The sequence below is a fragment of the Elgaria multicarinata genome, chromosome 6, assembly GCF_023053635.1.
Source record: "Elgaria multicarinata webbii isolate HBS135686 ecotype San Diego chromosome 6, rElgMul1.1.pri, whole genome shotgun sequence".
NCBI lineage: Eukaryota > Metazoa > Chordata > Lepidosauria > Squamata > Anguidae > Elgaria > Elgaria multicarinata.
The window spans coordinates 3,333,040-4,447,554 of NC_086176.1; the positions used below are offsets into that span (position 1 = coordinate 3,333,040).

Below are 1,114,515 nucleotides of genomic sequence, written 5' to 3' on the forward strand. Positions count from 1 at the left end.
ATATGCTAGCTGCGCCCCTTCCTAGAGTTAGAAATTCTAAAGACGGTAGTGCACATGCTGGTAACTTCAAGGTTAGACTTTTGCAATGCGCTCTACATAGGGCTACCTTTGTGCCTAGTCCGGAAACTTCAACCAGTTCAAAATTTTATTTATTTATTTATTACATTTCTATACCGCCCAATAGCCAGAGCTCTCTGGGCGGTTCACCCGCAGCCAGGCTGGTCACCAGTGCACCTAGAGGTGACTACATTACACCAGTTTTAAAATCTTTTCACTGGCTGCCAATTAGTTTCTGGGCGAAGTATAAAGTGTTGGTTATCACCTTTAAAGCCCTACATGGTTTGGATCCAGGCTACCTGCGGGATCGCCTTCTCCCTGCACACTCAGGCCCTCTGGGAAGAATCTACTTCAGTCAGCAAAAACTAGATTGACAACTGTTACCCAGAGGACCTTCTCTTCTGCTGCTCCCAGACTGTGGAATGGCCTGCCAGAGGAGACCCGTCAACTTAACAGTCTATCAGCATTTAAGAAAGCTATTAAGACTAATCTCTTCCAGCAGTTTAATTTTAAGATTTTTTAAAAACGATTTTAGGATGTTTTAAGAACGTATATTATGTTTTAATTCAGTATTTTATATTTATTGTTGTTCTCCGCCTTGATCAGAATAGAGAGGGGGTAAGAAATATTAATAATAATAATAATAATAATAATAATAATAATAATAATAATAATAATAATTACCTTGAATTGGGCTCAGACATACAGGTAGCCAGTGCAAGTGGGCCAGAATTGCTCAGACCTTCTGGTCTCAGTTATCAACGTGTCTGCCACATTTTGCTTAGATGCAGCTTCTGAACAGTCTTCAATGGCAGCTCCATATAGAGTGTATTGTATTAATCTAACTTGGAAGATACTAGAGCATAGATTACTGAAACCAGGTGGTCCAGCTATGCTAGGGGCATAGCTGGACCACCAGCCAAAGCTGCTAGAAGGCGCTCTGTGCCGCTGAGAACATCTGCACCTCAAGTGCTAGAGATGGCACCAAACAATGGATAGGCAAGGTCTGAACCTTCCACAGAAAATTGAAGCCGTGGTGCTGGCTTCTTCCTTATTCGGTTCATAGCACCTTAGGTTCTAGTTCCCAATTGCCTATCTCCCTTCCTGCTAACACTCCAAGTCTGACACTTAAGAAAAAGCCTATTTCCTGCAGGCAGGTAGTTGCCCCAGAGGATTATCCCTTATGAGGAGGGGGGAGTAGATCTTCCCTTGCAAGTTAGTTAGTTCTTTTTATCACGCCAAGAATTGACTCTAAGGAACAAAGACTCCGACTGCAGGTTCAAAGCTTTATTAATATAGAGAAATAGAACTATACTGCAGACATGAATAAAATGTTTTCTAACTACTAAAATCCTGTGCAGGCATTGGGGGCTAAAATGTGTAGGGGGACGTGGATGTCTACATGCTCAGTACCTAGTTAGACCTTTATGCAATGCAAACCTTGTCTTATCAGGATTTCTGATTGCAGGATCACTGTGTATTCAGCTGTGTATTACAAAGCCCTCTGCAGACATTCATACTCAATGAAGGTCTAACTGGCTTACATGTGTGCCCATCCCCCTTACACACTTTAGCCCTACACATAAGCAGGTGAACATGTGTCTAGGGAATAAAACAGACAGATAAATATAATGTAATTCTCACCCAATGTACTAGGGTGTCAAGCCTAGGGTAGGGAGGCTGGAGATGGTCTTTGGCAGGGATCGAGATATGATTGTCTTGTGTAAGACTAACCAGTGTGATGTAGTGGCTAAGGTGTTAAACTAGGAGTTGGGAGATCCGGGTTTCACTTGGCCATGACTTTGGGCCACTCATATACTCTCAGCCCAACCTACCTTGTTGTGAGGATAACATGGAGAGGAGGATTATGTATGCCACCTGGGGTTCCTTGGAGGAAAAAAGGCGGGATGTAAATGTATAAATGTATACATTTATTTATTTATATATAAAATTATTTATGTATAAATAAATAAATAAATTTAGCCTAAGCTAATACTGGGGTATTTAGAGTTGCTGTTCCCAACACTCACCACTGTCTCTTCTGGCATGATCTTATGATTCCTGTCCAAACTACATTAAGTTGGTTCAGACCAGTATCCAGAAACACTCTGGCTAAATGGGATGGTTATTGAATGATGTCACCCGTTCAAAGGTGGGTGTCCAACCTAGCCAGCAATGTGCTTACCTGTTCCCAACAGCTGAAAGACTGGGATTTGATGTTTGATATTCCTCTAAGAAATGCAAGGTTAGAAAAAGTTCCCTGTTGTAATGCAAACAAATAGTTCCCTATACCATGTATTATAAAGCAGGATTCCCCAAGGAAAGTCCCCTGAATGTGATTTGTGGCATTCCTCTCACGCTTCCACTTCTTATAGTCTATGAAGCATCAAGCGATTTTGAGGGAACATGGCATAGACACCCTCTTGTTTCGAGCAGAGCACAGAAGGCCCCCTTGTTCCAGGGGATGCTCTGCAATATTACAACAGGGGTGTTAGGGTCATCTGAAGGTGGAATCTGGGTTCCAAGAAGGGTGGACAGAGGATGGCAGGGAAGAAGTCATTGGAAGAGCCGGGCAGGTGCTGGCATCCTTAGGAAGAGCCTGATTTAGCCCAGAGGCAGGATGGGATAATGAATTCTGAAAATTCTCAAGTCAAAGAGAAAATAGTCTGCTCCCTTCTTTCTGGCTCTTTACTCTGAGATTTATCTCCTTCCTCTGGAGACACTGCAAAGGACGCTCAAATTCTGAAATTCATGGTCAAAGCAACTAGGTTTGCCACTTCCCTCCACCATCCAGATTGCATGGGGCAGAGGGGGACAAATGAATCCTCTCACTTGGTGCATGTCCCTGATAGGAAGCTGTTCCTCTTCCTCTCTTCCTCGCAGTCCTGTGCAAAGCAAAATATCTTCCTCACTGGTCTAGTAACACAAACCTGAATCTATCACTTTATGCAGGATTCCCTGGCAGGGAGAAAATGCCTTGTCCTCTCAGGCACTGTGCAAAAATGGAAGGTTTGCTTCTGTGGGGTGCTGTCTGCAGCATCTCTCACCAGAGGTGAAAGTAGACAAAGGTATCTTTTTGTCTCAGGTAGCAAAAAACCTCGTGCTGGCCCTGAATGCATTTATGTTTTCCTGTCCTGCTTTAAGTTAAATTCTACATATAGACCCAATTCACCCACTCAGCAATTCCTAGGTTGTTTAATCCACGAACTGCAGGAGCATGTGAGCCCCAGGACTGCTGTTTCTGTATTCAACCTTCCTGGGGTTTTTTGTGACTTCCAGTCCAGGAAACTCTGAGTTGTTCATGGGTTAAACAACCCAAAGTTTCCCAACAACAATTCCTGATGGGCTGTACTCCTCTTGCATTTCCAGGATTAAAAAATCCAGGAATTGCCCAGCAATATGTGTGAACCAGGTGTTGCTAATAAAATTAATTGTAGCTTCTCTTCATACTTGTTTAAATTGTGAAGCTAACTCGATTGTTCTTTAAGGATATTTTGCTGCAGATATATTTTGTCTGACCTGAGTCTAGCAACTGCCTTTCAATCACTGCTTTCCTTATGTCAGTTGGGATAATATAGCGACGACTGTAATTGCTCATAATCTACAGGGTGAGAGAAGGGAAAACCAATCAGTTCTTGTACCAAGATGACTAATAAATGGGCATTGTGGACAGAACAGTTGAGACATTTATTATGGAGGGTGAAGTTTGAAGGTGCTGGGTTACTTACCATTACAGTTCATTTGTTATACCTTTAAGACATTTTAACAAGCATGTATTTATTCCTAATATTCCAACTATTTTTCAGACATCTTTTGAGACACAAAGCCTACTGAAGACTGCAGGAGAAGGCTTCATGCATTCTTGTGTAGTAAGTGTGATCCAACTGCATTTCCTCCAAGAATTTTCAGAACAGTCTGACCAAGAAAACAGAGTAGATCTCTTAGAGCATTTTCTGATTGCTTGAGACATTAAAAATCCATACATTTATTCATGTAAATCCATACATTTATTGGCAAGTATTTTGTAAAACTTGGGGTCAGACAGTATTTCCAAGCCATCTTGGAAAGACAGACTCCTGATTACACAGTGAGTGAAAGGACCCTATTCCCTCGGGTGTATTCTGATCATCTTCCTCAGAAGCACTCTGACTCTGACTGCCTTGCATTTTCCACTGAGCTGAGTCACAGCATTGAAAAGGGGGACCCTTTGGAAGGGGGACCCCGGTGCCAGCCCCCAAGCCACTGGTGGCCGATGGACAGAAACATGGGTTTTTACACTCCTTTTTATTTGTGGAAAATAATTCATTTTTCCTTTACAGTGACCCACAAAATAAATATAAAATAGCAAAGATTTTGCTATTTTTTTTGCTATCAGTCCTGGGCCCAGTGCTCTTCAACATTTTTATTAATGATTTGGACGAGGAGGTGCAGGGAACGCTGATCAAATTTGCAGATGACACCAAATTGGGTGGGATAGCTAATACCCTGGAAGACAGAAACAAACTTCAAAGTGATCTTGATAGGCTGGAGTGCTGGGCTGAAAACAACAGAATGAAATTTAATAGGGATAAATGCCAAGTTCTACATCTAGGAAATAGAAACCAAAGGCACAGTTACAAGATGGGGGATACTTGGCTCAGCAATACTACAAACGAGAAGGATCTTGGAATTGTTGTAGATCACAAGCTGAATAGGAGCCAACAGTGCGATATGGCTGCAAGAAAGGCCAGTGCTATTTTGGGCTGCATTAATAGAAGTATAGCTTCCAAATCACGTGAGGTACTGGTTCCTCACTATTCGGCCCTGGTTAGGCCTCATCTAGAGTATTGCGTCCAGTTCTGGGCTCCACAATTCAAGAAGGACGCAGACAAGCTGGAGCGTGTTCAGAAGAGGGCAACCAGGATGATCAGAGGTCTAGAAACAAAGCCCTATGAAGAGAGACTGAAAGAACTGGGCATGTTTAGCCTGGAGAAGAGAAGATTGAGGGGAGACATGATAGCAGTCTTCAAATACTTAAAAGGTTGTCACACAGAGGAGGGCCAGGATCTCTTCTCGATCCTCCCAGAGTGCAGGACATGGAATAACGGGCTCAAGTTAAAGGAAGCCAGATTCCGGCTGGACATCAGGAAAAACTTCCTGACTGTTAGAGCAGTGCGACAATGGAATCAGCTACCTAGGGAGGTTGTGGGCTCTCCCACACTAGAGGCCTTCAAGAGGCAGCTGGACAAGCATCTGTCAGGGATGCTTTAGGGTGGATTCCTGCATTGAGCAGGGGGTTGGACTCGATGGCCTTGTAGGCCCCTTCCAACTCTGCTATTCTATGATTCTATGATTCTATGAAAGATCCCCTTTGCATTTTTGCCTGGCAGAACTTTCAAATAATACCTTCGTTTCAATCATGTTCCAAGTTTTTAAAATTTGTTCTCTGAAGGGACAAGTGCCTAATAATCAATCAGTACTCAAACTTGCTTTTCTAATTGGGTATCAGATGTAAGAAAGTCATATAGAACTAGGAATGTTTGCTATATCTTGATGAACGGAGTTGTGCAATCAAATCCTATGGATGTTTATTTGAAGTAAGCCCGTCTTTTTTTTACTGAAATCTATTTGCAATATTGTGTTCTAGGACCACAGCCTTAGAGAAGAGGACATTCTTAATGTGAATTTCAGTTTTCTGAATCCCACTGAGAGCACTTCCTCCTGGAACTTGTAGGCAGGGTCCACATCTAAACTTTAGCTCTACGGGGGTGGGGGAAACATCCTATTTCCTAGACTAGACTAGGAAAAGTAACACTCCTCACCCCTCAATAACCTAGTAGAAAACTGACAAACAGACTATGCCAATGGCGCATGTCAGATTACAACAGATAAGTATCTGTAGTCAAAGAAATAGAGGTGAAGCAGAACTCCCAGAAGCTCCCATGTATGCTGATTGCAGAAGCCTGTAAACTAGAATTTCAATATTTTACATTTAACTTTCTGTTCCTTATATGCCATGTTCTCTAGCAACTGGTGCATATAGGCTTACTGCCTCATATATTAAAGGTAGCACATAGCCATCAGGGCTTGTAGCCTTGTCTGAATGAAAAACATACAGTTATGGATCTGATGAAAGAGCCCCCAACACCTGCCAGAAAATAGCCACCAGAAAAAAATCACTTTTAATATGAGAAGTTTCAAAGGACAGGTGGCCCCCATCAACGCCATCAATACCCAATTCAAATTCCAAGTAGGAAATCTGTGTACTGTGGATGCATTTATCAATGCCACTCCTCTTAGGAAGCGTTATACTGAGAGTGAGAAGATAATGACAAACAATAGCCATTGTAACATCGGATTTACCATTTAAGCAGTGGCATAGAGAGAGATCTAAGTTTATATGGCAAGCAAAAAAAAAACCCAAGAGTTAAAATTAAAATATTGCAGGATGCAAAAGAAAGAGGAGGGCTGGGTCTACCAGACATCAAAGTGTATTTCTCTGCCTGCTGTTTAGCGTGGATGAAAGTTTGGGTGTTGTTGAAAAATAGAAGACTGCTGGAAATGGAAGGACATGAATTGAGATTTGGATGGCATGGTTACTTGTGGTACGATAAAGCTAAGGTGAACGTAGAATTTAATAATCATTATGTGAGACGTGCTGTTTTAAGAATATCGAATAAATATAAATCAAGGTTCTGTCAGAAAATACCGCTTTGGGTATTTTCCCACAGGAGACTATTCCTAGAAGGGAATTCACAAATATGCATTAATGGTTGACATATAATGATGTATTAGAAATGTCACAAGATGAATATAAGTTAAAATCAAGGGAGGAACTGTTGAAAGAAGGTAGCATGTCAATGTACAAATTATGGAAAGGTTTAAAATAGACAAAAAGAATTGTAGGTTTGAGCAATCAAAATCTGAATTTGCACTATGTACAAATGATGAACATGTTATCTCAAAGATATATAAACTTTTATTACATTACGAGACAGAGGATGAGCAGGTAAAAGATAGTATGATAAAATGGGCTCAAAACGTTGGATACAACATCTCAATGGAACAGTGGGAGAATATGTAGGGGAATTTAAAAATTACATTATGTTCAAGAGAATTTCTATAAGATGAGGTACAGATGGTATATGTCTCCTGTAAAGTTAGCTAAAATGTATAAGGGTGTCTTGGGAAACTGCTGGAAATGTAAAACATAAGGAACGTTTTATCATCTTTGGTCAACTTGTAAAAAAGCCAAAGCATTTTGGATACAAATACATTCTTTAATTCAAAAAATACTAAAGACTAAAATACAATGAAAACGGAAGCTTTCCTACTGGGACTAATGGATAAACAGCTAAAAGAGAAGGGGGGGGTTATTTCTATACTAGCTGTACCCTGCCACGCATTGCTGTGGCTCAGTCTGGTTAAATTGAAAAGAAAGAAAAGACAAAGCAGATGTTTCTAATATGTTTAATTTCACAATGCTTGTGGATATACAATATTTTTAGTTGTTCCATTGTCTGTGTAGATATAGAGATTGTCTGGTTTGCCGATTCTAGAACACGCAACATATAATTGTTCAAGTGAGAAGCAATCTGTGTCTAGATCTAAACCGCACAATTCTAAAGATTGGCCCTGAGCTTTGTTGATGGTGATTGCAAACGCCAATCAAATGGGGAATTGCAATCTCTTAAACTGAAATGGCCTATCTGTTGGAATCATAGGAATGCGAGGAATGAGGACATCTTCACCTTTGAAAGGTCCTGTCAAGATTGATCTCCGACTATAACAATTGCCACTTCGTCTATAGTTGGAGCATTGAATCTTCGCACATGTTCTCCAGCAGGCGTTTTGTCAGCATGGATAACAATCTTGTGTGTATCAGATGGCATCATGTCAATTGCTGTTTTGAACAAATGTACTATATTGTTTTTTTCGTGAAGTAGCTGTTGCAGTTTTGAAACGACGGACCTTTTTATGCCAGTATAAATTCCGCAGCGTGCATTCAATTCATCATTGCCATCACCAATGAAATACATTTGTAGGAATTTATGTTGACTATCTTGAAACGGAAGGAAGGAGCCGGCTTTATGATAAATTTGTCCTTTGACTTTGAAAGTTGGCATAAATGGAGCTGTGATGATTTCTGCGCCGAACGACGTCATTTGGAAGCATGAGTTGTATTTCCTGATGTTAGATAGGAAATGCTTTGATTCTGCGGTATATCCGGCAAGCAAAGTTTGTAATGGCTCTGGTGGTTCTCCAAGTTGAGGCAGTTTAATTTTTCCAGCAGTGCAACACATTCCTTTTGTTTCTCCATTAAATTTAAGAGCCTTGCAATAAGGACACACTTCAGTCATAGTGCCGATGAGAACATGCCACCTCAAACTATAATCATCAGCTGGGTTGTACAGGAATGCAAGGCGATTGTAATCGTGTGATTGTTTACCACGGAGTCGTGTTTGACGCTGATGTGCTGTTTCTCATTGACGTCTTTCAGCCACTCTCAGCCTGTCACGTTCATTCTGTTGAGAACAAAGCAGATCTGAAGCTGTAGAACGCGATTGCCGTGCTCGCAACCGTGCATCCTCAAGTCTGGCTGAACGTTGCTTGGCTGGTTCCTTGGCACGTATTTGAGGCATTCTTTTTCTTTTTTTCTCGTTTGCTGATGCCCGTTCTTCCTCAGTCTGATTTGCAATTTCTCATCGCAGTGCTTCCACTCTGCGAGTACGACGACCTAAGTGTGATCTTCTGTGAGGCATTATTTGGATGAAGTAAAGCAGATTGTTTGGTTTTTAAAAAAGGATGTTTTTACGGTGAGGAGGTTAGCAGAAACTCCTGGCAGTTACCTTTCTTCAGAACGTGTAACTGTCACAGGTGTGACATCTATATTCACTCAGCCAATTGCAAATAAGAGAGAAGGCAGAGGCAGTGGATTGGCCTACTGGTTGGCGATGTCACAATGATCAGCAGGACTGGTTTTGAGGAGGCCTATTTCTTCGATTTTAAGACAAACTTTTGTCCCCATATAGAACATAGTTACATAACAACGCTCGCATATTCGAATGCAACGTTGTGTCAAAATTTCAAAGCAATCGGTGAAGAACTTTCGGAGATATAACGTCTGTTTCGAATAGACATTTACATTTTTATTTATATAGATATGACAATGGCAGCGAGACTGTTGTATGCACAAAAATGGAAGAACGAAACAACACCAACAACGAATGAATGGATGGATGGATGTTGAAGATGCTGAAATTGGCAGAGATGGCAAAACTCACATCGATGAGAGAAAGGTCAACATCCACATCTATATCTGAATGGAAACCTCTAATAGAATTTTTGCAAGAAACAGAGAAATTATGTATTTCTTTCTTAACTATGAGATATAGTTAAGATAGAAAAAAGAAATGAATTTGATTATTGTGTTAAATGTAATTAAGAAATGAGAGAAGATAGTTTGCATTTCTGATATGAAGGCCGTAGCTAGACCTAAGGTTTATCCCTGGATCGTCCAGGGGTCAAACCTGTTCATCTAGGTGACACACAGGGGATCCAGTGCTCAGGCAGGGGTGAACCCTGGATGATCCCAGGATAAACCTTAGGTCCAGCTGTGGCTGAAGAAAGCTGAAAGTGCACCTTAACTTAGTTTCTAGCTTGCTTTCTCTGGGTTCTTATTTACATGCATGTTTTATAGTTTTTAGTATGCAACCTACCACTTATCCTGAAATAAAATTTGGTCTTAAACCTCTAAATTGAGAGCCATGTGTATATGTTCTGGGGATCTGTGCAAAATCCAGTGGAAGGGCCAGCTTTGCTGGGGCGTGCTTCCTTTACATGGTGGGCAGCGCTGGGATTTGACACAGATCTGGAGGAACGAAACGCTGGTAGGAAAGGGAGAGTGGTGAAGCATAGGTTTGAACCCAGACTAAGCAAGGTCGCGCAAGCCAGCCAAGGATGGCTCAGAATCAAGGAGCAGTAGCTTCAGGAGCAGAGTTTTTGGGGGCAGCCTCTCAGGAGGGAGCGGAAAGGGAGTCCAGTCCAGCCACTCTCAAGTGGGGGCTGCAAGAGACACCCAGCTCCAAGGGGGGGCCCGGAGGTGACATGCTGCACAGTTCTGGATTCCAGATGAGGAGTGGGAGAAGGTGTGGTTCGAGGCCATGCCGAAGATGTTCCCAGCAGTGATGCTGGAAGGAGACACTTCAAAGATGCAGGTCCCGCAACTGCAGGGAACTCCACTGCCTCAACTCCCTCGTCCGCAGGGAACAGCGGACGGAAATGGCCCGGGTGTGAAGGCTGAAGGGGAAAGTGAGGAAAGGAAGGTGCAGTGTATGTATACGGAATGCTTGGAGCTGATGTCTCGCCATCTGGAGATCGTGGAGAGCGAGAGGGGGGGAGCACCAGGACAGCGATTCGACCGGCGGGCTTTCCCAGTGTGCCACGAGGGGGATGATGTGGGAGCCTTTCTGGCGCTCTTTGAAGATACCTGTGATGAGCTGGGGGTTCCGGTGTCCCAGAGGATGAGTTTGTTGCGGCCGCAAGTTACTGGGACTTTGAGAGAAATGATAGCTACAATCCCCCGGGAATTGCGCCACGACTACAGGCATTTCAAAACTGTAGCCAAAGAGCAGTTTGCCCTTACGGCCGAGCATTGCCGGCAAAAGTTTCGACAGCTGATCAGAAATCCCAAAGAGACGTTTGCCGCTTTTGCTACACGCATGATGACGGCTATGGAGGCTTGGATGGACGCAGAGGGGGTGCGAGACCTGAAAGGAGCCAAGGACTTGGTGGCTAGAGAACAGTTGTACCGTCAGTTTCCTGAGAAGTATGATGCTTGGGTGGGGGAAAAGAATCCCCCAACTCTAATGGAGGCAGCGAAGATGGCGGACCGGCTGCAGGCGTTCGAGCGGAAGGGAGCCGGAGGGACCCTGAGGCAGTTGGAGACAGTCCAGGAGAGGCGTCCCGGAGGAGTGTTGGCGGAGAAGAAGGCAGCGTGGCCTGGGAAAGAGCCCTGAGAGAAGGGAGGCGGCGCAGCGGCGTCCGGTCCCAAAGCGAGTGGGGGGTGCTTCTATTATAAGGAACTGGGGCACCTGAAGAGAGAATGTCCCAAGTTGACGGCCAAGCAAGCAAGCGGAGGCGGGAGCGCAGCCCCACGACCGGTGGTCCGGGCGGCGACAGCACCAACAGCGCCGGCCTCTCCGGCCTCCAACTAGAGCAATGACAGTGAAGGAGAAGTGGCTGACCTGGAGTGGGAGTATATGCGCACCGAGGCCGCAGGGGTGGCGCAGGCCCCAGCGGGCCCCGGCCCCACGACGGCTGTTTCGATGCGGCTGGTGACCCTGGCACAGCTTCAGTGGAGTCGGCGAAAATTCTGTGAGTGCGTGGTGGTCGATGGGAGGACGGTTCGGGCTCAGAAAGATACCGGAGGGGACCTTAGCAGCGCCCACGTAGGTCTACTCAAACCAGGACAGAAACTCGTGGGTCAAACCATAACGGTGACCCCGTATGGCGCACCTCCGTTTGAGGCCCCGCTGGCCCGAGTGAACATTGAGTACCGAGGTTGGAAAGGGAGCTAGTTATCCTCACACACACGGAAGGGCCAGCCTTCCTCCTGGGCAACGACTTATGTTTTAAGGTTACTCAGTTAGCAGTGATGACCAGGGGAAAGGCGGCCCAGCAGAGGGAAGCCCAAGGGGAGGAGGAGCCGGCGAACCCGTTAGGAGAAGCTTCCCGTGAGGGAAGAAGGGAGGAAGAGCCGAATTTAGAGGGCTGGGATACACCCGAGTTTCACAAGGAGTTACAACAGGATCCCTCCTTACAGGAGTGTCGGGAAGTGGCGGGCGGCCCGGCGGAGGGGAGAGGAAAAGTGGGGACGGCAGTGTTTATTTGGGAACGGGGAAGGCTATACCGGCAGTTTTCTCCCAAAGGAGGGGGAGGAGTAGAAAGAAAGCAGTTGGTGGTGCCCAAATCCTTCAGGGGGAAGGTGCTGGAAGCCGCCCATGAATGGCTGTGGGGAGGACATTTGGGGATACGCCGAACGTTAGAACGGGTGAGCCGAGATATTTATTGGCCCGGAGTCGCCCGAGAAGTGCAGGATTTCTGTGCCGCATGTGATGTTTGCCAACGAGTCGGGTTTCCCCAGGACCACCTCAAAGCCCCGCTACGTCCCTCACCCATCACGGAGGTGCCGTTCGAAAAAATGGGGGTGGATATCCTGGGCCCCTTCAGTTCAGCCACCCGGTCGGGGGGAAAATACATCTTAACCCTTGTGGATTACGCCACCCGATACGCGGAAGCGGTACCGCTTTCGGTAATCTCCGCGCCGCAGTTGGCAAAAGCCATGATGACGGTTTTCACCCGGGTAGGGGTTCCCAACGTGTTGGTTCATGATCAAGGGGGGGGGATTTATGTCATTGCTGCTTAAGGAATTATGGAAGTTGGCAGGGATGCAACAGTGTACCGCTGCCGCGTATCATCATGAGGGGAATGGGTTGGTGGAATGGTTCAACCAGACGCTTGGTAAAATGCTAAAGGCGTATGCTGCTAAACATACGGCGGATTGGGACCAAGCCCTGCCCTACCTTCTCTTTGCGGCCCGGGATGCTAAAAGTGATAGCCTGGGGTTTTCGGCTAATGAACTGGTTTTTGGGCAGGAATTGAGAGGGCCGCTGAAGTTGTTGCGGGAAGGTTGGGAGGGGCGAACTGCCCCGACCCCAGTTTCGGTTGTGGAGTACATGCAGAATTTACAGAATCTTTTGCGAGAGGTAGGGGAAGCAGCCCAAGAGAACCTGGCCCAGGCTCAGCAGACCCAAAAGAGGTGGTATGACCGGCAGGCTAGACAGTGGGTGTTTCAGGAAGGGGATAAGGTGTTGGTGTTGAAACCGCTGAGGCCGGAGAAGTTGGCAGTCAAGTGGGAAGGGCCCCTTGTGGTGGAGAAAAAGTTGATTGAGGTTAACTATTTGCTGAGAGACCCTGAGAGCCAGCGGTGGGCGAAGGTGTATCATGTAAATATGATGAAGCCGTTCCGGGAGCGGGGAGTGCAGGTCTGCCAAGTAGGGAGGGGGGAGATGTTGAGCGAGGAAACCGGGCTGGATGTCTTAGCTAGCTATAGGGGGAAGGAGGGGCTAACGGACGTTCAGGTCTCGGAGGAATTGAGCCCCCTGCAGAAGGAGCAGCTAACGCAGTGTCTGGGGAAGTTTAAGGAATTGTTTTCGGGCTTGCCGGGGCATACGTTGTTAACTACACATTCTATTGACACCGGGAAGCACCCTCCCATTCAGTCTCCGCCTCATCGGTTAAACGGGAGGCAGTTGGAGATTGTAAATAAAGAAATTGAGGAGATGTTGGCAATGGGCATGATTAAGAAGAGCCTGAGCCCCTGGTCCTCCCCCCTGGTGCTCGTGGCTAAGAAAGATTGGTCGGTCCGTTTTTGCGTGGACTTTCGAAAATTGAACAGCGTCTCTACGGTGGCAGCCTACCCTATGCCCCGTACCGATGATTTGATAGAAATCCTTGGGAAAGCTAAATTCATCTCCACCCTTGATTTGACCAAGGGATATTGGCAGGTGCCTCTGGATGAGGATGCAGCGGTAAAGTCGGCTTTTTCTACCCCCTGGGGGCACTACCAGTTTATGGTTCTCCCGTTCGGGCTCTCGAATGCACCGGGAGGCTTCCAGAAACTTATGGACCGGGCTCTGGAGGGCCTGGGGGCTTTTTCGTGTGTTTACTTAGATGACGTAGCGGTGTTTAGTGACACGTGGGAACAGCACTTATCGCATTTGACCCAGGTTCTAAGCTGGCTGCGGGAGGCCGGACTAACTGTGATGGCCTCCAAGTGCCAGTTTGGGAGGGGGGAGGTCACCTATCTGGGCCATAGAGTGGGACAGGGAGCGTTAAAGCCTATGGAGGCCAAAGTAGAGACAATCCAACAGTGGCCTGTCCCACGGACCAAGAAGCAGGTCCAGTCCTTCCTGGGGCTGGCGGGATACTATCGGAGGTTTGTCCCGAATTTCAGTCAGCTAATAGCCCCCTTGACCGAGTTGTGCCGAAAGAGGCAGCCGATAAAAGTGCAGTGGTCGGATGCGTGTCAGCGGGCATTTGATGGATTGAAAGGAAAGCTCAAGCGGCCCTGGTGCTTAAGGTGCCAGATTTTGACAGCCCATTCGTGGTTCAGACAGATGCTTCGGAGGCTGGATTAGGAGCGGTGTTGTTGCAGGAAGGTGAGGGGAGGCAGTTGCAGCCCGTGGTGTTTATTAGCAAAAAACTTTTGCCGTGAGAAAAGCCCCTAGCTACCATTGAGAAGGAGTGTTTGGCTATTGTTTGGGCAGTGGGGAAGTTGCGCCCATATTTGTGGGGGCGGCCGTTTAAAATTCAAACTGATCATTCCCCGTTGTACTGGCTGGCTCGGGTGAAGAATACCAACCAAAAGTTGCTAAGGTGGAGTCTGGCTTTACAGGACTTCGATTTCACCATTTCCCACATCAAGGGCAAAGAGAATGTTGTGGCAGATGGGCTATCCAGGAGTTTCAGCCGAGAGGGGGAGGGAGAGAGGCGAGAGGAAAAACCCCTGCCCCTGTGTGGGCATAACAAAGTGAACAAAGGAAAGGGGTCAATGTGTAAATAATAAAAACTGTGTTGAGTGGATGGAATTTTCTAGAAATTCCATCTTAAGGGGGAAGGTGTAAGGAAGGGTTAATGTTACTGGGAATGGTTCATCTTTTAATATGTTAAATTTTATCCTTATAGCTTATAGGAACTGGGAAGATAACGATCCCAGCTGCATGGGGGAGTTTGGTGAAGCCAGGAACTGCCTGGGGCGTCTCCGCCTGGCCTTGAGAGAAAATTAACATCCCAAGCGGAGGTGTAAAAGATCTTCATATGAAAGCCAAGGGCAGGGGGGAAGGAGTAAGAAAAAGAAACTATAAAGGCTATTCTTGGGAAAGGGGGTTGGTCTGAGCTGGCTGACTCCAAGGCTGGGTGATGTATGAATTGTAACTTAGTTTCTAGCTTGCTTTTTCTAGGCTCTTATTTACATGCATGTTTTATAGTTTTTAGTATGCTAATCCCATGTAACCTACCACTTATCCTGAAATAAAATTTGGTCTTAAACCTCTAAATTGAGAGCCGTGTGCGTATGTTCTGGGGATCTGTGCAAAATCCAGTAGAAGGGCCAGCTTTGCTGGGGCGTGCTTCCTTTACAGATATGACTTATGATTGTTGGTGGGGATTTTAATGAGATCTTAGATCCCTTATTGGACAGAAATACGCTCACCCCTAAGAGAAATGTGGTGAGAAATACACATTAAGCCTATATGGCTGAACGTGGTTTGAACGATGTTTGCACCCTCATCAGATAGAGAGTACACCTTTATTTCTCAAGTACATCGTAATTGTTTCGATTAGATTATTTTCTGGTCTCTATTTCTTTGCTGCAGCAAATAAAGGCTTGCAGGTAATTGGTAATTTCATTGGTAATTTCAGACCATGCCCCAGTATGTTTGGAGCTGCAGTTTTTGGACTCGCCTTAATGTTTCTTTTTTCAGATCATCTCAGATGTTTTCTGAATTGACTGAATATTTTAAGGGTATGAGGGCACTGTGGTTTCCTGCACTATGGAATGGGAGGCCAGCAAAGCCTTTATTAGGGGCTGATAATCCACCTTAAAGCATCCCTGACAGATGGTTGTCCAGCTGCCTCTTGAAGGCCTCTAGTGTGGGAGAGCCCACAACCTCCCTAGGTAACTGATTCCATTGTCGTACTGCTCTAACAGTCAGGAAGTTTTTCCTGATGTCCAGCTGGAATCTGGCTTCCTTTAACTTGAGCCCGTTATTCCGTGTCCTGCACTCTGGGAGGATCGAGAAGAGATCCTGGCCCTCCTCTGTGTGACAACCTTTTAAGTATTTGAAGAGAAAAATAATGAGGTTCTACTCCGGAAAATGGAGGAAAATAAGGATAAAGTCATTAAAACTGTGCTGGAAAGAGGAAATAAATCAATGTTGGAGCTTAAGAAGGATGTGGAACAAGCAAAGTCAGAAGTCCAACAATTATCGAAGCAGGTGGATATGAATCAACAGCAGCTGAACCAACTTAATATAAGTTTTGATCAACATGAATTGAGACTGATTCGCTTGGAAGACCAGACGCCCAAATCTGCATTTAAGAAATTTCCCTGAAATGCAGGGTGAGAATTTGAGAACCAGCATTTTGGGATGGTTTAAGGAGATGGCTGCAGATTTAGATCTGGCACCGCAAGACGTTGAGAGAATACATCGAGTGGCTGGAGGGAGAGCCAGACTGATGCCTCGAGATATCCTGGTTAGATTTGCCAACTACTATAAAAAGAAGCAGCTTATGAAGAAAATCAGGCAAATAACAACACTGAAGTACCAAGAAACACCAGTTCAAATCTACAATGATCTGTGCCCACAAACCATTGAATGGAGGAGAAGTGTCAGACCAATAATAGCAAAGCTTAAGAGGGTGGGGATTGCTTATTAATGGGGATATCCGGTGTTCCTGAGATTTATGTGTGAAGGAAGACAACATAGAACAACATCGCTGGAACAGGGAATGATCAAATTGAGACAATTAGGGATAGAAGATGAGATGCCAACCCAGCCGGAAGGAGAAGAGGAAGAACATCCTGGTCCAAGTAGGGAGTAAAAGATTTAATAAAAACCGGAGGTAGGGAAAGGGAAGGAAATAAGAAGAATGGATAATGAACTTACTGCATCGGGACTTTGGGTTTTATCTCCCCCCCTTAAAGGTTGAAAAGCCATGACCGGGGTGGTCCACCCACAGAGAAGCAAAGGGGGGAGAAGAAGAGGGGAGAGGGGAGGGAGGGGAACTGGGGGGGAGAAGGGGAGGGGAGGCATTAAAAATTGTGATTGTTAGTTGGTTTAAGTTTAAGTTAGCAGTGTTGTTAATGTGGGTGTGCACAAGGGATCTACAAAGAGCAAAACAATTATATTATGGATAAGAAAGTATGTTTCTCAACACTCAATGTGAAAGGTCTCGGGGCAGTTGTAAAGAGGAAGAGAATAGAGCAATTGTTAAACAAAGATGGGGCTGATTTTATCTTTCTACAAGAAACTCATCAGGCTAAAGAGGGATCAAATGAGTTACGGTTAAAGTGGTCAGTGCTGTATGAGAAGTCATTGGGGACTTCAAAAAAAATGGTGTATCTATAATTATCTTGAAGAAATGTGGATTTAATGTACTAAAGAGTAAAAGGGGTGGGAAAGGGAGATACGTTATGATACAGGGGCAAATGGCAGGGGAGTACTATACTTTAGTTAATATTTATGCCCCTAACGAGAGGCAAAGAGAATTCTATAGGGAAGTATTCAGAGAAATGGAGGAAATAAAAAAAGGGCATGTAATATTAGCTGGAGATTTCAATATGGTGATGGATAATATTTTAGATAAGTCAAACCCCACCGCCCAAGAAAGAAGAAATAATATTACAAGTTTAAATAAAATGACAAAGGAAAAGGATCTTACAGATGTTTGGCGAATGATGGGGGGGGAGGTTGGATACACTTTTTACTCACCAGTTTACAGCACATTCTCAAGGATAGACTATATCTTTGTTTCAAAAGAGTTAGCAATAAAGGTTTGTAACACACAACTAGAGGTAATTAAAGTAACTGACCACGCATTGGTAAATATGGATTTTAAAGTGAAAAGGGACTACAGAGAAGCTAATAGATGGAAGTTAAACACTAGAATATTAAAATATGAAAAGGTAGTGGAGAAGATGGAGAAAGAGTTACAAGAGATATGGGAAATTAATGAGAATGGGGAATGTCCCCTATCAGTACTGTGGGATACAATGAAGGCGGTAGCTAGGGGGATTTGTATTAGAGAAACATGTAAATTAAGGAGACAACAAGAGGAGATACAGAAAAAATTGGAAGATGAAGTTAAGAAGGTCGAAAGAGAGTATCTGCAAAGTAGAAATAAACAAATCTTAACAAAATTACAAGCAAAAAAGAAGGAATTAGAAAATAGAAATTTAGAAGAAATACAGAAGAATTAGATTTTTAATTGTTGTAAACCACCCAGAGAGCTTCGGCTGTGGGGCGGTATATAAATGTAATAAAATAAATAAATAATTTATTTAAAAAGAGATTATTTTGAGAATTGTAATAGGAATTCTAAGGTGTTGGCTAGAGCCACACAAATGAAAAAGACAAAGAACTCAATCGGGATAGTTAAAGATAAATTGGGGAAGCCATGTAATACAATGAAAGGAAAAATAAAGATTTTCCAAGAATTTTATCAGGAACTTTATAAGGAAAGAGGCACACTGAAGACATGAATGGGAAACTATATAGAAAAACATATAAAGATAGGTCTGAAGAGGGAGGATAAAGATTTAATGGAAAGATATATTACTCAAAGAGAAATAGAAGAAGTTATAGATAAATTAAAAGGGGGAAAATCCCCCGGTACAGATGGATTGGGATCGGAGTATTATAAAACATTTTAAAAAATATTAGTGCTGAAATTAATGAAATTGTATAATGGAATAATAGAAGGAGATAAGATACCACCATCATGGGAACAATCAGTAATTATATTAATTCCAAAGCCGGATAAGGACTTGACAGTCCCAGATTCATACAGACCTATCTCATTAATAAATCAAGATGCCAAAATTTTATCAGCTATAATGGCAAAGTGAATGAATACATTTATAGGTAATTATATAGGGAAGGATCAGTGTGGCTTTGTAGTGGGAAGACAAATGCATAATTTGGTAGGAAGAGTTCTAAACATAATACAGGAGGTAAAAAAGAGAAAGCTGAGAGCAGGAATAATAGCTTTAGATATATTCAAAGCTTTTGGTTGTGTGAGTTGGCCAGCATTAAAGATGTTAATAGAAAAGATGGGATTTGGGGAAAGATTTAAAGGTTTAATAGAACAATTATATTCACAAAATTTAGCTTCAATAGTTGTAAATGATGGAGTTACAGAAAAAATACAACTTGCCCGAGGAACAAGACAAGGTTGCCCACTTGTACCGGTTTTATTTGTATTGGTCATAGAACTACTGGCGAATGTGATAAGAGAGGACGATGTTATTGAGGGAGTAGGATGGAAAGAGGAAATAAAAATAAATATGTTTGCAGATGATACGGTATTAACGTTACTTATTAATCAGTTACCTAGGGAGGTTGTGCCACACTAGAGGCACTCAAAAGGCAGCTGGACAAGCATCTGTCAGGGATGCTTTAGGGTGGATTCCTGCATTGAGCAGGGGGTTGGACTCGATGGCCTTGTAGGCCCCTTCCAACTCTGCTATTCTATGGTTCTATGATTCTAACAATTAAGAATCCATTAAAAAATTGATAGAATAAAACATCATCTGAGGGAGTTTGAGGAAGTGACGGGATTAAAAATAAATTGGACAAAGTCAGAGATAATGTTGTTTAACTATAGTAAAAAAGAGGAGAGAGATTGGGAGAGTAAAGAGAAGAATATGAATGTTAAAGAAATAATAAAATATCTAGGAATTAAGCTTACTAGGAATTTAGAAGATCTAGAAAAGGAAATCCTAAATAGTTTGAAAAAAGAAGTTATGAGCAAATTAGAAAAATATAAAAGGATAAACTTATCTTGGTTTGGAAGAATAGCCCTTATAAAAATGAGGATTTTACCAAAAGTAAACTTTTTATTTAGAATGATGCCAATAAAAATATCAGAAAAAGAATTAAAAAGTTGGCAAAGTATAGTAAATAACTTTTGCAATGGTGATAGAAAGGCAAGATTAAACAAAAAAAGTTGGTGTGTAATGCAAAAAAAAAAGGAGGGCTGGGGCTCCCAAACCTAAAGTTATATCGTGTAGCTAACAGGTTGAGACATGTATGATAGGATTAGGAGATTTAAGTTGGTTGGAGGATAGAAAGGGAGAGGATATAGAATGGAAATTAGAAAATATATTTTTCAGAGATTATGCAAAGAAATGGGGGGAAGAAATAGAGAACCCCCTTTTAAAAAATCACTGGGAAATATGGTGATTATATAAAAAGGACTTACTTCTGAGTATTTCCCCAATATCACCAGTGATAATGATGAAGAACTTTCCAGGAAATTTAAAAAATGAGTTGGGAAAAAGCTTAAAAGAGAGAAAGGTAATGAAGTTAAAAGATTGGCTAGAAAGGATGAGAACTAGGGAAGAAATAAAGGAGAGATTAAAAGAGGGAAATATAACGTGGTTAAATTATCTTCAATTAGAACAGTGGACGAAGAACACTCGGTTCATCAGACCCCTGATCATCCTGGTTGCCCTCCTCTGAACACGCTCCAGCTTGTCTGCGTCCTTCTTGAATTGTGGAGCCCAGAACTGGACGCAATACTCTGCACATATATTGCACAATCTTCTTATAAAGGTCTACATTGCTCTCTTGCACATATGTAAACATTCACTTTCCTCTCCAGCAAAAGTACATTGCACTACTATAGCTAGCCAATTGCATTGCTGTTTGCCTCTTGGGTTCCTCCCCCTCCTACAGCTAATTGGCTGATTGCTTCTGAAGTTTCCTCTCCTGCCCCCACCAGCCACCTTACTGCAGATGAGCTGCAGATCTCCTGACTCCCCCCCACACACAAAAAAAGCATTCTCAAGTAGGCCAAATCACAACAACCAGCCCATTATTAAAGCAAACAACAAGGCAAACCTAGACAGTCCCTGAAGAAAGTGAGCAGCAGGAAAGAGAGGAAGAATGAAAGAGAGGTGTAGAGCCACACTTGAGGTGATTGGGAGCTGCCAGTGGCCCTCAGGCTTTGCCTTAGTGCCAAACTCCAGATGAACCCAAAACTGAGGATCACTCACCATAAATTTTCATCATGTTTGCTTAGGTGGGATATACGGCCTAGTGAAGATCATAGTTCTAAGCATACCTTATTTCTGTGGGTGCCCAGAAGATTCAGCGCAATGACTTCCTTCAAGTGTCATTTCAGGCTGGTTTTCACTATCCAGAAGCTCTATCCCAACTGGCTCAAGAGCTTCTTGTTTTGCAGCTGTTGCAGGAAAACTCTGAAATCCTATTTGAGGAAACCCTACAGCCATTGCCTGCTGGAACTCTGCAGAAAAGAGCTGTCCTACTGTCATCTCTGTATTCCCATGGATGATCTGATGAGCTGCATAAATGTGCTTTCTCTGGAACTGCCTCACTGTGTAGAAGAGAAAAAAAGAAAGACAAAGATCCGAGGGAGGCCAACAAGGAGAATGGAGAACTGGGCTCCCTCTTCTCCACCCCACCCCACCCCCTGCTTTCCCTTAACTCAGAGAACTGCAGTTCCCTCACTCAGTAGAAAGAGATGCTCAAAAGAAACTTCCAGACCCAGGGACCAAACCTTCCACAGCCATAGGAAACAATGGAAACCAGGAACATTCAAAGGTGCAATTAACATAGTTAAAAGAGACTCAAATGTGAATCCAGTGAATTGCATAGAAAATAAAAATTCTGCCAGATGTGGTTTGAAAACCTATTGAAGGTACAGATGCCCTCATGGTCTAGACCTAAAAATCTGAAGGGGGCAGAGAACCTGAAAAGCAGATCTATTTTTTTTTAGAATAAGGTAGTTAACATGGATAGAAGCAGGATACTGTCCTAGAGGGAAGGTAACAGAAAGCCTTGTACCACTTGGTCAGTGTGTGGCTGGGGCAGTAAAGAGCATTGCAAAAGTATCTGCCTTGCCACATCAGATATAGTGAAGATCACAAATCATTCATGCTGTGGTAAAAGGGAGCTTCACCACCTGTTTGAATCAAAGTGGTGAACTGGTCCTCAGACTTGATTTAAAAGTGGTGGCAAAGGCTAAGTACAAATCATCTGAGGCAATACTGGCTCCTGCTCTTGGATAGTGAAAAGATCTGCAGTCTTGAGGGGAGAGAAACAAACCAAGAAACTGGGGTAGGGGGAGAGGTGGCAACCCATAGTAACTGAAGAGGCTCCTCTAGAGAGAGTTGGAGTCAAGGAGTCGGATTATGTACTATCATTTTCTACATATACTCATAGCCTATTTGCTCCCATTCTACATTTGGAAAACCAAACACATTTTCATTTTAGGATGATTTAATCCGAACTGGATGCTTCCCAGTTCCTGTCAACTTTACCCCAAGGTTTAGTTTAAAAGTTGTTCTGCTACCTTTTTTATGTTAAGTGCCAGCAGTCTGGTTTGATTTGGTTTAAGTGGAGCCTGTGGCTCTTGTACAGCCAGGGCTAGTCTCAAAATGTTATCCAATGCCTAACAAATCTGAAATATCCCCCTCCCTGAATCACCGTGTTATCCTCTCATTGAGACTCCTCAGCTTCACCTGTCTAGCTGGCCCTGCGTGTGCAACTGGTAACATTTCAGAGGAAGTCACCTTGGTGGTCCTGGTTTTCAACCTCCTAGAGGGCTTAGAAGAAACTATGAAATAGAATGGGAGTGAAAAATTAGTTCATAAGCAGGCCTTTCTTGCCTTGAGGGCAGAGAGGTTTGCTGCCTGAAGTCTGAGAAACAGGTTCTTGCTTCCCTTTTGGAAGAAGAAGAGTCCTCTTCTCTTTTTGAACATGTTTCCCTTGGCTTTGAGACTGTGGTGTAATGTTCTTTTAAGATAAAGTGTGTCTCAGCACAGCTGAACTGTAAGTAATCAAGGTTTGGGGGTTAATCAGTTCCTTGTATTCAGAGTGTGCTGCTGTTTGTCTGGACGCTGGTCTGCAATGGAGAAATAAACATTGTTGGTTTGCCGTATGGGAGCCTTGATTGCAACAACAACAACAACAACAACAACAACAACAACAACAACAATAATAATAATAATATAATTTATTTCTTACCCACCTCTCCACTTGGATTGAGGCGGGGAACAACAGTGAATATAAAACACAGTGAACTCTGCTCCACAAATCTCTTGTAAGAACCCGCCATTACAGAAACTAACTTTCCCGAAACCACTTTCTCTGAGCCAAGCACCCGGCTCCTGAGCAACTTGGTGTAGTTTTCACCCCCTGTTTGATTTTGGTCACTAGTAAGATTTGGACTCCATAGCACTTTGAAAGACCCAGGAAAAGTATGGGTGCATGGAGGGTAAGTTGTAAGTAAGCACAATTTGTGACATTGCACAACATGACTGATCACAGGGCACCTCAGCTAGCTTCCAATTTCCTGGCTTTGTGGAATTGGTCTTTTAAACTGACAGGTTTTTTGATGATTGAATAAATACATATTCCAGTCACGAGAAAGCGGTTACATTCCTTGATACCCTAAATGACTGTGATCCATGACTGTGATCCATGATCATGGAACTGACCAGAAAGGAGGCAACCCTGGATTTAATCCTAAATGGCATCTAGTGCAAGATGTAAATGTTCTTGAACTAACTGGTAAGTGCTTTCAGATTCTCTATATACAGATTCTCGGTATATATTCTGTATATACAGAATATACAGGAAGTCCAACACAGTCACATTTGACTTCAAAAGAGGAAACTTCTCTAAAATGAGGGAACTCGTGAGGTTACTCAAAACCACAATAATAGAACCTCAGCTAAAATGTATACCATAGGTTAGGAAAGGTAGCACCAATTTCAAGAGGTTACTGGAATGACCTCACTATTAGAGAAAAGAGGGCTTCCTTCAGAAAATGCAAGTCTTGCCCAAGTAAGGAAAATAAAAGGGAGCACAAGTTTTTCACAAAGGCAATGCAAGCAGATGATAATCTGAAGTTGGGGGACTTTGAATCGGTCCCTTTGTCATGGTCAGTTCTCCTCCAGTTGAGATTTAGACTTACAGCAGCTTTTCCCCTTTGCAAGGTTGGGGGAGCTATTAAAATGGTCTGCCCAGGAGGCTAATGGATCCAGATGGCTTCCAGAGAGGTGAAGTGGGATTCTGGGTGGTATGGCTGGTGCTCCTGTTGAAGCCCTGCTCAATCTGTGGATTGCAGAAATGGCCCAGGCAGTTGACATGATTGCTCCTGAGCACCCACTCTGTAGTAGAGCTTGTATGGGTCTGGGGTGTATCCCAGAGCTGAGAGCGATGAAGCAAAACAGGAGACAGCTTGAGTGCAGGTGGAGAAAAACGCCTAGTGGATGCAATTGAACTTTGGTTTGTGCCTACGGCTTTGGTGTGTGTCTATTACAGGCTGGTCCTAAGGACACTGTAGACCCATCTGAGGACCACTGTAATGCACTGGCTAGGCATTTCCAAGACATTTCTTGAATCCACCAGGACTTAAGACTTCAGTTTCACTGAAGGTGAATTACCCAGAGCACAGAGCACAGCCTCTTCCAACTCTTTTGATGAGTTTCAGTTGGTACAGCTTGAAGACTTGACAAGGTGCTTGGACAGGTTTATGTGACCGCTTCCATAATGGACCCTTGCCCCTCTTTGGTTATAAAAACTAGCAGGGAGGGAACAACCAGCTGGGCCAGGGAGGCATTTAATGTCTCCTTGCCAGAGGGAGAGGTCCCAGCCCCCCTGAAAGAGGTGGTGGTGAAACCACTCCTGAAGAAATCTTCTCTGGACCAGGAAGATTTTAACAACTTTAGGCTGGTGGAAAATGTTCCTTTCCTGGGCAAGGTCCTTGAACAGGTGGTATTCTTGGATGAGAACGATGATCTGGATCCATTTCAGTCAAGGTTCAGGCCAGGTTTGGGCACAGAAACACCCTTGGTCACCTATGTCAGGGAAAGACAGGGTGAGTGTGACCCTGTTGATAGTCCTGGATCTCTCAGCAGCTTTCAATACCATCGACCATTGTATCCTTCTGGGACAACTGGCTGAGTTGCAGTGGTTCCACTCCTACTTGGCAGGTTGGCTCCAGAAGATGGTGCTTGGGGAACATTGCTTGGCCCTGTGGATTCTCCAGTATGGGGTCCCACAGGGATCAGTCTTGTCCCCCATGTTGTTCAACATCTACATGAAATCGTTGGGTGCGGTCATCTGGAGTTTTGGAATGCATTGCCATCAGTACGCTAATGACACACAGCTCTACTTCTCCTTTCCATCTTCATCAGGTGAAGCTGTGTGTGTTAGGGCTGTGCACGGATCCCCGATCTGCTTCTCTTCCAGATTCGCAACTTCTGGATCGGGTCTGCTCCTCTCCGCAGCAATCCGCCTATGGTCCGCTTTGCTTCGCTGCAGAGCTCCGGATCCGAATCGGAGCTCCGTTTCTCCCCCCATAGACTTGCATTGAAATCCAAATGCCTATAACTTTTTTTCTGTTAACGTTAGAAACCTCAAAATCAGCACCATGAGAGTTTATCCATATATACACATTCATGCCAAGCCTCAAGCAAATCCAAGCATCCCCTGAATTTCGAGGAATTTTTGAATATCCGACACCCCATTTTCAGAAATGGGATTTACTCCGACATTTTTACAGATACAAACTTGAAAGTGGGCACCCCCACAGATGCCATCTAGATCCACATTCATGACAAGCTTCAAGCAAATCCCATCATCCCCTTATTTTTGGCAAATTTTTAACCTTTAAAGCATCACCCCCTAACCCCAATTCACACCCCTTTCGATATCTCAGTCACTGTAAAAGTTAGAAACTTCAAAATTGGCACCATGAGAACTTATCCATGTATCCACATTCCTGCTCAGGTGGAACCAAATCCAAGCATTCTCTGATTTTGGGGGGATTTTTGAAAATCCAACACCCCATTTTCAGAAATGGGATTTACTCTGACATTTTTACAGATACAAACTTGGAAGTGGGCACCCTCACAGATGCCATCTAGATCCACATTCATGGCAAGCTTCAAGCAAATCCCATCATCCCCTGATTTTTAGCATTTTTTTAACCTTTTAATTCACCCCAATTCAAATCCCATGCTAGAACTCAGTCAGTTTTCACATTAGAAACCTCAAAATCACCACCATGTATACACATTCATGCCAAGCCTCAAGCAAATCCAAGCATCCCCTGATTTGGGGGGGATTTTTTAAATTCCGACACCCCATTTTCAGAAATGGGATTTACTCTGACATTTTTACAGATACAAACTTGGAAGTGGGCACCCTCACAGATGCCATCTAGATCCACAGTTGTGGCAAGCTTCAAGCATATCCCATCATCCCCTGATTTTTGGTGATTTTTTTTCTTTTAGGCATCACCCTCCAACCCCCATTCACACCCCTGTCAGTTTTCACATTAGAAACCTCAAAATTGGCACCATGAGAGCTTATCCATGTATCCACCTTCATGCCCAGTTGGAAGTCAATCCAAGCCTCCACTGATTTTTGGGGAATTTTTGGAAAAAAACCCACCCCATTTTCAGAAATCCAAATATCTCAGGGATTTTTAAAGCTGCAGACAGCTTAATGGGCTTTCCTTATTGATGGCCATTTCAAAGGAAATCCCAACATGCCATGAATTGGGGAGTAAATAAACCTTATGAATCTTCTTTCAAACTTCAAAAATTTACTTGGAATTTCACGAAGTCTAAACAGGGTGAGCGCAGGAAGGACTAATGCCCTGAGTCAAAACAAAACACACACAAACCTGTGAGGCAGGAACAGAAGAGGACAGGCAGCAGCAGGCGGTGGCTATGCCCTGGCCTGAAGCACTGGCAGCAAGCATGCAAGCAGCTTGTGGGGTTGACCCACACAGCCCATCTACAGCTACCAGTTGAGGTGCTACACACACACTGTGATCTATGGGGAAGTAAGTCCCAGGCAGCAGATCCCAATACCTCACAACGACAGCACCCAGGTGGAGGCGGGAAGGTGGGCATACAACAGACATTCAAGGGGCACAAGTAAGTGAGCCAAGGATTGTTTCCACTTTCCAGGCCATCAAACCAGTATGCAAACCAGCCCTGTGAGGTGGGAACAGCACAGCCTTTTGCATCCCATAACTAATAGGGGGCTAGGAGGATAGAGTAAAGCTTTGACTTCCTTGCTTCAGAGTTGATTGACTGCACTGTGATCACACAGCTATTAGTAAACAACAACAACAACAATAATAATGTTAATAAAAGCAGTACTAGTAATATTAATAATAATAATCAACAACAATAAGGAGTTGAACCACAATGAAAGCCTGCCTGATTTCACTGAAGAGGGAAAGCCAGGAGAACTGGGGCTATGGGGTGGTATATAATTTAAATAAATAAATAAATAAAGCAGGGGTGGAATTAAAAAATTTTTTTTAAAAAAAAAGGCTATGTCTGTCTTTTACCAATAAGAGGAAAAGTGGACATGCCCAGGGGGAGGGGGAACTGTGCCAATTTGACTGCTCCTGTCTAGGTACCAGTCTTTCAGAAGCTACCTTACACTTCAACTCATGACAGGCATAGGTAGGTAGCTTCACTGGCTAACCTTTGGAGGGTTCTGATGACCCCCCAAGGACAGGAGTGCACTGGGCATGTCCACATGCCCTATGGACATCATCCCCTTGCACCACATCTATTCAGTTGTTCACCAAGGTTAGGGTGGGTAGCAGTGCTGTGTTTCCGATCTCCTTATTGTTGTTAATCATATACTTAGTATATGATTTAAGGCTGTGTTTGTGCATTTGGTGGGACTACTGCTTCAAAAACACTGGAAAAAGTCCGTTCAGACAAAGAAAGAAAAGTTACCCAGTATCCCAAGTTACTAAGTATCCCGTTTTGCTTATTCCCTCCCTCCAACATTGGGATTGGAGGATGCTTCATCAGATGATCACGTCTGGGAGTTGAATTTGCCTGTCATCGCTTAAAAAAACCCTTACCCCCGCCCGCTTTAAGCGATTCTAAACAAATTAATAGCAAGCAAACCACAGGACGAAAGAGGCTGAACATCTCCACAAATGACCCCCAACCACCACTCTCTAAGCACAGTGAGTTTCAGAAATGTGGGTTTCAAAACAAAAAAGTTATCCGCTAATCTTTTCTGCAATGCAATCCTATGAGAAAAATATCCAAAATGGCGGGTGGAGCGCTTTGTGAAAAGAGGATCGATTCGTTTGTGGCCGCTTCTCTTTGTAATGCTTCACTAGCCCCCTGACTTGCTTCTCCTCTGCCTGTAGCGGAGGCGAAGCCCCCCCGCTTCGGTACTGCTTCTCCGAACCGAAGAGAAGCGGATCACAGCCCTAGTATGTATGCTGAATCAGTGACTGGTTATGACAGTGGACTAATAGTGGGTGGTTCTTCTGACTGGATGGAGGGTGCTCAACCTGTTCTGGATGGGGCTGCACTCCCCCTGAAGGAGCAAATTATTAGCATGGGAGTTCTTCTGGATCCATCTCTGTCACTTGAGGCTCAGGTAGCTTGGAATGACTTCTACCAGATATGCACCTAGATAGGGTGCATATGGACAGGGATAACCTGTTTTCAGTGTCCATTAGATTATTGCAATGCACCCTTGCTGTAGCTTGTGCAAAATGCAGCAGCCAAATTAATAACAGGGTCCAGAAGGTCTGAGCCCACAAGATCAATCCTGGCCACCTTGCATTGGCTGTCTGTATGCTTCTGAGCCTGATTCAAGGTGCTGGTTTTAAGCTTACATGCCTTAGGATAGCAATACCTGCTCGAATGCCTCTCCTGACCTGAACATACCTAGACACTACAATCAACATCTGGGGGTGCTCTGAGTGCCTCCTCTGAGGGAGGCTCTGAGAGAGGCTAAGACCCATTTGTCTTAAGATGTCCAGTTCTGGGCTCCACAATTCAAGAAGGACGCAGACAAGCTGGAGCGTGTTCAGAAGAGGGCAACCAGGATGATCAGAGGTCTAGAAACAAAGCCCTATGAAGAGAGACTGAAAGAACTGGGCATGTTTAGCCTGGAGAAGAGAAGATTGAGGGGAGACATGATAGCACCCTTCAAATACTTAAAAGGTTGTCACACAGAGGAGGGCCAGGATCTCTTCTCGATCCTTCCAGAGTGCAGGACACGGAATAATGGGCTCAAGTTAAAGGAAGCCAGATTCCGGCTGGACATCAGGAAAAACTTCCTAACTGTTAGACGGTGGAACCAGTTACCTAGGGAGGTTGTGGGCTCTCCCACACTAGAGGCATTCAAGAGGCAGCTGGACAACGATCTGTCAGGGATGCTTTAGGGTGGATTCCTGCATTGAGCAGGGGGTTGGACTCGATGGCCTTGTAGGCCCCTTCCAACTCTGCTATTCTATGATTCTATGATTCTATGAAGAATGGAATTCAGTCAGACTATCCCGAACATCCAAAGGAGATGAAAAGTTAGTTGGAAGTCAAAGGTGACATTTCTGTCCACCTTCAGGCTTGTTATGACTCTGTCGGTACCTGGATGATGGGAATTGGTGCTGTTGTTGTTGCTGTTGCATAGGAGACTGAAAACGGGATGCCCTGTCCTGTAGTTGTCAGTGCTAGTATAAGGGTTGTGGATGGTACCAACACTGAGTGTGAAAGGAAGACTGTTGTGTTGAGCTGAAACCCAATTTCCTGGCAGCAGACTTCGCTTTTCAAATGGTGTCCATTGCACAGTCAGTATTTGCATTAAAAAGTCCCTCATCATCAAATGGTCCCTTGCCATCAAACCCAAACGGGTTTCTGGAGGAAGCCCCACAGATCACAGCCAAGCATGGCAACGAAGAGCCACAGCCCCAACCATTGCCTTTGGTGGCAATCAGTCTGGTGTCAAGAGGTGTTAATTTGCTGCCTCAACAGCTTCAAAGTCTCAGATTGATATACATATGCAAGATCTCTCTGTTCAGTGACGACATTTTGTCCTATAAGAATAGCTGATACCTAGTCATCACGGCCTGGTAATTTGCAACTTATATATTCAGAACCACTGAAGAGTAGATTTGTTGGCCCATCACATCCAGCCTTCTGCCCTACAGGTGTAGTATGGGATCTATTTGACTTGCCCTGTGTAGAATCCACAGTGATCAAATTCAGCTTAAGATATACAAATAAAAAAATTGCATCTTTCTTTTGAACTTTATGAAGATTCTCTAAGTGCTTTGAGGTAGGTGTCATAGAAGATGGTGCCTTCCACAATTGTTGCACTGTCTGTAGCAGGGTTAGCAAGAATGGTATAGCCACTGGTATAGATGCCTCACTATATGCAGCGTGAAAGACCAGATCATCTGATTTTTCTATTGGCTGATGTGTATCTATGGCCAAAGATTGAGCCATGCAGAACACTTGTTCTGCGAAGTGACCCATATCTTCAGATGGAGATGCTCGCTCTGACATGCCTGATGGGCCAATGGGATAAAGTGTGCCATTGCCCCGTCAGGCATGTCAGAGCGAGATGTAGTGTTGGATATATAATCTTCAATTGACTGTGGAGATGAACGTATCTAGTGACATCGGAGGAAATAGATGTTCCAGTATCGAAACTTCCACAGCCTGTCGAGGTGGTATATCTGACCCATGTTGTGAGTGAGGTGGTACCAGAAATGGTGCGGCAAAGTCATCTCTTGGAGGGTGAGATATAGTTGCTGATGAGGTACTGATGAGCCAAGACATCTCTCCTATAATGCCAGTCATCTAATGATGTAGCATCTAGATATCCCTGTGATATCTAGAACCATAGTCTTCATCCACAAGTGGAGGTCTAAATTCTAGAGGAGATGCTTTTCTTGAACACACTCTGCACAGCGGTGGCACTTCCTCTCTTGCTGGCAATGAATCCCTGAAGTGATCTGCAGGACCAAGGGAATCGGAGTCGGAGAAGCAAATGCAGGTTGCTTACCTTTAACTGTAGTTCTTTGAGTGGTCATCTGTGAATTCACACATATGGGCTCTGTGCCTGCGTGGAGCTCATATCGGGAAACTTCCAAAGCCGAAGGAAACATTTTGGCGGGAACCCCTCCCCCACCGTCCAATGCGCATGTCCATGGGTTCCCGCCTCTCTCCTCAGTTCTCTGTGACCCAAGTCGGCCCCATGACAAAGAGAGATATACCACTCGGTACCAACAATACTAGCTATCATCGACACCGAAGGGAGAGAGTTGTGTGAATGCACAGATGACCACTCGAAGAACTACGGTTACAGGTAAGCAACCTGCATTTCTTCATCGTGGTCTCTGTGCATCACACATATGGGCGATTAACAAGCTCACTTACCAGAGGAGGGTAAGGTGCCAATGAATTAATTCAAGACTGACAACAAAACAGCCCTTCCAAAACTGCAGTCAGCCCTTGCCCTGACATCCAGATGGTAGTGTTTAATAAACGTTGAAGGTTGCGACCAAGTAGCCGACCTGCATAGGTCTGGGATAGAAACCCCTCTCATAAGGGCTGTCGAAGTCGAAGTAGCCCTTGTAGAGTGAGCCTTTATAGAGCCTCCTAAGGTAAGACCCGCTAGTTCGTAGGCCAGTTTAATGGTTGTCACTATCCATGTCTCTAGACGCTGGGAGGAAACAACTTCTCCCCGTTTGGTGCCACCATAACAAATGAAAAGTCTGTTCGTTTTACGGAAAGATTCTGTTCTTGTCTTATAAAAGGCTAGTGCCCTTCGAACATCGAGAGAATGAAGTTTGGTTTCCATCGATGTTGATGGAGATGGGAAAAACGTTGGCAACACTATATCCTGGTTTACATGAAAAGGTGAAATCACTTTTGGTAGGAAGGTAGTGCGTAGTACTACCTTGTCCCTATGAAAAACAAGGAAGGGGGTGTCCACTCGCAATTCTGTTAGCTCTCCAGCCAGCAAAATTTATTGTAGCATCTTTAAAATGTCTGGTATATGGAGATTGCCCTATTGTGTGATCAATTCCTTTAAGATGTCGAGATTCTGCTAATATATTAAAGATTGCAGCTGTTGACCTGGCCAGTGAGGGCTAGCTGAATGTCTTGATACCAATACTGTCGATACTGTGACTGAAGGAGCAACCGATTTAAGGTGCTGAGACTGTTTAGAAAGATCTTTTGATTTCTTCTTCTTCTTGAGTCGCTGAAGATTTGTGCTCCCTAACCCTTTTGAACAATTTTTTAGCCATAATGATGGCCAAAGAATGTCCTGGGCTGGTGGATCTGAACAGCCCATGATTAGAGCCTATTGATCTGGAGGAGAGGTTGCAGGTGGGGGCATGGTTGTTGGCTGAGAAGTTGCTGGAAATTTAGGCATATTGACCGCCTCTAACACCTTTCTCCAAAGAATCACCCTCAATCAGTTAGATCGGTTGCAACAAGCTTGCTTAGACAAGCAGGTCTCTACTACATAAGACTCTCCCAAACAAAAGAGACATAGGGAATGTCCATCAACCAGTGGAACTTTGCTCCCACAGTGAGAGCACTTTTTAAACAAAGCTTTGTGCCATAAGCAAGGAAAAAATAGATGAGGGGCTTGCAGTCAAAGACCGTCAGAACCTCATGACAAAAAGTATCTATATAACTTACTTTCTTTTTTTTACAACAAACAAGTAAAGGGTATGATTAGAGGGGAAAATGAAGAAATGTAAGCAGAATCTCAGCTAACAACCCCCCAAAATGCAGTTCTGAATGAACGAAGTTCCCGATGAAGCACTAAGTGCGGTGGTCAAAAAGGAGCTGAGGGGAGAGTAGGCAGTAGGACAGTGGGGCGGGGAGGGTTCCCACCAAAACAATCTCAGCTATGGAAGTTTCCCTATCTGAGGCTCAGTGCAGGCGCAGAGCCTCTATTGTGATGCACAGAGACCATGAAGAAGAATGACTTTTTTCCAAACTGTCATGTAGTTTTTGCTCCTTATTTAATGAAATCATATTGTCAGTGGTTTCATTAAATAACCATTTGCCATGAAATAGCATTCCTCGGTACTTCTTTGCATCCTGGATCAGTGCTGTAGCTTCTGATTGTGTAGTGGCTTCATCCTAGCCAGATGTGGCACCATGGCACAATCAATGCAACCATTGATTTGGAACCTAAAGGGGATTTGGGACTACCGAAGAGTTAAAATATACAACATAAAATCTTGAACAGGAGAGTCATATTATTTTACCTCCAAATCTAAGGTTGTAGCCATTTGGAGGATCTCCTTGGTGTATAGCTGAGCGTCCTTCTTAGAAATCATTGATCCTCTTTAGATGACATGCTAAACATTTGAGCTAAACAGTATGGTTTAGAATGTTGTGTGAACCATTCCTAACATAGTGGCTATATAACCACGGTTTAAACATGCTCACTAACCATTTGTCTGAACAGGCCCATTGTTTTCTGATGCCCAACACTGATATCAGGAGATGAGATGGACAGGGCAACATATTAAAACAACTCAGAAGGTCATCTATTCCTGAAGAAGGAAGAGCCAATTGAATAGATTGAACTTAGCAATAGACAACACCACAACAGCCATTGAGTAACTGGAGCAGTTACTGGAGCAGTCAAAGTTTATTTATTTATATCCCACCCTATCTATATAAATAAAAATGAAAAAGACCGTTCGTTACTGTCGTTATATCTCCGAAAGTTCTTCACCGATTGCTTTGAAATTTTGACACAGCGTTGCGTTCGAATACGCGAGCGTTGTTATGTAACTATGTTCTCTATGGGGTCAAAGGTTTGTCTTAAAATCGAAGAAATAGGCCTCCTCAAAACCAGTCCTGCTGATCATTGTGACATCACCAACCAGTAGGCCAATCCACTGCCTCTGCCTCCTCTCCTATTTGCATGTTCTCTCCTATTTGCTCTTATAGGTCATTGTGACATCGCCAACCAGTAGGCCAATCCACTGCCTCTGCCTTCTCTCCTATTTGCATGTTCTCTCCTATTTGTTCTTATAGGTCATTGTGACATCGCCAACCAGTAGGCCAATCCACTGCCTCTGCCTCCTCTCCTATTTGCATGTTCTCTCACAATTGGCTGAGTGAATATAGATGTCACACCTGTGACAGTTACACGTTCTGAAGAAAGGTAACTGCCAGGAGTTTCCACTAACCTCCTCACCTAAAAACATCCTTTTTTTTAAACCAAACAGTAGGCCAATCCACTGCCTCTGCCTCCTCTCCTATTTGCATGTTCTCTCACAATTGGCTGAGTGAATATAGATGTTACACCTGTGACAGTTACATGTTCTGAAGAAAGGTAACTGCCAGGAGTTTCCACTAACCTCCTCACCGTAAAAACATCCTTTTTAAAAAACCAAACAGCAGGCCAATCCACTGCCTCTGCCTCCTCTCCTATTTGCATGTTCTCTCACAAAACTTTGCAATGGCATGCAGCTTGCAGTAAAAAAATTACTGAGCAATGTCATAGAAGGAACAATCTTGACAGGACCTTTCAAAGGTGAAGATGTCCTCATTCCTTGCATTCCTATGATTCCAACAGATATGCCATTTCAATTTAAGAGATTGCAATTCCCAATTTGATTGGCATTTGCAATCAGCATCAACAAAGCTCAGGGCCAATCTTTAGAATTGTGCGGTTTACATCTAGACACAGATTGCTTCTCACATGGACAATTATATGTTGCGTGTTCTAGAGTCGGCAAACCAGACAATCTCTATATCTACACAGACAATGGAACAACTAAAAATATTGTATATCCACAAGCATTGTGAAATTAAACATATTAGAAACATCCACTTTGTCTTTTCTTTCTTTTCAATTCAACCAGACTGAGCCACAGCAACGCGTGGCAGGGTACAGCTAGTATCATTAATATATATGTACCCTATATCACCTCTCCCACACTAGAGGCCTTCAAGATGCAGCTGGACAACCATCTGTCAGGGATGCTTTAGGGTGGATTCCTGCATTGAGCAGGGGGTTGGACTCGATGGCCTTGTAGGCCCCTTCCAACTCTGCTATTCTATGAGTCCATGATTCTATGATTCTAAGATCTCAGGGCGGCGTACAGATACCACAGAGTAATTACCGGAGCAGTTACTGAGCTACTGGAGCAGTCAAACGAAGGCGAGAAAGGGAAACTTAAAAAAGTGAATGTAATAGCCTGGAGGACATCCAAAGCCATATGTCTAGTTGTTGGTACTCCAGAGACTGAACCAGAGATTGTGAAAGCATTAAGAGAAGGAATCAGTGCCAAAACGTCCAATGTTGAAGTTGTAGTCCCAAAGGCTCCAATGCAGTTGTCAGTTCCAAAGGCTTCAATGTAGTTAGTGGAGAATTTGCAAGTTTCAACAGTCATTTACCCCTAGGAGGGAAATGTTGAAACCGGGTTGTGACAGCCCTGATTGTTCCAACAAGCAGATGGCAAGCGAGAGCTTAACATATATGTTCATGATCAATCATATTTGTGATAGTAATGATACAATGGTGATCAACATGGAGAGTGATGATTGGGGTGTGCGGGCCAGCCAGAGCGTTCGGTGTCGGCTCTGTTCGGTGCTGCTGCCGCTGAGTCACTCTTCTGCCCCGTCCGCGCCTGCAATGTTGTTCATCTTCTTCCCGGCCTGTTTCTTTTGTTTTGACGCGTCTTTTGTCCTATTGTAGGTATCTGATTGACAGCCGGTGGTTCAAGCAGTGGAAGAAATACGTGGGCTTTGACAGCTGGGACCTCTACAACATTGGAGAGCCCAATCTCTTCCCGGGACCGATTGTTAATTTGGGGCTTTTCACAGATTCAGAAGCTCAGACTTTGAAAGAACACCTCATCGATGAGTTGGATTATGTGTTGGTTCCTACTGAAGCCTGGAATAAATCAATAAATTGGTATGGCTGTATAGAGGGGAAACAGCCAATTGTGAGAAAAGTTGTGGAGTATGGGCTTTTTGTGAAGCACTGTAAAGTCGAGGTTTATCTTTTGGAGCTGAAGCTATGACAGACTCTGCCAATTCCTCCCCATCAAGGAAGCATGATTTGGAGAGGAGAAGTCTTGATATGGATACCTAGGGAGGTTATGGGCTCTCCTACATTGGAGGCCTTCAAGAGGCAGCTGGACAACCATCTGTCAGGGATGCTTTAAGGTAGATTCCTGCATTGAGCAGGGAGTTGGACTCGATGGCCTTATGGGCCCCTTCCAACTCTACGATTCTATGATATCAGTGGAAGTCCTTTGGTCCCCAAGCTCCATCTTGCCTCTCTTTTGAAATTCCACAGTTTAAGTAGCTACTGACAACTTGGCTATGAAGTTCTAGCTGAACAAACAGGGATTGTGCTCCATCTGAAATTGGCCCTCCAGGCATGAAATTATGATCTGAGAATGTGGAATTTCCTCTTGTCGTGGTCAAATCACCTCAAAGTGGGGTTTATGCTAATCCCTTCAATGAGAAAGTTGGATCTATTAAAATATTCTGACCAAGGAGACCAATGGATTCTTGAGATCCCTTTGGAGGTTACCAAGTATCATTAATGGTGCACATCCCAAAACCTTGGTTGTGATATACATATATTATCTGGGTGGCTGACATCACTACTGCCAGGTGCTCTCTCTCTGAATCTGTTTAAATAGGTTTTAACCTATGAAGCCCTACATGGCTTGGGACCGCAATACCTGATGAAACGCCTCTCCTGACATGAACCTACCCATACACTGCGCTCAACATCTAAGGTCCTCCTCCGAGTGCCTACTCCGAGGGAAGCTTGGAGGGTGGCAACAAGGGAGAGGGCCACCTTTTCGGTGGTAGCCCCCCGACTGTGGAATGATCTCCCCGATGAGGCTCACCTGGCGCCAACACTGTTATCTTTCAGGCACCAGACTTTTCTCTTCTCTCAGGCATTTAATAGCATTTAACAATGCTAAGTTTGTTTTTAACGGATCCCAGAACTGTTGTTTTTAAATGGATAATATTGTTTTTATATTGTTGTCTAAATGTTTCTGATGTTTTTTTAAATTTTGTAAATTTAAAAAATATAAAATGTTTACTGTTTTTAACTGTTGTAAACCACCCAGAGAGCTTCGGCTATTGGGCGGTATATAAATGTAATAAATAAATAAATAAATAAATAAATAAATAAATAAAATAGAGGTAAAAGCCCATTATTAAGCCCACTCCGTTATGGTAATGGTGACAAATAAACCATATTATATCTCCACCACAGCATCTAAACCATCAGAAAGATCTCTGAGTTGGTTTAGGGACTATTATAGTTTGACCCACAAGGTGATATAATTGCTTACAATCAACATGGATACTGCTACTGGATTAATTCAAGTTGTTATGGCCTGAGGACACAGATGCTTGGAGGAGTGATGTTTTCTCAATCCTTGCCCTAGTTAGCTACAAGGTAATAAATGCCTCTTTACATGAGGGATCTGTCTCAGCTGCAGTGAAGGAGGTGGTCATGGGATCCTCCTGAAGAAAGCCCTCTCTGGACCCCCAAGGGTTATATAACGCCAGGCTGGTTGCAAGTATCTTTCTCCTGGGTGTAAGAGGTGCTTGAGCCAGTAGGAGCCCCCAATGCAACTCCAAGCCATTTTAAAATGAGATTATCCAATTATCTGGATAATTGGATAATTGGATAACTGATAATTGGATAACTGAAACAGCCTTGATTACTTATATTGGTAATTTATGCTTGGAGCAAGATGGGGGAGTATGACCATGTTAAATTTCCTTGACCTTGGCTTTTATACACTAAGGTATCCATATCAACAGGCTCTGGGGATTGGGGCACTTGTTTAGTAGTTTAATTCCTACTTGAATAGCCAATTCCAGAAACTGGTACTGAAAAATTACTCCTCAGGACCATGGTCCTGCAGAATTCCATTTGGTCCTTCATGCCTTGGAACCAGAGTACCTGAATCAAGGGCTATCTGTTTACTAAGAGATGCTTTTCTGGGTTCTCTGCCATGCAAGATATGGTGGGCAACTACCAGAAAAAGGGGGTTCTCAGTGATGGCACCCCAATGATGACATATTTTTCCAGGGTAGCCTGCGTAGCATCTATCTATCAAGTGGAGAATTTCCCAGGCCTTTTCATTCAGCTTAATCTGTTTTAGCTTGGCTTCTTGTTTTCATGCTGCTCATAGTGATTTTATGTTTTAAATAATATTTTTAATTCATATGTTTTAATTTTGTTTTAGTGTGTTCTAAAATAGGAATGTTCTTGAAGGGCAGACTATAAATTCCTCACATAAATAAATATATTTCCCAGCAAGGTAGAAATCAAAGCATATGTACACTATATACACTAAATAAGAGACTTCAAAATGGGGGCATCTTCACCTAGCTTGTCCTAGGAATAGCCATCAGTAGCATCAGCCCCTCTGGGGAGCTCACAGAATAATAAATCATAATAATCATGTATGTAAAAAGTCCAAATGGTATATCGTACTCCCCATATACCAAATCCACATTGGTGAGAGTTTGTTTGTCCAATTTAAGAGATAAACAGGATGAGAAGTAGTGTCATTAGTGCTATTAGTGGTACGCCTGTGACAGATGGTTACTAGCTTTTGGGTTATAGCCAATGTCACATCCAATGTTCAATTGTGAAATGGGACTTCTTCCCCATCTTCTCTTCCCCACTGTATGCCCCCAAGCCCAAATCTGCTCCACAGGGCCCCCAATCCTCCAGAGTAGATCTCTAGGTTGGGAGAATGGGAAATGTTTCACCAGAGTATCCATTCCACCAGTAGGCATTGGATACAGCCATTTGTCTTTTGTATGGGTTTACTTTGGAGAAGATCTTATATAAAACACAAAAACTAGTGACTATTTACTATTATAGCATGCTAAAATTGGGCTAAACTTGTTCAATAGGAGAAATTGGCTAGGAATTCAGAATGCAAAGTTGTCTCAGTAGGCAAATAATGTGTCCACATTTCTCACCTTTCTCCTTAATGGCTATTTTCCATACTTCAGGGATCAGGAAGCTATAAACCAGCTCTGCCACTATCTCTTCAGACTGCAGGTGACTTTGGCTATGGAGCAGATCAAATGTGTTAAGACATTTTTCTTCACTTCCTCTCATGTCGATTTTTTTCTCTTTTTGTTATACATCGAGAGTTATTTATGAAGAACTGCATATGGTGATCAGTGAGAGACACTCACCAAACCTCCCAGATAATGGCTGGGGTGCAGGGAGAGAAGTATTTTCCTCAGCCCCAATCCAGTTGTGTGATGAGATCTCATCTCTACATAATCAACAGGATGGGAAGTAACATTGCTGCAGGGGAATGGCAGGATTTGTATTGCTAACTTTCTTAAACCAGGGGAGATGTGTGTTCTGAATGTTCCTAACACTTTGATGATGTTAAAAAGTGTACATGAACCATATTCCTCTGCTTGAATGACACAGATGGGAAGCAGTAATGCAACAAATTTCTGAAAAGTTTGCAAAATGGTGAAGGAAGTTTGTGTCCTGCACTCATCCCAGAGTGCAGGACACGGAATAACGGGCTCAAGTTACAGGAAGCCAGATTCTGGCTGGACACCAGGAAAAACTTCCTGACTGTTAGAGCAGTACAACAATGGAACCAGTTACCTAGGGAGGTTGTGGGCTCTCCCACACTAGAGGCCTTCAAGAAGCAGCTGGACAGCCATCTGTCAGGGATGCTTTAGGGTGGATTCCTACACTGAGCAGGGGGTTGGACTTGATGGCCTTGTAGGCCCCTTCCAACTCTACTATTATATGATTCTATGGGGTGAGAGAGGTGGAGGTGTCCAATCCATCTTTGACATTCAGCTGCTTTCTTGGTTAGCTGGACCCTTCAAATCCATGTTTAAACTTCAATACATCTGTGTCATGATGTTTCTTTATTTCAAAGGAATAGCTGTATCAGTCTGTTGTAACAAAACTTCTGTGAACTAGAAGAGCCCAATTGAGAAAGTAGGCTCTATGAAAGCTTATCCCACAATAAATAGATTAGGCTTTAAGGTGCCACAAGTCTTGAGAACCCATACCGCATTTCCATTTCATAAGCAACATTATTGACTTGCACGGCCACTCTCTGAATTTCCTCTCTTGTTTGTTCTTCAGCTGCAGTCTCCATGCTGCTCAAGATGACATCTTCTAGATAAGAATCAACTGTACTCTGGTGCACCTTAACGACCTGGGGGGAAAACAAGCACAGAATATTTTTCTTCATAACAATTCACGTGAGCTTTTTCTCCTGCAGTAAAGGTAGTTCTATAAGCAATTTATACCATGAGTGCTTTTATACTAGCCTTCTGCTTATAGTAGTAGAGGAAGCTGCCCCAGCTGGACTAGAAGGTACAAAAGGAAGGAAGCTCTCAGAGAGAGAGAGAGAGAGAGAGAGAGAGAGAGAGAGAGAGAGAGAGAGAGAGAGAGAACAGGGAGAGCAAACAGGAGTTTGTATAGGGAAGTGTACTGGAAGAGGAGACCAAGGCAAAGAGGAGAGGGGCTTCGAGTAAATACAGGAAGTTGCCTATTTAAAGCCACTGTGTTCTCATCATGTATTCCTGAGAGCTGTGATTAAAGGGACATGTCCTGAGAGCTGCTGCTGGGCCTGACGGGGCCTGGCCCGATTGCTCTCAGCAGTTGAGTGGGCAGGCAGTTTCATTCTGTTTCCTGACTCCTAGCTGATCAGAGAAGAGAAGAGGAAGCTGCACCAGGAGGACTAGAAGGTACATAAGGAAGCCAGATCCCAGAGAGAGAGAGCGATCAGAATGAGTGAACAGGGAGAGAATACAGGAGTTTGGCAGGGGGAGTTTGGCAGGGGAGGTAAAGGGGGAAGACCCTAACAAAAATTGTTCTTGTAAGACACATCCATATAGTACGGGACTCTGTTGTTAACCTTCAGGGAGGACAGTACAGTCAGAAAGGCCTACAGACTGAAAGGATTATCCAGTGGTGCTGACACGCAAGGTGTATGCAATGTTTATTTTCCTGCCTGAGATCAACATGGTGTACACATGCAACAACAAGTGCAAGCTGGGTGAACTATTAGAAGAAAAAGTTAGTGTACTTAAGTGATGAGTGTCCACCCTCCAAGGAATAAGAGAAGGCAGGGTTCTTAGACAGAATGGTGGAACTTCAACAGCAGAGAGAAGCACAAGAGACAGAAGAGCAACAGCAAGTTGAAGCAGTAGTAGGGAATGATGAGGTGAGGAAAGCCAATGAAGAGGAAATTTCCTGGAACGGGGTGACAGAAGCCGAAGAACTAGAAGACATTCTGCACCAGTAGAACCACTAGAGTTATTTAACTGCTTTCAGGTACTGGAAAGCAGGAGGACAGTCTGCAGAGGAAGAATTACAGGGGAGCCCATGTAGCAGTGAACAAGAGGCTGAACGTCAGTTGACCAGAGGCAACAATACCAAGGCTTACAACAACAACAAGAGAAGAGTAGTCATGGGAGACTCCCTGCTGCGTCGAATTGAAACTCAAGTATGTTGCGAAGACCCATAGACTCGCCAGGTATGCTGTCTTCCTGGAGACGTGACTGAAGGGTTGCCAAAGCTCATAAAGCCAACTGACACATATTTTTCTTCACATCCATGCGAGAACAAATGATACTGCCAAGCAGAGCTATGATGAAATCATGTCAGACTTTGAAGCTTTGGGAAGGAAACTCAAGAACTTTGGCAGCCAGATAGTTTTCTCATCCATCCTCCCAGTTCTTGGAAAAGGAATAGAAAGGGAAAGAAAAATACTCTGGATGAACAACTGGTGACAAAGGTGTTGCTGACGTGAGAGATTCAGATTCTGGAACCATGGGCTACTCAACTTGGAAGATGGACTGCTGACAAGGGATGGGTAGCACCTCACAAGGGCTGGGAAGAATGTTTTTGGCCACAGCACGAAGAACTTCATTAGGAGGGCTTTAAACTGAATCCTATGGGGGAGGGAGATGTAAACTTGAAGGAAACAATGGATGAAGGCTTATGCACCTTAACAGAGAGAACAGCTCTAATAATGCCCCCAAATAGTCCTCACAATAATGTGGGAAAGAAGCCAGACCATAAAGCACATGCACTTCAATGTCTATATATTAATGCCCAGAGTATGGGAAACAAACAGAATGAACTTGAACTCTTAATAAATGAAGGCAAATACAACTTGATAGGCATAACTGAAACTTAGTGGGATGACTCCCTTGAGTGAAATACAGCAATTGAAAGGTATAATTTATTCAAAAAGAACAGAAGAAATAGAAAGGGAGGTGGAGTCACACTATATGTTAAAAATACTTATCCCTGCACAAATGGTAATTCCATTGAGAACATGTGGATTAAAATAAATGGGACAAGGAATAAAAGGAGCATGATAGTCGGAGTCTATTACCGACCACCCAATCAAAGAGAAGACGAGGATGAAACTTTTGAAAAGCAAATTGCCAGTGTTTCAAAGAAATGAAATGTAGTAGTGATGGGGGACTTTAATTACCCTGATATCTGTTGGGAGACAAATTCTGCCAAAAGTGGCCCTTCCAAGAAATTCCTGACATGTGTGGCTGATAACTTTCTACAGAAAGTGGAGGAAGAAATTAGAGGATCGGCTATCCTTGACTTAATACTGACTAATAGGGATGGAAACAAAAGCTGAGTGTAGCCATACGCATACTCTGGATTTCAGGAAAGGCGATTTTAATAAACTGAAAACTATGATAAGTAATGTCCCATGGCAAGTGGTCTTAATGAGAAAAGGAGTCCATTATGGGTGGGAGTTTTTGAAAAGGGAAATTTTAAAGGCACAATTACAAACAATTCCAACTAGGAAAAAAGAAGACAACAGAAGAAACCAATGTTGCTTCACAAAAAGCTTAGAGATGACCTGAAAACCAAAAAGGACACATATAGGAAGTAGAAGGAAGGCCAGGCTACAAAAGAAGAGTACAGACAAGTGGCGCAGAAGTGCCGAAATGGTGTCAGGAAGGCTAAAGCTCAGAATGAGCTGAGATTAGCGAGGGATGCTAAAAGCAATAAAAAGGCTTTCTTCAGATATGTTAGTAAAAGACAGAGGAAAGAAATGGTGGTTCAACTGCTTAATGAGTATGGCAAATTGATAACAGATGACAAAGAAAAGGCTGAAGTGCTCAATTCCTACTTTGGCTCAGACTTCTTCCAAAAGTGGGTTTTTGCTCCCTGGCAAAAGTGAAGTGATCTTGATAGGATGGAGCAATACTACAAGCGAGAAGGATTTTGGAATTGTTATAGATCACAAGCTGAATATGAGCCAATGGTGTGATGTGGCTGCAAAAAATACATGCTATTTTGGGATGCCGTTATGTCCAGTTGTGGGCACCACACTTCAAGAACAATGCAGACAAGCTGGAGGGGGTTCAGCTCCAGGATGGACGCAAAGTCTTGTGAGAAGAGACTGAAAGAACTGGGCATGTTTAGCCTTGAGAATAAAAGACAGAGAGGAGACATGATAGCACTCTTCAAATACTTGAAAGATTGTCACACAGAGGAGGGCCAGGATCTCTTCTCAATCATCCCAGAACACAGAATAATGAGCTCGAGTTACAGGAAGCCAGATTCCGGCTGGACATCAGGAAAAACTTTCTGACTGTTAGAGCAGTACAACAATGGAACCAATTACCTATGGAGTTCATGGGCTCTCCCACCCTAGAGGCCTTCAAGAGGCAGCTGGACAGCCATCTGTCAGGTATGCTTTAAGGTAGATTCCTGCTTTGAGCAGGGAGTTGGACTCGATGGCCTTATAGGGCCCTTCCAACTCTACTATGCTATGAGTCTGTGATTTATTCACTCACTTTTTATGCCACATATGGATGCTATTGTTTCCATATTGTAGGCCCACACTATTTTCTGTGTTCCCCTCATTATTTTTTCCCCAGACCTGATTTGGAGTGATATTAAAAAAATGCAATACAATCCATGGTGGATTAACATTTTTTAAAAATATGAAAAAAGAAAAAAAAAACCAGTAGTTAAGGAGCCCTATGAAAAAGAAAACTAACACTGGGCATTTCAAAGAGAGGCTATTCAAGAGCAAATTATTCACTAACCCTCCAGCTAGAATCAAGAGGTTGCAACAAAATAAGCTGAATCTGAAAACAGTACACTTTTATTTGAAAGACCCATGGATCTTGCTGAATAGAACTTACTTGTGAAGATTGGCCTGATCACATGCTAATCACATGCTGGTTGTGAGCTGGCTGGAGTTGCATAGTTACCTTTGTTTCTTGTGCTCTCTGAATCTAGCAAGGATAACACAAGAAGGGCAACAATGGCTGATCTGATTATCAAGCCACCCAGAAACCATAGGCTGTTGTAGGGTTGTGACTTTTTATCCACCCAAGCAAGCCACCTTCACCAGGTTCAGATAACACAAGAAGCTGCACCAGCGAGGATAACTAGCAAATCTGGTTGGCACGCAATTGGCATGCACAGGGTGGTTAACATGAAATGATGTCAACTGGACCATTATAGAAAGATCTTGGCCATGATGAAGGGCATTAAATATAGCATTAAATATAGCATATTTAATGCTATATTTAATATAGCATTAAATATAATGCTATATTAAATGTTGATTGCAACCAAGATTTCAAGACCACTTCAGCAGCACTCCTGTGTGAAAGGGCTCTTGTGTGGAGGGAATTCACGCAATTCCACCTATCATTGTGCCAAGCTAAGAGCTCATTTTTTAAATTTGTGTAGCTCACTGTAGGTTTAGTTTAGCAAAAGCATTTTGTGTGTGAAGCAAATGACCAATTATCAGTTGCATGTGGTAATTTCTAGCTAACTGACAGGGTTTGAGTTTACTCAAAAGTATGGAAAGGGTACGCTGTGCCTAAGAAAACCCCTAAGAAAATCTGGATGTAAAGTAAAAAAACAACCACCAGTTTTTTTACTGTGAGGCGTACCCAGCCCCATAGGATTTTGGCTCCCTCCCTTCACCCTCCCTCATAGAAACATGTCCTTTACAAATCGCACAGATAGCTCATTTTACTGTGAAAATATCAGGGCAAAATTGTTCCACGACCAGGACTGGGTCCATTGGAGCTCCATGACTCCCTCCCCCCCACGTGCCTGCTTAAAGATCTCATCTTCTTCGCGCCTGCGCCTCTCTTCCACCTGGCGGTGTCCACTCTCCTCGGCTTCCCGCATCCAGCGTTGCCTTTCAGCTAACATAGCAAAAGCATGGATCCGCCGCTCTTCCTGTAGCCTGATTAGCTCTTTGGACAGGAAATCCAACATGTTTGCCAGGGCTCTCCCTTCTACCCGAGCCAAATGCTTTTCCATGAGAGACAGCTAATAGTAATGCAAGAATACGCTATTATTATTTTGTTTATAATTAAAAAAACCCCACACATTTCAAACTGTCTATGCCAGTCTTTAAATGAGGCATGGGGGAATTCCCTCAACGTTTAGAGGCAAACCTTGTGTTCATGCAAATCCCGCTGCCGCTGCAATGCCAAAGTCACTTGCTTCTCAGCCTTCTTCAAAAGTTGCCCATCCTCTTGGAGCGCATGAGTGGTGCGCAACTCCTGGATCAGTTCCAATCGCTTTTCCTTTCCTTCAAACATCTGTTTTAAAAGGTTAAAAAAGCATAGGTAAATAAATGGAGATAAAACACAATTTGTCACCTTCTACAAACATCATTGTTACCCCCTTTTTAAAAAAAGAAAGAAAAGAAAAGTGTTTTAAATATATATAGGGGTCTAGATGCCAAGCTCTTAAATAAGGGTGGGGGGAAACAACTTCAAGTTTAACCTAATGAGCTGGCAGTGACTGAACAAGAAAGAGATCTTGGGATTGAATGAAAATGGGGGGGGGATCTACACTACTGCTTTAAAGAGCTTTATAATAATTTTGAGAACTGTTTGGGCCCAGGACACACTGCATATACAGTTTTCAAAACGTTTTCAAAGTGCTTTAAGCCTTTTAAAAGCAGTAGTGTAGATCCCCCACTAGTGTGCGGCCACTTTAAAGGCAAACTTCATGTTAGGCATTCCATACTATATGGGTGTGTGTTACAAGAACACAATTTTTTGTTAGGAGCCTCCCCCTTGACCTCCTCTTACAAACTCCCCCTGACAAACTCCTGTTTGCTCTCCGTGTTCACTCACTCTGATTGCTCTCTCTCTGGGAGCTCACTTCCTTATATACCTTCTAGACCAGCTGGGGCAGCTTCCTCTTCTCTGCTCTGCTAGGAGTCAGGAAACAGAATGAAACTCCCCGCCCATTCAGCTGCTGAGAGCAATCAGGCCACACCCCTTCAGGCCCAGCAGCAGCTTCAATCACAGCTCTCAGGAGCACATGGCGAGTACATGGCAAGCATATGGTGACTTCGAATAGGCAGGAAATAAACAAAGAACCATCATATGAATGGCTTAGGAAGGGTGAGCTATTACCTGGAACAGAAAGATACCTAATAGCCATACAGGATCAAGTCATAGCAAAAAAGAACTACCAAAAATATACAATAAAAGATAATAGTGTAACAAAAGATTCATGTAGGAGATGTCATCAATTCCAAGAGACAACAGACTATGTAACAGGGGGATGTAAAATTCTGGCAGGAATGGACTATATGGAGAGACAGAATACAGCTGCAAAAATAATTCACCAATACCTGGCCATCAAATTCAACCTCATCAAACAACCTATACCACGCTATACGTACTCACCCAAAATAATATTGGAAAATGCAGATGATAAAATATACTGGGACAGAACAATTCATATGTACAGGAATTGCAATTGACCAGACATAACAGTAATAGACAGTCCAGTTCTACGATTTGGTTTATTTCCCCACCTTTATCCACAAACACAGACCTGCCTCTTGCCAAAGGGTTATTATTATTTATTATTATTATTATTATCATTTATTTATATAGCACCATCAATGTACATGGTGCTGTACAGATTACACAGTAAATAGCAAGACCCTGCCGCATAGGCTTACAAGCTAATAAAGTTGTAGTAAACAATAAGGAGGGAAAGAGAATGCAGACAGGCACAGGGAAGTGTAAACAGGCACTGGGTAGGGTGAAGCTAAACAGTATAGAGTCAGAACAAACTCAATATTTTAAAGCTATAGGGAACAGAAAGGTTTTTAGCTGAGTTTTGAAAGCTGTGATTGAGTTTGTAGTTCTCAAGTGTTCTGGAAGAGCGTTCCAGACGTAAGGGGCAGCAGAAGAAAAAGGACGAAGCTGAGTAAGGGAAGTAGAGGTCCTTGGGCAGGCGAGAAGCATGGCATCAGAGGAGCGGAGCGCACGAGCGGGGCAATAGTGTGAGATGAGAGAGGAGAGATAGGCAGGAGCTAGGCCGTGAAAAGCTTTGAAGGTCAACAGGAGAAGTTTGTATTGGATTCTGGAGTGAATTGGAAGCCAATGAAGAGATTTCAAAAGTGGAGTGACATGGTCAGAGCGGCGGGCCAAGAAGATGATCTTAGCGGCAGAGTGGTGGACAGAGACCAGCGGACTGATGTGAGACGAAGGAAGGCCAGAGAGAAGAAGGTTGCAGTAGTCTAACCGAGAGGTAACCAGTGCGTGAACGAGAGTCTTGGCAGAAGAGACAGACAAAAATGGTCAGAACCTGGCAATATTATACAGGAAGAAACGACAGGATTTAGCTACTGCCTCGATATGAGGAATAAAGGAGAGCGAGGAATCAAATATAAACCCAAGACTACGAGCTTCCTTGACCGGAGTAAGCGTGACATCGTTGACAGTAAGAGAGAATGAGAGGAGAGGGGAAGGTTTAGGAGGAAAAACAAGCAGTTCGGTTTTTGCCATATTAAGTTTCAAACAACGATGAAGCAGCCAGGCTGAGATATCAGAAAGGCATGCCGAGATACGATCATGAACATCAGGAGAAAGTTCCGGAGATGAGAGATATAGTTGTGTATCATTGGCATACAGGTGATATTGGAGGCCATGAGATTGAATAAGCTTACCCAAGGGCAGCATGTATAAAGAAAACAACAACGGGCCAAGCACCGAGCCTTGCGGTACCCCTACTGAAAGGGGAAAAGAGGAGGACGAGGAGCCGTTAGCCGACACGCTGAAAGAGCGACCCTCTAGATAGGAGGTGAACCAGTTGTAGACAGAGCCACAGAGTCCAAGGTCATGGAGGGAATCTAAGAGAAGATCGTGATCAACCGTGTCAAAGGCTGCAGTTAGATCAAGGAGAATAAGAACAGAATAATGGCCTTTAGACTTGGCAGTAAGAAGATCATTGGTGATCTTGGTAAGGGCTGTTTCAGTGGAATGCAAAGGACGGAATCCAGATTGAAAGGGATCCAGAGCAGAGTTACTAGAGAGAAAGTCAAGACAACGAGAGTAGACCACACGTTCCAGGATCTTTGAGACAAGAGGCAACAGAGAGACAGGTCGGTAGTTAGACAGAGATAGTCAAGAGTGGGTTTTTTGAGAATGGGAGAGACTGTAGCATGTTTAAAAGCAGAAGGAAATGAACCAGAGGACAGAGAAGAATTAATGATGTGGCGCAAGGACGGGAGGATAGCGGGGATAAGATTAATAAAGACTCGAGAGGGAATCGGATCACGGAACAAGTGGAAGGCTTTGACGAGCGCAGTATTTTAGACAGTTCATCAGCTGAGACCGAAGGGAACGCCGAGAGAGTTGCAGGAGGAACTGACAGGTGAGGAACAGGAGCTGGAAGCGGAGCAGAGCTGGCCAGATCGGAGCGAATAGTTTGGATTTTAGCATTGAAGAAAGAGGCAAAGTCATTGGCAGACAGAGAGGCGGGGAGAGATGGTGGATTAGGCTTCAGAAGAGAATTGAAGGACGTGAAGAGCCGCTGAGGGTGCCTAGCATTTGACTGGATCAACGTTGAGTAGTGCTGCTGTTTGGCCAGTGAAATGGCAGAAGAGAAAGAGGAGAGAACAAATTTGTAATGGACGAAGTCCACCCAGTCCCTGGTCTTACGCCACAGGCGTTCTGCTGCCCGGGAACAGGAGCGAAGGTAGCGGAGGAAAGAGGTGAGCCACGGTTGGGGTTGAGAGGGGCGAACTATCCGAGTTTTTTGTAGTTGCAATTTGGTTTGTTGATTTCAGGTCAGAGTGGCCTAATTCTTCTGGATTAAGAAACTTTATTTGCAGCCATTCAACAGTGGTTATGGGAACGTTTGAAGGGACAGTGCAGTTATATTCTCTGATAGAAGAGTATTCCTCGCCAATTTGATTGTCTTTATTTATGAGGGGATTTTTCTCCACATGTTCCCAATGTTTAGCTCTATGTTGGTTAGGCATTTCCCCCCTAATTCAATCCAGGTATGTGTTGGCTTTCTCTGGGGGCCAAAGATGAATAAAAGTATCTCGCAGGGATGTCATTCTGCTAATGATTTCATCCGTTGACTGATAAGGAAGGACTAAAAAAGAGTTTAAAAGTCTCATTTCATCTGAGGCAAGGGAGTCGTCGAATTCATTTGTTGAGTAGTGTATTTCTTGCTTTGCACTGGGCTCTTTTACTCTGTTGCACTGATCATAAGTATGCAGATCAAACCAGTCCATACTCCAGGAAATAAAGCCAGACTGCTCACTTGAGGGAATGGTATTAAAGGCAAAACTGAAGTACTTTGGCCACATAATGAGAAGACAGGATACCCTGGAGAAGAGGCTGATGCTAGGGAAAGTGGAAGGCAAAAGGAAGAGGGGCCGACCAAGGGCAAGATAGATGGATGATATTCTGGAGGTGACAGACTTGACCTTGGGGGAGCTAGGGGTGGCAACGGCCGACAGAAAGCTCTGGCGTGGGCTGGTCCATGAAGTCACGAAGAGTCGGAAACGACTGAACGAATAAACAACAAACTATCTTCTTGCTGATGTTTCAAATCTCTACTGGCTAGGGTCATAAATGTTTTGTTTTCAAAATATCTGCATACCTCTATGCCAATTTCCCAAAATTTGTTTGTCCCTATTCATAAAAAAGGTTCCAAGGCTGACCCAAAGAATTTTAGACCCATCAGGCTTTTGAGTATTGTATCAAAACTATATTCAAAGTATTTATTGGGAAAGTTGGAGTCTTGGGCAACTGAAAATGCTGTTATTGCTGAAGAACAATCAGGGGTTATGAAGGGTAAATCCACAATAGATCAATGTTTTGTCCTCCATCATGTGATCCAAAATTATTAACAAAATGGTAGAAAAGAGCTATTTACTGCTTTTGTGGATCTCATTTCTGCTTTTGACCTAATATACAGGGGACACCTTTGGCAAAAGTTAGCCACCACTAATATTGACAGAAGGCTGTTCTTCTTAATTCAATTGCTTTATAACAATACTTCCCTTAGGGTTAGACTTGGGGCAAATGGGCTATTATCTGATAATATCCCTACTGGTAGGGGAGTCCGACAGGGATGCCTTTTGGCTAGGGTGACCATATTTGGGAAACCAAAAAAGAGGACACCTAGTATGTGTGTGGGGAAGCAGCTTTCTGAGTCCTGCAGAAAGTATGTTATTCCCCCGCCACCTTAAAGAACCCGATTGGAGTGGAGGAAGGGAAAGGATTTCATTCTGCACCACCACCATCCACTCCAATTGGGGCCTTGTCTATAATGTCCACGAATGACCCACTTTCCCCTTTAAGACCTCAATTGGAACTCGAGGTGGGGGAATGATGTGCCTCAAGAAAGCATGTCATTCCCTCCTGCCATGCTAATGGCAGCCTTAAAGGGGAAGGTGTGTCATTCCAGGACATTATTGAAAATTATAGAAAATCCCCCCTGACACCATGGAAAGAACAAAAACCAGGACAAATCAGGGGAAATCCTGACAGTTGGTCACCCTACTTTTGGCACCATTTCTATTCAATTTTTATATAAATGATATTGTTCAAGAACTGAGAGGCTTAGAATATTTTCCCGTCTCCATTCAAGATGTCAAACTCTCAGTTCTTTTGTTTTTTTCAATACAGAATACATAACATCACATATAATACATCTAATAAAAAACACACACATACATAAGGATATACTCTATTTGAAGCGATCTTCATGTCAGACTGCGTCCATCAATTATTACTATTTAGTCAGCTCAGAATTACATAAAGATAAAAAAAGCCACAGGGAAAGAAAAAAAATCACAAATTATATATAGAATCCAGATACAAAAAAAAAAATCTTTTGCAATTCTTGTATATACTCTATCAAAAGTTTCCACTCCATTGCAAATGCAGTTATTGATTTTTCTCTTACTAACGCCATTATTTTCGCCATCTCCACCAACTCCAACACCTTGAGAAGTCATCCTTCTGTTGTTGGTACTTGGTTTTTTTTCCAGTATTGTGCATACAGTAGTCTCGCCACTGTTGTCGTATATTGAAATAACAGTCCTTTTTCTTTTAATTGTTCATCCATAAGTCCAAGCAAAAATACTTCTGGTTTCATTTTTATGTTTATCTTTAAAATGTTTTGCATTAATGAATGAATTTTAACCCAATAAGTTTTTGCTTTTTTACAAGACCACCACATGTGGTAAAAGATTCCTTCTTGTTCTTCACATTTCTAAGTCTCCCAGACAAGCCTTGTACATTTTCACTAACTTTGAAGGAGACATATACCATCTATACATCATCTTGTAAAAATTTGCCTTAAGTCTAGTACTTAATGTATATTTTAAACTTTTTGTCCACATGTTTTTCCATAATTCCACTGGGATCGTATACCCAAAATTATTTTCCCATTTTACCAAACAATCCTTCCTTCCTTCCTTCTCTGTCTCAAGGTTTAACAATAGTTTATACACCTTAGAGATAACATGTTCTTCATTAGTACATAGTGCTTCTTCAAACAATGAATTTGTTCCCTCAAATCCCCCTTCTTTTAAATCACTCTTAAACTCTCAGTTCTTTTGTATGCTGACGATATTGTTTTGATTTCTGCTACCTTAATTGGGATGCGGAGACTTTTAAGGAAGTTGAACGTCTTTTGCACAAAAGAGCAGCTAACAGTTAATCATTCTAAAACTAAAGTGGTGGTCTTTGGGAAGAAGGGAAAACCTCACAGATGGAGATTGGATAACAAACCCATTGAACAACAACGTTATTTTAAATATTTGGGTTTGGGTTTTAATTCAAAATTGTCTTGGAAGCTGCACTTACTCACAGCTAAGTTGAAATCCTCCCATTCTATTCATTCTGTATTACGGTTCTCCAGATTTCATGGGGGGAGCTTGGTTGCTCCCACAGTTGAGGTATTCCAAAAGAAGATTGTGCCACAATTATTGTATGGTGCAGAGATCTGGGGATACAGTAATGCTTTCCCCTTAGAAGTGATGCAGAACTCTTTTCTAAAATTGTTGCTGGTTTTTCCCCAAAGGAACGCCTGCCCCCCTTTTAAGGGCTGAAACAGGGCTAATATCCATTCAAACTGGGGTGCATGTTGCACTAGCCCTATAATGGCTGAAGCTGGCTAGCATGTGTGATTCCCGGCTCCCCCAAAAAATGCTACTTAGAGCAATTACAATCCTTGTCTCGAAGTTCTTGGGCAAACTCAGTCAGTATGATACTATATCGATACGGGACAAATGTGGAAGCTCTACCAAATTATTCCTCTAACAGAGTCAAACAACTTATCAAAGAAAATTTTATCTTGATTCCAAATGGCAGGACCTTAATTTACTTTCCCAAATGGCTTACTCCCCCTGGTATCCAATATACAAAACATCTTTTGGGTTGGAGCAGTACTTTATCAATCTTACGCTGGCACCACTTAGAAAAGCATTTACAGCTTTGTGCTTTCAATGTATGCCCTCCGCCTATTTAAAGGGAAGATTCAATGACACCCCTGTGGACCAAAGACTCTGCATCTGTGAGTCAGGGGAAGTGGAGGACATTTAACATTATCTGTTGCGATGCCCTTTATATAAATCCCCTAGACTAAAATTTCTTGACTATATTCTTCGCTACCTTTCTAACCATCCTTCCCTTGAGCAAATTTGTATCCTGCTGGCTGGCAATAATGCATTTATTGCTGCTCAGGTTGCAAAATTTGCCCTGGCTGCAAGTAACCTGAGAGCTAGGCATCAAGACCATTTGCAAGTATTGTAATGGGGAGTTGGAGAGTTTGCCCTTTTTAAATGTGTTGTTCTAGTTCCCCACTGTGGAGCTCTTAATTTATGTAAATGTGATTGCGTATTTTTATATTCTTGTATTTTTGTTTATCTTTTTATTTTATTTTAAATTATCTACATTTATTCCACTTTTAACTTGTATTTTATTTTTCTAACTATGTTAAATAGTGATGGCTTATCACTTTTAGCAATAAATATTTCATTAATTCAACAATAATAGACAAAAAAACACATACACCTCATTGACCTAACAATACCTAATGACAAAAATGTTGTAGAAGGAAGAGGAAAAGAAAGAAAAATATACACCACTGGCTATGGAAGTTAAAGAACTATGGCAACAGTAAAAGGTCACTATTATTCTGTTAGTCACATCAGTAAATGGTGAGAAAGCAAGGCCACAAGCCTTGATAGACATACTCTGTATGTAGGCCTCTCTGTGTAGTTTGGTTCTTACAAGTGAACTGCATGATGGGATTGGAATGATGTATGTGCGTGAATGTGCTGTAATGTTGAAACTGCTTAATTGGAAGGAAATGCTTAATTGGAATTTTTAACTATCAAGACTGTTTGATATAGAATAAGACAAATAAACTAGCTTAATAAAGAGTGCTGGCTATCCAGGTCAATCTGACATTGCTAGAAGAATTATGGACCATCTGTTGATAAGGCATAATGAAGAAGTTTTCTTTGATCTGTCTTTGTTTTGCTTTACAATTTTGCCAACTATTTTTTTAAATCACTGTACCTAGAGGCTGGAGTGCAGAACAGAACCAAAAACAAAGCAGACAATGCGCCTTGCTAGACCCGGTTGAAAATCCGGGGGAGAGGAGGGGAGACCTCGCGTTATGACTAACGCGAGATCTCGCCCTTATGTACACGTGAGCCACAACGAGCTCTGGAGGAGAGCTGTTGCGCCCGCCATTTTTTTATTTTTAAAGCAGCAGGATGCAGAAAAGGTAAGTAGGGTCCTTCCCCCGCCTGCCCCCCCGGCCCCGTTCTCCTTCCCCTGCCCACCCCCCGGCCTCATTCTCCTTCCCCCGCCCGCCCCCTGACCCCGTTCTCCTTCCCCCCGCCTGCCCCATCCATGATCTCTGATCTCCTGCCTGATGTCCCCCCGCCTGCAAATCCTCCCGATGTCCCCTGGGCCACGATTCCCCCCGATCTCCCTGGCCTCTGTTTCCCACCCCCCCATGTCCCCAGCCTCCGTTTCCCACCACCCCCATGTCCCCAGCTTCCGTTTCCTGCTCCCCATGTCCCCAGCCTGAGTTGGCCTCTGCCGCCAAGTCCCCGGCCTGTGATGCCCGGCCGGGGGACATGGCGCTGGGCATCACAGGCCAGGGACTCGGCAGAGGCCAACACAGGCCAGGGACATGGGGGGGCAGGAAACGGAGTCTGGGGACATGGGGGGTGGGATCGCTGTGGCCCATCCGCCGCTTTTCCTGGCTACTCCCACGTAAGTGTGGTAGCTGGGAAAAGCGGTGGACCAGTCCACACGCCCGTGATCCCGACCTCAGCCCAACCTGAGGCTGGGACCATGAAAAGAACCGCGCTACAAGCGGTTCTGGTTAGCGCGGTGCCAGGGCGGCTCGAGCCCTGGCTGACGCCAGGATCCCCTGTGCATCATCTGGACGCACAGGGACGAGCACGAGCCGCACACCGCGCTAACCCGTGGTCTAGCAACGGCCAAACAGCTCTCAAACATGGTTTGCCTGTTGTGTATTTGGAAACTCAAATCCAAGTATGGGTTGTGAACTCCAGTAAGCATATAATATGGTTTACTGTGATGTCTGAACTGAACCTAAAAATTCTAATATTGGTCTCCTCTGTTAAGCCTTAATAAGAGTTTAAAAGGACATGCCACATATAGGTTTGAGCCTAGAATTAATTCTTTCACTGCTAAGACAAACTATGTGTAATGTGTGTAATTGTGAGAGGGAAGCTGACCACCAACTAGGCACAGATAGAACCTGCCACTAGATTACAGGATGCTATTATATAGACAAAAAGACAGAGTATACCATGTTCTGGATAGCTCTGCCTCGAATTAACTTCTGCAATGTAATCACAGCTAGTTCTCTCTCTTCGTCTATCTGTAAAAGACAACAAAAGAATATATCATAGTTAATTGACTTTTTGGAGGAAGGAACTCAAGAAAAGTCACAATTCAAACATTTAGATATTGCCTAGTTACCTAAGAGTTGAGCTCACATTTAACATATTGATGTCAATCCCTGTATATCAGCCTAGCTGTGTCAGGAACCTATGAGTAAATACATTGGAGACAACTTAAGGAATGAACGTTCTTTTCTAGTTTCTTAATGGTGAGATTTTTAAAATAAAATTAGAATTAAAATGATCCAAGAAATACTTTAAAGTTTATTTAGAAAAAATGTAACTGCCTTTCAATCAAATATTCCTAAATATTAAGTTAAATATCTCTGCAATAATATAATCAAGAAAATAACAATTAAACCAATAAAATCAATTATAAAAGAAATAAAGTAACACTTTCAGACAACTGTGGCAATGAGAAAGCAAAAGCTCATCAACTTTAATTCAAAGCAAAAACGTTAATACTGGAAAACTGGGTAGATAAAGCATATGAGGCAAGTCTCTCTGCAGATATTTACAGATATCGGGGACATTCTCACATTCCAAAGCCCCCTGATGTTTCCAATAGGTTTGAAGTCAGTAGTGTGCTTTGATGATCAGGATACAACACTGATTGTCTAATTTGGGTCTACAGCCCAGAGAGACAAGTCACCTAGAAATAAGCCAAGGGAAAGTAGGCACACAGAAAGAAGGGATATGAAAATAGAAAAGTTATGGGAACTCTGGGGGAAGTGACCACATCATACTTAACTTTTTAATTTTAAAGGAAACAAAAGCTGAGAGTAGCCATACGCGTACTCTGGATTTTAGGAAAGCCGATTTTAATAAACTCAGAACTATGATAAGTAATGTCCCATGGCAAGTGGCCCTAATGAGAAAAGGAGCCTAAGGTGAGTGGGAGTTTTTAAAAAAGGAAATTTTAAAGGCATAACTACAAACAATTCCAACTAGGAAAAAAGACAGAAGACAACATGAGAAACCAATACTTCAAAGGTTGTCATACAGAGGAGGACCAGATCTCTTCTCGATCATCCCAGAGTGCAGGACATGGAGTAACGGACTCAAATTACAGGAAGTCAGATTCCGGCTGGACATCAGGAAAATCTTTCTGCCTGTTAGAGCGCTACGACAGTGGAACCAATTACCTAGGGAAGTTGTGGGCTCTCCCACCCTAGAGGCCTTCAAGAGGCAGCTGGACAGCCACCTGTCAGGTATGCTTTAAGGTGGCTTCCTGCATTGAGCAGAGGGTTGGTCTCTGCCTTATAGGCCCCTTCCAACTCTACTTTCTATGATTCTGTGAAATGGTTGTTTGGGAACCAGAAAGCAGTTTGTGAGCAATGGAAAGATTAGACATTTAGTTTTTAAAAACAAATTTATTTGATAGTCTGTATAAAACTCTGGATGGATAATATTTTCAGCTCATACTATAGCCAGAGTAGTAATAGATACTACTACATTAGATATAAACCTATTAAATTTCTATGAAAAAAAGCAAACGAATTGCAGTCAATAATAATTTTATTTATTTATAGGGTTTGTATCTTGCTCCAGAGTGAAAAAAGTCTCCTGAAGTGGCTTAAAATCAACGTCCCTACCCGCAACTTACAATATAAAAAGGCATGCCACACGAGGGAAATGGGATGGAGAGGGAAGAGGGGGGAAAAATAAGTAGACTTTTAGCAGGGCTGGTGGAATGGCCTGCTTATTCTTCCCCCAAGATGGGGCATCCAATTGAATTTTTCTTTGCCTTCTCCTCCCTCCCTTGCTCCATCTTCTTTCCCTCAGGGCTGCTGATGCCTGAGAGGGTCAGGGACAGTCCAATCAGCAGGCCCTGATTTTCCCTATGACTGTTCTCCTTCTTCTTGTCCATAAGGCAGATGATGTCAGTTACCCCTGTGGTGGTGGTGGGCAGTCGAAATGGAGCACACCATGATGCCTGCTACCCCTATGCCTGCCCTATGCCTCATTCCACCTTCTTTAAAGTATACATTAACTTTAACTCCCAATTAAATTGATAGACAAGTTTCTTTTTATTAAGAACCGCCCAGAGAGCTCTGGCTATTGGGCGGTATAGAAATATAATAAATAAATAAAATAAATAAATACAGTAAACTTTTTTCCAACCAAAAATTTTAACAAAAGTACTTTCTTTTCAAGCTTTACCTTTTATCCCTCTACCCTGTTCCCTCCCCCACCCCTGCCCGTCTCACATAGATTTCCCCTATTTTTCTTTATCTCTTCCAGTATATATACCCACTTCTTTTTCAGGAGTCCCAGAGAGTCCTATAAGCTTCTGCCAAAGTTGTTCTATTCTTTCTTTCTTCATATATTCTATATATTTTTGCCATTATATGTATAATATATATGTATTTTCTATTATACAGAATGCAGAATATTCTGTATTTCTTCCTCCTTTAGTTCCATCAGTTCCCTTTCTATTTCCACCCATTGTACATTAGTTCCTTCCTTTATTATTGTTAATAGGTGTCTTAATTGGTATGTGTCATAATATGTTTTTAGATGTGGTATACCCCAGCCTCCTTCCTGCCCTGGTCTATACCTAAATGTTTTTGCTGTTCATGGACTTCTGCTCTTAAATATAATTTTTTCTATCCTATTTTGCCATATTTTAAGTCTTTTTATTGGAATTTCCTGCAGTAATGTCTTAAATAAATTTTGGTAGTACCATCATTTTTATAGCCATGAAGCAGTCTGAGAGTGATAGCTGTAACTTCTCCCATCTAACTATATCCTCCTTTATATCTTTCCACAATTTTCCATAATTTAATTTCCACAGGTTCTTCTGTTGTTAAGGTATCTGAATCCCCAAATATCTAAATGCTTTTGAAATTTCTATTTGTTTTTTGGGTCCTATATTTATTCACATCAGATCTGATTTCTTCATGTTTACTTTTAACCCTGCCACCTGTTGGAATTGTAATAATTCTTCTATCAATTCTTTTATTCCCTTTTCTGAGTCCTGCAGTGATAATATAATATCATCTGCATAAAAGTTTAATTTAAACTCCCTCCTCCCTACCTGTATTCCTTTAATATCCTTATTTGACCTTATTCTATCTGCAAGAAACTCTTTTACCCTTGTAAATAAAAGAGTCGATAAAGGACATCCCTGTCTTATTCCCGAGTTGTTTTATTTCCTCCGTTTCTGTTCCATTATATTGTATTTTTGCTGCTGTTTGTATATATATTGCCTCTATTATATGTTTATCTCCCAAATTGTATATTGCTGGCAAATTAATTATAAATTTTGGGTTAACCATATTGAAAGCTTTATTCAAATCAGTGTCACAATTATTGTTGGGATTGTTCTTTTTTTGCAGATGTTTATTAAAGCAAATATTTTCCGAATTGGGTCTGCAATGAATCTATTTTTTAAAAAAACATATTGATCTGAGTCTATGGATTCATTAATGACCTCTTTCAATTGTTTTGCCCATATTTTTGTAAAGATCTTATAATCTACATTCAGTAGGGATATTGGTCTATATGACTCCGGATTGTATTTACCTTGTTGGGTTTAGGTATCAGCATTCTTATAGTATGTGTCCATGTTTCTGGTAAAGAGCCCCCTTCTTGCATTTCATGAAATAATACTTTAAGTTGCGGTACCAATATGCCATTTTATCTTATAAAATTCAGAAGTATATCCATCTTGACCTGGTGATTTATTGTTTTTTAAGTCTTTGCCTCTTTTATCTTGTTTTCTTCAATCCTTGCTTCTAAATACTGTTTTTGTTCTTACTTAAATGGTGGCATTTTTGCTTTCCCTTGGTATCCCTGAATATTTTTGTTTCTATCTCTTCTCATTCATACAACTTTTTAAAATATTTTGTAAAATTTCTCCCATCTCTTTTTGATCTTATGTCTTAGTTCCATCCTTTCTATTTTGACAAAGTACCACATGACATTCTGATTAACAAACTAGCCAAAAGTGGGCTAGATGGAACAACTATTAGGTGGATTCACAATTGGCTACAGAATCGGACTCAAAGAGTACTTATCAATGGAACCTTCTCAAACTGGGGAGAGGCAACGAGTGGGGTACTGCAGAGCTCAGTCCTGGGCCCAGTGCTCTTCAACATTTTTATTAATGATTTGGACGAGGAGGTGCAGGGAACGCTGATCAAATCTGCAGATGACACAAAATTGGGTGGGATAGCTAATACCCTGGAAGACAGAAACAAACTTCAAAGTGATCTTGATAGGCTGGAGTGCTAGGCTGAAAACAACAGAATGAAATTTAATAGGGAAAAATGCCAAGTTCTACATTTAGGAAATAGAAACCAAAGGCACAGTTACAAGATGGGGGATACTTGACTCAGCAATACTACAAACGAGAAGGATCTTGGAATTGTGGTAGATTGCAAGCTGAATATGAGCCAACAGTGTGATATGGCTGCAAGAAAGGCAAATGCTATTTTGGGCTGCATTAATAGAAGTATAGCTTCCAAATCATATGAGGTACTGGTTCCTCTCTATTCGGCCCTGGTTAGGCCTCATCTAGAGTATTGCATCCAGTTCTGGGCTCCACAATTCAAGAAGGACGCAGACAAGCTGGAGCGTGTTCAGAGGAGGGCAACCAGGATGATCAGGGGTCTGGAAACAAAGCCCTATGAAGAGAGACTGAAAGAACTGGGCATGTTTAGCCTGGAGAAGAGAAGATTGAGGGGAGACATGATAGCACTCTTCAAATACTTCAAAGGTTGTCACACAGAGGACAGTTAGGATCTCTTCTCGATCCTCCCAGAGTGCAGGACATGGAATAACAGGCTCAAGTTAAAGGAAGCCAGATTCCAGCTGGACATCAGGAAAAACTTTCTGACTGTTAGAGCAGTACAATGGAATCAGTTACCTAGGGAGGTTGTGGGCTCTCCCACACTAGAGGCATTCAAGAGGCAACTGGACAAGCATCTGTCAGGGATGCTTTAGGGAGGATTCCTGCATTGAGCAGGGGGTTGGACTCGATGGCCTTGTAGGCCCCTTCCAACTCTGCTATTCTATGATTCTATGATTTAAAGCTAAGATCTTAATCCTATTTCTCTTTGATTTAACTCTATTTGCCTGCAGCTTTGAACTTTTCCCATAAATTCATAATACCCTTGCTTCACATATTTATCATCGTTTCGTTTATTTCTACTATTTCTCTTTCCTTCCTTTTTCTTTCCATTTTTCTTATTGCAATGTTTCCTGTATTTTTATACTGTTCTGTATGACTATTGATTTCTTGATCTAATTTTTCTTTCTTTTCCCTATCTTTCCTCTTTATAATACTCATTTGTTTCACACATTCTCCACTAATTGTCGCTTTCCCCACTTCCCAGTGTATATTTTGCATTGTTTGTCCTCTCTTATTTTCCTCAAAATATCTTTCTATACTTTTTTAAAAAATGTTCCTTTACCATTTCATTATTTAATAAAATGGGGTTCAGTCTCCATATGTAACCACTTTTAGTTTTCTGATCTAGTTCTCTGCTCAAATTGCCACATGATCTTAATTTGACCTATTGCCATTTTTTTGTTCTTCGTAATAAATTTTCTGTCATTAAAATTGTATCTAGTCTACTGAAACCTTTATGTATCTCCAAATAATAGGCTTTGAACACCAGGCCTGGCTGCAGCCACTCCCTGCTCAAGCCAAGCACCACCGCTTGATACGCTGGAGACAAGGGACAAAAACCACCTTCCTCCAAACTATGTGGAGAAAGGGGTTTAAATGGAGAAGGATTTCAATATATAAGATAAAACACTGTGAGTTACATGTGCTGAGGTGAATTATTGACAGAGTGGGTGTTAAATGAGCAAACTTCAGATGATAAATGCCAAACAGACACATGGGATTTTTGACGTGGTAAGTATAGTAATGTACTTTTTAGAGCTAGTGCAGAATGCAACTCACACTAGCAGAGTTTTTCAGGAAGTCCAGCGTCAAGACAAAGAAGCTGATCTCAAGATGAAAGACCACACAAGCAAAGATCAGTGGTGCTCACCTAAGTCCTTTACTGTGCAGTATCATACAGCGTGGCAGTGCAGCAGTAGCTATTTACATCAATATACACAATGACTTTTCACTCTAAACCTTCTTCTCCACACTATCCATAGTCCAGATTCTTCTTTATAGTCATTTGAGCCAACCAGTTAGTGGCATTCTTACCATGTGGTATTATTACATCAGCTTTACCACACTCTTTGTGAGTCAGCAAACCATTCCAGCTGCTCCTAATTAGTCACCTGACTTGTAGGTGCAATAATCACTTTGGCCTTGAAAATACCACCAGCTAATCTGGATTTCTCCTTGTGTGTCATAATGGCAGAAAAACCTCTAGTCACTTTTTTGGTTCACTCACCCAGAAACCTGACAACTTTTGTGGTAGTTAAAAACAAAATAATTAAAATTTACTTTAAAAGTTCACAAGCTTTGTTTCAAATAAAACCTTTAAAACCTTTTTGAAACCTTTCATCCAATCCTTTCACTCATTCACATATGCGCTTTTCTTTCTCTCACACAATCACTCTTGAGCTTTCTTTATTATCAGTATTGATTAATATACATCAACTATGTGCACACCACACTCCAAAGTCACCACTCTCTACACTGAACCTCAAATTTCCCAGAACTTAAGTACTCTAAACACAGAGAGCACTAAAGACTCTAAGAGTGCCTAAAAGTCTCCTCTCAATCCCCTCAGTCATTCCCTTATATATCACTCCTCCCCATCCCAAGACATTCTAACTCTGCCCACTCAGGCCAACATTCTAAACTCACCACAGACTTGCAAACTGCAGACATACATTTGGGAACTGACTTGTGGGGTGTAACGCCACATATTCCCCCCCCCTTTTTAAAAAAAAACCCCGAGTATGGGGCTGGTTTAATACCTGGACCTGTACATAGGTTTTGGGAAGTAAAATGGTTAAACATTTATACATAACAATTAATAGCAATAACAATATATATACATACAAACCTCTTGGAAAATCAAACAAGTTAAAAGAACCACATTTTTATTAGTCCACTTTTTGGCTCCAATTTTAAAGTCCAGGAGCATGATAATGTCCACAACAAAGTCTCACGTTATTGGTGAATTGGACGATACCTGTCGAGACAGTCCATCTGCGTTGTTCTCTTGACCTGCTACATGCTGGATCTCCATGTTGAAGTCCTGGATCCGCCACGACCACTGCTGCAAAAGTTGATTGTGGCTTTTCATGGATTGCAGCCACAACAGCGCTTGATGATCTGCTTGCCGGATGATCCACTATCTCCACACGCACGGCTTGACTTCGTCCATAGCTCAAACGATAGCTAGACACTTCTTTTGGACAGTAGAACAGTTTTTTTTCTCTCTGTCAATTTTCTGCTGGAATAGGCCATGGGATGGATCACATTGTCCACTGTCCGCATCAGCATCGCTCTAATTCTGACCTGAGGCCAGAATAAACTTTTTTTTGCTGCTTCTGGTATTCTCTCATTCACCCTATCAGTAAATGACCTAATAGGGGAATGGGTCTCAGTCTTGACTTTGTGTTTTATAATGTCTGTTCGCTCTGGTCTGGAGCTGAACAGGTGGGAATATTGGTATAAAACTCCCCAAATGGCCTCCCTCACCATTGGACAGGTGTTGCTGTCCCATTTAATGCGTTCAGTGCTACCCTCCTCTTTATTCTCCATCAGTAAATCTGGCTCATTTAGATTTTTATCAAGGGAGGTGCATGAAATTTGATACTTTGGGACAGTGTGCACATAGTAAGGTTTCAACATGCTAAAATGCACAACCTTCAATTTTTGCACACTTGGCACTGCTAGTTGATAGGTAGTGGGATCAGTCTTATCTTGAATAATGTAAGGTCCCTCCCAAACAGCCTCGAACTGATTATTCTTTTTGGGAAAGAAGACCATGACTTTAATTTTTATTCCAAAGTTCTGGGCTCTAGCCTTTTTATCATACCAAGTTTTCTGCTTGGTTTGGGCTTTAGCCAAATTTGTGTGTGCCAGTTCTATAACTTCTTTCTTGTCATTCTGAAGGCGCAGAACATAATTCACCCCAGATTCTTTCTCTTCTTCTAATTCTCCCTCCCAGCTTTCCTTCATAATACTTAGGGGACTACATACATTCCTCCCCAGCATTAGTTCAAAGGGGGAGAATTCAGTGGAGTCCTGGGGAACTTCGTGAAAATAAAAGAGAAAGTAGGGCAATTCTTGGTCCCAATCAAAGGGATAGTTTGCCACATAGGTCTTAACCATTGGCCCAATGGTATCCTTAAACTTTTCAAGTAGCCCATTTGTTTGGGGGTGGAAAGCAGTAGATCTTATATGTTTGACACTGCAACACCTCCACAAACATCTCATTTCATCAGAGAGAAAAGCTGAGCCTTGATCACTCAGAATTTTATGGAGGAAACCCCAGCAACAAAAGATTTTTAATAGGGCTTCTGCTACTGACAAGGCATCAATATTTTGAAGGGCTTCAGCATTCTGGAACCTTGCGACAAAGTCTATAATGGTCAATTGAAACATTTTTCCTATCTGTGTAGGTCTAGGGAAGGGTCCTACCAGGTCCAGTCCTATCTTTAAAAAGGGTTGGTTGGTAAGTGGTAGGGGATTTAGGGGAGCCTTGACCTTGTCCCCACTTTTCCCCACCCTCTGGCAACTCTCACAGGAGTTGCAAAACTCGGTGACTTCCCTAGAAATATTCAGCCAGTAATAATTAGCCATCAACCTTTTCCGGGTTTTACCTATCCCCATGTGGCCTGCCAAAAAGGAGTCATGAGCTAATTTCAGCAGCTGGTCCCTATATGGTTTTAGTACCACAAACTACTTTTCAGCCCCCCAACTTCCTTGTTTCTTCCTAGGCAACCACTTTCGGTATAGGAGTCCCCGATCCCAGAAAACCTGCTCTTTCTGAGTGTCACTAAAAGAGGTTTCTTGTGCTTCAGCTTTGGATCTTAAAACTTCCAAGCTGGGATCATTTCCTGTGTGTAAAGCAAATGTGGTATCAGTTTTTGCAACGATGTTTCCTGGCTCAGCAGTTCCTTCAGCTGGGTTGCTAGGCAACTGCAGAGGCATGCCTTCAGCATCTCCAGATTTGCTACAATTGTCTGACAGGCCCTCCACTGCTGCTTGTGAGCGTGTAATAATAAAAACTTTTCTACCTTCTAACCCCATGATATCAGTACCTAGGATTAGAGGTTCTTCTTGACAGGAATTAACACCCAAAATACATTTCCCTGTGACTCCCCTCCATGTAACTTCCATCTCGGCTACAGGAATTTCAATTATGGACCCTGTCACAGGTTTGATGTTAATTTTTCTGTGAGGAATAATCTCCTCACTCAGTACAAGATCTGCTCTAATTAGAGATAAACGAGCTCCAGTATCTAGAATAGCTTTATGCCTCCTTCCATTTATGAGAACATCTTCCCACAAAGATTGATCTGATTCTTTTATTTCTCCCCACACCAATGTGTAACACTGAGAACTTTGGGGATGTTCAGCATCTTTATTTATATCTACTCTCCTTACTGAGGTACTTTTCTTTTTCTCTTCTCTCAGCCTGGGACATTGTGGTCTAATATGCCCCACCAACCCACAATGATGACATGTGAGGTCTGTTTTTCCAAACAGAGGTTTGGTGGTGTTTCCCACCTTTTCCGTTGGCAACTGATTTTTATTTACTTCAGCTTCTTTTTTACCCCCATTAGGCTTATACCCTGGTTTAATATTATTTTCTTTAGTAGACTTGCTGGTCATATGATAGCCCCTATTTAAGGAAAATTGATTAGCTAAGGAAGCTGCATCTTGATAAGTCTTTGGGACTCTATCTCTCACCAGCAATCTTATATCCTGAGGGATTTGAAAAATTAATTGATCTTTAATCATCAGATCAACTAAATCTTGTTTGGTTTTCACCTCAGCGCAGGTGATCCAGTTCTCAAAATGATCCGCTAACTTGTGTCCCAACTCCACAAAAGATTTGGATGACACAGCATTAAGGCTTCTAAATTTCTTCCGGAAATACTCAGGCCTATAGTGAAATCTTTTATAAACTGCTGTTTTAAATGAGGCAAAATCTAACGCTTCCCCCACAGGAAAACTGTTATAAATTTCAGCCAGGTCTCCCTTGATCAAGTTAGGGATAAACTTCATGTAATCTTGTAGCTTTACTTCCCACATCATGACTGCCTTTTCAAAGGTATTGAAGAAAATTTGGGGATCTTGCCCCTCAACATAAGGGGTAAAGTCTTTAGGAGATAATTTGGGAGGTCTAGCCCCTTCCTCAATTCTCCTCTGATCTTCTCGCTCAAATTTTCTCTTTTCTAAAGCAATTCATTCTAGCTCTAGCTCTGAATCTTTTTCTCTCAGCCTTTCTTGTTGTTGCAACTCAGCTCTCTTCAACTCTCTATCAGCCTCTTGCTGTTTTAATTCTGCTCTCCTCAGTTCTCTATCAGCTTCTCATTTTAATTTCTCCCTTTCTAGCTCCATGTATTGAGGAGACATTTCTACAGGCACTTGCCTCAGAGGATTTACCTCAGTTTCACCTGCAGCATGAACTCTGTTATTATATTATATAATATTATATTATATAATATTATCTCTTATATAATATTCTATAAGAGCCCACTTCATTTCATCAACAGTCTTTCCTTCAGTTGGGAAATTTAAATGTTTACATCTGTCTTTCAGGGCATCTTTCTCTTGATGGTGCTATATAAATAAATAATAATAATAACCCTAAAATCTCCATCGTTATCAGACAGAGACTTAAGCTTAATAAATAAAATGGTACTAGGAGTTTTCAATTGAGGTCAGGAGTGGTAAACTTGATATTTTATAATATGTTTCTCACCACAGACAAAAATATCCTGTCAGAGAATTGTATCAGCGCAACCTCTGACTTAGGTAATATGTAACTTTCACAGCTAAGGACCTCCGAGGTGCTTCACAGTAACCACCCAGAGTCCTGTTCACAAATAAAATCCTTCTTGACTTCTGTCACTATAAATGAACAGAGTCTACTTCGGATCCCGATGCTGCCACCACTTACTATGCCACGACAGAGGCTCTGAACACCAGGCCTGGCCGCTGCTACTCCCTGCTCAAGCCAAGCACCACCGCTTGATACGCCAGAGACAAGGGACAAAAACCACCTTCCTCCAAACTATGTGGAGAAAGGGGTTTAAATGGAGAAGGATTTCAATATATAAAATAAAACACTGTGAGTTATATGTGCTGAGGTGAATTATTGACAGAGTGGGTGTTAAATGAGTAAACTTCAGATGATAAATGCCAAACAGAAACGTGGGATTTTTGTGGTAGTTAAAAACAAAATAATTAAAATTTACTTTAAAAGTTCACAAGCTTTGTTTCAAATAAAACCTTTAAAACCTTTTTGAAACCTTTCATCCAATCCTATCACTCATTCACATATGCGCTTTTCTTTCTCTCACACAATCACTCTTGAGCTTTCTTTATTATCAGTATTGATTAATATACATCAACTATGTGCACACCACACTCCAAAGTCACCACTCTCTACACTGAACCTCAAATTTCCCAGAACTTAAGTACTCTAAACACAGAGAGCACTAAAGACTCTAAGAGTGCCTAAAAGTCTCCTCTCAATCCCCTCAGTCATTCCCTTATATATCACTCCTCCCCATCCCAAGACATTCTAACTCCACCCACTCAGGCCAACATTCTAAACTCACCACAGACTTGCAAACTGCAGACATACATTTGGGAACTGACTTGTGGGGTGTAACGCCACATATTCCCCCCCCTTTTTTAAAAAAACACCTGAGTATGGGGCTGGTTTAATACCTGGACCTGTACATAGGGTTTGGGAAGTAAAATGGTTAAACATTTATACATAACAATTAATAGCAATAATATATATATACATACAAACCTCTTGGAAAATCACTCCTCCCCATCCCAAGACATTCTAACTCCACCCACTCAGGCCAACATTCTAAACTCACCACAGACTTACAAACTGCAGACATACATTTGGGAACTGACTTGTGGGGTGTAACGCCACAGCTACATCATTGGGATTCATTTCTATCCATGTGTCATATAAATCATGTTTTTTTTAATGTTTTCCATATATCTGCATACTTTTTTGTCCTGTTTTGAAGTTATTTGTTTCTTCCCCTTACCCATCTTTGGACTTACCCCTGTAGATTCCAATTTAGGTCCCCTGCAATAATTTTCTCAGAATCTGTTTATATTCACCAAGATCTTCTGTAGAAAATTTAATTGATTTGTATTGGGGCTATATACTGATGCCAATGTAATTGTTTCTTGGTTATTATATAAACCCTCTACAAATATATACCTTCGTTTTTTGTCTTTCAAGATTTTTTTTACTTGAAAATTTATTTCTCTTTTAATTAATAAACCCACTCCATGAGATTTTTAATTTCCCAGAGCTATTAACTTATAAGACTACATTTTACTTCTTAAAAAAACACTACCTATCTTTGGCTTATGAAGTTCCTGTAAAAATAATATTTCCAGTTTCATTTCCATAATTAATTTAGAGAGTCTGTTCCTTTATTTATTATTTATTTATTTACTTAGAATGTTTATATACCACTCCCCATTGAAAATTTTTGGAGTGGTGTACAAGGTAAAATGAAAGTAAAAACAGTTAAAACAAAATTTAAAAGAAGCAATAACAGTAATCCAAGGCTGCATGTTAAAGGAAGGCTTCTTGGAATAAAGATGTTTTCAGGAGGCTCCGAAAGGAGTACAAGGTCTGCCTGACCTCCAGAGGCAGGGAATTCCACAGGAGGGGCGCCACCACGCTGAAGGCTCTTCCCCTGGTGGATTCCAATTGGAGGATGGATCTATGTGGAACCACCAGGAGCAGGCCCTTGGATGACCTCAGTGGTAAGGGGTTGGTAAGGGACGTTGGTAAGGGAGAAGGCGCTCTCTCAGGTATCCTGGTCTCAAGTTGTTTAGGGCTTTGTACACAAGTACAAGAACCTTAAACATGGCCTGATAGCGAATAGGCAGCCAGTGCAGTTCCCTCAGCAGACGAGTTACAACAGTTACAGCAGAGGAGTTACAGCAGAGGAGTTAGAAAGGGGCAGCTCCAGACAACTGCCGAGCCGCAGCATTCTGCACTAGCTCCAGCTTCCGGAGCAGCTTCAAGGGCAGCCCCACATAGAGCGCGTTACAGTAATCCAATCTTGAGGTTACCAATGCCTGTACCACCGTGGTCAAGCTATCCCTGTCCAGGAGAGGCCGTAGTTGGCGAACCAACTGAAGATGGTAAAAGGCACTCCGAGCCGTGGCGGCTACTTGAGCCTCCAACGACAGAAATGGGTCTAAGAGTACCCCCAAACTACGAACCTGTTCTTTCAGAGGCAGTGCAACCCCATCCAGAACAGGCAATGAGCCTGTCTCCCGGACTCGGATCCACTCACCCACAGGGCTTCCATCTTGCCAGGATTCAGTCTCAGTTTATTGGCCCTCATCCAGCCCATTACTGAGTCTAGGCACTGGTCTAGGCACTAGGCACCTGATTCAGTTGTCACAGGGAGATAGAGCTGCGTGTCATCAGCGTATTGATGGCATTTAGCTCCAAATCCCCTAATGACCGCTCCCAACGGCTTCATATAGATGTTAAATAACATTGGGGACAAGATAGTGCCCTGCGGCACTCCATAGCTCAATTGCCAAGAGGCCGAGGACTGATCACCCAATGCTACTCTCTGAAAACGACCCCGTAGGTAGGACTGGAACCACTGTAAAACAGTGCCTCCGATGCCCATCCAACAGAGTCGATCCTTTTGATATGCCCACCCATCCCTCTAGTATTTAGAGAAATGCAGTTTGTCATTTCGACACTAGAATCCCTCTTTTCCTTTGATAATCCTTTTAAACTTTCCCCAATTTTCCAAGTCTTTTTGCTTTGTTTCCCCCATCCCAAGACCTACAGTTCCCTCCCTCCCCAACTCCCCCAGAAACCCTCCCTCTTCGTTTCCAGAGGCATTTGCACCTGCTCTAATTTCTTAGTGCTGGATAACTCCCCCGTTTCATCCCCTTTTTTCTAAGATTTTGTAACCTCTGTTCTCAAAACTATTTTATATACAATTTTTATTTACATCTCTATTACCCCCTTTTCCCTAAATATATTATATAATAAACAATACTGGATGCTGGTCGGTGATAACTGAGATAAGAGTAATTCAACAATAAGTTTTCAAACTAGAAAAAAAATAACTCAAATGTTGAACAGAGTTTAAGTTTCCTTATGAGAGGATTAAATCTTTCCCAATCCTCTCTGGGGTGGTCAACCAAACTTATTCCTTTCATAAGTTGGCCCCGTGTATTAGGTCTCCCCGCTGTAATGTTTAATTTTCTTTTCCCCCTTCATTTACCTATAGATAATATTCCTTTTCCCTCACCCTCCTGATTTGTGTCTGTCCATTCTTGTTGTTATATTTGTTTTTGAGAGAAAGATCTTAGTTCTCTCGGTTCTTTTGTCGGCACGTATTCTTTTCTCTTCCCTGTTCTTTTCCCGTTTCCTGCTTAAGTTGAATTCAAATTTGGAGCTGCAGTTGCCATTGAAGCTATTGTCAGGGCTGGAAGATTTACCCACAGAGGGTTAAGCCCTGGAAGAAGAAAAACAGACTTTGGCACAGTCTGTGGATCCTCGATTTTCACATCAGTACTGGCCTCTTGACTCTTCTGTTAATTGAATAATAAGCTGATGAAACTGTGTGCAATACTATGTATGAATTGTATATAAAGTTGTACAGATGTAATAGTGGTGTGGATGGATGCTGGTTGGTGATATTGTGTATGCTGGATGTATTTTGTACAGAAAACGTTACATGCCCCAGTAAAATCTTTGCTGAAGAAAGCTATACGTGTTGTGAGTATATGTCCTTCCTGAGGGACAGTACTCAGAAACCAAGCAGAAGAATCAAACACTGAAGCTGCTTAATCTCTGCTAAGTCAATTCCTGACAGCTATAAATGGAGTTTCTCCTTCATCTGCCTCTCCCGTCCCTTCATCTTCCAGCATTAGAATCTCCAGTTCTTGAAATAGTTCTTTAATCACCTCTTTAGATGTGATAACGTATGTTCTTCCCTTATGTATAATCGGCAGTTTAAAGGTAATCCCCCAAAATATTTAATTTTCTCTTCTCTTAATTTTCTTATATAGCTATTCAGATCTCTCCTCCTTTGCAGAGTCTCTGGTGCAAGGTCTTGTAAAAACATCATGTCTTTATATCTAATTTCACCTAATTTTTGCAATTCTTTCATTATTTTCTCTTACACTGAATATCTTGTGAAACACAATATTACATCTCTTGAGTAATTTGAGATTTGTCTTCTGGGTCCTCGTGCCTGGTAAGCTCTATCCAAATCTTCCATCTCTGCTCCACAAGCTGGGAGTAACTCTGTAAGCCATTTTGGCATGAAAACTTTTACTGAGTCTCCCCCCCCACTCAACTTTTTCTCTCAAACCACGTACGCGGATATGAGAACGTTTTGATTCATTTAATAAAAATTCATACCTTGAATTGTCCATTTCAGCCTGTCTTCTGACAGATTCAATTTGAGTTTCATGTAACAAGATTCTCTCATTGTTTTCAATAACTGTTGTTTCAAGCTCATCAAGCCTTTCGTTAATCACTTCAAGTTTATCTTGGAGTATCTTCTGCCAAGAAGCTATTAAGTCCTTTTTAAATGTAGATAATTCTTCTTTAAACTTCTTAAAGTGATCTGAGAGATCTTCTTTTATTACTGCTGACATTGTGGGGTTTTCTTCTTCTCCTGTCTGTGCTTCTCTGCCATCACGATTTATCACTTTGAAGAAGTTTTTAATCTTTAATGTTTAAAAACTTTGAAGAAGTTTTTAATCTCCGCTCTTCCAGAAATGTTCATTTGTAAAGAGACCAGAAGTTGTTTACAGGAGGAGGTTTTTTTCTTTGGGAGGGCTAGTTTAATTCATGTCTTTTTTTAATCAGCGAGGAGCCCTGAATTCACACTGCCATCTTCGCTGGCACCCAAGCTTCGCCCCTGATAGACAGGTTTCTAATTCTGCAACAGGAGGCACAGCAAAATCCCCTTTGAGTGAAGATTCATCAATGGCATAAAATAATGCAACTTGTCGACTTTTAAATGTTGGATTGTAAAAGGCAAAATGCTCTAGACCAAGTAATGATAAAACTCTTCCATTTTTCTAACCACAATTGATAATTTATAAGCCACCATAAACTTATAGCAAGAGAAGTGTAAGGCACTGAGGGTGGTCTCAAACCAGAGCCTCCATCAGCCAGGTTTCAGTGTCTTACATCCTGCACCACCAGTACTCTGGTTCCTCAGGAGGCTAAGCAGACTAGCCTTTCCAAAAAACAAAAAAAAGGATGCCCTTTAGGCTGCTGTTCCAGTCTGAAGAGAGTAAGCTGACTGCCCTTCTTGAATACTGTGTTGTGTTTATAGTTAGAGTTTTATCAGGTCTGTCTGGGAAGCTGACAGGGAAGTTTTCATGCCAAAATGGCTTACAGAGCTCCTAGTTGCCAGAAGTAATCAGGCAGAGATAAGCAAATCCTAGCAGCAGAGATGCAGCGTCAAAGTCCAAAATCAATGTCCAAAGTCAAAGTCTGAAGTACAGTCCAGAGGTCCAGTCATGATATAATCCAAGGTCTTGAATACAGGAAGCACAGCATGGATAGCAAAACCAGAAACTTCATGATGGTTGTTGCCAGTGCCAAGCAGCTTCTTCCATTTCCTTTTATCCTGTGCTCCTGCCTGGCCCCACCCATCTCCATCTGTGGGTCATTACTGAGCCTTCTGTCTCAGCCAGCTATTTAAGCACAGCATTCACAGCATTACGTTTCTGCAGCCTCAGACTTCTTCTTTCTGGCAGGACCTGCGCTGCATGCCTCAATCTCCTTTCCTGAGGGCTGGGTGGATGACTCACTTCAGACTCAGAATCTGCTTCGTTGGAGACAGGAGGTGGAGGAGCATGGCCTTCATGGAGCTCTTCTGAGGTGTCTGTATCCTCCTCGGCTGCACAGCCCCTTTCTCCTTGCAACGCTGCCTCTGGTATGCCCTTGGAGGAAGGAGAGTCTACAGCCTCTGATAAGTCAGTTTCCTCCTCAGATGAAGATTCCTCAGGAGGGACCATGACATACTGTCAGCTGACTCGCCAATTAGGACACACAAAGCTCTTGGAGCCAGGCCAGCTTATCATTCTGAATAACTTGCCTTGAATATGAGGACTGTGCTGCTTCATTTTCCCATCTGCTGCCACCACCACCTCAGATAGTGATCCCTGACTACTTTTGGCCTTGCATTTGCTTCTGACACCCCTAACCCTCTGTTGTTGACTTGAAGCGTCACCACCCTTGCCACTGGCCATTTGGTCCTTGTCTGCTTGATCTGATACCTGATTTCCAGCTTGTCTGTGACCATGTTTATTGCCCTTTTAATTCTTCTCCACCTATACTCAAATGGACTCTAGCTGCAGCCTGTCTGGGACCTAGGGCAAACAAGGTCTGATAAACAAACAGAAATATTGCACCTACTAGTGAAGGCACTTCCAATACTGGAGTGGGAGGACGACCAAAGTACTTGGATATCTTCTGAAGGAAACGAAGTGGCGTTGGTGGCTCTTTAATTTGATTCTTCTTGTTTTGCAGTATCTGGAAAAGAAGTTAGTAATTTCTGAGGAACTAGCCCTGGGTCTAAACAGAATTTCATCACCATTTCCCTTTTCTTATTTACTGTGTACATTGTCTGCAACAAATTTTCCTGCACATAGAAAAACATTTAAAATTATGATCCTTACTACACACTGGAATTAGGCACTTCCCATATTATCTACAATCTACTACAAAGGAATATTGGTGTTAGGGTGGGGAGGAGGTGGGAGAGAGTAAGAGTACAGGTGCTTCCAGATGGAGGGCTTCTAGTGCTGCCAATTAGAAGGCATTGTGGAATTATTCTGTCTTTTTCTCCTTAACGAATTTTCTGCAATAAGAGAAATGCTGATGGTGATAAAACATTGGAGGGCTATTATTGGAAGATGTCATCTAGACCCCCGTCCCCATAAAATTCTGTGAATGAGGCAATGTGATGGAACGACAAAAGTCTCATATGGAATCACCCTGTATTCCTTTCTAAACTGCTAAATGCAAAGGAAAGGAAAGATGGGATGAAGGCAAAAAGGCAGTGCAACTGAGCAGTAGCAATCTAGGGCCTTGCTAGACCCAGCCAGATAAGCCGGCAGTGAGGCGGGGCGACGGCGCGCTAACTTTAGCGCACGCTGCCCCGCCTCCTAGACGGCCGACGCGCAGGGACTACGGAAGCCCTGCAGCATCGGCCATTTTGTTTGTTTGTTAAAGGGGCCACGTGCGCCCTGAAGCCGAAGGCAAGGTAAGTGCCTTTTTTTAAGAATTAAGCCCCCTCCACTCCTGATCTCCCCCCCGCCATCCCAGATGCCTCCCTGGCCACTCTTTCCCTGCTCGCCCTCCCTTTCCTTGATGCCCGCGTTGCTCATCCTCCCTTTCCTTGATGCCCGCGTCGCCCGTCCTCCCTTTCCCCGATGCCCGCGTCACCCGTCCTCCCTTTCCTTGATGCCCGTGTCGCCCGTCCTCCCTTTCCTTGATGCCCGCCTCGCCCGTCCTCCCTCTCCTAGATGCCCGCGTTGCCCGTCCTCCCTTTCCTTGATGCCCGTGTCGCCCGTCCTCCCTTTCCTTGATGCCATCCCAGTGCCCGGCCTTCTCCCCCCCTCTCCTGCTGGGTCCGGCCTTCCCCCCCCCGGCCCGATGGGCACAGTGCTATGAGCGCTGTGCCCAGTCCATGGCTTTTCCCAGCTACTCATGAGTAGCTGCAAAAAGCCACAGACCTTGCTAGATGTTCTGCAGCCCCGGCCTAAGGCCGGGGCTGTGGAAAAGGCGCGCCATAAGCGACTTCGCTTATGGCGCGTTAGGGGAGGCTTCAGCGCGGCCTGGGCCCGGATTCCCCTGCGCGTCATGTGGACGCACAGCAGGGAAACCGGGCCTCAAAGCAAGGCCCTAGGTCTCAACTTGTAGCCTCTTAAAAAGATGGCATGGTTTTTCCTTAGCCCACATTTTCCCCCTCTAGTATGGCATAAAGTTGGTATTCAGGAGGTTAAGTAGGAGCCTGTTTTCAGACTGGAAGAGCTGAAATGGATTGACATGAAGTCAAATACCTGGTAAACTTGTGCCAGTTCCATCTCTAGTCTAGCAGAACGTTTAGTAAAACCATCCTTGGTGGTGGTGCTTCTGGGTTTGGGGGCTTCAGTTCGTGGCTGGGTAGCAGAGTCAGGAAAAGATGCCTCCAGTTCAAGCAATCCTAAAAGAGGTAGAATGGGAGCATTGAATTTATTGTCTTTTTCCAATTTTGCCTTGCCAAGGATAAAGATTCCAAAGGAGCTCCCTCACCCATAAAGCATCTCCACTGATTTCAATGAAGATGACATTTCTGTGACATAAAATGGATACACACGAAGCTGACTTTTGACATGTGCAGAAGCTCTGCACACCCATTATAGCACACAAGGATCCTTGAAATGCGCTAACATGTTGCTAGAAGATTTCCTTAGCATGGCTTACCTTCATAGGTGTTGAGAAAGGGGTTCTTCACTATGTACCGATCTGCATGATTGTCTGGAAAGTAACCAATTCTTGATAGAGGAGCATAAGACTGTGATTCATATTCCATGTAGTCCTTAATAACATGTCTTCTCTCCAGTTTCCCTTCCACATTTTTTCCCTTAACTATTAGTCTTCTGATTGCTGAAAGGGAATTTTGGACAAAATGTATTTCTGAATGAAAATCTAACAGCCCAATCCTATGCATGTCTATTCAGAAGTATGTCCCACTGAGTTCAAAAGGACTTGCTCCCATGTAAGTGTTCATAGGATTGCAGCCTAAGTCATTATGCCTTTTAAACAAAACGTGAGCTTCAGGTAACCAATTCTTTTCAGGACAAAATATGCTTTTGTTCTAAATAGAAGAGTTGTGCATTGGTAAAAAAAAAAGTTTCCGTAGCTTTGGAAAGTACATACTTCTCCTCCATGTTACCTTTTATATGTTCATGTTTAATCTTTTTCACTTTCTCTTCTTTTTCTCGCATGAGGTTGAACCAGTGAGTATCTAAGCGACTGACATTTAGTTCATTGCGATTCTCTTCCCGATTCCTCAGCAGGGTCTTTAAAAGTTCTAGTCTAACTTCTTGTAATCTTCAAGAAAAGAAGAATAAATGCATAAGTAAGAGTGTTCTTTTACATCACTGTGATGTGGGGATTAATAGATGGACAGCAAAGTGGATACTGAGCGCCTTTTCAGTAGATATGAAAATTAGCACCATGGTAGGTCTTCAATAGGGCTTCAGCCATTCCAAGTTTGAAACATATTGGTTCAACCCTTGTTTTTTGATGGAATTTTATGTGTGCTTTATTGTGTACTGCTTATCCACAACACACAGCACACACACACACATAGTGAGAGACTCAACAAGACAGAACTCAGGATATTATTATTATTATTATTATTATTATTATTATTATTATTATTATTTATTATTGGCTGTGCTTACCATGGAGTAACTCTGAACGACCCTGAAACTATCTTCCTCCTACCTTCCTATTAAAGAGATGCCAAAGCATCTCTCACTGACTATGTTTCCAACCACTGTGCCTGCCTCGCAGGGCTAATTTGTTTGCTTTCTGCCAGCCTCTCTGTGCCCACCCACATAGCTGCCTTTCTGCCTAGTTTGTGTTTCTGGCTTTGAATCAAGACAATCCTTGGCTCACTTACTCATGCCTGCATAGCTACTTGCTGCTTCTCTGCCTTCCTTCCTGAGCACCTACACACTTCTCCAATATTACTTGCCTGGTCCCACCTTGCAGGGCTGGTTTGACTCAATTTCTGAGGCATATTTATTTATTACATTTATATTCTGCCCCATAGCCAAAGCTCTCTGGGTGGTTTACAAAAGTTTAAAACAGTGAACATTAAAAACAAATATACAAAAATTTTAAAGCATAGAAACAGCAATATCCATTTAAAACAACCAGCCAGTTAATGTGTGTATTGCAGACAGCCTACTTTCCCTTTTTCTTATCTGAATGGGAAGGGACAGATATATTAGCTTCAGAACACGCAATAGACTCAAGTAGGGGAGATTTGCACTTTAAAAGCTCAGAGATTAGAGAAGGGACAGTGTGTGCTGATTGCTGATTTAGATAGACACCTCAAATTGCTCTTTGCTGGCTGCTTTGTTTCCTTGAAAAATTGCATTTTTAGGAGTGGGTTACAGGAAAACCGCTGCACAAATGTGCCTTGAAATTTTTCATAGATGGCTAATACCAATCCATCTGTACGTTGCCCAAGTTTCATGTTTCTATCTTGAAAAATAAAAAAGTTATATCCCTTTGCATTGACTGGATTGGCTGAAAAATCACATTTTTAAAAAATTCATTGTGAGAAAACCACTGTACAGGTGTGTCTGAAATTCTCAACACATGACTAACTTGAGACCATCTGTACGGTCACCAAGTTTCATGTTTCTATCTCGAAAAATAAAAAAGTTATAGGCGTTTATTTTTTCCAATGCAAGTTAATGGGAACGATTTGGACATCCGAATCTCGCTTTGGATTCAGATACGAACTGAATTGTAGGAGGTCTGAATTGACCTGAACTGAATTGGGCACAGTTCAGAAAGTCCGAATCAGGGTCCAAACCGAATGAGAGGGGTCTGTGTACAGTCTTACTTTTCAGTTCCAAAGAGACATTGACAAAGTTCGGATGACATGATAACCAATGATGGGTTAAATAATCAACAGTGAGTTAAATAGTCAACAGTGGATTATTGTGTCATCTGCCGGGAGTTTTTCACACCATGGTTGGTTATTTGGCCAAAATAACCAGTGCAAATAAGCAATGCAGAGCAGAATTGACTATTTGAACAACCGTTGATTATCATGTTGTGTGGTGGGCACCATTGACTATTTTGTCGCATACCATTGATTATTTTCAGCAACTACAGAGTCCCCTGGCAAGAGTGGTCCAGTTACTCACAGGAGACGTGTGGGTAGTGGGCCCAGATCCATTGTGCTATCTTCACATGCACTGCCGTCACTTCTGAGAGGGATGGCCATTCTGAAGCTGGATTTTAGAAGTGTGGAAATGGGGGGCACCCACTCCCATCAACAGGGATGGTGTTGCTCTCTCCATCGGGTCCTGGGAGATCAGGGTGGTCCTCAAGCAACACATTGCTCTGCGATTTGCAGATGTTGTGCAGATTTCAGCACATCACGATGTCAGGAATTCTGTCAGACACGACCTCAACAAGCATCTGTGTAGTTGAAGTTTTTCTGAAGGGGAATCCAGGGGAGTGGTAAGGTGCCATCAGCCATGGCTGAAGGATGAATTGTCAGCTCAGCTAGAACCAGTGGTCCCATGACATGGCCACACACGGACGCAGGCCAAGAGGTGAAGAAACTGCCTGTCGTGAGCTTCTCAGCAAGTGGGAAATTCCAGAAGATGGCTGTATCATAGCTCCTCCTGGAGACACTGGCCAACACATCCAGAAACCTTCCCCTTGCATCTACCAGTTTCTACAGAACCATGCTGTAGTAGTGCTTCCAATTGTAGTGTTCATCACTCTGTGTGGGTGGAGCAGAGGTAAGGGTGCGCACATGGATAGAGTCCAGTGCCCCCACTGCCTGCAGGGAGTTGAGTGCATGTAATCCACACATACTTTTCTTTCATTGCTGACCCTGATCATGTCTTCAAGGTACAGCTTGTTCAGAACACTCTCATGGAAAATTTCACAGGCGCTGAACCCCAAAGATAAAAGGGCAGGCAGCTCATGTTGAAAGCAACCTTGTACAGGGTCAAGCCAAGGCAATGGTCCACCAAAGTACAGTGGTGCATTTCCATGTTTTGTCTGTGCAAAATTGGAGTGATCTCTGCCACTATCAGATCAAAGGTGATGCCTGACATGCAGAAGCTGACCCTGATGGTCCGCCCTCGAAGGCTGATGGATCCTCTTGGAGGCTGGTGTCATCGACGATCCTGTTGAAGCCCTGGTTAACAGATGGAATTGTTACCTCACTAGGGCTATTGACATGATCGCCCCCAAACGTCCTCTCTGGCCCGCTTCTAGAAGTGCACCCTGGCATACAGAATAATTCAGGGAGCTGAAGCAGCAAGGACGACTGATATAAATTCGAATTATATCCAACAAGACACGACATAGAGAACATCTTCGTTCCTATGGGGTGGCAATACGTGCAGTGAAGAAATCTTTCTTCTCTGCATGCATTGCATCTGCTAATTTGCGTCCAGCACTGTTCAGGGTGGTGAGGGGTCTAACGCAGACACCTTCCCCCCTGAACCCGACTTTAGAGCCTACGGTAGTTCACTGTGTTGTTTTTAATGATCATTTCACAGATAAAATCTTTTGAATAAGAGCCAACTTAGACGCACTCATTATAGCAGAAGCTGACAATGGAGTGTCCAGCAACTCCATGAGTAGGATTACACTGGATCAGTTTCAGTTGGAAGTGGACAAGCTGCTTGGATGAGTGACGAAGACGACTTGCCCTCTTGATCCCTGTCCTTCTTGGTTGGTCGCCCAGGGAGGAGATGCAGTTAGATTACAACTGCAATGTATTATTAATGCATCTCTTAGGGAGGAGAGTTTTCCATCATGTTTAAAAGAAGCAGTGGTACATCCGCTTCTAAAAAAGCCCTCCCTGGACCCTCTGGCTCTTAATAACTATCGACCAGTATCAAATCTTCCATTTCTGGGCAAGGTGATTGAGAGGGTGATTGCTCACCGACTCCAAGCAGTTTTGGATGACACAGATTTTCTAGACTCATTTCAAACCAGCTTTAGAGCAGGATATGGAGTTGAGACCGCTACGGTTGCCTTAGCAGATGATCTACACCTATTGACAGGGGGAGTGTATTCCTGCTGGTACTCTTGGACCTCTCAGCGGCTTTCGATACCATTGACCATGGTATCCTTCTGGAACGCCTGAGGGGATTGGGAATCGGGGGCACTGTCCTTCAGTGGTTCCAGTCTTACTTCTCGGGCAGGTTCCAGATGTTGATGCTTGGGGATAGCTGCTCCTCAAAGAAGGAGCTGTTGTGTGGTGTACCACCAGCTGCCATCCTATCCTCAATGCTGTTTAACATCTACATGAAACCGCTGGGAGAGATCATCCGGAGGCATGGGGCGGGGTGCTATCAGTATGCCGATGACACCCAAATATATTTCTCTATGCCTTCGACAACAGCATCAGCTAAGGATAGTGTGTCTCCTCTGAATGAATGTTTAGAGGCGGTAATGGGCTGGATTATTATTATTATTATTATTATTATTATTATTATTATTTATTTATTTATATAGCACCATCAATGTACATGGTGCTGTACAGAGTAAAACAGTAAATAGCAAGACTCTGCCGCATAGGCTTACAATCTAATGAGGAAAAACAAACTGAATCCAGACAAGATGGAGGTGCTTGCTGTCAAAGGCCACAACCTGGGTTTGGAGGTGTGTCATCCAGTTCTGGATAGGGTTACACTCCCACTGAAAGACTGTGTTCGCAGCTTGGGGATGCTTCTGGATCCGTCGCTCCAAATGACAGCCCAGATAGATGCGACAACCAGGAGTTCCTACTATCAGCTTCGGTTGATATGCCAGCTGCGCCCCTTCCTAGAGTTGGAAGACCTAAAGACAGTAGTGCACACGCTGGTAACTTTGAGGCTCGACTTCTGCACTCTACATAGGGATATGTGCCTAGTCCGGAAACTTCAATTAGTCCAAAATATGGCAGCCAGGCTGGTCACTGGTACACCTAGGCATGACCACATCACACCAGTTTTAAAATCTCTTCACTGGCTGCCGATTAGTTTCCTGGCAAAGTATAAAGTGTTGGTTATTACCTTTAAAGCCCTACATGGTTTGGGTCTAGGCTACCTGCGGGATCACCTTCTCCCGTACAATCCACCCTGCACACTCAGGTCCTTTGGGATGAATCTACATCAGTCAACCAAAACTAGGCTGACGGGTTTTCAGAGGACCTTCTCTTCTGCTGCTCCCAGACTGTGGAAAGGCCTGCCGGAGGACAATCATCAACTTGACAGTCTTTTAGAATTTAAAAAAAGCAATAAAGCCTGTTCTATTCTGGCATGCCTATCCAGTGAAATTTTAGAATGTTTTTAGGATGTTTTTAGGATGTTTTAATCATGTATGGTATGTTTTAAATCAGTTTTTAATGTGTTTTATATTCACTGTTGTTCCCTGCCTCGATCCAAGTGGAGAGGCAGTTAAGAAATTAATGATGATGATGATGATGATGATGATGAAGCACTCATCCCAGTTGGCTAAATCTTGCATCGCTGTCCAAACAGCCTGGGTGCACAGAAGGACCCAATAGTAGACCATGGTGCGCTGCTCCATGACATCTGCCACCATCAGCATTGCAGAAATCCTGTTGACAGAGCCCACTGCTATGATGGCCACCACAATCCATGCCATCACACTCAGCCTTGCACAGGGGTGCAGCAATGCTGTGAATAAATCCAGGAGTGCTACTGCAGAAAACCCAGCCAGGTTTACAGTAGAATTGCCAAAAAGTTGAGGGATGTGGTGAAGTGCACCCTTCCCACTGCCTCCACTTCCAAAGCATATCCTTCTCGCCCTCATCTACAGCTTCACCCATGACGTCAGGAAGGAAAAGCTGGAAGGAAGCAACAGTTGCTTCCATAGCATACATTTCCAAAAGTGTCAGATGGAGGATGGGGTGGGAGTGGAAGTGGTGTGGGAAATGGGATGGGCCATCACACCAGTGGAAAAGGAGAGGAGGTGCCTGGCAAGGGGGATTGGGCAAACAGAGAAGCATAACATGGGAAATGGACTCCAGCCAGAGACAGTTATGTCTGGGCACTAGTGGAGTTAGAACTGAGGATGAGCCAATAGGAGAGAAGGAGGGAGACTCAAAGAGACATGGGCATTTTAGGAAAGCTGATTTTAATAAACTCAGAACTATGATAAGTAACATCTCATGGCAAGTGGCCCTAATGAGAAAAGGAGTCCATTATGGGTGAGAGTTTTTAAAAAGTAAATTTTAAAGGCATAATTACAAACAATTCCAACTAGAAAAAAAGATAGAAGTCTACAGAAGAAACCAATGTCGCTCCACAAAAAGCTTAGAGATTACCTGGAAAAAAAGGACATAGGAGGCGGAAGGAAGGCCAGGCTACAAAAGAAGAGTACAGACAGGTAGCACAGAAGTGCAGGAATGGCGCCAGGAAGGCTAAAGCTGAAAATGAGCTGAGATTAGTGAGGGATGCTATAAGCAATAAAAAAGCTTTTCCCCCCCAGATACGTGAATACCAAAAGACAGAGGAAAGAAATGGTGGTTCAGCTGTATAATGGGGATGGCAAATTGATAACAGATAACAAAGAAAAGGCTGAAGTGCTCAATTCCTACTTTTGCTCAGTCTTCTCCCAAAAGCAAGTCTATGCCCCCCCTGGCAAAAGTGAAGGGGAAGGACTGCAATTTGAGATTGATAAACAAATGGTCAAGGAACACCTAATTTCTTTGAATGAGTTCAAATGACCGGGGCGCGATGAACTGCATCCTAGAGTAATAAAGGAGCTGGCAGAAGAACGCTTAGAACCACTGTCCATTATCTTTGCAAAATCATGGAAGATGCGTGAAGTGCTGGATGACTGGAAGAGGGCTAATATTGTCCCTATCTTCATAAAGGGCAAAAAGGAGAAACCTGGGAACTATAGACGAGTTATCTGACATCAATCCCTGGAAATGTTTTGGAGCAGATTATAAAGAAGACAATCTGTAAGCCCCTTGAGGAAAAAAAGGAGTGATCACTAGAAGCTAGCATGGATTTGTCAAGAACAAATCCTGCCAGATTACTCTGATCTCATTCTTTGATCGGGTAACTTCCTTTGTGGACTGTGGGATGAGAAGGTGCAGGGAACGCTTATCAAATTTGCAAATGACACAAAATTGGGTGGCATAGCTAATACCCTGGGGGACAGAAACAAACTTCAAAGTGATCTTGATAGGCTGGAGTGTTGGGCTGAAAACAACAAAAATAAATTTAATAGGGATACATGCCAAGTTCTACATCTAGGAAAAAGAAACCAAACACAGTTACAAAATGGGGGATACTTTGCTCAGAAATACTACAAATGAGAAGGATCTTGGAATTGTTATAGATCACAAGCCCTATGAGGAGAGACTGAAAGAAGTGGGCATATTTAGCCTAAGAAGAAAAGACTGAGGGGAGAGATGGTAGCACTCATCAAATACCTGAAAGGTTGTCCCACCAAGGAGGGCCAGGATCTCTTCTCGATCATCCCAGAGTGCAGGACACGGAATAATAGGCTCAAGTTAAAGGAAGCCAGATTCCAGCTGGACATCAGGAAAAACTTCCTGACTATTAGAGCGGTACGACAATGGAACCAGTTACCTAGGGAGGTTGTGGGCTCTCCCACACTAGAGGCCTTCAAGAGGCAGCTGGACAACCACCTGTCAGGGATACTTTAAGGTGAATTCCTGCATTGAGCAGGGGTTTAGACTCGATGGCCTTATAGGCCCCTTCCAACTCTACTATTCTATGATTCTATGATCATCAGCACAAACGAGCTAGTAGCAAAGCATGGGGTAGACAGGAGGTGTGCTCAGTCACTCCTTGTGTGTTCTTTGGGGGTGCAGAGGCACCGAGAAGTGGCACCCCATTACAGTTGCACTAAAGCTGTCTCAGACAGCACTCCAGAGCATCTATGAAGTTGTGCAGAGACCAGACACAATGCTCATTTTGCAGATGGAGGCTGCTGAGCCTGGACAAGCGGTGCTCAAGTACTTTGACTGTCATAAGAGAGTAAGGGTGGAGATAAAAGGGAGAAATACAGACATCAGTAACAAGGGACACCCTAAAACCTACTCTCTGCTGCCCTGACAAACCTCATTGGAGATGGACCTGGAGGAGCATGCGAAGCCCTGAGCAGGCCCCTTGGGCCCGCCCTGCAGAATTTGTTGCTTCAACTTCCTGGGGTTGGGGAAGAAGTGAGAGAAAGGAATGCTGCTCTACAGACATATCACGCAAACCCTCAACATTGTTGCTGCTGTGGTCTGCCAACTTGGCCTTGAGCATCCAGCTGCGCTGCTTAAATGCAGTTGCTAAAGCAATGGCGCGAGATAGCGGCGCAACTTGGAGTGGTGGGGTGGGGTGTCTTTGACAAGGGACAGAGCAGAGGAGATAGCGGGGAGCTAGTTCACCTCCTCTGAGATGTCCAGTCCTGGTCCTCTGCTGCTGGGCGCACCTTCCTCACCTTCAGCAGCCATCTCCTCTGACATGGAGCGAAGACACTTAGGAAAGCTGTCACAGCGGCAAGCCCAAGTAGCTTCCATGTCCCCTCCATCCTGATGTCTGCTAGCCCTGGCATCTCAAAGGTTGAATCCAGGGGCTAGAGCAGCAAGCAGGAACTGCTGTGGTGGCATGTAACTGTAGGCAGGCATGTAGGGATGTTGTGCTTGGTGGGCATGAATGGACCCATGGAATGCTGCAGCTAAGCATTTCCATTTGGTGGTCCATGGCAGTGGCACGTTTCCAAAGGGCCTATTCAATGACCTTGATGGAGGCAGCCATCACCGCAACCGCAGCCTGCCCATACCCACACAAGCTGACATGCAGAGACTCTCCTGAGTCCTGTATTGCCTGGCCACAGCCACCCATGCTTTGAGTAGCCATGTGCAGCACCCAGACTGTCAGTATGCCCTCCTTGGCCTGTCTGCTCTCCTCCGCCACCACCATGCAAATGCATAGCTCATGTAATGTTTCACCCCTCCCCCCAGCCTCAGTGGCTGTGAACAAGTCCTTCACCACCTGCAGGCTGTCTGCTTTGCACTTGTTATGCACTCAGGCACACCTCTGTCAATGGATGGTCATCCCGAGGAGGGGCTGCTTGCTGGTGGTGGCAGCAGATCCTCTTCGAAGGGCTCTGGCTCACCCATTTTGGTGTCCTGCTTTTCTGCACTTTCCTCCATCTCCTCTGCCATGGGCAAAGCCTCCTAGCTTGTGTCTCCTTCATCTAACAAAGGTGTCATCACTGGGCTGAGTGAAGAAGTGGTGTAGCTCAGCATGGGATGGTGAAAGCTCAGGCAGAGTCACCTGAGACACCTCGCTGAGAACAATGCACTCCATTTGATCACCCAGATCAGGCGCTAGTATGATGGCGTGTGCAATGGACTCCAGGACATCCCAGACTAGGTCCAGAAGAGTGTGTCTTGAACTTTGCTGCTCTTCTTCCTCCCTGAGTTGGTGCCTTGCCACAGGGTGCTCCAATACAGGGGTGAGAGGGGACATCTCAGGGCTACCTTCCAGCTGCATGAGCATCTCGGGAAAGCTGTCCATATTGCTTTCTGGATGGCTGTTCCAAGGCCATTGATCTGGTGCACTGCTGGGCAAGGCTCCTTCTGGGCCAGCTGTGGATGGTCTGGGAAGTGATTGGGCTGCTGGTGCTGGGTGAGCTGCTGGTGGAGGTGAGAAGTCCCCTGAAAGTTGTGGTTGGTCTCTGGGGCAGCAGAGATGGGCTTGTGGAGTGACTGCCAGTGAGGATAGAGTGTGGCCAAGGCTGGGCATGGGGCAGCAGCCTTTTGCTTAGACATACTGGTCATGGGATGCCATGTATGGCTGTAGGCCTTGGGTCATCACTCTTGGTCCAGGCTACTGGAGGTGTCATCATGAGCTGAGGACTGCTTCTTCGGTGCCTGTTGGTGGGGGAAGTGACAGCATGACCCGGCTCACCACGGCATATCTGGGCATGACATTATGATGCTCTTCCAGGAGCCATGTTGCTTATCATAGAAGGGCATGGTATGGTATGGGGTTCAGCCCTGCTTATCTTGTGCGTCACAAGCTCCTTGAGCTTTTTCTTGAGGCCATGGAGAGTGTCCTTGCATCTCATTGGAGAGCCAGGGGCAGAGGTTGTCATGCCTGATAGTGGCCATGATAGCTTGGGCTGCTCCACAGATCAATGAATATGCCAACCTCTATTTCTGACCAGTGCTGAGCTCTAAGTCTGACCTTGGCCTCCAGGAGAGGATCCACTGGACAGCCAAATGGCTCTTGACTGGGAACATGTCCCCCCGAGAGTAGGTCTTCTGAAAAAGGGGACTGTGATCCCAGACCCTTGGTCTGGCTTTACAAGGGATTCTGGCTGCTGGGACCCTTGCTGCAGAAGCTGAAAGGCTGCAGGGGTACTGAGAAGCTTCCAGGGTCATCTGTCAGGGAGGATCCTCAGCAACAGCTGAGGGATTAGGGACCTGGCGATAGCTGGGGGAACTAGTCAGGAACACTGGGGGGTGGAAGGGAGTGTGTGCAGAAAGTGATCCCTGGACCATAACACCCATGCTCTTGTCCCTCCGCAGTGTTATGAATACTTTCATAAGTATTCTGTTGAAAACAGTGCTGGTATCACTGAAAAAACAGCACCAGCTGGAGCTTTTTTGAGACAGGTGGCAGCAGAAGTAACCTGTCTGACACTGTTCTAGGCATAGACATGTTTTTGCTTCTAGCATATCTCATGTGGCACTTGGCAGATAGGAGGGCTGCCCGGGTGGGGAAGAGGTGGGGACAGAGAGATTGCCATTCCCAATGCTGACCGGGTAAAGGGTTGACTGTTATACCTCCATGAGTGGGGGAAGGATTGGGGCTGCTCTGACAATGGAATGAGAAGACCTGCGCCCCAACAAGCGGGGAGGGAGAGCTCACGAGTCTCAGTGGTGTGCTTGTTTGGACTACACCTGGATTTGCACGGCAGGTGCACCTGGTGGTGTGTAGGCAGAAGTAGAGTGAAAGCCCTGCAAAAAGAAGGTAGATGGGGAGGGAAGGATCGTGGTAGTGTTGGGAATGGAATGGGAACCCCTCCCCATTGCAAATGCTAGTTCCTGGCAGAGAAGGGGGACAGGAATGCTCACAGGGGGTTAGGAAGGGCCACAGCCGAAAACGAGCCAATCACAGATCACGATGGCCACCGGGATAGGGACAGATTTTGGGCAGCAATGGCTAACAGGGTACAAACAGGAGGACAGAGGCGGATGCATCAATCAAACACATTGTAGATAGTCCACAATGTCAACTCAATACTGGCCTTAATCCACACCATGATTGTTTATAATCATATTGTGTGGAGAGTACCCCTAGATAACCAACCATGGAGCTGACTATTAACCCACCATTGACTATTGTGTTACCCGAATGCACCCTTATACTCTAAGCTTGGAAGAAAAACCTCCAGCACCTATCACTTGGTGGACTGAAGACTGTATCTCTTACAACCGTCAAAGTCAAATGGATGCTTATTTAGATATATGGACTGCTTATATTAATGTATATATTTGAAATAGAAATGTCAATCATTTTTTCTCTCCTACTTGTGTTTTTTCTCTCTTTTCCCTATATCAAGAGAGACATATTTCATGATAAAAATCCTTTTTTTCTGTTTAACTGCTGTTACCATTGAGTTGCAAATATAATAATAACAGTGTTTAACAGATTGCAAACACTACTGCCATCCTTAATGCCATCAGAATTTCTGGAAATTACAAGCCAAAAAATAACACCCGTGAAGCTCAAACTGACCCTATGTTTACTCACAAAGTTTAATATTTGTTTATTATCAATGTTTTTATATTGCTTGTCAGTAAAAACATCCAGAGAGATTTATATATAATAAACAAGGCTTTCTCCCAGTGATTATATCCGGGATTACATCCTGAGCCCAAAGAAGATGAACTGCATTCTAAAGCTTAGTAAAATAAAAACAGTATCAGAAATGCTTTGTAAAAAGTAAGTGTAAAAGAAGACAATTCCTTCTAACACAATTAGTAGCTTGGAATACAATTGTGTTTGTTTGTTTTTTAAATTCCAATAGAGTTGCAAATGCAATAGCAAATGGCAATCTTACAGGCAAGATTACTCTAACAGGGTAATCAGATACTTGTGTACTCAGAAGCACGTCCCACTGAATTCAACTGGGCTTATGCCCAGGTAAATTGATATAGGATTGCAGCCTAAACCATTATTATTATTATTATTGTTGTTGTTGTTGTTGTTGTTGTTGTTGTTGTTGTTGTTGTTGTTGTCCAGTTTTTTGACTGCTTGTGCCCTCTGGATTGACCCTAATCTTACACCTTGTTAGTTGCACTCCCTATTGCAGAGAAATTGGGAAGAAGAGGGAAAGTTACAGGAAACCAGATTCTGGCTGGACATCAGGAAAAACTTCCTGACTGTTAGAGCAGTGCGACAATGGTACCAGTTACCTAGGGAGGTTGTGGGCTCTCCCACACTAGAGGCCTTCAAGAGGCAGCTGGACAACCATCTGTCGGGGATGCTTTAAGGTGGATTGCTGCATTGAGCAGGGGGTTGGACTCGATGACCTTATCCCTTCCAACTCTATGATTCTAATTGTTCTTCACATCCTACCCCTGTCTTCCACTAGATAACAGTTTAAAGGCTTTCTGGAACACTGTAAGCAGAGGTTGATCTCCACACTTGAAGGTGCTGGGGAAGGCAGACATTCCACATGCCTCAATCAATGAGATTTCTTTCTCATCAACACTTTTTTCATTAAAATGGGATCTACCACTGCACTACCATGGCAGTGGTAGTTCCAACTAAGGTCTTGCCAAATCTATGTAAAGTGGTGGGATGGCAGGACAGGGGGGGATATTAAAAGTGTAGCATAGGCAACAAGAGTGAGGAGCTGATCCCTGCTCATGATTTTTTTCCTGAAATCTAGGGATTTTTCTCAAGGTGGGGATTATTTCTTGTTTTGAAGCATAACTGGGAGAAAAGCAGGTTGGCCAATAGTTCCAGGGCAAAATGTATGGGGAGGGGCAGGGGGAGAGCTCCACCTTCACACCCATCCATACCACACGTTAAATTCCACCTTAACTTCAGATTTGGTGGCAGAAAGGATTTTGGCAGAGGGGCTATGTTGCCATCATGCTCAGCTTGTTTGCTAGTTTATTGAATTTATTGAAAAATAATTCCTTTTACCAATTTTTTAAAAAATCATACGAACAGACATCTTAGCCTAACCTTACACTGTATTTGTAATTACAGGTTTATAATATGTAGTATAACTTACAGGACTGCAAAACTACAAATTATAAACCCGCAGTTACAAATGCTGATCACCTTTTAGGTATGTAGGGTACAAATAAGATTTCAAGAGGTGACAACATGAAGAGATTCCATATCCTATTCTCAATGAACTGTGGATGTTTGCATCACACTCTTCTTAGAATGGACTGTAGAACATAAGAAACCAATGCGGCTCCACAAAAAGCTTAGAGATGACCTGAAAAGAAAAAAGGATCCATATAGGAAGTGAAAGGAAGGCCAGGCTACAAAAGAAGAGTACAGACAGGTAGCACAGAAGTGCCAAAATGGCGTCAGGAAGGCTAAAGTTAAGAATGAGCTGAGATTGTTGCTAAAAGCAACAAAAAGGCTTTCTTCAGATACGTGAGTAGTAAAAGACAAAGGAAAGAAATGGTGGTTCAACTGCTTAATGAGGATGGCAAATTGATAACAGATGACCAAGGCCAAAACGCTCAATTCCTACTTTGGCTCAGTCTTCTCCAAAAAGTGGGTCTATGCCCCCCCTGGAAAAAGTGAAGCACAAGTTGATGGGGCAGGATTGCAGTTTGAGATTGATAAACAAATGGTCAAGGAACATCTAGGCCACAGCTAGACCTAAGGTTTATCCTGGGATCATCCAGGGTTCGCCCCTGCCTGAGCACTGGATCCCCTGTGTGTCACCTAGATGAACAGGTTTGACCCCTGGACGATCCAGGGATAAACCTTAGGTCTAGCTATAGCCCTAATTTCTTTGAATGAGTTCAAATCTCCAGGGCCCGATGAACTACATCCTAGAGTAATGAAGGAGCTAGCAGAAGAACCCTCAGAACCACTGTCAATTATCTTTGCGAAATCATGGAAGACTGGTGAGGTGCCGGACGAATGGAGGAGGGCTAACGTTGTCCCTGTCTTCAAAAAGGGCAAAAAGGAGGAACCTGGGAACTACAGACCAATCAGTCTGACATCCATCCCTGGGAAAATTTTGGAGCAGACTATAAAGAAGTCAATCTTTAAGCACCTTGAAAACAATGCAGTGATTACTAGAAGCCAACATGGATTTGTCAAGAACAAATCCTGTCAGATTAATCTGATCTCATGTTTTGATTGGGTAACCCCCCTTGTGGACTGTGGGAATGCTGTGGACATCATATATCTTGACTTCAGCAAAGCTTTTGACAAAGAGCCCCGTGATATTCTGATAAACTAGCTAAAAGTGGGCTAGATGGAACAACTATTAGGTGGATTCACAGTTGGCTACAGAATCGGACTCATAGAGTGCTTATCAATGGAACCTTCTCAAACTGGGGAGAGGCAACGAGTGGGGTACCGCAGGGATCAGTCCTGGGCCCAGTGCTCTTCAACATTTTTATTAATCATTTGGATGAACAGGTGCAGGCAACGCTTATCAAGTTTGCAGATGACACAAAATCAGGTGGGATAGCTAATACTGTGGAAGACAGAAACAAACTTCAAAGTGATCTTGATAGGCTGGAGTGCTGGGCTGAAAACAACAGAATGAAATTTAATAGGGATAAATGCCAAGTTCCACACCTAGGAAAAAGAAACCAAATGAATAGTTACAAGATGGGGGATACTTGGCTCAGCAATACCATAAATGAGAAGGATCTTAGAATTGTTGTAGATCACAAGCTGAATATGAGCCAACAGTATGATGTGGCTGTAAAAAAAAGCAAATGCTATTTTGGGCTGCATTAATAGAAGTATAGCTTCCAAATAGTGTGAGTTACTGGTTCCCCTCTATTTGGCTCTGCTAGGCCTCATCTTGAGTGTTGCGTCCAGTTCTGGGCACCACAATTCAAGAAGGATGCAGACAAGCTGGAGCATGTTCAGAGGAGGGCAACGAGGATGATCAGGGGTCTGGAAACAAAGCCCTACGAAGAGAGACTGAAAGAACTGGGCATGTTTAGCCTGGAGAAGAGAAGATTGAGGGGAGACATGATAGCACTCTTCAAATACTTGAAAGGTTGTTCCACCAAGGAGAGCCAGGATCTCTTCTCGATCCTCCCAAAGTGCAGGACACGGAATAATAGGCTCAAGTTACTGGAAGTCAGATTCCGGCTGGACATCAGGAAAACCTTCCTGATTGTTAGAGCAGTTCGACAATGGAACCAGTTACCTAGGGAGGTTGTGGGCTCTCCCACACTACAGGCCTTCAAGAGGCGGCTGGACAACCACCTGTCAGGTATGTATTTTATATATATATATATATATATATATATATATATATATATATATATATATATATATATATATCTTTATTGCATATTAGCCACCTGTGCCATTCGCAAACAGGTAAAACAATAACATACCCACCGCGAGCTTGCCACAAGCCAGCGGAAGTGCTACAAATAAGAGTAACTAGGATAACAATCGTCCAGGTTATATTTACAATGTTAACCAACATATAATATTGGATATTAAAATTAATCGTTTGAGACAATCAGTGGTTCCCGGGCCTCCATCGCCCGGTGTACAAATTTCGCAGTCCTAAAAGATATATAATAGTCTGTACCAGCCAAAAGAGTAAGGACTACACCTTTAGAAGTCATGAAATTAAACCTGGGAATTAAAGGCTCAAGGTATTGTTTCCTCAGCTCCGCATACCTTGGGCACTCAGCTAGGAAATGAATTATATCCTCGGCTTTAGGGCAACCTGCTGGGCAATCTACATTGGTGCTAGGGTGCTTTTTAAAGCGTGCCTTCACCTCCATCAGCAGGAGGGAATTTAGCCTGCACCGAGTAAATAGCCATCTCAGCTCTTGTGGCATTCCAGAAGTTAAATATAGGGGAGCCTTTCCCGGAGCAGTAATGATACTCTTATAGAGCCCATTTGAGCGGTTCACTTCGACCGCTGCCACAGATGACTGAATATCACAGTCATACAGCCTTCTGGCAATCTCATCCTTGGCCCCGTCAAACCCCCTCGTAAGGAGGAATGCTTGCGAGAAACCCAATTTGGAGATGGAGTGTCTCATCCTGTCTGCCCATGAATCCTTCCCCATATCGTCATATGTGGACAGCACCAACGGAGGGGCCAGGTGAAACACTATCTTTAACCAGAAGGATATAGCTGCTTTTAGAATCAATGTATGGATTGAGAGACATGCAGTTTCCAGTCGGACAATATCCTTAGATGTAGATCTAGGAACTCCAAGGGTCCTGGATAGAAATTTGTGCTGTACTACTGCTAATGGTGTGATATCTCCATGGGCCCAAATGGGAGCTCCATACAGAATCTGAGGGAGTAGTTTGCTTTTAAGCAGTTGTAACAGTGGTGCTATCCACTGTCCTCCTGCTCCAGCTGCGAAGCGGAAAATGGCATTAGCTGTTACATTGGCCGCTGAGGCTGCTGCACCCAAATGCTCAGACCAGGATCCGGAGCTTTGAAAAGTTACACCTAAGTATTTATATTTATTCACCTGATCAAGAGGGTGACTGTCTAACTGCCAGTGATATACTTTCCTCCTTTTCCCAAAAACTAAAATTTTGGTTTTATCATGATTAACCTGAAGGGCTTCCTTCTTGCAATATACGCTTAGTGCTCTCAACATCCTGCGCATCCCCACTTGCGTATGTGATAGGAGAACAGCGTCGTCTGCATACAATAGCACCGAAATGTTCCTATCCTTTAGGCGGGGTGGGAAGAAGTTATGACTAGTTAGGGTAGGGACAATATTATTTATTTATTTATTAATTAATTAATTACATTTTTATACCGCCCAATAGCCGAAGCTCTCTGGGCGGTTCACAAAAATTAAAACCACAGTAAAACACCCAACAGTTTAAAACACAATTACGACAGCATTTAAATATAGATTGAATAAAAGGGGAGCTAGCAGGCATCCCTGGCGAACTCCTTTATTGGTAGAGATGGGGTCTGATAGATCACCGTCCGCGGAGGATCTCACGCATAAGCTAGAGTTTTGGTGCAGCCCCTGTATTCTCCTGAGTAGCCTCTGGTCAATGTTTAAGAGTGATAGCCTCTGCCAAAGGCGGGGACGGTGTATAGAGTCAAAAGCTGCTTTGAAATCTACAAATGCTGCGAAAAGTGAGTGATAAGGAGGGGCTGTATATTTCCCAACTAGATGTTTTAGTAAGAAGCAGTGGTCTATTGTAGATCTGCCACTTTGAAAACCTGCTTGTTCTTCGGCCAGGAGGTTTTCTCCGGCCACCCACAATTCCAACTTATCAAGAAGATGTCTTGCGTATAGTTTGCTGGAAATATCCAGCAGGCTAATGGGGCGATAATTTTTAGGCTCTGACCTGCTCCCTTTTTTATAAATGGGCACCACTATTGCCACTGACCAATCTTTGGGAAATTTGCCAGATCTGTTGATTGTAGTAAATAGGGCTGCCAACACTGGTATCCACCAGCGAGGGTAGTCCAACAGGAAGTCTGGTGGGATACTGTTCCTCCCCGGGGCCTTACCCCTCTTTAGCTTTCTTATCAGGGCGGCTACTTCTTCACAGGTGAAGATATGCTTAGGGTGACCATATGAAAAGGAGGACAGGGCTCCTGTATCTTTAACAGTTGTATTGAAAAAGAAATTTCAGCAGGTGTCATTTGTATATATGGGGAACCTGGTGAAATTTCTTCTTCATCACACCAGTTAAAGCTGCAGGAGCCCTGTCCTCTTTTAAATCTGGTCACTCTAGTATAGCTCCTGCAGCTTTAACTGCTGTGATAAAGAGGAAATTTCACCATGTTCTCCATATATACAAATGACCCCTGCTGAAATTTCCTTTTCAATACAACTGTTAAAGATATAGGAGCCCTGTCCTACTTTTCATAGGGTCACCCTAGGTATGCTTTAGGGTGGATTCCTGCACTGAGCGGGGGGTTGGACTCAATGGCCTAATAGGCCCCTTCCAACTCTTCGATTCTATAATTCTATGAACATGTGACCCATCAAACCTGATGTAGGTCACTAGCTATGTTCAGTGGCACTTCCAGGAACTTATCCTCTCATAGCTTATGTAGGAAAAGCAACTGGATGTCAAGTACTTTTAAGGCCAAAATACTGACTGCAGGCCTGATTTGTTGAGTGGAAAGGATGAACTGATTGCATTTAAGTCTACAGCAAATGTCCAGAGCCAGTGCAGCATGTCCACCGGTCCATCAGTGACTCAAAATCCTTGCCTGAGGCTACAAAAATGAGTAGGGCCATCAAGCACATGACAGGCCAGCAGCTGTGATGGAGTGAGCCTTTCTTACAATAATGGCCAATTTACCGAAGCCCACAGGACACCATCCCTGCAGTACTGTGTTCATTGCAAATTCACCAAAAAGACTCTTCATTCTCTGATAATGGCAAGATCATACAGATCAAGGACTTTTTGAGCTGCAATTCTACAGGGGTCATGTATGCCATCGTTTGTCCTTGTAACAAAATATACATAGGGAAAACAACAAGAGCACTAAAAATAAGAATAGGGGAACATCTCTACAATTTGAGACATCAAAAATCAGGGGCCCCACTGGTGAAACATTTTCAGAATAAAAAACATCCACCAACTTTTGGGCCATTGAAAATGTTAGAGGCAATGAGCTAGTACTTAGTAAAAGGTAACTCTTTTGGATTTTGACTTTTAAAACTCTTGTGCCAAAAGGGTTAAACAACTCTTTAGAATTTAACACTTACAACCAATTCAAGTAAAAAGATTGCCACAGTACCTTGCTGATCTGACATTCCATTCCTAGCTAAGTATGAGCAGAATCTCTTAAAAACACTCTACTAGAGCTAATGAATCTTATATAATTAACCTTATCAGATAGCACGTGACCTAGACTTGCCATTATGAGCCAGAACTCTTTGACTGGATGCAGTTCCGCAGCAGAACCCTCAGAGGAGAAAAGGGATCCAGGAAATATCTAACATACAGGAACAGGTTTTTTAGTAGCCTGTCTCCAGCGTCAGGTCAGTTCCTATGAACTAAATAATGTGTTTGATACGTAGTTTGCTGTACTATTTCCAGCATAGGCCAATAGAAATTGCTGTGTATATATACTTAAACACAATAATCCTCTGGGAGGCAAAATAATTTATACCTTGTAAGAATTTTCATGCGATAATTTCTGTAGATAATGTTTAATACCCAAACAAAAACTATTTACTGCAAATTCCCAAAAATTCAAATCTTGATTATATAAGGAACAAACCTCTGTTTAAAAGTTTGGATTAATAAAAGTGTTGTGTTCCATGTCTGGTTTTTTTTTCAAATATATTTTAAACTGTAGTAATTTTATTAAACGTAGCTCCTGAGGAAGGATTACAACTAATCGAAACGTTGAGCATTTTGCATACGGACAAGAATTATTAAAGATTTTAACTATTTTCAACAGCACCAGAGCTATTCATTACCTGTTCAGTGGTGCCTCTTTTCCCTGCCAACTACACAATCCTATGAGCATTTGTGCTCCCGCAGTAACTTTTATAGCCTAAGAATCTCAATCGGTCCCTTAGGAGCCAATGAAACTACTGCAGATCTGTGCTGGCAATAAACACAAGTAAGGAAACGAGATGTTTCTTGGCAAATGGAGACAGAGCCATTTGCTCCGCCACTGTTCTTCATGAACAGGGTGCTGCTCTTGTTCCTTGAAACACTGCCAGTTTTGCAGCTTTCATGGGAACAGGATGTAAGAGCCTAGGAAGGTAAAAATAAAGGACTTACTCTTCTATTTCTTCCTCCCGGAAGGCCCACTCTTTCCTCTCCATTTCCTCCATCATTCTCTTCCTTTTTGCAATGTGTGCAGCGTCATTTAGTAGCGGAAGGGTTGCCTCCCAGGCACGTTTCCCTCGGGCTCTTTCAATCACCTCCACTTCTGCCTGGGTTGCCGGAAGGCCCCGACCTTCAAAGAGCAGGAAAAAATAAAACTGCATGAGGTATTTAATTTTATGAACATTATTTTCAATTACAAAGTGCATTGAGATTATTCATGGTAAGCAGAGTGTCATGAACAGACAGCAATGTTTTACATTATTTATTGTATTGTATTTTTACTCCCAGGGAGAGACATTTGTAAAATCTTCTACCTCAGGTTTTAAAATGAGTTGATAGCCCTTAAATACTAGGCACTTTGACTTTAGGAGAGGAGGGGCTGGTGCTTCTCCTCAGGTCTTAGGTCTACCCTGATTCAATCGATTATATTGTAATATTTTGACATCAAAGTGTATTTCTGCTTCTGATATTTTATTAATTTCTCTTAGTGAAAGCTTATTTTTAATAAAATATGGGTATTTTTGTGATAGTTTTTATTTATGAAAAGAATGGTTTTGTGTATGTTTAAAGAGGTTTTAATCAGTTATTATTATTATTATTATTTATTTATATAGCACCATCAATGTACATCTGTGTATTGTTGCTTTGCTTTCCAAAGCAGCATATAAATAACCACCACCAGAGAAACTTCTCCAACATACCACAGTACGATCCAACTAAAGTCAATAGCACTTAAACCCTATTGAAATAAGTGGGACAAAGGACCATCTTCCACTAGCTATTATCTCAGGTATAGGCAGGTATGTTAACAAGTTAATTGAATGTACTTTTGTAAAAGGGTCAGCTTCTCCTGCATTATTGGAAATGCTAAAAGTCCGCTGTTTTCAGAATGTAAAAACAGTAGAAACGCTAGTAATAGATCTGGGAACTGACTAATTTTTTCCCTAAATAACTCAAAGACATAGCAATGCACAGTCACAACAGGAGAACTAAGCTCTGATATACAGAATATTGTGCTTCCTATCCCTTATATACTCATGAATACTTAGTTCAACTCACCCCACGTCAGTGTTGCAAGGGTCAGTAACTCAGGTATTGAACCTGAAGGCACCACATATTCTGGGCTATAGGGATCTGTCTGAGCTTCACTATCCCGGTAATCTGTCTGTGTACACACAGTTCGTGAAATGAGATAGGCTGGTTTATCCCTGGGTAGTCCTTGATGGGTATATGGCTCTGGCCTAAAAGGAAAACAAGAACGAAACACTATCTTTCAAAATGTCTTCACATATTTAAAAATAGATTACAGTTATTTCAGATTATAACTTTTACTGTTTTATTTATTGCATTTTTATCTCGCCATACTGCCATAAACTTCAAATGCTCATTGCTCCTCCTTATCCTCACAACAATCCTGTGAGTTAGAGTTAGTCTGAATTGGAGATAGTTAGCCTGAATGGCTGAGCAGAGATTTAAACTCAGGTCTCTATGGTCATAGTCCCAAATTCATGAGCAGCCAACCTTGCATGAGAAGTACCCACTGCTCACTAGAGCTGTGCACAGACCCCTCGATTCAGTTCGGATCCTGAGTCAGACCTTCCAAACTGGGCCTGATTCAGTTCAGATTGATTCGGACCTCCCCCGATCCACCTTGGATTTGAATCTGAAGTGAGATTCGGACCTCCAGATTGATATTTGGATGACTAATTTTCCCCATAGACTTGGATTGGGATAAACTTTATTTTTCAAGATAGAAACATGAAACTTGTCTTACGTGGAAATTTTCAGACACATTTGTGCAGCAGTTTGGTCGCAATGAATTTTTTAATATGTGATTTTTCAGGCAATCCAAAGTGCTATATCTCATTTTTAAAGATACACACATGAAAGTTGGGGAACGTACAGATGTCCTGGTGTGAGCCATCCATGAAAAAATTCAGACACGTATGTGCAGTGGTTCTCCTGCAATCAACTCTTAAAAATATGATTTTCAAAGGAACAGTTGAAGCAGCCAGCCTCTCTTAGCAAAGACAAAAGCTGTGTATTTAGAAGATTGCACTATCCATTCAAGTGCAAATCTCCCCTTCAGTGTTCTTTTGTGTTCTAAAGGTAGCCTAGCACAGCCTCATGAGCTTACCATCCAGACACCAAGTAGCAGTCGAGGACTGTAAATTAGGGAGTAGGTAGGCCAGTCAGTAATACACACATAATGTGGCTGCAAGCAGAAACATAATATTGGACAACTGTAGAAGTGTTACATACAGACAGCCACACAGATGCAGTCAGCAGCAATAAGTGATGATGATCGCACAAGTCAGTGAGCCCACGATTTTCAATCGTGCAGCCAAAAATGCAATCCAACCCAGCAAGGCAGGCACAGTGGTTCCAAAACCATAGACAGTGAGAAATGCTGTGGCATTCCCTTAACAGCACGATGGGAAGACTATCCCTTCGGGTTACTTCCTTCAGAGTTGAGTTACTGAACAGTAAGCACAGCCAATATTAAATAATACGATGATGATGGAAAATGATAAGCAAAGTGCTGATACTGTCTCATTTTTCATGAAAAAAACTGGACAGTTGGGCAGGCAGGGAGGCAGAGGAGGCAGGCAGCAAGGTGCTATTGTGTTGCACGAGTAAGCAATAGATCTGTGGGTTAAACCCACCATATCCGGCTACCCCACAATACTGGCATACAGGTGGCACAAAGGGCGGGCAGGCCGAGAGGAAGAGGAGGCAGGCAGTGAGGTGAGATCACATTGCACGAGTAAGCAATAGATCCGAGGAGCAGACCCACCAGATCCAGCTACCCCACAACACTGGCACAGAGGGCAGGCAGGCAGAGGAGGCAGGCAGGCAGAGGAGGCAGGCAGCAAGGTGTGATCGTGTTGCATGAGTAAGCAATAGGTCTGTGGGTAAGACCCAACAGATCCGGCTACCCCACAATGTTGGCACACAGGTGGGCACGCAGGCAGGCAGAGGAGGCAGGCAGCAAGGTGCTATCCTGTTTCACAAATATGCAATAGATCCATGGGTAAGACCTGCCAGATCTGGCTACCCCACGATGCTGGCACGCAGGTGGCACAGAGGGCAGGCAGGCAGAGAAGCAGAGGAAGCAGGCAGCAACGTGCTATTGCGTTGCACAAGTAAGCAATAGATCTGTGGATAAGACCCACCAGATCCGGCTTCCCCACAATGCTGGCACACAGGTGGACACAGAGTGCAGGCAGGCAGGTGAGCAGAGAGGAATAGGAGGCAGGCAGCGAGGTGTGATCGCGTTGCACAAGTAAGCAACAGATCCATGGGTAAGACCCACCAGATCCGACTACCCCACAATGCTGGCACACAGGTGGGCACAGAGGGCAGGCAGGCAGGCAGGCAGGCAGGCAGGCAGGCAGGCAGGCAGGCAGGCAGGCAGGCAGGCAGGCAGGCAGGCAGGCAGGCAGGCAGGCAGGCAGGCAGAGAGGGCGATGATTATATAAGTTTGGATGATTATATAAGTTTTAATATTTTATAGAATGAAATGTGTGTAGTGCTTTGCCCTCACACAGTGCATGATTATGTAAATACTGTAAACAACCAACAGGCAACCCACCAACACACACAGAGGATAGAAATATATATATTGTTTTGTTAAAGATCAGGAGAAAGACTGATTGAACACACACTCACAGAGAGAGAGAGAGAGTATAGAATGATTTTTTTTAATTTTGTTTTGGTTTTAAAAGAATAAAGATGAACAGAAAGAATGAACACACTCACAGACACAGGGGTTTACGAAGGAAAGGATGCCTGGCTGGAGCAAGGGGGGTGGGGAGAAAACAAACACACACTCAACAGGAACAAACAAAAGTTAATATAATGTAAAAAGCAAAAGAAAAGAAAGGCAACAGAGAGAGAGGACAGGGAAAGCTAAAGAAAAAGAAGGATACCAAAACAGAACTCCACCACACTCAAAAATCCTAGTAAGTAACTCCCAGCTCCACAAAACACTCCTTCTCGGAGCAACGCTCTAACCCTCAAAGAGCCAGAAGAACAGATCTCCTGAGTCTCTCCTTCCTTAAGCCCTCCTCCACCATTGCGATTGGAGGCTGCTGGTAACTTGAGCAGGACTGGGGGATACAGTGCTGGAGTGTTCAGCAGGATTGGGAGATGAAGCTGTCAATCACCCCCAACTCCTTCTCCCTCTCCTTTTTTAACTTTTAAAAAAACTCTTTGCAACCAAACTGCTGCACAGATGTGTCTGAAAATTTCAACACATGACAAGCTTGACACCATCTCTAAGGTCACCAAGTTTCATGTTTCTATCTTTAAAAATAAAAAAAAGTTATAGGTGTTTATAAATCACAATGAAAGTCTATGGGAAAAATAAACATAGCTGAACTTAAAATTGATGTGTGTTCCCCTGAACAAGAACAGAAACTTTGCTAATTCTGAGGTTATCCCTACGGGCCACTGTGACCATAAGCCCCTGATGTTTGAGTTCTTTAGAGAGGATGGTAGCTCCCAGATCTTTTTGCCTGCGAAGAGTTCAAGGCCAGAGTTGATCTACTTGGTCAAAGGAGAGTTAAATGGAACAATAGTACAATGGATACAATAAAAGCACCCTTCTGTTGGAGCAGATGTTATCTCTTCATGATAATACACTCCAACCAGATGTCAGCTCAGTAAAGTCCATTTGTATCAGCACATAATAAGAAATTTAAAGCCTAATTTGACCAGAGGCAAATACAGAGCATGTCCTAGCCAATCTCAAGTAAGTTGGTTTGAATTTGACTGCAGAAAGGCTCAATCAGTAGTAAGAAGTTATGCTAGGAAAATGAAGTCTCTGACAATTCTGTTTCTTGACTCTTAGCTGAGCAAAGCAGAGAAGAGAAGCTGCCCTAGCTGAACTAGAAGCTATAAAAAGAAGCCAGCTCCCAGAGAGCAAGTGATTAGGTGAGCAAACAAGAGTTTGTTAGCAGGAGTGTAGTAGAAGAGGAGACCAAGGCAAGGAGGAGAGAGGCCTTGAGTGAATCCAAGAAGCTGCCTATTCAAAGTGGCCGTGTACTTGCCATGGTCTCCTCTTCTACTATTTGGCACTGTTTAGGCCTAATCGTGGATTCTTCGCAAAATAACCGACAGTGCATGACTAGTCATGCAGACACATCTAGGGTAGCCTTGTGGCCCAGTGCACTTTATTTTTAATCAATAACGTTGAGTTAAACCTTTTCCCTTTTGCTGTCTGTATTTCTGTTCCTAATTAGACAATCTATTAAACCCCCAATAAACTTATACACTGGCCCATGTCAGTGCTTACACTAGATACAGACTGAACACCTTGCATAGTTAGTGCACTTCAAGATCCATTGCTAGCAGTAATTTAATCTTATGGCCTCAGGCTCAAACTCAATATACACCACCACCACCACACACACAGATACACACATGTATCTTTCTCCTGAAAGGTTAAAGGGGGGGGGGAATGCTGCCCCAGGAGGTGGTAAGTTTAAGCAGAGGAACAACATGGCTGGGCAGCGAAGGGGTTGCTTAACTGACCCTCCCATCATTTTTTTTTACTAAAGGCCATGTCTCCAGCTGCTTTTCCTCTTGCAGGGAGGTGTGGGGATAAGTGGAAGACAGATAATGGGAAAAGATTGTGCAGCTTCTGGACCCATCATTCTTCCACTTAAACATGCAGGCTCCCAAACTTGCTTTTGGTTTAAATAAAGAATGTTGGGGAAAAGATACACCCAACACATGTGAAATACCAAACATATGACGCTGTGCTATATGTTTGGAATAATTATATTTATTAACAAGGTAATAAATGTACAGTACATAAATGCCTTGAGCAACAATTTGTCCATTTGACATTCCATGGTAATGTAATCATCACTGTCCATGGGATGCTGAGCTTTCATAAGGGGGAGTAATAGAAACAGCCCCAAGTGACCCCCAAAACTAAGAGAACACAAAGAGTATTTTCATTTATCAAGCTTGGTAACTTTTATGTTGAAGGGAAAAGTAGGTAATAAATGAAGTTTTTGAGGGGACATAGCTAAGCTTTCTCTGCTTGTGTCCATATGTTACATTTAAAAAGGATGGATTTGTGCAAAAAAACAACAACTAAGAACTTAAAGCTAGAAGAATAGTTTCAGCTCACAGGCCGAACAAATATCAAGGGTTTCCATATTAATGGTGATGAAACTGTTAGCACTCCAAGTATTTTTTAAAAGCCATTGCTTCCACGTCCTGCACTTTGAACTGTTTCCTGAAGCTTTTCAATACTGAACTAACAATGGGGCAAAGGATTTATTATTTATTTATTATTCTGTGTTTTGTGGTTTTAATATTTGTGAACTGCCCGTAGAGGTTCGGCATTGGTCGGTATAGAAATGTAATAAATAAATAAATGATTGGTACAGACCAGCCTTTGCTTACCCTGAATGGCAGCATCTCTCCATTTGCTTAGGCAATGGGGAAGCTGCCAGCTCTACTCCTTGAGGTCCTTTGAAATTGAAGGTGCTGCAGATTGAACCTGGGACCTTCTGGGCTCCACTGAGCTTTAGTCCATCCCTTACATCTAGTTTGGGCCTGAAATTCCTTGTCCTACCACCAGATTGTCTTATTCCAGCATAGTGACCACAGAAGCCAATGAAGACTGAAATCAGGGCAAGCAATCTAAGAGAATTGCCAGCATCATCCCCACATGACTTTGGGGGCAATGGTAACACATACCCATGGCAGCATGCACAACATAATTTCCTCAAACACTAAATATTCCATTAACATGAAGGTATCTTGGTCCTTTCTGAAAGTCTCTCCAAGAAATAGCACATTAAAATGATACATATAGTTCTTATGGAGAATAAATCATTTGGAGTTCTAACAAAATCCTCTCTGGGGTGGGGGTGGGGTGTCTTTGATATAAAGCTGAAAATATATTTAGCCCTGAGATGTGGCCCCTATAAACCCAGAGAAAGGTTTTACTAAAACATTTACAAGTGCCGAAGTACCCACACTAGAGGCATTCAAGAGGCAGCTAGACAGCCATCTGTCAGGTAGATTCCTGCAATGAGCAGGGGGTTGGACTCGATAGCCTTATAGGCCCCTTCCAATTCTACTATTCTATGATTCTAAGTAGTGTGGTTATTGACAAAGATCCTGACTACCACAAAGATTAATTGAAAAAATAAATAGCTGGCATAGATGCCAGGAGTAAAGAGGTTAAAAACCTTCCCTTCTGCTGTTGTGACTCTGGCTCAAAGACATAAGCATTACAGAACATACTACTCCCATCATAGCCAATACATCATATAACTAACTTTATATCACTGCAGATTCTGAGGGTGAACTTTGGTGTACATTAAACCATGTTTAGTCACAATAGAGTACTCTAAACTATAGTTTTCTTTAACTTCTTTGTTCAAATTTAGCCTATGTGCACTTCACATTTATGGTCTGCAGTTTGGAAAAAATATTAGGTATGATCCATCCTACTCTATACATAGCACCCCATGCCCAAGGAATGCAACAGGGCTCAACAGATTCCTGTTTCTCTTTCTTTCCTTCCCTCCTAGTGCATGTGCTCAGGTGGATGTATGTGCATTTCAGAAGGCCATTATGCAGACAGGGGGACCTGTGTGTGCTTCCCTATCCTCAACAGTCCTGTCCTCAACAGCCCTCCATCTCATCTGTGGGAAAGTTACTGTTTCTGGACTTTTCAATATTGCTTCATTATTGGAAAAAATGTTTCTTGAGTAACAATGGAATAGCCTTTTATCTATGAGTATAAACCACTGTACAAGCATAGTGCTACTTACTTTGATATTGCATAAACGATATTCAGTGGAATCGGTTTATGAAATGGGATGAAAGGTCTGAAAAGACAGAGGAGTGTGTTTAGGATAACCAGTAAGCAAAGACACAGAATATTCCCTCAGGATGCATGTTTGTTAATAAGCATACCACTTAACTGCTTTTCAGCAGTTAGTTGGTCTTGAGTGGTTTCACAAACAATAGCCACTGTTCTCATATTTTCTTTAAAACATATATTCAGATGCCTAAAACACTGGTCTCATTCCACAAACTTCAGCAAAGTTTATACTATTTCTTGATAACACAGCATGGTAGGTGTTACCTACCATCAGTACTGAAGCATCAGGTGCTCCCAGAACAACAAAATAACAAGAGTCCTAAGACCTCCAGGTTTGTGTGCAGAAAATGTCAGGAAGTGTCAGAGATAATGTAAACAGTAAATTCTACAAAGTTTGGAGCTATTGTCCAAGTGCTTTATACATGACATTTTCCACAAGCGCCAGTGGGAAGCCTTAATCAGTTGACCATCTAATGACATGGTCCCAAGGTTTTTTTTAAAATATATATTTTTCATGTACACAGTGCATAATTACTGTGTGAAATGTATTGCCATGGGATGTACTGTTGTATACCGCCCAGAGAGCTTCGGCTGTGGGGCGGTATATAAATGTAATAAATAAATAAATGTAATAAATAAATAAATAAATACTATACTGCATAGGATAAAAAAAAGTAGAAGAGTCAGGTGTAATCCATAAAAAGCAGTCTACCAAAGTTGCTCACAAAGGAACATTTAGATCCAATTCTCACAATAGTTTTTTTTTACATTTACTTTTAATAATCTTGTCCTCAATGTAGTTTAACATCTATATGAAGATTTTGGGTTGGTCATTAGGGGATTTGGAGCAAAATGCCATAAGCATGCTGATGACAAGCAGCTCTGTCTCCCTGAGACATCTGAATCAGGAAAGGTTGTGCAAGGCCTAGATCAGTGCCTAAACTCAGTAATGGGCTGGATAAGGGCCAATAAACTGAAACTGAATCCTGGCAAGACGGAAGCCCTGTGGGTGAGTGGTTCCCAAGTCTGGGAAAAAGGCTCATTGCCTGTTCTGGATGGGGTTGCACTTCCTTTGAAATAGGGTGACCATATTTTGGAAACCAAAAAGGAGGACAACATGGTTGGCCCCCAAGGGGGCGTGTCCAGCACCAAGGGGGCGTGCCCACCCGAACATAGCCTTGGTCACATGTCTGATTTTACAGCACACATTTAAGACAAATCTGTTCTACATAACATCTTAATGTTAAAATCACTGAAATAAAGAACAAGTGAGAGCTTCAATGTATCTGAAATTAACTTCACTCATGCCTACTTTTGTAGGTTTTGCTGTACTTTGAAGCTTTTGCTATACTCTGTGTGTTACATTCTCCCCTTCCCTCAAATATCTTTTCTGACTGTATCTTCACTCATTGCAAGCTGCTGTTGTTGTTAACAGGGTTTGCTACTGTCCCCAGATCTGTTTCAAATTTGGTACGGCTAAAGCTCTACCTAAAAGCTATCATGGTGCCAACTTTCAGCTCTTTATCTTTAAAAATGACAGTTTTAAAAATAATAATTTTAAAACCTCATTTTTAACAAAAATCCTAAAAAATCAATGGATGAAAAGATCTGTTTCAAATTTGGTGTGGCTAAAGCTCTACCTAAGTCCTATCATGGTACAAAGTTTCATCCCTTTAACTTTAAAAATGATGATTTTAAAAATAATAATTTTAAAACCTCAATTTTTAAAAAATTCCTAAAAAATCAATGGATGAACGGATCTGTTTCAAATTTGGTATGACTAAAGCCCTTCCTAAAAGCTACCATTGTGCCAAGTTTCATGCCTTTATCTTAAAAAATGATGGAGTTATAAGCATTTTTGTTAATTCCCATTAGAGCTGCTCTTTGCAAAAAAAATCCGGATTTCCCCTACCCCTCCCGGATTTGCCATCAAAACCCCAGACAAGTCCGGGCAAATCCGGTCATATGGTCACCCTATTTGAAAGATCAGGTTTGTAATTTGGGGGTACTCCTAGGCCATAGCTAGACCTAAGGTTTATCCCTGGATCGTCCAGGGGTCAAACCTGTTCATCTAGGTGACACACAGGGGATCCAGTGCTCAGGCAGGGGCGAACCCTGGGTGATCCCAGGATAAACCTTAGGTCTAGCTGTGGCCCTAGATGCATCATTGTCACTGAAGGCCCAAGAGGCTCGGTGTGGCTTTTACCCAGAGGACCTTCTCTTCTGCTGCTCCCAGACTGTGGAATGGCCTGCCGGAGGAGACTCATCAACTTAACAGTCTACTAGCATTCAAGAAAGCTATAATGACTGATCTCTTCCAGCAGGCCTATCCACTGGAATTTTAAGATGTTTGTAGAATGGTTTTTAGGATGTTTTTAACAATGTATATATTATGTTTTAATTCAGTTTGTATGTATTTTATTGTTGTTCCATGCCTCAATCAAAATGGAGAGGCGGCTAAGAAATAAATTTATTAATATTATTATTAATATTATTATTATTACCTTTTCTGGACAGGGATACTTGGCCATAGGCATTAGTAACCTTAAAACTGGATTACTGCAATGCTCTCTATGTGGGGCTGTCCTTAAGATTGCTCTGGAAGCTGGAGCTAATGCAGAACACAGCAACTTGGCAGTTGTCAGGAGCTGTCTCACTTCAACATAAAACTCCTTGTCTGAGGGAATTGCAGTGGCTACCAGGCCAGGTTTTGGTATCTATCTATATATAAAACGCTTAGGTATGTTTCTGTAAAGGCTTCAGCTGATACAGGTTGCTAAGCAACAGTAGCAATGTGTAACATCAGCTGATACAGGTTGCTAAGCCCCGCGCCCGACTCCTCCGGGCTTTCCAAGGTAATCCTACCCCCCTTTCTGCCTCTTCGCTCCCCCCCCATGAAGGGGGCAGCACCACAGTCCGGAGCATGAGCGAGGCACAGCCAGGGCCCTTGGTGGCCGGGTGGGAGGGCGCTCGCCTGCTGCGAGCCCAGGCCCCAGCCTAATTTCATGTGAGCTGGGTGGGCGGCCCAAGTTTGATATGCTACAATGGCGTATGTTATGCCGGGTACAGCTAGTTAGTGTATAAAGCCCTAAACAACATGGGGTCAGGTTACCTGAGAGAGCACCTTCACCCTTACCAACTTGCCCGATCACTGAGGTTGTTGTTTGGCATGCTCCCGATGGTTCCACATGGACATATGGCCCAACTGGAGAAGAGCCTTTAGTTCCTTCTCTGTGGAACTCTTTGGCCCTAGAGGTCAGGCAGGAGCCAATACTAGGCTGCTTCTGGTGCCTCCTGAAAACAACTGTTTCGAGAAGCCTTCCTCAACTGTCAAGCCACTGTTTTTTCTGTTTTTAAACTGAACAATTTTAATTTGCTTTTTAAATCTTCTTTGTTTTACCTATGTTCACCCCTCTGGAATCTCTTAGATAGTTGAGCATTATATAAATATTGTAAATAAATAAATATAGGGTCTGATATATGTTTTTGAGGAATAAATCCAGTCTGGTCTACATGAATTAGGTTACCTACCAACTTATTTAATCGTTGAACTAAAATAGATGTGTGTTGTTGTTTTTGTTATCCTAATTAAGTAATGTGGTTGGGCAATAGGATCCCACATTTGTGTTTTGATATTACTGTTCCAGGTTTTGATATTACTATTATCCTGGATATTTTCCAGGTGTTGGGAGGATCCTTGCCCTGCCAGATCTTAGAAAAGCCTAGGAGTCAATGCATCCTTAATTTTTTTATAAAAAGAGCTTCTGAATTTGTCTGGACTGCAAGCTCTATTACATTTCAAATGTTTAATGGCTTGCTCAACCTCCTACACCAATATATCTCCATTTAACATTTTTGTTGGTTTTTGTTGGCTGGAGTAATACCACTTTTTCCAAATAGTTTTCTAGAAGATCTACGGAGAGGTTGTGTGATAAAGCTGCGCATAAAAGTCTGTAAAAGAGAGTTAAATTGAATATGATCAAGTTTTAAGGTGCCATCATTCCTACTTATTAAGTGTATTTTGGATTTTGTTTGTTTCTTTATAAGTGCTCTGGCCAATATTTTGGAATGCTTGTTGCCAGAGGAGTAATATTTTTGTTTTAGATATAAGAAGGATTTAACAATACGTGTGGTGTCTATTTCCAGTTCTTTTCTTTTAGCTCCTAAATCCCTAAGTACTTTTGCAGAGCCAGTATGTTTATGCTTTGATTCCAGGGCTGCTATGTCATTTAATAAATCTCACTTATTATAAGTTTCTTTAATTCTGCACTTTCGGCAATGCAGGCCCCTTAGACTGTAGCCTTCATGACATCTCAGATAGTCTTAGGAGCCATACCTGCTATGTCATTTAATTCAAAATAGTCTTCAATGGCCCCTTTAATAGTTAAAGTGGGAAGCTATTTGGTTAGAAATCTTGAATCCAAATGCCATACTAGGTGATATGGCCTTTGAGAATTTAATGACAGGCCTGTTTCAATTGCAACATGGTCTGACAATATTTTTGGGAGAATATTGGATGAAATGAGGTTGCTGATTGTTGTCGGTTGCCCAGTGACCTCATTTGGTTTCCTGACTCCAAGCTGAGCAGAAGCAGAGAAGAGCAGCTGGCCCAGCTGAACTAGAAGCTAGAAAAAGAATCCAGCTCCTAGAGAGTGAGTGATCAGAACAAGCAAACAGGGAGAGCTAACAGGAGTTTCACAGGGGGAGGTCAGCAGGAGAGGTCAAGGGGGAGGTCTCAAACAAAAAATAAATTGTTTTTCTTCTTCTCTTAAGACATACTCAAATAGTTGTGAACCTTCAGAGAGGACAGGACAAAGCACAGGCAATTCCACTATAATCAGAAAGGAAAAGAACAAAACAGAAATAGACAATATGGACAGAAAGGAGTCTCTAGCAGTGGTGCAGAAAGAGAAGGGAAACCCTGTGAGGGAGTGAAAAAACAAGCTGAAGGCAGGGGCAGAACCAAGGATAATCTTTGCAAAATGTTATTTGTATGAAAAAGGTTTAATGAAGGTGCCTACGCATTTTGGACAAAAAACGTCCTTCCTCAGGGCTTATCTGAAAATAAAAAAAATCTTTTGTAATAAAATATTTACAATAGAAAACACTTTCCAAGCAACTATGCCTTGAAATACATAATATCATGATAGAAAAACAGTTTCTAGCGATAAATATAAAGAGACATACATATTAAAAACAAAAAGTTTAAATGCATCATTATTCAGCCTGTAAATGTGACTATACAAAGTAAAACAAACTGCGAAGAATCATCTATGCTACACAAATAAAATTCAAGTACTTACTCAACAAGGTTTTTACAGTCGTTTGCTCAATGAAATCATAGGCTTGACTGGTACAGAGAGATATAAGATATGTAGAAGAGAGACCTTAACGATTAGGTAAGAACAGCTATTTAGCATAACATTGCTGATAGGTCCAAGGATTCATTGAGACCAGAGGGTCTGATTGTATTCAGCCTGATCATCCATCTGGCCTCCCTCTCTAAAAGGATCATATCAGATTTATTCTTTATTGTTTCTATAACCCAGAAGGATAGGTCTTTTAAATTTGTGTGATTTTTCTTTCCAGCGGTGAACAAGTGGTGCTCCTTCTGTTCTACAGTTGATCTTGCTAATATGCTCACCTATCCTGGTTCTGTCACATCTTGTAGTTTTGCCAATATATAGCTTTTCACAGGGACAGATTATGACGTATACCACAAATGCGGTGTTGCACATGGTGAAATCTTTCAAAGAATACTCTCTATTGTCTATCGGATTCACAAAGTGTTTTAATTTGAGGGAGTGACTGCAGCATTTGCAATATCCACACGGAAAATGGCTACTAGGAGGAGGGCTTTCTCCGCTGTGGCACCCCGGTTGTGGAATGAGCTCCCCAGAGAGGTCCGCCTGGCGCCTACACTGTACTCCTTTCGTTGCCAGCTGAAGACCTTTTTATTCACTCAGTATTTTAACACTTAATTTTAACTTAAATTTAAATTATACTGTTTTAACTCTGTATTTTAACCTTATATCAATTTTGTTGCGTGGTTTTATCCTGGTTGTGCTTTTTATATTGTATTTTGTATTTGTATTTTTATTTTTAACTTGTTGGTTGTTTTATGATGATTTTAATTTTTGTGAACCGCCCAGAGAGCTTCGGCTATTGGGCGGTATAAAAATGTAATAAATAAAAAAAATAAAAAAATAAATAAAAATAAAATGTCCTGCAGGTGGACCTGATCCTGGTAGAAGGGACTGTGTACTCAAGGTGGTAATTGTTTTAGCTGTGTTACTCCTAATTATACGATCCCCTATACTGTGTGTATCTCATGGCACCCCATTACATCCTTTACTAAAAACCAGTATTTATTTATTGAGTGTCTTAAAGAGGTGCTAATGTTGTTGAATGGTAGCTGCATCTCAATCTGTTATTAATCTTCTTTGGTTTCGACCTCAAATGGGTGCTTCTATCAGTATTATCTACTCTTCCCTTGGCTCTTAATATGGACTTTTCTGAGTATCCTCTCTGTAGACACTGTTGTTGTAGGGTCCGAGATTCCCTTTCATAATCAGATTCCCTACTACAGTTTCTTTTAATCCTAATAAATTGGCCATATGGGATGTTATCTCTTAAATGTTTTGGGTTTGAGCTGTCGTACCTTAGGAGCTTCTTTTTGTCTGTGGGCTTTCTATATAGTTTGGCACATAGTTTATCACCTTCTTTTTCTACAGATATGTCTAGAAAATTAATTTGTTGTCCATCACTGTTCATTTCAGGAATGTCAGACTTCAATTACCCAGATATCTGTTGGGAGACAAATACCTTCCAAGAAATTCCTGGCATGTGTGGGTGATAACTTTCTCCTACAGAAAGTGAAGGAAGGAACTAGAGGTTCGGCAATCCTTGACTTGATATTGACCAATAGGGTTGACTTAGAGGATAAAGTGGCAGTTACAGGAACTCTGGGGGAAAGTGACCACATCATACTTGAATTCTTGATTATGAAGGAGACAAAAGTTGAGTGTAGCCATACACGTACTCTGGAAAGCTGATTTTAATAAACTCAGAACTAAGTAAGGTCCCATGGCAAGTGAACCTAATGAGAAAAGGAGTGCAAGATGGGTGGGAGTATCATAGAATCATAGAATAGCAGAGTTGGAAGGGGCCTACAAGACCATTGAGTCCAACCCCCTGCTCAATGCAGGAATCCACCCTAAAGCATTCCTGACAGATGGTTGTCCAGCTGCCTCTTGAAGGCCTCTAGTGTGGGAGAGCCCACCACCTCCCTAGGTAACTGATTCCATTGTCGTACTGCTTTAAAAAGGAATTTTTAAAAATGATTTTTTTAAGGTACAGTTACAAACAATTCCAACAAGGAAAAAAGATAGAAGACAACAGAACAAATCAATGTGGCTCCAGAAAAAGCTTAGAGATGACCTGATCACAAAAAAGGATCCATATAGGAAGTGGAAGGAAGGCCAGGCTACAAAAGAAGAGTACAGACAAGTAGCACAGAAGTGCCAAAATGGCATCAGGAAGGCTAAAGCTGAGAATGAGCTGAGATTAGTGAGGGATGCTAAAAGCAATAACAGTATTTTAACAGTCTATAAATTAATTTGAACTTGCTGTTTTAAATTTGTATTTTAAATTTGTATTTTTGCATTGCTGCTGTTTTTATCTTGGTTGTGCTTTTATATTGTATTTTATATTATGGTTTTATACTGTTGTTTTATACTTGAATTGTCTTAATTTTGTGAACCGCCCAGAGAGCTTCGGCTATAGGGCAGTATAGAAAAGCAATAAATAAATAAGGCTTTCTTCAGATATGTGAGTAGTAAAAGACAGAGGAAAGAAATGGTGGTTCAACTGCTTAATGAGGATGGCAAATTGATAACAGGTGACAAAGAAAAGGCTGAAGTGCTCAATTCCTACTTTGGCTCAGTCTTCTCCCAAAAGTGGGTCTATGATCCCCCAGGAAAAAGTGAAGCAGAAGTTGAGGGAACAGGATTGCAGTTTGAAATAGATAAGTAAACAAATGGTCAAGGAACAAAACTTTCTTTGAATGAGTTCAAATCTCCAGGGCCCAATGAACTGCATCCAAGAGTAATGAAGGAGCTGGCAGAAGAACTCTCAGAACAACTGTCTATTATCTTTGCAAAATCATGGAAGACGGGTGAGGTGCCAGACGACTGGAGGAGGGCTAACGTTGTCCCTATCTTCAAAAAGGGCAAAAAGGAGGAACCTGGGAATTACAGCCTAATCAGTCTGACATCCATCCCTGGGAAAATTTTGGAGCAGATTATAAAGAAGTCAATCTGTAAACACTGTAAGTCAATCTGGAAACAAAGCCCTATGAAGAGAGACTGAAAGAACTGGGCATGTTTAGCCTGGAGAATAGAAGATTGAGGGGAGACATGATAGCACTCTTTAAATACTTAAAAGGTTGTCACACAGAGGAGTGCCAGGATCTCTTCTCGATCCTCCCAGAGTGCAGGACATGGAATAACGGGCTCAAATTAAAGGAAGCCAGATTCCAGCTGGACATCAGGAAAAACTTCCTGACTGTTAGAGTAGTATGACAATGGAATCAGTTACCTTGTTTTATACTTTGTATGTTTTATACCCACTACGTTTTATACTTTGAATGTTTTTAATTTTTGTGAACCGCCCAGAGAGCTCCGGCTATTGGGCGGTATAGAAATGTAATAAATAAATAAATAAATAAATACCTAGGGAAGTTGTGGGCTCTCCCACACTAGAGGCCTTCAAGAGGCAGCTGGACAACCATCTGTCAGGGATGCTTTAGGGTGGATTCCTGCATTGAGCAGGGGGTTGGACAATGGCCTTGTAGGCCCCTTCCAACTCTGCTATTCTGTGATCTATGATTCTACTTTTGTCCTTTGGGAGAGATATAATCTCCCAAAGCAAACCTTTAACCAAGGCACCTGGAATCCAACTATGTAATTAAGACATTTCCAAGATTAGGAGTAGTATCTTTTTTGGAGCCTTGGGAATTTGAAAGGCAAAAATTGTCCTATGTATTCTTTGGCAACAATTGTTTATTTGGGTATGCTAACAGGTCATTTTTGAAACAAACATGATTCAATCCCCACCGTTCAAAATACTTCCAGCGATTCCTTCCACTAACTTCAGGATCTTCATACTGAATTCTGGGAATATGAAGTGAGGGCTGAGATCTGTAATAAAAAGTTAAGAGGTAAAATTCATTATTGGATCTAACATTTTGGAGAGAAAGCATGTTCAGAATTTACACTAAGCTTCCTCTTAAAAGAAATCCCCAATGTTCCAATGGATCACCCTGAAGTGAGAGGGCTGCAACTTTTGCCAAGTAGGGAGCAAGTGTGTGCCTAAGCTTGCCCTGCCAAGGTGCTCTCTGACTGGTTCTTCTGAAGGACTCCTGCCTTTCATGCTTCATCAGACTAGATTTCTCTATGAATTTCCACATGTCCTTTTAGCTCTTTATTTATTTTATTTACAATATTTATATAATGCTCCCATCCAAGAATTTTGGAGTAGTGAACAAATAGAATAAAAGAATAAAAACACATTAAAATACATTTTTAAAAAACAACAGGAAAAATACAGTTTTAAAAGAAACAAAGTGCAACTAATGCTGTCCCTGGTCATTCAGGGAAAGCTTCCTAGAACAAGACCATTTTCAGGAGGTACTGGCAGAAATACAAGGTTGGTACCTGCCTGACCTCGAAAGGCAGGGAATTCCATAGGAAGGGGGCTACCACACTGAAGGGCCTTCTCTTGGTGGACTCTAATCGGACCATAGATCCATGTTGAACCACCAGGAACATGCCTTCAGATGACCTCAGTGACTGGGCAGGTTGATAGGTACTCTGTCAGGTAACCTGGTTTCAAGTTGTTTAGGGCTTTGCACACTAGTACCCAAATCTGGCCAATAGGCAGCCTGTGCAGTTCCCCCAGCAAAGGAATTACATGCTGACAAGGGTCAGCTCCTGATAACGACTGAGCTGCTGCATTCTGCACTAGCTCCAGCTTCTGGAGTAGCTTTAAGGGCAGCCCCACATAGAGTGCATTGCAGTAATCCAGTCTTGAGGTTGCTAATGCGTGTACCACTGTGGCCAAGCTATCCCTGTCCAGAAGAGGCCATAGCTGGCAAGCCAGCCAAAGCTGGTAAAAGCCACACTGAGCTTCCGTGGCCACTTGGGATGATACTTATTATCTAGTTCCCCAGAATGTTACTGATTCCTGCCAGTCAAATTTCTGACCCAGTTTTTGGACAGAAACCAACTTGGTAACCCTAGTGGATGACTTCCACTGAGAGATGGATAGCAGAAATGTGTGCCTGTTAATTCTCCTGGACTTCTAAGCAGCGCTTGATACCATTGATCCTTCAGCGTTGCCTTATGGGGATGGGTGTGGGAGACACCTTTTAAGTGGCTCTGCTTGTTCCTAGAGGGCTGATCCCAGAAGGCGGTGCTGAGAGATACAGCCCAGGACTCACAAAGTTCAATCTTGTCCCCAATACTTTTCAACATCTACATGATATTCTTTAGTGGGGGCTGCTCGCATAAAAAACCATTAAGATCCAGCAATTTGTGGTAAGAAGATGCTACTTTGCTCACGTTTACTTTAGGCCTATATAAGTAATTTAAGATAGGGACCCCCCACCAAAAAAATCAATTAGAAATCAATAGGGTGGCCATCTTAAAAATGGCATAGATAAGCAGTTGAGGTGTCTTTTATAATGTTTTTTTGGTCAAAAAATGCAATGGTACTATTTTAAAGTAGGTATTTTAATAAATTTGCTTTAAAAAACGAGAAAAAGGGAGAAAACAAACTTGTTATCCTTTTGGGGCAATTTCACATTGAGCAGGCCTTCCTCAAACTTATTGGACATTGCTTGGAAGGATCGGGATGGTCCTTTATCACTGCCAACTCAGGGATAATGTCTGAAACATCTGCACTTGCATGCATGAAAGTAACACACGTAAAAAAGGCTAGAACAGTTCACCAGTTCGCCTGCAGTCTTTATAAAGACAGGTTGCTTACCTGTAACTGGAGTTCTTCGAGTGGTCATCTGTGCAGTCACACATATGGGCTCTGTGCCTGCGCGGGGCCAGCTTCGGAAACTTCACTAGCTGAAATCTTTTTAGTCGGGAACCGCTCCCCCACTGTCCACTGAGCATGCTCAGAGGTTCCCGCCCTATCTCCTCAGTTCCTGAAACTGCCTAAACAGCCTCACTGAGGTGAACCACCAGGTAATCAAGAATGACACCATAGTGGGGACGGTGGGAGGGTTGTGTGACTGCACAGATGACCACTCGAAGAACTACAGTTACAGGTAAGCAACCTGTCTTTCTTCTTCGTGGTCTCTGTGCATCACACATTATGGGCGAATAACAAGCTGACTTACCGGAGGTGGGTGGTGTCAGATGATGGATGAAACTCAAAATATCGCCGATAAAACGGCACGCCCAAAAGCACAGTCTCTACGTGCTCTGGTGTCCAGACGGTAGTGACTGGCGAAAGTCAAAGGTGTTGACCAGGTGGCCGCTTTACAGAGATCTGGTAAAGCAATTCCTTTTTCAAATGTTGTTGAGGTGGCCACTCCTCTCGTAGAGTGGGACCGTACTCTACCCTCCACGGGAGGCCAGCGAGTTCATAGGCTAATTTAATTGTCTGAACGACCCAAGCAGATATTCTCTGTGGAGATGCTTGAAAGCCCTTTTGTTTGCCCCCGTAACAAACTGGTTACGGACTGGTAAAAAGCGAGAGCACGCCTAACGTCCAGTGTATGCAGCGCGGACTCAAGGGGAGATGTCGGCGAGGGGAAAAAACTAGGCAATGTGATATCTTGTCCAAGGTGAAAAGAAGAAACAATCTTTGGCAGAAAAGCTGGGTCCGGTCTGAGGACCACCTTGTCCGCATGGAAAATAGTGTAAGGTGAGTCTACGCGAAGTGCCTCTAGCTCTGATTGTTGGGCTGTACGTAACAGCACAGGTAAGTATGGAATGGCCGCTGGAGTTGATGACTCACAGTATACATCGTCATAGACTGGGTCATTTAGCTTTTCTACTGGTTGGGACATTTCAATTCCCAACGACCTTGCCATCCTCTGTACCTGGTCGGCAAAGTGCGCCAAGTCTTCTGAAGGGGACACCACATCCAAAGTAACAACCAGATCATCCGGTGAAGGGATTGACCGTACTGGTGATGCCTCTTGTGAGGAATCCGATTGGTAGTCCTTCTGTGATGGGGCATCCAGTGTGTTTCCCCTCACCCCTGATGCCGGCAAAGGTTGCAATGCTTGGGACGGTACTGAGGTGGTCGGTACTGTAGTTTGTGTCAGTTGCGATGCGCGCCTCGGTACCGATGGTTGAGGCGGTGGTGGCATAGCCATGACATCCTCCGGGGGCAGTGGATGGGAGATCGTTTCGGAGGGAGCTTGACAGAAACGCGGGTACGGTTCGTATGGGTGTTCCTGAGGGTAATGGTAATAATAATCTTGGTGCCTTCTGTGTCTCCAATCCTCGTAGTAATACGGAGGATACTGGGGAGGTTGCCAATCAGCATAATAATCATGCATTCTCGGTGGAGACCTAGGTCGTTCGCCATACGTAGCGTACTGACGACTTGAGTGAGTTGAAGTCGGTGAACGGTCACGGACGTTCCCATAGGGAGACATATGTCGGTATTGATAGTTTTCGGTATCGACTGACGGTTGTTGTGGCACTTGTCGGTACCGACGTCCATCGGTGTCAATGGGCAGTTGTGGCTCCTCTCAGTATCGAGGGGGAAAAGGACCCCGATCCGCCAAGGTATTGTCCAGCGACGAACCTCTAATTTGCGGGCTAATAAGCTACTGTGAGTAGCTTATTAAGATACTGTGTGTAATTCGACTCATCCGCCTCCCATCCTGATGCAGTCTTCCCACCGGAGCAGTGGCACTGATTCACCTCTGAAGTGGTATAGCTTTGCAGGATACAGACAAAACTTCCCACACAGTCAGTAGGCATCCGACTCCAGTGCAATACCTCACCAAGGAAGGAAAGTCCCAATTGCCTCCAAAAGGGGGAAGTGGCTAGAAAATCTTGGGTGTTTGTAGGATCAGGACCAAACTCCACACACAGTCTCTCCTTGTTCAGAGGCACCCAACCCACCATCAAGCCCCTGTGCAAAATTCCCAGGTGCACCAAAAAGAGACACCTTGGGGGGTTTGCAGGATCAGGACCAACCCTCATAGCCAGCTTCCTCTACTGATAGGGTGACCATATGAAAAGGAGTCCAGGGCTCCTATATCTTTAACAGTTGTATTGAAAAGGGAATTTCACCAGGTGTCATTTGTATATGGGGAACCTGGTGAAGTTTCTTCTTCATCACAACAGTTAAAGTTGCAGGTGCCCTGTCCTCTTTTAAATCTGGTCACTCTATTACAACTCCTGCAGCTTTAACTGTTGTGTTGAAGAGGGAATTTCACCAGGTTCTCCATATATACAAATGACACCTCCTGAAATTCCCTTTTCTATGCAACTGTAACCAACCAATCAATCATCAGTTTATTGTGCTAGCTGAAGGCCATGACAAATACATCCATAGAAAAGCATACAACTATAAAAGTACACAACAGTTTAAAATAACCAAGAGAACCATACAGTGAACCTTAAATTTACTGTGACTAAAGCTCTCATTTCGCTCAGCACTTTGAGTCTCCGTGGCAGTTTATAGCAATTTTATCTAGTTCTCTCTTCCTAATCTTTTTCGCTGCCAGTGCAAACAGGGCCACTTTATGAGTGACATAACTGTTGGTATCACTAAGGAGGAAGAGAACTGTTTCTGCTTGGGCATTCATGCCTCCATATATCAGCAGCGGTTTCAGGAGTCTCTCTCTTGGGTCCCTATACAGAGGGCAAGTTAACGTATAGTATGCCATGTCTTCCACTTGTTGTTGACCACAGATACATAATCTCAATTCAAATGGTACCTTGTGGTAGCGTCCATCCAGCACTGCAGTTGGCATCACTTGAAACCTCAATTCAATGAAAGCATTTCTCAGGGGCAGTGGCCTCAATTGGGACAGATAACATGCTCTATAGTGTTCTGTTTAACCACCGAGAGAATTTAGAATTTTTAATAAGTTGTAGGTCCCTCCTGGAATCTACCCAAAAACACCAATCCCTTAGTTGCTTCTTATCCATGCTTAGAGCAAACTTCAATTCAGGGAGATGATAACTATACAGGAGCTTTTGAGATATTGCTGTCCAATGACAATTGTTATCTATTTCTAGAAAACACTTAGTAGGAAGACCTTCATTTTGCAAGATGGCGATTCGTTTAAAATATTTTAGCTGCGCACTCTCAATTCTTGCCCTAACTGAAGGACTACCAGCTTCTGTGCGCAAGAAAGCTGCAGGGGTACCAGGTGGAAGAAAGAAAAGTTTTCGAAGGAAGTTGTTCTGCACAATCTCCAAGGCTTCGGTCATGGTGTTGTCAGACCCCCAGATTTCAGACCCATAAAGCAGCTGCGTTATTACTTTGGTGTTAAATTTTTTTAGGACAGTTTCGATCAAGTGTCCCCCTTTATTATAATAAAACTTCATTAGAGCCCCTATAGTTTTTTGGGCTTTCAATTTTGCTGCCTCCCTATGCCCTTTCCACAAGAGGGACTCACTAAAGAGAATGCCCAGATATCTAAATGAGTGAACCTGGTCAATGACCTGTTGGTCCAAAGTCCATTTGAGTGTAGGTCTGCGGCTGCCAAAGACCATTATCTTTGTCTTAGTATAGTTTATTGCCAGGTTTTCAGATTTGCAATAAGAGCTGAGAGTACCTAAAAGCTTTTTCAGGCCCAAACGCGTGCGAGAGATAAGTGCTATGTCATCTGCGTACATTAGAGTAAAGACCTTTCTGTTCATGATTACTGGGGAAGTGGAGTTTACTTGGGCTAACTGTGACACTAGGTCATTAACATAGATGCTAAAGAGGGAAGGGGCCAGAAGACATCCTTGTTTAACTCCCCGGGTTGTTTTAAAGGGTTCTGTTAGAAAGCCATTTAGGCCAACTCTAACCCTCATTTCAGTGTTACTATATAGCTCTTTTATCAGCATCAATAGTCTACGGTCAATATTGGTGTTTTGTAGTTTTTCCCATAATCTATTTCTGTTTATTGAATCAAAGGCGGCTGAAAGATCAATAAAGGCTACATATAGATGACTCTTGATATTCTTGGTATATTTCCTGATGATGTAATTCAGAGTAAAACATTGATCGATGGTGCTATATCCGCTTCTGAAACCAGCTTGTTCTTCATGGATAAATTGGTTCGTTTCTAGCCAATCAAGTAATTTTTGAAGTAAGTGTCTTGCATATAACTTTGAGGAGACGTCCAGTAAACTGATCGGCCGATAGTTTTTGGGATCATTCCTGTCTCCTTTCTTATAAATTGGGTAGATGATACTCACTTTCCATCCGGAGGGCATTTGTCCGGTGTTATTAATCCTGGTAAAGAGAGCAGCAAGGATTGGTATCCACCATTCTGAGTGTTCTTTATAAAGCTCTGGAGGTGAAAGATCTTCCCCAGGAGCCTTTTTAAGTTGCAAACGTGAGACAAGAGACTTTATCTCCCTGCTAGTGACCGGTTGCCATTCAGGTGGATTAGACAGTTCTTGATGTGCCCCTGGCTCACCCAGTTGCCAGGGTTGGGCATCAAATATATTAGAAAAATACTTGACCCAAGTTGGTGCGGAGATAGATGTGTCCAGTGTTGATCTTATCTCATTTGAGCCCCGAGAAACTAGATCCCAAAATTTGCCTTCATTCCGCTCTGAAATTGCCTGTTCTAGTTTCTGCCATTGAGTTTTAGTGTATTTTTCTTTCTTGTTTTTAAGCAGTTTTTTGTAATCCGACCTACATTTAATAAGGCTTCCTAAGTCTTCTTCAGGTGGTTTGTTGCGGAATTCCCTTATTTCCCTAGACAGGTTTTTCTTAGCCGCTTTACATTGGGTGTCAAACCAGCCAGTGTAGGCTGTCGGTTGGCTTTTATTTGCCGGTGCTACCAGAAAAGCCCTCAGTTCTGTAGTAATTTGTTGGAAGGCATCTAAATGATTTGCAGATTTATCCCAGAATACTTGGCATAGGTTTATCATTTGCTGACTGTGTAATTTTTCTTGGATATCACTACTCAGTTTTATGGACCATTTTAGTCTTCTCTCTCCCAGCAATTCTCCAGTTAGAGTTACGGTTTCGGTCAATGCTGCTCGTTCAACTAGTGGGGATAATGATACTAGTATTGGGAGGTGGTCACTTTCAGGACGGTCCAGCACTTCGAAAGAGCTTACTGAAGGGAACAATGCTGGAGAGACCATTACTGTTAAAGTTACAGAAGCCCTGTCCTCCTTTTAATATAGTCACCCTATCTACTAAGGAGTTATCTGATGCACTATGAAAACCCTGCGCCCTAACTCTGAAAGCAGCAAAAATCCCAGATGCACCAAAAAGCAGGCGATGCCTAGAACACCTTGGGGTATGCAGAATCAGGATTAAAGCTCATGTCCTGCCTCTTCTACACTAGTATCTTGGTCATTTTAAGTGATAAGCCAGGGGAGAGCAGAGTGGCAGCTGTTTTGACTGCTCTTGTCATACAGCTCTATAGCCAGCCAAAATAACCCACTGTGACCACCACACAACATGATAACCCATGATGGGTTAAATAACCCACTCTGCAGACTGGCTATCAGAGTGGGTTATTTTGGCCAAATAAGTCATCATGGGTTAAAAAAAAAACCCACCAGACTAACCTATGATGAATTAATTAAATCATGATAGCTTAATGAACCCATCATGGGGTATCTGAACCCAGTCATTGTGTGATGGATAACATTACATTATTTCCAAAATGACCTATTTTGAGTAGGTGATTAGTCCATCATGGCTTAAAGTGACATCCAGACACAGCCGTAGTCTGGCTATGCTGATCCAAACTCTGGTAACTTCCTAATTGCATTATTATATGTTGGACTTCCCTTGAAACTTCAAACAGTGGAGAACACAGTTGCCAGAATTTTAATTGGTGCAGCCAGATGAAAGCATGGCTCTCCAATCAGTAGGCTATCTATTCACTTCTGACTCCAATTCAGAGTGCTGGTGCTTACCTTTAAAACACAAAATGGCTTGGGATTCAAATACCTGAAAGAGGGTCTTCCTCATTCTAAACCTCTAATGTCTTAAGATCTTAAAAGGAGGCTCTTCTCCAGAGGAAGTTCATTGTGTAGGAATTAGGCAAAGGGCCTTCTCTGTGATGATGCCCTATATGTAGAATGCCCTTATCACTGAAGCTGATCAGCACTGGTGTTGCTATCATTTGCTCAGTTATTTTAAACTGTGATGTTGTTTTGAGCTTCGGCTGCTTTATTTTTAATAGCTCTGATGTTTTTGTTGTAGTGTTTTATATTTTACTGTATTATATTTGTGTCATATTTTGATTCTTATGGTTGTTGTTTTTTAAATTACCAGCCTGGTATCTTCAGATGAAATGCAGGTTTGAAATACTTTTAATTAATATCAAATTACAAATAACATTGGTTTCAGACACTGTGGTTTTACACACTAGGTTAAAGTCTGGCTGTTTAGAAAGATCTTTAAGCTAAATTGATGCTGGTTCTATTGCTGGTTTCTGGTTCTGTCTTTGGCAGACCATCTGGACTCCTGCTTATTGCTTTAAAGTTTTGTAGTTTTCATTATTTCTGTTGCATTTTATCTTTGCAAAATCCTGGAAGACAGGTGATGTGCCAGACGACTGGAGGAGGGTTAACGTCTCTATATTCAAAAAGGGCAAAAAGGAGGAACCTGGGAACTACAGACAAGTCACTCTGACATCCATCCCTGGGAAATTTTTGGAGCAGATTATAAAGAAGTCAATCTGCAAGCACCTTGAAAACAATGCAGTGATTACTAGAAACCAGCATGGATTTGTCAGGAACAAATCCTGTCAGACTAATTTGATCTCATTTTTGATCGGGTAACCTCCCTTGTGGACTGTGGGAATGCTGTGGACGTCATATATCTTGACTTCAGCAAAGCTTTTGACAAAGTACCACATGACATTCTGATTAACAAACTAGCTAAAAGTGGGCTAGATGGAACAACTATTAGGTGGATTCACAGTTGGCTACAGAATCGGACTCAAAGAGTACTTATCAATGGAACCTTCTCAAAATGGGGAGAGGCAACGAGTGGGGTACCACAGGGCTCAGTCCTGGGCCCAGTGCTCTTCAACGTTTTTATTAATGATTTGGACGAGGAGGTGCAGGGAACACTGATCAAATTTGCAGATGACACAAAATTGGGTGGGATAGCTAATACCCTGGAAGACAGAAACAAACTTCAAAGTGATCTTGATAGGCTGGAGTGCTGGGCTGAAAACAACAGGATGAAATTTAATAGGGATAAATGCCAAGTTCTACATTTAGGAAATAGAAACCAAAGGCACAATTACAAGATGAGGATACTTGGCTCAGCAATACTACAAACGAGAAGGATCTTGGAATTGTTGTAGACTGCAAGCTGAATATGAGCCAACAGTGAGATATGGCTTCAAGAAAGGCAAATGCTATTTTGGGCTGCATTAATAGAAGTATAGCTTCCAAATCACGTGAGGTACTGGTTCCTCTCTGTTCGGCCCTGGTCAGGTGACTAAGGCACTTGCCAGCCTCAAAACAGGACACATTAATCTTGAATAGTTTTGAATAGTTTTCTATAGCAACTGACATCAGAGTATCAGAGTATAATCAATGTATTGTGGGTTTTTTAAAAAGATAACCCAAAAATAAATAAAAGGACACTTACATGGCAAGCTTTTGAAAAGCCTCAAGACGCCGCTGTGCTTTTCCTCTCCATCTTCGGTCAATGAATGGAGGAACTGGATTATTTTCTTCTAGTTGTACAGAGTACGGTGGATAATGAATCAGGTTACTAAACATAGCTTTAAATTCTGGCATTTTCCTCTTTTTTGTATGGAAAAAAGATAGGAAAGACAAATATTGTACATGAATATATGGAGAATAACATGATAGCTAGACTTAGTACTTGTGTGAATATTTAACATCAAGACACATCTAGCATAAGCCATACCCTTGGATAATTCAGAATTTTCAGTTCACACATATGGAGAAAATTGTAAGACATAGAAGTTTTTTGTTTTGTTTTTTAGTATTTGATTGAAACATGATGGTTCTTAACCAAGGATGGAGAATTGTTCCAGCCTCATGTGGCAGACTGTCTTCTGGAACACCTCCCAGGGGCCAGATGATGTCTCAAAGACCAGTCCTATTCACTTAAATTCCTACTCCTTGGCATCATCAGAGCCCCTTTCTCTGTGCATGGAGAGGTATAGACCTAGACCGTTCAAATAGCTATAAGGCTGAGCTGATAAGACAGCACTTATCACACATTCCAGGATTCAAGCAATTCTTTCTGAAAACAGGATTCTTTCTTTCATAATGTATAGTAGACATACTATAAGTAAACACTTTCCCTGCCAAGACTTTATATCAGGGATGCATAATCTCAGGCGCCAAATCCACCCTGCCTGGGATCCCAATCCAGCCTCTCGGGTAACCCAAATGATCATTCTGCCTTCCGCTGGCCCAGCCCACTTTTCAGTAACCATCAATCATGTGGTGATTTCCTGGCTTTTGTTTTTCCCAATTCTAAAAGGTTGAATTATACAATAATAGATTTGGAAGGGACCTCACAGTTCATGTAGTCCAACTCAATGCAGGCTTTGTACACTCATTTCCATAAGCACAATTGACCATAGTTTGTCCCTCCATTGTGGAACAGACAAAGCATTTTGATTTCTCTAGTTTGTGTGATAATTAATCTTGCTGCTAAACAACCATATGCAATAGCAATTTATTAGTATCTCTAAATGAAGACAAAAGACCCAGAGAGGGAGATAATGTTAGTGATTGGTTGGTAATTATCTCTATTTAAGTGAACACTTTGCACCAAAAGTTGAAGGCAGTGCCATCACATATGAATATAAGAACCTCATTTTTCACTGCAGTACTTTATCGGGGGCATTCCTATCAATATAGTTTAGTTTGACAGGGGTTAAATACCAACAATTCACAAGTTTGAGATTGTGCTCCCTTAATTTAGCAGACAAATAATACATTGGAGGTCTTTTCCAGTCTCTTAAAAACATTGGCTTCTAGAATGACACCCAAATATTTCCCCCAGACCTCAAGGAGAATCAACAGAGTCACACTCCCCCTGTCTTCCTCCCAACATAGGTCATCATACAGGCTGTTTCCATACCAAAGCCAGGCCTGAAACCTGACTGAAATGGATCCAGATAATTGGTTTCATCCAAGTGTCTGGAGCTGGCCCGCAACCACCCACTCAAGGACCCAGCATCAGTGGGCTGGCAGAATATCAGGCATCAATTCTAGCATTATGTATAAATGATGTCCAATTTTTGAAATCTATTTCTTTTGTTCCCGGTCATAGCAAGTGTATTTTTTGCACGAACGTGAAAGAAAGATTCTATAAAAACCATATCAGACTATAACCACCTACCATTTCATCATGCATTAGATGAGCCTGGATAGTTGCCTGTGCATGGTCTCTCTCACTTGATAGCACATATAATGGATCTAAAATACATATAAACAAATGGAAAAATATACATTTTGGAAGGGACCAATAGCTAATGTAAACCTGTTTGGTGTTAGCTCATAGTCTAATCAGTAGATAGAAATTAAACCAAGCAAAAAAATTGCAAATCAGCAGGATGTTGTTTAGTGCTTAAAGAGGTCTTTAAGATCACAAAAGGGAAGAAGACAAAATGCCTGTAGACAGTTCCATACACTGCTATCAAGCTACTAGAGGGCAAGTTGTTCCTTGGTACTGGACCAGCTTCCATCTCAGCAAGGGCAGATCTACACCAAGCAGGATAAAACACTTCAAAAATGGTTTGAAAACTGTATCCGGAGCATGTCCTGGGCCCCAATAGTTGTCACTACTGTTGTAAACCATTTTAATGCAGTAGTGTAGTTCTTGCCCATGTGAATTACAAAGTTCGTTATTCTGTTGGAAATAATTTTGCATACATTTTCATAAAACAGGTAAAAATTACCAATTCGAATTATGCTTGCAAAGGAAACTTTGCCAAACTATTCTTAGGGATTTAGAGATGATATCAATTCAAATTGATCTCAGACGAATATTTTCCTACATGACATGTGCAACAGGAAGTGCAATGGGGTTTGCCTTCCTGTTTTCACAATTCTTGTGCAATATTTGAAAAGTGAGCTATTGTGAAAGGGCTAAAACTGTTAGATAAATCTTAATTCATTAATTGTAAGAATGTTAACCTGCAATTCTAAACACACTTCCTAGAGAGTATGCTTCATTGGGCACGGAGAGAGCTTCGGCTATTGGGTGGTATAGAAATGCAATAAATAAATATACATAGGATTGGACTGTTAGTCAATTCATTGATTAGTTTAGTATGCTTTTGTATATCAGAAAAACAATAGTTGTAAAGAAAAAAAGCACAATTTCTGGGGGGGGCGGAGCCAGCAAAGAAATGGAGCAGTAGGGCAAATCGTTGCTGTGGGATGGTAGGTCCTAAAAATCTTACCATCTAAAGCAATCGGGCTGAGAGTGGCGAAGAAAATGATGAGAAGTTTTGTGCTGTAGGCGGGAGGAAAAGAATAAATCATTTTGTTACGTGAAATGGACAATTAGGCGGCAAGAAAGTGGGGGCTTGGAGAAGAGGTTTTTCTTAAGCACTGTCCCTGATGGAGCGCTTATCTTGAAAGGGAAACTTTGTTGGAAAAAAGCCAGGGTCAGGAGAGAGTGATTGATGGTGTCAGCCCCATTTCGGTGATTACTGTTTAATTATGGTAACAATCCCCCGCCGGTGTCTTCGATGCGTCACGGCAATTGTTGTTGTTAAAAGTTAAATTAACGGAACAGCTCGTAAATAAAGGGATTTATGCCACCTAAGAAAGATCCATCTGCAAAGCCGAAGTGGCAAAGGAAACACGCGTCTAATAACACAGCCGCTCGTCTTCAAAAATTAGCTGATTTGAACAGAGATAAAGAAAGGAACAGAGCCAAAAAGAACCGAAAATGGCCGCCAAAGTTGGCACGGAGCAAGATATACAGCCAGCCACGATGCCAGAGATGTCTGTTCTATTAAAAGGACTGAAGGATGCAATCTTTGTGAAAATTGAGGATGAAGTTGGAAAAATAAATAAGCGTGTGGATAACTTAGTTGCAGAGATGGCTAAGAATGACAAGCAATTAAAGTCTCTTAAATCAGAAGTAGACCAGATGGGAAAGCAAGTCAAGCAAGTGAAACAGATGCAGGAGCAGCAGGAGGTGAAATTTGATGACCACAAGAAGAGATTGATATCTCTGGAAGACCAATCCAGGAGATCAACACTTCGTCTTCGTAATTTTGTTGAGAAGAAAGGGGAGGACCTCAGAAAGACCCTGCCACGCTGGTTTAAAGAATTGGTCCCAACTCTGGAATTTGGTGAAGAAGAAGTGGAGCGGGTTCACAGGGTTGGAGGCTACAGAGGCAGCTCAACTCCAAGAGATGTCCTGCTGAAATCCTCAAACTACTTCAAAAAAGAGCAGCTGATGAGGGAGCTGAGATTATTGAGAGAGCTGAAGTTCCAAGGAGTTCCAGTGCAAGTTTATAATGATTTATGTCAACAAACTTTGGAATGGAGGCGCAGCGTCAAGCCTATAACAGCGGAGCTGAAGAAAAGAGAGATATCCTATGCCTGGGGGTATCCAGTTTTTCTGCGCTTTTCATATAAGGAGAAATACTATAAAGTTTTTTCCTTACAGCAAGGCCTGGAGCTTCTTGAGAGTTTAGGTTTGGGTCCCCAAGACGATGTCAGCAATGGTGCAAAGGACGATGATGATGAAGAAAGAGGTGCAGTAGGGGGCGGGATGTAAATTGGATAACATGGTAATGATAAGCAGTATAAATATAATAGAAGCCTTGCTTGTTCTGTATTCCTGGCTCACTATCCCCCCCAAGGGTTAATAATTATGGCCGGAGTGTTAGACTCCCGGGGAATTAATGGGGGGGAAAGAAATGGGGGTGAGGGGGGAGTTGGTTGGTGGGGTGGGAAGGAGGGGTATGAAAGGGGGTATATGGTTTTTTGTATGTAAATTTGAAACTCAGCGTACAAGGGATCGGAAAGATTACCAAAGAATTAAGTATGGATAAGAAGATAAGAATCTCAACGCTCAATGTCAAGGGTCTGGGGGCAGTCGTGAAAAGGAGGAGAATTGAACAATTGTTAAATAGAGATGGTTCTGACATTATATTTATGCAAGAAATGCATCAATGCAATGACGAGACAAATATAATTCGTTTGAAATGGTCAGTTTATTATGAAAAATCGTTGGGGACTTAAAAAAAAACGGGGTGGCCATTTTGATTTAAAAAAGAAGTGGATTCATGTTGGAGAACATTAAAAAGGATGGGAATTGGAGATATCTCTTGATTAAAGGTCAAATTGAAGGGAAAATGTATACTTTGATTAATGTTTATGACAAAATGTTAAACAAAGAGAATTTTACGAAGAGGTATTTAGGGAGATAGAAGAATTTAAGGAGGGTTATGTTATTTTGGTGGGAGGTTTTAATATGGTTATGGATAATAGAGTAGACAGGTCAAACCCCACTAATGTAGAAAGGAGAAATAACATTACTATTTTAAATAAATTAATTAAAGAAAAGGATTTTGTTGACGGTTGGAGAGTTCTTAGAGGGGCGGAGCCTGGGTTTACTTTCTATTCTCCAGTCCATCATACATATTCTAGGATAGATCATATTTTTGTCTCCAGAGAGTTTGTAACTAAGCTATGCAGAATGGAATTAGGGGTAATTAGAGTAACAGATCATGCATTGGTAAGTTTAGACTTTACAGTCAGTAAGGATTACAAAGAAGCATTAAGGTGGAGATTGAATACTAAGATATTAAAGCATACCAACGTGGTTGAAAAAATGCAAGAGGAATTGTCAGAAACCTGGGAAATAAATGAAAAGGGAGGAACAAGGACGGCAGTGGTTTGGGACACCATGAAGGCTGTGACTAGGGGGATCTGTATTAGGGAAATGTGCAACCTAAAAAGACAACAGGATGTATTGCAGGCTAGCTTAGAGAAAGAGATAAAAAAGTTGGAAAGAGAATATTGGCAAACCAAAAATAAACATAATTTAATAGAACTACAAGCAAAGAAAAAGGAATTAGAGAATATAAATTTAGAAGAAGTTCAGAAGAATTTAATTTATATGAAAAGAGAATATTTTCAAAATAGTAATAAGAATTCCAAAATGCTTGCTAAACTCACACAAAAGGAAAAAGCTAAAAACGGGATAGGATCAGTAAAAAATAAGCAAGCAATTATTGTCAAATGATGAAGGATAAAATAAAAAAATTTCAGGAATTTTTCAAAGATTTATATAAGGAAAAATACATCCAAAAGAAGAGGATGGAAGTGTATGTGGATAAATACTTGAAGAAGGGACTAGAAAAAGAGCATAAGGAAGTAATGGACAAAACTATATCACAAAGTGAAATAGAGGAGGTTATAGAGCAGCTGAAAGTGGGGAAATCACCTGGGGCAGATGGTCTAGGACCAGAGTATTACAAAATTTTCAAATCATTAATAGTACCAAAATTATTGAAATTATATAATGCTATATTGGAAGGGGAGAGGATTCCAGAATCATGGGAGCATTAGATAATTTTAATTCCGAAGCCGGATAAGGATTTGACTCTCCCTGACTCATATAGACCAATATCATTAATAAATCAAGATGCTAAAATTTTCTCAACTATTTTGGCTAAAAGATTAAATAAATTTATAGCTAAGTATGTAGGGGAAGACCAATGTGGTTTTATAGCAGGAAGACAGATGCATACTTTAGTGGGTAGAGTTTTAAATGTAATACAGGGGATAAAAAAGTCAAAGATTAAAGCGGGTATTTTAGCGTTGGATAGTTTTAAGGCTTTTGATTGTGTGAGTTGGCAAGCATTAAAGATGGTTCTAAATAAAATGGGATTTGGGAATAAATTTAAAGCTATAATAGAGCAGTTATACTCCCAAAATACAGCCGTAGTGGTAGTAAATGATGGAGTTACAGATAAGATACGACTAGCCAGAGGGACAAGACAAGGCTGCCCACTCTCGCCTGTCCTGTTTGTATTGGTTATGGAATTATTGGCAAATGCAATAAGAGATGATGGGGAGATAGAAGGGATAGGTTTGAAAAAAGAGATATTAGAAAAATTGAAAAAATATAAAAGACTGAACCTTTCATGGTTTGGAAGAATAGCATTAATAAAGATGAAGATTTTACCTAAGATTAATTTTGTTTTTAGGATGCTACCAATAAGAATTTCAGATGCAGAGTTAAAAAGTTGGCAGAATATTATAAATAATTATTGTAATGCGGAGAAGAAACCTAGGATTGATAAAAGCAAATGGTATTTAAGCCAAAGAAAGGGAGGACTGGGACTCCCAAACATTAGTTCTTATTATCTAGCAAATAGGTTAAGACATATTGCTGAAGCAATTTTAGGGGTAGGTGATTTAGATTGGATGGAGGACAAAACTACAAGTAATATAGAATTAAATTTGCATAATATATTTTTTAAGGAAAGAGGGGGGAAATGGGTTGATGATGTAGGTAATCAGCTCTTGAAGTTCCATTGGGAACTTTGGAACAAATATAAAAAGGAGTTGCTTCCAAGCAGCTCCCCTTTAACACCGGTGATAATGTTAAAGAATTTTCCTGAAGATTTAAAGAATAGATTAAGTAACTCTTAATCTATTAAGAGGATTAATAGATTAATCTATTAAGAAGATTTTAAATGGAGTAAAGAAATTAAGGAATTGATAATGAATTTACTGACAGCTGCAAGGTTAATCGTAGCTAGGAACTGGAAGACTCAAGTTGATTATTGTATTGAAGAATGGTATAAAGAAATGTGGGATATTGCTATTAATGACAAATTGACATGTAATATTAAAGTGAAAAGAGGTATAGTAAAAACGAATGATTTTGAGGGAATTTGGAAAAAGTTCCTAGTATTTGTGTTTTCTAAAGGAAGCGGGAAACCACCAGCAGAAGAAACTATGAGTTTTGGGAAACAGGATTGAGATCCCGAGGTGGGGGGGCACTTTTAAGTTGAGTATGATTATGTCTAATAGATTAAGCGTGAATATATGATATAAATGTTATTTTGTGGTTATGTATTATGTGTTTTTTTGTCAATTGTATTGTTGTAGGTAAAAATCAATAAAAATTTAAATAAAAAAATAAAAAAGCACAATTTCTTTCATTTTCTTTTTAATTATGTACAAATCACAGCAGCAGGCATAATTTTGGAAGAGATATTCCCTATTCATATTCACAAAGGACAGAATGCCTGTTTTAGGGCACAATCTACACTCATGTTATGCTGGCTGAGGGGCCGCAGGATATGGAGGGAGCCCTGCTAATGCCAGTGAAATAATGGGTACGCCATGGGTACACTGAACATAGGTGCAAGAGCTTGAATATGATGGTGCAATCCTGGTGCAACTTATACATAAACTGCTTTGTGGTATCATAGAATCATAGAATAGCAGAGTTGGAAGGGGCCTACAAGGCCATCGAGTCCAACCCCCTGCTCAATGCAGGAATCCACCTGCATTGGATCCACCTGCATCCCTGACAGGGATCCACTGCAGGGATCCACCTGCATCCCTGACAGATGCTTGTCCAGCTGCCTCTTGAATGCCTCTAGTGTGGGAGAGCCCGCAACCTCCTTAGGTAACTGATTCCATTGTCGTACTGCTCTAACAGTCAGGAAGTTTTTCCTGATGTCCAGCAGGAATCTGGCTTCCTTTAACTTGAGCCCGTTATTCCGTGTCCTGCAGTCTGGGAGGATCGAGAAGAGATCCTGGCCCTCCTCTGTGTGACAACCTTTTAAGTATTTGAAGAGTGCTGTCATGTCTCCCATCAATCTTCTCTTCTCCAGGCTAAACATGCCCAGTTCTTTCAGTCTCTCTTCAGAGAAAGGTTGTATATCCCTGCTGCTATAAATGGGTCATTTAAAGAATGCAAGGGGAAGGGAGAAAAATAGGAGGGCTAAAGTGATTGCACAAATAATCACAACTTCTTTTTCAAGTATTTCGTTGTCATACAATGGGTAGTTTTACATCAATAAACAAATCAATAGCAAAAATAAGAGTCTAAGATGATAGAAGGTGGCTAACAATGTCGAAAATGTAGCAGAAAAGTGATGAGATGTGGGCAGAGAGTAGAGTTGCAATATTTTGTCAGTCAATTAGATTAATTGATTGAAGAGATATCCTGAAAATTATTGCAGAAGATTTAATTATCTGTAATTATTTTTAGTTTGATTACTTATAAATCTGCAGATAGTAAGTACCATCTGGGTAGAGTAATCATAGAATCATAGAAAAGTAGATTTGGAAGGGGCCTCTAAGGCCATCGAGTCCAACCCCCTGCTCAATGCAGGAATCCACCTTAAAGCATGCCTGACAGATGGTTGTCCAGCTGCCTCTTGAAGGTATCTAGGTTGGGAGAGCCCATAACCTCCCTAGGTAACTGGCTCCATTGTCATACTGCTCTAACAGTCAGGAAGTTTTTCCTGATGTCCAGCCGGAATCTGGCTTCCTGTAACTTGAGCCCGTTATTCCGTGTCTTGTACCATGGGAGGATCGAGAAGAGATCCTGGCCCTGCTCTGTGTGACATCCTTTTAAATATTTGAAGAGTGCTATCATGTCCCCCCTCAATCTTCTCTTCTCCAGGCTAAACATGCCCAGTTCTTTCAGTCTCTCTTCATAGGGCTTTGTTTCCAGAACCCTGATCATTCCAGTTGCCCTCCTCTGAACACACTTTATACTTTATAATAGAGTTCACCAAGCACACTCGTTGAGACTCTTAATGCAAAACCCTTCCACTCTAATGGTGGCTGCCATTAGAGTAGGAGAGAGCCAGTGTGGTGCAATGGATAGAGTGTTGGACTGGAAATCAGGAGATCCGGGTTCTAGTGCCCACTCAGCCATGGAAGCTCACTCGGTGACTTTGGACCAGTCTGAGACTCTCAGCCCAATCAACCTCATAGGGTTGTTGTGAGGATAAAATGGAGAAGAGGACTATATATGATGCCTTGGGTTCCTTGGAGGAAAGAAAGCGGGATATAAATGTAATAAATAAATAAAAATCCTTCTCCTACATCCCCCCCATCCATCAGGCCCATCTCTTCAGTTCCTTTTCGACTGCCATTAAGGTCGCCTCGCTAGGAACTTTGTCCGCATTAAACGTGTTTTTGTACTGAGGACAATCACCTTGTTCTCTTAGTCTACTCTTTCTGTTTTCTTTTGGTTCTAAAAGGAAAAAAAGTTATTTTGTTTGCTGTTTTTCATCTTCAAAAACATTTTTTATCGGAGGAAGTCAATGCGCCTTGACTCTGTTTACAAAGTGTGTTCAGTGCGGCAGTAAGTTGCTCCCTTCTGACGGCCACACTTTTGGAGAGGCTCATGTGATTGTGACTTGCAAACATTGCATGTCTTTTTCTAAAAAAGCTCGTAATAGAGCTGACAGACTCAAAGCTCTTTTGTGGCAGCGAGCCCTGAAGGCTGTCGACTCTTAGCCTACAATCTGACATTCCTGGCCCCTCCATGGAGGATGTCAGCCAACAAGATCTCCCAACTCCAGGAAGATCATTGGCATTGTCAGCAGCTAAGAAACTGTCAAAGAAGGCTAAAAAATCTAAGCCTTCAACAGAGCCCCTTCATAAAAAGAAAAGACATAAGGACACTAAAAAGACAACACAAAAATTACCAGAGAAAGATATTCTGCAGATGTCACCATTGCTGAATTCTCCTATCCAAATGGCAGTAGAAGCACCGATCTTGAATGTAGTGATAGACCCAATCTCCACTGCATCCAAGGGGGAGATTACAGATGCATCTTCCCTTCGTTTCACAGTATCTGATCATCAGGAAAGGCAACAGACTTCTTCGGTCCTGAGTCATAGGCATGGAAGTTCTTGATGCCGACATCCAGACTTGTCCGACATCCAGACCTACGAACCTTGAGTCTCACAGCATGGAGGATTCACTACTCCTCAGCTCTCCTCAATACTGATGGTTATACAGACTGTTTTGAATGTGGCAAGAAAGCCTGCTACCAAAAGGTCCTAAGCTAGCAAATGGACATGTTTTACTAAATTTGCGTCAATGAACGGTTTTGACCCATTGACTAATATTCTTACTAATATTCTTAGGTTTTTTTAGTCATATATTCAAAAACAGGCTAAAGTATTCTTCTATTCAAGTATAACTTGCTGCCATCTCCAGCATCAAGGTATCAATTTCAGGTTTTACTGTGAAGTTCCATCAGTAAGACCAATAATTCCTGCCTGGAACTTACCTTTAGTTCTGAAAGTGTTATCGTCAAAGCCATTCAAGCCAATGGCCATGTGCAACTTGCATCTCCTTTATTGGAAGGTAGCTTTCCTTGTAGCTGTCATGTCCTCTAGAAGAGCCAATGAACTTTGTGCCTTAAGAATTGATTATCCTTTCCTTATTTTTCATAGAGATAAAGTTGTCCTTTGTCCTGATGTCTCATTTCTGCCAAAGGTGGTATTTGACAGTTGATAACACTACTTGCATTTTTTTCCTTCACCTGGAACAGACCTTGAAAAAGCTTTATACATGCTGGATGTTCAGAGAGCACTAGCCTTTTATAAGTCTAGAACAGAATCTTTCTGTAGAACACAGCAGCTGTTTGGGGGCCCTAAGAAGAGTATGCCATTGTCATTGTAACGCTTGGTGTCCTGATTAGTACAGTTTATTCAATTAGCGTATAAGATGTTGAATTTGAATTTGACACCTAGAATCTGGGCACATTCTACTCATGGTGTGGCAGCCTCTATTGCCTTCTTGAAAGGAGTTTCTTTGGAGGAACTATGCAAGGTTGCAACATGGGCCAATCCATCGACTTTTGTGAGACGTTACAAACATGATGTCTAAGCGAGGTCAGATTGCACCTTTGGATGTGCTGTCCTATCATCTATTTGGGATTGAGAAACCATACCCACCTCTGATAAGTGAACTTGTTAGTCGCCCATATGTGTGATGCACAGAGACCATGACAAAGAAAGACAGGTTGCTTACCTGTAATTGGAGTTCTTCGAGTGGGCATCTGTGCATTCACACACTGTTCTCTCTTGGTGTCAGTGTTGACGATGTCAGTACCAATAGAGTGACTATCCTCGGATCCAAGATTGATCTGTTAGTCTCAAGGAACTGAGGAGATGAATGGGAACTTGTGGAGCATTTGCGGTGAGGGGGTGGGACAAGGTTCCCGCCAAAAAGAGCTTTCCTCAGCTTTGGAAGTTTCCTGAAACAAGGCTCCATACAGCCGCAGATTCCATGTGTGAATGTACAGATGACCACTTGAAGAACTCCAGTTACAGGTAAGCAACCTGTCTATACTATGATACCACAGTAGCTGCTACTGGGGTACAGGCAAGAAGATACCAGTTACCAAGAGCCCAGAATATATGGAAATCACAGCCACACACTTATAGCAGCCACCTCTAGTAGCTTACTGACCAAAGCATGAGGTTGAGAAACGGGAGATGTGAGTTCAAGCTCATCATGGAGAATAGGGAAAACATGAGCCCTTAGTCTTTTGCATGCTTACTTAGCAACAATGTTAGAATCAAAAGAGACGGAGTTCCCAGGACTACAAAATTTAATAGAGTAGCTCCTACCCATTTAGTTACAGTAGCAGGCAGAAAACCAAGACATCATGGGACATACATTTACCAGTCCAAAGACACAGTCACACTAAGATCACATAGGTTGCAGAATGAGCCTTAAGTTGGTGGAACAGCGTACGTGTCACATGAAGGAGGATTTGAATTCAGGATATGACCACTCTGTAGAAATGGTGGGGAGGGGCTCCCCTGCTCAGGTGTGCCATCTGAGTATCAGAGAGTGCTGGTGTTTCTATTATTATTACTATTACGGATACTTATATCCGAACAAGCTGGAACGTGTTCAGAGGAGGGCAACCAGGATGATCAGGGGTCTGGAAACAAAGCCCTATGAAGACAGACCTTTGACCCCGGAAGGAAGTTTAAGATCAATTTTGCATGTTACATTAATAGTCCACCCTATGCATGCTCAGAATTCCAATAGGATAAGGCAAACCCCATGCTAAATAGGAAAGGAATTGAGAATAAAACTGCCAATATCATTCAGCCCTTATACAAATCTATGGTGCAACCACCCTTAGAATACTGTGTACAGGCCTAGTCACCACACTTAAAAAAAAAGACATCACAGAGTTGGAAAAAGTGCAGAAAAGGGCAACCAAAATGATCAAGGGGATGGAGCTTTCTAGATCCATCAGTGTAACAAGCGAATTAGAAAACCTGTTCTATTAAAGGTACAGTTAAGATGTATCTACGTAATGAGGTCCAATATGTGAGGGAGACATTGACTTGGCTGAAAACTCAATTTGGCACGTAACACAGTTTTATACACAATACGATTTTACAAAAGGTAAATTTGTCAACATATATATATATATATATATATATATATTCAATGATCAAAAATATGATTTACATAAAGACAATTTGCAGGAAAACAATTCACAAGAAAGGTGATTTATCTAATTTATCATTGAGGCCCCCTGGGGCCAATGAATTTAATCTGTGCATCCAGAAAGCCTCAGCATGACATGTTTGAATGGCATCTGTTGTACCTGTTCCTGGGCAAAAAAAATTTTAAAGAGTCAGGTGAATGATTGAATTGCTGGAAGTGGGCAGTCAATGGGGCTTCCATATGTTGAGTACACATTTTACTCTTATGCTCAGTGATCCTAATCCTAAATGGTCTGGAGGTTGGGCCTATGTACAATTTAGGACAAGAACATCTGATAGTATAGATCACATTTTTCAGACCACAATACGAAAATGTTCATAGCAGATATTTCTTGTTGTTCACTGGGTTGCGACATTCCTTAATCTGAAGGGATTAAACGATGAGTAAGAGAATTGCTATGAAGAACATCAATACGGACCAATTTATTGCCCAGATTTGGAGTCCTACGAAACCCCACAATGGGGGCAGGGGAACTGCTGGAACTTGGTATATCTTGAACCAAATGCCAATGTTTGTAAATAATAGATTTAATGCATTGTGACAAATAGCTGAATTCCAGAGAGCAGAATAATCTGTTAGTCCTTGTTTTCGTATATGACTGAAACAAGGACTGTCTCTTGATCAAATTTGCTCTGGATCTGCATTACGCAATTATATGTTTGGGATAACCTCTGTCCAAACACTCAGATGTATTGTTTCTTTTTAGGCACAAAAATTGGCCATAAGGAAGAATTATTTTGAAGTGTCTGGAGTGATGTCTTGAACAATGTAAAATGGAATTTTTGTGCGTAGGTTTCACATACCCTCTGACACAAATGCTGCCCTCGACTACAAGTCATAATGTCAAAAAAGCAATTTCAGAAGAATCCCTGTGGCAATGGAGTTGATCCAACAGAAAAAAATGTCCATCTCAGTAATTTGTGTGAACACTACAAAGATGTTGTCAATAAAACATCCATAGTATTGAAAATATTGTCTGTATGGATTGACTGCTGCATTGAGAATGGTGAGATTTTCCAGTGCTGATATGTAGAGATTGGCAATGCTGGGGGCAGCTGGACTTCCCATAGCTACTCCCTTAATTTGAAGAAAATATTGTTCACCAAATTGACAATAATTCTTTTCTAAAACTGTATCCATAAGAAAACGTGTAGGAGAATACAAGAACTCTTGTGCCCTAAGTCTGGCACCCTCATGTGGAATGAGTTGACATCCATAGTGACCAGGCATGTATTGGAGTCTATATTCAGACCATTTATTTGGGTCAGCATTGATTTCACCAGAAAAGCACTAGTTCTTACAGGCAAATACCCTACAATTTTTACTTTTTACTATTATTTTGGCTAATTGTCTGAATATTTTAGGATGTGAGAGAAATATCAGCAGAGGAATAATAGAGCCACTGTGAGCTAACCCAAGGAGCTCCAGTAAGAATTCAAACTTTGATTCAAACTTTAACATCCTCAGTTAAATTATTTATTTATTATTTATTTAGAGCTTCAGCTATGGGGTGGCATATAAATGCAATAAAATAAATAAACAGTTAAATTAATTGGCCCCTGGAAGCCTTGATGAAAAATTAGATCTGTCACTTTTCTTGTAAATTATTTTCCTGCAAATTGTCTTCATGTAAATCATATTTTTCATTATTGCATTTTTTAGTCTCTACAATGCCTGACTCAGAGGAAAGATGCCAGCGAGTGGAAGGGGTTGGTGGCAGCAGTATGGGTAAATGTAGGTGGGTTTTGGTGAGTGGAGATGACAAAGGAGTGGGGAGAGGACGGGTAGTAAAAGCAGGAGGGGCATGCGGGCCCCTTCAGTGGCACCATGCCCAAGGGCACTCAGAGGTATGGAGCCTGCCCTGTATTTCAAATTCCCTTCCAACTGTATGACTCTATGATACTTTGGTTTTTGGCAGCGGTGGGGGAGACCCAATCACAATTACGCTAAAATCCTGGATTTGCCCATTGTTTTCTATGGATAGCTCTCATATCCCCCATGAGCGGCGCTCAAAAAAAAAAAAAAAAAAAAAAAAAAAAGGCATCAGAAGTTAACTAGCAAGTACCCGTGTTGTTTTAAGTCTAAGGGGGGAAACTGTTCAAAATTAGACAAGGAAGTAGGTAGTGCCAATGGAGGCTCCTATTTTATTGGGGCTGTGAATGCATTCCAGGTTTCAGTCAGAACCAGCCAGAACCCTAAACGAGGTATTCCAGGTGCTGAGCTGTTTTGGGAGTGGGTTCAGCACCTCGGATAGCTTGTTTAGCGTTCTGGCTGAAACCCGAAATGGATTCACAGCCCCACCGAAATCGGAGCCTCCAGCCTCCACTGGTTAGTACCCAGAAGGGTCATATAATGTATAGATTCATCCACGAAGATTCATTGCCTGACTTCCGAGTTAACTTTGATCTACATTTCTTGGTTTCTTTCAATCTCCCAATCGAAAAGTAACAAACCCTGGAGAAATCCGTAGCTGTGACTGGGCGGCGGCAGCGCCCCCCCCTCCGCGCCTCCCCCTCCCCGCAAAACAAGAGGTAACGAAAGAGCCCGGCGCCCGCACGCTCCCTCCCTGCCTCCCTGCCTCCCGCGTAGGTCTTCTCCGCGGGAGCGGAGGCAGGGGCTGCCCTTGGGGATCAGGTCTACTCTACACCTCCCACTAGATCAGTCAGCCAGAAACATCTCCGCCCTCGCCAGGCGGCCCGGCCCCGCTCCGGGCTCTCCAAGTTACCGTAGAGGAAATCGAAGGCCCGGTTGGGGGCCATGACCCGGCGGTACCGGGCCCCGGAGGGCGTCCGCGCCCGCGCCAAAGTCACGGATCGGCTCATCGTCCCGGCGCCGCCGCCTCCGCCGCCGCCTCCCGAGCTGCCCGGACTGACGCTGTTCCCATGGCAACCTCGGAGCCCAGGACGAAGTGGGCGGGGCCTCGTGGGCACAACCGAACGCCGTCGACTAGAGCTCGTGAGAGCGACACTGGCTCAGCTTGTGGGACGCGTGGGAGGGGTCGTGGGAGGCTTTGCTCCTGGTTTCCGTGACGAAACTCCCCTGTGCTGCAGCGTGGGTGCGTGGGGGGGGGGTGCAGTTTCATGAGATGGGCGTTTGTTACAAGCGTAGGATGGATTTTATATGATGGATTTTATATGGGAGATTTGTTTGTACGGAACATCTAAAGTGCTCGGTAGAGAAAGCGAGAGGGCGGAGCGATGTGTCCTTGTGCAGCGTTTTAAAGAGCCACTACAGAGGAAGCTGCCTTATTATTATTATTATTATTATTATTATTATTATTATTATGTATTTATTTATATAGCACCATCAATGTACATGGTGCTCCTTATAAGGAGTCAGGAGCCATGCTTTTAGTATGTTTTAAGTAAGTTTTAATAATGTATATTGCCCAGAAGAGCTCAAAGCAAGGATGGTGTAAAAGCCGGAATGGAATGGAACAGGCCAGAACAACTGCATTATATAAAAAAACCATACCAAAAACAGTGGCATGTGTTAGCAACACTTGGGAACAATATTTTAGGAATAAAAGCATTGCAATATTATATCACTATTAACCCCAGAACTCCCAAAACAACATCTGGAACAGAAAGGGATGGCCGGAACGGCCACTTCTGAATGCGCGATATCAACCAAACTCACCAGTCACACATGGCAGGGATGCAATAAGCCACAAAATGTCCAAAGAAACTGCGTTCCGATACCCGTTCTGCGCATAGCGCGTATCACACAAAAAAACACTGGAACAGCAGCTTCCAAGTGAGGTAAGTCAACCAAACTCACCAGATGCACATTACTAGGTGGGACAAATATAAAAAGCTCCAAAAGTTGCCCCGAAACCATGTTCCGATACCCGTTCTGGGCAAAAGTCTGTATTGCGCAAAATGGGCCGTAACAGCAACTTCCCAATGAGGTAAGTTAACCAAACTCACCAGACGCACATTACTAGGTGGGACAAATATAAAAAGCTTCAAAAGTTGCCCCGAAACCATGTTCCGATACCCATTCCGGGCAAAAGTCCATATTGTGCAAAACGGGCCGTAACGGCAGCTTCCCAATGAGGTAAGTCAACCAAACTCACCAGACGCACATTACTAGATGGGACAAATATAAAAGGCTCCAAAAGTTGCCCCGAAACCACGTTCCGATACCCGTTCCGGGAAAAAGCCCGTATTGCGCAAAACGGGCTGTAACGGCAGCTTCCCAATGAGGTAAGTCAACCTAGAAAGGCAACTTCTCTGTGCATGTATGCAATCAAATAAACCACTTCCATTGTACTAACTGGAATATTTAATAAACTTTCTCAGAATCGAGAGTGAAGTTCTGCAAAGACAGTTTCCTACAGAAGCCCATAGTCGTCGTGTGGTTTGGTAGTGTGCTTAAAATGTCAGACTATGATGGTGGGGTTGGGGTTGGGCTGTCCCATTCTATCATGAAGCTTACAATGTCCTGTGGCCATTCACATCTTTCAACCTAACCTATCCCATAGGGTTGTTACAAAATTGGGAAAGACCATTATAGTTCACCATGACTTTCTGGGAGGTAGGCGCGATATAAATGTTCTGCCAAAAAAGCCCAGGTCAAACACCCAGGAAAAGGATGTTTACTGTAGTGAATATGGCTGTGTTTTCGGGTTGTAGAAGCTGGAGCGGAGCGACCTGATCCGCCTCTGCCAAAGGCAGTTCCGAATCAGGTCGGGGGGGATGGGTGGTCAGCAGATCGACCCGGAGCAGTTCGCTGAGTTGCGGAGCGCTTCTGTAGTTGTGGAGCTCCGATCGCCATTTTGGGCGTTTTCCCCCCATAGGATTGCATTGGTCAAAGAAATGCCTATAACTTCTTTGTTTTTAAAGCTAGATCCCTGAAAATTGCTATGCTTAGAGATTGATGATTGGGGGTAATTTCTTTTGATTTTCAAAAATCTACGTTCTGCAGTTTGCTTGCAATTAATTTTTATTGAATGGGGGAGGGGGAAAGCTTTTTTCAGTGTTGATACTGATAGATAGGTTCATCTCCCAATCGTGATGATAAGTGATCAGCCCATGAAGCATCCTCCAATCCCAATGTTGGGGTGGGTGGGGAATAAGCAAAAGACCTACAGAGGAAACTTTTCTTTCTTTGTCTTTGGGTCGGAATTCAGTCACTGAGGAGTGCATTGGCGAAGCAGTAGCCCAAGCAAACTCACACACAACCTTAAATATTATACAAAGTAAAATAAAAGATAGGCAACACAGCACTGTAAGGTACCCACAATAACCTTGGTGGACAACTGGATAGCAGTGGTGGAAGTGGTTGATGTCCTGTATGGTATGTGGACGTGCAGTGCCCACTGCCCTTGAGGAAAATCAGAACAAACAGTGGAAACCAATGAGTTGCATGAGTTGATATGTGACGTGGCTTCTCAAAGGCAGGAACCTAGACAGGACCAGCCAAAGGACTGAGAGGTAGTGGCACAGTCCACTGTTTCCTCCATGGCACTGGGCACATCCACTTTCCCATATTGGTAATAAAGTCAGTCAGCCTTTTTGTTCTAATTCTTGTTGTTGCTGTGATTACTACTACTATTATATTATTATTATTATTATTATTATTATTATTATTATTATTATTATTATTATTATTATTTAATAATGACTCTGTAGTCAATCAACTCTGAAGCAAGGAACACAAGCTTTACTGTTGTCCTGCTAGCCTCCTATTATTTATGGGATGCAAAGGCATCTCTCTGTGCTGTTCCTGCCTCACAGGGCTGGTTTGTGTTTCTGCCTTTGAATGGCCTGGAAACAATCCTTGGCTCACTTACTTGTGCCTGCATAGCTGTCTGCTACTGGCTCTCCTCCTCTGTGCCCGCCTCAGAGGGCCGGTTTGTGCATGTCTCGCTTTGACTCAGGGCATTAGTCCTTCCTTGTCATGAAAAGGCAGCTGCATTTTGTATGTGCTGCTGCCATGATCACTGAATCCTCTGTGACAATTTATTTATTTATTTATCATATTTATACCCCGCTCCTCATCCAAAAAAGGCTCTCGGAGCAGCTTACACTTAGCAAAAAAGACAGTCCCTGCCCTCAGGCTTACAGTCTAATAAAGACATGACACACAAGGAACAGGAGTTCAGGAGGGGGGGTGAAGAGAGAGAGAGAGAGAGAGAGAGTCCAACAGGAGCAGGCCATGATGTTTCCTCAGCCTGCTCCTGTCCCCTTGCTCTTTCTTCTTCCCCACAGGGCCAAGATGACAGTTTGCCCTGTGGGGGTGAGGAAAGAGTCCAACAGGAGCAGGCCATGATGTTTCTTCTGCCTGCTCCTGTCCCCTTGCACTTTCTTGCCTACAATGTAGGCTCATTATTAGTATTATTGTTGTTATTACAATTATTGGCTGGGCATACCCTGGAGTGTGTGAACTGTGACGGACCCTGAAAGGATAATCTATTCAACAGCATCTCTGTTTGATATGTGTGCATCTTGAAAAACCAACACGATATAGCAATTTGAAATGAGTGGATGGCATGAAAGAAATCATTTATTTATTTATTTATTTATTTATTTAGAATATTTATATACCGCTCCTCATTGAAAAATTTCAGAGCGATGTACAAGGTAAAAGGAAAATAAAAACAGAATAAAACAGTTAAAACAAAATTTAAAAGAAGCAAAAACAGAAATCCAAGGCTGCATGTTAAAGAAAGGCTTGTTGGAATAAAGATGTTTTCAGGAGGTGCCAAAAGGAGTACAAGGTTGGCGCCTGCCTGACCTCCAGAGGCAGGGAATTCCACAGGAGGGGGGCCACCACACTGAAGGCTCTTCCCCTGGTGGATTCCAAACGGAGGATGGATCTAGGTGGAACCACCAGGAGCAGGCCCTCGGATGACCTCAGTGACCGGGCAGGTTGGTAAGGGAGAAGGCGCTCTCTCAGGTATCCTGGTCCCAAGTTGTTTAGGGCTTTGTACACAAGTACAAAAACCTTAAACCTGGGCCGGTAGGGAATAGGCAGCTACTGCAGTTCCCTCAGCAGAGGAGTTACATGCTGGAAAGGGGCAGCTCCAGACAACAGCTGAGCTGCAGCATTCTGCACTAGCTCCAGCTTCCGGAGCAGCTTCAAGGGCAGCCCCACATAGAGCACATTGCAGTAATCCAATCTTGAGGTTACCAATGCCTGCACCACTGTGGCCAAGCTATCCCTGTCCAGGAGAGGCCGTAGTTGGCGAACCAACTGAAGATGGTAAAAGGCACTCCGAGCCGTGGCGGCTACTTGAGCCTCCAACGACAGAAATGGGTCTAAGAGTACCCCCAAACTACGAACCTGTTCTTTCAGAGGCAGTGCAACCCCATCCAGAACAGGCAATGAGCCTGTCTCCCGGACTCGGGAACCACTCCCCCACAGGGCTTCCATCTTGCCAGGATTCAGTCTCAGTTTATTGGCCCTCATCCAGCCCATTACTGAGTCTAGGCACTGGTCCAGGACCTGCACAGCCTCACCTGATTCAGTTGTCACAGGGAGATAGAGCTGCGTGTCATCAGCGTATTGATGGCATTTAGCTCCAAATCCCCTAATGACCGCTCCCAACGGCATCATATAGATCAGTGGTTCCCAAACTTTTTCAGGTAACCGCCCCCTTGGTTCCACAAACTCATGCCCAGTGCCCCCTGTGCACAGCCCCTTTAAATGGGAAGCACCCACTGCAGACTTGCCAAGGGAGGGAGGGAAAAGAGAGCGAACACCTCTGTTTTGCAGCCGGCGTGGCAGGGCACACCAAGCAAGGTATGTCTCTTCATTAGCTTTTTGGTGCTTTTGAAACATTTCAATTCACCGTTAAAAGGACTCTTCTTAAATTGTATTAATAAATGTGTGGATTCTTCCCCTATATGGCTTGGGACCAAACTACCTTTTCCCATAAAAATGTCCCTGGGTCTTAAGACCTACTGGAGAGGCGCTTCTCGGAAAAGACCACCTCAAGAGCCCCCCTGCCACCCCGTTGCCTCTTAATGCCCCCCTATGCAATCCCACCGCCCCCAAGGGGGCAGTACCACCCACTTTGGGAACCACTGATATAGATGTTAAATAACATTGGGGACAAGATGGTGCCCTGTGGCACTCCATAGCTCAATTGCCAAGAGGCCGAGGACTGGTCACCCAATGCTACTCTCTGAAAATGACCCCGTAGGTAGGACCGGAACCACTGTAACACAGTGCCTCCGGTGCCCATCCCACGGAGTCGATCCAGGAGGATACCATGGTCGATGGTATCAAAAGCCGTCGAAAGATCGAGCAGGATTAACAGGGTTGCATTCCCCCTGTCCCTCTCTCGATAAAGGTCATCCATCAGGGCGACCAAGGTTGATTCAGTCCCGTAACCAGATCGGAACCCAGACTGGAATAGATCTAGTTAATCAGTATCCTCCAAGAGTGCCTGCAGTTGCTCCACCACAACCCTCTCAAGTACCTTCCCTAAAAAAGGAGTGTTAGCAACTGGGCGGTAGTTGCCTAATACCATCAGGTCCAGGGTGGGCTTCTTCAGGAGTGATCGCACTACTGCCTCCTTAAGGACAGCAGGGACCACCCCTTCCTGGAGAGAAGCATTTATCACCCCCTGGACCCACCCAGTCAGACCCCCTCGGCTTGCTTTTATAAGCCAGGAAGGACAGGGATTGAGAAGGCAAGTGGTCGGTCGCACTGCTGCAAGCACCTTGTCCACATCATCAGGCCGCAATAACTGGAATTGATCCCACAAAATTGGGCAGATGGTGGCATCGAACACCTCAACTGGAACTGCACTAACAACAACATCAAGCTCGCTGCGGAGAGAAGCGATCTTGTCGTCAAAGTGTGATGCAAAAAGGTCACAGTGGGTCCTTGAGGGAGCCAGGAACACATTTGTTGGGGATGATGTTAGCAGCCCTCGGACCACCCAGAAGAGCTCCGCTGGACAGCTACTCGAGGACGCAATGGAGGCAGCAAAATAAGCCTTCTTTGCTGTCCGCACTGCCATGCAATAGGCACGATTATGCGTTCTACAGTGTGCTCGGTCATCTTCGCTTCAAGTCTTGTGCCATTTGCGCTCTAGCTGACGTTCAGCCTGTTTCATTGACTGCAACTCCTTAGTATACCAAGGAGCAGAGCGGGCTCTACAGGACTGGAGAGGGCACTCAGGTACGATCAAGTCGATGGCCCTCCGCATCTCACCGTTCCACAGTGAGGCTAGGGCCTCGGCTGGATCACCAGCTCTCTCCACTGGAAAATCCCCAAGAGCATTCAGAAATCCATTGGATTCCATCAGTCTCCTGGGGCGAACCATCCGAATGGGTCCCTCACCCTTGCAGGAGGGTAGTAACACCATGAGTTCAAATCTCACCAGGAAATCGTCCGACCATGACAATGGGGTTACCCACCTCACAGCTTGGAGCAAAAACCAAATCAAGGGTATGCCCTGCTTCATGTGTTGGGCCAATGACAAACTGAGACAACCCCATGGTTGTCATGGAGGCCATAAAGTCCCAAGCCGGAGCCTGTTAGGCCCTCTGAAGAGTTTCTGGGGATGGACTCAGAGGAGAAGGAAGCGGAACCTTTGCAGACAGAGGCTGGTGTCTCGGCTGCTGAAGTGGTGCCAGCTGGGAGTGGGGCCAAGTACCAGCGTGCCTGTGATTAAACGAGCAGGGAGTTTGGCCAATTCAGAGGACACAGAGGGAGAAGCAACAAACTAACCTGCACAGTTATTTAGGCAGCATAGGGCGGAAAAGGAAGCCAGGCGCAGGTCTCTGCGTATTTATGCTAGACGCCAGCTCAATAGGGAACACCTGTAGCTGTCAGGGAGGGGTATTTAGAGAGCTGGGAAGCAACAGGAACTTTGCCAGAGATTAACTGAGCATCCTGGCGAAAGCTCTTGATTCCTGTTTCGGATCTTGGTGACCTTGTATCCTAGTTGAACTTCGGACTGGCTTGGAATTCGTGACCTGCTCCTATCCCTGGACTTCTGGACTGTTTCTTGGACTCTCTCTATCTCTCGTAAGCCTTTGACTTTTGGAACGGAACTGGACTCTGCCTCATGTTTAAACGTCTTGTACTCTGACATTAAAGAGTTAACTGTGTTATTTCATAGCACAGATAAAGACAAACTCCATTGTTTGTTTGCTGAGTTTGTGGCCGAATTCTTGGGGTTTGTCTGGGCACATCTGTATCTCCATCTAATTAGCTGGTCTATTGGCAGCTTTCCTGGACAGAGCCCCAGAGACAGCCTCAGCATGAAAGTTGCCCAGAACCACCGTCCTGGGTTCCTCCAACACCACACTCGAGACTGCCTCCGCCAGCTCAGTCAGGGAGGATGCTGGGCAGCAGGTTGGGCGGCATACCAGCAGCATCCCCAATCTGTCTCAGGTGCAAACCTTCAAGGCCTGCTCCAAGATGGAGTGGTTTCCTGGTGATAGAGATGGAAAATCTATGAATCACGGCGACTCCCCCACCCCGTCCCTCCAATCTCTGTTGGTGCTGCACTGAGTACCCAGATGGGCAGAGCTGAGTCATATCAACCCCACCCAGCTCACCCACCCAAGTCTCAGTAATGCATGCCAGGTCAGCCCTCTCATCTAGGATTAAATTTTTAGAAAGTATTGAGACCCAAGCATGGCAACGCATGGTCTGAGTTGTTTCTCACATGACCAGCTATGTGCTGTACGCTCATCCAGTTTAATATTTCTATCTTGAAGTTCCCTGTGTTCATTTTTGAAGTGGTTAACCTGAGAGGAAGATTCTGATTTAGGTTTAACTTTAAAAATCCCCCCAAAATCAGGGCATGATCCGATTTCTTTCAAAGTGGCCATGCCTAAGGATCTATTTATAAGCTATCCTGGTGCCCAGTTACATGTGTGTAGCTTACAAACTAACGGAGAGAACTGCATTTCTGTAAATGGGGGTTAAATCTTTTAAAAATCCCCCCAAAATCAGGGGATGATCTGATTTCTTTCAAAGTGGCCATGCCTAAGGATCTATTTAAAAGCTATCACAGTGCCCAGTTACATGTTTCTAACTTGAAAACTAAAAAAGTTATCGGCGTTTTACATTTTCAATGGGGGGAAAGCAGAGTTCCGGATTTGGATCCACTGCAGAGCGGACCCGATCTGAAAGTTCCGGATCTGGGGTCCATGTGTCAGGGATTGCAATCAAACTGAGCATAGGAAAAACTGCAAGTAGATACTGGCTCCTCCTCAGGGAAAATAACTCCGTTGAAAGCAAAGTATTTTTTAATTCTTTCCGAGCAGAGATTTAGCAGAGTTTCATGCTAGGCAGCAGGTAGGAGAATATGCCACAGGAACAAAAGAATAAAACAGCAGCAAATACAGCATACACAAAAATAGCTTGAGGTAGATAGGTTCACGACAATCACAGATATACAGTTGAATATACTCACAAAATGTAACGTGCTCACAAGTGCGTCACACAAAAGAGAGGGAATACATTATTTACAGACCCTCTTTAAATACAGTTTCAACAGATCAACTTTGTCAATCAAAGCACACCTGCCAATTAACCTTTGGCACTGGCTGATGCAATGTTCAGCCTGATGCAATGATCTCAAGCATTGCCTCAGCTCTGGCTATCTTAAAAATATGGACAATAAAAATCCACTCTCGGACACCATGCACAGTCCTAGTAGTGAAAGAACTCCAAAACATTTCAGGCCTGAGGTCCTTCTTCAGGGTTCTTTGTTGGAATGCAGTGGATATAATTTACTCCTGTGCTATTACAATTGCTGGTGGTGGTCCATATTGTGACTCTATCATGAGGCCTGTTGGGCTTTAATCCCCAGTACTGCTATTTGCATAATGAGAAATGATCTCTTTGGAGTGAAAAGCTCCTTTTTTCAATGTGAATTGCAGAAAGAAAACAATCATTAATATCCAATGAGATCTGTGTATGTTGGTGGGAATGAGCCAGATGTCCTTCACCATAACGTCTGAGTTTATTCCAAAGTTATATATACTACTTGTATACCATGTAATTCCAGAGACTGCATAATAAATGGTTATCTGAACGTGGTTTCGGGGCAACATTTGGATCTTTTTATATTTGTCCCACTTAGTAATGTGCATCTGGTGAGTTTGGTTAACTTACCTCATTGGGAAGCTGCCGTTACGGCACATTTTGCGCAATACAGACTTTTGCCCGGAGCGGGTATCGGAACGTGGTTTTGGGGCAAGTTTTGGAGCTTTCTATATCTGTCCCACCTAGTAATATGAGTCCGGTGAGTTTGGTTGACTTACCTCATTAGGAAGCTACTGTTACGGCCCGTTTTGCGCAATACAGACTTTTGCCCAGAACAGACTTTTGCCCAGAACGGGTATCGGAACGTGGTTTAGGTGCAATATTTGAATCTTTTTATATCTGTCCACCTAGTAATGCGCGTCTGGTGAGTTTGGTTGATTTATCTCACTGGGAAGCTGCCATTACGGTCCGTTTTGCACAATATGGACTTTTGCCCAGAACGGGCATCGGAATGTGGTTTCGGGGCAACTTTTGGAGCTTGTTATATCAGGCTCTCCTAGTAATGTGTGACTGGTGAGTTTGGTTAACATACCTCACTTGGAAGCTGCTGTTCCGGTGCGTTTTTTGCAATATGCGCTATGCGTGGAACGGGTATTGGAACGCAGTTTCTTCGGACATTTTGTGGCTTATTGCATCTCTGTCATGGAGTTATGTGTGACTGGTGAGTTTGGTTGATATCGCTCGTTCAGAAGTGGCCGTTCTGGCCGTCCCATTCTGTTCCGGATGTTTTATTGGGAATTCTGGGGTTAATAGTGATATAATATTGCAATGGTTTTAGTCCTAAAATATTGTTCCCAAGTGTTGCTAACATTGTTTTTGGTATGGTTTTTTTTAATATAATGTGGTTGTTCCAGCCTATTCCGTTCCATTCCGGCTTTTACACCGTCCCCAAGTCTTGTAATACCTGAGAAATGAGACAAAAACGTCCAGGCGCAATTCTTTCCCTGCCATAAACGAGCTTCCTAAGGGCTGCCGTATTTCAGTTGCATTTGCCCAAGGGCAGAAGCCGCCGTGCTCCTCCCCTTCCCAATGACGCTCCTATTCCCATTGTCTGTCAAGGTCATGGGACACCAAATTCTATTGCAATCATTAATCAAATTTGAAGTCAACGTTGTGTCTCTCATAAGAAACAATGGCTGAGTTCGGACGACACGCTAATCAACTGGGGGGGGGGTGCGTGGGGGTGTATATATAATAGGAACCGAATGGGGGAAACAAGCGTTGATTGGCGCGTCGTCCGAACTCAGCCGGAGTCTTTTCCTCTCTATGGTTGGAAATATCCAGTCGCGCTCCCACTCTAGGGTATAGGCTGTCGCGGGCCTGTGACATCGCAAGCACGTCATCTACCTCGCGCGGATTTCCCTTTCCGGGCTGGAAACGCGAGCAGTTATGGTTTGCGCATGCGCCAGTGTAAGCCATGTCGAACCTAGCCTCCCACCACGCTCAGGAGCTCCGAGTCCCGGCTCAGGCCGAGCGGAAGCCGCCGCCTTCCCTGAAGCCCTGCTGTGCCTGTCCCGAGACCAAGCGGGCGCGCGATGCCTGGTGAGCGGAGGGCGGAGGCTCCGTGGCGCTGTCGCGGACGGGGAGAAGCGCCGCGTGTCTTCCGCGAGGGGAAGCCACGGCCCCGGGCCTGCTCGCCCCCTTCCGTCGCTCGCTTTAAGTCGATCTCGCCGCGCGGGTCGAAATATGGGCGCGTGCCGGGTGGGGAGAGGGGCCTCGGGGAGCGCCGGTCCTTTCGCCGCCTCCTGGGTGGTGGAGCGGTAGACGCGCACCGTCCCCGGGCGAAGCGGTTTCTGGCTGTCACGGCAGCCCAGCCCCCCCCCCCCGGCGGGGCGGGCAGGCGGCGAGGTCTGTTCTTCGGGATCTTGGTCGTGTTTCAACATTGAAAAGAAACTGGCGGCCCTGCGAATACAACCTGTTGCAGGTTGGAGCAGGCTGTGGCTGGCGGAGAGCGGCTTATCCCTGCCTTGCAATACAGTTCCGTGTTAAAATTGCAAATTGGGTGGTGGGCTGACGGTGAGAGTAGTTTGCAATAGCACTGCAATATTGCCTATTAGAATTACATTTCTACTGCAGGTTGGGGTCATGGTGTCAGAAACTTAGTACCACTGTGCAATACATTGCAGGTCAGAGGTAGAACTGACAGTAGTATGGATTTCCTGCCAAAATCACCCATATGAAAATCTAATCCAATTGTAATTTTTTAAAGCGCAATTAATGTGATTTAACTGTTACATTAAGTAGTATTTTTTAATTGGAATGCTTGTAAAATTTAAAGACAGCAGCATTTACTTTCCTTAAATTTAAGAAAAAAGAAAAAGGTACTGAAAACTTTTGACACACATAGGGCACAATCCTATGCATGTTTAGACAGGGGAGAAATCTACAACTGCCAGCATCTCTCCAGCTAGCCATGCTGACTGGGACATGCTGGGAATTAAATGACCTTTTTCCTTTCTAAACATACATAGAAGTGTGCCTTTAAATAACTTCAGCAGCCCAGAGCTCTGTTTGTCATATCCTGAAGGTGTTCAGGCACCTTCAGTTTCACTGTTACTACTTCTTTGTATCATTTAGTACTGAGACATATCTGTATTTTAATAACATATATGTATTATCTCATATATGTATATATTGCTAGGGGTTAATAATCTGAAAAAATAATAATTGCAACTACCAAGTTCACATGACAAAACAGCCAACCATGGTTTCTTTAACTTCTGATGAGGCTGCAGTACATACCAGCCGCCATTTTACATATTCAACCCCTGATGGGGTATATCATATTGTGTGAACTCAATGGCCATCTACACAGATACGAATAGATCCAGGAGCATCTCCAAGCTGTGAACCTGATCCTTCAGTGGGGAGTGTAAAATCATCCAGAAGCAGTTTTACAATGCCACCTAGATCAGCTGGCATTCCAATTCACAGTTCCTCCATTTTATCTGGATTACATTTCAGCATATTCACTTACATCTATCCATCCTTAAATTTACGAAACTCCACCCCCCTGAAATTAATTTCTTTCTGCAGAAAAATAGACCATGCCTGTTTTCACTGAGTATGGGTAAAAGCAGCTTTGAATATGTGTGGGACATTTGCCTTATGGGAAAAGATTAAGAAGTTTCTCTTGCCTCTACGTCTTGCCCTTCAAACAAAGCTTCAGTAAAACAAAAAAGATCTGCAAACTTAATTGTGGAATTATACATAATGGATCAGTTTGCATGACATGACAGCCCATCTGGCATTAATTTACCTCCCGGGAGCTGGCATTATGAATATGTAAGCCCCAGCTGGGGGTTGCCATGGCTTGTTGCATAACCCACATAACTCAGGTTATGTGGGTTATGCAAGGGTTCTTTAACTCTCAAGTAACTGCTGCCACCTGGATTTGGACGATATGACAAGCCATGGCAACCCCTGGCCTGAGCTTGCATATTCATAATATGGACGGCATGCGCCTGATGTTCTGAGGGTTAATTAGCGGCAGAGTCTTGCTATTTACTGTTTTACTCTGTACAGCACCATGTACATTGATGGTGCTATATAAATAAATAATAATAATAATAATAATAGTGGGTTGTCATGTCATTCAATCCAGGTCAGTGTGTACTGCTTTTAGTCTTGCCAGAAGGGCAGTCTGACTAGGAACCAAATGGTAATCATATTTGTCCTTTCTGAGGAAAAAAGGGAAAAGGACTTCAAAACGAAGGTGGAGTATAGTATGAAACTGTTATTCTGTAGAATGCAATGAATCCAAGTCAAATCTTCTAGCATTGATTAAGCCTAGCTAATTTGTGAAATCGTTTAATTGGAAACTTTTGTCTTGCAGCATCATTGAAAAAGGAGAAGAATTCTGTGGTCCTCTTATTGATGCTCACAAGGAGTGCATGAGAGCCTTGGGTTTTAAGATATGAACAAGATGAACTACAAATCTGAATGTTTGGTAGGTAGATAGACCTCTTGCAGCAATATTTTTTTCAGGGGCAGATGTGTGCTAGTTCCTGTTCAGGGGATATTGTTCCAGCAGATGTGGAGAGAACTGCAGTTTCCCACAATACCACCTGCTCAGTTCAAATGGGGATGAATGTGCAATTTTTCACCACCACATTTGTGAGTGTTGTGTAGAAGATGGTTGTCAGATTCTAAGGACACAAATTGGTTAGTACTCATTGGTTAGTAGTGTGTAATACCGTTGTGGCGCTTCACCTTTGTAGGAAGTCTACCTTCCAAATTTCTACTGCTTGGATTTGGCACACTCGCTACTGAACTGGGGTGAGCACATTGTTCCAACCAAGGAAAATGCATGTTTTCTGGAAAAGGCCATTTCTGATAATGGCAGATGCTAATGGGAAGATCAGAAGCAGGGCATGAAGCAATATATTGTCTTTGCCCCCCCCCCCCAGCATCTGGTGTTTGCAGATGTATCTGGACTTGGAGATAGTTGATAACTGTTGATGGACCTGTGCACTATGAATGTGTCTAATTCCATTTTCAATCTATCAAACCCAGTGGTCATCACCTCATCTTGTGGTAGGGTGTACTAATTGTGTATTGTGTGCAATAGTACTTCGTTTTGTCTCTTGTGAACCTACAACTACTCAGTTTTATAGATTTATTTATTTTATTACATTTATATACCGCCCCACAGCTGAAACTCTCTGGGCAGTTCACAAAAGCTAAAAACCGTAAACATTAAAAGTATACAAAATTTAAAAACCATCAGAGACATAAAAACAACAGTATAATAACAGCAGCATCCATTTAGAAATGGTTGACTCAGAGTTCTAGAGGTACAAGAGAGGGCACGAATGTTCTCTATTGATGTTCTCCTTGTCATCCATAACTTCCAAAATCACAGTCTCCTAAAGTTGGAGGGGCCTTTTTAGGCCTTCTGTTTTATTTATTTATTTACTATGTTTCTATACTGTCCAATAGTCAAAGCCCTCCAGGTAGTTCACAAAAGTTAAAACCCAAAAATACAACTTACACCAACCCCCTGTTTGATGCAGGAAATCCAGAGCTAGTCCCTATCATGGCATTGCGCAATTGTTTTCCTATATTAAAATGCCCCAGACGCGATATTGAAGATATTACAACCTCTTGATTACTTTCGTTGCTTTTTTCTGGACCTTGTCTCATTCTATGATATCTTTCTGAGATGGGGCAACTAGAACTATATATGGGGCAACTAGAACTAGAATATACCCAGTGTTACTCAGGTACCTGAGTAACATATAGTAGGGAAGCGGATGCGGGGAACTGTTGTATGCATGTGCTCTGAACTCCCTAGTACTTTTTCTCATTGTTATTATTATTATTTAAAAGGGAGTTAAAGAGGAGGGCAGGTGGTGCAGTGTCCTCGCTTTCCTTCTTTCCCCTGCATGTGATGCAGCAGACCAGGTATACACAGCACTAAAGCCTTGTGGGGCCGGGGCCGGGGGGGGGGCACAGTGTCTTGTCCAAGTCACAGATAAAAGCCAGAACCATTGGTTTTGAACTGCTTATTGCACTATACGTCCATCTTACTTCGAGGTGTCCCTTCCCTTTTTTTTCCCTCCTAAGAGCTGTTTCTACCCATCTCCCTCGCCCCTATCTGCCTCAACCAAGCAAGAGTATTTTTTGTGCAACAAGCCCCACAAAAAGCTGATTTCTGAGTGGATCTTGTGAACCGCCCAGAGAGCTCCGGCTATTGGGCGGTATAGAAATGCAATAAATAAATAGCAACCATGCAAATCATGTGGGGGGAGGCCTTGGCAACTGGACTGCATGATTTCAAACCCCCTCCCTTATTATTCCAAAAGAAGAATTGGAGGGGGATCCCCCCAACCCTCCCACAAAAGCAAAATATTGGCGCCTCCACCCTTGCAATGATCCCACCTCACACCTTTGCCCCCACCTCCAGACCATCTTCCCCTTCCTCCCACAGCTCCCACACCACAAAACCTCACCAGACCTGTTTCCATTCCTTGAATACAAAGGTGGTGGAAGCAAGTCTCTTCCTCCCACTCAATGATGGAACTTCCTGCCCCCCTAGAAACCAGAGCTCACTTCATTTAACTCTTGTAGCAGATGAATAAAACCAGATGGAAACTCAGTATTTCTAAGTAAACCAGCTCAGGTGAAGGCATGGTTGGAACTGCAGCCATTACAGCGATCCTGCGAGATCTATCAAACACCTTCACCTCCCAGCATGCCTTCAGTTCCTTGGAGTTGTAGGTATGTGGGGAGTTGTAGGCATCAGTGAAAGTTTAGTTTTTAATTAATTAAAAATAGTTAAAACAGAAATACTGGATGTTAGATTTTTCATGACCACTGTACAGGAAGACCTTTCTGCGTGCCCAGTTTTAAAGTTGTATCTCAACTTCATTTCTAGACATACAAACCTACACACATATTTTCAGCTTTATAAGTAGAGATTAAAATTTTGGTTGCACCATAGATTTGTACTGTTCATCTTAATATTTTTTCTAATTCCTTCTATGGAATTTGCCTTTTTCCTTGCTATTTCCTAAGTTGTTAATGTTTTTAATTAGTCATCCTCAAGTTCTCCACAATGACACTGTTCAGATGACACTTTGGGCAACATGGTTGTGCTAACCACAGTTAATGTGGTTATCACTAACTACACCTAGTGCTGCTGCCACATGACCATGGAACCCCACCCCACTGCATGGTTTATCTAACCACACCCTAACCACGTACCTCTCCACTGATCCTGGTAGTCCTCCCAACTGGTCCGATCAGCATCCCTTGCCACATGCATGGTCCTGGGCAGCCATTTCCTGGCTGTTGCTGGTGGCCACGTTGAGGCTATGGTGCCCATAGGCACCCACTACAAGACCCATCACAACTCCTGTTGGCCATTACAAGAGCTGTGTGTTCTGTCCCCACCTCATGATACGTCCATCCTGGTGGCCCCATTACAGGCATGCCTTGTGAGTGGATTTCAGACAAGAACATGAAATGGGTGCTGGTGTGTTCAGAGCTGCTACACAGATCACGGCAGTGGACATCCGACTGGCTGAACAGAGCAGCCTGGCTGCTGTTCCTGCTGCGGATCTCTGTGGCAGCATTGATCTAATCCACGGGGGCCTTACAGACAACATGCTAAGCATGGAGTAAAAGGATCAGTAACTAGTTAAAGAACAGAAAGCAGAGAGTAGGAATAAATAGTCCATTCTCCAGATGGAGGGAAGTAGATAGTGGGGTCCCACAGGGATTGGTACTAGGACCAATTCTTTTCAACTTGTTCATAAATGATTGGAATTAGTAGTGAACAGTGAAGTGGCTAAGTATGCTGATGACACAAAATTATTGAAGGTTGTTAGAACACAAAGGGATTGTGAAGAGCTCCAAAGGGATCTCTCCAAGCTGGGAGAGCGGGTGTCCAAATGGCAGATGCGGTTCAATGTAAGCAAGTATAAAGTGATGCATGTTGGGGCAAAAAACCCCAACTTCCAGTATAACCTAATGGGATCATGATGATATTTATGGTGATCATATCATGTAAAAGTGTAACTAGTCCTTACACATTCAAGCTTGAGGAAAAAATATAGCAAATTAGGAAGGCTAGCATATACTTTTTGTTTTATATTTTGAAATGAAACAAATTGAACATCAAAACATAATGTGATAGAAACCTTCAAAAGTATTACAAAACACTCTTTCTAGAACACCTTTTACAAATGCCAGCGGTGCCAACTTTGCATCCCTGCCAGCTCCTGTGAGAACAAGCCTTAGGATGGTTGTAAGTTATGACTTGTAAACTGCCAAGGGGTAACACTTGCTAAATATAAAAGTCTAGGGATGATGGAAGGCTGAAGAACCTCCACCCTTGTATCGCCTTTCTGGTGAAAACGCGTTGGGCGTAAGATAACTTACTTTCTTTAGTCAAAGGTTTTAGGTTTTGTTAACATTCAAAGTCCATATTTTGGGAAAAGTCTTCAAAGTCACCAAAGCTAAGTGGGAGTCTCCAAATCTGTGACTCTGAGCATGTCTTCAAAGTTTCAAGGCCATGGTACTGATACACGTAAATTAATTGTGTAGAAAAGGCATATTTAATCCTTGCTATGTTTTCGACCTATTGCTTATATAGTTAATGCCCATCACTGTTTAAAAAAATTATATTTAGGCTGCTTTTAAGGGTAAAACCCTCTCAGATGAGATGTATAGCCAAACTACTTCTTACTGACTTTTCCCCTTTTCTTCTAGGTGATTTGCTGGTGGATTATTAGTTTGGGGACTTTACTTCAATAGCTGCTTGAATAGTTTTTTATGTTTTATATCAGAAGATGAATTTATTGAAAATAATATTTATAATGGGTTCTGAAACCACAACAGAATATCACTTTACTGTATTTTTCTTGTAACTGGATGGCTATGTGATAATGAGAGATTTTGCTTAATTTTTTTTTTTAAAAAAAAATCTCATTGAGTATGACAAGTCTGGCTCCTGTGGGATGTTAGTGATCCAAAAGTTTCTAGAAAGATTTTTTTTCTCTATGTACTAGAATGTGACTTAAGTATAAACAATAAAACAAAATGGTGCAATTGGGCTACATTAGTAAAATCTTTTATTTCAATGGCATGTTTGCAAGTGAAATCTATGATTTAATATTTCTGTTTGGCATTCTGTTCATATATTTCTAATGAGTTATGTACCTTGGTGGCTGAGATGTTGGGGTGAAACACATTCAAGACACCATTCTATGTTTCATGTTCAAAACTCCAGTTTGACCCCACACCTATTTTCAAGTGGGCTAGGGAAGATCAAAACACACTACAGTGTGATATGTCTCTTGAAGATTGAAAATCTTACACAACAACACCTTGTTTGGTTGTAATGGCAGCATGCAATGGCAATTCATGGGATAATTAATTGTGTGTGTGTGTTGTGCATGAGCCACTTACAGTTTCCAGGAACAATCTGTGAATGTGGCATTCGTAGGTTGTTTCTATGGCATCTAAAATTGGGGCACTTGGGGTTGTTTATGTGTTAAACAACAACAAGTTAGCCATGATTTGTTCTTGGATTAACTGGGAGTTGTTTAATCCACAATCAACCCCATGCTCCCATTTGGATAGCATGGTAGCAATCTACGAATGCTGCATTTGTAAGTTGCTCTGGGAAACTGAAAGCTGTGTGTGCAGAGCATGTGACTCCAAAATTTGTTGATGGAGCATTACATCTGAATTATGTCTATCACTATCTTTGAGGGACATAATTATACTGCAGTGTATCTTTAGTAGGGGTGTGCGGAGGGACTCTGCTCTGCTCCAAAATTCGTAGTGGAGCTCTGCTGACTGTTCTCCACTCCGATTTTGGAGCAGCTCCACTCCATCAGTTTATCTGACAGAGCTCTGTCCCAATTTCAGATAATCGCTTCATTATAGCCTAACCAAAATGCTTACAGTTCTGTTGGTTTTAAAGATAAAGAAATGAAACTTGGCACCATGATAGTTCTTAAAGAGAGATACAGACATGCCAAGTTTTTAAAAAATATTTTTAGTGAATTTTACATTTATAATAAAAAGATGTAACATCCAATCATATCAAACATAGCACAAACATGGGATATCCTTAATACACACAATCGGCATCGAACAAATTAATCAGATGACACAGTGGACTGATTGTAACTGTATAAATTCAGAGCTAAAGGAAAATTATTTATTTATTTATTTATTACATTTATATTCTGCCCCATAGCGGAAGCGGTTTACAAAGGTTAAAAACAGTGAGCATTAAAAACAAATATACAAAAATTTAAAACCAACAAAAGCATAAAATCAACAATATCCATTTAAAACAACTATTCTGGGGTCAGCTAAAAACTCAGCATATCTTGTTAACTGCCTGGGAGAAGAGAAAAGTTTTCTCTTCTCCCAGAATTGTTGTTTTAAATGGATACTGTTGTTTTTATGTTTTTGATGGTTTTTAAATTTTGTATACTTTTTAATGTTTACCATTTTTAACTGTTGTAAGCCGCCCAGAGAGCTTCAGCTGTGGGGCGTTATATAAATGTAATAAATAAATAAATATAAATAAATGTTTTGACCTGGTGCCGAAAAGATTATGAGGCAGAGGTTCATCTCCTATTATGAGATAATATTTCATACAAACCCATTGCCACGACACAGGCTCTGAAACTCCAGCAACAAAAGATTTTTAATAAGGCTTCTGCTACTGACAAGGCATCAACATTTTGAAGGGTTTCAGCATTTGGGAACCTTGTGGCAAAGTCTATAATGATCCATTGAAACCTTTTTCCTGTCTGTGTAGGTCTAGGAAAGATCCTACTATGTCGAGTCCTATCCTACAAAAGGATTGGCTGATAAGTGGTGGGGGATTTAGGGGAGCCTTGACCTTGTCCCCACTTTTCCCCACCCTCTGGCAACTCTCACAGGACTTGCAAAACTCTGTGACTTCCCTAGAAATATTTGGCCAGTAATAATTAGCCATCAACCTTTTCCGGGTTTTACCTATCCCCATGTGGCCTGCCAAAAAGGAGTTGTGAGCCAATTTCAGCAGCTGGTCCCTATATGGTTTTGGTACCACAACCTGCTTTTCAGCCCCCCAACTTCCTTGTTTCTTCCTAGGCAACCACTTTCGGTATAGGAGTCCCCGATCCTAGAAAACCTGCTCTTTCTGAGTGTCACTAAAAGAGGTTTCTTGTGCTTCAGCTTTGGATCTTAAAACTTCCAAGCTGGGATCATTTCCTGTGTGTAAAGCAAATGTGGTATCAGTTTTTGCAACGATATTTCCTGGCTCAGCAGTTCCTTCAGCTGGGTTGTTAGGCAACTGCAGAGGCATGCCTTCAGCATCTCCAGGGTTTGCTACAATTGCCTGACAGGCCCTCCACTGCTGCTTGTGAGTGTGTAATAATAAAAACTTTTCTACCTTCTAACCCCATGATATCAGTACCCTTTTCTTTAGATAATTTTTTTTTGGAAGATCAAGGGGTAGCAATGGGTGCCCTATGGCCCCAGAAATTGCCAACCTATATATGCAGGACTTCGAACAGCAGTTCATTTTTTCTAATAATATTTACGACCACTGTAAAGGTGTATGGTTAAGGTATACTAATGACATTTAGTTAAGGTATATCGATGACATTTTTTTCATTTTGAGAGATACAAAAGAAGAAATTAAATGATTTTATCAAATGAGTCAACACCACAGATCCCAACCTTGGTTTTGAAAGTATGTGTAGCTTGCAACAGGTGAACTTCTTCATCGTGGTCTCTGCATCATACACATGGGCTGTGCGCCTGCGCGAAGCCCCACTTTGGGAATTTTCCATAGCTAAGAGCCATTTTGGCGGAAACCCTCCGCATTGCGCATGTGCAGGAGGGTTCCTGCCCACATCCCCCAGTTCTTCAACCGTCATTGCAACTGCCTCATTGGAAACATCGCTTTTCACAAAAGATAGCTAAGAATATAAAAAATTACCTCTTCTTCTCTTCAAACCTCTTCTCCATCTCTCTTGTCTGAAAAAGTAAAAAAAAAAAGTTTTTTCTTCTCTTCCTTGACATTACTGTTAAAAAACAGAATTAAACACTAGCCACCACCATTTTTTAAAAAATCCATGCATAGAAATGCCTTCCTCAAATATGATAGTCATCACCCTATAACCGTCAAGAACGACTTAGCATGCGGTCAATTTTTACTGTGGTTTGATCTTTTTATTATTTCCAAACACCAATAAATAAAAGATACTACAGAGCAAAAAACAAAACAAAAAAACCTTCTTCCAATATTCTCCCCAGCAAAAGTATGTAACAATGTTGTTATTTTTCTTCTTACTCTATCACTGTCAAATCCAAATCTCTAATTTCTCTCTTAACATTTTCTACATTATTGGTTGAATCCACAGATATACAAGTCATCTTTTTCTCATCCCTTCATAAAATTTACAAAAGGTGCCCATTCAGTTATAAGTCTTAAAGTTGATTTTTCTCTCATTATTGCCGTGAGTTTTGCCACCTCCGCTAGCTCAAACATCTTCAGTAGCCGTTACTCTATTGTGGGCACTATTTTGCCCTTCCATATTTGTGCATATAGTAATCTTACAGCTGTCGTCATATATAAGAATATAGTCCCATGATTATTTTTCATCTGCTCATCCATAAATCCCAAAAGAAAGTATTCTGGTTTCAGTTGGATATTAATTTTTTGGATTACAGAATGGATTTGTATCCAGAAAGTGTTTGCTTTTTTGCAGGTCCACCATGCATGGTATTTATTTATTTATTTCTTATATTTTTATACCGCCCAATAGCTGAAGCTCTCCAGGCGGTTCACAAAAATTAAAACCATAATAAAACAACCAACAGTCTAAAATCACAGATACAAAATACAGTATAAAAAGCACAACCAGGATAAAACCATGCAGCAGAAATTGATACAAGATTAAAATACAGAATTAGAATAGTAAAATTTAAATGTAAGTTAAAATTAAGTGTTAAAATACTGCGAGAATAAAAAGGTCTTTAGCTGGTGAGGAAAGGAGTTCAGTGTAGGCGCCAGACGGACCTCTCTGGGGAGTTCATTCCACAGCCGGGGTGCCACAGCGGAGAAAGCCCTCCTCCTAGTAGCCACCTGCCTCAGGTAGAATGTTCTTTCCTGCTCTTCACATTTCCAGCACAATCCTGAAGCCTCTTTATACATTTTAGCCAATTTTGCTGGTGGCATATGCCACCTATACATCATTTTGTAAAATTTTCTTTAAGATTAGTACTTAACATAAATTTTAGCCCTCTTGTCCACATATTTTCCCATTGTGTCATTGGTATACTATATCCCATATTCTGGCCCCATTTTATCAAACATTCTTTCACTTGTTCTTCCTCCATCTCAAACCTCAACAAAAGTTTATAAATTTTAGCAATAACATGTTCATCATTCGTACATAATGCTCTTTCAAATTCTGACTTCGTTGTTTCAAAGCCACAGGTGTTTTTGTCCATTTTAAACCTTTCTGACATTTGCATATATTCAAACAGTTGACATGGGCACCCTTCTTTTGTCAACCCTTCTCTTAACTTTAATTTATAATCCCCTTGCCATGGTTCTAAAATATCGCGATATGTCAACCAACTGCAACTACTTGTCCTTTGGCTTTCAATACCATCGACCATGGTATCCTTCTGGAACATCTGGCTGAGTTGGGAGTGGGAGGTACCACATTGCAGTGGTTCCACTCCTACCTGGCGGGTCGGCTCCAGAAGGTGGTGCTTGGGGAGCATTGATCGGCCCCATGGACTCTCCAGCATTTTAATTAATGCTATTCTTGTCCCCCATGCTGTTTAACATGTACATGTGCTGTCATCTGGAGTTTTGGAGTGTGTTGTCATCAGTGTGTTTGTATTTTTAACTTGTTGGTTGTTTTATGATGATTTTAATTTTTGTGAACCGCCCAGAGAGCTTCAGCTATTGGGCGGTATAAAAATGTAATAAATAAATAAATAAATACACTCATGACACACAGCTCATCTTCATCAGGTGAGGCTGTGGATGTGCTGAACCGGTCCTGGCTGCGACAATGGACTGGATGAGGGCTAATAAACTGAAACTCAATCCAGACAAGGCTGAAATGCTGCTGGTGGGTGGTTCTTCTGACATGATGGGGGGTGTTCAACCTGTTCTGGATGGGGTTGCACTCCCCCTGAAGGAGCAGGTGCATATCTTGAGGGTTCTCTTAGAACCATCTCTGTTACTGAGGTTCAGGTGGCCTCGGTGGCATGTAGTGCTTTTTACCAACTCCAGTCGGCGGCCCAGCTACGCCCCTACCTGGACAGGGATAACCTAGTTTCAGTCATCCATACTCTGGTAACCTCCAAATTAGATTACTGCAATGCCCTCTATGTGGGGCAGCCTTTGAAGACGGTTCGGAAGCTGCAGCTTGTGCAAAAGGCAGCGGCCAGTTTGATAACTGGAAGCAGAAGGTTTGAACATATAACACCAATTCTTTTTTTTTTTTAATAATATTTTTATTTTCAATACTTATACATCAATACAATTAAAAGAAAAACAACATAATACATTAATGTTGAATCACATTAATATCATATATTCTCGCTTAATCTTTTTAACATAATCATACTTAACTTAAAAGTGCACCCCCCACCTCGGGACCTTATTTCTGTTTCCAAAATCTCATAGTTTCTTCTGCTGGTGGTTTCCCACTTCCCTTAGACAACACAAATATTAGGAACTGTTTCCAAATTCCCTCAAAATCATTCGTTTTTACTATACCTCTTCTCACTTTAATATTACATGTTAATTTATCATTAATAGCAATATCCCATACTTCTTTATACCATTCTTCAAAACAATAATCACCTTGAATCCTCCAGTTCCTAGCTACAATTAACCTAGCTGCAGTCAGCAAATTTGTTATCAATTCCTTAATTTCTTTTTTACATTTTAAATCTTCATATAGTGAGAGTAATGCAACTCTTGGTGTTTCTTCTACATTCCAACAATTTCTTCAATCTCTGAAAACACCATCTTCCACAACTTTTGCACAAATTTACATTCCCACCACATATGTAAATACGTTCCCTTTTCCCCACAACCTCTCCAACAATTTGCTGAGAGCTGCTTATTTATCTTATTTAATCTAACCAGGGTTAGGTACCACCTCCATATAATTTTATAATAATTCTCTTTTATTCTCACTGATATATTTCTCAACACTCTTTGTCTCCATAGTCCTTCCCAACTCTGCTGTCCTATCTGTACCTTCAAATCTGTCTCCCAAACCAATTTTCCTGAGCTATCCATCAACCCTTTCTTAAGCAATATTCTATATATTTCACTCATTAACCCTTTTGTCACCTTACATTCTCCCTTGTCAATTTCTTTTTTAACTATTAATTCCTCAGACTTCAACAACTCTCTACAATCTCCATTTTCTCTTACCCAATTTTTAGTCCATTGTTCCAATTGCCAATAATTTAACCAAGTTAGTTTTTTATCTTTTAAAACCTCTTCCAACTCCTCTCTTGTGTTCATTCCTCTTAGCCATTCCCTTAATTTCATTTTATTTTTCTCTATTAGAACTTTACTTAATCTATTCTTTGTTCCCAGGGAAATTCTTTAACATTATTACCGGTGACAAAGGGGAGCTGCTCGAGAGCAACTCCCCTTTATATTTACTCCAGATTTCCCAGTGGAACTTAAAAAGTGGGTTACCTATACTTTCAGCCCATTTTTTTACCTCCTTCCCTAAAAAATACATTTTCCAGATTTAAATCTATATTACTTGTAGTTTTATCCTCCATCCAATTTAAATCTCCTACACCTAAAATTGCCTCTACAATATGTCTTAACCTATTAGCTACATAATATAAATTAATATTTGGGAGACCCAGTCCTCCCTTTTTTTTGGCTTAAATACCATTTATTCTTATTTATCCTCGCTTTCTTATCCCCATTACAATTATTTATAATATTCTGCCAACTTTTTAACTCTGATTCTGAAATTTGTATTGGTAACATCCTAAAAATAAAATTGATATTTGCTAAAATCTTCATTTTAATTAATGCTATTCTTCCAAACCATGATAAATTCAATCTTTTATATTTTTCCAATTTTACTAAAATCTTTTTTCAAACTATTTAAATTTTCCTTCTCTAAACTCTCCAATTTTTTTGTAATTCTAATTCCCAAATATCTAATCTGCTCTTTAACTCTCATTTCTATTTCTTTTCCTTCCCAATCCTTCTCTTCCTTTTTAGTATAATTAAATAACATCAACTCTGATTTTGACCAGTTTATTCTTAATCCAGTAATTTCTTCAAATTCTTTCAACTGCTGTTTAATTCTTTCCATCTTTCCTACTGGGTTTTTAATAGTTAACAAAGTATCATCCACAAACATATTCAATTTTATTTTCTTAATAATACCTATCCCTTCTATCTCCCCATTATCTCTTATTGCATTTGTCAATAATTCCATTACCATTACAAACAGGACAGGCGAGAGTGGACATCCTTGTCTTGTCCCTCTGACTAGTCGTATCTTATCAGTAACTCCATCATTTACTACCACTACGCCGGTATTTTGAGAATATAATTGTTCTATTATAGCTTTAAATTTGTTTCCAAATCCCATTTTATTTAAAACTATCTTTAATGCCTGCCAGCTCACACAATCGAAAGCCTTAAAAATATCCAACGCTAAAATTCCCGCTTTAGTCTTTGACTTTTTTATCACCTGTATTAAATTTAAAACTCTTCCCACTAAATTATGCATTTGTCTACCTGCTACAAATCCACATTGGTCTTCCCCTATATATTTAGCTATAAATTTATTTAATCGTTTTGCTAAAATAGTTGAAATTTTTTTAGCATCTTGATTTATTAACGAAATAGGTCTATATGAATCAGGGACAGTCAAATCCTTATCTGGCTTTGGAATTAAAATTATTAATGAATGTTCCCATGATTCTGGGATCCTTTCTCCTTCCAAGATAGCATTATATAATTTCAATAATTTTGGTACTAAAAACGTTTTAAAAACTTTATAATATTCCGGTCCTAAACCGTCTACCCCAGGTGATTTACCCATTTTCAAATTCTCTATAACCTCTTCAATTTCTCTTTGAGATATAGTCCTTTCCATTAACTCTTTATGTTCTATTTCCAATTCTTTCTTTATATACTTTTCCATATAAACTTCCATCTTCTTTTGAGTGTCCTTTTCCTTATATAATTCTTGATAAAATTCTTGAAATTTTTTTATTTTACCCTTCATTATGTGACAATAATTCCCTTGTTTATCTTTCACTATTCCTATCCCATTCTTAGATTTTTCCTTTTGTGTGAGTCTAGCTAGCATTCTAGAGTTTTTATTACTATTTTCAAAATACTCTCTTTTCATATAAATTAATTTTTGCTGAACTTCCTCTAAATTTTTATTCTCTAATTCTTTTTTCTTTGCTTGTAGTTCTATTAATTTATGTTTATTTTTAGATTGCCAATCATCTTTTTCGAAGTTCTTAATCTCTTCCTCTAACTTTTCCTGCATTGCAACCTGTTGCCTCTTTAAGTTACACATTTCCCTAATACAAATCTCTCTTGTTACAGCTTTCATGGTGTCCTAAACTACTGCCCTTGCCGTACCTCCCCTTTCATTACTTTCCCAAGTTTCTGACAATTCCCTTTGCATTTTTTCCACCACTTTATTATATTTAAATATCTTTGTATTCAATTTCCACCTAAACGCTTCTCTATAATCCTTTCTAACTGTAAAATCTAAACTTACCAGTGCATGATCTGTTTACCTTGATTACCCCCAATTCCATTTTACAAACCTTAGTTGCAAACTCCTTAGAGACAAAGATATGATCTATCCTAGAATATGTATAATGAACTGGAGAATAATATGTAAAACCAGGGTCCGCCCCTTTAAGTAATCGCCACCCGTCAACAAAATCTTTTTCTTTTATCAATTTATTTAATATGGTTATATTATTCCTCTTTTCAGCACTAGTGGGGTTTGACCTGTCCAATCTATTATCCATAACCATATTAAAATCTCCAGCTAAAATAACATATCCCTCCTTAAATTCTTCTATTTCTCTAAATAATTCTTTATAAAATTCTCTATGTCTCTCATTTGGGTCATAAACATTAACCAACGTATATGCTTTACCTTCAATTTGACCCTTTATCAAAATATATCTACCTTTCCCATCCTTTTTTATATTCTCCAAAGTAAATCCACTTCTTTTTGAAATCAAAATGGCCACTCCATTTTTTTTTGAAGTCCCCAATGACTTTTCATAATAGACTGACCATTTCAAACGAATTTCATTTACCCCATCCTTAACTTGGTGGGTTTCCTGCAAAAAAATAATGTCAGATCCTTCTCTATTTAGCAATTGCTCAATTCTCCTCCTTTTCACGACTGCCCCCAGACCTTTGACATTGAGCGTTGATATCCTTATGTTCTTATCCATATTCAGTTTTTTTATATTCTTTCCGGTCCCTTGTGCTCTGAAACTCAAATTCACATACATAAAAACATAAAACCCCTTTCAAACCCCTCCCTCCCACCCAACTATAACCCTCCATCCCCCACCGTCCCTCCCACCTCGTTCCCCCCCACTAAATCCCCGTGAGTCTACCATTTGATGGTAACTCTGGCCATTATTTTACCCTTGCAGGGGCAGAGATGAAGCCCACAGCCCCTGAACCAGTAAGCCTTCTACTTAAAATTACTTCTATATTATTTATTTATTTAAGGATTTTTATGCCGCCATTCAGCCAAAAAAGGCTCTCACGGCAGCTTACAAAAGTATTTCTTGACAAGTATTATCATCTCATTATCAAAAGTGTCACATCTTGGATGCTCCAGCTCCTTCTTCCCTTCCAGGTGCTTTCTTTGGACTTGCGCCAGCATTTAAACCCAGACTTTTCAACAACTCCTTGCCCTGATCCAGAGAGGTTACTCTGTGTTGCTTCCCACCATGCATAAACCTCAAAAAAACAGGGTAACCCCAGGAATAATTTATTGCATTCCTCTTAAGTATTTCAGTAATTGGTTTGACGCTGCGTCTCCACTTAATTGTTTGCTGACAGAGATCGTTGTAAATTTGAACTGGAACGCCTTGAAATTGTATCAGAGCCAAAGACCTTAATTTCTTCATAATTTGCTCTTTTTTGAAATAATTACCAAATTTCATCAGGATATCTCTTGTTACACTTCTGGATCTTATTCCTCCCACCTGTGAACCCTATCCATTTCATAATCATTTATTTCCAAATCAGGCATCATTTCTTTAAACCAACGAAGAATTACTTTTCTCAAATCTTCTCCTGACATTTCCCCAAAGTTCTTAATCCGAATCGTAGATCGTCGGTTCTGGTCTTCTAATTGAATCAATCTTTTCTCATGGGCGTCGAACTCCAGGTTACATTTAAGTTCAAACAGTTCCTGTCGCTTCTCCAATAAATTTACTTCTGCTTTCAGTGATTTTATGCTCTTGTCATTTTGAACAATCCTGTCAGCTAACTCATCCATTCTTTTCCCCACCTTCTCTGCGTGGTCATCCATTTTTTAAAAAAGGACGTCGTTGTTGCTACGTATGAACTCCTTAATTTCATCCATGGTGGCTGGCTGCCTGCCAGATTTTGCCGCCATGTTCGTGTCACTGTCAGGATCCTCCTCCGAAGACAAAGACAGTTTCACGAGCCTAGCCGCCCTGTGATTGGAGGGACGATTGTGCCTTTGCCAGGTGAACTTATCTGATTTCTTTTTTTATTTCCCAATATTTGGCATAAGGCATAAATCAACGTTTATTTAATGTTCTTCTTCGTGGTGTCTGTGCATCACACATATGGGCTCTGCGCCTGCGCAGGGCCAGGTCGGAAACTTCTCAAGCTGAAAACTTTTTAGGCGGGAACCCCTCCCCCACCGTCCACTGAGCATGCTCAGGGGTTCCCGCCTAATCCCCTCAGTTCTCTTCAACCGCCTGTGGGCTAACAGCATTTGGAGACTTCTCTGTGGTATAGTGTGTTCTTATTATACCAGAGCTGAAAAAATCTGTCTATTTTTCCTTCTTTTTCTTGCTTCTACAGTTTTCTATTCTTTCCTATCCAAAAAAAAAAAAAAAAGGATTCTTGTTGTTTTGTCTTGTCTTGGTGCCTATGGCACACCAAGGCCTGTTCAAGAAGTGTTCCAACTGTGGACAGAAGATTTCGCAAACAGATGGACAGTCTTTATGCCTGCTCTGCTTGGGGAGACTCATGCTGTGCTTTTTGCACAGCATCCCTGTGCTTTTTGCCTGAAGTTCTCAAGGCAAGCACGTAAAAACCGTGAAGATCGCCTTCGGGCTATTCTCTGGGAAAAGGCTTTGGAGGCAGTAGATAAACCGAGAACGGCTCGCGTTTCTACATCTCCACACAAGATGGAGTCTATGCCCCAAAATCCTCCGGCAAGGAGTGAAGCCTTAGCGGTTCCCCCCTCCTCCTCTCAGTCCGCAGGAAAGGCAGCAAAGAAGATCTCTAAGAGAGTGAGAGAGCACTCTGAGGCTGAAAATTCTCAGAGAAAAAAGAGCAAATTGAAGGGCAAAGATGGAAAGAAAAAAACATCGAAACCGATCTTGTTGGTACCGAGGAGCCCGGTACCGAGTACTTTGATACCGAGGCGCGAGACGGGGCATAAGAGCCCGATATCGAGTCTCTCATTACAGAGACCTTCCTTGCATGCCGTAAGCCCGATACCGAGGCTTTCGCTACCGATGCCTTTCTTGATACCGAGACGGACGACCCCATCCTCACCGTCGGTACCGAACCCTCCACCGCCAGTTGCTGATTCACCAGTCCTGTCACCGCTCCATATTGTTACAGTCCCGACAGAAGAACCCAGCGTGAGGGCATCAATTTCTGAAGGAGAAATCTGAAGTTCCTCGTTGGATAACACCGTGGCGGATCAGAGACCTGTTTCCCCTCGGTACCGAGAAGAACCCATTGATACCGATGGATGTCGGTACCGACACATGCCTCCATATGGTTACAGCCGTGATGGCTCACCGGCTTCAGTTCATTCAAGTCGACAATACATCACACATAATGAAAGATCAAGGTCCCCACCGAGGGGTCGGGACCATTACGCCGATTGGTACCCTCCACAATTTCCTCCACGTTACTATGAGGATTGGAGACATAGAGGGCACCAAGAATACTACTATCCGGAACGCCACTACGACCTGTACCCGCGTTTCCGCCAGCCTCCTTCCGAGATGGTCTCCCGTTCACCGCCTCCGGAGAATGTCAGACATGCCTCCACCGCCTCAACCAGCGGTACCGAGGCACACGCCACGACCGACGCAAGCGACGGTACCATCACTTCGGTACCGACCCAAACGTCACAACCGCGTCCGAGCTTGGAGCTGATGCCCCGCGTTTTGGATGTCTTATCGGAGGAGGACTACTAGTCTGATTCCTCCCAAGAGGCTTCACCAGTACCATCCATTCCCTCCCCTGATGACATTGTAGGGACTTCGGATGTGGTTTCCCCTGCGGAAGACGTATCGCACTTTGCTGATCAAGTGCAAAGGATGGCAAGATCATTGGGGATTGATATGTCTCAACCCGTTGAAAAATTGAACGACCCAGTTTATGATGATGCATACTGTGAGTCAGCTACTCCAGCAGCTATTCCCTATTTGCCCGTGCTATTACGCACAGCACAACAGTCGTGGAAGCTGCTCGCCTCTATGCCACCAACATCCAGGAGGCTAGATAATACTTACAAAATACAAGAAAAGTCTGCTCCTTTTCTTTTTACCCATCCCAAGCCTAACTCCATAATTGTAGAGACGTCTCAGGGACACACTCATAAGAGGCACAATGCGCCGGTAGATAAGGAAGGTCATCGGCTCGATGGCATAGGTCGAAGAATTTATTCTTCAACTGCACTGTCATTACGAGTGCATAATTACCAAGCCTCCATGGCAAAATATCAACTCTTCTTATGGGAGAAGATGGCATCCCTGTCTGGTTATCTGCCAGATGACCGAAGGGAACTGGCGACCATCTTTTACACTGAGGCCATGGCACTATCGAGGCAACAGCTTAATACAGCTCGCCACGCGACAGACTGCGCTTCAAAAGCCATGGTAAGGTCCATCACCCTACGAAGACATGCATGGCTAAGGTCAGCAGGTTTGTCTCAGGAGGCATGCTCCCGTATCAATGATCTGCCATTTGATGGTAACGGTCTATTCCATTCTTCCACCGACGAATCGATGGAGAACATCCAAAAGGCCAAGAATACAGCTAAAAAGATGGGAATTGGGCAGCAGCAACAACAGTTCCAAAGGGCATTCTGCCCAAGACGCTGGCCTAGGGCTCAACAGCAGTTCCAGCCCAGACAGCAACAGCAATTTCAAGACAGACCTCCTCTGTACCAACCCCAAGGTCAGTACAAGAGGCAACAATTCCCGGGACGCTTCAAGCAAAATAGAGGCAAACCCGACCAGAGTCAAAGACAGCGTCTATGACTGCCCTATAACATTAAGTTCTACACCTAAATTTGGTGACATCTTTGCCCCCTTTTATAATAGTTGGACCACCATTACCACCGACAGGTGGGTCCTTAACATCATCTCCCGGGGCTATAAAATTGAGTTTACCACCCTCCCTCCCTTAGGAACCGTAAGGTTCTCTCCACCTACAGACACTCTATTGCAAGAGACCATGTCTCTTTTGGAGAAGGGAGCCATAGAGCGATTACCGACTCATATCCTAAGGTGCGGGTTCTACTCCCGCTACTTCACGGTTCCTAAACGGGATGGGGGGCTAAGACCTATTTTGGACCTTAGAAACCTGAACAAGTTCATCAATCCTAAAAAATTCCGGATGAACTCCTTAGCAAGCATCCTACCTTTCCTCTCCCAAGGGGACTGGTTTACTTCCATTGACCTTAAAGATGCTTACTTTCATGTCTCAATTTACCCTGACCATCGCCAATTCCTCCGCTTTATAATAGGGGAAGACATCTTCCAATTTAAGATGCTTCCTTTTGGTCTTTCTACTGCCCCCCGAGTCTTCACTAAGTGTATGGCACCAGTTTGCGCCTTTCTGAGGACTCGAGGGGTAGAGATTTACCCTTACCTAGATGACTGGCTGATAGTGGCTAGTACGGAGCAGGAAGCTACCCGTAACACCCACTTCACCATCAACCTTCTTAACAAATTAGGCCTGTGCATCAACAAAGAATCAAATTTTCAGCCAACTCAAAAAATTAAATTCCTTGGAGCAATTCTGGACTCAACCCGCTCCAGGGCTTTCCTTTCGGAGGACAGAGCTACAGCATTAATTAGGCTTGCGATCAAACTCTTTCACTCCAAGACAACATCTGCTTTCCAGGTGCAAAGACTCCTAGGTCTCATGGCAGCTACTGTCAGCGTCGTCCCTTGGGCGTGCTTGCACATGAGACCTCTTCAGTTGTGCCTTCTGCGGGAATACGACAATACAATGGACGCTCATCGAGTGAAATTGTCGCTCCCTACCAACATGAAGGACACCCTCCTTTGGTGGATGGATCTGCCCAATATTATGCAGGGCCTGGACCTCAGACCTCCATTACCATCGCATCATCTGATGACAGACGCCTCCCTCTTGGGCTGGGGAGCCCATTGTGGGAACCTTACTATCCAGGAACGTTGGAGCCCCTCCGACAGGAAGAGGCATATAAACGTCCTAGATGATGGCCATTCAAAAAGCACTGTATGCCTTTCAGCAGACCTTGTCAGGACATGTCATCCAGATCCACTCAGACAACATGGCTGCTGTTTGGCGTATAAACAAGCAAGGTGGAACACGGTCTATGGACCTGATTTCCCGAACATTAGACATTTGGCACTGGGCTATCGCCCATGGCATGACTTTATCGGCCATTCATATCGCAGGCCAGGACAACATCCTGGCAGACGACCTCAGCCGCTCATTCGTGGACACGCACGAGTGGCAGATGAAAGAATCAGTTCTCGACACGATCTTTCAGACATGGGGACAGCCGGTGATAGACTTATTCGCGTCACCAGAAAACGCCATCTGCGATCAGTTCTGCACGTGGGCGGGTCACAGCACAGCATCCCTAGTGGACGCCTTCGAGAGGAAGTGGTCAGAACAGCTCCTATACCTGTTTCCCCCTATACCACTACTATCCAAGGTGATCCTGAAGTTGTGCACAGCCAACGCCAACACCATATTAGTAGCACCTTGGTGGCCAAGGCAGCCGTGGTTCACTCTGCTACTCAAACTGTCCTCAGCGGAGTTTATCAGACTGCCCCAATGCAACGACTTGATCTCCAAGGAGAAAGGACTCATTCTCCATCCAAATGTCCGGTCCCTGCTTGGAGAATCAGACAGCGATAAATAATCTATCCCTGCCTGCTGACGTATGGGACATTATTCTAGCGGCCAGGAAACCAGCCACTAGAAAATCATATGCTAAAAAGTGGGGAGTTTTTTCTGCTTTTGCCTTTAGCAGGAATGAAAACCCAATTACGGCACCTTTACCCATTGTACTTTCATTTCTTTTTTCTTTATTTAAAAAAGGACTCAAGTTCTCGTCACTTAGAGTTTATTTGGCAGCTATTTCTGCCTCCCACCGTTGGGTTCAGGGCTGTTCAGTCTTCACCCACCCTTTAACAAAACATTTCATGAAGGGTATGAAGAATACCATCCCACCTATTCGTTCCTTTGTTCCTCAATGGAGCCTTTCCGTGGTGCTCAAAGCACTAGCTGCAAAACCCTTTGAGCCATTAGCAAAGTCGGACTTACGTCTATTGACTTAAAGTGGCATTCCTCGTTGCCATCACGTCTGCTAGATGTGCATCAGAGTTACCAGCACTACGTATGGACTCACCTTATACGGTGTTTCATGCTGACAAGGTGGTCCTTAGACCAGACCCAGCCTTTTTTCCAAAGGTGGTGTCCTCTTTTCACCTTAGCCAGGATATTACTTTGCCAAGTTTTTTTCCGTCACTGTCTTCTCCCCTTGAGTCGACTCTGCACACCCTGGATGTGAGACGCGCTCTCGCCTTCTACCAGTCCAGAACAGCAACTCTCCGGAGATCCCAAAGACTCTTTGTTTGTTATGGGGGCAAACAAAAGGGACTCCAAGCATCTCCGCAGAGAATATCTGCTTGGGTTGTTCAAACTATTAAATTAGCTTATGAACTCGCTGGCCTCCTGTTGGAGGGAAAAGTGCGCTCTCACTCCACAAGAGAAGTGGCCACTTCTACAGCCTTTGAAAAGGGGATCGCGTTACCAGACCTATGCAAAGCGGCTACCTGGTCGACACCTTTGACGTTCGCCAGTCACTACCGCCTGGACATCAGGGCGCGCAGAGACTGTGCTTTTGGGCGCGCCGTCTTATCGGCGATTTTATGACTACTCTTTCATCAACTGACACCACCCACCTCCGGTAAGTCAGCTTGTTAATCGCCCATATGTGTGATGCACAGAGACCATGAAGAAGAAAGACAGGTTGCTTACCTGTAACTGTAGTTCTTTGAGTGGTCATCTGTGCAGTCACACAACCCTCCCACCGTCCCCACTATGGTGTCATTAAGTTTTGATCACCTGGTGGTTCTCCTCAGTGAGACTGTCTAGGCGGTTTCAGGAACTGAGGGGATTAGGCGGGAACCCCTGAGCATGCTCAGTGGACGGTGGGGGAGGGGTTCCCGCCTAAAAAGATTTCAGCTTGAGAAGTTTCCGACCTGGCCCCGCGCAGGCGCAGCCCATATGTGTGACTGCACAGATGACCACTCGAAGAACTACAGTTACAGGTAAGCAACCTGTCTTTCCAGGCAAGGATCAAAACAACTTTCAAATCCTTCAGCATAAAAACAAACTTCTCTCTCACTGCTTCCCGGTGGTTAGATTTATTGCCAATTACTTGAGCAGCACTGATAAGGTGAAATAACTCAGTTGTCGATGGAAGAGTTCCAAAAATAATACAGCTCAAACTCTTTCTCTTCTCTCCACTCTGACAAGCTGCTGTACTGCCCTGCCTGGCCGCGTTATTTACACCGCTCCGTGTACAAGCTATACTATCACAAACACCTCCAGTTCTTTCCCACCATTAGCCGAGAGAGTCATAAACAAGTACGTTACAAATTCTTGCCCATTTAATTGAGATAATTATGATTTCAGCTTCCCAATCCGGGAGCCTAAGAAGAGTTCCTACCGGTACATTTGGCTGTCAGGCTCCGCCCCCCATAACACCAATTCTGGCCCACTTGCATTGTCTGCCTATATGCTTCCGAGCCCAATTCAGGGTGCTGGTTTTAACCTATAAAGCCCTACACGGCTTGGGACCACAATATCTGATGGAACGCCTCTCCCAACATGAACCTACCCATACACTACGCTCAACATATAAGATCCTCCTCTGAGTGACTACTCCGAGGGAAGCTCAGAGGATGGCAACAAGGGAAAGGGGCTTTTCAATGGTGCTCCCACAATTATGGAATGAGCTCCCCAATGAGGCTCGCCTGGCACCAACATTGTTATCTTTTCTGTGCCATGTCAAGACTTTTCTCTTCTCCCAGGCATTTAACGGCATTTAACAACGCTGTTTGTTTTTTAACAGACCCCAGAACTGTTGTTTTTAAATGGATACTGTTGTTTTTATGTTTTTTGATGGTTTTAAATTTGGTATGTTTTTTAATGTTCACTGTTTTTAACTTTTGTAAACTGCCCAGAGAGCTTCGGCTATGGGGCGGTATATAAACGTAATAAATAAATGAATATAAAGTGGCTGTTACGGGAATCCTGGGGGAACGTGACCATGTCACACTTAAATTCTTGATTATAAAGGAAGTAAAAGCTGAATGTAGCCAGCTGATTTTTATAACTCAGAACTATGATAAGTAAGGTCCCATTGCAAGTGAGCCTAATGAGAAAAGGAGTGCAAGATGGGTGGGAGTATTTAAAAAAGGAATTTTTTAAGGCACAATTACAAACAATTCAACAAGGAAAAAAGATAGAAGACAACAGAAGAAACCAATGTGAATCCACAAAAAGCTTAGAGATGACTTGAAAACAAAAAAGGATACATATACGAGGTGGAAGGAAGGCCAGGCTACAAAAGAATAGCACAGACAGGTGGCACACAAGTACCGAAATGGTGTCAGGAAGGCTAAAGCTGAGAATGAGCTGAGATTAGTGAGGGATGCTAAAAGCAATAAAAAGGCTTTCTTCAAATACATGAGTAGTAAAAGACAGAGGAAAGAAATGGTGGTTCAGCTACTTAATAAGGATGCCAAATTTATAATAGATGACAAAGAAAAGGCTGAAGTGCTCAATTCCTACTTTGCCTCAGTCTTCTCCCAAAAGTGGGTCTATGACCCCCCCCTAAAAAAAGTGAAGCACAAGTTGAGGGGGCAGGATTGCAGTTTAAGATTGATAAACAAATGGTCAAGGAACACCTAATTTCCTTGAATGAGTTCAAATCTCCAGGGCCTGATGAACTGCATTCTAGAGTAATGAAGTAGCTAACAAGAACTCTCAGAACCACTATCTATTATCTTTGCGAAATCATGAAAGATGGGTGAGGTGCCGGATGACTGGAGGAGGGCTAACATTGTCCCTATCTTCAAAAACGTCAAAAAGGAGGAACCTGGGAACAACAGACCATGGGAAAATTTTGGAGCAGATTATAAAGAGGTCAATCTGTAAGTACCTTGAAAACAATGCAGTGATGACTAGAAGCCAACATGAATTTGTAAGGAACAAATCCTGCCAGACTAATTTGATGACATTTTTTGATCAGGTGACCTCCCTTGTGGACTGTGGGAATGCTGTGGACTTATCTTGACTTCAGCAAAGCTTTTGACAAATTCTGATTAAGAAACTAGCTAAAAGTGGGCTAGATGTAACAACTATTAGGTGGATTCTCAGTTGGCTACAGAATCGGACTCAAAGAGTGCTTATCAATGGTACTTTCTCAAACTAGGGGGAGGTAGCAAGTGGGGTACTGCAGGGCTCAGTCCTGGGCCCGGTGCTCTTCAACATTTTTATTAATGATTTGGATGAGGAGGTGCAGGGAACGCTTATCAAATTTGCAGATGACACAAAATTGGGTGGGATAGCTAATACTCTGGAAGACAGAAGCAAACTTCAAAGTGATCTTGATAGGCTGGAGTGCTGGGCTCAAAACAACAGGATGAAAACAAGCAGCCTAGGGCGCACAGATCTCAGAAGGGCGCAGCATGGCCTTCCTGGTCCTCAGCCCCTGGGACTTGCAACCCGTTGCCTGCTTCCAGTGCCGCTGCGGGCTCTTCCCAGCTGGCACAAATACTTAGTGGAGTGCAGCAGTAGGAGTTGACGGCAGCGGCCACCACCTTCAGCCAAGGGACACCTGGAATTGGCGCAGCCCTGCCGAGCAGAGAAATGCTTGCGACCCCAGCAAAACTCTTCCTCTCTCTCCCTGGACTTCCTGTTGTTTGAGCCAGCGAGGTGAAAGGCGAGAGCAAATCCACGCCCCCCTTTGAAAGAGTGGGGTAAGTCGGCTTTAATCAATAGCTGCAGCCTATAGTCGCTTTGTCTTCGAAGCCCAAGCAGCAGCATAGCAGGACATTGAACTCTTACCATGCGGGACATGGGGTGGGGGGAGAAAGAGAGAGCAGATATCGCAGCCTTCCTGAAACTGCCCACTTCAGATGTGTTGCACTACAAATCCCACACTCCTGAGCCAATTGCCCATGCTGGCTGAGGAGTATGTGAGTTGTAGTCTAACGCATCTGGAGAGCACCAGACTGGGCAAGAGCTGCTGCACAGGCTGCTCTGGTACTGAGCAGCATTAAGACATGAGATTGCTATCATGAAAGAGAATTGAATTCTTACAGCTTCCTGACTTGAATCTAGCACATTTCCCAGAGAGCTGTATATATTTTTTTTCATGTTAATAATTCTGAAACAAAAGGGAACAGGGTAACTGGATTCTCAGAAAAATACTTGGGGATGTGTCGGGTGGAGGTGGGGGGGAGGAAAGTCTGGTGATTGCTTTGAGGCATTACTTATGAGTGAGTGGGTGTTTGTCATAGATATTTCCTTCATTTAAAAATAAATAATCCTGGTCTAGTAAGACTAATGGCGATCATACACACATCTACTCAGAAGTAAGCCTCACTGAGTTCAGTGGCGCTTACTCCAAGGTAACTGAGTATAGGGTTGTCACCTAGGTGTGCTTCCAGGAAGAGGGCTTTGAGAGCTATGAATCAAAAGGCTTGGCACACCAAGTCCATCTTTTCCCCTTAATGTTTTTTTTTTCTGGAGAGAGAAAAATGACAGGAGAGGTGGGAAAACAGAGGAGTAGTACAAGTGGAAGACCCTGTCCTCTGGACCCCCTGTAAAATCTTGTACTGTGTGTGATTGTGGGGCATGCATGGATGTCCTCATGCAGGCATGGAAGGGGCCAAGGGGTGCTTCTGCACCCCATTTGCACCCCTCCAGGAGTCTTCAGTCTCCGCACAAGATGGTGGGTGCCCCCCCATTGGATTTGCGAAAGATAATCAAAAATTGATTATTATTTATTACTTATTCTTGCAATTTAAAATAAATTTAGCAGTTTCAAGTTTTGAGCATTTTATTTTTTCTACAACACATCTGTTCTTAAAAATCGAAGTTGACAATTTTGGGGGGGAGGGGGTGCAAGTAGCTCGCCTTGCCTAGGGCACACAATAGTCTGGCACCGGCCCTGCCTGGATGGGCTTGTTGTCCAAGATGTCATTGAATAATTTCAGCAAAAATGATGTTAGTAAGGGCTCAAAGTTCTTATAAAAACCACCAGTGAAGCCATCTCCCAGAAGCCTTATTTTTCTTTAGTTTTTTAATGGCTAAATGAATTTCCTCTTGTGTGATTTATTTATTTAAACAATCTTTATGCTCAAATGATATTTGAGAAACTTGTTAATCCAGACAAAAATGGAATCAAATAATTTTTAAATAAATTTTCAGTTTCATTAGAGTATTAGAGTTCATTAAAATATTTTCTAAATACTTCATTGATTTAGGATGGTATAAAAACTCTTGCCATTAGCGTCTCTAATTGAATATATTCTATTTTTGTTTTTTCTGATATAACTTGCTAAAAGTTTAGGTGATTTCTTGCCAAATTCCTAATATTTTTGATCCACATAATTCAACTTCATTGTAATTTTATATAAATCTTGAGTTTCCAATTCTGCTTTTTTACTTGACAATTGTTTTAGAGTTCAAGGACTATCTGTTTTCTTATGCTGATCTTCCAGAGCTTTAATCTCTGCCTCTCTTTTCTTCCCTTGAGCCTCTTTTATTGTTTTGAGATTGCTCATTTCTTTTTATTTATTTATTACATTTTTATACCGCCCAATAGCCAAAGCTCTCTGGGTGGTTCACAAAAATTGAAACCATAATAAAATAACCACTAGTTTAAAAACACATATACAAAATACAGTATAAAAAGCACAACCAGGATAAAACCACGCAGCAAAAATTGATATAAGATTAAAATACAGAGTTAGAACAGTAAAATTTAAATTTAAATTAAAATTAAGTGTTAAAATACTGAGAGAATAAAAAGGTCTTCAGCTGGCGACAAAAGGAGTACAGTGTAGGCACCAGGCGGACCTCTCTGGGGAGCTCATTCCACAACCGGGGTGCCACAGCGGAGAAGGTCCTCCTCCTAGTAGCCACCTGCCTCACTTCCTTTGGCAGGGGCTCACGGAGAAGGGCCCCTGTGGATGATCTTAAGGTCCGGGCAGGTACATATGGGAGGAGGCGTTCCTTCAAATGACCTGGCCCCAAACTGTTTAGGGCTTTGAATGTCAATACCAGCACTTTGAATCGGCCCAGACCTGGACTGGCAGCCAATGAAGTTGTCCAGATAAGTGCTCCACCCTTCTCTACAGGTACATCTGCAGCCTGCCAGAAGCAGAGCCTCGGCGCGCGCCTCGGCGACGCGCAGAGTGCAGTGCCGAGTGCGCACTTGGCGCCGCACTTTGCGTCGTACAGAGGAGCTACCATACTGCTGTACCTGCTGAAGATCTCCAACCAGCCAACCAGCAGCAATTTGCAAAAAAAAAAAAAAAAAACCATTTTAATTACTTTTTAATATGTGCCTGGGGAGCTCTGGGGCTTATGGGGATGCCCACATAACTGTGGTCATGGGTAGGGGGAGGTATGGTGCTAGGGGAGGAACAGGCCAGATGAGGAGAAGAGGGGATAGATTCCTTACAGCTATTCCCTCTTCTGGTTCCTACCCCAACCGGATAGTTCCTGGCGGCCTTATCAGCTTGCTCTTGGGTCTGGTGGTACTGCTGCTGAACGCCAGGTCAGTCCAGAATAAAATCTCCCTCATCCATGATCTGATTGTGGATGAGGGGGCTGACCTGGTATGCATCACTGAGACCTGGGGGGGTGAACTGGGGGGGTGTGTGCTCTCACCCAGCTCTGCCCTCCTGGGTACTCGGTGCAGCACCAGCATAGACTCAAGGGCCGGGGAGGGGGGGTTGCCCTGGTCTATAGGAATACAATCTCCCTCTCTAGGCTTCCTGTTCAGTCGAGTGCTGGTCTGGAGTGTTTGTACTGTGTGTTGGGTACTCGAAACAGATTAGGGATTCTGTTGATGTACCGTCCACCCCGCTGCCCAACAGTCTCCCTGCCTGAGCTGACGGAGGTTGTCTCGGACCTGGTGTTGAGAATCCGCAGGATGGTGGTTCTGGGGGATCTCAACTTCCATGCCGAGGCTGCTGTATCCGGAGCGGCTCAGGACTTCATGGCTGCCATGACAACCATGGGGCTGTCTCAACATGTCATCGGCCCAACACATGCAAAGGGACACACGCTTGATCTGGTTTTCTCAACTGGGCAGGAGGATGGTGATCTGGAAGTGGGGGAACTAACATCTACCCCCTTGTCATGGTCAGATCACTTCCTACTGAGGTTTAGACTCTCGGCGGCCTTTCCCCTCTGCAAGGGTGGGGGGCCTATTAAAATGGTCCGCCCCCGGAGGCTAATGGACTCCGATGGATTCCAGAGGGCTCTGGGGGATTTTCCTGCTGATATGGCCGGTGCTCCTGTCGAAGCCCAGGTCGCTCTGTGGAATGCAGGGATGACTCGGGCGGTTGACACGATCGCGCCCAAGCGTCCTCTCCCTCTGAGCAGAGCCCAATCAGCTCCTTGGTATACACCTGAGCTGAGGGCAATGAAGCAAGAGGGGAGACGGCTAGAACGCAGGTGGAGGAAAACTCGTGCTGGGTCTGATCGAACACGGGCTAGAGCTTACTATCGAGCCTACTCTGTGGCGGTGAGGGTGGCAAAGAGGCAGTTCTTTTCCACCAGCATTGCGTCTTCTCAGTGTGACCCTTCAGTCACATCTCTAATCTGTGCTCCAGGGAGACAGCACACCTGGCGAGTCCATGGGTCTTCATGACATACTTGGGTTTCAATCCCACGCAGCAGGGAGTCTCCCACAACGACTCCTCTTCTCTTCTTCTTGGTTGACCTACCTTCTGCCTCTTGGTCCCTGTTGCATGGCATCTCCTGTACTTCCTCCTCTGCAAACTGTCCTTCAGTCTCATTCTCCAGAAGCTGAAAGTGGTTGCTTAACTCCAATGGCTCCACTGGTGCAGAATGCCTTCTAATTCTTCTGCTCCTAACTGTCACTCTTTTCCAGGGAGTTTCCTCTTCATTGGCTTCCCTCCCCTCAGCATACTCCACTTCTGCTTCAGCTGGCTGTTGTTCTTCAATCTCATGTGCTTCTTGTTGCTGTTGCAGTTCCACCGTTCGGTCTAAGACCATTAGCCCTCATCCAGTCCATTACCGTGCCCAGGCACTGGTTCAGAACAGCCACTGCTTCACCTGGGTTTGATGAAAAGGAAAGGTAGAGCCCTCTAATCACTGGCTTTAATGTGTCCCAAATTGTGTTGTTTGGCATATCTGGAGTCAAATTCACTCTTTAAAAAATCTGAGATGGGGTTTTTTGGTTCATAAGTTTCCTGTTTTTGTAATAGCATGGGGTGAAGTTTCCAGCTATAGGACTGATATGTAGCTTCCCAAGCAAAACACTGCTGAGACTGGAGCATGATCCAATATTGTTATGGATCCTATTTTAGTTTCCTTTAGCTTCAGCTCACCCATATTTGAAGATTAAAATATAATCTATACGCAAGTATGAGAAGAAGGTATAATCCCTTTCTAATGGCTGTAGAGATCTCCAAACATCACAAAGCCCAAACTCACAAATAACACTCCATTTCTGATTTACCATCCTGCTTTTAATGCCCCCTAATAAATCTGGATTTTTTCAATCATCTGGTCACGCTATATAGCTCCTGGAGCTTTAACTGTTGTGATGAAGAGGGGATTTCACTAGGTGCTGCATGCATACAAATGACACCTGCTGAAATTCCCTTTTCTGCACAACTGTTAAATTATTATTATTAATAATAATAATAATAATAATAATAATTTATTTATGACCCGCTTCTCCCTCTGGTTCGAGGCAGGGAACAACACCAAATAAAATATAATACATAAAATTAGTTAAAAGAGCATATAAAACCAATACAATATTAAAACAGCAATCACAACATCTTAAATGTCTTAGGTTTAAAATTCATCTGGGTAGGCCTGCCGGAAGAGACTAGTCTTCACAGCTGCCTTAAACTCATAGAGAGTGTTAAGCTGACAAAAGATGCATGAGCCCTGTCCGCCTTTTCATATGGTCACCCTAGCTATTGTCCTTTTTTTTTCTTTTCTAGTTGTACGATTTGTGTGTTGCACTACACAAGTATGGACTCTAGATATGAACTTTGAAGGAGCTGTTTCTTCTGTTGAGTGAAGAACACTTCTATGACTATTGGAAGCTATATCAGTTTTACTTCACTTTTGAATTAATTTTTTTGACATTAAGCATTTAGTTCCTTCTTCTAAAATGTGAACATAGCACTATAAGTGTTCCTGCTGGCAACATGACTCTGGCATTTTCATTCTAGAACAGAAGAATATTTCTTTCACTCTCCCTATTGAGCATAGCCCTTCGGGGATGTAAGTCTTCTGTCTGCTTCAGGTGTACACACAATCTTGAGATAGATTAACAGTGGTTCTCAACCTTTTTTGCTTCATTCCCCCCTTTCACCATTGTTCAGAATATAATTTCCCCCCTTCCCAAGATAGTCTAACTAAAAAGGTGTATTTCAAATAATATGCATATAATATTGAAAATCTGTTATTTTTTTCTATATTAGTCCCATTTAAAGGGGCAACGCAAAGCATGGCCCCTTTTACATTCTCAGCTCCCATGCTTTGCGTTGCCCCTTTAAATAGGAAGCTTGAAACTTCTAGGGATTGCGAGGGAAGGAGGGAAAAGAGAGCAAAGGCCTGGCTTTTGCAGATGACATGACACTTTTCTGGGACGTTTTTAATAATGTGTAGGAAGACATAATCTACAGGACATCATACTTTGCTGAATAGTGGTCCCAATTCCCCCCCTTGAACCCTAAAATCCCCCCCTGGGGGGGGGGAATTCCCCCTCTTGTTGAGGACCCATACACTAGTAGTTTCTTTTGCACGCAGCAGTAGAGGGAAACAATCATGAATTTCCAGATGGGAAACTAAAAATACTGCCTGTCCTCAAGCTGAAGCAGGGTGTTGACATGTCTCTGTTCCATCAGCAATGTAGTACACCTGATAAAAAACAGGTTTCATGTCCCAAAATAGAACTGAAGCCTGATTCTTTATAGTTTTGTGGAATAAGACTTGAATGATAGTGCAAGAATGGTCCCAAGTCCATTTCCACAACGGGGAAGATACGTCTTCCCCCCTTCATTTATGCATACAGTAATTATGCCTTGAGAGAACACTGCTGGTTTCAGAAAAGGGCCTGCTTCCTCCTTACATGCTTATTCTTTCCAATTTAAAATTTGCAGAAAAAGAGCTGGGTAGCAAAAGACTTATGTTTTTTATTTGGAATAGAAGTCTTCCCAGGAAATTGAGTTTATAAAATGGCCATTGGGTCTTCTCATCTTCATGCCCCCAAACAAGTTAAAAGTAACAGGCCTGTTCAAACACACCTAAAATGATGACTAACCAGGGAAGATTGTTTATGGTGGGCAGGCAATAATTCCAGAAAGCTTGTCAGCCATTACTAATTTTCGCAATATATATTTTTATACCTTTTTTATTGCGAATATCAACAAACATAACAGAAAATACATCATGAAAATGGAAAAAAACCATACATTGTGTATATAAAATTATCATTTTCCATCATATGTACTGAACAGCAACGACGACAGGGAGTTATAGAAAGGTTTCAAGAAAAGCAGACCAGAGATCCATATGTTTATCCACTTGCAAGTTGCACCTATAGAACACCCATTCAAAAGTTGATAATTTTATTAGGTCCTTGATCCATTGCATTATGGGAGGTGTGAATTTGTCCTTCTAATGTGATAGTATAAGTCTTTTGGCTGTCAAAAGGGCCCTGAAGATCATCTGCGCTGACCATGTGTTAAGTTCCAAGAAGCTGGTAGGTAATTTAGGAGGAGATGCACATTATTCCATATTATAGATTGTTTCAATACAAAGTTTATCCTTATTATAACCTCCTCCCCAAAAGGGGCAACTATGGGGCATTGCCAAAAACATATGAGTTAAAGAAGTATTAGATGCATTACATCTCCAACAATTATGCAAGTTAAACAAACCCTTATTGAACAGGCATTGTGGAGTTCAATAGACTCGAAACAAAATTATTTGCTGAATAAGACATAACCTGAGATCCATAGAAGCTTCAGATACAGATGCTTCAGTCCATTGGTTAGGCAAGATAGGTGTCATGCCCTGCACAGAGATGGAGTCAGGAGATGAGGAGGAGGTGGCAGAGGCTGGACCTAGTACCGAGAAGCCCAGCTCAGGTAGTGAGGAGGCTGGACTGGCAGAGACTGTGGCAGAGCCTCAGGGAGAAGAGCCAAGGCCAGCTGGGACCTCTGCCAGCTCTGAGGGCTTGATGCCAGCAAAGACTACGGAGGAGCCGCAGAGGTCTGAGGAGGAGGCGGAGAAGCCTGGTTTCAGCCAGTTGCGGGTGGAGAAGGCAACCAGACGCCGGTCTCGCCACCTCCACCAGAAACGCCAGGCAATTAGGGATCAGCTGAGAGACCATGACTCAGCACTCTGACTGAGCATAAAAGCACAGCCGTGAGCCATGCAAAGTTGTCAGAGATTATCTGAGCATTCTGGCGGAAGCCTTGGCTCTTAGATCTCGTGACCTCGTGCCTTGCTCCAGATTCCGAGTTCCTGAATCCAGCCTTGACTCCCGGACCCCGTGACCACGTCTGCCTACTCTGGAATCCTGTTTCGACCTTGGACTGCTTTGTGACTACGTTTTGCCTGTGATTGCTCCCGTGACTCCTGGACTGTGTTATTAGACTTTGCTGACCGTCGGCTGTGTTGACCTTGGACTGAACCACCGTTCCTCCGCGTTGCCACGTTCTCTAGACCCCGGACTGGACATTGACTTCTCTGTAAGCTTGAATCCTGATCTGCGATGTCCTTTTGCCTTTACGTTCAAAGCTCCGTTTGCACTGCCTTCCCTGAACTGTTTGTATACTGCAATAAACTCATCTGTTGCTTAGTTATCAGCTGGTCTAATCTGTCTTTGTCAAGCCATTTGGCGGCTTTCCCGGACAATAGGGCACTACAATTCTCTATTCCAATCTAGTCTTAAACTATAGGTATCATATATACTTGCTGCTATTAAATACTTATATACATAGTCATGGATCGACATGTCAGTTCAGCTGCTATAAGTGTTTCTAACAGTGCCGGAGGCTTTGAAGTTGTAAAAGCAGCTCAGCCAAACCTAGATTCCAGCAAGTGTTGCAATTGTAATTATTACAAACAGAAGGCTGTGGTTCCATTGAGCTGTAGCAGGTAAAATATATTTTACACACATCTGAAAAGGACAAAAACTCATCAACTGAGCCTATTAATTGATCCAAAGTAAAAATCACCATATCCGTCCATGTCCTCCACAGAAATGCTTTCTTCCCCATTTTTAAGTCTGGGTTTCCCCATATAGACAATTTTGCATGAGAGAATGGATCAAACTGTAATTGATATGATATTATACACCATGGGCATAGAATCATAGAATAGCACAGTTGGAAGGGGCCTACAAGGCCATCGAGTCCAACCCCCCGCTCAATGCAGGAATCCACCCTAAAGCATCCCTGACAGATGCTTGTCCAGCTGCCTCTTGAAGGCGTCTAGTGTGGGAGAGCCCACAACTTCACCAGGCAACTGATTCCACTGTCATACTGCTCTAACAGTCAGGAAGTTTTTCCTGATGTCCAGCCGGAATCTGGCTTCCTTTAACTTGAGCCCGTTATACCGTGTCCTGCACTCTGGGAGGATTGAGAAGAGATCCTGGCCCTCCTCTGTGTGACAACCTTTTAAGTATTTGAAGAGTGCTATCATGTCTCCCCTCAATCTTCTCTTCTCCAGGCTAAACATGCCCAGTTCTTTCAGTCTCTCTTCATAAGGCTTTGTTTCCAGACCCCTGATCATCCTGGTTGCCCTCCTCTGAACACGCTCCAGCTTGTCTGCATCCTTCTTGAATTGTGGAGCCCAGAACTGGATGCAATACTCTAGATGAGGCCTCACCAGGGCCGAATAGAGAGGAACCAGTACCTCACATGATTTGTAAGCTATACTTCTATTAATGCAGCCCAAAATAGCATTTGCCTTTCTTGCAGCCATATCGCACTGTTGGCTCATATTCAGCTTGCGATCTACAACAATTCCAAGACCCTTCTCATTTGTAGTATTGCTGAGCCAAGTACCCCCATCTTGTAACTGCCTTTGGTTTCTATTTCCTAAATAGACCCGCTTTTGGGAGAAGACTGAGGCAAAGTAGGAATTGAGCACTTCTGCCTTTTCTTTGTCATCTGTTATCTATTTGCCATCCTCATTAAGCAGTTGAACCACCATTTCTTTCCTCTGTCTTTTACTACTCATGTATCTGACGAAAGCCTTTTTATTGCTTTTAGCATCCCTCGCTAATCTCAGCTCATTCTGAGCTTTAGCCTTCCTGACGCCATTTCGGCACTTCTGCGCCACCTGTCTGTAGTCTTCTTTTGTATTATTATTTATTTATTTATTTATTTAGCAACATCTATGTACATTTTGTAGCCTGGCCTTCCTTCACACACTGCCTATATGTATCCCTTTTTGTTTTCAGGTCATCTCTAAGCTTTTTGTGGAGCCACATTGGTTTCCTCTGTTGTCTTCTATCTTTTCTCTTTGTTGGAATTGGTTGTAACAGTGCCTTTAAAATTTCCTTTTTTAAATACTCCCACCCATCCTGCACTCCTTTTCTCATTAGGCTCACTTTCTACGGGACCTTACTTATCATAGTTCTGAGTTTATTAAAATCACCTTTCCTAAAATTCAGAGTACATGTATGGCTACACTCAACTTTTGTCTCCTTCATAATCAAGAATTCAAGTATGACGTGGTCACTTTCCTCCAGAGTTCCCGTAACTGCCACTTTATCCACTAAGTCATCCCTATTGGTCAATATCAAGTCAAGGATTGCCGATCCTCTAGTTCCTTCCTCCACTTTCTGTAGGAGAAAGTTATCACCCACACATGTCAGGAATTTCTTGGAAGGGACACTTTTAGCAGTATCTGTCTCCCAACAGATATCAGGGTAATTGAAGTCCCCTATCACTACTACATCACACTTCCTTGAAACACTGGCAATTTGTTTCTCAAAAGTTTCATCCTCGTCTTCTCCTTGATTGGGTTGTTGGTAGTAGACTCCGATTATCATGTTCTTTTTATTCCTTGCCCCATTTATTTTAATCCAGATGCTCTCGACGGGGCTCCCAGTCTGATCCGCCTGTATTTCTGTGCAGGGATAGGTATTTTTAACATATAGTGCAACTCCACCCCCCTTTCTATTTCTTCTGTTCTTTTTGAACCAGTTATATCCTTCAATTGCTATATTCCAGTCATGGGAGTCATCCCACCAAGTTTCAGTTATACCTATATCAAGTCGTATTTGCCTTCATGTAATAAGAGTTCAAGTTCATTCTGTTTGTTTCCCATGCTCTGGGCATTAGTATATAGACATCGAAGACCATGTGTTTTGTTCCTGGCTTTGTTCCTACATTGTTGCGGATACTGTTTTGGGGCACTATTGGAGCTGTTCTCTGTACTGTGGTGCATTGGCCTTCATCCATTGTTGCCTCAAAGTTTACGTCTCCCGCCCCCGTAAGATTCAGTTTAAACCCTCCTGATCAAGTTCTTCATGCTGTGGCTGAACACATTCTTTCCAGCCCTTGTGAGGTGCAACCCATCTCTTGCCAGCAGTCCATGTTCCAAGTAGCGTAGCCCATGGTCCCAGAATCCAAAATTCTCACGTCGGCACCACCTTCATAGCCAGTTGTTATATAGAGATTGTCTGGTTTGCTGACTCTAGAACACGCAACATATAATTGTCCATGTGAGAAGCAATCTGTGTCTAGATCTAAACCGCACAATTCTAAAGATTGGCCCTGAGCTTTGTTGATGGTGATTGCAAACGCCAATCGAATTGGGAATTGCAATCTCTTAAATTGAAATGGCATATCTGTTGGAATCATAGGAATGCGAGGAATGAGGACATCTTCACCTTTGAAAGGTCCTGTCAAGATTGTTTCTTCTATGACGTTGCTCAGTAATTTTTTTACTGCAAGCTGCGTGCCGTTGCAGAGTTTTGGCTGGATGATATTTCGCAACATGATAATTGGCATGCGAATTTTCAATTGCAGTATGTGTGGTGGCATCCCTGGCAGATCGAGTGAATTCAAATATTCTGTTGGATAGTATGAATAATAGTTCATTGAGCTGCATTTCATATCTGTTTCTTCGCCACTGACTGGATTTATCATCTTAACGTTGAAGTGATACCCATCGGCACCATCCCAAAAAATGATTGGATATTGCAGGGCATCGTAGCATCAATGAGTTTCTGCAATTTTTTTCAATTGATTGTTTTTCCGATGAATAACAATATCTCTAGGTTGAAATTGATCTCCGACTATAACAATTGCCACTTCGTCTATAGTTGGAGCATTGAATCTTCGCACATGTTCTCCAGCAGGCGTTTTGTCAGCATGAATAACAATCTTGTGTGTATCAGATGGCATCATGTCAATTGCTGTTTTGAACAAATGTACTAAATTGTTTTTTCGTGAAGTAGCTGTTGCAGTTTTGAAACGACGGACCTTTTTATGCCGGTATAAATTCCACAGCGTGCATTCAATTCATCATTGCCATCACCAATGAAATACATTTGTAGGAATTTATGTTGACTATCTTGAAACGGAAGGAAGGAGCCAGCTTTATGATAAATTTGTCCTTTGACTTTGAAAGTTGGCATAAATGGAGCTGTGATGATTTCTGCGCCGAACGACGTCATTTGGAAGCATGAGTTGTATTTCCTGATGTTAGATAGGAAATGTTTTGATTCTGCGGTATATCCGGCAAGCAAAGTTTGTAATGGCTCTGGTGGTTCTCCAAGTTGAGGCAGTTTAATTTTTCCAGCAGCACAACACATTCCTTTTGTTTCTCCATTAAATTTAAGAGCCTTGCAATAAGGATACACTTCAGTCATAGTGCTGATGAGAACATGCCGCCTCAAACTATAATCATCAGCTGGGTTGTACCGGAATGCAAGGCGATTGTAATCGTGTGATTGTTTACCACGGAGTCGTGTTTGACGCTGATGTGCTATTTCTCGTTGACGTCTTTCAGCCACTCTCAGCCTGTCGTGTTCATTCTGTTGAGAACAAAGCAGATCTGAAGCTGTAGAACGCGATTGCCGTGCTCGCAACCGTGCATCCTCAAGTCTGGCTGAACGTTGCTTGGCTGGTTCCTTGGCACGTATTTGAGGCATTCTTTTCCTTTTTTTCTCGTTTGCTGATGCCCGTTCTTCCTCAGTCTGATTTACAATTTCTCGTCGCGGTGCTTCCGCTCTGCGGGTACGACGACCTAAGTGTGATCTTCTGTGAGGCATTATTTGGATGAAGTAAAGCAAATTGTTTGGTTTTTTAAAAAGGATGTTTTTACGGTAAGGAGGTTAGCGGAAACTCCTGGCAGTTACCTTTCTTCAGAATGTGTAACTGTCACAGGTGTGACATCTATATTCACTCAGCCAATTGTGAGAGAACATGCAAATAAGAGAGAAGGCAGAGGCAGTGGATTGGCCTACTGGTTGGCGATGTCACAATGATCAGCAGGACTGGTTTTGAGGAGGCCTATTTCTTCGATTTTAAGACAAACTTTTGTCCCCATATAGAACATAGTTACATAACAACGCTCGCATATTCGAATGCAACGTTGTGTCAAAATTTCAAAGCAATCGGTGAAGAACTTTCGGAGATATAACGTCTGTTTCGAACGAACATTAAATTTTTATTTATATAGATTTTTATTTTATGTGTAAAGACTTGTACTAATTTTGGAATTTGTATTTAATGTAATTTTTTAGAATGCATCTTGTGTAATTTTGGTCAAGCACAATCTTGCTTTTATTCTTCTGTACCTCTCATTTCAAATGCTAAGGCCTGTGGCTGATGCAAATAAAGGAATTCATTCATTCTCTTGGAATCTGTATTCCCAGATAGGTGATAAAATCGGGGCACCACCGGAATTGACCATTAGCCAACACACTAGAAAATATACTATCTCCAATCAGCATCAACTCTGACTTTGATGCCTGGAGTTTAGAAATAAACAATAAAAGATCAACAGCATAAAGAATAATTTTAAATTCTAGGTCAGCATGTACAAATCCATGAATACTACTATTCTATCTAACTGCACAAGCCAGGGGTTCGAAACATAGATCAAATATCAATGGGTAAAGTGGACATCCTTGCCTAGTACCTTGCCCAAGCATGAAGGAAGCCGACAATCAGCCATTGGTCATAACTCTTTTGCTCTTTGGGTCGAATATAAAATTCTAACCCACTTCAAAAATTCTATTGGAAAGCCAAAATGACTCAATGTAGCAAGCATAAACTTCCAAAGTATTTTGTCAAAGGCCTTCTCAGCAACTAAAGAGAATGGTCACCTGATCCATTCTTTCTTTATTTATAGCTATCAAATCCACAACTAATCTCAAATTATCACCCCCTGTCTGTTTTTGATAAATCCCACTTGATCTGGACCAACCAATGTTGTAATAACCTGTTGCAATCTATCAGCTAAAATTGCTGTTAATATTTTAATATCAACGGGCTCATCTACACCAAGCAGGATATTCCAATATGAAAGCAGTATGAAAGTGGTATATAAAAGGCAGGAGCCACACTACTGCTTTATAGAGGTATCGAAGTGCACTGCAGGGTCTACACTACTGCTTTATAGCGGTACTTAAGTTCACTGACAATTGTTGGGGCCCATGACACATCTACACTAAACAAGATATAACACTATGAAAGTGGTTTGAAAGCGGTATATGGTACGTGTCAATGGGCCCCAACATTTGTCAGTGCACTTCAATACCGCTATAAAGCAGTAGTGTGGTTCCTGCATTTTATATGCCGCTTTCATAGTGGAATATCCTGCTTGGTGTAGATGAGCCCAACGTTTATTAGTGAAATTGGTCAATAATTACCACAGTTAGTGTGGTCCTTGCTGGGCTTAGAGATGACTGTAATATAAGCATCATTTAATGATGAGGAAAGCAAACTCATCAAAATATATATTTGTAAAGTTGATAAAGTTTTGGAGCTAGAAAAGTAGAAAAGGTTTTATACCACTCAATTGGGAACCCATCTAGACCTGGGGAGATTTTCCATTTTTCATACTCATAATTTTTAATATAACTTCTCTAAATAATATCAGAATTCCCCTGAATACAATCAAAATCACTTGTTTAGAAAAAAAGAGCTGTATATCCTTGACAGGAAGTGGAAAGGGGAAGAACAAAGCCACGGGGCGTTGGGAAGGGTGCTGGTTGGGAACCCCAGGGGCTGAAAGATGCAGAATCAACTAGGCAGTAGGAAGGAAATTAGAAATTTGAGGACGCACTAGTAAAGGCATGAGGAGGGACTATGGGCCAACTTGACACAAGGCTAGGGTTTCTTCCAAATACTTTTCCTGATCTTCCTATATTGTTGTATCCCTATGCTGAGAAAATCTGTAGAAGTTAAATTGCTGCATATTATACAGCTTTTAAATGCATGTAATAGGAGCTCCGCCAGAGGGGGAAAATGACATTTCTATACAAAGCCTAGCAACAAGAGTGAGCTGAGGTACATGTGGGAACTTTGGAAATCAAGGGAATTAGGCTTGCCAGGTCCACACCTGACGGTGCTCCTGTGCCTTTAAGATATGCCTGCAAGACAGAATTCTGACAGGTGCGGTTTCTCCCACCATTGTAATACTGGTGAGAAAGGCTACACCTGGAGTGCAACTCTTAAATTAGCCCTCTCAAAATCTGTACCAACCCTAAGTAGTCAGCCTGTTCACACATAATGACAATCCACCTGCGTTAATTTATTTGTGGGACTTGTCACAGACAGTCTGACATTTTTAAAAATACAAGCCTTTCCTCTGCCCATCCTGATCAGCTTCATATGATATGATGAATCATAGAATCATAGAATTGCACAGTTGGAAGGGGCCTACAAGGCCATCGAGTCCAACCCCCTGCTCAATGCAGGAACCCACCCTGCTGTGGCTTGCATTTTAAAAATGGCAGCCAGCACATGGACAAACCCATAGTAAATTAACCCACAGTGGCTCGTCATTACATGCGAACCAGGTTGCTGACGGCACTGCCCAAACGTCAGTAAAGACAAGAGAGCAAAATCTACTGCAGATGAAGGAAAGCAAGGCTAATCTTCAATCAAGCCAAGGAGTGGTTTGCTCCAGCCAGGGGCCCCCTTTGCAGGGCTTGAGAGACCACCGTGGTGGACATTGGCACCAGGTTTGGCTTTGCCTCCATTTGTTTGACAGCACCTCAATCCTCAAAGGTTAACAAGTGTTACTACTGCTAAGGAAGAGAGGCAAAGATGAAGAGAAGCCCTATCCTTCTCCCAGACCACCCATACTCCCTTTCTGTTTCCAGGTAAAACCTGCCACAAGAATGGCTTGCAAGATCTCTAACAGAATTTTAAAAGTGAAAATTCCTACTTCTTTCTCTTTGCTGGGTGGTGGTAGTGGCTGGAAAAAGGAATCAAAGTGCTCCACAAATGGTTGCATGCATAAAAAGGGAGTGGGGATATTTCTGGAGAACACCAAACGAAGAACAGGAACATAGGATATATTGTAAGATACGTAAAATAAAATTTCTTGTTGCCCACTCCAGTCTTCTGTCTGCATCATTTATAGTTTAGAGCAACAAATATTACAACTTGTATGAGCAGACTCTAATCCAGAGCTTCTGTCTGACTTTAAATATAATATCCCAGCTGTCAGCATTTTCTTTAGAATACTCTTGCTAAAAAAAAAATCTGCCTTGGAACTTTATCTTCATTCTTCTGGTTGCATTTCATCATGGAGGCAGTATCTGTTTCTGCCTTGTGATATGAGAGATACACTTGTTTTGCCAAACAATCTTTTGAACCAGATTGTAAATCCAGGGTACATATGCACAAACAATACTGTGTGTGATCTAGTTCTCCGAGTTACATTAAGTGGCAAATGCCTGCCTGGCCTTGCTTCCCCTCACAGCCTTTGCTTCTTGGATTTCAATTCCAAACATGGTTATCTATTTGGGGTCTCTCTTCTTTCCATGTCCCAGTGCTATACATTCCAAATTAATCACAAGTACCCTCTGCTTCTCTCTTCCCCGCCCCCTTTAACTTGGCTGCTGCTATTTCACTGTATCTATTTTCACTTCTCTCTTGACTGGGAAGGGAGCACACTATTTGTAGCTCTTGTTTTTTGAAGGAGTTCTCAAACTGAAAGGCATTTTCCTGTTCAGGACTTCCTGATGCTTCTATAAGTGGATGCAGCTCAACAAAAAATAGTATTATACCTCGTTGGTAGAGATTGCTGGGGGTGCTTAGTGCAAACATATTAATAATTTCAAAAATGTTCCTCTAAAATTCAAGTCCAGGAATTTGTTCCATGTGTATTCCGATACAGTTTTCAAGGCAAAGGGTGTAGAGGTTGGAGATAGGGAATATGAGTGCAAACAGCACCCTTTTGGACCGGATTGTTTTCCATCCTATTTTGTGTGAGCTTTGGAAGCACTATATTGAAGGAGCAGCCTATCACCTTGCTAGTTTCTTCCTCCTCCTGGGCTATATGGGAGGAAGTGGAACCTTTGGATCTATCTACATCTTTGGCTTCTTGGCCATTGGTTTCCTGTGCTCTGCCCTCTGGGGCTGGCTGGATGCTTGTGGACTAGACATCTTCATTTGGAACGTACTTTTAGTTTTAATCTGTTTGCTCCAGTTAACTCACTTAGTTTACCATCTCCATAAAGATACCTTTTCTGAAGAATTTGACCTGCTCTACAAGCAAGTTTGCCAGCCTCTGCAAGTGCCGCTCCAGATCTACAAAGAAATTGTCAAGTGCTGTGAGGAACAGGTCCTGCCATTGGCCAGAGACCAGACCTATGCTGTGGAGGGCAAGACATCAATTGATCATCTATCGTATTTGCTGTCTGGCAGGTAAGTCTCACCTCCTCTTGACAATAAATTTCTTGACATTGGAATGCTGATCTCAGTGCATTCGAAGAATAGACAGGCATGAAAACAGCACTCTGCTTCCCTTTCAATGTTACTCTGGGGAAGAGGAATTATGTCCATTCTGGCCTAGTTCTTACTGAATTGGTAAAACCAATGCCTCAATTGGATCACTTTATTATGCAGCTGGGGACTTGCAAGGTGGAGTTCTCCCTTCATGGAAAAACAACAACATACCTTTTCCACACAAAAAGCCCTAGCATGTTAGGGGGAAGACTAGGCTAGAACCCTCTGACATCTAGTTCTTTATATGGAAAGCCCTTTGCAGGGTTGGGGTGAAGAAGCATTCAGTCATGTTAGTCCACACTTGTGGTGTGAAGTGTTACAGCCCAGACACAGGGTTACAATCTCAATGAAATTTAGGCTATCTGTCTTACTTTAAAAATGTGGGTATAGAACCTCATGGAGAAGAAAGCAATGTGTAACATTTTGCTAATGTTACACATGACTACAGTGAAATGTGTACTTTGACCTTCAGAGTTCAGAGACGTTAGTGTCCTGAGAGGCTGCAATGGCTCTACATTAGCCTTCAAAAGCAAATGCTTATTTTCAGGTAAAAGTGAAACTGGTGAAACTGTTGGCAAAGAGCAGATAAGCTTATCTTTCTAAAGAGAATTGGAATAATGGCAGAGGAAGATTTAAAAACAACAATGTAGTAATGGAAGTCAAAGAACTAGAATATCATATGAAGTTTTATATCTTCTTATAAGATATATCTTTTATATCTTATAAGATGAATGGTGGTATGATGATACCTAGTAAAAAGATATATGATATGGTTGGACGCTCAGCATGGTTTTGGACTCCCTCTCAAGGGTTAATAAATTTTACATGAACAGCATGGACTGGAGAGTTTGTTAAAGGCACTCTTATGGTGCAACAAGAAAGTTTGGGAAATTGTTCAAGTCAAGAAAGTTTGGGAAATTGCTCCAGTGGCATCTTCCAGTATAATTATTATACTGTCAAATTCGAAAGGTTGGAAGTGTAAATCTAAATGTGCCAATGTGAGAAAATGTGGATGCTTATAAAATATAAATCGTAATATTTGGGTATATGGATATGTGAATATGCTTGGTTTGAATATTTTCAATTAAGGTACTTATTAAATTATTTGCTAAAGAATTGTGTCAATTACACTTTCTTTGGTTTGAAAAATTGTTAGTATAACCCTAGGATACCAAATATTTTATCTTAAAATAAAAAACACAGGTTTTCAAAGCCATCTGCAATCCTATACATTGCCTTCTCTGAATCATATACATGTCAATCGTAGCTAAGAGCTATTTTTGTACCAACCTATTGAGTGTGTGTTTGTATAGTGTGTGTTTTTTTTATATGTTTTTATTCTTTTGTAAACCACTTTGGGATTTGTTTCAAATGAGAAGTGATATATAAATATTGCTAATAAATAATTATTAATTAAGCCACATTGAGTTCAACATGACTTACTCCCAAATAACTACATATAGGATTGCTGCTTAAATGGTCTTACTATTGTGCAATGTGGAAAATATGTGGAGTGTTATTTCTACTAACAAGCTTAAAATAGCTGTAGCATTTCTACAGCTGTAAGGAAAAGCCATTTTAAAGTTTTATGCAATTAATATTTGTCACATTTAAAATGGAATGAAACAAAGAATTTAGGGATCCATCTATGTTAGCAATGTGTTGTATGAAGAGCAAATAGTGGACATGTGTTACAAATTCAGTTGTATTGGAAGGAAGTAAATAAAACTATATAAAAAGTAAGACTTGCACACTACCAGTGATACCATAGATATCACTCCTTTCATACATTCAAGATATATACCAAGTGAAAAACTGTAATTAGTATCGAATTTGATTATCATAGGAAGAATAAAACTGACCTGTAAATGGGGGGAAAAAACCACAAGAACCAAAGATAAATGATTGGGTGAGCAAAATTGGGTTTAGAGTAAAACATACACATCTAGTCCAATTTCAAGAAAGCAGAGAAAGGATGGTTAATATAAGGAAGTTTCTGTTAGACTGGATTTTATTCGTTACGTTTTGGAACAAGCATTTTAAAAATATATATTTAACATCTTAAATTTGTGAAAAAATGAATCCTAACTTAAAGATTTTGCCAAGCCATGTTTTGGTTTGTACTTCATCTTGAAGACTTCATTCAATTTCCCTTCGTATTGTTTCTAGTCACATAGACCAAGGAAACATGCATATCGTAGTTACGAAAGTCCATTCCCATCTTGGATTCTAACCCAGGATTCTAATTAAACCACTAAGAAAGTGGGGAACAGGGGAGATGTGAAATTCAACTCTCTGTTTTTTAACTAAAAAGACAAAGGATGTGCATATACACCATTTTCTAGGGCTGGCTCCCTTATGCAGTGCTTATTGACTTGCATGTGTGAATAAGAAACCAGTACTGACAACTACACTATTTCAGAATGAGTTCGCGTGGGCTTGCTCTCCACTACCGAATGTTGAGGATAATGTTATTGTTAGGTTTCCCGGTCCCTCAGGCAATTCCAGAACAGCCAAAATTTAATGACTACAATTGTGACTGAGATCCTCATCAATGTGGTTTTCCCCATTTCCATCCTCACGGTTCCCAACACAAGGGTAGGGTCAATCCATACATGGGTTCTAAACCAGGTCAAGGAGTGGGAATGATTCCTAGCAGTTACCACCTATAAGCTGCCAAAATATGGTAGAATATTTGGTAAAATGGTGCCCTGTATGAACTATAATTTATCCCAAATCTAACACTACAGACAGAACTTTAAAATCACTCAGTGTCATATGAGACAGAATGTTTTTTTATAATAGTTTAAGTAAATACATATACAAAATTACATGCCTAATTAATGCTAGTATATTCTTTCTATGAAATAAAATATTGTCAGTGCAATGTAAAGAGTTGATTGTATAATTCGTCTCCCAATATAGAAAAAAATCAATTCTTTCCAATATTTCCATATATCTAATGGAGGTGGAAGACTTCCATCATCAGAGGAAGTAAACCTAAATGCACCAGTTGCTAGGGAACAAGGGCAGTTGCACCCACGCCTTGCTCATGGGTTGCTGGTCAAAGCTGGTTGGCTTGACTAGAGTGCTAGACTACATGGAGCCTTGGTCTGATCCAGCATGGCTCTTCTTATGTTCTCATTCTTAAAAAGAAAAAGAAAGTGTCATAAATTAATTGCAGAGAGCCAATAAATGACCACCTTTATTTAATCATCATGCAAAAAAGGTGGTACCTCTTTTTTTCTTCTTCCAACATTGGACAATTAAAATTCTTATAGCTATTAATAGGCTAAAGATAAACTCAACCTCTAATTTTGTTCCAAGATCTTTAGTAGTGCAATACTTTAGTAGTAGACAGTTCAATGAGATTTACTTCCAGGTAAGTGCATATAGGATTTACAAAACTACTAATGGACCCACTGGTAAATTAACTTCTCTTATTTCCACTATTTTTCTCAACATCTAGCCACCCTAGATTGCTAGCAATATTTCATTGTACATGCCCCCTGCTTATGTTTATGTTTAGATAAACCTTTTAAGTGGTATATTTGTCAGTTGACTTCCAGTTGGGCACAGCAGTCAGTTCACATGTAGAGAGTGATGCCTTGTTTCCAGGCTGCTAATCTGTCTGCCTGTTTACTTATTGCCCACTTTTGTCTGTCTACATGCCATATATATTGTGCAGAACCGTATGGCATGGCTCCTCATGTTGAAATTAAAAATTGGCAGCCGTTTGCCATAGATGTCACTGTCTAACAGCACTGTGTCTCAATTCCCCTCCCCCCACCACAAATGTATTAGGATTAGCAATTGTAGCTGCTCTCACATGGACCTGCTGGTTTTGGAAAGATCATCAGAGTCTCTTCTCTGGGTTGCTTGAATGGTGACTGGGGAAAAGGTCAATAACAACTTAAAAAAATATATTAATGATAAAGAAGGGCATGCATTTTAAAGAAATCGTTTTTTCTCCCTCTCTGTAGGGTTAGAGTAAGCCAGGATGGACAATTTCTACATTATGTCTTCCCATATCAATTTCTGGATTCCCCAGAATGGGAATCACTGCGGCCTTCTGAAGAGGGAACATTTCAGGTAATCTTGAAAAACATAATTTCCTGGCAGTTTTATGTATCTGATTCCCTCCCTGCCCCCCCCCCCCAAATGCCTCGGGACCGAAGAACTGCTCAAGTAGTTCTGTGTGCACAAAATGTCATTGTGCTGCTGTTTCTGGAACAGTAACAATTCCTCACCCACACCAAGCTTCTTTAGACTTTCAAAACCACTTTGTGATAATAGCAGAGAAGTTTTCTGTTCTAAGAAAAAAACAGTGAAAATTCCACTGGACATGCCTAAAGTAGTTCATTGGATCCAAACCAAAAGAATGAGAAACAGCCAAAACCAAGGTTAGGATTCAAAGCTGAGGTGCCCTGGGTTTAAATCCTGGCTTGCTTTTGCTTCCATTGAGCCTCATATTCTCATCTGTGCAGGTTTGAAATGATAGAGGCATTTCAGAGGAAAGCTAGAGATAATAACGTCTTCATTACTGTATGACTTACATGAAATTAATGTAACCGTAATTTTCTTCTTCATGGTCTCTGTGCATCACACATATGGGCTCCACTCCTGCGTGGAGCTCACTTTGGGAAACTTCTAAAGCTGAGGAATTTTAGGCAAGAATCCCTCCCCCACCATCCCACTGCGCATGCTCCTGTGGGTTCCCGCTTATTCTCTCGGTTGTTCATCAACTGCCATTGTGGTACCTCGCAAAGGCTCTTCTCTTGTGCTGCGATTAGGATTACTGAAGAGTTTTATTATCTCCCCCCACTTTTTTTTCTGACTTTCTATCTTCTCATTCGCTCTTTCTTTATTATTGTATTTATTTAGTTTTGTTTCACTTCTCCCCACAATCTCATGGGTTGCAGAGCTTTGCCTTTGGGCATACTCCGCCTCCCTTTCTATTTCTTCTGTTCTTTTTGAACAAGTTGTACCCTTCAATTGCTATATTCCAGTCATGGGAGTCATCCCACCAAGTTTCAGTTATACCTATCAAGTTTTATTTTTCTTCATGTATTAAGAGTTCAAGTTCATTCTGTTGGCCAGCACTTGCATTAGCAGAGGAAATGGAAGAAACATGTAAAAAAGGAAGGCAGCCTTCCAGCAATGGAGGCAGGGAAGTTTGTCTGTTCTGATGATCTTTGTGAGGTTGGTACTGCTGGTATTGGGTTGACGGTACCATCGCCTCTGCTTGTAGCTTTATCCTACATACCTGTTTCCCTCGAATTATCCCTACAGTGCTAAGCTGTCGGCGTTGTTGTTGTTGTTGCTACTGGGTGGCAAGATCCTTTGCATACCAGGAAGTGGGTTTAAAGGGGGGAATTTAAAAAAAATCATTAAAAATCAATGGATGACCCAATCTGATTCAAATTTGGTGTGCTTAAAGCTCTCCTTAATATCTATTACTGTGCGAATTTTGAAGTCTTTATCTTTAAAGCTTACACAGATGTAAGCATTTGTTTAATTCATATCAAATCCTGCTCCTGTGCCCCAGTGGCTGCTCGGATGATATGCTTGAAATCTAGTATCAAAATACGGCGAGTCTTTTGCTTTTATAGCACAATTAAAGCAGGATGCATGGGAGTACTTCGCAATAAAAGCAGATTATAAGATGGAAAACTTCGGAGTCCTTTGCATGCAAGTCGCAGTGATTGCACAGTATAATGCTGGTGTAATAAAGCTCTTGGAGTACTGTTGCAGTTGAGTAAGCCCCATTTTATGAGCCATCATCCTCACCTTCTGTATGAAGTCCATGACTTCGTCAGTCTTGGAATTAAACAATCCCTTCAAATGGGAGTTTGTCAATATGTGAGTGAGCCTCCTGTGAGAGCCCTGCTGACCTCAGCCAAGAGAGCAACAACTCCCACCATAGCCTTGGTGTCTGCATTTTTTAATTTCTTCTTCATTAATAAATAAAACAATTTAGAATTATATAAATACAAAGTTCCAGTCTAGTTATTATAATTTTGATTTCAGTGTGCAATAAAAGGATACTTCATGACAAAATAAGTCTAAACTTTCTGTTTCTTCGAATAAACTGTCTGACAGTGTATGCATATTTGCAGTTTCAGAGTTGTTTTTTTGAAACCACATCTTCGCTGTACAAAGAGAGGTACAATGTGATTTACAAATCTTTAGAGAAACCCTTTCCAAATAGTTTAAGTAATTGTTAAATCATCAAATATTAAATATTTCCCTAATTTTTTAAAAAGACCTTTCTCCCCTGTCATCTAGTACAAAACCAGTATCATATAACTTTGAATTTTCAGACAAGATCACCAAACATGATATAGGCCTGTGTTATTACTATTATATTTTCAATTGTATATGATTTTTCAAAGATTAAAGAAATTGTGTCACGTAAGTACGTTTTGGAACAGAATTGTATACTAAGCCTCTCTAAACGATAAGCAAATTAAGAAATGTCTGCTTATCCTCTCTAAACTGGTTCCCTCCACATGTGCTGGACTACAAATCCCAACGTCCTCCTGCCAGCCATGAAGTGACAGTCCAACACATTTGGAGGGCACCAGGTTGGGGAAGCCTTGCTTATATGATGTATTTCCCCCCAAACCTTTTCAGCACATGTATTACAAAATTTACTTTTCAAAGACATTACAATCTTGCACAAACAGTATATGAAAATTTAAAAAGAGCATGAATTGTCTTATAAATCTAGAATTGCATATAATTTTCTACCAAGGACATTACCACAATGGAACCTCAAGCAGCATGATGGCTTTGTTATACTAAGGTGTGAATGCGTAAGCTGGTCACCTCTCTCTTGTTCCCTTGGCAGGTCACACTGACAGCAGAGACTGACTGCAACTTCATTACTTGGCAAAGGAAGAAGCTCTTCTTGCTTCTGGCAAAGGACCGCTACATTGCCCGCCTCTTCTCCATCCTCCTTGGCTATGATATCTCAGAGAAGCTGTACGCCCTGAATGAAAAGCTCTTTGCTAAGTTTGGCTTGCGATTTGACATCCGTCTGCCCAGCCTTTACCATGTCCTAGGGCCTGCGCCTTCAGGCACAGAGGTGGAGAAAGAGCCAGGGGAATGTGGCGACGCTCCAATGCCTTTATCCCAGTCACCTACATTTGCTCAGTCAGCTCTTGTGGCATCTTGCACTCTTGCTCCTCCTGCCCATCCCAGGATACCTCGTCCTGACAGTGACCTGTCTGGTGAGGACTCTACCAGTCTTGTATTGGAAGATTTTGCTGAGTTGTCAGGGTCTTTTATGGACTATGTGAGCGAAGGGGAGTATATGAAGTGAGGGCACTTCTAACATGGGCGCACATCACCCTATGTAAGTACTCTTTCCGCCTTTAGAAGGAAACACTGTGTGCTGGGAGGTGGTGGCTTGATGCATTTAGCATGATGGTTTTCCTTACAGGATGTGAGGCTGCAGCATCTCAACCATAGTTCATTTGCTTCAAAAGGCTGGCTTGAGTCCTTACACCATGAAGTAGTGCTAATACAGGTAGTTTTAAATGTGAGATGTTGGGAAGGACGTTTAAATGTGAAATCTTGCAAAGACGTTATGCCTCCTAATATGAGAGCTGGTTGTGGAAATATAGTAAGAGAAAAATAGTGAACTGTACATAAATCAGTTTGAAAGTGCAGGAGAGAAAATAATCCCATTGAAACCCCAATCCAAGGAATGGAAACCCAACCCAAGGAATCAGAATCTGCTTTTGAAAACAATTCAGGAAACTGCAGGGGGTTGGACTCGATGGCCTTGTAGGCCCCTTCCAACTCTGCTATTCTATGAGTCTATGATTGGTTGCTCTTGTTGTGAATTGAGGTCACCTTAAACAGGTGGTGTATAAAACCAACAATTGAAAATGCCTGGGTAGTTTTGCAGTTTTAGCACCAGTCACATCTCAATGGGAGTGTATTCCATAGCTGAGGCACCACTAGCTAGAATAATCTTTTATACCTGAGGTAAAGAAAGAAGAATCTTAAGTGATGGGCAGGCTGGTATAGAGAGATGGGCTCCTACAGATATTTGGATTCCAAACTGTATAGGACTTTAAAGGTAAACACCAGTACCTTAAATCAGGCTTGTAAGCAAATAAGTAGCAGCTATTCAGAAGTGCTTTAAAATAATTCCACTTGGCTGCACCAGTTACACTGGTTTGTACACCTAATTTCTGGAAATGAGAACCACCTGTAAACAGGTTCCTCCATCTTGTTGAGATTCAGCTTCAGTTACACTCATTCAGCTTGTTACTTACTTCAGACACTTGTTCAGTACCTGCACCAGATCAAAAAGAGAGATCAAACTGGATGTCATAGAATCATAAAATAGTAGAGTTGAAATGGGCCTATAAGGCCATCGAGTCCAACCCCCTGCTCAAGCAGGAATCCCTGCTTAAAGCATCCCTAAGAGATGGTTGACCAGCTGCCTCTTGAATGCCTCTACTGTGGAAGAGCCCACAACCTCCCTAGGTAACTGGTTCCATTGTCATACTGCTCTAACAGTCAGGAAGTTTTTCCTGACATCCAGCTGGAATCTGTCTTCCTGTAACTTGAGCCCATTATTCCGTGTCCTGCACTCTGGGAGGATCAAGAAGAGATCCTGGCCCTCCTCTGTGTGACAACCTTTTAAGTATTTGAAGAGTGCTATCATGTCTCCCCTCAATCTTCTCTTCTTCAGGCTAAACATGCCCAGTTCTTTCAGTCCCTCTTCATAGGGCTTTGTTTCATCCTGGTCATCCTGGTTGCCCTCCTCTGAACATGCTCCAGCTTGTCTACATCCTTCTTGAAGCGTGGTGTCCAGAACTGGAAGCAATACTCAAGATGAGGCCTAACCAGGGCCGAATAGAGAGGAACCAGTACCTCACACGATTTGGAAGCTATACTACCGTATTTCTTTGATTCTAAGACGCCATCGATTCTAAGGTGCACCCTATTTTTAGAGCTGTTATTTAGGGGAAAAAGTGTGTCTTAGAATCAAAGAAATGCTTCCCTCACCACCCAGCCAACATCCTCCCCCCCCCCCGCGCTTTCTTCTAATGGTTGTGTCCTTTTCTTTTTTCCCTCTGTGAGAGAAGAAACTGCCATTTGCACGGGAAGAAGGGGGGGGCGTTGAAACAAAGAGTAAACTTAACTCTCCAGTCCTGCTCTTTACTTGTCTGTGCACCAGGGGACGACGACACACGAGTAAGTCCCATGGAAATCGATGGGACTTACAAATAAATTTGCCTAACAAAAAACCAACCAGCTCCTCCTCGCTCGCATGGCTCGAGGCTGCCGCAGGAGCTTCCTCTTTTCCTCTTACCGTATTGCTTCGATTCTAAGACGCCATCGATTCTAAGACGCAGTCCATTTTTAGAGCTGTTATTTAGGGAAAAAAGTGTGTCTTAGAATCGAAGAAATACGGTACTTTTAAAGCAGCCCAAAATAGCATTTTTTTGCAGCCACATCACACTGTTGGCTCATATTTAGCTTGTGATTCCAAGATCCTTCTCGTTTGTAGTATTGCTGAGCCAAGTATCCCCCATCTTGTAACTGTTCATGCGGTTTCTTTTTCCTAGATGTAGAAAACACAGAGGAAACCAATGTGGCTCCACAAAAAGCTTAGACATGACCTGAAAACAAAAAGGGATACATATAGGAAGTGGAAGGAAGGCCAGGCTACAAAAGAAGAGTACAGACAAGTGGCACAGAAGTGCCGAAATGGCATCAGGAAGGCTAAAGCTCAGAATGAGCTGAGATTAGCGAGGGATGCTAAAAGCAATAAAAAGGCTTTCTTCAGATATGTGAGTAGTAAAAGACAGAGGAAAGAAATGGTGGTTCAACTGCTTAATGAGGATGGCAAATTGATGACAGATGACAAAGAAAAGGCTGAAGTGCTCAATTCATACTTTGCCTCAGTCTTCTCTCAAAAGCGGGTTTATGACCACCCTCGAAAAAGTGAAGCAGAAGTTGAGGGGGCAGGATTGCAGTTTGAGATTGATAAACAAATGGTCAAAGAACACCTAATTTCCTTGAATGAGTTCAAATCTCCAGGGCCCGATGAACTGCATCCTAGAGTAATGAAGGAGCTAGCGGAAGAACTCTCAGAACCTTTGTCTATTATCTTTGCAAAATCATGGAAGACGGGTGAGGTGCCGGACGACTGGAGGAGGGCTAATGTTGTCCCTATCTTCAAAAAGGGCAAAAAGGAGGAACCTGGGAACTACAGACCAGTCAGTCTGACATCCATCCCTGGGAAAATTCTGGAGCAGATTATAAAGAAATCAATCTGTAAACACCTTGAAATCAATGCGGTGTTCACTAGAAGCCAACATGGATTTGTCAAGAACAAGTCCTGTCAGACAAATTTGATCTCATTTTTTGATAAGGTAACCTCCCTTGTGGACCGTGGGAATGCTGTGGACGTCATATATCTTGACTTCAGCAAAGCTTTTGACAAAGTGCCCCATGATATTCTGATTAACAAACTAGCTAAAAGTGGGCTAGATGGAACAACTATTAGGTGGATTCACAGTTGGCTACAGAATCGGACTTAAAGAGTACTTATCAATGGAACCTTCTCAAACTGGGGAGAGGCAACGAGTGGGGTACCGCAGGGCTCAGTCCTGGGCCCAGTGCTCTTCAACATTTTTATTAATGATTTGGACAAGGAGGTGCAGGGAACGCTGATCAAATTTGCAGATGACACAAAATTGGGTGGGATACCTAATACCCTGGAAGACAGAAACAAACTTCAAAGTGATCTTGATAGGCTGGAGTGCTGGGTTGAAAACAACAGGATGAAATTTAATAGGGATAAATGCCAAGTTCTACATTTAGGAAATAGAAACCAAAGGCACAGTTACAAGATGGGGGATACTTGGCTCAGCAATACTACAAACGAGAAGGATCTTGGAATTGTTGTAGACTGCAAGCTAAATATGAGCCAACAGTGTGATATGGCTGCAAGAAAGGCAAATGCTATTTTGGGCTGCATTAATAGAAGTATAGCTTCCAAATCACGTGAGGTACTGATTCCTCTCTATTCGGCCCTGGTTAGGCTTCATCTAGAGCAGCGGTTCTCAACCTGTGGGTCGGGACCCCTTTGGGGGTCGAATGACCCTTTCACAGGGGTCGCCTAAGACCATCGGAAAACACATATTTCCGATGGTCTTAGGAAACTGTATTGACTGAACTATGTCATGTATCATCTTTTGTAGTATTAAAGCTATTGTTATGTATTATTTTCATTAGCAAACCATCCCACGACAATGGATCGTGTAGAGAAGAACGAAAATAATTTTATGGTTGGGGGTCACCACAACATGAGGAACTGTATTAAAGGGTTGCGGCATTAGGAAGGTTGAGAACCACTGATCTAGAGTATTGCGTCCAGTTCTGGGCTCTTCAACATTTTTATTAATAATTCAAGAAGGACACAGACAAGCTGGAGCGTGTTCAGAGGAGGGCAACCAGGATGATCAGGGGTCTGGAAACAAAGCCCTACGAAGAGAGACTGAAAGAACTGGGCATGTTTAGCCTGGAGAAGAGAAGATGGAGGGGAGACATGATAGCACTCTTCAAATACTTAAAAGGTTGTCACGCAGAGGAGGGCCAGGATCTCTTCTCGATCCTCCCAGAGTGCAGGACAAGGAATAATAGGCTCTAGTTAATGGAAGCCAGATTCCGGCTGGACATCAGGAAAAACTTCCTGACTGTTAGAGCAGTACAACAATGGAATCAGTTACCTAGGGAGGTTGTGGGCTCTCCCACACTAGAGGCATTCAAGAGGCAGCTGGACAAGCATCTGTCAGGGATGCTTTAGGGTGGATTCCTGCATTGAGCAGGGGGTTGGACTCGATGGCCTTGTAGGCCCCTTCCAACTCTGCTATTCTATGATTCTATGATTCTATGAACTTGGCATTTATCCCTATTAAATTTCATTCTGTTGTTTTCAGCCCAGCACTCCAGCCTATCAAGTTCACTTTGAAGTTTGCTTCTGTCTTCCAGGGTATTAGCTATCCCACCCAATTTAGTGTCTGCAAATTTTTCCCTGTACATCCTCATCCAACTCATTAATAAAAATGTTGAAGAGTACTGGGCCCAGGACTGAGCCCTGCGGTACCCCACTCATTACCTCCCCCCAGTTTGAAAAGGTACCATTAATAAGCACTCCTGTGCCACCTGTCTGTACTCTTCTTTTGTAGCCTGGCCTTCTTTCCACTTCCTATATGTATCCTTTTTTTGTTTTCAGCTCATCTCTAAGCTTTTTGTGGAGCCACATTGGTTTCTTCTGTTGTCTTCTATCTTTTCTCCTTGTTGGAATTTTTTTAATTATGCCTTTAAAATTTCCTATTTTAAATCCTCCCACCCATCCTGCACGCCTTTTCTCATTAGACTCACTTCCCATGGGACATTACTTATCACGGTTCTGAGTTTATTAAAATTAGATTTTAATAAAATCTACACTCAGCTTTTGTCTCCTTTATAATCAAGAATTCAAATGTGACTTGATCACTTTCCCCCAGAGTTCCTGTAACTGCCACTTTATTCACTAAGTCATCCCTATTGGTTAATTTCAAGACAAAGATTGCCAATCCTCTAGTTCCTTCCTCCACTTTCTGTAAGAGAAAGTTATCAGCCACACATGTTAGGAATTTCTTGGAAGGGCCACTTTTGGCAGTATTTGTCTCCCAACAGATATCAGGGTAATTGAAGTCCCCCATCACTACTACATCACACTTCCTTGAAACACTGGCGATTTGTTTCTCAAAAGTTTCATCCTCTTCTTCTCCTTGATAGGATGGCTGGTAGTAGACTCCGATTATCACATTCTTTTTATTCCTTGCTCCATTTATTTTAATCCAGATGCTCTCGATGGGGCTCCCAGTCTGATCCGCCTGTATTTCTGTGTAGGGAAAGGTATTTTTAACATATAGTGCAACTCTGCCTCCCTTTCTATTTCTTCCGTTCCTTTTGAACAAGTTATATCCTTCAATTGCTATATTCCAGTCATGGGAGTCATCCCACCAAGTTTCAGTTATACCTATCAAGTCGTATTTGCCTTCACGTAATAAAAGTTCAAGTTCTGTGCTGATTGTTGATTTATTTATGGTGGGTTTTTTAAAAATATGCTTTTCATAGAATCATAGAATAGTGGAGTTGGAAGGGGCCTACAAGACCATCGAGTCCAACCCCCTGCTCAGTGCAGGAATCCACCCTAAAGCATCCCTGACAGATGGTTGTCCAGATGCCTCTTGAATGCCTCTAGTGTGGGAGAGCCCACAACCTCCCTAAGTAACTGATTCCATTGTTGTACTGCTCTAACAGTCAGGAAGTTTTTCCTGATGTCCAGCTGGAATCTGGCTTCCTTTAACTTGAGCAAAATTGTGTTTTAGGCCACCTTGTGGACTGGTTGGTCAAAAGGCAAGGTATACATATTTTCAATGTATATATTATAAGGGATCCATGCAGAACAATATTTTGTGGTTTTGCCCTTATGGTCCATTGCATTGCCCCCTTTGGCAATGTCCCAAAGCACTTAGGGAAGAGGAGGGGAAGGAACAAGAACAGATACCTAGAGCATGTCTCTTCAAGGAACTCAGATTTCTCTATTTACAGCCAATTCTTCTTCATATCTTCACAAATAGGGCTATAGTTGAGGAAATAAAGTTTAAAATATAATTCTCTATTATGAGCCATTTTACAGAGTTTTTAAGGACACTAGCTAGCATTCTAAACTCTTTTACCCCAGCTCCAGTGATCTGCAAGGTATTAAGAAAACTGAGAATATTTCATTATATAGCTATTTGGGAAGGAAAGGATTGGTCTGAGCATTTTCTGTCAATGCAAAAAAATTATACAGACTTTGCAAATTAGAAACGTGAAAACAGTAGTTTGGACTATGCGTTCTACCAGCACTGCTGGTTTCTTCTAGGTATCATAGGTATCAGTTAACTGCTACAATAAGAATAACCATGTTTTTCTTCCCACAGCTTCTGGAAGCCTCTTGAGAACTAAACAACAGGCCCTTGTAAAAGGACGAGCCCCTCTGGCTCCTACTCAAACCCCAGAACTCTAGAGAACAATTCAGAATCACCCAGACCCACTCATGTCTGATCAGAATAATTCTCATTAGTTATGTAGCCACACGGGCACAGTACACCTGAAATACATGTATGAGACTGAAGTATGACGGTGAGACGCTTCCTGCAGTTTATTGATTTGCAGTAGCATCAGTTATTCCAGAATGTCTCTATTCTTGCACACTTGCCGTGCGGTCCTATTAGTGCATTAAACATCTTGGAAAGACAGTGGAACTTGCTCTTTATTAGTTCTCTCCTGTTATGAAAAACTGCAGGAGGAAATTGGTCATCTCTTTATGCCTTCTGCTTTGACTGTCAAATGCATGTTTGTCAAACCTTGCCTAGTTTCAAGTGAAGGTTCAGAGGGAATGGTGGGAAGGGGAAAGGTATGCACTAAACTAGGGGGTGGAGAATCTTTGCCAGCTCCCCTCCTAGCATCTTCCAGGGCTGCATATGCCAGTGGGGGTGGGCAGGTTTATTTTCTTCCTTCCACCTACACACATTTAGACCCTCTCACCCATGGACAACTCACACGGAGCAATCGGGCTTGAAAAAAGCCTCTCATCGAAACCAAGACTTTTTGAAGTCTAATTGCTAGGTGGGCAGGTAGTGATCTTTGTGAAAATTGCAGGATGCTGAGAGGGGAGGGGTAGCTCTTAGCTTCTCAGCTGCAAAGTCACCCTCCCTCATCTCCCACCCCACCCCACCCCTTACATAGCAGACTTCAAAAAAAGCCTCCCACTGGAGCGAAGGGAGTTTTAATCATTCCCCCTCAGCTACTGATCCACACCCACACAACCATTAGGCTAATGGCTGGTGATGGGGATAGTAAAGAGGAAAGGCCCCACAGGACACATTTAGCCTGCAGTCTACAGGTTCCCTCCCCTCCCTGCTGTACCTTTCCCATCTGAGGATACAAATTGGTGGTTCGGGAGATGACGGCTCTGGAAAGATGGTGCAGGAGAACAAAATATTGATGTGAATTAAAGGGTGGCACTAGGGCAGTTCACGCATGCTAGGAAAACCAATATGATATAGCTTATCTCCAAAGTAGCTGATACCCAGATGTAGCATTTTGAATCAGGATCTTGGGGTGAAAGTGCCAGGGGTAGAAACATATGACAGTCCCTGCTTTGGGTGAAGGCCAATTTTTACACTGTGTATTTTACCCACAAAGGTCCATTTTCGTGCATGAAGGCAAATATTTTACAAAATAAGTATAGCCAGGCCAATGATTATTCTATCATTTTATGTACTCTGCTAGTAATTTTTGTGAACCACACAATAGCTTTGGCTATTGGGTGGTATAGAAATGCAATAAATAAATAAATAGCTCCCTATCCTAGTGTGACCATATTTTGGAAACCAAAAAGTAGGACAAAATGGCTCAAGGAGGCGTGCCCAACCCAACATGCTCAGCCCTCAAGGCGGGCCCATCCTGATATGACCAGCCCTAAAGGGGTATGGCCTTCATCACATGTCTGATTCTATAGCTCACAATTAAGACAAACGTGTTCTACAAAATATGTTAATGTTAAAATCACTGAAATAAAGTGAGCCATTCAATGTAGCTGAAATTAACATCTTTTTAGTTGCTGTACAAATTTCTTTGTGGTAGTTCTTTTTGCTGTCCTCATACCAGTTCAATGCAAAAGAAAATCTATTATTTTCCATTTTTCTAAAGAAAACAGGTCCTGGTTTAGACAAAAAAGGCTAAAGAATGCTGTGGTTAGGACCTGGTACACAACTGCTAGACTAAACAGAAAATGGGAAACATGCAGTAAAGGAAGTTTAGAAAGGGAGGCAAAATGTGCAATCCTCTAGCCAGAAAGAAATGTCCTACAACTCCCAGTACTGCACAGAAAGCAAGCATAGGATTGTGCCCTAACCAAAAGCAAGCCTCATTGAGATTAATAGGACTTATTCCCAGACAAGGGTGGAGAAAGAAGAGAGGAAGGCCTTAGCTAGACCTAAGGTTTATCCCGGGGTCATCCCTGTTCATGTAAATGACACACAGGATATCCTGGGAACAGGCAGGGACAATCCCAGGATAAACCTTTGGTCTAGCTAAGGCCACAGAATGATTGGGTCACCGTAGCAATCTTTTTTCAGGCCCATTCAATGTGATTTAATATTGAGCAAAAAAGAGCATCTCTTTAAAATATTGTAAAACTTGAGATGTAATATAAACTAGATTTTCACAAGTCAGTTTTGCAGATTTTTATCTGTACAATATTGGGAGAACTGGTGATAAGCACCCACCATAAGGCCTCAGTGTTGAGTTTCTACCAAACTCTGTTACTACCACTATCAAAACATCTGACTACCAGTTGCAAGAGTTAGGTTTTATTTATTCATTTATTCCATTTATATCCCACCATTTTTCCTCTAAGGAACCCAAAGCAGTGTACATAATCCTCTCCATTTTATCCTCACAACAACAAGCCTGCGAGGTAGGATGGGCTGAGAGTCTGTGACTGGCCCAAAAACACCCAGTGAGCTTCCATGGCTGAGTGAGCAGTAGAACCCAGATCTCCCAACTCTCAGTCCAACACTCTAGCCACTACACCACAATCCAAAAGTCAGACATTTAATATACTAACAATATTAAATGGATAGTCAGTATTAAGTTCAGGTTAATTCTGGTTAACTTTGTATGAATGACTAGACAGTGTAGCATAATCCTACTCAGAAGAAAGTTCAATGGAGTTTAGTGAACACAAAAGAAGACGAAGAGCTCCCTATGTTTTTCTTCAAACCTGTTCACCTTTGTCTAGCAAGTGCAACCCCCTCCTATCAAGGAGGACTACAGCCACCGCAACCTGGCTTTGTGGATCATGTAACCAGCAGGTACAGCCTAGAAAGGTGCTTTCAGAGCCACGGAGATCCAGACACAAGCAATTAAGCCAAACCACACTACACAACCACAGATGCCCTTGCCCAGAGTCCAAACATTGCTGCTCACATCCCTTTTTGCTGCAGTACCACATCTGTTTCCTTGCCTGGACAGCTTGGAAGAAGCAACAGGTAAACAAGGTCTCTGGCACTCCATTGAATATGTCAGCAGTCAGTCTACCCGCTAATTGGCTGGGCACCTCTCTCTGCATAATCAGGTACTAGCTTACAGTGGTGGTGTTAAGCAATTTTAGATGCTGGATGTAATAGTCTTATAGGCCCCTTTATATCTTAAAATGCATTGCTTCACTTCAAATGGCAGGTACACCTTCCACACTAAGAGCTGCTACATTCCTGATACTATATATATGAAGATTCCACGCATGTGAGGCGTTTCACATTTTAAACTCACTTACTCTCTGTAAACCGCCCAGAGAGCCCTGGCTATGGGAGCGGTATATAAGTTTAATAAATAAAATAAATAAATTAAGGTGCCACCTGTGTCGTTACACCCCACAAGTCAGTTCCCTAATGTATGTCTGTATTGGTAAGTCTGTGGTGTGTTTAGAATGTTGACCTGAGTGGGCGGAGTCAGAATGTCTTGGGAGGGGGAGGAGTGATATATAAGGGAATGACTGAGGGGATTGAGAGGAGACTTTTAGGCACTCTTAGAGTCTTTAGTCTTTAGTGCTTTAGCTCTCTGTGTGTAGAGTACTATTGTTCTGGAGAGTTTGAAGTTCAGTATAGAGAGTGGTATCTTTTGAGTGGGGGGTACAGATAGACAGTTTGTGTAAAATAATACTGATAATAAAATTCAAGAGTGATTGTGTGAGAGAAAGGAAAGTGTATGTGAATGGGTGACAGGATTGGATGAAAGGTTTCAAAAAGGTTTTTAAATGTTTTATTTTGAAACAAAGCTTGTGAACTTTTAAAACAAATTTTAATTATTTTGTTTTAACTACCACAAAAATCCCATGTGTCTGTTTGGCATTTATTAGCTGAAGTTTATTCATTTAAAACCCACTCTGACAATAATTCACCTCAGCACATATAATTCACAGTACATTATTTTATATTGAAATCCTTCTCCATTTAACTCCTTTCTCCACATAGTTTGGAGAAAGGCGGTGTTTGTCCCTCGCCTCAGGCGTATCAAGCAGTGGTGCTTGGCTTGAGCAGGGAGTAGCCGTGGCCGGGCCTGGTGTTCAGAGCCTGTGTCATGGCACCACCCTATGCATGTTGAGTTGGAAAAAAGTCCTACAGTTCTCAGCATACCCCAGCCAGCCATGCTGGCTAGGGGATTCTAGTAGTTGTGGGATTTTTTTCCTGTCTAAGCATGGATAGGATTGTGCCTTTTTTTGTTTACTTTTTATTTATTTATTGAAAGGATCTTGCATCCCATTTGTGTTCTGTTGTTGGGTCGCAGCGTTAGGGCACTATTCTCCATGTCAAGGCTGTGGAACAGAGCAGAACTCGGGGGGGGGGGAGTAATAAAATATGCACTCCCTGGACGAGTCACGCGCTTTCAGCCTAAGCTACCTCATAGGGTTGTTGTCAAGGTAATGGGACAGGGCTGCAGCCCAGCAGCAGGGCTCTTGCTATAAATGCAAAATGTCCCAGGTTCGATACCCAGCATTTCTATGGAGGGGTGACCAACTGTCTAGATTCCCCCATACAGGTGAGGAAAATGGGGTGGGGGCCAAACCAGAATCCAGGGGGGAAGCCCATTCATTCATAAAATGTCTGGAAAATTTGCACGGCCCCCAAGCCCCTCCTGCATGGCCATCCAGGCCTTCTCTTGGCCTGTGCAATGTTGCCGGCCAAGAAAAGGATCCATCCTCCAATCTGGCTGGCTCTTTTGAAATGTATTAAAATTAGGATGACCATATTTAGGAAACCAAAAAGGAGAACAACATGGCCGGCCCCAAGGGGCTGTGCCCACCAACATAGCTGGCCCCCAAGGGGGCGTGCCACCAACATGGCTGGCCCCAGAGGGCATGTCCAGCCCCAAGGTGGCATGCCCAGTAGAACATAACTTTGGTCACATGTCTGATTTTACAGACACAATTCTACACAACATCTTAATGTTAAAATTTCTGAAATAAAGAACAAGTGAGACATTCAATGTATCTGCAATTAATTTCATTCAATCCTACTTTTTTAGCTTTTGTTATACTATGTGTGATACAGTCTCCCCTTCCCTCAAATATCTTTTGTGACTGCAAATTCTTCACTGGATGACCACAGTCTCACTTTTCCTAACATTTAACACTCTTTCCCTATCACCTTTCCCATATCCATACTCACAGATTCAGCATACTGCTACCACTGAATGATGGGAGTTGTAGTCCAACACCTTTGAGGGGCACCAGGTTGGGGAAGGGCTGCTCTAAACAAAAAAAGAGAAGTAGGTGGCCTTAAATTGTTCGTCATCAGTTTTCCACAACCCCACAGCCACCTCTGCATATCCTATTCTTCATCCTGTCCTCCTGGTTTATCTGCTTTGGGAGAATGAGAATTTCACTGGCACTTTCTGCCTCCGTAGGGAGGATGTGGCATTAAGGTTTGTGAGCCTTAACTCCAAATTTCCCTGCTTTCTGGAGCTTGGTTGAAAACTGTAGAGCCTTAACATTGTTTTGTAAACCGTAGGTTTTTTGTTTATTGAATTTCATGGCTTTGTGTAATGGCTTTAGGAAAGAAGCCATATAAATGTATGGGATGTGGGGAAAGCTTCAGCTGTAGTGGGACCTTAAGTAGACACCAAAGAACCCACACAGGGGAGAAACCATACAAATGTCTGGAATGTGGGAAAAGCAACAATCCCTTACACACTTACCAGGGAGTAAGACCATTACATTCTATGGAACGTACTTCTGAGAAGACACTGACAGTAAGTCTTTGCTAGAGGAGGCAGCCATTTTCTCTCAATGTTCCAATATAGCTGAGGCAGGAGGGAGGGGGAGGAGGCACTACTGAACACGCTTACAAATCAAGATGGCCACTCTATATATTATATTCAATAAACAAAAAACCTACAGTTTACAAAACAACGTTGAGGCTCTAGGGCAATTTTTTTTAAAAAAAATCAACCGAAGGGATTTTTTTTTTAAAAAAAGAAAAGTCATTCCACCAACTACAATAAAGGAGGAAGAAGACACCACCACTGGATTAACGAGTAAGAGGCTCATTCCGTCAATTTTCATGGTTCACATGACACACTAAGCCATAATGTTTAGCTCAAAATGCTTAACCACTGTGGCTTAGTGTGTCATTTGAACAGGATCAATATGTAACAAAGGATGCAGAGGAATAAAAAACAACACAAAACTACTCCTATGGACCCACATTCTCCCATTCCACAGAGAATAAAGTGACTTTAAGATGATGAGTGAGAGCAAGGAATCCACACAGCCATAATAACGATAATGATAATTAAAATAAGATGTGATATTCTGAAAGCCACACCAAAAAGCAGGCTTTGGAATACAGGAACAAGTTCCCACACCTGCCACAAAAATCCAAGCTGTAGAATTATTTGGCAACCCTGAATATCAAATAATAGTTCTCAGAGATGTGATGTATTTTTTTTAAACAGAGTTGTTCTTTTAAAACATGCAATGGCTAATATTTAAATCCTTCATGCAGTTGCTTGTTTTCAAACCTTGGTATCACTTGCAAGAGTTGAAAACAAGCAAATGAATACTGTTGTTTTTATGTTTTTGATGGTTTTAAATTTGTATATATTTTTTAATGTTTACTGTTTTTAACTTTTGTGAACCGCCCAGAGAGCTTCAGCTATGGGGTGGTATATAAAAGTAATAAATAAATAATTAAGCAACTGCAGGAAGGATTTAAGCATTAGCCATTGCATGTTACCCCCCCCCCCCCAAACACACACCTACCCAACCCAGGAAAAATCCTTTCCCCCCCCAGCCCTCACACATAGCCCAACCACATCCTGCCCCCACGTTCCCCTCCCCACTTTCCTCACATTCCCCTCCCCGCTTTCCCTCAGCCTACACTACCTCACAGGGTTGTTGTGAGGATAAAATGAAGAGGAGGATGAAGAGGACTACATGCCCTGGACTACTGCAACTACTGAGGGGCATTGAATTCTATGATTCTGTGAATCTAAGTCTACAGCAACTGGAGGGTGCCAGGTTGTAGCAAAAACTAGGTATTTTAACCATTTCTCTGGTGTGAAGTAATGCTTTAGGTATAAGATTCATGGATGTACATTTTAGAAAATGTTTTCCTTTCATACAAACATAAAGCAGCAGAATTACGTAGGTTATAAGAAGCAGGTACACAGAGAAAGGAAAATATTTTCTAAAATGTACAGCCATGTATCTTATAACACCAAAACCATTGGGACGTACTAAAACAAAGGACAATGCTTGCCCATAGGGAAACCATACTTGCCCATAGAGAAACCATACTTGCCCATAGGGATGCATTGAAAAGGGCTTGTCCATAGGAAAACATAGGACAGAATTCTCCATAGAGAAACCATACTTGCCCATAGGGATCCAATGCAAACCGCTTGCCCATAGGGATCCATGGGACAGAATTCTCCATAGAAAAACCATACTTGCCCATAGGGATTCATTGCAAATCGCTTGTCCATAGAGAAACATAGGAAAGAATTCTCCATAGAAAAACCATACTTGCCCATAGGGATCCAATGCAAACCGCTTGCCCATAGAAAACAATGGGACAGAATTCTCCATAGAAAAACCATACTTGCCCATAGGGATTCATTGCAAATCCCTTGCCCATAGGGATCCATGGGACAGAATTCTCCATAGAAAAACCATACTTGCCCATAGGGATTCATTGCCCATAGGGATCCATGGGACAGAATTCTCCATAGAAAAACCATACTTGCCCATAGGGATTAATTGCAAATCCCTTGCCCATAGGGATCCATGGGACAGAATTCTCCATAGAATTCTCCAGAGACTGGGCTCTGCAGTCTCTTTCCCCCAGCTGCTGAACATCTGCTGACAAGTGCCCCGCCTTGCTTACAGGTAAAGCTGCAGCCGGCCAGGGGAAGGTGGGGTGTGCTTGCTGCTTGCAGTGGGGAGAGAAGACCTTGGGGCTGCAGGAGCCTGGGCTCTGCAGTCTCTTTCCCCCAGCTGCTGAACATCTGCTGACAAGTGCCCCGCCTTGCTTACAGGTAAAGCTGCAGCCGGCCAGGGGAAGGTGGGGTGTGCTTGCTGCTTGCAGTGGGGAGAGAAGACCTTGGGGCTGCAGGAGCCTGGGCTCTGCAGTCTCTTTCCCCCAGCTGCTGAACATCTGCTGACAAGTGCCCCGCCTTGCTTACAGGTAAAGCTGCAGCCGGCCAGAGGCAGCGCCTCGCACTTGGCGCCGCACTTTGCGTCGCACAGAGGAGCCACCCTGTTTTGAAGAACACCAGCCGACCAGCAACCAACAGCAATTTTTCAAAAAACTTTTAATCAATTTTTAAATAATTTTTAATATGTGCCTGGGGAGCTCTGGGGAATATGGGGGTGCCTGCATAACTGTGGTCACGGGTAGGGGGAGGTATGGTGCTGGGGGAGGAACAGGCCAGATGAGGAGAAGAGGGGACAGATTCCTTACAGCTGTCCCCTCTTCTAGTCCTTCCCCCAACCAGATGGTTCCTGGCGGCCTTATCAGCTTGCTCTCGGGTCTGGTGGTGCTGCTGCTGAATGCCAGGTCAGTCCAAAACAAAATCTCTCTCATCCATGATCTGATTGTGGATGAGGGGGCTGACCTGGTATGCATCACTGAGACCTGGGTGGGGGAACTGGGAGGGGTTGCTCTCACCCAGCTCTGCCCTCCTGGGTACTCGGTGCAGCACCAGCACAGACTCGAGGGCCGGGGAGGGGGGGTTGCCGTGATCTATAGGAATACAATCTCGCTCTCTAGGCTTCCTGTTCAGTCGAGTGCTGATCTTGAGTGTCTGTACTGTGTGTTGGGTACTCGAGACAGATTAGGGATTCTGCTGGTGTACCGTCCACCCCGCTGCCCCACAGTCTCCCTGCCTGAGCTGACGGAGGTTGTCTCGGACCTGGTGTTGAGAACCCCCAGGATGGTGGTTCTGGGGGATCTCAACTTCCATGCCGAGGCTGCTGTCTCTGGAGCGGCTCAGGACTTCATGGCTGCCATGACAACCATGGGGCTGTCTCAACATGTCATCGGCCCAACACACGCAAAGGGACACACGCTTGATCTGGTTTTCTCGACTGGGCAGGAGGATGGTGATCTGGAAGTGGGGGAACTAACATCTACCCCCTTGTCATGGTCAGATCACTTCCTACTGAGGTTTAGACTCTCGGCGGCCTTTCCCCTCTGCAAGGGTGGGGGGCCTATTAAAATGGTCCGCCCCCGGAGGCTAATGGACTCCGATGGATTCCAGAGGGCTCTGGGGGATTTTCCTGCTGATATGGCCGGTGCTCCTGTCGAAGCCCAGGTCGCTCTGTGGAATGCAGAGATGACTCGGGCGGTTGACACGATCGCGCCCAAGCGTCCTCTCCCTCTGAGCAGAGCCCGGTCAGCTCCTTGGTATACACCTGAGCTGAGGGCGATGAAGCAAGAGGGGAGACGGCTAGAACGCAGGTGGAGGAAGACTCGTGCTGGGTCTGATCGAACACGGGTTAGAGCTCACTATCGAGCCTACTCTGTGGCGGTGAGGGTGGCAAAGAGGCAGTTCTTTTCCACCAGCATTGCGTCTTCTCAGTGTCGTCCGGCGGAGCTTTTCCGGGTGGTTCGCGGCCTGTTACACTCTGGGCCAGGGCGAGAGATGGTGGAACCCTCGGTAGCACGCTGTGACAAATTTGCACGGCACTTTGAAGATAAAGTCGCTCAGATTCGTCATGAATTGGACACCACACTTAATGCAGCACCACTAGTAGAGGTGTTCAGAGCGCCGTCCGGTTCAGTTTTATTGGATGAGTTTCAGTTAGTGAGGCCCGAGGATGTGGACAAGGTGCTTGGCCAAGTCCGGTCGACCACCTGTGTGCTTGACCCTTGCCCCTCATGGCTCATTACATCAAATAAGGAGGGGATCGCCGGCTGGGTCCAGGAGGTTGTAAATGCCTCCTTGAGAGAGGGAGTGGTGCCGGCCTCTTTAAAAGAGGCGGTAATTAGACCACTCCTGAAGAAGCCTAATCTGGACCCGGAGGATGTTAACAACTATAGGCCGGTGGCTAATATCCCTTTCCTGGGCAAGGTGCTTGAGCGGGTGGTTGCAGGACAACTCCAGGCACTCTTGAATGAAACGGATTATCTAGACCCATTTCAATCGGGCTTCAGGCCTGGTTTTGGAACGGAAACTGCCTTGGTCGCCCTGTGGGATGACCTCTGTCGGGAGAGAGACAGGGGGAGTGCGACCCTGTTGGTTCTCCTGGACCTCTCAGCGGCCTTCGATACCATCGACCATGGTATCCTTCTGGATAGGTTGTCTGAGCTGGGAGTTGGAGGTACTGCGTTGCAGTGGTTCCGCTCCTACTTGGATGGCCGATTCCAGAAGGTGGTGCTGGGGGATTATTGCTCTGTGCCGTGGCACCTAAGCCATGGGGTTCCACAGGGCTCTATCTTATCCCCTATGCTGTTCAACATATACATGAAGCCGCTGGGGGAGGTTATCCGGAGATGTGGACTGAGGTGTCATCAATATGCGGATGATACCCAGCTCTACCTTTCCTTTTCATCAAACCCAGGTGAGGCAGTGGCTGTTCTGAACCAGTGTCTGGGCACGGTAATGGACTGGATGAGGGCTAATAAACTGAGACTCAATCCAGACAAGACGGAGGTACTGTTAGCGGGTGGTTCTTCTGTCCGGCGAGGTGATGTTTGCCCTGTCCTGGACGGGGTTGCACTCCCCCTAAAGGATCGGGTCCGTAGTTTGGGGGTGCTCTTGGATCCAGAACTGTCACTTGAGGCACAGGTGAACTCAGTGGCAAAGAGCACCTTTTATCAGCTCAGGCTGATATACCAGCTGCGCCCTTATCTGGACAGAGATAGCTTAGCTACAGTTATCCATGCTCTGATAACCTCTCGTTTGGATTACTGCAATGCGTTATACGTGGGGCTGCCTTTGAAAACGGTCCGGAAACTTCAACTGGTGCAAAACAGGGCAGCAAGGTTATTAACAGGGACTGGCCGGCGAGATCACATTACGCCAGTCCTTTTACAACTTCACTGGCTGCCAGTCCAGGTCCGGGCCCAATTCAAAGTGCTGGTATTAACATTTAAAGCCCTAAACGGTTTGGGGCCAGGTTATCTGAAGGAACGCCTCCTCCCATATGTACCTACCCGGACCTTAAGATCATCTACAGGGGGCCTTCTCCATGAGCCCCTGCCAAAGGAAGTGAGGCAGGTGGCTACTAGGAGGAGGGCTTTCTCCGCTGTGGCACCCCGGTTGTGGAACGAGCTCCCCAGAGAGGTCCGCTTGGCGCCTACACTGTACTGCTTTCGTCGCCAGCTGAAGACCTTTTTATTCACTCAGTATTTTAACACTTAATTTTAACTTAAATTTAAATTTTACTGTTTTAACTCTGTATTTTAATCCTATATCAACTTTGCTGTGTGGTTTTATCCTGGTTGCGCTTTTTATACTGTATTTCGTAATTGTGTTTTAAACTGTTGGGTGTTTTACTGTGGTTTTAATTTTTGTGAACCGCCCAGAGAGCTTCGGCTATTGGGCGGTATAAAAATGTAATAAATAAATAAATAAAAATAAAAATAGAAAAACCATACTTGCCCATAGGGATTCATTGCAAATCCCTTGCCCATAGGGATGCATGGGACAGAATTCTCCATAGAAAAACCATACTTGCCCATAGGGATTCATTGCAAATCGCTTGTCCATAGGGATCCATGGGACAGAATTCTCCATAGAAAAACCATACTTGCCCATAGGGATTCATTGCAAATCCCTTGCCCATAGGGATCCATGGGACAGAATTCTCCATAGAAAAACCATACTTGCCCATAGGGATTCATTGCAAATCGCTTGTCCATAGAGAAACATAGGAAAGAATTCTCCATAGAAAAACCATACTTGCCCATAGGAATTCATTGCAAATCGCTTGTCCATAGAAAACAATGGGACAGAATTCTCCATAGAGAAACCATACTTGCCCATATGGATTCATTGCAAATCGCTTGTCCATAGAGAAACATAGGAAAGAATTCTCCATAGAAAAACCATACTTGCCCATAGGGATTCATTGCAAATCCCTTGCCCATAGGGATCCATGGGACAGAATTCTCCATAGAAAAACCATACTTGCCCATAGGGATTCATTGCAAATCGCTTGTCCATAGAGAAACATAGGAAAGAATTCTCCATAGAAAAACCATACTTGCCCATAGGGATTCATTGCAAATCGCTTGCCCATAGGGAAACATAGGAAAGAATTCTCCATAGAAAAACCATACTTGCCCATAGGAATTCATTGCAAATCGCTTGTCCATAGAAAACAATGGGACAGAATTCTCCATAGAGAAACCATACTTGCCCATATGGATTCATTGCAAATCGCTTGTCCATAGAGAAACATAGGAAAGAATTCTCCATAGAAAAACCATACTTGCCCATAGGGATTCATTGCAAATCGCTTGCCCATAGGGAAACATAGGAAAGAATTCTCCATAGAAAAACCATACTTGCCCATAGGGATTCATTGCAAATCACTTGCCCATAGAGAAACATAGGAAAGAATTCTCCATAGAAAAACCATACTTGCCCATAGGGATCAATTGCAAACTTTTTGCCCCATACCCCTGGGAAGAGGTGGAGACTGACTCTCAAATCTTTGGGAGAAATTTAGAGAAAAGCATTGACATCACAGCTCATTAGAAGTCGAAGTGATGCTGCCTCTCTTGCGGGAAACACATAACACAAGAAGGTATTTGGGGATGATGGCTGTACTTGCCAGAAACATTCTTTTAACAAAAGATGACCTTACATACTAATTACTGTTTTTAAAAACAGGGGTGCACGGTGGAGTTCAACAATAGGACCGCATTGCATGTCCATTATCAAGTGCATTACCAGGTATCATTCTTGCCATGTAACATTTGTATTGTCCTCAACCCCAATTCCTTTGTCTTTATCTAGGGTGACCATATGAAAAGGAGGACAGGGCTCCTGTATCTTTAACAGGAATGTAGAAAAGGGAATCGCAGCAGGTGTCAATTGAAGAAGGTGAAATTCTCTAGTCATCACAACAGTTAAAGCTGCAGAAGCCCTGCCCTCTCTTGTATCTGGCCACTCTACTATAGCTAGTGTAGCTTTAACTGTTGTGATGAAGAGGGAAGTTCACCCTCTTCAATTGACACCTGCTGAAATTCCCTTTTCTACATTCCTGTTAAAGATACAGGAGCCCTGTCCTCCTTTTCATATGGTCACCATACTTTATCCCATCTTTGCTTGAGATGGGGGGATGAAGACACCTTTATTTTTTTTGCTGCCTAAAAATGGAGTCAGTATAATATGGAGTCGCAAGAGAGCTACTTTGTAACAAGGAAGTGAAGGCATCCTGGGAAACTGCAGAGCAATGAAGAGTTGTTTATTGGGTTGTTCCATAGATTGTGCTACATTCCGTATTGTTTTACTATGTTTTACTATGATTTTATTTTATTAGATTGTAAGCCTATGAGGCAGGGTCTTGCTATTTACTGTTTACTCTGTACAGCACCATGTACATTGATGGTGCTATATAAATAAATAAATAAATAAATAAATAAATAAATAAATAATAATCCAGGGTTATACAAACAAATCAAATGTTTATTACACTAAAGCCCCTCCAACAGCTTAACAGAGATCTAAACAGGCAACCACACCTTGTTTCCCCAGAGTTCAAGTTGGTTTCTCTTAAAGAGGCAGTAACACATTTTTGTGAACCGCCCAGAGAGCTTCGGCTATTGGGCGGTATAAAAATGTTAAAACAACAACAACAACAAAAAACAGGGACGATGTAAAAGCCGGAACGGAACAGGCCGGAACAGCCCCATTATATTAAAAAACCATTCCAAAAACAGTGGCATGTGTTAGCAACACTTGAGAACAATATTTTAGGACTAAAACCATACCAATATTATATCACTATTAACCCCAGAACTCCCAAAACAACGTCCGGAACAGAATGGGATGGCCGGAACGGCCACTAGGGAACGAGCGATATCAACCAAACTCACCAGACATGCATAACTAAATGGCAGGGATGCAATAAGCCCCAAAAGTTGCCCTGAAACCACGTTCAGATACCCGTTCCGGGCAAAAACGCGTATTGCGCAAAACCGGCCGTAACGGCAGCTTCCCAATGAGGTAAGTGAACCAAACTCACCAGATGCACATGACTAGGTGGGACAAATATAGAAAGCTCCAAAAGTTGCCCCGAAACCACGTTCAGATACCCGTTCCGGGCAAAAACGCGTATTGCGCAAAACGGGCCGTAACGGCAGCTTCCCAATGAGATAAGTGAACCAAACTCACCAGATGCACATGACAAGGTGGGACAAATATAGAAAGCTCCAAAAGTTGCACCGAAACCACGTTCAGATACCCGTTCCGGGGGGAAATGCGTATTGCGCAAAATGGGCCGTGAGTTTGGTTCACTTACCTCATTGGGAAGCTGCCGTTACGGCCCATTTTGCGCAATACACTTTTTTGCCCGGAACGGGTAACTGAACGTGGTTTCGGGGCAACTTTTGGAGCTTTCTATATTTGTCCCACTTTGTCATGTGTATCTGGTGAGTTTGGTTGACTTTCCTCATTGAGAAGCTGCTGTTATGGCCCGTTTTGCGCAATACGCGTTTTTGCCCGGAACGGGTATCTGAACGTGGTTTGGGGGCAACTTTTGGAGCTTTCTGTATTTGTCCCACCTAGTTATGTGCATCTGGTGAGTTTGGTTCACTTATCTCATTGGGAAGCTGCCGTTACGGCCTATTTTGCGCAATACGCGTTTTTGCCCGCAACAGGTGTCTGAACGTGGTTTCGGGGCAACTTTTGGGGCTTATTGCATCCCTGCCATTTAGTTATGCATGTCTGGTGAGTTTGGTTGATATCGCTCGTTCCCTAGTGGCCGTTCCGGCCATCCCATTCTGTTCCGGACGTCGTTTTGGGGTTAATAGTGATATAATATTGGTATGGTTTTAGTCCTAAATCCCTAAGGGCAAGTATGGTTTTTCTATGGAGAATTCTGTCCCATGGATCCCTATGGACAAGCGGTTTGCATTGGATCCCTATGGGCAAGTATGGTTTCTCTATGGAGAATTCTGTCCTATGTTTTCCTATGGACAAGCCCTTTTCAATGCATCCCTATGGGCAAGTATGGTTTCTCTATGGGCAAGTATGGTTTCCCTATGGGCAAGCATTGTCCTTTGTTTTAGTACGTCCCAAAACCATTCACCTTCCTTCACACCAAAACCATTCACCTTCCTTCATACCAGAGATTTTTTTTAAGAGACCTATATCTGTGTTCAAATTCAAAATACACACACACACACACAAATCTATAAAAGAAAGCTTAAAATGTAGTTTGGCACTTTTTAAAGAAACACACACTAAACTGAAGAAGTTTAAACTTTATGGAAAGAAACATTGAAAGAGACTAGAAATTATTTTAATCAGGACCATGCATGGCGGATAGGCCAGGGTTAACCTCTTCCTCCTCCATGTGGTCTTGATGAGAATTATTCCTAGTTTCTCTCAATATTTCTTTCCATAAAGTTTAAACTTTAAGAGGCTTGGGTGAGGAGCTGCCACCCCAAAGGAAAGTTTGCCATGTATTCTTTACTTTGAATTAAGAAGGATGCACCAGCACTTCAACACACACACACACACACACACACACACACACCCCTCCCTCTTCACACTCACAGACACACAACAAAGTCAATACCTCTATCAAACCCCTACCTGAACCAGCCAGGTTTTCTTTTTCCTTGGAGGCCAGGGAAGGGCTTCCTTCCAAGCAAGGCAGATTGTTTCTCTCTCCCTCCCTGGCCTCCACAGCATTGTGGGGAAGGAGAGGGCCCAGACAGGGCCTTGGCTCAACTGCATAAGCAAATGGCTGATAGATGAGCCAGGCAGCGATCTTATTTCCAACACTCCAATCTATCTCAGACAGGAGGGAGGGGGAACGTGACATTACTGAGCATGCTCTGCTCTATCAGGCCTCCATTGACTTTAATGGGGCAAAATCGGGCAAAGAAATATTTATTAAATATCAACGGAAGAGAAATTTGAAAAAAGAAAAGCCATTCCACTAACTAGAAGGACAGGGGGACAAGATCCCACCACTGGATTAAAGGGTAAGGGTCCCAATTTGGAGCTTTTCGTGTGCAAAAAATGGTTGCCAACAGTAGTTTTGAGTGCCATTTTCGTTCAGAGAGGTCCCCCCCTTTTGTTCTTTAAACTGGCATCCTTCCCTTAATATTTCATCAATCTTCTTGAAAATCCCAGGGTATGTAAAACCAGCATTTCTTTCTGGCAGGTCTCATTTTCAGAATGATTGGTGAAACATTTTCCATTTTATGGATGCTAGAATGACCCACCCCCCAATTACAGCCTTAACATGGTGGAATGCTATATCTACTGAACGCCTATAACTAACAACATGGACACTTCTGTGTCCATGTGTGTATGTATATATATATATATATATACACATACACATGGCATGTGTTAGAAACACTTGAACATGATATATTAGGACTAAAACCCTTGCAATATTATATTACCATTAACCCCATAACTCCCAGAACAACATCCGGAACAGAGTGGATGGCCGGAATGGCAATCACTTCCGAATGACTGAAATCAACCAAACTCACCATTCACTCATTACTAGGTGGGGCAGATGTAATAAGCCACAAAACATCCACAAAAACTACATTCCGATACCCATTCCAGGCCATAATCCATATTGTGCAAAACAGGCCAGAATGGCAGCTTCCAACTGAGCCAATACAGGATGTTTTTAGGATGTTTTAATAATGTATACTATGTTTTGATTTAGTTATGTATTTTATACTTGTAGTTCCCCGCTTCAATCCAGACGGAGAGGTGGGATGCTAATCATCATCATCATCATCATCATCATCATCATCATCATCATCATCATCCCTGTACCTAGAATTGTAATAGCTTTGTCCTTAGTTGGGCATTCAGGCTACAGCAGGGCTCCCCAACCCCCAGGCCACGGACCAGTACCAGTTCGTGGCCTTTAGGAACTGGCCCGTGTTCTCACCAGCAGGCCTGATGCTATAGTGCAAACGTAAGAGGGGTGCCGTGCTGGTAGGCAGCAGCCGGCAAGCAGCATGGGGCTGACCCGCCGGCTCTAGGATTCAGCTGGGTGGGCGAGATGGCGCCTGCCCAGCCTACAGGGATGCAGGGGGGGCCTCCATGGCCTACTCATCACCCCGAGGCCTGTGCGTCACACAAGCCTCAGCGCAACCACGATGAATAGTAGTAGGCGGCAGGTCAGGCGCCCTTAGGGGGGCACGTGCATGCAGGCAGTGTTCCGGCTGGCTGACTTGACTGCACAGCACAGCCACAGTCCAGCCAGCTTGAAGAGCAGCAGCAGCAGACCGTGTGTGCCGGGAACGCCGTGCGAGGAGGAAGAAGACAACGACATGAAGCAAGCACCAGGTATGGGGGCCCCGGTGAAGCGAACCTTGGCCTCCGACTATGGATACTTGAACCTGGGTGAGGAGCAAAACTTTTCTTTCTTTTCTTTGACCCTCTCAGAAGCCCAGGTTGGGGGGGCAGTGGCGGCAGTATATCCCTCTCCTTGTGGGTTGAGGGCACTGGGGCATTTTTCTTTTTCTTTCCCTTGAATTGAACAACCCAGTAAAGGGGAATGAGCAGGGCGAGGCTGATCCAGTTTAAGGCTTTCTGTTGGGTCAAACAGGGGGCAAAGGGGTTAGGTCACTCCTGGGGGAATTGGGCAGCCCCAGTGCCCCCGGTGAAGCCCTCGGGAGCCCACCTATGGCCATCCCATGCTATGCATTCAACTCATAAGCTAGCCATTGGAGGCTGGTGACTCTGATTTCGGCGGGGCTGTGAACCCACCATGGGTTTCGTCAGAACTCTAGGAGCCATCTTCCAAGGCGCTGAAATTGGGAGATCCAGGTTCTAGTCCCCACTTGGCCATTGAAACCACTGGGTGACTTTGGGCCAGTCACAGACTCCCAGCCTTACCCACCTCTCAGGGTGGTTGTTGTGAGGATAAAGTGGAGAGGAGGAGGATTATGTATGCCACCTTGGGTTACTTGCAGGAAAAAGGTGGGATATAAATGCAATAATAATGCCTTCAGCATTCTGGCTGGTTCTAACTGAAACCCAGGATGGGTTCACAGCACCACCGAAATTGGAGCCACCAGCCTCCATGGGTTGTGGTGGGCTGTTGTTGTTCTTGTGTGGATGCTCTGCCTCTCGATTCCTCCACACAACAAACACACAAGTTCATTTGAAACTGACCCATCAAGAGCTGTATGTCCAAAGCTGCATTGCCTTCACAATTCATTGGTAGAGGTAGGAGCTACATTCCCAAGTAAGGCGCAATCAAAAGTCGTATCTACTTGGCTTTGTCCACGTTGCACTTTCCCCTGCTATTATCGAGGTCTCTCTCTCCCCCGCCTCCCCACCCCGCGCCTTTTTGTCTGCTAGGAACCGGTATGAACACAGAGGGGCTGGTATTGATGTGTGTAAAAGGGAATTTCATTCTGTGAAATTAGTCTATGCTCCAGGTGAAAGGTTAAGAACTGCCCCCCAACATTCCTTCATGGCGGATTCTAAGTTCATCTTAGACAAAGGAAAAACTTTCAACCAATCAGTGTCGAATGTAAGCTGTGATGTATGAATTGTATTCACCTTACCTTGTATTGGCAATGTAACCTAGTTTGTTAACAGAGCACGGACCAGTAAAGTCCATTAGAGATAAGAGCACTGGCCAATTATGTTACTAACGAGTGATGTAACCAGAGCCTATATATTCCAGAGGATCCTTTTGTTCGAGGAGCTCTTAATTTGCATTTCCCGCTGGAGCTCCAATGTTGCAACATTTACGAATAAACTTTAACTTGCATTCTCCAACCCGGTGTGTTTATTGGCAAAGTATACACTGAGGGAGCGGCCTGTCCATCCCTCAGGTTTGAGGGCTAACAAATTGGCGAGCCAGCCAGGAGAAGCTGCTCAGAAGGCCTAACCTCGGTTTTCCTCCCAACGGCTCCTGTTGTCTTGGAGATGAGGAAAAATGACGAGCGCGCACCAGAACACTTTCCTGGGGTCACATTCCTCCTGTCCAGCATTCTGGGAGCCGGAGGGAGGGGTTCAAAGGTGTATGCTTGGAGACACAAGCTAAAATCTGATGGGGGAGAGAGAGAGAGAGAGAGAGAGACCTTCTGAAATGGGTAAGTTCCTTTTATTTCTGGATTAAAAAGGGCCCAAGGGAAAAGTGAAGGGGCAGTGGTAAACAGATCTCACTGTAGAACATACGCTTAGGTAGAATGGAAAAGTAGAGGAAAGGCCTCCCTGTTCTCCTTTTGTTGATTAAGGAAGAATCAAAGCGTTTAAACAGGAGATCTAGCGTAGACGCTAAGGTAGAGTACCTGAATTCAGAGAAGGAAATCTGAAAGCTGAGCAACACTGCCCTCCTGTAGGAAAAAAATAATAGGAACTGCCCAGTCGAAGGTCCCTCTGTCCACTCTGTTAAAATTGTATTTGAAGAAAAATTGGAAAAGATTTTTTAACCAACTGATGACAAAGAAACAGTTGAAGTTCTTGTATATGAAGCAATGGGCCCAGTATAAGCTAGAACATGAAAAGAAATGGAATGAAATGGTGTAGATAAGTGTTTTCATGTCTTTGTTTCATGATGAATCAGCTCAAATGCCTTGTGGCTTGTGTGGGAAAGGGAGAGTGATAGCTTTGCATAGCGTGTGTGATGGTATTTTGGTGTCGAGGTTTGCCTCAACTTAGGAGGAGGAAAATGTGGTATTTTGGGTGCCCCCTTTGGCTCCTGTGAGGCAGAGACATACACACACACACACCCCTCAATGTGCAGCTCAGGCGCTTGATGTGAACCATGCAGCACCACAGAGGCAGGGAGAAGAGGGGGTCAAATCACTTACTGGATTCCTCTTCAGGTGCCTCTAACCAAGAGGATGGGTTAGAAGAGCAATTAGACAATAGGCAGGGAATCACCCAGAGCAGAGGGAAAGTTAACCCCCGGCGCCCAGAGTGCGAAGTGAAGACAAAAGGCACACAAGTGATGAACTTTAGCCAGTCAATTGAAGTTGCATACAAAGTGTTTTCAAATCGTGAGTAAGCAAAAGAGAGAAAAGAAGATAAACGTGTGCAGAGACAGGAGTCATTGCCAGCAGCAGCAATTGTAGAAAGAGAAAGAGGATATGAGAAAGGCAGAACATGTAGAAGAAGGAAAGGGGGGGAAGACATCCCCCCGCCCTGTGAGAAGAGAAGTTAGAGAAACCCCACACTGTGGCCAGAGAGAAGAAGAAAAGACAAAGAAAAGGATGCTGTGCTAAGCCCGTGAAGCAAGCCTTAACTATGAGCCCCAGGCCAGATGTTCAAGCCTTGATGAGCGCTTTGGTAGAAGATGAGAGAGTGAAGAAGTAGCCAAGCAGCAGAAAGAGAGAAGAATGGAGTGAATGTAAGAAAAAAAACAGAGAGAAAGAAGAGAACGAGAGTGCGCCATCTGCAGGCAGAAAAAGCCATTATGTTGATGCTAAGAAAAAGTTTCAGCAAAAGAAGTTTGGAAAGCCCAGATGCATTTACAGTTAAAGCCAGCAGAAGAGCTGTGCCAAATCACCAGCTTGGAAGAAGCCTTTGAAGAGCCCCAGCAGGAGCTCAAAGAGAAGCTGCAAGACAGCGAGTGAGAACACAACAAAGCCCCTGGCCCTTCTAAAACCCAACTGGCTGGGACAAAGACCTACATCGAGAGATTGCTGGGCCACCCCAGTCAAAGTGGAACTGAAAGCTATTGTAAAGCAGTTTCTGTTGTATAGACTGCTTCATGAATGCCAATCTCCACTTAACACCCTGAATCTAGCTACTCGTGGAGCAAGAAGAAAGATTGCAACATGTTTACATCCAGACCATTGAAAGTGTTTATGCCAGCAGACCTGATCCCAAAGATGCCCCTCTGCCCAGTGCAGATGTGGAATTATATACTAATAAGAGCAGCTTCATGGAAAATGGAATCCAAAAATCAAGATATGCAGTGGTCACTTTGTAGGATACGGTAGAAGCAAAATCTCTACCTCCCAACACCTCTACACATAAAGCAGAACCTATAGCTCTTACCAGAGCTCTTCAGTTAGCAGATGCCAGCAAAAGCCCTGTGAAGCATGGGACAGAAATCTTGAACTTGCTTGAAGCTGTCACCAAACCAACTCAAGTAGCAGTGGTGCATTGTAAAGCCCACCAGAAGGATGACAGTGAAGTCATCAAAAGGACCCAGAGAGCTGACGTAGCAGCAAAGAAAGCAGCCCAAAGAAGAACCAAAGAAGTCCTAGTGTTGGCCCTTGTGCCCCAAGTGAAGTTACCAGAAGAACCACCAGAGTATACAACCAGAGAAAATCAGCTTGCAGAGAAGCTGAGAGCTGTGGAAAAGAAAGATAGATAGTAGATCTAACCAAGAAGAACATCTGTTGGTGCCAAAGCTAATTCTCAGACCTGTGAATCCAAGAATACCATCAGAGCACCCACCTGAGAGCAGATGCCATGGCCCAAAGTCTCCTGAGAGTCATAGTGAGACCCAAGATGTAGAAGATTGCCGATCAGATAGTGCAGAAGATGGCCTGTCTGTTGTACTAACAATCCCAAAGTTTCTCCAAAGCCCCCTCCCAGGGCAGGGAGACATAGATTCTTAGCTGGTGAAATTGTGGCAAGTGGACTTTCTCCTGAGTCCCCAAGAAAAGAAACTTGAAATACCTGTTGGTATTTGTAGATACCTTAACCAGATGGACAGAAGTCTTGAAAAGACAGTTAGCAAAAAATCTGTCAAGAGACTTCAAGAGGCAGCTGGACAACCATCTGTCAGGGATGCTTTAGGGTGGATTCCTGCATTGAGCAGGGGGTTGGACTCGATGGCCTTGTAGGCCCCTTCCAACTCTGCTATTCTATGATTCTATGACTCTATGACTTACTTAAAATAGCCAGAAGCTTTACCCCTTGCTTTACTTAGAGTTCACATTGCCCCTAGAGCCAAATTGGGAGTTAGCCCATTCGAGTTAAATGTACAGAAAACCCTATCCTCAGAGTCCAGTGGTGGTGCATGGGAGTCAAATGAATGTAAAGAGGGTAGGGTGGGTCAAAAGTTATTTGCACTCTCTTTCGGCTGTGTTGTTTTCTCTCCACAGATATCTCCACGAGTGAATTCCCTTGCTGTTGGACACTCCAGTCCATAAGTTCCAGATTAGAGATGAGGTCCTGATCCAAACATGGAGAGACGAGCATCTACAGCCTAGGTGGAGAGGGCCTTACTTAGTGATCCTCACCACACATGCAGCAAAAAAGGTCCAGGGAGTAAAAGCATAGATTTATTATACCAGAGTAAAAGCAGTTCCAGACACTCAGCCCAGAGGAAAAGAGGGTAAGAGTGCCACTCCGGAAGCTGGCACAAAAACAGGACAACATTGGACAGTTGAACCAATAGAGGGACTAAAGTTCTTGTTCAAAAAGCAATAATGATGTGGAAAGTAACTGTTCTCCTCTGCCTAATGGGAGCAGGAGAATGGTTGTCAAAGTGGTCTGTAACAGGACAAAGTAGACTGATGAAGAAATTTGAATCACACCAAAATGTGTGGGTACACATTGCTCAGCAGATAGTGAATACATCTCACTTCTGTTTGAAAGGGGGGACCTCAGCACAAGATGTCCTAACCACATGCATGATAGGGGTGCCCACACTGTTAAAACGTTCAAAATTATTTTTCCAGGTCAAGAAAACCCCTAGAAACCCGGTCACATTTGAAGACTTTGCACACTGGACACCAGCTGTAACCAAGCTGAGTAGTGAAAGGTTTCACATTCAAGTCTGGAAAGTGACATCACTAAGGGATTCTGAGTGTGTCTGGTTTGTAGGCTGCACCAAAAATTGTATAAGTGTCACCCAGAAGGGAGACCCCCTTCTGCAGCGCCTTGAAGTCACGGACTACCCATCTTGTCACGCCTATGAACCGACTCCCCCAGGGTGGTTTTTATTGTGCGGAAGGCAAGCCTATTCATACATCCCAATTAATGCAACTGGGGGACCTTGCACGATAGGCAGACTCACTATATGGCTACCAAACAAGCCTCAGCTTCGCCCCCAACCAACCACACCATTCTATCGCCAAAAGCGGGGTGTGGTTTTGGATGAGTCATGTGACAGCAACATAGATTTACTGAGTAAAGCAGAAACATACTGTTTCTGGCCGTGTCACTTGGCTGTAGCCGACAGCATGCAGTTAAATAAAGTAGCCTGTGCCCTGGCAAAAGGTCTGAACTACACATCACAAGCCATTGCAGCTCTAAGTGCAGACATACAAAGGATAAGAGCTGCAACCCTGCAAAATTGAGCAGCCATCGATTATTTGTTGCTAAGACACAACCATGGGGGTGAAGAATTCGAAGGGATGTGTTGTTTTAATTTGTCTGACAATTCACAGTTGGTAGAGTCAAAGGTGCGGAAATTACACGATATTGTGTCACACATTACACAAGATCAAGGACTTGATTTCTCATGGCTCACCTCTTGGCTTCCTAATTTCTCATGGTTAAAGCAACTTTTTGTCTTCCTTATAGCTTTTGTATGTATCTTTCTTATGATCTGTTGTGGAGTACAATGTGTGCCTATCTGTTGTAATCCCTTTAAGAATATGATGCCAGCCTCATCTAACCGTGTATTGCTTGCAATACCAGCTACCCAGGACCCAATTCGAAAGAAGCGAAGAAATTCCTAGAGATGCAAAATATGGTCAAGGGATATAAGTCTGTTTTGTAAAAAACATATATACCTTGAAGGGGGGGATTTGATGTGTGTAAAAGGGAATTTCATTCTGTGAAATTAGTCTATGCTCCAGGTGAAAGGTTAAGAACTGCCCCCCAACATTCCTTCATGGCAGATTCTAAGTGCATCTTAGACAAAGGGAAAACTTTCAACCAATCAGTGTCGAATGTAAGCTGTGATGTATGAATTGTATTCACCTTACCTTGTATTGGCAATGTAACCTAGTTTGTTAACAGAGCACGGACCAGTAAAGTCCATTAGAGATAAGTTGTTGTTTATTTGTTCAGTCGTTTCCGACTCTTCGTGACTTCATGGACCAGCCCACGCCAGAGCTTTCTGTCGGCTGTCGCCACCCCCAGCTTCCCCAAGGTCAAGTCTGTCACCTCCAGAATATCATCCATCGATCTTGCCCTTGGGTGATGTAACCAGAGCCTATATGTTCCAGAGGATCCTTTTGTTCGAGGAGCTCTTAATTTGCATTTCCCGCTGGAGCTCCAATGTTGCAACATTTACGAATAAACTTTAACTTGCATTCTCCAACCCGGTGTGTTTATTGGCAAAGTATACACTGAGGGAGCGGCCTGTCCAGCCCTCAGGTTTGAGGGCTAACAGTATCGTCATGAAGGACTTTTGAGTGGGAATGATAGGCATTGTAGTGCTGTGCGACATATCTGAAGGGGAAGCTTTCGTGAGGAACTAATATTGGGCGGAAGAGGTGGGTTTTACGCAGTTTCACTTTCACTCCCGGCAGTCTGCTACAGGCCCGGAGAGGGGAGCCTCCAGTTCGTGGGGCCATGCGGGGACAGCGGCTGCTGCTGCTGCTGTTGCGGGTGGAGGTTGCGCTCTGCGTGGCGGGTAAGGAGCCTTCACTCTCTCCTCTTTCCCCTGGCAACCCCCTACAGTTCGGCCCTGGGTGCCCAGCTGGGGCCTCCCGCCGCTGTCTCTGTGCTCGGAGCACGCCTCTGGACTGGTCATGGTGGGTCACCACGGACCGAGGCCCATGCAACGGCGGGCAGTGGGGCTTCCTCCGGCAGGAACGGGCGGTGCGAGCACGTGCCCCACAAAGGGAGCAGAGAGCGAGCTGAAGGCGGTGCGGTGCGAGAGAAGGGTGGGTCTCCTCCCCAGGGGAAGGCAAGAGGACGCAGCTTTCACTGGACGCTTGGACCGCAACGGAGGCGCCCCCCCCCCCCACGGAGGTGCTTTTGACAGCCCCCCCCCCCGCTTTGAGTGATTTTCCTCTTAAAGGTGGTGGTGACGCACACACTGTGGGAGTGGTGGTGAAGAAGCAGGGTTTTTTAACCAGGACATACTAAAACAAAGGACAGTACTTGCCCATAGGGAAACCATACTTGCCCATAGGGATCCAAAAGACAGAATTGTCCATAGAGAAACCATACTTGCCCATAGGGATCCATTGCAAAGCATTTGCCCATAGGGATCCATAGGAAAGAATTGTCCATAGAGAATCATAGAATCATAGAATCATAGAATAGCAGAGTTGGAAGGGGCCTACAAGGCCATCGAGTCCAACCCCCTGCTCAATGCAGGAATCCACCCTAAAGCATCCCCGACAGATGCTTGTCCAGCTGCCTCTTGAAGGCCTCTAGTGTGGGAGAGCCCACAACCTCCCTAGGTAACTGATTCCATTGTTGCACTGCTCTAACAGTTAGGAAGTTTTTCCTGATGTCCAGCTGGAATCTGGCTTCCTTTAACTTGAGCCCGTTATTCCGTGTCCTGCACTCTGGGAGGATCGAGAAGAGATCCTGGCCCTCCTCTGTGTGACAACCTTTTAAGTATTTGAAGAGTGCTATCATGTCTCCCCTCAATCTTCTCTTCTCCAGGCTAAACATGCCCAGTTCTTCTTCGTGGTCTCTATGCATCACACATATGGGCTTTGCGCCTGCGCAGAGACCAGACCGGAACCTTCTATAGCTGAGTGGAACGTTTTTGGCGGGAACCCCTCCCCCACGCTACCGTGCATGTCCATGGGGTTCCCGCCCTTACCTCAGTTCTTCGTCGTCCGCCATTGTGCACAGACCTGTTTAACCGAACCTCTAGCGTTTTTCTTATTAACTTTATTTTCTCTTTTACGATCTTCTTCGTTTTTCGATCTTTTTCTAAGACTCTTCTTACTACTTTTCTTATATTAAATATATATATATATATATATATATATATTGTAGATAGTTTTCCTCAGCGACTTCGGTCGCGTGAGGCCTGTATGGCAGTTGAAGCCCCGTTTACGAAGTGTGTGAAGTGTGGGGCTAAGCTTCCACCTATTGACGGACACTCCCTCTGTGTCCTTTGTTTGTGCTAAGGGGATATCGTTGAGGCCTGCCATCATTGCATGTCGTTTACAAAACAAATGAGGAAAAGCAGAGCTGACGACTTCCCTCCATCTTGGGGGGAAAAAGCTCTCAGAGCCACGGAGGCTCCTACTATGGATAAAACGGCAGTCAGTAAGTCCGTTACCGACAAAACGGCAGCGAGTAAGTCCGTTACCGACAAAACGGCAGCCAGTAAGACCGTTGATGACCGTTGCACTGAGGTGCCTGAGAATTCCAGAGCGGCTAATAGGGCTCAGATACCCCTAACGCCTGGACGGTCACTGGTGAGTTCCGCGGCCAGGAAAATCTCCAAAAGGGCCCGGACTCCCAAATCTTCGATGATGGACAAAACGGCAGCCAGTAAGTCCGTTGATGACCGTTGCACTGAGGTGCCTGAATATTCCAGAGCGGCTAATAGGGCTCAGATACCCCTAACGCCTGGACGGTCACTGGCGAGTTCCGCGGCCAGGAAAATCTCCAAAAAAGGCCCGGGCTCCCAAATCTTCGACGATCGACAAAACGGCAGCCAGTAAGTCCGTTGATGACCATTGCACTGAGGTGCCTGAATATTCCAGAGCGGCTAATAGGGCTCAGATACCCCTAATGCCTGGACGGTCACTGGCGAGTTCCGCGGCCAGGAAAATCTCCAAAGAAGGCCCGGACTCCCAAATCTTCTTCGGAAATGGAGCAGCGGAACCGGCTAGGAGTCACTCTACTCCTCCTGCCATACCGACCGCTTCGATACCGAGGCCTCCCTCGGTATCGAGATTCCAGCCGCTACCGATGGCTACGGTACCGACGCACCCTCCCAGTCTATCGGAGGGCGAGTTGCGGGATTCGGCTTCAGCGGCCTCTTTCTGAGAGCCTACCAGGCCGTGAGAGGTTCAGGGACTAATCCCTCTACCGCCTTCGGAATGGGATCGATATCGCCCACTTCCAGGGTGACCACCAGTACCCTCAAGAAGAGTATTATGCGCACCCTTCGTTTACATCGAGGGTGTGTCATCTACCGCCCGCCCACCAATGTCCACGGTGTCGACGCTTCGACACCGTACGCAGCCATCGGCATCGACTGCCGCGGTTACCACGATACCGACGGAGCATGTGTCATCTACCGCTGCCTCCACCGCCCGCCCACCAATGTCTACGGTGTCGATGCCTCGACACCGTACACAGCCATCGGCATCGACTGCCGCGGTTACCACGATACCGACGGAGCATGTATGCCTCCAGGTGGTTACAGTATCCTTGCCTGAAGAAAATTATTCATCGGATTCTGAATTGGGGTTGTCGGCTACTCCATCGATGCCTTCACCATAAGATGAGGTTCATGACAACGACCCTTCTTCCCCTTCCGACGATATGGTCAGATCTTCTGACCATATGCTTAGAATGGCTCAGGCATTAGGACTGGTGATCCAGCACCACATGCTTTAAAGCAAATGGCTCAATTATTCTGGAAAACACCAGCTATGTCTCAAGCCACATCGTAAAGGCTAGAGACCCTCTATCGAGTCTAACAAGAAAATGTACAGTTTCTGGTCCAACATCCCAAACCTAATTCGATCGTAGGGAGTCGGCTCAAGGCCGCTCACAGAAGGCACATTCTGCACCCGTGGACAGAGAGGGCAGAAAGTTGGACCTTACGGGCCGGAGGACTTACTCCTCTGCTTCTTTGGGCATCAGCCTACGAGGCTACCATGGCACGATACCAGCTCTTCCTCTGGGAGAAAATAGGATCACTAGGTGAACATCTCCCAGAGGACAAAAAAGAGTGGGCACGAGTCTTCCAAAGTGAAGCTTCAGCCATAGCCAGGCAACAAGTGTCGACAGCGCGACACCAAGTTGACTGCCATTCCAAGTCGATGATGGGACCCGTGTCCTTGAGGAGACATGCTTGGCTCCGCTCTGCTAATCTGGCTCATGACACCAAAGCCAGGATTGAGAACATGCCTTACGATGGTGAGGGCTTGTTTAATAGCAAGACGGACAAGACCTTGGACTCTATATACAAGGCTTGCACAACAGCCAAGAAAATAAGTTTTTCTGCTCAGCCTGCCCAATACAAGCTGAGACAGTGAACAAGACCGCCTGCTTAACAACAACAACTCCAGAGTAAGCGGCCATATCAGTCTACATTTCAACAAGACAAGCGTCAGCCTGACTTCACCAAGAAGCAGCGACTTTGACTTCTTTGTCCCACGTCCACCTCCCTTTGCGAACCGCCTAGCACCCCATTACCATCAATGGGAGTCAATGACATCAGACTCCTGCGTGCTCACTATCATCAACTCGGGGTATGCCATCGAGCTCGATGTCCTTCCTCCTTCTTCGGGGGTGAAAGTAACGGCGCCATCCCTTCCTCTGCTTCCGGAGGTACAGACCTCTGCTATCGAAGAGAGCCATCTCTCCAGTACCCGCAGAGGAACTCAACCAGGGTTTTTTCTCGCGCTACTTCACGGTCCCGAAGAAATATGAGGTCTTCGGCTGATCATGGACGTAAAGCAGTTAAACAAATTCATCATTCCAAGGAAGTTCCGTATGACAACGGTTACTTTTATTCTGCAGCTCCTACACTTGGACGATTGGCTTCTGGTAGCGGACAGCAGTTGCACGCTCCAGAAGGACATTTCAACCACCCTCAACCTGTTGGACTTGTTGGGTTTGTGGGTCAACGAGGAGAAATCCATCTTGACCCCACATCAGAAGCTCGAATTTATAGGGGTAACTCTGTCGTCTCGAGATGGGAGAGCATACTTACCGTCGACCAGAGCGAACACCTTACAGCAGTTAGCCATCGATACCGAGAGCCGCCGAAAAATTTCGGCATGGACAATTCAGAGACTATTAGGCTTGATGCAGTCATCAGGTTTGCAAGACTCAGAATGAGAATATTGCAAGCCTGGGTTTTAAGATCTTTCGATCTTCGAAACACTCCTTCGGTAACGATCACGACGGATGCATCGTTGATCGGATGGGGAGCACACTGCGACTCCCTCACTACTCAGGGCCGTTGGCCTCCTTCCCAGAGGGAACATCATATCTACCACCTAGAACTGCTAGCGGTGGAGAATGCAATAAGAACTTTTTCACAATTGATCGAGGGCTGAATCGTCCTGATCGCAACAGACAACACCACAGTAGTGGCGTACATCAACAGACAAGGTGGGACAAGGTCTCATTCTCTGAATCGATCGGCACTCAGGATTTGGAACTGGTGCATAAAGAGAAATACTCACCTGACGGCGACCCATGTAGCGGGCAATGAAAACATCATCGCGGACGCCCTCAGCAGGTCTTTCCACGTCGACCACGAATGGGAGCTCGATACCGAAGTAAGAGACGTTCTCTTTCGGTACTGGATCCTCCCTGCTGTCGATGTCTTCGCTACCGAAGAAAACGCAGCTTGTTCCAGGTTCTGCAGCAGAGCAGGAAGAGGAAAGCACTCGCTAGGAGATGCTTTCACCAGAACCTGGAAAGGAAATCTTCTTTACATCTTTCCTCTGTTTCCACTGTTGACGAAGGTGCTGGCCAAAATCCAGTCGGACAGGTCGGACTGCATCCTTATCACACCATGGTGGCCTCGACAGACGTGGTTCTCCACGCCCTTCGACTGTCGGACGGGAATTACATCAGACTCCCGCCGATACCGACACTGTTGTCTCGACACCAGGGCAGGGTTCGACACGCAAACCCGTCGACCCTCAAGATGACGGCATGGAGGATATCATCCACTCCTCCTCTCGTATCAAAGATTTAACTGTAGACCATATATTTTTGGCATCACTAAAGCCTTCAACAAGAAAATCTTATGCAGCAAAGTGGCAAAGATTTCAAACTTTTGCCTTGGAAAACGATCAAGCACCTGAATCTTGCCCTTTAGCGTTAATCCTCAAATACCTACTGACACTTTATCAGCAGGGATTCGAACTCACTTCCATCAGAGTTCACTTAGCAGCTATTACGTCTTTCATCGAGGCATGATTGGTTTTACACCTTTTGTGCATCCAACATCGAGGAAATTTTTAAAAGGGCTTAAAAATATGATACCGACAGTAAAGAGTATCGTTCCACCATGGAGCCTATCAGTGGTGTTACAGGCATTGACAAAGAAGCCCTTCGAGCCCATGGCCTTATCTGACCTTAGGCTTCTAACATTCAATACTGTCTTTTAGTAGCCATCACTTCTGCTAGACGTGCAAGTGAGCTTAGAGCTCTCAAGATAGTTGCTCCTTACACTATCTTTCACAAAGATAAGGTTGTGTTACGCACAGACCCTGCCTTCTTGCCTAAGGTAGTGTCAACCTTTCATCTGTCCCAATATATCACTCTACCAGTTTTCTTTCCAAATCCTACATCACCTGTAGAATCTGCTTTACATACACTTGATGTAAGGAGAACTCTTGCCTTTTACAAGGCTAGGACAGGGAATTTTAGAAAAACAAAGCAATTGTTTATTTGTTATGGGGAGCCTTATAAGGGACTCCCTGTTTCATGCCGCGTCTGTCACGCTGGATTGTAGAGACAATTGAACTTGCCTACTCTATCTCTAAACTAGAACTGGTGAAACCTGTGACAGCTCATTCTACCAGAGCCGTCACAACATCTGTGGTTTTCGGCAGAGGTGTTCCTTTGACAGAAGTCTGTAGAGCTGCAACGTGGTCCACTCCATCCACGTTTCTTAGGCACTACAGTTTGGGCACCCGTGCGAGGCAGGACTGCTCATTTGAAGGACAGTGCTCTCGGAGATCTTCAGATGATGCACCAACCCACCTCCAAATATATGTCAGCTTGCTACTCGCCCATATGTGTGATGCATAGAGACCACGAAGAAGAAATGCAGGTTGCTTACCTGTAACTGTAGTTCTTCGAGTGGTCATCTATGCATTCACACAACCCACCCACCATCCCCACTTGGTGGTGTGAGACTTATAAATGACACAGTTATATGTGGAATGTACTTGTATTTTATTTACACTCATGTTTATGGGGGCACAATGTCGGACTCCTGTAAACTGAGGTAAGGGCGGGAACCCCATGGACATGCACGGTAGCGTGGGGGAGGGGTTCCCGCCAAAAACGTTCCACTCAGCTATAGAAGGTTCCGGTCTGGTCTCTGCGCAGGCGCAAAGCCCATATGTGTGAATGCATAGATGACCACTCGAAGAACTACAGTTACAGGTAAGCAACCTGCATTTCTTTCAGTCTCTCTTCATAGGGCTTTGTTTCCAGACCCCTGATCATCCTCGTTGCCCTCTTCTGAACACGCTCCAGCTTACTGCGTCCTTCTTGAATTGTGGAGCCCAGAACTGGACTGGAGCTTTATGATATCAGCTTTATGATAAATTTGTCCTTTGACTTTGAAAGTTGGCATAAATGGAGCTGTGATGATTTCTGCGCCGAACAACGTCATTTGGAAGCATGAGTTGTATTTCCTGATGTTAGATAGGAAATGCTTTGATTCTGCGGTATATCCTGCAAGCAAAGTTTGTAATGGCTCTGGTGGTTGTCCAAGTTGAGGCAGTTTAATTTTTCCAGCAGGGCAACACATTCCTTTTGTTTCTCCATTAAATTTAAGAGCCTTGCAATAAGGACACACTTCAGTCATAGTGCCGATGAGAACATGCCGCCTCAAACTATAATCATCAGCTGGGTTGTACCGGAATGCAAGGCGATTGTAATCATGTGATTGTTTACCACGGAGTCGTGTTTGACGCTGTTGTGCTGTTTCTCGTTGACGTCTTTCAGCCACTCTCAGCCTGTCGCGTTCATTCTGTTGAGAACAAAACAGATCTGAAGCTGTAGAACGCGATTGCCGTGTTCGCAACCGTGCATCCTCAAGTCTGGCTGAACGTTGCTTGGCTGGTTCCTTGGCACGTATTTGAGGCATTCTTTTTCTTTTTTTCTTGTTTGCTGATGCCCGTTCTTCCTCAGTCTGATTTGCAATTTCTCGTCGCGGTGCTTCCGCTCCACGAGTACGACGACCTAAGTGTGATCTTCTGCGAGGCATTATTTGGATGAAGTAAAGCAGATTGTTTGGTTTTTTAAAAAGGATGTTTTTACGGTGAGGAGGTTAGCGGAAACTCCTGGCAGTTACCTTTCTTCTGAATGTGTAACTATCACAGGTGTGACATCTACTTTCACTCAGCCAATTGCGAGAAAACATGCAAATAGGAGAGGAGGCAGAGGCAGCGGATTGGCCTACTGGTTGGCGATGTCACAATGATCAGCAGGACTGGTTTTGAGGAGGCCTATTTCTTTGATTTTAAGACAAACCTTTGACCCCATGTAGAACATAGTTACATAACAACGCTCGCATATTCGAATGCAACGTTGTGTCAAAATTTCAAAGCAATCGGTGAAGAACTTTCGGAGATATAATGTCTGTTTCGAACGAACATTTACATTTTTATTTATATAGAAGATTGCCTTAGGCAATGCGGATGTAATCTACAACTTCCTGGATACAAATTCCACTCTTAACAAAGACTTTCCGCTGATGAATGGTTTTGTTGTGAAGGAAGGTGAATGGTTTGGGTGTTATAAGATATATGGCTGTACGTTTTAGAAAATATTTTCTTTTCTCTGTGTACCTGCTTCTTATAAGCTAAATCTGCTGCTTTATGTTTGTATGAAAGAAAAACGTTTTCTAAAATGTACATCCATGAATCTTATACCCAAAGCATTACATCATACCAGAGAAATGGTTAAGCGACCTAGCTTTTGCTACAACCTGGCACCCTCCAGTTGCTGTAGACTTAGATTCACAGAATCATAGAACTCAATGCCCCTCAGTAGTTGCAGTAGTCCAGGGCATGTAGTCCTCTTCATCCTCCTCTTCATTTTACCCTCACAGCAACCCTGTGAGGTAGTGTAGGCTGAGGGAAAGCGGGGAGGGGAATGTGAGGAAAGCGGGGAGGGGAACTTGGGGGCAGGATGTGGTTGGGCTATGTGTGAGGGCTGGGGGGGGGAAAGGATTTTTCCTGGGTTGGGTAGGTGTGTGTTTGGGGGGGGGTGTAACATGCAATGGCTAATGCTTAAATCCTTCCTGCAGTTGCTTATTTATTTATTTACTACATTTATATACTGCCCCATAGCCAAAGCTCCCTGGGCGGTTCACAAAAGTTAGAAACAGTAAACATTAAAAAATATATACAAAATTTAAAACCATCAAAAACATAAAAACAACAGTATCCATTTGCTTGTTTTCAAATCTTGCAAGTGATACCAAGGTTTGAAAACAAGAGACTGCATGAAGGATTTAAACATTAGCCACTGCATGTTTTAAAAGAGCAATTGTGTTAAAAAGAAATACATCACATCTCTGAGAACCATTATTTGATATTCAGGGTTGCCAAATAATTCTACAACTTGGATTGTTAAGGCAAGAGGGGAGACCAGCTTCCTTTTTCAAAGGTAATAATAATAGAAATAAAGTGCACAATAAATGTAATGTGCTTGAATCATCTCAAAACCATCCCCTCAACTCCCCCCCCCCCCCCGGTCCGTGGAAAAATTGTCTTCCACAAAACGGGTTCTGGTGCCAAAAAGGTTGGGGACCGCTGGGCCACAGCACTGGTCAATTATTTATTTCAAATGTATTTTGCTGGATTTTAGTCTTAAGATCTGTATTGGGTAAATTCCATTTCAGAAAGTACATTTTACTGGTGGCCAGTGCCAGATACCAGCATATTTTAGCTTAATGCTTCTCTTACTGCCAATAATTAAGCCTTAGTAGAGGCATTGCAACATTTTAGAATGGGGGGAAAAACTGCACAAAAGCCACGAAAGAAGCAACCCATTAGTGTTGGGTGTGGAGCCAAGGGGAAGGGTGTGTGGCCCTCAGGGAAATCCCTCCCCTACAACAAACACACAAGTTCATTTGAAACTGACCCATCTTCAAGAGCTGTATGGCCAAAGCTGCATCGCCTTCACAATTCATTGGTAGAGGTAGGAGCTACATTCCCAAGTAAGGCGCGATCAAAAGTCGTATCTACTTGGCTTTGTCCGTGTTGCACTTTCCACTGCTATTATCGAGGTCTCTCTCTCCCCCGCCTCCCCACCCCGCGCCTTTTTGTCTGCTAGGAACCGGTATGAACACAGAGGGGCTGGTATCGTCATGAGGGACTTTTGAGTGGGAATGATAGGCGTTGTAGTGCTGCGCGACATATCTGAAGGGGAAGCTTTCATGAGGAACTAATATTGGGCGGAAGAGGTGGGTTTTACGCAGTTTCACTTTCGCTCCCGGCAGTCTGCTACAGGCCCGGAGAGGGGAGCCCCCAGTTCGTGGGGCCATGCGGGGACAGCGGCTGCTGTTGCTGCTGTTGCGGGTGGAGGTTGCGCTCTGCGTGGCGGGTTAGGAGCCTTCGCTCTCTCCTCTTTCCCCTGGCAATCCCCTACAGTTCGGCCCTGGGTGCCCAGCTGGGGCCTCCCGCCGCTGTCTCTGTGCTTGGAGCACGCCTCTGGACTGGTCATGGTGGGCCACCACGGACCGAGGCCCATGCAACGGCGGGCAGTGGGGCTTCCTCCGGCAGGAACGGGCGGTGCGAGCACGCGCCCCACAAAGGGGGCAGAGAGCGAGCTGAAGGCGGTGCGGTGCGAGAGAAGGGTGGGTCTCCTTTCCAGGGGAAGGCAAGAGGACGCAGCTTTCACTGGATGCTTGGACCGCAACGAAGGCGCCCCCACCCCATGGAGGTGTTTTTGACAGCCTCCCCCCCCCCCCGCTTTGAGTGAAGTGCTGGAAGTGCTTTAAGGTTGAACTTATTTAGTAGCCTGCTCTCAACTCAGTACGTGGTGCTGCCCCACCCTACTCCCTAATTTTGTTTTACCAACCAAAATGTGGTTCTAGGTTTTGTTGGTGGAGAGTCAAAGGACTGACCCAAGGGCTGAGTGGGGATTTGAACCCAGATCTCCCAATCTAGAAATCAAACTAGACCCTGGGAAACTTGTGATTTTTCTCTTAAAGGTGGTGGTGACGTACACACTGTGGGAGTGGTGGTGAAGAAGCAGGTTTTTTTTTACCAGGACATACTAAAACGAAGGACAGTACTTGCCCATAGGGAAACCATACTTGCCCATAGGGATCCAAAAGACAGAATTGTCCATAGAGAAACCATACTTGCCCATAGGGATCCATTGCAAAGCATTTGCCCATAGGGATCCATAGGACAGAATTGTCCATAGAGAATCATAGAATAGCAGAGTTGGAAGGGGCCTACAAGGCCATCGAGTCCAACCCCCTGCTCAATGCAGGAATCCACCCTAAAGCATCCCTGACAGATGCTTGTCCAGCTGCCTCTTGAAGGCCTCTAGTGTGGGAGAGCCCACAACCTCCCTAGGTAACTGATTCCATTGTTGCACTGCTCTAACTGTCAGGAAGTTAGATCACACCAGAGAAATGGTTAAGCGACCTAGCTTTTGCTACAACCTGGCACCCTCCAGTTGCTGTAGACTTAGATTCACAGAATCATAGAACTCAATGCCCCTCAGTAGTTGCAGTAGTCCAGGGCATGTAGTCCTCTTCATCCTCCTCTTCATTTTATCCTCACAACAACCCTGTGAGGTAGTGTAGGCTGAGGGAAAGCGGGGAGGGGAATGTGAGGAAAGCGGGGAGGGGAACTTGGGGGCAGGATGTGGTTGGGCTATGTGTGAGGGCTGGGGGGGGGGAAAGGATTTTTCCTGGGTTGGGTAGGTGTGTGTTTGGGGGGGGGTGTAACATGCAATGGCTAATGCTTAAATCCTTCCTGCAGTTGCTTATTTATTTATTTACTACATTTATATACTGCCCCATAGCCAAAGCTCCCTGGGCGGTTCACAAAAGTTAGAAACAGTAAACATTAAAAAATATATACAAAATTTAAAACCATCAAAAACATAAAAACAACAGTATCCATTTGCTTGTTTTCAAATCTTGCAAGTGATACCAAGGTTTGAAAACAAGAGACTGCATGAAGGATTTAAACATTAGCCACTGCATGTTTTAAAAGAGCAATTGTGTTAAAAAGAAATACATCACATCTCTGAGAACCATTATTTGATATTCAGGGTTGCCAAATAATTCCACAACTTGGATTGTTAAGGCAAGAGGGGAGACCAGCTTCCTTTTTCAAAGGTAATAATAATAGAAATAAAGTGCACAATAAATGTAATGTGCTTGAATCATCTCAAAACCATCCCCTCAACTCCCCCCCCCCCCCGGTCCGTGGAAAAATTGTCTTCCACAAAACGGGTTCTGGTGCCAAAAAGGTTGGGGACCGCTGGGCCACAGCACTGGTCAATTATTTATTTCAAATGTATTTTGCTGGATTTTAGTCTTAAGATCTGTATTGGGTAAATTCCATTTCAGAAAGTACATTTTACTGGTGGCCAGTGCCAGATACCAGCATATTTTAGCTTAATGCTTCTCTTACTGCCAATAATTAAGCCTTAGTAGAGGCATTGCAACATTTTAGAATGGGGGGAAAAACTGCACAAAAGCCACGAAAGAAGCAACCCATTAGTGTCGGGTGTGGAGCCAAGGGGAAGGGTGTGTGGCCCTCAGGGAAATCCCTCCCCTACAACAAACACACAAGTTCATTTGAAACTGACCCATCTTCAAGAGCTGTATGGCCAAAGCTGCATCGCCTTCACAATTCATTGGTAGAGGTAGGAGCTACATTCCCAAGTAAGGCGCGATCAAAAGTCGTATCTACTTGGCTTTGTCCGTGTTGCACTTTCCACTGCTATTATCGAGGTCTCTCTCTCCCCCGCCTCCCCACCCCGCGCCTTTTTGTCTGCTAGGAACCGGTATGAACACAGAGGGGCTGGTATCGTCATGAGGGACTTTTGAGTGGGAATGATAGGCGTTGTAGTGCTGCGCGACATATCTGAAGGGGAAGCTTTCATGAGGAACTAATATTGGGCGGAAGAGGTGGGTTTTACGCAGTTTCACTTTCGCTCCCGGCAGTCTGCTACAGGCCCGGAGAGGGGAGCCCCCAGTTCGTGGGGCCATGCGGGGACAGCGGCTGCTGTTGCTGCTGTTGCGGGTGGAGGTTGCGCTCTGCGTGGCGGGTAAGGAGCCTTCGCTCTCTCCTCTTTCCCCTGGCAATCCCCTACAGTTCGGCCCTGGGTGCCCAGCTGGGGCCTCCCGCCGCTGTCTCTGTGCTTGGAGCACGCCTCTGGACTGGTCATGGTGGGCCACCACGGACCGAGGCCCATGCAACGGCGGGCAGTGGGGCTTCCTCCGGCAGGAACGGGCGGTGCGAGCACGCGCCCCACAAAGGGGGCAGAGAGCGAGCTGAAGGCGGTGCGGTGCGAGAGAAGGGTGGGTCTCCTTCCCAGGGGAAGGCAAGAGGATGCAGCTTTCACTGGATGCTTGGACCGCAACGGAGGCGCCCCCCCCCCACGGAGGTGCTTTTGACAGCCCCCCCCGCTTTCTGTGAATCATTGCCCATGGGGAAACAGAGGACAGAATTGAGTTAGATGAAGTTATTTATGAAGCTATTTGCAATTTTTTTTGTCCATACCAGTTAAAGGATAAAATCCTACTGTGCTGATACCCTTGAACACTGATATTGTTGGTACTGGTCAACATTCACTACTTGGTATTATAATTTTCAAAACAAAAGAAGTAATTGTAGTTCATTAAATAGAAAATAGAGAACAATCAATGCAGTGTGGACACATTCTCCTTTGTATTGCAGCTGCATGTTATCAGGTATCCCGGGTGCCATTGGAGATAGACTGCAAAGACTGGAAGGTGTTTTTGTGTGAGGACATACCACAACAAAGGAATTCCTATGACTGTGGAATACACATAGTTTTAAGTGCATACACAACCATATCTGGGGAGGAATGCAGCACCATTGTAAGTAAGACAGCAAGGTCTTGGATAGGGATACAGGTGGGCATGCATCAGAATTGTGCCTGCAAGAAAGGAAAGTCAAGGAAAAGAGTTCTCATCTATACCAAAATGCATTAAAATTACTAATAATATCTTCAGCTGTCGAGGTTGTGGTGGCACCATTGTCGACATATCTATTACAGTTCACAGACGAACAGGAAAGTAGATGGTCTACATGTCCCCAAGCTTCCTGCAAAGGAAACATTGGACAAGGTGACACAATGTTTTTCTGTTGCATTTGCAGGACGGTGGTTCCCAAACTTTTTCAGGTAACCACCCCCTTGGTTCCACAAACTCATGCCCAGTGCCCCCTGTCCTACACTATAAAAATCATTATTCAGAATAGCGGTTTTCAACAACCCACTAAGGAAGATAATAAGAATAAAATTCAAAACAGTAACAATTAATTGAATATGTATTCAAAATCCAATTACATTTTTTTAGTTTATTCAATTAAACATAATTGATGAACTTGATCCAGTGATATCATCTTTTCAAAGTCTGATAGTCATTTAGCAAGAATATTAGATATCACATTTAGGAACTAGGGTAGAGTACCTCACTATTCTGTAAATTCTTAATGTGATGAACTGATACCAGTTTCCCAATGTCTGGTTTAAAGTCACTTAACATGAGTCTTAAATCACCACATTTAGTAATCTGGAGTTGATTTCTTTGCATGGAGAGAAATAGGCAGACCACGCTAAAACCATATTCCACCAAATATGATGCTGGAAATGCAACCAGAAGCTTCTGAACCACACTCCATAGTGCAGGACAGCGATCAGAAATTTCCTTCTGTCTTAAACACAATTCTGTCTTAAACTTTGGCTTCAGCTCAATGTCATTCTGTAGCTCAACTGGCCCCTTTAAATGGGAAGCACCTGTCTCAGGCTTGCCGAGGGAGGGAGGGAAAATAGAGCGAACGCCTCTGTTTTGCAGCCAGCATGGCGGGGCACACCAAGCAGGGTATGTCTCTTCATTAGCGTTTTGGTGCTTTTGAAACATTTCAATTCACTGTTAAAAGGACTTTTCTTAAACTGTATTAATACATGTGTGGATTCTTCCCCTATATGGCTTGGGACCAAACTACCTTATCCCATAAAAATGTCCCTGGGTTTTAAGATCTTCTGGAGAGGCGCTTCTCAGAAAAGACCACCTCAAGTGCCCCCGTGCCACCCCTTTGCCTCTTAACGCCCCCCTATGCAATCCCACTGCCCCCAAGGGGGCGGTACCACCCACTTTGGGAACCACTGATGTAGCATGTCTGGGACATAAAGTGGTTCCATTGCCAGACTACTACATTTGCAAACAGTGCAATCCATAAAGATATCTTACAGTGGCATGCATGTAGGGGTTCCTACACTGTGCTCATGGAGTGATACAAGGGCAACAGGGACTAAAAAGACAGACTCGAGATAAGACAAACTGTGCTACAGGAGGGGGGTTGTTAGTAAAAGTTATGAAAATTGTAGGTGTTATGCATTTCTCTGTTTAAAAATCAATACAGATTTTTTTCAGAAACAATGTAAAAAAGTCAAGCTCCTTTCCCTCCCCCTCAGCTTGTCTGTGCTTTTACGTTGTTTATTTATTTCAAATATTTTTATACTGATTTTTGAGGCAAACTCCTCTTCAATGCATTTAACAAAACTAAATTTTAAAATGCTAATACAAAATATAATTAACTAACTTTTAAATTCCCTTCTTCACATTCACCTTTCATGCTCCAGCCTTGCTCTCTAAACAACTCCCACTCCTACAAGTACCGATGCCCTGTGCATGTGGGGAACTGCTGCTGCATCCGTCTTACGGGAAAGCTGGGGTGCTGCCATGGCAGTCGGTAGTCAAACGAAGAGATACTGAACAGGCTGCGGCACCGGGACCAAGCTGAGAGTGGGATGGAACCCACAGGTGAACCCTGAGCCACAGTTCGAGAATCACTGTCATAGAACGCTTCTGTGCTACTTGCCCGTGCCGTCCCTTTTCTTTTTTGGACACTTATATCCCACCTAATCATTGAAAAAAAAAAGATGTGATATATAGCAGATATACACTCAATCAAAGCTGTGCAAAAAAAGCCCATGGAGGGCAAAGAATGAAATAGACAGAAAAATTAAATAAAATTATAATGGAAACAATGTAGCTGAACTTAGCTTAGATGACTAAGGCCACAGCTAGACCTAAGGTTTATCCTGGGATCATCCGGGGTTCACCCCTGCCTGAGCACTGGATCCCCTGTGTGTCACCTAGGTGAACAGGTTTGACCCCTGGACGATCCAGGGATAAACCTTAGGTCTAGCTAGGGCCTAAGAATCCAGGAATAAAATAAAGTCTCCAGCAAATGTCTAAAACAAGTGACTAAAGTGGGAAAGCACTTTGCTCAATAGGTAGAGTTTTCAATTACAATGATTCTTTGCAAGGTTGCAGAGGCTGCTGCATTGTCCCATGTCTCCCTATGGGCAGGTATATTGACCCTGCAGTGAGATACTGTTCAATGTTTCCCAACGAGCAAGAATGGCTTTCCTTCGGGATATACTCTCCTATGGATCCTGGTGGGAAAGTGCTTTGCAATGGATCCCTATGGGCAAGTATGGTTTCTCTATGGACAATTCTGTCCTATGGATCCCTATGGGCAAACGCTTTGCAATGGATCCCTATGGGCAAGTATGGTTTCCCTATGGACAATTCTGTCCTATGGATCCCTATGGGCAAACACTTTACAATGGATCCCTATGGGCAAGTATGGTTTTCCTATGGACAATTCTGTCCTATGGATCCCTATGGGCAAACACTTTACAATGGATCCCTATGGGCAAGTATGGTTTTCCTATGGACAATTCTGTCCTATGGATCCCTATGGGCAAACACTTTACAATGGATCCCTATGGGCAAGTATGGTTTTCCTATGGACAATTCTGTCCTATGGATCCCTATGGGCAAACACTTTGCAATGGATCCCTATGGGCGAGTATGGTTTCCCTATGGACAATTCTGTTCTATGGATTCCTATGGACAAGTGTTTTGCAATGGACCTCTCATTTGGATTACTGCAATGCATTATACATGGGGTTGCCTTTGAAAATGATCCGGAAGCTTCAGCTGGTACAAAACAGGGCGGCCCGTTTACTAACAGGGACTGGCCGGTGAGATCACATTACGCCAGTCCTTTTAAAACTTCATTGGCTGCCAGTCCAGGTCCAGGTCCGGGCCCGATTCAAAGTGCTGGTATTGACATTTAAAACCCTAAATGGTTTGGGGCCAGGTTATTTGAAGGAACGCCTCCTCCCACATGTACCTGCCCGGTCCTTAAGATCATCTACAGGGGCCCTTCTCCGTGAGACCCTGCCAAAGGAAGTGAGGCATGTGGCTACTAGGAGGAGGGCTTTCTCCGCTGTGGCACCCCGGTTGTGGAATGAGCTCCCTAGAAAGGTCCACCTGGCGTCTACACTGTACTCCTTTCGTCACCAGCTGAAGACCTTTTTATTCTCTCAGTATTTTAACACTTAATTTTAACTTAAATTTAAATTATACTGTTTTAACTAAGTATTTTAATTTTATATCAATTTTGCTGCGTGGTTTTTATCCTGGATGTGCTTTTTATACTGTATTTTGTATTTGTGCTTTTAACCTGTTGGTTGTTTTATTATGGTTTTAATTTTTGTGAACTGCTCAGAGAGCTTCAGCTATTGGGCGGTATAAAAATGTAATATATAAATAAATGGATCCCTATGAGCAAGTATGATTTACCTATGGACAATTCTGCCCTACGGATCCCTATGGGCAAACACTTTGCAATGGATCCGTATGGGCAAGTATGGTTTCTCTATGGACAATTCTGTCCTAAGGATCCCTATGGGCAAACGCTTTGCAATGGATCCCTATGGGCAAGTATGGTTTCCCTATGGAAAATTCTGTCCTATGGATCCCTACGGGCAAACGCTTTGCAATGGATCCCTATTGTCAAGTATGGTTTCTCTATAGGCAAGTACGGTTTCCCTATGGGCAAGTACTGTCCTTTGTTTTAGTACGTCCCTTTTTTATCTCCCCCTCACAGCATTTTTCCTGCTCCATTCTCCAAAGCTGCCATTTCTCCTCCCTCCTTCCCCCCACTCCAGGGAATATACAGGCATGGGCAAATAACAGCTTTAGGGGACAATGTAGGTAGGAAATACAGCACTGGGGAAGGGGTTGAACATCCCATCTGTTTCAAAGATGGGTTTGTTGCAAATGAGGAATGCAGTATTATATAAAAATAAAACTTTTATTGCCTCAAACAAACATAGCTTCTAACTAACTTCTCTCCAGCCCTGACTGCCTCCTGAGAGTGCTGAGTCACTGACTGCTGTGTCACCTCCTGATTGGGCGAGTATTCCTTCAATCAAAGTCTGTGTCCCTGACTTCCTCTTCCATCTGACTTCCTGTGTGTCTCACTTAGTTCTACCTATTGGTACATCTTTCCTTTTTTTATTTTAACCAACAATACGTTACAACTCCCATTTACCCCCCAAAAAAGTTAAACATAGTCTTGTAGATGGTGTGGCGTCTGTACCAGGCAACCTGCTCGAGTTCTTACTTGTTTTGCTATAGGAGATGTAGTTTCTCTGGGGTAATAAGCGGTATCATGGGTATCCCTAGGATGTGAGGACATTTCTACTATCTCCCCAGTCTCTCTGGCAGGGGATTCCGAATGACCTCTTGCCTGGAGGCCAGACTGTGAAGTGGGTGCTCTCTCCTCCTGGAATTGCTGTTCTTGGTCGTGGTTCTGCACACCTGCATTTGATACTAGTTGGCTGCTCCTCCGCAGATGTCTACGGTTTCTTCTGAAGACTTGACCCTCTGGTGTCACCACCTCAAATGACCGTGTGTTCACTTGCCTTTGTACTTCTGCCTTTCGCCATTCCTTGTTCTCTTGCCCTGCTGGCTGAATCCAGACTTGCTCACCACTGTGTAGATCAGGTAGATCTTTGGCCGACTTATTATAATAATGGGCCTGTCTAGATTTTTGTTCTGCTATAGAGTCAGCTCGTCTGTTATGGATTTCTGGCTGCAGCAAATTTCCTCGCATTGGAAGTAAGGTCTTAGTTCTTCGACCCATGGGACTCTGAGCTGGACTCGCATCCAAGCCTTGTGATGGGGTGTTCCTGTGGTCTAAGACAGCTAGATATGGATCTGTCCCAGCTTTCTTGGCTTTGACCAAAATACACTTTGCTGTCTTGACAGCTGACTCAGCTTTCCCATTGCTCTGGGGATAGGCCGGTGACGATGTCTGATGATCAAATTCCCACTGTGCTCTGAAGGCCCTAAATTCTTCAGACACAAACTGAGGGCCATTGTCTGAAAATAAAACATCGGGTATTCCATAACGGGCAAAGTGTCCTTTAAGCTTTCTGATAATTTTTCGAGATCGGGTATCTAGCAAGGAGTCTTATCTCCCAGAAATTGGAATAGTAGTCCACCGTTATGAGGTAGTCTTTGTCTTGCAACTTGAATAAGTCTACTCCTACCTTTTCCCAAGGCCTCCTTGGAATCTCATGTGGGTGGAGTGTTTTTTTTTTTGCTGTCTGTCACCTATAGAATTGCAGATCTCACATTGTGCCATGTAAGTTTTCAGCTGATCATTCATGCCAGGCCAATATTTATTTATTTATTTATTTATTTATTACATTTCTATACCGCCCAATAGCCGGAGCTCTCTGGGCGGTTCACATATACGCAATATACGCATTCTCTCGCTCTCCTCAGACAGCTCTCAATTCCCATATGTGAGGAGTGTATCCTTTTCATTATGTCCAAGTGCATTGCCTCTGGGATGATAGCTCTGTTTGCCCTAAAGAGAATTCCATCTTGCACACTGAGCTCCTCTCTCATTGAGAAATAGGGTGTAGCTTCCACTGGTAGCTGATGTTTGGTCTCTGGCCAACCATCCAGGACAATGCGTTTAACTATCTGTAAGTTGGTATCCTGCTCTGTGCCTTCCTGTATTGCTTGTAGGCGTGGCCGTGAAATGGGTAGATATTGCAGCATATTTATTGACTCTATGTCCTTTTCAACTGAACCATCTTCACTGGGCTCTGAGAGATATGCTCTGCTTAATGTGTCTGCCATTACCAGGTGCTTGCCTGGATGATATTGGATCTGTACATCATACTTTTGCAATCTCATCAACATCCTTTGAAGCCTCTTTGGGGCACTCAATAATGGTTTCCGCACAATGGTTTCCAGTGGCTTGTGGTCAGATTGGACATGTACTGTCTGTCCAAAAGTGAGCTGGTGGAAGCGTTCCATCCCAAAAAGGACAGCTAACAGTTCTTTTTCAATTTGTGCATAACCTCTCTCTGTTTCTGACAGTGCTCTACTGGCAAAAGCAATTGGTTGTTGTTTTTGTAAAAGGGCCGCTCCAAGCCCCTTTTGTGAGGCATCACATTGTAGGACTAGCTGTTCCCCTGGGCTGTAGTACTTCAGTACAGGGGTCTTAGATATAGTATCCTTAATTTTATGAAATGCTTGCTGATGACTCTCTGACCATTCCCATTCTACTTCTTTGTGTGTCAACTGTCTGAGTGGCTCACAGTCAGCTGCTAACCCTTTATAAAACTTCACCAGGTAGTTTACCATGCCTAAGAATCGTTGCACACCTTTCACATCCTCGGGTCGTGGCATCTCTCGGATTGCCTTAACTTTTCCAGGGTCCACCTTCAACCCATCTGCAGTCAGCAGGTGCCAATGTAAGGTACTTCTTTCAGTCTTAATCTGGCCTTATCCTGATTCAATTTGATGTTCCTCTCTCTGCACCTCTCCAGAAAATGGCACAACTTTTTGTCATGATCCCTTGTTGCTTCTATTATCATATCTCCTTCTCCCACAATTAGGATATCATCTGCTATTATCTTCAGGCCTGGGATGTTCTCTAGCTCTTGATTTAACCTGCGTTGAAACATTTCTGGGGCAGGGCTGATGCCCATTGGCATTCGTAACCAGCGGTATCTGCCAAAAGGGGTTGCAAATGTGGTCAGGTGGCTAGATTCCTTATCCAGTTCTATGTGCCAAAATCCATTTTTCACATCAAACACTGAAAAAATCTTGGCTCGTGATAGGTCACATAGAACATCGTCAATGGTTGGCAGGGGATAATGACTGCGTTTTAATGCCTTATTTAAAGGTTTAGGGTCAATACAAATACGGAGTTTTCCAGAGGGTTTCCGTACAATGACCAAGCTGCTGATCCATTCTGTGCTAGTCTCTACTGGAGCAATTATGCCTTTGCTTTGAAGGCTTGCTAGTTCCTTCTTCAGTGGTTCTGCCAGTGCCATAGGAACTCTCCTTTTAGGGATCTTTACTGGTTCTACTGAAGGATTTACCTCAAGTTTCAATTTCCCTGCCAAATGTCCTTCCCCTTCAAAAACATCCCCAAAATCTTTCAGTATTTTCTCCATAGTCCAAATCCTGGACTGGTTCTGCTCACTGGCTTGTACAGCATTCAGGATGTTCTAATGTTGCACGTGAATCAATTGCATAGCTTGGACTGCTTTGCTTCCTAGCAGTGGTCTGCGGGCATTCCCTTCCACGATGATGAACTCTAAGCGATAGAGTCTATTATTCTTTGGATTGCGAATCTTTAGCCTGCACTTCCCCACAGGTTTCAGGGTACTGCTATTGTACATAATGAGCAATTGGCCACATGGTTCCAGATCTGTTTTCCTGTCTATTAGAGCTAATGGCAGCACATTGCAGGTGGCTCCACAATCCAGTTGGAAACGAACTGGGTGTTTGTTCAACAACATAGTGACAAACAATGCAGTGGGGTAGGTTACCTTCTTCCCTGTATTCCCCACTATGTGGACATCATGATTCACTGGACCCAAAGTGAGGCTTAAAACATCCTCACAGTTTTCAGACTCATCGCTTTAATTCTGTATTGTTCTCACAGCCAGCCTATTAGGTTTCTTCTCACTCTTGCACTGACTTTGGAAATGGTTGGGTTTGCCACAACCTTTACACTTCTGTCCATATGCTGGGCACCTTTCTTTTCTCTTTTCGTGTTGTTTCCCACAGAACATACACTGTATTTTAGGCAGTCGTCTCTGAGGCTGCTGGCCCTGCTCATTATACGGACTTGACTGGTGTTGGACTGCATGCACCTGCACCTCATGGGTGCCTTCTAATGTCCTAAGCCTCTCTTTAGTAGCTTCAGCTGCCCTAGCAATCTCCAAACAACGAGTCAGTGTTAAATCTGGCTCCCGCAACAGCCTCTCACGGAGATGTTGGTCTGCGGTCCCACAGACAATTCTGTCTCTGATGAGGGAGTCTGTGATAGCCCCAAAATTACAGGTTGTTGCCAAAGTCCTTAGTGCAGTAACATAAGCATCCAGTCTCTCTTCAGACCCCTGCTGCCTCATAAAGAATTGATATCGTTCCATTGTTTCATTTTGTTTAGGTATGCAGTAATCATCCAGCCCTTTTACTAGCTGTTGCAGAGTAGAAGTAGTACTAAACCCAAGAGTTTTGCATATCTCTCGCCCTTTTTCTCCAATCAGATAATATAATAACTTTACCTTTTGCTTTTCTTCCTCTTTTGTGAAGGCAAGATCCAGGTACAATTCAAACTCCTCTTTCCAGTTCTGCCAAGCTTGAGCCAGATTAGGCCCAGTGAAATCCAGTGATGGGGGGGGCTTTCAAACCTCGCTCCATAATGCAAAATCTCAAGCTGTTTTGTTGTTGTTGTAAATGGGTCCTGTTAGACTTCTGACACCATGTTTCAAAGATGGGTTTGTTGCAAATGAGGAATGCAGTATTATATAAAAATAAAACTTTTATTGCCTCAAACAAACATAGCTTCTAACTAACTTCTCTCCAGCCCTGACTGCCTCCTGAGAGTGCTGAGTCACTGACTGCTGTGTCACCTCCTGATTGGGCGAGTATTCCTTCAATCAAAGTCTGTGTCCCTGACTTCCTCTTCCATCTGACTTCCTGTGGGTCTCACTTAGTTCTACCTATTGATACACCATCTCCACCAGTTCCCCTGATCCTGCAGTGAATTTGAAACTTAAAAAAAAAAAAAAAGTGCAGGTGCTCCCATTGCAAATTCCCCAGTGTCTCCTGCAGTTTGGCCCTAAGTCCACCATTCTAGCCACTACTCCACACTGATCATCTTCTTTGGCCACCCCCCAAATGAGATTGAATCCTGTGCAAAGCAAGGACCCAGTCCAGAGAATTGGGATTTATGAGACTTTCATTAGTTGTGATGAACAAGCAAACCAAGGTAGCCACAGTGGCTGCATTGGTTTACTCTCTGACTTGTTCTCATATAAAACAGCAAATAGATCTTATTTTAACATCAAATTTTAACATCAAAGGTGAGGTGAGCTCAACCCAGTTTACCTTTTTGAGAACTATTGGATATTTATGGCATTGAAATGCACATTGAGCCCCGAGAAGGCAAGGAACAGAAAATGTTTTAGTCTAGAGACAAATTGGGCATAACAGTATCCTTCATGTATTTGTCTCACCAGATTATGCATTACAGCTATGTCTTGCCTTCTACATTTTTTTAAAAAAAATTCTCAATTCCATTAAGGGTGACCACTTCTCTGGAAAAACCAACAACTATTGTTTATTTTGCAATAATCTAAGAAGCGATGCTGTGGTCACAAAGGGGACCACATTCTCCGGATGCAAAATGGTTTATTCACAAGAAGCCCAATGCATCTGGGCCTGTTTCTTATTTTGAGGCCTTCTTCAGGGGGCTGTAACAATAATAAAATACAAATTGGACAACACATGTAATAACACTTATTTTCAAAGTAGGTTAAGCAAACATATTGTCTATGCCTATATATTACTATTAAAAAAACCAGCCTTATAATTCTGACACATTGCCACCAGGTTTTGTAGATATATATTGATCTGCACAAATCAGGCACAGTGTGAAGTTTAACAAGCAAATTCCTACTTCCAGCAAAAAGATAGTCTCCTGTCTACGTCAACACTGGAATCTTTCTTAAACTGTTATCCCCCTTTTTTTCTTTTTTCTTTTTTAGCTCTGCCAGGTATTCCCATCTTGTGTGTTAAGTTTATCCAGTGCCCAAAATTTCACATCTGTATAGGAATGTTGTTCTGTTAAAACCACCAAACTATTGCTTATTTGATTGAAGAGAAGATTTGCTGCCAGCTTTATTATTATTATTATTATTATTATTATTATTATTATTATTTATATAGCACCATCAGTGTACATGGTGCTGTACAGAGTAAAACAATAAAATAGCAAACCCCTGCTACATAGGCTTACATTCTAATAGAATCATAATAATAAAACAATAAGAAGGGGTTGAGAATGCACCAAACAAGCACAGGGTAGAGTAAAACTTAACAGTATAAAAGTAAGATCAAAATCAAGTTTTAAAAGCTTTAGAAAAAAGAAAAGTTTTTAGTTGAGCTTTAAAAACTGTGATTGAACTTGTAGTTCGCAAATGTCCTGGAAGAGTGTTCCAGGCATAAGGGGCAGTGGAAGAAAATGGACTAAGCCGAGCAAGGGAAGTAGAGACCCTTGGGCAGGTAAGAAACATGGCATCTGAAGAGTGAAGAGCACAAGCGGGGCAATAGTGTGAGATGAGAGAGGAAAGATAGGAAGGAGCTAGACTGTGAAAAGCTTTGTAGGTCAACAGGAGCAGTTTATATTGGATTCTGAGGTGAATTGTAAGCCAGTGAAGAGATTTCAGAAGTGGAGTAACGTGGTCAGAGCAGCGAGCCAAGAAGATGATCTTAGCAGCAGAGTGGTGAACAAAAACCAACGAACTGATGTGAAAATAAGGAAGGCCAGTGAGAAGGTTACAGTAGTCCAACCGAGAAATAACCAATGCATGAACAAGAGTCTTGGCAGAAGAGACAGACAAAAATGATATAGCTTTAAACAGCCTAACAAGTGATACTATGGTAAAATGGCAAGAATAAACAGATAAAGTTTGCCTAACAGTGTGAGCATTCACCGCCCTCTTTTCCGCCCACTTTTCATGGCAGTTGCTAACGTAGTTTAAGCACCATGGGAGAAAGGAGAGGAGGTATGACTGCACAGTAGTGGCCTACGTAGCATCTCAGTGGTTGCGCTCGCCACATGAAGGGTGAGTTACCTGTACACTCCAGACACATATTGAGCCCCATATCACCAAGAGTTCAACCACTTATCCCAGAGAAGTGATAAGTGGTTGAACTCAGCTAGGGCCTATAGACGACCAGCTCCCATACATTTTTGTGGCCTTATGGAACATTCTGAAGAGGCTTTCCCTGGCATAAGTGCTCATCTTCTGATCAGGTCTGCAACCTTTACAGGCATGTGTCTCCCCAGAAGTAAATTGCACTGAGTTTATCCTCAGAAGGATTAATCTCTCCTAGGTGTGCCCTCCTTGCAGCACCAACATAGATTTGAGGGGTGGGGAGCTGGTTTGCTGTGGTGTGAAGGAATCCTGTCTCTCTCTTTAGGCTTCCTGTCCATGTTATTGCCAATCTCGAGTGTTTGTACATTGTGTTGGGTATCCAGGAAAAATTAGGGAATTTGCTGGCCTACCGCCCATACCCTGTGGGTGCAACTCAGCTAGCTTCCAAGAGAAAAGAGAAAAGATGATGTATCTGCATAGAAAGGGAATAGATAGAGAGGACCTCCAAGCCTCCTAGACTGTGTTCTGATATGTGCTGACCTTCCTTCCAATCTTAGAGTTGCTGAGCTCAATTTCTACTTCCTCTTTCTTCATGCTCTTGTCTCTCAGAGAGGAGAGATCTCTTTTAGTCTTCCTCCGACTTTAGTTGGGAACCCTTCTATGCAACATGGACTTCCTCCAACTGAATGCAAGCTTTTGACCCATAGTCTCCAGGGTGATTTATCCAGGTGCCCCTTCAGCTAGGACTCCATACGGCTCAGCACTTATCAGATTCTTACTTTTCTGCTAACAGTAAACTTCTCCTTGAGAGAGTGGGTGGAACTCGCATCTTTAAAAGAGGTGGTAAAAGAGTCCACTCCTAAAGAAACCTAACCTGATCCCGGAAAATGTTAACAACTACAGGACGTTGCCAATACCTCCTTCATTGGCAAGATACCCTTTGTGCTGCATTTTATGGTTTTAATGGTTATGAACCACAGCAATTAAAGCTTTGGCAGTCAGGAAAAGTAATAAATAAATATTCCCAAACTCTCATAGATTGCTCCCCACTTCTTCAACCAAATAGTCTGTTTGAAAGTATTCAAGAATTGTGTTCTCCCCTTTTGCAACAACATCTCTCTGTCGGGAGTCTTTCAATGTGATTTTATTGTAATAGTTTTATTGTGATGTTTTTGTGTGGCCATCTTTTCTCTGCACAATGTTTATTTATTTATTTATTTATTACATTTTTATACCGCCCAATAGCCGAAGCTCTCTGTTCATCTCCCCTCCCCCATTTCAATGAATAGAATTAATCCTACTTCAGAATACAACGGTCAACTTATTTTCCTTTTTTGTATTTATTTGATTATAGATTGCAACCCTCAGTACCTCAAAGTTGGCATTGAAGGAAAAGAAATAGTTCTGCCACTAGTAGTTAATGGCAGTGCAGATATAATTTACTGGAAGAAAAACGAAGACATAGTGGCTGAATGGAGTAAAGGAGATAGTGCTTTTTTGAAGGACAGTGTAAAGAATGAGCTTACTTCTCATACTTTGATTATCAGAAACCTGTTACAGAATGATTCTGGAATATACAAAGCAGAAGCCCAAGTTAATTCTGAAATCCAGTACACACATTTCTGTCTGAAAATATTAGATGGTAAGTAGCAATGTGAAATATTAATAGTAAATATTTGTTCAAGGATACAAACCTGAACAAGCAAAAATCAAACCATGGTTTCTGATCCTGGCTTGTTTAAATAAATCAGTGGTTCCCAACCTTTATGGGCCTATGGGCAGAAAGTGTCCTATGCGCCACCACAAAATGGCTGCTTTGGGGGGCAGTCTTAAAAGAGCCCCTTGAATAATATTTTTATTGAAACAGCTTGGATAATTTACATATATCAGTCAATCCATTTTGTTTCTAGAACCTTACAAAACAAAAATAATAAAAATAATAAAAATGTGTAATATAAGCAATATTATAGTGATATATGTGGATATCTATCCCGTCCGAGGGTGAAATCAGAGACCTTCCATCTCCAACTCAACTACCTCGTCGGTCTCCCTCTCCTCAGGACACAGCTGACGCTGTTTCATTACCGTCTATACCTCCTGCTCAACCGGCTAACCCTCATAGACAGGCAGCAAGGCCCCGTGAGCCTGAGCCATCGCAAGTGTGGCCCGAACCTTACCACTGGGATAGATACTCACCAAGGTCGACATCAAGGCATCACTCACCGGTACCCTACCGTGAGCATTACAGCTGCCACTATACCTATTGTAGCCGATCTCGTTCTCCCCATGATTGGGACAGATACTCCGACTATCGGTACTACCGCTCTCGTCGTGACTATTCCCCATGCTCTTCGAGAGATAGATACTCCTACTACGATAGGCCAGACTATCGACACCCTACACAGGATCCACCACAGCAGGAAAGACGTCCTCCAGTTCCACCATGCTCGACGTCGCTCCTGCCACTTCCTCCACCTCAAACGGAGACCTATTTACCTATCTTGCCTAGACAACCATCTCATACCTCCGCAGAGGGATACGACTCAGAATCCTCTTCGACATCGACACCGACTCCTTCTATGCCCTCGCCTGACGAACGCATCAGTACCAAAGAACGTGCATCCCCATCTGAAGAAATGGGATCCTTTACTGAGCAAATACTCCATATGGCTACAGCATCAAGAACAAATTCAGGATCCGTTCTTTGATGCCGTTTTTACAGACGCTTCAGCACCGGTTGAAATCCCCTTTTCACCGCTACTGCTTCAATCAGTCAAACAGACTTGGACCTCACCCTCGCTAATGTCGCCACCTTCTCATAAGTTAGAATCCATGTACAAAGTGCAACCTAAGGATGTCAATTTTCTGTTTGCCCATCCTAAACCAAATTCTATCATCTATCATCACACTCTAGATCCCAAAAAGCTCACGCTTCTCCTACTGATAAAGAGGGATGCAGATTAGACTTCATGGGACGTCGCTCCTATTCTGCCACCACCCTGGGTCTAAAAATCACCAATTACCAGGCACTTATGTCACGGTACCAACTTTTTTTATGGGACAAAGTTGGGTCCCTTTGCGACTATTTGCCCGACGACCAAAGAGAACTTGCACGAGCTTTTCAGTCTCAAGCATCTCGACTGTCAAAACTTCAAATTAATTCGACTCGTCACCAAGCAGACTGCTACTCCAAATTAATGACCGGAGCCATAGCTCTTCGATGCCATGCTTGGCTTCGATCAACTACCCTCACTCCAGAAGTCCGCTCCTGTATCGAAGATCTCCCCTTCGACGGAGAGGGTCTTTTCAACGCCAAAACAGATGAACAATTGGATACAGTCCAAAAAGCTCGCAACACAGCAAAGAAGATGGGATTAACCCCACAACAACAACAGCAACCCCAAAGGCCTCGCCGCTGGTTTTGTCAACAACAACACTACACCCAAAGATATTCTTTTGACAAATTCGCTAAACCCCAAGCATCACAACATCTCCAGAAAAAATCGGGCACCCCGGCATCGAAATTTCGACCCCAAAAGAAAACTGACACCTTTACCAAATGTCGTTTTTGACGCCATGCTGCAATCCCAACATCTCCTTTTCCTAAACCATCTTCCACCTTTTTATCATGCCTGGGAAAACATCACCTCAGATTCCTGGGTCCTAGATATTATTCAACACGGCTACAGAATCGAATTCCATACCTTCCCCCCCTCGGCACCGTACATTACACTATTCCCTCAGAAACACTACTCCAAGAAACTCAAACCCTTCTTCACAAAGGTGCAATCGAGAGAGTCCCCGACGATCACCTCACCGAAGGATTCTTCTCTCGGTACTTCATGGTCCCGAAGAGAGACGGAGGCCTCAGACCCATATTGGAGCTAAAGGGAGTAAACCATTTCATCCAACCCAAAAAATTCAAAATGACAACTCTACAATCCATCCTCCAACACTTAAGAAAAGATGTATGGTTCGTGGTCATCAACCTAAAAGATGCATATTTCTGTCCGGGAAAGCTGCCAATAGACCAGCTAATTGAACGGAGATACAGACGTGGGCAGCGTGCCCAGACAAACTCCAAGAATTCAGCCACAAACTCAGCAACACACGCTGGAATTTGTCTTTATCTGTGCTATGAAATAACACAGTTCCCTCTTTAATGTCAGAGTATAAGACGTTTTAAACATAAGCAAAGTCCAGTTCAGTTCCAAAAGTCAAGGGCTTACGAGAGGTAGAGAGAGTCCAAAAAGCAATCCAGAGGTCCAGGGATAGGAGCAGGTCACGAATTCCAAGCCGGTCCAAAGTTCAATCAGGATACAAGGTCAACACAAGCCGAAACAGGAAGCAAGAGCTTTCGCCAGGATGCTCAGTTAATCTCTGGCAAGTTCTTGTTGCTTCCCAGCTCTCTAAATACCCCTCCCTGGCAGCTACAGGTGTTCCCTATTGAGTTGGCGTCTAGTATAAATACGCAGAGATCTGCGCCGGGCCTCCTTTTCCGCCCTATGATGTCTAAACAACTGTGCAGGTAAGTTTGTTGTTTCTCCCTCTGTGTCTTCTGAATTGGCCAAGCTCCCTGCTGGTTTAATCACCGGCACACTGGTACTTGGCTCTGCTTCCCCTTCATTCTCTGAGTTGGCCCCACTCCCAGCTGGCACCAGTTCAGCAGCCGTGACACTAGCCTCTGCCTGTACAGGTTCTGTTTCCTCCTCCTCTGAGTCCATCCCCAGCAACTCCTCAGAGGGCCTAACAATTTCCACATATCGATCAACTCCTACCGCCATTTCCTCCGTTTTGCCATAGGAAATGAAGCGTTCCAATTCTCTGTTCTTCCCTTTGGTCTTGCCACAGCCCCCAGGGTCTTCACTAAGTGTATGGCCGTAGTTTGTGCCCATCTCCGCGCCATGTCAGTCGAGGTTTACCCATACCTAGACGATTGGCTCCTCGTATCAGACTCAAAATCCAACCTTCTCAGCAGCATCTCCCTTACCCTCAACACGCTCTCCCAGCTCGGCCTATGTATCAATCAGGAAAAATCTATCCTCCTACCCACTCAGTCCATACAATTCATAGGAGCACACCTCAACTCACTAGCAGCAAGAGCTTACCTCCCACGTGATCGAGCACTTCGGCTAGCACTCAAAGCGAAATCCCTACTGTCAACACCACGGACTTCTGCTCACAAAATCCAGCGCCTACTAGGCTACATGGCCTCCACGGTCACTGTTGTCGAATGGGCCAGATTCCGCATGAGGCCTCTTCAACTTTGGTTTCTGCAACATTTCAACAAAGATCGGAACGCAAAACGCCACTTCCTCTACCCACCCACCCCATGTAGCTTCATCTCTTCGCTGGTGGACAAGAATCCAGAATCTTTGCAAAGGGACTCCTTTTCAAACCAAGCCCCCATCCCGGACTCTCACTATCGATGTGTCAGAAGCCGGCTGGGGAGCTCATTGTGGTCCCCTCCAAATTCAGGGCCACTGGTCACCTCAAGAAGCGAGGAACCATATCAACTTCCTCGAGTTAGAAGCTGTCAGAAAGGCTCTAATCGCATTCGAGGTCGACCTGACCCATTGACATGTACAAGTCCTCACAGACAACACTACCGTTCTTTGGCACATCCACAAGCAAGGCAGCACCCGTTCACCCAAACTGGTCAACCTTACTCGTCAACTTCTGAACTGGACAATACCACGAGGCATTCGCCTCACAGCTATCCATATAGCAGGTTCAGACAACAACTTAGCAGACTCCCTGAGCCGACAACTACACCTCAAGCATGAATGGCAACTCTCCAAGTCAGTCCTCACCTACCTCTTCCAACTTTGGGGTCACCTGACAGTCGACCTGTTTGCATCCTTCAGCAACAAAGTGTGCAAGAACTATTGTTCGAGGGCAGGCATTGGCACTGCATCCATGGGGGATGCATTCCTCTACACGTGGCACGGCACCTTCTTCTACATCTTTCCGCCGTTCCCGCTTCTACACAAAGTAATTGCCAAGATAGTTCGCGATGCCACAGATTGCATCCTGATTGCCCCTCACTGGCCCAGACAAATCTGGTACTCTCCTCTCCTTCGAGGAGCCAAAGAAGACTCACATCTCCTGCCACTACTACCATCTCTCCTGTCCTGCAACCAAGGAAGAGTACACCACCCAGACCTCCACACCCTGAACCTCACAGCATGGAGAATTCGCCCATAATGGGCACTTCGACCACGGATAGAAAACGTTCTCTTAGCATCAAGGAAGCTGTCAACTAGACAGTCATATTCTAGTAAATGGACTTATTTTTCCCAGTTCGCAGCAGACAATTCCTTCCAGCCAGGCAATTGTTCAATTCGAGATGTCCTTGCTTTTCTACACCACCTCTACAACAAAGGATTGAAATACTCTTCTATCCGAGTATACCTGGCTGCCCTTTCTGCATATCATGGGGAAATACACCACCTGACTTTGTTCTCCACTCCCATTATAAAGAAATTTATGCGCGGACTATTTTATTTATTTATTTATTTATTACATTTCTATACTGCCCAATAGCCGGAGCTCTCTGGGCGGTTCACAAAATGAACTTAGTCCCACCTTTCAAGCCTTTATCCCCACCCTGGAGTTTATCGGTGGTCCTCAACGCTCTCACCACTAAGCCTTTTGAACCCTTGGCTACAATTCCTCTCCATCTCCTGACATTAAAGACAGCTTTTCTTGTGGCAATCACTTCAGGATGCAGAGCCAGCGAACTTTGTGCCCTCCGTATTGATCCTCCCTTCACAGTTTTCCACAGAGATAAGGTTGTCCTCAGACTGGACTTAACCTTCCTTCCTAAGGTAGTGTCTGAGTTTCACCTTAACCAGCCCATTATACTGCCATCCTTCTTCCCTTCTCCTTCCATGGATCTCAAAAGAAGACTTCACTCCATTGATGTCTGCCGTGCTCTTGCTTTTTATAAAGACAGGACACATCATTTTCGCAAATCTCAAAAACTCTTTATTTGTTATGGTGGAGCACAAAAAGGACAAGCTGTCTCCCCCCAGAGACTTGCCCATTGGATAACCTACACTATTAAACTCTCTTACCAGCTCTCGAAGCTGGATCTACCACAAGGAGTTAAAGCACACTCCATAAGGAGCGTATCTACATCGACAGCATTCGCCAAAGGAGTTCCGCTAGTCGACGTCTGTAAAGCAGCCACCTGGTCTCGACCACTAACTTTTGCCAAGCACTACAACGTTGACATCCAATCCCGAAGTGACTCTTCCTTCGGCAGGGCTGTCCTCTCTGCTGTTCTTCAATGACACTGACCCTCCTCCGGTAAGTGGTTAGCTTGGTACTCGCCCATAGTGTGATGCACAGAGACCACGAAGAAGAAATGCAAGTTGCTTACCTGTAACTGTAGTTCTTCGAGTGGTCATCTGTGCAGTCACACAACCCTCCCACCATCCCCACTCGGTGTCAATTGATACCATTCCTATCTTTCTCCCGGTACTGGGTTGATTACTAGGGATGTGCTCCGCTCCGATTAGAAGCGGAGAATCAGAAGTGAATTGGCCTTCTCTGCCTTGCCCAGAGGCGGAGTAGAAGCGGACCGGGGACCCGTAGAAGCACGGCGAAGAGAAGCGCCCATACGCAGAGCGCTTCTCTTTTTGCGGATCGATCCGATCACCATTTTGAAAAATTTCACCCATAGAATTGCATTGCAGAAAAGAATAGGGGATAACTGTGTTGTTTTTTAAGCTCTCTTTCTGAAACTTCTTGTGCTTAGAGAGTCATGGCTGGGAGTCATTTTGATCCTACTCTCAGCTCTCTGTGTTCTGTGGTTCACTTGCTAGAATTTTTGGAAAAATCGGGTAAAACCGGGAAAATGTACCTTTTTCGAAGGGCTGAGGGGCAGAGTCAACTCCCAGTCATGATCACATGATCCCAAAGTTGGAGGAGGGGATAGGCAAAACGGGTAACTTGGGATTCTGGGAACTTCTCTTTCTTAGTCTGAATGGACTTTTCCCAGTGTTTTTTAAAACAGTAGCCCCACCAAATGCACAAACATAACCTGAAGTCATATACTAAGCCAATAATAAGAGATAGAAAATACAGCACTGCTACCCACCCTAACTTTAGGGAACAACTGAATAGATGTGGTGCAAGGGGATGAGCTCCCCTAGGGCATGTGGACGTGCCCAGTGCACTCTCCTGACCTTGGAGGATCATCAGAGTCCTCCAAAGGTAAATCACTGGAGAGAATGCCTATCATGAGTTGAAGTGAGCGTTTGCTTCTTAAAGACTGGTACCTAGACAGGACCAGTCAAATTGGCAGATGATTCCCCCTCCCCTTGGGCACATCCACTCCCCTCTTACTGGTAAAAGACAGATATAGCCTTTTTTTAAAAAATATTCTTGTTGTTTATTCAGCAACACTGCTGCTTTTAATTCCACCCCTCCTTTGTTTATTTATTTATTTATTTATTCCATTTTATATGCATTACTGGCTTTGAAACTATCCTTGGCTCACTTCCTTGTGTCCCCAGAAATGTCTGCTGCCTGCCTGCCTTCCCTCCCTCTTCCCCTGCCCACCTCGCAGGGATGGTTTTTGTGTGTCTTGCTTTGACTCAGGGGAGAAGTCCTTCCTGTGCTCAAGTTCCAAATCAATTTTTCAAGTGTGGAAGAAGATTAATATTTAGGTTTATCTCTACTCCCCAATTCATGGCATGTTGGGATTTCCTTTGAAATGGGCCCATTGAGCTGTCTGCAGCTTTAAATCCCTGAGATACTGGGGTGTCTGACTTTCATAAATTCCCCAAAAATCAGGGGATGATGGGATTGGCTTGAAACTTGGCATCCATGTGGACACATGGATAAGCTCTCATGGGACCGAAGGTGAGGTTTCTGACGTGCAAATTGACGTAGTTGTAGCATGGGACTTGATTTGGGGTGAGTTAAAAGGTTAGAGCCCTGCCAAAAATCAGGGGATGATGGGATTGCCTTGAGTCTGTCAGGTTTCTGGGTGAGTGAGCCAAAAAAGTGACTAGAGGTTTTTCTGCCATTATGACACATAAGGAGAAATCCAGATTAGCTGGTGGTATTTTCAAGGCCAAAGTGATTATTGCACCTACAGTCAGGTGACTAATTAGGAGCAGCTGGAATGGTTTGCTGACTCACAAAGAGTGTGGTAAAGCTGATGTAATAATACCACATGGTAAGAATGCCACTAACTGGTTGGCTCAAATGACTATAAAGAATAATATGGACTATGGATAGTGTGGAGAAGAAGGTTTAGAGTGAAAAGTCATTGGGTATATTGATGTAAATAGCTACTGCTACACTGCCATGCTGTATGATACTGCACAGTAAAGGACTTAGTTGAGCACCACTGATCTTTGCCTGTGTGGCTTTTCATCTTGAGATCAGCTTCTTTGTCTTGACGCTGGACTTCCTGAAAAACTCTGCTAGTGTGAGTTGCATTCTGCACTAGCTTTAAAAAGTGCATTACTATACTTACCACGTCAGTGTTGGGTTATGGGCCCAGACAGTTTCCAGTGTGAAGACTGAGAGTTGGTGATATCTCAAAGAAGAGGTGGCATCTCGAAACTGTGGTCTGGTGAGTGTCGTTTGCTGTGCCGAGGAGAGGTTGAGGAGCAAGGCATCTCAAGAGCAGTTTGTGAGAAAGTTGCAGCTATGGCTTTTACAGGCATGCCATTGAATCGTCTTAATGAGACCAATTATCTGGCTTGGAACTGCAAAATAGAGCACTATCTCCGGAGGGAGAATCTGTGGAATGCTGTAAGCAATCCCCCAGTCCAGCCAGATGAAGAGCAGCAAAGGAACAATGAGAAGGCGTTAGCAAATATTATTCTGTGCTTGGAAGACAGCCAGCTGATCCATGTAAGAAAGCTAACTTCAGCACAAGCATGTTGGAACGCCTTGAGAGCAATCTATGTGCAAGACACTGCTGCAAGTAAAGTCTTGCTAACTCGCAAGTTGTATAGAGCACGTCTGCAGTCAGGGTCAAGTGTGTCTGACCACATCAACCTGATGCATAAGCTCTTTATGGACTTGGAGGAGCGAGGCATGAACTTTGCAGAGTCACATAAAGTATATGTAGTACTCAGTTCCTTAGATGATTCGTGGGACAATTTTGTCCTAGCCTTGGAGGCTATGCCAGAGACTCAGCTCACACTCCACTACTTAACTGGGCGCTTGATAGAAGAGCAAAGTCAAAGAGATGATAAGCGGCTTGAGTCCAGTAATGGGAGCGTGAGGCAGTCTGCCAAACCGAAGTATTCTTCCACCGAATTGGCAGCGACCCAGGATGAAAATAAGGCATTTGCTGTTAAGTGTTGTTTTCGTTGTGGATCAAGAAAGCACCTGCAGAGAGATTGTTCAGTACCAGCGGAGAAAAAGCCTGCACCACAAAAGAAGAAAGTGAGGCCCAAGATCTCCATGGTCAAGATTGCTGTAGAAGAGCCTAATGACGTTTGGCTAATGGACAGTGGTTCCAGCCAGCACATTGCAAACAGAAAGGAGCTGTTTGCAAGTTTGCATTCTCCACACCAGAAATCGGTGACGCTGGCAGACGGAAAACCTTCCAATGTCCTTGGTGAAGGTTCTTTATTTATCTCTTGTCTTGGTAAAAATGTAAATAATGTGCTTTGTGTACCGTCTTTAGAGTACAACTTGATTAGTGTATCTTGTTTGGATAAAGAAGGTTATACTGTTTTGTTTTCTGACAAGCAATGCAGTACTAGAAGGGAATAATCTGCTAGCTAAAGGAGAATTAAGAAACAATTTGTATGAAATGGTTCAAAAAGGTTCTAATCTTTTTCTCAGATTTGAACTGCCAAGATCAGATCATGATGGCTGGTAGCTCTTTCATATTGTAGTTCTGTACATTTGCCTAAAAAATAAAACAAAAATTAAATGCCAATCAATTACACCTGTTTCTCCTCCCAAACGCAGCACCTCTATCACCACCTGGTCTAAACTGCACTATTAATAACGGAGACATCCACATAAACTGCGCACCAGCACCAGCACCAGCAACCCAGGGTCTACCTCTGTTCTACTTTTGGGAATACAACAAAACGGAGCAAATGAATAATGAGCAGTTTATTGTCCCATTTGGGAAGAACACAGACCTTTCTGAGAATGTCACATGCACTGTCATCGTCGCCAATATAAAAGCCAGCAATTTCATCACTTTGAGGGAATGTGTTGGAGAAAGTAAGCATTTGTCTTATTCATCCCATTCTGTCTAAAATTTTGGGGAATAGTAGTTTAATGCAGATGCTAAGAATTCTTTGTTAGAAAGCGATATCCTCCTCCCGCATCACAGAACTACAACTCCCAGGGGTTTCCTGGGAAGAAGGAATGGCAGCTAAACTAGTTTTTTGTTGTTTGCTTTAAAAGTATATTTTTTATGCATTTGAGATTGCTCTTTTTTTTAGCAAACATTTTCAACTTTGTTTTTAAGACCCTTATTATCAGACAAGAACTGGAACTAGAAAGCATCGAAACTTCCTAATCATACCGATATTCATCACGCTAGGAATCATAATCATGATTGTGCTAAGGATAAAAGGTATGTCTATTCTTCTTGGGTTAATTTTTACATGCTACGAGGCCTCTCCTTTCAACAGGTCCTGTTGGGACCATAGAATATGACACACAGAGTATTTGGCAAAATATTTATTAATGTTAAGAATCCTGGCAGTGAACTTTTGAACTACCCAGAATTGTTCTTTTTCAGATGATGATCTTTCAAGTAAAATTTAAAAATGAGCAACATTATTATTACGAATGATTATTTACTGGATTTCTAGCCTGCCATTTATGGTGTACTAGCTGAAATGCCTGGTGTTGCTTAAGTCTGTGAATAATGTTTGTAACATTTATTTGATATATAATACATTTCTATGCAACTTATTCATCTTTAGGTTGGTTGTTGTTGTTTTTAGTTTGGTTGAGTTAGTAAATTGTTTTGTTAGAATAAATAGAATAGGGGTGATGCAACTTCCAGTGTCTGAGTAACATCTGGAGTCCCAAGCTCCCGGTTGTTGAAGCGATTAAAAGAAAATATCTCACATCTAAGAGCAATTAAGAGTGAGTGAACTATGACAGAGTGAAGTGGAAAGTCTCTGGCATTGAAAGCAAAAGGAGTTGGAGTTTAAAGAGGGAGATAAGGGGAGAATAAATCAGTTTTATTACTGGCCTGGGAATTGGTGTTTGACGAGCGGCCAAAAGCTGATGTCTGAAGAACAAAACCCTAAATCTTCCTCTAAAGCTCGGAAAGTATATAAGCAACTAGAGCTGCTGCAGTGGGGTAGACATCCCTCAGGTAGAAATTTGGCACATTTAGAAAGAATCAGAGATGAGCAAGATAAGGAAGTGGAAGCAGACGCTCCTATGGTTACTGGGAATCAGAAAGGAGTCAAGGCGGCTCCTGCTGCTAAGAAACCAGATATCACTCCGGAACAGATGCTGGGGAGTGTCAGGGAGCTGATAAGGGACGAGCTGCAAACATTCTGCAAGGAAGAAGTAGCCAGAGAAAAACTGCTTCAAAGTGTTGAGGAGAAGATGAATGAAGCTATTAAAGAGGTTAGGAAAGATACACAAGTTCTGCAGAAAAAAGTGGCAGAAATGGAAAGAAAGACTTTGATTCAAGATCAGAAGCTGGAAGAACATGAGGTCAGATTTGAACAATGGGAGCAAAGAATTTATTTTTTTTGCAAGACCGAGACCGCCGTTGGAATCTCCACCTTAGATGGTTCCCTGAGGCTTCAGGTGAGAACCCTAAAGTTTTGAGAGGCGTGATCCTGGAATGGTTGGGGAGTGTGACCAAGGAGTTGAGATGGGAAGAAGCTGATTTGGAGCATGTCTACAGAATGGGCCCCAGAAGGAGTATGTTCCCAAGAGACATCATCTTAAGATTCACCAGCTCTTTAAAAAAAGAACAACTTATGAAAGCAATAAGGCTGGTTCCCGGGATGCTGATGTTCCAATCAAACCTAATTCAAGTTTTCAATGATTTCTGCCCGGAAACCATTAGCTGGAGGAGGAGTGTGAAACCATGTACTGTGGTTTTGAAGAGAGTTGGAATAGGCTATAGCTGGGGGTATCCAGTATTCCTGAAGTTTGTATATAGGGGACGCCATCACAGAATAACATCAGTTTCACAAGGATGTGCATTATTGCGAGAATTGGGGCTGATCCAAGACAACAAAGAGATGGAAAACAAGGAGGTGGAATCTGAAGCAGAAGAAGGAGCGGCTGGAGGAGCTGTTGGAGGGAATGCAAAGAAGTGAGAAGAGAGAAGGAGAACCGCCCGGGAGAGGGGACTGGAGGTTGCCAGATGCCGGGAGCCTTCATCCCCCCCCCTTAAGGATAGAATTGCCATGAGGGAGGTTGGCCACCTCCAGAGAAGAAAGGGGTGAAGAGTTTAAATGTGGGGTTGGGTGGGGGGTGGGAGAAGAGGGGGGAATGTATGTATATGTATGTGGTTTCTTTCACCAGGGGACCATCTGAAAGAAAAGACAACAATTATATGGAGAATCGAATGAGAATTACTACGTTAAATGTAAAAGGGTTAGGAACTGTGTTAAAAGGACAAAGAATAGAAGCTTTATTGAACAGAGATAAAGCGAATATTATATTCTTGCAAGAAACGCATCAAGATAAAGAAGGAGTTAATGAACTTAAATTGAGGTGGGCAACCACGTACGAAAAAGCATATGGTTCGTCCAAGCCTAGGAAAGTAGCGGTTATAATCTTGAAGAAATGTAGTTTTAATGTGTTACAAGTAAAGAAAGATGTAAGGGGAGATTTATAATAATTCAAGGAGAAGTGGGCTGTGAAAAGTATGCATTGGTGAATATATATGCCCCGAATGAGAATCAGGTAGAGTTTTATGAACAAGTGTTTAGAGAAATGGGGGGGATGCAAAATGGATCAATGATAATGGTTGGAGATTTTAATATGGTTTTAGATAAAAAGAAAGATAAGTTGAAGTTTACAGCAAAAGAAAAACAAAAAAAATATTACAGGGTTATATAGAATTATGGAAAGAAATGAGATGCCAGATGTGTGGAGGTGGATTAAGGGGTCTGAACAAAAGTACACATACTTTTCTTTGGTACATAAGAATTATTCTAGAATAGATTACATTTTTGTATCAAAGAGTTTAGTGTCAAAATTTCGGAATGGAGAATAATGGTCCCAGGGGGTGGGTTGCACTTATCAACATTTTTTTATTGTCATTATGATGATGGTGATCATGATTAGATTATTGTAATGAGTAGTTTTCTTTTTTTGTTCCTTATTGGTCATTGTTGTAGGGTATTGAGTTGATGTGTTGTGGTTATTGTATATTTTTAATTTAAAATTTATTTATTTTTAAATAAATGAAATAATGTGTTAATAAGAACTGTATTTTAAATTAGAGCTTTGTGATAAACCACATATTTTGTTGTACTTGAAAAGCCTACACCTCCCATCATGCCTTGGCCGGAGCAGATGTCTAAACTTCAAAAACAATCAATACACTTGTCATACTGCTCTAACAGTCAGGAAGTTTTTCCTGATGTCCAGTCAGAATCTGGCTTCCTGTAACTTGAGCCCATTATCCCATGTCTTGCACTCTGGGATGATCGAGAAGAGATCCTGGCCCTCCTCTGTGTGACAACCTTTCAAGTATTTGAAGAGTGCTATCATGTCTCCCCTCAATCTTCTCTTCTCCAGGCTAAACATGCCCAGTTCTTTCAGTCTCTCTTCATAGGGCTTTGTTTCCAGACCCCTGATCATCCTGGTTGCCCTCCTCTGAACACATTCCAGCTTGTCTGCATCCTTCTTGAAGTGTGGTGCCCAGAACTGGACGCAATACTCTAGATGAGGCCTAACCAGGGCTGAATAGAGAGGAACCAGTACCTCACGCGATTTGGAAGCTATACTTCTATTAATGCAGCCCAAAATAGCATTTGCCTTTTTTGCAGCCATATCGCACTGTTGGCTCTTATTCAGCTTGTGGTCTACAACAATTCCAAGATCCTTCTTGTTTGCAGTATTGCCGAGCCAAGTATCCCCCATCTAGTAACTGTTCATTTGGTTTCTTTTTCCTAGATGTAGAACTTGGCATTTTTCCCTATCTTCCAGGGCATTAGCTATCCCACCCAATTTTGTGTCATCTGCAAATTTGATAAGCGTTCCCTGCACCTCCTCGTCCAAATCATTAATAAAAATGTTGAAGAGCACTGGGCCCAGGACTGATCCCTGCGGCACCCCACTCGTTGCCTCTCCCCAGTTTGAGAAAGTTCCATTGATAAGTACTCTTTGAGTCCGATTCTGTAGTCAACTGTGAATCCACTTAATAGTTGTTCCATCTAGCCCACTTTTAGCTAGTTTGTTAATCAGAATACCATGGGGCACTTTGTCAAAAGCTTTGCTGAAGTCCACAGCATTCCCATAGTCCACAAAGGAGGTTATCCGATCAAAAAATAAGATCAGATTAGTCTGACAGCATTTGTTCTTGACAAATCCACACTGGCTTTTAGTAATCACTGCATTGTTTTCAAGGTGCTTACAGACTGACTTCTCTATAACTTACTCCAAAATTTTCCCAGGGATGGATGTCAGACTGACTGGTTTGTAGTTCCCGGGTTTCTCTTTTTTGAAGATAGGAACAATGTTAGCCCTCCTCCAGTTGTCCGGAGCCTCACCTGTCTTCCATGATTTCGCAAAGATAGTAGACAGTGGGTCTGAGAGTTCTTCCGCCAGCTCCTTTATTACTTTAGGATGCAGCTCATCGGGTCCTGGATGTTTGAACTCGTTCAAAGAAATTAGGTGCTCCTTGACCATTTGTTTATCAATCTCAAACTGTAATCCTGCCCCCTCAACTTCTGCTTCACTTCTTCCAGGGGGGTCATAGACCCGCTTTTTGGGAAAGACTGAGTCAAAGTAGGAATTGAGCACTTTGGCTTTTTCTTTGTCATCTGTTATCAATTTGCCATCCTCATTAAGCAGTTGAGCCACCATTTCTTTCCTCTGTCTTTTACTATTCTGAAGAAAGCCTTTTTATTGCTTTTAGCATCCCTCACTAGTCTCAGCTCATTCTCAGCTTTAGCCTTCCTGAAGCCATTTCGACACTTCTGTGCTACCTGTCTGTACTCTTCTTTTGTGGCCTGGCCTTCCTTCCACTTCCTATATTTATCCTTTTTTGTTTTCAGGTCATCTCTAAGCTTTTTGTGGAGCCACATTGGTTTCCTCTGTTGTCTTCTATCTTTTCTCCTGGTTGGAATTGTTTGTAACTGTGCCTTTAAAATTTCCTTTTTGAAATACTCCCACCCATCCTGCACTCCTTTTCTCATTAGGCTCCCTTGCCACGGGACCGTACTTATTATAGTTCTGAGTTTATTAAAGTCAGCTTTCCTAAAATCCAGAGTATGTGTATGGTTACACTCAGCTTTTGTTTTCTTTAAAATCAAGAATTCAAGTAATGACGTGGTCACTTCCCCCCAGAGTTCCCATAACTGCCACTTTATCCACTAAGTCATCTCTATTGGTCAATATCAAGTCAAGGATTGTCAATCCTCTAGTTCCTACCTCCACTTTCTGCAGGAGAAAATTACCACCCACACATGTCAGGAATTTCTTGGAAGAGTCACTTTTGGTCAAATTTGTCTCCCAACAGATATCGGTGTAATTGAAGTCCCCATCCCTACTACATCAAACTTCCTAGAAACACTAGAAATTTGCTTTTCAAAAGTTTCATCCTTGTCTTCTCCTTGATTGGGTGGTCAGTAGTAGACTCCGATTATTAGGTTCTTTTTATTCCTTGCCCCATTTAATTTAACCCAGATGTTCTTGGTGGGGCTCCCAGGCTCATCTGCCCGTCTTTCTGTGCATGGATAGGTTTCTGTTTTTTTAACATATAGTGCAATTCCGCCTCCCTTTCTATTTCTTCTGTTCTTTTTGAACAAGTTATATCCCTCAATTGCTATATTCCAGTCATGGGAGTCATCCCACCAAGTTATACCTATCAAGTCGTATTTGCCTTCATATATTAAGAGTTCAAATTTGTTTTGTTTGTTTCCCATACTATGGGCATTAGCATATAGACTTCGAAGACCATGTGCTTTATAATCTGTCTTTGTTCCTACATTGTTGTGGACACTATTTTTGGGCACTATTGGAGCTGTTCTCTGTGTTATGGTGCATGGATCTTCATCCATTGTTGCCTTGAAGTTTATGTCTCCAGCCCACTTAAGATTCAGTTTAAAGCCCTCCTGATCAAGTTCTTCATTCTGTGGTGAAACACATTCTTTCCAGCCCTAGTTAGGTGCAACCCATCCCTTGCCAGCAGTCCATCTTTCAAGTAGCGTAGCCTGTAGTCCCAGAATCCAAAACTCTCAAATCGGCACCACTTTCGTAGCCAGTTGTTCCCCCAGAGTATTTTTCTTTCCCTTTCTAATCCTCTTCCAAGAACTAGGAGAATGGATGAGCAAAGTATCTGAACCCCAAAGTTCTTGAGTTTCCTTCCAAGAGTTTCAAATTCTGACATGATTTCTTTGTAGCTCTGCTTGGCAACATCATTTGTTCCCATATGGTTGAGAAGAAAAGGGTATGTGTCCATGGGCTTTATGAGCTTTGGCAACCCTTCAGTCACATCTCTAATCTGTGCTCCAGGGAGACAGCTTACCTGGCGAGTCCATGGGTCTTTGCGACATACTTGGGTTTCAATCCCACACATCAGGGAGTCTCCCACAACAACTACTCTTTTCTTCTTGGTCGACTGAACTTCTGCCTCTTGTTCACTGTTGTATGGTGTCCCCTGTACTTCTTCCTCTGCAGACTGTCCTCCAGTCTCATCCTCCAGTAGCTTTATTCCAAACACTTTATTCCATATCTACTACATAATGGCAATGAGCCCAATTTGAAATGGCTCTTTGGTTAGTATGGATATGATCATAGAATTGTGAAGTTGGAAGAGACCACAAGTCAAACCCTCTGCCATGTGAATGAAAACCAACTAAACCAATTAAACCCATGAGAGGTGGCTGTCCAGCCTCTTGTTAAAAACCTCCAGTAATGGAAAACCTACAACCTCTATAGGTAGACTGTTCCACTGTTGTACTGATCTTACTTTCAGGGAGTTTGAAAGAGAAAATTATCACTAATACAAGTCAATAATTTTTCTGACACCTTGACCGGGTTCAGACAACATGATAGCCGACAGTTGGTTATTTAACCCACCATGAGTTATCGTGTTGTGTCGAGGGAGTTTTTTAACCAACAGTTGGTTATTTGGCTGAAATAACCAACACAAATAACCAACACTCTGCAGAGTTGGCTTCCATAGTCATACAATCATAGAATAGTAGAGTTGGAAGGGGCCTAAAAGACTATCAAGTCCAACCCCCTGCTCAATGCAGGAATCCACCCTAAAGCATACCTGACAGATGGTTGTCCAGCTGCCTCTTGAATGCTTCTAGTGTGGGAGAGCCCACAACCTCTCTAGGTAACTGGTTCCATTGTCGTACTGCTCTAACAGTCAGAAAGTTTTTCCTGATGTCCAGCTGGAATCTGACTTCCTGTAACTTGAGCCCGTTATTCCATGTCCTGCACTCTGGGATGATCGAAATGAGATCCTAGCCCTCCTCTGTGTGACAACCTTTCAAGTATTTAAAGAGTGCGATCATGTCTCCCCTCAATCTTCTCTTCTCCAGGCTAAACATGCCCAGGCTAAACATCTTTCAGTCTCTCTTCATAGGCTTTTGTTTCCAGACCCCTGATCATCCTGGTTGCCCTCCTCTGAACACACTCTAGCTTGTTTGTGTCCTTCTTGAAGTGTGGTGCCCAGAACTGGATGAAATACTCTAGATAAGGCCTAACCAGGGCCGAATAGAGAGGAACCAGTGCCTCACATGATTCGGAAGCTATACTTCTGTTAATGCAGCCCAAAATAGCATTTGCCTTTCTTGCAGCCATATCGCACTGTTGGCTTAGTACTATTCAATTCTCTCTCTCTCCTTCCCTCCCTTTCTGCCCTTCTGCCTTAGGTTTTTATCTTCTATAATTAGGGTTTATTGTCTCTCCCCAACTCCAACCAATCAAGAAGGTGGTTTCTATTTCCTGAGTTGAAACCATTTTTACTCCCGTCCTTTGACCTTTAGATGAGCTTTATAAACTCCTGATTTCTTGAGCAAAACTTCCTGAACTCTACATACTAATAAAACATTTAACGTATAAATGATTAACTTTTGGGCTGAAACTGACTAGGACACACACAAAGACTGGGTTCGGATGACACAATAGTCAGCAGCTGCTTAAATAGTCGACCATTGCTTAAATAGACAACTGTTAACTACTGTGTCATCTGTCGAGCCTTTTACACACAACAGGGGGTTGGACTCGATGGCCTTATAAGCCCCTTCCAACTCTACTATTCTATGATTCTATGATTCTATGCTGCGGAGAAATGGAAAGCAGTAACTAGTGAGGCCATTTATTGGGGGTTGGGGGAGAGAGTGGGGGGTGAGTTTAGGAAATATTAATTTCTAAATTGTTGCATCTCCCCCAACTGAATGTCATATAGTTTTGAATTGGTTTTTTTTTTAAGGAAAACAATTCATTTGGAGAACAAATATAAAAAGGGAAATACACTTTCTTTTGGCTTCCTTCGCAAAATATGTTTTCAGGTTTGTTTTGAACTGGTTCCTTTTTGTCTTCTGTTGGTTAGCGTTTCCTAAGGATATTCCAGAAAAAGAAAAAGAGCCTCTTAATGAGCCAAGACCTGTAGTAGAGAATGAGAGACAAAATAACAGAGAAGGTGAGTAGTGCTGGTTGTGTGGCAGGCTTATAAAGCTTTATGCTCTACATGGTATAATAACTCCCTTTGATAAATGTCTTTGGGGTTGTTTTGAATTGGTTCCTTTTTTGCTTTCATTTGTTAGATGTATTGGAGGGTCCTGGGCCATCTCCAGAAGAAGGAACTCTGCCTGTTAGTGGGCCAAAACTTTAGGCTCATCAGAGAACTTGGACGAAAACAACAGAGAAGGTGTGTATGTGTATGAAATCATATGAATTACTGGGGCCTGGATAGTTTGATAGCATTTTGGCATGAAAGATCCAATTATCTATTTATTACCACTGAAATATTTACCAAGGATTAGATCTTACCAGTAAACGCCCCCTTGCTTGGTTTTTCAGGACAAGGCAGCTGTCAAAAGACTGTATTTTTCCCCCTTGGGTAGGAAAGCAACTTGAGGGGAAAGTTAAAATTGTTCTTCGTGGTCTCTGTGCATCACGCCTATGGGCTCTGCGCCTGCGCCCTCCCCCACCGTCCAGTGCACATGTCACAAGGTCCCCACCTTGCTCCTCAGTTCTCTTTCGACTGCCATTCTGGACAGACGTATCACTTGGGTCTTCTGTGTTTCTTCAGAAACCGTGCCAATCACTAGTTTTTTCTCTGCTTTTTGATAAGTTTTGTATATATTTCTTCTTTTTCTTCCTCCTAAAAAAAAATTAAATTAATATTTTCTCTGTTATCCTCTGTCTTTATACATCTAAGTATTTGCGTTATTCAGACTTTGGCCATATGGCCGTTAAGGCCCGTTTCGTAAATGCCTAGAGTACGGAAGCAAACTCCCATGATCTGATAGCCAATCCCTGTGCCTCCTTTGTCTAGGGGAGTCACATGTCGTTGAAACTTGCCATTTTTGTGCCAAGTTTACTAGACAAACTAAACGTCATAGGGCTGATCGTCTCTGTTCTCTCCTCTGGGAAAAGGCCTTAGAGGCCACAGCCAACCCGAAAGTTAAGCCTTCGAGTTCAACCATGACAGCCTCAGCAACTACTGTTACAAACCCTCTGACACCAGGACGGTCTTTAGCAATCTCTACAGCCAAGAAAATTGCAAAAAAGGCTTGCTCTGTTCAGCAGTCTAGCAAAGAACATAAGAAGAAAAAGAAGAGAGACAAGCTGCCTCCTTCTGAACTAGAAGCTAGAAAAGGAAGTCAGTTTCCAGAGAGAGCGAACAGAAAGACAATGAACAGGGGCAGCAAACAGGAGTTTGACAGGGGGAGTGGAAGGGAAGAGGAGACCAAGGCAAGGGGGAGAAGAGAAGCCTCAAGGAAATCCAGGAGGCTGCCAATTAAAGAGGCTGTGTGCTTGCCATGTGCTCCTGAGTGTTGAGTGAAGAAGTGAAGAGGGTGTGGTGAGAGTTGCTGCAGGGCCTAAAGGGGAAGGGGCCTGATTGCTGATTGTTCTCAGCAATCAGTGGTCTGATTGCTGACTGTGCCTGAGGGACCTGAAGGGTGTGTGGCCTGATTGCTGATTCTTGTCGGCCTACCAGTGACCTCATTTGGCTTCCTGACTCGAAGCTGAGCAGAAGCAGGGAAGAGCAGCTGGCCCAGCTGAACTAGAAGCTAGAAAAGGAAGCCAGCTCCCAGAGAGTGAGCGAAAAGGAGTTTGACATGGGAGGTCAAAAGGGAGGTCTCTAAGAAAAAAAACAAAGGGAAAATAATAATAAAAACACAAAACACCAACAAAAATAAATAAATAATAAAAAAATCTTTTTTCTCTTGTAAGACATACTTATATAGTTATGCACCTTCAGAGAGAACAGGATAAATCACAGGCAATTCCATTATAATCAGAAAGAAAAAACAAATCAGAAATAGACAATATGGATGGAAAGGAGTCCCTAGTGGTGGTGACCTGCAAAGTGTGTGCAATGTTTATGTTCCTGCCTGAGATCGACATGGCATACACCTACAACAAGTGCAAGCTGGTGGCACTTTTGGAAGAAAAAATGAGAGGACTTGAGCAGCGATTGTCCACCCTCCAAGGAATAAGAGAGGTCGAGTTCTTAGAACAGTAACAAGAAGTACATGAGATTGAAGAGCAATAGCCAGCTGAAGCAGAAGTGGAGTATGCTGAGGGGAGGAAAGCCAATGAAGAGGAAACTCCTTGGTAAAGAGTGACAGTTAGAAGCAGAAGAACTAGAAGGCATTCTCCATTGGTGGAACCATTAGAGTTAAGCAACTGCTTTCAGCTACTGGAGGATGCCACTGGAGGACAGTTTGCAAAGGAAGACGTACAGGAGATACCATGTCACAGTGAACAAGAGGCAGAAGGTAGGTCAACCAAGAAGAAGAGAAGAGTAGTCATTGTGGGAGACTCCCTGCTAAGTGGGATTGAAACCCAAGTATGTCGTGAAGACCCATGGACTTGCCAGGTGTGCTGTCTCCCTGGAGCACAGATTAGAGATGAGACTTAAGGGTTACCAAAGCTCATAAAGCCCATGGACACATACCCCTTTCTTCTCATCCATGTGGGAACAAATGATGTCACCAAGCAGACCTACGAAGAAATCATTTCAGACTTTGAAGCTCTGGGAAGAAAACTGAAGAACTTTGGGGCCCAGGTAGTTTGCTCATCCATCCTCCCAGTTCTTGGAAGAGGATTAGAAAGGGAAAGAAAAATACTCCGGATGAACGACTGGCTATGAAGGTAGTGCCAACGTGAGAGTTTTGGATTCTGGGACCACGGGCTTGGCTGTTAGGAACTGTGAGTTATTATTATTACTACTATTATTATTATATTTATTTGTATCCCGCCTTTTGCCCAATGCTGGGCCTCAAGGCGGCCTTACAAAGTTTAAAACATACATGGGGGGGTGGGGGAACAAAACCATAAACATTTAAAATACACAACAAAATTATAAGACTTTAACATAGATGGAGGGCCAGACAATTCTCCAAAGGCCTGCTGGAACAAAAAAGTTTTAGCCTGCTTCCGAAAGCCCATCAAGGAAGGAGCCAGCCTAGCTTCCCTGGGAAGAGAGTTCCAAAGCACCGGAGCAGCCACCAAGAAGGCCCTCTCCCATGTTCCCACCAAGCGTGCCTGTGAAGAAGGTGGGACTGAAAGAAGGGCCTCTCCAGAAGATCTCAAAGCACGGGCAGGCTCATAAGGGAGAATACGTTCTTTCAAATAACCTGGACCTGAACCATATCTGATGATGAGGAGTCTGGGGATGAAGAGCCGCAGGCTGGACCCAGTACCAGCATGGCTGGGCAGCAGCCAGTGGAGGCTCCCTCCAGCTCAGCCTTAGAGGAAGAGTAAACAAACATCTTACCGGTGCCATCGTTCAAACAACAAAGGACGGAGAAGGAGGCGTTACGCAGATCCAAGCGTATTGCTACTAAACACCAGATAAACAGGGAACAGCTGTGATTCTGGGCTTGGGTATTTAATTAACCCTTGCCAGCAGTCCATCTTCCAAGTAGCCAATGTACTGAAAAATGATCTCACAGAAGTGAACTTCTTATAGGATCTCTGCAAAGGGGGTGGCGATGGATCGCTCCAAGGTCGAGGTGTTTCTGTCCTGGCAGCCTCCTAGGACTTGAAAGGAGTTTTCTGGGTTTTGCAAACTTCTACCGTTGCTTTATTCCGGAGTTCGTGACTCTGGCGGAACCAATCACACAGCTGCTGAGGGGCAAGCTTGTTTTTCAGTGGACGCCGGCAGCGCAGTCCACTTTTGAGCAGCTGAAGCAGCATTTCATGGCAGCCCCAATTTTGCAGCATCCAGATCCGCATACACCTTTTGTGGTGGAGACTGACACTTCTGATGTCACCGTGGGTGCAGTTCTTCTGCAGGCAAGTACAGCAGGCTCTCTTTGGTTGCCTTGTGCTTTTTTTTCCAGGCAGCTTACTCCTCTGGAATGGAACTACACTATCTGGGAGAAGGAACTCTTGGCAATTAAGGTGGCTTTCGAGGTTTGGCGACATCTGTTGGAGGGGGTGGCTTATCCTGTAGAGGTTCGTACCGATCATCGGAACCTGGAATACCAGCAGACGGCCCAGAATCTGACTCAACAGCAAAAGCGCTGGTCTTTGTTTTTTGGGCGCTTCAACTTTCAGTTGAAGTACATTCCTCATGTTCAAAATCGCCAGGCAGATGCCTTGTCCTGCAAGCCTGAGTATGCAGCGCAGCCAGAGGGGGAGGTTCATTTGACAATTCTGCAACCTGAACATTTTGCTGCGGCTCAGGTGTCCCCGATGTTGCGGGAGCAGATTTGCCAGCTGCGGGGGCAGGACTCTTTTGTGCGGGACCACACGGCTGAGGAGGCAACTTTACCTTTCTGCATGAGAGAGGGGCTCCTATATCACCGTGGCCGGTTGTATGTGCCAGCAGGTGTATGTAGGGACTCTGTGTTACAGCTGTGCCATGACAGCCAGCCTGCCGGATATTTTGGCCTGTATAAGACTTTGCACCTGCTTTTGGTGGCCTAGGGTACAAGCGGACGTGGCTCGGTACATCCAGAACTGTCCGGTGTGCCACCAGGCAAAAGATAGGAGAGGGCGGCCTGCAGGTTTGCTGCATCTGTTGCCTACTCCTGATGGACCTTGGCGGGTGATTTTGATGGACTTTATTACAGATTTGCCACTTTCTGCGGGACACACCACTATATTTGTGGTGGTCGATCTTTTCTCTAAGATGGCGCATTTTGTCCCATGTCCAGGTTTGCCTACCGCTCAGGAGACTGCTCGTTTGTTTGTAAATAATGTGTTTCGTTTGCATGGACTGCCTGAGGGGATTGTTTCTGATCGGGGAGCACAGTTTACAGCACATTTTTGGAAGGCTCTGATGCAGGCTTTGGATATCAAGGAACACGTCTTCAGCCTTTCATCTGCAGATGGATGGCCAGACGGAGATGAATGGCACACTGGAGCAATACTTGCACTGCTACTCTAATTACCAACAGGACAATTGGGCTGGGTTGTTTCTCTTGGCGGAGTTCGCCTATAATAACTTGGTGCACGAGTTGACACAGCGAACACCTTTCTTTGCAACCGGTGGTTTCCATCCTCGTTGGTACCCTGCAATGGTGCCCTCCACCACAGTTCCTGCAGCAGACCAGTGGTTGCAGGAATTACAGGCGGTGCAATCTATTGTGCAGGAGCAGCTGCAGGTTGCCAAGGAAGCCTACAACTTGGGGGCAGATCGGAAAAGGTAGGAGGGTCCGGCAATAGCGGTTGGTGATCGAGTGTGGTTGTCAACGCAGAATCTTCCACGGCATCGACCTTGCAGGAAGTTGGACACCCGCTTCATCGGCCCTTTTTTAGTGATGGTGCAGGTCAATCCAGTGGCTTTCTGGTTGCAGCTGCCTCGGACTTTCCGTATTCACCCAGTATTTCATCGCTCCCTATGCGGCGGGTGAGGCCAGATGCTGGCTCAAAGGTTCCTCCGGTCCCAGTTTTGGTGGATGGGGAGGAGGAGTATGAGGTTGCACAGGTCCTAGACTCTCAAAGACATCAGGGCGCTTGCAGTATCTGATAGACTGGTTGGGTTGTGGGCCGGAGGAGCGCTCCTGGGAGAATGCTGAGGATGTTCATGCTCCTCTCTTGGTGCGGGACTTTCATAATAACTACCCTTCAAAGCCTGGCCCGGCTAGGGTGGTGGGAAGGGATTATGGAGAGGGGAATAGTGTTAGGAACTATGAGTTATCTGATGATGATGAGTCTGGGGATGAAGAGCCGCAGGCTGGACCCAGTACCAGCATGGCTGGGCAGCAGCCAGCAGAGGCTCCCTCCAGCTCAGCCTTAGAGGAAGAGCAAACAAATGTCTTACCTGTGCCATCGTTCAAACAACAAAGGGCGGAAAAGGTGTTACGCAGATTTAAGCGTATTGCTACTAAACACCAGATAAACAAGGAACAGCTGTGTTTCTGGGCTTGGGTATTTAAGTAACAGTGCACAGGCCAGGAACTTTTCAGACTTAATCTGGTTTGCCTGAGAAAGCTCTGGACCTTGAAACCTCTGCCTTGTCATGCTCGTGCTGTACCGGTTGGACTACGGACTTCTTGGACTCTGTGACTCTCTCCTGCCCTTTGGAACGCGGACTGGCTTTGTGGACCTTCGTTACCCTCTCTCCCTTGCCCTTTATGACAACTGGATTTATTTATGGACTGGCTTTGACTTCTGCGTAAGCACAGAAAGACTGTTCTGTTTATTTATGTTTGAACTGTGTGTTTAGCTTATTCTCAACCAGAGAAATACAAGTTAAGTTTTATCTCTTCATTTGGTGTGTTTCCTGTTACCTGGCAGCATTCCCAGTCTGGGCACACAGCCCATTTAGATAAGTTGAAAAGTGGCTGGTTGCTAAACCATTTTTCAGTACATTGGCTACTTGGAAGATGGACTGCTGGCAAGGGATGGGTTGCAACTCACAAGGGCTGGAAAGAATGTGTTCAGCTACAGCATGAAGAACTTGATCAGGAGGGCTTTAAACTGAATCTTAAGTGGGCTGGAGACGTAAACTTTGAAGCAACAATGGATGAAGGCCAATGCACCACAATACAGAGAACAGCTCCAATAGTGCCAAAAAAATTGTGTCCACAACAATGTAGGAACAAAGCCAGACTGTAAACGCATGGTCTTTGATGTCTGTATACTAATGCCCAGAGTATGGGAAACAAACAACGAACTTGAACTTTTATTACATGAAGGCAAATACGACTTGATAGGTATAGCTGAAACTTGGTGGGATGACTCCCATGACTGCAACATACAATTGAAGGATATAACTTGTTCAAAAAAACAGAAGAAATAGAAAGGGAGGCGGAGTTGCACTATATGTTAAAAATACCTATCCCTGCACAGAAATACATGTGGATCAGACTGGGAGCCCCATCGAGAGCATCTGGATTAAAATACCAGGAATACTAGGGGCAAGGAATAAAAAGAACATGATAATCGGAGTCTACTACCGACAACCCAATCAAGGAGAAGACGAGGATGAAACTTTTGAGAAACAAATTGCCAGTGTTTCAAGGAAATGTGATGTAGTAGTGATAGGGGACTTCAATTATCCTGATATCAGTTGGGAGACAAATATTGCCAAAAGCGGCCCTTCCAAGAAATTCCTGACATGTGTGGGTGATAATTTTCTCCTACAGAAAGTGGAGGAAGTAACTAGAAGATCAGCAATCCTTGACTTGATATTGACCAATAGGGATGACTTAGTGGATAAATTGGCAGTTATGGGAACTCTGGGGGAAAGTGACCATGTCATACTTGAATTCCAACAAGGAGAAAAGATAGAAGACAACAGAGGAAACCAATGTGGCTCCACAAAAAGCTTAGAGATGACCTGAAAACAAAACGGATACGTACAGAAAGTGGAAGGAAGGCCAGGCTACAAAAGAAGAGTACAGACTGATGGCACAGAAGTGCCAAAATAGCGTCAGGAAGGCTGAAGCTGAGAATGAGCTGAGATTAGCGAGGGATGCTAAAAGCAATAAAAAGGCTTTCTTCAGATATGTGAGTAGTAAAAGACAGAGGAAAGAAATGGTTGTTCAACTACTTAATGAAGATGGCAAATTGATAACAGATGACAAAGAAAAGGCTGAAGTGCTCAATTCCTACTTTGGCTTAGTCTTCTCCCAAAAGCAGGTCTATGACCCCCCTGCAAAGAGTGAAGTACAAGTTGAGTGGGCAGGATTGCAGTTTGAGATTGATAAACAAATGGTCAAGGAACACCTAATTTCCTTGAATGAGTTCAAATCTCCAGGCCTCGATAAACTGCATCCCAGAATAATGAAGTTGCTAATGGAAGAACTCTCAGAACCACTGTCTATTATCTTTGCAAGATCATGGAAGATGGGTGAGGTGCCGGATGACTGGAGGAGGGCTAACGTTGTCCCTATCTTCAAAAAGGGCAAAAAGGAGGTACCTGAGAACTACAGACCAGTCAGTCTGACATCCATCCCTGGGAAAATTCTGGAGCAGATTATAAAGAAGTCAATCTGTAAACACCTATATATCTTGACTTCAGCAAAGCTTTTGACAAAGTACCACATGACATTCTGATTAACAAACTAGCTAAAAGTGGGCTAGATGGAACAACTATTAGGTGGATTCACAGTTGGCTTCAGAATTAGACTCAAAGAGTGCTTATCAATGGAACCTTCTCAAACTGGGGAGAGGTAACAGGTAGGGTACCACAGGGCTCAGTCCTGGGCCCAGTGCTCTTCAACATTTTTATTAATGACTAGCTGTACCCTGCCATGCGTTGCTGTGGCTCAGTCTGGTTAAATTGAAAAGAAAGAAAAGACAAAGTGGATGTTTCTAAAATGTTTAATTTCACAATGCTTGTGGATATACAATATTTTTAGTTGTTCCATTATCTGTGTAAATATAGAGATTGTCTGGTTTGCCGACTCTAGAACACGCAGCATATAATTGTCCATGTGAGAAGCAATCTGTGTCTAGATGTAAACCGCACAATTCTAAAGATTGGCCCTGAGCTTTGTTGATGGTGATTGCAAACGCCAATCGAATTGGGAATTGCAATCTCTTAAATTGAAATGGCATATCTGTTGGAATCATAGGAATGCGAGGAATGAGGACATCTTCACCTTTGAAAGGTCCTGTCAAGATTGATCTCCGACTATAATAATTGCCACTTCGTCTATAGTTGGAGCATTGAATCTTCGCACATGTTCTCCAGCAGGCGTTTTGTCAGCATGAATAACAATCTTGTGTATATCAGATGGCATCATGTCAATTGCTGCTTTGAACAAATGTACTAAATTGTTTTTTTCGTGAAGTAGCTGTTGCAGTTTTGAAACAATGGACCTTTTTATGCCGGTATAAATTCCGCAACGTGCATTCAATTCATCATTGCCATCACCAATGAAATACATTTGTAGGAATTTATGTTGACTATCTTGAAACGGAAGGAAGGAGCCGGCTTTATGATAAATTTGTCCTTTGACTTTGAAAGTTGGCATAAATGGAGCTGTGATGATTTCTGCGCCGAACGACGTCATTTGGAAGCATGAGTTGTATTTCCTGATGTTAGATAGGAAATGCTTTGATTCTGCGGTATATCCGGCAAGCAAAGTTTGTAATGGCTCTGATGGTTCTCCAAGTTGAGGCAGTTTAATTTTTCCAGCAGCGCAACACATTCCTTTTGTTTCTCCATTAAATTTAAGAGCCTTGCAATAAGGACACACTTCAGTCATAGTGCCGATGAGAACATGCCACCTCAAACTATAATCATCAGCTGGGTTGTACCGGAATGCAAGGCGATTGTAATCGTGTGATTGTTTACCACGGTGGTGCAGGGAACGCTTATCAAATTTGCAGATGACACAAAATTGGGTGGGATAGCTAATACCCTGGAAGACAGAAACAAACTTCAAAGTGATCTTGATAGGCTGGAGTGCTGGAATGAAAACAACAGAATGAAATTTCATAGGGATTAATGCCAAGTTCTACATCTAGGAAATCAAAACCAAATGCACAGTTACAAGATGGCGGATACTTGGGTCAACAATACTAAAAACAAGAAGGATCTTGGAATTGTTGTAGATCACAAACTGAATATGAGCCAACAGTGTGATATGGCTGCAAGAAAGGCAAATGCTATTTTCGGCTGCATTAATCGAAGTATAGCTTCCAAATCGCGTGAGGTACTGGTTCTTCTCTATTTGGCCCTGGTTAGGCCTCATCTAGAGTATTGCGTCCAGTTCTGGGCTCCACAATTCAAGAAGGATGCAGACAAACTGGAGCGTGTTCAGAGGAGGGCAACCAGGATGATCAGGGGTCTGGAAACAAAGCCCTATGAAGAGAGACTGAAAGAACTGGGCATGTTTCACCTGGAGAAGAGCAGTTAGAGCAGTGCAACAATGGAATCAGTTACCTAGGGAGGTTGTGGGCTCTCCCACACTAGAGGCCTTCAAGAGGCAGCTGGACAAGCATCTGTTGGGGATGCTTTAGGGTGGATTCCTGCATTGAGCAGAGGGTTGGACTCGATGGCCTTGTAGGCCCCTTCCAACTCTGCTATTCTATGATTCTAAGTGAGTGGTTTAATGGTGACCCCACCCAGGCATATCCTAAGGAAGCTAATTATGATCAGTGGGGTGAATCTTGGTGTGGTAGATCAGTCAGGCAAAATAAATACTGACTTGGGACCAAGGAATATTCCCAAACTTATTTAGAAGTGGCTATTATGAAAGATGACAGGGCTGATAATTTTACAACTGGATCTGTTAACGTTATCAAGTTGCTATCTTGGAACATAGCAGGCTGGTATACCAAAGTCAGAAATTTGACATTTGTAGAGTATGTTACTAAATTTGATATACTCCTATTCCAAGAGACATGGTCCCAAGAGGAGTTGTCTTTGGATGGTTTTAGACCTTTTATTCTCAAATCAATCCTGAGTGAAAGAGGCGGTCGTTACAAAAGTGAACTGGGTATCTTTGTTTCAACCAAGTTATACGTCTCTATTACTAATGTAAAGCCTCTTTCTCAATTTGCCACTGCTTTGATAATTAAATTTGATTGAAATGTTCTTCTGATTATTAATGTATACCTACCCCCTTATCGATTACAATCACAAATTAGAATGATATGGCTTAAATTGGAGGATTGTATTAAGTTTGCTACTGCTTTATCCTGAAGCCTCGATTATTGTTGCTGGTGATTTTAATGCCAGGACAGGTGAAAATGATGAAGCTCTTTTTTCGTGTTTTCATATGACGCCCCCTGAACCTGATCCTGGTCACCTATTTTTAAACACGTAATCCAAGGATCATGGCTGTAATTATGCTGGTTTTTGCCTTTTGAACATGATTAATAATTTAGATCTGTTCCTTGTTAATGGGAATACGGAGGGTGACAGACCGGGAGAATTTACTTTTTTATCCAACTTTGGAGCATCCACAGTTGTTTATGTTATGATATCTTACAATCTGTTATCAGTCATGGCTGGCTTTAAGGTTGACTGTCGTACAGAGAGTGACCATTTGCCCTTGGCCCTAAACTTGGAAATTAGAGATCTAAAAATGTATGCAGATACAGAATCAACACCACTAAATGATGTTGATTTCAGAGCCTCCCGTATTAAGTGGTCTGGCAAATATGATCACTCCCTGAGACAACTACTTAAGACGGAGCCCTATTTACACCTTGGCTCCTCTATCAGAACAGCTGATTCCATTGAAACCATTCTAGAGACTTATGAGGAGTTAATTCACTCCCTACAGATTTCTCTGACATATAAAAATGTAAGGAGAAATCCAACCTTTGCTTCGAAATCTTGGTTCGACAGGGAATGCAGAGAGGCAAAAAATAGACTAGTGGCTAAATATAGATCATACAGAGACCAGAATTTGACAAGGATCCCTGATGAATGGTTTGGGATGAAAAGGAAATATAAAGCTTTAATTTAAAAGAAAAAGTACCAGGCACAGAAAGATATGTGGCAGAGTTTAAGAATGGCATCTAAAATGAATGATTCAGTTGCTTTCTGGAGAATAATTGCTGGCGGCATGCATAGCAACACAGTCAAACTTGACTCTTGTATTCTTCCCACTGTATGGGAGTCACATTTCATGAGTATTTATGCAGCGAATAATGGAAAACTCCAGGGACCTCAGGGGAGTCTAGAAGGTATGATGGATTGGGCACCCGTATCTATCTCTGAAATTACCAATCTGGTACATCAACTAAAATTAGGTAAAGCGCCAGGTCCTGATAATATTCCTGCCGAACTATTAAAGGCCAACTTTGACTGGTGGGCACCTGTTTTAGCTTCCTTATTCACATGGATAGATCATACAGCATGTTTCCCAGACAATTGGGGATTAGCTATTATCATCCCAGTTTATAAAAAAGGGAATAGATCTGACCCAGCCAATTATAGACCTATTAGTTTGCTGAGTATTATTAGCAAACTATATGCTCGCCATCTGCTTGACAAATTATTGGATTGGCTATATGCAGAAAATATTATTGAAGAAGAACAAGCAGGATTTAGAACAGGGAGATCAACAACAGATCAAGGTTTTGTCCTTCAACATTTAGTTGATAAATATGCCTCTCCTAAAGCTGATGCCCTTTTCTCTGTATTTATCGACTTTAAGTCAGCATTTGACTTTATTCCTACAGATAAATTATGGGCCAAATTTGAGAACACTAATATTGACAGAAGATTATTGCTGCTTATGCGGCGTCTGCATGAAAACACCAGGTTTCAAGTAAATTGCAACAAGGAAAGGGTTTTATCAGGACCTGTCCCTACATCTAATGGAGTTAAACAGGGGTGTATTTTGTCCCCAACCTTGTTTAATTTTTATATTAACTCAATAGTGAAGAGACTATCAAACCCCGACTTCCATCCACCTAAGTTGAACAATTGCTCTTTATCAATTCTTTTATATGCTGATGATGCTGTGCTGTTATCTCTAACCAGTATTGGGTTAAGACGCTTAATGAGGGCTTTGTGTTTATACTGTAATGAAGAGCTACTAACAATTAATTATTTAAAGACCAAAGTGGTGATCTTTGGGAGGAAAATAAAACATAAATGGATGATTAATGAAAATCCTATTGAGCAGGTTGCTAGCTATAAATATTTGAGAATGATGTTCCATGCTTCAGGATCATGGCTCACTCATATAAATCATGTGGTGACAAATGCACGAAGGAGCACTGCAGGACTGATAAGATTTTTTTATACTAAAGGCGGGCAACATATCCCTTCCGTGATCCAAGTGTTTGTGGCCAAAACTATTGCCCAAATGCTATATGGATTTCAGCTGTACGCCTATTATAACCTCTGCCCTTTAGAAATTATTCAGACCAAATTTCTAAGAACTATATTTTCAATACCTCATTGTGTGTCCAACGCTGCTTTGCGGCTAGAGGCTGGTCTAATTCCCATTGAAGCCCGTACCAAATTGCATATGATAAATTATTGGTTGAAACTTACATTCTTACCAGTTGGGTTGGCTCCTTTGATATTGTTGGACTCCTTTCAATCGAAATGGAAAAAGTATTTGGGTAAGGAGTTATCTCTATTGGGATTTTCTCCCAATGCTTTAATAGCTTTAGGCTATTCAAATGCCAAGGCAGCTGTCAAACAGAGAATCTGGGATATTGTATTGCAAAAGCATGTCAGCTCATTGTCTTATGCCAGTCCCTTAAGAAATAAGACCTTTGAGTCAAGTGCTTATCTGACCTATCTGACTTACCCTAATTATAGAAAAGCTTTTACTTTGGCCAGATTCGATGTTCTGCCCTCCAAGTTTTTGGAGGGGAGATTCCAGGGAATACCATTCCAAGACCGTCTATGCCCCTGTAATAACGGGGATGTTGAAATGGTGAGTCATGTACTTTTATACTGTTCTTTTTATCGGGATCTTAGGAACAATCTTATTCCACCTATTTCATATAAATATCCGGGCAGAACTGCAAAATTTTATATTTCCTTATTACTCTCGGATAAGATTCCTTATATTACCAGTAAAGTAGCTAAATTTTGTGCAATTGCAATAACATGCTGTACCTTTTTAGCCCCTGAGTGTACTCTGTGATTTTAGATGGATTTGTTGATATAACTGTTATGAACTCTGACTCTCTAGATGTTGGTAGATTTAATGTGTTAACGTATTTTATATAGAGTGTTTGTTAAATGTACTGTTGGTATTGGTCAATGACCGTAATAAAATATATTGTTATTTTGTCTCTTTGTTACAATTTAATTCTCCATATAATGATAGCAATGCCACTATAGGTGTCTCTCCAATCTCCATTCCTAAAATTTCTTTTATCTCATTAAACACCATTTTCCACAATTTTTGTACAAATTCACATTCCCACCACATATGTAAATACATTCCTTTTTTTTTTTTTTTTTTTGACAACCTCTCCAACAATTTGCTGAGTTCAACTTATTTATTTTGTTTAATCTCACTGGGGTTAGATACCACTTCCATATAATCTTATAATAATTTTCTTTTATCCTCACAGACATATTTCTCAACACTCTTTTTCTCCATATTCCTTCCCAGCTCTGTTGTCCTATTTGGTCCTTCAAGTCAGTTTCCCAAACCATCTTGCCCATACTTTCTGTCTCCCCCTTCCCCACTAATATTCTATATATTTCACTCATTAACCCTTTTATTGATTTATTTTCCCCTTTCTCAATTTCTTTTTTTAAGATCAGCTTCTCAAATTTCGTAGTCACTCTACACTCTCCATTGTCCTTTAACCATTTCGTCATCCCTTGTTCTAATTGAAAATAATTTAACCACGTTAAATTTCTCTCTTAATCTTTCCAATAATTCTTCTCGAGTTCTCATCTTTCCTAGCCAATCTTTTAACTTCATTACTTTCCTCTCTTTTAAACTTTTCCCCAACTTATTTTTTAAGTTTCCTGGAAAATTCCGCAACATTATCACTGGTGTTATTGGGGAGATACTTGGAAGTAAATCCTTTTTGTATACTTGCCATATTTCCCAGTGATTTTTTAAAAGGGGGTTCTCTATTTCTTCCCCCCATTTTTTGTGTGTATTCTCTAAAAAATATATTTTCTAATTTCCTATCTGTATCTTCTTTCTTTCTATCCTCCAGCCAACTTAAATCTCCTAATCCTGTCATACTTTCAACCACATGTCTCAACCTATTAGCTATGTAATATAGTTTTACTACATAATATAGTTCCCACCATAGATGCATTCAAAATGCAGCTGGACAGCCATCTGTCAGGTATGCTTTAGGGTGGATTCCTGCATTGAGCAGGGGGTTGGACTCGATGGCCTTATAGGTCCCTTCCAACTCTACTATACTATGATTCTATGATATAGGCATCTGTAAGGTAGGAAGTAGTGGGGGAGGGAGTGGTTTTGAATGGAAAAATTGCCCAAAAGGAAAGGATTCATCTGCTGCTGCTCCAGTCAAATTTATGGCCTCCTGTGACTGCTTTTCATTAAGCACTGTTAAAACATCCAGTTTTTCATAAGAATGCTTTACTGTTGTTCTCTGTTTCAGAAACCTCTATACCTGGAAGCTGAAAGAAGCCAGCATCAGAACAACTGGGAGAGCTCCATTTTTAGGACTGTGAAACTTTATAGTACAATACACTTGTTTTGCTCCTGCCCTCTGCTTTTGGGTATACACAAGGCAATTGAAGCATCATAAAGTTGGAATGAACCTTGGAGAACATCTAGTCCATCCTCAATGAAGACTCAGCATCCTTGACAAATGGCCATCCAGCTTCTGCTTAAAGACTTCCAGGAAAGGAAAACCCACCACCTCCCAAGGCAGTCTGATCCACTGTTCATAGAATCATAGAATCATAGAATAGCAGAGTTGGAAGGGGCCTACAACGCCATCGAGTCCAACCCCCTGCTCAATGTTTAAACGTTTCTCCTAATGCTTAGCCAAAATCTGCTTCCCTGCAATTTCCATCCATTGGGTCTAATCCTGTCCTGTGAAACAACAACAGAGAACAAGTCTGCTCCATCTTCTGTTAACTTTTCAAATATTTTAAGACTGCTATCATGTCTCTCCCCTTAACTTTCTCTTCTCCAGGTTATGACTCTAGACATACTCCAGTTTTTCAATATCCTTCTCAAAATGTGGCATCCAGAACTAGACACAATATTCCAGCTGTGGCATGACCAGCACAGAATAAAGTGGAACTGTTGCTTCCTGTGAACTGTGTTTCTGTTAGTCTTCATCCTAAGATCAGCCTTTTTAGCAGTCATATTGCACTATTCTGCTTGTGATCCACTATTTAGGTCTTTTTCACATGTACAGCTGCCAAACTAGGTTCTTCCCATCCTACACTGGTGTCATAAGAACATCAGGAGTGCCAAGGGTCCATCTAGTCCAGCACTCTGTTCACACATTGACCAATCAACCATCGGTCAGGGATGGACAAGCAGGACATGGTGCAACAGCACCCTCCCACCCATGTTCCCCAGCAACTGGTGCACACTTTGATGCTTGTATCTTATTTCTGTTGAATTTCACTTGGTAGTTTCAGCCCAGTGTTCCAGCCTTATCAAGGTCTCTTTGACCCTCATTTCTGTCTTCTGTGGTGTTGGCTTTGTGTCATCTGTAAAATTTGATAAGCAAACACTATCATTTATAAAAAAGTCGAATAGCACAGGGCCTAAGGAAAAGTGCTGCAGGAGGATGCCGAACACTTGTTGCATGCAGTTGCTCAACCAGCTATTGATTCACCTAACAATAGTAGCATGTAGCTCACATTTTACTATCTTGTCAACAAGAATATCCTGGGAAAACAGGGCTATCGGTATTTGCATGGCTTGTGTTTGCCTATTATTAATGGGTGGACCAGTAGTGTGCACTTTCACCTCAAAAATGTGCTAATTTTTTACATTGAAGTTTTGTAGTTAAAACTTTTTCTCAAAGGACATATAATGGTTTGTTTTTATTTATTTTTTAATCTCTGAGGCAAAATGAAGCTGCCAGATATTGGTGAGCAGGAAGAGAACAAATTGGCACTGTTGAGATTATTATAGGAAACTGTTCAGTTATATCACTATAAGTTCTCATTTTCAGCCTGGAAGCTTCAACTTTCAGATAAGGGGGGAAAAACAGCTACTGGCAGTGGTACCATGTTCCCAAAGATCAGAGTATTGCCAAGAATTATGCCAGAGATTAAATCATATGTTTGAATTGAAGCAGATCCCTTTTTGTCAGGGATTTAAAGTATCTGCATGCCCTTAAACATACTTTGGCTGCAATCCCTTACTGCTCGAAAGCCCCTGAACTCGGAGAACCCCTAGAACAACACTCTAGAAAAAGAAGGAAAATTCAATGATGTTTTTTAATTATAACCCAAGTCTTTGGGTTACCCAATATTATTGTATGTAATATTCAAATGTTTTATTACTTAATCAGCTTTTTTAAGCTGTATTTTTGAAGTAATTGTATAGAGAATACTTTACTATGAAACAGTTTTTGGATTCTAATTTTTCAATATATTAGTATTTTGATATATCCCTGATTAGGCCTCTCTACTATGTGCCTGGAAAAGAAGCGTTTTTATCATGACTGTAAAAAGTGCCCAGATCGGCTTGTTTTGCAAGAAACGCAATCCATGTCCATCCTTATCCGAATATACCAATAGCATCATTTACATTGAAAGGATTGCTCACAAGTCCACCACATATGGTAAAATGTTCCTTCTTGCTCTTCACATTTCCAACACATTTTTATACATTTTAGACAGTTTGGAAGGGGACATATACCATCTATACATCATCTTATAAAAGTTTTCTTTAAGACCAGAACTTAAGGTAATTTTTTTTGATAATTAATACTTTTATTTATTTTCTACAAAAAAAAGACACACAGGGAAAGGTAAAAACAATACAAACTATACAAACTACATCACAACGCATACAGCTACTAAAATAACCACAGATACATAAGCCTATATTCCATTTAGAGTGATCTTCATGTCAGATGACAAATCTCAATCATTTCTAGTTAGCCATATCGGAATTACTTAGTAGCAAGCAACTGCATATAATAAAGACAAAAACACAGTCTATATAAAAAATCCACATACAAAGAAATAAGCTTTTTGCAATTCTTGTAGGTACTCAATAAGAGGTTTCCAGTCCATTACATAAGAAGCTATTGTTCTTTCTTTTACTAACGCCGTTAATTTCTCCATCTCTGCCAGTTCTAGCACTTTGAGTTGCCATTCTTCCGTTGTTGGTACTTGTATTTATTTCCAATATTTCGCATATAGTAGTCTTCCGCTATTGTCATATATTGAAATATCAGTCCTTTTTCTTTTACTTGTTCATCCATTAGTCCAAGCAAAAACATTTCTGGTTTCATTTCTATGTTTATCTTTTTTTAAAAAAAATCATTATTGCATGTATTTTAACCCAGTAGGCTTTTGCTTTTTTACAAGACCACCACATGTGGCAGAAGGTTCCTTCTTGGTCTTCACATTTCCAACAGGTAAATTTTAAGATCAATTTTAAACCTCTTGACCACATATCTTCCCATCTGGCCATTGGTATATTATAACCAAAGTTTTGGCCCCATTTTATCATACAATTCTTTACTTGTTCTTCCTCCATTTCGAACTTCAACAAAAATGTATACATTTTTTGCAATAACATGGTCATCATTTGTACATAATGCCCTTTCAAATTCATATTTTGTTTGTTCAAAACTAGTTTTTTTTAATCTAATTTAAACCTTTCTAACATTTGTAAATATGAAAAACATTGACATGTAAAACCTTAATTTAACAACCTTTCTCTTGGTTTTAGTTTGTGTTCGCCTTCTACTAATTCTAATATATCATGGTATGTTAACAAATTATGCATACTTGACATCTCACTTCTTTGATGTGCTTCCTGCGCTGATAACCATAACAGTATTTTCTGATGAAACCTAAGCTTGTATTAATTCCATGTCCTCAAAATAGCCCGTTGTACATAATGGTTATTAAATTCTACATTAAACTTAGTTTTGTCATACCACAAGTAACCATGCCACCCAAGTCTCAATTCATGTCCTTCTAATTCCAATAGTCTTCTGTTTTTCAACAATATCCATTCTTTATCCATACCAAGCAACAGGCAGAAAAATGTATTTTCAAAAACAGAAGTAAATAAGTAAATTCTTTGGGGAAGCAAATGTATCTACTTCAAAGGAAGCTTTAGACTTTGAAGAGCATGAAAAAAGGCTGATTCAGCTACAAGACCAGAGCAGACGATCATCGATTTGAATTAAGCACTTCCCAGAGCAATCAGGAGATGATTTGAGAACAATATTATTGTGCTGGTTTAAAGAGATGATACCAGATTTGATAATTAACAATGAAGATGTGGACAGAGTCCATAGAGTGGGTGCAAGCAGATCCATAACTTCTCCAAGAGATCCTGATGAAATTTGGCAATTATTATAAAAAGGAGCAGCTCATGATAAAATTAAGATCTATGACATTGAAGTTTAAAGATTCTTCAGTCCAAATCTACAATGATCTCTGTCAACAAACTGTTGATTGGAGACGCAGTGTTAAGCCAATTACAGAGAAGCTCAAGACAAGAGGAGTGAAGTATTCATGGGGGTATCCGGTTTTTTTGAGATTTATGCATGCTGGCAAGCTATGCAGAGTGACCTCCCTGGAGCAGGGTGAAGAGCTTTTAAAAAGTCTGGGTCTGGATGTGGATGCCAGGGCAACTCAAGCAGAAGGAGGAGATGAAGGTGCTGGAGCAAGTGGGATGTGACTTACAATATAGAGATGATAAAATAGAAGTAAATTTAAAATAGAAGGCTTGCTGATTCGGGACTGTGGGCTCGTCTCCCCCCCCAAGGGTAATAAATTGGTCGGAGTGATAGACTCACGGGGATTTAGTGGGAGGGGGGAAGAGGTGGGGGGATGGGACAGGGGATGGAGAGGGGTAGAAAAAAATAAGAGTGGGGGATATTTTTGGTTGGGAGGGAGGGGTTTGAAAGGGGTTTTATGTTTTTATGTATGTGAATTTGAGTTTCAAAGCAGAAGGGATCGGAAAGAATATCAAAAAACTGAACATGGATAAGAATATAAGGATAACAACGCTCAGTGTCAAAGGTCTGGGGGCAGTCGTGAAAAGGAGGAGAATTGAGCAAATGCTAAATAGAGAAGGATCTGACATTATTTTTTTGCAGGAAACCCACCAAGTTAAGGATGGGGTAAATGAAATTCGTTTGAAATGGTCAGTCTATTATGAAAAGTCATTGGGGACTTTAAAAAAAATAGAGTGGCCATTTTGATTTCTAAAAGAAGTGGATTTACTTTGGAGAATATAAAAAAGGATGGGAAAGGTAGATATCTTTTGATAAAGGGTCAAATTGAAGGTAAAGCATATACGCTGGTTAATGTTTATGCCCCAAATGAAAGACATAGAGAATTTTATAAAGAATTATTTAGAGAAATAGAAGAATTTAAGGAGGGATATGTTATTTTAGTTGGAGATTTTAACATGGTTATGGACAATAGATTGGACAGGTCAAACCCCACTAGTGCTGAAAAGAGGAATAATATTACTATATTAAATAAATTGATAAAAAAAAGATTTTGTTGACGGGTGGCGATTACTTAAAGGGGCGGAGCCTGGCTTTACATATTATTCTCCAGTTCATTATACGTATTCTAGGATAGATCATATCTTTGTCTCTAAGGAATTTGCAACTAAGGTTTGTAGAATGCAATTGGGGGTAATCAATGTAACAGATCATGCATTGGTAAGTTTAGATTTTACAGTTAGGAAGGATTATAGAGAAGTGTTTAGGTGGAAGCTGAATACAAAAATTTTGAAATATAATAAAGTGGTGGGAAAAATGCAAAAGGAATTGTCAGAAACTTGGGAAATTAATGAAAAGGGAGGAACGACAAGGGCAGTTGTTTGGGACACTATGAGGACTGTAACGAGAGATTTGTATTAGGGAAACATGTAATTTAAAGAGGCAACAGGTTGCAATGCAGGAAAAGTTAGAGGAAGAGATTAAGAATTTGGAGAAAGAATATTGGCAATCTAAAAATAAACATAAATTAATACAATTACAAGCAAAGAAAAAAGAGTTAGAGAATAAAAATTTAGAGGAAGTTCAGAAAAATTTAATTTATATGAAAAGAGTATTTTTAAAACAGCAACAAAAACTTTTAAGATGCTGGGTAGACTCACACAAAAGGAAAAGGCTAAGAATGGGATAGGAATAATGAAAGATAAACAAGGGAATTATTGCCACACAATGAAGGGTAAAATAAAAAAAAATCAGGAATTTTATCAAGAACTATATAAGGAAAAGGACACTCAAAAGAAGAAGATGGAGGTTTATATGGAAAAGTATATAAAGAAGGGATTGGAAATAGAACATAAAGAGTTAATGGAAAGGAGTATATCTCAAAGAGAAATTGAAGAGGTTATAGAGAATTTGAAAGTGGGTAAATCGCCCGGGGTAGACGGTTTGGGACCGGAATATTACAAAGTCTTTAAATTATTTTTAGTACCAAAATTATTGAAGTTATATAATGCTATATTGGAAGGAGAGAGGATCCCAGAATCTTGGGAACATTCGTTAATAATTTTAATTCCAAAGTCAGATAAGGATCTGACTTTCCTGATTCTTATAGACCTATTTCGTTAATAAATCAAGATGCAAATTTTTTCCCAACTATTTTAGCAAAACGATTAAAAGATTTTATAGCTATATAGGGGAAGATCAGTGTGGATTTGTAGTAGGCAGACAAATGCATAATCTAGTGGGAAGAGTCTTAAACGTAATACAGGAGGTAAAAAAGTCAAAGACTAAAGTGGGAGTACTAGCGTTGGATATTTTTAAGGCCTTCGATTGTGTGAGCTGGCAAGCATTAAAGATGGTTTTAAATAGAATGGGATTTGGAAACAAATTTAAAGCTATAATAGAACAATTATACTCTCAAAATACAGCCGTAGTGGTAGTAAACGATGGATTTACTGATAAGATAAGACTAGCCAGAGGGACAAGACAAGGATGTCCACTCTCGCCTGTCCTGTTTGTATTGGTTATGGAATTATTGGCAAATGCAATAAGAGACGATGGGAAAGGATAGGTAGTATTAAAAAAATAAAATTGAATATGTTTGCGGATGACACTTTGTTAACTATTAAAAACCCAGTGGGAAAGATGGAAAGAATTAAACAGCATTTGAAAGAATTTGAGGAAATTACTGGATTAAGAATAAATTGGTCAAAATCAGAGTTGATGTTATTTAATTATACTAAAAAGGAAGAGAAGGAATGGGAAGGAAAAGAAATGGAAATGAGAGTTAAAGAACAGATTAAATATTTGGGAATTAGAATTACAAAAAATTTGGAGAGTTTAGAGAAGGAAAATTTAAGTAGCTTGAAAAAAGAGATTTTAGTAAAATTGAAAAAATATAAAAGATTGAACCTATCATGGTTTGGAAGAATGGTATTAATAAAAATGAAGATTTTAGCAAAGATCAATTTTATTTTTAGGATGCTACCAATAAAAATTTCAGAATCAGAGTTAAAAAGTTGGCAGAATATTATAAATAATTATTGTAATGGGGATAAGAAAGCGAGGATAAATAAAAATAAATGGTATTTAAGCCAAAAAAAGGGAGGATTGGGTCTCCCAAATATTAACCTATATTATGTAGCTAATAGGTTAAGACATATTGCAGAAGCAATTTTAGGAGTAGGAGATTTAGATTGGATGGAGGATAAAACTACAAATAATATAGATTTGAATTCGGAAAATGTATTTTTTAGGGAAGGAGGTAAAAAATGGGCTGAAAGTATAGGTAATCCTCTTTTAAAGTTCCATTGGGAAATCTGGAGTAAATATAAAGGGGAGATGCTCTCGAGCATCTCCCCTTTATCACCGGTAATAATGTTAAAGAATTTCCCTGGGAATCTAAAGAGTAGATTAAGCAAAGTTTTAATAGAGAAAAATAAAATGAAATTAAAGGAATGGTTAAGAGGGATGAATACAAGAGGGGAGTTGGAAGAGGTTTTAAAAGATAAAAAATTAACTTGGTTAAACTATTGGCAATTGGAACAATGGACTAAAAATTGGGTAAGAGAAAATGGAGATTGTAGAGAGTTGTCAAAGTTTGAGGAACTAATTGTTAAAAAAGAAATTGATAAGGGAGAAAGTTCAGTGATAAAAGGGTTAATGAGTGAAATATATAGAATATTCCTTGAGAAAGGGTTGATGGACAACGCAGGAAAATTGGTTTGGGAGACAGATTTGAAGGTACAAATAGGACAGCAGAGTTGGGAAGGATTATGGAGACAAAGAGTGTTGAGAAATATGTCAGTGAGAATAAAAGAGAATTATTATAAAATTATATGGAGGTGGTACCTAACCCTGGTTAGATTAAATAAGATAAACAAGCAGCACTCAGCAAAGTGTTGGAGAGGTTGTGGGGAAAAAGGAACGTATTTACATATGTGGTGGGAATGCAAATATGTGCAAAAGTTGTGGAAGATGGTGTTTTCTGAGACTGAAGAAATTGTTGGAATGAAGATAGAAGAAACACCAAGAGTTGCATTACTTTCACTATATGAAGATTTTAAATGTAAAAAAGAAATTAAGGAATTGATAACAAATTTGCTGACTGCAGCAAGGTTAATTGTAACTAGGAACTGGAAGATTCAAGGTGATTATTGTATTGAAGAATGGTATAAAGAAGTATGGGATATTGCCATTAATGATAAATTGACATGTAACATTAAAGTGAGAAGAGATATAGCAAAAACGAATGATTTTGAGGAAATTTGGAAACAGTTCCTAATATTTGTGTTTTCTAAGGAAAGTGGGAAACACCAGCAGAAGAGGTGTTAAGATTTTGGAAACAGGAATGATCCCGAAGGGAAGGGGGAGCACTTGTTGGATTATGTTGAATTATGTTGGATTATGCTATGGATAAAGTATTATATGTTAACAATTATATATTCAAGTAATCTGTTATGTATTGGAATTCTTTTTAATTTTTATTTTCTTCTTTTTGTATGGTATGTTATATTGTTATGTTGGTTTATATTTTATGTAGTAGTTCAATAAAATTTATATATATATATATATATATATATATATATATATATATATATTCAATTCCGGTAAACCCAGACCTCCTCTCTCTTTTACATCCTGCAGGTATTTTATATTTAATTCTAGGGTTTTTTGCTTGCCATATAAACCTAGATATATCTTTCTGCCACTGCTTGAATGGTAAATCCGATGGTATGGTTTTCATTATGACATGATGTAACTTTTGTAGTTTGCAGCCAATATCATCCAAACTCAGCTGTACTGTTCTCATTAGGCCTCTCTACCATCTGCCTGGAAAAGAAGCCTGAATGAATGCTTAGAGGTGGTAATGGGCTGGATGAGGAAAAACAAACTGAAGCTGAATCCAGACAAGACAGAGGTGCTTGCTGTCAAAGGCCACAACCTAGGTATGGAGGTGTGTCAACTAGTTTTGGATGGGGTTACACTCCCCCTGAAAGACTGTTTGCAGTTTGGGGGTGCTCCTGAATATGTCACTCCAAATGACAGCCCAGATAGATGCAATGGCCAGGAGTGCCTACTATCCGCTTCTGCTGATATGTCAGCTACGCCCCTTCCTAGAGATGGAAGACCTAAAGATGGTAGTGCACGTGCTGGTAACTTCGAGGCTTGACTTCTGCAATGCACTCTACATAGGGCTACCTTTGTGCCTAGTCTGGAAACTTCAACTAGTTCATAGAATCATAGAATCATAGAATAGCAGAGTTGGAAGGGGCCTACAAGGCCATCGAGTCCAACCCCCTGCTCAATGCAGGAATCCACCCTAAAGCATCCCCGACAGATGGTTGTCCAGCTGCTTCTTGAATACCTCTAGTGTGGGAGAGCCCACAACCTCCCTAGGTAGCTGATTCCACCGTCGCACTGCTCTAACAGTCAGGAAGTTTTTCCTGATGTCCAGCCGGAATCTGGCCTCCTTTAACTTGAGCCCGTTATTCCGTGTCCTGCACTCTGGGAGGATCGAGAAGAAATCCTGGCCCTCCTCTGTGTGACAACCTTTTAAGTATTTGAAGAGTGCTATCATGTCTCCCCTCAATCTTCTCTTCTCCAGGCTAAACATGCCCAGTTCTTTCAGTCTCTCTTCATAGGGCTTTGTTTCTAGACCTCTGATCATCCTGGTTGCCCTCTTCTGAACACGCTCCAGCTTGTCTGCATCCTTCTTGAATTGTGGGGCCCAGAACTGGACGCAATACTCTAGATGAGGCCTAACCAGGGCCGAATAGAGAGGAACCAGTACCTCACGTGATTTGGAAGCTAAACTTCTATTAATGCAGCCCAAAATAGCATTTGCCTTTCTTGCAGCCATATTGCACTGTTGGCTAATATTCAGCTTGTGATCTACAACAATTCCAAGATCTTTTTCGTTTGTAGTATTGCTGAGCCAAGTGTCCCCCATCTTGTAACTGTGCATTTGTTTTCTATTCCCTAAATGTAGAACTTGGCATTTATCCCTATTAAATTTCATTATGTTGTTTTTAGCCCAGCACTCCAGCCTATCAAGATCACTTTGAAGTTTGTTTCTGTCTTCCAGGGTATTAGCTATCCCACCCAATTTTGTGTCATCTGCAAATTTGATCAGCGTTCCCTGCACCTCCTCGTCCAAATCATTAATAACAATGTTGAAGAGCACTGGGCCCAGGACTGAGCCCTGCGGCACCCCACTCGTTGCCTCTCCCCAGTTTGAGAAGGTTCCAATGGCCTTCATCCATTGTTGCCTCAAAATTTACGTCTCCCGCCCCCGTAAGATTCAGTTTAAAGCCCTCCTGATCAAGTTCTTCATGCTGTGGCCAAACTCATTCTTTCCAGCCCTTGTGAGGTGCAACCCATCCCTTGCCAGCAGTCCATGTTCCAAGTAGCGTAGCCCGTGGTCCCAGAATCCAAAACTCTCACGACGGCACCACCTTCGAAGCCAGTCGTTCATCCGGAGTATTTTTCTTTCCCTTTCTAATCCTCTTCCAAGAACCGGGAGGATGGATGACAAAACTACCTGGGCCCCAAAGTTCTTCAGTTTCCTTCCCAGAGCTTCAAAGTCTGAAATGATTTCTTCGTAGCTCTGCTTGGCGACATCATTTGTTCCCACATGGATGAGAAGAAAGGGGTATGTGTCCGTGGGCTTTATGAGCTTCGGTAACCCTTCAGTCACATCTCTAATCTGTGCTCCAGGGAGACAGCACACCTGGCGAGTTCATGAGTCTTCACGACATACTTGGGTTTCAATCCCACGCAGCAGGGAGTCTTCCACAACGACTACTCTTCTCTTCTTCTTGGTTGACCTACCTTCTGTCTCTTGGTCACTGTTGCATGGTGTCTCCTGTACTTCTTCCTCTGCAAACTGTCCTTCAGTCTCATTCTCCAGAAGCTGAAAGCAGTTGCTTAACTCCAATGTCTCCACCGGTGCAGAACGCCCTTTAATTCCTCCTCTCCTAACTGTCACTCTTTTCCAGGGAGTTTCCTCTTCATTGGCTTTCCTCCCCTCAGCATACTCTACTTCTGCTTCAGCTGGCTGTTGTTCTTCAATCTCATGTGCTTCTTGTTGCTGTTGCAGTTCCACCGTTCGGTCTAAGAACTCCTCGACTTCTCTTATTCCTTTGAGGGTGGACACTCGCTGCTCAAGTCCTCTCACTTTTTCTTCCAAAAGTGCCACCAGCTTGCACTTGTTGCAGGTATACGCCATGTTGAGCTCAGGCAGAAACACGAACATTGCACACCCTTTGCAGGTCACCACCTCTAGGGACTCCTTTCCATCCATATTGTCCATTTCTGCTTTGGTTTTTTTCCTTTTTGATTATAGTAGAATTGCCTTTGCTTTGTTGTGTCCTCTCTGAAGGTACACAACTATATGAGTATGTCTTAAGGGAAAGTAATCTTTTGGGGGGGGTGTTTTGCTTTTGTTTGGTGGCGGTTTTGTGGGGTTTTTTTCTCTTTATGTTTTTCTTTTTTTTCCCCACCTCTTTTTTATTTATTTTTTATTTTTTTTATTTTATTTGTTTTTTTAGAGGCCTCCCCTTTGGCCTCCCCTGCCGAACTCCCCCTGTCAAACTCCTGTTTGCTCTTCCTGTTTGCTCGCTCCCTGGGAATCTTGCTTACTTTTATAGCTCCTACTTGAGCTGGGCCAGCTGCTCTTCCCTGCTTCTGCTTAGCTCCAAGTCAGGAACCAGAATGAGGTCACTGAAATGCCAACAACAATCAACAGCAATTAGGCACTGATTGCTGAGTCCAACTGACAATCAGGCCACTCCCCCTTCAGCTCCTGCAGCAACTATAAACACCGACCCTCTCAGCACTCAGGAGCACATGACAAGCACACAGCCTCTTTGAATTGGCAGCCTCCTGGGTTTCCTTGAGGCTTCTCTTCTTCCCCTTTCCTTGGTCTCCTCTTCCCCTACACTCCCCCTGTCAAACTCCTGTTTGCTCTTCCTGTTCGCTCCCTCCCTGGGAATCTGGCTTACTTTTATAGCTCCTACTTGAGCTGGGCCAGCTGCTCTTCCCTGCTTCTGCTTAGCTCCAAGTCAGGAACCAGAACATGGCAGCCAAGCTGGTCACCAGTACACCTAGGGGTGACCATATTACACCAGTTTTAAAATCTCTTCACTGGCTGCCAATCAGTTTCCGAGCGAAGTATAAAGTGTTGGTTATTACCTTTAAAGCCCTACATGGTTTGGGTCCGGGCTACCTGCGGGATCGCCTTCTCCTATACAATCCACCCCACACACTCAAGTTCTCAGAGAAAAATCTACTTCAGCTAGCAAAAACTAGATTAACAACTGTTACCCAGAGGGCCTTCTCTTCTGCTGCTCCCAGACTGTGGAATGGCCTGCTGGAGGAGACTTGTCAACTTAGCAGTCTAATAGCATTCAAGAAAGCTATGAAGACTGATCTCTTCTGGCAGGCCTATCCAGTGGAATTTTAAGATGTTTTTAGAATGTTTTTTTAGGATGTTTTAACAAAGTATATTATGTTTTAATTCAGTTTTATGTATTTTACCATTTACTGTTGTTCCCCGCCTCGATCAAAATGGAGAGGCGGGTAAGAAATATTATTATTATTATTATTAATGATGACTGTAATAATCACCCCAAATGGCTTGTTTTGAGAGAAATGCTGTCCATGTTCATCATCCAAATAGTCCCCTAGCATCATTTACATTGAAAGGATTGCTCATGGACTAGTTTCCCATGTATTTCCATGGGTCTACTCTGAGTAGGACTCGGCATGGTTTTCATTATTACATGACATAACTTTTGTAGTTTGCTTCCAATATCATCCAAACTCAGCTGTACTGTTCCCATTTGGAATCTCTACCTTCCGCCTGGAAAAGAAGCATTTTTATCATGACTGTAAAAAGCAAACTAAATGGCTTGTTTTGAGAGAAAGACAATCCATGTTCACCATCCAAACTCCATGAGTGCCCAGTAACGAGTGTGCAATAAAACACTTGTTGGATGGAGCTTTAAATCTGCTCTGGAAAAAGCTACAGCATTTTTCTTGTGAAATACTTGTGGAAACCAGCATGGGCAGGCCCAGGCACTAAAATTCAGGTTACGCCTGTATTATTATTTATCAGCATCTAGCTTTAAGAACATGAGAGCTATGCAGGATCAGACCAAAAGTCCATCTGCCCACGAGAAAGCCACAAACAGGGCATGAGTGCAAAAACACCCTTCTGCCCATGTTCCCCAGCAACTGGTGTACATAGGCATACTGCCTCTGATACTGGAGGTAGTATACATGGGTGTGCGCAAGGGGTGTGCCCAGGCACATCCTAATGTCTCAAGCAAAAAAATATTTTTACAAAGGATAGAAGAAAAAAGGACTCTTTGCTGAGGAAAAGAACGTAACTTAGAAATGTATGTATGCAAATAATACAAATTGTTCAAATGCTGCTAATCTGAAGAGTAAAGATACTCATCCTTAAACCTAGCGTAAGAAGTTTGTTCCGGCAGGTAGGTTTAAAGGGTGAATCCACTGTATCACTCTGTTTCAATAGAAAACTAACAACACATACCTAGGCAGGGCTGGTCCAGACTATTTTGTGCCCTAGGCAAAGCAAGCTACTTGCATGCCCCCCCAAATTGCCAACTTTGATTTTTAAGAACAGATGTTTTGTAGAAAAAATAAAAAGCACAAAACTCGTAAGTCTCCACTGCTTACAATACAACAATTCAGTGCTTCCAAAGGCAAAGCTCCAAAACGGGCAGAATCACTTGTTTCTGGACAGGGGCAAGTTAGTGTGCTAATCTGGTGCTCACTTATGCAAGCTTTGCCGCCCTTCCCCCTTCCAGAAACTAGCATTTCCATTCACTTCAGCTGGCTTCCAGAAACGATAAATTGCAAGCAGTTCCACAAGTGGTAGGGGTCACTTGCAGTCCAGAAGTATTATTATTATTATTATTATTATTATTATTATTATTATTATTATTATTATTATTATTATTATTAGGGGCTGATTGCACAGGCAAGGGTAGTTCTGGATTCTGCCCCAAGAACCAACAATGATGATGATGATCATCATAATAATAATGCATTCAATCCAGTAAAAATAGAAAAATCAGATAATTAAAAGTAGATTAACACCACAAATACAGTAACCCTATAAAGGCAGGGAGGCTGGGAAGGGAGGAGGAAGATTCAACGGACACCCAGGAGGGAAGGAAAGAGAGGAGGCAGAGGAGGAGGAAGGGGGTGCCTCAGCTTCGGAGGAGCCCTTTCCCCTTGGAGAAAGCGGGGCTTGCTGGAAGCAACACCAACATGGCAGGAGCCACCCTCAGCCACATCTTGTGCTTTCCATGGCAGCTAGCAACGCCCCACCACCACACTGGGCTCCTGCTGCCTTCTCAGCAGCTGCCTCTCAGGCCTGGCGCCATCACCACTCACTGATGCAGCAGCATGGGGAGCCGCCCGCCCACAGCTCGTGGAGGTGGTGTGAGCGTTGATTGCTCAGAACCTACAGGCAGCGCTACTCAGAAGCTTGGAGAAGAGCAGGTTTCTGTTAAGCCAATGGAGAAGCACTCCCGCCCCTTTCTCCGTTCCCATCTTTTTATGGCTTTGCTTTCTCACAGCGCATTCTCACTCAAGGCTGGGCTGACTACAGGACCCAGAATGCAATGTGACAGCCTGTGGTGCGCCCATAGGTGCACGGAGTTCAAAGGACAGCCAGCCGATTGATCGCTCTTATGTAACGCACTGCCTGCACCCCTCTGAGGTCTGCGCCCTAGGTGGCTGCCTCGTTGGCCTAATGGTAGCACCGGCCTTGCACCTAGGACTAGTATCCATTGATAGCCTCATCCTCCAGGAATTTTAAAGCCATCCAATTGGTGGCCATTACTATGTCTTATGGAAGTGAATGCCATAGTTTAACCATGCACTGTGTGAAGAAGTCCTTCCTTTTATCTGTCCTGAATCTCCCACCAATCCACTTCATGGGATGACCGCAGGTTCTAGTATTATGAAATACAGAGAGAAATGTCTCCATGTCCACATATCCCTCTATCATGTCTTAGTTGCCTTTTTTCTTTTTCAAATTATTTTTCCATTAAACAGATAAATAAAACTTTTAACAATAGACTACAAGAGCTTATTATACTGCATAAACATCCACATTCAATTTTGTAGTGCCAAAGTTATTAGAAAGAGTTGCAGAAAGTGTATATTGAAAGTTTAAGACTTTACATCTCTCCAAAATGATCTCTATATGACTGGAGGTCTGAACTTATTGTCTTTTTTGTTAACAAAAATATGAAATGGAAACTATATTTTTATGAAGCTATCTTGCTTGGTCAGCTCCCTAACCAACCAAAGTGGTGAGTGAGCTTCTTGGCTAGTGCCACTTGCCATATCATACTATTGCCACCCTTGGACAGTATAGCCTGACTTGGTTTTCCATCCTTTTGCTAGTTCCATATATGCTGCTAATAATAATAGACTAACTCGTTATGGTTACAGCAGTTATTACATCATGTCGTTGATTCCATGCACTCCCACTGAAATGCGGGACAATAAAGAGGTCTGCTGTGTAATCCCCAAAGCTTTATTCAGCAAATAAACTTCTCTTCACACCTGAATGACGTGAGAATGCTAGGAGCTTTCCTCTAAGCTTAATTAGGCTAACTAAATTAGGCAGTTGCCCTTTCAACTAAAGGCAGAGTTTCCCATGCGTTCCATGAGCCATTTTAGCTCAGGGAGGATCTTTCTCAAGAAGTCTTTGGCGAGTGTCTAGCTTGGTAAACCACCTCTCACCTACTCACAACTCTGCCTGCTTGACCCTGCGGTGGACTCTGGGATCTGTCAACTCTGACGTCCCCTGCCCTCTGACAGTGGCTGAGTTCTGAGTTGTTGGCATTCTCTCCAATAAGCTCCTGGAAAATTCCCCCTTGACTCCTGAAGAGTCTTGGAAGATCTCCAAGTCTTGGCTACTACTTCTTCTTCCACTTCCCCCACACTAGGGAGAACAAGCCTGATCCTGACACATCATCACAAATGGATAGAAGTGCTAATGAAGGATTTGGTGCAATTGGTTGTTGTGTCATGTCTGAGATTTCTTTGGGACCTTCTTGGGACCGCAATACCTGATGGAACACCTCTCCTGACATGAACCTACCCGTACACTGTGCTCAACATCTAAGGTCCTCCTCCGAGTGCCTACTCTGAGGGAAGCTCGAAGGATGTCAACAAGGGAGAGGGCCTTTTCAGTGGTTACCCCCCGACTGTGGAATGATCTCCCCGATGAGGCTCACCTGGCACCAACATTGTTATCTTTTCGGTGCCAGGTCAAGACTTTTCTCTTCTCCCAGGCATTTTAACAGCATTTAACAATGTTAAGTTTGTTTTTAATGGACCCCAGAATTGTTGTTTTTAAATGGATACTGTTGTTTTTATACTGTTTTTTATGGTTTTGATGGTTTTTAATTTTTGTATACTTTTAATGTTTACCATTTTTAATTGTTGTAAACCGCCCAGAGAGCTTCGGCTGTGGGGCAGTATATAAATGTAATAAAATAAATAAATAAATAAACATCTCTGACCAAAAAGCTTGCACAAGAACACATTCCCATTTCTGGAAACAATGTTCCCCTGGAAGGGCATTCCCTATAGCATAAAGGTGTTCGCTCTTCGTTTATGTGGTGTAATTACTCGCCCTTTTTAAAAATTGAACCATCCCAGATGTAAACCCTTGAGCATTTTAGTTGTCCTTTTCGACTCTTTTTCCAACTCTACAATAGCCTCTCTTTCTTTTAAGTTGCAGTGACCAAAAGTGTACACAGTACTCTTTAAGTATGGATCTCAGAATCTATTAGTATAAAGGCAGTATGAACTTGGTAGTTTTATTTTCAATTCCTTTCTTAATTATGCCTAACATAGAATTTGCCTTTTTCACAGCTGCCACACACTGAGTTGACATTTTTACTGAGCTGTCCACCACAAGCCAAGTTCCTGCCCTTAATAGGGAGTGATGAATTGTGGGGGCAAGCAGGCCGGCAGTGAAGCGAGAAGGGCTGGTGGAGAGTGGTGGCACAGCCCCGGCAGCAGCGTCTCCTTCCCAAGAGGGGACTGCTGAGCCAATCAGCGCAAGGATGGGGGTGGGAGCAAAGAAGCAGACCCGGCAAAGTGAGATTGCTCCTTTGTTCTGCCCCCAGTTCAACTTGAGGCTCCCAAAGGCAAACCTCTCATACAGTTTTTAAACTGCTCAAAAGGTGAAGGACCACCTGGTTCACCTGAAGGAGATCTTTGAGTAAGAGACCCAAGTTCCACCCCCTAAAAGCAACATGGGGATGTTAGCTGTCCAGTTGCTGAGCGTACTATGGGTTGATATCAGCTCCTTTGGCCTCTCCACTCATATTAATTCAGGATTAGGTCAGTCACAACTACAGTTGAAGAGGGCATGCTGGTGGAATAAATACATAAATACATGGATATAAAAATAAATAAATAAAAATTGGCTGTTGGATATCATCCTCCAGATATCCGACAGCCTTCAGCAGCCTAAAAAGAGCCTCTCATCACTAACTTCATCTATTTATAGCTGCAAGGCAAGAAATACTTCTTCAGCATGGATTTTCAGGCACAGCATCATAAAATGGGTAGAACAGCAGGCCTTAAAGAAGGGATGGGACTCGGAGTCAAGGTGACCAGATGGAAGATGAATAAGGCCATGTGGTGCCTTGCGCAAGCCTTGGGGTTGAAAGACAATTGGCGGTGTCATGAATTGGCTGCAACCTTATTTAAGAAACCAGCCAAGAGCCGAGGTGTTATCTTAAGTGTTTTGTTGCTTTGACTCATTAGCCGGCCATAAATCTCTGGCCAAGCATGCAGGAGAGAATTGCTGCTGTTGCAGAGGTAAATTGAAAGAAACACAGTCCTTTAAGTGGAATACAGAAGTTGTCCAAAGACAGGGCCAACAGGTACAGAAGCAAAGTCCTACTGGTCCAGGTCGGAAAGCCAAGCAGGGGAGCCGATACCCCGGAGCAGAGAGCAAAGCGTGAGTCAAAAGTCCAGTCCATGTTGAAAGCTGAGTCAAGTGTCCAGTGTCCAGTGTCCAAGTGAAGTAAATCAAGCTGGTCTGGGTCAAGAATCCAGGGTCCTGGTCAGGAGGCAAGGCGAGGAAACACACTGGCTATCAGGAGAGCAAAAGGTGTTCACCAGGCCGAGCCAGCATTCGGCTTCTTCCTTTTAAAGCCCTGCCAGTATGACCCCACCCCATCCCTCATTACTCCACCCTTTGACCCAGCCCCTTATTTAAGCTCAGTGTCTTTTCCCTGCCGGTTCTGCAGGCGCATAATTTGTCTGACTGAGTCTGTTCTGCCCTTTTCCTACACCTCCTTTCACAGGGGCTGGGTGGTCTAACTGCCTCCGTCTCTGCCTCTGCCTCAAGAAAGACAGGCAGAGTCAGGAACTGATTAGCCTGTGGTTCCTCTGCAGGACCTGCATCCTCCTCCGTTACACGACTTTCCTTTATCTGTGAGCCTGTCTCCGGCCTGGCTGTGGGGAGGGAAACACCCTCTACCTTTGGTAAGTTTGCTGCCTCCTCATCTGAGGAGGCTTCCTTCGGTGAGGAATGGGTTGGTAATAGACAACACTCCTCTGCCTCTTGTGGTGTGATAGGCATTGGGTTGGATCCATTGGTGAGGGGGAGTGGGATTGGGCTCCCTGCTCCCCCACGGTGAGGGTTCCTGTAAGAGATCTCAGGAATGTGGCACCAAGACCAGACCAACATGGGGGCTGCAAGCTGGCCACGTCTGTGGTGGTGGCAAGGGGTTCACATTAGCGGTCTGCGCCTTGGTGTGCCCCAGCCCTTCCAACCATCACTAGTGCTCCTGGCATGCGGACCAGAGGAATTGGTCAGCAGGCTGGCTGATTACAGGATCCATGCCCTATGCCACTGCCAAGCCTATTCAAGTGAGTCAGTAAAAGTTGTGGCCAGTTTATTATCCCAGCTATGCTTCTGTGTCTATTTGTTCTTGTCCCTTCATCAGATGGACCCAATTAAGCGCTGCCCACACAACTCCAAGACCTCTATCTTGGTCAATCACTGCTAGCTCAGATCCCATCAGGTTATACTTGAAGTTGGGATTTTTTTGCCCCAAGTGCATCACTTTACACTTATAATAAACCACATTTGCTAATTTTGATGCCCACTGCCATCAATTTTTGATGTCCTTTCAAAGCTCCTTGCAATCCCTTCATTTTAACAACCCTAAATAATTTGATTTCATCCACAAACCTGGCCCACTTCATTGCTCACTCCTAATTGCAGATCATTTCTAGAAGTTGAAAAACAATGGTCTTGATCCACGTCCCTGTGGGACCCCACTGTTTACATCCCTCCATTGAGAGCATTTACCAGTTATTCCTGCATTCTGCTTTCTGTTCCCTAACCATTTAGTGATTCGTAATTGGTCCTCTCCTCTTATTCTATCACAGCTAAGTTTCCTCAAGTGTTTGGTGAGGGACTTTGTCAAAAGCCTTTTGGAAGTAACAGTAAACAACATATATCTTTGTATATCTTACACTAGCAGACTCATAATGGTCCTATGTAATTTTATATAAAATTAGTTCAATTGGTTTTTCATATGAATCTCTTCTAATGCTTTTGAACTTCTGACTATGAAATCATATGATACTGAAAGACATACTATTCTCTCCAGGTTACAGAAATTGTTTTTCCATAGTCCATGAGATTATTTATTTGTAACATTTATATACTGCTGAATATAATAGAATCTTTCAGCACTTCATAACATTAAAATACAAAATTAAAACACAGTATTAAATCCTAACATAAAAACACAGCACTAAAGCATTCCCAACAACAATAAAAGAGCAGTAAAATGGAGTGGCATAATTAATTTATTTAACACCCAGGGAAAGTCTGAGTGAACAAGTGTGTCTTTAGGAGGTGTTTAATCTTACGGGGGCGGGAGACGTAAACTTCAAGGCAACAATGGATGAAGCCCCATGCACCACAGTACAGAGAACAGCTCCAATAGTGCCCAAAAATAGTGTCCACAACAATGTTGAAACAAAGCCAGCCTATAAAACACATGTCTATATACTAATGCCCAGAGCATGGGAAACAAACAGAATTAATTTGAACTCTTATTACATGAAGGCAAATTATTATTATTATTATTATTATTATTATTATTTATTTATTTATATAGCACCATCAATGTACATGGTGCTGTACAGAGTAAAACAGTAAATAGCAAGACTCTACCGCATAGGCTTACAATGACCTGATAGGTATAACTGAAACTTGGTGGAATGACTCCCATGACTGGAATATAGCAATTGAAGGCTATAACTTGTTCAAAAAGAACAGAAGTAATAGAAAGGGAGGCGGAGTTGCACTATATGTTAAAAATACCTATCCCTGCACAGAAATACAGGCGGATCAGACTGGGAGCCCCACCAAGAACATCTGGATTAAAATAAATGGGACAAGGAATAAAATGAACATGATAATCGGAGTCTACTACGGACCACCTAATCAAGGAGAAGACAAGGATGAAACTTTTGAGGAACAAATTGCCAATGTTTCAAGGAAGTGTGATGTAGTAGTGATGGGGGACTTCAATTACCCTGATATATGTTGGGAGACCAATACTGCCAAAAGCGGCCCTTCCAAGAAATTCCTGACATGTGCGGGTGATAACTTTCTCCTACAGAAAGTGGAGGAAGGAACTAGAGGATCGGCAATCCTTGACTTGATATTGACCAATAGGGATGACTTAGTGAATAAAGTGGCAGTTACGGGAACTCTGGGGGAAAGTGATCACGTCATACTTGGATTCTTGATTATAAAGGAGACAAAAGCTGAGTGCAGCCATACACATATCTGGATTTTAGGATAGCTGATTTTAATAAACTCAGAACTATAATAAGTAAGGTCCCATGGCAAGTGAGCCTAATGAGAAAAGGAGTGCAGGATGATGGTAGTATTTAAAAAAGGAAATTTTAAAGGCACCTTTACAAACAATTCCAACAAGGAGAAAAGATAGAAGACAACAGAGGAAACCAATGTGGCTCCACAAAAAGCTTCGAGATGACCTGAAAACAAAAAAGGGAAGTGGAAGGAAGGCCAGGCTACAAATGAAGAGTACAGACAGGTGGCACAGAAGTGCCAAAAGGGCATCAGGAAGGCTAAAGCTGAGAATGAGCTGAGATTAGTGAGGGATGCTAAAAGCAATAAAAAGGCTTTCTTCAGATACATGAGTAGTAAAAGACAGAGGAAAGAAATGGTGGTTCAACTGTTTAATGAGGATGGCAAATTGATAACAGATGACAAAGAAAAGGCTGAAGTGCTCAATTCCTTATTTGCGTCAGTCCTCTCCCAAAAGAGGGTCTATGACCCCCCTGGAAAAAGAGAAGCACAAGTTGAGAGGGCAGGACTGCGGTCTGAGATTGATAAACAAATGGTCAGAGAACACCTAATTTCCTTGAATGAGTTCAAATCTCCAGGGCCCGATGAACTGCATCCTAGAGTAATGAAGGAGCTAGCGGAAGAACTCTCAGAACCTTTGTCTATTATCTTTGCAAGATCATGGAAGACGGGTGAGGTGCCGGACGACTGGAGGAGGGCTAACGTTGTCCCTATCTTCAAAAAGGGCAAAAACGAGTAACCTGGGAACTAAAGACCAGTCAGTCTGACATCCATCCCTGGGAAAATTCTGGAGCAGATTATAAAGAAGTCAATCTGTAAACACCTTGAAATCAATTCAGTGATTACTAGAAGCCAACATGGATTTGTCAGGAACAAATCCTGTCAGACTAATTTGATCTCATTTTTTGATTGGGTAGCCTCCCTTGTGGACTCTGGGAATGCTGTGGACGTCATATATCTTGACTTCAGCAAAGCTTTTGACAAAGTGCCCCATGATATTCTGATTAACAAACTAGCTGAAAGTGGGCTAGATGGAACAAATATTAAGTGGATCCACAGTTGGTTACAGAATTGGACTCAAAGAGTACTTATCAATGGAACCTTCTCAAACTGGGGAGAGGCAACGAGTGGGGTACCACAGGGCTCAGTCCTGGGCCCAGTGCTCTTCAACATTTTTATAAATGATTTGGACGAAGAGGTGCAGGGAACGCTTATCAAATTTGCAAATGACACAAAATTGGGTGGGACAGCTAATACCCAGTGAGCTCCGGCAATTGGGCGGTATAGAAATGTAATAAATAAATAAATAAGATTGAAACAAACTTCAAAGTGATCTTGATAGGCTGGAGTGCTGGGCTGAAAACAACAGAATTAAATTTAATTGGAATAAATCCCAAGTTCTACATTTAGGAAATAGAAACCAAAGGCATAGTTACAAGATGGGGGATACTTGGCTCGGCAATACTACAAACGAGAAGGATCTTGGAATTGTTGTAGATTGCAAGCTGAATATGAGCCAACAGTGCGATATGGCTGCAAGAAAGGCAAATGCTATTTTGGGCTGCATTAATAAAAGTATAGCTTCCAAATCACGTGAGGTACTGGTTCCTCTCTATTCGGCCCTGGTTAGGCCTCATCTAGAGTATTGCATCCAGTTCTGGGCTCCACAATTCAAGAAGGATGCAGACAAGCTGTAGCATGTTCAGAGGAGGGCAACCAGGATGATCAGGGGTCTGGAAACAAAGCCCTATGAAGAGAGACTGAAAGAACTGGGCATGTTTAGCCTGGAGAAGAGAAGATTGAGGGGAGACATGATAGCACTCTTCAAATACTTCAAAGGTTGTCACACAGAGGAGGGCCAGGATTTCTTCTCGATCCTCCCAGAGTGCAGGACACGGAATAACGGGCTCAAGTTAAAGGAGGCCAGATTCCGCCTGGACATCAGGAAAAACATCCTGACTGTTAGAGCAGTGCGACGGTGGAATCAGCTACCTAGGGAGGTTGTGGGCTCTCCCACACTAGAGGCCTTCAAGAGGCAGCTGGACAAGCATCTGTCAGGGATGCTTTAGGGTGGATTCCTGCATTGAGAAGGGTTGGACTCGATGGCCTTGTAGGCCCCTTCCAACTCTGCTATTCTATGACTCTATGAAATGATAGAGGGTTTTCCAAAAGGTAGGTACCGGTTATGGTACCTCACCTTTTTATATCATTTTTTTTAAAGAATAAACAAGCTTTCAGAACTTTCATACCTGGAAGACTTAAAGTTTTACCAACAGTACTACTTCAGGGCAGATTTGTGAAAATTCCATTTCAAAGCAGATTGTGTCCATGTAAGGCAGAAGTCTCTAAAACTCTGACATATGTTCTCTTATGTTTCAAATTGCTCTGTTGACCCAAAATACCAAGATAATGTTTCTAGGTTATCCAAGAAGGAAGATAAGAACATAAGAAATGCCATGCTGGATCAGACCAATGGTCCATGTAGTCCAGCACTCTGTTCACACAGTGGCCAACCAGTCATCGGCAAGGGATGAACAAGCAGGACATGAGTGCAACATCACTCTCCCACCCGGGTACCATCATTTCATTCAGCATGGGCATCTGGAGAACAGCCTCTGAGGATGATCTTGGGATCTGAGCAGGTGTATATGAATGAATGAATGAATAGTTTATTTGTTTGTAGCACAAAGACCATTACAAAATACGGAATTGCTCACATATAGCAACACACATTATTTAAAATATTCAAAATATTTGAGGTACAATCCTTTCTCGACCAAGGAGTCAGTCAGTGGGTCACTCTAGGGGTGCTCCATTTGTCTGCAGCACCCACCCTTTGCTATCACGCTGGTGACATACATGCCAAAGTCACAAGAATAATTTCAGTGATTACATTATAACCTAAAATGCTAGCAGTCAATATCTGGCACTATCAGATAGGTGGGATCTCTGATGATAGTTTATACAAAACTATTTAATCAAATGGTCCCCCTTACAATCTACACAGACTTTGTTTAGAAAGTTATTTCTGATTTTTTGGGCTGCAGCCACAAACTTTGCTACCTTAATTGTGATTGCTTTGCTATGGTCCGCCAGCAGATCGCAGATAATGTCTCTAGTGTGCCAACCCGCTCTTGCTAACAATAGTTCCTTTAGAAAACACTCCCTGATTTCTTTGTACAGAGGGCAACGCAGAAGATAATGCGCTAGGTCTTCAATCTCCCCCGAGCCACAAAAACAGATCCGCTGGGCATGGGGGACTTTTTTATACTTCCCCTCCAAGAAAGCAGAGGGCATTGTCTGAAAACGAAGGGCAGTAAAGGCCTTTCTTAGGGCAGGAAACGATAGGTCAAGCAAATATTGTGAAAAGTACTGTTCTTTCTTAATAAGACTAAACCATGGAGAGAAGGCCTGTAATTGACTAGCTATTGCGTTTCCTTGGGCATCAGCCTCATAGATTCTATCTCCAATACTCCTTTTGTTATTAGCTAGCAGCTCCTGCACCTCCTTGGCATAGAGCTGGGACATAGTTAACCAGTTATGTGCCCATCCACCCTTTTTCAACTGTTCATTGAAACATTGTTTAGCTAAGTTATTTTCATCTAGAGTCATTAACTTTTTCCCATAAAGTATAATACTCTTGTGGATTCTTGACTTGAAGGAGGGCAAATCCACCTCCATTCTTAATAAGGCAGCGGGGAACCCCTACTGGAAGGGCTAACAATTCCTTCAACACCATGTTCTGTACGGTCTCTACTGATGAAATAGAGTCTTGACCCCATAATTCCGCCCCATACAATAGTTGCGGGAGAACTTTGGCTACAAAAAGCTTCAGGGTAGGGGCAACCAAGGAGCCACCTTTGTGTCTTCCATATGATAATATTGCTTTAGCTGATCTTATAGCTGAGTATTTAGCTGCCTCCACTTGGGTTTTCCAACCCCCATTATAGGAGAAGTATATTCCCAGATATTTAAAACTCATGCATTGTTCTATCTGCTGGCCATCCAAAAGCCATCTGTGCACATGGACTTCTCCTAGAGAAGACTACCACCTTGGTTTTAGAATAATTGATTACTAATTTTTCCTTTTTACAGATTGTGCCTAATCTATTCAACAGTCTCCTCAGGCCGACCTGAGGAATAGATAAAAGGGCTATATCATCTGCGTAAAGGAGCGCCTGGACCTTCTTGGGGCCAATAGAGGGAGGAAAACAGTCCAGAGCTGTTAGCTCGGACACCAGATACTTCACATAATAGTTGAACAAAAAAGGGGCAAGTAGACAGCCCTGCCTGACTCCTCTTCTGATGATAATTTTGTCAGAGAGGGTCCCAGATGGGCCGATCCTCACTTTTGAGTCCGTTTGTGAGTGCAGTTTTTGCAGCAAAAACAGGAGTCGTCTGTCTATGCTTGACCGTGAAAGTTTGTCCCAGAGGCGATCTCTGTCAACGAGGTCAAAGGCGGAAGTGAAGTCCACAAAGGCCACGTACAGACTTCCTCTGGGTTGGCTCCGATATTTGTGGGTCAAGTGATTGAGCACAAAGCATTGGTCAATAGTGCTCCTCCCTTGGTGGAAACCGGCCTGTTCCTCCGCCAGGATGTCATTTTCATTCGCCCACGCTTGAAGTTTATCCAATAAGAATCTGCCATATACTTTCGAAACAATCTATATAAATAAAAATGTAAATGTCCGTTCGAAACAGACATTATATCTCCGAAAGTTCTTCACCGATTGCTTTGAAATTTTGACACAACGTTGCATTTGAATATGCGAGCGTTGTTATGCAACTATGTTCTATATGGGGTCAAAGGTTTGTCTTAAAATCGAAGAAATAGGCCTCCTCAAAACCAGTCCTGCTGATCATTGTGACATCGCCAACCAGTAGGCCAATCCGCTGCCTCTGACTCCTCTCCTATTTGCATGTGTTTTCTCACAATTGGCTGAGTGAATATAGATGTCACACCTGTGACAGTTACACGTTCTGAAGAAAGGTAACTGCCAGGAGTTTCCACTAACCTCCTCACCGTAAAAACATCCTTTTTAAAAAACCAAACAATCTGCTTTACTTCATCCAAATAATGCCTCACAGAAGATCACACTTAGGTCATCGTACTCGCAGAGCGGAAGCACTGCGACGAGAAATTGCAAATCAGACTGAGGAAGAACGGGCATCAGCAAACGAGAAAAAAAGAAAAAGAATGCCTCAAATACGTGCCAAGGAACCAGCCAAGCAACGTTCAGCCAGACTTGAGGATGCACGGTTGCGAGCACGGCAATCGCGTTCTACAGCTTCAGATCTGCTTTGTTCTCAACAGAATGAACGTGACAGGCTGAGAGTGGCTGAAAGACGTCAACGAGAAACAGCACATCAGCGTCAAACACGACTCCGTGGTAAGCAATAACATGATTACAATCGCCTTGCATTCCGGTACAACCCAGCTGATGATTATAGTTTGAGGCGGCATGTTCTCATCGGCACTGTGACTGAAGTGTGTCCTTATTGCAAGGCTCTTAAATTTAATGGAGAAACAAAAGGAATGTGTTGCGCTGCTGGAAAAATTAAACTGCCTCAACTTGAAGAACCACCAGAGCCATTACAAACTTTGCTTGCCGGATATCAAAGCATTTCCTATCTAACATCAGGAAATACAACTCATGCTTCCAAATGATGTCGTTCGGTGCAGAAATCATCACAGCTCCATTTATGCCAACTTTCAAAGTCAAAGGACAAATTTATCATAAAGCCGGCTCCTTCCTTTCCTTTCAAGATAGTCAACATAAATTCCTACAAATGTATTTCATTGGTGATGGCAATGATGAATTGAATGCACGCTGCGGAATTTATACCGGCATAAAAAGGTCCGTCGTTTCAAAACTGCAACAGCTACTTCACGAAAAAAACAATTTAGTACATTTGTTCAAAACAGCAATTGACATGATGCCATCTGATACATACAAGATTGTTATTCATGCTGACAAAACGCCTGCTGGAGAACATGTGCAAAGATTCAATGCTCCAACTATAGACGAAGTGGCAATTGTTATAGTCGGAGATCAATCTTGACAGGACCTTTCAAAGGTGAAGATGTCCTCATTCCTCGCATTCCTATGATTCCAACAGATATGCCATTTCAATTTAAGAGATTGCAATTCCCAATTCGATTGGCGTTTGCAATCACCATCACCATCAACAAAGCTCAGGGCCAATCTTTAGAATTGTGCGGTTTACATCTAGACACAGATTGCTTCCCACATGGACAATTATATGTTGCGTGTTCTAGAGTCGGCAAACCAGACAATCTCTATATCTACACAGACAATGGAACAACTAAAAATATTGTATATCCACAAGCATTGTGAAATTAAACATATTAGAAACATCCGCTTTGTCTTTTCTTTCTTTTCAATTTAACCAGACTGAGCCACAGCAACGCGTGGCAGGGTACAGCTAGTATCCAATAAACTTATGAGCCTGTAGCTTTTGGGGTCGTTTTTCCCCACCTTTTTTATATAAAGGGACTATAATACTTGACTGCCATCTGGCAGGGATATTTCCTGTCTGGTTGATGTTTGAAAAGAGATTTCCCAGGATTGTGGCCCACCAGTTGATATTATATTTAAAAAGTTCCGGGGGAAGCATATCTTGTCCTGGTGCTTTATCTACTGCCAGCTTGCCCAATATACGGCTGACCTCATTAGCTGTCACGTTGGGCCAAGATGGGAGGTTGGAGATGGTTAGTCCCTCCTCGGTCGATTCACAGATATCATAGCTAGCAAAGATATTCTCAAAACGTTGCCATTTTATCGCCGGGATTTGCATTTCCAAATATGGTTTGGAGGCACGTAGGCCCTCATGCACTGTTTCCCAAAATTTGCCATCATCCTTCTGTTTTACTGCCTGGGTGAGCTCTTCCCACTTACGGCTGGTATACACTGACTTTTTCCTTCTCAGTAAGGCTTTGTATGCCGATCTTTTCCCTATCAGAGTTTTTAAAAGCGTATTCGAGTTTGCCTTTCTGACCTTTCTGCTTAACCCCATTAATTCTTTTTTCGTGTTTCTGCATTCTTTATCAAACCAGCCAGTGTTTCGGGATTTAGAACTGCCATAGGGACCCAACTGGACAAAAAAGGGTTTCAAGTAATCCACAATTTGTTGGTAGCCCTCCAAACAACCTAGCTTCCCTTTTTCAATCTGCTCTTTAAAACCCATGAGGATTGGACCGTCTAGCAAATTTACTACCTTGGAACTCAGGCCTCCTGACCATTGATCCTTCTGCTACCTGTGGGACCCAGCTCGATGAAATAGTTTTTTTTTTTATGCTAGTTCGCGTAGCCAAGGCTTCCATCACTAATTTGATTGGAAAATGGTCGCTTTCAGGCCTGTCTTCCACTGAAATTTTTTTGATGTTGTGGAGCAGGTCAGGGAAAATTATAAAATAGTCTACTACACTGTCCCCCCTATGAGAGAGGTATGTGTAGTGACCGTTAGAATCATCAACTACACTACCATTCAAAATTATCAGAGAATGTAGGTGGGCAAGCATTATTAGATTTTTACCATACTTATTTATTCTTTTGTCATGAGAGTGCCTTTCTAAAAAGAAGCCATCGTCCAACGGAACAGGCAACTGTTTCAGTAACTCTGTATTTGATCGCCCCAGACGGGCGTTTAGATCACCTCCTATGATAAAATGGGGATTTTCAAAGTGTAATTCTATTTCACTTATTGCCAACTTCAGTGATGACCAAATGGGAGACACCTACATGGTTGCTGGGGGCACATAGACATTTATACAATGTAAGGAGGAGCTATTTTTGAAGGATACATGAACAATAAGAATCCCCTCATAACTCTGAGGAGCCACTATTTCCGAGATGTAGTCCAAATCTACTGAAATGAGGGTTGCCAGACTCCAACTGGCACGACCAAATTTGTTTTGCCTCATTGCCGCCTTTGTGAACGATTTATATCCTTGGAGCTGTGGCTGAGAACTGACTTCCACCCATGTTTCTTGTAGGAAGATTATAGAGAACTGTTGTAAAAATTCAACGAAATCCTTGTCAACTAATTTTCCCATCCAACCTGATACATTCCAGGAGACTATTTTTAATGTCGGAGAAGTTGTTTCCACTGGCTCTCTTCTTAGTCAATAGTTTTGTGTGTCAGCAAGGGACCTTGCAGACTCTTTGGAATAAATAGAGGAAATCAAGTTACTGCTGGGATTTTCCCTGGTTAGGGCGTTGGTTTTCGCTGGCCCTGAAGAAAGCTCCTCTCTTAAAATCTAGAACAATTGTTCTTCTAGCGCCCCTAAAGCCTTTACAATGTTGTTCTGGGCCTCATGGTTCATCCGTTTGAACTGCTCTATTTTGACGGTTTCCTCTGGGGGGAGATGGGCAGCCAATGCGCTCATTTCCTCAGGTAGCCTGGTGGTATCTGTACCCGAGGCAAAACCTTCATTCTCTCCCATTTTACATCTAGACCAAAGATGGGCCCTCAATATTTCTTGGAGCGAGCTTAAGTTAAACACTATTTCTTCTTGCTCCGGGTGCTGCATCATCTGAAATTGTTCTAGAAAATCTACAATATTCGGGTCCTGCGGGATGCTTTCTTTGCAGCCCTCTGACTTTAGGTTATGTATATTTGCATTCTTGGTTTCCATGCTATACTGCAAATCCTTTCTTCATATTATTAGGTCTCTTGCCACCATTTTGGTTGTGTCTTGCGCCTGATTTTGCTTCTGGCTTGTTTGGTTAGTTTTCTTTGGGTCATTGCTGAGGGCTGAAACCAGTCCCCCACTCCCTCCTAAGGCCTGAACTTTAGGCTTCCTAAGATGTTCTAACGGGGTATTTGTTAATTTGCCTGAAATGTCTTGTAGTCCAAATATTTTGTCTCTCCAATATTTTTTTTACTTCTTAATATGTAGTTGGTTGTACATATATCAGTAAATGTGGCCAGCACTCTGCTGCTTGAGCGTGATGAGGAAAGACAATTGATCTTTATTACGTCTGTCACTCTAAGTAAGTTGAGGCCCAGCTGCCACATCATGTGATAAATTGATCTGTTTCGTTTAAATAAGGGGAACAAGCGGGAATCATAGGGAGGTTTGTGAAGACTGATTCCTCATTAAAAGTAGGGTAGACTGGATTTTTCCTCGCGGCACACTGGTCATGTTATTTAGTGCCTGTTTATCTACATTATCAACTACTATAGGTTCTGTTTGAGATGAACTATTTTGTATCCTATATGACTCTTCCCTCTGGCACCTTGCTTGTTTATCCTTTCCACTGGTATCCTTTTTTAGGCTATTTCTGTCACCTTTCTTGTTACTTTCCTGTTTCTCATCCAATAATTTGAATAGTAGGTTGTAATTTAAGCCCTTTTCTTTCTTCTTTGTGGTATCCTTATTCGCCTGTGCTTGCCCACTCTCAACCCCTGATCCTTTACGTAGCCCTTTTTTACCCCCAATCCTTTTCCTCCCTTTTGGGATTTTCTTCCCTTTGCCTAACCCTTGCCTATTCTTCTGACACCTCTTCTCTAATCTTTTCCAGTCAGAGGTAACCTTTATGTCTGTCTTCTCAGCCTGTACCCCTAACTCCTCTGCTATGAAGTCCAAATGGGGTAGCAGAGGAGCGATTTCATTTAGGCATGACGGCACCTCATCTGCTGAGAGCTCTAGATCTGAGTACAATTCCTCCTTCTCTACTGGTATTGTCTTCGAACCAGCAGCTAGAACCTTAGATTTAATTAGATCTATCAAAAAACCCACTTGGCCTTTTAGGCCAATTATTTCTTGCTTTATTTTACTCAATTCTAAGAAGGTTTTAGCACATGATTCCCTGTTCAGGAAGCAATATTTGGCTAGAAGTTCTGGTGTACTATCACTAGGATAGCTATTCCACTTAGGTGACAGACTTTCCTTGGGCAGCTCTTCCTGTGAGCGTGTCTCTATTTCTAGCAAGTCTATTACCTCTTTACTGGGGCTATCGATGACTGTTGGAGGTGCCTTTTCTCCCCTGACAGGTTCGATGTGTACGATCCCCTCATGATGACTTGAGTCCCAGGGGCGCATAGACTTTAATTGCGGGGGTGTGAAATCCTGTCTATGACCATGTATACCGCCTAACATGTTGGCCGAGGGGCTTTCCCATGTCAAATGGGTCCACACAGGGTTCCTCCAAATCCTAAATTTATGGAAGACTTGGCCATTAGGCTGTCCGCTTCTGCTAACTCCCATGCTAGATTTTGCCCCCCAATCTCTATTGATAATTCCAGTTTATCCCATGTCTTATCTAGAGACCAATCCAAGCCCTGAGGAGCATTGCTACCTATTTCACTCTCCTTTTTCGTTACCTTTTTCTGCTCTGCCTTTGAATGAAAAAAGGATTATATTTTCATTTGTCTCTTTCTTGGTGGTAAGTCAAGCACTGTGGGGGAGAGGATACCCAGGGACTTACAACCCTGCCTTGTCAGAACCATATCCAGTGATTTTGACACTTACTTTAAAACCAATTAACACTCAAAAATGATACAATTAAAAACACCTTAAAATTGATTATGTTAAAATTTGTTAAGATTAACTCTAACTACACAACCCTTAAAAACTATCATCTGAATATATTACTAGTTTCCAGAACAGTTACTCTTTACAATTTTAACACGGTTAATCCCTCAGTTTAAACAGAAGTAACAGTTTAAGGTAACAGTTGAATTCAAGTAACAGTTGAATTAAAACAATTTAAACACAGTCATAACCCTTGTATCATAAATCCTGTGAGTGCCCACTCTCCCACCCATGTTCCCCAGCAACTGGTACACACAGGCTTACTGCCTCAAATACTGGAGATAGCACACAACTATCAGGGCTAGTAACCATTGATAGCCTTTTCCTCCAGGAATTTATCCAACTCCCTTTTAAAGCCATCCAAATTGGTGGCCATCACTACATCTTGTGGTAGTGAGTTCCATAATTTAACTATGCACTGTGTGAAGAAGTACTTCCTTTTATTTGTCCTGGATCTCCCAGCTTCATGGGATGACCCCAGGTTCTAGTATTTTGAGAGAGGAAGAAAAATGTCTCCCTATCCACATTCTCCATACCATGCATAATTTTGTACAGTTCTATTTATTTATTTATTACATTTTTATACTGCCCAATAGCCGAAGCTCTCTAGCATGTCTCCCTTTAGCCTCCTTTTTTCCAAGCTAAACAATCCCAGTTGATGTAACCTTCCCTCATGGGGGAGATGCTCCAGCCCCTTAATCATTTTAGTTGCCTTTTTCTGCACTTTTTCCAGCTCTATAATATCCTTTTTTAGGTATGGTAACCATTCTAAGTGTGGTCGCACCATAGATTTGTATAAGGTCAGTATGATTCTGGCTGTTTTATTCTCAATTCCTTTTCTTATAATGCCTAACATGGAATTTGCCTTCTTTACAGCGGCTGCACACTGGGTTGACAATTTCATCGAGCCGTCCACCACAATCCCAAGATCTCTTTCTTGTTTGGTCACCACCAGCTCAGATCCCATTAGGTTATACTTGGTTGGTTTTTTTTGCCCCAGCGTGCATCACCTTACACTTGCTAACATTGAACCGCATATGTCATTTGGATGCCCACTCTCCCAGCTTGGAGAGATCCCTTTGGAGCTCTTCACAACCCCTTTGTGTTTTAAGAACCTTAAATAATTTGGTGTCATTGGCAAACTTGGCCACTTCACTGCTCACTCCTAATTCCAGATCATTTATGAACAAGTTTAAAAGAATGGGTCCCAATACCGATCCCTGTGGGACCCCACTATTTACTTCCCTCCATCGGGAGAATTGACCATTTTATTCTAAGATACATGCCAAAAGAACTTTTGTTGCATAAATTATGCCAAATCCGAGTGTGCCAAGATCCAATAATGAAACACTTGCGAAAGATCTCCATCCAGGCGTTGGGCTCCAAATGTTTATTCTTGAGAATAGGTGATGACCTGGCGATTGTGCAGCAAAGGCAGGATCACGACGCGCCACATTCAAACTACAGCATATATAGTCCAGGTGTTCCACGTCATTTGCCCCCATCTAATTGGTCCACTTCAACTGTTACATCACTTGGGCATGCTCAGTTGTGCTCGAGCGGCGGCCACAGGAAGGAACTGCAAGGGGGAGATGCCTGGCAGCCGCCATCAACACATGGAAAATCCTGGTTCCCACATGTGCTTTGCATCGCCTGTAGCCCTTCTCATATTGGTGGTGTGGCTAGGGGGCGGTCCTAACGACTTGGCTGAGTTTAACTGGTTGATGTCATTTCAAACTAACCTATGGTGTTGTCCTGGCAGTTAACCAGCAATGTGGCTTCAACAGGATTAACTTCGTCTGGCAAGAAAGGGGCTTGGAAGTCACCTACGTGCCACTTACATGGGAGTAAATGGAGATCTTTACTGGGGGCATCTGGCTACTCCCTCTTCTCTGTCTTGTGCACCCCTTTACTTTTTCTAGGTGTGTGCATGTCAGGGGGAAACGGACACTCTAGTTTTTACATCACATATAAGTGCCAATTTTACAAGAAGACATCCTCCCAGGTTGGGTCCAAAAAATAGGGATGTCTACCCAGCACATAGGGTGGGGAGGAATGTGGAGTCACCATAGGGGCAAGAGGAAAGGAAGATGAGGACTAGGGGTAGGAGAGCAAAGCAATGAGGGTGAGTGGCTGCAGGGGGCACAGCGCAAGCACGCACGCACGCACGCACGCACACACACACACAGAGGGAGAAATCAGTTCCAGTAGAACTGAGTCTTTTGAATTCATTTATTTTTTGCATTGTGATTCCTGCTCCCCATGTAAATACATTTTTAAAAATCCACCTCCAAATTAGAGCTTACACTGGTGGGTATAGACTGAACTGTAAAAATAATGGCTATAGCACTTCCTATGGCACAAAAGCATGGATGCAATGCACAATCCTTATTTTTCCTCATTATTTTTTTTTTACAAGGGACCCCCCAAGCCAATATCAGATTATAGGTCACATCTGTGTCCAGTGGTGGTTTTTGTTGGCTCCCATATAAAATCCATGAAGATCTGTGCATCTGTGTTTTTGTGTTATCTTGGCACTGTGAAGCACCATAATGATTTTTTTTAATGTGCAGTCTATAGACACCAAGGTAAGCTTTAATATGATTGTAGTTTTAGGGGGATCCTGGCTATAAATCATGCAGATGGATAATGATCTACTTTTATATTTATGAGTTCTAACCGGCAGCTATTTTATATCAACATGCAGAACATTTTTTAAAAAGTTTGCAATGTTCTGGGCTCCACAATTCAAGTAGGACGCAGACAAGCTGGAGCGTGTTCAGAGGAGGGCAACCAGGATGATCAGGGGTCTGGAAACAAAGCCCTATGAGGAGAGACTGAAAGAACTGGGCATGTTTAGCCAGAAGAAGAGAAGACTGAGGGGAGACATGAGAGCACTCTTCAAATACTTCAAAGGTTGTCACACAGAGGAGGGCCAGGATCTCTTCTCGATCCTCCCAGAGAGCAGGACACGGAATAACGGGCTCTAGTTAAAGGAAGCCAGATTCCAGCTGGACATCAGGAAAAACTTCCTGACTGTTAGAGCAGTACGACAATGGAATCAGTTACCTGGGGAGGTTGTGGGCTCTCCCACACTTGAGGCCTTCAAGAGGCAGCTGGACAAGCATCTGTCAGGGATGCTTTAGGGTGGATTCCTGCATTGAGCAGGGGGTTGGACTCGATGGCCTTGTAGGCCCCTTCCAACTGTGCTATTCTATGATTCTATGGGTCCACAGTCCCAAAAAGGTTGGGGACTCCTGCTATAATATATACATTGGATTCAGAGTTTGGTTCTATAAGCATGTAAAATGTTTAATGAAATTATTATTATTATTATTATTATTATTATTATTATTAATTTATTTATATAGTACCATCAATGTACATGGTGCTGTACAGAGTAAAACAGTAAATAGCAAGACTCTGCCGCATAGGCTTACAATCTAATAATGGCATTAATAACAAAAGAAGCTCCAGTGGCTGCTGTTGCCATTATTATTATTATTATTATTATAATACATTTATATACCACCCCATAGTCGGGTGGTATATAAATGTAAGAACCATAAGAACATAAGAAGAGCCATCCTGGATCAGACCAAGGCCTTAGCTAGACCTAAAGTTTATGCCGGGATCGTCCCGAGGTTGTCCCTGCCTGCTCCTGGGATATCCTGTGTGTCATTTACATGAACAGGGATGACCCTTAGGTCTAGCTAAGGCCCAAGAGTCCATCTAGTCCAGCATTCTTTTCACACAGTGGCCAACCAGCTGTTTACCAGAAACCCACAAGCAGGACAAGGGTGCAACAGCACCCTCCCACCCATGCTCCCCAGCAACTGGTGTATATAGGCTTAGTGCCTCTGATACTGGAGGTAGCACAGTCATTTATTTATATTTATTTATTTCATTTCTATACCACCCAATAGCTGAAGCTCTCTGGGCTTCACAATGAGTAGCCATTGATAGCCTTCTCCAGGAATTTATCCAACCCCCTTTTAAAGCCATCAAAATTAGGGGCTATCCCTATATCTTGTAGCAGTGAATTCCATAGTTTAACTATGTGCTGTGTAAAGAAGTACTTACTTTTATCTGTCTTGAATCTCCCACCAATCAGCTTTATGGGATGAGCCTGAGTTCTAGTATTATGAGAGAGGGAGAAAAATGTCTCTATCCAAATTCTCAATACCATCCAGAATTTTGTACACCTGATCTAAAAACCAGAACGTCCATTTCCTCCATCTCGCAAACATCATTCCGTGTCCACACGCGTGTGCATGCAAGCACCCACTCACGTACACACACACACTTGTGAGCCCCCCCTCTCTCCTCTCTCATCTCACACTATTGCCCCGCTCGTGCTCTTCGCTCCTCTGATGCCATGTTTCTCGCCTGCCCAAGGGCCTCTACTTCCCTTGCTCGGCTTCGTCCATTTTCGTCTGCTGCCCCTTACGCCTGGAACGCTCTTCCAGAACATTTGAGAACTACAAGTTCAACCACAGCTTTTAAAGCTCAACTAAAAACTTTTCTTTTTCCTAAAGCTTTTAAAACTTGATGTTGTGCAGACTTCTACTGTTACTTTCTACTGTTAGTTTTTCCCTACCCTGTGCCTGCTTACCCTACCCTGTACCTGTTTGCATTCTCTTCCCCTCCTTATTGTTTTACAATGATTTTATTAGATTGTAAGCCTATGCGGCAAGGTCTTGCTATTTACTGTTTTACTCTGTACAGCACCATGTACATTGATGGTGCTATATAAATAAATAAATAATAATAATAATAATAATAATGTTTCATTATTGGATTTTGGTGCACTCAAATCAGGCATATTTTGTGCAACACCTCTATCACGTCTCCCCTTAGCCTCCTTTTTCTAATCATGCCTGAAGTTTGCGTTCTTCACCGCAGCTGCACACTGGGCTGACATTTTCATCGAGTTGTGCACCATGACCCCAAGAACACCTTCTTGATTATTCACCGCTAACTCAGATCCCATCAGGTTATACTTGAAGTTGGATTTTTTTTGCGCCAACATCAAAACTGAATTTTTTTTATTAATTGAGACAATAGAGCCCCTATCTCTAAAAACACAGCATTTGTATTTTGTTTACTGTCTGAATTTTTATATATATTTAGTTGTTGGCAGTAGCTCCCACTTTTATAAATGAAGAAAATTATAATTCAGAGGGCCAAGGGCTTTTAGCTTGTGAGTGTGAGGATAGGGACTGTCATATTATTATGTAAGCAACTCTCGGGGTCGTTTTTGGCAGTGTAGGTAAAAATGCTGTAAATAAACACATACATAAATAAATCCCTGTGTATGCTAGACTATAATAACCATCCTGCTTAAGATCCAGAGTTGTATTAGTCTTCTTTTAAAAAATAAGAAATCAGTTTGTGGTATATTACGCTGCTTTTTGTATACCAAAAGACGCGAACAGCTACCTCTTCTGAAATGTGTATCCGAACCCTTCTATGACTGGCTATTCTCAACCTACTGGAAAGAAACCAGAGATTGGCAGAGTTTGGACGACCTATTGTGCCAGCATTCAACCTGGCCTCTGCCCCCCCCCACATGTTGCCCCTCCCCTGTCACAAGGCTGAAAGTCCCGGGGTCCTCCTGGGCTGCTTGTGCTCCTCCCAGCAGTATCCCATCAACCATTGCAAGTTCTGCTGGCTCTATAGGAGCAGCCAGGGTGCTTTCGGCCGCTCCTGCTGGAGAACTTTATGGCCAATGGAATAGTGCAATCCACGGAGGGGGAGAGCCCTCCACATGACATCTTAATCAATTGATTATTTGATAAGCAACGGAGCAGCCTGTTGTTTTTCTGCATTGGTTAATTAAAAAAAAAAGTACTGTGCGTTGTGTCCCATCCCCCCACGACACAATAATCAACTCAACAGAGGGTTGACTCCTCCCCGCTGTTGATTATCCTGTCGTCCGAACCCAGTCATATACTAGTTGTACAAATACGGCTTAGCACCATAGAGATAGAAAATTAGAATGAGATAAGGAATTATTTTTAAACAAGCAATGCACGGAAGTGGAAGAAGACAATAGAACAGGAAGGACAAAAGACCTCTTCCAGAAAATTAGAAACATCGGAGGTAAATTCCAGGCAAAAATGGGTATGATCAAAAACAAAGATGGCAAGGACCTAACAGAAACAGAAGAGATCAAGAAGGTGGCAAGAATATACGGAAGATCTGTATAGGAAGGATAATAATATTGGGGATATGTCAGACGGTGTGGTCAGTGAGTTAGAGCCAGACATCCTGAAGAGTGAGGTTGAATGGGCCTTAAGAAGCATTGCTAATAACAAGGCAGCAGGAGACGACGGTATCCCAGCTGAACTGTTTAAAATATTGCAAGATGATGCTGTCAAGGTGATGCATGCCATATGCCAGCAAATTTGGAAAACACAAGAATGGTCACCAGACTGGAAAAAATCAACTTATATCCCCATACCAAAAAAGGGAAACACTAAAGAATGTTCAAACTATCGGACAGTGGCACTTATTTCACATGCCAACAAGGTAATTATTATTATTATTATTATTATATTTATTTGTATCCCGCCTTTTGCCCAATGCTGGGCCTCAAGGCGGCCTTACAAAGTTTAAAATATACATGGGGGGGGGGAGGGAAACAAAACCATAAACAATTAAAAAATACACAACAAAATTATAAAACATTAACATAGATGGAGGGCTGGATTATTCTCCAAAGGCCTGCTTGAACAAAAAAGTTTTAGCCTGCTTCCGAAAGCCCATCAAGGAGGGAGCCAGCCCAGCTTCCCCAGGAAGAGAGTTCCAGAGCACCGGAGCAGCCACCGAGAAGGCCTTCTCCCATGTTCCCACCAAGCGTGCCTGTGAAGAAGGTGGGACTGAAAGAAGGGCCTCTCCAGAAGATCTCAAAGCACGGGCAGGCTCATAAGGGAGAATACGTTCTTTCAAATAATCTGGACCCGAACCATATAGAGCTTTATAGGTCATAACCAGCACTTTGAATTGTGCCCGGAAACAGACTGGAAGCCAGTGGAGCTGTTTTAACAGGGGAGTTGTATGCTCCCTGTAACCAGCCCCAGTCAACAATCTGGCTGCAGCTCTTTGAACCAGCTGGAGTTTCCGAACACTCTTCAAAGGCAGCCCCACGTAAAGCGCGTTACAGTAATCCAATCGGGATGTAACTAAGGCATGTGTCACCGTGGCCAGGTCCGACATCTCTAGGAATGGGCGCAGCTGGCGCACTAGCTTTAACTGTGCAAATGAACTCCTGGCCACCGCCGAAACCTGGGTATCCAGGCTCAGGGCTGAATCCAGAAGCACACCCAAGCTGCGGACCTGCGTCTTCAGGGGGAGTGTAACCCCATCCAACACAAGCTGGATCCCTATTCCCTGATCTGCCTTTCGACTGACCAGGAGCACCTCTGTCTTATCTGGATTGAGCTTCAATTTGTTCGCCCTCATCCAATCCATTACTGCCAACAAACAGCGGTTTAGCACAGAAACTGCTTCCTTGGAATTGGGTGGAAAGGAGTAGTAGAGTTGGGTGTCATCAGCGTACTGGTGGCACCGCACCCCACAACTCTGGATAACCTCTCCCAACGGTTTCATGTATATGTTAAATAGCACGGGGGACAAAACAGAGCCCTGAGGGACTCCACAGGCCAATGGCCAAGGAGTCGAACAGGAGTCCCCCAGTACCACCTTCTGGGTCCGTCCATCCAGGAAGGAATGGAGCCACTGTAAAACAGTGCCTCCAAGACCCATCCCAGCAAGGCGGCCCAGAAGGATACCATGGTCGATGGTATCGAACGCCGCTGAGAGGTCCAGCAGAACCAGCAGGGACACACTCCCCCTGTCCAGTTCCCGGCGAAGATCATCCACCAAGGCGACCAAAGCTGTTTCTGTCCCATAACCAGGCCTGAAGCCAGATTGAAATGGATCTAGATAATCTGTCTCATCCAGGAATCCCTGGAGTTGGGAGGCCACCACACGCTCCAATACCTTGCCCAAAAATGGGATGCTGGAGACTGGCCGGTAGTTATCCAATACAGTGGGGGCCAAGGAGGGCTTTTTCAGTGTGGGTCTTACCACTGCCTCCTTCAAACAGGCTGGGACCCTTCCTTGGCGAAGGGAGGCATTGACCACTCCACTTACCCACTCAGCCAGTCCCCCTCTGGCAGCTTTTATAAGCCAGGAAGGGCAAGGATCTAGTATACACGTGGTGGCTCTCACCAATCCAAGGACCCTGTCCACATCATCGGACTGTGCAAATTGAAAGGTAATGCTCAAGATCCTGCAAGGTAGACTCCAGCAATTCATGGAGCGAGAATTGCCAGATGTACAAGCTGGGTTTAGAAAAGGCAGAGGAACTAGAGACCAAATTGCCAATATCCGCTGGATAATGGAGAAAGCCAGGGAGTTCCAGAAAAACATCTATTTCTGTTTTATTGACTATTCTAAAGCCTTTGACTGTGTGGATCATAACAAACTGTGGCAAGTTCTTGGTGGCATGGGGATACCAAGTCATCTTGTCTGCCTTCTGAGGAATCTGTATAACGAACAAGTAGCAACGGTAAGAACAGACCACGGAACAACGGACTGGTTTAAGATTGGGAAAGGAGTATGGCAGGGTTGTATACTCTCACTTTACCTATTCAACTTTTATGCAGAACACATCATGCAATGTGCTGGGCTTGACGAATCCAAGGCTGGAGTTAAAATCGCAGGAAGAAACATTAACAATCTCCGATATGCAGATGACACCACATTGATGGCTGAAAGCGAGGAGGAGCTGAGGAGCCTTATGACAAAGGTGAAAGAAGAAAGTGCAAAAGCTGGGTTGCAGTTAAACCTCAAAAAAAACCAAGATTATGGCAACCAGCTTGATTGATAACTGGCAAATAGAGGGAGAAAACGTGGAGGTAGTGACAGACTTTGTATTTCTGGGCGCAAAGATTACTGCAGATGCTGACTGCAGCCAGGAAATCAGAAGACGTTTACTTCTTGGGAGGAGAGCAATGACAAATCTTGATAAAATAGTTAAGAGCAGAGACACCACACTGACAACAAAGGTCCGCATAGTTAAGGCAATGGTATTCCCCGTAGTAACCTATGGCTGTGAGAGCTGAGGAAAGCTGAGCGAAGGAAGATAGTGCCTTGGACTGCAAGAAGATCAAACCAGTCCATACTCCAGGAAATAAAGCCAGACTGCTCACTTGAGGGAATGGTAGTAAAGGCAAAACTGAAGTACTTTGGCCACATAATGAGAAGACAGGATCCCCTGGAGAAGAGGCTGATGCTAGGGAAAGTGGAAGGCAAAAGGAAGAGGGCAAGATGGAGGGATGATATTCTGGAGGTGACAGACTTGACCTTGGGGGAGCTAGGGGTGGCGATGGCCGACAGAAAGCTCTGGCGTGGTCTGGTCCATGAAGTCAGGAAGAGTCAGAAGCGACTGAACGAATAAACAACAACAAATGCATTGCCTGCAAAGGTAGCTTCCGGGTTCACACTGGAAGCCATTTTTAAATCTCTGGAGTGCGGAAAGCAGAAGCTGCTTATAGAACCTACAGAAGCAAAATTAATGGAGAAATCCAACATTTTGGCATACCTGTGATTGGGCGTAAGGATGTCAGCCCAAGCAAAATTAAGCAGCCAAGGGAATCCATGCTCTTTCTAACTCAGGTCTTATTTTTGAAGGGGAAAATTAAAATCTCGGAGCTTTTAAACCTTGCTCTGCAATAAAAGTATAACCAGTTGCAAGATGGCGGCAGCGCTGCAAAGGAGGCTGCTGAGGAGTGCTGCGTTGCCATGCAGGCCGGCACTAGATATTGCAGGGCAGAACTGGGGCGGAGTCTGGTTTGGGCTCTTAGCACAAGAATAAAACTAGGTTTTTCTCCTATGATCTCAGATTTCCAGGTCGAATCCAGCGCGCAACTGAATCCTTTCACCGGCAGTGAGGCGTTTTGCACTTCTAGATGATGATGATGGTGGTGGTGGTGGATCCCTATAACATAAGGCCGCCGTTGGGAAGAGCAATATCTCGTGTCTTTTCCCTTTGCTCAGGCTGAGGAACGGAGACACTTGCCCATTGCAGATAGATAAGACCCTGTATTTCTCAATTGGTTTATTTTATTTTATTTGGCGCTTCAGTTCCCCGTTAGGAGACTTAAAACGAAGCGCGGCAACCCGAGCTTCCGTTCCCGGGGAAGGCTCTGAGGGGAGGACGACGACGAGGAGGAGGAGGAGGAGCCGCCGCCGCCGCGTCGTTTCCTGCCCTCTTTGAATGCCTGGGCGGGAGCCTGATGGCGGCGGGGCCCGGGGGCGGCTGGCCGGAGGAGCGGTTCGGCGGGACGGCGTCGTTCTGCGGAGGGGACCGGAGGGGGTCAGTGCTGAGCCCCCCTCCCGGCCTGGAGCGCTCCCAGGGCCGCAGCCTCGGCCCTTCAGGTACACCATTCGCCTTTGAGACGGACGGCAGGCAGGCAGGCAGGCAGGCAGGCAGGCAAGCAGGCAGGCAGGCCAGCCAGCCAGCCCGCCCGCCCGGCTCCAGTTCTTCGGTCTGGCTGCACCGAAGGGTTGCAGGGATCCAAAGCCAGTTCCTGTCAGCTCCTCACTGGTTCCACGGTGCTTGTTTTAGCAAATAAATAGTCTCGTAAATTGGGTCTGCTTAGAAGATGTCGGCTCGTTTGGCTGCACAGAGCTCTTCGACTCCATGCGTGTTGTCGGTTCCTTTCCTGCTGCAGCTTTTAAACGGGCTCTTTTGCTTACAGACCCCCCCCCCCCCAATATCTGATGAAGTGGGCTCTAGACAGAGGTGGCTTAATGCTGCGATGAGTCTCTTAATCTTTTAAGGCACCGCAAGACGGGGTGATGGGTGCTTGAGCCATGCGTATGGTCCGGCTCTCCTATCCTGGAAAAGCTGCTAATCTGATACTTGATTTCCACCCAGGACTATGTCAACGAGTGGATATTCCTGATGACCAATCTGGCAAATTGCTGTTAGCAAACTGGGGTCTTCCCAAACCAGTCCTGGAGAAATATCAGGGTTTGGGAGTATTTCGTATGTTCCAGTGGCAAGCAGAGTGCCTAATGGTTGGACAAGTCCTGGAAGGAGACAATTTAGTTTACTCTGGTATGTAAGTAGTACCTGATGTACTCCAATCTTGAAATTTCTCTTAATGTAGTATTTGTCTTTGTGTCTGTGCTGAATTAAATGCTTTCCATTCTGACTAGGGACTGAATCCAACAGCCTACATGCAGCCTTCAAAAGCCTTTCCTACAGCTTGCCATAGGCTGTCCAACCCTGCCACTGAAATATCTCCAGCCCCACCAATTTATAAGGCTTGCAGCTGCTGACCACTGCTACCATTGCCTCTCTGGCTACCCTTCTGTGCTATAATTGCATCTGTTGTTACTGTAGCTGCTGCCTATGCCTCTTCTCCACCTGCCCTTTTTTAAAAAATAAAATAAAATATGTGGCTGCTGTTACTGGCTTCATCGCTGGTACTTCACACTCTTTGGGTTTCTCCCCATCCCCTTCAATAAAATTGTGGCTGACACTTTTTCTGCCTCTTTGGCTCCATGTCACTTGGTCCCCAGACTGTGTTTTGCAACAGATGCTCTGGCAGCCTTTTTCAGAGGGCTTTGTGATTCCTACTCTCTATGGTTGCCTCAACTTTTTAATTTTTTTTTTTTTTTTTTGGTGAAATGAGGAAAAACCCATGGAATTCCCACCAGACAACACAGGAACTATGTGGCCATCCCACTAACCCTTGTGCAGCAGGTGGTTAATGGATGTAGGTACACATGACACTCTAACACACCATGGATCATATTTTTGAGTGATCCACAGTGGGTTAGCGTGATGTCTGAATACGCTCAGAGGATCTTAGAAATGCAATGCAACTGTGGGGTGATCTCTGCTCCCCTCTCTAGCTTCAAGGTAGAGAGTAGGACTGGGTTATGTTTTGCTGCACTGTGCTTCAAAGGCAGTCAGAGCGCATTGACAACCCAGTGCCAAAATGCTCAGAACCTTGGACATCCGGGGCCAAAGCAAAAAAGCCTCAGCCTTTCTCTCCAACTTGGTGCTGGAATACTACAGAAGCATAGCAAATCTGCAGGGATTATTGTTGGCATCTTGCATGTTACAAGATTGATGAAGAGGTTGGGGCTCATTTCCACAGGTTGTTGGAGACTCCACATGGCAAATGTGGTACGGGTGGAGTTTTGAACCCCTGCTTGGGGTCATTCACATATTACAACTGGTGGAAGACTGAGAGGGGGTTCATTTCAGACATCATGAAAAACTGGTTTGTGTGCTAACTGTAGTTTAGACATCTACCCTTGTTTTGATCTTCCAAATACACAGCATGGTTTAGAACTACTTGTCTGCTTTAGTTTTCCATTCTTCTGACACGTCTCCCTATATTTAATCTCATCTCCATAATGTACAGCCTCTGGATACAGGGTAATGACAATAATTATGATTTGCCTATTCAGACGTTGTATCAGGCTATGATGGTTTGCAAACCAACGTCTGATTCTGGTTTATTAGTCAATTGTAAACCATGCTTTATTAATTCAGACCTCATGCTGTGGTCTTTAATCATGGTTTGATGTGATGTCACAACTGAGTTATTGGATCTGTTCATGTGCGAGCCAAAATATGATTTGGTGCTATGGAAATAAGCCCTGTGCTCATGTGCTTCTCCCTCCATTCTCCTATTGTGAGCTCCACTTTCTGTTTGGCAGAAATTCATAGCTCGTTATCTCTCATTTCAGCATATTCCCTTTCTAATGGTTTAAGGGGGCAATCCTATACATGTTTAGATAGAAAAAGGTCTTGCAACTCCCAGCATTCCCCAGCCAACATGCATTGGATTGCACTCTGATATTTCCCCCCCCCCCCACTCAAGAGGTGGCACAGCTGGTTTATGGGGGAGAGCCAAAAATGAGTCGTTCCATGGACATGCATCCATGCTAGGTCAGATAAATATGAAGCTTATATCAGGAGCTTTCTTTGGTTTGGGCCCTAGACATTAGTTACCTTATGACTTGAAAAATTCTAGGTGGGAAATTTGACTCTAGTTGTTAAAATAATGTATTTTTTTCAATGGCTTTCAGCTCCTACAAGTGCTGGGAAAACACTTGTTGCTGAATTACTTATACTGAAGAGAGTTCTAGAAATTCGCAAAAAAGCTTTGTTCATTTTACCCTTTATCTCTGTGGCTAAAGAAAAGAAAAAATACTTACAGGTAAGTAGAATATGCTTAGTGTTGTAGCTCAGAAGTCAGATCAAATCACTCCTCCATAGAATCTTGGAAATTCTGGAACAAAAAGTTTGCATATTTCTGGAAGAGTTTTGGGAGAGAATGGTGAACTTGCAGTGCATTGAACACCTCAATGGTTTTCAAGGGACATACCATTCAGTTGGTGATCAGATATGGGTCAAGTAGTTCAAGCTTTACAATGCAATTCTATGTCTGTCTGTTCAGTTAGGCTCAGTTCACACAACACTTTTCTCAACAGTTGTTGTTACACCACTGTTGAGAAAAGTGTTGTCTTGATGGAAAACTCCACCCCACCCTAAAATGTGATTTTTTTGCATCTCCATGCTGTTCAGAGGAGCATTCCTGTACAACCATTGTGTTCCATGTTGTCTGGAGGGCTCCGTGGAGTTTCCTGTTGAGTGGAGTGGAGTTTCCCAGTGGCCATAGAGTTCCCTGGCAAGAGTGGGAATAGGAGGGAGTGCTACTCTGGGAGAGCTGCTGGGATTGTTTTTTTGCAACAATGGCTGATGGGATACCATTGGGAGGACTGGGAGAGAAGAGAGGGTGGAGGAATTGTCAATCAAACAATGCTCCATAGGAGGCCTCACCCACACAACGGTAGAGTTGTAACATGTTGTGTGGTGAGTACCCTCTACAAACTCTACCGTTGAGTGGTGTTTCCCCACTGAGTAGAGAAAAGTGTTGTGTGAACACTTTAGTCTGCATGAGTTTGAGGAGACATATATGTGATTGTGCTGTCAGTGTATTAAAATGATACAAGTGATGATGTAGGGCAGGAATTACTGTTATAAATAAATACTGTTATATTTTTAACACAGGAATGTTTCAAAAACTGCAGAGTTCTTTAAAATGTAATAACAATGATAGAATACAGTATCGGTCCAACTGCTGAAATTTGTAATTAAATTCTGAGGTGAGCAGTTATAGGAATATCTCCATATCCCCTAAATTGCAGTAATTTGGGCATGCTAAAATTAGTAAGTTAACAGTTTTCAGTGCTATCATCTCCAGTCCTTAGTTTAAGGAATGCAAATGAAATACAATATCCTGAAAGATTCACATATTAACAAATCCACCTAGTCCAGCATCCTGTTCACACATTGGCCAACCAGCTTCCCACAGGAAACCCACAAGCAGGACATGAGTGCAACAACATCCTTGCACCCATGTTAACGTATAACCATCAGGACTAGTAAACATTGATAGCCTTCTCCAGGAATTGAAAGCCAACTCCCCTTTTAAAGCAATCCAAATTGGTAGCCATTACTATGTCTTGTGGTAGCAAGTTCCATAATTTAACTATATGCTGTGTAGTTGGACTCAATGGCTTTATAGGCCCCTTCCAACTCTACTATTCTATGATCTGTCCTGAATCTCCCATCTTCGTGGGATAACCCCAGGTTCTAGTATTATGAGAGAGGAAATAGCTCCTAATCCACATTCTTCAAACCATACTTAATTTTGTAAGCTTCTATCAAATCTCCGTTTACTTGCCTTTTTTCAAGCTAAACAATCCCAGCTGTTGTAAGCTGCCCATTCTCCCACTTTGGAGAGATCGTTTTGGAGCTCCTCACAATTCCTTTTTGTTTTAAATAACTTGGTGTCATCGGCAAACTGGACCAGTTCACTGCTCACTCTTAATTCCAGATCATTTATGAACAAGTTGAAAAGCATTGGTCCCAACAGTGATTCCTGTGGGATCCCCCTATTAGAATGTAAGCCTATGCGGCAGGGTTTTGCTATTTTATTGTTTTACTCTGTACAGCACCATGTACACTGATGGTGCTATATAAATAAATAAATAATAATAATAATAATAATAATAATAATAATAATAATAATTTACATCCTTTCAATGGGAGAATTTACTATTTATGCTTACTCTCTGCTTTCTGTTCTTTAACCAGTTATTGATCCATGGAATAAGAGGATCTTTCCTCTTATTCCATGGCTGCTAAAGGGGGAGTCTTTGGAGACTGTCTTTGTTTATTTGGACTTCCGCATTTTATTTTGACAATGTCTGTTGGATCAACCCTCTCCGCATTTTATTGACATATCCTAAACTGTGCTTATGCTGTCAGGGCAGAAGTGAGGGGGGAACAGTGCTCTCCCTGCCTTCCTAATCTTGGGCAGCGGTTTGACCTATTTACCTCCCACTACAAGGAATGGGAAGACCTGTTTTTGGGGACTGGGAGGCTTTTGACCCCTCCTCCAATTTGACCTCTTCACTTCGCCCATTGTAGGAGCTCTGACATCAGGGCAGCAAGTGATGTGGAGCTTTCTGTGGAGGTTGGGAGGGGAATCCAAGGTCAGCTATCCCCTTCCAAGGGCAGATCTCTCCTCCTTTGGGGGAGGGGGAGACCCATTATATCTTATAATCCCTGGAGCCATAGTATTTCAACCTGTGTCTGATTTTTTTAATTAATCACATATTTTAATTCAACTGCTTTTGGCTGTTGGAAAAAGTGCCTGAGATACTTATATATTTAAATATTTATATAATTAATTATTTTTATTTCATTTAGTTAAAACATGCTAAATCGGATCCTAGCCCAGGGATGGGGAAACACTGTGGGCAGAGTTTGTAGCCTTGCAGGATTGTATAGCACTCTCTGCCATCTCATCTCTCTTTCTGTGCTACCCCACGTGAAATTAGGAAGAGGGCTGCAGGGTTCTCACCTCACATTTAGAGCACTGAAAATCTTTCTGAATAATTTTCCAGAAACCTGTCTGGAAAGGTTCCAGACACTACTCTAAAACTATGAAAATAATAAATAAATATTGTGTCTCTGGCATATAGGCTGTGTTCCAAGAAGTAGGTGTGCAAGTGGACGGTTATATAGGCAGCATTTCTCCTGCTGTCCATTTCTCTGCTCTGGATGTTGCTGTTTGTACTATTGAGAGAGCCAATGGTCTGATCAATAGACTCATAGAAGAGAAAACGTTGGACTCACTGGGTAAGCAATTAGTTTGTTTATTAACGTTAAGTGAAAAGTGAGAAACAAGTGGTTTGTCATTTGTACACAGCACACTTTCTTTTCTAAATAATGGATATGTCCGTAGCAAAGTTGGATTGCATTCCAGTGACTTGATTTAAAAATTGTATGTCTTAATGAATATCCAGAGAATTGTGAATGTGTCAGGCCTGGGGACATGTCTTCCTTGTATGTAATTTCTGTAAAGAAGAGTGAAATTGGTTACTCACTCCTAGCATGCAATCCTATCAGAGTTCCCATCAGTCTCCGAACGCAGAGGCTGATTCAAATCCTACGCAGAATGGGAGAAGCACAGATGTGATCTTTGCCTCTGCACTTTGCATTTCAGCTAGACTGTGAGGTGTCAGGGATGCCTGGGACAGAGAGGGATGGAGACTGGGAAAGGCTGGGGATAGGTCATATTCCCACTTCCCCCGTCCCTTTCCCTCCCCACCAGCCAGCTGGCACACACCCCCTTCTCTCTCCGCTCATTGGCAGGCCCCCTTTCTCCCTGAGTGCGTTTGTGATCTCAAAGCGGCAGCTAGCGTGTTCTTTCCATGCTTGCTGCACTGGGGAGGGACCAGGCAGCTCAGATTCCTGGCTCTCCAGCCTCGGATCCAGGAATTCAAAATATCCCATGGTCCCCCAGATGCTGTCTAGGGGGCCATATGATTGCTCTCCTATTTTATTAGAATAACCAGAAGGACTTTTGAGCAATACTTGGTTTTTTTGTTGACTGATTCCAACAATACTGTAATGGAAACAGTTGCCAAATTTTACTTTTCTTCTATAAAGACTGGGAAATAATTTTGTCAGCTAAAGTGTATTATTATTATTATTATTATTATTATTAATAATAATAATAATTTGCTATTATATTTATCTCTTCCCCTTTTATTCAGTATCTGTATTTATTTTTTAACCTTTTTATGTTGGGAAATATATGAGTTTTGATGTTCTGCTTTGTCCATTGATGTGTCTATGACTTTGATTGAGAGTTATGATAATGGCAATCATGTTGACTAGTGAACTTTTAAGAAACCTTTACTTGTATGTAAGAAATCGTAATTACGTTTAATAATTTCAATGAAGATGGAATTGTAAAAACGTTACATCTACTGAGTAATGTGATTGGATGTTGAGATGGGTCTAGATTTCAATATCATTGTGATATTTGCATCCATTTGCCTATTAGGAGTTATCTTTGTTTTTTACAGGTGGAGGAAAACTCATGCCGATTCTGATCGAACACGTGTTAGAGCTCACTATTGAGCCTATTCTGTGGCGGTGAGGGTGGCAAATAGACAGTTCTCTTCCACCATCTTTGGGTCTTCTCAGTGTCGTCCAGCAGAGCTTTTCCGGGTGGTTCGTGGCCTGTTACACTCTGGGTCAGGGTGAGAGATGGTGGAACCCTCGGTAGCACGCTGTGACAAATTTTGTTGGCACTTTGAAGATAAAGTCACTCAGATTCATCATGAATTTGACACCACATTTAATGCACTTCCACTAGTAGAGGCATTCAGAGCACCATCTGGCCCAGATTTATTGGATGAGTTTCAGTTACTGAGGCTGTAGGATGTGGACAAGGTGCTTGGCCAAGTCTGGTTGACCACTTGTGCGCTTGACCCTTGCCCTTCACATCAAATAAGGAGGGGATCAGCGGCTGGATCCATGAGATTGTAAATTTCTCCCTGATAGAGGGAATGGTGTCAACCTCTATAAAAGAGACAGTAATCAGACAACTCGTAAAAAAAAGCCTAATTGTTAACAATTATAGGCCGGTGGCTAACATCCCCTTCCTGGGCAAGGAGCTTGGTGGGTGGTTGTAGGACAACTCCAGGCACTCTTGAATGAAACGGATTATCTAGATCCATTTCAATCGGGCTTCAGGCCTGGGTTTGGAATGGAAACTGCCTCGGTCACCCTGTGGCGTAACCTTTGCCAAGAGAGGGACAGGAGGAGTGTGACCCTGTTGATTCTTTTGGACCTCAGCAGCTTTTTTTTTTTTAAAAAAAATCAAAATACATAGACAAACAAAAACATACAAAGAATTTTCATTGTTGAGTACTGCCAGAAGGTACCCTTTAGCATATTTTATCCATTAATACCCTTTAGCATATTTTATCCATTTGTTTACTGGTGTAGTTAGGAGTAGAATCTATTAATTAATTGGAGATTATGTAATTCTTCATAGCTGTACATTATAATTACTCTCTCTTCCATAGTTTCAAAAAGGGCTGTGACAAGTTCTGCTGCATATGTCTTTGACTTGTAAATAATATAAAGTCGTGCCATATACTGTAAAAATCAGGAGTTTTAGTTTTGCCCTGAGCTAATTTGAGTTGCTCTGTTTATTTTCTGCCATAGCTATTTGCCACAGTTCCATATTCCAAAATTTGAAAGTTAACAATTCCTCAGCTTTCCAATTTCTGGCAATTACTCTTTGAGCAGCCATCAATTAATTCTTTAGACTTAACATTTACATTTTCTTCCTTCCAAATTGTTAGTAATGCTAATGCTGGTTTAACATTTATAATTTGATGTGTGATCTTTTCCATTTCTGTAAATATCATATTCCCAAACTGTTACACACTAGGACAGGACCACCACATATGAAAATATGAACCTTGCTGATTACATTTTCTCCAGCATTTTGTATTCATTATTCTTGCTAGTATTGGTGTCATATACCATCGATGAAACAGTTTTAAAGAGTTCTCCCTGAGTGTTGTCGATATAGTTTTCTTTGACTAAGGCCACAGCTAGACCTAAGGTTTATCCTGGGATCATCCAGGGTTCACCCCTGCTTGAGCACTGGATCCCCTGTGTGTCACCTAGATGAACAGGTTTGACCCCTGGATGATCCAGGGATAAACCTTAGGTCTAGCTATGGCCTAAGTTGTCCAAATTTTATTCCATATATTTTGTTCTATTGATGTCCCAACATCCTCTTCCCATATTATTTTCAATCCATTTAACGTATGTGCATCTATTTCAATAAGATATGAATAGATTTTAGAAACTAATCCCTTTGTATTGACCATATATTCTGATAAACCTTTCAGAGAGCTTTGGCCATGGGGAGGTATATAAATGTAATTATTTTAATAATAATAATAATATCCATTCAATTTTTGTCATGTTTCTAGTCATGCTTTGTCTTACTATGGGATTCATAACAAAATATTGTATTTGATGAAAAAAGATCCAATTCACTTGTGTCCCTTGAAGCATTTCTTTTAGTTTTATTAGTTTTAGTATTGTGAGAGGAATGTTATTTTCTTTCTTTCTTTCTTTCTTTATTACATTTTTATACCGCCCAATAGCCGAAGTTCTCTGGGTGGTTCACAAAAATTAAAACCATGAGGAACATGATAAAACAACCAACAATCTAAAAACCCAAATACAAAATACAATATAAAAAGCACAACCAGGATAAAACCACACCGCAGAAATTGATATAGGATTAAAATACAGAATTAAAACAGCAAAATTTAAATTTATTTATTTATTTATTTATTACACTTATATACCGCCCGCATAGCCAGAGCTCTCTGGGCGGTTTACAGAAATTCTAAAATTAAGTTAAATTAGGTGTTAACTTAAGGAGGAGGGCATTCTCTGCTGTGGCACCCCAGCTGTGGAATGAGCTCCCTAAGGAGGTTCACTTGGCACCTACATTATATGGTTTTAGACGCCAGGTGAAGACCTTTTTATTCTCCCAGCATTTTAACAGTCTATAAATAAATTTTAATTTGGTGTTTTAAATTTGTAATTTTGCATTGCTGTTTTTATCTGGTTAAGCTTTTATATTGTATTTTATATTATGGTTTTATACTGTTGTTTTATACTTTGAATGGTTTTAATTTTTGTGAACTGCCCAGAGAGCTCTGGCTATTGGGTGGTATAGAAATGTAATAAATAAATAAAATACTGAGAAAATAAAAAGGTCTTCAGCTGGTGACGAAAAGAATACAGTGTAGGTGCCAGGCAGACCTCTCTGGGGAGCACGTTCCACAGCCGGTGTGCCACAACAGAGAAAGCCCTCTTCCTAGTTGCCACCTGTCTTACTTCCTTCGGCAGGGGCTCACGGAACTCTCATTCTATAAAGTCCTTTTTGTTTCCATTCTACATAATAATCTTTATTCTCATAATAAAACTTTGGGTGTAGCAGGAATGGAAGCAACGGGGATATTTCTGGAATTAATTTATTTTTCCATTTCTTCCAAACTTTTAATGTACTATACAAAAAGGGATTGTCTACCCATTTCAAATCACCTATTTCCCCCCTCCAAATACTGCTTGTTCGATTAACTGTACATGTTTTCTCGTTGCCTCCATACCCACCCATGGCCTCTCTGAAGTTCTCTCCATATATGATACTATGGATCTCAACTGATTTGCTTCATAATATTTATGATCACTTGGCTCTCCCCAACCACCTTGATCCAATTGTTTTTGCCTCAGTCTTAGCTAACCTTGGTCTTTTCCCATAATAAATAAAATTTGTAAATATTTTTTGCCACTGGGCCAAATCTTTTGGGTCAATTATTATGGGGAGTGTTTGAAAACAATAATTTACAACTGTCATGGCAAATCGCCTGAAGAAAATTATTAATAAATATATTCATCCAGACCAGACAGGCTTTGTCCCTTGACGCCAAATCTCTGACCCTATTTGAAAATTATTGAATATATTATACCACTCTAAGTCAAATAAGCTCCCGTTAGCAATAATGTCACTAGATATTTTCAAGGTCTTTGATTGCTTGGAATGGCCATTTCTGAAAGAGGTCTTAAATAAGATGAAATTTGAACAAAATTTCCTGGATATAGTAGGTAAGATATACAGTGACTCTGCAGCAATGGTCAGGTTAAATCATGTTAATTCAGATAAAATTGACCTGAGAAGGGGCACAAAACAAGGTTGCCCCCTCTCACCACTGTTATCTATATTGGCACTGGAACCCCTGACACAAAATCTTTGGAATAATCCCAACATCAAGGGAGTTAAAATAGAAAATGAGGAATACCTCTTAGGTCTTTATGAGGATGACATGGCCCTGACTACAAGTCAACCAATCAATATAGTGCCACACTTGAAAAAAGAATTAGAGGAGTTTCACTCTGTGGCTGGCTTAAAGGTAAATTATGGAAAATCTGAAATAATGTGTTTAAATCTTCCTCCAGCAACCCAAAAACAATTGGCTGAAAGGATGGGAATACCACTCTGCCACGTTAGGTATCTGGGGGTCCAAATTACCAAAAATTTAAATAAATTATATGAAGCAAATTATAAGAAAGTATGGAAAATCATTAGCACTGAAATAAAGAGGTGGAAGCAGCAGCAATTGGGTATCTCAGACCACTTAATTGCTATTAAAATGATTTCACTTCCTAAACTTATTTGTATTTCAAACACTACCAGTTTGGATCCCAAAAAAGCAGATACAATGGCGAAGCAATTAAATGTGTTCATATTTGGCTCCAAATATACAAGGTTACACAGATCATTATTATACAAACAATGGGGGATGGGGCATCCCCAATTTGATAGGATATTATGATGCTAACCAACTTAAACTTGGTGTCTGGCGCTGCGTCTTCTAGTTCTGAATCTGATCCTGATAGATTACCTGAAACATGTTCTCCCAAGACAGGGGCAGTTGGGTTAGACATGACAATTATTATGCTCTATTATTCCTATTTTATTTCTATTTTATGATGTTTCAAAGAATGTGCTAAGAATTTTGAACTCTAACTGCCAAATGCATAGTGATTTTGTTTTACGTATAATAACTTTGTTGCTATACAGTCTAATTCAATTGTCTCTGTTTCCTTTTGTTTGCTAGATCTCTATATATCCTTTTGGATCCTGTTATTTTATATTTTGCTTCTAATTCTCGTATTTCGTTCTGTATTTTTAATTTTTCTTGGTTAACATTCTTTTTTTACCTACTCATATCTTGTATTCACTGACCTCTCACTGCAGGTTTTAGCGCATCCCATGTTATATACTGTACATTGGCATTCCCTCAGTAATATTTTTGTTAAAATAATTCTGTATGCCTTCTTGTAATATTCTTATAGATTCTAATTTAGTTAATAGGATGTTATTAAACTTCCACTTATAAGTAGTTGATTGCTGTCCAAGAATACTTAAATCTACCCATAATGGTGCATGATCTGATATTTTCAATATACCAATCTTTGCTTTTACAATATTTTGCATTAAAGAAGTCGATAATAAAATAAAATCTATTCTAGAATATGTATTGTGTCTAGGTGAATAGTATGTAAAATCTGTCTTCATTGGATTATCTACTCTCCACGCAGCAATTAAATCAAATTCTTACAACAATTTTGCTAATTTGTTTTTCCCTCCCATAACTTTTCTATCTTTGTTGCTTCTCTTATCCAGAGTTTCTGTATGCACCCAATTTAAGTCTCCCCCTATTATAACTTCTCCTTGTTTAAATTTATCAGTTTTTTAAAAGAACATTCCTTAAGAATTTAATTTGTTTCTTATATGTTGCATAAATAGAAGCAAAGGTAAATGCTTTATTACCATAAAACCCTTTTACAAAAATAAATAGTCCTTGTGGATCTCTAAATATTTTCTCCTTTTGAAATGAGAATACAGTTCAAAATATTATTGCTACTCCTCTTGACTTCGAGGTTCCTGGGGCAGAATAATGCTGCCCATAATATCCATGTTTCAATATTCTTCACGTAGTACTTCGAGCCTTCTGCCCAATTGTGTAAATTAAACACAAACTTTGTAGGTGTTTGTGGCGTTACACCCCACAAGTCAATTCCAAATATATGTCTGCAGTTTATAAGTCTGTGGTTTTTAGAATGTTGGCCTGAGTGGGCGGAGTTAGAATGTCTTGGGAGGGGGGAGGAGTGATATATAAGGGAAGGACTGAGGGGATTGAGAGATCTTTTTCAGAGAAAAAGCTTTTCAGGGAGACTTGTTAGGTACTCTTAGAGTTTGTAGTGCTCTCTGTGTTTAGGGTACTTAAGTTCTGGGAAATTTGAGGGTCAGTTTAGTGAGTGGTGTCTTTAGAGTGTGGTGTGCACGTAATGGAAGTATATTAATCAATACTGATAATAAAGAAAGTTCAAGAGTGATTGTGTGAGAAAAAGGAAAGCGCGAATGTGAATGAGTGACCGGATTGTATGAAAGGTTTCAAAAAGGTTTTTAAATGTTGTTATTTGAAACAAAGCTTATGAACTTTTAAAAATAAATTTTGATTGTTTTGTTTTTAAACTACCACAAAAGTCCCACGTGTCTGTTTGGCATTTATCATCTTAAGTTTACACATTCAGCACCCACTCTGACAATCATTCACCTAAGCAGATATAACTCACAGCGCATTATTATATAAATTAAAATCCTTCTCCATTTTAAACCCCTTTCTCCACATAGTTTGGAGGAAGGTGGTTCTTATCCCTTGCCTCAGGCGTATCAAGCGGTGGTGCTTGGCTTGAGCAGGGAGTAGCCTCGGCCGGGTCTGGGGTTCAGCGCCTGTGTCGTGGCAGTGTTGTATGCAAAGTCCTGCTCATCTCTAAGTCGGGATAGCATGAATTAACTTGATTCATGCTGTAATGTGGCACCTTGGGGCTTTTCACCTCTTCTATCCACTACTTCTGCCCCACACCCATACCTAAATGCATTTACGATCTGTCCCTCTTATTACCCAGATAATACCTTTTATAACTACTGATAACATAGTTCGCATATTACAAGCCTCACTTCTTAATTTCTCTTTAGTGCTTTAAATCTAAATCAAATATTCACTCTCATTTTTTGATGACCTTGGAAATCTAAGGCAACTTGCAAGTCCAGTTATTTGTCCCATTTTTTTTGTTTTTTCTTCCTTTCTGCTGGCTTTTTCGTTATGTTTGCCATTCACCTTGATCCTTTTCTTCTTCCTTTTCCGATTCTTGATCTGAATTATCTGCATCATTTATCTCACTTGGGGGTTCCACATTTAAATCTTCCAACAATTGTATTGCCTCCCTTAGAGAGGTGGCAATATAAGTTAAACCTTCCCTTTGCACAATCAGTTTGAAAGGGAATCCCCAGTGATATCTAACATTTGCTTCCTGAAGATTTTGTGTAACTGGTTGCAAAGCATGTCTTCTTCTTAATGTTTCGGAGCTTAAGTCTTTCAGGAACATTAGTTTATAATCCTTGTACATTGGGGAAGAGAGTTTCCAAACTTGTTTAAGAAATGTGTCCTTCACTGCATATCATGCAAAGGATGCTATAATGTCTCTCAATTTTGGAGCACTAATTGTTTTGGAAGCACTAATTGTTTTGGAAGCTGGGATTCTTACAGCTGGAATTCTGGGTGCCCTTTCGATATCTGCTTTGTCCAAGGAGGAGTTTGGAACTAGGGAGTTAAACCAATTAATGAGGAATCCCTTCATATCATCCTGCTCCGCAGACTCAAAAACACCACACACACGAATCCCCATCTGTCTATTTCTATTCTCCAGGTCTGATATCTTAAGTCTCATAGCTCTGTTTTGGTTTTCCAGATTTTTTTATTTTCCCTCTGTGCACTTTACTCATTTCTTGTGCTTCATTTGCTATCTCTTTTGCAATTCTTATATCATTTGCCAATTCTTTCAGTTGATTATTTATTGGTTTCAATCACTCTTTCCACCCTTCCATTAATTCCTGCTTCAGGTCTTGTTTTAACTGTATTAATTGGTTTGCCATAACTTGTAGTAAGGTTGAAGTCTCAATGTTTTCTTCCTGTAGAAGCTTGGCATCCATTTTATCAGTCCCACTCTGCTGCAGCTGGCTTGCTTGTTTCATTATCGCTTTATTTTTGGAACAGAAATAGTCTGTAATAACATTTACTTTTGTTGTCTGTAATCCTTGAGACATTCCACTTCCTTTCCAAATAATTTTTACTGCCTCTTGCTATCATGTTTGTATTTTAGGGGCTTTTCCAGGCATCTCAGTGTGGAGCCCTCAGATTAGATGTCTGCCATTATCTGGTGTAGCTCCGCCCCCTGATCTCTCAGCAGCTTTTGATACCATCGACCATGGTATCCTTCTGGATAGGTTGTCTGGGTTGGGAGCTGGAGGCACTGTGTTGCAGTGGTTCCGCTCCTACTTGGATGGCCGATTACAAAAGGTGGTGCTGGGGGAATATTGCTCTGTGCCATGGCACCTAGGCCATGGGGTTCCACAGGGCTCTGTTTTATCCCCTATGTTGTTCAACATTTACATGAAGCTGCTGGGAGAGGTTATCCAGAGATGTGGGCTGAGGTGTCATCAAAAGGCGGATGACACCCAGCTCTACCTCTTCTTCTCATCAAACCCTGGTGAGGCAGTGGCTGTTCTGAATCAGTGCCTGGGCATGGTATTGGACTGGATGAGGGCCAACAAACTGAGACTCAATCCAGAGAAGATGGAGGTACTGTTAGCGGGTGGTTCATCTGTTCGGCTAGGTGATATTCATCCTGTTCTGGAGGGGGTTGCACTCCCCCTAAAGGATTGGGTTCATAGTTTGGGGGTGCTCTTGGATCCAGAACTGTCACTTGAAGCACAGGCGAACTCAGTGGCAAAGAACACCTTTTATCAGCTTAGATTGATATACCAACTACCCCCTTATCTGAACAGAGATAGCCTAGTTACAGTTATGCATGCACTCATAACCTCTCGTCTGGATTACTGCAACGCGTTATACGTGGGGATGCCTTTGAAAACGGTCCGGAAACTTCAGCTGGTACAAAACAGGGCAGCCCGTTTACTAACAGGGTCTGGCTGGCAAGACCACATTAGGCCAGTCCTTTTCCAGCTTCATTGGCTGCCAGTCCAGATCTGGGCCCAATTCAAAGTGCTGGTACTGACATTCAAAGCCCTAAACGACTTGGGGCAAGGTTATCTGAAGGAACGCCTCCTTCCATATGTTCCTGCCTGGATCCTAAGGTCATCCTCAGGGGTCCTTCTCCGTGAGCCCCTGCCAAAGGAAGTGGACCAGGAGGAGGGCCTTCTCTGCCGTGGCACCCTGGCTGTGGAATGAGCTCACTAGAGAGGTTTGCTTGGCACCTATGTTATACTCGTTTCGGTGCCAGGTGAAGATCTTTTTATTTTCTCAGCATTTTAACAGTTAATCATCTTAGTTTTTTTTAACTTTGCTGTTTTAAATCTGTATTTTAAATCTGTATTGCTACTCGGTTTTAACCTGGTTGTGTTTTCATATTGTACTTTTATACTGTTTTATACAGTTGTTTGTTTTATACTTTGAATTGTCTCCATGGTTTTAATTTTTGTGAACCGCCCAGACAGCTTCGGCTATTGGGTGGTATAGAAATGTAATAAATAAAATAAATAAATGAAACCACTCAGCCAGCCTGGAAATTAACTGTACTTTAAATGCTTTGTAAAATTCACCGGTATAGCAGACTGTACCGAGGTCTTATTTAGATTTAATCTAGTTAGTCTGGTTTTCCCTTTAGCCACAGTTTAATTAACTTTTACCTTACTGTATTTTTTCCTGCTATGTTGTACTATGACTCTGGAATCAACTTTGATAAGGGGCAGTATAGAAATTTTAAAAGATTAATTGATTGATGTCTGTACTTCCTCCCTGCCTCTGTTTTAATAGGAATAGTAGTTGTGGACGAGTTGCATATGTTGGGAGATTCTCAAAGAGGGTATCTACTGGAGCTCCTGCTGACAAAAGTTCGCTTTTTGACTGAAAGAATGAAGAACAAGTGAGTAGAATAAGAGGTCTTTGTCTCTTTTAGATCTGAAGTTTGATTTTTAAAAAACATTTAACGCATTTGGGGTATATGTGTCTAGTTAAAGTGCGTAAGAGGCTCCTTTAGCAATGAGAAGCCACAGTGCTGTGGGCATGTCACGCTCTTCAATGCAGCGAACTTCTTGTCAGAATAGCTGCTGCGTTCAGACTACACGATAATCAACGGTGGGGTAATAACCAACTTGATAGTTGTTTATCTAGGGGGTACTCCCTACACAACATGATAATAATCATAGAATCATAGAATAGCAGAGTTGGAAGGGGCCTACAAGGCCATCGAGTCCAACCCCCTGCTCAATGCAGGAATCCACCCTAAAGCATCCCTGACAGATGGTTGTCCAACTGCCTCTTAAATCATTAGGATCAGTGTTGAATTGAATATTAGTCCATGCTGAGTTGACTCACTCACTCCTGTCCACTCTCCCCCTCCTCAGTCCTCCTACTAGTATCCCATTTGCCATTGCTGCCAAAAAACTATCCTGCCAGCTGAACTAGAGCGGCAGGCACCACTCGGACCGCTCTTGCCTTACAACTCTGTGGCTGACGAAATAACAAATGGTGGTGAAGGAAATAACCAATGGTGCCCTCCACACAACATGATAACCAATGGGGGTTCAAATAGCCAACTCTGCACAGCGTTGGTTATTTGCGTTGGTTATTTTGGTGAAATAACCAACCTTTGTTTTAAAAAATCCCTCCACACAACATGATAACCCATGGCAGGTTAAATAACCCACCATCGACTATTTAAATCATCATTGGTTATTGTGCTGTCTGAACACAGTAATTCGTTGATTCTTGAAAGTCGCTACTGCATGTGCACGAACTTGGTTGGAGAAGAGATATTCTATATTGAAGACGTTCTCTGTTCTAATAGCCAATAGTATTATTTCTTCTACTAGTTGCATAAAATGGACTTTACGTTGAGACTCTGATAACAAGCCTCTTGCCTTTGGAAAGTTTGAAAAAACTAATTTTGGAACTGTCTAAAACTAGGTTCCAAGTAGGTGATGTTAGTTTGATTTCATTTTGGTTTGGTTGATGTTGCTTAGGGACTTGAACATAACTCTGAGTAAGCACATCTTGCCAGGGTCCTGTAACAAGTTTGAAAAAGTTATTGGAATGTTGTTGAGAAATAAATATACAGCTTAGGACTGTATATTTTGTAGTGTTGTGCTCCACCACTTCTTGGATTTCTGGGATTGGGCCTCTAAAAGTTTAAATAGTTTCTGAAAATTCATGTTTGGTTTTTAATAACTTTTTGATGGAAGTTCTGATGTTTATCAAATCCAAATTAGCAATGATCTGTGTTTACACCTTTCTCACATCTACTAGTTCTCATAGGTGTGTAAACTACTTGCTCATCTCAATGCTGATCCTAATCCACACCACGATTGATTATTATCACGCTGTGTGGGGAGTATCTCCTAGATAAACAACTGTCGAGTGATTATTACCCCACTGTTAACTATCATGTTGCCCGAATGCAGCCAGTCTCTTGCATTCACACATTTCTTTTGAAAGGCTGGTTTTATTTAGGATTCCTTTTGAAGTGGATAGCTAAGCCACATAAACTGATCAAAAAAACAACACTTTAATATGCTTAACTTCTCTTCTGAGAAGGGTGTTAAGTACAGGGATCTCCTAAAGAGGAATGCTTATCCCTACTTTTGGACTTTTAAAATTATTCTTACTTGCATAGAGGCTGCTCCATCCCCCTCCTCTGTGCACCATAGAAAGGTGGATCAGACCAGGCCCTATTCTCTTTTGGAACAAATTTGGAGAAGGTACTCCTGCAAAGTAACTATACTCTCCAGAGTTCTTACCAGAATTTTGAATACTGTTGCTTTGAACAATGAAGGCAGGCTTGGAACGTATTGGTTCTTAATAGTTTTATATGCCAGGAGCATTTTTTAGAATGGACATTTTGTAAACACTCAGTTACAGGTTGTAATGGGGAGGGGCATGCCTGATAGCCCCCAAGAGGGGGGAGTAGGCTCACTCCCTAGTCCTTACTAGCAAGGAGGGGCAGCCCATAGTTTGTACCCCACCCTAAAATGGGAGTAAATTTTAATCTGAGCCTTTGGTTTGGGACTGGGCTATAAAACCTTCATTACAAATCTAGTTTCCTATTCATGGCTCCTTTGTCTTTGAGGCAACAGACTCTTTCTTAACTCTGTATGCACCTTGATTTTTGTTTTGTTTTTAATAGTAAAGGCTCAGTTTGGTGTGGATGGTGGATTGCTAAGAGATGACAAGAAGCAGTTCTAGGATGACTGTATAAGATGAGGCCTGCTAGATCAGACCAAAGGTCAATTTAGCCTAGTATTCTGTTTCTAACATAAAAGCAAGAGCTCACTTCTACTGTTTGTGCTCCCCCCCACCTCCAAAATGGCTACTCATTTAACTAATAGCAGTTGAAAGACCTGTTCTCCATGAATTTGTCCAGTCCCCTTTTAAAGCGAATGGCCATTACAAACTTCTTGTGGCAGTATAAGTTAAAAGAATGAGTTAACCATCAGAATTCTTGGGTGTTTTTTTTCCTTGCAGAGAAACAAACATAGTCAATCCTCTCTTTAATGGGATACAAATTGTAGGCATGAGTGCCACCCTTCCTAATCTGGGTCTTCTGGCCTCCTGGCTAAATGCAGAACTGTACCATACAGACTTCCGTCCAGTGCCGCTTGTGGAGCAAGTGAAAATTAGCAGCAAGATTTATGACTCCTCGATTAAAGTTGTGAGAGAAATTCAACCTATGAAGGTAATGAGAGTGCTAAGAGTTGGCCTATTTGATATAATGGTGCTTTGTTATATATGTTTTAGGTCAAACTAAGTCTATTTATACTGTAGGTGTGTAATGTGTTAAGCAGGTTGTATCACATGGTAGGCAAATAGTCAGTCTTTTCCCACCCTGCAGATTTTGACCAATAATTTAACAAGTTCTGAACTTTTGTCTAACAGTGCAATCCTAAGTGTGGCCCTTTCTACACCTAAGGATTATTCCAGGAAAATGGAGGAATCGTCCCTGCCTGCTCCCGGGATCCCCTGTGTGTCATTTGGATGCACAGGGATGATTTATCCCCGGGACGAACCTGGGATAAATGGCTGGTGTAGAAATGCCCTGTGTTTACTCCTATATGCACATGCATAGATTCCTTTGGGAGTTGGTGTTGGCTATAATGTTCACAATTCACACAAAAAATTAGAAAATATTTTTCAATGAATAATGATGATGATAATAATAATAATAATAATACCCCAATGAGAACTGAGCATACTCAGTAGCCACAAAATGCTGTTGGGCTGTGGGGGATGGAAAAGCAAATGGCAACGGGGATGGGGTAAAACATTCTGGAAGATGGCATGGCTGGCCAGCAAACGGTAAATCGGAGCACTCCATTGCAACATTTTTCTACGGATCCCACCCATAGTAAATATTTAGCATTTTAGAGTGTTCAAAGTGCTATATGCAACAACCTGTCAAGGTAGGTGAATATTATTATCCCCAAATTATGGATGTGGGATTGAGGCTGAAAAAATAGTGGCTTGTTTTCATGGCAGAGACAAGAACTGAACCAAGAGGGTAGTGAACAGTTCAGTGTCTATATAGGTTAGAAAAGGTATTTTAACTCCACACAATGTACGTTGTGAGGTAGTTTTAACTATATTTGGGACAAATCTTGGCATTATAGTAGTAAGTTCACTGAATATAGACTTGATATTTTACAGTAGGAAGCCAGTGTCAGGAATTACTAGGAAAAGGGCTCAAAATAAAGTGACCAGTATTCTAATGTGACTATAATTTGTGCAATTTGAAGATACTAAAAAGAGCATCTAGAAAGACTGAAGGAGAGAAGAACATCCTCTTATTTAGGGACAAAGGCTTAGATGAATCGGGCTTCTTGGTTTACGTAAAATTATGGGGAAGGGGACAGATCTATAGATGAGACCATGTCTAAGGAAATGGGGTTGAAAACACTGCAAGAGCATAACTTCTGCACTAATATATGAAATTCACTTGCTAAAAATATTGTCTGTTTCAATTTAGGGTGATGAGGATCACATAGTGGGTTTGTGTTATGAGACGGTTCAAGATGGCCATTCCGTTCTTGTTTTCTGCCCATCTAAGAACTGGTGTGAGAAGTTGGCAGACATTATTGCCAGGGAGTTCTACAATCTGCAGCACAAGTGTGAGTCTAGAGTGAGGGGTTGAGGAAAGGAAGGGGCTTAGATTATACTCAGATTACATGATATTCTTTTCTATCTAAAGATGTTCAAAAGATGTCCACCTTTTCACCAGTTATGCTGGACACAGAGGGGATAGAGGAGTTGATGGGTCATCTAAAGCGTTCTCCTTCTGGCTTGGATTCTGTGCTTCAGCGGACAATAAAATGGGGTGTTGCTTTTCACCATGCAGGTACGCTTTTTATAATGATAATCAAGTCCAAAGTAAGTTGTGATAGTGGGGTGCTTCCATTACCCTTGGGGAATGGTTGACACACATATGTTCATTCCTCCACAACTTCAACATCCATCGAAAGAGCCATCATGGATCAAACACTACCGAATTGCTTCAAATGTGCTTTTCAATGGAGGACTTCAACACATTCAGTCTCTATCCTCCTGATGGAATTCAATTCAGTGTCAAGAAGATTTTACCAAGTACTCTGGAGGAGAATGAGGATTAAAGGGGTGTACAAGCGGGATTGCATTAACTATGCTACAAAGCAGTGTTTTAATTATTATGTGGCTTATGCCAACTTGGCTTTATTTTCATTCATACAGTGCAAAATAATTTAAGTAGTTCATATTTTGTTTCAAGGAGGTAGAATTAAATGATGCTGTTACCATTTTATAAACTTACCAAAACTATCTAGGGAGTTTGGCTAAACTGGAATTTAAACCCCATCACAATATGTACATTTCCCTGGATCAAATTACCTCACTAACTTCCATTCTGTTGTTACTGCTGGTGGGTATTGTCAGCACTAATGTGTGTTAATTTTGCATTTCAGGTCTTACATTTGATGAAAGAGACTTAATTGAAGTAGCTTTTCGTCAAGGAGTGCTACGAGTCCTAGTAGCGACGTCTACACTTTCTTCTGGGGTGAATTTGCCTGCACGACGAGTAATTATCCGAACCCCTGTGTTTGGGGGCAGATCACTGGATGTCTTGACATATAAGCAGATGGCTGGTAGAGCTGGAAGGAAAGGAGTAGATACCATAGGTAAGTGAAATTTGATCCCTTTATCTGTTTGTTTGTTTGCTTGTTCATAAGGTAAACACATTTCTTGTGGCATAAACACATTTCATGGGCTAGTACCCATTTTATCAGATACATAAAGTGATCCATAAAATTGGTAAAGATACAAAGGGGATTCCCATATAATGTCACAAAGGCTAACAAAAGATAATAGTATGTATGACACAATTCCTTTATGATAAGAAGAGAGCAACAATGCAGTCAAAATGCAAAGGAAATAAATGCAAACCTCAGAGCTTAATGCTGATACCCATGTTTCAAGCTAGAATGCTCTTTGACATTTATTTATTTATTTATTTATTAGATTTCTATACCGCCCAATAGCCGGAGCTCTCTGGAAAGAACGTGCATATCAAGGAATAATATATAAAATATTTGGCGGCAAACAGCAGATTTTTTTGCCGCTGCCTGATTCAGTTGTAGGATGATGATGATGATGATGATGATGATGATGATGATTTATTGCATTTTTATACCGCCCAATAGCCAAAGCTTCCTGGGCAGTTGGCAGCAAGACTGAAATCTGGGAAGGTCAAAAGGGACCCCGGACCCCTTGAAGTTGCCCATCCTTATTTTAACAGAAAAGTGTGTGTGTGTGTGTGGAGGCGGAACATTTCAGTTTTTTCTACTTACCAATTGGGTAATAGCAAAAAGCTGAAAGTCTTCTGAAGTTATAAATATTAAGACATATCTCTCTAGCCATTTTCTAGCCTAAACTCTTAGTTTCAAGTTTATTTTAGTTAAGAATCCAACAAGTTTTTTCAATAAACTCACTTGCACTTATTGGTTCTTTTCTTTGGATCTTGTGTAGAATTAGCATTTAAAAAAACCCACCTTAGGCAGTTTGCCAAATATTGTAATGCTTACAGCTATGTAAGCATTACTTTATGAATTAGACCAATAACAAAAAACAGAATTGTGTTAATAATTGTTTTCCAGAAGATGACAGAGTCCTATTGCACCCAGTATTTGTGCAAAGAGAGGCCCCTCAGTTTCTTTAAGGATCTTCATTACGGAGCACTTTTGATCTGTGACATTACAATGATTGCTTATTGGTCTCCATTGTCCTCCTGAATGGACCTCTTTAGAGATGACTGTTGGTGCCCCACATGTTCAGTTCATGGTGTTCTTGGCTATGGTCAAACCACAGATGGTCAGTTGATCAATTAGCTGACAATATTTGACTTGTTTGTTGCCCAATAGCCAAACTCTAATCTTGTGTCATAGTAGTATACAGAGCCAGATGCATCCAAGACCTAGTAGAATTGGTGTGTCCCATGGGCACAGATTGTTCCCAACTTGTCCCTTGTTGGTTGTTTTTATGCTCTTTATGATTTTAATTTTTGTGAACCGCCCAGAGAGCTTCAGCTATTGGGCGGTATAAAATTGTAATAAATAAATCTACAAAGATCTTGCCATTCTCCACCTGACTTGCTGATTGAATCACTGTTCTGTGTCTCAATAGGAGCCACTGTTTTTTTTTTCTGGGAGAAAATGAGCAAGCTATAGTCAGGGAACATTGGTGGTAGGGGAGTGAAATATCTCTCTCTTCTCTGAAGAATGGTTGCCCTTGTTTGCTGGATAAATGTTCTTGCAGCTACTTGACCAAGCTGGTCTTTTGTTCCTTTCCAGTTCTGATTTGATAATGAAATTACCTAATTAAAATGCACAGTATGACCCTTGCTTGCGTTGGTTATTAAACCTATGCAAAAATTTCCTACCTCAGTTTAAAATGGTGTGTGTTGATAGGTGAGAGCATTCTGATGTGCAAGCCCTCTGAGAAAGCAAAAGGAATTGCTCTGCTTCAGGGCTGTCTTAAGCCAGTGCACAGCTGTTTGCTCAACGGAGAAGGGATTACTTCCAGTATGATACGAGCAATCCTTGAGGTATGTGATGTATTTGCTAAGAGAATAAAACTTCCCTTCAGAATCCATATATTAATATTTATTACTTACAAGCTTTGGGTTGTTTGAGTGAAGTTGCTCAATATGTCTGTAGAAATTCTTTCTCTTTCAGCAGAAAGTTGGACTTCAGCCTGTTTCACACATTCAACCAGTTGAGGGTCATCTCTCTCTCTATCTCTCTCTGTTGAAGAAGCTGGCTGATGCCCCACCACTGTGTGTATGTAACAAAATGGATGAAATAGGCATTTCAATCATGGACCCAATTTCAGAGACCCTTCCCTTTTGAATAAGTCTGGGGCTTAAGCTGCTTAAATCAAGGCTTAAAGGCCCACCTATAGAGCAGTGTGCGTGTTGCGGCCCTCCGATTTGTGGCCTGTAATTCCTCACCATTGGCTATGCTGGCTTACACTGATGGGAGTTGTAAATTAAAACATCTGGAGGGCCACAAGTTGTATCTGGGTGAACATAAATAATTACAATATAGAAAACACCATATTTATATCCACTCCATTATTCTAGATAAAATTAGTTCTGTTAACTTGAAAAATGGAATGTATTCTAACAATAGTTCAGCACAAATCTTCTCTTAATAATCCAGCAGATTGCTGGAGAACATTGCAATTTTTATGCTGTTTTTAGCAGTATTTGAGCATTTGTGTGATGCCACCTTGCAATCCTTGGGAAATCTCACATTTTCAGGAACAAACAAAAAGGCATAACTTATCTACTAGTGGAATTATTTGTATATAAAGTATGTTTTGTGCACATGGAGTTCATTTATGCATGGAGACTCTTGTGAATGAAGAATAAAGAATAGTTTATTATGAAATACCATGTTTCAACAAGGGAAAAAATACATTGAAAAGAAATATGTTTCTGAACCACATTTATTAATCTTGATCTCATTTCCAAAATGTCAATCCATATGTAGCTAAAACAGGACAGAGAGAGAACTACCAAAAAAAAAAAAACACCTTGTGGGGGTGGGGGGATAAGCCCCCAAACAGTTCAGTGAAGACAGAGCATGCTCAGTGGACACAGATTCTTGGATATCTGTTGGAAGGGGGAAATGGGGAGGGGGAATGGAGTGGACTATGCAGCAAGAAGGCAGGACTGCTTGCAGTCCTGAATAGGAGCACTCTGTGCTACAATATATATTACTGCAGGATACATCTTATACGTTATTGGTGTTATTAAGCAACCAAAATAAGTGAGTAATAAAATGCACTACTATGAAAGAAGATAAACAATGGAGAGAAGTTTTACAGCAGACCTCGCTGGGCAGGAAGCAAGATGGTGGAGCCCCATAGAACTGAGGGGATGGAATCTCTCCTTGCAGCAAGAGGAAGAGAAGGGAGGTTGTCGTTGGTGAGTCTCTACTATGAGGCAAAGATCTGTCAGCTTGAGAAGCATCTTGTTTCCCAGGAGCATGGATTGGAGATGTGATAAAATGGCTGCTGACACTCAATCTGCTCTTGCTCATCCATGTGGGAACAAATGATATTGCCAAACACAGCTATGGCTGCATGGGGTTGGAGTATGAATCTCTAGGAAGGAAGCCCAAGAATTTGGGGGCTGAAGTGGTGTTCTCATCCACCCTTCAGGTCCATGGAAGAGAACATGAAAGGAAAAGAAGAATTCTACAGGTGAACAAATGGCTACACCGTCATAGCTGTGTTTAACAAGATAGTGTTGCCAGGAGAGATTTGGTTTCTGGGAGCACTTTTTGGACGAAGGGCTGCTGGCAGGAGACGGATGGACCTCATGAAGTCTGGGAAGCATGTGTTGGCCCGAAGAGTAGCAAGTTTGATCAGGAGGGTTTTAAACTGAATCCTTTGAGGGATGGAGACAAAAGTCCAGAGGTAAGAGGTAAGGTTTAGAGATAAGGACCTATGCAGGTCCTTAGCAAGAATGAGGGAACAGCTCTAGCGAGGCTGAAGTTAATGGCTTTCGGTGCCTTTATGTTATGCTCAGAGTATGGGAAGCAGGATGAGTTTGAACACGAACCCAACAGATAAATATGACTTAACTGGTAGAGCTGAGAGTTCGTGGGATGACTCCCACAAGTGAAATATAGCGATGGAAGGATTTGACTTGTTCCAAAAGAACAGAAATCATAGAAATTGGGGAGGAGTTGCACTATATGTTTGAAATGTACACACCTGCACAGAAACTAAAGGGAGTGAATGTGGCGGCCCTTTTCAAAGCATCTGGGTTGAAATCGAGGAAGGGATAAAAACAATACTGTGGATGATGCTTTCTAAAAGCAAACTGCAGATACTTCAAGGAAACTTATTAGTAAAGGGGAACTTTAATTACCCTGATATCTGTTGAGATGCGAACTCTGCCACTAGCGGTCTCTCCAAGAAATTCCTGACTTGCTTTTCTGACAACTTTCTCCTTCAGAGGTTGGAAGAAAGAACAAGGGGGATCAGCCATCCTTAACTTGGTTCTGACTAATAGGGAAGAGTTAATTGGGAAGAAAGTAGCAGGAACTACGGGGGAAAGTGACCTTGTAATGCTTTGGTTCTTGATTTTATGAAATACTGAAGCTGAGTGTAAAACAATACCTTGGATTTCAGGAAAGCTGATTTTAATAAACTCTGAACAATGATAGGTAGGATTTCATGGCAGGAAGAGAAGTTCAAGAGGGAATGGAACTGTTGAAAAGGGAGGTACTAAAAGCTTAATTGGAAACAATCTCAATAAAGGCAAAAAATGGAAGACCATCGAAGAAGACTATGTGGCTACACAAAAAGTTTAGTGATGAACTGAAAATCAAAAAGTACGCATCTAGGAGGTAAAAAGAGAGAAAGGCTCATTAAGACATGAACAGGCAAGTGGTCTGGAGGAGGGCTCTTACAGTCATGTTACCCCCTTTTAAGGCAATGCAAAGGCGAGGAACATTCTTCTTTGTGGTCTCTGTGCATCACACTGATGGGCTCTGCGCCTGCGCGGAGACTGAATCGGGAAACTTCCATAGCCTAGAGTTTTGGCGGGAACCCCTCCCCCTCCTATATATATATGGCTGAGGTTCCCTCCCTAATCCCTCAGTTCTTCGTTGACCGCCATTGTGGTAGACTCAACTTAGGGACTTCTCTGCTTTGCAGCGCTTAGAGTTTATATTTTGCTTCCTCTTCTACTTTCTATCACCTCGTATTTCTTCTTTCTGGTTTTGCGTCTTTATTTTTTCTTCGGGTATTTTAGTTTTGTTGCGATCCTTGATCGCCTGGTCTTAGCGCATGGCCATTAAGGCCCTGTTCCAAAAGTGTGTCCGTTGCGGGAGCAAACTTCCCTGTCGGATGGGCATTCCTTGTGTGTTTTATGCCTTGCTGAAGGGCATATTGTACAGACCTGCCACCATTGCATGGCCTTCACCAGGCAGACTAGGAAGCATCGTGCTGATCGACTACGCGCCTTACTTTGGGACAAAGCTCTCCGAGCTGTTGAGACACATCCCAAAAAATCGAAGACACCCATGGAGACGCCTATACTGGAAGAAGCAAACGCACAACATGGCCTTAGAATTGTTCAGGTCTCGCCGACCCATTCAGCTTCAGGCCCTACTCTTATCCATGACCCATCTACCCCTGCTCGGCCAACCAAGCCATCAAAAAAGACTAAAAAAACTAAGCATGTAGATAGTCAAAAGAAAAAGCGGAAGAAGAGACATCACTCATCTCCTTCCCACACACCACGGCGCTCACCAGCACCGCTCCCATCTCCTCGACCGATAAGACCGTCCATGCCGCTCCCGGTACCGACGCTGCTCCCGGTACCAGCCCCAGCCATTTCGATACCGACTGCTTCGGTATCGGAGGGGGAATTGGTGGGATCAACATCACCAGCCATGGCAGCAAGGGCTATGTTACCACCCTCGCCTGACAGCAGCCCCCAACCTCCACCCCACCGGAGAAGGGAGTGGAACAATCACGGTACCGTGCGGAAAGGTCTAGATCCCCTCGCGCGGAGTGTGATAGATTTTAGCAATACTCCTATAACTATAGGAGGGACTGGCCGCCGTGGGAATATTACCGTCCTCCACAGTATGAATACGAGGCTAGCCGATATCCTCCTTACTATATGCCTCCGTACCAGTGCAGCAATATTTCACCGCCAAGGCACGGACAAGAATTTCTCTTACTTTCATCAGTGTTGAGGTATCAGGACATTCCACCGCCGAAGCGCAGAGAATATAGCAGCCTACCACCTCCACCACCCGCTTTGATACCGCACAGGGAACCAGCCCTAACCTCGGTACCGAACCAACCCAACTTACCTGCAATTGAAGACGCAGCACGCGGACGGGCAGACATCGACTCCCGTGACTCCCCTTCCGACGACTATCAATCCGATTCTCATTCGGAGTCCTCTGTAGCCCCGTCGACACTGTCCCCAGACGTATTAGTGGAGTCACAAGACCCTCCTTCACCACCGGAAGATGTAGTGAATTTCTCTGACCATATCCTCCGAATGGCGCAGATGCTGGGTCTAGAGGTACAAAAACAAATAGATAGACCTAAAGACCCAGTTTTCGATGCGGTGACAACAGAGACTGCAACTTCGGTAGCTATACCCTACCTTCCAACACTGTTACAGACTGCTCAACAGTCATGGAAGAATCCATCCTCCTTAATTCCAGCATCAAAAAAACTTGAGAACATGTTTAAGGTACAAGAAGGGGATGTCCCGTTTCTTTTCGAACACCTGTCACCTAACTCGGTCATAGTAGAATCAGCACAGGGCAAGTCACATAAAATCCACGCTGCCACAACAGGCTCTGAACAACAGACCTTACCGCTACCACCACTTCTTATGGGGCGATACAGGCTCTATTATTATTATTATTATTTATTTATTTATTTATATAGCACCATCAATGTACATGGTGCTGTACAGAGTAAAACAGTAAATAGCAAGGCCCTGCCACATAGGCTTACAATCTAATAAAATCATAGTAAAACAATAAGGAGGGGAAGAGAATGCCAACAGGCACAGGGTAGGGTAAGCAGGCACAGGGTAGGGTAAAACACCAGACCCGGCCACAGCTACTCCCTACTCAAGCCAAGCACCACCACTTGGTACGCCTGAGGCAAGGGATAATAACCACCTTCCTCCAAACTATGTGGAGAAAGGGGTTTAAAATGGAGAGAGATTTTAATATATATAATAATGCGCTGTGAGTTATATCTGCTTAGGTGAATAGTCAGAGTGGGTGTTAAATGTGTAAACTTAAGATGATAAATGCCAAACAGACACGTGGGCTTTTTGTGGTAGTTTAAAAACAAAACAATCAAAATTTATTTTTAAAAGTTCATAAGCTTTGTTTCAAATAACATTTAAAAACCTTTTTGAAACCTTTCATACAATCCGGTCACTCATTCACATTCGCGCTTTCCTTTTTCCTCACACAATCACTCTTGAACTTTCTTTATTCTCAGTATTGATTAATATACTTCCACTACGTGCACACCACACACACCCTAAAGACACCACTCACTACACTGACCCTCAAATTTCCCAGAACTTAAGTACCCTAAACACAGAGAGCACTACAGACTGTAAGAGTACCTAACAAGTCTCCCTGAAAAGCTTTCCTGAAAAGAACCTTGAAAAGATCCACCAATCGCCTCAGTCATTCCCTTATATATCACTCCTCCCCCTCCCAAGACATTCTAACTCCACCCACTCAGACCAACATTCTAAAAACCACAGACTTATAAACTGCAGACATACATTTGGAATTGACTTCTGGGGTGTAACACCACACACGCCTCTCCAGTGGATAAAGAAGGAAGACGGTTAGACTTCGTAGGACGTAAAGTCTACACTTCAGCATCATTAAGTATGAGAGTGGCTAATTATCAAGCCACAATGGCTCGATACTAACTCTTTTTATGGGAAAAGATAGATGACCTCCCTGAGGACCGTAGAGAATTGGCCAGGGTGTTCCAAAATGAAGCATCCAAATTGGCCAGGTTACAGATACATTCTGCTAGACACCAAACTGACTGCGGTACCAGAGCCATGATGGCCGCCATCGCGTTGCGCAGGCATGCATGGTTAAGGTCCACATCCCTATCTCAAGAAGCGCGAACTAGAAGACCTTCCGTTCGACGGACTTGGACTGTTCCATGCTGATACAGACAACACTATGGACTCCGTCCAAAAGACTCGCACAACTGCGAAAAAGATGGGGTTAACCCAACCTCAAGAAAACTTTCAGCAACGCCCCTGGTATTGACAACAGTACCAGCCAGCCAATAGATTCCGTTCTGATCGTAATTTTAGACAACAACCATCACAGCAAGGGAAAAGAACTCACTACGGATCTGGAAAGCTCCCTACTTACCGCAAAAGACCAGACTTTCCAAAGAAACAGCGCCTTTGACTTTCCCCACGACTTGCAAAGCGAACAACCTGTCTTCTTCAATGGTCACCTTTCAAAATTTCAACACGCATGGGACTCTATCACTACAGACAAGTGGGTGCTCAGCATCATAGAAGAGGGTTACTGCATAGAATTCGACAACCCCCCTCCCTTCACAGGGATAAAAGTCACAAAACCATCACTAGCACTTTCACAAGAGGTAGATACCCTATTAAGAAAGGGCGCTATTCAAGCTCTATACCACCATGAGCTGAACAACGGGTTCTACTTGAGATATTTCACCGTTCCAAAGAAGGATGGAGGTCTTAGACCCATTTTAGACCTCAGAGAGGTCAACAAGTTCATTACAACCCCAAAATTCAGAATGGTCACCCTCACAGCGATCGCCCCACTCTTGGCCAAAGGAGACTGGTTTGTCACGATAGATCTACGAGATGCCTACTTCCACATCTCTATACGAGAGGACAGTCAACAATATCTTCGCTTTGCAATAGTGAAAGAAGCTTTTCAATTTCTAGTCCTACCCTTTGGCCTGGCAACTGCACCACGGGTATTTACAAAATGCATGACAGTGGTATGCGCCCACCTGAGAACACAAGGAATACAAGTCTACCCATACATAGACGACTGGCTTTTGGTATCAAAAACATATTGTCAACTCAGATACCACCTCAACGTCACTCTCCAACACCTAAAGGACCTCAGCCTTTGTGTCAACACAGAAAAATCAGTCCTTCAACCCACTCACACTATCTGCTTCATTGGGATAGACATCGATTCCATTGTGGGCCGGGTTTTTCTTCCCAGCCACAGGGCTCAAAACCTTTCTACCCTAGCTAAGAAGCTTCGATCACAACGCAAGACAACTGCCCACAAAATCCAAACAATGCTAGGGTACATGGCAGCAACAACATCAGTCGTACAGTTTGCAAGGCTTCACATGAGACACCTGCAAAACTGGTTTCTGCATGTCTACGACACCCACTCCAATGACCAACGCATCAGACTCCAAATACCTCCACACATAAAGCAGTCATTGAGGTGGTGGGAATACCACGACAATCTACTACGCGGAATTACATTTCAGAAACCGAACCCAACCAGGACAGTAATAACAGATGCATCACTACTAGGTTGGGGGGCACACTGCGGATCCCTCAAGATTCAGGCCCATTGGTCCCGAATGGAGGAGAGAAACCACATCAATTATCTAGAACTCTTGGCGGTACAGAGAGCACTAAAATCCTTTGTTACCGTCCTTCGGAATCGATATATTACAGTCGCGTCAGACAACACCACGGTCATCTTCTATTTAAACAAGCAGGGAGGGACCCGTTCCAGCCGCCTCCTGCACCTTACCATAAAGATCTGGCAGTGGTGCCAACCGCATACACTTGACAACAGTGTATATAGCCGGTCAAGACAACACCATTGCCGACCACCTCAGCCGCTCCATCAAGACCACTCACGAGTGGAGCCTTCACCACATCATAACGGCGATATTCGCCCACTGGGGAACACCCAACAGTCGACTTGTTTGCAACGAATCGCAATGCGGTATGCCGAATGTTCTACAGCCGCGCAGGGATCAGTCAGGGATCTCTCGGAGACACCTTCAGCATATCGTGGAAGGGAACCCTATTCTATCTATACCCTCCCTTCCCAATGATGACCAATGTCCTAACGAAAATAGAAGAGGACAACACAGACTGTATCCTTGTGGCACCTTGGTGGCCACGCCAACCTTGGTTCACAAAGCTACTTCTCCTCTCAGGGAACAGATTCTATCGATTCCCCCAGTGGCCAGACCTCCTGACAATACATCAGGGGAAGGTCAGACACCCCAGCCCCAACACGTTGGGACTGACAGCATGGAGGATCATACCTTAGTTCAAAACTCATTACTTGACCCTATACAACAGATCATTATGGAATCTAGGAAGCCATCAACTCGTCATTCCTATCTGACAAAATGGAAACGCTTTTCCACATTTGCCCAGCAAGCCGGTTTCGACCCATTAATCTGTTCTGTCACCCAAACCCTAAAATTCTTGTATCATTTACACCAGAGTGGCATTATTATTATTATTATTACTATTATTATTATTATTATTATTATTATTTTATTTATTTATTTATATAGCACCATTAATGTACATGGTGCTGTACAGAGTAAAACAGTAAATAGCAAGACCCTGCCGCATAGGCTTACATTCTTAAACTGAACTCCTTGAAGGTATATCTAGCGGCAATTTCAGCACACACCGGACCCTCTAATAAAATCACTATATCCACACATCCGCTTGTGAAGAGTTTTCTGAAGGGACTGGCAACACCATTGGCCCATCACGATCCATAGTACCGACATGGAGTCTATCAGTAGTACTTCATGCCCTTGCAAAGGAACCGTTCGAGCCATTGGCAAAAGCGAACCTTAGACTCCTTTCTCTCAAAGAGGCGTTTTTAGTTGCAATAACGTCAGCTCGAAGTGCTGGAGAACTCGCAGCCCTAAGAATAGACCCACCCTACCTCACCTTTCATAAGGACAAGGCAGTGTTACACCCAGACATAGTCTTCCTTCCTAAAGTGGTCTCAGACTTCCATTTGGGACAAGACATTGTCTTACCCTCCTTTTTCCAGCCCCCATCAACCCAATTAGAATGCACCCTGCATTCCTTGGATGTCCGTCGAGCTCTCGCCTTTTATAAAGTGAGAACAGAGTCATTTCAGAAATCTCCCAGACTATTCATATCATACGCAGGCAAATCAAAGGGATTACCTGTTACGTCTCGGAGATTGGCAACTTGGGTGGTACAGACGATCAAACTCGCTTACGAACTCGAAAACCTGTCAATACGGTCACAAGTCAACGCCCACTCTACCAGAGCAGTGGCAACCTCGGTGGCATTTGGGAAGGGGGTCTCATTGCCCACTTTGTGCAGGACAGCTACTTGGGCGAAACCTTCCACTTTCAAAAGACACTATCGCCTCGATGTACGTGCCAGAGAGGATTGCACCTTTGGTCGAGCGGTACTGTCAGAGATTCTCCACTAAAGACACCATCCCACCTCCAAGGTATGTTAGCTTGCTAATCGCCCATCAGTGTGATGCACAGAGACCATGAAGAAGAAAGTCAGGTTGCTTACCTGTAACTGGAATTCTCCAAGTGGTCATCTGTGCATTCACACAACCCACCCGCCAGCCCCACTTGGTGTTTATACATATGGGTGAAGCATTTTCATGTGATGTAATACCATCCTTGTGCCATATCCCTATGCATGATGGTACCCTTGTTTCATCACTTGGTAATGAAGGCCACAATGTCGGTCTCCTAGAAACTGAGGGATTAGGGCAGGAACCTCAGCCATATATATAGGAGGGGGAGGGGTTCCCGCCAAAACTCTAGGCTATGGAAGTTTCCCAATTCAGTCTCCGCGCAGGCGCAGAGCCCATCAGTATGAATGCACAGATGACCACTCGAAGAACTCCAGTTACAGGTAAACAACCTGACTTTCTCTGTTTAGATCTACCTTCATCTGAGCCTATGGACACACTTTGCACATGAACTCTTCTTCTTATCTAATTGGAACTTTGGATTGCTAAGGATTTGTCATGAGAAATACTGTGATGTTTTTCATAGACTTTGAACTTGCATTTTGTAATGGGTTGTGTGTCTTCCTTGTTGTCAGCCCAGATTGCTGGCAGGCTGGCCTTGATCCTGACTTTTGGACATTTCACTACCTGGACTCATGCAGCTAGTTACGAAGGCAAAAGCTATGGCATGGAACTCTCTGCTTGTGTGGACTTACTCTTGGTCTTAATAGGCCTCGCTCATGTAGCACAGAGATCCTAATGAAGGTTCTAGGTTGGATTAAGTCTCTGTGTAGATTTGTTTGGGCCTTTGATAAAACTCTTACCTTTGATTGCCTGGGAAAGGTGACCCCACAAATTATTTAGTTCTTTGTGCTGTTTGTGGAAATTTGTGTCTTTGGTTGTCTGGAAATGGAGATGACCCCAGGAATTATTCTAGTTACTGACTGTTGACCTTGATTGCCTGAGAATGATGACTCCAGGGATTGTGAGCCCCTTCTCCTATGTTTTGAGCCACAGTGCTCTGACCTTGGATCTTGGAATCTGCACTCTCCCCCTTTCTGCCCTCCCCTTCTTGGGGAACTTGACCTTGGAAAAGGGGTAAGGGTGTGCTCCAGTGGGTGGGGATGGGAAGAGACTGGTATATGAGCTATCCTGAGGCCTCTCCAGACTTCTTCCCATCCCCTATGGAATGCCCAGGCTAGACAGGCAAAAAAGCCCATCTAGTGAAAATGCAGAGCAGGAGGAGTAGCAGAGGTGACACTTGTCTCTGCTGCTCCTCCTACTCTGTGTTGGATGCTCGTAAGCCTCTAAATTTGGAGGATTATGAGCATCATGGGTGGAAGTCTTATGATTGCGTCCAAAGTCTTAGGAGGAAAGATTGAGGGAACTGGTATGTTTAGACTTGAGAAGAGAAGACGGGGTGGAGTAGGGGTGGTAAACTGTAGCAGTCTTCAAGTATTTAAAGGGTTGTCACACTGAAAAGGACACTCACTACTATCGTTCTACACTCAGCATTTTGAACACACACCTTTCCAACAGAATTATTCACCACTTAATTTTATTTTGAATATAATTTACGGAGGTAATGATGATTGATGAATGGGAGTAATAAAGTGAAGGTAAATTGATTATATTTGTGGAGCAGGAACTGGATAGGAATTGGGAAATCAGTTGGAGGTGACTGTCAAACTTTTGGAACTCCCATTCAGTGCAAAAGTTGTTGCTTTTTAGGGCTGTTTATGTGAAGGCTCACGAAAAATCTACCATCCACTCTTGGTGCATTTTTTCCACACCTGTTCATAGCCATTGCAAATTATGTGTCACTGAAAAGGACGTGCTGATTTGGGATGATTACAAAATTACAAAAACTGCTGAAAAGCACTGTTAGAGCCAGTATCTGGTTTTGGCTGCCAGGATGGGAGTTTTTTTGCAGATCATAACTGAGTATATGGGTAAATGATTAATACTGCTCTCTTTCATGTTTCAAAGTTTTATCACTCTATGAGTAGTACACAATTAATGAACCCATTTCACTACTCATCTAATCCAATCCTCTGCTCAATGCAGGATCTGCAGTGTAAGATGCAACTATGTTATCCCTGACAGATGGCTGTCCAGCCTTAAATACTTCCAGCAAAGGAGAGCCTACTACCCCCTAAATAAGTCTGTTCCACTGTTCAACAGCTTAGACCAGTGGTTCCCAAACTTTTTCAGGTAACTGCCTCCTTGGTTCCACAAACTCATGCCCAATGCCCCTTGCACGCGGCCCCTTTAAATGGGAAGCACCCGCCGCAGGCTTGCCAAGGGAGGGAAGGAAAAGAGAGCAAACGCCTCTGTTTTGCAGCCACTGTGGTGGCTTCTTCATTAGCGTTTTGGTGCTTTTGAAACATTTCAATTCACCGTTAAAAGGACTCTTCTTAAACGGTATTAATACATGTGTGGATTCTTCCCCTATATGGCTTGGGGCCAAACTACCTTCTCCCATAAAAATGCCCCTGGGTTTTAAGACCTTCTGGAGAAGCGCTTCTCGGAAAAGACCACCTTGAGCACCCCCCTGCTGCCTCTTTGCCTCTTAGCGCCCCCCCTGCCACACCCTTGCCTCTTAACGGCCCCCTATGCAATCCCAACCCCCAAGGGGGCGGTACCACCCACTTTGGGAACCACGGGCTTAGACCATTAGGAAATTTTTCTAAATGTTGACCTGAAATCTACTTCCCTGTAATTTCCACCCACTGGTTCTGGAGCAACAAAGAACAAAGTCTGTGCCATCTTCTGTGCAAAACCCCTTCAGATATTTGAAAACCACTGTATTATCTTAACCTTCTCTTCTCTAGTACAAATATATTCAGCTCTTTCAACCATTTCTCATAGGGCTTGGTTTCAATACCACTCACCACCCTCATCAGAGGTGTCTGGACATGCTCCAGATTGTCAGTGTCCTTAATATGTGGTGCTTAGAACAGAATACAGCACCGCAGATGAAGCCTGAGCAGTGCAGAATAGAACAGGCTTCAAACGGGGCCTCATCATCCTAAGGGTGGTGGTACTGTATTAGCTCATTAACCACCCAAAATAACTCCCATTGGATAGCACTGTGCTGATGCAATGGAGATAGAGCAGAAAGATCTTTTCACTACCATGGAATAGGTTCTAAGATGGGCTCTGTCATGTTTCATTGGATTTAGCTTGGGTTTTCCTCCAGTGTTGCTCTAGGTCATTGACCAAGATATTCCATTGCCTTAAATCCCTCAAACAACCATTGAGCTTGAGCTCTGTGTTCTATAAGAGGATGCTTAGGAGTGATTGTATCAACCACGGCTTCAACAAGATTGCCAGCTATAGTGGCAGGAAAATCCCTCAAAACAGGGCTGGGAAACATATGGTCCTCCAGATGTTGTTGGACTGTAACTCATCATCCCTCACCTTTGGTTGTGCTGGCTAGGGCTGATAGGAGCTACAATACACCAACATCTGGAGGGCCATGTGTTCTGCTCAAAAGCACTCAAGAATCCTTCAGGATCCATTAGTCTCATGAGACAGACCAATTGAATAGATCCTCCAAACCTGCAGAGAATAAGAGTCTCAGTGAATTTACACTCTGTCAGGCAGTGATCTGATGTGTCCCTGACAATGGATTTTTCTCAAAACCTACCCACAGATCACCATCCTGACCAGAAAAAGGGTGTATGGATATTAAGACAGATCTATGGTTGTCATGGAAGCTATAAACTACTGAAGCACTCCTACCAAAGCAGCCCTCATCAGTTTGGGGGACTCCGACACCACTTCCGAGACCACCTCAGTCAGCTCAGGCAGGGAGACAGCAGGGTAACGGTACATCAAAAGAATCCTTATCCTTTCTCATTGTCCTATCTTCTGGTGCACGCACTCAGATGTTGGAAATTGGCAAGCAAGCTACCTCAGTAGGGGGAAGGACTCATAATATATCACTATGACTCCTTCTTCCTGCCCATCAGATCTATATTTTAGAATACTTGGACTAGAATGATTAATTAGGAACTAGAACTAAATTAAGGAACTAGAAACATCTGTTTTCTTTTTTTATATATATATATATTTTATTTATTACTACATAAAATACAAACCAACATAACAATTAACATACTAATACAACAAATTACTTGAATTTACAATTGTTATCCCATAATGCTTTATCATAACATAATCCCAAATAATTCAACAAATAACAAGTGCTCCCCCTTCCCTCCGGAATCATTCCTGTTTCCAAAATCTTAACACCTCTTCTGCTGGTGGTTTCCCACTTCCCTTAGAAAACACAAATATTAGGAACTGCTTCCAAATTTCCTCAAAATCATTCGTTTTTGCTATACCTTTTCTCACTTTTATGTTACATGTTAATTCCTTGATTTCTTTACTACCGTATTTTCCGGCGTGTAAGACGACTGGGCGTATAAGACGACCCCCAACTTTTGAGAAGATCTTCCTGGGTTAAAAAGTCATCTTATACTGGGCGTATAAGACGACCCCCAACTTTTGAGAAGATTTTCCTGGGTTAAAAAGTAGTCTTATACGCCAGAAAATACAGTACATTTAAAATCTTCTTGTAGTGAGAGTAATGTAACTCTTGCTGTTTCTTCTATTTTCATTCCAACAATTTCTTCAATCTCAGAGAACACCATCTTCCACAACTTTTGCACATATTTACATTCCCACCACATATGTAAATACGTTCCTTTTTCCACACAACCTCTCCAACACTTTGCTGAGTGCTGCTTGTTTATCTTATTTAATCTAACCAGGGTTAGGTACCACCTCCATATAATTTTATAATAATTCTCCTTTATTCTCACTGACATATTTCACAACACTCTTTGTCTCCATAGTCCTTCCCAACTCTGCTGTCCTATCTGTATCTTCAGATCTGTCTCCCAAACCGATTTTCCTACACTATCTATCAACCCTTTCTCAAGTAATATACTATATATTTGACTCATTAAACCTTTTGTCACTGTATTTTCTCCCTTATCAATTTCTTTTTTATCAATTAATTTCTCAAACTTCGACATCTCTCTACACTCTCCATTTTCTCTTACCCAATTTTTAGTTAATTGTTCCAATTGCCAATAATTTCACCAAGTTAATTTTCTATCTTTTAAAACCTCTTCCATCTCTTCTCTTGTATTCATCCCTCTTAACCATTCTCTTAATTTCATTTCATTTTTCTCTATTAAAACTTTACTTAATCTACTCTTTAAGTCCTCAGGGAAATTCTTTAACATTATTACAGTTAAAGGGGAGCTGCTCGGAAGCAACTCCTTTTTATATTTCCTCCAAATTTCCCAGTGGAACTTCAAGAGCGGATTACCTATATTTTCAACCCATTTTTTACCTCCTTCCTTAAAGAATACATTATCCAGATTTAATTCTATATTGCTTATGGTTTTATCCTCCATCCAATCCAAATCTCCTACTCCTAAAATTGCTTCTACAATATGTCTTAACCTATTTGCTACATAGTATAAGTTGATGTTTTGGAGTCCCAATCCTCCCTTTTTTTGGCTTAAATACCATTTACTCTTATTTATCCTACCTTTCTTTTTTGCATTACAGTAATTATTTATAATATTCTGCCAACTTTTTAACTCTAAATCTGAGATTTTTATTGGTAGCATCCTAAAAACAAAATTTATCTTTGGTAAAATCTTCATCTTTATTAATGCTATTCTTCCAAACCATGATAGGTTCAATCTTTTATATTTTTTCAATTTTACTAATATCTCTTTTTTCAGACCGCTTAAGTTCTCTTTTTCTAAATTTTCTAAATTTTTAGTAATTCTAATTCCCAAATATCTAATCTGTTCTTTAATTCCCATTTCTGTTTCTTTTCCTTCCCATTCCTTCTCCTCCTTTTAGTATAATTAAATAACATCAACTCTGATTTTGCCCAATTTATTCTTAACCCAGTAATTTCTTCAAATTCTTTCAACTGCTGTTTAATTCTTTCCATCTTTTCTACTGGATTTTTAATAGTTAACAATGTATCGTCCGCAAACATGTTCAGTTTTATTTTTTTAATACTACCTATCCCTTCTATCTCCCCACCTTCTCTTATTGCATTTGCCAATAATTCCATAACCAATACAAACAGGACAGGCGAGAGTGGACATCCTTGTCTTGTCCCTCTGGCTAGTCATATCTTATCTGTAACTCCATCATTTACTACCACTACGGCTGTATTTTAGGAGTATAACTGCTCTATTATAGATTTAAATTTATTTCCAAATCCCATTTTATTTAAAACCATCTTTAATGCTTGCTAACTCACACAATCAAAAGCCTTAAAAATATCTAGCGCTAAAATTCCCGCTTTAATCTTTAACTTTTTTATCCCCTGTATTGCATTTAAGACTCTTCCCACTAAATTATGCATTTGTCTGCCTGCTATAAATCCACATTGGTCTTCCCCTATATATTCAGATATTATTATTATTATTATTATTATTATTATTATTATTATTATTATTATTTATTTATTTATATAGCACCATCAGTGTACATGGTGCTGTACAGAGTAAAACAGTAAATAGCAAGACCCTGCCGCATAGGCTTACAATCTAATAAAATCATAGTAAAACAATAAGGAGGGGAAGAGAATGCAAACAGGTACAGGGTAGGGTAAGCAGGCACAGGGTAGGGTAAAACTAACAGTAGAAAGTAACAGTAGAAGTCTGCACAACATCAAGTTTTAAAAGCTTTAGGAAAAAGAAAAGTTTTTAGTTGAGCTTTAAAAGCTGCGGTTGAACTTGTAGTTCTCAAATGTTCTGGAAGAGTGTTCCAGGCGTAAGGGGCAGCAGAAGAGAATGGACGAAGCCGAGCAAGGGAAGTAGAGACCCTTGGGCAGGCGAGAAACATGGCATCAGAGGAGCGAAGAGCACGAGCGGGGCAATAGTGTGAGATGAGAGAGGAGAGATAGGAAGGAGCTAGACCGTGAAAAGCTTTGAAGGTTAACAGGAGAAGTTTATATTGGATTCTGTAGTGAATTGGAAGCCAATGAAGAGATTTCAGAAGCGGAGTAACATGGTCGGAGCGGCGAGCCAAGAAGATGATCTTTGCGGCAGAGTGGTGAACAGAAACCAACGGACTGATGTGAGAAGAAGGAAGGCCAGAGAGAAGAAGGTTGCAGTAGTCCAACCGTGAAATAACCAGCGCATGAACAAGCGTTTTGGCAGAAGAGACAGACAAAAATGATCGAATCCTGGAATTTATTTAATCGTTTTGCCAAAATAGTTGAAATTTTTTTAGCATCTTGATTTATTAACAAAATCGGTCTATATGAATTAGGGAGAGTCAAATCCTTATCTGGCTTTGGAATTAAAATTATTAACGAATGCTCCCATGATTCTGGAGTCCTCTCTCTTTCCAATATGGCATTATATAATTTCAATAATTTTGGCACTAATAATGATTTAAAAACTTTATAATACTCTGGTCCTAGACCGTCTACCCCAGGTGATTTACCCACTTTCAACTTCTCTATAACCTCTTCTATTTCACTTTGAGATATAGTTTTTTCCATTAATTCTTTATGCTCTTTTTCCAATCCCTTCTTTATATATTTTCCACATACACTTCCATCCCCTTCTTCTGAGTATCTTTTTCCTTATATAATTCTTTGTAAAATTCCTGAAATTTTTTTATTTTATCCTTCATTGTGTGACAAAAATTCCCTTGCTTATCTTTCACTATTCCTATCCCATTCTTGGCTTTTTCCTTTTGTGTGAGTCTAGCAAGCATTCTAGAATTTTTATTACTATTTTGGAAATATTCTCTTTTCATGTAAATTATTTTTTTCTGAACTTCTACATTTGTATTCTCTAATTCCTTTTTCATTGCTTGTAATTCTATTAAATTATGTTTATTTTTGGTTTGCCAATAATTTTTCTCCAAATTTTTTATCTCTTGCTCTAACCTTTCCTGCAGTACCACCTGTTGCTTCTTTAAATTACACATTTCCCTAATACAAATCCCCCTTGTTACAGCCTTCATGGTATCCCAAACAACTGCCGTCGTCATTCCTCCCTTTTCATTTATTTCCCAGGTTTCTGACAATTCCTTTTGCATTTTTCAACCACTTTGCTATATTTAAATATCTTTGTATTCAGTCTCCACCTTAACGCTTCTCTATAATCCTTTCTAACTGAAATCTAAACTTACCAATGCATGATCTGTTACTCTAATTACCCCTAATTCCATTCTACATATCTTAGTTGCAAACTCTCTAGAAACAAAGATATGATCTATCCTAGAATATGTATGATGGACTGGAGAATAGTAAGTAAAGCCAGGATCCGCCCCCATGAGAACTCGCCACCCATCAACAAAATCCTTTTCTTTAATTAGTTTGTTTAAAATAGTAATGTTATTCCTCTTTTCTGCACTAGTGGGGTTTGACCTGTCCACTCTGCTATCCATAACCATATTAAAATCTCCAGCCAAAATAACATATCCCTCCTTGAACTCTTCTATTTCTCTAAATAACTCTTCATAAAATTCTCTTTGTCTGTCATTTGGTGCATAGACATTAATCAAAGTATATATTTTTCCTTCAATTTGGCCTTCTTCAAAAGATATCTACCTTTCCCATCCTTTTTAATATTCCCCAGGGTAAATCCACTTCTTTTTGAAATCAAAATGGCCACTCCATTTTTTTTAAAGTCCCCAACGACTTTTCATAATAGACTGACCATTTCAGATGAATTTCATTTACCCCATCGTTACATTGGTGCGTTTCCTGCAAAAAAATAATATCAGAACCTTCTCTATTTAGCAATTGTTCAATTCTCCTCCTTTTCACGACTGCCAGACCCTTGACATTGAGCATTGATATTTTATATTCTTATCCGTATTTAGTTCTTTGATGCTCTTTCCGATCCCTTGTGCACTGAAACTCAAATTTACATACATAAAAACATAAAACCCCTTTCAAATCCCTCCCTCCCGCCCAACCATACTCCTCCCCGCCACCCTCCCTCCCATATCTTTCCCCCCCACTAAATCCCCGGCAGTCTAGCATTCCGGCCATTAATTATTAACCCTTGGGGGGGAATAAAGCCAGCAATCTAGAACCAGTAAGGCTTCTAATTAATTCAATACTGCTTATCATCTCAGTGTTGTCCAATTTACTTCCCACTAGCTGCAGCTCCTCCTTCTCCGCCGTCATCATCCTTTGAACCAGCGCCAGTGCCATCTCGGGGACCCAGATCTAAACTTTGGAGTAACTCCATCCCTTGCTGCAAAGAGGAAACCTTATAATGTTTCCCCTTATACGTAAACCGCAGAAAAACCGGGTAGCCCCAAGCATAGTTTATCGATCTTATCTTGAGCTCCGTTGTTATTGGCTTGACACTGTGTCTCCAATTTATAGTTTGTTGACATAGATCATTGTAAACTTGAACTGTAACTCCTTGAAACTTCAGCTTTCCCAATGATCTCAGCTCACCCATAAGCTGCTCTTTTTTGAAATAATTTGAAAATTTCAGCAGGATATCTCTTGGAGTTGAACCGCGTCTAAAGCCTCCAACCCTGTGAACGCGCTCCACATCATCTTCTCCAATTCCCAGGGTTGGGACCAGTTCTTTAAGCCAACGTGGCAAGATCTTTCTGAGGTCTTCCCCTTGCTTCTCCACAAAATTACGAAGACGAACTGATGATCTTCTGGTTTGATCCTCCAGAGAAATCAATCTTTTCTCGTGCTCATTAAATTCCAACTCATGCTTTTCCTGCAGCTGTTGCATTTGCTTTCCCATCTGATCCACTTCTGTTTTAAGAGACTTTATTTGCTTATCATTATTAGCAATCTCTGTAGCTAATTGATCCACACGCTTATTTATTTTTTCAGCTTGTTCATCAATTCTCCCAAAAATTGCTTCCTTTGTGCCCTTCAACAATTCTCTCAATTCCGCAACAGTTGCAGGCTGTGAGTCTGGCTCCGTGCCAGCTTTCGCAGCCATTTCCGACTCTCCTTCACTTTGTTCGCTATCTCCGTCAGAATCAGTTAATTTTTGGAGACGCGAAGCGGTGTTATTTGAAGGGTGTTTTCTCTGCCACTTAGATTTACCGACTTGTTTCTTTTTTGGTGGCATAGAAGGCAGCCAGGAACCCAGAGCCAGCAGGATTTAATATGATTATGCTTCTTATCATCATTATATTATCCACTTTACACCCCTCCCACTGCTGCACCTCTTTCTTCTTCATCATCACTCTTTGCGTCACCACCGGCTTCTCCTTGTGGACCCAAACCTAAGCTCTCAAGAAGCTCCATGCCTTGCTGAAAGGAAAAAACCTTATGATTTTCCTCCTTATATGAGAAACGCAGAAAAATCGGATATCCCCAAGCATAGGGGATTTTCCTCTTCTTCAATTCCCCCTTTATAGACTTGACACTGCGTCTCCATTCCAAAGTTTGTTGGCACAGATCATTAAAGACCTGCACTGTTGCTCCTTGGAACTTCAGCTCTCCCAATGCTTGTTCTTTCTTGTAATAGCTTGAAAATTTCACCAAAACATCTCTGGGAGTTGAGCCACTTCTGAAGCCACCAACCCTATGAATGCGCTCCACATCTTCTTCACTTAGTTGCAGGGTTGGGACTAGTTCTTTGAACCAGCTTAGGATGTCCTTCCTGAGGTCCTCGCCTTTCTTTTCCGCCATATTACGAACGCGCAGATTTGCTCTTCTCGAATTGTCCTCCAAGGAGATCAGCCTCTTATCATGATCATTAAATTTCACCTCTTGCTCATTCTGGGTCTTTTTAATTTCTTTAACTTGATCTTTCATCTGGTCCACCTCTGTCTTCAAAAAGCCTAATTGCTTGTCTCTTATGGCCATTTCTGCAGACAAATCATCCACCCTTTAATTAGTTTTGCCAACTTCCGTTTCAATTTTCATAAATAACTCATCTTTAAGTGCCTTTAACAGAGATGAGATTTGTTCCATCATCACTTCCTGCCCTGCTGGCTCTGAGCCAACTTTGGCAGCCATCTTAAGCTCTTTTGTTACTTTTGTGGATTCTTCTTGTTTGTCTTTTTGATTGTCCTCCTCTTCTGGCTCTAATTCGGCTACTCTTTGTAATCTCTTGATCGTGTTGTTTGAAGCGTGCGAGACCCACTTCGGTTTCACCGAAGGCTGCTTCTTGGGTGGCATATAGTCCCGCAAATACGGCTGGTGTTAGTTAGTTTCGCTTTTGACTCAGACAGTCAGCGAGCTCAGAGGGGTTTATTGCCGTGTTGAACAATTTTTACTGCTTGCTAAAGAAGGGGTGGCTATCAATCAGTCTCTCCCAACGCTGGCTTCTACCATTAAAATTCCTTTTGAGATAAGCACCGTCTGGGAGATTTCTTATGAAACCACTCTTTGAAGTTCTTAGCGGAACTTTCCTCCGCTTGCCCCCCTTACTTTGTCTCTGAATACTTGTTCGTTACTCAGCAAAATGCTTTATTCTTTAAATCCCCTTCTGCAGCTCAAAGCTTCCTACACATTCTTCACCGTTCTTCACCATTTCCAGCCCAGATAGTTTAGATGATAAGATTTTTTAAAACCTACTGACGGGCAGGAAGAATTTCTGCTACTGCTCCATTGGCACGCTGGCTTTCACTTTTAACATATACAATTGCCGTTTCGCAACTGAGCACTCTGGCGGGGGATTTATTGCCATAATTAAACAGTAGTTACTGAAGTGGGGTTATCACCATCAGTCACTCTCCTGACACTGGCTTTCTTCCAACAAGCTTTTCGTTCCAAAATAACACACTCCGTCAGAGAGCGTACTCAGAGAAATCAGCTTCTCTAGGCCCCCACTTTTCTACAGCGTAATTGTCCAGTTTCCCTTACTAAAACAATTCAATCTCCCCCCCCACCTTTCGCCCAGAGCTTTCCAAACACTTCTTTGCCACTTTTAGCCCTTCGCCACTTTTAGCCCGTTTACTTTAGATGATAAGTTTATTCGGACTCACCATTCTAGAGCAAAGAAAAGCCCTACTGGTCCATGTTGTCGCTGGCTCCGCCCCCTCAGAAACATCTGTTTTCAAGAATAAACAAATCATTAATTAAACTTAAGTATTTTTTGTATAAGAACCTGATTTAAAATTTGATTCTTTTAAACCTGATACACGATCAAAAGAGATATACACCTGTAAATAGAACAAAGATTAAAGGAATACCAACTGTACTACCTTATATTATAAAGCTGAGTTACAGTTACAAGCAAGTTACAACCCCTTCATGGCAAGCATCTTTAGTACGTAGTAGAGCACCCTTTCACTGTTATGACCTGCTGCAAACGAGATGCATAGCCAGACACCAGCTTCTGGCAGAGTTCCTCAGGAATCTTAGCCCATTCCTCATGAGCAATGGCTTCCAGTTCAGTAATATTCTTGGGTTTGCGTGCTGCAACCGCCTTCTTCAAATCCCACCCGAGATTTTCTATGGTGTTCAAGTCAGGTGACTGTGATGGCCACTGTAGAATCTTCCAGGACTTTTTCTGCATCCATCCAAGCCTTAGTGGAATTTGAGGTATGCTTAGGACCATTGTCCTGTTGGAAGGTCCAATGACGCCCAAGCTTCAGCTTCCTTACAGATGGCATGATGTTTTCTCCTAGGATTTCCTGATACTTCAATGAATCCATCTTGCCTTCCACACGCTGCAGGTTTCCAGTGCCAGAGGATCACCGAGCCACCACCATGCTTAATTGTAGGCAGAGTGTTCTTTTCAGCGTATGCTTCATTCTTCTTCCTCCAGACAGACCGCTGATCCATCGGGCCAAAAAGTTCCAGTTTTGTTTCATTACTCCACAGAACAGAATCCCAAAACTTCTGTGGCTTATTTATATGTTTTTGAGCATATTGGAGCCGACTTTTCTTGTGCTTTTGGGTCAGTAGTGGTGTACGTCTTGGACTTCTGGCATGGAAACCTTCTGTCTTTAGTATGCGCCTTAATGTGCTCGCTGAAACCTCAGTGCCTGTTGCCACCAAGTCTTGCTGCAGGTCTTTTGTAGTCACTTGAGGGTTTTTCTCAACCTGCCTTCTCAGAAATTTGGTTGCAGCCATTGACAGCTTCATTTTTCTGCCCCGTCCAGGTAGTGTACCCACTGTTCCTTTAACTTTGAACTTGCGAACTATGCTTCCAACGGTGTCTCTAGGAACATTCAGTGCCTTCGCTATCTTTTGGTATCCTGTTCTTTGTTTGTGAAGGGCAATGATCTCTTCTCTTAACTTTTAGGACCATTCTTATGACTTAGCCATATTTCTAACATGCTGTCAAACGTGACACTCAACGAACCCCTAGCCAGTTCAGGTGTTTCATGTGTTCCAGCTCAAGCACACCTGGTGCAACTAATGAAGCCCTTGATTAGTTGCATCAGGTGTGCTTGAGACAACACGTGTTTTGCATACTGTACAGTATGTGTGCTGTTGTGAGGGATTCTATTCAGTGGGTTGAATAATTTTGAGACTGGAGAAGTCATTATAAGTTGCATTTTCAGTTGAATTTGGGGAAACCACTTGAAGCATTCGTTGTGTTGAGCTATTTCAATTGCTTCTGTTTGATTTGTTCATTGCAAACAGCTGAAAGTCTGTAAATTTTGACAATAAACCTGATTTGCAATTGGGGTTGGATAATTTTGCTTGTAACTGTATGTTCAGTTTTAGAGCTGCACAGTAGATAAGTATTTTATGGGTAAAGTGGAAGAAAATTACTTGCTAAGTTGTTTTTAGTTGAGCAACAAATTAAGTTTTGGGCAAGATTTCTCATTCAACTGTTTTATCAAAACTATTTATGAACAAAGCCTAGAAATAACATGAAACGTTTCGCTTTTATAACTCAAGTAGCTGCAGAGGTTAGAGAATTTATTTCTTGAAGTAGTCAGTTTATTTATTAATTACATCATACTTTAAAACCATTTAAAATCTTTAAGCGGTTCATATTAAAATGTATCATAATAATAATAATAATAATAATAATAATAATAATAATTAAAAAATAACATTTAAAGAAAACATTACAACAATAACAGAGTCACTCACTGTTCAGGGAAAACCTGTGTGAATAGATGTGTTTTCAAAAGGCATTTAAAACGTGCTGCCGTTTCTGCCTCTCAGGTTACATATGGGAGAGTGTTCCAAAAGGTGGGTGCCACCACTGAGAGGGGCCACTAATGTATCACTACCTGGTAATATTCCATTAGCCAGTAAGGCCTTGTCATATCTCATGGGTTGAATAGTTGTAAATTGTTATATATAGCCAGCCAGAATCTGGCTTCCTGTCACTTAAGCCCATTATCCTGTGTCCTGCAATCTGGGATAATTGCGAATAGATCCTGTCCCTCTACTGTGTGACAACCTTTCAACCAAATAGCTTTGGAAAGCCCACAAGAAGGGTATGAAGGCAAAACAGCCCTCCCCCATTCTGTGTTGCCATGGAAGTGAAATGGAGTTTACATTACCTATCATAACTAATCACTGGTGATACACCTATTCTCATGTGTTTGTTTAATTCCCTTTTAAAGCCATTTGAGTAAGTGTTCATTATTTTATCTTACGTCAAAAAATTCTGTAAATGTTTAGGGCAAATTCTCTTCTGACTGTTAACTCTGGAATAGTATGTAATTGCAGGACCATGGAAATCCATATTTGTAATTTTACATGTATTTGTACTCTGTCTATGGGTGCCCTTGTGAGAATGTGTGGGTGTGCTATTAACAAGTGGTTTTGATAAGGTTCCTTTAGAAATTTTAGAAGGGCAGCATGTTCCTTTCTATTCTAAAATCTTCTTTTGGATTAATTCTGACAGATCATAGTAAGTGGCATAGCTAACTCTCCAGATGACATCCAAAATTATGCTTCCTGTACACTTCTTGGTGCTAGTTTGAAAGACTTCCAGGGATGCGGAAGCAAGCAGGAAAGAATTTGTCATGGACCTATTGATGCTTGTATGAGATGGTTGCTTGAGAATGAATTCATCCTGATTTCAGTCTCCAATGTGGGGAAAGGTAAAATACTCAATTGCATTTGGTTTGCATGTTTTCTCTTTAACTTGTATTGAAGCAATCGTAATTCCTGATTCATAGTGCCATCCTATACATGTCTCAGAAGTAAGTCCCACTGAATTGAATGGGACTTACTTCTAACTAAGTAGAAAGAGTAGCCTGAGTCATTCTCACTGTTGACGCTGCTGAGCACTACTCCCTAACAGGTACTCTTCTCACTCAACTAATAGGCAGCAAACTATAACAAAATTCCTGGATGGCTGGACAATGGATGATTACATCCCTCCCCCCCCCATTTTCTCTCCCTTTTTCTTATTTATTTATTTACTTTGAAATTTTAGTAAATTAATACTCTATTTCCTCCACACACACTCCTACATGCAGTACTCTAGGCATTCAGTAATTATAATAAATCAAGACAGAAAAATACACAATACATTATTCACATAAACCAGAGAGACCGATATGTTACAGGCATAGTGTTATGAAATTAAAACCAACATCTATATAAATAAAAATGAAAAAGACCGTTCGTTACTGTCGTTATATCTCTGAAAGTTCTTCACCGATTGCTTTGAAATTTTGACACAGCGTTGCGTTCGAATATGCGAGCGTTGTTATGTAACTATGTTCTCTATGGGGTCAAAGGTTTGTCTTAAAATCGAAGAAATAGGCCTCCTCAAAACCAGTCCTGCTGATCATTGTGACATCACCAACCAGTAGGCCAATCCGCTGCCTCTGCCTCCTCTCCTATTTGCATGTACTCTCGCAATTGGCTGAGTGAATATAGATGTCACACCTGTGGCAGTTACACGTTCTGAAGAAAGGTAACTGCCAGGAGTTTCCAGTAACCTCCTCACCGTAAAAACATGCTTTTATATCTCCGAAAGTTCTTCACCGATTGCTTTGAAATTTTGACACAGCGTTGCGTTCGAATACGCGAGCGTTGTTATGTAACTATGTTCTCTATGGGGTCAAAGGTTTGTCTTAAAATCGAAGAAATAGGCCTCCTCAAAACCAGTCCTGCTGATCATTGTGACATCACCAACCAGTAGGCCAATCTGCTGCCTCTGCCTCCTCTCCTATTTGCATGTACTCTCGCAAATGACTGAGTGAATATAGATGTCACACCTGTGACAGTTACACATTCAGAAGAAAGGTAACTGCCATGAGTTTCCAGTAACCTCCTCACCGTAAAAAAAAACTTTTTTAAAAACCAAAACAAACTGCTTTACTTCATCCAAATAATGCCTCGCAGAAGATCACACTTAGGTCGTCGTACTCGTGGAGCGGAAGCACCGCGACGAGAAATTGCAAATCAGACTGAGGAAGAACGGGCTTCAGCAAATGAGAAAAAAAGAAAAAAAATGGCTCAAATACGCGCCAAGGAATCAACCAAGCAACGTTCAGCCAGACTTGAGGATGCACGGTTGCGAGCATGGCAATCGCGTACTACAGCTACAGATCTGCTTTGTTCTCAACAGAATGAACGCGAAAGGCTGAGAGGGGCTGAAAGATGTCAACGAGAAACAGCACATCAGCCTCAAACACGACTCCGTGGTAAACAATCACACAATTACAATCGCCTTGCATTCCGGTACAACCCAGCTGATGATTATAGTTTGAGGCGGCATGTTCTCATCGGCACTATGACTGAAGTGTGTCCTTATTGCAAGGCTCTTAAATTTAATGGAGAAACAAAAGGAATGTGTTGTGCTGCTGGAAAAATTAAACTGCCTCAACTTGGAGAACCACCAGAGACATTACAAACTTTGCTTGCCGGATATACCGCAGAATCAAAGCATTTCCTATCTAACATCAGGAAATACAACTCATGCTTCCAAATGACGTCGTTCGGCGCAGAAATCATCACAGCTCCATTTATGCCAACTTTCAAAGTCAAAGGACAAATTTATCATAAAGCCGGCTCCTTCCTTCCGTTTCAAGATAGTCAACATAAATTCCTACAAATGTATTTCATTGGTGATGGCAATGATGAATTGAATGCACGCTGTGGAATTTATACCGGCATAAAAAGGTCCGTTGTTTGAAAACTGCAACAGCTACTTCACGAAAAAAACAATTTAGTACATTTGTTCAAAACAGCAATTGACATGATGCCATCTGATACACACAAGATTGTTATTCATGCTGACAAAACGCCTGCTGGAGAACATGTGCGAAGATTCAATGCTCCAACTATAGACGAAGTGGCAATTGTTATAGTCGGAGATCAATCTTGACAGGACCTTTCAAAGGTGAAGATGTCCTCATTCCTCGCATTCCTATGATTCCAACAGATATGCCATTTCAATTTAAGAGATTGCAATTCCCAATTCGATTGGCGTTTGCAATCACCATCAACAAAGCTCAGGGCCAATCTTTAGAATTGTGCGGTTTACATCTAGACACAGATTGCTTCTCACATGGACAATTATATGTTGCATGTTCTAGAGTCAGCAAACCAGACAATCTCTATATCTACACAGACAGTGGAACAACTAAAAATATTGTATATCCACAAGCATTGTGAAATTAAACATATTAGAAACATCCAGTTTGTCTTTTCTTTCTTTTCAATTTAACCAGACTAAGCCACAGCAACACGTGGCAGGGTACAGCTAGTACATAATAAATACCAATCCATAGCGAATGCATCTGGTTTCCTACTTCCTTTTCCCACTTGTAACTTTTTTGTTAATTTTTCTGATAAGGCAATCTTCCAAACCCGAGTCCAGCAGACATCCAATGAAACTCCTCTTAGGTATTTCCAAAATTGAGCAATGGCCAGTCTGGCTGCCACCAACAAAAATCCAGCCAATGGCTTAAAGGAGCAGTTTTTGTTGTTTCCCAAAAATAGTCCTAAATGTGCTAACTCCAGTGTTCCCTCTAACTGCTGTACAAGTATCTCATCAATTTCACCAAAGTCTTCAGTCCAAAACTTTGCCACTTTTACACAGGACCACCACATATGCTGGGTGGAACCTGGCTCCTTACATCCCCTCCAGCACAATCTTGACAATTCCTGGTGGATGTGTGCTAACCAAACAGGGGTCCTGTACCATTTTTGAAGAACCTTCAATGCTTGTTCCGTCATATTAATAGATACTAATTTAAATGGGAATTTTTCTAGCATTGAATTCCATAATGCATCCTCTATTTATATTTCTCAATACAGTTCCCATGTTTGTTTTAAACTGTTGGTTGAACCCATGTCTAAATCAGTTCGCACTCTGTAAATATGTGACACCAGGCCTTTCTCCCCCTTGCCTAAAAGTTTAAGTATGGATTCAAATGGTGTTAAATTTCTCAAGGCCTGTTCTTTAATAACCTCTCTCCTAATCATAGAATCATAGAATAGTAGAGCTGGAAGGGATCTACAAGGCCATTGAGTCCAACCCCCTGCTCAATGCAGGAATCCACCCTAAAGCATCCCTGACAGATGGCTGTCCAGCTGCCTCTTGAAGGCCTCTAGTGTGGGAGAACCCACAACCTCCCAAGGTAACTGGTTCCATTGTTGTACTGCTCTAACAGTCAATCTGGCTTCCTGTAACTTGAGCCCGTTATTCCGTGTCCTGCACTCTGGAATGATCGATAAGAGATCCTGGCCCTCCTCTGTGTGACAACCTTTTAAGTATTTGAAGAGTGCTATCATGTCTCCCCTCAATCTTTTCTTCTCCAGGCTAAGCATGCCCAGTTCTTTCAGTCTTTCTTCATAGAGCTTTGTTTCCAGACCCCTGATCATCCTGGTTGCCCTCCTCTGAACACGCTCCAGCTTGTCTGTGTCCTTCTTGAATTGTGGAGCTAAGAATGACGCAATACTCTAGATTAGGCCTAACCAGGGCCGAATAGAGAGGAACCAGTACCTCACGCGATTTGGAAGCTATACTTCTTTTAATGCAGCCCAAAATAGCATTTGCCTTTTTTGCAGCCATATCGCACTGTTGGCTCATATTCAGCTTGTGATCTACAACAATTCCAAAATCCTTCTCATTTGTAGTATTGCTGAGCCAAGTATCCCCCATCTTGTAACTGTGCCTTTGGTTTCTATTTCCTAGATGTAGAACTTGGCATTTATCCCTATTAAATTTCATTCTGTTATTTTCAGCCCAGCACTCCAGCCTATCAAGATCACTTTGGAGTTTGTTTCTGTCTTCCTGGGTGTTAGTTATCCCACCCAATTTTGTGTCAACTGCAAATCTGATAAGCGTTCCCTGTACCTCCTCATCCAAATCATTAATACAAATGTTGAAGAGCACTGGGCCCAGGACTGAGCCCTGCATACCTACTTGATACTATGCTTTCTATGTTATTCCAGCTTCCTTCAGGTGAATCCTCCAAAACTCCCTGGGAAAGGGCTGAGCGTTCAGGTAAAATTATATCTATCTGTAGAGCCTCTTTTGTTTAAGGACCATTGTATCCATTGGGCAATCTTTGTTATGGAAAGCCAGATGACAATATAAGGGCATCATAGGGGATATCATTGGAAGTCCCTACACCAATCATTCAACTCGACATTGAGATCTCCCATAAGGGATAGAAGCTGGAATCGATCCTCAGCATGGTTGATACCATCCAACCAACAACAGGAGTTTCGACGATCATACCACGACACCGATTGCAATAACGAAACTCGATCACGATCCTCAGCACCTCATAGATGTCCTTCAGCCACACTATCGAAGTCACCAGATCAACCACCACGGGGAATTTCACTGACAGGGACAGCTTCACTTCGATGTTGACAGAACCAGCCAGCTATAGCATCAGTAGCACCATCCTTTGACAATCGCCCACTTCCACTCCCGCCATCCACTCATAACAGGGATGACGTCGACCGCGTCTCTTTATCCTCAAACTCAGTGGAAGACTACAAATCTGACGCAACATCGATATAGTCCATCCAACCGTCTATTCCTTCACCTACTGATGTAGTAGAAACTCCAGAAGGATCCTCACCCTCTCAGGATACCTTCCATTTTACAGACCAGATTTTATGAATGGCTCAATCATTGGGAATCCAAACTCACCAACCTATCGAAAGGATTGAAGACCCCATCTTTGATGCAATCTATACTGAGGCTACAGCCCCGGTATCTATCCCTTTCCTTCCCACATTGCTGCAAACAGCTAAGCTCTCATGGAAAACACCCGCCACCATGGCACCCACGTCAAGAAAATTGGAATCTCTCTATCGCATCCAAGACAAAGACGTAGGTTTCCTGTTTACTCACCCTAAGCCGAATTCTATTATAGTAGAATCCTCCCAGGGAAAATCCCATAGAGCACACGTCTCCCCAGCAGACAAAGAGGGAAGACGCATAGATATGATGGGCCGCAGAATTTATTCTTCGGCAGCATTAGGATTCAAAGTCGCCAATTACCAAGCCACGATGGCTTGCTATCAACTTTTTCTTTGGGAGAAAATTGGCTCTCTTTGCGATTAACTTACCGACGAAAAAAGAGAACTCGCCCATGTTTTCCAGGACGAAGCTATCCGCCTTTCAAAATTACAAATTAGAACTACTCGACATCAAGTCGACTGCGACACCAAAGCTATGGTAGCAGCAATAGCCGTCCGCCGCCATGCCTGGCTCCGATCAGCTTCCATAACACCAGAAGCCAGAGCCCATATCGAAGACCTCCCTTTCGATGGCGAGGGCCTATTCAATACAAGCACTGACGACACTATGGACTCGATACAGAAAGCAAGAGCAACAGCAAAAAAGATGGCTGTTAATCAGTATCAACCCAAGTCCTTCAAGAACAAAGTTGGAATAGATCCTTTCCTCAAAACAGACAATATTCCAACAGATACCAGCGCTCCCAACCGCTACAATGCCAGAAAAAGCAGACAACTTTTTCCAGATATACACAGCCTCGCGGCAAACCAGATGCCGCCTCCAAACGTAGACTTTGACTACGAGTTCCCCACCAACCTATCCAGCTTATTATTCGACTTTGACCATCGACTGAAACCTTTTCTTCCCAATTGGGAAGATATAACATCAGACAAATGGGTGATCAACATCGTTCGAGACGGTTATCTCATAGAATTCCAAACACTTCTTCCCTTCGGTACCGTAAGAAGAACAACCCCTTCTCAAACTCTAGCAGAAGAAATAACCACCCTCTTAAAAAAGGGGGCAATCACAAGAGTAAACCCCACCACCCACAACAGCTTCCTCTCGAGGTATTTTACGGTACCGAAGGCAGACGGAGGTCCCCGTCCCATCTTAGATCTAAGACACCTCAACCGCTACATAAAAGTCAAAAAAATCTGCATGATCACTCTACCCACCATTCTACCTCTCCTGCATCAGCACATGTGGTTTGCATCCATCAATTTAAGGGACGCATACTTTCACCTAACGATTCACTCAATACACCGTCACTTTCTCCGATTCTTAGTCGGATCAGAGATGTTCCAATTCCATGTCCTTCCCTTTGGTCTGGCGACAGCCCCACGGGTTTTCACGAAAGTGTTGTGGTCATCTGTGCCCACCTCAGGAAGAGAGATATAGAAATCTACCCCTATCTCGACGATTGCATTATAGCAGCTCCTACTCGTCCCGTTCTCCTCGACACACTGAAAGAGGTAATACAAACAGTGAAAGCCTTGGGTCTCTACGTCAACTTGAAGAAATCTCAACTCATCCCGACCCAGAGAATATAATTCATAGGAGCAATCCTCGACTCCACCACTGCCAGAGCGTATCTCCCCCCCAACAGGGCAGACGCGCTAATTGCACTAGCACGGCAACTATCAAAAAACAAACCCACCACGGCATTCCAGGTTCAATGCCTACTCGGACACATGGCAGCAACAGTGTCTGTGGTTCAGTGGGCCAGACTCCAAATGAGGACCCTACAAAATTGGTTCATCCAGTCATTCCCAGTTATAAGGAATGCCAAGAGATTTCGCCTAAAAATCCCATCAACAGTGTGAGCCTCCCTGTCCTGATGGCAAGACAGGGACAACCTCATCTTCGGAATGCCCTTCACACAGTTACCACCTACACGCACCTTCACGACAGACGCATTGATGCTCGGTTGGGGAGCCCACTGTGCACATCTCCAAACACAAGGGATATGGAACAAGATCGAATGCAAAAATCATATCAACCTTCTGGAGATGATAGCCGTACAAAAGGCCCTAATTGCCTTCGAAGATCTACTTATAGACAACCGTGTACAGTTCCTCACCGACAATACCGCAGTCCTATGGCACTTGAACAAGGAAGGGGGTACCCATTCCTCTGCTCTAGTCAGGAAAACAATACAAATCCTAGACTGGTGCGTTCCACGCCAAATCCACATAACAGCAATTAACATTCCAGGACATGACAACATCCTAGCCGATGCTCTCAGCAGGAAAATAGCGGTCTCACACGAGTGGGAAATGGAACCATCCGTCCTAACACAGATCTTCCAAATATGGGGAACACCATCCATAGACCTGTTTGCCACACCTCACAATACAGTCTTACGCCTATACTGTTCCAGAGGCGGCATTCCAAAGGGGACGCCTTCCAAATAACTTGGAGTCACCTTCCGTTCTATGCATTTCCTCCGCTACCACTAATACCACGGACTCTCCACAAGATAAAGAGGGATTGAGCCGAAGGGATACTAATAACTCCATGGTGGCCCAGACAGGCTTGGTTCGCACCTCTCCTCAATCTAGCGAACGGTCACTTCATGCACCTGCCAACCTCCATACCGCTTCTAACCTGACACGGAAGGAAGACTCGCCACCCCGACCTACAGTCGCTAAGACTCACTGCAAGGAGGATTCTACAAGACAGACATGTCTACCAGCAGACATTACACTAGTCTTGGAAGCGGCCAGGAAACCATCCACAAGACGATCCTATGCAGCCAAATGGAACAGTTTCCTCCGCTTTGCTTCTGAACGTCAATTAGACCCACATGACAACTCAATTGTGGGAGTTCTGGCATTCCTTAATCATCTCTTCCAAAAGGGACTTCGATTGACTTCGCTTAAAGTCTACTTAGCTGCAATTTCAGCAAATAAGACCACAATTGACGGCTATTCAGTGTTCTAACACCCACTCGTATGTCAATTCCTAAGGGGAGTAAACAATCTAGCTCCATCTATAAGAGACTATACCCCACAGTGGAGTTTATCCGTAGTGCTCAAAGCTCTCCTCGACAAACCCTTTGAGCCTTTAGCCACCGCTGATCTAAGGCTCCTTACATGGAAAGTAGCCTTCTTGGTAGCCATAGCAATAGCATGAAGAGCTAGTGAACTCGCAGCCCTTCGCATCGATACGCCCTTCCTCATATTCCATAACGACAAGGTAGTCCTCTGCACAGACCCTGCTTTCCGCCCAAAGGTGGTGTCGGAATTCCATATAAATCAGGATATCATCCTGCCTACTTTCTTCCCATCGCCAACTACGCCTTTGGAGAAGACACTACACACGCTTGACGTCCGTAGGGCCCTAGCCTTCTACAAGGAGCACACAGCTCCGTATCGAAAGACTCAACTTTTCATCTGCTACAGAGGCCCTAAAAAAGGACAACCTGTATCAACCCAAAGACTTGCCGCCTGGGTGGTACACACTATCAAACTAGCGTATCAACTTCAGAACCTCGACTTATCGCAATCAATAAAGGCACATTGGACCAGAGGAATGTCTGCGTCTGCTGCCTTTTCCAGAGGAATTTCTATCCCAGAAATCTGCCGGGCAGCCACATGGTCAAAACCGGCTACATTAGTCACCTACTACAGACTTGATACCAGAGCCAGGAGTGACGCCAACTTCGGCAGAGCCGTCCTTTCTGCCATCTTCCAGTGACTACAGCCGACACCGACCCACCTCCGGTAAGTCAGCTTGTTAATCTCCCATATGTGTGATGCACAGAGACCACGAAGGAGAAAGACAAGTTGCTTACCTGTAACCGTAGTTCTCCGAGTGGTCATCTGTGCATTCACACAACCCCCCCACTGTCTCCTCTTCGGTGTCGATATAGTTCCGCATCGATAGAGATACTATGTCCCAGAAACTGGGACCAGCAAGACGGTCTCAGCAACTGAGGAGGTGGGCGGGAACCCACCATCGTACATGCGCATACGACGGTGGGGGAGGGGTTCCCGCCCAAATTAAACGTTCTCAGCTTTAGAAGTTCCGATTGTTAGCTCCCCGCAGGTGCAGAGCCCATATGTGTGAATGCACAGATGACCACTCGGAGAACTACGGTTACAGGTAAGCAACCTGTCTTTCTCTTAAATTCATTTTTAATATATAAAAATGAATCCACTGTCTCTGATGGTAACATAATTCTCTCAACCTGTACCCACTGATTATTATCCTCAGTCGATAACCAAGAGAGGAGATGGCGTAACTGATATGATTCATGATATAATATTAAATTAGGAATACACCATCCTCCTACAAAAAGAACAAAAGAAATACATGAAGGCAAATACGACTTGATAGGTATAACTGAAACTTGCTGGGATGACTCCCATGACTGGAGTATAGCATTTGAAGAATATAACTTGTTCAAAAAGGACAGAAGAAATAGAAAAGGAGGCGGAGTTGCACTATATGTTAAAAATACCTATCCTTGCACAGAAATACAGGTGGATGAGGCTGGGAGCCCCATCGAGAGCATCTGGATTAAAATAAATGGGGCAAGGAATAAAAAGAACATGATAATCGGAGTCTACTACCAACAACCCAATCAAGGAGAAGACGAGGATGAAACTTTTGAGAAACAAATTGCCAGTGTTTCAAGGAAGTGTGATGTAGTAGTGATGGGGGACTTCAATTACCCTGATATCTGTTGGGAGACAAATATTGCCAAAAGTGTCCCTTCCAAGAAATTCCTGACATGTGTGGGTGATAACTTTCTCCTACAGAAAGTGGAGGAAGGAACTCGAAGATCGGCAATCCTTGACTTGATATTGACCAATAGGGATGACTTAGTGGATAAAACGGCAGTTACGGGAACTCTGGGGGGAAAGTGACCACATCATACTTGAATTCTTGATTATAAAGGAAGCAAAAGTGGAATATAGCCATACACGTACTCTGGATTTTAGGAAAGCTGATTTTAATAAACTCAGAACTATGATAAGTAAGGTCCCATGGCAAGTGAGCCTAATGAGAAAAGGAGTCCAAGATGGGTGGGAGTATTTAAAAAAGGAAATTTTAAATGCACAATTAAAACAATTCCAACAAGGAGAAAAGATAGAAGACAGCAGAACAAACCAATGTGGCTCCACAAAAAGCTTAGAGATGACCTGAAAACAAAAAAGGATACATATAGGAAGTGGAAGGAAGGCCAGGCCACAAAAGAAGAGTACAGACAGGTGGCACAGAAGTGCCGAAATGGCGTCAGGAAGGCTAAAGCTCAGAATGAGCTGAGATTAGCAAGGGATGCTAAAAGCAATAAAAAGGCTTTCTTCAGATACGTGAGTAGTAAAAGACAGGAAAGAAATGGTGGTTCAACTGCTTAATGAGGATGGCAAATTGATAACAGATGACAAAGAAAAGGCTGAAGTGCTCAATTTCTACTTTGCCTCAGTCTTCCCCCAAAAGCTTGTTTATGACCTCCCTGGTAAAAATGCAGCACAAGTTCAGGGGGCAGAACTGCGGTCTGAGATTGATAAAGAAATGGTCAAAGAACACCTAATTTCCTTGAATGAGTTCAGATCTCCAGGGCCCAATGAACTGCATCCTAGAGTAATGAAGGAGCTAGCAGAAGAACTCTCAGAACCTTTGTCTATTATCTTTGCAAAATCATGGAAGACGGGTGAGGTGCCGGACGACTGGTGGAGAGCTAACATCCCTATATTCAAAAAGGGCAAAAAGTAGGAACCTGGGAACTACAGACCAGTCAGTCTGACATCCATCCCTGGGAAAATTTTGGAGCAGATTATAAAAGTCTGTCTGTAAGCACCTTGAAAACAATGCAGTGATTTTACTAGAAGCCAACATGGATTTGTCAGGAACAAGTCCTGTCAGACTAATTTGATTGATTGATTGATTGATTATTACATTTCTATACCGCCCAATAGCCGGAGCTCTCTGGGCGGTTCACAAAATCTCATTTTTGATCGGGTAACCTCCTTTGTGGACTGTGGGAATGCTGTGGATGTAATATATCTTGACTTCAGCAAAGCTTTTGACATAGTGCCCCACGATATTCTGATTAACAAACTAGCTAAAAGTGGGCTAGATGGAACAACTATTAGGGGCCTTGCTAGACCTGTTTGATAATCCGGAGGAGAGGAGGGGAGATCTCGCATTAGGAATAACGTGAGATCTCGCCCTTATTCAGACGGGAGCCGCGACGAGCTCTGGAGGAGAGCAGTTGCGGCCGCCATTTTTTTATTTTTAAAGAGGTAGCAGCAGCGCAGGAGCCAGGACAGGTTAGTAGGGTTTTTTGTTTTGTTTTTTTAGTCTCCTTCTCCTCTCCCCGGCCCGTTCTCCTTCCCCCCCACCCCCCTGTGATGTCCAGTCCCCCAGCCCATTCTTCTGCCCCGCCCCCCCCGCGATGCCCAATCCTCTGGCCCGTTCTCCTTCCCCCCACCCCCTCCGCGATGTCCAGTCCCCGAGCGCGTTCTCCTTCCCCCTGCCCCCCCCGCGATGTCCAGTCCCCCCTGGCCTGTTCTCCTTCCCCCCACGATGTCCAGTCCCCCAGCCTGTTCTTCCCCCCATACGATGTCCAGTCCCCCGGCCCATTCTCCTTCCCCCCACGATGTCCAGTCCCCCGGCCCGTTCTTCTTCCCCCCACCCCCTCCGCGATGTCCAGTCCCCCAGCCTGTTCTTCTCCCCCACGCCCCCGTGATGTCCAGTCCCCCGGCCCGTTCTCCTTCCCCCTCCCCCCCTGCGATGTCCAGTCCCCGGGCCCATTCTCCTTCCCCTTCACCCCTCCGTAATGTCCAGTCCCCCACCCGCAATTCCCCCCAGATGTCCCTGGCCTCCGTTTCCCACCCACCCATGTCCCCAGCCTGTGTTGGCCTCTGCCGCCGAATCCCCGGCCTGTGATGGCCGGCACTGCCATGTCCCCCGGCCGGGCACTCGGCAGCGGAGGCCAACACAGGCTGGGGACATGGGGTGTGTGGGCGGGAAACGGAGGCCGGGGACTCAGCGGCGTAAGTGTGGTAGCCGGGAAAAGCGGCAGACCGGTCCACATGCACGCGGTTCCAGCCTCAGCCCGACCTGAGGCTGGGACAACGGGAAGAACCGCACTACAGGCAGTTTTGGTTAGCATGGTGCCAGGGTGGCTTGAGCCCTGGCTGAGGCCGGGATCCCCTGTGTGTCATCTGGACGCACAAGGATGAGCACAGGCCTTGCACCGCGCTAACCCGTGGTCTAGTAAGGCCCTAGGTGGTTTCACAATTGGCTACAGAATTGGACTCAAAGAGTGCTTATCAACACTACCTTCTCAAACTGGGGGGAGGTAACGAGTGGGGTACCGCAGGGCTCAGTCCTGGGCCCAGTGCTCTTCAGCATTTTTATTAATGATTTGGACGAGGAGGTGCAGGGAATGCATATCAAATTTGCAGATGACACAAAATTGGATGGGATAGCTAATACCCTGGAAGACAGAAATAAACTTCAAAGTCATCTTGATAAGCTGGAGTGTTGGGCTAAAAACAACAGAATGAAATTTAATAGGGATAAATGCCAAGTTCTACATCTAGGAAATATAAACCAAATGCACAGTTACAAGATGGAGGATACTTGGCTCAGCAACACTACAAAAGAAAAGGATCTTGGAATTGTTGTAGATCACAAGCTGAATATGAGCCAACAGTACGATATGGCCGCAAGAAAGGCAAATGCTATTTTGGGATGCATTAATAGAAGTATAGCTTCCAAATCGCGTGAGGTACTGGTTCCTCTCTATTATTATTATTATTATTATTATTATTATTATTATTATTAGGCCCTGGTTAGGCGTCATCTAGAGTATTTCGACCAGTTCTGGCTACCACACTTCAAGAAGGACGCAGACAAGCTGGAGCGTGTTCAGAGGAGGGCAACCAGGATGATCAGGGGTCTGGAAACAAAGCCCTGTGAAGAGAGACTGAAAGAACTGGGCATGTTTAGCCTGGAGAAGAGAAGATTGAGGCGAGACATGATAGCACTCTTCAAATACTTAAAAGGTTGTCACACAGAGGGCCAGGATCTCTTCTCAATCATCCCAGAGTGCAGGACACGGAATAATGGGCTCAAGTTACAGGAAGTCAGATTCCGGCTGGACATCAGGAAAAACTTCCTGACTGTTAGAGCAGTACGACAATGGAACCAGTTACCTGGGGAGGTTGCGGGCTCTCCCACACTAGAGGCCTTCAAGAGGCAGCTGGACAAGCATCTGTCAATATATGCTGTAGGGTGGATTCCTGCATTGAGCAGGGAGTTGGACTCGATGGCCTTTTAGGCCCCTTCCAACTCTACTATTCTATGATTCTATACTTCAGATTGCCTGTATCTAAAAACTTCAGCTGTACATGGTTTCTGACTTTTAAATATAAATTGCTCCATTCTACTCTGTCAAAGTCACAGTGTTTTATATTGAAGTTCTAATGGTAATACATAAAACAAATACATTAACTTATGAAGGACTATCATCTTAATTATTGCTGTTCGACTAGAAAGTGAAAGATTAAGTTTCTGCCATTTCGTTATATCCTTCAAAATATTTTTCTATAGCTGCCCATAATTTCTTTAAATAGTTTTTGTGTGTTCCTAGGCATGTAGATGCCTAAGTAGCAGAAGCAATTGTTTCCTAATGGAATCCCTAGTTTTTGTGAAGCTTTTAATTGATCACCTGGACGAAAATTTAGTCATAAAAGATCCGATTTCTTAAAATGTACTGCTGTTTCCTTAAATTTATCTAATTCTATCTGTAGAGCCTAAATTGCATGCATTGGATTACTCAATGTGAGTAACATGTCATCAGCGTACAAACTAATCAAATGCTCTTTTACCCACTTTAATTCCACTTATTTGTGGGTGATCCTGTAGTCAATTTGTCAGAAATTCAATTATGAGGGTAAACAAAAGAGGTGACAATGGAAAACCTTGCTTAGTGCCGCTGTACATATTTATATTACGGGAGTCCAGTTTACTCACACGATTCTGTGCCTGGGATGGAGAATAGATAGCTTGGACTGCATTTAGAAACTTAGGGCCAAATTGGTAATTTCTCAGGGCATTTTTCAGAAAATTCCAATTGACATAATTGAAGGCTTTAAACAAGTCCAAGGCCAAAATTGCCATCTGGGATTTATGCTCCTTACAGAAGTGTATCAAACTAAATAATCTTCAAACACGATCTGCTATAAATTGTTTTGGTAGAAAACCATACTAGCTTCCCCACGTGACCTTTCAGCTTGTTTGTTAATACTAAAGTAAAAAAATGATAATCATTGTTTAACAATGAAATTGGTCTATAAGAGTCCATCTTCAATGGATGCTGGTTTTAATAATACAACAATTTTGGAGTGTGTCCAAGTCTCTGGGAGTGGGGCACCTTCCAAAATTCCATTAAAGATGGAATTAAAGACTGAAGGTGAGGGAGTAGTATTTTCTTGAAGTATTTATAAAATTCCCCGGTAAATCTATCTGTTCCTGGGGATTTATTTGACTTAAGGCAGGAGACTGTGTCCTCTGTCTCTTCCAGAGTAATGGGTCTATCAAGCCATGTCCTCCCTTTGTCCGCAAAAGGAGTCACTTGCGCTGTAACCTGATATTCCTCTATTAATTTTGGGTCACTGTCTAGGTTTGCATAGATTTGTTCAAAATATTCAGCAAATAGATTAACATTTTTTCTGGATCTAAATGCTTGATCCCATGGTTATCTTCAATTGCAATATTTCTATTTTTTGCCCTATGCTGTTTCAGTCTGTTTGCTAATAATCATGACCCTTAACCATCAAATTCGTAGAAACGCTGTCTGGTATACAGCATCCTCACCACAGTTTTATCTAGGGTCTGTAGTTCTGCTCGTTTTTTATCTAGTAGTCGCCTAATCCTAGTTGATCCTATGCTCCTATATTCCTCTGTTAAGGACCTAATTTCCCCCTCTAATAGTGAGGTCTGTGCTCTATTATTTTCTTCATTGTACTTAATTCTTTAATACAGAAACCCTGTATTTCAGTCTTCATAGTTTCCCATCTCAGGGTAGGGCTTATTGCGTCCATAGAGTTCTTCTTCGTGGTCTCTGCATCACACTATGGGCTCTGCGCTTGCACTGAGCCTTCGCTTCTGGAAAGGTTCTTGTAGCTGAGAAATGTTATTTTGGTGGGAACCCCTCCCCCACTGTCCAGTGTGCATGCTCCCGCACGTTCCCGCCTTCCCCTCAGTTCCTTTGCTACCGCCTTAGCAGGAGCTTCATCGAAAAGTTTCTCCTTGCTAATAAGCTTCGTAGCTGAGTGTTTTTTCTTGTTATTCCTTCTCCTTGTTATTCTATTATTCTCTTCTTCGTACTCTCTCTCTTATTTTCTTCTTTCTATATTATTCCTGTTATATATTTCTTTCTCTTTCTCTTTACACTTGTATGGCCCTTAAGGCACCATTCCGAAAGTGCGTCCACTGTGGCAGTAAGCTACCCGCAGCAGATGGGCATTCCCTTTGCCTCTTGTGTCTCGGAGAGGTCCACATAGTTGATACCTGCCACCATTGCCAGGCCTTTTCAAAACAGACAGAAGGCATAGATCTGACCATCTAAGCACCGAACTCTGGAAACAAACTTTCCAGTGTGTAGATAAGCCTACTGCCAAAAAACCTGCTATGGCCACCTCAACAGTATCGATACCGCAAGCCTCGACATCGACAGCTCCCTCAATGTCGACCACGCGTCTGGACCCATCGACAGGTGCCCGCTCCCTCACAATGTTGACAGCAAAAAAGATATCTAAAAAGACTCTCCTCCTGACTCCCAACCCCAAAACAAGAAGAAACAGCCATTGGCATCGTGGGTTTTGTTGGCAGTGCCACACTTGCCAGCAATAACAGAGAGTTCAAACCTGGTAGAACGCCCGGCCATTGAACTTCTCTCCACAACCTTGGAGGGTCAAATTAGAGAGCCCCCATCTCTGATGCACCTATCGCTACTGTCTCTGACTCCACAAAAGACTGTCGATATTGGAGCTCGAATCTGCCGGCCTTCCATTGAGCCCGTTTGCCCACAGCTCACTCCTCCTCGTCAACCTGTTGACAGAGATCTGCAGCCTGTCAGGATCTGTGCCGGTGCTGAGTATTCGCAGGACCCAGGTCTACGGTCAGGGACTGTTCTGCTGCAGAGTGCTGGCAGGACTCAGGCCCCTTGCCAGCAGCACTCCAGGGTGGGCTAATGTGGATCAGCTGGGAGCAGCTAGCTTAAGGACTATATAAGACCAGCATTTCTGCTCTAGCCTTTGCCTCAGCAACATGGTCTTCTGGATCTGCTGTAGCCTGCTCCTGGTTCCTGCCAGACCCTGCTGCACCTGGATCTTGGCTTTGGCCACATCCCTTGCCTTTGGCCCTATTGGAACCTTGCTTTTCTTGGACCCGGCTCATTGTTAGACCATGTCTCCTGCCTTTGGCCCCACTCAGACTCAGGTTTGCTTTTGGACTCTGACTCCTGCCTGTCCCTGGACTTTACCTTTGCCTCTGGCCCTGCTTGGACTGTGTGCTCTTGGACTCTGACTCCTTCTTGTTCCTGGACTTTTCCTTAGCCTCTGGCCCTGCTTGGAGTGGGAGCGCTGAACCTTGCTTCCTCCAGGACTGTTGCTTTTGCCCTGCCATATCTTGTTTGTGTTATTAAAGTAAGACCTTTCCAGATTACCTTGTGGGTGTGGAGCTCTGTTACACCTAACTCTTTCGGGTCCTGGTGGCCTAGCCTTAGATTCCTGCCACCCATACCTCAGATCATTACACAGCCTTGGTTTGATGCGTATCACTGGGAAAGACGTTCTCCAAGATCAACATTGAGACATCGCTCACCGTCAGTGTATAGGGAGCACTATGCCTGGCACTATCATAGATCTTATCACAGTCGATCAAGTTCACCTCCTCATGACTGGGACCAATACTCTGATTATCTGTACCCACCTTCTGCACGGGACTAACTTCCTAACTATAACAGAGAAAGATATCCCGACATCTATGTTGAGAGACAGAGGCCTCAACAGTACAGTCAAGTAACAACGCAGCAGGAGACCCATCTGCCTCCGTTACTGACCCGCTCAATGTCTTTGCCGATGCCTATGCAAACACATAAAGAAGGATACGCTGCCCTGACATCAAGACAGCCATCCCATACTTCAGCGGAAGACTATGACTCTAAGGCTTCCTCTGCATCGACATTACCTCCCTCATTACCCTCCGTGGATGAAACAGTGAGAACCAAGTAGCAAGCGCCACCATCTGAGGACATGGGATTCTTTGCTGAACAAATACTACACATGGCCAACGCTCTAGGAGTGGATACTCAGCAACAACAAGAACAAATTCAAGACTCCTTCTTTGACACTGTTTTTTCAGAAACATCGACACCAGTGGAAATGTCCACCCACCATTGGAATGTGCTCCCCAAGAGATTCTTCAAAACTGAATTTGGCCTTTGGGCTGAAAGAGGTTCCCCAGCTCACTTTTAGGATGAGCTTCTTTTCTCAACCCTCCCCAAACTTCCCCATAATCTTCCTTATCCTCTGTCCTAATCCTGGATCTATCCTGAAGTGTATTTAGAATGTTTTCCATGCAGTAGTTTAATTCTTTGTATCTCAAGTTAAAAGAAACAGGTACAAGTGTTGGGAATGACCTTTATCTGAGACCCCAGAGAGACCCTGCTAGTCGGAGTAGACAATATTGAGCTAGATGGACCAATGGCTGGACTTAGTATATGACCTGGCAGCTTCATATGTTTATATTGAATAATATCAAAATATGCTCATTCAAAACATACTCCAAACATTCCTGGAGGAGAAGGCTATCAATGGCTACTAGCCCTGATGGTGCTATGCTACCTCCAGCATCAGAGGCAGTTATACCTGTGTACACCAGTGGCTGGGAAACATGCATTGGAGGGGGGGGGGGGCGCTGCACTTATGTCCTGCTCATGAGTTTCCCATGGGCAGCTTGTTGACCACTGTGTGAACAGAACGCTGGATAGATGGGTCTTGGTTTGATCCAGCACAGTTCATCTTATGTTCCTATGTACTCTTTGCTTTGGTCTCAGTTCAGAAATTAGTCTATCATTGATCCTACCATCTCAGGTTCTTGATCTGTAAAGGTGAAAGGATTATTTTAAAATGTTTAGAGAAATGTGATACTTAAAGATAATTTCTAAAGGTGTAGCCATATTAATCTGTTGCAGCAACGCCATTATTGTTGTTATTATTATAATATTTATTTGTATCCCGCCTTTTGCCCAATGCTGGGCCTCAAGGTGGCCTTACAAAGTTTCAAACATACATTGGGGGAGGGGGAACCTATAAACGTTTAAAATACACAACAAAATTATAAGACATTAACATAGATGGAGGACCAGATTATTCTCCAAAGGCCTGCTGGAACAAAAAAGTTTTAGCCTGCTTCCGAAATCCCATCAAGGAGGGAGCCAGCCTAGCTTCCCTGGGAAGAACACCAACTAATAGTATTGTGGCTCAAAGCACTTTGTAAAAGAATAATAAAATATTTGTATTTCGCAAATCAACTTTGCAAATGAAGTAGAATATTTGAACTAACCTCTGGTGATATCTCCTTTTTATCTTGACAGAAATGTATTGTCCAACACATCTTGGCTCTGCTACCCTGTTTTCCTCCTTTTCTCCAACAGCAGCACTGGAAATTTTTGCTGATCTCCAGAGAGCAATGAAGAGTTTTGTCCTAGAGAATGATCTACATAGTCTTTATTTGGTAGGGTTTTTTGTGGTACATTCTGAAGCCCAAGGATAAGAGAAGTCCTTTCAGACACTATTGGCTCATAACAGATGCCAGCAGATTAAGTTTTAACATGTCTTTCACAAATGTATTTAACTATTAACTGGAAGTCAGTAAGACTTTTGCTGCTATAACCCATGCATGTATACTGTTTAACCTTGATTAAAGTTAATCGTAGTTTACACCAATGGAAGCTGGTGGCTCCGATTTTGGTGGGGCTGTGAATCCATTCTAGGTTTCAGTCAAAACCAGGCTGAACTCTAAAGGAGTTATCCAAAGTGCTGAATCCTAGGGGTAGCACCGTGGATAACTCCTTTGGAATTCTGGTTGGTACTGACTGAAACCTAGAATGGATTCACAGTCCCGCTGTAATGGAAGCCCTTGCCTCCACTGGTTTACGCTCTTAACCTCTGTTCTGTAATGCCAAATGCATAGAGAAACTAGGTTTTGATTTGCCCAGAGGGTTTCAGTTATGGGGTGGTGCAGAAATGTAATAAGTAAAACAAAATAAATGTAAAGCCCGGCCCTTCTGCCATGTCATCGTTTGGCTCGCTTGCTTTCCCAAAACAGTTCCGCATAGCTCTTCCTTGCTGGATCAAAGACAATTCTCTGCCATAGGTATTATTTTATACTACGTTATTGGCAGTTGTTTCTGAGGGGTAACTTTGAGCAGCTGTTGGCTTTGCTGTTTCTGCTGTATTTACCAGTCTCTGGAACTGGAGCCTCTCTCTTCCCCCTCCACCTTTAATTCTCTGTGCCCTCTTCCTCTGGCAGCAAAATCCAGAAATAGCTAGACCACATCACTAAACATACCCCACCTCCTCCATTTTTCCCACAAACCTGTTTTCTGCAGAAAGTAAAAGCATAAGAAGAGCCATGTTGAAATGAGATGACAGGTCCATCTAGTTCAGCTTTCTTTTCCCATAGTGGTGAACCAGCTGCCTGTGGGAAGTCCGCAAGTAGGACATAAGAGCGATAGCATCCTCCCACTTGTGTTCCCCAGCAACTAGTATATGGAGATCTACTGCACTCCAGTATTGGAGATAATGTATAGCTGCCTTGATATATATAGCCTTATCCTTCATTAATTTGTCTAGTTCCCCTTTTAAAACCATCCAGTTTGGTGGCCATCACTACATCCTGTGATAGCGAATTCCATAGATTAATAACTATGCCCTTTGTGAAAAGGTCCGTCCTTTTATCTAAGCTAAATAGTTCCAGCTTTTGTAACCTTTCCTCATAGGGGAGTTTCTCTAACATATTGATCATTTTGGTTGTCCTTTCCCACACATTTCCCACATGTACAATATTCTTTTTTAGATGTGGTGGCCATAGTATTCCCAAGTGTGATCGCACTTTTGTTAAGATAGGCAGTTTTATTTTCAATTCCTTTCTTATTATGCCCAACGTAGAATGTTCACAGCATGCCAAACACTCTCCAGTTGTATCTAAACAATTACAGGTATTTAGGTAATGTTGTTCAAAAGTGGGTTTTTTTAAAAAACAACAACACCTGTATCATTTGTAGTCATTTACTGCAGAGCATTTGGCATAACCCTTCTGTAAAATGCATGATGAAATTGTTGTTCTGATATTGTTGGTTGAAAATCTAATTATCTATTAGTGCCAAATATATATAGTATACATAACCTTTTAGTCGAGTGCATTGTGGTTGGTTTCTTGCACTTGTGTTTGGGTTTAACTAAGTTCCTTGGGAACCTTGCCTTTGTTGTTTGGCAGTATTTCATTTGATATTCACTTTAAGCCAAATCAGCAGATGTCATGATCCTGGCCCATCTTCAGGGACTTGATGAGTGCAGCTATTGAGTATATTGGGCACATTTTCACTTTCAGCTACTTCAATGGATTGCTTGCCTCAAACTGGAAGTGATTCCTTCTCAGTGGTGGAAATAGGAAATCCCACAAGGTTGAGTCTGCTTGCGATCTATTGAACAGGCACTGGATGCCCTCCTGGTGCTAGATTAGGGATAGTGTTAGTAGAGGGCCATTTTAAATAATAATAGAATAGCTACTCTTTTAAGTCTGGAAAAGCCCACCTCTTAATTTGAAATGTGAGTAGGATTCAAGGTATGTGTCTTTTTGGATTTTAGGTCACGCCTGTTTATGAAGACTGGGCCAAAATAGACTGGTATCGGTTCTTTTGCTTGTGGGAGAAATTGCCAGCCTCAATGAGAAGAGTAGCAGAGCTGGTTGGGATTGAAGAAAGCTTTTTGGCCTGCTCTGTGAAGGGCAGAATCATTGCTAGAACAGAGAAGCAGCACAGGCAAATGGCCATCCATAAAAGGTAATGACTGAATAAGCTGTATCACAAACGCTTGGTGATGGTCAATGGTCTGCCATAGAATCAACTCTGCATACACCGCCTCTACTCTAATGAAATGATAGGGTTAGAAGTAACTCATGTTCAGTGATATGATTCCTTTGAGAAATGTTTGTGGAACTTGTTTGTAAGTACAAAGTTGTGATTTATAATACCCAATACACTCCCTCCCCTGGTACAGAGCCATTTTGAAAAAAAAATCTTGGAGGGCAGCACCCTTCACTGCTCAAGGCACCTTGCTCTATGCTTCATGCTGACTGTATGGCACTAAGCCAAGTGTGCATTTTCATGGAGTGACATGTGATTAGGTTACCTTTCAAAAGGACATTATATATTCTATGGATTGCCTGAAACTTTGGTTTCTCAGTATGCCATTTGGAATGTTTCCAAAAAGGTTTTCCTTCTCCAGCTAGCACTTTCCACTTTCTCCTAGCTAGGACAAGACTTCTCTCTATCCTGTGCAACTATTGTCTTCCTTTCAGATGAACTAGCAGTTAGCTCTGATTCACTTGCTTTTTACCACTTGAATTCAGTTTGAAGAAGAGGGACCAGCACTATTGCAGGATCCTGTCATTTTGTTTTATTTGTGCATTTTTCTATTACAATGTTTTCAGTAGAATTTAAGACAATATACATAGATTTCCCTGGTGCAGTTCCAGTGTTGCCCTAGCCAGACCCATGCCTACTTAGCTTTAGTACGTTTGTTGAGTCAGTTGCCTTCAGACCATAGCCCATGCATTATATATAAACTAAAATGCAATGTGTGTGAAGTTGTAAGAGTCATAACGTAAGGCAACAGTGACGCATTACATGACCCCATGGGCTACCCCTAGCTCCCCTTCCTTGTGCCTCCGCTGCTTCTATGAGCTGTCACAAACTTCCCCTTATGGGTCAGCTTTCACACCTTATTTAGATTAAATTTACACTGCTCAGGTAACTAGACAATATAAATCTCTCATAGGGAGTACTCTTGTAGCCTGACTTCCAGCTCCCAGCCTCAACCAATATTATTAGCCAAGCTAGATGCCTTGCCAGTTTCACAGGCCCCATCTGTTTCCAGAACTCCTAACTAAACCCTTCAGTCACTGTCTCAACACTTTTAGTTATGTGTCACTTAAATTCAGCCTAAGATAAAAGCTCTTGCAACCCATGATTTCAATTTGTCTGGGTTTTCCCTCACCCCAGGTAGGAATGGGTGGTTGCAGCCTATTTTATTACATGCAGCCCTGTAACAATCTGGAGGCCTGATCCACGTAGGGCCCAGTCAAAACAGATACTGGCATTACCAAGAGGAAACAAGGCCATTTCTGTAAAAGAATGACATACAACTTATTGAATGCACAGTTGTAATATGGATGCAGATACAAACAATAAACGGAACAAGAGGCTTACACATGCCACTTCCATTAGAGATCACCATTCCCTTGATGGGTGTTAGATTGGTTCCCTGGATACAACAGGATGCCGGTCCAAGGACCTGCAGCCTCTGAGCACATGGGTGCCTTTCCTTTTCCCAAAGTGAGAGGAAAGAGCAAGCCAGCCTATTGATTCTTTTGGGTATCTTTCCTCAGTCCCAGAAACTGGCAGGAGATTCACAGGCTGGAAAATAAATAACTCCCCTACAGAGAGTTACTTGTAGGGGGAGTAAAAACAACATCCTTGTCTAAGAGAGTGAGATCATGCAGCCTTGAAACCTCACCCTCTGCATCCTCCCTAATCTATGTTGTGTGCAAGACGAAATGTACTCCTAGCATAGCCACAGTAAAATGCATCAAAAGCAAGGGCTATACAGATCTCTGCCCTACAAACAGCATATGGAACACCAAGTTAGTTCACACCTGATGCCTTGCCGTTCTGCCAGTGTCAAACTCACTATAAGCTCATTTAACCACAGAAGCTAGTGTAGGTGATTGTCCACCCTCCAAGGAAAAAGAGAAGGCAAAGAGTTAGACAGAACAGTGGAACTGCAACAGCAACAAGAAGCAAAAGAGATCGAAGAGCAACAGCAAGCTGAAGCAAAAGTGGAGTATGCTGAGGGGAGGAAAGCCAATGAAGAGGAAACTCCCTGGAAAATAGTGACAGGAGCAGAAGAACTAGAAGACATTCTGCACCAGTGGAACTATTAGAGTTAAGCAACCGCTTTCAGCTACTGGAGAATGAGACTGGAGGACAGTCTGCAGAGGAAGAATTACAGGGGACCCCATGCAACAGTGAACAAGAGACAGAAAGTCGGTCAAAGCAAAGGCAATTCCACTATAATCCGAAAGGAAAAAACAAAGCAGAAATAGACAATATGGATGGAAAGGAGTCCCTAGAAGTGGTGCCCTGCAAAGGGTGTGCAATGTTCGTGTTTCTGCCTGAGCTCAACATGGCGTATACCTGCAACAAGTGCAAGCTGGTGGCACTTTTGGAAGAAAAAGTGAGAGGACTTGAGCAGCGAGTGTCCACCCTCCAAAGAATAAGAGAAGACGAGGAATTCTTAGACCGAACGGTGGAACTGCAACAGCAACAAGAAGCACATGAGATTTAAGACCAACAGCCAGCTGAAGCAGAAGTGGAATATGCTGAGGGGAGGAAAGCCAATGAAGAGGAAACTCTCTGGAAAAGAGTGACAGTTAGGAGCAGAAGAACTAGAAGGCATTCTGCACCGGTGGAACCATTAGAGTTAAGCAACCGCTTTCAGCTTCTGGAGGATGAGACTGAAGGACAGTTTGCAGAGGAAGAAGTGCAGGAGACACCGTGCAACAGTGAACAAGAGGCAGTAGGTAGGTCAACCAAGAAGAAGAGAAGAGTAGTCGTTGTGGGATTGAAACCCAAGTATGTCGTAAAGACCCATGGACTCGCCAGGTGTGCTGTCTTCCTGGAGCACAGATTAGAGATGTGACTGAAGGGTTACCGAAGCTCATAAAGCCCACAGACACATACCCCTTTCTTCTCATCCATGTGGGAACAAATGATGTCGCCAAGCAGAGCTACGAAGAAATCATTTCAGACTTTGAAGCTCTGGGAAGGAAACTGAAGAACTTTGGGGCCCAGGTAGTTTTCTCATCCATCCTCCCGGTTCTTGGAAGAGGATTAGAAAGGGAAAGAAAAATACTCCGGATGAACGACTGGCTATGAAGGTGGTGCCGACGTGAGAGTTTTGGATTCTGGGACCACGGGCTACGCTACTTGGAACATGGACTGCTGGCAAGGGATGGGTTGCACCTCACAAGGGCTGGAAAGAATGTGTTCGGCTACAGCGTGAAGAACTTGATCAGGAGGGCTTTAAACTGAATCTTACGGGGGCAGGAGACGTAAACCTCGAGGCAACAATGGATGAAGGCCAAGGCACCACAGTACAGAGAACAGCTCCAATAGTGCCCCAAAATAGTGTCCGCAACAATGTAGGAACAAAGCCAGACTATAAAACACATGGTCTTCGATGTCTATATACTAATGCCCAGAGCAAGGGAAACAAACAGAACGAACTTGAACTCTTATTACATGAAGGCAAATACGACTTGGTAGGTATAACTGAAACTTGGTGGGATGACTCCCATGACTGGAATATAGCAATTGAAGGATATAACTTGTTCAAAAAGAACAGAAGAAATAGAAAGGGAGGTGGAGTTGCACTATATGTTAAAAATACCTATCCCTGAATGCAGGTGGAACAGACTGGGAGCCCCGTCGAGAGCGTCTGGATTAAAATTAATGGGGCAAGGAATAAAAAGAACATGATAATCGGAGTCTACTACTGACCACCCAATCAAGGAGAAGATGAGGACGAAACTTTTGAGAAACAAATTGCCAGTGTTTCAAGGAAGTGTGATGTAATAGTGACGGGGGACTTCAGTTACCCCGATATCTGTTGGGAGACCAATACTGCCAAAAGCGGCCCTTCCAAGAAATTCCTGACATGTGTGGGTGATAACTTTCTCCTACAGAAAGTGGAGGAAGGAACTAGAGGATCGACAATCCTTGACTTGATATTGACCAACAGGGATGACTTAGTGGATAAAGTGGCAGTTACGGGAACTCTGGGGGAAAGTGATCACGTCATACTTGAATTCTTGATTATGAAGGAGACAAAAGTTGATTGTAGCCATAGCAGGAAGAACTTGATCAGGAGGGCTTTAAATTGAAACTTACGGGGGCGGGAGACGTAAACTTCAAGGCAACTATGGATGAAGGCCCATGCGCCATAACACAGAGAACAGCTCCAATAGTGCCCACAGCAATGTAGGAATAAAGCCAGATTATAAAGCACATGGTCTTCTAAGTCTATATGCTAATGCCCATAGTATGGGAAACAAACAAAACAAATTTGAACTCTTAATATATGAAGGCAAATACGACTTGATAGGTATAACTGAAACTTGGTGGGATGACTCCCATGACTGGAATATAGCAATTGAGGGATATAACTTGTTCAAAAAGAACAGAAGAAATAGAAAGGAAGCGGAGTTGCACTATATGTTAAAAATACCTATCCCTGCACAGAAATATAGGAGGAGGATCCTTGGAGCTCCATCGAGAGCATCTGGATTTAAAATTAATGGGGCAAAACCAACATGATAATTGGAGTCTACTACTGACCTCCCAATCAAGGAAAAGACGAGGATGAAACTTTTGAGAAACAAATTGCCAGTGTTTCAAGGAAGTCTGATGTAGTAGGGATGGGGGACTTCAATTACCATGATATCTGTTGGGAGACAAATACTGCCAAAGAAATTCCTGACATGTGTGGGTGATAATTTTCTCCTACAGAAAGTGGAGGAAGAAACTAGAGGATCGGCAATCCTTGACTTGATATTGACCAATAGGGATGACTTAGTGGATAAAGTGGCAGTTATGGGAACTCTGGGGGAAAGTGACCACGTCATTCTTGAATTCTTGATTGTAAAGGAAACAAAAGCTGAGTGTAGCCATACACGTACTCTGGATTTTAGGAAAGCTGATTTTAATAAACTCAGAACAATGATAAGTAAGGTCCCATGGCAAGTGAGCCTAATGAGAAAAGGAGTCCAAGATGGGTGGGAGTATTTAAAAAATGAAATCTTAAAGGCACAATTACAAACAATTCCAGCAAGGAAAAAAGATAGAAGAGAACAGGAGAAACCAATGTGGCTCCACAAAAAGCTTAGAGATGACCAGAAAACAAAAATAGGTTACATATAGGAAGTGGAAGGAAGGCCAGGCCACAAAAGAAGAGTACAGACCGGTTTCACAGAAGTGTTCAAATGGCGTCAGGAAGGCTAAAGCTCAGAATGAGCTGAGATTAGTGAGGGATGCTTTTGTTGTTTGTTCGTTCAGTTGTTTCCGACTCTTCGTGACTTCATGGACCAGCCCATGCCAGAGCTTTCTGTCGGCCATCGCCACCCCTAGCTCCCTCAAGGTCAAGTCTGTCACCTCCAGAATATCATCCATCCATCTTGCCCTTGGTCAGCCCCTCTTCCTTTTGCCTTCCACTTTCCCTAGCATCAGCCTCTTCTCTGGGGTATCCTGTCTTCTCATTATGTGGCCAAAGTACTTCAGTTTTGCCTTTAATACCATTCCTTCAAGTGAGCAGTCTGGCTTTATTTCCTGGAGTATGGACTGGTTTGATCTTCTTGCAGTCCAAGGCACTCTCAGAATTTTCCTCCAACACCACAGTTCAAAAGCATCTATCTTCCTTCGCTCAGCCTTCCTTATGGTCCAGCTCTCGCAGCCATAGGTTACTACGGGGAATACCATTGCTTTAACTATGCAGACCTTTGTTGTCAGTGTGGTGTCTCTGCTCTTAACTATTTTATCAAGATTTGTCATTGCCCTTCTCCCAAGAAGTAAATGTCTTCTGATTTCCTGGCTGCAGTCAGCATCTGCAGTAATCTTTGCGCCCAGAAATACAAAGTCTGTCACTGCCTCCACGTTTTCTCCCTCTATTTGCCAGTTATCAATCAAGCTGGTTGCCATAATCTTGGTTTTTTTGAGGTTTAACTGCAACCCAGCTTTTGCACTTTCTTCTTTCACCTTTGTCATAAGGCTCCTCAGCTCCTCATCGCGTTCAGCCATCAAAGTGGTGTCAGTAGCAAAAGACAGAGGAATGAAATGGTGGTTCAACTGCTTAATGCGGATGGCAAATTGATAACAGATGACAAAGAAAAGGCTGAAGTGCTCAATTCCTACTTTGCCTCAGTCTTCTCCCAAAAGAGGGTCTATGATCCCCCTGGAAAAGTGAAGCACAAGTTGAGGGGGCAGGATTGTAGTTTGAGGTTGATAAACAAATGGTCAAGGAACACCTGATTTCCTTGAATGAGTTCAAATCTCCAGGGTCCGATGAACTGCATCCTAGAGTAATGAAGGAGCTAGCGGAAGAACTCTCAGAACCTCTGTCTATTACCTTTGCAAAATCATGGAAGACGGGTGAGGTGCCGGACGACTGGAGGAGGGCTAACGTTGTCCCTATCTTCAAAAAGGGCAAAAAGGAGGAACCTGGGAACTACAGACCAGTCAGTCTGACATCCATTCCTGGAAAAATTCTGGAGTAGATGGTAAAGAAGTCAATCTGTAAGCACCTTGAAAACAACGCAGTGATTGCTAGAAACTAACATGGATTTGTCAGGAACAAATCCTGTCAGATTTGTTGGAACAACTATCATCCCAGAGTGCAGGACACGGAATAACGGGCTGAAGTTACAGGAAGCCAGATTCCGGCTGGACATCAGGAAAAACTTCCTGACAATTAGAGCAGTACGACAATGGAACCAGTTACCTAGGGAGGTTGTGGGCTCTCCCACACTAGAGGCATTCAAGAGGCAGCTGGACAACCAGGGATGCTTTAGGGTCGATTCCTGCATTGAGCAGGGAGTTGGACTCGATGGACTTGTAGGCCCCTTCCAACTCTGCTATTCTGTGATAAGGAAGTCATTCTGTAAGCACCTTGAAAATAATGCAGTGATTACTAGAAGCCAACATGGACTTGTCAAGAACAAATCCTGTCAGACTAATCTGATCTCATTTTTTAACCTCCCTTGTGGACTGCAGGAATGTTGTGGGCGTCATGTATCTTGAATTCAGCAAAACATTTGACAAAATGCCCCATGATATTCTGATTAACAAACAAGCTGAAAGTGGGTAGATGGAACAACTATTAGGTGGATCCACAGTTGGCTGCAGAATCGGACTGAAAGAGTTCTTATCAATGGTATCTTCTCAAACTGGGGGGAGGTAAGGAGTGGGGTACCGCAGGGCTCAGTCCTGGGCCCAGTGCTCTTCAACATTTTTATTAATGATTTGGACAAGGAGGTGCAGGGAACACTTATCAAATTTGCAGATGACACAAAATTGGGTGGGATAACTAATCTTGATAGGCTGGAGCGCTGGGCTGAAAACAACAGAATGAAATTTAATAGGGATAAATGCCAAGTTCTACATCTAGGAAAAAAAAACCAAATGAACAGTTACCAGATGGGGGATACTTGGCTCAACAATACTACAAACGAGAAGGATCTTGGAATTGTTGTAGATCACAAGTTGAATATGAGCCAAAAGTGTGATGTGGCTGCAAAAAAAGCAAATGCTATTTTGGAAGTATAGCTTCCAAATCGCATGAGGTACTGGTTCCCCTCTATTTGGCCCTTGGTAGGCCTCATCTTGAATATTGCATCCAATTCTGGGCACCACACTTCAAGAAGGATGCATACAAGCTGGAGCGTGTTCAGAGGAGGGCAACGAGGATGATCAGTGGTCTGGAAACAAAGCCCTATGAAGAGAGACTGAAAGAACTGGGCATGTTTAGCCTGGAGAAGAGAAGATCAAGGGGAGACATGATAGCACTCTTCAAATACTTGAAAGGTTGTCACATAGAGGAGGCTCAGGATCTTTTCTCGATTAACCCAGAGTGCAGGACACAGAATAACGGGCTCAAGTTACAAGAAGCCAGATTCTGGCTGGACATCAGGAAAAGCTTCCTGACTGTTAGAGCAGTAGGACAATGGAACCATTGTATGTAATCTGTTTTTATGCTTTTAATTTTTTTTAATGTTCCGTATTTTAATCTTTGTAAACTGCCCAGAGAGCTTTGGCTATGGGGCATTATTTAAATGCAAATAACAACCACCACCACCAATTACCTACGGAGGTTGTGGAAAGCTTTTTAAAAGTTTTTTTTGAGGTATTTTTTAAGGTGGATTCCTGCACTGAGTAGGGGGTTGGACTCGATGGCCTTATGGGCCCCTTCCAACTCTACTATTCTATGATTCTATGGGTTCTAGTCCTCATGAAGCTCACTGGGTGCCTGCTCTGGGCCAGTCATTGACTTTCAGCCTAACCTACCTCACAGAGTTGTGTGAGGATAAAATAGAGAGGAGGGCCACCATATAAGCCCCCTTGTGTTCCTTGCAAGAGGGAAAAAGGAGGGGTATGCATCTTATAATAATAATAATGATAATAATAATAAATAATGGTTTGGAGAGGAGCAGGAGGCAGGCAAAATACATCTATTGTGTCTAAAATTGTTGTGCATGACCACACACACAACCAGCACCTTAGTCTCTCCTGCTTTCTATTCGGAGTAGATTGTAACATGGGCAGTCATGGTGTTATCGTGTTTTAGATGTTCTGATCTGTTAATGGGGTCAAATACTGCTGTTCTACCCTTAAAGTGGCAAAAGGTGCTGGTTGTGTGTGTGGCCAGGATGCCTTTGTGTTGCTCTTGCAGATGAACCCCTTCCCCCCAGCAGTACAGTGTTACAGTAGTACAAGGGCTCTGAGTCTTTTAAAGTTCAAAGAAAAGAAAGAGTGCCGACAGCTGCCACTGCACTGCATGGTAGTTTCGGAGAGCTGCGTGGGGCAGTTGGGATGAAATGAAAAAGCAGTTACACGGGACTTAGAACTACAGCCAGGCCCCACCTTTTATCATCGTGCAGAGTAACTGATATGCTTATTTAATTCCTGCTGTCAGAATTATTTCTTTAGATTGTAAGAAGCTTGATCTTCAGATTCATTTCAAGCTTTTCTTAGGGACGCCTGAAGGTGTTCCATTTATTTTTGCCACGTTTTCCACCTTTTTGAGCCATGGCATTGTATATCTTTGCTTTTAGCAATCACAGACATAATTCAGACATGCATCAGAATACATCGAAATGCAAATGTTCATTCTTATCAATAAATTCTCAAGTAGTTTGAACAAGAATTAGAACATCCATCTACAAAAAAAATACTTCCCAGGCAAAATAAATTGGAGTCAATCAGATGGAAAGTGAATTCAGCACAATTGTCTGCACCAGCAGAACTGCAATATCCATGTTAGTGAATGAATCTTTTGGAATTGCTGCGTCCACTTCGAAACATGTTAGTTTCTAATTGTGTTCTAATGACAAAGCAATGCTCCTATTTATTTATTTTTACATAACCTTATCTTAATTTTTACTGATACAGATTTTTTACAAGCTTGGCCCTCCTGGATTTAATAAATGAGGTTCCTTTAATGGATGTTGCTAAGAAATATGGTTGTAGCCGTGGACAGCTTCAATCTTTACAGCAATCTGCTGCTACTTATGCAGGTGAGGATTTTTTATTTATTTATTTATTCATTTATTTAATTTTTTTCATTTATATCCCACCTTTTTTCCTCCAAGGAATCCAAGACGGCGTACATAATCCTCCTCCTCTCCATTTTATCCTCACAACAACAACCCTGTGTTGTAGGTTGGGCTGAGAGTCTGTTACTGGCCCAGTCACCCAGTGGATTTCCATGGCCGAGTGGGGACTAGAACTTGGATTTTCCAACTCCCAGTCCAACACCTTAGGCACTACACCACACTGGCTCTCTTAACATGCAATTTAAATATCTCAAATTAATATAGCATTTATAATTGCAACCCAGTGGAAGAAATCATAACAATTTAATCTCGATGTAATCTACTGATTTTAAATTTGCATATAATTTTAGGCATATTTTCTTCTTCCATCAGTGAGCAAAACTAAAAGGATAATAATTTCCTCCTCAGATCCCAGTTCTTCCATTTGAGAGCACCGTCAATCAGTCAGTCAAGTTTATTGCTTTTGGCCAATGGCCTTTGCATAAAACAAACAACACAACAGTACAATCAGCAACACATATGGAAAGACAAAGAATTTACAGAAGTGAAACATATGCATATAGACATAATTCATATAACACTTGATATACAAAATTTAAAAATATAAAATAGTCTAAAATAGTGTGACATCGTTGATCCATAAGTGATATGATGTAAATCAGATATGGTCAAATGCAATCATCTCCTTTACAATTGACTGCTATCTCTGCTATGTATTGCTTTCTGATCTTTTTGGCAGCTGTGGCAAACAGAGCTACACGCCAAGTCACATATTTATCCATATCCACTAGGAGGTAAAAAATCACATCCAGTGGGCTCTGGGTAGGACAATTTTCGATCAAGGGTGTCACAAATCGTTCCCTTGGGTCATTGTATAGTGGACAGTGCAAAACATAATGGACAAGGTCCTCTGGTTCAGGGCAACCACAAATGCAAGAACGCTCATTTATTGGGATGCCCCTGTGTCTCCCATCTCTATAGGCAGTATCCATCATATTTAGGCTTAACTCTGTGAAAGATTTCCGAAGTTGTACAAATGTTAAATTGTTAAAGTAATCTGCAAATTCACAAGCCTCTTTGAGTTTAGAATATAATGGTGCGCATGGGGATATATAAGCAGAGTTTAGGTCTTTTTGAGTGACAACCTCCCTTATAATTCTCTTGATGGTGGTTTTCTGTATATCTGGTGGGAAACTTTTAAGCTCAGTTAGTGAAAACCCATATGATGGTAAGTTGAGCAGCATGATGTACCCAATTTTTAATTGGTAATCCATTACATAATTCTATCAGACATTTTTTGGGTAGCCTAGTATTATCCATCTGTTGTACCTTAAACCAATAGCATATTATTCTTTTATCTATTTGGCTCTCTATACTCAGTACGCAGGTTTCTAACCTAATCATAACAGACAATACATCTTTAGGCAAGCCTAGCAAGGCTCTCAAAAAGTAGTTTTGAGGGGGTTCTAAGCCTAACACCTTCAAGGTGCCCCAAACCTCTACCCCATAAAGGATTTATGCCATTGTTTGGCTTTGTAAACAGTTAAGGCAGGGTTAACTAAATTTCCTCCTTTAAAAGCAGCAAACTTCAGAATCGCTTTAGCTGATCTAAAGACTTACATTTTAATGCTTGACAATTGTTCTTTCCAGGAGGATGTTTCTGAATGGACCAAACCAAAGTATTTGAATGTTTTCACTTGATTTATAATATATCCATCCAGATGCCAGACATGCTTTTTAGGGCGCTTCCCAAATACAACAACCTGTGTCTTAGTGTAATTTAAGGTCAAGGCATTTCTCTTACAGTATGAAGCAAGCTTCACGAGAAGCCGCCTTAGTCCCACCTGGGTACTAGATACAAGTACTAGGTTGTCAGCATATATTAATAACAAGAGTTTTTGATCGAGAATTGTAACAGGGGCAAACTGTAGACCATCCAGTTCCTTTACCATATCATTAATGTAGAAGTTAAACAGAAAAGGTGCCTTCAACATCCTGTAGGCGCGAGCCTGCGGCGCGAGCCAAAGGGCAAGAGCAAAAGGGCTCTCGGCCTGAGGCTCTCCACCGTGGGCAAGAAGCTGCTACCTAGAGGTCTATTGATAGTTGAAGTGACAATCCACAACCCACAGACACCAGGGGATTCACAGTGTTGTAACTTACTGGCCTTTGCCCCCCGTGTAACTGGGTGCTGCAGAGCTATATATTTATTTATTTATTTAATAGCTGTACCCTGCCACGTGTTGCTGTGGCTCAGTCTGGTTAAATTGAAAAGAAAGAAAAGACAAAGCGGATGTTTCTAATATGTTTAATTTCACAATGCTTGTGGATATACAATATTTTTAGTTGTTCCATTGTCTGTGTAGATATAGAGATTGTCTGGTTTGCCGACTCTAGAACACGCAACATATAATTGTCCATGTGAGAAGCAATCTGTGTCTAGATCTAAACCGCACAATTCTAAAGATTGGCCCTGAGCTTTGTTGATGGTGATTGCAAATGCCAATCGAATTGGGAATTGCAATCTCTTAAATTGAAATGGCATATCTGTTGGAATCATAGGAATGCGAGGAATGAGGACATCTTCACCTTTGAAAGGTCCTGTCAAGATTGATCTCCGACTATAACAATTGCCACTTCGTCTATAGTTGGAGCATTGAATCTTCGCACATGTTCTCCAGCAGGCGTTTTGTCAGCATGAATAACAATCTTGTGTGTATCAGATGGCATCATGTCAATTGCTGTTTTGAACAAATGTACTAAATTGTTTTTTTCGTGAAGTAGCTGTTGCAGTTTTGAAACGACGGACCTTTTTATGCCGGTATAAATTCCGCAGCGTGCATTCAATTCATCATTGCCATCACCAATGAAATACATTTGTAGGAATTTATGTTGACTATCTTGAAACGGAAGGAAGGAGCCGGCTTTATGATAAAATTTGTCCTTTGACTTTGAAAGTTGGCATAAATGGAGCTGTGATGATTTCTGCACCGAACGACATCATTTGGAAGCATGAGTTGTATTTCCTGATGTTAGATAGGAAATGCTTTGATTCTGCGGTATATCCTGCAAGCAAAGTTTGTAATGTCTCTGGTGGTTCTCCAAGTTGAGGCAGTTTAATTTTTCCAGCGGCGCAACACATTCCTTTTGTTTCTCCATTAAATTTAAGAGCCTTGCAATAAGGACACACTTCAGTCACAGTGCCGATGAGAACATGCCGCCTCAAACTATAATCATCAGCTGGGTTGTACCGGAATGCAAGGCGATTGTAATCATGTTATTGTTTACCACAGAGTCGTGTTTGACGCTGATGTGCTGTTTCTCGTTGACGTCTTTCAGCCACTCTCAGTCTGTTGCGTTCATTCTGTTGAGAACAAAGCAGATCTGAAGCTGTAGAACGCGATTGCTGTGCTCGCAACTGTGCATCCTCAAGTCTGGCTGAACGTTGCTTGGCTGGTTCCTTGGCACGTATTTGAGGCATTCTTTTTCTTTTTTTCTCGTTTGCTGATGCCCGTTCTTCCTCAGTCTGATTTGCAATTTCTTGTCGCGGTGCTTCCGCTCCGCGAGTATGACGACCTAAGTGTGATCTTCTGCGAGGCATTATTTGGATGAAGTAAAGCAGATTGTTTGGTTTTTTAAAAAGGATGTTTTTACGGTGAGAGGGTTAGCGGAAACTCCTGGCAGTTACCTTTCTTCAGAACGTGTAACTGTCACAGGTGTGACATCTATATTCACTCAGCCAATTGTGAGAAAACATGCAAATAGGAGAGGAGTCAGAGGCAGCGGATTGGCCTACTGGTTGGCGATGTCACAATGATCAGCAGGACTGGTTTTGAGGAGGCCTATTTCTTCGATTTTAAGACAAACCTTTGACCCCATATAGAACATAGTTACATAACAATGCTCGCATATTCGAATGCAACGTTGTGTCAAAATTTCAAAGCAATCGGTGAACTTTCGGAGATATAACGTCTGTTTCAAACGGACATTTACATTTTTATTTATATAGATAGATTTATTATTTATTTCATTTTTATACCGCCCAATAGCTGAAGCTCTCTGGGCGGTTCACAAAAATTAAAACCACAATAAAACAACCAACAGGTTAAAAGCACAATTGCAAAATACAGTATAAAAAGCACAACCAGGATAAAACCACGCAAAAAATTATATCAAAAATTGATATAAGATTAAAATACAGAGTTAAAACAGTAAAATTTAAATTTAAGTTAAAATTAAGTGTTAAAATACTGAGAGAATAAAAAGGATATTGCGCAGGGACCTGTCAGTGAAGAGGGAAGAAGTGAAGAGACAGCAGAGTCAAGAGACGGTTAGAGGGGCTGAATCTGGGAATGTTATTTTTAAGATAGCAAATGTGCTTTGACTATAGTATGCAGCCGCCTGTTTGATGGTTGTATGAAGCAGATTTTACTTTTAACTTTAAGAGTCTAGTCTTACATTAGTTTTACAGGTTAGTTTGTTTTTCAAAACTAACAGTTTTAAACAACAGTGTCTGGTGATGTGAATGAGTGACACCATTTGGCAGCATTAACTAGCTGTGCTGATTAACTGACATGGTTATTACCAGAAGTCTGAATACTTGCACAGGAAAGTGTAGGAAAATTGCAAAACCCAGTACGGATGTAACAAACAGCTCAATGTGGTCTTACGTTACCAGTTCTGGTGGTAAAAGGAGAAAACCAGATAGGACTAAACAGAGGAAGAGAAAAGGGCAGGAAAAACAAATTATTGGTGCAGAAGGAGATAACTATGAGGACCAATTAAAGGAGAAACCATCAAGCATACCACTAGAAACAGACAAGGAATCACCACCTGCTGCCCTAAGTAGCATAAATAAAAATGACACAGCACAGGAAATAAACTTGTGTGTTGAAGACAGAAGCAATAAGAGACACATGGAACCAATGAGGATCCACCAAAGCCATGACAACAGCCTTATAGCTTTTTTTAATGAATTACCACCATTAGATGAATTACTAAATACATAAAACTGAATTTGTTTGGACTTTTTTGCCAGTTTGGCCAGCTTTCTCACCGCTGAAGCAGCAGAATGAAATTTAATAGGGATAAATGCCAAGTTCTACATTTAGGAAATAGAAACCAAAGGCACAGTTACAAGATGGGGGACACTTGGCTCAGCAATACTACAAACGGGAAGGATCTTGGAATTGTTGTAGATCACAAGCTGAATATGAGCCAACAGTGCGATATGGCTGCAAGAAAGGCCAATGCTATTTTGGGCTGCATTAATAGAAGTATAGCTTCCAAATCACGTGAGGTACTGGTTCCTCTCTATTCGGCCCTGGTTAGGCCTCATCTAGAGTATTGTGTCTAGTTCTGGGCTCCACAATTCAACAAGGACGCAGACAAGCTGGAGCATGTTCAGAGGAGGGCAACCAGGATGATCAGGGGTCTAAAACAAAGCCCTATGAAGAAAGACTGAAAGAACTGGGCATGCTTAGCCTGGAGAAGAGAAGACTTAGGGGAGACATGATAGCACTCTTCAAATACTTAAACGGTTGTCACACAGAGGAAAGCCAGGATCTCTTCTCGATCCTCCCAGAGTGCAGGACACGGAATAACGGGCTCAAGTTAAAGGAAACCAGATTTCAGCTGGACATCAGGAAAAACTTCCTATTAGAGCAGTACGACAATGGAAACAGTTACCTAGGGAGGTTGTGGGCTCTCCCACACTAGAGTCATTCAAGAGGCAGCTGGACAAGCATCTGTCAGGGATGCTTTAGGGTGGATTCCTGCATTGAGCAGGGGGTTGGACTCGATGGCCTTGTAGGCCCCTTCCAACTCTGCTATTCCGCACCTCGATCAGGATGAAGAGGCGGGTAAGAAATATTTGTTGTTGTTATTGTTGTTGTTGTTATTATTATTATTATTATTATTATTATTACAGCCACATCTGGTGAAGGCGTGGATGGTGCTATCGATGAGACTGTATCAGATTGATAGTCCTCCACTGGTGATTCTTTATCTTGGCCCAATGAGCCAACAGTGTGATGTGGCTGCAAAAAAAGTAAATACTATTTTGGGCTGCATATTAATCGCCCCAGACAACCTTGGCTCGCACAGCTCCTACGCCACTGTCACGGAACCTATCAACGCCTACCACCCATGGCGAACCTTCTGTCCAGGCAGCAGGGGCAATTTCAGCACCAGGATCTTCGCACACTGAAACTCACAGCATGGAAGATAGGGCAATAGTCGTCTCTGACCTCCCAGATGCCTTGCAGAACATCATCCTAGCGTCCCGAAAGCCAGCAACATGCAAGTCCTATGCAGCAAAATGGGCACACAGGCTCTAACTAATCCTCCTTTCGAGCCACTGGTGAAAACGGACATTAGACTTCTAACCCTAAAGACAGTCTTCCTAGTGACAATAACTTCAGCCCATCGCGCAAGTGAGCTATGCGCACTCAAGGTCAATCATCCATACTTGGTGTTTCACAAAGACAAAGCAGTCCTCAGATTGGACCTCTCCTTTCTCCCAAAGGTGGTCTCTTGAGTTCCATCTTAACCAAGAAGTGATCCTACCAGCCTTCTTTCCCTCGCCGATGACGCAGGTTAAACAGAGGCACCATTCATTGGACGCTAGACGAGCCCTAGCTTTTTACAAAGACAGGACAGCTCAATTTCGCTACTCAACTCAACTATTTATATGCTACGGATCCCCCCATTATTATTATTATTATTATTATTATTATTATTTATTTATTTATATAGCACCATCAATGTACATGGTGCTGTACAGAGTAAAACAGTAAATAGCAAGGCCCTGCCGCATAGGCTTACAATCTAATAAAATCATAGTAAAACAATAAGGAGGGGAAGAGAATGCCAACAGGCGCAGGGTAGGGTAAGCAGGCACAGGGTAGGATAAAACTAACAGTATAAAGTCCGCACAACATCAAGTTTTAAAGGCTTTAGGAAAAAGAAAAGTTTTTAGTTGAGCTTTAAAAGCTGCGATTGAACTTGTAGTTCTCAAATGTTCTGGAAGAGCGTTCCAGGCGTAAGGGGCAGCAGAAGAAAATGGACGAAGCCGAGCAAGGGAAGTAGAGGCCCTTGGGCAGGCGAGAAACATGGCATCAGAGGAGCGAAGAGCACAAGCGGGGCAATAGTGTGAGATGAGAGAGGAGAGATAGGAAGGAGCTAGACCGTGAAAAGCTTTGAAGGTTAACAGGAGAAGTTTATATTGGATTCTGAAGTGAATTGGAAGCCAATGAAGAGATTTCAGAAGCGGAGTAACATGGTCAGAGCGGCGAGCCAAGAAGATGATCTTTGCGGCAGAGTGGTGAACAGAAACCAACGGACTGATGTGAGAAGAAGGAAGGCCAGAGAGAAGAAGGTTGCAGTAGTCCAACCGTGAAATAACCAGCGCATGAACAAGCGTCTTGGCAGAAGAGACAGACAAAAATGATCGAATCCTGGCAATATTATACAGGAAAAAACGACAAGATTTAGCTACTGCCTCAATATGAGGAATAAAGGAGAGCGAGGAGTCAAATATAAAGCCAAGGCTACGAGCTTCCTTGACCGGAGTAAGTGTAACATCATTGACAGTAAGAGAGAATGAGAGATGAGGAGAAGGTTTAGGAGGAAAAACAAGCAATTCAGTTTTTGCCATATTAAGTTTCAAACGACGATGAAGCAGCCAAGCTGAGATATCTGAAAGACATGCCGAGATACGATCGTGAACATCAGGAGAAAGTTCCGGAGATGACAGATATAGTTGTGTATCATCGGCGTACAGATGATATTGGAGGCCATGAGATTGAATAAGCTTGCCCAAGGGCAACATGTATAAGGAAAACAACAACGGGCCAAGCACTGAGCCTTGCGGAACCCCTACTGAAAGGGGAAAGGAGGAAGACAAGCTGCCATTAGCCAACACGCTGAAAGAGCGACCCGCTAGATAGGAGGCAAACCAGTTATAGACAGAGCCACAAAATCCAAGGTCATGAAGGGAATCTAAGAGAAGATCATGATCAACCGTGTCAAAGGCTGCAGTTAGATCAAGGAGAATAAGAACGGAATAATGGCCTTTAGACTTGGCAGTAAGGAGATCATTGGTGATCTTAGTAAGGGCTGTTTCGGTGGAATGCAGAGGACGGAATCCAGATTGAAAAGGATCCAAAGCAGAGTTACTAGAAAGAAAGTCAAGACAGCGAGAGTAGACCACACGCTCCAGGATCTTTGAAACAAACGGCAACAAAGAGACAGGTCGGTAGTTAGACAGAGATAGCCTATCAAGAGTAGGTTTCTTGAGAATGGGAGAGACTGTAGCATGTTTAAAAGCAGAATGAAATGAACCAGAGGACAGAGAAAGATTAATAATATGAAGCAAGGAAGGGAGGATAGCAGGAATAAGATTAATAAAGACGTGAGAAGTATCCTCCCAGAGACTGGCATCTTGGGTAGTACAGACAATAAGCATAGCATATGAAATGTCACACTTGAGCCCCCCCCGGAGAGGGTCAGTCGTGGAATACCTCTTCATGATGTCTGTAGAGCTACTACATGGGCGTCTTTATCTACATTTACCAGGCACTACCAGCTAGATGTGTGAGCCAGACAAGACTGTTCCTTCGGCAGGACAGTCCTCTCAGAAGTGCTACGCTAGACACCGACCTACCACCTGAAAAGTCAGCTTGTTATTCGCCCATATGTGTGATGCCCAGAGACCCATGACGAAGGAAGTCAGGTTGCTTATCTGTAACTGGAGTTCTTCGAGTGGTCATCTATGCATTCACATAACCCACCCACCTTCCCCACTTCGGTGTCCTAATATTGTCTTGATACCGAGCATATTTTTCCCGGAGGCCACAATGACGGTCTCCCTTTTTAATAATAAACTGAAAATATAGGCGGGAACCTTCTGAGCATGCTCAGTGGGACGGTGGGGGAGGGTTCCCACCAAACAAATTGCTTAGCTATAGAAGCTTCCGGATCAATGCTCCGCGCAGGCACAGAGCCCATATGTGTGAATGCACAGATGACCACTCACAGAATTCCAGTTACAGGTAAGCAACCTGACTTTTACCTCCATCAGGGTCTATCTCGCAGCCATTTTGGCTATACACTCGCCCATAGGAACCTTCACGGTCTTCACACATCCAGTCATTCAATGTTTTCTTAAAGGCATAAGAAACTTAAGGATCCCACCAGGCCAATTTTACCAACCTGGAGCCTTTCGGTCGTACTCCATGCTCTCACCAAGCCTCCATTTGAACCCCTTGCAACCACGGACTTACATCTTCTTACCTTCAAACTAGCGTTTCTTGTCGTTATCACTTCAGCTCGCAGAGCTAGCGAACTCACTGCACTTTGAATAGATCAACCTTACCTGAACTTCCATAGAGATAAGGTCGTCCTCTGACACGATACCTCCTTCCCAAGGTAGCTACCGACTTTCATCTAAACCAGGGCATTGTCCTCCCAGCCTTTTTCCCATCTCCTCAAACTCCGCTTGAGTTGACCATGCATACTCTTGACATTTGAAGAGCCCTTGCCTTTTATAGACCAAGAACTCTTCCATTTTGAACATCCCCTCAACTATTTATCTGTTACGGTAGCAAGAATAAGGGAACACCTATCTCTCCCCGGAGACTCGCTTCTTGGATTACCCACACAGTTAAACTAGCGTACAAACTTTCAGGCTTGCAATTGCCACACCAGATTAAAGCTCACTCTACAAGAGCGATGTTTACCTCAATAGCCTTTGGCAGGGGAGTGTCGATTAAAATGGATGGGAGGAGCAATTAATCAGGGATCACATTATAACCAGCCCTCAATAATTCAAGCAATCTGTTCAATTAAGGCTCCACCCCTAATAGCAGTAGAAACAAATTTCTGATAGATTGTAAAAGAAATGTTTGGATAGAAAATGTGTGTAGCTTTCCCTTCTAAAGAACCCCCCCCCCTCGAGATTATGCTGGATATTTTATTCTGAACATTATTGGTTTTAAAGGGGGACTTTTGGGGGAACCTGAGGATTCCCCGAAGGAACTTACCTCTGTTGCCCAGCTTGCGGTATTATTTTTAAAAAACAACATCACCCCACTGATACTCCCACATTGCCCTTTGAACTTCAGTGATGTTTAAAGAGCAGTTTGGGTTCTGGGTCGCAACCTCTGCAAAGACTTGGATGTTTTTGGACCAATATATATGGAATTCCAAATCCCAGACTGTGTCACTTAGCATTCTTCCCCTCTAGGCACAAATTGGCATTTTCCAGAGACGGATGGAGAGCCTTCTTTCATCTTGGGAATGGTGCCTCTCTCTGGAGCATGTGGGCAGGGCCAAACTGTTGCTTCTTCTGCCAAGCTGCCCTGACCTCCCCATACCGGCTGTACTTTAGTGAACCATGAGGTCAAGTGAACTGATGCTCTTAAAAGCCAGCTCCTGTTGTTTATTAGGTCCTTTCTCTTTCTCTTTATTTTCTTTGTTGTTTCCTTTTTGTATTTTATCACTTCCCCCCCCCCCGCCCCATGATCTTGGTCAGGATTTGCTTAGAGCCCTGGGAAGGAGGGTGAGAGCCAAGTGCCCCCCCCCAAGTTCGTAGCAATTTCCCCACAGACTGTACGGCAACCACTTTTTGCACCCAGACCTTTCACTCAAGCACCAGGTAGGTAATAACTGAAGCAACCAGCAGGATAGGCCATGTCATGCCCACAGCTACAAACTTGTATCCTTGGACAAATTTATACCCCAGGAACAAATGTATTTACTCTCTAAGATCTAGGAATTCAGAGAAGCACAGAAATGTAATAAAAACAATAGATCAACTACTAACCATCAGGGCAATATAGCCAGTACACATGACAGGGATCAAGTTTGGGGTATATTCTATCTTTTTTTCTGATTTCCCAGGAAAATTGGGATATTTGAGCTAAATTTGATCTGAAGCAACTCAACAAATGCATCTCTGAAAAAAGAGACCCTCACCATTGCTATCTAAGGTTCTGTTACAACAACAATCACTTTCAGTATCAAGTCCTATCTTTTGACCTCTCCTCGGTTCCTTGAGTGTTAACCAAGATTCTGGTGGCTGTTGTGGCACAACTCAGGAAATAAGGGGTGTAGTTTTACCCATGCCCGGATGACATCCTGATTCATTTGCCCTCACACCACAAGAGCCTGCAGGAAATGCAGACCACACTGTCTTACCTATAGTCCGACTGGTTTGTCTTGAACGTAGAAAAGAGTCGTCCGGTCCTATGCAATGAGTGGACCAATTGATCCCTCAGAATTTTGGTTTGTCTTAAACCAAATTGTGGAGTATTTCTACAACCTTGTAAATAATTTGCCACATGCCAATGTTTGCGTATACTTTTTATAATGTGTCGTACCTGATGTATAATGTTTTTTCTAATTTATGAGCAATTTTGGCCAATAACATTATTTTAAAGCTAAGCATAGGACTATATATTACAAACTAGACCTAATGGAAGTATATATTTACATAAAATAGAGAGGAGGACAATTACGTAAGCCCTCATGGATGAAAAAGGGGATATAAAAGTAGTAATGAAATAAAGCATTTGGCCATTTACAGTAGTGTGAACATGCGAAGATCCATGCATATGTTATCTCTGAAAAGATGACTTCATAATGTCTGCACCATTCATATGAACCATGTTTAACATACTTTTTTAAAAAATATGTATTCCAGGGATGATTACCATTTTCTGTAATCGGCTGGGCTGGCACAATATGGAACAACTGCTCTCTCAGTTTCAGAGTCGCCTCACTTTTGGAATTCAGAGAGAGCTCTGCAGTCTTGTCCAGATACCTCTGCTAAATGCACAGTGTGCCAGAGCGCTTTACAATGCTGGTTTTCTCACAGTGGCTGATGTAGCTACAGGGAAGATTGCTGAGGTGGAAAATGCTCTCAGGAATGCAGCACCATTCAGGAGGTTAGAAACTGTTCCAGTATGGATGGAAGTTAGCTTTTTGATACAGTTTTGTTTAGTATAAGTTTTGAAAATGGATTAGATTCTAACACTTGCTTATCAGTTTTCTTAAGTACAATACTTCAATCTCCTCCACTTTTATTCTAACTCACACTTTACCCTTTTTTTATCTCCAAGATTATTTCTTGTGCAATGTTATGCTTTTGTATATGCCTGGGATTCCCTGTTAATGTGAAATAGTGTATGTAACGGTTATCTAGGCAAGGTTTAGAATACCAACTAGGACTATTTGAATTCCATGGTATAGGTCTAGTCCTTTAATCCTAGCTTTGATGAACACTTGTTTCCACATCAACATGGCTTTACGCTGAGAGAATTTGTGGTTCCCCTGTATCTTCTGGAGGGCATTCCACATCATTGGGTAGCCCCCTCTCTTTAAACAGCAGGCATGGCCCAAGTATCTCTAGTGAAGGCTTAACTTGTTTCTCAGACTATAGCTAGTGATGCTTCTTGAGTTAATATGGGGGTGGGGGTGGGAATGGCAGTAAGCTTCTCCTGGCGTTTTCTAATTACTTCAGGTTTTAACAGCAAAAAAATATTTTAACCTGCATTAGGAGGATTTCACTTCTCCCCTGAAATGTTCTATTGACCTAGGATTATGATTTCCAATTGTTGCTTTTTTCACCTGTTGAGTTTAAGCAAATGTATACTACATGATTTCCTTTTGTGCTTCAGTCCCCATTCCTTCCTCTCTTTTGGTGGTAGGCCCTTCTTATTGCCTAGTTTTCCTCCCAAAGACAAGCCGCCATGGGGCCGATCTCTGAATGCCCACAAGCTCTGGATTAAGTTAAGCTGTTACCCCTGCTTTACTCCACCACTCCCTTCCCTTCCCCCTCAGTGCGCTTGCTGTGACAACCACTGAGTTCTGTGTTCTCTATTTCCTATACTGGAAGAAGGTAAGAGTGGTACCAGTTCCTTAAACGTTTTTAAAAGTTAATTTAAAAAACAACAACGTAACTTATTAATGTTGGCTTGTCTCTTTAGCACTCGTAGGGCAGTAGATGAAGATGAACAGGCTGCTGAGGAACGGCTTAATGCCGGCTGCATCTGGATAGCTGGGCTGAAGGGTATAACTGAGCGCGAAGCAGCCCAGCTTATTATTGAAGAGGCTCAAACTCTGTTAAAGCAGGACTTGGCTCATTTGGGGGTGCAGTGCAACCCCAATGCCTCTCTCGTATCAGGTGCATCGTGCACATTTTCCACAAATAGCCATAATAGAATTTTAATAGGCAACAGTGTCAATTCTCAACCTATGAATGCATCGTGTGTTAAACAAAGAAATAAGAGGCTGCTAGATGCTAGTTCAACCAATGCCAGACTTGAAGAGAACTTTCTGGTAGATGGGATTACGACAGAAGCAAGAGATGCTGGCATGTACTCTAGTGCAAGGAAACGGATGAATCTGGACAAAGATGGAAAAAATATGACAGATGCCTCTTTGAAACCAAAGTTGGATGCCAGGAAAGTTGTGAAAAGTACTGAACAGAGGACAGGATTGAAAGTTACTTCAAAGAAAGCTCATGTTGCAACTAGTTCTAAAAGAAAGCTTGGAATTCATTTAAAGCAATATAAGGATAAAAACACATTGAGAAAATCCAGTGGGATGTTACAAGCTGCAGATACAAGTGAAATGGATAATCATCCTGATAATTTTCTGAGGTATTCTGAATATATTGAAAACTCTTGTTCTCCTGATCTATATTTTGTCTACAAAGAATTTGAAGAAAGCTTTCAGTTGGATACCCAAACAGATAGGATATTGCAACAGCAGTTGACAGCTGAAACTACAACTAAACAAGTAATCAAAGAAAGAAAACTAGTAACAAATCCAGATCAGAAAGTGTTTACTTGTACACAGTCTGCTAGTATTTCAGAAACTGATACTGTGTATACTAAAGACAAGCAAGTGTGCAGAAAAGCACATATAAAGGAAACTAATGTAGCAGGAAACACCGATTTATTGTATAGTAAAGTGTCAGACTCTGGGGTCCCTCAAATAAACCCTACTGAGAAACACACAGAAGCACCAGTTTGCCTTGAAAGAACCAGTTTTTCTGTTATTGACTCTCAGTTTGATAGCTTCTTACGAGACTATCAGACTCCAAATTTAGCAAAAGAGCAGGTATCTATTCTTCCAAAGAAGGCTTCCTCTTTTCTCTGTCAGAAACCACTCACTGTGGATGCAAATGAAATTAATCTTAGCAATGATAGCTTGCTGTTTGATGAAGACTTTAGCCACGTTAATGACGCCCAAGCTGTTGACATTGGTGAAGATGTTGACGTAGGGGCATTTCCACGGAAGCAGGTTATTCCTCCTCCACACAAAGCTACTTTGGAACACAATGTCTCAGGTGATCAGAACCTGGGGTCAAATAAGGGTGTAACAAATACCACTGTAAACCAGAAGAAGTCAGCAGTGTATAATGAGGATGATTCCATAATATTGTCAGATACTGGTCCTTCCCACAAAGCAGAAAGATTAGATAGTATGGTTGCGCCTCCTGTTCATAGAAACATGCTCTGCAATGTTAATGGTCTGAATGAGGCCGTTAATGTTGGAATCAAAAATACTGAAAGGGGTACAGGTGAAAATCCACGGAAGGATGGTGAAGACTCTTTTTTTAACCAAGCAGGCAAATGTGATTTTTTATTTGATGTAAGTCCAGGAATGAAAGAGGTTTTGGATGGATGGCCAAGCCCCTCTGGTGATGAACCTGAAATGGGCTCACAAAACAATTTCTCCAAGAATAATGATACAACCTCTGCCTTCTGCTGTGGCCAGTGTAAGTTATCTTTTGGTAAAGATTTTGAGAACATAACTAGAAAGATGGACAACAAGAACAAGACTTGTGCATCTTTGCTAATCAACAGAAATGGAAAACCAGTTTCTTGGGCACATGGGAACAAAAGGCCTCTTTCTCCAGTGAACCTCACAGGGGCCACTTTACAGGGCTTGGAACTACCTTTTGTGGCACATCTACAAGCAAGAAATGTGAACCCCACAGACAAAGTTCCATGTATTCAGCTCCTACAGAACGAAAAACTCGATACACGCCTGCGAGTAGAAATCTTTCAGCATAAACCAGAAAATGGAGAAAATGTTAAGCTTCCACTGGAGGATAACTCAATTATAGCTGAAGATTTTTCTTTGCAGTTATCTCAGGATAAAGTTCCCCTACCATCTTGCAGTACTGAAAATTTCACTATAATTGATGTGGTAAATGATATGACTCTCTTCCAAACCTTCATTAAAGAATGGAAAACAAAAGAGAAATTTGCTATCTCTGTGGCTTGTGAAAGAGCAAAAGGCCTCCTGTCCCATAGATCAGCTATTGGTACCAAGCTCAAACAAGGTGAGTTTGCCCCCTGTGTCCTTCCCCTGGCCTAATCTACACCAAGCAGAATATTGCACTATGAAAGTGGTATATAAAAGGCAGGAGCCACTCTACCGCTTTATAGTGGCATTGAAGTGCACTGATAGCTCTTGGGGCCCATGGACACAGACCACAGACCACTTTCATGCTGCTTTCATAGTGCAATATTCTGCTTGGTGTAGATTAGGCCACTATTGATTAGCCCAGATATCCTGGAAATGCAGATCGGTGGTCAGATCTGTAAAGAGAGATGATTTACAGATTAATCAGAATTTTGGGAAGAAATACATCCAAAGCTTGAATTCTATGACAATGTGTAATGAAAGAAAGCATGTGCATAATTTTAGTATAACACTTTTTCTAGCAAAAGGCAGTTGAAATACTAAAAAAGATGCTGAAAACAATGAGCAAGGATTCTTCAATAAATAATGAGATATCCTGTATACCTTTTCCTCTCTACCTTGTCTGTTCCATTTGTGAACACTTCAGCTATCTAATTGACAGACATTTGTTCATTAAAGGAAAGTGTTAGTTGGTTATTATGTATGCCTCAAAAGACCATTCAGCAGTAGATGTAGAAAAAGCAAATATTCACAAGGCAGACAATGGAATCACAAGCGCAACCTCCCACAGGTTCAATGCATGTTATACTCTCAACATCGTTCCAGCATATGCATAGCACTCAGAATAAGATGATGACGATGATCATGATTCATTTCTATACCACCCCATAGCTGAAGCTCTCTGGGAGGTTTACAGCAATTCATAAAAATACACCAGCGTTACAAAATACAACATAATATAAACAGTCTCAAAATTTAACACAGAAAAATTTAAACAATGTAAACAGGTAAAAGTGGTGATCCATGTCCACTTCCTTGGTCAGTTTATTTGAAATCTCTTCACATTTGTATGTTTTAACATGGTGTCATTCTTTCTTAGTAATGTTTTGCAGTTCCATGTAGTATCTTCTGACAAATGATCGGGTATGTGATGTGCTTTTCCTGTGCATCACCCCAATTTTGCATCCCAGTTTAATTCTTTTGGATGATGTTATGACAGTCCATGACAGCTACCTTAAGGGCACTATGTACCGTCAACAAAAGCCAAGTAAAGGAAAATGTATACCTCCCCATAAAAATTGTTTAGTACAAATACATGCAATATAGCAATGGCACATATATCAATATATATAAAAAATAAAACCTGTATAAAACCTAAAAACTATAAAATAATAGGCCAAATGAGTTTCAACATCAGTCATCATTGGTGGCCTGCAAAAACGACAAAGCAAAGCTATAATTTATCAGGCTCAGCTCTGGTAAAATATATATTAAAATAGTTTTAAAAGGCAGTCAGCGCCCACCACTTGGCCTAAATTCTAGCAAACAAATCTTTGATTGGAGGACTGAATAAATCCATCCATGCATCTTGGAAGTACATTCATCCTAGGTGAACTGGCAATTCACAAACAAGAATAATTGGTTTCATAAAATTTATCAATTGTTCAGCCTCCAAATGATCCCAAAACTCACCAGTTGCAAACTTTTTAATAATTATATTATTAAGCAAGAGCTAAACGATATAGCTTAAAATACATAAAATATATTCTTCACTTTCCTGAAAGAATTTTATGGCCATGTGTGAGTGATTGGTCTACCTAAAGCTGTTGGTGATTTATAGTGAAACATAATCTTTCCTTTTGCAACCGTAAACTTCAGCTGTGTATGCCGACTTGTTCAACTACATTTTTATGCTCCTATACAGAAGTTACAATTCAGGAGTCCAGCTGAATGCTTTATTAAGACTGATGGGAGCAGATGTTTGTAGGAAGTGGATCCAAAATATCTCTCTTCTTAATTTGCTTCTAATTTGCTTCATAGACAAGATCCAGGGATTTTTTCAAAGGTCCAAAATTTCAGTTCTTTCTCACTGTGTCCCAAATCCACAAAGTGTTGAATCATTGGGGCTTGCAGTCTTTTGTTTTTATGCAGCTCTTGAGTTTACATATTCTCATTTTAATCATTTTTGTTGTCATTTCAATATACAAGAGATTGCACAACATAGACACATTTCTGATGACATATCACCATTTATCTAGGGTGATCGTATTTTGGAAACCAAAAAGGGGGACACCTAACATGGCTGTCCCCAAAGGGGCATGCACACTCCAACATGACCTTGGTCACATGTCTGATTCTACAGCTCACAATTAAGACAAACCTGGTCTATGTAATATCTTAATGTTTAAATCACTGAACTTCTCTCCTACTTTTGTAGCTTTTGCTGTACTATGTGTGGTACAGTCTCCCCTTCCTTCAAATAGCTTTTCTTATTGCAAATCCTTCACTGGATGACTATAGGCTCACCTTTCCTTTTAACCTTCTTTCCCCATCACCTTTCTCATAGCCATTTTAAGTCAGGATCCATACTCAAAGATTCAGCACACTGCTCACCACTGAACAAATGAAGCAGTTGGCAAGTGCAGAAAAATCTACTACAACAAACTAGCAACCTAGCATTCAGAAAGAGTATAAAATACCATTACCCCGCAAAATGACCCATGGAACAAAATCGACTAAAGGCTTATTGCAGTCACTTCTCACTAGTATCTCTTAGCTTGTTTCAACTTCTGGTTTATCAATGAGAAACTATCACAATGCTAGACAAGGACCTTTCCCTCCTTTCATCCAAATATCTCCTGAATTTATGCTGCCTCGGTGTGCAGAGAACAGAAATCCCAATCAGGGACCCAAAGAAAACTGCCCAAAGAAACCTCAGAAATAAGTCCCCTTGATTTCATAAAGCTTACTCCCAGATAAATGAATATAGGGTTACAACCTTAAATGAAGGTGCTTGCAGGGCCATTAGTATTTTATTGCTGTTCATGATAAAACTTCACTGTGATAGAATTTAAGCAAGTTGTACAGTGCAACACTACATGTATACTCAGAAGTCCTATTGACTGCAATAGGGCCTGCAATCCTAAAGTGTTAACATAAACATAATTACAAACGCAAAATAGGATCATTGGCAGAGGAGGGGGGAAGTTGTTAGGAGGGGGAGGTTTCTGCAGTTGTGGAGCAAGTTGTCAGTCACACACAAGATGAATATCGTTTGCATAATTTGTGAGTCTTCAAGATGCCACAAGACACTTTGTGGCTTTTGAACACAAAAGAACAAGAGGTGCCTCCGCTTCTTCACATCTGTTCACCTTTCTCTAGCAAGTGCAAGCCCCTTCTGTCAAGGAGGACTATGCACCCACCAGAGCCTGACCTCATGGATCATACAACCAGAAGGTGCATTCCAGAAAGATGCCTTCAGAGCTCAGGAGATCCAGACACACTCAAACAAGCCAAGCCACGCTATGCTATGTGCTCACATATTACCTTGCCCCCTAGTCCAGACATTGCTGCTCACAGCCCTTTTGGGCAGCAAAACCACTTCTGCCCCCTATCCCAGATAAAGGACCTGGGCCAGCTTGGAAGAAGCAACAGGTGAGGAAGGCCTCCAGCACTCCATTGAACATGTCAGCAGCCAGTGTACCTGCTCAGGCCTTGCCAGGAGCCTCACTGTCTACGATGGCAAAATGAAGTGTTTGGCTGCTGGGCACCTCTCTCTGCCCATTCAGGCACCAGCTACAATGGTCTCATTGAGCAATTTTGGATGCTGGATGTAATAGTCTTACATCCCCCTTTATATCTTCACTTCCACATTGCACAGCTGCTACATTTCTTAAGCTAGAGCAATAATAATTATGGCAAACCTGTTTTAAAAAAATAAGTTTCTACACATGTGCAGAGTTTCATATTTTAAACTCACTTAAGGTGAATCCTATGCAGAAAGCTTCAGCTATGGGGCGGTATATAAATGTAATAAATAAATAAATATAAAATATAAGGGCATTAAGATGCCTTTTCAGGCCTTGATTGGTATGGGTGTGTGTGCATGTTTTCTGGGCCTCCGGAAAGTGTGCAGTTCAGCCACCCATTAGCCTGGCTGGGCAATATCTACGTACACAATCGGAAAACACATGCTCTCCTCCCCGCTCTGCTCACCCCTCCCCTGCAGCTTTCCCAGACATTTTTGAAAGTATTAAAAATCCCCTCCCGTGTGAAAAACTGGACATGTCTGGGAAAAATCAGACTTAACAAATTACTAAAATGGGTGCAATTTCAAGGGATCAAAGTGAAATTAAACTTTGTATGTATTTTTATAGGAAACTCTCTCCAGAAAATAAAGCACAAAGATGATGGGTTTCCTATTAAAGCCTGCAAAGACCTGTTAGTAGTTGGATTAGCTGTGTGTTGGGGTGGAAAGGATGCTTATTACATCTCATTGCAACAGAAACCTGAAGAACAGATAGGTAAGAAAGTATTTTCTAAAGCAAACTAAACTAACCTTTTTGGTCACAAGGGCCACATGTAGTGGTGGAACAGGAACTGCACATATGCATGCATGTGTGCTCGCACCCCCCCCCCACATATATATGCATGTGTGTGTGAGAGTGTAGGTACGTGTATGCAGGCTCTTCAGCCTGGGGAGATTTAAACCTTCCTTCCCTGCTGGACTGGGCTGCTGCAGTGGAGAAACAGCAATTTGTATGAGGATCACTTGGGAGATGGAGAGGCTTAAATCTCTCCACACGCCGCCATCTCCCAGCAATCTGACCCCAACCCTAGCTGAAGGTCAATCAGGTAGGTGGCTGGGAAAAGTGGGCCCATGGTTCTGATGCTGCCTAGAGAGTGGCAGCCTGCGGGTTGCCCATAGGTGTGCTAAAGGGATGCACTTCAGAGAAGTCTATGTAGATAGCCTCTTAGTGCATTACCAAATCTATATGAACTAAAGTAAAGAGTAGTATCTTTATTGAGAAGAGTGACAGTTTTATGGTTTCTCTGGGTCAAGTCACAGAATGCTAATTGATGGATTTTTTTGCTGAGGGAGGTAAGTAGGCTTCTGGCCTGGAAAAAGGGGATCTTGTATAGGGCTTTAGTAGGATTATGTGGGAAAGGTTGTAAGAGAAGCTGAAGGTGCTAATGTGGAAACTGAGGGTTGAGAATTCAAAGCCATATGCAGTAATAGGATAATTCAAGTAAGGGATCAGAAAGCACAAGTGGAAATGGCAGAGATTTGGGGAAAGAGGACAGCGAGAATAAGAAGTTACAGGATAATACTTAGAGCACAGCATCACACTTATTCATAGGTTCTAAGGCCTTAGCTAGACCTACCGGTCTATCAGGATGGAGGGGTGAAGATCTCGTGATATTTTTATCGCGAGATCTCCCCCTCTGTTCACACGCGGCAGGAGCGCATGACCGCTCATGCGCAAAAGGTAAGGTTTTTTGTTTTTATTTTTTTAAAAATGTTTTCCCTGCTCCCACCCCACCCCACCCCCGATGGACGCAGTGCTATTGAGGAGCTCTGAACCCTGTGCGTGGGTCCTGGCTCCTCGTGAGGAACCGTGGCGCCCGGCCACAAGCTGGCCTAAATTGTAGGGCGAGATCCCATGGCAAGGGAGGGATGATCCCTTCCTGATCCCAGGATCCCCTGTGTGTCATGTTGGATGCACAGGGACGATCCCGTGGATTACCCCGGGATTTCACCCTGTCTGGCTAAGGCCTTCGTTTAATAGACTGGGGAGTAAGGGGGCTGATGGACAAGGAGTTAAAGAGGCGAGAATGATTTTTTGCCTCCCTTGTATAAGGAAGCACACTGCCCATACAGACATATGCTCTCGCTCCCAAGTTCTCTCTCTCTCTTGTTTGGATCATCACCATAATTCCCAACTAAGATGGTTAATGTCATGTCTTCTTAGAAATCAGTGCCAGTTTGGCACCACCTCCATTGGATCGGAACTTGCCTGTAGCAGAGAGATTACGGCACCTTCAGTTATGCCTACAGGAGTCCAAGAGAGCATTTTCACTCGCTATGTATGACTTCATTCAGCACTACAAGATTCTCCTGGAGGCCTGTGGCATCTCTTTGGCAGGATCTTTTGAGGACCCAAAGGTTTAATAAAACTCACAATTTTTCATCATTCTCTCAGTATGTAAAGCGGGAGTGTCATGTGTGGGAAACCTCTGAATCTAAAGGTTGTGATGGGGAGGGCAGGCTGGGGGGAGGGCGGAAGTTCCTCATGATGTTAGGGAACTCTGGTGCAGAGGTGGGGAAAAGGTAGAACTCCAGATGTTTTAGACTTAAACTCCCAGAAGTCTCAGCCAGCATGGTCAGTGGTCAGGAATGGTAGGAGTTGATGTCCAAAATATCTGGAGATCTATTTTCTAACCACCTCTGCTCTAGCAGTAGAAAGCAGAGTGAAGGAAAGAGCTCTCAGCTGGAGATTTGGCAGGCTGAAAGGAACTAAACAGTCTGTTGTTAGCTTTTGCTCAGTCTGGAGCCTAAAGGAGGGGGAGGGATCTGGATGACATGCCCCCTCAGAGACAAATTTCCTTTCTCCCCAAATGGTTTCTTTTAGTGATGAGGGAAACCATCCAATTGTTGCTGAAAATTCTTTCAGCATTCACACTCCAAGGGACACTCATCCCCTAAGGCCAAATCCTTTTCTTATCATTATTATTATTATTATTATTATTATTATTATTATTATTATTATTATTTTATTTTATATAGCACCAACATTGTACATGGTGCTGTACATAATGGGGATTGGCCTTGGAGGACACTTTTCTCTCATGGCAAAGGTGTCTTCCCTCCACAGCTTATTGCTTATTTACTTATAATAATGTATCTTTATTAGGTAACGCTTTCAGGTTTTGTGCTTTGGTTATATTCTTGCCCTTTTCATCTTTGTTGGGGGCCTATCTTCTCACCCACCCCAAACTGGTCTTGGATTACTAGTTTTGGAATAAGACATTTGTCCGTACATCAGTTTGCTTCATTGCTTAGGAGATATGTTAGGTATGGACTCCAGACAGTGCTCCATTTTGTAATGAACCTGCTTCAGTATTGGCCCATTTCTGTATAAATAACCTTTTAAATGTCATTTACTATGTTGTACCTTCAAAATGTCATTGTTGTTTATTCGTTCAGTCGCTTCCGACTCTTCGTGACTTCATGGACCAGCCCACACCAGAGCTTTCTGTCGGCTGTCGCCACCCCTAGCTCCCCCAAAGTCAAGTCTGTCACCTCCAGAATATCATCCATCCATCTTGCCCTTGGTCGGCCCCTCTTCCTTTTACCTTCCACTTTCCCTAGCATCAGCCTCTTCTCCAGGGGATCCTGTCTTCTCATTATGTGGCCAAAGTACTTCAGTTTTGCCTTTAATACCATTCCCTCAAGTGAGCAGTCTGGCTTTATTTCCTGGAGTATGGACTGGTTTGATCTTCTTGCAGTCCAAGGCACTCTCAGAATTTTCCTCCAACACCACAGTTCAAAAGCATCCATCTTCCTTCGCTCAGCTTTCCTTATGGTTCAGCTCTCGCAGCCATAGGTTACTACGGGGAATACCATTGCTTTAACTATGCGGACCTTTGTTGTCAGTGTGGTGTCTCTGCTCTTAACTATTTTATCAAGATTTGTCATTGCTCTCCTCCCAAGAAGTAAACGTCTTCTGATTTCCTGGCTGCAGTCAGCGTCTGCAGTAATCTTTGCGCCCAGAAATACAAAATCTGTCACTGCCTCCACGTTTTCTCCTTCTATTTGCCAGTTATCAATCAAGCTGGTTGCCATAATCTTGGGGTTTTTTTTAGGTTTAACTGCAACCCAGCTTTTGCACTTTCTTCTTTCACCTTTAAGGCTCCTCAGCTCCTCCTCGCTTTCAGCCATCAATGTGGTGTCATCTGCATATCGGAGATTGTTAATGTTTCTTCCTGCAATTTTAACTCCAGCCTTGGATTCGTCAAGCCCAGCACGTCGCATGATGTGTTCTGCATACAAGTTGAATAGGTAAGGTGAGAGTATAGAATCCTGCCATACTCCTTTCCCAATCTTAAACCAGTCCGTTGTTCCGTGGTCTGTTCTTACCGTTGCTACTTGTTCGTTATACAGATTCCTCAGGAGGCAGACAAGATGACTTGGTATCCCCATACCACCAAGAACTTGCCACAGTTTGTTATGATCCACACAGTCAAAGGCTTTAAAATAGTCAATAAAACAGAAATAGATGTTTTTCTGGTACTCCCTGGCTTTCTCCATTATCCAGCGGATATTGGCAATTTGGTCTCTAGTTCCTCTGCCTTTTCTAAACCCAGCTTGTACATCTGGCAATTCTCGCTCCATGAATTGCTGGAGTCTACCTTGCAGGATATTGAGCATTACCTTGCTGGCGTGTGAAATAAGTGCCACTGTCCGATAGTTTGAACATTCTTTAGTGTTTCCCTTTTTTGGTATGGGGATATAAGTTGATTTTTTCCAGTCTGATGGCCATTCTTGTGTTTTCCAAATTTGCTGGCATATGGCATGCATCACCTTGACAGCATCATCTTGCAATATTTTAAACAGTTCAGCTGGGATACCGTCGTCTCCTGCTGCCTTGTTATTAGCAATGCTTCTTAAGGCCCATTCAACCTCACTCTTCAGGATGTCTGGCTCTAACTCACTGACTACACCGTCCGAGCTATCCCCGATATTATTATCCTTCCTATACAGATCTTCCGTATATTCTTGCCACCTTTTCTTGATCTCTTCTGCTTCTGTTAGGTCCTTGCCATCTTTGTTTTGATTATACCCATTTTTGCCTGGAATTTACCTCTGATGTTTCTAATTTTCTGGAAGAGGTCTCTTGTCCTTCCTATTCTTTTGTCTTCTTCCACTTCCGCGCATTGCTTGTTTAAAAATAATTTCTTATCTCTTCTGGCTAACCTTTGGAATTTTGCATTTAATTGGGCATATCTCCCCCTATCACTGTTGCCTTTTGCTTTCCTTCTTTCTTGGGCTACTTCCAGTGTCTCAGCAGACAGCTATCTTGCCTTCTTGGTTTTCTTTTTCTTTGGAACGTTTTTTGTTGCCACCTCTTGGACAATGTTGCGAACTTCTGTCCATAGTTCTTCCGGGACCCTATCTACTAACTCTAGTCCCTTAAATCTATTCTTCACTTCCACTGCATATTCATTAGGAATATTAGTGAGCTCATATCTAACTGATCTGTGGGTCTTCCCTATTCTCTTTAGTTTGATTCTAAATTGTGCAATAAGAAGTTCGTGATCTGAACTACAGTCAGCTCCAGGTCTTGTTTTTACCGTCTGTATAGATGTCCGCCACCTTTGGCTGCAAAGGATGTAGTCAATCTGATTTCGGTGTCGGCCATCTGGTGAAGTCCATGTATAAAGCCGTCTTCTAGGTTGTTGGAAGAGAGTGTTTGTTATGCACAGTGAGTTGTCCTGGCAGAATTCTATCAGCCTGTGTCCCACTTCATTTTGTTCTCCTAGACCATGCTTACCTGTAATTCCAGATGTCATTTGACTACCCACCTTGGTGTTCCAGTCTCCTGTAATGAAAATAACATCTTTTTTTGGTGTATTATCCAGTAGGTGCTGCAGATCCTCATAGAACTGATCTACTTCTACTTCTTCAGCATCTGTGGTTGGGGCATATATTTGGATCACTGTGATGTTAAATGGCTTACCCTGAATTCGAATTGAGATCATTCTATCATTTTTTGGATTGTATCCAAGCACTGCTTTAGCCACTTTATTATTAATTATGAAGGCTACTCCATTTCTTCTGTGATCCTCTTGTCCACAGTAGTAGATCTGGTGGTGATCTGATGTGAAGTGGCCCATTCCAGTCCATTTCAGTTCACTGACACCCATTATATCTATATCTAATCTTGACATCTCACCAATAACCACATCCAATTTGTCCTGGTTCATAGATCTTACATTCCAGGTTCCTATGGTGTGTTGACCTTTAGAACATCGGATATAAAGCATATAGAATCAGAATATAATAAATAGTAAAATATACCAAAAAAATGAATATGCTTCTTCCTTTCTGCCATGAAGGGGAGGCAGGCTGTTTCTCTCATTATCCTTCAAATGGCTAGCTTTGGGGTGGTTTTTCATTCACTTATGCTTATGTCATCTTCTCCATCACTTCATGGCTTCAACTATTCAGTATTCAGAGGTGAGCAGTTAACAGTGGAGCAAAAAAGAGAGGTACCTAGGAACTACCTTAGGTCATCCTCTCACTCTAGAGCAGAGTGACCACTGAAGTCAATGTTTAACACACACACCCCAAAGAATTCTGGAAACGAACAGAATCTATAAGTGGGAGGGACGCACATACATACCCAATCTGTCTACTATCTGCATAAGGACTCTTGTTGGCAAACCTTGTTGCATTTTTCTGAAAAATGTTCTTTTTTTCCCTTGAATGTGCTCTGCCTCCTTCTAGGTGGCATGCTGGTTGCTGGATCCTGGGTCCAAAGAGTGCTCCCTTCACAGCATGGTTGCTAATTTCCTTCCTCAGGAATTATTTTTGCTGGACAACATTGGAGTAGCCCAAGAGAGACCGAGCTTGGGGCTCAGTGGCAGCACAGATCATTCTGGGCGGTACAGAGCAGCTGTAGAGTCTGTTCTTGTCTTCCACATCATGGACCAAGTCAATACTCTGTTGCATAAGGATAACTTGCAAGGTAAAAGGCTAAGCAATTGAAACATACAGATTTAAATAATGTTTGTTTCTAAGTTCATTTTCAGATGAGCATTAGAAAAATGGCATATTGATGTATGAAAATGCTGTGTTTGAATGTAATTAAACATGTTTGTGACCTCCAAACATATTACCACAGCAAAGTAGATATTTTTATGCACGACACTACACAGGTTGTTGATGTTTCTTGATGTTTCTTGCATAGAGAGTTGGGATACCAGCGGGTGGGGGAATCTCATTCTATGTTGGTGGAGGGGTAGCCCTGGACTATATAATCCATATTAGGACTGTACTCATTCTGTGGTTTCCTTGAATATCATTATGTAATGAGATAGTGTTTTGAGGAACATAGTAATGCAGACAATAACTGCCTGAATTTAATGCCCCGTGTTTGTTTGGTGCCTCTGTATACCTTCTCAGGTGTGAGGGTTAATGATGTTAAAAAAACAAACAAACCCTTCTCGCTCACTTTGTAATTGTTTTTAATCCCCTCAGATTCTAGCTGTATTGCTGTGCTTTCTTTGGACTTGTTGTGCAAAATATTATTGAGAGCTACTGAAGGACAGTGATGTGAGGGGGGAAACTGGAGCAAGCAACATCTTTTTTTTATTATTCTAGTGACTTCATGGCATTGAACTAATGTGTTTCATGTCACTGAACTAATGTGTTTTGTCTTATTTGTTGCTGTTTATTACAGATATCTTTCATAAAGTGGAGATGCCAAATCAGTATTGTTTGGCCTTACTCGAGCTCAATGGCATAGGTTTTAGTGCAGTAGAGTGTGAGGCCCAGAAGCATGTTATGGAAGCAAAACTGAATGAGATTGAGAATCGGATATACCAGCTGGCAGGCCACAGTTTCTCCTTGACCTCTCCTGATGACATTGCTGAGGTATTGCCTGTTCTTATCGGTCTCTTCCACCAAGACTCTCATTCATTCCTTGGTTATTTCCGGCTTGGACTATTGTAATCTCCTGTTGCCTGGTCTTCCTTCTTCTCATCTTTCCCCATTGGTTTCCATTCATCATTATGCTGCTAAGATTATTTTTCTGGCTTGTCATTTTGATCACATCACACCGCTTCTAAAATCCCTTCACTGGCTCCCTATCTCCTACAGAATTCAATACAAGCTTTTCCTTTTGACTTTTAAAGCTTGTCATGGTCTGGCTCCTCCCTATCTCTTGTCTCTTATTTCACCTTCCTGTCCTGCTCACACCCTTTGCTCTCATAACACCATGTCCCTTACTCACCCAAGAGTTTCTACTTCGCTTGTCTTCACCCGTTTTCGCTCACTGCCCCCATGCCTGTGTGGTGGAACCTGAAACCTCAGGTTCCTGTGTTCGCTGAGGGGTGGTCACAAACTCTCAAGACACAATTTCTCTCTCCTTAGAAGGTTTATTACGAGCAGCGCTGCAAGGTGGCAGTCTGAGGAAACTGCCCAATAATTTCAGGAAAGGTTAACATATTTATAGGGTCAGTTCCCCTTAGATATAATGACAGAACTTTCTCACCAATCATAACACACCAATCATAATACGTAATACAGCACTGCAACACAGCAACCAATGAGAAGCCAAGCATTTAGGCATGTACAGAGTTTGAATGCTTCTCTGACTATAAAATACTGCATCATCACAGTTACAGGGAAGAAAAACATCTCCATCTGGTACTTTCTTAGTTATCTTGCTTTACAGACGTCCTCCACCCTCTGACTGCCAGGGTGGACACCGCCGGTCTTATCACACAGTTCCAGCATCAACTTAATTCTAAAAGCAATTGCATCATTAAAAATATGTTTTGAAACAACAAGACGCCATGAACTTTATGGTTTATATAGCTAAGGATTATAGGCCTTTTTCCTATACCTAGGGGCATAGTAAAAGAACCAGCTTGATTTCCACGACACCTGGAATTCTCTTCCAGCGCATGTGCAAACCGCGACGTCAATCGCAGTTTTTAAATCTTAATTGAAAACGTTTCTTTTCTCAAAAGCTTATAATCCGTAGTGTGACGATACTAGCTTCTATTATTTGTTTTATTGTCACCCATGCTGGTTGGCCTTTCCCCTCCCTATTTGTTTGTTATTGTGATTTTAGAATGTAAGCCATATGGCAGGGAGTTTTATATTCTGTTTTATTTTGTTCTGTACAGCACCATGAAAATTGATGGTGCTATATAAATAATAATAATAATAATAATAATAATAATAATAATAATAAGTATTGGAGTGTCCTCTGTCAGATTATTGTGATTGGTGATTGGAAATAGAAACTATGTTTTTGATCCTGAAATAATCAATGAGACTTTGGGGTCATCTACACCAAGCAGGATATTCTACTATGAAAGTGGTATATAAAAGGAAGGAGCCACACTACTGCTTTATAGCAGTATTGAAGGGCACTGACAACTGTTGGGGACGATTGATACATACCACATAGTGCTTTCATACCACTTCCATAGTGTTATATCCTGCTTGGTGTAGATCTGGCCTTTGACTGGAATGCAGTTGCTGCTCCTCTTCAACAGGCAAGGGTGCTGATCCCCTGATGAGAGACTGTTCTCAACATATAGTTATTTCTAAGTGTGTTGAACATGTAAAGTGGTAGGGTATAGATATTGGCTGTTTAAATTCTTTTCATTGCTCCGAAGGAAAGTCTCCAGCTGTTATATTTAACAAAAAACATTAAGTCTCAGAACACCTTTAGTTAAATTAAATCATAGAATAGAATCCACCCTAAAGCATCCCTGACAAATGTTTTGTTAGATTTGTTTTTTTCTCCACGAACTGTGTTTGTTGGGAATCAACTGGTCCAGATAAAATAGAAATGGTGATGGTAGGCGGTCCAGATTAACTAACAGTAGGCGGATACCTTGTTTTGGGCAGGATCACATTTGCAATTTTGGAGTTCTTCTGCACCCAGTTCTGCTGTTTAGGATTCAGGTGGCATCTGTGATAAGTGCCTTTGATAAGTGCTTTGATCTACTTTAATTGTACCCTTTTAGGGAATAGGGGATAGGTCATTTTGATACATGTTCTGTTGACTTTTTGCCAGAATTATTCTAATATTCTCTATGTGAGTGTTCAAAACTGTACCTGGTCCAGAATACAGTCCTCAGAATACAAAGTGGAGCTAAGTACACTGATTTCCAATCAGTTTCCAGATAGAATCCAAAGGTGTATTAACCTGTAAAACCCTCAACGTTAAGAGACACCTACAGTTAAATGTAAGCCAGTCAAAGTTTAGTTAAATCTTTTACTAGATTTGATTTTTCTCCATGAACTGTGTTTGTGGGTAACCAACTGGTTTATAAGAGTATTATAAGAGATAGGAAAAGATACAGTGAGACACAGTCTGAACTTCTGGAAAACCCGAAGCAGCCATTTGCCATTGTGTTCTGTAGCTACAGTTTGGTGTTGTTCTGTCCTTTGTCTATTCAGTGATGAAAACTCTATATAAAGTTAAAGTAGAGAACCACTGCTGTTAGAAGCACCAGTTAGGATTGTGATGGTGTGTGACTTTTAAAGTCTTTGTTTGAACCATATCTTGAATCAGTGATTCAAGCTGCCAATGGTTATGCTTGGTTGTTTCTTTTTGTGTATTTTCTCTTTGGTGGGGGATAAGGTTGGGTAGGGTACTGTAGTGCTCTTGCTAGCCTAATTACTCCAAAACATGTTTCTTCTTTCTTATCATTATAAAACGCTTTAACTGCGATATTTGTATAATTAAAGTGGATCTTAAGAGTTTTCTATAGATTAGAAATCAAGACTCTATTTAACTGTTGGTTCTTATAGAATCATAGAATAGCAGAGTTGGAAGGGGTTTACAAGGCCATCGAGTCCAACTCCCTGATCAATGCAGGAATCCACCTTAAAGCATCCCTGACAGATGGTTGTCCAGCTGCCTTTTGAAGGCCTTTAGTGTGGGAGAGCCCACAACCTCCCTCAGAAACTGGTTCCATTGTTGTACTGCTCTAAAAGTCAGGAAGTTTTTCTGATGTTCAGCTAGAATCTGGCTTCCTGTAACTTCAACCCATTATGCCTTGTCCTGCACTCTGGGAGGATCGAGAAGAGATCCTGGCCCTCCTCTGTGTGACAACCTTTGAAGTATTTGAAGAGTGCTATCATGTCTCCCCTCAATCTTCTCTTCTCCAGGCTAAACATGCCCAGTTCTTTCAGTCTCTCTTCATAGGGCTTTGTTTCCAGACACCTGAACATCCTTGTCCTCCTCTGAACATGCTCCAGCTTGTCTGCATCCTCCTTGATGTGTGGTGCCCAGAACTGGATGCAGTACTCAAGATGAGGCCTAAGCAGTGCCTAATAGAGGAGAACCAGTACCTCGTACGATTTGGAAGCTATACTTTTATTAATGCAGCCCAAAATAGCATATTTTTTTGCAGCCATATCACACTGTTGGCTCATATCCAGCTTGTGATCTACAACAATTCCAAGATCCTTCTCCTTCACTTAGCCAAGTGCCCCCCATCTTGTAACTGTGCATTTGTTTCCTTTTCCTAGATGTAGAACTTGGCATTTATCCCTATTAAATTTCATTCTGTTGTTTTCGGCCCAGCACTCCAGCCTATCAAGATCACTTTGAAGTTTGTTTCTGTCTTCCAGGGTATTAGCTATCCCACCCAATTTTGTATCATCTGCACATTTTATAAACATTCCCTGCAGCTCCTTGTCCAAATCATTAATATAAATGTTGAAGAGCACTGGGCCCAGGACTGAGCCCTGCTTAGTATTTTTCTTAATTAGCTTTTTAATGATCTGGTCCAAACAGAATCAGTAAAAAACAGTGATCCAGTGTCAGTAAATTGGAGATTTATGGCATAGCAGAAGTAGTCCTGTACTTCCCAGAGAGAAGAGACTATTAAAGCATTGGTTGCTGAATTGCTGTGACTGGGTTTACACAACACAACAACCCACACTCAAGGTTGAGTATAGGTTGTTGTTGAATCAATGGGTCGTTGTGCTGTGTGAATTCAGCTGTGCTATGAAGTTCACAACCCAACAACAAGCCATGGGTTCTCTTTATGGGTTGTTCATGCTTAATGAACCATGGTTTCTTAGCATAGCTAGATTCACACAATACAACAACCCACATTTCATCGATAACCCATAGTTCACTGACAACTCACATTCAACCCATACTCAACTGTGAGTGTTTGTTGTCATGTTGTGTGAACCCAGCCAGTGATGTAGGAATTAGGCATGGGCCCTACTTCATCCTTGAATGAAGTAGCTGTTGGAGGAGGGGAGCTTAAACCCAATAAAAGCTCTTGTTTTCAATCTGTTACTGTGTTTTAAATGTTTACATTCCTGTTAGGCTTGTTTTGGTTTGTACTTTTATACTGTAGTTTTAAACTTTTACATTTTATGTCGTATTTTATTATGTATCTTGTAGTTTTAATTGTTGTGAACTGCCCAGAGAGTTTCAGCTATTGGGCAGTATAGAAATGTAATAAATAAATGGAATTGGTCCTTGTGCAGTGAAATAAGATGCAACTGACTGACATTATGACTTCCTTCAGGTGTTGTTTATAGAGCAGAAGTTGCCATCCGGTGTAGATCCGAAAGTGCAAAGGGGCAAGAAAACATTAGGTTACACTGGAAGGGCAACAGTAAATGGAAACAGGATCAGATTGGGCAAACAGTTCAGTACAACCAAGGTACGATGCTAACTTTCTGAAAATAACCTTTTGCCTCAGAAGAAACTCTAGAAGTACTACCGTGTATTCTGATCAGTAATTGCTTTTAGCGTATGTTCTCTCTTATCTGCCAGAATCTTGCACCAGAGATAGGCCCTGTTCAGAAGGCACCTTAAACCATGACAGTAACCACCATGAATAAGGCAAAAAGCCTTATTCACTGTGGTTAAAGCGTGGTTTAAGGTGTCTTCTGAACAGGGCCACAGTCATGATTTCTGGGAGCTGTTTAGCCTGGGCAGGATCTACACTACTGCTTTAAAAGGGTTTATAACCATATTGACAACTATTGGGGCCCAGGAAACACTCCATATACAGTTTTCAAACCGTTTTCAAAGTGTTATATCCTGCTTGGTGTAGATCTGGCCCTGTTTTCAGAATTTGATTGATTGTCCCTAAAGAAGGATTTCACTGGACTGAAATTTGTTGGGCTGCAATAAATTCTTACTGTTAGCACCTCTGAGAATTGGTTTCTCATATATGTTCCTTCTTTCCCCAGCATCAGATAATCTGACTGCTAACTAAGGCTCATTTTAGCCATCATTTTGGCTGTTGATAGAGATTATCCTCTGTAAATTTGTCCAATCCTTTTTTTTAAAGGTTTCTAAAGTAGTGGTTATGATCCTGCCTTGTGGTAGTGAGTTCCATAAGTTAATGATACTTTGAATGAAGGAAGTACTTTGTACAATTTTAATGTCCCTCAACTCTTCTTGATAAGTAAGAAAGATTCAACATCAATTATCTTCCTTTGATTTCTATAGAAGGAGGGATGACCTCCCCTTTCTCTGTTGACTTCCTACCATAGAGTTGGAAGGCAGGCGTGCTTAGAGTTCTTTATGAGCTCGTAGGATCAATGGTAGAGTCCAGGAAGAGAGAATTTATTTTATTACCATTATTTCTGTGCTGACTTCCTGTGCAGCTGACATACAAAATTAAAATATAACATACTATTAAAATCAGCTAAATTAAGATTACAAAACTAATGCAGCAATCTAAAACACTTTCCAAAAGGTAGAAGGATCGTGAGAGTTTGACTAGTGCCCATTCTCCCCAGCAGCTCTCCTCCCCACACCTCTCTGGGGTTGTCTTCCCCAAGCGTCACAATGGTTGTATTACCTTCTCTTTTGCCCTGCCCGGCAAAGCAGCATGGCAATGTGGTCATGCTAAGGACACTTGGCACCATGCTAGCCTGACTGAAGCTGCAAGGTGTGTGTTTTTTTTATTTTGAAGGCTTGTTATTGCTGTGCAAACTTCACAGTGTGAACACAAAAATAACTCATTGGTTTGTTCCATTCTTAATTTCCATAGGATGTTTTAGAGAAATTGAAGGAATTGCACCCATTACCGGGCTTGATTTTAGAATGGAGGAAGATCACCAATGCAATAACCAAAGTGATATTTCCACTGCAGAGGGAGAAGGTTTTGAACCCATTACTAGGAATGGAAAGGATCTATCCTGTTTCTCAGAGTCACAGTGCTACAGGTAGCAAGTGGGGTTTTTTTTAATGTTAAAAGATAGCTCTGCTGATTGATCGATTTTTGACTGAAAAGAAACTAAATAGGTAGGATGTAGCCATAATGAATAACTGAGGCTTTGTCATTTGACTGTTGCAGGAAAAGTTTCTCATTGTTGAATTTTCATATTTTTATGGAAACTCAAATTTAATTATGAAAACTAAGGCTTGTCTTGCTTGCTTTGAGCCAAATTACAAACTCTGCACAGTGTCATTAAAGCAGAACTATGGCCTTCCAGATATTTTTGGCCTACAGCTCCAATGATCCCTCAATGCTGGCTATGCAAACTGATGAAAACTCAGTCCAAATCTCCAGATGACCTAACTAAGTGGTTTCATTCTAGATATTAAACAGCATGTGAACTAAAATACAGGCCTGCAAAACCTCATAGCATAACTCCCCACCAGACATTCCCACCAAGACGGGAGTGAGGGATTCAGGCATGGACTGTCATAGTCAGCTGTGCAGTCCAAGCTGTGCCATCTCTTGTCTTCTCCCAACCTTCCCCCACCCCTACTATGGGTGGGAGGAGAGTGTTCACCAACAGTCCTAAGTCTGCTTCTTCCCCCACCTATCAGCCTAGCCCAGGAAGGGAGACAGCAAGACAAACCAGGTGGTTCACTGAGCATGATAGCCCATGAGAAGGAGAGTTTAACAAGCCTCTTCCCCCAGCATTGCAGCAATTTTGGCAGAAGAGCATGGGTCTGCCCTCAGACAGGATGAACCAGCCTAGAGAGGGATTGGATCTAAAGGAGGGGGAAAGTGGGATCCCGCTTTCCCTTTCCTCAAGCCCAGTAGAGACTTGCTCTTCCTGGACGTTCTCCCTTGGAGAACACTGTGCCTCCTTTGCTAAAATCACTAAACAAAAGAGGGACAAATGCACAAATGGAGGAGCGGTGGCACTTCTGACACATTTAGTCTTCAGCCTCTTCTCCAGTTCCTGACATGTGGGTGATTGACACCTCAGACCTCATGGTGATCTTTAACCACTCTGCTGCTACTACTTTCAACAAGCAGCTATTTTGTTCTGTTCATGACATGGCCATGTCATCGGAAGAGGAAGAAAATGATGTATGTGGAAGAAGAAAAACAGCATGCCAAAGCAAGAAGGGGTCACATTACCTTTCACCTGCCACATTCTTGAAGGAATGTTTCCTGGTCTTCACCTGACATTAGACTCAGAAACTCCATGTTTGCTGCTACTTGTCCACATTTTAGGTCTTCCAAAGCTGCCAATTAGAAATATAAACACTATTTGGTAGCAAGTTGCAGAGAGCCTAAGATAAAAGAGGAAAAAAAGGAAATATTTTCCTTATTCCTACACTACTTTAAATGAGTCACCATTGGCAGTGTATATTCCATACAAAAATTGGGATTTTGGAACATGTACAGATTGAGTGTTCTCATTTAGAGAAAGCTGATTATTTTAAACTGACAAAGGACTTCCTTGGTGTTTTTTGTTTTATTTTTGTTTTGTTTTCAAGAGAACTATATTTCACAGAGTAGAAAGCTTGTTGATTAACTCTACTTTGTTTTCAGCTTTTGGGTTTAAATATGTTGCGATTTCATTCAGCTTCCATATTCATTCGATGTTGTACTGCAACAAACTGCATGCTTTTAGCTTTGCCCCATACTTGCTTTTAGGTCGCGTAAGCTTCAGAGAACCAAATATACAGAATGTTCCTAAGGATTTTGACATTGAAATGCCAATCTTGGTTGAAGAAAGCCCTCCTTCCCAAAGACAACAGAAGGGGTTCAGTATTCTAGGAAGCAGGTAAAAATGTATAGGACATTTCTCTCTCTCCATTTTCTCATCTTAATTTCTAGTCACATTCCTAAAAAGACAAGGGTATATCAAATTTGGAATATGACAGTTGAAAGACAGTCTGTATTTATTAGTAATTTATATCCTACCCTTTTCTTATCATGGAACTCAAGCTGATGTGATCAGTCACAGGCCTGCTTAGTCTCAGCATGGTGCTTGTGTCTCAGACCGTTTCCCCCCATCTATTGACAGAAGTAAATTGCTCACTGATGTTATGGTTTTTGCTTAATTGATGGCATTTGTACATTGTCACTGTTGATGACAGAAAACTTTGAGGCCTCTTGTATAGCGCACCCTTTTCCTTGATGCTGCAGATGTAGGTCTTTCCCATAGAAAAATTAAGCCACAGCGCTTGACCTACTAGAAATGACTGGTTACATCCAAACTATAGTGAGTAGTGACAATCAGCAGTCAGATATAAACTTTTGGATTTAAAGATTTTATTCTGATATGTTGTTTAACTTGATGTGTCTTATAGCAATCAAATGACAGCTTTTTAAATATATATATTACAGAGGTAGAAAGTATTCTATCCTACCATGTGAGTCTAAGAATAAGACTGAAAAGCTATCCAACAGGAAAGGAATACCATTTTCTGTTAGCATGAGACATGCCTTTATACCATTTCCAGGTAACATCTTGATTTATTGCCATTGGCATTTCAATAGACATAGGATTATTGCTAATAAGAATTTAGTTAGAAGATGGTATCATTCTGTTCAGTGTGCTTGGAAATCTGTAATTTCTTCATCATAGTCTCTGTGCATCGCACACATGGGCTCTATGCCTGCGTGGAGCTCAACTTCGGGAACCTTCTATATCTGAGATGATTTGGGCAGGAATCCTCCCCCACCGTCCCGCTGCGCATGCTCCAGTGGGCTCCTGACCAATCCCCCAGTTCTTCATTGACTACCATTGTGGCAGCTGCGATTGAAAGGACTTCTCTGTTGTTCAATTGAGCTGAGACATTCTTATAGCTTCTTTTTCTTTTATTCCTTCTCCGTTCTACTCTTAGTATTCTATCTGTTTTGCTTCCCTGTTTGTTTTGGTCTGCCTTTTCCACTAAAGCAATCTTGAATCGCTTACGCCTAGGGTGCATGTCCATTCAGGCCCCCTTTAGAAAGTGCGTCAAATGTGGGAGTAAGCTCCTACTGACGGACAGCCACTTGCTGTGTATTCTTTGCTTAGGTGAAGGACATAAAGTTGAAACCTGCCATCAGTGTATGTCTTTCACTAAACAAATTAGAAAGCACAGAGCAGATAGACTCCAGTCCCTTCTCTGGGAAAGAGCGCTACAGACCATTGATGCTCCAAGACAATCAAAGGACGACTCAAGTCATGAAATGGCAACTTCAGCCACTGTGGACACCTCAACTTCTTCTGAAGATCTAGCCAGACCAAATACTCTGGCATCCATATCCCCCTGTCTACCCCGGCTCTAGCCATGGGCTGGTCTGACCCTCCCCAACACTGGGCATGGCTCTCATGGCTACTGGGTGAAAAAGCTTTCAAAAAAGGCTAATAAGCCAAAACAGCTGGAGCTGCAAAAGAAGAAAAGGTGTAGAGAACTTGAGAGACCTTCTCCTTGCAGGATTCCTGTCCCTGTTCCATCACTGCCTCCAACACTCAATTCTCCAATCCCTATAGGGATCAAGATGTTGATACCAACATTGGTATTGATGCCAGTACCTTTGGTATCAGAGGGTGAACTGCTGGACTCCCCGCTGGCCGCGAGCTGCCCTATTCTAGACTCAGTAATTCTTTGAGTGGTTTCACAGTTGTGTGGCCTGTTGGGTATTGTTACCCACAACTATTTTGACAGTCTTCAGGCCAGTCGGAAGCCTGTTTAATTGTCAGTTTTAAGTGGCACTCTCTAATCTTTTCCAATTGAGGAGACCTGGTTACCATAACGTGACAACCCACTGCAGTTTAAATATGTGAAATGACACTCAAAATTCCAAATGTGCCCAGGGACCCTTGCTCTAAGTAGAGAAGATTGTAACTGTTTTCCTTCTCTCCCCACATGCCTCTCAAAGCCTTCTTAACCATCTCCTCTCATTTCTTCTCTCCTTCTTCTTTCACACTTTATACCCTATTCCCAAACTTCCAGTTTATTCCCTCCCTCCCTCCTGCTGCTTCTACATCCACTTCTTCCTATAACAAGTTTGTGCTCTTATCCCATCCCTCTTTATTCCCAGTTTTTAAACATTATTATTAAAAATATCAGCCTTGCTCTCTATCAACTCTCACTGCCTTATCTCCCTATGAGTGGGCATGGTACGGGGTGGTCAGCTAAGAGGCACTGATCAGTCTGAAGCACTGAGATTCAACTGAAGGGTGCTGAGACCCACTGGTGGGTCCTGGCTCATAGTTTGAGTAACACTTGATTAGAAAGTGCAGCTTTTGTTTGTCTGTCTGTCTGTCTATATGCTTGTATGTAGATCATTTGGATGAACAGCAATTAAAAGAAACATATTTTACTCTTAGGGGAAATAAGTAATTCAGAAATTATTTTTGTTCTATTGTCTTTAGGTGGCTTGATCTTGGCTGCTGATTACTCCCAGCTTGAGTTGAGAATCCTTGCTCATTTGTGTTGTGATGATCAGCTTCTCCAGGCCTTGAATGATGGTACTGATGTGTTCAGAAGCATTGCAGCTGAGTGGAAGATGATTGAACCTGAAGCAGTTGGGGATGATTTAAGGCAACAAACCAAGCAGGTAGTCTTGAAAATATGTAGCCTTCCTGGGACATTGAACATAGCTGAATGAAAGCGACTTTCGATAAGTTTGTGTGAGCTCTCTGCAGGGACTAAAAAAAAGCTATGCATCTTTCTGTTCAAAATAACTTAGATCTCGTCACATGATTGTCTAAAAAAAAAAGTGGTCAAGCCTCATTCTTTTTATCCATCGTTTCACTCCTTTCTTGACTTGTGCCTAGGGAGTGCAGGATCACTTCCATTTTCTCTATTCCCAGTATTCCACAAAAGCTTGCCTCACCTTTTTCTTTAGTATCACATCCCTTAAATGGTAAGCTTTATGATAAAATGCAAGCAATCTTGACTTTTGCCTATATATAAATGGAATAAGTAATTAAATTAAAATGGAGTAGGCCTACTAAAAATGTATTTGGAACTGAGGCCAGATTTTGATGCTGAGACAAGAGCATCATGGCTTAGGTGCCACGGCACAGAGCAATAATCCCCCAGCACCACCTTCTGGAATCGGCCATCCAAGTAGGAGCGGAACCACTGCAACGCAGTACCTCCAACTCCCAGCTCAGACAACCTATCCAGAAGGATACCATGGTCGATGGTATCGAAGGCTGCTGAGAGGTCTAGGAGAACCAACAGGGTCGCACTCCCCATGTCTCTCTCCCGACAGAGGTCACCCCACAGGGCGACCAAGGCAGTTTCCATTCCAAAACCAGGCCTGAAACCCGATTGAAATGGATCTAGATAATCCGTTTCATTCAAGAGTGCCTGGAGTTGTCCTGCAACCACCCGCTCAAGCACCTTGCCCAGGAAAGGGATATTAGCCACCGGCCTGTAGTTGTTAACATCCTCCGGGTCCAGATTAGGCTTCTTCAGGAGTGGTCTAATTACCGCCTCTTTTAAAGAGGCCGGCACCACTCCCTCTCTCAAGGAGACATTTACAACCTCCTGGACCCAGCCGGCGATCCCCTCCTTATTTGATGTAATGAGCCACGAGGGTCAAGGGTCAAGCACACAGGTGGTCGACCGGACTTGGCCAAGCACCTTGTCCACATCCTCGGGCCTCAATAACTGAAACTCATCCAATAAAACTGAGCCGGACGGCGCTCTGAACGCCTCTACTAGTGGTGCTGCATTAAGTGTGGTGTCCAATTCATGACGAATCTGAGCAACATTATCTTCAAAGTGCCGTGCAAACTCATCACAGCGTGCTACCGAGGGTTCAACTATCTCACGCCCTGGCCCAGAGTGTAACAGGCCACGAACCACTCGGAAAAGCTCCGCCGGACGACACTGAGAAGATGCAATGCTGGTGGAAAAGAACTGTCTCTTTGCCACAGAGTAGGCTCGATAGTGAGCTCTAGCCCGTGTTCGATCAGACCCAGCATGAGTTTTCCTCCACCTGTGTTCTAGCCGTCTCCCCTCTTGCTTCATCGCCCTCAGCTCAGGTGTATACCAAGGAGCTGACCGGGCTCTGCTCAGAGGGAGAGGGCGCTTGGGCGCGATCGTGTCAACCGCCCGAGTCATCTCTGCATTCCACAGAGCGACCTGGGCTTCGACAGGAGCACCGGCCATATCAGCAGGAAAATCCCCCAGAGCCCTCTGGAATCCATTGGAGTCCATTAGCCTCCGGGGTGGACCATTTTAATAGGCCCCCACCCTTGCAGAGGGGAAAGGCCGCTGAGAGTCTAAACCTCAGTAGGAAGTGATCTGACCATGACAAGGGGGTAGATGTTAGTTCCCCCACGTCCAGATCACCATCCTCCTGCCCAGTCGAGAAAACCAGATCAAGCGTGTGTCCCTTTGCATGTGTTGGGCCGATGACATGTTGAGACAGCCCCATGGTTGTCATGACAGCCATGAAGTCCTGAGCCGCTCCGGATACAGCAGCCTCAGCATGGAAGTTGAGATCCCCCAGAACCACCATCCTGGGGGTCCTCAACACCAGGTCTGAGACAACCTCCGTCAGCTCAGGCAGGGAGACTGTTGGGCAGCGGGGTGGATGGTACACCAGCAGAATCCCTAATCTGTCTCGAGTACCCAACACACAGTACAAACACTCCAGACCAGCACTCGACTGAACAGGAAGCCTAGAGAGGGAGATTGTATTCCTATAGACCAGGGCAACCCCCCCTCCCCGGCCCTTGAGTCTATGCTGGTGCTGCACCGAGTACCCAGGAGGGCAGAGCTGGGTGAGAGCAACCCGCCCCCAGTTCACCCACCCAGGTCTCAGTGATGCATACCAGGTCAGCCCCCTCATCCACAATCAGATCATGGATGAGGGAGATTTTATTCTGGACTGACCTGGCATTCAGCAGCAGCACCACCAGACCCGAGAGCAAGCTGATAAGGCCGCCAGGAACTATCCAGTTGGGGTAGGAACCAGAAGAGGGAATAGCTGTAAAGAATCTATCCCCTCTTCTCCTCATCTGGCCTGTTCCTCCCCTAGCACCATACCTCCCCCTACCCGTGACCACAGTTATGTGGGCATCCCCGTATCCCCCAGAGCTCCCCAGGCACATATTAAAAAGTAATTAAAATGTATTTTACAATTTGCTGCTGGTTGGCTGGTTGGAGATCTTCAGCAGGTACAGCAGTATGGTAGCTCCTATGTGCGACGCAAAGTGCGGCGCCAAGTGCGCACTCGGCGCCGCACTCGGCGCGGCGCCGAGGCGCTGCCTCTGGCAGGCTGCAGATGTACCTGGAGAAAGAGGGTGGAGCACTTGGTCAGCTGACGCCCACCAGGTGAGGGGAGAGACTGCAGAGGCAAGCCCCAGCAGTCTCTGTTCTTCTTTCCCGCCCACCAGCCAAACACATACATATTATTACAATATGTAATAAATATTTATTACATTTATATACCGCCACATAGCTGAAGCTCTCTGGACGGTTTACAAAAGTTAAAACAGTAAACATTTTAAAAAGTATACAAAATTTAAGAATCATCAGAAACATAAAAACAACAGTATCCATTTAAAAACAACAGTTCTGGGGTCTGTTAGAAAACAAACAGCGTTGTTAAATGCTGTTAAATGCCTGGGAGAAGAGAAAAGTCTTGACCTGGCGCCTGAAAGATAACAGTGTTGGCGCCAGGCGAGCCTCATCAGGGAGATCATTCCACAGTCGGGGGGCAACCACTGAAAAGGCCCTCTCTCTTGTTGCCATGGTCCGAGCTTCCCTCAGAGTAGGCATTTGGAGCAGGACCTTAGATGTTGAGCACAGTGTACAGGTAGGTTCATGTCGGGAGAGGTGTTCCATCAGGTATTGTGGTCCCAATCCATGTAGGGCTTTATAGGTTAAAACCAGCACCTTGAATTGGGCTCAGAAACATATAGGCAGCCAATGCAAGCAGGCTAGAACCAGTGTCATGCTCAAACCTCCCTGTACCAGCTATCAATCTGGCCGCTGCATTTTGCACAAGCTGCAGCTTCTGAACCATCTTCAAAGGCTGCCCCATGTAGAGGGCATTGCAGTAATCTAATTTGGAGGTTAACAGAGTATGGACAACTGAAGCTACGTTATCCCTGTCCAGATAGGGACGTAGCTGAGCCACCAACTGGAGTTGGTAGAAAGCACTCCATGCCACCAAGGCCACCTGAGCCTCATGTGACAGAGATGGTTCTAGGAGAACTCCCAAGCTATGAACCTGCTCCTTCAGAGGGAGTGCAACCCCATCCAGAACCGGTTGAACGCCCCCATCCGGTCAGAAGAACCACCCACCAGCAGCATCTCAGTCTTATCTGGATTGAGTTTAAGTTTATTAGCTCTCATCCAGTCCATTGTCGCTGCCAGGTGGTTCAGCACATCCACAAACTCACCTGATAAAGATGAAAAGGAGAAGTAGAGCTGCGTGTCATCAGCGTATTGATGACAACGCACTCGAAAACTCTGGATGACAACAGTTTCATGTACATGTTAACAGCATGGGGGACAAGACTGAAGAGTCCATGGGGCTGAGCAATGTTCCCCAAGCACCACCTTCTGGAGCCAGCCCACCAAGTAGGAGCGGAACCACTGGAATGCAGTGCATCCCACTTCCAACTCAGCCAGACGTTCCAGAAGGATACCATGGTTGATGGTATCGAAAGCCGCTAAGAGATCAAGGAGAATCAACAGAGTCACACTCCCCCTGTCTTTCTCCCGACATAGGTCATCATACAGGGCGACCAAGGCTGTTTCTGTGCCAAAACCAGGCCTGAAACCCGACTGAAATGGATCCAGATAATCAGTCTCATCCAAGAGTGTCTGGAGCTGTCCCGCAACCACCCGCTCAAGGACCTTGCCCAGGAATGGAACATTTGCTACCGGCCTGTAGTTACTAAGATTTTCCGGGTCCAAGGAAGTTTTCTTCAGGAGTGGTCTCACTACCGCCTCTTTCAGACAGTCTGGGACCACTCCCTCTCGCAGAGAGGCATTAATCACTTCCTTGGCCCAGCCAGCTGTTCCATCCCTACTAGCTTTTATTAGCCAAGAGAGGCAAGGATCCAGTACAGAGGTGGTTACGCGGACCTGTCCAAGCACCTTGTCAACATCCTCGAGCTGTACCAACCAGCTAGTGTTGCAAACTACGGTGGCTGTAAATGCCTGGGACCCATGCTTCAGATTCAGAACTGAATCCAAAGAGAGTCAGCCCAGGCCCAAAACGCCCAGATTTGAAAGCTCCAAATCAGCCTCCCAGTCAAATCACGGTGATTGTGCACAACCCTAAAATATACCAGAAATATGGCCAGGTTTCATTAATACAGTAGATAATAAAATTTATAATATTCAACATTTTTCAACTTATTAGCAGTGCATGTTTGGGATACACAATCAGATGCAAAATATATGTTGGCCAGGCCCAAAGTCCATTCAAGAAACACATGAATCAATATTTTACTAATATACGCAACAAAACATCTCGTATCCCCATCACCAACACCCATCTTGTTGAAAAAAAATGTTTCTGGGTGATGGAAAAATTACATGAACCAAATGCCGAACTTCTTCATGGAATAGAGATGTTCTGGATCTGCAGCTGGATAGTCTTGTTCCAAAGGGTCTGAACAAGAACCTAAAATACTTACCATATCAGAAAAATATATAAACACAACCTTGCAGGCAGTACAATGAATTACAAGTTTAAAGCAACAATGACTATTTAAAACTAAAAGAAATAGCCCAAAGACACCCTTCCTAATTTCCAAAAGAAGAAAATAATCAGTAAAAATGCCAAAGGACAGCTGAAGCAACTTCCTGGCCCTTTATGAGGTTTCTCAGGACACAGGGAGGGCAGGGCAGAGCAGATGGAACAGCTCATCTTGGGTTGTAATAGGCGATTTTCCTCGGCCTGCTTGCATTTCCTTCGTGCAAGTCTGTGTCTCTTTTTGCTCTCATCTTGACCAGAATTCTACTTTCCAAAGGAAGCCCTCATTGCTCTAATAGCTTCCTTGACTTTGCTCATTAACCATGTTGGTGACCTCTTGGACTTGGTGCTGCCCTTCCTGTCCTGTTTCCTGTCTTCATTCTAGCTGAACATCTATTATTGTGGGTTTGAATAACCCAGATGTATTCTGGAGAGGTTTGATCCCCTTGGTTTTCCCTTTCAGCTTTCAGTCCTCATTTTTGAGAAGCTCTCTCTCTCTCTCTCTCTCTCTCTCCTTTAAACATTTTTAATAAACAACGAAAAGTCAAAAGAGGGAAGCTGAATATCCTCAATCAATCAACTTCCTTTTCTTGCCTTCTGTGTTTAGGACATTAGTATTGAATCTGGGCTTTTATTATTGAAAACAACATTCAGAAATATTTTTTGCCATTTAATCTCTACTCATGTATGGCATCCAGTAATGTTTGAAAAAGGAAGGTCATCTTAGATAACAATTTCATTTTAATTGCTGTTATTTTTCCCTCTGCCTCATATTTAATTTGGCCCACCATTCTAAGGAAGTGAGGCAGGTGGCTACTAGGAGGAGGGCTTTCTCCGCTGTGGCACCCCGGTTGTGGAATGAGCTCCCCAGAGAGGTCCGCCTGGCGCCTACACTGTACTCCTTTCGTCGCTAGCTGAAGACCTTTTTATTCTCTCAGTATTTTAACACTTAATTTTAACTTAAATTTAAATTTTAATATTCTAACTCTATTTTAATCTTATATCAATTTATCCTGGTTGTGCTTTTTATACTGTATTTTGTAATTATGCTTTTAACATGTTGGTTGTTTTATGATGGTTTTAATTTTTGTGAACTGCCCAGAGAGCTTTGGCTATTGGGCGGTATAAAAATGTAATAAATAAATAAATAAATAAATAATTTTTGATTCCAGTAGAAATCTCTAAACTTTCCTCCAAGGCTGAGCGTTAGGCAATATAGACTATTTGACTTATAGGATCTGCAGCCCTGATGCCTTTCCATATACCTTCACCAACTGCATTGCCTTTTCTGAACTGGCCATTGGTTTAGCCCACTTCAAAACAAAATAATCTGTGAACATATTAATCTAGTTTATGTGTGAATTAACCCAAACGCCTTCTATCAATGAGGAATGTCAGATGCTATTTATTGTTTTACTCTGTACAGCACCATGTACATTGATGGTGCTATATAAATAAATAATAATAATAATAATAATAATAAGCTGGCAAGGGTTTGAACAGAAAGGACAAACAATAAAGTTGATAATGGGCAACCTTGGCTGGTGCCCCTGATGATTTGGCTTCCAAGGCAGTCCGAGCCATTTGTTCTGACTCTTTCCTGATTTGGGGAGTATAATTGATTTAAGCAGTTAATTATTTCGTCCCCCCAACATTTTCTTGCTTAATTCAAAAATAAAACTTTGTTCTAACATGTCAAAGGCTGTGGTGGTATCTAGTGATGTTCTGGGATATTGCTTTTGTTCTTACAATGAAAAAATATATATTTAATAATCTCCTAATTGGATGTACACTTTTGCTTCTTCTAATAAAACCAATTTGATCGGAGACTATATAATATGGGGCTTTATGTCACCAAGCTTTTCAGCAACAACACTAGTGAATATTTTATGTCATGATTTAATAACGTGATTGGACAGCGTGAGTCTGCTAGTTCAAGGCCCTTTCTGTAATGCTGAATATTTGCCAGGATTGGGGGACTTCATTACAGCATTAAATAGTTTTACCATATGTGGAACGAAATAATCAGCATAAATTTTATAGAAATGTATTCATCTGTCCCTATTTGCATCGCCATAATTCTACCAAATTAAAGTTTTTAATGATGTTTAAGAGAATTGTGGGTTTTACACTTGCCCCCACCTGCATCCTGCCTCTGTTTATTTTCCCTGAAGTGTCCAGAGTACAGCAATCAAATTGCCCTTATCTCAAACTTAAATTTATCTAATAGTATCAACATGCTGCGCAAAAAATTAGCCTGATCCACATTGGGACAGCAAATTGCTCCTTGTACTAACTTTTCTATCCCCAGCAGACCCATGAAAAATAAGTATCATCTGCTTATATCTTCCTTCACATCCAGTATTTCAAAGTCAACTTTCTGTGTAGAATTGTTGCACCTCCTCTTGAATTAAGGAACCCATGGCCACAAATACTTCCTCCATGCCTGGAAAATAGAATAATTTGTTTTTTATGATGTGTTTCTTGTATGTGCATATGGGTTTATTTTGCTTAATGATCCTTTCAATGTTTCGTAATTCACCCTAGCCCTTTAACATTGAAAGATGTTGCCTTTATTCCAGTCATTTCTCAGACGCATACAGCCTATTTTTGTTGTCTCCCCTGTGGTCACTGCCTTCTTGCAATTACCTAGGAGCAATGGGTTGAACTGGCGTTTAAGCAGTAAACTCAACTTATAACGTATATACAAATAAATTTTAAATTTCTCCATCTCTGCATGACTCCTTTCTGCAAGAAGATGCTCATGGAAACTAGCCTGAAACTGTAGAGTGAAATCAATTTTGCAGCTTGATCCAATCATTTAACAAAAGACCCCCTGCCCCCTGGCAAGAAGCCTAATAACATGAAATTAAAAACCACAATGACTCTGTTCAAATGACACGCTAAGCCACGGTGATTAAGCTTTTTGAGCTAAACATTATGACTTAGCATATCATGTGAAGCATGACTTAGTGTGTTGTGTGAACTATTCCTAATTGTGGCTACATAGGCCTTTGCTAGAACTAAGGATTATCCCAGGCAAATGGAGGGGCCGTCCCTGCCTGCTCCTTGGATCCCCTGTGTATCATTTAGATGCACAGGGATGATCCTGGGATATAGGCCTGGTCTAGCCACGGCCATAGCCACGGTTTCTCAGTGGCTGTCCCAGGGAAGCTAGGCTAGCTTCCTCCTTGATGTGTTTTAGGAGGGCTGGCAAAGACTTTTGTTCCGGCAGACCTTTGGTGAATAATTGGGACTTCTGTCTGTGTCAAGGACTTTTAAATTGTTGTTTTAAATGTTTAAATGTTTTAATATTGGAATTTATTTAATATATTTTTAACTCAGTATATTTCTATTTTTAGGTTTTAAATGTATGTATGTATTTCATTTTAATACCGCTCAATAGCCAAAGCTCTCTGGGAGGTTCACACAAATTAAAAACCATTCAGAATATAAAACAAACAGTATAAAGACATGATATAAAATACAATATAAAACACAACCAAGATAAAATCAGCAGCAGTACAGAAATACAAATTTAAAATACAAATTTAAAACAACAAAGTTAAAATTAAAGTGATAAACTGTTAAAATACTGAGAGAATAAAAAGGTCTTTACCTGGCGTCTGAAAGAATATAGTGTATATGTTTTAAATTTTGAGGCCCAGCATTGGACAAAAGCCGGAAATAATAATAATAAGAATAAGAATAAGAATAAGAAGGAATCTGGTCTAATCAGAGATCGGAGATAAGACACAGAAGCTGGTGGGCTTGATGGATCGTCTCTGGCGTCCCGACTATTTGTCAGTGGTGCCAAAATGCACCATGACTGCTGACTTCAACCTGGCACTGTCTTTTAGGCTAGGATGTGTGATATCTGCAACCCTCACACCATGTAAGCAATCTACCAGCCTGTTACAGACCCAGCTACCTATGTCTCTAATGATCTAAACTCCCACAGTCATGAGCCCCCCAGTCTCCAAAGGCATATTTCCGACTCAGAAGGATATCTGTTCAGCCCCCAAAGAAACGATCCCTTCTAAGGGATTGTTTTGCTATTGTTTAGAGTGATGTCCTCCTTTCCTGTGGTTCTCGTTCTCCATGACAATAGAAGAGTTGTCACCAAAGGAGTGGGATGCCACTATCATGTCTCTGAAGGTCTCTGCCTTTTGCAGCTTTTCCAGTTCAACTACCTTGGTCTCAAGGGAACAAACTCATTCCCTGGAAGCCAGGAGTGCATTGCATTGAGCCCCATGCCCATGACTTCTGTCCAGCAAGCAGGCAGTTATAAGCAAGTGACACGCCCTGGATGCCCCCCCCCCCCCCGCACCCCTGCTGATTTTCTCCCTTCATAGCTGTTTCTTATCCTGTTTGTTTACTGTCAGAACGGGGAAGGATCAATCACCTTGACCTCCTTGCCCTATTGCTAAACTCACCTGTCCCTGTGTCACTGAGGTCTTAGCTAGACCAGGCTATATTCCAGCGCGAACCCCGGGATCTTCCCTGTGTGTCCAGATGATGCACAGGGCATCCCGGGATCAGGGAGGGATCATACCTCCCTTGCCTTGGGATACAGCCCTCCCCTTTGGGCCCAGTTTTTCCAGGATGTATGGAATGTATGGAATTTATATCCCTCAGATCAAGTCCTAGTGCCAGCATGAAGCACATTTACCTAAACTGCAAATTGCATCTGTTATTTTAAAATGGCTGTTCTAGTTTTCGTCAAATAAGCAAAAAAACTTATCCTGACTCCTTGCAGTTAAGGCAGTGAAATGGGAAAAGGGGTGGAAATACTGGTGACCGTATCTCTGTCAATAGTCACATAGAGATAAGTGCAATGCTCAATACAAAGAGCACAAAAGCTATTCTGTATAATTCAAATTAATCTGAACTATATAGTGTTACATAAAAGCAACAATAAAAGCAATAAAACCAAACCCGTTTCGACCATGTAAGGTCTTCTTCAGTGGTATAATACAATATATATATACACACATAAAATGCAAAAAAGAATATTTTTGAATCGTCTTAGCCTGAAAGTCAAAAGAATATGGCATTAGCTACATTCATACTAGTGTTAGAGCCAGAAGTTTACAGCTTGTAGCAGAAACAGAATGCTAAGCTGCCTGAGTCCTTATGTGGTGCTGGAGACAGTTCGAACCCAGATGTGGTAAATTAAGGTTAATTGTGGTGCTTACTAAAACTAAAGAAGACATTCATAATAGATAAATGGATGAGGCTCATTGTAATATAGACTGTAACTGCCAAAAACATTACTTAGGTCAATTATTTGACCCTACAGGCAAGCATCATCAATTGAATTGCAGATTCAAAAGACATGTATAGCAAGATAATCAATAGAGCTTCTAGATAAGAAGGTATCACCAGTAGAAATTCAAATAAAGTGTAGATAAGCCAACCCAAAGTTATAGTAATTAGAATTAGTGCATAGCCATCCAATTGATCTCCTTGTTTAGGCCAACTGGGGGTTTTGTCTTCAAAACAAATACCTTGTATTCTTTTGACTTTCAGGCTAAGACGATTCAAAAATATTTTTTTGCATTTCATGTGTGTGTGTGTGTGTGTGTATATATATATATATATATATATATATATATATATATATATATATATTGTATTATACCACTGAAGAAGACCTTACATGGTCGAAACGGGTTTGGTTTTATTGCTTTTATTGTTGGTTTTATGTAACACTATATAGTTCAGATTCATTTGAATTATACAGAATAGCTTTCATGTTCATTATATTAAAGATATCTTAAGCATTGCACTTATCTCTATGTGACTATTAACAGAGATACGGTCACCAGTATTTCCACTCCTTTTCCCATTTCATCACTGTTCTAGTTGTCTTTCCTCTATATGGTGGTCCAGGAAACTGTGCATTGAGACATCAGGACAAAGTGGACCTCCAGGTGGAAATTACATTGTACCCTAAGTGGTATCTAGTTTTTGGTCTTTTTCACCCCTTTCCTATTGGACTGCTGGGAATGGGCATTTACAGGGTGCAGTCACATAATCTGTCTTGCTTTCTCACTGTTCTCAATCTCTAGGTGTAGTTATAGGTGGCCATTGAGAAGGAACTGAACTGGAAGGCACATGGCCTGCCTCCACAAGGCATGCACACATATATGATCTGGCAGGGTTAAGTGCCAGTTCCCTGGCTAAAACTTCCAAATGTTTTGAGGCTATCTTTGCACAGCCATATACGTAGTATGTGTCATGTCTCAGATGGCCACTGAACAACCACAGAACTAAAAAGGGGGAATATAAATATTCTAATACACAAACATCAGTTATAGGTAAGCAAACTGACTTTCTCATACTTGAATCTTTATTAGCTATACTCTAATGAATTCAAATTTTGTTGTTTTGTTAGATTTGCTATGGAATAATCTATGGAATAGGAGCTAAATCCTTAGGAGAACAGATGGGTGTTGAGGAAACAGATGCTTCAGACTACATTGAATCCTTCAAATCAAGATACCCAGGTAAAGGTTACTAGTAACTTGATTGCCGTGGCTTCTTTGCATAAGTTAGTGATTTAATTGTCAATTGAGCAAAGCTCCTGTTTGTATCTTGGCAGTCCGTGGTTTGTGTTTTAAAAGAACAGTCAAAATACTAAGCAAAAAGCTTTTAAAATAAATAAGTGTTGCGAGCACTTGGTGTTCTTTAAGTCCATATTTATGTATTACCAAAAGCACAAAATAAAGCAACCATGTGATGAACAAAGGGACAGGGTCATAAATTATACCATTTTCTTTCAGTTTCTGCAATTCATAAATCAACACTTGATCAGATGCTACACAATAGTCAATGTTGGCTTAATAGTCAACTCCACAGTTGATTATCAAGGGGGTACTCCCCATGCAACATGATTATGATCAACCGTGGTGTGGATTAAAGCCAGTGTCGAGTTGACTATGGATTGACACATCCCCTGACCACTCCCCCGTGCCCAATCCTCCTGCTGGGATCCCATTGCCATTGTGAGTTCTACTGGCTGGACTAGAGTAGCATCAGCCACTTTGTTTGCCCTTATTAGGGGACTGTGTAATCACTGAAAATAATCAACTGTGTGTGACAAAATAGTCAACAGTGCCCAACATACTACACGATAACCAACGGTTGTTCAAATAATCAACTCTGCACAGCGTTATTTGCATTGGTCATTTAGTCCAAATAACCAAGTGTGTTGTGAAAAAAGTCACAAAAACCAACTGTTTACTATTTAACCCACCATTGACTAGCGTGTTCAGAGGAGGGCAATGTTCAGAGTGATCAGAGCTCAGGCAGCTTGCCTGAGCTCTGTAAGAACACTTAACTTCCAGCTACTAAATCCTTAACTATCTAAGCTACTGTAAACACCGAACTCCAAACAGTAAGTCTTATCCTGAGCAACGCCTCCTTGTCCTGATAAGTTTGTTTTATTTCTCTCTGTGGCTAAAGCACAAGAGAGCAGAGAAATTAAGAATCAAACAGCTTTTTAACTACACTACAACTCCAGCTGAAGTAAACTGAACCGAAACTGGTCCAGAAAAGACTTTAAAAGAGAAACAAACAACCTCCTCTGAAGCTTTCTCTGCAGCGGTTTTATCAGCTTATCAGTGCTGTCTGTATTGTTGTCCCGACTTGGCAAGACTCAGTGGAACAGTTTGGAAAACAAATGCAAGCAGCAAGTCTGAAAGAGCTGCAACTTTAAGTGGCTAGGTCAGAAGGTGGAATCCGAGCCCATACATTTGGGAACAGTCTTTGTTTTTCAGGATTCTTATCCATTTTACCTTATCAATATTATTTTTAAATCCAAGTTGTCTGTCCTGTTCAACAAAATTCTAAACGATATATTAAATATAACTGTTCTGTTACGGTGACTTTTTATTATCACTTTTCGTCTCTTGTGTTATGGTTTTCACCAGAGGACGATACAAACAGCTGGGCTTGGAGCCTGTAACTGAAGATGTTACGTCCTTTCTTAAGGCCCACAAACAATTTAAAATTACTGACTTTTTCTGCCCATCTGCTGAGGAACAAGCAGAGCCAGACTGCAAGTCAAACCCAGCTGCTGAAGGGGTTGAAGAGGTTCTAGATTGGTCTCTGGACCCAAAATGCCTACTGATGTCTATGGACCCAGGAACTCAGACGGGTGGTAGGGACAGTCTAGCTGCAGAACTGGCCTCTGCAGGGGACGCCCTTTTCAGCCCAGGAATCTCACCTCACCACCCAGAAAGCAACGGACTGAGCCCTAAAAGTATCAACATTCTGAATCTCCCATGTAACTCTATAAACAGGAATGGCAATGCATTAGCAGAGCAATCTGCCTTCCACCCCTCGAATGCCATCAATACATCCGATGATTGTCATTCTGAAAAGCAGCTGTTTACCTACCAGCAAGATTTGCTTAGGAGCCTTTTTACCCTGCTGGTCAGATGACCTATCTCAGATAAAGACATTCTTAACTGAGTGTAAGGAACTTCTGACCACCTTAGTGAACTTTGCGCTAGTTAATTTAAGAGGAGGAGGAATATCCTCACACAATGAGAACCTCACGCGGGCTTCTGGCAACAAGTCTAAGCTAAATGTTGACGACATAAACAAATCCCCTACCCGAGTGTCCTCCAACAGGAAGGTTGGGAAAACCTTGTGCAGGAGGGTTAAGGACAAAAAGAACAAAACCACACTGCTGAGAAACAAGACACACAGATCCAAATCTGCCAATGCCACAACTCAATGCAAAAAGGAATCAAAAAACAAAATAGCCTCAGCAAACACTGAGAGTCCACTTAAAATGGTATTTAATTCCCTAGCTAAGCACTTGGAGGATGTGACTATGATCATGAAGTCAAGCTATCTGAACTCCACTCATCCAGTGAGCACAGTCCACCATGCAAGGGCAGATGGAAAAATGGAACTAACTGAGCTTAAAGCAGAGTGGGCCCACTCTAACACCAAAACATCTGTTTATCCTCAGGATCCTCAGCCACTACCATCGCTCTCGATCAAGGGAAACACTACATCTTTGATGCCCCATCCGCAAGATCATAGGGTGACTTCTCTTTTGGTGAACAATCCCTGGCAGCTACAACTAATAAAGCAAAACCTGGTCTTCTCCAACTACCCTAAGCCTAAGGGCTCGCTGACTCAGACGGAACACACAAAACATTTTGTGCAGTTCATATATGATCACTTAGAGATTCAGATTGACTCTGGCTCCATCCAAAGGATTGAATATCTTTTCTATAACTATACTAATGCCCGTGCTATTGTAACCTTTGATTCTTGTGACATAGCTGCAAAAATCCTAAGTGCCAGAGAGGTACTACTCAATAAGGATGTAATTGTAAATAGACACTTTGTTAACACCATCCCGGCTTTCCACGTACGAGGTTTGAGAAGAGGTGCAAGCCCTGTCAATGCACCTAGCAGAGAACCTCCTGTTGGAGACCTAATTGATCTCAGCGTGCCCTCAGATTCTTCTCTTAATCCCCCATCCCAGTCATTCAAAGATACTCTAAATCCTGGAATGCCCCATAAATCCCCAGCTGCTGAGAATCCTCTAATAATCAATACCAATGCCCTTCTTGTAGAGGAGAGATCGCTGATTGAGAGTTTTGGAGCCCTCTCTGCGATGGACCAGAACGCGATTGTGTCCAGACTCTTAGCTTCTGATAGCACTATTACTGAACAGCCACCAACAGGGCCCTGAGCTCAATCAACATAACAATGGTCATCCCATCACCGATCCCTCAAAAGAGGAGCAAAATATCTGGACTAGGATAGGGTGCACAACTCGTGTAGAAAACTCCTCAGACAATAATCAGAGAAAACTCAGCCTCAAGGAGGCTCCAGCCCTAAGTCCCAAGATTACAGTTAAACATCCACCAAATCTGGGCCAACAGACTGTCTCCCCTAACCACAGAAGGTGTGGGCTTCTGTCTGTTCCATCTGGAAACACTTCTACTGCAGCAGGATCCTCTCCCATAAAGCAGAAATGCTCCAGCTACAACACACCGGATTGGATTGTCATGCAGTCCCTGGACCCTCATGAGATTGGTTCACCCAAGACCAAGAATTCTGCCAGGCAAATTGCATCACCCTTCAACCCCCATGCTTTTGCATCCAATTGTGGTGTTCTGGGAGACCAGAAGGGAGGCATGGACACAATATTTGAATCAGATTGACTCTGCCTGGGCCATGCCAACAGACCACTAAAAATCCTCTCCTGGAACATTGCTGGCTGGAAATCTAAATGTAGAGACCCTGACCTCCTAACTTACCTCAACAGCTTTGATGTGGTCATGCTCCAGGAGACCTGGTGTGATGACCATATCTATGCTAATGGTTTTGTGTCCTATTGCCTCCCTGCATTGCCAAGTAAAGGAAAGGGCAGAGCCAGAAAGGGTTTAAGTATCTTGGTGTCTTCTTCCCTTGACACCAGGATAAGAGAACTCCCCAACCACTCCTCATCCATTCTGGCTCTGGCCTTGGAATTGGGGGTGCTGGGCTGACTTTGCTTATATTTAATGTCTACTTTCCCCCAACAGCTTGCAAAGAGACTGTTCAGGCTAGCTGGCTTAAAGCTGAAGGCTGTTTTCTAGAGCAGTCAGCTAAATTCCCCTCAGCCTATCCTATAATTGCGGGCGATTTCAATGCAAGAACTGGAACCCATCTCCTGGACATCTCCAGGTGTGGTGATCTATACACATTGGGCAACAACAAACTCAGAGCTGGCCAACGCAACTCCAAAGACTCCTCTGTCAATTCTGCCGGAGTCTGTCTGCTCCAGTTTGTCTCCAGAAATGATTGCCGTATCCTGAATGGCACTAGTGCTGACGATGCCTGGGGTGAATTTACATATATCTCTTCTAAGGGAGCAAGCACAGTGGACTATATTTTAGTCCACCCCCAGCTTCAATCCTGGGGGTGTAACTTAAGAGTTGCTGTACGCTCTGACAGTGACCACCTCCCACTGGAGCTTTCTCTGGAAAACCTAGGCTCTTCAAAACTGTCTTCTCACCCCTGTACTTCTCCTGGTTCTCTTAAAGTAAATTCTAACAGGATCAAATGGTCTCACAAAACTGGCCTGGTTTTCAGTAGGTTAATCCATTCCCCCTGTCTACTGGATGTTATAGATTCAATCTCCACGACCGCTTCTCCTAGACAGGGCATCTTAGCTTTTGAAGAGGTTACACAGGCCTTGTGCTCCTCCCTACAAAACTCTGTCAGCACAATGACATGCCCAAGAACCAGTAGAAACAATTGGTTTGATCGGGAGTGCATTAATCTACGGAGATGCATTCAAATGGCTTATTCTTCATATCGCACAAACAATGATTGCCAACTCCCACATTCATATTTTGTGCTTAGGAGAGAATATAAGAAATTGTTACAGTGCCAAAAGAATGAAGCAACCCGTGAATCCTGGCAAATGTTGATAGCTGCTTCTGTAACTCGCAGCTGCAAAACTTTCTGGCAGCTAGTATCGGGTGCTCTAAGCAACAGAAGTGGTGGTCCAGAATGCCATATTTCTGCTAGTATCTGGGAAAATCATTTCCGTATTGTTTTCAGTGACAGTAGTGACACAAATCCCTCTCCCTGCCTATCTCCTGCTGCCCCTGAATGGCCCCCGGTTGACTCTGCCTCTGTGGAGGACTTACTTCACCAGCTAAAGCCTGGCAAGGCTCCCGGCCCTGATGGTATCCCTTCAGAGCTGATTCAAAGTAACATCAGCTGGTGGGCCCCACTGTTGGCCTCCCTATTTTCATTAATTAACCAATCAGGCATTATCCCAGCAGCTTGGCTGAAAGCCTTCATAATTCCAATACATAAAAAAGGCCGTAAGGATGACCCATCTAACTACCGCCCTATTAGTCTGCTATCGATAGTGGGGAAGGTCTATGCTAGTTATTTAGGTCTCAAACTAAAGGCATGGATCAATGAGCATGACCTACTAGGTGAAGAGCAGATTGGCTTTAAACCTGGCTGCTCAACCCTGGACCACTGTTTGGTCCTGGCTCATCTGGCTTATAGATACTCTGCCCCTAAAGGTGGCAAACTTTTTGCAGCCTTCATTGATTTAAAATCTGCATTTGATTCTATATCTCGCCCACGTCTTTGGAACAAACTGGATCAGCTTTCTGTGGACAAAAGACTCTTGTTCTTGATCCAATCCCTCTACCACAACACCACTGCTCAGGTCCGCTGCAGCCCACAAGGTCATTACACAAAAGAGATCGCCGCATCCTGTGGGGTAAGACAAGGCCGTGTGCTTGCTCCTCTTCTATTTAACTTGTATCTGGCAGACCTCCCTCAGGCATTGGAGCCATTACCATCCCATCCACCCAAGATACAGCATATCAAAGATTGAGCAAGTGGGCTCCTATAAATATCTGGGCATATGGTTTCATGAAACCATTTCATGGAGAGAGCAGGGAAAGCATTCCAAGATTAAAGCTGAACAACATGCAGGTGCAATTACCCGCTTCTTTTTTACAAGGGGTGGGAAATTCCTCCCGGCAGCTGTCCAGGTCTTCAAGGCCAAAATCATCCCTCAGATTCTCTATGGGGCACCAATCTGGTTCCTGTGCTCTAAATGCTCCTATGAAGGCATTCAGTCATCTTTCCTTAGGGCGTTATTTGGTGTTCCCAAATGTGTCTCTGGAGCTGTCCTTAATTTAGAGGCTGGTCTGAATTCTGTTAACTGTCTGGCTTGGATCCATGCCAGATTTTTCAACATATTGATACCAAAGTATCTGGTATGAAATATCAGAATATGCATATAATACTCATAAATTTATATGTAATAATGAACTGACAGCTGAACTAAAAATTTTGCTACACTACTTCATGATTTTTATAGGTATTCGGAAATTCCTGAAAGAGACAGTAAAGAAGTGCAGTCAGAACGGGTTTGTACAGACAATCATGGGACGGCGTAGATACCTGCCAACAATTAAGGAGTCAAACCCTTACAAGAAGGCTCAGGTAGGCTGGAAAAGGATTTTTGTAAAAATGCTAAAACTTAGTTGAGGAGAAACATAGTTAACCACACTATTTCTCACTCTCAGTGGTATTGAACTTGGTGTTCCTTGGTGAACTTAGCGCCAGTTCATTCCCATCTGGTGCAAGGAGACATCTGCCAGGGGTAAGCTCCTCCCACTGCCCAGGACAGGCAAGGGACATGGGACCAAGCTCTTTGCCTTAATCCCGGCCTCCGAGGCTCCTCCCAGCCAGTTGCCTTTGCCCGGTACAGAGCTTGTTCTTATCTCTTCTCAATCTGTGCTTTCTAGCCTTGATTTTCTTTCAATCCTTGTTCTATTCCTTACCTTAACAAACTTTTCTCTTTTACTAGTTTAGTTTTCTCTCTCTTTTAAACAAACAAATGAACAAAGAAAAGATTTTGATAACCTTTTTCTAGTTCTTCTGCCTTTTTACCACAAACTCAAAACTCAGAACTCAAAAAAGAAAAGGCGTGGTCAGTAAGGCATCAGAGTTCTCAGGACTCCATCCGCCACTCACAAAGTACCGCCCCCATTTGGCGTTGAGGAGCTGCTGCCTCCGATAGTGAGGAACTCATGGAAGGGCCTGTAGCATCCAAGCAGGGCCCATGCCTGTGCCCCATGTTGCTGAAGCAAACACAGCGCAACAAACACAAGATGCTGTGGAACTAGATGACAAGGGATCTGGTGCCCTCTCCATAATTCCTGCCTCAGAAGAGGCCAAGCCAGACATCAGTCTGGATGAGTTTATGAGGGCATGTAAGCCCTGAGAGCGGGAGGGAGCTGCGACATGACCATTATCCCCCCCCCCGCCAAAAATCAGTTTCATTTTCCCAATATTGTACAACCTGCATTTTCCAAACACAGCCTTTTCCAAAAGCCACAGGAGATTCAGCTAAACATCAGCCCCCCTTCCCCAGGATCAGGCCTAGCTTAAAACAACAGAACGGATATTAGAATGGAATCGGGTCAACTCTCCCGATCAATGAAGGCGATATTAAAAATGCAGAGAAAGGACTTCTTCAGTTCTTTTTCTTCTGCTTAGACCTTGGCGATCTCGTGGAGGGCCCTCTCTGTGAGCTCACCCAGCCATGCTGATGTGGCCCCACAAGTGTGTAATTCCCTGGTCATTCCATCAGCGGGGGGGGGGGGGATTGTGCACTTTCCAGAGGCCATAGAAAGCATGCTTTGCCACCCCCACCCCCATGCTAATCAGGGCCTTAAAGGCCCTCTTAGTGAAAGGTTAAGAGGACCTTTAAGGCTCCCATTGGCAAGTGGGGGGACACAATTTCCCCAAGGCTGGGGAATTCACGTATTTTCCCCCTCCCCCCACTCTAATGTCAGCAGCCTTGGGGAAATCATGTTTCTCCCCCCCCCCCCCGCTGATGGAGGTCTTAAAGACCCAGTTAATAGGCCCTTTAAGGCCCCCATTGGCGGGGGAGAGGTAAGAGAGCAAAGCACAATTTCCCCAAAGTTGAGGAAACCATGTATTTTCCCCTCCATTCTAATGGTCAAGGGAAGAAAGGACAAAGGGCACTCTTGAGGGCTCGAGAGCAGTCAGGCACGAGTGCATCCTAGCATGGGGCCGGTCCACCTGGGCCCGTGAGAGGTGGATGTGGGGGAGTCCACTGCCCTCACAGACCCAGGTGGATTTTCGATGAAATACTATTTCTGCTGCTTTCCCACAGCCAAAGGGAAAAAAGAGGGTACTTCAGACCAAACTCTCTTAAGATGTCTAATAAAACTAAATTGCCCACATCTCCTGCATAATGACCCCCCTTTTTCTCCTGACCCTCATCTGAAGGACAAGGGAAAACATCATGAGCCAACGGGATTCTTGCCTGAGCACCCTCCTGGTTCAGATTTTCTCATTTGGCTAAATTGAATGGTCAGATCCTGGGACATGTTGATGATTGCAACCAAGTTGCAGCTTTGCAGATATCAGGGAGCTGTACTCCTCTCTCAAATGCAACAGAAGTCACCACCCCCATTGGTCCTCATGCTTTATAGTTCTCCCATTCAGATTCTCTGTAGCCCCAAGAGTCCTTACAAAATGCTTGGCTGTTGTGTGCACGAACCTCAGGATGCAAAGAATCCAGGTATTTCCATATCTAGAAGACTGGCTCCTGGTGGGCCCTTCCAAATCAGCACTCCAGCAAGATGTAACCAGACTGCCTCACACTCCAGTTGACAGCGTGGAGGCTCTGACCTCAGATGCAGCCACAGGATTTACTTCCAGTACAGTTTTGGAAGTGGCAAAGAAGCCATCTACAAGGCTAGCTTATGCTCGTAAGTGGACAGATAGCCTTTGCTAAATTCATACAGAATGAGGGAGGTGATCCTTCCGCTTGTTCACTAGCATTAGTGTTTAAGTTTCTATATTCCCTGTTAGATAAAGGTTTAAAGTTATCTTCGGTAAAACTCTACATTGCAGCAATCTCTGGCAAGCATATTCCCTTCCAGGTTTTCTCTATATTCTCTCACTTGTTAGTACGTCAGTTCTGTTAAGAATTTTGTTCCCCCAGTACTCCCTATGATGCCCAGTTGGAATTTATCATAGAATCATAGAATAGTATTTATTTATTTATTTATTTATTACATTTCTATACCGCCCAATAGCCAGAGCTCTCTGGGCGATTTACAAATTTAAGACAATTCAAATATAAAACAACAGTATAAAACCATAATATAAAATACAATATAAAAGCTCAACCAGATAAAAACAGCAGCAGAGTTGGAAGGGGCCTATAAGGCCATCGAGTCCAACCCCCTGCTCAATGCAAGAATCCACCCTAAGGCATCCCTGACAGATGGTCTTAAAGCCTTAATAATCAAACCTTTTGAACCACTAGCTACTGCGGACCTCCGTCACCTCTCCTTGAAAGTAGCTTTTCTTGTAGCAATTACATCTGCTTGCAGATCAACTGAACTTTGCGCATTAAGGGAAGACACACACACCCTTATATGATATTTCACACACAAAAAGTGGCTTTGAGACCTGATGTTTCCTTTCTACCCAAAGTAGTCTCTTCATTTCATCTGAGGCAAGACATAGTATTGCCTACATTTTTTTCCGACCCCATCGTTGCCTCTGGAGACAGTCAAGCACACCTTAGATGTTCGCAGGGCATTAGCCTTTAATCGAGTACATACAGAACTGTTTTCATTGAATGCCACAACTCTTCCTATGCTATGGAGGAGACAAGAAAAGACATCCAATCTCCTCTCAACATTTTGCTAAATGGATTCTAAGCACAATAAAGTTAGCCTATAAACTCACAGGAATGCAGGTTGCAGATAATATCTATCCCGGCCCATTCAACCCGGAGGATGGCGACTTCTGCGGTATTTGAGAAAGGAGTACAGCTCCCTGATATGCAGGTTGCTTACTTGTAACTGTAGTTCTTCAAGTGGTCACCTGTGCATTCATACATATGGGCTCTGCACCTGTGCGGAGCTCATTTCGGAAACTTCTATAGCTGAGGCAAACGTTTTTGGCGGGAACCCCTCCCCCAGTCTCAATTCATTCCTTGAGACTGAATTGCTGGCCTCTTAACTAGGAGAGAAACCACTTGGTATTGACGGCACATTGATATCGACACCAAAGTGGGGATGGTGGGTGGGTTGTGTGAATGCACAGATGATCACTCGAAGAACTACGGTTACAGGTAAGCAACCTGCATTTCTTCTTCGTGGTCTCTGTGCATCACACATATGGGCGATTAACAAGCTTACTCCCTGTTGGAGGAAGACAATGGCTAAGTCAAAATCTCCGTTAGGATCCCTGGTCCGATTTCTGATGAGACTGCTTGAAGTGCAAGTGTTGTTATCTTGTTGCTGCTGTTGCAGGAAATGAGATGAGCGATGGGGTTGTGGTAACACGCTCATCTTTCTAGCCATTGTTTTTTGCATCTGGATTGCATCCATCACCTCATCCTTTTTTTACATTGAACAACCATTCGCCGTTGAATGGCAGGTCCTCAATCTAGCTTACAGAGTGAGACCTGCTAATCATAGGTATGCATGCGAAGCGCCAGAGCGCGCACCATCGCTCTCGACTCACAGTCGGTGAGACGATGGGTCATGTTAAGTTGCTGACGAGAGGAAAAGTTGTTATCTGGACATCATCACTCGATAGTGTATGACTCTGAGGCCCAAAGCAGATGAATATGTTTGGTGACCTGGTAGGTCCAACAAATATGTCCTGAAAACTCCCCTAATAAATGGAGTAGAATCATAAGTAAGTAAGTAATAATTTATTAATGCTTAGCATACAGAATATATACACTATGGAGAAACAACAATATAAAAATACTACATATAATCACAAACAGATTATAATAAAAGAATAAAATTCAGTACAATTAAAAGCATAATTTGAATATAAAATTTGTAGTTAAATAAGAGCATCTCCAGCACAGTCAACTGCAATCTCAGTAATAAATCTTGCCCGAATTTTCATTGCTGCCAGGGCAAAAAGAGATACTTTGTGCTTTACCCTAGAGTCAGTGTCAGACAGGAGATAGAAAATCTTTTCTGAAGTGGTATTGAAGTGTAGTTGATATAGAATAGATTCCAAAAATTTGGTTCTTGGTTCAGAGTATAAAGAACAGAAGAGCAAATAATGAGGCAGATCCTCAATTTCTGGGGCCCCACAAATACACAGACGGAGGGCCAAAGGGGTGCGCTGATATCTGCCATCCGTCACAGCTGTGGGCATAGTTTGAAAACGGAGGGCTGTAAATGCTTGCCTAAGCTTTGGGGATGTAAGCTTTACCAGGTAAACAGCCCTTTGATGGTCAAATTTATAAAGCCTATACCATTTTGAAAATTTGGAATTGTTAATAGCTTGTCTGTCCAGCTGAGCACCATAGTTAAAAATATATTCCCGAAGTTTCTCCCTTGAGTTCAAGACAGAAAAGTTGTCAAGAAGAGCAGGATACAATTCAAGCAACTTGTAATATCTTGAACTCCAGCTTTTGCAGTTTAATAGCTATTCAAAACATAGCTTGGGGAAAACCCTAACTGAGGAATCCTGTACAATTCTCCAATAGTTAAACAAAATAAAATGAATGCGAGGTCTAATAGAGGGGAGATCTACTTCTGTCCGGACCAATGCTGCAGAAGTGCCTGGAGGAAGACTTAACAGTTTTTTAAGAAATGTGTTCTGATAGTGCCTCCAGTTTAACCATTTGAGAGTCATCCCAGCCCCAGACAGCAGCACCATACAGGATCTAGGCAATGACTTTACTTTGAAATATTTTCAGAGCTGGAACAACCAAGTGTCCTCCTGTAGTGTAATAAAATCTAAGGATTGCTCCAATAGATCTCAAAGCCACTGCTCTAATAGCTTCTATATGTGGCATCCAGGAGAAGTTCTCTGCAAAGTGAATGCCAAGGTACTTAAATTCCCGGCATTGTTCAATCTGATGACCATTGATAGACCATTGGAAATGAGAATGTCTTTTCCCAAACACCATCACCTTTGTCTTAGTATAATTAATGCTCAGTTTTTCTTTAGTACAAAATACACTGAGCTTAGAGAGCAGCCTTTTCAAACCTATACGGGTAAGTGAAATTAGAACCATATCATCAGCATATAAAAGGATAGAAATCTTCTTTGACCCAACTGAAGGCGGAAAAAATTCTGGGCCAGACAACGTTGGAATTATGTCATTCAAATATAAATTAAAGAGTAATGGTGCCAGTAGACATCCTTGTTTTACTCCTTTGCTTGTGGAGATAGAATCAGTTAATGAGCCAGAAATACCAACTCTAATTCTAGCAGTTGTATTGGAGTAGAGTTCCTTAATTAGAAACAATAGGCGCTTATCTATATTAGTGTTGGCCAGTTTATTTCACAACAAGTTTCTATCGATCGAATCAAAAGCTGCTGCTAAGTCAACAAAGGTGACAAATAAATGTTTGGTAGGACCAGCAATTCCTTGTTGGGCTAAAAAATAAAGAGTCAAACAGTGGTCAATAGTGCTTTGCCCTTTCCTAAAGCCAGCCTGTTCAGGGTGGATAATATGGTTGGTAAATTCCCAGTCCTCCAGTTTTTTTTAGCAGGTGTTTACTGTATAGTTTGGAGTCAATATCTAGAAGACTAATAGGCCGATAATTGTTAGGGTCTTGCTTATCACCCTTCTTGTAAATAGGAACAACAACACTCTGTTTCCAGCCCATTGGGATTATACCTGTATTTTTAATATGAGTAAACACTTTGGCTAGTATTGGGGCCCACCACTCAGGAAAATATTTAAATATTTCTGGAGGCATCATATTTTCTCCTGAAGCCTTGCGCAGGGCAAGAGCTGCAATCAACTTCTTTATCTCCGACACTGACACAGAGGGCCAATAAGGCAGACAAGCAGTTTCAGAAACATTAGAAGGGTGATTCCCTGGGGATGTAGCTCCATAAAATCTGCTAAAATGAGTATGCCACTGCTGAGAAGAAATGTGTCCTATGATTACCGGTCTAACTGTGTGCATACCAGTAGAAATTGTATCCCAAAACTGCTTCTCATTCTTTTCCGTCACAGCTATGGCTAATTGTTTCCATTGTGTCCTAACATATGTGTCTTTCTATGAGATAACCTCATAGAAGCTAGAATGTCAGGCGAAGTAGTACCATTATTTCTAAATACCTGTCGTGAATAATGCATTAATGCTTTCTGGGCATCTCTACATTCAAGATCAAACCATCTGTTGCCCACTACTCTATTGGGTTTAAATTGTTTGTCACAGACCAATTTAGGTCTAAGATTTTGAATAATGGTTTGATAAACAATTAAGATATCTGAATTAGAATGTAAGATTTCTTGATAAAGGGATTTAAAAGTTGGACTCTCAAATATCTGAAAAATGGAAGTGCCCTGATTGGTTGACCACCTTATTCTCTGTTCTCCCACGTGAATTCCATTTAAATTTTGAGAGGGACATGGGAGGTGGAGCATTTCAAAATTAAATAGCAGCGACAAAGGGAAATGATCGCTTTCAACCCTGTTGTTAACTTCAAATCTATGAATGTCTGGGAGGAAATTGGCAGAAACTGCTATATATTCTATTGTGCTAGCTCCCCTGTTGGTGACATAGGTATAGGTACCCAGCATTATATCCTGGTGGGTTCCATTAAGACATTGCAATTGATGCAAAGAGAGAACCTCTAGAAAACTTAGTCCTGGCTTGTTTATACTAGTATCTTGGGAGACCCTAGCAACAGGTGAAACTTGGACATCTTGTCCAAAATTAGTGCCCTCTACTTGTTTCGAACCAGCCCCAATTCTAGCATTAAAATCTCCACACAGGATGAGCCTTGTGGAAGAGTATTGACACTCCAAGATGGTAAGAGTTTCAGATAGACTATTCCAAATACTATTAGGGCCTAAATTTTTTGACAAGCTTGGTGGGAAATAAACATTTATACAAATAAGAGAGCCAAAATGCTTACTCTTAATAAGTAGGGCCTGTATATATTGTGGACAACAAGTAGTCAATATTTGTATATCTACATGCAAATCAACTGAGATAAATATAGTAAGGCCTCCGCTATCACGGCCTCTAAGACGTGTCTTGATAGCTGGGAGAGAAAAAGATCGAAATCCATGGAGAGATGGTAAATTAGTTTCAGGGGCCCATGTCTCTTGTAGACAAAGAATTTAAAATTTTTGTAAATAAACTGCAAAATTTGCATCATGAAACTTATTTGGCCACCCCATAATGTTCCAAGATATTAAGTTTAGTTGTCAAACTGGCGTAGTCAAGTCTGTAATGTCACACATCTCCAACGATTCTGTCTGAGCAGTGTTTTTTTGTTTGGGAGACAACTCATGCGGAGAGGGTATATTATTAACCCTCTTTGGCTGCAAGGGTTGTACTAGAATTGTAGTTTCACAACCATTCTCATTCGTTGTTAATAGGGCATCTATAGAGCCCCCATCCATATTCCTCTCGGCATTAGTAACATCCCCCATAGATTCTAGATTCACCAGTGGTTCAGCCAAGTCATTAATAGCTAGCATTATGCTCTTTACATCATCCAGTCTAGTGGCAATGTCTTTTTTTCCTTCATTTATCTCTGCAAGCACTAATAAGAAAAATGGCATAGTCATAGAATAGCAGTGTTGGAAGGGGCCTACAAGGCCATTGAGTCCATCCCCCTGCTCAATGCAGGAATCCACCCTAAAGCATCCCTGACAGATGGTTGTCCAGCTGCCTCTTGAAGGCCTCTAGTGTGGGAGAGGCCACAACCTCACCAGGCAACTGATTCCATTGTCGTACTGCTCTAACAGGAAGTTTTTCCTGATGTCCAGCACTCTGGAAGGATCGAGAAGAGATCCTAACTGTCCTCTGTGTGACAACCTTATAAGTATTCGAAGAGTGCTAACATGTCTCCCCTCAATCTTCTCTTTTCCAGGCTAAACATGCCCAGTTCTTTCAGTCTCTCTTCATAAGGCTTTGTTTCCAGACCCCTGATCATCCTGGTTGCCCTCCTCTGAACACGCTCCAGCTTGTTGTCTGCCTCCTTCTTGAATTGTGGAGCCAAGAACTGGACGCAATACTCTAGATGAGGCCTAACCAGGGCCGAATAGAGAGGAACCAGTACCTCACTTGATTTGTAAGCTATACTTCTATTAATGCAGCCCAAAATAGCATTTGCCTTTCTTGCAGCTATATCGCACTGTTGGCTCCTATTCAGCTTGCGATCTACAACAATTCCAAGATCCTTCTCGTTTGTAGTATTGCTGAGCCAAGTATCCCCCATCTTGTAACTGTGCCTTTGGTTTCTGTTTCCTAAATGTAGAACTTGGCATTTACCCCTATTAAATTTCATTCTGTTGTTTTCAGCCCAGCACTCCAGCCTATCTAGATCACTTTGAAGTTTGTTTCTGTCTTCCAGGGTATTAGCTATCCCACCCAATTTTGTGTCCTCTGCAAATTTGATCAGCGTTCCCTGCACCTCTTCATCCAAATCATTAATAAAAATGTTGAAGAGCACTGGGCCCAGGACTGAGCTCTGCGGTACCCCACTCATTGCCTCTCCCCAGTTTGAGAAGGTTCCATTGATAAGCACTCTTTGAGTCCGATTCTGTAGCCAACTGTGAATCCACCTAATAGTTGTTCCATCTAGCCCACTTTTAGCTAGTTTGTTAATCAGAATATCATGGGGCACTTTGTCAAAAGCTTTGCTGAAGTCAAGATATATGACATCCACAGCATTCCCACAGTCCACAAGGTTACCCGATCAAAAAATGAGATCAAATTAGACTGACAGGATTTGTTCCTGTCATCTGTTATCAATTTGCCATCCTCATTAAGCAGTTTAACCACCATTTCTTTCCTCTGTCTTTTACTACTCACATATCTGAAGAAAGCCTTTTTATTGCTTTTAGCATCCCTCGCTAATCTCAGCTCATTCTCAGCTTTAGCCTTCCTGACGCCATTTCGGCACTTCTGCGCCACTTGTCTGTACTCTTCTTTTGTAGCCTGGCCTTCCTTCCACTTCCTATATGTATCCTTTTTTGTTTTCAGGTCATCTCTAAGCTTTTTGTGGAGCCACATTGGTTTCCTCTGTTGTTTTCTATCTTTTCTCCTTGTTGGAAGTGTTTGTAACTGTGCCTCTAAAATTTCATTTTTTAAATACTCCCACCCATCCTGCACTCCTTTTCTCATTAGGCTCACTTGCCACAGGACCTTACTTACCGTATTATAGTCCTGAGTTTATTAAAATCAGCTTTTCTAAAATCCAGAGTACGTGTATGGCTACACTCAACTTTTGTCTCCTTCATAATCAAGAATTCAAGTATGACGTGGTCACTTTCCCCCAGAGTTCCTGTAACTGCCACTTTATCCACTAAGTCATCCCTGTTGGTCAATATCAAGTCAAGGATTGCCGATCCTCTAGTTCCTTCCTCCACTTTCTGTAGGAGAAAGTTATCACCCACACATGTCAGGAATTTCTTGGAAGGGACGCTTTTGGCAGTATTGGTCTCCCAACAGATATCAGGGTAATTGAAGTCCCCCATCACTATTACATCACACTTCCTTGAAACACTGGCAATTTGTTTCTCAAAAGTTTCGTCCTCATCTTCTCCTTGATTGGGTGGTCGGTAGTAGACTCCGATTATCATGTTCTTTTTATTCTTTGCCCCATTAATTTTAATGCAGACACTCTCGACGGGGCTCCCAGTCTGTTCCGCCTGCATTCAGGGATAGGTATTTTTAACATATAGTGCAACTCCACCTCCCTTTCTATTTCTTCTGTTCTTTTTGAACAAGTTATATCCTTCAATTGCTATATTCCAGTCATGGGAGTCATCCCACCAAGTTTCAGTTATACCTACGAAGTCGTATTTGCCTTCATGTAATAAGAGTTCAAGTTCGTTCTGTTTGTTTCCCATGCTCTGGGCATTAGTATATAGACATCGAAGACCATGTGTTTTATAGTCTGGCTTTGTTCCTACATTGTTGCGGACACTATTTTGGGGCACTATTGGAGCTGTTCTCTGTACTGTGGTGCCTTGGCCTTCATCCATTGTTGCCTCAAGGTTTATGTCTCCCACCCCCGTAAGATTCAGTTTAAAGCCCTCCTGATCAAGTTCTTCATGCTGTAGCCGAACACATTCTTTCCAGCCCTTGTGAGGTGCAACCCATCCCTTGCCAGCAGTCCATGTTCCAAGTAGCGTAGCCCATGGTCCCAGAATCCAAAACTCTCACGTCGGCACCACCTTCGTAGACAGACATTCATCCGGAGTATTTTTCTTTCCCTTTCTAATCCTCTTCCAAGAACCGGGAGGATGGATGAGAAAACTACCTGGGCCCCAAAGTTCTTCAGTTTCCTTCCCAGAGCTTCAAAGTCTGAAATGATTTCTTCGTAGCTCTGCTTGGCGACATCATTTGTTCCCACATGGATGAGAAGAAAGGGGTATGTGTCCGTGGGCTTTATGAGCTTCGGTAACCCTTCAGTCACATCTCTAATCTGTGCTCCAGGAAGACAGCACACCTGGCGAGTCCATGGGTCTTTACGACATACTTGGGTTTCAATCCCACGCAGCAGGGAGTCTCCCGCAACGACTACTCTTCTCTTCTTCTTGGTTGACCTACCTACTGCCTCTTGTTCACTGTTGCACAGTGTCTCCTGTACTTCCTCTGCAAACTGTCCTTCAGTCTCATCCTCCAGAAGCTGAAAGCGGTTGCTTAACTCTAATGGTTCCACCGGTGCAGAATGCCTTCTAGTTCTTCTGCTCCTAACTGTCACACTTTTCCAGAGAGTTTCCTCTTCATTGGCTTTCCTCCCCTCAGCATATTCCACTTCTGCTTCAGCTGGCTGTTGGTCTTCAATCTCATGTGCTTCTTGTTGCTGTTGCAGTTCCACCGTTCGGTCTAAGAATTCCTCGTCTTCTCTTATTCTTTGGAGGGTGGACACTCGCTGCTCAAGTCCTCTCACTTTTTCTTCCAAAAGTGCCACCAGCTTGCACTTGTTGCAGGTATACGCCATGTTGAGCTCAGGCAGAAACACGAACATTGCACACCCTTTGCAGGTCACCACCTCTAGGGACTCCTTTCCATCCATATTGTCGATTTCTGCTTTGGTTTTTCATTTCTGATTATAGTGGAATTGCCTTTGCTTTGTCCTGTCCTCTCTGAAGGTACACAACTATATGAGTATGTCTTAAGGGAAAATAAGATTTTTTGGTTGGGTTTTTTTTGTGTGTGTGTGTCGTTTTGTGGGGGGCGGTTTCTCTTTATGCTTTTCTTTTTTTCCCCCCCTCTTTTTTTCCTTTTTCTTAGAGGCCTTCCCCTTGACCTCCCCTGCCGAACTCCCCCTGTCAAACTCCTGTTTGCTCGCTCTCTGTTCACTCGCTCTCTGGGAACTGGCTTACTTTTCTAGCTTCTACTTGAGCTGGGCCAGCTGCTCTTCCCTGCTTCTGCTCAACTCCAAGTCAGGAAGCAGAATGGGAGGCCAACAGCAATCAACAGCAATCAGGCCACTGATTGCTGAGTACAGAGTACAATCAGCAATCAGGCCACACACCCTTCAGGTCCTGCAGCAACTCTCCACATCCACCCATTCCCTTCTTCACTCAGCACTCAGGAGCACATGGCAAGCACACGACTTCTTTGAATTGGCAGCCTCCTGGATTTCCTTGAGGTTTCTCTTCTCCCCCTTACCTTGGTCTCCTCTTCCCCTACACTCCCCCTATCAAACTCCTGTTTGCTCTTCCTGTTCGCTCGCTCTCTGGGAACTGGCTTACTTTTCTAGCTTCTACTTGAGCTGAGCCAGCTGCTCTTCCCTGCTTCTGCTCAGCTCCAAGTCAGGAAATAGAATTGGGACATGGGTGCAAAAAGAAAAAAAACAGTGTCCATTACTGGACCTTATGTAAAGTTTCTGCCCTTTCCAATGTCGGAGCCATCAAAGAAGGAGCCTTCCAAGAATTTTTAACTGTCAGAAACAGTGTTGGAAGGAAAAGTATCGACACTGGAGTCAGTTTCTCAATACATACAGCATGAGATACAAAATCCTGCACTTTATTTACAGGTTTATGTGTCTTGATACTGAGCCTGGTCATCCTCAGTGACTGGGAAGTGGTATAAGTCCTCCGAAGGAGGTTCTGTCCTGTGTAGGCACTACATCATGAGGTGATGCAGAAGAGAGTAATACTGAGACTGATTGATAGTCCTCAAAGGATTGAGGGGAATCAGGTCTATTCTTATGCTCCAACTCATCTTCCCCAAGTTGTTGTTGTTGTTGTTATAATATTTATTTGTATCCCGCCTTTTGCCCAATACTGGGCCTCAAGGTGGCCAATCTCCTGATGCCCCACAGAATGGGGTGGAATGGGGAAGAGCTAAGTAATTGTACTGACGCATTGTGGCAGTAACAGCTGAGGCCTGTGTAAAGGTTGCAATGACAGTGATCTCAGTTGTATGTGTCCCCATTACAGTACTGATGCCAGTATCCATGCTTGTATGGTATTCTCAGGAGATGCAGCCCATTTGACATTGTGTCCCCTCCTCTCACAAGGGGGGGCAAGAATGATGACGTCAGACATCATGGTAATAAAGCTCTCTCCATTGAAAGCAGAACACTCAGAGCGTAGAAACTAGTGGGAAACCCTGAAATTGGTGGTTAGCCTGCAAGGGATATGCTGCCTGATGTGGTGGCTTTGGAGGGGAGAGATATCAGATCTCACCCCGACATCCAAGCTGCATGCGAGATGCCAGTCTCGGTATCAAGAGTTCCAGCGTTGGTACCGAAGAAGCTAGTTATGTTATTGCCAGTCTTGGGGCCTTGCTAGTCCAGGGGTTAGCGCGGTGCGAGGCCTGTGCTCATCCCTGTGCGTCCAAATGATGCACAGGTGATCCCGACCTGGCACCACGCTAACTAGAACCGCTTGTAGTGTGGTTCTTCCCACAGTCCCAGCCTCAAGTCAGGCTGAGGCCAGGACTACTATTCCAAACTCTTTTAACTTACTCATCAAGGTCTCAATTCCTTTTAAAGGATCTTCCAGTGTAAGGACCAAATCATCTGCAAACACTCTCAATTTACAGGTCTCTTTTTAAATATTTATTCCACCGATTCGCTCCTCTTGTCTTATATCTCGATTCAAAACTTCCAATGCCAAAATAAATAACAAGAGCGATAATGGACAGCCCTGTCTTGTCCTTTGTATGTCACACGGACTGGTAAAGTCTCTGTTGATAATTACTTGGGCTTTTTGTAGGTTATAAATTGATTTCACCCATTTTATGAAATTCTCCCCAAAGTCAAGTGGTTCCAGAGTCTTGAACAAAAAGTTCCAATTAAGATTATCAAATGCTTTCTCTGCGTCTAGGAAGATCAATGCCGCTTGTTTTTCTGGATGTTTTTTCAGATATTCCACGACATTTAACACCACTCTTACATTGTCCCTCAGATATCTTTTTGGTAAAAAGCCACTTTGATCTTCATGAATGAGACCTTTTAGTACTTTCTTAAGCCTTTCTGCAAAAATTGCTGCAAATAGTTTGTAGTCATTATTAAGTAACAATATTGGTCTATAATTCGTAGTCATGGTTGGGACTTGTCCCTCCTTTGGTATAAGTGTTATGTATGCAGTCTGCCATGAATCAGGAGTCTTTCCACTCTTCAATACAGAGTTAATTGTGGCTTGTAGCGGTTGCAATAATTCCTCCTCAAACTTCTTATAGTAGAGACCATTAGGACCTGGAGATTTACTGAGTTTGATCTCTTTTATTTTCTCAACCATTTCGCATATCATTATAGGCTTATTCATTGTTTTTGTTCTTTCATTATTCTTGGTAGGTTTTGTTTCTTCAGATATTTATCCATTAAGTCTGCTGAGACCTCCTGTCCTTTGTAGAGGCTTGTATAATATTGGTGAAAGGCCTTTTGAACGGCCCTGGCCTCTGTAAGTTCAACTCCACTCTCTTTTATTTTAATTACCATTTTCTTTTCTCTTTCTTTTCTCAGTCTGTATGCTCACCATTTTCCTGGTTCATTTGTTGATTCAAAATTTCTTTGCTTCATGTAGTTTAGCTTTAATTGCATTTCTCTTCATTTTAACATAGATAGTTGTTACTGTAACATTTTAATTTGTTGCAAAATACTCGTCTTTCCCAGGTCTTGCATTAACTTTTGCTCCCTTTTTTTTAATCTCTTCCAGTATATTCTGTGTCTTTTCTTCTCTTTTCTTTTTGAATTGGTGGTTTTGTTGAATAAATTGGCCCCTCACAAATGCCTTACTCACATCCCAGACCATTCTCATTTCCATTCCTTTGTCCAGGTTCAGTTCAAAATATTATTTTAGTTTCTTTTTAATTTTATCGACTGTATTTTTATTGTGTAATAATGTTTCATTAAGTCACCATCTGAAAATGGTGCCTTTCCTTCTGCATTCCATTTTTATGGGATTATGATCTGAAAAAGATTTAAGTGGAATCTCTATTTTCTTGACTTTGGTGAAGAATTCTCTAGTTGTCAGGATCATATCTATTCTTGAGAGAGAGTTCTGCCTTTCTGGAAAGAATGTGTACTCTGTAAAGGTGCCATTTCGTAATCTCCAAATGCCCACTAGTCTCAGATTATCCATCAAATCAAAAAAATCTTTTAGGGAGTTTACCTTGGCTGGATTTAATCTTTTTCTCTGAAATTCTGTCAATCTGTGGTAGGATCACTCCATTCCAATCTCCCATCAGACACCAACTCTCATAGTGCAGGCCTGTCAAGTTAGACAGAAGCCCTCCGTAGAATTCCACTTTACAGTCATTGGGGGCATATACTCCCAAGACCATTGTTGGTACTCCGTCGAGAGTAATTTTTACACTTACAAAACACCCTTGTTTGTCTGACAGTATTAGTTTCGGATTAAGTTGTGGCTTTACCTATAAGACTGGAAAAAGTGAAGCAGAAGTTGAGGGGGCAGGATTGCAGTTTTTTGTTTTTTTTTGTTAATGTTTTTTTATTTTCTACATTAATTAAACATACAACATTACAATAACTAAAAAAAGAAAACATCAAACAACTGCTACATGCATATTGAATAAACGTTGAATACATATATGTTGAATAGATATTACCTATAACGTAATCATTCTTAACACAAAAGTGCACCCCCCACCTCGGGATCTATTCCTGATTCCAAAATCTTATCGTTTCTTCTACTGGTGGTTTCCCACTTCCCTTAGTAAACACAAATATTAGGAACTGTTTCCAGATTCCTTCAAACTCATTTATTTTAGTTATACCTTTTCTCCACTTAATATTACAAGTCAGTTTATCATTAATAGCTATATCCCATACTTCTTTATACCATTCTTCAATAAAATATTCCCCTTGAATCTTCCAGTTCCTAGCTACCATCAATCGTGCTGCAGTCAGCAAACTCGATAGGATTGCAGTTTGAGATTGATAAAGAAATGGTCAAAGAACACCTAATTTCCTTGAATGAGTTCAAATCTCTAGGGCCCGATGAACTGCATCCTAGAGTAATGAAGGAGCTAGCGGAAGAACTCTCAGAACCTTTGTCTATTATCTTTGCAAAATCATGGAAGATGGGTGAGGTGCCGGACGACTGGACGACGTTGTCCCTATCTTCAAAAAGGGCAAAAAGGAGGAACCTGGGAACTACAGACCAGTCAGTCTGACATCCATCCCTGGGAAAATTCTGGAGCAGATTATAAAGAAGTCAATCTGTAAACACCTTGAAATCAATGCGGTGATCACTAGAAGCCAACATGGATTTGTCAGGAACAAATCCTGTCAGTCTAATTTGATCTCATTTTTTGATCGGGCTACCTCCCTTGTGGACTGTGGGAATGCAATGGACATCATATATCTTGACTTCAGCAAAGCTTTTGACAAAGTGCCCCATGATATTCTGATTAACAAACTAGCTAAAAGTGGGCTAGATGGAACAACTATTAGGTGGATTCACAGTTGGCTACAGAATCGGACTCAAAGAGTGCTTATCAATGGAACCTTCTCAAACTGGAGAGAAGCAACGAGTTGGATACCGCAGGGCTCAGTCGTGGGACCCAGTGCTCTTCAACATTTTTATTAATGTTTTGGACGAGGAGGTGCAGGGAATGCTTATCAAATTTGCAGATGACACAAATCTGGGTGGAATAGCTAATACCCTGGAAGACAGAAACAAACTTCAAAGTGATCTTGATAGGCTGGAGTGCTGGGCTGAAAACAACGGAATGAAATTTAATAGGGATAAATGCCAAGTTCTACATTTAGGAAATAGAAACCAAAGGCACAGTTACAAGATGGGGGATACTACAAACGAGAAGGATCTTGGAATAGTTGTAGATCACAAGCTGAATATGTGCCAACAGTGCAATATGGCTGCAAGAAAGGCAAATGTTAGTTTGGGCTGCGTTAATAGAAGTATAGCTTCCAAATCACGTGAGGTACTGGTTCCTCTCTATTCGGCCCTGGTTAGGCCTCATCTAGAGTATTGCGTCCAGTTCTGGACTCGACATTTCAAGAAGGATGCATACAAGCTGGAGTGTGTTCAGAGGAGGGCAGCCAGGATGATCAGGGGTCTGGAAACAAAGCCCTATGAAGAGAGACTGAAAGAACTGGGCATGTTTAGCCTGGAGAAGAGAAGATTGAGGGAAGACTATCGGCTATTGGGCGGTATAAAAATGTAAAAAAATTTTTAAAAAAAAAATTAGAAACATATAGTCTTTCCGCTTATGCAAAATTGTTGTAGGAATCTCCTTCAGTACGATGATCTCCTTACCGCGAATTTTCGTTTTTTGTTCGTAGTGGAGTAGGAGGATTTGATCTCTCACACTCTTTCTTACAAAATGCAGCAACACATCTCCTGGCCAGCCTCTTGTTTTCGCATATGTAGAGTTCACCCTGTAAACTCTGTCTATTTCCCCTCCCATGTTATCCAATATACTGATTCATCCAGTATTGTTGCCAAACTCTTTGTTACTTCAGCTCTAAGCTCGCCATCTTTAATCTCTCACTCAGGATGTGTTCTTTCGCTCGAAGTTCAAGTAACGCCCATCGGTCCTGTCCACGTTCCAGTGCTAAGGTCGTTGCGTCCGCCTTTGTCTCCAGAGTATCCACTCTATTTGTGACTGCCTGTACCTCTTAACTCACTTTGTTTAAGATGCTGTCCATTTTTCTGATTTCTTGCATTAGCTCCTCTTTCATCACCTTCACTTCTTCTTTGACTTCCTGAATCTTCTTTTCAAGTCTGTTCTCAAAAGGTTGTAATTTATCAGCAATCCCATCCATCTTCTGTCCTAGCAAGTCTATAATCTTTTGGGATTGATGACATCTTGGCAACAGGGGAGTCAAGGGAGCCTCTCCTTGTTCCCACCCCTTGCATTAAAGAACCGGCCGGCTGATCTGATAGATTCTTTTTCAGAAAAATGTCTTTTTCAATAACTTTATCTATTTCTCCTGCAGGTGGTACTGTAGCGCCTTTTTTGGGTCTAGCACCCCTGTGTCTAGACATAGTACATATTTTCAGCAAGTTCTTTAGCATACTTTTAAAATATTTTCATATCCATTCTTAATAAGTAGCTGGCAATGTCTGACATCCAACATGTAATTTCAGGACAGTTCTTAATTTATCCAGCAGATGGCGCTGTTGAGACGAATTTCCACTTATTCAGACAGTTCTCAGTTTAACCAGCAGATGGCGCTGTTGGACTAATTATTGCTGTGCAGTCAGAACAGAATTCCAAGCTTGCCTCCTTGTTTAGGAATTCGCCATTGCCAGAATTCAGACCATTCTGTCTGGCCATCTGTTGTTTATTAGCCGGCGTCTGTCATGATAGCTGGCCCAAATGATTTTTATGAGGATAATTACTTTTAGAACCTAATTAAGAGTGGGGGTATGCTGCCTGTGTTACCTTGAAGTTGAAGGTTCCATCCAGCCCTTGACTGCCTGTAGTCTGCTGGCCATCAACAGACCGACCGACCACCGCAGCAGTTTTTGGCTCCAGGTCTCCTCTCAGTCAACCCTCTTTAAATTCTGAGGGGGAAAATGTCTGGAGATTCTCTGGCAGTCATAGCAAAGTGCGGAGCAGCACCCAGAGAGCGTCAGGCAGCCATCACCCTCAGGGGGCGGCGTTTGTCCGGAAGGTTGTGGGCTCTCCCACACTAGAGGCATTCAAGAGGCAGCTGGACAACCATCTGTCAGGGATGCTTTAGGGTGGATGCCTGCATTAAGCAGGGGGTTGGACTAGATGGCCTTGTAGGCCCCTTCCAACTCTGCTATTCTATGATTCTATGATAAGTTTTTCCTGATGTCCAGCCAGAATCTGGCTTCCTGTAACTTGAGCCCATTATTCCGTGTCCTGTACTCTGGGAGGATCGAGAAGAGATCCTGGCCCTCCTCTGTGTGACAACCTTTGAAGTATTTGAAGAGTGCTATCATGTCTCCCCTCAATCTTCTCTTCTCCAGGCTAAACATGCCCAGTTGTTTCAGTCCCTCTTCATAGGGCTTTGTTTCCAGACCCCTGAAGGAGGAACAACATCCCACCGCACAGCACATCCAGGTGGCCCACAACATAGGCCAATTTTCTAAGTTAACAATAACTCGACTCAAGCAAGAGGAACCTCAGTCCAACAGTTTTTCAAAGGCTTTTCCATCTCTTTGGCCGAATTCAACCTATTTACCTCACCGTTCAGCAATCTATGACCTCGCATCCTCTCCAGACACCTAGCTCAAACAGCAGAAGCTACAGATGCTCTCTGCGCTCCCTGGCCCTGGAGTGGACTTTACACTTTCCCGCTGTTTCAACTTTTGGCCATGGTCCTCAGGAAGATCAAGTAGGAATGTGTAACCATAATACTCATAACACCGTTTTGGTCCTGGAAACATTAGATCTCCCAAATCTTGCAGCTGGTAGAGTCAGACCTCTGGTTCCTTCCATTGACACCCAACCTTCTCACACAAGGCCCCATGTGGCATCCAGACCCCGAATGGCTGCATCTTGCCACTTGGCTACTTCCTCTTCCTAGGCTATTTGGCTGAGGTAAGAAACACCATGCTGTCTTCCAGGAATCGAATATATGAAACAACCTGGATGTCAGGCTTTGCTGGCTGACCAATGCTGACTTACAAGGAATGGCCGTAAATCTCTTGCAGATAACCAGCAATAAACCTGTCAAGGCCAGGGAAGAAGGGAGGGCTTGGGAGGTTACCGGTTCTTCAAAGCCAATTTACTGAGGTAGAGAAGAGTCCTTTTTCCAGTCCAGGGTCCAAAGTCCAGGGCAGTCCAGGTGGGGCAAGGTTCAGGGTCTTGTAACAGGCAGAGGAGAGCCAGCAGGTTAATCTGAAGTTGCACTTCAGTGCCGACCTGTGGAATTCCAGAAGCTTCATCTCCAGCATCCCGGGTCAATGGAACTTGGTCCTCTGAATCAGACAGAGGGGCTATGGCAAGGCATTGGCCGTGATCTGGCAGTGAGGGCTCTGGAGCTATTTCTGTGCTAGGACCTGCATCTGCAACCTGACATTCCTCTTCATCATTGGAAGAATCTGAGGGAGGCATGACACTGGAAGACATTTATTTGCTGGTGCAGGAGGAAATGCACAGATCACGAGACAGCAGGAATCAAAGAGCTGCTCCTATTCCTGCAAGCAGGGCTAGATAGTGCTTAAGGCAAACACGCTTCAAAGACAACCTAGCACTTGCTCTTCTGTCCTTTCCAAAACCTGCCACAAGCCACTTAGTGCTCACCCACACCTTAAACGTTCTTCAGAGGAGTGTTTCTTATCTCCCTTTCAGTTACAAATTGCTTCCCTACATGGAACCTGTATACAGTCCTTCCTGCTCTCAGCTCTCCACCCTTTGTGCCTCTCAGAATGGCCATTCCTTTGGTGGGGAAGGAGAATGTTTTAGCTGATGTCTTGAGCCTCTCGAAGCAGACTTCCCACAAGAAGGTGTTGAACCGGACCATGGTTCATGAACTTTCTCGTCAATGGAAGAAAGTAGACCTCTTTGGGACCAGCCTGAAGTCTCATTTCTACAGTTGGACAGGGATTGACTGTGGATCCCTTTTCTGTACTGATGAAATGGATCACTTCTGTACATCTTCCCATCCTTTCCTCTAATTAACTAGGGTCCTGGCGAAGTTTTGCCAGCATAGAACGAACTGCATCCTCACCACTTCTTGGTGACCAGGGTTCATACCACTGGTTTCAATGGGAGGGCACACCTGGGTGCAGCTGCCATGCTCCCCATCTCTCCTGAAACAGCAGGATGGCTGAGTTTGGCACCCAAACTTGGAGACCCTTTGCCATATGGCATGATGGCGAACCTCTCTCACATCACCTGCCAGAAGTATGTATGTATGTATGTATGTATTTATTTATTTATTGCATTTCTATACTGCCCAATAGCCGAAGCTCTCTGGGCGGTTTACAAAATTGGAGTCAAAGAGGCTGTGCATAGGCCAAGCATTCACCATTCCTATCAATACAGATGGAAATATTTTCAAGAGTACACTTCCTCCATTCAATCAATACAATCCATTCCATCAGTACAGATGGAAATATTTTCAAGAGTACACTTCCTCCATTCTAGTATTTCCCTCTACTTATTCACTGCAACACATTCTTCAGTCCCTGTTGATAAGTTCTTTACCTTATCTCCAGGTGACCTTAGCAACACTGTCTACTTTTCATGTTCTGATTCAAGTACACACAGAGTTCTTGCATTCAACTTCAAAGACGTTCCGTAAGGTATTGAGGAATTTGCTGGTGGGGTCTTTCAGTTTTGACGTCATGTCTGTTTTGAGCTGCTTGCCACCTAAGACCTGGGATTGAAGTTCTCTTTTTGGTGGTTATTACTTTGGGCCAATGGGCCAGTGAGTTGGGTGTGCTCTGCTCTGCTCCAGTCCACCCTTTACAGTTCTCCATAGGTATACAGTGATCCTTCAGCCAAACCTGTTGTTTTCGCCAAAGGTGTTTTCACTTTCCTGTTTAAATTAAGACACTACTCTGCTAGTTTTCCCCCTGAACCCAGCCATGCCTTTGGAGTTGGATACTGGATATTCGTCAAGTGCTTGCCTTCTGCCTGGATAGGACGGCTCCGTTTCAATCGATTCCCTGGCTTTTCGCCTGCTGCGGATGTCATCAGAATGCCTGTACCAACCCAGCCCCTGTCTTCTTGAGTTTCTGGTACTATAAAGCTTTGCTAGTCATTGGCAGGACTCTGAATTTCTGCCCTTCTGCCTCAGGCTTTTATATCATAAAAATAGTGTGTGCTCTCCCTTCTCTGTCCAGTCGGGAGTGTCGTTTCTTTGCCCTAATTTCCCATCAACCTTCTATTGAGCCTTGTTATTCTCCTTTTGTGCAGACATTCTGATTCCTGTATGCAAGCAAAACCTTTTGCAAACCTCGTTATCTCATTTGACCTTCCATTAAACCTCCTCTTCTGCAGACATCCTGGCTCCATGAGCCTTCTGCAGATCTTTGGCTTTCTGAGCCAACATCCTGACTCCAATAATCTTTGATTAAACTTTTGACCTTTTGGCTCATACTGACTAGCACACATACAAAAAACGATTTAACCTCTCAGTATCAAAAAAAACAAACTATATACAAAAATGTTAGAGAGAGACAAAAAACTAAAACCTTTCACAGGGATAAAAACAACAACCCTTTCCTTCAGAAATCCAGCAGGAATCATGCCAGCACTACATTGTAGTAATGCCCAGAGGGACCGGCCCTGTCACTGTGTTACAGCAAAACCAGCAAAGAATCTTGTGGGCACCTTAATGATTTAAAATGTATAAATTTGTTAGGAGTTAAGGCAGGGTGCCTAACCTTTTTGGCATGTATGTGTGTCTCTCTCTCTCTCGCGCACACACACACACACACACACCACTCTAACATATAAAAAACTTTTTTTAATTTTTAATTTTCTATTGAGAATATCAACAAAACAGAACAGAAAATACACCGTGAAAACAAAAACAAGAACAACCCCATACATTACGTATATAAGATTATCGTCATTTTCCATCATGTGTACTGTTCATTAAAAAAAGAAAAAAAGGGGGGGGAGAGATAGTGATACAAAGGTTTCAAGAAAAGCAGACCAGAGATCCATATGTTTATCCTCTTGCAAGTTGCACTTATAGAACACCCGTTCAAAAATTGATAATTTTATTAGGTCCTCGATCCATTGCATTATGGGAGGTGTGGATTTGTCCTTCAAGTGCAATAGTATAAGTCTTTTGGCTGTCATAAGGGCTCTGAAGATCCATCTGCACTGATCATGTGTTAAGTTCCAAGAAGCAGGTAGGTAATTTAGGAGGAGATGCACATTATTCCATATTATAGATTGTTTCAATACAAAGTTCATCCTTATTGTTACCTCCTCCCCAAAAGGGGCAACTATGGGGCATTTCCATTGAGTTAAAGAAGCATTAGATGCATTACATCTCCAACAATTGTGCAAGTTAGACAAACCTTATTGAAAAGGTGTTGTGGAGTCCAATAAACCCAAAACTTTTTTTTTTTTTTTTTTTTTTGCTGAATAAGTCGTAACCTGAGATCCATAGGACAACCATCCATTGGTTAGGCAAGATAGGGCACTCCAATTCTCTAGTCCAATCCAGTCTTAAACTATGGTTAAAAAATCTTAAGCAGCTGTGGGCAACATTCACGGGAATAATCTGTTAAGGGTGTTATGCACACAAACTACCACCCTCATATGCACATCCACTCACGTCTTCCCTCCCCCCTCCCTCCCAGTCACTTCCTCCCACTCACACATACATGCATGCTCCTACTCACGTGCAGTTTTAGCCCTTCTTTCCCCAAAAAAGGAAAACCGTTCCAAGAATGGGTTCTCTGGTTCCTGCGACAAAAAGCCTCATTTCTAGAGCAGGCAGGAACTTTTGAATTTTGCTTAATAGAATGCTTTGCGAAAGAAACTTCTATGGCAGCAAACGTAGAACCCATTCCTAGAACATTTTCCCTCTTGCTTTCTTTTCTTTTTCTCCAGCAGCAACAGAGGCTGGGGAGAGGAGGCGGGGGGTGGGGGGCTGCCAGACAGGGTTCAAGGGCACATTTTAAGCACACTGGTTTTAAGGGGGCACAAAACTTCTTTGATTTCCCTCCCACAGAATTACATGTATTTATTGAAGGGGGAAGGCAGCAAATGCATGTTGTTGATGCACGTGATACTTTGAATGTATTTGCTGAAGTTAAACGCTGTCACATTGGAGTGGTGGCCACCTGTGAAATCTCCAAATTTGGAAATGTTCCCCAATTATTATTATTTTATTATTTTTTAATATGTTCAAGACATTTCTTGTATTTCATTTCATTAATTACATTTCTATATCACCAAAGCTCTCTGGGAGGTTTACAAGTTAAAAAACTTTAAAATATAACTTTATTTGTTGTTGTTTATTCGTTCAGTCGCTTCCGACTCTTCGTGACTTCATGGACCAGCCCACGCCAGAGCTTTCTGTCGGCCGTCGCCACCCCCAGCTCCCCCAAGGTCAAGTCTGTCACCTCCAGAATATCATCCATCCATCTTGCCCTTGGTCGGCCCCTCTTCCTTTTGCCTTCCACTTTCCCTAGCATCAGCCTCTTCTCCAGGTGATCCTGTCTTCTCATTATGTGGCCAAAGTACTTCAGTTTGGCCTTTACTACCATTCCCTCAAGTGAGCAGTCTGGCTTTATTTCCTGGAGTATGGACTGGTTTGATCTTCTTGCAGTCCAAGGCACTATCTTCCTTCGCTCAGCTTTCCTCAGCTCTCGCAGCCATAGGTTACTACGGGGAATACCATTGCTTTAACTATGTGGACCTTTGTTGTCAGTGTGGTGTCTCTGCTCTTAACTATTTTATCAAGATTTGTCATTGCTCTCCTCCCAAGAAGTAAACGTCTTCTGATTTCCTGGCTGCAGTCAGCGTCTGCAGTAATCTTTGCGCCCAGAAATACAAAGTCTGTCACTGCCTCCACGTTTTCTCCCTCTATTTGCCAGTTATCAATCAAGCTGGTTGCCATAATCTTGGTTTTTTTGAAGTTTAACTGCAACCCAGCTTAACTTTATACATAATATTAAAAAAAATTCCATCAACACATACATCAGATTGATAGACAGATACACCCACACACAAACAATTTTGACAAACAACAATAGGAAATCTCAGAACCCAAAGAAAACCTCATCATTTGCTGTCTAATACCTGAGAATAGAGGAAGGTTTTATAACCTGCCACCAAAAAGATGACAATTTTGGCTGCCTTGCGGGGATCATTCCATAATTTGGGGGGGGGGGGGTGCTCACCACTGAGAAGGCCCTCTCCCTCATTGCCACCTTCCTAGCTTCTTCAGATGATGAGCATAGTATGTAGGTAGGTTCATGCTAGGAGAGTTGTATTGCAGTCCCAAGCCATGTAAGTCTTTAAAAGTCAAAATTAGCACCTTGAATTGGGCTCAGAAATCTACAGGCAGCCAGTGCAAGTGGGCCAGAATTGGTGTTATATGTTCAGAACTTCTAGCCTCTGTTATCAATCTGGCTGTCATATTCTGTACCAACTGTAGCATCTGAATCACTTTCAAAGGGAGCCTCACATAGAGCACATTGCAGTAATCCAACTTGAAGGTTACCAGAGCTTTGACTTTGTATAAATTAAATAATACAGGTTTGGTTTCCTTTGCAACTAGTTTTGACTTCAAACCATATTATGAATAAATTATTAAGGGTTATTGCTTCTGCAAGGCTTTGCTTCACTGCTTCACTAATTGCCTCATTCATCCAGGCTTGAGGTGCAGCTCCCTGAAAACCAATTATTATTTAGATCTGCTTTCAGAAAGGAAAATAACTCTTGTGCTGCTTGTTCCTAATTCCTGGAATAAAATAAACATTTTCATTTTTTTAAAGTAGTGCTTTTGCTGATTTTTGGCATCAAATTGTCCTGTGTTTTGTAAACTTCAGGCAGAGAGGCAGGCTGTGAACACTGTTGTCCAGGGCTCTGCAGCAGATATTGTCAAAACAGCTACAGTAAATATTCAGAAACAACTAGAAGCTTTCCCTTCAGCAATAAAATCTTATGGGCACTTGAAGAACTCATTCCATAAAGGATGGACAGGTAAGTTTTCCTTTCTGGTTTTATATATAGTAGGAAATGTTCCCAATCTAAAAATGCTGGTGAGACACCCGATTCCAAGTTGATGAGGGATATAAAGTTATTGCTCTCCTTTCAGAGGCATTCCCATGTATGAACACAACTCTGTTTTTGTTTCAAGTTGCATCTATGCTAGTGAAACAGAGTTCTGTTGCAAGTGAATTATTCCTAAATGGTGGCTCAGCTGTTAAATTATCTGGATGACTTATTTACATAGAATCATTAAGCTGAAAGGGTCATTGGGCCATTGGGTCAAAGCCCCTGCTCAGTCCAGGAATGGCTGACCAGTCTTTGCTTGAATATGAATGACAACAGATGACAAAGAAAAGGCAGAAGTGCTCAATTCCTACTTTGGCTCAGTCTTCTCCCAAAACCAGGTCTATGAACCCCCTGCCCTGGCAAAAGTGAAGCACAAGCTGAAGGGGCAGGATTACAGCTTGAGATTGATAAACAAACAGTCAAGGAACACCTAATTTCTTTGAACGAGTTCAAATCTCCAGGGCCCAATGAACTGCATCCTAGAGTAATGAAGAAGCTGGCAGAAGAATTCTCAGAACCACTGTCTATTATCTTTGTAAACTCATGGAAGATGGGTGACTGGAGAACGCCTAATGTTGTCTCTATCTTCAAAAAGGGCAAAAAGGAGGAACCAGGGAACTACAGACCAATTAGTCTGATATCAATCCCTGGGAAAATTTTGGAGCAGATTATAAAGAAGTCAATCTGTAAGCACCTTGAAAACAGTGAAGAGATTAAAGAGTGCTTATCAATGGTACCTTCTCAAACTGGGGACAGGCAATGAGTAGGGTACCACAGGGATCAGTCCTGGGCCCAGTGCTCTTCAACATTTTTATTAATGATTTGGATGAGGAGGTGCAGGGAACGCTTATCAAATTTGCAGATGACACAAAATTGGGTGGGATAGCTAATACCCTGGAAGACAGAAACAAACTTCAAAGTGATCTTGATAGGCTGGAGTGCTGGGCTGAAAACAACAGGTTGAAATTTAATAGGGATAAATGCCAAGTTCTACACCTAGGAAAAAGAAACCAAATTTTGTGAACCGCCCAGAGAGCTCCGGCTATTGGGCGGTATAGAAATGTAATAAATAAATAAATAAATAAATAAATGCACAGTTACAAGGTGAGGGATACTTGGTTCAACAGTATTACAAGCGAAAAGGATCTTGGAAGTGTTGTAGATCAAAAGCTGAATAGGAGCCAACAGTGTGATGTGGCTATAAAAAAAGCAAATACTAATTTGAGCTGCTTTAGGGTGGATTCCTGCATTAAGCAGGGGGTTGGTCTCGATGGCCTTATAGTCCCTTCCAACTCTGCTGTTCTATGATTCTATGAAAATCTAACTGATATGACCTCCTAGCGAGACAAAGTTGGAGCTCTCTGTCAGTGGTGGACATTTGAATGTTCTGAGTTCCAGGAATTCAAAGTATGGCCTGCTGCTTTGTCCTGCCTCACCCAAGCAGTCCAAATACTGTCATGATCTTTGGTTTGACCCCTGATCTCTGACGTGGGTTCCTGTCTTCATCCAATACACTTCTCAAATACATGTAAAATGTATATTTGCTGATAAATGAAAGTTGAAAATAAATACATAAATACATATTTTGGATAGTATGTGGGGGCGGGGGGAGTTCTGATTATGTTTCAGCCAGCTTGGATTTTAGACCTTCTGATTGTCAAGCCCTGTCCAATTTTTTGTTGTTGTTGCTCTTCTCAGTTTTTAGAGTATTGTATTAGTTATGCAATGATAATGCTTTGTGTTTAGGTGCCTTAAACATTCCTTAACTTGTGTATGAAGGTTTTTAAGAGCCATTGTTTAGGTTTCATTCTGTGTAGGAAAATCACAAAGAACAGAAACTAGGCAGCTGATATATCCCAGACATGGAGGGTTCTTCATACTTCAGCTGCATGATGAACTTCTATATGAGGTTGCAGAAGACAGCCTGATTCAGGTATGAGGACTGAGTTCTCCTACAAACTTGGGAGTAGTTTACTCTTATAATGTGACTTTCACCAGTATTGGCTGCAGTGAACATTATGAAAGTATCTCTACCTATAAAGCGGAAAGTATGTGTGTGTGTCACGTATGTCCCGAAACGTTTACCCACTTCCACATATGGTACTGCCTTAATGCTGTTCACCCAGACAGGTCTTCGTGTACATGGATCAGAAATAATCTAAAAACATGCATTTTGGAGTTTAAAGTATTTTTAAAGAACTTAATAAAAAACCTAAGTTTATGCCTACAATTCCCAGCATGCCTTGGGTGAGAGGCCAGATTTACTGGCCTTTGGCAGCCATTGTGATTCCTAAGCTCAATCTCAAGCAGCCAACCCAATTCCACATCAAAGGAAACCACCCACATAAATGGGCTGCATCCATTTGCGGTGCCTCCTCCCACCTGCCATGTGTGGTTTTAAAATCATAACTAGATACATCAGCATGTCTTTGAGAGGCCGAACTCTGGACGTGCTCAAAGGCCCCCCGTCCTGATATCGGTTTTCTCAGAAACTGAGGGAAGCACACGCACAGCCTTCACCCTTCAGAGGGAGGGAGAAAGAGTGCACTCTGCATGCCCAGAAACAGGCTTGATGAAGGGGGGCAAGTGCCCAGCCCAGTCCCGGCCTTTCAGTACAGGCTCCTGATGGAGCACTTTGTGGGTGAGAAGTGTGGGCTGAGGTAGTCCCAGCAGGACTTGGCCAGAGTTGTGTGTGTCCACTGACAGCCGCTTGCGTCCCCTCCTTGGCAATGCTACACCTCAATGCTCTGTCAAGGAGCAGCAGCAGCCATGAGAAAACGCCTTTCAGAGGACATGGGCACCTGAGGGCCGGCAAAGGCATGCTGGAAGATGTAGTTTTTGTTTTCTGTGTGGACAAGGAAAATCAAGATGGCCCTGGCCAGGTGTTGAGGGAGAGAGAGAGAAAATAAATTAATTTAATTTGTTTTAAAGTTACCTCGCAGGGTTGTCGTGAGGGTAAGGAGGGAGAATGAATTTAATTTGTTTAAAGGTTAACTTACAGGCCTAGCACCGGCCTGTTACTTTAAGATGGTGGATATGCTTCCCTACTATACGTTATTCAGATATCTGGGCAATGCTGGGTATATTTTGAAAACGTATTTTTAGGTTGGCATCTTTTTTAGCTGGTAGAAAGGGTGTTGTGTGTCCTGATTGTTTTTGAAGTTTAGACTGCTGCTCCAGCCAAGGCATGATGGGAAGTGTAGGCTTTTCAGGTAAAACAAAAAATGTGGTTTATCACGAAGCTCTTATTTAAAATACAGTTCTTATTAACACATTATTCCATTTATTCTAACAAAACAGTTTACTGACTCAACCAAACTAAAAAATCCAACCAACCTAACAATGAATAAGTTGCATAGGAATTTATTATATATCAAATAAATGTTATAAACATTATTCATGGACCCAAGCAACGCCGGGCATATCAGGTAGTAAAGTTATAAAAGTATGTTATTCAGACTTATTGTGGACTCCAATTCACAATAACTCCCTGTGTTGAGATTTACATTTCCCCTTCTCATTTTGCACAGCAGTGGGACACTAGGAAGTTTGAGTTGGCTTTTTAATGGTGCTGCAAGATGCCATTTACCTCTGCCTTGCAAATGTGATTCATAGATTTTCTAAAAACACTGGGTACAGAGGAACATAAAATGATTTGACATTTGAGAGTTTTGGTTCCCAGAACACTGGGTAATTTACCCCTTTAGCTTTTCTGAATATTTGTGCCCCCTCAGAGCCAGCCTTCTTCAGAGGCTTCTTCAAATATGTACCCAGTACTGTGTGGCCCTTGCCGTTCTGTGCTGACAATGATATTTCCAATTCTGTGACTATCTTTTAGGTGGCGCAAATTATTAAGCATGAAATGGAAAATTCTGTAAAACTTTCAGTGAAACTCTTGGTAAAAGTCAAAGTTGGGCCTAGCTGGGGAGATCTGCAAGAGCTGAAGCTGAACACTTGAAACAGAAGTTGGAACTGTGTTTTGCCCCAGTGAAGAGGGGGAAACGCCCCCACCCCCATGTCTTCTACCATCCACAGCCTGGACACTCGTTTTTTAATAGCGATCTTGGAGTTCATTTCTCAGATGTGTATTAACCGTTAAATGAATTAACATAAGCAAATTTAGGAGGTTGCACTGCATAGCTAGAAATTACAATGAAATGCTTCAACTTAAGCAAGATATTTTATTTAATTCCTATTAAAATATTTGAACAGTTCAGGAATTCATAATTTAACTGACTTGTTAACAGTATTCTAAGCACTTAAAAAAAAATAATGTGATGTCAACTTTTTGAGATGCAATATAGCTGAAAACCTCAGGGAAGGATCCCGCCCCCTATTCCTCACCCTCCCTATTTTGTCACCATAGAAGCCTCTTGTGTGAGATTAGGTCAGTTTATTTTCCAGAAATTCCCCTCTTGCTGCATTCACATTTCACAAGCCAGTAACCTCAAGATTGGATTACTGCAACGCACTCTATGTGGGGCTGCCCTTAAAGCTGCTCAGGAAGCTGGAGCTAGTGCTGAACGCTGCAGCTCAGTTGTTGTCTGGAGCTGCCCCTTTCCAATTTGTAACTCCTCTGCTGAGGGAACTGCACTGGCTGCCAAATCTCTACCGGGCCAGGTTTAAGGTTCTTGTACTAGTCTACAAAGCCCTAAACAACTTGGGACCAGGATACCTGAGAGAGCGCCTCCTCCCTTACCAACCTGCCCAGTTACTGAGGTCATCCGAGGGCCTGCTCCTGGTGGTTCCACATAGACCCACCCTCTGATTGGAGTCCACCAGGGGAAGAGCCTTCAGCGTGGTGGCCCCCCTCCTGTGGAATTCCCTGCCTCTGGAGGTCAGGCAGGCACCAACTTTTTTATTCCTTTTGGTGTCTCCTGAAAACATTCTTCCAGGAAGCCTTTCCTTAATTACTAGCCACGGTTTACTGTACATTTTGCATCTTTTAAAATCTATTTTAAAGTGTTTTATTCTGTTTTTATCTTATTTTATCTTGTACACCGCTCAGAAATTTTCAATAGGAGCAGTATATAAATATTGTAAATAAATAAATGTAAAGGACCCGCAAGAAAAGTGAGTGACCAATAACAGTAGCATAGCGAAGCTAATAAGAGAGAGAAAGAATATCACTCTAACATTTTCATGCTTTTTAATATATATATATATATATATATATATATATATATATATATATTTGAAGGGGCCCATGGAGGTCACTGCAGGTGCTATGGGACCGCATTGGGAAGCCCTGCTTTACTCCTCTGTCCACTAGTTTTTACCCTAAAAAGGGATTGTGAAGAGCTCCAGAAATATCTCACAAACAGGATAAATGGTTGTGCATTCACTGGTTGTGCATCCACACAACCCACCCTCCTACCCCTTGTCAGTGTCGATCCTTATTTTTCTCTCTCAGTTCCAAGGCCACGATGTCGGTCTCAAGGAACTGAGGGGATTGGGTGGGAACCCCGCTGAGCACGCTCAGTAGGCAGTGGCAGGGGATCCCACCCAAAATGCCTTGGCTTTTGAATCTTCTGAACAAGCTCCGTGCAGGTGCAGAGCCCTTTTGTGTGTGAATGCACAGATGACCACTCAAAGAACTATGGTTACAGGTAAGCAACCTATCTTTTTAAAAGTGTACATTCCCAGGGTCCCCTTAGTATACATGTCACATTTCAGGTGTCTAGCTTTCACGGTCTTGGAGCTGTGGCACTAATGGACAGAGACAATTTCTCTTTTATGATTATAGGTAATCATATAGTTAAAATGTATGGTTAACATTTGCTTAATGCAGTGCTGAATCATCATGGCAAGTTTGGCTGAAATCGATTGAATAGTATTGAAGCTGTCAATCTTTAAAAATGTTGATTGACTGCCATTTTTTTTTCCAAGATGGTGGGCCAAATTTTCACTATGCCTAAAACCATAAATCCTAAAAGTTTCATAATAATCATATGTACAGTTCTCGAGGGCTAACAAGGACATGCAAACAGACTCTTCCTCTTATCTTACATAACAATACGGTAGTGTAAGGCTTATTACTCGAGTTCTAACAGACTGATTTTGCTCATTTTTGTTTTAAACTGAAGTTTGAGCAATGTAGACATGCATGCAGAAAATTTAGAAAGTTCAAAGAAGTTCAAAGCTCAAACTTGAATAGCAATTAATTTCTTCCGCACCAAACTGGCAGGGCAGCCCCACCAGCAGCAGGATTAGTGCAGCGTAAAGGTGGGCTGAAGCCATGCAGTTAGGCTGTCATCACCAGTGGGGAGGGAGAAGGGGAGGGAGGTGGCTAATTGGGGCATGTGACGGGTGGGTGGGGCCATGCCTCATGCACATTTCAGAGGGGGGGATTCACTATACATGAGCCACATTTACATTATTCATGAGCCCCTCTGTGGTGAGGGGACTGAGGGGCAAATATGTGGGAAAAGAGCAGGACTGCTAGTGCCCGTGGTGATATTAGCTTTATACTAGAATACTTCTGTGAGTCACCGTGTTCTCATTTTTTTCAAATAAGACTCCAGAGGGGGGGAAAGTGATATTACGATAGTTTACAGAGCAAACAATTTAATTTGTTAGTTAAAAAGCTAGCAAGTAATTCACAGAATCAAAGGATGGTACCTGGACTACACAGAATTTAAAATGAAAAATGAGACAGGGAGTTCATTTCCTCAGAAGTGAATGAATTTCACTGATACAGAAGAGGCAGACTGTTTTGGGCCGATGACAAACTGAGACAGCTCTATGGTTGTCATAGAGGCCATAAAGCCCCGAGCCAGAGCTCCAGAGACAGCCTCAGTGTGGAAATGGAAGTTGCCCAGAACCACCGTCCTGGGTTCCTCCAACACCACACTCGATTACATGATGTCATCAGCCTCCAGGCACCCTCCCATTCTTTCTGGCCATTATAGCAGCTTTATTTACACCTCCGAAAATGCGGTAAGAGATAAAGTAGAGAGAGAGATTTCCGGTGAAGTTCCAAAATTGCACTATATTGCAGTGCCATATAGTGGCTGTATTATGATATATATTGAACTCGCTGAAAAAGGAAACAGATTTAGATTTAGCATGTAATGCGGCCAATCTTAATCCCGCCAGGAATCTGGAAGCAGAAGCCCCCATAAAGGTGCTTGAGCAGGTGGTTGCGGGACAACTCCAGGCACTCTTGAATGAAATGGATTATCTAGATCCATTTAAATCAGGCTTCACGCCTGGTTTTCGAATAGAAACTGCCTTGGTCGCCCTGTGGGATGACCTTTGCTGGGAGAAGGACAGGGAGAGTGAGACCCCGTTGATTCTCTTGGACCTCTCAGTGGCTTTCAATATCATCAACCATGGTATCCTTCTGGATAGGTTGTCTGGGCTGGGAGTTGGAGGCACTGTGTTGCAGTGGTTCTGCTCCTATTTGGATGGCCAATTCCAGAAGGTGGTGCTGGGGGATTATTGCTCTTTGACATGGCATTTAGGCCATGGGGTTCCACAGGGCTCTATTTTATCCCCTATGCTGTTTAACATGAAACTGTTGGGAGAGGTTATCCGGAGATGTGGGCTGAAGTGTTATCAATATGCGGATGACACCCAGCTCTACCTCTACTTTTCGTCAAACCCAGGTGAGGCAGAGGCTGTACTGAATCAGTGCCTGAGCACAGTAAATGGACTAGATGAGGGACAATAAACTGAGACTCAGTCCAGACAAGACAGAGGTACTGTTAGCAGGTGGTTTGCCTGTCCGGCTAGGTGATGTACACCCTGTTCTGGAAGGGGTTGCACTCCCCCTAAAGGATCGGGTTTGTAGTTTGGGGCTGCTCTTGGATCCAGAGGCATAGGTGAATTCAGTGGCAAAGAGGACTTTTTATCAGCTTAGGCTGATATGCCAACTGGTATCTTATCTGGACAGAGATCGTCTAGCTACAATTATCCATGCTCTGATAACCTCTCGTTTGGATTACTGCAATGCGTTATACATGGGGCTGCCTTGGAAAATGGTCCGGAAACTTCAACTGGTACAAAACAGGGCAACACGTTTACTAACAGGGACTGGCCGACGAGACCACATCACGCCAGTCCTTTTCCAGCTTCATTGGCTGCCAGTCCAGGTCCGGGCCCGATTCAAAGTGCTGGTATTAACATTCAAAGCCCTAAACAGCTTGGGGCCAGGCTGTCTGAAGGAACTCCTCCTCCCATATGTACCTGCCCAGACCCTCAGGGGTCCTTCTCCTTGAGCCCCTGCCAAAGGAAGTGAGGCAGGTGGCTACCAGGATGAGGGCCTTTTATATTGTCTATCATGTTGTTATACTGTGTTTTATACTTTGAATGGTTTTTAATTTTTGTGAACCACCCAGGAAGCTTCAGCCATTGGGCGGTATAAAAATGCAATAAATAAATAAATAAATAATTTTGGCCTCATTTGAGGAGCTCTAACTGTTTCCCCCCATCTTGGCTCTAGCTGTGTTGAGATGAAATTTTACACACAGAGGGTTAAATGGTTGTAAGGGGTTAAAAGCTTTGTAATCATGTTTCTGGACTTGGCAAGTTTGCAACCAGAGCGTGGAAGATGTGGTCTAAGTGTCAGACATAGACAGAGGAGAATTGGTTAATTGGACAGTTTAGTATGGTGCAATACTAGTGGTGATATGTATTTAAGATGCACAGTGTTTAATGGCATCTTGTTAGGTGTTTGGAGATCCGTGCTGATGTAACGTGATTATGATGACCATACGTGTAAATGAAAGTTTATACTAAACCTGATGAGAAAACCTCAGTAAAAGAACTTTACTGATGAATAAGGACTGTGAGTATTATTTATCCCCTAAACGAGCCTCTCAAGGAAAAGTGCTAGGACTTTGCAGGCCAAACTTGCGTTGCGTGCTACACACTCTGCTCTTATTATTCGGATAAGCCGTGCCCTTTCTCTATCCCTCTGCCTTCCTGTTTTCCCTCTCCCTCCCAGCCTCTGGTTTTGTTATTTCTCTCCCCACCTCTTTACCTTGCTGTTTCTCCCCCATCCTGCCTTGCTTTTTCTCTCCTCTACCCTTTGCCTTACTATTTGTTCCTCCTCCTAGCCTCTAGCCTGACTATATCTCTCCCCACCTTTTTACCTTGCTATTTCTTCCCCACTCCCAGCCCCTAGCTCACTATTTCTCTCTACCCCACTTTTGCTCACTTTTGAATATCCAGGCTTTCATAGCAGCCATTATGTCATTAGCCACATCCTTCATGGGAGCTATTTTGTGGTGGTGCTCACAGCCGTTCCTAAATGTGCCACAGGTCCAGAAAGTTGGTGTCCCCTGCACTAAAGCATACTGCGGTGATGTTAGCAAATCTTTGTGAGCCATTTCAGCTAAAGGGTGCCATAGACTTGTTATGAATAAATAAATAAATCAGCAGCCCATTTCTACCAAGAAAAAAAAGGGATTTGTTATGTTTTTTGTGAAATGACTTGCAAGGCTGTGGAGTTGATTTCTTACCATCTATGTTTTCCACTACTAGCACTGAGAAAAGCCACCAGTATTTATAAATTCATGTTGTGATGCCCAAAACACCAGCAAAAATTATCCATTATTATAGCCCCAAATCTATATTAGGCCAATTCAAAGATTACAAAAAATGTGCATGTTGTCAAGATCTCTTCATTTAAGCAAGATATTACAAAACTCAGGGGGTGCCGTGAGGGAAGGCTGATGATACTGAGCTTCAGTAGTCATCACATAAATAAATCACTATAATTTGGCCACAGAAGTTTAATGTTGCTTTATTTTTCTACTAATGAAATGCACATGTGTTTTCAAATTAAGATTGTCTGCAGAAAAGAAATGTCAAACATGAGAAATGCAGCTCATCTTCTGGTGATAGTAACATGCTTGAAACGTACCAACCTGTTTTTAAAACAAACATTTTCCTGTTCGTTTTTGGAAATTAAAAATAAATTCCCTTTCCTCAGTCACAGCATGCTTTGCTTTTGTCTTTGTTGAATAAGGAATCAATTAGTCATGCAAAGTTTGGTTCAGTTTAAAGATGTTAACACTCTAGTTTGTACATAATATTTTAAATAAGCAACAGTCCTCCCTGGAGATCATAGCTAAAGCCAGTGAAATATTACCTGAAGGTAATTTGGAAAAAATACTCAATGCAGATGGATTGCAATGATCCACCACATAGAAGTCTTAGAAAGCCGTCTTCTGTCTGAATAAGACAACCGGGTTCCAAGGGGAGCCAGCTGCTCCTACCTTCTCACTGAATTTTCAGAACACGGCCTGTTCCTTTGACTTCTGTTCTCAGGACATGGAGGTGCAGCTTGGTGGTTAAAAATCAGAACTGATACCATTTTTTCCCCTTATACTTTAGCATTACCTACAGGGATAGAAAATAGCATTAGTCAATAGCATTAGTGGCACAAATAGGATGAAGTTGTTTACCACTGTGACCTTTTCAGCTTGGGCCCAACATCAGAGGCAGTTTGGCAGTTGGAAAATTGAAGCCAGGCGAGCAGCTGCTAATGGCTATATTTCTGGATAGTTTTCCTCCTACACTTCAGATGAGAGAGACCTTTCCTAGAAAGTTTTCAGCAGGGGTGTGGCAGTCAGGGAGTTCTCATCACTGAAGCAGGGTAGGCAAGATCATGAATTACCTTCAGAAAGACCTTTAAAATGGCCTACACTTTTGCACAGGGGTGCAGAACCTCAGGCCCAGGGGCCAGCCCTCGGGAGCTCCCTAGAAGGCTGGGTTTTGGAAATCTAAACACCGAGCTTTGGAGAGGAATCCTGGAGGGCTCTGAGGCCATAGAATCAGATCCCTCATGGAGAGCTCTGAAAGGGGGCATTGTGGTGGGCAAGGAGGGGAGGAGACAGATCTAGGAGAAACCCAGCCCCTGCCCACCACTGAAAGCTTCTCTGGAGTTGAATTCTGCTCATAGGCTGAAAGAGGTTCTGCTTTAGCATTTTGTGGTACCAGTTGTCTACCACAGAGCGATTTACAAAGGAAGGGGGAAAAGAACAGATCCAGGTAACTGTTGGCTTTTACATTTTCAAAAACCAGTCACTGTGTGTTTGTCTCAGCAATCCTGGATGTCACATGATAACAGCTATTAGAGCAGCCTTCCAGATGCTTTGGACTTCAATTCCCATCATTCCCAGCTAGCATGGCCAATGGCTAGGAATGAGGGGAGCTACTCTAACAATATGAAGGAAGTGAATGATCCATCTTGTCAAGCATTCTGTTTGCCAAGAGGCAATCAGATGCCCCCAGGAAGTCAACAAGCAAGACTTGAGTGCAATTGTCAATCTCCCCCGCTGCTACCACATCCCTCCCCACTGCCACCACAACTTTACTGCCGCAAGATTATTATTTTTTGTGATCAGAAGGGTTCTCCAGCACTACTTATGAAAGTCTGCATTGGTCTGTTTCATTTTTATAAACCCGAAGTCTGTGTTCTTCTATTTGCCTGCAGCCACACCCACATCACAAATAACTCCTGAGACTGGTTGTACTGTTTTTTGAATAAGCTCCTAGTAAACTACAGTGGAACACATGTACATACACACACACACCTATCAAACAAAGCTTAAATGCAGTTGAGCATCCTTTAAAGAAACTACCAAGAGGAGTCCTCTTTGGAGGCCTGCACAACAGCATGCACGCTGTGTCTAGAGTCGCTGTGCACAACAAGGAGGGCCATGCTGGCTGAGGTGGGTGCAGTCCCACAAAACAAGCTGTGTGTGCAATGCGGCTGAAGATCGCCAGCTGGGCTGGATCCCTGGGCTCGAGCAGGCCTGGCCATGCCCATAAATCTCAAGCCATGTACGCAACGCGGCTGGATGCTTGGGTGGGAACACATCCGGTCAGCTCGAGAAGGAGGAACATGCAGTGTACCTCTTTGCCCTGCTGCTGATCCCTGCGTGGCGATACGGGCCTTTTCTTGGCTGCTGCCCGCCAAGAGGTGGCCTGGATGGGCAGTGGGAAGGGCTGGAAGGCTATGTTTCTGGACTTCTGGAAATGTGGCCTTCCAGCCTCTTCCATGCTTCCATTCAGGCCTCTCCTTGGTCGACGTCAGCATCAACCAAGGAGAGGACCAGATGGAAGCATGGGAGGGCCTTAAAGTGCGTGTTTCCAAAACGTGGAAACGCATGCTTGAAAGCCGTCCCAGGCTTCCATCCAGGCCTCTCCTTGGTTGATGCTAAGGAGAGGCCTGGATGGAAGCCTGGAAGGGCTTTCAACAATGTGTTTCCACATTTTGGAAATTTATTTATTTATTACATTTTTATACTGCCGAAGCTCTCTCGGCAGTTCACAAAAAATGCACACTTTAAGGCCCTCCCACACTTCCATCCGGGACACTGTTGACACATTTTCTGGACAAAATTTTTAAAAAACCAAAATCTCCCCCAGACATGGTTTGCCCCCTTCCAGACGTGTCCATGCCAAACCAGACGTATGGTCACCCTGGCTAAATGTAAACTCAAAGTTTTGCTCATTATTTTGTGGCATTTTGATTTATCCAGCTATGGATTTGGGGCTATTTCTTAGGAGCTTTGTTTGTTTCTTCTGATGCTCTTTGAGTGGCTTTTGGCTGCCTAGAAAATGTAGTTTTGAAAAACAGATCTCCCTCCTTTACTTTTCCCCTCTACTTGAGGTGGTAGGGATAATTTGCATATTCCCAAGGAATTCTGGGAAGTGAACAGAAGTCACCATGAGCAGCGGAGAAATTGGACTTCAACTGACCGGCTCAAGACAGTGGCCTGGGATCTGAGGCAGTGGGATAATTTGCATACTCAGGAATTCTGGAAAGCAAGTAGTAGAGAAGTTGGACTTTGACTGACCAGCCCAAAGCACCCAGGCGCATAATGATGTGTGAAGGTTAACAAATCTACTTTTTTTCTTTTCTTTCTCTATAGCATATAATGCACAGAAAGGAGTCCCCAGTGGTGGTGACCTGCAAAATGTGTCAAATGTTCGTATTCTTGCCTGAGAGCAACATGGCATACACCTGCAACAAGTGCAAGCTGGTTGCACTATTGGAAGAAAATGTAAGACTTGAGCGGCGAGTGTCCACCTTCCAAGGTCCACCCTCATTATCTTCCCAAACTGGGGGGAGATAATGAGCAGGGATCCGCAGGGCTCAGTCCTGGGCCCAGTGCCCTTCAACATTTTTATTAATTACTTGGATGAGGAGGTGCAGGGAACTCTTATCAAATTTGCAGATGACAAAATTGGCTAGGATAGCTAATACCCTGGAAGACAGAAGCAAACTTCAAGACAGGCTGGAGCGCTGGGCTGAAAACAACAGAAAGAAATTTAATAGAGATAAATGCCAAGTTCTACACCTAGGAAAAAGAAATGGGGGATACTTGGCTCAGGAATACTACCAACAAGAAGGATCTTGGAATTGTTGTAGATCGCAAGCTGAATATGAGCCTCCAGTGCGATATGGCTGCAAAAAAAGCAAATGCTATTTTGGGACGCATTAATAGAAGTATAATTTCTAAATAGTGCAAGGTACTGGTTCCCCTCTATTCAGCTATGGTTAGACCTCCTCTTGAGTATTGCGTCCAGTTCTGGGCACCACACTTCAAGAAGAATGCAGACAAGTTGGAGTGTGTTCAGAGGAGGGCAATCAGGATGATCAGGGGTCTGGAAACAAAGCCCTATGAAGAGAGACTGAAAGAACTGGGCATGTTTAGCCTGGAGAAGAGAAGACTGAAGGGAGACATGATTGTCACACAGAGGAGGGCCAAGATCTCTTCTTGATCATCCCAGAGTGCAGGACACAGAATAATGGGTTCAAGTTAAAGGAAGCCAGATTCCATCTGGACATCAGGAAAAACTTCCTGACTGTTGGAGCAGAACAACAATGGAACCCATGACCTAGGGAGGTCGTGGTCTCTCCCACGCTAGAGCCATTCAAGATTCTGTCAGGGATGCTTTAAGGTGGATTCCTGCACTGACGTGATGGCCTTATAGGCGCCTTCGAACTCTACTATTCCATGATTCTATGATCCCCCTTCCCTTGTCTGACTTTAGTTTGTAAGTGTTATGTTAGGGGCTGTCTTTCCTTTATTGCTGTGAACCACTTTGGGAAACAATAACAGCCTGAAGAACGGGATAAAAATGCAGTAAATAAATAGATTATATAAATAGATTATATAAATAAATAATTATTGTAGTGAGGAGAATACTTAATGTATCAGATCAAGTACACAAAGGTTCATGCCACAACCAACTCCATGGTTACCCTTCCAGAAATTTTCACAATGGAAGAAGAGTGGCCCTATTCCTTGTCCAAGATCAACACCAACCTCATGTGCATGTTTGGAGAAAGCTTCTGCGCTCGTCATCATTCCTGCTGTCTTTTCATCTAATTCTCCTAGTTTCTGCCCCCTCTCATCCAGAGCGAGGCGTGCACGAGCCAAATCCCCAATAGCTCCTCCTGCAGCTCCTTTCATACTTTCAACTCTCCCTGATCCAGGGATATGCTGAGCAAGACTGTGCGATGCTTTTCCTGCTGTAGCCTCACCAACTGGAAATAGGAGAAAGAACAGAATTAGAAGTATTTACTTGTGCTGCCTGACATCCTGCCCCCAAGCCTATACCAGCTAAGTACCAGCAGTATTTTTTTGTAACGGGGGGGGGGGGGGGATAGAGTTCTGTACGATACAGAAAGTGCTTCAAAAAGGTCAATTGTTTGACATTCAACATTTATCCAATTTTGTAAATGTACTTTTCTCTTTGTGGTCTTTGTGCACCTGTGTGGAGCCTCGTTTGGGGAACTTCTTTAGCTGAGGAATTTTCAGTGGGAACCCTCCTCCACCCGTGCATGTCCCACGGATATTCTTGTCTATTCTCCCACTTCTCTTTCAACTACTATTGTGGCAGCTACAGTGGGAACTTCTCTCATTGTTCACTGTTTTTATACAAACATTTTACAAATGGCTGAGTTTTTTTCTTCTGTCTTTCTCTTTCTGTCCTTCCTTCATGTTCTGGGGTTTTGTTATTTTTCTTAGTGATCTCTGCTATCACCTGAGGACGCATCACCTTGAGGGCACCTTTCCAAGCGTGTGGCTGCAAGCTTCCTCCTACTGACAGACATTCTTTGTGTCTTGGAGAAGGACACAAGATGGTGCTCACTGTCAAGCCTTCACAAAGCAGGCAGGTTGCAATTGCTTGGACAGGCTTCAGGCTAGGAAAAAAGCCCTTGATGTGGCGGACCAGTCAGTGGACACGCCTCTGATGGTGCAGGTGTCAAAGGACCCTCTCCCCATTGGACCTAAAGATCCATCCCCTGCACTCGAGGCCTAGATTCAGGCCATAGAAAAGTGTTGTTTTTTTTAAGGCCCAAGAGCAAAAGTCCTCTTCAGAACTGAAAAAGGAAATGAAAGACAAGGTGGCCAGGACTGGCTCTGGGTCCTAATGCCAAGCTCGGCGGTGTCAGGACGGATAATACCATTGACCCTTAACCCTCACCACAGCCAATGTTGGACTTGCCAATTCTGGTGTGATCCCAATCTATAAAGTCAATACCAAAGGCAGAATCAGTGCAGGATCCTGCCCTGATTGTGTCTCTATCAGAAGGTAAAATCAAAATGGAGCTCTGATTCTGGCATCAGGTTGCAGACCCACTTAGCATTGGAGTAGGTCTTCCTCATGGTGTGGCCACTGATCGCCGGACATTAGCACAATCTTCCTCCTACTCTAAGGCTGTTTCTCAAGATTAGTATCAATGGCTTCCATCAGCAACTGTGTATTGGCCTCCACCAGACCAAGGTCTGTTCCTGGCTCCTCTCCCTGTGCCATTGCACTGCAAGCCACCAGTGCTCCCCTCGATTACTACTTTGCCCCCATTGGCAAGATTGCTTTTGCCTCCATTAGTCGGACTGCCACTGTTGGAATGAGCAGTCGCTGTATCCTCAATCACTCTTCAAGTTACCTCCAAGTTCATGCTCATTCCCCACTCGAACCACCTTGAGTCTCTTTAGGGACTGTAGATTCCTGCAACATCAAGGGATGACACCGCAGTCTGGAATGGGATGATTATCAATAGGACTTGACATCCTATTCCGGATCCAACTTCTCCAACTGAAGACATGGGTCCATTTTCAGAAAAAATACTCTGAATAGTGCAGTCCCTCAGTTTAGAAACACAACAACCAGTCATGAGAGTTAAATATTCCGTATATGATGTAGTCTACTCTGAAACTTCTGCTCTCATTGCAATCCTACTGCTACCACCCTTGCTGCAGATAATTCAACAGTCCTGTAAAAACCCTCCTCAGCAACACCAATGTCTAAGTATCATTCTCCCAGCTTTCTTTCCATTTCTGTCTACTCTGCTCGAGTCCACCCTTCAAAATTTGGATGTTCAAAGGGCACTCTTTTTTATATGTCAAGGACAGAATCATTTCACCTCATCTGTTCATCTCCAAGTGGTAAGGACTCCTGGTATGATTGCAAAGATTGTCTTCTTGGGTGGTCAGTTTATGAACTGGTTGGTTGTGACCTCTCAGTTCGTATCTGGGCACATTCAACTCATACCAAGGCTACATCAATAGCATTTGGGAAAGGAGTCCTGAACTAGGTAGGGTGGCTACATGATCGAAGCCATCCACTGTTATCAGCCACTACCAACTTGATGTGTGGCCCTTGTTTCCACCTTTTCCAGACCCCCCTCTGATTCTTAATTCTAGCTGCTTCCCATAATCTGGGCTTTTATTGTGATAGGGGGCTTGGATATTTTTTTAGTCTCCAATTTTTAGTCTTCCAGAGGTGGTGCCCTAAGAAGGTGCATGCTCATTGGGACATATCTCAGCAAAGAACAATCTACCCTAGTATTAGATTAAGTCCCTGGAGTAAATCTATTAAACTGTGTCTGGATGTGGGAGGATCATAGTAGGGTTCTTGGCTGACGTCTCCCTCTCAGGCCTTAGAGAGAAGGAAAAGGGTCAAATAGCATTTTTTCTTCCTTCCTGGAAGGAAGCAGACACATTCCTGGAGAAGGCTATCAATGGCTACTAGTCCTGATGGCTATGTGCTACCTCCAGTATCAGAGGCAGTAAGTCTATATACATCAGTTGCTGGGGAACATGGGCAGGAGGGTGTTTTTGCACTGTGTCCTGTTTGAGGTTTTCTCATGGATACCTGATAGGTGTGAACAGAATCCTGGACTAGATGGACCCTTGTCTGATCCAGCATGGCTCTTATGTTCTTAGTTTTGAGGCTGCATTTGGCAGTCTTGGAATAGGTGGGAACCCACCAGAGACATGCACACTGGGCAGATTCTTGCCTAAAATTCCTCAACTGTAGAAGTTTTGCAAATGAGGTTCTGTGCAGGTGCAGTTGGAAAATTGAAGCCGGGCTAGCAGCTGCTAATGGCTATATTTCTGGATAGTTTTCCTCCCACACTTTAAGATGAGAGAGACCTTTCCTAGAAAGTCTTCAGCAGGGGTGTGGCAGTCAGGGATCTGTCATCACTGAAGCAGGGTAGGCAAGATCATGAATTACCTTCAGAAAGACCTTTAAAATGGCCTACACTTTTGAAAAGGGGTGAAGAACCTCAGGCCCAGGGGCCAGCCCTCGGGGGCTCCCTAGAAGGCTGGGTTTTGGAAATCTAAACACCAACAGTTGAGAGCTTTGGAGAGGAATCCTGGAGGGCTCTGAGGACATAGAATCAGTTCCCTCATGGAGAGCTCTGAAAGGGGGTCCACACTTCAAGAAGGATGCCCAAATGAGTGAATGACCACTTTAAGAACTACAGTTATAAGTAAGCAACCTCTCCCCCACCTCCAATATTATTTTTCCTTGACTTTTTATATATGATGTGAATATGAAGATCACTTACAGAGCTCTTCTCTGTCAAGTGTTCCACCAGTTCCACCAAACAGCCCTTTCAGAAAGCCTCTGTACTGAGCCTCAGGGGTTTCCACAGGAGTGAACAACTCCCCAAGCATGTCCTGGACAAAAACAAAGCAAAACAAAACCATTTTAAGCAGAATACACCAACAAGCAGACAGTAATATAGATTCCTTTTTAAATTAACTATAATGTTGCACTCCTAAAGACAAAGTCTGCAGTCTGGGAGTCTGGGAGAATACCCTGGAAGACAGAAACAAACTTCAAAGTGATCTAGATAGGCTGGAGTGCTGGGCTGAAAACAACGGAATGAAATTTAATAGGGATAAATGCCAAGTTCTACATTTAGGGAATAGAAACCAAATGCACAGTTACAAGATGGGGGATACTTGGCTCAGCAATACTACAAACGAGAAAGATCTTGGAATTGTTGTAGATCGCTAGCTGAATATGAGCCAACAGTGCGATATGTCTGCAAGAAAGGCAAATGCTATTTTGGGCTGCATTAATAGAAGCATAGCTTCCAAATCACGTGAGGTACTGGTTCCTCTCTATTCGGCCCTGGTTAGGCCTCATCTAGAGTATTGCGTCCAGTTCTGGGCTCCACAATTCAAGAAGGACGCAGACAAGCTGGAGCGTGTTCAGAGGAGGGCAACCAGGATGATCAGGGGTCTAGAAACAAAGCCCTATGAAGAGAGACTGAAAGAACTGGGCATGTTTAGCCTGGAGAAGAGAAGATTGAGGGGAGACATGATAGCACTCTTCAAATACTTAAAAGGTTGTCACACAGAGGAGGGCCAGGATCTCTTCTGGATCCTCCCAGAGTGCAGGACACGGAATAACGGGCTCAAGTTAAAGGAAGCCAGATTCCGGCTGGACATCAGGAAAAACTTCCTGACTGTTAGAGCAGTGCGACGGTGGAATCAGTTACCTAGGGAGGTTGTGGGCTCTCCCACACTAGAGGCCTTCAAGAGGCAGCTGGACAACCATCTGTCAGGGATGCTTTAGGGTGGATTCCTGCATTGAGCAGGGGGTTGGACTAGATGGCCTTGTAGGATCCTTCCAACTCTGCTATTCTATGATTCTATGAGTCTTCCCTGGACTCAGCGCTAACTGGGGAAGCCGAAGTGACTGCAGTATCCAGGAGTGCATCCAACCGGCTTAGGCTGGTATGCCAACTGCAGCCCTATCTGAAGAGGATGGACCTTGCCTCAGTTATCTACGCACTAATCACGTCCAGGCTGGACTGCTGTAATGCATTGTATGTGGGGGTGCCTTTGGAGACAATTCAGAAACTCCAGCTGGTGCAGAAGGTGGCTGCCCAGGTGTTGCTGGGGTGAGGCGATCTTCATCACATAACACCTACCCTGCACCAGCTGCACAGGTTACCGGTGTGTTTTCAAGCTCAATTCAAAGTGCTGGTTTTGATCTTTAAAGCCCTAAACAGTTTGGGATCAAGATACTTGAAGGACCACCTTCATCCATATCAGCATGCTGAACTTTAAGATCAGAAAGAGGGGTCCTTCTCATAGAATTATAGAATAGTGGAGTTGGAAGGGGCCCATAAGGCCATCGAGTTCAACCTCCTGCTCAGTGCAGGAATCCACCTTAAAACATACCTGACAGATGGTTTCCACAACCTCCCTAGGTAATTGGTGGTTGTTGTTTGCATTTAAATACTGTCCCATAGCCAAAGCTCTCTGGGCAGTTTACAAAGATTAAAACATGGAACATTAAAAAAAAATTTTTTTTAAAGCATAAAAACAGATTACATACAATGGTTCCATTGTCCTACTGCTCTAACAGTCAGGAAGTTTTTCCTGATGTCCAGCTGGAATCTGGCTTCCTGTAACCTGAGCCCATTGGTCCATGTCCTGCATTCTGCGAAGAGATCCTAGCCCTCCTCTATGTGACAACCTATTATGTCGCCCCTCAATCTTCTCTTCTCCAGGCTAAACATGCCCAGTTCTTTCAGTCTCTCCTCATAGGGCTTTGTTTCCAGACCCCTGATCATCCTCGTTGCCCTCCTCTGAACATGCTTCAGCTTGTATGCATCCTTCTTGAAGTGTGGTACCCACAACTGGATGCAATACTCAAGATGAGGCCTAACAAGGGCTGAATAGAGGAGAACCAGTACCTCATGCAATTTGGAAGCTATACTTCCATTAATGCAGCCCAAAATAGCATTTGCTTTTTTTGCCACCACATCATACTGTTGGCTCATATTCAGCTTGTGATCTGCAATTCCAAGATCCTTCTAGTTTGTAGTATTGTTGAGCCAAGTATCCCCCATGTGGTAACTGTTCATTTGGTTTCTTTTTCCTTTCCTACCCATGAGAGCACATGATCACACAGGAGAGGGCCTTCTCTACAGTGGTCTCACACCTTTGAAACAAACTCCAATCAGAGGTCCACCATGCACCATCCTTGCAGACTTTTAAGAAAGATGTGAAAACATATTTTACTATGGCCTTCCCGTGGTATGAGAACTACTACTACTACTTCTACTTGTTGTTTATTCATTCAGTCGCTTCCGACTCTTCGTGACTTCATGGACCAGCCCACGCCAGAGCTCTCTGTCAGCTGTCGCCACCCCTAGCTCCCCCAAAGTCAAGTCTGTCACCTCCAGAATACTACTAATATAATATATTTATTTCTTACCCGCCTCTCCCTCTGGATTGAGGCGGGGAACAACATCAAATATATCAAACTATAAAATATATCAAACTGATTAAAAACATATAAAACTAATACATTATTAAAAAAATTTAAAACAGACATTTTAAAATTCAACTGGGAAGACCTGCCAGAAGAGATCAGTCTTTATAGCTTTTTTAAATTCGGAAAGACTGTTAAATTGGCGAATCTCTCCTGGCAGGCCATTCCACAGTCTGGGATTGGCAGAAGAGAAGGTCCTCTGGGTAATGGTTGTCAGCCTAGTTTTCACTGACTGAGGTAAATTCTTCCCAGAGGGCCTGAGTGTGGGGGCGGACTGTATGGGAGAAGGCGATCCCACAGGTAATCTGGACCCAAACCATGTAGAGCTTTAAAAGTAATGACCAACACTTTATACCTCACACGGAAACTAATTGGCAACCAGTGAAGTGATTTTAAAGCTGGTATAATATGGTCACTCCTAGGTGTACTGGTGACCAACCTGGCTGCCATATTTTGAACTAGTTGAAGCTTCTGGACTAGGCACAAAGGTAGCTCTATGTAGAGCACATTGCACAAGTCGAGCCTCGAAGTTACCAGTGCATGCACGACCGTCTTTAGGTCTTCTGACTCTAGGAAGGGGTGTAGCTGACGTATCAGCTGTTGTTGCTTCTGTTGCCACTGGTGTTCTTGCTGATTTTATTGTTGGCTTTTATTGTTACCATACCATACATCTTTATTGCAATCCATAGATCCGTGAAAAAACAAGAATCAAACATGAAACATCAGACAGTTAGAGCTATTGTCAACTTTCGTCTACTACAGAGAGCTCTAATCCTGGCCGCCACTGTAAGAAATTTAGCAACAGCCAAAGTTACTTTTGAGGACTTATTTTCCAACAGAAACTTAACATAAAATTTGTCTGAACTTCTGGACAGTTTACTCAACAATGGGGTAATCATAAGATGATGGGCCTGGTTATAAAAGCTACAGGACAGAAGGATATGCTCCATCATCTCCACTTCCATATTCCTACAGGGGCACCGTCGTTCCTGATAAGGGACACCAGCATATCTGCCCTGAAGTAATTCAATAGAATAAACATTGCATCTGGCCTTGGAGAAAGCAATACGATATTTAGCCACCGACAGGTTCTTTAAATAGTCAGCCAGCTGAAGAGGCCCAACATAATGAATGTGCAATGCACTAGGAGAGCAAGAAACATAAGAGCGAGTGCGTAAGTCGCAGAAGGCTATGTCCCACAGTCTTTGTTTAACAGATTTAAAAGCAAAATTCAAGCCCAGTTTAAGGAGGAGGGAAGAGGAGAGACCAATTGAAGCTGCCTTCTTGGCAAGAAGCTTAGTTGTCCTGAGCCAGATACGGAAGCAGACCTGAGCTTCCAAAAAGACTAACTTCCATCCAAAATTTTAAGGCAGGCCACCAAGCCCTAAGTGGCTTTTATTGTTTTGGATTGCTATTTTATTGTGTTTGTTTTATTGCTCTTAATATTTTAACTGTTTTATGTATTTTATTGTTGTAAGCCACCTTGTGAGGGCTTCTGCCCTGAAAGGAGGCTAAGAAAATTTTTAAATAACAACAATAATGGGAACAAAGCCCTATGAGGAGAGACTGAAGGAGGGGAGACATGGATTCCTCTTTCAATTTCCTTTTATTTACTGATTCATGTTTCCAAATCCACAATATTCTTACTGTGTTGTATTTATTTATTTATTATTTATTTATTTATCATACTTATACCCCGCTCCTCAGCCAAAAAAGGCTCTCGGAGCGGCTTACACTTAGCAAAAAAGACAGTCCCTGCCCTCAGGCTTACAGTCTAATAAAGACATGACACACAAGGAAAAGGAGTCAAGGAGGGAGGGAGGGAGGAGAGAGAGAGAGAGAGAGAGAGAGAGAGAGAGAGAGAGAGAGAGAGAGAGAGAGAGAGAGAGAGTGTCCAGCAGGAGCAGGCCCCGATGTTACTTCTGCCTGCTCCTGTCCCCTCAGTCCTTCTTCTTCCCCACAGGGCCAAGATGGCAGTTTGCCCTGTGGGGGTGGGGGAAGAGTCCAGCAGGAGCAGGCCCCGATGTTACTTCTGCCTGCTCCTGTCCCCTCAGTCCTTCTTCTTCCCCACAGGGCCAAGATGGCAGTTTGCCCTGTGTGTGGGGGGGAAGAGTCCAGCAGGAGCAGGCCCCGATGTTACTTCTGCCTGCTCCTGTCCCCTCGGTCCTTCTTCTTCCCCACAGGGCCAAGATGGCAGTTTGCCCTGTGTGGGGGGGGGAAGAGTCCAGCAGGAGCAGGCCCCGATGTTACTTCTGCCTGCTCCTGTCCCCTTGGTCCTTCTTCTTCCCCACAGGGCCAAGATGGCAGTTTGCCCTGTGGGGGGGGGGAAGAGTCCAGCAGGAGCAGGCCCCGATGTTACTTCTGCCTGCTCCTGTCCCCTCGGTCCTTCTTCTTCCCCACAGGGCCAAGATGGCAGTTTGCCCTGTGGGGGGGGAGAAGAGTCCAGCAGGAGCAGGCCCCGATGTTACTTCTGCCTGCTCCTGTCCCCTCGGTCCTTCTTCTTCCCCACAGGGCCAAGATGGCAGTTTGCCCTGTGGGGGGGGGGGAAGAGTCCAGCAGGAGCAGGCCCCGATGTTACTTCTGCCTGCTCCTGTCCCCTCAGTCCTTCTTCTTCCCCACAGGGCCAAGATGGCAGTTTGCCCTGTGGGGGGGGGGGAAGAGTCCAGCAGGAGCAGGCCCCGATGTTACTTCTGCCTGCTCCTGTCCCCTCGGTCCTTCTTCTTCCCCACAGGGCCAAGATGGCAGTTTGCCCTGTGTGTGTGGGGGGAAGAGTCCAACAGGAGCAGGCTCCGATGTTACTTCTGCCTGCTCCTGTCCCCTCGGTCCTTCTTCTTCCCCACAGGGCCAAGATGGCAGTTTGCCCTGTGGGGGTGGGGGAAGAGTCCAGCAGGAGCAGGCCCCGATGTTACTTCTGCCTGCTCCTGTCCCCTCGGTCCTTCTTCTTCCCCACAGGGCCAAGATGGCAGTTTGCCCTGTGGGGGGGGGAAGAATCCAACAGGAGCAGGCCCCGATGTTACTTCTGCCTGCTCCTGTCCCCTCGGTCCTTCTTCTTCCCCACAGGGCCAAGATGGCAGTTTGCCCTGTGGGGGTGGGGGAAGAGTCCAGCAGGAGCAGGCCCCGATGTTACTTCTGCCTGCTCCTGTCCCCTCGGTCCTTCTTCTTCCCCACAGGGCCAAGATGGCAGTTTGCCCTATTATATTTTCCCCTTCAAATATAATATACTAACTTCAGGACCAGTGAAGTTAGGTCCACCATGGTTTTTTTTAATGGGAGCACTTTAAAACAACAGCAACAACCAGGAATGCCTCTGAAATGATGCTGAAATGATAAGGCAGCATCTCTGAGGCACTGTGAATGAATAGGGAAGCCCACAGGGATACCAGTATGGAGCTCTTGTTGCTTCAGGTTCCATTTTGTGTAAGAAAAAATGCACACACGAGGCCCTCTGCTACTTCTAAATTTTCTCTTAAATGTTTTATTGTTTCAAAAACACAAACAAACAAACAAGCCAATGCCACAACAACAACAACCTAAACATACACAATTAAAATGGGCTTCTGATTTTCTCTACAGCAAAGATATGTAACAATATTTCCTTACTCTATGATTACAAAAAAAACCCAAAGAAAGTTCCCCTCTTTCTATTATCTTAAAGTTTTCTTCTTATTCGTTGAATCCACAGATAAATAAATCATTTTTTCTTGTTCCCGCAAAAAGTCAGTAAGAGGTTTCCAATCAATATAAGCCTAGATGTTGACTTTTTTCTAATTATTGACGTAAGTTTTGCCATCTCCACCAGCTCCAACATGTTCACCAGCCATTCATCCATTGTAGGTAATTTATTTATTTATTACATTTGTTGATCCTTTCCATTTTTGTGCATATAATAGTCTCGCCGGCATTATCATACATAAGAATAAGGTTCCATAATTCCTTTCCACCTGATTGTCCATTAAACCCAGAAGGAAGTATTCTGGCTTCAATTGTATATTGATCTTTAATATCTTTTGGATTAGAGAATTTTCTAAATTTTTGTCCCTTGCAGGAACATTTTAGGAATTTCCTCTGGCCTCAGGGGACTTCTCTGAAAATGCCACCTCAATTTTACAACCTAAGAATGGGCTGAGGCAGTAGCTTTAAATATCAATCATTATAGCATTTGCAGAAAATGGTATATAAACCTTACAGCTAGCTATCTTTTAACAATCCATCATCAAACAATAATAAACAGGGACAGGTAGCTAGCAGCTCAACATCAACATTTGAACATTTTTTCAGCTGCCAAGTCTTATCTCTAACCCTGTTCTCATCTTCATAATCATGGTTTCACTGAACACATAGGAGTTAAATTGTGCCCATGTATCCCATCTGTGTATGTTCAGCAGAAGGTGACAACAGACTCTATGTGCATATATAACTGTATGTGCAAAAAAGACCATACTCACAACTGGGAATCCACAGGGTTCCAGCACAGAGCATTGTCAGGGGCTTGTGATTTCCAGAACAGACTGAATGTGTATCTGCTAAATTTGTAGAGTCCAGGCAGCGTGATTCCATTTACTCTCACTGTTCTCACTGAACATGTGCTTATGAAGGTAAGAATGCCAGAGAAGGCAAATTTAGCTCTCCCCGTATGCAATATGAAATAGGGCATGTCTGCATGTATCTAAGGCAATAGCTTTCAAATTGTTCTTGTGGTTCCTCAGATCTCAGTATAGAGAAGATCAGTAATGGACAAATTAGCTGGAAGAATCTGAAATACGAAGTCACAGAGAAGTCACATTCTCTGTGACTTGGGGCCTTGCTAGACCAGGCGTTAGCGCGGTGTGAGGCCCGGTTTCCCTCCTGTGCATCCAGATGACGCACAGGGGAATCCGGGGTCAGGCCGTGCTGAAACCTGCCTTAAGCCGGCATAAGCGAATTCACTTATGGCCCGGCTTTTCCGCAGCCCCGGCCTGAGGCGGGGCTGCGGAACATCTAGCAGGGTCCGTGGCTTTTTGCGGCTGCTCGCTTACTCGCGAGTAGCCGGGAAAAGTCATGGACTAGGCACAGCGCTCATACGAGCGCTGTGCCCATTGGGCTGGGGGGGAATCCCATGGGGGTGAGAGAGGGGTGGGGGGGAAGGCCGGACCTGGCAGGAGAGAGGGGGGAGGCCGGACCCGGCAGGAGAGGGGGGGGAGAAGGCCGGGCATCGGGGATGGCGGACGGGGGCGGCGAAGGAAGGAGAGCCGGGCATCGGGGATGGTAGACAGGGGCAAGGGCAGGAGAGCCGGGGATGGTGGACGGGGACGAGGGACGGGCAGCTGGGGACAGGGGATGGGGGTGAGGGACGGATAGCCGGGGACAGGGCATCGGGGATGGGGGATGGGGGAGGATGGCCAAGCGGGCCGGGGGGGGGCGTCAGGAATTGTGGGGAGGGATCAGGAGCAGGGGGGGCTTAATTTTTTTTTAAAAAAACCCACTTACCTTGTCCAGCGCCTCTCCGGCGCACATGGTCCCTTTAAAAAAAAAATGGCCAACGCTATGGAGCTTCCCGTTGCCCCGTCGCGACGTGCGTCTAGAAGCCGGCGACGGCGCGCGCTACCTCTAGCGCGCCGTCGCCCCTCCTCCCTGCCGGCTTATCCGGCAGGTCTAGCAAGGCCCTTGGTGTCCAGAATCTGAGATGGATTTTGAATAATGGATTCTTCAGAACATAGATGGAAAATCCATTTCTTCTGATCAATTTCTCAAATTGAATCTATGGTTTTGACCTTTTTTAGGCCATTTTTACACCTGCCTCTTTTCCCAGGATCATCCCTGTGCATCCAAATGGCACACAGGGGATCCCGGGAGCAGGCAGGGACAATCCCTCCATTTTCCTGGGATAATCCTTAGGTGTAGAAAGGGCCATAGAGAGTGCATGTCAGTGTTTCAAGACTCACCTGCAGATTCTCAAACATTTCCTGGCTGTAGTTCAATCGTTGGACTTCTGTGGGAGAGCCCAGATACAAAGCTTGTCCTTCATCGGTGAAACAAAAAGTTCGGGCAATCCTCATGTCTGTTCCAGGCAAATACTTAACATCTAGCAATGGGCGGAGGCTGGGTAAACTGAAGAAAAATAGGCATATTTTATGCATTGGAATTTAAAATATGGTATTATATATAGTACACATTGTCAGTTCTAGCATGAAAGCTTTTAAAATGCATTTTGAATGCAAACAAAATGAATAAGGCTGTTATCCTATGTACTTGCACCTGAGTAGCAGGATCAGTCTTTAGAGCTATCTGTCTGTTCCATTCAACATATAGTAATCCCTAGGTAAACTGTCTCCTTATGATCAAAATCCTACCAGTATCCTACTACTCAAATGCTGCACAAAACAAAGCTAAATCTTGTGACAAGTGAGAATTGTGGGAAACTGCATGTATCCACCTCTATGAATCAATGGAAAAGGCAAGGACCTATGGTGGGATACCAGGGCCCCACTCCTGAAAATCTTAATAAGACTCAGCAACTCCCTACTAACTTCTGACGTTTCAGCAGGCATTATCCAAATACTTTCAAGTTTACATTTGTACCCACAAGAACTAAAAAAAGGTTGTTGCTTTTTCATATGGAGGTATTTTTGAAGGAGGCTCACAAGTCTATCATGGCTCCAATGGAGTAATTAATTAGGAGGGCTAGTGACAGTTTACCAGCCATGCTGCAAGAATCTGCTTCAGATTCTTTATAATCTGGAGCAGATTATAAAGAAGTCAATCTTTAAGCACCTTGAAAACAATGCAGTGATTACTAGAAGCCAACATGGATTTGTCAAGAACAAGTCCTGTCAGACAAATTTGATCTCATTTTTTGATCGGGTAACCTCCCTTGTGGACTGTGGGAATGCTGTGGATGTCATATATCTTGACTTCAGCAAAGCTTTTGACAAAGTACCACATGACATTCTGATTAACAAACTAACTAAAAGTGGGCTAAATGGAACAACATTTAGGTGGATTCACAGTTGGCTACAGAATCGGACTCAAAGAATGCTTATCAATGGAACCTTCTCAAACTGGGGAGAGGTAACAAGTGGGGTACTGCAGGGCTCAGTCGTGGGCCCAGTGCTCTTCAACATTTTTATTAATGATTTGGACGAGGAGGTGCAGGGAACGCTTATCAAATTTGCAGATGACACAAAATTGGGTGGGATAGCTAATACCCTGGAAGACAGAAACAAACTTCAAAGTGATCTTGATAGGCTGGAGTGCTGGGCTGAAAACAACAGGATGAAATTTAATAGGGATAAATGCCAAGTTCTACATTTAGGGAATAGAAACCAAATGCACAGTTACAAGATGAGGGATACTTGGCTCAGCAATACTACAAACGAGAAGGATCTTGGAATTGTTGTAGATCACAAGCTGAATATGAGCCAACAGTGCGATATGGCTGCAAAAAAGGCAAATGCAATTTTGGGCTGCATTAATAGAAGTATAGCTTCCATATCGCGTGAGGTAGTGGTTCCTCTGTATTTGGCCCTGGTTAGGCCTCATCTAGAGTATTGCGTCCAGTTCTGGGCACCACAGTTCAAGAAGGATGCAAACAAGCTGGAGCATGTTCAGAGGAGGGCAACGAGGACAATCAGGTCTAGAAACAAAGCCCTATGAAGAAAGACTGAAAGAACTGGGCATGTTTAGCCTGGAAAAGAGAAGATTGAGGGGAGACATGATAGCACTCTTCAAATACTTAAATGGTTGTCACACAGAGGAGGGCCAGGATCTCTTCTCAATCATCCCAGAGTGCAGGACACGGATTAATGGGCTCAAGTTACAGGAAGCCAGATTCCAGCTGGACATCAGGAAAAACTTCCTGTTAGAGCAGTACGACAATGGAACTTCATTGGCTGCCAGTCCAGGTCCGGGCCCGATTCAAAGTGCTGGTATTAACATTTAAAGCCCTAAACAGCTTGGGGCCAGGCTATCTGTGAGGTAGGTGGCTACCAGGAGGAGGGCCTTCTCTGCTGTGGCACCCCGGCTGTGGAATGAGCTCCCTAAGGAGGTTCGCTTGGCACCTACATTACATGCCTTTAGATGCCAGGTGAAGACCTTTCTATTATTCCAACATTTTAACAGTCTATAAATAAATTTTAACTTTGCTGTTTTAAATTTGTATTTTAAATTTATATTTTTGCATTGCTGCTGTTTTTATCTTGGCTGTGTTTTTATATTGTATTTCATATTATGGTTTTATACTGTTGTTTTATACTTTGAATTGTCTTAATTTTGTAAACCACCCAGAGAGCTTCGGCTATTGGGCAGTATAGAAATGCAATAAATAAATAAATAAATAAATAAATAAATAAATAAATAAATAAAAACAATGACCTAGGGAGGTTGTGGGCTCTCCCACACTAGAGGCCTTCAAGAGGTGCTGGACAACCATCTGTCAGGGATGCTTTAGGGTGGATTCCTGCATTGAGCAGAGGGTTGGGCTTGATGGCCTTATAGGACCCTTCCAACTCTACTATTCTATGATTCTATGAACTAAGATGTGGTGTACAAAACATAAACTATGGTGAAGTACTTCTCTGAAAGACAGGCCAGACTTTGGCACCACTACCGAAAAGGTCCTATCCTGTACATGCCTACCTGCCTGAAATCATGCATAGATGGGTTGTAAATGTGGCCTCCAAAGTCAGCCATAGGAAGCTGCCTCATACTGATCCAGTAGCCAAGTATTACCGACATTGACTGGCAGTGGTTCTCCAGGGAACTGGAAAAGCAATTCACTGGAGAGACACTGCCTATCTGGAGATGCTACATGAATTTCTCCAACTCCTCCTTTCCACAGCAGCCCCTCCAGCCCCCTGAAAATATTTTGGGGATCCCCAAAAATCAGTCAGAGGAACCTTTCATTAGCAGAGCCCTTTCTTTCTTGGATCCAACGCAGGGATAGGAACCTGAGGCCTTCTGCATGAGAAGATGCCTGCTCACTACATCAGCAGGGGCAGCTGACACTGAGCAGACGCAATGGTAGCAGAAAAGTAACCCTTCTCTGCCATCGAGTAGAGCTAAAAATTAATCCGTAGGGTGGTCAGGCGTGTTCCACATCTTCAGCTATTTGCACTCCAGCCATCTTCACAAATGTTTTGTTGCACCCAGATCCAGACAGAACCATGGAGTTGGTTGGCTTCTTCTTTGTGGTCTCTGACTCACAAATATGGATTATGTGGCTGTGCAAAGCATTAATTTGCAACTTTCTAGAGCTGTGCAGAGCTTTAAGTGGGAAACTCACCCACCCTCTGCACAGGCGCCGGGGTGTGTTTCCCTTTTTGTCCACTGCAGCAAGTAGTTGAGTCTGAAAGTTTCTCTGTGGTTTCCATGGCTTCTCTTAGAAATGGCTTAGTGGTTCCTTCAGAACTTTTGGGCAAAGCTTCCTTCCTTCCTTCCTTTCACTTTAGTCAAAGCTTTCATCCCCCTGCCCCAGGAAAGGGTGTATGACCTCTAAGGCCTTCTTCAAGAAGTGCACCTGCTGTGGTGGGAAAATACCACCAACTGATGGTTACTCTCTATGCCTGAGTCTGGAAGAGGGGTGTAAGGTGGACTGCTGCACCCACAAACAGGCCTTCACTAAACAGGCCTGCAAAAACAGGGTGCTTGCCTGCCATCTAAGGACTGCAGACTCTGCTGCACAGCACCAGCCTCTTCGTACCGCCTCGCCTCCTATTGCACTAAACTGATGCCCTCGAGTGCCCCAGCTCTGCCATCAATGGAAGGGATGATGGAACAGTCATTCCTAGTGATGGACAAACCATCACCAGCCATGCCTGGAACGGGCGTATAAGATCTTCTATTTGATGGGGAACAACATTTTAGTGTCTCCAGGGGCATTCTGCTTCCCCAGTTTGCTGCAACATTTGGATGCAGCCTTCAGCCAGGCAGTCCTCTTTCTGGTCTTGGTGTGACATCTCCCTCCTAGTGATTTTTGGCTTATGAGTCATCTGTATATGTGAGTCACAGAGATGATGAAGAAGGAGGACAAGTTGTTCACCTGTAACTGTAGTTCTTCGAGGGGTCATGTGTGAACGCACACGATCCACCCTCCTTGCTCTTAATTTGTTCCTCTGCTGCAGTGGGCTGGGAACTGAGCCAAAGATGGAACCACACCCTACATCATGCGCAGAGGGAAGGGGACCTAAAGCTCTGTTCAGGTTTAGAATGTTTCAAATTACTTTTCTGTGCAGGCCATATGTCATCTCAACCACAGATGAAAGACTGTAGTTACAGGTAAGCAAACACTTGTCTTTCTACTGTTTGGGAGAGGTGCACGTACACGCAGTCATGTCTCCTGCCCAAGCTGTTTCCAGATATTCGCCAGCAAGTGAGCATTGGCAGGGCCATCAGACTTACAGTAGGAAACCTGATGGTCCTTGTGGCTTATATGGAGGGTTGTACATCTGAACTTGAGGACAACATGTTGCTTACCTGTAACTGTTGTTCTTTGAGTGGTCCTCTGTGCAGTCACACATCATACGGGCTGTGTGCCTGGGCAGAACCCCACTTCAGGAAACTTCTAAAGCTGAAGTGAGTTTTTGGCGGGAACCCTCCCCCCCCCACATCCATTGTGCATGCCCATATCAGGTTCCCACCTTCTCTTTCAGTTCCTTGAGACTGAAAAGATAGGCCTCGGATCTGAAAGAGGAAAGGATAGTTATCTAGGTACCAATTCAGTGTAGTAATCAACACCAAAAGAGGGGACGGTGGGAGGGTTGTGTGAATGCACAGATGCCCACTCGAAGAACCACAGTTACAGGTAAGCAACATGTTTTCCTTCTTCGTGGTCTCAGTGCATCACACATATGGGCGATGGATAAGCTCACATATAGGAGGAGGGTATGGTGTTGATCCTCATTTGTAAAAGTGCCGATAGCACCACTCTGCTGAATGTGCAGTCCTGACAGGATCAGACATTGAGGCAGTAATGGGAGATGAATGTGGACGGATTTGCCCACATTGCTGCTCAACAAAGTTCAGTGACTGGGACATCCTTTCTGAACGGTGTCAACATGGCCCCCATCAAATGAGCCTTAACTTGCTCTGGCGGAGGCAGTTGAGCCAGTTGCTACACCAGAGCAATTGTGTCAGCAACCCAGGATGCAAATCTTTGAGTGGAAACTGGCATCCTTGTTTGTGGGCCCCCATAGCAAACAAAGTCAAGGTAATTGACAGATGGGCTTGAGTTCTAGATTCATAAAGGGGGCAAAAGTGCCCTTCTGATATTGAGCGCAGATGAAGAATACAACTGGGGGGGAAATGAAGGGAGAATAATATCCTTGTTAATATGAAAATTGGGGATAACCTTAAGTATGAAAGAGAGATCTAGGCAAAGTACTGCCTTGTCTTTGTGACATGTGAGGAACAGTGGGGTCAACATGGAGGGCACAAAGTTCAGAAGCCCTCCTCGCCCTTGTGATTGCAGCCAGAAAGGCAACCTTCAAAGTTAGTAGAATCATAGAATCATAGAATAGCAGAGTTGGAAGGGGCCTACAAGGCCATCGAGTCCAACCCCCTGCTCAATGCGGGAATCCACCCTAAAGCATCCCTGACAGATGGTTGTAAGCAGAGGTCGGCTGTAGCCAGAGGCTTGAACGACTTTGACATCAATGCCTTCAGGTCCATGGAGAGTCTCTATCATGGTATTGGGGAGAGAACCAGGGGGCTAAATTTTTAAATCCTTCATGAACTGTCTCACCTTGGATTGATTGGTTGGTAGTGGAAATCGCCGCTAGATAAGCTAATTGAAGAACATTTCAAACCCCTTTTGAATAAAGAATGTAAGATGTTGAGTATGTTGTCTGTATGTGATTTGAAGGTACGATGCTGTAGTCACATAAAAATTTAGTGTATACAGGTCCATTTCTTGGCACATGACCGTCTGGTGGCAGGTTTGCTGGCCGCCTCAAGAATTACTTTCAGGTTATCCAGGAGATTGAGAGAGGCTGTCTGCTGAAGATCCTCCAAGCCATGAACTTGAAGGTTGCCACTGGGTGTTGGACCTGACAGCTCTATCTGGAGAGATCTGGTGGAAGGCAACAATAGTGGCCTCAGCCTACTATTGAGTAGAGCGGCAAACTAAAGTTGTCTTGGCCATCAAGAAGTGATGAGGATGCAGTTCACCCTCTTGCACCTGATCTTCACTATGACTCTGGTTAGCTGAGGTAGAGGTGGGAAGATAAAGCAGAATTCTGGGCTCCAGGGACAAAGAAATGCATCCCCAAGGTATTGGTGCCCCTGACATGCTCTCGTACAAAACCTTGGAAGCACTGCATTTGCCGTCAATTCGAAGATGTCAATACTCAGGCAGCCCCAATATCAGAATACATTCTCACGGACAGGTGGTAGGAGCTGCCAGTCAAGAGCATCTTGTGGAGAATGGCTGAAACCATCTGCCCAAGTATTGTCCCACCCCACAATGTGAATCACTTGTAGCAGGATACCTTGGGGAATGGCCCAATGAAGGATATTGAGTGTCAGGGAGATAAGACTTGAGGAATGCGTTCTTCCTTGTTTGTTGAGGTGACAAACTATGGTAATTTTGTCAGTAAGTATTTGAACTGTATGATGACAAAGATCGGTCTTGAAAGCCAGGAGCTCTATGTAGTTTATGTGGAGCTGGCTTTCTCTTTTGGACCAACGACCTTGGACTGTTATGCTGCCTGTATGGGCTCCCCCAAAAGAAGAGAGAGGCACTGGTGGTTAGTGTCTTGGATTGTGTTAGCTGACAGAATGGCGTCCTACATGTGAGGTTTGCCCGTGTCGTCCAACAGCTGAGAGTTTCCGCTGCCTCGGATGGAATCAATAGCATAGTCTTGCGGGCATTTTGGGTGCTCTTGAAGGACCTGAGGAACAAAATCTTGAGGGGCCTCATTTGTAGCCAAGCCAACTGAACCATATATACCATGGCTGCCATGAGTCCCAGAAGTCACTGGATATTGAATGCTGTCGATATCCCCCATTTGTAAAGATCTCTTGCAAGGATCATCAATGTAGTGGCTCAGTCTACGGGGAGATAGGCCCTCTCTAATTTTGAGTTGAGTATGTTTCCTATGAATGGTATCACTTGAGTAGGGATCAATGTGGATTTTCCAAATTGATGACAACACCTAAGTTCGTGATGAGGTTGCATACAGTCCTCATCGCCCTTGCCGCTTCTGTAGAAGGCAGTGCCCTGATCAACCAGTCATCCAGGTAAGGGAATAGTTCCACCCCGAGGGTATGAAGGTATCCACACACCACTGTCATGTATTTTGTGAATACCCTCAGGGCTATGGCCAAGCTAAAGGGTAGAACCTTGAACTTGAAGTTCTCCATGCCAATAGCAAACCACAGGTATTTGTGGTAGGAGGGATGAACAGCGACAGGAAAATATGCATCTTTTAAGTCCATAGCAGTGAACCAACATCTTTAGAAGGGGCATGATGGTTGCCAGAATAACCATTCAGAATTTCCATGGTGTGATTAATGTGTTTAGGTCTTTGGGATCTAAGATAAGATGAAGTCTTCCATCTCTCTTTGGTACCGTGAAGTACTGGGAGAAGAAACCGTATAGGGCTAAATGGGGGGAGACCTTCTGAATTGCACTCTTTCATAAGTGAGAGGTGGTGTCCAGTCTCAGGGTCTGCGGTGGTGACTCTCATGGTACCAAGAGGTGGAAGGGCATTAAATTCTACCTTGTAGCCCGTCCAGACGACATTGAGAACCTAGGCATCTGTTATCAAAGTTCAGTTGTGGAAAAAATGACTGTGGATGTTACCAAAAAGTGGTGGGGAGCGCTGTATTCCCTTCTCCGTGAGCCCCTGCCAAAGGAAGTGAGGCAGGTGGCTACTAGGAGGAGGGCTTTCTCCGCTGTGGCACCCCAGTTGTGGAATGAGCTCCCCAGAGAGGTCCGCCTGGCACCTACACTGTACTCTTTTTGTCGCCAACTGAAGACCTTTTTATTCTCTCAGTATTTTAACACTTAATTTTAACTTAAATTTAAATTTTACTGTTCTAACTCTGTATTTTAATCTTATATCAACTTGCTGCGTGGTTTTATCCTGATTGTGCTTTTTATACTGTATTTTGTATTTGTGCTTTTAACCTGTTGGTTGTTTTATTATGGTTTTAATTTTTGTGAACCGCCCAGAGAGCTTCAGCTATTGGGCGGTATAAAAATGTAATTAATAAATAAATAAATAAATAAATGTATTCTGACTGGGGAAGAATCAAAGCTGCCATTTGGAGATGGTGTCTCCATAGAATCATAGAATAGTAGAGTTGGAAGGGGCCCATAAGGCCATCGAGTCCAACCCCCTGCTCAATGCAGGAATCCACCCTAAAGCATACTTGACAGATGGTTGTCCAGATGTTCTGGATTGATGCAAGAAGGTCATTTTCATTGGAAGTGAGACAGCTGATATCATTGAAACATATCCTGCCTTTGTTGGTACTGAAAAGATGGTGGCTGTTTGAACGAGCAGTGGTACTTGTAGTTCTGCTAATGTTGGGATGAAGACTGGCCAATCTCCATCGTCTTGGCAGTAGATTTGGCTTTTTGAATCATGTCCATCACCTTGTCAGTTTTTGTGTTGAAGAGGGCCTCCCCATCAAGCGGGAGGTCCTCAATTCTGGAGTGGGATTCTGGCGCAATACCTGCTGACCATAGCCACACATGCCGGCAGAGGGCAACTCCTCTCATCATGGATTTTGCTCCGCAATTGGCTTGGTGGTGAGCTGTATTAATCTGTTGTTTTGAGAGGTGGAGTGCCTCGGTCTGGAATACTTGTGCTAACTTCTTTTGTTCCGCAGGGAGATAAGCAGAAAGGGATGAGATCTTTCCTCATAAAAACATTTGGTAGCGAGCCATCATTGCCTGGTAGTTCACTACTTGAAAACTTCAGAGTAAGTTGAGTCACTTGCCTTTTTTGTCTACTGGGGCAGAGTGAAGTTTTTGGGAGCATCTCTGGGAGGATTCCACTATTATCAAATTTTTCGGATGAATAAACAAGAAACCTGCATTGTTTTGTTGGGACTCCAACCTCTTCAACATAGGGGTCATGGAGGATGGAGCCTTCCAAGACTGCCGAACTGTCTGAAGAAGAGTGGGCAGGAATGGTATTGACAATGGAGCCATTGCCTCGGTAAACACAGCATTGAACATGGGGGTTTCTATAAGCTCGGTAGGCTGCTGGACATTTATGCCGATTGCTTTGTGTGCCATATCCTCAGAGGGAGAAGCTCTTTCAGGTGAGCTGACAACATCCTCTGATGATGAAACTGAAGGAGGAGCAGATGAGTATGTTTAGAGTCTGACTGGTAGTCTTCTATGGATTGCAGCGAAGTCATGTCGATGCTGGTCCAGGTTGGGTGTTGTAGGTAGTGGTCAAAGCAATGGAACTGAGGTGGGAATAGTGCTTTGTTGCATGGTCTTTGGTGCGCTGTTGGCAGGACAGAATAAGAACATAAGAAATGCCATGCTGGATCAGACCAAGGATCCATCTAGACCAGCACTCTGTTCACACAGTGGCCAACCAGCCATTGGCCAGGGATGAACAAGCAGGACATGGTGCAACAGCAACCTCCCAGCCATGTTCCACAGCAACTGGTGCACAATGATGTGGGACTGGTGGTAGCAGGTCAAAATTATCTTCCGGAGGTGGACAAGACAGAGATGCTGATGGGGGTGATCAGAAACGAGGGGAGGGAGCTCCCAAATATCTTGCCCTCTCCCAATACAACTCTTGATCCTGATTCCAGTCATGCCAATAAAGTCTATGTGCTGGTGCAGACCATTCAGAATACCTGTTGTAATCCCTCATTGGAAAGTGTGATCTATCTCTGTAGAGTCGGTCCTGAGAGGGTTCCCTGTCTCTGTCATAATAGCCAGATCTAATAGACTCTGGGGATCTGGGGGATCTTCTGACATCTAGGGGGCAGGCAATTCAGTGGTGGATGACGTAGGGGGACGAATCCCGTATTTCTCCCTCTGATGTAGAAGCTAGATGTACTGGTACTGGTCTCGGCATCAACGGTGGTGGCACCGATGAAGGCGGTGGTATCATGCCAAAACAGTCAGTATAGGAGAGTCGTGTGTGTGTGTGTGTGTGTGTGTGTGTGTGTGTGTGTGTGTGTAGATGGTGGGGCCTCCATGGACTTTCCTTTGTTTTTGTTCAAATCTTTATTTTTCTTTCATTGTCCATTAGAAGAGGATTTTTGTTCTCTTGCCTTTTTAGAGATCTTTTTCGCTATCATTGGCATTAGCAAACATCCAGGAATCAGGGAATCTGTTTGACCCACAATGGGGACCGAAAGGTGAGACACGCTGGGGGGAGACATCAACCTTGACAGGTGTGCTTTTTCTCCCTGTCTTTGCTCCGTTCTAGGCTTGTCGACAATCTCCAATGCTTTCTTCTGAAATACTGCTTTTAAGTGATCGACTTGTTTGGAGAACCCTTGGCAACATGGGCAAGCCTCATCGACATGGGCTTTGCCCAAGCAAAAAAGACACAAGGAGTGCCTGTCCATGGAGCACAACTTATTGCTGCATCTAATGCCCTTGCGAAAGGGCACCTTTAGGGCCAGACACTGCAGGAAGAAAGTAGAGTCCAAAGTCAAAGAAATTCTAGCAAAAGAAAATTAACAGGAGAGAAAAAACTTTTTTTGGGGGGGGCAAAAAGATAGCAAGACAAAAGGGGGAAATGACAAAGATGACAAATGGAAGAAAATACTCCAAAAATCCTGAAAAAATGAGAAGAAGAAGTTCCCTGCGAGGCAACCATTATGGCAGTCAAAAGAGAACTGAAGGAAGAGGCAAGAACCTGATAGGGGCATGCTCAATGGATGATGGTTGGGGGGGGGGGAGGGTTCCCACCGAAAACACAACTCAGCTTTAGAAGTTTCCTGAAACGGGGCTCCACACAGGCACAGAGCCCATACATGTGATATAGAGACCACAAAGAAGAAAGTAATGTTTTTTAAAAACAAAATGTTCACATAACATCCATATTCCTGTATGTTGAGCAGGATCTTTCTTGAAATCCTCCCTCAGAGGTTCATTTGATAAGGAAATACCCATTATCACCTCTAAGATTTCATTGTCCATGAATGAACCACACCTGCCATTTTTCTCTTCCCCCTGAAGTTTTTGTGATGGTTCTGAGTGGGGTTGGGGTTGGCTCATATTCACTTAATGCTATCAAATACCTCAGTATCATGATATGCCCATTGGCACAGATGCTTGCCAAGCAAACACTGTTATACAGGGTCACCACATCTGCTCGCAACAGAAAGGATGTGTCTGTGATGTTGTGAATATAGAGGCATATCTGGGAAGGCAGTGAAAATACTTTGGCTTGTTTCTCTGAGCAGATAATGGCAAACTGGTGATCTCCCATGTCCTGGGAGCATGGAGAATGCAGGGCAAGTTTCCTTTCTTTTGTTCTTTCCCTTTCATCAGTGCAGTTTGGATCTCTCCATGCTTCATATGGTGCGTGTACTAAGGTTCCCATGAAGTCCAAGCATGCAAAGGTTAGCACTGCTCCGTTCAATGTCAGAACTGTCCCTATAAAACATAATTCAATATGAGATTTAACTCTCTGAACTATCTGTCATGGTGCCAGCACACATTAACCAACTCATACAGTCACATGTTTGCATGTGTTAAATATTTATTCATTATATTTCTATATCACCCAATAGCAGAAGACATAGTAATTCAGAAATGATAAAACATAATAATTGTTATGCTTGGTTAAACCTCTAAATCCATAGATAGTCAACTTATTCCCTTTGGGAATCCATACACCTATTATTATTACGAGTAGTGTAAATCCTGTGTTGCCATGGGTGCTAGTAGTCCTGCTCCTTTCCCGCTCTTTTCCCCCTCAGTCCCCTCACCACAGAGGGGCTCATGAATAATGTAAATATGGCTCATGCATAGTGAATCCCCCCTCCTTTGCACATCCCTGTTGGCTGCCTCCGTCCTCTTCTTCCTCCTTGCTGGCAGTGACAGATTAATTGTGTGGTTGTGCCTGGTGCCCGCCTTCATGCTATGATTGGCAAAGCAGTGCTGTCTGTCATCCTGCTGGTAAATCGTGAGTAATAAGCCTTACACTACTGTTTAATTATATATGGTTATTATTATTTACTTGATTTGTACCTAACATTTCTATCAAAAATGTCGCTCAAGGTGGCTTACAGAGGCAATTAAAATTGGTTAAAAATATAATAAAAATATAACAATTACAGAATAAAAAGAGCACCTAACCCAACAAACCCACTTACAGGACAAAGACCGTCTTGAATAAAGTGGAGGTTGATGGCTAATCTGACTGGGGGTGAGGTGGGTGGAAGATAGGTCAGCAGAGGCGGAGCCAAAAGAGGGGCCTGGAGGTAGAGCAGTCTTTTAATTCCCAACAGCCAGCAACCCACACCACAGAAAGGAAGAACTGAAGCACATGAATTTTAAGACTGCACATGATAAGAGGGTGTGGGGAAATCACAGCCACTTGAAAGCACTCCTCTGGTCCCACATTCCCTTGTTCCAGAGAGAATCATGAGTGAACAGTGGGATAGGGTTGTCACACAACCACACAAAATCATGATGCTGCCACTGCCAATGATGATATCCTCAGAGCTGTGGTAAAATTCGTGGATTACAACCCAATTAAATCTAAATAAAAACCCATCCGGATGCAGCTTTGAAAAATATTTATTTCCACTTCAGGTACCTAAAGCCTCTATCTGATCATTTTCCCTGGTAAATTGAATGTTTCCTTTCCCCACTGTGTTCTTGACCCCCAGCTTCAATTATCACAATCTATTTGCTTCTCTCTTCTGTTTATAAGGTGTTAACCACAAAGGCAAACAGCGTTCTTCTACTCGCTTTGCCTGTACGATACGATACTGAGACAGGGCAAATGGGGCCATGGAAGAGGCTTACTTCTTTATGCATATATCTGGGTGCTTGCTGGCTTAGCCGACGGTCGGGATCGTTATTCTACACACATGTAAGCGGGCTTACTCTAAACTACCTTTCCCATTCCGGGAGCAAAGGCTTGCTCCGCTATCTAAGCTGCAAAAGGACAGGGGGAAGAGAAAGGGGTGTGGGGGGGAAATGAATGAAAGGGATCGTTGGAAATTAACCAAGTTTACATAACAGAGCAACACAGTGAGGACCAGCTCAAGGCCATGAAGGGCCATGGGGTAGCCGTTTTAAAGCCCTCTGACCCTCCTACTCTTCCCGCAGTATGGAACTCACACACAACATACACACATACATACAGAGAGAGAGAGAGAGAAAACAATATCTCTCTATATAAAAGCCCAGACTGCTCCTCCAAGCCCATTATAGTTTTTGCCCTTTGTCGCCATCTAGGGACGTTCCTCAGAACTGTGGCCTTCTAGGGAAGTTCCAGAAAAATAACTGCCAGGACCTTCCGGCCTAGCAGACGGGCCAAAACCCACTCTCAGTAAGTAATTTGTCTCATGAGGGTAAATTTGATAGAAGGCTAACCTCCTCACCAGTTATAAAAATGTTAGCAAGGCACAACTTTAACGTTGTGGCAATGTCCAGAGGACATTGTCTGAGGACATAAAGTTAAAAATTATTGATGGGAAAGAACAGGGGAAGTTGGTTCAAAATCTTAGAAAAGTGTATACCAAAAATATTATATTCAAAGAAGTCCTAACAAAATAAATACACCTGTCGTATCACAGGCTTTTTCACTAGTACAATAATAATGCAAAAACATTTTCACTACATGTTTTAGTAGAAGTCATCTTCCATCTTTCTTGGAAACAAAATACTTCTAACTCTTCAATGGTAGAAAACTCAAAAACAAGCAAGCTTCTCACACAGACACACATATGGAGGCACTCTCTCACACAAATACACACACTGACTCACTGACTCTTTCAGATGCAACAGCCAAGCAGGACACACACTTACGCAGCCACTGCTGGCTCAGGGCATCTTGCTGCCTGAGGAAGACCAGCATATGAGCTTCATCACACCAGCGTTATACTGTGCATTTACTGCGGTGCATGCAAAGGACTCCGATGTTTTCTACTTTATAATCTGCATTTATTGTGAAGTACTCCAATGCATCCTGCTTTGATTGCGCTCCTTCCCCAAAAGAAGTGAAATATTTTGGTGCGCAGAAACTATGGTTCTTCTGGTCATGCGAAAGCACATTGCTCAAATTTCAACATGTGTTTTCATCCATCGTTTTCAATGCGGTGTACTGTGGATGTGATTTCAAAGGGCAGTATTGCTGACAAAGGAGAGGTGTGTGCCAATTCAAATCCTTTCCGCCTCCTGCTTCCGAACTTCCCCACTCCCTCCTGGCAAGGAAACAGGAGCGGCTAATCCGAGTTGAACAAGCAAAAAGCAGCAGCAACCCATACCCACATATATACAAATCAAGTGAGACAGGACAGTGAGGGAAGAAAGGAAGGTAGGGGGAGAGACTCTTTAGCTCTGTGTGTGTTTTTAACTGAGTCTTTGCTTCAAAGCATGTGGAAGTCGCAGTAGGCAGCACAAATTAAAAAACACTTAAAAAAAACAACTCGCTGGTTTCTGGAATCTTAAACGGGGAAGCTTTCACAGTTTTCAGTCAAAGAAGAAAGAAACCTTTATGGGGGTGGATTGCAAAAGAGCATTTTCTCCTTAAGTCCCATTAAATTCAGCGAGACTTACTTCTTAGTAGACCCATATAGGATTGTGCTGCATATCCCATTAACCCCTACACACACACACACACACACACACACACACACACACACACACACACAGAGTTTTCTTCAGAGTATATAACACCACAGAGAAAGCAATTTGTGGAAGAGTCCAGATTTAAAGCAAAGGGGGATAGAGCAGCTATAATAATAATATAGCTGCCTCCCCACATTCTATTTTAAGAAGTTTACATACTGGGATTGTGCCTCCTCCTCAAAGTAAATGGAGAAATAGTAAGCAAGCGAGCATGAGTGTGTGCATGTGCATGTGCATTCTCTCTCTCTCTCTTTCTCTCTATCTCTCTCTCTCTCTCTCACACACACACACACACATACACACTTATTTCTCAGCTTTTTCTGCCTCTTTTTTAGCTTAATGATTGGCTGGCTTGGCTCAACTAATGACCCAGCCAGCAATGCCCTCATGGGCGCAACCCTATCACACAAAAGACCCCCTCCTTGTGAAGAGAAGGATTTTTCTCCAATTGGAAAGCACATTTTTTAAAAATGTGCCCTGAGGCGAGGGGCTTGCCCACAGCAGGAGTTGCAAGGAGGGTAGAATGAGGAATTGATGAGCAATTCCTGCCTCCGCCAAGCCTTCATGGGCCCCTTCCTTGCAAGGAAGGAGACAGTTCAGGCTTGAAAGGCGGCGGGGACAGGATCAGTCAACCCCTTATTTTCCCCTCCTTGCAAGGAAGGAAGAATGACTAGTTGGCGGGTGGTGAAGCTGCCATTTCTAAAAAATGGCAGCTCGGGGTTTTATGAAAAGTAATGTTGATGAAATGGCAGCTGTAAACAGCCTGTTTATGCAACATTACAGCCACAGATGGACCATTTACACTTGTAATGTTGCATAAATGGGCCCTTTACAACTGCCATTAACGCAACATTACTTCTCCATAAAATACCAAGCTGCCACTTTGTGCAAAATAGTGGCTCGCTAAGAGGATGGGCAGCCCTGTGGCACTCCCTGTTGCATAGCAAGGCGAGCAGGGACAGGCGATGGCTTGGCAAGTGCCTGGAAAAACTGGGCATAGTTGCGTCTGCCCATTCCTACCATAAAGAGATATTCACCACTACCTTTACCCATTCAACCAGCTGCTTTTATAAGTCCAGCACACAAGTGGTAGGCCTCCCCACTGCAAGTATCCTGTGCACATCCTCATGCTGTACAAATTGAAAAGTAGCCATTGCAAGTGGACAAGCAGAAGCCAAAGTTACATCCATTGGATATGTATCAACAATGATATCCAAGTTGGTATGGATACAATTGATTTTATCTGCAAAGTGTCATGAAAATTGTTCACAGTTGGGTATCAGCCTATACTCAGAAGTGTGTGTAACAGGTCTTCCCATCTCTTGAAAAGCTCTGCTGGGCAACTCTGAGCAGACACAATGGTGATGGAAAAAGACAGGTTGCTTATATGTAACTGGAGTTCTTCAAGTGGTCATCTGTGCATTCACACATATAGGCTTTGCACCTGTGTGGAGCCTCGCTTCAGTAATCTATTAAGCTGAGGAAAAAACATTTCTTTTGGCGGGAACCCTTCTCCCACCGCCAGCTGCATGTTTTCCCACCCATCTCCTCAGTTCCTTGAGACCAATAAGTGATCTTGAAACAGAGGATATGTACACTCTGACTTGTTAATGTGTAAGCTAACTGAATAAGTTGTGTAAACCAAGAAGCTAAATACTGAGATGACACTGGCATGCCCTTTCTGGGGCCTCCATAGCACACAAAAAGTCTTTGCGTTTTACGGAAAGACTCGATTCTACATTTATAGAGCTAACGCTCTTCTGACATCGAGCATAGGCACTCTCCATGTCAGTCTGAGGCAATTGGCTGACTGACGTGGAATTCAGGTACGACTTTGGGAAGAAAGGGAACATCAATTTGAAGAGCAGTTTTATCCTTATGAACGATGAAATAAGGGTGATCAATCCTCAAAGCACAGAGTTCCCTTGCTCTCCTAGCAGATGTGACAGCCACTAGAAATGCAACTTTCCATGACAAAAAACAGAAATCACATGTTGCCATTGGCTCAAATGGTTTGGAAGACATAACTTTGCGGACTAAAGGTAAGTTCCAAGATGGCACTACTGATCTTACAGGAGGTATTAAATTTCTTAACCCTTTAATGAACTGTTGAACCAACAGGCGAGTAAAAACTGTAAACCCTGAAACTGGTAACCGAAAGCTAAAAATAGAGGCTAAATATACTTTAATAGAAGAGCATTTTAATTGTTTTTTGTAAAGGATGTGTGTAAGAGAACATGTGAAAGGATCAGAACTATGTTTTGCTGCAAACAGAGAAATTTGTCCATTTATTATCATATTATCTCCTGGTTGCTGGGTTCCAAGCCACATCCAAAACATACTGAACGTCTCTCGGTATCAAGGGGATTGGATCACCTATCGAATCCTCCATGCCGTTAGGTGTAGAGTTTGGAGATGGGTGCTTGTTGAGTCCTCGACTGTGCGTTATCAGATCTGGTGGGGTGGCAAGCAGAGATACTCTCCCCTTGCTATGTGAAGCAGTGTGGCAAACCATGCTTGCCTTGGCCACCATGGCATGATCAGAATGCGATTTGCTCTGTCCTCTCGGATCCACATCACCACTTTCGTCAGTAGAATCATAGAATCATAGAATAGCAGAGTTGGAAGGGGCCTACAAGGCCATCGAGTCCAACCCCCTGCTCAATGCAGGAATCCACCCTAAAGCATCCCTGACAGATGGTTGTCCAGCTGCCTCTTGAATGCTTCTAGTGTGGGAGAGCCCACAACCTCCCTAGGTAGCTGATTCCACTGTCGCACTGCTCTAACAGTCAGGAAGTTTTTCCTGATGTCCAGCCGGAATCTGGCTTCCTTTAACTTGAGCCCATTATTCCGTGTCCTGCACTCTGGGAGAATCGAGAAGCGATCCTGGCCCTCCTCTGTGTGACAACCTTTTAAGTATTTGAAGAGTGCTATCATGTCTCCCCTCAATCTTCTCTTCTCCAGGCTAAACATGCCCAGTTCTTTCAGTCTCTCTTCATAGGGCTTTGTTTCTAGACCTCTGATCATCCTCGTTGCCCTCTTCTGAACACGCTCCAGCTTGTCTGCGTCCTTCTTGAATTGTGGAGCCCAGAACTGGACGCAATACTCTAGATGAGGCCTAACCAGGGCCGAATAGAGAGGAACCAGTACCTCACGTGATTTGGAAGCTATACTTCTATTAATGCAGCCCAAAATAGCATTTGCCTTTCTTGCAGCCATATCGCACGAATTTCCATTTCGTAGTGGAAATGGGGGAAATAAATAAAGGAACACCCTCGGCCACGATACTACAAGAGCATCCCTGAGAGATAGAAAGCCCAGCCCTCCTCTTGTTGCCGATGTGAAGAGATCCACTTTGGGGTACCGCCATTCCCTGAAGAGGTTCAGGATGGTCATGATTTCGTGATTCAGCACCTCCTCTGTTGACAACACTATGAGCCAGTCGTAGAGCTATGGGTAGATTTTGATGTCTTTTGAGACAGAGAAATGCACAAATCACTGCCAAACATTTGGTGAAAACACTCAGTGCTGTGGAGAGCCCAAATGGAAGGATACGGAATTGAAACATCATCTCCTTGATGGCAAAATGAAGGTACTTTTGATATGATGTCTCTATGGCAATGTGGAAATACGCATCCTTTAAAACTATTGACACCAACCATGCCCCTCAACGGAGAAGCAGCAGAATTTCATGTAAAGTTGTCATCCTGAACTTCTGAACTCAAATGAATTTGTTGAGTGCTCTTAAGTCTAGAATAGGGTAAAGTCCTCTGTCTTGCTTGTGTATTGTAAAGTATTGTGGGGGCAGGGAATCCCTGGTTCATGATAGTTAGGGGGACTCTTTCAATGGCACACTTCTGAAGAAGGGAACAAATCTCAATATGCAGTGGTTCCGATGTAGGTGTCAATTTTACAGTACCTAGCCCAGCAGAGGGAGGACTTTGAATTCTGTTCGGTATCCTTATCGAACAATTTGCAGAACCCATGAGTCCGTTGCAGAACCCATGAGTCCGTTGTTATAATGGACCAAGCTGGAACGAAATAAGTGAGACGGTCACCAAACATCGGTTCCAACCGTTTTGGAAGAGTGTAAGTTAGAGAGAGAAAGTCAAAGGCGCCACGTAGATGCAGGTTTGGTTTTCTCCCTGCTTCCCTACATTCTGGATCCCTGAAAGTACTTTTTATGTTGTTGCTGTAGGGTTGGAAACTAGGTGACCTGTCCATATACAATCTAGAGTAATAGGGATTCTGTTGTATGAACCAACAATGTGGCTTATACAGTAGTTGTTGATGCTGTTGTTCTAACCCCATCTTTTTGGCTGAAGATTTTGCCTTTTGGACCGAATCCATTGATCACCTGTCTTAGTGTTAAAAAGACCTTCCCCATCAAAGGGAAGATTATCTATTCTAGAGCAAGCTTCTGGGGTTAATCCCACAGACCTAAGCCAAGCATGACGTCTAAGTGCAATTGCACCTACCATTGACTTCGTGTTGCAATCAGTTTGGTGTCGAGCCATATTTATTTGGTGTCTTGGCAGCTTAACAGCTCCTGACCGAAAAACATGGGCAAGCTCTCGCTGTTCTTCAGGTAAGTAGCTACAAAGTAAACTTATTTCCCCCCAAAGAAACATTTGATAACACAATATCATCGCTTCTTAATTAGGTACATGAAGGCCCAATGCTGTGGTAGAATATAGTCTCTAACCCAAAATGTCTAATTCACACCCTTCCTTATCAGCTGGGGATATGTGAGGTTTTTGAGTACCCCCTGAGCAGATTCCACAATTATGGAGTTTGCCTTTGGACATGAAAATAAAAGTAAACATCCTTCTCTTGGTGTAATGATCCGAGGCGTGGGTGGCCGGACTTGGGCTGCCGGGACCCAGGAAAGCTAAAGCATAACAAGGCAGGTAGTCTGAGAAGGCCTTCCTTTAATAATACTAGCAAGGGGTGGCAGGGCCAGAGGCGAGAGTAAAGTCCCAGAATGAGCAAGAGTCCTGGAGTACACAAAGTCCAAGCAGGGCCAGAGGAAAAAGCAGAATCCAGGAATAGTGGAGTTCAGAGTCCAAAGGCAAACCTGAGTTCAAGCAGTGGTGGAAGCCAGAGACGTGGTCCAGGGGCAAGCAGGGGCGACTCCAAGCACAGCAGGGTTCCAGCAGGGCAAGAGGCGAGAGTACACGGTCACAACAAAACAGAGGTTCAGGCAAGGCAAGGCAAGGCCCCAGAGTTGCAAGGAGTAGGAACAGGCTACAGCAGATCCAAGAGACACATTGCCAAGGTAAAGGCTGGAGTGGGAATGCTGATCTTATATAGCCCTTTCCTCAGCCGCTCCCAGCTGGTCTACATCAGTCCATCCAAGAGTGCTGCTTGCAGTGGGCCTGAGTCCCGCAAATTCTCCACAGCAGTCCAGCTCCCAACATTGGGCCCAGGTCCTGCAAATCCTCTGCAGCAGGGCAGATCCTGACACTTGGATTCGATACATCGTCTTGAGCCTTTTAGATGTGGCAGCCATCGACTGCTGCACTATTTGTAACAATGCAGGTAGAAAAGGGATAACCATTGGTACTGTAGTTTCCTTATGAATAGCATCAAAGACTGGATCCTTTACATGTTCGGTATGCTGTTGAGTTTCGATTCCGAGGGACAGAGCCATCTGTAGAATTTGATCTGAAAAAGATCCCAAGTCCTCAGATGGAGAAGCTCTCTCCCAAGAAACTACTGCATTGTCAGGTGAAGATACTAACAGAGGAACAGATGAATAGGAAGATTAATCTGACTGATAATCTACCGCCGAATTGGGAGATCTATCTAAATGTTTGGCAGGTTGATCTACTTGCTCTTGAGGTGAAAGTTGGTGAATAGAAGAGGGTCTATCCTCTGCTGTCATCTGGGTTTGTTCATGAGAGATTGCCGTAGGTGGCTGCCCCAAGACACAGAATGCTGCGGTACAGGTGGTGGCGGCAAAAATAACTGGTCTTCAGTCAGACAGACATGATACCGTTGCAGTAGGGTAAACTGAGGGGGAATCCGCACGTCGTTCCAAGATCGCTTCTAAGCGACCCCAGTGCAGCGTGAAAGCAATCGTGTACCTGGCCTTTGGAAGAGCCGACGAAGAGACGTCCTTCCCGCTGCCCCCGCTGCCCCCGCCACCCACAGACCTCCTCGCCGACCGGCGAGGAGAGCTCGGCTGAAGAAGGCAGGGTTGAGAGCGGAAGAAGCTCTCCACCCCACCTTCTTCCCCCGAGCTCTCCGTCCCAGCCGGCGAGGAGGTCTGTGGGTGGCGGTGGCGGCGGGAAGGACGTCTCTTCGTCGGCTCTTCCAAAGGCCAGTACACGATCGCTTTCACACCGCACTGGGGTCGCTTAGAAGTGATCTCGGAACAACGTGCGGATTCCCCCTGAGTGATGAGAAGACATGACACCCAGGTATCTTGTCCTATCATGGTGTAATTCTCGCTCCTGACAAGACCTCTAATCATCATAATGGTAGAGACTTGACAGGGGTAGAGATCATTCCGAATATCTGTCCCACTCTTGAAGAGGAGAGCGAGATCATTCATGATAATGTCCATAATAAGCACGATCCTTATCTTGATCTTTAACACCCTCAGAAATTGGTTGAGGGGATTAGTGTCGCGTCAGTTCAGGAGATCGGTACTGAGTATGCTCAGGTGGCATGGATCTGTCCGCAATAAGGGACAGATGCTCTCAACACTGAGGAGACTGAGGTCTATGAGACTGAGGGGTTTGCTGTCCACTGTGTTGGTCCTCCCTTGAAGACCGTGTTGGAGAAGTATCTCTTATTTCTCCCTCAGATGTGGTGGGAATTGGGTCAACAATTGCTGTTGTGACCAGTTCATTCACTATCATCCTTATTAGAGAATTTAGCAACAGAGATAATGACAGAATCTCCTTTCCCGGCAATTACTCCAATGTTTTCTTGGTCCCTTTAGGTCTCTTATTCTTACATGGACCTTCCTTCCCCAGAGGACTTAGATGTTTTTGCCCTCTTTGCTGATTTTTTAGCTGCTGCTAGGGCCAGTGATCTCCCCTGATGACAGCCCGGGAGCCTCTTGTGTGCCATAGGACGATTTGATGAAGTTGTTAGTCGGGTATCAAGAGTGTTTAAAGCTTGTTGCCACAGTAAAGTTTTGAGTCTATCAGCACTATTTTGGCACACTTGCTACAAAAAAGACATACAAAACTTGCAGGTCACCACTTCATGTGTCTCCCCCAGGCATAAGAGGCATAAATTATGTCCAGCAGAAGGGGGTGGCTTACTACCACACTGGATACACTCTGTAAAGCGAGCCTTTAAGGCCATATGCTTCAACAAGAACTCTCTCCTTAGGAAAAATATAGTAAAAATAGAAAATACATACATAGATAGATAGATAGATAGATAAGACAAAAAGAGACTTGAAGAAAAAAACTAACAAGGTATCTCTTCCTCCTCAGCACTACAAAAAACACAGACACAGTTCCAACAAGGCAATGCTAATGGCGGTTGAAAAGGAACTGAGGAGATGGGCAGAAACTGAGCAGACATGCACAGGAGATGGTGGGGGAAGGGTTCCCGCCAAAAGAAACAGTTTTTCCTCAGCTTAATAGTTTACTAAAGCGAAGCTCCGCACAGGTGCAGAGCCCATATGTGTGATGCACGGAGACCATGACGAAGAAGTTTAATTTCTTCACCATTCTCATTGCCACAGAGTAGGCTTTCAAATGAGTTCTAGCCTGCATGTGATCAAACTTGTTTTCCACCAACATTGTTCTAGATAATGTCTCTCTTTTTTCATTGCCCGGGAGGTCATTTGGCTCCACTCTGTGGGAGAGGGTGCTCAGGAGCGATCACGTCAACTGCCTGGACCGTTACTCCATTCTAGAGAACCAGGGCATCAACAAAATTGACTGCCAAGGGGACAGGAAAAATCCCCCAGAGTCATAGAGTCATAGAATCATAGAATAGCAGAGTTGGAAGGGGCCTACAAGGCCATCGAGTCCAACCCCCTGCTCAATAGAAACCCATCCAGTCTCCTGGGGAAGATGCTTTTGATCAGCCTCCCACAAGTGCAGAGGGCCTGAGGCCCAGCAAGTCTAAACTCCACCAGCATACACGTCTCTTCTTGGAGAATTGGGAATAATAATAATAATAATAATAATAATTTTATTTCTTACCCACCTCTCCATTTTGGTTGAGGTGGGGAACACAGTAAATATACAATATTCATAAAACTGAATTAAAACATAATATACATTGTTAAAACATCCTAAAAACATTATAAAAACATCTTAAAAAGAGGATTCTAAAGTGCATGCAGAAATTAGAGATAACCCTTCAGATTTTTGCATCTTTTCCTTTCTCCCTGTAGTTAAAGAATAACTACAGCACCAAAGCAAAAGCATGGGAAGTCATTGTCTTTTGTCTTTTGTAAACTGCCCAGGGAGCTTCGGCTATGGGGTGATATATAAATGCAATAAATTAATAAAATAAATAAATGGCATATTTTTGCAAGAAAATACTAAGAAATCAAAAATTCTTACCACTTGGAGAAACCATTACTGACTCTGTCTGCCTTAATTCATCCACAATGGGCAGATTAAGCGATACAGTCAAGGCCATACCCAGGGCTGTACCAACCCAAAGGCAAGGAGACACTGCTGTATCATTTTTCCGTGCAAATGACTCCACAAAATATAAAGCTGTAATTGCTTCCTTAGACTCCTTATCGATACTGCAGACACTAGAGCTTCGAGAATGATTGAAGGAGTTCTCTCTGTTCTCTGTTTAAAGAAAGCAATTCATATTAACACATGAACCTGTTACTCTGTTTAGCAGTAGCTCTGGCTTGCTCCTTTTAACTTCAGGTGTCTTTTACCTCTGAATTATATATAGCTCTGAGGGAAAAGAGAGTGTAAATATGATCAGATATCTGAAAAATATCCATATAAAGCAATTCACATGCATTATTTTATATTTATTAATAATTTGAAAATGTACAAGTTGCATTCTCTGTCACAATGACAAAACTATGTACAATACCAATAACAAAATCTAGAAAATCATAATATAATACCTTTAAAATGCTACACAGCAGTTCATAAATCATCCACAACTATCAGGAAAACAGGGGTCATAAAGCAGAGCTCAGGTAAAATAAGGAGATAGCTCAAGGCTAAAGTAGATGTGATGTTAAATACACAGGTGTGTTTACCTTTTTTAAAAACTGTAAAAAGCAGCTGCTTGGGTGGGGGCAGGAGTGGTCAAGAGCAGAACCCCACTGCGCCTGGGGAAGGGTTAGGGCCACTCGTCTGGCCTGCACGGTATTGTTCTCCCCACCACCAAAGCTAGGTGGAACTGGTATGTGAGTAAAGTGTTGACCCCCTAAAACAGGGTCTCCCCACAACTACAGTTGTAAAAGAAGTTACAAAGTGTCAAAACAGGCATTTAACATCACATTTTACACACACGCACCCCCACCCCCAGCAGTCACACTTCACTCACTCATGGCTCAGGGGCAATTGTATGGACTTCATTCATTGCTTGTGGGTTCCCGTAAAGCATTGGCTGGCCACCTCAGGGAACAGGATGCTGTGTTGGATGGACCCACATGGACTCAGAATGTGTCTGAGCCCACATTCTACCTTTAACTCATCCCTGTCCTCAACGCTTGAGCAGCAGGCAGGGTCAAATCATGCAGCTCCTCTCCAGGAGGAGGGGCTATTCTGCCCTCCCAAGATTATCCTGGAAGAGCAGAAGCAACACCTCAACTCTTTAATTTCACAAACAAAATCAAATGTATTGCACAGCCCATACTAATAATGTTCTATAAGTAAAGAACAGTAGCTAATGAACAATACAGGAGAAAGCAGACTGATGGAACGGCCGGCCTCTTACGTGTATGCTACTGTTGACCCTGAGCAAATCTACAAAGAGTCGTCGGGGCGCCCTGAAGGCGCTTGCATGCGCCTCCAGGGCACCCTGAAACTCCTAGTGTAGATCCTGATCCTCAGGCCAGAAGAGGCGGAGGCAGTGGCGGTGGCGGAGGCGGCCCCGCATCGCCCCTCGCGGGGACGGGGCGAAAAGTTTCCGGCCTCTCCGGCCGCGTCCTTGCCGCCGCCACTCACCTCCACCGTCTTAATTCTGTTCTTTGCCTCCCCCAGCGCCCCCCCCCCCCGGCGAAAGAGCCACCCGGGTCGGAGAGCTCGGTGGAAGAAGGCCCCACCAGGTGGCTCTTTCGCCGTGGGGGGGCGCTGGGGGAGGCAAAGAACAGAATTACGACAGTGGAGGTGAGCGGCGGCGGCAAGGACGCGGCCGGAGAGGCCGGAAACTTTTCACCCCGTCCCTGCGAGGGGCAATGCGGGGCCACCTCCGCCACCTCTTCTGGCCTGAGGATCAGGATCTACACTAGGAGTTTCGGGGCGCCCTGGAGGCGCACGCAAGCGCCTTCAGGGCGCCCCGACGACTCTGTGTAGATCCACTCCATGTCTCCTTCGCCCACTCCGCCTCCTTCCACCATTGTGGAAAGTTGTTGGTGAATTATTTTTGCGGCTGTATTGTGTCTGTCTGTGTAGTCCATTCCTGTGAAATAGTCTATTGTTTCTTAGGATGGATGACATTTCCTACATGGATATTTTGTGACACTGTTATCTTTTATGATGAATTTTTGTTAGTTCTTGGTTACTATAACTTAATTCTGTATGGTTATTAAGAATCCTTCTCTTTCATTCATACGATTGTTCCTTGTTTATTTGTGGGTTCTGTATTATGTTGTAATGCTTCCCATGTAGTGTTTTTTGTGCCCATTTTTCTATTTTCTCTTGTGATAGGTGGGTTTTATATTGCATTCTTTGTTGAGTTTTTACTGTGGGGTGGTTGATTTTTGTGTTTTGTTGGAATCATAAGTATTTATATGCTTCATTTTCTTCCATGTTATCTAATATTCCATGTTTTAGATTTTCTGCTATTTCTTCTTCTTTCCACTCACCTTTTTCTATGTGTAACATCTTCCATTTTCCTATCCCAAATTCCATTTTCATGTCTGTCGTCAGTTCTGCAGTGATTCGCAGGAGGGCTTTTATCCACGCCAATGTTGAGGCATAAATCTTGATGATGTACTTGTTCAGGAGGTGATTCATTCAGTGCTTTACTACTTTTTGGTGTTTTATGTCAAAGCCATAGGTGTTGTTAAGGGTGTTGGATAGTGGGTGGAGACACAAGCAAAACCATAGAGCACAGGGCAAAAATTAGAGGACTGGGAAATTTTCTTTTAGGGAGCAAATCTATGATCTCCAGACAGCAACTGGTGAGCCATAGGATATTTTGGATTCCCAGATCTGAGATTGGAGATAGTGTTTTGACCTTGGAGGAAGGATCTGTGCCCCAACCCCTCTTCCCCTCCCCCTTGCAACCAGCATGGAAAGAATCGATCCAGAGGGAGAGGTGGGTAACAAATAAATATTATTAATCGTGCCACTTGCCTCTCCAAGGTCAGGAAAACAACCTCAGAGCATTCTGGGGGAGGGGAAAGGAGGGGAGGAGTCTGGAGAGGCTGGGATACAAGTTACCTGAGGCCTCTCCAGCCTCCTGCTCTCTCTCTCTGGAAATGCCCCAGCTAGATGGGCAAAAAAGTGAAAATGCAGAGCAGGAGGATGGGGAGGCAAAATTTCCATTCTGCAATGGTTCATCATTAGACTCCAAGTTTGCGGTTTATGATAATTGAGGGCAGAAGTCACAGGATTTCACCTCTTCTCCCACACTGCCACTCATGATGTGGCTTTCCCACCTCGGCACAGGAAGTTTCCTTGCTGGCAGTTTCCCATTCTTGGCAGTGGCTGATCCATGCCAATTGAAAGAATAAAGTGGTTGTGTTTCACTCATGATGGCAGCTTCAAATGCAGTTGCAGGAAGGCAGCTATTTGTGTGAGCAGGTTTGACTTATTTTGACCACTTTCATGATCCTACTGAAACTTATCACATATTACATACATTCATTTAAATACTTCAACCATCCAAGTTGCAAAATACATACCACTCTCTGTAACAGTAGATATGATTACACCACAGAATGGAGGTAGTTTGAGCTTTTGTACATTTTCCATCAAGTACCATAGTAATGAAAGTATTAGTAAAACCCCTAAATCTCAGGAATAATTCTCTGTCTAGCAACTCCTAGGAACAGTAATACAAATTCTATACTACAACAAAGTTAAAATTAAATATGCATAGGTTGCACTTAAATCTTTTTGAATGGGAAAACAGCAGAGCCCAACTGAATTTGTTTACTGACGCTCACCTTCTATTGTAACTGGCAAAGAAATCTCCATGCAAGCGGCAGATTGTGCTTTCCTAAAGGGTAGCTTTCCAGGACCACGACGGTTTGTTTTTGAAATATCTGCACTAGATAGTCGTTTTCCAGAGCTGCAGCTTAGGGAAGGTGGACTTACACAGTGTCCATTTACAGGATCTGTAACAAGAATTATTTAAACAAGTTAAACTAGAAAGCATGATCCTGCTTAGATCACAATCGATGGATTGCAAATTGCTATCAAACTTGTGATCCTTTGGGAATTCCTGCTCAAGGTTTTAAATGCTTCATATTATTTTCTGCATGTATGTTTTCATATTGCCACTTGGGAAAAGGAAATTTCTTACTGTGAATTCTTGTTTTCTGTGACTTTTGGAGGGCATTCTAAGTCCTTCAGAATAGCCCTACCCTCTGGATTGCAAACAAGGTCAGCCCTCTCCAGACTAGACTGGAAATACTAATCAACCCATCAACCCCTAACTCCCAACAGGGGACCAAGAAAGCCCCTGAGTCACCCAGTCCTCCAGGTGGGCCCATCACCCCAGGTGATGGACATCTGTTTTTACCGTTCTGACCAGGGTTGCCAGGCTGACTTCCCTGGAGAGCCTCTGAGTGACAAGCCATTAAGTCCAAGAATTCTGAAGCTCCTGAAAAAATACCAGCCTGGTTGGTTATCTCCTCCTGGAAGAGAATGAGTGACCTATGCAGCTCCTTGCAGTGCAGACAAGTGCAAAACAGCAGCTCCTGGCCAGACACCAGGAGGCCCCTCAGGGAGGAGTATCTTGCGCTGCCTTTCCTCTGTCATGGACACCTTGAGTTGATGCCTGCCTAGGAGCAATCCAAAACGTTCCAAGGGCTGTGATGGGATTGGTGAACTCTTCTGTACCTTCACCAGGGCCGCCCTGAGGTGGAACAGCAAATGATGCCCCCGGCTCAAGACATGGTCCGTAATAGCAAAAGCCAATCACAGCATTTTTGCAATTGAGGCCAGTCAACAAATACTTGTTATGTTAAAATAAACGTGTTAGTCTTCAAGATGTCTCAAGACACTTTGTGGCTTTTGAACGTAAAAGAAGCAGACGTGCCTCCCTTGGCTTCTTCACATCTGTTCACTTTTCTCTAGCAAGTGCAAACCGCTGCTGTCAAGGAGGACTCTGCACCTGCCAGAGCCTGGCCTTGTGGATCGTGCAGCTAGAAGGTGCAGCCCAAAAAGTTGCTTTCAGAGTCAAAGAAATCCAGACACATTCACGCATTACCTTGCTCCTAGACCATTGCTGCTCACATCTCTTTTTGCTCTAATGCTGCTTCTGCCCCATCACCCAGATGAGAGGCCTGGGACAGAATGAAAGAAGCAACAGGCAAGAAGACCTCTGGAACTCCATTGAATGTGTCAGCAGCTAGTCCACCTGCCCTCCCTCACTGTCTATCATGTAGTTGGTTGGGCCAACTGGCTCTCTCTGCATAATCATGCACCAACTTATAGAGGTGTTGTTAAGCAATTTCGGATACTGGATACTATAGTCTTATACCCCACCACACACACACACACCTTTAGATCTTAAAATGAATCACTTCACTTCAGATAGCAGTTCACTTCACTTTACTTCCACACTGTACAACTGATACATTTAGGGTGACCATATGGAAAAGAGGACAGGGCTCCTGTATCTTTAACAGTTGTATATAAAAGGGAATTTCAGCAGGTGTCATTTGTATGCGTGCAGCACCTGGTGAAATTCCCTCCTCATAACAAGTTAAAGCCGCAGGAGCCCTGCCCTCTTTTGTATCTGGTCACCCTAGGTATACTATCCACACTCTATTCACATTCCCCAGGGGAGTTTAATGGAAGTGCTTAACTAACTCCCCGTAGTTTACACCTCTTTCTCCTCCTCCACTATTAGGATTCTGTGAAAGGCTAAAACACAATACATATTGCGAATGTGTAAACCAGCTACTGCACTATGGGGAATGCCTGAAGCACCAGGGCCAGAATTACACCAATCAGGATATGACACTTTGAAAATGTTTTGAAACCTGTCTATGGTAGGGTGACCATATGAAAAAGAGGACAAGGCTCCTGTAGGTGCTATACTAAGCTGCAGGTGCTACAGTAGAGTGACCAGATACAAAAGAGGGCAGGGCTCCTGCAGCTTTAATGGTTATGATGAAGAGGGGATTTCACCAGGTGCTGCATGCATACAAATGACTCCTGCTGAAATTCCCTTTTCTGTCCAACTGTTGAAGATACAGGAGCCCTGTCCTCCTTTTCATAGGGTCACCCTAGTCTATGGAGCTCTGTGTCCTGGGCCCAAACAGTTGTCACTACTGTTATAAACCATTTTAAAGCAGTAGTGTAGATCCTGCCTAGTACTAGTACAGGGAGCTGCAACAGCACTATTTTGCAGCACTGCCACTGTATATGCCACTGTATATACAATAATAATAATAATAATAATAATAATAATAGCCAACAGAAGAGCATCAAAGTACTGAATCCTCCCCTTTGCTACTCCTTGTGTATTTTATACTTCCTATCAAATCAAATTTTATTAAGGCAACCCAGCATGGGTTTTAGCCAGATACAAGAATCATGATATAAAAACATTACAGCATTGTATTAAACATCAAATATTGAACTTTTACATATAAAACATCATATATAGTGCTGGGATATACGGAAGATGTGTAACTATATGGAAGATGTGTAACCAACACTTCTTGTCAGCCCTCTTCTTCTAGGTAAATGAGTATCATTCTGAATATCACCAGTGACTCTGCTACAGCCATGGTAAGTAGCAATAAAGTAGCAGGGGGGAGAAGTGGCAGGAAAACCTCTGAAGCCCCCAAATGTTAAATAAGCAAAAGCAAAATTGCAGCCGCACCACTGCAGCTGAACCATGCCAGGGCTGCATTTAAGGGCAAAAGACACACTAAAACAATGTTGTGATAACACACTTTTTGGAGAAGGAAGTCATGGGATTGCTGTAGGGTGGTGACAACATCATGTGTTGCAAATGACCCTGATGTGATCTCCCTCTGCATTAAATCACCGGTGTAGATTGTCCCATAGTTTCACAATGCAACAAAGCCAGACTAAGCAGTTTTGTTCTCATTGGGGGATGTTGCAAGGCAACCCTAAACACTCCTCACTCTACGCTGCATGGGCAAGCAATGGAGTCAATCTCATAGCACAATGTGGGACCTTTCCTCCTATTGCAAATGGAAGGCTTAGTGGGGCCTAATTCCAATTGGGACTATAACGACGGGAAAGGAATAAAGCCTTCCTCCCCACACACCATGGTCCTGACCTGGCTTGGCCCCCTACATCGACTGTTTTGTTTAAAAAAATATGAGCCATACAAAGCTCATATGTATGTCTATTTAGATACTTTTTCAGACAAGATGAATAATTATTGTTTTAAAATGATGCATAAATCAAATAACATGTTCATGTTCATACCTTTTTAAAGCATCCCACAATTAACTATCCTTTTATGTATATTTATAAAGCTTTAACATAGCCATTAAATTATTCCCTGACAAATAAAATGTCTCACATTCAAACACTGGAGATCTGATTCACTTTAAAATAATGAAGAAACCAAGTGTTCACCTGAAGTTGTGGGGGACCTGCATCGCTCCAGCTCCAATGCAACTGGACCATCTGATAACTCAGTAAGGCCTAGGGAAAAAATGAAATTAAAAAATAATATTGACCTGGACCATACTGTAAAAATATCATTAGTTCAAATAATGAATATCATAATGTTTCATAACTGTAATGTAATGAATTATCCAAGAAGAAACTAGCCCATAAGATGGCAAGGGTGTGAACATGGCTTTGTCCACATGTATCTTGCTCACTAAGGAACCTCTTTAGTCGGGTAGCAGAATGTAAAAAAAAGTAAGGAACTGTTCATATACAGAGCAGGAGAAGAAGGGAAGGAAGGGAGAAGGAAAGGAAATTGAGCTAGTCACATGCTTAACAACTACCACTATGCAACCAAACATTCAAGCCACATGGAGCCAATATTTATTTATTGGATTTATTTATTACATTTATATACCGCCCCATAGCCGAAGCTCTCTGAGCAGTTTACAAAAGTTAAAACAGTAAACATTAAAAAAGTATACAAAATTTAAGAATCATCAGAAACATAAAAACAACAATATAAAAACAACAGTATTCATTTAAAAACAACAGTTCTGGGGTCCATTAGAAAACAAACTTAGCATTGCTAGATGCTGTTAAATGCCTGGGAGAAGAGAAAAGTCTTAACGTGGCACCGAAAAGATAACAATATTGGTGCCAGGCGAGCCTCATCAGGTGAGCCTTATCATTCCACAGTCGGGGGGCCACCACCGAAAAGGCCCTCTCCCTTGTTGCCATCCTCTGAGCTTCCCTCGGAGTAGGCATTTGGAGGAGGACCTTAGATGTTGAGCGCAGTGTACAGGTAGGTTCATGTCGGGAGAGGCGTTCCATCAGGTATTGTGGTCCCAAGCCATATAGGGCTTTATAGGTTAAAACCAGCTCAGAAATGTATAGGCAGCCAATGCAAGCAGGCCAGAATCGGTGTTATATGCTCAAACCTCCCTGTACCAGCTATCAATCTGGCCGCTGCATTTTGCACAAGCTGCAGCTTCCGACCTGTCTTCAAAGGCTGCCCCATGTAGAGGGCATTGCAGTAATCTAATTTGGAGGTTAACAGAGTATAGACAACTGAAACTAGGTTATCCCTGTCCAGATAGGGGCGTAGTTGGGCCAACTACGCAGTTGGTAGAAAGCACTCCATGCCACTGAGACCACCTGAGCCTCAAGCGACTGAGATGGTTCTAGGAGAATTCCCAAGTTACGAACCTGCTCCTTCAGGGGGAGTGCAACCCCATCCAGAACTGGTTGAAGCCCCCCGCCCATCCGGTCAGAAAAACCACCCGCCAGCAGCATCTCAGTCTTGTCTGGATGGAGTTTCAGTTTATTAGCCCTCATCCAGTCCATTGTCGCAGCCAGGCACCGGTTCAGCACATCCACAGCCTCACCTGATGAAGATGAAAAGGAGAAGTAGAGCTGCATCTCATCAGCGTACTGATGACAACGCACTCCAAAACTGACCGCACCCAACGGTTTCATGTACATGTTAAACAGCATGGGGGACAAGACTGACCCCTGTGGAACCCCATACTGGAGTTCTACATATAAATATAAATGTCTTGCATATATCCAAGACATATAATCAGACAAATCATTTTCATTTTTTCCAGATCAGCTGGGAAATAGATGCTACTATATCTTTCTTCCTGTCATACAAAGGCCTAAAAGCAGTGGCGCCTGTGCCCATTGTGGCTGTTGGGCTAAAGGGCAGCACCACTACTAGGGAGAGCTAGAGGCAGGCACAGGCAGGGTAAGAGCTCCATCACACCTACTTCTTTTATCCGGGTTTTCATCCGCGGTTTCCCACTCCGTTTCCTTAGCAAGTTGAGTGCTGGGGCACTTTCACAACTGTGCATTGTTGCGCTATTTCAGCTCATGTATCTTTTCACCTGGAGTGCTACAATGCTGGCAAAATCCACCACCCCCAAAAGAATTAGAGTGGTATTGTTGCAGATAGTGGACAATGTGAACCATCCCATGGCCTATTTCAGCATAATTTTATTTATTTATTTATTTATTGCATTTCTATACCGCCCAATAGCCAAAGCGCTCTGTCCATAAAATGAACACCGAGAGAGAGATTGTTCTGCTGTCCAGAAAGAGTGTCTGGCCATCGTTTGGGCTATGAGGGTCAAGCCATGCGTGGGGGACGGCGGTTCATTATGCAGGTATATCATCAGGCGCTGTTGTGGCTGCAATCCATGGAAAGCCACAACCAACTTTTGCAGCGGTGGTCATGGCGGATCCAAGAGTTCAACGCAGAGATCCAGCATGTGGCAGGTCAAGAGAACATCAACGCAGAAGGACTGTTTCACCAAGAATCGTCCAATTCACCCGTAACGTGAGACTTTGTTGTAGACATTATTGCGCTCCTGGACTTTTAAAATTGGAGCCAATACAAGAAGAACAAGACAGGAGTGCCCACTGTCACCCCTGCTATTTATCTTAGTGTTGGTGTTGTTGAATTGAGATATAAGACAAGAAAAATGAATTGGAGGAATAAAGAAGGAGACATATAAATTGAGGGCCTTTGCAGATGACTTGGTCTTTACTTTAGAGGATCCTTTAAAGGGCATTGAAACTCTGATGAGTAAATTGAAAGAATTTGGGACAGTGGCAGGGTTTAAAGTTAATAAGCAGAAAACTAAGATGTAAACAAAGAATATGAATATGCAAGAACAAGAAAAATTGAAAGAAAAGACAGGTTTCCAAATTGAAAAAAAGTAAAATATTTGGGGAGTATATTGTCAAATATGAATTGTATGTTATTTCAAAATAATTATGTTAAGGTGTGGAATGAGATCAAAAAAGATTTGGAGAGATGGGAAAAGGTTCAATTGTCACTTTTGGGGAGAATTGCAGCAATTAAAATGAATGTATTACCAAGAATGTTATTTTTGTTTCAAACTGTACCTATCATAACATCGGATTTACCATTCAAGCAGTGGCAGAGAGAGATAACTAAATTTATTTGGCAAGGAAAAAAACCAAAAGTTAAAATTAAAGTATTGCAGGATGCAAAAGAAAGAGGAGGACTGGGTCTGCCAGACTCCAAAGTGTATTTCTCTGCCTGCTGTTTGGTATGGATGAAAGAATGGGTGACATTAAAAAATAGAAGAATGTTGGATTTGGAAGGACATGAACTGAGATTTGGTTGGCACGGTTACCTGTGGTATGACAAAGCAAAGGTGAATGTGGAATTTAACAATGATTATATAAGACGTGCTATTTTAAGAATATGGGATAAATATAAACCAAGATTTTGTCAGAAAATACCATTATGGGTATCGACGCAAGAGGCTTTTAATAGAAGGGATTTTACAAGTATGTATAAATGGTTGACATATAATGATGTATTAGAATTGTCGCAAGGTGAATATAGGTTAAAAACAAGGGAAGAATTGCTGAAAGAAGGTCAGACATGTCAATGGTTTTCTTATGCACAAATTACAGAAATATTTAAAATAGACAAGAAAAATTATGGATTTGAACAAATAAAATCTGAATTTGAAATATCATTATGTACAAATGATGAACATGTTGCAAAGATGTATAAATTGTTAAGACATGAGATGGAAAATGAACAAGTAAAGGATTGCATGACAAAATGGGCACAGAATATTGGACACAACATTTTATTGGAAGAATGGGAAAATATGTGGGGAAAGAGTTTAAAATTTACATTATGTGCAAAGCTTAAAGAGATTTTTTATAAAATGATGTATAGATGGTATATGTCACCTGTAAAATTAGCAAAAATGTTTAAAAGGGCTTCAAGTAAGTGTTGGAAATGTAAAAAAGAAGAAGGAATCTTTTATTATCTTTGGTGGACTTGTAAAAAAGCTAAGACATTTTGGACTCAGATACATTCTTTAATTCAAAAAATATTAAAGACAAATATAGAAATGAAACCAGAAGCTTTCTTACTTGGACTAATGGACAAACAAACAAAAGTGAAGGGGGGGAACCCTGACTTTGTATATGGTGACGGCAGCAAGATTATTATTCGCACAGAATTGGAAAGATCCAGCAATACCGACAATGGAGGAATGGATGTTGAAGATGGTGGAACTTGCAGAGATGGCAAAACTTACAGCAATAATGAAAGAAAGGTCAACAGCTATGTTTGTGTTGGAATGGAAACCTTTGATAGAATATTTGAAAGAGATAGAGAAAAATGATGTATTTGTTTGTGGATTTTAGATTGAGAGGGGGAAAGGGAAAAGAAATATAATTCTGTGAATCTAATGTATGTAAATTATGCGGAAGGGCAATTAAAAATTAAGGGGCATTTCTAGCATGAAGAGGGCAAAAGAAAAATGTATCCTAACCTCATCCCTAAATGTTTTTTAGTGTAATTGTAGTTACTATATGTATGTGTTATGTGTGTTTACGTATTATGTGTGATGTTCGTTTAGATGTTGTTGGAAAAATAAAAATGACGAAATTCAAGAAAGTGAGTAAGAAGATGTTTATTTATTTATTACATTTTTATACTGCCCAATAGCTGAAGCTCTCTGGGCGGTTCACAAAAATTAAAACCATAATAAAACAACCAACATGTTAAAAGCACAATTACAAAATACAGTATAAAATACAGTTTTGACTTCCATCTCTTACAGTACTAGAATGAGGTCATGCACACAGCACATAGTTAAACTATGGAATTTGCTACCACAAGGTTTAGTGATGGCTACTAACTTTGATGGCTTAAAAAGGGGGCTAGACAAATCCATGGGGGATAAGGCTATCTATCAGTGGCTACTGGTCATGATGGCTATCTATGATCTCCAGTATCAGAGTCAGTATGCCTCTCAATATCAGTTGCTGGGAAACATGAGAAGGAGGTTATTATGCACTGCTTGTGTGGCTTCCCATAGGTATCTGTCAGTCCACTGTTGGAACAGAATGCTAGACTATAAATGTTCTTATGAGAAATAAATTTAAGAAGTAACTTTCAGTCCACACCAAACTAGTTTGTCACAAGCTTTTGTCACTATGAAAAGCTCAGAATTTGACAAACAATCAGATGCCATTGATGTAGTTATGAAATTTCTCCTATATAGTATACAGACATACATTTCAAAGCTATTCTAAAAACTGCAGGCTGTAAGAGAAAAATGCTATTCAAGTTAATCCCAACTCGATTTTATCTCTTACCTGCAATACACTGCTTGCTTCTGCGTGGAGAATGAGGCTGGCATTGATGCATTGATGCATAGAGGCTGAAGCTTCCCATGCTCAGCAATGTAGTCTTCTGCATAAAATCCACAACAGCCAAACCATCACAGTTCCCAAATGCAACTCTGCAAAAAGAAACATTCCTCAATGACACTGGACACTGTATCTTTCTCAAGCAATGCAAGTGTGGCAAATTTCTCTAAAGTGAGGGAACTGGCAAACTAAAAAGGAAGTTGAAAGGGGGTATCAAGTGCATTAAAGCAGTCCCAAAACAACATTAACGCCTTTTTTAATGGTGTGCTGCTTTTAATGATGCAGTGCTTTTAAGCGTTTGAATTAGTTTTATGAATTTTATGGTGTTTTTATTTGTGTTGTACCCCGCCTCGATCCAGAGGGAAAGGCAGGTAACTATTATTATTATTATTATTATTATTATTATTATTATTATTATTATTTAAACTGGAATGTATATTGCAGGTCAGGAAGGGCAGCACCAAATCCAAGAGGTCACTAGCACGGTTAATGAGCAGAGTCAAGGAGGATTTTAGAAATAAGGCTTCCTTCAGAAACTGTAAGTCTTGCTCAAATTAGGAGAAGAAAAAACGAACCCAACCTTGCATGAAGGAACTGCAAGCAGACAAGAAGTGATGCCATAAAATATATTGAGAAGCATATTGCTAATAACAAGGCCAACAATGAAGAATTCTTTAAATACATCATAAGAACATAAGAAGTGCCGTGATGCTGGATCAGACCAAGGGCCTTGCTAGACCTACCGGGTGTTCCGTCGTTGAGGAACGGTGAAAGCGGATTTTCCCGTTCAGCCGTGACGCCTCATGATCCACACCTGCCTTCGATTTGTGGCGGAAGTTTGCGCCAGTTGTGCTGCTGCCGCCGCGAGCACGGTTGCACAGCCACACCGGCCTGATTGCCGCGACTTTTTTTTTTGCTCGCTGCACGGTTTGCGCACGTCCGAAAGACCGCAAACTTGCGCAGCCGTCAGCGATGCCGCCGCCGGCCCTGGCGGCGGCAGCGGCGGCAGTGCCAGTGCCAGCTGAAGTGCTGCTGGTGCTGTTGAGGGTCAACATTAATGCGCTCACTTCCTGATGGGGGTCGTGGCGGGTGTCATATGACCCGAGGTCAATTGTCTGCATGGCCACTCTGTGCCTACATCTCCCATCATGCCTCTGAGGTGTCGGCGGCGATGACCGCCTCTGTGCCCTGTGCCCCATCCCAAGGAGCCAACCCACATCTGGCCGTAGCCATGGCAGCAGCCCACAAACAGCTCTGCCCTCTGCCAGCCTGGTACCCACACTAACAGGCAGCGTACAGCACCGCCATTATGCGGCCACGGTAGTTGCCCACTGCAAGGAGTCACCAGCCACTTTTCCGGTCCTCCGGTCCTGCGCAAACTGTCACTGGGGAAATAAAAAAAAACCCACTAGAACAGGCGCACATCCCCCACCCATCCCCCACACACCCCAGCAGCACACTAGCCACTTTTCCGTTCCTCCGTTCCTGCGCAAACTGTCACTGGGGGAATTAAAAAAAAAAGCCGCTCCGCCGCGCTGCCCCAGCTGGCGGACTGCGCGCAAATGGCGGAGGCGGCTTGACCGAAGCCGCTGACCACTCCCCCTTAGCACGCCTTTTCCTGCCCAGTGCGGACCGCAGTGACCTCACATCCTCCCACACGTACTCCGAATTACCGCGGGACGGCAGGAAAAGGCGCCCTAAAACTCACTTTTTAAAAGTTGGGAGAAAGAGGCTTCACCGCAGGATAACGGCGGATCCTCGTGAACGTCATCTGGAAGCCTCGACGTGACTGCGGAAGGTAACACGCGCTAGAGCCTCGTCTAGTAACACCCCAAGAGTCCATCTAGTCCAGCACTCTGTTCGCACAGTGGCCATCCAGCCATCAGCCAGGGATGAACAAGCAGGACATGGTGCAACAGCACCCTCCCACACATGTGTCTGGGAATGGATTTTTGCTGACCATAGTTTCAATGTCACCCAACCTAGTGTAACTGTTGCAAGAAGTTACATCAGCTACTTTAAAGGTCAGAGTTAATTGGTTAATTGGTTAATGACCTGACAAGTGGCTGATTGATTGACTAGTTAATAGAGAGAGATACTATTCTGTATATAAGTATTGTGTAAAGTACATGCATTCTCTCTCCTGTGTGAACATGACGTTTGTGTGAGTATTTTGTAATATACTGTAAATGTGATCTTCTATGCCTTCTAACTCAGTAAACCGTTGCTGAAGAAAAATACTGTTGCTGTGTGTTATCTCTGTGGCTTATTTTGCTTTCTCTGAACCCGCCTCTACGCTGCATACTCTGCTATCTCTCCACCCGGAGAGGAAATTCTTTTCGCACATACCTGACAGGTTATGGGCCCAGGCCGTGGAGTCCCAGGTTGTGGAGAAACCTATCTGTTGTGAGCAGTGAAAGCTGAGGCTGTGGAAGTCAGAGAGCGGTTGCCCGGAAAGAGATTAAACAGCAGGAAAACAGTGAGTGTTTCTCAGCAGGAATCAGCTAGGATGTGCCGTGGAAACCGACTCGCTGGTAAGGCTGTTTGCCTTAAGGAGTTGGTGCGGTGGTCTGGATGCTGAACAGTGAGGAGAAGACGCTGACTTTAAATCTGAGGTTTCTGGAACTCAGAGCCAGTCGGAAGAAGGAGAGTCAAGTGGAGAGGAGATTGGAGAGATGGCTCAAAATGTGGCTACAAATGTTCCTATGGAGCTGTTAACAGACGTCAATTACTTAGCATGGTCTTTTAAAATGGAAATGGCTTTAAAAAAGGACGGTCTGTGGTATCCGGTTGCTAATCCACGTCCGGGAGCATTGGAGAGAGACAACCAGAGCGAATGGGACAGACAAGCGGAACGTGCCAAAGCAATGATTGTTTTATGTTTGCGTAATGACCAATTGTCTTACATAGATCGCTCTGATCCTCCCAATGTGATTTGAACCAAGCTAAAAGCCGTATACGTGAGGAAAACGGCTGGGAATCGAATTACCTTGACGAGGCAGATTTATCGTGCCAGGTTGGCTGAGAGCGGAAGCATGACAAAGCATTTGCAAACGATGAGAGAATGCTTTAACCAGCTAAGTGCCAGTGGTATGCGATTGTCTGATGAAAACATGTGTTATATTATCTTGTCAAGTTTGCCAAAATCCTATGATGTGTTAGTGACAACTCTTGAGAATATTCCAGTGCAAAACCTGACGTTGAATTATGTCTATGGGAGATTGATTGGAGAAGAGCAGAAAAGGCTTGAAAGGAGCGCTGCTGATGTCCAGGATCGTAAATTGGCTGGAGAGGAAAGAGTTAACACATTGCCGAGAGGAGAAGCAACTGAAAATGTTTCTGTCGGTGGCAAAAGGAGAGAGAGAGAAAATCTAAGCCAAAGTGCTATCGTTGTGCCGGAGTTGAAGTATTGCCTGCTCGGGGTGTCAACGCTGACGGAGCTCGGTTTCATGGTGAAGTTCGTGGGAGACAGATGTTACATGGAGCGTGACGGAGTGGTGCAAGGAACGGCAGTGAAGAAGAACGGTCTTTTCCACATGGAGCCAGGAGATGAAGGGGAAATGCCGTGCGTGGCACAGACGGATCGTTTGACCGGCAACAAACCACCTCATGATGGCTGTGTGCATTTGATGCACAGAAGAATGGGACATATTGGTTTTAAGGCACTTAATAAAACTATTGAGTGTACTGAAGGGCTTAAATTGAAAAGCTGTGACAAATTTCTTGATTGTAATATTTGCAAAATGACTAAATCAAAAATTGCTAATATTCCAAAGTCCAGGGATTGGAGAGCAAAATAAAAATTAGATTTAGTGCACATTGATTTGTGTGGACCTTTTCCAACAAGTCTTGGTGGGGCCAAATATGCATTTGTATTGGTGGATGATTTCTCCAGGTATTCTTGGGTTTATTTTCTCAAGAAGAAAAGTGATTGTTTGAAATCTTTGAAGTCTTGGGTAAGATATGTGGAAAGATTCTTTAAATCCCAAATACATGTTCTTCAACGTGACCATGGACGAGAATTTGTGTCCAATGATTTTCAAAAGATTTGTGAAAAGCTTGGAATTAAACATAAAGTTATTAATGTAAAAGCACCTTGGCAAAATGGCCTAGTAGAAAGAAGAATTGGTTATTTAAAAAGCAAAAAAGATTGTCTGATGGAAGACAGTGGTGCACAAAAAGGGTTGTGGGCAGAAGCTTTTAGGGCTGCCAATGTATTGTGTAATCTGACTTGGAGCAGCATGATTAACAATACACCCTATTATTTAATGCATGATAGAAAACCAAGGTTGGATCATGTCAGAATTTGGGGAAGCTATGCTGCTGTAAATGTTCCTTTAAGTTTAAGATGCAAAGAAGGGGTAAATGCACTTAAACTCAGGTTTGTTGGTTATCAGGGGACCAGTTGGAGGTTTTTGCAAGAAAATGGCAAAATCCTGATATCAAAATCTGCACAATTCTTTGAACAGGACTGGGGAAAAATCCATTCTAATCCTAGTGTGTTAATGGATTTAAAAAGCAGTGCAAAAGTTCCAGTAGTTAAGGAGTTAACTGAGTCTGCTAAGCCAGCAGAGTTGCCAGATAGCAGACAGCAGGAATCTGTGGGGGCAGGGCAAGAGGAAACTCAGTTGCCTAGAAAGTCCAGTCATTCCACAAAAGGAATTGCTCCGGAACGTTTTGCAGATCAGATATTTTTTACAGGAGTAAATCCCCAATGTTACAATGATGTTTTGTCTTTAGAAGCTAAAGAAAAACAGTGTTGGCTAGATGCTATGCAAGCTGAACTTGATAGTTTTAAGCGCAACAATGTCTATGTAGAAACTCAGTTACCTGAAGGCAAGCGGCAATGACTTGTAGATGGGTTTTCAAAAGAAAAAATCTAGTCTGGAGAGTTGAAATACAAAGCACGCTTGGTAGCCAGAGGATTTAACCAGGTAAAGGGAGAAAATTATGACGAAGTATTCTCCCCGACATGCAAGGCAGAATCTTTATTAACTGTTATTAACAGTGGCTGCTAAAGAAAGCAGTGTACGGGCTCAAGCAATCAGCAAGGTGTTGGAACCAATGTCTAAATGCTGTGTTAGTAAATGAATTGGGTTTCCAAAGGAGTATTGCTGATCCATGTCTGTATACCAAAGGAAAAAGCAAAGATTATATGTTAATTCTAGCTTTTGTGGATGATTTGTTAGTGGCAGGGAGTTCCACAGATCAAATTGAGAACGTTTCTGGTCAATTGGAAAAAAGATTTAAATTAAAATCTTTGGGAGAAGTTAAACATTATTTGGGTGTAGATATCACAAAAGACAGTGATGGCAACTACAAATTGAGTCAGAAACAAAAGATTTTAAATTTGATAGAGTCCTGTGGAATGAAAGACTGTAAAACTGTTAAAAGCCCTTTAACAGTCGATGTAAGAAAAAATCTGGAAGGAGAAAGCTTTAGCAATCAAGAGTTATATCATTCTGTAATAGGCACTCTGCTATATTTAGCATTTTGGACTCGACCTGATATTGCTAACGCCATATCTATTTTAAGCAGGCTAGTTGCAGCGCCAACTGTGCCAGCTTGGCAGTCAGTTAAAAGAGTGCTGAGATACTTGAAAGGAACTCAAGACTATTGTCTTATTCTGTCTGGGGGGCAGAATGAAAAGGTAGAGAGTTTCACAGACCGGTTTAGTGATTATGTATGGAAAGTCATTGATCACTTGGAAAGCCAGAAAGCAAAGTTTTATGTCTACTTCATCCTGTGAAGCTGAATATGCTGCACTATCTGAGCTTTGTAGTGAATTAACCTGGTTCCTACAGTTACTAAAAGATTTTGATATTGTATTTGATCTTCCTATGCCTGTGTATTGTGACTCTCAATCCTGTATCTCGTTAGCTAAAGCTGATATGTTTAAAACAAAAATGAAACATGTTGCCATAAAGTACCAGAATGTTATTAAGTTGATGTATTGTGAAACCAAAAATAATGTGGCAGATTTGTTCACAAAGCCTCTGGGGATGGTAAGACATGCAGAGCTATGTGAAACTTAAGGTTTCAAGGAAAAATAGCTGGGTGGTGCAAATTGATTTTTGCTGTGTATATATAAATATTGAAACTATTTTTGCTGACCATAGTTTCAATGTCACCCAACCTAGTGTAACTGTTGCAAGAAGTTACATCAGCTACTTTAAAGGTCAGAGTTAATTGGTTAATTGGTTAATGACCTGACAAGTGGCTGATTGATTGACTAGTTAATAGAGAGAGATACTATTCTGTATATAAGTATTGTGTAAAGTACATGTATTCTCTCTCCTGTGTGAACATGACGTTTGTGTGAGTATTTTGTAATATACTGTAAATGTGATCTTCTATGCCTTCTAACTCAGTAAACCGTTGCTGAAGAAAAATACTGTTGCTGTGTGTTATCTCTGTGGCTTATTTTGCTTTCTCTGAACCCACCTCTACGCTGCATACTCTGCTATCTCTCCACCCGGAGAGGAAATTCTTTTCGCACATACCCGGCAACTGGTGCACACAGGCCTACTGCCTCAAATACTGGAGACAGCACACAACTATCAGGGCTAGTAGCCATTGATAGCCTTTGCCTCCAGGAATTTATCCAACCCCCTTTTAAAGCCATCCAAATTAGTGGCCATCACTACATCTTGTGGTAGTGAGTTCCATAATTTAACTATGCACTGTGTAAAGAAGTGCTTCCTTTTATTTGTTTTCAATCTCCCACCGATCAGCTTCATGGGATGATCCCAGGTTCAAGTATTTTGAGAGAGGGAGAAAAATGTCTCCTTATCCACATTCTCCATACCATGCATAATTCTGAACACCTCTATCATGTCTCCCCTCAGTCTCCTCTTCTCCAAGCTAAACAATCCCAGCTGATGTAACCTTCCCTCATGGGGGAGATGCTCCAGCCCGTTAATCGTTTTAGTTGCCCTTTTCAGCACTTTTTCCAGCTCTATAACATCCTTTTTTAGGTGTGGTGACCAGAACTGTACACAGTAATCTTTTTTTAAAATATTTTTTTTATTTTCTACAATACTTAAACATACACCATTACAATTAAAAAAACAACAACATACTACATAAATGTTGAATAACATCAATATCATATCTGAATAACATAATCAAACTTAACATATAAGTGCACCCCCACCTCGGGATCTCATTCCTGATTCCAAAATCTCATACTTTCTTCCGCTGGCGGTTTCCCACTTCCCTTAGAAAACACAAATATTAGGAACTGTTTCCAAATTCCTTCAAAATCATTTGTTTTAGCTATACCTCTTCTCCATTTAATATTACAAGTCAATTTATCATTAATAGCTATATCCCATACTTCTTTATACTATTCTTCAATACAATAATCCCCTTGAATCTTCCAGTTCCTAGCTACAATCAATCTTGCTGCAGTCAGCATATTCATTATCAATTCCTTAATTTCTTTTTTACATTTTAAATCTTCAAATAGTGACAGTAATGCAACTTTTGGTGTTCGTTCTATCTTCATTCCCACAATTTCTTCAATCTCCAAAAACACCATCTTCCACAATTTTTGTACATATTTGCATTCCCACCACATATGTAAATACGTTCCTTTTCCCCCACATCCTCTCCAACAATTTGCTGAGTGCTGATTATTTATCTTATTTAATCTAACCGGGGTTAGGTACCACCTCCATATAATTTTAAAGTAATTCTGTTTTATTCTCACTGACATATTTCTCAACGCTCTTTGTTTCCATAGTCCCTCCCAGCTCTGTTGTCCTATTTGTACATTCAAATCTGTCTCCCAAACCATTTTACCTGAACTATCCATCAACCCTTTCTCCAACAATATTCTATATATTTCACTCATTAACCCTTTTGACGCTGTTCTTTTTCTCTTATTTTCTTTTTTAACTATTAATTCCTCAAACTTCGTCAATTCTCTACAATCTCCATTTTCTCTTACCCACTTTTTGGTCCACTGTTCTAATTGCCAATAATTTAACCAAGTTAATTTTTTATCTTTTAAAACCTCTTCCAAATCCTCTCTTGTATTCATTTCTCTTAACCATTCCCTTAATTTCATTTTATTTTTTTCTATTAAAACTTTACTTAATCTACTCTTTAATTCCTCCATGAAATTCTTTAGCATTATTACCGGTGATAAAGGTGAGTTGCTCGGGAGCAACTCCCCTTTATATTTACTCCAAATTTCCCAGTGAAACCTCAAGAGCAGATTACCTATACTTTCAACCCATTTTTTTTCCTTCCCTAAAAAATACATTTTCCAACTTCATCTCTATGTTACTTGTAGTTTTATCCTCCATCCAGTCTAAATCTCCTACTCCTATAATTGCTTCCACAATATGTCTTAACCTATTAGCTACGTAATATAGGTTAATATTTGGGAGACCCAATCCTCCCTTTTTTTTATTTAAATACCATTTATTCTTATTTACCCTCGCTTTCTTATCCCCATTACAATAATTGTTTATGATATTTTGCCAACTTTTTATCTCTGATTCTGAAATTTTTATTGGTAACATCCTGAACACAAAATTAATCTTTGCTAAAATCTTCATTTTTATTAATGCTATTCTTCCAAACCAGGATAAATTTAATCTTTTATATTTTTCCAATTTTACTAAAATCTCTTTTTTTAAACTATTTAAATTCTCCTTCTCTAAACTCTAAATTTTGTGTAATTTTAATTCCCAAATATCTAATCTGTTCCTTAACTCTCATTTCTCTTCCCTTTCCTTCCCACTCCTTCTCTTCCTTTTTAGTATAATTAAATAACATCATCTCTGATTTGGACTAATTTATTCTTAACCCAGCAATTTCCTCAAATTCTCTCAGTTGCTGTTTAATTCTTTCCATCTTTCTTATTGGATTTTTAATAGTTAGCAAAGTATCATCCGCAAACATATTCAATTTTATTTTTTTAATATCACCTATTCCTTCTATCCCCATCATCTCTTATCGCATTCGCCAATAATTCCATAACCATTACAAACAGGACCGGCGAGAGTGGACATCCTTGTCTTGTCCCTCTGGCTAGTCGTATCTTATCCGTAACTCCGTCGTTCACTACCACTACGGCAGTATTTTGAGAGTACAACTGTTCTATTATAGCTTTAAATTTATTTCCAAATCCCATTTTATTTAAAATCATCTTTAAAGCCTGCCAGATCACACAATCGAAAGCCTTAAAAATATCCAATGCCAAAATTCCCGCTTTAATCTTAGACTTCTTTATCACCTGTATTACATTTAAAACTGTTCCCACTAAATTATGCATTTGTCTACCTGCTACAAATCCACATTGGTCTTCCCCTATATATTCAGCTATAAATTTAGCAAAACCGTTTTGCTAAAATAGTTGAAAAAATGTTAGCATCTTGATTTATTAATGAAATAGGTCTATATGAATCAGGGACAGTCAGATCTTTATCTGGTTTTGGAATTAAAATTATCAATGAATGTTCCCATGATTCTGGTGTCCTCTCTCCTTCCAATATGGCGTTGTACAACTTCAATAATTTCGGTACTAAAAACGTTTTTAAAACTTTATAATATTCCGGTCCTAAGCTGTCTACCCCAGGTGATTTACCCACTTTCAAATTCTCAATTACCTCTTCGACTTCTCTTTGAGTTATTACCTTCTCCATTAACTCTTTATGTTCTATTTTTATTCCCTTCTTTATGTACTTTTCTATATAAGCTTCCAACTTCTTTTTTTGGATATCCTTTCCTTTATATAATTCTTGATAAAATTCTTGAAAGATTTTTATTTTACCCTTCATTATATGACAATAATTCCCTTGTTTATCTTTCAATATTCCTATCCCATTCTTAGCTTTTTCCTTTTGTGTGAGTCTGGCTAGCAATCTAGAGTTTTTATTACTATTTTCAAAATACTCCCTTTTCATATAAATTAGATTTTTCTGAACTTGCTCTAAATTTATATTCTCTAATTCTTTTTTTCTTTGCTTGTATTTCTATTAATTTATGTTTATTTTTACACTGCCAATAATCTTTCTCCAAATTCCTAATCTCTACCTCCAACTTTTCCTGAGCTGCAAGCTGTTGCCTCCTTAAATTACACATTTCTCTAATACAAATCCCTCTTGCTACCGCCTTCATGGTATCCCAAACAACTGCCCTTACCGTTCCACCCTTTTCGTTAATTTCCCAAGTCTCTGACAGTTCCCTCTGCATTTTTTCTACCACTTTATTATACTTCAATATTTTTGTATTCATTTTCCACCTATACGCTTCTTTATAGTTCTTCCTAAATGTAAACTCTAAACTTAGCAATGCATGATCTGTTACCTTTATTACCCCCGTTTCCATTTTACAAACCTTAGTTGCAAACTCTTTTGAAACAAATATATAATCTATCCTAGAGTATGTATGATGAACTGGGGAGTAATAAGAAAAGCCAGGATTCACCCCGCTAAGTAAACGCCAACAATCCACATAATCTTTTTCTTTTACCAATTTATTCAATATAGTAATATTATTTCTCTTTTCAGCATTAGTGGGGTTTGACCTGTCCAATCTATTATCTATAACCATATTAAAGTCCCCAGCTAAAATAACATACCCCTCCTTAAACTCTTCTATTTCTTTAAATAATTCTGTATAAAACTCTCTATGTCTCTCATTAGGGGCATAAACATTAACTATTGTATATGCTTTACCTTCAATTTGACCCTTTATCATTAGATATCTACCATTATCATCCTTTTTTATAGTTTCTAATATAAATCCACTTTTTTTAAAATCAAAATAGCCACTCCATTTTTTTTGAAGTCCCCAATGACTTTTCATAATAAACTGACCATTTTATGTGTATTTCGTTTACAGTATACTTAGAATACTGTACACAGTATTCTAAGTGTGGTCGCACAATAGATTTATATAAGGGCAGTATGATACTGGCCGTTTTATTCTCAATTCCTTTTCTTATAATGCCTTACATGGAGTTTACCTTCTTTACAGCGGCCGCACACTGGGTGGACATTTTCATTGAGCGGTCCACCACAATCCCAAGATCTCTTTCTTGTTCGGTCACCACCAGCTCAGATCCCATTAGGTTAGACTTGAAGTTGGGGTTTTTCCCTGCAATGTGCATCACCTTACACTTGCTTACATTGAACCACATCTGCCATTTGGACGCCCACTCTCCCAGCTTGGAGAGATCCCTTTGGAGCTCTTCACAATTCCTTTGTGTTTTAACCACCTTAAATAATTTAGCGTCATTGTCAAACTTGGCCACTTCACTGCTCACTCCTAATTCCAGATCATTTATGAACAAGTTGAAAAGAATTGATCCCAGTACCGATCCCTGTGGGACCTCACTATTTACTTCCCTCCATCAGGAGAATTGACCATTTATTCCTACACTCTGCTTTCTGTTCTTTAACCAGTTACTGATCCATAAGAGGGCCTCTCCTCTTATTCCATGTCTACTAAGTTTAATCAGGAGTCTTTGGTGGGGGACTTTATCAAAAGCCCTTTGGAAGTCCAAGTAAACAATGCCCACCATCAAAAGCAAGAAACTAGCTAGGGACTATTGGATCTAACAGTGTTAAAGGAATACTGAAGGAGGATAAGGAGATTTCAGTGTGTATTTGGGGGTGGGAAGTGGGAGTGCAGAGGCTTGCTCTCTGTGGCTATCCCCCCACCAGTTTGACATCGGCCTAAACATCTGCTCACTAGCCGCTCCTTCTTCCTTCCCAGATACTAAAGTGCAGGTGGCCAGAGGAAGCACCTCTGCAGATTTAGCCTGCCTCCAGAAACACACCAGGGGGGGAACCAGTCTAGCTTCCCTGGGAAGGGAGTTCCAGAGCCCTGGGGCAGCCACCGGAAAGGCCCTCTCCCGCGTTCCCAGGAGGTGTGCCTGTCATGATGGAGGGACAGAGAGAAGGGCCTCCCCTTAAGATCTCAGGCTTGTAAGGGAGAATACGGTTTTTCAGATAACCTGGACCCGAGCCATATACGGCTGTAGGCATCTGAATATACATGTGGTCAGCTTCAGCATGGCTCTTCTTAAGTTCTTATGTTCTGCAGGTGCAAACAGTCATACGTATTTGTCTGAAGAATAGGGCTATTCAAGCGTAGGGCCTTGGATTCGGAAGTCTGAATCATGGAGGCCCCCATTTCATGGCGGATCTGCCATTTTATGATGGATCTGCCATTTTCTTGCGCAGCCTTAGCCTACAATTTTATTTATTTATTTATTTATTTATTTAAAACACTAGCTGTACCCTGCCACGTGTTGCTGTGGCTCAGTCTGGTTAAATTGAAAAGAAAGAAAAGACAAAGCGGATGTTTCTAATATGTTTAATTTCACAATGCTTGTGGATATACAATATTTTTAGTTGTTCCATTGTCTGTGTAGATATAGAGATTGTCTGGTTTGCCGACTCTAGAACACGCAACATATAATTGTCCATGTGAGAAGCAATCTGTGTCTAGATCTAAACCGCACAATTCTAAAGATTGGCCCTGAGCTTTGTTGATGGTGATTGCAAACGCCAATCAAATGGGAAATTGCAATCTCTTAAATTGAAATGGCATATCTGTTGGAATCATAGGAATGCGAGGAATGAGGACATCTTCACCTTTGAAAGGTCCTGTCAAGATTGATCTCCGACTATAACAATTGCCACTTCGTCTATAGTTGGAGCATTGAATCTTCGCACATGTTCTCCAGCAGGCGTTTTGTCAGCATGAATAACAATCTTGTGTGTATCAGATGGCATCATGTCAATTGCTGTTTTGAACAAATGTACTAAATTGTTTTTTTCGTGAAGTAGCTGTTGCAGTTTTGAAACGATGGAACTTTTTATGCCGGTATAAATTTCGCAGCGTGCATTCAATTCATCATTGCCATCACCAATGAAATACATTTGTAGGAATTTATGTTGACTATCTTGAAACGGAAGGAAGGAGCCGGCTTTATGATAAATTTGTCCTTTGACTTTGAAAGTTGGCATAAATGGAGCTGTGATGATTTCTGCACCGAACGACATCATTTGGAAGCATGAGTTGTATTTCCTGATGTTAGATAGGAAATGCTTTGATTCTGCGGTATATCCAGCAAGCAAAGTTTGTAATGGCTCTGGTGGTTCTCCAAGTTGAGGCAGTTTAATTTTTCCAGCAGCGCAACACATTCCTTTTGTTTCTCCATTAAATTTAAGAGCCTTGCAATAAGGACACACTTCAGTCACAGTGCCGATGAGAACATGCCACCTCAAACTATAATCATCAGCTGGGTTGTACCGGAATGCAAGGCGATTGTAATCGTGTGATTGTTTACCATGGAGTCGTGTTTGACGCTGATGTGCTGTTTCTCGTTGACGTCTTTCAGCCACTCTCAGCCTGTCGCGATCATTCTGTTGAGAACAAAGCAGATCTGAAGCTGTAGAATGCGATTGCTGTGCTCGCAACCGTGCATCCTCAAGTCTGGCTGAACGTTGCTTGGCTGGTTCCTTGGCATGTATTTGAGGCATTCTTTTTCTTTTTTTCTCGTTTGCTGATGTCCGTTCTTCCTCAGTCTGATTTGCAATTTCTCGTCGCAGTGCTTCCGCTCTGCGAGTACGACAACCTAAGTGTGATCTTCCGTGAGGCATTATTTGGATGAAGTAAAGCAGATTGTTTGGTTTTTAAAAAAGGATGTTTTTACAGTGAGGAGGTTAGTGGAAACTCCTGGCAGTTACCTTTCTTCAGAACGTGTAACTGTCACAGGTGTGACATCTATATTCACTCAGCCAATTGTGAGAGAATATGCAAATAGGAGAGGAGGCAGAGGCAGTGGATTGGCCTACTGGTTGGCGATATCACAATGACTTATAAGAGCAAATAGGAGAGAACATGCAAATAGGAGAGGAGGCAGAGGCAGTGGATTGACCTACTGGTTGGCGATGTCACAATGATCAGCAGGACTGGTTTTGAGGAGGCCTATTTCTTCGATTTTAAGACAAACCTTTGACCCCATAGAGAACATAGTTACATAACAACGCTCGTGTATTCGAACGCAACGCTGTGTCAAAATTTCAAAGCAATCGGTGAAGAACTTTCGGAGATATAAAAGCATGTTTTTACGGTGAGGAGGTTACTGGAAACTCCTGGCAGTTACCTTTCTTCAGAACGTGTAACTGTCACAGGTGTGACATCTATATTCTCTCAGCCAATTGTGAGAGAATATGCAAATAGGAGAGGAGGCAGAGACAGTGGATTGGCCTACTGGTTGGTGATATCACAATGACTTATAAGAGCAAATAGGAGAGAACATGCAAATAGGAGAGGAGGCAGAGGCAGCGGATTGGCCTACTGGTTGGTGATGTCACAATGATCAGCAGGACTGGTTTTGAGGAGGTCTATTTCTTCGATTTTAAGACAAACCTTTGACCCCATAGAGAATATAGTTACATAACAACGCTCGCGTATTCGAACGCAACGCTGTGTCAAAATTTCAAAGCAATCGGTGAAGAACTTTCGGAGATATAAAAGCATGTTTTTACGGTGAGGAGGTTACTGGAAACTCATGGCAGTTACCTTTCTTCAGAACGTGTAACTGTCACAGGTGTGACATCTATATTCACTCAGCCAATTGCGAGAGAATATGCAAATAGGAGAGGAGGCAGAGGCAGTGGATTGGCCTACTGGTTGGCGATGTCACAATGATCAGCAGGACTGCTTTTGAGGAGGCCTATTTCTTCGATTTTAAGACAAACCTTTGACCCCATAGAGAACATAGTTACATAACAACGCTCGCGTATTCGAACACAACGCTGTGTCAAAATTTCAAAGCAATCGGTGAAGAACTTTCGGAGATATAAAAGCATGTTTTTAGGGTGAGGAGGTTACTGGAAACTCCTGACAGTTACCTTTCTTCAGAACGTGTAACTGTCACAGGTGTGACATCTATATTCACTCAGCTAATTGCGAGAGTACATGCAAATAGGAGAGGAGGCAGAGGCAGCGGATTGGCCTACTGGTTGGTGATGTCACAATGATCAGCAGGACTGGTTTTGAGGAGGCCTATTTCTTCGATTTTAAGACAAACCTTTGACCCCATAGAGAACATAGTTACATAACAACGCTCGCGTATTCAAACGCAACGCTGTGTCAAAATTTCAAAGCAATCGGTGAAGAACTTTCGGAGATATAACGACAGTAACGAACGGTCTTTTTCATTTTTATTTATATAGATTTATATCCCGCCCTATATCAATAAGATATCAGGGCGGCATACAGATAAACGCATACAGTATAAAACATTAAATATACACAGCTAAAAACTTCTTGTATTCCTTCTGCTCCTGGGCCCTGGTAAGTACAGCCCTCCCAAGCACTGGATGCTGGGAGTTGTAGGCTGTATAGGGGGGCCTAGAGCTGTGTAAGAAAATGGTTGAGTCCGCCATGAAAATGGTGGGTCCGCCATGAAATGGCCTCTGTGATTTGAGCTTCTGAATCCAAGTCCCGAGGCTTGCACAGCCCTAGTGCACAGCAATATTACCTGTACAACACTGTGACAGTTGTCCCAGGCACAGGGCATCTTTCATGTTACTATTTGACTGACAACAAAGAACAAACATCTATTTGAATAAAATGTAATGCATTATGTTCAAATATACTGGGTTAACTTACAATCCATATGCTGAGTTTGCTGCTAGGCTTGTTATTTGCTGGGGAGGCTCACCATTTGCCCATACTAACTGAATAACAAGGTCTGCTTGGTAACCGGGGGGCATCCTCACAGCATGAGTCTTGACACTAAGAAGAAAAAAGGGGGAAAGTGATCAAAATGACCAGGCTACACAGTGAGAAATGATTTGCATGGATGAGAGAATTACCTGACTAAAGTTTAGGGCCAATCTATGTTATACTGACTGGGTTTGTACAACACACCAACACACACATCAGTGGTTGAGTGTGGGTTGTTGTTGAACCGAGTTTTTTGTTGAACCATGTATTAGCATGCTATCTGAACCCGGGGGGCTGTTTTCGCAGCACCAGATTGGCAACGCCTCCCTCCAAAACCGTGGTTTTCCTCTCCTGGGGTGGTGTCAGGTAAACCCGATACCGAAGAAGGAGTGTGGGGTTTCCAGCAGACATCTGGGAACTGGAGCCACACACCCCACCCTCTTTCCAGTGGAAGGTGACCAATGGCTGGTCGCCTTCCACTAGGGACTGCCCCTGGAGCAACGGCAGAGAGCAGAAGAGCTGCACTGACCTTGCACCCATTAAAAAGTCAGGGTAAGTCCCTGAATTTTTCAATGCACAGCTTCTCAGGAAAGTTCCATGGTGGCTGCGATGCTGTAGCTGTTTCATGTAACTGATGCAGCGCTGATCCACAGCCACCGCGGGGCTTTTCCTGCATATAGACAGCCCTCAGGACATTTTTTGCACAGTGGCTTGTTAACCATGCAGTGTGGCTTATTTTCCTCAAACAACCCATGTTGAGAATCCATGATTTGTTGTTGGCTTGTTCAGGGTGGCTAAATGCCGTGAGTTCAGGCAACACATTAAACCAGGTTTCAACAAACAACCTATGGTTCAACAACAACCCACACTCAGAGTGTGGGCTGTTGTTGAACCACAGGTTGTTTGTTGAACTATGGGTTAACATGTTATGGGTTAGAGTGCTGTGTAAATAGCCCCAGAATCTCTACAGGGGGTAAAATACTTTGGGCATAACTAGAAGAAGAGAAACAGTGAGCAAGGAAAACATTTAAGATTCTCTGATCCTTACCCCACTCCAGAAGCAGATTCTCCTGTTTAAAAAGCAGCTATCAATACAATATTGCACATAACTTCATGTCACAACTAGTTTGATGCTTTGCTCCATAAGGATTTTGATCTTCAAAAAAACAGTGCCCATAGACCCAAAGTAAGAGTTTCAGCCACTGTTAATTCCTTATGAGAAATGCAGAAGGACATCATCTCTCCCATCTGGCACACGTCATGACTCTCTGAGCACTGAAATAGGTCAGTCCCTACCTGCAGGCTTACAGTGAAGCATTATCTGCCAGTAAGTTGAGATCTAGAAAGTATGTTTGCTGATCTGATCTGATCCATCTCTGTATAAATAACACACTCACACAGAAATAACTAGAGAGGTCACTTATGGAACAAGGTCGCTTATGAAACTTCAAGTAGATGTACTGTGATTCCTGTTATGCCACAATGAATGGCACAAGGGTTGCACAGTGCACCCACCACAACTAGAACAGATATATTTATAGAAGCAATACATGTCAGATGGCTGCCAAGTCATCATCAATATACAACATTAAGTTTGTTTTTAATGGACCCCAGAATTGTTGTTTCTAAATGGATACTGTTGTTTTTATACTGTTTTTATGTTTTTTAAATTTTTGTATACTTTTAATGTTTACTATTTTTAATTGTTGTAAACCGCCCAGAGAGCTTCGGCTGTGGGGCAGTATATAAATGTAATAAATAAATAAATAAATATAAATAACAATCAATGTCACAGCCATTGTCACAGATGAGTGCATCAAGAGCACTGGATCAGGCTAAACATGTGTTGTGTTACACTACCCCTCAGTCTAGCCTATACTGGGTTGTCGTGGGGCTTGAGCTGTGGGGAGGAAACTTGTGTGCCATTCTGTGCTCCTTGGAGGAGGTGTAGAATAAAAATGTATTAATACATTTTCTAAGGCAGCATCCTCTGCACTCTTTAACTAAATGTAAGGGCAGGCAGGCGAGCTACATCTTTCTGTTTCTCTGGATACGGATGAAGCAGAGAATCATCCCCGTTCAATCCCATCTGAAATGGGAATGTGAACAGCACAGAAGTGTAATGCTCCTTTACTGAAGTCAAGGTAAAGAGTAGGCAATTGGGAAGCTGCTTTATACCAACTCAGACTGTTGGTCCATCTAGCTAAGTACGGTCTACACCAGGGGTGGGCAGACTTCAGACTTGTGGGGGTCTACTCTGCATTACTTCCCGGTGGGTTGTGCCCATATTTAAGCTTGAGAATTAATTTTTCTCAAAGTCAGATTAGCTAATGATCCTGGGTGAGTAAACATTCTGAAGGTCTTCCTTTTCCCTTCCTGGTGTTGCTGCAGTTGTTTCTTACACTAGCAGTTTTGACATAGAATCATAGAATCAAAGAATAGCAGAGTTGGAAGGGGCCTACAAGGCCATCGAGTCCAACCCCCTGCTCAATGCGGGAATCCACCCTAAAGCATCCCTGACAGATGGTTGTCCAGCTGCCTCTTGAAGGCCTCTAGTGTGGGAGAGCCCACAACCTACCTAGGAAACTGATTCCATTGTCGTACTGCTCTAACAGTCAGGAAGTTTTTCCTGATGTCCAGCTGGAATCTGACTTCCTTTAACTTGAGCCCATTATTCCGTGTCCTGCACTCTGGGAGGATCGAGAAGAGATCCTGGCCCTCCTCTGTGTGACAACCTTTGAAGTATTTGAAGAGTGCTATCATGTCCCCCCTCAATCTTCTCCTCTCCAGGCTAAACATGCCCAGTTCTTTCAGTCTCTCTTCATAGGGCTTTGTTTCCAGACCCCTGATCATCCTGGTTGCCCTCCTCTGAACACGCTCCAGCTTGTCTGCGTCCTTCTTGAATTGTGGAGCCCAGAACTGGACACAATACTCTAGATGAGGCCTAACCAGGGCCGAATAGAGAGGAACCAGTACCTCACGTGATTTGGAAGCTATACTTCTATTAATGCAGCCCAAAATAGCATTTGCCTTTCTTGCAGCCATATTGTACTGTTGGCTCATATTCAACTTGTGATCTACAACAATTCCAAGATACTTCTCATTTGTAGTATAGCTGAGCCAAGTATCCCCCATCTTGCATTTGGCTTCTATTTCCTAGATGTAGAACTTGGCATTTATCCCTATTAAATTTCATTCTGTTGTTTTCAGTCCAGCACTCCAGCCTATCAAGATCACTTTGAAGTTTGTTTCTGTCTTCCAGGGTATTAGCTATCCCACCCAATTTTGTGTCATCTGCAAATTTGATAAGTGTTCCCTGCACCTCCTCGTCCAAATCATTAATAAAAATGTTGAAGAGCACTGGGCCCAGGACTGAGCTCTGCGGTACCCCACTCGTTGCCTCTTCCCAGTTTGAGAAGGTTCCATTGATAAGTACTCTTTGAGTCCGATTCTGTACCCAACTGTGAATCCACCTAATAGTTGTTCCATCTAGCCCACTTTTAGCTAGTTTGTTAATCAGAATATCATGGGGGACTTTGTTGAAAGCTTTGCCGAAGTCAAGATATATGACGTCCACAGCATTCCCACAGTCCACAAGGGAGGTTATCCTATCAAAAAATGAGATAAAATTAGTCTGACAGGATTTGTTTCTGACAAATCCATGTTGGCTTCTAGTAATCACTGCATTGATTTCAAGGTGTTTACAGATTGACTTCTTTATAATCTGCTCCAGAATTTTCCCAGGGATGGATGTCAGACTGACTGGTCTGTAGTTCCCAGGTTCCTCCTTTTTGCCCTTTTTGAAGATAGGGACAACGTTAGCCCTCCTCCAGTCGTCCAGCACCTCACCCGTCTTTCATGATCTTGCAAAGATAATAGACAGTGGTTTTGAGAGTTCTTTCATTAGCTCCTTCATTACTCTGGGATGCAGTTCATCGAGGCCTGGAGATCTGAACTCGTTTCAAGGAAATTTGACCATTTGTTTATCAATCTCAAACTGTAATCCTGCCCCCTCAACTTCTGCTTCACTTTTTCCAAGGGGGTCATAGACCCGCTTTTGGGAGAAGACTGAGGCAAAGTAGGAATTTAGCACTTCAGCCTTTTCTTTGTCATCTGTTATCAATTTTATTAATCCTCATTAAGCAGTTGAACCACCATTTCTTTCCTCTGTCTTTTACTACTCATGTATCTGAAGAAAGCCTTTTTATTACTTTTAGCATCCCTCACTAATCTCAGCTCATTCACAGCTTTAGCCTTCCTGACGCCATTTACAGAAGTGCATGGTGCATCTAGTTCTGTTTGCTTTTGTTCTTTTAGCATGCTATGGTCAAACTCTAAAGCTGTATACACTTGCTTAGGTGTAAGCCCCATTGCACCCAATGGGACTTACTTCTGAGTAGACATGCATATGATTGTGCTGCAAATAACTTATACATGGAGCATCTGGGTCACTTTTGGGACCTGTATTGGAAATGCGGAAGACTATTGTATCTAGAGGAGATGGTGACATTATATGAGTGCTCCTTTTATGGCTGCTCCTCCTTTCAGGCCTGGACCTCCAGGTCTCACAAAGCATTAAAATGCTTTCTATATTTTACTTAGATATTTTGTTCCTCAAGGCCACATCTCTGTCCTGGGATGGTACAGTCTTGGAAAGCGGAGGCTAACGTCCACCTGCTTTTAGCGAGCTTATTATTATTATTAATAATAATAATAATAATAATAATAATAATCACAAGAATAAGAAATTGAACCACAATGAAAGCCTGCCTGACTTCACTAAAGAGGGAAAGCCAGGATAGCTTTGGCTGTGGGGTGGTATATAAATTTAATAAATAAATAAATAAACACAGGAGGGGTGGAATTAAAAGCAGCAGTGTTGCTGAATCTAGTAATAATCACAACAAGAATAATAAAAAAAGGCTTTGTCTGACTTTATTGCCAGTAAAGGGAAAGTGGACGTGCCCAGCGAGACAGTGGACTCATTTGGCTGGTCCTGTCTAGGTACCTGCCTTTGAGAAGCCACATCACACTTCAACTCATGCAACTCATTGGCTTCTCCACTGGCTACCCTTTCAAGGGTTCTGATGACCCCCAAGGCAGGGCAGTGTGCTCTGGGCATGTCCACATGCTTTATGGACATCATCCCCTTGCACCACATCTATTCAGTTGTTCCCCAAGGTTATGGTGGGTACCTTGCAGTGGTGTGTTGCCTATCTGTTATTTTACTTAGTATATGATTTAATATATACTAAGAGAGTTTACTGGGGCAACTGCTTCCAAACACTGAAAAAAGTCCGATCGAAAGACAAAAAAATCAAAGTTACGAAGTATCCCAAGTTACTAAGTATCTCATTTTGCTTATTCCCCACCCCCTCCAACATTGGGATTGGAGAATGCTTCACATCAGATGATCACTTATCATGATAGGGAGTTGAATCTGTCAATCATCTAGGTGGAAAAAAAGCACTTTCCCCTCCCGGTTTAGCCATTCTATAAAAATTAATAGCAAGCAAACTGTATGACAAAAACTTCAGAAACTTGATACAACTGACCCCCAATCATCAATGTCTAAGCACAGTAAGTTTCAGGGATCTAGCTTTAAAAACAAAGAAGTTATAGGCATTTTTTCGGCCAATGCAATCCTAGGGGGGGGGGGAACAGTTCTGGGCTCCATAATACAAGAAGGATGCAGACAAGCTGGAACGTGTTCAGAGGAGGGCAACCAGGTTGATCAGGGGTCTGGAAACAAAGCCCTATGAAGAGAGACTGAAAGAACTGGGCACGTTTAGCCTGGAGAAGAGAAGATTGAGGGGAGACATGATAACACTCTTCAAATACTTAAAAGGTTGTCACACAGAGGAGGGCCAGGATCTCTTCTCGATCCTCCCAGAGTGCAGGACATGGAATAACGGGTTCAAGTTAAAGGAAGCCAGATTCCACCTGGACATCAGGAAAAACTTCCTGACTGTTAGAGCAGTACGACAATGGAATCAGTTACCTAGGGAGGTTGTGCCACACTAGAGGCCTTCAAGAGGCAGCTGGACAACCATCTGTCAGGGATGCTTTAAGGTGGATTCCTGCATTGAACAGGGGGTTGGACTCAATGGCCTTGTAGGCCCCTTCCAACTCTGCTTTTCTATGATTCTATGATTTCTGAAAGAAAAGCAGTTTACTCACAAATATTCTTCCATATGCAATGCATATACAGTGTAGTTTCAAATGAGTTCTTTCAAGCCATTTTGTGTTCCATTACACTGGTCGGAGAGAGAGAGAGTGCAACACACATGCTCCCACCAATGGCAGAAGGTCAAAGAGAGAGGGGGAGCAAGTGGGGGAGCAAAAGGAAGAAACCACAGGAAACTACATTGTAGGCTATAGAGCTCCTAAGGCTAAGCTATGATAAAAATTTCCATGTACTAGCTAACTGCAACCATCAGCTTGCAGTTGAGGCTGCAACATTTCCAACAATCCTTCGGTCTCTAGTCAGTTTCTCTGGATTCTCAGATCCAAGGCTGCAGATACAGCTCTGATGTGGGAGACAGGCATCCGCACTCCACGCTTCCTCTCACTTGCAGCCAGTGTAGAGAGAACTGCACTGGCTGCCACTCCATGGTCAGGAAAGCAGCTGTGGAGAGCCAGTAAAGGGGCTGTTCTTGTAGGTGGAGAGAATAGGGGACTGGAGAGGTTGAGGTAGGAGCTATCCTGGGGCATTTCCCACCTCCAAAGCGCACCAGCTAGAGGAGCAAAAAAGCCCATTTAGCTACAATGAAGAGCAGGAGGATGGGAAGGCAAGGATTCCTTCTGCTGTGCCTCCTGCTAAGCCTCCGAGTTTGGAGACTTACAATCACCAAAGGCGAAAGTCATAGGGTTGTACTCTAAATATTTTAGAATAATTCAGAGTTTTTCTTTGTTCCTAACATACATAAATATTTTGTTTATGTTATACATTGTTTAATTTGTATGTTACATTTTAATCATTTTTAATAAATTGGATATTGAAATATTTCAGGAATTTTACCCTCACCTCGGAGCCTAATCTACCTCACAGGGTTGTAGTGAAGACAAAATGGGGAGGAGGAGGAGGAGGACCCTGCTACCTCGGGTTTCTTGCAAGAGAAAAAAGGCAGGATATGAATGTAAATGTAATAATATAAATGTGATGATGATGATGATGATGATGATGATGACGATATATGATGATATATGATGGAGCTATCAGTTTGCATGGCATTACACAGTATAATAATAAGCAAAGGGGATGCGGGGATAGACAGATCTCTGCCTACCTTGAGGAGCTTATATTCTAAACTTTGACAGAGGTAAAGAACCGTGAACCGCCCAGAGAGCTTCGGCTATTGGGCGGTATAAAAATGTAATAAATAAATAAATAATAAAGATAACCAAGGGAAGGGAGAATATTTTTTCAATCAGTATAAAAGTATTTACCTGAGACATGGGAAGCTATCCTTCATCATTCCTCCTGACGCCACAGTGTTTGTACTGCCTGAGAGATTTTTTAAAGCTGAAAGATGAGAAGAGACACTTGGAAATGGAGGAGTCATTTCTGCCTCTGGACTAATGATATCTTCTATTTCACTTTGAAGTTGCACCTCTAAAGACTTAAGGAAATTAAAAATCAAGTTATTTTCTGAAGCAGTATATTTTCTGAATAGAAAAATAAATTAATGGGGATACTTTGTTGGCCCTTGGATCTATCTCTATATCTATACAGATGCGAAGCTCGAGATTCCTGCACAGTTACTGTGCAGTCCTATACGCATCTACTCAGGTGTAAGCCCCAATGAGTTCATGGGACTTATTCCCAGGTAAGTATGTATAGGACAGCAACTATACCCACATAAATTGCCTGTTAACCAAAAAAGTTAAAATGAGAGTAGATGAAAGCCAAAAGCCATAAAATGGAGACTAGTTCTGATAACGGGCTTCTTGCCATCTAAGCACAAGATTGATGGTGATAATATACTTGTAACATTTCTTCAAGGAATACACCTTAATGGCTTTTGGTTCCTGGGAGTTTTATGCAAGCCAAGCTGTTATCTCAGGATCTGAAGAGATAGGATGCTTATCTCTATGTGTAATTCTTTGCGCGTAGTCCCATGTATCAGTTCTGCACCTGCATAGTGCTCCATTCAGGAAATGCTAGGCTAGCATTTTGGCAGGAGCCCTGCCCCTCACCCTCTGATTGTGCACTCAAGGGATGTGGCTCCTTTTGTCCTACTCAGTTCAAACCTCCAATCAACACACTGGCTTTAAAAACAAAACAGAAGCAGAAATACAGACAAAACAGCAACTGCAGTGAGGTTTGAGGGTGGGTTGTGTAACCCTCAAAGATCTAGAGTTATATGTAAGCAACTTGCATTTCTTCTTTATGGTCTCTGTGCAGCCTTATATACGGGTAGAGTAGCATGGTGGAGTGAACCTCTGGGAGTTTTGCAAGCTGGTAGCACACATAGGCAGACAGGCAGGGAGACTGACTGCAGGAGAAACTGAATGGACACTGCCTGTCCCTTCTTGGTACCTGCAAACTGAGTGGACAAATCTCATGATCTCCCTCTCTCAAAATACTAGAACCCACTGGGGTCATTATCCCATGAAGCTGATGGGTGGTAGATCCAGGACAGCTAAAAGGAAGGACTTCTTCACACAGCACATAGTTAAATTATGGAACTCACTACCACAAGATGTACTGATGGCTACCAATCTGGATGGCTTTAAAAGGGGGTTGGATCATAGAATCATAGAACAGCAGAGTTGGAAGGGGCCTACAAGGCCATCGAGTCCAACCCCCTGCATTTGTTGCAGCCAAATCGCCCTGTTGGCTCATATTCAGCTTGCGATCTACAACAATTCCAAGATCCTTCTTGTTTGTAGTATTGCTGAGCCAAGTATCCCTCATCTTGTAACTCTGCATTTGATTTCTATTTCCTAAATGTAGAACTTGGCATTTATCCCTATTAAATTTCATCCTGTTGTTTTCAGCCCAGCACTCCAGCCTAGTTTGTTTCTGTCTTCCAGGGTATTAGCTATCCCACCCAATTTTGTGTCATCTGCAAATTTGATAAGCGTTCCCTGCACCTCCTCGTCCAAATCATTAATAAAAATGTTGAAGAGCACTGGGCCCAGGGCTGAGCCCTGAGATACCCCACTCGTTGCCTCTCCCCAGTTTGAGAAGGTTCCATTGATAAGTACTCTTTGAGTCCAATTCTGAAGCCAACTGTGAATCCACCTAATAGTTGTTCCATCTAGCCCACTTTTAGCTTTTTTGTTAATCATAATGTCATGTGGTACTTTGTCAAAAGCTTTGCTGAAGTCAAGATATATGACATCCACAGCATTACCACAGTCCACAAGGGAGGTTACCTTATAAAAAAATGAGATAAAAATAGTCTGACAGGACTTGTTCTTGACAAATCCATGTTGGCTTCTAGTGATCACCGCATTGATTTCAAGGTGTTTACAGATTGACTTCTTTATAATCTGCTCCAGAATTTTCCCAGGGATGGATGTCAGACTGACTGGTCTGTAGTTCCCAGGTTCCTCCTTTTTGCCCTTTTTGAAGATAGGGACAACGTTAGCCCTCCTCCAGTCGTCTGGCACCTCACCCGTCTTCCATGATTTTGCAAAGATAATAGACAAAGGTTCTGAGAGTTTTTCTGCTAGCTCCTTCATTACGCTAGGATGCAGTTCATCGGGCTCTGGAGATTTGAACTCATTCAAGGAAATTAGGTGTTCTTTGACCATTTGTTTATCAATCTCAAACTGTAATCCTGCACCCTCAACTTCTGCTTCACTTTTTCCAGGGGGGTCATAGACCCGCTTTTGGGAGAAGACTGAGGCAAAGTAGGAATTGAGCACTTCAGCCTTTTCTTTGTCATCTGTTATCAATTTGCCATCCTCGTTAAGCAGTTGAACCACCATTTCTTTCCTCTGTCTTTTACTACTCACATATCTGAAGAAAGCCTTTTTATTGCTTTTAGCATCCCTCGCTAATCTCAGCTCATTCTGAGCTTTAGCCTTCCTGATGCCATTTCAGCACTTCTGTGCCACTTGTCTGTACTCTTCTTTTGTAGCCTGGCCTTCCTTCCACTTCCTATATGTATCCCTTTTTGTTTTCAGGTCATCTCTAAGCTTTTTGTGGAGCCACATTGGTTTCCTCTGTTGTCTTCTATCTTTTCTCCTTGTTGGAATTGTTTGTAACTGTGCCTTTTAAATTTCCTTTTTTAAATACTCCCACCCATCCTGCACTCCTTTTCTCATTAGGCTCATTTGCCATGGGACCTTACTTATCATAGTTCTGAGTTTATTAAAATCAACTTTCCTAAAATCCAGAGTACGTGTATGGCTACACTCAACTTTTGTCTCCTTCATAATTAAGAATTCAAGTATGACGTGGTCACTTTCTCCCAGAGTTCCCGTAACTGCCACTTTATCCACTAAGTCATCCCTATTGGTCAATATCAAGTCAAGGATTGCTGATCCTCTAGTTCCTTCCTCCACTTTCTGTAGGAGAAAGTTATCACCCACACATGTCAGGAATTTCTTGGAAGGGCTGCTTTTGGCAGTATTGGTCTCCCAACAGATATCAGGGTAATTGAAGTCCCCCATCACTACTACATCACACTTCCTTGAAACATTGGCAATTTGTTTCTCAAAAGTTTCGTCCTCGTCTTCTCCTTGATTGGGTGGTCGGTAGCAGACTCCGATTATCATGTTCTTTTTATTCCTTGCCCCATTTATTTTAATCCAGATGCTCTCGATGGGGCTCCCAGTCTGATCCGCCTGTATTTCTGTGCAGGGATAGGTATTTTTAAAATATATAGTGCAACTCCATTTCCCTTTCTATTTCTTCTGTTCTTTTTGAACAAGTTATATCCTTCAATTGCTATATTCCAGTCATGGGAGTCATCCCACCAAGTTTCAGTTATACCTATCAAGTCGTATTTGCCTTCATGTAATTAGAGTTCAAGTTCGTTCTGTTTGTTTCCCATGCTCTGGGCATTAGTATATAGACATCGAAACCATGTGTTTTATAGTCTGGTTTTGTTCCTACATTGTTGCAGACACTATTTTGGGACACTATTGGAGCTGTTCTCTGTACTGTGGTGCCTTGGCCTTAATCCATTGTTGCCTCGAGGTTTACATCTCCCGCCCCCGTAAGATTCAGTTTAAAGCCCTCCTGATCAAGTTCTTCATGCTGTGGCTGAACACATTCTTTCCAGCCCTTGTGAGGTGCAACCCATCCCTTGCCAGCAGTCCGTGTTCCAAGTAGCGTAGCCCGTGGTCCCAGAATCCAAAACTCTCGCGTCGGCATCACGTTGGCATCTTGTAACTGTGCATTTGGTTTCTATTTCCTAAATGTAGAACTTGGCATTTATCCCTATTAAATTTCCTCCTGTTGTTTTGAGCCCAGCACTCCAGCCTATCAAGATCACTTTGAAGTTTGTTTCTGTCTTCCAGGGTATTAGCTATCCCACCCAATTTGGTGTCATCTGCAAATTTGATAAGCGTTCCCTGCACCTCCTCGTCCAAATCATTAATAAAAATGTTGAAGAGCACTGGGCCCAGGACTGAGCCCTGCGGTACCCCACTCATTGCTTCTCCCCAGTTTGAGAAGGTTCCATTGATAAGTACTCTTTGAGTCCGATTCTGTAGCCAACTGTGAATCCACTTAATAGTTGTTCCATCTAGCCCACTTTTAGCTAGTTTGTTAATCAGAATATCATGGGGCACTTTGTCGAAAGCTTTGCTGAAGTCAAGATATATGACGTCCACAGCATTCCCACAGTCGACAAGGGAGGTTACACAATCAAAAAATGAGATCAAATTAGTCTGACAGGACTTGTTCCTGACAAATCCATGCTGGCTTCTAGTAATCACTGCATTGATTTCAAGGCGTTTACATTCCTGGAGGCAAAGGCTATCAATGGCTACTAGCCCTGATGGTTGTGTGCTACCTCCAGTATTCGAGGCAGTAAGCCTGTGTTCACCAGTTGCTGGGGAACATGGGTGGGAGGGTGCTGTTGCACCGTGTCCTGCTTTGTTTGTCCCCAGCCAATGGCTGGTTGGCCACTGTGTGAACAGAGTGCTGGACTAGATGGACCCTTGGTCTGATCCAGCAGGGCACTTCTTTGTGGCTAATTGCATCCCTGCCATGGAGTTATGTGTGACTGGTGAGTTTGGTTGCTACTGCTTGTTCAGAAGTGACCGTTCTGGCCGTCCCATTCTGTTCTGGATGGTGTTTTGGGAGTTCTGGGGTTAATAGTGATATAATATTGCAATGGTTTTAGTCCTAAAATATTGTTCCCAAGTGTTGCTAACACATGCCACTGTTTTTGGTATAGTTTTTTTTTAATATAAAGGGGTCGTTCCGGCCTGTTCCATTCCGGCTTTTACACTGTCCTGTAAAAGACTTAATGATTGTACACTCCAAAAACAGGCTTAAAGCTGAATGATGGTCGGAATGCTTTAGGTTCTATGCTTCAGGCAATCACAAAGGGAATTCTTGAAAGGCTTAACAAACCATCCCAAGGGAGCTAGTCCAAACATGGCCACATGTGGGTAACTCAGGGAACACGGTGAAAGCCTAAACAAGATTACAGGTAGGGTAAAATCCCAGGCCCAGGAGCCCCAGGCTTTCTGCTAAGCACTGGCAACTCCCTGCCACCTGAGTCTGGCAGAGAGAACGAGATCACACACCAGTCAATCCTGGGCCCACCTGGGCCCGTGAGGGCAGCAGACAGCCCCGTGTCTGGCCTTTGTGGGCTCAGGTGAACCCACCTGGTACTACTCTGAAGTCTTCAAGGGTGGTCAGGTGCAGGCCTGCCCCGACTCTCGGGTCATGGTGCACCCTTGGTCCCTTTGCCCCCCCCATGCATTAAAGTGGAGGGAGAAAACCTGCAGTTTCCCCAGCCTTGGTTAAATCGCGTGTTCTCCCCACCCCCATGCCAATCAGGGCCTTAAAGGCTCTCTTAATATAAGGTAGCCTTGCACTAAGGAGGCTTTTATGGCCCCAATTAGTGGGGGACGGAAAGGTGAAGCACGCTTTCTGGCCCATCTGATAAGTGCGCAATTCCCCTGGCCATGCTAGTTGTTGTTTCAGCTTTTCTTGGAGTCACTATGGGAAGCCTTCTGAGCGCTAACAGAATCTTCTAGTTCTGAAAAGGCAGGAGCTGAAGGGGATGCTGTAACTTGAGGAAGAGATAGGGAAGTTATTAGGACAGGCATGTGTCACGGGCAGCCTGGGGTCTAAGCCAGCAGAGTTCCCACACAGAGCACAGCACCAAGCAAGTGCAATCGCAATAGTAGAGCGGCTGAGCATCAAAAACATGCACATTGGGATACAAGCATGAAATTTGGTATGGCGGTATTTATTACCATGTAGATTAAAATTAGATATAGGGGCTTCTTGGGAAATCATCGTAATTTGGTGGATTCACAGTTGGTAATTAGGTAGATTCATCGTAATTAGGTGGATTCATAGTTGGCTACAGAATCGAACTCAAAGAGTGCTTATCACTGGTACCTCCTCAAACTGGGGGGAGGTAACGAGTGGGGTACTGCAGGGCTCAGTCCTGGGCCCAGTTCTCTTCAACATTTTTATTAATGATTTGGACGAGGAGGTGCAGAGAATGCTTATCAAGTTTGCAGATGACACAAAATTGGGTGGAATAGCTAATACCCTGGAAGACAGAAACAAACTTCAAAGTGATCTTGATAGGCTGGAGTGCTGGAAACAACAGAATGAAATTTAAGAGGGATAAATGCCAAGTTCTACACCTAGGAAAAAGAAACCAAATGAACAGTTACAAGATGGGGGATACTTGGCTCAGCAATACTACAAACGAGAAGGATCTTGGGTACTCGAGACAGATTAGGGATTCTGCTGGTGTATCATCCACCCTGCTGCCCAACAGTCTCCCTGCCTGAGCTGATGGCGGTTGTCTCGGATCTGGTGTTGAGGACCCCCAGGATGATGGTTCTGGGGGATCTCAACTTCCATGCTGAGGCTCCTGTATCCGGGGCGGCTCAGGACTTCATGGCTGCCATGACAACCATGGGGCTGTCTCAGCATGTCATTGGCCCAACGCATGCAAAGGGACACACACTTGACTTGGTTTTCTCGCCTGAGCAAGAGAATGGTGATCTGAAAGTGGGGGAATTAACATCTACCCCCTTGTCATGGTCACATCACTTCCTATTGAGATTTAGACTCTTGGCGGCCTTTCCCCCCTGCAAAGGTGGGGGGGCCTATTAAAATGGTCCGCCCCCAGAAGCTAATGGACTCTGATAGATTCCAGAGGGCTCTGGGGGGCTTTTCTGCTGGTATGGCTGGTGCTCCTGTTGAAGCCTAGGTTGCTCTGTGGAATGCAGAGATGACTCAGGTGGTTGACACGATCGTGCCCAAGCACCCTCTCCCTCTGAGCAGAGCCCGGTCAGCTCCTTGGTATACACCTGAGCTGAGGGCAATGAAGCAAAAGGGGAGACGGCTAGAACGCAGGTGGAGGAAAACTTGTGCTGAGTCTAACCAAACACGGGTTAGAGCTCACTATCAAGCCTATTCTGTGGTGGTGAGGGTGGCAAAGAGACAGTTCTTTTCCACCAGCATTGCATCTTCTCAGTGTCGTCCAGCAGAGCTTTTCCGTGTGGTTCATGGCCTGTTACACTCTGGGCAAGAGTGAGAGATGGTGGAACCCTCGGTAGCATGCTGTGACAAATTTGCACGGCACTTTGAAAATAAAGTTGCTCAGATTTGTCATGAATTGGACACCACACTTAATGCAGCTCCACTAGTAGAGGCGTTCAGAGCGCTGTCCGGTCCAGTATTGGATGAGTTTCAGTTATTGAGGCCTGAGGATGTGGACAAGGTGCTTGGCCAAGTCCGGTTGACCACCTGTGTGCTTGCCCCTACATCAAATAAGGAGGGGATTGCCGGCTTGGTCCAGGAGGTTGTAAATGCATCCTTGAGAGAGGGAGTGGTGCCGGCCTCTTTAAAAGAGGTGGTAATTAGACCATTCCTGAAAAAGCCTAACCTGGACCCGGAGGATGTTAACAACTACAGGCCAGTGGCTAATATCCCCTTCCTGGGCAAGGTGCTTGAGCGGTGGTTGCAGGACAACTCCAGGCACTCTTGAATGTAATGGATTATCTAGATCCATTTCAATCGGGTTTCAGGCCTGGTTTTGGAACGGAAACTGCCCTGGTCGCCCTGTGGGATGACCTTTGCTGGGAGAGAGACAGGGGAGTGTGACCCTGTTGGTTCTCCTGGACCTCTCAGCGGCTTTCGATACCATTGACCATGATATCCTTCCGGATAGGTTGTCTGAGCTGGGAGTTGAAGGTACTGTGTTGCAGTGGTTCCACTCCTACTTGGGGCGTTACTAGACGAGGCTCTAGCGCGCGTTACCTTCCGCAGTCACGTCGAGGCTTCCAGATGACGTTCACGAGGATCCGCCGTTATCCCGCGGTGAAGCCTCTTTCTCCCGACTTTAAAAAAGTGAGTTTTAGGACGCCTTTTCCTGCTGTCCCGCGGTAATTCGGAGTACGTGTGGGAGGATGTGAGGTCACTGCGGTCCGCACTGGGCAGGAAAAGGCGTGCTAAGGGGGAGTGGTCAGCGGCTTCGGTCAAGCCGCCTCCGCCATTTGCGCGCAGTCCGGCAGCTGGGGCAGCGCGGCGGAGCGGCTTTTTTTTTTTATTTCCCCAGTGACAGTTTGCGCAGGAACGGAGGACCGGAAAAGTGGCTGGTGACTCCTTGCGGTGGGCAGCTACCGTGGCCGCATAATGGCGGTGCTGTACGCTGCCTGTTAGTGTGGGTACCAGGCTGGCAGAGGGCAGAGCTGTTTGTGGGCTGCTGCCATGGCTATGGCCAGATGTGGGTTGGCTCCTTGGGATGGGGCAGAGGGCACAGAGGCGATCATCGCCGCCGACACCTCAGAGGCATGATGGGAGATGTAGGCACAGAGTGGCCATGCAGACGATTGACCTCGGGTCATATGACACCCGCCACGACCCCCATCAGGAAGTGAGCGCATCAATGTTGACCCTCAACAGCACCAGCAGCACTTCGGCTGGCACTGGCACTGCCGCCGCTGCCGCCGCCAGGGCCGGCGGCGGCATCGCTGACGGCTGCGCAAGTTTGCGGTCTTTCGGACGTGCGCAAACCGTGCAGCGAGCGAAAAAAAAAGCCGCGGCAATCAGGCCGGTGTGGCTGCGCAACCGTTCTCGCGGCGGCAGCAGCACAACCGGCGCAAACTTCCGCCACAAATCGAAGGCAGGTGTGGATGATGAGGCGTCACGGCTGAACGGGAAAAGCCGCTTTCACCGCTCCTCAACGACGGAACACCCGGTACGTCTAGCAACGCCCTTGGATGGACATTTCCAGAAGGTGGTGCTGGGGGATTATTGCTCTGTGCTGTGGCACCTAAGCCATGGGGTTCCACAGGGCTCTATTTTATCCCCTATGCTGTTTAACATATACATGAAGCCACTGGGGAAGGTTATCTGGAGATGTGGACTGAGGTGTCATCAATATGTGGATGATACCCAGCTCTACCCTTCCTTTTCATCAAACCCAGGTGAGGCAGTGGCTCTTCTGAACCTGTGCCTGGACACAGTAATGGACTGGATGAGGGCTAACAAACTGAGACTCAATCCAGACAAGATGGAGATACTGTTAGTGAGTGGTTCATCTGTCCAGTGAGGTGATGTTTGCCTTGTCCTGGATGGGTTGCACTCTCCTAAAGGATCAGGTCCATAGTCTGGGGGTGCTTTTGGATCCAGAACTGTCACTTGAGGCACACGTGAACTCAGTGGCAAAGAGCACCTTTTATCAGCTTAGGCTGATATACCAACTGCGCCCTTATCTGGATGGAGATAGCCTAGCTACAGTTATCCATGCTCTGATAACCTCTCGTTTGGATGACTGCAATGCGTTATACATGGGGCTGCCTTTGAAAATGGCCTGGAAACTTCAACTGGTACAAAACAGGGCAGCACGCTTACTAACAGGGACTGGCCGATGAGACCACATTACGTCAGTCCTTTTCCAGCTTTATTGGCTGCCAGTCCAGGTCCGGGCCCGATTCAAAGTGCTGGTATTAACATTTAAAGCCCTAAACGGCTTGGGGCCAGGCTATCTGAAGGCTAGCCTCCTCCCATATGTACCTGCCTGGACCCTAAGGTCATCCTCAGGGGTCCTTCTCCTTGAGCCCCTGCGAAAGGACGTGAGGCAGGTGGCTACCAGGAGGAGCAGGGCCTTCTCTGCTGTGGCACCCTGGCTGTGGAATGAGCTCCCTAAGGAGGTTCGTTTGGCACCTACGTTATATGCGCTAGGTGAAGACCTTTTTATTCTCCCAGCATGTTAACAGTCTATAAATAAATTTTAACTTGGTGTTTTAAATTTGTAATTTTGCATTGCTGCTGTTTTTATCTGGTTGAGCTTTTATATTTTATTTTATATTATGGTTTTATACTGTTGTTTTATACTTTGAATAGTTTTAAATTTTGTGAAGCGTCCAGAGAGCTCCGGCTATTGGGCAGTATAGAAATGCAATAAATAAATAAATAAATATGTTTTCAAAATATACTCAGCATTGCCCAGATATCTGAATAACATATAGTAGGGAAGCGGATCTCAGTGGACGCAGGGAACTATTTTATGCATGTGCTCTGAAAAGGGTGGCCATATGTCCGGTTTTGACTGGACATGTCCGGAAATGGGTGCCCCAATCCAGGTCTGGGCAGAAATCCATTTTTTCTGTTTTGTCTGGGAAAAATGGGTTCCAGGAGGGCCTTAAACCACGTGTTTCTGAAATGTGGAAATGCATGATTTAAGGCCCACCCAAGCTTACATCCCAGGGCTCTCATTGGTTGCCACAGTGACATTACCACGGCGACCAAGGAGAGCCCCGGATGTAAGCTTGGGTGGGCCTTAAACCAAGCGTTTCTGAGACACACAGTTCAAGGCCTGCCCACGCTTTCATCCAAAGAAATTCCTGGATGAAAGCGTGGGCAGGCCTTAAACCGTGCATCTCGGAAACGCACGGTTTAAGGCACGCCCAAGCTTATATTCACACCTCTCCTTGGTCGCCACCATGATGTCACCACGGTGACCAAGGAGAGTGCTGGATGTAAGATTGGGTGGGCCTTAAACCGCCATGCTTCCATCTGGGGTTCTCCTTGGTTGCTGCCATGACATCACGGTGGTGACCAAGGAGAGCCCCGGATCAACGCAAGGTGATGGGCTGGGGGCCGCGTTCCCAAATATTCCCAAATATTTCTTCTTTCTGCTTTAGTTGGGGGTGTAATATTGATTTCTTTTTGTTGCTTATTTTTTGGTATAATAATTTCTAATTTCTTTCAAAGAGAGCATTTTGGGCTTTTCTTTCATTTGATTCTTTGTATGAAACATAATTTAACTGTCCTTCCGAGAAGCAAAGTAAGTAACAGAGTTATACAGTGCCTTGCATAAGAAGTCACCCCTTTTTGACTTGTCCACATTTTCTTGTGTTACAACCTGGAATTAAAATGTAGTTAATTGGCATGTTTGCCATTTGATTTACACAACATACTCAACATTTTGAAGGTGCAAACTATTTTTATTATGGCACAAAAGTTAATTAAACAAAAATAAATGTAATTGTTGGTTGCATAAGTACACACACACACACCTCTGAGTCAATACTTGGTAGAAGCACATTTGGCAGCAACTACAGCTGTGAGTCTTTTGGGGTCTCTACCAGCTTTGCACATCTGGATCCTGAAATATTTGCCCATTCTTCTTGGCAAAATTGCTCAAGTTCTCTCAAATTGGATGGGGATCTTTGATGAACAGCAGTGTAACTTTGGCTGTGTGTTTAGGGTTTTTGTCCTGCTAGATGGTTAATTCCACCAAAATCCCAGGTCCCTTGCAGATTGAAAGAAGATTTCCTCTAGAATTGCCCTGTATTGGGCTCCATCTATTTTGCTCCCAATCCTGACCAGCTTCCCAGGCCCTGCTTTCTTGGATGAGTTTCAGATGGTACAGCTCGAGGACGTGGACAAGGTGCTTGGACTGGTACACGCGACCACCTCTGTACTGGATCCTTGCCCCTCTTGGTTAATAAAAGCTAGTAGGGATGGAACAGCCAGCTGGGCCAGGGAAGTGATTAATAACTCTTTACGAGAGGGAGTGGTCCCAGGCTGCCAGAAAGAGGCAGTGGTGAGACCACTCCTAAAGAAACCTTCCCTGGACCCGGAAAAGCTTAATGATTATAGGCCAATGGCGAATGTTCCATTCCTGGGCAAGGTCCTTGGTTGCAGGCCAGCTCCAGACACTCTTGGATGAGACTGATTATCTGGATCCATTTCAGTCAGGCTTCAGGCCTGGTTTTGGCACGGAAACAGCCTTGGTCGCCCTGTATGATGACCTATGTCGGGAGAAAGACAGGAGAGGGAGTGTGACTCTGTTGATTCTCCTCGACCTCTCAGCAGCTGTCGATACCCATTGACCATGGTATCTTTCTGGGACAACTCGCTGAGCTGGGAGTGGGAGGTACTGCTTTGCAGTGGTTCCGCTCCTATTTGGTGGGTCAGATACAGAAGATGGTGCTTGGGGAACATTACTCGGCCCCGTGGACTCTCAAGTATGGGGTCCTGCAGGGGTTGGTTTTGTTCCCCATGTTGTTTAACATTTACATGAAGCTGCTGGGTGTGGTCATCCGGAGCTTTGGAGTGTGGTGTCATCAGTATGCTGATGACACGAAGCTCTATTTCTCCTTTTCATCTTCAGCAGGAGAGGCTGTGGATGCGACAATGGACTGGATGAGAGCTAATAAACAGAAACTCAATCCAGACAAGACTGAGATGCTGTTAGTAGGTGATTCCACTGACAGGATGGTGGGTGTTCTACTGGTTCTTGATGGGATTGCACTCACCCTTAATTCTTTATGTGTGTATGTTCTGCGTTTTAGAATTTTAAATTTTGTATACTCATTTTTATCTTAATTTTAGAATTTTTGTAAACTTCTCTTTTGTAAGAGAGCCCTGGCTATGGGGGCAGTATATAAGTGTAATAAATAAATAAATAAATAAATAAATAAATAAATAAATAGAGCATCCCCACAACATGATTCTGCCACCACCGTGTCTCACTGTGGGGATGGTATTCTCAAGATGATCAGCATTGTTGGCTTTGTGCCACACATACGATAAGGCCAAAAAGTTCAATTTTGGTCTCGTCAGATCCGAGAACCTTTCCCCACGTTTGCTGCGTCTCCCACATGTTCTTTGGCTAAATCCACATGGGATTTGATGTGTTCCCCCCCCCAGCAATGGCTTTCTTCTCACCACTCTGACTAATACCCTCCTTATCCGCTCACTGAGTTTTGGTGGACAGCCTTCTCTAGGCAGAGCCGCAGTTGTGCCATATTCTTTCCATTTTGTAATAATGGATTTAACAATGTTCCAGGGGATGTTCATACTTTGAGGTGTTTTTTATAATCCAACCCTGACTGGTGCTTCTCCAGAACTTTATCCCAGACTTGTTTTGATAGCTTCTTGGTCTTCATGATGCTCTCCAACAAACTCTGGGGCCTTCCGGAAAGAGGGGTATTTTATCTGAGATCATGTGGCACTCCATTCAACCAATACTGTGACATCTGAAGTAGTTGGTTGCACCAGAGCTTATTTAGGGGTGTTACAGCACAGGGGGTGAATACTTTTGCAATCACAATCTCTCAGATTAGTATTTATACATCATTTTGTAAAACATGTAGATTCTTTCTCCACTATGGCATTATGGACTATTTTGTGTAGATTAATGAGAAGAAATCCTGATTAATGCTTTATTAATTCCAGGTTGTAACACAACAAAATGTGGGCAAGGCCAAAGGGAGGGAATATTTATTCAAGGCACTGTAAAATCGTCACAAAGATGAACTACCGGTAATAAACAAAATCACCAATAGACAGCGTAGAAAAACTGAAAAGATCAAAAGAATGAATAACAGAGAAAAAAGGATAGACAAAAGTCCCCCTTTTGATTAGAGCCAAGTTCCCTTAAAGCCACTGCTGTGGTGGTTGGGAGAGAACTCAGCAAGAAGTTCTCAGCATTCAATCAGGTCTGTCTTGCTGTAGGCGATTTCAACTACACACAGCACGTGCCTTTTGCACTCCACCTGCAGGGTTCACCAGCCCCTAGAAAGTACTGCTTTTTCATGGCCAGATTTTGTAATAACTTTCACCATAACAAATTTCGTCAGTTCTGGTTTGGTCCAAAGCACCATTAGGGACAGCGCCAATGTATCTTCAGTCAATTTCATGGTGAGACTGTCTGTCACTTTCTATGATGCACTGCATAAATTCTTTGTGGGCATTTGGACTCAAGTACTGAAAATCCATCTCAGTCCTATGTACCAATTCTGCACTGTTATAGGAAAAAGAAAACAAATACTAACTTACTCACAACTATTCTTGCAGGAAATGAATACACGCTCAGAATCAGATTCTTTGCATCCCCATAAGAGTGCAGGAGAAGGACACTAATTTTGCCTGCTAGTTTTTCATTGGCCTAGCTTAGTTATAGAGGTTTCCCAAAATGGAGCTCTGTGCAAGCACAGGACCCATATGTGGGACTGCACAGAGACCACAAAGAAGAATACAAGGCTACTGTGAAGAAAGATGATACCACCCACTAAAATGTTTTGCTTTGACATATAATCTTTGGTTTGCTTTTTGGAACAGTAATAATATTTTTGTAGCGTAAAAGTATTGTCTGGCTCAAAACAGTCTGTATTGATGGATTTTCCAAACAGCTGGTTAAGGCTGAAGACATAAAATAAGCTGATTATCAGTTGCTTCCATTTGATAAGTATTGCATGAAAGCTATAATGATCAGTTGTTTAATTATGTCCGTTTCAAATAATCATGGTTAGCTACTCTAAACTGCAAGACATAGTTGTGCCACATTGACTTGGTCCACATGATCATGGAGGGGGGCTTATTACCCCCCCACACACACCATGCGAGCTGGTCACGTTCCGAGGGGATCTGCACAACTTGCTGTGTGACGCAAGCCCAGTGAGGGTGGCTTGTTGTCATGGTTAACAAGCTACCCAAAACCCATTGGTTGTTTTAGGCTTATTAGGCACCGTGGCTTATTTCCCCCATCATGATTATGCGAAACTGGTCATTATCTCTCTTATCTGATAATATACTTGATATTCAAGTATTTTTCAAGTATTCCTCTATTTCTATGGTAATTTGGAATATCAATTGCATTTAAAGCTGCCAATCAAGTCTTGAAATAAGCAAATTAATATATAAGCAAAACTCATGGAAACTTACTGATATTTCAGTATTAACTTCATGTTTGCTGAATCTGTAAACAACAACATATGCAGAGCCTCCTGCTACACAAAATATTCTACTTTCAGGACACCAGTACATCAACTGGATAGCAAAAGGATCCTCTTCTAAATTTTCTCCTGTTGGTTTTCCTTCCAACCTCTGTTTGTCGAAGACCTTTGAGGTTTTTAACTTGTACAACATCTGCAGTGTAACTGGAAAATATTGAGGAAATCTATGCTTTAGTTTAAATAAAAGCATAATAACTTATTTATAATTATCACAATTGCAGTCTTTCCCAGTATTGGAAAACATATTGCAAAATGCAGTAGTATAGAGTGTATCACTAGGAATTTGTGTACTATTTCTGCTCTCTGATCTGGGAGATGACCAAAAGAAGACAAATCATACCAACAGACACATAAAGCCTGGATGTCCATAGTTTACAAAAAAGAAGAGCAACCTTTCAACACAAGGGGCCCTGTACCATAATGAAAATACCCTTACAGTTCTGAATCCAATTTGTGTTCAGATTCATAGCTAAAATCCAGTCCTTCTTGCAAACACATCACTAACCTGGACATGATTTTTCAGCATACCATTATTGGTTTGAATTACCTGAAAAGTGCAAAAATTGGATTTTTTACTCTTAATTTAAATTCTTTTTCTCAAGTGAGGGAGGAGGGCATTTAATATCCTTCAGAAACCCCCATCCTTTTTTTTTAGACAAGCGGCACGGCCAACTGCTGACTTGACTTCTCAATGAGAAGGGAGAGAGAGAACATGTTAAGAGACTTTAACTACTTCCTGGAAGAAGGGGCCATTGTGCTTATTGGCCAGAAGTGTGAACCAAACTCAAACTAACATAAGAGGCAGTGAATTCTCTCATGTTTCCCTCGAGAACAGGAGGTTATGGTAAGAAGAAAAAAAATCCAGCTTCCTCCCCTAGAAGTATTCTATATCCTTTCAGATATAGCACAGCAATATTTGGAATAGCCAGATATTCAGGAAGATCATGAGTCCTTACTAGGAGCACCCCTCTCCTGTAAGGGATCAAATATAGTACCTAATGAGGCAAACATATCTACAGTTTATTCTAAACATGTAGACCAGGGGTGGGCAGCTGCAGGGGGTCCAGGTCCAATTTTCACCTCCTGATACCCTTGCACACTGCACCCCTCACCCTGGGGAGGCACTGGAAAAAATAAAAAATAAAAAAGGTGTCTGTAGAGTACAAAAAGAGTGAAAATTAGCTTGTGCTCCACAGGTGCTACAGATGCCATTTTACCCCCCAAGAAAATATTTCTCCCTGAATTTGGGGGGCAGTGGGACCCAACAGGGAGCCAACAGGGGCTGCAGTGGGCTGTATGTTGCCCACCTCTAATGGAGACCAATGCAAATGTTACTGCTTGAGGTAACTTATTTGGAGGATAAAAACTCCTGAAAGAGTACTGAATATACTATAATGCCACTTAGTGACTTGTATGCCAACTCAATATGCTCGCCATGCTACCTAAAGAGAATGTTAGAATTAATATTCTAGAGGACCATCCTATGGTCTCAGGGCAAGGGTCCCAGGGACTATAGGATGTGTCATGATCAGGCCTGTTCCCCTAAGTGTGGCGGAAGGAGTTGCAGGCTATCAATCAGAATCAGATTCTGAAGCCAAAGAAACAGGACTAAAAACATACCAGCTTACACAGGAAGTGGGGAAGGTGACTCTCCCAGGCTCTTCACCCACCAGGGATGAACCTTCACTGGACTTTATCAGTGAAAACGTTAACAACTCAGAGTCTGGCCTTAGCTAGTCCTAAGGTTTATCCCTGGATCGTCCCGGGGCGAAGACCTCTGTGAGAACTCAGGAATCCTTACAGGGTGAAGGAACTTCAGAGTTGATTGATCCCAGATTCCGCTGCAGGTTCAAACAGGCGGGGCTAAAAGTAGGTGAGAGGCAATCAGCTCGACTAAATACTTGCCAAACTTCTTCAGATGAATCCCCCCCGAACTTAAAGGCACTCAGGGAAAAGACTTTCCCTTTTGTAGAAAGGACAATTGGCTCAAGTAGTTAGCCAAGTTTTAACAGGAAAGTTTCTGGTCTAGGAGATGTTTATGCAGTGCGCAGATCACTCCTGAATAAAGCTTTTCCAATGATTTCAGTTGTTGATCAATCACATGGATGTGTGATAGACCAGAGCATCTTAAGCATCAGGATCACTGCTCACATGAAGACAAATCTCTAATACCTAGTGTGTGTTACTGTGTTCAGTTTCACTGACTTGTGAGGCAAGTGACTTATCAGGTAATTCCATCTTATCCATCCTTAATGTATGTTGAACTGCCAAGATTTTTTTTAAGATAGTATTCTACAGCTCATCACTGTCAGGAACTCAATGCAATTACATGTATTTTATTTGCAAATTTCAATAATTGTAATTAATTGTATATGTCTTTTAAATGTTCACTGTTTTTAACTTTTGTAAACCGCCCAGAGAGCTTCAGCTATGGGGCGGTATATAAATGTTAATAATAATAATAATAATAATAATAATAATAATAATAATAATAATAATTCTCTCCCTTTAAAATCTGTATCATGCAGTTATTAATTGTCTAAGAATTATATTTAGAAACTTACTGGCAGAAGCATCCCAAAATTTTACTGATCCATCTGCATGACTAAAAAGAATAGGTTAGAGGTCAGAAACAAAACAAGATACAAAACTGTTACTGTCTCAATAAATGTTACATGCTTCTATGGAGACGGAGCCTGGGTCTCGGTCTCCCTCTAGTATGCAAATGAAAGCACTGGTGGGAAGCCATTTTGCCGGTCCCTCTTTGCTAGGGTAGCAGTAAAGAGCAGCTCTTTTGTGTGATTCCTCAATGCCTCTTCATTGATTGCCTGCAAGAATCATGCCTGCAATAAAACACCTATAGAAACAACTGGGGTGTTTCTGTTGCTAGCAATACAAACACCTCAAGTATTTCTATTGAATGGTGGTTGGTTTTGGGGGGGGTGTTGGGTGCTGGCAGTGCGCAGATCACTCCACGACATGGTCTTATGAAGTGTATTGGTAGGCATTGAAAGGTGGCTGCATGAGCCATCTGCAGGGTGCTGGGGAATATAAGTTTCTTGCATGGACTGAATAAGGAAATTAATCAGAACTACTTTGGAGAGAAGACTCCAGCTTTATTTATTTATTTATTACATTTCTATACCGCACAATAGCCGAAGCTCTCTGGGCGGTTCACAAAAATTAAAATAATAGTAAGACAACCAACAGGTTAAAAGCACAAATACACAATACAATATAAAAAGCACAACCAGAATAAAAACCACGCAGCAAAATTGATATAATTTTGCTGCTCTCCACAAGCGGCATTTCGAGGCGTTAGGTGCATATCCAAAAAAGAGGTCCTTACCTCCTGCTTTCTAATGTGACTGGTAGGAGGCAAGCGCTTGTGAGAGTGCTTTTTTCTATCAGTCAAATTTGGTGCAAAGCACTCTTGACCACAGCTTCTACCTAAGAAACCAGGAAGCGACCTGGATCTAGGAGCACTGCCAAATTGCAAACCTCTGCTTCAGGGGGAGTTTGATCTCATTCAAAACAGGCAATTCTTCCACTTTCCTGGTTCTTCATTGGCCCACCCTGAGTAACTGTGTCCTCTCTGGATTAAGTTTCAATTGTTCACCCTCATCCAGTCAATTGCCAATTTCAGAGAGTTGTTCAAAATGGCACCACTACACCTGATTCAGTTGGAAAGGAAAACTGGAGTTGTGTATTATCAGTATACTGAAGATAACTCACTTATTATTATTTATTTATTTATTTATATATATAGCACCATCAATGTACATGGTGCTGTACAGAGTAAAACAATAAATAGCAAGACCCTGCCGCAAAGGCTTACATTCTAATTCCAAACTCTCTAAGCAGCTTGATGTAGATATTAAAAAGCATGGTGAACAAAAGGCCTTACATGCCCTGACAAGAGACTCATATTAGGAATAACAGTAACTTAGCACTACTTACAAACAAACCAGAGTAGTGGTGGGTTGAAAATCCGCGGGGGCCTGTGAGCTCACCGGACACAGTACGCTTGGCCCTCTTGGGCCCTGGCGAATGCACTTGGAGGATTTCCATCCCATGGTTCCTTGGTTGGGCACGTGGAAAAATGTGCTATTTCCCCAGCCTTGAGGAAACTGTGTTAGTCCTTCCCGCCCTGCCGATTGGGTTCTTAAAGGCCCTAAGTCTTTCCCACCCCACCTCACCCATCGGTACCGATGGGCACGGGAGGGAGGAGGAGGAGAAGGGTTTTTCCCATTAGAGTAGAAGGTGAAAACCCTTCTCTCTCCCCACCCGCACCCATTGGGACCTGACAGGCCTTATTAACACAAGCATTAAGAGGCCCTTTCAGGCACTGATGGGGGAAGGGCAGGAGAGTGTGGCTGGGGGGATTTTTCCCCATGCCTCTCCCCCTCTTGCCCATTGGGGCTGACAGGGCATCTTTATGCAAACGTGAAGAGGCCCCCTCAGGCCCTGGTGGGTGTGAAGGGCAGGGAGGGAAAGCGCATGTCTGAAGCTTCCGGAAAGTGCACAATTTCCCCGTAATGGTGTGCCGTGGGAATTGTGCACTTCCAGAGGTTTCAGACATGTGCAAAACCAAGTGCTCACTCGGCCGGCTCGGACAGAAGAGGGCTGGTTGGGCAGCGCTCCGTGTGTGTGTGAGGCGAGCTCCCGGGGTGCTTGCCATTCACTAAACCAGAGCAATGCCTCCCTGAAGGAAGCATTATTAGACATATTGAACAGACCAACAATTCCTCTCAATTCTTTAATATTGCCATGATAGGGTCAAAAAGACAAGCAAACAGAACAATGCATCCCGCCAACATTCTTGAATGTCAAGAACTAAAATGCATCCAGTACCATTGGATCAGAGGAGGACCTAGACTCCTTTACTGTAAACTCCAAAACAACAGTGATGCTAAAGCAAATCCTGCAAAATTATAACTGAAAGCTATACAGGCTCCAAACCTTCAAAGGAAAGCGAGTCCGACTGTAAAAATCAATTGATGATATAGAAAAGTTCAGCTGGATAAGATTGTGCAGATACAATGATGGGCAAAAAGTAAAATGCTTCAAGAGCCACTGCCATGGAAGAGGCCTTCAAATAGGCTCCAAGCGGAGTCAGATTCAACTTCACTTTACTTGCACCTCCACTCAAGTCATCATCCTTACTGTCTCGTCATCTTCTATTCCTGGTCTCTGGCAACTGGCAACAAGACACCTATTAATGTGTGGCCCTCCTGAGACAACTCCCTATATGATAAGTTAAGGACAGCGGACAAGATCAGCTAGCGTGATTATTTGGATCCATACGCTTCCATCTTAATGGGCCTGCAATGACCAGTACCATACAAAAATAATTTCCTTACCCTGTAATAATAATTTCAGGATATGTCTGTGCTCCCAGGTTCCATGCTCCACCACTGATAGGCCACTCCTACACAAAAGCAGAAGAGTATTTTAGAGTATTGTAGAAGTCACATTTAGAAGCCTTTTAGATTAAAAGAAATTGTGTTTGCTGACCATCACTTTGCTTCCTGTTTCCCTTCCCATTTGAAATGAGCTGAATTACATGGGAAGAGAACAGCAGCCATGTGGCCTGTAATTTGAAACCTCCCAGCTTATATAGCTCAATGGAACAGTACCCTCTAGTGGGCATTTTGTAGCGCAACTTCAACTGCACTTGGCATATTTCAGAAAAATGGCGTTTTCTAAGGTTTATTTTTAAATGGAATAACCGAGGGAAGGAGGAGGAGACACACAGGAGGCGCACAAAGTCATTAAAATGACCCACTAACTTCCATGCTATAAATCGCTGGTTTAAAAAAGCCCTTAAAATATTGAAATGTTATTATTATTGTTATTATTTTATAACAACAACTTTTTACAGCTGCATACTCATTAATATAATCTTTATACTTTAGGATAATATGGAGAAAGTATTGCATTAAAACTTTTAGGCCACTCATTTCATTGAGAATTCAGTAGCATTTTTCCATAAGCATGTACACGGATACTGGCTTTTTGCACTTCTATGCTTACAGAATCCTGAAAATGTTAGCTTTAATTAAAATAAAAACACGTTTCTGGCCTTCATCTGCTCCAATATTAAGGGGGAGTGAGCTTCTTTGTCTTTCATGACTAATTCCATCTCCTTGATGGAATTCAGCTTTTCAGGCACTTATCATGCCCTGCACAGAGATGGAATCGGGAGATGATGAGGAGTTGGTGGAGGCTGGACTGGCAGAGATTACTGCGGAGTCCCAAAGGGAAGAGCCGATGCCAGCTGGGACCTCTGCCAGCTCAGGGGGCTCAGTGCCAGCGGAGACCACTGATGATCTGCAGGGTGCGGAGGACGAGGCAGACAAACCTGGCTTCAGCCAGCTGCGGGCTGAAAAGGAAACAAGGCGACGGTCACGCCGCCTTTACCAAAAACGCCAGGCAATTAGGGAACAGCTGAGAGACCATGACTCAGCACTCTGACTCAGGATAAATACGCAGCTGTGAGCCAAGACGGATTTGTCAGAGATTATCTGAGCTTTCTGGCGAAAGCCTCGGTTCCTGCATCTCGTGACCTCGTGCCTTGCTCCCTGACTCCTGGTTCCTGATTCCGGCATTGACTCCTGGACCCCGTGACCACGCCTTGCTTCTCTGGACTCCTGGTTGACCGCGGACTGGTTTGTGACTACGCTTGCCTGTTATTTCCCCCTGGACTTTTGGACTGTTGTTTGGACTTTGCTGAATGCTGGCTGCGCTGACCCTGGACTGGACTCTCGACTACCTGCTTTGCCAACTCCCTAGACTTTGGACCGGACATTGACTACTCTGTAAGCCCTCTTCCCCGGCTGCTGCCTTGCTTTTGCCGAGTTACACTCCAGCCTCTGACTTTCCCTTCCCCATCTGCTTGTGTTCTATAAATAAACCGAACTGCTGTTTAGCTTCCAGTGTGTGGGTCGTTTATCTTTGTCAGCCTTTGGTGGCTTTCCCGGACAGCACTCTTGTCTAAGTACTTCTACTGATTATATCCCCAAACATCTTTCCTCTTTTAAAAAATGTGGATGAAACACCAAGGCCTTAGCTAGACCTAAGGTTTATCCCGGGATAGTCCTGGGGTCATCCCTGTTCATGTAAATGACACACAGGATATCCCAGGAGCAGGCAGGGACGACCCCAGGATAAACCTTAGGTCTAGCTAAGGCCTAAGTTCATATAAAAGGGTGAAAACAGAGAGCAATTTTTCAAAACAAACAAATCCCATGGTGGCATCCTATATTGTACTAATCTGTAGAATTTATTTTTTGTTCAGAATTTACTCGCAGAACATGTGCTTCCTTGGCACGTTTTTATTTCCTATACAATATTCCTGAATTCTCCCCCGCTATCTATGATGTCTATTATGCAATAAAGTCAATTCAGTGTTTCTGGCTTTATCATAGAAGATTACAACAAAGGGGATGTTAATGTTTTTTCCTACCCCTTTCCCTGACATCCAGCTTGACTTGGTAGTGAGACTGAGAAAAGGGGGAAACCAGAGAAAGGATTGAATGCTCTGGATAAAGCAGCACTTCTCCCATCTCTCAGCAAGCAGCCTTCTAGGCAAGACCTTCTGCGTTGCCTACAAGTGATTTGCATGACTACTGTAGGTCTTCACAGTTGCTTTCCTTTGCTCTGTCTACACCCAGCCTCAGAATGCCCAAGAGGTCACTGAAGCAGAAAAGATTAGGGTCAAGTCTGTTATATCTCCGTGCAATGCAAAAAGCTGTTAGATTTCTCTGATGTCTCCCCATTACTTATCTTAGAATCATAGAATCATAGAATAGTAGAATTGGAAGGGGCCTACAAGGCCATCGAGTCCAACCCCCTGCTCAATGCAGGAATCCACCCTAAAGCATCCCTGACAGATGGTTGTCCAGCTGCCTTTTGAATCTCTAGGGTGGGAGAGCCCACAACCTCCCTAGGTAATTGGTTCCATTGTCATACTGCTCTTACAGTCAGGAAGTTTTTCCTGATGTCCAGCCGGAATCTGGCTTCCTTTAACTTGAACCCATTAGTCCATGTTCTGTATGATTGAGAAGAGATCCTGGCCCTCCTCTGTGTGACAACCTTTGAAGAGTATTATTATGTCTCCCCTCAATCTTCTCTTCTCCAGGCTAAACATGCCCAGTTCTTTCAGTCTCTCTTCACAGGGCTTTGTTTCCAGACCCCTGATCATCCTGGTTGCCCTCCTCTGAACACGCTCCAGCTTGTCTGCGTCCTTCTTGAATTGTGGAGCCCAGAACTGGACGCAATACTCTAGATGAGGTACCAGTATTACAAACATTTAGGTACCAGTATTACAAACTCATTGGCTAAAGGTCCTGCTTGGATTGTGCAAAGCATAATTTAGCCTAAATCAATCAAATAGAACGCTTTGCATCCTTCCCAGCCAGCTACTGTAAGAATGTTGAAAAACCTGGGCGTAGGACATGGGGCACACCCCTCCTGTCTCTGTAAACGTGGTAACTCTGGAGGTGTTGGTACAACAATTTCTTAGGTTAGTAGGTGCCGCCAATCTTAACAAATAAGATCCACCAGGGGACAGGTTTAGCTCCTAATCCAACAGTGTTATTGAGTACACATCTCTATTTCTCCCATAATGGCCAAATGACAAGTTGGACTGAAGCCATGTTTAGCATTAGTCTGATAGCCAATTCTCGACTTTAAAACACCATTGGCACGGAATGATATGAAGTGGGGAAGTGGCAGGTAGGGAAGTGGGTGGCTTACCCTTACTCCAGCCATTGCTTCCCACTGAAATTCTCTCCCCACAGCTCTTTTACCTCCACCAGATCTGATTCCAGGTCTGTGTTTACCTTAGAACCCCATGGGAGGGAGAGAAAAATCTGAGAGGGTTGCTGTGGAAAAGCAGTGGATGGGAAACAGCAGCATCATGATTTCCAGAGGGCTAGCTGTGTCCGTCTATTGTAGCAAAATCCACAAAGAATCTTGTGGCACCTGAAAGGTTAAGAAATTTATTCTGGCATAATCTTTTGTGGATACTGCCAGCTTCAACAGATCCCTTGTCCAAAGGCTTAGAAACCTACCTTTGGACACATGAAGGGAAAGGCAGAGATGGCAGCTGCATGGGTCCACTGGCTGAGCATATTTCCTCCAAGAGGACTAAGAATGAAATATTAGCATCCCTTGCAAGGAAGTGACACTCTGCATGCCCAGAGGGCCCTCTCTTTGATGGGAATAATACTTGTAGTGTGATTTTCCTGCTGGAAATTTTGGTACTTGTAAACCTAATCTCAGTGGAGAAAGATGGTCTATCAGGAGCTGGGAGTGCCTGCAGCACCACCTATGCTGAATGTCAGTTTCTTCACCTTCAAGCAGAGGAAGGGGGAAATGATGGTAGAGCGAGCACTTTCTGAGTGCCTTTGAGGGCTTTGCATAGGCAAATACAGGAATATTTATGCATCCTGTACAATGGCTGGAGTCTACTACCAACTACCCAACCAAGGCAAGATGTTGATCATGCTTTCCAAAAATAAATTACAGATATTTCAAGGAAGTATAAAGTAGTAGTAATGGGGAACTTTATAATTGCCCTGATATCTGTTGGGAGACAAACCTACCAAGCATGGTCTCTCGAGGAAATTCCTGACTTGCTTGGTGATGACTTTCTCCTTCAGAAGATGGATAAAGGAACAAGGGGTTATCAATCATGCTTGACTTGATTCTGACCAGTAGGGAAGAGTTATTTGATGAGGTGAAAATAGCAGGAACTTTGGGAGAAAGCTCGAGTTTTTGATTTTAAGGAAAAACTGAAGCTGAGTGTAGTAAAACGTCTACCTTGGATTTCAGGAAAACTGATTTTAATAATCTGAGAACAATGTTAAGTAGGACAACCTAACAGGAAGAGGAGTTGAAGGGGATGGAAGTTCCTTAAAAAAGAGATACTAAAGGTGCAATCAGAAACAATCCCAATGAGGGAAAAAAGGTAATGTGGCTACATAAAAATATAAAAAAGGACACATATTGGGAGGTGGAAAGAGGGACAGGTCACTAAGGCAGTACAGGCAGATAGCCCAGAATTGCAGAAATAGTGACAGGTAACCTAAAACTGAGAGGTTGCTAAGAGATGCTACAGACTAGGGCTGTGCTCTGCTTCGCTTAGGGTTGTAGAAGCGGCATCGGAGCGGCTTGATTCGCCTCCATTAACGGCAGAGGCAGTGAGTCAGGGCAGGGCGAAGCATCGTGAAGTGGATCGCCCACTTGCGGAGCGATCAGCTTGTCACGAAGCTCCGTCCACCATTTTGGAAATTTTTCCCCATAACTTTTTTGTTTTTCAAGCTACATCCTTGAAATTTACTGTGTTTAGAGAGTGATCATTGAGGGTCATTTGTGTCGATTTTCAGAAGTTTTCATTGTGCGGTTTGCTTGCTATTAATTTCTTTAGAATGGGTAAAAGTAGGAGGGGTAACATTTTTTTGAAGCGATGAGAGGCAGATTGAACTCCCAATTGTGATGATAAGTGATCACCTGATGTGAAGCATCCTCCAATCCCAATGTTGGAGGGGGGGACTAAGCCAGAGACACCAGACACACTTTTCCTTTCTCTCTCTTTGTGGGGTTGGAGTTCGTGGAGAGAGGACTGTTAGTTAGTGTGCTGTAGCTGCGTTTGTTTGGAGGAGATAGGATTTAGCTTGGGGGGGGTGTGTGTTTGTTTCTGACTTCTTGCTTAGCTTTCCTGTGCTCTGTGTTTTGCCTTAGTTTGATTTATATAAATTTATAATTGTTCATTTTTGGAGTGTTTGTTTGTTTCCCATCCCCCACCCCTTCCCCGTCTTTTAAACCCTGTGTTCTGTGACTGTGTTTGTATTCATTTTCCTTATTTCTTCTATATAAAAAAGATTTTTAAAAAAAGAAAATTACACAAAAAAATTCTGTCCTTTCTTTCTCTCTCTAATTAAGTTTGACCATTCAAATAAAGTTTGGGCAAAGCACTACACAGTTTTCTCATTTCCCCAAATAATAAATACATTTATTATTACTATTAATATTATTATTTTAAATATTTATTGATAATGAGAAAAGGCAGTGCTCCCAGTGCTTCGGGGCATAGCCGCCTGCTGCCTCTCCTCCTCTGTGCCCACCTCACAGGTCTGGTTTGTGCATGTCTTGCTTTGACTCAGGGCAGGAGTCCTTCCTGGTGATGAAAAGGCAGCTGCATTGCTGCTGTGCTCACCCTGTTTAGACTTCTTGAAGTTCCATGTTAATTTTTGAAGTGTTGACGTTTCTTATTTAGGTTTATCTTTAAATATGCCCCACAATTCAGGGCATGTTTGGATTTCCTTTGAAATGGCCATGAATAAGGATCTATTTAGAAGCCCAGTTAGCTGTCCACAGCTTACAAAATCCCTAAGATACATACATTTCTGAAAATGGGGTGGGGGGATATTTTTCAAATATTCCCCAAAAATCAGGAGATGCTCAGATTTCCTTCAAAATGGCCATGAATAACGATCTATGTGGAAGCTGTCATGGTGCCCACTTACTGGTCTGTATCTGGAAAAATCCTTGAGATGTTTGCATTTCTGTAAATGGGGTGGGGAAATATTTTTAAAAATCCCCCCAAAATCAGGGCATGCTCAGATTTCCACCAAAATGGGCATGGATAAGGATCTAGGTGGAAGCTGTGATGGTGCCCAGTTGCAGGTCTGTATCTGGAAAAATGACAGATACATACCTTTCTGAAAATGTTTTTTTTTCCAAATATTACCCAAAAATCAGGGCATGCCCGGATTTCCTTCAAAATGGGTATGAATAACAATCAATGTGAAAGCTCTCATGGTGCCGATTTTGATATTTCTAACTTGAAAACTAAAAAGGTTATACACATTTGACATTTTCAATGCAAGTCTATGGGGGGAAACACAGAGCGATGCGGGGCGGAGCAGACCCTATCCAGAATTTGCTGATTGGGATCCAGAGCAGATTGGGGGGGTCCATGCACAGCCCTACCACAGACAACAAAAAAGTCTTCTTCAGATATGTTCAAAGTAAAAGAAGGACAAAAGTAGACCAGTTGGTCAGTGAAGATGACAAAATGCTGACAGGTGACCAACAATGTGGAACTGCTCAACTCCCATTTTGCATCAGTCATCTTCCAAAAGAAGATATTGGACTCATCTGGCATATGTGACAAATAGGCTGAAGAGGTAGGAGTGCAGTTTTAAATTGACAGAGAGACGGACCAGGAACACCTAAGCACCTTAAATGAACTCAAGTCCCCAGGTCCAGATGAATTGCATCTTAGGGTGTTGAAAGACTGAGAACCTCTATTATCTTTGAGAAATCCTGGAGAACAGGTGAAGTACCAAAGGACTGGAGGATGGCAAATGTTGCCCCTATCTTCAAAAAGGACAAAAAGGAAGATCCCAGGAAATTCCCAATACCTGGGAAGATTCTAGAGCAGATTATAAAGAGCTTGATCTGTAGGCACCTTGACACCAATGCAGTGATCACTGGAAGCTAGCACTGATTTGTCCTGCCAGATTAACCTTATTTTATTTTTTTATTTTTTTCCATGTGTGGGTAACTTCCTTAGTAGATCGTGGAAATTTTGTGGAAATAATATAACTTGACTTCAGCAAGGTATTTGACAAAGTGCCCCATAATAATTAGCAAGCTAATTGAATGTTGACTGGCTGGCACTCCTATTAGGTGGATCCCCAGTCGGATGTAGAATTGACTCAAAGATTGCTCATCAAGAGTTCCTCATCAAACTGGAGGGAGGTACCGAGTGGTGTGCTACAGAGTTCGGTCCTGGGCCCTATACTCTTTAACATTTTAATTAATGACTTGGAGGAAGAAGTGACAGGAATTTGTTAGATGACACAAAACTGAGTGGGAAAGTTAATACCTTAGGAGACAGAAACAAAATTTTAAATGATCTTGATAGGTTAGAAACTGGGTAGAAAATAACAGAATGAAATTCAACCGACAATAGAAGCATAGTTTCAAAACTGTGGAAAGCAACAGTTCCACCCTAATCTATGCTGGTCAGACCTCACTTCAAATACTGGGCCCACTTCTGGACACTACACTTTAAGGAGGATTCAGATAAAGTGATCAGGAGACTACAAATCCTACAAGGAAAGAGGGAAGGAATTGGGGACGTTTAGCCTTGAGAAGACTGAGAAGGGATGATAGCACTCTTAAGGGTTGTCACACAGAACAGGTCCACAACATGTTGGGAGGGACTGTAGCTCAGTGTGATAGAGCACATGCTTTGCAAGCAGAAGGTCCCAGGTTCGATCCCTGGCTTCTCCATGTAGGGCAAGGAAGGAATCCTGCCTAAGACCCTTGACAGCCACTGCCAGTCAGTGTGGATAATATTGGGTTAGATGGACCAATGGCCTGAGTCAGTATAATGCAGCTTCTATGTTCCTATGTACCAGACAAGACTGTAGGACACAAAATAACAGGCTCAATAAAAGGAAGGCAGTTTTTGGTTGAACATCAGGAAAAATATCTGTGCAGTCAGACAATGGAACCCACTGCATAGGGAAGTGGTGGGTTCTCCATTGCTGGAGGTATTCAATCAGAGACTAGACAGCCAACAGTTAGCAATACTTTAAACTGGATTCCTGCACCGAACAGGAGTTTGATATTGATGGTCTAAATGGCCCCTTCCAACTCTATGATTCTATGATCCCTATGCATTCCCTCTGTTTCTCCATTTCAAATCACCATTCCCCAATGTTTTGCAGTATGGAAGTGGCTGTTAGACTAATATTACATGTGGCTTAGAGCGTAATATAGTTTGCTCTAATGTGGATAGCTATCATTCACTTTTGTAGGGAATAGTACTGGTGTCAATCAGGGCTCAGGAGAACACAAATCCAAGGCCAGCCCCTGCCACAGTCCCTATCAGCCTGCAGAAGGCTTCTCACCCAGGTGCATGCCCAGAGGGTTTTTTTTATTCTTTTTTAAAAATGTATTTTGTATTGTTGTTTTTTTCCTGTTGGAAGAAAGCAACAAATATAACATGAAAATAAACACTGAGTGTGTGATCTAATCCCAGTCTAGTAATAATGTAAAAAAGAAACAACTTTGCACTGAGTAGCAAATCCTCAATTGTATTGGACACAGCATAAAACTGACAAATATTTGAGCTAGTATCACATTAGAGCACATATGAAAATATTGACCAGCATGTGCGAAGAGTAAAGAGCATAAAAGAGCTTATTTCTCCTTCTCCGCTTGGCACCATATCACGCTATTGCAGAGAATAAGCGGTCACCTTATATAGCCCTGCCCTCTTTACCTGATCACCGAATGTGGCTACAGAGTTTGAAGCACCAAGTAAGGAGGGAGAAATCAGGGCTCTATTATGTCTTAAGTAGTATGTCTGCATATGGGCAAAATTCTTTACATGTTCAAAACACCAAAAATAATCATCATAAAAATGATATAATTAAAAAAAATAAAATGTTCTGATGATAAAACTGCAATACATAAACATCAAATGGTCTTAATTAGCTCTAGTTCAATAAAACATTTCTGAATATTTTTTTACCTTATTGCTGTATCCTTGCTTCTTATATTTAGTGCCTACAGAATATAGCACAGGAATCAAATCTGCAGGACAGTCAGCAAAATATTCTGTGCAGGTAACTGGTGATTCATGAATGTCCATGGGGTATGGATTTTCAAAAACTGGAAAACTATTTGAGAAAGATATTTTTAGGGATTGTATTAGCATACCGTTTTAATAATAATAATAATAATAATAATAATAATACATAAACTACTAAAATAACATATGTTTGTGGTGCTGGAGCTGGAGCACCTCAAGGATGCTGTGAGCTAAACCGTGAAGGGACACCCAAGACGGGAAGGTCATGGTAGAGAGGTCAGACTAAATACGATCCCTGGGGAAGGTAATGGCAACCCACCCCAGTATTCTTGCCATGAAAACTAAATGGATCAGTACAACCAGAGATATGTCGGTATACCATCAGAAGATGGGACCCCCAGGTCGGAAGATGGTCAAAATGCTACTGGGGAGGAACAGAGGATAAGTTCAACTAGCCCCAGATGTGATGTCACAGCTAGCTCAAAGCTGAAAAGACGGCTAGCGGCCGACGGTGCTGGTGGTGAACGACAAATCTGATGTGCTAAAGATCAACACACCATAGGAACCTGGAATGTAAGATCTATGAGCCAGGGCAAATTGGATGTGGTTATTGGTGAGATGTCATATAGATATATTGGGTGTCAGTGAACTGAAATGGACTGGAATGGGCCACTTCACATCAGATCACCACCAGATCTACTACTGTGGACAAGAGGAGCACAGAAGAAATGGAGTAGCCTTCATAATTAATAATAAAGTGGCTAAAGCAGTGCTTGGATACAATCCAAAAAATGATAGAATGATCTCAATTCGAATTCAGGGTAAGCCATTTAACATCACAGTGATCCAAATATATGCCCCAACCACAGATGCTGAAGAAGCAGAAGTAGATCAGTTCTATGAGGATCTGCAGCACCTACTGGATAATACACCAAAAATGTTAAGTTTAAGAAAGTAAAAGGCTTGCGTAGTCATTAAAATTGTGTGTGTGGCTATCTCAAGGCTAAACAGAGGAAGACTATCTGTGAGCAATTACCTTGAGATAGAAGCTGTACTGGGAACCTTGCCAGGATTCTGTAAGATATCATGGTGTTAATGATATGAATATACCAAAGATCCTTGAGGCTGGGTTAGCCTAATCACAGCTGTATGTAATATAGATTAAAAAAACTATGTATATGTGTATAGCTTTTGTCACTCTGCACAATGACACGGAACTGTAAAGAAATCTGAAGCTAATAAACTTACTCTGCTAAGTAAGACCTGCATTGTGAGCTTTGTTTCTGAGCACAAACAGAATTCCCAAGGAAAAGTTCTGGCCCCAACAAAGGTTATGGGCCCAGCATAGCCAGTATTAGAACCAGAACCTGTTGGGAATGGTGCAGAATCAGAACCAGAACCTGGAGTCTGCTAAAATAAAGAAGACTGTTGATGGAGGAAGACATCAAGCTAAAGCCAGTGCTGAAAAGTGAGGAAAAACTCTCAATCAGCTGCCTCTGAGGAGGACTCTGAGCAGGAAGACAGTGAGATACCAATTCCTAAAGCAGAGGGAATGGTGGGGGCTGATGTGTCTGGTTTACATCAACTGATGGAAAAGCTTAATGACTCTAATTATGTGTTATGGTCTTACAAAATGCAAATGTACCTGATCCAGGCTGAACTGTGGTATGTAGTCACAGAGGATCCACCAGATGAAGCAGATCCACAGAATGCTAAAGATGATGCAAAAGCGATGGCAGTTATTGCATTAGCTGTGGAAGACTCTCAGATTTCTTTCATTCAGTTTTTGAATACATCAAAAGAGTGCTGGAATGCACTACAAGCTGTATATCAAAGAGAAGCAGCGGGCAGTAAAGTAATTCTTACCCGGAAGCTGTATGGAATGAAGCTGAAACCAGGGGAGTCTATGCCAAACCACTTAAAAGCCATGAGAGAAATCTTCAATTAACTCAGGGCACGAGGGATGGAGTTTACAAATATACATCAAGTCTATGTGATTCTGTCAAGCCTTGATCCATCGTACGACACGGTTGTCACCATGATGGAAAGTCAAGAGGAGAAAAATTTAACCCTTGAATACATAGCTGGGAAACTACTGGAAACCTATGAACGAAGACAAGCATCAAAACAACAAAGGCTTAAACTTCCTGTGGCTGAGTTTCAACAAAGCCATAAATCTCCTGATGTGGTATCTGCATTAAAGGCAAGGATATGCTTTAATTGTGGTTCCACAGGACACTTAAGGCGGGATTGCAACAAGAAGAAGAAAAAGCAGCTGACTGCAAAGTGGAGAGAAGAAAACAGCGCGAATGGAATTGAATCAACAAAGAAATGCCTTCTTGCAAGAGTAAAAGAGACAATGGATCCTTGGTTTTTGGACTCTGGGGCTTCAATAAGTATGGCAAAAGACAAATTTTCATTTGTTTCTTTGAAAACTTCTACTCCAGAGCAACAAAGTGTTACCCTTGCAAATGGAACAAAAATCCAGATATGTGGTGTGGGTAATGTATATTTTGATTGTCTGGGAGTTGAACTACAAAATGTTTTATATGTACCAGAATTGGAAACAAACCTTTTAAGTGTGTCGCAGTTAACAGACATGGGGTATGAGGTTTCTTTTACTGAAGAAAATTGTGCAATAAAACAGGGAAACAAGGTGTGTGTGCAGGGAATAATGAAAGATTCCTTGTATGTCATTAATACTTGTAAAGAAAATGAAGTTGTTGCCAGCAAATTCACTACAAAAACAGTAGCCAATTGCAAACCACACCAAGAGTGCATCCATTTGACTCATAGAAGGTTTGGTCATGCCAACTATAAAACAATTTCTAAGATACCAGAATTGTGTGAAGGGGTGAAAATCAAACCATGTTCTAACTTTGTAGAATGTGCTGTATGTAGTGAGACCAAATGCCATAAATCAAACATTCCACAACATAGTGAGAGAACAACAGAAAAAATATTTGAATTAATTCATGCAGATCTTGTAGGTCCTTTTGAGACAAGTCAAGGGGGGAACAGATTTTTCTTGTCTATTGTTGATGATTACAGTAGATTTGGGTTTGTGTATGTGTTAAAACATAAGAGTGAAACTTTTGATAAATTCAAAGCGTTTGTGAAGTGGGCTGGAAATAGATTCAAAGAACCTATAACCACTTTATGAACAGATAAGGGGGGTGAATTCCTCAGAAACCAGTTTAAAAAATTCCTCAGTGAGGAGGGTATACAACACAACCTCACTGCCCCATATTCACCATTTCAAAATGAGGTTGCAGAAAGAAAAAAATGAACCTTGCAAAACATGTTAAGGGCTCTACTGAGAGAGTCAGGTTTGTCCAATTTGTTCTGGGCAGTAGTTTTGACCACCTCAAACTATTTGTTGAACAGACTTTACCACTCTGTACATGGAAAAACTCCATATGAAATGTTTTATAACAGAAAGCTGAGGGTATCACATGTACTGGGTTTTGGTAGTAAATGTTTTGTTCATTGTCAGAAAGAAAACAGACCAGGAAAACTAACTCAAAGAGGTTTGGAATGTCAACTGTTGGGATATGATACACAAACAAAAGGCTTTCGTTTGTGGTCTTCATATCACAGAAGTGTAATTGTGAGCAGGGACGTTGTTTTTCATGAACAAATGCAGGAAACAAAACAATACGTAAGTTTGCCTGTAGAACAGAAAGATGTTGACACAGAAAAAATTCCTGAGCTATCTCAGCAAGAGAGGGAGGGGGAAGAAACTGTGGAGGAAAGTGAAACTGTTTCTGAAACTGTGCCAAGACATTCAGAGAGGGAATGCAAAGCTCCAATTCGTTATTCAGATGAATTCCAAAGTAAACAGGTTTCTCATAGAGCTTTACTGATAGCCTATGAACCTACCACATTTGAAGAGATTCAAGAAATTGAACCTACAGAGGCTCAGGGCTGGCATGAAGCAATGTCAGAAGAAATCAGGGCAATGGAAAAAAATGGAACGTGGGAGCTAGTACCTTTACCTGAAGGTCATAAAGCCATTACTAGTAAATGGGTATTCAAAGTTTTTTAAAAAAGAGACTCCAACACAGGGTCATTTCTGATTGACCAAAGTGACAAAATAAAAAAAATTGCTGGAAGAACACAGCATGGAGAATTGTAAAATTGTTGCCACTCCCATGGCCACTGATTTTCAAAAACAGATTGACAATACTGAAATGGAAGATATACAGAAATATCAAAGTGTAATTGAAAGTTTACTTTATCTAGCAAACCTGAGTAGACAATGTAAGGGTAAGGCGAGGGTTAACTGGGACTTGGGACTGGAATGTCTTTTAATTTGTAAATTTTATGGTTTCATAGGATGAGAGATAAGGAAACCAGGCAGCTGTATGGGGGAGAAGACTGGAGCCAGGCTGGTTGTAACTGTCTGTCCTTGAGTGATTAAACGGCCCAAGCGAGAGGTGTGAAGACACTCCACGCATCAAAGCTGAAGGGAGGGGGAAAAGGAGTGAAAAGGATGGTATAAAGATATCCCCTGTGAAGGGAACCGGGAGTGTCGGCTGAGATCGGTCTGGGGTGACGTATGACATTGTAGTTTTAGTTTATAGCTTGCCTGCACTGGGTTCTTATATATATGCATGCTTTTATATCCCATGTATTCCTACCCTTTTCCTAATAAATGGTCTTAAACCTCCTTTTGTGAGCTGTGAGTGTCTGTGCCTGGGGATCCGTGCTAAATCCAGTCAAGAAGCCAGCTGGGTGCTGGGCGCTCTTCCTTTACATGGTGGGCAGCGCTGGGATTTGACACGGATCTAGAGGGGCAAGACGCTGGTAGGAAAAAGGGGATAGAGACGAGGCATAGGTACGAACCCAGTGGGAACAAGGTCGAGTAGGCAGCCAACAATGTCTCAGGATCGTGGAGCAGCAGCTCCAGGTGTGGAGTTGTTGGGGGCGACTTCTCAGGAAGGAGCGGAAGGGAATCCCATCGCAGCTACTATTGAGTGGGTGGTGGAGGGGACGCCTAGCTCTGTGGAGAGGGCCCGGAGGCGACACATCGAGCCGCTCTGGACGCCAGGTGAAGGGCAGGAAGGAGCATGGTACAACGTTCAACCCAAAACCCCATACCCTCAGGGGATGGAAGGCGGAGACGGCCCAGGCATGAAGGCGGAAGAAAATAGTGAGGTGAAGATGCGATGAATGTATACTGAATGCTTGGAGCTGGTGACATGCCATTTGAAGGTGGTCGAGATGGAGAGAGAAGGGGCCCGGGGGCAATCGCCGGCGGGGTCGACGAGGCACCGATTCGACTGACGAGCGTTTCTGGTGTACCAGGAAGGCGACGATGTGGGGGCTTTTCTGGCGGTCTTCGAGGACACCTGCGATGAATTGGGGATCCCGGCCGCCCAAAGGATGAGTCTGTTGCGCCCACAGGTTTCCGGGACTTTGAGGGAGCTGATTGCCACCATTCCTCGAGAGCTGCGGCAAGACTATGGGCATTTTAAGGCAGTGGCGAAGGAGCAGTATGCCCTTACAGTGGAGCATTGTTGCCAAAAGTTTAGGCAGCTCACCAGAAATCCAAAGGAAACCTTCGCGCCCTTTACTACACGAATGCTGACCGCAATGGAAGCCTGGTTGGAGGCGGAGGGAGTCCGTGACCTCAAGGCGGCGAAAGATCTGATGGCCAAGGAGCAGCTCTATCGACAGTTCCCCAAGAAATATGATGCCTGGATGGGGGAAAAGAACCCCAAGATGCCGATGGAGGCTGCTCAGATGGCGGACCGTCTACAGGTGTTTGAGCGGAAAAGCGTTGGGAGAACCCCCCAGGCGGCAGAGAAGGGTACAGAGAGGCGTCCAGGAGAAGTGTCGGCGGAGAAGACGACGGCCTGGCCTGGGAAGGAGCGCCGAGAGAAAGGGAGTGCCCCACCAGCGGCAGTGGCGGGGGCAGGGCCCCAAGCGAGTGGAGGGTGCTTCTACTGCAAAGAGCCCGGGCACTTGAAGAGGGAATGCCCAAGGCTGGCGGAGAAGCAGGCGGGGGCGAGCGGGGGCGGTCCAGCTCCGCGGCCGGTGGTGCGAGCGGCAGCGGCCCCACCAGCACCGTCATCCCCGTTATCAAATTGGAGTGACAACAGTGAGGGAGAAGTTGCTGACCTGGAGTTCCTCTTCTGCCATCGCCATGTAGTTGGTGACCCCAGCGCAGCTCCAATGGAGTCGGAAGAAATTCTGTGAGTGTGTGGTGGTCGATGGGAGAAAGGTGTGGGCTCAAAGGGACACCTGCGTGGATTTAAGCAGCGTACATGTGGGCCTGCTTAAGCCGGAGCAGAAATTTTTGGGCTGAACTGTGACAGTAACCCCTTATGGAGCACCTCCTTTTGAGGCGCCGCTGGCTCGAGTAAAGATTGAGTACCGGGGGTGGAAGGGAGAATTGATTATACTCACGCACACCGAGGGCCCCGCTTTCCTATTAGGGAAGGACTTATGTTTTAAAGTTACACAACTGGCCGTGGTTACTCGGGGGAAAGCTGCCAGGAGGAGGGAGGAGGAGGGAAGTGAGACGGAGGATGCCCCTTTAAGCGGGTCACCCGAAGCTGAGGAGGAGGGAGGGGGGCCTGCCCCAGAGAGCTTGGACACCCCAGAGTTCCAACGAGAACTTCAACAAGACCCCACCCTACAAGGGTGTCGGGAGTCGGCGGGGGGGGCCGTCAGAAGGAAGGGGGAAAACGGGCATGGCAGTGTTCGCCTGGGAAAGGGGATTTTTGTATCGGTTATTCTTGCTCAAGGGAGGGGGCGGGGTGGAGAGGAAACAGCTGGTGGTGCCCCAGTCGTCGTGGAGGAAGGTGCTAGAGGCAGCCCACGAATTGCTATGGGGGGGCACCTAGGGATTCGCCGAACCTTGGAGCGGGTGAGCCAGGATTTCTACTGGCCAGGAGTAGCCCAGGAAGTACGGGACTTTTGCTCCATCTGTGAAACCTGCCAACGAGTAGGGTTTCCCCGGGACCACCCAAAAGCCCCACTTCGCCCTTCTCCCATTACGGAAGTGCCATTCGAAAAGATGGGGGTGGATATACTGGGGCCATTCAGCCCGGCAACCTGGGCAGGGAAGAAATACATCAACCCTGGTAAATTATGCCACTCGGTTTGCGGAGGTGGTGCCCCTTTCCACCATTTCCGCCCCGCAGTTGGCAAAGGCTATGATGACGGTCTTCACCCACTTGGGAGTCCCCAGAGTATTGGTGCACGATCTGGGGGGCGGGTTCATATCCCAACTGCTGAAGGAGCTATGGAAGCTGGCCAGAGTGCAGCAGTGTACTTCCGCGGCGTACCATCACGAAGGGAATGGGCTAGTAGAGCCGTTCAACCAATCATTAGGGAAGATGCTGAAGGCATGCACCAAGCATGCGGCGGATTGGGACCAGGCCCTACCCTACCTCCTTTTCGCCGCCCGAGATGCTAAAAGCGATAGCTTGGGGTTTTTGGCGAACGAGCTGGTGTTCGGGTGGGAACTGAGGGGCCCGCTAAAGCTGCTGAGGGAGGGGTGGGAAGGACGGACATCCCCCACTCCTGTTTCGGTAGTGGCGTATATGCAGGATCTACAGAATTTGTTGAGGGAGGTAGGGGAGGCTGCACAAGAGAACTTAGCCTGAGCCCAACAGATGCAGAAAGGGTGGTACGATAGGAAAGCGAGGCAATGGGTATTCCAGGAGGGGGACAAGGTGCTAGTGTTGAGACCGCTGAAGCTGGAAAAGCTGGCGGTCAGGTGGGAAGGGCCCTTGGTGGTGGAGAAGAAGTTAAATGAGGTGAATTACTTGTTAAAGGATCCCGCATCCCAACGCCGCTTGAAGGTATACCATGTAAACATGATGAAGCTGTTTCAGAAGCGAGCCGTTCGGGTGTGCCAGGTGGGAAAGGGGGGTCCGTTAGATGAGGAGGCAGGAATGACGTATTGGCTAGTTACCAGGGAAAGGAGGGGCTGGCAGACATCCAGATACCAGAGGAATTGGGTCCAGAGCAGCTGAAGTGGTGCTTGGGGGAGTTTGAGAAGCTGTTTTCGGGGCTGCCGGGATGGACGTCCCTGATGACACAATCTATCTGCACCGGGAATCATCCGCCGGTCCAGTCCCCCCCCCATCGGTTGAACGGCTGACAGTTGGAGATAGTAAACAAGGAGATTGAGGAGATGTTGGCGATGGGGGTCATTAAGAAAAGCCACAGTCCATGGTCCTCCCCCCTCGTACTCGTGGCGAAGAAAGATGGCTCGGTCTGTTTTTGCGTGGACTTTAGAAAGCTTAACAGTATTTCCACGGTGGCAGCTTATCCCATGCCGCGCACGGACGATCTGATAGAGACGCTAGGGAAGGCCAAATATATCTCCACATTAGATCTAACTAAGGGGTATTGGCAGGTGCCATTAGATGAGAACACTGCCTTGAAGTCTGCCTTTTCTACCCCTAGGGGGCACTATCAGTTCACCGTGTTGCCGTTCGGGCTCTCGAATGCTCCGGGAGGCTTTCAGAAGCTTATGGACCGAGTTCTGGAGGGGTTAGGGGCTTTTTCGTGCGTTTACCTGGATCATGTGGCGGTGTTTAGTGACACTTGGGAGCAGCACTTAGAACATCTGACCCAGGTGCTGGGGCGGCTGCGGGAGGCCGGGTTAACCGTGAAGGCCTCCAAATAACAATTTGGAAGGGGGGAAGTGACGTATCTGGGGCATCGGGTGGGGCAGGGAGCGTTAAAGCCCCTGGAGGCCAAGGTGGAGGCAGTCCAGCAGTGGCCTATCCCCCAGACTAAAAAACAGGTCCAGTCCTTCTTGGGGTTAGCGGGCTACTATCGTAGGTTCGTTCCCAACTTTAGCCAGCTAGTGGCCCCCCTGACCGATTTGTGTAAGAAGAGACAGCCGGTAAGGGTGCAGTGGACAAAAGCCTGCCAGCGAGCGTTTGAGGGGTTAAAGGAGAAGTTAAAGCGCACGCCCATTCTTCGAGCGCCTGACTTCGATCAGCCATTTGTGGTGCAAACGGATGCCTCGGAAACCGGGTTGGGAGCAGTGCTGCTTCAGGAAGGAGAAGGGGGGCAGCTCCAGCCTGTTGCGTTCATCAGCAAAAAGCTGCTGCAGCGAGAGAGGACATTGGCAACCATTGAAAAGGAGTGCTTGGCCATCGTGTGGGCAGTGGGGAAATTACGTCCCTACCTCTGGGGTCGACCATTTCAAATACAAACAGATCATTCCCAGCTGTGCTGGTTGTCCCAGGTGAAAAACACCAACCAGAAGTTGTTAAGATGGAGCTTGGCGCTACAGGATTATGAGTTCACCATTTCCCATATTAAGGGCAAGGATAATGTTGTGGCCGATGGCTTGTCCCGAAGCTTTGGGTGAGAGGGAGAAGTGGAGGAATGGTGTGTGAAGCCCCTGCCCCTGCGTGGGCACAAAAAAGAGAATAAAAGAAAAAGGGGTCAATGTGTAAACCGGGAAGAGAAAGGAGGAGATAGGATGGAATTTTCTAGAAATTCCATCTTAAGGGGGGAGGTATAAGGGTAAGGCGAGGGTTAACTGGGACTTGGAACTGGAATGTCTTTTAATTTGTAAATGTTATGGTTTCATAGGATGAGAGATAAGGAAACCAGGCAGCTGTATGGGGGAAAAGACTGGAGCCAGGCTGGTTGTAACTGTCTGTCCTTGAGTGATTAAATGGCCCAAGCGAGAGGTGTGAAGACACTCCACGCATTAAAGCTGAAGGGAGGGGGGAAAGGAGTGAAAAGGATGGTATAAAGATATCCCCTGTGAAGGGAACCGGGAGTTTCGGCTGAGATCGGTCTGGGGTGACATATGAGATTGACATTTCAGTTTTTAGCTTGCCTGCACTGGGTTCTTATATATATGCATGCTTTTATAGTTTTATTCTGCTAATACCATGTATTCCTACCCTTTTCCTAATAAATGGTCTTAAACCTCCTTTTGTGAGCTGTGAGTGTCTGTGCCTGGGGATCCATGCTAAATCCAGTCAAGAAGCCAGCTGGGTGCTGGGCGCTCTTCCTTTACAGACCAGATATTACATTTGCTGTGAATCTTTTAAGCAGAAAAACGACAAAGCCTTCTGTATCTGATTGGACAGCTGTAAAACGTGTGTTGAGATATCTAAAAGGTAAAATCAACCACAAGTTGGAAATATCTGCACACAAAGATGGAGATTTCTGTGTCTATGCTGATGCTGACTGGGCTAATGCAATTGATAGCAAATCTACCAGTGGAGCAGTATTCTTTTACAATCAATCTTTGATTGACTGGTATACAAGAAAACAAAACTGTGTAGCAGTCTCCAGTGCAGAAGCAGAATATATCAGCTTATCTCTGGCTTGTAATGAAATTGAGTGGTACAAGCAGTTGTTTGCTGACCTAGGGCTGGAAATAAAAACACCAGTAAACATATTTGAGGATAACCAGGCCTGTATTAGTATTGCTACATCTGAAAGGTGTAAACCAAGAACTAAACATGTGGATGTCCGTTACTCTCATGTAAAGGACATAATCCAGAAGGGTTGGATTAAACTTGAATATTGTCCATGTGAAATGATGCTGGCTGATTTATTCACAAAGCCACTACCAATGGTGAAACACAAGGAGATGCTTTTAAAGCTAGGCCTCAATTGTAACACAATTTAAACAACATACGCAAGAGGAGGACTGTTAAGTTTAAGAAAGTAAAAAGGCTTGCGTAGTCATTAAAATTGTGTGTGTGGCTATCTCAAGGCTAAACAGAGGAAGACTATCTGTGAGCAATTACCTTGAGATAGAAGCTGTACTGGGAACCTTGCCAGGATTCTGTAAAATATCATGGTGTATGAATATACCAAAGATCCTTGAGGCTGGGTTAGCCTAATCACAGCTGTATGTAATATAGATAAAAAAAACTGTGTATATATGTATGTGTGTATAGCTTTTGTCACTCTGCACAATGACACGGAATTGTAAAGAAATCTGAAGCTAATAAACTTACTCTGCTAAGTAAGACCTGCATTGTGAGCTGTGTTTCTGAGCACAAACAGAATTCCCAAGGAAAAGTTCTGGCCCCAACAAAAAAGAGATGTTATTTTCGTTACAGGAGACTGGAACACTAAGGTGGGTAGTCAAATTACTACTGCATGGTCTAGGAGAACAAAATGAAGCGTGGCATAGGCTGATAGAATTTTGCCAGGACAACTCACTGTGCATAACAAACACTCTCTTCCAACAACCTAGAAGACGGCTTTATACATGGACTTCACCAGATGGCCGACACCGAAATCAGATTGACTACATCCTTTGCAGCCAAAGGTGGTGGACATCTATACAGACAATAAAAACAAGACCTGGAGCTGACTGTAGTTCAGATCACCAACTTCTTATTGCACAATTTAGAATCAAACTAAAGAGAATAGGGAAGACCCACAGATCAGTTAGATATGAGTTCACTAATATTCCTAATGAATATGCAGTGGAAGTGAAGAATAGATTTAAGGGACTAGATTTAGTAGATAGGGTCCCGGAAGAACTATGGACAGAAGTCCGCAACATTGTCCAAGAGGTGGCAACAAAAAACGTCCCAAAGAAAAAGAAAACCAAGAAGGCAAGATAGCTGTCTGCTGAGACACTGGAAGTAGCCCAAGAAAGAAGGAAAGCAAAAGGCAACAGTGATAGGGGGAGATATGCCCAATTAAATGCAAAATTCCAAAGGTTAGCCAGAAGAGATAAGGAATTATTTTTAAACAAGCAATGCACAGAAGTGGAAGAAGACAACAGAATAGGAAGGACAAGAGACCTCTTCCAGAAAATTAGAAACATCAGAAGTAAATTCCAGGCAAAAATGGGTATGATCAAAAACAAAGATGGCAAGGACCTAACAGAAACAGAAGAGATCAAGAAAAGGTGGCAAGAATATACGGAAGATCTGTATAGGAAGGATAATAATATCGGGGATAGGTCAGACAGTGTGGTCAGTGAGTTAGAGCCAAACATCCTGAAGAGTGAGGTTGAATGGGCCTTAAGAAGCATTGCTAATAACAAGGCAGCAGGAGACGACGGTATCCCAGCTGAACTGTTTAAAATATTGCAAGATGATGCTGTCAAGGTGATGCATGCCATATGCCAGCAAATTTGGAAAACACAAGAATGGCCATCAGATTGGAAAAAATCAACTTATATCCCCATACCAAAAAAGGGAAACACTAAAGAATGTTCAAACTATCGGACAGTGGCACTTATTTCACACGCCAGCAAGGTAATGCTCAAGATCCTGCAAGGTAGACTCCAGCAATTCATGGAGCGAGAATTGCCAGATGTACAAGCTGGGTTTAGAAAAGGCAGAGGGACTAGAGACCAAATTGCCAATATCCGCTGGATAATGGAGAAAGCCAGGGAGTTCCAGAAAAACATCTATTTCTGCTTTATTGACTATTCTAAAGCCTTTGACTGTGTGGATCATAACAAACTGTGGCAAGTTCTTGGTGGTATGGGGATACCAAGTCATCTTGTCTGCCTCCTGAGGAATCTGTATAACAAACAAGTAGCAACGGTAAGAACAGACCACGGAACAACGGACTGGTTTAAGATTGGGAAAGGAGTACGGCAGGGTTGTATACTCTCACCTTACCTATTCAACTTGTATGCAGAACACATCATGCGACGTGCTGGGCTTGACAAATCCAAGGCTGGAGTTAAAATCGCAGGAAGAAACATTAACAATCTCAGATATGCAGATGACACCACTTTGATGGCTGAAAGCGAGGAGGAGCTGAGGAGCCTTATGACGAAGGTGAAAGAAGAAAGTGCAAAAGCTGGGTTGCAGTTAAACCTCAAAAAAACCAAGATTATGGCAACCAGCTTGATTGATAACTGGCAAATAGAGGGAGAAAACGTGGAGGCAGTGACAGACTTTGTATTTCTGGGCGCAAAGATTACTGCAGATGCTGACTGCAGCCAGGAAATCAGAAGACGTTTACTTCTTGGGAGGAGAGCAATGACAAATCTTGATAAAATAGTTAAGAGCAGAGACACCACACTGACAACAAAGGTCCACATAGTTAAAGCAATGGTATTCCCCGTAGTAACCTATGGCTGCGAGAGCTGGACCATAAGGAAGGCTGAGCGAAGGAAGATGGATGCTTTTGAACTGTGGTGTTGGAGGAAAATTCTGAGAGTGCCTTGGACTGCAAGAAGATCAAACCAGTCCATACTCCAGGAAATAAAGCCAGACTGCTCACTTGAGGGAATGGTATTAAAGGCCAAACTGAAGTACTTTGGCCACATAATGAGAAGACAGGAGACCCTGGAGAAGATGCTGATGCTAGGGAAAGTGGGAGGCAAAAGGAAGAGGGCAAGATGGATGGATGGATATTCTGGAGGTGACAGACTTGACCTTGGGGGAGCTAGGGGTGGCGATGGCCGACAGAAAGCTCTGGCGTGGGCTGGTCCATGAAGTCACGAAGAGTCGGAAGCGACTGAACGAATAAACAACAACAAAATATTTTTAATATTACGTGTAGAATTTATATTTAAAAAGTAATAATACAGAATGGAAAAGGTGGGGTGTGTGGCATGGTGGGAGTTGTAGGACTTTTTTTCCTGCCCAAACATGCACAGGGTTATGCCTTTAGAAGTCAAGGAGAATAGTTCTAGCTTGACCTTCTTGACGTGCTCGTTTTCAAAGCACATGTTGTTGTTTTGTATTTTTTATTTGCTGGCACAGTCCATCATATAAGACTCCACCTGCAGTCACTCTTGTTTTATTGGTGCTCTATTATTTTAAAGTTATTTTAGTCATACTCTAATTTGTCTAATTTGTAATTTGTCTTATAAACTGTTTTAAGTGTCTGGCTCAGAGTAAATGGTTAAATAAAAAAACTGATGAACTAAATACTCCTTCACATAAATGCAATACCAGGCACACATAAAATGTGGTGGGGAACATATTTACTCCTCTCCTTACTCTAGAAACCACTGATCCTAGGCAAACTGAACACACACTTCATAGTACATTGAACCAGATGATTGTGAGGCGGCATTAAGCCAGGGTGATTAACCCAACAAAAGCAGGGACATATTTTTATTCTCTTTCAGCTCTTTGCAAGGCCCTGAGGTAGCAAGGAAATTTGACATACACACACATGAATTGCAAGGTGTAATTAATTGAATCAATACATCCATCTTTTTAAACTTTAATCCCAAATTAAATATCCTCCTTACCCTCATTTAATCAGTGGAACTGAAAACAAAATAAAGAAGTCAACAAACTCTAGCAGAGCAAACCAAAAGAGATTACAGGTAACTGAAGCTGTTTCACTACATACTTTAAACATAGATCTTACACAGCACAGATGGGCATTGTTGTAGTTTTTCAATATACACTTTGGCTTTGTTTTTTCCATGATATTCTATATTCCCAAACTTGGTTAAAAATAAAAACATAAAATTGATCAGGGGTCTGGAAACAAAGCCCTATGAGGAGATACTGAAAGAACTGGGCATGTTTAGCCTTGAGAAGAGCCTTGAGTGGAGACATGATAGCCCTCTTCAATTACTTAAAAGGTTGTCACACAGAGGAGGGCCAGGATCTCTTCTCGATCCTCCCAGAGTGCAGGACACGGAATAACGGGCTCAAGTTACAGGAAGCCAAATTCTGGCTGGACATCAGGAAAAACTTCCTGACTGTGAGCATTCAAGGTATAGCTGGACAGTCATCTGACAGGTATGCTTTTAGGTGGATTCCTGCACTGAGCAAGGGGTTGGACTCAATAGCTTTATAGGCCCCTTTCAACTCTACTATTCTATGATTCATTCTAAAGATGAATCATGTGGAATAAATACTTACTTGCTTTGAGTCAAGTCAATGACAATGAAATCTTTTTCCAACAGTACAACTAAAGCATAAGGTTCTTGAATTTCTAAGAATTAAACATAAATATTAATTAGGACATTAAATAAGTACTAAATTATATTGCTATCCTAAATAATCACTAAATGAAGTCTTTAAGGCAGAATCCTGAAGAGCTGGAAATAGTTTTCCAAGCTAGGAGATATGATATTTAATTACATTCTTATTTGAATAGACGTCAGTGGCAAGAAGCTTACACACTGTTATTAGAAACTAAAATAACATTCAATTTTCCTCCCTATCACATTATTAGAATGACACAGTGACTTAAACCTATCTGGAACACGGATGGTAGTTTGCATGTTATATAAATACAGCTTTAATGTACTCTAGTATATGCCATGTCACACCTTCTCACAGAGAAAGTGATATCAAATGAGTAAGAGACAACTTACACTGAACAAACTCCACCTTTTAATAGTGTGAGGATGTGCGACTCATTCTGGGAGTAGGTGATGCTACATTCCACATAATCTGGACAATTGACGTGCAATGGCCAATTCCAATGTTCCTAGAGCCCTCATGGACAATAGTTTTTGATAGCAACTATGCTGCTAAGGATCCATTTGAATCAGGCCTCTAATACACACATTCGTATCGAGTAATACTTCAATATACCGTATTTCTTCGATTCTAAGATGCACTTTTTCCCCATATAAACATCTCTAAAAATGGGGTGCGTCTTAGAATCGCAGGTGCGTTTATTATTTCTTAGAATCAAAGCTTTTTTTCTGTTGGTGGTACTGAAAATAGTGTGCGTCTTACAATCGAAGAAATACGGTAGTTGAAATGCTTTTATGAATATTAGTATTACTATAAACCCTCCGCTCCACCATAGATTCTTATGGAGAAGGCACAAAAAGATTGACTTACACATATGAGGTTCTGCAAAACCCCGGGAAGATTGGGGGGGAAACTTAAGAGACTACATTTTTCAAAACACTTTTGTCTCTCTTTTCTACTGTTTTGCTCTCTGACCACTGCATACAACTGTAACACACACTCACCGTTTGGGTATGGAGTTTCACAAAGAGTTAAAAAGTCAACTATGGGGTGATCCATCTCAAGCACTGTAATTGCTTTTCCATGCATTATCGTCAGACTTGGCCTTCGCCAAGGTTTGTCATAAGAAAGTCCACCAGAAAAAATTATAAAAGGGTCACTATATTGGAAACAATAATAAGAGCATGATCATTTTACAGTTTTTGCACTGACTTTCAGCCCAAATATTTCTGCAAGTCGGAAAAAGGAACTAAGTTTATTTTATTATTTATTTATAATTGATTATATCTTTAATCTGCCCAATAACCAGGGTTCTGTATGAAACCAGTTTGTCCATTCTAATTGATTGATTTATTGTAAATTATTTTTAGCTCATCTTTATTTATTTATTTATTGCATTTTTGTACTGCCCAATAGCCGAAGCTTTAAGGGTAGAACCCTGTAAAACACACCATATGTAAATTAGGGATCTGTTCCGCTCCGATTAGAATCGGAGAATCAGAAGCGAATTGGCCTGCTCCGCCTTGCCCAGAGGCGGAGTAGAAGCGGACCGGGGACCCGTAGAAGCACGGCGAAGAGAAGCGCCCATACGCGGAGCGCTTCTCTTTTCACGGTGCGATCCGATCGTGATTTTGAAAAATTTCGCCCATAGTATTGCATTGCAGAAAAGAATAGGGGATAATTGTGTTGTTTTTTAAGCGATCTTTCTACAACTTCTTGTGCTTAGAGAGTCGTGGCTGGCGGTCATTTTGAGCCTGCTCTCTGCGTGCTGCGGTTCGCTTGCTAGAATTTTTTGAAAAAAATCGGTTAAAAACAGTGGGAAAAGGTACCTTTTCGAAGGGCTGAGGGGCAGAGTCAACTCCCAGTCATGATCACATGATCCCAAAGTTGGAGGAGGGGATAGGCAAAACGGGTAACTTGGGATTCTGGGAACTTCTCTTTCTTAGTCTGAACGGACTTTTCCCAGTGTTTTTTAAAACAGTAGCCCCACCAAATGCACAAACACAACCTGAAATCATATACTAAGCAAATAAATAACAGATAGGAAATACAGCACTGCTACCCACCATAACTTTGGGGAACAACTGAATAGATGTGGTGCAAGGGGATGAGCTCCCCTAGGGAATGTGGACATGCCCAGTGCACTCTCCTGTCCTTGAAGGGCCATCAGAGCCCTCTAAAGGTAAACCCGTGGAGAAGCAATGCCTTTCATGAGTTGAAGTGAAAGTTTGCTTCTTAAAGACTGGTCCCTAGACAGGGACAGTCAAATTGGTGCAATTATCCCCCTCCCCCTGGGCACGTCCACTCCCCTCTTACTGGTAAAAGACAGATATAGCCTTTTTTAAAAAAATCTTCTGTTGTTTATTCAGCAATACTACTGCTTTTAATTCCACCCCTCCTTTGTTTATTTATTTATTTATTCCATTTTATATGCATTACTGGCTTTGAAACTATCCTTGGCTCACTTCCTTATGCCCCCAGAAATGTCTGCTGCCTGCTTGCCTTCCCTCCCTCCTCCCCTGCCCGCCTCGCAGGGATGGTTTGTGTGTGTCTTGCTTTGACTCAGGGGAGAAGTCCTTCCTGCGCTCACTTAGACTTTTGGAAGTTCCAAATCAATTTTTCAAGTGTGGAAGAAGATTCATATTTAGGTTTATCTCTACTCCCCAATTCATGGCATGTTGGGATTTCCTTTGAAATGGCCCCATTGAGGTGTCTGCAGCTTTAAATCCCTGAGATACTGGGGTGTACGATTTTCATAAATTCCCCAAAAATCAGGGGATGATGGGATTGGCTTGAGTCTCAGCATGCATGTGTATCCCTGGATAAGCTATCATGGTGCCGAGTTTGAGATTTCTAACATGAAAATTGACGGAGATATCAAAAGGGGTGTGAATTGGGGTGAGTTAAAAGGTTAGAGCCCCGCCAAAAATCAGGGGATGATGGGATTGGCTTGAATCTTGCCATGAATGTGGCTCTAGATGGCATCTGTGGGGGTGCCCACTTCAATTTTTTTTTATCTGTCAAAATGTCGGAGAACAGCCCATGTCTGCAAATGGGGTGTCCGATTTTCATAAATTCCCCAAAAATCAGGGGATGATGGGATTAGCTTGAGTCTTGGCATGCATGTGTATACGTCCATGAGGTGTCATGGTGCCAAACATGAGGTTTCTAACTTTAACAGAAAAAAAGTTGTATACTTTTTTGGCTTTCAATGCAAGCCTATGGGGGGGAAAGCGGAGCTCCGATCCGGATCCGGAGCTCCGCAGCGGAGCAGAGCGGACTATAGGTGGAGCGGAGCAGAGCGAAGCGGCCCAATCCGCAAATTGCGGATCTGGAAGAGAAGCGGATCGGGGGGTCCGTGCACACCCCTAATGTAAATTGTAATTAAATTTTAAACACTGACTTTGACCTTCTTGGGATTCTTGAATTGAAAAATTATAATTTCAATATCGAAATGTGAGTTAATGCAGTTGCATTATAAGTCTGATTACGGGACCTACTAAAAAGGTCACCAAATGCCCATTGATGTATTACCAGGTTAGGAAAGACAGCACCAAGTCTAAGAGGTCACCAACATGTTTAATGAGCAGTGTCAAGGAAACTATTAGAGAAAAGAGGGCTTCCTTTAGAAAATGGAAGTCTTGCCTAAGTGAGGAAAATAAAAGGGAGCACAAGCTTGCACAAAGTAAAATAAATAAAGGCAATGCAAGCAAACAATAAGAGATGCAAAAAAAGCATTTTGAAGAGCATATCACTAACAATATCAAGGCAAACAATAAAGAATTCTTTAAATCTACTGGAAGCAGAAAACTAGCTAGGGAGGGAGTTGGACCATTGGATGACAATGGAGTTAATGGAGTACTGAAGGAGGACAGGGAGATTGCAGAGAACCTGAATGAGTTCTTTGCATCAGTGTCCACTGCAGAGGATATAGGACAGATTCCTGTGCCTGAACTGATGTTTTCAGGAAGGGAGTCTGAGGAACTGAGGCAAATAGTGGTGACAAAAGATGAAGTTCTCAACCTTATTGATAAACTGAAAGTAAATAAATCATCAGCCCAGATGGGATCCATCCTAGAGTTCTCAAAGAACTCAAAATATGCAACATGTACCAAAGGACTGGAAAATGGCGAGTGTAACACAAAATCCCTCACCAAAGACTCCTGAGCAGACTTCTGAGCAGACTTCTGAGCAGACTTAGCAGACATGGAATAAAAGGAGAGGTCCTCCTATGGATCAGTAACTGGTTAAAGAACTGAAAGCAGAGAGTAGGAGTAAATAGTAAATTCTCCCAATGGAGGGAAGTAAATAGTAGGGTCCCACAGGGATTTGTGTTGGGGTCAATTCTTTTCAACTTGTTCATAAATGATCTGGAATTAGAAGTGAGCAGTGAAGTGGTCAAGTTTGCTGACGACACCAAATTAAAACAAAAACTGATTGTGAGGAGCTCTCCAGAATGAGAGAATGGGCATCCAAATGGCAATTGTGGGTCAATCCAAGCAAGCGTAAAGCAAAAAACATTAGGCAAAAAACAACAACTTCAAGTATAACCTGATGGGATCTAAGCTAGTGGTGACCAACCAAGAAGAAGACCTTGGGGATTGTGGTGAATAGCTTGATGAAAATGTCAAACCAATGTGTGCCACTGCTGTAAAAAAAGAAAGAAAAAGGCAAACTCCACGTTAGTCATAATTGGAAAAGGAATTGAGAATAAAACTGCACGCATTGTACTCTCTCTGAAAATTGCATTTGCTTACCATCGCATCTCCACCCATGTGTTTGTCCCTCATAATTTCCTCTCTTGAAAGAGGAAGTAAACAACTTGCAGATGGCCCATTCAGTGGGCTGTTTTGATCCCGCTGCTTCTCCTGCACACAGCAGGAGTTAGTAGCAACTTCCGTCTTTAAAAATAAGTCAAACTTACTGGGGTGTTTTTTTGTGGCATGAACAAGGCTAGAAGGGGCGGGAGGCATCCAGGAGGCAGACAAAGTTGTGAGAGGGACCCGTGAAAATTCGTGCGTTCCCAGTAACAAGTGTGCAATAAAACATTTGTCTGATGGAGCTCTCTGTCTTTCTCCAAAAATAGGTATGAAAAATTATCAACTTCAAGAGTATATCAAAATAATGGAAGATTTTTAAATGTTTTACTACACACAGACAGGAGAGAAGACCTACGCAAAGTGAATTCTCTTCAAGACAGCTATATGTCGGAAACAGCTCTCAATTTGGGTTCGTTCTGTTTGTTATTCTCTTCTATCAGACTGAATTGAGATTTGAAACCAAGGCCATTGCTAGACGAGGGTTTAGCCCGGGCTGAAACCTGGGCTCACCCGTGTGTGCAGATGACGCACAGGGGATCCCAGGGTCAGGCCGGGCTAAACCCTCCCTTGACCCGGGATAACCAGATCCACTTGTGGCCCGGTTTTTCCGCAGCCCCGGGCTAAGCCCGGGGCTGCAGAGAGTCTAGCAATTTCTGCGGCTTTTCCCAGCTACACAGCTTACTCGCGAGTAGCCGGGAGAAGCCGCGACCATCGGGCCGGGAGCGAGGGAATCGCGGGGGGGAGAGATGGGGCGAGTGGACGGGTGAGCAAGTGGGCGAGCAAACGGGCGGGGGCGAGTGGACGGGCGGGCAAGTGGGGGCAAGCGGACGGGCGAGCAGGCTGGCAAGCGGGGGGCGAGCGGATGGGCGGGAGTGGACTGGCAAGCGAGCAGGCGGGAGCGGACTGGCGAGCGGGGGGCATCAGACATTGTGGGGGGGAATCAGGGGGAGGGGGAGCGAGGAACCCATTAAAAAAAAAAGACTTACCTTCTCATTGGTGCGATCCTGGGCACATGGTCCTTTAATTTAAAAAAATGGCTGAAGCGACGGGGCTTTCCCTTACCCCGTCGCATGCTACGTCTAGCTAGGGGCGACTGCCTGTGCTAGCTGCAGCGCGGCCTCGCCCCTACTCCCCTCCGGATTACCTGGTAGGTCTAGCAAGGCCTCAAGTCTCCCTGGTTAAAGTGTATCATTCTTCCCACTACATCACAATAGCTTAGCTGTGTGTTCAAATAGTCTGTGTGGGCTCCATCACACCTATTTTCCCCCCTGGTTTGCCTCTGCGTTTTTTACCTCCGTTTGGTTTGGCGTGGCACTGTGAAACCTTCCTTTCACTTGCTTGCTCTTCCACTCCACTCCACCCCACCCCTTCTCCTTCCCCCTCTTGTACATTGGTTGTGGTACTCTGATGGGTGTGGACTCCTTCGCTCTGGCTTTTTTGTCTATACTGAAGCTAAGAGCTAAAACCCAGCAATTGATTGAAAGGAATTCCCTGTAGGGCATTTGCAAAATATACGCTCTCGTTCAGGCTGTGGTGGTGGTGACCCCCTGCATTGTAACAATGCCTCCCCCCAGTACAAAACTCTGCACTGCAATCCTTTCTCTCTGGCTAAGCTGCCCGAGTGCTGCAAAAGCTGACTTCTTTCTGCACTGCAAAACCTAAGTCCTTAGTGCTAACATGTACAAACATCCCCATGACTGGAGGAGAACTGCCCTGCCCTCCCCTTTCATCACCAAGCTCTCCCTTCACAGCACACACTCCCGACAAAGGAAAATGCGAGAAGACATCACTACACAAAAGCTTCAGGGTACATTAAATGCACTTGGGGAAAATAATCCACAATTTCCCCTTTCTAGGAGCTCTATGTGCTTCTTTGAAACGCTTAAAAAACAAAACGTTTTCCTGCTATTTTTTCCCCTGTGGAAATTTAATGAATTTGACTTATTTGTTAAAATCATAGACTTTCTAAATGTATGGTGAAAAACAAAACCATTTAAAATTTGTTTTAAACGTTAGCTGTTTTTATGTTTTTAAATTTCGTATATTGATTTTTTAATGTTTAGTCTTTTTATCTAATCTTTTTAATTTTTGTAAACCACCCAGAGAGCTTCAGCTATGGTGCAGTATATAAATGTAAATAAATAAATAAACAAACCATCATACCAGCATGAATGCATTGATTTAAGCAAAAACAAGCTGCTGTAGAGTGATCATTGCCATCTCCTTAATATGATAAAGAAACCTACCTACCTGTTTTTACAAGTCTTGTACTCTACTTTAAGAATTGGTTTACAAGATTCAATTTTTTTCCCATCCCGTTGAATTCTACCTGTAAGAAAATAATTTAAAAAATTGTTTGAAAATGCAAACTTATTTCCCCTTAAGATCAATGGATTTGCATAATAATTCTACTATTTAATTCAGTTATTTCCCCGAAGAATCAGAGCTGAAACTGACAATAATGTACTGTGCAATTAAAAATATTTCATGTAGTGGCTCAATCACTTAGATAACTAGTTTATCTGTAGATTCCAACCCTTCATGAGCCAATAGTTACCATCCTCCTTTAGGCCCTGGGAAATCCAGGGAAGAGATTATCATTGTAGTTCTTTTCTCACCATGTGGATGGAGCTGACAGACAACCATCTCTCCATGCAATTGCAACCATTTCAAGGGACACTGTTAGAACCAACATGGATGTAATTTCTATGCTTTTTACAAAATCAAGCACTGTGAGGCATGCTGCAATTCCCCCAGGCAGAGTGGATAGTTTAACCCTGGGATCTCCACCAGGCTCCCTGCCCCTCCTGATCTTTATTTTATTTCTCAAGATTTTTGTTAATTAATTGTCTTTCACTGGGACACCAGCATACTGCAAAGCAATGTGCTGCCTTCCAACACCATCCTATTTGTGTTCAAAGGAGTGGTTTTATATTTTGGAGTGCAGAGACCACCGCTATCTTGTATTTAGGTTCTTGGACAACTTATGTTTCTTCTAGTCTCACCAGTTTGCCTTCTGGGAAGGAGAAGGTTACTTATCTGTAACAGCAGTTCTTCACATGATCATCTGTGCATTCACAGATATGGGCTCTGCGCCTAAGCAGAACCAAGTTGGGAACCTTCAAATGAGGAATTTTTGGCAGGACCCCTACCCCACTGAGTGGGTGGTGACCAACCAGCTCCAAGCTCTTTTGCATGAGACTGGTTATTGTTGGCCCGCCTAGCACCAACGATATAATCTTTCCAGGAACAGGTTAAGACTATCCTCTACTCCCAAGCATTTATATATGACAGATGTCTGAACAGGTCTACCATTTTATTGAAACTATATTTTGCTGTTTAAATTTTGTATATTTAAATCTTTATGCTGCATTTTAACCTGTGAATTGTTGTGAACTGCCCAGAGAGCTTTGTCTATTGGACAGTATAGAAATGTAATAAATACAATAATAATAATAATAATAATAATAATAATAATAATAATAATAATAATAATAATAATAATATGCTCCGGGCAGCTTCCTGCCTATTCCCTCAGTTCCTGGAGACTGCCAAACATAGCCTTGGAACCAAAGGAAAACTCAGTACTAAGTACACTCTAAAGTAAGGTTGGTGTATGGATATGTGAGTGTGTGAATACACGGATGTCCATTTATGGGAATTTGAGTAATTCTGACTGAGGTTGTCCAAAAAGTGGTTGTTCACCCTCACTATGTGAACAGCTATTAGACTGACATAGTGAGGGATGCACCAGTGATAGATCCAGAGTGTGAGATCAAGCAGGGAAAGGGATCTTGTTTCACCTTGCTTGTTCAGATAATAACCAGTAGTGGTGTTGCTGGATACTATCTGAACCAAGTGTTCTTGTATCACAAGGCCTTCAGAACAGCTAAATACTCTAGCTGACTGATATGATGCTTGGATTGAGTCTTGGACCAGTTCTTAGAATCATAGAATAGCAGAGTTGGAAGGGGCCTACAAGGCCATCGAGTCCAACCCCCTGCTCAATGCAGGAATCCACCCTAAAGCATCCCTGACAGATGCTTGTCCAGCTGCCTCTTGAATGCCTCTAGTGTGGGAGAGCCCACAACCTCCCCAGGCAACTGATTCCATTGTTGTACTGCTCTAATAATCAGAAAGTTTTTCCTGATGTCCAGCTGGAATCTGGCTTCCTTTAACTTGAGCCTGTTATTCCGTGTCCTGCACTCTGGGAGGATCGAGAAGAGATCCTGGCCCTCCTCTGTGTGACAACCTTTTAAGTATTTGAAGAGTGCTATCATGTCTCCCCTCAATCTTCTCTTCTCCAGGCTAAACATGCCCAGTTCTTTCAGTCTCTCTTCATAGGGCTTTGTTTCCAGACCCCTGATCATCCTGGTTGCCCTCCTCTGAACCAGGATGATCAGGGGACATCCTGGTTGCAAATCCTGGTTACACATCCTCAGAGTTCCACAGTGTGTACCCCAACCTAAAGCTGGTATGCTTCTGCACTGATGTCAAAATAGAGGAAATGTCAATGGCTGGCATTGATTGAGATGTAGAAATAGGCATCTTTTAGGAACTAGTGATGTCGACCTATCTCCCTCCCAAAGTAGAGGATAAAAGCAAGCATGACCATCCAAAAGTGCTTTGCATGATGTATGAATTTACCTCTGTGAGGTACAGAATCAGTCAAAGACCTCCATCCCATTTCAGGACAGTGAAATAATGAGAGTAGAACCCGTCATGAACCTTTGTGGTGATTCCAACACCCCCTGCCAGTATGAGACAATAAAGACTTCTGCTATGAAATCTACAAAGCTTTATTCAACAAACACACATCTCTTCTCACCTGAAGGGTGTGTGAATGCTAGGAGCTATGTTCTAAGCTTAATTTGACTAACAAATCTAGGCAGTTGCATTCAACTCAAGCAGGACTGTTCCCAGGATTCCAACAGACACTTTTAGTCAGCGAGGGTCTTTCTCGAGAAGTCTCTTGCGAACTGCTACCCTAAGAGACTGCCTCACACTTCCTCTCAACTCCACCCTCTTGACTCTGTGGTGGAATCTGGGATCTGTCAACTCTGATGTCTTCTACCCCTCAGACAGAGGCGGAGTTCCCAAGAAGGAGGATGGTCTCTGGGCCATCTGCATTCTCACAGATAAACTGCTGGGAATATTCATCCTTGACTCCTGGGGGGATTCCACACGTCGTACTGAGGGCGCTTCCATGCGCCCCCAGTGCGACCCCAAAGCGATTGTGTAGCTTGCCTGGAGAAGAGACGAGGAAGAGGCGTCCTTGCCGCTGCCGCCACCCACCTACCTCCTCGCTGGCCGGGTCGGAGAGCTCGGCGGAAGAAGGTGGGGCAAGCTACACGATCGCTTTGGAGGCGCACTGGGGGCGCATGGAAGCGCCCTCAGTACGACGTGTAGAACACCCCTGAAGAGTTTTGGAGATTCTCCACTCCTGCTTCCTGTGTTGGCTGGTAAATTTCTGGTCCTCCCCCTCCTCCTTCTTCAGATTCTGAGTCTGATTGACCCCCACAAGCCCTTCATCCATACTAAGGAGAACGGGCCTGATCCTGACAACCTTTAGCTTTGAAATGACCTTTATTACCCCTTTTAACAGAAGGCTGTTCACTTCTGCCCATAGCATGGCTGAGGGTGCTATAGTCCTGATAGCGCTCATTGGAGCAAGGTTGTCAAACTTGATTCTGTAACTCGACTGGATAATGAAGAAAACCCATAAATCTGATGTTATCTGTTTCCAAGCCTGGAAATAGTGCAAAAGATGATAGCCAAAGGTGAGGTGACAGACAAAGGGATCAAGTGGAAAACTGAGGGAGTCAAAAGGTGACATTTCTTTTTGTCATCTTGCGTCCTTTGGGTGTTCCTGAATTGTTTCACTTGTGCTAGTGATTGGCATAAAATTTATTTATTTATTGCATTTCTATACGCCCAATAGCCGAATCTCTCTGGGCAGTTCTGCTGGCAAACAGGATGTCGTGGCTGATACAATATGAAACGGGATACTTGGCTCAGCAATAGTACAAACGAGAAGGATCTTGGAATTGCTGTAGACTGCAAGCTGAATATGAGCCAACAGTGCGATATGGCTGCAAGAAAGGCAAATGCTATTTTGGCCTGCATTAATAGAACTATAGCTTCCAAATCACATGAGGTACTGGTTCCTCTCTATTCGGCCCTGGTTAGGCCTCATCTAGAGTATTACGTCCAGTTCTGGGCTCCACAATTCAAGAAGGACGCAGACAAGCTGGAGCGTGTTCAGAAGAGGGCAACCAGGATGATCAGGGGTCCGGAAACAAAGCCCTATGAAGAGAGATTGAAAGAACTGGGCATGTTTAGCCTGGAGAAGAGAAGATTGAGGGGACACATGATAGCACTCTTCAAATACTTAAAAGGTTGTCACACAGAGGAGGGCCAGGATTTCTTCTCGATCCTCCCAGAGTGCAGGACACGGAATAACGGGCTCAAGTTAAAGGAAGCCAGATTCCAGCTGGACATCAGGAAAACCTTCCTAACTGTTAGAGCAGTACAACAATGGAATCAGTTGCCTGGGGAGGTTGTGGTCTCTCCCACACTAGAGGCATTCAAGAGGCAGCTGGACAAGCATCTGTCAGGGATGCTTTAGGGTGGATTCCTGCATTGAGCAGGGGGTTGGACTCAATGGCCTTGTAGGCCCCTTCCAACTCTGCTATTCTATGATTCTAGGACAATATACATTCATCTCACAGTGTTTCTGGCCTTCTGTACAGCTTCTGCACCTTCACAAGAACAGATGTTGAGAGAATACCTATTCCCTTTTGTTCATCCAACTCTTGTATGTTGTTAGGCATTGATAACTCCAAATTCCTCCATATACTTGAGCATCCTGAATCTCTTTAGTTTAATGAAGCTGAATCCATACTGCAAGCTAAAGCTGCTCAAAAAACATTTAATGATCCAGCAGGTGGTTCCAAGCGCCTGATATGATCTGGGTAGCATTGTTGCAAAAATCCACCTGGGCCTGTGAGGGCAGCGGATGCACTTGGGTGCAGAGCCGCCCTGACCTCTGGGTTGCACCCTTTGTTTGCCCCTTTCCCCCACTGTGTTAATGGCCTTGGGGAAGTCACATGTTGCTCCGTCCTCCCAATGCCAGGGACCCTTGTGTTAAGAGGGCCTTTAAGGCCCCGATTGTCACGGGGGAGGGGATAGCAAAGGGAGCTTTCTGGGACCTCCAGAGGTCACGCAATTCAGGAGGCCCCAGAAAGCCCACTTTGTAGAGGGCTCAGGAAGCTTGCGCATGCGCACCCTCCTAAGCACTCAGCAAGCGCTTGCGTGGCCTGGCTCGTTGGAGCAGGGGCGTTTGAGTGGGGCTTAGTGAGCCCTTGCTGAGCTCGCCAAAGCCTAGATCTGGGATTACTCATTACAATTTTGCTTCACTGAAGAAACAAAAAATCAAAGCTGGAAGAACTGCTAGATATTGAGGAAAACTCTGCAAAATATAAAACTTTTTTTTTAAAAAAGGAAACTTTTTGTATGTACAGAACAATGCCAGGACTAGCAAAATCATTAGTCTTAGATTACCTATTGATTTAAAATACAAAATAAAACCCAGAAATTGGGGGGAAATGTTTTATAAACACAGGGAAAATACTGTTCAGTACAGTATTCATGGAGGATAAAGCTATCAATGGCCACTAGACCTGGTGGTTATGTGCTACCTCTAGTATCAGAAGCAGTGTGTCTATGTACATCAGTGGCTGGAGAACGTGGGCGGAGGGTGCTGTGTATTTCCACAGGCAGCTGGCTGGCCACTGTGTGAACAGAACACTGGATCATGGTCTGATTCCGCACAGTTCTTCTTATGTTCTTCTTAACCATTACTTTTGCATCACAATCTACCATGTATCTGGAGGTGTTTGTTTGTTGCCTCACCTTGGAAAACCTTAGCAAGTTCACGCTTGAGCTCAGGGAGGTGGTCCAAAAGAGATCCCTAAGAAAAAAAGCTAGTATCTGGCCATTGTGGCATGACAGCTGCTGGGGTGGCAAAAGAATAGATAAAATACCCATCGAGTTTGCCTTCCTTGTCCACAGGAGATTAAATGGACCTTTTCCAATTTCCCCTGCAACACCTCAACAATAACAAAAGTGGTGATAGGACAGCTGAACAAAAGCGCTGCACCCATCTCTAGAACTTTGTCAACTCAAGAGGCTTTGACATGGGCAGAACAGAAGATGGAGGCTCCCAAGACTGCATTAAAGTGGAAAACACGGGAATCACTATCAGAGAAGATTTTAAAAGTTCATTTATTATTTATTTACAAAATTTCCATACCGCTCCGTATCTAAAATAGATTCCAGAGTGGTGCACACAGGAATGAAACAGAAAAAAGAAATATCATGATGATGATATTTATTCATATTCTGCCTTTTCCCCAGTACTGGGGACTCAATATTAAAACATGTTAAAGCCTACAAATATAAATTTACAAAACTTAAAAGAGAATTAAGCCCACAGTAAAATTAAAAGCATTTTTTTTAAAAAAAAGAGTTAACAATTTTTTAAAAATCCGATACATTAACACAGGTCAAGAGTATTTCCAAAAGCCTGCCAGATTCCAGAACAAAACAGGGAGCCAGTCTAGTCTTCCTGGGAAGGGAGTTCCAGAGCCTTGGAACAGCCACTGAGAAGGCCCTCTCCCGTGTATGCATCAGGCGTGCCTGTGATGTTGGTGGGACTGAAAGGCCTCCCCAGAAGATCTCAGAGCATGGGCAGGCTTAGATGGGAGAATATGGTCTTTCAGACAACCTAGACCCGAGCCATATAGGTAAGGTGACCACATGAAAAGGAGGGCAGGGCTCCTGTATCTTTAACAGTTGTATTGAAAAGGAAATTTCAGCAGGTGTCATTTGTATATATGGAGATCCTGGTGAAATTTCCTCTTCATCACAACAGTGAAAGCTGCAGGAGCTATACTATAGAGACCAGATTTAAAAGAGGGCAGCTTTAACTGGTGTGATGAAGACAAAATTTCACCAGGTTCCCCATATATACAAATGACACCTGCTGAAATTCCCTTCTCTATACAACTGTTAAAGATACAGGAGCCCTGTCCTCCTTTTCATATGGTCACCCTAATATAGGGCTTTATAAGTCATAACCAGCACTTTGAATTGTGCCTGGAAACATACTGGAAGCCAGTGAAGCTGTTGTAACTGGGGAGTTGTATGCTCCTGTAACCAGCCCCAGTCAACAATCTGGCTGAAGCTTTTTGAACCAGCTGAAGTTCCCAAACACTCTTCAAAGGTAGCACGTTACAGTAATCCAATTTACTGTAACTAAGGCATGTGTCACCATGGCCAGGTCTGACATCTCTAGGAACAGGTGCAGCCGGCACACTAGCTTTAACTGTGCAAATGCACTCCTGGCCACTGCCGAGACCTGGGCATCCAGGCTCAGGGCTGAATCTAAGAGTACACCCAAGTTGTGAATCTGTGTCTTCAAGGGGAGTGCAATTCAGCACAAACTGAATCCCTATTCCCTGATTTGCCTTTCGACTGACCAGGAGCAACTCTGATTTGTCTGTGTTAAACTTCAATTTGTTTGCCCACATCCTGTCCATTACTGCAAACAGACACTTATTTAGCACCAAAACAGCTTCCTTGGAATTGGGTGGAAAGGAGTAGAGCTGCGTGTCATCAGTGTACTGGTGATACCGAACTCCAAACTCTGAACAACCTCTCTCAACATTTTCATGTATATGTTAAATAGCATGGGGGACGAAATGGAACCCTGAGGCACTTCACAGGCCAATGGCCATGAAGTTGAGCCAAAGTCCCACAGTACCACCTTCTGGGTTCGCCCCTCTAGGAAGGAATGGAGCCACTGTAAAACAGTGACTCCAAGTCCCATCCCAGCAAGGTTGATGGTATTGATTAAAAACAGCAAATTAAAATAGTTTAATTTAAAACAAAAAACCAATAAAAACAGTGGCTGGTCAGTTGACAAAGACTTCCTGGAATAGAGTTGTTTTCAAGAGTTGCCAGAAGCAGCCTAGTGTTGGCACCTGCCTGACCTCCAGGGGCATGGAGTCCCAAAGAGAAGGGGCCACCACACTAAAGGCTCTTCTTTTAGTGGACTTCAATCAGGCTAAAGGCCCATGTGGAACCACTAGGAGCATGCCCTCCAAAGATCCATGTGGAACCACCAGGAGCATGCCCTCCAAGTCACTGGTGCCTTGTTAAGGGAGAAGGCGCTCTCTCACGTATCCTGGTCCCAACTTTGTACGCTAGTACCAAACCTTAAACTTAGGCTGGTAGCCAATAGGCAGCCAGTGCATTTCCCCCAGCAAAGGAGTTACATGCTGAAAAGAGGCAGCTCCTGATAAAAGCTGAGTTGCTGCATTCTGCACTAGTTCCAGCTTCCAGAGCAGCCCTAAAGGAAGCCCCACATAAAGTGCAATGCAGTAATCCAGTCTTGAAGTTACTAAAGCCTGTACCACTGTGGCCAAGCTATCCCTGTCCAGAAGAGGCCATAGCTGGCGAGCCAGCCGAAGCTGGTAAAAGGCACTCCAGGCCATCATGACCACTTTGGCCTCCAGCAACACTGATTGATCGAGGAGTACTCCCAAACTACAAACCTGATTATTTCAAATGGAGGGAAACCCCATCCACAATGGTAATGAGCCTATCTCTTGGACTCAGGAACCACACCCACAGGGCTTCCATCTTGCCAGGATTTAGATTCAGTTTCTTGACCCTCTTCCAGCTGATTCAGATGTCCCAGGGAGATAGAGCTGCGTTTCAACAGCTTACTGATGGAATTTTGCTCCAAATCCCCTAATGACCACCCCCAGAGGCTTCATATAGATGTTAAACAACATTGGGGACAAGATGATGCCCTGCGTTATCCCATAGCTTAATTGCAGAGGGGCCGAGAAATTATCACCCAATGTTACTCTCTGAAATCAACCCTGCAGGTAGGACTGTAACGACTGTAACACAGTGCCTCAAACGCTCATCCCACAGAGTTGATCCAGGAGGATACCATGGTTGATGTTGTCAAAAGCCAACGAGAGATCAAACAGAATTAACAGGGTTGTACTCCCCCCACATCCCTCTCTTGATAAACGTCACCCATTAGGGCGACCAAGGCTGATTTAGTCCTGTAACCAGGTCAAAACCCAGACTGAAATGGGTTTAGATACAACTTTAAATAATAAACAAATATTTTGTTACATAGACACCATAGTAAATGTGACAAAAATACATCTTGAATGCACTCTTATACATTCTTTTCTATCTTGCTTTATTTCCCTTATATTAGTTCTAGTTAATACATTTACTGTCTCAATCCAGTAAGTCCCTCCGTAAATTAACATGAATTACCAGTGGGTGAGTGCTTTCCTTATTTCATTAGCAAATTCCATAAATGGATAACATTCTTTATAAAATCTGTCAGTCTGTAAGTATCCTAGCTGTAGTTAGATCTGATTTGTTTGTTTCTACATCAAAGCAAAGTTCCACAACTTGAGCTTTCAGGTCACAATTTTTGGATCCTTGAACGTCTTCCAATTAGCTGTTATTTCTAGTTTTTCTGCGTCTGAAGAAACTACAACAGTCCCTTGTATTTTAATTATTTCTTGTTCAGTAACATATTAACACTGCCTTCAAAAGTCTTGGGTTCATGGGCAATCCAATAACACATGCAAATAAATCCCCTTATTGTTTTTACAATCTCCAACAAAATGGGCTTAGAGTATGATGCAGTGATGTATCACACCCTAAGGAGGATGGAGTAGTAAATCATCTATACCTTGTATTTAAAATATTTTCCCTTAACAGTGTCTAGGGGCATAAGGATACTTCAGAGAAAGGAATCCACACTTATCCCCCCTTCTCTTCACAATTGACATGGAAACAAGTGCACTGGCTGCATCACAGAGGGGGGGTAAAGAGTAGGGCTGTGCACCCACCCCCGATCCGCCTTGGAGGCTGATCCGGAGCCCCCGAAGCAGCCCTGATCAGCCTCGGGGGTTGCCCGAACCACCTTGGCGCTGAAGCCGAGGCAAGATTTGGGCCCTCCGAAGTGACTTGAACTTTTCCCGGCTGCGCAGCCGACACCCAGAAAAGTCTCCCTTTCTCCACTAACCTGGTGCCTCTGCCATCTGCTGCCATCGCTGCCATCCTTGCAAGGGCGGTGGTGGCAGCAGACGGTGGCGGCAAGTAAGCCCCCCCCCTCCTTACCTGCTGCCGCAGCCGCCCACCACCATCACCATCCTTGCATCCGGCAGCTTCCACTTCCCCTGACACATAAGCCCGGAAGTGGGTTGCACAGCCTACTTCTGGGCTTATGCGTCGGGGGCAGTGGAAGCCGCCAGACGCAACAGCCGCAGATGGCAGCAGCAGGTAAGCCTTCCTGCCTCCGCTGCAGCAGACGCAGCAGGTAAGGGACCCATCGAGGGCCGGCTCCGAAGCGGCCCAAAGCTTCGGAGCCAATTGGCTTTGGGTTGCCTCGTCCTTTGCCCAAACCGCCTCGGATCTGTGATTCAGAGGTCTGAATCACTCCAATCCACTTCAGATTTGGGGTTCGGATCTGAGGCGTTGCACAGCCCTAGTAAAGAGGGCATTCCGGTGGGCAGGAAGGGGACGAGAATGGAGACACTGGATGACAAGCTATCCCGAGGCCTCTGCAGCCTCCTTTTCTCTCTATCCAAAGCACCCCATCTAGATGTGCAAAAAAAGCCCATCTACCAAAAATGTAGAGCAGAAGGACAAGGAGGAGACGACAGCCTCCGCTGCTTTTCCCATTCTTTAGTGGATGCTTGTACGCTTCCAAGTTTGGAGACTTATGAGCATCAAGGGAGTAAACAATAAGGCTGTGCCCTCAACCATTGTTCTATGCTAATTGTATCATCAGATCTTTTTCACAGGTTAATTTTGCTCCCTCTCCTAAATCATTCCCTATATCATTCAATAGCTTGTATATAGTAGATGCCAGGCTCTTAATTTCTGAGGCCGATGTTATTACTATTTTCTCAAAACTATTCAAAGCTTGCATAATCTGGACTTTTACTTTGGGGTTATTGGTAAAGTGTATCACTTAGTGTACATTAAACCATTTTTCTTCCATCCGTGTTAATTGTACTCAAAGCTGTGGACCTGATTTTGGTTGCAATTTCCTTATATAGGTCTCTAAGCCTATATAAGCCATTTTCCTCCCATACTTTGAACTGTTTACATGATTTGTCACAACAAGTAACAGAGGAAGACAATCAAAGGGGATGGGGTAGGCATCTAAGGGCGAGTCTACACCTAGGGAGGGGATGGGGAGGATTTCGTGATATGGGGATGGCGAGAGCCTCCCCCTCAGTCCACCTGCGGCACGTGACGTCCTGGGAGGAAGAGGATGTTGCGGCCGCCATTTTGTTCTCCCCCTTGAAAATGAGTGCATGAGCACTCCAGCGATACAGGTAGGGTGTTGTTGTTGTTTTTAAAAAAGATCCTGCTCCACCCCCAATGGAGCTCCATGCCCCATGCCCGGTTCCTGGTCCTTCGCGTTTACTCATGAGGAGCCGGGACAAAACTGGGACGACTGCCCACACATCCTTGGGATGATCCCAAGACCGTGGGAAAAGTCAGGATTAAAGCCATCCCAATAATCCTGCAGAAAGGGAGGGATCATCCTCCCTGCCCACAGGATCCCATGTGCATCATGTGGCGATCCCCAGGATAAGCCCTCACCTAGACATGCCCAAAGTCTTTCTCCATCTTTTCTATATTTGAAGCATATTATAAAGGAACATATTATGTTTTCTCTTTCAAATAATGAATTTGAGATCTTGTCCTGAGATCTTGTCCTTCTATTATTTCCCATTTTTCCACTGGTGATCCATGATTTTATCCATTATTATTTAATTAGTGTAACCATTGCTTGATTTGGAATGGATCGTAATATCTCAGTAGAGCATGAACCTCCAACCCCCGTTTTTCACTTTCTTCCTACACTAGTGCAAAGCTCATGTCGCCACAGGTGCTAGAAGTCTGAGAATGATTGGATGAAAATATGTCTGGCTGTTTCCCTTGTGGTTGGAACACTTTCAAGGGGTATTTCCTGTTTTCCCTCTCTCAACTTTCCAATTATCTCCTGCATCAGCTTTCCTTCAATGAGCACCCCAATTATACAAACTCTACCCACTACATTAAAGCAAGCCTCCCCACTATAGTGAATGGGGTGTTCCATCCGACCGACCTCCCTCTCATTCACTCCCACAATTTAGTCTTCCTCCTTCTGATGAAAAACTCTTCCTATTCCATGAAAGTATAGACAGCCAGACCCTTCTCTGTTGCAGGGAAAGAGAGTATTCCAAGCCTCCACCCAAGAAACCCCACCCTCACCTTCACCTGGGCCTGAAAAACAAATGGTAAGACAGGACGGAGGGGGGAGGAAAAAAACCACTGCCTTTCTCTCACTTGCCCTGAGCCAGAGCCATGCAATATGGCTCTGGTCTTGTGCCCTGCCCACTCTTGCCACGTCACCCCACTCTCTCACACCCGCAGACACTCAACATACACACAAACCCCACCCAGGCACAGGACATCACAGAAGGAGCAGCAGCCCCTCCCTCTTCGTTCTCTGATTTGTCCCATTCAAAACAATACAATCCGAGGTAGGGGAGTGTGGTTGTTGCCCCTAGCAACCACCCTGAGGCCTAGCAGTGCCCCATAAAGCCTGCCTGCGAAGCCTCATGAATAAAAACAAACCCAAACAGAAACAGAAAAAAGGAAAGTGGGAGGATGCAGGTAATGGGGATTGTTTGGTGTGTTCTTTCTAAAAAGATATTTGGAATTTCTTTAAGTTTCAATTTGAAAGCACATGATGCTTGGTGTGGAGGGGGGGCATCTGTACAACAGTGCTTTTGCTAGCTGATTCCCCCAAAACCCTGAGCATCGCTGCTGCGAAGCGGAATCAATGGGCTTCAAATACTGAAGGACTGGAAAAATGCCAAAAAAAAAAAAAAAATCTTGGCAACTCTGCGCAACTTTGATTTTATTTAATTTCTGCATTATATACTATAAGTGCCCTTACTTTCATTCCCTGGAGATTAATATCATGATGGTGGCCATTCCTAGGCTTGTCAAGCCCACCCTCTGCCCTCCACCCTGGACTCCCATGCTTACCCCTAGCTATGCCCACTTTCTTAACCTGAACTGAAGCAACCACTGATAGGAGAAACAAGTGTGGGGATCTCAAGCAATGAAAAAAGTTGTGGTAAAATGACACTTCGAAAAAGCACAGTTTTCTGGGGGAAGACCGACGTGGCTGCAAGTTGGCAACTGTGTCATATAAACAATGGGGTCACAACTGCACAGCCGCGATAGACCGTAGTAATAGGAGGCTGTTTGGCATGGAGCAAATAAATATACTGTTTTGCTATTAAACGTTGAACTTTTCCGAACTTTCAAAATTTTCTGCACATCTATTTAGCTCAAGCTTCAGTTTTTTAAAAAGCGCAAAATCAGTCTGGTAGATTGTTAGTAATAAGTGTTACACTAAAGTATGCTTATATAGAATACTTTTTAAAAAAACTGAATCTGGAGTTTTATCACTGAAAATACATTTTATAAATAATGTTTGTCAATTGTTTAGTATACTTATGGGTACATGAATTAGTACAGTTTGGAATAAAAATAATAATGTAGTAATTTCTTCTTAACTGCTGTTTTTTTTCACCAGCCATTTAGTTTCAATTTTTTGTTTTATATCTCTAATAACTGGTTTATAATCTGTGTCTAATTATTTTTGACAAAACTGTTGGGATAATAATCCCTAAATATTTAAACTTTTTGGTACAGGTGGGTATACCTGAGAGTTTTTCCAGTCTTATACATCCATATTTATACATAGATTTTTTAATAGTTGATTTGCATCCCTACATCTATAGCCTTCTTAATTACATCCATAGCCTTCTTCAAGCTATGATGGGGTTTCAATATTAGATAATCTACAAATAACAGTAGATTGGTGGTATATTCTGAATTGATGGATATACCTGCTATACCCGGTGAAGTGTGTTACAGTTTGGAAAGAGGTTCTATTGTGAAAGCAAAAGAAGTGGAGATAATGGGTTTAGTCCCCCTATTAATCTGAATAGGCTATGGATCCAGACTATTTGTCCTGAGTATTGGCTGGTTTGGGCAATACAATTGGAATAGGCAGTTAGAAAATTTGTCATTCATTGCCATCTGTTTACTTAATTCCCTGCCACTTCATCCAGAGATGAAATCAATGGCACCACTTAAGAATAGGACATCAAGTCTGTCTGGAAATCCTCCAGAGCTGACTGCAGAGAAATCCCTTCCGGTTATTGGAAAGACTGTAGAGCACTTTGCCTTGATGGGTTTCCCATACTTGAATCAACAGGGTATGATGAGGTGGTCTGAGTGGAAACACTAGTGCATGGCATGCTGGATAGGTATAGTGAATCATGAGAAGCTGTGCTTGACACTTCCATTGGTGGCATTGTGGAAGTAGCCCTTAGTATCATGGAAACAACTGATGAAAGTTGTTGGTTCTGGTGGCACCTGAGACACTTCCCAATGGAGTGTGTCGGCTAGAGTAAGCATCTCCAGCAGCCTCTCCATATCTTCAGAGATGCTTATTGCTACAATATTGGCATTGTTGAGATCCCCCAAAGAAGGTGATATCCAATCCCAATTGTAATATGGCAAGCACAATTAATACCAAAGTGTTTGACAGCACCTGGAGCCCTAGCTTCCTTGATTGGAATAAAAGTAGCCTTCATGCAGCAGGATGTGCATGAAGGCGATGCATGAAGCAGAAAAAGAAGGCAATCAAGTATGCCTACCGTTCATTCTCTTCCTTAGTGGCAGGTAAGCAGGTTTATGACCCCCCTGGAAAAAGTGAAGCAGAAGTTGAGGGGGCAGGATTGCAGTTTGAGATTGATAAAGAAATGGTCAAAGAACACCTAATTTCCTTGAATGAGTTCGAATCTCCAGGGCCCGATGAACTGCATCCTAGAGTAATGAAGGAGCTAGCGGAAGAACTCTCAGAACCACTGTCTATTATCTTTGCAAAATCATGGAAGACGGGTGAGGTGCCGGATGACTGGAGGAGGGCTAACGTTGTCCCTATCTTCAAAAAGGGCAAAAAGGAGGAACCTGGGAACTACAGACCAGTCAGTCTGACATCCATCCCTGGGAAAATTTTGGAGCAGATCATAAAGAAGTCAATCTGTAAGCACCTTGAAATCAATGCAGTAATTACTAGAAGCCAGCATGGATTTGTCAGGAACAAATCCTGTCAGACTAATTTGATCCAATTTTTTGATCGGGTAACCTCCCTTGTGGAATGTGGGAATGCTGTGGACGTCATATATCTTGACTTCAGCAAAGCTTTTGACGAAGTACCACATGACATTCTGATTAACAAAAAAGCTAATAGTGAGCTAGACGGAACAACTATTAGGTGGATTCACAGTTGGCTACAGAATTGGACTCAAAGAGTACTTATCAATGGAACCTTCTCAAACTGGGGAGAGGCAACGAGTGGGGTATTGCAGGGCTCAGCCCTGGGCCCAGTGCTCTTCAACATTTTTATTAATAATTTGGACGAGGAGGTGCAGGGAACGCTGATCAAATTTGCAGATGACACAAATCTGGGTGAGATAGCTAATACCCTGGAAGACAGAAACAAACTTCTTGATAGGCTGGAGTGCTGGGCTGAAAACAACAGGATGAAATTTAATAGGGATAAATGCCAAGTTCTACATTTAGGAAATAGAAACCAAATGCACAGTTACAAGATGGGGGATACTTGGCTCAGCAATACTACAAACGAGAAGGATCTTGGAATTGTTGTAGATTCAAGCTGAATATGAGCCAACAGTGCAATATGGCTGCAAGAAAGGCAAATGCTATTTTGAGCTGCATTAATAGAAGTATAGCTTCCAAATCACGTGAGGTACTGGTTCCTCTCTATTCGGCCCTGGTTAGGCCTCATCTAGAGTATTGCGTCCAGTTCTGGGCTCCACAATTCAAGAAGGACGCAGACAAGCTGGAGCGTGTTCAGAGGAGAGCAACCAGGATGATCAGGGGTCTGGAAACAAAGCCCTAAGAAGTGAGACTGAAAGAACTGGGCAAAGAACTGGAGAAGAGAAGATTGAGGGGAGACATGATAGCACTCTTCAAATACTTAAAAGGTTGTCACACAGAGGAGGGCCAGGATCTCTTCTCGATCATTCCAGAGTGCAGGACACGGAATAATGGGCTCAGGTTACAGGAAGTCAGATTCCAGCTGGACATCAGGAAAAACGTCCTGACTGTTAGAGCAGTACGACAATGGAACCAGTTACCTAGGGAGGTTGTGAGCTCTCCCACACTAGAGGTATTCAAGAAGCAGCTGGACAACCATCTGTCAGGGATGCTGTAGGGTGGATTCCTGCACTAAGCATATTTCCCAGGTATACAAGCTAAGAATTCCCTTAATGGTTTCTGTCTACCAGAGTACAGAGGAAATCTCCCAATTTCACAACTCTTACTTCCATCTTCCTTGGTTGGGGAAGTATTGATGGCCAAGCTCCCTCTGCCTACATGCTAGGTTGCCATGCCTCGGGTGAATTCTTTTATTCAGGGAAATCTCATGGTGAAAAGCTTCATGGTTACACATACAAAAACACTTAAAGCTGATTGATGGTCAGAAAGCTCTATGTTTCAAGATTACGTACAGTTAAAATGCTTTAACTGCCTGGTTTCCTGGTTGTCATCTCAATGGTTTCAAACCTGACCAAAGGAAGGCAAAGATTTCTGGGATAAAGAAACCCTGGGAAAACCTGACTTTTCCCGGGAAATGTGGGCACCCATCCCGCCTGGTGCGATGCTTACTTGTGAGTAAGCGTGGCACCAGAAATCAGGGGAGGGGGTGGCAGCAATTTTGCCACCCCTGGGATGGCAGGGGGTGGTGGTTGGGGAGCGGTTTCGAGTGGTTTTAAAATAAAAAAACTATTTACATTTTCAGTGGAGCGGGGCCTTGCTCTTGCGCAACCATCACTGCTGCTTCCAAAAAAAAAAAAAAAAGGTGCCCAGACCATCCCTGGACGGCGCAGGCATGTGGACCCAGGGGGATAATCTCGGAACCAGGAAATCCTGAAACCCTCCCCAACCCCTCCTTGAAAGTTGGGAGGTATAGAAATGGCTAGAGACAAGCTTGCACAGACATTCCAAACTAGTTCTCGTTAAATCTACTTACAACCCTGAAAGGCCTCTCCAGCCTTGCATGAGAGTTATACCTGACACTCTGCCAGGTAAAAAGCCAATAGACCCTGGAGTCCTCCTCAATCAGCGACTTGGGTTAAATTTTGGCAGCCATAAGTATATTAGGTATAACTTTCATGCAAGGCCTGGGAGGCCTGACAGGGTTGTCAACACAGTCGGAAATCATTGCCCCACTCATCACAAGTGATATCAGGTGACAGACATTTTCGCAGTTGCTGTAAGATATGACAATCCTGAGGAAGCTTAAGAAGAAGCAGAAAATAGTCGGTGAAGAAGCAGAAACTGAGCAACAGTTGGGAGGCAGCATTTACGTTCTAGAATTTGGCTATATGCTAAAGCTGACCCAGGGAGAACATGAGAAGAGCCCTGCTGGGTCAGACCATGGGTCCATCTAGTTCAGCATTCTGTTCACCCACTGGCCAACCAGATGTCAATGGGAAACCCACAACAGCACCTGCAACTGATGTACATTGCCTTACTGCTTCCGATACTAGAGGTAGCACATAGCCATCAGGACTAGTAGCCACTGATAGCCTTCTCCTCCAGGAATGTGTCTGTTTCCTACCAGGAAGGGAGAAAAATGTTATTTAACCCTTCTCCACTCTGAGGCCTGAGAGGGAGACCTCAGCCAATAACCCTACTATGATCCTCCTATATCCAGATTTATTCCAGAGGCTTAATTTAATACTAGGGTAGATTATTCAAGACCCCTATTACAATTATAGTCCCCATTATGGAAAGCAGCTAGAATTAAGAACCGGAGGGGGGATCAAGAAAAGGTGGAAACAAAGTTCCCACTACAACACTCAGGAGCCCAATGCCTCAAGGACTGCTTCTCCCACTATGAACCTATCCAGTCCCTGAGGTCAGCTTCAGAGGCCCTTCTCTATGTGCCATCCCCCCAAGAAGCTAGGTTGCTGTTGTTCAGGAACATGCCTTTTCTATGATATGTGTTTATGGAAAGCTATCCCCATGGAAGCTCAGCTGACACTGACACTTTTTCAGCACCAGGCAAACATATACTTATTTTCCCAGGCATTTGGACATTAGTTCTAGGCTGTGAGATGGAGATTTTGTGTAATGTGGATGGAACCTTTCATAGTCATAACTGAAAGACTGCCTTCTCCCATACGAGCCTGCCTGGTTCTTGTTTTTTGAAAGAGGCCCTTGTTTCGAGACTGCCACCTACAGAGGAACATTTGATGGCAATGCGAAAGAGGGTGGCTTTCTCGGTGGCTGCTCCTTGGCTGTGGAACTCCCTGCCTAAGGAGGCTAGGTTTGCTTCTTCTCTGCTGTCCTTCTGCCGGCAGACTGCTTTATTCAAGCGGGCCTCTGGTATTTAAGCAGGTCTATTGAACTGGCTACTGTTTTTACTGTGTTGTTATTGTGTTTTTCATGGTTTTTCATATATTTGCTAATTGTTACTTTTGTCAATCATAGTAAGTCACCTTGAGTGCCATTATTGGTAGAAAGGCAGCATACAAATCAAATAAATAAACAAACAAATACATTATTGTTATTGTTGTTGTTGTTATTGTTGATGATAATGATGGATCAGAGCTAGCAGTATGATAGAAGTAAATAGAGAATTGCTCACAGAAACAATAGTCCACACACTATTTAGCTGCTATTTAGCCACAGTTTTGTGTGGCCTAATTATATTTTATGAGTATCAGCAGTATCTTGCATATCTTACCATGTGGAATGATGATCTGGAAAGGCCTGCTGGGACTTTTTAGATTCCACAGAGTCAAACTGCCATCAGAATGACTGCACATAAAGTGCTTCCCTTCGTGATGCCATCCAATAGAATGAATTGCCTAAAAGACACAATAGTAATAACAGGTAGAATAATCTGTATTTGACACTTGGATGAAATTAAATAAGTAAAACTATTATATATATAAACAGAGGGGGGATCTTGCGATATCTTCATCCCTCCATCACGCAATAACAGGTAGGTCTAGCTAAGGCCTCTGTCTGTAAGCAGACAAACAGAAACACTTGCAGTCCAAACCTATGCATGTTTACCCAGAAATAGTTTACTGCCACTGCATTCATTGAGCCTACCTCTAAATAAAAGAGCACAGGGCAGCAGCTTTCATGTGCATGTGTGATTTGGTTTAAAAGCTAAAAATCCATCTACGCAGCATTCGGTTTCTGCCAAATGCTTCTGAGAAGCTCACAAGCAGGATGAAACGGTAACAGCCATTCCCTGCTGCTTGTCACATATAAGTGGTTTTCAAGAGTATACAACCTCAGAAGCGAAGACACACTATTTCTAATTGACTCTAATTAAGTTAATCCTTTTAAAAACTGCCTATGCTGCTAATGACGTGATATTCTGTCACATAGTTAATCATGTATAGCATGAAAAGGTATGCCCTTTTGTTCGAACTCATGATCCTCATTTTTTTGAGTGAATGACTATGAATATTTTTCCTCCATTTATATCCCTGGGCCAAATCTAACTTCCTGACAACAAAACCCTTTCTCATTGCAGACCCAGAGATAAACAGACTATGGGGAGGAAGGTGTTGTACACAACATTCCACTGAGGGAGAGAGTCTGGTCAGGATCCATGATTGGGCCTTCTCAGTACTTGAATATGAATTCCCACCCCTAAATGTCGCTTTTATAAGCTAAAACTGCTTAAATTGCTACTTGTGTCCTGCCAATTAAACCTTAGTCAAAATAATGTATAATGCAGTAGACTCAGGGCTGACAAAGTATGAGAAAATGATGAAGGGAAGGGCCATAGTTCAGTGAAATAGAGTACATGCTTTGCAGGCAGAAGGTATCAGGTTCAATCCCAGGCTTCTCCAGGTAGGGCAAGGAAGGAATCCTGCCTAAAACCTGAAGAGCTTCTGCCAGTCAGTGTCAACAATACTGGGCTAGATGATCCAATTGTCTGACTCAGTATAAGGCAGCTTCCTATGATCCTATGAAGAGGAGTGAAAGACAAGCCGTGAAGCTGAGTTTTCAACGAAGTGCTAAACCTGCACCTATTAGTCTCTACATGACTGAATGCTCCTCTGTATGTGTTTATACTGGAGGAAAGTGTTCTCTCCCTTGATTTTTTAAAGCAACGAGCAGTTAATAATTTGAGCCTCACTTTATAGTCTGAAGTGGTCCTATCCAGACACAGGTTTGCCACCTCAGTGAAAACTATTTTTGAAAGTGTCTGCTCCCTGCTCAGAGCAGCGTACATGAAGATTTTAAAAGAGGCGGCAATTAGACCACTCCTGAAGAAGCCTAACCTGGACCCAGAGGATGTTAACAACTACAGGCCGGTGGCTAATATCCTTTTCCTGGGCAAGGTGCTTGAGCGGGTGGTTGCAGGACAACTCCAGGCACTCTTGAATGAAACGGATTATCTAGATCCATTTCAATCGGGTTTCAGGCCTGGTTTTGGAACGGAATCTGCCTTGGTCGCCCTGTGGGATGACCTCTGTCGGGAGAGAGACAGGGGGAGTGCGACCCTGTTGGTTCTCCTAGACCTCTCAGCGGCCTTCGATACCATCGACCATGGTATCCTTCTGGATAGGTTGTCTGAGCTGGGAGTTGGAGGTACTGCGTTGCAGTGGTTCCGCTCCTACTTGGATGGCCGATTCCAGAAGGTGGTGCTGGGGGATTATTGCTCTGTGCCGTGGCACCTAAGCCATGGGGTTCCACAGGGCTCTATCTTATCCCCTATGCTGTTTAACATATACATGAAGCCGCTGGGGAAGGTTATCCGGAGATGTGGACTGAGGTGTCATCAATATGCAGATGATACCCAGCTCTACATTTCCTTTTCATCAAACCCAGGTGAGGCAGTGGCTGTTCTGAACCAGTGCCTGGGCACGGTAATGGACTGGATGAGGGCTAACAAACTGAGACTCAATCCAGACAAGACGGAGGTACTGTTAGCGGGTGGTTCTTCTGTCCGGCGAGGTGATGTTTGCCCTATCCTGGACGGGGTTGCACTCCCCCTAAAGGATCGGGTCCGTAGTTTGGGGGTGCTCTTGGATCCAGAACTGTCACTTGAGGCACAGGTGAATTCAGTGGCAAAGAGCACCTTTTATCAGCTCAGGCTGATATACCAGCTGCGCCCTTATCTGGACAGAGATAGCTTAGCTACAGTTATCCATGCTCTGATAACCTCTCGTTTGGATTACTGCAATGCGTTATACGTGGGGCTGCCTTTGAAAACGGTCCGGAAACTTCAACTGGTACAAAACAGGGCAGCATGCTTACTAACAGGGACTGGCCGACGAGACCACATTACGCCAGTCCTTTTCCTGCTTCATTGGCTGCCAGTCCAGGTCCGGGTCCGATTCAAAGTGCTGGTATTAACATTTAAAGCCCTAAACGGCTTGGAGCCAGGTTATCTGAAGGAACGCCTCCTCCCGTATGTACCTGCCCGGACCCTAAGGTCATCTTCAGGGGTCCTTCTCCGTGAGCCCCTGCCAAAGGAAGTGAGGCAGGTGGCTACCAGGAGGAGGGCCTTCTCTGCTGTGGCACCCCGGCTGTGGAATGAGCTCCCTAAGGAGGTTCGCTTGGCACCTACATTATATGCTTTTAGACGCCAGGTGAAGACCTTTTTATTCTCCCAACATTTTAACAATCTATAAATTTTAAATAACATGGTTTTAAATTTGTAATTTTGCATTGCTGCTGTTTTTATCTGGTTGAGCTTTTATATTATATTTTATATTATGGTTTTATACTGTTGTTTTATACTTTGAATGTTTTTAATTTTTGTGAACCGCCCAGAGAGCTCCGGCTATTAGGCGGTATAGAAATGTAATAAATAAATAAATAAATAAATAAATTTCCTCATTTGATCTCTGTGAAGTAAATTAGACTGCAAGAGACATCTGGCCCAAGGGTACCCAAGGAGTTTCCATCAAGACTAAGCAGGGGGTTGAGCTCAGGTCTCCTACTTTCTGCGGGCTGTGCCATGCTAGCTCTAATAAAGAGGGCAAATAAATACAATAAGTATAACAAAGCTAGAAGCATAAGAACATCAGAAGAGACATGCTGGATCAGATCAAGGGCTCATGTAGTCCAGCACTCTGTTCACACAGTGGCCAACCAGCCAGGGAACCACAAGCAGCTCATGGTGCAACAGCACCCTCCCACCCATCTTCCCCAGCAACTAGTGCACACTGGCTTACTGCCTCTGATGTTGGAGGTTGCATCAGGAGTAGTAGCCATCGATAGCCTTCTCCACCAGGAATTTATCCAACCCCTTTGAAAGCCATCCAAATTGGTGGCCATCACCACATCTTATGGTAGTGAATTCCATACATTAACTATGCACTATGTGAAGAAGTACTTCCTTTTATCTGTCCTGAATCTTCCACCAATCAGCTTCATGGAAAGGTTGTGCTATATACTGTTGTGAATGGCCACTGTAATTAACTTGTATACATTTGGACTTTACACAGAAACGTCATAGCCTTTATTTGGGTTTTACTGTAACAGTCTACCCCAGCTACATCTTTGAGACAAATACAATCATTGTATATATTGTAGAAAATAGACCTGTTTTAACTAGAAGTATTTTTCAAGACTTTTAACACACAGGTTGTGCTTTTAAAGAAAACAGAAATAGCTTACCTCATCATAGTATACTCTTAAATCTGCTCTTTTTGTTCTCAAATCCCAGAATACTACGGTCCCATTTTCATAGCCTATCAATAGCTGGGGGTGGGGGTGGAGGGAAGCCAAACATAATCAGGTTCTCAAATTTTGAATGTTTTTTTTTAACTGATTTTGTTTTACTGTATAATTATACTTTATATTATTAGCTTTGTTCATACATGAGTAGTTTTTCACCAAAAAAAATCAGTCAGCATTTACACTGAGCCATACTTACAAATAAGAGCTCATCAATCAGAAAGAAACTTGTTTTTGTTAATTTACAAAGAATTATTTTCCTCACAGGCAATGCCTCAACTTAATTAACTAAGGATACCTAGTGGAAATAATTATGACTACAATTGTACTTCATTAGAATCAATAGTTTATTTCTTGATTATTAGAGAGGATTGCATCCTATGGTAATATAATTTGTTTGGGTTTTGCCTTACCCATTACTTGGCTTTCCAAAGATTCTGTGAGACCTGAATGGAAATTGCTACATATTTTTTTTTATTAAGTGTTGTGTCTCTGGAAGATAATCGCAACAAAGGCTGGAGTCAGGCAATAGGTGTGTGTCTCGTGTCCCCCCCCCCCCCCCAGTGAGCTGAAATTCGCATCGTTGCTCCTGATGGACTTGGGTGGTTTTTTCCTGTTCCACTATTGCCTCTGGGCCAAACCAGACATGTGTATTTGCATTTAACATGCAAGTTATTGAAATGTAGAATTTAATAATCAGTTGGGATGGTTGCTGAACCATTGCAGGCATGGGGCTGATCTAAACAGAGGCACATTCTGAGGTGATTTGAACAAAATCCAGATTTTCATAAAATCAAATAAGCTTCTTCCATGTGAGGCACTGTACTCCTCAGGAAAAAAACACTTTCGTGGGCAAACGAGAACTGCCTTAAGTCAGGTTTGTGGGGGCGCAGTCCTGCGAGTAAAAATGAACTTCAATAATTGCTAGGTGCAGGGCAGCCACTGACAGGAGGGTTGCTCCCCCTCCCCTTTCCCTCCTCCCTCCTGTGTTAAATGAAGAGCAGTGGAGAATATTCATGAACACCCCCCACCACACACACAATATGAAGCAGCAAGTGGGTGGACAGGTGGGCAGGCAAGCAGGCAGCCTGAGCGAGCTGAGCCCGTGTATATGAACTGCCCTCTGCCCCACCTCCCATGAAGTGCTTCTGAGTACGGTTCAGGAAAAACATCTGCCCTGGGAACCTTTCTTAGCTATGTTTGTTTCTAGATGCACAGTTCTGAATCAACAAACTCCACCCCCACCCCCCAGCTCACATGTTCATAAAGTGCAATGGAGGAGTTACTTCTGAGTAGACCTGCTCCTCCCCTCTGTCGATCAATGTTGATCTCCCCCAGCCTGCATTCAAGTCAGTTCAGGTCATGTGGACTCTCAAACTACACTCAACCCACTGTGACAGAAAAATCCATCACAAACGAGTTGGTAATAAAGTGGTTTTTGAAGCGTGGAAAAGGACACCTGCTACTGAGATGGCCATGCGTCATCTGACACAATCGTATTAAGGGTGCAGTAAAATGAGGGTAAAAGCCCCATGTAGATGTGCCCATGGAAAGGGAATTTGCATTGGAAGGAAATCCCACATTGGCATCAACTTGTGATTTACTCCCAATACAAATGCAACCTCCAGAGGAGGGATATTCCTCAGGACCAAAGCAGGGGAAGAAGGACTGAAATCCCCTCTCCAAACCTGCTGTGATCCTGACAATGTTGAATCCTCAACTGATGATATTACTACTCTTTAAAAATTGCATGTTAAATGCAAAAACACATTTAAGATACCAGCTTTGTTCATGCATTTTGAAGGGGATTTTATTTTTAGAACTTCAGAAAGAGGCAACAATGGAACAGGAGAAATGACCATGTACACAAGGCTTGGGGAATCTGGTGACTGGAACCAATGTGTGGTGGGAAGGCTAAATCTAGATGGCAGGAGTCCGCGCAGTCTATCTGGTGGCCATCCCACTTGTCAAGCCCACACCCTCTGCCCTGCATTTCTGGGCTTATCCTGCATGGGGAACCGCCCCTAGGAACTGCCCCTAGGAATGTCCCTGAACCAAAGCCATCATGGACAGATGGGAGAAACAATGAGGTGGCATCAAAACAAATGGGAAAAGGCACCGCAAGAAAGCGTAGTTTCGAAGGTAAAACCCCGATGTGGCTGCAAGTTGGTGGCTGCATCCTTTAAACAACGCAGTGTCACTGCGCAGCCACTATGGGGCTTACAGGGTGCACAGAGAAGCCCCTGGGCACTAGCAAGGAGAACCAATAGGAGAAATTGCCTTTTCTCAAACTGGGAGAGCGCAATTGTTTTTGGACTGCTTGAGGGGGGAAGAGCTGTTGGCATGCCAGCCTCCTTCCTTAGGGAGCCGGAGCAGAGAAAGAGCAGCACCCCCAGTGTAAGAGTCCCCTTTGCTGTTTAACCCCATCCAAACAAGGGGAGTGGGGGAATCCCAGAGGGCTGCAAAGAGCAGCTGCTGCTAAATTAGGAGGCAGAGGCAGGGACACCAACAAAGATGCAATTGCAGAACTTTAAAAAAATGTCCCTCCTCATTCGTATCAGCCCAGAGCTGGTGAGGCTCAAATGCCCAAAACATCATTGCCAATGTCAAAAGTACACCTCTTGGAAAAGGTTGAAGAGTAGCATTAAAGATGCACAGATTTTGCTTATTCTGTTCTGGGTGTGTTTTACAGATCATCCGGCATCTTTTATTCCATCATCCGGTCATTGACCAAGTCGGATTACTCCCTACTGTCTTGGAGAAGTATATTAAAAACTCTGCCACAATTTACTTTTGCTGGCATGTAAGTTTTTGCATATTTTTCTTATCTCAGTGTTCAATCAATGAGCAGGGCACACACACACAGAGATTGTTACAAAGCAAAGTTTATAGAGAATTGTAGTTTTCTGTGTGTTTAATGGTGGTGTATATATTAGCATACTTTCCAGCAACTTCCACATTTTCATACGGATAAATTTGCATACAATTCTGAAAAGTAAAAAAACTGGTCTGCAAGTCTGCAGAATCCGTGCAACTCAGAAAATGCTATTCTGCTGCAGAATCTGTGATCGGGTTCATAGAAATCTGAAGGCATTTGAATCCATTTTGATTTTTTCTAATTATCTTAAGCAGCACTAACTTTACACCTACGGAGATAGTGCCACTCTTCTCTTCAAAAAAGTTGGCCTTTTCTTGGTTTGAAAAAAAGAGGAGGAGTCACAGAGAAAACACAGCAGGTCTTTGATTCCACCATGGGGTTGTGTTGTTTTCCCTTGCCTCCGCCAAAAGCTAGTAAACAAAATGTGGCAACTTCACACTAAATTCTTCATCTGAAAGCACCCAAAGTGCTGGTACTCACCAGAATGACCTGCACAAATAAGACCAGCTTATTTCTTTCTGTCATGAGACATATGAAGGACATTTGGCAGGTTCCTGAGGCAGGGCCTCCTTAGGCCTTAGCTAGGCCGGGCGAAATCCCGGGGCAAACCCCAGGAACGTCCCTGCGCATCCACATGACGCACAGGGGATCCCGGGATCATGGAGGGATGATCCCTCCCTTGTCCTGGGATCTCGCCCTCCCCTTTGGGCCTGCTTTTTCTGTGGTCCCAAGCTAAGCCCAAGACCGCGGAATGTGTGGCCTGTTGCCGCGGAACCGCGCATGGGAAAAGGAATTAAAATTAAAATAGCTGGAAAAGGAATTTAAATTTAAAAAAAACTTACCTTTAGCGCATGAGAATTTGTGCGTTCCTTCCTCTTAAAAAAAAATGGCGGGCGCGACACCTGTCCTCCTGAGGTCGTCGCGCCTCACGTGTAAACGGAGGAGGGATCTCGCATTAATCACAATGCGAGATCTTCCCTCCTCCATCAAGGACTATGAGGTAGGTCTAGCTAAGGCCTTAGTGACTGCTCCCAAGCTCAGGAATCCCTTGCCGAGGGAGGCCCTTCTACCACATTCTCCGATTTCCTTCTGTCATAAGGCAAATGCATTTTATTCAATCAGGCTTTGGCCTTGTTAAGCTGACTTGCTATAAGCTGACTGTAAATTTTGTAATTTGTTCAATTAGCTGTTTTTAAAATCTTTTTTATTTATGTTTTATCTTCCTTTTAACATTTTAATGGTTATTTTAGCGTGACCATAAGTCCAGATCCCACAGGACAAGTCCGGAAATGGAGGGGGGGGGAATTCAGCGTCCAGGGGGAAATGTAATCATTAATTAAAACGTCCGGGAGTTCTGATTTCTCTCACGCTGCTCTGGCCCTTTTCTTCGCCGCCGCGATCGCGGAGGCTAAGAAAGCACCCAGAGCAGTGCGGGAGAGGACCTTGGAAGGCGTGTTTCCGTCTCCCTCTCCTCTGAGTGTCTTGTCCTTGCTCCTCTCCTTGCTTCCTCAGCCTGTTCACCTAGGTGAAATCTACACTAAGCCGCCTCTGCTGCCGCTTTTGCAGCAGACGTGCCACCGCCAAATTTCAGGCCCAGGGAAACTTCCCGCTGCGCAGTGGGGGGGAAACGAGGGCCAAAGGCGACTTTGCAGAGCTCAACTGCAGGGAAAATGAGATGAGTCAGCCGAGCAGCCGCGGCTGCCCTGACCTTCTTTCTCCTGCTCCTCCTCCTCGTGCGTGCGGCGCCTCCTTTCCTGCTGCTGAGGGAGGAGGAAGGGGGCTATGGGCGGGCGCAGAAGGAGTGCTCTCTACCTGGTCACTGGGCAGATGCAGGCCGCACTGCTTGCCCACCAGAGGGGAATCGCCTCGCTGGCGCACCGTGTGGTGCACGAGCATCTCTCTGTGTATCTAGCTAGGATCATGGTACATTTGTCTTCCCTTCTCTTTGGGCCTAGCCTGAGGCGTCCTTTCCACAGGAGCTCGGGGCTTCGTTTCAGCCCAGCGCTCGCTTTCGATGCGCTTTGGCCCAGAACAGGAGTCGAGTTGCCAACTGTCTTCTTTGCAAACGGCCGTGGCTTCTGTGCTCTTTTGGTGATATCCAACATTAGCCCTAGGTTAGACCCATTGAAATGGATGAGACTTAAAGTTAGTCCCAGCTAAATGAAGTCCCATTCAATGGGTCTACTCTATGTAGGCCTAATGTTGCATACTACCCTCTCGAACAGCAGGAGGATCTGCAGCCATGAGCAACAGAAACAACAAGGAGCCCTTGTGGAACAAGTTTCTTGTGGACTAGAGCCTGCTTCATGCGAGATGACGTCTCTGGTCCACAGAAGCCTCAATCAAACTGATAGGTGCCAAGTGGTGAACTTTTTGTTTGTTTGTTTTGTTTTGTTGCTGTGGCACGCTATCCTGTGGCAGGATAGTTATCCCTCTAGAATGTGTCAGATGTTAGTTAGTAGGTGGTCGGGCTGATCTCCATGCTGTGAAAAGCTTCACACTTGCTGATTTCTGCAGACAAAGCTACTGTTCAAAGCATTAAGAGTCAGCATGACATTTTTCTTTCTTTCTTTCTTCTGGTCAGTTGGCAATCCTAAAGTGGAGCTGATACAGTCACTGTGAGGGAGCCTCTGAGCACATGCAGAGTGCTTTGTTCTCAAAGCAGAGGGCTCCTTCATGCAGTGCATGGCTTTCCTGCTTGTCTGCTCCATGTCTCCGGAGTAGGGTGACCATATGAAAAGGAGGACAGGGCTCCTGTATTTTTAACAGTTTCATAGAAAAGGGAATTTCAGCAGGTGTCATTTGTATATATGGAGAACCTGGTGAAATTCCCTCTTCAACACAACAGTTAAAGCTGCAGGAGCTACACTAGAGTGACCAGATTTAAAAGAGGGCAGGGCACCTGCAGCTTTAACTGATGTGAGGAAGAGGGAATTTCACCAGGTTCCCCATATATACAACTTATTGATAAAACACTAATACACATGGCAAAATCAACAAATATTTATTGTGTTTCCCATTCAACTCAACAAAAATTTCCAGTTATATAGAATTTGTGTGAGGTGCCATACTGAACATAATATTTCAAGAATTTTTACACAAGGCTTTTTTCATGTTTGAGTTGCCCAGTTAGGTGGCACAAAAGGGCAAAGAAAAGAAGAATATGTTTGTTTTACTCTTACTCACTTTCCCTTCATCTCTTGGGCTATCACTTAGATGTACAACGGGCCCAGGATGAGTTTTTGTGGACCTGCAAATAAAAATCAACACTATAAAAACTGTATAAAATGGTTATTTACTTTTGTGGCTGAGTAGGTAGAGGAAGTCACCTGGAAAGCTGCGGATATTATTTTATAACTGAATGGAGTATAGGGGGAAAGTGAGAAATGTATTCATTAGGTTGCATCCAGTTTTAGCCAGAGTAGATACATTGAAATCAATGGGACAAGCCATGACGAACTTAAGTTCCATTGATTTCAGTTGGTCTACTCTCAGTAAGACTAAATTTGGATCCAACCCATTGTCACTAAAATCAGCTTCCTTCCAGAGATCAGAAGACAGTCACTATAACACGGATATATATATTTGATTTAAGAAAGAGTAAACAGGTGCCACCCAAACCCCTGAGCGTAGCACGGGTGCTCCGGGGGAAGGGCAGCCTATTTTTCCCCCCTCATTTATGTACAGATAATTTTTAAAAAATAAATAAATAATGGGGGGAGGCGGTCCGCCCCCTTCCTTGTCCAGCCGATGCCGATTAACCATGGGGCGCCATCGGCCATGGCATTCCTCCACAGCAAAAAAACTCAGGGTAAGTGCCTGACTTTTTTTAAGTGGAGCTTCGGGGGTTTGCCCCTGGATGGGTTTGGGATGGCGGCTGTGTCATACAGATGGCCTGCCGCCACTCTGGATCCACCCCGGGGCAAAACCCTTGTCAAGACAAGCCCCTGGTCTGTAGTTCCCAGGAGCCCCGTCCTGAAAATATGGTCACCCTAGTTTCCCATTCCTTCACCACCACCACCCATGGTTTGGGGGTAAATTTGTATGAAAATGCAAAGGTCATTAGGTGTCCTCCAGACAAGAAACCCCCAAAGTTTCAGAAAGAGGGGAGCAGGGGGTAGGGAATTATGCTTGAAATCCAGTTTAAGGCTTTTTCATAGTGGAATGTGCTGGCACTGGAAGCCTGGACATCTCACGGTCCCATCCTTGCCCTCCAGCAAAGCAGAGTGATGGGAGCTTTGGTAAAAAAAAAATGTGACCTAGGGTTAGAAGGTGGACCTGTAAGTCATTGAACCACACTCCCTCCCTCCTTCCTCCTGCAGCTCTTAGCAGAAGTAAAGCAAAATACGTTATTTTGAGACATGGTCCAAATTCAGTTCTTATATGCATACAAATAACATGCACATATAACATTTAGAAATACTATAATTTACACTTCACCGATGTTAGCAGCAGGGGAATGTGGGTGGGAGGGTGTTGTTGTTTGTGGATTTCTCATGGGGAGCTGGTTGTCCAGTGTACATGAAATACTGGACTAGATGGACCTTGGTCTGATGCAGCATCAGGGCCCTTCTTATATTATGTTCTTAAATATAGAGTGCCTCTGAGCACATGCAGAATTCTTTCTTTCATCACTGAGCACATGCATTCTTCCCCTACCAATTATGGTCCCCTTCATGCCACAATCCCTCCTCATTCTACTATCCTCCAGCAACACTTAATAAAACAAATGTCTTTGTGTATGCATGTAACTCGCCTCTACCTCCTCCAAATTATGCACCAGAGGTCTCATTGTATTTTTCTCCCCATAACTTCATTTGTGCCAAGACTGCACAAGGATTCAGCCAATGAGCCTGTTTTCAAACCAAAGACTAAGGCCTTAGCTAGACCTAAGGTTTATTCCAGGAACTTCCTGGGGTCATCCCTGTTCATGTAAATGACACACAGGATATCCCGGGAGCAGGCAGAGATTACCCTGGGACGATCCCGGGATAAACCTTAGGTCTAGATAAGGTCTAAGTTATGGAGAAACCCTGAGCATGCACTAAGTGCCTTTCTCCAAATCACTGAAGCTAGAGCTCATGCAAAATGAGAAAAGACAAATGACAAAACTTGTATAGGACTGGGCTGAAAGGAGAGTCAATTCATTAGACTGGAATTGGGTGGGCAGTGTATTAAGCCATGCTCACAACTGAGGAACATTCTCACAAACTCCTTGCAAAAGTAAGTTGTGCTGGAATTCTATGCACACTCTCCTGGGGGTTAGCCTCATTAAACATTAGTAGGCATATATAGGGTTCGATAAGTGAGCAGTATTTATCTCCACTCCACTTCCAACCTCCCTACCCCCCCAACCCCCCTTTTTAATTTTAATTAATTAGGAACATAGAAAGCCACCATATACTGAATCAGAACCTTGGTCCATCTGGCGTAAAGTGACTGTATGGAAAGGAGGCCAGGCCTTATGTATCTGCATTGGCGTGCAGACAGGGGGTTCAGCAGGTTCAGCTGAACCCCCTAATATGCTGCCGCCGCCATGTTTGCCCCGTCCCTGCCAAAATACCGGGGTTGTGGTTACTGGGCCCGCAGCAACCACAACTCCAACTTACCGGGCCTAAATTTTCCCGGCAAGTGGCGGCGGCCATCTTGAATCTCGCCCGAACTCACGCGAGATCTCAGCAGCTAGCTGGGAACTCTGTGAGACCCAGCCAACAGCCGAGATCTCACGTGAGTTCGGGCAAGATTCAAGATGGCCGCTGCCACTCATGGGAGAAATTTAGGCCCTTGAGAGCAAGGTGAGGGGTTGGGGGCTGCGTGCAACAACGCAGCCTCCAGCACCCCACCCCCCAGCAAAGAAGAAGCAGAAGCAGCAGCAAGAAGAAGCAAGCAGGAGGAGGAGAAGATAGAGGAGGAGGCAAGACTGAGGTTTGTGTGTGAGAGAGAATGTGGGGGTGCATGGGGTCTTTGAGTGAATGCACGTGTGCATGTGTGTATGTGTGTTTTTGGAGTGAGTGATGCTGAGTGTGTGTATGTGTGTGCTGACAGTGTGAGTGTATTGATGTCTGAATGGGATGCCTGGTTGTTTGACTGAATGAATGTATGTTTGTAGTGGGGGTGGCTGTAGTTTTCTGTGACTTGGGGGGATGATTTGGAGACAGAAAAAGTCCTACAGCTCCCAGCATGTCCTAGCCAGCATGTTTACTTCTAAGTAGACATGCATGGGGTTGCACAGGGCTCTTTTCAGGGTTAAGGTTAGAACTAGGCCCAAGAGAAGTCAGCTTGAGTTAGGGTGCAATCCTATAGACAGAAAAAGGCCTACAGCTCCCAGCATGTCCCAGCCAGCATAGATGGCTTGGGCATTCTGGAAGTTGTAGGACTTTATTTCTGTCTGAACAGGCAGAGAATTGAGCCCAAGGATGGTAACAATATATCATAGAATCATAGAATGGCAGAGTTGGAAGGGGCCTACAAGGCCATCGAGTCGAACCCCCTGCTCAATGCAGGAATCCACCCTAAAGCATCCCCCACAGATACTTGTCCAGCTGCCTCTTGAAGGCCTCTAGTGTGGGAGAGCCCACAACCTTCCTAGGTAACTGGTTCTACTGTCATACTGCTCTAACAGTCAGGAGGTTTTTCCTGAAGTCCAGCTGGAATCTGACTTCCTGTAACTTGAGCCCATTATTCCGTGTCCTGCACTCTGGGAGGATCGAGAAGAGATCCTGGCCCTCCTGTGTGTGTCAATCTTTCAAGTATTTGAGGAGTGTTATCATGTCTCCCCTCAGGCTTCTCCTCAAGGCTAAACATTACCTCTGTTTCCTTTCCCCTCCGGGACACTCATACCTCTCCTGTCTGCACCCTCTCTCCCTCTTCTACCCCACACATAGGGGCATTTCTCTCTCTTCTTTCCCCAGGGCTCCCCCTACGCCAATCCTCTTCTTCTGCCCTTATTTTATTTAGAGTATTTTTATTTAGAGTATTTTTATCCCGCACCTCAGCCTAAAAGTCTTCCAGAGCGGCTTACAATTGATCAGTAAAGAAGACTGATGTGCCCTTGTGACGGTTTCCCATCCTCTCTTTTCTCCTTCATCTCCTGTCTTCTGCCAATAGCCCCTTCGCGGCCTTCCAGAGATGCCCCTAGTTCCAGATCTCCTACACTTTTCCAAATCTTGCCAGCCAGCCCTCTCTTACGCTAGGCTCGCAGCCACCCCTCGTCCTCACTATATTCACCCCAGAAGTCTCTCTCCTGGACCTCATTCCAAATTCTTTGCTCAGCAGCACACAGGGCAATCTTTTAAAATCATTATTAGGGCATTTGATGTATGGTGTATTCTCTGTATGGTGCTGGAACTTAAGATGACACTCATTAATGTGATAGAATCTGTTTTAAATGTGAATCTGTTTTAGTAAGTTTGGATTAGGTCATTATCTGATTAAATTTAAAGATGGTGAAAATTGACTGTATCTTTATATATGCCTGGTTATCACTACAGCAAAAAAATAGTATTCAGAGTCTCCATTTTAAAATGTGTATTTTTAAAGTACAGATTACTTGTTAATTAAAAAAAATACAGTTTACTTCAGTTTTCGTTTATTTTGTTTGTTTGATGAATGAAAAAAAAGTCCTTTATTACTGTATATTTAATCAATGTTTACCTTAAAAAAAAAATCCCTGGCTGAACCCCCTAATGAAATGTGCTGCGCACGCCTATGTGTATCTTTAACAGTGGTATAAATAGTGTGTGAGTGCAATTTGTGTTTAAAATACATTTCCTACCCTGTGTTCTCTCCCCCACCAGTAGTGTTTATGACAGTGAAGGATTTTTGTTGTTGTGATATTTGGATGGATTATGGCATTATTAAAAAAAAAACATCCCGCATTTTCATCTGTAAATGATTTATCATGGCTCCAAAATGAAAACTATATGCTTATGCCTCTTTTCTCTTTTCCTTAGTATACCCAAAGTTTTATTTTCCTTCCTGGAAAATACACCTAAAATACATTTATGACCTTTTCCTGCTGAAGTCTGTTTTGTATTCACATGCCAATCTAATTGTGCCAACAGCACATATTAGGTGGCAGAACCAGAAAGGAAGCAGAATGATTGCAATGCCTCCATGATGCTGTCGTACATAGTAACTACTAGCTATATTGCTATGATGAAGGCAAAAATCCTGTGGACAAATCCTGCCACCCCAGGCAAAGTAATTTCCCAGAGGCTAACTGCAGTCCAAGGTGGGCTTGGGAAGTCTGGGCCACTGAGCGGAGCCACATGGCAGCTCCCTTTAAATGCACTCAGTGGATCAGAAAGGAAATTTGCCCTCACCGGTGTTCCCTCACCCCCGAGGGAAACCAGCGCTGCTGATTGGCTCCTCATGGCACTGCAGCATGGCTCTGCATTGCCCAGAGAATGGAGGAATGAATGGAGGGGGGGACACAAGCATAACGTTGGTTGCACTCTGCTCCTGCCTCCTGGTTCTGACAAAGGGGGATCTCCAGGTAAACAGGGGCCCAGGCTTGGTGAATTCATTGACCAAAACGATTATCAATTATAATTTCATTCATTAAGTTGCATCTGTAGTCAACAAGTATACAGGTAGTTATGAGTAATATGCTAGATGTTATGAACTTGGCCTTCTAAAATCCTTTTAGCAACATTCCTCCTCAAAAGTCTCTCATTGAATTAGGAATAATGGGATAAGAGGGTGTGACTTCTTGAGATCACTAACTGGTTAAAGAAAAAGAAGTAAGTTAGAGTAAACTGACTGATCCCAGAATGGAGAACCAAAACCATTGCATTTAATCAAGTAGCATTGCTCTGTCTTTTTACATTAGGAATATATAAATATACAATAAACTTTCAGATAATACACAGGGGATGAAGGTGTGGCTTTCATTTCTGGACAGTTTCAACAGGGTTTCACTTTGGCAGGAGCATTTAGCCAAGGGGGCAGACTTGCAGCCTGGGCTTTGGGGTTTATTACCAGGGTCGATGGTGTGCAGAGAAGTGGCCCGAACACTGGGCAAACCTGAGCATCATCAGGGATCTGATGTTCTTGGAAGTATTCCCCATTGCGGTGGCAGTGTATATCTGGCAGGAGGAATTCAAAAACAAGAAAGTCTTGTTTCTGGCGTGACAACCAGGCCGTGGGTAGGGTTATCAACCAACAGACCATAGGGTGTAGAGGGAGGGAGCGAGGAGGATCGTGGACTTACCTGCTTCCGCAATCCTCCCCCAGCATTTTGATGGCCACACGACATCCCAGAGGTAAGGAGGGATGTCGCAGCCGCCATTTTTTTTGTAAACGAGGGAGAAGGAGCGCAATTGTGCTACACTGAAAAAGTAAGTTTCAAAAAACTTATAGCTCTGGCTATTGGGCGGTATAGAAATGTAATAAATAAATAAATACGAACCTGCCCCACACCCCACACCTCCGATGGGCATGGACTGACCATGCACAGCTCCATGCTTATTTTAAGAGCCCCGCTACTCATGGGGAGGAAGGGACAACCTGGGAGCAGTGGCTCCTTGGGTTGGTCCCATGACCATGGAAAAATCGGTTTTTCTGTGGTTCCCGATATCCCAGGGAAAGTCCCTGGTCATCCCGGGTTGTGCCCGGGAACCCCTGTGCATCATTGGGATGCACAGGGATGATCCAAGGATGACTCCCGGGATATAGGCCTGGTGTAGACATGCCCTGAGTAACCAATGTTCTGCTGGGATGTTGCTAACAGAGCAGGAGGAGGGAAGAGGCGAGTTTTGCCTCTTCATCCTCCATTTTATATTTTTATCCTCTAGAGGAGGCAGGGGCTCGGCCAGGGCTGGAAGGGCCATAGGGTTTCTTGCACCCAACCTCTCCTCTCCCCTTAACTCCCTGCCCACTGGAATGCCCCCCCCCCGCTTTTCGTTCTCTCCTGCGCCGTACTTGTGATCTTGAGAACCAGCCAGTATGGTTCTTTCTGCAGTGGCTACAAGGGGGCAGGAGGAGAGATTGGTTTCCAGAGTCCTCCTTCTGAAGTCGTAGCAGTGTCTATGGGCTAGGAGTGGGGGGACGGGGCTGCAAAGAATCCTATGGTCCCTGTGACACTCTCCCACTTTCATAGGACTGCTCTCCTATGAAAGGACATAAATACCCTGAGATAAATACCCTGACCCAGCTAAAGGGCCCCAAATACCTAAGTAGGCTTTTGCATGTGCATCTCTTCTTAGATCAGAAACCACAGGCGCAAGGATTTGAGAGAGGAAAGAGACTGGGGAGACCACAAAGAGGCTGAATGAAAAGCACCATCCAGAGAAGACAGTGGAGAGAACTGAATCCTTCTGCCCCCACCTCCAGCATTAATTCAACAGCAGCAATGCCACAAAGGATTGTATCTAAGTGAACTCTGGTGTATTGCTTTCAATGGGACACATATTCTCCTGTAGATTTCCACCCACATTTTGGCACAACTAGTCACAAGTAAATATACTGTTTTAAAGTGCAGCTACATCTGGATCAGGTTGAGAATTTTGAAAAATATACTTCAATGCATCATATAAAATGGAGAAAGCCTACATTCATAAAAAGAAAAGGCAAAAAGATATCAACAATTGATGAACAACTGAAAACTCACAGTTCTATTGCCTTGTTCCACATGATAACGTATCCAGAAAGTATGAAGGACTCAATATTTACAATGTGCGTATTTCCTCTCTCTGTTCCAACATAGAGCCATTTGCTTTGGAAAGGCAAGTGACAGAAAGTAATCCTGTATAAGGGAAAAATACAATAAAAAATATAGCTGAGCTATCGAGCTTCATCCCACGTACCTGTTCCTTCGAATTATCCCTACAGCGCTAAGCTGTCGGCGTTGTTGTTGCTGTTACGGGGCAGGAGTGATCCTTTGCATACCAGGAAGTAGGTTTAAGGGGGGAAATGTAAAAAAAATCATAAAAAATCAACGGATGACCCAATCCGATTCAAATTTGGTATGCTTAAGGCTCTCCTTAATATCTATTACTGTGCCAATTTTGATGTCTTTATCTTTAAAGCTTACACAGATGTAAGCATTTGTTTAATTCATATCAAATCCTGCTCCTGCACCCCAGTGGCCGCTCGGAAAACATGCTCGAAATCTGGTAGCTAAATATTGCACTTCTTTTGGCTTTATAGCACAATTAAAGCAGGATGCATGGGAGTACTTCACAGTCAAAGCAGATTATAAGGTGGAAAACTTCTGAGTCCTTTGCACGCAATTTGCAGTGATTACACAGTATAACCCTGGTGTGATAAAGCTCATCACCTCATAGTTCCAGTTTCAGGTATAGGTTTATCTTCCTCCAGTGATCTCACTGTTGAAGCACCACACTAAAAGCTAAAGTAGCAGTTTTGGGGGCCCCAAAAATGTATCTGAGGGTATATCCCCTCCAACCATTAGGTAAAACTACCCAATTTGGCCTTCATTTACTTTTTTTAAAACTAGTACGCCATCTGAAATTGACTCCAGCTTTGTCAATAGCGAAATGGCCTAGTTTTGCACTACTTATGTTTCCACCTACCAAGAAGCCTGTGTGTTTGTCTAAGGATGGAGCAGTTTTAATAAACAGTTGGATTTTATGGGCAGATATCCAATGCTGGCCGTCCACGCATGGGGCTCAGCACCACTTTTGTTCTCGGTGTGCCCAGCCCCGCTGATTCCATTGTGCAAGCAGCAATTTAGTGCTTCTGGGGCAAGTCACAAAACAAGGAGCGCTAACTTGCTGTTGCAGAAGTGGTGGGAGACACGTGCAACAGAATTGCAACCGGTTACCTTTGGGTGCTGCCTTAAATTTTCATATTTTCTATTGCACAACATAGCTTCCCTCACTTTTTCTGTGTCAAATATGAAGTGTTCTAGCATTGTTTTCTGCAAAATGCAGTCTCTAATTCCTTATTCATTTATTCATTCATTGGCTATTATTGGTATAGGATGGAGGTGGGGAACCTATTTCAGCCTGAGGGCTGAACTGGCTCCAAACAAGCACATCAGGGGCCCCATGGCAGCAGTGGACCAAGGCCACAGCCCCAAATAGCCAGTACTGCTATGTATGCACCCCTCAATGATGCCAGCTCCAGGTTTTTGAGGGCCTTGGGCAGGGCGCCCTTCCCCTGCGAGCTTACCTCCTCACCACCATTCTTAGCACCTACCACTTGCTTGCTCGACAGGCAGAGAGCCAGTGAACAAGTAGATAGTGGCATCTATTGCTCTTCTTTCTGATCACCATCACTGTATTGGTCTGAAAGGGAGGCTGTAGTGGTGAAGAGAAGGAGAAAGTCTAGGGGGCCTTTCTCGTTGGGGTGTGGATCCAGAGCAGATGCCCAACATGCCTACCTTTGACACCGATGTGCCTTGGCCCCCGATGCACTTGTCCCTCGCAGACTGATGATGGTTTGGTACATATGCATGATAAGACACATGGAGATTAGGAGGCAGGGTAAGGACAGGTTGCTTATCTGTGACTGTAGTTCTTTGGTCCCACCATTTCCACTCAGTTCCCAGTCAACCACAGCAGTGAGTTGATGCAAGAGAAGTGAAGCATAGATGTGGGGAGGAGGGCGGGTTGTGTTGGTACCCAGATGACAAACCACATTGAAGAACCACATTCACAGATAAGCAACCTGTCCTTGTTCATGATTTCTGTGACTCACACACAGAGGTGACTACCCAGCTTCTCTACCAGAGAAGGATGGATGGAGGTCACACCAAAATGAAAGACAGAACAACTATGCTGAAGGCAGCATCTGCCGTTATGTCAAGTCTGTAAGGGCAGGGGGGGGGGGATCCATTCCTGAGCAGAGCTCCAGAATGGAAAATCCCCAGAAGAGTGCAGCTGATAATGTCATAGCCAGAAGCAGCAGGAAGGATGGCACTGGGCACCTGTTTTGCGAACCTTTTGAATGAGCCAGGCTGCCCCTGGCTGATTCAATATAGTTAGCAATTAAAAGTGGTGACAGCTGGCAGCCTTGTTTGGCACTTCCTTTAACATTTATTGCCTTTGAGTTATATTTTTATATTATTATTATTATTATTATTATTATTATTATTATTATTATTATTATTATTATTGCCTTATTGTTGGCATGAAAGTGTGATTCAACATTTGTAAAAGGACAGTCAAAAGTTTAAAAAGAAATGGCCACTCCACAACATCAAAGGCCTCACGTCCATTTAAATTAAAAGTACTTTGGTGGCTTCCTGTTTCCTGTATTATAGTGAGTACTTTACAGATAGGGACAACTATATTTCAACGCTTTCTAAACACAGTTTAATTTGAGTGTATCTACATTAGGGTTAATTTACTTAGAGAGCAATCCTATGCCCCCTAGATACCGCCTGGGAGGACATAGAATTAACTGGAAGGAGCGCAGTTGCGGGTTTACAGCTGCTGCCACCACGCCCACCTGAGGCACCTCGGAGCATCTGTGCCCCCTCCTCTCTTCTTTCTAATTCCCTGCGTTGCATGCCAGCACTGTGGGACTAAGTTACAACAGATGTCTCTAGGTTGTCTGTGCAGTCTCTGTTGTCTGTCTCTCTAAGTCATTGCAGCCAAACTAAAGCCTCCAGCCTCAAACAATCTCGCCCCCTCTCTATCTCTCTGCCAAAGTCTGATGGTCCAGCCAGGCTGCACACTTGTGGCTGGGGGTATTACTTATTGCAACTTATTGCTTGGTCATGTTCAGTGACTCTTACTTTAAAAACCTCCACCACCAGCCACCTCCACTCCTGCTGCACAACTGCTCAACTCTGAAGTGCTCTTAAAACACTCTGGGTGGTAAGCCAGCCTCTCAGGGCCAAGCTACACGTGTATCTGGGTTGTCTTCAGCCTCTCTCTGCCTTAGCCGACAACTCCAGCCTCAAACTATCCCCCCACTCTGCCAAAGTCTCCCAACCATCAGCCAGGTTGTGCACTTGTACCCTGTGACCAGGGGTAGGGTCCCACCGTATAACTTGGTCATATCCGGTGACTCGTTTTTAAAAAAACTCTGCCACCAGTCGCCTCTGCCTGCACCAACACTGGACTCTGAGACGCTCTTGAAAGGCTCTGTGTGGCATGCCAGCCTCTCAGGGCTCAGCTGCAGCCATCTCTGAGTTGTATCTTCAGTCTAACTCTGTCTCTAAAAGATATGCCAGAAAGTCAAAGCCACAAATCTATCTATTTTTCTCTGACATGCACTTCAAACTTTCTGCACTGCATGACAGCAGTGCAGACAGAGCCTTGCTCACAAGTGAACAAAGTGAAGTGGAAGGGAAGGGGTAGAAAAGCAAAGCAATGACATACCAGGTTACAACCAGGTGCTGCTTCAGGGGGTGAATCATCTATTCCACCTGCTCCCCCACACACACCTGGAGACTTCAAAAGCAAGGCTGGAGCTGAAGGTTGGGGGAGGTGCTGCTTCAGGGGGTGAAATGCTGTTCTAACCAAGCTTTCCCCCCCCCCTTATCTCGTTTGTTTTGCTGTACACTTGTATTTAGTATATTTTTGAATATTATTGTGATATTGTTAAATATTGTTGTAGTTTTAATTTTTGTAAACCGCCAGAGAGCTTCGGCTATTGGGCAGCATAAAAATGCAATAAATAAATGAATAAGTGAATGAACATCCGCAGCAACAGGACATCCAGAAAGATGAGAGCCTCTCTCTCGACTGGCATCTCACTATTGGTTGTTAGAGTTTTTCTCTAAGGGTGACCCTTCACTGCCCATGATGTGGAACTCTAAGAAAAAGGCCTCTGGCCTGTTCTGTTTTACCCTGTGGGCTGCTTTGACTGACCTCTCCTTTCCCACATTTTGATTTGCAGATGCCTTGCCTCTCCTGAGCTTCAGCTGCCCGACTGCCCACCAAATTGCAACAGGAAAGGTGCCCTGCTTGCCCAGCACTTCTTCGTTAAAAATTGGAGATCCCCTTGATGCCAAGGGCTGAAACTTCTCAAGGTGCAAGACTCCAATGAGGAGGTTTGACAACCTGAGTTTGAAGGATTTGGCTCTAGCAGTTTTTTAAAAAATGAATTTTAAAACCTCAAATTTTAAATAAATCCTAAAAATCAATAGATGAATGTCTCTGCTTCAAATTTGGAATGACTAAAGCCCTACCTAAGAGTTGTCATGGTGCCAAATTTCATGTATTTATCTTTAAAAATGACAGTTTAAAAATAATAATTTTACAACCTCAAATTTTAAAAAAATCCTAATAATCAATGGATGGATGGATCTGCTTCAAATTTGGCATGGCTTAAGCCCATCTTTAGAGCTATCATGGTACCAAGTTTCATCTCTTTATCTTTAAAAGTGACATTTAAAAAAAAAAAGAATTTTAAAACCTCAAATTTAAAAAAAATCCTAATAATCATCAGACGAACTGCTGTGATTCAAATTTGGAATGACTAAAGCCCTACCTTAGAGCTATCATGGTGCCAAGTTTCATGTATTTATCTTTAAAAATGACAGTTTTAAAAATAGTAATTTTAAAATCTCAAATTTTAAGAAATTCCTAAAAATCAATGGATGAACGGTTCTGTTTCAAATTTGGCATTACTAAAGCCCTTAAAAGAGCTATCATGGTGTCAAGTTTCATGTATTTATTTTTAAAAATGACAGAGCTATAATCATTTTTGTTAATTCCCTTAAAAGTAGAACCGCCCTTTGATTGGGGAGTATGGGAAAAATCTGGATTTTTCTTCAAATTTCATAATTCCCCCCCATTTGTTACCAAAAATCCTAACAAATCCAGGTTTTTCTTGTCATATGGTCGCCCTAATTAGAGGATCAGTTGTCTTTGACTAGGGATGACTTAGTGGATAAAGTGGCAGTTATAGGAACTCTGGGTGAAAGTGACCATATCATATTTGAGTTCTTGATCTTAAAGGAAGCAAAAGCTGAGTACTCTGGATTTTAAGAAAGCTGGTTTTAAAGACTCAATTACAAACAATTCCAACAAGGAAAAAAGATAGAAGACAACAGAAGAAACCAATGTGGTATCAGGAGAAGGAGTACCACTCACTCATTGCTTTAGTTTCTGTTCAAGAACTGCTTAAGATTATTTGCATAAACATAGTTGAACGTATTCCAGCATATAGCCTGACTAAATATGAATGCCTTACCGTTCTCGGTTAAATTTCATAGAATGAAGAATCGCTGGCTGTTTCTGTCTTAGATTCCACAAATGGAGCATGTCATCTGAACTTGCACTGACCAAAGCACCCTATCACAATGGCAGAAAACAAGCATGCCAAGTGTTACTACAACCTTAAAGACTTAGGTGGAAAATTATATTTTAACTACAGATGCCCACTGTTTGTGACAGCACTTCTTCATGGTCTCTGTGAATTATGCATCTGCACAGATGCACAGAGCCTCATTCTGGATCTTGCTAGCATTCTGGTGGGCAGCCTACCCCCCCACCCCGGCCCACCCTAAATGTGCATGGTTAAGGTGCGATGGCTCCTGCCTTCCTGTTCACTTTTTTGTTTAGGTGCTGTAACAAGGGATTCACGTGTCAACAGCCAACAGTCAGGTCAGAGCACTCTAGACCAGCTGAAGTTTCTGAACCGTTTACAAAGACAGCCCCATGTAGAGCACATTACAGTAGTTCAAACAGGTTGTAATTAAGGCATGTGTGATCATGGCCAAATCAGACATCTCTAGGAGTGGGTGCAGTTGGCACACTCAGCTGTGCAAAAACACATTCCTGGCTACCGCTGAGACCTGGGCATCCATGTTCAGAGCCAAGTACATTCCTACTCTAAGTCTGAGGACGTTTCTACACCAGCCTGAAAATCCAGGCTGGTCACAACCAAGTCCCTGTGCATCTAAAATGATGCACAGGGACTCCCAGGGGCAGGGGGGAGGAGCATGTGTTTTCCCAGGGATAAATAATTCCTGGGAAAACCCGATTCCTCCTGTGGTCTTGGGATCATCCTGAGTGGCAGGTGTGTGGCCGCCCATCTCAGCTTCTTCCCTCCTCACCACGAGTAGCGGGCACCAGGTGAGGGAAGGAGCCGGGCTGGGAGGAATGGGGGGTGGGTTGCATGTACCTTTTGCTAGAGCGTGAGCACACTCCAGCTCCTGTAACTTTAAAAAAAACCGGCCACCTAAATTCATGCAATGACCCTCCTCTCATCCCGGACATCACGCTGGCCATTTGGACATGTGGGACAATCCCAGAAGGAGGTAAGTCTGGGATCACTCCCTCCCTCTACACCTGTATGGTGTAGAAAGGGCCGGAGTCTTCAAAGGGCGTGTAACCCCATCCAGCACCGGTTGAACCCCTATTTCTTGATCTGCCTTTTGACTGTCAGGAGCACCTCTGTCTTTTTTGGATTAAACTTCAATGTGTTTGCCCTTATCCAGTCCATTAATGACTGGCACAGATTTTTAAGCTTCCTTGTATTTAGATGGAAAGGAGAGATAGAGGTGCGTGTCATACAAGTGGCATCAAACCCCAATCTCTCCCAGCAGTTTCGTAAATATGTTAAAAAGCATGATGAATAAGCTGGAAACCTGAGGGACACCGCAGGTCCACGGCCACAGCATCGAACACAAATCTCTCAGTACCAGCTTTTGAGATTGCCCCTCCAAGGAGTTTCAGGGCCTTGTTTCAGCACTGCTGTGGGGGCCTTGTAGTTAATAGCTAAGATTTAATTAGATGTCATCTGAGAGGGCTTGGGCCTATTCAGCCTATGGAATGTCAGAATCTGTGAGCTTATCTCAGTCAGGGTTCTCAGAGCAGGCTGGACTCGCTCCAATCTCCCCGCCCATCTGTCAAGTCAATCCTTCGGCCTGGACTCATGTGGCATGGCGATGCCAATGCAAAAGCGGTTGCACGGGACTCCTTACGTCTGGGAGTTTACGCTTTCTTTGGTCTCGGTAGACGTTGACCATATAGCTTGGAGTTTCCAATGAAAGTTTCAAAGTTGGACTAACTCTCTATGGGTGTGCTTTTGTTTAGGCCTTTCAAGAATTTGCCCCTTTGATTGCCTGAGGGATCTTGCCATGAATGATCCCCATTCCTTGCCTGGATTTGGAACCTGTGTATGGACTGACCCTTCCCTTGTGTCCCATGTCAGTTTGCTAGAATGTGTGATTGCTGGAGGGACCAAGAAACCTGACAAGAAAGACTGGAGCCACCGTATAGCAACACCTCCCAATCCCATCTCAGACAGATGCCCCAGAAGGATACCATGGTTGACGTCATGAAAAGCTGCCAAAAGGTGCACCATTACTAATAGGGACACACTCCCCCTGCCCAGTTTCGGAAGTTTATCATGTCGTGTGGCGGGCAACACACAATGCGCACACAACTGAGAGTACGCAAGTCCACCACGTTAAGCAACAGAGAAAAACAACTGGCTGCTCTGCTCAGTTGATTATCCAAACACCCCTTGATTAACGTGTTGTGTTGCGAGCTCTGTTGCCTCATTTCATGCATTGAGTGTGCTATTTTGGAAGCCCATAGAGTCCTCTGGCAAGAGCAGCTGAAACCGCCACAGCCGCTCTGCTACAGATGCCGAAACTCCCTTCCAAAGTTTGCCTAGCAACTCATGACGCTCACCTCCCCGTCTCCGCCCTTAGCGCGCTCAAGCAAAGAGCCACATCCTGAAAGGAGCATCTCTCTATGGCTTTGCCTGCAAGGACACCAGCAAGCCCAACCACCCCAAAACAGAAACATCCACCTCACAAACGCCTCACAGCAACACTGGTGTACTCATGTGAAAGCTAATACAACCGCCCCAAGTTGTTGTCTCACTCCCCCTTCCCTCTTCTAAGGCAACTGCCCTTGTCCTCGCATCCTTCTCCCAGCCACACCTCCCAGTAGTCCTCAGCTACCCAGCACCCCCGGACCCCCGCTGCCCCTTCATTGCTGCATGCCCACTCACCCACTCGCCCTGGCACCATCCTGCAAGCTTGCCCGGCCCGGCCCGCCGCCCCTCCTCATCTCCACCCGCTCCGCCGCCAGCCCACGCTTCCCCAAGCCTCATGTAAAGCCCAGCCAAAGGCTGCACGCGGGCACCGCAGAGCCTACAGAAGCCTCTGGACTGCCACTTGTGGTTGTTGCGTGGAACATTCAGAATGCATAACACTCTCATGGCTATGCATCTTTGCTGTTGCCTTAACTCCTCCTGGCCAAAGTGTTTAGGCCAAGTTCCCACAACTATCTCCAGCTCCCAAATCTCTACTCCTCCACTGGCCCACAGGAGCCCTGCACTTAGGGGACCCGTCCAGCTCCTCACAAACACCCAAGGCTGCCACTGTCGCCATCATGGATACCAGCAGCCAAGAGATCACCGACAGCCAGACCAAGAGAACCAGGTCGCACACCATCCTGGAGGGTTTGGGAAGGCGTAGTGCTGAGCACTGGTACCAGGCAGAGATAGCAGCCTTCTTAGAACTGTGAGGAAGCCCCGAGGGCCGCAGAATCATGAACACTGCCAGGCATGACTAGCTCTATCCATGGCTCTTCGACCAGATGAAGGAATACAGATATGTGTGCAGCCCCATGCAGTGCAAGGATAAGCTCCACGGGTTCAAGAGAAAATTCATAGAATCATAGAATCATAGAATAGCAGAGTTGGAAGGGGCCTACAAGGCCATCGAGTCCAACCCCCTGCTCAATGCAGGAATCCACCCTAAAGCATCCCTGACAGATGCTTGTCCAGCTGCCTCTTGAAGGCCTCTAGTGTGGGAGAGCCCACAACCTCCCTAGGTAACTGATTCCATTGTCGCACCGCTCTAACAGTCAGGAAGTTTTTCCTGATGTCCAGCTGGAATCTGGCTTCCTTTAACTTGAGCCCGTTATTCCGTGTCCTGCACTCTGGGAGGATCGAGAAGAGATCCTGGCCCTCCTCTGTGTGATAACCTTTCAAGTATTTGAAGAGTGCTCTCATGTCTCCCCTCAATCTTCTCTTCTCCAGGCTAAACAGGCCCAGTTCTTTCAGTCTCTCTTCATAGGGCTTTGTTTCCAGACCCCTGATCATCCTGGTTGCCCTCCTCTGAACACGCTCCAGCTTGTCTGCGTCCTTCTTGAATTGTGGAGCCCAGAACTGGACGCAGTGCTCTAGATGAGGCCTAACCAGGGCCGAATAGAGAGGAACCAGTACCTCACGTGATTTGGAAGCAATACTTCTATTAATGCAGCCCAAAATAGCATTGGCCTTTCTTGCAGCCATATCGCACTGTTGGCTCATATTCAGCTTGCGATCTACAACAATTCCAAGATCCTTCTCGTTTGTAGTATTGCTGAGCTAAGTATCCCCCATCTTGTAATTGTGCATTTGGTTTCTATTTCCTAAATGTAGAACTTGGCCTTTATCCCTATTAAATTTCATCCTGTTGTTTTCAGCCCAGCACTCCAGCCTATCAAGATCACTTTGAAGTTTGTTTCTGTCTTCCAGGGTATTAGCTATCCCACCCAATTTTGTGTCATCTGCAAATTTGATCAGCATTCCCTGCACCTCCTCGTCCAAATCATTAATAAAAATGTTGAAGAGCCCTGGGCCCAGGACTGAGCCCTGCGGTACCCCACTCGTTGCCTCTCCCCAGTTTGAGAAGGTTCCATTGATAAGTACTCTTTGAGTCCGATTCTGTAGCCAACTGTGAATCCACCTAATAGTTGTTCCATCTAGCCCACTTTTAGCTTGTTTGTTAATCAGAATGCCATGTGGTACTTTGTCAAAACCTTTGCTGAAGTCAAGCTATATGACGTCCACAGCGTTCCCACGGTCCGCAAGGGAGGTTACCCGATCAAAAAATGAGATCAAATTAGTCTGACAGGACTTGTTCTTGACAAATCCATGTTGGCTTCTAGTGATCACCGCATTGATTTCAAGGTGTTTACAGATTGACTTCTTTATAATCTGGTCCAGAATTTTCCCAGGCATGGATGTCAGACTGACTGGTCTGTAGTTCCCAGGTTCTTCCTTTTTGCCCTTTTTGAAGATAGGGACGTTAGCCCTCCTCCAGTCGTCCGGCACCTCACCCGTCTTCCATGATTTTGCAAAGATAATAGACAAAGGTTCTGAGAGTTCTTCCGCTAGCTCCTTCATTACTCTAGGATGCAGTTCATCGGGCACTGGAGATTTGAACTCATTCAAGGAAATTAGGTGTTCTTTGACCATTTGTTTATCAATCTCAAACTGTAATCCTGCACCCTCAACTTCTGCTTCACTTTTTCCAGGGGGGTCATAGACCCGCTTTTGGGAGAAGACTGAGGCAAAGTAGGAATTGAGCACTTCAGCCTTTTATTTGTCATCTGTTGTCAATTTGCCATCCTCATTAAGCAGTTGAACCACCATTTCTTTCCTCTGTCTTTTACTACTCACATATCTGAAGAAAGCCTTTTTATTGCTTTTAGCATCCCTCGCTAATCTCAGCTCATTCTCAGCTTTAGCCTTCCTGACGCCATTTCGGCACTTCTGCGCCACTTGTCTGTACTCTTCTTTTGTAGCCTGGCCTTCCTTCCACTTCCTATATGTATCCCTTTTTGTTTTCAGGTCATCTCTAAGCTTTTTGTGGAGCCACATTGGTTTCCTCTATTGTCTTCTATCTTTTCTCCTTGTTGGAAGTGTTTGTAACTGTGCCTTTAAAATTTCCTTTTTTAAATACTCCCACCCATCCTTCACTCCTTTTCTCATTAAGGTCATTTGCCATGGGACCTTACTTATCATAGTTCTGAGTTTATTAAAATCAGCTTTGCTAAAATCCAGAGTACGTGTATGGCTACACTCAACTTTTGTCTCCTTCATAATCAAGAATTCAAGTATGATGTGGTCACTTTCCCCCAGAGTTCCCATAACTGCCACTTTATCCACTAAGTCATCCCTATTGGTCAATATCAAATCAAGGATTGCCAATCCTCTAGTTTCTTCCTCCACTTTCTGTAGGAGAAAGTTATCACCCACACATGTCAGGAATTTCTTGGAAGGGCTGCTTTTGGCAGTATTGGTCTCCCAACAGATATCAGGGTAATTGAAGTCCCCCATCACTACTACATCACACTTCCTTGAAACACTGGCAATTTATTTCTATAAAGTTTCATTCTCGTCTTCTCCTTGATTGGGTGGTCCGTAGTAGACTCCGATTATCATGTTCTTTTTATTCCTTGCCCCATTTATTTTAATCCAGATGCTCTCAATGGGGCTCCCAGTCTGATCCACCTGTATTTCTGTGCAGGGATAGGTATTTTTAACATATAGTGCAACTCCACCTCCCTTTCTATTTCTTCTGTTCTTTTTGAACAAGTTATATCCTTCAATTGCTATATTCCAGTCATGGGAGTCATCCCACCAAGTTTCAGTTATACCTATCAAGTCGTATTTGCCTTCATGTAATTAGAGTTCAAGTTCGTTCTGTTTGTTTCCCATGCTCTGGGAATTAGTATATAGACATCGAAGACCATGTGTTTTATAGTCTGGCTTTGTTCCTACATTGTTGCGGACACTATTTTGGGGCACTATTGGAGCTGTTCTCTGTACTGTGGTGCCTTGGCCTACATCCATTCTTGCCTCGAGGTTTACGTCTCCCGCCCCCGTAAGCTTCAGTTTAAAGCCCTCCTGATCAAGTTCTTCATGCTGTGGCCAAACACATTCTTTCCAGCCCTTGTGAGGTGCAACCCATCCCTTGCCAGCAGTCCATGTTCCAAGTAGCGTAGCCCGTGGTCCCAGAATCCAAAATTCTCACGTCGGCACCACCTTCGTAGCCAGTCGTTCATCCGAAGTATTTTTCTTTCTCTTTCTAATCCTCTTCCAAGAACCGGGAGGATGGATGAGAAAACTACCTGGGCCCCAAAGTTCTTCAGTTTCCTTCCCAGAGGTTCATAGTCTGAAATGATTTCTTCATAGCTCTGCTTGGCAACATTTGTTCCCACATGGATGAGAAGAAAGGGGTATGTGTCCGTGGACTTTATGAGTTTCGGTAACCCTTCAGTCACATCTCTAATCTGTGCTCCAGGGAGACAGCACACCTGGCGAGTCCATGGGTCTTCACGACATACTTGGGTTTCAATCCCACGCAGCAGGGAGTCTCCCACAATGACTACTCTTCTCTTCTTCTTGGTTGACCTACCTTCTGCCTCTTCTTCATTGTTGCACGGTGTCTCCTGTACTTCTTCCTCTGCAAACTGTCCTTCAGACTCATCCTCCAGAAGCTGACAGCGGTTGCTTAACTCTAATGGTTCCACCGGTGCAGTATGCCTTCTAGTTCTTCTGCTCCTAACTGTCACTCTTTTCCAGAGAGTTTCCTCTTCGTTGGCTTTCCTCCCCTCAGCATACTCCACTTCTGCTTCAGCTGGCTATTGCTCTTCAATCTCGTGTGCTTCTTGTTGCTGTTGCAGTTCCACCGTTCGGTCTAAGAACTCCTTGTCTTCTCTTATTCTTTGGAGGGTGGATACTCGCCGCTCAAGTCCTCTCACTTTTTCTTCCAAAAGTGCCACCAGCTTTAAATTAAAGGAGGTCATCACACACAACAACAGAACAGGGGTCAAGCCAAGAACCATGGCCTGTAATGATGAGCTGGAATGCCTGCTGGACACCATGATGTTGTGCCAGGATACACCACAAACAGTGAGATTGCCCCATCCATCGCACCCCACCGGAGAGACCAAGCCCACCTGAGCCAAGGCATCAGTCGTGGTGCCACCTCCACCAGAGCTGACCCACAGCGAGTGCAGAAACCACTCACCCACCCTCCTCTCACCAATACGCCCCTGGATACTGCCCCACTACAGCCCTTGCAACCCATGCCCAGGGCCATGGGTAGAGCCAGTGGATCTACCAGCCCCTCTCTGCTGGAGAAGTGGCTATCAGCCACTTTCAGGACTGTGCCCTCCTCCAGCAGCACCTCCTCTGCCACTGTCTCCTCAAGCACCAGCAGCCCTACAGCTTTTCTCAGGCTCTAGTGCCAGATGCACAGGACATGTATGACATGGTCCCTCACAGGACATGGTCCCTCACAGCCACAGCTTCTGCAGCAGCAGCAACCGGCATCTCGAGCCAAGGCTGTGGCTGGAGGAGGAGCTGTCAAGGAGGCTGTGTGGGCAGCTTTCCCGGCAGACATGCGGGATGAGTTGGATGCTGGCTCTCAGAGCCTCCTTGCCTGCCCTGCAAAGCAGTCCACACATCCCATCATCCACCTCAATGGCCATGTTAACTTAAAGGGAGACCTGGCGTCGTCCCGGGCTTGGAGTGGCACATCTTCAACCCCGTTACAGACAGCAATCCCATACCACCTGAGTTCAGAGAGGAGATGAAGGACTTTGTCGGAGGTGAAGTGGGCTGCGTCCTCTCCCGAGCTGTCGCCGTCCCACAAGAAGCTGGACGGCATATTCAAGTAGACCTTTGTGGAAACTGCTGCCTGTGAAAGCTTCTGGGAGACTGTGCAGGTTCTGATTGAGTTGTACCTCGATGACATCATCCGGGTGGGTGACGAGAAGAACATGCGTGGGGTCCGTGACCTGGGCTTTCCGCGCACAGTGGGAGCCCTTGACTCCAACGCACATGCTCCCCCTGGCTCCCCCTGCAGGAGCGATGAACACTACAACCGCAAACACTACTACAGCATAGCTCTGCAAGGTCTGGTGGATGCGAGTGGGAGGTTCCTGGATGTGTTTGCAGGGGTGTTGGGACGGAGCCATGACATGGCTATCTTCTGGAACTCCCCACTGGCAGACAGGCCCTTCTCCTCCGGGCCAACCTCGTGTGCAACCATGCGGTGGGCCCTCTGGTACTTGCCGACCAGGCATTTGCCTTTCAGTTGTGGCTGATGGCGCCATACCAGTACCCGTGGACCCGAGCAGAAGTACCACTGCCATACTCGCCTGCCTGTTGAGCGTGCCTCTGGGGGCCTGAAAGCGTGTTGGCGTTCTCTTTTTAGTCTGCTGAACCTTGAGTCTGACATCATCCCAGACGTCATAGTGTGCTGCTGCATTCTGTACAACATCTGTTAATCTCATGGGGATGTTTTACTGGAGGACCACCCTGACCTGCCTGACCCAGTAGTTGGGTCTGTTCGTGTAAGTATCCGGCAATTTGTGGTAAGAAGGTGCTACTTTGCTCACGTTTACTTTAGGCCTATGTAAGTCATTTAAGATAGGGACCACCCGAAAAATCAATTAGAAATCAATATGGTGGCCATCTTTCAAAATGGCAGACTCTATCTTAAAAATGGCATAGATAAGCAGTTGAGGTGTCTTTTATAATGTTTTTTTTATTTGGTAAAAAAATTCAATGGTACTATTTTAAAGTAGATATTTTAAGAAATTTGCTTTAAAAAATTAGAAAAATGAAAAAAATACTTTTTTATTGTAAAATTTCTTCACTAATCAAACATTTAACAGCCCCATCCAATGTTTAAAATGTATTTTTTTATTTATATAGGGAGAAAACAACCAAAAATATGAACTATGAACTGTTATTACAGTATTCCTCATTTCTAAATTTAATGTGTAACATTGGTATATATTGAAGTATACATAATTTATTTTATTTTATTTATTTATCATATTTATACCCTGCTCCTCAGCCAAAAAAGGCTCTCGGAGCAGCTTACACTTAGCAAAAAAGACAGTCCCTGCCCTCAGGCTTACAGTCTAATAAAGACATGACACACAAGGAAAAGGAGTTCAGGAGGGAAGAGGTAAAGAGAGAGAGAAATTAAGTGGACTGGGAAAAGGGCTGATGGGATTGTCCTGCTCCCGAAGGAGGGGAGTCCAACTGGAGCAGGCCCCGATGTTTCCTCGGCCTGCTCCTGCCCCTCGGTCTTTCCTCTTCCCCACAGGGCCAAGATGGCAGTTTGCCCTGTGGGGGTGGGGGAAGAGTCCAACAGGAGCAGGCCCCGATGTTTCCTCGGCCTGCTCCTGTACCCTCGGTCCTTCTTCTCACCCACAGGGCCAAGATGGCAGTTTGCCCTGTGGGGGTGGGGGAAGAGTCCAACAGGAGCAGGCCCCGATGTTTCCTCGGCCTGCTCCTGCCCCTCGGTCTTTCTTCTTCCCCACAGGGTCAAGATGGCAGTTTGCCCTGTGGGGGTGGGGGAAGAGTCCAACAGGAGCAGGCCCCGATGTTTCCTCGGCCTGCTCCTGTACCCTCGGTCCTTCTTCTCACCCACAGGGTCAAGATGGCAGTTTGCCCTGTGGGGGTGGGGGAAGAGTCCAACAGGAGCAGGCCCCGATGTTTCCTCGGCCTGCTCCTGTCCCCTCGGTCCTTTAATTTAATTTATAAATTAAACTATATTTAAGAAATAATTAAATGAAATCGTCTTTGATGTTTAGGCACTTAAATATTACAATACAACATCAGTGTCTTCAAATGGTTCTTCTTCTACTATTAGTAGATTTCAAGCACTTTGCCTTACAGTTCTTACACAGCAGTGTACATGGGATGCTAGCATTTTTGCAACTGCAGTGTTATTGGCATCCTGATTTACAGTTGCAGCGGACCAACTCTTTGCAACTCTCCCATATTGCTGGAAGAGATGTCCACAAAGGTGTCCATATACATCAGCTTTTTTCCAACCCCACTCTGAAGTTGGAGGTAAGACCGGGTTTGTAATATGAGACTGCCCCCCACATATGTCCACCCTGATAAGCAGCCCTTAGAAAGTGCTTTTGCAGCTGCAGTAGGAGGCACATTTTCTGGAAGTCTACCTTTTGATGTAAACAGCATTTTCCTGGCTTCACTGATGGACATGCCAGCACATTCTGTACTGTAAAGCAGAACAACTTAAGTTTGAAGTTTCTGCTGAAGTTCTGGGCTTAGATATGGCATAGGGTTTGAAAGTGCAAGAAATGAGCTTGTAGCATCTTCAAATTTTATCCAGCAATTCCAGGCACTTCGTTTTCCATTAGCAGAAAACGATGATGTGGTGTCACATCCAGTGAAAGTGTGGAAGCCTCTTAGGGCAACAGCCTTTGATTCCCCTAGAACCTCTGCAGTGTTGTGCACAGGTATATGGCACTTCTGGTTGCCAACACCAAACAAAATCCACAGTTTCTTAAGGCCAAGGCTTTTTAGGTAGTGATAGTAAGATATAGAGAGGGCAAGCACATCCGTATCTACAGTTCTGATCATAACATCGATTGCGTCATGAAAAACAAAATCCAGTGTGAAGTATTATGCGACCATCAGCTTCTAGTATCGAAAATGTCCCATGGAGAGAAGAGTTTGAGCATGATGATAAAAATGTTCCGTCATCATTCGTTACAACCTCAAACCAAACCCTTACTATTACTCTAGCTAACAAACCAAAAAGTTCTTTGTTTTTATCATTTCTAAGGAAGCTAGCCCAGTTTTTCGGAACAAGGCTTCCTTCAGTCACATGTCGGCAAACTCCAAGTCCTCTTTTCTCCTGTGTAGGCTTCTTGATGCTATCTCCAGAGTAAATGTCCCAGACGAAATCAGCCCTTTTTACAGCCCAGTTGTCAATTTTTCATTTAGTCTACTGTTGAAACTCACGTGTGCAGGATTCTCCAAATGTTTTTGATGTCTTTGGACGGCACATGTTGATAAGAGTTGAACTATCAAACACAATAGCATCGCATTGACCTGTGAAAACATCACTTCTATCTGCTACATTTTCAAAAATGGAAGCTAGGTCTGAGTTTACACTTGACCAAACAGCTGATTACCATGTTGGAAAAATGTGTCTGGATCCAGCTCACGGTATTGGGCAGCAATAAAAAGCTTTGAAAATAGTTGGACGTCATTTTTCAGAGCTTTCACGACTTTAATATGTCTAGGGATTGGGATTGCCTCTAGATCTGCTAATAACTTCCTGTTGTTCATCTTAAGAGGGCTGAAAACACTTACACTTGGGTTCTTTGCAAGTCGTTGCTTGATGAATGTATGATAGAGGTTTCTTCCACCCTCCACTCTATCAGAGCTTGCGACAAGACATGTATGAAGAGAAAAAAGATCACTGCTCAGTTCTTCAAAGGGATTACACACATCTAAGAAAGAATCTATCAACAGTTTTGTCTTATTGAGAAATTTATTTTGGTATGACTCGTATTGTTCATGATGGAGAGATGGATGGATTTTAGCATCCAGAATACAGAATTCATCAACTAACCTGGTTATCTCTGGACCAGTCAAAGCCCACTGCATGAGTGCTTTTGCATCTTGAAACAGCCCAAAATGATCAAAAACAAAGAACCATGGTGTCATGGGCTGGGCCCATGGTCCCTTTAAGAAAACATCTTTGCTTTATCCCGCAGAGAAGGAGATGGGTTTCTTTGTGTCCAGAAGGGAGTAGCAAGCTAAATGCCAAGGCCACGCTTTCACGAGAAGCGCTTAGCATCTGATAACGCCTCCACAGGCTGGTACCAGGGGAGAGTAACAAGTTACAGCTGTGCAATGTCTGGGAGCATTCCCCCTCCCTTCGGGTGAGGTATGGGTTGCTAAGGGGTTACAATTGGTCAGGGTGGGTCTGGTGACAAGGGGGTCCCAGAAAGAGATAAAAGCTTGGGCACCCAAGCCTCTTTCCTGTGGGTGTTAGGAGTCCGGTGTGTGAGCAGGAGCTGGATGGCGGAAGCCCCACGTGGCCGCTGAGGGAAAAAGTCAGTTTGAGTGGCGTGGAGCCAAGTCGAAGTGAGCAACAGAGGTTGAGTCGCAGTGTTAAGTGTTGTTATGTTTTAGGATAGGTTTGGGAACAAGTTGCTGGAGTTACGGCTGTTGGGAGGTTAGTGGAGAGTGAGTGCGAATCCAATTGGTTTGAGTGTGTGAAGGGGAGGTATTAGTTCCTGCTGTCCGAAGTGTGTCATTCCTTTGTCTGTGTTTCCCCCCAAAACCTCTTACATGTTTACCGTAATGTGTGGACCCTTAAGGAAGTGTGTTTGTGTGAAGAATAAAAGTGTTTGGTTCCCATCTCCTGTGTGGTGTCATTCCTTGAGAACCTAGACTCCCAAAGGGTTAAAAAGCAGCAGTGAAGGGGCGTGTGTCTGGGCTGGCCGAGCCAGACCCTCCCTTCTCCAGCTGGGGAATCGCTGAGTCAAGCCTGGCAGTTCCTTCACACATGGTATCATTTTCTTCAGTTTCTTTGAAACAACTATAATCTCCCATGCGGATTGAATACACGAATGTCAACAAAAGTATCTCTAGGTTCAATACTGTCACCCAATAAAGACTTGTTACATTTGAAAAATTTAAGCTATCTTAAAATGTTTGATTAGTGAAGAGTTTTTAAAGAATAAAATTAATACATAAAAATGTTTTTTTAATTAGTGCAATCAAAAATAGTTTTTAAAGCAAATTTATTAAAATACCTACTTTAAAATAGTACCAATGAATTTTTTGACCAAAAAAAAATTATAAAAGATACCTCAACTTTACTCTGTACAGCACCATGTACATTGATGGTGCTATATAAATAAATAATAATAATCTACACCATTTTTAAGATAGAGTCTGCCATTTTGAAAGATGGCCACCATATTGATTTCTAATTGATTTTTTTTGGGTGGGGCTATCTTAAATGACTTATATAGGCCTAAAGTAAATGTGAGCAAAGTAGCACCTTTTTACCACAAATTACCAGATCTTAATGTTTTTTTATGGGAGCAGCCCCCACTATATGGTGTTATGCCTTTTATCATAGACTATATAATTGGGAAGGAAGAGGGACTTCTTTTATTGTTAAATTTTTTTTGCAATGAACAGTAAACATCATCAACAACAACCCTCTAACTTGTTGGGGTAAAGGAGTTGTTTTTTGCCTGATTGGACTTGTTCATGGATTGTATAGCTCCCTTGTTCATAAACTTATGTGATTTCTCTAAACGCGCCCCATGTTCCTCCTCGGAACTTAAAAAATCATACTCTGGAAGTGTTTGTTTAGCTGAACTGTGATTAGTGTCAAAACCAGAATTAAACTAAAAATACATTCTGAGGCTGACTGCACCATAAATGTGAATAAATATAGCCTTACCTCATTAATTAAAAACTGCAGCTGCAGAACTGCAGCACCACTTTCATGTTCACAGTAGCAGTCAACACCTGGTCTGCCCAATCTGTTAAATGTCAAAGTCAAGGATCGGTTTGTCCAGGTTGACAGCCAAAATAAAAGCAAAACAAAATCAAACATAGTTAACCATTGTTTTCATTTATTAAGAAAGAACACTGCAAAAGCATTTCCTAGAAAAGTATAGAGATGATCCACAAGCATGAAAGGACTGTATAGTTGGCATATTGATTGAGACATGGATAAACACAAATTAAGCCTACAACAAAGTGTTGCAGTGTAACCTCCCCCATGACAGGAGTGCTCCTGTTCAGGATGCTCAGAGCAGTGTCCTACTCTCCTCCCAGATACTATAAAGGACTTGATTCACTCTTCCTCCACAGTTTTTCTTTTCCAACTGACATGCATCATTCCTGCAACTGACATGTTCAGGCCACATCAGGCTGCTTTCGTTGCCAGGAGGATTCTCGCCTTTTGTGAGGTTCCCCCACCCCAAAAAAGTTTTATACTACTCAAAGTCACCCAAGCTTACAGATATTCCTTTTTATTTCTCGGTAGCACCATTATGGCTCCAATCCTGACAGCATTCAACCACCCGAGTTCACTATGAAGAGGGAATGATGCATCTATAGAAAATAAATGCTACTCTTTCTATAAATACAATATTTAATAAAATGTAAGTTGTTGGTACACCACTTGGTTCCAAATAAAAAATATATACAGTCGTGTGAAAAAGAAAGTACACCCTCTTGGAATTGTATGATTTTACATATCAGGACATAATAACAATCATCTGTTCCTTAGCAGGTCTAAAAATTAGGTAAATACAACCTCAGATGAACAATAACACATGACATATTACACCGTGTCATGATTTATTTAACAGAAATAAAGCCAAAATGGAGAAGCCATGAGTGAAAAAGTAAGTACACCTTATGATTCAATAGCTTGTAGAACCACCTTTAGCAGCAAGAACTTGAAGTAATCGTTTTCTGTATGACTTTATCAGCCTCTCACATCGTTGTGGAGGAATTTTGGCCCATTCTTCTTTACGACGTTGCTTCAGTTCATTGAGGTTTGAGGGCATTTGTTTATGCACAGCTCTCTTAAGGTCCCGCCACAGCATTTCAATCGGGTTGAGGTCTGGACTTTGACTGGGCCATTGCAACACCTTGATTCTTTTATTTTTCAGCCATTCTGTTGTAGATTTGCTGGTGTGCTTGGGATCATTGTCCTGTTGCATGACCCAATTTTGTCCAAGCTTTAGCTGTTGGACAGATAGCCTCACATTTGACTCTAGAATACTTTGGTATACAGAGGAGTTCATGGTCGACTCAATGACTGCAAGGTTCCCAGGTCCTGTGGCTGCAAAACAAGCCCAAATCATCATCCCTCCACCACCGTGCTTGACAGTTGGTATGAGGTGTTTGTGCTGATATGCTGTGTTTGGTTTTTGCAAAATGTGGCGCTGTGCATTATGGCCAGACTTCTCCACTTTGGTCTCGTCTGTCCAAAGGACATTGTTCCAGAAGTCTTATGGTTTGTTCAGATGCAACTTTGCAAACCTAAGCTATGCTGCCACGTTCTTTTTAGAGAGAAGAGGCTTTCTCCTGGCAACCCTTCCAAACAAACCATACTTGTTCAGTCTTTTTCTAATTGTACTGTCATGAACTTGAACATTTAACATGTTCACTGAGGCCTGTAGAGTCTGTAACTCTTGGGTTTTTTGCAATTTCTCTGCGCATTACATGGTCTGACCTTGGGGTGATTTTGCTGGGACGTCCTCTCCTGGGAAGATTGGCAACAGTCTGGAATGTTTTCCACTTTTGAATCATCTTTCTCACTGTAGAATGCTGGACTTTAAATTGTTTGGAAATGGCCTTATAACCCTTCCCAGACTGATGGGCAGCAGCAATTGCTTCTCTAAGATCATTGCTGATGTCTTTCCTCCTTGGCATTGTGTTTACTGGTCTGGATGCTCCAAACCAGTAAACTGAAAAAACTTTGGCTTTTATAGAGGTGGTCATACTTGCTGATAATCAATTTATCATGGGCATTTGATTAGCAGAACCTGTCTGCTACTTAGCATCTTAATTCCTATGGAAGAAGTAAGAGTATACTTAAATAAATCATGACACGGTGTAATATGTCATGTGTTGTTGCTCATCTGAGGTTGTATTTACCTAATTTTTAGACCTGCTAAGAAACAGATGATTGTTATTATGTCCTGATATGTATTGTATTTCTTTATTTACAGTCAACAGACCAATATAAAACAAGAAGATACACCATTATATAAAACAATACAGAGTAGGGATAAAAAGAAGGAGTGTTACAAAATCACTAAAGATACTAGATGGTTATTTGTTGGTTTCTGAAAAGGGAACAGAATTGGGTTATTGGGGCCTAGCATAGTGAAAAAGGGAGGGATATATAGATAATAAAATTGCTAATCTGTGGATTTAAACGCAATCAACATCCATAAGCGATCTGGTGCGGATGGCCAAATTCAGGAATTTGGCCATCTGCTCAGTGGTAGATTTACTGGAGCCCTGAAGTAGACTAATCAGGAGTGACTCAGGGGATCGTCCAGGGAGACGTTGCATAATAGGACATAATAGGTCTTTTCTTGCCTGTTGGTAAAAATTGCAATGGAAGAGCACATGCAAAATGGATTCCACCTCGATTTTATTACATGGGCAGTATCTGTTTTTGGATGGAATTTTCTTATATCTGCCCTCCAGCAACTTGGAGGGGAGGACGTTAAATCTTGCTAGGGTGAATGCTTTCCTGTATTTGGGAATGGTTAACCAACCCAGGTATGGCATTCCGTCTTTGCAAGAAGGGACTGGGAGACCCAATGATTGGGGGGAACATGGTCCCCAGGCAGTTCCCCGGAGCTCTTGGTGGTCTATATCCAGTAGTCTCTGTTTGGTGATCTGTTTAGCGCTGTCCAAGTCCAGAGATAGCAGGAAAAAAGGGGATAGCCCTATTGAGGTTACTTTTTGCACCACTGCCCTAGACCAGTGAGATTCGGAGGGTTCTAACAGGACTTTGGTAACCAAGGAGTTGGGAGTGAGCGTTAGGTGACAGCGGAGCCAGTAATGTATGGTGAATATCCAAGCTTGGCATTTAAGTGTACTTAGTCCAGCCTCCAAGTTGAGGGCAGCACCAGAAACACATCTAGGGACTTCAAATATAAGCCTGAGGTAGAGATGTTGCACTCCTTCAAGAGAACTTTTGAAGTGTGGGAACCATATTGGAGCTCCAAATAGAGTTTGAGACACTATTTTAGCTTTGTAAACCTGGATGGCTGCCGGTAGATATTTCCCACCTTTCGCATAGAAGAATCGGGATAACGCACCAATAGTTTGTTCAGCTTTACTCTTGGTGTGTTTGCCATGTGCCCTCCAGTTTTGAGCTTCATGAAACCATATGCCCAGGTATTTATATGCGTCAATTTGGTTGATTCTGTTTCCCCCCATGGACCAAGGGAATCTTACCTTCCTCCTGGCAAAAACTACCACTTTGGTTTTTGAGTAGTTAATTGTCAGCAGGTTTTTCTCGCAGTATTTGGCAAAACCATTTAGTAGTCTCTTGAGGCCCAGTCGAGTCTGGGAGATCAAAACGGCATCGTCAGCATAGAGAAGAACGAAAACTTTTGTTGAACCAACCTTGGGTGCATGCGATGGTAATGACGCCAACCAGGCAGGGAGGTCTGCCAGATAAAGGTTGAACAAGATGGGGGCGAGAACACATCCTTGTCTGACACCAAGTGAAGTGACAATCTCATTTGTGAGATGTCCTTGTCTACTGCAACGAACCTGGGCAGATGTTTTATGATGCAGAGATTGAATCAGGAACAGAAGCCTGCTTTCGATAGAAAGCTGTTCCAGTTTGCTCCAAAGATGGGCTCGGCATATTGAATCGAAGGCAGATTTGAGATCAATAAAAGCGGTGAATAATTTGCCTCCACTGGGTGTAGAATATTTATGAACCAGGTGAGCCAGTACCAGGCAATGGTCAAGAGTAGAGCAGCCTGCTTTAAAGCCAATCTGTTCTTCTCCCAATATATTGTTATCAAGGATCCATGTTTTTAGTTTCAAGGCCAAGAAACTGGCATAGACCTTACCAACTACAGATAAGAGGCTAATGGGTCGATAGTTGGATGGGTCCTTTTTGGGTCCTTTTTTATATATTGGAATGACAATGGCTTTTAGCCAAGTTGCGGGAATTAACCCAGTTTTATTTATTAAGGAGAAAAGAGGCGCTAACAGGGCAGTCCACCAGCTGATGTTACTTTTCAGCATCTCTGAGGGGATGCCATCTGCTCCAGGAGCCTTACCTGACTTTAACTGTAGTATTAAGTCCTCTACAGTGCTGATATTGACATTGGGCCAGTTAGGGGAGTCAGGTGGCAGTCTCGGATCAGAATTTGATATGTGGCTGTCACTAAAGGCTATATGGAGATGATTCTCCCAGATTTCAGCCGGTATATGGCATTCCATGCTGCCATTGCTGTTACCTAGGGCACCTGATACTATCTGCCAAAAGGTTTTACAGTTGTTGGAAATGGAAGCCCCTATCAGTAGTTGCCAGGTTTCCCTGTCTGCCTCTCTTTTTTTGTGTTGCAGGAGCTTCTTGTATTTTTTCTTTAACTATGTATGTGCGTGGTAGTTGGCGTTCATTGTTCTCACGGTAGGAGCGGTAGGTGAGCTGAATTTTTCTTTTAAGGTTTACACAGTCCCAATCAAACCATTTATTAGTACGAGCTCTCTTGCATTTGGGGTTGCTGAGGTTGTTTAGGAGGGAGGAGTACAAGTCCTGCATTAGCTCCTCGTAGGCTAAGATTCCCAACTCAGGGGGCGCGTCTACTAAAATCCGTGCGATAGTATTCCTATAGCTGGGAGAGAGGACTAGCCGATCAAAAGCCTGTGCCGTTTTGCCTGTCCATTTGAGCTTTTTAGCACACACAGCAAAGGGTGGGCTGGAGTATGGAAAATGTTTCGCTTCCATCCTAATAGGCCCTGGAATATGGAGAGAAAGCTCTAGGGGCAGATGGTCACTGTCAAAACGTTCCGCAACTCGGAGGTTACACCCCAGGGTTTTCAGGTCCTTATGGACTAAAATGTAGTCGACCACACTGGCCCCCCTGGAGGAGATGAATGTGAATTCACCCCAGTTATCATCTGTGCAGCAGCCGTTCAAGATAAGCAGGGCGTTTTTTGAGACAAATTGGAGCAAACATTGCCCAGCAGGGTTTACAAATGAGTCCTTAGAATGACGTACATTGGCTCTAAGTTGCTCCTTGCTTGCGATCAAGCTATCACCGCGGTTGGCAGGGTCCACTAGGTAAGTTCCTGTTCTTGCATTTAAATCTCCTGCAATGATGGGGTAGGCGTGCGGATATTTGGCTATCGTTTCCAGATAGAAGCAATCGGCTTTAAGCCAGGAAGCCATTGCCTCCTCCTTGCAAGTTGCTGGAGCAAAATAGACATTAAATAAAAGTAGGGTCAAATTAAAGGCCCTCAGTTCCAAGATCAGGGCCAGCACAGAGGAGTCACAGCTAGGCAGCTCTGTTGTTTTGGCATCGAGGGAGGATGAAATCAGGAGACTCAGCCCCTTGCTTGCTCTACCCTTGCCTTTATTGGGAAGTGCAGGAAGACAAAAGGATACAAATCCATTCGCATGTATGTGCTCGCAACACCAAGTCTCTTGTAGCAGGACAATATCAAAGTCTGTCAGATAGTCGAGAAAACTTTGGTTCCCACTTTTAGAGTTCCACCCAGCGATATTCCAGGAGAGGAGTTTTAGGGGAGGAGTTATTTTCCCCTTTCCTTGTCAGTCTTGCTCGGTGATTGTGTCCAGGATTCCTTCCAGGTTTTCCAGGATACAGCCGTTGGGAAAGTTTGCTTGGGGGCTGCGTAGATCCCTGGTTAGCTTGCATGATTTGATAGGATCTGAGGAAACACCTTCATGGGGTTCTGGCTGTTTCGAGTTAGACCAAGATAAGTGATTTGAACTTAAGATTTTACTTTTAGGGTGGTTTTTAGTACACCTGTGTGGATCAGCTAAGGGCTCCCTATTGCCCACACTGCCAAGTGCTGTGTTTTGGTGTAGATTGCAGGATTTTGATATCACAATCTTGGGACTCAAAGCCACGCCTCCCTTGGAATACGGTTGCTGCAGATCGCATGTTCGATGCGCACCCTCATACGTATCACAGTGATCCTCTGCTGGAATTGCTTCCACGACAGAATAGCGGTCAGGGGATTTTGGGCTGATTGTCGTTAGGCACTTTGTATTGTGTTGGTTATTGTGCATAAGGAGCTTTCTAAGGTTGGAAAGTCTCAGTAAAATCTTATGTTGTTCTTGCACCGGTAGGGCGTCATAGCTGTCAATTAGCTGAATTTCTTCGGGTGAGAGGTCCTTGTTGACAGAGTTGGTACTGTCTGGTGTAATTTTCTTAATGCAGTCGATTTTGTTATTGTCATTTGGGAAGCCTACACTATGGTTAATTTCGAATGATTGGCAGAGAGTAGGGGGATAATCATCAGACATATTTAGATCAATCAGTTCCCCTACCGGTGGAACATTGTTAGCAAGTCTGGGGAAGCAATGGGTTCTTAAAGAGAAAACTGGGGATACGTCCTCAAAATGCCTGCTCACCCTCATGCCAATCCTTTGGAATGTTTCTTTAGCCTTGTAGATTCTGGAAGCTATATTGGGTGACACAAATGTTACAATGGCTCGAGCTGAGTGGTAGTTATAAAAGATATATTCTACTTTAAGGACCGAGTCTGAGTTAAGCTGTAGTGAGGTGCAAGCTGTTATAACCTGTATAAGGTGTATTATACGTTCTGATTGTGCTAAGCACCCCTTGGGCTTCGGGTAATTGGAAAAAACTAGATTCTGTTTCAGAAGCTGAAGCTGCCATGGTTTGTTAGCTAAGTTATAGTTCGAGTTTGGATTGAACTCCAATACCGCTGAGGTAATAGGTATTACCTTTTTTGGGAGATGTGAGATTGACCAGGGGTCCTGGGTCACATCTTTGATGGAAACAGGGGTTTGAAGGCAAAGAGCATTTGGTTTCTGTTCCAGGCAGGCCCTATTAGCAGAGTCCTTATTTGCTTTTTTAATTTTTTTGCATGATCTCGAGGGGCTTCCCTGTGGGTTCCTGTCCCTTCCATTCTCGTTTTCTTCCAATAGCTTAAATAATCTATCAAATTGCATTTTGGGTATGCTTCTCAAACTAGGAAGGGTTTTTATATTTTTTGATTTCTTTGTGTTACAAATTGGGACCTTTGAAGTTTTGAGTTTACGTTTGCCGCTGAGCTTGACTGTTTTGTTATTATCTTTACTTTCATCAACATCAGCTTCATCATCACTCTTCATATTGTGAGTGTTTTTATTAACCTCCCTATTTGGATGATCTTTGGCAGAGAGCCCGCTGACATATATGACGTTGGAGGTTGGTGTCGATTTTTTTCCAGAAGTCTTCATTTCAGTTTCACTTGACTTGCCCTGGATTCCTTCTTTAGATCTGCCAAGCGCAAAGACTGTTAAAGTAGTCAGAAGCTCCTTGCATTCTGATAGAAACTTCTTTATCAAAGATATATCGTCAGCCCAATTCAGAAACAGTTTCTTGGTCAGCTCATGTTGGCTGTTAAGCAAATTGACTACTGCATGGAGGTCTTTGTCTTCAGAAGAGATAGAGTGAGTGTTTCGATATGAAGATGAAGAATCGAGTTTCTTGTCCGAGAATGCATCCCGGCCGATTGGTATGACAGGACTTGTAGAACTGCCTTGAGGAGTTTCAGATGCGTGAGACGTATGTCTAGTCTCTGCAAGGGGAGCCCCCACAGATGCAAGTTCTGCGGCTAAACTGCATCTACGTTCCTCTGGGTTTTCCCACTCCATAACCCTCATTATACTCTGAGGACCCAGGGACCAGTCTAAGACCTCCAAATCAGGAGTCTTTGTCTCAGGTGTTGGATTGGGATTTTCCTCAGAGTTGGTGGCAAAGAAGTTAGTAATTTTTAATTGTTTATGGGCTTTAGTATAGGAGATCACATCTTCAGTCACTGGGACCAGACCTAGTTGTTTATATCCGTCCCTGGTGAGGACCATTGTGCTCCTTATCGTGTTGCACACAGTCAGGGAGCTGGAAAGAGCCCAGTGAGGCACAAGAAGTGATATCCAGTAACTGGTGGCCAATGTATTTTCGGCGATTCCTTTTTGTTACGTCTGAATGGCGGTAGCTCTAAGGGCAGCAGGAAGAAACAGTCCAAGTTGCAGATAAGCTGGCTTACTAACAGACAAAGCAGTCTCCCTGTAAGCAGATGAGGGCAGTTCACTAACTTTAAGAGTTAGTGATTAGATGATGATTAACAACTTTAATGCTTCAGAACCTCCCAATACTTAGCTCCTAACTGGACTTGACATCCTGCCATTAAACACACCTGGGGGAATCAGCATCTAGAGAGTGGGATCACTTACGACAAGGATTTATGCATAGCGTAGTTACTGGTAATCATATATTTTGTTTTGTTTGTTTGTTTTGCTTCTGCCTTTTTATCCGTTTCCTTCCTTCTTCTTTGTTTCTTAATTTCTTAATTCTTTGGTTCTTTGATGTCTTACTTCTTTTAATTCCAAGTTCCTGTCTCTCTTATTTCATGTTTAATTCTTTGATTCTTGTTTGGTTCTTCTACCTCCTCGATGCAGCCTGAGAGGTTTGGTATGCGGGGGAGCTTCTCTAGAGATATCCAAGGGAGTCAAAACAGCCAGGGAACCCTCTACTTGCCGCTCCTTACTTGTTAGAGAACAGCCCAGCTTCAGGTACAGAAGATTAAAATTCCACGGCTCCACAGCAGCAAGTAAAACATTAAAAAAGTTAAAAAGTTAAAAACAACAACTCTGCAATATAGAAACAGAGGAGGTCAAAATACCACACAGCCTTCCTCCTTCTGAGAGGCTGCCAGTTTTTTTTTTTTTTTGCTTTGGTTTTAAAATACAAGATAAAATGTTCAAGGCTTGTAAGAAAAAAGAGAGCTAAAATCGGTCGAGTTAAAAAAAGAATACTAAAATAATTGTTGGTAGTTCCGAGAGCTCGGAGCAAGGTGTCCTCCCTCCTCAGACCGGAACAGGAAGCCAACCTAGGGAGTTCATGGGCTCTTCCAAGCTAGACTGTCCTGATATGTAAAATCATACAATTCCAAGAGGGTGTGCTTTCTTTTTCACACGACTGTATTTAAGGCTGAGTCTGGCAGATGTTGGAAAGAATACAATTTTTCAAGATCTTGCTGCCATATTTCATGGCCTTTCACACATAAGCAAGTTTTTTAAGAGCAAATAATATACAAGATAAAGGAAATTACCGGACATAGTGTCCCAATTAATTCTTTATAACGCAACTGAAATTCTTTTGGACTTTTAAATAATTCAATATTACTTGCAGTTGCTAAATTAAGCATTGGCCAAAGCTCTAAGCAATATGAGATGCCAATATTAACCCACTGGCTAGATAGATTTGGGGATTTTGGAATTATGAGCAAGTTAATTGAACAGATTCTTGCACAGAGAATTTAGGTGATAGGATGATTAACAAATATAAAATCTCATAAATACATGGCATTTTGAAAATTGTCCCTGAAATTCCTAATTACTTTCCCATTGCATTTTAATACAAACTCCAGTTGCTTTCTTACCAATGGGTTTGAAACAATTCTGCTCTGCTCTTATTTATTTTATATCTCAAGACCTGATGGTATTCATTGACTATTGTAAAAGAATCTTTTAAAGACGGGGATGGATTTGGATATGATGACATAGTATCATTTGCCTAACATATATATATATAATGTCTTTTCTGGAGATACCTTCACAAAGCAATCCAACAACCCCACAATGCCAGCGGCTTGCTCATGCCTGTGTAATGCTGACATGAGCATTGTTCTTTGTCCTATATACCTCCAAGGAAGGAAGTTGAGAAGAAAATGACAGCTCAGTGGCACAACTACAGGGAACACTGACAGCAACACTCCAATCAACCTCCACCCTTTTCCCAGAATCAGGAAGGGGAGAGTATTGTTTTAAATATCCCAGTCAAGAGTACAATACTCAGTCCTTGGTTGATTGAAGACCTTCATTTGATTACAGAACAGATACTTTCTCTACTGGACAGTGGTGGCACCAAGAGGGGAAAGCAAAGGAGGGCAAGTGCCCCCCCAAAAGGAGCTTGCCAACCCAGTTGCCACAGAGCAGGAAAGAGCGGCAAGTTCAGCAGCTCTCCAAATCCCGCTCATGCTCAGGGTGGTCTTTCTCACTGGCGCAGCTGCTGCCACCACCCACCCACTTGGCCTTTTGCTCACCCAGCCAGCCACTCCCTCCTACCAGCTGCTCTGCCTGACCTGTCCGATAGTTGCTGAACAAGGTAGGAGCAGCAGCCATGCTGCGGCAAGGAAGGAGCACATGGCGGAGTGCGGGCAGCAGAGTGGGTGCCAAGAACAACAGTCGGCTGGCCAACTGCGTGAGAAGCAGGACTGTTTCTGCTGTCACAATCGATGAGTAAGGTTGTCAGGAGCTGCAGTTTGCGGCCCTCTCCTAGGGTAACCATATGAAAAAGAGGACAGTGCTCCTGTATCTTTAACAGTTGCATAGAAAGGGAATTTCAGCAGGTGTCCTTTGTATATACCTCTTCATCACAGCAGTTAAAGCTGCAGGAGCTATACTAGAGTGACCAGATTTAAAAGAGGGCAGGGCACCTTCAGTTTTAACTGTGGTGATGAAGAGGGAATTCCACCAAGCTCTCCATATATACAAATGACACCTACTAAAATTCCCTTTTCAATACAACTGTTAAAGATAGAGGAGCCCTGTCTTCCTTTTCATATGGTCACCCTACCTCTCCCCTTCTGAGCTGCTGTCCTTCTCTCCCAATCCTGCAGACTGATGTTTGGGAGAAAGAAAGAGAGAGAAGCTGTATGTTTATTTGTGTTCTCTCCTCATTCCCCCACCACTCCAGTCTGGACTCCAGAAAGATCAGGAGAGAAAAGAAAGAGGGAAGGGTCAAGGAAGATGCAGCAGCACTTTTTTCAGAATGCTTGCTAAAACAATTCTTGTCTGCCCTTGCTTACCTTTTTTCTAACCCCTTTTTTCAAGCTGTTCCTTTGATAAACATGGTATGTGTGTATCTTGTGTCACCTTAAAAACAGAGCTGCAGCACAATCTTAAGTATGTCTACTCAGAAGTAAGCCCCACTGAGATTACTAGGACTTACTCTGAGGTAAATGTGCATAGGATTCAGCCTGAAAAGAAGGGAGAGTGAAGAAAAGCTAGGAGAAGAGGATACAGAAAAAGGCATTGTAGAAATAGAATAGCAAGATAACTGTGGGATGTTTAACCATATTTGAAGAATATAGTAAGGACAGTAATGATTACTGCCCTTAAAATTATTGCCCCTCCCCTTCAGTCATGTGTAACTGTATTTCAGTCCCAATCAAATAATCACAACAGGGAACCAGCCAGGTTTTCCATGGGAAAACTCTGTACCAGGTGACAGATAGCAGTGAAAGCCATCTTGGAAGACTTGGAAATGATTATTATTTCTGTTTAGTCTAAACTTCACTATTAATATCATTTAGTTTGTCAAGCCTTAGTAATGGTATGGACAGTATACATACAGCCATTAAGTTGGTCAATTCTGTCAACAATTGCTTATAGAGAAAAGGCCTGGATGTTCTTTCTCTGGCGGAAGGAGGAACTGGGGTGACTTTGGGGAGTTCAAGGCTTGTGTCCTCACCTTGCACTCCTGGGTTCTCATTATTCACAATAAACAGTATATATCTATGGCTGATATGAAGCAAAAATTGGAAGATATAAGTCTTTATTGGTTATATATGCAGATATGTCAACTGTTACATAGTCCTCATGTATTGCTAGAAGTAACACATCCAGTGACTAATCTGAATGTATTTTAATTTGAATGCATTTTAAGCTCCAAATCTCTAGAGTTAAATGGCATGGTGTCCAAGGTATAAAAATTGCTGACAGAATTATTTTGTGGGTCATCTGAAATATTAAAAGCAGGTTAGTAAGTGGATTTTGGTACACCAGTAAACAATTCCCATTGGGACGAGTGTTTTATTTCCGGCTTCATGAAGACAATGAGGGCAAGGGCAAGGGAATTGATTTTTAAAGTACTTTCTCGGTGGTACTTAATCCCTATCAAGTCACAGACGATATTCAAAACAGCTTCAGATAAATGCTGGAAGGAGTATCATGGTGCTGGTACTCAAATGTGGTGGTCATTTCCTCTGGTAGGACAAAGTCTTTAAAGAAATTAACAATATAACCAAACAAAACATCATCAAGACTAGAGTACTGGCAATTCTGATTATCTTTCCAAAGGATTTACAGTCAGCCCCACATAAATAAGGTGACCATACGTTCGGATCCCCCCAGACAAGTCTGGAAACAGGGGCCCAATCCGGGGGCAATTCCAGAATTAATACAAATGTCTGGGAAACTGCCCTCCCCCACGCTGATCCAGCCTTTTTTTTCTTCAGGAAAAGGCCTGGCTCGTTGTGGGTGGGCGAGCTCAAGGGATGTGCTTCCGGAATACATCCTCCAGTTGGGTGACCATATGAAAAGGAGGACAGGGCTCCTGTATCTTTAACTGTAATGTAGAAAAGGGAATTTCAGCAGGTGTCAATTGAAGAGGGTGAAATTCTCTCTTCATCAACACAGTTAAAGCTGCAGAAGCCCTGCCCTCTTTTGTATCTGGCCCCTCTACTATAACTAATGTAGCTTTAACTGTTGTGATGAAGAGGGAATTTCACCCACTTCAATTGACACCTGTTGCAATTCCCTTTTCTACAGTACTGTTAAAGACACAGGAGCCCTGTCCTCCTTTTCATATGGTCACCCTATCCTCCAGCCATCCCCTGTGCTGATCTAGCCTTCTGCTGGGCTGGTGCAATTGCACCAGCCCAGGAGAAGGCTGCAGACAAGGCTGAGATCGGACTGGGTGGGGGTTAGAGGATGCGTTTCTGGAAGTGCGGGAAGGCGGCCTCCAGCCCTTTCCAGAGCCATCCAGGGCTTGTTCTAGGCCTGTGCAATGGAGCTGGCCCAGAAAAAGCCCCAGATCACCGAGGGGGAGGGGCTGGAGGATGCGTTTCCCGCACTTCCGGGAACGCGACTTCAGCCCTTCCCAGAGCCATCGTAATCGCCAGCCCAGCAGCAGGAGGAGGAGGAGGAAGAGGAAGGGGAAGGGGAAGAGCAAGAAGAAGGTAAGACTAAGGTAGGTGTGTGTGTGTGTGTGTGTGTGTGTGAGTGAGTGAGAGAGAGAGAGAGAGAGAATGGGTGAACAGGGTGCCTGTGGTTTTTCATAGTGGTTTTCATAGTGGTTTTTCTAGATGAGCATGATGGGCTTTGCCAAGTCCTGCTGTCTTTTACTGATTCAGAAATTTCCTGTCTATTGAACATGTTTTAAGTATGACTGCTTTCTGGATGTTGGCATGCATGTATTTTGGTAGGCCTAATTTCTGAAAGTTTTGTGTGAAAGAAAAATGATGTGATGCTGGTGACTGATGTGACTAATGGAATAATTGCAACTTTTTCCTGTTGCCATAGTTCTTTAACTTCCATAGCCATTGCTGTATATTTTTCTCTCTTGTCCTCTTCCTTTTCTGCAACATTTTTGCTATGTCAATGACGTAGGTGTGTTTTTCTTTGTTGTTTTTGACTGTTATGTCTGGTTGAAGTTGAAGAGGTGCTAGCCTTTAGTCCATTTTGTTCCATGGCTAATATTTGCAGGGTAATAGTAGTTTATACTCTTTCTGAATTCTCGGTTGCTTGTTTATTGTACTAGATTTTTCTGTACTTGTCAACTGCTTCATTTGTTCAGTGGTAACAGTATGCTGAATGAGTGAGTATGGATATGAAAAAGGTGATGGGGAAAGAGTGTTAAATGTTAGGAAAGTGAAGGATTTGCAGTCAGAAAAGACATTTCAGGGAAAGGGAGACTGTATCACAGAGCATAGCAAAACCTTCAAAGTACAGCAAAAGCTACAAAAGTAGGTATGAGTGAAGTTAATTTCAGATACATTGAATGTCTCACTTGTTCTTTATTTCAGTGATTTTAACATTAAGATGTTATGTAGAACAGGTTTGTCTTAATTGTGTGCTGTGAAATCAGATCTGTGACCAAGGCCACATTTGGGTGGGCATGCCCCCTTTGGGGGCTGGACATGTTGGTGAGCACACCCCCTTGGAGGCTGGACATGTTGGTGGGCACGCCCTCTTGGGGGCGGCCATGTTGTCCTCCTTTTTGTTTTCCAAAATATGGTCACCCTACGCATAAAGACTTTATTTTATGCTCTTTAGCAGCCAGCAAGAGCAATGATTGCAAGCAAGTGGAAAAGCTTGGTGAACTTTTCTCTCAAGTCATGGTTTCAGAGGCTCTGGAATCATTTATAAATAGACAAGATTATCCAGCGTATGGAAGTTGTTAAAAGGTCATGCAAAAACTGAAACATTTAATGCAACATGGTGCCCATTTCTATGGTATGTTGATCATTCATACAAGACCCAAGTCCCTCAAGATATTATAAGGTTTTGCTAACCTTGTGTTTGGTGTTTTTAAACCTTTTCAGGCTATGTTTATCCCATGTTCATTGAACTAAAAAAAAACACGTTAAAAGTTATAGCTGCAGCCATCATATTGTTTTGCTCAATAGCAAAGGATACATTCGAATGGCACCTGTTCTTGTCCCAATAGCCAGAATCTTCTGAACTGGGTCAAAAGCCAAGGTAGTGGGCAGATATGGAAATCCATGCCGTACAGTCTGCAACAGAAAAAATAAAACTGGTTGATGGAAAGTAGTTGACGCATTTCATCTAACAGCATGTTTTATTGTCTTGTTAATTTTAATTGTCTGGGGCAAACGAAACTGGATAAGCAAACTGATTAATATATTGTCAGCTGATTGAGATCTTTTAATCAATTAACAGTCTAGCTTCTAACAGATTCACAAGATCAATTTTCATGTATTTCCATATTTCAAGACCTCAGTATGGAAAGTCCTTAGAATCTCAAGTTAATATGGCAGCTTCTCATGAAGAACAGATAAACCAAAATTAAGACAAAGCAAAATGTGTGGCAACAGGGAGACTGAAAGAAATTGGTAAACAGCTGAGCTGAGTAGGTTTACTGACGTAATTTGTCTAAGCTCTGATCCAGCTAAAGTTGATCATAATTAAATCCCATTGAAACCAACATTACAAATTAGTCATAGTGCTGCACCTTAAAATTGATTGCTTTCAATGGGACTTAACAACTAGCTATAACTGGATTGAGATCCCAATGGTTAATGCTTTCAGCTTGGACTGGGGAGATTTGGAGCTTGGACCCAGTTCTACAATGGAATCTTTGGAGAGGGACCATCACTCTGTGGTAGAGCCCCAGGTCCAATCCACACCACCTCCAGTTAAAAGGAACTCAGGCAGCTGGATTTCCAGCTGGAGTTGATAAGTGCTGGAGTAACTGGTCTGATTTAGTATAAGGCAGCTTCATGCTCTGGGAGCAAATCACAATCTCATGGCCACAGTGGAAACACTATTTACTGATTTATTCTAAGCATTTATACACTGCTTTTCAGTTGTAAAACCTTCCAAAGCACTTTACAAAATTTCAAATGATACACTGACAGTGAAGATTTATATAGTACAGACCGAACACATCACAACAAAAGAGCATGTGCAAAGCAAGAGAAAACTATCAGCCAGAATAAAACTGCCATGTTTCTCTTCACTGCTATTCCCTATCAGTAATTCAATTAAATCTGCCTCCTCTTTCAAAATTCTATTTTAAGACTGTGAGCAATGCAGACTGTATGGATTCAACCGCTAGCCAGATTTTTGCTCTCCTACATCCCCACTTTTCTTAACATCCAGACTGATGAAAAGTTCTGGAGCACTCTACAACTTGGGGACTGTTTAAATGTTCTGGAAGCCCCAAGGTGGCACTGCGTTGAGAAGACCCGCTTTTTAAAAGTCAGAGACTTACCCTGACTTTTCAGGATGGATCATGGTGAACATGGCCCTTCGGCTGTCTAACCACACTCTATCTTCAATGCAGAGGTGTGGCTGGGTGGGTGGCGACCCGATTGGTTACCGTGCACCCTGTCAAACCCGGCACTTTTGCTCCAGTGTTGGGATTAGCCATTACCACTCCGATGCAGCAAAAGTGTGGCATTTAGCTTATTGCGGTAGCAAATCACCATCATATAGGCAGCCCCTTGCTCCCTATTTTGTGGTATTTCAGTCAGTTCTGATAAAGCTACTGTCCTACTGTGGGTTCTGGAATTGCTCTAAAGAGCCTATTTCTTTTTTCTTTTCTCTTTTACAATGTTATATTATTTATTTATTATTTTTATTTGTATCCCGCCTTTTGCCCAATGCTGGGCCTCAAGGCGGCCTTACAAAGTTTAAAACATACATTGGGGGGAAAAAACCACAAACTTTTAAAATACACAACAAAATTATAAGACATTAACATAAATGGAGGACCAAATTACTCTCCAAAGGCCTGCTGAAACAAACAAGTTTTAGCCTGCTTCCGAAAGCCCATCAAGGAGGGAGCCAGCCTAGCTTCCCCACGAAGAGAGTTCCAGAGCACCGGAGCAGCCACCGAGAAGGCCCTCTCCCATGTTCCCACCATGTGCACCTGTGAAGATGGTGGGTCTGAAAGAAGGGCTTCTCCAGAAAGGGAGAATATGTTATTTCAAATAACCTGGACCCAAGCCATACAGGGCTTTATAGGTCATAACCAGCACTTTGAATTGTGCCTGGAAACAGACTGGAAGCCAGTGGAGCTGTTTTAACTGAGGAGTTGTATGCTCCCTGTAACCAGCCGGTCAATAATCTGGTTACTCCCTGTAACCAGTTGTATGCAGCCGGTCAATAATCTGGCTGCAGCTCTTTGAACCAGTTGGAGTTTCCGAACACTCTTTAAAGGCAGCCCCACGTAGAGCGTGTTACAGTAATCCAATCGGGATGTAACCATGGCCATGTCCGACATCTCTAGGAACAGGCGCAGCTGGCGCACTAGCTTTAACTGTGCAAATGCACTCCTGGCCACCGCCGAAAACTGGGCATCCAGGCTCAGGGCTGAATCCAGAAGCACACCCAAGTTGCAGACCTGTGTCTTCACAGGGAGTGTAACCCCATCCAGCACAAGCTGAATCCCTATTCCCTGATCTGCCTTTCTGTCTTACCTGGATTAAGCTTCAATTTGTTCGCCCTCATCCAATCCATTGCTGCCAACAAACAGCGGTTTAGCACAGAAACTGCTTCCTTGGAATTGGGTGGAAAGGAGTAGTAGAGTTGGGTGTCATCAGCGTACTGGTGGAACCGCACCCCACAATTCTGGATAACCTCTCCCAACGGTTTCATGTATATGTTAAATAGCATGGGGGACAAAACAGAGCTCTGAGGGACTCCACTATATACTATAACTACATGTTATATTCTCCCTACTCTAAAGCAGGGATGGGCAGATTTTTGGCTTGCAGGATCTTTTTGTTTGTTTGTTTTTGGGCCAGGGTCTCAAGAGCCACCCCACACAGTCACAAACTTGTGGTGCAGGAGGGTAAAGCACATCAGGGGGCAGAGCAAGTCACAAATTCACAGCTAGTGACTATCCAACTGTGCCATAAACCCAGCTCTACACAGGAAAAGGGGGATGAACTCACACCTCCATGGACTGTAAAAGGGACGCTCTTTCCTTCCTCCTCTCACATCCCATCCCATTCCACAGTGCATGTGGAACAACTACTGCTGCCACTGGCAGAAACTTGCACAGTTATTGCTGCTGTTCTTGCTGTCTCCTCCAACGTAAGCTTGGCTACTGTTGGGCAGATGCTCTGCATTTTCCATCCTCACCCGTCCCTTGATCAGATGTAAAGACATGGACTAGAATTATAATTCCCTTTTTATTTTTTTATTTCTTTTGAGAGCAGATTTATCCAATCCCCAAGACAGAGCATGCAGGAGTCAGAACTCTTTCATATTTAGCTACCAACAAACCTGCAACCCTATCCTAAAAAGAATGATAGGAGAGCCTAAACTCAGCTGCACGGCTGCAGTCCTATATGCATCTATTTGGGAGTAAATCCCAGTGAACAAAATGGGATTTGCTTTTGGGTAAACATGCATAGAACTAAGCATCATATATATTAAATGGAGCAGGGAGAAATCTCATCCAATCCTCTCACCCACACCCAAAGGTGGAAGAAGATCTGGAGGAGGAGCAGTAGCATTGTCATGGTAGAGGGGAGATTATGGAGAGGATGTTAGGAAGGGTGTTTGGGTGTGGGTGTTAGATCAATGTTCTTTTCACCCAAGGACGAGATCTGCTAACATGGGCTCCATCACACCTACTTTCCCACCCATCCCTGGTTTGCCTCTGTGATTTCTAGCTCCATTTCATTAGCGCATCAAGCTAATGGCTCCTTTCACATGGGTTTGTGGTATTGTGTTGTACCGATGAAACCTCCCTTTCACTTGTTTGTTGTCCCACTCCACTCTGCTCTGCCCCCTCTCCTTCCACCTCCAGTTCATTGGTTGTAACATTGTGAAGGGTGTGAACTCCTTTCCCCCTTGCTCTGGCTTTGTTATCTAGCGATTTACCGACTTAACTTTTCATCGGCTGGGCTCTGTTTCTGCGGGAAATGAGGGTGAGGTTGGAGCAGTAAAATTCCATCCAACTGACTCAACACAAGTCTGTTCATTCGACATGGTGCTGGAGGAGGAGAACCGCCCCACCCTCCCCTTCCGTTAGCAAGCTTTCCCTTCAAAGCACATGCTCCCAACAAAGGAAATAGTGAGAGGATGACACTACACAGGGGCTGAAGGGCACTTTAATTCCATTTCGGGGAAATAATGCAGACTTTCCCCGCTCTAGGAAAACACAAAAAAGGAAGGGGAAGAGGCAGGATGTGGACGGGAAGAGGTGGGGAAAAGGGAGGAGAAGAGGTGGGACAGGCACAACGTCATCTAAGTGCCGTGCTGCAAAACCGCAAACCAGGCATGACAAGAGCGCGATAAAACGCTGGTGTGATGGAGCCCATGTCTCCTTGCACTCAGGGTTGGAAGAGGAAATTCAATGTTGGTGAGGGATAGAATCACCTCTTTGGTGATCTGGTCAGTCTGGAGCTTCTCCACTGATATGCCTTCATCCCTCCTCCCACTTCTGCCTGCACTTTTGTGCATGTTGGGCAACCTGTTGCTGGCAAGTGAGGAAAAGAAGGCAAGGGGGCGCTCACTATGTCTTTTCAGCAGTGGGGAGCCCTGGGGAGGTAGAGCCACCCCCTCAACCCCACCCCTGTGATAGAAGCAGCAGACCAACCCTTTGCCAAAACAGTGATTTTGAGCAGGATTGGTGGAAATTCAATCTTCAAATAACAATGTTGATGAGGAACAGGAGTGGGGCTTTAACACTTCCCTTCAGTAATCTTGCTCAAGTGTTTGTGTATGTTTGACAGTGCCTGTATGCACAGGTGTGGCCCCCAACTCACTACCCATCACTGCATGCAACCCTTGGAGCGAAAAGGTTGCCCAGCCCTGGCCTAGATCTTCATAAGCTTAATCCCCCTTCATGCAGGATTCTTACAATAACTTGTCAGGGGTTTGAGCAAGTCAGTTCTCTCTGTTCCACTGCCCTTCATTTTCTTCTTGGTTTTGTTTCAACTGACACACAAACGCTGTTTCTCAGTTGCTCTGAACCAAAGACTTTGTTGGTAGAACAGTGAGAACTTGACAAAGGCTTTGCTGGATGGGTTGCAATTTCAATCTTCTGCGCTACTTTCACACACTGGCAGCAGCAACAAAACAATTTGTGGTTTGCTGCTGAAATTTGGCAAATTTGGCAAAAAACACACAATGTTGCCACAGCAACACATGGAGGGGCAGGGGGCACACTATCCAGTGGCAAGCCTATCCAGTGGAATTTTAGGGTGTTTCTAGAATGTTTTTTAACAGTGTATACTATGCTTTTAATCAGTATTTTATGTATTTTATGCTTTCTGTTGTTCCCTGCCTCGATCTAATTAGAGAGGCGGGTAAGAAATGTTATTGTTATTATTAATATGTTGTTGTTATTAATGCTAGAAGCTAGAAGCAGAGCATGCATTTCATTTCTTTACTAACTAATCTTGGGTTAGGCCTTGTGGACAGGGATAAGTCAAACAGCTCACACGACTCTCTCCCAAACTGGTTCCCTCTAGATGCTTTGGACTCTAGTTCCTGTCAGCCCCAGCCAGAATGGGCAACAGTCAAGTGTCCTGGGAGTTGTAATACAAAGTATCTGGAGGGCACCAAGTTGTGGAAGACTGGCTTAAACAAATGGGTCGTTGGCTCAATGGAACATGTCAGTCATGACTTAAGAACCACTGATATTGAACTAAAAGCAACTAACTAAGAGAGAAATCCACACACACACACACACGCCCCAATTGTTGATGGCAGGAAGGAGTTAGGAAATTAAAAATAACAATAAAAATGACAAGTGTAACTATAACATGCTTTTTATAATTAAATTATTAATTGAGATAATGTTAAATATACTACAATCTATTTATTGAGATAGATTCCAAAATTCTGATAGTCAGACTAATAAAACTATGGATAATAAAAAGAGTTCCAGCTATTGGGCGGTATAGAAATGTAATAAATAAATAAATAAATAAATCAGAAAAAAATGAACAATTCTTCTTCCCCTCCGTATACATAAATCCTTGAATATTTAACAAAAGAAAATGTAGATGTTTTCCATTCTCAGGTAAAATACCCACAGAATTCAGATTCCATGTGAACAAATCAAATATGGATCCCAAATATTTCTACCATTAAAGTTGCCAATGTAAATATGCATTTTATCATTATATGATTAGTCATCGGTGCTGAGTTTCTAGGATTGAGTTGGTTATATAAAAACTGAAGAAGCTGTGAAAAATAAGATGCAGCTTATTACCAACATCCCAGTAATATTCTTATTAAATTATCAAGCCTTAACGTGAGAGAATTTAAGTACGGCATCTTTGAACTGATGACAGCTTTTAGCTAGGCCACAAAAGAATACCTTTCATCTGGAATGCTCAGTGAACACAGCTAGTATTTAAAGAATAAGAAAGAATAGATAAATACTGAATAAACTAATATTTGTGATTAAAACTTCTAAACATGCTATTTTAAAATAACTGTACTTCCGATTGCAACCTTCCACCACACTCATACAAAAATATATTTATGTGTTATATACTATTTGAAACCAAGTCATATCCTTGATGCTGAAATTTTGCTTTATAAATTCAGTATTTTTATAACTCTACACATGTAAGAATAACAATCATTTGGATCCAACTTCTAATGTAACAGTTGTTATCAATTGGAATACATTTTGCCATTTGATCATCATCATTTAGGCCTCCTGACTTGGATTTTAATGTTTATTCATTGTAACAGTTTGGTATATTTTTAAAGAAAAAATTCTACTCTTACCTTGCACACTTGAAAACAGTCTGAAGTGAGGGCCTCCTGGATTTCCTCTCTGGGAGCCTCTGTAGCCCCTCCTGGGTGCACAAGACCACTTCCAGGCCCTCTGATGTTTCCACTAGGGACTGAAGTTAAACCATCCAAAACTTTGTGAAAATTAAATTTCTTCATTTTGAAGAAAAGCCTTAAGAAGGATTTTGCAGGGGAGGAAAACTGCTTGTATATTATAGGCTCACATTTAGCAGCAGCAGAAGCAGCAGAAAATAAAATTTAAAAATCTCAAATTTTCCAATGATGCAGCAATATGCTTTTTGGCATTAAGGGGAATGAAATATATAAAGATGTCATTTTATTAAGCAGGAATAAATGAAGGTATCTTGACAAGGGTTAGTCTAAAAAATAGGGAGGGGAAGAGGAGAATTCCATAGTCAGCAAACCCAAGACTAGCAATTCAAAAAGGGATTAATTATCGCTAATCACATGATGCCATTCTTTAAAATCTGTTGTTGAAAAATATGTCTATACTGAAGTAATTGATGTTACAAAACTCTAAGCCAACTCCTATAGCAGGCTAGTTTAGTCTAGTCTATACAATTCTTCTAAGAAACGATTCTGCTTTTTTTAATAATAATAATAATAATAATAATAATAATAATAATAATAATAATAATAATAATAATAGCCCCACTTCTGAGTTCTGCCGCTGCTACGCGAGCTTGCCCGTCGTCTGCAGCAATTGCAGCTTCTCCTCGATCTCCTCTGCGAAGCTTTGCTTTTAAAATCTCTGCGGCGGATGATCAACTCTCCTCAGCAGAGGTCTTTTCGAAGATCCGCCGCGGGGCGTGAGCGGCAGCCTCTTCCGCAGTCCGGACAACCGCGCCGCGCTTCCCAGCTCCAGCAGCCGTGGCGCGCCCGGAGCACAGCACCGCCGGGCCAGGCGGCCGTCATCGCCCAGAGGCTCCTGCTGCGGATTTGGACCGAAGTCAACCCGAAAGCTCCCTCGTCACCTTCTTGGGGGAAGCGCTGCGGACCCCAGCGCGAACTAAGGCATCAATGCCGGCACGACCCCCTTGCGAGCCAGGCCCTCGTCGGGACGCGGCTGCCGCCTGGGCGTCGCTCCCCCGCCTCCCGGAGGCACCTGGGCCCGCGAGAGCGCGCGGGTTCCAAGCCGCGCTTGGACCAGGTCGGCGATGCGGCTGGCCTCGCCCCTGACCCCGCGGAGCGGGCCAGCGACCCCGGGGCGCCTGGGGACGAGCGACGGCCCAACCAGCTTAGCCGTCGGGGGGGGGGGGGAGGGCGGTCCCCGTCCCTCTATTTGGCCGCGCTGCTGCCAAAAACGCTGCCAGGGATGGTGGCGGCGGCGGCGGGGGTGGGTTGCTGCCAGGCTGGCGCCAAGGCTGCGAGCAGGATGGGGGGGGGGGACGCAGCGCGCGCCTCGCCCGGAGCCGTCACGCCACTGCTGGCGCCTCCCTCCCTCCAGCTGCTCTCCAAGGTCCTGGGCGACGCGCGGCGCTCCCTCCGAAGCTGCCAGCGGCGCGCGCCGGGATGGGCGCGGGGAGGGGCGGCGGCGGCGGCGGCGGCGGCGGCGGCACCTGGAAGGGAAGGCAGGACGGAGGACGGAGGGCCGCCCTCCGCGGTCAGCGGCAGGCAGCGGCGTGGAAGGACGAGGCTCGGCAGAGTGCAACGGAGGCGGGGAGAGGCCAGAGAGCGTCGAAGCCGCAGAAGCCGCCTCCGTTTCGGGCCCCTGTTAGACCCGGGCTCCGGGCGATAAGGACTCCGCGAAGAGAGCGGCGTCCTGCGGGGCTTCTGCCCGCGCAGCGCAGCGCAGAGCTCGGAGAAAGGGCGGAAGAGGCAGCGGCGAGCAGGGCGGCGCGGTGGGCGGGCACGGGCGGGAGAGCGCGCGCCCCGCGGCCGCCTCCGGGTCTTCCCGACCCACGGAACTGCAGGGCGCTGCGGCCTCCTCCCCAGCAGGCGCCCCGACCTGCAGCGCTGCGCTGCGCTGCGGCCGCTCCAGAGAAAAATGCTGGATTTGAGAGCCAGACTAGGAGGGCCGTCGAATCTGCGGTGCAAGTTCGGGGTTTTCCACGTCAAACCTTCCCGCACAGCCAGGTTGCAACCCGAACCCTACTTCCAGGCCATACGGCTCACGGAGCGGTGGGAGTTACGGTGAACTGAAGTGGTGATTAGCGCTGGATTGGGGCCAAAACCGGGCCACTGAGAGAGAAGAGGTGTTTCTGGAACCCCGAGGGTTGTAGACGTGCATACTTAGAAAGAAATCAAATCCCTCCACCCCTCTCCAAAAAACCCTAAGTTGGAAAGGAAAATCAGAAAAGGGAGTGAATGAAATGAAGTATCCTGAGAACAGGTAGAATTTACAATTTGACAATCAGGAGGCAAACGCAGGCAGGGATAAGCAGGAAAAATAAAGAGCCATTTGTCAAATCCTGAATATATTTATTCATAAGTTACACACACATAACTTCCTAAATAAGCAGATTTTGGATTTTAGCAGCAGTTGGATAGTACAACCAAATTTTAAAATAGTAAAATTTTAAAATGTAGCTGCCTCTAACTGCTGCTAAAAAAATTATTTTTATTTATTTTTTTATTTTTTTATTTATTACATTTTTATACCACCCAATAGCCAAAGCTCTCTGGGCGGTTCACAAAAATTAAAACCATTAAGAACATAATAAATGCAAGTATCTCATTCCAGAATGTCCTTTGCAAGTGAAATTCCAACAGAGGCATTGACGGAAAGCTTCACCAGTTGAATTTCTCCTCTTAAAGATGCATTAGTGCTGATAGAAAACACACACACAATGTGACAACCACAGATATCATGTTGTATCAGCGATTCTTTGAGAAATAAAGGTGGGATAAGAATGGGACCGTAAACTCACAATTTCCAGTACTACTATGATTCATGGTTATGGAGGTTGGCTGCATCACCCATCCACTATTTCGAAGCGTGGGGTAGGTTGGGGTGAGCCCCTGCCCCCCTAAAGGTACTAAGCCGGTCACTATGGCAAGCTCAACAAGTAACATCGAAAGTGGATCAGGCAGACTTTTATGATGTTCTCACTGATTTCCAGCACAGCACAGGGCAGGGTCAATGGATCCCACCCTCTACCAAACCCTTAAATTTGTCTTTGCATGTTTGCTATCTTGATCAACTCTTGATTGCACCCCTGTCCCTGACAGGGAAGGAGAGATCATGCAAGGTTTGTTGGAAGCTTTTAATTGTGTTTTAAATGGAACTGAGTTAGGGAAAAGCAAGAACTTTAATCTTTGCTGTTACCTTTTGGGTCTGCCCCCCTCCCCCATTGAAGTGGACACTTTAGTGCCTTTCCCACCTATGTTAATATCTTGGATTACTCCATTGATTTGTATGGGCAGCTCTCACATCTGCTCCTGTATAGACATCTAAAAAAAGTTTCTCAGTCAATAAGAAATTACCTATTCAAATAGCAAGAAAGTTCTAGTAACAGGGTCAGCTCAGTCAGCTGAGACTGACAAGTGCATGATGGATCTCTCTGCCTGGCTCTGGTGGCTCAGAGCAACCTTTCCTGGGACTTTGTTTTAGGAGATTAGCCATGACCCTTTGAGGAGCCAGTGTTTGCCTTAAAGATCGTTTCAGAAAAAAGAGCCTAAAGCTTCCTAACCATCGTTCAGCTTTGTGTGTTTTGGAGACTCTGTAACCATTAAGCATGTCTACCATGTGATTTCCTCCATAAAAGAAGTCTCATTGATGTGAGAGTCTTGTGTAAGCTTGCCAGCACGTGTGAATGCCAGAGGGAACAGGCAAGAATATGACAATTAAAGATCTATGGCCACAGGAAAAGGTCACAATTATCCCGTTAGTCACATCAGTCACCGGCATCTCAACAAAAAAAATTATACAGAAAACCTTCAGAAACTGGGCCCAGCAAAATGCATCCCCACCAGCATCTAGAAAGCAGTCATATTTAAAACATGTTAAATAGTCTGGAAATTCCTAAATCTGTCTAGAAAAACCACCATGAGCAAGAAAAGAGATGATGATCTCAGAGCCACACAGAAAACAGTATTTGGAATCCAGCAGTATGTTCTGAGAGCAATCAAATTCTATCCCTTTTAATGTGACAATGCTATGATATCCTCACACTCACACACACGAGAAACAACGGTGGTGTTGGCAGTGGCTGCTGTTGCTTCTTCCTGTGGTGCCGCCTTGGTCTGGAGTCTGGCATGATGCCTCTCAGTGCTCCAATTGGCCACTGCTGGTCAGGCTAGTTGAGCCACTGGCACCCTACCGACCCCCTTCCTTTTTGGAAGGATCAGGATCGGACCTGATTGGCTGCTATGCACAAAATCCTGTATGTATCTTCCTTTAAAAACAAACAAACAAACAAACATCATGCCAGTTTTGGAGGAGCTAGCCCTCCAGGACAGAAGCCAGTTTTAAAACATGGTTGTGTGTGCAAGTGTAAGGTCTTGAAGCGCCTTCTAGAAGTTACAGGAGAAACAAAAGTTTCTTGCAAGTAAAGCTGATTGGTAAGGGGCAGGTCGGATGCTGAACTGTCGCTGCCCTCCTCCCACTTCCCCTGTTACCAGGCTGAAATTGCTTAAAATGCTGCTGCTGGACCAGGAGTCCCTTCCTAGTCCATGCAGTGCAGCAGCAGCAGCTGACACCCTCGTGCTGAGCAAAGCCAAGCAAACACACACGATCTGCCACACAGACTGCATTGATGCCTGGTAGCAGGAGGAGGGAAGTGGCTGTTCAGCCCTGACCTTCTCTGGCCCACTGGCTGCACCCAGGAGCAACTTCCCCTTCTCCTGTATCTGCTGTGTCTCAGCAAGCCTTTCCAAAGACCATCCACTTAATTAGGCTGGGAGCCCTGCCAGCATGAGTAATAATGTTTGGTAGTGGGCTCTTCCTGATCACTTTTATTCACAACAGTATAATAAGAGTGATAACACTCAAACCACAAAGACATCAAAACAACTTTCATAGATGAATAATTCAGAAGAAGCATTACTGTCGGCTTGAGGAAACGAGAATGATATGGTGGTAAGCTTAGATAGTTTTTACTAGGGTTACCAACTGTCAGGATTTCCCCGGATTTGTCCTGGTTTTTGTTCTTTCCATGGTGTCGGGGGATTTTCTATAATTTTCAATAATGTCCTGGAATGACACACCTTCCTCTTTAAGGCTGCCATTAGCATGGCAGGAGGGAGTGACATGCTTTCTTGAGGCACATAATTCCCCCACCCCGAGCTCCAATTGAGGTCTTAAAGGGGAAAGTGGGTCATTCGTGGACATTATAGAAAAGGCCCCAATTGGAGTGGATGGTGGTGGTGCAGAATGAAATCTTTTCCCCTCCTCCACTCCAATCGGGTTCTTTAAGGTGGCGGGGGAATAACGTACTTTCTGCAGGACTCAGAAAGCTGCTTCCCCACACACACACACACTAGGTGTCCTCTTTTTTGGTTTCCCAAATATGGTCACCCTATTTTTACAGCATGGTTGTGCATCATTTACTGAGGTTGTGAATTGTTTATAATGATAAATTTCATTATCTTTTCCTTAGATAAACCCTGGTGGGTTCCTTTCTAATTGTGTAGCCGTGGCTCCTTCTGTAAACTTAGTTGGTGAGGCCAATATTTTCTGTTTTGTTTGCACTGCATAACAATATATGTTACTGCTTATAAATGCTGAATATGGTGTTTTTGAATTACTTTTCAGCGTCATACTGAGGAAGAATCTTCGAAACAGCAATTAGTACCGGACTACTGTTTATATAAAAGACGCTTCATGTGAATAGTTCACTATATGTATATTAGATGTTGATATTGCAGGCTTTGTTGTGAATGTTAGTGTGAACATCCTATAAATATTGTTGATGTGCCTGTTCTTTGTACATTTGTAAAGTTTCTGAATTATGAAAGTTGTTTTGATGTCTTTGTGGTTTGAGTGTTATCACTCTTATTATACAGTTGTTGTTTCCAAACCACAGCCTTCTATTTTCTTTACACTTTTATTCACAGCCAGCTGATAAGGAGTTGGTCAGAAAGCAGTGCAAAAAGTCATTTCAGAAAAAACTCCTAGTATCCAGACGAGGGTTAGGTACTGGTATTAACATTCAAAGTGCTGGTATTAACATTTAAAGCCCTAAACGGCTTGGGGCCAGGTTATCTGAAGGAACGCCTCCTCCCATATGTACCTGCCCAGATGCTAAGGTCATCCTCAGGGGTCCTTCTCCGCGAGCCCCTGCCAAAGGAAGTGAGGCAGGTGGCTACCAGGAGGAGGGCCTTCTCTGCTGTGGCACTCCGGCTGTGGAATGAGCTCCCTAAGGAGGTTCGCTTGGCACCTACATTATATGCTTTTAGACGCCAGGTGAAGACCTTTTTATTCTCCCAGCATTTTAACAGTCTATAAATAAATTTTAACTTGGTGTTTTAAATTTGTAATTTTGCATTGCTGCTGTTTTTATCTGGTTGAGCTTTTATATTATGGTTTTATACTGTTGTTTTATACTTTGAATGTTTTTAATTTTTGTGAACCGCCCAGAGAGCTCCGGCTATTGGGCGGTATAGAAATGTAATAAATAAATAAATAATAAATACCGTATTTCTTCGATTCTAAGACGCACTTTTTCCCCTAAATAAACACGTCTAAAAATGTAGTGTGTCTTAGAATCGATGGCGTCTTAGAATCGAAGCAATAGGTAAGAGGAAAAGAGGAAGCTCCTGCAGTAGCCTCGAGCCATGCGAGCGAGGAGGAGCTGGTTGGGTAAGCGCCTGGTTTTTTGTTAGTCAAATTTATTCGTAAGTCCCATTGATTTCCATGGGACTTACTCGCGTGTCGTTGTCCCCTGGTGCACAGACAAGTAAAGAGCAGGACTGGACAGTTAAGCGTTTTAGCTCCTTAATTGCGTCTTCTCCTCTCTCTCCCCGCCCGAAAATAGTTTACTCTTTGTTTCTACGCCCCCCCTTCTTCCCGCGCAAATGGCAGTTTCTTCTCTCACAGAGGGAAAAAAGAAAAGGACACAATCATTAGAAGAAAGCGCGGGGGGGGGGGAGGAGGTTGGCTGGGCGGTGAGAGAAGTATTTCTTTGATTCTAAGATGCCCTTTTCTCCCAAATAAACATCTCTAAAAATGGGGTGCATCTTAGAATTGATGGCGTCTTAGAATCGAAGAAATACGGTAGGTGAAGGCAAAGTCAGGAACAGTCCCTGGGTTGAAAAATGCCAGTTTCCAAGGCAGAAGACACACAAACACCAGAAGCTCTCCAAGACATTGGGTTCAGCCAACCCCCCTTTCCTAGCTTATATACAGGCACTAGTCTGAACACAGCCAGTCGCCAACTGTAGCTCATTAGAGAGCATTCCAGTGACGCTGGCTATAAAAGAGAGCCTCTAGAGCATAAAGCTCGTTTGTAGCCTGGTGCTTTTCTGCAAAGGCTGCCTGCTGTCTATGCTTCATTCTTCATCACTTCCAGGGGCTGGGTGGCCTTGTCACATCTGGCTCCGCTTCCCAACTTTTCCTGGGCACAGCATGGGGGAGAGGCTGGCAGGCCCCCATCAGGCACTCCAGAGGCCCGCCTCCTCCTCAGCCGCAGATCCATCCTCCTCCTGCAACGCTGCCTTTGGAACATTAATGGGAGTCGTGATGACATTTTCATGACTTCCCTTAAGGAGTCATGAAGACATTTGGGATGCAATGGAGCAGTACTGTCCCAAAGTGGGACCAAAATATGTGCACGCTCAGCAGCAGCCAAGAAAAAGAAAAAAAATGTAATATTTTGTAGTGTATTTCCAAGCAGCAGCCTTGCAAATCTCTCCCACAGGAGCTTTACACTGGAAGACTGTGGTACTTGCTGCTTCTCTGAGGAAATGAGCTGTGATCCCTTGAGGAAGGCATCTCCTAGGGCCTGGTAATCCAGGACAACACATCCCTTCAGCCACTGGTCAGTGAGGTGTGATACAAACAAGGCCTATCATCTTCCAAAAGAACATCTCTAGATCAAAGCAGAGGGCTCTCCAAACATGCCAGACCTTTTCTGTGCTTAGGGCAAAATGAGGGCAAGGATTTCTTTTGAATGAAAAACAGAATTGACTTTGGGCATAAATGATGGGTCCATTTTAGGGGGAATTCAAAACAGGAATGCAACACGGGGAATTCTGTTTAAGTCTGAAGGGATTTCACAGTGCTTTGATTCTAAGAAGCGGCAGTAGACTAGCAGTTCCCCCCCACCCCTGATTCTGGAAATATTTTATGTGTTTTTATTTTTAGATCCCTTGATTTGTGCAAATGGAGATTTGTGCAAAAATGCAATTTCCCCACTTATTTTAAACATTTGCGCATATAGGGTTGTGCTTCTTAAATTCATACCATTTTTTACTGGGGGTCTTGCAGAACTGCACACTTCTGCAAGCCCCCGACTATCTACTTTCTTGAACAGTACAGTAGGCCAGCAGTATACCCTCTCTTATGACCTGTTGGAACGATACGTGTCATTTACCCCTCCACTTCATCTCCTAGACTTGTCAAAACAGGTTTCCTCAGTTACTGCAATGCCTGTTGGCAGGAAGTACTGTGGTGTAGTGAAATTCCCATCCTTGAAAAATTGCATTTGCACTGCATTGCACAAATCTCATCCAAAATTAGAACAAATGCACAGAAAAATCTCTACTCTGCTTAGCTCAGTGACAGCAAAACAAGGTATAGTGGAGGTTACCAACAGAAGTTCCGGCTACTGGGCGGTATAGAAATGTAATAAATAAATAAGCCTGTTTTCAGTGAGGCTAATTGTGACATCCTTCTTGTGACGGAGTAATATCTTCTCTCATGCTTCCCCCAATCCATAGTATTCATCTCCAGATGAATCATCCTTGACCTATCAAGAGGCAAACAGTCCTCAGTGTAAGGGCTTTCTCCCCTTTTGAGTAGTAGTTGACTGATTTATTACTGTACATTGGATAAACAGATTTGGATGGTTTTTGGGCCACATTGCAATAAAGCTTATTTATGTATGTACTACTTTGCTTTCCCTTTTGTTAATTAAAATAAATATAAATATAACTCACATTGCCGAAGATTGAATTGTACATATTATTTTGAAATTTAAATTACTCTACAGGTCAGCATCAAGAGTGGACAACCGTAGAGTACACCTTTCAACTTGACACAAAGTGGTGGTGGAGTGTGTGGCTTTGATGCATCATATTCATCCTCAGACTGAGAAAGCAGTGGGTGAAGATGGTGGAAGCATTGGCAGAAAACCAAGTTTCTTGTAAGCCAGCATGGGGGGGGGGGTGTCTTCTCTCTCCAGTGCAGTCACCACCTAATGGGGTGGGGGACCGCTCATTCACTTCACAATCCCATCTATAGGCTTTCAAATTTATAGCAAATGCTTATATTGCAAGCCCTAAAGAACTCTTTGCCACTATAACTCAGGGTTCCACAAGATAACCCTTTTCCGTTGCCACCAACTCTATTAGAAATTAATGCTTGACTGTTTTCTGTCTTTAAGAAACAGAAATTTTGGAAACATTGAAAAATAAGCAATATTTACTTTTTAGCACACTTCATAAGTGTAGAGTCGGTCACTTTGTGCACTCCAGATGTTTTGGACTTCAGCTCCCATCAGCCTCCAGCTGCATAGCTAATGGTAAGGAATGCTGGGCATTGTAGAACCTCCGATATTGGAGGCTCTGATCTGAGGGCGTAGGATTGCCTTCGGTGTTAATCAAGTAAATGATGCAGCTGCTCCACTTTACTTTATTAATTAATGAAAAGCCCAAATTGGCCTTGGATGGAAGCATCATGTTATTTGTTCCTTTTTTATTTTAAGATAGAAGAAACAAATTTAAGAGTATCAAAGTTTCTGTAAATAAATTCATAAAAGAAACCTCACAGGTTCAGGAAAACATACATGGTCAATACTCAAGACTTTTATCACTTATAGTCCTGATAACTTGTGCCATTCCAGTAAATTAAAACAGAATCTGAAACTGAAACTAGAGCATTAAAATACCCAATCCTTTTACTACTCTACTGTGATGACCAATATGAAAATCACAATTAATTTTAAAAGCTGTACATGTTTTGAAAACATAAAACATTACCAAATTGAATTTGCTCATGTGGACATAGCTGGAAATATTAAAATAGAGTGTGTCATTCTAAATACTGGCATCCCACAAAATATTACATAATCTTTTTAAAAATAATAATAATAATAATGCTAAAGCCCTTTGCATTTGTGCTAAAATAAAATAAAATCTTCCACAAAGTTACTTGGACATCGGTCTTAACTCATGGCAAATGCAGAAAGGCAGTCCTGTTGCATTCCTAGTACTCTCGTGGTAGATCTGTGAAGAGGGCAGGGACTTATTCAATATAGACTATACAGCATAGAAAAAAATATCTTTCTGGGAGCCAAAGTGAGGCTTGATTCTGACTGACTGATCATCCACCAATGGAAAATATGAGAGCACGTCTGGAAGAAGCAGGGAACTAAAGTCAAGCTACATTTTAAAGTCATCCTTTCATTTGAAAATTATAGCACTGCAGGTGAAGTGATTAAGTGAAGACTGGAATTTGCTCATGTTAGCAAAGAAGCAGTCACTGACAGATGAAAGAAGTTTTTTAAAAACACATTTTCCAAGATTGTTTTACCAGAGGATGTAAGAAGCACGTTCTATGGGGCACCTTCAGCAACAACCAAAACGTTTGCCTGTCCTCAGTGCACTGTCCTCTCCAAAACAAATCTTTAAAACACTGTGGTGCCCAAATGCCGCCTGGATAACATGATTGCACACATGTTCTCTGTGGCCACACTTTCTCTTTCATGTGGAAACGAGTATGTGGAAATGAGTGGAAATGGGGAGCAACATATATATCCTCTTTGTCTGCCTATTAGAAATAAAGATCACCACATATATGTTATACTTGCCAGGCAATACATATCTCTAACCAGATCACATTCAATTATGAAGCACCATCTTATTTCTAGAAGTCCTGCTAACAGTCATTCCCAAAATCTAGTAAACTTCTAGAACCCCCTTTAAGACAGAAAAACAAGCAACCAAAAGAACATGCAGATTTCTGAGGTGAAAACAAACAAAAACTAAATAAAAGGTAATGGGTAGGATCTGGAAACTTTAAGTGTGCATTCATGCATGTGAGTGAGTGTGTGAGTGAGAGAGAGAGACTGACTGTGTTTAGATTTCCCTACACCAGCCTTTCCCAAAGTTGTGCCCTGCAGATATTTTGGACTACAAATCCCATCAGCACAAGCCAGCATGGGTAATGTTCAGGGATGCTGGGAGAGGTAGTCCAAAACATCTGGAGGGTATTGCATTGGAGAAAGCTGTAGTAGACGTTTGGCTGGACCCCTTTTCTGATCTTTGATATTTCAGGTGAGTTTGTGAGACTCTAAAGAATGACTAAACTAAATGAAAATGGGGAAGATATAATTCATTTTTTGGTTCTGTCCCAGTATTTCCAGTTGAAGATCGTGTTTTAATGCTGCCCAAAGGGAAGGACGCTAATCAAACATGTCCTCAAACATACGCTGGCCCATAGATATATACTGCTCTTTCTCCTCCAGAGTCATTTGGGCCACAAGCTCAGGCCGCTGGTTTACTTGACTGTAAGAAAATGGGCACCCTGCCACCGTCACAGTGGGGTCCTCTGTCACCACCTCAAACTCATCGTCATCATCTTCCTCTGTCAGCCCATAGAGAGTTGTTGTAGCAGGGACTCCATGCGGAGGGGAGTCCTCATCTGATTCACTTGTTTCACTCTCAGAATCGCTGGCATTGGCGTTAGGCAATGGAGCAAAGGTTCCCATGGCAGCCACAGAGGCAGAGGTGGTTTTCTTTTCATGGATGAGCAAAGCGCGCATCACCTCCTCATTATTGTCTAAAGTAGCCTGACCCTCTTCTCCTTCCTGCAACATATCTGCATGCTGAACACCTGAAAGAAAGCAATGGATAATAGGAGAAACAGAAAGAAGGAAACAATTATTCAAGGGCACAAAAAGACGGAGAAGAGTTCATGTAATAGGCACTTCAAGGAATTTAATCTGCCACTGATTTCATCAAGATGAAATATAGCCTTATTTTTTGCATAAATGAAAAGCTCACCCCAATTTCTGGTTGGACCATCACACATCAGTGCTGCGCTCAACACCTTCAAGTTGCAGGTGCTGATCTATAATGCCCTAAATGGCCTTGGCCCAGAATACCCATGAGACAGGCTCCTCCATATTCCACAATAACCTTCAACAGGGCCCTATTTAATATACTACTTATCTGCTGTTAAACTGGTAAAGGCACAGTGAAATAATCCGAGTTGCTGAACCAAACCAAACAAAAAGCCTTGACATAGAAAGCTGGCATGTCATCAAGGAGGATTCTAGCCTAGCCTCTCTAATAACCTACTGGTAGATCGGCAAGGATTTGTGTCAATAAAATGATTCCACCCCACCCTAAATTATACTACTGAAATGAGGAAAACTTGTAACCAGCAGTGATTTTATGCAAGAACTGTGAGCTCCATTCAGTTGTTGTACTCAAATATATTCCTAGAATCAGTATTCTTTCATTCTACGTATTTACCTTTTGTATCTGGGTTTGGTTGGCTGATCTTGGGGTTTTAGTAAAAATCAAAGTAGTTACTGTAAGCCTGAAATCTGCCCACCCCTGCTTTACATCCTATCCTCTCTAAGGTAACCTGAATCAGGCCCTCAAAGATGATCTTAACAGGCAGGTGGCTTTATGTGAGGAGAGGTACTGGGATATGCAGGTCCTAGACCATGAAGGTCTTTAAAGGTCAACACTAATAATAATAATAATAACAATAAAATTATTTTTACCCGCCTTTCCATTTTGATTGAGGTGGGAAACAACAGTAAATATAAAATCCATAAAACTGAATTAAAACATAATATACATAGTTAAAACATCCTAAATTTCCACTGGATAGGCTGCCAGAAGAGATCAGTCTTGATAGCTTTCTTGAATGCTAATAGACTGTCAAGTTGACAAGTCTCCTCCGGCAGCCCATTCTACAGTCTGGGTCCTCTGGGTAACAGTTGTCAATCTAGTTTTTGCTGACTGAAGTAGATTCTTCCCAGAGGACCTGAGTGTGCGGGGCGGATTGTATGGGAGAAGGTGATCCCGCAGGTAGCCTGGACCCAAACCATGTAGGGCTTTAAAGGTGATAACTAACACTTTATACTTCCCCCGGAAACTAATTGGCAGCCAGTGATGAGATTTTAAAACTGGTGTAATGTGGTCACCCCTAGGTTGGTCCTGAAGACACAGGAACAATTCATCTCATCTGGCAACACTCACCACAAGTTGGACTGCGGCATTCTGCTGTAGCTGCAAGTTACAGACACTCACTACCTATATCAGGGGTACACAACCTTTTTGGTCTCAAGAGACACACATGATGCTGGCTTGGAGGCCACACACACATGCACAAATACTCTGCAGCTGGACAACCATCCATCAGGTATGCTTTAGGATGGATTCCTGCACTGAGCAGGGGGTTGGACTCGATGGCCTTATAGGCCCCTTCCAACTCTGCTATTCTATGATGCACCCGCCCCCCCGCAATGATTCTGATAGAGATTGCTCTTTCCTTGCTGCTAGCATCATCATGGAAAGCACAAACTGTATGGTTCCTGGAAGAGAGAGTGGAGAGCCTACCAGCGAGGAAAGAGTTATCTGTATCAGGGTCACTGGACAAGGGAATTTGATGGCTCGAGGGGTGGGGTCAGGACATCTGTAGGGTCTGCAATGCAGCCCATGGGGTTCTTAGAAAGCCTTTTATTAATATGTTTGGGACATTCAGTTGCCTACATTTTAATTGACAATGGATGTCACACATTTCCATGGGTATTGCACTCTTTCCTCTGTGGGCAATTCCACTATGTTGCTTCCAAACTAGTGGGTACAATACAGCCATGTGGCTGGGGAAGGGGCAATTCATGGGAGCAGCCATTATCTTAAGACAATTTCATAAAATTGACTTTCTGGTTATCAATTATTTAATTTACGTTAAACTACTTATTTCTGTGCTATTACCTGAAATTTCCAAGACTTGCAAAGTTTTTTTTTTAACTTATAAAGCGTCTTAGGACAAATTGGGGGGGGGGGAGGAACCCATGTTGCTAAAATGGTCACTGGAACAGCAGCAGGGAACAGCAGTTTTTGTTTTGTTTTTGTTTTTTAAAAGTACATACTCACACTCAGCCAAACAAGAATTAAACAAATATGAATTAATTGATCAATAAAAACATCTAAGCCTGCTGATAAAATGTTGCCTAATGGAAAGATAATATGAACGTTGACAAGTGGTGATAGATCACAGAATCATAGAATAGTAGAGTTGGAAGGGGCCTAATAAAGCCATCGAGTCCAACCCCCTGCTCAGTGCAGGAATCCATCCTAAAGCATACCTGATGGTATGCACCATGTACATTGATGGTGCTATAATAATAATAATAATAATAATAATAATAATAATAATAATAATAATAAAGCTCAATGCAGGAATCCGCCTTAAAGCATCCCTGACAGATAGTTATCCAGCTGCCTCTTGAAGGCCTCTAACCGTGGGAGAGCCAACAACCTCCCTAGGTAATTTGTTGTTGTTGTTATTATTATTTGCATTTAAATACTGCCCCATAGCCAAAGCTCTCCGGGCAGTTTACAAAGAATAAAACACAGAACATTAAAAACAAATATACAAAATTTAAAAGCATAAAAACAGATTACATAAAATGGTTCCATTGTCCTACTGCTCTAACAGTCAGGAAGTTTTTCCTGATGTCCAGCCGGAATCTGGCTTCCTGTAACTTGAGCCCATGATTCTGTGTCCTGCACTCTGGGTTGACCGAGAAGAGATCCTGGCCCTCCTGTGTGTGACAACCTTTCAAGTATTTGAAGAATGCTACCATATCTCCCCTCAATCTTCACTTCTCCAGGCTAAACATGCCCAGTTCCTTCAGTCTCTCCTCATAGGGCTTTGTTTCCAGACCCCTGATCATCCTGGTTGCCCTCCTCTGAATATGCTCAAGCTTGTCTGCGTCCTTCTTGAAGTGTGGTGCCCAGAACTGGCCACAATACTCAAGATGAGGCCTAACCAGTGCTAAATAGAGAGGAAACTGTGCCTTGCACGATTTGGAAGCTATACTTCTATTAATGCAGCCCAAAATAGCATTTGTCTTTCTTGCAGCCATGTCGCACTGTTGGCTCGTATTCAAACTTGCAACCTAGAACAATTCCAAGATCCTTCTCACTTGTACTATTGCTGAGCCAAGTATCCCCCATCTTATAACTGTGCATTTGGTTTCTTTTTCCTAGATGTAGAACTTGACATTCATCACTCTTAAATTTCATTCTGTTGTTTTCAGCCCAGCGCTCCACCCTGTTGAGTTCACTTCAAAGTTTGTTTCTGTCTTCTGGGGTATTAGCTATCCCACCCAAATTTGTGTCATCTGCAAATTTGCTAAGCATTGCCTGCACCTCCTCATCCAAATCATTAATAAAAATGTTGAAGAGCACTGGGCCCAGGACTGAGCCCTGCGGTACCCCGCTCATTACCTCTTCCCAGTTTGAAAAGGTTCCGTTGATAAGCACTCTTTGTGAGTTCGATTCTGTGGATTCACCTAATAGTTGTTCCATCTAGCCCACTTTTAGCTAGTTTGCTGTTCAGAATATCATGGGGCACTTTGTCAAAAGCTTTGCTGAAGTCAAGATATATGACATCCACAGCATCCCCACAGTCCACAAGGGAGGTTACCCGGTCAAAAAATGAGATCAAATTAGTCTGACAGGATTTGTTCCTGACAAGTCCATGCTGGCTTCTACTGAGAATGCTACTGCAAAAAGAGAAGTGGGGGAAGAGAGCCGCCCTTAAAGTGTCTGGCAGTGTCACTAGCAGAACTTGGGCTTTGCAGTGAAGAACACTGCAATACTGGTTTTGTTCCTTTCAAGAACTTGAGTTTCTGACAGTCTGAGAAAAGATGGAAGAACCACAGGAAAAACACAGTGGTGGGGGGAACCTCTGTTAGTCGAAGGGCCGAGTTGGTTTAAGGCAAGCCTATCAGGGTCCTGCAATATGATTGTCCACATTCACTCACTCTCACACACACTGCCTCTCCCCACTCCAATTATGCTTTTAAAAAGTCTTAATGCAACATTGGTAGGGAAGCAGGGAGATTTTCTTATCTCCAAACAGCGATTTGAAATATGGCAAGAATATGGTGGGCTGGATGGGGACCTCTGGTGGGCCTGAGATTTCCATCCCTGCTGTAAAAGGTGAGTGAAAGAAGTATGGCAATTCCACATTAAACACCTTGGCATGGAAGTACCTTGACATAGGATCAAACCATGGATTCCAATCCAGGTTTGCAGGGTAGGTGTAAACCAATTTGCTTATTTGGTTGAAAAAATGATCTATTATTTGCCCCAGACCAGGAAATGAAGGATGGAATCACAGGGCATGAAGGGAGGAGGGAATGCATGAGAATCTTTCAGGCTTGCATCTGAAACAGCCTTATTAGTCCATCTAACTATATCACCTGCAGTCAATCTAGAAAGCAATACAGAAGAAAGCAAAGTGCTTAGGGGTTGTGCATAAAAGCCAAAGTCATGATTCCTGTTGCTAATTCTTTTCAAATTCACCTGGTGCTCTACATCTGAGCTGTTTGGTGAGCTGAGCTGACTGGACTCTGTCTGGCCAACTTCTTCCAATTAGCAGAGCAATGTCATTCACCTTTTCTTGGCCTAGACTATTTCAAGGAGTAGGGGCGTGAGTGTGTGTGTGTGAACTGGTATAGTGTAGTAGCTAAGAGACTGCATGACAAATCAAGAAATGCCCTGGTCTGAATCTCACCTGGCCATCAACTTGACAGGCAGCCTTCAGACAAAGTCTCAATCTCAACCCCCCTCTCCCCATCTGCAATACAGGAATGATAGTGCCAGGACTACTTTACAATGTTGTTTTAAGGACTACATTAAGATAATGAATGTGTCACACTTTAAGCATTCTAAAAGCAATACATACATTTTATGTAGTGCTCATAAAGGGTAAGATGCAATGGTGCCTTGCACAGGTGGCCAGGTCCACTGGTCCTGGTGTGCAGGTAACAGCCCCTACTGCTGGCCAGTCTGATATCATGCCTCTGGAGGCAAGCCCTGAAATGAGTGGAAACCCTTGTTTCTGGAAGGGACAGGTCTCGGGACTGGCTGTGCATGCACCAAGCCACGCGCACCTGGCCACCCATGCAAGGGTACCATTGGATGCTGCTCAAAGTGCCACAAAACACTGGTTTTGCTGCAACAGATGCACTCTTCTAGAACTCAGTCTTCCAAAACTACAAAAAAGAGTTAAAAATCTTCAATTCTAATAGCCAACTTTTCAACTTGGGACAAAGAATCTGTCACTGAACCTCCAGTGTCAGGTAACAAATGTTTTAGACAACAGAGGAAGAATGAAGCACTAGGATGGTATATGGGGTTGTGGTTGAGCACACATGCATGCTGGGATATGGAGTGAACACTTTCCTGTTTAGAGGGACCCTTTCAATTGTGCAACATTTCTTCCCCCTTTAAATTTCGTACCTTCTTTGACCTCATCAGGGTCATAAGCACCTTGTACGGTGCTCTCCCTCAGCCAAATCGGTCTCTCTCTGGGTGGTTTCCCTTCATTTACTGGTTGATGCAGATCCTCCTGGTCCTCCATGCTGATTATTACATTCTGGGTGTACAAGTCCTCATAAGATGGTCCCTTTGTGGTCCAAGCTTCTCTGTGCTTCTCACTTGTTAGACCACTATTTCCCAATGCACCAACAGCCCGTTCCTTGCTGCATATAGTCACAAAACATCACATACATAGTTAATACAAATAAATAAAATTGTTAAGCAAATCATCCTAAGAGCTATTGGATATCACCCAACATCCTATGGACCTTGCAGACTTCTCATTATCCTGGGAATTTCCACTAATGGTATTTTTTAATGGGAATTTAAATAGCACTGTGTGTTTATCACTGGGAAGTAACCAAACAGAGCTGTGCATGTGTGACCAGCCGTGCACACCCAGCCCAGGTCGGCATGCAGCTGTGATATGTAGCACTTCCGGTGCCAAACCCTGACCAGAGTGAAAATGCTGGTTTCTGTAAGCCGTGGATCGCATCTTCCAGAAGTCAGCATTTTTGCTCGCATTGGGGCTTTCCTCTAAGCAGCACTATATCACAGCTGCATGCAGACCTGGGCTGCTGGGGCTGGGCATGCAGGTGGAGCGGGACCAGCTGCACACATATGGCCCCTCTTGAATACTATTTATTTATTTATTTATTTATTACATTTCTATACCGCCCAATAGCCGGAGCTCTCTGGGCGGTTCACAAAAATTAAAACCATTCAAAGTATAAAACAACAGTATAAAACCATAATATAAAATACAATATAAAAGCTCAACCAGATAAAAACAGCAGCAATGCAAAATTACAAATTTAAAACCATGTTATTTAAAATTTATAGATTGTTAAAATGTTGGGAGAATAAAAAGGTCTTCACCTGGCATCTAAAAGCATATAATGTAGGTGCCAAGCGAACCTCCTTAGGGAGCTCATTCCACAGCCAGGGTGCCACAGCAGAGAAGGCCCTCCTCCTGGTAGCCACCTGCCTCACTTCCTTTGGCAGGGGCTCACGGAGAAGGACCCCTGAAGATGACCTTAGGGTCCGGGTAGGTACATATGGGAGGAGGCGTTCCTTCAGATAACCTGGCCCCAAGCCGTTTAGGGCTTTAAATGTTAATACCAGCACTTTGAAACGGGCCCGGACCTGGACTGGCAGCCAATGAAGCTGGAAAAGGACTGGCGTAATGTGGTCTCGTCGGCCAGTCCCTGTTAGTAAGCGTGCTGCCCTGTTTTGCACCAGTTGAAGTTTCCGGACCGTTTTCAAAGGCAGCCCCACGTATAACGCATTGCAGTAATCCAAGCGAGAGGTTATCAGAGCATGGATAACTGTAGCTAAGCTATTACCCATTGTCCCCTGGCCCTCCATCTATGTTAATATCTTATAATTTTGTTGTGTATTTTAAACGTTTATGGTTTTGTTCCCCCTCCCCCCATGTATGTTTTAAACTTTGTAAGGCCACCTTGAGGCCCAGCATTGGGCAAAAGGCGGGATACAAATAATAATAATAATAATAATAATAATAATAATAATAATAATAATTTATTTCTTGCCCACCTCTCCATTTTGATCGAGGCGGGGAACAACAATAAATGATAAAATACATAATACATAAAATACTAAACAAAACCTGGAAGACAGCCTGCAGAGGAAGAATTACATGGGACCCCGCACAACAGCGAGCAAGAGGCAGCAGGTCAGTCAAGTGGAAACATTGAAACCAAGGACTACAACAACAACAAGAAGAGTCGTCCTTGTGGGAGACTCCCTGCTGCGAGGGACTGAAACCCAAGTATGTCGCGAAGACTCATAGACTCGCCAGGTATGCGGTCTTCATGGAGGACAGATTAGAGATGTGACTGAAGGGTTACCAAAGCTGTGGAATGGCCTGCTGGGAGAGATTCATCAACTTAACAGTCTTCACAAATTTAAGAAAGCCATTAAGACTAACCTCTTTTGGCAGGCCGACCCAGTTGAATTTTAAGATGCCTTTTAATAATGTATTATTTATATGTTTTTAATCAGTTTTATATATTTTATGGTGTTTGGTATTTGGTGTTGTTCCCCGCCTCGATCCAGATACTGCCAAACAGAGCTATGAAGAAATCATGTCAGACTTTGAAGTTTTGGGAAGGAAACTCAAGAATTTCAGGCCACTTCTTGGAAGAGAAATAAAAGGGAAAGAAAAATACTATGAATGAACAACTGGCTACGAAGTTGGTGCTGATGTGAGATTTGGATTTTGGGACCATGGGCTGCGCTACTTGGAAGATGGACTGCTGGCAAGTGATAGGTTGCACCTCACAAGGACTGGGAAGAATGTGTTTGGCCACAGCATGAAGAACTTCATCAAGAGGGCTTTAAACAGAATCCTACAGGGAAGGGAGACGTAAACTTGGAGGCCACAATGCACAAAGGCTTATGCACCGTAACAGAGAGAACAACTCTAATTATGCTCAATGATAGTCTTCACAATAATGTAGGAAGGAAGCCAGAATATAAAGCACATGGTCTTCAATATCTATATACTAATGCCCAGAGTATGGGAAACAAATAGAATGAACTTGAACTCTTAATACATTAAGGCAAATATGATAAGTGAAACTGAAACTTGGTGGGATGATTTATGATAGGAACATGATAGTTGGAGTCTACTACCAATTACCCAAGGCAGAAACTTTTGATGAGCAAATTGCCAATGTTTCAAGGAAGTGCAATGTAGTACTAATGGGGGACTTCAATTACCCTGATATCTGTTGGGAGACAAATTCTGCCAAATGTGGCCCTTCCAAGAAATTCCTGACATGTGTGGCTGATAATTTTCTCCTACAAAAAGTGGAGGAAGGAACTAGAGGATCAGTTATCCTTGACTTAATACTGACCAATAGGATTGACTAAGTGGATAAAGTGGCAGTTAAGGGAACTCTGGGAGAAAAGAACCACAACATACTTGAGTTCTTGATTTTAAAAGGAAGCAAAAGCTGAGTGTAGCCATACACATATCTGGATTTTAGCAAAGCTGATTTTAATAAACTCAGAACAATGATAAGTAAGGTCCCATGACAAGAGACCCTAATGAGAAAAAGAGTATAAGATGGGTGTGAGTTTCTAAAAATGGAAATTTTAAAGGCACAATTACAAACAATTCCAACAAGGAAAAAAGATAGAAGACAACAGAAGATGACTTGAAAAAAAAGGATATATATAGGAAGTGGAAGGAAGGCCGGGCTAAAAAAGAAGAGTACAGACAGGTAGCACAGAAGTGTAGGAAAGGCATCAGGAAGGCAAAAAGTGAGAACAAGCTGAGGCTAGCAAGGGATGCTAAAAGCAACAAAAAAGTTTTCTTCAGGTATGTGCATAGTAAAAGACAGAGGAAAGAAATGGTGGTTCAGCTACTCAATGAGGCTGGTAAAATGATAACAGATGACAAAGAAAAGGCAGAATTCCTACTTTGGCTCAGTCTTCTCTCAAAAGCAGGTCTGCAGCCCCCCTCGGAAAAAGTGAAGTACAAGCTGAAGGGGCAGGATTGCATCTTCAGATTGATAACAAATGGTCAAGAAACACCTAAATTCTTTGAACGAGTTCAAATGTCCAGGGCCCGAAGAATTGCATCCCAGAGTAATAAATAGCTGGCAGAAGAACCCTCAGAACCAGTCAATTCTCTTTAAGAAATCATGGAAGATGGGTGAAGTGCTGGATGACTGAAGGAGGGATAATGCTGTCCCTTCAAAAAGGAGGAACCTGGGAACTACAGACCAGTCAGTCTGATTAGCAAACTAGCTAAAAGTGAGCTAGATGAAATAACTATTAGCTGTATCCACAGTTGTCTACAGAATCGGACTTAAATAGTGCTTATCAATGGTACCTTCTCAAACTGGGGGGAGATAACAAGTGGAATACTGCTAAGCCCAGTCCTGGGCCTAGCGCTCTTCAACATTTTTACTAATGCCTTGGATGAGGAGGTGCAAATTGATCATAAACTGAGTATGAGCCAACAGTATGATATGGCTCCAAAAAACACCTAAATGCTATTTTGGGCTGCATTAATAGAAGTATAGCTTCCAAATTGAGTGAGGTACTGTTTCCCCTCTATTTGGCACTGGTTAGGTCTCATCTTGAGTATTGTGGCCAGTTCTGGGAACTACACTTCTAGATGGATGCAGACAAGCTGGAGGGGTTTCAGAGGAAGGCAACGAGGATATTCAGGGGTCTGGAAACAAAGCCCTATGAGGAGAGACTGAAAGAACTTGAAAGGTTATCATGCAGGAGGGCCAGGATCTCTTCTTGATCATCCCAGAGTACAGGACACGGAATAATGGGATCAAGTTACAAGGAGCCAGATTCCGGCTGGACATCAGGAAAAACGTCCTGACTGTTAGAGCAGTACGGTAATGGAACCAGTTACCTAGGGGGGTTGTGGTCTCTCCCACACTAGAGGCATTCAAGGGGCAGCTGGACAACCATCTGTCAGGGATGCTTTAAGGAGGATTCCTGCATTGAGCAGGGGGTTGGACTCGATGGCCTTGTGGGCACCCTCCAACTCTACTGTTCTACATGTAGAAATTAGCACATTCAAGGAGCAGGCTGGACTAGGTCCTCCCTTCTGATTGTTTTTTTGTGTGTGGTCTTTTTAAACTTGCATGCATTTTTTTTTAACATGGGGGAATATTATATCTGCAGTCTGAAGTGAAACAACCCACTCTTCCACCTAGTTCTTCATATTGGAGATCAGCCCTCAATTTCATATACAGACAATGGGTTGGATCCAGATTTAGGCACATGGAACTGGGCTGGTGTAAACGGACTTCTTCACCCCTACCTCCCCATGCTAGACAGTCAGGAGACCCTGTTGAATGGTTTAGGTTGCAGTGCAGGGAAAAGGGGGTATCTCTGTAACGCAAATTTAGGTGGAGATACTTTCCATGACCAGGGCTCTGCTCACAGAAAGTGACTCTGTTGATTTTCAGGAAACCCTCTTTGCACTACAGCCTTCCCAGCCAGCAGTGTGCCCCAACTCTATGTAGCATTTGCAGGTTGGGGAGGGCAAGCAAGTAAATCTACTTCTGCTGCACATACCTAATCCTGATACACCTCAATGTAATATGTAATAAGTGGACAAAGTGTTGTAATTTAACAGTTCTCTTAACTTTTTACTTATAATTTGACCATATAGTATTTGTAGTTGGTATTATGAATACCAAGGGCATATGTTTATTAGGAGCTCAAACATGTTACTGGATTATGGAGGCTTTCATATAAACTATCACCCATCCATCTAGATGTATAAGTACATGACCCTTCCCAACATGGCCCCTGCCCCAAGCCCACCCATAATTTGAAGACCCCTGGACAAATCACATGACCCATTTCTAATACATCCAACATCAATATTGTTGGGAGAAACTATTAATATATCAAATGATGTTTGTGAAGACTACCAACACATCAGTACTAGGTGTAGAGTTCAGTACCCTGGACCCACCTCTGCTTCAGTGCAAGAATCTCCATAGGCTCAGGTTCGAGTAATTCATAGGACAAGTTAACATCTTCAGTTTCACGGAGAAGTGCATAAATAGGCTCTATTTGTTCATTAAACCGTGCCACAAGTGTTCGAGCATCCTTTTTGGGCATTGCTGACTCGTCTTCCTCTACTTCAGTCTCACAAAAGGTACAGCGAAAAATTCCTGGGCAGAAGAGAAGCTGCTTAGAACTAAGAGACACATAAGCATCATTTTAAGTATATTTATTGTACTATAAGAAACTACATTGGAGTCACAAATTTAACACTTAATGCAATCTTCTCCCCAAGGGTATTTCATTTCCTTAGGCCATAGGTCAGAAAATGAGGCTTGTAAGTTGCATCCAAATTTCCAAGTCATTTCATGGGCTTGTGCAGTTCTATGATCTCTAGGATTTCTGGGACAAAAAGATTTCTGTGGGCTGAATTTAGCTTTCAGGCCTTATACCAGCTATCCCAACCCAGGCAATAGGGTGAGAGGAATTACAGGTTCTGTCTTTACAGGGATTTTTAACTAACAGCTGTTGCTTATTCTAATCAAAGGTTGCTCACTCTTGTCCTATATGATGACATGCTGACACTGCAGCACCATAGGCAGGATTGCATCCGGACTATGCTAATACAGCTTATCATAGAATAGTAGAGTTGGAAGGGGCCTATAAGGCCATCGGGTCCAACCCCCCGCTCAATGCAGGAATCCACCTTAAAGCATCCCTGACAGCTTTGGCAAGCACACTCCCCTCGAGCCCTTCCCTCTGCCATAACTCTCAAACTCTATTGTCACTACTGTGAGTATTAAGGCTGTATGTCGGTTACAAATTATGTTTCTGTAGTATTTTTTCTTTAGTTCTTTAAGTTTTGAACGTATTCTCAATAACTTTTCCCATCAGCAGTCCTATTTTTAATGTCTAATTCAGATACTATTGAGCGGCATGAACACTGCTCATCTGTGTTCTTGTCCTTTGCAGCCCTAGTAACATATATTAAGAGGAACCACATGAATCAACTAAATTATGTAGTTTGTTCCCACATCGGCGCCAACTCTCCCTGGTAAGGAACCAAATAATTGGTCCATGTGAGCTATTCAAAAGTTGAATGCTTGTATCTTACCTGTCCTAGGATCAAACAACTGATTTGCCTCTAAGTCTGTGAAAGTACTGAAACAAATGGGACATCTGAAGGAAGCTCGGTTGGTGGAGTCTCTTTCATCTGTCTCGATCCTCCTCCTCATGTGGTCTAGCTTGTACTTCACCACATTGACCAGTAGGCGGTAATTGATAAAATAGAAGTTGTGTCGGGTAGTTTTGCCATCGGGGGCTGTCTCCACTCTCATTCTGCATTTGATGAACTTATCACCTTTAAGAGTGTTGAGAATAGCTCGCAGCTGCTTCCGATCAAACTTCAATAACTCCAACATATCCTCTTCTTTTACACATGGGTTCCGGATTAGAATGTCAAGGGCCAAAGCATGCTCAGTACCATAGAAGCCACGTACCACATACTTGGCAAGGCGTTTCAGAGCAGCTGGGACTTCAGTGAGAACATCTGGGTCTGTCATATTAAGTGCACTGCAAGACAAAGGAAGGAAATTGTTCAATTATTTTGATTACTGCAACTGTGCTCCTTCTCCACCTCCTTCCACTTATCAGCATCACAACCACTATCACCCTACATTCCTGATGACAAACCACTTAACTTGCTTTTCGTTGCCATGAACGGCATCTCTTTACTATCTTCCCCAGCTTTTCCTTTAACTATACTGTTCTTGTTTCTTGCCAATCAGCTCTGTCTGGGATCCTCTTCAATCTAGTTTTCATCTTTTCCACTCAAAGACCAGCTTTGGACAAAACACCACAGCTTGTTGTAGGCTATTTAATTCACAACAAGTTGAATTGTTTGTGGGCAGCAGGGTGTTGTCATTTCATGTGAACTTGACAAGCATAAGTCATACAAGAGTGAAATAATATTATGTAATAATAGCAGATCTACATCCACTTTTAAATTACATCCCCGTGATATGGAGGTTAATAGCTGGACAGCAAAAATGGATACTAGTGGCCTTTACAGTTGCAGAGAAACTTAGGATGCAATCCTATGAGGATTGCCAGCAGCCTTCAAATTTGGATGCTGCTGAGTAGCCAATGCAGGGTGGGAGGACAGACACCCTGCGTTTCTGCTAGATGGCCGATTTTGCCCATCTAGTGGCAGTACCTTGGTGGGGAAGGGAAGTCAGTTGGGATAGCCATAGGATATGTCAGAGCCAGGAAACCAAACTATCCTATGTCCCTCCCCCCTGATGCTGTCGGGGTGTGTCATATTCTAGACAGGGAAGGAAAAAAATACCAACCACATATCACTCAATAGACTGAAGATCTTACTGCTCTTTCTACATTTGAGTGCATTTCCTACAAGCATCAAATTCATATGGATGCTTATTTAGATATATGGATTGCTTATATTAACATTTAAAATGGAAATGTTAATCCTTTTTTTCTCCCCCCACTCTTAACGTTTTTCTTCCTTTTCCCTATAACAAGGGAGATGTTAATAATTATTATATATTGATATGTTTCATGATTTGAATTTTTTCCAATTTTGCTTTGTCTTGTTCCCATTGTGCTGTAAATAAAGAGATAAGAAACAACAATTATCCTTACATAACCCTAAAACAGATCATGGGTTATGTGAGGGTTGTCATGTCATGTAAACATCCTATATCAGAAGTGCTCTTATCATCGTGTTCAAGGATCTTCTCCAGGACAAGTCTAACAAAGTTCTCATTCTTCTTGGGCCTTAGAATTTATTTGATTTAGGTCAAATTGATTTAAGTTATGATTTAAAACGCTTCTCTGAAGGACTGTTTTAATTATTTAAATCACAATTTAAATGACTAGTGAGGAAGATTCTATTTAATTATTTTTAGTAGAAATACGTTGTTTAATATAACCTTAATACATATTCAGAGATGTAGGTTTCATTAGAAGGTAGGTACACACTAAGCAATTATTCTGAACTTTTTCAGATTAATTTTCATCAAAATGGGATGCTAATTTGGTCATTTTAATACTAAAGCAGAATGAATTCAGATGTTAATCTTCATATGGAAAAACAAAGAAGCCATATAAAACAATATATCAGCATCAGTTCTGTTACAACATTCACTCATTTTCTACATATAAATCAGTGCTGTGTAGATTTTTAAACAGCATTCTTGTTACACTAAAGAAAGCATCTTATAACATTTGGGTACAAGAAATTATTCTGTTGATTTGTTTCTCCTTTAACTGGACTCACAGAAAACTATAATGTAAAAAGGATTGTTCTAATTACCAGCACAACTAGTGATCAATGGATAACCTAGTTCAGGCCTTGGCAAGCCCCTTCAAAGAACCAAAGTCTGGCAAAAGCCACATATAAAGATGGAATTTGTTTGTCTAGTTTTTCTTTACATCAAGAGGGGCCATGCAGGTGAAAGAAGTTGAACCTTATGCCTTTTCGCATAGACTATCGCACCAGGCACTTTCCTACTATCCAAACTAGGCCTGGAGAAAAAGGAATTCAGGTGAAAGATTACAGGAAGGAGTAAGTTTCACCCTCCTTCACCACCGTTCCCTTTTCATGTCAAAAGCCAGGATCCCCCTCCCCATCCCCCTCCCCCTCCCCCTCCCCCTCCCATGTGGTGAAGCTGTGTTGGGGCTCTACCTCTCGAGACTGCAGGCGATGGAGGCTGTTCTTTTATACTCCTTGCTTTAAATGAGCAAGGAATGTGGTACCAAGGAATGTGGTAAACCACCACCACCCACCCTGGGAGAGTGGAAGCAGAAAGCTCCCACAGGTGGTGGCCGCCCCGGCTGGGCCCACGAAGGCGGCGGAGGAGGGTCCGGGGCGGCGGTAGCAGCAACCCTGGTGGACCAGACGCGACGAGCCGGCGCCAAGGGAAAGCGGACAAGGCCGGAGCGAACAGCCCGAACTCGCCACCCGCGGAGGCCGCTTCACTGACCTGCGACGACCCGTGTCAGCCCTTTCAGCCGCCGCGGGCTCCGCAGGTTTGGGTCAAGAGAATCCCACCGTCGTATTTACGTCACAGCTATGCGACGCCCTGTGCCGTTCTTCCGGTTTCGTGAGCTGGGCCTCACCCTGACCACCCCGAAAGCCAATGCCCGAGCGAACTGAAACGAGTGGCAGGACCATCCGCCAACAGAAAGAGAGAGAATGGTACGGGTCGACCTGCGATTGGCCGGGCTCGGGAAGGCAGGGTAGCGGGTGGGCGGGGCCAGTATGGGCTCCCTGGCCGGGCTGGGCGGTTCCCCCGCGCCGATGCGATGGCTGCCTTGGAGCGGGTGAAGGTGTTGGTGCTGGGCGACTCAGGTGAGCTCACAGCGCCGCCCCTGAGGCCACTGCGGCCTTTGGACCTGAAGCCCCAAATGGAAACGTCGGCTGCAGCGTGTCAGGCTGTTTTTAAAAGCTTTCCTGTGTAAACGTCTCCTTGCAAGTAGGAAGCCCCTGTAACAAGGAACTTACCCTGGGATTTCTCTCCCTGCTAGAGCAGGCGCGTGCCCGCGTGCGTTCGAGAAGCGGCGCCCCCACTTCCAGTCTGAGATGGTTCCACCGTTTCAGGATTGTATCTCTTCTTTCTTCTGCACGTGTAAAACAGGCTATTTGGGGGTCATCAAATATGGTGGTGAGAGAGGTCCAGGGGTTGACTCTTTCAGTGTCCCATATATTCTTTTGCAAGCAAATGTAGGATTTTAGGTCACCAGTTGTTGGAATGGTAAACTCTCCACATGATAAACCCACGTGTGGTAAGTGTGTTTATATGTGACATAACGCACTTGGAACGAGTGTTATCTGGGGTGCCATATTTATTTTAGCTGTTATTAAAGTATGTTAAGATGGAAGGGTGTGCAACTACTGACTGCTTTGGTGGTTGGTAGTAAGGAAACTTTAAGAAACTGCCCCTGCAGTAATGCTACCCTGACTGGAGACTCAGTAAGGCCTACAAGACGCAGCGTTGTGTAGTCATTAGAGTGTTGGACTGGGACTCAGCCATGAAGTTCACTGGATGACATTGAGCCAGTCACTGACTCTCACCCTAAACCACTTCATAGGGTTGTTGTGAGGATAAAACACAGAGGATGAGGGCTATGTAAGCTGCCTTAGGTTTCTTGCAACAGGAAAAAAGGCAGGGTATAAATATAATAATAAATGTATACAGATGACAGGATGGTTCCTGAATATTTATATACCAAACAATGGATGTATAAGTTATGATAGTTAACTGTACGATAGTAAAAATTACCACCTGCAGACCTGAGTTAAGCTCAGGCAGCATTCAGTGAGCTGTGCTGGGTGTGCACATGCAAGACTCAGATGGACTGATGCCACTATCGAAATCAAGTTTGTAAAAGTTGAAATGTATGTAATACTTGATAATCAGCAACTCAGTGTAGAACAGACAATTTTTGTACAAATTACAAAAACTGCATTACACTACAGTAGCAGTCTTTTCCTGTGAGTGGGAAATAAGTCCTATAGAGCGTGATTGGATTTAGTTTTATTTATGTATTTATGAATATTTATAAATTACTTATATCTAAAGATTTCAAAGGAGTATACACAATTCATAGATCCATAAAATTTTATATCAATGCATAGATCTAGATAAAATGGTAATAATAATAATGATGATGATGATGATAATATATTAATTTGTTACCCGCCTCTCCCTCTGGATCAAGGTGGGGTACAACACAAATGCAAACACCATAAAATACATATAACTAATTAAAACATTTAAAACTAACACATTATTAAAAGCAGCACATTATTAAAAAGGGTAGGCCTGCTGGAAGAGATCAGTCTTTATGTCTTTCTTAAATTCTGGAAGACTGATAAGTTGACGAATCTTTCCCGGCAAGCCATTCCACAAACGGAGCGGCAGAAGAAAAGGTCCTCTGGGTAATAGTTGTCAGCCTTGTTTTTGTTGGCTGGAGTAAATCCTTCCCAGAGGACCTGAGTGTGCGGGGCGGATTGTACAGGAGAAGGTGATCCCGCAGGTAGCCAGGATCCAAACCATGTAGGGCTTTATAGGTGATAACCAACACTTTATACTTCTCCTGGAAACTAAACTACACAGGGAAGGCTTGCATAAATAGATGGGTCTTCAACTTCTGCTTAAAAATAAAGTTTTAGGAGGTTTGCTCAGGGTTGCAGCCACGTTAGTCAGCAAATCTTCAGCATTCACATGTAATTTCTTTATTATCCTCCAAATAAAATATTTGCCCTCCAGTATTCCACAGAAGCTTTTATATAATGTTTTGAGAATATCTGAGCTCATATACCTGGTAGATAGGAATGGCAATACAAAAAAGTTATATCTAATAGTAGCCCCTATCTATTGCAGTCCTCTGTGCTGTTTCACAGCATGCTAAATCCCAGCTCGTTTGCATATTGTTTCAGAGGGTCCCCCAATGCTCAGAAGCAAACTTTGGGGACAATGGTGAGAGCCATTGGATAGGAGAGGGGAGAGAAAATCATGTGCCCTGTCTTATGTGAGCTGAAGTGCTTTATGCTGTGTAAAGACACCATTGGATACTTTCCATCATTTTTAGCTAGCAGGACTGCAACCCTATGCATGTTTAGACAAAATAAAGTCTTACAACTCCCCGCATGCTCCTGCCAGCGTGGCTAGCTAGGGTATGTCGGAAGTTATAGGACTTTGTTCTGTCTAAACATGCATAGGATTGCACCCCAAGTTACTTTATATTTAAATTTATATTTGCAGAAAACGATTGTGGTATTCTTTAAAATTGCATTTCTCTCAAAACTTTAGTACAAGTAATGTGGGGCAGAAAATGTTCCTGCACTATATTTGTATGAGATGTTTTCCATTTCTAGAACACATTGGCCCCATTCAGAAGACACCTTAAACCATGGCTTTAACCATGGTGAATAAGGCTTTTTGCCTTTAAGGTGTCTTCTGAATGAGGCCATTGGGTTGGATTAAAAAATTGTGGAAGTAGAAAAGTGCTTTCATAACAGATATGTCCCATCCCTCCTCCCGCTGCAGTTCTCATGTCCCCCCAGAAGTTGCTCCTGAAGTCTGCAGACAATGCACAGTTGTTGTTTGTGATAAAATTAGTTTTCTGTACCATATTTTTTCTTAAAATCTAAACAATGTAGGGGAGCTTCATGCTGTGAAGTAGTCATGTCTTCAATTATTTACAAGTATTCAGATAAAAATAATTCCCAATGGCTCATCTATATCTGCAGCCCTTTGGGGAGTGGGGAGGGACGATAATGGAGTTTTCTACTTCTGGGATCATCCCTCAGGGGCCACATGCCAGCGAGTTGTCATGGAAGTAAAGAAGGACGTTCTGGGGCACCATTTTTTTTTTTAAAAGAGAGGAGACAATTCCGCAGGTGCAATCCTGTGCGAAGGAACAATTGCTTTTAAAATAACCCCAAGAAACTAGCCGCTGGAAGATGTCCCAAAGATCGTGATTACATACTCCCCCAATGCCCATGGTCTTCTCCAGCACAGCTCTGTGCCTGTTTCCTGAGCCCTGCTACTCATAGGGAAGAGGGAGGACCCTGGGAGGGAGAGCCGCACTGCCCACAGAGCTTGGGATAGTCCCGAGACGAAGGAAATAAACAGGACAAAAGTAGTCCTAGCTATCCCGGGAGAACTGAGTGCTCATCCCCAATTTACCCCAGGATCAGCTGTGCATCATTTGGACATGGAGAGACAACCTCGTGACCACCCCAGGATAAACAGCAGGTATAGATTAGGACCAAGTAAAGCTTTGGGTTTGCTTGAATTTTAATCACATTAAGTGTGCTTTATTTTTTTCTCTCTAACTAAATATTTCAGTTTAACTCCTTTTGGGCGTTGGAAAAGCTTTTGAGATATTTATAAATTTGCAAAATTAACATAGTGGACTCCATTAGTTTTGTTTACTAAATATAAATGAAGCATGCTAAATCCCAGTCAATTAAGGGAATTGGAAAATTTTCAAGTTCAAATTTTTGGTGGAAACCCACATCACTTCTTCAGAAATTTGTACATCTTAAGTCTCATTTCTGACCCCAACCATTTGAATTGTGCAAACTGTTCTATCTAAGCCAGTTTATTCTTCCTTTATTTAAATTACACAGCAAAGCTGAAATCATAAAAAACACACCGATCTTCCTTTTACTGTGAATGCTTATTTTGGAATTGTCTTGCAGGTGTGGGGAAATCATCACTTGTTCACCTGTTGTGTCACAATCAAATGTTGGGAAATCCATCTTGGACTGTGGGCTGCTCTGTCGATGTCCGAGTAGGTGAAACGTTAAACTTCTAAAGCTTGTGTTTTAAGGACCATGAGAATGGAACCATGACATTTAAAAACATAGATAAAATACTAAAGTTATAGAATCATAGAATAGTAGAGTTGGAAGAGGGCCTATAAGACCTTGCTCAATGCAGGAATCCACCTTAAAGCATACCTGACAGAGGGCTGTCCAGCTGCCTCTTGAAGGCTTCCAGTGTGGGAGACCTCCCTAGGTCACTGGTTCCATTGTCATACTGCTCTAACAGTCAGGAAGTCAAAACATAATCAGGATTTGGGAAAGTCAAAACATAATCAGGAATTAAGAGAGACTGTCAAAAGAATGGGTGCCAATTATAGTAGGATAAATGGAGCCATAGGTCAGTTTGAGCAATATTTTTAACAAAATGCTAAAAAGAAATGGGGAGAAGGAGATCTTTTCTTTCTTGGATTGGAAAAGAATCTGTATAATTGCTCAACCCAACTTGTTCCAGTAATGATGTGAATTATTGATAAAGGTCTTTGCAACAAATACCAGGAATAAATATTTTATGGAAATATTTGTATAATCTGACACAAAGAAGCCAGTCTACATTGGGAAACAGATTTCTCTGTGGGCATTGGAAAAGAGGAAAAAAACCCTATGTCTTGTACCAAACAATCTGCTTAATGAGTTGTTGTTGTTGTTATATTTATTTGTATCCCGCCTTTTGCCCAATACTGGGCCTCAATTAATATTGTTGACTAATTATTGTTCATAGCCCTCACGGCCCATGTGACTCCTGAATCAATGGCCTTTTGGCGGGAAGCGAGCCAGTGGGGAGGAGTTGAGGAAAAGGGGTGGTGGAAGAAGGAGGTCTGTTTCCTGCTGGATTGCCCACGTGCGTCCAATCAATGGCCACTTGGCATAGCTTGGGGAAGAGGGACAATGGGGAAGGATTGGGGAGAGAGCACTGGTGCCTGATATTTATATCCCCATGAGGAATAGCTGCACCATGCCCAAATTTCCTACATGGCCTGGAAAAGTGGGTGTGTCTCAGCGGTGTGCTTTTTGGGGATGATGCCTGGGCTTGCTTGACCGGCAGGCTGGCTGGCCAGGGACGCATGTGGGCAAAAAGCTTACAGATGGGTTGGGAGGGAAGGATCGCAGCCGTGTAAGAATGGGAAGCAGCCAATCTCAACTGAGACTGAAGGGGGACAGCAACGCCTACAGTGGGAAGGTGGTGACAATAGACCGGATAGCAAGGAGAGTTCACACGGGAACGAGGAGTGAATGGGGAGCCTCCATTGCAAGCAGCAGATCCTGCCAGTGAGCAAAGGGGGACAGGAATGCTCACAGCTGAAAACAAGACAATTGCAGGGGAGCAGTGATGTTTCTGGAACACATTCGCTGCCGGGATAGATTTTGCGCAGCAGTGGTTGATGGGATACCAACTGGGGGAGGGGGGGGCTGTGTCAATCAAACACAGCATTGACTAATAGTCAACTCGATGCCCAGCCCTAACACACACAATTGTTGACTAAAAGCATATTGTGTGGTGAGTACTCCCAAAATAGTCAACCGTGAAGTTAACTATTAACACACTGTCCAAAAGCGCCATTAGAAATAGTGAACGGTGCCTTTTTGTTTCCAGTACCAAAATGGAGTTTTGGATACACAAAAGTCCACTCCTTTTTTGTTTTGTTTTTTCATTTCGCAGCTTAACTTAGGGTGGGAGGGGAGCTTTTTTATTGTTGTTATTGTTAGACAATTGGGAGTTAGAAATCCTTACAAATTGCTCAGAGATCTACCTTCGGTCCACCTCTGTTCTATAGAAAACTTTTCTGCAGCCAGTATTCCTTGGATTGTTTCAGAATTTTTCTGTTGGAAGACAAAATCTGCAACAAAAATCAGTAAAACAAAACAAAAACCTAAAAAGCAAATAGCCTTCACCCAAACCAGGCCAGTTAGCTTGACATCTGTTCCAGGTAAATTGGTTGAAAGCATTATTAAAGACAAAATTAGTAAGCATATAGAAGGGCAGGTCCTGCTGAAGAAGAATCAACATGACTTCTGCAAAGGCAAATCCTGTCTCACTAATCTACTAGAATTCTTTGAGAGTGTCAACAAACATGTAGACAGGGGTGATTCGGTGGACATTGTTTACTTGGACTTCCAAAGGACTTTTGATAAAGTCCCCCACCAAAGACTCCTGAATAAACTTAGAAGTCATGGAATAAGACGAGAGGAGAGGTCCTCATATGGTTCAGTAACTGGTTAAAGAACAGAAAGCAGAGTGTAGGAATAAATGGTCAATTCTCCCGATGGAAGGAATTACATCAATTGGGATTGTTTAGCTTCGGAAAAAGGAGGCTAAGGGAAGACATGATAGAGGTATACAAAATTATGCATGGTCTGGAGAATGTGGAAAGGGAGACATTTTTTTCCCTCTCAAAATATTAGAACCCAAAGGGGTCATCCCATGAAGCTGCTTGGTGGGAGATCCAGGACAAATAAAAGGAAGCACTTCTTCACACAGCGCATAGTTAATTTATGAAACTCACTACTACAAGATGTAATGATGGCCACCCATTTGGTTGGTTTTAAAAGGGTTGGATAAATTCCTGGAGGCAAAGGCTATCAGTGGCTACTAGCCCTGATGGTTGTGTGCTATCTCCAGTATTCGAGGCAGAAAGCCTGTGTGCACCAGTTGCTGGGGTACATGGGTGGGAGGGTGCTGTTGCACCATGTCCTGCTGGTTCATCCCTGGCCGATGGCTGGTTGGCCACTGTGTGAACAGAGTGCTGGACTAGATAAACCCTTGGTCTGATCCAGCATGACGCTTCTTATGTTCTTATGTTCAAAAGCTACATGGACATAAAGCAAGTGGCACAGGTTTGAAGTGAAAATAAGATAAAGATATAGGCCAAGGAGTAGCAAAAAAAAAGGTAGCTGGTGAGGATAGCAATTACGTTCTAATTTATACTTGTGGACTATGGCTGTGTACAAACTGAACTGACTGTCTAAATATTGAAAATGAAGTTCTGACTTTGCTCCAGTCGGGAAGAAAGTGTAACCGAAGTAGACCTAAGGCTATTTAAAAGTTCAGTATGATTGAAAATGTATTTTAAAACTTAAGCACGAAAACAGTGAATAATCTTTCAACTTGTTAAACAAATGAAACATGCCACACATGAAGTCTTATGATATGAATGGATAATAAAGAAAAGTAAATGCAAAAGAAAATCACATACAGAAGTAAAATGTGAAACATGCAATGATTACAAAAAATACATGTGCACTACGCAAAATACAATATAGTTTAGCTCTTGCAAGGCCTATTAGAAAACAATGTTAGGAGAGTAGTAGGCCCAACTAGCAACAGTTAAACTTAAATGTCCACCAGTCTAAACTAGTTAAACGCAATGTTTGAATCTTTCAACCATATAGCAGCAAAGCCCAAACATTTAGAGAAAAGGAAGGAATGGGAGGATTGAAAGGAAGATATAACTGCTTATCCCAACCAGAGATCTGAAGAACAGGCTTTTTTGGATCCTGAGGAAGTCTGAAAGAGACTTCTCCTAGAATCCAAAGTCCAGTTAAGAAAAAAATAATCCAGGTAGAAAGTAGAGAGAACGTTTTAAAATGGAAAGGGGTAGTGAAATCTGAGCTTCACCAGTGAGTAAAATAAGATAGTTGGGAAAAACTGAATCCAGCAGCTCAGGAGCTCATGCATCTAGTGCCCCCCCCCCCCCCCCGGAAGGTAATTCAGAAACAGCAGGCATTTGCAGCCTTAAAAACTGAAGAAGAGACATGGTCAAGGTAAAAATTTCTTTGTTCTCTCAAAAAGAACACAAACTATGGGCTGAAAGGCCCCCAAACTAGCAAAAAACTGTTAGCAAAACTTGGAGCTATGCAAAACAGAACAACAGAAAGAACTGAACATTCTTCTAACGTTCAATCTCTTTTTGATTCACAGACTCCCCTAAACATTCTTGCCTTGTGACTGGCTTTTTTCCTTCTGCTAGCGGTGAGGAGTATTGAACGTTGCAACTTATTTGCATAGCGGCCTTATTGTTCCAGAACTTCACCACTGCTTTGTCAGCATGAGTGTCTGCATCTCATACACGGGCAGCAAAACTTTCTGCCTTTGAGGAAAGACAGGCCTGCTTATGAACCAGTTTCACTCCTATTTCATTACATGGCTTCATTATAAGCCCTCTGTTCCCAGCATTTGAACCTAAAAAGGGACCTGAGTAACAAATATATATAAATTATTGCTTCTTATATACAATTATATTATATACTAGCTGTACCCTGCCACGCGTTGCTGTGGCTCAGTCTGGTTAAATTGAAAAGAAAGAAAAGACAAAGCGGATGTTTCTAATATGTTTAATTTCACAATGCTTGTGGATATACAATATTTTTAGTTGTTCCATTGTCTGTAGATATAGAGATTGTCTGGTTTGCCGACTCTAGAACACGCAACATATAATTGTCCATGTGAGAAGCAATCTGTGTCTAGATCTAAACCGCACAATTCTAAAGATTGGCCCTGAGCTTTGTTGATGGTGATTGCAAACGCCAATTGAATTGGGAATTGCAATCTCTTAAATTGAAATGGCATATCTGTTGGAATCATAGGAATGCGAGGAATGAGGACATCTTCACCTTTGAAAGGTCCTGTCAAGATTGTTCCTTCTATGACCTATAAGAGCAAATAGGAGAGAACATGCAAATAGGAGAGGAGGCAGAGGCAGTGGATTGGCCTACTGTTTAGTTTTTTAAAAAGGATGTTTTTACGGTGAGGAGGTTAGTGGAAACTCCTGGCAGTTACCTTTCTTCAGAACGTGTAACTGTCACAGGTGTGACATCTATATTCACTCAGCCAATTGTGAGAGAACATGCAAATAGGAGAGGAGGCAGAGGCAGTGGATTGGCCTGCTGTTTGGTTTTTTAAAAAGGATGTTTTTACGGTGAGGAGGTTAGTGGAAACTCCTGGCAGTTACCTTTCTTCAGAACGTGTAACTGTCACAAGTGTGACATCTATATTCACTCAGCCAATTGTGAGAGAACATGCAAATAGGAGAGGAGGCAGAGGCAGTGGATTGGCCTACTGGTTGGCGATGTCACAATGACCTATAAGAGCAAATAGGAGAGAACATGCAAATAAGAGAGGAGGCAGAGGCAGTGGATTGGCCTACTGGTTGGCGATGTCACAATGATCAGCAGGACTGGTTTTGAGGAGGCCTATTTCTTCGATTTTAAGACAAACCTTTGACCCCATATAGAACATAGTTACATAACAACGCTCGCGTATTCGAGTGCAACGTTGTGTTAAAATTTCAAAGCAATCGGTGAAGAACTTTCGGAGATATAACGTCTGTTTCGAACGAACATTTACATTTTTATTTATATAGAAGATTCTAACTATTTTCCAAACAAACTATGAAAAACCAACTTTCCAGTTCATTTAGTGAAGGAAAAAAGTAGAAAACTCCAGACTTTTATTTGGAGGAAGCAAACTCGGATACCTTTGGATAAAACTTAGTTCTAAAAATTGTGTTCTCAAAATGCAGCTGAGCGAATTGCATGCATGTGCCCCACCACCACCACCACACAGAATTTCCATAGACGTCAATAAATACAAGCACAAAATACACATAATATTTGGAATATCTGTAGTTATGTATGTTCCCTCCTCCTGCAAAAACTAACCAGGAAATTGATGTTTTCTAATGTTTGTATTTCCCTCCAAAATGTTTGAATCAACAAGCATCTTCAGGAAAATAACTTCCCACCCCACCCCAGATTTTTTTTTAAAAAAATATTTTAATGTAACCAACAAGTGATCAGTCCCCTAACAATTGATGTCTAAACAGCTATTATACAGAATTAATTAATACAATTTTAGGGGGGAAATAATAGAAAGAAGGAAAGAAAAAAAGGAAGGACAAAATAACAATTAAATAAGCGAATTAATAAGTGTGCTGTATGATTTTCATTTGTTGTTATAATGTTCAAATGCTCAAAGCTGAAGTGGGCAGATATTGTTGCAAGTCCAGTTGTAATGTATGTTGAATAAATCTCCACCATGTAGCATAAAATGCTAGTGGTTCTGTTTTTCCTTGGATTAGGATCAAATCATGAGTTATTTTTTTCTGATATTGCCACTGACAAAATGTTTCGGTACCATGCCGATAAGTTCAAATTGTCCAATTTTTTCCACTGCTGTGTAATTGTCTGGTGAGTTAATAAAAATAATAATAAATCCTTACATTTCAAACTTACATTAGATCCTTTGTATATTAACAACAAAAATAATCCTGGATTATATACGATCCTTTCTCTAGTAATAACCATCAATTCTCTATGTACTAACATCCGGAATCCCTGTATATGTGGACAAGTCCACCATAGATGAAAATACATGCCTTTTATCCCACAGCCTCTCCGACGTAGGGGGCTGCATGATGAAGTAATATGTGCTAGCTGTATTGGCGTCCAATACCATCTATGCAGTATTTTCAGAGAAGTTTCTCGAATAGAAGCTGATATTGATTTAAATGGTCTGTTATTCCATAATTCATTCCAGTTAGTGTAATTGAATTCCATTCCAAAATCTCCTTCCCACACTTTCTTCAAGCCCACCATCGAACCCATCTGGGTGTCTATTAGGATAGCTTAAACTAAAGATACAATTCCCTTCTACGCTTATCATTAACATTGCTTGTTCTAATCCTGTTAAGGTTCTGAGTGCATGTGTCTTTATGAGGGGGTCTCTGAGGAGGTGGGATAATAGTATTGCTTGTAGCTATCCTAAGCCTAGGTCTCCTAAGTCAGCTCTGAGTTCTATTGTTTTTGGTTTATTCTGGGCATAAAAATCTCTCAATCGAAAATATCCCTCCTCCCCCCCATTCAGAGATTTTAGTATCTAAATTACCTGGATATATTTGTAATGGGGTGAGGGGAGACCACACTGGAGACAGCCTGAGTTGCCACGTTTTCCAAATTGTAAAAATAGTCTTAGTGTAGCGTATGGATTTTGAATATTGTTTAGCTCCTTTGTTTTTATAGGTTGAAAAGTCAGAGCCCATAAAGGGCCCACATCCAACATTTCTTCTTCCAGACACATCCAGTTTTTGTTTGCCTTCATAATGATAAAGTGGAGCTACAGTAACTGAAAAGCTTCATAATAGGATGTGAGGTGTGGGAATTCCCAGCCTCCTCCGCTTGTTGTTTTGTAGTATAGCTTTAATGCCAGGTGAGGAGGTGCTTTGGCTTGGAAGACAAATGTATTGATTTGGCTTTGCCAGGACTTCAACATTTTTGGCTGGAGGAGGATAGGGAGGACTTGAAGTAAGAATAGAAACCTGGGAATTACGGACATTTGTATTGCTGCAATTCGCCCTAAAATTGACAAATCCATTTTATTCCATTTCTTCAGATTTGTAATCATAGTTTTAATAAGGGGGGCATAATTTATTTTAAATAGTTTAATTTTCCTGGGAATGTAAATTCCCAGGTATCTATCTATCTATTTATTTATTTAGAATATCCCAAGGTATGACTAATATAGTGTTGATGGTTTGGATGCACGTTGTATGACATGATGGTAGATGTTTAATAATTAATTTTTAATCATGCCACTTGTCGAAAATTTTCAAGTTCTTCCTTTAGATTGGAAACTGATTGGTGTGGAATCTCCTAGCATAATGATCATGTCATCTGCATACATATTAATCACATGTTCTTCACCCCCTCCTCTATATCCGATAATAACTGGGTGTTGATGAAGACAATGGTCCCAGTCAGAGGGCGAAGAGCAAAGGTGACAAAGGGCAGGCTTGTTTCGTTCCCTGTTCCAAATTAATAAGTGGAGAGTCTATATTGTTTGTACGTCCTATTGCTGTATTAGCAACATATAATTTGGAGATTGCAGTCACAAATTTGGTTTCTAGCTGATATTAATTTAAGACTCTTTACAGATATTGCCATTCCAAACAGTCAAAGGCCTTGAATATATCGAGTGAAATTAATGACACTGGGTGACCCGTTCTAGTAGTATCCTGGATAATATTTAACATCTGTCGTATCGGGTCCAATATATGTCTTGGGGGAATAAAACCAGTCTGATCCACATGAATTAGGTCACCCACCACCATATTCAGTCGTTGAACTAGTATAGATGAAAAGATCCCACCCCAGAAATGAACTATTTCACCCTCAAGTATCATACCCATTTGAAGAAAAATGTTTTTATCTGTAAGTAACTACAGCACACAAACACTGTAAGGACGCCACACACACTGAATTACTGTCAGATCAGCAACTGCTTCTCCTTCAATAACCACTGCTGAATCCAATTAGACCTATTTCTAATCCTCAACAGATGGCAACATTCCAGGTACGTCATAATTCTTGGATGGTGGTGTATGTACCACATATGTAGTCTATTCTCAACTTGTACACTTACTGGGTGCGTTCAGATGACATGTTAACCAACCCTGCCCTGAAAGACCACTCCACAGATGACTATTTGCATGGTGCACTTGGGTGACATGCAAATAAATTCTCCGTTGAGTAGGCTATAAGGGCAGGGTTGGCTATTGCTCTCTCCTCCCCCACCCTCCCCACCGAATGGTGGTGCTGGTTCCCTCTTACCTGACTGGGGCCCTGCCATCCTGTGGGGTGGGGGGGAGAAGCTCCCCCGCCTCCTTCTTGCTGCAGGGGTGCCCGCGATGCATGTCTTTCTGCGGCCACCGCAGCCAGAACTGGGGGACACCTACTTTGCCAAGGCGTCAATGGGGATAGACGTGTTGCAGATGAATACTATGCCTCTGCCCTCAGCCTCAAAACCAAAGGGAACACTCGCGTGCACACCCATTTGTTTTGATGCCAAGGCTGGCTTCAAAACTGACGGACCTGTCCCAGGAAGCACGTGTGGAGCCGTGGATCACAGCGCCCTACCAAGGGTCGGCATGATTGGTGGCTCCTGAAGTGCTTCCTGGGCTGGGATTATTTCCCCTGCCTATACAGCCACGCTGGGCAAGAGCGGCAGCGGGTTCTGCCGCTCTTGCCTCGCAACTCTGTAGGCAGGGGAAATAATCCGCAGAGCCTGACAGAGGGCACAATAATCAACGTTTGTGCAGATAAACAATGAAACAACCAACCATGGGGTGGGTTTTGCCTCACAGATGACACAATAGTGGACTATTTAGTCTACAGTGGACTATTTAATTTACTGTTGACTATTATGTTGTCTGAACCTAGTCATTTTCTATCTAGCTAGTTGTGTGATGGCACCTTCATATAGCAGACTGTCTGAAGAACAGTTTTACATTCTTCAAGTGATTTTTTCTTTTACAGCTCAATGTAGTGCCTGTCAAAATGTTACACAGGCACTACACAGAACTGCCTTCCAACATATAACAGAAATGTTAACGAAATCTTATTTCCAAATAAGGGAAGCATGAGTAGTTTGACCTATTTTCAGTCAAGCTTCTGGTTTTGGCTTGAACACGGGCACCTTCGATTGCCCTAGCACCAACAGTGGCTGATGGCTCATTTGGACTGGTAGGTCCAAATGCAGGATGGCCAACAATAGGCAATCATACAAGAGGATACTGGATCTGAGTTTTCCCATTAATAAATTAGACCAAGGAAGGCAACGCTACACTTATCAATGAAGCTCATTGGATGAGGATCCTTGCCTGCTCCTTCACATATGAAATGTATCTGCCCCCAAAAGGGAGGCAACAACACAGGCAGCTGGTTTGGGCTGACTGTTAGATTCCCAAGTGCAATTCAAAGTGCTCATTCTTAAACATAAAACCCTTAATGGTCATGGGGTACATGCCATAGGGCCTGCATCTCATTGTATGAAGCCAATCATTCTTTAATCCAAGGCTTCCCAAATGATTATGAATTTGCATGATTTTTACATGGGATTCCAACACTAGATTAAAGTTACACAGTCAAAATCATAAATCTGGCACTTGCAGAACCAATATGTGACAATGACATGGATCTTGGGCATGGATCTTCATGATTATTACATGTGGTACTAAAAACACACACCATCAAATCATGGAATACAGAGACAAAGATGAGAAAACACACCCTACCCCAAATCCACCTCTCAGTCAGCGAGGGAGTGGAGCAAGCAGGAAAGAGTCATCTTCCACCTCTATGGAAGACAGGGCCAATTAAACAGACTTCTTGCTACCTGGAATGGGAGGATTCCCCTCTCAGGTGTCAGGGTTGGATTTGCTTTCAGATAGTTTGCTCCTGAATTAGACTCGGAGAAGGAACTTATATCTTTGCTGTTCCCTCTGTCGGTTCTCAGATAAGGCAGTAGGGTTTGTTTTTTTATTAGTGTGTTTGGTTGTCCTTTGGGTGTTTGGTTAAGTAGGCACCCTCCCCTTTCTTCCTTGCTTTGTTGTTGTTTTCACCCTCCCTCACTTCAGCAGTTATCATTTGAAAGATGAGGAGAACTTGTCATGACCCCGAAGGCTAAACAGCTGTGCAGAGCTAGAAGTCCTGTGGTTTGACCTGACTGAGAGGGAGAGATGTAATTTAGCGGTGATTCCTCAAACACATTCAGAGAGAGAGGAAGGGGAGTTCTCAAAAGAGGATATTCCAGAAACCACCCATCCCAGCAATGGCTCTTTCCATTAGAGGCTTTTCCCCATCATAATCAGCAATGCAATAAAGACCTTAACATTAAAAATTCCTCCAGTTTGGCCTGCAGAACCTGCTATGGCTGGCTGAAGAGAAGTTGGAAGGAGATGCAGAGGTTTTGCCAAGGAAGGTTCCCTCGTTACCCATTGTTCCCTTCCCCCATATGTTTTCCAATATACTTGACACTGAATGGAAGGATCCAGGGAAATTTATTATTTCCCATAACCTTCATAAAACAGTATATGCGATGCCACAAGTTATGGAATCCCTTCAAATACCAACAGTTAATGCAGCTATGTTGACACTTACCTCCAAAACCATATTTCATAGGGAAGGGGGGTGAGTCACTGTCTGATGCAGGGGATCTCATGAATGATAAGACTCTGAAGCATCTCTATGAAGCGATGGCCTTGGACATTAGGGCGGTAGCAGCTAATTCAGTGGTGGTGGGCTGGGGATCTTCTATCAGGAGTACCCTCTACTGCAAAACATCTTAGAGAGAAGCTCAATAAAACAGTTTGGGCAGCAGAGTTTCTGGCTCATTCTTCAATGGATAGTATCCAATACACTGCAAGAGCCATGGCTTCAGGAGTGGTGGTCCTCTCCTGAGACTAAGGAGAAAAGAAAGGAAGACTTACCCCCTACCCTTTACTCCCAGAAAAGGAAGACAGTATGCAGAGGAAAAGAACCAATTGACCCTTTAATTTCAGGCCTTTTACTACCTCTTTCAATACTGCAGGCTCTTGGGCTGGTCGCAAATTCCCCAGGTCAGCATTCAACAAGAATAATCGGGGCAGAAAACATCAGGGCAAGCCCACCTCGACCTGACACTTCAGTTGTTCAATCTGGTGGCTCTTGAGAACAGACGTACTAGAAACGATCAAGCAGGTATATACCCTACAATTCAGATCATTCTCAGTAGATTGAATTATCCTGTCAGCAAGGTTGTAAAATCTGCTGAAGCACCAAAGGATCATAAGTTGTCTTCTTAACATTGACACCATCAAATCCCTACCTTCCTCAGAAAGGGGCTTTGGCATGTTTTTAATCTTCACTGTTCCAAAGGGGAATGGACAGTGGAGAGCCATTTTAGATTTTAGATTTCTGAACCTTTTCATTTCAGAGAAAGTTCAAAATGGAGACACTCAAGTAAATCTGAACAGCTCTTCAGCTTGGGGACTTCGTGGCATCCATCTACATATTCCAGTATGACCTGCTCATCACCACTATCTTTGTTTTGCCTACAGGCGCTCCAATACCAATACAAAGTCTTGCCTTTCGGTGTTCTTCCTGTAACATTTAAGAGTCATCCTGGATTTTCCTTTTTCAGGACCAAGTGTACAACATCATGGAAGCCTCCAGTCAAGCCATCTCCAAGCCTCAGCTTATGCTTGGACTGATGATGGCATCTATAGATTCCATGTCATAGGCAGGATCCCATTCCAGGAGTGTTCAGTGGTTCCTGCTGAATTATCAGGCCCAGATCTTGCTTTTCAAAGATTGTCCAGGGCATATGGCCAGAAGAGGAGGCATTGCATTCCATCAGTTGACTACAGCTAAGGGCAGTCAGGCCAGTGCTATTGTCTTTCACAAATCTGATTCATTTCAAGGATGTTAATTTCCAGGACAGTGTAACAGCAAAAGCATTTGTAACTGGGGAGGGAGGGGGGAGTCGCTCAGAAGCTCTACAGCACGAGACAAATCTATTTTGAACTGTGGGGAGCAAAATGTGGCATTAGTCACAGCAGAATATGTCTAGGACTCACTAAACATGCAAGCACACTGGCTGATCAGGGAGGTGGGGGATCACAGTGAATGGTAACTTCACCCTCAAGTATTTGAATAGTGAAGCGATGGAGTCCGCTTCTCCTTGACCGTTTTGCCAACAGGAAAGTATAGAGGTTCTTCTTTCGATACTACGACCAAGCAGCGGAGGCGATAGATGCACTTCAGTCGAATTGGCCTCAAGGACTACATTATGCCTTCCCTTCTCTTCCCATGATGGCAAGGACACTGCAAAAGACCAGGAACCTAAAAGCCAATGTGGTGATGGTAGCCCTGAAATGGCCAGATGGCCCTGTTTGTCATATCTAGTGGAGCTCAGGGTGAGCTCTTTCTGGACTCTCCCTATCTGACTAGCCCTGTTATTGCAGGGGCCAGTTCAACACCAGGAACCAGCATGGCTCTAGTTATGCGCCTGAAGATTGAAAGGCAGCAATTCCTAGTGCAAGGCTTTTCAGAAGAGGTAGTGGCAACAGAATGTCTACTACTAACATATATGAATGTCATGGAAAGTGTTCCAAGGATGGTGGAAACATCAAAGAATTGAACCAGAACAGGCCAGAATTTCAAGAATACTTTGTTTTCTACAGGTTGGTCTGGATAAGGGCCTTGCCCCAGCTACCCTTAAGAGACAAGTGGTAACACTAGGAAATATTTTGAAGATCAATGGTATGACTTCCATATCCTGTCATCCCCAGGTCAAGAAGTTTCTACGTGGACCAGCCATCATCTGTCCACCAGTAGTACACAGGTTTCTATCCTGTGATCTTTCCTTGGTGCTGAAGGCCCTCTCTGGTATTCCTTTTGAACTTCTTCGCTCAATCCATTTAAAGAACTCACCTGGAAAGTGGTTTTCTTGTTCCATTAACATCTGCCAGGAGAGGAGGTGAGCAAGGGGCCCTGCCTGTCTATCAGGGTCTATGCTCCTTCTGACCAAATAGGGCAGTATTAAGGACAGACCCTACCTGTAATCCTACTCATCCTACAGAGAAACAATGGCATACGCTAGATGTGTGTAAAGCTCTGCAGATTTACTTTAAACATATGCAGGAAGCTAGAAAGTAAGATTCCATGTTTGTTGCTTATAAGAAGGGGGACCATGAAAGGAAAATTTCTAGATCCACCATTAGTGGGTAAGGGAGCGCATTGCTTTAGCATACTCAGCACAGTATAAGGCTTCCCCCATAGGAATTACCACTCACTCAGTTCATAGGCACTATTGGAAGATATTTGTCAAGTGGCCACATGGGCTTCTCTCGCCACGTTCAAACATCGCTATAAAATTGATAAGTATGCTTTGACCAAAACATCATCTTAGTGCAGGATCCTGCAACAAATTCTGTAGTATATGCAGTTGATGAAAGGACATCCCTTTCCCTCCTGCTCCACTCTTGCTGACTGAGAATGGAAAGTTGGGCTGGCTGTGAAGTGATGTTCTTGTCAGTGAGGGATGGAGCAGGCAGTTCCACCCAGGTTTGTTGTGCATACAATGTTGGTTACAAAGGCTGCCCTATAGTTAGGTAGGAATTCTGCTGGACAGTCCTCTAATTTTTCTCTCTCCAAAGTTGGGCAAGATTTTTTTCTATGCTGAGGCAAGCCTGAAAACTGAGAGGGGTTCCTTCCCTTCCAGTTGGCAAGAAATGGCAAGACATTTGATTAGCCCCGCCTTCCTTGGAGGTGGAAGATCTCTTTCCTTCCTGCTCCATCACTCACTGGGCAGAACACCACTTCGCAGTAAGTCCAATTTTCTGTTCTATGATGCTCCTTGGGGTAGAGGCTTGTCTTTTTGCTAATGGTACTTTTTAAAGTTGAAAGCACTATATAAAAGTTGTTGTTATATGCAAGGTAATCATTGACGTGCAGACAACAGGTTCAAGGGGTTCAGCTGAACCCCCTAATCTGCCGCCGCCGCCACATTTGTCCCGCCCGTGCCCCTTTCCTTTTGTGTCATGTCTTTTAGATTGTAAGCCTGTGGGCAGGGACTGTCAAGAAATACTTTTGTAAGCCGCCATGAGAGCCTTTTTTGGCTGAATGGCGGCATAAAAATCCTTAAATAAATAAAATAAAATAAATAGCAGAGGCTGCAAAGGCCATTTCAGGAAGCCCAGAAATGAAACGGGCCTCTCTAGGCACTTCCAGGGCTTGTCTGCACTTCTGGGTCGTCGCTATGGCGATGACCCAGGAGGAGCATGGATCACTGAGCAGCAGTGCCTAGAGAGGCCTGTTTCCAGAAATGCAGAAACAGGCCTCTCCAGGCTTTCCCTGGGCTCCTAGAGGCTTCTCCTCGGGCAGCAAAATGGCGCTGGCTGTGCAAAGGCCTGGATCAGCACGTGAGATGGGCTGGTTGGAAGGGCTTGTTTCTGGAGCCCCCGCCCCAACTTGAATGTTCTGGTACCTCAAAATGAATTCCTGAATCAGAGGAGATCTGGAAGGAGAAAATCCCCTCCCACTCCCTCTGCCTTGGAACAGGTAATATTTGTGTTTCCGCCCTTCTTTCCTTCTCTCCACAAATGCCAATAACTTGACCAGGAGAAGCAAGGATAAACCATCTGCCTTTATTTTACATTTTTTTACTGTCCTGTAGCAAACATGTAATATTAATAATGATTTTTTAAAATTAATAATCCTCTGAAACCTGTTCATGATTTAGCTTCTCTCAATTTGTTAATGAATTTCAATATACTTTCCATATTTATAGCTTGATATTTTGTGTTGCATCATTTAGAAGAAATAAAGAATTATCAATGAAGGGCAGGGATGTGAACATTTTCTTTTAATGTTTCAGTTCAATAGTAATCCTTTTTAAATTTAACTAAGAGGAACGAAGAGTTAACAAACGTTGTAAGGAATCCTTTTGCTTTGTTTCATCTATCCATTGATGCTGGTTCATTAAAAAAATCTCTTGCATTTGCAGTTTCATTTCATTTTTGTTTAAAATGCATGTAAGTTAATAGTCAGTGTGGTGTAGTAGCTAAAGTGTTGGACTGGGAGTCAGGAGATCCAGGTTCTAGTCCCCACTCAGCCATGGAAACTCACTGGGTGACTTTGGGCCAGTCACAGACTCTCAGCCCAACCTACCTCATAGGGTTGTTGTTGTGAGGATAAAGTGGAGAGGCGTATTATGCATGCCACCTTGGGTTCCTCAGAAGGTGGTATATAAATGTAATAAATAATAATAAATAATAGTCTTTCTAGGCTGTCAGAAGGTAGAACTCATGAATGAAACATTTTATATTATGACATAATCCATGATACAGTCTTTCCCCAACCTGGTTGGATTTGTTGGATTCCAACTCCCATGATGGGAGTTGTAGTCCAACAGATTTTGAAGGCCACAGGTAGTGGAAGGTTGCAAAAGTACATTTGTTGCTGTCATGTGCTTGATTGATTTTCAGTTTCAGTCTGTTTTTATGTTTCATTGTAAACTGCCCTAGGAACTTTCCTGTAGGGTGTGTGAACCTTTCCAGAGGAGTAACTGTCTTAATCTGTTGTAGCTTCCAGATTTCTACTGTGAAACATTCCCTACCTTCCACGCACCAGGAGTTAATTCTGGCAGTTCACTATAAATGGTAATACTTGCTGTTGAATTCTAAGGAGGTTATAGGTTATCTCTTAGGAACAGAGAATGCTGTGGTCAGGGGTAAATTAATTTTCTAGGATGCTACAGTATTTTTTTCTTGTAACAGAAACTTTCTAATTGGAGCTCTTCAGGAAAAAAAATACTGAAAACTGGACAGATATTTTCTTTTCATGATCCCATCTCTCTTCTTGCTTTAATTCCTTTCTGGGTTTTTTGGAGGGACATTTTGGCAAGTTTGCAATGTTTAGGAGAAAATCACATTTTATTCTTCTAGTCATGCCGGTGTGATAAGTTAAAGGCACAATCGTCTGCATATTTAAACGAGAAAAAGTCCCACAACTCCCAGAATCCCCTAGCATAGCTGGCTAGAGAATACTGGGAGTTTTAGGGCGTTTTTCTGTCTAAACATGCATAGGATTTACCTTGAGTGAGTTTAGAATGGGAAACTCTGCACATATATGGAAACATGAAAAAATTAACAGGGTTGCCATTATTATATTAGTATTGCTGTAGCATCAGAAATGTAGCAGCTGTGCAATGTGGAAGTGAAATGATGCATTTTAAGATATAAAGGGGACTGTAAGACCATTACATCCAGCATCCAAAATTGCTTAACAATACCATTGTAAGCTGGTGCCTGTCAGGGCAGAGAGGTGCCCACCAGTCAAACACTGCATTTTGCCATTGTAGACAGTGAGGCTGCTTGCAAGGGGTGAGCAGGCTGCTGACATGTTCAATAGAATGCCAGAGGCCTTCCTCACCTGTTGCTTCTTCCAAGCTAGCTCAGGTTTTGCTGCCCAAAAGGGATTTGAGCAGTGATGTTTGGACTAGAGGGCAAGGTAATATGTGAGTGCATAGTGTAGCTTGGCTTGGCTTGTTTGAGTGTCTCTGGATCTCCTCGGCTCTAACAGCATCTTTCTGGAGTGCACTTGCTAGTTGCATGATCCATGAGGCCAGGCTCTGGTGAGTGCATAGTCCTCCTTGACAGAAGGGGTTTGCACTTGCTAAAGTAATTTTTATTTATTTTATTTATTTATTTATTACATTTTTATACCGCCCAATAGCCGAAGCTCTCTGGGCGGTTCACAAAAATTAAAACCACAGTAAAACACCCAACAGGTTAAAACACAATTACGAAATACAGTATAAAAATCTCAACCAGGATAAAACCACACAGCAAAGTTTATATAAGATTAAAATACAGAGTTAAAACAGTAAAATTTAAATTTAAGTTAAAATTAAGTGTTAAAATACTGAGTGAATAAAAAGGTCTTCAGCTGGCGACGAAAGCAGTACAGTGTAGACGCCAGGCGGACCTCTCTGGGGAGCTCGTTCCACAACCGGGGTGCCACAGCGGAGAAAGCCTTCCTCCTAGTAGCCACCTGCCTCACTTCCTTTGGCAGGGGCTCACGGAGAAGGGCCCCTGTAGATGATCTTAAGGTCCGGGTAGGTACATATGGGAGGAGGCGTTCCGTCAGATAACCTGGCCCCAAACCGTTTAGGGCTTTAAATGTCAATACCAGCACTTTGAATTGGGCCCGGACCTGGACTGGCAGCCAATGAAGCTGGAAAAGGACTGGCGTGATGTGATCTCGCCAGCCAGTCCCTGTTAATAACCTTGCTGCCCTATTTTGTACCAGCTGAAGCTTCCGGACCGTTTTCAAAGGCAGCCCCACGTATAACGCATTGCAGTAATCCAAGCGAGAGGTTATCAGAGCATGGAAGAGGTTATCAGAGCATGGATAATGCGAACAGATGTGAAGAGGCAGAGGCACACCTTGTTCTTTTGTGTTCAAAAGCCATAAAGTGTCGTGTGGCACTTTGAAGACTTGCAAACTATGTTCATCTTGTGTGTGACTGACAACGTGCTCCACAACTGCAGAAACCTCCCCCTCTTAACAACTTCCCCCCTTCTCTGTCAATGATCCGGTTTTGTGTTTCTAATTATGTTTATGTTAACACTTTGGGATTGCAGGCCCTATTGCTGTCTTTATATATGCTGGGTTATCACTACAGCAAAAAAGTAGTATTCAGAGTCTCCATTTTAAAATGTGTATTTTTAAAGTACAGATTACCTGTTAATTAAAAAAATACAGTTTACTTCAGTTTTCGTTTATTTCGTTTGTTTGATGAATGAAAAAAAAGTCTTTTATTACTGTATATTCAATCAATGTTTACCTTAAATGTTTACCTTAAAAAATGTTTACCTTAAAAAAATATGTTTACCTTAAAAAAAAAATCCCTGGCCGAACCACCTAATGAAATGTGCTGCGCACGCCTATGAAGGTAATATGTTGTTTACAGCTATATGCCTTTAAGTAGAAATTAATATTATCTTCTATTCACTTTCTACTTCTGGATTTTATTGTCAGATTCATGACTACAAGGAAGGAACTCCTGAAGAGAAGATTTATTATATTGAATTATGGGATGTTGGTGGCTCCGTGGGCAGTGCTAGTAGCATGAAAAGCACACGTGTTATGTTCTACAACTCAGTTAATGGTAATATATGCATGTTGTAAGATACATTTCTATTACTTTCACTCTTTAGAACATTTTTCTATTTTGTTCATACATGCTCCAAAAATATTGCAAAAGAAGAGTTTCTGATGCTAAAGAAGAGTTCCTTAATAAGCTGAATTTAGATACGACCACCCCCCTTCCCCACACTTTTCTAAATACCATATACTTGGAAATTCTGACAAATTTCTTAATCTTATTTTCTGGCTTTGCTTCCTGTTTGTTCATGATACACACTTGTAATTGGTAGATACCAATTTACAAACAGATTAGATTTATGGATTTATCAACTCTTTGCCTTAGTGTATATGTGCGACAATGCCATCTATGTGTGTGCAGAAAGCGAGAGAGAGAGAGATGCAAGAGTGTGAAAGTTCCTCCAGGGCATAAGGGCCATTCAGGGCATAGCCTATTCATCATTTATGTTGATGCACTGTAGAATTGGAAAAAAACAGTTCCAAGACTGTGCTTCAAGCTTTTCCACCATATGTTTCTACAACCTTTGTTTTTATTCTTCCAGCTCTGGAGCCAGTGGCATATTCTAAAAACCATATTGACAATAACATTTTATACCCATCAATTTGTGAAGGATGACACAATAGTTTTTTGCTGTTTCATATATAAATCTGATAATATCCATGTGACATTCCTGCCCAGGTTCCACCCTTCTCCAGTGTCTACCTCAGAAACTGAGAAGCAAACCCCTCAGGAATGCCTGCTTTCACTTGGATCAGTTGTCCCCACTGACACCCAAGCTTCAGCAATCTCCCTCGGTCTGGGTTCCAGAGACATCCAATATGCCTTATTGGTTCCCTCAATACACTACAAGAGAAATAACAAGGAAATAGATTTAATAATGGTAATGTAATAACTTTGACAACACATGAGAGTTTGTATTTTTAAAAAACAAACAAAAGAGTTTATTAAAATATATTTAATATTAATCAATGCTTAGTCCTAAATTCCCTACCTACTCCACCCATTCTAAAATCCTATATACAAACCCAACTAACTAGGTGTTGCTTCTTCAATCCCTAAGCCCTATTCCCTTGACTATCGGTCAGATCTCCCTTTATATAACCTGAGAATCCTGACAACCACAGGCCTCTCCCACCTTTCACTTACTCTCTAGAACACTATTAACCCCATCCTACCCAGGCTAAACTTAACAATATAAACATATGCATTATGATAATAGGCATATGTTACAGTCCACATTTAGGATGCTACCTGATGGAGTTGGTAATAGTTTCTTTCTTGTTTTGCTTGTCTTTACAATTAATGCATAAGGTACATCAGAATGACAGTTTTTTTTTTACCAGAGCCTTGAGATCTAGCAGCCACAGCTAGTTGCAGAATGGTGGCTTGGGGGCACAGTCAGCTGCAATTACCTGTTGCATCCTATCATGAGCCATACACTGGGAAGACCTGCCTGTATTGATTTAAAAAATGCTTCTGAGGTATTACAAATCAGAGATCACTAAACCCTAAAATTATTACGGAAAGATCTGGTTAGAACAATCAATTTTTAAATATAGTTTTAGTGCAAAAAAAAAAAAATCAAACTTGTACAAGTCCCCGTCCATGTCTGTCTGTCCCTCTCCCTCACACACACTATTGCCTTATCCACTCTCCATGATAATTGCTAGTAAAAATAGGAACAAAAGAATAAAAGCAAAGTAAATGTAGATGCAGAATTCTTGCACTGCATTTTATCTACACATTTTGAGTACCGTATTTCTTCGATTCTAAGATGCACTTTTTTCCCTAAATAAACAGGTCTAAAAATGGAGTGCGCCTTAGAATCGGTGGCGTCTTAGAATCGAAGAAATACGATATCTACCCCTTCTTCCCACCCCTTCGGCGCCAACCAGCTTCCACTACCAACAGAAAACCCCAGTTCAAAGTCCATATAATCCCCCTAAGAAAGGCTTTCTCAAAACCCTCACCAAAAAACAGCCAAGCATTTTGTGGCACCATAAAGACTAATAACACATACATTCGGGCACACAGTCCACCTGCGCGTGATGATGTGGGCACAACGTCCACGAAGGCTTGCGCCCGAATAAATGGGTCAGTCTTTAAGGGGCTGTTAGATCAATGTTCTTTTCACCCAAGGACGAAATCCAAACAGCCCTTAAGCACGACTCCACCATTCCAGCGACAGAGGGTTCAAAAGCGCTTTATTGATTAGTAATCAAAGCCTGGTCTCTTCAAAGGGAGCAATCAGACAAAAGACATAGGGAATACAGTACAGTATTTGAGCATGCAAGGGGCAAGGCCCAGTAGCAGCATTAACCAATCAGAACATAACACTGGGGCATAGCTAATTATGCTAAACAGTTCTGTAAACAATACCTTTGGCCTGACAGTAAGTTACTGCAAGTTAACTTTCTGCCTGGAGCCGTGAAGCTATTGTTTTGGATAGATAAGACAGTTACACAGAAGACACCCTTGAAGACGCCCTCGGTACGTGACATTTCGCCTGGTATGTAATGGATACCTTACAGTTTCCAGTTAAAAATGGAGGTGGTTATGCTAACAGGGCCATGAGACTCTCCGCTGTTTTTAGCGCCACACCGCCTCACGCGCCTACGGCAACACCTCACAAAGCGACTTTCCCTCAATCCTGTTCAGCTCCATTACCAGGGCGATGCCGCCACTGCCCCCCACGTCCTTCCCCTCACGTTGCCAGGGCGATGCCTCCGTGTCTCCTCTTTCCCACCTCACCGCCCACCCGGCCGCCCCCGCTTTGCCAGGCCGGTGCCGCTTACTTCTCCCTTCTTCGCCTGCCCTCCAGGTAACACCCCAGTTCCTTACCTCACACTTCCAACCCTCAAGCTCCTGCGCCTTCTTCACCTTCAGCCAGGCTCTCCCAGCGCCGCTTCAGAAAGCGCCTCCCTCGGCTCACGAGGGAGAGGCAGAGTGCGAGAAGGAAGTGCCGCCTCAAACTACAGAGCCGCGGCGAAGGCTAGAACGGGGGGGGGGGGGATGTGAGGCCAAGGCATAGAGAGGACAAGGGACAGAAGGGTGCACGGTGGAGCATAGAGAGCGCGGCACAAGTTTGAGGCCTCTTTGGAAAGTGTGTGTGGCGGGGGGGCGTGCAATGTCAGACCGTCACAACACGCCATGCCCCCTCCCTTTCCTTCTCCCACCTCCTGGGAGTGCGAGGTTGGCTGGCCTTGACAACAGGCTCCGCCCCCGCCCTCCCTCCTTCTCGCTGCCACAATCCGGAATCGTGCGATGTCGTCCAAGCGCGTGCGATCTTGCTCATGACGAGAGTTTTATAGAATCAAAGCTTTTTTTCCCTGTTGGTGGCACTGAAATTAGTGTGCGCCTTAGAATCGATGGCGTCTTACAATCGAAGAAATACGGTAATGTGAGTATAATTGTTGATAGCCAGTCTCAAACCAGGAGTGCAAATGTTCATCTGTGACTCTGGCATAATAGTTTTTGTGATAGGAATTGAAATGTGTCCCAAGATGTGCCTTTTGTGCAGAACTGCTCTGAAGCAGCAGATTATTCATACACTTTGATTTCATCAGTGTGTGCATATGTGTGTTGGTGTGTGTGTGTGACATTGCAATTTTGGAATTGCTTCAAAAATATCTATGATTTGTAGGTCTTTAGTCAAGCAAGTAAAGATACCATGAAGCCTTGCACCTGGTGGTGGTTTTCATAGAAGCATAGAATTGTGGAGTTGAAAGGAACCTCAAGGATTAACTAATCCAGCCTTCTGCAATGTGCAGGAAACCCAATGAGAGGTGGCTATCCAGCCTCCTCTTAAAAACCTCCAGAGATGGAGAACCCATAACATCTGTTGGTAGACTGTTTCACTGTTGTACAGATCTTACCGTCAGGAAGTTTTTCCTTATATTTAATTGGAATTTAGGTAGCTGTAACTTATACCTGTTATTCCAGGTCCTAAATTCTATGGCAATGGAAAATAGTTCTTGACCATCTTCTCTGTGGCATCTTTTTATGTACCTAAACATGGCTAACATGTCTCTCCTCAGTCTTCTTTTCTCCAGACTGAACATCCCAAATTCCTCCAGCCTCTCCTCAAGTCATCTTTGTTGCCCTCTGAACCTGTTCTAACTTGTCAAGGTCCATCTGAAAATGTGGTGCCCAGAATCGTGCACAATACTCCAGGCGTGGTCTCACTAATGCCAAGTAGGGAGGAATGAGAACTTCACGCGTCTTTAATACAATGCTTTCTCTAATGCCGCCCAGAACTACGTTAGCCCATCTAGTGGCTATTTCGCACTGCTGACTCATGTTCAGATTGCTGTCGATGACCATGCCCAAATCCTTCTCCGATGTAGTGTTCCCAAGCCATGAATCCCCCATCTTGTAAGTGTACCCTACATTTTCCTCCCTAAGTGTAATACCTTACATTCTCCTTGTTAAAGGACATCTTGTTCCTCTCAGCCCAGTCTTCCAACCCGCCCAAATCAGATTGCAGTTTCATTCTGTTATCATGAGTATTGGTCAGACCTCCCATTTTTGTGTCTGGGGGACAACAGCACGTTTCTAGCACTAAATTAGTTTTGGAACCAGATATTGTCACCCACAGCGCTTCTGTGGAAGATTTTACCCCTTGTAGGTGTTCTAGTCTGTTTGACACTATGCCCTCTTTGACGTACAGAGCAACACCTCCCCTAGTACACCCTTCTCTGTCCTTCCTGTACAGTGTATATCTAGAGATGACCATATCCCACTGGTTCTCTGCATTCCACCAGGTTTCGGTAATGTCAACTATGTCTAAGTTCTCCTTTAAAACCAAGCACTCCAACTCTCCCATTTTGGTTCAGAGGCTTCTAGCAATTGCATAGAAAACCTATACATGGTGTTCCTCCCCGGATGCCTGTGGCATGTGCATCTTTTGCTATGGCACTTAGACATCTTTGATTGGCTATCATGTTTTACCATATATTCACAGCCTATTTGGGCAATTGAAAACATTTTCATCTAAAACCGTTTGGAATGATATAACCTGAACGAAAGCTTCCCAGCTCCTCAAGGTTTAGTTTAAAAGTTGTTCTGCCACCCTTTTTGATGTTAACACCAACAATCTGGTTCCATTTTGGTTCAAGTGGACCCATCCCTGTTGTAAAGGCCCAGCTTGTCCCAAAATGTTCCCCAGTGCCTAACATATCTGAACCCCTCCTCCTTGCACTGCAGTCTCATCCACACATTTAGACTCCTCAGCTTCGCCTGTGTAGCTGGCCCTGCACATAGAACAGGTAACGTTTCAGAGAAATCCACCTTGGTGGTCCTGGGTTTCAACCTAGCAACGTAAATTTGGCTTCCAGGATCTCATGATTACATTTCCCCATATTGTTGGTATCAACATGGATTCTACCCCAGCACTATCTATTAGCCTATTTAGATAGTGTGTGATATCTGCAACCTTCTCACCAGGCTGGCAATTCACCATGTGCTCCACATGCCCATTACAAACCCAGCTGTCTATGTATCTAAGGATCGAATCTCCCATTATGACAAGCCCTCTTCCCCACAGAGGCAAATCCTCAGGGTGAGAGGATATTTGCTTATCTTCTGAGAAATGGGTCCCTTCTTTTTTAAAATGATTTTTATTGATTCTTCATAACTACACATATATGAACAATACATATACATAACAATAACATGTCTTCAATATTTAACTACACGTTATACTTATTATTACCTATTAACATTAATAAGTGCACCCCATCCCCAGGGATCTTATTCTACTTTCCAAAATTGCATTGAATCCTCTGGAGGTGTTCTTCCTCTCCCCTTTAATAAAACAATTTCTAAAAACAGTTTCCATATCTCTTCAGAGTCATCATTTTTTGTTATTCCTCTTCTTACTCTAATATTACATGTTAGTTTATCATTAACAACAATATCCCATATTTCTTTATACCAGTCTTCTATATGATAATCCCCTTGAACCTTCCATATTCTGGCTATCATTAACCTTGCAGCTGTTAACAAAATCGTTACTCTTTTATCATTTGAGTACATTTAATTTTTCCATACATTGATAACAATGCTATGCTTGGTGTCTCTTCTAACTTCAATCCAATTATTTCATTTATCTCTTTAAAAACCATTTTCCATAGTTTTTGTACATATTCACAATTCCACCACATATGAATATACGTTCCTTTCTCCAACATAATGCTGAATTCTCCTTATTTACTAAATTTAATTTTACTGGAGTTAAGTACCACCTCCAAACCAATTTATAATAATGTTCTTTTATCCTTACAGACATACTCTTCAGCACTCGTTGTTTCCATATCCTCCCCAGTTCTGTTGTTCTATTCCCTCCTTCAAATCACTCTCCCATACCATCCTAACAGAATCTTCTTGATCTTCCGTTTCCAACAGTATTTTATATATTTCACTCATTAATCCTTTTATTGGTTTATTTTCTTCTTTTTCTTTTTGTAAAATCAAGTCCTCAAATTTAGTATTTCCGCTACATTCTTTATTATCCTTTACCCATTTCTTTGTCCATTGTTCCAGTTGAATGCAGTTGAATCATGATATAGTTTTCTCTTTTAATTTCCCTTTTATTTCTTCCCTACTTTTCATTTTCTCAATCCAGTCTCTTATTCTAATCAATTTTCCCTCTTTTAATTGCTTTACTAGCCCTTTTTTTTTTAAGTTTTCAGGAAATTCCCTCATTACCACCCCTGGTGGTGTTGGGGAGATGACCAGAACCATATATATATATATATTTACCAAATTTCTAATAATCCCTTCTAAGGGATTATTTCCCTCTTCCTCAGAATGATCACCCTCCTTCCCTGGGACCCATATTCTCTGTGACACCAGAGGAGCTCTGCCCTAGGAGTGGGACACAGCTAATAAGCCCCTGAAGATCTCATCCACCAACTTCTTTGGCTCTCAGCTTTTCCAGGTCAGCAGCCTTGGCCCCAAGGGAATAAACTTGTTCACTGAGAACCAGGAGCTCATTACACTGAGCTCGCACCCACAACTTCTGTCCAACAGGCAGATGTGGCACTCAGTGCAATACACTGGATAGCCCCCACACTTCTGCTGGCTTTATGTCTTCAAAACTGATTTTTCATTTTCATTTACATGGAAAACTTAGTTGTTACTAGGAGAAGGTGTGGAATTTGTTTATACTTATTTATTTACAGTTACTTACTGCAAGTACTGAAGGAGGAGTTTATTGCCCTGTTGCTAAACTCGCACAGTTGCTTAATTTGCTTTTTTCTGATGCCTTGACACTGGGGCTGAGATGAGTTGACAGTGGGAAACCTGGGTCCCTTACGAGCATGCCTCCTTATATAGATAGGCCCAACCGTTGCTGAGCGAAGCTGATTGGAAGGCCTCACTTGAAAAGCAAGGGAGACTGTGTGTGAATTCCTGATTAGCACTAGTTTTTAGTGGTTTTTTTATATTGTATTTAGACTGTTTGTTGTTTTATTATACTTTTCATGGTTTTAATTTTTGTGAATCACCCAGAGAACTTCAGCTTTTGGGTGGTATAAAAATGTAATAAATAAATAAATAGTGTTTAGGAATGGAGGTCCATTGGCTGCCCAAGGAATGGGGATACCTTTTTAGGAACGACGAAAATTAAGAGTAGTGAATGGGTGACCTATTTAGGGGAGATTCTCTATTCAATGGACAGCAGACAAATGGTAGGTGTTTTGGGCAGGATGTGATTTGCAAAACCTAGATCTTTTTCCTGTGTATTTTTAAAAACTAAATTATAAGATGAACTCTTAAACTTGATTTATTTAATGAACTGCTCTTTAAGACCTAAAACCTGAGCCTAAACTAAGCCCAGACTGAAGCAGACTCTTCCTCTAGTTAGACCTATATGGTGGCTAATTAGTCAGTACTGTAGTCAGTATAGAACTATGGATTGCTTTTATTCCCCCTTTCTAATCTTGGGATTAGTGTTAAAAATGCAGCTTTGATTATTTACAACCACCCAAATACAAAGCTGCAAGGCATGTTAGTTCTTGCTGGATTCTCCCCTGATATTTAGCTCGCTACTGTAAACTTGTAAGGGGTTATCCCTCTGGGATTTAGCCCCCTTTGCTGGCTTCTGCTGCTATTTATCAATTATAAATGTTTACCTGAGGTGCTTTGAATAGATAATTAAGTAATTGTACTTGTCTTTCCTTCACACAATTGCTTAATTTGCTTGTTTGGTGATGCTTCATCATTGGGGCTCCTCACACCCTAGCATGATTTTGGTAATGTGAAGAAGTCATTTTATTTATGAATGGCCTTTTATTTATCTAGGCATAATTTTAGTACATGACTTAACCAACAAGAAATCCTCCCAGAACTTGTATCGATGGTCTTTGGAAGTTCTCAACAGAGATGTGGCTCCATCTGCGGTCCTGGTGACAAATGGGTGAGTATGCAGAGTACCCAATGGAATTTCATCTCTCTGGTAGCCCTTTTCCCTTTTATTGTCAGATGCATTGAATATTGAGAATAAGATGGAGGGATGAGAAGTTGAGAGACTGGAAAGGGAGAAATGTGTGCTGCTGCTGAAGAGCAGGTATTTCTTCCTTTGTGTTTCTACACTGTTTCTACACTGTTAAGGAGCAAATCCTCCTCCTTCTATATGCTAGTAAACAACTAGCAAAATTGTTGTTTGTTAAATTCTCAGATGAGGCTCTACTCTTAAAGGTTGGGTGAAATTCATAGCATATGTTTTATGCTATGAATAATAGTAGTGTCCCACAAGTCTTAGAGCAGAATTACATACAGCCAGTGAGTATTTTACCATTTGGGGGCAAAGTAATTGAGAGGGCAGTGGTTATTCAACTCCCAAAGCTCCATCCTATCCCCAATACTGTTTAATATCGACATGAAAACGCTGAAAGAGATCATCAGGCAATTTGGGCCCAGGTGTTATCAGTACACTGATCTCTGGAGAACCGAAGCGGACAGGCTAATTAACTGGAGCTGTCACAGCGGGATATTGTCAGAGCTCACCATGCCTTATATCCTAATCTGCAAGTTGGAGCTCCCCACACCCCAAGGACATTATAGTCAAACTGTCAAATGAAGCACTAAGAGATGCCATTTTAAAAACTGCAGGAAACAAGCCTCCCCTATTAATACAGGGCAACATGGTACAACTTTTCCCAGACTTCTGTCCTGAGACTCAAAAGAAAAATTTTAATTCTTCACTGAGCAGCTCTGCAGAGCTGACATTCCTTATCGATGGGATCATCCTGTGAAACGAATCGTCTACAAGGACGGCAAGACTCATGTAGTCTCCACGCTCTCTAATGTTAATTAAGTATCTGGTTTTGTTTTACTCGCAGATAAGAGTTATATTGGATAAATAATGAGTACAATACTGAAGAATTTAATATACACATACAATAGAAGTTAATTGCTCAAGGATCACATGTAAATTTACATCTTTTATTTCCACATATTCATTTAAGAGTAATGGGAAAGGGGATCGTTGGAAGAAAAAAACCTACCTAAATTGCCTTATACTGTTTTAAATCTTGGGTTGGTAGGGTGAGGGAGAAATCTGGATTAGACTTTCCTCCACTGAATTTCCCTAAGCAGCCTCATAAATACTGTTGAGGCATGGTCCATCCCATAGGGAGGGGTCTGTCAAATGAAAAAGGGAAACTGCATGAGCCAGGACCTCAGATTTAGGCCATTGGTACTAGGGGTGTGCACGGACCCCCCGCTCCGCTTCTCTTCCAAATCAACATTTTGCGGATCGGGCCACTTCACACACGCACGCCAAGTTTCAAGCCAATCCCATCATTCCCTGATTTTTGGGGAATTTTTGAAAATCGGGCACCCCATTCACACCCCTTTCGATAGCTCCGTCAATTTGCACGTTAGAAACCTCAAACTCAGCACCATGATAGCTTATCCAGGGATACACATGCACGCCAAGACTCAAGGCAATCCCATCATCCCCTGATTTTTGGCTGGGCTCTAACCTCTAACGCACCACCCATAACCCTAATTCACACCCCTTTCGATAGCTCTGTCAATTTGCACGTTAGAAACCTCAAACTTGCCACCATGATAGCTTATCCATGTGTCCACATGGACGCCAAGTTTCAAGCCAATCCCATCATCCCCTGATTTTTGGGGAATTTATGAAAATCGGGCACCCCATTCACACCCCTTTCGATAGCTCCGTCAATTTGCATGTTAGAAACCTCAAACTCGCCACCATGAAAGCTTATCCAGGGATACACATGCATGCCCAGACTCAAGGCAATCCCATCATCCCCTGATTTTTGGCGGGGCTTAACTCACCCCAAATTGTCTCATTCTACAACTACGTCAATTTTCACGTTAGAAACCTCAAACTTGGCACCATGATAGCTTATCCATTTGTCCACATGGACGCCGAGTTTCAAGGCAATCCTATCATCCCCTGATTTTTGGGGAATTTATGAAAATCGGGCACCCCATTCACACCCCTTTCGATAGCTCCGTCAATTTGCACATTAGAAACCTCAAACTCGCCACTATGAAAGCTTATCCATGTGTCCACATGGACGCCCAGACTCAAGGCAATCCCATCATCCCCTGATTTTTGGCGGGGCTTAAACCTTTTAACTCACCCCAAATCAAGTCCCATTCTACAACTACGTCAATTTGCATGTCAGAAACCTATCCTTTGGTCCCATGACAGCTTACCCATGTGTCCCCATGGACACCAAGTTTCAAGCCAATCCCATCATCCCCTGATATTAGGGGAAGTTTTGAAAATCGGACACTCCAGTATGTCAGGGATTTAAAGTTGCAATGCAGACAGCTCAATGGGGCCAGTTCAAAGGAAATCCCAACATGCCATGAGGTAACCCTAAATCTTCTTCCACACTTCAAAAATGGATTTTTGAACTTGATAAAGTCTAAGTGAGCGCAGGAAGGACTTCTCCCCTGAGTCAAAGCAAGACACCATCCCTGCGAGGCGAGAAGGGAGGGAAGGCAGCCAGCCAGGCAGGCAGCATGCATTGTAGTGCTGCAAGGATGGCTTGAGTACTAACACATAGCAAACCAACCCGTAAGTGGGCGCAAGGAGGAAGTGAGGCAAAGATGGCTGGTTGTTTCTTTCTAAGCCAGCAGTTACGCATTGAGGGGCACAGAGGAGGACGACTGGGAGCAAGTGTGCTGGAGGGTGCTGGGCACGAACGGCAAAGCGCATCTCCCAGGCACCAGGCGAGCAGAGAGGCAGGCAGAGTAGGTGAGGAGTCGGTCCTGGCAGATGCCCCACCACAGCAGCACCCCGGGGGAGGCGGGCAGACAGACAGGCAGGCAGGCAGGCAGCGGGCATTTCTAGGGGCACAAGGAAGTGAGGCCAGGATGGCTGGTTTCTAAGCCAGCACTGCAGTTAGTCACGCATTGCAAACGCAAACCATCCCAGCGAGTCAGTCACCGAGGAGGAGGACAGGCTAGCAGAGGGGCAGGCAGAGACATGTCATAGATCTAGTATTGGGGAGGAGTCAGTCCCGGCAGATGCCCCACCACAGTAGCACCCTGGGTGGGGGAAAGCAGGCAGGCAGGCGGGCATGGGTTGGCGGGCCCAGAAAAGCTAGTTCCTTGCACAAGTAAGCCATAGATCTGCGAGGGAGGGAGTCCCATCAGATCCAGCTACCTCACAAAGACGGCTCCCAGGCAGGCGGGCATGGGCAGGTAGGTTCTTCTTCGTGGTCTCTATGCATCACACATATGGGCTTTGCGCCTGCGCAGAGACCAGACCGGAACCTTCTATAGCTGAGTGGAACGTTTTTGGCGGGAACCCCTCCCCCACGCTACCGTGCATGTCCATGGGGTTCCCGCCCTTACCTCAGTTCTTCTTCGTCCGCCATTGTGCACAGACCTGTTTAACCGAACCTCTAGCGTTTTTCTTATTAACTTTATTCTCTCTTTTACGATCTTCTTCGTTTTTCGATCTTTTTCTAAGACTCTTCTTACTACTTTTCTTATATTAAAAAAAAAAAATTATTGTAGATAGTTTTCCTCAGCGACTTCGGTCGCGTGAGGCCTGTATGGCAGTTGAAGCCCCGTTTACGAAGTGTGTGAAGTGTGGGGCCAAGCTTCCACCTATTGACGGACACTCCCTCTGTGTCCTTTGTTTGTGCTAAGGCCATATCGTTGAGGCCTGCCATCATTGCATGTCGTTTACAAAACAAACGAGGAAAAGCAGAGCTGACGACCTCCCTCCATCTTGGGGGGAAAAAGCTCTCAGAGCCACGGAGGCTCCTACTATGGATAAAACGGCAGTCAGTAAGTCCGTTACCGACAAAACGGCAGCGAGTAAGTCCGTTACCGACAAAACGGCAGCCAGTAAGACCGTTGATGACCGTTGCACTGAGGTGCCTGAGAATTCCAGAGCGGCTAATAGGGCTCAGATACCCCTAACGCCTGGACGGTCACTGGTGAGTTCCGCGGCCAGGAAAATCTCCAAAAAAGGCCCGGGCTCCCAAATCTTCGACGATCGACAAAACGGCAGCCAGTAAGTCCGTTGATGACCGTTGCACTGAGGTGCCTGAGAATTCCAGAGCGGCTAATAGGGCTCAGATACCCCTAACGCCTGGACGGTCACTGGCGAGTTCCGCGGCCAGGAAAATCTCCAAAAAAGGCCCGGGCTCCCAAATCTTCGATGATGGACAAAACGGCAGCCAGTAAGTCCGTTGATGACCGTTGCACTGAGGTGCCTGAATATTCCAGAGCGGCTAATAGGGCTCAGATACCCCTAACGCCTGGACGGTCACTGGCGAGTTCCGCGGCCAGGAAAATCTCCAAAAAAGGCCCGGGCTCCCAAATCTTCGACGATCGACAAAACGGCAGCCAGTAAGTCCGTTGATGACCGTTGCACTGAGGTGCCTGAATATTCCAGAGCGGCTAATAGGGCTCAGATACCCCTAACGCCTGGACGGTCACTGGCGAGTCCCGCGGCCAGGAAAATCTCCAAAAAAGGCCCGGACTCCCAAATCTTCTTCGGAAATGGAGCGGCGGAACCGGCTAGGAGTCACTCTACTCCTCCTGCCATACCGACCGCTTCGATACCGAGGCCTCCCTCGGTATCGAGATTCCAGCCGCTACCGATGGCTACGGTACCGACGCACCCTCCCAGTCTATCGGAGGGCGAGTTGCGGGATTCGGTTTCAGCGGCCTCTTTCCGAGAGCCTACCAGGCCGTGAGAGGTTCAGGGACTAATCCCTCTACCGCCTTCGGAATGGGATCGATATCGCCCACTTCCAGGGTGACCACCAGTACCCTCAAGAAGAGTATTATGCGCACCCTTCGCTTACATCGAGACCACGATACCGACGGAGCATGTGTCATCTACCGCTGCCTCCACCGCCCGCCCACCAATGTCCACGGTGTCGACGCCTCGACACCGTACACAGCCATCGGCATCGACTGCCGCGGTTACCACGATACCGACGGAGCATGTATACCTCCAGGTGGTTACAGTATCCTTGCCTGAAGAAAATTATTCATCGGATTCTGAATTGGGGTTGTCGGCTACTCCATCGATGCCTTCACCATAAGATGAGGTTCATGACAACGACCCTTCTTCCCCTTCCGACGATATGGTCAGATCTTCTGACCATATGCTTAGAATGGCTCAGGCATTAGGACTGGTGATCCAGCACCACATGCTTTAAAGCAAATGGCTCAATTATTCTGGAAAACACCGGCTATGTCTCAAGCCACATCGTAAAGGCTAGAGACCCTCTATCGAGTCTAACAAGAAAATGTACAGTTTCTGGTCCAACATCCCAAACCTAATTCGATCGTAGGGAGTCGGCTCAAGGCCGCTCACAGAAGGCACATTCTGCGCCCGTGGACAGAGAGGGCAGAAAGTTGGACCTTACGGGCCGGAGGATTTACTCCTCTGCTTCTTTGGGCATCAGCCTACGAGGCTACCATGGCACGATACCAGCTCTTCCTCTGGGAGAAAATAGGATCACTAGGTGAACATCTCCCAGAGGACAAAAAAGAGCGGGCATGAGTCTTCCAAAGTGAAGCTTCAGCCATAGCCAGGCAACAAGTGTCGACAGCGCGACACCAAGTTGACTGCCATTCCAAGTCGATGATGGGATCCGTGTCCTTGAGGAGACATGCTTGGCTCCACTCCGCTAATCTGGCTCATGACACCAAAGCCAGGATTGAGAACATGCCTTACGATGGCGAGGGCTTGTTTAATAGCAAGACGGACAAGACCTTGGACTCTATATACAAGGCTCGCACAACAGCCAAGAAAATAAGTTTCTCTGCTCAGCCTGCCCAATACAAGCTGAGACGGTGAACAAGACCGCCTGCTCAACAACAACAGCAGCGGCCCTACTATCAAAGCCAACAGAGGCAGCAACAACAACAACAACTCCAGAGTAAGCGGCCATATCAGTCTACATTTCAACAAGACAAGCGTCAGCCTGACTTCACCAAGAAGCAGCGACTTTGACTTCTTTGTCCCACGTCCACCTCTCTTTGCGAACCGCCTAGCACCCCATTACCATCAATGGGAGTCAATGACATCAGACTCCTGCGTGCTCACTATCATCAACTCGGGGTATGCCATCAAGCTCGATGTCCTTCCTCCTTCTTCGGGGGTGAAAGTAACGGCGCCATCCTTTCCTCTGCTTCCGGAGGTACAGACCTCTGCTATCGAAGAGAGCCATCTCTCCCGTACCCGCAGAGGAACTCAACCAGGGTTTTTTCTCGCGCTACTTCACGGTCCCGAAGAAATATGAGGTCTTCGGCCGATCATGGACTTAAAGCAGTTAAACAAATTCATCATTCCAAGGAAGTTCCGTATGACAACGGTTACTTTTATTCTGCAGCTCCTACACTTGGACGATTGGCTTCTGGTAGCGGACAGCAGTTGCACGCTCCAGAAGGACATTTCAATCACCCTCAACCTGTTGGACTTGTTGGGTTTGTGGATCAACGAGGAGAAATCCATCTTGACCCCACATCAGAAACTCGACTTTATAGGGGTAACTCTGTCGTCTCGAGATGTGAGAGCATACTTACCGTCGACCAGAGCGAACACCTTACAGCAGTTAGCCATCGATACCGAGAGCCGCCGAAAAGTTTCGGCATGGACAATTCAGAGACTATTAGGCTTGATGCAGTCATCAGGTTTGCAAGACTCAGAATGAGAATATTGTAAGCCTGGGTTTTAAGAACTTTCGATCTTCGAAACACTCCTTCGGTAACGATCACGACGGATGCATCGTTGATCGGATGGGGAGCACACTGCGACTCCCTCACAACTCAGGGCCGTTGGCCTCTTTCCCAGAGGGAACATCATATCTACCACCTAGAACTGCTAGCGGTGGAGAATGCAATAAGAACTTTTTCACAATTGATCGAGGGCTGAATCGTCCTGATCGCAACAGACAACACCACAGTAGTGGCGTACATCAACAGACAAGGTGGGACAAGGTCTCATCCTCTGAATCGATCGGCACTCAGGATTTGGAACTGGTGCATAAAGAGAAATACTCACCTGACGGCGACCCATGTAGCGGGCAATGAAAACATCATCGCGGACGCCCTCAGCAGGTCTTTCCACGTCGACCACGAATGGGAGCTCGATACCGAAGTAAGAGACGTTCTCTTTCGGTACTGGAGCCTCCCTGCTGTCGATGTCTTCGCTACCGAAGAAAACGCAGCTTGTTCCAGGTTCTGCAGCAGAGCAGGAAGAGGAAAGCACTCGCTAGGAGATGCTTTCACCAGAACCTGGAAAGGAAATCTTCTTTACATCTTTCCTCTGTTTCCACTGTTGACGAAGGTGCTGGCCAAAATCCAGTCGGACAGGTCGGACTGCATCCTTATCACACCGTGGTGGCCTCGATAGACGTGGTTCTCCACGCCCTTCAACTGTCGGACAGGAATTACATCAGACTCCCGCCGATACCGACACTGTTGTCTCGACACCAGGGCAGGGTTCGACACGCAAACCCGTCGACCCTCAAGATGATGGCATGGAGGATATCATCCACTCCTCCTCTCGTATCAAAGATTTATCTGTAGACCATATATTTTTGGCATCACTAAAGCCTTCAACAAGAAAATCTTATGCGGCAAAGTGGCAAAGATTTCAAACTTTTGCCTTGGAAAACGATCAAGCACCTGAATCTTGCCCTTTAGCGTTAATCCTCAAATACCTACTGACACTTTATCAGCAGGGACTCGAACTCACTTCCATCAGAGTTCACTTAGCAGCTATTACGTCTTTCATCGAGGCATGATTGGTTTTACACCTTTTGTGCATCCAACATCGGGGAGATTTTTAAAAGGGCTTAAAAATATGATACCGACAGTAAAGAGTATCGTTCCACCATGGAGCCTATCAGTGGTGTTACAGGCATTGACAAAGAAGCCCTTCGAGCCCATGGCCTTATCTGACCTTAGGCTTCTAACATTCAATACTGTCTTTTTAGTAGCCATCACTTTTGCTAGACGTGCAAGTGAGCTTAGAGCTCTCAAGATAGTTGCTCCTTACACTATCTTTCACAAAGATAAGGTTGTGTTATGCACAGACCCTGCCTTCTTGCCTAAGGTAGTGTCAACTTTTCATCTGTCCCAATATATCACTCTACCAGCTTTCTTTCCGAATCCTACATCACCTGTAGAGTCTGCTTTACATACACTTGATGTAAGGAGAACTCTTGCCTTTTACAAGGCTAGGACAGGGAATTTTAGAAAAACAAAGCAATTGTTTATTTGTTATGGGGAGCCTTATAAGGGACTCCCTGCTTCATACCGGCGTCTGTCACGCTGGATTGTAGAGACAATTGAACTTGTCTACTCTATCTCTAAACTAGAACTGGTGAAACCTGTGACAGCTCATTCTACCAGAGCCGTCACAACATCTGTGGTTTTCGGCAAAGGGGTTCCTTTGACAGAAGTCTGTAGAGCTGCAACGTGGTCCACTCCATCCACGTTTGTTAGGCACTACAGTTTGGGCACCCGTGCGAGGCAGGACTGCTCATTTGAAGGACAGTGCTCTCGGAGATCTTCAGATGATGCACCAACCCACCTCCAAATATATGTCAGCTTGCTACTCGCCCATATGTGTGATGCATAGAGACCACGAAGAAGAAATGCAGGTTGCTTACCTGTAACTGTAGTTCTTCGAGTGGTCATCTATGCATTCACACAACCCACCCACCATCCCCACTTGGTGGTGTGAGACTTATAAATGACACAGTTATATGTGGAATGTACTTGTATTTTATTTACACTCATGTTTATGGGGGCACAATGTCGGACTCCTGTAAACTGAGGTAAGGGCGGGAACCCCATGGACATGCACGGTAGCGTGGGGGAGGGGTTCCCGCCAAAAACGTTCCACTCAGCTATAGAAGGTTCCGGTCTGGTCTCTGCGCAGGCGCAAAGCCCATATGTGTGAATGCATAGATGACCACTCGAAGAACTACAGTTACAGGTAAGCAACCTGCATTTATAGCTTATTGAAGCAGTTACTTTGAGTGTGGCAGATGACGCAGGCAATCAACCACACTTTAGCTTGGAACACTAACATTGCTGGATGATCCACCTCTACGTGTATCGGTGTTGGATGACCTGGAGAAATCCATCCTTAGCCAGCACCCTCCAAAGGGCAACCAGTGGAGTGCTGGAGTTTTCCGCCTCTTCTCGGTGGCTGTGGCGGTTCTCTGCCCAACCCAACCATGGCGTGCAGACGGAGCCTGTGCCCAATACCCCTGGACTGTGCTCCTCCTGGGAGGGAGCTCACTACTCAGAAAACTTAAACTGTTCCTTCCTATGCACTTCACCCTAAACTTGAAAGGTCGACCGGTCGACTGCTGGAGCTTAGCTCCCTCAACAGATGAAGTCAATGAATTAAAGTGACAGGTTGCTTCTCAAAGAGGGGTTACAGTGGAAGAGGGGTGGGACGAGACCGGGGAGAGAGGCTCGGCCAGCTGCTCATCCACCGTAGTGGCTGTGCCAAAGTCTCAGAACTTCAAGATGAAGTGAAGTGAGAGCTCAATTCACTGGAACCAATAAATCTCTCTATGTAAAAAAAATAAAAAAAATAAAAAAAGGAAACTGAAACTGTCCGTACGCACTAAGTGGCTGTGCTACGGGAGATCAGTCGACTGCTGGAGCTTAGCTCGCGCGACAGGTGAAGTCAATGAGTTCAAGTGACAGGTTGCTTCTTAAAGAGGGGTTACAGCGGAAGAGGGGTGGGACAACACTGGGGAGAGAAGCTCGACCAGCTGCTGCTACTAATCCTCACCCACATCCTGGAGGAACACAGCAGCCAACACGAAGTGGGATGAGACTGAGGAGAGAGAAGAGAGCATCCACCGTAGTGGCTGTGCTCAACTCAGTGAACTACAAGAGGAGTTGAAGTGAGAGCTCACTTCTCAGAAAACTTAAATTGTCCTTACGCACTAAGTGGCTGTACTACGGGCAATCGGTGGATTGCTGGAGTTTACCTCCCGCACATAGGGGAAGTCAACGAGTTGAAGTGACAGCTTGCTTCTCAAAGCCATGATTTCAGACAGGAGACCGTATGCGCAGCAAAGCGAACGTGCTGCCAAGTGTCTTCTTCTGAGAGGTAGAAGAACAATTACGGAGCAACCAGAAGACTGCTTGTTTGCTGCTGAACCACTGGGCAAAGCCTAAGTAGTGGCTGTGGTGAAGTCAACGACTATCATGAGTTGCAGTGTGAGCTCACTTCTCAGATAACTTTAATTGCTCCATATGCAGCTAGCTCCTTCAAACAGCGGAAGTCATTGAGTTGAAGTGAGAGGTTGCTTCTCAAAGAGGGGTTACAGCAGAAGAGGGGTGGGATGAGACTGGGGAGAGAAGCTCGACCAGCTGCTGCTACTAATCCTCACCCACATCCTGGAGGAACACAGCATCCACAGCGAAGTGGCTGTGCTTCAATTTCTGAACTTCAAGATGAATTGAAGTGAGAGCTCACTTCTCAGAAAACTTAAACTGTCCTTATGCACTAAGTGGCTGTGCTACGGGTGATCGGTCGACTGCTGGAGCTTAGCTCGCGCACATAGGGGAAGTCAATGAGTTGAAGTGACAGCTTGCTACTCAAAATCACCAGACTGGTCGAGTAGTCCATTTGATCCCTGAGCTCTCCAAAGGGCGACCCATGGATTGCTGGAGTTTACCTCCCTCAATTGGGGAGTGAGTCCCAGCAGATCCAGCTACCTCACAAGGACGGCTCCTAGGCAGGCGGGCAGGCAGGCATGGGCCGGTGGGCACAAAGGAGCTGGTACCTTGCACAGGTATGCCATAGATCTCTGGGGGAGTGAGTCCCAGCAGATCCAGCTACCTCACAAGAACGGCTCCCAGGCAGGCGGGCATGGGCAGGCAGGCGGGCAAAAATGAGCTAGTAGTTATTGAAGCAGTTACTTTGAGTGTGGAAGATTTGTGTGCAGGCTTGGAGCATTAACATTGCTGCTGGATGCAAAGTGGAAGTGTTGGATGACATGGAAAAACCAAGCCTCAGCCAGAACCTTCCAAAGGGCAACCCGTGGACTGCTGGAGTTTTCCTCCTGTACCTAGTGGCTGGGACGGGTCTCGGCTTCTCAAAGCCATGGCACTGGTGCGTATGCACTGCAGCTTCTCCTACGAGAGCTGTCCCACGGACGACCGGTGCATTACTGGAGCTTAGCTTTTTCTCAGAGGGGAAGTCAATGAGTTGAAGTGACAGCTTGCTTCTCAAAGAGGGGTTACAGCGGAAGAGGAAGAGGGGTGGGATGAGACTGAGGAGAGAGAAGAGAGCATCCACCATAGTGGCTGTGCTAAAATGACTGAGCTTCAAGATGAAGTGAAGTGAGAGCTTGCTTCTCAGAAAAGTTAAACTGTCCGTACGCACTAAGTGGCTGTGCTACGGGAGATCGGTGGATTGCTGGAGTTTACCTCCCGCACATAGGGGAAGTCAATGAGTTGAAGTGACAGGTTGCTTCTCAAAATCACCAGACTGGATCACGAATAGTGCATCTGATCCCAGAACTCTCCAAAGGGCGACCCGTGGACTGCTGGAGTTTACCTCCCTCAATTGGGGAAGTCAATGACTTAAATTGTCAGGTTGTTTCAAAGCCATGAACGTTACCGAGGAAGAGGGGGTTGGATGAGACTGCAGAGAGAGCCTTGGCCAGCTGCTGCTCCTCATCACCCACATCCTGGAGGACCACCGCCTCCACAGTAGTGGCTGTGCTGAAGTCAATGACTTCCATGAGTTGCAGTGTGAGTTAGCTTCTCAAAGGCGAGGACTCTCCTGTTTCATTTTCACAGCGAGACAGGCAGCCACAGTCACACACACAACCACACACACAATGACAGCTTTTGCACAGAGGCTCATGAGTTGAAGTGACAGGTTGCTTCTCAAAACCATAGTTCTGGATCAGGAGTACCTCTTCCACTCCCAGGGCACTCCAAAGGGCGACCCGTGGACTGCTGGAGTTTACCTCCCTCAATTGGGGAAGTGAATGAATTGAAGTGTCAGCTTGCTTCTCAAAGCCATGAACGTTACCGAGGAAGAGGCTTGGATGAGACTTCCATGAGTTGCAGTGTCAGTTTGCTTCTCAAAGCCAACACTAACTCATTGTGGTGAATGAGGCGAGGACTAGCCCGTTTCATTTCCACCGCGAGAGAGGCAGCCTGGCTAGTGGTGGTGGTGCCAGGCATTGCCTTGCCCCCTGCTTGCACCTCACCCAAACACGTGCAGTCAATCATGGAGTCTTTTGGAACTGAGTGGAAAACTATCCGGATGAGTTTACTAAGCTGTACCAGACGCCACAGAAATGAAATAAAATTGAGTGTGGTGCTTTGCCCTCACAGAGTCACACACACACACACACACGGTGACAAACTCTGCCTACAGCTTTTGTAGAGGCTCATGATGCCCACCAGGCAGGAAGTATTCTCCTTTAGGGGAAGATTCAGCCTGGTAGTGCCTGCTACGTTGTCTACTGTGGTAGTAAGGAAGAGATAGCCTGAATTTGACGGAGTGAACTGAATTGTAGAAGGACTACAGCCTGCCTGCCTGTATGTAAGACGAAGAAGGCATGACCTTACTGAGAGAGATGAATCGAATGATTCAGAGTTGATGTTGTGAACTGAAACACAGCCACTAAATAATAATAATAATAAAAAGAAAAAGCCTGCCTGCCTGAACTGTAGTCTGCCTGCCAACCGAAGGAGGGGTGGAATTAAAGGGAGGGGAGCCTGCCTGTCACTCCCACGAGGGCTTGAGGGTGGGGTATCCCAGCAGGGACAAATTGCCCTTCAGAAAGACCAGCTGCTTCACCAAGTCCGGCTCCAAGCGAGAGCGGTGAGGGGTCACTATGTCGCCCGCCATTGAAAACACCCTCTCACTTGGAACACTGATGGGTGGGCAGCTGAGTCAATCGCTGGCCACCCATGCCAGGTCCGGCCAAATCTGGCGGCGGGATGACCAGTAGGCCAGGGGGTCCGTGGAGCACTCCTCCATGGGCTCTGCCAGGTAATGCTGCACGATGGTTGCAGCGTCATCCTGGCCGGTGGCTGGGGAGGGTCTTTGCCCAACCACGGCGTGCAGAGCCTGTGCCCAAAACCCCTGGCCTGTGCTCCTGCTGGGAGGGATGCAGGTGAGGCTGCTGCTGGGGCTGCTGCTGCTGCCGCTGCGGGAAGGGGTGGCCTGCTCCTCTGCCTCACTCTGCCCCACCCTCTTGGCCCGTGCCGCCCACACTTCACCCACCAGCATTTCCACCCAGTGCTGCCTGGTATTTGGCCCACAAAGCCCATCCTTCACACGAGGGTCGCACATGGCTGCCAACATGTAGACCCTCTCTGTTTGGATGGGCTCCAGCCTCCGCACCAGGCCGTCCCTCAGCCTAGTCACCGCTTCGCGTACCTCGGGCTCGAAGCGCCTGCCGGTGAAAGGATCCTTGTACTCCAGAAACTCGCTCATCTGTTTCTGGAGATGCCTGCATACAGGGATCACCTGGCTGAGGAGGGCAGAGCTAGTGCTCAGGGTCTCGGTGACCTCAAGGAACGGCTTGAGGACCACCACCAGCTGGGACATGGCGCCCCACTGCTGCTTGCCCAGGGCTGGGTGGACGCCCATGTCCCTGACCCTGAACAAGTCGTGGATGGCACGCTGTTGCTCCACCATACGCTCCAGCATCAGGTAGGTGGAGTTCCAGCGTGTCACCACATCTTGCACTAGCCTGTGCTGCGGGAGATTCAACTCCTCCTGCTTCTCCCGCAGCAATCAACTGCCCTTGACGCTGTGGTGGAAATGCCCTGCCACCTTTCTGCAGCTCTCCAGGAGGTTACGGATACCGGACAGGGGTCCGAGGTTGGCCTTGCTGCCCATCCCAAGACCATCCCTTACCACCAGGTTCAAGACGTGCGCGATGCAGCGGACGCCATCGAATCCGCCGTCACACATCGCCTTCAGCATGTTGGCTCCCCCGTCCGTCACCATGTAACCGCGGGTGACCTTCTGCCCAGCTAGCCACCCATCCACCATGCGGTTCATGGCCTCCGTAATCTCCCCTGCCGTGTGGGACTGGTCCATCACTTGCGTATGGAGGAGGGCCCAGCAGTAGCCCTCCTTGCCAGTCCCTCTAGTGCTGGATGCTTCCTGCCCCACGGCTGTCCACCAGTGATCCATCAGGGACAGGTAAGCGTGCACCCTGCCCTCGCTGGACCAAATGTCCGAGGTGAAGTGCACCATCTGTGCCTCTGCCTGGCACAGACGACCCAACACTAACTCCCTGCAGGAACGGTACAGGAAAGGCACCACCCGCCTGCTCAGGGTGGTGCGACACGGCAGCTTATAGTATGGCACCACAAGCGCCATCAGCCTCTTGAAGCCTGCGTTGTCGACAAGGCTGAATGGCTGGTCGTCCAATGCCACCATCTCACCGATGCAGGTGGTGATCTGGGTGGGCATTGGAAAACGCCATCTTGTGGGTCCATACTTCCCCCACCCCATGTCCTGCAGGGTTGCCTGCCTAACCCTCGTGGGGATGGGAGATGGAGAGCTTAGAGTGGCAGTGCCAGCAGCAGCAGTAGCCTTCGGCTTTCCCCTGGAACCAGTCGCCTTGCCCACCTCTTTCCCCAGCAAGATCGACTGGTGCTGCCTCTGAAGATGCATCTTCATGCTGCTGGTTCCATAATGCCCTGTAGATGAACCCCTGCTTAGGGTGAGTTTACAGTGGCGACAGACAGCAAAGCGGGGATCCACTCCCACCTCAAAGTGGTCCCACACTATACTTGTCTTTCGCTTCCGTGGTGACACCAATTGCCCGCCTGAGCTCTCTGGTGTTGCCACAGAAACAGGGGTTGCAGCGGAAGAGGTGTGGGATGAGACTGGGGAGAGAGCCTCGGCCTGCTGCTGCTCCTCCTCAGCACCCACATCCTGGAGGACCACCGCCTCCTCCTCCTGCTGCCCCTCCACTGTGCTGAGGACTTCGTCTAGGAGGTCTGGAGCCAGGTCCATCAGCGGGCTCGTGGGCTCAAACGATAATGAAGGAGTTGGGGATACTCCTCCTCTAATGGCACTGCTGCCACCTGCCTCTTGCAAAGGGGCACTTTTCCCATTCCCACCCTCAAAAAGAGAACGCCGGGCACAAGTTGCAGAAGAGAGTGCCTCTGCCTGCTGGTTCTCTTGCTTCTGTTGCGGAGCAGCCAGCCAAGGAGTTGCCTGTTTGATTTTCATAGCAGGAGAGGCAGCCTGCTTAGTGCCAGCCTGAGCCTTGCTGCTTTCAGCACACCCCGCCACAGACATGCGCCTGCTCCCTCTTCTCATGATGATATTATACTAATACTAATAATAATATGTATAAGAATATACTAATACTACTACTAATATGTATAAGAATAAAATAATAATAATAATAATATGTATAAGAATATACTAATACTAATAATAATATGTATAAGAATATAATAATATGTATAAGAATATTACTATATGTAGGGAAATGGGACAAGAAATGTGTGTATGCTTTGCCCAAACAGGATTTAAAATGCTCAATCTGTGGCTGTTGCACTTCACAAACAGTGCACACAGCACACTCACACAATAACACAGTCACATACACAGTCCAAGTAACAGAGAGAAGAAATAGAGAATTTTTTTTTGTATTTTTTTGTATATAGAAGGAAGAAGGAAGATGAAACACAGTCAGGCTTTAAGAGAGGGAAGGGGGGGGGACAACCAACCAACCAACCAAACAAACACTCCAAAATTTAAAAATAAAGTTTATATTAAATCAAAGTAAGGGAAAAACACAGAGCAAACTAAGCTAAAAGTCAGAAAGAAGCAAACAAACACACACACACACACCAAGCTAAATCCTAAATCTATCTCCAAACACAGTAGCAGCAGCACCTAACTTGCTCCTCTCCCCACGAACGCCAAAACCCACAAGACGCTAAGAGATCAAAGCTCTGAGGGTGCCTCTGCCTTAGTCCCCCCCTCGAACGCTGGGATTAGGGGATGCTTCACGAGGTGATCAATTCTCATCAGAATTGGGAGTTGAATGTGCCTGTCATCGCTTCAAAAAACAAAACCAAAAAAAAACGCCGGTTTACCCGCTGTCCCTGTTTGTTTACCCGATTCTTCCAAAAAATCTAGCAAGCGAACCGCACCACGCAGAGAGCTGAGAGTAGGCTCAAAATGACCCCCATCCACGACTCTCTAAGCACAAGAATTTTCAGAACGATAGCTTCAAAAACAACACAATTATCCCCTATTCTTTTCCGCAATGCAATCCTATGGGCGAAATGTTTCAAAATGGCGATCGGAGCAGTCCGCGGAAAGAGGATCGCTCCGAAAATGGCTGCTTCTCTTCGCCTTGCTTCTAGGGGTCCGCGGTCCGCTTCTACTCCGCCTCTGGGCAAGGCGGAGCAGGCCAATTCGCTTCTGATTCGCCGGTTCTAATCGGAGCGGAGCACATGCCTAATTGGTACCACTTGGGGGGATGGGTTCTAGTATGATTTTTTTGCAAGGTATGGATGCCTAGAGATGGAAAATATGTGATAACAAGTCATTACTCTGCCTTTTGTCTGATATTATTGGATTAGCAACTATAGGCGGAAAAAATGGTTTTCATATTTTTGATAGATAGCATACAAATTCATCATAATATTTTGAAAAATAAATCTAATTCCGCCACATTGATTAAATTCAATAGTATTTAAAAATAATTATGATTATTAATTGTAATAATAATAATATAGTCCTTATAATAATAACAATAGAACTTTATTGTATTCCTTATATATTGATATAGATTATATGCATAATTTTCACTGACAATTTCTAATAGTTGTTACATCTTACATAGGCAATGTATGTTGTGATTGAACATAAACACAATTTTATCATTCACATTCGTCATAATCTTCTTCTGAATAGGCCTCATCATTCTCTGCGTCTGTTTGATTTTCACAGCCGGGAAGTCTGCACATGTCAGTGCGCTTGAGGTCATTTAGATAGCAGACACATGTTGGCAGTTGGCAGTTCCTAATGCAGTTGCAAGCTAGTAGATCTAACATAGCCTGCGGTGCTGGCTGCCCCTCCATCCAGTCCACTACCAGTTGCTCTGCTCTATCTTGTTTTTCCCACTTCCACCCTCTCCCAATTGGACCAGGTGTCTGTGGATCGTTCAGAAGACATCTCTTGCTTATAGCGGCTTGATAATTTGCACGTTTGGCATGTTTCTTCAGACAGTCCCTGCAAGGTGGAAGTTGATGACTATCTCATCCTTCTTTGTGCAAAATAGGTGATATCTCAAGTCATTCATGTGATGTACCGAAGATTTTGGTGCATACACTAAGCACGAGAATTGTTCCAATTTGTCCATTAGTTCTTCAGAGAGATACATTCATCTCCGAGCTGCGAAAATGTTTCCTGTGTATGTCTGTTGGCAGACAGGATTTTGAATGCACTTTTACTTTTACTGCAAATGCGCTTACTGTGTCACATCCGGTAAACGCATGGAGACCTATCATAGCTTTACAAACATTTTCACCAAGAGTTGAAGCTATTTTCCCAGTGTCAAGGACTTGCATATGTATTTTAGTACCACATTTCAGAAAAATTTAGCCATGTCATGGAATCCCAAACATCATAATCACATCGGTGTCATCTGAGCTTATCATTATTGCCTCATAACACTCATTATGCTTCCACACGATCTCAGTTGCTTTTGCGTAGAGCGCTTGATCCATGACCACTACAATTTTTGCCAAATGCAGTGATTCCCTTATCAGCTCTGACTGTTTCATAATTTCAGAATCAGTTGTCAACTCAGTTGCAGGGGCATTAATGGTGGGCAAGTAGCCAATGGAATCCTGTGATACACTAACTAGGTCTCTAGTACTGATGTTAAATCCTGTCCAACTTGGTATTATATCTGTGTGAGGCTCCCTTCTTGTCTTGTAGCAACCCAGATTATGTTCTTATTTTGTGCAAGCTTCAATTGGGCAATACATTCCGGCATGACTTTGGTACTTGTCATCAATGGCTGAGGCCTAACTCATTCACCAGAAACATACATGAACAATTCTTCAGTATTTGTGGTGGTCCATGTTCTTTGCTTTTGTTTCTCAATGCTTGGGAGAGGAGCTTTAAAAGGTTGTGGTCCAAACAACTTGGGCTGCACAGCTATACCGTTGACTCGATGAGTTGTCCCCTTACCGTTAAGCGTCTCTTCCAACCTATCAATGTTATCCCATGCTAAGTTAGTGAATTCATGAGGCTGAATGGCGGATGGAAGAAGTTTGCTCATTTAAGGTAGCAGCAAGTTTCTGAAGACATAAGGCGCTATCATTTTCTTCCAGTTGTGAGTATGAAATCCCATGACCAAGTCTGTTTAGAGTGCGAATTATTTCAACATTGTCTGTCAGCATTTTTACGGTGTATGGGAGCAACAATTGCTTTGGGGGTTTCTGCTGGCCATTTGTCACTGCATATATAATGTCCTGACTGAATGATTGCATAAGTAAGGCGACCCTTTTGGAGGGCTTTGTGTTTTCTGGAACTCCAGACAGAAGCCCTAATAGGAACCTAATAGGAACCTAATAGATAATCAGGCACTGTAAATGAATCTTTATCAACGTCTGAAGGATGATATGGCCATGGTGTTGATGTCAAGTTTGTTTTAATCATTGTTCTTATGTGCAATGATGCTTTCTCAATTATCTTGTTCACGTCTGTTGCCTTAACCTTTAAAACTGATAATTCTCTTTTCAAACTCTGGTTTTCTCTTACAAGAAGCATGACACTATCAGGTTGGGCCAAAATTTTTCCTTGGTTGTCTGGGAATATATGGAGGCTGTCACCGAACTCGGATTCCAATTTTCTTCTAATATGCTTCTTGGTTGATTCGTCTATTCCCTGTATTCCTCTGCGTGTCATGAGGGTTTGAAGCCTTTCATTGAGAGTCGTCACATGTATTACCTCTTTTTAGGAATAATCACAGTTCTAATGTATTGAACTAGTTCATCATATGCTTCATCTCTCATATTTTTGTAGTGATCATCGGTTTGAATGCTAGATGCATGATCTTCCTCCTTTGCTTTAACCCTTGTTCTCAAATGTGTTCTCCCTTTTGACTTTAATCACCACCATGCTCCCTGTTTGTTCCTTTTCTTCCTTAGCTAGAGATTTTGTCATTTTCGTTTATGCCATTTGTAATAATGATTTGAAGCACTAAAAGGATCTGACTTTGTAAATAAAATTAATAAATGGGGTGGGCAGGGGAGGGGGGAGTCATGTTCCCCACATGTTCCCCTCCCTAACCCTTAAAGGCTTTACATATTTATTATTGCATAAACTTTTATGGGCTAGATCCCATTTCATTGGATGGAATCAGATACTGTGAACTTTGTAACAGTAATATTCCACCCACTCTTATGATCTTCTATTGTCAGCCTGGCTTCTCAGATGCTAGTCTGTCTTTCTTTATACTTCCTAAATAGCTTCCACTAGTTCCAGAAAAAAAAAAACCTTGTGAATACTACTATTTCAAAGCACTTCTCTCCAATTAATATTAATATTGTTGTTCATCTGTAAAAAATGTTGTTTACTGACACACATCTCCTCCTTTTGCTATACAGGGATTATGACCGTGAGCAGTTTGCTGATAACCAGATACCGCTGCTTGTTATAGGGACCAAATTGGACCAGATCCCAGAGATGAAGCGCAATGATGTCTTGACCCGAACTGCTTTCCTTGCTGAGGATTTCAGTGCCGAAGAAATTAATCTGGTTTGTACTTGTATTTTAATTTGTCAGTTTGGATTGTTTGTTTTTATTGGGCATAAACACCTTTTTAAGAGGAAAAAGAAGCAGAGCAATGGATGTAAAGGGCACGGATCTGCACACAATGGTCCCCATCTGCTCAATTCTTGTTGAGCAGTGAAGCTCCTGCACATTCAGGAACCCTGGATCAAAGTTCCTGATCATATGGAGGCTCCTACTTGCATTCAAGTGCGTAGAAGTAGAATCCTTCCTCAGACCACCCTGCTGAATGCTGGAAGGTCTGGGGTTAGGTAGGTACTTTGTTCAGGCATAATGAACTGGGCTAGAGAGAGTGTAAGAAATCCTGTTGCAAAATACATTATTCCTATTCTCAGCCCTGATATGGGGTGGGGAGACATGTGCACCCCACCAAGGAGCAGGGATACGCTAAGAGTTGCTCCACAGATATGAGGCAAAACATATATACTGAAGTTGAACAAAAAAAACCACAAGTGGACACAAACATCAAGCTATGTTCTTCAAGTGCTTTCACACAGTTATGCCACACTAATGGACCCATTATACAAATCAAAAACTGTGTGTATGCCATAGTGTAACCTATGCATGTGCAAACCTTTTATTATGCAGAAAGGGGTAACTGGTAGTGCTGTGGCAAAATAAATAATGTGTGTCTGCACGTGTGCCACACCTGATGATGTGCAAATGCCTTTCCCCAGTGTTAGATAAAACTTGTCACCAACATGCTGGGGAATAAGTTATTTTCATCCTGGTGTGTAAGAATGCCCAAGGGCCCATGTGACGTGTGTGCAGTCTGTATGCCTTTACGTGGGTACTGGCTGAAAGTCTGATCTCATGTGCTGATTAGGCATGCTTAAGCTCACTGAAATAAGTGGGAAGTGAATGCATAGAATGAAGAGCCTGCCTATTGCAAGCAAGTTTGGGAGGTGGGGGGAGTATTGTGAATGGGAATTGGGGTGTGGGGAGAATGGGGCTGGATATTTTGAGGAACTAGTCAAAACAATAATAGTTACTATATAATAGGCTTGCAACTCTAATGGATATACAACAATGGTCAATACAATTATATTTGTTGTCGTTTCTATTCTTTAGAAAACCATTGTAAATCTAACTGTTTGATATCTGGCCACACAGTATCACTCCATGGAAGATGGAGGAGCATGAATAATTGTCGGAGAGACATGACTAAATACGGAATTGATGAGAAGCTAAGGATGTTGCCTGAGAGTAATGTAGGGAATCAGTAAACTAGAATGTTTGCAAAAGCCTACTTAGTCTACTGCTGACACTTCTTTTGTTGCCCTAAAATGTTGAGACAATGAAGAAAGTGTGGGCATTGCTTTACTAAACTACTAGGTGAGTTAGAATAGTGAGTTAGTTTCCAGTCAAATTGTGTTCCTAGAACAGAAGCAACAACACATTCCGAGTTGCCGTTAAATATAAATGTACTGACCATTGTTTCGTTATCTCTTATGTATGTCCATTAGAGTTATAAACCTATTATACAGATCCTAGTGTTGTTTCGACTATTTCTATATCTGACTATTTGAGCTGTAAAGTTAACTGTGTGTTCTCACTCACTGTATTCACAAGGCATGATAGGTGTGTATCTATCTATCTAATCCAGTACTAATTGTGGGGTTATATTTTGATTTACAATAGCCTTACAAAGTATATATGTGTTTAACCCACTTTAACCCACAAATGGGTTGAACCCATTCGTGTTTAACCTAATATTCATGTTTAACCCACTTTTCATGGTCCTTTTTGTTCTGGTTTCACATCTCTGTTGAGGGCTCCCCTCTCATCTTTCTTGGTTTGTACTTCAGAACTGCTTTGCTTCCTAGGGATTGTGATTTCACTGAGTCCCAAGAGAAAGGCTTTTTGTGTGTTTCAGGACTGCACCAGTCCTCGATACCTGGCTGCAGGCTCCTCCAATGCTGTCAAGCTCAGTCGATTCTTTGATAAGGTGAGTCTTTCATTCAACATTCCTCCACTCCATATGGAGAATCACTATGAAAAATTATATATATATTAATTTATACTATCCAAATATAATAATTGTATCCATGAAACAATGGTAAAGTTCATACCTTGAAATCCCGGCCAAGCTATTCACACCTCAGATATGGTGAACTCTTCATTACAGCTGATGGCTGTTAGTAACTACAAGGATATTTATATCAGACTGATAGCTAAAACGAAAACAGCTGGTGGATAACCTAAATATGATGAGTATTCTATGTTGATATTAAGGCTATTAGGCTGCATTGAGTTTATCTAAAAATCCGTTCCGCCTCTTTTCTTCGGAGTAAGTTTTCATTATCACTCCAATTATAATTGTGTGCATAGATCCTATCAATCACCAAAAAATTGAAATCATCATGCCAATGAGAATGAACATTGAAGTTCTGCACTAATGGTGCTTTAATACAGAACGTTTTAGTTTAGAACGATGCTCAACAATTGTTGTCCGAATGCAACGTGTTGTTTTGACAACATAATCCGTTTAGTCGAGCAATTTGAAAAGTGCTGTAACCGAAAGACTCTGTTATCAAAGGGATTTTTGAACTCCTTTGTTCGAGTTGTTAGAGCACAAACAGTGCAACCACCACACCTAAAATGTCCTTGTTTTTTTTGGAGGATCAATGTCAGTGTATTAATTGATCATGTAGATTTTTTCTTCTCAAGCCTATTTGTGCTATGATGAATGCTCAAAGAAACAATGATGAATGCTCAAAGAAACATGTGATTCTATTATTAGAGGGTCTACTTGATCCTGTTAGTAAATTAGATCTTGGGGTGGATCAGTTCCTACTTTGGCTCAGTCTTCTCCCAAAAGCGGGTCTATAATCCCCCTGGGAAAAGTGAAGTACAAGCTGAAGAGGCAGGATTGCACTTTGAGTTTGGTAAATGAAAGGTCAAGGAACAGCAAATTTCTTTGAACAAGTTCAAATTGCCAGGGCCCAAAGAACTGCATCCTAGAGTAATGAAGGAGCTAGCAGAAGAACCCTCAGCACTGTCTATTATCTTTGTGAAATCGTGGAAGACTGGTGAGGTGCCAGAAACAAAATTGGGTGGCATAGCTAATACCCTGGAAGACAGAAACAAACTTCAAAGTGATCTTGATATGCTGGAGCTCTGGGATGAAAATAACAATGAAATTTAATAGGGATAAATGCCAAGTTCTACACTTTGGAAAAAGAAACCAAATGCACAGTTACAAGATGAAGGATACTTGGCTCAGCAATACTACAAGCAAGAAGGATCTTGGAATTGTTGTAGCTCACAAGCCGAATATGAGCCAACAGTGTGATGCGGCTGCAAAAAAAAGCAAATGCTATTTTGGGCTGCATTAATAGAAGTATAGCTTCCAAATCGCACAAGGTACTCTTTCCTCTCTATTTGGCACTGGTTAATAATAATGCTAATAATTATTTATTTATTTCTCCCTCTAGATTGATGCAGGGAACAACATTAGATACAATTACCATAAAATACATAAAACTGATACAATATTAAAATAACGGTCAAATATCTTAAAATTTGACTGGGTAGGCCTGCCAGGAGAGATCAGTCTTTATAGCCTTCTTGAATTCAAAAAGACTATTAAGTTGACAAATATCTCCCAGCAGGTCATTCCACAGTCTGGGAGCAGCAGAAGAGAAGGTCCTCTGGCTGACTAGCGTAAATTCTTCCCAGAGGACTGCAGTGTGTAGGATGGATTGTATGGGAGAAGGTGATCCCACAGGTAACCTGGACCCAAACCACATAGGGTTTGGGTCCAGGTGAACCGCCCAGAGAGCTCCGGCTATTGGGCGGTACAGAAATGCAATAAATAAATAAATAAATAGGGCTTTAAAGGTAATGACCAACACTTTGTACTTTGCCCAGAAACTAATTGGCAGCCAGTGAAGTGATTTTAGAGATGGTGTAATATGGTCAGCCCTAGGTGTACTGGTGACCAACCTGGCTGGCATATTTTGAACTAGTTAAAGTTCCCAGACTAGGCACATCCCTACTTATAGTGCATTGCAGAAGTCAAGCCTCAAAGTTACCATCCTTAAGTTAGGCCTCATCTTGTGTATTGTGTCCAGTTCTGGGCACTACACTTCAAGAAAGATGCAGACAAGATGGAGGGAGTTCAGAGTTTGTAGCAATACTACAAACGAGAAGGATCTTGGAATTGTTGTAGATTGCAAGCTGAATATGAGCCAACAGTGCGATATGGCTGCAAGAAAGGCCAATGTTATTTTGGGCTGCATTAATAGAAGTATAGCTTCCAAATCGTGTGAGGTACTGGTTCCTCTCTATTCGGCCCTGGTTAGGCCTCATCTAGAGTATTGCGTCGAGTTCTGGGCTCAACAATTCAAGAAGGATGCAGACAAGCTGGAGTGTGTTCAGAGGAGGGCAACCAGGATGATCAGGGGTCTGGAAACAAAGCCCTATGAAGAGAGACTGAAAGAACTGGGCATGTTTAGCCTGGAGAAGAGAAGATGGAGGGGAGACATGATAGCACTCTTCAAATACTTAAAAGGTTGTCACACAGAGGAGGGCCAGGATCTCTTCTCGATCCTCCCGGAGTGCTGGACATGGAATAATGGGCTCAAGTTAAAGGAAGCCAGATTCCAGCTGGACATCAGGAAAAGCTTCCTGACTGTTAGAGCAGTGCGACAATGGAATCAATTGCCTGGGGAGGTTGTGGGCTCTCCCACACTAGAGGCATCCAAGAGGCAGCTGGACAAGCATCTGTCAGGAATGCTTTAGGGTGGATTCCTGCATTGAGCAGGGGGTTGGACTCGATGGCCTTGTAGGCCCCTTCCAGCTCTGCTATTCTATGATTCTATGTTACTAATTACAAATTCCTTAAAAGATATTGAAAATATCAGTACTTCGACAGTAAGATAAAAGCTGACCTGTTTTTGAAACAAGCATGTTTGCTCTGGAGATTGTAACATTCAGCCTAAGAAACTGCTGCATTGACATGTTTCTGTACAACTGGGGGTGACTCTTAGATCTATTGCATGAGACAATAATTGCACATATAGCACAGTTACCAGGCCCTTCCTTTTTATTTTGTTTCAGGTCATAGAAAAGAGATACTTCTTACGAGATGGTAACCAGGTAGGTGTGCAAAACTTAAAAGAAACTCTATGAGTGGGTTCAGATGTCATGATAAACCCTGATGGATTAAAGAAGCCATGATGGCTTAATTAACACATCTTGGGTTATCGTGTTGTCTATCAGGAGTTTTTTTTTTTTTTAACATGCAATGTCTTATTTGGCCAAAATAATCCACTCTGATAACCCCCATTCTGCCGAGTGGATTATTTAACCCCTCAAAGATTATTGTGTTGTTACGTGATGTGCTCTCATTAGACCTGTGTACAAACTTGCACATGTTCTAATGAGATTTACACCCGCTTATAAGGAATCTTTTGACATTGGCAATAGAGCGTCTATGGCTAAGTAAGGCGATTCTTACTTAAGAAACTTACAGCATTGAAGGGGATAACGCCACAATGGCACATTTATTGAGGTTGAAACAAATACAAAGGCACAAGCTAGTTTGGGGAAAATTAGCTGAGCAAGTAGAGGCTTAGAAGCAGTTTCAAGACTGAAAAACAGACCTTTTGAGACTTAAGAGCATACACACACACACACACACACACACAGACAACAGGGGAAAGAGTAGAGGGAATCTTTAAAGGCAGCATACTTTTCCTTGGGCTGCAGCCCTTTCTTGTAGAGCAGAACTGGGGAGCGTTGCAGCTCTTGGTCTTAGGTGAAGAAGAAAAGAATACAGCCAGGCAAAGCACTCACCCATGGCAGCTTGCACTTGCAAGCTGGAAAGTGTAGTATGTTCTGTGTTTCTGGTTCTAAAGAGATAGAGAGAGAGAGAGACTTTTTCTTCCTCCTAACTTGAGGGTTTTTGTGTGTGTGTGATCTTATCTAAAGATCTACTTGCTATGGGAACAAAAGAGGGTGATTTGGGATGATGGCTGTACTTGATGCAGCCTGGAGTTCAGCAACAGGGCTACATTAGCCTGTGTATGACCAGGTAAAACTCTTGCCATCCAGCATTCATATTCTGCTTAGTTTTACCCCTACTTTTGTCTCTGGGAAATGCATTTGAAGAAGTCTATCAGGAAATGGTTACTTGACATAGGCCTTGTGTGAATGCTCTCAGTCTGTAGATGGGGTTTTGGGTCGCTTCAAAATGGAGTCAGTGCTGCTCACAGAAGCTACCTTGTAACAGTGTTGTGTGGTGGTTATTTGGTCGTCTACAGAGTTACATGGCAAAAGCAGTCAAAACTGTTGCCCCTCTCTCCTCCAGCCGGCAGATCTCTGTTTCCGTGATCTGCCTAGCAAGTGATCATACTCGCAGCCCGACCTCACCCTAACCCTTCCCCCAGTGATGTGCTATGCAGTCTCCCAAAGTGACAAACACCATTTTGGTTGGGTGGCAGCAGCTGGGCAGGGCTGTCATTTTGCCTTCTGGGCATCCCTGCCAGGGGATGCTGTGTATGAAGTTTGGTCCCAATCCTGCAAACTTCCAGGGCTTTATTTGTGCCACCCCCTTTTTGGTGCACCTATTTTTTTCACGCTTTTATGTGTAATTGTGCAGATGTTTGATGGAGCGTTGGGTGCCTTCTGATTAGGGGAGGCTGATCCTGCAAACTTTCAGCACTTTAAAGCCACTACCTCCTTGTTGGGGTGATGCTGCAAGCGCTGAACGAAGCTCCTGTACTTTACCCCACACCTCTCCCCTCTCATTGGCATATTATGGAAGGTTAAAAGAGGCTGCTGTGAAGTTGGCAATGGGTGAAGCAGCACCTTTGCTGGGGTGGGAACATTGCAGCAGGACAGGCGGCTGGCGGGGATGACTCAGATTTTGCACAGTAGCTTATTTGTCTGATGGGGGGGGCACTGACTGTGCCTTATTTTCAAAATAAGCTGCTTGTGAGTAGCTTATTAAACCATCATGGCTTATAGTGACATCTGAACACAGCTGTTCTCTCATTTCTTGGGCAATAGAGGAAGAATACCTTCCCTACTCAGCCCACATTGTGCTAATAAATACTTTATTTTAACCTTAAATTATTTTTGTTCCAAATGCAATGTGTGCAACACTAATATTTTTCAAATTGGCTATAATAAGGATTGTAGTGGCATTTCCTGGGTAAGGTAAAATTTGTCATTATTTTTACTCCCTTGTGTGTGTCTGGAAAGTAATAGCAGTTTCAAAGGATCTCTGTTTGCTTAGAGGCAGTGTTTCATTTAAAATAAGCCTTTGATGATGATAGTTTCTCTGTTGTCATATGGATGAAAACACTTTTGATATTATTATAACAGAAGGAAATACTAGAAATAGTATTTAGATTGAGCAAATTTGCCAAGCCGCTATTCCACTCAGAAACGATTAATCTGAAATGTTTATAGCATAGTTACTGTAACAGCTTCCTGTCTTTGGGCAGTTTCATCTTCTCATCTTTGAGGTTCATTGAGAAAAATACCAGAAATGAATTACCTGTGGCTGTAGTCCTGCACACATACATTCATGGGAGCATTTGCTGTCGAACTCAGCGGGACCTGCTCATGAGGGTTGCAAAGGATTGGGGCTACGCAAATTGCACAGACGGGTTGTAAGAAAAGGGAGATTTCGAGTCTGCACTGGAGCATCTTTAATTTCCTGCAGTTAACATTTAGCCCTTTTACACAGTATAAAGATGAATAAATGGAGGGATTTTCCATGCTTGTCAGTTTCACAGGATAAATAAATGTTACGGAAATGCATGCTTTTGTGTAAATGTATACATCACAATCATTCACACACACACACACACACACACACACACACACATTGTACACCACCCAGGGAACTGGATTATTGGGCTATCTAAAATTGAAATAAAACATGTGGGCCTTGTAGAACAAGGTGTGGGCACCCTGTTTTTCTATTGAAAGTCTGAGGGAAGTCTGAGGGAACAAGGCGCATGCAGGTGGAGGACAGGACCAGAAGATGCTGTCCCCTCTCTCTCTCTCTCTCTCTCTCTCCCAGCCCTTTCCCTATAATGTTACACCAGGGATGGCCAAGCTGTGGCCCTTTGACGTTCCAGATGCATTTCTTGAGCCAACATAGAGGCCTTCACACATTTTGTGGCTTTTAGCATCCTCCCCAAGAGGACAGTGGATTAGCCAGTCCGTGGCCTCTGCAGACACTTACGCTGCAGGCACCACTGAAGGCAAAGGCAAAAAGTTTAGAGTGAGGTGGGATGAAGGAGTGATTTCTAAAATGGGAAGTGCTGTGGTTTATCTACTTGGAATAAATGCCCTCCAGATGGTGAACAATTTCCCCTAAATCTTAGATATTTGGGGGAGGGGGCTCTGTTGGGTGAGAATGCACTTTCGAGTTCATTATTCCATCACATGTTCTGTGGTTGACCCATGAATAAAATAGCTGCTCCACTAGAAGAGAAATGATTTGGGACAAGGGCAAACAATGTATAGTCAATGAAACTTCCATCTTCATCCAGAACTGCTCTTTTATGAATTATTGTTTTTATTTGGTGTACATTGCCTTGGTGACATTTGTTGAAAGGTGGTATATACATCTGATGAACAATTCATAAATAATATTGGGGGAAAGAGTTAGTAGGCGAAATCTAGAGATTAGCTTAATAGAATTAAGTTGTGTGAAAATCAGTGATTCACTAAATCTGGAGTTATTGCTATTCAGTTGATACAAGATAAAGTAGAAGTTACTGCCAGTTCTAAGAGGGATTTTTGTCTGTTGACAGATTCCTAACTTCGTGGAAAGAAAGAGACTTGGAGGTGCCTCGGTAAGGAGCCTTCACTACGACTGACTCATCGCTTTGCCATCCAGAGATTGTGGGAAACGCTTTTACTGCAACATTCCTGCTAAGCAAAATTAGGTCCTTTAGCACATAAATGAACAAGACTCTTCACATACAAGTTCTTGTGAATATGTGTAGAAGCGTTTCTTCCTGGAACTCTTTGGAAAGAATCTGAGATCTTTTGGATATAATACAATTAATTCACTGTATGTTGATCTTCACTGTAGCATGTGCTATCTCATGACAAAATGTTTTTCATGCATCTTAAAGAATTTAAGAACCCATTTATAAGCCCAGAATGGTGATTCTAACTAGCACTTTAAAAATAATTCAGGAATCAAAGATTTATAAACAATTAAAATAGTAGCATTCCAGTTTACAAAGCAGTATTCCACCTGATGCTATACCACTGACCCAATCTATTGTACCTCTGCTTAGAAAAATCTATGAGCAATAAAGCATTAAGGAAATTGGAAGAGATTTGAAAAAATAATGTTGAAACTAAATGACATTGCTTAGTACTTTAAAAAATAAAACCATATTGATGTTTAATATTTAAAGGGGACAAGGGATGCAAAAAAGTAAAGGTTCTACCATTATAAACCTCAGAATAAAAATTATTTCTCTTGAGCTAATAACCTGAATCTTGACATCCATGATCTACATGATGAGGTCTACAATTGTGCAAAATTTCAAACCAATCTGGTACAAATTGCCACAGGTAGAGCATGTTAAAAAGTGCTGAAAATGGACATGTTTTGTCTTTTTAGTCCAAGCTGCAGCTTGGCATATCATTTTTGAGGAGATATTTTCAGATAGGCTTGTTGAGATTTGTCTTTCATTTGATTTGGTAATGTTTTGGGAAATAAAGAAGGCCGATAGAAAATCCTCTTCCGAGCATTTCCCTTCATTTCATCACAGCAAAATCCTTTTATTCCTGCAATTTTAGAAAATTTAGTTTTGCCTGGACTGGATGTTGACTCCCAAGCCCCAGTCAGCCATCCTCTTCCAACAGAGCCCCTTTGACGTCCAATTCAAAGTCTGACCAGCAGCTTCCTGGCACCAGTCAATTGAATCCAAATGTTGACATTCACTACTACTGAAATCTGTGATACCGAGGTGTAGAATCAAAGATCATAGAATTGTTGAGTTGGAAGGAAACACAGGCACGCAGGGAGAAGAAAGCCAAGCAGCGGAGGGGGACGCAGGTCCCTTGGAAGAACCAGGGGCTAGCCAGCCCTTTGCCCTGCCTGATGCTCTGGAGATAGAATCAGAGACAGAGATTGGGAGACCACCCAGCCCTCGGGCGCATAGGCGTAGGAAAAGGGCAGAGCAGACGCAGGCAGTAAGAAGGAGTTTGCGCGTGCAAAACCGGTTGGAAAAAGACACCCAGCTTAAATAGGAGGCTGGGTCAGAGGATGGAGTAATGAGGCACAGCTGGACTCAGGGTGGGGTCATACTGGCAGGGCTTGAAAAGGAGGAAGCCAACCGCTGCCCCGGTCTGGCAATCACCTTTTGATATTCCTGATGGCCAGTGCATTCCTTATACTGTTCCCTGCTTCTGACCTTGGACTCTCGACCCAGACTGGCTGACTGACTTCGCTAGTATGTGAGACCCTGGCATTCTGGACAACGGACTCAGCTCTTGGAGAGGACTGGACTTTGGCTTGGCTCTGGACTCTGTGTGATCGGCACTGTTTGGCTTACGACCACAGCTAGCTACTGCTTGCATTCTCAGCCAGAGATTTATGGCCAGGTAATTGGACAGCATAATAAAACACTTCGAGATAACGCTTCGGCTCAAGCCTCATCTTTAAAATGGCCCCAAGACAGAACCTTATGGTACCCCCCCCCCCCCGGTTACTGCTCTCCAACTCGATGTAGAGCCATTAGTGTTAACTCTCTTGTGGTTAGCCAGCCAGTTGTAGACCCACCTTACTGTAGACAAACAAATGTTTTTATCACTACAGGGGAAATTCATGAAACATGAGGTTTATACTTCTGAGGTAAATCCTACTCAGAATAGATCCATTGAAATGAAAAACTTAAATTATTCATCTTTAACTAGTTTCCCATTCCTTTCAAAGAATGGACTCAAATCAGGGCCGTTCATGTTTACATTTCTCCGCACTGGATTCATTTGTTAAATGTAAAGTCAAAATTCAACTTGGGTCTACTTAGAACGGACATGCTGAAATGAATGGGATTGGGAATGGGAATGGGAACAATTCTGAATTGTTCTCTATGAAAAATAAATGTTTATCCCCTTTTGGTATTTTGAATTGAAGATGATCCCTAAAATCTTCCAGTGATTTCCTATGGCCATTTGGAACGAACTAGTGCATTTCAGTGACCATTCAGTGTCCTTCTTTTCAGTATGACCAACACAGTGGGGTGGGGGCAGGGGAGAGTGAGAATGAAGCAAAGTTTTATCTACCTAAGGAGCTTTATCTACCTAGACAATTAGCAAGCCCAGGACTGACTGGCCAAAGGGCCAATTCAACTTCCTAGGTGCCTAAAGATATAGCTGAAGATTCCATGGCATGGATGCTAGTAAGGAAAGACTCAACTGCTTCAGATGATTAAAATGTCTTTAACTGATCTTGATAAGCAACACAAAAGTTTGCTGGATAACAAATCTAATAATGCAGTGTCACCAACAATCTCACCTTTGTAAATTGTCTCCTCCTTGGATATGATCTGAAGCTCAATGTTAATCTAAAATTTCCCAACTCACAATCCTTGGATTTTCCAAAAAACTCTTTTAATTTCAGGAGATGAACCAATTTAAAGATGCAAATTCTTGTGCAAAAAACATTGCATTTCTTTATTCAATTTTAAGTGTTTATTGATGAAATTGTGTATATCTGTCCAGAACATTTTTGTATTCACTCTTTGGTATATGTTGAGTTGTGTATCTACAGGTTCCTTAAACATACTTACTAGTAAGTTGCACTGAACAAGATTGGAATTACTACATGTAAATATACAAAGCATTGTGCTATAACTTTGATTAGGATCCTTCTGTACTGCTAACAAATATCTTTTCTGGCTTGGAACCAAATAAAAATCTGAATTTAATACCATGACCCCAGAGGAGCTTTATCGTGTGTGTTTCCCCCTCCAGCAGTTTTTGATATAGCCTGGAGATCACCTGTTCAAAGAACAATTCCTCTGAGAGACTCAAGCCTGACTTTCTGTTGTCAAGGCCCAACTTTCTGTTACATGCTAGCAACTTACACACAAGCACAAGTAGCAGTGAGGTCTTTATTGTAGCAGATCAGGTTACACAGACTAACTTCTCAGACCCTCCAGTTGAAATCTTAGTGGTTACAATGCTAGGAACATGCTATCGTCTCCCAGACCAAAATGCTCAGGGTGACCTTGAGATGGAAAACAAAATCAGGAAGGCCTCCAAATGAGGAAATGTTGTAATAATGGGTGACTTCAATTATCCTCACATTGACTGGAAAAATGCATATTCCAGTCATGACAAGGGTTCTTGATATGCTAAACAACTGTGCACTAGAACAGTTGGTCATGGACCAGAGGGGAGGCGACCCTGGACTTAAACCTAAGTGGTGTTGCCAATGACCTAATACGAGATGTAAATATTGTTGAACCAAATTGTTAACAGTGACCACAGTGCTATCAGATTCAATATATACTTAAGTGGGAAATTGCCCAGGAAGTCCAGCATAGTCGCATTTGACTTCAAAGTAGGAAACTTCTCTCAAATGAGGGAACTGATGAATAGAGAGTTGTAAGGGGAAATCAAGAGGGTTAAATCCTTGCAAAATGCATGGAGCTTACTCAAAAGTACAACAATAGAAGCTCAACTAAAATGTATTCCACAGGTTAGGAAAGGTAGCACCAAGTCCAAGAGGTCACCAACATGGTTAACAAACTGTCAAGGAAGCTATTCTAGAAAAGAGGGCTTCCTTCAGAAAATGGAAGTTTTGCCCAGGAAAATAAAAGGGAACACAAGCTTGCACAAAGGCAAGGCAAGCAAACATTAAAAGATGCAAAAAGCATTTTGAAGAACACATCTTTAATAATATCAAGGCCAACAATAAAGAATTCTTTATATCAGAAGCAGGAAACCAGCTAGGGAAGCAATTGGACCGTAGGATGACAATGGAGCTAAAGGAGGACAGGGAGATTGCAGAGAAGCTGAATGAATTCTTCACAGCAGTGTTCACAGCAGAAGATACAGGACAGATGTCTGTGCCTGAACTGATGTTTTCAGGAAGGGAGTCTGAGGAACTTAGGTAAATAGTGCTGACAAAAGATGAAGTTCTCAATTTTATTGATAAATTGAAAACAAATCACCAGGCCCAGATGGTATCCATCTTAGAGTTCTCAAAGTACTCAAATATTAACTTGAGGACCTCCTCACAAAAATATGCAACTTGTCCCTAAGCTCAGCCTCTGTACCAGAGGACTGGAAGATGGCCAATTTTCAAAATGGGATCCAGGGGGGATCTGAGAAATTACAGGCCGGTTAGCTTGACGTTTGTTCCAGGTAAATTGGGTGAAAGCATTATTAAAGACAAAATTGGTAAGCATATAGAAGGGCAGGTCCTGCTGAGGACTAATCAACATGGCTTCCACAAAGGCAAGTCCTGTCTCACTAATCTAGAATTCTTTAAGAGTGTCAACAAACATGTAGACGGGTGATCCGGTGGACACTGTTTGCTTAGACTTCCAAAAGGCTTTTGATAAAGTCCCTCACCAAAGACTCCTGAATAAACTTAGAAGTCATGGAATAAGACGAGAGGTCCTTTTGTGGATCAGTAACTGGTTAGGGAACAGAAAGCAGAGAGTAGGAATAAATGGTCAATTCTCCTGATGGAGGGAAATAGTGGGGTTCCACAAGGATCGGTAGTGGGATCAATTCTTTTCAACTTGTTCATAAATGATCTGGAATTAGGAGTGAACAGTGCAGTGGCCAAGTTTGCCAATGACACCAAATTATTTAAGGTTGTTAAAATGCAAAGGGATTGTGAGGAGCTCCAAAGGGATCTCTCCAAGCTGGGAAAGTGGGCATCCAAATGGCAGGTGCAGTGTAAGGTGATGCACGTTGTGGCAAAAAACCCCAACTTCAAGTATAACCTACAGTAATAGGATCTGAGCTGGTGGTGACAAAACAAGAAAGAGAACTTGGGGTTGTGGTGGACAGCTCAATGGACATGTCCACCCAGTGTGTGGCCGCCATGTGTGGCAAACACCATATTAGGCATTATAAGAAAACGAATTGAGAAAAAAACTGCCAGTATCATACCACTTTTATTCAAATCTATGGTGCAACCACACTCAGAATACTATGTATAGTTCTTGTCACCACACCTAAAGAAAGGTATTAGAGACCTGGGGAAAGTGCAGGAAGGTCAACTAAAATGATTAACGGGCTGGAGCATCTCCCCTTTGAGGGAAGGTTACAACAGCTGGGATTGTTTAGCTTGGCAAAAAGGAGGCTAAGGGTGTACATGATAGAGGTGTACAGAATTCTTTGGCCACATAATGAGAAGACAGGACACCCTGGAGAAGATGCTGATGCTAGGGAAAGTGGAAGGCAAAAGGAAGAGGGGCCGACCAAGGGCAAGATGGATGGATGATATTCTGGAGGTGACAGACTTGACCTTGGGGGAGCTGAGGGTGGCAACGGCCGACAGAAAGCTCTGGCGTGGGCTGGTCCATGAAGTCACGAAGAGTCGGAAGCGACTGAACGAATAAACAACAACATGGAGAATGTGGATAGGGAGACATTTTCCTCCCACTCTCAAACTATTAGAACCCAGGGTCATCTCTTGAAGCTGATTGGTAGAAGATTAAGGACAAATGAAAGGAAGTACTTCTTCACACAGCATAGTTAAATTATGGAATTCATTACAACACGATGTAGTGATGGCCACCAATTTGGATGACTTTAAAAAGGGGTTGGATAAATTCCTGGAAGCAAAGACTATCAATGGCTACTCGCCCTGATGGTTGTGTGCTATCTCCAGTATACGAGGCAGTAAACCTGTGTGCACCAGTTGCTGGGGAACATGGGTGGAAGGGTGCTGTTCCCCTTGTCCTGCTTTGTGAGTCCCTGGTTGACAGCTGGGTGGCCACTGTGTGAACAGAGTGCTGGACTAGATGGATCCTCAGTCTGATCCAGCATCAGGGCACTTCTTGTGTTCTTATGTTCTTAAGGCATCATGAAAAGTCCTGTGACGCCTTGGCCCTTGTCAAACATACAGGCGCCGCACGGCTCTCGAGGCCACATGCTGCATGCAGGGTCAAGAGGCGGCTCCATGACAAGGCCAGGCTCAATGGCAAAGGGGGTGGGGCGGGGCAGGGCGTGGGCATAGCAAGCTAACAGCCCCTGCCTGCATGGTGCACCCTGCTTCCCCTCCTCCCTCTGTTTTGTGTCTCCCCTGCTGAAAGCACATGGCACCTGGGAGTCCAAGGTATCACGAGAAATCCCGCGATGCCTCGGCTCTTGTTGGACATGCAGGTGCTGCATGGCTCTTGAGGCCATGTGCTGTGTGCAGAGTTCAGAGGTGGGGAGATGTGAGTCACGGCACAGCTGTGTGTGACGAGGTGGGGAGGTGAGCGGGCAGCTGCTGCCACTGCTGCCATTTGTTGACTCCTGCCACTGGTGGTGGCGGCCCTGTTTCCCCGGACCAATAAAAGGAAAACCTAATCCCCCTTGCAAGTGCCGAAACATGGGAAAATCTGGCTAATTCTGGGCATATGCTCACCCATGCTCAAACCTTTACACAGTTGCTGACATCAAACTTGTCTATATTGGTTGCAGGATGCATGCTGACAGGCACAGACAGCCTCCTAGGCCTGTGCAGTTTGAGACACTGGCTGATGCAAGGCCAGCCAGAGCATCACTGTCGTCAAAAGGCTGCTGAGTCATCTGCATATGATGGCTTGCCATGGTGGTCGCAGCAGCGTCCAGGTGGTGGTGAACAGCTTCTTCTCTAGGGGTTGGAGGGGTAGAACTAGCAAGGTGGCATGCATTCAAGGTCTAGGCATGTTAATTTAAGAGCTAGAGACTTCATTTCTGAGCAATAACTAAACATGAACTGGACTACTTTTAACTGTAAGTGTCTCCTAATCCCTTCAGGATTTGTTTACAGGTCCACACCTGTCTTTATAAAGATGTTTAGAGACTTTTTCTCTTCATATTTCATTTTGCTCCAATTTGTAATTAATTATATTTATTTAATTATACTTGACATTTTATATTAAAAATAAAACTTTATAGAAGATAGCCTAATTCTTTTTTTTTAAAAAAAAAAAGTTTATGGATGTAAATAAACTCCCAACTTTGAAAACCGTTGTTATTTGTGGAATCTGCGTGACAAGTGCTTTCCAATGAAGTGTGTTTCAAGAGAATCAATCAATGGGAAGGCAGCCAACTAACCCACAACTCTGAAGTAAATATATTATATATATATATAAGATAACTCTGAATACCTCACAACACAAAAGAAACTTTTTTAAACAACAACAACAAGCCCTGAAATAATTTATACTTCATTTTGAAGTATAAGAGAAGGCTTCCACCGCCCCACCCCACTCTATAGTCCAGCCTAAATATTTGTCTCAACCTTTATCCTGTTGCTTTCTCCAATTTCCAGTAGATGGTGCATATTGCAAACTTTTCATTTTTGTGGGAGGGGAGAACCTGCATCAAGGTCCTCTTTGAGGTGCTAATACTCTCTTTTAAGCTTCAGCTACAGTGCAATCTACTTAACTCTAATATATTTTCGATGCCATTAAGGGTACAAACCTAAGACTCAGAATTGACGTCTAAGTGGCTGTAGGAAGTTTCTGAAGTACCAGTCCAAGTGGCCAGTTCTGTGGTCAGAGGAAGAATTCCACATTCAGAAGTTCCACTCCCAAACCTTCTTCCACTATCAGACTTACAAACTGCAAGTGTGGATGGGGTTGAAAGAGGGCATGCAATGGGTGGGCAGAGGTGTGGGATCACTATGAAGTATTCTGAGCCATCTCAGCTCTCTCACACACACAAATGGATGGTGCAAAGTAAGATGCTCCCAGAGAAGGGCATAAAATGTTACAGCCCCATTACATCCAGGGAGAGGAAATGAACCAAGGGAAAACATGGCACACACTCACAGACCTGCCCCACACAATGCCCAAATTAGCATACCTTGGTACCTCAAAGGGCTTTAGCAAATCCCCTGTCAACCATGCACCAATCCCCAAGCAGACGATTTCATAAAGCAGACACCCCTAGCGTGTCCCAAATGCAGCTACACTTTATACCCATAGGAGACCATTGTCCCACAAAGGGCCAGTGAAGTGGGGCAAAGAGGAGGGGACTTTGTACTTGTACCCATGTAAGTGCTCTGAAATAGCTCCCACAAAGTTATTGGCAATACACTCCAGTTGTGATTGTGCCAAGAGGAGTCACACAAGGCACACAGCTCCAGAGGCCACACCAAACACAGATGAATCCAGTCCACAGTCTAGGAGGACACTCCCACTGCAACATGCAATCATCTGGTGGCATGCTCTATATTCACAGCCATGAGAATGTAGTGTCCCAGCTTCACCATCCAAGGATATTCTTCTCAGTAGGGACCCATAAGGCCATCGAATCCAACCATACAACTTAGATGAGGGCACCATGTGACTCAAGTAGACTACAGAACTGAAGTGCTGCTATATGGTTTACTTTAACATCTTCTCTGATACCACAAAGCTACTCCACAACTTCTAACATAGCATTATTAAGCTCTTGCATTGTTCTGGATAGATAGATAAATTTTATTATGATCAAAGATCAGCTTATATAAAAAATACAATAATTACACACAGTGTATATAATTATAGCTTCCATATATTTTATGCTGTACCTTACGGCTTTAATTTTTGAGAACCACCCAGACAGCTTCGGCTACTGGGCAGTATAGAAATGAAATGAAATGAAATAAACAAATAAACAAATACAGAAACTCAACAGGACTAACAAGACTGGTGTATTAGCTAAATGGAATATTACTGTTTTGCCAAAAGTTAGCCAATCCGTAATTGAGAGTTTTGATAAGAAAGAAGAGCAAAATGTTAAAATTCATTTGATTTGCCTGGCATTTATGTTAAAATAGGTATAATAAAACACAATGAATATCTCAGTAAAAGGAACAATATTATAGCACATGTCCAACAGTTTCCACTTCCCTTTCACCACAGGGACACATACATTCATGGTACAGCACTTTCTGATACCGTCCCTCTAAAAGCACGGATTGTAAAACATACAATCTAACTAATGTTAAGTCTTTTCTAAATTCAGGAATTATTAAATTATTCAGATAATTTGTAAGCGCAAGTACCTTAGTTTCAGGAAAGTTGCAAGTTTATAAAAACAGAGATCTGCTGCGTTCCCAGACTTTTTTCCTCTAATGGGGTGAAATTGGGATGGGGTGCTCTCATAGGGAAAGCGCGCGCACACACACACCCATTTCACCCCATTAGAGCAAACAGTCAGGGAACGCAGCAGATCTCTGTTTTTATAACCTGGCGATGCACAGCTGGGCATCAGCAAAGCAAAGGATAAAAGCTCCCTACACCAAGGCACAGATCCTCCCTTCAGATCCTGCCCTGGATAACTGGGGATTTTTGCTTCTTCGCAGAACAGTGGGCATAATGGGGGGGAGCTATTACTTCTGCCCGCCTCCCACCTGGGAGTATGTTTTCCTGGGTTTTAGGGATACTAGCTCTGCCCTATAACCCTGAAGGAGGAGTGCCAATTTCATCATATTGTGGAGAATAAGAGCAATGTGCTTTCCTCCTGTGCTCGTCAAGATAAAGCCCTTGTCTAACCAGACTATTAATCTCTCATGCAAGAGTTTACTGATGATATTTAATTGGCAGGATCAGAGCTGCTCCCTTTTTTATAGATTGGAATGATGGCCAGTCCTCTGGAATACATGCTGTATGAATGATCCATGTAAAGAGCACAGCTCGTACTGGGGCCCAAACTCTAAAAGAGTTTAAGCAATTATGGGGGATATTGTCTCCACCTGGGCTTTACCAGGTTTTAATAGAGAAATAAGTTTGGGGGTATCAGGATAGTTGTCTACATTGACCACCCTTGTCTGAGAGCAACCATGTCTCCCTGCATAGATTTCCTGTAAATGTGCTTCCAGGAGGGTGTCGAGATGCAGCAAGCTGGCCTTGATGGACTGTTATGTAACTTGCCTGCCACCACCCTCCAGAAAGCAACTGAGTCATTGCTCTGCCTTCCCCTAGCTTAATTTGGTACAGCTTTTCAGAGTAGCACACCCAAGTAGTCTTTGAAGTGCACTCCACTTTCCCTACGTTTCTAATGCAAATTAATTCATCATGATCCACTGGAAGGCACTTGATCCACTGGAAGGCACTTGATTCTCATCCCACACTTCTGGATATTTGGTCTCTCTGTGATTATCACCTACCACAGATCATCCTTGGATACAGCCTTGGAAAAACATTTTTAACTTGAATTTCCAGAGGTGATAGTTGCCACTATTCAACTTGGCTACAGAAAATTTGATATCTGAGCTAGCCATGAGATCAGGATTTTGATTTTGATTTTTTTTTTTACTGCTCCATATTCACATTTGTTGACTATACACTTTCTGTTCCCTCCTAAACCTTGTGTGTCCAAACTTAGTTTCCTATACTGCCACTGCTGGCCCCATAACGTGAACCCACAGCTGAAGTATACTCAAGAAAACTTTACTAATGAACACAGCAGAGAAGGAAAAGATAAGCCTCAAGCTAACAATGCATCAACTTTACTGTCAGATACAAACTGTCACATCAGACTAGCAGCTTACCCTGGAAACATCCAGCATATACAAACGATTCGCATACTGCTGGAATGCCAACAGGCAGTATGTCCCAAGGAGAGTCCTACCCAGATAGCTGTGGGGGTGGGGACAGGGGGCACTGCACAGACCTCAAGCAGTAGGAGCATTGAACGGACGTACTTTATATTCTTATAAGCCTGAAGCAGTTTAGAATTTGTTCAATGTTTATTTTAAATGGTTGGTTTACAAAGTACATATCTAGAATTAGGGTGTTAGAAATATGATTTGAAATAAAGATTCAAGGACAATGGTGAAAGCACTCTGTTCCTTTTATTAATACAGAATTGCAAGTCTGGGTGCTCTAGCAAAGTAGGCACACACCCCAAGCACATGTTAAACCTTCTTATACCTTATGCCCGGCCGAAGAGGTCCCTCCCCAGTCTCTTTATTGGTCAGAGACTTAAGGGGTTACAGCCTATCCCGGTTCGCCAGTTGATCCCGCCTCTGTTTACCTGCTTGCTCCCCTCATTTGATATTCCACCTACTATTATTTACTTACTTCTATATTAAGAATTAATTCTCCAAGATCTACTTATTCATTCCCCCCCTCCTTGTTAGCTAAACCACAAGGTCATGAGTTCAGAAAACAACAGATGTGTTATCAACTGCTGTTTTCGGTTGATTCAATTTCTCATTTCTCTTGACTACTAGTCCTAACCACAAGTCCCGTGTTATTCTCTTTTAACAGTCTAACGGCTCTTGCACCTGTCTGGGCAGTTTCCTGTCCTTTAGTTATGCTTCAGTTATAACATTGCTTTTAGCTGACCCTTTTCAGAAGCCCTTATAATAATATTTTAATAATGCATTAGCCATTATATTTTCTTCTTATGTTAAACATTGTAATATGAAAAAGTAACATATCTTATCCATTTCTAACAAGTGTTATGTATATTGCGCCTTTCTTACATTAGCTGAAATAAAGTGTCCAAAAAACTGCTGAACAAGTTGCCTTTTCTTCCTTTCTTTTTTCTTTTCTTTCGTTTTTCTCCTTTTGGTTGTTGATTTGCAAAGGTCAATCCTTCAATTGGTCCCAGAAGAGAAGTCTGTTTCTGATTAATCCAAAGCTCAGCTGAGTAAATAGTCTGAAACCTCGCTTGGCTATCTCTGACTGCTGCCACAAGAAAATCATCCTCAAAACTCACTTGCAGTCATTTAGGCAAAACCATCTTGCTTCGTCTTTGCAGCGTAACATCACGGAACATGGAGACAGCAGTAGAGCTGAAGGTAAGACAGCCATAAGACTGAGAGCTCTGTCTGAAAGAGCTTGAAAAATCCTCACTGCTATTCACCAAGTTACTACTACTATTACTACTACTACTACTATTTAGTATTAGATCTATAGAATGCTTTGATCCAAACCAGGGTGTTCATGGGGAATCCCATTAAAATCGTATTTTGAACTCTGGCTACAAATGCTTTCAGTGTACAAGATGGAAATCGATACCAGATGTTTGCATAAGCCTGGTGTATGTTTTGCAACCAGGTTAACTCTGTTATTTGATTTGGGCTAAGGATCCCTTTTATTGGTTTGTTCATTTAATTGCAAGTTTTAAAATTAACCTTTCTAAGTAGCGTTTGCTTTGTTCATTTGAAATATTTAAAACTTCAAGCTTAATTTTTTTAACTAAACCCTTTTCCAGATTGTGGCAGTTCTTTTCACTTTAGATTTGGGTTAACACTACTGAACCCTTTCAACTGCAGATCTGAACTCCCATAGGTTTCGCAAGACATTTCACAAGACAGACAACATAGAGTCCTTTCTTTACAAATGTTGTTTTATATATATTTGGCACACCAACCTCCACCAGCAGACATCCTCTTGCCATTCTGGAGCTGTTCCTCAAACAGCCAAGCATCTGCCTTGCTCTTGCATTAACTCTCCAGAAATAAATACAAGTGGCGTGAAAGCAGTAACAAAGCACTTGTACAAAGTAGCAAATCATCAGGTCCCCAGAAAGAAACATAACAGTGTCATCAGTTCTCTTTTCCAGAGTACAAAACTGTATATGAAAAAATAGTAATTGGCCAAGCTTTCCTCTCAATCCCTGCCCCTACAAGGGGTCATCCACAGTCATCAAGAAATATTAGCATTATCAGAAGTTTTTTCTGATGTCCAGCTGGAATTTAGCTTCCTGTAATGAGACACTTAGATCATATATAAACAAAAAATATTCACTAAGCTTTTGCACTTGCTGGGGTAAATAAATCGTGCCTGGCTCTGGGACTACAGGGCTAAACATGTCCAGTTCTTTCAACCTCTTTCTGGCCCCTGATCATAGAATCATAGAATAGTAGAGTTAGAAGGGGCCTATAAGGCCATCGAGTCCAACCTCCTGCTCAATGCAGGAATCCACCCTAAAGCATACCTGACAGATGGCTGTCCAGCTGCCTCTTGAATGCTTCTAGTGTGGGAGAGCCCACAACCTCCCTAGGTAACTGGTTCCATTGTTGTACTACTCTAACAGTCAGGACGTTTTTCCTGATGTCCAGCTGGAATCGGGCTTCCTGTAACTTCAGCCTGTTATTCCGTGTCCTGCACTCTGGGATGATCAAGAAGAGATCCTGGCCCTCCTGTGTGCGACAACCTTTTAAGTATTTGAAGAGTGCTCTCATGTCTCCCCTCAATCTTCTCTTCTCCAGGTTAAACATGCCCAATTGTTTCAGTCTCTCTTCATAGGGCTTTGTTTCCAGACCCCTGATCATCCTGGCTTGCTGCGTACAATTGTACTGACACACAGCATCAAAGCAACTCTTGCAAGACCATACAGTTTCTCTCCCTCCCTCATATTAGCAGCACATGACAATGCAGAACAGCAATTATGCCAGCAGTTACTGAGAGGAATCTTGTTCCTTTTACTCACTTGGCCTAGTGTTACTACACATGACATACATCCAGTCTAACAATGACACTTGTCAGCCACCAACAATCCCAAAAATAAGCAATACAGAAACATGTTCACATGCCACACTTGCTTCCCTTCATGGCAGGCCTTGCATAGCTTGTGACCAACCAAGATGAATGCAGGTCACAAGCCAGGAATGGTGGTCTAGGGTCAGGCCATATTACATGACTATTAACAGGGAGAAAAATGCTCAATATGAACCTTTGTCTTTAAGAATGGTCTTTCATACTCTTTTCACTTCTGACTTTCCCTAATCATGAACATTTCTTTAATCATTCTGTCAACTTGGAAGAGATGTAGACCTCTTCTAATTCTCACCTTTGCTTCTTTGATCATAGGAGGGCCCCAACCGCTTATGCCCAATGTGCAAAATTAGGGATGTGCTCCGCTCCGATTAGAAGCGGAGAATCAGAAGCGAATTGGCCTGCTCCGCCTTGCCCAGAGGCGGAGTAGAAGCGGACCGGGGACCTGTAGAAGCACGGCGAAGAGAAGCACCCATACGCGGAGCACTTCTCTTTTCGCGGACCGATCTGATCGCCATTTTGAAAAGTTTCGACCATAGGATTGCATTGAGGAAAAGAATAGGGGATAACTGTGTTGTTTTTTAAGCTATCTTTCTGAAACTTCTTGTGCTTAGAGAGTCGTGGCTGAGGGTCATTTTGAGCCTACTCTCAGCTCTCTGCGTGCTGCGGTTCGCTTGCTAGAATTTTTGGGAAAATTGGGTAAAACAGTGGGAAAATACCTTTTTCGAAGGGCTGAGGGGCAGAGTCAACTCCCAGTCATGATCACATGATCCCAAAGTTGGAGGCGGGGATAGGCAAAACGGGTAACTTGGGATTCTGGGAACTTCTCTTTCTTAGTCTGAATGGACTTTTCCCAGTGTTTTTTAAAACAGTAGCCCCACCAAATGCACAAACACAACCTGAAATCATATACTAAGCCAATAATAAGAGATAGAAAAAGCACAGCACTGCTACCCACCCTAACTTTAGGGAACAACTGAATAGATGTGGTGCAAGGGGATGAGCTCCCCTAGGGCATGGACGTGCCCTGTGCACTCTCCTGTCCTTGGAGGGCCATCAGAGCCCTCCAAAGGTAAATCAGAGAATGCCTATCATGAGTTGAAGTGATCGTTTGCTTCTTAAAGACTTGTACCTAGACAGGACCAGTCAAATTGGCAGATGATTCCCCCTCCTCTTGGGCAAGTCCACTCCCCTCTTACTGGTAAAAGACAGATATAGCCTTTTTTTAAAAAAAATCTTCTTGTTGTTTATTCAGCAACATTGCTGCTTTTAATTCCACCCCCCCCCTTTGTTTATTTATTTATTTATTTATTTATTCCATTTTATATGCATTACTGGCTTTGAAACTATCCTTGGCTCACTTCCTTGTGTCCCCAGAAATGTCTGCTGCCTGCCTGCCTTCCCTCCCTCCTCCCCTGCCCACCTTGCAGGGATGTTTTTTGTGTGTCTTGCTTTGACTTCCTGTGCTCAAGTTCCAAATCAATTTTTCAAGTGTGGAAGAAGATTCATATTTAGGTTTATCTCTACTCCCCAATTCATGGCATGTTGGGATTTCCTTTGAAATGGGCCCATTGAGCTGTCTGCAGATACTGGGGTGTCCGACTTTCATAAATTCCCCAAAAATCCGGGGATGATGGGATTGGCTTGAAACTTGGCATCCATGTGGACACATGGGTAAGCTGTCATGGGACTGAAGGTGAGGTTTCTGACATGTAAATTGACATAGTTGTAAAATGGGACTTGATTTGAGGTGAGTTAAAAGGTTAGAGCGCCGCCAAAAATCAGGAGATGATGGGATTGCCTTGAGTCTTGGCGTGCATGTGTATCCCTGGATAAGCTATCATGGTGCCAAGTTTGAAGTTTCTAACATGCAAATTGACAGAGCTATCGAAAGGGGTGTGAATGGGGTGCCCGATTTTCAAAAATTCCCCAAAAATCAGGGGATGATGGGATTGGCTTGAAACTTGGCATCCATATGGACACATGGGTTAGCTGTCATGGTACTGAAGGTGAGGTTTCTGACATGCAAATTGACATAGTTGTAAAATGGGACTTGATTTGGGGTGAGTTAAAAGGTTAGAGCCCCGCCAAAAATCAGGGGATGATGGGATTGCCTTGAGTCTTGGCGTGCATGTGTATCCCTGGATAAGCTATCATGGTGCTGAGTGTGAGGTTTCTAACGTGCAAATTGATGGAGCTATCAAAAGGGGTGTAAATGGGGTGCCCAATTTTCAAAAATTCCCCAAAAATCAGGGGATGATGGGATTGGCTTGAAACTTGGCATCCATGTGGACACATGGATAAGCTGTCATGGGACTGAAGGTGAGGTTTCTGACATGCAAATTGACAGAGCTATCGAAAGGGGTGTGAATTGGGGTTATGGGTGGTGCGTTAAAAGTTAGAGCCCTGCCAAAAATCAGGGGATGATGGGATTGCCTTGAGTCTTGGCGTGCATGTGTATCCCTGGATAAGCTATCATGGTGCCGAGTTTGAGGTTTCTAACGTGCAAATTGACGGAGCTATCGAAAGGGGTGTGAATGGGGTGCCCGATTTTCAAAAATTCCCCAAAAATCAGGGAATGATGGGATTGGCTTGAAACTTGGCGTGCGTGTGTATACGTCCATGAGGTGTCATGGTGCCCAACTTGAGGTTTCTGCAGCGGAGCGGAGCAGACATAGACGGAGCAGGGGTGGAGCGAAGCGGCCCGATCTGCAAATCGCGGATCTGGAAGAGAAGCGGAGCGGGGGGTCCGTGCACACCCCTATGCAAAATGTATATTGCTTGACATGCATGTCCAGGTTCAGATATCAAAACTCTGCTCCAAAAATCACGCCCCAGCCCATCTGACCCTGAGAACATCCACACCCATTGATGAGATGCCTCATTTTGTCCCCTGCCTTCTTAGTTCCGATTGCTGACCAATCAAATAAGACCCTATTTAAAACTGACAGCTTTTGGACATCTTTCACATGCTTTCCTGATACAGAAAGCTAGATACCTCTTAGAATGCCAAATGCATAGACTAGCTATAAATTATAATTTTATTTGCTTTTATATGCTGCTTGTCTAATCTCTGTTTTTTATCCATTATCCACCAGTTGTTTTTTTATTCTAAAGAAATCTTTCTTCATTTGGGTTTTGGTTCTGAACTCAATAAACCCTCTCCCACATTTCAGGCTGCTTATCCATGCTGCATGGTTAGATCTAGGGCTGGTTCCCCCTTCCAGTGACTGATGGATTTAAGCTGCAGTTGCTGCTACCTTGGTGTGAAGTTTGGATCCTCTATGGGGTGTAGAACCTCAGTTTGAAAACACTGGCAGGATTGGGGCCATCTCTGGGTCAGCAGCAGTCCTGATCTTTTATAGGTGGGTCACATGTTGTGCAGGCCAGTGGCACATGTAAAGCATGACACCCATATTGTACAGTCTACTGAAGTCAAAAGTAGCATCTCTTTAAATATTAGTTTGTGTGAGATGTCCTTTTGTTTTATAGTACATGTCAGGATTTGGTAACGAGTTCTGCTCTGAAGATCCACGCTGCCCTGGAGCCTTACCAGAAGGACAGGTATTTGTGCCATTTGGATAGCAAGGAAGGTATCATTCACATTGCTAGGCATCAGTCATCCCAGGAGACCTGGGGTGCTTCTTGATGAGGCTTTTATTATGCAGCTGCACTGCATCATTCATGGAGTTTTACTACAGGTCCAGATGATGTTGTCCAATTCGTAGGCCTCTCATGTTTCCCCAATACCCCCCTCTTTTTTTCTTACCTCAAAAAATCTGTTAAGAATGAAAAGCCAGAATAGCTGCACTGTTGGTGCTAGGAGCCCCTTGTCTGAAACGACCTCTAATCCTCCACGATAATTTCCAGCACTACACAGAAGACCAGTTCATACATTTACTTTGCAAATATGCATTTATTTATTTTTTTACCCTGAGTGGGTAAATTGCTTTGAGAGGCAATTTAGAACGAAGAAGCTATAGGTAAAGAAAGCTCCCCTAAAAATTTTCCATTTCAAATTCTCCCCGCCCAGAACTGCTTTCTTTGAACAAATAAAAAGTCAGAGTTTTAATGTACATAATGTACATGGTACGTAACGGGTGCATTTGCATGACACACCAACCCACCATCCATGAAAAGCTATGCGCTGTGCATGGTTTTGCACCAGAGAGACAAGCTGGGTTGTCACGGCGTGTTTCCTGCTCCTTCCCCTTCATTTCTCCAACCAGCTCTGCCTGGCATCCCAGGGTACTTGGCAGCAGAACCCATCTTGTCTGCCATCAAGTCCTCCATCCCTGCTCTGATTGTGATCCCAATCATGAAATAAGAAGAAAAATCTTTCCCTTTGTTTGCATTTTCCTGGCCCCGTGGAATGTGTGCAAATGCCTCCCTTTAAAAATAATGATAAAACATTATTTGCAGTTGTGTAATGGTGGCTCTCTGAAATATAGAGGCCTGACTTAGCTGGGCACTTGTATGTTTGAACGCCCCTTTTCTCTTAGCCATGGTTGTGAGCTGTGAAACATAGCTGTAGCTAAGAGAAAAGGGGTAGCATTTATTTATTTATTTATTTATTTATTGCATTTCCATACCGCCCAATAGCTGAAGCTCTCTGGGCAGTTCACTTTTATATGAAAAGGGAGTGCTGATGATTTAGGGTGCGGTGAACAAGAAGGGGCACCTGCAATGGTTGGGCCAAGACTTGAAACCCTGGGTGAAAGCGTTGTCCCAACTCTTGGGATCCCCTCCTTGTAGTTCAGCCCTCCCTGAGTCATAGAATCATAGAATCATAGAATAGCAGAGTTGGAAGGGGCCTACAAGGCCATCGAGTCCAACCCCCTGCTCAATGCAGGAATCCACCCTAAAGCATCCCTGACAGATGGTTGTCCAGCTGCCTCTTGAATGCCTCTAGTGTGGGAGAGCCCACAACCTCCCTAGGTAGCTGATTCCATTGTCGCACTGCTCTAACAGTCAGGAAGTCAACAGCAACAGTTTCCATAGAAAAGTGCACACTAACCTGTTTTTCATTCCCAACTGCAGTAACTAAGTTTGGGAGCAGAACATGGGGTGGCATGTCAGACATCCTGAAAAGCAGTTTCTGGGGACTTGGACAAGGGATTCTTAGCAGGGCACACCCAAGGGACCAGGTAAACATTTGAACCCTGGGGATAACCCTCCTAAGGGGGTGATCTACACACTATCAAAGGCTTCCTGTGATGCTTCCGCACTCTAGTTCTGGGAGAGGTGAACTTGCAGGGGCTTCAGTTTCCTAGAAGGAGGGTACTGGAGTCTTTTATAAGGGTTTATTTACACTGCACTCAGGATCAAGGCCTACAACCACAACACAACTCCAAGCAAACCCTGCTTCTTCTCAGCTGCCCAAGGATCTCCTTCTGCCAGACAAAAGCCAATCTCTCACCTTTCCCCCAGATTCATTTCCTCTTAGCCCTCAGGCCTTGTAGAACAAAAAGGTAACCCATTCAAGAATTACAGTATGTGTGGGAGTAGGTGGGGATGGGGGATCCTCAGTCTCTTTTACTCAGATACACTGAGTTGTAAAGGACCCCAGGGGTAATTTAGACTGACACCAAACTCATAACATCCAAACCAGCCTCTGTAAAGTGTAGCCTTACCTTTTACCTTGTATGTTTGACAGCTCAAACATGCAAGGTCCCAAACAAAGTAATCCTCTATATTTTGGAAAGCCACAGCTGTGCATTTGTGCAACTGTGAATTACTGGTTCTGTTTTATATTTATTTATTTATTTTTAAAGGGGACATTAGTGTACATTGCACAGGGGAGGGAAAATGCAGGGAGAAATTCCTGGCCCCGTTTTCCTGCAAAAAAAAAAAAAAAAGGAGGAACAATGCAATTGGATTGGGGACAGTCCATTGGTGGGCTGAAAAGGGCCAGTGACAGCCCCTATTAAGTGCTGTTTGCGCCCAGCTGTAGGGGCTTTAACTGGCAAGGGACACATGCAGTGGATCAGCTGTGAACATTGATCGTGGCTGCACTTGGGAAGAGCGGCAGGATTTCTGACACTCTTGCTGAGCAGCTTGCTGCCCAACGCCCTTTCCCCTCGATGGTTTGGCATGTCCAGGTTTGGATGACATGCCAACCCATGGGTAAAACAATCCCCAGAACAGCCCATGGGTTATCAGGGTGCATTGTTTCAAAAAAACAACAACCCACCCTGCAGAAAGATATCCGAATTTTGGTGACACGCTAATTCACTGTGGGTTGTTCCAGACAACACCTTGTTGGTTGGTATGTCATGTGAACCCAGTCCTTGCTGCACCACTTTCGGTCTCTGGGTACAAAAACATGTATTTACAAAGGACATTGTAGCATATATATGGCTGCTCTCAGGAAGTATTTGGCACCCACTTATGCAATGAAATTGTAAGACAACAACCTGATCTACACAATTAAACAATTCATGCTTTGTTCGCCAAGGGCCGCTTGTGAATAGGTGCGAACAAGCAAACTTGCTGACTCCTCCCCACTCCTCCGCTTCTGCTTTACTAAGCAACCCAGGAACCCTAGATTGTTCCCTATGACAGAACCCAGAACTCTGGGTTATTTAGGGAGAAATAATCCAGAGTTTTTACAAGAACAAATGATGGGTTAAAACTCGTGGTTGTTTCTCTCTCAGCAACCAAGAGTTCCATGTTTGGATGTCATGGAGAACATGACATCCAATCCTGTTCAGTAAAGCATAAGTGGGTGGAAGCCAGTACATTACGGCATGCTCACAAACAATCCATGGTTAACAAACCAAAGTGCAGCCAATCAAAGGATGAGTTCATCCAAGCAGCATGATCAATGTTCCCTGATGTATTTTATACATTAAGAAGAAAACATCATTCTTATAAATTGTGATCTATTTTTGATTTAGAATAACCCTCAGATCTGCCCATATGGTCTGTATGCTGAGCAGCTCTCAGGATCAGCATTCACCTGCCCACGATCCACAAACAGAAGAAGGTATGCATGGATCTGGGGAAATCAGTTACAAGTGAGGGCATGTAGGGAGATTTGGGGGTTGCAGTGTTAATTCAGTGGTCCAATTCAGGTTCAAATGTACACCCATGGATCAGAGAGTAAAGCATGACCAATGTAAAAAACCACTGAATCAAAAATTTAATTGAAACAAATTAATTTATTGATATACAATAATTGAAAAGAAAATGATCTTCCTGTTGGAGATAATATTATAATATTGTAGTCGGAAAATGGCATATGAAAGCGACCAATAAAGCATCGAATGGTTTAAGAATGGTTTAGAAAGTCATTGACAAAGTAATAAAAGCAATTTGAATAGGAATTTCTCAGCCAGCATCTCCTTCTCAAGATACTTTCTAGTTCATAACATACAGTACTGTGCAAAAGACTTAAGGGCCAGCCAAGAAAATTATGTTTAAAGTTATCCATTTGGGGATTACATCTTTGTTTCCAAAAGTACTATATAACATTAGAATAAATACAAATCAACAGTAATAGTTATTGATATCTTGTGAGATAGCTGGAAGAACAGAGATTTGATTACCAAAGCTCCCCTCGAGGCACCCCGGCCATTCCACGTAGTTTCATTCCATGCCCTGGATTTGATAAATACCACCAGCAGCACACCTGATTCAACTTAATGAGGTATTGATTAGCTGAATCAGGTGTGCTATGGTAGAATTTAACAAATACAGGATATGGAATGGTTGGGAATGGCCCCGAGGAGAGGTTTGGAAATGGCTAAGCTAACAGTTTGACAGACATAAAATGATATTTTTCCATCAACAAGGCAATTCTCAGTGAGCAATAGCCCGCCTAACCAGATTTTCAAGATGTGGTGTTCAAGCTGTCATAAAGAAATGTGAAGAAACTGGGCAAGTTGAAGGCAGAAAACGCAGTGGAAGACCCCCAAAGTTGTCTGTATCTGATGAACAGTACTTAAAAGTCACTACCTTGAGGGAGAGAAGGATAATCCAGTGAAGTGCTTGCTTAACCTCTGGCAGAGTCATGTGGCAGAAATGTGGAGGGAAAAGGCACCATAGACGGATGGCAAAGGAGGAGGCAAACTCCGGTGCTCAGGGCAGAAATAAATTTATTATGCTCTACGCATTTCAGAAGGATTACCTCCGTCTTCAGGAGCTGTTTTATGTTCTTTTTGAATTTCCTGGTCTCCAAGAACAATAATATTTCTTTCTTTTTCAAGTGCTGTAGACACTGTTTTTAAATTTTAGGCACTTTATAAATGAACAACAGCGCACGTTCAAGCTCCTGTTCAGTGAGGAAAGAACCATCAGCAGCAATCTATTTTGGGTTGAGTGTGGCAAAAATGTGTCCTGGCCACAATGGACATTCTACTCTGAGGGAAGAAACCTGACAACAAAATGAATAACAAGTTTGCATGTGTTGTATTAATGTATTGGGGTGGGTGGGAAGAGAGACTGATGTGGGAAAGCCACTACACGTTTACTGCTAGAGTGTAAAGAGACAGGCAAAAGTCCTTGTTGAGGCCCATTGGCTCAATCTCAGTTTCCATTTGCCCTCAGTAAGACTTGGGTTGGTAGGTGCATTGCTCAAATTTTGGAGTTACATAATCCTTAGGAACTGAGAACAGCTCCATGAATGGCTTGTCCCTTGCATATCAACCTAGATTTGTTGCCACTGCCCCTTAAAGGCAACTGGACGCTATTGCTGAAGGGACCTTGGAGAGCTACTGCTAGCCAAAGGAGCCAATCCAGGACTAGATTTACCAATGGTGGCACAGGGGCCCCGTTCAGACAACACATTAAACCATGCAGCTTAACCACAAAACGGTTAATGAAATGCATTTTGTGGTTAAGCAGCATGTTTTAGCGTGTTGTCTGAATGGGGCCCTTATGAGGCAATGTCGTATTTTTCCTTTTGTCTACTCTGGGAAAGTTGCTGGACATGTAGACTTCAAAAAGCCAACAAAGATCATTTCCATCTCAACTCTGCATTTGTATCCTCTCTAGCTGGCTGTATAGAATTCTGCCTTCTGTTTGTCATAAGCCCTTTCAGCCTGTGGATCAGGGTCATCTGACACATAACTGGGATGAAACTGCACCTGAACCCAATCAGGTAATGATATCTGAGGCACAGGAAAGAATGATCATGTTGAAGTCCCATGCGGCTGTTGGGAAGGCCAATGCTTTGCATAGATGATCACCATCTTAACATGCTAGAGGCCTGGGAGACAGGAATTCAAATCCTGTCTGCAGGGAAAGAATTGCAAGCCGCCATCAGTACACAATTTCCCCAGCGGCTACCATTAGAGTGGAGGGAGAAAATACGCTGTTTCCCCAGCCTTGGGGAAATTGCCTTTCTCCCCATCCCCACCCCCACCGTCGCCAATTGGGGCCTTAAAGACCCTCTTAAACTTGCATTTAAGGCCTTTAAGGTCCCAATTGGCATAGAGGGGGAGGGCTTCCACACACAGTCTTCAGGGCACCCCGAAAGCACTTCAGGGTGCCCCAAAACTCCTAGTGTAGCTACCTGGTCAGAAGAGACGGAGGAAGAGGCGGCAGTCCCAGGGCTCGGCGGCTTCCTTGCTGCCGAGCCCAACTCCCCGCCAGCCTCCTGCTGCTGGCGAAAGAGCCACCCGGGTTGGAGAGCTTGGCGGAAGAAGGCGGGCTCTTCCGCCGAGCTCTCCAACCCGGGTGGCTCTTTCACCGGCAGCAGGAGGAAGACTGCGGGGAGTTGGGCTCGGCAGCAAGGAAGCCGCCGAGCCCTGGGAACTTTTCGCTGCCGCCGCCTCTTCCTCTGTCTCTTCTGACCAGGTAGCTACACTAGGAATTTCGGGACGCCCTGAAGCGCTTTCGGGGTGCCCCGAAGACTGTGTGTGGAAGCCCTCGGGGAGTCAAAGCACGCTTTCTGGAGCCTCTGGAAGGGTGTTTTTCAGAGCACTGTGGAGGCTTGTGCAGCCTCCTGAACGCTTGGCAAAGGCTTGAACGGCCTTTGAGTGCCCCCCCCCCCATGAGTTATCTTAAGCCTACAACTAAGGAATACCCAGAAGTGGAAAAAGAGCAGCCAGTACAGCAAGGGAGCTTTTTCCAGACACAGATAGCAGCCGCTGATTCATTCATGTCTCCCCTTCAGAATAGTCCCCCATGTTTGTGATTTTCTTGTGTGTTTGTGGAGAGGAGGAGGAGGAGGATGCGTTCTGGTAGGGGAAGTGGAGGTGGAGGCGGCAGCAGCAGCAGCAGCAGCCCCAGCCCCCACTGTGGTCTCCAGAGCCTAGCAGAGGGAGACAATTCCATCCCTTTCTCTCCCTGAGGAACCTCAGCACCCCCTGTCTTCTCATATTACTGATCTCTTCCGTTGAACTTCCCTGTGCAAGTGTGCATGAGAGGGATGGGAGCCATCTCTCACATTGGCTGAACAGCATCAATGGAGCTGATGACATTGACTTCTTCTAGAGACTCTGTCCACACTACCCCAAAGCAAGGTGATTTTAACAACAGTGTGACCTCTAACGAATGGGTGTCTCGGTACTGTTTACTCCATTTTTCTTGTTTTTGTGTGTTGCTGATGGACCAAAACCACTTTCATGAAAATCCAGATTATACCCCAACACAATTCTCATTCTGTTTTCATGTAGACACCCTCCCCACAGGAGTCAGCTCTTGCAGCTGCTCCTCAGTGTTGCTGCCAACTCACTCTTTGTACCAGAGGGGTGACCAATTAGTGATAGGAGCAAAGAGAAGAAATTAGGGCTGTGCACCAGCCCCTTGAACCGCTTCGAGGCCCGATCCAGAACTTTCGGATTGGGCCCGAACCAGTTCGTGCCAATCCGACCATCCCCCGACCCGCTCCGGACCAGATCCCGGAGCAAGATTCGAAAGGTCGGTTCGTGATTCGCCCACCATTTTGCCCCCCTTCCCCACTTACTTGCCTCCACAGCAGACGGCAGGTAAGTGGGGAATGGGGGACAAAATGGGGGGTGAATAAGTCCCCCTCCCCCCTTACCTGGCTCCACCATCTGCTGCCGCACGGCTGCAGCCTGGTCTTCCAGTTTGAGGCCTGGGCCTCAGTTGAAGCCACCACCAGACCGCAACAGAGGCAGGTAAGCCCCCCTCCCCCCGCCCCCTTACCTGGCTCTGCCGCTGGTGCCAGGTAAGCCCCCTCCCCCCCCACTTACCTTTTTTCAGAGCTCCGGATCGAGGCAAAGGATCCACTTTGTCTTGATCTGCTTCATCTCGATCCGCAGCTCTCCCAACCCGACCCGTCTCCACCTTTGTTGGAGGCGAATCAGGCCGCTCTGCTGTCGCTTCTACGAACTGAAGTGGAGCACAGCCCTAAAAGAAACTGCCTGTTCATTCTCCTGCCTTGTTCCTCTGGGTGGCAGATTAGTTTCAGGAGAAGGAAGGCAAATGGGGGTGAAAACACAACAAGCCCACTGAAGATGTCTTACTTGAGAACACCCCAAACTAGAATTTATACTGTCAGGTTAGGATGAGAGACTTACAATGTATCACACCTATCCCTGTATCTTACATGCTGAGGTTGCAAGACACCTGATCCCTGCATCTTATATGCCAATGAATCTTCCCGGATATGGACTGAGGTATAAAAGAGGTTTTGCTGTTTTGAAGATGGCAGAGTTGGTTTTTTACAATAATCTTCGTTTCATTCTAGCTGAGATGGAAACCTTTTGAGATCCCAACAACTTCTCAGAGAAAGCTGGACTTTGTAACTGTAAGTTAAGAAACAGAAGCATTGAAGAGTTTCTGACTAGATTGTTGTGATAAGGAATGGGGCTGTACAGCTTGAAATTAAGGAACCTGAGGTATGATGATTTGCCTCAAATTTTCATATGTAAATAAATTTTACATATGAAAATCTGTCAGGGATGCTTTAGGGTGGATTCCTGCATTGAGCAGGGGGTTGGACTCGATGGCCTTGTAGGCCCCTTCCAACTCTGCTATTCTATGATTCTAAAGCACACCTTCTATCCATCCAGAGAAAAAGTAGACAGGCAGAGATAAAGAGAAAAATATCCCACGAATCTAGACTGGTGTCAAATGGAAGAGGTATCAGATGGCTGTTTAATTCAGTGGAATGTAACCATGTAGGAAAATAATGGTATGAAACAGCCAGCCTTGGAAGAGTGATGAGATCCACTAGCCCCTATCCCACCCCACTTTTTAGGTTTCTGAGAAATTCTGCAATGTATAGCTTTTTATTCCTCAGAAAAATAATTTAAAAATCCATTGGTGTTCCCCTGGCTCTTCACTGAGCTGATAGTGTGCATCACTTCCATTGTTGTAATGATCCTAGAGACACTGAACATGATCACATTACCCCTATGTTCAAAATGAGTGGGGGTTTAAAAAAACAGCTTTTGAGTTTTAATTGAAAATAACCCCAATGAAGTGCTTCTCTAGTGGTGAGAGAATTTTACTGATGGGATGAGACTAAGCAAAGGTCCTCCTCTGGAAGGCACCTGCTATCTATTCTAATGGTGGATGTTTCTTTCCATAGGGACTGTTCACTTTGTGTGGGGCTGGTGAACCCAGGTCTCAGGAAGGGCTTGCAATCCACGTCTTCATCTGCAACACCTCCATGAACAACAGGTGTGTGAGTTACATGTGTATTTCTCAAGGATTCCACATACAGCCCTGACTAATACCAAATATAGCTGCAATTTATGCTGCAGTTTATTAGGAGATGAAAGAGATGCCTTGATTGTCCATCCCTTTATTTCTCTCCTCTCCCTTCTCTCTCACCTATTTCATACATAAGTGTTTTAAGTGTCACTGAAGTGGCTTGAGGATGTCCATATGTCACAAAAATATGGAGCAGAAAGACAATTTCCCTATCTTCAGCCTCTCCCGAAATCTCATGAAAACCTCAATAGACTTTTTCTGGCAATCACTAAATCTGTTCAAGCCCCCCACCCCACCCCACCCCACCCCTAGATGCCTTAAACACTCTTGTAAAAAGATGGCCCTCAAATTGGCCATCATCATTGGATAGCAGTTAGTATAACCAGGAAGAGGGGGAAAGCAAGGTATAGCATTTTGCTTTCGAAGAGGATTTGTTTCATCCAGGCTTCAGGAAAAGAGAAACTGAGAGACTTATGCCCCACTTTTTAACACTATGAGCACAGAGTAGAGTCTTCTCTGGGACAGGGACTAATGAATAACTGACAAGTCCTCAGAGGCTTTTAAAAAGGACCTGAAATAATCCATTTGGGAGAGGGTAAAGCATGACTTCTGTGGACTTTTGCTCAATGCTAGGATTAATATTTCATGTGGGTTGTGAGATTCTGAATCAATAAGACAGATGATCAGAAACTATCAGGCCTCCTCGCAAGAGCTGATGAAAGGGAATAAGTGTCTGTGGAAATTAGCGAGGATATCAGCAAAGTGGCTGCTAGAGGTGGGAGCTAAAAGAGAGGGTCAGGTTGACTAATACGGGCAATTTTTGTTATAGCGTAGCACTGTTTCCAACTGCACCTAGATATTTATTTTTAAGTATAGGAGTTAAACCAGTAAGAGTGTAAATGCTTGTCTTATTTGTCAGATAGTAGGGGAGAAGCAGAGAGCAACAGCCCTATATTACTCTAAACATTTCAGCTCCTTTCTTTCGCTCTCCTGCCAAAATCTCCTGAGGCAGGTTGTCCAGTCTCAGGCTGCTTCTCCTCAGAATCAGCTTCAAGAGCCTGTCAGAGCTCCAGCCACAAAAGCGGCTGCCCTGAGTCGCTTTCTCTCCAGCTGTGGCCTACGTCCAAGACAGAAGCCCCTCAGATATTTGCAAGGATACTTTCCTCTTATTGTTCCTCCAGGCCTAGTATGCCATGGAGAGAGATCTGGGTTCACACAACACACTAACCCGCCCAGTGTGGATTATTGTGGGTTATCATGTTGTCTGAAAGCAATGCTTTTTCCGCAGGGTGGGTGATTGTGATGTCTGAACACAGTGCATTTTTCGCAGGATTGCTCATTAACCATGCAGTATGTCTTGTTAACAACCTTGAACAACCCAACAACAACCCATGGGTTCTCAAGGTGGCTTGTTTCAGGAAAATAAACCACAGGGAAATAAATAAATAAATAAAAATGAATGGAAGAGATTTTTCCTCAGCAGCTCACATGTTGCAGAGAAAGAAAATCTAGACGTGGGATTATGATGACTCTACTGGGAAGCAGGTACGAATGCAGGATAACATTAGGTCATAGCCAGGATCATTGCTCCTCCTATTCAGCTGGTTCAAAGAGCTGCAGCCAGAGTGTTGTCCGGGGTTAGTTACAGGGAGCATACAACTCCCCTGTTAAAACAGCTCCACTGGCTTCCAGTCTGTTTCCGGGCACAATTCAAAGTGCTGGTTATGACCTATAAAGCCCTATATGGCTCGGGTCCAAGTTATCTGAAAGATCGTATTCTCCCTTACAAGCCTGCCCGTGCTTTAAGATCTTCAGGGGAGGCCCTTCTCTCAGTGGGAACACAGGAGAGGGCCTTCTTAGTGGCTGCTCTGGAACTCTCTTCCCAGGGAAGCTAGACTGGCAAACACTTTTTCTCGCAGGCCTTTGGCAAATAATTGGGACCTCTGTCTGTGCCAAGGACTTTTAAAACTGTCATTTTAAATGTTTAATATTGGAATATATTTAATATATTTTGTTACTGTTGCATATATATATATATATATATATATATATATATATATGCGCGTTCATGATGCAGTCCCTGGGCAAAATCCAATCTAAGTTCTACTTAGAGTAGACCCACTGAAATGAAAGGGACTCGAGTGAGTCATGACTCACTTCAGCCCAGTTGTGGAGACATTAAGCGGCTGAGAGTCAGAAGGGCTGGAGGGGGGCACGGGTTGTTTGGAGGCCGCCGATACAGCGCCGTCTGGCAGACCTGGAGGGCAGGGAGGTCGAGGGGAGGGGGAGCAGGTGTCCCCCTCTCCCCGGGGTTCCTGTCAGCCTTGGGCCACCCGCCCAGCTCGCATGAGATTAAGCTGGGGCCTGGGCTCGCAGCAGGTGAGCAATCTCCCACTCGGCCGCCAAGGGCCCCGGCCATGCCTCGCTCATGCTCCGGATCGTGGCGCTGCCCCTTTCGGTGGGGGGGGGGAGCGAAGAGGCAGAAAGGGGGTAGGATTACCTTGGAAAGCCCGGAGGAGTCGGGCGAAGGGCTTAGCAACCTGTATCAGCTGACGTTACACGTTGCTACTGTTGCTTAGCAACCTGTATCAGCTGCAGCCTTTACAGAAACATACCTAAGCGTTTTATATATATAGATCTACTCTTGACCTGTGAGCTTGCTGCCAGCATGCAATAGGAAGAACCAGTTATGCTGACTATATGAACACCATAGTTGGAAGACTCAGCCTCACTTGCTGGAATACTGCTTGCTCTCATGCAGGTGTGCTCAGTGCGCCCCTCTGACCCTAAAAACATGACATGGGGAATCATCACTCTGATTCCAGAGGTATTCATTTCTACATATGTCTGTTTTAGTAATTTGGAACTTTCTTAGCAGACATGCTTAAAAATAAGTTTAATTGAAATCAAGTGGACCTTCATCCAAAGCCTGAGTTTAGAACCAAGGTTCTATGGTAGATATCCAAAATGTTGTAGGCACCACTTGTTCTTTTTCCTCTACAGATGCTTTTACAATTCCGATGGGGATTTTCTGATTGGTGAGTTGCCTGTCTTTTACTTCTGTTTTATTTAAAATTGAAATGTTAATACAGCATTGACTGAAAGGGTTTTGGAGTCTTATTACATGTAAAGAGTAATATTAGATAATAAAAATAGGGTAGCCTAACACCATCCATTCCAATTTTCTGTCCTGTACATCTACTTGTAACTTACCTTCCTATGCCTTCTTTTACATTAATCTATGTACATTGTGCGGTGTTGTATGAATAATATTAATTATCTATGATATCCGAACTATAGTAAGTCACAAACAGATAGTATGCAAAATGTCTCCTGGCAATGTCAGGAACAGTTTGTTAGCATTGTTCAGAAAATTCTAGTGAGAAAGCCAAACTGCTCAACAAATCATTGCTGATTGGCCAATCTGACCTGAGTCCTTCCAAACACAACTCTCTAAGTCTATTTCACATCCCAGCTCCACTTACAGCAATGTCTAATACTCCCTGACCATGTGAATCTAGGCTCTGTGAATCTATTAGTTCATCCTTCATCTCAGCATGGATCTACATGGATTAAGAAATTTCCATCATTTCCATCAGATAAGTCTACATTTCATTTTGAGTTCAGCAATAGGAAGCTGCCTCTGTTCATTCTGGCCCAGTATTGCCAACCATCTAGCTCAGTTTTATTGACATGGACTGGCAGTGGCTTTCCAGGATTCCAGGCAGGAGTTTTTGCAGCCCTATCAGGAGATGCTGGGATCTAACCTGGGACTTCCTGCATGCAAAGCCTGCGATCTACCACTGAATACAGCCCTTCCATCCAATAAAATTCATAGGTTTATCCTACGTTTTCTGACATCATTCTTGGTCATTTGATCTGTCCTCATAGAGCTTCATCTTCCGTGGAGTCTGGAAGTGTTGGTTGCTCATAGAAGTGAAATATAGGGATAGCAAATAGGAGGTTGGGATGAAGCTTTGTATTGAGTTAACAAGGCAAACTTTTAAAAGGGCAACTTGTAGATATTGATGTCCTTCCTTAAATTTATTTATTTATTTATTTGACAAACCAAAAATGTGTATTAGTAAGCAAGGAAAAGGTGCAGGATGTATAAAAAAATATTACAAGTAATCTCACCGTAGACAGGTGAATATATGAAAATCTTCTAAACCAGAGGTGGAAAATCTCTGGCCCTCCAAATGTTGTTGGCATTCAATACCCATCAACCCCTGCCAGCATAGCCAGTGGTGAGGGATGATGTGAACTGTAGTTCAACAACCTCTGGAGAGCCACAGCCTTCTCACTCCTGTCCTCAACCATGCTCTCTGGGAACAGGAACATGCTTCAGTCCGTCAACATACTTGTGTTTCTCCAGTACCACAGCAAGGAAAACTGCTCATCACGACAGAGTTTGGCAAGTTGCTGGTAGAGCCCAATGATATCTGCGTCATTCAGGTAAGCCCTGGGGCAGGTACAGCACCTCTTGTTCACCTTTTTGTTTGTTTGTTGCGCTTGATCACAGTCTAAATATTAATGGCATCAGAGCTCTATGTTACAAGTCTCATGAAGCATCCTATTATGTAACCATTTGCTATTTGAGGTTCTCTTATTTATATAACTCTAGATCCAATAAAATATCTGAGCAGTGAACAATAAAAAGGAAATAACTACAAGAATAGTAACAATAATAGAAATGCAGAATTGAAATACAGCAGTCACAGCAGCTGTGCTGTCCATAAGCACGGGTCAGAAAAAAAAATCACAGTGGTATGTCCTTCATGCAATCCAATGGAATTGATATGTGGAGATTATGGCCCTTTATTGTGTGTGATGAGCACTCCAGAATGAATCTACATCTGAGTTGGATTCCATCAGAACTACTTTCTATGAAAGAAGGCTGATCACTTCTAGTTATTTAAATTCACTGGAGATGCTTTGATTGTGTAGCCAAGTATGCAACTTGCTCAGTTTTGGATTACCTGAATGCATCTCCCTCAGAAGATTCATATAAGTGAAATTAGTACTATATTTTTTACAAAAAGATCTACCACCATTCAGGGCCTGATTTCCTTTACCACTACTCTTTAATTTTTTTAATGTGTTTTGCAAAATACAAAATCATACAATTCCCTCCCTTCCCTAAAACCCCTGAATCAAGTTACATAGTACAAAAATACAGAATCCTTCAGGAAGCACATTTAACTTTTGAAAATAAAATGATATGAAATCATTTACAACAACCATAATGATTTGTAACTTGCAGGTACCGTCCGGCCATGTTCCACTACATTTGTATATTCAATAAACAATAACCAAATAGCCAAAGGAACCATACTTTCGTTGACCTCTCCGGACCTGTAATTTATATGACTTTTTTTCCATTTTTGCTGTCTTCCACACCAATTTACACCACTCATTCAAATTTGTAAGGTCCTTCCAATGCTATTACTTTTCTAGCAGCAAGTAAAGGATGCAAAATTAGCTCCTTATGCTTCACTTTAATAAATAAATTAAGTAGAACCAATTCTGAATCCATATGTACTTCAACTTTTACCATCTGGGCAAAACACTGCAGTCCAGAATTTTTGGATCTCAGAACATTCCCACCACATCTGCTGGTATATGCCAACCATTTGGCATTCCCTCCAGCACATAGGGGAGGAACCAGATTTAATGTATGGCAATTTTCTAGGAGTCAGATACAACAATGTCATAACATATGTCTTTGAAGTACACGCATGTAAATCCAAATTACATCGTCAATAGAGGAACTTAAATTCGCCTCTCACTGAGGCTTAAGACTATTGCTCTTGCTCTTGTTAGAGAGCAAAAGCATCTTACATACAGTGGACACCATCCCTTTAACACAGCCCATATTGTTATCCATCAGTTTCTCAAAACAGCCTGATCTTTTACCGCCCTTGTTGGAGAGGAAAGAATGCAGTCGATACTCCAGGGTTACTATGTAATATCAGGGTTATCTACTTAAATAAATTTTAAAAAAAGGAAAATCATGAAGGCTAGAGGTGCTACGTACTAGAGGCTATGTACTAGAGTACTAGAGGTGTTATGTACCCCAGTTGCTGAAAAACACAAGCAAGAAGATGTCATTGCACTGATGTCCTACTTATGGGTTTCACAGGAAGCAAGATGGCGCCAAAACTACTTTCAACTAATTTTGCTCTTATTTCACCTTGGACATAATAAGCACGTTCTCCCCCTTTAAAAGTTGCTCTCCCACTTTGTACTAAATTATTATGCAGTTGCACTGATGTACATTGTGGGAAAACTGCAGTGATGAACTTCTATAGACTGTGATTGTAAATTCTTATCTTTGGATGATACAGTAAAAAGAAGGAATCCAATAATTTTATCTCAAGTCTATTTTTTTTTTTTTTTAGAATTTTCTGGCATCCGAAGGCACACAAACTGCACTGTGTTTGTGGTTTAGTTACTTTGTTCAGTCCTGGTTAGGCAAGCTACATTATGCTTTTACATCGTTATCAGGAAGTCCTCATTGAAGTCAATGGTATTTGACACATCCATTGGCATTGGGGTCGCCAATCTGCTATTAGTTTGGAGAAACAATCCTGAGCTGAACATCATCATCATCATCATTATTATTATTATTATTATTATTATTATTTATTATTATTATTATTATTATTATTATGTGCTTTGTCTTTCTCCAGGAAGGAATGCGTTTTAGTGTGGAAGTGTTTGAGGAAACTCGGGGCTATATCCTTGAAGTATATGGCATACATTTTGAGCTGCCTGACTTGGGACCTATTGGTAAATATTCTCTACTCTTATTACTTCCAGAAACAGCAGTGTAATACGTTTCTATTAGAACTTTCTAAAACACTGCAACGTAGTGAGCAAGCTTTGAATTTCTTGAAATGTTTTTTTTCAGGCTAGATGTTCAGTAACAACGAAACAAAGTGGAGGGACAGGGCTGGTAGGAGTGGGGAGAAGGTGTTTAAGATCAGTAACGATGTTTCAGACCACTGTAATAAAAGATGGAGGACCCTATCTGTCTAAGGACTGATTCACACATGCAGTGGCACTGCTAAATTCCCACCATGTATTTATGTTTTCACATTTTCTCACGTGACCCAATGAATCTAACTGGCAGAAGTTTCAGGACAAGCAAAAGAAAAGTGTTTCTTCACACAATTAAATGGAAGGATTTTCTTTCACAACATGTGGTAACTAACCACTAAGATTAAAAAGGAGCTTAGACAAAAATTAATAGAGGATAAATCTATCAATACCTATTAGTATGCCAGCCAGGCTGCATGTTTAGAGGCAGTTTATCTCTGAATACCAGAGGTAGAAGACAAACAAGATAAAAATGGTCAGAGGTTTATGATTGGCTGCTGCTGCTGCTACCGCACACTGAATGCTAAACTCTGACACACCAGGGCAATTCTCATATTCTTACTCCAAGTAGCCCTTTCAAAATTCTAACCCCTTACCATGATAGTAGCAGGGCTCTTATCAGCATCACATGATAGGATAGCCTTCTCAATTGGGTGCCCTCACCATTGGCTAAGCTCAGTGGGGTGGACAGGAATTGAAGTGCAACACATCAGGAGGGCACATCAGTTTGGGAGAGGTAGTGGGCTTGCTATTGGGTTCATCACTGCTGAGCCTAGTTCTCTAGTGGGCATGCACAAGTTTAGGAGGAAGGATCAGGAGCCAGTATGGTGTAGCAGTCAGTGTTGGACTGGGGACCAGGAGATCCAGGTTCTAGTCTCCACTTGGCCATGGAAGCCCACTGGGTGACTTTGGGCCAGTCACAGACTCTCAGTACAGCCTACTTCACAGGGTTGTTGTTGTGAGGATAAAAATGGAGAGGATTGTATTTATTTGATTTATTTATTGCGTTTTTATACCGCCCAATAGCTGAAGCTCCCTGGGTGGTTATGTATGCCGCCTTGGGTTCCTTGGAGGAAAAAAGGCAGGATATAAATGCAAATAAATAAATAAGCCTTTCTCTTGTTCCCCCAGTTTCCAGGGCAAGAGCTTTATACAACAAAATCTGAATATACAGTGTGTTATAAAGTCAAGTGCACTAATGCTCAAGTATACCACTGATTACAAAGACCTGCTACTTGTTTCTTTCTCTCCTAGGAGCCAACGGTTTGGCTAATCCACGAGATTTCCTTGTGCCAGTTGCCTGGTATGAAGATCGTCAAATAGCAGAGGGTTATACAGTTCTCACCAAGTACCAGGGCAAACTTTTTGCAGCACAACAGGTTGGGAAATTAGAATTTTCAGTTTAGAGAATGAAAAGTGCCATCAATGATTAGCCATGTGGGGCTGCAATGTTAACACATAGTGGAAACAAGCAAATGCGAGTTCTACGTCTGCCCACTTTAACCAAAGTGCCAAAGAAAAAGGAAAGGAGAACCCTCACCTTCAGGAGTATTGGTGGAGTGGGGTGAGGAATAACATTGAAGAGACTCTTAGACTGGCTTGGCTGATGAAGAAACCCAAGGAAGGTGCTTAATCACTATTCTTTCCATAGAAAATTAGGTACCTGCTCCAGAAATACAGGTGATCAGAAACATGAGTTGTCAGGGATGCAGGTGAGACCCCAGCCCTAATGGAAAGCTGCAATTGGGCTAGGAGTGAGTAGGATAGAGGATAGAATTTATTTTTATTTATTTATTACATTTTATACCACCCAATAGCTGAAGCTCTCTGGGTGGTTCACAAAAATTAAAACCATAATAAAATAACCAACATGTTAAAAGCACAATTACAAAATACAGTATAAAAAGCACAACCAGGATAAAACCACGCAGAAAAATTGATATAAGATTAAAATACAGAGTTAGAACAGTAAAATTTAAATTTAAGTTAAAATTAAGTGTTAAAATACTGAGAATAAAAAGGTCTTCAGCTGGCAACGAAAGCAGTACAGTGTAGGCGCCAGGCGGACCTCTCTGGGGAGCTCATTCCACAACTGGGGTGCCACAGCGGAGAAAGCCCTCCTCCTAGTAGCCACCTGCCTCACTTCCTTTGGCAGGGGCTCACGGAGAAGGGCCCCTGTAGATGATCTTAAGGCCCAGGCAGGTACATATGGGAGGAGGCGTTCCTTCAAATAACCTGGCCCCAAAGAGGAAGGTCACTCAATGTTTTAGCACCTTACAAAGTTGCTGTGTCCTCATTGGGACCCACCAGTCACTTTAAATTAGCTAAAACTTTCACAATGCGTAGCTGGCTAACAGTATATTATAGATTCAGGGGTCCCCAACCCCTAGGCCACGTAACAGGAACAGTCCGTGGCCTGTTAGGAACTGGGCCGCTCAGGTGAGCTGCTTTCACCACCCCCACCCCCACCCCAGCGTACCAGGGCACGGGGTGCCATCTCGCCTGCCCAGCCGAAGTGAAGCCAGGACGCTGGGGTGGGCGGCTTCGGAATGGCGCGCCCGGCCAGAAGCCGCTCTGGGAGAGCAACTTCCGGGCTCACCGTTCTGAAGCCGCCTGCTCGCCCCAGCGTCCTGGCTTCGCTTCAGCTGGGCCCACCCAGCCAAAGTGAAGCCAGGATGCTGGAATGGGGGGTGGGGTGGGGGGCTTCCCAAAACCATCCCTTCAACCCCACCCATCCTTGGAAAAATGGTCTTCCACGAAACCGGTCCCTGGTGCCAAAAAGGTTGGGGACCGCTGCTATAGATACTGGACAATTTCACAGATCTATAGGGAAATCCTGCCCAATCTAGCACGACTAAGGGGAGGGGATGAACTACAAAAAGAGACAAAGTGAACTGCCCTGTGAGTATTGCTGCCTTTGAACATCACACCTTACATCCCTGTGATTTTATTGATTTCAACTTACTATTACTGCATATAGCAAGAGGTGCCATTTTATCTGAATGAAGCATTCTTTGGGCTCACGGCATCGCCTGTTTAAAATCACGTGCCTTTAGTTTATTGCCAAGCATCTCCCCTTTAGTTGATCTTCTCTTGCTCGGTCTCGAGTGTGGTGTTGGAGGAACCCAGGACGGTGGTTCTGGGCAACTTCAACTTTCATGCTGAGGCTGTCTCTGGGGCTCCAGCTCGGGACTTTATGGCCTCCATGACAGCCATGGGGCTGTCTCAGTTTGTCATTGGCCCAACACATGAAGCAGGGCATACCCTTGATTTGGTTTTTGCTCCAAGCTGTGAGATGGGTAGTCTGAAGATTGGGGGGGTCCAAGCAACCCCATTGTCATGGTCGGACCATTTCCTGGTGAGATTTGAACTCACGGCGTTACTACCCTCCTGTAAGGGTGAGGGACCCATTCGGATGGTCCACCCCAGGAGACTGATGGAATCCAATGGATTTCTGAATGCTCTTGGGGATTTTCCAGTGAAGAGAGCTGGTGATCCAGCCGAGGCCCTAGCCTCACTGTGGAATGGTGAGATACGGAGGGCCATCGACTTGATCACACCTGAGTGCCCTCTCCAATCCTGTAGAGCCCGCTCTGCTCCTTGGTTGCAGTAACTCTAAAGAAGCTATCCAAGGTCCCAAACCTATTTTGAGGATAGGAGTAACCACCTTGGATAGCTGCTTTGGAGTTCTGGCTAGTTCTGACTGAAACCCAGAATGGATTCACAGCCCCACCAAAATTGGAGCCACCAGCCTCCACTGCGCAAGCTTCAGAATTGCCCAAAACATGTTGATACCTCCCTCTTGTTGCTCAGTGGCCCTGCTTTGGCCCCGATCCTGTCAGCACTCACCACCCGAGCTCCCTATTAGAGGGAGTGACTTTTCCCTGTCAAAAGAGCTTGTACCAAAGCAATAGTAAATTGAAGTGTTAAGAAGTATGCTTTAATTTACATGGGTGTGCATATTACATACATGGATGTGTACATGACGGGTCTTTTAGTGTTGAACTCTGGATGATTAGGAAAACCTCATACCCCCAAAAGTTGAAAAGATAGAGACCACAATGAGGTCCTTGAAATTATTATTATTGCTATTATTATTATTGAATTAAAACCACACATCAGGGGAATTTGAAACATACATACAACTGGGGAATTAGACCCATACATTAACAATGAAAAGGCTAAACATAAGGGGCATTTAAAGTCAACAGGGAAGCTAGGTGTATGGAATGCAATGGGATGCATAGAAAATTCTGTTTGCTTTCAAAATAAGAGTTTTAATTTCTAGCAAGATATGTGCGTGTGTATTCAAAAGAGGGATGGTGGCAGGGTTTTAGCTCTTAATGAGGCATGTCTAGTGCGTGTAGCTGCTCATGGATAAGGGGGAAGAGAAAGGAATTTCAGCCTGGGTTAATTTGAACGGAAAAGAAACAGACTGTTGCGGGGGTGGGTGGGTTCTGGGAGGGTTTGGGAGGAGGAAGGGCGTAGGACCAGCGCAGGGTGTTTTGGATTTTTTTTTTTAAAAAAAAAAAGTGGATGGAGAGGCATAAACAGCAATTGCCAAGGGATTTGGGAGTTTCGAATGGAGTAGAATATTAGGGGAAAGGAAAGGAGAATTAGAGTATGAACCACTTTCAAGGAGAATAAAAGATAACTGAAAGATTTACCTCTGAATATGCTGTCTTGTGAAGTAACGGATTGTTGTTTTTAATCCCTCCTCTTGGGATTTAGTAATCAAAACAAAACAAACAGTTTGCTCATGGATGTCAGAAAATAGATTTTTTTATGTCCGACATTAAGAGAAGAAAGAAGACAATAGGTTTTATTTCTTGATGTAAGGATGGAGAGTGGGAAATTGATGGGTGGCATTTTTGCATGTCCCTGGCTGTCACAGGTCCAGGTGAGCAAGACAGCTGGGGGGGGGGGGCATTTGGGTGATTGTTTGAACCAAAAGTGACCAAAGAGTCAATTAACCTCCTGGTGATACCCAAGATTTTAGAGGTTCAAGCCATCATGGTTTGCAATAGGGCCTTTAGTGTCATGGTGTCCACCCCCTGGAATTCACCACTACAGATGAGGCAGAGACCAACCCTTTCAGCACCTACTAAAATACTTTTCCCAACAAGCATTCACAGAAAGGTAATTAAAGGCAAAACTGAAGTACTTTGGCCACATAATGAGAAGACAGGATACCCCGGAGAAGAGGCTGATGCTAGGGAAAGTGGAAGGCAAAAGGAAGAGGGGCCGACCAAGGGCAAGATGGATGGATGATATTCTGGAGGTGACAGACTTGACCTTGGGGGAGCTAGGGGTGGCAACGGCCGACAGAAAGCTCTGGCGTGGGCTGGTCCGTGAAGTCACGAAGAGTCGGAAGCGACTGAACGAATAAACAACAACAACAAGTTACTCATACACATAGCTCTATAAACAATAAAACACATGCACTGTGCTTGATCTTACAGAGCTGCTCTCCATTCAACGTTGTGGCCTGGCATGGGAACTACACACCATACAAGTATAATCTCAGCAATTTCATGGTCATAAATTCTGTGGCTTTCGATCATGCGGTAAGTTCTGGGCCTTCCTGGGTAGGTTTGAAATCTCACTTTGGGGCACTTTGATTGTTTGTTTGGTACTTTTTTCAAAAGCCAGCTCTATGAAGCAAAGGCAAGATTGGACTCTAGAGGCAGGAGCACCCTCACAGGAATGACCATTGCTTACTGAGTTATTCTAACACAAAATAGCTAAAGGTTTTGAAGGCCAAGACTCAATTCAGGCTTGAAATTCACACTGAAGTCAATGGAACACTGGGCTGGTTCACACAATCACCAAGTAGTTAACCAAGTTGTGCATGCTGGACATATACCAGCCCAATTTCCTTAATTACCCTCACCGGCGCAGCTTAACACCTCGTCTGAACCAGTGAGGGTGAGTTGCTGCTGTGGTTAACCGAGAATCTTAAATAAACCCACACATTCTGGAAAGATTGTTAACCACAGCAAGAACTCACCCTTGCTGCATTGTTGAGGGTAACTAAGCAAACTGGACCGGCACGCACAGTGAGGTCAGCAAACATCGTGGCTTGTTAACTGTACTGGGGATCATGCAAACTTACAATTTAAGGCCCTTAATTTGCACCTGTATTTTAATACAGCAAACTTTCAGGTTAGCACTTGGCCATGTTTAAATAATCAGTCACTTTATTTGTTTTTAGGACCCATCTATCTTTACCGTCTTGACTGGAAAATCAACTCGTCCTGGAGTGGCCGTTGCTGATTTTGTTATATTCCCACCCCGCTGGGCAGTGGCCAACAACACTTTCCGTCCGCCTTATTACCACAGTATGTGTATCATTTACTCCACTATGCTAGAAGGCGTTTTGAGGCAACAAGTCTCCTTTCACCCCCAGAACTGTACTTCCAGGAAGTACATTACGAAGTACAATGAAGGGAATTTGATCAGGAGGGCTTTAAACTGAATCTTGCGGGGGCGGGAGATGTAAACCTCGAGGCAAGAATGGATGAAGGCCAAGGCACCACAGTACAGAGAACAGCTCCAATAGTGCCCCAAAATAGTGTCCGCAACAATGTAGGAACAAAGCCAGACTATAAAACACATGGTCTTCGATGTCTATGTACTAATGCCCAGAGCATGGGAAACAAACAGAACGAACTTGAACTCTTATTGCATGAAGGCAAATATGTCTTGATAGGCATAACTGAAACTTGGTGGGATGACTCCCATGACTGGAATATAGCAATTGAAGGATATAACTTGTTCAAAAAGAACAGAAGAAATAGAAAGGGAGGTGGAGTTGCACTATATGTTAAAAATACCTATCCCTGCACAGAAATACAGGTGGATGAGATTGGGAGCCCCGTCGAGAGCGTCTGGATTAAAATAAATGGGGCTAGGAATAAAAAGAATATGATAATCGGAGTCTACTACCGACCACCCAATCAAGGAGAAGACGAGGACGAAACTTTTGAGAAACAAATTGCCAGTGTTTCAAGGAAGTGTGATGTAATAGTGATGGGGGACTTCAATTACCCTGATATCTGTTGGGAGACCAATACAGCCAAAAGCGGCCCTTCCAAGAAATTCCTGACATGTGTGGGTGATCAAGTCAAGGATTGGCAATCCTTGACTTGATATTGACCAATAGGGATGATTTAGTGGATAAAGTGGCAGTTACAGGAACTCTGGGGGAAAGTGACCACGTCATACTTGAATTCTTGATTATGAAGGAGACAAAAGTTGAGTGTAGCCATACACTTACTCTGGATTTTAGGAAAGCTGATTTTAATAAACTCAGAACTACAAGTAAGGTCCCATGGCAAATGAGCCTAATGAGAAAAGGAATGCAGGATGGGTGGGAGTATTTAAAAAAGAAAATTTTAAAGGCACACTTACAAAAAATCCCAACAAGGGGAAGAGATAGAAGACAACAGAGGAAACCAATGTGGCTCCACAAAAAGCTTAGAGATGACCTGAAAACAAAAAGGGATACATATAGGAAGTGGAAGGAAGGCCAGGCTACAGACAAGTGGCGCAGAAGTGCCAAAATGACGTCAGGAAGGCTAAAGCTCAGAATGAGCTGAGATTAGCGAGGGTTGCTAAAAGCAATAAACACCTTGAAATCAATGTGGTGATCACTAGAAGCCAACATGGATTTGTCAAGAAAAAGTCCTGTCAGACAAATTTGATCTCATTTTTTGATAAGGTAACCTCCCTTGTGGACCGTGGGAACGCTGTGGACGTCATATATCTTGACTTCAGCAAAGCTTTTTACAAAGTACCACATGGCATTCTGATTAACAAACTAGCTAAAAGTGGGCTAGATGGAACAACTATTAGGTGGATTCACAGTTGGCTACAGAATTGGACTCAAAGAGTACTTATCAATGGAACCTTCTCAAACTGGGGAGAGGCAACGAGTGGGGTATCGCAGGGCTCAGCCCTGGGCCCAGTGCTCTTCAACATTTTTATTAATGATTTGGACGAGGACGTGCAGAGAACGCTGATCAAATTTGCAGATGACACAAAATTGGGTGGGATAGCTAATACCCTGGAAGACAGAAACAAACTTCAAAGTGATCTTGATAGGCTGGAGTGCTCGGCTGAAAACAACAGGATGAAATTTAATAGGGATAAATGCCAAGTTCGACATTTAGGAAATAGAAACCAAATGCACAGTTACAAGATGGGGGACACTTGGCTCAGCAATACTAAAAATGAGAAAGATCTTGGAATTGTTGTAGATCACAAGCTGAATATGAGCCAACAGTGCAATATGGCTGCAAGAAAGGCAAATGCTATTTTGGGCTGCATTAATAGAAGTATAGCTTCCAAATCACGTGAGGTACTGGTTCCTCTCTATTCGGCCCTGGTTAGGCCTCATCTAGAGTATTGCGTCCAGTTCTGGGCTCCACAATTCAAGAAGGACACAGACAAGCTGGAGCGTGTTCAGAGGAGGGCAACCAGGATGATCAGGGGTCTGGAAACAAAGCCCTATGAAGAGAGACTGAAAGAACTGGGCATGTTTAGCCTGGAGAAGAGAAGATTGAGGGGAGACATGATAGCACTCTTCAAATACTGAAAAGGTTGTCACACAGAGGAGGGCCAGGATCTCTTCTCAATCCTCCCAGAGTGCAGGACACGGAATAATGGACTCAAGTTAAAGGAAGCCAGATTCCAGCTGGACATCAGGAAAAACTTTCTGACTGTTAGAGCAGTACGACAATGGAATCAGTTACCTAGGGAGGTTGTGGGCTCTCCCACACTAGAGGCCTTCAAGAGGCAGTTGGACAAGCATCTGTCGGGGATGCTTTAGGGTGGATTCCTGCATTGAGTAGGGGGTTGGACTCGATGGCCTTGTAGGCCCCTTCCAACTCTGCTGGTCTATGATTCTATGAAAAGATGGCCAGCTACTTTTTTTCTTTTCTAAAATGGCTGTAAAAACTTAATTTTATATATTTCAATATTACACGCTCTTCATCAAAAGATGTTAATTAAACACACAATGCCACTAAATGCTAAGGAACATTGCATTATGAAGTGGTCCATATTTCCAATCCCATGACTGACTTGGGCCACTGCAGCTTAACTGATCTACTTTCATGACATCTTGATTAATCGGCACAATGGCTGTTAATCATCCCCTTCTGTATTTCCACAGGGAACTGCATGAGCGAGTTTATGGGTCTGATCAAAGGGACTTATGAGGCAAAGGAGGAAGGATTTCTACCTGGAGGAGCCACTCTGCACAGCAAGATGACACCCCACGGGCCAGATGCCAAATGTTTTGAGAAGTCAAGCACAAGCAAACTGGAGCCTGAGAAAGTGGCAGAGGGAACTATGGTAAGAGCTTCAAAAGTCCAAGCCAAGCTGCTGAATTGTTGGAGGTCTAAGGACTTTTTCTGGAACTTTTTCTCAGGCTGGAAATGCAAAACACAACCAAATGTAGGAATTGTCCATGTTCTCAGCAAGAGTCACTCCCAGATTTGCACAGGAACTGATGCATAGAGAGAAGAGATAATTTGTGACCCACTGTGTCTAACTGGAAGCAAGATTTCTAGATAGCCTAGAGGCACAATCCTTCTGCTTGTTTAGACCAAAAACCATCCTACGTCTCCCAGCTAGCCACGCTGGGAGTTGTAGGGCTTTTTTTGCCTGAACATGCATGTTTTAAATTAGCTTTTATTGTAAAATTAAAACAAAATTTTATTTATGTATTTATTTATTACATTTTTATACCGCCCAATAGCCGAAGCTCTCTGGGCGGTTCACAAAACAAAAACATGCCTCTCTAATCGGATGGCATTAGATTCTCAGAAAATTAAAATAGGTAGAGTCCCTTCCACAGTTACAGCTGTTAGAGACTGTGGCATATACTGTCACATCAATTACATTTTGATCCATGTTCTCATGCTAAATTCACTCTATGTGGAAACACAGATCTAACAATTGGTAAGAAAATGTTTTCACACATCCAAGGGTAAAAGTGGATAGATAAGTGGATTTTTACTTTGGATCAACTAGTGAGTGCTGATGAGTTTTTGTCAGTGTCCGTTTTGCATGCCAAATACAACTTGCCTGCTACAGCTGAATGGCAATACATGCAATTGCAACATTTGTAAGTATCTAGGTTTAGCTCTGCTGCTTTTACAGCTTCAGGGTCTCCGTCTCTACTGGAATAACTTATGGAGGGCAATCAGTCTTACTGACCCACAAGCCATGCTTATAAATAATTGTGATTGGTGAATAAACACAAGGTCTTAAGCAGGAATGGAATAGGGAACTGGATTGTTCCATTTTGCCTAACCAATGGATCACTGCTTTACCATCTGTATTTGATGCATTTATGGATCAAAGGTTATGCTCTAGTTGCTGGAGGTTTAATACAGCTAATGCTTCTTTTAATCATACATTTTGGCTATGCCAATTAGCTGCCTTTTTTCAAGAAGAGAGTATTCTAACCTTGCATTGGAATTCTCTTTAATATTTACTGCTGTACATGTACTTTTAAATTATCTTCTTCCTGGAAATTAATGCAGTCAACACAAATGGATTCTCAGCATCCTTTTGGCAGCTAAAAGACGGACACTTCCATATTTGAATGATAAAAGCTCACCTCTTATAATGCAATGGATTGACGACCTAACAATGTTTTCAATATTTAAACAGGTGATATATAGATGCTGTTATTAATGGATACATATAATGGATATTTGGTGTGCTTTTCAAGTTTATGCATAATTCATAGAACCATACAATAGTAGAGTTGGAAGGGGCCTATAAGGTTCAATGCAGGAATCCATCTTAAAGCATCCCTGACAGATGGTTGTCCAGCTGTCACTTGAATGACTCTAGTGTGGGAGAGCCCACAACCTCCCTAGGTAACTGATTCCATTGTCGTACTGCTCTAACAGTCAGGAAGTTTTTCCTGATGTCCAGCTGGAATCTGGCTTCCTGTACCTTGAGCCCATTATTCCGTGTCCTGCACTCTGGGAGGATCGAGAAGAGATCCTGGCCCTCCTCTGTGTGACAACCTTTTAAGTATTTGAAGAGTGCTATCAATCTTCTCTTCTCCAGGCTAAGCATGCCCAGTTCTTTCAGTCTCTCTTCATAGGGCTTTGTTTCCAGACCCCTGATCATCCTGGTTGCCCCCCACTGAACATGTTCCAGCTTGTCTGCGTCCTTCTTGAAGTGTGGAGCCCAAAACTGGGCACAACACTCAAGATGAGGCCTAACCAGGGCCAAATAGGGAGGCAACAGTACCTCGCGCGATTTGGAAGCTATACTTCTATTAATGTGGCTCAAATGGCATTTGCTTTTTCGGCAGCCACATCACACTGGTGGCTCATATTCTTTTTCCTAGGTGTGGAACTTGACATTTATCCCTATTAAATTTCATCCTGTTGTTTTCAGCCCAGTACTCCAGCCTATCAGGATCACTTTGAAGTTTGTTTCTGTCTTCCAGGGTATTAGCTATCCCACCCAATTTTGTGTCATCTGCAAATTTGATCAGTGTTCCCTGCACCTCCTCATCCAAATCATTAATAAAAATGTTGAAGAGTACTGGGCCCAGGACTGAGCCCTGCGGCACCCCACTCGTTACTTCCCCCCAGTTTGAGAAGGTACTGTTCATAAGCACTCTTTGAGTCCGATTCTGTAGCCAACTGTGAATCCACCTAATAGTTGTTTCATCTAGGCCACTTTTAGCTAGTTTGTTAACCAGAATATCATGGGGCACTTTGTCAAACGCTTTGCTGAAGTCAAGATATATGATGTCCACAGCGTTCCCAGGCCACAAGGGAGATTACCCGATCAAAAAATGAGATCAGATTAGTCAAGCTGCTTACAGATTGACTTCTTTATAACCTGCTCCAAAAATTTCCAGGGATGGATGTCAGACTGACTGGTCTGTAGTTCCCAGGTTCCTCCTTTTTGCCCTTTTTGAAGATAGAGATGTTAGCTCTCCTCCAGTCGTCCGGCACCTCACCCGTCTTCCGTAATTTCACAAAGGTAATCGACAATGGTTCTGAGCGTTCTTCTGCTAGCTCCTTCATTATGTTAGGATGCAGTTCATCAGGCCCTGGAGAGTTGAACTCATTCAAAGAAATTAGGAGTTCCTTGACCATTTGTTTATCAATCTCAGATTGCAATCCTGCTCCCTCAACTTCTGCTTCACGTTTTTCTAGGGGATAATAGACCCGCTTTTGGGAGAAGACTGAGCCAAAGTAGGAATTGCGCACTTCAGCCTTTTCTTTGTCATCTGTCATCCTCACTAAGCAGCTGAACCACCATTTCTTTTCTCTGTCTTTTACTACTCACATATCTGAAGAAAGCCTTTTTATTGCTTTTAGCATCCCTTGCTAATCTCAGCTCATTCGCAGCTTTAGCCTTCCTGATGCCATTTCGGCACTTCTGTGCTACCTGTCTGTATTCTTCTTTTGTAGCCTGGCCTTCCTTTCCACTTCCTATATGTATCCTTTTTTTATTTTCAGGTCATCGCTTAACTTTTTGTGGAGCCACATTGATTTCCTCTGTTGTCTTTTATCTTTTTTCCTTGTTGCAATTATTTGTAATTGTGCCTTAAAAATTTCCTTTTTAAAATACTCCCATCCATCTTGCACTCCTTTTCTCATTAAGCTCACTTGCCTTGGGACTATACTTATCATAGTTCTGAGTTTATTAAAATCAGCTTTCCTAAATCCAGAGTACGCGTACACTCAGCTTTTGCCTCTTTTATAATCAAGAATTCAAGTATGACGTGGTCACTTTCCCCCAGAGTTCGCGTAACTGCCACTTTATCCACTAAGTCATCCCTATTGGTCAATATCAAGTCAAGGATTGCTGATCCTCTTGTTCCTTCCTCCACTTTCTGTAGGAGAAATTTATCACCCACACATGTCAGGAATTTCTTTGAGGGGCTGCTTTTGGCAGTATTGGTCTCCCAACAGATATTGGGGTAATTGAAGTTTCCCATCACTAATACAATAGACTTCCTTTAAACACTGGCAATTTGTTTCTCAAAAGTTTCATCCTCGTCTTCTCCATGATTGGGTGGTCGGTAGTAGACTGCGATTATCATGTTCTTTTTATTCCTTGCCCCATTTATTTTAATCCAGATGCTCTCGATGGGGCTCCCAGTCTGATCCGCCTGTATTTCTGTGCAGGGAAAGTATTTTTAACATAAAGTGCAACTCCGCCTCCCTTTCCATTTCTTCTTTATATATATATGGATTTTAATCACACTACATCAACAGTATAGCACAGTAATGAAATTAAAAAAGAACTTATTAAAATAATATACTATCTCGTGCCCCCCCCCCCCCCCGCCGGGACCCTTATTCTGCTTTCCAAAATTGTAATGTATCCTGTAACGGTTTACTCCCTTTCCCTTTTCCTAATACAAATTTAACAAATGGTCTCCAAACAACTTTTTATGCCCCAGATACAGGGAGTTCTTATAGGACCTGAAAAGCAGAAAAAAGAAATAATGATTGCCAAATGCCTATTGGTGCTCCCCCCCCCTTTTTTTTTTCTTTTGAGCCGAAGAGTTTACTCTAATAATGATTATTTACCCAAAGTTGGCTGTCACAGGTCCAGGTGAGTTTTGTTACAAGTTTTGTTACAAGAATGTAACAAAAAAGACGGGGGACGAGGCGTTCCCTCCTGTCTTCAAGAGGCTGGTGGATAAAAAACACCTAATTAGTTTTTGCAAAGGTGGCATAATCGAAACAACACTCCCACAAAATACTCACTCTTAAAAAAAAGGTATATAATACTGAGTAATCTTACCTTGACTCCCAAGTTATATCTGACTGCATAACTAATATCTCAAGTTTACGTAGCCAGGTATATGCAAGATAAACGTAGGAGCCATGTTCTCAAAGAGGCAGTTTTTATTTGCTGACAACCGATTGTGGCCCGAGACCCTTTTTGCCCTAAAAAAAAAGGGGTGGGGTGGGGAGAGCGCCAATAGGCATTTGGCAATCAATATTTCTTTTTTCTGCTTTCCAGGTCCTATAGGAACTGGCTGTATCTGGGGAATAAAAAGTTGTTTTAAATATTTGTATAACAAGTTCTAAAAATCCACATATCATTTTCTCCCCACTGATGAAGACGTTTTATGGTTGAAACGTGTTTGGGATTTATGTTTGATGTTTGTTGTATGTGGACCATTCTGTTTAAATTTTAAGTGTATATATTTGTTTTAAGATTAAAAATATGTTCTACTAACAATATGATTTTATTTTAATAAGCATAGTTATACCAAAATTTGATATATTGTTTTTACCAGTTTCCTTAAACTTATTTTGCTTTCAAGTGTGAAAATTAAAAACAGAAAATACAAGGTAATAAATTGTCAGAAGCAAGATAAAACCAGCGTCTGCATGTAATAAAACCACTAGAAGCGATAAAACAATACAAAGATTTAAGAGTACTAAAATGACTAAAGCACTGCCAGACTCCCCCCTTTCTTAACTTGTTTTCTGTGATTTTTCCAACAGTCCTTCATGTTTGAGTCTTCTTTTAGCTTGGCTGTCACCAAATGGGGCCTGAAAACATGCCTAGATAAGGATTACTACAAGTGCTGGGAACCCCTGAAGAGCCATTTTAATGCCAAATGCAACTGAAGAAGCGCCCACGTGTGCAACACGCTCAGATCTTGTCTTGCCTGTGTAGCTAAGTTGTTAAGATAACAGTTCATCTTACATGCAGAAAATCATGAGCAGTTGGCAGAATGATTGATGAGTAACTGAAAATAAAAATAAAAAATAAAACCACAAATTTTAATTGCTCAAATAGTTTTATAAGTGATGAGCCTAGAAAAGCCTGCAAGCCTACAATCATAAAATGATACCCCGTGCAACAAAATGTGTGTCTGTGTGGTCTCTTGACGTATATTTAGGTTTAAAGGAATATCTTAACTACTTGTGATGAAAATATTACCATGTAGGCAAGTAAGGAGGGCATTCTGTCACCAAGGTGCCCCTTTGTCCAATACCAAGTCCAGCCACAGAGCTGGGTGTCATCAGAGTATTGATGGCATTCACTCCACTTCCTTGGATGTTACCACTGAGCTATTTGATGTAAATGTTTAAAAAAGCATGGGGAAACAGAATATAGCTCTGTGGAATTCCACAGCATAAATGGCAGGGAGCCAAAGAGTATTCCCTCAGCATCACTTTCCAGTAATCCAGATAGGAACAGAGGCACTGTAATGTTTCCTATCTCCAACTCAGTGAGCCTAACCAGAAGATATTCAATGCTATCAAAAGTAGGGCTGTACATGGACCCCCACCCACCCCGATTCCCTTCGGATCCTGATTTGGACCTTCCAAATCGAGCCTGATTTGATTCGGATCAATTCAGACCCAGTCTGCCTCACCTCAGATCCGAATCGAGATTCAGAGGGCCAAATTATTCATGTTTTTCATTTTCCCATAGACTTGTATTGGGGAAAAATAAACACCTATAACTTTTTTATTTTTCAAGATAGAAACATGAAAGTTGGTGACATTACAGATGCCCTGGAGATGCTCATGTATGCTAAATTTCAGACACATCTGTGCAGTGGTTTTCCTATAATCCACTGCTAAAAATGTCATTTTTCAAGGAAACAAAGCAACCACTCAAAGCAAAGAGCTATTTGTGAAGCTCACACTATCCCTTCAATTGAAAATCTTCCCTACTTCTCTTTTGTTCTTAAGAAGACAGATCCTCAGGCTCTTCCCATTCAGAGAATAACAGGGAAAGTAGGCTGCCTGCAATACACACAATACCTGGCTGGGAGCAATGTGTCTTAGAGATTGAGTCAACGTAAAGCCAGAAACACAAACCCTGCAAGGCGGAACCAGACTGATAATATTGGAGAAGTGGGCAGGCAGGCTAGCAAAGAGGCAGCAGGCAACTATATGGGCACGTGTAATTGAGCAAAGGATTGTCTCGATTCAAAGCCAGAAACACAAACCAGCCCTGCAAGGTGGGACCAGACAGATCATATTGTAGAAGTGTGCAGGTGCTCAGGCAGGCAGAAAGGCAAGGAGGCAGCTATGTGGGCGGGCACAGAGGTCAGCAGAAAGCAAACAAACCAGCCCTGTGAGGCAGGTACAGAGGAGAAGAGGCAGCAGGCAGCTATGGACATGGAGCACTGGGAGCAAGAATGCTATAGGCTTATGGGGTTGACCCACCCAGCCCATCTACATCTCCCAAGCACCAGGAGGGCAGAGAGGCAGGTTAGCCCAGAGAGACTGGCAGAAAGCAAACAAACCGGGACTGTGAGGTGGGCATGGTGGTTCGAAAAATCGATAGTGAGAGATGCTTTGGCATTCCCTTAATAGGAGGTGAGGGGGAGGATTGTTTCCGGGTCCATTTTATTGAACTGTAAGCAGCACAGCCAATAATAATAATAACAATAATAAATCCTCTGTGAGTTCTGTGTTTTCTACTCAGTGTCTTCTACTTTTGTGTGTCTCTCTGCTGTGTTGTGCACAAGCAGTACACAATAATAAAGCACACATTTATAAAATTCCACCAAAAAACAAGGGTTGAACCAATCTGCTTCAAACTTGGCATGGCTAAAGCTCTACCATGGTGCTAATTTTTATGTCTGTATCTTTAATTTCATTTCTTTTTTGAGAAACTTTTTTGAGAAACTCAATGTGCTAGACCCCAATAAGGTTTGAGTTTGAACTTTAAAAATCCCGCCACCCCCAAAACAAGGGATGAACTGATATGCTTCAACCTTGGCAGGGATGAAGCCCTACAGAATCCCTATCATGGTTCCAATTTTCATGTTTATACGTGCTTGGAAAAGGTCCGAATCAATCCAAATTGATTCAGATCATGCGATTTGCTTCAGACTGATCTGGACCCGTTTCAGTTCGATTCAGATCTGTTTCAAAGCCCTTCGAATCACCCCAGTTCACCTTGGATTCGGATCTGTAGCAATGCACAGCTCTAATCAAAAGCTGCCAAGAGATCCAGGATAACCAATAGAGTTGCACTCCCACTCTCCTGCTTCTAACATAGGTCATCCACCAGGGTGATCAAGACAGTTTCTGTACCAAAACCAGGCTATTGAAATGGTTCTAGATCATTGCTCAAGCACTTTTTACACAGAGGGGATATTAGTAAACAGACAATAGTTTCTGTGATCTTCCAGGTTCAAGGAATGCTGTTACACGAGCAGCCTCACAGCTGCCTCCTTCAAGATGATTTACTATGTCCTGAGCCTAGCCAGTCAATGCCACCCAACTCGATGTTATGAAGCAACAGGTGCAGGGGTTGAACCAATATGGGGAAGGCTGGATTTGTCCAAGAACCTGATCTTTCAGGCTGCAACTCTGAAGTTCATCCAACAAAACGCAAAGTGAGCTGTCCCAATTAGTAGCATCTAGGTCATGGCAAATGAGTGACATTTATCCTCGAAATGCTTAGCACATATGTCACAGTGGTCCTCTGACAGTTCCTTCACATCATCTGCAGAGCCAGGTTGGAGACCCTTGAACCACTCATAAAAGCTGCGCCAGGTAATGTAAGAATGTAATGACGATGGAAAAGTAATGTTTTTTGGTTGTCAATATTGGAGAGGGTATCTGACTTGTCATAGTTTGGTTCTGATAGCACTGTGAATTGACTTTAATTACGGAGGAATTGTACTCGTCTGTGCTGACATGTTACTGAGGTGCTCCCCCGCCCCGCCCCAAACACTTGTTGTGGAAAGAACTTTTACAAGCAGGAGCCTGCTTCATCAGATGCTTCAAGTAGACCAAAAAGGTGTTTTAAAGACATTGGACATAATGCAAAGCAGGCATACCCAACTCCTGTTGAAAGCAACAGGAAGTACAGAGCTAACAGCATGCTCATACATTTTCAGTGGGGACAATTAAATTTCTGCAAATAAATGGAGGTATGATGAAAAGATCAGCCAAATCAGTAAGATCCTACAATTATCGAGCCCAGCCTTCCCGTGTTGTCCTCCAGATGTTTTGGATTGCAATTCATATTTCCAGGGCAACTCTCAGATCAAACTTGGGAACTAATCCTCTCAGTTTCAGCTATTGGGCGGTATAAAAATGCAATAAATAAATAAATCTATTGTCCCTTAACTTTTTCTAACACTAATTTCCCATAGGTTTAATGACAGCGAGACATTGAGATTACAATGGACATTGGGATTACCCTGAAGAATATGACATACTTACAACAGCTGAACAAGACAGTCCTACATAGAACCAACAAACACGTCTGTGATTAAAATCACAGGAAGCAGCGGAGCACTATCAATTCTCTTAGACAGTTTGTCTCTACATGCTCTAGAACAGGGGTCCCCAACCTTTTGGAGTCAATGGGACACATTTGGAATTTTGAGAGAGTTATGGGCACTCTCATAGAAAGGCTGCTATGCGGGTGGGCTGCCACGGTGACCACGGCGAACCACAAACCACTCATTTCCAGAAAGTGAATTCGAGAGACTAAAAGAAAACTACCTTGCCCAAGAACCAAAGTATTATTATTATTATTATTATTATTATTATTATCATTATCATTATTAGCATTTGTATACCGCCCCATAGCCAAAGCTCTCTGGGCAGTTTACATATGATAAAAATACTTTAAAACAATATAAAAAAAAATTAAAGACCACAAAAACATACAATATACACATACATTTAAAAACAACTGTAACACCTTTTTAAAAAACTAAGAGCTTAAAAAAGCAGACCCAGGCTCATTGCATATTGCTAAATGCCTGGGAGAAGAGAAAAGTCTTGACCTGGCACTGAAAAGTACAAGGCAGAGGTGAGGTCTGAACCCTAAAACACAAAACTACTTTTTTGAACCCAAATAAAGGTGGTGCTAGAGGTTACTGGTTCACTTTGCAGCATGAATATTTTTTAATAAATAAATAAATCTTAAAATAAACATCAGGAGGAACACATAGTCTGGTAGGTGCCAAGGCAGGTATCTGTGGATACATTAGTGCTCACGGACACCACATCGGAGGTGGGCATTCCCAGCCCTAGAGGAAAGTTTAAAATGAAGTGCAAAACCTCATATTCTTAGCCATATGTTTTTTTAAACTAAGTGAAAATTTGGCAAATTGTACCATACCTTGATAAGTTTGTGTTGTGGTGCCCTAAAACTGCTTTGTGCACCATACCTTGATTACATCAAGAGAATGTTGCCTCATCTGCTTTTCCTTATCTTTTGATGAACTGCATCCTAGAGTAATGAAGGAACTAGCGGAAGAACTCTCAGAACCTTTGTCTATTATCTTTGCAAAATCATGGAAGACGGGTGAGGTGCCAGACGACTGGAGGAGGGCTAACGTTGTCGCTATCTTCAAAAAGGGCAAAAAGGAGGAACCTGGGAACTACAGACCAGTCAGTCTGACATCCATCCCTGGGGAAATTCTGGAGCAGATTATAAAGAAGTCAATCTGTAAACACCTTGAAATCAATGCAGTGATTACTAGAAGCCAACATGGATTTGTCAGGAACAAATCCTGTCAGACTAATTTTATCTCATTTTTTGATAGGATAACCTCCCTTGTGGACTGTGGGAATGCTGTGGACATCATATATCTTGACTTCAGCAAAGCTTTTGACAAAGTGCCCCATGATATTCTGATTAACAAACTAGCTAAAAGTGGGCTAGATGGAACAACTATTAGGTGGATTCACAGTTGGCAACAGAATCGGACTCCAAGAGTACTTATCAATGGAACCTTCTCAAACTGGAGAGAGGCAACGAGTGGGGTACCGCAGGGCTCAGTCCTGGGCCCAGTGGTCTTCAACATTTTTATTAATGATTTGGACGAGGAGGTGCAGGGAACGCTGATCAAATTTGCAGATGACACAAAATTGGATGGGATAGCTAATACCCTGGAAGACAGAAACAAACTTCAAAGTGATCTTGATAGGCTGGAGTGCTGGGCTGAAAACAACAGAATGAAATTTAATAGGAATAAATGCCAAGTTCTACATTAAGGAAATAGAAACCAAAGGCACAGTTACAAGATGGGGGATATTTGGCTCAGCAATACTACAAACGAGAAGGATCTTAGAATTGTTGTAGATTGCAAGCTGAATATGAGCCAACAGTGCGATATGGCTGCAAGAAAGGCAGATGCTATTTTGGACTGCATTAATAGAAGTATAGCTTCCAAATCACGGGAGGTACTGGTTCCTCTCTATTCGGCCCTGGTTAGGCCTCATCTAGAGTATTGCGTACAGTTCTGGGCTCCACAATACAAGAAGGACGCAGACAAGCTGGAGCGTGTTCAGCGGAGGGCAACCAGGATGATCAGGGGTCTGGAAACAAAGCCCTATGAAGAGAGACTGAAAGAACTGGGCATGTTTAGCCTGGAGAAGAGAAGATGGAGGGGAGACATGATAGCACTCTTCAAATACTTAAAAGGTTGTCACACAGAGGAGGGCCAGGATCTCTTCTCGATCCTCCCAGAGTGCAGGACACGGAATAATGGGCTCAAGTTACAGGAAGCCAGATTCTAGCTGGACATCAGGAAAAACGTCCTGACTGTTAGAGCAGTACAACAATGGAATCAGTTACCTAGGGAGGTTGTGGGCTTTCCCACACTAGAGGCATTCAAGAGGCATCTGGACAACCATCTGTCAGGGATGCTTTAGGGTGGATTCCTGCATTGAGCAAGGGTTTGGACTCTATGGCCTTGTAGGCCCCTTCCAACTCTCCTATTCTATGATTCTATGATCTTGCCCAGTTTTCTGGGGAATCCTGTTGTGCCAGCTAACACTATTTGTGTTGCACTAGTATCCCCTTACATTAGCTATGACAGATATATATTTTTTGTCTAGGGATATTATGATACAGGATTTTTATATCTGGCTTGATTATACATTAGCAGGTAATGCCATATTCCAGGTACAAGAATTTTGTAAACTTACAATTGTACTTGGGGGTAATTGAAACTTTACAAAATTTTTGTACCTGGAACATGGCATGAGATATGTTATCTGCTAATTTTTAATCAAAGCAAATACAAAAATTCCACATCATAACAAGGACAAATCTGTCAAAGCTAGCAGACTTCTAGTGCAACATGACAGGATCCCCCGGAAAACCCTTTACACCAACACACTGCAATTTACATTAGCATAAATGTCGCACTGGAAACTGCTCTATGTGTTTCAGCATCAAAACAAACAGGAATTATTAAAGGAGATACTCTTGAAATACAAGGAAGCTAATCCATTTCTAATTAATAAGATTTATTTTTCAAAGAGGACTAATGGTTACAGGGAGAGAGAGAGAATGTCAGCAATGTTTTGAGAACACAGTTGTCCAGTTCTCAGGAGGAGAGATGGAACGGGCGTTCATACTTGCCTTCTTGAATTAGCTTCTCTTTATAATCCTGTACACAAAAAGTGCAAAATAAAAAAAGATTACTATCCTAGGAAAAAGTAAATAAATGCTGCAACAAAAACATCTTCAAGGGAAACTAAGAGTCAACAAAAGTAAGGCTACAATTCTTATTTAGGAGAAAGTCTAAATAATAACAGTTACCTCTGAGTAAACATTTTATTTTATTTATTTATAATATTTTAATACTATCCTCCCATTAAAACTTTTGCAGGAAAAATTAGCAGTAAGTCATAAACACACCAAAACAGCATTGCTAATCAATAAAACAATTGATAACAGTTAAATACAATGTTAAAAACAATGACTGTTGATGAGCGAGGAAACCAAAAGGCTAAGATGAAAATCCATCACAAAGCTTCATACTAAAAATTCTGCTGTTGAGGAAGGTATGTTCATACTGAATACGCAAGTCGTTATTTTAGTTCTCTTTGCAATTTAAATTGTTCATTTATTTAAAGGTTTCACCTTTGCAATAGTTTACATAATCAAATTAAACTATCCTTCTATATCTTATTTTAATTACTTCTGTATTATGTATCTTAAATAGAGAGCCTTGTGTGGCACAGAGCGGTAACGCAGCAGTTTCTGCAGCTGCAACTCTCCCCACGGCCTGAGTTCGATCCCAGCGGAAGCTGGTTTCAGGCAGCCAGCTTGGGTCGACTCAGCCTTCCATCCTCCCGAGGTCGGTAAAATGACTACCCAGCTAGCTGGGGGAAAGGTAACAACGGCCGGGGAAGGCAACAGCAAACCATCCCGCTATAAGGCCTGCTAAGAAAACGTCAGCGAAAGCTGGCGTCCCTCCAAGAGTCAGTAATGACTCAGTGCTTGCTCGAGAGGTTCCTTTCCTGTCCTATCTTAAATAGCCCTAACTGATAGCTTTCCCAGAAAATAAATTAATGGAACAACATTTCAGAAATCTAGGTAGCTATATGTTTTAGATATCCAAAGGTTTCTGAAAAGTTGAAAATAGTTTAAAACTGATGCAAATATAGTTAGGGGGTAAGGAATTTCTTTTATGTGAGAAGTGATAAAAGGCTCTTCAATCCTGGATTTTTTGACTAAAAACACAGAAATATAAACATTTATGTTTTCAACTTCACAGTACATATTAAGATGGTGATTCCTAGTTTAAACAAAGCTGCAGGAGGACTAGACTCTTCCATGTTAAGTATTAATGTAGCTTACTCTGTAGGTTGGTAAAGATTGTATTGCTTGTTGTTAATCTGTGCTTATTGCATTTAAAGTGGTTTGAAGACTTATTCAATAAGATTTGACAGACTGACTGATCTATAGATCAGAGGCAGACTTAAGCCCATGGCTTTTCTGACACTTGTGCTTCAGAATGTTTCCACAGCTCAGCCCAATACTAGTGATGAACACACACACACACATACACACACTTTTCTTCCAGATATGTAACTTGGGAGAAGCGTAGGTTCTCATTCAAGTTTCTTGGTGGGAAGGATAACAACTGTAACAAATAGAGGATATAAGAAAGTGGAATGTATTTCATACATTTCCCACAGCCTATCAGAAAACTTGAAGTGTTCTTGTGTGTTAACCCACATACCAATAAAGCGAGTCACTAGAGATGCTTATGCTAGACTTACCCTTTCCTTTTTTATGACATACCACCAGAAAACAATGGGTCCTATTCCAAGAAGAGCACCCATTAGGGAAGTTTTCGGGGTGGCACGGAAATTAGGATAGACATTGTGGGATTTGGCATAAGTCCAACGAGTCAAGGCAGGATCATCCTAAAGCAAATAAAGAGAATACTGAACATTCTCTAATTATGCATTATGACAAACACCACCGAAGAGACCATACAGTGCCAAAACAGACAAATCAATGCATGTCTTAAGCACAAGAGTTCGAATGCCGTATGTAAATGCAGAAGATGGAGTAGATCGGCAGCATAGTCTGGGATAGATTTCCATGTCTGAAGGTGAGGCTGGTAGCTAGGAATGACATGTCTGAATGCTGTAACCCATTAAAATAGGTGACCCTATGAAAAGGAGGACAGGGCTCCTGTATCTTTAACTGCTCTGATGAAGAGGGAATTTCACCAGGTGCTGCAGGCATACGAACGGCACCTGCTGAAATTCCCTTTTCTTGTTGTTTATTCGTTCAGTCGCTTCCGACTCTTCGTGACTTCATGGACCAGCCCACTCCAGAGCTTTCTGTCAGCCGTCGCCACCCCTAGCTCCCCCAAGGTCAAGTCTGTCACCTCCAGAATATCATCCATCCATCTTGCCCTTGGTCAGCCCCTCTTCCTTTTGCCTTCCACTTTCCCTAGCATCAGCCTCTTCTCCAGGGGATCCTGTCTTCTCATTATGTGGCCAAAGTACTTCAGTTTTGCCTTTAGTATCATTCCCTCAAGTGAGCAGTCTGGCTTTATTTCCTGGAGTATGGACTGGTTTGATCTTCTTGCAGTCCAAGGCACTCTCAGAATTTTCCTCCAACACCACAGTTCAAAAGCATCTATCTTCCTTTGCTCAGCCTTCCTTATGGTCCAGCTCTCACAGCCATAGGTTACTACGGGGAATACCATTGCTTTAACTATGCGGACCTTTGTTGTCAGTGTGGTGTCTCTGCTCTTAACTATTTTATCAAGATTTGTCATTGCTCTCCTCCCAAGAAGTAAACGTCTTCTGATTTCCTGGCTGCAGTCAGCATCTGCAGTAATCTTTGCGCCCAGAAATACAAAGTCTGTCACTGCCTCCACGTTTTCTCCCTCTATTTGCCAGTTATCAATCAAGCTGGTTGCCATAATCTTGGGTTTTTTTAGGTTTAACTGCAACCCAGCTTTTGCATTTTCTTCTTTCACCTTCGTCATAAGGCTCCTCAGCTCCTCCTCGCTTTCAGCCATCAAAGTGGTGTCATCTGCATATCGGAGATTGTTAATGTTTCTTCCTGCGATTTTAACTCCAGCCTTGGATTCGTCAAGCCCAGCACGTCGCGTGATGTGTTCTGCATACAAGTTGAATAGGTAAGGTGAGAGTATACAGCCCTGCCATACCCCTTTCCCAATCTTAAACCAGTCCGTTGTTCCGTGGTCTGTTCTTACCGTTGCTACTTGTTCGTTATACAGATTCCTCAGGAGGCAGACAAGATGACTTGGTATCCCCATACCACCAAGAACTTGCCACAGTTTGTTATGATCCACACAGTCAAAGGCTTTAGAATAGTCAATAAAACAAAAATAGATGTTTTTCTGGAACTCCCTGGCTTTCTCCATTATCCAGCGGATATTGGCAATTTGGTCTCTAGTTCCTCTGCCTTTTCTAAACCCAGCTTGTACATCTGGCAATTCTCACTCCATGAATTGCTGGAGTCTACCTTGCAGGATCTTGAGCATTACCTCGATGGCATGTGAAATAAGTGCCACTGTCCGATAATTTGAACATTCTTTAGTGTTTCCTTTTTTGGTATGGGGATATAAGTTGATTTTTTCCAGTCTGGTGACCATTCTTGTGTTTTCCAAATTTGCTGGCATATGGCATGCATCACCTTGACAGCATCATCTTGCAATATTTTAAACAGTTCAGCTGGGATACCGTCTCCTGCTGCCTTGTTATTAGCAATGCTTCTTAAGGCCCATTCAACCTCACTCTTCAGGATGTTTGGCTCTAACTCACTGACCACACCGTCTGACCTATCCCCAATATTATCATCCTTCCTATACAGATCTTCCGTATATTCTTGCCACCTTCTTGATCTCTTCTGTTTCTGTTAGGTCCTTGCCATCTTTGTTTTTGATCATACCCATTTTTGCCTGGAATTTACCTCCAATGTTTTTAATTTTCTGGAAAAGGTCTCTTGTCCTTCCTATTCTATTGTCTTCTTCCACTTCCGCACATTGCTTGTTTAAAAATAATTCCTTATCTCTTCTGGCTAACCTCTTGAATTTTGCATTTAATTGGGCATATCTCCCCCTATCACTGTTGCCTTTTGCTTTCCTTCTTTCTTGGGCTACTTCCAGTGTCTCAGCAGACAGCCATCTTGCCTTCTTGGTTTTCTTTTTCTTTGGGATGTTTTTTGTTGCCACCTCTTGGACAATGTTGCAGACTTCTGTCCATAGTTCTTCCGGGACCCTATCTACTAAATCTAGTCCCTTAAATCTATTCTTCACTTCCACTCACTAATAGGAATATTAGTGAGCTCATATCTAACTGATCTGTGGGTCTTCCCTATTCTCTTAAAGATATGGAAGGGCCCCTGTCCTTCTTTTCATATGTAATGTAATTTAAAATTACATTAAAGGTCATTTTAAACGTTTCCTGCACACGTCCACACGCAAACAGCATGCTTAAGAGTAGGCCTGTCCTGACCATTTTCTACACGCAAGAGTCTTTTTCGCGAGATGTGCATGTGTGCGGGTTGGAGAGCACTCAAAGCCACGACTCCTTCAGCCCCTACGTGACACGGTGCACTCCAGAATGGCTGACGTCCGTCCGTCCGTCCCTACCCACCCACCAACCCACCGCCTCCCTCCCTCCCTCCGTGGCCGGGGAAGCCCTGCCCCCTGGCCCCTAGCCCCCGACCCACCCACCGCTTCCCTCCCTCTCTCCGTGGCCGGGGAAGCCCTGCCCCCTTCCCCCTGGGCCCTAGCCCCCGACCCACCCACCGCTTCCTTCCCTCTCTCCGTGGCCGGGGAAGCCCTGCCCCCTGGCCCCTGCCCCCTAGCCCCCGACCCACCCACCGCCTCCCTCCCTCCCTCCGTGGCCGGGGAAGCCCTGCCCCCTGGCCACTGCCCCCTAGCCCCCGACCCACCCACCGCCTCCCTCCGTGGCCGGGGAAGCCCTGCCCCCTGCCCGCCATCCCTTACGATCAGCTCGGTCCGCCGGGGGTCATTGAGCTGCAACAGGTAGTGGTGCTTCAGGCGGGCGCGAATGGCGACGCGCTCAGCATCGGCACGACGCTTCTCCGGCGAGGCGGAGTACTGGGCCGGGTCCAGCTGCGGCGGCAGCGAAGCCAGAGGCGCGGGCCGGTATCGGGAAGCGGCCTCGGGCGGAGAGGGCGCCGCCATCTTGAAGGGGGAAAGGACGCCGCGCGTAGCTCCTCCCTCGCACGAAGGAAGCCCCGCCCCCTAGGCCACGGGAGCGACGCCTCCGGCCTGAGGTGCAGAGGTGTGCGGCTCCTGGCCCTGGAAACTTCCGGGCTCAATTGGAGGGAACCATTATTCGATCTTTCCCGAGGTGGAAGTGGATCTCTCCTTGCATAGATCTACGGAGAAACCCGAGACATGGTCGTCGCCGTGGTTGGGTAACAGCGTTTCCACAGGCAAACAAAAGGAATGGTCAAAGTATTATTTTAAACTCAGGGCTTATTTCGAAATTAAGATTTATTCCCCGCGCACCTAACTAACATCTAACTTACAGTCCTCTGTCTCCATAAAACAGGTTAGGAGACGCAGCGTGTCCTGCAAGAGGCCTGCAACGTAGCCTAAACATTACAGGCTGTGAGTAAGTTACAACAACCTTGCATTAGGGTGACCCTATGGAAAGGAGGACCGGGCTCCTGTATCTTTAACAGTTGCATAGAAAAGGGAATTTCAGCAGGTGTCATTTGTATATATGGGGAACCTGGTGAAATTCCCTCTTCCTCACACCAGTTAAAGCTGCAGGAGCTATACTAGAGTGACCAGGTTTAAAAGAGGGCAGGGCTCCTGCAGCTTTAACTGGTGGGATGAGGAGGAAATTTCACCAGGTGCTGCGTGCATACAAATGACTCCTGCTGAAATTCCCTTTTCAATGCAACTGTTAGATACAGGAGCCCTGTCCTCCTTTCCATAGGGTCACCCTACCTTGCATCATTATTACAAGTTTATTCTAGAGGTTGAGCTAAAGCAAGATAGTAGCAAACCATCCCCTTGCGATATAGTCTAGTGTTAATATAGCAGGTCAGAGTTGGGACTGAAGCTGTTTTGTTTTCTACATTAGGGTTCTCTGTCCCCCACTACTGCGGCATCTGGCTCACTCGTGTGACACACTCATCAAACTGTAGTCCTCTTGCAATTTCTGCCTCTATGTTCTCTATTTTGCAGACCCATTTATTGCACTAGTGATTTTAGGTTTACAGATAGCACCATATTACAGCTGATATGGTTGCACCCCATAGAACCAGTTTGACAGAGTTTCTTCCCCTACTTTCACATTGGGCCAGAAACACAGGTCTGTCCTATTTGCTGACTGTCATCAACCAGGCTGGATGGTCAGTTAGTAACTGTTGTTGTTGTTGTTGTTATATTTTACAATCCTTTTAAATAAACACCTTCACAAGTGTGCAACTCTGATTAATTGTGGTGTTTTTGTTTAGCTTTTAATTATCTGCAAAGAAGTGCAGCTGCATAGTTTGTTTGCTGTGACAAACCAAATGGAGTGTTAGATCAATATGACCAGCTGGTTATAACCACAAGCTACAAGTTGTCTTTGTGTTAGTTTGGCTCAGAGTGGTTGTTCGATGAGTGGAGTGTATGTGTTGAATGGTTAAGGGTATGTTTGAATGATGGGAGGGTGCTGAGAGTGTGTCGGTAGTTCTGCTGTGGTAAGGATGTGTTTCGAAAACTCTGATACAGGGACCCAGGGTGGGGGTCTTGAGGTTTATATAGTATTTATAAACCCTTTTGTTCACTATACCAGTGAACTAGCAGAATAGCAGCGGGTCTTAACTATGAAAGTCAGCAAAGACCAAATTAACTTCAAGACAGAGTCTGTTTTGTTTGGTACAAAAATAAAGTATTTTACTGATAGAAAATAACACAGTTTATGGCAATACAAATTTACACCAACATACTCACACACTTGGTCATACAGATTACAGCAGGGCTCACATCAGCAGAGAGGGAATATTTTAATCTGGTTACAAAGCTCCAAAACTCTCTTTATATACACTTCCCTGAACAAATGATGAAACCACTAATTGGCAATGATAAGACAATTAGACTTTTGCATCATCCCAATAATTCAATAAAGTCCAGCTGCAAACTTGACCTTTAAGCTGATTGACTGATGCTGAGTCTTCAGTTTCTTCCAGGTTTTGCAGGCTTGTACAAAGATATGGAAATCACAAAAAACCAGTCCTAATTCAGGACTTCCAACAGGGGGTTGCTGCTATTCCAGTGACTTGGGGCAAAAGAAGATATGGCAGCAGGAGGAGGTTGGGACATCAAAGTAGAACGGGCCACAGGTGTTTATATGCTGTTCCCCTTCTATGCCCTCCTCTAGCTTTCATGTACCTGGTAGCTCATCCACTGAGCCCTCCTGTCTTGCACCTATGTAATGCCAGGACGGTTCACAGTAAGACCACACTCATTCATGATTTAATCAATATGTATGAGAAGGCTGACTTTCTCAGCTTACTCAGAAGCAATATGACAAAAGGCTCATGAGGAAGCTGAAACACACAGTGGCCTAATTACATGATCACCCAAAATATGCCCAAAGGCAGGAATTTTGAAAGCCAATGAAGGCAAAGCAAAATGACACAGTAAGAGGAGCCACCCACATGTTTAAATGCAACACAAAGCGCCACGGCCAGAGGGCAAGCTGGAGCAATTTTAACTCCTCCAGGGGGTCACAGCGCCAAAAGGATTATAATCAGCATAAAAATAAAGATCACAGAACTTTTAATGTAACCGAAAGATGAGATACCAAAAATACATGGTTGATTGACAGTGGGGCATTTTTCATGTGTTCTCTGATGCTAATTTATTCCATGTACTAAACCCAGATGCAAAAGGAAGCCTACATTTAGTTGATAAAAACCCTGTGGGCCATAGAGGGTAAAGGAAAGATAGCCCTAAGATGCAAGACAAAGAATGCATGCAATGATATCACAAGAGAGGAAATGCATTTTATTCCTGAAATGAAAGCAAATCTGCTGACAATGATGTACACTTAGATAAGAAAGGCTGTACAGTTTCTTTAGAAGGTCCACCATATGTCAGAGAAGGACGGACTCTTCACACTAGACTGCCAGGAACAGCAGGCTAGTGCTGCCAAGCAATGTACAACAGAGAATTGCTCTACATTGTGGCAGGGGCAGTTTGTCGATCATGATGGAAGTGCTATTCTGGAGCTCTAAAGACGAAAGACTTGGCAAGAGACATTGATATAAAGAAGTACATTAATTGTGACAATAAATGTGTAACATGCCTAAAAGGGAAGGCAACCAGTCCACCTATCCCCAACCAAAATCACAGATGCTCAAGCAAACCACTGAACTGATTTACATGGATCTGTGTTGTCGCATTCAGCCAGCCCCAGCTGGAGGGAACAGATACTTACTCTTTTATAGCTCTTTTCCCAGATACTGAGTGACCTACCTGCTAACAAAGAAGTCCCATGCTGAAGGAATATGTTGCAAAAGTGTCCAACAAGTTCAACTGGAAGCCTCAAGCTATCCAAAGCAACAATGGTGATGAGTACCTATCCCATCACACGCAGGCAGTTGCATATAACCCAAAACAAAAATGGAGATACAGAAAAAAAATTACTAACTAATGGTCACCATAAGGCATATGCTGCTAGACACAGCATTTCCTGACAGGCATTGGGGAGAAGCTGTAATGACACAACACATACTTACAAAATAGACTGCCAACCAAGGCCACTCTCAAAACTCCCTATGAGTTGTGGCATGAACAGAAACCGAGCATAGAGTACCTGAGAGTGTTTGGAAGCTGGGTCTATATGCATATTCCAAAGGAAAAGACATCCAAACTGGACTCCAGGCTGAAGAAGGCATCATGGTTGGCTATGCTCTAGGAAGCAAGGCATATACAACCCTAAATCCAAAGGCAGACAGGACAACTGTATGCAGAGTGGTGTACTTTGATGAACAAATGGATATTTTTTCTGCTTTCTATGGTTTTAAATTTTGTGTATTTGTTTTTAATGTCCACTGTTTTAACCTTTGTAAACCACCCAGAGAGCTATGGCTATCGGGCAGTATATAAATGTATTAAATAATAACAACAAGAAGAAAGCGCCATGCTGGGGATGACTGCAAAGGGGTCAAAGATCTGCAGCCATCACCCAAACACAACCAGATGAGGGAGTACAGGCAGCAGCTCCCACAGAGCTAGCAGATGAGCCGGGGGTCGCTGCGGAAGCAAACAATGCTCTTGAACCAAATCACATCACGGCCCAATAGAGGAGTTTCAGCCAAATGGCTCACCTATCTTGCAAGGTCATCATTACAACAAGAACCAGCATTGTGGAAAGACGTAAAAGAGAGATGCACAGCAGAAGCAAGCAGATGGAAAAGGGCAGGACAAGAATTAGAGGCACACCGCAAAAGACAAAAGAGGGGGGAAAGAACACACGGACCTTCCACAATGTTAATTGACAAAAAGGGCATTACGCTGCAAGTGGGTTTTAAAGCCAAAAGGGGGACAGAAGGAGAGACACAGGAAGATAAGGCCAAGCTCATTACCAAAGGCTACTCCCAAATTTATTGCACCAGTTGTGAAACATGCTAGAACGTTGAAAACCTTGACATAAAGACTGCATTTTTGCATGGGAAAATAGAATAGGAGTTGTACATGGAACAACCCCAGGATTTGGAAGTGACAAGCATTTTAGATTGTAAACCATATGGCAGATGTCTTGTTTTGTTTTACTCTGTGCAGCGCCATGAAAACTGATGGTGCTTTATAAATAAATATTAATAATCTCATGCGCAAGCTGCAGAAAGGGATCTACGGCTTAAAACAAGGAACTGAGAGTATGGAATGAAAAACTGGGCAAGACACTGATGATCCAAGGCTTTAAACAAGTAAAAGTTGGGCCTTGCTTCATGTTAGGATGTGTCCCAGAGAAGGCAGGTGGATATTTATACTGACCTGCATCGATGGCCTGATTATATTAGGGTGACCCTATGAAAAGGAGGACAGGGCTCCTGTATCTTTAACAGTTGCATAGAAAAGCAAATTTCAGCAGGTGTCATTTGTATACATGCAGAACTTGGTGAAATTCCCTCTTCATCACAACAGTTAAAGGTGCAGGAGCTATACTAGAGTAACCAGATTTAAAAGAGGGCAGGGCACCTGTTCTGATGAAGAGGAAATTTCACTGGGTTCTCCATATATACAAATGACGCCTGCTGAAATTTCCTTTTCATTACAATTGTTAAAGATACAGGAGCCCTGTCCTCCTTTTCATAGGGTCATCCTAGATTATATGCTATGACAATCAAAAGGACAGCACAGACATTGTGCTCCATCTAAGCAAAGAGGCGGAAGTCAAACATCTAGGGGATGCCAGTAACTATTTAGGCATACAAATTGATAGAGAAGATGGCAGTTATTTTCTTAGTCAAAAACAAAAGCTCCTAGAGTTGATAGCGAGCCTGGGACTAAAAGTTGCTAATACAATCCTTACACCAATGGAAACAAGGAACCTAGTGAGCTTCTATCAGAAAACAACAGATATAGGAAGGGTACCCAGGGAAGCTTGTTTACTAAGCCACAACTACTAGGCCTGACATAGCCACTGCAATAGGCATACTATGCAGGAAAACTAACTCACCCAGCCAAAGAAACTGAACTGTAGTCAAAAGAGTAGCAAGAAGGGGACTGGACAATTAAAATTAAGAGTGCCATCCACCAATAGCCCTAAACTAGTGGGATACAGAAATGCAGATGGGGCTCAGTAGATTTCAGACTACAAATCCATTAACCGAAATATGTTTTTCTATGGTGTGGAGCATTGAGTTTGGCAAGCCACAAACAGGTCACAGTTTCCAATTCAGTTGCTGGTTACAAAGAGCATATGATTTTACAGCTTTTACAGCTTTGTTCCTGGACGCAGTTCAAAGTATGGCTTGGGACCGGGCATCCCTAGAATCTGCCTTCTCCCATCCAACCCTTCCCAGGGGGTCTTCAGGGAAGGTCCTTCTATTGGTATCACTGCCTTCAGAGGCAAATTTAGTGATGATACAAGACAGGGCCTTCTTGGTGGCTGCTCCCAGGTTGTGGAACTCCCTGCAGACTGCGGTTGAGTCCCTCTCTGCTGCCCTCCCTCCAGCAAGCAAAGATGCTTCTTGCCAATGAAGTCTTTGGCATGGAAGCTGGTCTGTGGGGTTGGCTGCTGTTTTTATTTTGTTATGGTTGTGCTTTTCAACTGTGTTTTAAATGTATTTGTTTTATTATTGCCCCAGGTGGTCCCAGGGACATGCACATCCATCCCTGGGTGTGACACTGAGAATGGGGAGGTCAGCTGTCAAGATGCTCCCACCTCACCCTCTCTGTTCTCCCCAAAGTGGTGGGGGAGGGGGAGGGGCCAGAAGGACCTCTCCTGCAGTTTGAAAGTTGCAGGAGAGATTGTTTGGGAAGAACAGAGTCGGGTGATCCTTGCTTCCCCCCCCCCCCATTCTCCCACACTTTGGGGAGTATTAGAAGCACAAGGATTTCTCCTGAGGCTTTCAAGCACCTGGCAGGGGAGGGGAGGGGAGGCCTCAAGCCTATTAACAGCCACAGGACAGATGTGGCACCCCACCCAGGGATGGCACGTCCCATGAGAAGCCCCTTCATGCCAGGTCCTGACAGTGGGGAGGCCTGGCATGAAGAGGGATTCTCATGGGAACCAGTTCTGCTATTCAGTGGGGGGGGGGGAATAGTCAACCTTGTGGTAATAGTCAACTCCACGGATGACTGTTATCATATCCTGTGGGGAGTACCCCCTAATGGAGTTCGCTATCAACACATGATTGTCTATTCTGTCATCCAAACACAGCCAGTATGTGCTCACCCTTTTTGAATATATATTTCATTAAATGCTCTAGCATAGGCATTGCTTTGGGGAGGTGCTGTGAATGGGTCTCATCATCACCAATAACATGGACTCTGTTTAGTAGTTTGCCAGAGAAAGGCATACAACAATGTATGCAGCTTTTTACCATAGAGCAATGACTGCATTTTGGGAAAGCCTGTTGGATTTTAGCAGGTATCTCCTAAAATCCATGAAAAGTAAATTGATTTGTAATAGAATTCCATGTCTTGGAAAACATGCCATCTATACAAGTCTTTTGCATTTTGTTGAATCGTTGCCGTATTTGACAAGCAGTCCTGACTCATAGCTTCGTCACACCAGCGTTATACTGCACAATCACTGCGAATTGCATGCAAAGGACTCCGAAGTAGGGGTGTGCACGGACCCCCCGCTCCACCCTGCGGGCCGATCCGAAAATTTTCGATCGCCCCGCGCCGCTCCGCGCCGCTCCACCCATACTCCGCTCCTCTTCGCCACGGAGCTCCGGCTCCAAATCGGAGCTCCGCAGTGGAGGGGAGTGGTGCCAGGTAAGGCCGGGAGAGGAGGGCGGGGGGTTTTACCGGGCCCTGCCGCTGTCGCCGCCCGTGCGGTGATGGCAGCAGAGCCCGGTAAGGGACCAAGGGGCCCAGACTTCCTGGTTGAACCGCGGGCTCAATTGAAGAAGCCGACGGGCCGCGGACGGAGGCAGGTAAGGGAGAGGAGGGTGGGGGGGTTACCGGGCCCTGCCGCAGTCGCCACCCGTGCGGCAACGGCGGCAGAGCCCGGTAAGGGACCAAGGGGCCCAGACTTCCTGGTTGAACCGTGGGCTCAATTGAAGAAGCTGAGGGACCGCGGACGGAGGCAGGTAAAGGAGAGGGGGTATTACCGGGCCCTGCCGCTGTCGCTGCATGGGCGACAGCGACAGCGGCAGGGCCCGGTAAACTCCACTTACCTTTCCTGCGGAGCTCCGGATCGAGGCGAAGGATCCGCCTTCACCTCAATCCTCTTCGCCACGCTCCGCCGGCCCCCCAATCCTCTTCGCCTCCGCCTTAAGGGGAGGCGAAGCACCCCGCTCCGCTTCTAATTCGCCGTTCCGATTAGAAGCGGAGCACATCCCTACTCCGAAGTTTTCCATCTTATAATCTGCTTTGACTGTGAAGCGCTCCCAGGCATCCTGCTTTGATTGTGCTTCTTAGCCAAAAGAAGCATCGTATTTTACTATCCCTTTAAGAGCGAATCTTTTGTTGTTCTCCAAGCGGCCACTGGGGGCGCAGGAGGATGATTTGATATGTTTAAACTACAAATTAAGCAAATGCTTACATCTGCGTAAGTTTTAAAAGATAAAGACATTAAAATTGGCACAGTAATAGATATTAAGGAGAGCTTTCAGCATATCACATTTGAATTGGATTGGGTCATCCGTTGATTTTTTATGATTTTTTACATTTCTCCCCCTTAAACCCTTTTCCTGGTATGCAAAGGATCTTAGGAGCGCCGCCCCCTGGGGTGTGATTTAGCTAACAGCAACAGCAACAACAACAACAACAACAACAGCTTTACGCTATGGGGATAATTCGAGGGAAACGGGTACGTGGGATGAAGCTTTCAGGAGAAAGCAGTCAATACTTAAAACAATAAAGCTGTTTACATTATGGCCACACCTTTAAGATTCAGTGTCAACATGAATTCAACAGCAAGGTCAAAAAAGTAGCTAGGGATGGGTGGAGAATTAATTAATCTTCTAGGGACTATGATCTCATCTAATTAACACACATGATGTCCCCTTTTTCTAAATCTTGCTCACTGGGGAATGGGCAGTGCTCTTCATCTCGTACTCCTGTTCAAGCCAATTGTGTCATTAACTATTGGCTGCTACTTCGAGGCCTCCTTCCAAACTCACTTTTGCAGCTCATGCTAAAAAGAGCTGCCTCCTGCAATCAATGTCATATGATACCATACAAGCTCCAGGAATGCCTGTCTTTAACCTGGGTGGTGTCCATGGGCAACACTGTGACCCTGAATATCAATCTTGGCACCTGCTGAGATGACCTACACCCCCCAATTAAAATAATACCCACACACAAACACATTTTCTTACTGGCAGCCATGATGTTTCTGAACAAAAAAAAAGCAGATGTATTTTTCCAACTCCAAGTTGTTGAAAGTTTGCTCTCCACCCTCAAATTGGCAACTGATACTGAGAAAGGGGAGGGGTATGCAGTGCCAGGAGGTGTCCTGCTAAATATTAAAACATTTATTGTTACATACACTTTCTGTAAGCAAGAAGGACAGTTTGCTGCTTACCTGAGGGACAGGTTGCTGCTTACCTGTATCTGTAATTCTTCAAATAATCATCTGAGAATTAAGACACATGGGTTCTATGCTTGTGCAGAGAGTCATTCAGAACATTCTGCATGGCTCCCACCTTCCACTCAGTTCCAAGTCTGTCATAGCAGAGAAACAAATGAAGAGTTTGTTTATATTCCTTAGGGGGGATGCATGCGGCTGAGTCACCAGCACACTGCCTCTCTCTGTAAGGTCTTTCTGCCATCCCTGCATCTCACTCCCACATCCAGTAAAACGTCCCTCCTGCGGTGGGGGGAGGGCAACAGACCAGAAAGGAGGACAACATGTTCAGCCCCCAAGGGGACGTGTCCACCAAGACGGACGGCCCCAGGGGGCATGTCCAGCACTAAGGGGACATGCCCAGCCAAACACAGCTTTGGTCACATATCTGATTTTACAGCACACAGTTAAGACAAATCTGTTCTACATAACATCTTAATGTTAAAATCACTGAAATAAAGAACAAGTGAGGCATTCAATGTATCTGAAATTAACCTCACTCACTCCTACTTTTGAAGCTTTTGGTGTTCTTTGAAGCTTTTGCTATACTCTGTGTGACACATCCGCCCCTTCCCTCAAATCTCTTTTCTGACAGTATCCTCATGCCACTGCAAGCTGCTGCTGCTGTTAACAGGGTTTGCTACTGGCTGGCCGGATGGCTGGCTTTTTAATTTTTAAATTTCAATTTTTAAAAAACTTGTGTATGATTGTCACAATTTTTTCTACTCTAACATTAGGGTGGGTGTTGTGGGCTGTGGAAACTATTTCACCTATTCACACTTCTCACATATACATTAGCTTCTCTGAGACCCCCTTTCTAATGCCCTGTGTTCATAGAATCATAGAATAGCCGAGTTGGAAGGGGCCCACAAGGCCATCGAGTCCAACCCCCTGCTCAATGCAGGAATCCACCCTAAAGCATCCCTGACAGACGGTTGTCCAGCTGCCTCTTGAAGGCCTCTAGTGTGGGAGAGCCCACAACCTCCCTAGGTAACTGATTCCATTGTTGTACTGCTCTAACAGTCAGGAAGTTTTTCCTGATGTCCAGCTGGAATCTGGCTTCCTTTAACTTGAGCCCGTTATTCCGTGTCCTGCACTCTGGGAGGATCGAGAAGAGATCCTGGCCCTCCTCTGTGTGACAACCTTTTAAGTATTTGAAGAGTGCTATCATGTCTCCCTTCAATCTTCTCTTCTCCAGGCTAAACATGCCCAGTTCTTTCAGTCTCTCTTCATAGGGCTTTGTTTCCAGACCCCTGATCATCCTGGTTGCCCTCCTCTGAACACGCTCCAGCTTGTCTGCATCCTTCTTGAATTGTGGAGCCCAGAACTGGATGCAATACTCTAGATGAGGCCTAACCAGGGCCGAATAGAGAGGAACCAGTACCTCACGTGATTTGGAAGTTATACTTCTATTAATGCAGCCCAAAATAGCATCTGCCTTTCTTGCAGCCATATCGCACTGTTGGCTCATATTCAGCTTGCAATCTACAACAATTCCAAGATCCTTCTCGTTTGTAGTATTGCTGAGCCAAGTATTTCCCATCTTGTAACTGTGCCTTTAGTTTCTATTTCCTAAATGTAGAACTTGGCATTTATCCCTATTAAATTTCATTCTGTTGTTTTCAGCCCAGCATTCCCACCTATCAAGATCACTTTGAAATTTGTTTCTGTCTTCCAGGGTATTAGCTATCCCACCCAATGTTGTGTCATCTGCAAATTTGATAAGCGTTCCCTGCACTTCCTTGTACAAATCATTAATAAAAATGTTGAAGAGCACTGGGCCCAGGACTGAGCCCTGTGGTACCCCACTCGTTGCCTCTCCCCAGTTTGAGAAGGTTCCATTGATGTACTCTTTGAGTCCGATTCTGTAGCCAACTGTGAATCCACCTAATAGTTGTTCCATCTAGCCCACTTTTAGCTAGTTTGTTAATCAGAATATCATGGGGCACTTTGTCAAAAGCTTTGCTGAAGTCAATATATGACATCCACAGCATTCCCACAAGGGAGGTTACCCGATCAAGAAATGAGATCAAATTAGTCTGATAGGACTTGTTCCTGACAAATCCATGTTGGCTTCTAGTGATCACCACATTGATTTCAAGGTGTTTACAGATTGACTTCTTTATAATCTGCTCCAGAATTTCCCCAGGGATGGATGTCAGACTGACTGGTCTGTAGTTCCCAGGTTCCTCCTTTTTGCCCTTTTTGAAGATAGGGACAACGTTAGCCTTCCTCCAGTCGTCCGGCACCTCACCCGCCTTCCATGATTTTGCAAAGATAATCAACAGCGGTTCTTCCGCTAGCTTCTTCGTTACTCTAGGATGCAGTTCATCGGGCCCTGGAGATTTGAACTCATTCAAGGAAATTAGGTGTTCTTTGACCATTTCTTTATCAATCTCAAACTGCAATCCTGCCCCCTCAACTTCTGCTTCACTTTCTCCAGGGTGGTCATAGACCCGCTTTTGGGAGAAGACTGAGGCAAAGTAGGAATTGAGCACTTCAGCCTTTTCTTTGTTGCATGCCAGCATCATGGAGCTAAGTTACAACAGGTGTCTCTGGGTTGTCTGTTCAGCCTCTGTTGTCTCCCTCTCTGTCATTGCAGCCAAACCAAAGCCTCCAGCCTCAAACAATCTCCCCCACCCCTTGCTCTGCCGAAGTCTCTCAACGGTCCAGCCAGGCTATGCACTTCTCATCAGGGGTAGTACTTATTGCAGCTTATTGCTTGGTTGTGTTCAGTGACTCTTACTTTAAAAACCTCCGCCACCAGCCACCTCCACCTCCTCTCCTCCCGCACAACTGCTCGACTCTAAAGCACTGTTAAAACACTCTGGGTGTCAAGCCAGAGCCAAGCTCAGGGCCAAGCTACAGGTGCAACTGGGCTGGCTTCAGTCTCTCTCTGCCTTATGCCCACCAGCCAACATCTCCAGCCTCAAACAATCCCCTTTCTCTCTGCCAAAGTCTCTCAACGGTCTAGCCAGGTTTTGCTTTTGTACCCTGTGGCTGGGAATAGGGTTCCAGCTTATAGCTTGGTCACATCCGGTGACTCTTGTTTTTAAAAAACTCCACTGCCAGTTGCCTCTGCCTGCACCAACTCTGGACTCTGAGACACTCTTAAAAGGCTCTGTGTGGCATGCCAGCCTCTCAGGGCTAAGCTAAAGCCATCTCTGAGTTGTGACTCTGTCAGAAACTGATGCCAGCCAAAGCCTCCAGCCAGCCAACCCCTGCACCAATTCTTGATTCTGAGATGCTCTTGAAAGGCTCTGTGTGGCATGCCAGCCTCTCAGGGCTCAGCTACAGCCATCTCTGAGTTGTGTCTTCAGTCTAACTCTGTTTCTAAGAGATATGCCAGTCAGCCAAAGCTGCAAATCTATCTGTTTTTCTGTGACATGTTCAAACATTCTGCATTGCATGCCAGCAGTGCAGACAGAGCCTAGCTCACAAGTGAACAAAATGAAGTGGAAGGGATGGGGTATTGAAGCAAAGCAGCAACAAGCCAAGTTCCAACATCCACAGCAACAGGACATCTGCAAATATTGGAGCCTCTCTTTCGACTGGCACCTCACTGATGGCCATAAGAGTTTTTCTCTAAGGATGACCCTTCATCACCCATGGTGGAACTCTGAGAAAAAGGTCTCTGGACTGTTCTGTTTTGCCCTGTGGGCTGCTTTGACTGACCTCTCCTTTCCCACGTTTTGATCTGTGGACGCCTCACCTCTGCTGAGCTCCAGGTGCCTGACTGCCCACCAAATCTGCAATAGGAAAGGTGCCCTGCTTGCCCAGCACTTCTTAGCTAACAGCTGGAGATCCCCTTCATGCCAAGGGCTGAAACTTCTCAAGCTGCAATACCCAAAAGAGGAGGTTTGACAGCCTAAGTTTGAAGGATGTGACTCCAACGGTTTTAAAAAATAATAGTTTTAAAACCTTGAATTTTAAAAAATATATATCCTAAAAATCAATGGAAGAACGGATCTGATTCAATCTTGGCATAGCTCAAGCTGTCATTAAGAGCTATCATGATGCCAAGTTGCATCTCTTTATCCTTAAAAATGACAGAGCTGTAAGCGTTTTTGTTAAATCCCATTAAAGTAGAGCTCCCCTTTGGGTGGGGAGGATGAGAAAAATCCAGATTTTTCTTCAAATTTCATAATCCCCCCTTCATGGAATTGTCACCAAAAATTCTAACAAATCTGGGTTTTTCCTGTCGTAGGGTCACCGTAGACAAACCACACTTCCCCTACTCTGCTCCAATTGGGGCCTTTAAGGTAGACATCCTAATGAAATGAGCTGTGTACACCAATGCCAAGCAGTAGTGTTTGATGAAAGGGGAGGGCTGAGCCCAGGTCACCATGCACACCTGTGGAAATGGGACGCTGCAGAGAAAGGCAGCACAGCCCTAGTCAAATGGCTGTGTACATCTTGGGGGGGGGGGGTGTCAGAAGATATACAAGTTGGTATGTCAGACATATTGTTGACTTGACATATTAAGCAAAATACTGCAGAGGCAAATAGCGCCCTTTCTTTGCATACAAACAAATGTGGGGAGGCTCAGAATGAAGCCATGTGTTGCAAGTAAAAGGTGAGGGCCCTCCAAATATCAAGTGAACTTCCAATGGGGAGGTACAGTGGGGAAGAAACGTTGGTAAAACAATGTCTTGAGGACTATGGTTTTGGAGGACTTCAATATCCATGCTGAGGCTGTCCTGACAGGGCCCGCTTGGGACTTCATGGCTACCATGACAACTCTGGGCAGTCTCAGTACATCTCTTGCCCGACACTTCTGGCAGGACGCACCCTAGATCTGGTTTTTACTGTTGGTCGGATGGGGAATGATCTAGGGTTTTTTTGGGGGGGGGGGCTTTCAACAACCCCTTTGTCATGGACATATCATTTCCTTGTGAAATTTAGTTTGCCAGTAGCAGATCCTCCCTGCAGGGGTGGGGGACTGATTAAGATGGTCTGCCCCTGGAGACTTATGGAATCTGAAGGATTCCTGAATGCTCTGGGGGATTTTCCGGCTAATAGGGCTGGCAATTCAGTCAAGGCCTTGATCTCACCATGGAACGGTGAGATGGGAAATACAGTCGCTCCCCAGCACCCACTCCCTTGTTTGTGGAACCCATAATTCACCTTGTTTTATAGAAAATCTACGAGCAATGAAACAGGCTGGTTGATGGCTAGATTGCAGGTGGCACAGGTCTTGGAGATGATCGAAGATTAGCAAAGACTCTTTGTTGTGCCTATTATGCAGCAGTGAGGATGGCAAAAAAAAATTTTTAAAAAAAATATCTTATTATGCTCCTCAATTTCATCCTCAAAATGCTGCCCAGCAGAATGATTCCAAGTGGTGAAGAGCCTGTTTGGACAAGGCTTGGGCTCAGAGAAACCAGGATTGGAACCCTCGATTATCTTCTGTAATAAATTTGCTAAGCATTTCAAGGAGAAAGTTGCTTGTAATTGCTCAGAACTCGATGCCACAGTTATCGCCGAACCAGGGGATGTGTCCAGTGCCCCATCTGGCCATGTTTTCTGGGATCAATTCCAGTTGCTGCAGCCTGATGATGTGGACAAGATCAGTCCATCCCACCACATGTAAGCTTGACCCTTTTCCATCTTGGCTAATATGATCCAGCAGAGGTGGGTTGATTGAGTGGGTCCAGGGGGTGGTAAATGCCTCACTTTGTCAGGGGGTGGTGCCTGCCGCCTTGAAAGAGGCTGTGGTTCACCCTCTCCTGAAGAGGACCTCCCTGGTCCAGAGGTATGTGAGAACTAACACCCTATTGCTAATATCCCCTTTGGGGGCAAGGTGCTTGAGCCTGTGGTGGCTGGGCAGCTTCAGATGTTCTTGGAGGAAACTGATTATCTGGACGCATTTCAGTCTGGTTTCAAGCCTTGGTTGCTCTGACTGTTGACCTGCTCTGGAGCAATCTTTGAATCCCCAACTGTCAAATGAACTTTAGCTTTCCAATGAGCTCAAGCCCATGTCCAATTGGACTTGTTTCGATTTTTCCGCCGACATCACTCTAATCAATGTTACAGGAACCTTGTTTGGCTCCACTTTGGGCTCCTGCATAACCTCTGATCCCAAGGATTTCTCCCCCACCCTATAGTCACCATCTCCCAGAGAAAAGACGATATTCAGCTTATCTCTGCTGCAACACTGTGACCAGCAGGAGAGTCTTTGGTAGAGCCTCCTTCTAATGGTGCGTTTCAGCTGCTCTCCCGCACCCTGCACAAGTCAAGGCAGAGAGAAAATGGTGAAGTGCAGCTCATAGTCCAGGAGCATATGTAGAAAAATCATGCTCCATGGCATTTTTAGTGAAGAAAAGGTGGGACTGGTTTGGTATCATCAATAACTACCTATAGATGAATAATTTCTATGGGGTCACTTTATGCTGCATGGTGTGTAATATTAATGACATCATCAAGGCCATCAATGAAACTCCTAAAATCATCAAGATCTCCATTATTTATGAGCAGATTTTAAATGCTAAGGTCTCATTTTAAAGATATATCCTAGGCCTAAAAAGTAGCCTGTACAACATTTACTGTAAAGTCAGTGGTTTCTCAGATATTTCTGCACATGGATGCTTCTTGAAGATGCTGCCCGGTCAGGAATGCCTACTTTGGGCACAGGACATTTTGGTCAGTGTGCAGCTGCACACTTGCATGGTGCTGAATTGGACATCCTTTGCCTTTGTTGCTGCCCCTTCCAGGAAGTCACTGCTCAGCTGTATGAGCTCTTCTTCAACACTCCACCCCTTTATTAGCCACTGCTGCCAGAATGCTCTTTGCCTGTATTTTGGCTTGTCTGGGAATGAGTCAATGGGTGGAACTGATTCTGGCTTCGATCCTTCATTTGAAAACACAACACTTGTTAAAAATTAGTTACTGATCAGGGCTCTAGGCTATTGTCATGTTATACAAGATGGTGCTGCCCTGTGAATGCCCAGTGCTATTGGAAAAGTGCTTCTTATGCTGCCACAAGAGAATGGAGTCAGTGAGAGTAGGGCTAAGTGAGGAATTTACTGAATAATTATGATTGGGGTGGTCTTAGTGGGAAAACATATGTTCTTTGAATGGGAAACAACTCGTGCATCCCCTGTGGAATGAATGCATAGGCTTTCCCCCTGCATGAGATCTCAGAAACATGGATAATTCTTAAGTTAATACCACACACAAATTCACCTTTGACTAGACTCATTTGAAATAGTTTAAGGCTTTGATTTCCACCAATGCAAGTTTTTTGGAAAATATCTTGGACCTAGAATAAAAGTGAGCAATTTTTTGAGCCTGAAGGCCTGGCCAAACTCTCATTTGGCCATGATGTCATTGTGCCCTGCCCTCAGAAGTTTGCCAGAGAGTCCAGCTTCCTTCCATCTGAAGGCAATAGATGCCTGGGAAATGATAGGTCATACCAGAAGAATCTTGCCTTAAATGCACACGATTGTTACCATCTTATAGGCAAACGGAGTAAAGGGTGTATTGTCCAGGCAAGGCATGTTTTGAATGATAAAGAAAGGAGACAATTATAAGTCAAAGGAATCTCAAGTGTTGGATGTCAACTTAGGGAGTTTATAGGGGTCAGGGAAGTTGATGATTGATTAGGGAATACCAAGAATTGCAGCTTACATAAAGATAAAACTCCATTTATGAGTCTTCAGTTAAATTCTTGGGTATGATTAACAGGGACCACCTGCTCACCAGCCATGTCTCATGGCCATCACTACCCATGCTCCTGGTGGTTCCACATAGACCCATCCTCTGATTGGAGTCCACCAGGGGAAGAGCCTTCAGTGTGGTGGCCCCCCTCCTATGGAATTCCCTGCCTCCGGAGGTCAGGCAGGTGCCAACTTTGTATTCCTTTCGGCGCCTCCTGAAAACATCATTATTCCAGGAAGCCTTTCCTTAATGACCAGCCACGGTTCACTGTACATTTTGCTTCTTTTAAAATCTATTTTAGATCCATGTACAAACTCCCACATGTCCTAACGAGACCCACACCTGCATATAAGGAATGTTTAGACATTTATTTATTTATTACATTTTTATACCACCCAGTAGCCGAAGCTCTCTGGGTGGTTCACAAAAATTAAAATCATGAAGAGCATAAAAACAACCAACAAAAACATGAGGCTGGGAAGCCGAAGGCTTTGGGTGGGTGTGTTACAATATGGGCAGCATAGATGGATGGACAGCATTTTAGGTTGGCAGCAAGGTAGGTGTGAGACCCTTGTCATGGCCCTTCCTGAGGAGTCTTCTTCTGAGGAGGAACCTGACTTACACAAGGCTGTGGACTCTCCTTCCCCCAAGGGCATTCCAGAGGCAATGTTACAGGAAGAGGAAGGACGTGCAGCTGAAGAAGATGCAAGCCTCTCGGGGTTAAAACTTTTAACCAGTTTAATGTATTGCAAGGAGATCGTTACCTTGTCATGGTGCTGGAGCTTGAGCACCTCAAGGATGCCATGAACTAAACCGTGAAGGGACACCCAAGACGGGAAGGTCATGGCAGAGAGGTCAGACTAAATACGATCCCTGGGGAAGGTAATGGCAACCCACCTCAGTACTCTTGCCGTGAAAACTAAATGGATCAGTACAACCAGAGATATGTCGGTATACCATTGGAAGATGGGACTTCCAGGTCGGAAGATGGTCAAAATGCTACTGGGGAGGAACAGAGGATAAGTTCAACTAGCCCCAGATGTGATGACGCAGCCATCTCAAAGCCGAAAGGACGGCTAGCGGCCGACGGTGCTGGTGGTGAACGACGAATCCGATGTTCTAAAGATCAACACACCATAGGAACCTGGAATGTAAGATCTATGAGCCAGGGCAAATTGGATGTGGTTATTGGTGAGTGACCTTGGGGGAGCTAGGGGTGGCGACAGCCGACAGAAAGCTCTGGCGTGGGCTGGTCCATGAAGTCACGAAGAGTCGGAAGCGACTGAACGAATAAACAACAATTGTTGTATTTAATGTTGTTTCCTGCCTTGATCCAGAGGGAGAGGCAGGTAAGAAATAAAATAAAAATATGGCAATTGGCAATAGAACGTCTGCGGTTCAGAAGGAGATTCCCACCCCAAAAGATCCACATTATCGAAAAGGATAATATTTATTGATGTTTACAGAGATTCAAATGCACAAGCTGATTTGGGGGGAATTAGCTGAGCAAATGGATATCAACTGGGGATGCTCCAGCCTTCACCAAGTTATGCCTTAATGGGGAAATTATCTGCATTCTTGGTGAAGCTGAGCTCTAGGCCTAAAAGTAGTTTTCAAGACTGTGGGAACAAGTCTTCCCAAGACTTGATGCATACTTTATTTATTTATTTATTTATTTATATCCTGCCTTTTGCCCAATACTTTCACAAACACACACACAAAGAGGGGAAAGAGGGGGTGGGGTGGCAATATACCTTTCCTTGGACTGAAGCCCTTTCCTGCAGATAGAAACTAGCAAGCATTGGAACTCCTGATCTCAGGTGAAGAGGAAAGAAAACAGGATGCTTTGACTAGGAGAAGCAAGGTACCCACTGGGGGCAAGATGCCTAGTGATTTCAGTGGAAAGCAGGCTAGTCCTTCAGTGATTTCAGCAAGGAGCCTGTCCTCCAAGAGGAGAAACTCAGTGATTTCACCAGCAGTGTAGCACTTTACCTGTCATGTTTCTCAAAAACCTCCTGCCTTCTTGGGAGATAATGACGAGCCTTGCTAAGTAATCTATAAAGCTTTATTTAAGCAATAAACTTCTCTTCCCACCTGAAAATAATTTAATCTCTTGGAACGTTCCCCCTTGGCAAAACTATGCAAACTAAGAGAGACAATTGTTATTTTAAGAAGAATGGAAAGCCTTTTCCCAAAATGTGTTAACTTCAGAGAGGCTAGTTCTGAGGCAGCTTCTGATGCAATGTGAGCCAGGCTGACTTTCTCTCGCCTTCCTTTTGCTCCGCCCGGTTTAGCCTGTGGCGTACTCTAGGATCGGCTAACCTGTCGGCGCTCTTTCCTTCAGAAGAATGTTGGTTTCCCATTGAGTGATTTGCCCTTGACAAGATAAGCTCTGGAGAGAGATCACCACCAGCTGGGGAAGAAACCATGAGAGCTTCCTCCCCCACTGGTACAGGCTGGCCTGTGTCTGGGGCCGGCTCTTTTACCTCAGAGTCTGATTCTGATTCATTACCTGAAACACCTTCTTCTAAAACAGGGGGAGCAGGGCTAGACATGGCATCACCCTTGGAGGATAAGGCACCTCGTGATTTGAGCAGCATGGCCCATGACTCTGGGAAGAGGGTGGGGGCGGAGAAGTGGGTGGACTTGGGACTATCCAAGCCTGGAGGTTCTTATATATGGGAAAGGCAGTGACATTGCAACTTTGATGAACCAGACACTGCTCATAGGTACTGGAAATGGTGCTACTTGCTGTGGGAGAAAGACTGAGCTGACTTTTCATTCCCTATAGAAAGAGGGTGCTTGGGGAAGATGACTGTACTTACCAGCAACAAAAGTCCTATTGGGTTTTCCTTACTATTTTTATTCTTTTAACAAAAGATGAAGTTACATGCTAATGACTGTCTTAAAGGCTGGTGTTAAGGCTGGAGTTCAACAATAGGAACACATTGCAGGTAGATGATCAGGTATCTTACTAGATGCCACTCTTGTATCTAGCACATTCATATTTTGCTCAATATTAGCCCCACTGTTGCCTTTGGGGAATGCATTTTAGGAAGTCTGTTAGAAACGGAATTGCTTGATCTAGTCTTACATGATTGCTCTCAGCCCCGTTATTGTGCTTTTCTCCCACCTTTTTGGAACCTGGGGATGAAGGACGCCTGGCTTTTTGGCTGTGTCTCAAAATGGAGTCAGTACTATTCACTCAAAAGAGAGTAACTTTGTAACAGCATGTAAATCAGACCTGAGTTCACATACTCTTACCCCTGTGTACCTTGTTCTATCTTCATCTTCCCATAAGGCATGCTCTGCATCCTATCTCTACCCTCAGTCTAATTTTGCAGTGCTGTTGTCTCCAAGTCTAGCTCAACTACCCTTTCCCCTCCCCCATTCTAGCCACTGGCAATCCATGTGCACATGTCCTTCAGTCACTGACATGTGGATGGGGATGGCTAGTGGCTGGAATGTGGGTGCTTCTAGACAAGGCTTTTATCCTGCCATCATCCAGAATTTTACAGGGGACCAAGATTATGTCATCCACTTACTACCCTTATTGCAGGTAACCTGTCTAGGAAGAGAAGACTTGAGTAGCTGCAAAAGGCCCTCTAGCTGTTAGCGCTAGCAGCCTGCTGTCTTAGAAGAAAACACACCCACACCCATCTCCTTTCTCCAGCTATGCTGGAACTGAGGGAGGGTAAAGAGGGAGTCAGTGGTAAGAATAGCACTTTTGCACTAGGAAGCATATAAGCATCCAAATAACTCAGAGCACTGCAACAACTTGTGGCCAAATTAGGTGACAGTGGGAGAGACCAGGATGGCAAATACAGAGCTCCATCAGACGGGGGAAATCACGCTTCCCTACCATCACTTCTCCGCCGGTTTTCATTGCTTGTTACTTCCTCTTTTCAAAGAGGAAGTAAACAACATGCACGAGGCCTATTCAGTCAGCAGTTCTACTGTGGTTCTTCTCCTGCACACAGCAGGAGACAGCGGCAACTTCAGTGTTTAAAAATATATCGGATTTTCTGAGGGGGGTTTCGACATGCGAAAAAGGCCAGAAGGGGCAGGAGGCACATGGGAGGCAGATGGCATCGTGAGAGGGACCCGTGAAAATCTGTGAGCGTCCAGCAATGAGTGTGCAATAAACGCTCATCAGATGGAGCTCAGTGTCTTGCATAAGTATGCACCCCCTTTTGACTTGTCCACATTTTGTTGTGTTGCAACCTGCAATTAAAATGGAGTTAATTAGAATGTCTTCGCACTGATCTACACAAAACAGCCCATAATGTCAAAGTGGGAAAAGTATCTACATGTTCTACAAAATAATTTACAAATACAAAACTGAGAGGTCTTGATTGCATAAGTATTCACCTCCTGTGGCGAGAAGAAAGCAGAAGCTGGGGGCGGGTGGGGGCGGGGAACCCTTATCAAATCCAGTTTGGATTTTGTCAAAAGGCATGTGGAAGCCAGAAAACATGTGGGGAAAGGTTCTCCGGTCTGATGAGACCAAAACTGAACAGCAGAAATGTAAATCCAGCAGTCCCGATGGTTCGGATTCCCGCAGGCGGAGTGGCGGTGGCGGTGGCGGTGGGGAGGGTCCGCTTGCCTCCGCCTGAGCTCACCGTCCGGAGCGCGTCCGGAGGGAGCCGGAGCAAATCTGGCCGCCCCGCCCAGCTGCGCGAGCCGGGTCTGTCGGTCTGTGATGGAGGGACGGTGGGCGGGGTGGAAGGAAGGAAAGAAAGAAAGAAGCCGAGCGAGGAGGAGGAGGAGGAGAGGCGGAGAGGAGGAGGAGGAGCAGGAGCAGGAGCAGGAGCAGCAGCAGCAGAAGCAGCAGCAGCTGTTGGCGGCAGGCGAGCGGGTACCGAGACGCGCTCCCATTCCAGGCACCCGCGACCATCACGTCCGTTGCTCCGAGAGCGAAGAAGGGAAGGCCGGCCCCGCGCCCTCTTCCTCCGAAGTCCCGAGCGCGGCTACAACGGGAACCAGCGCGATGGTGCGGGGCTTCTCCGGGGAGTCGGGAATCAGGCCTCCATGTGCGAAGAGGGCCGCGAAGTTTCCTATGCGAAGTCTCTCACCTCTCTCTCTCTCTCTCTCTCTCCTCCCCCCCCCCCGTCTCACTTGCAGCCGTGGAAGAGCCTCGCCGTCTTCGTCGCCCTGGTGGGGACCTCCTTGGCGCTCCAGGAGGCGGAGGTAGGAGGCGCGATGCCAGAGAAGGGCCGCTGCGCTCTCCGCACAGCCGACGCTTGGGGGAAGGCGGATTTAGGCAAAAGTGGGGCTGGGAAGGCGCGGGGCGGAGGGGGGCCTCTAGGGTGAATGCCAAGGACCAGCCCTCAAGGCCGCCGCCGCCCGCTGTGTGACCCGGCGGAGCGCCCAGCAGCGCCTGCCTGCCTGCCTGCCTGCCTTCCTCTGGGGAGACAAAAGCGGGAGGAACTGAGGCTTGCCAGGGAATAACGGATAATCCGGGGCTCGGAGCGAGCGGTTGCTTGGTTTGATACTTTCCCATGAAGTAACAACTTTTAAGAAGCGCATTACTAGTCCGTCAAAGCTTTCATGTGGGTTATGTAAAAAGGAAGATAGCTTCACTTTCTTATGGAAACGTTCGTGGATTTTTCGCCCCTTTGCGGGTGGACGCGGGGGATGAGGCGGCGGCGGCGGCACAAAACGGGCGATCTCAAGTTTCCACTGTGTCGCCTGCCCTTTAAGTTTAAGAAGGCAACCGCGCTTTCAGGGCCCGCGAGTCATAGGAGGTCTAAAAGGCCTCCTTGGTGGTAGAAAGGGCGCAAAAGCAAAGCCTTGCCGGCGCTTCGGTCTCCTTCCCAGGCGAGCCTGACTGGCGAAGGTGTTTTGTTCTGCTCTTTAGGGTTATGCACACTAGCCCAAAAACGAAGGCTGAAGACAAAGGTTTGGTTGACTAGAAGTGAAGAAGGAGTGGCTGTCTGAATTCCCAGAGTTTCAGGCAGAAAGTGAGGTCATTGACAAAGTATTTGGTCGTTATGGCAGAAAAATGTGGAAGTGATTAAAGAAAATGAACTCAAGCTGCCTTGGACAAAAGGACAGAATATGCATGATGAAGATCCCTGGTCCCTGGTGGATTTAGCTGGGTCCTTTTCCCTGTGTGCGTTTCCCTGCCCTTTTATGTTAACCGCATACTAATATATAAGCAGGCAAATTCTATCTGGGATGATTATAATTGGGCTTTGAGTAAAATAAATAAAATTGAATAATTTTCGATTGAAAAAGTATTTCCCATTCCTTTGTTGCAACAATAATAGAGATAAGATTTACAATGCTATAGGAGAAACTAATGCCATTATTTCTCAAATGGCTATATTTTAGTCAGGAGATGAAAAATAACTTACTATGCCGCCTGTGTGTAATTGTATGAGCCAAGGTTCCCATAGAACAAGGAAGAAAAGTGGGAGGATCTCATGCCTATATTCTTCAGAAGAGTTCTTGGACACAGTGGCAAGTTAGCCCTTTCCCTCTGTTTCAGAGCTGCCTGCCTGATAGCTGGCAGAGCCGTGGGTGAATTCTCCCCAGCATGTCTTTGTACTGGTCTTTTATATTACTTCAGAGGCCTCTCATGGGGTTAAACTCTGCCTGGGCCCGCAAGGGCAATGGACACCCCCACATCAGACCCGCAAGGGTTCCAGCGGACACACCTGGTCGATTTTTGCCACAACACAAGGACACAGGTCAGGATGGAACTGTTCCGCCCTGAGCTGTGCCCTTTGTCCTTTTCCCCTGCCATGTTAATGGCAGCCACCATTAATGCAACGGGACAAAATCCGAAATTTCCCTTGGAGAAATTGCTTCTCTCTCTTTCCCCCACCCCTGAGCTGATGGGGGCCTTAAAACCATGTATTAAGAGGACCTTTAAGGTCCTGATTGGCCCAGGGTGGGGGAGGCAAAGCGCACTTTTCCAGAGGTCCTAGAAAGTGTGCTTCGCCAAGGGTTCATCCAGTCCTGGTCCCAGAACAGGGCTGTCTGAGCAGCGCCCTGTGGGTTCTATAGTCTGTCCTTGCAAGTGACGTCATAATCTGTTTTGTAGAGTAGCCACATTTCTGTTGCCGTGGTAATAGACCCACAGTGGTTCTTCTGACATGTTACTGTTTCACATCCACTTCCACAGTGGTATGGGGCCAGGATTGTGTTACAGCCTACTTCACACCTTTGAAGCCCTCTTGCCCCTACTTCTGCTGGAGCAAGGAACTAAACTCTCTTTCTGTGGGTCACTTTCCCAATCAAACCTGTCCCCCACTGCTTTCTTTCTCATGGACCCAGTACCTTTCCACCTGCCAATGTGAAAACAACTTTGGAGAAGAGTGTCATTTGGATCAGACAAATGGACTGCAGTAGAACGGTTAAGTACTGCTTTCCATGTTGCTCTTGTGATAAAAACTGGAGTTCCCTTGTGGTTGTATTCAAATAAAAAGAAAAACAGTTGGGGGGCATTGCATTTGTTCTTGTTTAGTTTGGCTCTTGATCTCTAATTAAAAGTGGCTAAATTTGGATTATCCGAAGTGTGGCATCTTAACATCCCTCTAGCTTAGTTCTGCAGCATAGTATAGCAGATAAACTCAGACTAGAACTGGTGAGACGGAGATTCAGTTCCTCACTCAGCCATGAATCTCACCTTGGGCCAGTATCTCTCAACCTAATCTACTTTACAAGGTTGTTGTGAGCATAAAATTCGCATTGGGGGAGAGAACTACGTACACCACCTTGAGTTTCTTGGAGAAAATTTAATTTCTACTTTAAATCTAGTAAACTCTTTTCAAATGCCTTCAAAACTAGATGCTTAATATTGTTATATGCTTCCCCCTTCCAAGCAATGAGAAGTTCCAAGAACAGAGCTACCAGATTAAGTTTCCTTTAGATGAAAGAGCACTGTCTTTGTTTTTCAAGTATAGTTTTTCAACTGTGCAAGTCCTGCTAAACAGTGGGGAACAGGCAGCTCTGCAGTGCCCTTTCCCCAGCTCTGCAGTGCCCTTTCCCCAGCTCTGCAGTGCCCTTTCCCCAGCTCTGCAGTGCCCTTTCCCCAGCTCTGCAGTGCCCTTTCCCCAGCTCTACAGTGCCCTTTTTGAAATGTTGTGACCAAAGCTGTGCACAGTATTTGCAGAGTGGTTGCATTAAAATATTGGCAATTTTATTTTCAATCCCCAAAATTAAATTTGCCTTTTCACAGCCATTGGACAGTGGGTTGATGTTTTTATAGAGCTATTCACCACAATTCCAAGATCCCTTTCCTGGTCAGTCACTGCCAGATCAGGTCCTATCTTGCTCACATTGAACTGCATTTGCCGATTTAATTCTTATTCCCCTTTGGAGCTCTTTGCTGTCTCTTTTATCTTTAACTGCTCAGAATAAGATGGTGTTGTCAGCGGACTTAGTCAACTCATTGCTCAGCCCAACACCAGTTCATTTATGAACAAGTTAAAAGCACTGGTCACTTTTAACTGGAAATTAAATACAAAAATTTTGAAGTATAATAAAGTGGTAGAAAAAATGCAGAGGGAACTGTCAGAGACTTGGGAAATTAATGAGAAGGGAGGAACGACAAGGGCAGTTGTTTGGGATACCATGAAGGCAGTAGCAAGAGGGATTTGTATTAGAGAAAGGTGTAATTTAAGGAGGCAACAATTTGTAGCACAGGAAAAGTTGGAGGAAGAGATTAAGAAATTGGAGAAAGATTATTGGAAATTTTATATAAATTAATAGAAATACAAGCGAAGAAAAAGCAATTAGAAAATTTAAATTTAGAGGAAGTTCAGAAAAAATTAATTTACATGAAAAGGGAGTATTTTGAAAATAGCAATAAAAATTCTAGATTGCTTGCCAGACTCACACAAAACAAAAAAGCTAGGAATGGGATAGGAATATTGAAAGATAAACAAGGGAATTATTGTCATATAATGAAGGGTAAAATAAAAAAAATTCAAGAATTTTATCAAGAATTATATAAGGGAAAGGATATTCAAAAAAGAAGTTGGAAGCTTATATAGAAAAGTATATAAAGAAGGGGATAAAAATAGAACAAAAGAGTTAATGGAGAAGGTAATAACTCAAAGAGAAATTGAAGAAGTAATTGAGAATTTGAAAGTGGGTAAATCACCTGGGGTAGATGGTTTAGGATCGGAATATTATAAGGTTTTTAAAACCTTCTTAGTACCGAAATTATTGAAGCTGTACAACTCCATATTGGAAGGAGAAAGGACACCAGAATCATGGGAACATTCATTAATAATTTTAATACCAAAACCAGATAAAGATTTGACTGTCCCTGATTCATATAGACCTATTTCATTAATAAATCAAGATGCTAAAAAAATTTTCAACTATTTTAGCAAGGCGGTTGAATAAATTTATAGGTGAATATATAGGGGAAGATCAATGTGGATTTGTAGCAGGTAGACAAATGCATAACTTAGTGGGAAGAGTTTTAAATGCAATACAGGTGATAAGATTAAAGCGGGAATTTTGGCATTGGATATTTTCAAGGCTTTTGATTGTGTGAGCCGGCAAGCTTTAAAGATGGTTTTAAATAAAATGGGATTTGGAAATAAATTTAATGCTATAATAGAACAATTGTACTCTCAAAATACAGCCGTAGTGGTAGTGAATGACGGAGTTACGGATAAGATACGACTAGCCAGAGGGACAAGACAAGGATGTCCACTCTCGCCGGTCCTGTTTGTAATGGTAATGGAATTATTGGCGAATGCAATAAGAGATGATGGGGAGATAGAAGGAATAGGTAGTGTTAAAAAAGTAAAATTTAATATGTTTGCAGATGATACCTTGCTAACTATTAAAAATCCTATAGGAAAGATGGGAAGAATTAAACAGCAACTGAGAGAATTTGAGGATATTACTGGGTTAAGAATAAATTGGTCCAAATCAGAGATGATGTTATTTAATTATATTAAAAAGGAAGAGAAGGACTGGGAAGAAAAGGGAAGAGAAATGAGAGTTAAGGAGCAGATTAGATATTTGGGAATTAAAATTACACAGAATTTAGAGAGTTTAGAGAAAGAGAACTTAAATAGTTTAAAAAAAGAGATTTTAGTAAAATTGGAGAAATATAAAAGATTAAATTTATCCTGGTTTGGAAGAATAGCATTAATAAAAATGAAGATTTTAGCAAAGATTAATTTTGTGTTTAGGATGTTACCAATAAAAATTTCAGAATTAGAGATAAAAAGTTGGCAAAATATCATAAACAATTATTGTAATGGAGATAAGAAAGCGAGGGTAAATAAGAATAAATGGTATTTAAGCCAAAAAAAAGGGAGGATTGGGTCTCCCAAATATTAAACTATATTACGTAGCTAATAGGCTAAGACATATTGTGGAGGCAATTATAGGAATAGGAGAATTAGATTGGATGGATGATAAAACTACAAGTAATATAGAGATTAATTTGGAAAATGTATTTTTTAGGGAAGGGGGAAAAAATGGGTGGAAAGTATAGGCAATCCGCTCTTGAGGTTTCACTGGGAAATTTGGAGTAAATATAAAGGGAAGTTGCTTCCGAGCAACTCACCTTTATCACCGGTGATAATGTTAAAGAATTTCCCGGAGGAATTAAAGAGTAGATTAAGTAAAGTTTTAATAGAAAAAAATAAAATGAAATTAAGGGAATGGTTAAGAGAAATGAATACAAGAGAGGATATGGAAGAGGTTTTAAAAGATAAAAAATTAACTTGGTTAAATTATTGGCAATTAGAACAGTGGACTAAAAAGTGGGTAAGAGACAACGGAGATTGTAGAGGATTGACGAAGTTTGAGGAATTAATAGTTAAGAAAGAAAATGATAAGGGAAAAAGAATAGCATCAAAAGGGTTAATGAGTGAAATATATAGAATATTGGTGGAGAAAGGGTTGATGGATAGTTCAGGTAAAATGGTTTGGGAGACAGATTTGAATGTACAAATAGGACAACAGAGCTGGGAGGGACTATGGAAACAAAGAGCGTTGAGAAATATGTCAGTAAGAATAAAAGAGAATTACTTTAAAATTATATGGAGGTGGTACCTAACCCCGGTTAGATTAAACAAGATAAATAATCAGCAGTCAGCAAACTGTTGGAGAGGATGTGGGGGGAAAGGAACGTATTTACATATGTGGTGGGAATGCAAATATGTACAAAAATCGTGGAAGATGGTGTTTTTGGAGATTGAAGAAATTGTGGGAATGAAGATAGAACGAACACCAAAAGTTGCATTACTGTCACTATTGGAAGATGTAAAATGTAAAAAAGAAATTAAGGAATTGATAACGAATTTGCTGACTGCAGCAAGATTGATTGTAGCTAGGAACTGGAAGATTCAACGGGAATATTCTATTGAAGAATGGTACAAAGAAGTATGGGATATAGCTATTAACGATAAATTGACTTGTAATATTAAATGGAGAAGAGGTATAGCTAAAACAAATGATTTTGAAGGAATATGGAAACAGTTCCTAACATTTGTTTTTTCTAAGGGAAGTGGGAAACCGCCAGCAGAAGAAAGTATGAGATTTTGGAATCAGGAATGAGATCCCGAGGTGGGGGGTGCACTTATATGTTAAGTTTGATTATGTTATTCAGATATGATATTATGTATTCAACATTTATTCAACATTTATGTAGTATGTTGTTCTTTTTAATGGTAATGTTGTATGTTTAAGTATTGTAGAAAATAAAAATAAAAATAATAATAATAATAAAAAAGCACTGGTCACTAGAACTCCTTAATCCCCATTGCAAGAAGTAACCATTTCATAGATTCATATAATAGTAGAGTTGGAAGGGGTCTGCAAGGCCATTGAGTCCAACCCTCTGCTCGTTGCAGGAATATACCCTAAAGCATACCTGACAGATGGTTGTCCAGCTGCCTCTTGAAGGCCTCTAGTGTGGGAGATGCAACAACTTCCCTTGGTAATTGGTTCCATTGTCATACTGCTGTAACAGTCACAAAATTTTTCCTGATGTCCAGCTGGAATCTGGCTTCCTGTAACTTGAGCCCATTATTCCATGTCCTGCACTCTGGGAGGATTGAGAAGACATTCAGGCCCTACTATGTGTGACAACCTTTCAAATATTTGGACAACCTTTCAAGTATTTGGACTCAATGGCCTTGTAGGCCCCTTCCAACTCTGCTATTCTATGATTCTATGTCTCCCCTCAACCTTCTCTTCTCCAGGCTAAACATGCCCAGTTCTTTCAGTCTCTCTTCATAGGGTTGTTTGGATTGAGCAGGGGGTCAGACTTGATGGCCTTATAGGCACCTTCCAACTCTACTATTCTATGATTCTAAGTATTTGAAGAGTGCTATCATGTCTCCCCTCAATCTTCTCTTCTCCAGGCTAAACAGGCCCAGTTCTTTCAGTCTCTCCTCCTAGGGCTTTGTTTCCAGACCCCTGATCATCCTGGTTGCCCTCCTCTGAAGACCCTCCAGCTTGTCCACATCCTTCTCGAAGTGTGGAGCACAGAACTGGATGCAATACTCAAGATGAGGCCTAACCAGTGCTGAATAGAGGGGAACCAGTACCTCGTGTGATTTAGAAGCTATACTTCTATTAATGCAGCCCAAAATAGCATTTGCTTTTTTTGCAGCCACATCATACTGTTGGCTCATATTCACCTTATGATCTACAACAATTCCAAGATCCTTCTCGTTTGTAGAATTGCTGAGCCAAGTAACTGTAATTTGGTTTCTTTTTCGTAGATGTAGAACTCCGCATTTATCCCTATTAAATTTCATTCTGTGGTTTTCAGCCCAGCGCTCCAGCCTATCAAGATCACTTTTAAGTTTGTTTCTGTCTTCCAGGGTATTAGCTATCCCATCCAATTTTGTGTTATCTGCAAATTTGATAAGCATTCCCTGCACCTCCTCGTCCAAATCATTAATAAGAATGTTGAAGAGCACTGGGCCCAGGACTGAGTCCTGCAGTACCCCGCTCATTACCTCCCCCCAGTTTGAGAAGGTATATTATTTCTACAGCATTCCCACAGTTCACAAGGGAGGTTACCCGATCAAAAAATAAGATCAGATTAGTCTGTCAGGATTTGTTCTTGACAATTTAATGCAAGCTTCTAGTAAACACTGCATTGTTTTCAAGGTGCTTACAGATTGATTTCTTTATAATCTGCACCAAAATTTTCCAGGGATGGATGTCAGACTAACTGTTCTATAGTTCCCAAGTTCCTCCTTTTTGAAGTTAGGGACAATGTTAGCCCTCCTCCAGTCATCCAGCACTTCACCCGTCTTCCATTATTTTGCAAAGATAGTAGACAGTGGTTCTTAGAGTTCTTCTACCAGCTCCTTTATTACTCTAGGATGCAGTTCTTCAGGCCCTGGAGAACTGAATTCGTTCAAAGAAATTAGGTGTTCCTTGACCATTTGTTTATCAATCTCAAACTGCAATTCTGTCCCTTCAGCTTGTACTTCACTTTTTCCAGGGGGGTCATAGACCCGCCTTTGGGAGAAGACTGAAGTAGGAATTGAGCACTTCAGCCTTTTCTTTGTCATCTGTTATCAATTTGCCATCCTCATTAAGCAGTTGAACCACCATTTCTTTCCTCTGTCTTTTACTACTCACGTATCTGACGATAGCCTTTTTATTGCTTTTAGCATCCCTCACTAATCTCAGCTCATTCTCAGCTTTAGCCTTCCTGACGCCATTTTGGCACTTCTGTCTGTAGTCTTCTTTTGTACCCTGTACACTTCCTATATGTATCTTTTTTTTGTTTTCAGTTCATCTCCAATCTTTTTATGGAGCCGCATTGGTTTCTTCTGTTGTCTTCTGTCTTTATAACTTGTCTGGAAAGGAACTTGCAGGGCATACAGGATCCCTACTGGAAGAAGGTTGACAGCCCCACAGGGTAACTTTTAAATGTTGCTGATTTGATTTTGCTGGGTCTTTTGTATTCCTCTGATATCCTTGGTGATATCGTTCTTTCTGCATTACTTTGAGGGCAGCCTAAAAAGAGCCAAGAGAGACACATCCGGAGCCTGGATAAATTTGTAAGCACCTTAACTTCTCTAGTTTTGGTTTCGATTTTTTGCACTAGGATGTATGTATTTGTGGGTGATGGCCAACATATGGGATTGTGTATCAGTGCATTAAGATACTCTATTCCACCTGCCTCCCTGATACATTTTTTTTTTATCTCAGGGTCATTGCCATTATTTTTTGTCAGACGTCCAGTAGTATGCCCCTTTGTATTATATTGTTTTTTGGCCTTGAATTTTTTACTAGCCCTATGAATAAATGCTGCTTTGTTTTAAAGGTGACCTTATACTGTGTGCACAAATCTGCTATTAGTTCTGTGTTGGAGAGGTACTTAAAAGTTAAGTTTGAGAAATAAGACCAGGCAAATGCTATTTGGCATTAAATAAAATAATGGGGAATCTCTAACATAACCAGTTGAATTCTGATCATGCATTGACTTTGGGTCAATTTGTTGGGAAAATGTCAGAAGAACTGAATTGGAAATCAAAGCTGGTGGGACAGAGGGAAGAACAACACTTGTGGAAAATGATCAGAGAATGTGCCAAATACCGGTTTGATGTTTGTCAAATCTATTTTGGTTTTTCTCACATCATGGAGCTTTTGAGAATATTAAGAACATGTAGATTCAAATTTCTTAATGTGGCGCTTTTTATAAAACCATTTGCCAGCTGCAAATTGTGCAAGTGTGATGTTATTATTTAGTCCAGGCATGTATTAAACTGTTCCCATTTTGGCTAATTTGTGAGTTTAGAATGTGGAAAGGTAGATGCAGAAAGGGCCTTATTTTAAGTGTGTGACAATGTTTTGGTTAAGGGTAAGAAGCACCCAATATTCCATCTTGCAGATGTACTGATTTTTGTCAAATGCTTTGTGACAGGAAAGTTGCAAAAGTTACAGAGTTAGGAATGAACATTGCTGCTATTTGCCATGTACATATTTGCAGTTTTGTCTCTGTAAAAGCATTCCAGTCCACTGACAAAATTTTGCAGTCAGGCTATTAGGGAGGGTCTTGCTGCTTTTAAAACAATGGCTTCATTTGGAACGTTGGTGTGCGTTGATTGGCCAGCCTCCTGGAGATGTGGGATTTGATTAAATGGGCATGGTTTCTTTTCTCCCCCGGGGTGTATTTTGCAGCTTTCTTGTGAAATGATGTAAGAGAATGTGAGAGCCAAGAATAAGTAAGGTAGAGTTGAGTTTGTGTTTGGTTGGCCTCCAAGATTGAAACAGGATAGGGAAGCATTTGTGACTTGCAGGAAATACTTGGACATTTTAATGCAGAAGCTTTGTGAGGTGCTTACATTAATTGGCTTGATGTCATGACTTTCCTTTTGCTCAGACTGTTGTCGAGGGAAGTTGGCATTATTGCTAATCTGCTTCCACTCAGGCCAAGCCTGAGAAGTGAAGGACCCATGCCATTTGCTCACAAGAAGCTCTAGATCTGGCCATTCCATCTTGGGAGATGGCCATTGCCCCAACCTTCTCATGAAAAGCATTTGTTGGTATTTATAAGGGAAAATAGTAACGTATCTGTAAATATGCAGAAGAATTCTCGAAAATCAACACTGAGGTTGGATGATAAAGGGGCTGCACATACTAATAAATCACAGTGAATTTTTGTTTCCAGGACTCTTGGAGGGTATACACCCACCTCTTCAGTCCAGTGTATTAGTGACTGGGTGGTGGTAGTCAGGGATTCCTGGGGTTGAAGCCTCCCTTTTCGCATGATGTTTCTGTTGTTCCAGCACTTCTAGTTACTAGTTTTTTCTTCTTCCAGTAGTTGTCAATCACATTAAGTGTTGTAGTTCATTAGGGTGACCATATGGAAAGAAGGACAGGGCTCATGTATTTTTATCAGTTGTTTTGAAAAGGGAATTTAAGCAGGTGTCATTTGTATCCATGCAGCAACTGGTGAAATTCGCTCTTCATCACAGCAGTTAAAGCTACAGGAGCCCTGCCTTCTTGACCAGATACAAAAGAGGACAGGGCTTCTGCAGCTTTAACAGTTGTGATGAAGAGGGAATACAAATGACACCTACTGAAATTCCCTTTTCTATACAACTGTTAAAGATACAGGAGCCCTATCCTCCTTTCCATATGATCACCCTAAATTAATGTGTTTTTTTTTGTTTTGATTTTTGTTTAACTTCAAGACTGCATTTCTAGAACCAGCCTGAAGATCTAGGATACTACCACCCCTAGTGGAGGAAACTGGCAAAATGTTGACCCTGTCCACTGACTGGAGGAGGAGGGGAGGCTAACCCTTAGGAGTCCTAGAAACAGAAATTCACTGCAAGGATTTCACTTTTTGGACTTATAAACTAGTTAGCCTATAGCCTTCCATTTCACATAAGAGGATTGAGATGAATGTCTGATAAAATAAACTGTGAATGAGCAATGCAATCTGTCAACGTCATTGCTATTGTTACTACTGTGTACACCTGCAAATATATACATTATTAAATAGCGAGTATTTGGGCTTTTGCAGTATGGTAGAGCTGAGGGTGTCTGGTGCCTAAACTGCATTTCCATGCAGTTATGATTACTGTGAAGCAGCATTTGTAGTGCTATAGCCTAAAATATAAAGGAAACTCATCTGAAGCCACAGTGTTCTTCTGAATGATGCTGATATTTCAATACTGTATTTTCTTTATGACGTATAGGAAGAGCCGATGAGTAAATCCAAAATTTGTGCCAATGTTTTTTGTGGGGCTGGCCGGGAGTGTGCAGTGACAGAGAAGACTGAGCCAACGTGTCTTTGCATTGAGGTAAGGCATTGATCATCAGGCTGATGTTGAAAATGCGGAGTCCTTCCAAATGTGGAGCACCACTAGGTTCAATAGTGCTATTGCTTCCTTTCCAGAGTGTTAATTGTTATTGTGTCTGATTATTACATTTCTATACCACCCCGTAGCCGAAACTCTCTGAGTGGTTTACAAAAGATTAAAACATTAAAATCGATATACAAAATTTAAAACCATAAAAAGGTAAGACAGACAGCATACACAAAGACAACATATGTCTAAAAACAATTTTAAGCTGTTAGCCAAACCTACAAATAGATCTGGGATCGATTAAAATATAGCTGTGCAAACGGTCTTGTTTGTGATGATGACGATGATGATGTTTATATTAATTATTTGTTTTTGTTACTAGCCATCAATACGCCTGCCATTTTACAGAGTGACAACAAAAAGACAAATCGTAGTCATGAGGTGCTTACAATGTATTTTAAACACAGAAAAGCACAAGAATTCTATGAGCATGGTTATTTAATTTTAAAATTATTTGGTGGCTGTATGCTATTTTTCCCAAACATTAGGTCAATTTTTAAACATATGGTAAATTGCATCACAACATAGCAGGTCTAAACGGATATATCCTCCCCCAATCAAATTAGTGGAATAGGAGAGCCTACTATCAGTTCAAATATGTCACAAAAATGGCTCTTTCAGTTAAGCTCATTCAAGCTGGAAGTATATCAGACAAGAAACCAACAGGCTGGCCAGTGACAGTACATTACATAAGCCCTACGATTAATTTCACAATGTATTATTCATTTGAATTCTTTCTCTGTAATATGGTCCTGATATCATGCACTGGTTAGCAGCCTAGCTGCCACATTTTGCATCAATTGAAGCTTCCAGATACTTCAGGGATAGCCTGTGTAGAGTGCATTGCAGGAGTCTAAACATGATATAACCAAGGTATAGAATCATAGAATAGTAGAGTTGGAAGGGCCCTATAAGGCCATCGAGTCCAACCCCCTGCTCAATGCAGGAATCCACCCTAAAGCATCCCTGACAGATGGTTGAATGCCTCTGTGGGAGAGCCCACAACCTCCCTAGGTAACTGATTCCATTGTCGCACTGCTCTAACAGTCAAGAAGTTTTTTCTGATGTCCAGCTGGAATCTGGCTTCCTTTAACTTGAGCCCGTTATTCCGTGTCCTGCACTCTGGGAGGATCGAGAAGAGATCCTGGCCCTCCTCTGTGTGACAACCTTTTAAGTATTTGAAGAGTGCTGTCATGTCTCCCCTCAATCTTCTCTACTCCAGGCTAAACATGCCCAGTTCTTTCAGTCTCTCTTCATAGGGTTGTTTGGATAACTGTTGCCAATTCAGACTAACTCGGGAAGGGTTGCAGCTGACGAGCCAAATATAATTGTGCAAAGGCACTCCTTGTCACCACCTGAAGATCCAGGGACAGCTTGGGATCAAGGAGCACACCCAAGCTAGCAACTTGATCCTTCAAGGGAAGCACAAGCCCTTCCTGAACAAGTTGAATCCCTATCTCCCAAGTCACACTTCCTAGTGACCAACAAGACCTGTTTTGGCTAGGTTGAACCTCCCTCATTCAGCACCCCATTTTTGAACTTAAGCACATTGACTGCTTTCTTAGATGACAAAGGAGAAATGGGGCAAGATGGCAATGGAAGAAGCTGTTTTGCTGCAGCTCCGTATTTGTTTTAGTTTTTTTATTGTTTTAATCATTTGAACTGCTTCAGATTTGATGCTGAATACTTCAGACTGGTATAGAATCAAGTGAGTGTTAATTCTTTTTTCCTCCAGTGGACTTGTGCTTGCAGCCTTATTTTTAGGTGTGGGAAAATACTTATGTGTGGGAGTACACCTAGCTCTGTCGGCTTTCGCTTGTTTGTGGAGTTTGATTGAATTCTGTTATCTTTTGGTAATTTGCCAAACACAATTTTGCTGAGGCAGAGGTGGTAAAATGCTTGTGTTTATGTTGGGATTGAAGCTGAAAACCCGCCGTTAGAAGACCAGCTGTTTGTTATTATTGATTTGATTACTGACCTGCTCCCAACCTACTGTAAAAGAAGAACTGGTTTAGATAGCTATTGAAGAACAGCAAGTTGAGAAGAGCTAAACGTCCTAGGAGGCCTGATAAGGATGATGATGATGTGGGATCTTTAGATCTTAGGCAGGGCAGCTAAGATCATTACTTTTTGCCTTCCAAAGTTAAGTTTGCTACCAGAGACTTTGCAATCCCATTACAGAATCATTTTGACCCTCCGCATACAGTAATGGCTGAGCGGATATTCTCTGGATCTGAAACAAAAAGCTAGCAACATGAATACTGCCTTAATTGCTGAACAGGGGATGTTGGACAGAAAACCAGAATTGCTAAGGGAAGTATTGCCTGCTGACCAGCTGGACAGTTCAAACTATTTTTGAACGTTTGGACTAAGTTGTTAAAAAGCCAAACAGTTTGGATGACAAGCTGCATTTAGGAAATAGAAACCAAAGGCACAGTTACAAGATGGGGGATATTTGGCTCAGCAATACTACAAACAAGAAGGATCTTGGAATTGTTGTAGACTGCAAGCTGAATATGAGCCAACAGTGCGATATGACTGCAAGAAAGGCAAATGCTATTTTGGGCTGCATTAATAGAAGTATAGCTTCCAAATCACGTGAGGTACTGGTTCCTCTCTATTCGGCGTATTGCGTCCTGTTCTGGGCTCCACGATTCAAGAAGGACGCAGACAAGCTGGAGCGTGTTCAGAGGAGGGCGACCAGGATGATCAGGGGTCTGGAAACAAAGCCCTATGAAGAGAGACTGAAAGAACTGTGGCATGTTTAGCCTGGAGAAGATTGAGGGGAGACATGATAGCACTCTTCAAATACTTAAAAGGTTGTCACACAGAGAAGGGCCAGGATCTCTTCTCGATCCTCCCAGAGTGCAGGACACGGAATAACGGGCTCAAGTTAAAGGAAGCCAGATTCCAGCTGGACATCAGAAAAAACTTCCTGACTGTTAGAGCAGTACGACAATGGAATCAGTTACCTAGGGAGGTTATGGGATCTCTCACACTAGAGGCATTCAAGAGGCAGCTGGACAACCATCTGTCAGGTATGCTTTAGGTTGGATTCCTGCATTGAGCAGGGGGTTGGACTCGATGGCCTTGTAGGCCCCTTCCAACTTTGCTATTCTATGATTCTATGAACACACCCTCACATCCCCTGAAACACAGCCCAGGGAGGTGCAGGGAAAGCCCAACCACGTGCTTTTGAATTGTTTGGGAGAGTTAAAGAAGTAGGAATGCCCTCCCATTCAAATGGCCTGGTATTGAAACCACGTGAGGTTATAGTTCTTCTCTTATAGGGGGCCACTTCCTCATTGGCATTCTTTTTTTGGAGGGCTAAACATCTGAAACCATTATTGGGACCTTCTGCAGTCAATATAAATCTAATATCAACCAAGGGGCTCATAACAATAGATATTCCAAGGGTATTTATTTATTTATTTATTACATTTTTATACCGCCCAATAGCCGAAGCTCTCTGGGCGGTTCACAAAAATTAAAACCATAATAAAACAACCAACATGTTAAAAGCACAATTACAAAATACAGTATAAAAAGCACAACCAGGATAAAACCGCGCAGCAAGTTGATATAAGATTAAAATACAGAATTAGAACAGTAAAATTTAAATTTAAGTTAAAATTAAGTGTTAAAATACTGAGAGAATAAAAAGGTCTTCAGCTGTTAAGTTAACAGAGTATTCTGTTAACTTTTAGCAGCCAACGAATTCTAGCTTTAATTATGAAAAAGAAGGGCTAGTTAGCCCAGAAAAGTGTGGTCCGTTATCAGCATTTTGAAGATTCAATAATTAAACCTCTATTTGCACCCGAAAAGGATAACATGAGGAGAAAGGCCTCTCCATTTAAATCTGTCATTTTTCCTTTTGGTAAAAAGGGATGTAACTGACAACTACTTGCAGCTAAATTACCTGCAGCATCTAAAGAAGGTGTATGGGCGATTTAGGAAAATTATAAAAGGCCCAAACAATTAGCTGCATAATTTAGTAAGGCAGTTCCTAAGAACTATGTTTCAGATTCTCTAGACTGGACAGAGCCAGTAGAAGAAGAACTGCTGAGTTCTTTCTCTAAACTGCCTGACGAGGAACAATGCAATATTATAACCAAATTGTTGTAAACCACACAGAGAGCTTCAGCTATTGGGCAGTATAGAAATGAAATGACTACTACTACTACTACTAATAGCCAAGTTACAGTCTAAAGTCAACTAAATACAACAGCAAGGACAACAAAATACAGGGGAAACTGTATCCTCAGTTTCCTGTATCCTCAGTCATAAGTTGTCTCATCTAAAAGTATAGTTAAAAAAGAGGTTAGTACGAGAACTTTAAGTGTATAGATGTGCAGCTCCATAGTATCACAATAAAAACTTTAGTATCCTCTTGTTGTTCAATAGAGAGTGTAAACAGGCCAACAGTCGTAAGAACATTCATTAAACAAAAAACCTACGGTTTACAAAACAGTGTTAAGGCTCTACAGTTTTCAACGAAGCACCAAAAAGCAGGGAAATTAAGAGTTAAGGCTCACAAGCCTTAATGCCATATCTTCCCTAAGGAGGCAGGAAGTGCAAGTGAAATTCTCATTCTCCCAAAGCAGATAAACCATGAGGACAGGATGGAGAATATGATATGCAGAGGAGACTGTGGGGTTGTGGAAAACTGATGACGGACAACTTAGAGCCACCTACTTCTCTTTTTTTGTTTAGAGCAGCCCTTCCCCAACCTGGTGCCCTTCAAAGGCATTGGACTACAACTCCCATCATTGCAAGTCAGTATGTCCCAAGGTCAGGAATGCTGGAACTTGTAATCTCTTAGAATTAACTGCACCCGATTGCACCCAGTGCAATATACTGTTTTGTGTGCTATATCAAACTGCAAAGTCGCAATCTCCTTAACAAATCTGACAAATTTAACTTTTAACAGCTATGGTGACCATATGGAAAAGAAGACTGGGCTTCGGTTTCTTTAACAGTTGTATAGAAAAGGGAATTTTAGCAGGTGTCATTTTTATGCATGCAGTACCTGGTGAAATTGCCTCTTCATCACAACAGTTAAAGCTGAAGGAGCACTGCCCTCTTTTGTATCTGGTCACTCTAGCTATACTTCTGCAGCTTTAACTGTTGTGATGAGGGTATTTCACCAGGTGCTGCATGCACACAAATGTCTGCTCAGAAGCAAGTCCCATTGTCTTCAATAGGGCTCACTGTCAAGGAAATACACTGAGCGTCTTATGTCTGCTCATAAGTGACTCCCATTGTCTTCAATGGGGCTCACTCTCAATAAATACACTGAGCATCTTATGTCTGCTCAGAAGAGTCCTATTGTCTTTCCAAGGTTCCAGGCAGTTTTAAAAAGGGTATAATCATCTACACACTTACCTGGGAGTAAGACCCATTGCATTCAATAGAACTTACTTCTGATTAGATTGTTAGCACTGTTAATGGAATCCACGAGGCAGGCTGATTTATTTTTGTATTTATATTACATGTTTTTCTGGCTAAACCCATGGCTTCACTTTGCCTGAGTCCCACTGGAGCAGACCTTTCTGCCCCCCTCTCTGTCTCAGTGTTCTAATCCGAGGGGGGAAGAGGAGAAGGAGACGCTACTGCCCATGCGTGCAGTAATGAGGAGCTCCATTAGTTTCTATGGGAGCGCATGGCTCAACATATTTTAAAAAAACAAAAAGGAATGTTTTGAAAAAGAACAGCCATCTACATGGCAAAAGGAAGAGCACCCCATCGGAATTTTAATTAGGTTCACTGTCATCTCTTTACCAGGCCTGCGCAAAAGTAGTTGCCAGCCAAAATTCAGGAGTCAGTGTGAGTAAGATAGATTTCCCCCTCTTTTCCACTTTAAACTGCCCTTCTTCCCTCAGTCTTTCACCAATCTTCATGAAATTGTCAAGTTATGTAAAACTAACACTTCTTTCAGAAACATGTAAATTTCAGCTAGATTGGTGAAAAAAAAATCAATTTTATGGATGTTGGAATGACCCCCACCCCCAATTAGTCATTTAGAATGGTAGAAGTTTTTTTTACGGGCGAGCCTGTTTTTTACGGACGAGCCTTATTAAACACACACTGTTGTTTTTACGCAACAGTGTGTGTTTAATAAGAGCCATGCTGGAACAGGCCAAGGGACCATCTAGTTCAACATTATGCTCAAACAGTGGCCAACCAGTTGTTGACCAGCCACCCATAAGCAGGATATGAGTGCAACAGCATCCTCCTGCCCATGTTCCCCAGCAACTGATATATATATATAGCCTTCCTGCCTCTGATACTAGAGGAAGCACATAGCCATCAGGACTAGTAGTCTTTGCTAGCTTTCTCCAGAAATTTATCCAATGACCTTTTAAAGCCATCCAAATTGGTGGCCATCGCTACATCTTGTGTTAGCTAATTCCATAGTTCAATTATGTACTATGTGAAGAAGTACTTCCTTCTATTTGTCCTGGATCTCCCACCAACCAGTTTCATGGGATGACTCTGGGTTCTAGTATTTTGAGAGAGGGAGAAAAATGTCTCCCTGTTCATGCATAATTTTGTACACTTCTATCATGTCTTCCCTTAGCCTCCTTTTTTCCAAGCTAAACAATCCCAGTTGATGTAACCTTCCCTTGTAGGGGAGATGCTCCAGCCCCTTAATCATTTTAGTTGCCCTTTTCTGCACTTTTTCCAGCTCTATAATATCCTTTTTTAGGTGTGGTGACCAGCTGCCATGGCCACTTGAGCCTCTAGTGACAAAAATTGATCTAAGAGTACCCCCAAACTACGAACCTGATCTTTCAGGGGGAGTGCAACCCCATCCAGAACAGGCAATGAGCCTATCTCACGGACTCGGGAACCACTCACCCACAGGGCCTCCATCTTGCTAGGATTCAGTTTCAATTTATCCATCCCATTACTGAGTCTAGGCACTGGTCCAGGACCTGCACAGCCTCATCTGATTCAGTTGTCACAGGGAGATAGAGCTGTGTGTCATCAGCGTATTGATGGCATTTAGCTCCAAATCTCCTAATGACCGCTCCCAATGGCTTCATATAGATGTTAAATAACATTGGGGATAAGATGATGCCCTGTGGCACCCCATAGCTCAATTGCCAAGGAGCCGAGGAGTGGTCACCCAATGCTACTCTCTGAAAACAACCCCATAGGTAGGACCAGAACCACTGTAACACAGTGCCACAAATACCCATCCCACAGAATTGATCCAGGGAGGATACCATGAGGCCCTGGTTAGGCCCCATCTAGAGTATTGCGTCCAGTTCTGGGCTCCACAATTCAAGAAGGACGCAGACAAGCTGGAGCGTGTTCAGAGGAAGGCAACCAGGATGATCAGGGGTCTGGAAACAAAGCCCTATGAAGAGAGACTGAAAGAACTGGGCATGTTTAGCCTGGAGAAGATTGAGGGGAGACATGATAGCACTCTTCAAATACTTAAAAGGTTGTCACACAGAGGAGGGCCAGGATCTCTTCTCAATCCTCCCAGAGTGCAGGACACGGAATAACGGGCTCAAGCTAAAGGAAGCCAGATTCCAGCTGGACATCAGGAAAAACTTCCTGACTGTTAGAGCAGTACGACAATGGAATCAGTGACCTAGGGAGGTTGTGGGCTCTCCCACACTAGAGGCATTCAAAAGGCAGCTGGACAAGTATCTGTCAGGGATGCTTTAGGGTGGATTCCTGCATTGATGACCTTGTAGGCCACTTCCAACTCTGCTATTCTATGATTCTATGAAAAGCTGATGAGAGATCGAGCAGGATTAACAGGGTTGCATTCCCTCTGTCCCTCTCTCGATGTCATCAATCAGGGCAACCAAGGCTGATTCAGTCCCGTAACCAGATTGGAACCCAGACTGGAATGGGTCTAGATAGTCAGTATTCTCCAAGAGTGCCTGCAGTTGCTCCACCACAACCCTCTCAAGTACCTTCCCTAAAAAGGGGGTGTTTGCGACTGGGCGGTAGTTGTCTAGTAACATTGGGTCCAGGAAGGGCTTCTTCGGGAGTGGTCGCACTACTGCCTCCTTTTTATATATATATATATATATATATATATATATATATATATATATATATACTTAAACATACACAATAACAATTAAAAAACAACAACACACTACATAAATGTTGAATAAATGTTGAATACATAATATCTTATCTGAGTAACATAATCAAACTTAACATACAAGTGCACCCCCCACCTCGGGATCTCATTCCTGATTCCAAAATCTCATACTTTCTTCTGCTGGCGGTTTCCCACTTCCCTTAGAAAACACAAATATTACGAACTGTTTCCAAATTCCTTCAAAATCATTTGTTTTAGCTATACCTCTTGTCCATTTAATATTACATGTCAATTTATCATTAATAGCTATATCCCATACTTCTTTATACCATTCTTCAATAGAATATTCCCCTTGAATCTTCCAGTTCCTAGCTACAATCAATCTTGCTGCAGTCAGCAAATTCGTTATCAGTTCCTTAATTTCTTTTTTACATTTTAAATCTTCAAATAGTGACAGTAATGCAACTTTTGGTGTTCGTTCTATCTTCATTCCCACAATTTCTTCAATCTCCAAAAACACCATTTTCCACAATTTTTGTACATAGTTGCATTCCCACCACATATGTAAATACGTTCCTTTTCCCCCACATCCTCTCCAACAGTTTGCTGATTGCTGATTATTTATCTTGTTTAATCTAACCGGACTTAGGTACCACCTCCATATAATTTTAAAATAATTCTCTTTTATTCTCACTGACATACTTCTCAACACTCTTTGTTTCCACAGTCCCTCCCAGCTCTGTCACCCTATTTGTACTTTCAAATCTGTCTCTCATACCATTTTTCCTGAGCTATCCATTAGCCCCTTTTCTAACAATATTTTATATATTTCGCTCATTAACCCTTTTAAGACTATGCTTCCTCCTTTACCTTTTTCCTTATATACTATTAACTCCTCAAACTTCGTCATTTCTCTACAAACTCTATTTTCTTTAATCCACTTTTTATTCCATTGTTCTAATTGCCTAAACTCTAACCAAGATAATTTTTTCTCCTTTAACAACTCTTCCATATCTTCTCTTGTATTTATATCTCTTAACCAATCCTTTAATTTCATTTTATTTTTCTCTTTTAATATTTTACTTAATCTACCCTTCAGTTCCTCTGGGAAATTATTTAACATTATTACCGGTGACAAGGGAGAGTTGCTCGGAAGCAGCTTCCCTTTAAATTTACTCCAAATTTCCCATTGAAACCTCAGGAGTGGATTATCTATACTTTCAACCCACTTTCTCCCTCCTTCCTTAAAAAAAACATTTTCCAAACTCATCTCTACATTACATGTAGTTTTATCCTCCATCCAATCTAAATCTCCTACTCCTATAATTGCTTCTACAATATGTCTTAACCTATTTGCTGCATAGTATAATTTTATATTTGGGAGACCCAATCCTCCCTTTTTTTGGCTTAAATACCATTTATTCTTATTTACCCTCGCTTTCTTATCTCCGTTACAATATTTGTTAATAATATTTTGCCAACTTTTTATCTCAGCTTCTGAAATTTTTAATGGTAACATCCTAAACACAAAATTTATCTTAGCTAAAATCTTCATTTTTATTAATGCTATTCTTCCAAACCAAGATAAGATTTAATCTTTTATATTTTTCCAATTTTTCTAATACCTCTTTTTTTAACCTCATTAAATTCTCCTTTTCTAAAGTATCTAAGTTTTTTGTAATTTTAATTCCCAAATATCTAATCTGTTCCTTAACTCTCATTTCTATTCCCTTACGTTCCCATTCCTTTTCTTCCTTCTTAGTATAATTAAACAAAATCATCTTTGATTTGGACCAATTTATTCTTAATCCTGTAACTTCTTAAAATTCTCTCAATTGTTGTTTAATTCTATCTATTTTTCTTATTGGATTCTTAATAGTCAGTAGGGTATCATCCGCAAACATGTTCAATTTTATTTCCCTTACATCTCCAATTCCTTCTATCTCTCCATCATCTCTTATTGCATTCGCCAATACTTCCATAACCATTACAAACAGGACCAGCGAGAACGGACATTCTTGTCTTGTACCTCTGGCTAGTCCTATTTTTTCAGTGAGTCCATCGTTTACCACCACTACAGCTGTATTTTGGGAATATAACTGTTCTATTATAGTTTTAAATTTATTTCCAAATCCCATTTTATCTAAAATAATCTTTAATGCCTGCCAGCTCACACAATCAAAAGCCTTAAAAATATCCAATGCCAAAATCCCTGCCTTAATCTTTGATTTTTTTATCGCATGTATTACATTTAAAACTCTTCCCACTAAACTATGCATCTGCCTCCCCGCCACAAATCCACATTGATCTTCTCCTATATATTCTGATACAAATTTATTTAACCGTTTAGCCAAAATAGATGAAATTTTTTTAGCATCCTGATTTATTAATGAAATAGGTCTATATGAATCGGGGATAGTCAAATCTTTATCTGGTTTTGGAATTAATATTATCAATGAATGTTCCCATGATTCTGGTATCTTCTCTCCTAATAATATAGCGTTATAAAGTTTCAATAATTTCGGAATTAATAACTCCTTAAAAACTTTATAATATTCTGGTCCTAAGCCATCTGCTCCCGGTGATTTACCCACTTTCAAATTATCAATTACATCTTCAACTTCTCTTTGAGTTATTACCTTCTCCATTTGCTCTTTATGTACTATTTTTATTCCCTTCTTTATATACCTTCCTATATAATCCTCCAACTTCTTTTTTTGAATTTCTTTACCCTTATATAATTCCTGATAAAATTTCTGATTTTTTTTTTATTTTATCCTTCATTGTATGACAATAATTCCCTTGATTATCCTTCAATGCTCCTATCCCGTTTCTCGCTTTTTCCTTTTGTGTGAGTCTGGCAAGCAATCTAGAATTCTTATTGCTATTTTCAAAATACTCCCTTTTCATATACATTAAATTTTTTTGAACCTCCTCTAAATTTAAATTTTCTAATTGTTTCTTCTTAGCTTGTATTTCTAATAATTTATATTTATATTTACCCTGCCAATATTCTTCCTCCAAACTTCTAATTTCTATCTCTAGCTTCTCCTGCTCTGCATGCTGTTGTCTTTTTAAATTACACATTTCTCTAATACAGATTCCTCTTACTACAGCCTTCATGGTATCCCAGACGACTGACCCAGCTGTTCCTCCCTTTTCATTAATTTCCCAGGACTCTGACAATTCCCTCTGAATTTTTTCTACCACTTTGTTATATTTCAATATCTTTGTGTTCAATTTCCACCTATACGCCTCTTTATAATTCTTCTTAACTGCAAATTCTAAACTTAACAATGCGTGGTCAGTTACCTTTATTACCCCCATTTCCATTTTACAAATCTTAGTTGCAAAATCTTTTGAGACAAATATATGATCTATCCTGGAGTATGTATGATGAACTGGGGAATAATATGAGAACCCAGGCTTAGCTCCATTAAGTAAACGCCAAGAATCCACATAATCATTTTCTTTTACTAATTTATTCAATATAGTAATATCATTCCTCTTTTCAACATTAGTGGGGTTTGACCTGTCCCATCTATTATCCATAACCATATTAAAATCCCCAGCTAAGATAACATACCCCTCCTTGAATTCTTCTATTTCTTTAAATAATTTTATAAAAAACTCTCTATGTCTCATTTGGGGCATAAACATTAATTAATGTATATGCCTTTCCTTCAATTTTACCTTTTATCATAAGATATCTACCACTATCATCCTTTTTTATGGTTTCTAATATAAATCCACTTTTTTTTGAAATCAAAGTGGCCACTCCATTTTTTTTGAAGTCCCCAATGACTTTTCATAATAAGCTAGCCACTTGATCCTTATCATATTTGCATTTCCGAACCCTTGATGTGTTTCTTGCATCATTATAATGTCAGATCCTTCCTTATTAAACATTTGTTCTATTCTCCTCCTTTTCACGACTGCCCCCAAACCTTTAACATTGAGTGTTGATACTTTTATTTTTTTATCCATATTCACCCTTTTGATGTCTCTTCCGATCCCTTGTGCTCTGAAACTCAAATTCACATACATAAAAACACAAACACCATAACAAAACCCTCAATCCCCTTATTCTAACCCATACCATCTCCCCTTCCCCCCACCTCTTCCCCCCCCAATCCCCGTAAGTCTAATACTCCAGCCATCTACTTTAGGGGGAGGGGGGGAGGCAGTGCTGCGCCTGGCCGGCAAGGTCTCTATGTTTAACATTTCTATCTACAATTATCTCATAATTATCTCATCCAGTTAACAATTCTATTACATCCCAGATGCCCCAGCCTCATCTCCCCCCCACCTGTTTCCGTCACACTTGCTTCCTCATACAGACCCAAGCTCTTCAACAACTCCTTACCCTGATCCAAATAAGTTACTCTGTGCTCCCCCCTACCATATGTAAATCTTAAGAAAACCGGATAACCCCACGAATATGTAATTTTTTTCTCACTAATATTTCAGTTATTGGCTTGACACTGCGTCTCCAATTCAGTGTGTGTTGACAAAGATCATTATAAATTTGCACTGATTTGCCTTTATACTGTAGCTGAGCCATAGCTCTCAGTTTCTTCATAACTTGCTCTTTTTTATAATAATTGCCAAATTTCACCAAAATATCTCTGGTAGCTCCTTTGTAATTTTGCCCCCCCACTCTATGGACTCGGTCCAATTCGCAGTCCTCTAATTGCAAATCAAGCATCATCTCTTTAAACCACTTCAAGATTATATCGCAGATTTTCTCCTTGTGTTTGAATTAAATGTTTTATGCGAAGAGATGAACGACGGTTTTGATCTTCTAAGGCTATCAGCCGTAATTCGTGGTCCTGGAATTGCACATTAGACGATTTTTCAAAAGCCTCCTGTCTCTTCTCGGTCAGGTCTGCTGCTGCCTCCAAATCCTTTATAGCCTTGACATTCTGCGTGATTTTATCAGCTAACACAATCATCCGTTTATTTAATTCTTCCGTTTGCTGATCCATTTTTTAAAAAATGATTGCATTGTTTTCTGCAATAACACTCTTGATTTCAGCTAAGGTAGCTGGCTGGCTGCCAGCTGATTTTCCACCTTCGGCCATTTTCTCTATTGCTGTGTCTGTATCTTCCTGCTCTTCTTCCGAAGCCAATCCTTCCAGATGGGGGAAGTTATGATTACTGGGTCGTTTCCTTGTCCACTTAACTTTTGCAATTTCCTTTTTAATCTTTCTTTTTATATTCGACATAGGGCATGAATCTTCTCCTTAACATCCGGCTCCCCTTCTTGCCGGACTATTTTTAGCTCTCTGTGCTTTTCAATACTTAATCACTCTTTCTTCTCTGGGGGGGGGGGGAATTTCACCACACATCAAGACAGCATTCACTGGGGGAGACCGAAACAACCATAAACACAGTCCCGACAACACCAAACAGCCGTCTCCCCGCCAAACGCTGCAAACGCTCCAAAACTGCAGTCCACCTCCCCCCCCCTTGAGCTCAATTTAGCACACCATCCGTCAGTCAGTCTGTGCCTGGATTACTTTCACTCTATAGAGCCAGTGTTTTACAGCTCTTCGCTTTCCAATAAAAGTGAGATTCACCATAAATCAAGTCCACGTCTCTAACAAAAACAAACCATTAGCTGCCGTACATTTTCCGGTACCTAGCAGTTAGTTTCACTTTCCAGAGACGTTCCTCCAGCCGCTTCAAATATCTCACTTTTAACTCATTTAAACTTTGCACCGTTATCAACAACGTCAACAGTTAATATTCATAGTCCTTTTCCATCGTATTCCTTTGAGATTTATGCCCTTTTAAAAAGAGATAATTGACTTTTCCGGCGTGGCCGGTTGGAGAATTAAAAAACTCTTACCAGCTTCATGGCCGCCAAGCTCCGCCCCCCTGCACTACTGCCTCCTTAAGGACAGCAGGGAACAGCCCCTCCCAGCGTGAGGCATTTATCACCTCCTGGACCCATTCAGTCAAACCCCCTCGGCTTGCTTTTATAAGCCAGGAGAGACAGGGATCGATAGGGCAAGTGGTTGGTCACATTGCTGCAAGCACCTTGTCCACATCGTCAGGCCACAATAACTGGAACTGATCCCACAAAATCGGGCAGATGGTGGCATCAGACGCCTGGAACGCTCTTCCAGAACACTTGAGAACTACAAACTCAATCACTGCTTTTAAAACTCAGCTAAAAACTTTTCTTTTCCCTATAGCCTTCAAATATTGAGTTTGTTCTGACTCTATACTGTTAGCTTCACCCTACCCGGTGCCTGTTTACACTTCCCTGTGCCTGTTTGCATTCTCCTTCCCTCTTTATTGTTTACTACAACTTATTAGATTGTAAGCCTATGCGGCAGGGTCTTGCTATTTACTGTGTTATCTGTACAGCACCATGTACATTGATGGTGCTATATAAATAAATAATAATAATAATAATAAAGCTCGCTGTGGAGAGAAGCGATTTTGTTCTCAAAGTGCTGTGCAAAAAGGTCACAGCAGGTCCTCAATGGAGCCAGTGCCCCATTTGCTGGGGAGGGTGTTAGCAGCTCCTGGACCATCCAGAAGAGCTCCACTGGATGGCTACTCGAGTACACAATGGAGGCAGCAAAATAAGCATTCTTTGCTGCCCACACTGCCACACAATAGGCACGATTATGCGCTCTAGAACATGCTCGGTCATCTTCGCTTTGAGACTTGCGCCATTTGTGCTCTAGCCAACGTCCAGCCTGTTTCATTGTCCGCAGCTCCCTAGGAGCTCCTTGCTCCCAAGGAGCAGAGCGGGCGCTACAGGACTGGGGAGGGCACTCAGGTGCAATCAAGTCGATGGCGCTGCATATCTCACCGTTCCACAGTGAGGCTAGGGTCTCGGCTGGATCACCAGCTCTCTTCCCTGAAAATCCCCAAGAGCATTCAGAAATCTGTTGGATTTTATTAGTCTCCTGGAGCAGACCATCCTTGCAGGAGGGAGTAACACCGTGAGTTAAAATCTCACCAGGAAATGATCTGACCATGACAATGGGGTTACTTGGACCCCCCAATCTTCAGACTACCCATCTCACAGCTTGGAGCAAAAACCAAATCAAGGGTATGCCCTACTTCATGTTTTGGGCCAATGACAAACTGAGACAGCCCTATGGTTGTCATGGAGGCAATAAAGTCCCAAACTGGAGCTCCAGAAACAGCCTCAGTGTGGAAATTGAAGTCGCCCAGAACCACCATCCTGGGTTCCTCCAACACCACACTTGAGACCTCCTCCTCCAGCTTGGTCAGGAAGGATGCTGGGCAGCAGGGTGGGCAGTACACCAGCAGCATCCCCAATCTGTCTCTATGGCCCAACACCAGGTGCAGCCCCTCAAGGCCTGCTCCAAGGTGGAGTGGCTTCCTGGCGATAGAGATGGAAGATCTATGAATCACAGCGACTCCCCCAACCCGGCCCTCCAATCTCTGTTGGTGCTGCACTGAGTACCCAGGTGGGCAGAGCTGAGCCAGGTCAACCCCACCCAGCTCACCCACCCAAGTCTCAGTAATGCACGCCAGGTCAGCCTTCTCATCCATGATTAAATCATGAATAAGAGCGGTCTTATTATGGACCAACCTGGCATTAAATAGCAGCACTGCAAGGAAGGAAGGTTCAGGGGACATGAGAGCTAGAGGAGGGGGGTAGAAGGGGAATGGAGTGTAGACACCTGTAATCTAGACATCAGTTATGCACATCTTTGAAAATGAATGCATTATCCCATTGATTAAAATGTATCTGTGCTCTTCTTTAAAATGCACACTTTTTTCATGCACATTTTTCAAAAGTATGCATGCTGTCAAATGCATTTTATTTTTGGCCTGCGAATCACATTGCAAGTTTGGAAATGTATGGACCAATCACAGATTGCATCCAAGTCCATGAATGGGCAAATCCTGATAAAAAAATGAACTGAAACTAATTTCTCCTTTATTCCTATGAAAACACCCCTAAGTTCTGGACGTGCAAGGAACAATGGGGCACTAGTTTCAGGACTATAGTACTTCAGTAGGAATGGGGGGACAGGAGGAATGAAAAATGGATAGAACAGAAATGGAAGAGTTTGTAAATTACTGTACATGGGGAAAAGGACTGTGCTATGAGGTTAAAGCCCAGATCGGGCTCAATGTGCTCAGAAATGGCACCTCTCTCTCTCTCTCGCTCTGTGTGTGTGTGTGTGTAGAATGCCTTTTTCCATCTGAATGTGAACCTGCTGAACTTGCTGAGCTATCTGTTGACACTGTGCTATATCTTCTGCAAACTGGTGCTGCTGTTCCAAAGGTGACTCTTGCCCTGGCGGGCTACGAAGTTGATCCACAATAAGCTCTGCTTGGTGTGTACCAAGCTCCAGAAGAACTTCCCATGTGTGCTCCCCTGTCATTTTTGTTGCATGGACCAAGTCTCTGGCAAGCTGGACATGATCAGTTTTGCACCTGTTCCTCAAATATGCCAATGTCTGAGCATTTTTCAGTGGCAACATTCCTTCTCAAGAGCTTCTTGGATTGGAGTGTCTCTGACCTCCCATAGGGCAAGTTCTCACTCCACGGTTCTGAACTGAGGCTGCTCTTCCTGCACCTCTGCTGTTTGGCTGTTGGTTGGGAAGAGAAAAAAACATGCTGACAAACAAATATCAGCACTGCTATTTTAGCACCTTCTTTTAAACCCCCTTAGATTCACATGTTATTGCTCACCAAGAGGCAGCATCTTAACTTAATCATGAGGCTGCTTTGTGTACTGTGCAATGTCCAGCTGGGGGAAACTGGTGAGTGAGGGCTTGCTTGGTTCCAAAAACAGCCAAGCCAATTGCAGTTAACGTGGCGGAGATTCATAAGTTCTGCCACCCGGCCCTTCCTCTAACTCAGGGAGAAGTGTACTTCCAAATGCAAGTTTCTGTGTGTTTGGATGGCAGACCAGACAGTTGTCATGAAGGGACCCTAGGGAGTGCCGAGGGATGCAGGATGGCAAAGGCACTTATGCCCATAGCAGTCTCTGTGGGAGGGTCAGTTTCTGATAGCATCATCCTTGGGAAAGTGTCCCACACCACTTCATGACTAGCATGATCCACACCATGTTTGGGAACATGAGTTGGGAAAGAGCAACAGGTAGTTGCTGTGGGCTGCGATGGTGTGGATGATTTTCTCTGTACTACTGAAAACCGTAGAAATACTGGAGAAATGCATGGGGCTGCTAGTACCCAAAGTTGGATGCAGTGCTAGTAGAGATGGGCTCACAGAAGGGGCCCAAATGATTTCCTCTAAACTCATAATTCTGGGTTTGGATGTAAAAACAGCATGAGTTGTCTTCATGGGTTGTTCCTGTTTAACAACCCCACACTTAACCCTTCCCTGTACCTGTTGGCATTCTCTTCCCCTCCTTATTGTTTTACTATGATTTTATTAGATTGTAAGCCTATGCGGCAGAGTCTTGCTATTTACTGTTTTACTCTGTACAGCACCATGTACATTGATGGTGCTATATAAATAAATAAATAATAATAATAATAATAATAATAATAATAACCCATAGTCCCAGATTTGGACATAACCCATAATTCAGCAACCCAAACGATGGTTTGTCATTACATCTGAATAGGGTCTCTGTTGAAAAGCGAGCAGTGATGGGGCCTGTCTAGTTTCTTTTGGTAGAATGTTCGATTTTCTTGGCAAAAACACAGATAATACTCTCATCCCTTTTGCATAACCCCTTGTACCTCCCAACCGTGGGAAGGCACAGAGCAGGCCCTCAACAGTTGATCTGAAAGGTCAGGCAATATACAGATAGACACTGTCATCTACAAAAAGAAGGAGAAGCTTTACACAAAATAAGTTGCGATAAAAGACTTAGCAAGTCCAGATTTGGTTTATGTTATTTAAAACATATATGTTTAGGTGGGTAACTGTAATGTGGAACTCTGGTCTATTTTTTAATGGTCAATGTCATTCCCTGCTAATGCAAATGGTCTGTGTGAGGTGCTGATCTTTGTGCTGTACTCCCTTCCTCCATCTTTTGAGCCTTATCTTGCTGCTGCTTTTTCTATTCTTGTAGAAATGTAAACCCCACAAGAGGCCAGTTTGTGGCAGCAATGGCAAGACATACCTAAACCATTGTGAGTTGCATCGTGATGCTTGCCTTACTGGCTCCAAAATCCAGGTGGACTATGATGGCCATTGCAAAGGTAAGCCAGGCTCAGGTTGGGGCACCCTTGGAACAACTGCTGCTGCATTAAGGCAGATTGTAGAGGACATCAACATTTAGTCCAATCTCCTTGGAAACATTAACATCAGATCTTCATTTCAAAGGCACAGGATGCAGAATGTGGCCTTTTATGCTTATTTACAATGAATACTGCTGTGGGCCACTCCTTCTGAAGGGCTAGCCTCGAAGCTGAAGCTTATTCCCATGATAACTGCAATAGACTGGTCATTTGGAGTTCCCATTACAAATAAGTCCACAGAAAGAGTGTTTTATGTGTGCCCTGTGACAATCACCACACAACTGGGCTGTATAAATCTATCAGAACAGGAGATCTAGGAGAGACTAAGGGAGTGGGCCTGTTCAGACAACACACTAAGCCATGATTAGGCCGCTAACCCTTTTGCAGCAAATGGTTAGTGAGCGTGTTTTAACTGTGGCTATGTAGCCACCATGTTTAGGAATGGTTCACACGACATGCTAAGCTATAATGTTTAGCTCAAATGCTTAACCACTGTGCCTTAGCGTGTTGTCTGAACAGGTTTGGTATGATGAGGCTTTCAGAAGGTGAGTTTACTAGTAGGAGACACAATCAATGAAAGTATTAGTTGTTTAAGTAGATGTATATTAGTTGTAAGAATGTTTTATTAATAGTATCATTTAACGCAAAAGAATGAATAGAATTCCCAAATCTTAATACAATCAATATTGCTTTCTCAAATCATTACTGCTTTTCCTTTTTTCCCAAGCAAAAGTATATTATATTCAATGATAGCTGTTAAACAACTTCTAAGACCTCTTTTTGTATATTGCAATAATTATTCTTTCGTTTCCCGTGCTGAAGATTTTTGTCCCATTGATCTAAAGTCATTTTTTGTAACCTGACTCTCACATATTTTGTTATCATAGAAGATTTTAATGCTCTTTGCTAAATATTATTTTCTCATACCCTTAGAGATGGTATTTAGTGTTTTGTCAAGGGTTTTGTTTCGTGTGTTTTTTGCTGTAAGAACATAAGAAGAGTGATGCTGGATCAGACAAAGGAGTCATCGAATTCAGCATTTTCTTCACACAGTGGCCAACCAGCTCCCTCGGGAAACCCACAAGCAGGACATGAGGGCAACAGCAGCTCCCACTCATGTTCCCTGCAACTGACGTACATTCCCTTACTGCCTGTGATACTGGAGGTAGCACATAGCCATCAGAACTAGTAGGCAGCTTTCTCTTCCAGGAATGTAACCCCTTTTAAAAACTATCCAAATTGGTGGCCATTACTATATCTTATGGTAGTGTATTCCATAGTTTAACTATGCATTGTGTGAAGAAGTACTTCCTTTTATCTACCCTAAATCTCCCACCTTCATGGGATGACCCTGGTTTTTAGTATTATGAGAGAGGGAGAAAAATGTCCCCTTGTCAACCTGCATAATTTTGTACACCTCTAGCATGTCTCCCCTTACCCTCCTTTTTTTCCAAGCTAAACAACCCCAGCTTTGGGAACTCTCCCTCCTAGGGGAGTTCCTCCAGCCACTTGATCATTTTAGTTGCCCATTTCTCCACTTTTTCTAGCTCTACAATATCTTATTTAGGTGTGGTGACCAGAACTGTACCCAATATTTCTTGTGTGGTCCCGCCAGAGATGTGTATAAAGGCAATATGATACTAGCCATTTTATTCTCAATTCCCTTCCTAATTATGCATAAAATCCAAGCTGAAACCAAAATGTTGCCTTCTTAGTTGCTACCAATCAAGCTGTCTTCCATAATAATAAAACCATTGGAACCACAGGCAATTTATACCCCATATTTTTTTCTATGTTCTTAGTTACATTAATCCAAAAATTCCTATATATTTGCACCCCCTCCATCATACATCCATACATGTCTGAAATCTGTAAAATCCTGGCTGCATGTCCAACATAATGCTTTAAGCAATTTATACATTTTCTGCAGGCTATGAGGTGTTAATACCACAAATATATTAACATATATCCTTTCATTGTTTATCTAATGCATTGATACATCTTATATCTGCTTTCTCCTGTTCTTATTGTACTGAAAGCATACTATATAATCTACCAATCCCTTTGGGGAATCATATCAATTAAATAATTATTAATTTTTGAAATTTAGTGACAGTATATTATTGGTCCTAGACATTTTGTTTAAACAAATTCTTATTTGTAAGTACTCAAGTTTTGGAACTTGAATACCTCATTGTTCTTAGTTCTTGTATATAATTATTTCCACCTTTTTAAATAATACATATTTATTCCAATCCTGTTTCCAAAAATTTCCATCACCATATCTTTTAGCCTGCTGAAAATGAGGCAAAGAAAAAATGAACATCAATAGCGAAATTCTGGGGGCTAATATTGGCAGGTTTATCTATGTAGGGAAGAATAGCACCAAATGGCGTGGAAACTAAGAAGAGATAGACTCTGGTGCTTGATGATGGTGTTAAAAATTGTTTTATTATTTAAATCCAAAAATGCTCAGCTCAACGTTTTGGACGTACTGTCCTTCGTCAGGAGCTATAACAAAATATACAGTTTTTTTTTTAAAAAAATAGCAAAACAGGAACAACATCCATGAACTAGATCTGATACAACCGGAACATTTCATATGTAGACCACAACTACTCTTGTCTGCAGATCTTATTGTCACCACAAATCGTGGAGAATTAAAGTATTTTCTGGGACGTTTTTGTCCTTATCTGTCCTCCGGAGTAGGCATTACAGCTTGCTATTCTTAGTGCAGACTGTACACTTCCGAAACCCAGGCCTTCCTACTTCTCTTATCTCCCCCTCGTTGTTAGCTTGTTTTAAATCTATGCAACGAGTATCTTCGCTTATTGGCGCATTGCCATATACGTTTTACTTTCCACAGAAGTTGCCTTATACTAAATATCCACTTTTACAGTTAATATATCACTCCACATCCCAATCACATACTCACATAAAAATCCAAAACCCATTTTTTTTCTAACCTGGAAACAGTTGCTGTGCTAGCAGGAGCTACTGTATCACACTAGTTTTCTAATCCGCAGTTATGGCGCTGTGATTCCTGGTGTTCTGTGTCGAAGCTAAAAAGCCTTGTAGGTAAACAAGGTCATGTGTCTCTTACCACGTCTGATTAGATAAGCCGATTCTTTTCTCTTAAAGAACCTTGCTAGGTCTAGATTCTGCCTCCCCATAGACATTTTAACACTGATTACTTTCTATATAGCCTCATGTGGCGCAGAGCAGTAAAGCAGCAGTTTTTGCAGCTGAAACTCTCCCCATGGCCTGGGTTCGATCCCAGCGGAAGCTGGTTTCAGGCAGCCGGCTCGGGTCGACTCAGCCTTCCATCCTCCCGAGGTTGGTAAAATGAGTACCCAGCTAGCTGGGGGAAAGGTAATAACGGCCAGGGAAGGCAACGGCAAACCACCCCGCTTTAAGGCCTGCCAAGAAAACGTCAGCGAAAGCTGGCGTCCCTCCAAGAGACAGTAATGACTCAGTGCTTGCATGAGAGGTTCCTTTCCTTTCCTTCCTTCCTTTCTATATTAAAGCTCATATACTGTTTATCACCTAGCCATTATAAACATTCTATGGGGAGGCAGAATCTAGACCCAGCAAGGTTCTTTAAGAGAAAAGAATCGGCTTATCAAGGAGAAAGTGTTTTGTATACTTTTTACAAACTGTATATGTAAGAATTCTGTATATATCACCCACATTTGTAATAGATTGTGTCTATCTTATATTTCACAAGTGAGTCTTTGTGGTTGAGTGCTCAGCACCCTAATTGTGTTCTTGCTGTTTCAACCGCAGCCTTCTATTTTCTCTACTATCTATTGAGAGCTGCCAAGACTAGAATCAGGCATCTTTGCCTTTGCACCCTTGTGGTAACTCATCTAGGACTGCAGTCTCCTTGGCATTACTCTGGCACTGAAATGTATAATATATAGTGTTAACAGCACTGCTGGTTTTTGTTTTGTTAATTAATTTATATGTGTAGGGGGGGCATTGTTATGGCACTGTCCCACATGGTGTGTGGCACTGTCCTACATGGGTGTGGAGGTTTATCTCTTCACTTTGCAACTATGTTCTGAGCACACCCACACCAGGTGAGACTAGGAGCCTTAGAAAAAGATTCCCATTGGTCCCAATGGAAACTCCCCCCCCCCCGCCAGATTAATCTTTTTTTATTGTTTCCAAACACCAATAAATAAAAAACACTACAGCGCAAAATATAATACATATAAGCAGACACACACAAAAATCAAACAAAGCAAAAACAAACAAAAATAAAAATAAAATGTTCTTCTAATATTCCCCCCAGCACAAGTATGTAACAATGTTGTTGTTATATTTTCTTACTCTATTACTGTCAAATCCAAATCTCTAATTTCTCTCTTACTATTTTCTACATTATTGGTTGAATCCGCAGATGTACAAGTCATGCCTTGGTTATTTCCCACTTGGACTATTGTAATCTCCTGTTGCCTGGTCTTCCTTCTTCTCATCTTTCCCCATTGGTTTCCATTCATCGTTATGCTGCTAAGATTATTTTTCTGGCTTGTCATTTTGATCACATCACACCGCTTCTAAAATCCCTTCACTGGCTCCCTATCTCCTACAGAATTCAATACAAGCTTTTCCTTTTGACTTTTAAAGCTTGTCATGGTTTGGCTCCTCCCTATCTCTCGTCTCTTATTTCACCTTCCTGTCCTGCTCGCACCCTTCGCTCTCATTACACCATGTCCCTTACTCACCCAAGAGTTTCTACTTCTCTCGCTCGTCTTCGCTCGCTGCCCCCTATGCCTGGAATTCTCTTCCAGCGCATGTGCAAAACGCAACGTTGATCTCAGTTTTTGAATCTTACTTGAAAACTTTTCTTTTCTCAAAAGCTTATAATTCGTAGTGTGACGATAGTAGTTTTTATTATTTGTTTTATTGTCCCCCATGCTGGTTGGTCTTTCCCCTCCCTGTTTGTTTGTTATTGTGATTTTAGAATGTAAGCCATAGGGCAGGGTGTTTTGTATTCTGTTTTATCTTGTTCTGTACAGCACTATGAACATTAATGGTGCTATATAAATAAATATTATTAATAATAATCTTTTTGTCGACCCTTCATAAAGTTTACAAAAGGTTCCCATTCAGTTATAAATCTTACAGTCGATTCTTCTCTCACAATTGCTGTGAGTTTCGCCATCTCTGCTAGCTCAAACATCTTTAGTAGCCATTCCTCTGTTGTGGGCACTATTTTGCCCTTCCATCTTTGGGCATATAGTAATCTTACAGCTGTCATCATATATAAGAATATAGTCCCATGATTCTTTTTCATCTGCTCATCCATAAATCCGAAAAGAAAGTATTCCATTTTCAGTTGATGTTAATTTTTAGGATTTCTTGGATTACAGCATGAATTTGTATCCAGAAAGCTTTTGCTTTTTTCCAGCTTCACCATGCATGGTAGAATGTTCCTTCCTGCTCTTAACATTTCCAGCACAATCCTGATGCCCCTTTATACATTTTAGCCAATTTTGCTGGTGGCACATGCCACCTATACATCATTTTGGAAAAATATTCTTTAAGGTTAGTACTTAACGTAAATTTTATCCCTCTTGTCCACATATCCATTGTGCCATTGCTATACTATGTCCCATATTTTGGCCCCATTTTATCATACATTCTTTCACTTGTTCTTCCTCTGTCTCAAACCTCAGTAAAAGTTTATAAATTTTAGCAATAATATGTTCGTCGTTCGTACATAATGTCCTTTCAAATTCTGACTTTGTTGTTTCAAAGCCACAAGCTTTTTTGTCCATTTTAAACCTTTCTGACATTTGCATATATTCAAACTATTGACATGGGTACCCTTCTTTTGTCAACCCTTCTCTTGACTTTAATTGATAATCCCCTTGCCATGGTTCTAAAATATCACGGTATGTCCACCAATTGTAACTGCCTGTCCTCTCCCTTCTTTGATATGCTTCCTGCACTGATATCCATAATGGCGTTTTTTGACATAGTCTAGATTTATATTTATTCCATATTTTCAGGATAGCACGCCGTACATAATGGTTGTTGAACTCTATGTTAACTTTCACTTTCTTATACCATATATAACCATGCCACCCAAATCTCAAGTCATGTCCCTCTAAATCCAATATTCTTTTATTTTTCAACAGTATCCAGTCTTTCATCCATACCAAGCCACATGCAGAAAACTATTTTAGATTTGGCAAACCTAGACCCCCTTTCTTTTGCATCCTGTAATAATTTATATTTAATTCTTGGGTTTTTTGCTTTCCATATAAATTTGGATATATCCTTCTCCCATTGTTTAAATGTTAACTCTGAATTCACTATGGGCATTGTCTGGAACAAGAACAACATCCTTGGTAACACATTCATCTTGATAGTGGCAATTCTCCCCAGTATTGATAGTTGTACTTTATCCCATTTAATTAGGTCTTTTTTTATGTCAAACTTTTTTTCCCTAAAGCTCCAAGCCGTGCTGGAGGATTTCTCTCTCTCTCTCTCTCTCTCTCTTCAGATTGTGGCTGGAGAGGGAAGATATTAGCTTCCCTTGTCTGTACAGGGCAGTTCCCCAAACAATTGCCTCCCTTCCATGACTGTAATTAAAGAAAAGGTGAAGATTATAAAGGTCTTAATATATATGCACACTATATATTAAGTATAATGTAGTTTGGCCTTGACTCTCCCAGTCCTGACCTTATGGGTTCCAGATTAGGCTGGGACATTTCTTGGGCAACAAGCATTTATGTCTGTTCTTATTTGGACCCAAGCAGACTAGGTCTATTGCCCAACCAGATGCAGTATTATCCTCTCATAATATCGTTTTGGGGACTTTTGCCCCCATCGTCTTACACTCTGTCCTGCTCAAGGCAGCGAAAGCACCCTAACTCTTACTTTGGACTTGATCCACACTTGCATTAAAGAAACTGGGCACTAGCAGGCTGAAGGCTGAACTCATGATCTATGACTTTAAGGGCTCATCGAAACCTACAGGTCTAGCGCAACAGAGGGGTGAGGATCTTGCGATGTTATGAGCGTGAGTTCATCCCTCTCCGTTTACATGCGATGTCCAGGAAGAAAGAGGATGTCATGCCCACCATTTTGTTTTTGGTTTTTTAATGAAGGAGCACTCAAGTGCTGAAATGTGAGGGTTTTTTTAAAAAAAAATTACCCCACCCCATCCCCATGCACGGTTCCCGGCTCCTCGCGGTTACTTGTGAGGAGCCGGGACAAACCGTGACACACGCCCACACGTTCTGTGGTCTTGGGATGATCCCAAGATCTTGGAAAAAGCACACTTAAAAGGTACGACGAGATCCCTGGGAAAGGGAGGGATCATCCCTCCCTGCTCCCGAGATGCCCTGTGCATCATGTGGGCGCAGAGGGACGATCTCCGGGATCTCGCCCTCGTCTAGCTATGGCCTCAGTCTAGTCCTTGCTCTTGAGCTCCATGAACATGATGTGCTAAATTGTGACTTCTTGGGGATTCAATACTTTTCTAAAGGAAGTCCCTCCTCAGAGGTGGCTCTATGATGTGGTTAGTAAATTGTTGCCCAGTCCAGAACCATGTTAAATAACGTATTAATAGTCAATTGGCAAAATGTAGATATACGATCTATAGAACTGAACCAAACTTTGCAAGTTTAGACCAACTGTGTCATATTCTCTCTTCTCTCATTTGAATAATTCCATGTCTGGGGGAGGCATGAGGTGTGCATCAGGAAAATCACAAGTTTCAATCCAAATTTTCCTAATTTCTTTCTGTTAATAGAGAAGAAGTCCAAGAATTCAGTTGCAAGTCCAGGTAAGTATGTCTTTGCCATGCTCAGGCATTCTGGTTGCTCTTTTTCATCTTAGACTTGTTCATGGGCATTTTGTTCAACAAGGATCAGGAAGAAGAAATGTAGAAATCATGTTAGAATGCTTATGCATTCTAGAAACATACAGATGCTGTCAGCTAGTGTTTCACAGAGGTGACCATCTGTGCCCTACAAGGCTCATAGCCCTCTATCATATTCTCATTGTCAGAGCTGGTTTGCACATAGTACCAGCAAACATGGGTTAATTAAGTATGAAAATTGAATGTATTCTAAATATATTATAAATTCAACTAAACAACATCCTTTGTTTTGGGTTACAGTGTTTGCTTCATGTGCAGAATTCAAAAATAAAGGAAATGGGGTTCCCTTTGCCCCGTTTTTATCTTTGTACGTTTTGTGGGGGAGAAGTTGTGGGGAGAGATGTGTACAGAGTATGAAGAGATACGATGTAACTCAGTGCTTTTAAAACGAAAACTTTATCCATGCATGCTCAATGGCAACTGCCGGGTGAAAGGAGTGCCGTAGATGTCTCTGCACAGTCTGCATTAGGCAGGCCAGGCAAAATCAGGTTAGAGCCCCATTGCATATTTCTGACAAGTTCACCTCTAGCCTTTGGCTAAATGTAAAGTCCTTGGAGAATTTATTTTGCTATTGAGATTCCATAAAGCATCATATATACTAGTTGGGCTGATTAATTGGTTACATTAATTTTAAAAGCTTATTGATTAAAAAGGTTCTTTGGTTAACCAAGGAGCAGTTTTAAAATGTATTTTCAATACATGTACTTATAAGAACTGGATGGCAAGCACCATTTCTAAAGAGGCTTCCCCCCTTTAATTAATCAAGTATCAGCACAATCCTACATATGTTTACTTAGAAATAAGTCCCATTGAATTCAGTGGGGCTTACACCCAGGGAAGAAGGGTTATGGTTGCATCTTATGATTACTTTAATTGGTATAAGAATATAAACTAGGTCAGTATTATTATCCCAACATTGCAAGGGGAGCTGAGGCTGAGAGAGAATGTGACTTGTGTCAGATCATGACAGGGTTAAGGGTTCAGCCTGGGACTTCCTGACTCAAACGTTATGTCTCAGTTCAGTTTCTTGGCCATTAAGCTTCGATAGATTAATAACAGCAGCAGCAACAACAACAACAATGTTACATGTTTGAGGCCACGTAAAATATAATGAGTGAGTCGTAGGTAGATGACTGAGCAGCATCAGTGAGCAGCATCAGTTGAGAATAACAGAAGAGCTGGAGTAACGTGATTGTTACTTGTCTGCAATCTTTACTTCCCTGGGTTTCCCATCTAGCTCATTCATTTATAAAACTGGGAGAAACAAAACAGAGCAATTACTCTGTTCTTCCTGCGTTTTGAAAGTATAAGTGTATATAATCAGTTGTAGTTTTCTTTAGACTGATCTCTCATGTGCTGCAAGAGCAGAGAAAATGTATATTGCCTGCCATGTCACAAATTGGGAGACTTGAAGAGTTCATTTCTTCCTTGAGATGAAAGAATGCATCATTGCTTCTTCTCTGCTATCTAGCAGTTTCTTTTCCCTCGTCTTTAACTTTTGGTTTTTCTCCCCCATTCCTGGCCTGATGTCCCCTGTTTCTACTCATTCAACAGTTGTCTGCTATCAGACCGACCGAGATGAACTCCGTCGTCGTGTCATCCATTGGCTTGAAACTGAGATCATTCCTGATGGTTGGTTCTCCAAAGGCAGCAACTACACAGAAATCTTAGACAAATACTTCAAGGTATTGATGACAGGAGAGGAAAAATAGAGACATTGACCAGGAGATGGTTTAAATTTTTTATAATGTTCATGTGAACTTGTCTTTATCATTCTGTATACTAAACTGTACCATCACAAAGGCCTTGATTAGTGCATAATAGTACTAACCTTATCTGCCTTAAGACTGCACAGGCAGAAATATTTGAACATCTAGCTTTTGAATCTTTCAAATTTACACTGCTCCCTTTAGTCTCCATGTTTTTTTCTACAGTTACAAAGAGATTTTGCAGTGATATATCAACCATGCAGATAAGGGTCCCCAAGACTTTTGGGTTGGTGCGCACATCTGGAATTTTGAGAGGGTATTGTAGAAATTCTCACAAACTGGCTGCCATGGTGGGCATGGTCACAAAACACTCATTTTTCAGAAGGCAAACTGGAGAGGCTGAAAGAAAAGTAACTTGCCCAAGAATCTAATGAAAAGAAAGAGTGAAGTCTGAGCTTCAAAACACAAAACCTGAACCTATAGTTTTCTGCTGAAACCCCTTTCACAGAAGGCAAACTTGTTTAGCTAAATAAATAAATAGCTCAGTGTATTAATCTGGAGACCTGATCTATTTAGGGCCCAGACAAGGTAGATTCTTTGGATTTGAAGATTGACTAGACTACTTGAAAAAGGAATGACAAATTATTGATAGAAAATGGAGGCAGAAAATACAAAGAAAGCGCACATATCACTTCAGCTGATAAAGCTGGTAATTTCTTTACAGCTGCTATATGCCAGAGGCCCCAATCAACAGCATATTAGAGATTGTTCCTAGGAGGGAAGGTTCTCCAGGCTGGATATGCACATTTCACCCATGGAGAAAAGCCAAATTGGTTAGGCACAGCCCAACCTTTTATACCATTTTCTAACATTCTAGTATGTGCTTAAAGTATTGCAGCCAGGCAGTGAGTTCCCCCTCCTTGCGACTAAGAAGTTCTAACATTCCAAGACTGGGAGGAGTGGGGAGAATCCTCCATCTCCCCAGCAAGATGGAACTTTAAAGCATCTAGAGGAAATTAAGCAGTTGCATAACTGCAGCTGACCTCCTCCATAAACAGGCCTGTATACATTTAATAAACAGCACGTAGGACAATTGTGTAAATTCAACACCTGACCCAACTCCTCACCATTTCTTACATTGTCAAACTCGCTATACTTAGAGACAAGTAACTTGGCAAAGAACTGAATACAAGGCAGAGGTGAAGTCTGAACTCCAAATGTCAAAGCATGTATTTGCTCTCACAAAGCACAACGAACGGCTCATTTCACGGAAGGCAAACTGATGATGCTCAGAGAAACACACACACACCCCTAGGCAAAACTCAGATCACATCAGTACAAACCAGCAAACCAGCTAACATACACCACACACACAACACCAGGCAAAATACCCCTCACTTCCTGCCAAACCCCTGTAGCCTCCCCAAGATGTTGCCCAGTACCCTAGCCTTGGGGTGTTGAGATTCTGGGCCAAATCCAGCCACTCCCCCTTTCCCTGGCTGCTGGTAATTTGGTGGTTTCCTTCCTTTTGTACATTTTCCCTTATTCTAAAAAGTTAAAATGCTTCTCCTAAGGTTTAGTTACTGACACCAAGAGCTTGTATTTTGGTGTATTTCACATATTGGCCCCTCCTTTTTTGCCTTTACCCAGCCCATCTTTGAAATGTGACCCCTGAGAGATTAGGCAAAATTGCATTTGGCCCTTGAACTTAAAGAGGTTTAACACCCCCTGCTCTAGCCCTCTACAGTGTTTCTCATCACCTTCGGTATATCTCTTTCTCTGGCAGCTGAGCATGCTTGATAATGATGTGCTTGTCTCTAACTACCCACCATATTTATTTCCTAAGAATGCCTCTGGTGCCCACATAGGCATTCTTGAAAATTAAAGATGATACTTGAGGCCAGATAGTGCTTTGCAAAACTCTATCCTCGAGGCAACACATTGGAAACCCCAGAGACAGATCATGCCAGACTAATGCATTTTCTCTTTGGAGATAATAACTAGCTTTCTTGATAAAGGAGACTCAGTACACATGGTCTGTTTGGATTTTAGTAAAGCATTTGGTCTAATAAAAAGTGACATTCAAACTGAAATTGATGGATATTTAGAATCATAGAATAGCAGAGTTGGAAGGGGCCTACAAGGCCATTGAGTAACCCCCTGCTCAATGCAGAAATCCACCCTAAAGCATACCTGACAGATGGTTGTCCAGCTGCCTCTTGAAGGCCTCTAGTGTGGGAGAGCCCACAACCTCCATTGTTGTACTGCTCTAACAGTCAGGAAGTTTTTCCTGATGTCCAGCTGGAATCTGGCATCCTTTAACTTGAGCCCATTATTCCGTGTCCTGCACTCTGGGAGGATTGAGAAGAGATCCTGGCCCTCCTCTGTGTGACAACCTTTTAAGGATTTGAAGAGAGCCATCATGTCTCCCCTCAGTCTTCTCTTCTCCAGGCTAAACATGCCCAGTTCTTTCAGTCTCTCTTCATTGTGAACCGCCCAGAGAGCTCCGGCTATTGGGCGGTATAAAAATGTAATAATAATAATAATAAAAATAGGGCTTTGTTTCCAGACCCCTGAACATCCTGGTTGCAATTTATTATTGCATTTATATCCCACCTTTTTTCCTCTAATGAACCCAAGGCGGCAAACATCCTCCTCCTTCTCTCCATTTTATCCTCACAACAACAGCCCTGTGAGGTGGGTTGGGCTGAGAGTCTGTGACTGGCCCAAAGTCACCCAGTGGGTTTCCTTGGCTGAGTGGAGACTAGAACCTGGATCTCCCGACTCCCAGTCCAACACCTTAGCCACTACACCACACTGGATATGAAAGCTTCTCTTATAAGTGGAATTTTTTAAAAAATGACCTATTCAGAAAAACAGGAAGAACAGCCATTGAAATGTGCATACAAAGATACATGTGTGCAGGGTCACATGCAGTGATATGTTCATGTGGAATTCTGAAGCTTCATGCTTCACTGTGTGTTGAGGATTGCTGGTTGCCAAGTAAGTGAAACTTGTCCCAGTAGTTGAGAGCTTGTGGGGGAAATGTGCTGCTATTTTAGCTTACCTTGAATGCTGTTCTGTGCTCTTACAGAATTTTGATGATGGAGATTCTCGCCTGGACTCCAATGAGTTCTTGAAATTTGTGGAACAAAATGAGACAGCTGTCAACATTACCACCTATGTGAATCAAGAGACCAACAAGCTGCTCAGGTAGTTCAGGCACAGGAAATGAAGTTTAACTACAATTGGTGTTTAGTTATATGGTTCTTTCCCCTGACATGACCTTCATTTGCAAACCACTTGTGGAGGCCATGATTAAGAGCAGAGGAGTAGCAGAGGGTGGGTCTGCTTAACTTGTTTCCTTCCTCCTATTTGTCCACTCAGAATCATGCTCTGCCTCCCATCCTTCCTTACTACCTATTTTGTGGTATAGTTTGTAATCCTCTATCTTTTGCTTTACAGGTGGGAAAGCAACTCTGTGTGTGTGTGTGTGTGTGTGTGTGTGTGTGTGTGTGAGAGAGAGAGAGAGAGAGAGAGAGAGAGAGAGAGAGAGAGAGAGAGAAGCACAGTGGATGCCAGCAGCCAATCTAAATACTCAAGCCATGGTGGATGATTTATCCTGTCATCTGAACCTGGCATGGTTAAGAAATGATCCACAACCTTAAAACAGCCCATGTGTTTTGGGTAGTTTGTTAATCACACCAACAACCCACCCCAGTTTTGGACAACATGATACGCCACTGTGGCTTGAATATTCAAAATGGCCACCAGTACACAGCACACAACCCACCATGGTTTAAATAACACACAGTGGTCTGCAGCAATTGCAGACTGAGATTTTTGAGCTAACAAAACAGCAGGGAGGGAAATGTTAATGAACCATCATTGTTACTTTTTGCTCTCTTTGACCGGTTCACACGTAACAAGAAGCCACTCTGTGAATTTCCCATGGGGCTTCTTTCAATATTTAAAATATTCAAGCCATGGAGGGGACGTGCTGTAGATTTTAACATGCAAATCCTGCGAGGGTGGGTTGTTGGCGTGGTTAAAAAGCCACCCAGAACTATGGGCTGTTTTAGAGTTGTGGGTGGCTTAACCACCCCAACAACCTATCCTCACTAGTTTCACACATAAGCTATGTTGCGCACCCCCTCCCATTGATATTTAAGATGGCGGCCGCCACCACAATGAGAAGTCCTATGGGGAAATTCACTCAAAGTAGCTTCTCATTATGTATTTGTAAAGCTGATTTGCCTTTTAAAAAAGCAATGCAACCCACACTCCTAAAATTAATGCAACCCACAGTCCTAGAACAAAAGCTATTTTAATTTGCATGAGCAGTGCAAATGTAATGCCCCCGAGCTCTCTGAAATTCCAGACAATTCTATTTCACCTTTCTACACCTTACAATTATTATTTAATGGATTTAGATCCTGTTCCTTGTTGACTCAGGCAATCAATATATTTATTTATTTATTACATTTATATACTGCCCCACAGCCGAAGCTCTCTGGGCAGTTTGAAAACAATGAACATTAAAAACAAATATACAAAAATTTAAAACCATCAAAAGCATAAAAACAGCAATATCCATTTAAAACAACTATTCTGGGGTCAGCTAAAAAACACCTCAGTATATGTTGTTATCTGCTTGGGAGAAGATAAAAGTCTTGACCTGGCGCTGAAAAGAGAACAATATTGGTGCCAGGTGAGCCTCATCGGGGTGATCATTCTGTAATTGGGGGGCAACCACTGAAAAGGCCCTCTCCCGTGTTGCCATCCTCCGAGCTTTCCTTGGAGTAGGCACTTGGAGGAGGACCTTAGATGTTAAGCCTACTGTACGGGTAGGTTCATGTCGGGAGAGGTGTTCCATCAGGTATTGTGGTCCCAAGCCATGTAAGGCTTTATAGGTTAAAACCAGCACCTTGAATTGGGCTTGGAAATGTATAGGCAGCCAATACAAGTGGGCCAGAATCGGTCTTATATGTTCAAACCTTCTGGTTCCATTTATTCAATCTGGCTGCTGCATTTTGCACAATGGTTCTACCATATCCTTGGGGCCGGTGTGTAATAGCCCCCAGACAACTCTGAAACACTCCACTGGGCGGCAGATTGAGGATTTGATAGTGGCAGCAAGGTATTATTTTTTTGCTGCCCTCACTGCCCCTGAATATACCTTACTATAGGCACTTACCAGTGTTTGGTTGCATCCACTAGGAGTTTGTCTACCATCTGCCCTCAAGCTGTCTCCAATTTTGTTTCATTGCTCTCAACTCTGGGGTATACCACAGAGCCATACAAGCCCTTCTCAGGAGAGGGCGCTCAGGAGCATCATGTCAACCGCCCAGGTCATTTCTGCATTCTGCAGATCAACCAGGGTTTCAACAGGAGCGCCAGCCCTATCAGCCGGAAAACTCCCCAGAGCCCTTTAGAAACCATCCAAATCCATTAGTCTCTGGGGGTAGTCGATCTTAATAGGTCCCCCACCCTTGCAGAGGGATAAAGCTGCTGTAAGTCTAAACCTCAGCAAGCAGTGATCTGACCATGACAAAGGGACTGATGTGAGGTCCTTCACTTCCAGATCACCATCTCCATATATCAAGAGATTAGTGTAATTGTCTTGTTCTTTCAAGGACCCTCTTTCATTGTCTTCTAACCTTTTAAAACTGTCACTTGTTAAATCTTGAAAATTCCCTTGAATCTTATTCTATACTCTTATTCACCTGCATCTGTCTGCAAATGTGTTATCCAACTTCCAGTGACTATTATAGAGCTTGCTAAACTAGAAGGGGAAGGCATAATTGCTCAGCTTCTTTAAGTATTTGGATCATAGAGGGACGTACCATAGGGAAGAATCATAGAATAGCAGAGTTGGAAGGGGCCTACAAGGCCATCAAGTCCAACCCCCTGCTCAATGCAGGAATCCACCCTAAAGCATCCCTGACATCAAACACCAATAGCCTGAGGGGTTATTTCACAGGTTCAGGAAATCCAAGATAACTGATTTGACAGCATTCGGATATTAAAATGTTAACTGTTTCTGCTTTACTGTAGTGTGCTTCAAGTCTACTCATGGGCTGGTGGTTATACCATTGTGTGTCTTCCAGGGGACTCTGCGTGGACGCCCTCATTGAACTCTCTGATGAAAATGCTGACTGGAAACTTAGCTTTAATGAATTCTTGAAGTGTCTCAATCCAGCCTTCAATCCACCAGAAAAAAGTAGGAGAAGCTCCTTTCCTTCACAAAGATGCAGTGGGGCCCCTAAAAGTGTAGAGAGGGCTGAGAGATGTAGGGCTAGAAACTAATATTGTACCAACTTGTCTCAACATCCGGCCCATATTCACCATTCTGTCTTTGACAGTCCTTAATCTTTAACCTGCTTCAGCATTGATAATATTGCTACAAGCCAAATGTGCAACAATTCTCCCTATTTTGAGGTAGCATCCTAAACAGGGTCATTTGCAATCTCTGTCACTGTCATGGTTGAAATGTACTGCATTAACAAGTGGGCTGAAATAACCAAGTTAAGTAAAGGTGCTTATTCAATTGAAGCATAATTGGGTGACACTCCAAACCCAATGCATTCTATTTACATTCAGACTAAATTCCCTTCTTTGTGCCCTTTTCAGAATGTGCCTTGGAAGACGAAACCTATGAGGATGGAGCAGAGACCCAGGTGGAGTGTAACCGCTGTGTCTGTGCCTGTGGGAACTGGGTGTGTACTGCCATGACCTGTGAGGGTATGTACAACTGGGAAATCCTGGATCATTTAAAAATAATATTTTCCCCCAGAGGAAAGAAATGTGGTGTCTGAGTCACTGTTTTTGTTCCAAGCTCTTCCTCAAGCATCTGTGTTGAAAATAAATAGAAACACTGGACAGAAGAGGAAGGAGATGCAATAGCATCTCATGTATAAAGAGCAGCCTGGTTTCACTAAAGGTAGATCATGTCAGATTCAACTTTATTTTTTTAGTTAATTGATTTACTAGAAAATGTAGCCGTTCTTTATTTTAGTAAATCATTCAATATAGTCACATAAATTACTACTCAAACTGCAAAATATTGATATTGGCCCCAGGACAAAACTTTGTGATGAGCAAGGCCCAGATGCCTTATGGAGTTTGAAGAGAGGAGTAGGGTAGCTCTCAAACTTGCTAGTGGTTATTTGATTGTTGGCGAGTGTCGGGCCAAGGAAGATTAACTGTGGAGCTCTCCGAGAGCAAAAAGAGAGGCAAGCTGAAGAGAGAGATCAAGGGTTCAGAGGAGGAGGAATAAGGGTACTTGAAACCCTTCTGCTCGCTGAACTGAGGCCTTGGGAGGGGTGGGCAAACCTGGCTGTGGGTAAGTGGCCAGCTCTTCTACACACACACTTAAAAATGGGGATTAGCTTTCAACAGCTACAGTATCTTTGGGAGGCTTGATAGTGTGACTGAGGGAGTTGTACCATGAATGAAAATTTCTTGGTAGCTTGAAGTATAACCGATTATTCCCCATAGAGACAATAGCTTGGTTTAGTCTACAGTATTACTTGCTAAAGCCCAGCGACTACAATCCCTAACATTTGCCAGGCCTAACAGGTCTATAGAGCAACTTTCACACAGATAAAAGAGGCAGATCTTGTGTCTGTTACACTCCATAACTATCTTCCAAATTTCCCCACCTACCTGTGGCCCTCTTGACAGTTTACCTGAGACGGAATGCAGCCCATCCCTGTGTTAAATCAACCATATGGCCTTAAAGTGTGCCCCGATCCATGGGGTCTCCCACCAAATTCCCAATGTGGCAGACTGAGGGAGACCTGAAATATATGGCAAAGGGCCCAGTGAGCAGTGATCTTTCAAGTACCTTGCTTGTTAAAGAGCTAACAAGCAAGGCAGCAAACCACAACCTTATTGCCTAGGTGACGGGGGTGTATGTCTCTATTTGTCCTGCAAGAGTAGAGAGGCCTCCCATGAGACAATACTTCTTATAGCAGTATGTATCACAGAAGGGGGTGAGACACCAAGGAGGACATAGCTCAGGTCTTTGCTTGGAGCCAGGGTTGGGCAGCAGGAGATGGATAAGGATTGATTTTAACCCTTGTTCTACAGCTAGGAAAAAGAAACCAAATGCACAGTTACAAGATGGGAGATACTTTCGAGAAGGATCTTGAAATTGTTGTAGTTCACAAGCTGAATATCAGCCAACAGTGTGATGTGGATGTGAAAAAAGCAAATGCTATTTTGGGCAGCATTAATAAAAAAGCATAGCTTCCAAATGTGTTTTTCCAGCTTGACATCAGGAAAAACTTCCTGACTTAGAGCAGTACGACAATGGAATCAGTTGCCTGGTGAGGTTGTGGCCTCTCCCGCACTAGAGGCCTTCAAGAGGCAGCTAGACAACCTTCTGTCAGGGATGCTTTAGGGTGGCCTGCATTGAGCAGGGGGTTGGACTCGATGGCCTTCTAGGCCCCTTCCAACTCTGCTATTCTATGATTCTATGATAAATCACATGAGGTACTGGTTCACCTCTATTTGGCACTGGTTAGGCCTCATTTTGAGTATTTCAAGAAGGATGCAGACAAGCTTGAGGGGGTTGTTATTATTATTATTATTATTATTATTATTATTTATTTATTTATATAGCACCATCAGTGTACATGGTGCTGTACAGAGTAAAACAGTAAATAGCAAGACCCTGCCGCATAGGCTTACAATCTAATAAAATCATAGTAAAACAATAAGGAGGGGAAGAGAATGCAAACAGGTACAGGGTAGGGTAAGCAGGCACAGGGTAGGGTAAAACTAACAGTAGAAAGTAACAGTAGAAGTCTGCACAACATCAAGTTTTAAAAGCTTTAGGAAAAAGGAGGAGGGACACAAAGATGATCAGAGGTCTGGAAACAAAGCCCTGCGAAGAGAGACTGAAAGAACTGGGAATGTTTAGCCATGAGAAGAGAAGACTGAATCATAGAATAGTAGATTTGGAAGGGGCCTATAAGGCCATTGAGTCCAACCCCCTTGCTCAAAGGAGTCCACCTTAAAGCATCCCTGACAGAGAGTTGTCCAGCTGTCTCTTGAATGCCTCTAGTGTGGGGAGCCCATGACCTCCCTAAATAATTGGTTCCATTGTTGTACTACTCTAACAGTCAGGAAGTTTTTCCTGATGTTCAGCCAGATTCTGCAGCCCATTATTCCATGTCCTGCACTCTAGGTTGATCGAGAAGAGATCCTGGCCCTCCTCTTGTGTGACAATCTTTCAAGTACCTCCCCTTTCAAGGTGAGACATGATAGCATTCTTCAAATACTTGAAAGGTTCTCACACAGAGGAGGGCCAGGATCTCTTCTCGATCATCCCATAGTGCAGGACACGGAATAATGGGATCAAGTCAAAGGAAGCCAGATTCCAGCTGGACATCAGGAAAAACTTCCTGACTGTTAGAGCAGTACGACAATGGAATCAGTGACCTAGGGAGGTTGTGGGCTCTCCCACAGTAGAAGCATTCAAGAGGCAGCTGGACAACCATCTGTCAGGGATGTTTTAGGGTGGATTCCTGCATTGAGCAGGGGGTCAGCCCCTTCCAACTCTACTTTTCTATGATTCTAAATATTTGAAGAGTGCTATCATGTCTCCCCTCAATCTTCTTTTCTCCAGGCTAAACAGGCCCAGTTCTTTCAGTCTCTCCTCATAGGGCTTTGTTTCCAGACCCCTGATCATTCTCGTTGCCCTCCTCTCAACACGCTCCAGCTTATCTGCGTCCTTCTGGAAGTGTGGTGCCCAGAACTGGATGCAATACTCAAGATGGGGTCTAATCAGTGCTGAATAGAGGGGAACCAGTACCTCACGTGATTTGGAAGCTATACTTCTATCAATGCATCCCAAAATAGCATTTCCTTTTTTTGCAGCCACATCACACTGTTGGCTCATATTCAGCTTATGATCTACAACAGTTCCAAGATCCTTCTCACTTGTAGTATTGCTGAGCCAAGTATCCCCCATCTTGTAACTCCTTTTTGTATAGGGACAACATTAACCCACCTCTAGTCGTTTGGAATTTCACCCATCTTCCATGATTTCGCAAAGATAATAGACAGTGGTTTTGAGAGTTCTTCTGCCAGCTCCTTTATTACTCTAGGACGCAGTTCATTGGGCCCTGGAGATTTGAACTCGTTCAAAGAAATTAGGTGTTCCTTGACTATTTGTTTATCAATCTCAAGCTTCAATCCTGCCCCTTCAGCTTCTACTTCACTCTTTCCAAGGGGGTCATAGACCTGCTTTTGGGAGAAGACTGAGCGAAAGTAGGAATTGTGCCTTTAGGCTTTTTCTTTGTCATCTGTTATCAATTTGCCATCCTTATTAAGCAGTTAAACCACCATTTCTTTCCTCTGTCTTTTACTATTCATGTATCTGGAGAAAGGCTTTTTGTTGCTTTTAGCATCCCTTGCTAATCTCAGCTCATTTGCAGCTTTAGCCTTCCTAATGCCATTCTTGCACTTCTGTGCTACCTGTCTGTCCTCTTCTTTTGTAGCCTGGCCTTCCTTTCTCTTCCTATAAGTCTTTTTTTGTTTTCAGGTCATCTCTGAGCTTTTTGTGGAGCCACATTGGTTTCTTCTGTTGTCTTCTGTTGGAATTGTTTGCCTTTAAAATTTCCTTTTTCAAAACTCCCACCCATCTTGGACTCCTTTTCTTATTAGGGCCACTTGCCGTGGGACCTTACTTAAGTTCTGAGTTCATTAAAATCAGCTTTCCTAAAATCCAGATTACCCCTATGGCTACACTCAGTTTAAAAAGACTGAAAGTGGCCTTGTTTAGAGTCTTAAAAAGTTGTACAAACTGATTTACCTATTCATTGCTTTATCAGTTTATTTGTTGAATTCTGATAGATCAGTGCAGCACTTGGAAATAGCATCTTGCTACTTACCAGGATTAAGAAAAATATGATATTGACAGTCAGCTAAGTCAAAATCATGGCAGCTTACCTGTAATTCTGACTAGACACAGGGAAGTTATGGTGTTGTATTAATATTATTATTATTATTATTATTATTATTATTATTATTATTATTATTATTATTAAACTCTAACATGTTCATGGTACTTCTAATATGCAGTGATTAATAATTTTACGGCACAATCCCTATGGTCCTGCTATACCAGTGATGTTGCTCTACTGTCAGCATGACTTTGTTGGTAACCTATACACCCCCAGCACAAATGTCAAAGGGGGGGGGGGAACAACAAAAAGCACAGAGCAGAGCAACACTAGCACCTACACCAGCAGCATCCATGGCAACACTGTTGTAATCTCTGTTTGTCTTTCTAGATAAGAACCAGAAAGTACCTTCTCAGGGGCAGCAGACTGAAGATAACCTGACTGAAGAAGAGCTGGCCAGATATGTTCAGGAGCTGCAAAAGCATCAGGTTATAAGGGGGCTAAAGAGGGATGCTTTGCCTCATATACCTACCAGCTATATATTATTTCCGTAGTTTTAATCTGGTGAAGTGATACGGGGTTCTTTTGCTCTTGGAATCTGTATGTTGTTGTCTCTTGGAAACAACTGGGAATACAATATACCCCAAGTCTGCATTGTATTAGCAACTTATCTGGTCACTAAGTTTGATGCAGGTAAGTGAGCAGGCTAGCAGAGAAGCAACAGGTTGTTCCATTCTTTCTCTGTCAGCCTGCTTAGTAGAAATCATTTTAACTAGCCTGTTAAGAGGCTTAACTGCCAGCATGGAAACAGGCTAGTAAACATGTGGCAGGCTAGTAACTCTTCTGGGCTTATTTTCAAGACTGCCTCAAGCATGGAGGGATGGGCCTTCATAAACTGATAGGAACCTGTAGAATTATTGGAGAACTCTCTTCCTTTTGCATTCTGCCATAACTATGGCCAGTGTGTCCATACATTGTAAGTTTTTGTATCCCTAGAAGTGCCATTATTTCTTCCAGATAGAATGTTATCCAAATATATATTTTACATTGTGTTATTGGGACTGACATATTGGATTTTAAAGATTTTCACAGCACAAAATATATTTTTTTCTGGTTAGGTTTCCTAGTCTTCTCTGTTGTGTTGCATTGTCAGAGTTCTGGTAGCTTTAAAGCATACAACAGAGAACATCATAGGCTTCAACGCCAACCCCCAACCCCCCTTCTCCCTCTCAAGGCCATTATAGAACACCAGCACCATTCAAGGGAATTGTGTGCAAACTGACAACCAACTTGTAAAAAGTGGAAGGATAAAGTCAAAGTAAATAATATGTGGCCTTGTTTTGATGTTACGAACCTCCATGGTGGATAGGGACCCACACTGGGGGTCGGGGAACATGCACCACAACGTGTGCTCCCATTATACAATCAGAATCATAGAATGGTAGAGTTGGGAAAGCTGCAGCAGCAGCTGCTTCCCCATTGGGCTGCGACATTTGAGGGGAAGGTTTGCTACACTACTGCCAGCTGCTGCCACCACCAATTTGTGCTCCATCCGTCTCATAGAATAATAGAACAGTAGAGTTGGAAGGGGCCTATAAGGCCATCGAGTCCAACCCTCTGCTCAATGCAGGAATCCACCTTAAAGCATACCTGACAGATGGTTGTCCAGCTGCCTCTTGAATGCCACTAGTGTGGGAGAGCCCACAACCTCCCTATGTCACTGGTTCTATTGTCGTACCGCTCTAACAGTCAGGAAGTTTTTCCTGATGTCCAGCCAGAATCTGACTTCCTGTAACATGAGCCCATGATTCCGTGTCCTGCACTCCAGGATTTGTTCTTGACAAATCCATGTTTGCTTCTAGTAATCACTGCATTGTTTTCAAAGTTCTTACAGATTGACTTCTTTAATAATCTGCTCCAGAATTTTCCCAGGCATGGATGTCAGACTGACTGGTCTGTAGTTCCCAGGTTCCTCCTTTTTGCCCTTTTTGAAGATAGGGACAACGTTAGCCTTCCTCCAGTCATCTGGCTCCTCACCCCGCTTCCATGATTTTGCAAAGATAATAGACAGTGGTTCTGAGAGTTCTTCCGCTAGCTCCTTCATTACTCTAGGATGCAGTTCATCGTGCCCTCGAGATTTGAACTCATTCAAAGAAATTAGGTGTTCCTTGACTATTTATTTATCAATCTCAAACTGCAATCCTTCCCCCTCAACTTGTGCTTCACTTTTGTCAGGGGGTGGGTGGGTCATAGACCCGCTTTTGGGAGAAGACCGAGGCAAAGTAGGAATTGAGCACTTCAGCCTTTTCTTTGTCATCTGTTACGAATTTGCCATCCTCATTAAGCAGTTTAACCACCATTTCTTTCCTCTGTCTTTTACTATTCACATATCTGAAGAAAGTCTTTTTATTTCTTTTAGCATCCCTTGCTAATCTCAGCTCATTCTTAGCTTTAGCCTTCCTGACGCCATTTCGGCACTGTAGTCTTCTTTTGTAGCCTGGCCTTCCTTCCACTTCCTCTATGTACCTTTTTTGTTTTCAGGTAATCTCTAAGCTTTTTGTAGAGCCACATTGGTTTCTTCTGTTGGCTTCTATCTTTTTTCTTTGTTGGAATTGTTTGTAATTGTGCCTTTAAAATGTCCTTTTTTAAATACCCCCACCCATCTTGGACTCCTTTTCTCATTAGGGTCTACTTGCCATGGAACCTTACTTATAGTTCTGAGTTTATTAAAATCAGCTTTCCTAAAATCCAGAGTACGTGTATGGCTACACTCAGCTTTTGCTTCCTTTAAACTCAAGAATTCAAGTATAGTGTGGTCACTTTCCCCCAGAGTTCCTGTAACTGCCACTTTATCCACTAAGTCATCCCTATTGGTCAATATCAAGTCAAGGATTGCCGATCTTCGAGTTCCTTCCTCCACTTTCTGTAGGAGAAAGTTATCAGCCACACATGTCAGGAATTTCTTGGAAGGGCCGCTTTTGGCAGTATTTGTTTTCCAACAGATATCGGGGTAATTGAAGCCCCCCATCACTACTACATCAGCCTTCCTTAAAACACTGGCAGTTTGTTTCTCAAAAGTTTCATCCTTGTCTTCTCCTTGATTGGGTTATCGGTAGTAGACTCCGATTATTGTTTATTGCATTTGTATACTGCCCCATAGCCGAACCTCTCTGGGTGGTTCACATGTTCTTTTTATTCCTTGTCCCATTAATTTTAATCCAGATGCTCTCGATGGGCTCCCAGGCTCATCCGCCTGTAGTTCTGTGCAGGGATAGGTATTTTTAACATATGGTGTAACTCTGCCTCCCTTTCTATTTCTTCTGTTCTTTTTGAACAAGTTATATCCTTCAATTGCTATATTCCAGTCATGGGAGTCATCCCACCAAGTTTCAGTTATACCTATCAAGTCGTATTTTCCTTCATGTAATAAGAGTCCAGGTTCGTTCTGTCTCTTTCCCATACTCTGGGCATTCGTATATAGACTTCGAAGATCATGTGCTTTATATTCTGGTTTCATTCCTACATTGTTGTGGACACTATTTTTGGGCACTATTGGAGCTGTTCTCTGTGTTATGGTGCATGGGCCTTCATCCATTGTTGCCTTGAAGTTTATGTCTTCCGCCCCCGTAAGATTCAGTTTAAAGCCCTCCTGATCAGGTTTTTCATGCTGTGGCCGAACACATTCTTCCCAGCCCTTGTGAGGTGCAACCCATCCCTTGCCAGCAGTCCATCTTCCAAGTAGCGTAGCCCGTGGTCCCAGAATCCAAAACTCTCATGTTGGCACCACCTTCATAGCCAGTTGTTCACCCGGAGTATTTTTCTTTCCCTTTCTAATCCTATTCCAAGAACTAGGAGGATGGATGAGAAAACTATCTGGGCCCCAAAATTCTTGAGTTTCCTTCCCAGAGCTTCAAAGTCTGACATGATTTCTTCGTAGCTCTGCTTGGAGACATCATTTGTTCCCACGTGGATGAGAAGAAAGGGGTATGTGTCCATGGGCTTTATGAGCTTCGGTAACCCTTCAGTCACATCTCTAATCTGTGCTCCAAGGAGACAGCATACCTGGCGAGTCCATGGGTCTTCATGACATACTTGGGTTTCAATCCCACTCTGCAGGGAGTCTCCCACAATGACTACTCTTCTCTTCTTCTTCATAGACCGACCTTCTGTCTCTTGTTCACTGTTGCATGGTGTCCCCTGTAATTCTTCCTCTGCAGACTGTCCTCCAGTCTCATCCTCTAGTAACTGAAAGCGGTTGCTTAACTCTAATGGTTCCACTGGTGCAGAATGCCTTCTAGTTCTTCTGCTCCTAATTGTCACTCTTTTCCAGAGAGTTTCCTCTTCATTGGCTTTCCTCCCCTCAGCATACTCCACTTCTGCTTCAGCTGGCTGTTGCTCTTCGATCTCTTGTGCTTCTTGTTGCTGTTGCAGTTACATTGTTCTGTCTAAGAACTCTTCGCCTTCTCTTATTCCTTGGAGGGTGGACACTCGCCGCTCAAGTCCTCTCACTTTTTCTTCCAAAAGTGCCACCAGCTTGCACGTTTTGCAGGTGTATGCCATGTGGATCTAAGGCAGGAACACAAACATTGCACAAACTTTGCAGGTCACCACTACTAGGGTCTCCTTGCTGTCCATATTCTCTATTTCTGTTTTGTCTCTTCCCTTCCGACTGTAGTGGAATTGCCTGTGCTTTGTCCTGTCCTCTCTGAAGGTGTACAACAATGTCCCCTACTACATGACCTTAAGAGATGAAAAATTTGTTAGGGACCTCATCTGCCGAACTCCCCCTGACAAACTCCAGTTTGCTCTCCCTTGTTCACTTGCTCTGATTGCTCTCTCTCTGGGAGCTGGCTTCCTTATGTAGCTTCTAGTTCAGCTGAGGCAGCTCCTCTTCTCTGCTTCTGCTCAGGAGTCAGGAATCAGAATGAGACTCTCTGCCCACTCAGCTGCTGAAAGCAATCAGGCCTTGCCCCTTCAGGCCCTGCAGCAACTCTCAGGACATGCCCCTTAACTCAGCACTCAGGCCTGATCCTGAAGCCACACATTCCAGCTGCCACCATCCAGTCACAGCCTGAAAATATGGCCTGGGGAGTGGCATTGTCGCAGACAGTGTCACCTCCCTCCCCACCTGTCACTTCCAGAGTAACGTACTGCGCTGAACCCAAGTCCCCAGCTTCCCAGTGCCCATTGCCCACCCCCGTCCACCATCATGATTATTAGAGGAAACAACTCAAGACCCTGAGTGCCCATTCCCCCACCCTCTTGCAACACCAACCACCCCATCATCACCATAAAAACATAAAGAAGTGCCATGCTGAATCAGACCAAGGGTCCATCTAGTTCAGCACTCTGTTCACACAATGGCCAACCAGCTGTCGGCCAGGGACCAACAAAGCAGGATACAATGCAATTGCACCCTCCCACCCATGTTCCCCAGCAACTTGTGCACACAGGCTTCTGCGTCAAATACTGGAGATAGCACACAACCATCAGGGCTAGTAGCCATTGACAGCCTTTGCCTCTAGGAACTTATCCAACGCCCTTTTAAAGCCATCCAGATTGGTGGCCATCACTACACCTTGCGGTAGTGAGTTCCATCATTTAACTATGCACTGTGTGAAGAAGTGCTTCCTTTCATTTGTCCTGGATCTCCCACCAAGCAGCTTCATGGGATGACCCCGGGTTCTAGTATTTTGAGAGAGGGGAAAAAATGTCTCCCTATCCACGTTCTCCACACCAGGCATAATTTTGTACACCCCTATCATGTCTCCCCTTAGCCTCCTTTTTTCCAAGCTAAACAATCATAGTTGTTGTAACCTTCCCTCGTAGGGGAGATGCTCCAGCCCCTTAATCAATTTAGTTGCCCTTTTCTGCACTTTTCCAGCTCTATAATATCCTTTTTAGGTGTGGTGACCAGAACTGTACACAGTATTCTAAGTGTGGTCACACCATAGATTTGTATAAGGGCAGTATGATACTGGCCGTTTCATTCTTAATTCCTTTTCTTATAACGCCTAACATGGAGTTTGCCTTCTTTACAGCAGCTGCACACTGGGTGGACATTTTCATCGAGCGGTCTACCACAATCCCAAGATCTCTTTCTTGTTCAGTCACCGCCAGCTCAGATCCCATTAGATTATACTTGAAGTTGGGGTTCCCCCCCCCCCAAATGTGCATCACCTTACACTTGCTTACATTGAACCGCATCTGCCATGTGGACGCCCACTCTCCCAGCTTGGAGAGTTCCCTTTGGAGCTCTTCACAATCCCTTTGTGTTTTAACCATCTTAAATAATTTGGTGTCATTGTCAAACTTGGCCACTTCACTGCTCCCTCCTAATTCCAGATCATTTATGAACAAGTTGAAAAGAAATGGTCCCAGTACTGATCCCTGTGGGACCCCACTATTTACTTCCCTCCATCGGGAGAATTGGCCATTTATTCCTACTCTCTGCTTTCTGTTCTTTAACCAGTTACTGATAAATAATAATAATAATAATAATAATAATAATAATAACAACAACAACAATAATAATGTATGCATTAGGGCATCATCATCTATGTCTGGAGCACAACACTTGGTCCCTCAGGATCAGGGGCCCAGGGGGAAGCTGGGGACTGTCATGGGGAGAAACAAACCCATTACAAGCTTGTTGGACGGGGGGATGTCCAGAAGATTGCTATGTCACCCCTGTGTCATCCCTAAGCATTTTGTGCAGCTACATAGGTTTCTTCTTTTGTCTTCTATCTTTTTTCCTCGTTGGAATTGTTTGTAATTGTGCCTTTAAAATTTCCTTTAAAAAAAAACTCCCACCCATCTTGGACTCCTTTTCTCATTAGGGTCCCTTGCCATGGGTAGCTCGAAACACCTTCCTATCATGGCTTAATATTACGTGTGAATCCAGCCTGTGTAATTTTAAAGGGCTGAGCATGAACAAATGCCAAACTAGGCAAGACAATGGGGATCCACAATCAGATCTCGTTTCCTTTGATATATATTTTTGTTAAAAGCAGTTCAGATAGGGACCAGGTTGCTGGGGCAGAGGGGTTATATTTTCACCCATGTCTTTTTCCTGATGAAAATCCAATTCCCACCAAAATTTGTTATTTGCCATGTTTAGAGAAGTCTACATGTTTATAGATGTCCATACATTTTTTCCTAAGTGGTCAAATACAATTGTCATTGGGTACAATTATATTTGTTAAAATTGTGGACTATGAATGACTTAGTGGATAAAGTGGCATTTATGGGAAATCTGGGGGAAAGTGACCAACGTCATACTTGAATTCTTGATTTCAAACGAAACAAAAGCTGAGTGGAGCCATATGTGCACTCTGAATTTTAGGAAAGGTGATTTTAATAAACTCAGAACTATGATAAGTAACATCCTATGGCAAGTGAACCCTGCCCTAATGAGAAAAGGAGTCCAAGATGGGTGGGAGTTCTTAAAAAATGAAACTTTAAAGGCACAATTACAAACCATTCCAACAAGGAAATAAAGATAGAAGACAACAGAAGAAACCAATGTGGCTCCACAAAAAGCTTAGAGATGACCCGAAAACAAAAAAAGACTTATAGGAAGTGGAAGGAAGGCCAAGCTACAAAAGAAGAGGACAGGTAGCACAGAAGTGCAAGAATGGCATTAGGAAGGCTAAAGCTGCGAATGAGCTGAGATTAGCAAGGGATGCTAAAAGCAACAAAAAGGCTTCCTTCAGGTATGTGAATAGTAAAAGAGGAACAAAATGGTGGTTCAATGGCTTAATGTGGATGGCAAATTGATAACAAATGACAAAGAAAAGATCAAAATGTTGAATTCCTACTTTGGCTCAATCTTTTCCCAAAGGCGGGTCTATGACACACATACACAGAGAGAGAGAGAGAGAGCGCAAAATTGAAGTACAAGCTGAAGGGGAAGGATTGCAGTTTGAGATTGATAAACAAATGATCAAGGGACACCTAATTTCTTTGAACGAGTTTAAGTTTCCAGGGCCTGATGAACTGCATCCTAAAAGATCACAGATGCCTAGTCACTTAGGCAATTTAAAAAAAATGTTATTCTGGCTCCTAAAGTGGCAGTTCTGAAACTTACACATTTTAAATATTTTTCAAGCTCCACAGTTAAGGATTTGTGGCTTCCTAAAAAAGCCAACAAACCCCACAACCTTGTGCTCTACAGTTTAAGATGATAATTGAATATGTAAAGCGGATTAACCAGAAAAGTTGATTTTCTATCCATGGGCACAGTCCTCTGGCAATAACATGTAAAATTACGGTACAACCATTTAAAATACTTTCTTTCTTCTTTCTTTCTAGGAGACATCTGAGAAAGTCAAGCAAATAGCCACCAAAGAGATGTAAGAAGAACTTACAAGCGAAGATGTCCAGATGGCAGGGTGTGTTGCCCAGCAGTCACCCAACAGTCTTCCTTCAGTGCTGATTTCAATATGCAAATATGTTTAGGACTTATTGTTCAGTCACAGATATTTACATTGTGTAGCAATGGGAGGGGGACCAAAAAAAAGATGTTGTGGGGCGGGGCGGGGGGGGGGGTAAGTTCAAAGAAATCCTCTCTGTATTATGGTTTCTACAGTGAGGATAAGAAGCTGCACTGGTGGGGATTAGTGAGGACAGCAAACCATTCCAAGTCTGGAGTTCTTGGCACTCAGGGGGAAGGATCACTGGTACCTGCAATCATGGCCTCTGTGGGAGTTTGTGCTGATAGGGGAGTCCTGCCCAATGAATAGCTTGCCTTTAGGTAATCTCCCCGACAGCCTAAAAGGAATTTTTCAGAACTCCTGCCATCACAGGAGGAACATGGGAAGTGTGCCTATGGCTAAGCATCTATTCCATGCTAAATCACCATGCTAAATCACGATGCTTCATGACATCCTGTCTTGATATCTGGCCTTTCTGTTTTCACATGCAGACCCTGTTCAGATGACACGTTAAGCCACGTTGGTTAAGCATTTTGAGCTAAACATTCTAGCTTAGCATGTCATGTAAACCGTGACTTAGTGTGTTGTGTGAACCATTCCTAACCATGGCGGCTTCATACCCACAGTTAAAACCTGCTCAGTAACCATTTTCTGCAAAAGGGTTAGAGGCCTAATCAAGGCTTAGCATGCGGTCTGAACAGGCCCACAGACAATTTATCTTAGTTCCTGTTGAACCTCTGGTCCAATTGTGCATGTGGGTGAGAGTTCCTAGTGAATACAGACCATACTGCCTCTCCCTGCCAGAAACCAAATAGTCCCATTGCATTGCAAGTTCTAAAGTGACCTCATTTTCTTTCCCCCTCTCTTTGCATAGGTGCTACAATATATTTTATCACACTCATACACTGTCTTTTTAATTAATGACTTTTAACTGAGCTTTTTGTATCTTTGATTTATAGTTATTGTTTATAGTTACTGAAAAATGCTTTACTTCTGGGTTCATGCTTTATATTATAGTTGCATGTATCAAAGAAGTAAAATCAATGAGCACCTAGGAGACCCAGAGCATTAGGGGCCATTCTGGATTTGATATTTCAGCATCCCTTATATGGCAAAGAACCATGGTTTATGTATGAATAGAGCAGAACAGAGTTCAGAGTAAACTGCATACTCCCTCTCACAAGATTATTTCTTCAAGGGAGGGATTCCTGTCCAGTTTTACAGGAATCAAGTCAGTCCTTTAAATTAAATAGAAGGAAACAGAAATGTTAGCAAAAAGCCTTATTCACCATGGTTAAAGCTGTGGTTTAAGGTGTCTTCTGAACAGGCCCAGTAAGTTCTTCCCATGCAGTTGAGAGGATAGATTAACTTGTCTTTCCTTTGTATTCTGGGAGCAATTCTGGATACTGCAACCACTAAAATGTCTAAACTCCTGGTGCTTCTAACTGTGGCACTGTTACTGTAAATTCCAAAGAAAAGCTTGCAGAGTTGGGATTTGCAAGCAAGGTGCTGATCCAAAGCTTTTTGACACCGCGTTCTCCTTACAATGAAACAATAGAACAAGCCCCTAAGTAAGGAAAAGTGAGTGTGTAAGCCCATAACCACATTGCATATCTTGTTGTAAGATAGAGGCTGTCTCATATTATTTAGGAATTTTGGCAATAAAATCAGAAAACACAGCCTCCTCACATTGGTATAATAAACATCAAAGACATTGTGTGTGTTTTACTTATGCTCAAGGGGAAAATTGGGTTCTAGGTGGAAATCACTGTATGAGAAAAATTTAATTTACCTAAATAGCCCCATCCTTGGGAATGAGCCCTGATGGACTATGTTGAAAACTTCACCAAGTTCCAATAGGACTTACTTTCAATCAAGTGATGATGAGATTGCAGAGCGAAATGCTTTTTGGATCAGTCTTTGCTGAAAATGATATTAGGAATTAGCTAAATAGAAGTTGCTGTCCCCACAAGTATATGAGAAGGGGAAAAAACATAAAACTTGCCAAATATTGTAATGTGAAAGTCTTATTCAATCTTAACAGTCTGATCTGATTACTTCCTCATAAGCTTTGGACTGGAACCTTAATATCATTCCATCAAGCTTAGCCTTGGTTTAAATGTATTATGGTTATGTAATTTACATATCCTGATGCATGACTTCATAGAATTTTCCACATGTCACACCTGACTTGCTTTTTGAAGGACACACTCCAGTTCATATGTAAAGCACCAAGCCCAGAGCAAGGGAACTCAAGGTGCACCCGACAGTTCTGATAGCATGCAGTGCAGACTGGCTATATTAAAAAAGCTGGTCTCATGGAAGTACCAGGTGGTGGCTGACCAAGAAAGAGACCTTGTGGTTGTGGTGGACAGCCCAATGCAAACATCAACCCAGTGTGCAGCTCCAGTAAAAAAGGCAAGCTCCATGTTAGGTATACTTAGAAAAGGAATTGTGAATAAAACTGCTAATACTGCACTGCCTTATTACAAATCTATGGTACAACCACACTTGGAATATTGTGTACAGTTCTGGTCACCATACCTAAAAGATATTGTAGAGCTGGAAAAACTAGAGAAAAAGGCCACTAAACTGATCAAGGGCTTGGAGCATCTCCCCTATGAGGGAAAGTTACAATAGCTGGAATTGTTTAGCTAAGAAAACAAAGAGGGCGAAGAAAAGACATGATAGTGGTATATAAAATTATGCATGGTGTGGAGAATGGACACATTTTTCTCAAAATACTTTGAATTGGGGTCATCCCATGAAGCTGATTGGTGTAAGATTCAGGACAAGTCAGGCCTTCACAGCATATAGTTACACTATGGAATTTGCTATCACAAGAAGTAGAGATAGCCACCATGGATTTTGATAGGTTCTTAAAAGAGCCAGGTCACAGGCCCATAAACACAATTTGCATATGCTTATCAAGTTGAAGCAGTGAGGGGGATCTGTGCATACCTCTAACATATGTAGGTGTGTGTCATGGCCCCTCCTGAGGAGTCTTCTTCTGAGGAAGAACCTGACTTACCTGGGGTTGTGGACGCTCCTTCCACCCCACAACACATGCCTGAGGCAGTGTTGAAGCAGGAGAGGCGGATGCAGGCTCCTTGGGAGAGCTCTGTGAAGGCCATCCACCACCTCCAGTCTCTGATGGTGCAGATTTTGAGCCAGAAGCAAGCCCCTGGGAAAGACAGCGATTGAAGCACAGAGAGCAAGTCCAGCCTGCAAGGAAAAGTCCTCAACTGCAGGCCAAAAACTCAACTCTGTGAACACCACCCTTATATAGCTGGTGGCGATGGAAGGTTCCTTAATGAGCCACAGCTGAATCTGGGTGGGACCAGACTAAGGATGCTTCAAAGAAGTACTTTGCACTGGCAAATAACCTTTGCTGTCTACGGTGTGTTACCTGTATTTGTGATCTTGGGCTTTATCATGGCTGGAACTTTGGACTGGACTTCAGACTGAGACTTTGGACTTTGAGGCTGCGTCTCTGCTGCTGAGTCTCACTTACCTCTGACCATTACACCTGGCAACTAGGAGCTTTGCTGCTGTTGACTTCCCAGACAGACCTGATAAGACTCTGTGTCTGTAAACATGAGTGTGTGTGTGTGTGTGTGTTTGTATATGTAGATACATTCATAAGATGCGTGCACTAACTTGCTCCCCCCACCCCCCACGCACACACTTCAACTCAGACCCAGATCCAGTGGTTTGAAAAACATCCTGCTTCTGCTTGGAACAATTGGGAGTCTGGTCCACTTTAGCTCAGGACCAAAGTGAAGTCAAGGTTCAGAAAACTGAATCTTTATGCTTCCTTATGACTATCATTGGAAATTAAAAAGAACACTGTAACTTTTTTCTTTTGGTCAGAATTGGATGATGACAGCAGGCATAGTAGGCCCTTAGGAGGGAATTACACCTGTCCAATATCCGAAAAGAGGTGCAGGGTTTTTGTGTTATGTGCCTTTATATTTTGATTTTCTTTTAAAAGGAATTGCTAATAACATTTTTATTCCTTGAAAGAATTGGATGAAAACTTCAGGAGTTGTTGCCATATCAGAGATCATGTCTGTCAAATTGTAGAATGATAGCCACAGGTTTTTTTGTGCAAGGATGGCCTTGACATTTTGAGGTCTCCAAAAGAGGACATACTTATCTCCCTATGTTCCTTGTGGACCATAGTTTTGAAAATTAAAGATAGCTTAGAGGTCCCTAAGTAAGAAACCAGCAAAGGTTCAGAAGGATAGCTGCAGCAGCAGTTCATGTGGAAGGGGAATTTGCCAATTTGGGTGAGGAAATGATTTGGTTTCCCTTTCAGTCCCATGGTTTGGGGGTAAATTTGCATGAAAATGCACAGGTTATTAGAGGTGTCCTCCAGACAAGAAACCTGCAAAATTTCAGAAGGATAGAAGGGCTAGGGAATTATGATGCTTGAAATTTAAGGCTGTTTCATAGTTAAGTGTGCTGGCACTGGAAGACTGGACATTTCATGGTGCCATCCTTGTCCTTTCCCAAAGCATAGTGATGGACACCATGTTAAAAATGTGCCCTAGAATTAGAAGGTGGACCTCTGAGTCATTGAACCACCCTCCTGTGCGGCCTACCAAGCTGTGAGCAATGGCTACCTGCAAAGGCTTATGGGTGAATGGCTGCTTCTACCTTTAATCTAGAAAACTGTTAGTTTTCTGTATTAGTCTGCAACATTCCTTTGGCTATGGGAAAGAAGGGTCAAAGTACAGTTACAGTGATCTCATGGAAGTACCAGGTGCCTTATCTACAGGCCTGGTACCGTATCTAGAGGCACTAACAAACTGATATTCCAAAGTTGCTATGTCGAGGGGCTATGCCATAACACCCCATGCAGGCCAATTAGTAAGCATACCTGTGCCAAGAAGATGCGCTTATTTGTGCCAAAGAGATGTCAAGAAGTGCCTTGTTTATCATTCAGTGCCAATTATGCTATAGAATCTTATGCTGAGAATGAACGATTTGTTATTAATCCCAGTAATAAATATCTTACTACACTTGGCAATGGTGCCAGGTCCAGTATGCTATAAATTACTTTCGTGCCCAGGAGTGGGGGTCCAGACTGGCTGAACAGTTCTGTGCAGGGGTTTTCGCAGTCTGGTCTATCCTTATTGGGTATGCCTGTGTAAGCGCTGTAAGTTACTCAATAAAATTGTCTCCTTGTAAGTAAACCTTGCATCTGACTAATTGTTTCCTTGGTAGCCTGGAAAACCTTACAAGTCCACCACCGGGGCAATACACCTCTCTCCCTCCTTCCTCCTACAGCTCTTAGCGGAACTAAGGCAATTCTGCTTGGGATTCAGACTTGGGAATTCAATTCACATATATATGCAAATTTAGAAGTACTAGAATTTATTTACATTTCAACAACAGCAGGAAAACATGGGTAGGTGGGTGCTTTTGAGAGAGCTCCGGCTATTGGGCGGTATAGAAATGTAATAAATAAATAAATAAATTTTGTACATGTCCTGCTTGTGGATTTTCCATGGGCAACTGATTGACCACTGTGTGCACAGAAGTCTGGACTAGATGGATCTCTGAGCATATGCAGAATGCTTTTCTTTCCCCACTGAGCACATACATTCTCCTACCAATTATGTCCCCCTCCATACAGCAATCTCTCCTCATTTTACCATCTTCCAGCAGCTCTTCATAAAAACAGATGCCTTGTTTTGGGCACCTCCTCCCTGTTATGCACAAGCTCTCATGGTATTTTCTTCCCCATAACTTCATTTGTGCCAAAACTACACAAGGATTCAGCCAATGAGTCTGTTTTTCAAACTAGGGTGAAGCTATGGAGAAACTCTGAGCATGCACTAAGTGCCTCATCACTGAAGCTAGAGTTCATGCAAAAGGAGAAACAACAAATGACAAAACATACATGGGACTGGGCTGAAAGGGTACTCAATTTATTAGACTGGAATTGCGTGGGCAGTGTATTGCCTGCAGTGCCCATGCTCACAATTCAGGGCTTATTTCTGAGTGCAGATGATCAGATGCAGATGATCAGGCTACAAACCTCTCTGCAAGTGTAGCTTGTGCTGGAATTCTATACACACTTTTCTGGGGGTAAGTGTCACTAAACATAATGGGGCTTAGTTCTGAGTAGGCATGCATAAGATATTTATATCTTATAAATAAAGAGCCAGGCGTGGCTCTTGCCTGGTTCCAGTCCTACTTGGATGGAAGGGCTCAGGTGGTTACCATGGGCACCTGTACATCTACCCCCACAGCCCTCTCACCTTTCATGTTCAATGTATATGTGAGGCCACTGGCAGAGTTAATTAGAGCCCATGGGCTGAGGTACCATACATATGCTGATGATACCCAGCTTTACATCTCGGTGGGGTCTGACCTTGGCGAGGCAGTTGCTACTTTGTCTTGGTGCCTGGCTGAGATCTGTAACTGGATGTCTAGGAGTAAACTAAAGCTTAACCCGGAGAAGACTGAGCTGATGGTGATTGACCGAGGTTGGCGGCTGGCAGATTTGAGGCAGGAGCTCGTAGATCTGCCTATTTCAGGAATCCAACAAAGGATTGTGACTGAGGCACGGTGGGACCTGGGTGTTATTCTTGACCAGTCCCTAACTATGTCATCACAGGTGGGGGCTGTGGTTCGGAGTTGCTTCTATCAACTACATGTGCTCCGTCAAGTTCGCCCCTTTCTGTCAGAGGCTGATCTTACCACCGCAGTCCAGGCCCTGGTTACCTCCAGGCTGGACTACTGCAACCTGTTGTATACAGGGCTTCCCTTGAAGCAAATCCAACGCCTACAGGCTGTACAAAATACAGCAGCCAGGTTGGTCAAGGGGCTCCCAAAGTGGTCTTCTGTCACTTTGGTGCTTTGGGAGCTCCATTGGCTGCCAGTGGCTGCTAGGATGCGCTACAAGGTCTTGTTGACTATATATAAAACCCTGCACTGCTTGGGTCCTGGATAACTGAGCACTCGCTTTTCTCCTGTGTCTCACCATTGGCAGACTCGCTCTCAGGAGCAGGGTGCCCTGATGGTCCCCTGCTACAAATTGGAATGTGTGGGGGCCAGGGCTTTTTCAGTGGCTGGCCCCCGGTTATGGAACAATGTGCCACTGGAGATTAGACAGGCTCCCACTCTCAATTGCTTCAAATGCCTTTGTAAGGCATTTTTATTTTCACAAGAGTCTGGGGAGGGGGTGATTTAAATTGGGTTGAGGGCTTTTAATGATTTGAGGGTGAGGGTTTTAATGGAATTGTCTTAATGTGGGTTGAGGGTTTTAATGGAATTGTTTTATACGTTATTGTAAAGTGCCTCGATGCCAGAAATGGTGAGGCAACGCTATAAAAATGCTTTAATTAATTAATTAATTAATTAAATTTATATACCGCCCCATAGCCAAAGCTCTTTGGGCAGTTTACAAAAGTTAAAAACAGTGAACATTAAAAAGTATACAAAATTTAAAACTGTCAAAAATATAAAAACAACAGTATAAAACAATAGCATCCATTTAATCAACAACAGTTCCGGGGTCCATTAAAAAACAAACAAACTTAGCATATGTTGTTAAATGCTGTTAAATGCCCGAGAGAAGAGAAAAGTCTTGACCTGGTGCTGAAAAGATAACAATGTTGGCGCCAGGCGAACCTCATTGGGGAGATCATTCCGTAATCGTTCCGAGAGCGTCTGGATTAAAATAAATGGGGCTAGGAATAAAAAGAATATGATAATCGGAGTCTACTACTAACCACCCAATCAAGGAGAAGACGAGGACGAAACTTTTGAGAAACAAATTGCCAGACTTTCAAGGAAGGGTGATGTAGTAGTGATGGGGGACTTCAATTACCCTGATATCTGTTGGGAGACCATTACTGCCAAAAGCGGCCCTTCCAAGAAATTCCTGACATGTATGGGTGATAACTTTCTCCTACAGAAAGTGGAGGAAGGAACTAGAGGATCGGCAATCCTTGACTTGTTATTGACCAATAGGGATGACTTAGTGGATAAAGTGGCAGTTACGGGAACTCTGGGGGAAAGTGACCACGTCATTCTTGAATTCTTGATGATGAAGGAGACAAAGGTCGAGCGTAGCCATACACGTACTCTGGATTTTAGGAAAGCTGATTTTAATAAACTCAGAACTATAATGTCCCGTGGCAAGGGAGCCTAATGAGAAAAGGAGTGCAGGATGGGTGGGAGTATTTAAAAAATGAAATTTTAAAGGCACAGTTACAAACAATTCCAACAAGGAGAAAAGATAGAAGACAACAGAGGAAACCAATGTGGCTCCACAAAAAGCTTAGAGACAACCTGAAAACAAAAAGGGATACATATAGGAAGTGGAAGGAAGGCCAGGCTACAAAAGAAGAGTACAGACAAGTGGCGCAGAAGTGCCGAAATGGCGTCAGGAAGGCTAAAGCTCACAATGAACTGAGATTAGTGAGGGATGCTAAAAGCAATAAAAAAGCTTACTTCAGATAGGTGAGTAGTAAAAGACAGAGGAAAGAAAGGGTGGTTCAACTGCTTAATGAGGATGGCAAATTGATAACAGACGACAAAGAAAAGGCTGAAGTGCTCAATTCCTATGTTGCCTCGGTCTTCTCCCAAAAGTGGGTCTATGAACCCCCTGGAAAAAGTGAAGCAGAAGTTGAGGGGGCAGGATTGCAGTTTGAGATTGATAAACAAATGGTCAAAGAACACCTAATTTCCTTGAATGAGTTTAAATCTCCAGGGCCCGATGAACTGCATCCCAGAGTAATGAAGGAGCTAGCAGAAGAACTCTCAGAACCTTTGTCTATTATCTTTGCAAAATCATGGAAGACGGGTGAGGTGCCGGATGACTGGAGGAGGGCTAAAGTTGTCCTTATCTTCAAAAAGGGCAAAAACGAGGAACCTGGGAACTACAGGTTTTATCCTGGTTGTGCTTTTTATATTGTATTTTGTATTTGTATTTTTAACTTGTTGGTTGTTTTATGATGATTTTAATTTTTGTGAACCGCCCAGAGAGCTTCGGCTATTGGGCGGTATAAAAATGTAATAAATAAATAAATAAATAAATAAATAAAATACAGACCAGTCAGTCTGACATCCATCCCTGGGAAAAGTCTGGAGCAGATTATAAAGAAGTAAATCTGTAAACACCTTGAAATCAATGAAGTGATTACTAGAAGCCAACATGGATTTGTCAGGAACAAATCCTGTCAGACTAATTTGATCTCATTTTTTAATAGGATAACCTCCCTTGTGGACTGTGGGAATGCTGTGGACATCATATATCTTGACTTCAACAAAGCTTTTGACAAAGTACCACATGACATTCTGATTAACAAACTAGCTAAAAGTGGGCTAGATGGAACAACTATTAGGTGGATTCACAGTTGGCTACAGAATCGGACTCAAAGAGTACTTATCAATGGAACCTTCTCAAACTGGGGAGAGGCAACGAGTGGGGTGCCGCAGGGCTCAGTCCTGGGCCCAGTGCTCTTCAACATTTTTATTAATGATTTGGACGAGGAGGTGCAGGGAACGCTTATCAAATTTGCAGATGACACAAAATTGGGTGGGATAGCTAATACCCTGGAAGACAGAAACAAACTTCAAAGTGATCTAGATAGGCTGGAGTGCTGGGCTGAAAACAACAGGATGAAATTTAATAGGGATAAATGCCAAATTCTACATTTAGGAAATAGAAACCAAAGGCACAGTTGCAAGATGGGGGACACTTGGCTCAGCAATACTACAAACGAGAAAGATCTTGGAATTGTTGTAGATCGCAAGCTGAATATGAGCCAACAGTGCGATATGGCTGCAAGAAAGGCCAATGCTATTTTGGGCTGCGTTAATAGAAGTATAGCTTCCAAATCACGTGAGGTACTGGTTCCTCTCTATTCGGCCCTGGTTAGGCATCATCTAGAGTATTGTGTCCAGTTCTGGGCTCCACAATTCAAGAAGGATGCAGACAAGCTGGAGCGTGTTCAGAAGAGGGCAACCAGGATGATCAGGGGTCTAGAAACAAAGCCCTATGAACAGAGACTGAAAGAACTGGGCATGTTTAGCCTGGAGAAGAGAAGATTGAGGGGAGACATGATAGCACTCTTCAAATACTTAAAAGGTTGTCACACAGAGGAGGGCCAGGATCTCTTCTCGATCCTCCCAGAGTGCAGGACACGGAATAACGGGCTCAAGTTAAAGGAAGCTGGATTCCGGCTGGACATCAGGAAAAACTTCCTGACTGTTAGAGCAGTGCGACGGTGGAATCAGTTACCTAGGGAGGTTGTGGGCTCTCCCACACTAGAGTCATTCAAGAGGCAGCTGGACAACCATCTGTCAGGGATGCTTTAGGGTGGATTCCTGCATTGAGCAGGGGCTTGGACTAGATGGCCTTGTAGGCCCCTTCCAATTCTGCTATTCTATGATTCTATGATTCTATGATTCTATGAATTGGGGGGCCACCACTGAAAAGGCCCTCTCCCTTGTTGCCATCCTCCGAGCTTCCCTCGGAGTAGGCACTTGGAGGAGGACCTTAGATGTTGAGTGCAGTGTACAGGTAGGTTCATGTCAGGAGAGGCATTCTGTCAGGTGTTGTGGTCCCAAGCCATGTATAAATGAGTGATATTTATCTCCCCACCACATCCAACCCTCTTTATTTAAGCTTTCTGTTCATAGGAACATAGGAAGCAGCCTTATAGTGAGTCAGAATCTTGGTCTATCTAGCTCAATATTGTTGACACTGACTGGCAGCAGCAGCAACTCTCCAGGTTTCAGGCAGAATTCCTTCCTGGCCCTATCTAGAGATTGAACCTGTGACATTCTGCCCACCAAGTGTGTGCTCATAGAGGAGATGAAGGTGCTGGAGCAAGTGGGAAGTGACTTTTACAATACTGAGATGATAAAATAGAAGTAAATTTAAAATAGAAGGCTTGCTGCTTCGGGACTGTGGGCTTGTCTCCCCCCCCAAAGGGTAATAAATTGGCTGGAGTGATAGACTCATGGGGACTTAGTGGGGGGGAAAGAGGTGGGGGGAGGGTGGGGGGTTGGGAGGGGGACAGGGGGGAGGGAGAGGGGTAGATAGGGAAAAAAAGAGTGGTGGGATATTGTTGGTTGGGAGGGAGGGGTTTGAAAGGGGTTTTATGTTTTTATGCGTGTGAATTTGAGTTTGAGAGCACAAGGGATCTGAAAGAACATCAAAAAACTGAACATGGATAAGAATATAAGGATAACAACGCTCAATGTCAAAGGTCTGGGGGCAGTCATGAAAAGGAGGAGAATTGAGCAAATGCTAAATAGAGAAGGATCTGACATTATTTTTTTGCAGGAAACTCATCAAGTCAAAGATGGTGTAAATGAAATTCGCTTGAAATGGTCAGTCTATTATAAAAAGTCATTGGGGACTTCAAAAAAAAATGGAGTGGCCATTTTAATTTCTAAAAGAAGTGGATTTACTTTGGAAAATATAAAAAAGGACGGGAAAGGTAGATATCTTTTGATAAAGGGTCAAATTGAAGGTAAAGCATATACGCTGGTTAATGTTTATGCCCCAAATGAGAGACATAGAGAATTTTATAAAGAATTATTTAGAGAAATAGAAGAATTTAAGGAGGGATATGTTATTTTAGCTGGAGATTTTAATATGGTTATGGACAATAGATTGAACAGGTCTAACCCCACTAGTGCTGAAAAGAGGAATAATATTACTATATTAAATAAATTGATAAAAGAAAAAGATTTTGTTGATGGGTGGCGATTACTTAAAGGGGCGGAGCCTGGCTTTACATATTATTCTCCAGTTCATAAATCTTATTCTAGGATAGATCATGTTTTTGTCTCTAAGGAGTTTGCAACTAAGGTTTGTAGAATGGAATTGGGGGTAATCAAAGTAACAGATCATGCACTTGTAAGTTTAGATTTTACAGTTAGGAAGGACTATAGAGAAGCGTTTAGGTGGAAGCTGAATACAAAGATTTTTAAATATAATAAAGTGGTGGAAAAAATGCAAATGGAATTGTCAGAAACTTGGGAAATTAATGAAAAGGGAGGAACGGCAAGGGCAGTTGTTTGGGATACCATGAAGGCTGTAACAAGAGGGATTTGTATTAGGGAAACATGTAACTTAAAGAGGCAACAGGTTGCAATGCAGGAAAAGTTAGAGGAAGAGATTAAGAATTTGGAGAAAGAATATTGGCAATCTAAAAATAAACATAAATTAATAGAATTACAAGCAAAGAAAAAAGAGTTAGAGAATAAAAATTTAGAAGAAGTTCAGAAAAATTTAATTTATATGAAAAGAGAGTATTTTGAAAACAGTAACAAAAACTCTAAGATGCTGGCTAGACTCACACAAAAGGAAAAGGCTAAGAATGGGATAGGAATAGTGAAAGATAAACAAGGGAATTATTGTCACACAATGAAGGGTAAAATAAAAAAAATCAGGAATTTTATCAAGAACTATATAAGGAAAAAGACACTCAGAAGAAGAAGATGGAAATTTATATGGAAAAGTATATTAAGAAGAGTTTGGAAATAGAACATAAAGAGCTAATGGAAAGGAGTATAACTCAAAGAGAAATTGAAGAGGCTATAGAGAATTTGAAAGTGGGTAAATCACCTGGGGTAGACGGCTTAGGACCAGAATATTCCAAAAATTTTAAAACGTTTTTAGTACCAAAATTATTGAAGCTATATAATGCTATATTGGAAGGAGAGAGGATCCCAGAATCATGGGAACATTTGTTAATAATTTTAATTCCAAAGCCAGATAAGGATCTGACTGTCCCTGATTCATACAGACCTATTTCGTTAATAAATCAAGATGCCAAAAAATTTTCAACTATTTTAGCAAAATGATTAAATAAATTTATAGCTAAATATATAGGGGAAGATCAATGTGGTAGTAGGCAGACAAATGCATAATTTAGTAGGAAGAGTTTTAAATGTAATGCAGGAGGTAAAAAAGTCAAAGACTAAAGCGGGAGTATTAGCGTTGGATATCTTTAAGGCCTTCGATTGTGTGAGCTGGCAAGCATTAAAGATGGTTTTAAATAAAATGGGATTTGGAAACAAATTTAAAGCTATAGTAGAACAATTATACTCTCAAAATACAGCCGTAGTGGTAGTAAACGATGGATTTACTGATAAAATATGACTAGCCAGAGGGACAAGACAAGGATGTCCACTCTCACCTGTCCTGTTTGTAATGGTTATGGAACTATTGGCAAATGTAATAAGAGACGATGGGGAGATAGAAGGGATAGGTAGTATTAAAAAAATAAAAATTATTATTATTATTATTATTATTATTATTATTATTATTATTAATTTATTTATTTATATAGCACCATCAATGTACATGGTGCTGTACAGAGTAAAACAATAAATAACAAGACCCTGCCGCATAGGCTTACATTCTAATAAAATCATAATAAAACAATAAGGAGGGGAAGAGAATGCACCAAACAGGCAGTATAAAGGTCAGAACAAAATCAAGTTTTAAAAGCTTTAGGAAAAAGAAAAGTTTTTAGCTGAGCTTTAAAAGCTGCGATTGAACTTATGTTTGCGGATGGTACTTTGTTAACTATTAAAAACCCAGTTGGAAAGATGGGAAGAATTAAACAGCATTTGAAAGAATTTGAAGAAATTACTGGATTAAGAATAAATTGGTCAAAATCAGAGTTGATGTTATTTAATTATACTAAAAAGGAAGAGAAGGATTGGGAAGGAAAAGAAATGGAAATGAGTTTTAAAGAACAGATTAAATATTTGGGAATTAGAATTAGAGTTTAGAGAAGGAAAATTTAAGTAGTTTGAAAAAAGATATTTTAGCAAAATTTAAAAAATATAAAAGGTTGAATTTATCATGGTTTGGAAGAATAGCATTAATAAAAATGAAAATTTTAGCAAAGATCAATTTTATTTTTAGGATGCTACCAATAAAAATATCAGAATCAGAGTTAAAAAGTTGGCAGAATATTATAAATAATTATTGTAATGGGGATAAGAAAGCGAGGATAAATAAAAATAAATGGTATTTAAGCCAAAAAAAGGGAGGATTGGGTCTCCCAAATATTAACCTATATTATGTAGCCAATAGGTTAAGACATATTGCAGAAGCAATTTTAGGAGTAGGAGATTTAGATTGGATGGAGGATAAAACCACAAATAATATAGATTTGAATTTGGAAAATGTATTTTTTAGGGAAGGAGGTAAAAAATGGGTTGAAAATATAGGTAATCCTCTTTTAAAGTTCCATTGGGAAATCTGGAGTAAATATAAAAGGGAGTTGCTTTCGAGCATCTCCCCTTTATCACCGGTAATAATGTTAAAGAATTTCCCTGGGAATTTAAAGAGTAGATTAAGTAAAGTTTTTATAGAGAAAAATAAAATGAAATTAAGGGAATGGTTAAGAGGGATGAATACAAGAGGGCAGTTGGAAGAGGCTTTAAAAGATAAAAAATTAACCTGGTTAAACTATTGGCAATTGGAACAACGGACTAAAAATTGGATAAAAGAAAATGGAGATTGTAGAAAGTTGTCGAAGTTTGAGGAACTAATTGTCAAAAAAGAAATTGATAAGGGAGAAAGTAAAGTGATAAAAGGGTTAATGAGTGAAATATATAGAATATTGCTTGAGAAAGGGTGGATGGACAACTCAGGAAAATTGGTTTGGGAGACAGATTTGAAGGTACAAATAGGACAGCAGAGTTGGGAAGGATTATGGAGACAAAGAGTGTTAAGAAATATGTCAGTGAGAATAAAAGAGAATTATTATAACCCCGGTTAGATTAAACAAGATAAACAAGCAGCACTCAGCAAATTGTTGGAGAGGTTGTGGGGGGAAAGGAACGTATTTACATATGTGGTAGGAATGCAAATATGTGCAAAAATTGTGGAAGATGGTGTTTTCTGAGATTGAAGAAATTGTTGGAATGAAGATAGAAGAAACACCAAGAGTTGCATTACTTTCACTATATGAAGATTTTAAATGTAAAAAAGAAATTAAGGAATTGATAACAAATTTTCTGACTGCAGCAAGGTTAATTGTAACTGGAAGATGCAAGGTGATTATTGTATTGAAGAATGGTATAAAGAAGTATGGGATATTGCTATTAATGATAAATTGACATGTAACATTAAAGTGAGAAGAGGTATAGCAAAAACGAACGATTTTGAGGAAATTTGGAAACAGTTCCTAATATTTGTGTTTTCTAAGGGAAGTGGGAAACCACCAGCAGAAGAAGTGTTAAGATTTTGGAAACAGGAATGATCCCGAAGGGAAGGGGGAGCACTTGTTGGATAATGTTGAATTATGTTGGATTATATTATGGATAAAGTATTATATGTTAACAATTAAATATTCAAGTAATCTGTTATGTATTGGAATTTTTTTTTTGGTATGGTATGTTAAATTGTTATGTTTGTTTGTATTTTATGTAGTAGTTCAATAAAAATTTAATAATAATAATAAAAAACTAAATAAACCATCATACATAATCTATTCTGTTGCTTTCTCCATGCTACTCTCTCAACTCTAGGAGTGAGAAGGTCAAAGGCAAGCCATTTGACCTCATCTAGATGAGACATTTGGAAATCTGTGATTGGATCTCCTGCCTCTTTAACTTTGTTTTAAAAATAACCTTGAGGAAGATTGGGACCACTGTCCTTGAGGGGGGAGTGTTTAAACAATTCCCCTTTTTGTAATGTGGATGTAAATCCCTTCCCCACAGCTGCTATTTGTGTTATTAAGGAAATGTCAAGGTACTCAAATAGCCTGGATGAACTTCCTGTATGTTTATGAGAACTGATAACTCGGCTGTCTCATTCTTCCCCCACTCCACCCTTTGATAAGAATGGCCTATTGATAAGGAAGGGTGTTACAAGGGTAAAGGGGCAGGAGTTGTGATCAGTGGGATTTATCTTTGGGAAATGTTTCAAAAAACCTAAGAGCACAAGACAACAGGAAAAATGTACATTTTAGGGCACAGCCCTATGGGAGTGACCCTGGGTACACATAAGCTTCTGAACTCGGAGGCTTATGTATCCAATGCAGGGCCTCCTACTTTGTATTGAAGCTATATAGGTTATTTTGCCTGTCTAGCAGAGGTTTGGGGAGGGGGAGTGAAGGAGGCTGGGGCAGCCATAAGATATCGTGTATGGCTGCTGCTCTGGTCTCCTCCCCTCTCCCATCTCTGGGAACACCCCATCTCCACGCGTGGGAAGGTAGCTGTTGTGGTTTTCTCTGAGCTGCTGCTGAGGAGGAGGAGGAGGAGGAGGGGAGCATTGTTTCCTGCCTCGGAGCTCAGAGCCGGGTCTATGAGCTCAGAGTCAGGAAACTGAAAATCCTATGTCCCCCAGATGCTATGTAGGGGATACAGGATTGTTCTTCCCACGTATTAATTTTAGTGATTTTATGCATACTTAACTCTGAATTGGATTGTAGCCAAAAACTTGAAATAACCCTGCACTTCTAATAACCCTGACCATATATTTTGCTTGCACTTTTCTCCATCCCCTTAAAACACAGACAATCCAAGTATCTCACAACTTATAAATGTACTAGAACTAATTTTCAGCCTATGATAAAGGGCATTTCATTGTGTTATCTTAACCCTTGTTGCCTCATTGTGCACCTTATTTTTCAACAGTGCACTTGTTTTTTGATGGTACACTTAAAATGGTTCTTTTGTTTAACCCCAAAGGTTGTGATAGGAGGTATTGGAGAGATCAGTTCCTTAAGTACGTATCCTCAAACCACTAAGGACTTTATAGGTCAAAAGTAGTACCAGAAGACTAGGATGGCCACTTGTGAATCTCCAAAATAGAGGACACCATTTTGTATACGTTAATTTATTTGTATAGATGCAAACTTAAAAATCATTTTAAATAGACTCTCATCATAGTGTGGAAGACAGTGACCTCTGTGCCCTGCTCAGTCTACTGCCCAGGTGCTATTGATGGGCAGCTTCAAGGCCCAGTTCCTCCTCCTTCTCCTGATGCTTCTTTATGGTTCAAATAGAGGGCTTTCCTTTGTAAAAGAGGATGCAGAAGACTATGGGAAGTTAGTGCAAATGCTGGTGCACTTGACATCCTACATGCATGGGAATTGGGCATAGTTTGTTGGTATGCAAAAAGCCCCAGGTTCAGTTCCTAGCAATATTTGTCATCAGTGGCAGCCTCACCTAGAGCTCATTACATTAGTCTAGCCTCAACATTGCAAAGGCATGAATGAAAGTCATTAAGTCCAACTCTGATAGAAAAACATTTAGCATCTACAGCCAGATGCTAAATTAATATTGAGGCTGCAGAACACACATCTAGAACACAGAGAGATGGGAATTCCCTCAGAATCACTGTCAAGAAATACTTTTGTAAGCCGCCATGAGAGCCTTTTTTGGCTGAATGGCGGCATAAAAATCCTTAAATAAATAATAAATAAATAAATAAATAAATAAATAAATAAATAAATCACAATGTTGCTTCTCCAAATTACACCTGTAGCCTTGTGATCAAAGTATATACCATGGGTAGGCAACCATTTTTGGCCATGGGCACATTTGGCAGTTTAAGAAACTGTCCTGGGCACCACCACAAAATAACTGCCATGGGAGGCATAGCAAAGATCAAGTAACCTGCCCCAAAAGACACTAAACAACTTTAAACCCATAGTTTTCAGCACCAACAGATACCTATTTTATTTATTTATTTAAAACATTTATGTCCCGCCCTATATCAAGAAGATCTCAGGGCAGCATACAGATAAAAGCATACAGTATAAAACAGTAAATATACACAGCTAAAAACAAATTAAACCATAAACCAAGTTAAAACAATATCTAATTTAAAAGCAGTAAAACTATTAAAACAGTTAAAACAATGTGCCAACTTGGTGAATTCAACCATTAAAAGCTTTGTTAAACAATTAAAAGCTTTGTTTCACAGCAATCCCAGCTGCCAATAAGGAAATGTGTTGATTTTTTTAAAAAAGTGGGAGGATTGTTTAAAATTGTTTTTATTTATATGTCGTCTTTGTGTGTGCTGTCTTTTGATAAGTTTTTTATGCAAGTGATTTTACACTTTGTATAATGTATTTTAATGGTTTTTAATCATGTGAACCACTTAGAGAGCTTCAGCTATGGGGTGGTATAGAAATGTACTACTACTACTAGCAACAATCTCTGCTTTGCAGGGATATTTGACTGAAAAAAGTTAATTACAATGTCAAAACTTACAAATTTACTTGTATTTAATCTATTTGTTATGTTACTATTTAATTTTATCAAGCACCGTATTTTAGACATAGAAAATATATCCATGGAAAAATATAGCAGTGGAAAAATATCTGCCTCATGTCACTAGTAAATGTGAAAGAGTGAATCAATCCAGCAGTCAGCAGGTGGGTGTGGGGAAGAAGGAGTGGAGTCCTGTGGGACTAAGATTGTAGGTTAAATTGGGTTCTGCTTCATTTCTCTCATTTATTATTATAACTGGATATTTAGTTTTACAATAAAAAAATTTGGTTTTAAAATAAAATAAAAGCAAAGATCCTTTGCAGGAGAGAAGCATGTAATTATACCTGTCCAAAAGAAAAAAAGAAAAAATCACCCTCAAAACAGCCAAATTGTAACTGTAAATTGGATGCCCTTTATTCTTGAGCTTGATTTAGCGTAGAACAGTCAGCTTTCTTCTCAAAGGTAACAGAGATGGTCACCTAACCCAGGTTCTCTTGTCACTATGGCCCTGTTCAGACAACAAACTATGCCATGGTTAGGCTGCTAACTCTTTTGCAGCATATAGTTAGTGAACATGTTTAGACTGTGATTATGTAGCCACCATGGTTAGGAGTGGTTCGCACGGCATGCTAAGCCATGAATGCTTAACCACTGTAGCTTAGCATGTCATCTGAACAGAGTCAATGTAAGTTTTCCAAATTGTTGAGGAAGGCATCCTAAGTTTTCTAAGTAAACCACCAGATCTTTTCTCTGCAGGTGCCATTTCTAAACCTTTTGTTTTCTTAGCACTACTAGGGTGACCATATGAAAAGGAGGACAGGGCTCCTATACCTTTAAAGTAGAGGTGTGCACGGACCCCCCGATCCGCTTCTCTTCCAGATCCGCAACTTTCAGATCGGGTCCGCTCCGCTCTGCTCCGCTCCGCCTATAGTCCGCTCTGCTCTGCTGCGAAGCTCCGGATCCGGATCGGAACTCCGCTTTCCCCCCCATAGGCTTGCATTGAAATCCAAAAACGTCTACAACTTTTTTTCTGTTAAAGTTAGAAACCTCAAGTTTGGCACCATGACACCTCATGGACGTATACACATGCATGCCGAGACTCAAGCAAATCCAAGCATCCCCTGATTTTCGGGGAATTTTTGAAAATCAGACACCCCATTTTCAGACATGGGATTTGCTCTGACATTGTGACAGATAAATTTTTTTGAAGTGGGCACCCTCACAGATGCCATCTAGATCCACATTCATGGCAAGTTTTAAGCAAATCCCATCATCCCCTGATTTTTGGCGGAGCTTTAACCTCTAACGCAGCACCCATAACCCCAATTCACACCCCTTTCGATATATCCGTCAATTTTCACGTTAGAAACCTCAAGCTCGGCAACATGATAGTTTATCCATATATACACATGCATGCTAAGCCTCAAGCAAATCCAAGCCTCCCCTGATTTTGGGGGAATTTTTGAAAATCGGACACCCCATTTTCAGACATGGGATTTACTCTGACATTTTGACAGATAAAAACTTGGAAGCAGGCACCCTCACAGCTGCCATCTAGATCCACATTCATGGCAAGTTTCAAGCAAATCCCATCATCCCCTGATTTTTGGCGGGGCTTTAACCTTTTAACTCACCCCAAATCAAGTCCCATGTTAGAACTACGTCAATTTTCACGTTAGAAACGTCAAATTAGGCACCATGACACCTCATGTATGTATACACATGCATGCCAAAACTCAAGCAAATCCCATCCTCCCCTGATTTTTGGGGAATTTTTGAAAATCGAACACCCCAGTATCTCAGGGATTTAAAGCTGCAGACAGCTCAATAGTGTCATTTCAAAGGAAATCCCAACATGCCATGAATTGGGGAGTAGATAAACCTATATGAATCTTCTTCCACACTTGAAAAATTGATTTGGAACTTCAAAAAGTCTAAGTGAGCGCAGGAAGGACTTATCCCCTGAGTCAAAGTAAGACACACACAAACCATCCCTGCGAGGCGGGCAGGGGAGGAGGGAGGGAAGGCAGGCAGGAAGCAGACATTTCTAGGGGCATAAGGAAATGAGGCAAGGATGGTTTGTTTTAAAGCCAGCAGTAAAGTCATGCATTGCAAAGTGCAAACCATCCCTGTGAGGTGGTCACAGAGGAGGAGGAGGACAGGCGGGCAGAGAGGCAGGCAAAGATATGCCATAGATCTATGGGGGAGTCAGTCCCGGCAGATACCCCAAAACAACAGCACACAGGCAGAGGCGGGAAGGCAGGCATGGAGCAGACATTTCTGGGGGCACAAGGAAGTGAGCCAAGGATGCCAGTAATGCAAACCATCCCAGTGAGGTGGGAGCAGCACAGAGAGATTCCTTTTCTTTTGCATCCCATAACTAGGAGGCTAGGAGGATAAGAGTAAAGCTTTGTGATCCTTGCTTCAGAGTTGATTGACTGCATTGTGATCACAGCCATTACTAAACAACTAAATAATGTTAATAATAGCAGTACTAATATTAATAGCAATAACAACAATAAGGAGTTGAACCACAATGAAAGCCTGCCTGACTTCACTGAAGAGGAAAAGCCAGGAGAGCTTGGGCTATGGGGTGTAAATATAAAATGGAATAAATAAATAAATAAATAAACAAACAAACAAAGGAGGGGTGGAATTAAAAGCAGCAGTGTTGCTGAATAAACAACAATAATTTTTTTAAAAAGGCTATGTCTGTCTTTTACCAGTAAGAGGAAAGTGGACGTGCCCAGGGGGAGGGAGAATTATGCCAATTTGACTGGCCCTGTCTAGGGACCAATCTTTAAGAAGCAAACTTACACTTCAACTCATGACAGGCATTAGCTTCAATCTCTCCACTGGTTACTCTTTGGAGGGCTCTGATGACCCTCCAGGGTGGGAGAGTGTGTGTGCACTGGGCACGTCCACATGCCCTAGGGGACCTCATCCCCTTGCACCACATCTATTCAGTTGTTCACCAAGGTTAGGGTGGGTAGCAGTGCTGTGTTTCCTATCTGTTATTTATTTGCTAGTATATGATTTCAGGTTGCGTTTGTGCATTTGGTGGGGCTACTGTTTTGAAAAACACTGGGAAAAGTCCGTTCAGACTAAGAAAGAGAAGTTTCCCAGTATCCCAAGTTAGCAAGTATCCCGTTTTGCCTATCCCCTCCTCCAACTTTGGGATCATGTGATCATGACTGGGAGTTGACTCTGCCTCTCAGCACTTCAAAAAGGTACCTCTCCCGCTTTTTTTACCTGATTTTTAAAAAAATTATAGCAAGCGAACCGCACCATGCAGAGAGCTGAGAGTAGGCTCAAAATGACCCTCAGCCACGACTCTCTAAGCACACAAACTTTCAGAAAGATAGCTTTAAAAACAACACAGTTATCCCCTATTCTTTTCCGCAATGCAATCCTATGGGCGAAATTTTCCAAAATGGCGAGCGGATCGCTCCGCGAAAAGAGAAGAGCTCCGCCTATGGGAGCTTTTCTTCACCGTGCTTCTAAGGGTCCACAGTCCACTTCTACTCCGCCTCTGGGCAAGGCGGAGCAGGCCAATTCGCTTCTGATTCTCCGATTCTAATCGGAGCGGAGCACGTCCCTACTTTAAAGTTGTATAGAAATGGGAATTTCAGCAAGTGTCATTTGAATGCATGTAGCAGCTGGTGAAATTTTGTCTTCATCAGAAGAGTTAAAGCTGCAGGAGTCCTGCCCTCTTGACCAGATACAAAAGAGAGGAGGGTACCTGCACCTTTAACTATTGCTATGAAAAGGGAATTTCACCAGATGCTGTCTACATACAAATGACACCTGCTGAAAATCCTTTTTCTCTACAACTGTTAAAGCTACAGGAGCCCTGTCCTCCTTTTCATATGGTCAACCTAAGCACTACACTCATTGCCACAGCAGTAAAATACCCTGAGGGTTGTGTAGCAGCAAAAACAACAGTCTTGTGGTAACTTAAAAACTAACATATTTATTGTATGATGTAATCTGTCATGCTGGAGCTTTTTCTATTATTATTATTATTATTATTATTATTTATTTATTTATTTATATAGCACCATCAATGTACATGGTGCTGTACAGAGTAAAACAGTAAATAGCAAGACCCTGCCGCATAGGCTTACATTCTAATAAAATCATAATAAAACAATAAGGAGGGGAAGAGAATGCACCAAACAGGCACAGGGTAGGGTAAAACTAGCAGTATAAAGTCAGAGCAAAATCAAGTTTTAAAAGCTTTCGGAAAAAGAAAAGTTTTTAGCTGAGCTTTAAAAGCTGCGATTGAACTTGTAGTTCTCAAATGTTCTGGAAGAGCGTTCCAGGCGTAAGGGGCAGCAGAAGAAAATGGACGAAGCCGATCAAGGGAAGTAGAGACCCTTGGGCAGGTGAGAAACATGGCATCTGAGGAGCAAAGAGCACGAGCGGGGGAATAGTGTGAGATGAGAGAGAAAAGATAGGAAGGAGCTAGACAGTGAAAAGCTTTGTAGGTCAACAGGAGATCAGATGAACACTTCATACATGTTCTGTCCTCTGACTCAAGTCCTCACTTTCTTTTAAGATGAAGCTTCTATGTGCAGTTACTTGAAAGCATGCTCCATAGAATTCATGGGACATTTGAAAGTAAACAGTCATAGCAATCTCTTTTTCAGATCTTTGAGGGTTGGTTGGCATAGAATAGGCCTATTTCTGAACTGGTAAAGCTGTGCCTAGACTGATTGCAGGTGGGGGTTCACACGATTTGTATGCTTCTCTGTACTGGCACGTTTCCATAGAAAACTGGCACATCGGCCGAAGGACTATAGCTTTGCCTAGATGCGGCCGTTTCCTAAATGCAGGAAGTTGGATGTGTTTATTTCGTATGGAGGTGTGTAATTCCAGTTCCCACGCACCGTCAGAAACGGCACAGCCGCCCAGACACCCCCCTCCCCCCCCCCTCAGTGAGAAGGAGGTCAGAGTTTGCTCCCACGTTCCCGGGTTCCTTCTGACGGGTTTCCAAGACTTGCCCGGAAGGCTGTATAGTCCATAAACACACACACTCGGCGCCGCCGCCGCCGCCTCTTTCCCTGAGAAGCTGCTCGGGAGCCTGTATAAACAGCGAGCGACTGAGGAGGGCGCGGGGTTGGGACTGGGCTTGGTTACGTGGTATTCAGATTGCCGACCGCCAGGGCGAGCGAAGACACAGGTTCCGGGGCGCCTCACCGACCGACATGGCGGAGGAGCCCGGTGAGGCGGAGGCCCCGCGCGCGGGCGTGGAAGCGGGCCCGCGGGCCAGAGGGGCGTCTTCGCGGCGCCAGCTGCTGCTGCCCGCGTCGTGGCTGTCGCCGGCGGGCGGCCTCCCGGCGGAGCTGGGCTGCTGGTTCCCGGCGCTGGAGGTGCTGGACGTGAGCGGGACGGGGCTGTCGGTGCTGGGCCCGGAGCTCCTGGGCCTGGCGCGGCTCCACACGCTGCTGGCCAAGAACAACCGCCTGGGCGCCGCCGGCTCCTTCCCGAAAGGCCTGGCCGGCGCCCCGCTCAGCCGCTCCTTGCGCGTCCTCAACCTGAGCGGCAACCGCTTCACTCGCCTGCCCGCCTCGCTCCTGGGCCTGAGCCGCCTGCAGAGCCTGAGCCTGGGCAGCAACCGCCTCCAGGGCATCCCCCCGGCCATACAGGCCCTCAGCAGGTGAGGCGAGAGGTGGGCGGGCAGGTGGGCGGGCAGGCAGGCGGGGGGGCGCCTCCCCCCCTGGCAGAAGCCCTGTCTGGGACTGGTCCAAAGGTGGACCTCGTCCAACATTTGGTATTCAGCAGAGAGGCACGGCCTGTAAACATGGCGGCTCCTTGCTTAGTTAACTATAGCTCATAGTAGCTGACCGACCCAGCCTCCTCCATGGATTAGGGGTTGGATGCGGTGTGGTGCGGCGGTTTGCATATTGGACTTCAGCTGCGGAGACCCAGGTTCAAACCTCCACTGAGCCTAACCTCGTGGGGTTTTGAGGATGAAATGGGAGGAGGGGTGGAGAACTCTATGCTGCCTTGAGCTCCTTTGAGGTAATGGTGGAACATGAAAGCAAGAAAGAACATCCTGCTAAATCATCCTAAAGGTTCACCTAGTCAAGAATCCTGTTTCCACCAATAACAAGGCAGGTTTCCGTGGGAAGCCCACAAACGGCGCTGTCAACATCCCTCTTCTCAGGCCAGCCCCCCCCCCCTTGCCACTCATCTTATTATTCACAGGTACGCTGCCTCTGACCAAAGTTTCGATTTAGCTATCATGATTAATAGTTGTTAGTAGTTCTGTCTTCGATAAAGTTACCCAATCCCTCTTTTTTTTTAACTATCTAAACAAATAGAAGATAAGAACTCATCCAAGCACCTTTCTCACAAAACAGCCTAACTGAGAGACCTGCTCAGACATAGTGAAAATACAGGTGATAAAGCACCACTTTTCTTTACATGCCAAGAAAGGAAGACAGGATCTACATATCATTTTCTAACCAATGTGAGAGAAGAGGCATCAACTGGTTTTTGAATGTGCAGGTTGAATAGATACTAAACAAAAACAATAAAACAGGAGTTTCATCACACTGGAATTCCAGGTTAATCCAAATATGACACTTCCTCCCACCTACCCCACCTCTGCCCCAGACTATTGTGGTTTGTAGCCAAATGAGAAAATAATTACTATGAAGTCATCTACAGTTTGACCATGTGTGATTAGCATGTGCTGCACGAAATTTCAGAACACCACTTCTTTCACAAAATGGCTTCAGATGTGAATGCCATACTGAGATAATGCTCTGAGGTGAGAAAAATTATTGACATAAACTTTATCAATTTTCTTTTGTTTTTTAGTTTAGAGTTTTTATATCTTGGAGGAAATTTCATTACTTCAATTCCACCAGAGTTAGCAAACCTGCCTTCGCTAAGTTATCTAGTCCTGTGTGATAACAAGATACAGAGTATTCCCCCTCAATTGGCACAGTGAGTTTTTCAAACCGTTTTTCTATTTTGAATATCTCTCTAATTCTGATCTCTTGAGTTCCAGTGCTTATAAACCTTGAGTTATTTGCTTTAGAAAGCATTTGTGGGTTGGAAAAAGGATGCAAGCTGTGTTTATTATTACATGTGAAACAACTTTGCTGTATGTTGTGATTGGCTGCAGCTTTACATAAGGTGAAAAGACAGCAAATTGTATTATATGACAATCTGCACACAATTTGCATGTGTTTTCTATGTGGGAAATTAATCTCTCTAACTTTAAGTTGACAATGTATGTCTACTCAGAAGTTAGCCCCATTGGGTTAAATGGGGCTTACTCCCAGATAACTGGATATAGGATTGCAACCTAAATGCGATAATGTGGTTTGATCACATTTGGGAAGATTGGGAGGTAGCTCTTGCATGGTTGTTTGCATGGCAGCAAGTTCTGACTTGAATATGTGATGGAGCTATCAAATATCAAACACCACCTGATTCATATTGCCTCAAACAGAATGCTTTCCAATGGAGTCAGCTCACCTATAAAGTTGCAAATAATCAAGTTATGAGAAAACAGTGATATATTTGTATGTGTGAACCAGAATGTGTGTATAATATGAAACAGAGCAACTTGTAGTTAATTTAGGGTGATGTACAGTACAGTATTATGGTTTTATACTGTTGTTTTATACTTTGAATGGTTTTAATTTTTGTGAACCGCCCAGAGAGCTCCGGCTATTGGGTGGTATAGAAATGTAATAAATAAATAAATAAATGCTGTGAAGGAACAGAGCTATCTTATAATTTTGTATATAGTTTGGATTTTAAAGTTTATTTTCTCTGTATTTGCGGGTACCAAAAGTTCAAGCAGTTGCAAGTAAGTCTTCAGACCAAGGGAGGGACACGAGGTTAGGAGCCTTGCTCAACTCTTGGGTGCAAACATAGCTGCTCTGAGAGAAAACTAGGTTTCAGTTTGCAAAATTGAGGAGACTTGCAGAAATGTTTGCAGGAGCTCATCAGAAGGCATTCCTGATTGGTCAAAAATTACAAGAATACCAGCTAGCTTTAACTTTTAAAGTGTTGAGGCCAAAACAAAGTTTTAGAAGGTAGAAGAGGGCTGAAAGAGAAAGGAAGGTTGGAAGGAAAGAAGAAGCAGAGAGCAGTTTCAGGAGATGCTGAATGCTTGGGGAAAGCTGAGAACTCTGACTTTAAGAACTTAAGCGGCCTGAGCATTGGTGAGTCCTCTCAGCCCCTCTTCCTGTCTTCGACTTCAGAGATATCAACAGGGGTGAAAGACAGGCTCCCCCCAACCCTCATCAACACCTCTCATCCCCACTGTTTGTATAAAAACAATTTCCAGTTCTTTGACAAAATGTAGCTTTAGTTGTATTTTATTTATTTTATGCCACCTTTAATGATGGGACTCTCTCAAGGCCGTTTAAATTTACCCAAAAGCAGCACTACAGGATCTTGCATCCAGTTATATCTTTAATGCTACTGACATATCCATGCTTTAAGACTGTTTTGCCTACAAAATATTGCCACATCATTTTGAAGTCTTTGAGAGATTTGAGGATGATAAATGAATTCTCCTAAGAAGTCCTGTGAAAGGAAAGAAATTATTATCTGCAGCTAGAAGTAATCTGTGCAGCAACTGAATAAAAGCAACATTCCCAATGCCCATGTTATTTCCTATCCAATTTTAATGGTTGGGTTGCATTTGGGGCTTTGGAACTGGATGGCTGGTGGGCATGAGGTTACTTAAGTAATCCTACTTTATGATATGTTTGAGTGAGTGTTACATTAAATATCTTCTTCAATGGATTTACTTGCTCAAATACTGCTTATTCTCTCAGGTTTGGAGATATTTGAAAGCAATTTTCAGGAACTGATCTGGAAAATTTTGGGTTTCCTGTAAAAAGTATAAGGAAAAAGAGGGATGAGTGAGCTAAAACTACACCACAGCTTTAACTCAGTTTTCTTATCTTTCACTTCCAGGTTGCATTCCCTGCGGTCCCTTAGCCTTCACAATAACCTGCTTACATACCTTCCTCGGGAGATCCTCAATCTAGTTCACCTTGAAGAACTGAGTTTGCGTGGGAACCCTTTAGTTGTGCGATTTGTCCGTGACTTGACCTACAATCCTCCAAGTCTCCAGGAACTGGCTGGACGCACCATTAAAACCCGCAATGTTCCCTTTCTTCCTAGTGATCTCCCAGGAAATCTGCTCCGATATTTGAGCCTGGCCAGCAACTGCCCCAATCCTAAATGTGGAGGTATACTGTGTTCCTTGCTCTTGTGACAGACCCCTTCTGCCTTTCTACACATGGCCCATGTTGTAAATGTATCTGTTCCCTCTTGGTGCATAGGCTAACTGTTGTTAATTTCTACATCTATTTCAAGACATTTGAGGAACCAGCTCAGTGTTTTTCTTATTTATTTATTTATTTATTTATTACATTTTTATACTGCCCAATAGCTGAAGATCTCTGGGCAGTTTGCAAAAATTAAAACCATGAAGAGCATAATAAAATTTGAAGTAGATACTCTGGTTTTTAGAAAATATAAAAAGCATTAAAATAACCATTCATTCAAATACATTTACAATAAGCTAAAGGCAGCAGGGAAAATAAAAACACAAAAGAAACAAAACTGGCAGCCAATAAATAAAATTGAACCACAGCACAGTCATGGGTTGTTTAAAAAGAAATGTCTTGCCAGTGAATGTAGATGAAGAGGAAGATGATGTAACCTCTTGCATGAGGGAGTCTTACATACAGGGTGCTGCCACATAAAGGAGCACTCTCACATTTTGGCGCGAGCCATGCTACTGTAGGCAGCAGCACACACAAGAGAGATGCAGCAGTGGGTCTTAAAAGATGTGCTTTCATGTGGGCAAAAACAGGCCAGGTCCCAAGCTGTTTAAAGCTTTAAAAGTGATGAGCAGCACCTTGGACTGGTAAACAAAGTGGCAGCTGAGTGGAGTTACTCAGTCTTATTATTTAATACGGCAAAACAAATAATTGTATAAAATATTGGTGTAATATTTATAGTAAAAAAAATCATATTGGCACAGGAATCAACCACTCTCTTAACAAGCTAGCCCTCGGCTTTCAACAAGGTAATTTTGCATTTATTTATAACTTGCTTACCCTGTATTTCTGCCAAAAAGACTCCAGATAAATTTTGTAAAACCAGGACAGATTCTGGCCTCAGGCTTACAATTTAAAAAATATGACCGAAAAGGAAAGGTGGGGGAGGAGAGAGAAAAGCAAAGTTGTGCACCCATTCTTAAAGCAACAGAGTTCTTAAAACAAGAAGCTGAGATAGAAACTGATCAAGGAGAGGAGTAGCCAAATGATAGCTGTCTCTCTGCAAAGATGATGGCCTTTCTTCCTCAGTTAAACATTTTTCTTAACAAGAAAAAACTAACAGTTCTGAATGATAATTTGGATGGATGAGTGTTGATCAGAATTGTGAGATGTTTATGGCATTTAGGATAGTATTCTTCAAACTTTCCAGATTAGTGTGTAGCTAAACAAGCGCACTAACCTGAGAATAGATCAGTGGGGCTTTTTTCTAAGTAGACATGCCAGCATTTAAATCCAACTTACAACATGGGACCCATGTCTATTTTTTTCTGTTTGTGTTTATCTTTTTCCATCTCTGCCTTTTTTATTGTTTTTTCTCCAACTTCCCAATAGGAATTGCCTTGCTGGATTAAAATGGGCTCCATCTTGTCAAGTGATACGTTTCAACAGCTGCCAGGCAGTAATTCCATCTTTTTCTTAATTACCTCCTCTCTCCCACCCCCACCCTATGAAAGTGAGTTGTGCCATTGATTTGATCCAGTGTCTCATAGGCCATGACCCACTTCTCTGTCCTGACCCATCAGTCAACACCATAACTTAGGATATACCTTTTGTCGGTTTAAGATGGTTGTGAGTGCACTGTGCAGAAACATAATTAGGCTTTACAACAAGCTATATACACACAGGCTTTAAATAACAATTTGAAGCATTCATTATCTTAAAAACTGCCTTTCATTTGTCTGTAGGAGTCTATTTTGACAGCTGTGTTCGACAAATCAAATTTGTCGACTTCTGTGGGAAGTACCGCGTTCCGCTGATGCACTACCTTTGTTCTCCAGAGTGTTCTTCCCCCTGCAGTTCTGCATCTCAGAGCTCTAATTCCCAGAGTGAATCTGATTCAGAAGATGAAGCCATTGTTGCTGCACGCAGGATGCAGAAAGTTCTTCTGGGATAAGAAGAAGAGGAAGAAGGAGGAGGAGGGAAAAGACTAGAAGCAAAATCATGTTAGAAAAGCAGTTGAGGAAGCAGAATGCCTGATGCTCTGTGCAGGGGACATCCTTGAAATCTTACCTTGACCTGTCTTTACAGATCATGAAAAATGTATCTGGGCTGGAAAAGCATAGAATTGCTTGGGATAGTGCACTGCATGCCTTTTTGGGGGGAAAGCTGGCAGAGGGACGTTTATGAAGGTATGCTGTCTTGGAGAACACTGTGGGGTTTGAGATGTCAGATGCCTCCTTTTCCTGTTAAAAGGGTGACTAGAGCAGTTCACGATCGAAACTGGATATGAAGTGGACCATTTTTACTCGCTGCGATAAAACATAAATTATGTAAGGGTGCAGGGCCAGAGTGCCCCAGTGTTAGCATCTATTATACTTGAACATTCTTTCTGTTGAGGTGTTTGGCCTCTATATATTTATTTTAATATTCCTCCAGAGTACAAAAATACCTTAGATTTTGATGTGTTCTTCTTTGTCGAGCTTCACTGCCTATGACCAGTGTTCTGTTGTAGCAATAGAACTATGCCTTTATAACAGCCTCCCCCAACCTGCTGCCATCCAGGTGGTTGGGGCTGGATTTCCCAGGATTCCTGACCATTGGCCATATTGGCTGGGGCTTATGGGAATTGAGGTCCAAAAAATCTGGGAGTCACCAGGTTGGGGAAGGCTGGTTTACAATGCATTGCTTTGCAGTGCAACATTAGTGCCTTCTTTGGACTTGTTCCAATTTTCATTATAGCTGTTGCCTCAGTGCCCAAAGTACAGACTATCCATGACATTTTATAACTGAACTTCAGCAGTTTTTCCCTATGCAACTGTGTTCTAAATTTATCTGCAGCAAATTAATCATTTGCTAACATCTTGATTCTTATACACCCAGGTGCCATTATTTGTCCCATGTTTTACTATGGACAATATTTGTTCAGATCTACTTATTTTAAATTGCAACACTTCGTGTAATACAAATACTTTGTATCTATATGTCAGAATAGACATTGTTAACAATACTTTAAAGTTTCCCATTCCCTTCACGGCTAATTTATTAATGCTATACCCTTGATCTTTTCTTGTCTTGTAACTCATGATTTGCCTTTCTCATGTATGCCTTGCCTTCTATAGGGGCCCTGCCTGAATCTTCTCCATTTCCGTGTTTCTTTGTCATATTGGAGATAGTGTCATGTACAACATGGAAGCACCTAGCCTCTGTAGAAGCTTAAGAAAATAAAACTTCAAAATGTTACAAAAGCGCAGAGGGATTGGCATTAATCCAAACCCTAATTTACCAATGAGACATGACTCCATTCACTAAAAGTCTGTATGCAAGCCATCGTGGTGGCCCACACAGTCTGCCTGGCCCTACTAGGCTATTCCGTAGCCACCGATCCTGCCAAAGAAGCCATCCCTCCTCAACCTTAACCCTAACCCTAGTTTACCACTGAGATGTGACTCCAGTCACTAAAAATCAGTATACGAGCTGTCCTGGTGGCCCACTCATTCTGTCTGGCCTGCTACAAGAGCCGGATCCTGCCCAAGGTGCTGTCTCTCCACAATCTTAACCCTAATTTAAGCATTAACCCTGACACTAATGTGACTCCACTCACTGCAAGCCATCCTGGTGGCCCACTCATTCTGTCTGGCCCTGCTAGGCTCTTCCTCAAAGCAGTCCCTCCTCAACCTGAGTGTTACCCCTAACCCTCATTTACGACTGAGACGTGACTCCACTCACTAGAAGTTGGTATGCAAGCTATCCTGCTAGGTCACTAATTATGTCTGGTCCTACTAAGTTCTTCCGTAGCCATGGATACTGTCCAGGGAGCAGTCAGTCCTTAACCCTAACCTGAGCATTTACCACTCATTCTGCCTGGCCCCTGCTAGGCTCCTCCATAGACACCGATCCTGCCCAAGGAGCTGTCCCTCCACAACCCTAATGCTAATTTGAGCATCAGTCTTGCCCTGTTAGGTTTTTACATGACCCTGGGTTCTGCAGAGGGAGCACTCCAGCTTCAACCCTAACCTGAGCATTAACCCGAACCCTAATTTATCAGTGAGACATGACTCCACTCGCTAAAAGTTCTGGTGGCCCACAGAGTCAGTCTGGCCCAGCTAGGTTGTTCTGTGGCCCCAGATCCTGCCATAGGAGCTGTCCCTCCACATCCCTAACCCTATTTGAGCATTAACCCTAACTTACAACTGAGACGTGACTCTACTCACTGAAAGTTGATATGCAAGCCATCCTGGTGGCCCACTCAGTCTAGCCCCATTAGGCTTTCCTGTTACCCTGGGTTCTGCCCAGTGAGCAGTCAGGCTTCAACCCTAACCCTAAGGTGAGCATTAACCCGAACCCTAATTTATCACTAAGACGTGACTCCACTCACTGAAATCAGTATGAAGGCTGTCCTGATGGCCCACTCAGTCTGTCTGTCTCTCTAGGCTCTTCCATGGCCCCGGGTCCTGCCTAGGGAGCTGTCCTTTCTCAGCCCTAACCCAAGCATCAATCGTAACCCTAATTCACGACTCAGACCTGACTCCAGTCATTCAAAGTTGGTATTCAAGCCTTCCTGCTGGCACATTCAGCCTGTCCGGCCTTGCTAGGATCTTCACTGGCTCCGGGTCCTGCCCAAAGAGCTGCCCCTCCTCAACCCTAACCCAAACCTGAGCATTAACCCTAACCCTAATTTTACCACTGACATGTTATTCCACTCACTAAATGTCAGTATGCAAGCCATCCAGGTGACCCACTCAGTCTATCCCTGCTAGTCTGTGCCTTGGCCCCGGATCTTGCCCAGGGAGGCATCCCTCCTCAACCCAAACCTGAACATTAACTCTAACCCTAATTTAGCGCTGAGACTTAACCCTAGCCCTCATTTACCGCTGAGACATGACTCCACTGACTTTTCAGTATGCAAGCTGTCCTGGTAGCCCTCCACAACCCTAACTCTAATTTACAACTAAGACTTGAGACAATAAAAGTCAAGTCACTAAGAGTTGGCATGCAACCCATCCTGGTGACCAATCAGTCTGGCTGGCCCCACTTGGCAAATCCATGGCCCTGGATCCTACTCAGATAGCCATCCCTCCTCAACCCTAACCTGAGCAATAAACCTAATCCTAATTTACTATTGAGACATGACTCCACTTATGCAAGCCATCCTGATGGCCCACTTAGGCTAGGGTCTTCCATGGCCCCATGTCCTGTCCAGAGAGCCGTCCCTCTTCAAGCCTACCTTTATCTGACCTTTAACTCTTACCCTAAGCAGACAAAAGTGATATGCAAGCCATCCAGGTGGCCCACTCGGTCTGTCTGGCCCCATTGGGGTGTTCCTCGGCCCCAGGTCCTGCCCAGGGAGCCATCACTCCTCAACCCTAACCCTAAAATGTACATTAACCCTAACCCTAATTTACCACTCAGACGTGACTCAAATCACTAAAAGTCATGGTAGCCCGCTCAGTCTGTGGTACCGCTAGGCTCTTCAGTGGCCCTGGGTCCTGCCTAGGGAGCCATCCTTCCTCAACCCTAACCCTAATTTACCACTGAGATGTGACTCCACTAACTAACAAGCTTTCCTAGTAGCCCACTCAGTCTGTCCGGCCCAGTTTGGCTTTTCAGTAACCCGGATCCTGCTCTGGAAGCCAAGCCTCAACAGTAACACTAACCTGAGCATTAACCCTATTCCTAATTTACCACTTAGATTTGACTCCAGTCACTAAAGGTCCGTGGCCCCGGGACCTGCCTAGGTAGCCATCCTTCCTCAATCTTAACCTGAGCACTAACTCAAACCCTAATTGACAACCTAGACTTGACACCACTCGCTAAAATCATTATGCAAGCTGTCCTGGTGGCCCACTCATTCTGCCTGGCCCAGCTAGACTGTTCAGTGGCAACCAATCCTGACCAAGGGGTCATCCCTCCTCAACCCTAACCGTAACCTGATCATTAACCCTTACCTCAATTTAGCACTGAGATGTGACTCCAATCACTGAAAGTTGGTGTGCAAGCCATGCTGGTGGCCCACTCATTCTGTCTGGCCCCACTAGGCTCTTCTTTGGCCCTGGATCTTCCCAGGGAGGTGTGCCTCTACAAACCTAACCCTAACCTGAGCATTAACCCTAATGCTAATTTACCACTGAGACATGACTCCCCTAACTAAAAGTCAGAATGGAAGCTGTCCTGGTTGCCCACTCCATCTGTCTGGCTCCGCAAGGCTCTTCTGTGCCCCTAGGTCCTGCCTAGGGAGAGCTGTCCTTTCTTAACCCTAACCCTAACTTGAGCATTAAACCAAACTCTCATTTATCACTTACAAGTGACTCCACTCACTAAAAGTTGGTATGCAGTTTGTCCTTGTTGCCCACTCATTCTGTCCGGCCCCGCTAGGCTCTTCCTTGGACCTGGATCCTGCCCAAGGAGCCATCCCTCCACAACCCTAACCCTACCCTGAGCATTATCTCTAACCCTGATTTACAACTGAGATGTGACTCTAGTCACTAAAAGTCAGTTTGCAAGCCAAAAGACTGCCTCAGAGAAGCAAATCTTCAGATTGACCAGATAAACATAGAGCTGAATACAGAGCGTAACAATGCACAGAAGGCTGAACATGCTTGCCACCAACTTGAACTTCAGGCCAAAATGCAAGAAATCGAACATATTGTAGAGTCTGAATACAAATCTGGCACTGCTATAGAGGCAGAGATAGTACAACTAGAAGAACAGGTGGTTACAGAGAAAAGAGTACCAGAATGCTAGTAAGCATAAGCAACATATAAAGAAAGAATTGAAAGATATTGTCCTACAAGTAAAAGATAATAGTAGTAAGGTGATCCCAGGTAGAAATCCCATGGGCCAGTGTTTTACATACCTACGATTGCAGGAGTAGACTTGGCTAACTTTGAATTAGAAGCACTCCAAGAAGTCCAACAAAGGTGACCCTCCAAGAAGTTAATCCAATAACTTCTGTGCTCCAGTGATTCCGGTCCTACCTCTCGGGCAGGTTCCAGATGGTGATGCTTGGGGACAGCTGCTCTTCAAAGAAGGAGCTGCTGTGTGGTGTACCACAAGGTGCCATCCTATCCCCAATGCTGTTGAAACCTGAACATGAAACCGCTGGGAGAGATTATCCAGAGGCATGGGGCGGGGTGTTATCAGTATGCCGATGACACCCAAATATATTTCTCTATGCCTTCGACAACAGCGTCAGCTAAGGATAGTGTGTCTCCTCTGAATGAATGCTTGGAGGTGGTAATGGGCTGGATGAGGAAAAACAAATTGAAGCTGAATCCAGACAAGATGGAGGTGCTTGCTGTCAAAGGCCCCAACCTGGGTTTGGAGGTGTGTCAACCAGTTCTGGATGGGGCTACCCTCCCCCTGAAAGACTTGTGTTCACAGTTTGGGGGTGCTCCTGGATATGTCACTCCAAATGACAGCCCGGATAGATGCTACAGCCAGGAATGGCTACTATCAGCTTTGACTGATACGCCAGCTGTGTCCCTAAAGATGGTAGTGCACGCACTGGTAACTCTGAGGCTTGGCTTCTCGCTCGCCCGTCCTCCCCCTGTCCGCCATGCCTTGTACCCCATCCTTCTTCCCCCTTCCCCAATGCCCTGTCCCCCGTCCTATCCCCCATCCGCCATGCCCGATGCCCTGTCCCCCGTCCTTCTTTCCCCATCCCCCATCCGCCATGCCTGATGCCCTGTCCCCCGTCCTTCTTTCCCCCATCCGCCATGCCCAATGCCCTGTCCCCCGTCCTTCTTTCCTCCATCCCCCATGCCCGATGCCCTGTCCCCCGTCCTTCTTTCCCCCATCCGCCATGCCCTATGCCCTGTCCCCTGTCCTTCTTTCCCCCCATCCGCCATGCCCGATGCCCTGTCCCCCGTCCTTCTTTCCCCCATCTGCCATGCCCGATGCCCTGTCCCCCGTCCTTCTTTCCCCCATCCGCCATGCCCGATGCCCTGTCCCCCGTCCTTCTTTTCCCCCATCCCCCATCCGCCATGCCCGATGCCCATGCCCGTCCTTCTTCCCCCGCCCCCATCTGCCATGCCCGATGCCCATGCCCGTTCTTCTTCCCCCCCTCAGGTCCGGCCTTTCCCCCGGCCCCTATCTCCCCACCCATGATTCCCCCCCCCCGGCCCGATGGGCACAGTGCTCCTATGGAATGCTGTGCCCAGTCCGTGGCTTCTCCCGGCTACTCGCGAGTAAGCGAGCAGCTGGGAAAAGCCACAGACACTGCTAGACCTTCCGCAGCCCCGGCCTTAGGCTCCCTTAATCCGCTTATGCCGGGTTAAGGGAGTTCTTAGCCCGGCGTGACCCCGGGATCCCCTGTGCGTCATCTGGATGCACAGGAGGGAGGCCGGGCCTCACACCGCTCTAAGACCTCGTCTAGCAACGGCCTTAGATGTAGTTGATTCATAGTTGTGTTAGTTGTTTTCTTCATATTATTATATACTAAACCTTCTTAAGCTAAGTAAATTCTGTTAAATATTTATTTAGTTTTATCTCTAGAGTAATTGCAATCTGCCCCTCCTCATCATAGAAAGCTGTCATAGAAACCTGAAACATTAGACTCGATGGCCTTGTAGGCCCCTTCCAACTCTGCTATTCTATGATTCTATACAACAGCAAACAAGAAGGAAGGCTGGCACAGATGTTATGAAATGGCAAAGCCAGTGAAAACATCTATTCTGGAAATTTTGCACCAGCATGGAAAAACAAGCCTGGAAGGACTAGTTTATTCAGGCATGCCTTTGATAGTGGGAATCATGCCCCTATCAGATGCACTCCATACAGAGTGAATGGCAAAGTGCTGGAGACCATAAGAAAGGAGATGCAAGAGATGTTGGAGCTGAAAGTTCTTCGTGGTCTCTGGGCATCACACTATAGGCTCTGCGCCTGCACGGAGCAGCATTGGGAAACTTCTAAAGCTGAGGCGTTTGGGGCAGGAACTTCTTCCCCACAGCACTGTGTGCATACTCAGAGGGGTTCCCGCCCATTCTCTTAGACCGCCATCGCAGCAACATCATAAGGAAGCTTCTCTTCTGTTTTCTTCCAACATTTTCTTCAAAAAAGAAAAGAAAAGAAAGGATTGTATATAGTTCTTTTATTATAGTTATTGGCCTAAAAGGGCTTTCTTCTCAATTTGGGTCGCGGCTGCGCCCGAATTATTCGGACTATGCATATGGCATATGATGCACAGAAACCATGAAGAAGAAAGACAGCTTGCTTACCGGTAACTGAAGTTCTTTGAGTGGTCATCTGTGCATTCACACGACTCACCCACCAACCCCGCTATGGTGTCAGGCCTTCTGGTCTCGGTACCAACATTTGATTCATGTTTAGGGGGTGGTATGTATTATAATTGACTCTCGGTTCTGAGGCCATGATGTCGGCCTTCTTGAGCTGAGGGGAATGGGCAGGAACCCCTCTCAGCATGTGCAAGTGCCATGGGGGAGGGGTTCCCACCCAAAACACCTCAGCTTTAGAAGTTTCCTGATGCTGCTCCACGCAGGTGTAGAGCCCATAGTGTGAATGCACAGATGACCACTCAAACAACTGCAGTTACAGGTAAGCAACCTGTCTTTATTCAAGAATTTATCAGCCCATAGTCATCCAGAGTGGTGCTAGTTCCAAAAAGGATGGGACTATATATTTTTGTGTAGATTACAGGCCCGTAAACAAAATTACTGTGCCAGATGCCTTCCCAATGCCAAGAGTGGACAATATGTTGGAGTTGTTGGGATCAGCTACCATCATTAGAACCATAGACTTATGCAAAAAGTTTTGGCAAATAGAGTTAGAAGAGTCATTGTGATACAATACTGCTTTCATCACTCCAGATGGGCTTTACGAGTTTACTGTTTTGCCTTTTGGATTGACGAACTCTTCTCAATCCTTCCAAAGACTTGTAAATTCAGTGCTTGCAAGAATATCTAATTTTGCCCTTGCTTACATCGATGACATGGCCATTTTTAGTAAGACGGTGCCAGAACATCGAGAGCATCTAGAGGATTGGAACAATTGGAAAGGCAGGCTTTGGTAAACAAGCGCCAGTTTGGACTACCCGAAGTGACATACTTAGGTCATAGATTGAGAAGCAGAAAAATATAACACCTCTGTGGGATGAAGTGGTGGCTATAAAGAATTGGCCTGTTCCAAGAACTAAGAAACAAGTTAGAGCCTTCCTAGGAATACTTGGCTACTACAGAAGATTTCTAGGGAAGTGTGGAGATTTGGCATCCCCACTGCATGAACTGACTAAAAAGAGAGAGCCTGATGCCATCAAATGGAGTAACCAGTGTCAGAGGGCATTTGAACAGTTAAAGGAGGCTTTATGCAGAAGCCCAATTTTAATTGCTCCTGACTTCGACCAACCCTTCATTGTGGCAACTGATGCATCAGAGATCAGACTTGGAGCAGTGCCTTTGCAAGAAAAGAATAGGACTAAACATCCTATTGCCTTTCTCAGCAGGAAGCCGATCACCAGAGAGAAAAGCTATTCATCTGTCCAAAAAGAGTGTTTAGCAATTATTTGGGCACTGAACAAGCTGAGACTGTATGTACGGGGAAGAAGATTAACCATAATGACAGATCGTCATGCGCTGATTTGGCTACAGACTATGAGAAATACAAACACCATGTTGCAGAAATGGTTGTGAATACTGCAAGATTTCCAAATGGACAACCCATTTATTGAAGGCAGAGACAATGTGATTGCTGGCGGACTGCCTGGATGAGGAGGAGAGACCAGTGTTCCAGAATCCCCACAATGAGCAGTAAAGAGACGACCTCCCTGACTGTGCTCCTGTATTGGTGAAGACTTTGTGAAATACACCAAGAACATTTCTTCAATTGTGGACACTGCGTATTCTTCTTGGGAACAAGAAGCACACACTATTTGGTTTAATATGTTTTACTGTTTGATATGGTGTTTTACTGTTTATTGCCAATTATATATGATGAAAGTATTGGTAATATTTTAATGATTGTTGCTATTTAAGATGTAAGTGCTATTTGGACTTTGAATAGAATGTTGGTAAGTGGTTAATTCTGTAGGAAGGGGGAGCAGATGAATAGAATGTGAAGTGAATGCAGATTGGCTGCTGGCTCGAAAGTTTGGATTGGCAGTTAGCAGTGAGAGGGAGGAGTTAGGAGAAGAGCAGTTGAGAGTTGTGTGTGGAGAGAGAAAGTGAGAGTGAGTTGGCCTGTGAAAGATTTTAGAACAGAGTAGGAACAATATCTTTTATTATTTTGGGAACAGAGTGAATGGTAGGAGATAGTGTAGGTTATTGGGTAGCGTAGTGTAGTGTTACAAAGACTTTTGTTTCTGGCAAGTACAGCCATCATCTCCCAAGCACCCTCTTTCGTTATGGGATGAACAGCCAGCTCAGACTTTCTCCCATGGCAAGTAGTAGTGCTTATGAGCAGTGATGTCACTGCTTTTCTCAAAATTGGATAAAAACTCACAGATTTTCAGATTCAAAGGTGTCCCCCTCTTCCCAGAGGCATGGGGCCAGGCTGCTGAAACCACTAGGTGCCTTACCCCCACCCCCAGGTAAGATGCCACACTGCAGCCAAAATTGCTGAGTCTCTCCTCCCAAAGAAAAGGCTCCTGCTCTTTCTGATGCCAGGAGTTGCAACATTCACCAGTTCCTGTCTGCAGGAAAGGGCTTCAACCCAAGGACAGGTATATTGCCTTCAAAGGTTCTTCATAAAAGAACCTCTAAAGGTTCCACCCTATTCTTCATCTCTTTGTGTGTGTGTGTGTGTGTTTCAGGAATTGTCTTTCTCAGTCTTGAAACTACTTCTAAGCCTCCACTTGCTCAGCTAATTTCCCCAAAATTAGCTTGTGCATTCGTATCTGTTTAAATTTCAATAAATGTGCCATTGTGGCATTATCCTCTTTAATGGTGTGGATTTCTTTAGGTAAGAATTGCCTTACTTAGACACAGACGCTCTATTGCCAATATCTAATGATTCCTTATAAGCAGGTGTGTAGGTATCATTAGAACGTGTGCAAGTCTACGAGAGCACATCATGTAACAGTAGGCAGGATTACATATGAAACCGTATTGAAACAAACAAGTAGTGTGACAAATGAAACCACAAGCTTTGTAAACTGCATAAACTTATTGTTAAGTAAACATTCTGTTTCTTAAACTGGATTAGAGTCTTGAAGTACAAATTTATAGCTGAATATATAGGGGAAGACCAATGTGGATTTGTAGCAGATGCACAATTTAGTGGGAAGAGTTTTAAATGCAATACAGGTGATAAAAAAAGTCCAAGATTAAGGCTGGAATTTTGGCATTGGATATTTTTAAGGCTTTCGACTGTGTGAGCTGGCAGGCATTAAAGATGGTTATAAATAAAATGGGATTTGGAAATAAATTTAAAGCTATAATAGTAGGGATGTGCTCCGCTCCGATTAGAATCGGAGAATCAGAAGCGAATTGGCCTGCTCCGCCTTGCCCAGAGGCGGAGTAGAAGTGGACCGGGGACCCGTAGAAGCACGGTGAAGAGAAGCGCCCATACGCGGAGCGCTTGTCTTTTCACGGTGCAATCCGATCGCGATTTTGAAAAATTTCGCCCATAGTATCGCATTGCGGAAAAGAATAGGGGATAATTGTGTTGTTTTTTAAGCGATCTTTCTAAAACTTCTTGTGCTTAGAGAGTCGTGGCTGGCGGTCATTTTGAGCCTGCTCTCTGCGTGCTGCGGTTCGCTTGCTAGAATTTTTTGAAAAAAATCGGTTAAAAACAGTGGGAAAAGGTACCTTTTCGAAGGGCTGAGGGGCAGAGTCAACTCCCGGTCATGATCACATGATCCCAAAGTTGGAGGAGGGGATAGGCAAAACGGGTAACTTGGGATTCTGGGAACTTCTCTTTCTTAGTCTGAACGGACTTTTCCCAGTGTTTTTTAAAACAGTAGCCCCACCAAATGCACAAACACAACCTCTAATCATATACTAAGCAAATAAATAACAGATAGGAAATACAGCACTGCTACCCACCATAACCTTGGGGAACAACTGAATAGATGTGGTGCAAGGGGATGAGCTCCCCTAGGGCATCTCATTGTGGACGTGCCCCCACTCTCTCCTGTACTTGGAAGGCCATCAGAGCCCTCCAAAGGTAAACCCGTGGAGAAGCAATGCCTTTCATGAGTTGAAGTGAAAGTTTGCTTCTTAAAGACTGGTCCCTAGACAGGGACAGTCAAATTGGTGCAATTATCCCCCTCCCCCTGGGCACGTCCACTCCCCTCTTACTGGTAAAAGACAGATATAGCCTTTTAAAAAAAAATCTTCTGTTGTTTATTCAGCAATACTACTGCTTTTAATTCCACCCCTCCTTTGTTTATTTATTTATTTATTCCATTTTATATGCATTACTGGCTTTGAAACTATCCTTGGCTCACTTCCTTATGCCCCCAGAAATGTCTGCTGCCTGCCTGCCTTCCATCCCTCCTCCCCTGCCCGCCTCGCAGGGATGGTTTGTGTGTGTCTTGCTTTGACTCAGGGGAGAAGTCCTTCCTGCGCTCACTTAGACTTTTGGAAGTTCCAAATCAATTTTTCAAGTGTGGAAGAAGATTCATATTTAGGTTTATCTCTACTCCCCAATTCATGGCATGTTGGGATTTCCTTTGAAATGGCACTATTGAGCTGTCTGCAGCTTTAAATCCCTGAGATACTGGGGTGTATGATTTTCATAAATTCCCCAAAAATCAGGGGATGATGGGATTGGCTTGAGTCTCAGCATGCATGTGTATCCCTGGATAAGCTATCATGGTGCCGAGTTTGAGATTTCTAACATGAAAATTGACGGAGATATCAAAAGGGGTGTGAATTGGGGTGAGTTAAAAGGTTAGAGCCCTGCCAAAAATCAGGGGATGATGGGATTGGCTTGAGTCTTGCCATGAATGTGGCTCTAGATGGCATCTGTGGGGGTGCCCACTTCAATTTTTTTTTATCTGTCAAAATGTCGGAGAACAGCCCATGTCTGCAAATGGGGTGTCCAGTTTTCATAAATTCCCCAAAAATCAGGGGATGATGGGATTGGCTTGAGTCTTGGCATGCATGTGTATACGTCCATGAGGTGTCATGGTGCCAAACATGAGGTTTCTAACTTTAACAGAAAAAAAGTTGTATACTTTTTTGGCTTTCAATGCAAGCCTGTGGGGGGGAAAGCGGAGCGCCGATCTGGATCCGGAGCTCCACAGTGGAGCAGAGCGGACTATAGGCGGAGCGGGGCAGAGCGAAGCAGCCCTATCCGCAAATTGCGGATCTGGAAGAGAAGCGGATCGGGCCGCTATTATATACCCCTATATAATAGAACAGTTATACTCTCAAAACACAGCTGTAGTGGTAGTGAATGACGGAGTTACTGATAAGATACGACTAACCAGAGGGACAAGACAAGGATGTCCTCTCTCGCCGGTCCTGTTTGTAATCGTTATGGAAGTATTGGCGAACGCAATAAGAGATGATGGGGAGATAGAAGGAATTGGCAATATAAAAAAAATAAAAGTGAATATGTTTGCGGATGATACTTTGCTAACTATAAAGAACCCAATAAGGAAGATGGATAGAATTAAACAGCAATTGAGAGAGTTTGAGGAAATTACTGGGTTAAGAATAAATTGGTCCAAATCAGAGATGATGTTATTTAATTACACTAAAAAGGAAGAAAAGGAATGGGAAGGAAAGGGAATAGAAATGAGAGTTAAGGAGCAGATTAGATATTTGGGAATTAAAATTACAAAAAATTTAGAGAGTTTAGAGAAGGAGAATTTAAATAGTTTAAAAAAAGAGATTTTAGTAAAATTGGAAAAATATAAAAGATTAAACTTATCCTGGTTTGGAAGAATAGCATTAATAAAAATGAAGATTTTTGTGTTTAGGATGTTACCAATAAAAATTTCAGAATTAGAGATAAAAAGTTGGCAAAATATCATAAACAACTATTGTAATGGGGATAAGAAAGTGAGGGTAAATAAGAATAAATGGTACGTAAGCCAAAAGAAGGGAGGGTTGGGTCTCCCAAATATTAACCTATATTATGTAGCTAATAGGTTAAGACATATTGTGGAAGCAATTATAGGAGTAGGAGATTTAGAATGGATGGAGGACAACACTACAAGTAATATAGAGGTGAAGTTGGAAAATGTATTTTTTAGGGAAGGAGGGGAAAAAAGGGCTGAAAGTATAGGTAATCCGCTCTTGAGGTTTCACTGGGGAATTTGGAGTAAATATAAAGGGGAGTTGCTCCCAAGCAGCTCCCCTTTGTCACCGGTAATAATGTTAAAGAATTTCCCGGAAGAACTGAAGGGCAGATTAAGTAAACTTTTAATAGAAAAAAATAAAATAAAATTAAGGGAATGGTTGAGAGAAATGAATGCAAGAGAGGATATGGAAGAGGTTTTAAATGATAAAAAATTAACTTGGTTAAATTATTGGCAATTAGAACAGTGAACCAAAAAGTGGGTAAGAGAAAATAGAGATTGCAGAGAAATGACGAAGTTTGAGGAATTAATAGTTAAAAGAGAAAATGATAAGGGAAAAAGAACAGTGTCAAAAGGGTTAATGAGTGAGATATATAAAATATTGTTGGAGAAAGGGTCGATGAATAGTTCAGGGAAAATAGTGTGGGAGACAGATTTGAATGGACAAATAGGACAACAGAGCTGGGAGGGACTTTGGAAGAAAAGAGCGTTGAGAAATATGTCAGTGAGAATAAAAGAGAATTATTATAAAATTATATGGAGGTGGTACCTAACCCCGGTTAGATTAAACAAGATAAATAATCAGCATTCAGCAAATTGTTGGAGAGGATGCGGGGGGAAAGGAACATATTTACACATGTGGTGGGAATGCAAATATGTACAAAAATTGTGGAAGATGGCGTTTCTGGAGATTGAAGAAATTGTGGGAATGAAGATAGAACGAACACCCAAAGTTGCATTACTGTCACTATTGGAAGATGTAAAATGTAAAAAAGAAATTAAGGAATTAATAACGAATTTGCTGACGGCGGCAAGATTGATTGTAGCAAGGAACTGGAAGATTCAAGGGGAATATTGTATCGAAGAATGGTATAAAGAAGTTTGGGATTTAGATATTAATGATAAATTGACTTGTAATATTAAATTGAGAAGAGGTATAGCTAAAACAAATGATTTTGAAGGAATTTGGAAACAGTTCCTAATATTTGTGTTTTTTAAGGGAAGTGGGAAGCCACCAGCAGAAGAAAGTATGAGATTTTGGAATCAGGAATGAGATCCCGAGGTGGGGGGAGCACTTATATGTTATGTTTGATTATGTTATATAGACATTATGTTATTGTTATTCAACATTTATTCAACATCTATGTAGTATGTTGTTTCTTTAATTGTATTGGTGTATGTTTAAGTATTGTAGAAAAATAAAATAAATAAATAAATAAATAAATAAAAGAAAGTTCTCAAGATCAACTGCCCTGTAAAAAAAAAAAAAGAGTCTTGAAGTACCTGAGGTGCAGTATTATACGGTGGCTGCAGTGAAAGAAAAGTGAAGTGAGAGCGCTGGGCTGGTTGCTGTGATGCCCAAAAGGGTCAGCGAGTCACAGAATCAGTGAGCAGCATCCTGATGACTTGTCCCATAGTTGAGATCCTTTTATTATAGAGAGAAATAAAGAAGACTCAAAGGAAATGGCATTACATGTGGTGGCATTAGTGGTGGGATCTGAATTAAATCCAGAGCAGTTCAACTAGCAGTAAGAAGTGGGATCCTTGGATCTGTAGTGTGGAACTAGTGTTATTTAATTTGTTCAGAAGGGACCTAGAGTTAGGGCAGAAGAGTGAGATAGCCAAGCTTGCAGATGACACTGAATTATTTAGGACTGGACTCCAAAGAGATCTCTACAAACAATGGATGGGCAAGAAAATGGAAGAAGGTTCAGTATATGTTAGTTACTTCAAAGAGGTAAGTGTAAATACAGTGCTTAGAGCAGCCTCCCCCAATCTGGTGACCTCCAGGTGTGTTGGACTATACATCTCATCATCCCTAGCTGGCATAGCCATAGCTCAGAATGATGGCAGTTGTAGTCCAACACAACTGGAGGGTGCCAGGTTGGGAAAGGCTGGGTTAGAGTGTCAGACTAAAACTGGAGAGAACCTGGTTCAGGTTTCCATTTTGTCACGAAGCTCACTATTGACCTTGAGCCACTCTGTCAAACTAATCTATACCACAAGTTTGTTGTGAGAATGCCAAGGATGGGGTGAGAACTAGATACGCTGCTTTGACCTCTTTGAAGGAAAGGAAGGATATAATTGTAATAAGATTATATATATATTCTCATTCCTGCCAACTAATCCCTCTGATGAAATGAACTCTAGCTCTTGAAAGCTTGTGCCCTAATCTAATAGTGTTTAAAGTGCCACAAGCCTTTATTGTCCTGACTCCGGCCATCTCATTAACCCAGGTAGGTCTCAGTGATGTACGCTAGATTGCTCCTTTAACAATCACGGGTGATAATTGCATTTCCATATGTATCTATAAACCTGCCATATTGTCTCTAGCTGGTGGCTGTGAGATGTGTAAAGTCTACCCCGAGCTCTGATGATCTGGCTACCCTGCTAGTGCTACAGTAGCACACCTCTAACACAACATTTTCTACAATGTCATGATATCAGAAGTTTCAAGTTGTTCCTCTTCTCTGCCTTCACCTCAGGATGACAACATTAATTTTCATGCTTCGCATTTTTAAGAACAAATGCCTGGCTATCCTATAAGATCTTTAGAACTACTGGGCTCACCTACGGCACTCATTCCTCTCTGCTCTTGGACAGTGAAAAGACCTGCAGGGAGTTAGGCAAGGGAGTTAGGCTTATACAACCAGGCACTGGACAACATAGTAGCCAGAAGTCAAGAACAGTGAGGTGGAATAAAATGTAACAGCCACAATGACCCAATAATAACTCGGGTGAGGTGGGGAGGGGATGCAATGTATCATCAGCCCTAATGCAGGCCTTGCCATTCATTCATGCCCTAACCACCTCTAAATTAGACTACTGTGGATGCTGTTTCCCACTTTCATTTTCCTGCTAGAATGACTGCTGGTGGTTACAGTTGAGGGAGCAGTAACCTTCATGAGCGTGGTCTTCAGCAGGCCTGGTAGAATGGCCTTGCTCTCATCTCCCTTTGTACAGCCTGCTGGAGTTTTGTTTCCCAGATTGTTTCTGCACTCAGTTCAAGGAGTTGGTATTAATTTTTAAAGCCCTAAATGGCTTAGGACCTCGATACCTTAATGACCACCCTCCATATTTCCTCACCACATGCTGAAGTCATCATCTGGGGGAACTATTTCAGATCCTCCTGCCTCACGAAGTTAGGCATGAAGCCACAATGTCTCTAGAGATTCTTTGGCCACCTTGTAGAATGCTCTGCCAACAGAGATTTGCCAGGTAGTATGTAAAAATTTGGGTCTTTAAGGAGGTGTTTGGTTAAAAGTTTAATAGCCCTTGAATGTGTTTAGCCCTCTTTCAGATTTTTAATATAGTTGTAAATATTGTTTACTGCCTTGAGTTCCCATTTTGAAGAAAGAGGCAGGATATATGTTTTTTAAAATAAAAGTCCATACTACTACTAATAATAATAATAATGCAATTAGATTTTATTATTTTACAAAAGTTACATGGACAATTATTCTAGATTGAAAGGCAGAATAAAAAATAAATCAAATGAATAAAAATAAATTGTTGTTAATAGTTTTTTTAAAAGGAATCTAATGGAAACAGATATGGTTGCTTGCAACATTATCTAGCATATGGCAAAATATAAGCTAGGTGCCACTTCACCATAACATATAATCTATCTAGCCCAACCACTTCTTCGTTCAAAATTGCAGCTTCCTAAATCTGCTTTCATTTAGTGAAAGCATACCCTTTAGAAAGATTGCCAGCTAATGGAGTTTGAACAGTTGTGTATAAAAAGATGACAATGGAATATATTTAGAATTTTGCTGGTGTTATATTCCAGTGTTAACTTTGTGGCCATTGAATCACAATGCCACAAGAGGCAGACACACAAGCCTTGCCATTTTTAGTGTGATGTCTTACAGAACAAAGAGGAACCAGCAGAATATATTTTTCACATTAATGATTCTCTTCAGCAGTGTGAGTAGTCTCTGAACAATGCAGACGTTGTTCAAATGTTTCTTGAGTATGCAGGCAATGTAGAGGTAAGAGGAGCTGACCACCTGCTTGTATTCAGCAGAACCTACAGTTAAATATTTCAGTAGATTACCAGCTCAGAGGACCAAAAGGGAATAGATCACATTTCCTAATAATAAAGTGACTGGTGGATGATCAAAGTGCTTTTGACCAGAGGAGTGGCTGGGACAGATAAATTACATTAAGAGGAACATCAAAACAATTACAGAAAAGAAAAATATATTATTCCACAAGTATTAATATAACAAACTTGTACTATTAAAATAATGGATTTGACTAAGTGAAGATGGTGCTGAGAAAAGAATGGTCATGCATAAGACACGTCGAGGCTGGAGGGAAGAGGACAAATGTATTTGGTTTCTAAGTTCATGGAGCTTCATTACAGAGTATTCTCAGCAAAAGTCTTTATTTTTGCAAAACAAATATTTTTAAAACTTCAAATACAGTTTGCTAGCAAACAGACCCAGCTTCTCAAAGGTTGGGAAGAACCCTTCATTTGATACAACAAAGCCTTATACACCTGTCACAGTTGGATACAGAGAAGCCTTCAAGCAAACTTATGCAGCTGCGACATTATACCTGCCTTGGCCCCTAGACACAGCCTCTGCTATGAAGACCGCCATGACCCTTTGAGTGAGGATCTGCTTGTATTCAGGGAAGCTGGTTGTTTGCACTTAGCTGTGGCATACAGCCAGAGGTGGTGGGATTAAAGGGGGCCTCTGGAGCCCCATGACCAAGCAGATTACAGCAAGTCAATCAATGAAGGCAGTTGATGTGCAATTTTTGTTTCCATGGAGTTGTGAATAAAGAGGGGTTAGGGGAATGCATTCTGTTTCCTGACTCCTAGCTGAGCAGAGCAGGGAAGAGGAAGCTGGTCTAGAAGGTACATAAGAAAGTGAGCTCCCAGAGAGCAAGAAATCAGAATGAGTGAATCGGGAGAGCAAACAGGAGTTGGGGGGGGGGAAGGAGTTTGTCAGGGGAGGCCCCTAAAAACAAAAATGTTTTCTTGTAACACACTCATATAGTAGGGGACTCTGTTGTTAACCTTCAGGGAGGACAGGATAAGGAACAATACCAATTCCAATACAATCAGAGAGGCAGAAACAAAAAGGAAATAGAGTAGGGCTGTGCACGCCCTCCCTGAACCACTTTGAATCCCAATCTGGACCTTCTGGATCAGGCCCGAACTGGTAAGTGGGGAAGGGGGGACAAAATGGGGGGCCGAATAAGCCCCCCTCACCTGGCTCCACCATCTGAAACACCATCTGTTTCATCTGTTATTTGCATTCCAGCTCCATGACCTTGGACCGGACTCTGTCTACTCTTTTGGCACGTTCCTGAACCCAGTATTGTTTGACCTGTTTGGATACTTTTGGCTTACAACCATGGACTGTTTATTGACGTTTCCAGTCTGCTTATCTCACTAACGCTGGTGATTTACGACAGTGCAACAGCAAGTTGAAGTAGAAGTGCTGAAGTGAGGAAAGCCAATGAAGAGGAAACTCCCTGGAAAAGGGTGACAGGAGCAGAAAAGCTAGAAGACATTCTGCACCAGTGGAACTACTGGAGGATGAGACCGGAGGACAGTCTGCAGAGGAGGAATTACAGGGGACCCCATGCAACAGTGAGCAAGAGGCCAGTCGAGCAGAGGCAACAATACCAAGGCCTACAACAAGAAGAGAAGAGTAGCCATTGTGGGAGACTCCTTGCTGTGCTGTGTGTGATTGAAATCCAAGTAGCTCATCAAGAGCCATGGACTCTCCAGGTACGCTGTCTCCCTGGAGGATGGATTACTGAAGGGATGTGACTGAAGGGTTGCCAAAGCTCATAAAGCCCACTGACACATATCCTTTACTTCTCATCCATGTGGGAACAAATGATACTGCCAAGCGGAGCTGTGAAGAAATCTCAGACTTTGAAGCTCTGGGAAAGAAACTCAAGAATTTTGGGGCCCAGATTGTTTTCTCATCCATCCACCCAATTCTTGGAAGAGGAATAAAAGGGAAAGTAAAATACTCTGGGTGAATGACTGGCAATGAAGGTGGTGGTGATGTAACAGATTCGGGTTCTGGGACCATGGACTATGCTACTTGGAAGATGGACTGCTGGCAAAGGATGGGTTGCACCTCACAAGGACTGGGAAGAATGGGTTTGGACACAGCATGAAGAACTTCATCAGGAGGGCTTTAAACTGAATTCTACAGGGGAGGGAGATGTAAACTTGGAGACAACAATGGGTGATGGCTTATGCACCATAACAGAGAGAACAGCTCTAATAGTGCCCCAAAATACTCTTCACAACAATGTAGGAAAGAAGCCAGACCATAAAGTACATTTAGCGGCTGTTGTCTGGAGCTGCCCCTTTCCAGCATGTAACTCCTCTGCTGAGGGAACTGCACTAGTTGCCTATTCGCTACCGGGCCAGGTTTAAGGTTCTTGTACTTGTGTACAAAGCCCTAAACAACTTGGGACCAGGATACCTGAGAGAGCGCCTTCTCCCTTACCAACCTGCTCGGTCACTGAGGTCATCTGAGGGCCTGCTCCTGGTGGTTCCACATAGATCCATCCTCCGATTGGAATCCACCAGGGGAAGAGCCTTCAGCATGGTGGCCCCCCTCCTGTGGAATTCCCTGCCTCTGGAGGTCAGGCAGGTACCAACCTTGTACTCCTTTCGGTGCCTCCTGAAAATGTCTTTATTCCAAGAAGCCTTTCCTTAATATGCAGCCTTGAATCTGTTTTTGCTCCTTTTAAATTTTGATTTAACTGTTTTATTCTGTTTTTATTTTCATTTTATCTTGTACACCACTCTGAAATTTTTCAGTGGGGAGTGGTATATAAATATTCTAAATAAATAAATAAAATAAATAAATAAATAAAGTACATGGTCTTTGATGTCTATATACTACTGTCCAGAGCATGGGAAACAAACGGAATGAACTTGAACTCTTAACATGTGAAGGCAAATACGACTTGATAGGTATAACTAAAATTTGGTGGGATGACTCCCATGACTGGAATATAGCAATTGAAGGGTATGACTTGTTAAAAAGAAGAAGAAATAGAAAGGGAGGCGGAGTTGCACTGTACGTTAAAAATACCTATCCCTGCACAGAAATACAGGACAATGAGCCTGGGAGCCCACCAAGAGCGTCTGGATTAAAATTAATGGGGCAAGGAATAAAAGGAACATGATGGTCAGAGTTTACTACCGAATACCCAAACAAGGAGAAGACAAGGATGAAAATTTTTATAAGCAAATTGCCAGTCTTTCAAGGAAGAGTGATGTAGTAGCTAGGGGTGTGCACGGACCCCCCGATCCGCTTCTCTTCCAGATCTGCAACTTCCGGATCGGGTCCGCTCCGCTCCACTCCGATCCGCCTATAGTCTGCTCCGGTTCACTGCAAAACTCCAGATCCGGATCGGAGCTCCGCTTTCCCCCCCATAGGCTTGCATTGAAATACAAAAAAACCTACAACTTTTTTTCTGTTAAAGATAAAAACCTCATGTTTGGCACCATGACACCTCATGGACGTATACACACGCATGCCAAGACTCAAGCAAATCCAAGCATCCCCTGATTTTCAGGGATTTTTTGAAAATCGGACACACCATTTTCAGACATGGGATTTGCTCTGACATTTTGATAGATAAAAACTTGGAAGCAGGCACCCTCACAGCTGCCATCTAGATCCACATTTATGGCATTTATTGTTATTTACTGTTTTATACTCTGTACAGCACCATGTACATTGATGGTGCTATATAAATAAATAATAATAATAATAATAATGGCAGGTTTCAAGCAAATCCCATCATCTCCTGATTTTTGGCGGGGCTTTAACCTCTAACGCATCACCCGTAACCCCAATTCACACCCCTTTCGATATCTCCGTCAATTTTCACGTTAGAAACCTCAAACTCGGCACCATGATAGCTTATCCATGTATACACATGCATGCCAAGCCTCAAGCCAATCCAAGCCTCCCCTGATTTTGGGGGAATTTTTGAAAATTGGATGCCCCATTTTCAGACATGGATTTGCTCTGACATTTTGACAGATAAATTTTTTTGAAGTGGGCACCCTCACAGATGCCATCTAGATCCACATTTATGGCAAGTTTCAAGCAAATCCCATCATCCCCTGATTTTTGGCGGGGCTTTAACCTTTTAACTCACCCCAAATCAAGTCCCATGTTAGAACTATGTCAATTTTCATGTTAGAAACCTCAAGTTCGGCACGATGACACCTCATGGATGTATACACACACATGCCAAGACTCAAGCCAATCCAAGCCTCCCCTGATTTTTGGGGAATTTTTGAAAACCGGACACCCCAGTATCTCAGGGATTTAAAGCTGCAGACAGCTCAATGGGGCCATTTCAAAGGAAATCCCAACATGCCATGAATTGGGGAGTAGATAAACCTAAATATGAATCTTCTTCCACACTTGAAAAATTTATTTGGAACTTCAAAAAGTCTAAGTAAGCGCAGGAAGGACTTATCCCCTGAGTCAAAGCAAGACACACACAAACCATCCCTGTGAGGCGGGCAGGGGAGGAGGGAGGGAAGGCAGGCAGGCAGCAGACATTTCTGGTGGCACAAGGAAGTGCAGCAAGGATGGCTTGTTTCTTTCTAAGCCAGCAGTAATGCATTGCAAACCAACCCTGCGAGGCGGGCGCAAGGAGTGAGCAAAGGATGGCTTATTTCTTTCTAAGCCAGCAGTAACGCATTGCAAACCATCCCTGCGAGGTGGTCACAGAGGAGGAGGACAGGCGGGCAGAGAGCCAGGCAGAGATATTCCATAGATCTAGTATGGGGGAGTCAGTCCTGGCAGATGCCCCACCACTGCAGCACCCCGGGGGGAAGGCAGGCAGGCAGCAGACATTTCTGGGGGCGCAAGGAAGTGAGCCAAGGATAGTTTCAAAGCCAGTAATGCAAACCATCCCTGTGAGGCGGGAGCAGCACAGAGAGATGTCTTTTCTTTTGCATCCCATAACTAGGAGGCTAGGAGGATAAGAGTAAAGCTTTGTGATCCTTGCTTCAGAGTTGATTGACTGCACTGTGCTCACAGCCATTATTAAACAACAACAACAATAGTAGTTAATAATAGCAGTACTAATTAATATTAATAGCAATAATAATAACAACAACAACAACAATAAGGAGTTGAACCACAATGAAAGCCTGCCTGACTTCACTGAAGAGGAAAAGCCAGGAGAGCTTGGGTTATGGGGTGTAAATATAAAATGGAATAAATAAATAAATAAACAAACAAACAAAGGAGGGGTGGAATTAAAAGCAGCAGTGTTGCTGAATAAACAAGAAGAATTTTTTTAAAAAGGCTATGTCTGTTTACCAGTAAGAGGAAAGTGGACGTGCCCAGGGGGAGGGGGATATGCGAATTTGTGACTGGCCCTAAGTAAGTACCAGTCTTAAGAAGCTACCTGTCACTTCAACTCATGATAGGCATTAGTCTCCACTGGTTACTCTTTGGAGGGCTCTGATGACCCTCCAAGGGCAGGACACAGTGTGTGTGCACTGGGCACGTCCACATGCCCTAGGGGACCTCATCCCCTTGCACCACATCTATTCAGTTGTTCACCAAGGTTAGGGTGGGTAGCAGTGCTGTGTTTCCTATCTGTTATTTATTTGCTTAGTATATGATTTCAGGTTGTGTTTGTGCATTTGGTGGGGCTACTGTTTTAAAAAACACTGGGAAAAGTCCGTTCAGACTAAGAAAGAGAAGTTTCCCAGTATCCCAAGTTAGCAAGTATCCCGTTTTGCCTATCCCCTCCTCCAACTTTGGGAACATGTGATCATGAATCGGCCTCTCAGCACTTCAAAAAGGTACCTCTCCCGCTTTTTTACCCTATTTTTAAAAAAAGTATAGCAAGTGAACCGCACCATGCAGAGAGCTGAGAGTAGGCTCAAAATGACCCCCAGCCATGACTCTCTAAGCACACGAACTTTCAGAAAGATAGCTTTAAAAACAACACAGTTATCCCCTATTCTTTTCCACAATGCAATCCTATGGGCGAAATGATCCAAAATGGCTGGCGGAGTGCTCCGCGAAAAGAAGCGCTTCTCCTATGGCCGCTTCTCTTCACCATGCTTCTAAGGGTCCGCGATCCGCTTCTACTCCACCTCTGGGCAAGGCGAGCAGGCCAATTCACTTCTGATTCTCCGATTCTAATCGGAGCGGAGCACACCTCTAGTAGATGGGGGACTTCAACTACCCCAATATCCGTTGAGAGACAAATTCTGCTAAAAGTGCCCCCTCCAAGAAATTCCTGACATGTGTGACTGATAACTTTCTCCTACAGAAAGTTTAGGAAGGAACTACAGGATTGTTACAAAGTAGCTTCTGTGAGCAGTACTGACTCCACTTTGAAGCAGCCAAAACCCCACCTGCAGCAGGAATGAGACTGAGAGCATTCACACAAAGATAGATCAAGTAATCATTTTCTGATAGACTTCTTCAAATGCATCCCCCAGAGAAAAAGGTGGGGGTAAAACTAAGCGGAATAGGAATGCTGGATGGCAAGATACCTGGTCATACACATGCTAATGCAGCCCTGTTGCTGAACCCAGCCTGAACACATGTCTTTAAAGCAATCATTATTGTGTAAAGTCATCTTTTGTAAAGAGAATATTGTCAGCAAGTACAGCCATCATCCCCAATCACCCTCTTTTGTTATGTCTCTCTCCCATAGCAAGTAGCATCACTTCCAGTGTTTCTGAGCAGTGATGTCACTGCCTTTCTTTAGATCGTATAAAAGCCCTCAGGTTTTAGAGAAGATAGGCTGGCTCTCTCTCTCTTTTACCAGAAGCACAAGGCATTATGACCAAATCCTGCTTGCGAGAGCAAGCTGCCTGCCCTATCCAAGGTTCCCTGTATTCTTTTCCTCTTCACCTGAGACCAGGAGTTGCAACGCTCCCCAGTTCATGTCTACAGGAAAAGGCTCCAGCCCAAGGAAAGGTATATTAACTTTAGAGATTCCCTCTACTCTTTCCCCTGCTGTATGTGTATGCCCTTAAGTCTCAGAAAGTCTATTTTTCAGTCTTGAAACTACTTCTTAAGCCTCCACTTGCTCAGCTAATTTCCTCAAAACTAGCTTGTGCATTTGTACCTGTTTCAACCTCAATAAATGTGCCATTGTGGTGTTATCCTCTTCAGTAGTGTAGATTTCTTGAGTAAGAATCGCCTTACTTAGCCACAGACGCTCTATTGCCAATGTCAAAAGATTCCTTATAAGCGGGTGTAGGTCTCGTTAGAACGTGTGTAAGTTTGTAAAAGGGTCTGATGAGAGCATATCACCTAACACTATCCTTGACTTGATACTGACCAATAGGGATGAATTAGTGGATAAAGTGGCAGTTATGGGAACTCTGGGGGAAAGTGACCACATTATACTTGAATTCTTGATTTTTAAGGAAGCAAAAGCTGAGTGTAGCCATATGCCTATACTGGATTTTAGGAAAGCCAATTTTAAGAAACTCAGAACTATGATAAGTAAGGTCCCACGGCAAATGAGCCTAATGAGAAAAGGAGTGCAAGATGGGTGGGAGTATTTTAAAAACGAACTTTTAAAGGCACAACTACAAACCATTCCAAGAAAAAAAAAAGATAGAAGACAACAGAAGAAACCAACATGACTCCACAAAGAGCTTAGAGATGACCTGAAAATGGCTATTTCTATGCTTCTATTAATGCAGCTATTTTGGACTGCATTAATAGAAGTATAGCTTCCAAATCACGGGAGGTACTAGTTCCCCTCTATTCAGCAGTGGTTAGGCCTTATCTTGAGTATTGCAGCCAGTTCTGGGCACCGCACTATTATTATTATTATTATTATTATTATTATTATTATTATTATTATTATTCTCACTCATGGCTGTTTTTCTAGACGGACATGACGGACATTGCCAAGCCATACTGTCTTTTACTGATACAGGAATTTCTTGACTATTGAGCATGTTTTACGTATGACTGCTTTCTGGATGTTGGTGTGGATGTGTTTTGGTAGGCCCAATTTCTGAAGGTTTTCTGAATAGTTTTTTTTTATGTGATGTCAGTGACTGATGTGACTAATGGAATAATTATGATGTTTTCCTTTTGCCACAGTTCTTTAACATCCATAGCCAGTGGTGTACATTTCCCTCTCTTTTCCTCTCCCTTTCCTGCAACATTGTTGTCATTAGGTATTGCTATCTCAATGAGGAATGTTTTTCTTTTTTGTCTATAACTCTTATGTCTGGTCTGTTGCAGGGTATCGTTTTGTTTGTATGAATTGTTCTGTCCCAGTATATTTTATGATCTGCATTTTTAAAGATTGTTTCAGGTGAGTCTGTATAGACTGTAGGATGACCCTATGAAATGGAGGACAGGGCTCCTGTATCTTTAACAGTTGCATAGAAAAGGGAATTCCAGCAGGTGTCATTTGTATATATGGAGAACCTGGTGAAATTCCCTCTTCATCACAGCAGTTAAAGCTGCAGCAGATATACTAGAGTGACCAGATTTAAAAGAGGACAGGGCACTTGCAGCTTTAAATGTTGTGATGAAGAGGGAATTTCACCAGGTTCTCCATATATACAAATGACACCTGCTGGAATTCCCTTTTCAATACAACTGTTAAAGATACATATGGTCACCCTAATAGTATGGTTTAGGATGTTTGATGATGTTGAATTTGATGATCAGTTGGTGAATTATTTTTGTAGCTGTATTCATAGAATCATAGAATAGCAGAGTTGGACGGGGCCCACAAGGCCATCGAGTCCAACCCCCTGCTCAATGCAGGAATCCACCCTAAAGCATCCCTGACAGATGCTTGTCCAGCTGCCTCTTGAAGGCCTCTATTGTGGGAGAGCCCACAACCTCCCTAGGTAACTGATTCCATTGTCGCACTACTCTAACAGTCAGGAAGTATTTCCTGATGTCCAGCTGGAATCCGGCTTCCTTTAACTAGAGCCCGTTATTCCGTGTCCTGCACTCTGGGAGGATTGAGAAGAGATACTGGCCCTCCTCTGTGTGACAACCTTTTAAGTATTTGAAGAGTGCTATCATGTCTCCCCTCAATCTTCTCTTCTCCAGGCTAAACATGCCCAGTTCTTTCAGTCTCTCTTCATAGGGCTTTGTTTCCAGACCCCTGATCATCCTGGTTGCCCTCTTCTGAACACGCTCCAGCTTGTCTGCATCCTTCTTGAATTGTGGAGCCCAGAACTGGATGCAATACTCTCGATGAGGCCTAACCAGGGCCGAATAGAGAGGAACCAGGACCTCACGTGATTTGGAAGCTATACTTCTATTAATGCAACCCAAAATAGCATTTGCCTTTCTTGCAGCCATATCGCACTGTTGGCTCATATTCAGCTTGCGAACTACAACAATTCCAAGATCCTTCTCATTTGTAGTGTTGCTGAGCCAAGTATCCCCCATCTTGTAACTGTGCATTTGGTTTCCTAAATGTAGAACTTGGCATTTATCCCTATTAAATTTCATCCTGTTGTTTTCAGCCCAGCACTCCAGCCTATCAAGATCACTTTGAAGTTTGTTTCTGTCTTCCAGGGTATTAGCTATCCCACCCAATTTTGTGTCATCTGCAAATTTGATCAGTGTTCCCTGCACCTCCTCGTCCAAATCATTAATAAAAATGTTGAAGAGCACTGGGCCCAGGACTGAGCCTCTCCCCAGTTTGAGAAGGTTCCATTGATAAGTACTCTTTGAGTTCGATTCTGTAGCCAACTGTGAATCCACCTAATAGTTGTTCCATCTAGCCCACTTTTAGCTAGTTTGTTAATCAGAATGTCATGTGGTACTTTGTCAAAAGCTTTGCTGAAGTCAAGATATATGTTGCCCACAGCATTCCCACGGTCCACAAGGGAGGTTACCTTATCAAAAAATGAGATCAAATTAGTCTGACAGGACTTGTTCTTGACAAATCCATGTTGGCTTCTAGTAATCACTGCATTGATTTCAATGTGTTTACAGATTGACTTCTTTATAATCTGCTCCAGAATTTTCTGAGGCAAAGTAGGAATTGAGCACTTCTGCCTTTTCTTTGTCATCTGTTATCAATTTGCCATCCTCATTAAGCAGTTGAACCACCATTTCTTTCCTCTGTCTTTTACTACTCACATATCTGAAGAAAGCCTTTTTATTGCTTTCAGCATACCTCGCTAATCTCAGCTCATTCTGAGCTTTAGCCTTCCTGACGCCATTTCGGCACTTCTGCGCCACTTGTCTGTACTCTTCTTTTGTAGCCTGGCCTTCCTTCCACTTTCTATAGGTATCCCTTTTTGTTTTCAGGTCATCTCTAAGCTTTTTGTAGAGCCACATTGGTTTCCTCTGGTCTTCTATCTTTTCTCCTTGTTGGAATTGTTTGTAACTGCGCCTTTAAAATTTCCTTTTTTAAATACTCCCACCCATCCTGCACTCCTTTTCTCATTAGGCTCATTTGCCATGGGATCTTACTTATCATTGTTCTGAGTTTATTAAAATCAGCTTTCCTAAAATCCAGAGTACATGTATGGCTACACTCAACTTTTGTCTCCTTCATAATCAAGAATTCAAGTATGATGTGGTCACTTTCCCCCAGAGTTCCCGTAACTGCCACTTTATTTATTTATTTATTTATTTATTTATATAGCACCATCAATGTACATGGTGCTGTACAGAGTACACTTTATCCACTAAGTCATCCCTATTGGTCAATATCAAGTCAAGGATTGCCGATCCTCTAGTTCCTTCCTCCACTTTCTGTAGGAGAAAGTTATCACCCACACATGTCAGGAATTTCTTGGAAGGGCCGCTTTTGGCAGTATTGGTCTCCCAACAGATATCAGGGTAATTGAAGTCCCCCATCACTACTACATCACACTTCCTTGAAACACTGGCAATTTGTTTCTCAAAAGTTTCATCCTCGTCTTCTCCTTGATTGGGTGGTCGGTAGTAGACTCCGATTATCATATTCTTTTTATTCCTTGCCCCATTTATTTTAATCCAGATGCTCTCGATGGGGCTCCCAATCTGATCCGCCTGTATTTCTGTGCAGGGATAGGTATTTTTAACATATAGTGCAACTCCACCTCCCTTTCTATTTCTTCTGTTCTTTTTGAACCAGTTATATCCTTCAATTGCTATATTCCAGTCATGGGAGTCATCCCACCAAGTTTCAGTTATACCTATCAAGTCGTATTTGCCTTCATGTAATAAGAGTTCAAGTTCGTTCTGTTTGTTTCCCATGCTCTGGGCATTAGTACATAGACATCGAAGACCATGTGTTTTATAGTCTGGCTTTGTTCCTACATTGTTGCGGACACTATTTTGGGGCACTATTGGAGCTGTTCTCTGTACTGTGGTGCCTTGGCCTTCATCCATTGTTGCCTTGAGGTTTACGTCTCCCGCCCCCGTAAGATTCAGTTTAAAGCCCTCCTGATGAAGTTCTTCATGCTGTGGCCGAACACATTCTTTCCAGCCCTTGTGAGGTGCAACACATCCCTTGCCAGCAGTCCATGTTCCAAGTAGCGTAGCCCGTGGTCCCAGAATCCAAAACTCTCACGTCAGCACCACCTTCGTAGCCAGTCGTTCATCCGGAGTATTTTTCTTTCCCTTTCTAATCCTCTTCCAAGTACTGGGAGGATGGATGAGAAAACTACCTGGGCCCCAAAGTTCTTCAGTTTCCTTCCCAGAGCTTCATAGTCTGAAATAATTTCTTCGTAGCTCTGCTTGGCAACATCATTTGTTCCCACATGGATGAGAAGAAAGGGGTATGTGTCCGTGGACTTTATGAGTTTCGGTAACCCTTCAGTCACATCTCTAATCTGTGCTCCAGGGAGACAGCACACCTGGCGAGTCCATGGGTCTTCATGACATACTTGGGTTTCAATCCCACGCAGCAGGGAGTCTCCCACAATGACTACTCTTCTCTTCTTCTTGGTTGACCTACCTTCTGCCTCTTGTTCATTGTTGCACGGTGTCTGCTGTACTTTTTCCTCTGCAAACTGTCCTTCAGACTCATCCTCCAGAAGCTGAAAGCAGTTGCTTAACTCTAATGGTTCCACCGGTGCAGAATGCCTTTACTTTGTCCTGTCCTCTCTGAAGGTACACAACTATATGTCTTAAGGGAAAATAAGATTTTTTTGGTTGGTTTTTTGTTTGTTCGTTTGTTTTGTGGGTGGGTGGGTTTCTCTTTATGTTTTTCTTTGTTTCCCCCCCTCTTTTTTTTCTTAGAGACCTCCCCCTTGGCCTCCCCTGCCAAACTCCCCCTGTCAAACTCCTGTTTGCTCTTCCTGTTCGCTCGCTCTGTGGAAACTGGCTTGCTTTTCTAGCTTCTACTTGAGCTGGGCCAGCTACTCTTCCCTGCTTCTGCTCAGCTCCAAGTCAGGAAACAGAATGAGGTCACTGGGAGGCCAACAACAATCAACAGCAATCAGGCCACTGATTGCTGAGTTCAAAGTACAATCAGCAATCAGGCCACACCCCCTTCAGGTCCTGCAGCAACTCTCCACACCGACCCTCTTCACTCAGCACTCAGGAGCACATGGCAAGCTCACGGCCTCTTTGAATTGGCAGGCTCCTGGATTTCCTTGAGGCTTCTCTTGTTCCCCTTTCCTTGGTCTCCTCTTCCCCTACACTCCCCCTGTCAAACTCATGTTTGCTCTTCCTGTTCGCTCGCTCTCTGTTCGCTCACTCTCTGGGAACTGGCTTGCTTTTCTAGCTTCTACTTGAGCTGGGCCAGCTGCTCTTCCCTGCTTCTGCTCAGCATTGTGTCTGTTTGTATAGTCCATTCCTGCCCAAGTCTTACATCCTCCTATTACATGGTTTATTGTTACTTGGAATTGATGACATTTCCTACATAAATCTGTTGTTACACGGTTATCTTTTATGATGTATTTTTGGTAGTTCTTGGTTGCTATAACTTGATCCTGTATAGGTATTATGAATCCTTCTGTTTCAAGAAATAGCTCGCCCTTCCTGAGCCATTTCTACAATTGTTCTTTGTTTATTTGTGGGTTCTGTATTATGTTGTAATGCTTCCCATGTAGTGGCCATTTTTCTTTTTTCTCTGCAAGTGTTTATGGTTTTACTTGGTCTTCATTTTGTAGTGCTAGGCTGAGTGGAGTGTAATTTTTATCTGCTTTTAATATGGCATTATGAATGGGGGTATTTTTAGTATGAAAGAATTCTCTGAGTGATTTTATCTGTTTAGCATGAATTGTGCCAATGTCCAGCAGGCCTCTTCCTCCTTCTTTCCTGCTGATTGTTATTCTTTCAGTGCATGAATTGGGATGGAGCACGAAGTGTTTCAGGAGTTCAGTGCGATTAAGTCTGTTTATTTCTTCAAGTTCACTGTGTGACTAGTGTATGATTCCAAAAGAGTATGAGAGGATGGTTATTGCATAGGTGTTGATGGCTTTGAAAATGTTATAAGAGCTGAGTTTGGATTTTAGGATTTGTGAATGCGGATTTTAAGCTCCATCCAACGAGCGTTTTATTGTATACTCGTTACTGAGCACTCACAGAGTTTGCTCAGGTCCCTCACATGATGTCATCTGCTTCCCACGTGCCTTCCAGCCCTTCTGGCCTTCCTTTCACACCAAAAACACCCTGGTTAAGTCCAATGTATTTTTAAACTCTGAATTGCTGCTCTCTCCCGCTGTGTGCAGGAGAAGCAGCAAACTCAATGGGCCTCGTGCTTGTTGGGTACTTCCTCTTTTGAAAGAGGCAGTAACCGAGGAATGAAAACACGGGTGGAGAAGCAACGGTAGGGAGCAACGGTAGGGAGCGTGTTAACCCCCAGTGTGATGGAGCCTTTTATATTGCTTGTGTGGGATGGACTCGAAAGCTGTTTTATAGTCTATGTAGCGGGTGTAAAGGTTTCTCTGCTATTTTTCTGTTTGCTTCACAATTACACTGTCTATTATTAACTGTTATTTGCATCCTCTGCTGTTCTTTTTACATCCTTTTTGTTCTTCTGTGAATATATTGTGTTGGGTAAGATATGCTTCAATTTTCTGTGTGAGTGTGGCAGTTATAATTTTGAAGAGTGTTGGGAAGCATGTTATGGGTCTATAGTTAGATGGGTTTGGGGTAGCTGGAATTTTTGGTTTAATGTTGGTTTTGCCTTCGGTAAGAAATGTAGGGAATAGGTGTGGGTGTTCTATGACTGCATTGATCAGTTGAGCAAGGTATTCATGTGTTCATGTAAACAGTTTGTACCAAAAATTTTGAATTTGGTCTGGTCTGGGTGCTTTCCAGTTGTGTGTCCCAATAAATTCCTCCAGGTTTATTGTATACTCTGTTTGCTGTGGTAATTCTCACTGTCTTTCTTCTTGTTGTCTCATCCAGTTTGTGTTTTCTTTGTGTTGTATCATTTCTGACCAAGTATTTTTCCAGAATGTGGTTATTTCTTCTTTAAGTTGGGGGTGTAATGTTCTTTCTTGTTTCTTTTAAAGAGACTGTTTTGGGCTTTTCTTTCATGTTGTTATTGTTGCTGCTGCACTTGCTATTACAGAATACACATTGGCATTATTTGTTTGTGTATGCCAAATACTTTTAAATTTTATATATATATATATATCAATCCTAGATAAGTCTATTCAGAAGGAAGTGCACCTCACTAAATTTAATGGGACTTAAATGGGTGTGTGAGAAATGAGTTTCTCCCCTTCCTCCTTCCCCCATTTTGCTTTCAGTGTTAGAGAACCCACTTCTACTACAAATGGCTTCATCTGTGCTGTTACTCAGGATAAATTTGAGGGGAAGGGTTGCTGGGTTGAACTGTTCGTAAATTTGGGCTTATAATCTTTTGTGTTTTGTTATACAATATATCTGAATTACATTGTGAACATGTGGTTTTAAAAATCCTTTCTTTCCTTTTGGTGGTGCACATTAATACATAATCCTGACTAAAAAGTATTTGCTGGGCTGTACTCACTCCCATGCAGGCCCAACCAACCATGATTTAAAAAAATAACCCATGGTCTGCTGTTATGTGCAAACCCGGCCAAAGTCTTGTGTAAGTCCATGGCTCATGCACATAGCAATAAGAACAAAAGAACTTATGAACATAACAACTGAGGTGCTAGATAAAGAATTACAATTAACCAGCCAGCTCCATTTGAGATTTCCATTCCTGGGGACATGGGGAGGCAAAATGTCTGCCTCCCTTGCAGCAAAGTTGTCCAGTGGAATGCACGTCTTTCCCCCTCAAAATAAGAATAGAACTGGAGGTTCTATTCTGCAGGGTAATAAGAGAAGCCATTTTCCTCCAGCAGTAAGCAGGTGTCTTGCATTAGCTGCAACAATAAACAGTAGTTTTTAAATGATAGCATAATCCCACAAAACAATGAGCTGTAATTCACAATGTAGACTGTGATGCAATATTTTTACGTGTACCTGCATGCATAGACATGAGTCCCTAGTTGTGGTGAGATAGCATATAAACAGAAATGAGGAAATGACATTGTAGATCAAGTTGAATACTGCAATATGTGGGAATGTCTTGAAGACATCTTGGGAACCTTCAAAACACAGCACCAAGGCTGCTGAATGCCACAGGCTGTTTAGAATATAGCTGGCCAGTCTTACAACAACTTTGTGCCTTTCTGACTTCACTTCAAAATACTGGAGATCATGATGGCCTTTATTTCTTCGTTTTATTTCTTTGCCCTGCCTGTCAATCCATAAAGATCCCAAAGGCAGTTTACACTATTTATAATATTGATTAGATATTATAAATACTGCTTCTACCCTTTCATTGCCCTGCAGTAGCATTTCTTTCTACAAACTGTACACTGACACAACCAGGAATGTTCCGTTCAAAATATTATATCCTTGCATCTAGCCCAACTCTTTATTTGGGCTCATGGCACTGTTATGTTTACTTCCCCTATGCCAATAACAGCCAATATATGAACAAATTAATAAAGAACTGGGGGCAACATGCCTGACCAAAATGAAGCATTGTGCTAGACACAATGGTAGGATGTTTTGGAGGCTACATTCTCCTGATTGTATCAGTCTGTGATTTGGTGGTGGCCTAAAGCTTAGTTTGAGGTATACACATCTGGACAACCATCTGTCAGGTATGCTTTAGTGTGGATTCCTGCATTGAGCAAGGGGGTTGAACTTGATGGCCTTATAGGCACCTTCCAACTCTTCTATGATTCTACCTATCAGAAACCTTTGTGTAGCACTTCTATCTTTTTTTCTTCATGGATTTTCTGTAATAAGAAAAAAGACAGAAGAAACAGTGGGAAAACATGAGAGGGCATAAGTGGAAGATGGCAATCACTTGACCCCCAGGAAAATTCTGTGAAAGCATGCAGAGTGTCTTAAATCCAAACCATAGTGCTGAGCCAGATGTGATGCTAGAGTGTCTTGCAGAGGACTCTCTCCTGGAAGTATGGATAGTTTAATCTTAGTTTGGGTGCATTCACCCTCAGTTTGTTGCTATATCAACTGGGGTCATCATGCTTTAAAGAGTGCTATGCAAAAATAACCAGTTTGATTGAAAATAATTCTTGTGGCTCTCAAAGCGGGCAGTCCCTTGGTCACGCAGATATATGACATGGGTTAGCCAATATCTTATTTGGGGGTGCAAGCCAAGCAAATTGTGAATCAATTCCTTATTGAGGCTGCTCATTCAGCTCTGTTTCGATTTTCGAGCTGGAATCTTAGAACAAACTTCAGCCTCGCCTTGTGGCTCAGGTTTCTAGCTTGGCTCTCCCCAACCCGCGTCTGCTCCATCGACGCCTCAGCTCCGAAGGACATGCGGGAAGCACACACACACACCTCATTCAGACCTTCCCGTTCTGGCCGAGACTCGCTATTCCCAGATGGGCGGTTCCAGACCCTTTGCTGAGCTGGTGCACCCCCTGCGTTGAATTGCAAGACCGGCTGTGGGAGGCATTTCTTGGAAGCAAGCAGAGCGCTACAGCTGTGAGAAAGGGCTGGGCAGAAGCGCCAGGAAGAGCACCCCCCTCCCCCCGTGCCTGATCTTCGCCACTACTGGCAAGGAGGTAGGTAAGTTCAATTGCGCTTGCAGTGCCTGGTCAAGAGGTAGGGGTGGGACGCACTCAAGGAAGGGGGCGCAGTAAAGGATTTCCCCCACCTTAACCCAGCTGCCACCTGAGGCAAGAGAGAGCACATGCATCGTTGTGTCAGGCCCCCTTCCCCTTCCTTCTCTCTCTCTTTTTCATATTTTATTTTATTTTAATTTGCAAACATGACAATTAGAAAAACCGAAGTGGAAGCCTCTAATAGAGAAGCAGGAAAAATAAGAAAGGGGAACATGCCCTAATGCATTTCCATACATAATAACATTTTTACAACCCTTAATAAAGAAAAAATGAATAATAATTATAATACAAATAATTATGGTACAGATAGTTATTGAAGCAAAAACATTTCAAGTCTCGGATTCCCATACCTATTATTCCAAAACCGAACAAAACATGCCCACCTGTCCATATACTCTGTGCCTCTTAAAATTCCTTCTCTCCTTTTTATATAGTCAGTCAGCTTATCTATAACTGCAAGTTCCAGACATTTACTCAGCCATTCATTTTCTGCTGGAGATTGTGCCACCTTCCACCTTCTGGCCCAAATGATCTTAGCTGCGATTATCATTATTTAACCAAGGACTTTACCAGGGATTTTGTCAGGAATAATCTGAAAAATTATCAACATCAAGGATGGTCTTAATGGGTGACCAATTATATCTGCAATGGTTCGAGTTATCTGAGACCAATATATTGAGGCAAGAGGGCAATCCCACCACATATGTTTAAGATTAGCATTAACTACATGGCACTTCCAATACTTAAAGTAATTAACAGACTGTATTTTATTTAAACGTTCTGGTGTTAGGTACCATCTTAATATTAATTTATACTGGGATTCCTGAACTGAGAGTGAATAAGAGCTCTTATTAATCAATCCCCAAATTTTTAGCCACATTTCCTCTGAGATAGGTCTTCCTAGATCTCTCTCCCACCTTTTCCTTGAGATAGGTTCCTTAATTATCAAATCCAGTAATATTTTATAATTCACTGATAACAATTTTCTCCCACCTGTGACTGTCTTCTCCCAGTTTGTTAGTTCCCTAAGAATCAACCTTGGGCCCAGTAAATTAATCAAAAAATTCCTTACCTGAAAATACTGGAACCAAGGTGGAGTCCATCCTGACGTTTTAAGTGAAATTTCCTGCCTGATCAATAATCTTCCTTGCTTAATAAGATCGCCTAATCTTGAGATTCCTTCAGCTTCCCAATTATGAAGATCCTCTAACTGAGCATTGCTATGCAAATTTGGGTGCTTTATAATTGAAGTCCATGGTGAAACTCCCCCTTCCCCTTCCTTTTACCGGGTTGCGCCCCCACGCCCTTCCCACCGCCCCGTTTCCTTGCCACTGAGGCGTTCCCCCCTCTCCTTACCACTACCACATCATTGTTGCTTATTGCCCATTCAAGACACACCAGAATACTTTGCATTACAACAGGGATCACTCACCGCATATGTTGCTGCTGGGGAAATCCACCCCTCTACCCACGCGCCCACACATATACCCAGCTAGGCTGAGGATTGCCACTAAGCTCAGAGGAAAGAGGAAACCCCCAGGAAGGTGGCAGGTGGTACCGTTGTCTGATCAGGGTGCTTCAGGCCGAGGAGCCCCAGGTCCACTGAGCCACTGGTGGGCGAGGCGGAAGTTCCATTCAATGAGCCGCTATTTCCCCCTGCTCAGTCTTCTAAAACACAAACACACAAACCCCCCAAGTATTTCATTGATGCTACAGCACTTATTCATTTAAGCAAGATTAAGCACTTCCCAAGCCACAGGCCTGCTCTCGCTCTCTCCCGCCCCCGCCCCCCCGGTGTGTAATTCCACTTTCATGGAGGACGGGAGAGGAAAGGAGTCAGGGGCCGGTTTCTCAGAGAACAGTTCCTCATCTCATGTTTTCCCCTGCTGCCTTCTCATGTGCACACATCTATTCAAGAGAGGCACAGCAAACAGGGGGAAGTTTCTGCTGGCTGACAACCATGATGACTTGTAGCGCTCCCAGTCAAAAGATATGGTGCAGCTATCCCATCTCCCCCTCCCCTTAATGGATATTTTGTGGAAAGAAAAGAGGGAAGTAGTGGGGAAACACAGGAATAGAAAATGACCTTGCCTGTTCTCCCCCACCTCATAACATTCTGTGGATGAGGAAGAGCAATTGCATGACAAAAGCCTCATCTGGAAGCACCTGCCATCATGGCCCAGCAGAGTTACTCCACATCCATCCACCCTCTCAAGAGAGTGTTTCAAGGCCTTGATGGATTTTTCACCTAGAAAATCACTTCCATCCGCTCTGACTTGGACACTACTGTTCTTGTGCTCAAATACAACATATTCCCAGGGTTATCTGCTTGCGCTTGGGGAGAAACCAGTTATTGTAGCCTGGGATTTTGATAATGTGCTTGGAGGAATGTGGCCTCTTACTTCTATGCTTGACCCTTGCCTATCTGGGCTAATAGGGAGTGTGCAGTGGGGCTCAGGAGGTAGTTAATGCTGTGCAGAGAAACCGGGGCGGGGGGGCTTGAAAGAAGCAGATATTGATATGTATTTACTAGCTGATATAGCCTATTTCTTCAATTCTAAGACACACTTTCTCCCCCATATAAACATCTCTAAAAATGGGGTGCATCTTAGAATCGCGGGTGTGTCTTAGGGTTTTTTCCCCTGTTGGTGGTACTGAAATTAGTGTGCGTCTTACAATCGATGGTGACTTACAATCGAAGAAATACGGTACCCGGCATTGCTTGGGCCCCCTAAGACATACGTCTGTGAGGTAATCATCTTAAAGTAAGCTGGTGCTAGGCCTGTGAGGTAACTTTAAAATGAATTAAATTCTTTTCTCCCTCCCCCCCAACTCTCTCTCACCCCTGATGCAGGCCAGGGCTGCCTTGGTCTGCTCAACCAACTTCTGCTTGGGGCTCTTGGCAGGTTCCAGGAAGCCTCCGAGGATGGCTGGGGCGAACGCCTGTGCCTGCCTCGGCCTGTGCTTCTCGCCCACCAAGTGCTCCAGTAGGAGGCTGCACTGAAGCAATGGGGCTGGCAAGCCTGGCTGGCTGGTCCAGGCTGCACTGCGCAATCAATGCCCGTAGGTTGGCCATGAGGGAGCCAGCTGGGTGACTGAGTGATGGTTAGCTCAGTCGTTGCTAGCGGTGATGGGGTGGAAGCTGCACCCTCTCACTCCTGATGGTGCCTAGTGACCGAGGCAGCTGGCCCTGGGCACTCTCCCTTCAGGCCCAGGATGGCAAGCCACTTCCAGATAATTGCTGCCAAAGCCTGGTAAGTCTTTCAAGGCATGATGGGAGTTGTAAGTGCAAGCCTAGCTCCCTGAATAACATGCTAAACTTTGAACACCATCTGAGGTGTGGTGGGAGACAACTGGAGACCAGGCCTACTTAGCTGTGGCACAATGCTTATGGATTTCTTTGTCCCAGGCAGGTTTGCCTAGTGACTGCATTAATAACTTTCCAGTGCCAAGTGAATTGTTTTATTTATTTATTTTCATTTTCAAAGGCCTTTTAACTTGATGAGATTTTATGCTGTCTCTCCCCCATCCCACCCCTGTTATAACTAAACCACAATGTTCCAAGATGCAGGAATTACTGAATAAAGTTTATGTAAATGCCTGACTATCCAATTGGAACAGAAGAGTGAATGGTGATAGCTGATGTAGAATGGAATGGTGGGTGGAGTTAGTGGCAGGATTTGATGATCCTTATCATAGATACATCATCGAAAGTAAACTCCCAATTAGAGCAATCCTTAAAAGAGCAGAGAAGAAATTATGATCGTTCCAACTCATGGGAGACAGAACAAAAACTTGCAGCTCTAGATAAAGAACTAAAACTCTAGATAAGGAACTAATGGAGAGCTGAAAGCTTTCAAATACAAAAAAAAATCCAGAGAAATGAGAATGACTACACTACAAATAAAGTATATCCCTGGCTTCACAAAAAGCCGAAATGAGTGATCTTTTCCCTGCGTGCGGATACCTCGAGATCATGCTCTAAGTGGGAATCCCGTACCAGTGAATCTGATTCAGTACAATCCTCTCATACATCATCTTTTTTGGAAGACAGAGAAAATCACAGATGGGAGTTCCCTTCCAGCAGACACAGAAAAAGAACAACAAGATATGGCTCACGTCCCAGATGGTCCAAAAGAAGATGCTAGTCATTAATCTCTCTAGCAAAACACTCTCCCCTGCAGAGCTACATGTTTTGAATAAAGGACTTTGTTTTGTAACCACCCCTCAACATGATTCAGTACAGACAAGAATTCCGGTTACACCATTATTTTGGGACCAGTGTTTTCTAGATTCACAGACACCAACACATGCTTCAGACTAGGGCTGTGCACTGCCTTGGATTGAAATTCCGAATCCGAAGCAGATCGGAGTGATTCAGACCCCTCCAAAAAAGATCCAAGGTGGTTCAGATTGGTACGAATCTATTTGGATCGATTTGGAGATTCTAACGCCATTTTAAGTTCAGGCATGTTTTTCCCCCCCATAGACTTTCATTGTGATTTTTAAATGCCTATAACTTTTTTATTTTTAAAGATAAAAACATGAAACTTGGTGACCTTAGAGATGGCATCGTGTTTGTTATGTGTTGAAATTTTCAGACAGATCTGTGCAGCGGTTTGGTCACAATGAATTTTTTTAAAAGTTACAAAAATGGAGGGAGGTGAAGGAGTTTGTGGAGGGTGATTGACAGGTTCATCTCCCAGTCATGCTGAACACTCCACTTCGGTATCCCCCAATCCTGCTCAAGTTTCCAGCAGCCTCCAATCGCAATGCTGGAGGAGGGCTTAAGGAAGGAGAGACTGAGGAGACTCTGTTTTTCTGGCTCTTTGTGGGTAGAGCGTTGCTCAGAGAAGGAGTGTTCTGTGTAGCTGGGTGTTAGGAGAGTTACTTATTAGGATTTTTGAGTGGTGGAGTTCTGTTTTGGTCTTCTTCTTTTTCTTTAGCTTTCCCTGGCTGCTGGGCCCTCCTTCCTACTCAAGTCATGGACCAGTCCCACATGGCGGTGGAGATTACGGAGGCCATGAACTTCTGTAATGGTGGAGGAGTGGCTGGCCAGGCACCAGCTCACCCACGGTTACATGGTCATGGACAGGGGAGCCAACATGGTGAAGGCAGTGCGTGATGGCAGATTTGAGGACATCCGCTGCATCGCACATGTCTTCAACCTCATAGTGAGGGATGGCCTTGGAATGGGCAACAAGGACAATCATAGAATCATAAAATCATAGAATAACAGAGTTGGAAGGGGCCTACAAGGCCATCGAGTCCAACCCCCTTGCTCAATGCAGGAATCCACACTAAAGCATCCCTGACAGATGGTTGTCCAGCTGTCTCTTGAATGACTCTAGTGTGGGAGAGCCCACAATCTCCCTAGGTAACTGATTCCATTGTTGTACTACTCTAACAGTCAGGAAGTTTTTCCTGATGCCCAGCTGGAATCTGGCTTCCTTTAACTTGAGCCCGTTATTCCGTGTCCTGCACTCTGGGAGGATCGAGAAGAGATCCTGGCCCTCCTCTGTGTGACAACCTTTTAAGTATTTGAAGAGTGCTATCATGTCTCCCATCCATCTTCTCTTCTCCAGGCTAAACATGCCCAGTTCTTTCAGTCTCTTGTCATAGGGCTTTGTTTCTAGACCCCTGATCATCCTGGTTGCCCTCCTCTGAACACGCTCCAGCTTGTCTGCGTCCTTCTTGAATTGTGGAGCCCAGAACTGGACACAATACTCTAGATGAGGCCTAACCAGGGCCGAATAGAGAGGAACTAGTACCTCACGTGATTTGGAAGCTATACTTCTATTAATGTAGCCCAAAATAGCATCTGCCTCTCTTGCAGCCATATCGCACTGGTGGCTCATATTCAGCTTGCGATCTACAACAATTCCAAGATCCTTCTCGTTTGTAGTATTGCTGAGCCAAGTATCCCCCATCTTGTAACTGTGCCTTTGGTTTCTATTTCCTAAATGTAGAACTTGGCATTTATCCCTATTAAATTTCATTCTGTTGTTTTCAGCCCAGCACTCCAGCCTATCAAGATCACTTTTTCTTCCAAAAGTGCCACCAGCTTGCACTTGTTGCAGGTGTACGCCATGTTGAGCTCAGTCAGAAAGAGGAACATTGCACACCCTTTGCAGGTCACCACCTCTAGGGACTCCTTTCCATCCATATTGTCTATTTCTCACTCCCCTGACCGGAGTCCGTAATCTCCTGGAGAGTTGTTGAAAGGTGGCTGGGCACTTCCACCACAGCGTGAAGGGTTGTAGGTTGCTACGGGAGAAGCAGGAGGAGTTGGGACTCCCACAGCACTGGCTAGTGCAGGATGTGGCAACACACTGGAACTCCACCTACCTCATGCTTGAGCATATGGTGGAGCAACAGCATGCTGTCCACAAGATGTGCAGGGTCAGGGACATTGGCCTCCAGGCACCACTCATCAGGCAGCAGTGGGATGCTATGTCCCAGCTTGTGGTGGTCCTCAAACTGTTCCTTGACACCACCGAGACCCTGAGCACTAGCTCTGCCCTCCTCAGCCAGGTGATCCTTGTGGCCAGGCATCTCCAGAGACAGATGGGCGAGTTTCTGGATGCCAGGGATTCCGTCACTGGCAAGCACTTCCTGCCAGATGTGCAGGAAGTGGTGACATGGCTGAGGGATGGCCTCGCGCAGAGGATGGAGCCCCTCTTCAAAGACAGGGTGTACATGTTGGCCACCATGTGCGACCCTTGCCTCAAAGATGGGCTTTGTGGGCAGAATTCCAGGATGGGGGGGCTGGAAATCTTGGTGGGGCAAGTTCAGGCAGCATGGGCAAAGAGGCTTGGGCAGACAGAGGCAGAGGAGCAGGACACCCTTTCCCACGACAGCACTCCCTGCACCAACTGCACTCCCAGCAGGAGCACAGGCCAGGACTTTTGGGCGAAGGCATTGCAGGCAGTAGTTGGGCAGAGAGGCAACCAACCCACCCGCCAGGATGCTGCTGCTGCTGCAACAACTGTGCAGTGTTTCCTGGCGGAGTGCATGGAGGACTGCTCCATCGATTTCGTGGCCTACTGGTCATCCCACAGCCATTTTTGGCCCAATCTGGCTCGGGTGGCCAGGGATCATCTCAGCTGCCCACCGACTAGTGTTCCAAGCAAGAGGGTGTTCTCCATGGTGGGTGACGTGTTAACACCCCACCGCTCCTGCTTGGACACTGACTTGGTGGAGCAGCTGGTCTTTCTAAAAGCCAATCTGCCCCTGCTGGGATACCCCACCCTCAAGCCCTCGGGGGAGTAACAGGCACACATCCCTTTCATTCCACCACCCCCCCCCCCCACTTAGTTTGGCAGACTTTTCTCTTTATTTAAGTCAGGCAGGCTCATTATTATTATTATTATTATTATTATTATTATTATTGCTGTTATTGCTTTTATTATTGTTATTATTGTTGTTATTATTAATAATAATATTTTCATTATTATTATTATTATTATTATTATTATTATTATTATTTAATACAGGCAGTTCAGTAACTCAACTCTGGAGGAAGGAATCATACTCCTCTTTCTACCATGCTATTAAGGGGATGCGAAAGCAGCATCTCTCACTGTCTATGGTTTTGGAACCACTGTGCCCGCCTTGCTGGGTCGGTCTGCATTTTTGGCTGCCTTTGAACAATTGAAAATCGAGACAATGTTGGGCTCACTGACTTGTGTGCTCATCATCACTGACTGCTGCTGAATGCATCTGTGTGGCTGCCTGTGCATAGCACTTGCACAGTTGTGCAATATTACGTTTCCGCTTTGCTTAGTAGTTACAGCCACATTATGTGTGTATTACTGACTGGTTCAGTCTGTAACTTACAGTCCTTCACTGCTACTTGGTGTCTGAATGGTAAGACCCTGAGGCTGTGTTAGCCAACCTTTACAACACAAAAGAACACTGAAGGGGAGATTTGCATGTGAATAGCTAGTGTGTGATCATCTTGAATACTGGAATACACACCTGCTTCTCAAATGGATTGGCTGCTTGACTGCTTTGCCTTCAGAAATCATATTTTAATTTCACAGTGGACTGCATTGCAGACATTCCACTGCACTTCTGTGGCGGTAATAATTTGGAATATACGTGCACCTGCAGTCCATCTGTCTGTAAGTTCCTCAACTGTCCAGTTTTTCCCATGGAAGATGAGAAAATTATATTTACACTTTGCTTATCATTTCCCATCATATTCCTATTATTACTTATGACTGGCTGTGCTTACACAGTTCAGAAAATCAACTCTGAAGGAAGGAAGGAAGGAAGGAAGGAAGGAAGGAAGGAAGGGATACTCTTCCTGCTAAGCTCCTATAGTATTAAGGGGATGCCAAAGCATCTCTGTGCCCACCTGTGAGCCAGCGTTGTGGTGTAGCTGGATGCTGTGGGTCTCACCCACGGATCTGTTACTTACTCGTACAACACGATAGCACCTCGTTGCCTGCCTCCTCTGCCTGCCTGCTTGCCCAACTGTCCAATTTTTCTCATGAAAAAATGAGAAAGTTAAAGCAGCACTTTGCTTATCATTTCCCATCATCGTCGTATTATTATTTGTGACTGGCTGTGCTTAGAGTTCACCCTCTTCTGGAGGAAGGGATCATACTCCTCTTCCTACTGTGCTGTTAAGGGGATGCAAAATGAATTGGGCATGTTTAGCCTGGAGTAGAGAAGATTGAGGGGAGACATGATAGCACTCTTCAAATACTTAAAAGGTTGTCACACAGAGGAGGGCCAGGATCTCTTCTCGATCCTCCCAGAGAGCAGGACACGGAATAACGGGCTCAAGTTAAAGGAAGCCAGATTCCGGCTGGACATCAGGAAAAACTTCCTGACTGTTAGAGCAGTGCGACGGTGGAATCAGTTACCGAGGGAGGTTGTGGGCTCTCCCACATTAGAGGCATTCAAGAGGCAGCTGGACAACCATCTGTCAGGGATGCTTTAGTGTGGATTCCTGCATTGAGCAGGGGGTTGGACTAGAAGGCCTTGTAGGCACCTTCCAACTCTGCTATTCTATGATTCTATGATTCTATGAAAAGCAGCATCTCTCACTGTCTATGGTTTTGGAGCCACTGTGCCCGCCTTGCTCTGTCGGTTTGCATTTTTGGCTGCATGATTGAAAATCGAGACAATCTTGGGCTCACTGACTTGTGTGCTCATCATCACTGACTGCGTCTTTGTGGCTGGCTGTGCACAGCACTTGCACAGTTGTGCAATATTACATTTCTGCTTTGCTTAGTAGTTACAGCCACATTATGTGTGTATTACTGACTGGTCTAGTCCCTAACTTACAGTACCTCACTGTTAACTGGTGACTGAATGGGAAGACCATGAGGCTATTTTAGGCTAACTTTACAACACAAAAGAACACTGAAGGGGAGATTTGCACTTGAATGGATGGTGTGTGATCTTCTTGAATACAAACCTTCTCTCTTTGCTAAGAGAGGCTGCTTCAACTGTTCCTTTGAAAAATTATATTTTTAAGAGTTGATTGCAGGAGAACCACTGCACATATGTATCTGAAAATTTTCAGATGGATAACACCAGGGCATCTGTACATTCCCCAAATTTCATGTGAGTCTCTTGAAAAATGAGATAGTTATAGCACTTTGGATTGCCTGAAAAATCAAAATTTTAAAAAATCATTGAGAGCAAACTGCTGCACAGATCTGTCTGAAAATTTCAACACATGACAAACATGATGCCATCTCTAAGGTCACCAAGTTTCATGATTCTATCTTTAAAAATAAAAAAGCTATATGCATTTATAAATCACAATGAAAGACTATGGGGAAAATCATCCGAATCTCAAATCGGAGGTCCAAATCTTGCTTTGGATCTAGATCGGAGGCAGATCAGGGGTGGTCCAGATCAATCCAAGGTGAATTGGGCCCAGTTCAGAAGGTCTAAATCGGGGTCTGAACCGAATCAGGGGGTCTCTGCACAGCCCTACTTCAGACCACTTTCAAAATTCATGCCTCCTGCTCCAGTTGATCTGGCAATACAAGTCTTTGAAAGATTAGTGCTACAACACCTTGAGAGGACAGAAAAAACAGCAGCACGTCTGTGGCATAACATCAGTCATGAGGAAAGGAAGATTCTGCTGAACTTATCTCAAGACTCCTCCATAGTCATAAAAGAAGTGGACAAGGTGGGGGGTCATAGTGATTCAAGACAGCACGGATTATAAACAAGAAATCCTTTGACAGCTAACAGACACTGTGTTGTATCGGGTATGTAATAGTGATCTCACTAATGTTATTGCAAAAGAGATTAAGAACATCCTGAATGATTTTAATGGTCAGCTTAAGATACATAACAGAAAGTGAATATGGCTTTCTGTATAATAATAACCCTAGAATTCCAGTGTCTTACACTTTGCCAAAAATTCACAAGGGAGTTTCTCCCCCTCTGGGCAGACCCATAGTATCAGGTTGTAACTCTGTGCTGGAACTGATCTCACGGTATGTTGATCACCTTTTGAAACCGTTTCCACCTTCTATACCATCCTATGTGTATGATTCCTCTGATTTCATAAACAAAATAAGATCCATTGATATAGAAGAGGGTGACATTCTGATTAGAATGGATATAAGATCCCTATACACCAATATACCTCAGGAAGGTGCCCTAACGGTCATACAGCATACATTGGACCAAAGAACAGGAAAACACACACACACGCACCCACTGACTTCCTTCTCTCCCTTGCTGAAATAGCCCTGTGCCAGAATTATTTCCAGTTTAACAACAGATTTTACTGGAAAACCAAAGGAATGGCCATGGGATGCTTAATGGCCCCAGAGGTGGCCAATTGGTATATGGCAGAATATGAAAAGGAACTTTTCTCATCAGAGGGGAAATACATAAGACTTATTCTGATATGGCTAAAGTATATTGATGATGTATTTACCATTTGGCGGGGGAACGGGGAGGAATTACAATGATTCATAGCATACATAAATGCAAGGAATAAAGATATCAAATTTGATACCTAGTACAACACCCTGGAAATTCATTTCTTAAATCTAAAGGTGAAAAAAGAGGGAATCCTTGTGCTGTAATCATACAAGGCCTCAAAAAAGCAGAGACAAAAACACAGGCAGAGCTTCTGACAAAAAAGAACACGGCACCGTCAGCAAGTATCATCTGCAACTTAACATATGACTATATAACTAACCACCTACAAATAAGCCTAAGGAGGCACTGGCACATAGTACAACATATTCCTGGGTGCCAGGATAAACCAATGGTCTCTTTTAATAGCTTCGGCTATTGGGCGGTATAAAAATGTAATAAATAAATAAATAAATTTAAAAGTAACAGGAATATAGTGGACTTACTGATCAGGAGTGAATTTAAAGAACACCACAGAAGCACACCCAGCATTTTACCTGGTGCCACCATGCCAAAAGGTCACCATCATGTGGACACTGCTGCTATTGCAAACTCACCACCAAAATCACAGAATTTACAAACCCTTCTGATCAGCAGAAATATTTTCTGAAACACTTCACCACATGCAATAATACTTTTGTAAGGTCGCATGAGATGTATACAGATTGGCATTGTTAAAGTTGAGTTTGTGGGGCAAAGTCAACACACTTAAGATGAACCTTATACCTCAAATTCTTTAAGTTATACGTGGGATTTCTTATATCTGGCAGAGAGCTTTGGTTATTGGGTGCTACCACCACCATCACGAGTAGCATTGTGCTGGTATAGCATAGAACTAGTATAGCGTCATAGCAAAGAGTTCCAAACCAAGTTTTAGTGGGACTTATGCTCATGTAAGCATGATTGTCTGATCATTAAGTCATTGATACCATTGCTTTTGTAACTGTTTTGCTTATGAGCCTCACTAACCCATATCAGGACACCTCAAGATAGATGAATTATTTCAAATAAGTCTTATTGACACTAGCTCTATCTGTTTCAGCATTTGGATCAACTTGCCATCTATAACAGCGTAACATTCTGCCCATACAATGTGGCTGAATGAAGGATTACAATGTGCTGCAAAGGCTGGATTCAATTACTCCAACCTGTGTGACAACAGCTTTCATTGCAAAAGCCAGGAACAACAGCAGAAGACCCTACACGATATCTGTGCTATAACAACTGTGGGTAAATATAATGGGGTTATAACTTTAAATATAATGGTCTTTATGTAAAATGTTATTTGCAGAAATGAAGGGGTTCTTATACATGACAGGATGGAGGGCCTCACAATCTGTTTATCTGAAAACAGCTGTGTGTGTATATGTGTGTGTGTGGGATCAGCTGAGTTGGATGCCGCCTCTGGAACTGCAGCCCTAAGGGATTCCTTCTGTCGCTGGATATGCAACTTTCACCTCCCTCCTCCCACTTTCAGGCAATCTCTGTTCTTGAAATAGTGGATAGTGCACTGTATACAATGTACCACATTTTACCAGCATTCAAGCAGGTATAAAAACTGAATTGTTGGGCCAATGTGTATTATTCGATTTCATTGTGTAAAATATGTCTGGATAAGAGCAAGAGTATGAATGAGAATAACCAGACTGAAATGGGGCAAGAGGAAGTGTGTCATTGACAAGTGGCATTGGCCATTGTTGGGTGGTGAACCTACCAGTCCTCTCCCACCTGAAAAAGAGAGGTTTGAGACAGAGTTACTGTGACAAAATCACAGTTCTTGCTATGTTGAAACTATATTAATGTTTATATGTGTTTGGTGTGTTATCTTGACTGACAGCAGATGCTACCACCTACCCTCACAAGCCTCAATGAACTACAGAATGGGACAATGGGGATTCACATGATTAATTTTTCATACATTCACCCGAAAATACCCTGCACATTAAAAAAAAAAGTAAAGTGTTGTGGAGGGCAGACCAGAACCATTTCCCCTAACAATTAGATTTCTATGTGCAGGGAGTATTGAATCATGGGACATAGACTCTAGAATGGCCCAGCTCAGGCATATCTCAAAGGCCAGCATCTCTTCTTGATCATCCCAGAGTGCAGAACATGGAATGATGGGCTGAAGTTACAGGAACCCAGATTCCAGCTGGACATCAGGAAAAACTTCCTGACTATTAGAGCAGTATGACAATGGAGCCAGTTACCTAGGGAGGTTGTGGGCTCTCCCACACTAGAGGCATTCAAGAGGCAGCTGGACAACCAACTGTCGGGGATGCTTTAGGGTGGATTCCTGCATTGAGCAGGGGGTTGGACTCGATGGCCTTGTAGGCCACTTCCAACTCTGCTATTCTTTGATTCTATGATGGCACCCCACAGTTCAGCTGCCATGGGGCTGATGTATAGTCCCCTAATGCTATTCACTGGAACCGACCCCACAAGTACAAGTGGAGACACTGTAGAACAGTGCCTCCAACTCCAAACTCACAGAGATGGTTCAGAAGGGTACCGTGGTCTCAAAAGCCACTGAGCGATGAAGGAGTAGTAACAGGGTCCCGCCCCATCCCTCTCCTGAAGAACATCATCTATGAGGTTGACCAAGGCTGATTCCGTCCCAAAGACGCAAAAATTATGCTGCCAACTTTCAATGATTTTGCATGCCTATTCAGCAATATCACTAGAGACACAGGTGGAATAGATGGCACAGAGCACCTTTGATCCACTTAGGCCGATATACTTACTACATCTGTATCTGGACAGTGATAGCCTAGCTACAGTTATCTATGTTCTGGTAATCTCTTGTCTGGGTTACTGAAATGTGCTATATGAATGCCCACACTAGAGGCCTTCAAGAGGCAGCTGGTCAGGAATGCTTTAAGGTGGTTTCCTGCACTGAGCAAGGAGTTGGACCTGATGGCCTTATAGGCCTCTTCCAACTCTACTATTCTATGATTCTAGGTGGAGCTTAAAAATGATTCGGAAATTTCATCTTGTCCAAAATAATGTAGTGCAGTGAGATTGTTAATGGGAACTAGTCAATATGAACATATGCTTTGTGATCTGTACTGGCTGCCAGTCCATATCTGGGCCCGGTTCAAAATGCTGGTATTAACTTTCAAAGCCCTAAATGGCTTGGGGTGCCCCTGCCAAATGAGGTGAGCCAAAAGGTCACTAATGGTCTTTTCAGTTTTGAAACCCCAGTTGTAGAATGCACTCTCCAGAGAAGCTTGTCTAGCACCTACACTGTGGCGTTTCAGTGCTAGGTAAAGACCTTATTATCTCAGGCATTTTAATACATTCATTTTTGTTGTTTTAAAATTGGTTATTGTGTTTTAAAATCTTTACACTGCTGCTGGCTTTTACTTTGATTTTATACTGTAGTTAATTACTTATATAATGGTTTTAATTGTTGTGGGGTGGTATAGAAATGTAAACAAACAAACAAACAAACATGGAATTTAGTAAATGGGGAGAGCCATGTTGTGGCCCCTAGACAGCTTCTGGTAGGCAGAGTAGAATCATAGAATCATAAAATAGCAGAGTTGGAAGGGGCCTACAAGGCCATGGAGTCCAACCCCCTGCTCAATGCTTGAAGTCCAGGATCCGATAGCTTGAAGCTATCGGATCCTGATATAGCTCTTCAAGCTATAGCTTGAAGATAGCTTGAAGTCCAGGATCCGAGGTCAGTGATGGGCAAAAAAGCCCATCTAGCTGAAATGCAGAGCAGGAGCAGCAGCAGCAGCAGAGGCAACAACTGGATATTCGTAAGCCTCTACGTTTGGAAGCTTGTGAGTATCCAGGGTGGACCCATAGGGTTGCACCCAAAATATATCAAACAATTAAATGGCTAATGGACAAGGAAGGATAGGGCTAGATCCAGTCACTCTTTTTCGTTCTGTTGTATTTCAGCCCCTCCCCATTTCTCCTGCCATGTCTATATTTGTGGGAGAAAATACTCAAGTGAAAATCATGAACTGTGTTAGAATTGTGAAAGACTTTGAGTAGCCACACTTGGCATTCTGCTGCAACCTACCTGCACTGCAAATGAGCGTGATATGCAGGGCTGCCTTGCGCCCAACACCAAGAGCTACAGACACAAGCTGGAACTCCGACAAGCAAAAACCTCAGGCCCGGCACTCACCCTCCTCTCTCACAGGGCTAGTTTAGTTTCACTTTCCAGAAAAGTTAGCTTGTCATTACATCCAAAACAGAAATTCTAGTTTTTAAAAAACTGTGGTCAGTTTCAAAACAATAAACCCTACATTGTTGTGATGGTTTGTTTAAACTAATTAGAGTTTATTTAAAACCAAAATCTCTGGTTCAAATGTAACGACAAACCAGCTTTTTTGGGAAGTGAAACTAAACCGGCCAGAAGCCCTCCTGGCTGTGAGGGAGAAGGAAGCACACAAATCCAAAGCTTTACTTCCAGCTTGTGCAGAGTGCTGAGTCTTGGGTTAGTGTAACATGCAAACTCTCCCATACCAATACAAACTCAAAATTGTAAGAAGAGGCTTTAAAGCCTGCTTTTTTACGATAGGACTGTTTTATTCATTTTAGATGGCTTTATGTAGTATTTAGAATGAGGAGCAAGTGTAAGTACTTCATAAACCCTGATCGTTGTTTTATACACATATTTCTATTATATTCTGTCTTTTTCTAAAGAATTTATTGAAGTAATTGATCTGATTGTTTTCAGCCTGTGCTCAAAATGGGCTATTTGCAGGTGCAAAAAAATTGGAAAGCATTCAGTGCAAACCCACAACAAGGAGCAACCACATCTCTGGATGCTGGCCTTGGGGGGGGAAATATTTATTTCCCAGCATCCTGAGACACAATCTCTCCTTCTTGCAGGTCAGCCAGTTTTGATAGCATGCTCACACAATTGGTTCATCATGAACATATGTTAAGACTGAATTGAAATGAAGCAGGTTTTCCATAAGTGCAAAGGTTATGTGAAGAACAGCAAATACCCCAGGAATGAGGAGTCTGCCAGTTCTTGCTTTGGCGGCAGGCACCGTGTGTCTTCCTCTGCAGCCACTGCTGTAGCAAGAACCAGTTGACAGATCCTTTCCACTGACAGGGGCCACTGCAGAAGCAAGAAGGAGGTGGGGGACTGTCTCTCTCCCCCCTCTGCCCCTACCCATGGAATGGTGGTGCCCCAATAAGGTAAGGGGGAACCAGCACCACCATTTGGTGGGATGGAAAGGGGGGGGGAAGAGAGCAGTAGCCAACCCTGCCCTTATAGCCTACTCCATGGATGACTTATTAGCATGTTGCCAAGCGCAACATGCAAATAGTCATCCGATGAGTGGACTGTAAGGGCAGGGTTGGCTATTGTGTCATCCAACCGCACCCAATAATTGGGTTCGGATGATGTGATAACTACCGGTGGGTTAAATAGTCAATGATTGGTTATTGTGTCACCTGTTGGGACTTTTTTACACCATAGTTGGTTATTCAGCTGAAATAACCAATGCAAATAACTATCGCTGTGCAGAATTGATCATTTGAACAACCATTGTTTATTGTGTTGTGTGTTGACTATTTTGTCACACACAATTGGTTATTTTTGGCAACTACAGAGTACCCTGGCAAGAGTGACCAAAATGGCAGCTGCTGCTCTTGTTCAGCCAGCAGAACTCACAATGGCTGATGGGATACCAGCGGGAGGATTGAGGGGGAAGAGAGGATGGGGGATGTGTCAATCAAATACATCATTGACTAATAGTCAACTTGACACTGACTTTAATCCACACCATGGTTGATTATAATCATGTCGTGTGGGGAGTACCCCCTCAATAATTAACCATGGAGTTGACTATTAACCCACCATTGACTATTATGTTGTCCAAATGCAGTAACTTCCCAGTTGTTGAATGTTCATAGTGCAAATAAGGAGAAACACTCCGTGCAGAACAACATAGACAGGTTCCTCCTAATATGAAACATAGTCATTGCTCCTTGCCTAGCTCTTACATATGAATGGCTATGAGAGATATCATCTATTGCTGTTTTTAGGCAAATGGCCAGTAAGCTCTCAGGCGGCGACTTCTTGAGAAGTAGGGCCTTTCTTATCTCCCGCTTCTCCAAAGGGATACTTATTGTCTCCAATCTTTGTCTTTCTTCAGACATTCTCGGATAGCCGTTGTAAGAGCTCTTCCTTGTCAGCTGCACTCTTGGGGACAGTGTGGGTCTTTCTTACCAGTGGAGTTCTGCTGAGTTTCTTCTTTCTCATATTCACAATTCACTTCAGAAAGAATAGGTAAGGCCAGGAGCATATTGTGTTGATGTTTTTAACTACCTGGATAAACTTGTAAAGGAATTGTTAAAAAACAAAAACTCCCTGTGGCTATCACATACAGGATGGGAACATCAACTGGAAATGTAACTGTGAAGGAAGAGTGCAGTGGTTGTGACCAGGTGAATCCCAACCTGCCACCCACTTTTAGCCAGCAAACAATGAACTGAGCACCAAGAGTTACCTTGAAGTAAACACATCAGCTTTGAAGTTTTAAAGCCATTTATAAAAGGGAAGGAAAGTAAGGAAGGTAAAATGAATAAAATGAGGTTAAAAGAAATAAAAAGGGATAAAAGTAGCACTATAATAAAACCAAGAGCCTTTGCTAAGTACACCCAAGCAAAATAACAAAGTCTAACTGGCCTAGTCTATACATTACCACTTATAGGGTCTCCCTTCCAGTCTGATAGGCATGGCAGTCCAGCCTCCATGCAGTGAGGCTGCCCAGGAGACAAAAGCCATCACCAAACCACCCTCCTCCTCCTCCTCCTCCTCCTCCTCCCCAGGCCCTAGCTACATCAGCAGATCAGTCTCCACCAATCACAGGATGAGCTACTCCTCCCAGTTCGCCACCCTGGTGGGAAACGACATTACTTCCCCACCAGACCAAGATATAATCACTCTTCCAAGTGGGCAGGGCAGCTGCGGCCCTTGAGTCTCAAGCCTTTGTTCTAACAGTTTGAGATAATATGCTGCCAGGTGGTGCCTATATACATGTTAGCTAACTCTGAGCGGATGGCAGCTTTTTTAGGGATCCCCAGTCACAACAGAATGTTAGGCTATAAGGAGGTTCGACCTGGGGTGCTGGAAAACATAGTTTTGAATTCCACTTGCTGTAACTGCTCATGCTGCATTGCTGTGAGAGACGAGGGCAGGTCTACTGCCTCAATTGCCCCGCTCCTTGCTGACATTCCGCCAGCAAATCCACCATGTCTCCCACCTCTTCCTTCTCAACCATGTTAATGAAACACAAAATGGCTGTGGTGGGCAGGTGGCTTCAGCATATTAACATGGAAGACTTTTGCCTTACAAGAAGAGCCAGGGAAACCCAACAAATAGCTTACTTGAAATATTGGAATATTGGAAAGAAAGGAGGCCTCCAAGATGCTGCTTCAGGGAGGGTGATCTGCATTGGAGAACGGGCATAGGGAGAAAAGGGCCAACACCTTGTCCCAGAGCACCAGGCCCTTACACTTTGAAGCAGTCCAGGATATTCCAGTCACATTTTCTTAGGCCCTTGCTTTTACAAAGAGAGAGGGGGGTAGGACCATTGAACCAGGGCAATCCCAGAGTATGGCAAGAAACAAAATCTTATGTCATGGGTTGAAGGATGGGGCAAGCCTAACTCCTGTTCAATAATTCCTCCCTCCACATTCTCTTTTGGGTGCTGGAGAATTGTGAAGATGTCCAGTCCCAACCTGAATGTGGTGACACTGCTGGGGAGTGGATTGACTTACTGTAGCATTTTCCTGTTTGGAATTGAAAAACAGAATTCATTGACCAGATCATCCATGGAAATGCTTGTTCAGGTGGGTGAAAGCAAACTGAGAAGGAAAGACATGTGGCTTACTGTGTATTATATTGCTAGTTCCAGAGGGGCACATAGACACTTTCTGTGTGTGCACACAGATTTTTTTCTCCAATTGTTTTAATTTCAAAAGGAACCCCTCCAGGGCTTCCAAAGTCCTTTTTTAACTCCCTAAAGTATAAAATTATGGGGCATGGTTTGAAGGCACATGATGCAGCTACCTTGCAGACACTAAGGGCCTTGCTAGATGGAGGTTTAGCCCGGTGCTCGCCCCGGGCTCGCCCCTGTGCATCCAGATGATGCACAGGGGAACCCGGGGTTAGGCAGGGGTGAAACCACCCTGGACGCGGGGTAAGTGAAACCCCATTTAGCCTGGTTTTTCCTGTGGTCTCAGGCTCAGCCCGAGACTGCAAGCATGTAGCCTGTTCTGCTGCTGTTCCCAGCTACCGCACTTACACATGAGTAGCCACAAACAGCGGCGGACGGACCGCAGCACTCCCGCCACTGCCGATGTCCCCCCAGCCTGGGGGACATCAGTGGTGGCCATCACAGGCCGGGGGACATCGGTGGCAGCGGGAATCAGTGGCCGGTGACATGGGGGGGCACGATCAGTGGCCGGTGACATGGGGGGGGTGGAAATCGGCGGCTGGCAACATAGAATCATAGAATAGCAGAGTTGGAAGGGGCCTACAAGGCCATCGAGTCCAACCCTCTGCTCAATGCAGGAATCCACCCTAAAGCATCCCTGACAGATGGCTCTCCAGCTGCCTCTTGAATATCTCTAGGGTGGGAGAGCCCACAACCTCCCTAGGTAACTGATTCCATTGTTGTACTGCTCTAACAGTCAGGAAGTTTTTCCTGATGTTCAGCCGGAATCTGGCTTCCTTTAACTTGAGCCCGTTATTCCATGTCCTGCAAGTATTGGTGGCTGGTGACATGGGTGTGGGGGGGGAATCGGCGGCCAGGGGGGAATGGGAGATTGCAGGGGAGATTCGCAGCCAGGGTGGGGAACTTGGGGGCAGGGCCCCCCGGGAAAACCTTTAAAAAAAAACAACCTTACCTTTACGGTGGTGCGCTCCTGTGCACACGGCCCCTTTAACAAAAAAAAATGGCTGATGCGACGGGGCTTCGTCACGTCTGACGTGTAGATAGGCGCAATGGCCCGTGCTAATTGTAGTGCGGCCCGCTGCGCCTAAAGCACCAATTTTCAGGTAGGTCTAGCAAGGCCCTATGTATTTTGGGATCTGCTCAGTGTCTGGGTGGGAAACGGCCTGGGAATCCCACGTACTTCATGTTCTATCAAGAAGAAGAGGCAGGCAACAGCTCTGTGTGTTTGGGTGAATTTTAATCAGGGAAATGATCCAGGGGAAGGGATGAACCTTCCCAGCACTGTGGTCCTGATGTGATTAGCATTCTGCATCAGTCATTGCTATTATTTTTTAATTCACCTGAGTTCCTGATTACAGGTCTCCTATAGCCTGTCTATTGGCCTTTAGGCTTATGGATCTCTCTCTCTCTTCCCTCCCTCCCTCCCCACTCCAAACACCCCCCTACAGGCAAGAATCTGTTTGTTGTGTATTGGAGTCACCCTGACTTTGGGCCCCATCCTAGGAAAAAGCTGGCGGTTGCATAAAGTGTTCATTCAGCAGGTTCCAGATAAGAGAGTGGTAAGTTTTCATAACATGCTATCATCTCTTGGACGGGAAATAAGACTGTGCACAAGTTCTTAGAATAAAACTAAACACGATTGAATCCAGATTTTTCTTCAAATTTCATAATTCCCCCCCTCCCCCGGATTTCTTACCCCAAATCCTGACAAATCTGGGTTTTTCCTGTCATATGGTTACCCTACGATTGAAGATGTTACTAGGTTTGATGGGCTCCTAGTGTCTTCATGTTGGCCACTTCCCCTGGTGGGCCTCCCACAACGGTGGGTCCCTCCCACAAAAAGTGCTGGGCTTAGCAGATGGTGGGGGACCCCACAGTGTCAGAACAGCAGCAGTGCTGACAGGAATGCCAGGTTCACTGGGGAAACCTTCATTTAAGTTGTGGGGAAATTAAAATGGCTGCTAGACCACCAGTGAATCTAGTCAGTTGGGCATTTTTAGCATAGCTTCCAGGCAGCCCAGCAGAAGCATGGCAACAGCATGCTAGTTGCCCTAACAGGAGCACTGAGTTACAAAGTATGCTAGTTCATTCATTCAATAATGTGCTACCCCTAATTCTATTCTCAGCCTCTTTGTTTCCAAAAACCCTGCTAGGTTATCTGTCCTCTCTGCAAGCCCTATTCCCCATCATACTGGCCCTCCCCCATCAGATGAATCTTCATGCAATCAGAAGCCCCAATAAGGCAGGGTCCACAATCGCATAGAGAGTTCTACTTGACCCTTGACCCGCATGGCTCATTACATCAAATAAGGAGGGGATCTCTGGCTGGGTCCAGGAGATTGTAAATGCCTCCCTGGGAAAGGGAGTGGTGCCGGCCTCTTTAAAAGAGGCGATAATCAGACCACTCCTGAAGAAGCCTAACCAGGACCCAGAGGATGTTAACAATTACGGGCCGGTGGCTAATATCCCCTTCCTGGGCAAGGTGCTTGAGTGGGTGGTTGCAGGACAACTCCAGGCACTCTTGAATGAAACGGATTATCTAGTTCCATTCAATTGGTCTTCAGGCCTGGTTTTGGAATGGAAACTGCCTTGGTTGCCCAGTGGGATGACCTTTTCCGAGAGACGGACAGGGGGACTGCGACCCTGTTGATTCTCTTGGACCTCTCAGCGGCTTTCAATACCATCGACCATGCTATCCTTCTGGATAGGTTTCTGGGCTGGGAGTTGGAGGTACTGTGTTGCAGTGGTTCCGCTCCTACTTGGATGGCCGATTCCAGAAGGTGGTGGTGGTGGGATTATTGCTCTGTGCCAGGCCATGGGGTTCCACAGGGCTCTATTTTATCCCCTATTCTGTTTAACATTTACATGAAACCGCTGGGAGAGTTTATCTGGAGATGTGGGTTGAGGTGTCATCAATATGCGGATGACACCCAGCTCTACCTTTCCTTTTCATTTATTTATTTATTTATTCATTCATTTATTTATTATATTTTTATACCACCCAATAGTCGAAGCTCTCTGGGCAGTTCATTAAACCCAGGTGAGGCAGTGGCTGTTCTGAATCAGTGCCTGAGCTCAGTAATGGATTGGATGGGGGCCAATAAACTGAGACTCAATCCAGACGAAATGGAGGTACTGTTAGCGGGTGGTTCACCTGTCCGGCGAGGTGATGTTTGCCCTGTTTTGGAGGGGGTTGCACTCCCCGTAAAGGATCGGGTTCATAGTTTGGGGGTGCTCTTGGATCCAGAACTGTCACTTAAGGCACAGGTGAACTCAGTGGCAAAGAGCACCTTTTATCAGCTTAGGCTGATATACCAATTGCGCCCTTATTTTGGACAGAGATAGCCTAGCTACAGTTATCCATGCTCTCATAACTTCCCATTTGGATTACTGCCATGTGTTATATGTGGGGCTGCCTTTGAAAATGGTCCAGAAACTTCAACTGGTACAAAACAAGGAAACACGTTTATTAACAGGGACTGGCCAACATCACGCCACTCCTTTTCCAACTTCACTGGCTGCCAGTCAAAGGTCCGGGCTTGATTCAAAGCACTGGTATTAACATTTAAAGCCCTAAGTAGTTTGGGGCCAGGCTATCTGAAAGAATGCCTCCTCCCGTATGTACCTGCCTGGACCCTAAGGTCATCCTCAGGGGTCCTTCTCTGCGAGCCCCTGCCAAAGGAAGTGAGGCAGGTGGCTACCAGGAGGAGGGCCTTCTCTGCTGTGGCACCCCAGCTGTGGAATGAGCTCCCTAAGGAGGGTTCGCCTGGCATCTACACTATATTCTTTTAGATGCCAGGTGAAGACCTTTTTATTCTCTCAGCATTTTAACAGTCTATAAATTCAATTTTAACTTTGCTGTTTTAAATATATATTTCTGCACTGCTGCTGATTTTATCCTGGTTGTGCTTTTATATTTATTTTCTATCATGTTTTTATTTTGGCTGTGCACGGACCCTCACCCCCCGATCCGCAACTTCCAGATCAGGTCCGCTCCGCCCCGCGTCGATCCACCTATGGTCCGCTCCACTCTGTAGCGGGGCTCCTGACCCACTTTTTGGGAGCGAATAGTGGGCTTGTGTGCACTTTCTATGAAAAAGAGGGACTGTTGATTCGGGGTGTGGTGAGGCAAGGACGTCCCCAAGTGTCCAGCCCACTCTTAAAATCTTGGGGAATCACCTTGGCAAATGTTAATTTTAAGTGCTTTTTGCACTTGGCAGGTGTGCTAAGGTGGGTAAAAGGACTTCATATTCCTGACTTCGCAAGGAGAAGTAAAGGGTGGACCTGACCCACAAAGTGGTGTGGTGTGCATGTTTCTATGAAAAACAGGTGATGTGGACTCAGGGAGTGTTGCACTACAAGGAAGACCCCTGAGAGGGTCTGGTCTTGGGGATCCCCTTGTAAAGTTGGTAAAAACAAAAAATCTTCGTGGTGCTAGAGCTGCCACAGACATCATGTTCCTGTTTAATTCCCCCAGCTTGCACTACTCCTTCATGATGTTTTCACTACTTTCCCCATTCTGTCAATGTCTTGGTCAGTTTAATCCCCACTCTCATTGGCTGTTTTCCCCCTTTAAAAAATTCTTCATGGTGCTATAGTGCTGTTCCCCTATAGAGCTATTGTGAAAGAGTGACCAAAAAAATTAAAGGGACAAAAAGCTACTGACCAAAAATGGGTAGCAATTGGAACTGGGGTGGGGGAACAGGATGGGCAGACAAGATGGGTTCTGTCATGCAGGATCCGTGGATCCTGGGTGGAGGACCGAGATAGAAGCTGTGACAAGCCCAATCATCTGTTGCGGAACCATCCACAGTGCGTAGCTTGTCCTCCACGATGGGCTAGCATGTCATGTGAACATGGCCATTGTGTGTGTCGTGCAGTGGCTGAAAACCTTCCCTGATAACCTACACCATAAAACTACCTGTTGCTTGTAACTATGTACCAGTGTGTAACTATGTAACATAGTTTGTAACTATGTACCAGTGTGATGGCTGTGCTAATCTCTGTGCTAACCCACTAAGATTAAAACAGAGGTTAGTAACATTAAAGTGCATTCAGCACTTGTCTTCAGTCCTGTTTATACAGACACACAACAGATTTATACATTCAGGAGCATAGATAAAGGAAACAAGAGGATTGGTGCCCAGCATTGGGAGTGTGGTTGGGAGCCATTGGGAGCCGTGGGTTGTTTATTGAATCACAGGTTAGTGTGTTGGCTTGCTAACTATGCAGTGTGGCTTATTAATCAGCCTGAACAACATAACCATGGTTTCTCAAGGTGGCTAGTTTGAGGAAAAATAAGCCACACTGCATAGTTAATATAAGCCACCCAGCAGAAAATGGCCTGAGTTCAGACAACACACTAACTCATAGTTCAACGAACAAGCCACAGTTCAAAAATGACCCGCACAAAACCACTGAGTTATGTGAACCCAGTTAGTATGAGAACCCGAACTTTGCTATTCTTTTTTGTGTGATAGGAAAAGGATGTGCAAGGATCATGTCTCTAAACATCACACTGAATATATATATATATATATATATATATATATATATATATATATCCACACTGTAGTTGTGCTCATTAAGATGGTGGTGAGAATCTAGCCCTATTCACTTTGCTCACTTGTAAGCTCTATACTCACAATCCACTACCTCAGTGACCCTTCCTCACTGTTTTTCTTGTCTTCTTCTTGCAGTTTACATGGATTTCTAAAAATGATTTTGTATTCATTTGCATTTAGTATATACTCCAGTGATTGAATTTATTATTTTATGCTGAAATTACTAATATGGTATTATGGCACAATCCTATCGCGATTCCTGTCAGCCACCAAACTAGTGTGGTTGTCTCTGTGCTGTGGGAATGGGAGCATGGTTTCCTGGCTCCAAGGAATGCCCCTCCTCGGATGCTGTCTGGCAGGGATAGGATTGCTCCCTCATCACGTTGTTGTTGTTGTTGATGATGATGATGATAATGATGATGTTTCCATTTCTATGCTGCCTTTCACGAACTAACCAAGGTAGTTTACAAAAATTTAGTAAACAAAAATGAAAAACAAATATAAGCATACTAAAATGCTAAAAACATTCATACAAACCAAATTTTAAAAGCCAAATTAAGATAGCTTTTTACTAATGTGCTGCTTTTAATAATGTATTAGTTTTAATTAGTTATACGATGTTTGCATTTGTGTTTTACCCCACCTTGATCCAGAGGGAGAGGCGGGTAACAAATAAAATTATTATTATTATTATTATTATTATTATTATTATTATTATTATTACTATTAAATTGAAAAGACCCTCTTCCTAAATGCAGAGAGAGTGGAGACCAGTCATGATTCCAGAGGGGGTTTGGGAGCAGCAAGGGAGGAAGCCATCCTATATTAATATTAAAACATTTAAATGAATAGTTTGGCTAAATTTTAAAAGTTGTATGGTTTTTAATGATTAATTACAAAAAAGATAATAATTTTAATACTTCATGGTATGATTTTGTCTTAACTCTTTTTGGGTTTTGACAAATGAAAGAAACATCAGCTGGTACTAATTTCTCGATATGATCTCTAGACTTGCTTCACTGTAGGATTGAGGAAAAAACTCCTTGGTGTGTTTATGAAAGATGAGCTGCAATCTTGCCATATTATGAAGTGAGCATGTTGAGTATTTATTTATTTTTTTTGCAGATTATCAAAGATTTCCAGCTGCTCCTGACGGTGTCAATATTAGTTCTGGCTGACATCCTCCTGCTCTTGGTATGGATCTTCTTGGACCCAGTCCAGTGTCTCCAGTACATTAATGCAGAATTGAAGGTAAAGTGAGGGGGAGACGCAGATTGGAGGGTTGGAAATTAAATACTAAATGTGTATTATACATGTTGATATCATTAGCAGTAAGCTGCACTCACCTGACGTTTCACAAATGAAAACAAGGACACAGCAGCGTGGAGGCAAGTGATACAGGGACAGGAGCCTTAGCTAGACCTAAGGATTATCCCAGGCAAATGGAGGGGTCGTCCCTGCCTGCTCCCGGGATCCCCTTTGTGTCATTTGGATTCACAGGGATGATCCCAGCAACGAGTGGGGTACCACAGGGCTCAGTCCTGGGCCCAGTGCTCTTCAACATTTTTATTAATGATTTGGACGAGGAGGTGCAGGGAATGCTTATACAATTTGCAGATGACACAAAATTGGGTGGGATAGCTAATACCCTGGAAGACAGAAACAAACTTCAAAGTGATCTTGATAGGCTGGAGTGCTGGGCTGAAAACAACAGAATGAAATTTAATAGGGATAAATGCCAAGTTCTACATTTAGGAAATAGAAACCAAAGGCACAGTTACAAGATGGGGGATACTTGGCTCAGCAATATTACAAACGAGAAGGATCTTGGAATTGTTGTAGATTGCAAGCTGAATATGAGCCAACAGTGCAATATTGCTGCAAGAAAGGCCAGTGCTATTTTGGGCTGCATTAATAGAAGTATAGCTTCCAAATTACGTGAGGTACTGGTTCCTCTCTATTCGGCCCTAGTTAGGCCTCATCTAGAGTATTGCATCCAGTTCTGGGCTCCCCAATTCAAGAAGGACGCAGACAAGCTGGAGCGTGTTCAGAGGAGGGCAACCAGGATGATCAGGGGTCTGGAAACAAAGCCCTATGAAGAGAGACTGAAAGAACTGGGCCTGTTTAGCCTGGAGAAGAGAAGATGGAGGGGAGACATGATAGCACTCTTCAAATACTTAAAAGGTTGTCACACAGAGGAGGGCCAGGATCTCTTCTCGATCCTCCCAGAGAGCAGGACACGGAATAACGGGCTCAAGTTAAAGGAAGCCAGATTCCAGCTGGACATCAGGAAAAACTTCCTGACTGTTAGAGCAGTACGACAATGGAATCAGTTACCTAGGGAGGTTGTGGGCTCTCCCACACTAGAGGCCTTCAAGAGGCAGCTGGACTACCATCTGTCAGGGATGCTTTAGGGTGGATTCCTGCATTGAGCAGGGGGTTGGCCTCTATGGCCTTGTAGGCCTCTTCCAACTCTGCTATTCTATGATTCTATGATCCCAGGATGTAGGCCTGGTCTAGCCATGGTTGTCTTACTATGGTTTTAATTTTTGTGAACCGCCCAGAGAGCTTCGGCTATGGGCGGTATAGAAATGTAATAAATAAATAAATAAATAAATTTGTAAGTTAGAAAGTAGGGCCAACACAATTCAGAAGTAAAGGCATGTCTACACCAGCCCTATATCCCAGGATCGTCCCGGGATCATTCCCGTGCATCCAGATGCCACACAGGGTATCCCGAGAGCAGGCAGGGATGACCTCTCCATTTTCCTGGGATAACCCTTAGGTATAGAAAGGGCCTAAACAGTAACTAATGCAGATAATTCCAAAGACAACAGGTGAGCAGAGAATTCTTAAGGAGAAACTTCAACAAGCATTGTTACAGTACCTGAAAGCTCTTACACGTTTAAGGTTTGAACAAATGGATACTATGATGAAATGGGGGAGATTCCACGGCATACCAGTGGAAGACAGGTTATGTGTTTGTGGAGAGCCAGTTCCAGAGGGCATAGCACACTATGTGTTTGATTGCCCCTTATATATAGATATAAGGAAAAGTTATTTGGAGCCTTTTTTAAAGAAAGAGAAATACTGGGGTGCTAAGGAAAAACTGAAGTATTTATTACATTCAACCAATCCATATGTGATACAAAGGGTTGCACTATTTGCAGTGAAAGCTAATAGATGTAGAGCAAAGTTTTTAGATTCTATTGGTATGTGTTGTTATAAAGATTCAGAGACATAAATGAAATGTCATTGAGAAGCAATTAAAGGTTTCTGTATGTCCGCTGTGCTCCCATCTTACTATCCTTTCAGTAATGCATGTAACATCTTTGATAGCTCTGTAATTTTTAACCATATGTAATTTTTATCATATGTAGTATAGGAAAAGGTCAAGTCTGTATGTGTTGCAATGACCTGTGGATTGAGCAATAAACATATTGTTGTTGTTGTTACAGTACTGCTGCGATTTTACAGCTGAGTCAGAAATATAAAAACAAGGTGAATTAGTGCATTATTAAACCTGAGCACTAGTTGGGGATTACTGAGCCTGAAAAGAAAGTGATTGAAGTGACAATGATAGTGATTGTGGCACAGAAAACTCTCTGATAGTGGATTTCTTATTTATTGTAAGTTCCTAGTTTTTGTGAACTACTCAGAGAGCTTCAGCTATTGGGCAGTATAGAAATGCAATAAATAAATAATAGTCACAGAATTAAAGCCAAATCAGAGACATGACATTTCAATTTTTACCTTAAGCACAATAAGAGGCAATGACCCTGTTAGGACGACACACTAAACCACAGTGTTTAAGCATTTTGAGCTAAACATTATGGCTTAGCGTGCCATGTGAACCTTTCTTAGGTGGCTACATAACCATGGTTTAAACATGCTCACTAACTATTTCCTGCAAGCACACTCTGCTAAGAAGAGCAAAACTCGCTCCAAAAAGCTAATGCGAAACATGAAATGGCAGCCGCAGTGAGCGTATCAATTACCAGTCCAGAGCATCCATAGAGCCCGCTGGCTAGAGTGGCCCTGCCTAATTAGGCAAGCTCTATGCCTTAACCCCTTAACTTCAGCCCCTTATGCACAGACACGTGTCAGACAACACTTTTAGCCATGGTTAGTGCCACTAACCATGTTGCACAACCACACTAACCATGTGAGCCTAACCACAATGTGGCTAACGGTTAGGGAAAATGTGTGTCAGATGGCACTGTTAACCACAGTTAAGCATTCCGTTAACCATTTTGTAGTTAAGCAGCATGGTTTAGCATGTCATCTGAACGGGGCCATTATGTAGTGCAAAAGCAGGAAAAGAAACACTCTTCATGTAATGCTTGGATCTCAATTCTGCAATGAAACCAAACTCAATAGATGCAGGGGATTAATGGGCTCATGTAGAAAAGCAGTGTCTTTTCTGTATCAGAGGGGTTGTGTGTAATCAAAAAGGCAGCTGAATGAAGGGTGACAGCAAAAATGACAGGGGGAATGAGGTGGGTAAGCAGTAACAAACACAAAATTAAGAAGAGGAGGAAGAGGCAAAAATCAAACATCTTGGTGCTCACTGCAGCTATCAGGATTGCTGACTGAGCCTTGACACAAAGCAATTAGGTCCAGCCAAGACACAAAGTGTGAAAGGGAAGGAGGCTCAGCAGGGGAGTTTCCAATCTTTGGGAGCCACGCAACACCTTCGCCCCCAGCAAAACGCACCACACCAAAACCAACCAACGAGATAGCAAAGATCCCCCCCAGGATGCTCCCTCGTACTCCCAAGGTAATGTTTTTCTTTTTTTCCTGGGTAGCTGAGCATGCTTCAAAACAAAGCCCCCCCACCATTTTTATTTTTTCAGAATGCTTTTGGGGCTCAATTGGGGTTCAGAGGGATTCTTGGAAATAAAAATGCTGTGATGCTGGGGGTTGGCACTTCATTCTGCAGCATGTTTATTTATTTATTTGTTTGTTTTATTACATTTACATACAGCCCCATAGCTGAAGCTCTCTGGGCAGTTGGCCTCCCTGTTTGTTATTTTTTTATAAATAAAAAATCAAATATCCGGAGCAGCTGGGAGCCTGTTGTGCACCATGGGAGGTGTGTGCAAGCCCACTGGTACTTGATTTTGAAATGCTGGCATGGTGACATGCTTTCCTCCTGCATCTTATTGGTTCATTGATGGCCCTGCTCAGAGGACACTTTAAACCATGGCTTTAACCACAGCAAATAAGGCTTTTTCACCATGGTTAAAGCCATGGTTTAAGGTGTCCTCTGAAAAGGACTGATGTGAGCTAGATTTACAAAGCAGCTGCAGGAGGAACATACTTAAATTAGGGTGACCATATTTTGGAAACCAAAAAGGAGGACAATATGGCCGCCCCAAGGGGGCATGCTCACCAACATGCCCAGCCCTCAAAGGGGCGTGCCCACCCAAAATTAGGCCTACCAAAATACAAGCACACCAACATCCAAAAAGCAGTCATACATAAAACATGTTCAATAGGGAATTGCTGAATCAGTAAAAGACACCATCACTTGGCAAAGTCCATCATGTTCACCTATGAACATGATGAACCAGACTCTCCCTGGTTGCTGCAGTGACATCATCCCCACTGGATGGATGCGGGGGCGGTCCTTAAGCTGCGTGTCGTGGAAGCGTGCGGTTTAAGGACCGTCCCCCACTTCCATCTGGGGCTCTCCCTGGTCGCTGCAGTGACGTCATTGCAGCAACCAGGGAGAGCCCTGCTGGATGGAAGCGGAGGCTATCACACCCACCCAGCTTAATCCTAGAGCAGCACCAGCTCTGGGAGGGCTGCTCCAGGGTGCATGCATCCTAGAGCAGCTCCCGGAAGTCTGAGAACGCGTGCGCTGTGGAGCCCCCGCCCCAGCATCACTGTAGGCTTCAGCTGAGCAGGCGCCATCATGCCTGCCCAGCTGAATCCTAGAGCGGCTCTGGGAGGGCTGCTCCAGGGTGCACGCGTTCCCATAAGTCCGAGAACGTGTGCCCCACCCCCTTTTTGCCCGGACAAAATGAGAAAAATGGGGATTTCCGCCAGGACCATGTTTGGGGCCGCCATTTCTGGTCATGTCCGGGCAAAACCGGATGTATGGTCACCCAACTTAAATGGAGACAGGGTCCATTCTGGTGGCTGAGGAAGTTTAAAACAGCCTCACCCACCCCCACACAGCTCTTCCCAAGAGAAAAAATATATTCAACGTTGTTGAATATTGGGCATTTTGCACACAAGGGCAGAAGACTTCAGTTGTGTGTTTTACTTCTCCTGTAGGTGACTGAGAATGGCTTGACTTTCACAGTGAACCGAGGATACTACTGTTCTTCTCTGTACTCGGATCTTTGGCTTATTCTCTTTGTGGGATTTAAGGTATGTACTTCATTCCAATATTTAATTGATGACAAGGAGGCTCCCAAGATCATTCTCACATGAAAGAACTTTAAGATTTTGCCTTGCTTAGCTTAGGATGCTTCTCACTCCACATTCTGTATAGAGGTACATATATATCAGAGATAATCATATAGTCATGCATGCACCTTGCTCAATTGCCAGTGGTGCACCCTCCTTTCAATCATCACTTTTCTCAGCAAATCCACAGGGTGCCAACCTGCTTGAAGGAGGCAGCAGTAAGACCCACATTGAAAAATCCCTCTTTGAATCCCACTAGGGTGACCATATTTTGGAAACCAAAAAGGAGGACAACAGGGCCACCCCTAAGGGGGGTGCCCACCAACATGTTTAACCCCAATGGGGCATGCCCACCAACATGTCCAGCCCCCAAAGGGGCATGCTCACAAGCATGTCCAGCCCCCAAGGGGGTGTGCCCACCCAAACATGGCCTTGGTCACAGGTCTGATTTCACAGCACATTATTAAGACAAATCTGTTCTACATAACATCTTATTGTTAAATTCATTGGAATAAAGAACAAGTGAGACACTCAATGTATCTGAAATTAACTTCACTTATTCTTACTTTTGCAGCTTTTGCTGTAATTTGAAGCTTTTGCTATACTCTGGGTGATACAGTCTCCCTTTCCCTAAAATATCTTTTCTGACTGCAAATCCTTCACTGGATCACCATAGTCTCACCTTCCCTACACTCTTTCCCCATCACCTTTCTCAAATCCATACTCACACATTCAGCATTCTGCTACCACTGAACAAATGAAACAGTTGACAAGTACAGAAAAATCTAGTACAATAAGAATTCTGATATGTCCCTGAAATAATCCAGTTCTGTCAATGAGCAGATGATGGAAGGAAAGATGCCCTGCAATTTATTTATTTGTTTTAAAATGGCACTCAAGGCCAAAACACAGATAGAATGGATGTCATGAAATTGATGCTTCCCCAGCCTGCTAGGCCACCCAGTCCAGCCCTCTGCCAAATGCAGGACATCTAGAGCTACAGCAGATGTCTGCCCAGCCTTGAAGACCTCCAGCAAGGGAGAGCCCACTATGCCCACCACCCCCATAATTGGTTGCATTGTTGACTATCAAGACTATCCCTGGAATGCTCAACTGAAATCGACCTTCCTATAACTTAAGCCTGATAGATCTTCTGGAGCAGCAGATAAAAGTTTTGTCTTCTTCTGTGTAATAACCTTTCAGGCATTTGAAGAGTGCTACCATATCCCTCCTCCCTCACTCTTCTCTTCTTGAGCTAAACATACTCTGTTCCTTCAACCTTTCCTCATAGGATATGTTCACCATACTACTGAACATCTTTGTTGTCCTGCTCTGAACTCTTTCCAATTTGTCTATATTTTTCTTAAAGTGTGACATCCAGAACTGTGATACGAAGAATAATGTGGAAGCATTATTTATTCTGACTTGGAAATAATGGATCTATTAATGCAACATAAAATCACATTAGCCTTTTTTGCACTTGTATCACACTGCTGACTCTCATTCAGTTTATGATGGACTGCAAATCCAAGATCCTTTTCACATATTTTCTAATGCACATTAATTTTCTAGCAAAATCAGACAATTAGAGGGATCTCAATGGCTTACCCCTCCCAATATATCATTATTAGTTGCTGTTACTCTGTCATATTGGCTGAATGCATTTTAGTTCAAATGAACAGTAAAGCTGTTGCACAAATATGTATTAGAGAATAAAACTTTTGAAAAGCAAATTGCCAGTGTTTCAAGGAAATCCATTGTAGTAGTGATGGGAGACTTTAATTAACCCAATATCTGTTGGGAGACAAATTCTGCCAAAAGTGGCCCTTCCAAGGAATTCCTGTCATGTGTTGCTGATAACTTTTTCCAGAGGCAAAAGGGTGAAAACGGAGATATGGTTTATTAAAAATAATTACCAATGCATTTTGAACCCAAGGTAATCTGGAAATATAAGACAAAAGGTCATCATTGTCATTCACTTCTTAAAATTAATTTTCAAAATACTTAGACAAACAAAAACATACAAACAAACAATTCATTGTTGACTACTGGCAGAAGGTAGTACATTTAGCATATTTTATCAATTTCTTTACAGGTTTAGTTAGGAGTAGAATCTATTATTAATTGAAGATTGTGTAATTCTTCATAGTGGTACATTATAATTACTCTCTCTTCCATAGTTTCAAAAAGGGCTGTGACAAGTTCTGCTGCATATGCCCTTGACTTGTAAATAATATAAAGTCGTGCCATATACTGTAAAAATCAGGAGTCTTAGCTTTGCCCTGAGCTATTTTGAGTTAGTGTGTCAACATTTCTGCCATAGCTATTTGCCACAGTTCCATATACCAAAATTTGAAAGTTAACAATTTCTCAGTTTTCCAATTTCTGGCAATTACTCTTCGAGCAGCCATCAACATGAATACTACTAATCCTTTAGACTTTACATTTACATTTTCTTCCTTCCAAATTGTTAGTAATGCTAATGCCGGTTTAATATTTATAATTTGATGTGTGATCTTTTCCATTTCTGTGAATATCATATTCCCAAACTGTAACACTCTAGGACAGGACCACCACATATGAAAATATGAACCTTGCTGATTACATTTTCTCCAGCATTGTCATTCACAATAATTCATTCAATATACATTTTGTCTTTGTAAATATTATATATATATATATCCCTGAGGAAGGACTTTAGGGTCCGAAATGCATCAGTATTTTTAATAAACCACAACTCCATTTTCACCCATTTTTTGGCTTCCTTCTTGAGGTTCCTTCCTTTTTCAGCTTTGATAACTTTCTTCTACAGAAAGTGGAGGAAGGAACTAGAGGATCGGCTATCCTTGACTTGATTCTGACCAATAGGGATGACTTAGTGGATAAAGTGGCAGCTATGGGAACTCTGGGGGAAAGTGACCACATTGTACTTGAGTTCCTGATTTTAAAGGAAAAAAAGCTGAGTGTAGCCATACACATACTCTGGATTTCAGGAAAGCCAATTTTAATAAACTAAGAACTATGGTAAGTTAGCTCCTATGGCAAGTGCCCCTAATGAGAAAAGTAGTCCAAGTTGGGTGGGAGTTTTTTAAAAAGGAAATTTTAAAGGCACAATTACAAACAATTCTAACAAGGAAAAAAAGATAGCAGACAACAGAAGAAACCAATGTGGCTCCACAAAAAGCTTAGAGATGGCCTGGAAAAAAGGACAATTATAGGAGGTGGAAGGAAGGCCAGGCTACAAAAGAAGAGTACAGTCAGGTAGCGCAGAAGTGCAGGAATGGCATCAGGAAGGCTAATGCTGAGAATGAGCTGAGACTAGCAATAAAAAAGCTTTCTTCAGGTATGTGCATAGTAAAAGACAGAGGAAAGAAATGGTGGTTCAACTGCTTAATGGGTATGGTAAATTGATAACAGATGACAAAGAAAAGGCTGAAGTGCTCAATTTCTACTTTGGCTCAGTCTTCTCCTAAAAGTGAAGTACAAGCAGAAGGGGAAAGATTGCAATTTGAGATTGATAAACAAATGGGCAAGGAACACCTAATTTCTTTGAACAAGTTCATATCTCTAGGGCCCGATGAACTGCATCCTACAGTAATGGAGGAACTAGCAGAAGAACTCTCAGAACCACTGTCATCATCTTTGCAAAATCATGGACTACGGATGAAGTGCCAGACGAGTGGAGAAGAGCTAATGTTGTGCTTATCTTCAAAAAGCTGGGAACTCCAGACCAGTTAGTCTGACATCCACCTCTGGGAAAATTTTGGAGCAGATTAGAAAGAAGTCAATCTATAATCACCTTGAAAACAATGTAGTGATTACTAGAAGCTAGCATGGATTTGTCAAGAACAAATCTTGCGAGACTAATTTGATCTCGTTCTTTGATTGTGTAACCTCCCTTGTGGACTGTGGGAGTGTTGTGGACATAATATATCATGACTTCAGCAAAGCTTTGACAAAGTACCCAATGACATTCTTATCAGTAAATTAGCTGCAAGTGGGCTAGATCTGTGGATGCTTCACCTCTGCTGAGCTCCAGGTGCCCAACTGCCCACCAAAACTGCAACAGGAAAGGTGGATCCTCAATTGGCTGCAGAATCAGACTCAAAGAATGCTTATTAATGGTACCTTCTCAAACTGGGGGAGGTAACAAGTGGGGTACCGCAGGGCTCAGTCCTGGGCCTAGTGCTCTTCAACATTTTTATTAATGATTTGGACGAGGAGGTGCAGGGAACACTTATCAAATTTGCAGATGACACAAAATTGGGTAGGATAGAAAGACAGAAACAAACTTCAAAGTGATCTTGATGGGCTGGAGTGCTCGGCAGAAAACAAAGAATGAAATTTAACAGGGATAAATGCCAAGTGCTACACCTAGGAAAAAGAAACCAAATGCACAGTTACAAGATGGGGGATACTTGGCTCAGCAATATTACAAGCGAGAATGATCTTGGGATTGTTGTAGATCACAAGCTGAATATGAGCCAACAGTGTGATGTGGCAGCAAAAAAAGCAAATGATATTTTGGGCTTCCAAATCATGTGAGGTACTGGTTCTTCTCTATTCAGCACTGGTTAGGCCTCATCTTGAGTATTGTGTCCAGTTCCTATGATCCAAACAATGTGTTTGATACGCAGTTTACTGTACTTTTTCCAGCATAGGCCAGTAGAAATTGCTGTGTATATATACCTAAACAAAATAAACCTCTGGGCAGCTTCATAATTTATACCTTGTTTGAATTTCAATACGATAATTTCTGTAGATAAAATTTAATACCCAAACAAAAACCATTTGCTGCAAATTCCAGAAAAATCAAATCTTGATTACATAAGCAACAAACCTCTCTTTAAAGATTTGGATTGATAAAGGTGTTGTATTCCATATCTGTTTGTTTTTTCAAATATATTTTAAACTGTATTAATTTAATTAATTGTAGCTCCTGAGGAAGGATTACAACTAATCCGAAACATTGAGCATTTTGCATATGGACAAGAATTATTAAAGATTTTAACTAAACTCAACAGCACCAAAGCTAGTCTCTCATTCTTCATCAAGTTACAGGAAGCCAGATTTCGGCTGGACATCAGGAAAAAATTCCTGACTGGTAGAGCAGTACAACAATGGAACCAGTTACCTAGGGAGGTGGTGGGCTCTCCCACACTAGCGGCATTCAAGAGGCAGCTGGACAACCATCTGTCAGGGATGCTTTAGGGTGGATTCCTGCATTGAGCAGGGGGCTGGACTCGATGGCCTTATAGGCCCCTTCCAACTCTACTATTCTATGATACTTTGAATATAACTAGATTAACAAGGGGAAGGTTAAATGTAAGAGTTTCCATGTTCTGGGAAATGTTAAAACTCCTTCTCTTGAATTAACCATTTTATATCTGTGTTATTTTGACCCCAGGGCATCCTGTTGATGTATGGGGCCTACCTTGCTGGTCTGACATATGATCTCAGCTGTCCACCAGTCAATCAGTCCCTGACCCTCATCGTGGGGATAGCCGTTATTTTTCTCTCTACTGGAATTATGCTGGTTGTAAATCGTTTTTTCCACTTGTGGCACAACCTGGTCTTTGGTTTTATCTCAGGAGGAATCTTTTTTTGTGCATCTACAATAAACTGTTTAATCTTCATTCCACAGGTAAGAAACCAGGTGAGAGGGAGAAGTATCACAAATAATAATCTTGCACAAACACATGAAGAAAGGGATAGTTGAGGTGCTGTCAGTAAGCTATGATGTTCAGTCTCATCAGCAAGATAACCTAGTCTCCAATATGCAGGCAGCAGAAGCCCTGTGTGCTTATTTATCTGGAGCTTCTTTTGGGCTGGCTGCTGTAGAAATGCTTCATTACAGAATGTACAAGAGCGCCTCCCCTCACAACAAAATGGTGCAGCACATTCCTAGTTCCTAAAAGGGGCACTTCCATTCTGTGCGCCATTCAGCCTTAAACAGGAACTTGTAGCATTATTATTATTATTATTATTATTATTATTATTATTATTATTCCAAAACAGTGCAAAGCAATCTAAATAACAAACAAGGCAAATATAATTATACAAATCATCATATTATGCCTAGCAAAGAAGAATGTCATCATTTAACAAATCACAAAAGACTCCACCTCTTAATAAACCTATCTGTTGCCTCTCTTCTCTTGTTCTAAGTTGGTGTGTTTAGCCTCATGTGTACCAGATCTTACTTTTTCATACACCAATACTCAACTAATGGAGAATTAATCTTTTTCCAGTATGCTGCAGTTAGGACATGTGCTACCATTTCAATAATATGAGAACCCACTATGGATATATATATATATATATATATATATATATATATATATATATATCCCCAGAACTAACACCCAAAATTTCCTAGGACATGTCCAAAATATAAGAAAAATGTTAGCCTGACTTTATCTGCATTTCTTCATCAGCTGACACGTAAATTTTGCTCAATTTAGAAGAAGGATGGAGAACTTTAGACCTGGGGACAAATCCAACCGCAAAGCTTCCCCAAACAGCCACAACAACTCCCCAACCACCAATCATTGGGTGGAAACAAAAAGAGCCCATGGGCACCTTAAAGTCCAACAGTATTTTGTTATTAAGGCATGAGCTTTCTTGGGCTAAACCCACTTCCTCAGAGGCAGGTGGTTTCCTGGCTTTTGTGCAGTTTTGCCCCATTCTAAAAGGCTGAAATACCCCCTCCTAAGGCTCAGTGACTGGCAGGAAGAGCTTCAAGTTACCATGGGAACCTACTTTTTGAGGGGGGTATTATTATTATTTATTTATTGTCCTATTCTATAAAAATATTCTATACACTATTCTGGGATTCCCCCCCACACACACACCTCAATATTAAAAACCTTTTAATGCCTTGTAAAATACACTGTTGTTGTTGTTGTTGTTTAAAAAAACAGGTGATAGATACCCTCCTAAAAATTACCCGTCAGAGGCAATTGGTGGATTTAGTAAGGTGAACCCTTAATACAGTACACCAACGTTATTTAAAAAGGAAAAAGAAACCTTCCTAGGCCATAGCTAGACCTAAGGCTTATCCCTGGATCGTCCAGGGGTCAAGCCTGTTCATCTAGGTGACACACAGGGGATCCAGTGCTCAGGCAGGGGCGAACCCTGGATGATCCCAGGATAAACCTTAGGTGTAGCTGTGGCCCTAGACACTTTTAAGCCTTTTGTCAAAATAGAATGATCTTTCTTGAAAGTACCTTCTACTAAAACTCAATGTAGTGAGCAAATTTCTCAATCTGTTCTCTCAGTTGTACACCAATTCCCAGCAAAAGGGATGACCAAATGGGCTTGGTTGGGGGGTGGGGGGCTTCAAGCTCAGCTGACGAACAAAGCAATGTCTGCTTTCTCCCTTGCCTTTTGTATTAGCAATTGAAGTTCTAGCTTGGCCAGAGCCCGTCCATTTAAACAGGGAGTATATTTCAGGCCAGACCTAGCTTCAGTTATCCATGCACTAGTGATGTCCTGGCTGGACTACTGTAATGCACTGTATTTGTGGCTCCGTTTAAGGACAGTCTAGAAACTTCAGCTTGTGCAGAATGTGGCCAGCCAAGTGTTGGTGGGAACAAGGCAATGCAATCATACGACATCTGTACTGTGCTGCACTGGTTACCGTTGTGTTTCCAAGCCCAATTTAAAGTGCTTTTTTTTTTTTTTTACCTTTAAAGCAGTTTAAGTTCAGCCAGAGAGGCCTTTCTCATTTGCCCACTTGTGAGAGCAGTTTGGTACGCAATTACACCAGAGGGGGCCTTTTCCGCAATGACCCCACCTCTCCAGACTGGGTTGCCGTCAGTGGTCTCACAGGTTCCATCACTGTAGACTTTTAAGAAGGCCCTGAAAACCTTCCCCTGATTATGTTTTAGCAGACTGGGTTGTGGCTCTGGTTGTTTGTTGTATGTTTTATCTTATGCTAGTGTTTGTAGTAGAATCATAGAATCATAGAATAGCAGAGTTGGAAGGGGCCTACAAGGCCATCGAGTCCAACCCCCTGCTCAATGCAGGAATCCACCCTAAAGCATCCCTGACAGGTGCTTGTCCAGCTGCCTCTTGAAGGCCTCTAGTGTGGGAGAGCCCACAACCTCCCTAGGTAACTGATTCCATTGTTGTACTGCTCTAACAGTCAGGAAGTTTTTCCTGATGTCCAGCTGGAATCTAGCATCCTTTAACTTGAGCCCGATATTCAGTGTCCTGCACTCTGGGAGGATTGAGAAGAGATCCTGGCCCTCCTCTGTGTGACAACCTTTTAAGTATTTGAAGACTGCTATCATGTCTCCCCTCAATCTTCTCTTCTCCAGGCTAAACATGCCCAGTTCTTTCAGTCTCTCTTCATAGGGCTTTGTTTCCAGACCCCTGATCAACCTGGTTGCCCTCCTCTGGACACGCTCTAGCTTGTCTGCGTCCTTCTTAAATTGTGGAGCCCAGAACTGGAGGCAATATTCTAGATGAGGCCTAACCAGGGCCGAATAGAGAGGAACCAGTACCTCCCGTGATTTGGAAGCTATACTTCTATTAATGCAGTCCAAAATAGCATTGGCCTTTCTTGCAGCCATATCGCACTGTTGGCTCATATTCAGCTTGCGATCTACAACAATTCTAAGATCCTTCTCGTTTGTAGTATTGCTGAGCCAAGTATCCCCCATCTTGTAACTGTGCATTTGGTTTCTATTTCCTAAATGTAGAACTTGGCATTTATCCCTATTAAATTTCATCCTGTTGTTTTCAGCCCAGCACTCCAGCCTATCATGATCACTTTGAAGTTTGTTTCTGTCTTCCAGGGTATTAGCTATCCCACCCAATTTTGTGTCATCTGCAAATTTGATCAGAGTTCCCTGCACCTCCTCGTCCAAATCATTAATAAAAATGTTGAAGAGCACTGGGCCCAGGACTGAGCCCTGCGGTACCCCACTCGTTGCCTCTCCCCAGTTTGAGAAGGTTCCATTGATAAGTACTCTTTGAGTCCGATTCTGTAGCCAACTGTGAATCCACCTAATAGTTGTTCCATCTAGCCCACTTTTAGCTTGTTTGTTAATCAGAATGTCATGTGGTACTTTGTCAAAAGCTTTGCTGAAGTCAAGATATATGACGTCCACAGCGTTCCCACAGTCCACAAGGGAGGTTACCTTATCAAAAAATGAGATCAAATTTGTCTGACAGGACTTATTCTTGACAAATCCATGTTGGCTTCTAGTGATCACCGCATTGATTTCAAGGTGTTTACAGATTGACTTCTTTATAATCTGCTCCAGAATTTTCCCAGGGATGGATGTCAGACTGACTGGTCTGTAGTTCCCAGGTTCCTCCTTTTTGCCCTTTTTGAAGATAGGGACAACGTTAGCCGGCACCTCACCCGTCTTCCATGATTTTGCAAAATAATAGACAACAGTTCTTTCTTCCACTAGCTCCTTCATTACTCTAGGATGCAGTTCATCGGGCCCTGGAGATTTGAACTCATTCAAGGGAATTAGGTGTTCTTTGACCATTTGTTTATCAATCTCAAACTGTAATCCTGCCCCCTCAACTTCTGCTTCACTTTTTCCAGGGGAGTCATAGACCCGCTTTTGGGAGAAGACTGAGGCAAAGTAGGAATTGAGCACTTCAGCCTTTTCTTTGTCATCTGTTATCAATTTGCCATCCTCATTAAGCAGTTGAACCACCATTTCTTTCCTCTGTCTTTTACTACTCACATATCTGAAGAAAGCCTTTTTATTGCTTTTAGCATCCCTCGCTAATCTCAGCTCATTCACAGCTTTAGCCTTCCTGACGCCATTTCGGCACTTCTGCGCCACTTGTCTGTACTCTTCTTTTGTAACCTGGCCTTCCTTCCACTTCCTATATGTATCCCTTTTTGTTTTCAGGTCATCTCTAAGCTTTTTGTGGAGCCACATTGGTTTCCTCTGTTGTCTTCTATCTTTTCTCCTTGTTGGAATTGTTTGTAACTGTGCCTTTAAAATTTCCTTTTTTAAATACTCCCACCCATCCTGCACTCTTTTCTCATTAGGCTCATTTGCCATGGGACCTTACTTATCATAGTTCTGAGTTTATTAAAATCAGCTTTCCTAAAATCCAGAGTACGTGTATGGCTACACTCAACTTTTGTCTCCTTCATAATCAAGAATTCAAGTATGATGTGGTCACTTTCCCCCAGACTTCCCGTAACTGCCACTTTATCCACTAAGTCATCCCTATTGGTCAATATCAAGTCAAGGATTGCCGATCCTCTAGTTCCTTCCTCTACTTTCTGTAGGAGAAAGTTATCACCCACAAATGTCAGGAATTTCTTCGAAGGGCCACTTTTGGCAGTATTGGTCTCCCAACAGATATCAGGGTAATTGAAGCCCCCCATCACTATTACATCACACTTCCTTCAAACACTGGCAATCTGTTTCTCAAAAGTTTCATCCTCGTCTTCTCCTTGATTGGGTGGCCCGTAGTAGACTCCGATTATCATGTTCTTTTTATTCCTTGCCCCATTTATTTTAATCCAGATGCTCTCGATGGGGCTCCCAGTCTGATCCGCCTGTATTTCTGTGCAGGGATAGGTATTTTTAACATATAGTGCAACTCCACCTCCCTTTCTATTTCTTCTGTTCTTTTTGAACAAGTTATATCCTTCAATTGCTATATTCCAGTCATGGGAGTCATCCCACCAAGTTTCAGTTATACCTATCAAGTCGTATTTGCCTTCATGTAATAAGAGTTCAAGTTCGTTCTGTTTGTTTCCCATGCTCTGGGCATTAGTATATAGACATCGAAGACCATGTGTTTTATAGTCTGGCTTTGTTCCTACATTGTTGCGGACACTATTTTGGGGCACTATTGGAGCTGTTCTCTGTACTGTGGTGCCTTGGCCTTCAACCATTGTTGCCTCGAGGTTTACGTCTCCCACCCCCGTAAGATTCAGTTTAAAGCCCTCCTGATCAAGTTCTTCATGCTGTGGCCGAACACATTCTTTCCAGCCCTTGTGAGGTGCAACCCATCCCTTGCCAGCAGTCCGTGTTCCAAGTAACGTAGCCCATGGTCCCAGAATCCAAAATTCTCACGTCGGCACCACCTTCGTAGCCAGTCGTTCATCCGGAGTATTTTTCTTTCCCTTTCTAATCCTCTTCCAAGAACTGGGAGGATGGATGAGAAAACTACCTGGGCCCCAAAGTTCTTCAGTTTCCTTCCCAGAGCTTCATAGTCTGAAATGATTTCTTCGTAGCTCTGCTTGGCGACATCATTTGTTCCCACAAATGATAGAAGAATGTTTGCTGCTGTCTTTATTGGGTTTTTACTGCTTTTAATACTGCATTGGGGTTTTTTTTAATGAGTTTTAATGTTGTATGCTGCCTTACAAGGGCTCCTGCCCTTAAAGGCAGCCAGGAAATATTTTTTAAATAAATAAATAAAGTTTGAATAACCACTGTGAGCTGCATTCAGTTATACACTCAAGACAAATTCCTAGCCTCAGAATTCTTTAAGTTTAACTATAATTTTTTTTCACTTGTTGGTAGATCTCAGGGTTCTCATAAAAAACAAAGTCTGCCTACCACAGGACTAAATGACCTTCGAGATCCCTTCCAACTTCATAGTACCATTAAATGAAATTTCAGCATATCATATAGTCCAGTATCCCACCAGTATCCCTGATGCTAAAACATCAGCAACACCATTTCCCTTTTGAGCCACTGCCCCCAAAATCCACGGGGTTTTAACATTTAACATTTAACAAACCCTTCAAGCAAACTTACACAGCTGTCAGAGTTGGTCACTCCATCTGAGTGAGGGCACTCCTTCTGGAATCCCGTTGTCTGGATAGTGCAATGGCATGAATGGAAGTGGAGAATGTCACCCCAAATTGAAAACTCTGTGTGTGTGTGTGTGTGTGTGTGTGTGTGTGTGTGAGAGAGAGAGAGAGAGAGAGAGAGAGAGAGAGAGAGAGAGAGAGAGAGAGCGCAAGCAAGCAGTCTATCTAGTTGTATAGTGGAGACCAGGAACGCAGTAGAAGCCGGTTTTTTTAGTTGCAGGCAACCAGTTACGGCTCTCCTACCTTTCTCCAATAAATGGTACATCTGCTGCCAAGTGCCTGACTTGCTATTGACTTCCCCCTTTCTGTCCACTTCTGGCAATTTGAGTAGTCTATAAGCTCCATTACACCAGCAGTTTAACGCACGCTCACCACGTCTGGTATCTGGTATTGCAGCACGGGACTCACATGACATCATCCCTGTCCTGCACCCATCTCGCCTCTTTTCCTCCATTTTGCATATTATTTTGGTGTAGGGAAACTCTGGATTATTTTCCCCAAGTGGATTTTATGAGCCCTTAAGCCTCTGTGTATTGCTGTCCTCTCGCTTTTTCCTTTGTTGGGGGCATGTGCTTTGAATGGAGTCTTGCTGATGAAGGTGGGGCGGGACGGTTCTCCTCCAGCACACCATGTTGAAATAATGGACTTGAGCTTAGTTGGTTGACTGGACTTTTTACTGTTCCAACACCACCCTCATTGCCTGCAGAAACAGAGCCCAGCTGATGAAATGTAAGTCTGTAAATCACTAGACAACAAAGCCAGAGCGAGGGTGGGGAGCCCACATCCCTGAGGACCCCAGCAGATCTCTATTTTTATGCACAGCTGTGCATTATCAAAGAAAAGGAAAACAGATCCTCCACAAATGCAAAGGTGGAATTTCACATTGGTGGAGTATCAGGAGAATGGTTTGAGGGGGGGAATTTCTAAAAATCAAGGCATGAATGGATCTGATTCAAACTTGGCATGGCTAAAGCCCTCTTTAAAAGCTATCACTGTGCCAGTTTCATCTCTTTATCTTTAAACATTATGCAGGTGTAAGCATTTTGGTTAGCCACAGATGTCAATATCAAAGCTACTCCTCAGCCTCTTCCAAATATGGAGATGTTCAATTAAGAAACACACACACACACACACACACCATTAATACCTGAAAAACTGTTGGATAATTTTAGAGACATTAGAAGCTCCAACTGGACGCAGTAATTGTACAGTTTCAGGCTGCCATACTATTGTATTAGCCCAGAAATAAAAACATATTAAATTTTTAAAAAATTAACTGCAGGGAGAAGGCGAATTTAGAGGGTTGGGCAGGAGATTTTGCCAGCATATTAGTGATACAGGTGAAAAGATACATGAGCTGAAATAGCACAACAATGCACAAATGTGAAAGTGCCCAGCACTAACCTCGCTAAGGAAATGGAGGGGGAGAGCACGGACTCAAACTGGGGGGAAATGTAGGTGTGAGGGAGCTCTTTGAATTGAAGACTACCAAGGTGCCTACAGACTTTCTGGGGCAGATCTTTTGGAAATAGGGACAACATTTGCCCCCCTCCTAGTGTTGTTGTTGATTATTCATTCAGTCGTTTCCGACTCTTCGTGACTTCATGGACCAGCCCACGCCAGAGCTTTCTGTCGGTCGTTGCCACCCCTAGCTCCCCCAAGGTCAAGTCTGTCACCTCCAGTACTTCACCCTTTCTCCAGAATTTCTCAAAGATAATAGATAAGGCAGAGGTCCCCAACATAGGTGTGCACAGCACAATTCATTTGGTTATGCACCCAGGTAAAAAAATTTTGAAGGCCAAGATTTATTGACTACTCAATCATAAAGGACATTATTTTTATTCATTTATTTATTAAACACTGTACTTCCTGATGCCCTACTCTGCGTTCAGCTTGCCAGACCACAGGAGGGCCATTGGGGGAATGAGAGATGCTCCTCAAGCCCCAGCATTGATGGGGCTTTATAGTGATACTGGCTAGAGGAGGGGCTTATGAGGTGATATGAGCCTTCAGGGGCCCTCCTCCTGGCCTCTTCGAAGTGTGGCTTGCAGCAGAAAGGCTTCTGGCAGAACGATTCCTTTTCACTCCTGCTGCTGGGTGCAATGGCATGCTGTGAGGGCCGGTAGCAACAGAACATCCAGGGGCAGCTGGAGGACTGGTCCTGGTGCATCTGGATCCCTACTCAATGGCCCCCTGGTGCTTAGTGCTTGAGACATGAGGGTGTGCCTGAGCACACCCCTTGCGCACACCTATGGTCCCCAACCTTTTTGGACCTGTGAGAACATTTGAGAATTTCAAAAACTGCTGTGGCCTAATAATTGAATCAGCGCTTTAGGGCCTATCTGTTGCATCTATGGATCTTAGGCTGCACCTTATTCACTAAAAACTTTTTTTCATGTCTATTAGACCCCCACAATGTCTCTTTAATAAGAGATTGTCTAATTCAGCTTATTACTGATACTACAATACAGATAATGCTTCTTTTAAACTATTTTATTTATATATTTATTTATTTACAATATTCATATACCACTCCATATCTAAAACAGATTCTGGAGGAATAAAACAGGAAAAAGAAAGAAGATTAAAAACAGCAAATTAAAACTGTTCAATTTAAAACCAAGGGCCAATAAAATCAGTGGCTAATCAGTTGAGGAAGGCTTCCTGGAATAGAGCTGTTTTCAGAATCCTCCAGAAGGCTAGTGTTGGCCTCCAGGGGCAGGGAGTTCCAAAGAAAAGGGGCCACCACACTAAAGGGTATCCTCCTAGTGGACCATAGGATAGTACCGTTGGGAGGGACCTATAAGGCCAAGGAGTCCAACTCCCTGCTCATCGCAGGACTCTACCTTAAAGCATCCCTGACAGGTGGTTGTCCAGCTGCATCTTGAATGCCTCTAGTGTGGGAGAGACCACACCCTCCCTAGGAAACCGGTTCCATTGTCGTACTGCTCTAACAGCCAGGAAGTTTTTCCTGATGTCCAACCAGAATCTGGGTTCCTGTAACTTCAGCCCATCATTCCATGTTCTGCACTCTGGGATGATCAAGAAGAGATGCTGGCCTTTTCAACTATTTGAAGAGTGCTATCATGTGTCCACCTCAATCTTCTCTTCTCCAGGCTAAACATGCCCAGTTCTTTCAGTCTCTCTTCACAGGGCTTTGTTTCCAGACCCCTGATCATCCTGGTTGCCCTCCTCTGAACATGCTCCAGCTTGTCTGCGTCCTTCTTGAAGTGCGGTGCCCAGAACTGGACACAATACTCAAGATGAGGCCTAACCAATGCTGAATAGAGGGGAACCAGTACCTCGTGTGATTTGGAAGCTATATGTCTATTAATGCATCCCAAAATAGCATTTGGCTTTCTTGCAGCCATATCGCACTGTTGGCTCATATTCAGCTTGTGATCTACAACAATTCCAAGATCCTTCTCGTTTGTAGTATTGCTGAGCCAAGTATCCCCCATCTTGTAACTGTGCATTTGGTTTCTATTTCCTAAATGTAGAACTTGGCATTTATCCCTATGAAATTTCATCCTGTTGTTTTCAGCCCAGCACTCCAGCCTATCAAGATCACTTTGAAGTTTGTTTCTGTCTTCCAGGTTATTAGCTATCCCACCCAATTTTGTGTCATCTGCAAATTTGATAAGCGTCAGAGGTCAATTGGGTCAAAGGTCCATGTAGAACCATCAGGAGCATGCCCTCCAATGACCTCCGTGATCGGGCAGGTTGGTAAGGGAGAAGGTGCTCTGTCAGTTATCCTGGTCTCAAGTTTTGGCAATATCCAGTAATTGCTTCTTTTTGAGAGGAGGTAGTTACACAGATAAATTTTGTACCAGAAGACTTTGATATTTACTGATGTACACACTCTTTAAAAGTATTTCCCCACTTCATGTAAATTAACAAATGGTCAGCGTAAATGGATTCTCTGCACCTTTTTGACAGCACAAAAAAATCTGATATTACAACATTGGAAGGATAAACACTCATCTCCTATAATGCAATGGATTGAGGACCTTACAACACTTTCAATATTTCAAATGTGGAAAGCATTTGGGGGGTGTCTTGGCCTTGAATGGGCAGTTCAGACACATTCACTTTACAAAAGCCCTGTTCCTTGTGGAGATGAAAACTGCTAGAACTAGTTTGTTGATATGGAAAAACACAGCTGCCTGGAATTTTTGGACTCTTCTTGGGTTTGGACTCTTCTTTGGGTCTTCTAGGGGCTGCCTGTACTTCAGAATTTACCACTGCACCCTATACATTGTCTGGAAAGATGGAAGCAGCTCCTATACACACACACAAACACATACACACACACATTTTTATACTGCCCAATAGCTGAGGCTTTCTGGGTAGTTCACAATTAAAACCAGAAAATACAACAAGTCAGAAAATAATGTAAAGCTTTTAAAGTTAAAAATACCAAATAAAACCAAAATAAGTTACAGCCCAGGGAGAGCCTGTGTAAAAAGGTATGTTTTCAGGAGGCATTTAAGGGATGTCACATTTTCCATCTCCCAAACCGCACAAGGGAAAGTCTTCCAGAGGGTGGGTGCTGCTACTTATATGAGCCATCTTTGGGGATCCTTCTGAATCTATAGTCAGAGTAGGTGAGTGTGTGTGTGTGTGGAGAGAGAGAGAGAGAGAGAGAGAGATATCAGACATTCATATAAAGACAACTTTCAGACAGGAGAAAATAGCATTTCCTTACCATGGCTCTAGTTCCTGCTTTTCTTTTGCATTTGAAATGAGCTGAAATTACACAGTGAAGAGAGCAGCGACCACATGGCTTGTACAGCTCAGTGCTGTTCAATGGGACAGCGCTCTCTAGCATAAAATCCCAACAAATACCGACATATCTCAGAAGAGTTCTGTGGCTTATTTTTTATCACTAAAACTGGGAAATAGAGCGGTGTTGTAGGAAATACACCGATACATACAAGTTAATCATTGGGTCATTCTGTGCAACCGCAAACAAAGTCTATTGCTTCTTGGTTGTTTGCTAAGGTTATATATGTAACTGATCAAGAGGTGGATCTCTCATTCTCTCTTACTGTCAATGATGTTACGCTTACTCCGGTCAAGGAAGCTCGTAGCCTTGGCTTTATATTTGACTCCTCGCTCTCCTTTATTCCTCATATTGAGGCAGTAGCTAAATCTTGTCGATTTTTCCTGTATAATATTGCCAGGATTCGATCATTTTTGTCTGTCTCTTCTGCCAAGACGCTTGTTCATGCACTGGTTATTTCACGGTTGGACTACTGCAACCTTCTTCTCTCTGGCCTTCCTTCTTCTCACATCAGTCCGTTGGTTTCTGTTCACCACTCTGCCGCAAAGATCATCTTCTTGGCTCGCCGCTCTGACCGTGTTACTCCGCTTCTGAAATCTCTTCATTGGCTTCCAATTCACTTCAGAATCCAATATAAACTTCTCCTGTTGACCTTCAAAGCTTTTCACGGTCTAGCTCCTTCCTATCTCTCCTCTCTCATCTCACACTATTGCCCCGCTCGTGCTCTTCGCTCCTCTGATGCCATGTTTCTCGCCTGCCCAAGGGCCTCTACTTCCCTTGCTCAGCTCCGTCCATTTTCTTCTGCTGCCCCTTACGCCTGGAACGCTCTTCCAGAACATTTGAGAACTACAAGTTCAATCGCAGCTTTTAAAGCTCAACTAAAAACTTTTCTTTTTCCTAAAGCTTTTAAAACTTGATGTTGTGCAGACTTTATACTGTTAGTTTTACCCTACCCTGTGCCTGCTTACCCTACCCTGTGCCTGTTTGCATTCTCTTCCCCTCCTTATTGTTTTACTATGATTTTATTAGATTGTAAGCCTATGCAGCAGAGTCTTGCTATTTACTGTTTTACTCTGTACAGCACCATGTACATTGATGGTGCTATATAAATAAATAAATAAATAATAATAATAATAATAATAATAATAATAATAATAATAATAATAATAATAATAATAATAATAATGCTACTCTTGCATGGGTAGCCTAACTGACTTCTCAGAAAGGTCACACAAACACAACTTGGCTGTGCTCATGCTAATTTTTCTTAACAGTCCCCCATTTGATCCAATAAGGATTCCTCCTCATTATGGATCACTCTACTCTTGAAGTTTTTGTTGTCTTACATCGAGGGGAGTTCCTTGGGGTTCTTCTGTAGGTATACTCTGGTACCTGAGAGCAAATTGCTTTTGCATAGTTCTATTGAAGCATGAGATAAATCCTTCTCATTTCTGTATAGGAACATGCACAATTTTCTCAATATGTTGAGTGATGCGAGTGATTATTTTTCCTCATCATGAATTTTTGGACAACAATCAGTCCTATTAAAAACTCCACACAGGCCTCCTTTAGAGGCCAGTAAATAACCATGTCCTAAACGATTTTGAAGGACAGCACACCTAACCTGAGACATTTCATTCACTTCATGGAGCAGAGCTTCTGAGGTGTCGTTGGATAGTATCTCAACTACTGCTTGTAGTTTAATGAGCTTGTTAGTTAAAGTCTGGGCTCCTCAGATACCGTTCCAAGACCAAGTGATAGGTTGATATGTATCTACGATACGCTGTGCTGTCTATTCATCTCGCTTTACCTTGTCAAAAGGTAAGCTAACATAAGCTGGATGGTACATAGAGGAGATATGATTTATCACTTTGAAAGGAGAGTGTATAACTGTAATATAACAGGTACTATACCAATCTTTTGGAAGCTGTTGGTAAGCTTTTCTCCCACAAATAAAGAAATACCCTGCTTTAGCTTATTTTCCATCTTTATAAGGCCCTTTATACTTAGACATGTTTCGGGGTACTGTTTCATAATAGTATCACAGATTCCTTTGCACACCAGAATCCGAGTTTATAAGGCCTCTGATATCTTGTTACAACCTGTGCTCCACCATGACTTGTTTGCAACCACTGCTGTAGGGAAACCTAAAACAAAGGTTCCATTCTTATGCCACTAACCCATAACTGTGTTTTTTATAGTAATATAACCTGATGTTTTATTTGCAGCTCTACAGGCTATCTGTGCTAAATACCTTTTGACTTTTTCTACTTCTGGGCATCCCTGGTGAGTGATCTCTTCTCTGTGGAAGCATTACATTTTACATTCCCTATATGAGTCTGATTCCAGCCCCTAGCCAGTGAGCAACTGAAGAGAGGAGAGATATCAAAGCCCCAATCTTGGGTCTAAATACAACAGGATTTCCCCACGTCTTTTTTTTTTTTTTTTGTCTCTTTGGTCTTATTTCTTTTCTTTTTTCTTTTTTAATTATTTTTATTGATTAACAGTACATTAATACAATACTACAGTAATCACAACAACACAAGAAAAAATAATAATACATAAATTGAATAACCTTATAACATTTCTAATTTGATATTTTTACATCATTGCATAACATAAAGTGCACCCCCCACCCCGGGTTCTATTCCTGTTTCTGAAATCTTATTGATTCTTCTGGAGGTGGTTTTCCACTCCCCTTAGATAATACATATTCTAGGAACTGATTCCAAATTCCCTCAAAATCATTCATTTTTGTTATCCCTCTTCTTACTTTTATATTACATGTCAATTTATCATTTATAGCAATATCCCAAATCTCTTTATACCAATCCTCAACATGATAATCTCCTTGCACCTTCCAGTTCCTAGATATGATTAACCTTGCTGCTGTCAGCAAATTCGTTATCAGTTTTTTTGTTTCTTTATTATATTTTAAATCTCCATATAATGATAGCAATGCCACTGTAGGTGTCTCTTCAGTCTCCATTCCCACTATACCATTTATCTCTTTAAACACCATTTTCCACAGTTTTTGAACAAATACACATTCCCACCACATATGTAAATACATTCCTTTTTCTTTACATTCTCTCCAGCAATTTGCTGAATACAGCTTGTTTATTTTATTTAATCTCACCGGGGTTAGATACCACCTCCATAAAATCTTATAGTAGTTCTCTTTTATCCTCACTGACATACTTCTCAACACTCTTTTTCTCCATATTCCCTCCCAACTCTGTTGCCCTATTTGTATCTTCAAATCTGTTTCCCACACCATCTTGCCCATGTTTTCTGACTCCCCCTTCCCAACCAATATTCTATATATTTCACTCATTAAACCTTTTATCATTTTATTTTCTCCTTTCTCAATTTCTCTTTTTAAAATCATCTCCTCAAATTTCGTTAATTCTCTACACTATCCATTATCCTTTAACCATTTCTTCGTCCATTGTTCTAATTGAAAATAATTTAACCATGTTAAATTCTTCTCCTTTAATACCTCTTCTATTTCTTCTCGAGTGTTGATCCTCCTTAACCAATTTTTTAGTTTCATTATATCCTTCTCTATTAATATTTTCCCTAATTTATCTTTTAGATTCCCTGGAAATATTCCTAACATTATCACTGGTGTTATTGGAGAAATACTTGGAAGTATCTCCTTTTTATATACACACCATATTTCCCGGTGATTTTTTAGAAGGGGGTTCTAAAGGAATAGATTCCTCTATTCCTTCTAATAGAGGAAGCTATTGAGAAATTGAGAGGGGGTAAATCCCCCGGGTTAGATGGGTTGGGATCTGAATATTATAAAACATTTTAAAAAATGTTGGTACCAAAATTAATGAAATTATATAATGGAATAATAAAAGGAGAGAAGATACCACCATCGTGGGAACAATCATTAATTATATTAATTCCAAAGCCGGATAAGGACTTAACAGTCCCAGATTCTTATAGACCAATTTCATTAATAAATCAGGATGCAATTTTTTTTCCAGCTATATTGGCAAGGAGAATGAATACTTTTATAGGTAAATATATTGGGGAAGATCAGTGTGGCTTTGTGGCGGGTAGACAAATGCCTAATTTGGTTGGAAGAGTTTTAAATATGGTACAAGAGGTAAAAAAGACAAAAACAAAAGCAGGAATAATAGCGTTGGATATATTTAAGGCGTTTGATTGTGTGAGCTGGCAAACACTAAAGAGGATAATAGAAAAAATGGGGTTTGGAAATAGATTTAAAGGTATAATCGCGCAATTATACTCACAAAACACAGCTTCAGTGGTGATAAATGATGGAGTTACAGAAAAGATACAACTGGCCTGAGGGACTAGACAAGGATGTCCACTCTCACCGGTCTTATTTGTATTGGTTAAAGAACTATTGGCAAATGTGAAAAGAGAAGACGATATTATAGAGGGAGTAGGTTGCAATAATAATAAAAAATAATAAAAAATAAATATGTTTGCAGATGACACATTATTGACAATTAAGAACACATTAGAAAAAATGGAAAGAATTAAGCATCATCTGAAGGATTTTGAAGAAGTTACAGGATTGAGAATAAATTGGATAAAATCAGAGATGATGTTTAATTATACTAAAAAGGAAGGGAAGGATTGGGAAAGTAAGGAGAAGAATATGAAAATTAAAGAGATGATTAAATATTTGGGAATTAAAATTACTAAAGATTTAGAGGATTTAGAAAAGGAGAACTTAAACAATTTTTAAAAAGTAGTTATAGATAAATTAGAAAAATATAGAGGATTAAATTTATCGTGGTTTGGAAGAATAGCTTTAGTAAAAATGAAGATATTACCAAAATATAAATTTTGTGTTTAGAATGTTACCAATAAGAATAGCTGAAAAAGAGATAAAAAGTTGGCAAAATATTTTAAATAATTATTGCAATGGGAATAGGAAAGCGAGAATAAAAAAAAAGGTGGTATTTAACACAAAAGAAGGAGGATTAGGACTCCCAAATATAAAATTATATTATGTAGCCAATAGATTAAGACATATAGTAGAAGGTATGTTAGGAGTGGGAGATTTAAGTTGGTTAGAGGATAGAAAAGGAATGGATAAAGAGTGGAAATTGGAAAATATATTTTTTAGAGAATATAATAAAAAATGGGGGGAAGAAATTGGTCTTATTTCTTTTAAAGCACCAGAATCCTTCTTGTGATACTACATCCCACCATTCTGCATGGTTATTACACCCTGCACTTTTCCATGTTTGGTTCTCTTTGTTAGGGTTATCTATGATGGTGATGGGACTACCGATCTCTTGGGCTGTCAATGGTGTTACTAGAAACGGAAAAGTTACTCTTCCTTCTTCAGCTGCCATCAAACATATCCAACATTTTGTCAAATTTAAATTTTGTACAATTCATGGTGCCAGCTAGAGTTTGTATGGAATTCTGATGAGGAGAATCAGATATAGGAACACTCTTAAATGTCTTGACCAGCAAACAGACTGTTTTACACCTGAAAGCAGAGTCCTGAATAGTGATCTGGGCATCATGAAACACAGTTCCTCTTAAACCACTAAATAAACACACAAATTAGGAGGATAAAACACCTTATCCTGATCTCAATTTCCAGCTGTTATTTAAGAGTATAAGGCATTAAACTAGCTCTTCCAGTTCAAACTGGGGTATCTTGGCTCCAAAGGGCTCTCCTTCCAGAAATATAGCAAAACAATAGCTGCAAATAGCACTATTACACTGGTAAGCACCAATTCCCACATTTAAATCACTTTCGCTTAAACCTTAGTTTCAGAGGATGTTCTTCTTGATTCTGATATTGGATTACCCACTCAGGTGTGGGACCAATTTTCAAATAGTTGGGTAGGCTGTTCAAAGCTTCATCTGCACAGCCTGGGTAGTGCAGGTGCCACCATTCAACAGGGTTGAGACCTGAAAAGTCACTCAGGTCTGAGTTAAGGGGACAAACCTGTTCTTCCTCTGCTTCTTTTTCTGGCCTCTCTTTGTCCAGGCTGGCGTTGCTATTTCCCTGCTGAGCTATCTCCTCACCTTCAGCCCCTCCTGCAATTGCATGATCAAAAGGGTCTTTTGGGCACTTCTTGGAGCAGTGAGTGTCATGGATCCAGGCAGACTTTCCCTCGACTTTGAGTATGGTGTGGGTTGTCAGCAACACCAAATGAGGTCCTGACCAATGCTTGTGTAGCCCTTCAGCAGTTAGGATCTTCACGTACACCTCATCTCCAGCCTTAAATGGATGTGCAGGTACATCTAGAGGAAGCGGTTGGGCATCTCCGACGTACCTTCGAATCTTGTAGAACGGCGCCTGTAGCTTAATAATATAGGCAGTGAAGTCTTCGTCTCCCCCCAACAAAGTAACATGTGGCCTGGCGTATTCCCTCCCTACTGGGGGTGGCCTGCCAAACAGCATCTCATAGGGAGACAGTCTCACTGGTTGCCTAGGGGTTGTTTGAATTGACAGCAAAGCTGTCAGCAAGGCTGTAGGCCATGCTGAATTAGCAGCCTTGCAAATTTTTACAAGCTTCTTCTTGAGGGTTGTATTCACCTTTTCTACTTGGCCCACTGACTGAGGGTGGTAGGGGTCATGCAGCTCCCACCCTTGCCCAAGGCACTTTGAAATCTATTGAATGAGGCTGGAAATAAAATGAGAACTACAGTCCGGATCCACCCAACTGGGTGGGCCGAACTGGGGCACAGTATCCTGTATGAGGTGTTTTCCAACTTCCAGGGTGTTAGACAAATATCTGGTTCTTTCTTCCTAAGGGCGGATCCCATAGAAAGGCACAGCAAGTTTGGAGGATGCAATACATTTATTTAGGCTTTCAGGCTGCAGCTCTGGGTGCAAAAAGCTTAAATGCCATTCGGACACTGAATACAAGAAATTACAATTATTTATACAGTTAACATTACATATGCCTCTTTCCTGCCATTGTTCTAAAAATGTATACGTGGTACAGTTAGCATTACATATGCCTCTTTTCCTGCTATTGTTCTAAAAATGTGTACATTGTGCTGGTTCTAACTAAATGTCAGCAGGCATCCGGGTTTGATTCAAACTGATTCCTTAACTGCTGATTCTGAAAAACAACTTACATAGCACAGGGGGTTTGGGTGAAACAGAGTTCACTCCCAAGCCACACAGCAAGATTTTTCTAAAACGGAGTTACGTTTGCTAACAAGGGCAGAGGCTTTTCTACAGGGGAAGGCTTCTACCCACCCTGACAATTTGTCTACTATCACTGACATCCACTGATATCTCTGGGCCTTTGGCATGTGTGCAAAATCAATTTGGACTGACTCAAATGGTAGTTGAACCTATGGTCTCCTGCCCTGGGGACTTGGGGGCTGTGCCTTAGCATTTTCCTTTGAACATTGCGGGCAGGCTTAGATCACCCATTTTGCCATTTGGTGCACCCCTGGGGCAAACTATTCTCTAGTTATTGCTTTGGCTAACCCCATTGCCCCTACATGACTTTGGTTATGATGTTTCTGAGTTATGATTCTAAGACCAGACTTTGGTAACACCAGTTGCTCATCTGGCATCGCCCACTTTCCATCGGTGTACCACTCTGCTCCTGCATTCTCCGACACAGCTTTTTCTTCTGCTGGAGTGAGATCCCACCAAGAGTGTAGTTCAGCAGACTGAGACAGCAGTGCCACAATTTGTGTCTCATCTGGAAGGGGGTGCAATGCTGCGGCTTTTGCTTCTTCATCAGCCTTTGTGTTCCCTGGAGTCACAAGATCTGACCCCTGTCCATGTGCCTTACAATGGACTACTGCCAAGGCTCAAGGGTAATGGATAGCTTTTAGTAAGTCATCAATTTCAGGTCCATTAGTGATGGGCTTTCTTGCAGCAGTAATAAATCCTCGCTCCTTCCAGAGGGCACCTGTAGAATAACAGACTCCAAAGCATATTTACTGACTGCCCCAACTCCCCAACTGGGGGATCCAGGCTCTACAGTAATCTAACAGTCTAAGTAAAGCTCTGATCTGGCTTTTGGAAGTGGGAATTTTCATTTGAACTATAGCATGTACTCTTTTACATGACAGTTTCCTAGTTGCACAAGACCGTACATGTCCCAAATACTCTACTTCTGTTTTGCACCATTATAATTTTCGCTTAGCAATTTTGTGCCCCCTTTCTCCTAGTGTTTCAATTAGGTGAACTGAATCAATTTTGCAATCTTCTTCAGTTTTAGCACATAAAAGCATAACTTAGTCCAAGTGTGTTGGACCTGGTCCTGCCCTGTAATGCAAACAAATATTGCAAATCTTTGTGCATGGGTATACTAAAGAACGCCGAACTCAAATCTATTACAGTATACACTTGGGCACTAGCTGGTATACTGCACATAATGGTAGCAGGATTTGGAACCACATTATGTCTTGGGAGTACATAAGAATTTATGAGGCACAAGTCTTAAACTATCCTGTTGGAAGGATGTTCACCTGGGTTGGTTTTCTTTTGACTGTCATGATTCGGGTGTTACAAGAGGATGAGCATTGGACTAAAATCCCCTGTTTATCAAAACTTTCAATCAGTTTTCCAATACAATCTTTCACTTCTGAAGACATCAGATACTGCTTCACCCGTGGTGGTGCCATGTCTCTACAGACAGTGATCTTAACCGGAGCCATGGACTTTAATAGTCCTACCTCTCCAGAGTCTTCTGCCCAGCAGACAGATGGCACATGCCAGAGCTCCAGTGGCAATTCTACAACTGCCATCTCTTCAGTTTCTTCCATGAAAGCTGTAAGATTGGTGGCTGGCATGGAAACAAAAATACCATCTGATGTACACTGAATAGTTGCATTCAGTTTTGCCAATGAATCTCTCCCCAACAGATTAACGGGATTTTTTGTCATCATAACAAAGGAGGGATCACATTGTAGGGGTCCAATTTTAACTTTAACAGATTCACTAAGGGGAGTGTAGGATGGTTTTCCATCAATTCCCATGACCCTCTCCCCTCATCCAGAGAGGGGTAAACTAGTTTGATTAAGCATGCTTTTTGAGGCGCCTGTATCTACAAGACAGTCATAGGACTGGCCATTAATAGTGAAGGTTAAGAAAGATTTATTTAATTTTAATTGCCAAATATTTTGTTTTCCCACAGTTTCACATTCCTTGTCATCAACTTTCACTGAGTTTCCTTCTACCCATCATTCCAACATTCCCATCTCTGCTCCCTGATAATTGCCACTTTCCCCCTGTCTTTGGGGACACTTATTCTTCCAGTGCCCTGGCTGCTTACAAAAATGACAAACATCTCTTTCAACACTTTCTTGTCCACCTACATTGGTGTTCCATGCTCCTCTGCCATGGCCTCTTACCCCTCTACCACAGCCGTGGCCCCTCCCATGACCGTGAAAACCTGCTCCAAATCCCTGTTCTACTGTAATGGCTGCTCCCAACATTTTCAATTCACTCTCTGACTGTTTCTTCTTTTCCTTCTCAGCCTTCTCTTCTCTACCAGCAAATACATGCTGTACTATGATTAAAACCTGAGACACAGTACTTCCCTGCCACCCTGGCTGATGTTTAACAAAATATTCCGTTATATCTGAGGCTGCCTGGTCAACAAAAACACTCACAACCAACGCCCTATTCACATCATCCTCTGGATCAATACCCCCATACATTCGGAGACTGCGGGAAAGTCGAGCCATAAAATCAGCTGGTGATTCCGTCTTTTCTTATAGAACATTCTTGACCTTAGACCAATTAATGGTCTTTTGTCCCATCTGTTTAATACTTCTGCCACCCAGACTTGGAACTGAGTCACCACAGTCAAATGAGCATCATCATTGACATTTATGTCTGGTGCTGGGTCTGGGTTGGCATTAAAAACTGGAGCTGGGGCAACTCCAATGGGATTTTGGCCAAGGGACTTGGTTAACCTTTTTAATTCAATCATTTGTGCTGCAGTCAACAAGGACCCGCACAACTGATGAATGTCACCGGGAGTGGGATTGTAAGTGTGCACAATAGTATTGAACTGATTTCTAATATTAGTCTGAGATCTCTTAAAAGATTTTGGTCAAAAGAACCTATAGGTTGCCAAGAATGACTGACCACTGGCCATTCTTCAGTACACAAACAAACCAAGTGCTTTTTCTTTAACCCAACAATACCTGGTAAGGTATTCTGCTGCTTAAGCATTATATCCAGAGACGACCCCTCTGGAATACTCTAACCTCCCCACATTTTGTACTCTTAGAACCTCTAGAAACAATCCTGTGTATACCTTTCAACACTTCTTATGGATTGCAGTTCCTAAACCAAAGAGTGTTTTATCGGAGGTCTTAACTTCAACCACATCAATGTGAATCTTACCCTCTTATTAGAGTTTGCCTTGGTTGAGGACCACCTGTCCTGCCCGAAGTAGAAGGACCCGTAGGTAAACTCACCTAATGCCAGCTGGGTTGTTCTCCAGAGTGGATGGGGCACAGTGGAAGCCAAGCTAGTCCAACTCCTGCCTGGCTCACCAGAATTGTCACAGGAATCTGAATTTTACTCCCCTCTAGGTTCATGTCTAGCTGCTGGTCCAATAAGCTATCCAGACACAGGAAAGATTCAACTCAAGTTTATTCAACTGCAGCGAAGGCTGTCTGTATGATAAACAGAAACAGCCTCGAGCACTCTTTGCTCAGAGCTTAAATACACTGGTATATACAAGTTAATCATTGGGTCATTCTGTGCATCCACAAGCAAAGTCTATTGCTTCTAAGGTTATATATGTAACTGATCAAGAGGCAGATGCATGCTAGCTAAGCTACTCTTGCATGCTTTTGGCCACGTAGCCTAACTGACTTCTCAGAAAGGTCACACAGACACACAACATGGCTGTGCTCATGCACAGGAGGCTCACAGTGTCATCAGAATGACCCACAGTCATTTGTGGGTGTGCCATAAAACGCTCGTTTAAAGAAACCCAAAGACAGAGAAAGGCAATTTTAGCTTCAAACATGAAAACACTTTAGTCCGTGCAAGCGGACAGAAGAAGGCCTTAGGTTTATGATGCAGCTTCAAGCATTTTGTCTCATTGTTTTTTATTTACCTTTCTCTTTCCATCTTTGTCCTCTTTCCATTTAATATAACTAATTTTAGGTCTACTTCAATGTTCAACAGGTCAGACAATGGAAGGCTTTAAAAAATCCTGACATCAGTAACATGGCCAAATATTTTACCAGCTCCGGCAAGAATTTCCACTCCACGATGTACAGTGATGAAGAGATCTACCAGTTGCTTGGAGAGAAAAATGCCATAATGCAGCAGCTTGTAGAGGTAGGAAACTTTCACATAATCAGTAAAGGGAAATAGAATAGTTCCCCCTCTTCATCACATTACACCTACATATCAAGATTAATCATATATATACATAACAGTTAATTCAAAAATATGACTTTGATTTTCCCCACCACCACCTCGCTGCCCAAAAAACCCAAGCCCACCAAAACTGAATATTAAAAACAAACAAACACGGAACTGACTCCCGAACCCCTCCCTACCATCCCAGGGGTGGCAAAATTGCTGCCACCCCCTCCCACAGGAAGAATCAGGTTTTCACAGGGTTTCTTTATCCCTTGGGAAACCTGTGTCTGTCTCCCCCTCCCTGCCCCCGGGAGTCCCTGTGCATCATTTGGACTCACAGGGCCTCGGACATGACCAGCCCGGACTATCAGGCTGGTGTAGACACGGCCTTAGACTACCCTAGTCATGAAACACCATAGTAATATCTTCTACATCCTGGTTTGCACATTATGCTAACCCATAGTATGGGTTGTTGAGTTCTGGGTTGTCATATATGAACACTGACATGCAAACAAATCATGGAAAGAAAACTCATGGTTTGTTGTTGAGTTGTGAACTCTGGGTTGTTTGAACCATGGATTGTTGTTATGGTGAACACAGAACCATGGGTTGTTCATGATTGTTTCACAAGGCTACAAAGGCAGCAGGCAAGAGCAATAATAATAATAGAACATTATACTCACAAAACACAGCTTCAGTGGTGATAATGATGGAGTTACAGAAAAGATATAACTGGCCCGAGGAACTAGACAAGGATGTCCACTCTCACTGGTCCTATTTGTATTGGTAATAGAACTATTGGCAAACGTGATAAGAGAAGACGATAATATAGAGGGAGTATGATGTAATAATAAAAAAATTAAAAAAATATGTTTGCAGATGATACATTGTTGACAATTAAGAATCCATTAGAAAAAATGGAAAGAATTAAGCATCATCTGAAGGATTTTGAAGAAGTTACGGGATTGTGAATAAACTGGACAAAATCAGAGATGATGTTGCTCAATTATACTAAAAAGGAAGGGAAAGATTGGGAAAGTAAGGAGAAGAATATGAAAATTAAAGAGATGATTAAATATTTGGGAATTAAAATTACAAAAGACCTAGAGAATTTAGAAAAGGAGAACTTAAATAACTTGAAAAAAGAAGTTATAGATAAATTAGAAAAATATAAAGGATTGAATTTATCGTGGTTTGGAAGAATAGCTTTAGTAAAAATGAAGATATTACCAAAGGTAAATTTTGTGTTTAGAATGTTACCAATAAGAATATCTGAAAAAGAGATAAAAAGTTGGCAAAATATTTTAAATAATTATTGCAATGGGAATAGAAATGCGAGAATAAATAAAAAAGGTGGTATTTAACACAAAAAGGAGGATTAGGACTCCCAAATATAAAATAATGTTACGTAGCTAATAGATTAAGACACATAGTAGAAAGTATGCTAGGAGTAGGAGATTTAAGTTGGTTAGAGGATAGAAAAGGAATGGATAAAGAGTGGAAATTGGAAAATATATTTTTTCGAGAATATAATAAAAAATGAGGGGAAGAAATAGAGAACCCCCTTCTAAAAAATCACTGGGAAATATGGCGTCTATATAAAAGGGATTTACTTCCAAGTATTTCTCCAATAACACCAGTGATAATGTTAGAAACATTTCCAGGGAATCTAAAAGATAAATTAGGGAAAATATTAATAGAGAAGGATATAATGAAATTAAAAAATTGGTTAAGGAGGATGAATACTCGAGAAAAACTAGAAGAGGTATTAAAGGAGAAGAATTTAACATGGTTAAATTATTTTCAATTAGAGCAATGGACGAAGAAATGGTTAAAGGATAATGGAGAATGTAGAGAAATGACAAAATTTGAGGAGCTGATCTTAAAGAGAGAAATTGAGAAAGGAGAAAATAAAATGATAAAAGGTTTAACGAGTGAAATATATAGAATATTGGTTGGGAAGGGGGAGTCAGAAAACATGGGCAAGATGGTGTGGGAAACTGATTTGAAGATACAGATAGGGCAACAGTTGGGAGGGAATATGGAGAAAAAGAGTGTTGAGAAGTATGTCAGTGAGGATAAAGGAGAACTATTATAAGATCATATAGAGGTGGTATCTAACCCCGGTGAGATTAAATAAAATAAATAAGCTGAACTCAGCAAATTGCTGGAGAGGATGTAAAAAAAAGGAACGTATTTACATATGTGGTGGGAATGTGAATTTGTTCAAAATTGTGGAAAATGGTGTTTAAAGAGATAAATGATATTGTTGGAATGGAGATTGAAGAGACACCTACAGTGGCATTGCTATCATTATATGGAGATTTAAAATGTAATAAAGAAACAAAAGAACTGATAACGAATTTGCTGACAGCAACAAGGTTAATCATATCTAGGAACTGGAAGGTACAAGGAGATTATCATGTCGAGGATTGGTATAAAGAGATTTGGGATATTGCTATAAATGATAAATTGACATGTAATATAAAAGTAAGAAGAGGGATAACAAAAACAAATGATTTTGAGGGGATTTGGAATCAGTTCCTAGAATATGTATTATCTAAGGGGAGTGGAAAACCACCTCCAGAAGAAACAATGAGATTTTGGAAACAGGAATAGATCCCGGGGTGGGGGTGGGGTGCACTTTATGTTATGGGATGATGTTAAAAATATTAAATTAGAAATATTATAAGGTTATTCAATTCTATGTATTATGATTTAATTTTTTTTTGTTACTGTATTATAGTATTGATGTATGTTTAAGTTCAAAAATAAAAAAATTATAAAATAATAATAATAATAATAATAATAATAATAATAATAATAATAATAATAATAATAATACCCAACCATGCTACATGCCGGTACTACAATGCTGCAAAAATATTCAGGATATAGGCAGGGAGTGGGCAAAGGAGAAGGGAAACAAATAACCTAAGGATTGAGAAGAAAACACAGTTTGTTCAGTTGTCTGCCAGACAAACCTGGGTAATTCAACATATGGATTAACTAAAACATGGGTTAGGGTTATGTACAAACTAGACCAGCATTAGTAGTCCGCATTGAGCCAATGAAGCAGCAAATGACAGATGCATATTGTGAGAAATTTGTATTTGCCATTCATCACAATGTGTCCTTCACAATTGTTGAGCGCACACAAGTATTTCATGCCCAAGTGCAAATTGTGTGAGAAGGCACCCAAAGTAGAGAGCTGCTGCAGTGTTCTTACTCAAATTGTCTCTTGCACAGAGATTTGTATTTATCCCATGATCATGCTGCTATTAGTGTTGTAGGAGGCAGTCTTTGCCAGGGTCACTCAGTCTGTAACGGAAGAATACTGGAGACAAATGTATTTTACAAATATACAAGTTGTGCATGGGAAGCAAACAGATATTCAGGAAGATCATGCTAGTCTTTAAAGCAGCATTTGTTCCCTAAAAGCAAGAGCCCTGCCCTGCAGTTCTTCTCCAAATAACTACACAAAATCAGACTTCTGTCTCAGGGGCGGCACTTTCCATTCAGCCCCAACTCTGGCTATTAGTTATTCCATTAAAGCTCAGAGTCATTATCAAAAGGTTTTCAGTTAGCAAACCATACAAGAGTCGTCACTGATGATGATGATGATGATGATGATGATGATGATGATGATAGCCTTTATACACAACCTTATCTGCTAAAAGCCATCAAGGCAGTATATATTACTTAAACTATTTGAAAAAGTGAAGCTTCCAAGAGACACTTATTGGCCACTCTTGGAAGCAGAATGCTAGATTTCATCTGAGCCAGTGGAGCCATTCTTAAGAGCAAATAATATTTTGCTGAGAGGTGGAGGGTGCGCAGCACAATACATAACGTTAGGAAACCATGCTTGCCATTGGGACTTCACAGAGATGAATAATTACAGACCCATTCTGACTGATTCATCAAAGCTCTTCATACCCTCCCTCATGAAAACTTCAGTCCTATGCACATATAGGGTATGTTCCTTACTACTTGGGATTAAATCTAATATAAATAATTTTGTCTTCCTTTGAGTAAACATAGCTGATAAGGGGGGAAATTTCATCTTCTGCAAGAGCAATGAACAGCTGTGTTACGTTCCTTTCCAAGTTTCCCCCCCCCCTTTTAATATTGAATAGTTCAGTTCTTCCTTTGAAAGAAAGAAAAGGAATGCCTGTTCTGCACATGCAGCAAAATGAGGTGCTGGAGTTGATTGCAATGCTTTATGTTGGAGGTGGAGTTGTCATTTTTAATGCATCGCCATGTAAAAAACACCTTCCACGAGTAAACAGATAAAAATTAGCATGGCAAAGAGAAAGGTTCTAACTTAGCCTGCTTTTTGCTGTGCTATGTTTCTACTTGCAGGTTATTCCTCCCCCAAGTGAAGAACATTAAAACATTGATTTCTGTCTTTAGACTAGCCCATTCTGCTTCTAATATATTTGCATTAGGTTGCTAACTGGGGCCAGGTGAAGGAAACCGATTGTGACAGTGCTTAAAGATCCAGAGCTCCTGGTTCACTTCTGAATGCAGTTAAAAGTGTTTGTATTTTATTTAAAAAAAAACCATGTACCCTTGGTCCCACATAGCCTGTAGTATATGCAGGAATGCCTTATCGCATACCAACCTGCCATTGTGCTGTGATGTATTTTATGGTGTTTGCATTTGTGTTGTACCCTGCCTATTATTATTATTATTATTATTATTATTATTATTATTATTATTATTGGGGAACTCTCCCACGAAATAAAGTTAGGAAGGTGGTAAAAACAGAGATGGGCTTCTATGTGGTGACACCCCAGCAACGGAACCCTCTTCCCTGGGAGGCACACATTGCAGTGGTTTGGTGCTAGGCAATCTTCCCTCCAACCTAGGCTTTTAACATCTAATGAGATTTTAGCACCGATTTTGACATTTTTATTTTAGTTTTCTTCTGTTATTTCTGCTGTTTGAACAGTTTTTTAAAAACTGATTATGTCCCATGTATATTTTATGGTAAAACAATTGATAATTTCTGTTGAATTATATGTTTATTAAATCAATCAATCAATCAATAAAATATATTTGTCTCTTAGAAATTCTTCACTTCATTCTGTTGTGTATATATGGCTTGACTTTGGTTTTTTACCTTCACTTTATGTAAGATTATAACGGTTTGTTCAATACAGAAAGATACAGCCATTGCAAGCCTTCAGGAGCAAGTGAACAATGCTAAGGAGAAGCTGATGAGACTTATGGCTGAAGAAGATGGCTGTAATGCTGTGGACTCTCCATCTCCGCCTGCTTCCCAATTCCTTCTACCTCTGCTCCAGCAGGCTCACTCTACAGCCAACTGTTCTTCCATAACAGATGAAAACTCACCAAGTGATTCCTTTTCACCTGGCCAGGAGTCACGGCAACATCCTGGATTTTCAAAATCACAATGCAGACTGGATTTGTTTAGTAAAAAAGGCTACATTGATTATCTAGACTGGACAAACCAACAAAACACACTGACAGATTTTACTACTAGGTACAGACAAGTAAATGGATGCAAGCTAGATGATTATTCAAGTGTTAAACACACACTTAGCATGGGCACCCTACAGAATCCATTCAGACAGAGTCTCTCTAGACTCAGTAAGGAAGCAAAGAAAACATATTCTTCACCTATGAGCCAAAAGCAGCTCCAAAGGAACTGTGAAAATCTTCAAGCATTCTTTCAAGAGCTGAGTATGAACCACAGTACCACTGCCAAGACATCTTCCAGGGGGCCTGAGAAAAGTGCAGATTGTGAAATGAGCATGGTGTGGCAGCCACAGGAGATGCAGGCAAACTTTATGAAGTTTAGTCCCTATAAGACAAGGCAGGAGAAGAAAATTGCCACCCACCCATCACGCTCCATGGACCCCAATATGTGGTGTAATGCGGACAAAACGTCCAGCAGAATGCAAAAAAGCTGCAGTGGAGTCACAGAATTTCCTTGGGCTGCAGCAAGCAACACTGATTCTGATAGCAACTCCTCTTGCGGGGTGACCAATTGCCACCACAGACAGTGTTGCAAAGTTTGCCACTGCAGCTTGTCATCCTCTAGTGATAGCTGCAGTACTGATACAGACCCTGAGCCTAGTATGGCCCTAGGCCACTGTGTAAAACTCTGTGGCAGGCCTCAGCTGATTGTGAACTTCAATGAGGATTTGGAGCCCACCTATGTGTAAAAGCGTACGTGTGTAAATTTTGTTTTCCCACAGTAGTGGAGAGTATCATCCAATGGGTGGCTTCTTCTGCTTACTCCAACAAGCAGAGCTATGTAAATATAAGCTTGCATGTGATGTCCTGTGTGTGGGAGAGCATCCTTTCCAATTCCACAGGAGTTTTGAGACCTCTGCCACAGCATTGAGGACTTTAGCAGCTAACTCTTTCTTTGTATCTGGTCACACAGTGCAGGGCTCCTGCAGCTTTAACTGTTGTGATGAAGAGGGAATTTCACCAGGTGCTGCAGGCATAACAATGACACCTGCTGAAATTCCCTTTTCTATACAACTGTTAAAGATACAGGAGCCCCATCCTCCTTTTCATAGAATCATAGAATAGCAGAGTTGGAAGGGGCCTATAAGGCCATCGAGTCCAACCCTCCGCTCAGTGCAGGAATCCATCCTAAAGCATAACTGACAGATGGTTGTCCAGCTGCCTCTTTCCATATGGTCACCCTGTTTAAACAGTGGGAGTCAGCTCTGTCAATTGCTCTGCACTGGGTAGAGACTTCCTCAGATGTCTAGAGCAATAGACAGTGTCCCTCTTATGGATCAGTAACTGGTTAAAGAACAGAAAGCAGAGAGTAGGAATACATGGTAAAATCTCCCGATGGAAGGAAGTAAACAGTGGGGTCCCACAGGGATCGGTATTGGGACCAATTCTTTTCAACTTGTTCATAAATTAACTGGAATTAGGAGTGAAGTAGCCAGGTTTGCTGATGTTACCAAATTATTTGAGGAGGTTAAACCTGAAAGGGATTGTGAGGAGTTCTAAAAGGATCTCTCCAAACTGGGAGAGTGGGCATCCCAAAAAATGGCAAATGCAGTTCAATATAAGCAAGTGTAAAGTGATGCATGTTGGGGCAAAAAATCCTAACTTCAAGTATAACCTGATGGGATCTGAGGTTATGGTGGATAGCTCAATGAAAATGTCAACCCAGTGTGCAGCCGCAGTGAAGAAGGCAAACACCATGTTAGGCATAATTAGAAAAGGAATTGAGATAAAACTGCCTTTATAGAAATCTATGGTGCGACCACACTTCAAATACTGTGTACAGTAAGTAGCCTTTGCAAAATGTCAAAAGGCTTTGAAACTTGCGAAATTATTCCTAATTTATGAAATGTAAAGATACATTTTTAAATTTGAAAGTAAATTGCAATGTGTCTACAACTCTGGTTCCATGGAAAATGTCTCCTGCCCATGGAAACTCATTTACTTTGCTTTTCCATAAATAGGATCTTCCAAAACACTGTTGTGAATTCATAGGTTATATATTCTTTAAGTAGCCTCAAATGTGTACTTAAAAAAAAATCTTGGGCTTGGGTGTGGTACCTGTTTTGGTGGATGAATGAAAATACTCCTACATGTCTCATGTTTCTCCTTTTATTTTTGATGATCTATGATGCTAGTATTAGTTTAGCTATTTACAGCGTACATTATACACACCCACCCACCACCCAGCATAGTATTATTTGGTTTAAAATATAGGAGGATTTTAATTATGTGATTAATTAACTCACACTGAAACATAGCTTTTCATTAAAGTAACATTGAATTTTAGGATTCATTACCTAATACCTGAATATTATTTTATTAATATGGGCTGATGCAGGCATTTAATCTGGGGATTTGTAGCCATTTTTATTGAACAAAGAATGCCATTTTATTGTTTCAGGGTGATTTTTTTGCTCTATTTTTGGCAAGTATGACAGACCTGTACTTTTTAGTATTGAAGTAATGCTGCTATATATAAAAATCTCAAAAGTGATATTCATGTGTTGCAGAATGAAAGGAATGTTTGCGCTAGTTCCTTCAGAAAGGATAGTACAGTATTTCCTATGTACCATATATACATACTGTTCATAAAACCACATTCAGTTCTGCTTCATGTTTCTAAAACTGACCTTCCCTCTTCCTCCATTTGATGTGACTAATGGAATAATTGTAACTTTTTCCTGTTGCCGTAGTTCTTTAATCTCAATAGCCAGTGGTGTATATTTTTCTCTCTTTTCCTCTTCCTTTTCTGCAACATTTTTGTCATTAGGTATTGCTATGTCAATGAGGTAGGTGTATTTTTCTTGGATGTTTTTGACTGTTATGTCTAGTTGAAGTTGAAACAAGCTAAGAGGTGCTAGCCTTTAGTCCGTTTTGTTCCATGGCTAATGTCTGCAGGGTAATAGTAGTTTATACTCTTTCTGAATGCTTGTTTGCTTGTTTGTTGTACTAGATTTTTCTGTAGTTGTCAACTGCGTCATTTGTTCAATGGTAGCAGTATGCTGAATGTGTGAAAAAGGTGATGGGGAAAGAGTGTTAAATGTTAGGCGAAGTGAGACTATGGTCATCCAGTGAAGGATTTGCAGTCAGAAAAGATATTTGAGGGAAGGGGAGATTGTATCACAAAGAGTATAGCAAAAGCTTCAAAGTACTGTCTCACTTGTTCTTTATTCCAGTGATTTTAACACTAAGATGTTATGTAGAACTGATTTGCCTTGTGTGCTGTGAAATCAGACTTGTGACCAAGGCCATGTTTGGGTGTGACCATTTTGTCCTCCTTTTTGGTTTCCAAAATATGGTCACCCTAAATTACCCACACATCAACTGGATAAATGCATATTCCAGTCATAACAAGGTGGCTAAATATCGCGATGCCTTCAATGATTGTGCTCTAGAAAAGTGCTCTACCAACCAGAGGGGAGGCAACCCTGGACTTAATCTTAAGTGGTGTCACCCAGGGCCTAGTACAAGATGTAAACGTTTTTGAACCAGTTGGTGACAGTGACCACAGTGCTATCAGAGTAAATTTATATTTATGTGGTAAACAGCCCAGGAAGTCCACCATAGTCACATTCGTAGGGTGACCAGGATGACATGGAAAACCCTCTGGAAAAATGGGGATCTCCGGGGCAACCGGGGCTGGGCCCCAATTTACCAGGAAAAAGGCCCAGAGGATGTGTTCCTGGACTTCCGGGAACACATCCTCCAGAGCCTGCTCCCAGCGCCAATCTGGCCTTCTTCTTGGCTGGTGCGATCACACCGGCCAAGGAGAAGGCCGAGACTGGCGCTGGGAGGGCCTAGAATGATGCATTCCCAGACTTCCAAGAATGCATCCTCCCCCCTCCCTCTGTTTTTGCCTTCTCCTTGGCTGTCACAATCGCGCCGGCCAAGGGGAAGGCTCGGATCGGCCCTGGGAGAATCAAAAGGAAGAAGCAAGAGAAGAAGCAAGAACCGCCCAGAGAGCTTCAGCTATTGGGCAGTATAGAAATGCAATAAATAAATAAATAAATAAATAAATAAATAAATAAATAAATAAATAAATAAATAAATAAGAGAAGAAGCAAGTAGTAGAAGAAGAAGCAAGAGAAAAAGCAAGTAGGAGGTAAGACTGAGGTGTGTGTGTGTGTATGGGTGAATGGAGTGCATGGGGTGTTTGAGTGAATGGGTGGATGTGTGCGTGCATGTGTTTTGGATTGGGTGATCCTGTGTGTGTGTGTGTGTGTGTGTGTGTGTGTGTGTAAGTGTATTGATGTGATGATGTCTGAATGGGATACCTGGTTGTTTGACTATGAATGGATGCATGTGCATGTTTGGCTTGTGTGTGGGGGGGTAGAGGGCTGTAGTTTTCTTTGTGTGAGTTGGGGGGATGATTTGGAGGTGATATTCCTATTAAATAATGCATTTTGACCCATAGACCTTCCTCTCCAATTTGTTTGATATAATTGCCATGACATATGTTTTGTAAAAATTGCTGATAATTGTTCATCCTTCTTAAAAATATTTTAAAAATTAACAGGGTTGCCATTATTAGGGCTCCTGCTCCACTCCAATTTGGATCAGCGAATCCGGAGCAGAGCGATCCGATCCGCCTCCACCAAAAGCAGATCTGAATTGGGTCGGAGGGGGCAGTGGATCGAGGCAAAGTGGTTCACTCAGTTGCGGAGCGCTTTGCCTTGATTCGGAGCTCCCTTCGCCATTTTGGACATTTTTTTACATGGGATTGTATTGGGTGAAAAAATGCCTATTACGTCTTTGTTTTTAAAGCAAGATCCCTGAAACTTACTGTGCTTTAGAGATTGATGTTTGGGGGTCACTTGTGTTGATTTTCAGGGGGGTGGGAAACCTTCAGCGGTTTGGTTGCAATTATTTTTTTTTAATGGGTAAGCAGGAGGGAGAAATAAGCCTTTTTCGGCGTTGATAGACAGCTCCATCTCCCTATCGTGCTGATAAGCAATCACCCTATGAAGCATCCTCCAGTCCCACTGTTGGAGTGGGGGGACTAAGCCTCAGGCATACAGAGAAACTTTTCTTTATCTGTCTTTGTGGGGTAGGACTTTGGTCATTGAGGAGTGGGTTTTTCTTGAGTTTTTCTTTTTCTTTGGAGGAGTTAATTGGAGATTTAGGATTTTTCTGGGTGTGTGTGTTTGTGTCTTACTTTTTCCTTAGCTTTCCTGTGCCCTCTTTTGCCTTTCTTTGAGTTATATAAACTTATAATTCTTCCTTTGGAATGTTTCCCCACCTTCCCCGTCTTTTCCTTAGTTAAACCCTCTGTTCTGTGAGTGTGTTCTTATTTTCCTTGTTCTTTATAAAACAAAAACTAAACAAAAAAATTACCAAAAAAAACCCTATCCTGTGTGTGTGTGTGTGTGTGTGTGTGTGTGTGTGTGTGTGTGTGACTGTGTGTGAGTGTGTGACTGTGTTTGCTTTGTTTACAGTGCAGAACCATACAAAAAGTGAGGGCAAAGCACACCACACTTTCCCCATTTCCCCCATAAATGGGAATAATAATAATAATAATAACAACAACAACAACAACAACAACAACAACAACAACAACAACCTGGAAGGGAATGAGCTTGCCTTACCTGGGCTTCTAATCCTTGATCTTCCAATCTTTAATCTTTGGGCTCTCTACACTCAAGGAAGGGGTGAGTTCCTTGCTCCTAGGGCTCTCTCCCCAATAACTTTGCCAAGGCCTCCAAGCCTCTGCAAACAAGGGTCATGAGGTCACTGCATTATTTATGGCATCATCAGGGGGTGAGGTGATGTCAGTAGGCAGGGGAGCTATTACTTACCTGTCCCAAGGCAATGGGATGGGCTTGTGTAGAGGTGAGGGTTTCCATTGATCATCCATTGAATTTTTAGGGATTTTTTTAAAAATTGAGGTTTTAAAATTATTATTTTTAAAATCATCATTTTTAAAGTTAAAGAGATGAAACTTTGTACCATGATAGGATTTAGGTAGAGCTTTAGCCACACCAAATTTGAAACAGATCTGTTTATCCATTGATTTTTTAGGAATTTTTTAAAAATTGAGGTTTTAAAATTATTATTTTTAAAATCATCATTTTTAAAGATAAAGAGATGAAACTTTGTACCATGATAGGATTTAGGTAGAGCTTTAGCCACACCAAATTTGAAACAGATCCGTTTATCCATTGATTTTTTTAGGAATTTTTTAAAAATTGAGGTTTTAAAATTATTATTTTTAAAATCGTCATTTTTAAAGATAAAGAGATGAAACTTTGTACCATGATAGGATTTAGGTAGAGCTTTAGCCACACCAAATTTGAAACAGATCTGTTCATCCATTGATTTTTTTAGGCACACCCTAATGTCTCGGTCTCAAGCAAAAAGCGCCAAATTGTGGGAACCATTGAGTAGGGATGTAGAGGGGGATCCAGATGCAATGGGAACAGTCCTCTGCCTGCCCTCTGGCTACCCTACTGCCACTGTGTGGATCTACACTTCTGCTTATATCGATTTTTTGAGCCTTTGTAACATTGTAACTTGTATCGCTCCCTTGCATACCGTTGCTCAGTAGCGTTACTGACCTTTTCTTGTAACGTTGTTGCAGAGCACACTGTTCGTTGCCCCGTTGTCTGTGTTGTTTCTTCTTCTCATTTCTGTGATCCTTGCAATTCCCAGACTGTCCTTTCTCTGCGCCTCCCACCTCCTTGTTTTTGTATTTTCTGCGCCTCTCTAGCTAACATTCCTTTATGTGCATTTATTTATTTATTTATTTACATTTATATACTGCCCCACAGCTGAAGCTCTCTGGGCAGTTTACAACAATTAAAAATAGTAAACATTAAAAGTATACAAAAATTTTAAAAAATATAAAAACAGTATAAAAACAACAGTATCCACTTAAAAACAACAATTCTGGGGTCCATTAAAAACAAACTTAACATTGTTAAATGCTGTTAAAATGCCTGGGAGAAAAGTCTTGACCTGGCGCAGAAAAGATAACAACGTTGGCGAGCCTCATCGGGAAGATCATTCCACAGTCGGGGGGCCACCACTGAGAAGGCCCTCTCCCTTGTTGCCATCCTCCGAGCTTCCCTCGGAGTAGGCACTCGGAGGAGGACCTTAGATGTTGAGCGCAGTGTACGGGTAGGTTCATGTCGGGAGAGGCGTTCCATCAGGTATTGTGGTCCCAAGCCATGTAGGGCTTTATAGGTTAAGACTAGCACCTTGAATTGGGCTCGGAAACATATAGGCAGCCAATGCAAGCGGGCCAGAATCGGTGTTATATGCTCAAACCTCCCTGTTCCAGCTATCAATCTGGCTGCCGCATTTTGCACAAACTGCAGCTTCCGTGCAGCTTGCATGCAGCTTAAGAGCATGCAAATTAAGAGTGCATGCTCTTAATTTCAAATCTTTGTGGCGGGAGTTCTTCAGAGAGAGTGGTTTGTGGATTGTCGGAGTTGTCTGTCTCTTGAGGAAAGTGTAGGGATGCCTGGTGAACGGAATGTGTTAAATCTTTCTCATTTTTTAAACATTATTTCTGTGGTATTACATGCAACCTACCTCAGGTAAAAACTTTTTTTTAATTTATTTTATTAAAAGATGCGCATATGTGCATATGCACATAATTTAATTAATTTTTAATAAATATGGGCATCCTTTAATAATTTTTTTTTAAAAAAAAAGTTTTTACCCGAGATAGGTTGCATGTAATGCCATGGAAATAATGTTTAAAAAATGAGAAAGATTTAGCACATTCCATTCACCAGTTCTAACAACAGTTACTGAAGGCGGGTAGAGGAAGTTACATCAGACAGGAAGCCTGGTGAGGGATCATGTGACGTTAGTTTCGCAATACGACACAGAAGATATCGTAACAACGGAGCACATTGAAAGAAGTCTAATGACGCAGAAGTGTTACAACAAAAGGTAAAACGGTACAAAACCTGTCTGTATAACGTTATAAGGAACACATCACGTGATCACTGACATCAGCCAGAGCTATCTATAACGTTACAGCTACAGTACTGTGGATTCGCGCACCGTCCTCAGCAGCAGGAGTGAGAAGGAATCATTCTGCTGGGAGCCTTTCTCCTGGGAGCCACACTTCAAAGAGACCAGGAGGAGGGCCAATGTCGCCTTGTAAGCCCCTCCTCTGGCCAGCATCACCACAAAATCCCACCAATGATGAGGCTTGAAATCCGTCTACGAAGGATTTAGCGCCGGGTGCCCCACGAACAGAAGGTGCGCTACGGGCGAGAGGCGGCCCCCTTCCGGCCGCGCTCCGCTCCCGAGACGGACGGCTCTCCTCACCGCACCGGGCGGGGACCCGGCACGGCTAGCCGAGGCCAACCGAGGCTCCCCCCGCCCCTCACTTGCAACGGCCCTCCCACAGTCAGGCAAGCCAGACACGGTGTAAGGCATCAGGGTCTACAGTGTTTAATAAATATATAAAATGTCCTTTATGATTGAGTCTTCAATCAATATTCGCCTTGAAAAAATATCCCCTGGGCGTGCACACCCTAATGAAATGTGCTGTGCCTGCCTATGATGTTAACTGCATGGATGCAATTACTATGCCCGTTCTTCGTCATGTAAATAGAAGCCAAGGGGGAGGCCTGAGCTGGCCCAGGGCTATGACTGATGGGGTGGGAAAGTTTAGTTCTTTTCCTCGCCACCTACCCAACAAAAATGGCCTCCCCAAGGCTGCTACTTGCACTGCAAGAGAAGCCTCCATCGGCACCCGCGGAGAAAGAGTTGAATGTCACCTCTCCCTTATCCCAAGGCTGCTCCTGGCTGCTGTTTACGTCACAAAAAATGTGCGCGTTAATTGCATTCATGCCATTAATGTCGCGTCTGTCTTCACTCTGAGAGGCTTTTAACCGGAGGTGCTGGGTGTTGACTGTGGGATCTTCTGCATATCAAGTATATTCTTTAGGCCAGGTATGGGGAGCATGTTGAGATGTCGTTGGACTACACCTCCCATCATCCCTCACTACAGGCTAAGCTGGCTCGGACTGATAGGAGTTGCAGTCCAACACTATCTGGAAGGCTACACATTCGCCACCAGTGCCTTGGGCTACGCATGCTGTATGCTAAGCAATGCTCCTACCTATGTGAGTCTTCCTTTCTATCCAACTCATGTCTCCACTTGAGGCCTTTCACCTACGACTTGCTCTCCAAGGATGGAATGCAATCACCTCATCCTTCAATGTACTTTCTCCATAAAACTACCAACTACCAGGTTATTACCAGCTAATACCCTGGAAGACAGAAACAAACTTCAAAGTGATCTTGATAGGCTGGAATGCTGGGCTGAAAACAACAGAATGGAATTTAATAGGGATAAATGCCAAGTTCTACATTTAGGAAATAGAAACCAAAGGCACAGTTACAAGATGGGGGATACTTGGCTCAGCAATACTACAGCCGGGAAGGATCTTGAAATTGTTGTAGATCACAAGCTGAGTATGAGCCAACAGTGCAATATGGCTGCAAAAAAGGCAAATGCTATTTTGGGCTGCATTAATAGAAGTATAGCTTCCAAATCACGTGAGGTACTGGTTCCTCTCTATTCGGCCCTGGTTAGGCCTCATCTAGAGTATTGCATCCAGTTCTGGGCTCCCCAATTCAAGAAGGACGCAGACAAGCTGGAGCGTGTTCAGAGGAGGGCAACCAGGATGATCAAGGGTCTGGAAACAAAGCCCTATGAAGAGAGACTGAAAGAACTGGGCATGTTTAGCCTGGAGAAGAGAAGATGGAGGGGAGACATGAGAGCACTCTTCAAATCCTTAAAAGGTTGTCACACAGAGGAGGGCCAGGATCTCTTCTCGATCCTCCCAGAGTGCAGGACACGGAAAAACAGGCTCAAGTTACAGGAAGCCAGATTACAGCTGGACATCAGGAAAAACTTCCTGACTGTTAGAGCAGTACGACAATGGAATCAATTACCTAGGGAAGTTGTGGGCTCTCCCACACTAGAGGCCTTCAAGAGGCAGCTGGACAACCATCTGTCAGGGATGCTTTAGGGTGGATTCCTGCACTTAGGAGGGGGTGGCCTTGTAGGCCCCTTCCAACTCTGCTATTCTATGGTTCTATGATAATCAGGCCTCCAGCCTTCCACTGGATTACATGGTGCAGTAGCCAGAACTGCAGGCTTAACAGGATCAGCCGATGAAGTCACTGGATGTCTTTACATTAGGGGGAAATCGCATTGCTCACCTGGGCCATATGTACTTCCTGCTTTTTTGGCACGGTTGTTACTGTCTGCATTACACGGACGCATTACACCCATGTGGTTTGAATTGAATACTTTCACTCTGAGTGTGCTCTGTTAACTTCCATTGAGACAGCGCCATCTAGTGGCGGGAGATCCCGCTTTTAAAAGTGGTTCTTTTCATGATGGGATTTCTAACATATGCCGTAGGAGACATCCTGGTCATTCATGACGTTGTTTAAAAGACCCACAAACTTTTGTTAGTGGCCAATCACGAGTGTGCAATAAATTGCTTGTTTAGAGGAGCCCACTGTCTGCTAGAAAGAATATTTGATTCTGGAATTTGGGAATGCTTGTAGAGGCCTTTTTTCTTTTTCTTTTTTTTAATACTGTTTCATAGAACATTTGTTGAGAATTAGGGAAGGGAAATGACCTCGCCAACAAATGAGTGTTCAGCTCTCTGCATGCACTTTACCTATAGATGTTGGATCCTGGAATGGGTCTTGGTTTTGTTTTTCCATTGCTTTGATAAATTTCTGAGGATCTGGAAGAACAGAGGACTCAGCAGAACTTAAAGGTCAACTTTCCACCTGGACATTGAGTGTAATAATTGAATTATTGTCTAAGTGGTTTGCATCAATTAAGGGTTGCAAAGAGTTGCATCATTGTACAGGTTGTCTATAAAAGTAAATGTGTTTTGCATGTCCCTTCCTTCCAATTACCCAACTTGATGTGTGCTGTATTGACTGACCATTTGTAAGTATTTGTATCTGTACTGCCATAACTAAATTATATGTATCTGCCAGTGAAGGATTTATTTTAACCTACAAGAATCCTTTGCCTTAATTTATGTCTTTGCTGTCTCTTGGCTGAGAACCGCTGCAACTCTGCTAGTCTCTGGTTGCCCAGACAGAGACTTATTACAAAAAGGTTATGTGCCAGAGTCCCAGTCTGAGCCATAACTAATCAGCTTACATGCCATAACTCAACAATAGATTATTATTTCAGTGGAATAATGAGACCAGTAAATATAGAAATACTGTGGGCTTTGGCAACGTGGCCATCAGCTTTCTGGTCGCCACGGCGCCTCTCCGCTCTTGCTCTTGGCTCTGTGGCCTTCCTCGGGCCTGGTCCTACCCAGCCCTTTCCATGTGACTTTCCTCTCGATCCCTCTCCGTGGGACTCGGAAGCCAGGAGTCTCCCTCCCGCTTGTCGTCCTTCTCCCATGACTTCGCTGGGGCAATATCCCCTCCCTGGTGGGCCCCCTTGTTGGCCTCTTTATTCTCTTTAATTAACCAATCAGGCATTATTCCTGCTGTTTGGCTGAAAGCTTTTATAATTCCAATATATAAAAAAGGCCGCAAAGATGACCCATCTAATTACCGCCCTATTAGTTTGTTATCGATAGTGGGGAAGATCTATGCCAGTTATTTAGGCCACAAACTAAAGGCATGGACCATTGAGCATGACATACTGGGTGTTGAGCAGATCGGTTTTAAACCCGGCTGCTCAACCCTTGACCACTGTTTGGTCTTGACTCACCTGGCCCACAAATATTCTGCCCCTAAAGGCGGCAAACTTTTTGCAGCCTTTATTGATCTAAAATCGGCTTTTGATTCTATATCACGCCCGCGTCTGTGGAACAAACTGGAACAGCTTTCTATGGATAAGAGACTCCTGTTTTTGATTCAATCTCTTTACCATAACACCACTGCTCAGGTTCGGTGCAGCCCATCAGGTCACTACACAAAAGAGATTGCTGCATCATGTGGGGTTAGACAAGGCTGTGTGCTCGCACCTTTATTATTTAATTTGTATTTGTCAGACCTCCCCCACGCATTGGAGCCCTTCCCATCCCACCCACCTAAGATACTGAACACTAAAGTTTCTCTGCTTCTGTATGCAGACGATGCAGTTCTGATCTCTCAGACTAGGGTGGGCCTCAAGAGATTGCTGTGCGGCTTTGCAAACTACTGCTCAGAAAACTTGCTTTCTATTAATTATACTAAATCTAAAGTTTTGGTGTTTTCCAAATGCAAGGTCAGATTTTCTTGGGCCATGGAGAACTCCACGATTGAGCAAGTGGGCTCCTATAAATACTTGGGTATATGGTTCCATGAAACCATCTCTTGGAGAGAACAGGGAAAACACACTAAGACTAAAGCTGAACAACACCTAGGTGCAATTACTCGCTTCCTTTTTACAAGGGGCGGGAAATTCATTCTGGCAGCTGTCCAGGTTTTCAAAGCCAAAATCATCCCTCAGATTTTATATGGGGCTCCAATTTGGTTCCCGTGCTCTAAATCCTTTATGAAGAATAAAATTCCTTATGCATGGGGTTACCCGGTTTTTTTAAGATTTACATATGGGAGGAGGGAACACAGAGTAACCTCATTGGATCAAGGTAAAGAATTGCTGAAGAGGCTGGGTCTGGAAGGGGAAGCAAATGGGGCTGGAGTGGGTGGGGGAGGGAATGAGGCTGGGACATCTGGAGAGTAAGAGAATTGTTAATTATGTTTGGAGATAATTGCAAATAGAAATGCTAATATAGAAACCTGCCGGCCAGGCGCAGCACTGCCTCCCCCCCCCTTTAAAGTAGATGGCTGGAGTACTAGACTCACGGGGATATGGGGGGGGAATTAGAGTGGGGGGTGGGGAGGGGGGAAGGTAGGGGAGGAGGGATTGGGGTAGGAGGGTGGGGGTTTTATGTATGGAGTTTGTGTTTTTATGTAAGCAAGTTTGAATTGCTGAGCACAAGGGATCGGAAGAGATTTCAAAAGGGTGATTATGGATAAAAAGATAAAGGTATCAACACTCAATGTTAAAGGTTTGGGGGCAGTCGTGAAAAGGAAGAGAATAGAACAAATGCTTAATAAAGAGGGATCAGATATTATAATGGTCCAAGAGACACACCAAGGCTCCGAGAATTCGAATATGATAAAATTAAAGTGGTTAGCCTATTATGAAAAGTCATTAGGGACATCGAAAAAAAATGGAGTGGCCACTTTGATTTAAAAAAAAAGTGGGTTTATATTAGAAGAAGTAAAAAAGGATGATAAGGGTAGATATCTTATGTTAAAAGGTAAAATTGAGGGAAAGGTCTATACTTTGATTAATGTTTATGCCCCAAATGAGAGGCATAGAGAGTTTTTTATAAAGTTGTTTAAAGAAATAGAAGAATTTAAGGAGGGGTATGCTATATTAGCTGGGGATTTTAATATGGTTATGGATAATAAATGGGACAGGTCAAATCCCACTAATGCTGAAAAGAGGAACAATATGACTATATTGAATAAATTAGTAAAAGAAAATGATTATTTAGATTCGTGGCGTTTACTTAACGGGAATAGGCCTGGATTTTCATACTTTTCCCCAGTTCATCATACATACTCCAGGATAGATTATATATTTGTTTCAAAAGACTTTGCAACGAGGATTTGTAAAATGGAAATGGGGGTAATAAAAGTAACTGATCATGCCTTGTTAAGTTTAGAATTTACAGTTAAGAAAGATTATAAAGAGGCATATAGATGGAAGCTGAACACAAAGATATTGAAATACAATAAAATAGTAGATAAAATTCGGAAGGAACTGTCGGAGTCATGGGAAATTAATGAAAAAGGAGGAACAGCTGGGTCAGTCATTTGGGACACCATGAAGGCTGTAGCAAGAGGAATCTGTATTAGAGAAACATGTAGTTTAAAAAGATAACAACGTGCAGAACAGGAAAAGTTAGAGATAGAAATTAAAAACTTGGAGGAAAGATATTGGCGAGTTAAAGATAAATATAAATTAGTGGAAATACAAGCTAAGAAGAAACAATTAGAAAACTTAAATATAGAAGAGATTCAAAAGAATTTAATGTATATGAAAAGGGAATATTTTGAAAACAGTGATAAGAACTCGAGGTTGCTTGCCAAGCTCACACAAAAAGAAAAAGGGAGGAATGGGATAGAAATGTTGAAAGATAGCCGAGGGAATTATTGTCATGCAATGAAAGCTAAAATAAAAATTTTTCAGGAATTTTATCAGGAATTGTACAAGGGTAAAGAAATTCAACAAGAAAAGGTGGAGGAGTATATTGGAAGGTTTATAAAGAAGGGAATAAAATTAGAATATAAGGAGTTAATGGAGTCAGTAATAACTCAAAGAGAAGTTGAAGAGGTTATTGATAAGTTAAAAGTTGGTAAATCACCAGGAGCAGATGGTTTGGGTCCAGAATATTATAAGGTCTTCAAAGATTGTTTAGTTCCAAAATTAATGGAACTTTATAATAGGATATTATCAGGAGAGAAGATACCTGAATCATGGGAACATTCAGTGATAATTCTGATCCCAAAACCAGATAAAGATTTGACTAATCCCGATTCTTATAGACCTATTTCTTTAATAAATCAGGATGCTAAAATTTTTACATCTATTATGGCCAAACGACTAAATAAATTTTTGGCAGAATACATAGGAGCAGATCAATGTGGGTTTGTGGTAGGAAGGCATATGCATAATTTAGTGGGTAGAGTTTTAAATGTAATAAATGTAATAAAAAAAGCAAATTTTAAGGCAGGTATTATGGCATTGGATATTTTTAAAGCTTTTGATTGTGTGAGCTGGCAGGCACTAAAGAGTATTATAGATAAATTGGGATTTGGAAATAAATTTAAAAATGTAATAGAACAGCTATATTCCCAAAATACGGCGGTAGTGGTGGTAAATGACGGACTTACTGAAAAGATACGACTAGCCAGAGGAACAAGACAAGGATGTCCGCTCTCGCCGGTCCTGTTTGTAATGGTTATGGAAGTTTTGGCGAAGGCACTAAGGGAGGATGAAGAGTTAGAAGGAATTGGAGAGGTAAGGGAAATAAAGTTAAACATGTTTGCGGATGATACTTTATTGACCATTAAGAATCCATTAAGAAAATTAGAAAGAATTAAATATCAGTTGAGGGAATTTGAGGAAATTACAGGGTTAAAAATAAATTGGTCTAAATCAGAGATGATGTTGTTTAACTATACCAAGAAGGAAGAAAAGGATTGGGAATTTAAGGGAATGGAATTGAAAGTTAAGAACGAGATTAAATATTTGGGAATTAAAATTACAAAAAATTTAGAGAATTTAAAAAGGGGAAATTTAACAAGGTTAAAGAAGGAGGTACTAGAGAAATTGGAGAAATATAAAAGATTAAATTTATCTTGGTTTGGGAGAATAGCTTTGATAAAAATGAAGATATTAGCTAAAATTAATTTTGTATTTAGGATGTTACCTATAAAAATATCAGAAACCGAGATAAAAAGTTGGCAAAATATTATTAATAAATATTGTAATGGAGTAAATCCTCCCTTGAGGGTATTCAGTCTTCTTTTCTTAGGATGTTATTTGGTGTCCCCAAGAGTGTTTCTGGAGCTGCTCTTAAACTAGAAGTCGGTCTGAATTCTGTTAATTGCCTGGCCTGGATCCATGTTATCCATTTTTAGCTTCGCTGTAAGTTGGCACCTCCATCTAATTCTCTAGTATCTAAGATTCTGTTAGACCACTTTGAATCTCCTTGGTCAAACGCCATGACTGGTACAATCAAGTCTGTAGGCCTATCCCCCCAAATGCAACTATCAAGGGATTTAGCTAGTGCCAAATCAGTAGTGAAACAGAGGCTGCTTGATATAGATATGCAAGTCCTTCAGAGTGCTGCACGGGGCCCATGTTACCCCCTGTCCCTAGGACTACCAGCCTCCTTTTGTAAAGATGGGATGCCTTACCTGCGCTGGTTGACTATTCCTAAATACAGGAGAGCATTTTCATTAGCCAGACTTAATGTCCTTCCCTCCAAACTTCTGGAGGGCAGATTTAATAAAATTCCAGTGCTCAACAGATGCTGCCCCTGCAACAATAGTGAAGTGGAAACTGTATCTCATGTTTTACTGTTTTGTAGATTTTATCTAGGGGCTAGAAACGATCTTCTAAACCCTATTTTACAATATTATCCTGGTCACCCAACTGAATTCTTAACGTCTCTTTTACTTTGTAATATAGACAAATCAATCACTGAGCAAGTGGCCAAGTTTTTGAACTTGGCCATTTCTTTTAGATCTTCTATGATCGCCTGACTTTTAATAGTTGATGGTATGTTCAGTTTGCTTGTATGTAAAAAAATTATTTGCTGGAATGGTCTATTGACCGCAATAAACTGCTGTTGTTGTTGTTGACTTCGCTGGGGGCATTTCAGTGTCTGGCCTCAAAGGGCTGCTTCGCCATGCTTTTTCTCAGCATGGCCAAGAGCTGACTGGGGATGAACCGTGGGCTAATGCGGCACCCGCAGTGCCGAAACACTTCCTCGAGGGCTTCGACGGCAGCGTCGGCCACGGTAGGGTCACAGTCGTTCTGAAGCTCTCGGAGTGCTGAAAGAGTAAGACAGAGACCGCCCTTGTTAGAAGCTGCCCTGAGAACATCTGTCAGGGATGCTTTAGGGTGGATTCCTGCATTGAGCAGGGGGTTGGACTCGATGGCCTTGTAGGCCCCTTCCAACTCTACTATTCTATGATTCTAAGGTAACAGAGCAACATAGAAATAGTTTTATTTTATTCTCTTTCTTTTCTTTATTTTATTGTGAATATCAACAAAACAGAACAGAAAATACAATGTGATAGTATAAGTCCTTTGGCTGTCCTAAGGACTCTGAAGATCCATTTGCGCTGACCGTTGTGTTAACTTCCAAGAAGCTGGTAGGTAATTTAGGAGATGCACATTATTCCATAGTATAGATTGTTTCAGTACAAAGTTCATCATCGTTACCTCCTCCCTGAAAGGGGCAACTATGGGGCATTGCCAAAACATATGTGGTGTAGTGGCTAAAGTGTTGGACTGGGAGTTGGGAGATCCTGGTTCGAGTCCCCACTCGGCCATGGAAACCCACTGGGTGACTTTGGGCCAGTCATAGACTCTCAGCCCAGCCTACCTCACAGGGTTGTTGTTGTGAGGATAAAATGGAGAGGAAGGTTATGTATGCCACCTTGGGTTCCTTGGAGGAAAAAAGGCAGGATATAAATGTAATAAATAAATAAATAAATAAATAAATAAATAAATAAAGCATTAGATGTATTATATATCCAACAATTGTGCAAGTTAGATAAACCCTTATTGAAAAAGTATTGTGGAGTCCAATAGACCCTAACAAAAAAATTTTTTGCCGAGTAAGACATAACCTGATAATCATACAAGCTTCAGCTACAGCTGCTAAAGCAACCGTCCATTGGTCAGGCAATAGTTTTATAAAGAAATAGTTTATAGTTTTATAAAGAAATTCATAGGTGGACGGGACAGGAAGAGCTGCCTGGTCTTGACTGAGCTGCCTTGTTGATTCACACGAGAAGCATAGAAGGAGCACCGCCATTGGTCTGCCTAGCCTGTTTCCATGAAGGAAACTTAGAGTGCAATGCTAGGCATGGTTAGACAGAAGAAAAGTCCTACAACTCCCAGCCTTCCCCAGCCAGCTTTGCTAACAGAAGTAAGCACCCTTTCAGAAGTAAGCTAGATGGATGTAGGAAAGTCATAGAATCATAGAATAGTAGAGTTGGAAGGGGCCTAAAAGGCCATCGAGTCCAACCCTCTGCTCAATGCAGGAATCCACACTAAAGCATCCCTGACAGGTGTTTGCCCAGATGCCTCTTGAAGGCCTCTAGTGTGGAAGAGCCCACCACCTCCCTAGGTAACTGGCTCCATTGTCGTACTGCTCTAACAGTCAGGAAGTTTTTCCTGATGTCCAGCTGGAATCTGACTTCCTGTAACTTGAGCCCGTTATTCCGTGTCCTGCACTCAGGGAGGATCGAGAAGAGATCCTGGCCCTCCTCTGTGTGACAACCTTTTAAGTATTTGAAGAGTGCTATCATGTCTCCCTCAATCTTCTCTTCCCCAGGCTAAACATGCCCAGTTCTTTCAGTCTCTCTTCATAGGGCTATGTTTCCAGACCCCTGATCATCCTAGTTGCCCTCCTCTGAACACGCTCCAGCTTGTCTGCATCCTTCTTGAATTGTGGAGCCCAGAACTGGACGCTAGATGAGGCTTAACCAGGGCCGAATAGAGAGGAACCAGTACCTCACGCGATTTGGAAGCTATACTTCTATTAATGCAGCCCAAAATAGCATTTGCCTTTCTTGCAGCCATATTGCACTGTTGGCTCATATTCAGCTTGTGATCAGCTTGGATCAACTTATTTATTTATTATTTTATTTATTTTATTTATTGCATTTTTATACCCACCAATAGCCGAAGCTCTCTGGGTGGTTCACAAAAACTGAAACCATGAAAAGCATAATAAAACAACCAACAGTCTAAAAACACAAATACACAATACAGTATGAAAAGCACAACCAGGATAAAACCACGCAGCAGAAATTGATATAGATTAAAATACAGAATTAGAACAGCAAAGTTTAAATTTAAGTGAAATTAGGTGTTAAAATACTGAGAAAATAAAAAGGTCTTCAGCTGGCGACAGAAAGAGTACAGTGTAGACACCAGGCGAACCTCTCTGGGGAGTTTGTTCCACAACCGGGGTGCCACAGCAGAGAAGGCCGTCCTCCTGGTAGCCACCAGCCTCACTTCCTTTGGCAGAAGCTCACAGAGAAGGACCCCTGTGGATGACCTTAAGGTCCGGGCAGGTACATATGGGAGGAGGCGTTCCTTCAGATAGCCTGGCCCCAAGCCATTTAGGGCTTTGAATGTTAGTACCAGCACTTTGAATGTTATTTATTTATTTATTTATTTATTACATTTTTATACCGCCCAATAGCCGAAGTTCTCTGTTAGTACCAACTTGGACTATTTGTCTGTCCCAGCATCGTCTACCAGAAGCAGTTCCATTGGGTTTTTGGTAGAGAGGCCGCTCCCGTTACTTGCTACCCAATCCCTCTTTTTTAAACTGGAGATGCCAGGCTGTGCCAGTGCCAGCTTTTTGGGTGAGACAACCTCAGTGGACCTCAGTGGGTCCCTCTTCTCCCCGCCATGACCACCAGCTCTCTTGCTCCTCCTCTTTCTCATCATGGCTACCATTTGCTCGCTGGGTGCCTGCTTAGGGTGACCATTTGAAAAGGAGGACCGGGCTCCTGTATCTTTAACAGTTGAATTGAAAAGGGAATTTCAGCAGGTGTCATTTGTATCTATGGAGAACCTGATGAAATTTCCTCTTTATCACAACAGTTAAAATGCAAGAGCCTTACCCTCTTTTAAATCTGGTCACTCTAGTATAGCTCCTACACTTATATGTTGTGATGAAGAGGGAATTTCACCAGGTTCCCCATATATACAAACGACACCTGCTGAAATTCCCTTTTCTATGCAACTGTTAAAGATACAGGAGCCCTGTCCTCCTTTTCATAGGGTCACCCTATGCCTGCTGCTTCTCATGACTGCCCCTGTCTGGGCCAGAGCTAGAGGCAGGTGAACAAGCAGGTGGAAATGGCAAAGAGAGGAGCAATTCCAGGGGGCTCTAGTCAGTGTTGGGTTCATAGAATCATAGAATGGTAAAGTTGGAAGAGGCCTATAAGGCCATCGAGTCCAACCCCCTGCTCAATTATTATTATTAATTACTTTTTTAAACCGCCCAATAGCCGAAGCTCTCTGGGCGGTTCACAGGAATTAAAACCATGAGGAACATAATGATAAAACAACCAACAATCTAAAAACCCAAATACAAAATACAATATAAAAAGCACAACCAGGATAAAACCGCACAGCAGAAATTGATATAGGATTAAAATACAGAATTAAAACAGCAAAATTTAAATGAAATTAGATGTTAAAATACTGAGAAAATAAAAAGGTCTTCAGCTGGTGACGAAAAGAATACAGTGTAGGTGCCAGACAGACCTCTCTGGATGCAGGAACCCACCCTAAAGCATCCCTGACAGATGGTTGTCCAGCTGCCTCTTGAAGGCCTCTAGTGTGGGAGAGTCTACAGGTGACCAACCACGCCTACCTGTGACACCGGCCCTGATGCCGGGGAGACGATCTGCGTGCAAAGCATGCACTCTACTATGGATCTGCTACTGCTACTTCAGTGTTGCGACAAAGAGATAGCTCAGTGTCATGGGCCAGACCTTGAACCCTCATCCTCAGAGGAAGATTCTGGAGTTAATCATTCAGGGAGAAAGCTTGGCTCCAGAAAGACCACCTCCCTGAGACCCAGCTCTCCAGAGAGGCCCCAGGGATCAGCACCACTGTGTGCAGAGGAGGTTGCACTTTTGTCCTCAGACTCTGAGGACTCGGCCATGAGAACACGCTGAGTATTTTTTTCCCTGCCCCAGCTCTACTTCCGTCCGTGGATACAATGAAATTTCTTCCCAACTGTTTTCAGAACAGACTCTAAAGCTCTGCTACCTAAAACTACATCTTCAAGCCAACTCGTCATGTCTGTGACATCGCTGTCAAGAAGATGGGTATTGCAGGCTGATAAAATTGGGATCAGATTAGGTTACTGCTGAGATTAACGGTTATAGATGAGATCATTCCTGTAGAGAAAGGAATCACTTCCATCCAAAATAACCTATTTACTTACCCAGAAAAATTGTCTCAACTTCTTTTGAAGTCACCACATCTGGTTTCATATGCTGTGCATTGCATGCTAGGCAGATCAAAAAGGAAACGATCAGCTCCTGTATTTGATACTTTGAACCACTAAAATGGTTAATCAAATCTCACGCACACACGGCCTCTTCAATGGACATGGGGCAGCCTGGCAACTCTTGGAAAACTTTGAAATGTTGCTGGTTAAATCAAGATGCTTTGAAGGTGCCACACTGGCACCGCGTTTCCCCTAAACTCTGCAGTTTCAGTCCTGTGGGATTGTGCCAAGGAGGGAGTGCAGGGTTTCCAGTGGTCATTCGGGTAATGCAACTGCCTCCACCCCGTCCGCTTCCAGCAACCAATCGACAGTCGCCATCCTCCCAAAATGCCCACTGGATCAGCCACGGAGTGAGATCAGATGGTGGAAGAGCTGGAGTGACCTCGCTCCCACCGAAAAAGTTGGGTAAGTCCCCGACTTTTAAACTGTGCCTAAGAACATAAGAAGTGCCCTGATGCTCAATCAGACCAAGGGTGCATTTAATCGAGCCCTTTGTTCACACGGTGGCCAACCAGCCATCGGCCAGGGACCAACAAGGCAGGACATGGTGCAACAGCACCCTCCCACCCGTGTTCCCCAGCAACTGGTGCACACAGGCTTCCTGCCTCGAATGCTGGAGTTGGCACACAACCATCAGGGCTGGTAGCCACTGGTAGCCTTCACCTCCAGGAATTGATCCAACCCCCTTTTAAAGCTGTCCAAATTGGTGGCCATCACTACATCCTGTGGTAGTGAGTTCCATAATTTAACTATGCACTGTGTGAGGAAGTCTTTCCTTTTATCTGTCCTGGATCTCCCACCCATCAGCTTCATGGGATATGACCCTGTTGGGTTCTAGTGTTTTGAGAGAGGGAGAAAAATATCTCCGTACCATGAATAATTTTGCATACCTCTATCAGGTCTCCCCTTAGCCCTGCGGTGGCTGCAGCTGCGTCAAATAACTGATGCGGCCCCTATTAGCAGCCACTGCGGGGCTTTGAGCGTGTCTAGGCACCTCCCGGATGGAAGAGGAAAAGGAGCAGACAACAGCAGCCAGCAACCAGCACTGATGGCAGATTCTTTTAGTTGCGCAGACCAGCCAGTGAGCCTAATCTGGAGGTTTTTTTTATAGGAATGAAGGAGAATTATCTGTCCTGCCATGGCTCTAAAACTGGTCTAAAGAGGCATCATTTTTTGTGTGGTCTCACTTTAGTTTCTTCCTTTGGGCAGAACTGGCTAGTACGTGTCACAGGTGCGGAATCCCTCCATCACACCCTCCAGGTACTCAGATGAAACCCCACTGCAGGCTGACACTCCTCTTAACTAAGCGTTTGGGCATTTTATTACCTATCAGTATCGCGGCGGCTTCTCGGTAGGGAGGATTTCTGCTGTTCAGGTACTGGACCATCTGACCCAGCATTTCTGAAAGCTTGTGCGTATATCTCCATATCTAGGGGAAACAGGAAGACAGTTAAGGTGCAGAATTTGGCTTTCATAAAAATCCCACCTCTTCAGTAACTCTCCAGTCCTCATGGTCATCAAAGTTGCATTTATGAAGTGGTCAGAAACCAAAGAAGCATGGAGGCTGGTGGGTCAAATTTGGATGTGACTCCATTCCGGGTTTCAGTCAGAACCAGCAAGAATTCCAAAGGAGGTATCCAAGCTGATGAAATTATTTGGGGATACGTTGTCCCCATCTTAAAAAAGGCCACAAAGGAGGAAACTGGAAACTACAGATCAGATCATCTGATCTCAATCCTTGGGAAAATTTTGGAGCAGATTATAAAGAAGTATTGTAATCAGCAATACTACAAATGAGAAGGATCTTGGAATTGTTGTAGATCGCAAGCTGAATATGAGCCAACAGTGCGATATGGCTGCAAGAAAGGTAAATGCTATTTTGGGCTGCATTAATAGAAGCATAGCTTCCAAATCACATGAGGTACTGGTTCCTCTCTATTCGGCCCTGGTTAGGCCTCATCTAGAGTATTGCGTCCAGTTCTGGGCTCCCCAATTCAAGAAGGACGCAGACAAGCTGGAGCATGTTCAGAGGAGGGCAACCAGGATGATCAGGGGTCTGGAAACAAAGCCCTATAAAGAGAGACTGAAAGAACTGGGCATATTTAGCCTGGAGAAGAGAAGATGGAGGGGAGACATGAGAGCACTCTTCAAATCCTTAAAAGGTTGTCACACAGAAGAGGGCCAGGATCTCTTCTCGATCCTCCCAGAGTGCAGGACACGGAATAACAGGCTCAAGTTAAAGGAAGCCAGATTCCAGCTGGACATCAGGAAAAACTTCCTGACTGTTAGAGCAGTATGACAATGGAATCAGTTACCTCGGGAGGTTGTGGGCTCTCCCACACTAGAGGCCTTCAAGAGGCAGCTGGACAACCATCTGTCAGAGATGCTTTAGGGTGGATTCCTGCATTGAGCAGGGGGTTGGACTTGATGGCCTTGTAGGCCCCTTCCAACTCTGCTATTCTATGATTCTATGAAGTCAAATCTCTTCTTGACCATCCCAGAGTGCAGGACATGGAATAATGGGCTCAAGTTACAGGAAGCCAGATTCTGGATGGACAACAGGAAAAAAGTCCTGATTGTTAAAGCACTAGGACAATGGAACCAATGACCTAGGGAGGCTGTGGGCTCTCACACACTAGAGGCCTTCAAGAGGCAGCTGGACAGCCATCTGTCAGGGATGCTTTCAGGTAGATTCCTGCATTGAGCAGGGGGTTGAACTCAATGGCCTTATAGGTTCCTTCCAACTCTACTATTCTTTGCTTCTAAGTTGTCCAGTTTCTCTCTCTGTATCCCCAGGCAGAAGCACACCAAAGGGTTTTTTTTTTTGAGATACAGCACCAAATCATCAACACACAATGTCTTACTCACAATGTATCTGCTGATGTTTAAGTATGTGCTGTAGATTTTGGCGTGCAATCCGTAATCGAAAAGGTCGTTGGGAATGTCTCCCCATTTCATGAAGTTGGCACAGTTGTAAAGTGCAACCTGAGAGGCCTAGACAGTACATGAGAGACAAGAACATCAGATGAGCCATTCTAGATCCATCTAGTCCAGCACTCTGTTCACACAATGGCCAACCAGCTGTCGACCAGAATCTACAAGCAGGACATGGTGCAACAGCACCCTCCCACCCATGTTCCACAGCAACTGGGTTGTATATAGGCTTACTGCCTCTGATATTGGCAGTAGCACATAGCCATCAGGACTAGTAGCCATTGATAGCCTTCTCCTCCAGGAATTCATCCAACTCCCTTTTAAAGTCATCCAATTTGGGGGCCGTCACAACATCTTGTGGTAGTAAGTTCCATAGTTTAACTGTGTGCTATGCAAGATTAGCCAGGCCATGGTACTGCCTTTGGTAGTGGGCTGTAGCTCAGAAATGCTTACGGCACAATCAATGCGTTAGTCTTTCAGGTGCCACAAGACTTTTTGTCGGTGTCGCTGCAGCAGACCAACACGGCTACCCCTCTGGAAACCTCTCACCCTGACCTGTGTGGTAAGCTGTTCCTTAGGGCCACACTCCCTGCCCTCATGCTGCTGTTCCCAACTTATAGCTCTCAACAATGGCCATGCTGGCTGGAGATGACAGGGAAATTTAGTCCACATTTGAAGAGCACGAAGCTGAGAAAGGCTGCCCTAAAGCAGTGGTGTCTTTTGGCTCCAAAATCAGTGGGGCAGTGAATCCGCTCTGGGTTTCAGTCCACATTTTGGATAGCTCCTTTAGAGTTCTGACTGAAACCAGGAGCGGATTCACCACCCCACTGACATCGGAGCTACCAGCCACCACTGCCCTGAAGTAATGTGTTATCATGTGGAAATCCCAATAATGTGGACAGGTTCCACACCAGCAACAGATGCCTCCAGGATCACCCAAGACAGAAAGTCTAGGCATCTTTCCACATGACAGACAAGCATTGCTGTGTGTTGCCGTTAGGTGTGGACAGACGTCAAGAAGAAAGGGTTCACCACTCAAGCAGACAAAGCGAAGTGTAAACTCGCCCTTTGACTCACTTCTCTGGTCCAAGAATCAGTCAACTGGATTAAGAGGGGAACAAGGCTTCTGAGAACGTCTTCTGCCATACTGTGTCTGTGTTTTCTTTCACCCCCTTCAGCAGTGTCCCAAAAACAACAATGGAGGAACGTTGTAGGTCATTGTGTTCCTAAGAAGAGAGGGAGAGAGAGAGAGGAATGTCACCCACGCCCGGCCATAGTTTTCAGGGATTTTTATTAAATCAACATGTTGGCCCAATTGGGACATCACAACAACCCGGGCTTTTAAAAAAAACCTGCTAGTGCATGTGGGAGTGGCTAAACAACCCAGGAACACTCTGTTCTTGGGTTGTTTAGTGGCGCGTCCAAACATGGGCCTCTAGCATGTTGCGGGGAGAGACAAGCCTAGAGATGTAAAATTTCTGGAAATTTTGAAGCCATGAAAAATAACCGTTTTTTTCCGGGGGGTTTCGGGGGGAAATGGAAATTTCCAGAAAAATTGAAATAATGCAATATTAGCACATTTTACAGATTGAAAGTCACTTTGTTACTTTAGGAACATAAAATGTAATTATGTCCAAGTTGGTTTAGCATTAAAATTATTACATTTGGTATATTAAAAGTACAGTGTATTCAAACAATCATTACAAATTTAATTTACTTTTTTTGGTAACAAATGGAGCTACAAGCTCCTGAACTGTACAGTTCGGAACACCTGAACTGTAAGGCGCCTCTTTGGTTCTGCCAGTTTATGAGCAGCAGGCAAAAAACAATTTTAAAAAACAACAACAGAAGAAACCACCAACATTAGTCACAAAGAAAATTATTTATGTCTCCGCTAGTCCTCCACAGTGTCAAGACATAAAGCCCCCATTCCCATAAAAAGAAAAGAGAGGGGGGGAAATGGGGGGGACCAAGGTTCAATGAATATGCATGAAATTTAACCAGACTCATTTTCTGACCTATAGCGATCACTATTAGTTTCAGTCTCTGCTTCAGTGGCAGTGCTGCCCCACTAGAGGCAGAAATGCATCTTGCTCTTGCATTTGAGAGTTGTAGTCTCAGTTTGCAACCTAGGACTTACTTGTCCTTGGTGCACAGACATCGTAATAATCTGATACTGTACAGTTTTTAGAAATCATTTGGAGAAGTAAATATCTGAACACTTTATCTTAAACATTTTATTCATTATGCTAAAATAAACATTCCGTAACCAATTTTTTCATTTTTTTTCAATTTTTCCAATTTTGGGGGGAGGAAAACAAAAAAGACTTTGGGGAAAAAATGGAAAAAAATGGGTTTCCCCCCCAATTTTTCCAGTTTTTTTCCAGGCCTTCACACCTCTAGACAAGCCAGAGGTCTGAGTTCAGACGCAACAACATTAAACAACCCAGAGATGGAGTATCCCTGCGTTATTTAGATGCTCTTGTTTGCAGCAGGAACAACCGGCAGCAATGCCTCTTTCACAACAATCCACGATATATATTTTTTTAATGTGGGTTTTGTGGGTTTTGTGTCGTGCGAATTCGGCTTTCTGTTTCTCTATGGCTCTGACTTGACGAGAGCAAAAGTCAGTCTTGCACAATATGTGACTGACCTAGCTGAACCCAGCCCACCACCATGGATGGTGGCCCACCTGTGGCTGGATGGGCTGAATTTATCTCGGTCCATCCGGTGTTGTACAGCACATCCGGAGGTGTGCTCTTGGGGAGGCCTGCTCAGTTGGCAACAGAATCGCCTCGTATGCCGACAAAATCGGATTTTGCACTTGAGATTGGACAAAGCCCTTTTCTCAGGCGTCTGCGGACTTACGTCGTTGAAATAACTCAAGAGGTGTGGGATCAGGCTGGTCCCCGTAAAGCCATATTCCTCCACATCCAGGTATTGGAATATTTGCTGGAGGGTCCAAATAGACTCTTTGGCAATGTTCCTGTCTGGACCGGAAGCGAGGCTTATCAGAGGAGAGAGGAAGGGCTCCAAAACCTCATCAAGGAAGGAAGGAGGCAATTAAAGGCAGTTACTGTAAAGCACTATGTACACACAGAGCAGCGGAGGCCGGTGACTCTGAAGTCAATGAGACGGTGACTCAATCAGAACCAGTTAGATCTTTAAAGGAGCTCTCCAAGGTGTGGAAGCACCTTGGACAGGACCTTTAGAGTTCTAACTGGTTCTGCTGAACCCCGGAGTGGATAAAGTGACATCAGAGCCATCAGCCTCTGCTGATGCACACGCACACACAGAATCAGTTCAATTTGTACCCATAAAGCACCACAGAAGAATGACACATGAGGAAGCATTCAGCATGCATCCAGAAATGAGAGGCTGGAGCATTTCCTAGCCAGCTTATCTGCCCGAAAAGGGGAGTTAAAACAGATCAGTGGTTCTGTACGGATGGGAAAAGGCTTAGCCTCCCGTTGGCAGCCTCCCCACCTGTAGATCTACTCAACAGGAGATCCACAGGTAGGTAGACCTTCCCAGTGAACAGATCCAGTATTCCACATTGGATATCGCCAGGAATGTCGTGGGGAAATTTGAAAAGGAGCAGAATTTCTTATGTCATCTGAAGGCATGAAGTACAATGCACCTTACAGGTGTCACAAGACTCATTCCTGGTTTTGCTGCAACAGACTAACATAGCTACCCCCTCTGGAAGCTTCAAATGGAGCTCAGTTTCCCATGTGCAAACCGAGACGTTGTGTACTCACCAGTGAAATTCCAACTGGCATTTGGTGCAAAGCATGCCAGCTTTTCCCGGGATTAATATTGTCACACAGCTGGAGTGCACATGCTCTAAGAGCTAATGTGCAAATACTTTGCGACTCAGGCTGAGCTGTTGTGTAACATGATTTACCAACTTTACAATCTGCAACTTTCCCCCTAATTCTGTTATAGCCACAGCTTAGTGATAAATAGCTTTTCTACACAAGGCATTTATTGTGCACTTCTTTCCTAACTCATGGATGTTTATGGGTTCTTTAGACAACGTCATGACCCTCCACTTTCACTTCTGCTTTTTAAGAGTGTTTTCCCTTTTATTTTAGATCAGGGAAAACAGAGCGTTACTTGTGAAAGCGAAAGAAAATGTATTTTCCTACTTGTGCAATTACAATATTCCGCTCTAGCCCAGCGCCATCTAGAGGAAAAGCAGGAAATCTTTGAGTAGAGCTCGGATCTCAGTTCTGTGATGAAACTGAAAGTAGATACAGCTGATTAACTGCCCTTGTGTAGAAAAGCTCAAAGAACACAGTTTGCATGCATAAGGTTGCAGGTATTGGAATAGGAGTTTCCGGGCCCAGGCAGGGCCGGTGCCAGACTATTTTGCGCCCTAGGCAAGGTGAGCTACTTGCAACCCCCTAAAATTGCGCGGAAGTCTGAACGTGTGCGCCGAGTGGAGAGCTGGGACTGGCTAACTTCGATTTGGGACCAAGCCGTCTGGAATTCACCAGGACTTACTTCCGTGCGAATGCAACCCGCTATGCAGCCTGGTGTCCCAATCCCCTCCGCACGTTTACTCGAGGGAATAAGCCTTCTGAGTAAGGAGGCATAGGTGGATCGGGCCGCACTCGTGCCTCCCGGTGCAACGCTTTCTTGGATGCAAGTCCTGTTGATCCACGTGCGCAGGATCAGGAAGCAGGAGAATTTGCCTTGCGAGGAGTCCACAAGTCCCTAGCTTTCCTGGGGGAAGGGAGAGGGAGTTCCGCTTCCCCGCTTGCTTGGACATCGCGGCCTGTTTGAGGAGAGAGGCGAGGCGACCCGGTGCCCTTTCCTCGGGAGTAAGGCAGAGGGTGGCTTGAGCCAAGGTCGAGCTCACCACATACTTTTTCTTCTTCTTCTGGCAGCAGCCTCCCAACTCTGGGAGGGCGGCTTCCGGGTGGAAGTCCGAACGTGGAGCCGCCCCCTCACCCCAGCGTCCCTGGCTTCGCTTCGGCTGGGCAGGCGCGGGGGGCCATGTCGCCCGCCCAGGCCCAGCTGAATCATTGGGCCGGCTCACAGCCAACAACGCGCGTGAGTGCTGCGCTGCGCCCCTCTTAGCTTGGCCGCTAGGCGGTTGCCTGAGTGGCCTCTATGGTAGCACCGGCCCTGGGCCCAGGGTCCTTGCTGTCCATGGATTCCTGGAGGCTTGATGGAGCTGGCACAGGGGCCTGCAGTGCAGCATTCAACCAATCCTGCTTCTTTGACTGGGCCAGCTTCTTATTAGCTATACCATGCCTGGCCAATCTAAACGCTTTATACTGACAGCCAATCTCAAAGATCGATGATTTACAGAATTTATGCCCCTTGTTTAAAGGGAAAAAAAGACCTTTACAAAGTCGCATATAAAATAACAATTAAAAAACCCACAATCAATCAAACCCATTAGACAATAAAAATACAGTGGTATTCAATTCTGGAGCCCAGTAATAAGATAGATTCCTACTTAAAGAAACAAACAAAACACCTCTGCTGATATAAAAATAAGTTTTCAAAGCCCATCTAAAAGAAGGAAGGCGGGGGCTGGGCAAATCTCCTTGGGGCAGGGCGGGGCGAGCTCCACGACTGTGTGGCCACCACCAAAAGAGCCCTGTCCCTGGTCCCCATCATTCAGAACTTAATGGGGTGGGGAAAACATTTATGTTTGGGAATGAGAATGAGGCAAATTGAGTTTGGAAGAGAAATTTGGAAAACTCTTTGAGCACAAACACCAGAGGTTCGCCCATGCCTAGTTCCATCCTGGTCAGGCCCCCCAGAAGGTTATTTATTTATTTATTTATTTATTTATTTATTTATTACATTTATATACCACCCCATAGCCAAAGCTCTCTGGGTGGTTGATGTCCAGGTCCGGGTCCGATTCAAAGTGCTCGTATTAACATTTAAAGCCCTAAACAGCTTGGGGCCAGGCTATCTGAAGGAACGTCTCCTCCTGTATGTACCTGCCCGGACCCTAAGGTCATCATCAGGGGTCCTTCTCCACGAGCCCCTGCCAAAGGAAGTGAGGCAGGTGGCTACCAGGAGGAGGGCCTTCTCTGCTGTGGCACCCCGGCTATGGAATGAGCTCGCTAAGGAGGTTCGCTTGGCACCTATGTTATATGCTTCAACCTTTTTATTCTCCCAGCATTTTAACAGTCTATAAATAAAGTTTAACTTGGTGTTTTAAATTTGTAATTTTGCATGGCTGCTGTTTTTAATCTGGTTGAGCTTTTATATTGTATTTTATAGTATGGTTTTATACTGTTGTTTTATACTTTGAATGTTTTTAATTTTTGTGAACCGCCCAGAGAGCTCTGGCTATTTGGCGGTATAGAAATGTAATTAATAAAATAAATAAATAAATAAATAAATAAATAACCCAAGCTGCTGAGAAGTCCAGGGGAATCAACAAGACCACATAGCCCATATGTACCACTTGGTGCAGGTGGTTTGCTAGAGCAATCAAGGCAGTTTTTACACCCAAACCAGGCCAGACACCAGGTTGTAATGGATCTACATAAGGGGCATATTCCAGAAATACTTGGACCTGGGACGCCTCTGTATGCTCTTACACCTCACAACAAAATGGCGGATTTGATAGTGATTCCACTTATTTGGCTCTAAAGTGTGCTTCTTCAGGAGGGGTCGTGCCACAACCTCATTTGGATATTGCGACACCTTCTCCCAAAGAAGCGTTATTTTATTTATTTATTTATTTATTACATTTTTATACCGCCCAATAGTCGAAGCTCTCTGGGCGGTTCACAAAAATTAAAACCATGAAAAGCATAATAAAACAACCAACAGTCCAAAAAACACAAATACAAAATACAATTTAAAAAGCACAACCAGGATAAAACCACACAGCAGAAATTGATATAGGTTAAAATACGGAATTAAGACAGCCAAGTTTAAATTTAAGTGAAATTAGGTGTTAAAATACTGAGAAAATAAAAAGGTCTTCAGCTGGCAACGGAAGGAGTACAGTGTAGACGCCAGGTGAACCTCTCTGGGGAGCTCGTTCCACAGCTAGGGTGCCACAGCAGAGAAGGCCGTCCTCCTAGTTAACCATCTCTGAGGCACAAGCAAATCCTGTTCTGGCAGCTTTAGTTGGCCAGGCAGGGCAAGGACAAGAGCGCAGGTCCTCAGATCTCACAAACTGAAATGCATCTGTCATTAACATCACTCTTCCCTTAGAATCATAGAATAGCAGAGTTGGAAGGGGCCTACAAGGCCATCGAGTCCAACCCCCTGCTCAATGCAGGAATCCACCCTAAAGCATCCCTGACAGATGTTTGTCCAGCTGCCTCTTGAAGGCCTCTAGTGTGGGAGAGCTCACCACCTCCCTAGGTAACTGGTTCCATTGTCGTACTGCTCTAACAGTCAGGAAGTTTTTCCTGATGTCCAGCCAGAATCTGGCTTCCTTTAACTTGAGCCTGTTATTCCGTGTCCTGCACTCCGGGAGGATCGAGAAGAGATCCTGGCCCTCCTCTGTGTGACAACCTTTTAAGGATTTGAAGAGGGCTCTCATGTCTCCCCTCAATCTTCTCTTCTGCATCTGAAGACAGCTCTGAGGCCTGAATATGCACAGTCCCATGCAGCTCACCTAGGCTAGGTACCCCACCACCACCACCACATCCCAGGCCAAAAGCTCCCTGTTTGAAGCACAGATCTACCCTCTGTGTCCCCCACACACAACGCTCACCGCCATTCATCTCCTCTTGTGAATCTCTTACCTCAAGAGGTTGCTGCAAGAGGTTTCCTAGCCCTCGAATGCTAAAGGCCTGCATGCGGGGGGAGGCTTGTGTCATCCAGTCACGGAGGATGTCCAGGATGTCTTGCTTCACAAAAATGAGGACTACCTCTGGGTGTAAAAGAAGCTGAGAAAGAAAACCCGTGATGGTAAGCAAGGCCCAAGTGGGAGGGGAGATTCTCAAACAATGGCCCTGTTCGCACGACGCTCTAAGCCGTGGCGGTGAAGCACTTTGAGCTAAACATTATGGCTTAGTGTGTCGTGTGAACCATTCCTAACCATGGTGGCTACACAACCACGGTTTAAACATACTCTCTAACACTTTGGCCGAATCTACACTAGCCTTATAACGTTGCTTGTGTCCCTTCCTAATGTGGTTCTCTGTATCGGTTCTCTGTATCACGGGGCACACTAGTGTGACTTACGTTTAGCTGTAACGTTACTGCAGGGCACATTGTCTTTCCGTTGTTCTCCCTCTTCTCTGCGAGTAGCAGAGTTGCTGGGTTTGCTCCGCCCACTGTCTGCCTCATTCCTAGCCAGCAGTGCAGGGCAATAGTCATAAGCACACACAACCCCTCTCCCAAAACATCTTAATACAAGTCCCAGGGAATTGCCTGAATGCATAGGAGCCAGCCACTTTGCTGAAGCTAAGCTGGGCTGGGTCTGGTTAGGGTTTGGATGGGTGACCAAATTGAAAAGTTTTAGCAGCAGCCCCATTTTGGACTGGGAGCAAGAGATCCTTGTTAATTTTCCTGCATGGAGCTACAGCAATCCTTTGAGTGCTCCTCAGCTTCTTTGCAAAGAGGAGGGGAATGTTAAAAAAAAAATCATAAAAAAATCAACCTATGACCCAATTTGCAGATGTAAGCATTTGTTTAAAATCCTGCTCCTGCACCCACAGCAGCGGCTCGGGCGAATCTTTTGCAAAAGGAGCACAATTAAGGCTGGATGCATGGGAGTACTTCACAATCAAAGCAGATTCTAAGGTGGAAAACTTCTGAGTCCTTTGCTTGCAATTGTCAGTGATTGCACAATATAATGCTGGTGTGGTTTATCTGCTGTAGCAGATAAGATAGCAAACGGGGCGAAGGAAGGAGAACAGGAAGTGGGCGGAGCAAACCCAGCAGCTCTGCTCAGAGAAGAGGGAGAGGAGAATTACCGGTAGAACGAGGCACATGAATCTGTAGCCGCGCTGGAACTAAGAAATAGAACCTATAATAGGGTGACCATATGAAAAGGAGGACAGGGCTCCTGTATCTTTAACAGTTGCATAGAAAAGGGAATTTCAGCAGGTGGCATTTGTAATATATGGAGAACCTGGGGAAATTCCCTCTTCATCACCACAGTTAAAGCTGCAGGAGCTATCCTAGAGTGACCAGATTTTAAAAAGGCAGGGCTCCTGTAGCTTTAACTGTGGTGATGAAGAGGAAATTTTACCAGGTTCTTCATATATACAAATGACACCTGCTGCACTTCCCTTTTCAATACAACTGTTAAAGATACAGGAGCCCTGTCCTCCTTTTCATATGGTCACCCTAACCTATAAGTACGACTCATTTACAACGTTGGAGACCCAGGGTCACGTGACGCTGTGCGTCACAGTAACCCATTCAAAACGTTAGAATAACACCAGTGTAGATTTCCACTTTGCTGCAAAGAGGTTAGCACAGGGCCGGGCAAAGCTGGTAATAGGCTCAGGCCAGATGGGAAATGTAGGCCCCATTTCAAACTGCTCATTAAGTTTTTTTTTAATCAGTTCTAAATACATACGAACTAGAATGATTTATTAAAACGGAAAGCACTTTTATTCAAGATGTATATAAGACATCACTTCTTCACATTCAGAAATACTTTACATGCTTTTCTTTGGCTAAATTTATCATCATCATCACCATCATCAACGACAGAAAAATCAAGCAACTTTGCCTTGTCAATGTCAATGTTCAAAATCGCTAATCCATTCAAATGTTCTTGCACCATTGAGTAGACCCCTTCAAAATTGTGTATACTGTATGTTTTGTGTATACTGCATGTTTTTTTGAACCTTTGAAGAAGGTTCAGAAGGTGCAGCTTACACAAAATGCGGCAGCTTCGTTGATAATGGGGACCAGGAGGTTCGAACATGTAAGACCGACTCTGGCCCACGTGTATTAGCTCCCCTGTATCTTTTCAAGCCTGATTCAAGGTGCTGGTTCTAACCTATGAAGCCTTACTTGGCTCGGACCACAATACCTGACGGAACACCTTTCCCGACATGAACCTACCTTGACACTAAGCTCAACATCTAAGGTTCTCCTCTGAGTGCCTACTCCAAGGGAGGCTCAGAAGACAGCAACAAGGGAGAGGGCCTTTTCTGTGGTGGCCCCCCAGTTATGGAATGATCTCCCCAACGAGGCCCACCTGCCACCAACATTACTGTCTTCTCGGCACCAGATCAAGACCTTTCTCTTTTCCCAGGCATTTAGCAATATGTGATGAGTTTAACAATCCAGGATCTGTTTTTGGGTTTGGCTAACAGTTGATATATATTTAGATGTATGTTTTGTGTATACTGTATGTTTTGATCATTTTAAATTTTGCATATCGTTTTTAATTGTTTTAATCTTATGTAAACTGCCTAGAGAGCTTCAGCTATAAGGCTATATAGAAAATAATAATAATAATAATAATAATAATAATAATAATAATAATAATAGGGATTCCTATCTCAAATTGAGTCCTATTTCAGGAAATCTCACTCTCACTGGAAGGGGTGGGAGTTCTTATAGAACTTGATCCCATAACTGATGTGATTCATTTTATTTATTTAGGGCATCCAGTCTTCATGGACAAAGATGAATGGTAACCTGTCAGACCAAAGTGAAGTATAACCAGAGACAGAAACAGCTTTGGTCGCCTTGGTGGATGATCTTTGCTGGGAACTGGACAGGGGGAGTGTGTCCCTGCTGGTTCTGCTGGACCTCTCAGCAGCGTTCAATACCATCAACCATGGTATCCTTCTGGGCCGCCTTGCTGGGATGGGTCTTGGAGGCACTGTTTTACAGTGGCTCCATTCCTTCCTGGATGGACGGAATCAGGTGGTGGTACTGGGGGACTCCTGTTCGACTCCTTGGCCATTGGCCTGTGGAGTCCCTCAGGGCTCTGTTTTGTCTCCCATGCTATTTAACATATACATGAAACCGTTGGGAGAGGTTATCCGGAGTTGTGGGGTGCAGTTCCACCAGTACGCTGATGACACCCAACTCTACTACTCCTTTCCACCCAATTCCAAGGAAGCAGTTTCTGTGCTAAACCGGTGTTTGTTGGCAGTAATGGATTGGATGAGGGCGAACAAATTGAAGCTTAATCCAGATAAGACAGAGGTGCTCCTGGTCAGTCGAAAGGCAGATCAGGGAATAGGGATTCAGCTTGTGTTGGATGGGGTTACACTCCCCCTGAAGACGCAGGTCCGCAGCTTGGGTGTACTTCTGGATTCAGCCCTGAGCCTGGATGCCCAGGTTTCGGCGGTGGCCAGGAGTTCATTTGCACAGTTAAAGCTAGTGCGCCAGCTGCGCCCGTTCCTAGAGATGTCGGACCTGGCCATGGTGACACATGCCTTAGTTACATCCCGATTGGATTACTGTAACGCGCTCTACGTGGGGCTGCCTTTGAAGAGTGTTCGGAAACTCCAGCTGGTTCAAAGAGCTGCAGCCAGATTGTTGACCGGGGCTGGTTACAGGGAGCACACAACTCCCCTGTTAAAACAGCTCCACTGGCTTCCAGTCTGTTTCCGGGCACAATTCAAAGTGCTGGTTATGACCTATAAAGCTCTATATGGTTCGGGTCCAGGTTATTTGAAAGAACGTATTCTCCCTTATGAGCCTGCCCGTGCTTTGAGATCTTCTGGAGAGGCCCTTCTTTCAGTCCCACCTTCTTCACAGGCACGCTTGGTGGGAACATGGGAGAGGGCCTTCTCGGTGGCTGCTCCGGTGTTCTGGAACTCTCTTCCTGGGGAAGCTAGGCTGGCTCCCTCCTTGATGGGCTTTCGGAAGCAGGCTAAAACTTTTTTGTTCAAGCAGGCCTTTGGAGAATAATCCAGCCCTCCATCTATGTTAATGTCTTATAATTTTGCTGTGTATTTTTTAATTGTTTATGGATTTGTTTCCCTCCCCGCCCCGCCCATGTATATTTTAAACTTTGTAAGGCCGCCTTGAGGCCCAGCATTGGGCAAAAGGCGGGATACTAATAATAATAATAATAATAATAATAATAATAATAATAATAATATTTTCCCCCAAAATCAGGGCATGATCCGATTTCCTTCAAAGTGGCCATGCCTAAGGTCCTATGTGGAAGCCATCATGGTGCCCAGTTCCATGTGTGTATCTTAAAAAAATAACGGCGATAACTGCGTTTCTGTAAATGGGGGGAAATATTTTAAATATTCCCCCAAAATCAGGGCATGATCTGATTTCCTTCAAAATTGGCAGGAATAAGTATCTATTTAGTATCTATTCATGTATCTATTCATGATGCCCATTTTGATGTTTCTAACTTGAAAACTAAAAAAGTTATAGGTGTTTCACCTTTGCAGTGCAAGTCTATGGGGGGGGGAGCAGAGCTCCGATCCGGATCCAGAGCTCCAGAGCAGAGTGGAGGCAGATCGATGTGGAGTGGACCCAATCCAAAAGGAGAGGATCCGGATCCGGAGTGGATCGGGGGGTCCGTGCACAGCCCTAGCCATTATTATTATCACCATCATCATAATTATTTATCTCTCTTTTCTTGCTTGTGGTGGTTTTTCTAGAAGAACAGGATGGGCTTTGCCAAGTCATGCTGTCTTTTACTGATTCAGAAATTTCCTGACTATTGAACATGTTTTAAGTATTATTATTTTTTAATTTTATTTTTATTTAAAGTGATACAAAGATAAGGAATGAATACAAACAATCCCCTAAGAATTAATATCAAACCAACAGCTATGTGAATATGTATAATATACAAAAAGGGGTAAAATAAACATTGATTGATACAACTTCTAGGGGAAGGAAGCTTAATCAAAGTAGAGAGAAACAAAATATAAAGGAAGAAAGGAGACCAAAAAAGGAAAAGAGAAAAAAGAAAGAAAATCCCAAATCATAAATGTGCTGTATTCATTCATTTGTTGTTATAATGTCCATATATTCAGAGCTGAAGCAGGCATATATTGTTGTACATTCAGATGTGATGCATATTGAATGAATCTCCCCCATAGCGTTGAAGAAAAGTGCCCAGCCCTGAACCAAAGTAACCTATGCTAGTTGCTACGGAGAATGTTGCAAAATGTCCAAGAGAAAGCCAAGAAATTCTTAAGATAACAAAACTGTACTATCTCTTTGTAGATGCTTGCCAAAAGAACAGAAATACTGTATTTCCATGTACTTTCTTGCAGCTAGAAATTTCCTGTTAGATGGTGCCTGCGGCCACCTGAGAATATAGTGTATAAATACCTAGTTACCTCCCTTGCGAGGTGGGCACATGCTTTGCAGCAATTAGCTCCAGTGTGTCTTTATTCTGCAGAATAAACACTGTTTGACCCAAACTTCTTCTCCTCTTCTCCTTGTGTGCTGAATTAGACTTGGTACACCAGGGAACGAGCTATTTTTGCTACATTATGACATCAAACAATGTTGATTCTGATTTCCCTTGAATTTGAAGCAAGTCATAAGTTATTTTTTCTGCTATTCCATAGACCATATATTTTGATAACATGCAGATAAACTCAAATTGTCCATTTCTTCCACTACTGTGTGATTGTTTGACAAGCAGCCATCAACAGGAATGTTATCAGAATCAGAGAATCAGAGAATAGTAGAGTTGGAAGGGGCCTATAAGGCCATCGAGTCCAACCCCCGGCTCAATGCAGGAATCTACCCTAAAGCATCCCTGACAGATGGTTGTCCAGCTGCCTCTTGAAGGCCTCTAGTGTGGGAAAGCCCACAACCTCCCTAGGTAACTGGTTCCATTGTCGTACTGCTCTAACAGTACGACAATGGAACGTTCTGGCTAGACATCAGGAAGTTTTCCTGATGTCCAGCCAGAATCTTGTTTCATATAACTTGAGCCCATTATTCCGTGTCATGCACTCTGGGAAGATCATAGGGCTTTGTTTCCAGACCCTGATCATCCTGGTTGCCCTCCTCTGAACACGCTCCAGCTTGTCTGCGTCCTTATTTGCTAGCCGTATGGTAGAGATGCCTATGGTGCTTTGTACAGCTGCGTTTGAATGGAATTGGCAGCAAACCACAAAAGTTAGATCATGTCATGCTGAAACACAAGCTGAGTCCTACTCAGAGAAGACCCATGGAAATGCATGGGAGACCAGGCCATGATGAATCATTTCAATGTAAATCAGACTATGGGTCTATTCAGATGGGGATGGACATGGATTGCATTTTTCTCAAAACAAGCCATTTTTGTTGCTTTTTACATTAATGTAAAAACACTTATTTTCCAGGCAGATGGTAGAGAGGCTTAATGGGAACAGTACAGCTGAGTTTGGATGATATTGGGTGCAAACTACAAAAGTCACATCGTGTCATAATGAAAACCATGTCTAGTCCTATTCAGAGTAGACCCATAGAAAAGCATGGGAAACAAGGCCATGAGCAATCCTTATTTATTTATTTATTTATTTATTACATTTTTATACCACCCAATAGCCGAAGCTTTCTGGGCGGTTCAATCCTTTCAATGTAAATGATGCTATTAGTGTATTCGGATGAAGATGGACATGGATTGCGTTTCTCTCAAAACCATCCTTTTTGGTCACGTTTTACAGTCATGATAAAAATGCTTATTTTCCAGGCGGATGGTAGAGATTCCTAATGGGAAGAGTACAGCCGTGTTTGGATGATATTGGCTGCAAACTACAAAAGTTACATCATGTCATAATGAAAACCATACCAAGTCCTATTCAGAGAAGACCCATGGAAATGCATGGGAAACCAGGCCCTGATCAATCCTTTCAATGTAAATGATGCTATTGGTGTATTTGGATGAGGATGGACATGGAATGCATTTGTGAGTGGAGAAGGAAGCACGAAATAAAGACATAGACACCAGAGCTTGGGATAAAACTAGGGCCTCTTCATTTAAATAAGGGAACTTTACCCCTCCCTGGATCTGCATGTGAAAGTGCAGGAATCTATTCTACCCTTTCTTCAGGCACCTAGCCTGCCAATAAGGGTGAGCTACTCCATTTATATACCGCCCAGACAGCTTCGGCTGTGGGGCGGTATATAAATGTAATAAATAAAATAAATAAAATTGAACACAGGAGTTGGATAATCCCAGCCCCTACACTTCAGTGTATGGGGGAATGGCCTGTGTCATTGTTAGATCAATGTTCTTTTGACCCAAGGACGAAATCCAAACAGCCCTTAAGCACGACTCCACCATTCCAGCGACAGAGGGTTCAAAAGTGCTTTATTGATTAGTAATCAAGGCCTGGTCTCTTCAAAGGGAGCAATCAGACAAAAGACATAGGGAATACAGTACAGTATTTGAGCTTGCAAGGGGCAGGGCCCTGTTGCAGCATTAACCAATCAGAACATAACACTGGGGCATAGCTAATTATGCTAAACAATTCTCTCTGGTCTGTAAACAATACCTTTGGCCTTACAATAAGTTACAAAAAGTTAACTTTGACACAGCAGCATTGGAGCCGGAGCTCTTGTTTATGTTAGATAAGAAGGATGCACTCAAGGAGACATTCTCGCATACAGGACATCATGACATTTTGCTTGCAATTTGATGGCTACTTTACAGTTTCCTGTTAAAAATGGAGAGACTTCTCTAACATTTCCCCTCCTTTAAAGCAATATAAAACTTAAGCTTGCTAGCTTCTTTTAGATCATCTGTGGCTTAGGCTTCATAATGCAAATACATTTGCTGGTGGATTACAGATTTTGCAAGATTTTTCACAAAAGACAAAATACAGGGAAGACAAAAGGCAAGGATAAACAAAAATCATTACAATGGAACAAAATACAATGCAAGAAATCTTTCTTTTAACTACTCCATATTGGATAACTAACTAGTGAGCCATCTAATTAGATCATCAGTGGGTGGTTGTCTTGTTTTATTAAAACTTAGGAAAGTGGCTCCACTTTTGCTGAAAAAGAACACAGTTGTTTAATAAGGCCATTGATTCATTTTTCTAAATGACATCTGTAACGTAGGGCGCTAAAAGTCTTTGGGTATAATCAAAGCATAATATGTGTGCACAATTCTGAACCTTTAATTATCTTATATTTTGGCTTGTGTGCTTTTACAAGGCAGGAAGATAAGGGTTTGCAAAGAACGTTTGGCAATTGTGGAATGAAGTTAAGTTACTTATGAGTGGTAAAAGGCACAAATATAGGCAAATATAGGCAATATCCTTCATTGGCTTCCAATTCACTTCGGAATCCAATATAAACTTCTCCTGTTGACCTTCAAAGCTTTTCACTGTCTAGCTCCTTCCTATCTCTCCTCTCTCATCTCACACTATTGCTCCGCTCGTGCTCTTCGCTCCTCTGATGCCATGTTTCTCGCCTGCCCAAGGGTCTCTACTTCCCTTGCCCGGCTTCGTCCATTTTCTTCTGCTGCCCCTTATGCCTGGAACGCTCTTCCAGAACATTTGAGAACTACAAGTTCAATCGCAGCTTTTAAAGCTCAGCTAAAAACCTTTCTTTTTCCGAAAGCTTTTAAAACTTGATTGTGTTCTGACTTTATACTGTTAGTTTTACCCTACCCAGTGCCTGTTTACCCTACCCTGTGCCTGTTTGCATTCTCTTCTCCTCCTTATTGTTTTATTATGATTTTATTAGAATGTAAGCCTATGCGGCAGGGTCTTGCTATTGACTGTTTTACTCTGTACAGCACCATGTACATTGATGGTGCTATATAAATTATTAATAATAATAGTAATAATAGTAATAATAATAATAATAATAATAATAATAATATCCTTTCTTAAAAACATTTGCTATGGCAATTAAAGAAACACTTGGAACTACTAGAGTAAGAAACTTATGAACAGGATAAGAATTATCAAAATTACAGCTACACAATCTTCACACACATGTAAGCTCATTAGTTTTACTTATCAAATTTAACTTTAGTGTCCCTTAAATGTTGGGCTGAGTACTTAGGTTGCTCCGTGCTGGTTTCTTCGCCTGTGTTTCTGGTGGCTTCTGGTGCACCAGAAGGCAGATGGCCGTTGCTTTGCCTGTGTCCTCCTGGCACGCGGGGCCAAGGGAGGCTTTATTTTAGAACAATGTGTCCATTTATCTGTCTCTAATAATTTCACAGCAGAATGACTTACAAGTACAATGCAGTAAGGACTTTCTCACTTCTGGGGTTCTACTTTTGAGCAGGCAGGCTGGAACAGGTGGATAGGGTTCTTCTATTGACAATCTCTGGAAAGGTGCAGCATAACGATGGAGATGAAAAAGAAAACTGCAGGGCAATTACATATTCTTGGAATAAAACATTCCCCAATTCCCATTTAATTTTTTTTTCTTGTTCCCCCACTAAAACCTGAGGGGAAAAGCCAAACATTAGTTCAAAGGAAACAATTTAAGACTTTTTCTGACTTTTTGACAAGAAATGGAAGACATTTCTTCCGTGAAAGTGGGGTTCTACATTTTCTAATTATCTGAGGTTTGTGAAAGACAAAATACACAAAGTCTTCAAAATCTTTGGACTACTTTCACTAAAAACAAAACATTCTTTCTGCTTATCTCTAGCTGCTAAGCACAGGAGAAGTAGCAAATACTAGGAAGGAGGAGGCTGCAAGGGGGATCTAGCATCAAATTTCTTTCACTTGGGCTGGATGGAAACACAAACTGACAATTCTTTTCTTTCACTTTTAACACAAACATCAACAATATTTCAACACTCAAGGGCGATCCTTTGAGAGGTACATTTCTTAATTACATTTCTATGTTTGCAAATTTATTCCAATGACACAGCTGAAATTAACTTTGGATCAAGTTCAAAAAATCCACATTGGGCAATCTAACATTAAAAAGACATCCGTTCACGGTCACAAAACATTTTTAACTCATTCATACATAGTTTCAAAATCTCAGTTTCAATTTCAATGAAAGCTTTCCCAAAGTCAACAACCAATGGGCTCGGGGACTCTTTTCCAATACGGACTATAAGCTTCCCATTTCTGAGGTCAATTGTGAACACCCAACTCCCTCCTTTTCCCATCAGGATCCCAGGGATAGAGGTTTCACTCACCAAATAGCCGTCTCCAGTCTTTGCCCTTTCTTATCACGTCTGATTGCAAATTGTTGTTGCCTGTTCCCTTCCATCTGTCGGGTGGAGTCGGTTTTGTAACCTTGGCTCGAATGGTCCCGTCAATTCGGTCTCCATGTCTGCACAGTGCATGATTCAACCTACTAGAAGCAAGAGAAATCTCTTGGCGATCGCTTCCTCAATCTAGGCCTTCCGTTCCACTGGCAGGCATGAATCCGACATGGGTTAGATCCAAGTCAGGCGCCATTTGTTAGATCAATGTTCTTTTCACCCAAGGACGAAATCCAAACAGCCTTTAAGCACGACTCCACCATTCCAGCGACAGATGGTTCAAAAGCGCTTTATTGATTACTAATCAAGGCCTGGTCTCTTCAAAGGGAGCAATCAGACAAAAGACATAGGGAATGCAGTACAGTATTTGAGCTTGCAAGGGGCAGGGCCCTGTTGCAGCATTAACCAATCAGAACATAACACTGGGGCATAGCTAATTATGCTAAACAATTCTCTCTGGTCTGTAAACAATACCTTTGGCCTTACAATAAGTTACAAAAAGTTAACTTTGACACAGCAGCACTGGAGCCGGAGCTCTTGTTTATGTTAGATAAGAAGGATGCACTCAAGGAGACATTCTCGCATACAGGACATCATGACATTTTGCTTGCAATTTGATGGCTACTTTACAGTTTCCTGTTAAAAATGGAGAGACTTCTCTAACATCATCCCCACTCAAGGCTGCAGAGCTCCGAGTAGATGAGACAGGAGGGTCCACAAAGGCACACCATATCCTGACACACAGCTGCGAAGCTGGTTTACTTCCTAAAGTTCATGTGATAGTCCCGCCCCTATGGTAGTATTACCCAGAACTTCAGCCGGGTATTTGGCTAGAATGGGCCAAGGCCTAAAGCTCCCCTCTCAGTTCTGAAAAAAGTTGTAATCCCCCCTACCCACTGGACATGGGCAAGTGGGCTCTGTCAACTGCCTCTCCCAGATCCCAAAGTACACTGGGCATAGGATCTTGGTACTGTCTGGCTGCAAGGGCCTATTTCAGGAACCTGGACATCTGGGTATGTGACCAGGTGTCACTGACTTCATTATCTAGCACAGGAATATGGAGGAAGTAACATGAGGGCTACCAGGAATCATAGCAACCGTCTCCCTTCTTAAGGTTCCTCAGATGACAAGAGGTACTATATGAACAGAGGCCAACTGTCATGTCAGATGAAAAGGCTAAGCTTTTAGCCCGAAGCCTGATCATTACTGCAAAGAGAAGGCTACATCTCAATATCCAGCCTCATCCCCTGGCAGGCCTGAATGTGTATGCAGTCATGAGGCAGACTGGCCCAGTCATGTCATTGTGAAAGTCTGATAAGGGTTCAGCCAGTGCTAATACCGCACAAGGATTAAAAATGCCCACCCTGGGGCATTCTTAGGGATAAACCCTGGTTTAGATACATAAAGGGTGATAAAGGATGGACCTAAAACATAGCTGGCCTTTATATCCAGGAGCAGTCCTGGTTCAAGGTGGAATAGGTAGCACTAGGCCTTTCAAAATGGGGTTCTCAACTGGGAAGAGACCACAACAAGGAAAATGTCTTTATTACTTGGGTAGCCTGTGGCTCCCTGGGTCGTTTAACCTGAGGGCATCCCTGCTGAATGGGGGTTGTAACATGTGAACATGTAAGCTGGGAATTATACAAATACATGGTGCCAGGACCCAGGAGCATAGCCCCAGCAAGGCAAATGGAAGAACCGCCCCTGGTGAGATCCCAAGAGACTGAGGACCAGTTAGGCAGTACAGTGTGAGCACTGTCAACACACTCCTGGGACTGACCATGTTGGCATCAAGAATTGGGGCCATGGAGGGGTGTGGCCTAAGAGCCTGATAATGGCCACTTGAAACCAGAGCTCTGCTCTCCAACTTTGGAGTTTATTTTCATAACACGACCTTCCAGCATGTGTGAAGTTTTTTCACTCTCTGTTTAGGGAGTGAAATGCCTGCTGCAGCCTCTAAATCAATGTCCAGAGATATAACTACAATTTTCAAACTGAAAGAACGCTGAATACTAGAGACTTGCCTGCAATGCGACAAAAATGCTGAGTCAGGTATGGCTTCTGCAGCTTCTACTCAAACAGAGCGTACAGCGAAAGAGAGGTCGCAGTTGCAAGAACAGTTTGAGGCACAATTGGTGTTGATAAAAACAACAGTAGTCAAGACTCTGAAAGAGTTGATGGGTCCCTTAGAAGCTAAGGTGACTACCCTTGAAACAAAATTAGATGAAGTCTCAGAGACTGCTTTTAAAGCTATGGATATGGGCATTGGTCATGATAAAGATTGCAGAAGAAAATATTGACCACGCGTATCGAGTTCTGACAAAGAAGCACTGGGAATCAGCCCCTCCGAAGGACATTATTCTCTGTTTTGCTCAGCTTAAGAAAAAGGAGGAGGTTGTTCAAGGGCTTGGATATGGTCAAGTATGAGAACCAACCAATTATGATATTGCAGGATCTTTCACCTGAGACATTACATAAGAGAAGAAATTTATACCCCTATACCTATGAGGATCTGCAGCACCTACTGGATAATACACCAAAAAGAGATGTTATTTTCGTTACAGGAGTCTGGAACGCTAAGGTGGGCAGTCAAATGACATCTCGAATTACAGGTAAGGATGGTTTAGGAGAACAAAATGAAGCGGGACATAGGCTGATAGAATTCTGCCAGGACAACTCACTTTGCATAACAAACACTCTCTTCCAACAACCAAAAAGACGGCTTTATACATGGACTTCACCAGATGGCCGACACCGAAATCAGATTGACTACATCCTTTGCAGCCAAAGGTGGTGGACATCTATACAGACAGTAAAAACAAGACCTGGAGCTGACTGTAGTTCAGATCACGAACTTCTTATTGCACAATTTAGAATCAAACTAAAGAGAATAGGGAAGACCCACAGATCAGATAGATATGAGCTCACTAATATTCCTAATGAATATGCAGTGGAAGTGAAGAATAGATTTAAGGGACTAGATTTAGTAGATAGGGTCCCGGAAGAACTATGGGCAGAAGTTCGCAACATTGTCCAAGAGGTAGCAACAAAAAACGTCCCAAAGAAAAAGAAAACCAAGAAGACAAGATGGCTGTCTGCTGAGACACTGGAAGTAGCCCAAGAAAGAAGGAAAGCAAAAGGCAACAGTGATAGGGGGAGATATGCCCAATTGAATGCAAAATTCCAGAGGTTAGCCAGAAGAGATAAGGAATTATTTTTAAACAAGCAATGTGCGGAAGTGGAAGAAGACAATAGAATAGGAAGGACAAGAGACCTCTTCCAGAAAATTAGAAACATCGGAGGTAAATTCCAGGCAAAAATGGGTATGATCAAAAACAAAGATGGCAAGGACCTAACAGAAACAGAAGAGATCAAGAAAAGGTGGCAAGAATATACGGAAGATCTGTATAGGAAGGATAATAATATTGGGGCTAGGTCAGACGGTGTGGTCAGTGAGTTAGAGCCAGACATCCTGAAGAGTGAGGTTGAATGGGCCTTAAGAAGCATTGCTAATAACAAGGCAGCAGGAGACGACGGTATCCCAGCTGAACTGTTTAAAATATTGCAAAATGATGCTGTCAAGGTGATGCATGCCATATGCCAGCAAATTTGGAAAACACAAGAATGGCCATCAGACTGGAAAAAATCAACTTATATCCCCATACCAAAAAAGGGAAACACTAAAGAATGTTCCAACTATTGGACAGTGGCACTTATTTCACATGCCAGCAAGGTAATGCTCAAGATCCTGCAAGGTAGACTCCAGCAATTCATGGAGCGAGAATTGCCAGATGTACAAGCTGGGTTTAGAAAAGGCAGAGGAACTAGAGTCCAAATTGCCAATATCCACTGGATAATGGAGAAAGCCAGGGAGTTCCAGAAAAACATCTATTTCTGTTTTATTGACTATTCTAAAGCCTTTGACTGTGTGGATCATAACAAACTGTGGCAAGTTTTTGGTGGTATGGGGATACCAAGTCATCTTGTCTGCCTCCTGAGGAATCTGTATAACGAACAAGTAGCAACGGTAAGAACAGACCACAGAACAACGGACTGGTTTAAGATTGGGAAAGGAGTACGGCAGGGTTGTATACTCTCACCTTATCTATTCAACTTGTATGCAGAACACATCATGTGACGTGCTGGGCTTGACGAATCCAAAGCTGGAGTTAAAATTGCAGGAAGAAACATTAACAATCTCAGATATGCAGATGACACCACTTTGATGGTTGAAAGCGAGGAGGAGCTGAGGAGCCTTATGACAAGGGTGAAAGAAGAAAGTGCAAAAGCTGGGTTGCAGTTAAACCTCAAAAAAACCAAGATTATGGCAACCAGCTTGATTGGTAACTGGCAAATAGAGGGAGAAAACGTGGAGGCAGTGACAGACTTTGTATTTCTGGGCGCAAAGATTACTGCAGATGCTGACTGCAGCCAGGAAATCTGAAGACATTTACTTCTTGGGAGGAGAGCAATGACAAATCTTGATAAAATAGTTAAGAGCAGAGACACCACACTGACAACAAAGGTCCGCATAGTTAAAGCAATGGTATTCCCCGTAGGAATCAGGCTGGGAAACATTGAAGGAGAAACGGCAGGTGAGGAAAAGGAAGGGGGTTCAGAAAAACCAACCCGTTTCCCACACCTGATAGAAATCTACGTTCGTTGGCTAATAGAAATTGCTGACTGGTTGCTTGTGGTTATGGGTATAAATCTAACCCTTAATGTCTCCAAGTAAAGAAACAAACTATTGATCTCCTGCTGTTCAAAAAGGGACATGTGCAAGCATTGCTGCAAAGATTGCGGGAATATAATCTCTGCCAAGTTGGAGAAATGTGCTTTCGATCTGGAGACGGTGGACTTCCTTGGGCACCAAATATCGCCTAAGGGCATAGAGATGGACTCCACAAAGGTGTTGGCCATCGTGTCCATGCAACCTCCTAGGAATGTAAAGGAGGTCCAGCGGTTTTGAGGGTTTGCAATTATTACCGCCAGTTCATCCCTGAGTTCCCCGAGTTTGCCCAGGTGGCGGCCCCTATCACGGACTTGCTACACTGTCAGAAAAAGTTCCAGTGGGGTCCAGAAGCCCAGCAAGCATTCCAATGCCTAAAGGGACAGTTCACCGCAAAACCCATCCTGCAGCATCCAAATCAGCAGACACCATTTGTGGTGGAGGCCGATGTGGCAGTTGGAGCAGTTTTGTTGCAGGCTGCGGGAGAGGGGGAGCCCCGGTTGCCATTCTCGCAAGCTTAATCCAGCAGAGCAGAAGTACACGATTTGGGAGAAGGAACTGCTCGCCATCAAGGATGCGTGCGAAACGTGGCATCACCTGCTGGAGGGAGCCCTTTACCCTGTAGAAGTGAGGACAGGGGTGGAGAATTCATTGCCTTTTTCAGTGTGGGACGGCATTCTGTTGCATCGGAAGCAGATTTATATACCCTTGGGACTGCTACGGGTGCAGATCCTGCACCAATGCCATGACAGTCAGCCGGTGGGACACTTTGGGCTGTACAAGACCCTTCACCTCATGACCTGGGAGTTTTGGTGGCCAAGGGTACACGCGGAGGTGGAGTGTTATGTCCAGTCATGTGAGATCTGCCGCAGGGCAAAGCACCAGACAGGGAGGCCCGTGGGTCTGTTGCACCCGTTACCCACACCGTCAGGACCCTGGAAGGTTGTGTCCATCAATTTTATTACAGACTTGCCCTCATCAGAAGGGCATACTGCTACGACACAGGCTCTGAACACCAGACCTCACGTCTGCCACTACTTATTATGGGGCAACACAGGCTCTGAACAACAGACCCGGCCGAGGCTACTCCCTGCTCAAGCCAAGCACCACCACTTGATACGCCTGAGGCAAGGGATAAAGCCCACCTTCCTCCAAACTATGTGGAGAAAGGGGTTTAAAATGGAGAATGGATTTTAATATTTATAATAATGCGCTGTGAGTTATATCTGTTGAGGTGAATTATTGTCAGAGTGGGTGCTGAATGTGTAAACTTAAGATGATAAATGCTAAACAGACACGTGGGATTTTCGTGGTAGTTTTTAAAATAAACAATCAAAATTTATTTTTAAAAGTTCATAAGCTTTGTTTCTAATAACAACATTTAAAAACCTTTTTGAAACCATCCATACAATCCTGTCACCCTCACATTCGCGCTTTCCTTTCACTCACACAATCACTCTTGAACTTTCTTTATTCTCAGTATTGAATTATATACTTCTACTACGTGCACACCACACTCTAAAGACACCACTCACTATACTGACTCTCAAATTTCCCAGAAGTTAAGTACCATAAATACAGAGAGCACTACAGACTCTAAGAGTCCCTAACAAGTCTCTCTGGAAAGAACAGAACAGAACTAGAACAGAACAGGACAGAACAGAACTGGACAGAACAGAACTGGACAGAACACACAATCCCCTCAGTCATTCCCTTATATATCACTCCTCCCCCCTCCCAAGACATTCTAACTCCGCCCACTCAGGCCAACATTCTAAAAACCACAGACTTACAAACTGCAGGCATACCTTTGGGAATTGACTTGTGGGGTGTAACGCCACATATTCCCCCCCCCCTTTTTTTAAAAAACCCCGAGTATGGGACTGGTTTAATACCTGGACCTGTACATAGGGTTTGGGGAAATAAAATGGTTAAACATTTATATATACAATTAATAGCAATAACGATATATATACACATACAAACCTTTTGGAACATCAACATTAAAAGAACCACATTTTTATTAGTCCATTTCTTTTTGGCTCCAATTTTAAAAGTCCAGGAGCATCACAATGTCCACAACAAAGTCTTACGTTATTGGTGAGTTGGACGATTCTTGGCGAGACAGTCCATTTGTGATGATGTTCTCCCGACCTGCCACATGCTGGATCTCCACGTTGAAGCTCTGGATCCGCCACGACCACTGCTGCAAAAGTTGGTTGTGGCCTTCCATGGGTTGCAGCCACAACAGCGCTCGAAGATAGGTTCACATGATGAACCGCTGTCCCTCCACGCATGCCCCGACTCTGTCCATAGCCCATATGATGGCCAGACACCTCTCTTGGACAGCAAAACAGCCTCTCTCTTTCTCCGCCAACCCTCCGCTGGAACAGGCTACGAGATGCTCCACACCGTCCACTGTCCGCCACAGCTCCGCTCCATCTCTGACCTCTGAAGCGTCCGAGGCCAGAACAAACTTTTCTCTGACTGCCTCCAACATTCTCCTATTCACTCCATCAGCAGACGATTTAATAGGGGAATGGGCTCCAGTCTTATTTTGAACAATGCAAGGTCCTTCCCAAACAGCCTCGAACTGACTACTCTTCTTGGGAAAGAAGACCATGACTTTAACTTCTAATCCAAAGTTCTGGTCTCTAGCCTTTCTGCTACACCAAGTTTTCTGCTTGGTCTGGGCTTTAGCCAAACTCGTGTGTGCCAGTTCCACAACCTCTCTCCTGTCATTCTGAAGGCTCAGAACATAACCCACTTCGGATTCTTTCTCTCCTTCCAATTCTCTTTCCCAGCTTCCCTCCATAATACTCAGAGGACTACACACATTCTTCCCCATCATTAGCTCAAAGGGGTAGAATCTAGGGGAGTTCTGGGGAATTTCATTATAATCAAAAAGAAAGTAGGATAATTCGTTGTCCCAGTTAAAGAAATAGTCTGCCACATAAGTCTTAATCATTGGCTTAATGGTGCCATTGAATTTTTCAACTAGCCCATTTGTTTGGGGTTGGAAAGCAGTGGATGTTATATATTTGACACCGCAACACTTCCACAAACATCTCATTATACCCCAGAGGAAAACTGAGCCTTGATTTCTCAAAATTTTATGGAGGAAACTCCAGCAACAAAAGATTTTTAATGGGGCTTCTGCCACGGACAAGACATCAACTTTTTGAAGGGCTTCAGCATTCGGGAACTTTGTGGCAAAATCTATTATGGTCACTTGAAACTTTTCCCTTGTCTGTGTAGGTCTAGGGAAGGGTCCTACTAGGTCCAGTCTTATTTTTAAAAAGGGTTGGTTAGTAAGTGGTAAGGGATTTAGGGGAGCCTTGACTTTGTCCCTACTTTTCCCCACTCTCTGGTAACTCTCACAGGACTTGTAAAACTCTGTGCCTTCCCTAAAAATATTTGGTAAGTAATAATTAGTCATCAATCTTTTCTGGGTTTTTTCTATCTCCATGTGGCCTGCTAAAAAGGAGTCGTGAGCTAATTTCAGCAACTGGTCCCTATATGGTATTGGTACCATAAGCTGCTTTTCAGCCCCCCAACTTCCTTGTTTTTTCTTGGGCAACCACTTTTGGTATAGGAGTCCCCGATCCCAGAAAACCTGTTCTTTCTGAGTGTTATTAAAAGAAGTTTCTTGTGCCTCAGCTTTGGATCTTAAAACCTCCAAGCTGGGATCATTTCCTGTGTGTAAAGCAAACGTGGTATCAGTTTTTGCAACGTTGTTTCTTGGCTCAACCGTTCCTTCAGCTGGGTTGCTGGGCAACTGCAGAGGCATGTCCTCAGCATCCCCAGACTCGCTACAATTCTCTGACAAGCCTTCCACTGCTGCTTGTGAGAGTGTAATAATAAACACTTTTCTACCTTCTAACCCCATGATATCAGTACCTAGGATTAAAGGTTCTTTTTGCCAAGAATTAACACCTAAAATACATTTCCCTGTGACTCCCCTCCATGTAACCTCCATCTCGGCTACCGGAATTTCAATTATGGGCCCTGTCACAGGTTTGATGTTAATTTTTCTGTGAGGAATAATCTCCTCCCTCCTCACAAGGTCTGCTCTAATCAGAGACAAACAAGCTCCAGTATCCAGAATAGCTTTATGCTTTTTTTCCATTTATTAAAACATCTTCCCACACGAATGTGTAACACTGGGAACTTTGGGGATGTTCAGCATCTTTATTTATATCCACTCTCCTTACTGAGGTACTTTTCTCTTTCTCTTCTCTCAGCCTGGGACAGTGTGGTCTAATATGCCCCACCAACCCACAATGATGGCATGTGAGGTCTGTATTTCCAAACATAGGTTTGGTGGTGTTTCCCGCCTTTTCTGTTGGCAACTGATTTTTATTTACCTCAGCTTCCTTTTTACCCCCATTAGGTTTATACCCTGGTTTAATATTATTTTCTTTAGGAGACTTGCTGGTCATATGATAGCCCTGGTTTAAGGAAAATTGATCAGCCAGGGAAGCTGCATCTTGATATGTTTTTGGGTCTCTATCTCTCACCAGCAATCTTATATCTTGAGGGATTTGAAAAATTAATTGATCTTTAATCATCAGATCAACTAAATCTTGCTTGGTTTTCACCTCAGCGCAGGTGATCCATTTTTCAAAATGATCTGCTAATTTGTGTCCCAACTCCACAAAAGATTTGGATGACACAGCATTAAGGCTTCTAAATTTCTTCCGGAAATACTCAGGCCCATAGCGAAATCTTTTATAAACTGCTGTTTTAAATGAGGCGAAATCTAAAGCTTCCCCCACAGGAAAACTGTTATAAATTTCAGCCAGGTCTCCCTTGATCAAGTTAGGGATAAACTTCATATAATCTTGTGGCTTTACTTCCCACATCATGGCTGCCTTTTCAAAGGTATTGAAGAAAATTTGGGGATCTTGCCCCTCAACATAAGGGGTAAAGTCTTTAGGAGATAATTTGGGAGGTCTAGCCCCTTCCTCAATTCTCCTCTGATCTTCCCGCTCAAACCTTCTCTTTTCCAAAGCAAGACGTTCTAGCTCCAGCTCCCTATCTTTTTCTCTTAATCTTTCTTGCTGTTCCAACTCAGCTCTCTTCCATTCTCTTAATCTTATTTCTGCCTCACGATCTTTTTCCCTCAGCCTTTCTTGCTGTTCTAATTCTCTATCTCTTTGCTTTATTCTTTCCAATTCAAGTTGTCTATTAGCCTCCTGCTGTTTTATCTTTTCTAATTCAATTTGTCTATTAGCTTCTTGTTGTTCGCTATTAGCTTCTTGTTGTTCTCTTTGTTGTTTTATTTTCTCCATTTCTAGC

The 1,114,515-nt window shown here is 43.1% G+C and overlaps 13 protein-coding genes across 25 annotated transcripts; 9 read left to right on the plus strand and 4 right to left on the minus strand.

Moving 5' to 3' along the window:
- Positions 1-3,847: 3,847 nt before the first annotated feature.
- On the minus strand, positions 3,848-137,278 carry CFAP91 (cilia and flagella associated protein 91). 2 transcript variants are annotated; one of them, XM_063128829.1, is made up of 18 exons: positions 137,182-137,278; positions 123,300-123,376; positions 121,563-121,720; positions 111,839-111,922; positions 102,670-102,726; positions 95,924-96,105; positions 94,817-94,994; positions 75,013-75,170; positions 74,541-74,723; positions 74,138-74,280; positions 72,489-72,605; positions 54,822-54,893; positions 45,140-45,286; positions 44,790-45,011; positions 39,734-39,882; positions 38,660-38,751; positions 20,947-21,219; positions 3,848-3,972 (listed from the first exon to the last, which is right to left on the minus strand). In XM_063128829.1, exons 1-17 carry the CDS (start codon positions 137,276-137,278, stop codon positions 20,948-20,950), a joined length of 2,388 nt encoding a protein of 795 aa, XP_062984899.1. In that variant the 3' UTR covers positions 3,848-3,972; position 20,947. The 2 variants fall into 2 exon arrangements, with proteins under 2 accessions (XP_062984899.1, XP_062984898.1); XM_063128828.1 differs by lacking the exons at positions 3,848-3,972; positions 20,947-21,219; positions 38,660-38,751 and having other exon boundaries at positions 39,822-39,882; positions 44,786-45,011.
- Positions 137,279-147,862: 10,584 nt separating this feature from the next.
- On the plus strand, positions 147,863-155,040 carry LOC134400493 (cytochrome c oxidase copper chaperone). 2 transcript variants are annotated; one of them, XR_010025580.1, is made up of 4 exons: positions 147,863-148,022; positions 150,316-150,429; positions 150,701-150,758; positions 154,698-155,040. XR_010025580.1 is itself a non-coding variant. In XM_063128834.1 (3 exons), exons 1-2 carry the CDS (start codon positions 147,898-147,900, stop codon positions 150,398-150,400), a joined length of 210 nt encoding a protein of 69 aa, XP_062984904.1. In that variant the 5' UTR covers positions 147,867-147,897; the 3' UTR covers positions 150,401-150,429; positions 154,698-155,040. The 2 variants fall into 2 exon arrangements, 1 of the variants encoding a protein (XP_062984904.1); XM_063128834.1 differs by lacking the exon at positions 150,701-150,758 and having other exon boundaries at positions 147,867-148,022.
- POPDC2 (popeye domain containing 2) lies at positions 150,342-206,044 on the plus strand. 4 transcript variants are annotated; one of them, XM_063128833.1, is made up of 5 exons: positions 150,342-150,429; positions 191,492-191,678; positions 195,743-195,851; positions 198,613-199,123; positions 205,769-205,837. In XM_063128833.1, the coding sequence occupies exons 1-4, from the start codon at positions 150,423-150,425 to the stop codon at positions 199,084-199,086; spliced, it is 777 nt and encodes a 258-aa protein (XP_062984903.1). In that variant the 5' UTR covers positions 150,342-150,422; the 3' UTR covers positions 199,087-199,123; positions 205,769-205,837. The 4 variants fall into 4 exon arrangements, with proteins under 4 accessions (XP_062984903.1, XP_062984902.1, XP_062984901.1 ...); XM_063128832.1 differs by lacking the exon at positions 150,342-150,429 and having other exon boundaries at positions 191,040-191,678; positions 198,613-198,994; positions 205,769-206,044; XM_063128831.1 differs by lacking the exon at positions 150,342-150,429 and having other exon boundaries at positions 191,040-191,678; positions 198,613-199,119; positions 205,769-205,856.
- Positions 206,045-242,949: 36,905 nt separating this feature from the next.
- LOC134400519 (uncharacterized) lies at positions 242,950-315,019 on the plus strand. 6 transcript variants are annotated; one of them, XM_063128886.1, is made up of 9 exons: positions 242,950-243,003; positions 243,776-243,939; positions 245,706-245,886; positions 256,480-256,767; positions 266,079-266,342; positions 266,593-266,700; positions 274,849-274,938; positions 275,063-275,166; positions 289,956-293,449. In XM_063128886.1, exons 3-8 carry the CDS (start codon positions 245,874-245,876, stop codon positions 275,128-275,130), a joined length of 831 nt encoding a protein of 276 aa, XP_062984956.1. In that variant the 5' UTR covers positions 242,950-243,003; positions 243,776-243,939; positions 245,706-245,873; the 3' UTR covers positions 275,131-275,166; positions 289,956-293,449. The 6 variants fall into 6 exon arrangements, with proteins under 6 accessions (XP_062984956.1, XP_062984953.1, XP_062984952.1 ...); XM_063128884.1 differs by lacking the exon at positions 242,950-243,003 and adding an exon at positions 243,067-243,143; XM_063128885.1 differs by lacking the exons at positions 242,950-243,003; positions 245,706-245,886 and adding an exon at positions 243,067-243,143.
- Positions 315,020-331,773: 16,754 nt separating this feature from the next.
- Positions 331,774-496,779, plus strand: POLQ (DNA polymerase theta). Its single transcript, XM_063128417.1, has 30 exons — positions 331,774-331,915; positions 332,418-332,600; positions 334,592-334,722; positions 337,559-337,715; positions 348,368-348,476; positions 351,074-351,293; positions 352,572-352,713; positions 352,794-352,940; positions 353,539-353,751; positions 355,537-355,673; positions 380,001-380,199; positions 398,944-399,083; positions 401,219-401,412; positions 410,851-410,975; positions 422,716-422,959; positions 424,001-426,369; positions 430,610-430,756; positions 432,206-432,399; positions 436,744-436,984; positions 437,699-437,892; positions 442,536-442,673; positions 444,018-444,192; positions 445,869-445,998; positions 446,565-446,680; positions 448,582-448,766; positions 460,285-460,396; positions 466,762-466,886; positions 492,340-492,493; positions 494,386-494,501; positions 496,407-496,779. Exons 1-30 carry the CDS (start codon positions 331,774-331,776, stop codon positions 496,524-496,526), a joined length of 6,999 nt encoding a protein of 2,332 aa, XP_062984487.1. The 3' UTR covers positions 496,527-496,779.
- Positions 496,780-502,776: 5,997 nt separating this feature from the next.
- On the minus strand, positions 502,777-701,511 carry STXBP5L (syntaxin binding protein 5L). Its single transcript, XM_063128419.1, has 26 exons — positions 701,461-701,511; positions 700,035-700,132; positions 685,254-685,335; positions 671,444-671,544; positions 665,940-666,074; positions 658,514-658,577; positions 652,390-652,473; positions 648,479-648,602; positions 629,761-629,839; positions 623,695-623,849; positions 622,625-622,697; positions 607,752-607,899; positions 598,555-598,622; positions 595,756-595,796; positions 593,121-593,335; positions 578,225-578,397; positions 570,719-570,844; positions 555,014-555,159; positions 549,818-549,886; positions 546,193-546,363; positions 542,441-542,680; positions 530,330-530,687; positions 519,046-519,211; positions 510,396-510,507; positions 506,860-507,080; positions 502,777-502,918 (listed from the first exon to the last, which is right to left on the minus strand). The coding sequence occupies exons 1-26, from the start codon at positions 701,509-701,511 to the stop codon at positions 502,877-502,879; spliced, it is 3,342 nt and encodes a 1,113-aa protein (XP_062984489.1). The 3' UTR covers positions 502,777-502,876.
- A 15,139-nt stretch (positions 701,512-716,650) lies between these two features.
- On the minus strand, positions 716,651-734,152 carry GTF2E1 (general transcription factor IIE subunit 1). 2 transcript variants are annotated; one of them, XM_063128869.1, is made up of 5 exons: positions 734,066-734,152; positions 731,176-731,633; positions 730,030-730,231; positions 724,470-724,711; positions 716,651-718,806 (listed from the first exon to the last, which is right to left on the minus strand). In XM_063128869.1, the coding sequence occupies exons 2-5, from the start codon at positions 731,621-731,623 to the stop codon at positions 718,376-718,378; spliced, it is 1,323 nt and encodes a 440-aa protein (XP_062984939.1). In that variant the 5' UTR covers positions 731,624-731,633; positions 734,066-734,152; the 3' UTR covers positions 716,651-718,375. The 2 variants fall into 2 exon arrangements, with proteins under 2 accessions (XP_062984939.1, XP_062984938.1); XM_063128868.1 differs by lacking the exon at positions 734,066-734,152 and adding an exon at positions 733,768-733,885.
- Positions 734,153-734,359: 207 nt separating this feature from the next.
- On the plus strand, positions 734,360-797,145 carry RABL3 (RAB, member of RAS oncogene family like 3). The gene is made up of 8 exons (XM_063128888.1): positions 734,360-734,433; positions 738,295-738,386; positions 756,775-756,904; positions 765,206-765,320; positions 785,036-785,186; positions 787,096-787,167; positions 790,284-790,322; positions 794,000-797,145. The coding sequence occupies exons 1-8, from the start codon at positions 734,388-734,390 to the stop codon at positions 794,063-794,065; spliced, it is 711 nt and encodes a 236-aa protein (XP_062984958.1). The 5' UTR covers positions 734,360-734,387; the 3' UTR covers positions 794,066-797,145.
- An 8,881-nt stretch (positions 797,146-806,026) lies between these two features.
- HGD (homogentisate 1,2-dioxygenase) lies at positions 806,027-842,176 on the plus strand. Its single transcript, XM_063128866.1, has 14 exons — positions 806,027-806,163; positions 811,358-811,429; positions 814,765-814,853; positions 816,863-816,968; positions 819,525-819,584; positions 820,371-820,462; positions 823,499-823,533; positions 824,871-824,950; positions 827,188-827,287; positions 828,632-828,756; positions 832,840-832,944; positions 833,592-833,718; positions 836,556-836,737; positions 841,897-842,176. The coding sequence occupies exons 1-14, from the start codon at positions 806,140-806,142 to the stop codon at positions 842,020-842,022; spliced, it is 1,323 nt and encodes a 440-aa protein (XP_062984936.1). The 5' UTR covers positions 806,027-806,139; the 3' UTR covers positions 842,023-842,176.
- Positions 842,177-848,626: 6,450 nt separating this feature from the next.
- Positions 848,627-853,857, minus strand: NDUFB4 (NADH:ubiquinone oxidoreductase subunit B4). The gene is made up of 3 exons (XM_063128466.1): positions 853,629-853,857; positions 850,408-850,554; positions 848,627-848,786 (listed from the first exon to the last, which is right to left on the minus strand). Exons 1-3 carry the CDS (start codon positions 853,827-853,829, stop codon positions 848,724-848,726), a joined length of 411 nt encoding a protein of 136 aa, XP_062984536.1. The 5' UTR covers positions 853,830-853,857; the 3' UTR covers positions 848,627-848,723.
- Positions 853,858-875,360: 21,503 nt separating this feature from the next.
- FSTL1 (follistatin like 1) lies at positions 875,361-936,358 on the plus strand. Of its 2 annotated transcripts, XM_063128878.1 has the most exons (12): positions 875,361-875,551; positions 875,683-875,748; positions 884,526-884,570; positions 887,220-887,324; positions 905,516-905,645; positions 913,456-913,488; positions 915,139-915,269; positions 918,388-918,506; positions 921,404-921,516; positions 921,927-922,037; positions 926,600-926,697; positions 934,523-936,358. In XM_063128878.1, the coding sequence occupies exons 1-12, from the start codon at positions 875,549-875,551 to the stop codon at positions 934,565-934,567; spliced, it is 999 nt and encodes a 332-aa protein (XP_062984948.1). In that variant the 5' UTR covers positions 875,361-875,548; the 3' UTR covers positions 934,568-936,358. The 2 variants fall into 2 exon arrangements, with proteins under 2 accessions (XP_062984948.1, XP_062984949.1); XM_063128879.1 differs by lacking the exon at positions 884,526-884,570.
- Positions 936,359-958,076: 21,718 nt separating this feature from the next.
- LRRC58 (leucine rich repeat containing 58) lies at positions 958,077-965,380 on the plus strand. The gene is made up of 4 exons (XM_063129548.1): positions 958,077-958,528; positions 959,698-959,826; positions 961,822-962,099; positions 963,881-965,380. Exons 1-4 carry the CDS (start codon positions 958,077-958,079, stop codon positions 964,087-964,089), a joined length of 1,068 nt encoding a protein of 355 aa, XP_062985618.1. The 3' UTR covers positions 964,090-965,380.
- Positions 965,381-1,004,980: 39,600 nt separating this feature from the next.
- On the plus strand, positions 1,004,981-1,063,360 carry GPR156 (G protein-coupled receptor 156). Its single transcript, XM_063128420.1, has 10 exons — positions 1,004,981-1,005,562; positions 1,010,407-1,010,544; positions 1,015,450-1,015,583; positions 1,017,013-1,017,148; positions 1,018,704-1,018,814; positions 1,023,945-1,024,070; positions 1,029,105-1,029,200; positions 1,034,647-1,034,883; positions 1,056,981-1,057,136; positions 1,062,332-1,063,360. Exons 1-10 carry the CDS (start codon positions 1,004,981-1,004,983, stop codon positions 1,063,358-1,063,360), a joined length of 2,745 nt encoding a protein of 914 aa, XP_062984490.1.
- Positions 1,063,361-1,114,515: the final 51,155 nt, after the last annotated feature.

Bases quoted from the DNA above. Each gene is read 5' to 3' on its own strand.
- CFAP91 (XM_063128829.1), bottom strand. From the start codon at position 137,278: ATGAGCCGATCCGTGACTTTGGCGCGGGCGCGGACGCCCTCCGGGGCC. The intron at 45,287-54,821 runs GTATACTCTGTC...CTTTTAAAACAG, and splicing joins GCAGAGCTATCCAGAACATG to ATGTTTGAAGGAAAGGAAAA. The intron at 45,012-45,139 runs GTTTGCCTCTAA...CATTACTATTAG, and splicing joins GGGATTTGCATGAACACAAG to CTGTCTCTCATGGAAAAGCA.
- LOC134400493 (XM_063128834.1), top strand. From the start codon at position 147,898: ATGTCGAACCTAGCCTCCCACCACGCTCAGGAGCTCCGAGTCCCGGCT. The intron at 148,023-150,315 runs GTGAGCGGAGGG...TTTGTCTTGCAG, and splicing joins AAGCGGGCGCGCGATGCCTG to CATCATTGAAAAAGGAGAAG.
- POPDC2 (XM_063128831.1), top strand. From the start codon at position 191,188: ATGAGTGCAAACAGCACCCTTTTGGACCGGATTGTTTTCCATCCTATT. The intron at 191,679-195,742 runs GTAAGTCTCACC...CCCTCTCTGTAG, and splicing joins TCGTATTTGCTGTCTGGCAG to GGTTAGAGTAAGCCAGGATG. The intron at 195,852-198,612 runs GTAATCTTGAAA...TTCCCTTGGCAG, and splicing joins CTGAAGAGGGAACATTTCAG to GTCACACTGACAGCAGAGAC.
- LOC134400519 (XM_063128883.1), top strand. From the start codon at position 243,083: ATGCGGGGACAGCGGCTGCTGTTGCTGCTGTTGCGGGTGGAGGTTGCG. The intron at 243,144-256,479 runs GTAAGGAGCCTT...ATTTGATTATAG, and splicing joins GGTTGCGCTCTGCGTGGCGG to ATTGCAACCCTCAGTACCTC. The intron at 256,768-266,078 runs GTAAGTAGCAAT...TCCCAAACGCAG, and splicing joins CTGTCTGAAAATATTAGATG to CACCTCTATCACCACCTGGT.
- POLQ (XM_063128417.1), top strand. From the start codon at position 331,774: ATGGCGGCGGGGCCCGGGGGCGGCTGGCCGGAGGAGCGGTTCGGCGGG. The intron at 334,723-337,558 runs GTAAGTAGAATA...TCTGGCATATAG, and splicing joins AAAAGAAAAAATACTTACAG to GCTGTGTTCCAAGAAGTAGG. The intron at 352,941-353,538 runs GTACGCTTTTTA...TTTGCATTTCAG, and splicing joins TGTTGCTTTTCACCATGCAG to GTCTTACATTTGATGAAAGA.
- STXBP5L (XM_063128419.1), bottom strand. From the start codon at position 701,511: ATGGCTAATCCCAACACTGGAGCAAAAGTGCCGGGTTTGACAGGGTGC. The intron at 685,336-700,034 runs GTATCCTTTGCT...GACATTTAACAG, and splicing joins AGAACAGGTGCCATTCGAAT to ATTGGGCAGACCAGGTGTTG. The intron at 502,919-506,859 runs GTTGGTGTTGAT...CTATCCCTGTAG, and splicing joins TCTCCAAACATGCACATGAG to GTAATGCTAAAGTATAAGGG.
- GTF2E1 (XM_063128869.1), bottom strand. From the start codon at position 731,623: ATGACAGACCCAGATGTTCTCACTGAAGTCCCAGCTGCTCTGAAACGC. The intron at 730,232-731,175 runs GTAAGATACAAG...TCTTCTGCCCAG, and splicing joins GTTGTTTGATCCTAGGACAG to GAATTTTTCGCTGTACCTTT. The intron at 724,712-730,029 runs GTGGGTCCAGGG...GACTATATGCAG, and splicing joins ATTCTTGCACTGAAGCAGAG to CAAGGAACGGGCTGTTGGTG.
- RABL3 (XM_063128888.1), top strand. From the start codon at position 734,388: ATGGCTGCCTTGGAGCGGGTGAAGGTGTTGGTGCTGGGCGACTCAG. The intron at 756,905-765,205 runs GTAATATATGCA...TTATTTATCTAG, and splicing joins GTTCTACAACTCAGTTAATG to GCATAATTTTAGTACATGAC. The intron at 765,321-785,035 runs GTGAGTATGCAG...TTTGCTATACAG, and splicing joins GCGGTCCTGGTGACAAATGG to GGATTATGACCGTGAGCAGT.
- HGD (XM_063128866.1), top strand. From the start codon at position 806,140: ATGGAGACAGCAGTAGAGCTGAAG. The intron at 819,585-820,370 runs GTAAGTTAAGAA...TTCTTTCCATAG, and splicing joins GAAAGCTGGACTTTGTAACT to GGACTGTTCACTTTGTGTGG. The intron at 828,757-832,839 runs GTTGGGAAATTA...TTGATCTTACAG, and splicing joins AACTTTTTGCAGCACAACAG to AGCTGCTCTCCATTCAACGT.
- NDUFB4 (XM_063128466.1), bottom strand. From the start codon at position 853,829: ATGGCGGCGCCCTCTCCGCCCGAGGCCGCTTCCCGATACCGGCCCGCG. The intron at 850,555-853,628 runs GTAAGGGATGGC...TATTTGCTTTAG, and splicing joins CCCGGCGGACCGAGCTGATC to GATGATCCTGCCTTGACTCG. The intron at 848,787-850,407 runs GTAAGTCTAGCA...TTTTGTGTACAG, and splicing joins ATGTCATAAAAAAGGAAAGG to GATTATAAAGAGAAGCTAAT.
- FSTL1 (XM_063128878.1), top strand. The intron at 913,489-915,138 runs GTAAGTATGTCT...CTCATTCAACAG, and splicing joins GAATTCAGTTGCAAGTCCAG to TTGTCTGCTATCAGACCGAC. The intron at 921,517-921,926 runs GTAGGAGAAGCT...TGCCCTTTTCAG, and splicing joins CTTCAATCCACCAGAAAAAA to AATGTGCCTTGGAAGACGAA.
- LRRC58 (XM_063129548.1), top strand. From the start codon at position 958,077: ATGGCGGAGGAGCCCGGTGAGGCGGAGGCCCCGCGCGCGGGCGTGGAA. The intron at 958,529-959,697 runs GTGAGGCGAGAG...TTTGTTTTTTAG, and splicing joins GCCATACAGGCCCTCAGCAG to TTTAGAGTTTTTATATCTTG. The intron at 962,100-963,880 runs GTATACTGTGTT...ATTTGTCTGTAG, and splicing joins CCCCAATCCTAAATGTGGAG to GAGTCTATTTTGACAGCTGT.
- GPR156 (XM_063128420.1), top strand. From the start codon at position 1,004,981: ATGGGCGAGTTTCTGGATGCCAGGGATTCCGTCACTGGCAAGCACTTC. The intron at 1,018,815-1,023,944 runs GTAAGTTTTCAT...TTTTTTTTGCAG, and splicing joins AGGTTCCAGATAAGAGAGTG to ATTATCAAAGATTTCCAGCT. The intron at 1,034,884-1,056,980 runs GTAAGAAACCAG...AATGTTCAACAG, and splicing joins GTTTAATCTTCATTCCACAG to GTCAGACAATGGAAGGCTTT.